A 1133663-nucleotide genomic window follows, 5' to 3' on the forward strand; every position below is an offset into this window, starting at 1 on the left:
CCGGGGGGTGCCCAGCCGGGGGGTGCCCAGCCGGGGGGTGCACAGCCCGGGGCTCTGCCCGGGGCCGGCGGGGGGTGCTCGGTGCCGCGGCCGTGCCATCCTTTCCCCCCCCTCTCCCGGTGCATCCCGGCGCGGGGCGCGCAGGCAGGGCGTGCTCAGGGCGCCCCGCACCGTCCGCACCGCGCAGCGGGGCCCCGCGGGGAGCGCCAGGAGCGCGGGGGCGCTCAGCCCCGCTCCGCACCGCCCCGCACCGCCCCGCGCACCCCGGCTCCGAGCGGAGCGCCGCCCTGCGCGCCCGGCGGCGGCGGCGGCGGAGCGGCGGGGACCCGGGAGGCGGCGGCGGCGGCGGAGAAGGAGGAGGAGGAGGAGGAGGAGGCGGAGGAAGGCGCGCAGCAGCGAGCCACGCAGCTTTGACGTCGCCGGGCTGCGGCTCCCCGGCTCCGGCTGCCGGCACGTAGAGCACAACGTGACGGCCCCCGGCCGCCCTCCGCTCACACGCAGCGCTCCCGCACCCGCACCGCACCCGCACCGCACCCCGCCATGGGCCCGGCCGCCGCTCCGCGGGCGCGCTGAGGGCTGCTGCGGGCGGGGAGAGGAGGAGAGCGGAGAGGAGCGGAGGAGAGGAGCGGAGAGGAGCGGAGCGGAGCGGAGCGGAGCAGGGCAGGAGCGCGGGGCGCAGCGCCCACCCCGCGCCCCATGCGGGCCCCGCGGCGCTGCGATGGCATCTGATGGCCGCGGGGCGCAGGCGGCTGCGGCGGCCCCGGGAGGCGCTCGGCGGCCCCGGGAGGCGGCGGCGGCCCCGGGAGGCGCCCTGAGGGGGCTGCCGCTCTGAGGGGGGGGCTCGCCCCGCGCCCCCCGCTGCGCAGGAGGAGGAGGAGGAGGAGGAGGAGGCGAGGCGGAGGAGGAGGAGAGGAGGAGGAGGAGGAGAGGAGGAGGAGGAGGAGGAGGACCGGAGCGGTGCCCGCCGCCTGCCCCCGCCGCCCTGCCTGCGCGGGCGTGCGCGGCTCGGCCGCAGCGGAGCGCGGGGCTCCGGCGGGCGCTGCTCGGCGCTGCCCCCCCCCCCCCCCGCCCGGCGCCCCCCCCCCCCCCGGCGGGCTGGCTATGTGGATGCTCACGTGAAGATGGATGTGGCCATCGGGCTGCTGGGGCTGCTGACGGTTCTGCTGGAGGGCAGCTCCGGGCAGGGGGTGTACGGTGAGTGCGGGGCCGCGCCGTGACCTTGTCGCCGCGATCGTCGCCGAGATGGCGGGGGGGGGGGGGGGGGGAGCGGTCGGAGGGGTCTATGGGGGCGGGGGGGGGGGGTCCCCAGCGGCCGCGGGGGCGGCGGGGCCCCGCTGAGCGCCGCGGGAGGCGGCGGAGGCAGCGCCGTTGCCATGAGACGGCGGCACCGTGCGGCGAGAGCCGGGCCGGGGGCGCGGGGGTTTGGGGGGGGGGGGGGTCCGGGGGGGCGCCGCACTTGTTGGCGGCCAGGGCCAGGGGGCGAGCCGCAAACTTGCCGGTGCTCCGCCGGGTTGGGGGGGGGGGCGCCCCCCCCACCCCGCACCTTCCCGTTTTCCCCCCGGGCGGTGACTTGCAGATGGGGGGGGGGGGGGCTGCGCCGAGCCGGCCCGGGGCGCCCCCTGCCCCGCTTCCAGCGCCGGCCCGGGGGGGGGCGCAGCCGGGCTGGGAGGCTGCGGGGGTCTTGTGTGTATGTATGTATGTGTGTGTGTGTGTGTGTGTGTGTGCGTGCCCCCCCCCCGACCCGCCGGGCTGGCCCCGTTTGGAGAAGCAGCGGGGATGGGGGCAGCGGGGGGAGCCGCTCGGTGCTCGGCCCCCCCCAGCCCCAGCCCCAGCCCCAGCCCAGCCCCAGCCCAGCCCCGGGTTATGTAAGCGGCGGTGCGGGGCCGCGGGAGGCTCGGCGGTGCGGGGAGCCCACGGCTGCGGCTCTGAACGCACCGCGCGACGCCCGCACCCCCTGCCCGTGCGCCCCTCGCCGCGCCCAAACCCCTGCTGCCCACCCGGGTCGAGCCGTACTTTCTGCCCGCCCCCCTCCGCTTTATTTATTTATTTATTTATTTATTATTTATTTATTTATTTATTTATTTATTTTCCAAATTTCGGTGGGACTGAGGATGCCCGAGGGGCTGTATCACCGAGGGGCAGCTCGCGGCGCCGGGGCTCGCCGCCTCCCCCGGCACCCAGGCACAGGTTGTCGGAGGCGCTGGAACAGCGACTGCTGCCGCAGATAGCGGAGGGCTTGTTCGGGCAGCGCTGCTCCGGGGGGGGGGGGGGGGGGGGGCTGCAGGAAAGGGGGCTCCTGCCCTAGGCTGGACGCCGGCCCCGAAGCCCAGCGGGGCCGTAGCGAGACTTTTCTTCGGCGTTGGTGCGTTTCCATCCCGCACGCCGCGGCACCTTGCTTCGGTTGGGGACGGTGGCAGAAGGGCTGGTGGGAGGGCGGGGGGCAGCGCTGCGGGGTCGGGCGTTTGCGGCTGCACCGCGTTTGAAGCTGCTTCGCATGAGTTTGTGTTCCCTCCGTGATCCCCACCAGGGCCGCTGTGATAAGGGGTGGTTGGAAGGTGGTGCCCCGAGGTGCGATAGCAAAAGCGAGCCCTGGCTTGGGAAAGGGAACGTGCTTAGTCCTCGTTGCTTTGGCAAAACAGGCTGGTGCTACCCGAGCAAGTGTCGCGTCCCTTATTGAAGACCCCAAGCCCTGAGGCTGTGTCTCAGCCGTGGGAGGAGCGGTGCCAGCTTTGGGCCCGGCTGGGATGCGCTGCCCACGCTCTGCCCGGCTGCTCCGGGGCTCCGCGAGCTGGGGCTGCCACTGTGGGAGGCGGGGAGCAGCCCTGGCACCGCTGTGTGCGCGTCCGCCCAGAGCAGCAGCCCTCGAGAGCTGGCTGGGGCCTTTCTGTATTGAAACGCAAACCCAAGGCACGCGTTTCTATCCCTAGCTCGTACAGAAATGGAATTAGCATCCCCCGATGTCCAGCTATACGTCTCCCCGTAAACTTTCCTCTGTTGCTTCTGAGTAGTAAAGCTGTGATTGAAATTTGGCTGCTTTTACCGAGGAACCTGAGGGAGAATTTGACACACTGAAACCGGGAGCAGTGTCCCAGGGCTGCAGAGCAGGTCAGCGATGGAGCCAGGGCAGGCACAGCTCAGGCCCCGTCCCCTGCTCCTGCTTCTTCAGGGGCTGGCGGGGAGCAGAGCTGCTGAAATCCCCGGCGAGGCTTACAGCTCCTCAGCTCTGCTTCGCCCGGCTTGTTTTCTTGGCAAAATAAGCTTTAGAAAAGCCCAAGCGCTGTATGCACTTTTCCTCCCGTTTAAATTATGCATGACTTGCATGGTTAATAAAGCAGAAAACATAAGTGTTCAGAACATGATGGTTATCCTTTCACCAAACTTCAAGTTACAAGAGAATAAATGCCTAAATGAGAAGGCCGACGTGGGCACAGAGTGTTTTTAAGCAGATAAGTGGCATCTCATCAAAGGTGTGGGAGTGCTGTGAGACTGGAGAGCAGATTTCCCCGGTGCCGAGCTGCCCTGGCTGGGAGCTCACCAGGTGCTGGGTTCAGATGCCGGCACGCGGTGTCCCCGGGGTCCCCGAGAGCTGCCACTGCCCCGGGGGGGTCCTGGGGAGCAGGATAGATCCTGCCAGCACTGCCGGAGTGATGGATTGGCACGGGGCCCTGCAGGGAGTGATTGCTTCCCGCATCACAGCCGGCACCTTCCGACTCCGGGATGCTGCTCCCAAAGGCACGGGTCACCACAGTAATGGGAGAGCCGCCGCCGGGTGGCCCCCCCGAGCAGCCCCGTCTGCCGCACAGCTTCCCCTGCGCCCCCACCCCTTGCAGAGCTTTTTGTCATTTTTCCATGACTTTGCCTGCCTTCCTCCCCCGAGCAGGAAATGATGAGGGCAGGTTCTGTAAAACCCGGGCGTGTCGAAGTGTGGGCAGTGTCCGTCCGTCCGTGCACCCCTCGCTGTGCTCTGTCACAGCTCCTGGACTGGACAGGGCAGAACACCCCACCTGCAGGTGAGGATAGCATTAGGGCAGCTGTAAATGCCTCCTGGAGGCAAAAGATCCCAAATGCAATGAGCATCCACGGTGCTCGGATGTGCCAGGAGCTCCCCGGGGCTCTGCCCCACATCGGGGTGTGGGGCACGGTGCTGGAAGGGGCCGTGGCTAGGGGAACGACCTGGCTTCTCCCTGCGAAGTAACGTGGAAGCATAGGTATTTATTACGTTAAATGTCAGGCAGGCTGTCCTGCTTCCTCGTGCCAATCTGGAGCTGTGATCCAGCGGCGTTGATTTTCAGGGCATTTGTGTTTTTTTTATAAGGAAGCAGGTTTGGGAACAGGGAAGCCGAAACCCGGAGCCGCGCCTTCCCTGCCCACCGGCAGCTTGCTGCGGGTCTGAAGGGCTCCGCGGGTGCGTGGGGAGGGCGCACAGGGTCACACGGGGCCAGGGAAAGGTCTCCCGGCCCCTCCGGCTGCTGCTTCGTGATGAGGATGATTATTTGGTGGTGCGCTCGGCTCCCCGGGGGATTAGTGGCTGCTGGCTGCGGGGCGGGCACTGCCTGCACCGCTGCCGACCTCGCCTTTCCCTAACCCTCCCTGCTCCAACAAGTGGATTGGAAGGGTGAAAGAAGGGAGGGAGGGAGGGAAAAAAAAAAAAAAGAAAAAAAAAAAGGAAAAAGCAGTTAGAGCAGGAGCATTTTCCCCGCTAGAAAGGACGGTTGGCCGGTCCTGCCGGCGAGGGCAGCGGCTGGGTCAGCAGCCCCAGATGTCACCAGCGGCGTGGGGACAGAGGGCATTTCCGCGGCGCTGCCCGGCTCGGCCGGCCGTGAATGGGGTCGTTGTGTGGGCCGCCCGAAGCCCGCACAATCCTGGACATTGTGCGAGGGAAGCGCGGCAGCCCCGGGAACAGGGGAGGAATTATGCGGTGCCGCAGGGGCCGGCGTTTCTGAGCAGCTGGGCGCTCCTGGCTGCCGGCTCCGGGAGGTTTTGCGGGAGCCAAGCGAGCGGTGAGAGCGTTAACTCTTCCCTGAGCCCTGGGGAGGCATCTCCTCCTCCCTCGCGCGCTGCAGATGTTTATGCTGGGATTTTGGGGCCGAGATGGGCTGGGAAGAACGGCGGAGCCAAGGCAAACCTCGGAGCTGGGGAGGCGTGGAAGTGGCTGTGCTCCCCTTGCCGGCGGCCGAGCGGTCGGGACTGAAGCTGTGCCCGCACGTTGTGGCCGTGCCGCAGGTAAGGGGCCGGGCAGCATCCCGCAGTGCACGCCTGGGACTCTGGGGCTCTGCTTTTGCCCTGGGATGCAACAAATTGGGGTCTAGGGGTGCGAATGGATAGAAGAGTAAAAATGGTCCATAGTAAATGCATGCATTTAGATCGGCAATGGAGATTGAACCACACTGGGCCTGACTCCAGGTGTGTCCGGGTCTCCAGTGGAGAAATTTCCATCAGGTTTAGTGTGTCCCAGGACGTGTGACAGCCCTGAGTGTCCCCCCAGGCACACAGCGAGTTGTCTCTGTGCTGTGCTGGATGGCATCGCTGCCTCTCGCCCTCCCGGGAGCAGCTGATGCTCTTGGCATATTTGGTCAGAACCTTTACCTTTGAGTCCATGTGAGGGAGATTTGGAAGAAAGCTGGTGGCAAGGAAACAGTCTTTAAGCAAATAAAACAAACATTCTCCTGGCCCAGAAGAGCAAAATCCAGTTTAATTAGAAGCAGTAAGATGAAGTACTGGGGAGGAATGAAGCAGACGAATGATTAAAGCTCAGGTCAGTGCCGTTCAGCCTCCTCAACATTTTCTGGGTCCTCCTTTGGATGAGGGACGACCCGCTCTCTCCGCATGCATTGCGGTGCCAGCCTCTATAGGCACACATATGTACGTGCACCCTGCCTAAATACAGCAGCAAGCGGAGGGCGGTCACCCTGCTGCTCCCAGCCAGGGCTTTTCGGGAGGGAGGACGTCCTTGGGAGACAGGCAGCAGACTGGCGGCCAAGCTGGGAGCTGCCTCCTCCCGTCAGTGCTTCTCGCATCCCTGAAAGGCCGAAGGAGCACGTGGCTGCCTCGAACTTCGCCGTCCCGCATCGCTCTTGGCAGCATTCGGCTGGATGTTGGCACCCGTTTGCCCCCGTTGCTCCTTGCCAGCATCACTGGGTACTGGGAAGGTTTGTGGTGTGGAGAGCAGCGCCTGTGAGGAGGGACTGGAGCTGCTCCGGGCATTGAGACCGACTGAGGCAGTTAAAAAAGGAGATAAAGGAGATAAATGCACGGTGTAATTAGCTCAGGAAGGACGAGGCAGGCGTGGTGAAGCAGCTCCAAGCAGCCACCTAAGGTGCTGGAGGAGCCAGCTGCAATCATCTGAAGTTAGCAAAGCCCACAGTGGAAATAAAGCTTAGGGTTTTTAACAGCTGGGGCAATTAGCTGCTGGAGCAGCTCACCGAGAGATGTGCTGGGCTCCGTGGTGTCGAACGTCCTTAATGTACAGTCAGATGTTTCTTCTTAAACTGGTGAGCTTAATATAGGTGGGAATTGCTAAGGGGAATGTCTGGCTGGTGGATGTGTGGGAGGTCAACGCCGGTGAGAGCCGCTGCCTTTCCTGGCCCCGGGCTCCAGGAACCAGTTAATCTATTTTTAATATATCAAAGCAATGATCAGAGTAATATATGTTACTTAGCAAATGGCCTGGACTTTAATTATGTTATTAAGACGTTACATGATTAAAACACCGAGTACCCTTCAGAGAGCAGTGCATGAAACATGCTGGTGGGTAGCTCAGTGTGGGAAGGGGAGGGATGGGATCGGGGACGGGAGGGCCCCCTCCGCTCGCGCCTGTGCTGGTGACCCCTGCAGCACCGCTCTGCTCTCCCTGCGCTCTCTGCCTCTGTTTGGGGTGCTCGCCCCGATCCAGCCATGGCAGGCACTGTCCTGGAGGCTGCAGGCAGGTTTCTGCAGGCAGCCCCCGCGTGCTGGCGTGCCCCCGTGCTGCTGGCACCGCACCGCACATTGGGATTTCGTCTTCGGGTGTTTTTGTCCCTGGGGCCGGTGCCTGTTTGCATGGCTGTGGGACATTTGTCATGGTTTCAGCTTCTTTATCGCAAAACGGCTCTGGCGTGGCTGTTTGCAGGCTGTGTAGCAAGTGTGGGAGCCCAGAGCGGCCGTACCGTGGCTATCGGCGTGTGCTTGCAGAAAGCTTGGTGTCACCCAGGTGGGACACGCTGGGGATGGCACCATCTCCATTTCAGCGTGAGCCGTTCCAAAGTGGCGAGGTAAAAGCTGCCTGTCCTTGATGCATCAGCCCGGGAGCCTTCAGCCCTCGGGAGGCAGCCAGGAAGGCTTTGCCATCACCTTGAACGCGAAGCTGCTGAGACTTTTATTGCTGGCATCGCTCCGCTGACTGGTTCTGGCTTGTGGGCTACAAGGGGTAGGGGTCAGAGGGGGAGGGAGGTGAAAGCCCTGCACTGAGCCGACCAAGGAGCACCCATCCGGCCGTTCCAGCGGGGGTGCTGTGATGCTTAATTCAGGTCTGGGCACGGGCAGGAGCCGTGTCTGCTCCTCCTGCACTGGGCAAGGTGCTGCTCTGCAGCACTGCTCCCGACGGCGTCCTTGCGTCCACACAGCGGTGCTTGCTGTTAATTCCTGGGTTAATGTCCCACTTCCCTGTCTCATTTCTCAAAGCGGAGTTAAACCTTTTTGGTGCAATTCTTGTTTTACAAGTATTTGAGCCTGGGGAAGTTCAGTGTTGAACTTGAAAGTATTTCCCTACTAGCGAGATGACACGACATAAGACGTTACTGGAGCTGTGATGCTTTGAAGTCCTTCGCAAGCAGTCTGGGAGGAGGGTTTTAGAAAAGTTGTTGATTTTAGGTATCTCCGTGCAATTTCTTGAGAAGTTTCTTTACTGCCTCCATGTCGCGATGGTCAGTGCCTCCGCAGGAGTTAGGCAGCTTTGTTCCACCAGGGCTGCAGAAGACCCTGACCCTGCTGGGATGGGGACCTGGATGTCCACGTGGGGTGACTCCTTCCCTGGTCCACCCCTGCTTTCCTCAAATCTTTTTAGGTCTGGTGGGAGCCTGACAGGCTCCCAGGTCCCTCCTGCCACCGTCCCACCTTTTTAAGCCGCCGTGATTGCATCTCCGTGGACTTGTGCTCCGGTTTTCTCCCGTGCCCAGAGTTGTCCTTTCCTGCTACACCCGCGATGATCTGCAGAGCTACCTTGACACAGTAGTACAATAACCTACTTCTGGGGAATAAAAATTCAGCTCAAGTGCTCCTTCTGCAGCGGCGTGTGGTCACCCTTCGTTCCCGGGATTGAGATTATGTGTTGGCTCAGCACAACTGCGAGGATGTGGCAGCTGAAGTCGTTCTTCCCAATTGCTTGATCATTTACACACTGCTTCGCTCCAGCTCCAGCTCTTTGAACGCCGACCCGAGCATTTCACTAGCGTTGTACGCGGGTCGGTCAGAAAAGCACGTGCGGGGGTCGTGTGTTTCAGGTGGAAGCGTGCCATCGGAGCAGCATTTGGGGGCTCAGGAGGTCTGCTCCAACCCGTCCCCAAATCCCACCATTGGATCAGGCTGCTCAGGGCCCTGCCTGCTCCCGTTTTGAACATCTCTGCAGAGGCCCGTCCGCACCGCTCTGGGGCCTCGTCCCGCTGTTTGAGCAAGCCCCTTGTGAAACTGCTGTGCCCTGTACCCGGTAAGAAGCTCCCGTCCCGCAGCGTGGGCCTGTTGGTGTGGCCATTTTGCTGCGCAGCGCCGTGAAGGGGCCGGCTCGGCCTTCTCCGGGGCCATCCACGTGGCGTGTGGTGACAGCGAGTGGTGTCTGCGCCTTCCCTCCTGCAGGCTGGGTGTCCCGAGTCTTGCTGTCCGGGCTCCTGCTGCTGCAGCCCAGGACGTGGCAGGTTTTGTCACCACCGGGCCTTTTCTGTAGTGGTGCTTTCTCAGCCTGTCCTGTCCCGGGGGGTTCCTCTCTCCGAGCTGCATGGCTTTGCATTTGTCTGTGCTGAAATTCAGGAGGTTTTTCTCAGCCCGTTTCTCCAGCCTGTGGGGCTCCTGCTGCTTTTTATTTTTATTTATTTATTTATTCTTTTCCCCATCCCTTCCCTGCATGCCCGGGCCACGTCTCTGTGTTGTCCCCTCATTCAGGGTGCCACCGTGCTCTGAACACCTGCCCTAGGAAGAGGTGACCCTCTGAGCACGAAGGGACAGAGCCCACGGGGCTGTGGCTCCTGCCCCATCCCTGGAAGCACAGCCTATTTTGTTCTCCCAGCTCCCCAAGCTGGGAAAGGTGGAGGAAGGATGCCCGCTGCTCATGAACCCCATGAGGACAGCACATCTCAGAGCAGCTCGGGGGGCTCCTGGGGCCAGCAGCTGAGGAGCACAAGGGTGTTTCGATGGCAGGTTTTTCCCCTGAATGCCTGGCTCCGTAGTGCACCGCTGTCAAGCTGAAGATCCTTGTGAACGCACCCGCAGCACGATGGATGCTCTGACCGAATGTGCTTGGTGGGCGTGAAGCAACGGAGAGAAGTGGGGCACTTTGCGTGCTGTGACTGGACCAAGTCAGCCGTTTGGAAAGGTGAGCCGGTCTGGTGGACTGGTTAAATGAATGTCATTGAGATAATGTCTGCAGCAACAATGCACACACTTTGTCCAGCCCATCCAGCCTTAACGGCCAGTTATCTTGTAAACGCAACCCCTTTAGGAAGAGGGTTTGCAGTCGACAGTGGTATTTAATAAAAAAAGTGGCTAAGTACCTGAGAAAACCGAAGGATTTACCTAAGAGTCATTTATTTCCTGGAGGGAAGGCTGAAGGAACTGGATGCTGCCTCCAGCTGCCCACCTGATTAGGGGCTGGTTTTCTGGAGGCGGAGGCACTCGGCTCTTCGGGGTGTTGGATTGGTTTTTTCTTTTTCCTTTTATTTTTAATTATGTTGATGGGATGCAAAGCACTAGGGCGGCATTGCTCTGCAAGGCTCAGTAGCTGTTCTGCCACAAGTTTTACCCCAGCGTTCAGCCTCCTCAGGCGATGCAGCAAGGTTCCCCTTCCTTGCAAACCTGCTGCACTTCCTCCAGCACAGACACGAGATGCAGACGGGGGGAAACACCACGATTTGTGCAGCTGGCACCACGCAGGCACTCAGCTGCCACTTACAGCTCGGTATTTCAGCGTTCCCCCCCCCAAATCCCTGCCACTGGTGCTGGGGAGAACTTTGTGCATCAGCCACCTCCCTCAGCCTCCCCCCAGGTTTCGCAAAGCCTCGCTGTGAGCTGCCCAGGCACAAAGCTGCCAATGCAAAGCGGGTCGTGGGCCTGTTTCCAAGGGGCAGGTCTGCAGCCCCCCAGCTGTAATTAATTGTGGTCATTACTTAAAGCCAGGCTGCTTGTTGCTTTCTCTTCCTGTGGGGCTGAGAGCAGGCTTGGAGCGAGCCGGCAAAGCTTGGGTTCCGCGGTTGCTCTCCTCTTCCAAATGTGAGTTTTTTCTATTTTTTCCTCTTCTTTCGTTAAAGTGACTACTTTCCTGTAGGGGAAGGAAAAGGCGCCGGGGGGCAGCTGGTGCGTTCCCAGCTGTGCTGTACGGGTGGGTAGAGACGTGGCTGGGAGGTGGCTTCTTTGTAGTGTGGCTTGGCCCTTCTGTGGGCCCTGGAGCAAAGCTCCTGGAGCTGCTTTGTGGGTCGGTGAAGGTGCCCTGGTCCCACCACTGGGCCTGTGCCTCCAGGTCTGATCTGCCCTGTGCTTCTGGGGGTTATCGTGTGTGGTGTTTGACTGAGCCCTGGCAAGGAGGAGGTGAAAATGATGCTTTAAGGAGAGGTGGCTCCCTGGGATGCTCCTGGTCTCACCTCGCTGAGCTTAGACCCAGAGCAAGGAGAAGTGTGCGTCTTCTGTAACTTCTGAGGGCTGCTGGAGCTACCCCAGGTGGTCTGTGTGTTTCCACAAAGTGGAAATGTGCCGGAGCTTGTTTTGACTTGTGGCTTTTTTTTACCTGCACGAATGTTTTCATATCAAGCAGAAAGGAGTCCTGAAATAGGCATCTCACACCGAAAAACTTGAACTGTTTCGCTTAGAAAATGTCAAAACATTTAAATGTTTTCCAATTATTCAAAAATGCTGTCAGGAATTTGTGGGATGTGTCAGGCTTTGGAATTTACATTTTTTGGTGAGGAAAAAGGTTTGTGTGGGGGATGGAGGAAGGAGCGTCCTACCTGAGCTTGCGTAGTGGTGAGCCACGGCTGGTGTGCTGTGTCCCATGTCTTAGGGCAATGGCAAACAAGCTGATCTCCAACCATATGCAAAAAAAACCTGTTTTTTAAAGTAATTTCTCTTTTCTGAATGTCTGTACATGTACTGTTGTACTGACACATGAAGTGACCTATTTTAGATGAGTAATTCTCTTTTAACTACCAGGCTGCTCTTGCAGGTAGAGGTCAGATCTAATTCATGGCACCAGCTAAGTTTTGTGTAGCCCACAGGGTCCTGCTGTATTGCAACACCAATTAATTGATTATCGGTTAATCCACGGTACGTGGCTGTGAATGGTAGTGGGGACGGTGGGTGAGCAAATGCTTTCAGTGACCCTTGGTGTTCAGGAGCTGGGCTGCCTGTGTCAGCAGAAAATGGGGCTGAAATGATCAGCGTGTACAAGTGATCGCTTCCCGTGTTCGTGGGGCATAACTTCACTCGTGTTGGCGTTGCTGCCTTCTCTGTGACCATTCTGTGATTGTTCACTGGTGCCTGCCCCAGCCAGGTGTGTCCATGCAGGATCTGCTTCGTCACCTGTGGTCAGCTGGGCCAGAGCTGTTCACCTGGGAGCTGTGAGTGCTCGTCTTCCTCTGGTGGGCAGAAGCTCTCACATTCCTAATTAGCTTAATGCATGTGTTTTGCCTTATAGGAATGCTTAACTTTACCTCAGGCACCTGAACAAAGAAAGACTTCACTGTGGAGGCTAAATATACTCATAAAGGGAATGCTTTGTTGCCCACAGCTACTCCGTGCTCAAATAAGGAGAGTCCTCAAACTGCAGGGGCTTTTAAAATGTAAAACCAATACCCTGCAACTAAACTCTTACTAATGGGCTCTCCTCCCACCCAGCACTTGCGGGAGCCCCATGAGAGCCTTCTCCCTGGTGTAAAACAAGTCGGAAAGGAGGGAGTGGGTTGTCTGGGTATCCGTGCTGCAGGGGCTGTGGCGTGTTGTGGAAGGGGTGCACAAGCTGAGATCAAGTGTTAGAAATGAATGTGTTCAACTAAGGAAGACCTGTAAACCCATTTCTGCCTTGCTTATCAGGCAAGGTCTGGACTCCTTCACCCCCTGGGTGTTTCTGGATGCCTGTTGCAGCTGATGTTCTGGGCGTGTTGGTGCCTGTGCTCTGCCTGAGCTGCTCAGGTCGTGGTGGGTACGGGCAGGGAAGCCAGAGCTGGGCGCTCTGCTGGTGCATGTGGATGGTGTTGTCTCCCTGGTGCTGTATAAGGTGGCTGGTGGACCCACAAATGGAGCAGATGGGGATGCTGTGATCTCTCACTCGGTGTGAAGCGTGGCTGCACTGGTGTGGAGAGCAATTGCAGTTCTGGTGCAGGGAGCAGTGCTTGGATGGGCAGTTCTTGGGGGTGGTAAGTGCTGGGCCTGGGGCTGCACCTCAGCCCTTGTACTAGGCTGTATCCCCCCTGCCCCTGCTGTTAGAAGCACCCGGCAGCCTTGCTGTGCATCCCCCTGATGTCTCGGTGCGGTCACCTTTGGTCGATGTGCACCAAACCAGGAGGTGCTGTCCCTGGTCTGTGTAACTGCGTGGCTGCGGTGGGCTTGGAGCAGTGCTGACCTCCCCTTGGTGGTCTCCTCCTGCCTGGTATGGGGTGGCTGTGCAGGCAGGTGGGAGGATGTGGTGATGGGGGCAGCTGGAGATGAATCTGGGGGTCAATCGCACTCCACTGTTGAGTTCCACAGCTGTAGCTAATACAGGAATAAATTAAATCCTAACAGTCAGGATTGGTGTTAAACCTGCTCCACAAACTGGCTATGCTGTGAAATATGGCCAGGCAGGGCCTTGTCTGGCACTGCCCCTATTTAAAGCCTAGCTTGTTCTTAGGGCCTTGTGTTTAAAAGGGGTTAAAAGTATCTTTAACTACTCCAGCCCCAGGAAGGGGGACAACTTAAGAGGCTGGACCAGACGATCTCCAGAGACCCCTTCCAGCCTTATCTGTTCTGTGGCTCTTCATCAGCACTGATCCCAATGGGAGCTGCAGTGCCTGCAAGGACATCCCGGCTTTCCTGCTGCAGGAACCTGGATGTTTCTTCTTTTTCTGTTTCCTTCATGTTTTTCTTCTGAAGTTGGCAAGTCCGGGTAATGTCCCTGTTCCAAGTGGAAGGCCAAGCAAAGCTAATGGAAGCGCATGTGTTGGCATGTTCCCTAATGCAGCATAGGATAAGAACTGAAAAAAACTGGCTTTATTTCTTACCCTATCAAAACACTATGGTCAAAAGTGCCTTGGGAAACTAACTTTAGCCACATGCTGTTATGTACTCCTTGAGCAAGAACTGGGAAGCTGAAGCCTCCTTGTGAGTGTGCTTGTAGCTGCCACTGTCCCAGGGCAGCAGTGCTGAGCTGGTGCAGGGACACCTCTGCTGGGTGGGGAGGATAAGGCTTGGTGAGATGGCTTGTGTTGGTGTCAGCCAACCAGGTAGGGAAAAACTCATTTAAAAGCAGTAAATCTACTGGTGTGAAGTGCTCTGCTCCCACCAGGGCTCCATAAGCTGGCATTCTGATGTAAAATCATGCATTCCTAGAATTGTCCGTTTCAGAAGAGTTCTTTTCATGCTTTTTTCTTAATGTGAGATCCCTGGGAGCGTAGCTGAGTGCTGGTGTGCTGTCCCTAGGCTGGGCAACGTGGCTCTGACATAGGTGTCCGTGTCGGTACTTGGATGTGCTCGCAGCACAGATCCTGCAGGGTTTGGTGCACAGGGGTGAGGCTGAGAGCCAGCTCGTGGCGTGGGGCTCTTCTTGCACACTTCCCGTCAAGTCTAAGGGGGGCCAAGGGCTGCACATTAAGGAATCCTGGTGTGGGCAGAACCTTCCAGGAGTTTTGCTTGTGTGCTTGGTTTCTTAGCCAAAATGGCCTCTCATACACCTGTGATCACTCACCAGTTGTTTTGCTTCTGTAGGAGCACACAGTCACTCCTTTCTTCTGGAGCTGTGGGGGCTGCTCCCAGGTGAGCCCCTGTGTGGTGTAATGCTGCTCTTGGGTCCCTGCCTTCCAGGCATGTCTCGGGTGTTGGATGTTCCTTGCCCACGTTCTCTGGCTACGTATGCGATGCCATGGAAATCAGGAGTGTGTAAGAATGTGTGCCTGGGTCAGTCATACTACAGGTACATGGTTTGGCTGGTGGAGCAAGTGAAGTGTGACAGATAACGTGGGTGATCTTGTGGGGTTTTTAGAGAAGTGACTTAAGCTCTTGCAGCCGTGGCTCCCTGATTTTTGGTAAACACAAGATGTTGATTAGAAAAGCTGTTGTGCTTATTTTGTGCACACAGAGGCTTACTCTGGCCAGTTCTTATGTCCCTCACTGATTTCAAGGAGGTGGCTGTGTTGTGGAGGGAAGCATGCAGTGCCTGCCAGCTGTGGTCCCGCTGTGTAACGTGCTGGTGTTCAGCTCCTGGGGTTCATGCTGAGCCCAGGCAGAGCTTGGTGCTGCTGTGAGGACTGCAGACTAGAGGCCCCCACGTTACTTCAGCAAGACCTTACTCTTCTCTCTGCCTCCTGTCTTGGACGTATCTCAAACTCCATCCTTGAGCTACCTGGTGGCCCTTTCTGTGTGCTCAGCACCAGAGGCTTAACCTGTGCTGCCCGAGGAGTTTGCTCGTGGTGTACCACCAGCACAGCATGCAGCTGAGATGCTGGTGTGCTAGAGAAGTTTTGAGTTTTAACTAGCTTGAAATCGCTGAAGGAAGAACAAAATCATATGCGGGATTAAGATTGCTTTGGCACTGATTTTTCTCAATTAAAATTTCAAGTTTACAGCTGCTCACTTATGGCAGGAAATGCATTTTACCACTTAAGAGTGTGGTTGTCATTAACTTCCTAATCGCAAGACTGTTATTACTCATTAAAATGTTAATAAAATCTACCTAAAGTGCTGGGGCTTAAAGCAAAACTCTTGAGAGCTGTGCAAACCTGGTGCTTTAATGGGATGGACTCGTACTTGTGCCTGTACCTTAGGGCAGTGCTGTGGATGTGCCTGCAGAGGTGTCAGACCTTGGGTGGCCCTGGGCAGGGGAAGCACCCTGTCCTGGAGAACTTGGCTGCCTGCAAGGAAGCCTGCTTACCTATCTAAAAGCCGCTTGGAGTGTGATGCACAGGTCAGTGTAGGGTGGGAAGACCTTGAGAGAGATGGAAGTGGAGAGATGTGCAAGTAACAGGCTTTGGCAGGGGCAGAGAAACAGAGCTGTGCGTCTTTGAGGCAAACTTACTTGGCCTGTAGAGCCTTTAGGGTGGTGCTGTGCTGTTTGTGCATCGCCTGTCACAGTGGGATCACAGCTCCTGGCAGGATTTCCGGGTCTTTAGTGCAATGTAAATAATTAGCATGTCCTTATGAAACAGCCATGGTAGTATTTAGTGTGTGTGGGACAAAAAGCAGAAGTATTAATTAGTGTAAGAAGCACTAAATGATCACCTTACTCTCTCAAAGCTGTGGCCATTGCAGGAGATCTGACACCAGCAGCTCATTTTAGGGCGAATACCATCAGCTCGGCTGCCCTGGCCCCATTCCTGTGGCTGGTGTAAGGAAAGAGGGGCAGGGACAGTGCAGCCCCCTGCAGGGTGAGCCCTGGCTGTGGGTAACCCCTCAGCACCTCCAGGGTAGCTTTGAGAAGGTCCTAGGGAACACTTTCCACTGGCTGTATATTTAAAAAGATCAAAAAATTGGAAGGTTGGAAGTTATGGCAGGCTCTCGAGGCTTATCAGCCTGTCCTTTTTAAACAGGAAGGTGAAAATGAGGTTTGCAGAGGAAAGAAGTGGGAATCAAAGGAAGGATGGTGATGGCTTTCAGAATTGTCTTGGAGTATCTCCTAGATGCATCAAAGAAATGCAGAGCAAGTCCTCAAAAACTCTCAATGGAGTGAGAAGTGGGAAATGAGGGAGCAGTCTGGGCATCTGATTCAGGTGCTGGGGGGTTAGTGCTAAGCACATGCTCTAATTAGCTTATTGAAAAAGACTTTCTCATGCTCTTCCAGGGAAAAACGTGCTATGGACATGTGCTGACAGTGGAAAGGGCTCTGCTGAATTATTCTTTGCATTGGAAAAGCCCCTCTTTCAACTTATCTTCTGAGCACCTCTGAAAATGTTCTCTGTTGTGATTAGGGCAGTCTTGTGCCTTAGTGGTACGGTAATGTAATAATAAATCAGCATGGGCTGGGTAGAATATGGGGGATAAGGAAAGCAGTCCAGAAATGGCAATACTAAGCTTTAAGTTATTGAAAGAGTTATGAAATGATGAAACCCAAATAAACCTAAATGTGAAGCTGTCATGTTGCACACCTCCAGGTATTGTGTTCCTCAGGGGATGAGCACATCTCTTATCCCTGCAATAGGGGGAGTTAACGTGGGTCAGGGGCGTCGATTCAGAGAAGTCATCTTCTTGGTTTGCTTGTATGTTTTCATTTTAAGATGAATCCTCAGGTTCATCTCTTCGTTAGTCTGAGGCTGTTTTCTGTGAGTATCAGCTCTTCTGCAAGCATTTCAGGGCTATTTCGTTGCATTGACTCATTTTGCTCTCTAGCCTGGCACAGGCTTACACTCCTATGCCATGCCAAGCTGAAATACCCCCTTGACATCTCACCCTGCAGGAATTGCAGTGGTTTTTGGAAGAACCTGGTTCAGCCCTCTGACTTAAGAGAAAATTTCATTTTTCTTCCTGGTGCAGAGTTGCCAATGAAAGCTTTCAGGACAGAAATATGTCCTAACCTGGCAGGTAGTAGCAAATGTAGAGGCCTCCAGAGCATCATGATCTTCCTGGGAGTGTGCAAGGAGGCACAAACCAATGCAGTGCTTAGGTTTGGATGGAAAGCAGCACTTTGGGTTTTAGCACAGTTGTGGCTAGGTGATTTATTAGCTCAATGTCCTAGGAAAATGAGGCTTACTCAGCCATGCTGTCTGTTCCTCACCGCTGGCTCAGAGCTGGGAAGCTCTGACTCAGCTGGTGGTTGCCTCTAAGCACACAAACCTCAAAATGCCCAGTGCCCTCCTGCCCTGGGAACTCCTTCCTGCACAAGTACATGTGCACCTGGCTGCCTTGGATCTTAATGACAGTGACAGGTTGTAATAAAAAAGGCACTTGAATCTGTACTTCATCCAGAGACTGTGGTTCATGGGAGCTGTGGGAGAAGCCCACTGCACGCTTGAATTGGCCGTGCTATTACAGTAGTTCTGGCTAGACCTGGTTTCACTAAAAGCTGTATTCCTTCTGCTGGAACTGAGTATGCTTTAAGTTGTCATCCCCACCTGCATGAGGGGATGGTCAGTGGTCTCATGTATTTTTTAGAAGCTACATGACTGAGTAAGAGTTATCACATTATGTGTAAGAGCTCTTAAAATGCCAGAATGACTTGACTAAAAAGAAAGTATAGGTGCTCCATTAAGAAATGTTGCCGTGGTTTGGTATTGTTGGTGAGGGTCTTGATGGAGGCAGAGGCACAGCAGGAGTTTCTCATGGCTCAGCCATGTTTTCTGCCCTGTCCAGCATGCTGAAATACCTTGTTTGTCTTTAACCCAGATGTCTTCAGAGACCTTTCCAATGGTTCCTCACAAACAGCTGTTCTGGCTGAACTGAGGAGACCCGAATTACAGGGCAGGAGCGAAGATGCAGGTGGAAGCATCCCCACATGGGTCCCCTACCTTGCCCCCTGCAAAATGTGTTGCTACACCCTGTTACCTCTCCCTTACCGTCAGAAATAGTCACGTGCAGTGCTTGGCCTTCTGTTGGTGCTCTGAGCTGGCTGTGGGTGGCAGCTCGGGTGCTGAGGGCTGCAGGGAGCACACCTGGGCACTTGCTCAGCACCATGGGCAGGATTTGTTCCCTGTGCCACCGCGGGGCTGTTCCAGATACAGGCCTGGGCAGGATGTGGCACAGAGCAATAAAGCAGCACCAGCAGTGAGGGGAGCCGGAGCTGTTATTTTTGCCTCAGGCGCGTTGGTGGTTACTGCTGGTGAAGGGGGAGAAAGTGGTGTGTGGCCTAGTTGAAAAGTGTGGCTCAGCACCCTTCTGGAAACAAATAAGGGGGTTAACTTCCTGTGGAAAACACTTCTGGGTTTGCAGATATAAAGTAGCGAGAGCTCTGTCTCTGAGGTTTATTGTTAATTAGGGCTGTTGCAATGAGAGCCTCAGGCTGTGGAGGAAGCCAGGCCAGGGATTTACCTCATGTACACAGGGCGTTTGGGTGGGGTGCGGGTGCTCGGTGTCTGCTCAGCCCAGAGCCAGTCCCATGGGGCAGGCAGAGCAGGCCTCTGGGAGCAGCACTGGGCCCGAGGGGCAGCACTTCAGGCTGCCTTTCCATGGCTCCCCATGCCACGTTCTCTGTTCATCTTGCTTATTTGGGTCACCCAGAAATTCACCTTGACCGAGCCAGCAGAGGTCTGTGCTGTGTTACTTGTGCCAGGCCTCACCTCGCGATTAACCCTGGCGTTTCTGTGAGGCAGCCACCCTACTGGGCTACCACATGAACCCCTCAATACCCAGCAATACTGAAACTTGTAGAGCCGGTACAGGCATGAAAATGCCAGTCCCTGCACTACTACAGGGCTGGTACCGGACCATGTTCTTCCAGTGCTGGCCTAATGGCTGTGGGAGCTGGGGCTGTCCCCTGGGAGAGCAAAGGCAGCTGGCTCCCACCTCCTGTCTTCCCTGCAAGGGTCTGAAAGCCGCTGCTTGCTTCACCCAGCCATTGCAAGACACATCTTGGGAGCCTCTACTCTGTTTGCACCACGTTTGGGGGTTAAGCTTAATCTAATAACAGCCCTGTCCTAAGTTATTAATACAAAAAATGTCCTTGAGACAAGTAATGCTGTGAAAGGTTTAAAAAAAGTGTATTTTGATGGTCTATGACAAATGTGACTCAATCCATGGTGGAACTGAGGGATTAAAGCAAGGACCACGTGGTGCCTGTAATGAACAGTAACATTTATTTGGCTTTAGACTTCCCTGAACCCAAGTGGCACCCGTGGCACTACTCATGTGCACACCTTCTGTACTGCGCAGGCCACAAGGGATTAATTACTGGAGCAGGCACGAAGGCATCTTTGCAGGTCCTTTTCCTGCTCTCCCCTGCTTGGCCCTGTGCATGTGGAAAAGGAAGAAAAGCTTGCTGTGGAGCTGATGTGTGGATCTCCTCAGGCTGACCCCAAGGATCAGAGCCCTGCACTGGGGAGGCGGTGGATGCGGTACCTGCAGGGGTGCTGTGAAGCCATATTAAGTACACTGGGGCTGCCAGTGCCGAGTGAGCTCTCTCCCTGCCTGGCATCTCTGGCTACTCATCTGAGTCTGAGAGCCTGAATGAGCTTGGAATGGGTGCTGGGTCCGGCACAGAGCCCTGCTGCTGCACACCTTCACTTGCACTAGCAACAGTCCGTCTTCAGAGTCAGGGGAGCGCCTGCTCCCATTTGTCATGCATTTTTTTTGCAAGTGTATCCCAGTAGGCACAACTGATTGCTGCATTATAAATGTCTTGGCAAGCAATGCCGTAGTCCCTTTCTGTTGTGTAGCACAAGTCCTTGAAGACCTGGAGCAGGGAGAGCTGCACAATGTGCTGCCGCATGGGGCCCTTTTGTATGTAGATCCTCTTATTTGCTAATGGGATTTAGATTTAGACTTCCATCTAGCAAACCTGAACACTTGCCCTAAGGTAAAGCAGCCTTTTATACCTTGCAAAAGCAGTACATTAAATGAAGTGGCAAGCAGGTGGAGCCTTTACATACTGTGTTGTCTGTAGTGTCAATGCAGAGTACTGTAAAAATGGCATGTAGCCCTGCAGCAGGGACCGGCTTCTCCTTGAAAGGCTTCACTTAATCCGGTGACACTGGAAAACATGTTCACTTGCAGCCTTCAAACTCGGCCTTAGTCTGTTCCTGCTCCTTGCTTCAAGGACTGAGGTGGGAGAGAAGCTACTTAGCTACTGAAGAGGAGCAGCATTCCCAGGAAGGTACTGACTGCTTGTACTGCTTGCTCAGCCTTGTGTCTAGGAGACTTGCTCCTTCCCAAAATGCTGCCTGGTGAGCAGGCAGTGCCCCAAGTCCCTTGTACCTGCTCTCAGCCCAGTAAGATGAGCAGGGATCAGGTCCTGGCGGGGCTTGCTGAGCTGTCCCAGCATGTACCTGCCCCTGAGGAGCACTGTGAGGCTGCTGCTGTCTCTTGCTGCTGTTTTCCAGTGGCAAGTGGGCAGTGGGCTTTTCCTTGGGCTTTGCTAACTGAGGGTGGGATATGTATGGAGCAAGGCTCCTCCCTGTTCTTTCTCCATCTTATTGCACCAAATGTGTATCTACTTGCCTGAATTCCCTGGCAACAGTGGGCTGGGAAATCCTCACAGGTCCTCCATTTTCCCCAAGTTCTCAAACAATATTAAACCTAGAACCAAAAAAAAAAAAGGCAGCTTCTGGTGCCTGTAAGGCAAAGGGCAGTGTTATGTTGTCAGGGGTCCTCTGAACCTGTGTCCTTGTGAGCATTGCATGGGCAGGCAGCAGTGGTGGTGAGCTGGAAGTCACAACATGACAGAGGAGTAAGGAGAGCTGAGGAGTAAGGCTAAATGTGTACATGGTGTGTGCAGTGTGTGGAGAGTAACTGAGGCATTAGGTGTGTAGAACTGCATTGTTTGTGATGTAACTGGTGGTCGCACATGTAAAAGTTGGGTATGTATAGGATTGTGATGCTGAATGTTGGTTTGGAGGAGGTGCACCAGGATGTGGGGCTGTGCCCCCACTTAGTGCTGGAGGACACATGTCCCCCTGCAGCAAGAGGTGGGGGGCAGCACCCCAGGGACAGCACAGCTCGGCCTGCTGGCTGCAAAGGGCACCCCAGACATGCTTAGAGCATCCCCTGGGCTGGGGAGGCTGTGCAGTGATGTGCTGGCTGCATCTCTGGTATGGGTACAGTACGGAGGGAGGGGTGCTAACGTGCAAGGGCTCCTCACAAATGCGGTGGGGCTCCTTGCATCCTTATGAACTACATAGGGGTGTTGCCATAATGCCCTGAGCTGGACAGCTTAGGAGGAGGTTTTTCATGTGGGATCAAGCTCTGTATAAAGCTTAAAATGGGGAAAGGAGGCTGGAAACCTTTGGCTTGTTTCTGGTTTTCTGGGTTTTCACATTGGGAGTAGAATGGTTCGGTGTGGAGGGACCTTCAGGGATGTAGTGCAGTGGCCTGACCTCTTCAGGGCTAACCAAAAGTTAAAGGATGTTCTTGGGGGTGCTGTTCCCTTGTGCTCTGTCACTGGTTACCAGGGAGAGGAGACTTTTCCACCTTTTCCCTATCAGAAGAGACCTTTCTGATGAGCCTTTCAGAAGGAAAGGAGGGAGGATGGATTTTTCCCTTCTGAAAGACTTTTCAGGAATCCAGTGTTGTGTAAGGCTCTGTGCGATGTCTCATCTACTTCTCTGGGGCCTGGGGAGTCACAGGAGCCCTGCAGCTCTGCTCTTCATGTGTCAGGTGAGAGCTGTGAGAATCTTGTTAGGGTGCTTCATTAATTGCTTCCTCACTGACTTGTGGCATGGCAGAAGCTAGCCCTACACAGGCGCATTATTTTTCCCCTGTATTCCTGGCAGTGGCAGCTAGGTTTTGTGGAGCTGTGACATGCTCCTTTATCACAGGGAAATAACTTTCATTTTGTGTGAATTGAATAAAAATGTGCGGGATGACATCATGCTGCTTAAGCAAATGGTAACGGGGAAAGTTGCACGAGTTCAGTGTGCTGGCTTTTTATAGCGCATGAATGAAATTGCTCACCAGAGCAGCTGCGAGTTGAAGACTGTTAACCATACATATTTCAGGTAGATCAGTTCTGAAAAGTCCTTTTTAAAGTCTCCAGGGAGAGAGCAAGAAAAAAGTCAAACCGAAGATTATTTTAAGGCACATTGTTTCTCGGTGAGGAGTGCAGGGCTCTGAAGCTCGGGAGACTGAACATTAAAATTACCCTCTTGTTACATAAGAGCTAAATAAAGAATACAATCAAGACTTTATAGGAAAATAGTTCAGATCATCAGGCGGCGTGTGAGTTACTTTGAGTTCTCACAGATCCTTGCCCGCCTCAACACAGCCTGGTTATTCTGGGTGCCTGTTCAGACCCCCTGCTCCCAGCGGGGCACCCGTCACCCTGTTGGAAAGCCACCTCTTCGTCTTGCCAGGGGCCCTCAGGAGCTTCTGCGGCTGCCAGCTTGTCTTTGGGGCTGTGGGTTTCCTTCAGCAGGGCTCCAGTGCCCTGGGCACTGCCTGTGTTGGTGGTGCTGCTTTGGGCACAGCCGAGAGCCCCCCTGGGAGGGCTGCAGGTGGGGTTGTGGGCTCCTGTGGGTCTGCACCCCCAGCCCTACAGGGTCACCCACGGGTCCCAGCCCTTGGACCAGGGTCTGTGGTGGGGCCCGGATGCCTTCACCCAGAGGGGATGTCTGAGTTTGATACCTGGAGGTCAGGGCAGGGTGGGAGGCGTGCTGAACAGCTAGTGTGGCTGCTTTTCTGGCACCTCTCCTGGTGCTGTGTGGAGGTGCTGAGGCTGAAGGGCTTCAGACTGCTTTCTGTGATTGTTGCTCACGTATAACGATGGGATGTTGTGCCTGCGTGAGGGATCCCTTCCGTGCTATCGTGCAGCAGGTGGAGCAGAAGTTGTGACTTACCCCTGAACCAGGGCATGAACCAAGAATGGCCTGCCTTGGTCAGACCCGTGTCCTGTGTCATCCCTTCACGGGAGCTCTTGGCAGGTGGGAGAGGACAAGCTCTGTTCTGGAAGCAGCACCTTCCCTGGGGGCTGCATACACATCCGTGCATTCAGGAGGCTGAAGTGAGCCTCTCCTCCTGCATGTCTTTGCAGCGCTTTTGAAGCGCTTTCTATTTCTGGCCTCCAAAATACTCTGAGAGCAGGCTGTACGACTTCATTGCGCGGCGTGAAGTAGCAGGCACACAATTTTGTTGCTGCCTCATAATTCTTGTGTTATGGAAAACAGCGCAAGCTCGCTCTGCCAAGTTCTCATGATATTAATGATTTTAAAAGACTCTGCTGCATCAGGTGAAGCTGAACGGAGGAACAACTTCTGGTGCTGCTGCTGGCACTCTGCTTTGCAGTGTGCGTGTAGCAGACCCGGTGCTGGTTCTTCCAGCAGGTGACAGAAGTGCTTGTGCAGCATACCGGGTGGTTTGCGGTCCTCTGTGTTTGAATGGGACTGTGTTCTTCAGCAAACCTGTGTTCTGGCAGGAAAATATGCATGGAGACCCATTGGGAGCAACTTGTGAAGTCCTCTGATATCATTTCCAGTGCAACGTGAAGGCCTTAAAACGCGTGGTTGTTTGAGGAATTTCCCTGCGGTCAGAGTTGGAAAACCTGATAGGCAAGGTGTGCTCTTACTACAGTTTTGTAGTTTTTGGCATATTTCTGTTCTGGTTTTAAATGATCTACAAGGTTCTTTTGCTTTTTTAATCAGTTCTGTTAGTTTTCCTCAAATGAAGAGACGGAGTGAGACTCCAAACTGCTCTCAGGCTTGGTGTCTGTGTGCATGTCCCACCTCTGAACCCAAGTTCTGCAGTTGCTGATATTCTTTGCAAAGTGCTTTGAAGCCCAGGCAGGAAAAAAAGAGTAGCTATAGCTGCTGCTAACTTCTAGGAATTTGCTGAAGGGCTAGCAGTATTTTTCTCTTCTACTCAAGACCCTGTCAGCTCCATTTGAAAGGCTCGGGATGGTGGCGCAGATAGCATCGGGGCTTTCAGTTGCTTTTAAAGGAAATTTATGGTTCTCCTGATAGCACGGAAGAGCTTGACAATGTGACTCTCACGGGTTTGAAAAGCAATAACTTAAAATTTACTTCTAAGAGCTCTTGATGCATTGGCCCTTCCTGTGGGTTGAATACTGTCCGGGAAGCGTGGTATATCACATGCCCCCAGACCTGTCAGCTGGGACTTGATGGAGGTGGTGAGAGCTTGAGGTCAATGGAAATGACTGGGGGAAAAACTGGAAATAAGAGTTAAGGAGTAAGATCCCGAGAAGACTGCAGAAGCAGGCACAGCACAGACCCTGCTCGGGCAGAGAGGGGTTGCTTGGCTCCTCCTTGGAGGTAAATGGATTTCAGGAAGGGCGGCGTGTGGGGAACCATGGGGAAGCAGCAGTGAGGTCAGGCTGGAGAGCTGATAAACTTGCTGAGTGAAATATTGGTCTCCAACACGGGTGGGGTATAAAAAGCCTGATGTTAGTGAATGAACAGAAAGTGCAAAAACAGCTCAAGTTTGACCCTTAATCCCTGGAAGCACCAGCACTATCTGGGATCTGAAAGATGGCAAAGGGCCTGCAAAGTACTCCAGGTGGGATGTGGTTGTCAGTAAGTGACTTGAGCTCTGAGGAGTGTCCACGACACTTACTGTGAGGCACAACATGCCAGCAGAAACCTGCTCTCCGGGGCCTCGCTGTGCAATGAGGATGCTCATTGGGAACCCACTGTTAAGCCACTTGTCTCTTGAAACAAGGGGAGAGGGAGAGGAGATCCCTTCTCTGCCCCTGCCAGGAGGAGAGGGACATCTTGGTCTCACTGCACCTCCGTGTACCAGGCTGGCTCCTGCTCCCAAGCCCTTCCCAACGTGTGGTTTGCTGTCCTTAGGCACTTACCCAACACTGATGTGTCCTGCAGGGGTCAAACCTGTGGTGCAGTCATGCAAGTCCCCTGAGGAGAGGACGGAGTGCTGCTGTCAGCCCAGAGCAGCCTTCTGGCTCTTGAGTCAGGGTTTTTAGCTGCTGTGAAGGAAAAAAAGGCCGAGCCTACCAGTTTCTGCTTCGTGTGTTTGCTCTGTAAGACTCCTCTCCACACTGGGATGCGTTGTGGGTCTGTGCATTGGCAGTGGGCAAAGGTGCTGAATATTTTCCAGGAATCGTGGTATATCACATGCTCCACATGGTCAGTGTGGCTTCTAGAGAGGTTTGAGGTGTAGCAGGGCAGGAAAGGAGCACAGTGGGATGCAGGTGGGGAGACAAAGCTCAGCCCAAAGGAGAATGGGTTGCACAAGTGCATTACCCCAGCTCAGGTTCTTGGGTCCTTCACAACAGCATTTGGGCCCCACAGCTGCTCTTGGTTTCCAGGCTCCATCACCAGCTGAGCTAGGTGTGCCCAGGAGTGCTGCTGGCATGGAGCAGCGTGGGTGACAACCCCCCTGTGCAGGTGAGGACCAAGGAATGTCCCCTGGTGATGCAGTGAATTGCCCAGCTGGTCCCTGCAGAGCTGTGCCAAAGCTTTGCCCACAAAGATGCTGTGTCTGGGCTCGCTGTGCTCTCTGACCTGCTGAGCAGGAAAATGCAGCTTTGGGGTGTGATTTTGGTGTGGAAGCAATTATGCAATAAGTATTGAGACTGCTCTGGCAGCATTGCGTGGTTCCTCTAGCTCTAGTGCTGAAGAGAACTAATCAGAAAAGTAATTGTGACATTAAACGACCGGTGACGGAACTTATGTTTTCCCACCCACAAGCTTCTGTGGCTTTCCAAAGCCGCACTTCTCCTGAATATCTCAATGTGGGAGCTCTGATGCCATTTTTCAGTGTGTTATCTTCACTTTTTGAATCATTTCTAACTTTCAGGAGGGTACTGGCTTGTCTCCTGGCATATGGAATAAGTGGAGACATTTTGATAATCATGGGGGGCGGGGGGGATTATTTTCTTGAAATAGAAGTGTTGACATCTGCTTCAGAAAATAACAAATGTTCAACCAAAAACTCATTAAACACCCCTTGAGTGCAATGGCAAAACCATAATTGCACATCTCGCTTGACATCCTGAGCCTGCATGCAAGGATCACTAATTATTCCGTGGTTTTCCTTTTAGACGGGTGCCGCAGTAATGAATGGTTATCAAAAGGCTCCCATTGTTTTGTTTGAGGGGTTGATCCCAACAACCTTGCATTGCTGCTATGTGAAATGCTGCTGCTGTATTTGTGGAGATGCTGGTGGCTGCTTCAGCCCTGAAACAGGATGGTCGTGGGGCTGGTGTGAGTGCCCTAAAGGTATCAGCTGGGACTGGGGCACAAGCAGCTGCACCAATGCTTACAGCTATGGCAGTGTTCTCATTTATTTATATAAAATATGTAGCTTACCTACTAAAATACATAGCTGATATACCTAAAAGCATTAAAGCAAAAGGGTGAGAGGAAAACTCAGAAAACTTTGCCTTCATTTGGAGCTGGGCATCAGAACAGAGTTCAGCTCTCATTTTTTTCCCCATGAATAATTTATTCACACGAAAATTGCTCTTGGATATAGCTGCAGCTGAGAAATGGGAAAAGAATTTGGAATAGTACAAGAGTTCCCTCTTATTAAAAATGTTCTTTTTTTGCTGCAACTTTTATTTGGATTTTTCATATTTAATGGGGATTAAAGCAGAGCACAACAACATGAATATTTTGGGTCTGAGTAAATGGATCTGAAATTGTAGTGGTGGTGTTTCAACAACACCGAAGATCCAGCGGTGGTGATGACAAATACTGTTTCAGCTCAGCCCAGATCATTTTTTCCCAAGTTTGGCAAGTGAACCAAAAAGTCAATATTTGCCCAGCTCTAGAACTGGGTCAAAAAGATTAAATGATTTCTCTGACGTGCAGTTGGTGGCAGTGCTAGGAGCTGAACATGCACTGAGCACACCCAGCTCCTCCTGCGTAGCTAAACATTTATTTATGTCTTGGTCCCTTGGATTGAAAGCTGAAAGTGGATGAGTTTTTTATGGCTGTATTAAATAATGCATTGACCACGTGTGTGTATACTCAGATCCTGGGTTTGTGTGAGGCTGTGGGTCAGAACAGGCACCTCCATCCCAGGGGTATTGGTGCCCAGCACCTGTGATGGGAAATGTGCTGGTGCATCCCCCCTGCTTATCTCTTACCTCATCTGCTCATTTCCATGGCTGTAATGCTTCTAGCTAAGCGCAGGGCTGTCTGTATGAATAACTTAGGGACTCTGCATCTTAATATTGCCCGATCCAAGTATGAGCTGTGGCAGCCTGGAAATGGGCGACCTTGTATTTGGCTTGGTGGGGGAAAACAGCACCGAGCTGTCGGGCCATTGAACAGACTTGTCTGCCTTGGTGGTCTGCACAGGGGCTTCGTACGGGGCAGGGGGTGGCAGTTAAAATTAGGATCTTTAGGGACCGAACAGGGTAAGGCTGTGTCCATGTATCAGCGCTGCCCTAGCTGCTGGTTTGCTCAAAACCTGCACTATTCCTCTCGGATAACCCCATTTTGTCTTGCATCTAGGCAGGCTCTGCTAGGATGACATCTTCCCTATCTGGGACTTGTAAACAGGCTGTCTCTTAGGAAAAGATATTTTTGAGTGGTATTTTATGGGTTTAATTTGCACCGAGTGGCTTATGATAGCAGCAAAACCAAAACCCTCTCCCTCAGCTTGCAGAATAATGTAGATACGTGGATGTCAGCTTGGTCTGGTGCTTTCCCATCGTTTCTCAGCGGCAGACAGGACGTGGCCCAGCACTGCCTGCCCCCTGCATGTCACAACTGGGCCTGGGCGCTCTTGAAGGAGCCTTCACTTAGCACAGGTGTTGGCTGAAATGCTGCAAGTAATGTTGAATTACGTACACATAAGCCATAAGGTGGGTCTGGTAAAAGCCCTATTGCTTAATGTGCCTTTATGTCTAAGCTGAGAGAAGTGCAGGTGTTTGTTTTCATCGTGGGTGCTGCTGGGCTGGCGGTTTGGTGGTGAGGGCCGGACGGTGTGCACTGGAAGCAGCTGTACTGAGGGCTTCAGAAGGGGGAAACCCAATTCCCTTCTCTGCGTGTGAGTGTTTGGCCCTTCTCTGTGCAGTCTGAAGACTTCCGTGCCTGGAAGAAATAAAGCAAACAATTGTTCTCCTTCAGAGCTGGTGGCTTGGTTACGATAGAGGTGAAGAGTAGAGTCTGCCTGCTCCCTGAGCCACTGCTGCAACCTCCTGAGGCTACGCCTTCGCTTCTGGCTCTGTTGGGCTGTCTCATGCAATACCTCGGGCTGGACCTTCTGCAGGTGGTTCAGAGCCCTGCTAAGAAGCTCTTAGGTTCCTGGAGCTGCTCCTGCATCTCCTGTTGGCTTGGCAGAGCCCAGTGACAGGCACATGTGTTTGGTATTCAGTGTTCGATTAGCAGTTGAAGTCCTTGGTTTTAAAGATGCTGGGATTTTTCAGACTATTTTATTTTTGGCTGTGATAACAGTTGCTAAATATTATTGCTTTGACTTGTACTTCTGTGAGACATCAGTTCTCAGTATACATGGCAAACCACATACACAGTAAAAAATTTTTGGCACTTTCAGAGACCCCAGACCTTATATTTGGGCTAACAGCAGCCTGTCCACAAACATGCTTAGACTGCAAGCGAGGCGAGTAGCGCTGGTTTGAGTGAATGCTCCTGTGCCCCCGCAGGTTATCTGTGCACATCCGCGGCCACTCCCTGTAATCTCATCTAATCTCTGCACATACAGAGTGGCATAAATTGAAATGATTGCCCAGCCTGTGACAAAGTCGGGATTTCCTCTAGAAATGAAAAATTAATTTCCATGGATTTTATGGTCTGCCATTAAAACTGGCTCCAGCCTGTCGCGTGGGTGCCAGAAAGGCATCTTAAAGCTCTGAAATCAGCTTTCCAGAAACTCCTGCTCCGATGTAGGCTTTTGATATTAAATGCGGCCAGAGGTGGCCTCACTGCACAGCGTGTCCCAGCCCATAGTCCAGAAGGGTGATGCTGATGGTCCCCTAAGAAAGTGGGAGTCATCTCCTGCCAAGGCAGGGTTTGGGTTCTTTTCTGCTGTCTGTGCCCTTAGCGCTGTGGCCTTTTGGGCCCTGGGCAGGGCCCGGGCTCCCCCCAGCATCTTCCCGGGGTGGGGGAGCTGGAAATGGCTCTCCCAAGAGCTGCAAAGCTTCCTCCTGAAAGCCACGAAGTCTGCCCAAAAGGAGCACAGAAACCAATGTGCAGGCCTTGTAAAATTAGAATCAATCTGCACTGGTGGGCTGATAATGGATTTTATATTTCGAAATGCAGGAGTAACATCTCTTGCCCATCCATCCATGTGAATACACTGAGCATGGCAAACCTGTTTGCTGGCCCAGCAGTTGCTTATAGCTGGGATAACGACAGGAGGTTCAGAATTATCTTGGCTGTTTGTTGCCACCTCTGCTTCCTCTGAGCCCTGGTGCGGGTTGGTGGCCACTGTTTGGGTGTGCTGGGGTGAGGGGGGGGAGCTTGATCTCATTTGGAAGCCTGGATGGCATATTGGAAATAAGTGGGGAGGGGGCATGAGTAATTCCTGGACTTGTAATAGCCAGAAGCAGTCAGCATGAGGCATAAACCCTGTTCCCAGAGGGTTAGTGGTAGGATGAGGGCTTTGGCTTGTTGCTGTGTGCTGTGCAGTGGAGCCCTGTGTGCTGGGTGGCTTCTGGTGTGGTCTCACCTCTGGGGCTAATGGGGAGCCCAGGCAGCCACGCAGCTGAACTGTGTTCAGCTGCGTTGCACTGAAAAACCCAGAAACCAAAAGCAAAGCCCAAGCTGTAACTCAGACAGAAGTGGGAGGTTGACATCTTCCTGAGGCTGACTCAAAATTGCAAGTTTTTTTACATAACTCCAGACAACAACAAGCAAAAAGAAAAAAAACCAGCCTGCAAGTGCAGTCTTTCCATCTTTCCCTTAATGCACACTAATTTTTCTCTAAGTGTGGCCTTTCCCCAGAGCTTATGTTGGTTGCTCCTTACATCTGGGATAAGGACAGCTTTAAAAGATGATGCTATGCAACCAGGCTGGGCTGGAAGGGGGAGCTGGGGGATGCCGTGGTGTTGGGGAATGCTGCCACGTGGCTGTGTTGGTGCACCAGGAGCACTGACAGGGCCTGGGGAGCTGCAGGAGCCAGGCAGTGTGTGGGAGCATGTCCACGCGGTATGCAGCTCTGGCTACCAGGGGTCTGAAGGCTGGGGGTTGCTCATCTCTACTGCATTCAGCAGTAAGGTGCAGGAAGCTGAAAAATCCAGGTTATTAGATACAAGTTATTAGATCCATCTATATGAAGATGGGGGAGGTTTTTCTATTCCTGTCATTCTTGGAAACGGCAGACAATTTTTGTTCAAATTTCCAGGAAGTGAAATGAAATTGGGTCTGGGAGAGACTGAATAAAAATGACTTGTGTGGATGCGTGTCATCAAAATTGTGTATATTTGCAAGTTTTAATTGTATAAAAATAAACACCAACCTGTTCATTATAAGCTACGTTTGGCATGTATCTACACATCCATGCCTTATACAGCCATTAGGGAGTAGCCAGCCAGTGAAATGGTGAGAAAATGGAGGTGCAAGCACATGCCTCGTACGTACCTATAGATGCAACTTACATCATTTATTCGCACATTTGCATACACTTAAAAAAATATACTATCAAGGCCTCAGGAAGCTCTATGAGTCTCCGTAACACTTATCTCTCGTCTATTTTAAATACAGATTTGCATAGCTGAGTGCTGTGATTTAAATTGCAAATGGCAGATGCAGGAACAAAACCTGAGCTCTAAGAGCGTGCGAGGTGCATTTCAGCAGCATCAGCTTTGTGTTCTTGCCCTGTTGTGCTGAGCTCCAGCTGCCTGCACCTCCTCTGCCTGCATCCCTTGCTGGCCTTCTGCAGGTTGCCCTTCGCACAACAACTTTCCAGCCCTGTGCTCATCTCCACTGCTCCTGCACTGGGAATATGTGGAACAGCAAAGGTTACCCTCTGAAGTTTGTCTCCCAAAATTTATGGAGTAGTGAAGCTGAATTAGACATGAGCCATAAAACTCTGGCATGGGATGGATGGATCAGCTCCAGTGTAAACTAAGGCTGGCTTAGTCAAACCGGCCATCTGCCTGCGCTGAATTCACCCGCTGGTGCTGCATGCTGCTGCTGCGCAGGGGCTGAGCTCTGCCTGGCTCAGATGGCTGCGAGGAGGATGTCTTCCTCCAAGCAGTCTTCTCCGTGGCTTTAACTTTTTCCATGGTGACCAAATTTTGTTCTCTAACTTGTTCTGGTGTCAGTGGGCTGGCCACAGCCTGCCCCCAAAGCTTAGCCTGCTAGGGCAATGGGTACCGGCTCCCCTTTCACATGGGGTTGGGTGGCTGCGGGGACGTGCTCGAAGCTCTGGAGCCAGCTCAGTGGGGATGTGCTGCTGGGGAGGGCTGGCTGGCTTCCTCGGGTGCGCTGAGCTCCGTGGTGCCTGTGGGTGGCTGCCTGTTTCTCATCTGCGGTGCTGAGCTGCCTCCTGCGCTGCTGGCAGAGGCACAGAACCCAGCCATGGCTTTGGTCCTCCCCGAGCATGTGTTCGCAGCTCTGGTGGCTGGTGCCATCCTCCAGCCGTGGCAGTGCTGCAGCCCTCAGTGCAGGTGGCAGTGGTTTAATGGTGGAGGGGGAGAGGATCCTTCTTGTTCGGGTGGTTTAAAGCTGCCTTGGCTCCTCCGTGCAGTGTGAGCGGGTGCCTGGGGATGTGCAGGAGGAGAAAGCTTCACAATGGGGGCATTTCTGTGTTTCTCTGTAGGAAGAGCACTGGAGAAACTTGGTCCTCACTGACCTGTGTCACTGCAGCAGGGCTGCTCTGGTTGTGCACCCCCTTCCCACTCTGGGCTGCGGGCTGCAGATGTTGGGCACTCGTTTGCATTACAATGCCTGGTGGAGAAAGGGCTGGAGAAAATAATCCTCTAACCTTGAGCATGGGGGGCAACTCTAACGCTTTATTGGGTCACAAACCGATTCTAGTCTTATGGTTGCTTTCCCAGGTGAGATTTGCTCTGCTGGCACTTGAGCCTTGCGTTGCCCTCGGGGGGGGGGGGGGGGGGGGGGGGGGTGTCCTGGAGCTGGTGTTGGAGCCCATGAGTGGGGGAGCTGCTGGCTGCAGCCTCCCCCCCCCGGGGGCGTCAGTGGAGCTGGTGGTGACGGGGCATGACGGGGCCTTGCTCAGAGCTGGGGTGTGTGGCTGGGTGCAGGGGTACAGCACCTGAACACCCCAGGACCTCCTGTCCAAAATCCCTCAAAGAGGGTGAGGGTGCAATGCAAGGCAGAATGACATTTGATTTGGGGAGATCATTTTAGTACTTCTTTGATGAAAAGCAGTGTACTGATGGCAATCTGAACCTGTTCCCTCTGTACAATAGCACCCAAATCCAATAGCTGCTCTCTTCAGGCTTTTCAACACCATGCTGACAACTGCAGATATGGGACACAGATGCCTTTGCTCATCTGCAAATGCAAAATTTCAGCTGGAAGCATCTCTGGCATCCCTTGGTTGGCAGTGCCAAGCAGCACCAGAAGTTGGTGTTGGTGCAGGAGCAGACCTTGAGCAGAGGGTCCCAAGGACTCGCTCTTCCTGTTCAGAGCCCATATATTCAGGTTATTAACTATTCCATGCCTTTGCCATTCTTCTCAGCTTATGCTATGTAATTATTTTTGCTATAAAAATGTTTTGTTGTAGCGTTTGCAAACCTTCGGTCGCATCTCCTAATAACCCAAGCTTAAAGCTTTGCGCTTCACTCTGGTTTGAAGTGATAATAACATGTTTCTTCCCAAATGCGCTTTGTGTAACAAAGTTAGCAAAGTAGATATTTTACATTTGAAAGTATTTTCTTCTGGAGGCGAAGGGGAAAAAAATTAGACTGCATCTTTGTCCTTGACTTGTCCTCAAGTGTTACTGAAATATGTTGTCAGTTCCACTGCGTGAGGATTGTTTTCAGGGAAATAAATGTTTCAGTGGTGGCATTATGTTCCCATTCGATACACCTCTCAGTCTGTAAGCTGCTGAAGGAAGAAACGGGGACGCTTCTATCTCATTTACAAAGCACAAAGCTGTTTCTAATGTGATGGGCTGTTACAGGGCTGGGGATGGGATGGCTTTGTTCGGATCAGGTACTGAAGCCTCGATGTGCTCGGCTGCCTGGCTGCGGTGTCGGCAGAAGCGAAAGCAAGGCGGGTGGTGTGCTGGGGGCTTGCACCAGCCCCATGTGGGCACCTCAGAGGTGGGAGATGCAGGCCCTGAGGGCTTCTCTTGCCTTCTGCCTCTGTTAACCTGCAACTTCACTGACGCTGTTTGCTGACAAATATACGTACGCTTGGCTTTTTTCAAGATCAGCACTCTAAGATGTTGTTGTCACCCAGCTCAGCACCGCCTGTGTGCTCGGTTCAGACCCGCTGGCACTGCTGATGCAGGCAGGTTTTCGCTGTGCCTCCACTGGCGGCGGCCTTGGCTGCCTGAGGAGCCCCTGGTGGAGCTGTGCTACCTCGGGGTGGCTGCAGAGCTTCGCAGGAAGGGCCCAGAGCTCTGCTGCAGGCCAGGTGAGGTCTGCTGGGACTACAGGCGAGAGAAAGCACTTGATTTTGATTAGGCTGAATGTTAGCTATGTGTTAAAGCCTGTTTATAACAAACACGAAGGTCCTCAATGCAGTGAACTTCCATGAGACTAGTGCCCATCCAGAGCTTACTGCAGGCAGTGGAAGATTTCTGTGGGGTTAAGTATTTGAGGTTAATCTGCCCCCATCTAATTTTTTATCTCCACCTGAGCCTGCCAGCTGGGACTCCCTGGCACAGGTAACCTCTGTCCTGGCCAGCTGAGAATGAGATGTCCACCCAACATCTTCAGCTGGTCAGGTTGCCTTCCCTGCCTGGTCAGTGAAGGGATGCCTCCGAAGGCCTCCTCTAAAGGAATTTCCCACTGGAGACCTTCTTCAGCAGCACTTCTCCCTTTTTAAATTACCCAGATGAGGAACATCTTCATGAGCTACCAAAAATCGAAGTGCAAGTGAAATGCAGGCTATGTATTATCCCCTTTGCTGTGGCCTGAAAAATCAGTTTGCTGCCCTAACTTGTGGGACCAGATGGCAGTTTAGAAATACAGTAGGGCCGCTTCTGGTAATTTGGCCAAATTTCAGTTTGGATCATTATATTCTGCTTACCTAAAATCTTCCTTTTGCTTTGTTTAACTTCAGCTGGCAGCCAAACCGCTCATCCTTGGCGGATGAGAAGGATGCCTCTGTCTGAGGGAGCAATACTGAAGTTTTAATCGCTTAATGTTCCGTTGAGCAAAGTCAGTAGAAGATTAATGAATGCTTGAGGTACAAACTGGGATTTGCTGCTCTTCAACAAAAGGACAAAACAGATGCCAGTGGGTTAATGCAATGAGCGTGTGCTCTCTGTTTGTGGGCCTGTTTCTTTAGAAATTCCTGCCCTTTGTTAAAGCAGCGGTATGATAAAACACAGCTTGATTTACTTTAACAGCAAATTAGTTAATGACCCAGGTTTTATTTTGGTTTGGATTTTAATTTGACAGAGTGCTAATCAATCATAATTCACAAGGGCATACATGTAGCAGGCTTTTTTCAAAGTCCACAAATCCCCTGGTCCTGACCTGCGTGAACAAATCCTGCCGGGCCTGTTGATGAAGTCAGCTTTGGCCCAGAGTGGGTACACAGTGTGCCATAAAACTGTTTGCTGTTATTGCTAAATGTAATAAATTTCATGAATCCAGAGAGTATATTTTAATTACCTCTGCGGTATCCCTTTTAGCTCGCGTCCATCTGATTGCATCCAGGTAGCAAATGCAGTTGTACCTCCTGGCGGCTGACAGGGGACAAAGTGCTTGGAAATGCAGTTCTCATCAGCCAGTGCTACCTGAGCTTGTTCATGGGACAGGAGTTAGCTTGTAATGCACAAGGATGCCCTTCTTCCTCCTACGTGTGAGGGTGGGGGATAGGGGAGGAGCGGTTACTGTAGATAAAGAGCAAAACAGACTGTCCCAAACCGTGCTGCTCAGGGGCAGCCCTTGTCCCCAGAGCTCCTGAGCAGCTGCAGCTATCGATGGGCTCTGCCCTCAGGATGCTGCCTGAGCTTGGGTTTGCTCATTTCACTGAGGCATGGGGTGGCAGGAGGGGAAGGAGAGACGGATTTGGGGCAGTTCCAGCCACAAACGGGCTCAGTGTGACTTCTGTTCTCGTGGGAGGCATTATCCACTTGTCTGCTGAGCTGTACCTGCGGGAGGTGACTTGTGTCTGTTGTGCATCATAAACATACCCGTGAAGAGCAGATGTTTTGCCCCTCAAATAACTCGTGCAGCTCGGATCAAAGGTGTTTTGTGAATACCCTTCAGGGAGGGCAGATGCAGCCCACTGCCACCCTGCGTGCCCTAAGCACCGCTGTGTGCATGCTTGGGCTGGCGCTGCATTCTGCAGGGATGGCAGCTGGGGCCCTTGGAGCTGCGCGGAGAGCTGTCCTGATGCTGCTCTGGCTGCTACAAATACCTGGGGAGCAGGGGGCGGCTGGAGGGGCTGTGGTCGCAGTGAGCAGGGCGACCAGCAGCGGTGTTGCTCCAGGAGCTGGCTGGCTATGCCTCCGCGGCTCCCACCCTCGAGCGGAGCCAGGATCGTGCCCCAGAGCTTGTACCCTGCGTGTCCTCCCCTGCTCCCCACGGCAACTGCTCCTCCACGGCACGATGGGGTGCTTTTGGGCTATTTTCACTTCTTTAAAATAACTTCTTAGCTCAGAGCAGAGGTGTGGATTTTTAATGATTTAGTGCCCTGTAATGGGTGTCCCTTAAGGAGGCTTTCTGCAGGTAATTTCTCATACAGTTAATGGCTTTGCAAATAAGTCAGCCTGGGTTTGGGCTTGCCCTGAATTTGGGCCTTGGACAGGGTGCTGGAGATGGCAGAAGTGAGGAGCAATGGCAGTGCAGCATGGAGGTCACCTCTTTTGTTCGTGAGGTTATTTATGAAAAAATGAGCTTATTTAGTTTTCAGGGGAGCTTGGTGTTTGAGGTGAGCCGGGCTGGTGGTGCTGCTGTTGGAGACCAGTCCCTGTGGCTGGGGGTGCTGAGACTCAGGTCTCTGATGTCTGAAATGCCATCTTATGCTGGAAAAGGTGAAGTATTTCAGGAATGGCACCCAGCCAGCACAGACAAATATAGCATCATGGTACTGTGGCACTGTTCGTCTGCATATGCCAAAATATTTTACGGAAGAAAATCAGTCACTTCCCCTCTTTGCAGAGGAGAAAATCGAGGTGGCAGTGTGTGTCCTGGGCTAGCGGCAGGTCAGAGCCGAGGCTGGGGCTGAGGCTGCTTTGCTCCCAGACAGGGTCATCTCTGAGGAACATCAAAACGTGTTGGACCTCAGCCTGGCATAGGCATTTTACCTGAATTAGGAGCTACAGCTTGTTGAGAATCTGATTTATTTTTCCCTTTTTTGATTTTCTTCTGCAAATCATTTTTTTGCCACTTTGGGAGGATTTTTAGCCTAGCTGGGGGGGCAGATGGAGTCAACTTACTGCTTCCCTGCAGAAGAAATACACCAAGCTTTGCTTGTACCTGGGAGAACTTTAATGACTTAATCATGAGATGAGCTTATGCCCATTAAACACATGTTTGAGGGCAAAGGATGGTTGTGTACTAGTTCTGTTTCTGTTTTAAATGAAAGCTATATAAAGGATGTTTTGTGGAATAATAAGGTTGCTAGAAGAATTGTCAAGGAAAAACGCATTTTCAATGTTTGAGTAAAATTTTAACGAATTTTAATTTAATGAATTAAATGAAATTTAATTTTTTGCTGGCAGTTTCAAATCCATTGCATGCCGAAACTGTGACAGAACCTCCTCAGGTGAGGAGTCCTTTGAGCAGGTCTCAGATTTAAACACATCAGTTTCCTTTCTTGCATTCCCCCCAAAGCATGACCAGTGCTAAATAATTTCTTCATTTTTCAGCCTCATAACTCCCTAGACAAGCTTGAGAAATGGGCCCACAGGAACCGAATGAGGCTCACCAAGTCCAAGCGCAAGGTGCTGCACCTGGGTTGGGGCCATCCCAGACGTGAGGACAGGCTGGGGAAAGAACTTCTTGGGAGCAGCAGCGTGGTGTCCCTGCCTCTGTGACATCCTTGCAGGGGGTTAGAGCTGGGGGATCTTTAAGGTCCTTTCCAACCCGAGCCATTCTGTGAACTCAGTTTGATTGTTGTGTTAATTTGGTGATTTGATCATTTAGAACTATTTAAATGTGTTGGTTTTTGTCTTGCTTATAACCACAATTGGATCATTGTTTTGTTGCATTAGCTTGGAATTGTGCTTGCTTGCTGTATATGTGCTTGTTCATCATTTCTTAAACTATTAAAAGGAAACAAACAGGCTATTCTGTCAAATTGCAGTGTGGGTTACAACCTCCAGGGCACAGGCAACTTCGGCCAAGGAACCAGTAAGACGTTCAGCTGTTTCCCAAATAATGCCCGTGGGGCTGTCTGTATGACTTTTCTGCTGACCTCAGCCTCACTTCTGTGACCAAGCAGACCGGACAGGAACCAGCTCTGAGCCAGGAGCAGGGTGGTGGGGGTGAGTGTGGGTGCTGGCTGAAGAGGAGCCACCTGCGTCTGTGGGACTCCCAGTTAGTGCCTAGCAAACGGTGGCCTGGGAGATGTGCCTGATGTGCTGTGTGAAAGCTCATGAGAAATCCTCTTGTATAGCTTCTATATAAAGCATTGAGCACCTGGGAAGATTACAGATGCTACTGGTTGTCCAGTTCTTGAGCACCGAGTCACATCTACTCTGAAGCAGTGGCTCAGCTGAACTTCACCATAAAACCTTCCAATGGCAGGGCAGCAGGCTTGGGTTTTCTCCACAGACTTTTGGTCACATCGGATAGCTGAGAGCAGATGCAGAGTATGGGAGGGTGGTCTGCTGTCCATAAAATGGAATGGGTCAGCATCCCTTTAGTTGGCAGTGTCTGTAGCACCTGGACAGCATCCTCTGCAGCTGGCCATAGGCATAATGCACAGAGCATCTGCTAGAAGCACAGGATTTTCTCCTGACTTGATCCAAACTGTAATGTTGACAAATTAAGACTTACCCTTTTATGCAGAAGCCATGCATAACAATGAATGTTTTGAGTTGTAAATGAATATATACATTATCTGGAGAGCTGGTGGTGTGCTAGGTGCAGGAAGGTACTTGAATGATTTTATGGTTGTCATTCTTTGTAATTTTCTACTTGGTTATTAACGTGAGTGAAGCACATTTGTTCTGCTTGCTGATCTTTTTATTACGTCTCCACAAACGTACGCTACAAAATTAGCAGGGAGTCCAGCGCAGTTATTTTTGGTTTCTTTCTGACACAATTGGTCAAGGAAAACGAATAGCATTTCCCAATAAACTCTTGACGAAAGCAGAGGGCAACTCCTGCAGAAACCTGAACACTCATATTCCAGCAGTTCCTGGGAGCTGAGAATATTTCAGAATTACCAACTGGGGTACTTAAGTACTTAATTCCCATTAAACACATCAAATCAGTAGGTGTTACACCCCTTTACTTTAAAACTTAAACAACGTGGGTATGTTGTTTAAGCTGCAGCTAACACAACATACAAGCACGTTGCTAATAGGATTTGGAAAAGCAGATACCCAAACTGCTGATGGAGACTGGGCATGGTTTTTTAATTGTGTGCACTCAGAACATCCCCTTAGAGCAGCTGTTTTGTGGAAAAAAATATATAGAAAAGGGATTTAATTGCAGTGATAATGTCTCGTTTGCGGAGGTGATGGAATAAATGGCATAGACTGCCCATAACTGCAGTTCTCCCCTGAGCTTCTCCATTACATCTCCTTTGCTACCTAGGGATGCTTTTTCTGTTTCTCTTGTGCTTTGGGATTATATATAGGACTAAAAAAGCACAAGATGAATGTCTGCATCTTTACCTTCAACGATTTCACCCATCATCCTCTGAGGGATGTGTTTCTGTGTTGTAATTTCCTTATGCATCTGCCAGGTGGTTTTTTACTTGACTTCTCTTGATTTTAATGACTGTTTGACTCCCACATCCCAGTCAGATTCTGTTATCTGTAAAATGCAGCTGCAGGCATGCTTTCAGCAGGCATGCTTTTTATATATAGTTATTTTTTATATATATACACAGGCACATATATAGACACTCTTTTAATATGTGCTCTTAAGTCCTGTTCCAAATGAATTGCAATTGAGCTTTGATGTTTTCTCAGTCTGACAAGGAGTCAGCAGACATGCAATAAGAAAATATTTGTTGATGTTTGAAGATTATCCGCTGATATCTGAGCTGTGCTGATAGGTTGTGAGCACCCTGGTGGTGAATGTGCTCTGTTCCAGGTTTGTGTGTTGATGTCATCCACCATAAGGGAAAACTGGGATCCTTTTTCTGACAAAAGTGGGAATGAAGATATACTGCTAGACTGGCAGAAGTCAATAAAGGAACTCTATAGAGTGATTTATTTCAGCTGGGAAACTGGAATGGCAAGAGGTTGAAACATTGAGACTTCTCTCATGGAGTATAAATCAATCATTCCCTGTGGATGTGGACACCAGCAAGGAGAGTCCCCTGGGCTCACCTGTACTGCTCTGTGGGTGTTGTCGTGTCCCTGCAGTGGGTATGTCACGGAACAGACACCCACAGTCCACCTTCTGTGTGTTGTGTACGTGCCAGTCATTGATTATTAGTATTATATAAATTTCTAAGTTCTTAGATTTGAACTGGTAACCTCCAGGTGTAGAAGTCCAGCATGCTGTAACAAAACGCAGGAGTCAAAATGCATAACGATAGTGGTAAAGATAGCGGTAAAGCCTGTGGTTTTGAGCAGTTCCTGGAAAAGTACGTGGGCAGTCTGACTTCCTTCAGCCCCTGGCGTACTGAAGAGGTGCTGGGGAGAGCATGAGGCCCTCATGATCATGCATCAGGTGAGGGTGCTAGCGGCCTTGTGTGGCCCAGTCAGAGCTGTAGGTGCAGTTCGGGTGGCCCTGATGGCCTTCAGGATGGCTGGGAAGTGAAAAGGAGTGCGTTTGTCTAACGTTTCCTCCAGGAGCTATGCCTATAGGAGTCTGTCTCCTCACCATACAAGTGCGCCACCACCCAGGGGCTGTAACCATAAGCTGTCACTGACGCTGTTCTGGAGATGCAGTGCTGTGAAATGAATAATCAGCTTTTGCTGAAGTCCCTGGGAAGAAAGAAGGGGGGAGCAAGGTGTCCTGTGCTCAAGGCACAACAGGGAGAAGCACAAGACAAACCTCGGAGGCTCCTGGCTCTTCTGTGGCAAAACGCAGAGGTTTGGGTAAAAGCCCAGAGCTAGGGAGAGAAGAAAACAACATCCTATAACCTCAAATTTTGTTTACTGTTTAAGACTCAAAGTTGAGCTTGGAGTTTTGGTGTGATTCAACTTTTTCATGATTGGCATGTTTGATTTAGATGCAGCAATACAACATCTCCACCCCATCGGCCACAGAGCGTAAGTAATAATGCACAGACGAGTGACCTCCTGCTGTCCTGATCTCGCAGCGGGTGGCTCCTGGGTGCCTGGAGGGGGACACAGGGCAGGTGGCAGCTGTCACCCCTCGGTCTGTGGTGTCACCCCTTCCCATGGGCATCCTCGGAGTGCTGCCAGCAGCTGCCTGGTGCTGGGCTGCTGGAAGGAGAGGGGCTTGGGGCACAACGGGGAAATGCACCCATGTGGCTCCTCTCAGGGCTGGTCTCTTCACTAAATGCCGTCTGCTTCACATAGGCTGCGACTCACTTGTGCCTGATTATGTTCCCGAGTTACCCTTGAAATAGCTCTGCTTTAGTCATCCGAAATGTGAGTTACTGTTAGCGTTTTCTTCGGCGCTGCAGTAAAAGTGATTGCTCTTTCAAGCCTTGACTTAATCTGCATGCGTTCAGCTTGGGGTGGGAATCAGCGTGTCTAAGAAGCGTGATGAAAGTTATCTCAATTCCTGATTTCTTTGACCAGCTCGAAGTTGGCAGACTCCTGGTTCAGTTCCCCAGTCTTGGGGGCCTCACGTACCACGGACAGCCATCAATAATTTCAGCATCACGCTGCCATTTCCTGAGGGAGGCACTAGGCCGTAGGGCTGAACTAGTGTCCTCGGCTGAAATTCGCAGGCCTCTGTGTAGATGGAGAGAAGTTTGTTACATCCACAGAACAGTGAGTCCTCGTAAGTCACTTATTGTTGGCTCCTGAAAGGGTAGAGGCCACTGCGATAAGTAAAACTGTTGGTTTGATTGATATTTCTAGGTCCTTTTGTGTCACTGTTAGACTGTACATGGCCGTGTGTCCCATGCTGTGGTGGCTGGACTGGGCCTGTCGTGCGGCAGCAGTGGAGAGGACAGTGGTGGTTTTCAGGTGAGGGCAGCGGATGTCTTCTGCTGTGTCTGACCTCAGATGTCTGTCACGCAGGTGCATGGCCTTTCACACGTGTCCTCCATCATGGCATAAGCTTTAGTTAGGAAGATATTTTGGGGTATTCTATGATAAGATGGGATTTGTTCATTTTATGAAATCAGATAAGTCAGGCTCCAGTACAGTGTTTATCCTGTATAATTTTAAGCATGCTAGGAGGGTGATGTAGGGTATTTTGATTTTTGTTTTGAATTATTTCAAAACTCATTCTGAACTCTTTACCTGATTTTAAAAAGGAAGCACGTTTTTAATGGATTATTCCTAATAGAAACATTTTGACTTTGCTACTCAGAAATGAGGTTTTATTTCCTAACCCGTCTCTGTTTAGTATCTAGAAACGAAGAAAACCCCACATTTGCAAGTAAAGCCTCTGTCTGATCCATTTTTTTCCCCTCTGGAAATTCTGCAGCTTCTCCCCTTTGCTCTGGCAGAGTTTGCTCAGCTGACAAGCATGAAGCCCATGTCCTGGCTCATGATCCCTCCTCCAGCGTTGCTTCGTGCTCCTGCTTGCGTTGTGCTGTGCAGACAGCGTTGCTGTTATTTTAGGGAGAATGCACTTCACTTTGGGCCTTTGTAAGTGCAAGAAATCAGAGTGGGTCGGGGATATACTGCCTCTTGGTATGAGAACATGACACCTTCCCCACCCCCTCCCCACACTGAGTCCTGTTTTGGTGGCAGAGCGGTGACAACAGCAATTGGGGTCAGGGCTGTCATGCTGGCAGAAGTGCTCTGAATGCTGGAGAGAAGAGTGCTTTCCATGCCCTGCTCTCCCTCTCAGCTTTTCTGAGGGCTGCCAAAGAAAAATCTGCTTTCCGTGCTTTTTTCTCATGAGAGGAGCAAAGTCTGATGAAGATATAAGGCAAGAAAGAGGGTTGGGAGGAAGATCAGTCTCTAATTTGGTTGAACAGGGCTGCGTCATATATGTGATGTTAGAAAGGACTTTGGGAGTGGTGGTGAGCCTTCACAGAGCTGTGCCAGCATGTAGCATTATTGTTGCAAAAATGGGGAAATTGGAGGGTTTTGGGTGACCCTTGGGAAGAGGCCTCAGCTGGGGACACAGGGCTGCAGGTTCGGCTCACTTCTTGTTGGCCACATCCAAGGGCAAAGACAGCTCTGCAAACTGCAGCATTTTTGGTGACAGTTTTGGTATGAAAAGAGTAAAAATAGTGTGTGATGCTTGGGAGCAAATGATGAGAGAAACTGAAATCAACATCAGTGATGTTGTGGGGCTAGCTAAAGTAGGCAGAAGCAAAGAAATTCAGAGGTAGCTGCTGTCCTCTGCTCTGCCTTTGCCTCCACACACAGGAGATGCACTTGGATGCTGGATGTAGTATGATACTGAACAGAAGATTTAAGGGCAGAAGAGCATCCTTGAACCTGAGCTGCCTTGTTTTTGTCAGATGCAGTTAAATCCTTAACAAGAATTTAACAGGCTTTTGTATTTAATTTCCTTTTCTCACTGGGGGCAGGTATCAGTCTGTGTGACAGCAGCCCTTCTGCCGGAGCCCGGTTGGATGTGAAGCAGCTGCAAATCGCCCAAAATTGCAGATGTCAAAGGGATTTATTTTATACTGCTTTGTATATGTGGTGCAAACAAGTCAATATTAATAAAAAATGGCATTCCCTGATAGCTGAGAAACCTGCTGCTGTTGGGCACCCCACTTTGTTAGGCACTGTGAACAGTTGTACATGTGCTGATGCTCTAAAATGTTGTAGTGTCCCTCGTGTCTGGCTCCCAACAATCCTGTGTATCGGTAGCTTTGATTCGTCTTACTGGAGGGTAGGGAAGGGGGTTTCAAAACTCCTCCATCTAATGTAGTTCTGAGCAGCCATGGAGACCTGGCTTTGTAGTGGGATGCCTCCAGGAGAATCAAGCGCTTCCCAAAGATGAGATTTCTGCTCATGAAGCTACACAACAGAAATATGTTCTCTGGATGTTGGGTTCTTGTTCAGCCTGGCGCAGGCTCCTTACCTTTTTTATTCTCCAAACCCTGGCAGCGGAAGGGGTCTCCTGTGAAGGCAACCAGCCCGTACCTGCTGATGGTACCCATGCTGCCTCGTGTGGGCTGAACCCCTGTGGCTGGGCAGCGATCCAGGAAGGCTGCCTGTAATTTTGGGACGAATGCTCTGGGTGTGTTTGTGCCTCTGGGGACAAACTCAGGTAGGAGCAGCAAATGTGAAGCTTTAATTGGAGGTCATGAGGTTGCAACCTCTAAAGGCTGTGTCTAGCAGTGATGCTGTGAGTGCAGAGAGAAGCAACAAAGCCGGTGAAGGGACAGGAAAACAAGACATCGTGACTGAGGGAATTGGTTGTTTAGTATGGAGAAGCAGAGGCTGAGGGGGGAGAACTCTGCAGTCTTCAGGGCTGCAAAGAGCCTAATCAGGGAGGCTGGGCAAACTTCAAGTGTCTTTACATACTAGAGGCCCAGTAAAGCTTGGTTTGAGGATTCAGGTGATGCTGTTCACAAGACATTCCAGGATCTTACTGCACTTGCTGCCTTTTGCTGTTGAATGGAAATAATACCAGGAGCCCCCTGTTGCTGTTTTTCTCCTCTTGCAGCAGAATGTTTGCCTTTAGCAGCAGTTAAAGGGGGGCTTAACCCTGCCCCCCGACATACGCTGCTGTGCTCTGGACAGCACTGGCTGGTGTATCACATCCACTAGAACAAAAAGTGATTCCCAGCAATATGACCCCAGGAAGCCAAACCAATCATTTTAATAGAACTCTTCAAGACACAAGCAAACTCCTGCTTGCACCTTTCTGATATGAGTCGTGTACATCTAGTGATAGCTGAGCAATTTTTAAACATGAACTATTTCCTACAAGGAGCTTTCAACATGAAAAGTAAAACAAATTACTTAAGTTCAGGTTACTTTCAGTAAATAGTAAGACAAAGGTAACGTAGCAATTAAAAGCAAAATTTCTTGTTTCAAAGGGGAACGCATTCATTTTTCATGTCAAAATGAGCCTTTATTTTTAAAGAAACAAAGTCATCCCAGGAACAAAAGCAAAACATTCAGTCTGGGACTGTTGAACACTTAATTTTGTCTGAAACTATTTTTACCACAGTCTATTTTGCTGAGAAGAGCAGACCAGCTCGTTCCTGTGTCCCCAGTCCCTGCATGTGACAAACTGAAGCCAGCCCCAGCTATCCTGCTAGGTCTGTCGGTGGATGATGAAGCTTGCTACCAAAGGTCATCCCTTCTCTTGCTGCTCTAGGTCTTAATGCAGTTTTCTTCTTTGCCCTCAGACTATTCATGTTGTCCTTTTAATTTTCCTTCCTGTTCTTCATACACTTGAAGATCCCTCTTTTGCTCAGCTGGAAGAGGCCTTGCACTTCCCATTTACTTTGTTTGTGGTGCTTTTGCACCAGGGCTGGGGGATCCCACAGTGCCTTGTCTAAACCCAGGAGGCGCTTTTATGTCTCTGGGAGATAGGTGGTAATAGGGCGAGAATGTCTCAAAGCGGGACAGACCTCCTTGTGTTTTGTGGTAGCTTTTTGTCTTTGTGAACTCATTGTAGAGGCAGTTTTCTGGCCAGGTTGTGGCCAGTTTGAGACTGAGCCAAGAAGGGCATCCAAGAACAAGGCTTGCTCCAAAATACTTTGAGATGTAAAAATATCCACGTACTTCATCGCAGTGATTAGCAGCCTGGTCCTGTGCCACTCGGACACTGGGTCGGCTAGCGCTGAACGGAGTGCTTCAATGTGTTACTTAGAACAGACAGCATTGTCTCCATTACTTATTAAAAACAGCAGTTTTACTTGTAATTTCAAATTAAATTTTGGTTTGTTACATCAGACTTTTCATCATGCTAAATCACATTCTGGAAATTGTCTATTAGACTTCAAAGACATCTTTATTGGTTTACTCATAATCTTTTTTCTGGTGTGTGTGCAAAAAATGTTTCTTCAGTGTGGCCTGCCAGAAACTGCTGCTTCTTGTAGACATACAGAAGCATTTCTATGCATTGATTTGAATAAAAAAAACCCCTCTAACTTCCTTTAGGATATATGGAAACATAAGGTAGTCTGTTAATAATATTTTTTTATAAATAGAAAGCTAAGGAAAACTCTAGGTATAGAACTTAAAAATATACATATTCTTTGAGGTTAGAGCAAGCACTTTGAATTGGGAGCTTTCACCTTTGGTCCCTTCTGCTGTGGGTTTACAGTAAGGTCTGCGTGCTTGGGATAAAATCCTGCTACAGCATGCTCCAGGAAGGGAGCAGTGCTCGCCAGCTAGGGAGCAGAGCTGGGCAGTGAGCACAAGTCCATGAATACCTTGGAGCAGCACAAGGTATTTTTACAGGCTGTAAAAAGCAGGGGGGGGGGGGACAACAAAACAAAATAAGGATTTCTGAACAGTTGCAACATGCTTGTAATAAAGCATATCTTCTACAAGAATTATCTAGGCTTTCAGTGTAAGTAAGCTGTTAAAAAGAAAAAAAGAAAAGACTTGCAAATAGGCTAATGTGACTCAAATGTGTTGTGTGTGATAGTCTGACAGTGCCAGCAGCCACCGGGTCGCTGTGGTGGAGCCAGGATGCAGCACCGAGCGTGAGGCGCCAGAGTGACAGGCGGTTCTTCCTTTATACCAAGTTAACAGTGTGCTTTGAATAAAATATTTCATAGAAATCTTGAACGATTCTGCAGGGAGGAGAATTTGACAGTTAATTTCCTTTTTTTCCTGAGACATTTAAGAGTGTGGTTTCTCTTTTTTTGTAAGCTTGTTTTGGGGGCCGCCTTTGCGTGTGCTGCTTCTGAAGCTTTTCCTCGTGATCACAAGTGCCAGGACTAGCTCTGTGCCGGCTGCTTGGAACTCGCTGTGTGTTCTTGGTGACTCCCACGTGGCTCTCGGGCTGCTGTCAGTAGCTGGGACCCAGCGTGGTGGGCTCCCGGGGGCCCTGTTCCAGCAGGGGGTTGTGAGCCCTGCGGCAGGGGCTCGCTGTGGTGTGCGTGTTACCTGGGGGCTGACCCCAGCAAACTCAGTGTGCAGCACTGTGAGACCCTTTATTAAGCACAAAACTGCAAACCTATTCACTTCAAATTGACAATTGTATTTATAGTACTAGATAACTAAAACCTGTGCACACAAATCAGACTATTTCACTCAGCAGTGGCATCACAGGGAGCTTGTATATCAAGTTTCATCTTCAGTATGATGCCAAAAAGCTTATTTTTCTGTGCTTGATTTTTTGATTAAAATGTTATTTCTTTGCACAAAGCCATCAACTTGCTAAGTTTTCTTAAAGTGATGACAAGTATGTAACACCAGTTGGTTGCTCCTTAGTCATGAGCCTTTTATAAGGCATTTGCCAACCCGGTGCGTAGTTCCACCTGAATCGATGCTTTGTAAACAAAATGAATTAGTTTTAAATAGTAATATTTGGCTAAGATATCTAAAATTGGGATGCTCTACTGGAGGAGGTCTCTGAAATAGCTTCCTGTATGTGTTTTATGATTGTTTTCAAGCCTGATACAAAATGTTGGGCTTCTCGAAAGGCCATCAGTTTTTGGGTATCTCAGCAGAAGTCAGTGGTAGAGCTTCACCAAGGAAGCAATGGGTCTCTTGTAACTTCTGGGTTGTGGGAGCCCCCAGCACCTGTGAGAAACTCTTGGTCCTAATTGAGGCTTCTTAGAAGCGGCCCCTGAGGCCTGAAGAACCCCCCCCATGCCTGGCATGGAGGGCAGGGAGCTGGCAGCTCCAGGAGCAGCAGGAGGTGACCCGGTAGGCCTCATGTCAGCAGCCCAGCACTGGGGAGAGGTGCTGTGCTCTCAGAGGTCTGTCTCCAGAGCCCAGAGCAGACATCTGCTGCTCCCCAGTGACTGCTGAGGGGTGCGGCCTCTGCTCCCTCTGCAATGGAGGCCTTCATGGCTGTGAGGAGAGCCCGACCCGGCCTTTGGGTAGGGAGCAAGTTGCCTGTGGAAACCCTTACGCCGTGAGGAGAATGCGGTCGTGAATGTCCAGGGAAGAGCTTGCTTACATGCTTTCCTACCTGCTGTTTCTTTCCAGAGCTACGGCCTGGCAGATGGAGCCTGTATTAAGCCCCTGCCTCTCTGCTGCCTGGCTCGGAGGCAGCAAGGCAGCTGGCCCGCTCTCCATGTGTCCCTCTGCCTTTTGGCCACCCCACACAAACACACACTTGAACCTGGAGACCCATTCTAACCAACAGAAGAGGCTACCTCAGGGCTAAGGAAGACTTCTGGGACAACCTGCTGCTGTGTAAAGAGAAAACATGACCCCCATGTCAGCTGGGAAACTGTCAGCTCTTTTGGCAGCGACCAGGTGATGGATGTGCACGGCTCGGGGCTGCTGTCGCTGCGATGGTCTCAAGGTCAGCAAGGCTGGGACAGGGGCACTGCAGTGGGAGGAGGGCCAGGGGACAAGGCACGAGGACCTGGAGTTCAAGGCTTTGATAGTTTTGCTGCTTTTTTCACCTTGTGGTTTGGGGAGCTGTAATGGGTCCCTGGAAGTCTGTTCCAGCTGTGCTTTTGGTCTTTTTTTTTGGACAAGGAAGAAAAATGTTAGTATTACAGCAACAAGCAAAAGCTAGGTATGAGCTTTGCAGGGTGGTGCTGGTGCCCCTGCAGTGTGCTGGTGGCTCGTCTTCCCTGGCAGCACATAGAAGAGCATTGGAGGCTGTTGGTCTGGCAGGCGAGAACAAAATAATAATCATGGAAAGCTCTGTTAACCTGAAAGTTTTTTGACTGACATCACATGGGGCGGACTGCAATCCCTTCTGATATGCTCTGTATCTTAAAACAAGCAGAAAACCTTTACTTTTCCAGGAGGGCTTGAGTCCTTGAGACAGTGTGAAACACTGCGAAACCACTCTGCTCCTGATCTGATGTGAGCAATGTTGGAGTTCTCAGCTTGGCTCTGCTTTCCTGCCTGCATGTCTTTTCCTTGTGAAATGCGGGCTTTAGAGGCAGTAGGTGCCTCTTCTTGCCAAATCTTGCAGAAAAATCTTGTGTATTGAAAACTTGGTGGCATAATTTTGGCTTATGGGGTAGACGAGTCTCTCTGATATAAGAAATGGTGATTTTTTTTCAGGGAAATACATTGTCTTCTGCACATATGTAGTTTTGGGGTGTAGAAAGGATTTGTGGTGATCTTCATTTAGTCCTAGCTGGAGTCACCCTGATGTTCCCAGGCAGTTGTCAGGGCTGGGAGCTCAGGGACCTCACGCATGCCTACCACACTGCTGAGATCAAAAACTAAAGAAGGAACAAGCAAGGTCTGGTCTGGTCTGGTCTGGCTGATGAAAATGAGCTGGGTTCCCCATCCTGTGTCATCTGCCACTGGCATGTACTTCAAAGGAGGAAAGCAGAGGTTCATGTGTCCTAGGGCTTTGCCTCCCCCCAGCTGCCAGGAGCCAATGTCTTGGTTAAACAATTGCAGATTCACAGTGATGGCTGCGGTACATTGGAGACAGGTATGCAAGGGGAATACTTTTGAAAGGTTTTCCAATATCCTCCTTCAACAATGATCAGCTTGATGTCATGGTGATGAGCAAGTGCCCAGAGTGTTGCAGAAAGTGCTTCTGTGCTTCCTTGCAAGAGAACCCTAGTAGTGTGCTGAATCACTGCATGAGAAGCAGCAGCTCTTCTCACCAGAAATAAGTGTAACGAGAAGTGTTACAGGATGAAAGAACCTTCCTCTGAGCAATAGGCAGAAGTCATGTGATTCAGTCAGATGTGAAAATGGCATTACCAAAGAAGGGGGGAAAATACACATCCTACCAAACCCACTGAAGATGTTAAGGGAACTGTATCCAAAATTTTGGGGGGAAAAAAGTTTATTTTTGCCTTTACCTGTTAAGTTTTTTTGAGTGCAGGAAGAGTTGTGTTGAGAGCTGCATGGTGGGTAGGCAAGGTGGTGAATTGCACCCCCTGCCTGTTTTAGGATGAGCAGTGGCCATGCGTTGCCCAGAAATGTGTGTGTGGGGGGGAAGCTGTCACCACTGACCTGCTGCAGTTTCAATGGGCTGGAGTAAATCCGGGTTCAGTCCCTGCATGAGTCCCCTGCTTATTGCTGAGGCACTGGCAGAGCACCTGTTGGATGGGAAGGGTGGTGGGGATGCCGCAGGGTGGGTGCGTGCTGTGGCACTTGCTGAAATTAGGGATGGACATCATGAGATGGGACCAGGGCTTGGGACCCAGCAGTGGGGAGTGCATGTGCTCACCATCTCCTTCATCTTTCTCCAGTTCTGAATAGGAAGTAGTGGCAATTGCCCCAAAATGTGGTAATTGTAGAAATGACTTTGAATTCCAGTAAGCAAGGCAGGGGGTGGTCCCATCTGCCCCCTAAAAATGCGTCACGTCACCGAGTGCTTGTGGTCCTGAGAAGGCAGCAGGACAACTTCAGCTGATCCCATGGCTCGAGCAGTTGGCTCTGGGGGAGCGCCTCTCAGGAAGCGATCGGGGTGGCCTGGAGCCACTTTAATTAGCTTCTCAGTGAAGAACTGAAGGTTTTATAACCTGTTTTTAAATCATCTAAAAAGACAGCAGGTAGTAAATTTTGCAGTCTCTTGCACGTTTCAGTGGAAATTAGGAAGCTCTCGAGTCCAACCACCAGAGACTCGCAGAAGGCCAGCGCTTCCCTTCCGCTGTGCATTTTGCTCTGCAGCTCAGAGGTTCCCAGAGGGATGGTGGGTGCCGCATGTGTCCCTCCGTGCCCTCCTCCCGCAGCATTTTGAGGGGCGGGTTGAGTAGCATTTACCAGGTTTTCCTGGGAAGGGGAAAAGCGCTGATGGAAGCCGGAGGAGAGGTGAGACACGGCGTCGGTTGGCTGAGGCAGCAGCAGTACATCCCGCAGGTTTTGGTGCTGGACGGGCACCAGGGATTGTCCTTTGTGTGCGTCCGCCTGACTCAGCAGAGATCTTCAAGGGCTGGTCTGTCCCACTGACTCGCACCAGCTACCCCTTGGCAGCAGGACCTGTGTGCACGTGTGTGCGCGCATGCCTGCAGGGCCTAGGATCATCTTAGAGAAGGCTTCTCTTAACATTGTTATGCCTCTTAAATAATGTTATCGCTCTGGAAATGGATTTAAGTCAAAGACTCACCCACCCCTCGGGGCTGCCTGCACCCGGAGGAGCACCCAGATCCCGACGGTGGCAGCACGGTGACTTGCCCCTCTGCTGGCAGCTGTTCTGGCAAAGGAATATTTTGTGATATTTCAATGCTTGTTCTTGTTGGCCCTCCTTGTGTGGTAGGCCGGACAGAGGATGGTGAATGAACCCTCAGGTTTAGCACCAGAGCAGTCCGTGGAAAGAACGAGCAGTACTGTTGTCCTGCCACAACATCCCCTCTGCTGCAGCAAGGCAATGAAAGCGCTACACCGGGAATATTTCTCATCTAGGAAGCTGATAACAGGAGTTTGTGGCACAGGATAAGCTGCAGGCATCTGCTCTGCATCTCTGAGCTGCGGAAGGCGTGAGGGTGCAGAGCAGCTCTGGAAATAGTGAGCAAGGGAATTGCTGGAGCGGGTATTTTTACACCTGACACCTCAGCCTAGGCGGCTAGGAAAAATATGTTTTGGGTTAAATTTGTCAAGCCTCAGCAAATAACTCATTTCTCTCAACTCTGGAACAGGGCAAGTGTTTGAGGTGAGATGATTCTCTGAGTGCCCTTTCAGGTGAAGCTTTTCAGTGCTGCCTGGCTGAAGATTGGCACCCCACCGCTTTCCTATTGAAATTCAATCGGGAGAACCATGGGATGCCGGCACTTCTGTTCCTACCAGTGTCACCGGGCTGCCTTGTTTGCTGCGGGTTTGTTGCGGGGCCTGTGGGCTTGTCTTTGAAGCTATGGCAGAAAACTGCTGCTAGGGCCGTGCCTCCTCTGAAAGTGGTTCGTGGACTTTGGGGGCACGCGGGAGCGTGCAGATGTGTGGGGCTGTTCCTGGCTGGGCTGCAGGAGCAGCAGGGCATGTCCTGGCTCCCTTGGGGCTCATCGGGGCTCTGCTGAGCAGAGAACCTGGCCGGAGCTGATCCGAGATCATGGCCAGCAGTGAGATCCGATGTTGTTTACTCTGGGAAGGTTGTAACTGAGTAAGAGCCAAGTACACTGCGTTGTCTGCACTTGCATGCCTTTGTTACTGCTCTCTACCGGTATTGGTTACCCAAAGCTCCGTGTCTGGTGTGTCTGAGCCTGCTCTCAAGTCCTGCAAGTCCAAGAGGGCACAGCACGGCTGCGTACAGCAGCCCCTTCCCTGGGGAGGCTGCTGGCGTGGCTTCCCTCTTCAGCTTGAGGGCACCTCTAAACCAAGGGGCGGCTGTCGCATTGAAGCTGAGGACATAGGGGTGGCTCCGCAGATCCCACGAGTGCTCTGCTTCAGAGGTGAGCGAGGGCTGTGCCACCAGGCTGCAGGGCTGGGGGCAGCAGCTGGGCTGGCCGTGCTCCCAGTACCAGGAGCGGGGTGCCCCCCAAGCTGGGGCAGCTTGCACTGGGGCCAGCTTTTGGGTAGAAATAGGTGCTGAGCTTCCTGGCTCTGACCCGTTCTCAGGACGACTTTAACAACTATTTTATAGTGCCATCACCGTTTGAATACTGAAACAGATAATTGCTTATCTGGATGTCGCAGATTTCTACTTCCATTAGCAGAAAGGAGCCTTTTATTAGCTCAACAATATAGGTTATTGCTCTTCTACCAGACAAACCGTACCGTGGTGAGTCTGTGTAGCAGTGCAGCCGTGTTCCTGGTGCCGATGGAGGTTACGTTTAACCCATGGACACCCATGGACATGGACATTTAACCCATGGACATCACGTAACGCCCAGACATGGGCTGCAATATGTTGCAATGACTTCCTCATGCCAGGGAGCCACAGCAGCTGCTGTGTGCCTCTGCCTGACGTCCTTGGGTTCAGCTCCCTGTATGTACACGCAGGTGTTCAGCAGCTTCTCCACAGTGCCCTGAGACCATGTGTGGGGGAAAAAAAGGGAAATGAGAGGAGTCTGAGGTGCAGAGGACCCTGTGCATCCCCAAGGGGCTGGCTTTTGACTGGTGTTCTCGTGGTCAGCTGGATTGTAAGAGAAAAGTAATTCCCCAGCTGATCCCAAGGGTGTAGATGAGGTGCAAGGCTGTAACTCATTCTGCAGCTTGCAACCACTTCTTCAGCAAGTTTCCTACCTGCATCTTCAGCTTCTCCAGGGTCACACTTGGAGCTGGCAGCCAGAAACTGGTGAACTCCTTGTCCATTGCATCAGGTGGCTGCTGGGGCACAGCTGTAGCAGACCAAAGGTGGGATGCTCCTGCTTGGGCCACTGCGGTCATCAGGTGAAATGCAAATCCATCACATGTAAGGTGGAACTTGAAGATCAAACATTTTTCCTCCCCCTGCATCCTGTAAAGGGGAATAATCATCTCAAATGTGTTCTTCCAGTAAATGTAGATTAGTTCATTATTTTTAGCCCCTTGAGACTTTTAAAGTTAATCTGTGGCTGACACAGTTTCTATTTTAACACAATTATTAAATGAAAGAAGCCGCTAGTTGTGAGTTAGAGCAGCTGTGTGCCAAGGTTAATAGTCAATAACAAACTTTAACCAAACAGCCAGTTGTGGCTATATCAAAACAAATATTAATTATGCATGGAGATACTGCCACTTGACCTTTGTGATCTGCTTCATGAAAATGTGATTGAGTACAGAAGCGTATGCACAATAATTTGCACCATGAAGCCTGGAACCTGCTATTTCTATCAAGAATTGTTCCTTTCCTGGAGCAATCTTCGATCCTTGAACTTGTCAGAGGGGTCCAGGATGGATTTGTAAAAACCAGTTCCCTTCGCAGCTGCAGTGCCTCAGCGATTTGAGCCACTATGCTTCTGTACAGGACAGCAACAAAGTTAGAGTGGTGTGTTTAAGGTATAGTTACACTGGGGTTGGAAAGATGCTATATGAGTAAACAAATGTGTTTTTGCATTCTTGCAACCTAGACCTTTTAAAGCATGTGTTTTTCATCACCATTTTGTTTTTTATCCTTGCCACAGCGGTCCCCAGGCTGGTGCTTTCAGAGTTACGCAGCCGCCAGCAGGGCAGCGCCTTTGGGGTGGATGTGGGGGCCCTGCTGCCAAGCGAGGCGACAGCGGGGCACAGCCCGAAACCCAGCGCCGGGCAGGAGGACAGGGGCTGAGATGCTGCTGGTGGCACAACCAGGACACGCCGGGAGCACCTTCCTGGTGCAGAGGGCTCCTGGGGAAGAAGAGTTTTAAATGCCAGCTGTAACTTTTTTGTTTCTTAATAAAATCACAGCTTGGGGACCATTGCACCAGGGCTGAATACGGAAGCACCAGCAGGCTCCAGGTGGACATCTGCTGTGGAGATGCAGTGGCCCTGCCAAATCACCTTCTGTTTTGCAGAAAGGCTGTGCTGCTTGTGTTGTGCCTGGTATGAAACCCACCAAACCTGTGTGCGTTGCTGTATAACTTCCTTAAAAACAATTAACGAGGTCCTGATCTCATGTAAATGATCTCAACTTACCAGAACTCCATGGATGAGCACCCAGAGGCCTCTTTAGCGTGATTTTGGTTGTGTGAGGCTTGGAGACTAAGGGCTTGAAACCTTTCTGGTATTGTGACTGCAGCGATTAACGTGTGTTCCTTTAAGAAGAGCTCTGAGCAGCTGAATTAGGGTGTTCTGGAGCAGTGCTGTGAAGGGCTGTGCTGAGCTGTGCAGGTGTTTGCTGTAGCACAGTGACCTGGTTCAGAGGCATCCTGCTGCAGGATGGCAATGCTGGGAAGGCTTCCTGTGCTGCATTAGTCCTTTTACCCCAGGGGGATTTGTTAGAAATACTCGCTGTGGGCTCGGCACTGAGTGCTGGTACCCCGGCTGGCGTGGGGAGCCTGTGTGTGCTGCTCCTTCCAGAGGTCGGGGGATGAAATCCGCTCTCCCTGCTGAAGGATGTGAGGCTGTGTTTTCAACTGATTTTAAGTATCATTTGGGATCGGTTTAATTTTGGCCTAAACTAACATGCCTCATCAGCATCAGAGCTGTAATAGTACTCATAAATCTTTTCCTGAAGAGGCCTCAAAGAGAAACTTATTCCTCTTGGCTCTGATTAAGGGCTTTCTGGCATGTGGGGACACAAATTGCTGTCAGGTGGCTGGGCTTGGGACTGGGGGTGGAGGGTGCTGGCCCATGGAGCTGCATCTCCATCAGTGGCATCCCCACCACTGCATCCTCACCGTGAGCACAGATGTTGCTGCAGCCACTTTGATTTAGAAATCCCTCAGTGGGGAATGAGGGGATGAGGTTTTCAACCCCTTAAAAGTTCCCATTTCTCTTAGCCCCGCAGATGTAGGGAACAGCTATAGTCATACTCAATGCTTTGTCCCTTGGCTGTGTATTTGTGTTCTCGTTCTTGTGTCAGCAAGCACTGAGCCAGCGCCCTGGGTGTCTCTGGGAACTGCTGCACCTTCCTGCACGTCGTGTGGAGCTGCGTGCACGCTCCTGACAGCTGAAACCACACCTGGAGAAACACGGGCCATGGGAACAGTTCCTGACAGACTCAGGCATCAGCTCATACCACAGTTGGCGCTTGGCTCCTTCTGCACCAGTGCCATCCCCCTGCTTCAGCTTTCATGTTCCCGCTTTGCTCCACGGCCCCACAACTCGCCTTGGTGAAGAGCGAGGTCTTCGGGCAGCTCCTTTCCTCAGGGTTGCCCTAAGCACGGCTGTGCTGTTCAGTACCTTGTTGTACAGCCTTAATGTAGTGGCAATTTAGGATTGCCAAACTGCTACCTTTGAAGGGCAGCGATGCGATTTACCCACTGAAGAGGAGCATGCTGCTGTTACCGAGCGGTGCTGAGGTCTTCACTTGGCCTGTTCCTGCTGCTGCCCTGCTTTGAGGCCTCACCGTGGTGCAACCTGCGCTTGGCTGCCTGCTTCCTAGGGCCTGGAGGGTTTTGCAGAGCACACCACCAAGGATTCACATTGCTGCATTTTTCCCTGGTTCTGCTCTGATTGCAAGGCTTATTTAAGCTTCTTGTGTATGTTATTTTGGGGTTCCAGTTCCCTCCTCCAAAGGAATTTGCAAGCCTGTTGCAGGTCTCTGTCTGCGTGGACCTGGCAGCAGGACTGTACTGATTTGTCTGGCCTGTTTGCTCTCTGCTTTGCCATTGGAGATGTGGCTGTTAATTAAAGATGCCCTCTGCCATCTGAGCAGATGTCTTGATCTCCTCCCCTGTGGTGGGGCTGAGCAGCAGCTCCCAGCACTGCCCAGGTCCTGATGTGGGGCAGGAGCGGGGCTGGCTGCGGCTGCTGCCTCCCTGCAGAATGAGAGGCTGGAAAACTCCCCTCACACCCCATGCTAATGAGCATAACGAGCATTCAGATGTCTATGAGTAATCCCAATCCCAGCTCTTGTTCTCTCTGGTGGAACGAACCCCAGCTTTCTTGTGCTGCTGCTGCTGGCCTGGAGCTGGGCCAGGGGCTGGGGGCTGCTCCCACCCCTGCATCCCATAATTGCTGCATTCACTGTGCCTGGCCTCATCCTGCTGGGGCTGCTCTGCGGCAGGGCAGGGCAGATCCTGCAATCGCACTTCTCTTGCTACTTCTCACCCTGCTGCTTGCAGCTCTTCCTCTTCGTTTTGTGTGTCCTGTTGAAGAGGAACACCCCAACTGGGTTTTTTCCTCCTTTCTGTCCTGCATGGAATGTTCTTCAACTTGGCTTTCTTAGCCATAAGCGGAATAAAACTGTTTTCTCCCTGCTTACCCCATCACTTAGAATAACAGCATCCTCCTTGTGCTGTGCTAGCTTTGATTACGTGTATGGCATCATGCTTGGGCCGGGCACGTGGCTTCTAATGGATATCTGTGAGACGTGTTTGTATGTGAGGAATAGCAAACTTGGCTCCTCATAAAGAAAAACAAAACAATTGCAATTTAAACTTGAGACAAAATCCAAAAAGAACAAGGGAGCTCACTCATGAGATAAAAAAAAAAATAAAATACTGGTACCCTAAATAATGATGCAGAAACCTCAAATACTGTGGATTGCAAAGCAAATTATTTTCTGCACAAAGAGCAATTCTTGTTCTCACTTCTCGCAATAAATCCCCGAAACATCAGTAAATCGATAGCATGGCGCTTGTATGAAGCAACAACGCTTTTTGTGAGATCAGCAATGGTGTGTTGGGGTGAGGGAGATGTAAAACAGGTCAGGAGCCACCGTGGCGTTAAACGTTCACAGGGGCATGTGGCTTTCAGTAGGTGGTGCCATGGATTCCTCTCCCCTGGAGCGAGGACGGAATGCTGAGAGGCTGGCCTGAAGCTGGTACTCCTTTTGATTAAAAAGCTTTGTTTCTGTGACAAAGAAACGTCTGACTACGTAGTGGAATTGTACCGCGCATCCATTTAAAGCAAGACCTGCTCGGGTTTCTCCAGCTGTGCCGCACAGAGGATGTGGTCTCGCTTGGTCTGCGGATCTCCCTGGAGGCCCAGCAGCACCGCTCCCTGGAGTTACGGGTATTTTAAAACGCAGGGAAGGGGAGCGCTGCTTGCTGCACGTGGGGGGCCGCTCGGATCCCCGGCTAATCGTGGCGGTTTTGGATCCAGCGGTTTCTGATGGGAGCCGCAGAAGGGGCTGGTTCTCCATCAGCTGTGGCATCCCTGTGGGAGGTGGAATCATTGGGAGAAATGCCCCAGCCAGCCTGTGCTGCTGCAGGAGCTGGGGCCGCGTGTTCGCTCGCCGCCTCTTCCATTTGTTTGCATCACGCAGCGCGATTTAAAGAGCGTGATCTTTCGTTTTGCGCACAGTCCCCGGTTGAAGACCTTTGGTTGCGCCTGGCATGAATACGTGCTGCACGAGGACAGTGCTGCTGGTGAGTACAAAGGAGAGGCAGTCTGAGTGCCGAAATTAACTCTGCTCAGCGAGATGGAGGGCAGGCAAGGGCAGAAAGGGCTGCTCGGATGGGGAGGCAGGGGGTTGAGAGAGGATGGGAAGAGGGAAGGGAAACCTCTCCTTGTCTGTGTGCTCTAAAGGGGATTTTGGAGTGTTCCGCAGCCTATCCTGCACCACTGTCCCTGTGTATGGGGACATCTCGCCTTCCCCAGGGGCTGCGGGCTGGTTTCTATGTCTGGGTCTGGCTTGGCTGTGCCATGGCCCCATTGCCTGACCCCGTTCTGCAGCACATGTGCTTGTCTGGCCCCAAAGGGCAATGGTTAAGCGAGGTCACAGCGAGCACTGAGGGCAGTGTGAATGTGGCTCAGCATCAGGGCTCGGTAACTTCTTGAAGCACAGGATCCTGATGGTGTGTCAGGGCACCGGCTTGTCCTGGGACTTCCCATCCCTTGATGGGACGGTCTGCTTGGCAGCTCGGCTCGCCAGCCAGGGTTTGCTCACAGCTGCAGGTGAAGTGATGAGGAATATCCGTAGCAAATCAATGAACCACGTAGGAGCTATTTATGTGCCACCAGGATCTCAGAGCTGCTCCCATTCACTCCATCCTTTGGTGGGTGAGCAATAGATCAATGGAACTAACCCTCATGGTTCCTACATAGGAAGATGTTTTTGACTAAAGGGGTATGTTTTTTTCCTGGTTAACTCACTACTCCTCGCTGTGTTCTAACTTCATTCCTGGGCACCCATCATTCCTCATTCTTGGGGTACATTGGTCTGATATGTCGGTGATGAGTGCAGAAACAACTGTTTAGGGGCAGGCAGCACCTGGGTAGAAGCTGTTGATAGGAGAAAAGCTGTGGTCTGGAGAAATGGGTTGAGGAGCTGTGCAGATGGGGTCAGAAGAGCCCGTGGAAGTGACATGTGGGTGAAGCTCTTGCTGACAGATGTGTCGGCAGAGGGCACTACTGAAAAAGAAACACGATTGTGAAAATCAGAGGGTGGACTTGTTTGCAACCAGATGGAAATTTCAATAAGCCGTGGCAGTCCATCCGTCTGGCAGTGTTCACTTCAGCAGGAGTTGGATCAGGTCACTGCTGGCCTCGCAGCTCTGCTAGAAGAAGCTGCACATCTCAAAGACGTACCAGAGCAGAGGTCTCGTTCCCTGGTGAGCTGCTGGCTTAGCATCCCCTGGGCTTCCACCTAGACATGGCAGCACGTTATAAAAGAATGCTGCTCTCCCTTAGAAACGTACCAAATTCTTGTGGTCTGCTCAGGTACATGAGGAATTCGAGGAGCTTGATCAAAGGTGACAGTTTTGTAGCTTCCTCTGAGGATGCTGAGACGAGACCTGTCAAACTAGAAGGTCACTGGCGGCACAGCTGATCACGCTCTGGCTCCTAAGAACTGGGTTATCCCAGAGGGCTGAAGTTGTCTTGGCACTCTGCTTGTTGGCATTATATCTTCAGATGCTCAAGGTGATAAACCAGAAAATAGGAAATCTTCAGTGGAAGATAAATGAGATTGCAATGAAATTTAAATGAAAACAATTTTGGCAAAAGATGTCTGCGAATCCCTCAATATAATATGCAGCTCTCAGACTTAGGAGTCAATTTATTCTGAAAATATGGGAGTATAAGAAGTACATCCAAGCTTTAAATAAATAAATAAAGGAAATAATAAAGCATCCAATATGTGCTAGGAGGAAAAAATGGAAAAAATTGAAGGAACATTTGTTAACAGCTTCATTGCAGGTAATGCTAGGTAAACAGATAACAGCTTTTAGAAAGCGATACTAAGATCTTAAAGGAATGAGCAATTTGCACTGCAGAGCAACAAATTTTAACGGGTCCAGGAAAACCCAGCAGCATAAGGACATAATATTGAACTCTACCCATGAGTCCTTTTTTCTATCCCTGAAACCACAGACGGTATCTAGATACAGACAAACAGATACGAAGCGCTCCTGTGCAGCCAACCCCTACTTCACCTCAGAACAGTTAACATTATCTGATATGTCTTGGCATCAAAGGAAAGAAGCAAGCAACCCATGGAGATGTAGATGGAGCTATAAGAAGCAGCAGCAGAAAAAAAAAAAAGGTACAGACAAATTATTTCCCTTTTTGCAGAGAATAATTGAGCCTGGCTCTGTAGGAGACAGAGGTTATATCTGTAAAAGATGATGAAAAGCCAGGGTTGATGCTAACACCGCTGTTTCATACTTAGTGACCTAATCCATGATTGCAGCTGATTCGGGTCTCTTGGGATCACACAAATTACAGAAGCAAACTAGGAAACATCTCCCTGACCTGTGGAAGGGACTGCTTTCTCCCCGATCTGTAAGTTCACTTGATAATAGTTCTGTTAGGAAAAGGTTTATAAATGTCAGAAGGAAAATGTGAGCTGCTTCTTTCTGACAAGCACAAAGACTTTTAAAGGGATTCAGAACCGGCAGGACATGGGGGATTAAAATTAAGTCTAAAGAGGAAATAGTTGGGATCTCAATACAGAGCTGTGTATCGGCCCCTTTGGGCCATACTTACGGCATCAGAAATGCAGATACTCAACTGTGGGGAAACCCCAGTTAGCATGGTGGGGAGTGGCACCTCTGTCCTATGGAGGCTGTGGGTGCTGCTCGGGTAAAGGGAAGGGGCCAGGTGCGGCCATATCTTATTTTTCCTTTATGTTGCTCATGTTAAAATAATTGTTCCTTCTCTTTAGCGGGACACGGATCTCCCTTGAGCGTTTGCCAGTAAGATTTCCACTATCTCCAATTAAGCGCGTGTCCAGGTGTGAAGGGGTAAAGCCTTGACAGTAATCTCAGGCTACAGGGAGCACGTAGTTTCACTATGCTGATAGAGACAACTCGGCGTGTAGTTGGATACTTGAGAACTTGGAAGGTGCATTATCAGTTGGTGCTTGATTTATTGATTGGCTACTCTGCACCTTGCTAATTGGAGACAACTGGCTTGTCAGCACTGCTAAACAAACATGGGGTCAAAGTCACTCGTCCTTCAAGGCAAAGATAAAGTTGCACTGTCAAGGGGTTTTGGTCCTTGACATTAAGGAAGTGAAGCTGGTAAAAGGCTTGCTCATAAATGATGGAAGAACCACTTTGCTAAGTGGGTAGCGATCAAAATGTACAGGGAGGGTTTTTTGAGAGATTGCTCAGGCTGTGCAGTCTCCTCCTTCCTTGGAGGTCTTCCAAAACTGCCCGGACACAGTCCTGGAAAACCTGCTCTGGGTGGCCCTGCTTGAGCAGGACTGGGCCAGGAGATGTCCAGAGGGTCCCTTCCAACCTCAACCGTTCTGTGCATTTGTCAGAAGTCACAAGATCCGTGTTTGCCTTATGACGGAGCATCTCAAGTTGTTGTACTGACAGTAGTAGCAGTGTTCCTTGTGGGAGGCTGGGAAACTTTCTAGCCAGTCTCTGCAAAGGATACTTTTTGATGGCTTTGTGGTGCTTATGGATCGTTATTAGCTCCCTTAAATCCTTTTTTTTTTTTGTCAGAGTAGCGGTATAACAATCAAAATGATTTTGGTCCACTCAAAGAAGTTGGCAAATGGGAATCTTAAAACTGGAGCTGTGAAAATTAGGTCAAAATATGCAGTTTCATGTCAAAATTCTGAAAGCAGAAAGACCGCTTTTCAGTCTTGAAGTAAATCAGGAATAATTTCACTTAAACTAGTGGGCTGACAGGTGCATAGAAATAATTCCACATAATATACACCAAAAATACGTGGTCTCCTGAGGCATTTTCTGAAGCATTTTCCCTTCAGCACCTTCCAGCTGCACATTGCTTTGGGTTCAATTTATTCAGTCTTAATGACTGACCTTCCCCACGCTGCTGATGGACTGTTTCCCTGCATCCCTCCAAGCTGAGCACTGCAGGCCTGTTTGTCACGACCAGAACTTCTCTGCTCTGCGCTGGTGGAGCCCCCGTTCTGCTAATGAATCTTGGTTGTGTGGATTCAACTTTGTTCCACGTAAAACATAATAAATTAATATTATGTGGATAAATGCCCAAGACTGTACTGACATAGCTACTTCTGGCTTAGGCACGTTACCAGACAACTGAGAAGTGCTGGTGGCAATAATTCTGTCTGGTCAGAGGATTGCTGGTCAGTCTGGGATCTATAATGAATTAGTTGTTGCGAGGGAGGTTTTTAGTAGCGTTCAGAATGAGCAATCTAAGTGCGCTTAATTTTTGATCTAGGTCAGGCCTGGTTTGCAGAAGCCGGACAGTTCTCCCTGGGGAGCTGTGGTGGAGGTGGAACCAGATGTGCAGTCACTTTGTTAAGGGCCTGAAAGTTTTGGGACTGGGAGGTCCTACGTCGCCTGTCTATAATCACGTCCTCAGGGCGTAACAGCATCCTGTTGGTCTTCTCTTTTCTCTTCTGTTTATCACGTACCTCCCTATTGCAGGATTAAGAGACTGAATTTCTTTTCTGACTCTTTGTTGTTCCTATTTGTTTGCTTGCTGTTACAGCCACCTACAAGACACCACTCGTTCCTGCCTCTCCTCCCCTTCCCTTCAGCATTATTCTGGTGAAACAGCAGGTTTATATCTTAATGGAAGCTAAAGAATAATTATAGTTATGTAGTCTTGCGATGCTATTAAGTCATATGACAAAGGCAAAGAAATTCATAACAAAAACGTCAAGGGAGAAAAATCTGTCAGCTGCGTTTCTTAAACTGCCTTATCTGGTGTCACACAGTTTCTTATTTATGTAAGACCAGAGCTGTGCCTGGCACTTCAAACATGAATGAAAAGACCCAGGTTATATTTAACATAAAACAGGGAGTGTGTGGATAGGCAGCAGTATGTACAGGGGAAAAACAGATGCCATTTTTCCTGAAGCAAAGGAAGGGGAACACACACACGCTTTTAGACTTTCTGGTGGATTTTGTTTTAAGACAGATCTGCAGGAGACCATTATTAAGGGCTTTGATTCTGTGCGTGTACCTTTAGACTAGGACTTGTATAGTGAGAGATGAGGAGTTCCTGAATTAGAGCCTGGGACCGTTAGGCACGGAAGGGTCCGTCTGATGTCTATAAATATATCAGTGTGTCAATACGGAGTGGGAAAAAGCGCAGTCTAGGTAAAAAGGCAGCATCGGCACATGCACAAATTGACCAGACCGGGTGTAGATAAATTTATGCTGGGACTTCCAGAGGTGCTGCCCAACCACCTCAGCCATGGGCTCTGGAAAAATACCCCAGTGGGTTTCAGGTGTCCCAGAAGCCTCAGGACTGTCCACGTGTCGTGTGGGACCTGCATGTGAAACCTCTGAAGGGTTTTGGTGTTGGACCAAGCAGTCGGTGTTGCTGCTGTATGCCGTAGGCTGATCCACCACCGCCGATCTGCTGTGAGGAGCAGTGACCCTGGCAAGATCTCGCCAACCCCATTTTAAATGTGAGCAACTGGTGCAAAGCTAATCCTAAGAGAGGAGAGGCTTGTAGCCTTCAGACTCCCATGCTGCCTTTTATTCCTTCCTTTTTGTCCTTTTGTTCCTTTTCCATTACTTCCATCTGCACGTTTTTGAAATAGGAGAAGAGACTCCATCCTTTTCTCTTGGTGTGGGGCACCCCCCTGTTCAGGATGGATTTAGTCCTTTGGAGCCTGGGCTCAGGCCCGTGCAGGAGCTCCCAAGGAGATGGGTTGCCTTTGGTCACGTCTCCTGATTTCAGGTTCCATCCCTTCCTCCTCAGGCGTGCTGCCAAGGAGAGATGGGGGCCTGGGGAAATAAGCCACTGATACGGTCATGTTCTGAGGTTTGTTTGAAGAGAAGTTCAAAACCCCTTCCTTTCTCAAAGAAATGCCCTAGACAACGTAACCTTCATTGAACTGGCATTGAATCCATCGAGGAAACATTAAAAACCAGGGTGAAAAAGCCGTTGATGTAGCTGATGAAGTTCCCTCAATACAGAGAGCCCTGAGGATCGATGCTGCGTTCGGATTGTGAGACTTGCCATTTTGTGCCATCTCTGAAATTCGCTGGCACCTCTTAACGGTGTCTGGTGGAAAAAAAAAAAATGCTGTTTCCATGAAGTGGTAGGCATTATGCTGTGGGCTTGCAAGCAGGTAGGACAAGTGACTGCCTGCTCGTACAGAGCAGAGGTGCAGTAAAAGCTTGTTCGTGTGTCCTTGGGAGCCAGTAGCTCCAAGAAAACCAGGCCTGTGTTGTTCATGTAACACTGTTTTCTGTTGTTTCACAAAATGGCTAGCTTCATTGTGAAACATCCTGTGGTACGTATGAGCAGGCTTGGGGGCAAGAGGAGGCAGAAATCATCTGTCAGAAACCACCAGGGATCCTGTGACAGAGCTCACATAATTTGGATCAAAGCTCGGGGACTGAGAGCAAGTAGCGGAGGTGTCTCGCCCCCCTCGGTCCTGCATCTGCAGCGTGGATCAGGCTGATGCCAGAGCCTGCGGCATCTTCTGATGCTTTTACTGATTTAATACTCTATCTTTCTAAAGTTAAAAAAAAAAAAATTCTCGTCTGCCCTTGTCTTTGAAATAACTTTTCTCCCCTCTTCATTAATCAGGAAAGCTGTTACAGCTCTTGACAGCACTCTGGAGCAAAACAAAAAGGCCTAATTCACTAATAGGACCTAATGCATAGTTAAATTCTGCAGTGAGTCAGTCTATTTATCAAGACAATTCAACTTGAAAATTAGTCATCTAGAAAGATTTTGTTGGCGTTATGGAGTGGGCATATCTGCCTGGAAAAGGGGCGTAAGTGCTGCGAGGGCTTTGAGAAGAACAGTAACCTGACACTTCTTGGTGGGATGGATTTATCTGAAAGTCAAGTCACTTTTCTGCTCAAACAGTTGAGGAGATCAAGGTGCGAAGTGTCCCCTGATATATATAAAGATAAATTTCTCTCTGGTCCATGGGAAGAGCAAGGCATTTGCAGTGCCCAGGCAGTTCCCAGTGCTGCTGAAGCTCTCCTTGCAGCGTCCCTTTGGTAGCCCAGATTCTGGAAGGCTTCTGTCATTGCTGGTTAAAAAAGCACAGAATGTGTATTTTAGGTAATGTTTTGTGACAACTTTTTGTGTCCAAGTCTAGAGTTGCTTTCTGTATTGTTTAAACCCTTAAATTAGGTGTGCACGAATGCTCTAGATCCATAAGAGGTACCTGCCTGCACTGATGCAGACAGCCCAGGCTTTGCGTGCAGGCGCCTAGAGCAGGGGATGCTCTGAGGGGAGGGCATTCCTCGTGCCCTTGCAAAAGGAACAAAACGCCCAAGAATGGAGAAATAGAAGCTCCGTCCTCCCCTGCTGGGAACCTCTGAGGAATGTCGTATTCCCCTGTGCCTCCAGAAAGTAGGGTTAAAAAATTTTGGTTAAAAAAAAAGGCTATTATTTTGTCTGCCCCACTGATGGACTCCATGCTAGCTGGAGACAGCTCAGCACGGAAGTTGATACTCATATTGGGTGTGGTGTAAAGGACCGTAATGAGGTTTGGGTGAGTGCCGTTGGCATCCACCTGAGGGGGCTTCAAGATACAAGGATGAGATGCATGATGCAGGCTTCACAGGGCTGATAGAAGTCTGGTGAATGGTTAATATGCTGTGGTACTGTTACGACTCAGATATGGGGGCTTTCAGGAAGGAATTATCTGAAGGTTGAAGTCGATTCTGGTATGCAGTGGCTACTTGTATGGCAGATGGGTACAAAAAAACCACACAGATGACCTTACAGCTCACCTTTATTCATGTGCATTTGAAAAAATGGTAGCTTGCGTTTAATGGGGATGCTGCCCAGGTGAACGAAATGGTGTTACATGGTGATCCAGCTGGGATCTCTGCACCCAGCTCCCCAGCTGGGCTAGGCCAGAGCGGTTCCTCTGAAACAGCACTGGACTGATGCAGAGTGTGTGCTGGAGAAGTCATCTCCAGACCAATTGCTCGACTGCTTTATAATGGCCCAGGTGGTTGAGTTTGCCTGATACATCCCATTACAACATCTGAGTTTTGATAGCATGTAACTGAGTGACATTTTCAACTCTTCAGGCTTCAATTTTCCCTTTAGAGAGTCCTCCAAGGACTCAAGTTTTCAGTAATATTTCAGCTAATATGTTTCGGTCATTTGACAAAATGAGAGCAAGGAAAATGATGTCATTTTGTTCATCTTAAAAGATATTCTTACAGCCATTTTCCTGAGACAGCTCTCGTACCTCCAGGCTTCAGAGCAGTGCCGTGGTACTTAATGGAGGCGCATGAGGAATATGCTTTTCTTGTAAAAGATGCTTGTATTTGACCAAGTTACAAGCATCTGAAAATCTCAGTGTGATCAGGGGAGACTTATGAGAGATTTTTCCAATTCAAATCTAGAGAGAACAAGTGTTGGAAGAGTCATGGTGAGCCCATTGAGGATGAAGGGTAGGGTGGTAGGACCTAAGAAGCCGGGAGGTGTTTGGAGGATGAGCCGATAAGGCACGGGCATTTGGAGCAAGGTTCCTGGCTATCTGTGAACCAGGTACTGCAAAAACATGACGTTCTTCTTGGATTTGGGCCCAAAGGAGATGCACATCGGCACAGATGGGATTTGTTCAGAAGCACTTGGTTGTCTAATCTTTATTGATTTTTGAAGGAAAATTAGTTACTTGGATACATCTAGGTAAGTGTCTGCGCCTTTATGTGCCTTTAAAATTTCAGCTTTAATCTATCGCAGTGAGATGTTCTTACAAATAATATCAGGGATATTATAAAAAACATATCAGGGATATGAATACCTCTGTTGTGGAAAACAGGAGTGTGGAGAGGAAATACCAGCTAGGGCACAGGTGCGTGAAGGCAACATGGAGAAATGGGTGAGAAGTTCTCATTCCCTGAATGAGTGCTTGTGGAAGAGCAGCACGTGGGCATGTAATGGGAGGTTACTGTGATAGTTGTCCACAGCAACCAGGAGAACCCAGCTCTTGCGTAATGCTCAGTTTGGAATAAGAACTCTTTTCTTCAAATGGATCCTGTTATTTTTGTTCACTTCTTTGGGGTGAATCTGAGAAAAGGATGGCCAAAGCCCAGGTATGAACTCCGTCTGAGTAAACGAGCCTTGGGATAGCATTCCAGCATTACAAAATAAACCACGTTACTGTTCAACAAGGCCCTGTCAAGCCCGGAGGAGGTAAACCCTGATGGATGGGGTCCTATGGGGCAGCTCCTTACGAAAGATGCCTGCTTGTGGTTGAGCTGGAGACATCCCTGAGCTGCTTGGGCCGTGCTGCCCCCCACTCAGATGATTTCTCCATCCAAATACTGTGCAACTGAATGCCAAAGGGCCAGGTTGAGGGGCGGACACAATGGGAACAGTAACGTGCCAGGTGCTTCTTGGAAGCTTCTGGGATTGCTGTAGCCCATGTGTTGGCTGCCTTCTCGCAGGCCTTGTTTTGTCAGCTCCAGCACTTCTTATTGTACGTTTCTGTTCTGGTTGTGTTCCTGATCGAGGATTAGGGCTGCTCTGTGCTAGATGCTGGATGAAGAGGTGATAATGGTCGGTGTCTTAGAGGCCCGATGAGCCATACGACCCAGAAGTAAAGCAATAGAGAGGCTGTGGGCTTTCTGCATGGGGTAACAGAAACCACGAGCCCAGTGCCCGCACTCCGCCTATCTCAGATTTGTTTAATTACACATTCCAGATACTTCTCTAACTTCTCTACTTTCCTTTTAATTATTGTTTCTACCAAGACTTCAAGTACCTGCACCTAAGAATAATTACATAGCAGCCCATTAGCTAATGCTCCCGCACTTTAAACACCATGAAAACTGCAATATAGCTGCTGCTTACCTGCAAGGCTGCTCGTTCTGTGATTTCTGTCTCTGGAAGACCATTACAAATCTGTTTGTTCCTCCTCTCCCCTTTCTCCTGTTGTTGTTGTGCTTTCTCGTTTTTCATCTGCATGGCTTTCTCTGTTGAAATGAAATCGTAATTGATGATCTGAGAAATGTTTTGGTAAAGTTAGGGCAGGATCAGGTGCGCTGCTGCCTTTGAGCATGGAGCAGACTCTGTGCTCCTGCACCTTGTTGCCTTGGGCTGAATGTTACCCATAGCAAATAATGAGAGAATAAATCTGGAAAGAAGACAATCTTCCCCTCCCCAAAAAGAAAACCCAACGTAATCAGTGTTTCTACTATTCCCTCCACTCCTGTTGAACGTGCATGCTTTTACCTTTATCTCTGCGCCTATGTGGCTTTATAGCAGTGCCCACCACTGAATTACCTGTGTACCTGGTTGAGCACTGTGTTTTTCTCTCCCAGAGCGTGAAATCTTTCAGCTTCCTTCCCTGCCCAGCCGTGATGCCTGCTTGCATTTACAGGGAAGCAGTTTGCATTTACATTACATTTACAGGGAAGCAGTTAAATGCAGGTGTGTAGATTCCAGACATGCTCAGCAGGGCGACCTACAATTTAATTTGTTTGAAGGAGGTATAAAACTTCTGGGATAAGCTTTGTTAATAGAAAGGTGCAATCATATCTTTAAAGGAAACACTTCTCCAAAAATCAATGTGATTGACCTCCTTTTCAGCTTTAATTAAGCCAAATCTTCCTTCGTGATAGCACACCAACCTGTTTCACTGCTTGCTGCAGACACAGGGGTTTAGCCAAAACCCTTCTATTGCAGCTGGAATATCTGGAAAAGGCTCTCATCCAGTGTTATCTAGAGCAGTATGAGTCAGGAAGGTGATTCCACTCCACAAGTTTTTACTTTTATTTTCTTTAAACAAATGCAGCTGCCTACAGGAGCAATATGTTGGCGGGCTTTGTAGCATTGGGATTTGGGCCAAAGCTGGAAAACCAGTCTGAGATATTTTTCCCTTGTAAAGCAATCAACTGAAGAGAACAAACTCTCCTTGAATAATTGCCATTGAGTGTGGAGTCATTATCGTAGGTGCACGTCCTGGAACGCCGCTTCTCCTAGTGCAGAGGCCGAGTGCGTACCTTCAGGCAATTCTGCAGGCAAACTGGCAATTTTTATTGACCGTGGGTTATGAATTCCTGAAAGATGCGTTTCCCAAGAGTCTTGGAGAGTACTGCTTAAAGAGAAGTTAGCGTGCATTTACTCCGAGGCTCGGTAAGGGTTATAGGGGGGCTGCCTGGTACCACGCTTTGCTCAGCAGTGAAGAGCTGTGTTGGGCTGAAGTCTTCTGCTCTGTGGGGAAGGGGAATTTCAGGCTGTAAAACACGGCAGTGATGCAAGTTTAAACAAATGCTTGAAATCTGTGTGCTTGTGCAGGAATGGGATGTACTCAGGCTAGCAGTAGCTAATTTGGTTAAGTCTCAGAGAAACGCATGCAATAGTTCTTCCAGTTTCTCTGTATTTTATTGCAAAATGCTTGTGGGCCATTTTGCTAGAAGTTAGTTTTCAATTTAAGGAAACTATATGTATTTACACTGTGTGTGTATATAACACCCGTTACAGTACAGACGCTGTTGTTACATCCTCCACTGCTGTTGTTAATGGAGGGGATGAGCGATCCTCACCGTGCTGCAGCTGGAGCCGTGCCACCCTGGGCACTGCACCCAGTGGCTTTGGGGAGACTTCTGACCTGTAGCCAGTGGGTTACTTGGTCCTCTGCCAGATGAACCCAAACCAGTTTGGTTTCTCTGAGCGCTCGTGCATCCGAGTAGCTGGTGAATGCCAGGCTGTTTTAGCAAGAGCTCAGGAATCTCTTCTCAAACTGCGCGCCGGAGGCTGCCTGTCACAAGGGTACAGTGTTAGCTAATGTGTGGGGAATGGGAGATGTGATGGTAGAAAACACTTGGGAATATCTTTCTGGTAGCGTTCTAGTCTATATTTCACAAGAAACTTGATCGTTTGCACTTAGCCCAGTAGGAGAGCTGCCATAATTAGCGGCATGCCTGTTTTTCATATTTATATTTATTTCAAACTACAAAAATGTGTTCTGGAAGAAAAAAGCAGAAGAATAGCTGGCATCCTGAAGGGAAAGAAATCAATGTGAACCAGCCACCGAAGTAGGTCAGGTGCAGACTCCTGGGTGATCCCAGGTGTGCGTGAAGCTGGGAGGACTGGGGAGAGCCCAGCAAGCTGCAGCCCTCGGCTCGGGTAAGCCCCCGGCAGTCTCCTCCACCCGTGCCCTGCCTTGTGAGCAAGCTTCCAGGGTTGTGACCGATATCCAGCAACAGGAGACTGGTGGAAGGACCTCAGCCCAGGGCTGTCAGGGTTTTCAGGGTGCCCCTTGGGGCCTCAGGGCAGCCTCGTTCCCAGCGATGGTGCTGAGATGTGACCTGTGAGTATGCGGCAGAGTTTGGGGGCGAGGGGAAGGCCGGGTGATGAACAAGCCCCTGCTAGGGAAGAAGAAATGGTGAATTCTTAAAGTAACGACAGGTGCTGTTTATTTAGGAGATGACAGGGTGGAAGTGCAGCTGAATGTGAATTCCTGCCTGAGACCTGAGGGATGGCCGAGGTCATGCAGCATGTGTCGGCAGCTGCGGGGCGGCTGTCTGCAGGCTCTGCTAGCCCCACAACAACGGGATCGCTGTCAGATGCTTGTGTGTCATTCGCTGCAGTGACACAGCTCTCAGGAAGAAGAGAAGTAATTAAAACGTGACCTAAACCACCCTCAGGCTGCGTTAGCAGAGGTGTTATATGCTGGGGGATCTAAAGAACAGCTGAGATGCGCTGGAAAACAGGCTCAGGGTGCTGCCAGCTCTGCCTCCGTTCTCCATGGCTTGCGTTCCTTGAAGCAGCAAGGTGGGCAGGGCACGGGGACCGTGGGGAGGGACTGGCACTGCAGGGGGTGTAGGAACGGGACCCATCCTTCTCAAGGTAACGCCTTCAGCAGTAACCCCAGGAGCTGGGTGACGTGGGGCGAGTCCCTCCTCACATCCGTCAGCGTTCGGCTGCAAGGCTGCACGTGGGGAAAAGCAAAATTGTGCCTTGATTTGTGTAGCAAAACTGTCTCCGCAATCACTTTTTTTTTCAATGAAAGTTTCTGTTCTGCAGCCCCAGTCGCAGCACAATTGCACAGATGCCCGCAAAATCTCTGAATGTGCTTTTTCCTCAGTAAAAATAGTGGTGCCCTTCCTTTGCTCCTCTCTCAATTAGATACTACTTCGGAGAAAACAACAGACCAGCGCAGCATAGCAGTAATGCTCAGTGTGAACCCCCCTCCGCAGCTTCCTTACAGGAACGAAAGGTATTTCTATATTAGAGACAGAAATCTCCGGCTTGCAGTGCTGTTCCTCCATAAAGCATGCTTTTGTCTTTTGAAAAATAGCTGCTCAGTGACACAGAGCTGAGGGGCTGCAACCCAGACCTGGCTGTTGTGACGCCTGGGAAGTTAAAGCTGCGGGAAGATTTGGCATTCAGGGCTGAGGGCTGTGGAGGATTGGAGGTGACACTGTCATTTACAGCCTTGTCCTCTGAAAAGTGAACAAAGCTATAGTCTTGCATGGCAAACATACCGGAGGGGGGTAATGAAACCATCTATTTGTTATTCAGAGCAGGGTCAGAGCTTTCTCTGCTTATTTAGGTCTCGTCTTGCTGGGGAGCAAGCTAATGCGTGCGCTAATGTAGAAATGTGCTGAAGCTCCGAACAGCATGAGAAAGGACGGGCTCAATGAAAAGCTTATCAGTTGTCATTAAAGTTTGCTAATGTGGGAAACGGCGTGCTTGCCGCACGTACCTCCCGTTATCCCACACCTGCGGGCAGTGTCCCCGAAGAGAGGTTGTGACGGATGGGGGCTGTGTGCTGGGACGCTGCGAGGCAGGGGGCTGGCTGCGAGCTGGCTGTGCCCCGCTGCGTCTCTGGTGGCCTTATTTCAGCCTTAAATCACAAACCTCCCAGCTGTGCTTTTCCCTGCAGTAATACTGGTTAGCCATAATTCTGCCTCTTGGGTAGCTGGGCGAAGTCCCAGGCCCTGTGGTTAACTGCCTATGAGTTTGGTTTTCCTTACTGATAGTATTCCTAACGGGGTCTTCTATCTTGTATCCCAGCCTGCATGCACCTCGCCCACTTGTACTGAGAATCTTTGAGGGGACCGCACGTGGTTTAGCCACAGGTAGGGCCGCCTGCGGTGAGACGGATCTGGTCTTGCGCTAAATCTGCTCTCCTGCTGGCGCTTGTCTGCTGACATCTGCCATTGCTAAATGCCAAAAGGGAGCTGAGCTTGTGGTGGGAGAAAAAGATGACTGGGAAGGCAAGGAGATGGGCTTTTTTTAAGCCTTTCTGTTCCTTGAGCTTGGCTGCTTCAGCTCAGCAAATTGCAAGGCGAGAGGAGATCCAGCGCTCGCAGCAGAAATGGCACTGAAGTGGTGGTGTAGACGTTTCAGCTGGAGGGCAACGCTTGCGTGAGAGCAAATCAATATAAAACAAAGCAGGAAGATGTTAGACTGCAATTAAGGAGGAGGCTTGTAATCAGGCTCTGGGGAAAAAAAAGGTGGTAGCATGGAGGTGAAAAACAGCTCTGGACTTGTATGATGTTTGTGTGCAGAAGGGGCTATGTATGGACACATCTGTAGCATTAACAGGTAGAGCCCAGGAGAGCGAGGTCCAAACAGCTTTTATTCCCATTGCCTTTGTATTTAGGTACTTGCACTGGAACTTGTCTTGTGCATCTTGTGTGCCCCAGTGTGGGTTTAGGCTTCTGCTCTTTCCAGCTCCAGCATTTCTGCTCAGAAGGCCCTAAACTGTGTCCTATATGAAGCTGCCAAGCCTGAGAGGCACTGCACATCAGCTCTCCCATTCCCCAGGAAGGGGATGCTGGGGTACTGCTGGTAGGTTTGAGTGTTCACAGTAATTCTGTCTCTCCTGTGTGCTCTTAGCTTGTGTTTCATTGGGAAACTTGTCTGGATTCCCATTGATCAGTGACTCCAGTTCTTTTACCCAAGTCTTCATCTGGAAAACTGTGAAGTTGCGCTGCTGTGAAATGAACCAAACACGACATTGAAAGAGGATGTGTATGGTATTTTTAATGAGAACTGCCTTATTCCTGAGAGGAAAGGGTTTACCTTACTAGAGGAAAACACAAAGTCAGACTGCGTTTCTAGAGCCTCCCATGCAAGTCAGGTCATGAAAACCTGACCTCTGAGAGGTACATCTGTACCTCCTGGTCACCCATTGCTAATACACAGCTCAGAGTCCATTATGTTCAAAATAGCATCTTCTGGCATTAGCTTTAATCTCTGCTGTAGGGTAGATTTACTTTTGTTTGTACTTTTAACACAGCCTTCTCTAGCCCTGCCTGCTCCTCTACTTGAATTAGCCCCTAAATTAGTCTCATTCTCCTTTCCCTGGGAGTAGGATATTAAAGTTAGGAGATGGGGCTGAAGAGGCTGAGAAAAAAATTGGGTATTTTGCCTCCTGTGTCATTAGCTGGCCTTAGCAACAGGCTTGTAATCACCTGTTTGTTTTTTTTCCTGCACCAGAAAGCAGCTGTAACCCTGCTGCTTTGTAGCCTGGCATCTGCTGATATCCATGAGGAAGCCCCTCCGATGAGGAGTGGTGCCGGTGCCTGCCCAGCGCGGAAACCTCGTGGGCACGCAGCAGGTCGGTGCGCTGGCAGGCACCTCGACTACAGCCCCCTAGCACCAGCTCAGGGTTCGATCAGCAAACCAGGAGGTATTGCAGATAGTTCTCCTAAAACCCCGATTGCTCCCTGCTGTGCTGTTCCTTTGCTTTCAGCAGTTTCCTGGCTGCTGCCTCTCTTCGGCAGCATCGTTCCAAGCACTCCTGGGGCCCCTGCTTTATTTGCAGTAGAGGTCGTTTTGGCTTAAGTCGCCTGGAGGTTTTGGGGGCATGCTAATAAAGCCTTGTGGGAGGTGGTCTCATTTTACTGCTTTGGTTATTGGTGCTCTGCTTAAAAGAATACCAACTCTCTGGTCTGCCAATGGAGATAAAATGAATTGAAAGGTCAACAGCAGCCTTGGTGTTCCCATTTCTGTCTGCAGAGATTTCTCTTGTAGAGAAAAGGCTGTGGTCTATTGTGTATTGCTTTGAGAAGTGCTGAGAGGGCTGTATTAGGAAGAGTGTAGAGAAAATGGTTTGACACGCATGCTCATGAGTTTGCTGGCATCTCGGATCTCAGAACAGGGAGGAACGAAGGCAGCTTCACATGCTGGGGCATGTCTTGGCTGTTCGTCAAAAAGATGGTGCAAAGATTTTGACCTTTTAGAAGTTTGTAAATGGCTTCTGTTATACGAATGATGAGCTGGAACTTAGAATTTGTTTCTTTGGAGAAGATGAAGGGTTATGGAGAGTGAACACGGGGTGGTAACTGTGGTTATGGTGAGTGCACGTGGGGTGGTAACTGTGGCAGCTATGAAGCGTCTGAAGCTAAGGACAAATCCCGAGTGCCCCCATATAGCTGACGGTATCCTGGCTGCACAGCATGATTCTGCCTTCCACGCAGATGGGGGAGATGCAAGCATTGCACTGTGCTCCTTGTTTCTTCCATAACAGGGGGCTGAAAATGAGGAAATGGGTTTTCCAAGAAGCCCAAACTGAAGTCGGTGGGAGCTGCGTGTGCTCTGCACCTTTCATCTGTCCGGTATGACTTCTCAGTCTGCCACTGTCTGGTCCTTCTGCAGGTTCAGATCCCTTGGCGGGGTTCGGGTTGGTTGTAAGATTGCAACGAAGTGCCTGGGCTGAGCACTGCAATGTCCCCTGGAGACTCTCAGGTACTCTTAAACCTGTAACTAGCAGCAGCTCCCAAAATGACTCGTGTTGGAGCAGATCCACCAGCACCCTGCTCTCCGTGGCTGGGAAGCACACCGGCCACCAGTCTTCCCTTCCAGAGTACCTGCCCTGTTTCCTCCCCCAAAGTCTGACCCCTTGGGGAGCACGGACCTGCAGCACTCAGAGCTGTACCTTCTGCATGTTGTGTGGGACATCGCTGCACAGCACAGACCCCAGCTGGAAATGGCTACTAACAGCAGAAAATCTCCCAGGGGGTTTAAACATGAAGGTGTGCAACAGCTGGAGCAGCCCCCGAGTGACGAGTTCTCACCTTCCACCCTGCCGTAGTCCTGCCCTCACACCAGGACAGTCTCGCTGCTGTCTACTTGCCCATTTCTATGGCCGAGTTGTTTCTGAAGACGCTGTAAAGAAGCAAATGACTACAAATTGTGCCCTTTGTGAGAGCAATGTAATTGCCTGGTTTGGGGCTACTTTGCTAGTCATCTGAGGGGCTGAGGGTGGGAAATACAGCAAAGTACAGACCAAATTTCTCAGCCACGTATGGGTGGCATTTCAACGTAAGTGTAAATTGAGTCTGAACTGAGCTGCATGAGGCAGGATGCATTTTCGTGACAGAAGTGGGCTAAGTGAATTTTAAGAATCAAAATGAGAGGAGAAAAACGTCTTGGGCATATGGTATTTGGATGATGGGCTAAAGCAAAAGGAAGGTTTCCAGGCAAACAGAGATGGTTATGTTGCTCTGTCACTGAGAACTTTCTGAGAAAGCCTTTCTACTCAGGAAAACATCAGTTGGGGAAGTTTTTGTGGTTTTCTCCAAGGCTTCACAGACCTCTTATTGAAACCGGGATTTGCTGAGCGATGTTCGTGTGTAGATCTAGAAGGCCAGTTGTGTTAGGTGAAGTGAATGCAGGTAGCTGAGCTAGTGTGCAAGAGCCACGAGCCTGTAGGTTGGGAGTGTGGATTCTGGGTGTGGGAAGAGCATTACTAACTGAAGAAACCTCGACCTGCTGTAGCTGGCGGCTTTGGAGCAGGGGCGCTGGGCCGGGTGGTCTGCCAGTCCATGACCCAGGGGGTCTATCCCCAGTTTGGTGAAAAGGGAAGGACAAGAGCCATGTGGTCTCCTTCATTTCCTTCTACCTTCTTGGCCTTCTTCCCTCCCAGTGCGTGTGCTGCCACCCAAGCTGGGCAGCGCTTTCATTATAAGCTGGAAGGTGTCCCACGGAGAGACGCTGTTGGAGTAACTGACACAAAGGAGATATCAGCATAAAGAAACAAAGCATATATCCCTGCCAAGTGGGTTGCCAAGGCTGCAGGAACACAAAAAACGGGTGGCTTTATCCAATTTTTTTAGTGACACAAAATAAATCAGAAGACAGAAATAAACAATTAAATGTGGATGAAAACATATACTGCGTGCCAGCGAGCAAAATGATATGTCAAGAAAAAATGTTGTGTGAATTCAAGCCCCTTGGAAAGTGTGAAACTGTTAGGTTTTGGGTAGCTGATCATTTGGTTTGCCTTATAGGATGGGAACAGAATGAGGAGCTAAGCTGCAGCTTTCACATTTTCCCCACGATTTACAATGATGAGTGCCAGGGTGACGGCGTGCAGGCAGGCACAGCTGGGCTGGCATCGAGGCTTTTCCCCCGAGCGCAGGACCAAAGCCTTCCTTCAGCTCAGGGCACAGCGGTGTTAAAACTCCTTGCTACAGCTCCTTGTGTCCGAGCACAGATTCAAAGCGTGCCCTGAAGTCCCACATATTTTATCATCTTCCTGCGGCCTTCAGTGAGCCTCCCAAGCAATCGCAGGTACAATGCCACGTGGCTTCAGGGTGGGCTGTAACCCGATTAAAGGCAGCGGGCAGTCTGTGCCAGATACAACACTCCTTTAAGATCTATGAGAAGCAAGCAGCAACGTTGTACTCAATTTTGCATTAGTTCAATCTCCTTCCATCGTTGTCTCCTCCCTGCTTTCCTCAGCAAAGCGCAGCCGAAGCACACCTCGGTTTTCAGGGAGCTCTGCCTCTGCTCGCTGCTGCTTGCTGGTTTGACTCGGGCTGCGAGCTCTAAATCCTCTGTTTTCCTGCTTGGCAGAACTGGCTGCTCTGAAGACATTTAAATTTGGAAGCAATGCTAACAGTTGGCCTCAGTGTACCCAGTGATTAAAAAAAAAAAAAAAGTAAAATAATTATCTGGTGTTGTGGAAGAAGTCAAGCCGTAAGGAGGATGGGGGAGCATAACACAAACATGTTAGCATTCATTGTACTGTCTTGTTTCATGTTCAGGTAGCTGTGTAAAGTACTCTTGTTCATACAGAAATGTATCAAAAAACAGGATCTCATGTAGCTTTTTGGGGGAAAAACATGAAATGTCTAAGCAGGAAGTTACTGCTGAAAAGTCGTGGTCTGTCTTCTGAGAGGTGACGCAGGCAGACTGCTACACTTTGAAAATGCGAAATGCTCCATTGGAAAATGCAGCCTTGGATAAATACGAGGACGGTCTGAGTGCCCCAACCCTACCTTGCAGCAGAGCGGAGCTGTCCTAGAGCACTTGCTGCGTATGCAGAGCCCTGGCATCTCCTGCAGGCTGGGCACTGCTCCTGGCAAGATTAGCTGGCAGATTAAGCTGCTTCCTGCCTTTTGGCATGGAAGCAGGAATACGCTGGGTACTTCACTCTCTCGAGATCAGAAGATTACCTTAATGCCGAATGCTGGAAGCAGGACAGATTGTTTTCTATCCAGCAAGTAGACTTGACCAAGGAACTGGTATTAAATCTAAACCCAGAGCCACACTGGCATTTTACCGTGAGCCTGCAGCTACGCATGTGTTTGTGCAAGCACGCGTGGATTTTGCATCAATATATATTGTATCACGATGCAATAACAAAGTGCACATGAATAAATGATTTATATTCCATATATATTCTTAATGCTGCATCATCTGATGCTTTCCCTTTATCTTTCCATTTCTTTTCTTTCAACCGCTGTTTTTCAAGACTTCTGTTTTTCTCAAGCTTTTTCTTGCTCCCTGGGATTTCTTTCTGTGAGCCCTGCAGAAGTGCAGATCTTTGCCCAAATTTTGCACAAAGCATTCTGAGGGCGTTACTGAGCATTTGAGGAGTCTCATCGGCGTCTAGGAGATGGCTCCTCTGGCTTGCCCTTGGAAATGCTCCAGGAGAAGGCAGGCTTGATGTGCAAAGGGCAGCGTCAGAAGGGTTTCCAGCGATGGTGGCAGGTCCCATGGCTCTGTGAGCTTTCTGCAGCTCAAAGCACGTGGACAGAGGAAGATTGAGATGCAGATCAGGAATAAACCATCCTGCGGCAGTTGTGGTTGGAGGTGGGAGAAGCAGGGGGGCAGTAAAACAGTGGCGGCCTCCAGCCTGAGGAAATGGCTCCTCACAGATTGTACCTGGGCACCGGCGGGGCAAGACTTTTATTGCTTTCAGGGCTTATTTGTTCATTTTGTTCATATATACATATATATATGTACGTATATATATAGGATCAGGATGGTTTGACTTATCAAAAGATAATCCTGTAGATCAGTGCTAAGGTAAACTTGTTCTCTGTGGCTGTAAATTTTGGGGGCTTTTTTTCAGAAATGCCAGTTCTCCATGTTAAAAAGAAAAAAAAAAACACACTCAAATCACAGGTCTTTATGAGCTTCTAGGACCAAATGACTTTTGACATCTCCAGGAGTGCTTGCTTGTTTGTCTCCTACGAAACTTGAGGGCTACCACCCCCCCATGTTACTTCTCAATGAGAAGTGGGGCCACTCTTCTTCCAGGGTGCTCTGCAGGAGCTTTCTCAGTACTGTGCAAAAACGAGTGCCAGTGCCAGCACCATGTCAAACTGTGCTCTGGCAGTGATATTTTTGTCATTTTATGTGCACTAAAATTAAGGGAATGTCCATAAATAAAGGGTTATGTAAGGTCTAATGACGTTATCTTTCTCATTTACCTTTGGCTTTATTCAGCATCTGTAGTGCTGCTGGGTTTTTATATGTCCGTGTGAATTTAAGTCAGGGCTGAACTTCATAAAATAAAATAATGGCCGAATGTTTAAAGGCACACGTGTGAAATGCACAATTACTTGTGGTTAGGGTGAAATAATTAATCTTTCCTGAAATGTGGGACAGCCTACGTGGTATGGTGACTTTCCAAACAGCTGTTCATTGAGTGTTCACTTTATTCTTGAATTATTTCTCTTCTCAGTTCCTTCCTATCAGTGTGCAACCTTGTATTTTTTTTTTCAGGAAAAAGCATTTTTTTTTTCAGAGTGCAGTACTGGCTGTCAAAGTAGGTCTGACTTGAGGGTACAAGGTCAGAACTGTCTAAAATCAGGCCCCAAAATGAGCCGCCCTAGTTCCCCGTCTAGAGATGGAGCTGTGGTGGAGCAGCAGCTGGTCCTGAGGTTCTTTAGAAGTGGCGGTGGAGCCTGGTCTGGAAAGGATGCAGGAAAAGTTATCGGAGACCCAGCTTGGCCAGAGCTGCCTCCTGAGGGCCCTGCAGCGTCCATCCTGCAGCTGCTGTACGTGCAGGTGGAAGAGCAGCGGCTGCAGGGCTGGTAAGGAGAGCAGGGCTGCAGAAGGATGACTTGTGGCATGGCGGTGTCCGTGCAACTCGGAGCACTTCTTCAGCGAGAACGTAGAAGGCTAACCGACAGCTGAGGACATTCATTGCACGCCTGTCACCGTGTCAGTCTGTGGAGGAGAGGTGACCCACAGCCTGCTGTTGTGAGGCTTTGGCACAAACTGGAGCCCTTCACGCCTCGCACAAACGCACCACGCTCCCCGTGGAGCTCGGGCCGTGCTGCCTGTGCCGTGGAGGTCTGATGTGACCGCAGATCATCTGGATGCCAGTTGTTCCCCGCGCGCCTTCCCCTTGGAGAGACTGGAGACAGCTTCAGCTGACGTTCTTGGTGGGACGGAGCAGCGTTAGGAGAGCAACGGAAATGGTATGGAAGTTGAAATACAAGCCCCCCAAAATTGGTTATATCAGAAGGATGGATCTCAAGAGCTGGTTATTTTATGAATAAGAGGACTAAGCTGAAACCGTAGCCCAGTCCTCTTACAAGGCTTATCCTGACGTGCAGAGCTGCTCGGCTTCTTGATAAAGCACTGAATTGTAATGGCATCTGTATCCTGTAACTTTAGTGTACGTTTGCAACTGCTTCAGTGAGCATCTTGGGGGAGGCAGTAAACACACATAATTCACCACCACTTATGCTTGGACAGGAGGTATTGAAAAGTCGGGCCCCGAATTGGTCTGTCAAGTGCTGCTGCCAGAGCAGCAGTCAGGCCCTGACGTGTCCCCAGCAGAGGCTGGGGGTTGTCTGCCTCTGAAGTCAAATATTTGTTTTTATTTTTACTCCAGAGCTAAGCCAGATGCAGAATTGATAACAAACCACTACTGCAGAGACCTGCTGGGGAAAAAAAATCCTCTAATCCTCTTTTTAAAGCTAAGAGAAAACTTTCCAGGGTATGTGCTCTACAAACAAATGGGATGGCACGAAATGGTGCAGGTGTTACGGTGTCGTTAAGTCTTCCCCACAAGCAAAGGGAGATCCTTGCTGAAGTACTACAAGAAGTCAATGCTTCGTTGTGTTTGAAGTTAGTGTTTTTACAGAGGCCTGTATTTTGGTTGTCTGAATCTGAAAGTGTGACCTGAACGGTGAAACCTCTCTGCTTTTTTCGTGGCCTCAGCTAGGCCTGTGCTGTCTGCCTGCTTAAACACCGCCTCGGAGGGGGAAAGGACCTCTTTTCATATGTGCTTCTCCTCACCCAAGGTATCTGAAGCGAAGTGAGCTCTGAGATGAGCGCCCCGCGGCCCCTCGGGGTGTCACGGAGCATTAGTCTTCCTGGACACCGTACCTGTGGAGCGGAGCTTAAAATAGGGCGAGGGCCGGGCTGCCTCCCGCCGCGTGGCGATGGGATGAGCGGGGAACGCAGCCCCTGGCTTCTCGTTGTGTTATTCACACAGGTCTGAGCAGCTCCGGCTCTGTTTGTCAGAATTTGAGAAGACAAAGACGCAAAGTCCAAGGGGAAGCTTTGGTGTTTTGGGAATTACACGGTGAAGGGGAATGAGGACATGGAAGGAGATTCAGGAACATTGGGGAGGCAGTACGAGAATAAAAAAGTCTGTGTGTGTCATTCAGGGTTAGGAGGAGCTGCAGGAACAAAGGGCAAATCGTCAGCAGATGTTCCTGGTTGATCTGGTAGCTTGGTTTTCTCTTATTTTTATAGTTGGACAATCTTTTGGGAGAGACTAGACATAGAATTGGTAAAAGCTGAAATTTGCCTTCCTGCTGTTTGCCCGAGCTCGTGGTCTTCTTGCACCCACCTGCCTGCACCCCGCTCTGTCTCCCAAAATACCTCCCTGCAGACACGATTATCTCAGCCAGGTGTAAGTAACAAAAATCCTTACCCGGAGGGTTTCTCCCGATTCCTGAAAACAAGGCTTAAGCCTGCTTTCTCCTTCAGAGCTGAAGATGGCTTGTCAGAGGTCCGAAATAAACTCTGAAATAAAAACCTCTGATGCTGGCCTTTACTTGGTTGATGGTCTTAAACCATTCTTACTACTGGGGTGCTACTATAGAAAATAAACACATTTAATTAGCTCAGAATTCAACGTATTTTTTTGTGTGCGTACTCTATCGTGCACATCTGGGATGGTCTGCACAGCTCCCTTGTGGTTTTGTAGGATGTAAGGAATAGAGATAGCCCAGGTTTGGCTGGAGAAGGTTACGAAATCCAGCACAACTGCTTGTTTTTCTCTTCCTGCACGGTCTGTGCCTCTCTGCTGTGCAGGAGTGCTAACCTCAGTGCTTTAGAAGCTGAAGACAAGCTGTGAAATAAACTATTTTTGCTCTCCATGCCAAGTCTCTAGGATCATCTAAAATAGGAGGCGGATAATTTTCTGCAATTATTAAGCTAATGAGAAAGAACATTAATAGTTGAAATCTCTAAATGCTTTGTTTACCCTTCAGTTTCTCATGAATGCTGATTAGAAAAGATGTTTTTGGGGGTGTTTGGGAGAAAATCACTTTCCAGTGCTGATAATTTAATCCAGAGATTAAATTTGACCCACTTCTCTGCAAGCCATTATTTCATCTCAGGTATTTATAATCTAAAGCCCTTCCTCTATTGTGCTGTGTTTCAAATCCTCGGTGGATTATGTGTAAATGTGACAGATGCATGGGGTGGAAAAGCTAAAAATGTATAATTTTTTTTAACCTGCTGGGGCGTTTTACCTTTCTCAAATTAAGAGATTAGATAAGGAGAGCAGGTTCTGCTACTGACACGCTCGACAGGTGAGTTTTTATTTATGGTAGTGCAGCTTCTTACGTGAGAGCCGGCACGTGCTGTGTGATGATGCTGGCAGGCCATGGGGCCAACGTTTGTTGAAGGTGCTCAGCACACCTTCAGCTGTTCCTAGCCATCGCGATGCTTTGGGGCACAGTGCACTGCTAGGTATGCGTCTTACAGGGTATGTACAGCCTAGAAAGGATATTTGTTATTATGGAAAATGCCTAGGAAATGGTTAATGGGTCGTAATGGAAGAGTAAAGGAATAGAGTCCGGCTTGGTTTTAGCTAGCAAGTACTTAGAAAACTTAGAAATAGTCGCAAGAAAATTGTAAGCGATATTTTCCTGGAATGTTACTTTTGCCCAAGTATCATGAGTTTTATAAAGAAAATAGCAAAAAAAAAAAAAAATAAAAATCATTTTTTAAAATTTTATTTCCTGTGACATTATGAGTTTTGGAAACCAAATATGCTATTTCAGGTAAATACTGTCGTTTTAAAAAGTGCTTACGGGCCACTGTTTAATGTCTAAGCCCTCAAGAAACTGCGTTAGCAGTAATATGCAACACTTCTAAGAACAATATAGTCAAGATATAATCCTATAAATGCCACTAAAAGCCTTTTTTTTGGGTAATATTCATTTTGTGTGAGACTAAAGAGTCATTTTACACCTCGAGTTTGACTTTGGGAGTATTAGAAAGATATATTTGATATTACAGCCATTTGAATAATGACAGGAAGGTGCACGCGTGTTTTTTTGTTCTATAGGATAACTTATTTCAATAAGATTTAAGCTATTTTTCGTTGTAAGAAGATGAACCACGTAAGAAAACAGCAGTCAGTGCCTGCTGTTCCTGGTGTCCATCCAGCTCATCCTCTCTGGAGAGATGAAGAGCAGTCCGTGCCTGCTGCTTTGCCCTGCTTGTCACTACGTCTGGCCCTGGCCCACAGCCCTCATTGCAAATAGCACGGTTTTGAAATGCTGTTTTCTGATGGTGCATAACCATTGCACGTGGTCTAACTTTTTGGCTGTGAATGAATCTATAAATACCCACACATTATTTATACATAAAATAGAGCACAGGCTTGTATCCGTGCACAAACGGAAAACATCTCTGGTTTTGAACCGCTGCTTACAGAACCGCCGCTTTCTCGGCTCTTCTGAATGGGCAGATAAGGTGTCGAAGAGTTTTTGAGTCTGAATGGGATCCCTGCGAGGTACAAGAAGCAGCACCTGCTGCTCTGAGCACTGGCAGAGCACACCTGAGCAGCTCCGAGTGGCCGCCTGCGTCCGACGGAGCCGTGGCTGGGTGGGTGCTGGCAGGGCACCGTGCGGTGAGGGGGGGCTGCCCGAGATCCCTCGCCGGGTCTTAGCTGGGCTGGGTTGTTTTATTTTATTTTTAAGCTTGTATCCTTCTTCTGCCTGTGTGTAATGTGCAATACGTTGCTGTATCCTTTGACGCGTGAGCTGTTTTGGTGCTACACGATCATACACATGTGCGGCCTTCATCTCAGAGCTCTCTTGTTTTGTGGGTTTGATTCAGTTAACTGTTTTCTGACAATTTAGGGGTTCATTTTTTCAGAGCTATGCTCTGGCTTCTCTGTAGATCTGTTTGAAGCTGTACAAGCACCCCTCATCCCAGCTTGCCCCCCATAGCTCGCTCCCCAGCAGAGGAGCAGCCCGGGAGCGCGCCTCCGAGCACAGCCAACGCCTCGCCGTGCGAGTAGGGCACGTGGTTGTAACCCAGAAAGTAATAAAGCAGGAGAAAGGTAGGTTTAGATGAATTTCCTAATGCTGTTTTTTTTTTTTTTCAAACCAAAAACGAGTTCTTGCTGCAGGGCTGTGTGTATGGAACAGGGCCGGGTAGAGGTGAACCTCTCTGTGCAGCGTGGTATTTGGCTTAGAGCAAAAGTATTTCTATAAATCCATTGTTTTGGAACAGCACGATTATTATCCTTTTCTGTAAATTGTACAAGTTTTCGGTTTGCTTTCATCCTACAGATATTTCTTACTAAACATTATGACTAACTTATTGATAAAATTCTGTGTTTCTTGGAAAATACTGATTTTTTTGAAGGTGAAATCAAAGTTTGAGCATGTAGCTGTAGCGTGGCATTCGCTCGGTGCAGATGCACAGGTTAGGGGCGTTATCCGTGGCATTTACCTGGCCACAGAGAAGCAGTCTTGTCACGCAAACCTAATTTCCTTCTTCCGCAGGGTTATGAATGTAACTAGCAAAGCTAAATTCACTGTGAGGCTGAACTCGGATTATTAGGAGTCGTTTGACCTAGAACTAAATATCACTCTAATTAAAAGTGATCCCTGCAGCCTACCAAAATGTGATGTACTGGGAGGCCGAAGGACTGGCAGTCAGCCTCTGTAGGTGCCCTCGTTGCTCTGCCCATGCTCAGTGGGTAAAACTACCCAAGGAAGCTGCAGCGCCAAAACCAGAGGGGGACGCAGACTAGAAACTTTCAGGGAAGCAAATCAAAGTTTTCAGATTCACTGGCCTGGAAAGGGATGTGCTGACTCGGCTTTGTTTTACGTAACTGTAGCGTGTCACAGGCCTGGCTTTGGAGTGTAATGAGGTTCTTTTTTAAGATTTCAAGAAAATTAAATGGGAAGCTGTATATTTCCCCTAATATTTCCATTTTCAGTTGTCTGTAATCTCTCCTCCTTTCAAATAACGCTGGTATCCATGTGTTGAAGTGCAGGCTAGCCTTCTGGCCTGAATACGGGGCTTCACAAACAGGCGTCCCCTTACCTTCAGACCTGGTGTTTCTTACAGCAGCGCATTGAAATGGCTTTCTGCATCCTTGTAGTAAAAGGCAAATATATTAGTAGAGGGGTCGCTAGTATTTGCTTAATGTATGGTGAACAGGGACTGCTCTGTGTGGGGGGATTTTCTTCAAACCCAGCAGAAGAGATGGAAGAAGCCACTGCTGAAGGTGTTCCTTCCTTGAGGCTCCCCCTTCCTTCGCTGGCTGTGGGGTTTGTGGATGTAACTGGGGCCAATACAATAATATTAATTATATATATTGATACATTAATATAATAGCAATATTAATTACTATCTGGTGGAAGGTGTCCCTGCCCGTGACCAGGGGTTGGAATTAGACGATCTTTAAGGTCTCTTCTAACCCAAACCATTCTATCGTTCTATCATTAATATATAATAATATACATAATTTTATATATCTTAATACTTTTATATAGTTTATATATATATATAAAATAAATCTAAAGTTCAGGTCATGTAACACTTTCTTGCAGGACACTGACAAAGCCAGAGCAGATCAGGAGGAAGGTGTGACCGCTTGCACCCACAGAGGTACTTACAGGCAGGGGTCCCCTCCAGGGGCTGTTTGAAAAATAAGCAGTTCTGGTACAAATGGAAGCGGTGAGCAGGGCTGGTTGGAGCTCTCCTGTGAAGCAAAATGACTCTAAAATTATTTGCTTTTAGTGGGGTCTTCAAGGCAGACCTCGGTGCTTTTAAAGGCTGTTGGGGAAAGGGTGGGGAATGCTTACAAAAACTGCCCTAAAGATTGGTCACCCACAGGTGTTGTGGGTGCACAGAGAAGTTGTTTGCATGTTGTGTCCTGCAGGAAGAGTTCCAGAGTCTGCTTAAACAAAACAAAGGAAAAAAAAATGTTCAGAGCCACAGCTTAATTTGGTCATGCTCCCATTGACTTCAAGCCCCAAATGCTTAATGCGCATGTATTTCCTCTAAATAAACTTATGTGGGAAAAGCAAAACCAAGCCACCTCTGATAAACCTGAGATATTTAAATACCTGGGCAGATACTGGGGGACCTCTTTAAAAATAAGCAAAACATTTCAGTCGTGTTTAATTTAAACATATTCAGCTTGAGAAATGTTCTTAGGGTAATCTGGTGCTCTGGAAGTTGCTCAGTTGTCAATAGCATTTTAAAATTACCTCTTGCTATTTGAAATAGGCCGAAATAGATAATCCCATTAGAAATGGTACCTTTTTGGTGTGAGTGCTATTTAAATGGGAGTAGTGCCCCCTTCTGAGGCTGGTGGCAGAGCAATATGGAAAATCCAGAAAGAAGGAATATGAGAATCCAGAAAAAAGGAGTATTTTCTTCTAAATTTGTGCTGGCAGTTGACCCTATCTGTCTGAACTGTAAATGGAGGTTGGATCCCAGCAGGATGGGAAGTCAGTAGTCAGGTTATGCCACGAGCAGAGCATTTCTGCACGTACCACTGGGCGGGAGCTGGGCCACTGCTGCCCTGTTTGCTAATGCTGTGCCTGGTCTCAGGCAGCAGTCTGATCTTCGGGAGGGTGCTACTGCAAATGTAATTTTTGTATCCATGGGAAATATCTATTGTTACCCTAACTCACCATCCAGATGCTACAACCACTCTAAATCCAGGTGTTTGTGATGAATTTCTCTGACGTGACTCCATAATGTGACCCCAGACCCTGGTGCAGGGGGGGCCACCAACACGGAGCCAGCTGCCCCTATAGACCCTGCCCTGATCAGAGTGTGGTGAGGTGTGGAGCGTGCTGAGCCCCTGCTGGGTGCTCTGAGATCTCTGTTCCAGAGACCTCATGGGCCACATCTTCCAGCTCCTAGAGACCGTCGGTGCTGACCCTCCCCAAGTTCAGGTGGCACATTTACCCCTAATAGCCCTCACTCGGACTTCTTTTCCATTAATTTGATGCTACGCGATAAGATGTGCATTAAGAAAACAATTCATCTAATACATCCCCCAAAAGCCCACAAGAAACAGTAATATATCAGTAAAATTTACTGAGGTAATAATTTGTGAAGCTCTTTATAGTCAATCTTGCATCTATTAATTATGTCAAGAATGTTGTCCCCTCATATAAACCCTTATAACTTAGTCCTGCAAGAAACGCTTACGGAATCTGCTTTGCAGCCACGGTGCGGAATGACGTTACTCACTGCCTCCCATCACAGGCATGAAGGCATTGTTTGACGTAAAGGTTGGTATATTTGCCAGCAATAGTATTTTTGCTTAAAAGCTCAGAAAAGTACAATTACTGGTGATTAAAAAGGCCTAATAGCTCTTCTACAGGAATATTTTATTGATTAAAATGGCTAAATATTGCAATTTTTATATTTAATCTAATGAAGCATTAGATTAAAATTGGACACTGTAACCCCAAATCTTAATGTCCCTCTGTATAAAAGAAAGATTCTGTTGAGTACCGGTGTAAGTGCAAGGCAGCTTCATGCCACTGAGAGCAGGCTGTAAGTCAGTGGAATTACTCCTGATTTATGCTGAGAGAACCTAGCTCAGTAATTCTTAACGATAAATTAATTGTATGCATTGTGCTTAAGCATACAAGCAAACATCTCTGTGATTAATTTGAATTTATGGTTCAGTAATACATTCAGAACATTATCATCTTTTCTCGTGATGGATCACCAGGATAAATTATCTCCTAGGTTTATATATGTGCATAGATATGTTTTGTTTGGATTGTGACAAGAAGCGGGATTAAACTCGGTTAAGTAATTGCACAGCAGGGTCCAGATTTGGAATGGGAGCGAAGTATCCCCTAGCATAAGTAAATAAGAGCCGTGCTACCCTTTGGAAATGGAAGTTTTATGTATGAGAGAGTAAAAAAAAAAAAAAAAATCAGGAATGACAGCTTATAAAAGTCAAAACAGTGTTTCTCTTCTATCCTGCCAAGTGAATGTAATCAGCCATCTTAGATGGTTTTTCCTTTTATTCCTTCTTTAAAGAGATGTAAATTTTTCTGTTGAATAAGAATTACCTTTGGAAGGGCGACAAAATACATTTCAACTTACCACGATGGATAATACGACCATTAGAGCAACAACAGAAAATCAGATTTAGGGTAACCTGCAGGCGAGCTGGGAGAGGCTCCAGGGGCGCGCGCCAAGCTGCCGCGGCCGGTGCCAGGGGGGAGGACGGGCCCTGCAGGAGGGCTCCGGCCCCTGGCGTGCCTTGGTGCGCGCGCCGGGGAGGGCTGCTCGGAGGGGTGGGCTCTGGTCAGTAACGTATAACCCGGGGAGGGTCAGGGGACGATAACGGTTATGCTGAGTTACCAAATCCAGTGTCATTGCAGGCAGCTTCTTCACAGAGCTGGCTTCGTCAACAGGCCGAGCTGCAGCCTGAAGGTTGTTGTTCTTCTGGCTCCGTTCCCGTTTCTGCCGTTGGGATGGGATTCCAGGACCTTCTGGGATGAGACCTCCCCATTTACTTCCTGAGCTAATTTCCAACTAATTTATTATAGTTTCTTGCCCGGCGGAGGGAATTCCTCTTGGTATTCACCTCCTGTACTTGTGGGCAATAACCCTATCCCTGCTCAGCTGTGGGTTGGGAAGCTCGACAAGTCGGAGCAGTCTTTAGCTTTAAGATAGGCTGTCCCTTCTCTTGAGCATCCAGCTCAATTATTGTATCATATTATGTGTATTTAGTACCTGTTTTATAGCTTTTATCTTGGTCATTCTGGCTTCTAACTGGTTATCCTGAAGGATAAGGGTAAGGTCAGGCACACGCTCTTGTTAACCTCTGGTAGAAACTGTGGGTTTTGTGCTTGTATTTTCTGCAAACAGTGGAAATTCCTAGCTGGGTCACTCAGAAATTTCACAGCAGTTGGATTATAATCCCTCTCTCCGTCAGTAGTCCATGACAGTTGGGTTAGCTTTGGGATTATTGAAACGAAACACCAAAGCGAACTGAGCCAAAGTGAAACATGTTTCAGAGAAGTTGCGGAAACTGGCAGGGAACAGTGCCACTGACCGGGGACAGTGGTCTGAATATCGTAAAGTAAATCCATCCCCCTTGGCAGTGGTGGGGAATCCAGTAACCATGTGGTGTTTCAAAGTATGTAGCACCTTGTGTGGTCGTTGTCAAACTAGATTGCCTCAAAGAAAATACGGAGATACATCAGCAGTTCTTCACAGTTTGATGGCATCTTTCCCACCCCGTGCCACTTTCTACATCATGTATATCAATATGAGGAATTAATGTTATTCAACTAAATTTTAATAACATGACCTTACTCTAATTCTGTTCTTTCATGAAAAGAAAGTTACTGGTTTTGCCAGGGGGAAAAAAAAAAAAAGCTTTAATATTACTAAGTCAATATTCTTATTTGCTTAAAGAGAAATTTCCTTGTTTTAGGTGAATATTCGATCTGTAGCTTTTGATTTCTTAACTTTTCTTAACTTTTTTTTTTTTAATAATCCCAACACTTACCTTTGTGGTGGGGGGAAGGTGTTCCTCTGACAGAGTAAATGTTGGTTGGCTTCCCTCAGAGCTGGCTTGAAGGAAGGATGGCACCTCACGGGTGAGCAAAGCATCATTTCTGCACGCAGGTCCCCACCAGTGAGTAACTGCAGGGGCAAGAGCAAGGGTGGTTGAAAGCTGTGCTGCCTCCATTTTCTCCTTGTGGTTGTCTTCTGACAAAACAAATTAAGAGGAAGAAAAAAAGCACCGTTAGATTTGTATTCGTCAGCCTCATTTCAGCTGTTACTGTCTAATAAATTCCAACTGAGCTCTCATTCACAGATGTCACATTCTGTCTCGATGGCAGGTGATCTGACTATGGAGCACGCTTTATTTGTGACAGCTTTAACAGAAAAGACTAAAGGCTCCATTCATTGTTCCTGCACTCTTTCGTACGAAGCTGATTGCTTTTCTTCATTGAATTACCCTGTGTCTCTGGGTGAAATTCACAGCAGACACGATACAAGCCCTGGTTTCTCTGGAGCTGTGCCTGGTGGCACCTCCCTGGCGCAGCCGGTACGAGCGTGGTTCGAGAAGTGCTCGGAGGGAAGGCAGCGATGTGTAGCGCCGAGCAGCAGCCTGCTCCGTGGTGCTGCAAGCAGTGGGGCTGCCGAAGCTGCTGGGAGCTCTGTGAGGTCCTGGTTTACCTCCCACCCTCCTAATGATCCCTGAGAGAGGGTTATCAGCGTGTTGTCTGAAAGCGTAAACAGCGCTGGGTGAATAACTCTTGCAGTTAACTTTGTAATAACCAGCTCATTCACAAGGCCTGGTCTAGAGCCTATTGAAGTTAATGAGAGCCGTTCTGCTTGCTCTTCTTTTTCTGATTGCTAATTGTGTGTAAACAGCTTTCGGTCATCACAAGTTTGTTTATTTGAAATTATTTGCAGATTAATTTTTGTAATTCATTTCTCCTTGAGCATGCAGGGCATTCAGCGTTTGAAGCAGATGATTTCAGTCATTCACATTTGCAGCTTGCACCCATGGTCTGCTCCTCTATCCTGCCTGAATTGAACTGTTGTGAATTTTCATTCACTTACTCAGAATTTTCTTTTCCTTCTGTTTGTGGCCAGGTTTATGGGATCTTTTGACCTGCTATGCTAAATCTGGTCAAAGCTCAGTCCTGCCCAGTGTGTCTCTTGTTTAAGCACCCACAGATGATCATCATCAACGAGCATGCAAAGCAAATGTAGGTTTCATATTCCTAAAAAACTGCAGCGTTACCAATGACTAACAGTTATCCTCTTTGCAGCATCAGGCAATGAGCATTGCTACATAGGGTGTGAGGTTCCCACTCCATGTAACGTGAGTGAAGAGCAGGCAATCTAGTTCAAGGCTTTTTAAAACTTTGTAAAGAATTTAAATATTTATCAATACGTATGTCTGCTTTATTTTAACATTATTCTGATATCAAACCGTGTTTTCTGGCTTCCCTTTCTCAAGTTCAAAGTGATGTGGAATAAACAAGTGACACTGGGGATTCTGTTTTGTGCTATTCTAGTAAATATTTTGTGGGCCACAGTCATTTGAAGACAGGCAAACACTCAAATATTGATGCCAGTGAAAGGAGGAAGGGAGGGCTGAGCTGCTGGGTGGAAGCCCCCGTAGCACAGAGCGGAGCTGGAGGGCAGTGCTGTTCTTGCCATGGGGTACGGGGCCCAGCTGCTTGGCCCTCGTGGTCCCACCAGGGCTTTGGAGGACCCCATGGAGCTGCACATGGAGGAGCCCCTTGCACAAGCGAGCTCTTCTGCTAAGGCACGTGCCTTGTGATTCTCAGCGGGGAGAGTGCTCTGGCTTGCAGAGCTGAGACGTGGGAAATTCTGCCACCGGCTTTGTAGCCAGAGCTGGTGGAGATCGTGGGTAACAGCCAGATGGAAGTTCTCTGGTGGACGCAGAAAGTTGTACTCCTGTAAATTTGCTTAACTCATCCTCAAAGGCAGTAATGGTCTAGCATTATGCAGCCCAAAGGGATTTCGTGCCATCTGGCTTCAGCTCATATCGAAGTATCTGGGCAGAAATCCTTCTAGACTGGGCTTGCCTATGCAAAGATGTACATCCTTATGCGTCATCTTATAAAATATGGATTTGGTGCTGGCGCCTGTACCATTCAGGTTTTTGAAGCTCTGTTTCTGAGGATAAGTTGAGTAGATTTCAGCAGTGACTTTGAGCATTTAGATGTCTGATGGGGAAGATGGGGTACAAACAGCTTCCAGGTACGCAGAATTGGTTCATAAACAGATCTGGTAGTATCAAGGTTGTCAGAAGAGAAACCCTGAACACACAAAGGTAAATATCGGCTATGCTGGCTGAAATACTGCTCAGAAGCACAATAGCATATTGCTGGATGGCTTCTGCAAGGTGAGGAGCGGAGGCATTGGAGAGCAGGGTCAGCCGGAGAGCAGGCTCCGTGTAGCGGCATTGCAGGACGAGGGATGGAAGGATGTGGGGCATCAGGGAAACGTTGTAAGAAAGAGAAAGGACTCAGGTAATCTGGTATTTTAACAGAAAGAATGAAATTCCTGCTGTCAATAAGTACAAACAGAAATACTGTATCTGAGCATCTCAAGGTTTTTCTGTATTAACACCTAATATTTATGACTCCGGTCCTGAAGGGATCTATGCTCGTGCCGTATGTCACGTGCTGTTAATTGGCCTCCCTGCACCAAGGGAACTGAAACGAAGAAAGGCAGGAGTGGGAGCAGATCACAGCATAAGGACAGGTTGGCACCACGTTCGCACGTTTGTGCAGCCCCGAGAACTGAGCTGTGCCATGGAAATCTGTCTTGCCTGGGTGGGAGTCAGGAGGCACTTTCCCAGCAGAGCAGGATGCAGCTCTGCAGTGCGTTGTAACGCTTGGAAAAATGAAAACCCACGGAGATGGGGATCTTCGCTTTGTGAAGCTTTGATCCTGTAGCCGCTAGAAAGATGGAAAGACCGAGTTCTCTCCCTGCTGAGCCTTCCCTGAGGTCCCCCACTGTCTGTCTGGGGGAAGGCACGTGGACAGGCAGAGGGCAGAGTGGTTTTGGGGAGAGCCTGTCCTGCTGCTGCTGGCACGCTCCTTGGGATGGGCCTTGCCTCTTCCTGCCCACGCTACCAGCAAGGCTGTCCTGCTGCGGGATGTCATTTCTGTACTGTGCTGGGGTAACGTCCCTGCCAGCCCGGGGTGCCCGAGGACTGGCGTTAACAGTTCGATGGAGGAGGATTGCTTTTCTGAGAGCCTTTTTGAATGGCATCTTTATTGCAAATGTCAGGCGGGTTTTCCTTCTGGGGAGAAACACGGGCAAACACATGTTGAGATCACATTTGTTCGTCATATTAAATTGTTCAGCGTTGCTGGGAAAATCAATACTGCCTTTTAATATAGAAAGCCCTGGACAAGTTGCCCCAGGTGAAAGTCCACGGAAAGGGTATTCCTTCGGAGAGGCGGCTGCCGGCAGGAACCAACGCAGGTTGTCTTCAGCTGGCGTGCAGAAGCTGCAGTTAAACAACCGGCGGCTTGATGGCTGAGTTTCCAGCTGCTCTGGCCAGTTTGGAGGCGTTGTGTCACCTCGGTTCTGCCTTTCAGCCTGCCTGGAACAGAACTGGGTCTGTTCACCACAGGCTTTGGGTGTTGTAGGTCCTGTGGGAGAGCGGAGCCTGCAGAGCCACCTCCATCAGCCCCTCGGTTCTGGGTGGTTTCATGGTCTGAGCTTCCCAGGCACTGCGAATCTGAGCTTGGGAATCTCTTATATAACACTGTTATGTGATGTAGGAAGCTTCTGCATCACAAATACATCTTCCAGAATCTGAGCTGCTTTTTAGAATCTGAGTTGCTGGTTTGCAGCAGATGTCAGTCTGGACAATTTTTTTTTTTAAATTTTTATTTTTAGTTTAAGAACAACTTCATTTAGTTTAGCTTAATTGATTCAGAGTTGAGTTCAGATGAACTACCGAAGTGTGGTTGTAGCCGCGTAGGTGCTTGGTACAGCTCAAAAGTCGATGCCTCTTCCCGTCCCTTCCTTACCTGATTAATGGTCTTGCTGGAATATGGAGCATTTTCCAAAGCCTTTATTTTCATTTTATAGAAGGTTCATAAAAGCTGTGAGCCAGAAGCTGTGGACTGGATGCAGTCACTTTTCCATCTTGCTTTGGACAGGTTTGAGATGCTTCTTCCCCCGCTCCCTTAAGCGACAGCACGCGAGCGGCTCCCAGCTGAGCACCGGTGGTGATGCGGGGCAGGAGCGCGCTGCGGCCTCTTCCTGCCGGGGCCAGCTGCCAGGGGGATGTCTCTGGGGGGACCCTGCAATGTGCTTTAGAAGAACAACCACCTCCTGCTCTAGTCAGGTCTCATCTGAATACCAGCAAAACCATTAGTTTGTGGCGTGGTCTGCAACCGCAGTCAGGCTGAGGACCCAAAGGGGGGCTTGCAGGTGGAGCAGGCCGAGTATCCTGTCGCCGTAAGCTGAGACCTCACTGAAATCCGATGGGAATGTACTCGTGGTGCAGGTGAACGGGGACTTTGTCCTGATGCTTGTACTGCACGTACAAGGCTGTATTTCCTGCCTGTTTATGCCAGTTTTACTTCATTGGTGTTTATTTCCATTGTAAATCATGAAAGAGCAAGTCCTCTATTACTCAGTAATTTAAAATAGAGTACGTAGTATTGTCTGACCCTTACAGTAATTCTAACCTATTGCTTCGTCCCTGCTCTGTGTGCAAATAAAATGGTAAGGAGACGTTTATTAAAAAAAAAAAAAAACCGAACAAAAAAACTTTGACTTAATTTTTTTGCTGTTAGTGTGGGCAGAAAATTCTGCTAAACAAAAATTTGCTAGAGCTGAATCTTTTCAGCTCGAGTTTCATTTAAATTAAACCAAAAAGGCTTTCCTTTTTTTTTTTCTTCTTCTTTTTTTCCTCTTTGTCAGCGAACTCTTTGATCTTCCCTACTTACATAAGCAACTTCCGAGCTGGGTTGGGGTGGGATCGGCGCGAAGGCTGCTCGTGCTCGCGTGCTGCCCTCGGCCCGGCCCTGTGGGTGCACCCGTAGGGACGTGCATGGCCCTCGGCCCGGGTGCTGTGAGCCCACCTGGGACAGCCCGCTCCCTCGGCCTCTCCTGCGAGCTCCTGGTCCCGGTCGGGGTTCAGCTCGTGGAGGACCAGCTGCCGAGTGTTTCAGCCTGGAGGTCTGCTTGTGCCGAGGTCTCCCAGAAGAACGGGGGCAAGGATCTCGTTTTGTTTCTCTGGGTTTGCGTGGGTCTTGAGTGGGGGCATCCAGTGCAAGGAGGAGTAGTTTCACCTTAGTATATGCACAGTGTGGGGGGATATACGTGTATTCAGTCTCCTAAGGTTTCCTCAATTTTATGAGGAACTCAAGTAGTCGCCGGTGGTGACGCATGAAGCAGTAGCAGTGAGGAGATGAAGGAGCAAGAATGGATTATATGGTTCTGTGGATCTCGTTTGGATGTGGTTTTCTTACTCTGTGGTTGGAGCACGTGTGTTCTGGAGGCATCCACAGGACCTGTGTCACGGCGGGGGTCTCCGGCCCTGCCTGGCCCTCTCTGTCCCCCTGAGCCGCGCTGTCTGAAGGGTGTCAGCCTCTCCCCGCTGCAGAAAGCGTGCCAGGAAAGTGATGGAGGCTGGCTGCCTTTGCCATGGGGTTTCTTTCTAGGCTTGGTACCAATGCAGCTAAACCTCATGTCATATTTAGGTTCTTAAGCTCTTGGCTCCCAGTGAGGAGTTGGGGTATGGAAATCCCTGGTTTCATTAAGCAGGGTTCCCCTGCTCCTTACCCAAGCCTTTCATCCTCGGACAGACCCTTGGCGTTGCTCCGAAGGGAAGCAAACCCCACAGCCCCCCTTATTTTTTGCCCCCTCTGCAGCTCCGTGCAAGGTGTGACCCGCCGGGACGTCCCCGTGTGCCGCCAGCTGGCGGCTCCCCCAGCGGGGCAGCAGCGCCCTTTGATGCATTATTTCATACCACGGTTTAACATCACTTGATCAAAGCCTTCGATGTTCCTCGAGCGACGTTTTAAACCTTGCTTTGCGTCTGCCTCTGTGTAGATTGGGTGCTCGCGTGTGTGCGGTGAGATGTGCAGCCCTTTGGATCTTGCTCTTAACATCAGACAGACGCTCAGGAAATCGGCTATAATTTAAGATATAAAGCTATGAAATGGTTTCATGACTTATGAGGACCTAGATAATGAGGAGGATATTAGGCTGCCATATTCGTTTTTTTAAGTTCGAAGAAGAATGTATGCGATCATTATTTTTTATTACAAACATTTTAAAGCATATGTGGATATTTTCATTACTGAGTGCTATCTTTAGCTCTTCCAATTAATTTCAGATTTCAGGAGTCCATATAATCTGACAGTTCGCTGTGCTGAGAAATGTATTAAGGACAGCTTATGATACACTAATTAGGAGTGCATTTAAAGAGCCAATAATCTAATAGTTTTGAAGAAATCTGCTTATACTTTTTTCCATTTTCATCTTGTATTTCTCAAGCATTTTGTTTTCTGAGATCACAGCCACAGTCTAAGGGCAAGATTGTCAGCTGCTGTAAATCAAAGCACTCCCAGCCAAGTTGCTTCGGTGCTGCTGAGTTCCTCCAGCTGAGGATGCCGTCCCCAAAGCAGGGCCCTCCAGAACTCATCTGCTGCAGCTTCACGCTTCTTCTGTGAAGTTTTTCCACCGCCTGTGCGTTGAAGTCGCTTCTGCAACCAGAATTTATTGCTTTGCCTGGGGAAATATGCAAAAAGAACTAGTAAACTCTTTTAACCAAGGCCTTGTTCACAAGAAAATACTTTGTGATAGATGTAAGGAGAGAGATGTGATGGAAACTACCATGCCTGTCACCAGAATCCGATTCCACTGGGAAGTTTCGCATGGAGATACCAATTGGTACGTGACTCTGGAAATGATTTTGTGGTGATAAGATCCACATTAATAGCGTAATATAAAAGGATGCCATCCGTATTTAGACAGCAAGAGAAGGGACTGGGCTGAAGATCTGGAAAAGCCTTCAGGTTTTCCCTGCGGTTGTTGTGGTACTGGTGTCCTCAGAGGGATTCGCTCCCTCGCTGTTAGCTCCAGGTCTCTGTCCACACAAAAACCCTGGCAAGGTGATGCTGCTTACCCGTAACTCATTTGCTGCAAATGTTTTAAGTTCTAGTTAAAAAGTAAGAAACGTTTTGATGGAATTCCTTAAGGGGGAAAAAAATCAGTAAGCTGACAAAGTGTAAGGGTAATCGCAGTGTTTTGGATTTCCAAACTTTTATTTTGATGAAGGAAGGAAAGTTTAGAAAGCTTTTTGTTTTTCTGACACTCATATTTATTTATTTATTTATTTATTTATTTTTCCTTCAGTGATGCTGAATGGTTTGCACTCAGGAGGAGGAACGAGGGGTCTGAAGTTGTGTATGACTGGGCTGAGTGACCAGAGGGGGAAATGCTGCGCTGCTGGGCTCCGCGGGCAGCCAGGCAGGACGAGAGGAGAGCACCCCTGCCTCCTGCGTCTGTCTGCTCTGCTCCCCGTTAGGCGCACAGCTCCTGGCTGTCACTTACTGACCTTTGTTCCTCACCAGCTCAAACATGAATCCTGTCCTCAGAAACCCCAAATCCTGTGTCTCAGTTTCTTATTTTTTTTTTTTTTGCTTTCCGCATCTAAACTTGTCATCAGAGCGACTGCAAAGATTTTAAAGCAGAACAAACACAACTGCGCAGTGACTGAACATATGCAGCAGATATTTTTTTTTTCCTCTTAAGAAACCCACACCCGGGAGGCATGGAGAAGTTACTCAGCTTCACCCTTTATAGGATCTGTCACTCTGCTTGGGCTGCATCTATCGGACATCTGGTGCTACAAGTAGACAACCTCATGAAAGAAATGGAAAATGTCCTTTTTCCATATGAGCTGAACCGAAGCTGGGGAGGGGACTGCTCGCAGGATTTGCAGACGCAGTCTGTAGTGAGGGCTGATGCTGGCTTCACTCTGTTCCTAAAGGACGGGGGCGTTGCTGCATGCTGCTCAGCAGAGCTCAGCTGTAAAAGGAGTTTTTAAACTTTTTGGTTTTGTTCTTTTAAGGTGCAGGAATGGGTAAAAGCATAAATTTCAAGCTTACTGCAGAGGAGGAGTTTGAGTTTATCGTGATGTTTTGGCACATAAGAGTTCAAGAGTAACTTTCTAGTAATTTCTATGAATTATTTCTGCAAATAGTCTAAACTGCTCTTGGGCCAAGACCTTTAGTGACAGTGAGTCTGAAAGAGACGAGCAGTCCGAGCTGTGCGATGGTGGCTGCATTACAGGTCATTACAGGCCGTAGACTTAAAGGTTTAAAAAATTGAGGGGTTTAAAATCGAGAGACAAAAGGTTTAAAAAATTGAGAAACGCTCAAAAAATTGGACGTTTAGGTATGTGACGTACAGGAAAGCCACGTACCCAATGTGGCAGAGGGTATTACTGACAATACAGAAGCTGCAAGGAATACCCTTGTCTTTCCCTTGTCTCCCTGCTTTTATTCCTATAGCCTGAGCCCCGATGCTGTAGTTTCACTGGGCTGAGCCTGTGGTGACTGAAGTAGAGCCGAGCTCTTCTGCCCGATAACGTTTTGCTGGCGTTCATCTGCACATGCCCACGCAGCAGAGTGGCTGGGGGCTCCTCCGAGCTGAGCGTTGGCCCCCTGCAAGTCGCTGCGAGATGGAGGCAGTGGATGCGGCGCTGCAGGAATGCGCTGCTGCTGCTACCGGGAGGGTTGTGTAACAGTCTGAGCAGCTCGGCACCGGTGATTAATTTTGGCTGGGAGAAATGAGATACGTTTCCCACTCTAAATGCTTTAACAGGCTTACGCAAATTTTGCATGAAAGGAGCGGTTCCATAATGAAACTTAATGGCTAATTGCACTCTGTTAATAAAATCGGAGATGTCATCAGCCACCGAAAAGGGACCGGTAAATCATATAAACAATAATACACAACCTAATGTTGCATGAGCACCAAGGTGGGAGTTTAATAATTTTCTTCGTTAATTTTTATTGATTTGTTGATCAATCATTGACTTTTATTGAAATAAATCAGAGAGGCTGACACCTAAGTGCTGACTTAACTCTGGGAACAAGCTGCACGTTCAGTGGCACGTTAGTAGTGAGCTATCAGTTGGGCTTCCCGAGGAAAGGAGACCTTCGGCGAGGTGATTTGTTTCTGCGGGTCTGTCTTTGAATTCGAGTCCCAGTTAGAATGTGAAGTCCTGGGCCAGTCTGAAGCACGTTTGATGGAGCAGCATCAGCCTCAGACACTGCTGAGCTGCTGCGTCTTGTGCAAGGGGTGGCTGGGCTGGGAGGAGTGCCCTGACCGGGCTTCTGCCGGGAAAGCAGCAGGCACCAAGGAACCACAAGGCCGAGGAAGCAGGGACTGATGGACAGAGATGTTGGGAATCCTGCAGTACCAGGAGAGCTTCAGTCAGAGCTTGGCCTTGGGGGACAAGCCGCTGCAAACCGGGCTGTTGTAAATATCTGCTCCTTAATTCCTTGTAGCTCCTCCACGCAGGCTCGTGGTGGGTCCAACAGTCCTGAGCCGCTGTCAGCTGAGACAGAAAGTGACAAGTGTCAAACAGCATCTGGGGAACTCGGCCCCTCTATTTCAAGCACTTCTCTGCATCTTGCCTTTGTGCCTGCGCAGCCAAAGGGAAGGAAGGAGAGCAGGTGCTCTCTTGCTGCCGCTTGCCTGGGCTGGTGGCACGCTTGGGCTGAAATTTGGAACCGCGCTGCTCTATGCTGCGAGGAGACAGGGTTTTCCCTGGGCTGCCTGGAAAGGCTCCCGAGCAGTCACAGCTTGGGGCTCCAGATTTTCTCCCTGGGAAGACGAGGCTCAGGGCTGGCAGGGCCCCAGTGCCGCTCGCCATGCAGGGACCCCAAGGGAGTGGGCGTGCTTAAGGGAAATCGCCTTGTCCACCCTGGAGGGATTGAAGCGGCTGTTACCGATGTGTTAAATGCTGCGTGGGGTTGGTACTGAATGGGTGACCTGTGGGAATTGGGTGAACGTGTTGGCCCCTGAAGTGGCTGGTGGTGGTGGGTCCTTGGCCCGAGGGAGCAGTGCCTGGCTGACTCGGTGTCCCCAGGCAGGTGCCAGCCCTCTGGAGAGCTGCCCTATGTTAAATGTGCTTTTCCCCCCTTCTGTGCTTGTCTTCCAAGGAAAACCCAATACCATCGCTGGAGTGCAGAAGGTGGGGGCTGTGTGAGCTCTCGGTGACAAAATTACACCAAGGGCCGGTACAAGGCGTGCATGGAAAGGCACGGCGACGTGCCCATCTGCGCTCCCTTCTCAGAGCTGTCACTAATTTTAAACACTCTTTGGAGCTTGTTCAGCAGATGAGAACTGCAGCACATGGCTCACCTGCTGGATTTCTCCTCTCCACAGGCACGTTGTTTTCTCCCACCTGCTCCCATTTTGTGTCCCCCAGAAGCATTTTAATCCTGCTCCTGCTGTCAGGTTTCCTTGCTTTGCCCAGGGGAAACTCTGTCCCCTCTCTCAGGGAAGCTGAAAGAGTTGGTTGGTCAGGAATGAGGCTGTGCTTTGTTCCCTCCAGGAAAAGTCTGTGCTGCTGCTTCTAGTCCCTTGAGCTCAGCCTGCTCCTGGGTAGGCAATCTGGCACCCAGCTCGTGCAGCTCCGCAGCGCGATGGGCATGGATCAGTTCAGAGCAAACAGAGCCTCACAACAAAGCACGCAGGTGCCCTATAGACCGAGGCAGGGGCTGCTAAGCTCTGCGTATGCAGATTTCCTGAAAATCATTATAGTTATAAAAATACATAGTTTTGCTTAGTATGTTATGCTAGTGAGAGAAACTCAACTTCCTTTATGCTTACCTTTAAGGGTGAAGGCTAAAACAACCCACTTAAACTCTATCAGTGGTACAGCTCGGGATGTGGAGGAGAGGCGCAGTCGTGGACGTGCTGCTTGGAATGGGCTTGGGGATTTACGGTACAGGCTCCTGCCTGAAGTGGGACCGTTGGCAATGCTAGTTGAGAGCAGCAACGGCATGGCCTGGCCAAGGCTTCAGCCCCTGAGGGGGGCATTTCCACAGCCTGTCCGACCCCTCTTCCCAGTTCCCACTCGCTTGCACATGCGAAACAAGCGTGCACAGAGCTCTGCTGTCTTTTTGCTGGCGTTGAAGTATTCCTTGAGCAAGTAGAGATGGGCGCTTTCTGCCCGATGAGAAGTTCTCAACCAGAAACATTTCCAGAAGTCCCACCAGCAGAAACTACCACTTGTGACGTCCCCTCCAGGCCATTTTGGGGAGCTGGTACCTTTGGTGGGGGGTTGCTGATGGTCAGGTAGCACCGCGAGCTCCTGGGCTTGCTGCGCTCGGGCACCGGGGAGCTCCTGGAGTACAGGAGGTGATAGAAAAATGAGTCACTTTCTGGGCTCTTACACCAGCTGTATTTTTTTTAAACTGCATTACTCTTTCCTTACTGAAGCTAAAAGGAATGACACAAGTTGCGATAGTGCCTAGAATATACAAAACCTGGCGTAATAGGTTTCTTGCTTTATATAATGGAACATATTCCCGTCATTCAGCTGTTACTCCTACACCCAGTGTTTCAAAACAAAGATGTGAAAACTAGGTGTGAGACATTGAAGTACAGGAAACACCTTTTTAATTCAAGAAGTCATATTTATCCTCCTGAAAGGAGATTTGTTTTCTTGGTAGTTGCTGCTCGCTGGGACAGATTTGTGCTATCTCACAAGAAATGCAAATTGTTGTTTAAAAGCTGTTTATTCTTGCTTAGCGCTATAGAGTGGCATTTTTTTGTTTGCATTCATGTTAAGGTTGTGCGTTTTCAAATTCCTCTTTCAACTGTCTTTCTTCAGTCAGCGAAGCCCTTCCTGAGGCCCGCGTTGCATTTAGGGAAACGTTCGTCCTGACGGCAGGGCTGAGCCAAGCCAGGACAGGCTCCCTTTGGGGAAACGTGATCCCTGCTCTTGGCAGTCGCGTGGGGTTGGTAGCACCCGCAGCACATCCCCCTGCTTTGGGGCATCCGCAGAAGTATTTTTATTCCTTTTGCCTAGGTTGACTGATCAAGCATCGTGCATGGCTTTTAGAGGAGCAAGGGACCATGTTTGTCAGGGAGTGTAGTGATAGGACATGGAGCAATGGTTTTGAATTAAAAGAGGTGAGATTTACATTAGATGTAAGGAGGAAATTCGTCCCTATGAGGGTGGTGAGGCCTAGGCTGCCCCGAGGAGCTGTGGGTGCCCCATCCCAAGGCAGGCTGTGATGCATTCTGCTGGGACAGACGGACTGATGCCTCCCTCAGCCAGTCCTCCCGGGCCGTCCCTTCCCCACAGCTGGTGGCTGAGGCACCCAGCAGCTCCCACACAATCCCCATCCCGTGTCTTTGAGGTTAAGCCGTGCTCCGTGCCATTGAAATCTTTCCGTCCTTCTCCCACCGCCCACCCGCAGGTGGAGGAGGCCAGCCGCAGTCCTGCCGGTGAGGTGCCCTGGCTGGCCGCGTGGTGGCTGGGCATCGCTCTGCCAAGTGCCGGTGCTGCCAAGCTGTTTGCTGGTGGCAAGCCAGGACGGGATGAGCTCCAGCCTTAGCTGGCTCCAGGGAACCTGGGGCTTGGAGCTCGTCCACCTGCGCTCTGAGGACCTGCTCCTGGAGGTACGTACAGGCCTGCGGAGGAGCCAGCAAGTTTTGGTCTGCCAAGTCTTAGCGTTAAGTCAAAGTACAGACCTGGGGAAAGGCGTTTTAATGTTCTTACTGGATGTGAGCCCCAGTCTTGTTCTGCTCGGTTGTGCTCCATTGGTTCATCAGCAAATGGCCTGTTACAGATGGTCTGCGCTACGGACCTTGACGCGGCTTTGAGCAGCACATTGTGTGTGTGTGGCACTGAGAGATTAATAGGTCCTCTGTGGCACCTCTGTGGCACCTCTGTGCCCCAGAGGGCACGGATCTTCCTTCCCTCACTGCTCTGGCTGCAGAGAAGGTGGGAGGTGGAGGCTGGCTAATTCTCTGCTGTACCAGCAGCAAATGGAGCTTGGGCTGATAACAGCAGGGTAGGAGAAGGAATGTGGACGAGGGGAAGAAGGTCCAGAGTTGACCTCCTTTGATCATTCTTGGTCCTTGGCAAGGTCTGGTGCCTGCCTGGAGCTCCAGCCTCTGCTCTTGATCCCCTCCTGTTTGTAAGTGCAGTAATTATCACAACCTCAGCTTAATGAAACTTCCAGTTTCCTAACTGGAGCGCAGCCTTTGCCATGGTAGTGACATGGTTTAGTGGAGGGCCTGTAAGTGTTAGGTCAGAGGTTGGACTCGGTGATCTTGAACGTCTCTTCCAACCTAAATGATGCTGTGATTCTGTGTTGTTTTGGGACCCGTGGTTATTTTCTGTAGCACTACACACGTGCAGTTTCTTTAGGGCTGACTCCATTTCTGTGGTGCTGTTTCTCTCAAACCGTCCTAACAGAGTTTTCTTGGTTAAACAGACATTTCTGAAAGATGCTTTGTCAAAGTATACAAATACGAGTAATCAGGATTCATCTTTAAGAGGTGATTTTTAATACATTTGATTTTCATGTGTATGTACCATTCACATTGGGTAAAGTCAACATATTGGCTGTTCTGAGCATGCAGTAATAAGTAAGACATGTTTACTGCTAGACGATAGTACTGTTGAAACAGGTCTGGCAATATCATCTGTTTTGTGATGCCAGGAACAACAAAGTGTTGCTTCAATTAAGCCCGTCACTTGCAGATCATTTCTCTTCTTATTTTGGAAGATTCGTTGAACCCACTGCTTGAAATCTGTAGGTTGCAAACTGCTCAAGAAGCAACTCAGGGAGGAGGATAGAGTGTGGGAAGGTTTCCCTCCACACTTGCCTTCACAGTTCCCCCAAATCAGTGCGGTCTTGGAGTGATGCCACTTTTGTGAGCAAGAATGGAATCCACCTGGCGCGTTGTGAGCTAACCGAGACGTGGTGGTGGTGTCCTCCTCTGAGCGTGCTGGAATAAGAGGCTGGGAAATAAGAGATGACAAATGCAAGGGGCCACTGCTTTAACGTAGAAAGAGTGGAATGTGACGGAGGAAAAGTGGCCGTTGTGCTGAGCTTTAGTTGCCAGTGTAAGGATGTCAAGCAGAAGTAAGAGTTAGAAGGCAGTGTGTCTCGATGACATTTTATTTGCAGCCAGAACCCAGTTTAAAAACAAAACAACCCAAAGAAACTCCTCAGAAATCCCATCTGGAAGCCCTGTACCATTCTTAATTCTGGCACTCAGGCAACTCAGTTTTAATTTCCAAGTTCAAGAGAGAGAGGCTGCTGCCACGAGTACGTCCCGTGTGCCGCCTGGCCGAAGCAGAGTTGCCGACGTCATCCTCAGACTTCTGGGAGAGGAGCCTCCAGCTAGGCGCCGTGGAGAAGAGCAGTCCGTCTGCTCGGATTGAATTAGCTGACCCCTTGAGGGGCGACAGAGGGAGCGAGAGTTCAGGCAGGAGATGAGTTCCTGCAAGAGCGTGGAGGAAATTATTCTTAATTCTTCGCCTGTGCAGAGACGCATGATTGCGACCCCGCGGTAACCGTCGCATAGGTGGCCCTGTGCTCCTGCGGCAACGACAGCGGTGATGGTGCTGCGGGGAGGCCTGCCTGGTGGCTCGGCTCGGCTAAAAGGAGGAACAGTTACTGCAGGAGATGTGTGCGCATCGGGAGAAATGTTTTCTTCTCTGATATTCCAGGACGATCTGCAAAAATCCTGAATAAACGTTTAAGGCCAAGTAAGCGCTGGGCAAGAATTAGCTGTTGGATGGGCAGAGCTAGTCTATTAGACTTTTTACGAATTATGCCCTTCTCTGAGTTTCGCAGAAAGCTTGCATTAAGAGATTTTTGCACAGAATGCTCCATATTTGTGCTCCTACAATTGACTGAAGGCTGAAGCAGCACCAGTGAGACTGGAACCCATCTGATTTGGGGGGCGGCACGGAGAGCCTCAGCGTTACCATTCGTCCCAAATTTAAGTGTCTCTGGCCACAGTTACTCGCTGGTGAACAGTTCCACTTCCATAAACAGATTTCGTTGAGACCTTGTTGGAAAACGACAGTGAAAGAATTCTACTCTGAGCAATATCAGAACTCAGGCTCTTTAATCAGCAGCTCTTAATTATTTACTTCAGTCCTAGCAATGAGAAGTTCTTCGTGATTTGTGGAACTTGCAGGATTACTTAAAATGTAATTAAAAATGATACATGTGAAAGAGGAAACCCATAATGCTTCTGTTAGAAAAGTCTATTTATCGTGAGTAATCTGCTTTACCCCCTCCAGGAAAATATTTATCCCAGTCCTACGGCAGGATCCATGCAGCCACATCCCTGCGTGTGTGCAGAACTTGCTGGAGATCTGGGTGTGCTCCAGAGCTGGGACGTTAAATGGTCACTATATACGTGTGGAGGATGCCCTGCAGAGCATCAGGGCCAGCGTTAGTCCCCCACTATGAGCTGCTGTTTTGTCAGCCCTGGCTGTGCCTAGGTGTAATTTGGTTATCCTGCCCATGGTTTTGCAGCGGTGCTTTGCATCATGAGCCTTTCCACGCAAAACCAATTAACAAGAAATTAACAGAGTGAAGTCCCCAGTGAATTTCATGCAGTTCTGCAGCATAATAAGGAGGAAATAATTTTTTATTTTTATTTTTAGAAAGAGAAGATTTAAAGTAACTGCAGATGTTCGCAACTCTCAAAATTGAGTTTTCCAATACTCATATCAGCTCTTAATTTTGCTAATTGCAAATAAAATGACTGGGAATCTCAGTGGTATTACCATGATGAATGTACTGCCCTGTGGCAATGGTTCTCATCAATGTAGAGTGTATTACTGCAGGTATCGTGGGACTTGATGTGTCCTTTTCCAGCTGGAGGTTAGGTGATATTCACTTGGCGGATAAGTTTATTATCAGACCAGCTTTTTTTATGTTTAGAAGTGTAGTACTCTTTGTGGGAAATGGGAAATGTTAGACACCTAGCTTTAATTACATAAATATTCAGGGTATCAGCTGCATTCTTCATTTTGGGTCCTAGCTGAGATGAAGGCCAGGTACCTAATGCAGGAGGCCTTCCGCTAGAGGCTGCCTGCGTTGGTGCTGCTCTGTGCGGGGCCTTGCTCCGGTAAGGGGCATTTGAAATTGGTTGTGATGTTCCTGGTCTGCTCCGCATTGTGCTTAAAATATCATTTCTTTAGTATTTTCTAATAGCTTTATGGCTGCGTGTCACCTGCAGTACCCTTAGTAGAAAAGCGATAGCAGGGAGAGGTCCGTAGTTTAAAAAGATGTGTCTATCAGTACGAAATACTTCCTGCCTACTCTCACTTTATGCACGTGGTAGCATTTATCATGTATGTCCTGTTGCTGAGCTGGCCCTGATCTGTCCTTGCCCATCAGGCTTGCAAGAGAAGGATGAAGCCCACTTTTTTTTTTTCTCCTGGATTGGACTGTTTTTGCCATGTTGCTTGATATTTGCCCATATCTCTGCGACTTAAACCACATTTCCAGAGTTCGGGAAGCCTTCTTGATTGATAGCACTACCATCAGAAGGCTCTGAGCTAATTAAATCACCCTGCCGCTTCCCAACACTACTGTCACAGACTGACCTAATTTTGACACTACAAAGCTTATCAGCAGAGTATCTATTGAGTTAGGGGAACCATAATGCTGTTTCTAGGAACAGATAGATTTTTTTCCCCTTACAACTCATTACAGTGCTGTTTATTGTTCCTCCTGGTGGGCAAGTATTAAAAACTTATGGTGTCTACCATATGGTCTCTGTCTGTTGGTATCTGTTTCTGGAACACTAGGTATGCTCTGGGTGGGGATAAGGCCATGGTAATTCTCCGGACATGAATACAGGCTAAGATCTCCGTCTCTTTTAAAGATTTCTTTCCTATGTAACATGATTTGGAATCATAACAATTTGTTGCATCCCACGAGCAAGCGTGCTCTGCTGTGCTGCTGGTGGCAGCGAGCTGCCTGAGGCCACCTGAAGCTGGCAGCGCCCTGCTTTGTGCTGGGGACGTGCAGGGACAAACTCCTGCAAGGGTTTTGTCCCTATTTCTTTGTTGCTCTTGGTCTGGTGTGTGCATGTCCAGCGTTGTAGATCCAGGATGAATCCAAACTTGCCAAAACATGGAGGTGGCTGGGAGCATGTGAAAAAGGAGGAGGAGAAAGGCTTCGCATTCTGCTTGTTGCTGAAAGACCAGGAAGGAAAGTGGGACAGGGAGCCCAGAGGGAAATGCATCATCAAGGGTGGGAAAGCAAATGATGTAAAGTGAACGAAGGCAAGCAGACCAAGAGCCCTCTGGATCAGTGTTCAGCCACCAACGGTGGGCTGCCAGTCACCCCCAGCTTCCAGCAAAGCAGCAATTTGGGGGCTCCCCGAGACAGTGCCGAAATGTCTCACGGATTCACCTCGCTGCGGAGGCCGGTCCCGTTTCCTGACGGTGAAGTCTGAGATTAAAACAATATTTTCCAATATGTGCCGCGATGACCATTTATTCATAAAATTCCAGCAGTTGAGCTTCTCCAGGAAATATATTGAAAATTTTGTGATTAAGGTCGGGAGAGGTGCTAGCACGTTGAACAAAAAGGCGGGTAGGGGCACTGCAGTCATCCGAGGTCTCCTGTTTGCACCACAGCTACACAAATGTGCTGCCAGGCACAAAGCAACTCCTTTCTGAGCATTTTGCTAGCTCTCACTTTTTATTTGCTTGGTTAGAAGAACTCTTTTCTACTTGCTCCAACGCTTATTCAGAAAATAAATTTTATACTGCATGTTTCAGGTGGAAGTTGGCTGAGCTAACATTTCTCACAGCACCGGCTTTGTCCTTTTTTTTTTAATTTTATTAAATGTATCTAGATACCTGAGTATGTATTCAACTTCGGGAGTTTCTAATTTTGTCTTCACAGAAATTTTATGACACTTTTGTTTTTTTTCTTCCTGGCTCTTTACTGTCTGGGGAACCTGTTGCAAGTTGAAACCAAATTGCTTGTGTGGGCGTGTAAGTGTGTGCGGGAGAGATGGAGAGGGGGAATAAATTGAAATCGCTGGAAAAGAGCAGCCAATAATGGGGACCTACCCAACATCAATATATAATGAGACATGGAGAAAGGTCAGATTGGCACCGTTTTTCATTTGGAAGAAGAACTCTCTCGGTGCCATACAACTTATTTGCAGCAAAAGCACGGGGGTGTTCTTGGTTTGGTCGTTCAGCTTCTCCTTCCCACCTCCTGCTCAGCTCTGCGTCGTGTGCACGTAGCGCCAGGACAGCCGCGTGATGGATTCTTCCGTGCAATATTTACTGTGTATAATCACAAGACAAATTCTTCTAAAATGCCACAAACAAAATAAATGCCAAGTATATATTACTTTAATGTCTCGTCTGGTATTAAATCCTTGGAGGCATATTTTAGAAGCAGCTGTAATGAATATTCCCGTGGCATAGAGGAAGGTGACATTTCATAACGACTCAGTGTGTTCTGAACCATAGGACATTAAAACTTAAAGAAGTAAGAATATTTTTGATTTTCCTTTATTCATTTGATCTCTTCTGAAAGAAAGGTATACTTTTGCCGTAGTCAGACCCAAGGGGATATTTTTTTTTTGGTCTATATTGCCTTCCCGGTGGGTATGGGTATCCTAATGGATATGGAGCAGTGGCACAGACATTAAAACAAAGGACGCTCCAAATGTAATTTGAAGTAATATGAATATAATATGAATTAAAATGTAATATTAATGTAATATGAATTTAAAAGGCAGCAGGATGTTGGCATAATGTTGCTGACTCTTCTAATTTTATCACAAGTCTCACGATCTGTGCTGAACCTTGTTTTACCTTTCTGCTCATGGCTCTGCTTTCACGTTTCAGTATTTTACGATTTTTGTTGTGGGAGATTGTAAAAGCCCCCGGTGTGGACCAGGGCCCTGTTGTGCCATGGCTGTGTGCGGCAGGATGAGGAGGATGTTCCACGTCCCAGGGCACGGGATGCAGCTGGTGCCGGCTCTGCAGTAGGCTCTGAAGCACAATCCCCCGTTACAATGGCTCGAGGCACGTGGAGTGGGAGCAGCTCTCCTGGCACAGGGAAGACTGCCAACCGCTGGGCATCAGTGCTGCTGCTCTATCTAGGAAAACAAATTTAGACTCAGCGAAGTATTTTAAGGTCAGAGAACGACACAGGGGACTGACTCCTGACCCAGGACACTTCTGTCATTGCAGAGGGAGGGTCTGACGTCTGGTGGGTGACCAGGAGCACGGGGAAGCTTTCTGTTCCCGTGCTGGGTGAGCTCTGAGCGGCCCCCCCAGGCTGGGTCTGTGCTGCTCTGGCAGCCTTCTGGAGCTGTCGCTGTGTGCCCTTGGACTTGGGGGCACACCCGTGGTGCGGGAAGCACCCGTTCATTGCCTGCAAAAACTCTTCTGCCTGTGCCTGTGCTCTGCAGAGATGACAGGTTTCAGAAATGCTGAAGAGGTTAGCCTAGGCCAGCCTTACCAAAAAACGATCTAACTATGGTAGACTGAGATGGACAGGAGCAACGCGAGGTAGCTGGGAGTATCAGGCTTAGTCATAGTGGCCTGAAATAATTTTCTTCCTGTTCTGGAGCTGCCCTGACGCTGTCCTGCTCAGGATCCTGTGCCCGAGTCTCATTTTCTTCAGCTTCTGGAGAGCGAGGGTCAGAGATCTGAGTTATCGGCCGTCTTGCATCAAACCTAGACGGGATTATGCCAACGGGGGCTTGGTGGGGTGCCAGAGCGATGCACCGCTGGGGTCCCGTGTGTGCCTGCCGCGGGTGTCAGGCGAGTGACTGCATGCCAAAGAGCCAGCAGGGCGGCGTGCTGGGCACCATGTGCAGCGCCGAGAGTGGCCCAGGGAGGCTGGAGCTGCGGTTCAGAGACCACGTGCGGAGTTTGCACCCACTGCCTGGTGGTGGGGGTGGCAAAGGGCACAGCGGAGGGGACATGTCTGTGGTCGGTCTGCTGAGGGGCTGGACGGGGCCAGGATCACGGGTGTAAAAGCACACGGTTGGTTTTCACGGCAGGAGCGTGCAGCTGGTGCGCGGGCACTGGGGAGAAGCCTTGCCACCGGTGGTTCGTGGCATCGTCGTTCTGAGTTGGTGCTTGCTCTGCTCTCTGGCTTTCTGTGGGTGGCTTCAGGGTTTGGTTAGGGCACCGGCATTTGTCCACCTTTACCAAGCAGGAGCAGCACACGGGCAAGGAGAGAGGGTGAAATGCTGGGCCTTCAAAACTTAGCAGAATCACAATTTCTCTCTTCTGCTGCTTAGCATTTGTTATTTCATTTGGCAGCAGGACAGTAACGGGATCTCGGCTTTCTTCTATTGATCCACACTCTGAAAAATATTAGAATTGGGAGTTTCATGTTTCAGAAATAAAGATAATCTTACAACCAGGAGACGTCCTTGGGAAAAATGCTAAAACAGAGCTGTAATTTGTACACGGAGTGTTAGGAACAGCATTGCTGTATTCATATGTGTACAACATGCAAACCAGCATACCTTGCTGTAGTTTGGTCTGTGTTTACAAGAAAATTAAAGTAAGGGGTCTGCAGGAACTTAAACTGCAAGCCCTGATCCCTCAGACAGCCACTGGATTTCAGGGTTGACTTAGAAAAGAAGCAGTACCAGCCCCACCGCTTCTCCTGCTTAACTTTAGTGGTTTAATTAAGGCATCTCATTTGCATAATGAGCGTGATAATACATTTAGAAAGATATATAATAAAAAGAACAATAACGGAGAGCTCTTTTGGAAATCGAAGCAAAAATAGCCCAACTGCAAATGAGCTCGTGAAGGCTTCGCCCAGGAGATCGCTGGCTGTTAATAAAACCCTGGCAACCTCCTCGGGCGCGGACGTGCGCTGGGGAGGCAGAGGCCTCTGCCGCGTGGTGGGGGTGCTGGGCTCCCACCCGCAGCTCCTGGCCAGGCCCCTGCTTCGTGGTCAGGGTGCTGGGCTCCGGCCAGGTCCCCGGGGGCCGGCGGTGCTCACCTGCTTTCTCTCTCTCTGGGTCTTGCAGCCCCCCCCACCGTGCGCATCGTGCACTCGGGCCTGGCGTGCAACATCGAGGAGGAGCGCTACTCGGAGCGGGTCTACACCATCCGCGAGGGCGAGACGCTGGAGCTGACCTGCCTGGTCACGGGCCATCCTCGGCCACAGGTGAGCCCCCGCCGCCGGTCCCTGCCTGTCCCGCAGCCTGCCCGGGCTGCCTCACCCGCTGCTCGGTGCTAGGCTGGAGCAGGGCTCGTCCGGGCTGTGGGTTGGGTGTTGGGGGGCTGCAGAAGAAGCATCAAGAGCTAAAAAGGTTACGGCCTTTTTTCTTTTAATTAATATCTGGGAACGTGTTAAACCCAGCAAACTGATGTTGTAACGCGGGGTCCCGGTGTGTGAGTGCTTGATATTTGTAGAGGTTGGTGGAAGGAAAGGAAATACAAACACGGGGGCAGGAACAACTGAGCATAGATGGTGTGCACCGGAGCGAAGGGCTGGAGCTGGGGGGAGCTCGCCGTGCACCTGCATCATGGCCATCGTCAGAACCGTGGCATTGTGGTCCTGCAGAAAATGGAGGTTAATCAGAAAGCAACTACCTTTTCCCAGGCCTCACTGTTTTATAGCATCAAATTCAAAGCTAGAGAGTCTGGTCAGCCTGTGGCACAGCTGCCTGGTGTCCCCCCATCACCGCCCCCCTCTTTGCCCTTGTGGGCACCTTGTGGGGTTATTTTATGTGAGGACCCTGTGCAAATGTAATGCTTAATTCACCCCTACTGTGCTTTTCTGTTTCCATCTTTTCCTTCAGTCTTTTCCGTGAACCAAGCCTACTCTCTGCTCCCTTTTCTGCTGTGCCTTCTCATTTTGCTCTGCTGCTGAGCGAGCCCTGTTCTGAGAGCTGAGGGTGCACTGGTATTAGCTGGGAGAACCAAGTTTCATGGTGCACATGTTTGTGTGAGATTTTGAACACTCGAATGCCTTGCAAGGGTTTTCCCTGTGCAGTGGCAAATTAAGCATCTCTGTTGCAACCCAAAGGACGGGGATATAGAGCCCCAGCAGCAGGGAAATGCCACTCGTCAGGGTGGGAGCTGGGGAAGGGGAATCCTCTGGAGACGAGTGGTGTTGCTCCAGGAAGGAGGGATGTGCTGATCCTCTGCCATGTGCTCCATAGCTGTTTCCATTTTAATGGGAAGATTTAAAAATAAAGGAGGTAAAAGTGCTTGCAGAAGTTGGGTGGGAGCACTTCCTTACAAAACAGAAGTTTTTTTACAGAACTTATTTCCAGCACCTCGCTCCCTTCACAACCCTTTGCCTTGAGGGGGTGGTCATGGTTAGGGAGCGAGGTGCTGCTCGGCGTGGGGAGGATGGGATCTGCCCAGGCTAAAGGACTGCTCCAGCCCCCTCTGAAACATTTGGCTTTCAGTGCCTTCGAGTTCTGTTGGATTCCTTCAGCCTGCCCAAACTTCTCTTATTCGGGCTTATTTAACTTCTTTTTTAGATGCGAAGCAGGTGCTTTTCCGTGGAGATAAATAGCACACTTATGTGCAGGCAGAAAAGACCAGAATAAAGGTAGATTGATATTTCAAGTGTGCTTCCTTGGAGAATGTTTCTTTCCCAGAGCATCTCTCCCCCGGCAAGGGGGAGCGCCTCGTGGAGCAGCAGACACCGAAGGCCCCTCTCCAGCCTGCAGGCCACAGGTGGCTTCAAAGCAAGCAGGGCCCTTATCTGTCAGTAAATGCTTTGGACCAGCCATGAAAGGTGCTGTCTTAAGCACTAACAAAGCTTATGATGCTGCTGCATCAAAAAAAAAAAATAAAAAAAATGCAAAAAGCTGTACACCCAAAGCTTCTTATCAAGAAAGCAACCACATGGCTGCTTTTTCATAAAATCTCTATTTTCTCATCTGGGATTCAGGATAGAAAATTGATTTCTCTTCATTTTACCTGTTTATGGATTTTCTTTGTCATCTGGCACCTCAGTCGGCTCTCTTGTGCTCCCTTTCGTGTTACAGCTCTCTAAGACTTGCAATATTTTTTTTCAGATTAATTGCCTGAGAGCAGGGGGATAGTTTTGGTAGTCTCAGATGGGTGATTCTGCAGCAAAATACAGGAGGCTTGCCAGGGCTGCGTCTGAACATTAGCCTTTTTATCACCTTCCTATTAAATTTCCATTCAATTTTAGTGCTCCAGAAAGTAACAACAACAACAAAAAAAGGCTGAGACACTATTGCTTCTTTGCATTGCTGTGTTTAAACTTTGGCACGCACCTTTATGGGTTCTGTAGCCCCTTGGATTCCCTTGGACTCGTTTCCCATAAAATCTGCCTGCTCTTAAACAAGCCCGTGATGAATCTCACCAATGTTTGTGTTGCTTTTGTCAATGGGGCTACTGGGGAAAAGCACCGATCAAGTTCAGGCAGGAGATGGGGATGGATGTAAAATCAGCACGCTGGAGCCCGCTGTTTCCAGCTGCCATAAAACTACTCTTACCTGTCAATAATTACTCCTGGGTATTTTAAATACAGCCAGTGTAAGGTGTTTTTTTTTTATATTGCTTGTTGGATACATCCTGCTTTATGGGCCTGGATCTTCAGGGGAGCTCTGCAGCGTCTCCTTTGTGACCGAGAGGCAGCGGCTGGCTGGGAGGGATGGTGCAGCATTTATTCTTTAGCAGTCCTCTTTTATTTGAGCAGAATCGGTCTGGGAAACTTGACAAGATATAGTTTGATTATAGTTTGTAGAAATTATTTTCAAAATGATAAGTTATATTTTTATTTCATCAGACCCTAGGAAGTGAGGTAATAAAGCAGGTAATAATGTGTCTATTTTAAGAATACTCTTCAACTTGAGTGTGTTTCTCAGACTTTTTCAATTATTATTGGCAAACACAGAAACTCATTTGTTTTAAATGCTGTTAGTAAGCAACTCTGTGCCAGGCATTTATAAAATCCCCCATCAGTTTTCATCTACTCCTGTCAGGCTGTTGCTGTGAACGAGTATTAAACCCTCATGTGAATAGTAAATAAGGATCAAAAAAGTTATAAAGGAGTCTGAAGCAATCCTCAGTGCAGCAGCAGGCTCCTTAGCCCAGCCTTGCCTCTTGGGCCCAGGGTGGGAGCACTGAGCTGCTCCACGCACCCTCGGGTGGGAGGATGCTTCTCTTCACTATCGGTGAAGGGGAGCAAAAGACAGATGCTTCTCAGGGAAAATCTGGGCTGAGAAGGGAAGTGTCCCGAAGTGCGATGCTCTCAGTTCCTTTCAGCTGGTTTCTACAAGCAGCAGATGCAGTGACGCTGCACAGGATGGCTGCTAGAGGAGACGTGGCAGCACAAACACAGCGAGTGGAGAAGCTGAGCTGGGTAACCTGGTGCTGGGAGGAAGACCAAAATTTACCAAAGGTGCTTGAAAGCTCAACCGTCTCGTGGATTTGGCTCCCCATTGCTGGGGGGCGTCTGCCCAGCAGTTGTGCCCGTGCCATCAGGGCTTGGTCTTGCACATGCTTGTGGGCCTGCGAGGCAAAAACCGTGTGGTATGGAGAAAAGAGGAGAGAAAGCTTGTGAAGGGGTAAGGGTGTTGAGGTGAGATGGTCGGTTCATGGAGGAAGCTTCTTGTCCATCCCTTGGCAGAGAAAGCCAGGCGCTGGTGGAAGGAGAAGACAGAGGAGGAAGCCGAGGGGAGGGGAGACACCCCCTGGGTCACCCTGAGGGGTTACTCCTGGTGGAGAGGTCTTGTCTGAGGTTCCTTCAGGACCGCCACTGCATATGTGCACCGTGTGCAGTACCACTGCTAATACTGCCTCAAAGGCGTTGTTTTAGCCAGATGATTTGGACTGATTAATTGCCATCAGCTGCTTTGCTCTTTTTCACCACCTGCCCGGGGCCCAGGAACATGCCCTGTGCTCAGTCTGTGCCCACCGCTGTCCGCTGCTGCTCTTCACACTTCAGTGGCAGCTGGACAGGGACCACGAGGACTTCTTGCCTGGGATAAAGGCTGCTGGGTGTTGTGCGGAGCAGAAGCACCACGTCAGTGTGACAGGGACTCCTGGAGCAGGACCAGCACATTTGCACCAGGCCAAGCAGCAACCCGGTGCACCTCAAGGTGCCTCCCGTGCGTGCCACCCGTTGTCCTGCCTGGTGTCTTCTGGTAGTGCTCAGGCCACTGCAGGCAGGGGCATTAAAGCTACGTGGAGGTTGCCAAGTCCCGTCCTTAAACCCACGTGCAGTCCCCACTGCATGGAGATGGGAGGTGAATTTTGGGCTCCAGTCTGAACAAGCGTTGTGCTGGCTCACGAGCGGAGTGCCTGCTCCCGCCTGCTCCCAGTTCTGCTCCGCGAGGTACAGAAGCCAAGCAGCAGTGCTCGGACAAACCCACCACACCGAACGTTAGGCTTGTATCCGTAACAAGATTCCTTTAGGGTCCTCAAAGTGAAACTCCGGAACTGTCTTCTGCAAACCTCCAGGTCTAGGGACAGCATTTAACACTGGGTGCAGCTAAAGCAGAAAGTTCTGGTCCTGTTCAAAGCTGAGTTTGGTAACAGAGCATCTCAGAAACTAGAGGTTTGGAGCTACAGTCAACTGCACCTGCAGTATTAGAGGGACTTTAAAATCATGCACTCTGCTTAACAAAGACTTTTTTTTTCTTGTTATTGGAACCAATTAGCATTATTCACCTTCTTTCCTGATCCTGAGCTCACAGTAGGTCTCCACAACTGCTGAGAGGCAGATTAAAAGCCAAGCGTCTAATGGTTAGAAGAGGAAAATATGTGAACTTTCCTGCTCTGGATCCCCTGAAGGTCTCAGCCAGATGGCAGGCAGGCAAGTGCCAGACCTGGCGATGGGCTGAAGATGCCAGCACTACTGGGTGGATCTTCTCAAGAAGCCGAGCCTGGGGGAGGTTCAGCAGGACCCAGCTGAGCCCTCTGCCTGGCTGTAGAGGACGTCAGGCCTTCTCGCCTGACATTTGTCTTCTCGTTGCCTTCCTCTTGGCCCGAAAGGAGCGTGGTGACTGTGTGGCTTAGAGAGGTGCCTGTGGGTGAGCTTCCGACCGCTGCTGTAAATTGCTGGGAGCAGAGGTGTCTGCAGAGGCTGTGTGCTCGGCCATCGCAAGCACTGGCCACCTTTCTCCTCAACCCTCACCATCCCGTGGACCGTCCCCAGGACTGCAGACCTTGCTGATGCTGGGGGACCGCTGTTACCAGCACAGTGCCCGTCTGGTTTTCCTTCCCACCGTGTTGCAGGTCCCCTTGGATACATAACGAGGGAAGACGAGTCTCTCAGAAGGCTGTAGATGTGGCTTTCATCTGTTTTGCAAGGTGGCCGCTGACCATCCAAGTCATCCAAGGGCTGGGAGGAGCAGCCCTATTTCTCTCCTTCGTGTTGGTGCTCCTGTGCGCTTTACGGGGGTGCATGGTTACTCCTTTTGTCTTTCCAGGCGTTGCTTTTACCTTTCCAACCAACCGATGTCCTTCTGTAGTGGGCTGACAGCTTGCGTGTGCCTCTGCCAGTGATGTGCCCCATGCCGGGGGGCAGTGCCGCTGCCCTGGGGGCTGTAACCCGCACGGTCGTGCCCGCTGCGCCTGCCCAGTGAGTGCACGGAACCCACACAGAGGTTTCTGAGGACCTTTTTGAAAGACCTTTTGAAAATACGCCTTCAGTTTACCCCGGTTTCCCACCTGCAGCATCCTCCATACAGGTAGTTACAGGCAGGTGGAGATTCGGAGACGCGCACAGTGCTGGAGGCGCTAGGGGAAGCAGTTCTGTAATTTGGTTACATTTCTTCAGGTCTCATCAATATCAATGAGCCCACTGGAGAGAATAATAGAGGGCTGCAGTCAGCACTGCAGAGGGAGGGAATTACAGACGCTTGTGCACGGTGGTTCCCCAAAACATCGCCCGGCTCCTGCTCACCCCGACAGCTCTGAGCACCCCAGCACTCAGTGCGTGCCCACCGGTTATCTGTGCCGTGACTGCGCAGCATTTGATACTGCTAGTCACAACCTGCAGCATTCTTATACACAGCGCTCATTACTTGATCTATTAAATGCACCATTAGTTGCCATAGAAACTAATTTTTCTTGATTAAGTTTTTAAAATGCCAGCAGCCACGCTCAGGTGAGGCTAATGGTGGGTGGGCAAATGCTATTTTGTCATCAGTTACTGTGTTCAGGATAGTACCCAGAGGTGGGTGGTTTCTTTATTATTATTATTATTATTTTGTAACAGAATCCTGCAGTTCCCTTCCTGTTTGGGACGCGGGGCACTGTGAGCGATACGGCTGCGTGTCGGTGGGCTTGCTGGGGCTGTTTGTGTGTGCTGCAAGGCGAGGAGCCGCAGCTGAACCCCCCAGCCCCGTCCTTTCAGATGCCAGCCTAGGAACCGAGCTCTGTGCAGTGCTCGCCTGTCAGCTCTGCAGAGGCACCTGAGGCTGTGCTAAGGTTGCTTACCCCTGTGATGCAAGTAGAATATTTGCTGCTTTATCCAGCTGATAGCTGACATTTTATTTACTCCAGTGGGGCTTTCCCACATGCGGAGGGATGTGGCGTAGGCTCACCCTGCCCAGCGCCCCGTGGTCGGTGCAGCCCGTGCTGGGAGGGCAGCGACTGTGCCTGTCCCAGGGCAAGGAGGGACACGGGGCCGGGGAGGAAGCAGCACCTCCTGAAGGAGCAGGGGCTGCCTGTTAGTGTTTTTTTTTGTTTGTTTTTTGTTACTTAGTGATTTTTTCTGCGTCTTTCTGATCCGTGTGCTGTCAAACCTCGGCTTACGTGACCCCGTCACGTTCTGAGATGCACAATGTGCTGTGTGGAGGGAAGGGTCCCCGTGTCTGTTCCCCAGCCTGGGCTGGGGTTTTGGGGGCGGCTGGAGGCAGCGGCTGCTCCTGGGGGGTGGGAGGCACCCCACAGGCTCCTGCCCTATGGGGTCACCCATGTCTGCACCTGGGTCTCAGCGCGAGGGGTGCCCTAGGTGAGGCTGTCTCACGGGCCACCAGCGCTCCTGGCCCTGCTCGCCCTCCCTCTGCCTGCATCCGGGGGTGTAGCTGTGCCGGGAGGGGAAGGGGAACCTTGGAAAGGGGCAGAAGCCGCGCAGGGCTTACTCAGTGAGCAGTTCAGTGTCGTGCCTTCCCTGCCACGCGTAGCGGCTGGGTGAGACAGGCGTGCACGCCCTGCTCCCGGGGAGCTGGGGCATTTTGGCTGTGCAAGGTGTATTCGTGAGCACCGAGGTTCCTTCTGCAGCACCCTGGCCTCCAGGAAGAGCAGTGGTGGCTGCCAGGGGCCGTTCTCAGATCACGTGCGGGGTGTGGGTCCCTCGGGGCGAAGCCACATCCGGACTGGCTGGCCGTGCAGGGCTGGCCTGTCTCGCACCCATGCTGTCACAGCCGTTTTCCACAGTGGGCGGGTGACGGGGTTTGTATTGCAGGTCTGTACTGCAGACGAAGTAATCGATTGATTTTAATTATCCAGCACTGTGGTACAGTGGGGTTTGATTGAGCAAGCCTGTTGCTGAAGGAAGCAATAGGCAAGACAGGAGAACTGTGATAGTTCAGGGCGGGGGATATATTTTTTTTTTCCTCTCAAGCAAGGGGTAGGAATAAGCCAAACTTTGTGTTTATTCCCCCCCTCCAAAGACCAAATATTTTCCTTGCAGGCTATAAGTCGTTCCTTGTATACGTTTGATTCCAAAAGCTGCTATGGCTGCAAAAAATAGCTTTTCAGTTGGCCCCAGCATCTGTGCAGAGGTTCACTGCACCCTTCACGCAGAGCAGCGCTGTCGGCATGCTGGGCGCTCAGTTAGCGACGCGCTCCGGTGCACGAGCACCTCTGTCCTGAGCAGCCCGGTGAAACGCCAAGGGGCTCCTGCTGGTTTGCCCTCCGATGTATTCCGGCTGTGGGGACGCTGTGATTTCTGTCCTAAATGTTTATTTCTCCTGTCAGAGCGGGGGAACGCTGTGGTGAGCACCGAGCGCGTGTGCAGTGCTCCACGGAGGTGTGGACTCAGGTGCGGCACTTCAGAAAGAAAACATCAAATTAACCGGTCGTAGCATCAACGGGAAAAACGGCATGGAAATTTTAATCACGTTTCTTTTAGTGCTGAAGAATGATAGAAATACATGCCCTTCACAGCTAAACGTGAGGTTTATTGAGTCAAACGTTTAGGAGGGGGTTTTCAGCATAAAATGCAGGCTAATTTAGTCGTGAGTCAGGCTGGGTTTTGTCAGGTGTTCACTGAACATTTGTAAAGTCTTTCCGTGAACTGAGGAGTGTTGCATGAAATCATCATCAATTTCCCTAATAAGAGTGCAATTATTGTAATAATGATATGCAGAAGGCAATGGGAAAGCAGCTGTTCAGGGTAAGGAACCCCCTCCCCACAAATCGCTTTCTTTGGCCACATCAGCAGTTAGTTAATAAGAATTCCTACCAATTAAAACAGAAAAAGTAGTATCCACTTTGCCTCAAAGGAGCCTTTCATGTTTCACTTCCAGCCGATCAAAGAGAACATCACATGTTTTCCTTTTTTTCGTTTATTTGTTTTCTGAAATGCTGCTCTTCACATTTTAATGGACGGAGAACCAGAAAACGTTAATTCTTTCTTTGCGCGCGCTAATAAGGTGAAGGTAGGATCCTGCTCTGAAACATTAGAGGAGGCTTCGCTCACCGCACTAAGTGATTGCTACGTCATGCATTTCAAATAATGGGGGTGTTCCCGTGAAGTGCCCCAGTTGCGTGCCTGCTGACGGAGCCGCCTGGCTGCTTGGCAGGCAAGAACTGTGCCTGGCGGAGCCGGGAGAAGGCGGCGGCAGCACCGCGCTCGCCGACCTCCCGTGGGCAGCGGGAGTTTCAAAAGTTGCCTCAGCCTGCTGCTAAACTTCCTTGTTGATATCTTTGTGTTGTCTCAGTGCTAAATCTTACAAAGCCTCAGCCGCGGGAGGAAAGTCTTTATTGACGGTGGCTGGAAAACCTTGAAGCGGGAGCAGGCAGAGGCGGTGAAGTGAAAGGAGGGAGGTTCAGAGGTGCTGAGACCCAGCTGTTTCTGCTGACTGGGGCATCAACGGGGAAGGGTTTGTCTTCCTAAAAAAACAAGCTGGGAGAGAAAACAAACCACTTTCTTCAAATTATGCTTTGGACCTGAAGCCCTTGCCTAGAGCAATCCCACACTAAAAACTCAGTGAAGTCGTTGATCCCTGCTGGTGCCTGTGGACAGGAGGGTCACACAGAAAAGGGTGGGTGGAGTTGCCCTTGTAATGTGGGAGCTGTGCAGCCTCTTCTCCACCACGCCAAGGGGTGCAGAAGCGTTTGGTGGTGACAAGAAAGGCACAGCACCCTCACTGCCCCTGTGCACCCGGGCTCTGAGCCCCTGGGCTCGATGCTGCGGCAGCGCCTGCAGGCGGCGCGTGGCCTTCCCTGCGGGGCTGCGCTGCGCGCGCTCGTCCTCATGAAGACAACAATTGTTCCCTCTCTGGGAGTCCAGAAGCCTTCCCAGCTTCGTGGCAGGCCGTCTTTCTGAGCAGGCTTTCAACTTTAAATGGAGCTGCTTTTTGTTTTGTCTCGAGCTGGCTTTCCCCTGGAATGGAGCCTCCCTTGCTGCGGGCCTTGGCACCGGGAGGACCACCTGCTTCCACACGCAATTCTGCCAAACCTCTGACACCGGCACTTTCTGCTGGTGGGTTGTTAAAGTGGTTATTCACTCGGGTCTTGGGGCTGGGTCTTTGTTTTGAGAAAAATGTGACTCTTCTTCTTTCCTGTGTCTACATAAATGTTTGCCAAATGTTTGGCTATTCTTTTTTTTTGTTCCCACGAATTCACATCCAGACCTGAGGGCTTATTGTTCATTATTTTTTCTGCTTGTTTCATCCTTTACTGTGGCTAGTAATTATTAAAATGTAATCCTTTCTTGAATGACATCAATTTGATGTGGTAAATCAGTCGTATGCTGCAAACAGCACGTAGCCCCACTGAATATTTTGTGAATATGCCACAGGAAGAAATGTGTTTTAAAGCCATTCAACCTATCGTCTCCATGAAGCTGGATTAAAAGACATGTGGTTTGCAAGCTGATGAAGAAATTAAGCTCCTTGGTGGGTTTATTCTGAACAATTTGACCATTCGTATCTTGCAGATTCTCCTGGTTCCAGGAGGCTGCTGTCTCTTGACTAGAAATATTTTTGCAGGTTTCTAAAAAGGGCCTGGAACTGGTAGAGGAAAGAGGTCACTTTAAATCAAGATAAATGCAGCATCAGGGCAAGTGAAGTATAAATTTCAGTCACTCTCTCTTAGATGAGAATATTGAGCTTACGGCTGCTAAAGCACCAGCAATCACTGAAATGAGACTATCAGAGAATCACGCAGAGTTGGAAATGATATCCAGGCTGGTGATTTTTACCGTACCAGCTTCAGACTGACCCTTGTGGAAGCTTAAAAGCTGCCAAAAATCCCCTACAGAAAGTTTCTGAAGAACACAGAGCACGAATCTCCCATCGTCAGAATGAGAAGAGCAAAATTTTCCAGCTTACTGAAATATGAATGTTTCTCCTCTAAACGGATCGCCTCTTTCTTCTCTCCTTTCCTTGGGTCTTTCCCCCAGCCTGCTCTGCAACCATTGGTTTCTGGCTGTCCACCCTCAGCTTTTGTTTTCCTTTTTCTAAATGGCTCTCAAACAAAGGTAGGAAGTTGGCTGAAAGGATGGACAAATCGCCTTGGGAAGCTGCAGAAGTAGCTATTTTTTCCATGGCTGTTGAGCATACTAGTTTCATTGTCAAAAATGAGGCAGGTGGTTTTGGAATAAGGTCTGTTTCTGTGAGGTCTTGCTCACTGAAAAGCGGAGAAAGAATCTGTTTGTTGAACAAAGAGAGAATTTAGTAACCCGGGGGATCTGGCAGAGCGTGCAGATCTGCTGTGGCTGAAGCAGCAGCACGTTCTGGTAGCCTGTCTGTGGAAAGATAACTCCTAAAGAAACACTTGAACGTGATTTTTCTGGAGCAGAGGGGGAAATCGTTCCTGTTCCTTTGGATATCGTACAAGATGTGTTCTGTATCTGGGAATAAAACCTGGGAGCGGCGAGCTCCTGGTCTTTTCTCCCATAGCAGCCAGAAGTGTTCGTGGTTGGAGAAGGTGTTAGTTTTGCTGCCCATCTGAGTTCTTTCCCAGTAATGAAATATGTTTGACCCAAGAGTGCAGACACGTCGTGGTGCCCCCGAGGAGGCGCGGTGTGACTCCACGCTCACACTGGTGCCTTCTCTGCTCGACTCCAGCGTTTGGCTCTAGAGGCGATGCCCTTCAGGGGGACACTGCTGGAAGACCAGCCTGTACTTCTGTGACTGGCAGTTTGTTCCCTGAACATCCAAAGCTTAATTCCTCCTCAGAGCCTTTTCCTTATGTCCCTCTAAACTGAGTGCCTGTGTCTGGGTGCTCTGCGCAGTGCCAGCGAGCTTACCGGGGGGAGAACCAGGCGCATTGTGCCGAAGGATGCTCTGTAATCGTGGCCTGCTCCTCAGAGGAGCTGAAGAGCTGTTGTAAAGCTTCGTGCCCCCTCCCCAGCCTTTGTAGTCAGCTTAGGCACATGCATTTTTTTTTTGGGGGGGGGGGGGGGGGGGGGGGGTGTTGTTGTTGTTTTTAAGAGACTGCTTTGTATCGTAATAAAGAAAAGAAATCTGAACCTGAAGAAGAGAAGCTGAACTTCAAATAAGCTTAACTGTTTAATCTGTGTGTAAATGTTTGCCTTTCCAGCCAAAAGCAATTACAAGAAGACTCAGCTGTCACTGTCCTAATTCATTTGGTATTCGCCAGGTACCAGGCCTCATACTGTACCGCAGGGTGCACAGCGTAAAAAAAGGTGGCAGCCACTGGGGGGGAACAAAACTAAAAATGTCATGGAGCTGTTAAGTGTGGCTACACTGATTAGGAAGCACCTTCCAGGTAATATTGCTAGACTTTGTATTAACCACCGTCAGAGCATTTCAGGTGCATGCGCAAGACTGTTCCTTGAAGCACCATGGAGCTCTTTGAACGGGAGGTGCCTGCAGCATTGATAACACCAAAATCTGGCACGATAGCAGGAAGGAGCTGCCATGGGGTATCTATCGTCAGGTGACATGCCGGCACCTTTCAAGTGCTAATTTAGATACAGAAAAGCTTAGACCAGAGATGCTGCACAAGACTGAACTTAATCACTTCAGGCAGGGCTGGGGTAGAAAAAGGAACTTCCACAATGGAGAGAATACGGAGATCGGGAAAAGGACGAAGGAATGGCACGTGAGGAAATGGGGGAGCGGAGGGGCAGGCGCTGAGCTCTGCTCTCTGGGGACAGCGACAGGACCCGAGGGAACGGCATGGGGCTGGGACAGGGGAGGGTCAGGCTGGGGGTTAGGGAAAGGCTCTGCACCCAGAGGTGGTCGGGCACTGGGCAGTGCTCTCAGACACGGGGTCTGATTTTTGGGTGGTGCTGTGTGGAGTTGGACTTGGCTGATCCCTGTGGGTCCCTTCTAATTTGGGATGTTCTGTGATTCTATAGTTGGTTGTCTTAGAGGTGGCTCAAAAGTACACAGCTTTAAAATTCCTTTCTAGGGTGCAAAAGCCATCCACCGAGACGAACAGGAACAACTTGTGTGCGTTTTGCTCTGTGCTGTCTCCGGTGCAGGCTGCTATTGTTCTGCGTAACAGCTTCATAATTAGGCACCAAAAAAAAGTGTTTCCCAGATTATTCTTGTTAGCATTTTTATTACAGAAGTTCTGCTACGCTGGGTGACTGCTCCTTCTTTCTGAGTGGGTTGACTCTTTCTACCTCTGCTTGGAAAGCAGAACCTTGGTGTAGTCTTGATAGGTCCTTGTAAATAATTACAGCAACATTACAGGCTGAATCCTCTTACTCTTGCAGATTTCAGGATCCAGGAGATAAAAATAACAAGTGAGTTTTTTTTTCCTCCCTGTATGTCTATCAATCAAAATGATAAAGATATTTATGACTTGCACGTTTTAATGGTGTAATTAGATATAATTACATGTTCAAATGATTACACATATGAACACTAATTACATAATTGAAGACAATTATGCTAACTAGGTAAATACATAATTAACTAAAAATCTCTTGTAAAATCAAGGAAATTTGTACACGATCCAAAGAAAGTAAAATCACAATAAAAAACAAATAATAACCCTTCCAGGCTGACAACCCTGAGAGCCAGCCAGCCGTACAGTCAGAGAAGGCTTTGCCATGTAACTTTGGGTGGATGGCAGCTTAGTTCGGCTGCCTCCTCTGTTTTGTTGTTTCCTCGTAAAAAGATGTTGAAAATTAAAGCAACCCAAAAAGCTGTGCTATAATTGCTGTGGTTCCCTTGGTCTCTGGCAATGATTTTCTGAGCCCTTAGGGTAGCTTTTGGTGATTCATTGGGGTGTGGACTTTTTGGGGAGGAAATGTTTTATATTCATAATTGTGGTGTCTTAATATAGAAGGAAGGGAAAGCTCAGAGCTAATTGAGCTCAAAGCTTCTATTTTAATGCCGCAGTGCAACTTTAATAGACCAAGAACCACGCGCTCATGGTGGCAGCAGAGCCCTACTGGGGCTGCCGGGTGGGCTCATTGCAGCATCCCCACCAGCCTCCAGGCACCAGCTTGCCCTGCGCGCCCTTTCCAGCTCCAAAAGTGCATTAGGGCTTGAACAATAAACATGCAGTGCGATGTCCAAAGCCTCATTAAACTCCTCAGTGCAGAAGAGCTTTTGGGGATGGATCATGTCTGTGTACTGGGGAATGCTGAACAAATGGCTGTAGCACTTCTTCCTTGTGCTATCAACTTTTTGAGTTTTAAATACTCACTGGTTTGGTGGTATCTTCCCTTTGGACATCTCTGCTCATTGTTGCTTGATATTGGGGTGTTATCCTTAGCTTTTGCTGAACAAATTTGCTCCCTTAACCTTGTCCTTTTATTCTTCGTTGCAAGCTGAACTAGGTTCTTTTTTCAATTAATGTCTGTTCGCAGTTCTGTTGGTATGTGGGAACTGTTCCCGGATCCCTTTCCTTGGCACTTGTGGGAGTCATTTAAAGGTATGCCAAGAAAACTCAACTAGACATGAATGATGCTATTTGTGATTACTGGATTTTTGATCCATTTTCTCCTTGTTGGGTTCTGATTAGAAAATAAGACAAAATCTCAAAGTCAGTAGGATTCAAACACATGCTCGACTTCATTTCCCTGAGCAAAGGTCTTGCAGAAGCCTTATCAACTCTTCCAGGTGCAGGACTGCAGAGACTCAGTCCTTTCCTAATGTTGTTTAACGAATGTTTTTGAGACTCTTTCACTGGCTGAAGGAGACTTTGCCACTTCCTCATCCTATGAGACAAACACAAGTTATGTACACAGAATAGACATGGAAACACAGGTATTTTTTTGTGTCTGTCACTGGGGCTTTCAAACCGAAACCCAGGAACTTCCACGCTGGCTGAGCTGTCCCTTGTCCTCTCCTTGTCCAGCACCTAGGGTCTACGGGCAGGATGTGTTCAGTCTTCCAGCCTCTGGCAGTCTGATGGTTTGGGATTTCCTGATCGAAAGGTTGCAAACGATGACTGTCTTAACTAGGCATGGATAGGTATAATTTCTGTGAGTGGATATCCTCTTTTCTTGAATCACTTTAGACCCCTGGCCTTTGTGCTGTCATGATGGTTAATAATTCGTGACTGCTACCCACGCACCAAAATGATAAGTTGGATGTGGAAAGAAAAATGTGTTCTTAAAAAAAAAAAATCCACTAAAAAAACCAAACTTGTTTGATAATTTCAGTCATTGCCTCCAATTTCTTATTTAATGAGAAATCATGGGCTTGATGCAGTATCTGTGGCTTGTGCTCAGCATCTGCTGATCTTTTCTCCTCTTAAACTCTGTTGATAGCATTTCATACTAAGCCGTCTGCTCCACTGAGCTGCCAGCTCTCTCTTTTCAAGATTTCTTCTATTTTCCCTTCTCTCCCTGCTACCCACCTTTCTCCCAATTCTCCCACCTTTCAAATAAAATAAAATGTCATTTCCTTTCTTTGTCATCACAGCTAAAACAAGTCAAATCTCAGGATCTCACACTCAGTCTTAGCTCGATGAGTTTTCCAGGTGTCATTCAGCATGCGTGAGCGTTGGTTCCTGTGAAAAGAAAATGCGTTACGGCTAATGTTACTGGATCCTAGAGATTGTGGCTTAATTCAAAAAGCTGTCTGGAAATGAGGTGGGTGTTCATGTTTAATCTCAGAAGGATGCAATGCAGGCAGTGCTGTAGGAAACGCTGGTAAGGTCCAATGTGGTTGTAAAATTAGGACCTGCTGGTCATCAGCGTTTGGTATTTAGGCGGGATTTTCCTCAGTCTCTGCATGCACCAGGGCTACGTGTCGGTGGTGTTTGAAATACAGCACGACTTCCCTGGATTACAATTTATGAAGTTTTTAAAATGGGAACTAGTTTAAGTAAACAGACTGATATTGCATCGCAGGAAATCAATAACCTTGGTGCTATTTGCAGAAGACAATGCAGTGGAAAAAGAGCCATTTAGGCCCGGTGGTTTATGATGTTCAGTTAAGTGGATTTAATTTGCTAAAGCAGAGGTGGGCCAAAACCGTGCCTGGGTTGGCGCAGTAGTGGCTGGGGGCACTCCTGTTCCTGCAGACCCGAGCTGGGCTGGCGGAGGGGTGGCAGCACCGTGCGTGCTCCCGCAGGAGGGGAATTGAGCACCCAGGACGCCGTGTGCTGAAACCCCGGGAGGCGCAGGCATGCTCTGGCTACAAGGCTGGCCGGCCGCTTCGCACACAGCAGGAAACGAGTGTGTTTTTCTGTCCTGTTGGCTCAGTCGTGCTGGAAGTATGTCGGTCTGTCTCGTGGCATTCTCCATCTGCACAGAAATAGCGTTCGATTGCAATTCTATTTTCGCCACGCGTGCAGCCGTGCTGGCGTCAGTAGCTGCTGCTTTTGTTTTCTTATTTGCATATATATTAATTTGTGACACTTGTCAGTCAGTTTCAAGGCTGCACGTCTGCCCAAAAATATCTCCCCTGATCATTGGCGCAGGCAGTAGTCAAGATTTGTATTACTGAAAGACGAGAAGAGAAACATTTCCTTCTGCCTTTATCGGTTTACTTGTAAGTCTGACAGCATCTGGGCTGCGCGCTGTAAAGCTGGCTCTCCTGGCTACCTGGGTTTCTCCCTGGGGTCTTGCAGGGAAGTAAAATGGACAGAGGTTAAGAGAAGAAGTGTAATAGTAATACCTGAAAGGATGGTTAAAAAAAGGGGGGGGGGGAAAGCATCAATTTAAAAATGCCTGGATTTCCAGATGCCTTTGTCACTTTGAAATGCAATTCTGTTATGAAGACTGACTTTAAAGTAGAAAACCCCTGTTTCATAGACAGTTTTCCCTTTCTCTGTTTAGACCCCAGTCTCCTGAGTTAATGACAAACATGTTTTTATGCCTTTTTGCTCTCGAGGGGGACGAGCAGTTCTGGGAACAGAGGGACTGGTGGCTTTTGGCTTCCCAGCACTTCCTCTGTCCCTAGACCTCCGTCCTCCACTAACAACCCCCACATCCCGTCCCCCTCTGGGCACCGGGAGCTGTGGGACATGTCACTTTGGGGCTGGCCTTGTGCCCATGCTCACTTGGGTGAAGCCCCTCACTGGGCTCCGAAAGGTCCTGCTGGGGAGACTAGCAGCCACCTAGCACTTAAGACTCTTTGCTTAAAAAGCTGGGCTAGAAGAAATTATTTAGGGTAAGGTTATAGGTTCCCATGTCTGTAGATGCTGTGAGGACGGTGCACTGGTCCCAGTTGTGGCAGCTGAGCAGAAGTGCTGGGTGATGGAGGTCCAGCAGCAGGTGAAGTGGCTGGCGTGGGGCTACAGAGCTGGTTCCTGCCGGAGAACGGAGTTCACATCCCTGTGCTGAGACCCCAGCACTCCTGGAAGGGTCCTTGGGCACTGCTGACTTTGAGCGAAATGTCTTGGATAGAACATGCCTTGCATAAACACCTTAGGTTGGATGTGGGGGGATCTGTCTGATGCCATTACTGTCGGCTTGACTTTGCCTCTAATGGTGAAAACGGATCTGGTGTCAAAGTTCAGTCCCTCACGTATGTTCTCAAGATGTTGATTGCTTTTCCCTGACTTTTCACTTGATATTTAAAATGTCTGAGCTGATGTGGCACGCACTCTGGAGCACATTTCTGTGACTTTAATGAGTACCGTGGCTTTCTCTGTACCCTTGCCTGTTCTTCAACACCTTCCTGGCGGTCTGACCCTCAGAGTGGGGCCCTCGCCTTAGGCTGTATTCTGAGGGCAGTGGTACCAGTTCCAGGTCGAGATAACGTAAACTCCTCATCCATCTGATTATTTCCTGCTTCGTAGCACCAGGTATCTCTCAGCTTTGCCGTCCAGCAGTTGGGAGCAGTGGTGGAGCTGGCACGGGGCAGGTGGCTGGGGGAGATCCCTGCTCCCTGCCCTCACGGACCCGGCTCCTTTCTCTGCAGCTCATCCAGGGACTGACCTCCAGACCGCCCGCCCTCTGCCCACAGCCTGCTTTGGTAGCTCCCGTGAGTTCGCTTACACCAGACTTTGGTTCTGAAAACCAAGTTTTGTTTCAAAACAAAGTCTGGGCCTAATTGAAAGTTGCCAAGTGTCTTGTGTTTATTTGCCTTCGAACCTTTGGGGAAGCACAGTGAATGAATTTCCGTGCATTGTAAGTTATGAGGCTGTATTTATGGCTCTGGGTATTTAACATAGTATACCAGCGTTGGAAGGCCAGCATAAAAATTAATAACTGAGAATTCAAATGGGGCCGTCTGCCTCGTTCTGCCCTTAGATTATGTTCTTTATTATGAAGGTGAAGTTATATTTCATTTTGAAGCAAGTTAATGCTGCTGAATAAAAATCTTGAGAGAATAATAAAAAACATATCATTCACACATCTTTGGATCTTTTCATGAAACCCATTGAATAATTCATTTGATGGACAGTGAATAATTTCTCATCAGGAAGGCCTAACCGTGCAAGGCCCTTGTATGTCCTGCCACTGTTGACAATTTTAAGACGGTACCGACCTCAGTGGAAACAAGGCTCTGTGAAATTGATTGCACTCAGCCCTTCTCGGTTAATGCTAAAGGTGCTCCGTTGCCATGCAGGTTGGAAAAAGCTCCCTCTTTCAGTGAGATATTTATAGTAAAATGTACATTGATTATTCGGTATGAAAGTGCAAATTTTTTGAAGCAGTGAAAGCTCTTAAAATCATAAGGAAAAACATTATAGTCAAAGTAGGATAAATGGCTGCAATTAATCATTTACCAGGTTACTCAAAGATGTTCTGAGAAAGTATATCTAGATGTCTCCCCAGACACTACCTTTTCACAAAGAAACCCAGACTGCTATAGGATCTTGCTTATCTAAAAATCTTGCTTTAGATAGCTCAAGCAGCATCTTATAGCTATCTATAGCACGTTGCTTTTACCAAGTAGTTGCAATATTCTTTTGTTCAGGATCCGCTCAATAATTTCCTATTAAATAGTTCACTTAAACTTTCTTCATTTATGTACAGTCAATCTTTAGGCTTTCAGCCTTTGAATGTAAGCCTTTGAATGTAAGCAATCCTTCCTCTACACATTAAAAGTCAGCATTCCTACTCTCGGTGTTGGGGCATGTTAGCTATGCTATACCTGGGTTTGGGTGTGACAACTTTGACACAAGCCTTTTCACAACAATGAAGTCAGCTTTGCTGCCTTGCAACTTGTAGCATTGGAACAACTGTGTCAAAAATGTCTTTTCTTTGAAAAATGTGATTTCTTTCGGCCTCTCTTTCCTTACCTTACTCCTCTGTGCAGGTCTGGAGTCCCCTGTCTGGGCTGCAGCACATCACTGCTGCCCTGTGGCCCGCCTGAGATGGGCCCTGCTCCTCAGTTCATGGGCGCTGAGCTGTGGTGCGGGAAGGCTCCGTAAATGCCTTTGCAGCATTTATGGTAGCATTTCTGCTTTCACCTCTGAGGGGAAAGGTGCAGCAAGTGTAACAGTGGGATCTTCTGTGCCAGAGCTTGGCTTTGCTGCCAGCTTTGGGCTTTATTGGGCGGCTATTCCTTCACATCTGGGAGCTTCCTATTAGTGCTAATAGCAATTAGAAATTAATTCAGACTGCTCAAGAGGTGTGTTATCCCATCGCTACACATATGATTTTTCTGTCCTCAGACTTAGCGGCAGCATTCCAGCCTGCCGTTTTCTGCAGCGGCTGTTTGAGGCCTGTTGGCACCCTGTCCCACCACAGGCCGGTGGCTCGGCCTGCGGGGCCGGGAGGCGGTGGTGGTGTTAAACCATTGCTGGGGACGTTTCTCTGTGCGATGAGCTGAGTTTCTGTGCTGTTGGGGGAGCTGCATTTTGTTCCGTGTACCTGTGAGATGAATCGTTTCTGTACAGGAGGTCAGTTCATACAAAACTCCCAAGTTACACCGATGGCCTTGGGAAGCTCCTGGGTAAGTTGGTTTCAGGTATAATATAGGAAATATCTGTCTTGCAGAAATGCAGGAAGTTCAGAGGTGAAGGGATAGTTAGCCTACATATAGTTTTTCTCACATTATCAGATTTCAAGGTGTCTTCAGTTGTTCTCCACTCCTTGAGCGTTGCAGGTTAGCATTTTAACGTCAGAAGCAGTCCTCAGTGCAGCCTCTAGTCACAGCATTGCCATGACTGCCATGGTTTGGGCTAAAGTAACCTATGGAAAACGTATGGAAATTCTTCTTGTAGGACCTCGTTGCTTATAATGTCATGGGTTTGGCACTTATGTTCTCTGTAATTAATAACCTCAATTTTTCCTGTGTTAGAAAATACTAGGAACTTACTTTTCCTCGTGTTATAGCAATTGAGCTGGAAAATAATTTCTTCTGTGATCTCAGGCACTGAATCAGAACTGATCACGTGCTGCATGTTAACAGTTGTTGTGATAGATGTTTTAGATGAGAAAAAAAATCATGCTGCTTAATGTTAACCCAGTGAAGCGTTAGCGTGTGTATAAATATGAGCACCCAGGTTCTCCCCTGGAAGTCGCTGGTCACGTACCTGTTTCCTGTGGGCAGTGCTCAGCTTTTTCTCTGGTGTTGCCATGAACTTTGAGCAGTCCTGGTGCTTGATTTCCCCAGGTGTCTACATCTCAGCTTCTGCAGATTTGAAGACATACATTTGGAAATCAAAGAATCTTCAGCCCTGTGTTTGGTTCCTCACTGTTTTCTGGCCCTGCCCAAGGCAGGGAGTTGTCGTTTCTGACAGGAAGGATGCGTGCTTGGGATCGGCTGTGGTGCCACTCGTAATATGCCGTGTAAGAAGTTTTGGACAATCAGCACCGCTTTTACCTGAAGTCCTTTTCATGTCTGCTATTTCAGATATTGCCATATGAAACAAATAGGCAGAGAAGTTTTCATAGCACTGTAGCATACTGCTAGCCCATAGCGATGTCTATTCCAGTAAAGTGGGATGGTTTGTACCCTCTGTCTCACTGGGCACGCTGCATCATGCTGCCCCTGTTTTACTATGAATCAAAACTCAACACCCCCCACCCATGTTATTTATCCGTATGTGTCGCTAATCCCGTAATTTAGGCATGCAGACGTGGTGAGGATGAGCTGGTGAATGCCTGGAAGATTTGCTGGAGTAAAAGTGGAGTCCTGCTGAGTAGTGGTGGGTTAGATCAGTGCTGTGTCTCCTGCCTTGTGGGCCTGCTGCAGGGACAGCCGTGGTTTGCTTTAGGTGACCAGGGGCAGGACATCAGGGAGACCTGGGAGGTACAGATGTGGTCTGACTATCCCCAGAGTCATAAATTGTCCTTGCAGAAGTGTTTCCCCGGACACAAATGGGACAGCACCCATCCAAACCAGGTGCTGTTGGAGCAGCCTGGTGATTGATGGCCGTCATGCCAAGGACTTTGAGCAGTTCTGCGCAGAAACCGTGGAGCTGAACAAGTCAGAAGTAATCAAGCCTTTTGATGCCGAGCAAATTGCTCCTCCACTCTACACTGGCATAAACGTATAAATGCATAAACTAGACTCGCCTGCACGCAACCACCAGTAATCAGTACAGCCAGCTATTTAAGGCACAGGGCAGAGGGGAGGAAAAAAACCCTAAACTTTAAACGCTTCAAAAAAACTATTTCTCATGATTATCAAGAATCCGACTCTCAGGAGTTAGAAGAAATATGTTGGAAAGCAAAGACCCTCCAGTTCTGCATCTTGTTTCTCACCGATAACAGCTTTCTAGCCCTGTCCAAGGTAATCCAACTCTCAGGAGTCAGACTTGATGATCCTTGTGGGTCCTTTCCATATTGGGGTAATCTGTGAGTCTAAATCACTCTCGGCTGTAAAACCTTTGCCATGTAAGTGTGGTACAAACCTCATCCCTGCTGCTCCCACGGTGGTGGCTGACATCTGCCTTGCAGTCATTTGGCTCTGCAACAGAAAGGAGGAGCTTGGTAGAAAAAAAGGGCAGTTTTGGGTTAAAGCATGTTCCATGTGCAGGGGGCTCATATCTCCACTGTGTAGATGGAAGAAGGTCAGGGAGTTTCATACACTGAAATCTGCTTCAGACAGTTTCTTTTAATTAAAGGGGCAGAAGTCACTTTCTCCTTCCCAGCCTAAAAAGGGCCGTCACATAATGTCCTCTCTTTATTGTGAAGGTGTGTGCTTCTTGCTTACAGTAGCTGCTGCCCCAACCATTGCTTTCCTGAGAACAAAATTAATCTGGTGAAAAAAAAGGCTGAAGGGATATTTTTTGCTCCTCTGGGGTTATTTTTAAGATGACTTTTTCCAAAGGCTCAGATATCTTTGGGCATGAAGAAATGCTGCACACATCCCAGTGAAGTTGTGCAAGGAGCTCTCTTACAGCTGTTGGCATACAAAGGAGGACTTTAATCTCAGACAGGGATTTGGGGATTTTAGCAGTGATCAGGAGATTCTCCTCATCCTTGTTTTCTCAGCAATGTCAGAGGGCAGTGACTGCAATCAACGGCAGTGCGGTGCAGTACGAGCCCCCAGCCCTGGCACTAGGTATATTTTAAGGCATGCATTTACTCACCCTTTCTGTGTTAGACATCAAGGTTGCAGTATACGAAAAAGACTGTTAAGACTTTATTTTCCATCAGCTGTTTCCAAGGAAGAATGAAAAGATGCCTTGCTAAATCTATTGAAAATATTGAATGGTGACTTAAAAAGCAACCTCTAGTACTGCCAAAGCATCTCTGATTAAAACAGTGCTACCTTTGGGGCAAAGCGGTGTTTGAGCAGGTGCCTGCTGTGTATCGTGGCCTGGAAATCTCTCTTCTTTTAGGGTTACTTGTTGGAATATATATGTATGTGTGTATATATATATATACACATATATACATATGTATTTATATAAAGGATGATTCCCTTGCACTTGGTTCTGCAGCAGCACTGGCTGCTCCTCCCTTCACTCCCTGTGTCTAGCTGATGAAGGCAGTCACTCAGTATGTTCCAATCCAAACCCTAAAAAGACAGATATTTTTTTAGGAAATTGATGCTTGGTTGCCTTGATTGTATTGCTGATTTTCTTTCTCTTTCTTTCTTTCCTTTTTTTAACCAAGAAAAATATCTTGTTTCAGAGTAAATAACTTTATAAATATTTTATTGTTTATTAATTAATATTTGCTAATTTAATGTATATATACAATAATACATATAAATGCTCTCTTGACAAAGACCATATTTAAAACGTGTTTCATTTTTTTAACGTCAAATGTGTTTTTCTTATCTGCTGCTTTCTTTTGGGGCAGGAGTAGTTGGTGGAAGCTGAGAAAAGTCAGGCACAATATTATTGAAGTATTTCAAATATGTATTTTTAGTCGAAAAATGTAAAGTCTGTGATTCCTACTCAAGTTGCAGGAAGGCTCAGTGAGAACATGGAAGCTGTACGGTGAAATATGGCTGAGTGTCCCAGGGCATCTGCTTAAGCCAGTAAAATACTGTCGAAGCTAGTGATGGTTCAGAGAACTTATGGGCATGTACAAATCAGACAAGTACATAGGTCATGGCATGACTAGACGGGTCATAACTTTGTCATTTTTTAAAGACTGAATAATTTTTAAATGAATTGCTCATAAATAGTCTTTGACTTACGCCTGTTTTACAAGAAAAGAGAAAAGGAAGGAGGGATTTGCTAACTAAAGACCAGGATCGTATGGCAGAGTAATGACAGCGGAGGGGTGGGATTTCCAAATCTGCAATAGCACCAGCGAGAGTAACAGCGAGTGTCTGGGAAACTGCCTCCTCGGAAGCAAGTGAGTATCTGTGTGATGGATTATCGTGTATTAGTCATATTAGTTATTTGCGTATGCCATGGAGTGGTAGATGCAACTTTTCAATTAAAAGTTTGCATTATGAGTAGAAATGGCTTTGACTTCTTGGTGAAACAGCGTTTATTGCCCTCCCGCATTATTCACACTGTGAGTAGACACACAGAGCACGCAGGGTTACTTCTGCACTGGAAACCAGGGGGTTCTGAGCAGAAGAGTAGGGTATGATTGTCAAACACTGATAAAATGCATCTGGATGAGCAATTGTTTTGTGCCAACCTGTGTGAAAATATTGCACTATCTGAACTATGTAGACATTCACTTAATCTGCTGCCTTTGAAAATACATTTTTTAATTTTATTATTTATTTTAAGATAATACAGAGGCTTTCTCAATCCTCTGCCATAAAGAAGCACGGATGCTTGTTTGGGATTTGAGGCCAATACCTGCCATAGGGTGTCCTATGAGCCCAGGGTCCCCCTTTGCCACCTCTCCCCGTGCTGAAAACAGGGGAATGGCAGTGCTGTGGCAGCAGTCGCCGTGAAGGTCATAGTGGTAAGCAGTGCTGAGGGCCTGGACAGCAGGTGCTTCGTCTCTAAGGATGGATTAGATAGATGGTCTCACTCTCCTAAATTCACTAGAGGCCAGCCCAAAGCCTGCAGTGGAACCTGCAGTGGGTGAAACCACCGTGGACCTCTCCGTAAAAAGGTCTCGAGGCTCAGCCATCTGGCATTCCTGTGCTCGGCTGTTTGATTAATGCATTAGCATAGTGTCTGAGAGTCGTCTTCGGAGTTCATTCAATAAGTTACAATGCGGTATTGATCAGCGTGTTTTCATGTGTATGTTGAGTTAAAGCTAAGGTAAATAATGAAGTGAGTGAAATCAGACCAGTGACATTTCTGGGGAATATCTTTTAAGAGGAAATCGAGTCAACTATTCTTTTCATTCTTCAGGCATCTCTACATACACTCCAGAATGATTTACTTATTTATAATTACTCTTCCTGCCACTGAAACATACGTGTATTTGTATTTTTCAAGCTGAAAAGCCTACCTCTGTTTACAGCCAAACATGTTCCTGTTAAAATGCTTTCTAAAAAGGAGAAGATAACTACATCAATGCTAAAACTTTGGGGAGTGGAAGGCTTTTGTATTTATAAAAAAGATGAAAGTGATAGTACCTGAATAAATGCTTCTCTATATATTTAATAAATTACATAATTTTATTAGTTACATAGATGCTGATAATACAAAGCCTTATTTAGATTATATGGTCTATGACAGGACAAGCTGTATTCCACTTCTTGAAACGTTTTGTGTGACGGGAATGGGAGGAAGAGAGAAGTCTTGCCATTACTTTTTTTCCAGCTAAGAGTCAAACGGAGGTGTTTTTATAATTCTGATTACATATAGGGAAATAGAGCATGCAAGAGATTCAGTGAGCATCTTAAATACTGTTTTATGATACTCAAGCATTTGAAAATATATGATGAAATTGTGTTCTGCAGCTCATGAAAACTGTTTGTTCCAAAATTATTCTGCAGCACATTTATATGGATTATTTAAAAAGCCCAAGAGCCAAGAGTTTATAATAGAAGTACAGACAGATTGGGACTGGTAAATATAGCAGTGCTAATAGCGTCTCTCTTGCATGCAGGCTGAGTGTTGTAATGTGGAGTTGAGCATATTTGCTTTATCCCAGAGCAGCAAAACCATGTGAGAGTTATACAGGTCACCTGGCAAGAGGGCAAAGCCACTCAGGCTTATGAATTTAACAAGTCAGAAAGACGAAAACATTTCGGAATTATTATTTTTTAATTTCAGCCTCTGAAGCCCACACCTGCCTTCACTTCAAGGGGAGAAGAATTTACATAGGCTACGGCTGGTCATGATTTTTTTTTCATTTTGATGCCTTTTGTAGAAGACTTCTGTCCAGGAGAAGTTTCCGATGAGAGGAAGGCTGACCTCTTCCTCTTCAAGCTCCTGTGCAGGTTATGGGGTCCTGACCCCAGTCCTGGGCCAGCACTGGCTACGATGCAACTTTAATGCCTGTACACCCTGAGGGAATGCCCTCCCTCCAGCCAAGGCAACCCTGGCCAGTGTCCGCCAAGGTGGACCAGACACCCTGGGGCCACCTTGGTATCCACCATGGGCCACCCAACTTCGTGCACACTCAGGAGGGCTGGAGGCACAGCGTGTCCAGCGTGGGTGCTTTGGAGGCTGCAACGCCTTGTACAAACTGGGCCAGTGTCAGCTCCAGGTGGCTTGGTAGGCAGCCTGCCTAGCAGATCCCATCAGAGCAGCATGTAAATGTTTCTTGTATGATCATCTGATCATCTCTGGACAATCTTTGGGGACCACAGCTTGGGAACTAATAGCCAAATATTTATACTGTCTTGTGTCATTCTCATTTTTATGAATGATTGTAGAAGATTTGGCCTTCATCCTGGAACAGAATTAGCGGATGGGGGTGAGAAGAGACAGCTCTGAGAAACTTCAGATGAGACATTAATTCATATTTATGCAAATATCCCATTTGTGGCCTCTATACGCAGGAAAAAAACTACTGCTTAAAGCATAGGTTCTGGTTTGGAATCGAATATTGTTTGTCCTGGCCACCAAATCAGTGTGACCGGACAGAGCAGGAGGTACCTGGGGACTCTTTATAGATCTGGTGCACTGCACACGATAGCTTACTGCACCGAGTGCTACAGGCAGGGGCTCAGCGCATCCAGCCTGGGTGTTGGCACTGTCCGTATCCACCTAGCTGTCACCTCCCATCAGGTCTGTAAGCCTAACAAATGTAGCTGAAGGTGAGAATCATTTGACAAAATGTGGGTACCACAGCAGTGCACAACCTAAATAAAGAGGGGTCTTTCAAATGAAGCCTTAAATTTGTTTCTGTGTATAAATGATCTGCCAGTGCTGATGGTTCCACATACTAATGTGGTTTGTCTGTAAGTTTATTTGCCATCTTCCTCTAATACAAATTATTTTTTTCTACTTCAATTCCTTTTTCCTATGACTCTTGACCCAGGCTTTTCTTCTATTCTAATTCCTTTGAAAAGACTCCCTTCCGCAGCAGCAGGGTGGTGGCGGTCTGAGCCTCAGCGGGAGGTGGAGGAGGAGGAATTCACTTTATTCCAGGGAGTTTCACCTGGGGCCTGTTTTTTGGTTAACATGACAAGTCACTGGTGTCTAATTTTTGCAGAGGGTTTGCATTCCCACTGGACGTAAAATGCAAAAGCCTTTCAGTCACTGCTGGTCAGCCCACATCACTGCTGGAAGCGGGGGGTTTAGCAGATTGGGTGGTGACAGTGGATATTATATTAGGCCCATTGCCTGGAGATTTCTTTACAGCCAAGTGTGTCCCTTGCAACCTTCTGGAATAGTTGAATTTTGCTTGTTCACTCAGTGGGGCTGTGCAGCATTTACCGAGTCAGTACCAGAGGGTCTTTGTGTTTCGCTGCGGGACCTGAGCCTCTTGTGCACGGCTGTGTTCGGAAGGCAGTTGTGGTTGTAGTGGGCTGGCGTGGGCACTTTGATGGCTCTGACATTGAAAAGCTCTCTTTAAAAAGTCTTCGCATTTCAAAAAAGTAATTGTCAAAGAATTTGTAATTGCTGTAAAAGGCATTTAAGAAAACGTGAAGAAATAGGTGTTCATCATTTGTGGTTTCAAGCGACTGCTTCAGATTGGATTTTATGGTTGCCAAGATAACCCATCAGCTGTTTCGAAGGTGTTTTCCAGTGTGCCCTCATCTTTCATGAATATGATTTCAGAAAAAACTATTTGTGTTCAGTGCAAGAGTACAGCAGGCTTTTTTGGTGAGCTTTCTTTGTTAACGGGGAATTTTTCTGCAGCCGTTCCAGCTGTGTCACTGAGGGCGGCTTGAGTTGTTCTCCCCATCTCTGCTGGTGGCATTTGCTTTGTGTGGTGTTTCCATCAAAAGTAATCAACTATTTCTAAGACAGGGTGATAAAGACAAGATTACAGTCTCAGGGCTCTTGGATGAAGTGTTTGATTGTAAGTGTGAGCTGTTCAGTTTTCCAGAGAGGTTCCCCAGGACCTCCAATGTAAAGCACTGGCTGCTGTGCGCACGGTTCCCAGGTCAGCGATGAGATCTAGACTCTGCTCTTTTTTTCAAATTGCAGACTTCAAGTAACAATCTTTTTTGGTGCTTGCTCAGATCAGGTGGACCAAAACAGCAGGAAGTGCCTCTGACAGATTTCAAGACTCGAGTGTCTTCAATGAAACCCTGAGGATAGCCAACATCCAGCGACACCAAGGAGGCCGCTACTACTGCAAGGCCGAGAACGGCTTGGGCTCGCCGGCCATAAAGTCCATACGGGTGGACGTGTACTGTAAGTAAACCGCTTGGGACCTTCTCACCATGCTCTTTTAGAAAGAAGTGACTAGTTTTTCTGAAGTCTGGTCTAGAAACCAGAGCACTTCAGGGCAGATTCTGCAGCTTTTATGGTCAGAAGTCTTGTGGCTGCTCCCACTGAAGTCAGGTGGGGCTGCTCTTGTACAGACATATCTTAAACAAACAAACAAATAAATCACAATAGTATGGTAAGAAAGAGGAAGCTGAGGTCCAACTCAGTCTGCCTCTATATCAGAGGAAGATTTGTCAGCAGCATGCATGGGGTGAAGATCTAGCACATAGCACAGCCCTTAATCTCGTGTATGTTGGCTGACCTTGCTGTCAAAACTAGTAAGAGAGCAAATACAGATGCTTTTTTGTTGCTTTGCTTTAATTGGTCACTAGGGCTGATAGAAAAATAGGAAACAAATGAAAACTTCATACTGCAATGAATGTATCCCATGTGCTTGAACAAAAGAAAATAAAAATGAAAAAAATGCCCATCTGACCTGCACAAACTCCAGGGTCAGATGAGGCACAGTTCCAGTTCATAGTCAGACAGCTTTTCACTATAGGTTTAATGGTAAACTTCACATTTAACTGTAATTATGTGATTGGATTCAGCTGTGTGAAAATGAAAAGATCTGAAAGCCCTCATGCAGCTGTGGTTTTGTGCACACTTCAAGTTAAGAGTCTAGTTAAAAGTCTGTTTGAAATACTTCAAGGTGGAAAATCTTTGCAATATGCGTTTGGAGACTCTCACATAAAGAAATGTTCACATGCACATACGTAGTTAAACTGAGTCCTTCAAAAAGAAGCTTGTTTTGTGACTAGATAAGCATTGGGCTTTTGTTTTCCCCAATATACCCTCTCTCTGTCGGATGAACTTCAAGATGTTTGCTACTTCAGAGACCCAACTGGTGGTGATTTCTGTGGTTCAGTTATGGGATGGTGGAGAAGGGCAGTTGCCTCTTGGGGGATTTTCTTGCCTTGCAGAAATTTTCATGAGGCTCCCTTAGCCTCAGGATTTGCTTACCAAGCTGTAACTCATACTAGTGCCAAATTTCTACATCTTTTATAAACAATAACCAAATGAGTAATTGCTCATTAGGTTGCTGAAGTCCAATAAATACGCAGACAGACCTTGTTGACTGCATTCAAGCACACCAGGCAGAGCAGGTACAGCACTCGGCACTGGTAACAGGGCTGGCCTGAGGCTTGCAGTGTGGATGAGGAGGTGTTCAGGGCTCGGCGGGGTGCTTCGTGGTCCCACTGCTCTGGCTGACCCCGTCTTCAGGCTGCCTGGTGAGCCGCCACCTCCTCCAGGCACGCACAGCTGCTAAAAGTGTTCCGTAGGTTGGCTCCATGTAGCTGTTTGATTAAAGTCCTTAAGAACAAAAAAATTAAGTCTCTTCTGGATGGCGTTTAAGTACCTCTTTCTTGCCCCAGTGCCCATGGGTGAGATTGTCCTTCATCCTTAATTTTAGGTGTGGCTGTGAACTGGTGGTGGCAAGAAGCATGGTCTCGAGGCTGGGGTGCTGTGTGATCTGAACAGGAAGGGTTTAGAAAGGTTGTTTGGAAATTCTGGTTTTTCTCAGCTTAGATTGAGACTTCCTTCTGGTAGACATCTTTTTCCTCCCATCGTGTTTTGTTTAGCTATTAATCTGTGTTCTTGGATTTGCTGTCTGGGATTTATTATGTTTTTGTTGTTTTGTTTTGTTTTGAACATCATATGCTGCTTCTTAATGCACCTCAAATACAGATGTATTTCTGGAACATGACAGACTTCAGGTTCCAGCTGTGATTAAATCCTAGGTGATTTCCCATCATATGCAGGCTGATATTTCACCGGGTATTGTCATCTGTTAATGGTCAGATATTTGTAGGCAGGCATCGCTGGTGCAGTAAGCTCAAGGTACCGGTGTAGATTGGATCTAGCTGTGAAGAAGATAGGAGAGAAAACCCTGTACACCACAGAAGTCAGGCAAGTTAAAGCTCATAAGAAATCAAAGTATTGGAAAGTGCAGTGCTCCTGCTGAAATTTCCAAATAGCTTAAAATAATCATGTTTTATCAGTGGATATTTTGTTTTGATTTTCTGTTCATTTAAATACCTGCAGGAGGGAACCAAGAGGCCGGAGCCCTGGCACAGGCTGCCCAGAGGGGCTGGGGGCTCCTCGGGGACAGCTCCAGCAGCCGCCTGGCCGTGGGGCTGGGCACCCTGCTCGGGGGCCCTGCTGGGGCTGGGGGGGCACAGGGCACCCAGAGGTGCTCCAGCCCCAGCCGTGCGGTGATTGTGCAATGCTTTATAGACCGTACGTTGTGTCAGGGGCTCTCAGCAGGACTGTTGGGTATGGGTGTGTTTTCTTGAATAATTGCCCGTTTTGCTTAGAGACCCTCCAAATGAACCAGAAAGGTCCAGAGTAGTCAGCCATTGTTTTGTATCAACAGATCTTTTATTTTGTTGTTAATGAATTTTTAGCAGGATTATGTAGAGAGAGGCAATTTTCCTTGTGGATTTAGGTAACTTTCAAAAATAGACCTTGAAACAAGACTATACTCACTTTTTGAACACAAAACTTTATCAATGGAGCAAGAAAAAATGCTTTTAATTTTGCGATAAAATCACAAAATCTCTTTAAGTAAACAAAATTTTTATTTCTGAAAAATCTATGGATGAAAAGTCGCCACAAAGAGAGAAAACCATATTATAGTTGTATTCCACATTAGTTTTGGATCCAAGAACACTTTTGAAGAGCTAATTTAAGTCTTCAGCCTCTAATTTAGGATTTGAAAAGGCGCTATATTTGTATAGCTTGGAAATGAATTGTTGAAAAAAAAATCCACAAAAAAGTCTTTGCCTCCTCATTCATCTCCATTACTGGTACGCTGGCTGGGTGGGAAATTTTAATATCCACACTGGGTTGGAAAATATCACTCTCCAGTAATTTCCTGGGTTTCATTTTCCCGTTAGCTCTGGCATTCAGCAGCACTGGTAACCCCGCTTGCTGCTGCTGCAGTAACTCATGGTACGGATAGAAATGGTGGCAGAGCCTGGCCTTGGTCAGTGTGAGGGGAGAGGGGAAGGTTACTTTATTTTTATGGACTTCTTGCAGTCTTGAAAATACTTTCAGGTTTGTTTTCACAGGAAGGCTCCATCAGAGGTCTGCCAGATGCTTTGCACAGATCTGCAAGTGTCGGGTGGCTTATCCGTTAAAGAAGTCTCAAAATATCGTTATCAATCACCAATGATTTCAGACTCCAACCAAACCTTCTGACCATTTGGTTTGTTGTATGGCTCCTCGGGCACTGGGGCCGCATTCCCAGTGTGCAGGGAGGTGCTGGCTGCAGAGCGGCCCCAGAAACCTGCCTGCAGTGGGGCACCAGCAGCTGGTGCTTGGACTCTTCCGTGTGTTTTGGGTCTTACCCGTGACGTGCCTGGGAAATAAGGGCATAATAATGCCCATAATTCTGATTTACCGTTTTATAAAAACTATCCAGCTATTACTCTGAATTATATATGCTGCTTGAGGGCATTTCTTTTATTGCTGTTAGGCATTAAAAAACAAGAAACAACCCCCCCCGACATTTGATAAGTACATTCATGGGTAAGGATCAGAAGTAAGGAGTTAAACTAAACACATGCAATTGTTCTGAAAAATAGCTGGGGGTAGAATTCCTCTGCTGGACTGAAGGGAGAACATCTGCTTGGTGAAGAATGAGTAGTTCGCGTTGTTTACAGCCAAGCAGGCAACTGTGTGTCCCAGCGGGCTGGTTTTACTTGGTTCTCATCAGACATGCCTGCTAGATTGCTGTATCTCAGAGAGCTCAAGGAACGTCCTACAGAGGCACCATTCCCATCGTGGTGCATTCAGTCGTGACACTGCTTTTAGTGACGTGCCAAGGAAAGGGAGGAATTTTCTTGGCACTTCTGCAGGTGAAGGTGCTGGCACTGTGCCTACTTCATTTAAAGCTACCAAGAGTAACGCTAAACAAGGCTATGATCTCTTCTGTTCCTTTACCGTGCACAGATCTAAGTCAAACCTTCAAAAAATGGCAGTCCTGTTTGGTCTGCTGTCAAAATGTTTCAACGTTTAAAAGTGGAAGGAAGAAAAATGATGAATCCGAGTTGCCAAAGTTCTCATCTCATCTGCTGCTCTTGGAAACAGAGGAGCCCGTGCCTGTTCCTGGGCAGGCACAGAGCTTCCTTTGAACGCTTTCCAACTCCTCATCAACTTGGTTTTCTTTGCTAGTTTCTTCTAGAAAGATCTCCTTTCTGCTTTCTAGGCGGGGTGGGACTGGTAAATAAAAGAGTAACATTCACTTTCTTAGAAGACAACTTTCTATCCTTACCTTATCTGTCGAAGAAAAGAACATTTTGCTCTTCTGGCTTTGGCTGAAGATCCTCTTTTCTTGCTTCATGTTGAAAGCAAGGCACCTGCTCACCTCTGCAGTATATTCTCAGGAGGAAGGCGTCCATTCCTGCTTAGCCACCAGGAGAAGAAACTGCTGCAGACATCCAAGCTGTGTTCATCCTAGGCTTGAACTCTTTTTCTTCTTCTTTTTCTGGAAGTATCCCTTTAAAGTGTATCTTATCTTTCCTCTTTGAAGAAAAAGCTTTTGTACTTGACTCCTAGGAACATTTTTGCTTGAGTTTTGGAGGACACTTTCCCCTTTTATAAGGAAGGAAGCTTACTGTATAAATTAAGTCGTTTGATTTAAAGAAGCAGAGCTCTATCAGGGCTTTTATGCTTGTTCCTGAAGGACAATTTACCAGATTTTTAACAAAAAGGAAAAAAAAGTACTAATTGCTGCATTGAAAATGTATTTTTTTTAACCCTCTTACTTCACAGATCCTTGCTGGACACAAGGCCAGACTGCACAACCTGAGTAAAAGAAATTGAAAAGAATTTTAATTTATGTTGAAAGCTTTCTGAAATGAATTCGGAAGTCAGGATGAAGAATGTGTATCAAACAGATTCAGTGCACAGATATGGTGAGATTTTATTGTGCAGTATATGAGGGAGATACACTGGCAGTAAACATTGCTTGTTGAGGAAGATCTGCAATTCCAGGATCAAGAGGTTGATCTGGGGCTTTAGGAGGAACAACCCTTACTTTTGTTCACAGATCCACTTAAATCCACTGCAGCTCTGTTTCCAGGACCCATCCCTTTACACCGGCTGAGTTAGATACGTGTTGGTGTGCGTGTAAACTCTCACTGTGCTTAATACGTGGGGTGGTCGTAGGTATCTTGGGTCTCTGCTTACCATCTGAGAGGTTTCCCCCATTATTTCACCAGTTCAAATCTAACATTCCAGTTTTGTATGGTTTGCTCATGTGGCTTCTGCTTCTCTGACGGTTCTCAAGGTGTGTGGCCGCAGCAGTTGCTTGTGCTGTCCATCATCTCCATTGCCACAAGGAAGTTTTTATTGTAGACAAATTCAGTGTCTGCCCTAGGCTACCCATGAACATCACCAGACAGCCTCAAGACTTGTTAGCAAGGACCGGGGGTGCTCAGGATCATGTCCTAAGCTTGTGATGGCAGCGAGGATAAGATCAAAGCAAGATCAAGCCTTGGACCCAACTCCAGGCCCAGTCTTCATGCCCAGGATGCCTAGGGATCATCTCAATCTGAAGAGCACAGCTTTCAGAGGTGCATTTCCTTGCACCAGTGCTTGTCTGAGCCCAGAGGTTTTGTGTGACACAGCTCCTCCTGCGGCTGCAGCCGTCCCCCAGGGGTTTCTCTGCGGCCCCGCAGTCGGGGTGGCACCTCTGGGGCTGCAGGACTGAGACGTGCTCCGTGCTGACAGATTATTTCAGCAAACAGGGAGCATCACAGCTTCCCTGGCTTGGGACGACACAAAATGCTGCTGATAATGTGTGTCAAATGACACAAATATCAAACTGCTAATCTTCAGCATTGGAGTGCGTCTCCGAGTAGCGTGTGCCATCACAGCTCTGCGCCAGAAGTGTTATTCAGAGGGAGCGCGGGGCTGTAATTCAGAGCTCACGGCGCTGGCTTCCCTTCTCAGCCTGGAAGAAGGTATTTCAGGGAAACGCTGAGCTCTGTGCAGGGGGATGTAGTTGCATCGCTCTGTCTCTGTCATTAACGTTAATGGCAGTCATATTGCTCGGCCCCACACGCAGCAGTCCAGGTTCACCCCTAATTTCCTGCCCATGGCACAAATCTTGTTGTTAGCATGCAGAATCAAATTTTATGTCAATAATTATTTAATTCCTAACAATTTCTTTGCTGGGCCACTGCAGAAGTACTCTGCATCGTGCCCTAGCAGGTCACTACCAGAGCATTTGACGGAAAGCCTTAGCTTTGCTTTATTTCTTCCTTAATGGCATAGAGACACACACAGCTAGTATGATATGCTTGTTTATGTAGAGCAAAACAGTCCAATTTATTCTTGTAAGGTCGTCTGCAGTGCTGTAGGAGTCAGAGGGGTGGGTGTGATGAAGGTAACCGAGGTGAGGGAGGTTACGAGAAGCTAATGAAGACGCAGGGCTGGGAACGGGGAAGGGACTTAACCGAAACTGCCAGCTGCTCCTCACGCCGCCCCTTGTGCTCCGTCCTTCTAAGCCTTCCCTGTTCACCACGGTCCCAAGAAGCCAGAGAAACCGGATTTAAATTTGGTGAGATGAGGAGGAGGCGATGCTTTCTGCTGGAGTGCTATTTTTGTTCTGGATAAGATAATGATGTAGTCTTGTTGAATTACAAGGAGGCTGCCCTTCAATTCCCTCTTGCTACAGTGCTAGTATGTGGGCAAGTCCACCGGGCACCAGGAAGGAGAGAAAATGGGGAAACTTCTACAGAAAAATATCCAGAAGCAAGCTCTTTTACAGGAACTCTACTGAAGCAATTCCCGCATCAGTTCACAGGGGGGATTTGTAGCAAAACCCGTTGTATGCACACAGCGTCATTGGTGGTAAAAGCGAGTGTTGAAGATGGTGCTTTCTGGTGAGCCTTACAGTATGCCCTTATAATTGCCATGTTTGTCTTTTGGCATCCCATGTTTTCCAGTTTCTGTTGTATGAGTGTGCTAAAGAAATTGCTTTCACAAACCTGAGGCACTCCGCTTTCTCCATCCTAAATAACCCCCAGATTGTAAGTTATAGGCACTGGCAGCATCCCGTTCTCTAGATCTGCATGTTGTTGTTGCTGCTAGAATGCTTTTTAACGTGCAGAAATGTGCTTTTAGTGTGCAAAAAACTCACGTAGGGAGAAGAGATCATGCTTCCTGTAAAACAATAACACATGCATTCCTGTAAAGCAATAATACACACAGCTCTCCAAGACTTTGCAGAAAATCTGCAGTTGCCTCGGCTGTTTGGGGGGCTTTCAAACGCGGTCTCCTGCGCCTGCTCAGGGTTCCCTGTTGCTGGCACAAGCGGCTGGCGCGGCACACGGTGGGCTCTGCAGCGGGGACGCTGCCCGCCGGGGCTTGGCTGGCACCTTCAGCCCACGCATTTGTGGAGCATCTCGTCTGCACTTTCCTCTGCAGATGTTTATATCAGTCTCCTGGTCACAGCAATTAAGATAAAATTCGGGGAATGAAAATATAGTTTGGCTGCTTCATTAGTTTCTGCGCCGCCTCTCTGACTTGTGTTTGCCTTGTTCTGGCTGCAATGAATCGTGTTCTTATTGCAGTGACATTTTTAATTTCCATCTCTGGTATCTGGTGATATTCATTGATATGTCGTTTGATCTTCCTTTCTGTCCTTTCATTTATTAGAAGCCCAGTGACATGCTTAAATCCTCATACACATGGTTGGATGACAGATCAGAAATAATGAATGCAAATTTTTTTTTTAAAAAAAGGAGGAAAATTAATATAAGGCAATACCATCAGCATTGTCATATAAGGACAGCAAATATATTCATCTTTCATCACTTTTTTGTATGATACAATAAAAGAAGATACTTGGAAATGAGATATACAAATGGAAAGCATTTAAAAGCTTTCCGATATTGATAATTTTAATCTTTCAACATGATAGAAATATAAATGTCATCTGTGGGGCTTTGCTTATGCCCGGTCTGAGGTCAAATTTGCGTGCTGTGATGCTGGGGCCTCTGGGGGGGCGGTGGGAGAGGGGCAGTGGCACAGTACTGGGGGTCTGGGCTTTGTCTGGTGCTGGATCTGCACAAGCCTCCTGACAGCTGAGGTATGATGGTGGAGGTGTCTTCACCAGCCCCTGTTTACCTCCTACCTCGTAGGAAGCACGAAACAAAGACTTGGGTCCAATCCACATGCAACATGTGGATTTTGGAGCTGTGGACGTGTTTGGAAAGTGAGAGCAAGCTTCATTGTGAAGCAAGGCGAGGAGTGCTGCAGCCTGCTTCTGTCGAGCAGCTGCATCGCCACGCTTGCACGCACAGTGCTCTTTGTGGGAGCAGCAGAGACGCTGCAGAAAGGTGGGTGGTGGTGTGGACCCGTCGGTGCTAAGGCACGCCGGGTGCTGGCAGGGCAGTTGGGGCTGTGCTGCTGCAACTCACCCAAGGAGGTGTCATTGGGGCATCAGGCAGCAAGCGGCCAGCCCTTTGCTTGGTCTCTGGGGCATGGTCGCAGCGGGGTTTCTGCACGGTGAGCAGCTCGTGTGAGCCAGGAGCAACTGTGAAAGCCGTGGGCAGACGTACTGGTGCCCAGCCTCACTACCTGCTGGTTTCTGCTCCCAGTCTTTTTGGCTTGGCAGCACCATTTTGAAACGCTCCTGCTCTAACAGACAAAAGGGCGTTGTGCAAGGTGCTTGGGCTCACTGAACCTGCTGCGGCCATGGATGCTCACCAACACCACAGGTACCTGTGCGGGCTGGCCACCACGCAACTGACCCAGCCACAGCTGGCATGGGAGCACGAGGGAGTGGTGGAGGAGGAAATCACTGACACCCAGTGCTGCTGAAGGATTTTTTTAATATATGTATGTATATAAATTAAATCATCCCCTTGGTGCAGAGTCACTGCTGCAGTGCTAGGGGGTGGCTGAGGACTCAAACCCCTTTCTGAGGACTTGGGCGGTGGCTGCAGCAACAGAGCGGTGTCAGCAGTCTTTGAGCACAAACCCAGGAGCAGGCCAAAGCGCAGGAGCACGGAGAGATGTGTCAGCTTGCCAGGACTGGGGCTAACATCACGCAAGAGCTCAGCACCTCTCATTTTAACTGGTGAGTAGTTAATCCATTTGGTACAGTCGCATAAACTGCCGACAGGGAGCTGGTGAGCTGAGGAGTCTCGTGTCACTCGCTGCGTTATTTGTGTCCTTGTGCATGGGACTCGAGATGGTGCTCACCCATAACTGCCACCAGCCCGTGGATCTTCTCACCACTACCTCTCCCAGTGCTGCTGTCTGGTGGGCCATGCTGGATGTTGGCATCTCAGGGAAATCATGGCTTTCCCTAAAACAAATTTGAAATGGGGAAGGTTTCTTCTCGCTGTCGTTACTTTGGCCATTGCTTGTGCCTGCGTCTTCCATTCCCCTGGGAGAATCCGCCTGTCCCTCTCGATCTTGCTCATGAATCCTTGCTGGACGGTTGGATACAGAGGAGAGCTGCCTAATTATCGCCTGAGGAGGTACAAGATTGCAGCGGAGGATGCATCTGGGAGGCTGAAGGGCAGATGATGATATCTCACAAATAGATCAGAGGCTGCTTAGTGGTACTTGCCTGAAATTAGTTTCCTGCTATGTCTGTGCATGTTATCCATGAGGGTAGGGAAAAGCACCCAGGCAAGGGTGGGAGTGTTGCAGAATTTCAGTGAGAAATGAAAAAATCCATGATCTACCCTTTATTATCCAAAAAGCAGTTTGCCTGAGGCATACAAGCAGAAATGCCTTTTGTGAAGATTTGTCTTTTTTTTTTTTGTAATTTCAATGCACATGTAGACTTTAAGAAGTTTTCTGTAACTTTTTATCCTTTTTTCTTTCTTTTTTTTTTTTTTTCCCTGAAAAAGAACATGCCTGAAGATTGTACTTTTCTTTGCACAGGACCTGGTTCATTCTGCTTTCTATATAGCTGTCACCCATGCAGGTATAGAGGTTTCTGCTTCCCCTGGAAGGCAGTATGTTGTGTTCTCCAGTAATATGCTGTTGCTTGTTTCAATTGAGGTCTTGCTCCCTGGCATGGGAGAGCAGGCTGGGCTCCCTGCTGCGGGGTTCGGCTCTCGTGGAGTTGCTGTGAAACAAGATCTGGAATACATTTACATGGGAGCCAGGAGAGCTGACCCAAACCGGGCTGCCGCTGGGGTCTCCGAGGCCATCCCTGGTGGCGCTCATCGTGGCAGCTCAGACTGCTTGAGGTGCTACTGGTAGAAATCACGTTTGAACCTTTCATGCTCAGCCTAGCAGTGAAAGATGTTTTCCTGATGGATACAAGAGGTAAGAAGCTGACAGTAAGCGTCTTTAGGAAGGTTAAGCAAAGCACAGCGTGGTGTCCGTGGACGTTATTGACCGTAGCGGGCTACGGCAGCAGCAAGGAAAAGTAAGGAAGGACGTAGCTGTGTATTGTGGAACAAGTGAGGCAGCTGTGCCATAAAATATTAATGCAAATGTGGAGCACTTACAGTAATTTCAATACCTTTTTACACCCCCAGCAGTCACACTATTCAGACTGAATTAAATAGCTTTGCAGTGACTGTTAAATGTTATCAGCTCCTTACTAGCTTGTGTGCATTTTTATTTTCTGCTATGAAAATCTTTGTACAAGCAAAAGAAAAAAGAAAAAAGCAAGCCTGATGTTGTTCGTGCTGATGAAAGGTTGTATTTAATGCTTGTAAAATGCCAACAAAATACTTGCATGTTCAGAATTGAGCCAGAATGATAAAATGCTTTGCGTGCTTCATGCACTGCAAAATTCCTGATTCGTGGCACACTTCTGATCAAACCCTTTATGGTAATTTTTTTTTAAACTTACATAATTGTGCACATCTAATTTTTTCAGCTGTGTGGAAACCCCTGCTTTGCCCAGCCATGCAGTTTAACCTCTTGTTGCTTCTTTCATGCTTTGCCAGGCTCTGCACAATGGCCTGTTGCAACTTTCTGCTCATAACAAACACTTCTTCCTTTAAAACTTGGTGGGAAGTTGAAATACCAGGAAACAGCCCCAAGGCACAGCCCGAAAGCTGGCTGCTGCCCCAGGCACTGCGTCCCTTTGGGGTGTGTTTGAGCGGAGTCCCGAACAGAAAAGGAGGGAGATGTTTTGCCCCACGTGGTTCCGTTCTCCTTCTCTGAGTTTGTGCTCGTTTTTCTAAAAGCGTTTCGCTTCAGGGTGCTTGACAGAAAGTTGTTCCAAGTGTGCTAAGACCACGTTATTCAGAATGAGGGCAGCATTTAGATGGGTTTCTTTGTCCATTTCTGTAACGCAAATTGTCTACGTACCTTCTGTTTTCTGTTTGAAACATGCAATTGAAAATGCAGACCCCAACTGAGGTAGGTGGATATGGAGATTCCCCATCGGATGCTAATATGGGAGCTGCCTGGATGCTCCCGAGTGCAGGAACTTACTGTGAACACTTAATGCTGGCCTGGGGAGGTGGCACGGCAGGGTTGTTTGCGTGTGATTCTCACTGCCTTGTCCAGCCATTTCTGATCCCCTTGAGGCTGGAGGCCTGTGTCTGTGTGCTGCTCTGCAGGGCAGACAGAGCTGGTTAGTAGGGATGGAGGGAAAATGGTTATGGAGGGGAGGAGCCTCCCCAGAGTTTCTGAGATGGGAAAGCAGACGAGTACTATAGCCCAAGAACAAAGGTGGTGCAATCCCTGCAAGCCCCTGGGTCTGTGTGTGTGATTTTCTGGGCTTGTTACATTTCCAGGAGGGCGCTGTTTGCAGGAACGGATTGCTGGTCTCGTTTTCTAAGAGCTGGGGACTCGCGCTGAGGAACGGCAGCTGGCAGTCAGGAGCCCCAGTAATGTGGCAGTCAGCGTCTGCATCCCACTGTAATAACAGAAGATGGAGTTTTCTGGGTGCTGGCAATGTAGAGCAAGCAGGAGCAATGCTCACGTCTCCTGCACTTGGCTGCACCTGTGGGATGGAGCACCCGGTGAACGACACCTCTCCCGGCTCTGATGGGAAGAGAGTGGGATCGGTACGAGTTTATCTGCGCTCCAGTACATCTATTGCCAGCCATGCCCGGGGTGAGGCCTGCATTTCCCATCACCTGCTCGCTCAGGAAACACGAGCACCAGAGGAACACGAAACCGCGGCAGCTGCCGCGAGTGCCCTGGAGGCGCGCAGAGGAGCAGAGCGGTGGGATTTGGCTGACAAGCCAGACTCCAGGAAGGAAAGAAGAGAGAAGCAGCGGAGAGAAGCATTTCAGCAGGCTCTTGGAGTGCAGCCTCATTATTTCCTTTCATTGCCACAGCAAGCTGTTTCGGGTACTAATTGCAGCCCCATCAGCTGAGAAGACCACCGCGAGGCTTCGAGGTCCCGCTCCACCTGCTGTGCCTGGCAGCTCCGCTCACGGTCACCTTTTACAGGCCAGGGGCTGGGCTTCGTCACAGCCCAATTTCCCGCTTCTCTTGTTTAAAAATCATTTAAAATGCAGCTGCTATTTTAAGCCTTGGCAGCCTGCTGATGGCCTGATCTGAAATGATGTTGGTTTGCCTAATAGCTTGGGATTTTTATGCAGTAGGTGTTGGGACTGCAGTGTCCCTAATAGCATATTTTAGAGTTCTGATGGATTTTTAAATAGCTTTCCAGTGTTAAGGCAGGCTTTCCTGTAATCTGCATTTTCCAGTAAAATAGGAGCCTGGTTACCTACTGATCCGTAGTTTTCAGGATATCTATTCATGCCCCTTCTTTTCCACTCTTTTTCACTATTTTTTGCCTTCATTACTCCATCAAGCTCCATTTCAGCCTGGACTAACAGAGACCCCTGTCAAAGTAAGCTTTGTTTAGAAAAAAAAATCTTTACTTAACCCTCTCTTTGAAATAAGGGAGAGTAAGGCCAGAGAGCAGCTATGGGTAAGCAAATGTGCCAAGGTATTAAGTGCTTTGTGGCTTGCTCACAGGATTTGGGGGGATGCTTTTTTTCCCCAGATCATTTTCAGTTCAGGCACACAAGTGTCAAGTAGGTCACTGGGGTACAATGTATAGGAAATTCTATTGCATGCAGGTTTCCAGAAAAAAATCCATTGCTGTTCACATTTCCTTTCCTTTCGTATTCACATTGCCTGTGTTTACTGAAAATGGGAACATGTGCTTCTGTGATGCCCTAACGCTGAGATGGGAAGGGGCACCACCCAGAACCTCTAATGGGAAGTAAGAGCGTGTGTAGTGTCCACATTTAATGTGTTCTGTTTTATCTTGCTCCAGTGTGCCGGAGGCACTTCTCATATATTAAACTGACAGTGCTTAGGGAAAAACTGTAACTCTGCATAACCAAAATTTGAACAGCTGATCTCAAATGGCTTCTCACTGCCTCTTGTGGTGGCCTGGATACTGCTTCCCACCCCGGAGTGCTGTCTTTCAGTACATTTCCATGCTTTAAGGCCTTCTTTGACCATTTGTTTTTTGCAAATCCGTAGGTGCAATTATGGTTTGGTTTGTAAAACATAACAAAAGTCCTGTATTGCTTTTGTGCTGGTGGGGCTCTGGGAGGCCTGCGGGAGTCTCAGCTGCAGGGCAGCTGGGAAAGCTATCTGAAACCAGAGCCAGGGCAGCCTGGGATTACCCGGCAGGATTTTGACACAGTGACCCATGATGACAATTTTATTAGTTTAAAACGGGTATGACCCCTTACTTGTGCTCTGGAGAGAGGTCTCCAGCAAATGGGGGTAGAAGGAGCTGGTTCCTATGGCCCCCTTCCCCTCATGCTCAGCTTTGGCTCCGCTGCGCTCCCTCCTGGTGTGTTTGGCACTCACTGCCGGAGGTTGGTTGGTGAAATGGAGCAAGAGTGCCAGGCAGCTTTTCATGGTGGTGCCTCCCGGGTTCGTTATGCGTGGTCTCCAGTCCCTCTGGAGGCTGGCGTCCGTGCACGTCGAGGGGCACCAGGTGACACCAGACTGAGAAGGACCGCGGCTCTGGGAGGCAGCAGCTTGGCACTCGGAAATGGCCTGGACAGGTTTGAAGAGATCCAAAACACAGGCTGCAGTTGGGTAAGAAGACAGTAGGATCTCCACTCTTACCTTTCGCAGAGGAAAATAGGCGGCAGTGGACTGCAGCAGGAGGGTCTGCGAGTTGCAGCGACTCTGAACGCAGCGATATTGTGCTTGGCAGGAGGCCTGGGGACGTTGCTGGTGTGGGGGAAGCAGCCCCACGGTGCTGGTGTGGCCTGGCCTGGGGGCAGGCCCAGGGGAGTGGGGAAGGCCGGAGGAGTGGCTGGTGGGCCGGGAAGGTTTCTGGTGAAGGAGTGAAATAATTTGTGAGGATCGCTCTGGGTGAAGAAGAGAAGCACAAGGAGGGGTAGGCAGAGGGCGGTTAGTAGGAGCCTTTGGATGGGCAAAAAAGAAGGGGAATATTTTTTCCAAGAGATCCCCAGAAGATAAGACAGGCAGATTGGCTTAAGTTGCAGTGAGAGATCTGGGTTAGACAGCAAGAAAAGCTGTCTGATGGCAGAGATGGACAGACAGGGGACAGGCAGGGCCCCGGGCAGAGCGCAGGAGCAGGCAGCACGGGCAGTGCCCGGCCTCCTCCGGGCACCGGCGGGGGGGCCGGGGCGTGACGTGGTTTCCTCACAAGACCTTCAGTCCGAGGTGGCTTCTCTGCGAGTAGGAGAGCGCAGAAAGTCCATTGGAACACACATTAAGTAACTGAACTGGGAAAAAAATACATCCATCATATTGGTATTATGTTAAGTATTATTCTTTTTAAGAAGTGTATCTTAAAAGAGTTGCAGATAGACTGCTGGTGTTAGTCTTTTTTTTTTTTTTTTCAGTGAAACAGCTGCTTTTCAAAGCAGAAAAATTCGAATCAACTCAGAGGCCACTTTATTTTTGCATACATTTGTCAATACTGAGAGGAATTTGCGTGTGTCGTTTAAGCTTGGACTTGAATTCTTATGTAGTTACAGTGCTGATTGTGTTCATGCTGGATCTGGGAAACCTACTGAAATAAATTACCACAGAGTTGGGCCCACTGTGTTTATGGAACTGCACAGCCCAGCACCAGTGCAGTCTGCAAGGCTGAATGGCAGGGGCTGATTTTAAATTAAACTGATGAAGATGAAATGTGTTAAAATATCCCAACAGAGGGCTTATTTGCCAGCTGTTTGATTGTTTTCCTCTGGCATTATCTGTGAAGCAATTACACATGAATAAAAACTTCTTGAGATGCTTTCAAGGAAATATTGACCACTAACATTTTAATTAAGGCACATTGAAGCAGAAACATTTGAATCAACAATATGGACAATAGCAAACCAGGTTGGGTTTCAAAAAAGGAGGCTTGTTTACCACCCTCCTAATAACACATCCAGTCTGTACCCTTGACTGAAGTGTCACTGTAAGCTAGCTACATACATTCATTTTCCCCTCTTTGTCTTAAAAATAATAATAAAAATTGGAAGGAGAGACAATTTTGAAATAAGCTTAGCCAGTCATTTTCATCCATAAACAAAATGTGTCTGTGCATTGAACTGGTGCGTGGGCGCTCGTGGAGTGGCTTGGGATGGCTCTCAAGTGCGCCCACCTCCTCACTGGTCACAAGCTCAAGCTGGGGTCTCTGCCATCGCCTCGCTGTGCAGCATTTCTCTGGCACTGCTGCTGAAGGGAGGAGAGGTAAACTTGTTCTGCGTTCTGCTGGAGAGGGAAGGATGGACACAACAGGGGTCTTGGGTGCATGTCCGAGGTGCTACTTCAGGCAGGTCCGTGCCTTTACTTCGGTTTAGTCACAGCCCAGTAAACCTAAAGCAGTGGTCCTGGGTCTGGTGACTGTACTGAAGGGTTCAACAGGAAAATCTGCCCTTTCCTGTGCAAGAAGGAGGATGTTTTTAATGCTCAGGAGTCGTCCTGTGTCCACCTGTATTCCTCCTGAAAGCTGAATGCTGCTGCACACGGCAGGATCACGGGGCTTGGCCTGGGGAATTTCATTGCCACTACATCTTACACTGACGTAGTTTGCCCCTCAAAAAGAAATATATCATTTTCAGGAAGCCCTCAGGAAATTTTCTGCCCAAATGTTTTTTCTAAGGTATATGTGTGATGGTGGGGAAGATAAATAGCCCTCATGCCTTCAGTCTTCTGTCGAAGTGCCGCTGAGCCTTGTGCTGCCCGTGCCTCACCCGGTGCCTGACTGCCCGGCCTGGCCGGCCGCACTCCCCCGGGGCTGGGTGACCCCATTTTGGTGAGGTGCTGCCCTCCCCTCCTGCAGCACCTCCAGGTTTGACTCCACAAGCCAAGGAGGATGAAAGTGAAGCAAGTCTTGGATCAAGTACTTAGGCCTTCTGAATTAAATGGAGCAAGATGCTCTTCTAAGGTACGGTAGCATTTAGCTTCTCGGGTCACAGAAGAACTTTTGGAATTTACCCATGATAAACGTGGATATTTATAAAAGAAATCTTGAAGAGAATTTGGGACCCGCTGCTCACATGGGATGTTTCTCTTTCGTCAACAGGATCACGATGGTAAAGTTTTCTTGGGAGTGCTACAACCCCTGATCGTTTGTATGTGGTGGGCCCGGGTGCAAATGGCCTTGCCTGAGCCCCTGGTCCAAACTGCTCCTCTCAGCAGCAGTGGGAAGGATCGGGCTCTTCAAGAGTGCAAGGAATTCATCCTTCTGCAGACAGGGAGCACGGTTTGGTGGGTCACACTCACCTGCCTTTCCCTGCTGTTGCGGCCCCAGCCTGCGTTAACCTGCGTGCGGTGCCGGCGCGGCCTGGAAAAGCCTCAGTGCGACAGCCTGTTAGCGTAAATGGCAGCTCAGCGTGTCGTGGATGGCATTTCCCTGCTTTTTTAATAACTCTACAGTAACTCTTATACTTAACAATTAGACACCTGGGTCTAAGAAGAGGAGTAATTTATGGTGCTTATACTTTTATGGAGTATTTAGAAGCAAAACAGCTGTTTATAGGCAATCTGCACAACCGCTGCTACTTGGCATGGCTTGCACCCTCCAGTGGGTTCAGTGAAGCAAGCATCGCTTCAGCTTAACTCTGTGTTGGAGAGATGGCAGCGTGCAAATGCAGGATTTGTTGTGGGGAGCTTACGGGCATTAAGGAAAGAAGCAGTTTATTAACAGCACCTGGAGATCACCTTCCTGCTGGATAATTTATGCTGTAGCAGGAGCTCGGCTGGGTGGACAAGCCCCAAGGAGGCATGCTTTGCTGAAGGGTTCGTTTGCTAATTCTGGGAATTGGGGGTTAGCTTTTTAGTAAGCAGCTCTCCAGAATAGACGAGACTTAAACCAGAGCTGTAGAGTCTTACAGCGCTGGTCCCTTATTGAAATTTTTGCTGAAAATGGGCTTCTGGAGACATTGAGTAGAAGCGTGGAGTTAGCAGCACTGGCATGTAAACATCTCAAGGAAATCACTTCATAAAAGAGAGGTGGGGTATTTTTGTTCCTTTTTTGAAAGAAAGGACAGCTCTGGGCATGTGACAACGCTGCCCCTTTAAACACAGGAATTGCGAACTGCATCCTAAAGCTTCTTCAGTGGGTGCCATTTGAAATTCAGCCTACGTTTCCCCCCGTGCCTCTCCTTCAGTGTGTGCTGTTATCCACAGTATCTTCTTCCTTACTTGAGGAAATACTCCAGGGTGTCAATCATTTGGGAATAGCAAATGTTGAGCTTTAATAACCTACTTGAGGCTGTCCTCGGCGTGGAGATCAGCAAGGGGCTTGGAGTCCAATCAAAAGCATTCAACCACACCTGATTCTCATCTGCTTGTGATACGGGTGATTTGGTGATGACCTGATTTTTACAAGTATAGTCATTATTTTCTGGGCTAGACCGTCATTGAATTTAGCTTTTTAAATGAGCCATTATGCATTAGGTATGGGCAGCGTAGATAATAAAAAGCAGCTGAAAGTGATGATGTGTTTAGGGTTAATCAGTTAACTGGGATCTTCTGGAACCAAGCAGTGACCTTCCTTATTGCTTTTTTATGGGTTTTGTGGATAAGGAACACAGGCAAAATGCATAAGCCATCTTAAAATAACTTCTTTGGAAGACTGGTCTAGAATATTAAGGAGTACGGGTGTTTAACAGGAAACATTAGCTTTGTTTGCATGACCACTTGATCTCTTACTTTGGTTAAAAAAAAAAAAGGAACGCTGTTATCAACATTTCTAATTTTGTTAAATAACATATATGAAAAATACTAGCCACGTGCTTGGGCTATGGTTCTATTTATTTCCATAACTTAATTAAGGAGGAACTCAGCACAAGCTGTCACCTTGAGGAAAGTCAATGCTAGTCAAAAACACTTTTTTCATAGGGTTGCTTTTTTAATCCTTATAACTCAATGAAATCGGTATCTTGAAACTAAACTTTGGAATAATTCACCTGGCTGTGCATGTGAATTAACCCTTTATTAAAATGCATCCAGTGATACCTCTAAGTGCTGCTGCTTCAGCCTTTCCGCAAAGTGTTCTGTCGCCACCCTCACCTCCCACTCTTGAAGTCTCAGTGGCTATACTTGCTCATGCTACCACGCTCTCTCTCTGCTTAAATAGAAAAAGCTGAAGGAAACCTGAAATCCCATTGAAAATAATGCAACAGCTTCGTGAAGGTTCCGCTGCAGCCCATTGGTGTTTGCTGGACATTTTTAAGACTAATTACTATTCTCAAAGATTTTAAGCACATTTTTTGTTAGTTAATAGAGGAAAAATAAATCTAAAATACCTGATTAATTCTATGATTAGCTGATCTATTACTCAAAAGTATATCCAGGTCTGTATTTCTTTATTTTCAAGGATCTCTTGCAGATGGTCCCACAGAAAACTTCGGACATGGTACTGAGCAGCATGCATGTAGATGATCAGCTTTGGGCATGGGGCTCAGATAGGATGGTCACCAGGGATGCCTTCCAGCCTCAACTATTGTTTCTGACTTGACACAGAGTATATATTGCACTTTGTAATCTATTATAAACTAGATTGAGCTGTAGATTGAGAAAAATGTGAGCTATCTTTGGAGATTTAAAATGATACCACGTGAAGCAAAGATCTTGTTGCTGTTTTTATACTGGATCAACAGCTTTCCTGTGTCTTTCTCTTCACCGATTACTCTGATCTCTCCAATTTCCTTGAATGGGAGGAAAATGAAAGGGCTGAGATACAGGGCAGAGCAGAATAATGAAATCCAAACTCAGGTCACTTCTGTGAGGTACCCAAAAAATGTTATTCACAGCAGATCAAAGGGATTATAGATAGCCTCCTGTCTTACACGTCTTGCATGTAGTAACATCAGCGGATCACACCTTAAGCAGCTGATGGACCAGATCCCCTGATTTTTGCATGGCATCAGAGAGGATCAGTCCTGTGACCTGGAGGGCTGGTGGGAGCATGACGTGTGCTATTCAGAGAGACAGACCATCTCTCAGGTTCAGCCATGGAAATAAGAGGAATTGACATCGTGGCTTTCCATCTTCCCAGACATGTAATCACGCAGTACATCCATTGTCCGTGTAAGTGGAATGGGTGAAAGAAATAACTTTATAGTGCCTGCGTCCTTCCTGTCCCGAACAGGCAGACATTGGGCATGCTAATGAAAATTTTCATTAAGTTTGATTCAGGAGTAAGTGAATGGAACTTGCTAAGTTCTAACTGTAAACCTCTTCCATGTACTGTACTTGCCTGTCAGGCACCTTTGCAAGCCTCCACGTGAAGCGTTTGCTCCCTCCTGGCCTGCACCCTGCCTGGGGTTTATGTAAGCCTGGCCGAACTCACATGCAGAAAGCCCTAATAAAGATGCAATTGCTGTCTTCTTACCCAAAGGAGGCAGAGCAGAGCTGGAGCTGCTGCAGTTACTGTTGTTGTCACTGTACCCTTATCATCCGTGCTGGGGTGGTGGCACAGAGGAAGACAAATTAGGGCAGCACACCTTTTTCAAGGTAACCAGGCTGCTTCTGCTGATCTCACCATTTAAGGGAGCTCACGGCAAGTGGAAATTGTTGCCTTGTGTGCTCAGGTGCAGCAGTCAGATTCTGCTCACCTTGCTCATCGAAGTGACCCTCTGGTTGTGTTAATTTGCCTGTTTCTGGTTCTGTGGGGTCAGAGCTCCCGGCCTGGTGTTTCGGTTGTGTGTGTACAAACCGATACCAAACGGTGGTGGTAGAGATAACAGCTGTAAGGAGAGCATGAATACAGATCTTTTTTCTTCAGCTTCAGTGAAGTCATTTGTCAACCACAAGGTCATTCCCTTTGGTTTCAAAACTCTTGCAAGGAAAAACTCAATTTCATTTTCTGAATGATCTTTGGCTAATTAGTATTGACTGGATAGCTACATGTTAACAGACCAGCGTAGCTGGAGCTGCTAATGTCTGAGCTTGGACTTGTCCCTCTTTTTTTTTTTTTTCTTTTTCTTTTTTCCTCTCTCTTTGAGCTATAAACGCACTTTGAAAGGATTAACATTCTTGGGAAGCTGTTTAGTAAATACTGCAAGCTGTTACAAACTGAGAAAAAATGGTTAAATATCAAATTTACCATCCTATGACTAGTCAAGCAGTCAAACATCTCAGAATAAGGTTCCAGATAAGTACTGGTTGGAATATAAGTTTTTGCTTAGTTTAAATCTCCATCCTCTGGTCTAATTTGCTTTACATGTGCCCATTTCCATGGGACATTAGCTGTTCCATGGCAGTTTCATAGCAAGGAACCACCTATTCTTTTATTCTCCCTTTGAAATTCTAGAATAATCTGGAAAAAAAGCCACTGGGTTTGTAGAGAGCAGCTGAAGACCCCTAAAGTTAGTTTGTCTTTGGCCAATATTAGTTTGGTAGGGCATCCCTGAAAGTCCCTTCCAACAGCTCATAGTTAAGTGATGGCACTCGGATCGATTTAGGCTCCGGTGCTGCTGGGGGTTTGTGTTGCACCACGGTAACCTTCCCTCTCATTGCCCTGCTCTCCTGCAGCTTTGGATTTCTGTTCTGCGGCGTCCAGAAAAACGAACCCCTTGGTGCAAGGGAGGAACCCTTGATACTATTGTGCGTGTTTTTTCTTTTTCTTTGCAAATCATAACTAAAACACTGAACAGCACAACTATTATCTTGATTTTCAGCTTTTTTATTTTGTTTAAAAAGATCGATCCTGGCTTTATAGAAGAATTTCCTATTCATCAAGTGAGTCCTAGTCTGTTCTGTAAACTCTGCAACGTTTGCACTGAACCTCTTGCTGTCTGTTCAACTCCTGGCGAGTGACAGAACAGCTTGGACCCAAAGCCTTGTCTCCCTCCCCTTCTCCGTAGCGTTTTACAATGCTGCCACTGCCCAGGAATGGAGCACCAAAGTCACGATTTTCTTCATCAGCTTTAACAGCTGTGCAATAACTGCAAGGCTGCTGATGTGGCATAGCTTTGGGATATTTATGTACGTATTCCCTGGAAGAAATGAGATTCTCTTCGGGTCCATCCTGCACAAGTGCTGTGGCATTTCGGTGCTTCCCAGGACCGCGCTGAGGGATGTGACTGCCATGTGCAGTCTGCCTGCAGATCACCTGCACCAAATCAGCTGTCTGCAAGCCAGGGCTTGCTCTGCCACGCCTTCATTTGCAATCATTCCCTTACTAGAAGGCTCTGGTTTTAAGTGGCTGTGGATCTCGACTATAAATATGCTGCACTATTTGAATCTGCGGTTTGCTATCCTGAGCAGTGTGCTCGTTATCCAGAATTACAAACTGTTTCTTTTGTGTCTACTTGTTCCTTACAAAGTGAAGGATACAGGAAGGCATAAACCAAGAAGCAATAAGAACAAACATTCAAAATTATCAGATAATTCTATTAAAATTACAGCAATTTCAATAAAAGCAAGTGTAGCAGAAAGGAAATGCAAGGGGGGGAGCCTTTGGCTCCACAGAAGGTCTCTCAAACCCTCCTATTACCATTTGTCATTAGTCTGATTGCATCCCAGTGTGTTCCTGATACTTCTTTTTTTTTTTCTCTCCAGCAAATAACACATTTATCATGGGCTATTTACATGTTTGTAAGTGTAGGACTGCTGCCTGTTTACAGAAATTCAAACAAGCCTCACCAAACAAAATAGTGAGTGTGGTTCAATGGTAGGGCAGAAACTTGGTTTGTGGAAGCTCCCTGGGCAGCCAGCAGGAGCAGCTCAGAGTGCTAACCACTGATGCTTGCAAGTGATGTGGAAGACGTTGGTGCTGGTTTGTGCTGAGAACTTTGCGTGGCATTAGGGAAACCTCAGCAAGGATGGAAACGCGACCTCGAGGGACAGGCGCTGCACCAGCTGAAGGCCCCAGGAGCCCCAGGCACTCATCAGAGAGCAAAACCGACTGCAGGGCAGTAACGGTAATATTAATTCATTTGTTGATTTAAAAGCACGTGGTGTCATTAGGGCTCACTGGCTGCAAACCCATTTGTGCCACAGCATCTGCCAAACGCTGCCGCGTGAGCCCCTGCCACAGCTGCGGAGGCGCGGAGCGCTGCGGTCTGCTGGAGGTGGCCGTGCCAGGCACCTGCTCCTCGGAGCCCACGTCAGGGAGAAAGGGCCCTACCTCATCCATCCAGAGCATCCGTGTTAGTGAGACGGGGCTAGCTGGTGGCAGCTTAACCAAAATAAACTCTTCAGGATAAATGACTGGAGGCTGAAAATGCTCCAGCCACTGAGAGCTTTCTCATGATCCTGCCTGCACCTTGCCATTGCTTGCCCTCATCAGTTCATTGTAGGGCCCTTCTGAAATGTGGGATCGTTTGCAACAAGAGTCAGAGGCTGAGCGCTGTGGAGAGCTCCTGGCCTGGGCTGTCACCTGGTGCCAGCCTGCCTGGGACGAGGCTGGCTGACCAGAGCCGAGCTTTGGCCGGAGCTGAAGCCGATGTTGCATCGTGCTTTTGTCTGTGCTTCTGTTGAAGGTTTTGCTGGATTAGGGATGCTCTGAAAGGGGCAGTTTGTAAAAGATGCAGAAGTTGGATTATTTCTCAGTTAGGTTAACATGTGTACATGCACACGATCGTGCCGGTTATTGGTGAATGCTGCCGTGAGAATAATAAATTTTAGTTCTGTTACAGTACTGCCGCTATTCTGTTTGGGGATGTTTCAGCACAGAGCACCGACAGACGTAGTTTTAATTAAAAAGAGATAATTGATAGAAGAGGACAGATGGAAAACAAAGAATCACGGGAGCGGTGCTGGTCAGGTAGGAGCAGGAGTGGCCGCAGCACGCCCGCCTGCCTTGCTATTTCTGTGTGTGCCCAAAGACACGGACCTCTTGCAGTAAACACGCTATTATAGCTGACTAATATGTACTGACAACCTTGCTTGTGAAAATTAAGAAGTGGAGATTAAATAATCATGCATGCAGGAATGGAAATGCAAAATTTATATTAGGATCAGCCAAGGAAGATTTATATTTTCATGTTTAGCTCATTTCAATGATGTTTAATTAGCCCTGAATAGCTGCTGAGGAAGTACCTTGCGGAATTTGTTCAATATAATAATCCCGGCATCAGTATTTTTGAACCACGGAAAAAAAGCTTACAGTTAATTAGAGTATTAATTCTGTAGCATTACCTGGCTGCGTATGCAGATTTTGTTTTATTTTCATCCTTGAAAAAATCTAGCGAGAGTGCTGAAAGGTTATTTGAATGCCTTTTATGCTATTCCTTTTCTAAATTAAAACTGTCTCTAACACATGATAATAGCTGTAGTTAGATCAGTCTGAGATAAGTACATGTCAGATGAGGTTCAAGATAATTGATGCTGTAAATATCCCTCGAGTGGAAAGATAGACCACATTAATGGCTTGAACATTCAGTCTGTTTGCAGGAATCTGATTTGAGACTTAATAGAAATAGGCTGAGATTATACAAAGCGCTGAGTTTATGGCTTACGATGTCTTTCAAATTCACTATTGCTATCTGTAAGTATTCTCCCTCTGCCAACTGCATGCATCTGGAAACTTCCCTGATGTATGGTTTCTTTTGTAAGCTCCTCCTCTGGAGGGTGAGGTTTTGTTGCTGTTCTAAAAAACCATAATGTGGGTTGTTCTGTTATTACCAGAAATCTGCTCCTTTGTTTAATTTCTTTTACCTAAGGAGCAATAATGCGTGGAGGAAAGCTCGCCCTTGGAAGGCTGTCCTGGGGAGTCAGCACCTGCAAGGTGACCAGGAGAGCTGCAGGAGGCACCTGAGCAAGCTCCAGGTCCTCCACCTGCATAACCATGAATTATTTTGTATAAAAAGGGTAGCAAAACTAACGAATGAAAAAGCTTGGTTTCCTACAGATCCGCGTCCTTCCTCCCCACACCTCCATCTCCATTCCCTTTCTCTAGGAAACGCTGTTCCCCGTGGACTCCCCACGAGCTCCCTAATGATGGGCTGTGCAGAGGGCACCCATGGGTGCCTGGCTCCACGCCAGCTGGCCATGCCACGCTCACGGTGAGGTGTTTCTCTCAGCTACTCCGAGCCTTGCTCCACTGCCTGCCTCTCCCCATGTGCCTACCCCAATATTATGAAACATGCTGGAGGTTAATTATCTTTGGGATCTCAATCCCCACTCGAAATTTTGCTCAAAGAGGCTAAAAAGCTCAGAAGGTTTCAGGGAAAGGAGGTTTGGCAGATGGGCAGTCAAATGCAATTACCTCAGGAAGCAAATCTTAGCACCTCTTTGGGATTCAGCTGCATTTACATACGGTAATAACGTTTCGGTATTAATTTTTGCTGATGATGCAAAATTGATGGGCATCCTCAGTATGGAAAGAAGAAGACGTGGACTAGATGATCTCCTAAGGTCCCTCCCGAGGTGGATGGGATTTTTGCATGTACTCCTATAGCGGACAGGCTCTGGTGTTTCTTTCAAGTCATTGAAAAGGCTCCTCTTGTCTGGAGTCAGTTGTGGGCTCTAAACATTCTGGGCAGGTTCCTCTCCCTCTTCCTCTTTGCTGTAGGTTTGTTTGATTTGCCTCCAAGGATATTTTCCTGTGCCCTCCTTTCTTCATCATCCACTTCCCACTATTTATTTCCTCCAGTCCTGCTTTTCTTTTTTTTTTTTTTTATTTCTCTTCTCCTAAAATGCGTGTTTTGTGTTCTGTTCAAATAAAAATGGAAAAAAATGTAGGGTTGTCTTTAAGAATAGAGATTGCAAGGAAGTATGCAGAGCACTGCTGAGATTCCTAAACCGATGTTTTTTATGATAAAGAGTTTAAGGCTGGAAAATAAATGTGAACCTCAGAAGAGATTCCCACATATGCAGTGGGAACAAAATGACACTTCTGTTACATAGGTATGAACTGTCAGATATTTATAATTCTTTGGTTTAGCAAAATGGTTCTGTACCTGTTTCAGAACATATGAAATCCAGAGGAAGGCAGTAAAAGAGCAGTGGACTATTACCAGGAGCCCCCGCTTTCCAAGGGGCTGCTATTTGCACTCAGTGCTTCCAGGATGCAGTTTTTAACAGAGAGGTAAACTTTGTGAGTGGTCTCTGAAAGAGTTTTTCTAAAGCCGGCAGCTGGACATGGATGCAGTCTAGAACTAGACCCTCCTAGCCCAGTTGATATTTATTACTTAAACAAATTTTAGCTTCCTTTCTTCAAAATAATGAAGGCACAAGCATTAATTCATTTTGAGATTATGCAGCCAATAATTACTTAACATATTAAAAAGTCATATTTGTGACAATTACTCCTAGTAATGGGTCATGCATGTCAGGAGGCCTTTAGCTTGAGTGTCTGTTTCTCCTGGGCTGGTTGCTAAATTGCTTTTTCTTCCATAATCTTCTGTTTCTTTAAAGGTACAGAGAGAATTAAAAAGCAAGGTTTCCTCTTTTAAAAACCAAATGGTTATTGCAGTTTTCCATCTCGAGCAATTGTATGTATTGGATACGAATTTGTGCTCCTTGGAGCAAAGTGTCCAACTCATGTTTATATGTTGCTCCAACTATGTTTATAGTTGAATCTTTGTTCAAAAAAAGGAAGGTTAATCGCTGGGAAGCTAAAAATCCTGTAGCAGTCATACTTTAGGAGTTCTTACATAACTGATTTCCTGTTATCTACCTGTGCTTTCAATCCTTGTAGTGTAAGGGTGGCTTTAGCTGTTGTTTCTTACGTGCTTTGTGTGTGCATTTGGTTCATCAGCATCTTCCCCAGCCATGTCCTGCAGGATGGGGAACCGAATTGTGCCGACACGTGGGGATGGTCTAATGCAAGGGGAATGAAAGGATAGTGTAAATAACTCAATTTGTTGATTCAAACATGCTTGATTTAATAAAAATGTTAAGTAAATTTAAAAATTTACATTTTATAAGTAAAATGTTTGTAAGTTTTATACTTGTTTTTATAAGTACAAGGTCTTGATTCTTTTCCATACTGAATTTGGGTTTCCTTCTGTTTACAGCTCTTGCTGCTTGTTTTATATCTTACCAGTAGCCAAAAGAGCTCTTTTGTGCCTGCTGTTTTCCCACCAAGAGATGCTTACATCCTATAATAAAATTACCATTCAGTCTTCTTCCTGATAAATACATCTGTCTCTTTACATCTTTTACTGCAAGCCAAAGTAATGGGTACTTTCTCCAGTTCATAGGTACTTTTCTGCTGCTTTTCTCTTTGCCCTTTTATTTCTTAATGTTTCTTAGGATGGCTGACACCTGATTAGGATCCTGTTCTCAGGTCACCAATTCTCTATACAAAAGAAAATTGTATCCCTATATCTTCCTGCATGCAGTGAACCCAGCAGTCCCATCTATTTCAGGACTGTGCTGAGTGCGTACGTTTACTAGGTTTGATTCTTCTCACAGACCGTGCCAGGGTACAGTCTTGCAGTATTAGCCTTTATTATGGGTTCCTAGATGTATATTCTTCCATGTGAGCATCCCACTCTCATTATTTGCAAAAGCCACCAATCTTTATTTTGTGTAGGTCTGTGCATGTAGAAATTCAGTTTTGTAGCTGATGTTGCTTGTTTTCTGCTGCTTGTGCTAGAAATGCAAAACCCTCAGTGCCGATGTATCTACTGTCCAGGGACTCCAGTGGTAATTTTGTCTCATAAATGCTGTACATTGGCTCAGTTTGGGGTCCTTGGATAAACAAAACCGGTGCTGCATTCTTGCAGGGCTGTGCATGCCATCCTCCTAGGGTCATCTGCACATGCTGGCATGAACAGTTCATCCAGCGGGCGTAGTTTATGCAAGTTTCATTGAGATATATTTATAATTTCATCAGAAGAATAACGTGTTTTCTCTATAAGACTCCATTAGCTAGTGTTCATTATATTTTTCCTCTCGGGTCCTTCGTGGCTGGACTCCAACCCTCAGCAGAGCATGGCAAGCAGAAATGGTCTCAGGCTGTGCAGGGTGCTGCTGACTGCTAAGGTCATTCTGTGTCTTGTTGTGTTGGAGGATGTTAGCACCCTTCCAGTCTTCTAGCATGTGTCTGATCTTCTCAAAATGCTATTGGAAGTCGATGTAAGCTCATCGGGGGTCTGCCAAGGTCACACTCTGGGTCTTTTTGGAGCAAGCAAGGAGGCTTGGCTTTCTTAGAGACTCTGGCCTTGTAAATGATGCTCACTTCCACTGTCGTAACTCTGCTGCACACGTAGTACAGCAATGCAGATGCGTAAGAAATCTCTTTTAAGGGGCTGGGGAAGGAAAAAATATCTCATGCAGAGCTCCGGGTAACTGAGCTCCCCTGTTTCTGGCATCCCGCCAGCTTGTTTGGAGCTCTGCTACCTGCTAATGGATGGCACGCACGACAGTTCATTACTCTTGCCACAAGTACGCAGGAATATACCCATTTGGTGCATTTTATGCATTTCCTGAGTCAGGTGTAACTGCTTTATATCATACAGTACTACCTAACACCACAAGCCTGAATACTTATTGATAAGTACTGATATGTTAGGTCAAAGAGGCTAAAGTAAGGAAAATAGGGGGAAGAACTTCATATTTTTATATTTCAGAATAACTTACAAGTTAGGCAGGTGGAATATATGCATCACTGTTGCCTCCTGTATGGGTGTCTTGATGAAGCAGTTTCAATCAGTTTACCAGATGCGTGTTTTATTTATTATTATCTTGACTTCCAAATATCGCTTGCTTTGAAGACCTGAAGACAAAGGCAGCTAATTAACAAATGAAATCAGCAAGCTGTGTAGTCCCAGCAGCTGAAAAAAGATGGAATAGCAAATACAGGCTGTGATCCCGCTCCCATGGCTGTCCGTGTGAAACTCCCTGGAGCTCAGGTGAGGGCTGCAGGAGATGGTTGGTCTGCGTTTCCTGCCCACAGCCAGAACGATGCCTCCAGTGCTGTACAGTTCGGCATGCAATGGACATCAACAGCAGCTGCCACACTTCTGTGCACCTTCTACACCAAGGTCTCTGACAGTTGTGCTGCAATTCCTCGTGTGTTGAGATTAGGCCTATTCTGAACGTTTTATTCTGGTTTTTCGGTTTGGTTGAGAGCATAAGAATGTATGAAGGCAATTTTTCCAATACATCGTTGAGCATGCATTTGCCATCTGGGCTTCAGAAAGAGTTTGGTTCAATTCAAAGATTAAAGACTGAAAAATTGAACCTAATGGTGACATAAACCTCTGTGGAAAACATACTTCTGTAATTATTTTCATTTTGATTAATAGACTTTAACTGCATAACACCCATGACTTCAGTTTAATATGCAGAATTATTAGTCAGTTAACTCTTTATAAATTGATCAACCCCAAATGAAAACTTTAAGATTTTTTTTCCTTGTCAAGCACTTCAAAAATTCACCATGTTGAGCTTTCCAATGCTAGATCTTTCTCAGCTGCGTTAAGATCTCTGTCTCTGCCATGAACTCCTCTCTTTCCCAGGCAAATTGTGAGCAATATCTGAAGTCAATAGCTCCCCTACCTGACTGCAGAAGCCCTGATTGTTCAAATGCTTGTAGCGAAGAACAAACACCCACGGATACTTGCACATATGCACAGAGATTTAAACAATGTATTCTAGCCTCTATTTGGAAATTTAAATATCAATTAGTAACAATTCAGTTGGACATTGAAGCTGGAGTTCTGGAGAGCTCCGACAAGTGGGCATTAATGCCACCGGGATCAGGTGACTTTAAAACAGCCCAAAGGCTATGAATTTGGCAGTTACCTGCCTCCATTGTAATAACTCCACAGAATGCCTTGGCAGTATTATAAAAAGCGTATTTTGTATTATGTTTGCAGCTCTCACACTGTCTGAGCAAAATACAGTCTTATATAACAACCTCCTAAAACATTCGTCTAACCCTGCACAGCAACAGGGCAGGCAGTTGAACGATCAGTGAAATCTCACAACAATTGCAAGCATTATTTTGTCTCCTATTAGTGCTTCTTTTGCTGTGATGCAGCTGTCAAGATCTTTCCAGCACTGCTGATGGAAAAATCAGTCATGTTCTGCAGTGCAAATTCTGTATTAATTGACCATTATGAAATGCTTTGGCAGAGGGCTTGCTACATTTGCGTTTCCAACTTCAACTTCTTTCAGCTTTCTTTATACTCCTGTCAAAGTCCATCCCCTGCCGTACTACAGGGCCATGTGGAAAGAGGGTACCTGCTTTAGGGACCAGAGGGGGTTAGTTCACATCAGCATGCACCCATTGCAAGAGAGCAGACAGCATGAGGAAGCGATGGCATCTCATCTCTTGGTATCTCAGAGTGATTTAGGTTGGAAAGGACCTCCAGTCCAACCCCCTACTCAAACCGGGGCCAACTCCGGGGCCAGTCAAGCTTCAAATGCCTCCATGGACGGGTACCCACAGTGTCTCTGGAGCCATGTCCAAGCACTTGTCTGATTGCACAGGGAATTTGCCTTCCCAGAACGGTTGAGGTTGGATGGGACCTCCAGCATCATCTAGTCCAACCCCCCTGCTCAAGCAGGGTCACCTAGAGCATGTTACTCAGGATCACATCCAGGTGGGTTTTGAATATCTTCAAAGAAGGAGACTCCATAACCTCTCTGGGCAGCCTGCTTCAGTGCTCCGTCACCTGAACCATGAAGAACTTCTTCCTTCTTACAGCGATGAAACCTCCTGTGGTTCAATTTGTACCCGTTGTCCCTTGTGCTATCAGTGGCCACCACTGAGAAGAGTTTGACCCCGTCCTCTTAACATTGTCCCGTCAGGTAATTGTAGAGATTGATAAGATCCCCTCTCCATCTCCTCTTCTCTAGGTTAAACAGGCCCTGCTCACTTAGTCTTTCCTCACAGGACGCATGCTCTAATCCTATAATCGTCTTCATGGCTCTGTGCTGGACCCTCTTGAGAAGTTCTACGTCCCTCTTGTACCGGGGAGCCCACAACCTTCACTTACAACCAGGAAGAATTTCTCTTGGTGCAACTTACACCCGTTGGCTCATCATTTTTCTTTCTGCTCTGCACCTCTAAGAGGAATTTATCTGCTCTGGTCGTGTCGCAGCAGTCAGTCAAAGACAGACTTTAGATCACTTTTTCACCTTTCCTTTTCGAGCCTGGCCAAACGCAGATCCTCAGCCTCTGTTTGTATGTCACCTGCTTCAGCCCCCAGTTGTCTTGGCGGCCTCCTCTGCGCTCACTCTCGTATGTCCGTGTCTTCTTCTTTGTAAAGATAGTCAAATCGTGGACACATTGCTCAGGACATTGTCCCACAGGTGTGCATGGAGGGGCAGGATCACTTCCCTGGACATGCTGCTCTCTTGCTGTTGCAGCCTGGGAGGTGTCCGGCCTTCATGGGTGTAGAGACACCCACATCAGCTTTTCCAACAGGACCTCCCGGCCTCTTCTGCAGAGCTGTTTTCCGTCCAGTCAGCCTCATCCTGCCGCGTGTTGAGGTGTGGATTGCAGCCTTGCACTGTCAGGCTTCACAGCCACCTTGAAAACCCCATGTTTAGGCTTTAAGTGACTCAGTCTGTCTAGTCCCGAGTAACTTCATCAAAATGACACCGAGTCAAGACTTGAACCTCTGCATATTTCATCTAGGAGGATGCACCTTCATCCGAGGGGGAGAGATTCAAGGAGCTGTTCCACGGCTTAGGGCTGGAAGCCCTTTGCTAGCCACCATCCTTGTTTGGGGCATAAGGAGGTGCTTTAATAAGCAGACACTGCAAAGCATTCATGCGTGAAATGTTCTGTTGTTCATCAAAACGTAGGGAACAGGTGTTTGGGCCTAGGAATTGAAGCAAGCTAATTTCCTTCTTTGTATTTTCTATTGCATGAGTAGAAGATGGCGTTTCAGCAATCCCTTCCCTTTTTCTAATGCTACTGTGATTTAAAATAACCTTTAAAACAAAAATGAAATCTCATTAGAAAATGCCATCCTAATTTGGAACAACAGTTTCATAATTTGTTTCTGTGATGTTAACTAAAATGTTTTGTAGGGTAGAATGAACGTAACATTTACTTAAAATCCATACACCATTATAAGGTATTATTACTTGAATTATTCCAAATTTTGGAACATGTTTTGTTTCTAATTAATCAAGAGACTCTCAGGCTTTGTTCTTGTTATGCAAATCAAAATGTAAGCCTCTAAAGAATAATTTTAAGTGCAGACTGTTTTTCAATGTGGACATTTGAAACATGCTAATCTCTTCAAATTGTTAATGATGGGCTTCCTTTATTAATCTTTTTTTTTTGTCTACCAGACCTCTAATTTTTCAAAACTACCAAAAATCTGAATGTTAAAAGAGCTGCTGCACTGATGGCCTGTCTGGCACAATATCCTCTGGTGGTTACGGTTGCGTTCAGCTGGCACTTGGGGAAAGGACGTGGGAGCAAAATGCAGGTGATGCTTCCACCCCAACAACTGCCCTTGTTTTCAGCACCGTTGAAAAGGGACGGAGGGATGGGTGCCTCCAGTCATGGCAGCGTTCCCGTTGGCGCTGGTGGTTATAAGGGTTGAGCACCCTGGTTCTGCATTTTGCTGAATTGTAGCCTCAAGTAAACCTGGTGAATTATACTTGGATAGGCACTCACCTGTATTCACCCTTGCAGAAATAGGGTTGCATTTGTGGATGAGTAATTAGTTAAGAACTGCTTGAGGTGTTACTTAGCCTTTATTTTGAGGAAAAAGCGCTGCTGGGGAGGTTCTGCAGGTGTTCCAGTCGAGGCTGAGTTGCACGTGGAAACACGCCGTAGCTGTGTGCCTGCAGGTGGGCTTGGTCCTCCTCTGTGGGTAACGGCACCGGTGCTGTGCTGTAACTGCTGGCTTTGGGCAGCAACCTGTGTTGGCTGCCAGCTTGCTGGGCGGCGGAACTCCTCCCGAAAGCTCGGTGAGGATCTGCTGACCCTGTTGGTTGGGGCCAAGTGTTTTTAGCTGGTGATGACAGCCGTTGTTGTTGTTGCTTTTTTTTCTTCTTGGGTGTAATCATTCCTTCAAACAAAGCTCATCGTAAACAACAGTAAACCCCCGCAAACAGGAATTTACTTGTTCCTGGTGGAATAAAGCCCAAATTAATTCATTAAGTGTACTCACATTCCAAGGGCTATCTCTATTTCTTCCCTATTTAAGATGAATGAGTTCTGTTGTGGGGATCTAATTTTCTCTGTGATGAAGCAGTGGGAGTAATTATATGATATCTGTATTTTAATCAAGAGAAGTGTGTTCCAAATCCTAGGATGAATTTACCTGCCTGAAGTTAAATGCATGTAACTGAACGAAGGGAATGTGCGTTAAATTACTGTATTAAATTGCTGCTTTAAAGGAAAACAGATGCGTTCACATGATCGACATTCCAGTGGATCCTACCATTAGGATGCAAATGAGCCTGACTATTTATTATCAAAGCTTGATAAACTACTTTTTTTTCTAAGAGATGTTTAAATTAAAATCATACATAAAAAATCAGTAGTGGGGATGAAAACTAGGTGAAACCTAAATATTAATGGAAACATGTCAGAAATATGATTGATACTATCATAGTATCACGTGTATTGTAATAAGCCAGGGTGGTGAACAAAGATCCAGTTTTGCTAGGTGCCGTACGGATGAAAACAAACTCTAAAACTGGATTCTGCTCAGGAAGTTTTCAAACGTACATTTATGGGTTTTAGAGCTGCACTGCTTCTATTTTGCCATGACTTGTGTACAGGGCGGTACATGTGCTTCCCTGCTCACCGCTGGTGAATGGTAAGGATCGCGGTGTTGGTGGAGCCTGACTTTATCTCCGTTGTTTCTTCTGCCTTTCCAGATTTGGATGACCCGATAGTGACAGTCCACCAGAGCATCGGGGAAGCGAAGGAGCAGTTTTACTATGAGAGAACTGTGTTTCTCAGGTGCGTTGCCAACTCCAATCCGCCTGTTCGGTACAGCTGGAGACGCGGCCAGGAGGTACTGCTGCAAGGCTCTGATAAAGGAGTTGAGATCTACGAGCCCTTCTTTACACAGGTAGGAAATGAAGTTACAGTATTTATCCCTCCTTCAAGTGCTTGCACCAGGGACTTTGTAACTGGACGTAGAGCTTGTCTGTCTGCACATCTGCTGGGTTCGCGGGGTGCTTGGTGGGCATGCCCTCCAGAGAACCACAGCCTGGCACATCCACCCATGTAGTTTTTAAAGAGCTACTAATATAAAAGATGTCTTTTTATTTTTTGATAAAGAAATTTGGAAGTAGGAAGCTATGGGAAGATGCACAGTGAGTGCTGTCTGCAGGGGCCCCTTTGAAGTCATTTTGCTTGAGCCTGCAAGCCCAGTGCTCTGATTTGACTGCTATTTCCTAATCTTTTCCAATACAATGCAAAGTGATTCTGCACAGAAGTTACAGCCTAAAAAGCTTTTCATGAAGGCTAAACTCTAAGGCAACTCCCTGTTTTATTATTATTATTCCACCTTCCACATCTTTGAATATAAGGTTTTTGTTCCAGACTTACACACTTTAAAGATGATGTGGCAAAAATGGGAAGAAGTGCTTTTTATAAGTGTTCCTACTGTTACTCACAGCCACGAAAGCAGACTGCGCTATCAAAAGAGTCTGTCAGATTAGATCAGATTAATTTATTGTTAGCACACTTACACAGTCTCCGAATAAAAAGGTGACATATCCTATTGTCTATGGAGAAGTGTGTGTGATGGTACGAGAAAAAAAAAGAGAAAGAAGAAAAGAAAAAAAGAGAAGATGTTATTTTGGAAACTCTCAAGCAACAACAAGTAAAGACAAGTGAAAACTGCCTGGTAATTTGGTCTTCATAGCAGAAAGCAAGCTGCAAATTTCATAAATAATTTTCAGCTAATGATTTGAGAGCACCTTCAGTTTTTCTTATTATTGTGCTTGACAGCTTTATATTGCTACCATGGCTTGGTATTCTACTGAGAAATGTGTGCCTGGAACCTTGCAGAGATGAGAATTAGATTACATAGTCAAGTTATCGGTCTCCTAAAAGTGATGAAATTATTTTTAATTTAACGTGTATGGATTCAGTTTAGCAAATGTGTGGCTTGTTTCTTTGGATTCAAGTGTGTAAACGCAAGTATCTTTATGCTTTAATTAAAAAGCGAGGGACTCCCTTGAGGTGGTCCTTTTGGTCTTATAATATCTCAATATGGAAATGCTGATTAATACCTTTCCAATCATCTAACAAGAACATATCTAATAAAATGTGTCACAGGAAATTAGATTCAATATTAAAAAAAAAAAAAAAGATACCAAAAAAAGATACCTAGCTTACGGGGAGCGTTCTGCCTAGACTCTCTGTCTGGGCCCAATTAATCTGAATAAATCTGATTGTCATGTCGATAGTCCAAAGCTTATCCATAACCTTTTTATGTTTTTTGGAGGTCAGGTTGAATTAAGTATATCTTGTCTGTGTGCCTGCAAGGTCTGATATGTGTTTATAAGAGGAAAAGATGTAATTAAAGGTTTAAGAATCATAAATGTCTACTGCACGTCTCTGCAGAATTGGTTCTGCTTATGATATGGTAACAAATGGTAAGAGCTGGTGTGAAGAGGGATAGAGGGGATATATATTCAGAGCACCAAGAGGTGAATTTGAGGTGACATTTGTTTGTTGGTTGCTTTAAAGCTGGATTATCAATCTGAAAATCAAAAGAAATGTGAGGGAAAACAGTAGCACAAATAATTTTTCTAAGTTATTGTGCCCCAAAAGGCCAGTTTTTCTTTATGCTAGTTTCTTTGTTTTATCAAATCGCAGAAGTCACTTTAAAAACTGGGCAAATAAAAAAGAATTCTTGAACTTTAAGCACAGATTTTTTTTGATGAGTAAGGTAATGTCAGCTGCTTATTTTAGCTGCCATGAGGGGGTCGGGAAGGGGAAAGAACAAACGTGCAGTCTCATCTGTGGGAGTGTTTGAAATACTGAATTTTTCGAAACTGAAATCTTGATGCAGATTTTTTTCCTAAGAGTTTGCATCATCCTCATTGCACATTGTAATTGCACAGTCTGAGCACAAGATTAAATTTGCTGTATTTACAATAATTATGCAATTAGACATAATTAGACTAATTATTCAAACCAATGAAGAAAATAGATATATATTTTTACAAATCTCTGCAATCTGGGAACATGATCCAGAATGCCATTGTGAGTTCAGCTCACAAGTTCCACTTGGAGTCCGCAGCTAAAGACCAAATCAGTGGGATGTAGCTGCTCTGTGTTTGAGTCTAATCCAGAACTTAATGGCTTTGGTATCTGCGTTTCCACTAACCAGGATCAGGCCCTTCTCTAGTCCAGATGAATCTCTTTGTAAAGTAGGATCTTTTTCTTTAGGAACACCCATTCAAGGCTTCAGCCGTGCAAACACTGAATCAGCATGAGCTTGATTTTAATCACATCATTTCTGTGGGACTGATTGTACATACAAAGCACTTCAGTTCCAATGCTCCAAACATCTACTGAGCTTGATTTAATGAGTATCTCTTTTCTTTTCTTGCTAACTGTATCTTCTTCTCTTGTTTTTGTTCATTTGTTTTTGTTTTGTTTTGTTTTTGCTAGTGCTATGCGTGCATTTTCACAGACGACCACATATTTCCCTATATGCGCTCATGATGTTATTAAAAAAGGCAATATGTTTCCCAAGCCGTGATGAAATTAGGAGTGGTAGCAGCTTTATAATAACATAATAATGAACATTTTTCATAGTTTCCTCTTTTGATGCCTTATGAGCTGGCTCAGTGTTTGCCTCCCAGGGCTGGGGCTGTGCCGCAGCCTGTCCCAAGCACAATACCTTTTTAGCTTATCAGCATAAACACAGGTGAAGACTTGAAAGTGGGCAGCTGGAGGAGGAGGTTGAAAATGCAGGGAAGTTTGTTATTTTAGTGCTAGGATGAATAATATGCATGTATAGCTAAATGGAGACGTATCTGATGTTTCTGCAGCCCTCCACTGTCGCTCTGTCATGTGTGATGCCCCGCTGTGCTCTGCTGTACTCACCTGCTTTCTTCTTGCCTTTTGTGCTCCGTGGCATCCCTGTGTGCTCAGTCTAACAGGGGATGTTGTACCTAACAGTCCGTTCAGCTTTCTGTTACTGCTTTTGCTAACAATACTTCAAGATTTTGCATACGTATTTCAGCAACTTTTTCTCCCGAGTTCCCAGCTCTGCGGTGCCCATTTCACATAGAGCTGCTGTGGAAATCTCATGTTTGGACACTACAGTTTTCTCTTGATCACATCAGAAGGAACTCCTTCATTACACGTCCTATTCAGGTCCCTGCTCCATCATTTACACCCCTGGCTAAAAATAAAATCCATCAGGAGCTCATTTTCAAAGGAGAAGCAGCAGGATTTCTGTAGCTTATGATTCTTTTCATCAAGCAGATTGTACTTTACGACGTATTATCCAGAATAATGCTGTGACTTCAAAGACTGCCAAAACAATTTCCCCCCTTGCCACTCTCTTTTCTTCTGCCTTTAATATATAAGGTGGGCTATGGCTTTAGGCTATGCCAGCCACCATTCTTTCTGCTATTAAAAAAAAAAAAAAAAAAAAAGAAAAAGGAAAAAAGGTTTTCTGGACCATTTCAACATCTTCTTACTAATTGGCCACATCTGCACCTCCCGCCTCCTGGAAGTCATCCTGAGTGCACCCTGCAGCTCTCCTCGCTCCTCTGCTTCAGGCTCTTCCTAATGCTGTCTCTTGCTCCTGCAGGGGGAAACGAAGATCCTGAAGCTGAAGAACCTCCGACCTCAGGACTACGCGAATTACAGCTGCATCGCCTCGGTGAGGAATGTCTGCAGCATTCCCGACAAGATGGTGTCCTTCCGACTCTCTAACAAAACAGGTGAGCCTCCAGCAGTGACTGTCCCTGCTCATTTAATGTTCCTTTGGTGGTCTTTTGGGTTTCACGGCTTAGTTGTGTCACTTACAATATGTGTCTGTATAGTAGGAGCTACTGCGGTTGGAACTATTTAGGACCAAGCTGTAGAAGTCAATTATTTCAGTTGTTTTTCCTTTTCTCAGCAAAGTTAAGATTTGAAGAAAATTTCGTTTATTGGTATCAATATTTATCACTTTCTAGGTTTTATATCACGATTTATATTTTCCTCCAGTGTCAGGAGGTTTTGTTGGTGTGAATAGACTTGACTTCAGAGAAGGGATTGCAGCGAGGTAAAAGGAAAGGGCTTCTCAACCAAGGCTGGCACAGAGTAGAACATTCCTTTACAAGTCCTCCAAACACTCTCAAATGCTTCTCGCAACATTTTGCTGGAAGCTACTTATTTGTAATCAACAAAACATTTTAGGAAAATAAATCAACCTTTTGATATTCTTACATTGGTTTAAACCATTGTTTTGATATATTGATTGATCTGATATATTCTTACAGTGAATGAAACATTGACTTCTTACATTGATTTAAATAAAAACATTTTTTTCAGATTTAATTGCTTCAAATGAAAATATTCAAGCAGTCAAGTGTTGAACTGCTTTGCAGCAGGTTACCTGGGCATTTATCTGTCTCTGACCAAGGTGTCTGCGTGTTATGGCATTTCTTGTGCCTTTGCTCTTTTCTTTGGACTTGGTCCTGGCTGAGCAAATGTCCAGTTGTGCATCTTCCTCTCTTCAGTGGTTGTGTCATTGTTGTGGATCTGGAGAGTCTCGCGCCAGCTGGTGATCGCAGGAAGTGGAAGCACACTTTTGAATGCTGGTTTCTGGCAGGATGGAAATTATAGATTTTGAATCTCTTAAAGGTTTTGCATCCAGGATCAGCAGATGATGTGTGTCTGAAGTGCTTTATAGACTTGAAGCCAAAGAGCAAAGTCCTTGGCTTAGGGTTTTAAGTAATTAGAGATTTCAGAGAAGTGTTTTCTGGAGAACTGTTCTGCAGGAAAGGATGTAACATTTGAAGACTTCAAGTTAGATTATGCTGGGCTGTGCCTTAATAGTGTGTGCCTCAAGGCACTGAAAACAGGTAGCAAATGAACAAAACAGTTGAGGTATTAACATGCTGAGTGCATCTAAGATGAACTATGAATTTTATTTGCACTTGCACATTTCACGTTATTTCTGCTCTCATGGATTTATTCTAAGGAGTTGCCTTCAGCCTTTTCTGAATTTCTGATTTGACAGCAGGGACTCCAGAACTGTGTTATGTACCGTTCCTGTGCACAACCCACTGCAAAGCAAATTAACAGCCCAGCTTTAAAGCTGCCACTGGCAGTAAGGGAATTACAATCAGCTCCAATGGTACCTAGCAAAACGTATTGGAAGCACTCATTTTATTCTCCTACTAATTTTGCCAGGAAGAAAAAAAAAAAACAAAACATCAAAATGTGAGGTTTGGCTTTCTTTACTTGGACTGACTTCATACCAGGAGAGATATGAAATTTCATCTGCTGTGGAGTGGCATAGCTGATAGTTGAGAGCAACTTTCCTCTCCACACTAGTCATAACTTTTCCACTTTCTTGCATGAGAATGAAGGATGAGGGTTGTAACCTGCAGTCTGGTTGCTCAGCAGAAGTTGTAGGGCTCTTCTTTTTCCAGCTATAGAAGTTGTCTTGTCTAGTGCCTGCATATTGGCCATGACCATTATGTTCTCACAAGCAGGGCTCAGCCTCACTGAAGTATTTCCTTCACTCATTTGTAAGAGGGGATGATTTTATTGGTGGTGCCTGAGCAGTCTCTACCATGCTGGACCTCAGCTGCTACAGAAATTTGTTTACACTATGGTAATGGTGAAACTTGAAATAACATGGCCATTCCGAACTGAGTATAGGTGATCTTGATCTTATTTTGCCACAAAAATGAATTATTTCCACCTTGCAAATGTCATGCTTATTTTGGGAGAAAGTTTCTTCTCTGGGAGGTAGTAGCGGTACATTAACAGGAGGAGCTCTTCAGGAATAGTTGACAAGTAAATAAACCTGAAAATGCATATTCACACTTCTCGTGAAGAACCTCGTGGCAACTACCATCAAGAGCAAGATTAAATAGCTATAGTAATTACTGCAATAACTCATTAAAGATGATGACTGATATGTTGATGACTCTGGGACAGAACTTTCTCATTTGATATGACATCTGTTGTAGCTATTTGTTAGAACTTCACCTTGAGTAACTTCATAGAAGTTACGTAAATGATAAATGCAGAATAATCCAGCATAAATCCACCTTAATGAAAACCAGAACCCAAACCCGATACTCTGCTATAGAATAGTCCTAGCCTGTCCATCTGTTTTTAATTTAAGGCTGAAGGCACATTATGGAGATGTCTATATAATGGAAACAATAAGGACACAAACAGAAGCGTCTGTATGGTTTGCAAACATGCGTGATATTTCTGGTAATGGAGGTGACTCCAAGTGAGTTTAAGTTCAGCTACTAATTATGTGACGTCACAGTAAAATTGCTGGCAATTTCCTTGTTCGCATTTATCGGGTCTGTGAGCAGAGCTGGTGGGAGAGTTGTTGAACTTTAGTTGGCTGTTCTGTTTGAGAGAGGTGAGTAAGGAGGGTAGCTACGAATACAGCAGCTGTGGGTTTCCACCTTGTTTCGGCTGTGATTTGGCTCACTCGGTTCAGAATTCTGTTGCATGACGTGGAATTGCATTATTTGTCAAGCTCCCTTTGATTGACTGAGTTGAGGGTAAAGTTGGGAATGTCTTTCCTTGCCATGGATGCGTATTCCAGGTTGGGCTGCTCAGGGACATCGGCTGTCCCAGCAGGCAGATGGAGTTTGCGGGGGTCTGTGGACCATCTGCACAGAGCAGCTAACTCTTCGGGTGATGGACACGGTGGTGGGAGGCTGCGTGCTGCAGGGAGCACCTTGGCTCCCCACCGGCCCCGACTGATTGCCACGGCGTGCTTATGCGCGGCAGGATGTCGGCACGCTGCAAGGAGCGTTTGTCACATATGATGATTGTTGGCAGGCTGCGAGTGAGGAAGTGGCGCCCAACAGATGTGAAACAAAACCAACGTAGCAATTACTGTGTCCCGAGAAATTCTTAACGCTTTTACGGTATCCTGCTACTACCCTAAGTGCTGTTTGCTTCCAGGCCACTGAGGCTTTCACAGATGACAGTCAAGTCACCTGTTTAAACTTTTTGCTTGATAATCTTCCCGTAGTGTAAGAGAGTACGGTGTCAGAGATGCATGAACACATTTTGCCTGTTTCTTTCTCTGAAACGCTCGAGTGTCCCCACCCTCCCTTGCCAAGAACTGTAGGTGACATGGGGATGAATGTAGACATTCATTTCAAGGAAAGCATGCAAACCCGAGCGCTCTCCTGCTACTATTTATGCCACAGGCTCTTTCATACATCTATACTCCTGTTCACACACCAGAGTTAAGAGACTAATTTGAGGAACACCAGGCATGTCTTCGGGTGAGTAGTTGAGATTTCTGTTCAGTGCAGCCTGCTGGATTGTCCCTGTGACCTTTTTGTTTTCTGTGCTCACTCTGTCTTGCTGATTGTTTGATTGTGTGTCATGGCATCACCAGAATAACAATCAATTACTGCGATATAACCAACCCAAAGAAAACTTCCTGCCTGCCTCTTGAATAATTAGAGAAGTAATTAAGCTGATGCCGTCAGATGAACACGTATTCATCAGTATACTTTGGACATGCTGTAGGTTTAAAGTGTTACACATAGGAATAATTAGGTACACTCACACCCCCTTCATTCAACAGCAGTGTCTTAATTACATCGGTTCTGCATGAGGATGTGGAGCCTTAGACACATCATCGTGTGCCTGTAGATACTGCAGGAGTTCGAGTGCGTCGGCATCGTTTTTCAGACACGTGGATTTCTTTGTTCCAGTGCAGACTGGTTTAAAATACAAAAATAAAATGGATGTTGTAATGAGAGAAGCTGAGATCATCTCAGAAGCATGTGACTATGCATATGCTGAAGCCCAAGAAGACAATTAGCACTAATATTGTACAGCAGCATGCAGAGGCACTTGTTGGGCCCAGACCCACTTTGTATCTAAAGACAGCTATTACTCTGCAAGTGTATTATCTAAATAGATGAGAAATTTGAAGGGAAGCAGAAACACTCCGAAATGATTCACCTGCTGTCAGATTGCTGGTGAGTGGCAGGAGCACAAATAGAAGGCAAGATGTGAAGAAGAACAGCAAAGGGACTAATTTTGCAGCTCTCATTTGTTTTTAGTAGACTGAGTTCCTTTAAAATCAGCACATAGAAGTTAATTTGGGTAAGTTAATGCAAGAAGGAGTTCTTAAAAAAAATAGGAAGAAAAAGCAGAAAGGCAGCTGCTTTGCAACAAAATCAAGGGGTTATTCTGACAAGAAGGAGGAACCCTGACAACTTTCTCAGTGTATGTGCTTGAATTCAGGCTGTCGGAAGAGGAGCACCTGTGAGAGTGGGTGTCACACTGAGTCATGACCTCCACACTTTCACAGTTTCTACGTTTTCAGTTTTTGTTGCCTCACTATGTCCCCTGCGTACCCAGGAAGACAGTCTGGCTGATCGGATTCTGGCTCCTACACCACCCTTGGGGCTTTTCTTGAGGTTGCTGCTGTCCCATCTCTCCCCTGAAGCCTCAGAGGGTTCTTGCAAGGTGCTGAAGTGTCTCTTCCCCATTCAAGTTTTTGAGACATTCACGTGTCTCTTCCCCATTCAAGCTCTTAGAGCTTGTTTGTATTCCTGAAATCAGTGACATTTTCCCTCCAAATACTCCTCACAGTTTGGAACAGCAAGAATCATGAAAAACAGCTGGCAGCAAATGTTTGTGGGGTGGGGGAGCACAGTGCTGCAGGTCCATTCTTCTCATAGGAATGGCTCCCTGGGACCTTTCTTATCACCTGCTCCCACTTACAGGTGGTTTGGGATCACCCCCGTGATTCCTTTGTCTACCTTTTCTTTCTCTTGCCTCTTTTGGGTAAAACCTTTGACGTGATCTCCTATAGTATCCTTATAGCCAGGCTGGTGAGAGGTGGATGATTAGTGGAAAATCGGAGGAGTCTTTGCGTTTGAAGGGTGGTATGGTGTCCAGCTGGTGGTCATTTACTCAAGTCCTCCCTTAGGGATCAAAACCGGAAACAACGTTGTACAATATTGTTATTAGTGACCAAAACAATGGGACCAAGTGCACTTTGAACCAGTTGTTGGATGATGCCAAGTCTGGGAGGGCGTGGGGCTAGAGAACATCACATATGGAAGAGTCTGAGGGATCAGGGTTTGTTCGGCTTGGGGAAAATGCTTGAAATTTGACCGTATAGGGCCTGGATAGCCTGGTGTGATCAGCATTGCTTGAAGCAGGAGTCAGAGCAGAAATCCTTTGTGATGGAGATGATCTATGGTTCTGTGACTAAAATACGCACATCAAAAGGAAAAACAATGCTGTGGAAGCTGTAGTTTCAATTCAGCATTATCTCCTCTCCCCAGGACCTCCCTGTTTGTGCAAGAACCAATGAAAGCCCAAAGGAGCTGTCACCCTGCCTGAGCCTGAGCCCTGCATTGGTACGGAGGCACTTGGTTTGATGATGCTCAGCAGGAGCAAGCACAACGTCCCTTGGAAATGTAGGGATTATATTAGTCCAAGCATTAATTATGCTCTATATCAAGCATGAATTATTGACAGATGATATTAAAATCTCTCTCCAGCTTGTATGTGACTCACTATTTAATCTATAGAGTGGGGAAAGGTGACTTGAAATACAGCAAACTCTGAATCTCGCATCGTAATGCTTGCATGTAATAGTAATTATGAATGGATCCTTTTAAGAGTGTTCATTGTTTCAAAGTGTTGAAGCATGATGCTTACCCATAAAACCAAACATCTAGCTTGAAAGGTTTATTTCAAACATCATTAGGATATGTAAAGAGTAGAAATAAATAGGCAGCTTTCAATATGAAAATTCTGGGCTTCCTATAATGTTTCTTCTAATTTGATTGAGTAAAAGCAAATAAAACATTGATCTTGAGCTACAAAGCAATTTCAGGGCCATCGATTCATTTGAAAATGTGTATTAGTTTGAATTAGACAGTTAAGGCTGTGTAGTACAGGTATCAGTACAGTATCATTAATGTTTAATGTTGAGGTTGATTTCTGGCAGCTTCTAACATAGAAATAATCCAAAACAGTAACTTTTTACCAAAAAGATGGGTATTTCAATATGTGATTTTTCAGTTGCATGACGGAGTTCATTCACATAGCAGCAGAAGCTGGCACTCTGTCTGGGATTTGGTGGGAATCAAATTGAAAAAAGCTTAATTCACTTCTAATCCCTCCATTAAACAGTAGTCTGTCATGACAAATTTGCTTTGTTTCTCTTCATTCAGACAATACATCTTTAAGAGAATTATCTGACCTTAAAAAATATTTCTCTTAGCATCCCCTGGCGTTCTAAAGATTGCTATAGTGACACATGGTCCTGCACTACAAAGGCCTGAAATCCTCGGATAAGAAATACAGCCAGCTGCATGCTCAGAGCTGAATGCTAAAGGTAGATGGTATTAATGCTGTAGTAAGAAGGAATAATAGAAAATAAAGCTGGTAATGACCCTAAGAGGTCATCTATTCCTATTCTTGATGGCAGAATGCACTGGATCTAAACCCTGTCCTACCAGTGTCTGTTGGACCTGTGTTGAGGAGCTGCCAGCAGCAGAGGTTTGGCATTATTGGCAGGCAGTCTGGCCCTGTGCTTGCACGTCCCAGCTGCTGAAAGCGTTATCGGATGTCCAGCCCAAACCTGCCTTTCCGTAACTGCAGCCCATCACTCTGCTCCTGTCTGCTGTGGCATGGAGATTACCCTCTTCCTCCCCACAGCAATGTTTTGTGTACTGAAGGTGGTTATCTTGTCCTATCTCTTCTGTTGCGTAATGGACCGAGCTCCTTATTTTGTTCCCCATGAATAACATCCTCCGCGCCTCACACTGTTCCTGTTGATGTTCTCTGTCCACCTCCCTGGTGGAATTCAGTGCTTCAGGGCATGTAGGATGCTCTGCACCCAGCCTCATCAGCGTGGAGCTCGATGCAGGGCTCTTTTTGTACATCTCCCAGCAACGTTCCTCTTTATGCAGCTCCATACGATGGCTGCTGACTTTTGCTTATGGTGGATGGCAATCTGAACACAACACTGAGGGTCTTTTCTCTGCATCACCAGTTAGTCAATCACTCGTAATCCACTAATTGGATGATTGTTACTGTCGAAAGACAGGATTTGTCTCGCCTATCTAGCATGCTGAAAGCTTCAGTATCTGTACTGCGCTGGCTGTTCAAGGAGCACTATACTCAGTGGAGGGAAACATCTCCGAAGAGCAATTCGTCCCATCTATTTTTGGAGAGCAGGAACTGGGCTTTAGGGGTGCTTATATCTCATCAAGATCCGTGACCTCGCATTGCACGCCTGACATTCCAGTGGTTTAAATTAGCAGAGATTTAAACCTACATTGGTTAAATGTAGGCTTGCATCTAAATATAGTGATGAAGGGGACAGTTTCATGAGCGGGTTAAGCTGATTTAACACTACTCTGCTGCTAAAGGGAGGATCCTGCCTTCCCTTCATACCCTCTTGATAAAATGTCCACAGAATGAATAGTTCATACAGTGTGGGAGCTGTGAGCTATTGTAGTTGTCTCCAGAGCGTAACCACCGAGGAAGTGCTCTGAATAGCAAACGTATCCGCCTCCCTTCCTCCCTGTTGGAGCTATCAATGCCACATCTGTGCGTGAACGGCAGCACGAGCAAAGTGCGAGTCATCAAAGTGCTGCTGCTGCTCGATGAAAAGCAGCCAGGCAAATTGGGAAGAAAGAAGATGAGTCATCAAAGCTGCGTCCCCATTGGTTAAAAAACAGAAGATTTCAGAAAAAGTTGGGGGAGGAAAAAAAAAAAAAAAGCTATTTAGAATGGAGGGAGAGGAAAGGGTTACCTGCTCCCTCCCTGGGTCTGGCACTCCAGGCCAGCTTTTATTCACATATCTGCACCCAGGGGTGTTGTTATATCGGGTAAGGGCTGAGCCCAGCAGAAAATGGACCTCGCTAAATATAATCTGATTCTTTGCTTTATTTCTTTCCCGCAACTCTCCTTCCTGCTTCCCCTGCAACATCATAATTTTACATTCTTGTTAGTATGTCTGTAACTGCGTGTATAAAGTCAAAAAAAGTAATCTCTTCCCTTGAAAGTGCTAGAATTTTAAGGGGAATGATGAAATGAGAAAAATAGCAAGTAACAAAAAAATAAGATTGATCTGTATGCTGAAGAGGTGCCATATGTTTTATGTGTCTAAATGCAAAGTCGTTGAGAACTTGCAGGTTGTTAGAGTGTTTTGCTACTCTTGCGCATGCAGATTGCCTGCAGCAGCTGAATGAGAAACTGCTGAAGTCCACAGCTCTAAGACCAGTCGCTACTTGACACAACTTTATAAAACCACATTTTCACTGTGGGGATGACTGAGCACTCTCACAGCTTGCCCAGTGAGGTTGTGCAGTGTCCGTCCTTGCAGATCTTGAAAAGCTTGCTGGACACGGTCTTGGGCAACCTGCTCTGGGTGACCCTGCTGGAGCAGAGAGCTTGGACCAAGTGGCCTCCAGAGGCCCTTCCAACCTGTGATTCTGTGGTGAATTTCCATCCTACATCAGCAAGGAGCTCAGATTTACGTGTCTCTGCCTATTTTTCCCCCTTGACTTAGTTGAAGAACTCATTGCCAAGCCCAAGGTGAACCGACCCAAGAAGCCTTGATTCTTCCTAGCAGAGTGTGGAGCTAAGTTTGCACAGGCTGAAAGTGCAGCTGAACTGCTGGCACGTGTAAGTGGATGTTTGCTTGACAGTTTGGCCCACTGGAGTATCTTATTCTGGCTGGGTCAATACACGCTGGCACGTTCTGCCAGCAGGATTTCTCTCGTTTGGGAGACCAACAAGAGGAACTGTCAAACATAAGTCAGAAGATTATGGGTCTGTCGGTAAAAAGCAGGAAAGATAAAAGCAGAGAGGATGGGTGCATAAAAGCGGGTTTGGTTGTTTTTTTTTCTGAGAGGGTATTGATGAAAAGAAAGGACCTACAATATTGCAGCGTGCTGTGACAGTGTGGTCAATAAAAAGTGTATTTTTACCCAATAATTTAAAATCTTGACCTCAGCTGGGAATTAAATATATATATAGTTGAACTATACTGGGTAAGTAAATAAGAAATGATGCTCCTAGCACATTGGGGACCTCAGGTGTTCTCTCTTTTTGCTCTGACTTGCAAGGGACTGTTGGTAATGTGTATGTGTGTTATGAGCATATGCGTTGTATTCCTGCAGGAAATCAAGCCTGTAAATTAAACGGATGCACATGCACACATATATATGAGAAAGTGTAATTCAATTATGTTCTATTACTTTGGTTCTGCATATGGAATAATTCACAAAACTGGAGGAAATGATATCTTCTCATTTTTATTCATCATAGATGAGTGAGTTGTCAAGGACATAACTTTCTGCTCTACTTCGACATGGCTATTAAATTGTTAGTTTACTTTTGTATTTCCCAGTGATCCTCAGAGCCAACTGTGACACTTCCTCAGCTCTGTATACCCGCTCCAGATACATATATTTGCCTCATTGTAATTATAACACACCTTGGCATCAGATTTCTTCTGTGTGCTACATCAGCGTCAAATGTCTTTCTCCTCTCGGTGTAGACCTGTCTCAAATACCCAGCCCCGGCAGCAGTACAGACTTCTCTGCTTTCATGTTCAGTTAACATCAGTACTGGGTCAATAATTAGATGTTTCCAGTCTCTCTGCCAGTGATCCCATGGCGGCTCTCTTCAGTGTTGGAAACACTCTGCTGTAGAGCTAGGTTGTCATGTCAGAGGTGCTCGGTAGGCTGATGTTGTTAAGCACGTATATTAGGGTGCTAATGATAACTTAATGACTGCTAGCTTTGCGCTGGATCTGGCAAACTTTTGCTCAAGCCATTAATCAAAAGCAGTGCTTGCCGAGTGCTGTTTTATTACTCTGTGAGGATCGGTGTATGTCATGGACACCTCTTGTAGTTAGTCTCTGTCTGCATGTCAACAGTGCCCAACTTGTCTTGTGTGCACATGTTAATACTAACTAAAAACAAATTGATTCAGTTCTGATTTTAATTCTCCACGGGACTGGTCTAGCTGGGCCTCGGTTTCTGCCCCGCTGTACCTGCAGTAGCGCTCTGTGACGCCCTGCCGTGCGCTGTGGCGTTCACAGCCAGGCTCCGCGGTGCTGTGAAATACGCGGGGTGCAGAAGCAGTGCTTGCACGCGAAAGCCTCTGAACTGAAGTCCCTTTAAAAAGGCTGCAGCTGCAATATGAATGGGACCTGAGCGGCTTCCCTCGCCATGAGTAGTGCCTTGTTCTTCGCAGGGAAGGGCTCGCAGCGGCACTGCGGCTCCCTTTGTGCCCTGGCAAACCAACCATGACTTGGAAATGTGGGACTGGCGCTCGGAAACCCCTGCTTCTAAAGCACGGCAAAGACGCAGAGCTCTTTTGAAAACGGAGCCGTTCTCATTACGGTGTCCAAATAGGATGTTTGGAAAGCTTGTTCCATGCGCTCCCCCGTGGAAATATTTACCAAAGCTTGCTATTGTTGCATTACAAAGTTTATTATTCCTATCAGAGAGTTGAAAGAAGGTTTCCGCTGGGCAGGTTGCCTGGCCGAGCCTGCACTGGTGCCGGGATGAAGGCTCTGGCTGGGAGATGCTTTGCTTGCCACACCTGGCTGGCCCAGCGTTTGTCTCATGAGTGCGGATGGCTGGTGGTCCTCTAAGGGAGACCTAAGCCAGGGTGAAACCTTGGAAGTGGCTCTGGGCTGGTAACACACTCCACTTAGTAGGGACCGGTTTTTACGGGGACGTTTTTGCTGCATTAGAAATTCTGCACAAATTTGTGATTTCACACGTGAGCACCGTCGGTGTCTCCGCCGGTTTTGGTATTGGACAGTTGTGTTGGCCCCAATGCTGAACTTCCAAACCAGTGCTGGATATTGCTTAATTACACAAAACTGAGGACATCAGCCCTGATCTGTGTGTCAGCATATCTCCATGACCCAAACGTGGTTTTGTGGTATGAAGGGATGGAGCTCTGGGGCTAGGAAGAAGGAGAAGAAAAATTTCAGACAGTTTGGAAAGATGAGCAAGAATGAGGATTAAAGTAGTAAATAAATGGCATAATGCATGATTAACCAAATTCAGTCATACAGCAGTGGAAAATAATAAAATACATCCCTAAATTAAACCTTCTAATGGAGTTTTGAGGGATCTCATCAAGATTTAAGCAGAAAATGAGGAACTTATTCCTAAGGCAGGAGGCAGCTGCTTCGCAGAGGGAACTTGTGGCTGGTGTAGTCAGGCATCTTTCCTTTTGATTGCACATCTACCTGCTGGGTTCTGGGGGCTTTGAAGCACTTCGATCTGAAAGTGCCTTTCATGTAAGAAGAGCCCTGTGTAAATGTGGCAAGCAGCCAAGTAGCCTGCTTGGTGAAACTAACTTTTTGCAAAACTTGTATAATAAAATGAAGATTGGAGGCATAAATCGCTGGCTTACTGGCATGGCAATATGCTTCTCTTCAAATGATCCCAGCTGAGACCGTGTGGAAGCTTTTTAGTGAGGAGGTGAGGGTCTCCACCAGCCTCAATGCTTATCTCTTTGTGCCTATCTAAAACTGAACAGGCATGATGTCAGTACGGGCTCCAGCCTTGTGTCGGGAAAGCAGGGCGGTCTGTAGAAGTGGAAGGGAGCGTGGCTCACCCTCGTATTTCTGCTGCCACAGATGGTGTGGCTGCCGCTGGATGAAACCACTTGTGCGCTGGAGGCTGTAGCGAAACTCCCCAAAGCAGCACCGAGAGCAAACACAGCTCCGGCATCTTTCAGGCTTGTGCCAGGAGCACACAACTGCACATAGCGGCTTTTTCAATCGTGTCATTTTAATATGAGTCAGATCTCTTGGAGAAGTCTTTATCTCCTCTTCCTTCTGACTCAGTTGCATGATTTCCTGCTATCTAAACAAATATTGCAGTTTGGGTTTGGGCTGGGGCTGCACCGTGGCTCTCCTGGCTGGGTTCAGTCATGCGAGATGCTTTACAAGCGCATAGGGTGCATAACCACGTGCAGAGCCCATTAGGATCACATCTCATTCTGTCCCTAACGAGAGCCGCTGAGAGACATTTCAGAAGAGTGTATAAAAGCAGTGCAACAGACAGATATGTGATAGTCTGTCCTCCTGCTTGACCAAAAAAAAAAAAAAAAAAAGCCCCGAAGCGTGAGTTTTAATAGTCCTTCAACAATATTTTGGTATAATCATCAACTATTATAATTGCTCTGGATCATCTTGTCATCTTTATAAATGCCTGCTCTATTTTTTAATCACGTTGGACTGAAAATGTAGCATGGCAATGAATTAAACAGTTCTGTTTTGTGCTGTATGTGTGTTTAGCCCCCAGAATTTACCAATAAATGAGACAAAAAAAAACATTTTAGAGAGAGGGTTACACCAAAATTTCCGTCTCCTGAAGTGCACAAGGATCTGAGAGGGTTTGCAGAAGCCCGGGATTGTCTTTTGGCAGTACTTCTTTCTGTCATGAAACTAGAACAGGGAGAGATCCCACCGGGCAGCGAGCTCCATTTCCCCAGCCCAAACCCCTGAGCTGATCCTAAACCTTTGGTCTAACAGGTATTTGCTTGGGAAATCTGGGGGAGAGGGATGCGGTGGCAACCCTAAGCAGCCCAGTTCAGGGCTTACTGTCCCTCCTGTTACATGTTTGTTTTGTTTTTTCTGTGCCTTCACTGCTGTCAGTGCCCCAGCTCTGCATTGCCCCTCTGTGGGAAGGGGCAGCTGCTTGCGGCTGTGTCGCTGCAGCATCCTGTGGGAGCAGGTGGAGGCGTTCCTGTGGTCTGGGAGGGGGAAACATTTCTGGGTGGAGTAATGCAGCAGAGCTACCCAGCGAAGCAGACCTGCAGAATGCCTACATGCTGTTAATTAACCCAAGTTTATTAATACAGGTCATCCAGTGGGTGACTAAACCAGTGCTTTAGCCCTGTTCTTTTCCGCATCCACGTTTGGCACAAAAGCAGCTGCACGTTGACTCCCACCCCTGCCCGTCCCTGGCTGAAGGAGGAAAGGTCAGTGTTTGCTGCACCGAGAGCAGAAATGAGCTCTTGGAAATGGGAAGCGTTGGGCTGGCAGCAGCGCTCAGCACGGAGGGACACAGTCCAAGGGACCTCCAGGAGCCTTGCAGCCTCTCCATCCCCCAGCCGGAGTCTGGTAGCATGCGTGTGACATTCAGCCAGACCAAATTCTGTCACTGCTGCACCGCAAAGCTGAAAATAAGAGGTTCTGTGTTGTTGGTACGCTGCCATAAAGTGCTGATTGTCTGTAGGACTTCAAGCAAGGAAATATCAAAATAATAGATCATTGTTCCTGTGGTTTCATATTCTCTTTGCAATAGACATTTGACCCTTTATATGCTACAGTGAGTTTCATTTGCAGGAACCCTTAGTATCTCTTCTGAATTATTTAATATTCTTTGCTTTAAAGCAGGCTTTTCATGGTAGTCGTTGAACGTGTTGCTGGATTTTTGTTTGTGTTTTCCTGGTGGGGTAGGTTGTAGTTAAGTGAAATGTGTGGTGTAAGCAAGGAGAAATTGCTGTATGCAAACCATAATTTTCATGTACTTACTGTTTTGAGTGCTGTGATGAAAGGGATGTATCACAGCATTTTTATCAACATCAGCTGCTATCTTTGTCTCTCTACCTGAAGGATGGCAAAGGGCCCCCTTTCATCTGGAGGCTTATGAGGCTATTATGGTAAACAGCAGCACCAGGTTGGGTTGACATTGTTGGAGCTTTCATCTTTTGTTCGAAGTTTTGAAGCGTTATTTGTGGTTCTCTTGTTCCCCGTCTCAAGGCTGGATGTTCAGTGAGAGCAGAGAACAGCTTCTTGCCAGAGTTGTTAAAGAAAAGTCATTTACCAGGGTGGGGAGGGAAGGAGCAAGAGGGGCCAGCTGAGCTCTACCCAAGCCCCACGTTGGGTGACGACCCTGCAGGTCTGAGCTCGGCTCGAGCTGCACACCGGGTGCCTGGATCCCTGCCTCCGCCACTTTCTCCTGAACAAATACTGCTACAGCATGGCATAGGACGTGCCGCCCAGTCTCATATCTCTAATCCCCGAAGAGGAGTCCATCAGCTGGCGGATGCATCAGCCGATGGCAGAGATTGAGGTCGGGGGCTCACACTCGGACACCTACACAGTTAGTGGCCGGTGCTGCTTGTTTGCTGACCATGTTTTTAGCCAAGCACCCAGCCTTGTTGCCTTTATGTCGGTTACACGAGCCCAGTAATTGACACTGGAAAGTGGCCGTGGGATCTTGAGCCTGGAGGAGCTGGAGGAGGAGGCTTTGCCCGTGGACCTCTGTGCTCCTGCTCTCCTGAAGTGTTTCCCTGGCTGGGGCATGGCCCGTTCCCGCTCTGCTGGGGGCGGGTGTAAAAGAAAGAAGTGCTTCCCCTTCGTGTGCTGCCGCTTGTGAATGCAGAGAGCCAGCTCCTCCTGGGCGAGTGCCCAGTAAATAGAACTCTTATTTTGTAATCGACTTGTACTTGCCTTTAGTGATTATTATATGCTTTTAATATCAAAATAAGATTCACATATAAAGCAGAGCACACAGAAATATCTCTATAGTAACAGTGATAATGATATGTCATTTCCAGATGTAATATTTTTATTTTTTATTTTTATTGTCACCTTTTCTGGTTTTCTTTCCCTAGATTTTACGCGAAATTTCCATCCTTCACCTTTACGCACACGTTTGCCTAGCGCTGCTGTTTTTCTGTGCTAGCAATGTGGGTGTAGGCTTTGGCTCATCCTTTATGCAGCTTGGAGTATTCCTTCAAGCAAAGTCCTAATCCGGTAAGGGTGGATCCCTCCATAGAAATTGCAGCTCAGCATCTAAAATGGAGTGCCCTGCCATGTCGCTTCCTACTGAGCATTTCTGTTGCTCCCCGTATGTGGTGTGCAGGTATTTCACGGAAAAGAAGAGGCAAGGAGAGAGAATTAAATTTAATCACCAGCTCCTCCCTTCTGAGAGCAGCGGTGTCTTGCCATTAGCCCATGCTGTGGTGTAGTTCAGCTGGCGCGGTGGTGGTGCTGCCCAAAGGCCCTCGGCCCCCTGCCCACTGCGTGGCAATTAGCGGGGGCCTAATTAGCCTGCACCTCTCCCACCTGCCAGCGAGGGAGGGGATGGAGCCAGGGCTGTGCTGTCTGCTGGGGCTGGGGCTGCCGGGCGCACAGCCCAAGCAGGATAAAAGGGTTCGAGCTGTGTTCTCCTGCTTCCAAGCGTGCCGGGGGTGTCCCACGGGGTGACCCCTGCCTCGGCAGACGGGACTCAAACTCTACAAATTCCTCTCAGTTCGCAGCCAGGTCCCGGGGAGTTCATCGGGGAGGCGGGCGGATTAAGAGGGCTGGTTTTCAATAGAGAGGATCTGACTTGAAGAGAACAACGTGGTTTCTGTGCCAAAGAAGATTGTTACTAATGCTTTTCTTCCAGGGTTGAAAATCCAGCGTGCTGGCACCTGTCCCATACATTATACATTACTTCCCGAGCACGGCCGCGGGGCTGTCTGCACGTAAATCCTCGCCCGCTGTTTGACAGCGAGGGACAAGCAGGTGCCTGAGCAGGGTGCGGAGCAGGGGACGCGTGGAGCCAGGTGGAGCAGGAGGACGGGGAGCAGCCTTCTCGGAGGATGCGTGGTCCTCCTAGGAGCGCAGCAGCCGAAGCCTTTGCTGATCTTACTTGACTTGAGTGTGCTCGGCCGGACTGAGCAATGGCACAGGTATTGCCCCACTCCACCTTCCTTTTCCTCTTGTGTTTTGCAGCATCCCCTTCAATTAAGCTTCTTGTGGACGACCCGATAGTGGTGAACCCTGGGGAGGCGATCACCTTGGTCTGTGTGACAACAGGAGGGGAGCCATCCCCCAGCCTGACGTGGGTGAGGTCCGCCGGCGTCCTGCCCGAGAAGACGGTCCTCAACGGCGGCACGCTGACGATACCTGCCATCACATCGGAAGATGCTGGCACATACAGTTGTGTCGCCAATAACAATGTTGGAAACCCTGCAAAAAAGTCCACCAACATCATTGTAAGAGGTAAGCTGAGCTAGCAAACTAGCAGCCTTTACGTTGGGGGGATAAATTGAACCCTAATCTGACGGGATGGCTGCATTCACATAGTGGCATCATACATTTCCAGACGTATTTCTGGTCAGTTCTAGTAATGCATGAAGTGAATTGGTGCTGGCTTCAGGTAGCCACTGGCTCTTGTGCTGGGTTCCAGCCCCCTGCTTGGGGCTGTGCCTGGGGTGAAGTGGTGCCTCTTTGTACCATGCAGATGCAGCAGCTCTCACTCAAATCAGGGACAAATGCTTGCCAAAGGACACCGTGTCGTTGCCCGTGAGTGGGAAGGCTTGCCCTTCCTCTGCACACACACTTTTAGCAGAGCCCTGAGAGCAGGGGCTGTGGCAGAGCTTCCCTTTAATGGGTCCTGGAGACATCATTTCCTACCTCATCCTTTTCTTCCTTCTCGTCAGCTGAGCATGTTACTGAAATTAAGGCTGTTGTGCATGCTGTGAATCTGCTGCCATCAGACGACAGCTCCCTGGGTAGGAGCTTTAGATTAGTATCTATGCTTTAATTATGCTAAATAGCAGGCTAAATGTCTGTCTTAGATAAAAGTAAGAGAAGAGTGCTTTCAGAGCAATTACTGCCAGGTGGAAAGAAACTCTCCCCACTTGTTTACCGCTTTCTGGGTAACCCCAGGAACATGGCCAGTTGGTATGAAGGCGGAGTTCACTTGGCTGGTAGGCATCATCTGAGTGGATTAATCTACCTGAAGCAAACAGTTCATCTGAAACTAATTTTCTATAATCTAATCTATGAATGCTACTGAAACATAAACTCCCACGCTATAGGAACTTTAAATAATACCATGTGATTAATCATACTCAGGAGAAACTGCTGTATAAGGAGCCAGTGGTGTGAATGTTTTATGACAGCCATAACCCCTGTTCAGTTCTTACTGCCCAACGTATTATGCTCTTCAGCAGGACGGTGAATTAGAAGCTATTTCTGTTCTGGGGGTCAGGGAGAGAGCATCACATCAGTTTAGGTCTGCAGGAGTTTATCAGAAGTCCACAGATTTATTTGTAATATTGTATTTCCATTTAAATTTTTGACATTTGGCTTAGGGGTTTTGTTGTCAAGAGGCAAAAGCAGTGTTGTTTCAAGAACACAGCATCAACATTAATTTGCTGTGATTTACAACGGTGATGAGGTTGTGATGGGAAGATGTGAGTGAAACACACGCTCAGAATAAGCAAAGGGAGAGGAAAGGCTTTGTGTGAAAGAAAATCTGAGTATTTTAATTGACCCAGCAGACAGCACCAGAGAGCCCAGAGGAAAAGCCAAGTCCCTAGCTCCCTGCAGATACAAATTCCATGAGTCATAGCATAATAATGATATGCCCTCACATTTTTATTTATAGAAGCCCATGCCTATGAGATGCCTAGGAGCTGCAAGATGTTGAACAAAATATCATTAAAACATTTGAGGAAGATTCTTTTTTTTCTTCTCTTCTGTGTGGCTGTTAATTCTGAGAAGCAACCACCACAAGGAACATCACCCCATCAAATCAGTGAAGTGCAGCCCCCCGGTACATGGCTGCATGCTGTGATTTTTCCCCTTCACTATTATTTCTGTTAAAGGGAAAGAATTGTCTTTAAAAATCTTTTTACTCTGGCCTTATTTGAATTATTTTTACTAAAAGGGATGCGGAGTTTAGCAGTGAAATGTGAGAGAAATTTGCACCCAAGTTTGGATTTTACTTTGTGTATATGTTTCTTAGCATTTTGCCCGCAGCTCATTGCTTCTCTCTCTTTCATCTCTTTTTTTGTTGCTGTTTATCAGGATTTTCACACAGCAGCTGAGGAGAAAAGAGTATTTAGTTGAAATGGCAACTAAGCCTTGCAGGAGAAGCAGTTGGTAATTGGAGTTTGCAGCTTCTCTCAGGTTGGACTACCGATCCCAGGACTAGACAATAATCCCCTAATCTTACACAGATAGGAATGTAAAATTGTAAAAAGTGCCATCAGGGCTTGGATTAATTTGTTCCCCTTAAAACTTACTAAATTTCACCGTGCATTTATCCAAACATGCCTTTATTGTGTGTGCTTCATCCCATTGATGCTACCTTATCTTCCAGCAGCTCTTGATTTTTTTTAATTTTTTTTTTTTTCTGGGCATTTTCTTGTCTTTGTGGCTGACTGCCCAAATTCATAAATATCCATCACGCTTTCCTTTGAATCCATTATGAATGATGCCATATGACTATCATACATTTAATAAAAGAAATCTAAAATCAGAGAGAATCCTTCAGAAAGAAATAAACATAAATACATAAGTGTCCAGGGTGCGAATAACTGGCTCCTGTGACTGCCATGCACTGCTCCAGCAGCAGTGGGATAGCAGGTGCCACTAGTGGTATTGGTTTGCACCCTGTTAATATGCATAAGCATTTAATGTGTGATCTCTTTGGCTGTTACTCATTTTTCTCTTCTTCCAGTGAGCATTGGCATGGAAGATGTTCTGAAAGTAAAATAGACCAAAGCTGCCATTGCAGCAAGGAACCCATTTAGTCATAGACATCTTTGGATGTTGTTTTTTTCCTCTTTTTGCCTGTATATCTTACAAGGAACTGTAAGTCCTTCCAACAAAAACACGTTGCATGCTTGCTCATTGGTTCACGTGAACGCAGGTCCCTTGCAAAACACCAGGCATTGCACACATCTGCTGGGGAAGAGGCTCCCTCGTTCGCCACCTGCTCAGGCAGTCAAAGTACCACTTGCAGATGAAGTGAGGTACTTTATAGGTACCGCTTTCGTAAGCAAGTTGTGAGCCACAGTTGGCTTCCTTTGTCGCCATTCTGCTGAGCCATTGGGTCAGTGCCTTTCTCTTCCACCCATCAGATAATGTTAGCAAAAGTCTTGCTGAGATGAAGAGCAATGTGTGGAGTACCATCATGTCATTTCTTAAGAGGCATAGATTTAATGTAATGTCTTCCATTTCCTCTGTTTGCTTTGAGCGGGAGCTCACCAGAGGCAGATAAACGACGTGGTGCATGGGGCTTTTCCAGCTGGCACAGCTGCCTCTGCAATGAGGCCACGTGTTGTTTACCTGGTGAAGTCCCCATCTAGTGAGAAAGTCTGCAAAACACAGCCATTTTGAAGAATGCCATTATCAGTTTAACTCTACCCAAAGTTATTGCAGAATACTCCATTCCATCAAATACATTGTCATCTGTCAAGGTGTCCGGGTCAAAACAGAGAAGGAAGAAATACTACCTCATTTCAGCAGAGCTGGCTGCTCACCAATTCTAATTATGGAAGTTTCTCAGTATTTCCTTTAGATTAATGGGTTCTTTAGACGATTGCAAGTCTGCTAGCATTTGAGTGTTGGTGGGTATTCTCCTCAGTGGCATCTTCACTTCCTGCTCTCAGACTGATGAATAGAACAGCTTCCTTTACCATATTTCTAGACAAAACCATTACAAAGCAGAGGAAGCTCTAAGGGGATCTTGACTCCTCTCACTCAAGCGAGAAAAAGACTTTGCTTTTGGAGGTATTTCACTTCTTCAAAAATTTCTCTTAGGATCATAGAAATTCTATTCTATTCTTCACTGCATATTTGAAGAAGATATCACAAGGCATTAGAGTAGAGAAAAGGTAATATTGACCTCATAATCTTTAAGACAGTGCATAAAACCACGATTGTCACAATACCATTCAGTTTTTGGGTGACAACTGAAAATGTCAAAAGAGGCAGGAATCAAGATAATCATATGCCAACGGCTTTTGGAAAATCGTACAGCTTCAACATAACTTGAATCAGTACTCAAAATTACGAGAACATGGAAGAAAAAATATTCCAAAGGCACTGTGAAGGGGAAAATGAAAAAAAAATAAAATCTCTCTGTAAGTACCAGTATGGTACTGAAGAACTAAAGGTTTTTGCTAACAAAGGTTGTAAGGTGGCTCCTCCATCCAGGAAGAGAGCAAAAATGCTGGGTAGCATCTTTGAAGGACACCTATGCATCAAGTAGAAGCAGAGAGATGTCTTACAGGTCTTCAGATATGCAGCACTGATATTATTTGGAAGGGTGTCAATGTGCACAAGCTCAAATTTGTTGCCTCCTCAGCAAGTTCTTCCTTTCACAGATTCACAGATTTCTCTAGGTTGGAAGAGACCTCAAGATCATCGAGTCCAACCTCCGACCTAACACTAAGTACTCCACTAAACCATATCCCTAAGCTCTACATCTAAACGTCTTTTAAAGACCTCCAGGGATGGTGACTCCACCACCTCCCTGGGCAGCCCGTTCCAATGCTTAATAACCCTTTCGGTAAAGAAGTACTTCCTAACATCCAACCTAAAACTCCCCTGTCGCAACTTTAGCCCATTCCCCCTCGTCCTGTCACTAGGCACGTGGGAGAATAGACCAACCCCCACCTCTCTACAGCCTCCTTTAAGGTACCTGTAGAGAGCGATGAGGTCGCCCCTGAGCCTCCTCTTCTCCAGGCTGAACAAGCCCAGCTCCCTCAGCCGCTCCTCGTAAGACTTGTTCTCCAGACCCCTCACAAGCTTGGTCGCCCTTCTCTGGACTTGCTCGAGCACGTCCATGTCCTTCCTGTAGCGAGGGGCCCAAAACTGAACACAGTACTCGAGGTGCGGCCTCACCAGAGCCGAGTACAGGGGCACAATCACTTCCCTCGACCTGCTGGCCACACTGCTTCTTATACAGGCCAGGATGCCGTTGGCCTTCTTGGCCACCTGAGCACACTGCTGGCTCATATTCAGCCGACTATCCACCAATACTCCCAGGTCCTTCTCGGCCAGGCAGCTTTCCAGCCACTCATCTCCCAGCCTGTAGCGCTGCTTGGGGTTGTTGCAGCCCAGGTGCAGGACCCGGCACTTGGCCTTGTTGAACTTCATGCAGTTGACCTCAGCCCATCGCTCCAGCCTATCCAGATCCTCCTGCAGAGCCTTCCTGCCCTCGAGCAGATCGACACACGCACTTAGCTTGGTGTCGTCTGCAAACTTACTGAGGGTGCACTGGACGCCCTCATCCAGATCATCAATAAAGATATTAAAGAGGACCGGCCCCAGTACCGAGCCCTGGGGGACTCCACTAGTGACCGGCCTCCAACCAGATTTGACTCCATTCACCACAACTCTCTGGGCCCGGCCATCCAGCCAGTTTCTAACCCAGCGAAGCGTACGCCAGTCCAAGCCCCGAGCAGCCAGTTTCTCGAGGAGAATGTTGTGGGGAACGGTGTCAAAAGCCTTACTGAAGTCAAGGTAGACCACGTCCACAGCCTTTCCCTCATCCACCAAGCGCGTCACTTGGTCATAGAAGGAGATCAGGTTCGTCAAGCAGGACCTGCCTTTCATAAACCCATGCTGACTGGGCCTGATCGCCTGCTTGCCCTGCAAGTGCCGCGTGATGACCCTCAAGATAATCTGCTCCATGAGCTTCCCCGGCACTGAGGTCAAACTGACAGGCCTATAGTTCCCCGGGTCTGCCCTCCGGCCCTTCTTATAGATGGGCGTCACATTGGCTAGCCGCCAGTCAACCGGGACCTCCCCCGATAGCCAGGACTGCCGATAAATGATGGAAAGCGGCTCGGCCAGCTCCTCCGCCAGTTCTCTCAGTACCCTTGGGTGGATCCCATCCGGCCCCATCGACTTGCGCACATCCAAGCTCCGTAGCAGGTCGCCAACCATTTCCTCATGGATAGCGAACCTTCTTTACCTTCTTTAAAGAGACTCTTTACCTTCTTTAAAGAGACTCCTTTGTCTCTTCCACTGCAACTGCAACTTATTTTAATGCCAGTTGACTCTGACTCTGTGACTTTTCCTTTCTGTGAAGTGGAAACATAATGTCTAGAGTTAATTTTTCAAAGGGGTGGGATTCCCTGTCAGTTTAAATATAAAATAATAATTTTAAGTGACCTATGCTCTACATTAACAGAAAAGCTTTTGCTGAACAAAAAGCACTCTGGAGAAACACAATTTAAGGCTGAGATTGCTGGAAGTACCTATCTCATTATGTCTTGAAAAAAAAAAAAGATCCAGATTGTGAAATAAATGATATTTTCCTTGCTTTTCTATTAGATTTAGCAGAAAAATATGCACTGAAATCTGGTATTTCTGATGTCTATTCTTGTATTCCTGGTTTCTCTTCTGTTTGCCCACCACAGCTCTGTTTATCCCAGAGTTTTTTCTTTGGATTTTCCCTTCTTGGCTTAGAGCAATTGCGTGACATAAAGTCTAAAATGACGTCTGCGCGGTTATACATCAGCACCTTTGCTGTCACCCCTGGGAGATCCTCAGGTGCCGTTAATAACAGAAATGGGAGCAGGGCGCCCCACGGGCTGGTGCCCGGTGCCAGAACAGAGCTATTGCTCACAGGTTTTATGCAAAAGGTGGGATTTGGGTCTTAGCAGTGCATATAAACATATTAACGAGGGCATATTAAAGCATATTAACAGGGCGCTGTCCAAATGCCTCTTGAACACTGGCAGCCCTGGGGCACCAACCACCTCGCTAGGAAGCCTGTGCCAGTGTCTGACCATCACCACGGTAAAGAAATGTTTCCTTATGCCCAGTCTGAACCTCCCCTGGTGCAGCTCTGTGCCATTCCCTCACGTCCCTGACTGCTTCCCCTCCCCAGGGAGCTGCAGAGAGCAAGGAGGTGGCCCCTGGGCCTCCTCTTCTCCAGGCTGGACAACCCAGGTGTCCCCAGCCTCTGTCCCTCCGGGGAGTCGGCAGCACCTCCCGGGTTGGTATCACCGGCAGGCTTGTGAGGATGCGCTCCTCTCCTGCATCCAGATCGTGGATAACATCGTTAAACACAACTGGCCTAGAATTGGGCCCCAGGGGACACCGCTGGTGACCAACCCCCAGCCGGGTATCGCCCCATTTACTACAACAAAACACTGCCAGCCAATTCTGATTCTTCAACCAAGAGGTGTGCCCTGTGGCTGGGGTTGGAATCAGACAAGATTTTAGCCTAGAAAACCAGATCTCATGGCACATCCCGCGTGTTGCTACAGTCATAAGTTACTGGTGCACTATCCTAAAAGTTTACAGCTCTGAGAATGAATGTGTGAAAAAGTCAGGCTTCAGAGTTTAATAAGTCCATTTATTTTTATTATCTGCAATAGTACTCTCAGGCATATGTGCTCTCTCCCAGGCTGGGCCGTATTGTGGACGAGTTCATAAAACGGTTCCATATAAAAATGTAGATGGTTTATTGATTCTTCTGCCCTTTCATTAGGACTTCTTGGAGTTTTTGTGTGCAGAAATCTTATTTTTAAATAAGTTTGCTGCTCTGCCACATCCTGTGCTGCCTGTCAGGCACCACTTTTCTATGAAGGTACAAGAGTGATAGAAGTGACGTTGGTTTCATCTCTCTCCTTCTGGCCCTGGCAGTGGGGCTGCTCCAGGTGCCCGTGTTCTTTCTTCAGTAGAGAGCAAGGGAAAAGAGTTATCCTCACTGTCTCTTGGCTAGTAAATATGGACTGCTGATACACAGTAATTTCTTGTGCGTGGGTGTGGTGTTGTAGTTTAATATTGTATTAGACCTTGGCTGATTAATACATGATGAGGTCTGTGTAGTCTTAACAAAATCAGCATTTTGTTTTGACAGAAATAAGTGAGTTTTTCAAAATTTTGTCTCATCCTGAAGGAAAAGAGAGAAAAAAAAAAGGCACATTTTTTTTCTTCAATCTGACTTTTTGATGACCTTGAAATGCGTTTTAATGTACTTGCTTGTATCGCATCAGACAACTGTGAACGAGGCTGGTAGGTCTCTGACAAATAATTTTGGAAAGTTCTATAGGATCCTGATTCATTTTTTTGGGCATTGAACAGTGAAATAAAAGGGAAGCGTTGATGGGAAATGCATCCCGCCTTGGAACAAATCCAGGCTGTCATGAAGCCCTTCGGTAGAATAAAGCTCTCGGTGATGGGGACAAGGCAGTGCCGAAACCTTGGAACCTGGGCTTTGCTCTGGGTTTGCAGGAAAGGCAAGTACTGCGGGCTGGGTTTCATTTGCAGTGTGAGCAGAGAGAAGAGTGAAGATTTGCAATGGATTGCTTTTTGGCATCCAGGAAGGCTCAGCAAGGCTTTTTTTTTTATTATTATTTTTTATTTCATTTTTTGACAGCTTTGGCACAAGAACTAAACTTTATAAAGGCATTGGCCCTGGAAAACGCCCAGCTGTAATGTTCAGAGGATTTATAATTTGTTTGGCAAGTGCACAGCCCACTGGGGATTGTGTCAGCTTCTCTGAATTGTTTAATTTATATCCCAATTCTTCCCTGGCCTGCGATGAGACTTGCAAAGTTGCAGTTTGCCTGCGAGATGGGCGGTCTGCGGGACGGGATAGCCCTGAGCGCACAGGTCGGGCTGTGACGGCACGCGGCTGTGCCTTGGCAGGCTGTAACACCATGTCATAGGAATGCTCTTGGTTTGTTTCGCTTTCTTCTGCTTGGGGTTTCAAACCCTCCCGAATGCCAGCTGCCAGTTTGTCACCATGTTATCAATCGGCTCTGTAATGGTGTGACACCTCTGGGGCAGCTCCCAGGGGCCAGGAGTTTGTGCTGCCCCATCCTCGGAGACCTTCCAGCTCTGAGCTCATCCATCCATCTGAGCCGTGCTTCGAGCAGGAGGATGGACTAGAGACCTCCTGAGCTGCCTCCTCACCTGAATATCTCTGGGGACCTGTACAGCTTTGGTCTACACCTCCTCTTGCTTCAAAAAGGAAAAGCAGTAAAAGAAACAGAAGCTAGTAACTGGAACACAGGTAAAAAAAAGACATGGCATCTCCAAAATAATAAATCCTTTTCTTTTAAAAATTAAAAGCATTTATAAAAATAGAGACAAAACCTGAAATCTCTCCATTGTATTTGCATTTAAATTGGAAATGTGAATGCATCTGGTCTTGTAAGAGCCAAATAATTGCTTGATATTAAAAAGTTTGGAGATGCTCTAGTAGAAGACGCTTGACAACTTAATTGTTCTGATAGCTCCTGAAAGTTAAAGTTTTAAAAAAACTTAAAGCTAAAGCCATGTTGACAGAGGAAAAATAAGGTGTTGCTAAAATGCTGAGAATGTGTCTTTTTTTTTTTTTTTTTAAACAGAACTGTACTTCAGTCTTTCTTAGTATAGGAAGATAAATATAGGGAACATTCAGGCAGCATAATTTGGCCAAAATTATCTTGCAGAGTCTGAAATACCTTATTTAAGAAATTTGAATTTTGAGAAGAGAGGTCAGCATTGTTTCATTCCCCGTAAAAGCTCTTTTCTGTACTCACGCTATTTTTTAAAGTTCTCCTTATGGCCCAAACAAGGTGCCCCCTGCCTGCTTGCTCAGCAGGAATGGCTTCACCTGGGGAGAGTTCTCCTGTGTGAAAACATCAAACAGCACTCCTTGCAGCTAACGCAGGTGAGGCTAGCTCTCTGCAGAGCTTATGAGCGATTTTATTTGATGTTAGACTGATTTTTTTTTTATTTTTTAATTTTGAGTGAAATGTACAGGCCTTCTTTCAGAATCAGGAAGTTTCCATATCTTGCTGAGATATGGACCCAGCAGTTGTGGGGCTGTACGGATGAACCATGAAGGTAAGGGAGTTTTCCCTGCTAGAGGAAAACTCAACCACCAGTGTGATGCTGACCTTGGCAGACCCGACGGTCCCCCGCCAGCCAAGACTGAATATGAATAATGGAGTACAAAATAGATGCAATTGCTGTGGAGGGAAGCTGGCAAGACTTTGAGTATTTTATTTCTGAAAAAGCTGCAGGCTGGTGCTGTGCAGAAAATGCTGAAGGATCTGCCCCATCCCCCTTCCTTTCAGCCAGTTTGGAATCTCTTTAGGAGGCAACGGGTGGAGCCCATGGTTAGAGAGACAGTTGTCGATCTAAGAGTTTCTAGGTCCTGTGAACTGGCAGAAGACAAAGCCAGTGTTGGTAGATTTATACCATATATATATATATATATATATAATTTTTTCCTTTATCTTTTTTCCTGGGGCAAGCAGTTGTTTTTGTTAGCTTTGCTCTCAAGAATGACCAGGAGGAGTGACCTTTCTTTCTGCGAGTCACTGAAACGAGCACTGATTTGGTCCCTGTGGTGCAAGACCAGGCCATGTCTGCCATGAGTTATCTGAGACTCAGCTTAAAGACCCTGGGGAGAGGATGGCTCTTTGTGGGCGGCGGTGCAGGACGGTGTTCAAGATCTCCCAGAGACAAAAAGCTGGATGGAAAGAGGTGTCTGTTGCCGCACAATTATGCTTTATTTTTTTTAAAGGCAATGCTGGCATTGCGGTAGCTGAATGTCAGAATAGCACAAGAAATCAGAGGTGAAGAGTGGAAAGAGGAAACAGAAGGGCTTGTGGAAACCTGAGCATATCCGGAGGGAAAAGCTCAGCCACCAAAGGCTGCTGCTTGAGCAGCTCAATTTGCTGCCGGGGTGCTGTCTAATTAGAAGTGCTCAGCGCACAGTTACAGTGAGGAACTGCAGCTTTTCTCTTCCTCATCCATTATATTTAGTCGTCAGCAGATATACGAGCCTTTAACCATATATTTTAACCTTTCTTAATTGCATCTATTTTCTCCACTTGGCAGCGAGGTGGTTTGTAGAAACACAGCTGTGGCTGAGGATCCCATATCTTCTGAGATGGAGTTTGTTTCTTATGAGGTGGTGAGACTCCACTGCACAACTTCGTACAGCCTCAGACTGTTAAACGGTTCTGGCTTTTTCAGTGTCCTTTGCCCCTTTGTGGTGTAGAGGGGCACTGGAAGAGCCATGAATTGTTCATTACTGCCCCCGTTTCTGGTTTGTTAAATCTTAGGTTTGTTAGATTGTAGGTTGTGGACTCTCCCTGCCAGAATTTCAGAAACCACTTGGATGTGGTCCTGGGCAACCTGCTCTGGGTGTCCCTGCTAGAGCTGGAGGATTGGACCCAGAGGTCCCTTCTAACCTAAGCCATTCTGTGGTGTTTTCTTTGTCTGATGACCAAAGAATGGCTTTACCCAAGGTAACCCTCGTTTTTGGTTTTAAAATTGTGGCATTTTAACCATATTGTACAATTCTTCTTTATTCAACTCTGAGTTTGGACTTAAATGTTTCTCTGCTCTTATTATTCCCCCAAATCCATTAATCTTACTGTCCTCGCTTTTTGGAAAATTGACTTCTTAAAGCACCAGCTGGACACAGAGGTTTTGTCCAACAAGCTTGCAATTTCAATAACTGAAGCCTGCTAGTAAAGGTTTGTATTCCTTATTGTCCAAAAGTTGTATTCTACTCTAAACGCACAACCACCAACACATCATGAGGTCCATTTCATTAGACCAAATTTTCCTAGCCCTGACCTGACTACTTACTCAAGGCCTTCATTGAAGCGAGGCATGAAGCTCGTGTTTATGTTGGGTTTTAGCTTTGTTCGACGTGAGGCGAAGCTGAGACATTGCTTTGCATCAGGGGTAGGTGTGGCAGTGATGGTCACAGCAGAATGGCATAGGCTTAAAAATGATTCAGTTTGCAGATGTTGTCTCCTGTTTGTTACTGAAATTTTTCATATATGGTTACATGCTCATAACAGCGCTGAGTATGATGGATGGGGGTCATCCATCAGAAAGAAGTGGAAGTGATTTTGTGCAAGACACTTCAGAGTAGGCTCCTCTGTGCACAGAATCAGCGTGCAGACTGAGCTGATGTGGCAACCTAGATTAACTTTCATTATGGAGAGCTGATATCCGCAAAGCTGATTTCAAGGAGTGTGTTTTTGGTCTTGTAGTTTAGAATTAGGCTAGAAAACCGTAATTCTGAATGCTTTCCTTTTTATGCTTTGAAGCAGGACTTGAGTTTGCTTTCAAAAGTTTAGTTGTTTGGGGAAAAAATTTAAAAAATAGAAATAGTGTTTTCAGTGCTCCTTGTATGCACAATAATTTCAAAATGTATTTTAATGTGACAGAATGAAGTTTAACAGATTACAATGCGATATTCACCAGTGAGAAACAGCTTTTGGACAGTTGTTGAGCTGTCTCTACCCAGCTTAGCTGTTTGGTCATGCAGTTTAAGGCAATGTCCTGTAGAATACTAAAGACCATGAAACAATGCTGCCCGTGGCCAAAATGAACAGAAGGACTCTGTGCTTCTTTGGAGGTTATGGTAAGAACTTCCTTTTACTTTTATTGATTTGGTAGGGGTAGATGTGTTATTGAAGAAAGAAATGTCAGAGAAAAATTTCCATGAGTCTATTTCTTCTGTGGGAATGACTTTTCATTTAGTAGAGGTTCATTTATGTCGAGCTTTCCATTTAAAAAACAAACCAGAGAATGCAGACTGTGCTGCAGTTTCCAAGGCGTAGTCAGGGTCCAGATTCCTTTGTTTCATATATATTTTTTCATTTAATCATTCAGACACACAAATCTGAGACCCATCCCAGTGGTGTAGATGTAGATGTTGGATGATAGCTTTGACAAATATGTATCTAAGAAAGCAGCCAGAGGTATTAATATTTATTGTTCACTTGAGTTGCAAGGGAGCGTGCTAGGATGGCTCCTATCTCACAGGACACCAGTGGTCCAGACCCCCGGTCAGCTGCTAATTACGTGGTCTCCCAACTTAAGCACGGATCTTTTTCCACCTGACAGAGAAGATCAGCATATTAGTCCAAGTTCGTGATTGCTTTGGAATTGGTTATTTGTATTGTAATACAACAAAGCTCAGGTCACAGAAACATTGCATCAGAGTAATGTCGTAAGTTGAAATGTGCCATTTTCTCAGCTGTTTGGGGTCTGAAAGAGATTATTTCTGGGGAGGATAAATAATTCAGAATTACTGCAGGAAAACATCACTTCGTTTACTATTATACATTAGTGTCTGCCTTTAACCACAGTGAGTCAAATTACTTTTTTTTTCCTTATTTCTCAGCAGTAAGATACCTATTACTTTATAAAGATCATGTGTTAATGATGAGATCGACCAATCCAGATCCAGGTGCTTACACCATTTATATTAAACACGTTAATTCTGTACGTTGAACTGTTGTGTTTAACCAAGTACTGTCTCTGTTCATTGCCAGAATTACAAAGCCATTGCCTTAAAGTTAGACAAGTGCAGGTAACTGTGTCTGTCACTGCCACAGCTCCATTCAAAATCAAACTGAGTTGCTCCTTGAGGGGAAGGAAGTTGAGTTTCTGTTTTCCTCTACAGAATCTGGGAACCAGCAGAGACTGAATATGTGAGCACTAAAGTGCAATGAGAAAAGTTGGCTTCTCAAGATGCCTTGACAGATTAGGGAAAAGGTTTAGGTTTACGAATGCATTTCACAAGTCTTTTAGGGACTATCTAAAATCTTTGTCATAAGGTTGTGAATCTTTTGAATTGCAGTCATATGAAAGCAGGATTGCTTTTCCCATCTGTAAGGCTCCAAGGAGATGAGGGGCCCGGTGTGATTGAAGCAAGAGCTGGCGATAAGGCTTGGCTTTCTTTACCCGCTGTCTGCCTCATATCTTTCTTTCAAGGACCAATGAATCATCCCAGTAATCATCTTTTGGTACAAAGATCACAGCAGTAACTTGTAGAGTTACATCTCAGTCTTTTAAAGCAAACAGCCAGTGTCTGGATTAACAGACTGGAGTTTCTAGAGAATGAAGCTGGGTTTGCAGCTCGCTTTCCAAACAAGCTGTTCCCCTGGTGCTTTTTGTGTCTTCCTGTCCTTTGTGGGGAAGCAGAAGCCGAGGCAAAAGGCTTAGTCCAGCACACAGAGGAGCCATGGAAGTGACCATCATTCACAGTGGTGAGCTTTGGATCAGACCTTTGGCCTTTTTCTCACTGGCCTTAAAAATAAAGTGAAGAATTTTTCCAAGTAGCACAATCTATTTTTGCGCAAGTGAGAGGGAAACATCAAAGGGTCAGTAACATCTGAGCACAGGAGAGGATTGCTGTGTTGCCTGACCCAGGGGATGCAGCTGAAATGCAGAACCCCGAGCAGTTTCAGAGGATCTCAGCAGTGAGTTGGATCTGGAGGTGCAGATATTGGCATTTATTTGAAAAAATGCCAGCTCTGGGTGCTCAGAAACGAGTGGTGTACTGGGTACTGACTTCAGTAAACATCCAAATGTACTCGTGGTGCTTCAAGACCCAAGCAGGTCCTCACGTCTGCTTGACACGTTATCAGGAGACACTCCCATCTTGTTCACTGGGAAGAGTTTAAACCAAAAATTGCTTGCCAGCCTTAACGAAACGTGGAGGGGAACAACGAGAATTAGTCAAAGCCACTTCTGGTTGGTGCGCCGAGACTGAACCTCGTGTGGAACCCAACTGCTCAGTCAAGGTTAAAATCAGTGATTTGCACCGTTCTGCTGCTTAATATTGGTGCACGCAGGCTGCACACAGACACAAACAGCAGCAAACGCAAAGCTGAGCGTTCCCCAGTGCCCCGTGTCAGCCTAGGAGGCAGTCAGTGGCCAACAGCTCTTCTGTCAAAGCCTGCAAATAGTGCAGCAGCTGATGTATTCAGGTACGGTGTTTGATGCTGTGCACATATCATGAAATGTGCATTTGCAAGATAGGAACGTTTTGATGGATTAATGGAGCATCTTGGGTTGATCGGGGTGGGGGTGGGGATATGGCTTAACCTGATGAATGCAAATAGGCCTTAGTTGAGATACCGAAATGAATTTTATTGCTTTGAAATGTAATTAATGAGGGAGGGCAAAGACAGTGAAGAGTTTTGTGAAGAGTTTGAGGATAAAAATTGTTTCATCTTTGTTTATTTGATCACATCATAGTTCCTTGGGGCCTCTTTGGAGAAAGACTGGCACTTTCCTGGGCACGTTCTGAGCCTCAAAGTGGAGTTACAGACCTATTTGCACATTTGCTGATATTTTCTAGCCCTGTGTGTTGATTATGTTATGAAATCTCTGTCGGGATGCAGCTGTAGTTAGCATGCCTGCAGCATCACCTCCCACATTTTGCTGGTTAACCTTATCTCTCTTATTCATATATCTAACCCCGTATTTGTGACTGAAACCTTCCAGCAATGCTTCAAACGTAACTGAGAATGCAGTGAAAACCTGGAGTCCAAGTCCGTTGTATGTTTTAATGTAGTTGATGTTATAGAAGGAGATGCCTGCAAATTACAGTCCAAGAACCTACATAAGAGGAAAATCCAAACCTGTTCATTGACTACGAATGCAAACCCCTGTGGAGAATACAAACAGAAATGTGTTTTCTGTTACCTACTGGGCTTGTACCAGGCTCAGCTCAGGTGTTCCCAAGAGGTCAGTATATGATGCACAATATTTAATTGATGAGGTCTGAAGTCTTTTTGGCAACCACATTAAGCTGGTGCAGATCTAAGACTCCATAGCATCCATCTGGAAGAAGCAGCTTTGGATTCCCAGGACTGCTGAAGGTGCGGTGACTCTGGAGGGGTCTGCTCACCCTGTGGCCTTTTTCCAAGGGCAACCCTGTTTGCTCTGGGCCTGGGGCTGGCTAACGGGGCCCTTCACTGCTGCAGTAACTTTTCATTCAAAGACAGGGTCATCCTGGCCCCTTCTGTCTCTGCCATCCAAGAGTACTCTGAACTCTGACTTACACAGTCCTCTTCTCCATCCCAGTGTACCTGAAAGTGGTTGATCCATTCGGAAGGGTTTCGGACCCGGTGGGTCAGGAAGCTTCCAGTATGCGGAGTGATTTGGAGTTTCACCAGTCTGGAGTAGGACATCCAGGTTCAATTTCCCCTTCCTAAGAAGGAGCTGTAGCTCCAAAGATGCAGTAGCACCGTGGCTGCTACGGCTGTTTTCAGGGCCTGGGGGCGGGAGGTTTGGCATTACCAGGAGGCAGTAGCAGTGCTGCACCTCGTGGTGCTTCCATCGTTGAAAATGAACAGTGGAACAGGCCTGCTGGGAATCCCTTTGAGAAGCACTCATTTTCAGTTGTTTCTGGGCCAAATACTGAGCTACTTGGCACTACCATGTCTGGAGCTGTTCTGGCTGAAGTCCCGGGTGCCTGTGCAGGGTCAGAGGGCTGTGGGCCCATCGTGGCACCACGCTGCTTCTGCTCCCCGTGCCCTCCGGCCCTGTGCCTGCAGCTGCCAGGTGCTGCTGGGCACCTGCACCTGGCTTCCTGGTGACAGCTTCCAGATACGGATGGTGAATTTCACGTGCTTTGATGGCACATCCGAAATTCCAGCATACACGGGTTAATTGTGGAGATCACTACGTTTGTTCTGGTGAGAAGTGAAATTAGGGACTTGCGGATGCGGGTTGTTAAACGATGCTGCTTAACTCTGTAAAGACACTCCATTGTAAAGTCAGATTTCTGCTGTTTTTATTGGCATCAGAAGGAAATGCTGATCGCTGTGCAGGTTGTTGAGTCTTGGAGGATGCGGTTAGAAAAGCAGTGCTCTGACTTTCAGCTACAGGCGGTGTTACACAGTCAGATTGTTTGATGTGAGGAGCTCCTGGCTCTTCCTGATGAGCGTAGGGTGTATGTTGACGTGGCTTATGGGACTTTTTCCTCCAGTTCAGAATTTCTAGAAATTTCCTTAACTTTTTCCATGCAGTACACCGAGTCATGGCCCTCCTCTAAATTCCTTGTATTTAGATGTACAAAAAATATTCAGGTTAGGTATGTGCTCTGCAGCAGTCCTTTGGTGTTTAGAGTTTGCTGTAATGAAGGGTCAATGAGTGTTAATGTGACTTTTCTATTAGACCTTGCTGATCCTTTACAGGAAGGAGAAACTGCAGCGAGGAGTGCATGAGCACCCAAAGCAAACAAGAAAAATCAGAAATAAAAATAGTTTGTTGAAGTTATTAGCAAATATTTCTGGTTGAAATGTGCTGTTCATCATGCCTAATATGAGTTGTTGTTTTTTTTCCAGTCTGCAAATTATTTGCATAATATATTTGCTGGATTTTGTGGATGTAAGCATTCTTTGTTCTTCTGTTTTCAAACAAAGAAGTTCAGTTTGTCTTCCAAAGTTATTTACCGTGACAGTTTCCAACTGTCATACAGTGTGTAGTTCCTCCTCTTGAACCACAGTGTGTTAGTTCCCCGAGCCTGGGGAACGGGATGCAGCTTTTAAAAGTGAGCGAGAGATGCGGAGTAAAGGCTAGTGCATTTTCTTGCAAATTTATTTTTGATACAATCTGTGCAATTTTCAAACTTCACAAATTCTCAAAAGCACATCAGCCACTTGGGTTTTTGAATGCACGGTTGCATCTAAATAGCAGCAGTTAGGCAGACATGTTTCATGCCATACCTGATCATCACAGCCAGTGCAGAAGTCTCTTTGTTCTCTGATTGAGGGCTAGCTTCCTCAACAGAAGAAGTTCCTCACATCACGTGCAAGAGGGTGTCCACAGGTAGCCAGATGCTATGCTGGTTTTCCTGCATTGAACAAAACAAGCCAACCAAACAAAAAAGAAACCACAACTAATTAATTAACTTAATTCCTTTCAGAGCTGTGGAAGTGCTAATTCAGCAAGGCATTTGTAAGCTCCAAAGAGTTGTTCTGTTCAAGGAGCTACTGAGCTAACAAAATTGAGTCTGAATTAGCGTTTTCACCACTTGCAGAGATGGAAGGAGCCAACACACCAGACTTTCTTCGCATGCTTGGTGCCTTGTACATCTGTTTGCATTCGGTGCTGTTACGCTTCCTGCACGCAGCACGTGCAAACTGTGTATTACCCAAAGTATGGGATCCAGACATGGAAATTTTCAGCTTGTAGCCTTCACCATTTGTAACAACACCACACTTCATTGGCTGTAAATGCATGAATACAGGAGGGTGCTGCTAGTATGTCCTGATCTCAGTCAAACACTTCTCACCCGGGGCACTGTCCATGGGAGGGCAGAGAGAGCAGGAGAGGAAAACAGGGCAACCTGGAAAACTTTTTGATAGACCATGAAGTCAGCACAATGAGAAGAAATTCTGGATTTAGACATTGGTCTTCCAGTACTTGTGTTCCACCTCGATACTTGCTTGTAACATTTCCAACTGTTATTTTGCTTGTGGGGCTTTCTAGTTGGAGACAGCATATAAACATGTACATAACAACATATACATGCATACATACTGAAGCACACATATATAGGGGGATAGGGGTCTTGGGATTATATAAGTAGCATTTTGTATTCAGTGCATCAAAACATATGTGTATTTGAAGAACTTAATGGCTGACTCTGAGGCACTCCTCCAAAAATAACTATTGAACCAGCTCTGCTTTATAGCAAACAATTTGCTGGTGTAAACGGTGATAGTTCTTAATAGCTTTATAGTCATTAAAAGAGTGACAAGAAAAATAAATAAGTGAGTAGCAGTATTATTTTGCTCTTGTATAGTCGATGAGGGGAACGCTAGTGAAAGATGCTTGTCTTGCCAGGACCATGGCGGGGAATTGTGTTCCCCGGGGAGGCTGTGCCCTAGGTTGGCATGGGGTCCTCAGCGCTGAACCTGCCTGTGAGATGGCCTCAAGAACCGTGCCTGCCTTAGGGCTCCCATCTGAAACGCTGAGACTGCCTCATTTCTGCTTTATGTGGGTTAGAGAATTAATTACATTCGTATGGTTAGCTTGAATAATCATGGATGGAAATAGAGGTCCTTGTAAGTGGTGATGATGTTCTCTGAGTTGCACGTGCAGCCTTCAGCCTCGGGTTGCTGCGGCGAGTACGGGATGGGCGTTCCTGTTCTGGCGAGACGCAGCCTGAGAAGCACGCCCGCGGTACTCACCATGGGCTCTCCCCTGAAGTTACATCCCAGAAGAGCATCTTTCTGCCTTTTGCCATAGACTGCCAGCTAGGACCTGAAGATGGACGCTCAGCCCTGTCACCTTTTGGAGCCGGCAGCAGTTTCAGCACCTGAACCAGCTGGTGCGGGCAGCAGCCCTGTGCTGCGCTGGGGTACGGCAGCCTGCCCCCGGGCAGCCGCAGGAGCAGAAGGAGCCCTCCAGGCTGCCCCGGGGGATGGCACGGCTGTGAGCCAGGGCAGGCTGTAGCCTCGGGCATGTGCTTACCTCTTCCCGTTTAACCAGCTGGCACAAAGCTGTTTTACATGGTCATGTTTGTTTCCAGATAGATTGGAGATGCTGCTGCTGGTTGTATTAGCGATGCCAGATGGACATCTCTATTTTCTCTGCGCTCCCATACCATAGGGGTGAAGAAGGGCTTATAAAGACATCCAGAAACAAAGATTCATGAATTATTTCAAGTCCCATTTTTTTCATTTTGGAAATGACAAATATTTTAGCATTGTATGTTCTGTGATGATATTTGTTTAAGATCTCATCCTACAAAAAAATAACCATGTGCTGAATGCGTGCACGGGAGTCTTTAGTGACTTCCTAACCATCATCTGTAGGTATAAAGTGACTCATGAACGTATGTCTTGGCAAAGTCTGAAGGTGCAAAATTGGTGCTTTATTAGACTAAACTGCTGTGTTTTTTTTTTTTTTTTTTTTTTTTTTCATATTTCAGCCTTAAAAAAAGGACGTTTCTGGATCACCCCTGACCCATACCATAAAGACGACAATATCCAGATTGGGCGAGAGGTGAAAATCTCCTGCCAGGTGGAAGCCGTCCCTTCGGAAGAGCTGACGTTCAGCTGGTTCAAAAATGGACGTCCCTTGCGAAGCTCCGAACGGATGGTCATCACACAGACTGACCCCGACGTGTCGCCTGGCACCACAAACCTGGACATCATTGACTTGAAATTCACGGACTTTGGGACATACACGTGTGTGGCGTCTCTGAAAGGAGGCGGTATATCGGATATCAGCATTGATGTCAACATCTCCAGCAGTACAGGTAAGGAGGCGTTCTCTGATTTCGGTTTTAATTCTGTATAGCCAAGGGATGGCTTTGCTTGACCCATGGGAAAAAGAGGTGGATATGCAGAGCACTTCTTGTCGTGGGGATATTCAAGCAGGACCTAGGTCAGGGGCTGAGTTCTGTGATTAAAGGACAGAAACTGAGTAAGCGGCACGCGATGCTCTCTCCCAAGAGCACACTAAGGTCCAATTTACTCAGATATGCCTGCTCTTATTGTCAGAAAAATTATTGCTTCTAAAAAAGGACTTTGGCCTTTATTTTGGACTTTCAGGCATCCGGAGTCATGAAAAAATAGCTGGTAGGAAATTACAGGGAGAAGTAGGAGGGTGTTATGTTAACCGGGCTGAATCCATCCAGCTGCTCCCATCGAACAGCGAGTGCCAAGAACAGCGGAAGGAGCTCTCTTTTTTCTTAAAGATTACGCATTGCTTGGTGGTGAATCATGCTATTCCCAACAGGGAAAAAGTTTAAGATATCTATTATGCATATCTCCAGATCAGTGACTGAAACGTCTCTCTCTTGGATGAGCTAAAACCTTGGCTATTACCTTGACTGATAATAAATGTTTTGTTGTGGCTATCGAGTAGGAGTGTGTAACACAACACTAGTTGTCTGCTTTTCTTTATCACTTTGCTAATAGCTGGTTTGTAACCAATATATTTCTCAGACCCCCCACAGTTGAAATTAATTACTGAGGTAGTCCATGTTAAAATAATAAAATGAAAAACATTCTGAATGCTGGATTTTTTCCTGCCAAAAATTACTTGTAACCAAAAATAAGGGTTGCTGGTTGATTTCTACAGGGAAAAAACAACCGAGAAACTTCTGTTTTCAGAACACTATTTTATGTTAAAGCGCAGAGGCAGAGTGTTAGTATTACAGCTGCTATCCATCCTGTCTTTTATGTAAAGCATTGCTGTGCTTTTCTTCAGATTATGCATGTTATTCACTGGGGTAAGGCATGTGTTGTGTGCTGTTTAGAAGTGAGACAACAAAGAATGCATTGAAAAGCATTTTTATAGCATGGAAAGAAAATGTTTAATAGACATCTTCTGACCCCTTTTTACCAAACACATTCAAGTGTGTGCTTTCTACTTTCTCAGAGAGATTAATTGCACTCTATTTCATCAAACAATATATCCACGTTTCTATTTTCCAACTCTTACAGTATCAGTTATGCTTGACAAGTACATATCATGTCTAAACAATCTCTCACAACTGTCATGATAAATTACTGTTTAGATTTTAATACTTGAACCTGCCGCCCATCCTCAGTAAGATACTGGTGCTGGTAGGAGAAGTGGTTTGCTTGCTGGCGTTACATTTCAGTGAAGAGCTGGAACTGCAGTGTGCAGGGTTTCCTCAGGACCAACGAAGTTGCATAATTGCAAGCTGTCCTGTTTTGGTGCTGAGCAGAAAGCTTGGAAGACCTCGTTTACTCCATTTCTCCTCAGCTGACCTGTAGTTTACAAGTGTTTTGCATGCCCAGCTTTTTCAGTGGCATGTGATTGTGGTCCTTTGACGTGACAAATAACTGCGGTCCAAAACTATGCTATGGAGATTTAATTTAGCTCATACCCATCTCATGCTCAGTGATCACTTCTCCAAGTAAGCATAAAACTTGTGTGTATGTGCAAGCTGAGAGGTGCTCCTCCACATGGTGGCCTTGTGGTGGAGCAAGAGCTGCAGGGGTGTGTGGTCACAGGTCCTGCTCGAGCACCACGTTGCTTCTGACACGTGTCTGGGAGGTTTGCCTGCTGAAAGGTTTTCATTGAGAATATTACATACGATACGGAGCTGAGATAGCTTGACCTGTGATCGAGTTAGGGAACACGTAAGCAAAACGGACGTAGGTAGGTCCACGGGACTGGATAGGAGGTATCTAAGGGAGCTGAGCAGTGGCCCTTCAGGGCCACTTGATCATTTTGAAAGGTCATGGTGACTTAAAGACGTCCAACAGAGACTGGAAAAATGTACATTTTAGCCTGTCTTCACAAAGGCAAGATGGAGACCCAGGGAAGCACAGGGTGTCATCCCCACCTCAGTCCCTGGGAAGGTCAGGGAGCATGTCCTGAGACATGCAGAGAGTTGTGGTCATGGATGCAGAGTCCAATTTCGTGTGCATGTAAGTGAGCAAGCAGTCAGTGTTTACACAGCTCACACCTCTGCTGCGTTTCCCACCCTGAAACGTAATGCAAACATATTTAAACCTCGAGAGACAGGAGGAAAAAAAAAAAACAAACTCATTTAATTTAGTTTAGCTAGTCATTATTTTGTTATTTAATTGTTTATTTTGGATGTGGCTTATTTTTCAGACATCCTTGAATATTTTGCTTCTTTTTGCAAAAATTTATAAGTATAAATCAGAAGTATTTTTTCTTACTGCTCGACGACCCCTGAAATGTTCTTGCCAAGTTTGGTGGACTTTTAATTGACTTCCCAGCAGCTGTGCTGGAGCAGAGCAGGGAGTCGGGTGAGATCTGGGGAGGGCGATGCCCGTTGCAGCGCTCCAGGCTGGGGCTGCCTGGCGGAGGAGCAGCTCCGGGGGTCCCAGTAGGCAGTGGGGGGGATGTGAGCAGCACTGCTCCCTGCCAGCCATGGGGGCCAGTGGATACTGGGTCCAGTTTGGGGCCCCCAGTAACGGAAGGACTTCAGTAAACTGGAATGGGTCCAGCCGAGGCTGTGCAGATGGTCAGGGCTAGAGCCCTCAGCCTTTGGGGAACGACTGGGGGACCAGGACCTGCCCAACCTGGAGAAGAGCCAGCCCTGGGGTACCTGACGGCAGCCGTGCCCTGCTGGTAAGGCAGGTGTTGAGGGAACGGAGCTGGGCTCTTTGCAGCAGTGGGGTGGGAAGGTGGGAGACAGTGGGCAGGAGCTGGAATGGGAGGTTCAGAGTGGATCTAAGGAGAACCTTCTTCCCTTTGAGGACAGCGAAGCATGAGACAACAGAGAGGTTGTGGGATCTCCATCCTGGAAGGCTTTGGAGACCTGACAAAGCAAGACCTGACCTTGCACCTGGACATGCTTTTTGCTGGTTTGTGGACTAGACACCTCCTGAGCTTCCGTCCCACCTCAGTTATCCCATGAAAACTAGGGACAGAAACGCTAACCAGCAGGCTCACGGACAGGGGAACAGCCCGTCTCTTGGCTGGAAGGACCATTTCTTTCAGGCTTATTAATGCATATCTTGCTATCAGGTAAAGGACTGAGTAGCAAAGAGAGGATTGTTGTAGGGTAAGTGCCGAGTTTGCATGATGGATAGCGACTGCATGCAAAGTCTGCTGCCTGCTTGCTAGGGTGAAGTGGACAGCGATGTTTGTGCAGTCATGCATTTCCCATCTGGCAGAAAGTAACCGCCGTATTATCTGTACTTGCTGGGGAGTCTTTGGGGAAATTGATGGGATTATTGGAAACATCCATTAGATGACGGTACCTGTAAGCCCTTCAAAATTTCCGTAGGCAGTGATGAATTATGTCAGCTCTTACACTCTCTGTCCTGTAACACTCAAGAAAATCAGAAAAGGGGGGGAAAAACAGCATTTGGAATTCGCCTTGTTTAGCATCTTAAAAAATATTCTGCCTATCCGTGTGACTTCATTACCTGATTAAGTGGAAGCTGAAATAGTTTCAGTGTGCGTTTGAAGGTCATTGCTGATTCATCAGGAATCATTACTGCTGTGGTAATTATGAACATAAGGCCTAAGCACAAACACATTTTCCAAATGCCAGAACTTGCATGGACGTACTGAGTACTGTGCTGTGTGTCTGCTTTCTAGTCTCGCGAAGAACTGTCTCTCCCTGACATCCGCGAGTTCCTCCTGGAGCCACGAAGTCGGGCAGGGGAGGCTGCGTCACCTCCTGAGCAAGGAAGGAAGGAGGCAGCTGGGTCCCCTCTGCCTCCGGCAGGTTGGAAAGGGACATTTGGCTGTCCAAGGGAGCTGTCAGCCTCTTGGCGTGCTTGGTGTTACCCTTCTTTTAGCAGGAAGGTTTTCCCCTCTGATAGTTTGTACTTTCAGCAGGAAAGGCATATGAGTGCCTCGTATAAATGGACCTGAAGTAATCCCCTAGCAGTCTCCCGACTACATCGCTGTAAAGTAGGTCACTGAATAGTGGAAATGAAGACTCAAATGTTGTATCTTTCCCTGTAAAAGCCCTGTCATCCATAAAACCAGCCCAGGGCAAATGTTACTGAGAGAAAGAATGGCTCTTCCGTGTGTGCATGTCATGGGAATCTAAGGGCTGTTAATACAGCAACAAAAACAAAAATAAAACACATAAAACGGTCCCAAGGTAACCAAAAAAGAGAGGTGGGTCAGAAGAGCCTGTTAGTCGTTGTATGTGATCTTTTTCTCTGCCTTAAATATCATATTAAAAGAAAGAAAAATAAGGCTTTAGGTCACGTATGGTGTGCTGTGTTCAGTGTGGGCTCTTACTCTGTCTTCATCCCCCTAAATTCAGTATCAGTACAGTAGGAGATGTAACATCTGTCACTTCTGGCTTATTCTCTTCTCGTCATCCCCCTGGAGGCAGCACTGTGCAGTGAAGTGAGTTGTTCTTTCAGGGGGGTTATTTTACTTTATTCAAGGCTTCGCTGCTCAGCACTGCTGTTAGAAGGGCTGGATGGAGGAAATGGCTGATGCTTTTAGGCAGCAGGTAGCGGTGACCTTTCTCTTCCTAAGAGAATTCTTTCTGCTGTTTCAGTCCTACCCAGCGTGGGTACAATTAGATATTCGACGTGGTAAATCTGTCATCCCAATTCTTCGTCTCTGGGTGAATGTGAAGATGTGCAGAGTGCGTACCACCCCGGGTAGTCATGCCAAGAGACCGATTTTGTTTTGCATAAGTGCTTCCAGATAGGCAGAGTAATTCCTGGAGAACCGCTGTATATGAGGCCACGCATCTGCCCTGCAGCGCGGTGATTGGGGCTTCCCTGGTAAACTAATCGGCTGTTAAATAATGATTAATTAAGTGTCCAGGCTGATGCATTAGAACATGTGGCCTTAGTGAAGTGTGTGTCCTCTGGTCATCTTGCTCCTCCTCTGATGATACATAAAAGATCTTCAGTTCAGTGCTAAATGTTTATTAAAATCAAAGTGCAGCCTCTTTGCATAATGAAAAATGCTTTCTGTGAGATAATTAGTGGTCCAATTAAGATATTTGTAAACCTTAAGCACTGTCCAGAGTGATCGTTCACGGGCAGCCCTGAGATATTTCAGGGGTACTACCAGCAAATAGGCAGACCTGGCATTATTGCAGCAAATTGATTGGTTTTGTGGGCCATTATCTTCGGAGTTTATCTTTGAAGGGAGTAGGTGAACAGAAGGGACAGATAAACGCCGGATTCTGTTAAAAAGCTTTTCTTTCATTGTTCTATTTTAGTACTTAATGTGCAGAGATTTTTCTCTTTAATCTCATCCCTGGGAGCCGCAGTCCCTTCCCGTAGCGCAGCTTGCAGCACGGCCAGCCGAGCTCCTTGGCTGCGTGCTCCCGCGGGCTGCCTGCCGTGCTGCCGGCGTTTCCGAGCCTCGCGGTGCCAGCTCCCGGCTCCCCCGGGACACCCGATTTCTGTGGGATGTGCTCATCCACCGTGGACTCGCTCCAGCTTGGTTTCTGGAAGTAGGCATCCTCCTCGGCGGCCGCACATGGCAGAGTCTCCTCGCTCTCCTCCAGAGGTCAGCTCACCGCCTCGCCTTGCCTGTGGCTCACGGAGCTCCTCAGCACGACTCCCACGAGATCACTGAGAGCTAATTTTGGCTAATTTGCTGCTGGCTGGGTATGCTCTAGGCTTAAAGAGAGCCTCTTCAGAATCTGACTGCAGACTGAGGTGGTGCTTTTAAGGTGTTAGAGATGTGCTGAGCTGAGTATTGATTCTGGAATTATTTTACTGTCTAAATAGATCTTTTGTGCAAGTGCCACCATGAAATCCGTGGTGGCTGCTCATGTCTTCACTTGCAATTGGAATTGGCTTGTGCCCAAGAAAGTGTGGGCCGTGGTACTTTCTCTTCTCCCTTGCATGGGTACAGGACAGCACACAGGCAACCGAAACAATGAGAAGAGAAAGCAACTTTGAAATCAAGGCACGATTTCCTTGCAGTTTGCCTTCCACATGAGTAACTGGTAGGTCCTCTTCCACTTTGCTCACCGCTGGAGAGCCTCTCAGCACGTGCTTCCTTCTTTTAAAAGAAATATGTGTCAGGGGCAGGCTGAGCACTTTTATTCTCTGTCCACAGAGATGTCCTGAGAATCTGAATAGCTGTCACTTGCTGCTCTGCAAAGGCTAAATGATCCTGCTCAAATACAGCTTGTGTACAGCTTGGTGTCCTGTAGCAAAGCTCAGGCTGTCCTTCGTACCCGCCTGCAAAACCCCTCCATCACACAAGGAGTGTGAATCACGGGCAGGGACTGCAATGCATGTGTCTTGCAGAGGATGATTAATATTAGAGATTCAGACCTTCAAATTCATAAATATTAGAGAAGGAGGATATGCAAATAATTGCACCTTTATCTTCTAGCCAGTGTAGATTCTTCAATATTGGTTGTCCAGGCAGGTTTTAAATTACTTGAACAATGTGACTTCCAACACTTATTTTGAGAAATTATCTCCGAGTAATCCCCAGTATGGATTATTTCTTGATATGCAGCTCAAACCCTCCTTTGCTTTGCTTTATCCTGTAATTACTAGTTATTAGTCCATTTTAAGCAGCCCGATCACTCTAGCCCACAACTCCTACAAGCACAAGCAGCCACCACATCCCCGTCACTGCTTAGGCTGGCAGTCATCACTTCGGGGTTTCCCTTCTCCGTCCTGAGGCTCCCAAGGAAAGACAAAAATGAGGGTAACCCCTGCATCACCCGTGCCCGCTGTAACCCCAGTGAAGTGCTCAGTGACAGTCTGTCCTTCCCCAAGTCTGCCTTGGGTCATCTCTCCAAGGCCCTCCTGACCTTCTCACATTGTCTTCTGCACCTTCACATGGTTTCTTGTAAGCAAGTTCTGGCTTCTTCCTTCCCTTCTTTGTTGCTGCAGTCACAGGGCAGCTAATTAAGCTATCTGAAGGTTTAAAATAGGGGCAGTAACTGGGCTCATCAGGATGTCAGAGATCGAGATTAGACTACACCTAGATTTTATCTACCTGGAATACACAGTGAGTAAATATATTAAGTGTATACATTTTGGCTTTTTCTTTGAACAAGCTGCTTTGGTCCTGTCCCTGGGCTCCCATAGACGGTGACTGCTGGACCAAGGATCCGACAAAATTGCATTAGTACCACCACAGGTCAGACTGCAGGGTTTAGCCTGCTTTCCGATCCCTCGTTACAGGCAGCCAAATCTGCCTGGGGAGCAGTGAAAATTAAAAAAAAAAAAAAAAAAAAAAAAAAAAAAAAAAAAAACAGGACAAGAATACAGCGATACTTCTGCCATCTGACCTTTAGTGAGTCAGCGACTTTCGGAGGCAAAGGTTGTCTGAGACCATTTTATTTAAAGGCCAGGAGGGGACATAGATCAGCAGTAGCTCTGATGTGTGTGCCTCTGCCCCTTCCAAAGGATACCGGTACGTGTTTTAAACTCAGTGGTACTTCAGAGTAACCAGCCTTTTGTTTCTCAAGCGATAACCCTCTGCTTTAGGAAACGGGTTTAAGCGCTAAGAGCATTAACTTATTTAAGCCACTTGCTGCATGAATAAGGTGATGTTTGTTGTTTCAGATATCGGGTATAGCCAATTTATTATTCCGCGCAGGCAGGAACAGAATTGACCTTTATTTGCAGCAGGCTCTGGCTGGTGCTGCAGGAGACGTGCTGATGCCTCAGCCGAGGGCTGAGTCCCTGCCGGCCGCTGCTTGTGCCACAGCAGCACCTGCTGGGAGCGGGGTTTGCCACGGCCAGAGGCAGCCGGGCACCGCTGGCAGCCCCCAGCCCCTTGGTGGCACCTCTGCTGGCTCCTGCACCCTCGCTTGCACACCCATCTCCTGCGCTTTTTGGCACCCCTCGCTCCTGCAGCTCCTGGCACCTCCCCGCTCCTGGGCCGTGGGCAGGGAAGCAACACTGGACGTGATTATTTTCTCCTCTGGTCTCTACCTCTCACCATCTTTTTTATTTTTATTCCTTCCTTCTTTCTCTGTGGGCATTGCGTTGATGTGAGTTTCTTTTATGACTTTTTTTTATTTTTAGGCTTTATTGCTTGTGGGAAGCAGTCGTGCGTGGTCGGGCTGCCAGCGCCTGTCAGGCAGCAGGTGCTCAGCACGGCACCCCCCATTATTTTTTGACCCCGTAGATAATTTAAGCCAAAATTGACAGCGGAATAAAGACCTCAGACATAATTAAGTACCTGCAAGTTTGTGAAAATAAATAGGTGGGTATAAAAAGGGAAAGCCTACCAAACCCTGCGTGGAGGTTTGATGCCGCGCTTCCTCCTAATGAGGTGAGGCAGCAGGGGATCGGCAGGGGGGGCCTGGGGCCACAGCGGTGCCGTGCAGCAGGGGAGCACCCCCGTGGGAGCTCAGTGTCCTGGGCACTGCCAGGCAAGTGCCGTACGTGAAAGCTGCAGCCGGGCTTCTGATTTACGGCACTGCCCCTGCGATGATTTGTTTTAATAGGTGGCCTTGCTTCGCCTCTCTCCTTCTTTGCTTCCAGTAACAAGAATGTTAACAAATACAGTAAACCATAACAGTCTGTTGGCTGGCTTATAACATGACGGCTGCTGGTTGTGTTGCAAATGCCCCAGGAGGAGTCAGGTTATTCTGAGGTATCTTTCCGTGTTGGGTACTGATACAGCCTGCCTGCAAACCTCATGTTTGAGGTGGTAAAAAGGTACCACAGGTAAAAACCTGTGGTGTTTACCTTGGCAGCGTGCAGTTTTTGCAGTAGTCTTTTGCTCTTCAGAAAGGAAACTGCATTGGAGAGGGTGAATGACTTGCTCACTGTTGCACAGGATCTTTTTTGCATGCATCGTGTTCCCCCCGCCCCAAAGACCCATGGCCTGCCATTCGCTCTCCTCCCTCTCAGAAGCCAGAAGCTATGTGTGACCACGTGAAACCATTTCTTCCTGGTGTCTTCTTTACATGAGTCATAGTTTGAGCGTCCAAACTTCTGAATTTCACCCGCCTCTACTTGTCAGTCTGTGTCCTGCATTTGGCAGGGTTCTGCAGCCAGAGCTCAAGGCCGTTGCCTTTCTACACCCATGCAGTGCAGCTGCGAGGGAGGCAAGTCTTTAGGAGCCCCCAGTTGCACTGACACACCTCTGCCCTCCTTCCTCTCTAGGTCCACCTCATGGACACCCTAAACCTGGCTACTTTCCTGTCCCAGGTCACTGTGACAAGCTTAGTGAATGAGTTTTTTAAACCAGAACATTGTAGGTATTTGGGAAACAGCTCCTCAACCTATTTGTATCCCATTCCCGTTTCTGGGATTTGATCAGCTTCCACAGGTGAAGCTGGCTTTGCTGCCTCCTTTCTTTTTTATCTTCTGGTGTGCGTTGCCGTCAGAGGCAGTGTTCGCACAGGGGTGCTCGCTGTGCCAAGCCCTGCTCCTGGCCCGGCACCTGAGAAGAGAAGTTACAGCCCTTGCCCGGGTGTGCGATTTGAGGCTAAGACAGACTATGATTTTGTGTTGCAGACCCGTTTCTCTTGTGGCAGTCTGGAACTTGCTGCCAGCATAACGCATCAAGAAACGGGCCTAGAAGGGCCTGGAGGGGCAGGGAGCAAGAGGAGAGCCAAGGAGGGGGCCTGCAGCATCCATACAACTGGGATGAGCTTTGCTCAAAGATCCAATCCCCGGGAGCAAAGTAAACGTTTTAGGGGTGGCCCGGACAGGACAGTGGGTATTTGGGCAGAATTGAGAAGCCACAAGCCAGGCGAGCTGGGAAAAAAGTTCAGAAGGCGGCTCCTTGCGCCCTGCAGGGAGGCAGTACACAGTGTGCTTTCAGACCTCTTTAAACTGTACTTTCCTTCCCAGAACAGTGACTTTTTCCCAGAGGAGCCTGTGCATCAATTGCTTTAGAAAGTGGCCTTTCGGCATCTATTTGGTGTGCTCGCTTTCAGGAGGGAAGGCGGAGGCGCCCCCCCACAAGCACCCAGCCGATGCAGGCCCAGCACAAACACCGAGTACCTCAGCGCAGAAGAGTAGGATGTAGAAATAAAGGTGAGGGAAGGGCAGGCTGGTGGGGAAGCCCAGTCAGAACGGCTCGGAGAACCACAGCGCCTGTCTGAGAGCTGGCTGTGCTCATCGCGGGGTGAGCCCAAGCTGGCACAGCCAAGCAGCTCCAGCCCTTCTGCAGGGCCCGTGCCCAGGGGCCTTGCGCAGAAGCAGGTGGGAGCCCCACGGGTGTATATTCACGTCGCCACCTCGATGCCCGGTACCGTGCGTGCTGACAGCTCCCAGACTTCTGCCTCCCACTTAACCCTGAGGAGTGCCGTCCCCAGCGGGGCGCAGGCTGTGTCTGCACCACGTGGAGCCCAGCGAGGGAGCTGTATAGCTGGGCACATCGTGCTGTGCCTCCTCTTCTGGCAGCTGGCATGTGAGGGTCTGCAGGAAGGTCAAAGTTACTGCCACCAAGAATGATTCCAAAAGCTCCAGGACCCATTGTTTTTGTCCTGTCCCTCGCTGCCTTCATCATCCTCTTCCCTCTGTATTTTTTTCTGAGGCCTCTGCAAAGACTGCTTCCATGGCTTTGGACCTCCTTCGCTGGGGTTGGCCATCTTGTGTCCTGCAGCTCCTCCTCGCCAGCGGCATCTGCAAGGTGATCGCTCTCCAAGTGATCCGGGGCTCCTTGGGATCATAATAATCAAATAATGGATCTTGGGAATGTGGGAATGTTTTATTAAGCAGTTCTTTTATTCTTTCTTTTTTTTTTTTTAATAATATATATATATAAGATAATTTTTCCTTTACTCTCCTGTGGAAAACAGTTATTTCCACTAATGCATGTCCCATCAGATTCAGGTAGAGTTCTTAAAACCTTCAAAGCAGCTGAAAACAGCATTTTGAAGCCTACAAAAGTCTCTGATATAAACTCTGATTATTAGTGGCTTTGTCAGATGTGTTTCTCCAGCAGAGCTGTTTCTCGCTGGTACAAGTCTTTTATTTCTGTCTCTGGAGGCCTGAAAATCGCCGTTGGTTATTCTGCCTGCAGATGGGAGTCCTGGTGCAGGCTGCATTTTGTCAGCCCTGGCGTTCAGACAGGGTGCTCGAGGGCAGGACGGTGTGGGAGGCGATGCTCCCAGGAGGGGCTGGTTTTAAAACACATGGCTCTCCAAGTGACTCAGGACAGAAGACCTGTAAGAGTAGCCAGCTTTCAGAAGGCACAAAGGGAAATGGAGAGAAGGCAGTGTTCAAATCAGGCTTTTTCATATCTTCACCCCCCCATCCAAGCACCCACAGAGCCAAAGGCAGCGCGTGTGATCTGGAGGGCACGAACAGCTTCAGCACCGGCACTTTGATTTGCGTTGTGCTAAAAGAGAGGAGGAAATTGGATACAAAACCAATATAGGTATGATGAGATGGTAACGATAATTGAACATGGCAAAACTGTTCTCATCAGGCCTGTGGAGCTTGCAGCACTCTGTAATTATTAAATGCAATCACCTAAAACCCAGCGGCAGAGGAGCCGCCTCTGATGGGACCAACTGTGGGAACTCATTGGGATGCCCGGCGTGCAAACACTGGCGGCTTTGCAAGGGGTGACAAGCGATTTCTGTTCTGGTCGAGCTCCCTGCACTGCAGTGTCTCTCCTGTGGTGAGCAAGGCCTTCTCCTGGCTGCCAAGGGTTGGTCGTTCAAGGCCGGGAGTGGTAAATCAGTCGCTGGCAGCAATTAGGAAGCCTTGCTCTTGAGAGGCTGCCGAGGGTGGAAGGATGGATCCTTCGGCACGGCGGCGCCACGTGTTGTGCTCACAGAGTTACCTAACTCCTGTGGGATGCAGTTCTTCACATCTTCCTTCTGGGTTTGTTAAGGCAGATGTCTTAGGAAAAACACCGCTTTAACGAGCTTCCTGTGACAGAAACATGCCAACTGCCTTTTGCTTTCGGGCTGTGAATTCTGAGCTGGTTTCTGAATTGGCACAGCTCTTCCTCTGCCGTTACGAGCTGGGTAAAATCGGCAGCCAGGCTGTTAGAAAGAAGTGGTTTCAGTTGCAAATACCCATAAAAAGGAAAGCCGTAACTACTGGTGATAAAGGGCCGGTCTGCTGAGCACTGTTAGGGCATTTTGGCACGGGGGCACACACGTGGTGGTAAGTGAGTTTCAGAGCTGGGGCAGTTAAATCTTACTTTACTTCAGGCAGCTGAGCACCTTGCCTCGTAAATATAGTAGGATTATAGTGGCTCCTGATATGTGCAATCAATGTGCATTGCTCTATGTGTATAAATGATTTCTTGATGTATGATTACAACTGTGTAAGCGAGAAAGCCATCTGATGCTTCCATAATACTAATTGTCTGAACTGTCTCTTTTTCTCCTTTGAAGTCCCACCCAATTTGACTGTTCCTCAAGAAAAGTCCCCCCTGGTCACTCGGGAAGGGGACACGATCGAGCTGCAGTGCCAGGTGACGGGAAAGCCCAAGCCCATCATCCTGTGGTCCCGAGCCGACAAGGAGGTCGTGATGCCGGACGGGGCGATGCAGACGGAGAGCTACGATGGCATCCTGAGGATCGTGAACGTGTCCAGGGAGATGACGGGAACCTACAGGTGCCAGACCAGTCAGTACAACGGGTTTAATGTGAAACCCAGGGAAGCCTTGGTACAGCTCATCGTGCAGTGTGAGTAGACCCTTATTTTCTTTTCCTGTGGCTTTGCTGAGAAAAAGAAGTTGATTTATTTGTCCCCTAAGTAAACAGCAGCGAAAGTCTTATGGTTGTTACATTTTTGGTGCTGTGTTGTTTGGCTCTGCAGCTCCCTGAATTCATGGTTTTAATGTAAATACAGAAGTAAAAATGACATAGAAGTCCCATTTATACTAAAAAACCGTAGGGTCATGATTATTTCCCAATGCCTAGCGCTATATTTCTTGACACAGGAACGAGCACATGAGGTAGGAGGACATACTTCTAGAAATGTGGATCTGATACTGACCTCATTTGTTGGGAGTGTAAAACAAGGGGGAAAAAAGAGCAAGAGCTGTTCCGTCTTAGCTGATCTGCGTGCAGGTCTGCAGAGCTGCTTAAGACTCTAAATGTGAACTGTCAGCATCAGGAATGGGGGGGGGAAAACTTAAGAGGAAATCAATTAATTTGGAAATGCTCAGTGTTTATCATTGGAAAATGAAAAGCCTGAGTTGATATGGCTTATGGGGAACAATGAGCTGTTGTTTGTTGCCGTGTAAAAGATGTTTACTTGCATTTGTCTGTGGAATTTTCAGTAGTTATATACTTGTGCAGCCTGCACTTGTTCCAGTTTCAGATGCCCAAATGTTATGGCAGATTTGCTTTAACAGCGCTCTGTGCTCAGCACAACTGACCTCATTTGGGGCCTCCAGTGCTGAGGTACTGCAATATACGTAGTTATTGCTAATAATCAACTGATTTGTTTTTTTCAAGGTCTGTTGTATAACAAAATATTAATGCACTTGATTACGTGTTGTGGTATCTGCCGTGCTTTCATCGGAGCTGCTTACTGGTGCACGTTTAGCTTATCTTTTTGTCGGAGCACATCATCTCTTCTGTTTGTCTGTGCCGAGTCCGGCATGGCTGCAACATCCTGGTTCAGGCTGCTCGTGATGCTGGGTGCTGAAAGCTCCTTTGAGTAGTTTGGTTCATGTACCGATGCACATGTGGAGGGCATTCGTGTTAAAGTGAGGGCTCCGGGGGGAAAGCTCTGGAGGTAAATCTGCTCCAGCAGCTACAGACAGCAAAGCCACGAGCAGCGGCGGGGACAAGTCAGCTGCCCCATCCCCACTGCCTTCCTTTGCCACTCCTATGAGAGAACAGGGCTTTCTCCTCGCTGTCTTTAGGAGCATTATGAGTCAAGAGAAGCTCAGTAATTTTCAGCTTTGCTTTTTTTATTATTATTATTTTATCTGAAATCCTCAGAAGCTCAGTTCAATGGAGGATACTGAACAGAAGCATTCAGAAGCACTCTTGACATGGCTGTGTACAACAGCTGGGATGTGTCCCGTGGTTTGCCCTGGAAGGCTTTATTTCAAGTCTTTGAAAGTCACAGAAACTCTCCTGTTTATCCAGCAAGCTCTGCATCATTTATCCTGCTCCATTTCAAAGCTTTTAAGCAGATGCTATTATTTTCTTCAGCAACGAGGTAATCGTGCATTTCATGTTAGAGGAAGGGACGGCTGGGTCTGGGTCCTGGGGACTGTTTCCCAGGATGCAGACCTCCCACCACCTCCTCCTCTTCAGGCCCTGAGCCAGGCCTCGGTGGACCCACGGGACGACTGTTGCTGACTTCCAACAGCATCTGTCAGCTGGTGGATGCGGTGCTCGGGTTGCTGGTATTTTACTGCATTTTACTGGAGGAAGGAGCTCTGGCTTTATTTATTCTGAGCACTTGATTAGAAGCAACAGTTCCGGTATTCTGAAAGAAATGAGAGACAAATTGAAAATGGTTATAATAAATGGAAGCATAACAGGTATTTACATGAGAGTTTTCTTTAATCTGTCCTTGTTCAGATTCCTACATACTTTATTCAGATCCCAGTGAGTGACAATTTGGAGGCAAAAGGACAAAGCAGATGTTGTGCAATGCTTTGATTATATTTCTTGTGGGAGAAAAGTATGTGTTCACATTGACTTCAGCATCATTTCCATAACTAGCATAGTATTTATTCAATTGTCATAAAAATCACTTTATTTTCAGTAATTTTATAGTATTTTTATATGCTTCTATTAGTTAGAAACAGGGAAAGATATTTAATGAAACATTTCCCTTTATATTCAACTCATTGATTTCAATTTGTGTACGGTACGTGGGTGTGTGAGCAGATATGTCTGTGGACCTTTGTAGCTGCATACCGTCCCATCCTCTCTGGTGTAAGGAGAGTTTCTGCTGTGGGAGAAGGGTTTTCTTTCTAACCAGAGTGGCGTATCACTGTTCTGCTCCACAGGGCTAACCTCTCAGTAGAAATACTGCTCCCGGTCGGTTCAAACTTCAGAAAGATTGCTAAGGATAAATGCAAAGATAAAGATATTTTTAAATTTGACCCACTCTTAGTTCATCCTACCAATTTTAATAGGCAGAGTTTTGCTTTTTCTCTCTTCTCTCCTGTTTTGTTCCTCTCTCTTCCCCCGTTTCCCTTTAATACCATGCTGGGGCAACATGACGTTGGCATCCCAGACTGTGATTTTTCTATGAGAAATGGCTTTTTTCTCTGCCGTGTCATAGTTTGGCCTCAAGTCATAGTTAAAACATTTGATGTTTCCTGTTGGCCATCAAATTATAAAAATTCTAATAGGGAAAAGCACACAAGAAACAAACAAAAGAAAACAAGAGGTAATGGACAACGCAGCTCTCTTAGCCCCCGTCTGCTGGACAAGATGTGGTCGGTGTGCTGTGCAGTCCACTTCAAAATCTTTGTCACATCCTGAAGCGATTGTTCAACAGTAAAATACAGAAAAGGTGCTCAGTTTGAGGACTAATTGAGAAGGTTCACGAGAGGAATTTAATTGAAAATCATAGTGATCCGGTTGTTAGGCACCTGTGCCCCCTGCGTGGCTTTGGAGAGTGAAACACCCGCAGAAGGCAGCGGAGCCTGTCCTAAGGAAGGTATCTGGGATGTTTTTTCTTGTCCAAGTTCCCCGTCTGTAAAATAGAGTTAACATTTTCCTACCCTAGAGGTTGCAGAGTTGAGATTCTGAGGACGCAGTAGTAATGAAAGACATGCCGTCCCTGACTTGATCAATAACTCCTGGATCCTTCGGTTATTGCTGTTATTGTCCTGTACTGCTTTCTCTCAGGCATGTTGTCACTCTCCCCAGGCTGTGGGGTTTGCTGAATTTGATCTTCATTGTTTGTTAGATTTTGTGAGTCCTGCTAGCTTTTCCGTGAGAGATTCATTAGGAACATGGAATACGGCACCAGGATCAAGAAGAGCTAAGCCCAGAGGGGCGGGAGTGGATTTTTGTTGTCACTGCAATGTCCGCTGCCCACGAGGGAGTGGGAACAGCACAGCGGCGTTTGGTGCTGCAGGACGCTGCCTGCAGCAAAGTGCTCAGAGGTGGCCAAGGCTGCTCCAGACAGAGCTGTAGCTCCTGTTGAAGCTTGTGCCCGCTCTCAGGCGGCCCCACCAGGCGGGAGCCTTCCAGCCCTGAGCCCAGGAAGGTCTCTGGGAGGTGGCTTCCGTGCCCTGAGTGGGACGGGTGAGGGGATGCTCCAGGCACGTGCTCCTCGGTGTGGCTGCTCCCAGCTCAGTTTGAGAAGGGCACGAAGGAACGAGCAGAAAGCAGGAGTTAGGTGCAGCGCTGGGGCTCAGAGCCCCGCGCCTGCCTGCAGCACTGACCATTTCCTTGTGTGCAAATTTAGATAAAATAAATAAATAAATAAATGCCTGCTGTTGGCAGACAGGATGCAATCCAGTAATAATTTAAATGCACCGCTTTTACTGCTGGAAGAAAACACTTGGGAAATAAAAATGCCATCAGGTACAATATAATCAAATGTTTACATCGTGTACCTTATCAAGTGATGATAGCAGGAAGGACAGAATCATTTTTCACAGTGGACATTGCTGCTTCTTGGGCTCGCATTTTATATGCCGTGGTTTTACTTCGGTGCTACATAAAATATTGTTTATAATATAAACTGTTTTCCAAATGCATTGGTCTCCAAGTACTTGTAAAGCCTCTTAAAACATCAAATATATCTCCTGGTAACCTGGTTGGCAGAGCAGTCGACCACATTGTGATGCTCTGAATTTCCCTTTCAGTTTGGGTTCTGGTTTATGTATGTCATTCCTCCTCGGTAATAAATTCTGAGCAACTAATGAAATCACACTGAAGGGGAATGTCCTTCAGGGATTATATTTGAAATGGAACAGAGCTAATTAGCAAGAAATATGAGGCTGAATTATGATCTCAGGTGCATCATTCCAAATCTGGAGTGAATCAGTGGGGCATAAATTAGTTGTTCTGGTTTTACATCAGCAGGGACGGCTCAGAGTTGGGTCCTCTTTGTTTTGATTGTAGAAGTTATTTGCAGGTGAGGATTGGAAAAATTGTTTTTATGCTTTAGACAGGCAATTTTGCAGCTCAAAATTTGCAATCTCTGTGACTGTCTAAATATGTGCCTGATGAAATATGTATATGTAAATATATATTATATTAATAATGAAAAATATTTTTTATGGAAAACAAAAAAGAATTAAATGTTCTTCATCCCAAATAGAACTAGAAATAATGAGCTTAAAACTCACGGAGAGACGTGGAGATTTAGGAAGGGAACCATGAGAAGCTTTTTAAAAGACAGGGCAGCTGACGGTCACAGCCACCAGCCGGGAGACGTGCAGACGGGTCCATGGACGCCTTGCGGCCTTGGGAAGCCGGATAGGCAAAGCCCTGCAGGAGGCGGGGAAGGAAGGGGATGGGACTGGGGAAACGGCTCTGCTTTGGGGAAGTGCACGGCGAGCTTTAGCTCCGGGGAGCTGTGCCCCGTGTTACCAGGGCCACGGCAGCAGCTCACTACTTAGGAAGATTCTTGCATTCAAGTCCTTCATTCATATTGTTGGGCAGAGGTAAATGAGTTAAGGATGCTGTGTCACGAGTGAGAATCAGCACTGCAAGCCAAGCTTCCAGAGGGAAACCCTCTAGATTTTCAAATTGGCCTATAAAATTTTGAAAATGTATTAAAAAGGGGGTTGTCAAGGAAATTCTGTAGGTGAGAAGCGACTGAGTAGGGACAATGTCTTCATTTTTGAATAACCACCGACACCTGTGTTTAAGCATGTTGAAATGACAAAGGAAATCCACATCTTATGTTTTACATTCATATTATTTACATCACATTTATACTTTTTTTTTCCCTTAATTCGTGATTGTACATTTGAGTAGAAGAAGCTGATTAATATTCAGGGCAAGTTTATATAGTCCAATATATTCCTAGACTGTTTGGTTTGTTACTTTCTGAAGTACTTCCTTTGCAGGTCACTGGCTAGTAGCTATCTCCATAGGTCGGGTTTGATTCTGATGGGAGACAGGACAAGCTAAAGGAGGCTAGAATTGGACCTTGCTACTTACATCTTTCTGTGCCGTTTTTAATGTTTTGGTTTTCTGCGTGTGTGGTTTTGTGGTTTTTGGTGCATGTTGCCTGTCTGCGCCTAAAAATTATCTGTCCTGTCATGGTACACGTTTAACGTATCAGATACGGCTAACACTGTCCTTACCATTAACCAGCCGGTAAGTCGGTACATTTTCCAGGTCCTTGGTTCTTAGACTAGAACATTTCCAGAAAACTCTCTTATGGAAAACTCTTTTTATATAAAACAATTGTCAATAACTCTTCGAGAAAGTTCTCAGTGAAAGATGATAGAGAACAATTTCAGCATAACACATAAGCAATTACGGCTTTGCGTGTAATTTATCTGAATGTTGCAAGGCAGGAAAAGTATGTGGAAATAATGGATGGCTTGATCAGCAAAGTGAAATACTGGGAGCTTTTTGACATTTAGCAAGGCCAAAGGCAATGACCTGGAGTGGTAATGAATATGCAAACACTGGCAACATGGAAATTGTAAATGCAAATGAGATCACTTGAATTTTCCCTTGTTTAATATTAAAGCTCTATATAGAACCTCCTGAGATGTTCCTTCTTCTTCTTAGAAATTCCAAAGGACAGAGCAGCAGTGAGTACCCCAGAAGTTAGAGCATAAACATGGATGTTATTGGGAAAAAAAATGAATTACTCATAGATTCTTATGAACAATTGGTCATGTAGAAGATGGTCTTATACACAAAGAATTTCATAGCAGCATCTGAGAGACACAACAACAAAAAGTTGTGGTTTTTTCTTTGTTTTTAAGAAATGAGAATGAGAGGAGGAAGAGGGTTAGTTGTAAATATTGCATATCTAAATTTAACATACATAGAATCAGAAAGGGGTGTCTTTGAATGCCCTACATCTCATGGATATGGCATCAAGGATCTGAGTAGTCAGACGGATAGTCTTGGGAGGACTTTAATCCTTTTAATCCATCAGTGCACAGTAGTTCTTTCAGGTCTGTTCACGGAAACTTGCTCTCTCTTAACCATGGTAGGTTTTTGCTGACACTGGCATATCGGTACTCCCAGCTGTTTTAAGTTAACCCCAGGAGTGTAGGATGTCCCCCTGAAAGGCAGGAGAGGGAGGAACAGCATGAAGCAGAACAGCACCTGCGCTCCGTTAAGAGCCTTCAGCGTGCATAAGCGGTAGGCTGAAATGTGGTGGAGTCTGGGTGTGTTTAATGCTGATGGAAGAAGAAAGCTGTCCCCCCAGAGCACATGAGTGCTCTGCTCTTAAATGTCATCAAGCTGGGCAGGAACCATCCAGCAGGAATCATCCTTGGAAAGTCAGGGAACTCCTGTACGTGTCTTTGCCCTGTTGGACGCTGAGAGAGGCAGGCATCTTTCTGCGATGTTCCACCTTGCTTCTTCCCAACGTGGACTCTGGGGTTAGGACTGGTATTGGTTTCGTGATTCCTATGAGGACACACAAAACTGGAGCTTCCTTCCTAATCCTGCAGCAGCAAGGGCAGGGGGTGCTGCCTGACCAGGCAAGGTTGCCTTGCCTCGACAAGGCAAGCAGACGAGCAGCTGGTTCTGGTGGTGGTCCCCTCGCACAGACCCTGTTGCAGATAACAGGAGGGGGAAGCCGGCAGTGCCCACCTTCATTCCGATGTCAGCTTGCACAGCTGCCGGGCATGCAGCACCTCCCCGAAGAGATGATGGGCTTTCTGCTCCCTCCCCAAAATGTCTGTTTCTTAGGAGGGCTTTCTCGTGGGGTTTTGAGAGCAAGTGGGCACGGCTGCGTGGGGAGTGAACTGGGAGCTTTAGTGCCTGTGTGCGGTATTTGCAGGAGCAGTGAGGTTCTCTTCTGTCTTTGTATCGTGCATTGGGCCAGGTCCGATTCTGAAGGAGTTTTGTTGTGATATGAGGACAGAGAGAGCCCACCTCCACAATTAATAATGAATAGATAGGGAGGGCGGACATACACCGTGAGATACAATGAAAAAGAACTGAAGGAAATCTGTGAGTCTCTGTGCTAGGATTTGTGGTCTTCAGTGAAATAGTCACGTGCAGCAGGGGAGCAGCAGAAAAATGAATGCCACAGATAGAAAATGCCACAAATGTCAACAAACATCACGAAAGGACTATAGCACCCACAGGAGGAGAGAAGAAGGCAGGGAGGGCTCCCGAGCTCAGAGGGCAGTGCCAGGGCGCGCGTTGCCCTGCGCCCCCCAGCAGGGCCACGGCCTTCCCTGGGACCAGAGCGGGGACACACCTCCTGACACCAGGCACCACGTTTACAGGCAAATCTCCTTCTCACCCATTGTTTTCTAGGCCAAAAGTATTAATGGATTATACAATTGATTAAATGAATTCATAGAAGGAAAGCTACTAGGCACGCGCAACCCCAGCCTTGGGGCTGCCAGCCCGCAGGCGGCTGGAAGCAGGCTGTGCGTTGGGCACTGCTCTCTGCCCTTCTCCTGCTTTTCTCTTCTCTAAATGTTTGCCGCTGACCAGCAGCAAGTGGAGAAGAGTGCTCTAAGGGTTTTTTTTTTGCTTTGATCTAATCTTAGGTTTTATCCTGTCTTTAGCATCTTAAGCTATTTGCCTCCCTTGGTCCTCTTTACTGCTTTGTTAGTAATTTAGGATGCTCTCCAATAGTGCTCTTGTTCTGTTTGTGAAAAGCGTTACACAAAGTTCAAGCACAAATATGTGCTTTCGCCAAATAAAATCCATAACAAAATCAACAACCAAGCAACAGAGAGGTGAAGCAGCATAATTCGGTTGCCCAATCAGCTTTTTTTTTTTTTGCCTTTTTTTTTTCTGTTGGCTCTTTTTAACTGAAGAAGGTGCAAAGTAAATATACTCCTCTTTTTTTTTTTTTCAGTATAATTTAGGCGACTTATTCCCTTAATTAAATAAATCCACATTTTAATCAAAACTATGATTGCAAAGTGAAGTATTTAAAGTTTAGGGTTTTTGGATTGATATATGTACCTAACTAATTTTGACTATGAATGCTGGTGTGTTAAATCAAGTATTTGGTTACATGATCATTTCTTTTGCTTGGTAAATAACTTCTCTAGTCTAACGTTTGAGTGTTTCTGGCTTTAACACTCTCATGACGTAAAGTCGTCCAAGGCAATTTACGTACTTAAGGACTGGTCGTTCCTTTCTGTGCATTCTCTTACGGCAGATTTTTTGTTATTATTATTCAGACGTTTTGTCCACTGCTGTTAAGTTGAAGTTTTGCAAATCATTTTGCCTGTGGAGAAAAAAATGGTGTCAGCAGGCACATTCCTTTCACTCAGCAGCAGGAACGAAATTAGACCTCAATTGTGCTGGTACATAATCAGTTTTTTTCGTGATGGAGCTAGTCCAGAGGATGCTGGACTCGCTACAGCAGTCACCGAGATGCTGTGAAAGCCAACGGGATCTTGGTTGCTGTGGGGCAGTGCTGCTTTTTCAAAGAGCTTTCTTTGAGTCATTCCCATCAGGCTTTGGAAAAATCTGTGTTGACTGTTGTGTGTGAGATCTTCCTCTACTCTTCTCCTCCCGTCAAAAAATAAAAAATAATTAAAAAAAATGTTAGGAGTTAAATGACTGAGAACAGTAGGAGTTTTGCCAGCAGCATCAGTGAGTTAAAGGCTTCAAAGGAGAAGGGACATGTAGGTTGGACATCTGTGTCCGTGGCTTAGTAGGGTGTGGGTTTTACCCTCATGCTCCCTGCATGGCTCCCCAGCTCCACCACCTTCCTGGGGAGCCCCATTGTGCATGGTGTGCACCCATGGGTGCAGGGAGATGTAAATTGCACAAGCAGCAATGCACACACCTCTCTGACCTCAATTTCTTGCTGTGGGGACCACAGCCACCTGCGCTGGGCATCTGTGCAGCCTGCCGGCAGCATTAGTAAGCTGCACAAGTTGCTTTTTGGGGAAAGTTTGTGATTGAAAATTCCCAGTAAAGGTATTTCTCATGCTCTCTTTCTTATATTCAGAAGCTTTCCACATAATAAAAGAGAAATTTCACACCTTTCATTTATTATTGGGTCGGTAAATAAAAATTCTTTAGAGTAAACAAAGAGGAGGCATACCATACTTTTTTTTTTTTTAGAGCAACTGTTATTTCTGAGTAGTCCAGGACCTTGAGAAGATACTCAATTACTCAAACCATTCACAATTAATACATATTTGTCACTTTTCCAGGGTCCTTTGTAGCTATTTGCTCAGTCCATTCATACAGTTTCTTATCAAGAAGGCTGTTTTTAGCCTCCCCTGTTTTAATCAACTGTTTCCCTCAAGGTATAGCTGCTTATTCAGATTTATTTCATCACTCATATTTATTATTGGCACAATTTCTCCTTTTGCTGTGTTAGCAACCACTAATAGACTGCGTCTGTCCTCGTCCATCCTCCCCGACGGCAGTCCTCCCGTCCTGAAGCCTGGGCACAGCCGAGCCGCTCTCTGCCTGCCGCTGGGCGCAGCTTTGCTGTGCAGCCCTGGGCTTCCGTGGGAGGCAGGCACAGCAGTGCGGCACTGCTGATTCCCGTTCGGCTGGGGTCTGTTGCAAAGCCAAGGTGTTGTTTTGCAGACCTCCTTCCCACCCATCGCTTCTCCATGCTGGCTTTGTCACGCTCTTTTTCCTTGTCCAAGTACCCAGCCTGGACAGTGCCAGACACGACAGCTCCTGCAAGTGGTCTTCGCATCTGGTCACGAACCGTTGGTGAGGGCTCAGAGCTTGGCTGCCTGATGAGCTTTACAGCACCCTGTGCTCCTGTTTCCCCCCTGTACGGGGTCACGCTTCTCTGGCTCGTGTGGCAATGCCATGGCAAACAGCACCAGATGCCTAGCTCAGGCCAAGATGTAGGACATCAGCAATTTCTCCCCCACCACCTCTCTCTTACACTCTCAAAGAAGGAAATCAGCTTACTTTGACATGATTTTCTGCTGACAAATCCCTCGTGACAGTTACTCATCTCCGTGTTACCTTCCAGACACTCGCACATCAATGGATTGTTTGTTGCAGTGTTTGTGGGAACTGAAATGGAGCTGTCTGGGCCATAGCTTCCCAGCTCCTCCTCCCAGCCCCGTTTTCAAGGTAGGGGTTGGGTTTGTCATTGCATAGCTTTCTTGTACCTCCTGGTTCCCCCAGTTTTCTCTAGACGTTTCAGCGGTCCTTTCAGGCTCAAGCTTATTCAGGCCCTTCCAGTACGAATGTACATGTAGTCCTTACATTCTCCTGAACTCAGTTCCTCCTGCTGGGGTGACTTACTTCTGACATCTGAGGAGAGTCAGCTCTTTTATAAAATCCTGAAGCGCCAAGGCAATGAAGGAGTTTGATTCTTCTGTACCAAATGTTATTTGTATGACAGCTTGATTAGGTTGTAAACCTCAAACAAAATAGTTGATCTTTCTAATTCACTGCAAAGAAAATGTTGATGTTGCAGAGTACCACCAGGAAAATGAGAGTAACCACAGAACTGACTTCATGTGTGCTTTTGTGTATGTCCTGCGTGCAGCCCTAGGCTGGCTTTTCACTTTCCAGATAGAGGTTATAGCCTCGATCCACTCTGATGCTGTTTTTCCTTTCATAAAAGGTAGTTGACTGCGATGTCAAGGTCAACTCACCGGCAAGTTCTCTCTGTCCTATTCATTGCCTCAGCCTGATTTGAGGCTGTCGTAGCCTTTTGTCTTTAATCACGTAGAGACTAAAATTCATTCCAGTCTTTCATGGAACCTGAAAGGCCCCAGTTTTGTGACTTCTCAGTCACTGACTGTCAAACAGCCAAGACACCTGGACTTGACCTTTCAGTTCCTGGAGGTGCTGATCATGGAAATTCTCACCATCTCCCTCCTTGCTCCTACCCTTCCTGTTTTGTTAGGCAATTTATAGGGATAAATTGCCTGAGGGTGAAGTTCAGCTTGTGGATGAGACCAGTTAAATGTGCATTTTGTCATTTTAATCCTTAGTGTCTGACTGTATGGGCTGGAAATTCTCAAGAGATGTGTTGCGTTACAGCTTACAGCCCACACAACAGTTAGCCAACCAATTTCTTTTCCTAATTACTCGTGTAACAGACCTTTTCAAAGAAAACCACTCATTTTATTCACACAAATGCTCAAATGCTCTTTATTCAAATGATCTTGCTGCATTTTGAATACCAAAGCTCAACATGAAAGAGACCACGCTGGTGTGCGTTTTATTAATTGTATATTGTTTCAGCTTTGTTTGAAAAGCAAACTGTCTCCTGTTTGTATTGGATTGAAGGATAAAGAAGGCAACAGTACTTTATAATCTACTGAGACATCCCCAGAGGCCTCGTGTATTTTGGATGTATTTGATTCTAATATTGTCCCTGAATTTCTTTAGTGTATCCGTTGTTTAGTGCATCCACAATTATACTTGCATTTTTCTTTGGACCAGAAAATTTATATCAAAAAGAAGAAAGCAAAATAAATCCTGTCTTAAACAACAACAACAAAAACTTCATCTTATTAAATTTAATATCATCAACCTGGAATGAGTTTATTTTAAGCCATTTTCTGCTGTGCTGATGTGTACCTTTAAGACACAAAAACAGGTTTTAGACCTGTGACTAGCGGTGTTCCCCATGGGTCAGTGCTGGATCCAGTCTTGTTCAACATCTTCATCAATGACCTTGATGAGGGAATAGTGTCCACCCTCAGCAAGTACGCCGCTGACACAAAGCTGGGAGGAGCGGCTGACACGCCAGAAGGCTGTGCTGCCATTCAGCGAGACCTGGACAGGCTGGAGAGATGGGCAGGAAGAAACCAAATGAGGTTTAACAAGAGCAAGTGTAGGGTCCTGCACCTGGGAAGGAACAACCGCACGTATCAGTACAGGCTGGGGGGCAACCTGCTGGAAAGGAGCTCTGCGGAGAAGGACCTGGGGGTCCTGGTGGATGACAGGTTGACCATGAGCCACCAGTGGCCCTGGTGGCCAAGAAGGCCAATGGGATCCTGGCGTGCATTAAAAGGAGCGTGGCCAGCAGGTCAAGGGAGGTGATCCTCCCCCTCTACTCTGCCCTGGTCAGGCCTCACCTGGAGTACTGTGTCCAGTTCTGGGCTCCCCGGTACAAAAAAGACAGGGATCTTCTGGAAAGAGTCCAGTGGAGGGCCACAAAGATGATACGGGGCCTGGAGCATCTTCCCTATGAAGAAAGGCTGAGAGACCTGGGTCTGTTCAGCCTTGAGAAGAGAAGACTGAGAGGGGATCTTATCAATGTGTATAAATACCTGAGGTGTAGGAGACAGAGGGATTTGGCCAACCTCTTTTCAGTGGTTTTTGGGGACAGGACAAGGGGCAATGGCCAAAAAATGGAGCCCAGGAAGTTCTGCACCAACATGCAAAAGAACTTCTTCACGGTGAAGGTGACGGAGCACTGGGACAGGCTGCCCAGGGAGGTTGTGGAGTCTCCTTCTCTGGAGATATTCAAGGCCCGTATGGACACCTACCTGTGTAGATTTCTGACTTGGATATTAATTAAGCAAGGTGTGATCAAATCTGTGACTCTCTTCAAAATATTACTTGGTTTGGTAATTTCTGATGTCACAATTTTGGATCCATCCAAGCATCCGATTTGCTGTCATACTTGTATTTGACCAGATTGAATTTGTTGATCAAAAAAATGAAGTGTAGGATCAGGAGCAAAAGCAGTCTTATCTTTTCTTGGCTCTGCACGCTGTCACCAGGACATGTCAGTTATGAGATGAAAAGTTTTTAGAAAGGTTGTTGGCCCTCTCCTTTGAAGTGATTCTCTTGCGTGCAGCTAGCAGTTGCTAAACCTTATGGAGCTCTAAGCCTAAGATCCTTTCATTGCTAATATTCCTCTTTTCTCTTTGACACACTTGGTCTAACCCATGAGAGTTTGATCCTGGATCAAAGCATCGATGTGTTACAGTGTGTAGGCAGCACGTAGACATCCTGACAGTGAAAAAGCCAACTGGAATAGGAACATTCATGTTAAATGTTACAAATAAATAAATGAGAAACATCTTCCCTGGTTCTGCCATTCATGCCATGTCATACAGTTACACAGAACATATCCATACATATCCAGTCATATCTCACTAATCCTCTATTCAAGCTCCTTCACAGGAGCTCAGACAGCTTTGTTTCTGAAAATTGGTAATTAGCAGTTTATGTCTCCCGGATGCATTATTCAGAATGATTGCCATGACCCATCTCAAAACTTTGTGGCCCTTGGAATATTACTTAGTCTGGGACTGGTCCTTCAAAATGCCTGCTTGAAAAGAAATTTTGATAGTTGATTTTTTTTCCCCTTTTGTTAAAAGAGGGAATTAGCAGTTTATGGATACTCTAAGGGCCTTCTTGATTTTCTTTTCAAATCAAGAAGGGTTTCTCAAAAAAAAAAAAAAAGAAAAAAGAAATTATCCATGTCTGATATGTAATCAGTTCCTGTCAGACTAGAATTCAACAATGTATGCTTGCTGATTGCATCTAGCTAAAAAATGTCCCTCAAAGATCTCTGTATGCCAGTGCATGTATGTTCTCATAGCAAAAAATACCATCTTTTATCATGTGGCATACCCAAGGCCATATCTACGTGCACTTGCCCTGGGTGCTGTGCCATGCATTACAGTGCAGGATGAGTGCGTTTGGCACGCTGAGCTGGCATGCAGAGGCTGATGCTGTTGGCATTATAGGAGGTAGGAAAATGCCCAACTACCTGTCTCCATTTGCATTTTGAAGAAACGCTTTCTGTAATTTCCTTATGACTGATACATATGCAGTCTGATTTTGTCTTTCTTGTAAAAAAAAAAAAAGTGGAAAAAAAAAGTGGAAAAAAAGTATTTATATATATTATAGATCATAGAATCTATGATTCTTTATATATACAGTCTTCTGCATCTGGCTGCTGTATATCTGGATGCTATTGTTGTTCTTATTTTTCTCTCTCTATAAAACCTTTCTGTGTCTTGTAGGTAATTTTAACTAACTTATTGCTAGTGACAAAGAACCAAAAAGCTCAGGCATGCACATTACATTAAAATAATTGGACATACAGAATACAGAGACTTCATCTGTGTCCCCATTTGAAAACCAGTGCAGAAGCTACATTGGGCATCAGCGAATCCATACAGAAGAGAGGAGAAGAAAGTGCAAGAGAAGCAGAGTTCATTAGTGCTGCTGCTTATGCAGTGACTTGCTTTGTCAGGGGGTTATTTTTAGGCTGAAGTCAAATTCTCAAGGGGTGTGGAGCAGCTTAGGCTTTCCACTGTAATGCAGATGAGTTGAGTGTATGCTGCTGGTGGTGTACCTTTGTGTTTCCAAAACTATTTTTGTGTCCAAAAGTAAGTCAATACTTGGAAATGGTCTTCAGTATTGGGTAAAGCTGTCTCAGGAAGGAAAAATCAGATGAGTAAGGTCAGTAAGGATGTGAAAGCAGAAATTACCAGAATAGAATTAAGGAAGCCTCACTTTCGGAGTTGAATTTTGCTTGGATGGGGGTTTGGGGTGTCCAGAATTCTACAAGAACTGATTCATGAGGTCTCAGGTCCTGCAGCAAAGTTTTTTAACTTCTGACTGAGTCAGAAGCAGAAAATGGCAAAGGTAGTCACTATATTAAAGATAAAGTAAAATGAATATGATCCAAGCGAGAACAGGTTTGCACGCCTGACCTTGAGTTTATGCAAAACTTTCAAAGGAAAATCTAACTTAAGTGAGGAAGTTAAAGGAAAAGTAGGGTAAACTGCAACATTGGCTTGACGAATATTAGTGATGTAAGAAGTGATGGTAAAATAACTGAATTTTGAGGTAAGGGAGATGTGCAATATCTATTTGCATTAACTCTGCAAAACTGTTTTACATATTGGAAACTGTGATTTCAGTTATGTCTAACAAGTGACCAAAATGACTGGCTCAGAGAGAAACAGCAACAGATAGTGTTTGAAAGAGAAATATTACTCTGAAGGGGGGAGCTCCTCAAAAAGCAGCCCTGGGGACAATTACGTTTAACGTCTCAGTGATGGGGATGGCACAAAAGATGGGCATGTTTTGATGGATATTGCTGGTGCCGTGCAGTAAGGTCCACATGCCACAGGGCATTTCCAGGTACTCACTGAAGCTGTCCTGTGGTAGCCAGAAGCAATTTATCTGCACTGCGCTTGCACTTTGTCTGGGCTTTTATTTCTCATTCTCAAAAGTAAATTTGATCAAAGCCCAGCAGTAGACAAATGCCAAACTTGCATCATTCTCCTTTAACAGAAGTCTGCCTGCGAGGTATTGTTCATGAGGAGGAAAATAGAGTTACCATATAGAAAGGACCTTGGTGATTTCAGAAATGCAAGAAAGTTTTGTAGGTTAAAATGAAAGCTACTGTTCTTGGAGACCAAGACAGAGGTATTGCTTACATTGGTTGTTCGTTAGTGTTTGGAATGGATGTAGAGAAGGGTTTGACGGGCTGCAGTAGTTAATCCAGAGATCAACAAAGTCTTGCTGGCACGGCAACCTGATCCTAGGGTGTGCTGGCAGGTATATACCCAGTGGAAAGAGAAGCATCTCTGATCCTGTCTGTAAGACAGCGTCAAGACCTCATCTGTGTGTTTGAGTGTATGTTCGTGATGATTGGACTTGAAATGGAACATGTGCAAAGGAGGACTTGATGTTACAGGACAAGACTAAAATAATTTGTCAGGAAATACCAAGAGATGCAATTGCGCTGTGAATGTAGATAGCGGGGCTGACAGAAACGGAAAATAAGTGCTGAAAGCTATAAAATCCAATGTTGATGCAAGAAGATAGAGGTCTACCTATCGATCAAATGCATGAAGGTTTTTAATAATGACAGCAGTGAGATTTATCAGAGGGTTTGTGCCTAGCTGACTATGATAGCTGGGCAGTGGATTGGTCAAACAAGATACTATTGTGTTTGTGCATGCAGCACCTATTTGTGAAATTCTCACACGTGGTTACAGTCAGAAAGGACTACTGTTGGTGTGCATGAACACTGCAAGAAACCAGGGTTTCCTACAGAAGAGATCAGCAACACCAAAGACCTGGTTCCTTCTGCTTTGCTTCTGCAGTTGTGCAACACATCTGTGCATTGTAAAATGCATATAAAATCATAGAATCACAGGATCATAGAATATTGGAATTCCTGTATTGGAAGGGACCCACAAGGATCACCAAGTCCAACTCCTGGCTCCAAACAGGACCACCCAAAAATCAGACCCCATGTCTGAGAGCAGTGTCCAAACACTCCTTGACCTCCGGCAGGCTCGGCGCGGTGACCACGGCCCTGGGCAGCCTGTCCCAGTGCCCGACCACCTCTGGGTGCAGAACCTTTCCCTAACCCCCAGCCTGACCCTCCCCTGTCCCAGCCCCATGCCGTCCCCTCGGGTCCTGTCGCTGTCCCCAGAGAGCAGAGCTCAGCGCCTGCCCCTCCGCTCCCCTCGTGAGGGAGCTGCAGGCCGCCATGAGGCCTCCCCTCGGCCTGCTCTGCTCGGGGCTGAACAAACCAGGGGAACTCAGCCCCTCCTCACACGTCTTGTCCTCCAGACCCTTCACCATTTTGAGATGGGACTTGTGAGTTACAGACCATGGAAGCTAGTCTGTATCTGCGTAATGGACTGGTGGTTTGGCTAACCCATACGTAGTGGGAAAGAGAGACAACACCTATGGGGTAAAGTGGTAGAAAAAAGGAAGAAACCACAGGGCATTCAGGAAGGACACGCCACTACGTTTTTCATAGCAATGAGGTAGAATAAACCCAGCAATGCTACTAACTATGCAGAGCTCCAATATACAGCTAACACAAGCCCTGGCGGAGTTCAGAAAGGAAATGAAAACAGAGAATAACATATTTCTTCAATAACCTTGAGAATTCAATTTTGGAGATAAAACAGAGCTTGATAAAATTGGTTGAGAGGCTAGATGAACTAGAACAGTAGAAGAAACGGCTAGAAGAAAGAGAATATCGATATATAGATTTACTGAAAACAAAAAGGCAATTATGTGTAAAACATTGGGAAAAAAAAACCTTGGAAGAAATAACATAAAATTTTATGGAATCCTAGGGGAGGAAGAAAACAATTAAATGTTGGACTTTATTCCCTTCTGCATAAAATTGCTGGACACAGGAGACAAATCTGGCTGCCCAAAACACAGCCTCAGAAACAGAGGCTATATTCTTTATTTATGCATTTGTTTATTTATTTGTGTATGTATTTGTTTATTCAAAATTGAATCTGAATACAAATCCTGGTCCAAGTTTCACAAGCAGAGCCCATTTCATTCAATAGGCAGTGTCTTATTAGCAGTCTTCCCGATGGGGATTAAATTATTCACAGCAATCATCCCTAGGAAAATACAAATGAACTCTTAAAAATACGTTCTCGTGCTGTTATATTAGTGCAGATCTTCTCACAGTGGTTTCATTTCAGAGCTAGTGTCTGTTTTAATGCTGGCCATTAAAGTGCAGATCATTTGGCCTCAGCCTCGTTTAAGACGTGGGATATTGTGTGCTTAGTGCTTTTTAGGAGCTTTTGGGCTCATTGCTCATGTGGGGCTTGCTCAGGGGTTGCCAGCGGCTGGAGGGAGGGCTGAGCCCTTCTGCTACCTCCTGTGTTAGGTGCTGGGGTTTGGGGTGGTCATGCTCTGCTTTGGCAGCATCGCAGCTACCGTGTCATTTTTGGGGTCTGCAGGGAGGGAGTGAAACACTGTGGTGTGAGCTGCGGCTGTACTGGGAGGATGCTGGTGGAGAAAAGGGGGGTGACGCATGCAGCAAGCTATACTAATGCAGTATTTGGATTTGAATGGTGTTTTTTGTTGTTGTTTCTCCTTGGCATCTGTTTTTTACCTGTCTCTTCCCAGTCTATTGACCCTGAGAGCCAAAGGTGGGTGGAAGGAGGGATCTCCTTTTTCCTCATGTCCCAGGTGCTGTTTGCTGGCCAGGTTGCAGATGCTTAGAGGAGGGGAGACCTGAAGGAGGCAGTATCCAGCAAACACTCTGGCCTTAACTTTGTGCAAGGACATTTTTCATCATGGGGAACAACCAAATAAGCCAACCCAAAGAGCTTACTGTACCGTCACCAAAAATTAATCCAGTGGTAAATACCTCCCAGCATTTGCACATGCGCCGAAATGGGGTGAAAGGATACGGGAGCCATGGGGGAAGGAGGAATGGGTCTCCCTTGTCTCTCACAGGAGGGAAGGCAGAGCCGGTGTGAGACTGATTGCTTTTAACAATCCTACCTCCTTCAGGGAGCAGGCTAAGGCAAAGGATTTTTAAAAATAAATGTGCGGAATTGTTTGAAGCCCATTTTTCAATCCATCTTTGAATCAGAGATACAGTAGGCACCGGCATACATAAATTTTCGCCTACACCATTTATTCAGCTTGGTTTCTTTCGGATCTGATGCAGGACGGACCTGGTAGGCTCAGATTTGCATGTGAGGGGCTGGGGATGGTCATACTCAGCCCCCTGGGAGATCGGGGGCGGCTGGGTAGGGGCTGCAGGCACCAGCTGTGGCAGCAGTTTGCTGCACATGCTGTCGGGATCACCAGCTCTCCTCTCTCGGGGCTGCTACACCACGCTGCTGTCCCCAGTGAGCCTTGCTGCCTCCATCGGTGGGACTCTCTGTCAATGTTTCTTCATTTGAAATAGTTTATTCCCCTTTGAATCCCTGAGGTGAATAATGGAAAGGAGAACTTTGGGAGTTTTGTTGTATTGGTGCTTTCTCTGGTGTCTGTATGTTCCAAAATAAATACACAGGTCAACAGCAATGACCCGAATCCAGCAAATGGCTCTTTGTTGGGCAGACCTGCTAGATATACCACTCAGGACTGACTTATTTTCCTCTTGGTAGAAGTGATCCTTGATGGATACTGCAGGTTTTTAGGAATATCCAGTGTACGTATCCTGTCTGCATTTGCTTTGTTTTATTTTTAGGGAGCCTCACATTTCAGTAGAGGGGGCAGCAGATACATTTTCTGCAGCGCCCATTGTGTTTTCTTTCTCAATTGAATTATGGTATGTTCAAAATCACAAGCGGAGCTGTCATAGCCCCCAGCTCATTAGATGATCTAATATGATGTTTTCAGCGAGCTATCTTAACAAAGCAGACACTGTCTGTGGATTAAAGTGTCACAGAAGCTTTAGAAACTGATTTCTGTGCTGGATTTATTATTATTATTATTATTGTTTTGTGTTTTTGTTGTTACTGTTTTTCAATACTGTTCCAGGAAGACCCAGCCCAAGCCATGGACTAATGGTCAGACTAACATTTTTAAGTCTGTGTTTTACAGAGTTCAGAGAAAGGATTTGATCTCATGCTAAAGTCCTTGTTCCTAGGGCACATTTCCTGACGGCTGTTTATACAAGTTATACACTTGTATATATGAGTGTTTATACAAGCAGGAACAAGCAGAAGCTCCTAGGATAGGATCTCAGCCCGGCAGCTTGCAGAACCTTGGCTTTTCCACTCCTGGTGTGTGCTTCCAGGCAGTGCCTGAGCCAAAATGGTTGTTTTGATAAGATCCTTTCAAAACAAGAAGAGCTATTCAAACCCAAATGGCTGGAGGTGGAAACAAGTGACTGACATCTTCTAAACCAAATTTTCAGAAATAAATGCCTAGATTTTGCTCTGAATTAGCATATAAGTATTAAAATGTTCTTAAAGCTTTGGGGGTCAAACTTGTTGTTTATTTGTGTGTTTCCCTAGGGCGTTATAACCTTAAAACTGTTAAAAGGCAACCATTCTGCAGTGTTTTTCATTCTGATATAGAGCAAAAAACAGCCTCAAAACATGGCATTTTTTCCGGACAGGAGCTGTTGTCTGCTGGGCAGGCCCATTAATTCGGCGCTATCTGCGAGGTCCAGCAGCCTGCACGGCAGCCTCGCCGAAAGCTGCCTAAGTGGCGTCACAAAGTTTTCTTTGTCCTTAAGAAAACGCAATTACATTAAGAAATTGCTTTGAGGAGTTAAACAGCAGTGAAATCTCGAGGTGACGATTTCCCCCCTTTCCGTAAATGCCACCGTGGTAAGAATTAATTAGCGGGGACATTCCAGGAGTACGGAGATAACCGAACTGCTCCGTGCGAACCAAACCCAACCGTGCGGGGAGGAGCAGGGGCAGCACAGTGACAGGGTTCGCTCCGCCTTTGTGTCCCCATAGATGCCATGGGACTGAGGAGCTGCGGTTGGGAAACGGAGGGTCAGGAGAGCAGAAGAGGTGTAAGCTGGCTGTGGGTGGAGCAGGAGCTGCAGCCCTGGTCTGTCTTGGTGAGCTTGGGCATGGACTTTTGGTCTTGCCAACAAAGGCCGAGCAGTTATGGGCCTACATGAGAAAGTCTCTGGCTGTGAACTGAGGAGAAGCGAGGTGCAGGCAGGTAGAAAGGAAAGGAGGGGAAGGAGGGAAGGAAGGAAGGAAAAAGAAAGGAAGAAAGAGAAAGGAAGGAAGGAAGGAAGAAAGAAAGAAGCATACGGCTGAATTAAAAGTAAGAGACAGTTCCCAAGGAGGGAAACAAGCAGCACAGCTTCCATCGGGGGCATCTACAGCTTGTGTTTTCTTTATTAAAGTGGTGTGCTTATGGTAGGGTGTCAAGTCCGCCGTCGTGCCACATGCATCCTCCCGTGACTAACAAAGCCAAACTTGAAAGTCATTCTTTCTGTCAATGAGAACACTAGTAGAATCCTGATTTATTTATTTATTTTAATTAATAGGATATGAACTTAATATCTTCCTTTCTGCCCTGCTTCTTTGACACTGGCTAATGGATTCAGCACTCCTGGCTGGGCTTTGTCCCTCTTGAACCCTCACCATCAACTATTTTATGCAGTTATTGATTGCGGCCCGTCCTGGAGCAGTAATCTGGTTTACCACAGCAAATATCCATGTGTTAAAACAAATACATAAATTGGTATTTTTCATGGCATTTGCAAGAACTGAACAAGTTTAAAAGTTGGTTTAAAGGCAGTTCTTTCCTCCACGTTGCCCAAAGGGGAAGCATTTCTCATGCTACCTGCTCTCTGTGGAAGGGCCACGTCATGCACACTGAGCCATCCAGACCTGTTCTGCATCTTCCAGAGCAGGTGAAAAGAGTTGAGAGAAAGTGTTTAATTACAGAAGTAGTATGACTCCTGGTAGTCTGGTGCTCTATTCATACACAAAACATGAGTGGCTTTCCTAAAGGATGGAAAGAGGCAGACATTGGCAGTCAGATGTAAGATACAGTGTGTGATGGGGAGGACAGCATCCATTTACTTTCAAGCTGGGGAATGACTTCAGCCCATCTTGTCCCTGGTGCTCATTCTTTTTTTCAGCACATCAATATTCTGGGCTGTTAGTAAGCAACTGCCGAGGCGCTTTGGTATCCATCTGCCGGGTCTGTAGAGCAGCAGGGAAGGAAACCAGCACGTGAACTGATGGTTTTGCTGGACTGAGGACAGACCCTGCCGTGCAGAGGATAGGTTTTAGCACTGATGCATGAGACCACAATTAGAAACATCTGCTGGGCTGCTTTGGCCCTTGCTGCAGGAGGTGCCCTCGGTTTCTCCTGTCCAGAGCTCTCTGCCATGCCCCAGTACGCTGCCGTTCGAGCGGTCTCCACTGTTCACTGGGGGTTGCCCCGGTATATCCCATAAGACCCAACAGGTCCCTGCTGCACATGCTGCTCTTCTGCATTCTCTTTATTTTTCAGTCACTTGTCCAGTGCTGGAGCAATGTAGGCAGCAATTACCCAGGTAGCACTGAATGTAGGGTTTGGATGGGGGAGGCAGATGTTTCACTACATCGGGAAGAAAATTGTGAATGTTGATACTCCCTTGAGGCTGGAAGTAGAAATGAATCCTGAATTTCCAGTGAAGGCACCAAAGAGCTTTGCCTCGGAAATAAATAAAAAAAATAAAGAAATCTGAACTAAATCTGCATGCTTATGGGAGGAAGTGATTTTCCCTTTCATCCTATAAAACTACGTCTGATGCCTTCATCTGCAATGGCATTTCCTCTTGTGTCCAAGGATTTTCACCCATCACATACCTCCAGGAACAAGTGTGATCCACAAAGCAGATGGGATTTGGGGTACTTTTGAAGGAGTGAAAGAGGTTTGCTATGTCTTCTTCTGAAGCATTTCACTATATGAATATTTCCTGTACAACTGCTGCGACCCATGTAGGGTACGTTTTGGGGAGCCACCCTAAATATCAGTCCACAAGGTGAGTCTGTGGAGCAGGAACTAACCTATTGTTTAATGCAGAGTCAAGTGGCATGACGGGAAGAGGCTGAGACCATCAGCACATAGCGCGTGCTTTGATCAGCACAGCCCAAATGCTCTGCACATGGCAAGAGGTGAAGGGATCACCAAAGCACCCTGAACAAGGCAGGTCAAAATATATTTGAGTATTTGCTGAGGTTCCTGAGCCATTTACATGATAGATCCTTGTCTCTCTCCCTACTTGACATGATGATTTTGATCTGTCTTCCACAATACGTTGATGTGATAGAGTGTAGGTGAGCTCTAGGTGGTTGGTGTTTTCACCCATTTTGAATATCGCAGGTGTAAATTACTATTTCTAACTGTGAAAGTCACAAGCTGGAAAGTAGGGATGGGAGCTGTGCTCTTGCAAGTGAGAAACAGAGGGTGTTCAGGGTGCCCCTGGCCAATTCTCAAGGAATTTTGTTCCGCCAGCGTGTGGGAAAGTGATTCATTCGCCTTGTCCCTAAGATATGCTGCTGCAGTTAAATATCTTTCGGGCTCAGCAGTGCAATTCCCACAGTAGGATTGCAGAGATCAGATTTAAGCTTCTCTCCCATGAGCTATAGGCACCAAACACATTATTTCTCCACCTATTCCAATTTGTGTGCCACCATTTTAAGATTTACAAAACAGAGGGCAAACAATTCAAACAAAGTAAACGCACCCAAAGCTGGTCATTCTGCCTCAGCTGAGGGCACCTTGTCCTGCTCTTGTTGCTGAGGGCTTATTCTCCCCCTCTTGCTGTCTTCGTTGGCCATGAGGAATGGTCCAACGGAGAAATGGCTGCCTTGGCTCAGATTAGGCTTTCTTTATTAAACTCTGCTCTAATAAATTCCTTTTCTGAGCCCATCCTACAGGAGTATCTCTGAGCTGTTCTCTTCTGGCACTAATCTCTCACCAACTTATTTTCTTATACTTTCTTTTAAACTTTCCAAAAGTTGCCTTTGCAACCTGAAAGACAATTTGTCCTCTAGTTCAGAGCCTATTCCCTCTCATTTTCAGCGGCTGTAACCGTGTCCCAGGCTCAGACGGCTCCAGGGTTTGAATTCCTGACCTCGGAATTTAAAAGCATTGACCTTGGCTGCTTAAGGAGCAGGGCCAGTTTAGTCAGCTTCAGCACGGTTCAGTCTCTGTTTGTTATATGTCCCAGCCTCTAAAGGAGGTGAAAGCCAAACCTGGCCCAAAGGTACCAGCATAATGCGCCTTAATGCTGGGACATTCACCCGTGAAACCGCCCAAAGGCTCCCAAGGACAGAGCCGGCCTCGGCGCATAAATAAATACATTTGCTTTCTTATGGGTAATTCTTTGCTGTAGTTCAACGAAAGAAAACCCTATTTGATTATAAAGTGACCTTGTTCACAAGAGAAATAAAATGCTGAGGTGAAGAAACTGATACCTGTTTCCAGCCAAATAAAGGTTGCTGCAAACACTGAAACACTGTCTAGAGCAGCAGTAAAAAAAAAAAAAAAAGAGGGGGAGGGTTGTTTTAAGTCCATACACTTGTTTTATGTTCACATTTCTATATTTTCTGCTCTACCAGGAGCATCTATTTACCTCCCCTGTCCAGGTAAAAAATGCTTTTTATTGCCACCCATTGTGCAGAAACCTCCCCCAGGTGCTTATGGATGTACTCCGCTCCTCGCTTGGCGTGTCTGCTCTCTGCCTCCTCTCCTGGCGTGTCTTTTCAGATTTATCCCTGTTGCATTTTGTATTTGTGGAGTGCCAGCAAGGCAGCAGCACGGCTGGGGCGCTCCTGCCGCACGCTCCGGGGGTGAGGGGCGCCCTCGGCGGCTGTGCCTCGGCGCTGGGTGTGCGTGGTGCCATCGCCGTGGTTGTGGGACCTGGGCCTGCTGCTGGCTGGCTCTGATGGGATGCGCCTCCCGTGCCTCCAGCTGGAAAAATTGCAGAGATCTGTGTGAGCGGGCGGAGGAGCGAGGCACGGTGTTCAAAATGCACAGTTAAGTCTTTTAGTCAGGGCTCCCGTGCACTGCTGGCCTGGATGTCGCCGACTGATTGTGTCAATGCCGTATGTCAATAACTCAGCCCGATGGTAACGAGGAACAGGGGATCCATCGCTTCTTCTCTTTGCTAGGCATTTGGTTATATTTTGGTCTTCCTGTTAAAATCTGTGTTTTCTGCCTGCCTTGAATCTCCCATCTGCATATCTGGTCTGCTTGTTCCTGTTTCCCCTTCCATTCCCGTGCATTTGAGCTCCCCTGTAGGACGCAGCATTTTCACACTGTGGGCGTGCTTACAGTGTGTGACCCCATCACTTCTTTATCTTTGCTTTGAGAAGCTAAACAGAGCAAACTCTTTGACTTTCTCCTTGGTAAGCCGTTTTCTCTCTCCATCAGATTATTTTCTTGTCTCGTGCTCAGACTCTCCACTTTTTAACAGCCTTTTGAAGCACGTGGACAGTAGGAGCCATGCCGGCTGGTGTTGCTGGTGCTGCCGTCAGTGCTGCGCTCACCTCTTTTCTCCCACTGCCTCTTCCCCAGCTGCTCACTGCTGTGCTGGGAGCCCCTGAACTGCTTGCCCATGACGATTACTCCTTTCTCAATGTGACCTGCAGCTTTCAGAGGCACACGGAAACGTTCACTGGAGCAGCTCCAGTGTCAGACCAGTCACCACTGTTAGACCATGCCAGCCATGACTGCTTTGTTGTAATATTCACGTAATAATTGTGTGACGTGGCCTTTTTACCAAGGCAAGGCTCGTGACCTTCCTAGTCACAGATTAAACCACTCAGTACTAATATTCCTGGAAGTTAATTGTAATCAGCCCACGTACTGCATCCCCGGTGACATCCCTCCGCAGTCCAGGTGTGTCCGTCAGCCGTGTGGGGCAACACTGGGGCTTTGCAGTGGTGTGCAGTGTTAGGGTGTTTGTCCTGCAGGGATCTCTGCTTTCCGTTCAGGAGCTGGAAAAACTGCCCTGCCATGGGAGACTTGAGTAGCTCATCCTATTTAATTTAGTCAAGAAAATAAAATACGTGAATTAGTTGTATATGTAAACTTTTGAGTAGTCAGTTTCCGAAAGCAAGCAGAAGATCTCAAAATGAAATGTATTTTTTGAATCACTTGGGCAACTGAGATATGCTTATGGAGTCGGATTCATTGCCAGAAATCTCTATATTGAGCTGGGATGTCTTCTGAAAATGTCTGTATCTTCTGGCACAGCACCGGGCTGTGGATCTGACACAGAAACGCTGGAGTTAAATTCTGGAGCCTGTCAGAGGCACGGGGTCACGGCAGCTACCTCTGCTCGTCCCTTCTGTTGATAGACACCATGGACCTCAAACTGTATCCTGACAGTCTGTAGACTCAAGGGGTCCCAATATGTTTCACGCCTCTAAATATTTCACCCCCACAGGCAGCAGATGTGCTGATTTGTTAGCCACCGGAGTGACTCGGAAGCTGCCGGGGCCGTGCCTTGCGAGGAGGAACCCAGCGGGGCTCCCGCGGGGCGCCCGCGCAGCCAGCCGGGATTCAGCTCCACCACTGCGGTGCCACCTCTGCGCTAAGCCTCGCAAAGCAGTTAATATTCGCCCCGTTCTTGTGATTCTGGGTGTAGATGCCTCTGTATCATTCATTTCCTCTTTGTCAATATTAACTGATGTGTTAGTGATTAAGTTCAGCTAAGGCATTATTGCATCGTCATTAATCATGACTACATCTGTCATAGAAGTCATTAGAAAGAACCCGTCGCAGCTATTTTTATACCCCATTTAATTTTCATGCAGGGATCGCATTTTAATTCTTGCAATGTATCTTCACAATGATAAAAATTTGCATATCTTCATTCACTGAAGAGGATCTATTAGCGCAGGCACAAACAAAAACCCTGTTGCTACCACGGGGTTTCTGTAGGAACCGGATTCCAACGTCTACGTGTTTCTGCCTACACACATGTACTACATTAAAAGGAATCACTTCACAGGTAGAATTACTACCCTGGACAATTCTAATTTGTTGGAAATTAAACATAAGTGGTTGATTCTGGCTGCTACATGACATAAATTACTAGCAAATTGCTCTGTAAGATTTCATTATAAAGTACATGCTGTTGTGAATGATTTGCTGCTTTAGTCCCGAACTTTTATTTGTGTGCCAGTGCTTGAAGGACAATGGCAGAACTTAACTTTTGTTTAAAGCCACGAAAGTCTGGAATTGATGCTATTTACTTGTCTTACTTGACCTTTTAAATCTTCTTTTACTTTTATCCAAAAGCCAAGTGCAAGACACTTTTCAAAATGCACTTGTTGAAATGCATTAAGGCCTTGTATTAAAGCTGCACAGTATTTGTAGTAAACGCAAACCAAACTTGAATTAATGGAGCTTTTCCTCAGCTGGTGCAAAACGCTGAAGCGCTGCTGGCTTTTGCTGAGCAATAGCAGTGCTTAAATATAGCTCCTGTGAGAATAATAGTTCTGAAATGGGATGAGAGTTCCAAGGGGAAGAATTTATATTCATAAATTGTTAAGGCTAGAAAAAAACTTCATCGCTATCTTCATAAAAGTTCACTTGGCAAATCTTGTTTTAAATACCGTTCTGCTGTGCATGAAATAAGCCTGTGGCTAGCGAGTTGCACTGAAACTTGGAGGCTTTGCTCATCGCCCTAACATCACTGAGCCCCAGCCATTCTTCCAGTATCTGAGTGCAGGGTAACTCAGACACCTCTCACGGGCACCTTTATATTTTTGAGACTTATCCAAAGCGCAGGAGCCATTTTTCCTACTCCATGCCCTGCTCCTTTGCTGTCTCTTTCTTTGGCCCAGGGTGGTAAGGAGGAACTCAAGGGAGAAACAGAGCCACAATGGTCTGTCTGGTGAGATGACCGCAGAGAGAATGGTAACAAACCTGGCATCACTGCTCTGAGCTCTCGGAGGTATTTGGTCACAGAGGCAAAGCAGAAATAACCCGGTGCTACGCTGTCCCTTGGCTGTCCCTGGCATGGCAGCCTTGTGCTGGATTGGCCTCAAAGCCCGATGCTCTCGCTGTTACAGCAGCTTCCCAAGTTTTCTGTCCGCCGTGGATCCTGAGCTGCTGGTAGGAGCTGGAGCTGGAGCTGCTGCTCCTGGCCCTGAGCAACCCCCTGGACTTCAGGCCTTCAGTAGCGCAAGCAGCAAGGTCGGGGCGCATTCAACACGCTGCAGGCTGGAGAGACTGCGAAGCAAATCAATGCACCCGTTAGGTACGAGAGAAAGAGAACGAAGGGAGGCGCTGGGGCATGCAGGCCATGCTGTGCACCCCGCGGGTCCCTGCAGAGGGTCGGGGTGCCCTGCGCCCACCCGCGAGGCTGCGGCACTGCTGGAGGCGGGTGGGCAGGGGCTGCCTGCCGCGGGGAGGGGGTGCTGTGTGCCGTGAGGGGTGAGGTGCTTACAGAGACAGGGCAGCCTTAAAACCCAGTTGGTTGTACGAGAGGGCGTGCGTCAGGATGGCTGTCTAAGCCTTGCCATCCCAAGGCTTTTTGGAGAATTTGTTGGCATTTCTGGCTTTGCGCGACGAGCTTTATCTACCAAAGGCAATCTGTTCTGCTGGGAGAATGGCTTTCTGCTTTTAATTTACTTTTGCTTACATAATGAGGCTAATAAAGAAGCACTGTTTTCCGCATCCAAGAGGAGTTCATTTTGTGGTCCTCTGAGGGAAGCAGCAAGAACTCACTGCAGAAGCAGAAATTACCTTAGACGTGTCATTTGAAGCCAATGGTTTTGGTCGGGCTGTCTTTGGTAAGGAGTGCTGATCCCACTATGGGTGTTGCAACGAAGCACCTTCGTAATTTAGGTTCAGTACTAGGAAGAAGTGTTTCCAAAGGCTGTGGGTTCTGGTAGAAGCCTGGTTTTGTTGCAAGAACCGTAAGATCTTCTCCCATGAAAGACTTAGTCACCGGGAAATGACCTTTCTGCAGAAATGTGGTTTAAAGCAGGGTGCCTACCTGCTTATTATTTTGTCACCCGAGATTTCTGCTGAAGCATTTCTCCCCCCACCCCTTTCAGTAGTGCTTGTTTATAGTGCCTGGTTATTTGGGGGTTTTGAGAATGAACAGCTGAACAACACCTAGCAGGGCTGCTCTTCCCTTTCAGTCATTAATATATATGTCATGTACCATTGTCATCCTCCTTTATCTCAACCAGATTTACTCATTTTAATGCCACTTACCATGGCAGGCCTTTTCATGGCAAGGGAGCCGGGCTCCTCCAGCGCACGCTGCCCAGCACCACAGCCTCAGGCTGCTCTCGCTGCCTTCCCAGGCATTTTTTCCACTGATATGGGAAAAAGCAGGAAAAGTCTCCAGCTAGCATCAGGTGTGAAATTAAGTGCCTACAGTGAAAGTAGGAATATATCTTTTTTTGGAGCTCTGAGGAGAAAGTTGCTCGTAATGAATGGAATGACACACCTTACCGAGCCAGGGAAAAGGGAAAAAGGTGCAAGAAACAGAGAGAGACCATGGGACTGCTGCTGAAATGATAATAACAGTTCCTGTGTCTAATCAGGCCGTTATGTTGCCGTTTTCTTTAAAGTCACATTGAATCTCTAGTTTCTCTCCAACCGAGGAGCTTGCATTCACTGATTAAATATCCGAGAGGCTGTGAAGAGATCTGAACGGGGACACAACATCGTTTCAGCAGCAGGGAAGGGGATGGTTTTATCAACAACCCTTTGGGTAGTGTGGGTCTGGCGGAAGGCGATGTGACGAGACCACCCCGAAACGCCGCGGAGTTACGCCGTGGTAGGACCCTGTTAGGTGATGGTAGGACCCTTTTAGGTCTGGCTTCGAGCTCATCTCCACGCACATCAGCCCTTCGGTACCTGCGGGAAGTCTGCTCCGTGGAGAACAAGAGGCAGGTGGGGGAATCTTTCCCTCATGTCTGAACTTAAAATGAGTTTTCTGGGGTCTGACGGGTCTTCAGCGCATTTTTTTCACAAGCTGTGCCTCCACTTCTAAGCCACGTGTCCGAAGCTGGGGAGCAGCTCCAGGGGCACTCAGCTCCCGGTGCCTGCAGCCTGCCCAGCACCTCGGCCTCATGCAACGGTGCCATCCAGCTTTTGTTCTGCACCGCCGCGTTGTGGTGGGATTGCAGTGTCTTTTATGGGTCCATAAAACACTTGGAGACCAAGTGCATGGCTGGCAAAACTAAATACGGCACAGACCTGCCTGCAAAGCTGGCAGATTTTGTTTGTGTACAGTAACTTCTCGGCTTAAAATTGCTCCACAGCAAGCACAGAGCCATTCCCTTCCCATCTCTTGTCACAGGCCAGTTCTCTGCGAAAGGGCCACCAGTGCTGGCACCTGCTCTTCAGAGATGTCCTTGGTCCCGGGGAGGGGCAGGAGAAACTCTGGTGCCACGACTTGCCTGCACACAGCACCGAGGCAGGGACAAGCACACGTGGCTTAGGGAGATCTCCACTTGCGTTCTGAGTAGACTTGGCAAATGAAATAAAATGCCTTCAGTCAGTAACCTAACCGTACATGCATGCGGAGGAGGAAAGTGGTGGTGTTGCCAAAGAAATCACGGAGCCCACGCCTCTTAGGGCAGGTGCAGGACCCCTGTTAGATGCTTCCTGCTTGAAATCTTTAAAATGCGAAGGGTTGCTGTGGTATCATTCAAGATTTATTTTTTCAGACATTACCATTTTTACTTCCTAAAATATAATGAATAGCAGCACAGCCCATAAAAGATCATCAGCGGAGTAGGCTTTGTTGAAAGACTGTGGATTATACCAGCTTCTTGGCTTTTTACAGAAACTCATCGTTATTCAACAGTCCCATTCTTGCGAGAGCTAGTCAAATAAAGCAAATAATGATTTGCAGATATGTGGGCAGATTAATGTTACAGCTTAACTCCTAAGTTATTTCGTGTTTGTTTACTCATTTGAATATTTTTCACTTGCAAAAGTTCCACGTGTTCTATCACAAATATTGAATCTTGTAAAACTCAGCGCCGCTGCGTGATCCTTGCTGCTCGCTCTGAAAATGCATTGTCCTGTCAAGGAGCCAAACCAGGACAGAGGCATCAGCCAGGAAAATCCCAGCCACTGTCTGCAACCAACAGATGCGACTGGAACCACAAAATCAGATTTGTCTAATTCTTGGGAGTGATGAGGAGGCTTCCATGAATGTAAATCCTTCTGCAAACCACCCGCTAACGTGCACTGCTGCAGCCAGCGCAAAAAAAAAAAAAAAAGATAAAATAAAAATAAATAAATAAAAGGAAAGAAAGAAAAAATTTACAGCAAAATCTGCCTAACTCCAAGTCCACCTAATATGAAATTCAGCCCTTGTTAGACCTGAAATTTAGATTAGCTGGAAAGCTGCAAACTCCGTCTGAAGCTGAGCCTGGCCCACGCTGTCCCCTGCGTGGTGAGGTGTGAGAGCCGATCTGCTCCCGTAGGCGAGGCAAGGCGAGGTGCACAGCCCTGCGTGCCAGGAGAGGAAAGCAGCTTGTGTCGTCTCCTGGCTTCATGCAGCTGCCGTCTGCACCCAGGAGGTGAGCTCGCTTCTCCCCACGCTAAGTGGAGCTAGCCAAACTCATCCGCACGCGGGTTTCTGTACTGACGTTATTACCTGGCACGGCAAGACGTGGGTTTGGGGTGTCCCACCTCTGTCACAACCCAGTGGAAGACCTCAGCCCTGCTCTGGTTCTCCTCAGCTTCCCCACCATGCTCAGTTTTAGTATGGTAAAAGGTGTATGGAAAGCACCTGGAGTGGTGCCCGTGCTTTGTGCCTCCTGCCACCTCTCCAGCTCTTGCAGAACGCCAGCTCGAGGTGCGTTGTCTGATTTATACTGCTAGGTGGCCTGGAGCACACAAACTGCAAGTTTTTTGCTGTGAGCATCTGTTGTTAGACCTGCTCCACAAGAGCATTCAAGTATTCGATTTTTTTTTTCCAAAGAAAACCACTATTGGTTTTACTAAGATCAGCTGAAGACTAATTAAAAACTGATGAGCTTTGGTTGATCTTGGCTAAGTAGAAAATAACAGTTTGATGGAAAATAAATCCTTAGGGAAAGTCAGTTTTCCATTCAGATGTGTTGAAGAGAGTTTTTGTTGACCACTAGCAGTAGAAACTGCTATAGAACATTAATTTTACAACAAATATGGGAAAAAAAAAAGATAGGTGACGTGTGCAGCAGAGTGTTTCTCTGGAAGGAGCTAGATTCAGAAGTTTTCCCATTTTGATATGTTATTTCCAAGAAAGATGATTTTTCTACTTGAAATGTTTCACCCTTCTAATGAATTGCCATCGTTTTGTACTTAAATATTATTGTAGGAGTCTGGAGGGACTCACTGCGTCACCCTAAACTGCACCTTGGGGCCGAGCGTTGCCCTTCCCTGGCCTCCTTCGCAGCGAGGAAATACCAAATCGGCCTCCCTGCCTCCAGAACTGCTGGAAAGGCGTTTGCTCAAAGGCTTAACCTATTTGTCAATTAAAGCGTCCTCTGCAGAAGTTCAGCTGCATTAGGACAAAAAGCTATTAAAAAAAAAAAAAAAGCTAGGAAATGCAAGTAGATTTTTATTTGTCCGACCCTTTGTACAAGGGTAGGGCCGATAAATTTGGCAGTATGACCTAAAATAAATAGATCCAATTAACTTGGTGGCTGCAATGCAATCTTCAGCTTCCTCCTCCTGGCTCTCAGAGCGTGTGCGTGCTCAGGCGATGATGCACCTCCCGTTCTCCTGTTTCCAAAGCAATTACCACTTCTAAGCTGAATCTGGTAAGCACGGGGGATTGCCAGGCTCGGAGGAAAATATTTTTGCACTTGTTACTGCTGTCATACGTCATTTATGAGCATGTTAGCGGATAGTTGGGATCGCGGTTGTGGTGGTGCCACGACAGCCGTGTTACTCCGTGGAGCAGGTCCTGCCCTGCAGTGTGAACGTAACCGAGGCAGAGACACGGCGCTGGATGCGTTCGCCCGGGGAGATGGACCCGGCAGCACAGCGGGACTGCTGCCACGGTCAGCACGGGGCTTGGTGCACTCGCAGCCAAGTGGGTAGGATTTCAGTAGGATTCCAGTCATCCCCTTAGTTTTTTAACATATGTATTTATTTTTCAGAGTCTGAATGTTGATTTATTTATTTTAAAATACTCCTATTTTCAGTTATTAGTCAGATCTTCTTGTAGAGAAAATATTCCTCAAGTAGTTCTGCCACTGACAAAGATGTTTCCTTTTACTTTTCCTTTTTATTTTTAAATAAATAATTTTTTAATATATTTTTACTAGTCTCACAACAAGAAAGGGATCTCTGAAAACTGCTTCAAAAGGATTTCTGGCACAAAAGACAGAAATTAAGCAAGAATTCTCAGTCAGATCTTCAGCTGACCATCTTCTTCTACCATCAGTAGTTGCATCTCTGATACAGTGGGTAGTTTTTGTGTGGTTTTTTTGTTTGTTTGTTTGTTTTTCCAGGGGTTTGTTGGTGTAGGGAAGATGCTGCCTTTCCTAATAAGCTCTTACTATCAAAAATGTGATTCAGAAAGACACCTCATGGAATCACAGAATTGAATCATCGAATCATTATGGTTGGAAAAGCCCTCCAAGATCACCTGGTCCAACCACCCCCTACCGCCAATATCAGCCACTGAACCACGTCCCCAAGCACCACGTCCAACCTCTCCTTGAACACCCCCAGGGATGGTGACGCTACCACCTCCCTGGGCAACCCGTCCCAACGCCTGACTGCTCTTTCCGAGAAGAAACGGCTCCTTATTTCCAGCCTGAACCTCCCTCATTTACCACTGTTCCTCATGACTGCAGTGGTCCCAAGATAAAATACCTTGTCCCTCCGGTGCGTGGGAGTCTAATAAGCCCCTCTGGAAGCCTGGGCTGTGGCAGGTGCCGACGGCGAGCATGGTGTGTTGCAAGCTGGGTTTTGCTTCAAACAAAGCCTGGTCAGCAAGGGCCTGGCCAGGGTTTGGCCACTGCTTTGGGCCATGCTCCGTGCCAAAACGTGCCGGTTCCTGTGCCTGTGCTGGCTGCAATCCTGCGGTCTTTTCCCATACGCAAGCAGGAGCAGCCGGGATGCTCAGCAGCCACCTCCCAGCACCAGCACCACTCCCGCGGGAGCATGCTGAGGCTTGGTGTTCATCCCTTGGTCCAAACGGTTCAGGAAACTTCGGTGGTGTCACAGCTGGAAAGCAAATTTCCATGCAGATAGTGGTTTCCCTGGCATGCCACGGGTCATTGTCTGTGCCCAGGGCTGGTTTGGGAATGCACACCTTCAGGCTGGTTTTGCAATTCTGTTTTAATTCACATGTAGGAGTGCAAATGATTTTTTCCAAACATAACATTTTCATTTCGCTGAATTAAATCCATTACCTGAGGTTGTAATAGCCATCTCCCAGCTTCGGCTGGAAAATTGCTGTTGCCATTTTCACAGGGATCGCAACCATTACGTATGCACATGTCCTAAAGCTCTCTGGCCATCTGATCTTCTCGATGCCCTGGCCGTTAGGTTTCGCTCTGCCACCTCCACATTGAACTCAGGAGCTAAGTAAAACCACAGGTTAGACTATAGTGTATATTCCAGAAATATTATTTCTGGTCAAATTCATTGGAATTTTCTGTCTGGTTAATGGACAGACCCAGATCTGTCAGACGAGCATTGTGAGAAGTTTTCCATGGCATCAGATAAGTATATTCATGATTCTTTTTTGCCCAACCCTTCAACATTTTTAGGATCTCTCATCTCCACAAAATTGAGCCTACGCTTTATGTCTTCATTTATTTAATGCATTTGCTTTCTGCAGGTCTGTGCGGGAATAAATGGAATATTACGTCAAGTAATCTCAATTCTGCTACCAAGCCCCACACTGGTCTGCTTTAAGCTGTGCCACTATTTATTGTTCATAGGGATGATTGTTATTTTTTCAAATGGCTCGTATTTGATTTTTATCTATCCAGAAAAATACAGTGTTGGTTTAGCTTAAAAAAGTTACGTGCTGGGTTTGAGATGCTCCATTATTCAGCTACTTCTGGAAGTTGTTGGAGGCATTTTCATGGAGATCATGCCCTGCCTGTGTAAAGGGATAACAGCGGCTGTAAATCATTCAGGAGTTATAAAGGCTGAATAATTTACCTGTCTAGTCTTGCGTAGTGCTTCCACCGTTCTCATATCTGAGAGCACTTTTATATGCTGCCGAGAAAGGACTGACCGCTGCAGGTGGATAATTATCCTTCGTTCCTCCTACCCCAGATTGGCAGCACCACGAGAGGAGCAGGGCGCAGGACAGATGGGTGCGGGGTGCTCGGCATGGCACACGCCAGCAGGGTAGCGAACCTGGGTGTCAGAAGGGCTGAGGGCTGGCAGGACAGGCACCAAGTGCTCTGATTTAGGTAGTCCTTGATGGGCCAAAGGCAAAGGCAATGCTGCGGAGGCTCCCAACAGAGCCGACGGGCAGCTGGAGGAGCTGCTCCCTCCCCTGCTTCCCAGGAGAGGGGCTCGGGGCCTGGGGACTTGGTGGTTTCACCGGGGGGTTGGTGGTTTCACCGAGGGGTTGGTGGTTTCACCGAGGGGTTGGTGGTTTCACCGGGGGGTTGGTGGTTTCACCGGGGGGTTGGTGGTTTCACTGAGGCCTTGGTGGTTTCACCAAGCAGAGGCACAGCACAGCAGGGCAGGCAGGATGGGTGGTGCTGTGGCCGCCAGCTCCCAGCCACGCTGCGTGGCGTCTCCTTTGCCCCCGGGGAGATCGGTGGGCAGTGTTTTAGCAGAGCCGGGTCGAGAGCAGTTCGGTGGTCCCAGCTGAGCATTCATCCAAATCCCCCAAAAGCGAACACTGCCTGAGCGGGTTTGCTCTCCAGCCCTTGACATCAGACTGGCGGCTTCTCCACGGTAGTCAGGAAGCTGATTTGAATTTATTTCTTGGTGTTGTTTTGTTTCCTGCCCTGTTAAATAAAACCAAGCCGGGACCTGGAAAGCTTAAAGCGCCATTTCATTTTAGCTTTCAATTGCATATGAAAATAATCCCCGGAACAGCTAGAGGCGCCCAGAAAGAACAGCTGGAGGATGGAGAGACGTGGGAATAACGACTGCGGAGGGGTGGAAATTGTGCAAGGCTTTGCCAGCATCGTAATGAGCCCTGCAGTGCAGATGAATAGAGCGATCTTTCCCCAGCATGGCTCAGCATCCAGCGATCTGCTGGAGGCTGTGTTCCCACCACCGGCTCTAACAGCCGCTCGTAGGCGTATCGGCCCTGCCTGGGTCCGATCCTGCTCTGACTGCCTTCATGCCTTTAACTTCCAGTGCAAAGCATGGCAGCGAGCTGCCCGGATGGCTGCAGAGCTTTGCCTAGAGAAGTAGTTCCTGTTACTTGGCTAAACCTGCTGCACCAAAGGGGCTTCACCAGGCTTCACATATGCAACAAAACAGGACACCGGCTGAATTCCCAATGCTCTCGAGCCTTAGCACCAAGTCCGTGGAGCCTCTAGGAGCAGAGCTTCTCCGCGCAGCCTTGCCAGGGCAGTCTGCAGAGCTGTAAATCTACCACGAGCACACAGGCTTATTTTCTGCTTAGGTTCAGAACAAATGGTGCTGGAGAAGGGTAAAACCCATTAAAATATTTGACTAGGCATTATATATGATGTATTGACTCTGTTGGTCTATACAAGCACATTTCAGCTAGCAGACTTCCATGCATCTCATACTGATGTATTTACACATATTTATTAATGAATCAGTGTTTGGTATAAAAGCACACAAGCCCCATTGCAAACAGCATAATGTGTAACATCTACTGTGTAATCTATGGAATACTTGCTGCCATGCCCAGATAACAGAATGCTGCCTCTGTTGGAAGTTAAAGAAATACCACAGACTTTTCCTGAGAGTAATCTTTGGAGCCTGGGAATAATATATCAGAGGCACGGGCGTAGACACAAAATAAAATTTAAAAAATTGACTGCTTAGTCCAGCCTTCATTACTAGGTACGATACAAATCCTTGCAAGTAACTTTCCCTCACAGGCAAGCACGCCCTCAATAGCTTAAAAAAATAAAAGAAAAGGAAGGAAGAAAGGCTGGCTTTTTAAGCTGGAATGACTCTGACTTTGCACCGCACATCCCTCAGGCGATGAAGTAATTTACAATATGTTTCAATCAGATATTGGAAGCGGCACTTGCTTAAATCGTCGCGGCTCCGCTGGCATTGTAAGCGCGCGGTGGCTGCAGCCTGCTCCAGCCCTGCTCCCGGGCTGGGACGGGCTGGTCTGCAGGCGAGGAGGACATGAGCAGTGCACGCATTTATTTGAAAGCTGTTCATCTTAATCAAAACATGCCTGCTTTTTCGTTTCAGCAAAACGTTTACTTTTTACCCAGATCCAAATAAATGCTCACCAGCTGCTGGTCTGGTATATGAAACCCAGTTATCGTAAGAGAAGTGGTGTTGGAGCCTGGCGACTGCTGCTGCAGGAAATTGTGAGCCACGGAAAAAGCTCAGTCCCAGCAGAGTGTTTCTATGCAGAGGCTAAGAAAAGGCTGATAACTTGTCTTTGGGTGGATTTGTTTTGTCGCTGTGTAGTAAAAGACATGACGGGCATCACAGAGGCTTTTCCGGCCTCCCTGTCTGGGTTCGAGGGCTTCAGCAAGCAGTGTCTGTCTTGGGGACAGACCGCGCAGAGGTGCTCCCACATCGCTTCCCCGCGTCTGCCCCTGCCTCGTGTCCCTGCTCCCGTGGTCGCCCATCACCGCTGGCACCCTTCAGGGCTGGGTTCTCGCGCCCACAACACGAGGCCGGGTGAAGATTCCTTGCCCTGGGATAAGATGGTGCTACCTGAGCTGATTTCTCATTTTCTGGTCTTGTTCCCTCTGGTGCAAATCCTAGCCCAAGAGCATGTAAAGGTTGCTCCTTCTCTGTAGTGGACAGACACCATTGCTGGAATAGCATTCCTAGTGGGTGAGTTAAATAAAAAGTGGCCACCAAAGCGACAGAAACTGAAACAGAGGCATCAGGTTTTATTTATTCCTGTTCCTAGAGTTTGGAGAGAGAGACAAATTAATTTGCTTGCTTAGGCTAGAATACAAATTGGAGAAATGAAACTGGCAGGTGAAGTCTCTGCTCAAGGTCACGCCGTCTAAATAAATTCACTGAATTGCAGGTTTTCTCCTTAACACATCTTGCTGTACAGACCGTGCTATGATCCGCACCATGGAGAGCAGCTGTCCAGTCTGAAACAAACAAGCATCCGTGCTGCCATTTCTCTTGATAGCTGGGGAGACTTAATTTTCCGTTTTGTAATCCTTACGACATGAAAGTACTTGGGCTGAAAAATTCATTAAACTTTTATATAAAGCCTGTTTTAACTTCAGACTGTTTGCTTCCCAAAGATAATTGTTTAAGAGAATGAAGTGTACTCCCTTTGCGGATTTTCCATATATTTTTCAAAAACTAATACTGGAATTATGAAAGATAGGAATAAGTACAGCAAAGTAAATTAAATCAAATTGCCGAAGCCTTGGGGAAGAGCTAATGCAAATGAATTAAACACATACAAGTTCCAAACAGCTACGCAGTAAGTTTCCTTCTGAGTATCTTTATTCTCAGAAGAGATACCCAGGATGCTCCCACCTTCGCTAGCTGTGAAGTCACGATCTTGTAAAACCAAAAAAAAAACCAAAAAACATAAAAATAAACTGTTAGCACTGCCTACAATCATATATTGTAGTTTTTATCCTTCCTTTCCTTTTCCATTAAAGTTATTACCTGTAAAAGTGTAACTCTGAAATGAGCAACCAAAGTTAATTTTCTTTTTCTGTCACTGGGTGTCATCTGCTCATGAATAGATGGAGAGTCTGTAGTTTAAAGACTGTTTTGACCTTAAAGGCAGGGGAAAGTTTTATTTAAAAGCTTTTTATAAGGCTAAAGTATCTTATGAGTAAATAAAGCAGGGGAGAAAGAAAGAGAGGACTGAATACCAATATGACAGAAGTCATTAAAGCAGAGCTGCCGCGGAGAGGTGAACAGAATTATTGTTCCCTGAATAGGGTGCATCGAATGGAAATAGCAAAACAAATGAAAAGAGATGACATTATTATGAATTGTAGACAAGTTTTGAATGTTCAAACATGAAAGAGGTTCCAAAAGCAATAGGAGAAAATGATAGCAAAATCATTCATTAAAAGCTATTTAACAGACACACAACTTTCAGAAAGTTCCTGTCCCCGAACACCCTGGTGCTGGCTGTGCTCTGCCTCTTCCCCGGGATCAGCAGAGGATGCTGAGGCAGTCCTTGGATCAGAGAGTGCTTGACCACCCCTATGTTGTATTTATTTGTAGGATAATCTGCGTCTGGTTTGAAGGTGGTGAACATTTTACCGGCTTTTAAAAGAATATTATGTTGGCTCTGGGAGTAAAGGTAATAGGGCTGAAGAGATTTTGGGTATGGAAATCAGCATTATCACCACTGAAGCGGGAAGAAAACTTGGAGAGCCTAATTCTCTGGGAGGAGAAGGGACTGGACTGTAGTAAATATTGGGGAATTTGAGTAGTCATTTCTCTGGGATCTGTAAAATATCAAGACTCAGAAGATATTTGGAAAGAATAAGCAATAGTAAGGCAGGGTGGTTAGAGGGAAATCGAGGGAGAGTCCGTGAACGGCAGGTTCGGCTTGGTTAGCTGAATAGCTCTCCCTTGTAAGAAAGTTGAGATCTGGCACATCTTATTTCTGTAAAATAGCTCTTATCTTTAAGCCAACAATTCCCTGCAAAGCTACTGCCGTGGGAAACTATTAGCAAAGCTGGATAAGGTGGAGGAATTGTAAAGCGAGGGCAGATGAAGGCACTATTGGGTCGTGTTGAAATGGCAAATGTCAGGCTGGAGAGAGAGGCTAGTGGAATTTCTCACGGATCGATCTTCCTTTGTATTCTTTATTCTGTACCTGGGCACAAAGAACAGTCACGCGCTGATGAAATTTTCTGATGACACAAAATCGGATGGTATTACCAATGGAAAGAAGGCTTGCGGTACTGAAGATTTAGAATTTCTGGTCTGTTATTTGCTGTTATCTGTAGCTGTACTGCAGCCCACGTACCAGCTAAGGATCTGGCCTAAGAATTACCCACACCCACGTGATACCTGACATGCAGTTTACCGCGTGAGCTGACCACATAAAACCACAAGAAGGGTCAGGCTGGGATCGACGGGGTTTGGGATTGGCAGTTTCCATATCACTATCTTCTTCATCAGCCGGGTGTTAACGGAGTGTCAGTTGGGGTGGTTGTCCTCAGGGCTGTTTGTCTGCCACTTCGTCACCCCGTACCAAGCTCTGTGTCCTGTCTCTGATGCTGTTCACCCCTTGTGCCTCTCTGCTCACTTTGGTCCAGAACTGTGGAATTGCTCTCCCAGTCGTTCCACATACAGCTTAGATTATGTTACGAGATAAGTGGTAATTATTGTGGTGAGCTACAAATACGGTAGCTGGATGTCGTGAGCTCTGAGCAGTGCTGTCTCCAAAGCTTACTTGAATCTCAAGCATTCTGTGTTCATCGGGATGTCTCCTCTAAGCGAGAGGTGATGAGCAGCAGTGCACGTGCAAGCGCGGTTTCTAAATTACAGGAGCTGAGGGAATCTGTTTACAGCGTCCATTATGTAGGGAATTAAATATCGGGAGTCTGAAGGTTAGTGGTATCTCTGATGGAGATACCGATCAGTGAAGGACCTAAGGACAAGATGCTCTTGAAGCGATAACTGTAAGAGCTCTTTCTGAAGGGAGCGCCGCGTGAACTCTGTGCAGATCCTTCTCTTGCAGCGCTCATTGGGCATTTTACGTTTTCTGCCTGTGAGACACACCTTTTAACACGGATGCAAAGATCGCATGTATTTTGCTGGCACAGGAAGCTTTCAGGATTCCTTCTTTTTCATAGGCTAAAAAGTGGGCCATGTTTTTAAAGAGGCAAAATGTCATGTCGCTGCTTGCACCCACTTGCAGACGTGAGACGTGAGCGTGCTTCCCATGCACGTTGCCTGTTCGAATTAGCTGTGTGTGGTGGCTGTGGCTGGGATGGGGCTCACCTCTCCTTTGCTTACTTTTTTTTCTCTTTCTTTTCCCTTTAATTAAATTATCCTTGTCTCAACCCATGAGCCTTTTTCTTTCTCACCGTAGTTCTCCCCCCTCTCCCTTTGAGGAGGGTGGAGTGAGAGAAGTGCTTGTGCTGGAGGTCAGCTGCCCAGCAGGGTGAAACCTCCACACCGTGCCAGCATCGTCCTCTGCAGGTTGCCCTTCTTTTTTGCAATGATTAAGTTGTCAAAAGATAAATGAGATGGTGAAGTTAGGTTTTTGCATACACTGTATGGTATCTATATTTTATTTATTTTGTATTTTGCTAGAATCAAAAGTCTGTCAGAGTTTGTGACCACAAATCTGTATTATTTAAAATGCAGTTTAATTGAAGTCATGGGAAGATGGCCCGTTCTGTGCTTACTGGAACATCAAACCTACCACCTGAGTGGATAGCAGAGCTAACCATACGATTATATAGATCTGCTGAAGCCTGAAGGCAGCTGCTGGGGGAACCGTGCTGCTTCAGGGATCCCTCTGCTCTCACTGCAAAGTTGGATCCACCACTGAACACAGAATTGCTGCCCTGAACCCAATGCCAGGGCAGTTGTTGCCTTGTGCACTTTGCCTCCACTGAGTCAAGGTTTTTATTTCTTTTCCTCCCTCTTCCCCTGGCAGAAAGCCCCACGTCCCAGAGCTGGTGGTTCCCCTGTGAGGCTGAGCCTCGTGTGCACGCGCCTGGGACCTCCGAAGTGATGGCAGGGGTGAAGCAGCACAGTGTCTGCTGGACTGTTTGGGTTTCTCTTTAGGCACTCCGTAGAAAACATGAATAAGCAGAACACAGTGCCTTGGGTGCACACGTTGCTGTTACCTATTGCTATTAAGTTTTGCATTGTCATTTCTGGGTTCCCCTCTTGTGAATGCGGTGCTGCAGCCTTCCCACAGTTAACGCTGCTCCTCTCGCTAATACAAAGCTCCTGCCCTCCCCTCCTGTCTCCCGCAGACCCCCCCGCCGTGGAGCCGACCTTCCTGGAGATTCGGCAGGGCCAGGGCCGGAGCATCACCATGAGCTGCCGGGTGCTGAGGGCGTACCCGACGCGGGTGCTGACCTACGAGTGGCGGCTGGGCAGCAAGCTGCTGCGCACGGGCCAGTTCGACGTGCAGGACTCCACCGAGTACACCGTCAGCAGCCTCTCCCGCGACAGCTACGGCATCTACAACTGCAACATCATCAACGAGGCGGGTGCCGGCCGCTGCAGCTTCCTCGTCACAGGTAGGCTCGGCGGCATCGTGGTGCTGCAGTGCTGGCACGAGTGGAGGCCGTGGACTGAGTGCTCTGCGGCTTCGTGTGTTGTTGGGTGCTGCTGCTTCTGCTTCAACTCGTGCATTGCCTGAGATAAGTCTTTCAAAGCAGGTTCATAGCTGGAGGGCATCTGGTTTGGATTCCGGGGAGGTTGGTAACAAAATAGGAGATTTAGCTTATTTCGCTGGTTCAAGGATAACGTTTTTTACATGTGAAATGTAAATATCCTTCCTCCACGGGCATCTGTCAATATGCTTTTGAAATAGTCTTGAGAGAGTCATCAGGTAGCAAATTTCATCTGTTTGAAGTTTGCAATAAGGCATGAATTTCCCCTTCTCTGTTGGTACGCTCAGTGAGCAGGCAGACCCCAGTCCCGAGGAACTTCATGCAACCCAGGTACAGAAGGGTGTTGAAATGTGCTCCTTGCCTCAAAAAGCTAAAGCCCCGTGACCCTAATACACAAGATCACAGACTCGGGGCAGGTGTGCGGCCCCTGCCACGATCTACCCGTGCGCTGGATTTGGACATATTTTATGTCTTTTATCATCAATATCCCCTATTGGACCTGAAAGTTTAACTTGTTTTTTAGAAACACAGGTCTTAATTCTTCCTCTGTTGGATGTTAGTTTCCATGGCTTGAAGCCGCAGCTGCCTGGTCCTGCAAGCACCCCCTGCCTGCAGCAGGCACTGGGCCCAAGCTGAGGTCCTGCTGTAGCTGGAGCCACGTCAGCTCGAGGCTCCCCATCCCTCTAGGCTCGTTGACCAGACTTTGTTTAGCATCACGGGAGGGAGAAAAGCTCTTACATGAGGCATCTCCTCCCAAGGTCTGAGGTGGGACAGGAACCCCTTGTTCATTTCCAGGCACCTGCTCAGCGTGGGCACTTTCCAGAGGCCGGCATGGGCAGCCCCAGCCTCCCTAGGGTTGCAAGAGCAGTAGTCCCATTGCAGCGTAAAATCCCTCCCATCAGCTTCTTGGAAGGAATAGTAGGAAAAGAAGCCAACAAACAAGGACTTCAGAATATGTAAAAGAGAGCTATCCTAGAAGAAAAGATGGCCCATCTCAGTAAGGATTTTATTCTTCTTTACTGACCTGGCTCCAGCTACAACCAGACCTGAGCACAGCTCCCTGAGCCCTGCCATTGTTTAGGGTGATGGGTGTTATTACCAGTTTCACTGCTAAAAGGGCAGCAGAAAGGTCATGGATTTAAGTGATGTGCCACAGGGTTCTTCAGCTCCCTGCCCCTGAGGAGTCTCTCAAACACCTCTGAGGGACCCTGCTCTGCTCAAGCCCTGGATGTCAGGGGAGAACCACTATACACATCTGTCCTGGGAGCAAAGAAAACATTCTTGATTCAGCTCCCCAGCATTTTTCAGTTAAACTCGGTTTTATTGGGGAAAAAAAAAAATTGTCCTGATTTAACGTGAATGCTTTTTTTCTCTTTTGGATGTAGTCGGTTGGCATCTTATTTGCAGGGATTACACCAGGGCCAGCAGCGTGCGGCACAACTGTGGTGGGAACAGAGCAAGTACCCGGTGACTGATGGCTCTACTTCTTTCTAAATGTAATCAAGCCTTTGGCTAAATTATCATTCAGAGCCTGCTTGGAGGTATTTTCACAGCCACCGGCTTCTCCAACTCTTTGGAGTTTAATCCAGAAGGTGGCTCTGAAGGAAACCAGAGAAAAAATCTTTTTCCTCCAACGAGTGAATGCAGTTCAATTTGCTGTTCATCACTCTTTGGACCCGATACTGTAGAAACCTATTCTAAGGCAATTATTTTGCCAAGACTGGGGCAATTTGAGTGGCTTTCTGTGATTTATTACCATGCCAAAGCAAGGCACATAACTGAAAATTAGTACTAAAATGGCTTTATGATACACTCTGTCTCTCATCCCTCCTGTGCTTTGCTCATTTTTAGTCCATACCATTATGCGAATTTATGCTGCGTCGTTGCGTTAAAGATGCTGAAAGTAACCCTTTGGGTTATGACTTCCGTGCTTTCCTCAGTCCTTTAAGGTTAAATCCCACACGCTCATATTTAGTAAATATATTCTCTGACACACGGAGTTGAAACTGCTCCCAGGGAACGGCAGCAAATGTGTTCTGCTCCCAAGTCTTATCAGGATAGATGAAACTAAAGCACTGGGGAACGGAGAAAGTGTAGAAGAAAAATGACGAAATGGTAAAAAGGAGGTTTACATTCACCAGGAATGTGATTACAGGAAAAAAATAGGTCACTTCTTTGACACACACACAGAGAAAAAAGCCAAATAAATAACCCGTGGCAGGAATCTGGCAGCAGTGGCGCACTTTGGGTGTAACCATGGGAGTCGTCGTAGCCCATTTTCCGCTGTTTTTATTTCCAGGTTTTCGTGTAGTAGCAGAGTGCTGCAATGCTTACGTTGCAAGGGCTGCGGAGAGGCATTGGTATGCTAAGAGAAGGCTTTTCAGCACAGAACTGAAAGCGCCTGCATGAAAAGATTTATGCCGGCCCTAGAATTTGCAAAACCTGTTTTTATTGCACTTGGATTCGGAGCCAAATTTGAGAAGATGCAAGCTAAATAAATCACATGTGGAAAAGGGAGTTGATTTATACCGGATGGGCCAACCTGAGGCAGATTTAACCTGCTACTGTCTTAAAAATAAATGAGAACATACAAGCAAAATTGTGGGAAAGCAAGGATGAGTTCACCCTGCTCGCAGCTCCACAATCTATGTGTTCTGTTCAGTGGTCGATGGGGCACATAATGCCCAAAGAGCGACAGAAAGAACATTTCAGTCAGTGTGTGATTAAAACCCTGCCAAGACTGGAAGCAAATTGAAAAGAAAAAAACCCTCGGATGCAGAAAATGTCATGAATGGCGCTGACTATTCGTAGGGCTTCGTGCGTGTGGAGGAAGGACCCGGGAGCAGGAGGGTGCTGGTGACGGAGGCAGTGTCACCTGCTGGATGCCGCACGGTGGGCACAGGACTTCTGTCCCCTGGGGAAGAGGAGTGTGGGAAGAGGCACGTTTTGGGGTTTAAAGCTGTCTTCATCTGCCCCGTGCACTTCCCGCTGATGTAGTGATGGGCTCCACCGCTCGGGGGCAGCCCTGGAGCCTGCCTGGGCCAGATCCTGCCCCTGGGCACCCCGGGGACACTTGTGGACGGGAACTTGGGCCTCCTCGAGCCAGGGGGGGGCTGAAGTCTTTATTTTCCAGACTCCTAAGCTCTCAAACACGCAGTGGTGTTGCTGGCGGAAGAGCTGATTCTGCAGCAGGGGTCGTTTAGCAATACTCTGCGCACCCGGGGAGCTGTTTAGGATTAAGATTATCCGTAATTGAGGTTACCTGACGAGTGTCAGCATCGCACTTTATCTTCAGCGGCTGATAACTTTGGCAAGCTTTAACCACTTGCACTGAAATCTGTCACGCTGCTGCCTGCCTCGGGCTGCATTGTTTACAAAAATTGCTGTCCAAAGAGTTGCTTTGAAGTACGGGAAGCAACATTTTGTTTCATCCAGGTTAAATTCTTGCAGCTGTTTAACTGCAGCTCAGCGTGTTTGAAAGGGCCAGAAACACACCCTTGTACGATCCTTCGCTCAGGTTGCATTGTGAAATATGCCTGTAGGTCTGGACTGACAGTGCTATATACGATATCCGTGATGCTGTCTAAATTAGGATTTATAGTGCTGGGTAGCACTAAAGAAAGCTGCTAATGTCATTGCATTGACATTGTTACTTTTAGGAACTGATTTCTGACCCCACAGTAGAGCTCCATCAGACTCATTTTCAAAGACAGTTTTGGATGCTTGTTTTGTGTTGTTCTGTTTTGGTTGCCCTTTGTTTTCCCCATTAAATGTTGCATTAATTAATGAGCCAATATTTAATTATTTACTTATCCAGTCCTACTTCTCACTCTCAGTGCTTCTGGCCGACACTGATGTCGGGCCAGTCACGTAGGGTAGAACTGTCGGCTGCCAGCATGCCCACAGCTCTCCCTTCCTAGGGAGCATCCCTAGCGTGCTGACATTTCCTTGGAAACCACCATCAGGGGCTCACGGGCCAGAAGCTCTTGCCGTTGTGTTATTGAGGCATGCAGCTTTTACCCACAACAGGGTCCAGCGTGGTGCCTTTGCCGTTTTGCAACCCTTTGGGGCCGCCCCTGTGCTCGGGTCGCCGCCGGGAGCTTTGCTGGTGTGAGCAGTGGTGAACGCTGCCGGTGCTGAGCTAAAGCACGCCGCGAGCAAAGCTGGGGCCGGCACCCTGCCCATATCCCCCAGCAGGGACACTGCGAGCTGGGGGTGTCCGCTCACGGATCCCCCATCTCCTGCCTCCCTTTCCCCCAGGCCACAGGGAACCTGAACGTGAACGGGCACTGACCCATCCCGTCTGCATGCCTGCGGCATCCGTTCCGGTAGGAGCTGCGTGGTTCCCAGGAGCCCCGTAGGGACATCCTCACTGGATGTGTGTGAGAGTTGGGAAGTTTCTGCCCTTGTGAGAGCTGGGAAGTTTCTGCCCTTGTGTTTCCTCTTTGCCGTCGGCACCACACGCGGTGCCGCTGGTCTGTGCGGCATCGTGCCGAAGTGGTATCAGCACTGCCGTCAGCCTTTCCTGAAAGGCAGGATACGCGAGGACATCGTTCTAAATCAAATTGCAGGCACTTGGAATTGCAGGGTGTTGGGCTCTTCTCCGTGGCCCCATTAGCTGAATTAAACAGTGTTCTGCCGTGTAAAGTTTTATAGCTTCGCTAATCCTTTCTTGTTAAGGAAGGCCTTTGCTCTGAACTAAGGGACAGAAGTCTGTGTCGTTTGTAGCTTCCCATTTTATTTTTTTTTCTTAGAAATTCTTAGGGAATCATGAAGGAGCAAGGGATAGTTCCAGAGCTTATGTTTTAGGACACTGTCCTGTTTTACCTGCAGCACCAGCTCCTCACATGCCGTTTAAGGAGCAGTCCAGGGCACTCTATTACTCTAACCTAGGGACAAAACCAGGTCCCTGGCAGAAATACCTGCAAGTAAGCTTTTGACCCATTTGAGGTGTGTGCCATCTGTTTTATCCTAATTTCTGAATGAAAATATGGCCCAGAACTGAAGCAAACGCCCATGGCCTGAGTGCTTCTCCCTGCCAACGTCCTCCGTAAGTGCACGGGGACGCTGGCTGCGCGGCTGGCGCTGTGTGGTACATCAACGTCAGGTGCTGATGAATAATGAAAACCAGAAAAATATTTTTCCTTTTCTCTCTTCCCATTCTACCACTGCTAAGTGTTTCTATATGAGTAATACTAAAGGCCATTTGGGACAAAAATGTGTGCTCCCCATTGGTAGTGTCCCTTTAGTTTCAAAACTCAAGGCAGGATGATCGGTGACAGTCACAGGCATGTTACCCGTGCTCTTTGAGGAAGCTGGCATGGGAGAGGCAAGTGCTGGAAATACACTTGTTCTTTTCTTAGAATAACAAATATTCTCCTTGGTAGATACACTTCTGCTTCTCTTTTATACATCTCCCCCAGTGGGAATTAAGGAATTATATTTACTTTGTTCTTTTAAATATTTATCTTTTTTTTTTTTTCTTTAATATGTGACATTTTTCCTCCAAACCACTTAGTGTTTTTATTTTTGGCAGGGTAAAACCCCGGCTTGACTGAAGCCTAAAGAAAACTGATCCACTTCGGTGGATTCAGAATTTCTCATCTAGAGTCAGCACCAGGGGGCTTGGGGGTTTTCATTTTTAAATCCAAATCTCCCCTGTTTATGCCCTCTACATATCTGATACCGTGGTGTTTCCCCAATGTCTTCTTGTGCCTGTCCCCTGCGTCCCCGCTGCTCGAGCGAGTCCCCGCACGCACAGGTACGCGGGAGCCCTGCAGCAATGTGCTAGCGCCCGTTAGCAAGCTGCCATAAATTTTTAATCTCAAGATCTTCCCTTCAGTGTTGTCATTCCTCTTTGTTTATTTCAGCTTTTCTGTTTGTTTCCAAGTTTGGCTTCTGTCATTGTCTCACCCCGCTGAGCGGGGGCTCTCCTCGTGGCGGCAGCGCGGTGCTGGCAGAGCAGGTGCCCGCCGGCCGTCTGCCACGTTACCAGCGGGTTCAGTTCAGCCATTTCTCTCCCCTAGAGCATCTCTTCGGCCCTTTATAGCCTTCTCGTCCAGATTAAGCCAGGGACACAGAATGGGGAGGACAGGAGGGGGCTGCAGAAGCTCACCCTCATCCCCCGGCTCTCACCACTCGCCCACGCCGCTCCCCACTGCGGTCTCACCGCCTGGCCCAGCCTGGCTTCAGAGCACAAATAACAGTCATGAGGTCAAAATGTCCAGACAAATATACCAACAGCACACTCAGACATCTCTTAAAATATCCCACTGTCAGGTCCTTGGATGGTCCTGTCCTCCCTGTACTACACTGCAGTTCTGTGCTCCATCTGCTCCCTACCTCAAAATCCTCTGGTTTGTCGTCTTAGATGGCTAGTCACATTAATTATTTGGCTAATTCATTATAACTTTGTAGATATTAATTTAAATAAGACAATTTCATATCATTAAAGTCCAAACCGTCTTGGAGCTTGCACATGTTGCCTGGGGACTTTTCGGTAAATAAAGTGGTCCTTGGCCTCTCATCCCCTGGCACATTCACGTCTGATTTCGCGTGGCTTGGGAACATGCGGCACTAACCTACTTATTGCTTTTAGATACTTCATCTGCCTCGAGATTAGCCATGACATTTTCCTGAACCGTTGAGATACTTCTGGTAGTTTGGCCCTGGGTCGCTCAGCGGCGCGTTCCCGTCTGTCAGGAGGCACTCAGATACTTTGCTTTAATGGGCAATTTTCTGATGGTTATCCTTTTGAAATCTGCTGGAGTGCAAGGCTGAGGCTAAGGTCCGATTCCCTTTGCTCTTTATCATCTTCTCTTGGGTAGTGTTATTGAGAGCCTCGGATTGAATTTTCATCTCCTTACTGCTGATTTACAGCCTGAACAAAGATGCTATCACACTGATGTCTGTTTTTGAAAATTGCTTTTAAACCATGCAAAAGTAGAGAACAGTGCTTCCCCCCCTGCCTTTTTTTTTTTTTTTTCCTTTTTCTTTTCTTAATATTTCAGCATCAGCAAGACCAGCCGTCTTACTTTCCCGTTGTCTTCAGCAGGGTGCACAAGCGCTCGACAGCACCGGGAGGTGAAGCAGCTGCTGGTGCCCCAGCAGGGACTCCCTGGGGGACAGCCGTGTAGCACCGGTTGGAGTTTTGCTGTGCTCTGCACGGGGTGAGCACACTGCTGTAGCGACTGCATCGCTGCCCAAGCCTTGTGCCTGGAGGAGAATCCCACTGACATGATCGTTTTTGATTATCACCCTAGTTTGGGATGTATCTGTTCCCCGGAAAGTAAATGTCCTTTTAACAACACCGTAGTGACGGAGGGATGATTTCTTCTGTGGGCTTTGCAGAAGAGGAGAGCCCTGGGCATGGTCAAACCACGCCACTTCGGTGTGTGCCGACCTGGCAAGGTGGCAGCAGATCTCGGCTGTCTGCAGTGCAGCCGGGCTGGGTTACAGCAGCGGTGACAAAGGCTCAGCCTCTCCCTACATACTTAAACCAAGCATTTGTACCACTCTGTTCGGCTTGGTTATTACTTGAACTGGCCCAGTTCTTCCCTCTTGCCTTGCAGGGGCATTTGTGTCTTGGAGGAAAACTACGAGCCAATGCTGCTCTGCTTTTATGCATGATTGAGGAGGAAGCTTTACTGAAAACTCACCTGTATTTAGTGGTGCCACTTTCTCCAGAAAACCAAATTAAAAAATCAAACCTGATTTAGAAAATTTAAAAAAAAAAAAAAGACTAAAAAAAATCTGTGCTATTTTCCTGGGAAAATACTGTGTTAGCACAGCTAGAGAATTTCTGTCTGTTCTTTGAGGACTCCATGTAAATGAGCGTGTTGTCAAGAGCACGACTCATGGCTGATCTGCTAAAAAGGAATCAGTAATGTTGGGCAATCCCTAAATGCCGAATAAAGAGGAAGGATGTCAGGCAGAGCATGGCCCCTTCTCCTCGGCAGGGACCGAGGGCTTTGCCCAGGCTGCCCGGCGCCTGGCCGAGGGTCAGGCTGCACAGCCCTGCTGCTTGGGTCTAAAGGCTGTTGGTTATCCAGAAGGTGCTCTTTTCACAGGTGAAGCTACAGGAGCATTTTCACCATGAATATTTATTTCCCAGAGCCTGCACATCTTTCAGAAGGAAAAAAAAATCAGTTTTTACAGTCAAAAAGAGCTACCTTTGATATTTGCTGTCCTGAAAAACTTAAGATGCTAGTGAAAGAGAAACTTTTTTTTATTTTTTTAATATAATCCAACCAAGTCACTGTTTGGCACACAGCAGAAATGGCTTTTTAACAGAATTAAGAAGAAATGGGGGCCTTCAAAGATAAGTGAAGAGAGGTTAAACCCAGTAAAATGGAATATGTTTTCTGAAACATTATGTAGTTCAAAGAAAACCTAATCAAACTTCAAAACAGCTTCTTTAGCGCAGGAAAACATCAAGGCTTTTTTCCTCAACTGCAGAATTCGTGTCTGCACTAATCTAAATAATGTGTATGTGTCCAGCAATGAGGTCCCATTAAACCCTTCAACAAAGGGTATTTTTTCCCTCAATCAGTTTTGTGCCCCATGAGAACACACGAGTGGCAGGGCCCTCTGGACACAGGAATGCACTTGCTGGAGTGGCTGGGGTTGGTATTTGGAAATTCAGCATGAAATATGCTGAAGGACTGTGGACAAAACATAGCTAAATTAAATACAGAGCTCGATCCAGGGCAGTCACCAGGTTGGTGGCTTCCTTGTAGGAGGGACGTGGCCATGGGCCCCCCTGCTGCGGGAAGCAAACCAGCCGTATGAGGGGCACACTGATTGCACTGAAACACACGGGTACAGAGGAGAAAATTACATCGCCTTCAGCCTGCCTTCTCCCCAAAGCCAACATGGAATTAATTGGTACAGGATTCTTTCTTTTTTAAGAGCAAAAGCTGAGGAAAAATATTTTTGTTTGATTTCAGTCAAAATTTGCTTTCCGTTTTCCATTAAAATCATAATCAATATCATAATCAAACTTATAACAACATTATTCACTTAATCCTTACAATGAATTATGTGCATCTCTTTTCCTTATTGCATCTTTTATCCTGCTCTGACTCCACTGCTGGCTTCTGTGGGGTGGTATCGTGGGGGGCGGAGACAGGAGGCGCCCCGAGAGCCCTCCAGCCCCGCAGAAAGCCCCGGGCTCCGCCGTGCCCCGACTGTGCAGGGCACACTTTGTCCCAGCAGCAGGGCAGGGTGCCAGATCTCGCTCTCCCCGAAGCCCTGCACAACGCTGATGGCATTTGCTGCTTCCCCCAACGTGACAGTTTTCCTGTTTCCTTTCAGTTTGGATGTTGTGGTGCCAAAAAAGAAACAAAACTGTTTAAAATACCTAAGCTGAACTTTTTTTTTTTTTTTTTAAGTATCAGAAAAAAAGGGTGGTAAAGATACTGCACTTGTGCTGAAGATTTCCCCCCCAATGTAACAATATTGCCATATAAAACCATTCCAAGCCTCTGACAGATTATGATTAATCAATGTAGGAGATTATCTCCATAGAGCAGAACTTTTTTGGCACTAAGAAGGTATTGATAAAACATCTTCAAGCCTGAGTGTGTCCCAGTATAGACAAGCCGTAAGAGCACGCACCATTAATGAGGCTGTGTTCCGCCCAAGTAAGGGATTTTATGTCCCTTCTGAAACCTTCAGACGATTTTTTACAGTTAGAACTGGAGAATTACTTTAAAAGTTGCATTTATGTACGAATATGCAGCGGAGTTGGCTAAATGCATGGTACCGGTGTTCCAGACTGCCAAAGTGACTGGGGTCAGCAACTCAAGGACAAGTTACACGCTTGAAACAGGCAGGGCACAGCGTGACACCGAAACGTGGCAAGGGAGAGAGGTAATAGAAAAAAAAAAAGCGAGAGAGGGTTTAAGTTGGAGAGCCATGACCTAAAATCCTGTCTGAAGGCAGACTTCACCTCTGGATAATGCGCTTCGCTCTTCTTGAATAGAGCGCAGTCCTGAGCACTGCTGCAGCTCGGCTGTTTCAGAGGAGTAACAGACAGGTTAAATTAACTGAAATCCTCGGAGACTTTTCATCCACGCCGTATCGCTGGCTTCCTCATGGCAGCAGGATGCAGCATCACTCTAACAGTCACCTGTTTTATTAAATCAGGAGCTCTCATCTCGGGGAGATGCTCCTGCCCATCATCCGGAGCACAAAATCCGAGCATAAACCGCCTGGTTTTGGAGCCCTGTTCCTTGAGTGCAGGGCGTTCCTTCCCGAGGCCAGGCGTAGCCGATCGTTTGCTCACAGGCAAGGTCCAGGGCTTTAGCTGAAAAAAATCAGTACCTGAGGATCCGTGCTTCTGGGGGGCTGGCTGTTGGCCCTCTGGGCCTGGCGGGGGCACTTGGGCCTCGCTGTGCTGCAGGCGAGCCACGTGAACACGTGCCGAGGCCTCTTCATTGTTGATATAAAATAGTATAGACATCTAATGTCGTCTTGCAAATTCACCTCGGTTCCGTTTCGCCGTAAAACAAAAGTGAGAATAATTTTGTGTGGAAGGGCAATGCAAAACACAGTGAAAAAAATACTGGTATGGTTACACCTCTTTCTGCATTAATTACACGGTGTAGCATGTAATATTATAATTACATCCAGCCAGTTAAATTCTGGGTCTGTGCAAGTCCCACTGAATAGACTGAAAGTCTGTGGGGAGGCACTGTAACATCTTTCCTTTGCCACTTTTCCTTTTTGGGAGCCCCAGGTGCAGCAATGCCTTTGCATTTGGCTCATTCTCACTCAGGCTCATCTGGAATCACTTGCCTCTGTTTTAATCTCCAGGTCAACCCCTACTTGTAATTCGTTTTCTAGGTGACTGGTCCTACTATTTTCTAACAGTACAATGACATCCAGTTCTTGCCAAGACTTTCTTTACAGATCTTTGAAGATGATGCAGGTTTATAAATGGAGAAGATTTGTTGCAACTCCATATTTTGAAAACATGTTAGCAGCTCGTGGTCTCATTTCTGGAATCAGCTTTACTGATACCTGGTCTGAAAGTTGTGTTTCTTGAGTGGGCAGAACTTTATACAAGGTTGCTTTAACCTCATTGGGTTTGAAATCAATGATTTTGCATTTGCAAATGTTTTTTTTGTATTCTTGCTTTGTGAGCACACAGTTTCCTTTTGTGAGAGCTCCTGCACATACACAGAACTTATTTGGTGCTAATTGGCTACCAAGAAGGCTGTGCAATAATTCCAAACAATTTAACCAGTCCTGTTTCCTTCTGACTTCTGGGACCATATCGAAACCCAGAGTGGGACTGGAGTACCCAAGCTCCACTGCGTTGCATCGCACGCTCTGTGCTGCCAAGTCTTAGCCAGCAGTTCAGCCATGGTGTTAAAACTAATTCAATTAGGAGTGAAGGGGCATTAATGGAGTAATTACCGGGCTGCAATGCCCAAAGCAAGGGGAAGCCCTGTCTGCACACATGCCCTTGGGGAATCCAGAGGTGGCCGTATTTTTGTCCTTGGCCATGGCAAGCGCAGCTCTGCTGTCTCTGTTGCTCTGGGGTGCAGCAGCTTGCCAAGCAGCGAGTCTTACGCAGGGGCCACGCATGAGCCAGTGCAAAGGTGCCCAAACCACTGCCAGACAGGACTGTTTCTTCCAAATCCTCCTCTCTTAGAAGGAATTAGTGTCCAAAACAGTGTCTGGAGCTAACTTGATCCACCCACTTCCTCTCTGCTTTAAAAGCAGACGGGCTTTGTGGTGTCAGATAAATGCGCCGTGATAGTATCACTTGGGTGCTCTTACAGAGATAGCAGTGATAGCGAGCTGGAACAGAGGTATGTTTGTTAACTGATGCCAGATTACACATGCAAGCCATTACATTATTTGCATTTTCATGCTTTTTTTTTTTTTTTTGTGTGTCACTGTGTGCAGACGTGTTCATAACTGCTGTTCTACTGAGTTTTTTTCCTGCATGCAAATAGCTTATAATTTGCCAGGTCCGCTTACATCAAAGCTGCGGATGCCTGGATACAGCAGGGATGTGCAGGGCAGCAGCGACTGAGGGCAGAGGAACAAATTCAGCAGCGCTAGAAGCAGGCAGAGGCCGTCTCCATCTTGCAGACAAGTGCCTGAGCACAGCTGGGGAGCTGAGCACCCTCGGACCCATTTCTTCTGGGCTTTTGTACTGGTGGCTTTGTTACGATGGGCACAGGTGGGTGTGCTGCCTGCTGAGCTCCCTGTGTGCACCAGAGGTGTCACAGGTGCTCTGCGGGTTGTGTGGGTGCTTTGCAGTTCTTGGCATTGGAAATAAGCACAGATACATACCATGGGCAGGATCCTTCGAGCTTGGGCAGAAAAGCTCTCAGTTTTGGTGAGCAGACATGAGTTTGAGGTAGGGCCTGGATGGGCTGAGCTCCGTTAGCAGCCGTGAGCTGTTAGATTTCAGGATGGAGAGAGCTGCCTTTTGGTATGGCAGAGTGAGTGGGTTGACTTACCGTTAGAATTAATTTATTTCCTCGTGAAGACATCCATACAAACTACCTCTAAATCCTCACTGTCTGTAGCACTGCTTCTCTAAGGAAGATTTGATTACAAGCTGACTATAAGTTATTAGCTTTCCAGTAAGTCTAAATGAATGTTACAGGCTATAAACTGACTGTATAAGTTATAATCTCTCATGTAAAGCTTAATGATGGTTGCAGTAACATTTTTATCTTTCTCAAGGACAGGAGAAAATTTCTTACTGTGTCACTGATTGCAATAGCCTCCTATCCCAGTTCCACGTCTCAAGTCAAACTGGCGGTGTGGTATTTTATTTCTGTTCCCCACCCAGTCTGTGTTTTCCAGCGTAGTCTGTTTTCCAGCATAGGAACAGTCATGGATGGCTGGGAACTTCAGGAAACAGTAGAAGACCATATGCCACTTTATATTCTTGCCTGTGTGGTCTTAAAATTCCTTCTGAAGTATCAGTGCCATTTAAAAAATTATTTGTCATTCATCTGCTGGGCACAGCAGGTATTTGATTTTAATTAAAGACCTTGGAGACCGTGGAGAATGTAACAGTGCTACTGAGCCCAGAGTGGCTCCGAAAAATGTGCAACAGGAAAGACAATTTCCAGAGCACACGGAGGATCGGTGGTGTTTTGTTTCCTGCTGAACTCGCTCCTGCTGGTGGGGAATGCGAATGAACAGGAGCTTTGCCAGCCCCCCGGCAGCAGGTTGTGGCACTGCCCCAGAGCAACCCGCCCCGGGCAGGCTGAACAGCAGGCACGCAGGTAAGAAAGACAGTTCTCACTGTGCTCACAGGGGTTTTTGCCCATCTCCTGGTGCAAAGCCCATTAAAGGCAGTGGGTGCTGAGCCGGTGACTGCCTTCTTGACAATTAATTTCCCGACCCAGCTGAAGCAGGGTTGTGAAGTTTGGGATGTTTATTTCTCACAGGTCGGCAGTGTGGCAAGTGGTGCCAAACGTGACCTTTTGCCAAAGGTGGTGAGGCGCTGTTGCTGGGTCTCCAGCGTGCTTTTGCTGTCAGCTAGGAAGAGGCAAAAAATGACATTAATTAATTACAATCTGAGGCCAAAGTCTCACCTTTAAGGAGCGGAGGGAGGGGCCATTGAGGTTCTCACAGTGGTGCGGATTTATTTATTTTTGATCCAAGACTTCCCTAGGGGAAGAAGAAGAGAAAGAAGTGAGTCACCCAAGAAGGGCAAGGAGGGTGAATGCAGCAGGGGGTTGCCCCATGGGACAGACTTCTGCCGGCACGTGCTGCTTGGTTTTAGGTGTGCTTCTGGGAGCTGCAGCTTGAAAGCTGCATTAGCTAGGCTGCCCAAAGAAGCAGGAAAACAGTGCAAGTCATTTTGCCGGGCAGCACCACCACTGCACCGAGTGTTTAGTCCCATGGGAAGAGAGGGGAGGTGCGGGAGAGCATCGTCCCCATGCTCATAGTGTTGGGAGCAGCGGGCACGTGGTCTTCTGTTCCTGCAGGAAGGAATTCCCCACAGCAGCAGCCTCACCCGCCTGCGTAGTGGGGATTATTTATTGCTAATGCTCTTCATTGGCTTTAGAACCACTCCACACTTAGATGCTCTTCAGGCCTCGCCTTCCTGCCCTCTCTGCCCCATTCCTGTCAGACCAGCAGGTTTCTGTGTTAATTTTCTCATACAAGGACAAATCCCTACTTCAGAGGTCAGCTGGAGCTGCAGGTACAGGTGGTAGCACCGAGACTCCCAGGCTCTGTATTTGCCTCCAAACAATACCTGTCCCTGGACGTGGCTCTTTAGGATGGCTAAGGGAAGGCCACATCTGTGCTTTTTGCCATCAATCCACAAGTTTTGGCCGTGCGATATCTCAGAGATGTTGTGCAGATGAAACTCCTAATGTAGTAGTACAAATGGAAAGATCTGAGGCTTTACAGAAGGTCCCAACTGAGAAATATTGTCCCCAAGTAACTGACGTGAGGATGATGGTGGCTGCAAGCAGGGAAGAGGGCGTCTGTAGCTGCATCACTGGAGAAAGAAATCAGCCAAGCTTTTGGTTTTTAGCTTTAGGTTTTGGTTTTAGTTTTTAGTTTCATTAGGGAGAGACTGCCGTGGAAGAGAGGGATGTGAAGTGGTGTGACTTCTGGTGTGAAGCAGGTAGCGTATGAAATGCAGAATACAGAAGAAGACTGCAGAGGGAGCCTGTACATGGTGTGACAGAACAGAGGACCGCAGAAAGCCACAGCGGGGGCCGATCTGCAAAGCAGAATGGGCGCTCAGGAAGGGGGAAGTTGATTTTGTTAAAGCTGTCTTGAAATTTGAGGAGAAAAAGTGGAGGCAGCTGGTCACAGGCTGGTTTACATGTGACCTTGAATAGGAGGGGTTCCCACAGGGACTGAGGCGATTGGAGAATGTGTTTTCACTTCTAAGAGCAGTTTTGGGAAAAAAATAATGTATGTATATATTTATATATCATAAAGAGACACTTTTCCAAATGTTGAAAGCCATTCCTTTGTGCTGTGCATCCTGAGCTGCTTGTGACTCAGGCACCTGTCGGGTTGGGACGGATGGGGACGGGCAGGAGGGGCAGTGGCAGTGGGAAATCCGAAATGGGGCTGTGGGGAGCGGGAGGGATGAGCCTGTGGTGGGGCACAAAGCAGCTGCAGGGGCTGCTGAGGGCGAGCAGGTCAGGAAGGTGAAGACGTATATTCTCTTTCATGTATGCAAATAATGAACAAAGTATCTCTTCTTTCTTATTGAAAATCCTTCATAAAATATATATCCTGCAATAAAACAGCACAGTAATGGGCAGCATTTTTCATAAACTTTGTTTCTCGTAGTGTTTTACACAGTTAAATATATTGTTTTGTTTAGGATTTATACTCTTCATGCATTTTAAAGATAGAAAGGTCTGGAGCTGAATTTGCCAGATGGGGAAGCATTTGTAAATCTCTGATTTTATTTTATTTTTCCCTAAACATTTATAGCTGCTGTTATAAAGTGCAAGACACCCTGATCATCGCTTATATTGAACTCCTTGTCATGTTAAGTTAAAGAGCATATGTGCTACCAATATGGAACAGAGATGGCAAAGATGCTGCATTCACAAACCGTCTAACGCCAAGCAAATTAGCAGAAATAGATATGAAGATAGGGGGAACATAAACAGACAACGCAAGGAAATGATTCCTTCAGTGCTGTCTGCGTGTCTACTAAAGCTGTCACTGCTACTGGTGCTGTGCCTGCACAGTTACTACTGTTTGTTTCTGCCTGACAAGCCAGCATAAACACTAACCCGGCACTCTGAGACTCCATCTGGGGTATGTAGTCAGCTGCTATAATTAGGGAGAGAATGTCGTTGTTCATTTTATTGCCATTGCTTGAAATCAGTGGGTTGTGTTTGCATTCATTACAATTTAGATTTGCAATGCATGTTCTTGATTTCTTATTTTGCTTTGGAAGGCATGTATTGGCAAGTGAAATAAAATAATTCGTTTGGGAGCTTATTTCATTTTTCTAAGGGATAAATGACCGAGTGAGGTGAAAACAGCCAGGGAAAGGTCTCCTGTGACCTGTCAAGGAATTTCTCTAGAAGGTACCAGCTCAGGACCCATGTAAGTGAGTGCATCAGTTCCCTTCTTAGGACAGCACTTTGGCTTTTGCTAAGATCTCAGTGATGCAGAGGGATGTAGCATGACTTCAGCAGTAAGCAGCGACAAAGAAGAGGCTTTTCTGTTCTTGTTTGTTTTCTATGAATCAGTTCCCTATTGTCTTCCATACTATTTTTGGCCTTATGCTAGCAGAGAGGTAGATAATATTTGAGATGTACTGCCTGGAGGAATTGAAATGCTTTGTGCAACAAGCTGCACAAGAAATGCTGGTGACTGCAAAAGGGCTCTGAGTGAGAGGGGCTGTTCCTGGGGAAGAGCCGTGCATTTGTTTGCCACGCTGGGACTGCTGACAGATGATGCTTGTTCCTCTTCCTGATCCAGCCTCGGATTCATTATGAAATAAGTAATTACTGAAACTAAGCATGTAACTTGATGACTCATATCCATCAGAAGTTAATGATGTTTTAACACTGTCTGTTACAGTAACTTCTTTAATATTGATTAGCTGCTGTCACCGAATCCATACATTAAAAAACATGCATGTCTTCTGCTGGTTTGGTCAGCGTGTATGTGTGCAGCTATTGCACATGGGTTGAAAAACTGAAGATTGTCTAGAAATATGGCTAAATGCATCAGTGCAGCTATGTTCTAGTGGTCTGCAACCTCTTCTGAATTAATGAGCTCCTGGGGAAATCCTGCTGTAACCCACACTGGGCTGGCAAGTAGGAGGAGGGGCCGAGGTCCCCTGGTTTGTTCAGCCCTGAGCAGAGCAGGCCGAGGGGAGGCCTCATGGCGGCCTGCAGCTCCCTCACGAGGGGAGCGGAGGGGCAGGCGCTGAGCTCTGCTCTCTGGGGACAGCGACAGGACCCGAGGGGACGGCATGGGGCTGGGACAGGGGAGGGTCAGGCTGGGGGTTAGGGAAAGGTTCTGCACCCAGAGGTGGTCGGGCACTGGCACAGGCCTCCAGGGCACTGGTCACCGCGCCGAGCCTGACAGAGGTCAAGGAGTGTTTGGACACTGCTCTCAGACACATGGTCTGATTTTTGGATGGTGCTGTGTGGAGCCAGGAGTGGGACTTGGTGATCCTTGTGACCCTGCGGGTCCCCTCCAAGTCGGGATATTCCATGGTTCTGTGACTCCAAACATTTCTGTGAGTCAAGCAGCAGTGCTTAGGGCTCTAAGTGATGATGGTGCTGGAGCTGCTGAGGTGTTTTTGCAGATTGCTTTGTGCCCTGTTCTCCAGCTCCGTCTCAGGGACGCTGCTGTTTGTCGTGGTGAGGATCCATGCTACACTGCCCCCAGTACTGATGTGGCCTCAATAGAAGGTGGCTCAGATAACTGCTCAGTGCAGAGAGATACAGTCTGCAGGCAGCAAGTTTGTTTTCCCTATGAATATTCTTGTTTAAGTTTTCCCTAGATGGTTACCCATTATACGAAGAACACCTCAACTGAGTCAGTGCTCACAGTCAATGCATCTTAGAAGTGAGCGTATTCTTGTCCCACCCAGATGTTTAGGAACAACTGCTCAGAAAGGGCCTTGAGATGTGTTCCTTTGTGCAACACTAATTAATCACAGTCACATCCTCAGATCAATACTTTTTGAGACCTGTTATCACATCTACCTGAAGTCCTGTTTCAGACTTTCATACAATTTAATGCGTAGCAAGTTGTGGCCAAAGATATTATCCAGTGGCAGGGGACAGAGCAGGATACTGTCTTAGAAAGCCTGCCACCATCCATAGCTGCTGCCTGGAGGTGGCTCTGCAGGTAGGATATTCCCCTGGGTGCTATCTGCCTGCGATGAAGGAGAGATGCAATAACGCCCAGTAAAAAGCCATTTGGCCCCTTGAAAGTAGACACAAGAAGGAAAAACTGCTGTTCACCAGAAATAATCACAGCCCTCCACAGTGTTTCTGCACTTCGGAGGTTTCAGTAGGACTGGGATGCGCTCTTGAAATCCAGATGAAGGCGATGGTGAACAGGGTGCTGGGGCTTTTTTCTTCACCCTGTGCTAACAGGAAGGAGGTAGCTAAAATCCTGACCCACCCCGTGCCGAGGAGGGCAGTTTGCTGTAGCTGGTAACTGTCAGCTTCGTAGGCAGATGCATTCGGGTTGATGGAACAGCAGCAGTGAATGCAGCAGGATGTGTAATTGTGCTGGGTGGCCTCTGCCAGCGTGCTGGGGAGGAATTCACACTTCTTGTAGCCATGTAGCCTTCAAACACAAACAGTCGGTCTGTTTGTGCATCGTTGTCTCACGCAGGTGCCAGCCCAGATGAGCAAAACCACACTCGGCATTACTGCTCCTTCCCCTGCTCCAGCCCTCTGCCATACACAGCCACAACCTGCTGTATTGTGCACATGCAACACACTCAGAAGGTAAAAAAAATAAAAGTTTTGTTAGTGGTGGGAAGGAAAACAAATATAATACTCTGCATTAAACTGTGCCGTGCCTCCTCTGCCTGGCAGAGCCCCAAGCATCACAGTTACTCGCACTCCAGCAGTGCGAGCACAGAGGGAGGGATTAATTAAAGCTAGTACATGTTAATGGAGCTCTAAACCTGACTGCAGATTGCCTTAACAGACACAAAAAAGTGCAATGGCATAAACCTTCCTCCTTCGGGACCCCCAGGAACAGCGGGGCAGTGAGAGGCTGCCCTGCCCAGGGACGAGGCCCTCCTGGCTCTGCTGTGCAGAGCTCTCCTTAGGACCAAGGACACTTCTCACTGTTTTTCCCCAATATAACTCAATTGATGAAGATCTGGGGGTCCCTTCCTGGGCTGCAGGAGGCCAGTGTGCATCAAAATTGCATTCAGATGGTCAGTTTGTCACAGGTACGGCCAGTGAGCTGGAGCCTGGTGAGGTTTGGTCTCAGAGGCAGGCTGAGCCCTGCCTGCCTGTCCTGAGAAGTTGTAATAAATCCAGCTGCAAAGGCTGAAGGGAGCGAGGGGAGGGTGACTTCTGCTGCCTGTGCTTCAAAAGGGCAAATGATATGAGCCAGGCAAATGTTTCCTATACTCAGAACAAAACAAGGGCGGTTGCTTTTGGAAGTTCAGGCTGGTGTGACTGGAAGAAGAAGGGCAGATGGATTTGGAGCTGGCAGCTCCAAGGGATGCCCAGATGGGGTATGAGCAGCAGCAACCCCACACTCTGTGTGCTTGAGACATCTCTGCTGTCAGGACATACATGATAACCTCTGGCAAACACAACCAGGGCTTGGAGCTGGCTGCTGAGCTAATCCATAATGCAGGTGGTTTCCTCTAGGTGACCTGCTGTCTCCACACACCCAAGTCATGCTGAGCCAGGGGCTGTTGCTAGCTCTGTCACACCCTTCATCATCTCTTTATTTCTGTGGTGAGGGAGAATCTTTGCTGGACGACATCTGCTCTGGAAATGGAACAGTTGGATGGTGGTGGGTCTTGGTGACGTGAGCTCTTCCATGGCCAGGTACACTGCCTGCGTGCCTCGTAGCTCCTGCACCATCAAAGGCAACATCTGATTTCTGCACACGCTAAAACTCTGCCCAGCTTTCTTGTACTTCTGAAGTGTGCAAGTTAAGGACTTAATGTTGTGTTGTTAAATTTTCAGCATCTCCATTCACACCAGAAATCTCTTCTGTTAGGAGGGATTTAGAATAATGCAACTCTTCATGAGCCCTCATTATTTCTCAAAAGGTGACTATGTTGTTCAAGTGCCTGTATTGTGACAAGCGTCTAATTATGGATCCTTTTTGTAGACCCCCAGAGATGCCATTATGTCCACCTGCAGTAGAAGGGGGAAGATTATCATTTGCATTCAGCGTGAGGTTTTTTTCTATTATTTCCACTGCACATAAATAAGGAAAACAAATCTTACCAACCAGTGATCCTCTTTTCATTTATCTTACATTTCATTTTTGAAAGCAGCAGTTTAGCTTTGCTTCTTTTCCTTGGAGTATTGTTGCTTGCTACTTCAGCACTAACATATCTGCTCTAATCTGCTCTAATTGAATGTGCAGCCTCATTGGGCAATCTGGCTAAACTAGCTTGGCTAAAAGGGCCTTTCATCCTCTGGAAAGAAAGGCATGGCTGGAGAGGATAACACAGCCAAAGGTAAAAGATTACTCAGTAACCACAAGATATTGACAATCCTTTTCCTTTCTCTTTTCTCTTTTCTCAATACCTTTCTGATGATTGAAGTTTTGAGACATCTAGGGCAAACGCTTCCCATCCATCTCTAATAATACCTTGTGTATTTTGGCATACACTCCTGATACCCGAATTTAAGGAGCTGAGTAGTGAATGCATACACCTTTCCTAGGTCTACATGAGCAGGCAACTCACATCTCCTGAGGCCATCCTGTGTCTTTCATTGCATTTCATAATTACTTCCACTGGCAAAATCCCCACAGAAAAAGAACAGAGGTATGAGCTTTGGGATGTGGAAAGACCTCATTCTGCTTCTGGTTTTGTCTAATGCCAAGTCTCTTGTAGACCTTCATGGGAGGACACAATCTGCAAATGTTTCTGTTTTCCATGCTTCATCTCCTTTTTGCATTACTCAGGTGATAAAATGCCACATTTAACACAGCAGAACCTGGTTTGTGTTTGCCATGTCCTGTTCCCAACAGTAGTGCTCTCAAATCATAGAAAGTTCAAAGAAGGCAGAGCCATGCAGGACAAGGATGGACCTGTGCCATGAACGAGTCAGTTTTGACTTGGGGCTTTGATCCAGTTGTATCTGTCAGGACAAAAACTGGTGATTAATCAAGCTTCCTACAAGTCCAGCTGTTAAAACTTGTTTTGAGTCAATCCAAACTTTTTTTACTTTAAGAAACTGAAGCAACGTTGTGGTGGTGGTGTGATGAGCTATAAAGAGATAAATGAAAAATGACTTAAAAAGCTAATGAGTGTCTCTCTGGAATGTGTGTGCTCTTTCACTTCTGAAACACGTTGTTCCTTTAGGCCAAATCCACTGAGAGTTCTGGGGTATGCTGTAACTGTGAATTTTAAGGAACCATTGTCCCCTCAAAGGTTTTTGGGGCAGCTCTAATTGCCCCTAACCCTACCAAGTCTTCTGGGAGCCTCTGTGGACTCCACTGACTTGCCTGTGCAGCGGTGCCTGGTGGTACAGGCTCAAGGATGGTGCCTGCAGCTCCAGCTGTGGCTCTAGCAAATCCTGTGTCTCTAACAGTTCCCGTGTTACATCTGCCACCCTGGTTAGACATCTCAGGTACCCCTGTGCACCTCAGATGCCACTACATGCCTATGGTTGGGCAACCAGGTTGGGCACTCAGTGTCAGTTTTGCTGTTATACACAAATCACTCTTTATGGGACACCCTAGAGGCCACAAAGGTACTTTACCTGTGAAGGTGTCACTGGTATTCATGGGTTTAAAAGAAACTCACATTTAATGAATTCAAATAGTGTTTTGTCATATGTTTGGGGAATCGTGCTTAAGTTTTTCACCTTTATAAAGAAAGAAGGCTATAAGAGTATTCAGTGAAATGCTTGTGGAACCAAGGATGCACTGTGAGATGTCATTTTCCCCTTTGTATCTGTTGTGCAGATTGGTACGTTCTGCTAAATAACAAACATAATGCTGTAAGTCTGCACATCTGCACTGTTACAAAAGATGGCTTATGTACATTTTCACTTGGGAGGTGGGAGAGGAGAAGATGCGATGAAGGCAGCAGTCGCTGGAAATATCCATCTTGTATTTCCCAGCTCACGGAAGTCATTCTGTATTATTTGTGCCAGGTACAGCAGCTGTCACTGAGTCTTTCCCTGCTCAGTGCAGTGCAGCCTGTTTTGATATCTCTATTTTAATCAGCTGGGCCATGAAAAATTAGTGCAGAGACATGTTACATCGCTCCAGCTTGGCTTTGTTAGAAGATCAGTGATTTTTTTCCCCTTTCCTGCTCACACCTGGGCCAAGAATGCCATTGAGGAATCAGTCAATGATAAAGGCAAACCATTGCCATGAATCTTTTAAAAAAGAATAGAGGCTGATAATTCCAAAATATGTTTCTGGAAGAAGATGTTTAACAGAATGACTCAAAATGCAGGGAGATGAGGGCGGTTACAGGCCGGGTATCAACACTTGGCTCCAAAACTGCCTGTCTGATCATTTTGGTTTCTTTCTTTTCCCTTTTTTGTTGCTGTCTCCTGCAGGCAAAGCCTATGCCCCCGAGTTCTACTACGACACTTACAACCCCCTGTGGCAGAACAGACCCCGTGTTTACTCCTACAGCCTCCAGTGGACCCAGATGAACCCCGACGCTGTGGACCGCATCCTTGCCTATCGCCTAGGGATCAGGCAGGTGAGGAGAGAAATTGGTTCATGCGGGAAGTGCCTTTTGATGTGCTGACCTCTGTGAGGGCTGCCTGGCCTTATTTTACTTTATTCATTTTTGTTTATTTTATTTTACTTTACGTTATTTATTCATTTTCCTCCCTCTTTTCACGTTCTGTGAATCGGAGTTGTCTCTCCTCCTTCTGGAAGATCTGCTGCCGTCTTGCAGGAGTAGTCCTCTGCCGTGTGCAGATCCTGGAAACTAATTTGCGCGTTTCCAGTGTGAAACTCAGAGATTAAAAAGCAGTTCCTCAGGTTTGCAGAGGCTGCAGCTCAAGATACACTGGAAAGATTGCATAAAAGAAGCTTGCAATGAAATCAAACTTTTTTATCTTTATGTATCTATATATCTTATATTAGATCTTCCATGTAAATTAATACATACAGGAATAGCTGTAGCTTTGCTACCAAAACGTGTAGTGATCCTTGAGAACCGACATCTTCCTTGACCACATTAAAGCTGATCACAGATGGGTCTTTGTAGATTTGCTATGAACTTATCAGTGGGATTTGGCTCCCTTAAGGATGTGTGGGACCAACCTGCTTGCAGAGGAATTGATAGTCATCACCATTAATTCACCACTTCACAATTTTAAAAGAAAAATATCATCTCTTCTTTTAAAGTCATCACTACAAAGCTTGAGTTTTAATAGTCAATTAAATTGAAAGAACCAATTTGTGCATTGCTTAAACTCAATTACTAAATTGGAACACCTCTCCCTTACTCTGCTTCATGGGGCACCTAATGTTTGTTCACGCTTGCGCTTTCCTCCAGATAAGTCCATGCAAAATCTCACAAGTCTATGTTCTGAAAAGCAAAAAATGTTGGTGCCATACCATTTATCCGTGATCCTGTCTAGGGTCTGTCCATGCGAAACTCTGCAGATATGCCAGACGCTGATGTTGCCAGCTTGATTTTGGGCATTGCTAGGCTTTCTCAATGAAGATATGCATTGTTTGAAATGATGCTTCTTGCTATGGATGCCTCCCTGGCCACCAAGCTCACCTCTGCATCGCCTGTTACCCACTGGGCTGCCAGCCTTTGGCAGAGCGAGGTGAGCACAGAGAGGAAGCCGTGCCGAGCCGTGCCGTGCCGTGCCGTGCCGTGCCGTGCCATGTCACGCACGTCCCCAGCTCCCAGCCCGGGCCTGCTGCCATTAAATGAAGATGTTTCACTACATACCTGGGACAATCCGCCAGATATTGTTTGGGTCTTGTTTTGTACCCTCCTGTTGAGCTTGCCTTTCTTAAATAATACCTGAATTGATTGATTGAGAAAGTACACGTTTGGGTGTTCAATGCCTGAGATAATAGTCTGTGCGGGGAGAATAGAAAGCAGGGATTAAGACCAATTCTTGAAGATGTATACAGATATTGAAAATCTGAGTGCAGAACGTATTTTGTTATCCCACAGATCTCCTGCTGGGATGAGCTTAGCAAGCAGCAAACCAAATACCCAAGTTGAGCACATTGTTGATGCTGAGCGGATGGGGCTTTGCACGGTGCAGTGGTGGAGCTGGCTGGGACAGGTCCTGGAGCAGCTCTGACACCTGGCGGGTGCCGTCTCAGAGTCTGCTTCCGCCTGAATCTGACTCATTTGGAATGAAAATCAGTGACTTTTAATAAATATTTATGCAACTCTTTGCATCATTGGGTACAAATCAGTTTTGTTACTCCCGGTACCCAAGAGGAATTATTAAATTTAAAAAAGAATTTGCTGAAGGAAAAAAAATATATATATATAATGAAATTAGTGACATTAGGTTTTTTAGCTTCTTCTTCTTCTTTTTTTTTTTTTCCATTTCATTTTAACTTACTTTTAATTATCTATTTTTGGTGCTTAAAATTAGTAGTTACTTTAATTACCGCAACAATCCACTCTCAGGTTAATCAAAATATGTTCCTTTCCTCTGTCTGAAGCCACATTTAAAATTTGGGTAATTTAGAAACCAGCGAGCCATCCGGACACACGTCCATTACTGCAGTAATTCCTCCTAAAACACGGGTGATAATTAAAGTTGTTACCTCTTCTGACACCTGCCGCTACTTGTTACCAGCACATTGCCCTCTGAAACGTCTGCGTTTAGATAATTTATTTGAGTTAGCAGTGCATTTTTGACAGGGTTTTGCTATTCTTATTTGACTGCATTTCTAAATATTTTTATTTTCTAATGCATTGCAAACACTGCCGGTGGGCTACGTCAGGTTGGTGTGCTGGCGTCTGCTTGTGGTTAGCTGAATGGCATTGCCTTTATCTCATCAGTAAATTGTTTTTGTATTAAGAATGATAACATCTGAGTCCAAGCGCCTGTTTCTCTTTACCTGACTTGTGTATCGCTGCTTCACTGAAGAAAGGATCCAGGCAGTATTTGGGGAATACTTGTAGGATCTGTGGGATTTTCGAGGGACTGGGATGGATGAGGTACAGAGCTGTGCTGTCTCCTGGCCAGTGGAGCCAGATGTGCTTGAGGGCCCCAGGCCCTATGAAAGCACACAGACAGCAGCTTTTACACTCACTCAACAAGGAAACTCTATGGCCGTTTAGCTGGTGCCTCATTTTTTAGCAGTTACTACGGTTGAGGTAAGGAGGATCAGAACCGTGCGCGCCGGTCGGCGGCTGGATGCTGTGGCACCGCAGGTGGGGCAGATTCTGCAGCTCAGCGTCCTCAAAGCCAAGTAAAGCCCAGCACCGAGAGGCCGCTGTCCATGGGCTGTGTCAACTAGAAAAGCAGACAAGAGCCTGTGCTTTTTAAAAAGTACTGTTACAGAAAGAATTCCCCAAATGCAACAACAGAAGACAAAAGAAAGCAAAGTGCTCTAAAATAATTGCTGCTCCTCCTGGATCCTCCCAGGAGGGAGCATCCACCACACGCTGCCATGCCATCAGGACACACTCGACATAGAAACTGCCACTATCACTGTGTTTCGTGGGCAGTTTGTAGCTGTAAATAAACACATGGGAGGAGACCTATAAAATTCTCTTAATGGAAGACATACAGGTACCTTAGCTCTGCACAGCTTGCCTGTCTTCCCCGCCTTGCTGGACAGAGGCAAAGAGAACAAAATTATTTTCATCACATACCCTTCCCTGAGCTCAGCATGGCCCAGCTCCTTTGCTTCAGCTCTGTTCCCCCTGCTTTCTGCCCGTGTTGCACCTTTGGCACTGGAAGCTTCTCGCCAGTTTCTAGTTCCTGTTGCCAGCAAAATTTCTCAAAACTTTGCTCGTCTGAACTGGTCAAGGCAGAGACATCTCCACCTCTATAGTCCTGCTACATGCCAACCAGCAGAAATATCTTCCTGTTGTTATAATAAGCTACTAATTCCTAGCAGAACAATTTGTCTTTTTAATAAAGAAAGAACCTGGCTATGCCGTACTTCATTATCAGGCTTCTTTGCCCTTTAAAATTTTAATTATTAAGCACATCCTTTGCATTGTTTTCTGCAACTGTCTGGCAAGTGCAAAAATGGATCTAAAGCACTCAGCATTGTATAAAAACTCTAATTTTCATAAAATGAAATTTTAAAATGTTAATGTTACAGACTTTGAGCTTTTTCCAGGCTGGCAGTGAAGGAGAACACATTCCTGAGCCTAGAGGAGCACATCGTTCTAGTGCTTCAGAGCATCCCTAAAAATGTTCCCACTGGTGAAGGGGAAATTTGAACACAAATTTGAGCTGAAAAATAAGAGATGCATGGAGCAGCAAAGCAGGTCCCTTTGAAATGCTCATTTATGATTACCGCAGTCTTGTATGAGAGTAGGTTGGAAATTGGGGATAGAGAAGGGCACGGTCAAGAGAAGCAGGTAAGAGCCTATGGTCACTTGTTGTCAAAGAACGTGGGCAATACATCTTGTGCTTGAAAATACAGATCTCACAGCAGAGGAAGAGCAAGTGAACGGAATTCATCTCAGCAATCCAGACTTAGTCATGGGGGGGTTTGAAGGTGATGGAGAGATGGGAGGGATAATCAAAAATCTTGGAATTACCTTGTAACTAGAAAAAGTTGAAATTGAGAGTTTGGGAAAATGATCTCACTTTACTGCTTTGAAAAACCTCCAAAGAAATCAAACTTTGACTCCAGACTGCGCGCATGAAGTAGCTGCAGATTTCTCTCTGTTCCCAAGTCAAATTCACTCTGAGTGAATTACAATAAAAAGGGATGACGGCATAAACAAACCACCCACCTCACCTTCACTTGCATTTGAAGCAAGCAAGTCTGGGAAGACTACTTCTTGTCAAGAAGCCTCCAGAAGCACTTTTTTTTTTTTTTAACTGTTACCTGCTCTACAGCTTCTTCCACAGGACCACGTCCATGCAGCAGTCACACAGTCTGGTTACTTTGAAGACCCCTGAAGGTCCCATCTGTCTGGTGCAGTCACCAAAATAAGTAGTAGTATATTAAAAATACAGGGATTTGGGCATCTTTGCATTCTGTGAGTACAGTGGCCAGCCACACAGCTGAGTGTGTGCAGTGGCTTAGGGCTCTGAGCTCCCTTTCTTCTTAGCGGTGCTCAGTAACCCAGCACAGCACAGCCTGCTGCACCTGTGGGACCGCTTCTCTTCTGATGGGGCTTTCTTTAATTTTCTTAATATCCCTGGAATAGGGCTACAAGGCTCCACCTCATCTGAGTCACCAGAACAGTGTTACACATTTCCGTCCGAGCCTGCATCCTGTCACATACCTTGTCACTAGCGGTAAAATACAGGCACGTCTCAGGCACGAGAGGATAATTTAATGGTAGGAAAGCACGACACGGAAGAAACTTGTTCAGCATTTTCAACAGAGGTTAAAGAAACGCCAAGGGAAACCGCAGTGCGAGCGCTAGGAAAGTTCTTTGAGAAAAGTACAGAGCTTGGTTTAATGCCAAATCAGGGAAACTAAGAAAGTCAAAATTGGGCGAGGATAGGTGCCATCAGGGGAAGAGGCAATCACAAGGAAAAATAAGTGTCATTTTTCTGCCTGTACAGTGAAAATGGAAATAGATGAATGGAAATCATGTATTTACTAAAATAACATACTTAGAATGAAAGCCACTTATGAGAAATTTATGTATTTTCGCAAACTCAAGGCCCCCACCTGATGGGTAATCGTTTTGCAAACGTTCCTTCTATCAGGATCGTGGTGCTGTCATCACGAAATCAATCTATTGCAGAGGGAAAGATGTTTGCAAGCTTGGTATTTTCTTTTGTTATGCTACAGAAAATTTACAGTAGCAGTACATCAAAATGTATATAAAAATTTGATTCCGAGCCATTCAAAAATAAGTACTCACATCTGTAGTAATTAATTTTAGCAGGGGAAGTGGGAGAGTTGAAAAGGCTAATTCAAATGTATATGGGAATATTTCTAATGTTTTCATGAAACATTTTAAGCATTCTTCTGCAGAGGGAAATAGCTGTTCTGAGGATTTCTTCACAGCGTGCATTTCCTTCAGGAAGTCTAAACGAGGCTTTGCTGTTCTCCTCCTGTATCTGCACTTGTGAAATTAGAGACAGAGAATTTAGCAAAAAAAGTAGTGCAACATTCAGAAGCACGATTCTTATTGATTTTCTTGGGGTTGGTAAATTGAATTAGAGAAGCAATGGTTGTTTTACAATTTTCAGTTTGCAATGCTGACGCTTGTTATGCTTGTTCTTCACAAAACCGAGGGTTGTCTTTCAAAACAGCAAGCTGAGGGCTCTCCTTTGAGATTTGTACCAAATTCTTTTAATTGTCATTTAAAAAATATGGCTAATTTTCCCAATTTTCTGAAAGATAAGGCAAATGCTTATGCATATTTTTTTGGGGGGAAAAAAAAAAAAAAAGAAGTAATGTCTTATGAAGTCAGAGGTGGAAGTTAAACATATAAATACATCTTTTGCTGTCAGGTGCTGATGTTCTGACTCTGATCCCACGGTGTCCTAGCTGGCAAAGATGCTCCTGTCTTTATGCACACTCCCTGTCTTGGGTGTTGAGCTGTGGGTCCCCAGAGCTGCCGGTGCATTTGTGTTGGAGGTAGCTGGCTGTGTTTGCTAGCAGTGCAAACAGAAATCCCAGGCAGAATGTGGCCATTCTCATTACCACTAAATTTGCACCATAAAACAGAACTCCTTTTCCTCACAAAAAAACTTACAGCAAAATTTGATGTAGTCATTGGATCCACACGATTGCTGCCTGCTGGGACTGCCTTGGTTGGGTTTTTGTTATATAAGCAGACTGAAATAAACTCTTGCTATTTCATTACCAATTTTAATACCTAATTTGCATTAACTTTTTGGCCTGGGTTCCTAAAGAAACAAGACCCAGAAGACTGTCCTGCCTGTATCTGTCCATCTGTCCTACTGTCACTCTCAGAGGTTGCTGAACCCAGCTCTTCATTTGGGTCAACTGTGACGGGGAGTAGAGGTGCAGCAGAGAAGGGCCCCACCAGTGCTCTGACAGCATGTGGATGGGTTAAGGAGAAAGATGTCATTATGGGAAATCTGAAGGGCAAGATCACATTAATCAAAAAACAGAAAAAACTTGTTAACGGGGCACAGTGTATGAACTCTCTGACTTTGTAGCCAGGTCTGTGGAAGCCCCTGCTGAGCCACCTTATGTTTTTGGTGAATATCTCTAATCCCTCTCTTCAGGATGTCTCAGGCATGCCTATACTTCTCTCCCTGTATATTTATACATTGCAGGAGCCAGGGAGCTCCGTGGCCAAGTCTCCTTGACTTTTGCCAGCAACGTGCAAGCAGTAATTTCCTGAAGAACAAACCCTCCCTGGGCAGGAGGTGGTCACCACGCTCGTGTGCTCAAGGCAGTGACAGGAACGTAGCCTGAGGCTCTCACTGCACGTTTCGCTTCAGTGAAAAAGGGTAGAGACATGCTCGTACTCCGCACTGTGAGCTCTCACCCAGCATTGCCCGAGCCCATGGCGCTTTGGTCAGTGCATGGTTGTCACACTCGGTTCTCATTTACTCTGGCTCAGCAGGAAAATCTGCAGTATGAATTGATTACTGCTGACAAATGCAGTGCATCAGTCAAACTTCAGGAAAGATGCAGGAGAAAATGGATTGAATTGAAGAGCAATTTAGTGAGAGAATTACTCAAGCTAGAGGAATTTATTTCTGTAAACAAGTTACTTGCTTTTGACTACATTTAAACACTTGAGGTAGGGTAGAGGCTCCCTTTGCAGGTGTACCCACGTGTGCACAGACACACGGCTCTGGCTGTGAGGGGTGCAGTCAGCGCCGTGCGTGGCTGAGCAGCACGTTTCATCCTCAGCGTGCAGCCGAGGGGGTTTCTGCAAGTTGTTGAGTCAGGTGGGCACCCCTCCAGCACAAACTATACGTTACAGGATGTAATGCAAAAGCGTTTCAAAAAATACCTGTGACAACAGTGGTTCTGATAGGGTTGTTTTCATATGATGTCATAGAGTGGCTCATAAATATTAAAGGATTTGCAAAATAGAGCAATGAAACTTTGAAAACTGAAGATCTACACAAAAATTAAGTCATATGTCATCAGGCAAATGCATGACGAGTGAGAGTTGTGTCTGGCATGCAGTATCCTTTTCAACATAGTAAAAGATAGCATAAATAACTGCAGCTATAACTTAGTACATGAAAGGGCCTGTGAGTGTTACAGACACTTAATTCTGATGAAGGAAGCATTTTCTTTAGTGAAGATAGTTTCAGATGCCTAGGAAAGGTTTTAAACTAGAAGAAGGTAGATTTAGATTAGATATAAGGAAGAAGTTCTTCCCTCAGAGGGCGGTGAAGCCCTGACACAGGGGGCTGGAACCGGGCGGGTTTTAAGGTCCCTTGGGCACCAGCCCCAGCCGCAGCATCCACACACACAGGAGGCACTCGAAGACCTCCACTCCCAAGATCACCAAGTGCCCCCAAATTAAATAATGCCAGAACTGAGCTCTCAGACCAGCTGCAGAAGTGTTTCTCACTGAATGAGCTTCACCTTTTTCCTTGTGGTAGCCCCACGTGTGTCCTTACACCTTCTTGCTCCCCCACGTGCCAGGCCTGCCCTAAGGACACCCTCTGTGTTCTCCCCATGTCGGCAGGACACGGCCCCACAGCCCTTATTTCGTGGGCTGCAATGAACCCCTTGGCACCGCTTCTCTCTGAGTTTGGGAAACTGAAACATAGAGAATGGTCAGAAATACTCACTGCTGGTAGGGCTCGCCTTGGGAAAGGGGTTTTTACCTCTGCATATTTAAAGGCAGCATCTTGATTCACGCCTAGAGGTGCTTCACTGGAGTTGCATGGACAGCCTGAAATCTGGGTGTCCCATGTCACCGAGAGGGACACCGGGACCCTCACGCTGGGCTGTCCTGTGCAGTGTACCTGCAGACCCACCTGTGCCTTTGTGTGGTCCCCAGTGGATGGCTGAGGGATCCCAGCTGCCTGCCGGACACTGGGGCATTTGGGGCTGTCTCCCTGCCTCCCTGTCTCACACCAGAAATTCTGTCCTTGCAGAAACAGATGCATGCAATTTCAGAAGAAAAAATAAAAGGTTAAAACATAATTTTTACCAATAAAAATAGCAGTGCCATTAAGAAACCAAACTGTTTCCTAGTCCACAATGATGTATTGTTTCTGTTGGCACAACTGAGACCAGGAAGGATTTCTTTGTTTTTGTGAGGCCTGTGAAAATTTTATTTCCATTTGGAGAAAAGAGATGGTAAATGAGATTCATTCTTTTTTAAAGAACGTAGTTAGATTGGCAATTCCTTAAACAGACTTTGCTTGCTCCTAGATGAGGGACATTTAGCCAAATCACAATGTATTAGCTAGCATATGTACTAAGTAAGTGTTTTCCTCAAGTAATGTGCATTGCAGAAACTATATACTGCTGGGATGAGTGATCTGGCCCTAAAGACAACTGTTCCATCCATACTTTTGCTGTTAGAGAATTCTTTATTCTCTGAAACATACATATATTTAAATCGAATACAAACCATATTGCCATTCAATAAGCAAATCAGCACCCTACTGCAATGCGTCTGTGTTTTGGAGCTAATTTAAAACATCACAGTTACATTTTGAGAACTTCATTAAAAATCTAGTGGCTATTTCCTTTCCTCTCATGCAGCGATTGTCTTAAGTATTTAAGAAATGGTTTGTTGAAACGTTCTTATCTGACAGTTGAGCTGTTATTTTTTGGCAAAAAAAATCATTCTTACTTAAAAACTTAAGCAAAATCAGTATGTTCCCTTTCCTTGAAAATGCACATTGGCATCACGCGCTTGTCTTATTGCATTATTACTCCTTGATCTATTTATGCAGAGATTCATGTAGGTTGCTTAAAATGCAGTCTTGTTTTTCCAGTTCATTTACCGAGACAACCTAGCGTGTTCACTGTGCTCGCTAAAGAGTAAAGCTCCAGCATGCCATGCTTTAAAAGGGTTGGGTTTGTCATCCTGATTGCAGCCACATTCATTGACTTGTCACTATGTAATTATTTTGTATGGAAAAAAAAAATGTCATTCATAAATAGCTTTTAGAAATCACAGGAAAATGAATTAGCTCACTAGTGACAGGAATGTGCTGTGTGCCGTTCAAGATCCAAGCAGGGAAGGTTGTGGCACTGTGGTATGCTCAGCTAAGTCGTTATCACTGAAATACGAAATTTGTCCTTGGATACTTTCCCGATCACGGAAATGCAGTTGTTCTTATAAGCGTAAAGTGTTTAGCTTAAACTTAGGGTCTAAATCCTGATGCCACTTTGATAATTCTCTCTCTTGTTGCCCTGATAAAAGCAATGCTCTGGCTACGGCAGACAGACTGCTGTTTGACATGCAGAAGCACATCCCTGCTGTTGGCGGTAGCGCTGCTGGCAGCGCCCAGCTCGCCCCCGCTGCTGTGCCCTGCGCTCTGGTGGGTGAGAGCGGCAGCTCCTAGTGTGTGAACTTCTGGTTCGCTCTGTCACTGAGAGGGAACGGGAAACTTACCCTTAAAACCATCCTTAACGCGGTTTAATAATTAACCCGCCTTTTGTGAATGCCTAACAAAACGGGGATTAAAAATTGAAAACCTCTTTTGAGAGCTGCCTAGCAGTGGTGCAAGAGTAGGAAGGCCTGTGCCACTGGGGCGGGGAACAGGGCAGCTCTTGTTTAATCCCATAGACTCGTGTGAATTCATCTGGGACTTAGCCAGTTTTCAAGTCTTAAAATGGATTCTGCTGGTTTATATCACACTTTGGCCTTTCTCTAAGGAGGGAGAGAAAGGTATGTAGTTGAATGCAGTGTCACCACATTCAAGGTTGTGTCTGATCTGGGTCCACGCAGATGAGAAGTCCACACTGTGACCTTTTCCTAAGAGCAAGATAATGCGGGCTGCTTTCAGTCAACAGGTGCTTCAACACTTTCCGTTAAACTCTGAAATTGTGCCTTTACTTGAAGGACTTGCAGCGGCACACCCTTTAGAGGAGAGATGCAGTGGATTTACTGGCACCTCCGGAGGGTCCCTCACCCAGTGCGTGGGGGCAGCAGAGCCCCGTGACACTGCACTGCAAGAAGCGAGGACGAGCCTGAATTTGTTCTGCTGAGGCAGGAAGAAATTACTTAAACTCTGTGTCTGGCAAAGGCAGCAGGGCAGTTCTGCATTTTGCTGTAAACCCTTCTTTATTGCAGTGAGTGGACACTCGGCTCCGTCTCCCACGTCCCTGCGCACTGAGGAATTCTGTCCCCTTGGGGCACTGCAGACCAGGATCTGCTCTGCCAGCAGACAGAATCCACCCTCAGTGGTACAAGCCAAGCATGGTAACACCTAAAAGGGTTAGCGAGGGTGGGGATGAAGAACGTGCTTTAGGGAGATCAGTGCTGGACATTACAATCCTGGGTGCATTTTTGTCACTAAGATCCACCAGAAGAAAGGTTGTTCATTTGAAAATGTTTTTTATATTTGTCTTGTTAGCAGTGCTCATATTTTCATTCGAGCTCTGGGTAACTTTTTTACAAGAAGAGCTCCAAAACAATAAGGAAAACAATACCCCAGACAGGCAGTTGGTATTAATTTATCTGAATAGAACAGAATAGAATAGAATACAATGCAGTGCAGTGCAGTGCAGTAGTGTAGTTGGAAGGAACTTTCAAAGATCATCTAGTCCAACAGCCTGGCCACTTCAGGGCTGACCAGGAGAGAAAGCACATTAATGAGAACACTGACAGCCCTGGGGGATCAACCACCTCGCTAGGAAGCCTGTGCCAGTGTCTGACCACCCTCACAGTAAAGGAATGTTTCCTAATGCCCAGCCTGAGCTCCCCTGGCACAGCTCTGTGCCATTCCCACGTTCTACCATTGGTGCCCAGGGAGCAGACACTCCTATTTTCTCTGCACTTGCCTTCCTCAGGGAGTTGCAGAGAGCAACTAGGCCACCTCTGAGCCGCCTTCTTTTCAGACAGGGCAACCCGAGTGTCCCCAGCCTCTCCTCACAGGACATGCCTCCCAGCCCTTTTACCGGCTTTGATGCCTTAAGCACCAGTCAGAAAGCACCAGGTCTGCTGCACTGCGCAGGTGAGCTTTGGTGCTGCCTGTGAGCTGAACAGAACCACTGGACAGCAGGGAAGGAAAGGTGGCAGCGGGGGTGCTGTGGGAGCTGTGGGTGATCTGGGAGCAGCGATTGCTGGTCCTGAAGCATCAATGGAGAATGCAGCCAGCAGCAGGTGCAGCCTCCCATCCACAAGACCCCATTGGCACTGTGAGTAGGGTTAGCTGATGCATACACTTGATTATTAATGCGGACTTGCTTGTTTGGTTTAAGTCATGGAGTGAGGATGTATTCAGATTAAAGAATAGTAAAACTGAAATGTGTGACACTGGCAGAGTAGCTTTTTTGCTTCTGTGCACCTCAAAGACTATAAATCCTTCTGCATGTAGCAGGTATGGAAAAAGCAGTGTAGAGTATAAGGAGTTTCGATTGCTCAGAGTTGCACACACAGATTCATAAAGAATTGAAAATCACACAGCGTTATTTGTAACTATCCCTCTCAGCACTCCAGTCAGAGGATGGGGACAAACAACCTTCTGTGTCTTTCCTCGTGGTGACTGCATAGTGTTGGTCACCCTCCACTGGCTTCTGAAGGTGCTGAGGTCTGCCAAGACGTTGTCTGCACACACGGAACATTTTTCCATCTCATTAATAGCTCTCTGGAGAATATTCTGACATTAATGTCTTTAAGCTTTGGATTTGGCTTTGGAATTGGCGACTCAGATTCTTCCAAGTTTTTGTATTTCAAAGCATCCTTCACGTGTCCCCGGTCAGACTCTGGAGCTGGCCAACACTCCAGTAGCTGCTTCCATTAAACGTGCAGTCATGAAGTGCAGTTCAGTAACAGGGAGAGTCTGAAGGTCATGAAATAAATTAGCAAACACAGAGCACAGCATACGCTGTGTTAGGAGCACAGAAAAAATCAGGATTTTTTGCTAAAAGGCCACGAAGCCCTACATGTTGAATTTCCTTGATGTTCTCCTGTATGTTTTCAAAGTGCGTACCAAAATGGTCCCAAAGGCCACTCAGCTTCTACGCAACAGAGAGTAACATCTGCCTGGATCAAACCCACATTGTGCACAGTGAACTTTTGGACCTTAACTTAAAGCTCTCGCTTCACTCAGCAAATGTTCCGCTTTGCCTGGGTGTGCCTGGCTGTAAATATTTTTGTGCTTTTCTATCGCAGCTCCTAAGTGGGTGGCAGCGGTGGCCTTGGCTGCAGCTCCGAGCAGCTCTCTGCTGGCAGGGTGCAGCTGCTCTGAGCAGTTCTGGTGCCATCGAGGCATCGCGTGGAGGTGCTTCCTTTCCGTGACCGGCCTTTCACTGAAGACAGGTCCAGGTAGATTTTTATAAATGAGACCTGTTAGTGTAACCCGCGCTGCACAAATATTCAAGCAGCGATAAGCGAGTGCTTTCAAATCTCTGATATTTACTACCAGCAGGATGAAAGCAAGTGAAATAAGTGAGACTTTCCTGGAGAAGATGTGAAGTTCCCGTGGCTCCGATTTCCGTGCTTGGTGCACTGCTCCTCCGTGGGCGGTAGCCACGTCCCCTACACTGCTGCAGCCCAGGTGACCTAGAAAACCAACGACTCCACTTTAAAGAAGACGTAAAAAGTTAGCCTGTACCTATATGCCCGAGACTAACTTGTTCAAGCTTGTTATATGAAAAATTAAGCTTCCTCCTTTTCCTTTGTTTTCAGTCTGCGGAAGACTGCAGTCCCGGTCGGTTGCTAATGAGCAAGTCCCTTCAGACTGCCCCGAGCAGGTCACTTCTCTGCCTTGCACATCTCCTTTGGTCACGATTTGGCTTTATTGTATTTTTAGCTTCTATTTTCATTCAGCAGCATGCAGGTTCAGACATATTCAAATATGTATTATATGCTCTCAGAGGGGGTTTCTGATGAAAGCTGAACAGGCACTGGCTGCAAAATGGAGCGTAAAATTTTCTGTCCGTGCCATAGCCCAGTTCTTTTACCCATACATGCACTGGTATGGATCCGATTTGCCATAAAGGAGAAAGTGAATACAGGTAAGGTTTTATTGCCTTTCCGATCAAAGAAAGTTGCACCTAACAAATACAGTTTGTCCCTGCATGTAGGGTTATTAAAGGTAAAGAAACACTGAGAAAGACCTTCCAGCTCTGAATACCCTAAACTGCAGTTTAGTTAGCAAGGGGACCGAACTGGCCTAATTTAGATTTTAAAAGATGTTTTTATCATCAGTCATTTGTATCAAAAAAAAAAAATTAAAACAGAAGGCAGTGTAATTAGCAAGTTTTTAATAGGCATTTGTGCTGTGTTTTGATTTTACTCCGTCAAAAATGACCTCTCCTATTTCCTGGGTTATCCTGTCTTTAAAACTTCAGCTGTAATGCATAATTAAAGATAGCTTAATTGTTGGATCCTGTAGCTTCCAGACCTCTTGTACTATCTCTCCTTAAATTGTTCCCATTTGTTTCTCTTTCAAATACCAAGCCATAGTTTTGGATCATGGACAGCTGTTTCTGGCATCTGAACCACGCATCCATCAATTTTGTAGTCCGTGAAAAACACACTGCGTCTTTGGACTCCAAGTTCCTAATTAATAACAACTCAGGGACATTTAGTTCCTTAAAAAAAGAAAAGAGGTTTTTTGTTGGTTGGTTTGTTTGTTTTGATGATTTTCTGTGTACCAAATATAGCCAATTACACAAAGATGTAAACACAAAATAAATAAAATGAAGGGCAGGAGAAATACAGAATGGTAATTTAAGGTAAAATAAATAAAATGAATGGCAGGAGGCATACAGAATGGTAATTTTAGGTAAAGAAGGCCAATCACAAGCCCGGGTCATTACTGTTAGCTAGTGGGCTCAGCATGTCCCGGGCCCCAGCAGGCAAACCACACGGCGCTGGCCTCTTGGTCCCCCTTGCTGTGGCAGTGGCTGGTGTCCGTGTTTGCAGGGGAGCAGGGAGCTGGTACAGACTCAGCACAGAAACAGATGTGGGGTTTTGACAGTTCCAGTGATCACGTGAAAATATTAGAAAAGAAGAGAGATGTCATCAATAGCAATATTACATGATGCACAGTGGAAAATCAAGTGATGATAAGTGTGGCAGAGCATGCATTGCAGCTGGCCTTGTTATTTTTGCCTGAATTACAGGTATTTGTCACCGTGAGTCATTTCAGGGCCGTAACTACCCTTTGAAATGAAGCTGACACAGTTGCCACCTATCTGATAAGGTTTGTGTTGAAAATGAGATAGCTCTGATTACGTTGCTGGGCAAACGTGTTAAAGAAGAGTAACCACTGGATGTCTGCAGCAGATGAGGCAGACGCTGCGTGGAAGTGCTCCTCTACAGCGTGCAGATGGGTAGCAGTATTTGCCCGTCAACCAAGTATTTCCCGTTGCTCTTTTATATATGTGACTGCTAAAGAAAACTCCTTTTTTTATCAAGAAAAATCAATTGTCAACGTTATTATAAATTGTAAAGAAATGACTTTAAGGACTGCAAGAGCTTTTTTATCGGAGTATGCAGTAGATTAATACACATTGCATTCGGTTGTCGTTAATTAAAGAGATGCTTGTCTGACTTTTTGAGTCAATAAAGAAATTTACGGCTGAAATCAATAGGCCAAGTACAATGGACTACAGATGTGTTTATTTTTTATAAACATAACTGTGCATATAGGCAATCAATATTTAATCATCCCATAGGATTAATTTCTCAGGAAATCTATATGTTCAAGTCTTTTAGAGAATATACTGTTGGCTGGTTTCTCAATAGGAAACAAGGAATAAGTACCCTTTTATTGACAGCAGAGAGGAGAGGGTTTCAGCCTGTTGCAATAAAACGTTGCCACACTTTTACACCCTTTCTCTGATGTCAGGGAAATTCATTTTACTTTTCTGTTAGCTTTAGGAACAAAGATTTCTAAATATTCTAAGGTAACCAAGATAAATGAAGAGTCCCTGTGAAGCCTTCTGTGCTCTGGATGGACTGAATGTAGGTGTGCTCTGCTAAATTAATTACAGGTTAGACACATGAAAATGCTAATAAATGCTCTTGGAGCTAAAGTGTTTTTTCCTCAGTTCTTTTACAGGCATTTACAAACCATTGGAAAACTGTTCTTTCAGTGTGGTCAAAGCAAATTCCCAAATGCATATTACATCCTTATCTTTGTAAGGATATAATAATTTCTCTCCTTCAAAAATTCCTTTTCAGTGAACCCCGATTCTTCCTAAGTTTAGAGCTCCAGACACACAAATTGACATCCAGGAAGGAGTTCTACAGGGATGTTTAGTTCTGTTCTCTCTTTGAAGTGTGAATCTTCATTTTTTAATATAAAAAGGCACAGCCTGGACATTGGAGAGAGGCTGTACGCCCCACTCCAGTGTCTTTGCTCCATCAGTGGTGTTCGGTAGAGGGTTCCAATGAGGTGGGCGATGCCCAGGTGGCTCCTGCCCACTCGGGGGAGCTGCAGGAGATGCCCAGACCTCTGGAGGCAGAGAGGCATTGTTGCAGGAGCAGGGGCAGAGGGCCAAGTTGTTCTTGCTGCTGGATGGCCCAACGCTGAGCGAGCAGGAGCTTGGGTGCTGCTCCAGGGGTCTGGCTTTGCAGAACTGTCCCGGCTTCATGCAGGGAGCTTGACCTGCCACGGAGGGATCTGCATCCTGTATTTTAGAGGGTCTGGACTGTTTCATCATTGGTGCCTCCATATCATACAGAGCTTCAGAACTGTTGTGCCAGCCCAGGGCACCACTGCTGTGAATTGGGAGGAGGGCTCCCCTCGAGGACTGCAAGGTGGGTGACCAGCCTGGTGTCCGGGGCTGGCACTGGTGTCCCCGGCCCTGGGAGGGATGTCCCCGGGCAGCCCCTTCACCCTCAGCCCCCTGCTGTCCCTGTTCTGCTCAGGGTTGAGCTGAACATCACGGGAGCTGTGTGGGTACGGGTTTTCTTTATTCATTTCTTCAGCAGCTGAGCTGAAAAATCAGGCAAGGGGATGTTTTGTGTCAAACCTAGTGACAATTTTGAGATGTTTGTGGAGTTTTTTTTTTTATGGTTTCCATGGTAAAAACAAGAATTAGAACAGAGACAGTGCTGATTGCAAGGCGAAAAGATGTGTGTTGCTTCCTATGGAGAAATACCAATATCCAGTACGGCTTAGGATGCATGGTACTGAAATGAAAAATCAAACTGTTTTCCTTTCAGAATGAATAAAGTGATAGAGTTGCTTTATTTGCTTTTGTGGGTAGTTGTAGAAAAGGGTGATAATCCAAAGCAGCAACTGAATTTGATATAAATTAATGACTAGCTTTAGTAATAGGAAACTTTAAAAATGTATTATTAATTATTAAAAATATTTGCTGAAGTATGTGTTTCAGTATCCCCATATCCGAAGGCTACGTGTAATAGGGAATATTTTTTATGGTAGACCTCTGTAAGGAGTCAGGAATACCTCAAAGCAACAGCTAGCTGACTTCAAACAACTGCCAGAGAGTCGGTGGTAGCTCACCCAACCTGTGGCACAGCATTGTTAGCACAGCATTCACACGTAATTGGCAGCCAACCTGTTGGCATGAAGCATGAAGCACAAGACGCTGATGATGTCTGTTCCAAGAAATGATTTTTTTTTGTTCTGTTGTTTTTGGTGTTGTTGTTATTTGTTCTTTTATTTTTAGTGTTGAAAACTAGGTAATGTTCTGCAGAGTTTTATGTTCCTTTGATTCTTAATTTTTGTGAAGGGGACGGGTACAATCATGACATGATGTTTAGTGGTATGCAGCTCACAGCTGACATAGTGAATTTTTAAAAAAAGTCTTGCAGAGTTTAGAAAATTTAAATAATGTGTCTAAAAAATGTAGAAACATAAACCATTGCACATTTAAAATATAAAATCATTCTATCTGACTCACGAGGTAACTTAGTGAATTTACAGACGCTCACAAACAGCTGGGATGTGCTCCAGCCAAAGGCTTTCGTTTTTTCCACCTCGAGCACCAGCTTTTATCCGAGAGCACTTCCCAGTTCAACTGCACAAGACGTGGCGAGCATCCATCCATGCGGGGCAAGTAAGAAGGTTCATATGGGCAAATTCCCAATGCACTGCTTTAAAAACACTTTCTAAACCTTATCATAAGTATCCTTATTGTCTTCTCGGCAGCAGACCCCTCGCCCTGCTCTCAAGGACAGCAGTCTCCTCGAGACAAGGCTTATCGATTGCTGGGAGGCTCCCTGGCAGCCTGGGGAGCCGCGCGGTGCATCATGCATCGGTCCCACTGCGGGAAAGGTCCGGACGCCCTTCCCCTTCATTTCTGCAATGTTTCATACAGTCTGTGCTGCGAGCACGTGGCGCGGGTCACAACTCAGTGGCTGCTGTGCCTCGCGAGGCCGAGGGGCAGAGCGGCGTCCTGGCACCTTCACGCGCCTTTCCGTTCTCCGTACGTAAATTTGGCACCGCTCTCCTGGAGCACTCGGGTTTCGGTGGCTCCTGGAGGGTTTTTGTGGTCTGGGAAGGTGGGTGTGGGGGGTGTAAAACAAGGGCTGCTCATCGGCGGAGGGCAGCAGGAAGGTATCTGAGTGGCGTGAGCCTCCATGCCTGCCAGTGCTGGCTTTGTGGGCTGTGGGGTGTCAGAGTGACACACTGCGCAAAGCCCAGCTGGTACCCATGGCATGGCCTCATTCACAGGTAGCCAAGAAGAAACAAGGAAAAAAACCTGAATTTCTGTTAAACTGCGCGCACCATGGGGTTCATTTTTTGTCGGTCAGTCCTTATGTATGAAGGGCTATCAGAGATCCGGCATCTGACAGAACCTGTCAAATCTGAATGTTTCATGAGCTCCACTGGGATGATCTTATATAGATATAATATAAACGCACATATCTGCAATATCTTTATTATCTTTAATCCCTCCTTGTAGTGTAGTGGCCCTGGGAAACCACTGGCAGAGGAAGGCTCCACCGTTCCAGGCTATGTACAAAGTTGTGGTGGATGTTTTATCAATATCGTGCCTTACCAAGGGGGGTCTTTTAATGCTTTCAACAGGAAAGAGGCGATGCTAGCTGGGGAGACAGAGGGCTGGTGCTGCTTGGGCAGCTGGCAGCCCCCAGCTCCCCTGTCTCCCCCTGCCCCACGTGCTCATCCGAAAGCTTTCTGGTCTGGGTGCTGGGTGTCAGAGGCAGACTGCCGCCCTGTGCACGTGCAGAGTTTGTATTGAACAGATAAACTTTTCCTCACAGTAACTTGTTTTTACATTTTTAACCTCATCTGAGATTTTATTCCCTAGCATTTCTCGTATGCAAGGCTTAACCCCTGCGGGGCCAGCCATGAGGAGCCACCTGAGCCTGTAGCACGGCATACGGCATGTGCAAGAGCAGAAATAATGTCACAGATGTGCTCAGCATTGGTTTAACCCATCCCTGCGAAGGCTCAAATCGCAATAAGACGCACATTGACTTCAGTGGCACCAAAATGAGGACAAAGTTCCACATTCCCAACTTTCTCAAGGATTGCTCTTGCTTTTTGCTTCACGGTCTGGGTTTTATTTAATGGGCATATAATTGTACATGTGTGACATGGTATGATTATCCAAGAATTGACATCTCTTTCCCACTGCTATAAATTGAAAGCTTGAAGTCTCTTAATATTGCTGCAAATGTCATTTATTTGGATGAAATGTGGTAGATTTAGTACTAGATTTCAGTGATTTCAATGTGCATTTTTATTGCATCTGCAAATTAAAGTTTTGGGATAAAAATTTTTCTGTTTTTAATAAGCGTGAAGCTCTGCATTGATGAACATGGGATAACTAAGAATTTCCGGGCACTCACAGATACAGTGTGCTTAGTGAACTTCTCATTTTAGCCGAACTGCACTTGTACAGTTGTCTTGGGATGTGTGGTAAATATTTAATGATTTTTCCTTTGTTTCCTGGAGATAGTGTCTGTAATAAGCCTGAGTACCTGCAAGTAATATTGAAATGTCAAGTCACTCTGCTGCCCAAAATGTGCGTAATTTCTACTTGTCTATGAACCAGTCAACACAATTGCAGAGACAATGTGGCACTCGTCTTGTGATGCCTTCTTAATTAGGTATTTTTTTTCATTTATTGGTAAAGGCATATAAATAAAAGAAACTATAGATTTTGATGCTGAAAGCACTGCAGTCTATAAAGCACAGAAATCTGTGCTTTGGGTTTTTTTTTGTTTTCGTTTTTTGCTTGTTTGTTTGTTTAATAACACAGCCTCTTGTTTGCTCCTATTGTCTTTCATTGTTCTCTGAAATCCATCCATCTTTGAGACCACAAGGATTGCTGATAATTGTGCACTAGCCTATTTCTTTCTCACTCACCGAAAGTGGTAAGTGCTTGGAAATCAAACTGCATTTCAGTCCTCCGGCGTGCTTTCATTAGCTCCAAACTACGCCCCAAATGCCAGCCGTGGAGCCTCGCTGCCTGCAAGGGGAGGCAATGGGCGCCGGTGGAGCAGGGCCAGCAGCACATGGGCAGCTCTGGGCTCCGGGGCCCCCACCTCAGCCCGCTGTGTGCTGCCGCAGAAAGCACCTCTGGCACCGTGCTCAGCCAGTTTTATTTTAAAATCATGGAGGAAACGAGGCTGCCAGGCATGGGGAGCCAATTTACTGCTCAGGCTTGAAGGGACAGCAGGACTCGTGGGGAGCTAGTAAGGTCAGCCTCTGGAAGGTGATGAAATGAGCTGAAATGAACAGCTTTTAAAAATTTTTTTTTTTTTTTTTTAGTATTTTAATTTATTTATTTACAGGGGAAAAAAAAAGCTTATTAAACATTTTAGGAAGTGGGTTTGAAACTTAGGGGCAGATTTGCAAAATACTTTAGGCTCCAAAAGATGGAAGAATTCAGCGAGTGTTTGAAAAATGTCTCAGCATCTGCCTGACGGTGGGAGTGCTAATGCACCGCCACAAACTGGGCTCTCGGTCCTTTGCTGCAGTCTCTGAGAAATGTCGGAAATCCCTGGGAACTGAATTAACGCCGTGCTTCCCTGCTGAGTGCTGCACGGTGCCAGCAGGCGTCGCGCTGCCCGAGGCTGGCGTGGGACCTGCGTGGCAGGGGAGGAGCTGATGCTGTGACAGTGGGAACGGCAGCAGGTTGGCCTCACTGATGGTTTGGCGGTCTGTGGTCTCCTCTCTCTTACAGAAGTGCCTGGTAGCGGGTTATTTCCAGGTTAGGTCCAGGTTCTTGCCGTAACTAATCCCCTTTGGTTGTTTGAAGGTTTGAGAAAACACCCGGGGCAGCACAGGTCTGCGGCTGCTCCCCTGCTCTCCGACGGTGAAAACAGCATTTATCCCAACAGCTCTGACATTTCCATCCTTCTTTTGATTTTAGGCTGGACAACAGCGTTGGTGGGAGCAGGAAATTACAGTGAATGGAAACATTCAAAAGGGAGAATTAATTACCTACAACCTCACTGAGCTGATCAAGCCAGAGGCATATGAAGTCCGACTAACGCCCATCACCAGATTTGGGGAGGGGGACTCAACCATTCGGGTCATCAAGTATAGTGGTAAGAAGATCTTTGTGTAAGAGGAAATGTGTTGTGGTGCCCTCCGTGGTGCCTTTAGTCTGCTGCTACAGCTGCACTGCGTTGCATAGTGTGTATGAATTGCCAGTCCAGCGATGAATTGCCAAAATCATATCAGTTTCTATAATATAAAAGTAAAAATATAACAAATTAGTGTTATCTTCATGAAATTGGTCTTATTGAAGAGTTTATTCTTGCTCTGAACACTTGGTAGGGCAATGAGTTTTGAAAAAAAAAATCTACAAAACAAGTACTATTGTGAAGATGTCAAATTGGTGTTTTGATATTATCTAAATACTCTTTTTTTGTCAGAATCCGTATGTTTTGAGAAATGTCTATTTGAAAGTGAATGATTAAAAAGCAAAAAGACTATTCCTAGTCCAATGCAAGCAGAAAAGGGTGTCTCTATATTTTCCTCCAGAAGTTTTTCATGAGAAGGATTTATCCACTTCAACAGGAAAGATACAGTACTCCTTCCGTCCTTAGGAAATGGCCACAAGTCACTCCAGGGGAGGTTTAGGTTGGATATTAGGAAAAAAATCTTCACTGAAAGGGCTGTGAGGCATTGGAACAGGCTGCCCGGGGAAGTGGTTGAGTCACCATCCCTGGAGGTATTTAAAGAACATGTAGCTGTGGTGCTCAGGGATGCGGTGTGGTGGTACTCTCGGCAGTGTTAGGTTAACAGTTGGACTTGATTTTAACGGTGTTTTCTAACCTAAATGATTCTGCGATTCCATTCAGTCTCACGGCATTATGAGGAATTAATTCCTTGAGCTCTAAAAATAACTAAAAATACCTTTCGGAGAGCAATTATTTACGGAATAACTGAATTACTTTTTTGTTTCTCATTCGTAAAAATTACAATGGACGGACAAGACATACCTCAGAGAGACGGTAGTTCTGTTGAAGACATCATTGTGCAGTGATGCAAGTATCAAGGGAACAAATTACATTAAACAATCTCAAATACAAATTCTAAATAACACAGTTGCACATTTCACTTAATGGCAGATCTGCTAACAATGATGATTGATGATTCTTAAGTTTTAGCTGTTGTAGTGAAGTGTTTGCTAAGAATGTTTCCCAAAGCTCATCTCGGCAAATGCTCAATTAAAACAACTTGTTTACTAAATCTATCTGCTGCAACTCCTATTAGACCTTTGCTCATCATTTGGACTCGTTACTCAAGTAAATGTCCATGTTCCAACTTCAGTGGAGGGAAGCTGGTCTCCCTGGGGCTTCCTGCATACACGAGGGAAAGACCCAGGGTCTTCTGGATGGTGTTCAGGAGCAGAAGCGTCATGCAGACATTTGGGATTTCAGCAAGCCCAATCTCTGTGCTGGCTGTGATAGGTAGGCTTGCATCACTGCCCTCTCCTGTGCACCTTGAAATTTTTCCTGTGACTTAAATACTGATCAGTACCCCATCCATTGGACCAGCTCCTGCTAGGAATAAAAAATAATAATAATAATAATAATAACATTTAGCTCACTCAGTCACTTCTGCTCCTTTTTGGTGGCAGTTGTACACTGGTAAGTCTCAGGAGGCTGACTGAGGTCTTGGCCATATCTCACAACCACACTGAATTTGAGCTGTTAATGAAACATTATGTCGTTTGCATTTCTAGCCCCAGGCTGGCAGGAAGAACATTCCCGTGCAACATAAAAGGCATATTTTGTCTACCGTAGATTTTTTTCTGCTAGAATCTGCCATTAGCACAGATGTGAATAGCATCCCATCTCAAACATGCTGATGGGTGCCAAAGCAAAATCCAGCTGCCCAGAGACAGGAAGCCATCACGTTGTGCCCACTTCTGGAGCAGTGCTCAGTGCTATGGCTCTGGTGTCGACAAAGTCACAGTGTAAGAAATCATGCGCCAGATGCTAAGCGATAGGACAAACCTAAAGTGACTTACCTTTGAAGAGGGGTTCCAGAATCGACGAGGCTTTGTGTGCTTCAAATATGCATTTTATCTCAGCATTCGTCCAATGACTATAGTGTCAGCAAGCTATTGCCAAGCTAATTTTAAGGATGTTATAGTTCCAGCTATAAAGTAATGATATCGCATACATTATTATTGTGCAAATCCAATAGTTATAATCTGAAATGCTGGAATCTTAGAAAAGCAGTTAATGGGCTAGCAGCATGCACAGCAGCAGGCCAGCATTGATGTAAGAAATAATTATAAACATTACCCAGAAAATAAAAGACATCATGTGAATGTTCGTTAAAAGGAGAATATAATTTTTTACAGTTTCTCCCATTACCGTTTCTTTTTTTTTTTTTTTAAATTGAGACCTTAAGCAGGGAGAAAAACACTAGAATCTTCCTATCTTCATATTTTCAATGTAGTTTTAAGCTTGTGTGCGTGCAGTTTCGATCAATACTCCAGAAGCACACTGGACTTCAGCTATATCACCCCATGTTTCTCACCCCACTGCTTTAGGAATATTTTTTTTTTTGAACATGTAACAGTTTCTTATCTCACAGTATTACTGACTTGCTGCATTGGAGGCACCAGTGGATATCATCCCATCAGAGCAGGTAACCCAGGACCACATCCAATTCCGTCTTAAATATCTCCAAGGACAGACACTCCACAATATCTCTGGGCAACCTGTGCCAGTGTCTGACCACCTTTAGTGTATATAAGCTTTTTGCTTGTTTTTAAAATGTAGGCTTGTATTGTATTGCTGGTTAGGATCCCCATTGCAAACATGCTTCTCCTTAATTTTTTAAACTTTAAGTAAGCTAATAGGATTTCACCCCATTTTAAAGTAACGCAGCCAGTGTGAAAAGCTGATCAGACACATGATAATTAGAGTTGCTAAAAATGGTATCAGTGTCTTTTGCCTTTGCTGAATGCATTCCCTTTTACACTTGAGCCTCATTTTTTTTGCACGTACAGGATGGATAGGCCATGCACTGCCTAAGAGTTATTTTGACAGCTGAAGTTTGTGTTTTGCAGTATGACAATCATGGGTAGGTGCTGCCCAGAAATGATTTCTCAGGCTACTAGTCTTAAAATGTGTAAGAATCAACTTGAAATTTCTAGTGTCTTGGTTGTGTTTGCTGCCTTACCAGAGAGGAGTTTTCTCCAGATTTCATCCAGAGGATGATTCATCCTTAAGACATGCCCGTATCTCTCCAGTGACTTTAGAGACATTCTTAGATGAGGTGTCTAACTTTCAGATAGCTCAAGTTAAGTCACATTAGTCCTACCTGTGAAGTCGTTTTTACCTCCTGTGTAAGTCAGGCAGAGCACATCACATTTTAAATTGAAACCTGCAACTGGAGATTGACAAGGAAAATGCTAATACATAAAAATAAGAGCTTCCAGCGTGCTAGCCTGCTGGTAGCCATCTGAATGTCTGAAATAAGGAGACTATCAAAGTACTATGATAGTAGGAAAAATGTCAGTAATGAGCTCTTCGCAGTATACCTTGCCATCCCAAGCTAGAGCTGTAAATACAAGAGAAAAACTCCCTGGTGTCCAAACCCATTAATCAAAAACTTATACGTGGTGGAAGCGTTTCATAGGGAAGTTCCTTGCCTGCCATGAATTATTCTCTCCTCCACACACAGGAAGGACGGGAGAAAAGAACAATCATCACAGTTGGAGCGACATTGATAATTACAGCCAAACATCACTTGACAAATTCTTTAGTAGATGCATATGTTACTCTGCTAGTGAACACAGTCTGCCAAGTAAATACAAACAGGGCAGTTTAAGTAGCACTAATGAGTGTTTTGAAGGCTGTACAGAACAGATAAGTCTTGTAGTAACAGTTTAAATATAATCTCCATCACTTTACATAAATCTGTGTCAGCCTATTCGATACAAACAGGCAATAAAGTCCTCCAGCTACTCCGATCAAACCTCAGCACTCACTGTTTCAGATACGCACTTGTGGTTTAATATTTTTAAATTTAACCAGTAGTAAACAAGCACATTAATCTCATTTCTATGAAAAAAGCCAAAAATCCAGCATTGCTACTATTGGTATGTGGAATCAGCCCCTCATGACAGTGGCAGATAGATGGTGGTTGCCAATCGCTTTGTCTTCCAGCCTATTTTCATAGGTATTTAGAAACTTATTTTGTCATTATTGTCATTGCTATTTTAGTCATTATTGTTGTTGCTATTCTTATATTTCTGGAACCCGAGGGGAAAAAAAAAAAGACAACAAATATGACATAAACGGAAGGATTTATGAGTTCATACAGATACAAATATGGGGCTGTTTTATAGGTAGTATGTTAGGTTAGTTGCTGTAATGGGAGGAAGAAAGACTTGTCCACGTAGTGTCAATGTTTATAGCGAAGATTGTTTTCCACTATGCTGACCAAGTGCTTAGAGGTACGGACCCCGATCTTGATTAAAGCTTTTAGGTTCTGGTTGTAATTACCATAAGTAGACAGTGTCCAGTGGTAGCAAACAGCAGCTGAGCATCCAGCATGCTTCTACTGAACTCTAGCTTTATGCTTTTCATAGTATAGTTGGCAGCTGTTTTCTTTAAAGGAGGGGCATAATGTCTCAGTCTCTGAACAAATTATGTGAACAAGAGTCTGTGTTGGGAAGGATCTCTGGAAAACGTAACTGTCCGTATAAATGCAGTTACACCCAACGGAAGGGCAGGCGTTAAGGAGGAACCATTCCAGCCACATTTTTCTGTTATCACCTGCACATATACAAATCTCAGAAAAGTAAAATCATCCAACAAGCTGAAATTCCAGTGGGTTTTATTCCCTGAATGATGGGGAATAGTGAGGAAGACTAAGGGATAATCCGTCTTGGCTCTACCCAAGCTCAAATACTTTATGACACTTTGTTCTCCTCCTGAGGTTCTCCTCCAGCAAAACCTTCCCCCAGCGCAAGTGAGGACCAGCGGAGCAGGGCAGTGATAACCCTCTGAGGTGCAAAGACTTTCTAGACGATTCAGACTCAATCTTGGGAATTTACTCCATCAGTCATCCATTAATTTATGGCTAATTTAACCTGCTGTCTGTGTGTTGTGCACACGACAGCCTTACCTTGCAGCACAGAGACCTAGAGCCATTACACTTTGCCTTAGAGCAGCTGAGGGTATTACTGAGAGGAGTGGGCTTTCTGGTTTTTTGTTTTGTTTTGTTTTGTTTTCCAGTTTATGATGTTAGATAAGTAAGTTCAGCCTAACTGCTTTAATTTGTTTTTCTGCTTTTGTCAATCAGTTTGAACTGCAGCTAGCTTGGCAAGAAGCCCTTTTTGCTCTGCTGTGAACAATCGGAATAGCGTGACTCAAGGTTACACACTGATGATAGTTTCCATAAAAGCCCGTACGTTTAGTTACAAAGCAAGCATCAGTAAATGTAGTTTCCAGCAATTTCAGCTAATTCCAAGTTCAATCACTCAAGAAGCTCACAAAATGAATGTTTCTTGGAGAATGAAAGGTAATTTGTTCGTAAAAGCTGTGAGGTTATCTAATATAATGTAATGACTAAGTTTCTTAAGAAAATTGCACTGGGACAAATCACTGTTCATTTGTTTTAGTGAAGCAAGATAAGATGGCAGAGTTGCTAATTTAGAGCTGTTTTAAAAACTTCAGATTGAATCTAGAGCTAAGTAGAATCCATGGCTGGGGTCAGAAGCCAAGAGCTCATGACTCTAAACACGGCCTGGGAATGGCAGCAAGACATGGAGCAACCCTTACACGGAAATCTGGCATTACCAGATGTACACAGGATCTGGAGTTAAAAATGAATTTAAATTTTTCTATCAATAGCATACAATTCCACCTGTGGGCTTAGCATCCTGCTGTTTCTAACGTGCATGAGGGCTTGTAGGAGAAGGGCTCTGTTTCCTAAGTCACCCATCCTCAATTTTACCTTTCCGCAAAGAGGTAGGACAGAACTGGAGACTTTCCTTTTTCCTTCAGACCTGATTAGCATTGTACAGATTATTCTGGACCTAACCTTTGGTAGCCAATCCCATATTTAAAATATCTGTAGGCGCAGTTGAGGTTTGACTTTCATCTTGTTTCATCCTCTGGCTGTTAGGTGAACATGAATTTAGAGGGTTCTGTGATTTTGCTGAGCGTCTATCAAACAAGAGTGCAAGTTTTATCAGCTGTCCCAGAGATTCCCAGTAGTCCTGCCAGCTCACACAAGGCATTGCACAGACCCATAAAAGAACAGACAGAAACAATATTTTTCAGCAATATTATCTCAAGGCTTCTCTGCAATGTTGGATTTTTTTTTTTTAATGCCTCCTGAGGTGAGGGGTGGGCATGGAGTGTCCCTGCCAAGGGGCAGGGAAGGGTCAGAGGTGGGATGTAAGGTGAGGGGGGAGCTGCTCTGCTGCTTCTCCTTCCCCAAGAGCACCTCCCCAGGGAGCAGCGGGCGGTGGGCTGGGGTCCTCCAGCGCGCGCTGCCTGTGCTGGTGGCCCATGAGGACACCGAAGGACTTCGCGTTCCTTTGTCTCCTGAAATTTCTTTAAAATATATTCCCTGGTACAAAAGGTTTTATGAGGCAGAGGGCTTGCACGTCTCTCACTTGGTTGTGTCTCTTGGCCTAATGAGATCAAACATCTTCTCACAAAATTACTGTGCTTGTTTCCTGCTGTTTAAAAAGAAAATTCTCATTTCTGAGAAGAATGCAAGTCCTGTCCGGTTCTGAAGACATCTTAAACTGAGGAATAGTACTTTTATTTAATAGAAGACTAGGTCATTATGTTACGTATTCATGATCATTGATAAAATCAACTGTTGAGTTAGGCCTGATGCAGAACCTTTGCTTCTGCTGAATTCATCCTTTCTGTAGTTGCTGGGTTCCTATACAAAGGCATCACCCTGGAGTTTTGCTGCGCAGCTGTCCTCTTCCTTACAGTACCTGTGCTAACGATCTAGCTTAGGTGCTTAATTACAGCACCCCCAAGCTGCGGGTGCTAGTGATGGAGCACACACATCGTGGATGAGGGAGGCTTTTCTCACTGCAGCCACTGCCTTCAGCCTGTCACCGAGCTACAAAATGTGCTCAAAAAGGAAGGTATTGGTTTTGCTGGCTGTCTCAGCGTGGGACCCATAGTCCGGGGGAGGAGAATGATCTGTGGGAAATTTAGGATAATATGTGTGTTGATGAAATGCAATTTCCCCTTTGTACTAATTTTATTTTTTCTCTGTCTTCCAGCTCCAGTAAATCCACACCTAAGTAAGTATTTCTTTATCTTTTTTACATTTTTTTCCACATGAAGAACTGTCCTTGCACTTGTTGTCCCTTGCAGTTAAAACGTAAATGCCAATGACTGCACTTTGGATTGCGCCCCACGGATTGCATTGTCCGCTTTAGTTGTGCATGCAGGCTGAGCCGGTGGCTGACGGTGCCATTCCTCTCCTTCTGCCGAGGTGCTAAAGAATCAGTAGATGGAGGGAGGAAAAATTATAGCTCCAGATCATCTTTCTTTCACCCTACCCCAAACAGTCCATCTAAAGGAAAAAAATAATATTCAAAAAATAAACTCCATTTCTGGGGCACAGCAGCTCAGTGTGTATGGGTGAAGGTGCAGTTTGGTCATAGAAGCAGCTAAATGCCTGACTGTTGGAGTACTCAGTAGGATCTGTGTCTGATCCTCGCCGGGCGTGTTAAAATGTTAAAAGAAAAGTAAGTTTCTGAAATTTTCCGAATTCATTTATCCTTGCATGCGAACTGCATTTGCACTTGCTGAGGTATCTCAGCTTGAGCAGCGGGGCTGGACCCGACGACCTCCCGAAGTCCCTTGCAACCTTCCCTGCTCCGTCATTCTGAACGAGTTATTTTGATACTTCCAGATGTAGTCAGGAGCTCATCCACAGCTTTAAAACAAAAAGAGGACTGGTTTTTTCATGCAGTGCATCCATGAATCATGGACCTCATTTGCACAGAGAAACGTGGAGACCAAAGGTGTGACGAGGGTGTGAAAGTGCTGAGACAAATTCACAGGAGGCAGCTCCACAGGCGTGATTGCAAGTGCAGACTCTAACTACATCCTCGCTAATGTGCTGCTGCTTGGGAGCACAGGGATATTGCAGGGGAGGAGTGACTCTTGGTACAGCTGGATCCCACACATTTAATCCACAGGCACCAAATCCCTACCGATATCGCAGACAGGAGACTGGGCTGGAGCTGCATGTGTGAAACTAACTTATTCCTTACAGTCTCCCCATCTGTCCACTTCAAGATTTATTTCCGTGATATGCACGTAGCAAGTGCGTATTTTGGCTGTGGGAACATACTCCGCCATTATTCTTGCTTTTAATCACATATGCAAAAAATACTCTTGTAAAGGGAGTGGGCTAGCAGTTATTGCTGATATCGTGCAGCCACAGACAGGCAGGAAAGCAGCACTGGGCTGTGTGAGCATCCTCTCTGTCTCTCTCACACAGATAGCTAAGCCTTACTGTAAATTTTAAAATTATTTGCTGAAGATCTTGTGCGATGCATTAATAATTAATCAGGGCTCAATTCAAAGCTCACAGGAGCTGAAGGAACCAATCCCATTCTCTTAAATGAGCAGGAGATGAGGCCCGTGCTAATTAATATATTAAATATATACTCTATGATGTTAAGAAAGAAAAGCATTGCAGTCCCAAGTGCTTCACGCTATAATCTTCCATGATTTTAAGATCTGAAATTGTCTCATTTTCAAAATGTCTCTGTTGCACACTTAAAAGCCACAGCTCTAGTAGGCACATGGCACAGTGCAGGTGGCATCCAAAGTGCCCTTGAGATAGAAACTGAGTTAGCTCAGGGGAGGGAGACTTCTGACAACCTGCCCACCATTTCCTTTGTCTGCTTGTTGGGTCTGCCTCTCTATGCGCTGCTGGTAATGGAAAGTTTGCCCACCAGGAGCTATCGTTCACCCAGTGTGATTTCCTTCAGATGACCAAAGAGATGGAAAAATCCTGAAGGCTTGCTTTTTTTCCCCAAAGACTTCTTGAGTGAAATCCTTTGAAGGGGAAGAAATCTGCAAATGGGTTCAAACCAGTAAGCTGGAGAAGAGAGGTTCTGTCTCCAATTACAAATCCAATCTCATCTTTATCCATGCTTTTTACAATCTCATTTTATTTCACTGAAAATACAGAATGAATGAGGATTTATATATATATTATATAACATAAATCAGATTGTTTCTTTTCTAAACCTGTTGGGCTGAATTCTGATTCTATTTACACCACCATGAATGAAGAGTAAGTGCTGTATTCACCTGGGACAAGATATCTGTATTGGAAACTGAAGTCACACCTTGCTGCTTAAATTCTGGAATAATCACATTGCATAGGGCAGTCATTTTAATGAGATTTCTGCAATACAAAAGCGAGTAGCGTTGAATGACTTAAACATTGAGATGTAGCCTTAGAACTGCATTTTACTTTGTAAGGTATAATATAAAACATTTACCGTAAACTTTTAAGAATTTCATATGAACTAGTACAACTGGATGTTACACTTGAATACTGGAAGAGAATAGATGATAAAGAGTCATATTCAGCTTGAATTTTATGGAACACGAATTCCTGCCGCAATGAAGAGCCTTTCACCTGGAGAAGAGTTTCAGATTTTGCCCTAATTGGCAATAACATTATGAATAACCTGCGCTGGCATGTGCTTTGACAAAAATTCACCGCTGTTTTTAATGGTAATTGGTACTATCATTGGTGCTTTCAGCAACCCGCAGTGGTCTGAGCAGTGTCATGAGCTGGAGCACCCATGGGTCCCTGGGGAAGAGCCGGCTGTTCCTCTTGCTCTTGGTGTGCCTCTTTAGTGAACAGGTCAGGACCATCCAGGTCTATTTAAATGCCCCTATTTCTTGCATAGGGAAAGTACCGAGCTAATCCTGGGGAACTATTTCCCATTTTTATTCATCTCTTATTTTTTATGAAGTGTTCAGTGACAAGAATATTTAGCACTAACCTTTTCCAGTGTATTGCAAATGGCAGAGTCCCGTGGGAAACCAGGGTTTTCATAACAGATAAATGGCAAACTTTTACTTGCCTTCCTTCATCTGGCCTGATTTTTTTTAATTTATTTTTTATTTTTTTTCACTCAAAGAAAAGGCTTTTGTTCTGCTGATGTGGAATTTCTTAATGAAGCTCTGAGGGCATGGTGTGACATGGTAATGCAGCTTTTAAGGTACTGGAGGGGCAGTGGTAGAAACTGCTGAATGGCTGGAAATGCTTTGTCTTTATCCACTTTGCTGCAGGACTGCATATGGTAGTCAGTGTTTTTGTCCTTCAGTTACTTTTTTGCCCTTTAATTCTATCTCACTGTGCAGAAACAGCACCTTTCGTGCTGTAGGAAGGGTATACGTAAGTGGAGGTGGAAGCCCAGTGTACAGAAGATAGCGTAAACCCAGCCATTCAGAGCTTGCAGCATGTAAAAGGCGTTGTTGGAGATGAGAGGCACAGCTGGCATTTTGCTCGGAGTGCTCCGCTCGTGTCCTTGCGTCTTTCAAGAGCTTCATCAGGTTCTTTGCACTCTCTTCCTGGTCTTTGGGACAAAGACGGAGGTGTCGCTCTACATCCATTCAAATGCTTCCCTCTTCAAGGATTTGGGATGCAATTTGGATGCACAGGTGTTCATTGTGGCCTTACTCTGTGATATGCTCATCTCTCAGGAAGAACCTCTCTTTGTATTTCTTCCCTGCAATGCTTACGGTGGTGCTTCTGTGTTGAATGATTTCGCCTATTGCCACTTCTACATCATTCAAAATTCGGGATTCAGAAGGCACTTCTTCCAGGATCAAACCACGGGGCAAGGTCCTGAAATTAGCTCCTCATCATGTTGATGGTTCTCAGTCGCTTTTGCCAGTTAAGGAATTGTGCCTCAGGAAATTAATTCTCCTGGAGGATCTAATAAAGATGATGGATTTATTGAGAAATCAAGTCAATCTGCTTGAGGTGCTAATGGGCACGGAAAGTTTCTGTGGACTGCATTTCCGTGATAGCCTGTTTTTATGGAGCAGTGGTTATGCTGACTGCTGTGGAGTAGGAAGTTTGTGTTGCTGTGCATCAGCAGAGTCAGAATGAGGAAGACTTGGAAAGCTCTCCTAATGCACCTGGTGGTTTGGGTTGAATTTCCAAGCCTGCTTTTTCAGTCTGCAGTGTTGTATGATTTTAAACAAGCTTCAGAGCAGCATCCTTGCTTAGCAGTACATATCCAAGCTAAGCGCAGGTCCCTCTGTCTTTGCTGATTTGCAGTGAAGCTCCAGTGGCTTAAGTGGATTTATAGTTTACTGAAACCTCAAACCTGCAAACATTTATACACCTTCTCAATTTAACACAGATGAATAATCCCATGACGCCTGGTGTTAGAGTTCCTCATAACAATGAATATAAATTGCACCCCTATAAAGAAGGCTGTAGCTGACACAGTATGCAGACAGCTGCATTCTCCCTAGAGAAGAGAGATTTGCTTGTTTTCTCAGATAAATCAATTGCCTTTGCTGGAAGAGTAAACTCAGCAGGAACTGTTCATGTGCATAAAATTAAGCTTTTGCACATTTTTCTGCATGGGGCCTTATTCTGTTCGGAGATGAAAATTGAACCTTGAAGTTTTGATGTGTTTGGTTCCTAAATGTCTGATGATGGGACTTTCCCATCCCATCCTAACCTGGCAGGTAGGATCACTGGAATGGTGAGTCTTACAGACCTGTTTCACAACAGAGAGGGTCCCCGTAGTCCTGTCTGGGGTTCTTGGTGGGTTTTTGTTGATGTTGCTTTTTCTTTAGAAGCTTTTAGAACTTGTCCTCAAGACAACAGAGATCTTAGTGAACAGGCTAGGAGATGTCCTCAGGAGATGATACAGTCACCTGTCCTGCTTATATAGGTTCAGACAGACCTAACCCTTCCTCCCAGACATTTCTCTAATTGATAATTATAATTCAGTGCTGAGGACTTGATGCTCATTCTGAGCAATTCATTCACTTTGCTTTTTTTTAGAAAGATTTTCTAAAATCTTTCTACTCTAAATCACCTTTCCTCTCATTTTAGCCATTATTTGCTTTCCCATCCCTACCGAAAACAGAAAAATGTAAGAGAGGTCACTTGGAGGCCACGTTTTTCCTTTTGAAAGGTCGTCTCCCACTTTTCCTTAATGGCCCTAGCCAAAATAACCAACTTCTTACTTTTTTTCCCCATACTTCATATTTTATGGAAATGCTGTTTGTTCTTCCTAGCTTTTTAGAAATCCTAGCAGGGTAAGAAGAGACAATGTCTCTAAGAGCTATTACATACATCTGAATACGTGAGGAGAATCTAAACAATAAGACTTGAATATAATTTCAAGTAACACTAAGACAAATTGATGACTGATTCTTTATTTCTTATTGGGTTCACTTGAAAGAAAACACTCAACACTAGAGAATGATGTAAAAACAAATGTAGATCTATTTCTGGTACTGTTAATGAGCATCATCCTACAACATGTCCATTCTAATTGACAAGTGCTTTGACAAACACACCTTTAATAGTTTCCGTCACTAAATTTCTGCTCGTTTGCTGTGTTGGCAGGAGAGTTCCACTGTGGCTTTGAGGACGGTAACATTTGCCTTTTCACTCAAGACGATACAGACAACTTTGACTGGACAAAGCAAAGCACTGCCACCAGAGACACAAAATATACCCCCAACACTGGGCCAAATGCAGATCGGACTGGCTCCAAGGAAGGTAAGCTCCAGAGGTGCACCTGGTCCCAAAAGCTATGGCCGTTTTCCTAATCATACCAAGAATGCTCATATTTCAAGGACTTCTAAAAGAAACTGCCAGTGCTGAGGCATGTGACTGTTCCCTAAGCAGAATTCACTAACAATGCCATTAAGCATCTTGTATTGTTTCTATTGTGCCATTTTCAAAGCGACTGCTTTCATGTTACAGTCTGGTGGGGAAATATTCTAGCACATCTTGAAATTTTCTTCTGTTTTATGTCCTTTAAATTCTAACTTGGACTCTCACAATGAGATTTTTTGCTCCATTTTTACTTTGGGTGTTGCTAATCATGTAATTTTCAATCTGCTACCCCTGTTAACAGAAGTGTGCCATCTTGACTGTAGTATATATTTTCATTTCAAAAGTCGGACATACTGTGCTGAATTTATCAAGTACTGCAATAACTCATGCTATTTCATCGTATGGCCCCTGCCCCTCTATTACCAACGGGGAAAAATCATACTGCTTTGTATTTGCTTGGTTGGATTAAGTAAAAACTCTCTCTGTTGTTGGCACAGACCAGATCAGAATAAATTAATATTGCCTCCTTGTGAGCTTTTGAACTGGAATTGACATGGACACGTTCAAATGTTCATTGAAAGGTTTCCATCAAAATTTTTTTACCTTATTTTAAGTGTCCTCCTTTCTCACTGTTTATGGGAACAAACTGCAACCTTGGGACTGAAGTCTGAACCCCATCATAAAGATTTTTTTCTTTTCTTGTGCATATACAATCTTGTATCGATTTTAAGTTGTTTATGAGAACTGACCTGCTAGCCCTGATTTTACTCTTTGTAGAAAACAACTTTGAAGCAGCTGTGGAAAACACGAGGGCTTAATGCAGAACAAACATGGCCTGGAAACCATGGTGATGTCAGATGAATGTGAAAAATTAATCAAGATACCTGATAGTCCTGGTGTCTTCCTGCATGTGTATGTGTTAGATTTTTAAGACTGCAACTTAACAATTTTCATTTGGACTTCCCCCAGGTTTCTACATGTACATCGAAACATCGCGCCCCAGGCTGGAAGGAGAAAAGGCCAGACTTGTCAGTCCCGTTTTCAGTGTTGCTCCAAAGAATCCTTACGGAGCTACGAACACAGCCTACTGTTTTAGCTTCTACTACCACATGTATGGACAGCACATAGGTAGGAGAAAGCCAATGGCCTTGTCTTTTCACTTTGGGAGAAATAGCAGCAGCAAAGTCCAGCTGTGTTAAAGGAAAACACAGGAGGACTACCGAAACCAGCTGCAACCAAGGCTGGCAAGAGAGGCTCCTGATAGCATCCTTATGGCCACAAAATGTTTTCCCACTAATCAGCATGCTAGCAGGAGCCCCTCTTAGGTTGACAAGAGCACGCCATGTACGCGTGGGGTGTTGAGCAAGGGAAATTTAAAGTGTGAAAAAATGGAGGTGATTCTTGCAAATGCTTTGCCTGGTTTTGAGTGTTTTGCCTGGTTACAGTGTTTTGACCCACTCCTTGCTAGATTTGGGGTGAAGCAGTTAGCAGCAGCCCTTTTGTGTGGGCAGCTGTAGCAGCACAGCCTGTGCCATGCGACAGGACGTGGCTCCGTCAGGGAAGTCCTGAGCAATTCGCTCAAAAGCTGGGGGAGTCTATCTTTGCAATAGTTATCTTTAGGTCTATTTTTAGTCCTAGCTCTTTTAACACAGACATTTAATTACTTCACATAGTGTAAAAATAAAAGGTGTGGGAAAATATTAAACTATAAGCCAGAGCCAATTTTTCTAAATCCTCTAAATCCCTGTGGAGTTCTCGGTGCTTTACCAGTATGTTGAGAGGCTTTCCTGTGCCAATCTGACCTGACTTGATGTATTTTTATATATATTTTCAAGGGCAAGCACATCCTCATAGTGCATTCTGGTGGTCGCTTGGGGAAACCTTCGCCTGCCTGCAGGCAGGGTTCAGGTTATAAGTAGAGCAGACACATTCACATAGTTTTGTTGGGTGTCTCTGCACCGCTGAGCGCTTGCACACAGCCCCCGGTGTAAGTTCTTCTCACTCTGCATTGCAATAGGAACTTGCCTGTGTGTTTGAAGGAACTGATGGAGCCGTGTCATGCTAAGTGAAAAAAAATATATAAAATGATCTGCTTCTGGTACAGGACAGTGAAGAGCAAAATTATGAACATCAGGGGTCAAAGATTTTTTCTGGAATACTTCTAAGTTCAGAAAAAGTATAAGAAAAACAGTCACTGACGCTGACACCTGCCCTCAAACAGTGACCTCTGCTGCAATTTTGTTCTTTTTCCTTGGCTACCTTTTCTGTAAGTGTATGACCTTAGCTTTTTTGCTGAAATTGCCCTTTTCTGTGTAATTACTTGAATTGATATTTATAATGTCATCTGACGAAGGAGCTGACCTACAGGTGAAGATGGTGGCAATGATGATTAGTGATCAGTTACAAAGGACTTGTTCATGGAGATGTGGACACCTACTTGTCAAAAACCAGAATTGCTCAATATCACTTGTATTCTTTAACATTAAAAAATATAGACTATCATTTTAGCTAATGTTCAAAGTGATCTGTTTTGAAAAGCTTTGTACAAAACAAAGAAAAACAGTAAATTAATAGCATCAGCCACACGTTTAAATGCAGGCACATACAGGCTCACTAAATTCAACATTATAATTCCTCATAATGACCAAAAGTTATGAAGCACATGAAAATGCAAAATGCATCCAAGAAATAATTTATGAAATCAGCAAATATATATCATTCAATTCCCCAGATATGAACTCTATCACCTAAATTTTTATGAGGATAGTAAAAAACTGAAGAGAAAAGAAAAACCTCATGAGTGATGATATTCTTAGACATCAGTGATTTAAGCACATGGATATTTTAGGACTTGTCACATTGATGAGGTAACTGCTTGAATGAGTTTTTGAAGGTTTGTGGTCTTAGAAATTACTTTGGGTTAGGGAAAGGGTCATTATAGCACAATGATTTGCCCAGGCGAATCAAACTTAATCAGTGTTTCAGATGATGTATATTTGATAACCTTCATTTAGAAGATACATTTTCCATAGCAGCACATTGTTTAGTTTCTCTTTTAATATTTCTGCTGTTGAAAGTTTTGTAGCTAAAGGTTTCTTTTTATTCTGGTGAAAGTTTGGCCTGTGGTTGATTCTGATCATATTTTGAACAGCTACTTTAAAGCTGAAAATTCATTTAAATGGCTTACTCTTCTGAACTCACCTTCAGTCTTCTTGTGCTCACCTTCTGACTGTGGAAATAATCTCTGCCCACAAATCTTTTGTGACCCCAAATATTTTGAATATACTGTACAACTCCATGTATTTCTACTCTAAATTCTCTTACTATTCTTCTGCATCATGCTGTCAAAAGAGGATAAAATTTATTCCAAATGAACACGTCCAAAAGAACTTGACAAAGTTAGTGCTGCAATGAGGTCAAATAAATGAATAACCTCCAGCAGTTACTTCCAACTGACATTGCACTATGCGTCTGTTAAATATGTTTTCCATATCTGTGAGTCCAGATTAATTTCCAAATGTCCAGAGGACCTGGGGTCTTGGTGGGCACCAAGCTGACCATTCATAATATATATATACACATATATATATATAAATATTTACTAACATATATTTATATGTATATATGTTTACTATGAAAGTGGTCAAACCGGGCACAGATTGCCCAGCGAGGTTACTGATGATGATATCCAAAATTGGATTGGACACATTCCTGGGCATCTTGCTATAACTGATCAAGCAGGGGCTTGGAGGGGAGGGACGCTCTCCTAAGGCGCCTTCAACCTCAAAGTTCCTGTGATTCTATGTGAAAAATTTAATTGATAATGTTTTTTTCAGAGGAGTGCCATTTTATTAAGGATTAATCCCTCAAGGATCATTCTAAATGTGACTACTAAAGCAGACTGCCTTACCACGAACTGTTAGAAGCCTTGACCTTCGGTGCTGTTCTGGAGTTTCTAACCAACATACAGCAGGTTCTTCGCATCCCCATTTGGGAATGAGCCCTGCCAGAGGGGGCAGCTATGGGCTGCAATACGCACTGCCAGCTCATTCATTTCTTCACAAGAGCAGGATAGGAGCTGCCAACTGAGACCTCATATATGATCTCTGTGCTGAAGTGTCTCTCTTTTGAATAACCTTGAGCTGCTGATTCTTGACCTGACTTCACTCAAAATTGGAATGTCTTGCAGGGGAATTTGGCTTAAATAAATTCTAGCCTATTCCTCCCTTGTACCTATGGACCAGCTGTTCAGAGAAGATACGAGGCCATTAACCTTTGTTTTTTCATCCATAGTGCTGAAGCATTGTTCAACAGACTTTGGTGCTGCAAGTCAGCATTTCCACTGGGTTGCTTTATTATCCCTTGTTAACGATATCTGTAAGGTTTCAAAGCAGTACTAGGGTTATTATTCCCACGTCTCAGGGGTAAAGTGCTTTGTTTCCAAAGCAGTGTCTGTGCTCATCAAAATGTTTCTGCATTTCCAGAAGGGATTTGAAGGATCCCAAATAAAATGGAGAAGCAGCCTGGAATGACTCTCTGTTGCTGGTGCAGACTGATTTTGGAGATTTAGGGGAAAAGATGCTTCATCCTCTGTTCTTAAAGGAGTGACCCCAGTGCCATCAATTTGAGAATATGGCTGTTGTATGACATTGAAAAAGAACAGCCTACCAGTTTAGCCCGCTCAGCTTGTCTGCCTGCTGTTCAGGTCTTCGGTGTCTCTGGAGAAGAGGCTGAAAACTTCTGTAGCAATCAGGAGAGGTACTTGGGAGGCTTTGCAGGAGCAGAGCACAGATCTGAGATTAGCACTGATGCTATAGCACAGCTCTGACGAGATAAACAGGGACCTACATCCCATGCCATGGCGGTTAAATTCAGAACGATAAAGTGTTTCTTTACCTGAAATAGATGTCTCTTGCTCACAAGTCAGACTTTAATTCCTGACAGATCTCACACAGCTAGCTCTGAGGGTGCTGACTGCCAAGGAAAGTGCTTGTGCTTTCCTGCACATGCTTCAAAAGGAGCAGATAGATTACTTCAAGCATAAAAAATAATAGAAAATCCCAATACTTGATTTACAGAAGAAAAAAAAAGCCATTGTTGGGGAACAAGAAAATGAAGTCACTGTTCTTGCTGTGTCTCTATGTTGAGACAGAAAGAGGTTGTAGCTCCATTAGAGTTGTCACTATCTTTTTTAAGCAATCTGTATTTCTGATTTTTCCATCTATGCCCCAAAATGGAGCATTCCTAATTGACACTCCTAGAACAGTCATTTTTCTTACCATTAGAGAGCCATCACAAAATGAGAGGCGAAGCCAAACGCGCTGTCAGAGCCCCCTGGGAACGCCATCTGTACCGTACCGATGAGCGCTCAAACTGCCGCCGCTGTGCTGCGGCCGGTGATGTCTCCGGGGCACCCTGCCCTCCCTTGGCAGGGCACTGTCAGAAAATAAACTTCAGGCTTTGATTCACAGCTGCTATTCCTGCCTGCTGTGGCAGGCCCCTACTCACGAGTCCCTTCCTCACGCCTTTGTCTGGGATGGTTGTGTCACTGCAGGTGAACTCCTACTAGGCACACCTCCGTGTGAGCCACACAGCCAACCCATCCTCCTCCACAGCATCACTTTTGCAAAGGCATATAACTTCTCTGAAGCCTTACTGGCAGAACATGATGCATTTCAAGGCAGGGCATTTGGTGCAGGTGTCACTAGTTGAGCTTTCAGCTGCATTTTGGGCAGGTGCAGGCATTTATCTGCCCACGAGGGACAGGCATGTGCCTACGAGCTAACCCACATGCTGGGCAGTGGCTGAGCGAGGCTGGAGCAGGAATGGTTATTTCATGGTTTAAGTAAGACTGCTATCACCCTGCTATTAATTTCAAGAAATTATGTGCCACGGAGAGACTGAGTGTGCTGTGAACAATCTTAAATCTCTGTGAGCTCAGCAGTGATGGAATTACATGCTTTTCATGCCTAAATTACTTAGTTATTCCACACAGGCCTGCAGTATGCGCTGTATCAGCCTGCACAAATGGGTGAAATAATTACCAGCTATTCATCCCTTGTTTGATACTGGCATTGTTTTTTGTCTTTATGAAAAATAACTTTAAATATACTGCTATTTTGTAACTTCAGGTAATCTTGTCTAAGACTGCTTTTTCTCGTACCTTGGACCCAGCACAGTTGTTGAAGATACTTGGGGAGAAGCAAATGGGAAAGAAGGGAGAGCTGTGTTGGCTGAAAGGCTCAGACCTCACCCAAGAGCTGCTGTTTCAGAGGGGCTGAGGAGCTGCCTGCTGTAAGCAGCACAGCCCAGCCCTGCCACGTTATTGCTGGGTGGGCTGCAGGGCACCAGGAGAGGATTCTGAGCGTTTCCTTCCTGCAGACCCCGTCAGGTAGAGGTGTTTTTGATGTACCCAGTAGCGTGCGTACAGGCAGAGACAGACCATCCCTGTTCCAAGCCGTGTCTCCTTTGTGCTGCTTCTTCACCCTTCCCTGCACTTGAAAACCGAGTGCTGCAGGAGGGCGATGCGGTGCCGCCCGGCCGCTCTGGCCAGCACCACTTCCCCACCTCGCTCAAAAAAGATGTATGGCCTCAGTCTGGGCACCCTGGTGAAATAGCCGTGATGAGAATATTTGCTGCTCCATTACCCGTTTAGCCTTATGTTCTTCAAGGCACTGAGCTCTGCTATTGCTAGAAATAAGAACTTTTTATTAGCAAGAGCTGAGTCACTGTGCAGCTGCCTCAGATCTGAGAAGTCTCATTGCAAAAGTAATTTGTATCAGCTTCCCAGCTGCCAGTCCTAACACCCTAAAAAATGTGGTCCTGCGTGAACTTGGCTGAACATTCTTAAATGGAAGCAAACGTGGTGATTTACATCATACAGACACCGCTGCCCCACACACCTGCAAACAGAGTGGGGAGCAAGAGGGAACGAAATCTCCAAACCATGAGTGACTGAGCCCTGCTCGGTCACATCGGTGCTGGTGCACCAAGGCAGTCTGGTGTGTGTTCACGGTCCAAGGCCGAGAAGGGAGCCAGGGAGATGGGCACTGTGCAGGAAAGTGCTGAATGCAGGCAGCCTGCTCCCTGTTGCAGACAATGCCTGTGCTGGAGCCAGTAACTTAACGGTCAGCAGTGGGGAAAGACCAGGGCTATGGTTTGTGTTTTTTTTCCAAGGTGAGGGACAGTTTTCCTGAGGTTATTTGAACTCAGAGGATTGTCTTGGATTGTCTTGCCCTTCAAAAATGGCATAGTGTCCTTCATAATGGCAAAAAGGGCATAACATCTATTTCTGAGATAGATTTTCCAGGATCAATGGCACTCTATTATTTAAACCATGTACAAACAAGAAGTTGGGCAGTCTTTATAAGCAAGAACTTCTGTTTTCTTTTCCTATTTTTTTTTTTAATAAGGAAACTGCATTGCTTATTTATCTTTGGGTAAAGAGGCTATAAATGCACTAAAGCACAGAAAACTCCATTTTGCCCACTCACCCCGGGAAGCCCTGCGTCCTTCCCAAGCTGCTGGGAGCAAGAGGCACAGCTCTGCCTGCTAGGGGCCTCGGCTGGTTTCTGTGCCATCCTCTGCTGAGAGCTCACTTGATCAACGCACGGTTTTCCTGAGTTTAAAAGTTTTCAAATACGAGCCAAGACCCCTTCCACACCCACTGCCATCCACTGCAGAGGTCTGTCCCAGGCTGCATGCTGCGGAAGGGCAGAGCCCCCCAGCACCCCTCTTTCTCCAGCCCAGCGTCTTGCTCCACCGCAGCCTGGCCAGCTCGGGTTCCTGCCTAACCACTCAAGTTCTTGCCCTCTCTTCCAGGAAGCCTGAACGTTTACCTGCGGTTGAAAGGACAGACCACGATAGAGAACCCATTGTGGTCTTCAAGTGGAAATAAGGGCCAGCATTGGAACCAAGCCCGCGTTAACATAAACCCCCCGACTTCGTTTCAGGTAAGGGACTGGCCTGTGCGTTGCTTCGTGGTGCAAGACCTCACACCAAAACTGGAGTATTTGGTTTGCTGTGGAGGGGGACATCACGAATGGGGCAGGCGTACGGTGACCCTTGCCTTCTGAGACAGGATTTCACAGCATCATTTCAGGTCTGAAAGCTGCTTTATGGACAGATAATTGCCTTCCTTGCTGCAAATAGGTGAGCACCACAGAGCTTAATAATGCACACTTCAATGGCAGAGCAGCAGCTATTTCCTAGGAGAGGAAATGCCGTTCGGTTTTCAGACAATGCTGTTAGCTGATGATACATGTATATATATATTTATTTATTTTAGATTAGCAACCGGAATATGAAATTTCTTCCTGCGAAAAAAATATTTAGGGTCTGTGGTAATGTCTGTGTTAGAAGTCTCTTGGTATACTCGTGTTCTCCACGAAAAAAGGAATGCTCCAGGCCTCTGCTGAGAGGGGCCGAAGCAGCAGTGCTGCCTGTACAGGGCAGCGCTGTGGCAGAGCTGCTCGCTTCATTCACTGCACGTTATGACAGGTTTCAGACGTCTCTGTTTGGGTTTGACAGTGAGATGCTGACAGACTGTTACAGGCAGCTCTCATTCACGAGCTGTTTGTAACTGGCACAGACCCAGAAGCAGGCTGCCACCAGCAGGCCCGCCTGTGTTTGGGACGTGGGTTGTGCACCACGATGCCTGGCTGCCCAGGTGCTCTGTCCCCTCTCTGGAGCACCCAGGTCCCCCCAGGGAGATGGTGGCTTTGGGGAAAAGCAGACATTGCATGAGATTCAAAACTGCTATCTGAAACCTGTGGGTTGGGGTTCAGTGTAGGGGTAGCTGCTGCTCCTGACCCTTTGTTTTTATTTCCATGCGCGAGAGGCAATGAGAGAAATGATTTGGCACAGGTGATGACAGAAGAATTGCATGGGAGGAAATTAGAGGAAAATTATTGGAGAGGGATATGCAAAGTGTAGCGTGATGTGACGCTGGAGTTGAACAGTGATGGAATTGGGCAAGAAAAGCACAGAGGAGAGGATGAGTGCTGGAGAGCATGGCAGGGAGCTGCTCCGAGGGGGTAAAGGCAGGGCAAGTCCAAGCAGAATGAACAGTGAGGGAGAGAAAAATGATTTAGTATCTGAACATAATAACTGCAGTGGTGAGGGGAGAGAAGAGAGGGTCGGGGAAGCTGAAATGAAGTGTTTGCAGGTGTGTCCGCGGGAGATTCGTGAGACTTGAGAGGGGCTCTGGCAGCAGTAAGGGAAGGGTGGGGGTGTCAGCGCTGGGCAGAGGGATGCCAAGGGTTTGGCACCAGCAATGAGGAGTGGAGGAGGGCGATAGGGTGCCAGCTGGGGGGCAGCTCATCAGGCCGGAGAGGAGGCACAGTTTGGTGGAGGGGCGAGCTGAGGTCTCTGCCAGGCGCAGGGCAGCCTGAGGCCCGAGCCCGCCGCTGGCCCTGGGGATGCGAGCGTCAGCCCTCGCAGGGGCCCTGGCTTTCAGAGAAATAAAGTCACTGGGGTCGCTTCTGCTGCTAGCACACCTCCCCTCGTATTTCTTAAAGCCATGTTCACGGGTGCCACTACTGGTACAAAAAAAATGGCAGCTCCTCTTCTTGGCTGTTTTTCACCTTTCACATTGTTTTTAAAGGCTTTGGCATAAAATAGATGTAAAGCCATGAAGCTCTGCACAAATATAACAAATAAATGTCAGGGTGGTGGGAATCTTAAATTACTTTTTTAACTGCCCTTGCATCACACAAACTTTATTTTCTATTTAGGAGTCTAAATAGGAAAGAATATAAACCTCCCAGTTAAATTTAAGGAGAGTGTATTGAAGTGAATCTTTGCAGTAAAACAGTACACTGACACAGAAATTAAAACTTTTTATTGATTAATTTGTATGGGGAAGTGCTGCCCAGACTTGTTTATACCTCCCCAGTCCTCATGGCAGATAACAAAGCTTCTGTCGTGAAGGGCTGAGAGCATTACAGCGCTTTGAGTCAGGAGAAGCTCTGCATAAAAGCTATCTCAGTGCCAGCATCAGCTCAGGAGTTGGTGGAGGAGCCTCCGCCGCACTGCCCCCAAGTGCTGCTGCTTCAACAAGGCTCTGCAGGTGTGTGCAGGACTGAGCATCCCTTCTCGTCCCACCCTGGCCGCTCACATGAGGCCATTGGAAGGGGCCATCTCGCTAGCGATGGTGTGGTGGTGGTGATGATCGTGGTGGTCACCATTGCTGCCAAATTCCAACCTGGACCACTGAAATCTTCAGCCCCGTACAGGCAGTGAACTGGTGCCCAGAGGCAGCCTGTGGCTGTTGGGAGAAGTGACGTCTGAGATGTGAACCTAAAGCTACAGACTTGCCATCATGCTGTCTGGATGGGGACATTCATGGGGCTCATCTCCACTTCTCTTAGGAGATTTGCCAGGAAAGAAAAATCGATCTGAAATCATGTTGAAGAACAAGCTGAATCCCCCAAAGACTCTCGGGATAGTTCTGGGGGCACTGCAGGGATAATTTCCATTTCCCCAATAAGAGAGCAGAGCAGCCGTTGGTGTATTTGTAAGCCCCACTGTTCTTCTGCTAACTGCAGTATTTTTAACAACAGCTTTGTGAAGTCACAGACATGCAGATAATAGGTTTTGTGGGAGACTGATAGGAGATCCTGATCATCTGGCACCTCCTGCAAATAGCTGTGAACTGCGGGCTGGATGGTGCCTCATGCGCTGCCAATATTCATCTGCGGTGATTTGTTCAGAGCGTGTGGCCAAGCTGCCTAATAGCAAGCCATCTTTGAGGCCTATAAAACACACTGCCAACTGCAGATTTTAATTAAATGCTCACCGTTGTATTTGCATAGAATCGTTTTGTCTGGAAACAGTGTTTTTCATTGTCAGGAAAGATTCGACTTGAGACTCAGCTGCAGGTGATAAGCCTTCTGCCAAGGAGCAGGAGGGCAGGCTGTGCTTTGGGGGAGAGGAGGAGGCGCTCTCCTCTCGAGCTGAATACTCCCCCTTGTCAGAGGCAGAGTGGAAAAATTGTGAGATGGGTAATTACTTGAGACATTGTTTTCAGACATCAGGATAAATTATGGAAAAGCTCACTGTTTTCCCAATTACAGTTCCCTGTTGCACTAATATACACCTCGTTACAGTAATTAACCTACAGCATCGCACTTCAGTGAAACACTGATGGAGTCACCTGCTCCAAACGCACCGCTTTCACATTTATTTAGTGCTTTCCGTGCAGACCTTGCCGCCTGCCTTAGGACACCCCAGGCAGGCTGTAAATACACGCCTTCATCTCGGCAGCTCTCTGCTGCGGGGTCAGGCACCTGCCGGCTACCCAGGATGGGATGGGTCGTGGCCCAGGCTGAGGGACGTGCTGAAGGGCAGGGAGGAGAGCTGCCGGTGCCATGCGATGTCTCGTGGCATCAGGCTCCATCGCCTCGTGCTGCTGGGCGATGCTCCTGCAGCCGGGCTGGCTCCAGGCAGAGCGGAGCCCCTCTGTGATTTACAGGGGCATCTTCCTCCACCCCGAGAGTGTACTCATCATTTATAATGAAAGTTATTCATTTCAAACGAGCGGCTCTGCCTGAACTGTATTAATGAGCAAAGAAATGTCAGAAGCTGCCAGAAGAAGGGGCTTGGACCTGTGTCCTGCTGAAATCAACGGACGCAGAGAGAGCCCATCCGAGTGCCCCAGCCACCTCCCTAATGCAGTTAGTTCATTACCAAGTGTAATTTAAGCATTTTGCTCCAGATGGTATTAATATTTTTTGTCAAATTGGCTCTACCCCCAAGAGTTAATTTCTCCATTAGTGCCACAGCAAGCCCTTATAAAACTCATTGAATTTCATGCATATATTGTTGCAGATTAAAGTTTAAAAACTTTTCATCTGAGTTAACCAAACATATTTCAAAGGCCTGAGGGGGCGGGGGGAGGAAGGAAAGGAGAGAGAGTTGTGCAAATGGTGCTGCTTGGGAAATGCATTCCGCATGTAATTCCTTCATCTCTTTAGAATGGCTTTGAAGTTTGCTAGTGAATAAATTCCTTGCTTCACAGAATGGGTCCACTCCTCTGCAGAGCTAATTAAGCAGCAGCATGGCAGGACAGCATCACATCGTGTTTGGGAGAGGAAAGCAGACAACTTTGTTTCTTTAGTACGACAGCAATGTGCAACCAACCTTACAGCAAATATACTGCTCACCTTGCTACAAGGCGTGCGTGCCCGTACAGGCAGCATTTCCCTTCCCAGGTGTGCAGCTGGGGTTTCAGAGTAGGAATATTTGACAGAATATGACTCGTAGTCCCCTTAAAGCACAAGCATCCTTTTGGCAAAAGTCAAAGCCCCGAAGAGGAATGAAATCTCTACCCTGACCCTCCCTAAGACAAAATAATGTCCTACAAAAATGTAAATGCAAGACCATTCCTAGAAGGGATCAATGCTTCTGTGCACAAGTATGAGCCACTGAAAGGAGTAGGAGAGAGGTGGTGTGGCCACTAGCATCGGTTCCTGCCATGGCAGGAGATGTGGGAGGTTAAAATCCACCACAGCTGTCACAGGAGATCTCTGGGACCTTGGGGGTTACAAATCAAAGGCAGTCCCCCAACCCCTGAGGTAAATTGAATCCTTGTTAATGGATGAAGGAAGACCAGCCCGACTCCTGAGAGGTTTCTCACCAGTTTTTTGTGGGCCAGGAAGCATCTCCCAAGGGGAAGGGTGCAGGGGAGGCAGCTCCCGTCCTTATGCAGGCAGAGAAGTGCCACCACAGTGTAGGTGGAGGAGCCTGGTGTGGGAAATGGGGGGACTGGCTGGGCCGTTTTTGAGAAGCAGAGGCCTCATTTTACTGTGGAGCTCTCCTGGCCCCTTGGTGTGTTTTCGCACAGTTTGGAGTCAAGGGGACGCTCAGTTCTTTGACATGGAGCAGGCGCTGTTCTTCAAACTGTGCCTCTGCCGTTTGCTTCAAGTGGCAGGAGATTCTGAGGAAAGCACCCTGAATCTCTTTAAATCTTTGCATTTAATCCCCTTTTTTTCCTTGCTGGGATTTGCATCCACCAGCAGTGCTGAGGTGCTGAGTGCACATACGTGTCAAAGCCTACCCTTAGTGTTTCCCATTGTTGGTGGCCTGAGTTGTCTGTTGTCTGAGATGTCCTTGGTGCGTGAAGTGAGACCCTAATGAGAAGGAGAACCTCCAGAGCATCTCTTCCTCTCGTTTTGGCACAGAGACACCATGGAAGAAGACACCGAAGTATGTCGTGGTGGGAATTGTGAGCTCTGGTGTTTGCTCACTGTTAGAGGCTGGAGGCAGAAGGCAATTCAAGAGCAGGAGACTCCTGTTTTTTCTTGCAGTCTGCAAATGCCCTATCACAAAACTGAATTTAGAGAACTAAGCATTTTCCTTGAGCTAAGCTCACATCCTGTCTGTTCACCTCACAAGGATGTGTGAGCTCAGTGGTCATTTTCTGCCCCATACAAAGTGTTTGCGTTATTCCAAGCCCCTCGGTGCAGTTTAAAGCTGTGCAAAATGCAGCTATATGTTTTCTGCTTGTCGTGCTATCAGCTGTTTGTTCTTTATAATTTTTTGCAGCTCATATTTGAAGGGATCCGGGGCCCAGGCATTGAAGGTGACATTGCTATCGACGATGTATCAATTGTGGAAGGAGAGTGTATGAAGTCCGACCAGCCGGCCAACAGTAAGTGGCTCTTCTACACCCTGGGGAGAGCAAATTGCTTCTTGAGCTGCAAAATTGAGGTATCTTTAAAATGGATGTCCTGCAGGAGAGCAAAATACTGTTGGGTTAAGTTGGAGAGGCTTACATTGAAAAGTTTTCCCTTCCATCTGCACAGCAGAGGAAGGAGCCCCTGGTGCAGGAGGGCCCCAAGTGCCTGGAGCATTTGAGGTGGCATGGCCATCCAAGGGCTGCACTTCTGGCAGCTTTGGATGGTTCCAGATGGACAGACAGACAAAGCAATATTAGAAAAATGGTTAGGGGGTCAGAACAATGTGAAATTAATAAATGGAAGTATCATGATTGCCTGTGGACCTTCTTTCATCCCTCCACCCCCATGTCTGCATTATAACACAAACCTTTAATTCTACCTTTTTCCCCCTTTTTGTAGATTTACGATCAGGTGCTGTTGGGACATTAGCGCATATACGACTTATCGCAGTTATCATCCTCATGTCTGTCTTAAGTCATCAGAGGTGACCTTATCCTGGCAGAGGCTACAAAAGATTCACCAGGCACTGGCATGAAGAAAGAGTCTTTGTAAAATGGACATTTAAAAACAAACTACCAAAGATTCCTCCACTGACTGACTCAAAAGTTAAATAAATACATAATAAATAAAAAAAATTAAAAAGCACTGGGGACATAAAAGGCATCACGGGAGTGTAACTCACTATGAACCACGTGTGAGAACGAGATCTGGCCTAAGTAAGGAAGAGACCTTCAGGTGCTTTTGTGGTCAATAATGAATACAGCATCATCTGGTTGAACTCTCGGAAAAGAGCTATAGAAACCCTTGTCAAAGCACAAAGTCATGGCTGGTTTTGTTTCAAATGAATAGTTTGCTTGTTACCATGGAAACCTAATGGCCTGCCAAAAAAAAAAAAAAAGGAAAAAAATGGAGAGAGAGAGGAAATAATAAAAATAAAACACAGAGAGAGAAACACCTCACTGTAAACAGGGTATGTGAAGAGCTGGCATTCATTTTCCCTTCAAGAAGGTTTTTAGCATAGAGTTAAATAAATGTAGGCCCTTTTGCCTTTGGCTGTCACCTCCCCTAGAGAATAACCCTAAATCAGAGCTGTTTTAAGACATTTATGTTTCATTTCTCATGGCTATGCTTGATAACTGTATGCTGTCTCCTTTTGCATGCATTACTATCCAGGATGTGCGACCTGGGCTTACATATTACACAGGCTTATCGGAGCTTGCTTGCGGCCACTCGAACACCCCTCTCCCCTCCCCAACTAAGTCATCTGTTCTAATGAAGTGAAGAAACCAAACCACCGTCTTTTATAAATTGCCATGGAAACCAAGTGCCTTCAATGAAACAAGCCTGATTTAAAAATATATATATAATAATAATAATTTCAACACAGAAGCTTGCACTGCTAAAATGTGGTTTGTGCAAACTATTTTCTAAACAAACTACGGAGCCTGGGTGTGCAGACTGCAGGCGAGGAAACGAAGCCGCTCCTGGAGATGGATGGACCTAAGCTGCTGCGTAAGCCCTTTCGGATGAGATATTTGTTGTTTAACCTTCCAGACAGCCATGGCCTTTCAGCTTATTATCCATTAGAAAATAGCTTCCGTTGGTCCTGGAAATGGGAGCAGCACTTTTGATTTGTTTGGTTTGTTTCAGGTTATCAGGTGGGTCAACCAGAGGAAAAGGTGGTTAAGATGCACTTAGCGCCGGTGGTCAGAGGCAGAAGGGGTTTTCCTGCCCTGACCTCGGCAGGCAAGGCTGTACGGGCCCGGGGCGCGCGTGGGGACGGCGGCGCGGGGGGACACGAGGCCACGGCCACACTCCACGGCTGTGGGGGCACAGCCTGGTGCTGGCGACGCGCGGGTGGCGCGGGGCCTCTGCCCGCGCGGGCAGGGAGGGGGGTCCTGGTGTTGTGGCGAAGTCTAAAATCCACTCTTGTGACAAAAGGAAAGCTGTGCACGCGGTGTTGCAGCTGCCCGAACACGTACCGTTAGCCAGCCGGTTTTCCACTGCATTGTAAATTTCCCTGACAGTTGGTTATGACAATTTGAAGACCTTTTTCCTTAAATTATCTCAGCTTTTAACTTCATTTAAAAGAAAAAAAAAAAAAGACTTTTGTCTAAAGAAGAGTATTATTATTATAATTATTATAATTATTATTATTATTATTCTGTGTTCTCTCAACACCCTAGGATTAAAAAAAACTGATATGCAAGTAATTGGAGTACAAACATGAAAACAAACAAACGAGTATAATATTTGCAAATATGAGTATAAAAAGCACAACGAGATGCAGTAAAACGTTGACAAGGCTTGATTTTTTTTATTCTGTAGAGAAATGTTTGTGCAAATTCAGTAATTCAACTGAAGAGATAATTTTACAGCTATGTTCAATAAAGCCTCTTTCCAGGTAAGGTATGCCGCGTGGTACGTGTGTTTGTTGAGCTATGTGCATGTGCGCCCCGGACGGGTGCGACTGGGATGATGTGGTTTTTTCCTCTGACAAACTGGTGCTGTCTGAAGATGTAATGGTCCGTACTGGTGGTGCTCAGGGGAAGGAGCTTTCTGAGGACGCTGTCAGAGCTGGTTTGTAGGTGTTTTGTGGTGTCTAATACCTGTGCTGCAGTGAAACAGCTGCTCGGAGGACAGTGGGAGCTCGGAGCTTGGTTGGACTGTGGGGTTTGACGCTGCAGGTGTTTGTAAATAAAAGAAATTTCCCACTGGAAGCACTGGATTTTAACTGTGGACCAGAGAACTGGGTCAGGTATGGTGAGACCCTGATGCAGATTTTCTCTTAGGAGGTCAGTGTGCCTTGTAATTCAGGATTTGTGGACGTCAGACCTTCACGAGCATCCTCCTTGTGAAAGCCAAAGGACCGTGGTGTCATCCGAGAGACTCCTCTGTGGGCGTTTTTGGCGTGGCTGTCTCCGGAGGGGCCAGCTTTGCACACACGCTGCAAGACAGGCCGTGTCCGGAGCCCTGCCGGGAGGGAACGTCGCTTTTGCAGCACTTTCCCGTTACAGTTCCTGCTGCACCTCTGGCAGTCATCAGAGCTGGGCCCTGTGGCCCGTGGCCTGGCTCGAGCAGCAGCTGAGGAAGCTGTCTGTGGCAGGAGGTCACCACCACCGTGGGGCCAGGCCCCACCACGCCGGGCCTGGCCTGCGTCTCCTCACGCTCGCTGACGGCAAGGCTGCGGCTGGGTTCTGTGACACCCACTGCGCTGTCCTGATCGGGTGGAATGGGGAGCGTGGAAATAAAGAGTGGCCATCTGTCAGTCATTTTGAGGTAAAGCGTGAACCATTCTGTTCCCTTTAAAATGTTTTCCCTCAGATTTATCCCTCCCAAAAACCAGACTGAAAGTAAACTGAAATTTGGATGCCCGTTGTTCGGCGCAGGCCCGGAAAAGTGACTTTGAAGCTGCTGCTCCTGGCCAGGGACTCTGTGGGCAGGGAGGATTTGGGAACTGTGCTGCTATGCCTCGTTCTTAGGCAGCCTGGAGATGGCCACTAAATTGGAGATTGTGTGTTTTGTGGAGATCACAAGCTAAAACTGCAAACTGAAATCCCTGTTTCCTCCTCATGTTTTGATTTTTCTTTCCTTGGTGGAGGACAAGGATGAATATTTGATGGAAGTTTTCAGCTGACAGCCAAACACCAAAGCTGTCTTTCAGAGCAGGATAGGCTGTTTTTTCCAGAAAAAGGACAAGTCTTTGTGTGACAGGAAATTTATTTGCCCTGCCTATTTCAGTTCTGTTCTGCTCACTTGGGTGCAGAAGAAGGTGCTAAGAAAGGCAGGCTTTTCTCCTTCAGATGTTGGTTCAGTAGTAGTGCTATCTTCCTTTACATTCCTAACATAAGGTACTGAAAAGACAGGTTTTACCTTGGGCCACGAGCAAGAAGTACAGACTGAGACAGATATTTGCTATTCTGGATTTGTATGTTCCTGACATATTTTTTTAATGGTTCCTTTGTGTGAAAGTGGACTTACAGCAACTACAACACCTGGCTGCTGGGATCAGCTGCCAGGCTTTTTAGGGAAGCGGCTGTGGGAGTCAGCTGGGTGTTCCCAAGGCAGAGGTAGGTGGACCCCACAACGAACTTTCCAATGTATTTTATTCTTTCTCAGGGTGATCTGGGAGAACAAGGACATTACTGGAGTATTCCCCTTTTGTCACCTCCAGCGAAGGCATGCAAGTTCATTTTTTTCACAAAGCACGCAGTTTGAATGGGAAATCCCACACAGAGTTGCCAAGTGCTTTGATCTCACTGTGCTACTTCTCCAGCCAGCCCCAGCTAAGCTTGGATCCTGGATGGGACATGAGGGAGGATAAAAGAACAGAGACTACAAGGGGGAAAACACATCACAAAACATTTTACAAATGTACAATTAAGATTTGAAGGCAAGGAGCAGCTCCTGGAGAGCCCATCAACGTGGTGATAACTTATGCGTATAAAAATAAAAGCATTAACTACTGGATAGTACAGAGAACAGGTTCTTTACACTGAGCTCACATCATGTCAGCCAGTTTTTGGAAATGATTATCTAAGTGTATGCTACTGTCAGGCCCACATAAATCCTTGGAAATGTGAAATTCCTTCATGAAATCAGAGGCTTTGGAGGAGGAACTGCCAGCTCAGCCAAGGAGATGGGAGAGGCTACTGCCTGTTCCTAGGCAGAAATGTTGACCTCTGGGGATGCCAAAGCAGCTTCCTCCATGACACCAAACACTTGAATCTCTGCTGCATTCACCAATGTAAATATCATCATTTAGTCAGAGCAGCTCTTGGGGCAGTCAGAATCCCCAAACTTTAAAACAGAGCTGATCAGTTAAAACATCAGCTTTTTGTTCAATGTTGGTTTCTGTTTTACTGCCGTGTGAGGTCAGTGAAATCCCTTTGTAGTGAGCAGTTTAGTCAGAACAATTGGATTTATTTTTTTTTCCCACCCTTGGTGGAAGAGGCCACACTGGTTTAATTTCTGGAGGATTTACTCACTAGTATCATGCATCAAAGGATAATTGAAACACTCTTCCTCCCCCAAAAGAACTGCTATCCATCAGAAGAATGGATTTCTAGAGCAGTTCAATAACAAAAGTAGTCTCCTATCATACACACTATCTGCCTGTATATAAAGAGGTTGGATGCCAGCTGGATTATTTCTTGTATTTTCCTAGAAAATAATAAAAACCTACAAATATATATATATTTCAGATTTTTTTTTGGAACCTGCACCACAGGCGCATGCTCCATCATTTATGGCTGCACCACCACAACGCAAGTCAGTCCCAGCAGCACAGAAGGAATTAAACTCATGTTCTAGCCACTGGGTTTTCCTTCATGCCAAGCATATCGCTGCCGCACAGCTCGTGCAGTCCTGCAGTCGAGGGATATTTACTCTTCAGAAATGTTAGGTCATTTTTTCTAAACCCCGATCCCAGCATCTCCCTGTAGCTCCCACAGGAACGCACCCCAGCACACAGAGGCAAGGAAAGCACCCTGCAGGACACAGAGTGGGGAGCGACATGCGGGGCACGCTTTCTCATCAGTCTTAAAAACCACTGAAAAGGTGGAAGGGGAATGATGCATTTGAGTTTTGCCCTCTACATTACTCATAAGGTCATGGCAACTCCCCACTGTTGGGAGGTTTGTGATCCCCACTTCTTGCTGCCAACATAAACGTGTTCATGGCCACTTTGGTGCCATATGTTCTTGGGCCAGCAGCATTATGTTTGTGGTGTTAAGCTCCTCTCACTCTGTACTCCCGACCATCTTCAGGTCCCCTTTTCATTGTTTTTGGCCAAGCTAAAATATTTCTATCTCTGGTGTAGAAAATACATATAGTTTAAAAAATAAAAATAAAAAGAATAGGAGCTATCATTATCCCAAATACAGGACACTTGGGGTAATACATCCTGATGTGACTTACTAAAACATGACAGTTCACCATTGTATCTGTCAGATTAGTTAGCCTGTATTACGAGTTTTATATTATGGGAAGGATGTTGTATTTTTTTCCCCAGAACACAATGTCCACAGCCTGTGAAGCAGGCATACAATTGATGTGAGCGCGTCTGGACAGCGGGTCTTCCAGAGGTTTCAGTGATGACACTAAGATTTTGCTTTAATAAAATAACATCTTACCCACATTTCTCAGAGAAACAATCGTGATATAATGAGACTACTCGATTAAGGATAAACTGGTGGAGTCAGAGGCAGAAAGACACAATTTACTGGGGGGAGGGGACAAGGGAGATGATTTCCTTCTACTATCCAAAAATATCCAAGTCCAGCAGTGAGCTCCCAATCAAATGAATATTGTGCAACTCACTGAGAGCAGCCCTAGTACTTTAATTATAAAATCTGTGGGAAACCTGACAAGAAACTGAAAAGTAAATAAGAAAATGTTTGCATTTCCTCTATAGATGTTTCCGTGCATCGTGGTAGCCTCACCTAACACGGTCTCTTCCAGCTGGCTCTTTGTATGATGTGGTCAGGTTTCCTCCTGTTGCATATGGCCTTATCAGAGCCTACCAAGGACCTATGACAGGTGACTTGCAACCGATTTCCTTCCATTTCTATTCTCTGTATATTTTTTTCTATTGAGAAGGAGACTTGAATGTTGGCAGGTGCTTGGACAAATGAATATTTATGTAGCTTTGCTCACAGTTAAGGTCACAGCTGACAACTGGAGAAATGTCACCACTGATGCCTCAAGACCCAGGATCTTTGCATGCCCCGAGTCTTCACTTTCTTCAGGCTAGAGGTTTGCAGTCCTCAGCCCATAAGGACAAAACAGGAACACTGCAACAACCATGACTGTAAAACCTATTGAGTGGTTTTTGACGTCTATGACCACAAAAGAGATTGAAGTAACACGTTTCTGTGAGTAAGATTTAGCAGCCTCAGCACCTTCTCAGGAAAGACCAGATGCGCTTCTGCTTGCACACTACCAACTGAAAATGGGAAAAAAATCTCTGTGTTTGTGTAAATATTATATAAATAACTGTAATTGTATGTATTTAATGTATATATAATGATTATTACATTTTAACTATCTCAAGTATTGTATATAGCCAAACTTGGTCTCTTATTTTACTAGAACACCCACTGTAGATTTATTTTTTGTCATTGTTGTTAATGTATCTGGTTAAATTACAAATTGGTTTCACTTTTACCTCAAAGGGTATATGTTCTTTATGTATATTTTATAAAGAAAAAAAAAAAAATCACTCAGTATTTTTGGTTACCTCTTCAATTGCCAGCAGTATTTTCTGCCTTTCCCTTTTTGGCTGTGTGCTGCCTTTGCTCCTGCCCCCCAGATCCACTGCAGGGAAGGGTGGAGGGTAGCTGGGAGGGACTGGGGCTGGTGGGCAATGTTACTTGCTCGATGCATCCCTGCCTTCCTGAAATAGGTAAGAAAGGAGGACTGTCTCTCCTCAACCCACCCCTCCACCCCTTGCTTAGTATTGAAAGGTTTTGATTAGACCACAAAAAGACTACGCCATCCACTTCAGTTCTGAGGCCTTTCCTTTTGCTTGGTGCCAGCAGAGTCACAAGGTTTTGCCTGGTTGTACAGACAGCTGAGGGTTGAAGTCCATTTCTTTGACCTTCCATAACGCCCAAACACTATCCCTGGGAAGCCAAACAAGAGAAACACGCATGAAGAGGTGTGCAAATCTCATGCCAGACCAAGTTATTTTAGAGCTGAGCCACTGTAAGAGCACTCCTCCCAAAGCTGACCGTGTGCTACAGATGTGAGGGGTGCATGTGGATACCCAAAGACAGAAAGTGTAACCCTGCCTTTGTGTAATGGGGTGGCGTGGCACAGCATCCCCAGATCCAGCCTGGACCTGACAGTATGATGAGTCCAGATGCAACAAGGTCAGTGGCACCATGGTACGATGTGGAGGATGCCCATGTGGACGTGGGGCTGACGTCCATTCTCTGCCACAGGCACGACCTCAGTGTTTCTATTTCTTGTCCAGCTTTGCTACTGAGGCTGCAGGCTAGGGCTGGAAGCCATCAAAAGCTGTGAGCACGCAAAACACGATCAGGCACACTTTTAATCAAGGGGTTTCCAGAGAACTGTAAGGTGAAGAATTAGAAGTGTTATTTGTTCCTAAAATACGGCGACGTTAGCACAATTAAGAACACGAATGCTCCAGGTTTCACTGACTAGCTACTAAATATTTTTTAAAGGCCTAAGTAGACGATTAAATTTCTCTGTTGTTTGGTGTCCTGGTGCAAATCAAGGGCAAAATGCTGCTCTCTGATCTGACCGTGTTGTGTGTCCATGTCATGTTGCTGGAGAAATGAATGCACAAAGAGGAAATCACAAGTGGATGGGGAGCCCTCACTTGCGGTTCCTCCTGTGGCTATGTTGTGCTGGTCTATGTGGACATAAACTTTTTTACAACCTTTCAGAATTAAAAGTCTATTTTTATTGTAGGTGAAATGAGTAGGTAAAATTTCTGTACAATCTACAGAAATAAAAGCACATTTTGTTTCTCGTTACATTTTGAAAATGCTGATATTTCTTTGACCTTTTCAGGTGCCATGGTTGCCTCCATCAGTTCTTTGATTAGATTTGTGACTGTCAGCTTTTAAGCACGTGTTCAAATTAATTCAAAAGATAAAACTCAGAGTTTCCGGGCAAGTCTTGCTCTCCAGTGGCCTCCGCCTCAGAAGTGACAAACAGCAGCACACTGAAATTCACGGAATACAAAATGCTGGTCTCCTACTTTTCAGCTCAAAATTTGCACTATCCCATTGGACCTCACAGCCTGAAACCCTTTTACGTGCCCTCATTCTGTCCATAGGATATCCTGTATTCACCCCAGTGAATACAGAAGGCCAAAGCACAGAAGGCCAAAGCACTTGCTTCACGTGATTTCAGACACACTGACCTGCTTCTTCTTCCTCTCGCGGTAATTATGTTTTAGACAGAAGATCCATATGGGGCCAAGAGATGATGCAAAGGCACTTACTCTGTAGTTTAGACACAGCCAGTACTATATATATTACTATTAGAAGCGTTGTATACAGCTAAGTAAGGTGCCCACTGGCAAACACAGGTGCTCTGTGTCCTTGCCTGCAATTGCCACCCTGTCTCCATCCTGCCTACGGGACTGAGACTTGGACCTCACCGTCTGCATCCCCCTTGGTTCCATACATTTTTTGTGGAGGCTAAGACTCACGCAAACACCTATGCAGTAATACTTGATTTTGGCATTGTTTAGTACCAAAAACATCAGTAAATGTGTGGCACAGATTTTACCAAACTTTCAGTTTGTGGAACCTTTATATCTGTGGGACCTGGGCCTTTTCAGAGTAAAATTAGCAAGAACTGAGTGGCAAGCCTTGTCTGTAGGACAGACAGTGTCAGTCAATATTTACTCCTAACCAGCTGCTTATTCCTGTGGAGTTGCTGTATCTGGGCATGAGTGTTGCAGCACGCTGAGCTGCCAGGGCTGTCAGATCTTTGTCCCTGGGGAATATTTTTTATTCTTGTCAGAGGTTTTTTTTTAGTATGTTCTCTCTCTTTTTTTTTTTTTTTTTTTAATGAGAGGAGGACAGGTGATGTATTTGCAAGGATTAATCACAGTATCACAGTATCACAGATTTCTAGGTTGGAAGAGACCTCAAGATCATCGAGTCCAACCTCCGACCTAACACTAAGTACTCCACTAAACCATATCGCTAAGCTCTACATCTAAACGTCTTTTAAAGACCTCCAGGGATGGTGACTCCACCACCTCCATGGGCAGCCCGTTCCAATGCTTAATAACCCTTTCGGTAAAGAAGTACTTCCTAACATCCAACCTAAAACTCCCCTGTCGCAACTTTCGCCCATTCCCCCTCGTCCTGTCACCAGGCACGTGGGAGAATAGACCAACCCCCACCTCTCTACAGCCTCCTTTAAGGTAACTGTAGAGAGCGATGAGGTCGCCCCTGAGCCTCCTCTTCTCCAGGCTGAACAAGCCCAGCTCCCTCAGCCGCTCCTCGTAAGACTTGTGTAATGTACTAGTGTAGTGGATCTTGGCCTTTCACAATTCCCATTGTTTGCTCCAATCCCACCAGAACACAATGCTTCTTTCATAATCATTAAATATAGAGTGAAAAATAATGAGGGGAAAAAAAAAAAAAGCTACAAACATGATATTCTGATGAGGGACGTGAATCCCAATTTATTCTGGTTGCACCAACAGTGGCCTGATAACAGCAACAGGCTCAATCCTGCGATAGCTGAATTGAGGCAGGAGGTACATTAAGGAACAGCAACGACAAAGAGAAGAGAACTTATTTATTTATTTGTTTTACATTTTTTTTTTTTTCCAATCTCCTGGGATCACAGTGGTTACTGGGATCCAGTCCTTCCACTGGGGGGTTGAAGACTAGATTCCAAGGACAGGATCGGGCACAACCTAGTATTTATGCTGCTAACTTACCGCTAAGAAGGCACCCAAGTACTCTAGTGGCCAGATTGTCACCCCGAAGCTCCCTCCTGATGCCATGTCCCCTCCGGCAGACACGAGCTCAGGCACAGCTCCCTGCTGTGCCATCTTTGCCATCTGCACAGAGAGGGTAAAAGCGGCCATGGCAGGGCTCAGAGAGGTTTGGGGCAGGGAGAGGTGACCTCATGGCTCTTCAGCCTGCACTGGAGGCACTGAGAGAGAATGCGACTGCAAGTCTAGCGGGGCCTGGAAAAGCAGTGGGAATGAGTGCATTTTTCTCACAAGAGAAACAATCGCTTGGCCTTACAACAGCTTTTCTTTCCAAGTTTGTTTCTGTTTATAATCTGCAGAGATAAAAAGCCTTTCTGCAAGTAAAACCCACCCCACGTGGACGAAATGATTTTCAGAAGTCATGCTGAGTGTGGCAAGTCACTGGTCTCAGTGTGCAACGGGTTCGTGTGCTGGTACAACGTGGTCCTCCTGAGGCCCGGTCTGGCTGCCTCGTCCTGCATTTCCCAACTATTGCCTGGGAGATGCCCTGGTCAGGCACCTCCTGGTGTGAGATACCCTCCCCTTCCTGGCTTTTGATGAGCAAGGTAAACAGTAAGTACTGCAAATACAGCCCAGGGCTTGGACCTGAGCAGCCACACTTAGAAACATCTTCTGGAGCTCCCCTTGTGCTGATGAACTTCTGGTAACAGCCAGGCTCTGCCACCCAGTACCTCCTCCTTGATCCTCTGGTCGTTATGATCTTGGTCAACTTTCCTTTGACGCTATTCTGATTCCCTTGAAACATCAGCAATGCTCTCTCGTGCCTTTACCTCACGTCAGTAGCTTTCAAGAGACTCTTCCAAGGGGTTAATGTCCTGAGACTCACCTTTCCTTGCAGAAACTAGAAATATGGCAAACACAAACTCTGTTTTGTTTTAAAAGACAAAATGTTCAACACATATTAATAAATCGTTAATTGCTAATAGGTGGTAATTGCATCCTGTGTGAAGGCACTGAGAGATCCTGACTGAGGCTTAAATGGCCTCTAACCCTCTTCCTAATTGCCATTACGGGCCCAGCCACTCACTCAGCAAGGGGCTTCCCAGTGCAAGTCCCATCCCCTGCTGGGTCTGAACGCAGACGAATCCTAATACAGAGCTAATGCAAGGGAGATTGACCACTTGAAAGAAAAGAAAGTATTTGATTTGATTAAAAAAATAAATAAATAAATCAAGGGCTCTTTTTAATTAAAGAGATGTATTTAACAGGGTAACTGGCTGAAAGTGCAGCCTGACATTTTCTGTTCGATTCAGCATAGGGAACATCTGGGACATCTTCCCTGTGCGTGACGGGGAGCATGTGTCCCTGGGTGTGTGTACGATACTGAGCATAATGAGGCTGCCTGGTAGGACCGCTGGATGAGACCTCGATGTCATTACTGCTACCAGCAGCAGCATCACAACGATGATAGCAGTGCTCTATGGGACGTGGGGGCTGTCAGGAATGAGGCAGCTGCTGTCTGCACGAGGTTTGTCTCTGGATAACAAACACTTAATCATATTTCATAAAAGGGAGGAAAATAAGAAGGTGCTGTGATTATTACCTGTCGTTGAGTCCTAGTGGCTAGAGACAGCTGTTGAAGTGGGGACTGGCTCCGTGGGCGTGGGTGCAGCTTGGGCTGGCGGGTGGCTGCAGGGCTCCCAGCTGTCTGCATGCCTCAGGTGAAAGCTCGCACAGCAGGAACTGGCTGTGAAAGCACCATTTTCAGAAAAAAAAAAAAAAGAAAAAAAAAAGTGCTTTGGATGATGCTAGAGGACCACGAGTCCCCACACATGGTAACACTGGCAAGGTTTTGAGTATTAGTGCTAGTGAGGCTGTCCAGTGTTGAAGGACTCCGTGTGTGCCTGTGAGGGTTTCCACGCTGGAGCTTTACCCATGCAGTCGGCTTAACCCATACCGAACAAGTGCAGATGTGCCTGGTCTAGGGCACGTGGCTTCAGGGTCTATCAGAAAGGAGGCTCATTTTCCTGCCTAGGCTTGCAGGACAATAGGACAAGGAAGAAAAGTGGAGAACATGAAAAAATCTTTTATTAGCTTACAGTAACTCTTCCCTACTAAAATTAAAACTGATGCGAGTGATCAATCCTATTGTTTTTGTATTTTATTGGGAGCTTAAGCCGTTACCAGAGAACAAAGCTCCCATTGTCTGACCCAGAAAATAGGGTGCTGCCATAACCAAGCAGTGAGCATCAGGTGTGTGCTCCTAAAAAACAGCAGAAGTATTTTGCTACCTTATATACAATACCCAATCCTTCCTGACCTCCTCCAGGGTCAGCACTGCCTCTGGCAGTGGTGAAAATCAAATATTTCCCATGCTCTTTCCTGCATTTGTGCTATCAGCCAGTGAGAAAAACCTCATAACCTTTCCTGTTTTTTCTAGCAGGACTGCTGACTTTTATCATCACAAATTGGCGTTTAGTCTTTTTTTTTTTTTTTTTTAATGCTGATAGCAAAGAGGGAAAAAAAAAAAAGTGAATGTGTCCCTCAGTTGTTACATTTTTCTGAGTTACAAAAAGTGGATTAAATTTATTTTTAATGTAAGAAGATGAAAAATGCATGACAGGGGCTGGACAAGCATCCTTGCTTCCTTCAGAAAAGCTCCGTTTTCAGAAAACAAACCGGGGCTAAAGTTTGGCAGTCACTGGATGCAAAAGCCTCTGGTTACTGCACTTTTACACCAGTCCAGGAATACAGGTGTCGCTTTGACCATCGCTGTAGGGGTTTTTCAGGTGGGAGGGACCAAAGCAGCACCTTCCCTGCACTGCTGGGCCCATGGCTCTGGTGGGAACGATGGAGCTGCCTCCTGCTGACAGATACATGCCCCAGGGATGGAGCACTTGCAGATTTGAAATTGGACCAAAAACTGGCTCCGGGAAGACCTTCGTCTGAATAGGACCAATAACATCTGGCTATGTCAGTGGCAGAGCTGCTCGGGCTCTGTATGCTGTATTTGCTTGCTCTCATCTGAAGCAGCAGAGATTCCCCACAGCTGGAGGTAAGATGGACAGGGTGGCCGTGCTGCTCCTACTGGCCGTGACTGCTCTGTCTGGGTGACTTCTGACCAGTCCTCGTTCGCATTCACGGGCTGAGCTGAGACGTGTGCAGGTCATGCAGGAGTTTTTGACCAGGTGGAACTAACAGAGGTTGTTTTGTTCTTCCCTGCCTTCCTCCACAGGGCAGCCTGGCAGGGTCAGCTCTTCGACTCGCTGCCCCGGCATCCACGGCGTGTTGGTCTCCTGTGGCACAGAACAACTTATCCTCTTCTGGAGGATGAAAGATTTCCATTTATTTACTGTCATGAGAGTGGATGTAGGGGTTTAAGCTTAATGGTCTGTGACATTCAGGTTATGATCCGAGTGATCTAAGAATTTCATCTGCAGTTAAAGCATATGAATTTTTTCTTAGCGTAGACACTAGCTTCACAGCAGAGATATATTTTTCAAATGAGTAATCAGGCAGGATTTTACATTTGTTATGTGGTTAAAGGCAGAAACAGTGTCAGGGGACATATGGTCCTTTCCTGACAGTAACTCAGTCTTTCACAGACCTGTAAAATGAGGACCGACTTACGACTGCTCAGCGTTTCTAATGCCAGGATGCAAATCTCACAAATTCATCACCCTGCCCTGGGAATGGAGAGGTACACGGGACTGGTGTTTGTAGAACAGTCGGCAGAATTTGTCTTTGTAGATAACAATATTTAAGTCACCTTGTGCGGAGAAGTTGTGATTGCATTTCATCCATTTCCATGAGCTGCTGTCTGATCAGTGTGTCTTAGCACAGTGTGGTGAAGCTGAGCATGTTAACACCCTTCATATATGTGACAGTGGCACCTTTGATGGCACCCGCCCCATCACTGTGTTCCTCCTGCTTCCATGTTGCAGGGATATAAGGGCAGTGGGAAAGGCCTGGGAAGTCTGCAAGTGCGAGGTCTGGCTGAGCTGGGGCGCTGGGGCGAGAGCTGGATTTGATATCAGGACACAGCCCTGAAGTGATAGCCGACCTGATCCTCTTCAGATGAGCTGTGGTGTGCAGCCATAGTCCATGCCAGCAGGACTGTGACCCCTGTAGCACAACTGCAACCAATTCCTTCCAACAAATGCTTTTGTCTCATACTTCATCACTTCCCATCGCAATCTCTGCAGCGGAGAACCCAGATGAGGCCAAAGACATCCTCTCCCCTGATCTCATTTGGTCTGGTCGGTAAAAATCGCATGACGTGCCAGACCAAGAGGGTAAATCCAAAAGGCAGCCTGGCTGTGTCACCTCGTGCTGCAGCTGGAGCGGGGAGAGGGGCCTGCTCTGGCTCCTCTTGCGGCCGTGAGCGCAGCCAACGAGGCGCTGCGCGTCCTGCAGCGCAAAGGGGGAAAGACCAGGCACCTGGGAGCCCCGAGCCTCTGCCAGCACCCAGGGGCGTTCACACCGGGCAAGGGAATCACAGGGTTGGGCTCGTTTTGCAAACTTATTACACGATCCACAGACACGTTCCTTGGGACAATGATAATCTAGTCAGAGAAAGCTGAAGAAGCTGTAGCGCAGTACAAATTCCTTCCGTTTTATTAATTGAATCCAATTCTTCCTTTGCTGATATGCAGAAGACTGTATTTGCTAACTTTGCCATTCCTAATGAAAATCTTCTCACATCTGGGACATGTATTATATACCCAGCTAGACTATTAAATGCATTTCCTCTATTATATAGATTTCTTTTTATTTAAGATGAAAAATTAATTGAACAACGAATCTTCCTGCTTCTACAGTTGCTGTAAGTAGTGACATTTAATTTAATTTCTAAAAGTACATGTTCCATTTCACTTTTTAAATGGCATATTTATTTTTCTAATAAACTTTAATTTTAGTCCCCTAAGGAACATGATCACGTTGAGATCCAGACTAAATTCTGCATTTCCATTTAAATTGCAGACATTAGTCAGAATGTACTAGAATTATTGCTTCTTTTGCTTAACCTTAAAGGAGACAAGACTGTCATTTTCCTTTGCAGTTGATCTTCAGAGTTAGTGACTCTCACCACTAAAAAGTTGTGGTTTACTTCAGTTCCTGTTTTGTCCGATTCAGGTTGGAGTATCTTGCTATGGTTTTAACTTATGTTAAAAAGGTCATTACTATTCTATAGTCTCACTTATCATACCTGGGGCTCTCCTATTTCATCTTTATTTATTTATTTATTGAACAAACTATGTAAAACATCATTTTTAAAGACTTCACGAAAGGTGGCTTTGGTAAAATGAAATTATGCCACTGCTGAAATGCAAAGTGTCATGCAAGTATAAAAAGTGAGAAGGCCAAAGTCTCCAAGCTGGTGGATAATTTAGTGGCCATGAAATATTGAGGATTAAGTAAAGAATGTAGTTGCAACTGTCTGCCTGCTCCCCGCAAGACAGGTAGTTTATTCACCTCTAGCTGCTTGTAAGTGAAGCCAACATAGTTCTGAATGTCTGCATTATTAATGAGAGGAATTAAAATTATTTACAACTCTGTGTTTAAGAAACCATTCACCAGATAAAGCTGGGGTCTTTCCTATTGGCCTGTTTCTGAGCTCCATGAGTAGAAGCCATGGTAGGTCTACAACCAGGGGACAAGTATCTCAGCAGTAGGCCAGGTCTGTGCTGCTGCACCTTAAATTTTGGTTCATCTGGACTGGCTGTATTGAAGCAAGATGAAGGATTTCTGCCTGTACTTCTGACTGTATTCAGACTTCTAAATAACATCTTTGTTGATCAGACAGATGAGGCTCTTTATATACATATATAATAATTATATAGTAATAATAATAATAATAAAAAAACATATTATACATATCATAAAACATATTATAATTATATTCATAGTATACATCATAAATATATAACATTATAATATGATATAATATGATATTATAATATTATAATATTATATATTATATATATTACATATTATAAAATATATATGTTATATAACATAATATAATATAATATAATATAATATATATAATATATATAATATAATATAATATAATATAATATAATATAATATAATATAATATATACATAATATATACATAATATATACATAATATAATATAACATATAATAGAAATATATAATTTATAATTATATAATATAAATAATAATATAATATAAAATATATATAATACTATATATTATATAGTATTATATAATATTATAATATGATATATTATAATATGATATATTATATTATAATAATTATATATTATATAAATATTGTATATATAAAAATTACTTTTCCTGTATGACCTAGCTAAAAAGAAGCAAAAATATTGCCGAAGAGCAATATTTTCTTTCCAACAAATCATAAAGTGAAAGAGTCAGAAGATAAAATTGTGAATTTAACAGATAGCCAGCTAGTATCAGCTTCTAATGTTATTAAAAAGTCCTAACTTCAACAAAGCCCAATATACCCATTGCTCCTCAAATGAGAAGCTATATATTTATGAGTCAAAGCTAAAACTGATAATATATTTTATTGTTTAAATATAACTTTCTTTCCAAATAAGAACTGTGCACTTCTGCATGTTAGAAATCAGAGCCGTGTCTTTTCTTTTTCCATATCATGTTACAAACTGGTGGAGATAGAGAAATAAATGCATTGTGGGTAACACAGGTATGTACAGAGTAGGACAAATCAGTTAAAAAAAAATTCTTATTAAGGTAATATACAAAAATATACAAGAACAATAAAGAAAATATTCCAACAATCTAAAAATGTCTTGGTAAGATACAAGTTTAAAACCTAAACAACTCGTTTAACAGGGGAACCTTTTCAAAACCAATTGTATTAATTTTGAAACACGATTTTCACATTCAAAAAGCCATGAAAATCCTCCAGCTGAAAATAAGCATAAGAGAGCTTTCTAAAATATTATCAGCACCTGCAGAGTAACAATGAGAGCAATGGAAAATCAGAGAACTGAAATACAAACACTTGGCAATCAAGCAACAGGAACGGTAAAATGTCTGCTTCTCACAATGCCCATCATGCCTATGGGGCCGCAGGGGTTGGGGAGAGGATGGATGGATGGGTGAAAGTCTACCCCATGGTATCGAAACGGAAAGAGGGCAACTGAGAGCTTACTTGAAAAATAACTGGGAGTGACTATGTGAGTCTTTCTGCAGTAAGACTTTAGGGAACTGTATTTTGGATTTATTTATTTATTTATTTATTTATTTTAAATTGTGCTGTGTATATCTCCATCTGCAGCACAAACAAACTTGTCAGGGTAACTCACGATATTGAAAACATTTAAATGTGTCCCTTTTACCAGTCTGAATGACAGGGTCAGGGCTCCAAAAGTGCCCTAAGTCAGAAATTTTGCCCTGGCAAAATGCTGTAAGTGAATTAATTGTGCTACAGATGGTTTGGATTGTCCTTGGGGTGCAACAGCAAACGTTCATGGCAATCGCTTGTAAGTCCATGTGTGAGTGCTCAGTATGTACTGGTAACATTCGCTTTATTTACTAACAATTCGGTATAACAAGAGTGATACAGATGAATGCTACTTGGTAATTTAAGTAATCTTAAATTTCCTGGCTGATTTCTTAAGAATTCAGGGTATGATATTTTTTGTCCAAGGTGAAGTTAACCTAAAAAAAAATTTATCTTGAAATTAGTAATCTAGTACTCTCTGAATTCTGAAAGGCAATAACTTACATTTTATCTCCTTCTGACTATATTGTATTTATGGATCTAGTTAACTTGATTTAGCCTTTAAAATTTAACTAACACCTTGGCAAAGTTATAAAACTGATGCTCATTTGTGCTATTGAAATACCAAATGGGAATAGTCTGCCCAGCACCAAACACTTTAGTGTTTAAAATTTATTTAAAAATGAAGTAATCTGTATTTCTTTGAAAAGCCCAAGTGTACAATTCAGGCATAGATTACATTGAAAACAAGATCAGTTGGTGTGACCTTTTGACTGGAACAGGTGGAAAATGGTATCTCTCTCTTCATCTTCCTTCAAGCTGCTCTTCAAGTCCCATCCTTCCTTGTCGCCAAAGAGAAGTTGAACCCATGAACAAAAGAGGAATGAGCTGCAGGCAAAAATTAGGTTCTTTGTATGACTTACCACATTCATTGTTAATAAAAAGGGCCTATCTATGTATCTCTGTATAATATATGCACTTGCATATTCCAGCAGACATATAAATGTCATAGATTTTTCATTACATAGTTTTTACATTCTATTTTTCAATTTTTTCTTATATCATTGTCAGGTTTTTTTTTGTTTGTTTGTTTTTTGTCATTTTTTTCCTGCTTACGCATACAAAATCTAATGTAACTCACTCTGGATGCGGAATAGCATGTCAGGAAATTTTACTAGTATAGGTAAGCCGCATGCAGTGTAAATACGGGTTGAACTGTGATCAGACAGTTTGCTAAGAAGCTTTTTCTTGCTTTGAAAGGTCAGTGGACAATGTGACAACAGTGTGACACAAGCAAACACGATCAGCAATGCCATCCAACTTAACCAGGCTTCAAAAACTTTATTGCCTTGGATATGATCAGTCTGCTTTAACCTCTCCAGTGGTCAGCTCTTTCTTTGTTCTTTCCCTCTTGTCTCATCTCCCCATAGTGACTTTGTACTCATCTGCTGGTTTTATTTAAAGTCATTCATTTTCTGGTGCCAGACAATGAATTGATTAGATTTTTTTTTTTTCTTCTGCCCAGTATCCTTGTTGACCTATAAGGGCAAAATGTTTTACTCCTTCATCTTTTAAATTGTTTTTAGTGGTACAACTTTATTTTGTCTGTACACTTTTATTCCCATGAGACGAACAGACAACACCTCCTGGTGTGTGGTCATCAGCATTGGTGATGGTATGGTGATGACTTAGCTGTGAACCTGGTGACAAATAACTGCACCAAAGGACGTGAAATGACAAGTTGAGGCCACGGCTGGTGTGCTGGGGCAGGTCTGGGCTCCCCTGGACAAGAATGACAGGGAACTTGTGGAGCAAGTCAAGAAAAGGGCTGTGATGATGAAAAAGGGACAGGAGCATCTCTCCTATGAGAAGAGGCCGAGAGAGCTGGGATCAGCCTGGAGAAAAGAAGGCTCAGGAGGTTTTTGTCCCCTTATCCGTGTGCATAACTGCCGGAAGGGAGGGTGCAGAGATGGAGCCAGACAACAGGCACAGACTGAACACTTACAAATATTTCTGTTGTTGTTGTCGTTTTAACTGTGAGGACTTTTGAACACTGGCACGGGTTGCCCAGAGAGGTTGTGGCGTCTCCATCGGGCAGGGGTCTGGAAAACCTGCTCTGCACTGCACAAGGCGACCTGCAGAGGTGCCTTCCAGCCTCTGCCACTCTGTGATTCTGTGAAACAGTTTATGCCAGAAAAACTGATTGTCAGCCGTATATCTGGTACAGCCTAAACTATTTTCTCAACTGGAAATTGTTCTTGAAGCAATAGAATTTGCTGTTGTTATAGCTGATGTAAACTAAGGAAGCGATTAATTTCTTTTAAATTTAGCTAAAAAAAATCATTTGCTTACCTAGGCTTATCGTATCATTTGGGAGTGTGATCAGTGTTGCCAAAAAGAGCACTTAATTTCCTGGTTTGGACAGTTATGGCACCATGGGGTGAGCTGCCCAGAGGTGCCTGTCTTTCCTGATACCCCGAGAGAGCCTGGACAGAAGCACAGGGCTCTGAAGGCAGCCTGAGCATCAGCTGGACTGGCCCGAAGGGGACGTCCCTGCACCCCATGCTGTGCAGCAGCTCGGCAGGGGCTGCAGTCGGGAACGAGCCCTGGAGAAGCTGAACACTGCTAGACAAATCTCACACATTAGCTATTGCTCAATACATGCATTAATTAAAGCGCCTTAACTCCTGATTAATAACGATTTACTGGTGCAAGTAGGTAAATACTTTACGGAATCCTAATTGAGTTTGTAATAGCTGCCGTGAAGCATAAAATAGACCTGTGCTGGGTTCCCCATGTGAAAATGGGTCCGTGTGGATGCCAGTCTGTGCCGGCAAGCCACGTCCTCCGTTCGTGCTGTAACACCAAGGAGTTATTTGTCAGCACGTTTTGGGCTTCTGTGATTTATCAAGTTCACTGTCACTAACGTTGATGCGATACTCTGGTGTTTGGGATAATTTCTGTATTCATTATTGAAGCTCCTTATCCTCCTTTTTTCACTTTCTTTCATCATTTATTTAATGAATTGGAATATTTAGATCTTTTACTCTGCAGTTATGTCACTGTAAGCTGACATTGCTGCCGCTTTAGCAGAGCTGCTAACCGTTATTCACCAAAATAACTATGGAAAAAACAGACATCCTTCTCTTTAATCTCTGAAAAAAAACTTTGTTTCCAATCACACTGCTCTATGAACTGTTTTCCTGTTTTCCTGACTACTGTTTGGCATGGGTTGAATCAGAAAGCTGGACATATCATTTAAAAATAACTGCTCTAAACTGCTTTGTATTAAAGTCTTGTCTTCATGGGCAGTCTCCCTGGCAAGCTGGATTCATGCACTAGAGCATTTGCATGCTCTGGAATATTTGCTAGGAAGAGCTTTCTAGAAAATAGCAGCCCAGGTTCTGTCCTGACTGGTGAACTGCCTCTACCTTGTCAAATGATACACACATGCCTACTGGACCTGGATGTAGTCCCTATTTATAGCTGTTGGACATAGGTCAAAACCCACTAAATTTGCTCATTATTGTCTTTGTTTTCAAAGAGACTGCATGGCTGCATCTCTTGGGCTTGGAGGGTTTTTTTTGTGGAAGTGTGGCGATCTTCTGCGTGGCATGCAAAGAACCTACCAAGTGGTTACATCTACTCTGGAAGTCTTTCCCCCCCCCCCAACACACATTATTTTTGAAATACAGCACACTATTAGAGTGAAATATGTGAAATCAATGTTAAATTAATGAGAATTAAGTGAAATCCCCTAGTGATGTGCTTTGAGGTGGCTGTCTTCTTGAATATCCTTTCTTTGCTCAACACGGAGCTTTCCTATACTGAAATGACTGGCTCCCTGGTTTATTTGCCACTTCTCTGGGACAGTAAATTCTGTGTTCAGGCTGCCGGGATGATAGGTAGAACTTCATTTATGGAAAACCAATTCACTCTGTCCAAGAACTGGGATCACTAAGCTTTAAGGCCTAGTTTTATGCTGAAGCTTTAAGATGCTGCTGTATAAAAGCCTTCAGGCTTAGCTCTGCTCTACTATTACTGCCGTAATGCCACATCGGTGACTGAAACTGTATTTCCATGCCATTGCTTAGCAGTATCAGACCTACATCTCCTCTCCTGCTTTACGCTGCTCTGTTTTTCTTTTTAAAAGCCAACTGGAGAGCTCATATAGTAGTAGGCAGGTATGAATTGCTTCCCTTGTAATATATTTAATAATATGAAGCTAAGGAGCAGTGTTAAAAAGGAGTGTGTTTAAATGCCAGTAAAAAATAAAAATATTCTGAAGCCTGTGGAAATTAACTCACCCAGTTATTGAAGAAGATCATTTAAATACCAGCTGGTAGGTAGAGGCCATCTCATTATCAGTGGCAAAAGGCCACAGTCCTCAGTTGTATGATCATTTGGACTAAATTTATTGATATTGACTGATGTTTTTCACCACTGCGAAGACATGTCTAACCTGCCCAACTACCTGTATAAAGAGAATTCCTGAAACTGTAATATTTTACCCTTGAATATAACTCCATGTGTTGTTCACACTATACAGTATACAGTTGAGGTTCTGTGATTGCAACATGAACTACTGCCTTGCATCTAAAAATAATGATTTATTTTTGTACATATTGCACTCTAAAAATAATGCTTTATTTAAAGTTAATATGTCATTAATATCAATGTGCCTTTGAGGGATGTGGCATATATATATATATGACATAGATATGGCATCTATCTGTAGATGTATATATGCAAGGATACTGGGCAGATAACATATCAACAAGGATACTGGGCAGATAACATAAATCGCAGATCTGTGATCACCTCAAAAATTATAAGTTATAGAGAGCTTAAAATATAGTAGGTCAAGAATATATATACATTTCTCATCTCTCCTCTGTTTTTTGAAGACCTGAAATGAAAAGCAAGAAACAGTTTCTTGCTTGTAACTTTATGTTGTCCTCAAATCAAACACATTTTCATTTCTTTGTTGCCACTGCTGCTTTGGCCTTCCCAGTTGCCAATGACTTTCAGAGTTAAACTGAGGGTCAAGGTAACTACAGATGTTATGTGAGATGTGGAAGGAGTAGCACACAGATGATAAATCTCTCCTGTGGGTTTGTCACAGCTAGCCTAGAGGGAAGAGCACCCTCTCCTCTCCCACTGCCAATGTGCCTGTAGAGGAGACATTACAGGAGCACCTGGGGGATGTACCTTTGCTCTTACCCCAGAGAGAACGGACAAGGTCTTGGAAGAGCTGTTGGTTTGGCCAGTAACACTTTCATTACAGCCCAGACCACTACGCAGAAGCAATGGTGATGTTTTAACCTGCTTGAAGTGTTGTCTCTGCAGTCCTGCCCTCTTGGCACGCAGTGGAAAAACACCTGCTGTGTCCTGTGGGGACAGCACTGGGACATACACACCTTCAGAGGCAACAGCGCTGCTTTGACTGAAGAACACAGAAAATGATAAAAGGGGAAAATACAATTTTCCATCACCAAATAGATTTTGTGGAAAGAAAACCATTCTCTCAACTTCAGATCCCCAAACCTAAAAGTACAAGAACTGTTTTACAAGACCACAATAAAGATTTATAAGGCCTAACATCCTGTCCTCAGTGGTGTCAGTGGGAAATAACAAAGAAAGAAATGAAAACAAGGGTCACACGTACTCCTGTTGCCTTAGAGCAGTCCCTGGAGAGCTACCAATAAGAGACTTTGAGTCAGGTATCTCTTTGCACTACAGCTCTCAATAGTCTTCTTTCATACATTTATGCAATTGCTTTATGAGCCCATGTTAATAACAGCATCTACAGGAAAGGGATTTCACAGTTTACCTACACGGTGCATGAAGGAGAGCTCCTTCTGCTTGCGGGGGCTCTGTCTCCCATCTGCCGCCACTTTGCTGTTTTGTTGGAAGTGATGGGAACAATTATCCCCTGTGCACTGTCTTCAGGGCATTCCTGATTTCGTAGACATCTGCCATGTTCTTCCAGGATGAGTTTTGGTTATTTAATTATTCCTCATATGAAAGGCTGTTTATACCTTAAATCATCTTTGTTACTTTCTTTATGTGTTTTTCACTTCCCTTTCACCATGGAGGTCGATACCTTCCCCCTGCTCTTTCTACATGCCTCCACAGGAGTCTGGTGGCTTTACCTTGCTGGGCAGCTGAACTCCACCACATCCGCTCTCACTCCCCCTCCTTAGAAGAAGAGGAAACAGAAATGTTGTCCTGGAAGCAACAGAAAATTATTAATTAAAGGGCTCCAGATATTTATCTCATCTTCTGCTGCTTCTGAACAGTTTCAACACGAGAAACCGTTTCATGGAAGTGATGGAGCGTTTGTAGCGTGCCCCGAGTGTGCTGTCTGCAGTGACGCAGGTAAGGCCTGCAGCCTGCAGGTCCCTCTCAGGATGCTTTGTGTCACCAGACATGCCATGCTGCCTTTCATGCAATGCTCGCACCAAAGGATGTGCTAAGCATTATTTGGCAGTTGCCCTTCCTGCTACTGGCTTTGCTCTCCCACTTGGCCATGCCCAGAACAGCCTTTTACATGTTTTCCAGTTTACCAGGTGACAGATCTGGTGGTGCACTGAGAGGTCCACTAAAAGTAAAAAGGAACTGAGCTGGGACAGAAAAATCCCTCTCCCACCACTACCCTGCTCCTCTGGTGTTTGTGGCAGGGCAACATGTCAACCATGGCAGTCTGGGTCACACTCCCCAAATGGTAAAACACCATCTTTGATTTTTAGTTTTTAGATTTGAATTGATATTTATATGACATGTAATACATATATCCGTAATGAACCTGCAACATATCACAATGTAATATAATATAAAACAATACAATATCCGCTACTGTAAAGGCGTCCTTTTTCAAATGACTGTGGCATGCAGGAATAGGTTTTAGAGAGCACTTGGGCATCTCCTGCCCATTGATGTCAGTCTCAGTTTTGGGACCCTTAAGCCATATGCAAAGGCAGGTTGTGCCTTTGTAAGAGGATGCACAGGAAGGATCTGGGATGGTCAGGAAAGGATCTCTCTTCACTACCATTTACTGAGACTTGGGGAACCAACTGGATCAAGCCTGTGTGTCCAGCAAGGCCCAAATCCTCATAACACCCCTAAAAATGCAATGCTACATTTTATGTGGATGCTGGTAGATCTGCCTACACCTTTCCATGCCCATTTCCTCACAAATATGGCTGTGAGGAACTTAGATCTTGTTATAGTCACTTCTGATCAGAATAAAGAGGAAACACTGGAGAAGCCTATGTCCAACCTGCTGTCATGGGGCTCACTTGTACGCAAGGCCAGGGAGCTGAAGTGAAGGGAGGCTCTTCATGCCAACAGGGCAAAACGATGACTTGGTGCTGCTGCTGAGCCTGCCTCCGATTGATGAGGAGCTCCTCTGGGGCTTAGGGCAACCTGATCTAATGGAAGATGTCCCTGGCCGTGTCAGGGGGGTGGAACTGGATGTTCTTTAAGGTCACTGTAAACCCAACCTGCTCTGTGATTCAAAGACCAACATGTCTCCCCAGCAGGTTTTGAAGCCTTCGCACCGTGCATGCCGGCACACGGGTTTGCTCCCTTCTGGTCAGCACTGACTGGTCTATTTAGCAGAAACCACATGGCCTTGCAGCAGCTAGCACTTTATATAAATGTGTGCATCAATAAATAAACCACCTTCTCCAGGAAGTTGCTTTTAAAAGCTCAAGATTTATGTATCTGAGCAGGATGTTTGTTACAGAGAATGATTTTAATGTGTTTTGGTGGAGCAGAGAAGCAGAATGCAAAGAGAGGTCTTGCATCAAGGACACCCACAAAGCAGGATGCAAGCAGCATGCTAACATGACTGCATAGACCTGTGATTAATGGCATCAGTTAGCAGGTTGGGAGGGAGCAATAACATCTCTCTTGATTGTTTGGATATGTGAACAGGGAATGGAAGATGCAAATGAAACCTCGGGAGTGAGTTTAAAGAAACCCCTGGGTACAACCTACTGGAGGGGCTGCCCTCTACCAGGACTTGGTGGAAACATCTCCATGTTCCTGGGAAAGCCCAGCTTCATCTATACACAAGCACTGCTAGCATGCACCAGCCCTGTAATCCCGATGACCTTGGTCCTCTTGCTGATGACACCCACCAAGCAGGGAAGGTGCAAGACAGGAGCCATTAGGTGTGCAGGAATCTTCAGTTTTGTTTCCACTGGGCACTATCGATTTCAATCTTCTTTATACACCTGGCATGAGGCTTTCATAATCTTTTCAAAACTTTGTAGTGAAGGCTCTGCTCAGATTTTGTATCTTCTTTCTTGCAACTTGAAATCTTATTCTTCCCAACCATATTTAGTTTTTTTTTTTTTTCCCTTTGAATCTCTTCTGACAGTGAATTTCTTAGAAAAACTATGCACAATGCGGTAAAATACTTTCTTTTTAGGGCAAGCTATTTTTCAGGCTAGTTCAGTCTCTTCACATCTTTGTCAGGTACTCGCCGGAGCCACACTGAAAACTAAAGTGACTCTTTGCCTACTTTCCAAAACTGGTGGCCATTCGTATTTTGCATTTACAAGGAATGAGACAGCTCCATCACAGAATCTCAGTTATATTTAAATATTTGTATTTTCATTAATTCACTTGTCTCTGAGTTGTTTCCAAACAGAGCAGCAGTTCCCAAACAAAAAGATCCATAATTTATAGTGAAGTGTTAGAATGCAAGTAGTATCTTTTCCTTTCCTTTAAATTCATTCAACATGTCTATTTTATTTTGAATTGATTCATAAGAGTTCTTAGAAGACTTATATATAATTCATAAACAATTTCTATTTTTTATGTTCCTTAAGCTGGTTTGATTACTTCTTCCTTATCTTTGATTCTTTCCTCACTTTTTTTTTTTTTTTTTTCCTGGCAAATGTAATGCTAGTTGCCATGGTAACTTCTGCTTTCTACTTTTTTTTAGATATTTTTCCCTCCCCTTTCCCTGCCTTCCCAGAAGAAACTGCTGGTCCATTTGAAGACCTCTCCCCTGCTCACCTCCTCACCGGCTGCACCGTTGCACTGGCCGCAAGAGATTTCCACAGAGAAACTGCAAAGAAATTTCCCAGGCTCTCTGCTATCTTCGTAAGCCCCAGGGACACCCTCCAGCACACACAGGTACCACTGGCTCCTTGCAGCAGCTGCCTGCTGTGCACCTTGTGCTGCAGAGCCAGGAAGGAGAGAGGACAGATCCTGATGCTCCGTCTGCATCCTCATCTCCATGTCCATGTCCATGTCCATCTCCATGTCCATCTCTTTGCCCACTTCCATCTCTTTGCCCAGCTCTCAGGTTCACCCTCCCCATTGTCCAAAAGAAAAGAGAGAGGGAGAGAGAGGGAGAGGGAGAGAGAGGGAGAGAGAAAAAACAATAAATGAATAAATAACAAAAAAATACAGACCAACCAACGCCCCTAGCTGTATATATAACAGCTTTCCCATGGCCCACCATCCTAGTAGGCCCAAGCCTGCTCCCCTTGGAGACCTGAACCACTCGGGTGAGAGGGTGGGCAAGGACCCAAGTTTATAAACATGGGATTGAGAGGCCATCCTACATTTTTGAGCTGATTGAGGCAGTTCAGGGAACGCTACGAGCTAGCACTGCCCTCTGTATCCTATAGGGCACTTCCAGCTTTTATTGCTGGGAAGTCTGTGCTTTGTAGCCGGGTCTGTGCTGGGATCCCCATGGCCACGGGAGAGGTATGAGGTGAGGGATATCTCCAGGCGCCCCTTAGCTCTCAGCTCCCTGCATCGTTCTGCAGCCTGTCGCAGGGTGACGGGAGGGTTTGGCAAACCTCCCCGATGCCTTTCTGCTCGGGCTGTGGTGAATGCACACAGCACTGGCCACAGCTCACGGTCACATCAGAGAGACAAGCAGTAGGACGGAAGTGAACGTGCTGTTTATGTGCATGTTTTGCTGAAATACGCATTTAAACATAAATAAGTAACAACAGCAAAGTGAGTGGAAGGAGCACAGGCAGGTTTATCATTTCATATGATTTTATAAATAACTCTGCAATATTCCCACTCCACAGTGCTCCTCACACCAGCTTGGATTCACCACCGTCCGCTTTTTAATCCTCCTTTGGGAAGCAAGCTGTGGCAGGGACGTATGGCACATGGAGCAGCTCCCCAAGGCGAAGGCAGGACTGACCCCTCCTGGTGCAAAGGGGTGCAAGAAGGTTCCCCCATGGGACCCACTGGGAGGGCTGGAGGAGGAGAAGGTCCCGTTCAGGGTGACATTTGCAGGAACTTTGTCCACTTTACTGGCTCTGCTCATGCACTGGGAAAACTGGGCAGCCTGGGAGTCCCCAGGTCTGCCTGCCCATCACAGCTACAGTCTTTGGCTGTTTTTTTTTTTAGACCACCGTATACAAATGTCTGTGGGTACAGCCCAGCCTCACCTGCTATCCCTGTCTGTGCTCACCAGAAATAACTGCTTCCCTGCAGGGGAATTACTGCCACTGCCGGTCTACTGCAGGGAAAAAACTGCATGGCTCACATAGCTTGAACCAGATCAGAGTTGAAGTGGTTTATTGACTTATTAACAACACTTAATTAGCTGGTAATCAGTGAACTGCACATTCGAGATCAATATCAGTAATGCCACAGGTAAGCCACAGTGCAAGACACTCACAAAATAATGGTAAACACCTGCAAATTTCTCAACACGTCTATAATCCCAGTTATAATTACAAGTTGTAATTACACAGACACACACACGATGTGTGTACAAGCACCCTTGCCTGTGGCAGCTGATGGGAAAGCTGCTCTCTGTGACCTTGGAGAGGTCCTGGTGGCATCAGGGCTGCTTCTGCCCCCACCAAACCGGCTTTTGACTCTTTCCACTCCCGGGTCTCCTCCCACCGTTATAAATGTTCGTGCTTCTTTTCACGCTTCTCGGCTTCAGACGTCTTTTTGTGACCACTCACTCCCAGTTTAATCCAGGTGATGGTTCCTCCTTAAGACTAGCTTCGGACAAGCGCTCTCTGGTGTAGCATTTCTGTCCCCCCTCATGTGGCGTGCCACGTCCAGCCAGCGTCAATCCTGCTCTGCAAAGCACCTGTACCTGCAGGGAGAGCCGAGGGAGGAAAGGGGTGTCCTGGTGACTATTGCTGGTGACAATCACACTCGTTTCTCCTCGGCAAAGTGAGCACAGACACACTCATCAGCATCTCAGGCCTGTGAACTACAAGTCCCATATCGTTCGTGTGTCTCCATGGTGGCACGTTTCCATGAAGTCAGAGCAAGGTGAGTCCATTGGGAACTCCACCGATGCAGAGTTTGGTTTTCTTTTCAAGGTACTGGTTTCAGGTGAGGTGTACCTGGTGAATGAAATTCTGTGGAACAGGGGCAGGGTTACTTCTTCTCTATTTATTGCTGCTGAAAAATTGCAACTAGGCTTGAAACAGAAATTTTCTCTTTCAGTTAAAAACCAAACCAAACCATAACCCAAAGAAATAAAAACAGGAGAACCAAGAGCCAAATAAATGGTTCAAATATTGATGTGACCATAAAGTTTCCATGAGTCTTTGGTAGCAGCCATGGGGGAGAATGGCGAATGAAGTGCCTTTTTTCTCACATCAGAGAATCTCAGAACAGAATGCAACACCAAATAATCACACCCCACCTTTCTGTGTGTGTGAGGAATACCAAAATGTTTCAATCTGCATTACTAGCCCACAGACTTAGCATATAAAGCCATTCACTCTGAAACAGATAATCTGCAGTATGACCTTGCTATTTCCTGCTTTAAGAGAGCAGGCTGAGGGCCAAGTTTTTTTTTTGTGTGTATTGTCTGCTGTTCTTTAACATACATAAATAATACATGTTCAGAAGGAAAAGAAAAGCTATTAGCAAACACAAAGACAGCATGAAGGGCCAATGATAAGTGCATAATTTATTCCTCCTTTTTCCTTCCAAACCAAATAGAGATGGGGAAGAGAGGTTAATTTGCTCCAGTGTTTAGTTAATTACCTCAAGCATTCCACAACATGGAATTTACAAATATTTGTGCACTACTAACTTGCTATATCTAATTTATACACTGTTTAATATGTTACTGTTGTAGTGTCTCGTGACCCAGCTAAGCATCTGAGACAGGTCAAATGAGCAAGAATTCTGCTTTCTCACTTTGCTTCCTTATTTTTGGGGTTATTTCACTTGTTAAAGCAGCACCCTTTGCCACTAGTTCTGCAGTGAGAATATCTGCTTTATTGTAATTATTCCTATTACTCATAATAATAATATTAGTAGTAGCCCTTGCATGTCAGCAGCAGTGGAGGCTTTGTGGTGCCTCCAGCCCACGACAGCAGGAGGTCCCATCTGTCCCCGAGTGCCACCTGCTGCTGGCACCTCTGTCCCGAGGCAAAGCTTTGGCTGCTGCTCCCTCCTCTCCTCCGCTGCCATGTGTCCCCCTGCCCTCCGACAACACTTTGTGTGGCCGTACTGTGAACTCGATCACTAAAGAACTCTTCCTCACTAAACAGGGGTGTTTGCTTGCTTTTATCCAAGGTTTCTGTAAAATGCATGTAGCTGGCATACGGAACTTGTACAAGTACAATGCTACAGACCTGGAGACATATTTCTAGGTCTCCTGAAATGGGTTTCTGGGTGTGCATATTTCTGCTTTAAAAGGCACCAAATCTGAAATTGTGAGAAAGCACAGTTTATTTTGGAACAGACATCTGGTGGCTGTTGTGTGATTTTATTTTCTCCAATTTAATTAATGCACTTTAATCTGGCTTCCTAAACAAGTAGTCCAGCTCAGGCATCAGCCCCCAAACTCCCCCATGTCTTCTTAACTTATTGTCAAATTTTTGGCCAGCTTCAAACAAATGTGACAGTGGTGTACAGGTATCAGTTGTGTTTCTTCACTATTTGTGGAAACGTGTAGCCTGCTCACTCCTCACTACTACTAACTGAGCAAGGCTCGCTTTTTATTTCACCCACTATTAGGCATCAGAGAGTGCCCTTGAGACCTTACACATACATTGCATGAAGCACAGCTTCAGCAGCTTCAGTGTTCAAAGGAGTATTTTTTCTTGTGCTCTGTGTTACTGGTTTCAATCAGGTGATCCCCCTCCTTGCACATCAGCCAAGCAGGCAAGAGGTCTCTCTGCCCCAAAGGTAGAGCCTGCTGCTTTCCATCCAGCAGTTCTTGCTTTTCCATCCAGTTTTTCCATTTTCTTGGTTGATTGGGAGTCAAGCACGGTGTGGCGATGGTCCAGAGGTCCCTCTCTTGGCTCCTGCCCAGGCACCCGTGAGTGTGCATCACCTCTGAGCAGAGCAGAGTTGATGTGTCTGCAGTTTCTTTGTACTGAGATGCAGAAGAGGTAAGTTGCTTGTGGTTGACAGCAGTTATGGGAGTTTTAATTTGTATTCCAAGAGTGCAGAAAGAACCGGTATTTAGTGCTTTTCTGACAATGCCATCCACAATGCACTTACTCCTTCTTGCAGCAATTTCTTTTCTTCTACACTTCATTTTGTTTTGGAGGCTTGGGAAGAACTCTTTCTGCAGGAATAGAGGTGAAAATATTTCCCTACTAAAATGTTTCAGATTGACTGTTATTTCTCTTTCCTTCATTTAATTTCATTCCTTCAACCTCTTGTGCTTAAAAGTTAGCATTTATATGTGCCCACATAATTTAAAACCTTTCTTCCTCTTTCTAGATTCTGCCTGGGGACCAGCAGGTAGGTAGATTTGCCTCATTTCTTTCCCACTAATGCAAGACAAATGAATAGCTGCATATTAGAAATAACCCATATTGTACTCATCATAAAACATGCCAATCACAATGTGACAGAGAAGCCTAAGAAGCACTGGACTTCAGAGAAAGCTGGCATCAGCAAAATTATCCCACAACACCATGTACTTCAGCAGTATCTGCAATAACAAAAATTTCAGCAAAAGGCTCAGTTGCTGGATAAAGATGCTGCAGCAAAGCAAGATGTAATGGAGAATTGCAAAGGACAGGAAATGTATGATTAACTGATCTCAAAAAAACAGGAACTCACCTACTTTATGATCAAATAGCGCAGTACATTTCCATGGACTTGTGCAGCTCACTTTAAAGTCAATATTAGATGATTTTACAAGGGAAGGAGGGAAAGAAGTAATCCATCACATGAAGAAATATGAAACTGCTGAAAATAGTTCTAAGGAAGAATGTGGTTATGTTCGAGTTTACTGTGAATTCGTATCGAATTCATTCACAGTGGGCTTGTCAGGATAAACGTCCTGGGAGGAACAGGCTGGAGCCTCCTGCCCACACCTCAAAGTCCGCCTCTGAAAGCTGACCTGCTGCACTCTGCACCTAGCTGCGGGGCTGAAACAGAGAGCTCTGAAAACAGAGGAAGGGCTGATGGTTGAAATAACAGACGTGTGGCTGGATACAAATTAGAGCTCCTTAAGCTTTCCAGGGAGCCAGTAAACCATGTAGATTGTTAAAGCACCAAGTGTCCTGTGTTTGGGTTGTTTTATTGGTAAGGTGAGATTGTGCATATTTGTACAAAACACTACTTTCAAATGCTGTACTTACAACTCATTGCAGGACCCGAAGGGGAGAGCTGGTGTAAACCAGCCCAGTCTGAACTATTAATTAGGGCAAGTGACCAGGCAACAGCAACCTTCAGGGCAGCGAGAAGACGGAAGGATCCTGCCCCCCTCTTCTGGTGGTCGAGGGTCCTCACTGCAGTCATCGCCCAGGGCATTGACCAAGAGGGTGGGAAACAGTCTGGAGGCAGGGAGGTTTTTGTGCACATTTGTTTTTTGTCTGCAATAAGTAGGTGCTCAGGCAAAACAGTTTTCTTTGCGCACCTGTGGCTTTTTGCATGGTATTCCTCACCTCACCGCCAATACTTTGTAGGTGAAACACAAGGGTTAGTGTCTTAAACCCGTGTGTCGTTTTCAGAGATGCTGAGTTTCTGCTGCTTCCACAGAGCCTGGAGGGATGCTGTGGGTTTAACCCCTCTGCAAGGCACAGTAATTCCTCAGGTGCCCAACTTGCAATACCTTAGCTCTTCCTTCTAATATTGCAAGATAAACACAGGTCTAAACCTCACACAGGGTTGGCATCGCTTGTGCAGGTGCTTTGAGTCGTAGTTATCTGGCGAGAAGTAAGAGGAAGGAGTTCACGATGACCGCAGCACTCCATCACCAACGCTTCAGAAAGGAGTGGAAATGTGGCCTCTCCTAGATCTTCATGAAACCTTCCCAGCTGACAAGAAAAGAAAATTTAGTATTTTTAAAAGTAAGCTGAACAACTGCTATTTATATTTCAGTGTAAAACAGGACATTTCAAATGAAATGAAAAATTTACATAATTTTTGTTAAGTAATATAACGTAGATCATTCTCTGTCAAAAGTGTGTTACAAGAAATCTCTTGGCTGAAACTGTTACGGTAGCTCAAGATACATAGTCCATGCTGTAATTTCACTCAAAATATACAGTAATCTTACAACACAACAATTGTGTTATTTTCCTTAGAAGAAAATAACACTGACATTTTGCCACATGCCCTGGTGACATTCAGCATCTCATAGACTTGGGCTGAACAGAGAGTCTCACCAACCGTCTTGCATTGTTCAATTTTTATTATGCTCTTCAGCATTTTTGATTGGCATTAACAGCTTGACACTGTTAGGAGAGAAAGAGGAGCTTTTCATTGTCTGTAATTATGAGACAAGTAGATTTGATGCTGGATGAATCAATAATTCTATTTCAAGCAAATGCTCAAATTTGTAGTCTTTAATTCCAAGAAATATTACATGTATTCAGAGAAGGCATCATTAAATAAAAGTAGTCATAATTGCCTGCCTGTCTTAAAAAAAAAATAAAAATAAATAAAAAAGGTTGACCTTGCATATAAATTTTCCCTCAAGTAATCCATTAGTCTTTTTTATGTTAGTTAGCACAGTTGGTAGTAATGATTCAGAGAATAAATGAACTAATAGCTTTATGCATGATCTGGGGTGACTGACCTGAAATGGCTGGGAAGAGTTCATATAAAAACCGGTATGCTTCATTTGCTGTCAAATGCTGTTTCGACTTTTATGTGGCCTTTGTTGCTGGGCGTACAGATCCTCCAGTTCCTCGCTCAGGATGCCGAGGTGAGAAGAGACCTGTGCTGTTTGTTACCATGAGGGCACTGCATGCAAGCTGCTGATCGCATGAGGGCTGCGTTTCGTGGATGAGCTGTGAGTATCTGCCTCCTCTGCTTTATCCCCACCAACGCAGCATTCTGCATCGCTGGCACAGAGACTGCGGAAATGTTTTATTATTGCAAGATGTATTTCGCAAGGCAGATGTGGATTTAGGCACTGTATCAGATTCTGTCACTGCTTTATACTGCAGGAGGGACACTGAAGGTTGCACCCTGTGCCTGCACTCGTCAGCCAGGCAAGGTCCTTGCACGTGCCGGCTGCCTGCTCCCTGGCTGCCCGCATTACCCCTCCTGCCTTCTTGCTGCACAGCCTGTAGAAGTCTTTCCCAGGAGACCCACCTCTTTTGATTCTACTTTTAAAAACTGTTGATATCTTTCAAAATTATTTTCCTTCTTTTTTGATCAGCTCCAGTGCAGGGCTGTGTGTGCCCAGTCATATCTCTGTTTACTGGAGAGTACTCTTCTGCACAAATGCTCAAGCAGATATTGTGGAGACACGAGCCACAGCACAATCGCTGCATCCACATCCTTATCAGTCGACTCCTTCAAGGTCAAGATCTTGTCACAAGCTGAAAGAACTCATCAAAGCAACAGCTTTGAGGAGATAAAACTGCTGCAGGTGTCATCCAGTTCATCAATGCAGTCCTTCAGGTTGTCTGACAGAGTTCCCAGAGCAATTGTCACTGCTTTGTCCTTTCCCTCCTTATTCTTTGTAACCCTCTTCTCCAGTAGTGGAGGTTACAGACTCTTTTCCTGTAATCTTTACCAGATGCTCATCCCAAGGAGAGAGATGTGCTATAACGGAAAGTGTTTTGGTAGAAATGAGACCAAAACTTCTGAATCAACAAGATTCCCTTACATGCACTGAACTGTCCTTTAAAAATGTTCAGTTTGCCCTTTCCTTATCCTAGGGCTGATTTTTTGGCACTGTAGGCTCTCATGTCCCAGCCTTATCAGGACAGTGCTGGTAACAGCCCCCCAGGGAAGAGCACCAGCTCCGAGCTGGACAGCCCTGGCCTGCTGTAGTTTCACCATGGGACATTGCATTTTCTGCATCCACCATCGCTTCCATCAGCACTGAAGGGACAATGTCCAACACACAGCCGGGCATTCTCGTGTGCAGAGAGCCTGGCTGTGCCTGTAAGCGGAGTGGGCACCAGACAGTGGCCCCGCGTGGCACTGGGGCTAATTTGCCCTGGAGTGCCCAGGCCGAGGGACGTCGCTGCTTTCCAGCTGCAGCTGGCATCTCCGTGTGGCTGCACAAAGCAGTGGGTGGAAGAGGTGATAGTCCAGCTTTTCTCAGCACTGGGGTCATCACAGTAAGTCCTTTCAGTACTTAGAGGTGGCTTACAAAAAAGTTGGAGAGTGGCTTTTTACTTTGGCAGCTAGCGATAGGACAAGAGGGGATGGTTTTTAAATTGAAAGAGGTGAGATTTAGTTTAGATGTTTGGAGGAAATTCTTCCCTTAGAGGGCAGTGAGGCCCTGGCGCAGGCTGCCCCGAGGAGCTGTGGCTGCCCCATCCCTGGGGGTGCCCAAGGCCAGGCTGGATGGGGCTGGGGGCAGCCTGGGCTGGGGGCAGGGGCCCTGCCTGTGGCAGGGGCTGGCTATTTATTGTTGCTGACATGCCTAACAAATATACTCCCATAAACCCTTATTTAGCAATTGTTCTTAATTTGCATTCATAATCCCTGCATTTAAATGTTATGAAACCTTTCCAGTTGAGTATTCACATTTGCACATCAGATCTGAATTCTTCAGGGCTTTTTTCTTCTCTATTATTGGTTTTCATCCACCCTAATAAGTAAAAGTCCAGTTTAGGGCACAGGTATTTCTGTGCTTTTGGCAGGATCACCCAGCTGTGCTCCAGCCTCACATTTTAACTGAAAGACTTAGCTTTAGCCTTCAGCTGTAGCAGGGTCATGTTAATGGTATTTCATTCTTGGGGCTTGCCCCGTCCAACACTGTTTGGTAATGCAAGAAATAAAAGCTTCTTTTTAATCCTAAAGGAGATTTTAAAATGTGGAGCTAAAACGTGCCTCCAGACCCCACACGTTTCTAACAAAGGAATCAGACATCATCCATGCTGGCACCGCTGGGTCTGCTTGGAGCGTGGAGCTAGCTCTGGCCAGGGCATCTGCTGGCCAGGGCCCTTCATTTGCCTCCCTCAGCCCTGGCACAGCCCGAGCTTTGTGAAGGTTTACACACTTACCTCTGCTCCACCACCAACTCCAGGCCTTCTGAAATCACAGCAACTCCTCTGGAAGGAGATGTGCCCCATTAAATACAAAAATTGCTGAAGGAGGTTTTGAAACAAGGGTGATTGAATGATGATACTCACAGAAGCAGAGAGGCATACGGAGGAATGAAAGCAGATCATTTGCAGATTAGCAGTAAAACTTGTACACTTGAGGAATAGAGCAATACTCAGTCTGTCAGAGAGCTGAATTCTCTGCTAATTAAAAGTGTTAGACTTCAGCTGAATTCTCCCTATACCTCAAGCTCAAGGAGTCCTTATTGCAGCCTGTGCAGCATTCATGGCACTCCAGCGTGCCGAGATGGGGGTAGCTGGGGGACGGGCACTGCTGAGCTTCAGCTGCTCAGGTTTCCTTCCCAGACTGCCCTGGGTAGTGCCTTGATCCTTACTGCTTTTGAATTTAGGTGTGTTACAAAAATTAAAGAGCATGAAAAAAGCCTACACGTATGTAGTCAACCTCAAATTCATGATGCTGAGGAAAGGAGGAAAATGACTCTTTAAGTAAAAGAAAAATGAAGTATGACAGACCCAAATTCTTACAATAAGCAAGAACAAGCACAAGATGGTATTTGGGTATAGTATATATAAAAAATACATTTCTGGGTGAAATGAATAGAGAAGTTAATGGTTTGGTAAAAAAGAATTGTATTATCAAAACATTATCAGCAAATAAGTTACCTAATTGCCTTCTTAAATCACAGATGGAAGGGGTCTGTAATCTAAAAAATTTTAGATGAGTTTTTTCTTCCCCAAAATACAAGCCAATTAAATTATCTCAGAGATGATTAGATGTTGAGCGCGACATGTTCAACAGAGGAGTTCCAAGGAAAGATTCAAAGTGAAAGAGAAGGCAAGAGCAAGTCGAAAACACATTTGCAATGAGCCTGCAATGACCTTTAGGAAACGTACATAACTGACTCTTTTGTGGGTCAGTGGACTCAGGAAGCTCCCAGCTGACAGATCCCTGGGGACAGGACAGGATGCAGGGGTATGTCACCAGCTGTGTCTCTTCTCACAATCTTCCCTTGGCATTCACAGTGGGCCACAGTTGGCATCAGGACATTAGGCTTCATTCTGTCTTGCTGCTGATGTTCCTGTATTCCTCTAGAGTGCCTTCCTCTCCTGTCCATTATTCTGAGATACAGTTATATGTAAAAGGCTTTGAATTTGTCATGGCAGACTACAGAGCTTAGAAAATGAGTACAAGCAATTTAGAGCAATATTGCTAGGTTGGATATTGACAAAAGGCTAAAAATGATTAAGAAGCAGGGTGGATTACCTTCCCAATGGCAGAGATAATATCCTATCTCCGGCTATCTGGGAGATGCAGACACCAGAGAAGAGAACGGATTCCTGAGGCAATGGCCCGCAAAGGAAGATGTATCATGAGTACCAGGGAAAGTACAAAGTCCATTAGACCGTGCAAGGTCCCAGAGGAGCTGGTGTATGAAAGTTGGATGGATTTGCAATATTGACTTTCTTTCTCAACAAGAAAATGAATCGTTGAATATTATTATTGAAGAGGAAATGACACAGAATAGAAACTTGTAATAAATCACTATCTGATTGGATTTACTGAAGCCAAAAAATTAACCATAGGAAAAAAATTGCTCGGTGCCACAGCTTAGACAGTAGATTCTCAGATGCACAGATTTTTCTTCTTTCCTTTCAGTGAGATATGCTCAGTCATAACTCATTTCTAAGGTGTCCACATCTCCCATTCATAAATTCTTGTCAGGCTCTGATATTAACTGCTGTGCTGAAAACATCCGCCCTCTCCCCAGTCTCCAGCTAAAGAGAAAGTTAGTAAAGAGGAAATTTTAGTGTCAGTTGAAATAACTTTGACCCAGAAATTACAGCACAGAGTGAGCTGTGAGCTTCCACTTACCAAAAATCTAGTCAGGTAAGGATTTTAAAGGCATAAAACACCTTTACTAGTAGATATCTCCTTAGTACTCTTTGCACATTACAGTGAAGAGATGCATTCACTTCTTTGTCAGATGTGTCTTTTCTTAAGGCTCACAGTACTTGTCCCACTCTTGCAAATGTAATGCTCTTATTCCACACTTCTGTAACCCTGAACAGCAGTGAGAAATCGATAGATTTTCCTCCAAATAGATTAACTGCCGAGGGGAGGGCTTGCAACACATTATAAGTGCTCAGTGACCTAAACCAATAGATCTTCCCCCAGCTGTAGCAAGGTGCATTATCAGCTCCTGATGAAAGCACACCTCCTTGGCTGGGCAGGTAGCAGGGTGCCTGTGAGAGGGTGGCAGCACTGGCATGCACATATTGGTGGAGAAGCCAGCTGTGTGTCATACTGGGCAAAATTTATATGCAAAGACTGGGGCAAGGTGGTTAAAGGAATTTTTGATTCATCACCGACAGCTAAGACTTTGTTTTGTTTGTTTCCACAATGGAAAAATATTTAAGAATATTGAGAATATTGAGAATATTGAGAATATTGAGAATATTGAGAATATTGAGAAGAGAAGAGAAGAGAAGAGAAGAGAAGAGAAGAGAACAGAAGAGAAGAGAAGAGAAGAGAAGAGAAGAGAAGAGAAGAGAAGAGAAGAGAAGAGAAGAGAAGAGAAGAGAAGAGAAGAGAAGAGAAGAGAAGAGAAGAGAAGAGAAGAGAAGAGAAGAGGACTGTTTTTCCCCAAAGGCCACAATTGTTTTCAGGAAAGATAAAAGTGATAAAAGATGAGAGAGTCATGGGGCAGAGTTGCTGATGAAAAAACTCTAATACAGATCTCATTTCTCTCTGTGACACACTGCCTCCTCTATGAAATTATTTCTATATTTGCTCCCCATGTTTCCTGTTCGACCATTTAAAGATAAAGATTGCATTTTCCAGGTTTTATCATCATGGCTTTGCAGGTTTTTGTCTCCCACAAAGGATACATCTTCCCAGAGTTTAAGAGCTCTATATAATCTGTCAGGAGTATAATATAATGTGATTTCAACATGTCTACAGTTAACTTTATTAAGGCCAAGGATCTCCTTCCCCTTTTTAATAAGCTTTTTGGTCTCAGCCACGTGAACTTTCCTCTTGGGCAATTGTTTCCTCCTGGGAGATAGATGAGTAGGAAGGGTATATGTTACAACCAAAGAAGGCACTAAGGGAAGATTTCTATTTCATTCCTAAATCTCTCTCTCTCCACTTTTCATAGTGATCACTTGGTTTGATTGTAAGCAGTTCTAGTAAGTGCATTGTTGTCCCAGGTAGGATCAATAGAGATCCTGGAAATGTAGAAAATTTCTTAGTTATGCTGAACTTCAGCTGATAGTTCAACAGCCAAGAAAAAAATCTGAGATGATCACTGATTTATTTGGGACAGGGACAAGTGGGCTGGGAACTGAAGAGTTCTTGGAAGTAGCTAAATTTACACTTGAAGTCACCATGGTTAAGGTGGAGAGGAGACCTACAGTGTCCAGTCCTACACCACCTACACAGAAAACTGGGGGGATGTGAGGGAATATTGTGGAAGGGTGGACTGATGTGGAGGGGAAGCAACCAGAAGGGAAAAGAGAGGAGAAACATCACCATCTGTGACTGAGAGGAAAGAGAGTGTTATAGGTGGTGATGCAAGAGTACAAGCAGAGAAAGGTCACATCACTTTTTACCTTCATTTTCTGGCTGCACTGGGTAACCCATGAGAATGAAGCACCATCAACATGACACTGCTACAGCTGAACATTAAAGTGAAGACTTTCAGTTAAAACATGAAGCTGGAGCACAACTGGGTGATCCTGCCAAAACCACTGAAAACTCTGTGCCCTAAACTGGACTTATATTTATTAGGGTGGATGAAAACCAATAATAGAAAAGAAACAATATTTGAAGCATCCAGATCTGATGCACATATCTGAATACTAACAGCAGATTCCTTTCTCTAACCACTGTTTTCCAATACCTCAAGTTAGGTCTGAACCCTTAGATAATGTCTGATGATCTACTGCAGCAATGTCTTTTCTGACATTGCTTCTACTAACATTGTGTGAGGTTGTGTGATGAGCTGCAGCATTTTGTATCCTTGGTCCTCAGCGCCCAGGTAATCTCTCTGTCAAGGATCTCAATTATTTCACAAGCAAACACTCTTTTCTGCCAGTGTGTGCTTTTGTCCCCTGCCAGGCAGCCCGGCACAGCAGGTCTATGTGCTGGAGGAGACCACACAAAGAAATTCCCTTTCCATTGCAATATTATTCTCCTCTGATCTAGCAGATACTATTCTTAATGATTTATTAAGTGTGGACTCTAATAATTTTTGATCTGCCACTGTAGCTCTGCCAAGTTAATACTCAGGGCATTTTTTTATGAATTCAATCACTGGCTCCTTTTCTACCTGCAGATCTCTGGCTAGCAGAAGTCAGAGAGCTTGTTATAGATGCTCTGACGGACTTTCTGCAGTAGATATCTTTTGTTTGCATCGTGTCATGCATGAGCTTAAATCACGGTTGGTGTCAGTAGCTCAAGGCCACAGAGATTGCTAGTTTTACACATTTTAATGCTATTTTGCAGTAACTCTCTTCTAACCATGTAGTATCTGTACACAGAGCAGCACACACTGACTAGGAAATGTCATAATTCCCAGTTGGCAGTAAAACACTTTTTCACCTACAAAGGACGAGCACAGAAATTGCGGTCATGCTTTTTTCAAGCTGTGAAATCTTGACATATCCCATGTTTGCAGGCTTGCCACTTTGTACTGTATTCTGCTTTGCTCCATCTGACGTTCAGATCTCTTTCTCCCTTGCGTTTCTCAGCGTAGCACATGCAGTCCTGCAGGCAGCAAGCTGCCAGGACAAGCAGAACAGGGAGGATGGGGTGCTCTGGCACCAACCACACTCCTTGCCCAAAGCACATCCACAGCCTCCTGCCTCAGCACCATCCCTGGGCATCCTGAGGGTGCTCTTAACAGGAGGGTGGATAATAGCAGTGTGAGTGAAGATTTTAGAGGGTACTCAGCACACCATAAAATGTATTGCTCTCAAGGAGTGAATAATTGCACTTCTCCATGACCAGCATGCCTAATCACCGCCTGGAAGACTGGAATGTCACAGCCTAGCTCAATTGCAAATGCCGTTGGTTTACAAAACCAATGTATATTTTAAATACCCCAAAGGCAGCACCAGGCATGCTGCTGCAGCTCAGTGAATTAGCATTATTCATGTGTGCAGCACTCCTTACCTTGAGAATGTACTTATCCTTTGGTTTCATGGGGATATTTTTCTACTTTGTTTCTTTGTACAGCAGGTTCAGTCTCCAGCAGCATTCATGCTGAGCACTGACTCTCTCCTCCCTAACAATCATTTTGCTTTTCGGGAACGCACTGATCACTGTTAGCTTTGCTCTCCGCATGAACTCCAGCTGTTCTGCCCTGAAGGCAGCTTTAAACTGGGATACCTTTTCAAATCCATAGGACAGCGGCAGACTTCTGCAGCAGTGTCTGTTTTGGTAACCCCTCCGATCTCCCGCTATTGCAGTTTTCTTTGTTCCTTTCTCCATCACAGCACCAACAAATGGCTTGTTTATACCCATTTATTTTCATTCTCCTGATGTTTGTATAGTGATGTGTGTTCCTCCTCACCGCAGCTCCCAGTAAGGATTGCTGGTAAGGAATAAATTCATCTTTCCTCTCTGCTGCAAGCCGTGTCCTTGAGCTGAAGAAATAAAACCCGTGGTGAAGTGTTCTGCAGTGCGTGAACCCCTAGCAAAGGGGCAAATACAACCCTCGTGCTTTGTCATGGAGCAACGTGTCCCCCCAGCTGAAGCAGGTTTCAGGGAGGCAGGAGGTCTTTTTACAGCCCCCATGAGCGGTGCCTTCCTCTGCACAATGCCACGGTGGCTTCTCACGTTGCCATCTCGTCTGCGTGTCACTCCTGCTCGGATGTGAAGCTCAGCTAGTTGCTGTAGCTTTACGCACCTGATGGCATTTCTGCCCACCCAGCACATTCTCCTCACCATAAAGGCAAATGGGTTCCTCTGGGAGGAGTTAAATGAGTACTGGAGCAACCTGCCCCTGCAACTGGTCAGTGCTGCTTGAGGAAATAACATGGCCAAATGCTGGGGAAAACTGCTAATATTTAAACCTACTTGCATCAGAAATTCTCTGGTTAAGGATGAAACTGACATAAATTGGCCTAGTGGTTTCATAATAGCAAATTGTAACAATAAAAAAATCATTAAAATCTTATTGGATATGTCTAGGGCCACTGGTGGGCGATTGCTTGTCTTATTAACCACATTAATATCCTTTATGCAACAAATTTCAATTTCATCTATGGTAATTCGTGCACGGCATACAAAGAAGATGATTAAACACTAAAAACAAAGTGTGTTTTTTTCAGAAGCAGCTACTTCACTGCATTTCCCACTGTGACAGTGGTGGGACTGGTGCTGGACAAAAGGACAAGCCTCACGTGCAGCATCCTTTGGTCTCCCAACCTGCTGCTGGGGAGCATCACCCAGAGCAGCATGGCCTCAGAAAATGATAGCTTTGGTAGGAAAACTGTACTATTCTCAGGTCTCATCCAAAACACAGCCACAGTTTCTACTTCAAAATAGATCTTTTTAACTGTGATGTAATGCTGCGCTGGGGAGAGATTTCCTTGTAAAGGAAAGTCAGTGCAGAGAAAATATAAATATATTTCTAGCTGATTAATTTTTTTCAAAGTGCAGAGAATGGAATTTGAATACATTTAAATAACAGCCTATTAATTTATCCTTCTTTGACCTTCTTGTTCTATTATTTATCTAGTTTTAATGTTTCTTCCCTCTGTTTGCTGGCTAGTTTCAGAAGTCTACCTCATCTTGCACAGTGTATTCATCATTTTGGTTTGGGTCATTAATCCCTGCTTTTCCTTCAAAAGATAATACATGTTTAATGTCTGGGTAATGTAATAGGCAGTAAGACAGAAGTATGTGACACACTTCTGAAGGACGTTAGAATAATGCTCTTCCAAATTTATTTAGATATCTATATTTCATTTGCAAGATATTCAGTGGTCTTTCAATGATCTAATGGGTTTATATAGTCTACAATTATTTTGAGAATGGATATAAAACCACCTTCTTTAGGAAATAAGTCAATAGCTGGCAAAGAGGAATGAGAAAATGTATTTTTCTTATTATATTCCCTATTTATTTATCACAGGACTTCCCACACATTCGTCAGTACCACCATGCTCTAGCTCTTTTCCAAGCTGGGAGAACTGGGGTTCCCTCTGGGCAGCACTCACACCTTGCTGCACGCAGCAGGCATCCTGCAGGCTGCAGACAAATAAGATATGTGCCAGGAGCGTGGTGGGGACAGTCTGTCGCAGTGTGTATATAGATGCTGAATATACACATATACTGTATAACGTTACGGTGCATGAGCTCTGCTGTGAGCTTGGGTTTGAGTTCAGCAGCTCCGGTTCTCCCGGGAGGGATAGCGAAGACCTGCGTTAAACCAGACTGGGGAAAAAGATAACAATAGGAATGCTCTGCCCTCGGGCCGGTGGGTTGGAAGGGAGAAGCTGTGGTTCCTCCCGTTGTCCCCAGCAGATTGCCCATGCTCTGAGCCCCCCAGAACAATACCACCCATGAAAGGTTGACTGGGACATTCGCACAGATCAGCAGACATCTGCCCTTACCGCCCCCTCAGCCAGGTGCGGAGGGAGTGCCGTGACCATCAGGATTAGGGTTGTTCTGGGAAAAGGTGGGAGCACGGTTTGTTCCTTACAGTGCAGCTGCACCAGCTTGAAAAACACACCAGAAAATGAGAATTCACTGGGACAGAAACATCTCTGTCTGACCACTGGTTGGCTGACCCTTGGAAGAGGAGGGAAGGGTGCTTCCTTTTGGGTCAGAATCATCCATGAAAAAACTGCTTAAATTTCCCCAAAGAGACCAATTGCCTCAATAAATGATTCAGGCTATGTCTGGGGTTGATAGCTAATTATTATTAAACATTCATGTTATTTTGCATTTAAGCAGCTTTTAATTTATTTATTTATTTTTAAATTTAGGTCCAGAACTGGATATTGCAGAACAGCCCTGTGTTTCAGGAACATGATAGTGGTGAATCTGTGTCTTCTCTCACAGAGCAGCAGCTAGTTCTCATCTGCATTGCGAAAAGAGAGAGAAAAATACATATTTTTTTGTGAAATACATTATGTTTTCTATCTTTTATCTTGGTTGGAAGAAAGATGTTTTCCAGCACTGGTGATGTACCTTGCTCCCAGGTGCGGTGGTGGCAGGGGACAGCAATGTCCATGTTAAATGTACTGAGCTGAATGCCAAAGGGTAATTAGAAATATCATAAAAGTAATTTGGATGCTGAACTTGCTGGAAGTCCTGGGCATCTTAAAGAGCAAATATTATCATGATTATTTCTCCTAAGGAAAACAACCATGAAGGGACAACAGCTCATCGATGTGAGTTCTCCACAGCTCTCCACTTTAGAAAAAGCCTGTAGCTAAATCTTTAAATCTGCTGCAGTGTTGTAACATGGCCACTATCATCGTCACTGTCCAAACAGTTTATAGCTTAGGGAAAACAGAAAACCGCCACAGTAGTTCATTTGTGGGAAGATCTGAGAAACAGCACCATGGCTGTGCCTGCCTGCCTTGGAGAGCCTGCTCCTGCACCTCTGCCTGCGTTGTCCCTGTGTGCCGTACCAGGCAGCACGCTTCCTCTCACTCCAGACCTGGAAAATAAATGTCCAGAAGCTCTGTGCTTGAGTGCAGGACCAGCCCATCAGTGCTCTCTGGCTGTGTGTTACGGAGCGAGGTGAAGCCAGCAGCTCTGCACTTCTCCCAGCCCCTGCTGCAGAGCTCCCCTCCTTCCCTTCTGCCCCTTCCCACTGCCCACGTGCTGGCCTCCTCCTCATTAATGCGTCGGAAATCCTACAGATATGGGGCTGGAACACGTCTTGGGAGTTTACTTTTGCTCTTTGGCATCTTGGGGAAGGTTTGGGATAGTGGCTGATCGCGTGTGTATTGCAAACCTTGGTGCCTGAGCAGCCCGGGTGAGGAAGTGTTCTGCACCGCCGCACCAGGGGAGGAACAGTCGTCCTAATCCAGCCCCTCAGTGCTGAAACTGTACTCCTCTAATATCCACCTGCCTTTATGCTGATAAATAAGTGATGAATGCAGCTGGCCTGCACACTTTTTTATTATTAACAAAAAAAAAAAAAAAAGGAAATACTTTTTACCAAGTTTCTCCAGCATGTGTTGTATTTTCACTTGTATATAAAAACCCACAAAAACAACTGCAGGAATATTTGGCCTTACATAACGGAAATCAAAACAATTACCTGACTTGGTGACGTTTTTCAGAATTTACCTATTGAAGACAAACTGCTTCCATACTTTTCTTAACAAAACACTTCCTTGTTGAAATGGACATTTCTAAGAATAGCTTTGAGTGCGAAACAATCCATTTTTCCCTTTAAAATAATAGATTGAAATATATTCTACTAATAATTCACACTCTAATGATGTTATCCTAATAATATTCTATTAATTAGGATATTACTTACCTGACCTGATAAGTATTTTTCACTTCTCTGGGGAAAACAGAGCAGTGTTACTGCATTTATTTACAGAGACAAAATGACCCAGCAAATTAGTAATAATATGAGAAATATCATAGCTTATTTCTGGCCACTTTCCGAATTCTCACTTCCATACAATGTATAGTTTTTAATTATCTGCTTACCATAGGAGAGAGTTTGCAACCTTTTAATGATCAGAAAAAAAGCATTTTGCGTTCATTTTCACTAACTGAGAGCAGACTGCCAGGGTTGCATTTTGGGGTACCCTTGGTCCCTGCCAGCAGTGTGCAGATCTCACTACTTGCACATCTGAGCAACTGCAGGAGAATTAGAGGTGGTGATGGCCATTAATGTTTGGTTATGTGGCTTTGTATAGGTGCCATTTATAACTTCCATTTAGTCATCCCATTTTTAATCTGAAAGATATTTTAACTCAAAGATGTTCTATTAATAATGGCCCATGCTGAGCTGCTTGGTAGGAATGCTTTATTTAGATATATATATAGATAGATAGATAGATAGATAGATAGATACCTATATATATACATATCTCTATATATCACATTTGACTTTTCAGATAGGGCCAGCTTGAGCAAAAGATAAGAACAGGGCCTGATAGAAATCCGAGGGTGCAGGCAGTGCTGCTGACACATGACAGGACTGCCAGAATCCCACCTCAACAGCTCCTCACTCTTGGCAGCTTTTTACTCACAAGAGTAGTTTACACCAAAAGGACTACAGAAGTGAGTAGTGAGAACAAGGAGATTGCAATGCAGGTGGGAAGAGGAGCAGTGTTAAAATATAAGGCAGCAATGTCTAATATTTGCCAGCTGGTGGCAAAGGTGGCTGCCAGCCCCCAGGGGCGGCAGGCAGGGCCTGGGCAGCAGGAGCAGAGAAGGGCTCGGAGGAGGAGAGGGGGCTCAGGGGCATCCACGGGTACGGATACTTGATGGGGGGCAGTAAGGCGATGGAGCTGGGCTCTTTGCAGTGGTGCCCAATGACAGGACAGGAGGCAATGGGCACAAACTCAAATAAAAACAAAACAAACAACTACAAGAAAATTCACTTGAACATAATAAAAGACTTTTTTTTTTTTTTTTTTTAATTGTGAGGTTGCTTGAACTGTGGAGCAGAGGGCCTGTAGAGTCTCTGTCCTTGGAGATGGTCAAAACTGGGCTGGACGCAGTGCTGAACAACTTGCTCCAGCTTCCAGCTGGCCCTGCTCCTGGTGGGGGGCTGGATGAGGTGGTCTCCAGAGCTGCCTCCAGGCTCAACAATTTTGTCCTTCAGTGTGATTCTGTGAAATGTGTTTTTTGTTTGGTTGGTTGTTGTTGTTGTTTGCTTGTTTGTTCTATTTTGTTTTTCCAAAATGTTTAGTGGGTTTATCTGTCTAACTTTTAAATCTGATAGCCTGTTAGTTTCTGTAGCTCCATTTTGGTCCACAGGAAGCATATCCATGCAGATGAAAGAGAATGTGGCTCTTGCAGGATTTATTAATCTGTCCATTTTATATTAACTACCTAGGCAAAATGATAGGCATTTCTTATTTGAAACTTGTTATAGAGAAACATATGGTCTTGTACATGAAGTGAGAATAATTTCAAGTTTTGAAATTCTATCTACACACCGACATGAATACCCAATAGCAGCAAAAGAAATTTGAAGCAGTTTAGACTAAGCCTGGGTATAATAATCTGCAAATGAAATGCAAATTCCTCTCAGCAGGAGTGCAATATGCTGTTGTCTCAACAGGGGTACTATTTACTGTTGCTTTGGAAACATGAATAAGGGGAAGCATGGCCCATTGCTTAGATGGAGGGTAAAAAGCAGATCATACTGTTGTTCTTCCAAACCTGGCCTTCAGAAGTGGACTGTTTACCCTAACAGGATGCGAAGTGCAGTAACTAATAGCAATTACATTCATACAGAACCCTATGGAAGCTTCTGTCCACTCTTGCACCTTTTTAACTCAGGAAAGAGGAAGAGAGTTGTGATTCATGATACAAAGGTCTGTCCACTCCTGGGTCTTTGTACTGTGAATCACAACTGCCTTCCTCTTTCCTGAGTTAAAATAATTTTAGATATACCCTCAATATACAGCTGATGAGTGAGGCTTAAATACCCCTACGTTTATTAGAGCTGAACTCTTGACATATGTTTGACGTCTTCCTGTTGCTGCTGGATTGCCAGTAAGCAGCCTGATAGCTCTTTCATCGACAAACCTTCAGCCCTCCATGCTTTGGTACACTGTGCTCTGCCTAGAAACTTTTCATACTGCCTTCTTTGTGGGTTAATATATACAAATTTCCTGTATCAAGATCTACAACCTGCAACAACTACATAGTAAAAAATGTAACTAGAACTGCCATCTGCAGCTTATGGTCAATAAAAAAGAAATTCTTGTACTCCATTTAATTAATATTTGTATCAAGAGAATTGTTAAAGTCTAGGCAGCTGTTATTGTCCACACTCTCAATACTTTAAATGTTGATACCATTTGTCTCATATTCCAAAAATACTTCAGATACCAAAGTAATCATAAAGACTCTATTGCTGCTAATGTTCACTTTCATCGGTGCTCTACTTAATGTTTAAATGTGTGCTTTGTGTTACACGTGGTGGAAGGTGTTTCACCATTGATATCCATGACTCTGGGATTTCATGTGTTAATCGGAAGACATTTTTTATTTTTTTCAGCTATTTGGTAAGAAGAAGCACAGCATTTTCTCACTAAATGTTTTTGACTCAGAAGAGAGTACTGAGGCTATGCAGTGTTTGCAGGGATTTCCCCTTTATTCCAACACCTGAACAGTGCTAGGTTTTAGCTGAGTTGTCAGGTCAGAGGCAATGGTGGAGCGCAAATAGTCCTGTTTTCCTTAACATGCTTTAATAATGTGAAGAGAGACATTGACCTCCCTGGGCTGGCACAGTCACCTTTGGAAAGGGCTTTTCAGAAGTTATGATGGAAACTGAAAGGAATTGCCATTTATTACGGTGGCAAAGTCACAGATACAGAGAGTATGGATGGGACTGAGGTCTACTGCCTAGTGAAACAGAATACTTTGTGTTCAGTGTTCCAACATTTTCATAAATAATTGGTTCACACATTCAGAGCAATCAGGCTCATTTCTTAAATGGCATTAATTGTCATTTCTTAACTGATCGGGCAGTAAAGCCAAAAGAATAGTTAACAACAAAAGACTGTAGGGAAATATGCTGTTTTAAGTATGTGGAGGATCTCCTAAAGTTAATTTCAATTTAATTTATTTTCTTTAATGAATGTGACTGCCAGAATGGAAATAGAGTGCAGTTTTCACCATTTTCTTTCTGAACCTCATAGGTACTATAAAAAATGACATTTTTCATTATGCAATGTTTTGCAGAAGAGATTTTAAAATAAATAAGTGTGTTATGCTATCCAGTGTCATTAAATATCATAAATCATCAGGATTGCTGCTTGAGAACTCGAAGCAATAGGTAATATTCCATGAAGCTAATTTATAAAAGGCTATGAACTCTATTAGTCCCTTGTAAGTGACACCATTGACACAAAATATTTTGCATATAAGATAAACAAAAGAAAAATAGATGGTAAAGTGAGTTCAAAGACGTTTCAAAATGGCAAGGTTCACCATCGTGAGCCTGAATTTCATACTTCATAATTTATTTTCATTGATGCTAAATAGCAAATGATTGCATATCTAATGTCAATAATTATTATTGCAATTCTACAGATGCCTTCACCAAGACAACCAGCTCCTCACAGGAGAGAGCAGAGCTGTACCAGGTAACACAGCCTCTGCTCTGAAGAGCTCATAGTCCCCGTGCTCCTGCCAGCCACAGGGTGGGAGAGCAAACACTGCTGTTGTCATTGCAGGGTCGGGAAGTTCATCCAAGTCACAGAAAGGACATTTTAAATAGAATTAAAATTAATATGTTTCTAATATTCAGACTAATATCAAAACCCAGGACCATCATTTCACATTTGATTTCAGAAACCTCAGATGTATAGAAGTTTAAGTTAACTAATAAGAATTCCTCCAAGCCAGAGACAATGGAGAATGCTGCCTTTTTGGTCAGTTGTAGAATAAGGAAGAAAGGCAGCGCTCCTGGGATTGACTGTGAACCAGGAGGAGTTTATTGCCAGTCAGATACATCTCTTTATTAATGTGGTAAAATTACTGAGGTGAAAGCCTGTGGCTGGAGTGTGAAAGCCTAGTAATAATAACAGCACTTAGTGAGGGTCCTGCTTGCAGGGAATGCTTCTTCCTAATCAAGTGCTTTGCTATCTCTTCATATGAGAATTCAGATGTTGTTTTAACAAACAGCAGCCTATTCTTTATGAAAATCACTTCCACGACCTGGTAGCAGTGCCTCTCTTTAGGGAAGCTGGAAATATTTCAAAATAGAGCATCCAGTGCGTTTCTCACCACCAAAAACTCAAGGCTCCGTGCTTACTGCTCTGCATGTTCATGCTGTGCTATGATGTGACGGGTTCTCTGCATTCCTCAGTGCACAGTGGGATTCACACCTAAGGCAGGACAATGGGGAGTGTGACTGCAGCGCTGCAGGTGGGGGGACCCCAGCACAGGCTCTGCCTTCCCCAGCCAGCAGCAGCACTTCTGCTGGGAGCTGTGCTGACACAAGAAGTGTCCCAGTCCCCTGCAGCAGTGAAATGCATGGGGAATGCCAAAATGAAGGGGTAGTGACTGCATCCAGTTCAGTAAAAATGCCTAGGTGCATTTAACTGTCCAAGGACAGATAAAAAAACAAAACAAAAGAAACAAACAAACATATGGACCAAAATTTGCATGTGAGAAGGCAGATTATTTCTTGAAAAATAACAGTAAGGTGAACTATTCTGTCTGTCTTCCCTTTCTCAAGTGAAAGAAACTTGTGTGGGAGGCAGGAAAGTAAACTAATAATGGAAGGAGTCTCTTCGGAAAAGCTGTAAAGGAGTTTGTTCGTGTATTCATTTGCAAATCACAGACACCTCACCCCTCGGACACCTTTAAGAGGCAGCACTTTTCCCTCTTCCTTTCAGTATTTTTCCTACCTGTTTCCCTGTGTCTTTCCTCTTCCCTGGGCTTTCCTGGCAGTGCTGACTGGGAGCCAGGACTCAACCTGGACCCAGCGTCGCTGTGAGGAGGATGCGAACAAGGGGCTGCCCAGATGTACCCATGTGGTGGAGCAGGAAGGGAGCCAGCGTTCTGACAGATGTCTGTTCATGTCCGTTTGCCACCCCAAAAACACTCACCCACAAGTAGTGCGATGTTGTGCTTCCCCCTGGTATGACCCCTTTGTCACATCCATTGTCTGCTCTGTTAAGGCCAGACAACAGCAGTAGGCACAATCCCTGACAGCTCAGAATGAACTAAGAAACTCTCTCCTTTGGACCACCAAGTGTCATGAAAAAACAGGGAACTTTAGTTAATATTCTTAACACTGAGACTCTAAGCAATGCTAATTGTTCCTCTGCATAACCACTCCATTTATTTTTATATATATTTTTTTTACAATTCTGTCGTGCCTGATTCACACTCCCTTGCATTTATTAGGCAATAATTTCCAACTTGTCGTGCATTTCTTACCACATCCATCAGGGTAATCATGCAAACTGGTGGCTCTGTAGTTATAATCCTGCTCTCACTTTACAGCAATACTGTTACTGGAATGTATCTGTCTCCTTAATATCACCATTTCTATAAATATGGACAGCAATCTTCCCAAAAGCAGATAATCCCTTTCAATGTAATGATAAGGCAGATTTTTCCAACTGCTTTAATAAATTATCAAAGTGCAAGGATATGGTCATTGGAATATAAACCTCAATGGGACCTCAGGAGTTCATCTTTTCTATTTCCCTGCTCTGAGACAATTTCAAAAGCTTCTAAGCAATCCTCAGGATATTTTTGTCAAACATTAAAAAAAAATTATATCACGACTAACAATCATTTCACAGCCACGCATCAGAATGTCCCAGATTCTCCACTTCATCATCCACATGTTAAGGAAAACATTTAAGAGTAAATCCAGGACAGCCCTTTGCAAGATGCATTTCACATGCTCTAAAATAGAACAGTGATAACTAATCACTGGGTGTTCAGGCTGATGACCCGTCAGTATTCTGATGATTTGCATTCATCGTATTTCATTCATGGGAATATCAGGTGCAACTATGTAAAAAGGGCTGCTAGAGCAAAAATAGTGACTCCTTCCTCTCTCCAATTACTCTTCTGATAACAGAAAATTTGTTGGCTTGACAATATTGCCTTTGAGAAAATCACACTGGATGTTATATCATCTTACTCTTCCAACGCTTATAAATAGATTGCTAAACAATGTTTCAGTGTCCTTCTTTGCAGAGGTTATGCTGATAACTCTACAGTGCTGTCTCTCCTTATCTGTTGTCTTTTTAAGGACAGGTCCTGTATTTGTTCTTTTCTGTACTTTGAGGACCTTACCTGCCCTTTCTGAATTTTCCAGGGTAGTCACTAACAGTTTAGAAATTGGTATATTTGATTCTCTGAATACTAAGATGGTTTTCACCAGGTCTCAATGAGTCAAATGTATATAACTCAGATAAATATTGTTGCACCAATTCTGCGTTGTGTTGTTGATAGCTATATTAATATTAATTCTCAAGAACAACTTATTAGTATTCATATTTTTACATAAAGACTGAGAAAAAAAAAAAAAAGCTCTATAAGCATTCAAGACTTCTGCTTGTTTTTCCACCTTGCCCATGAAATAACAAAACTACATTTTTCTGTCATTATTTCTAGTGTCTTTCTGCCACTTTCTCCTATGTTCTTTCCAGCTGTAATTCTTTGTGTTCCTTATTTCTCCCATTTCTCTGCCTTTTTGTTTTCACTGTTGCTTTCTTCTTGTCCCAGGAATGTGAGGTGAATGACTGCTTGCACAGCTGCACACTTTCCAGACCTAGAGAGGCAGAGAGCTCAGACCTAGAAGTGTGTTCAGGAACCTGCTTGTCTCTTGGAGTGCAGAGGCTGTAGGTCCATGCCTCATTCATCCAGCATAGGCCTCCATCTCCACCTTCTCATGGAGGGTCTCACTAGGGCAGGATCAACCTTCGCATAGGAGTCAGCTCTTTTAGAACAGGGATTTGGGTGCAATAATTGTGGTTTTCCTGGGCACTGAAATCAAAGTCATTGCTGATACTGACTTTGCCTGGTCTATCAAAAATCTGTCATTTGACTGGCACAGTAAGAGGTGAAACTTTATTTCATTTTCTTCATCTCCTCAGAAAATTTTACTTTGTAAGATTGTGTATATCCTCTAAACAAAAAGGACTCTGTACATTGCTCTCAGCACCTTTCTTTACCCCTTCCTGTCTTTTCTTCCTCTATCAATTAATTAGAATATATAACTCCATTATACAATTCCAATAGTAAATATATCCTTAGGACACCACTGCTCCATTCCGCAAATTCATTAAATTTGGCCTCAGAACCCCATTTGGCTTCTTATAGCCTCATCCAGACTGAACTCTCGAGGCAGATGCTTTTCTACTAGAGTGAGTCTGGCTAACAGCACTGCTCAACATACATTTTTATCTGAATGTGAAAGGATTCTCCAGCCAAACATACTTTAAATTCATATGAAGGGCTCAGTTACCAAGGATCCATTACATAAGTTAACTGAAGAAATACTCTTCCCATGGCCAGATTTTAAAATTCAGGCCTCCTAAGACCTAAGCTTAGGAGAGAGTTGTCATGCTACTAATATATAATTTAACCAAGAATCTGACTATTCCTTAGTAGTCCCAGTAATATTAGCAGTGACATTTTTTGCATAAATCTTCCCTACATTTTAATGCTCAGGAGAAGGTAGAGGAGTTATTATGTATAATATACCTTGTTTTGTATGTTTTAACATTTAAAGGATGAATATGATTCATACCCCTGAGGCATTCATCTATTAAAATGCCAGTGTAATGGATCTGAAAACTTTGGCAGGGAAAAGAATAGGAATTTTTTTCTTTCTTTGAGTGAGCGAGATTGTCCTTTCCTGAATATGATGGATCATCCAGGAGAGAAAATGGGAATTGATACCTAAGATTTGGCTTTGTTATTGTTGAGTGAAATTTATCATGCTCTGCAGCAGGAGAAATTATTGTATTTTTTCTCACAGTGCATTAAATGCAGCTGGTAATTTAGGAAAGGAGATATGAATTCTTCTGGAACTTGTAGGTGACTGATGACTGTGGTTCCTTCCAAGCTGAAAGAAGACTTAAATGTTGACAGTTGCGAATCCATAGACCTTCTTATACAACAAAAATATACTACCATAAAGCTTAGACAGGTTTTCATATTGTTTACGTTTACATTTTGAAATTTTCTATATTACACGTTAATTTGTTGCCTCAGGTGTTGGTTTATCTGTGGAGCACAGTCCCTCTGCGGAGTACATGCTCCACCATGGAGCACCTCTCTTGCTCTGACCTTGCTGTCCTCTCCCTGCCAGTTTCTCCACTCCAGATAGCTCTTCTGACCCTTTCTTAAATATTTTTCAGAGGCACATATTGAAGAGGACTGGTCCTAAAATGGAGCCCTGGGGAACCCCACTAGTGAGAGGTCACCAGCCCGATGTAACCACATTTACAAGAACCCTCTGGGCCCAACCCATCAGCCAATTGTTCACCCATCTTATTATGCTTTTATCTAACTGTATTCTGGTCAGACAGTATCAAAAGCTTTACTGAATATTTGGTGCAGGAATAGAAACTTCCAGCCTGAAGTCCAAAATGGCCAAAGCTGACAATAAAGCTCCAAAGATTGATTAAAGTCTTACCATAGATCTTGGTCTAGAACTATCTTCAGGAAAAGATGAACAAAATAGTCTAATTTAAAAAAAAAAAAAAAAAAGAAAAAAGCTTAATTTGTCACATCTAACTTTTCAGTCTGACAGGTCAAGGTCCTCAAGCCTCAGACATATTTGGCCCAAGTTGAATCTGATACAATTATTCCTAAAATAGAGGGAGGTGGGATAATATTTTTCAATGGAAAAAAAAGGTAATTTAACAGCAAGTATTAACAAAGGAGATTGACAGTTGCTGAGAAGCAATGTGTGCATCATTTTAACTCTAACCATAGCATTAGCTCAGACAACAATCTGAATATTTCCCCCTTGGTTACACAACAAGGTGGCCAACAAAATTAAATTTCTTCAACAGGAAGCAAGGAAAACAAATGAAAAAAACTTCAATATAATGAGAACTGTGAGACCACAAATAAGAAGTAATTAAGTAATTGCTAAGAGATGTCATTCTATGCAAAGTGAATATTCCTATAACTAACAATTCACTCCTCATTTATCCTCAGTTCTGTACGTTTTATTCTAAAATGTTTGTAATTGTCTATTTTGCCCCATTGATGCACAGACTGTCAATAAAATAGCAGATATTCATTCAGAGCATGTATGGTGCTACTGCTTTCATGTTTCAAATATACTGTGTAATTGAAGGATTTGAGAAAATGTAATTTTAAAAAAGGACTATTTAAGAAGATATATGATTACTTAAAACTGAACTTTAATATATTGTTCTATTTTCTTTTTACCCCTAGGATAACTTCAGTCTTTGTACTGTACTGTAATTTGGCACTGGGGAATGGAATGAGTAAAGATATAAGTTATTTAGTCATTCAGAACTACTAAATGAAAAATAATCACTTCAGACAAGGAAGGGACATTATTAACTGCTAATAACATATGCTCTTGCAGATTATTATCATTCCAGCAACCTTTCCATTAATTCGTTTTGCTGACTATCTGGACAGAAAGTGAGTTCTGATTTTCTCCAAATTCATCAAAGTGCTCCTGGAGTAATCATTTCTCATTTACAGTTTGAGTGCTCCATTCAGCCAGCACATTTGTCATGACTGACACAAGGCTATGAAACCTTACAGCTCTCCATAAGGTATCTAAAAGCAAGGAGAACTACGCACCATGAGACACTCAAGGAGCTACAAGTCTATAAAAGTGCATTAACTCTTGCGCTGTCTTGTTGACAGAGACAATGTAGACCTCAACAGTTTTATTGCCTATGGGCTTGGGTGTTCACTGTGATACCTGGGGCATATGTGACAAAATGGACAACAGAGAGTTTGGATAATCAAAATGTCTCTTCCAAAGCTTGGAGCAATCTTTCGCATGATTAGCCCCGCTAATTTAACACAGGGAATATTTATGAAACTTAGGAAATGTTCAAGGACATATATGCACACAAAATAAAATCCCACAAATGCACTGAGAGTGATGCAGGGTAAACTGCCCTTATAGGACACTATGGGAACGAGACTAGGTAACTGATAAGGGAAGCCAAATCGAGCAAGTAAGCAGCAGTGCCCAGTGGGCAATGGCAGCATTTCTTAAAAATCAAATATGAGGCTTTTGCCAGAGGTAGTTCACATGGAAAATGCAGACATATCTTGCCAGTATCTCTACTGTTGTAGCTGGAATTAGAGTTTTATCTTTGGCAGCAAGACAGATTTAAGATAGTATCTGCTAGAATCAAACACCTCAGATGAAATGATTGTTAATTATTAATTATTAATTATTTTCCATTATTGTCCTAATACTTTAAAGAGAGAGGTAGAAGTGATCCAAAGGAAAATAGTGCACTCAGCATGGTTAACAATGCAGAAGTTGTTTTCTGAGACTAGCAAGGTAGGTCTGAAAATGAAGGATTTAAACATATTTAGAGAAAGCAATCTGGTTTCACAGGAGACATATTTGGTCACATTCTGTTTTCTTCTTCAGTGTGTGTTTGTGTGTGCTAATGAAAATATGAAGGCAGCAGCGCTGGGTTTTTCAGAGGAGAGCTTTCCCTGCTCTGGTGTCTGTATCATCAGCAACACAAGAATCATTTGTGGACATGCAACAGCCAATATGCCTCCTTTTCCTCACAAGAAGTGGACAATCACTAGTCCACACAGTGTGCCTTGCCCAAAGAAATAATAGTTTCTCTAGAATACCTTCTGAATTTCTTGTTCAGGGATCAAATATTCTTTTTATCTTGCAGTATCATGTGGCTAAAACAGAGTAACCCCACCTAGGGAAGAATGTGAGAAATGTATATTGACTATGTGTTCACACTAGAGACATTACTTCTGTATCAGTGTTAGTATTAAAAGAATATTCAATGCCCATGCAAACAAGAAGAGAGAAGATTTGGTGACTGAAATGGTCTGTTGTAGTTTGGAGATCTGAATATCTTCATTCATTTCTATCTTCAGATAAAGAAGAGAATGTCTGCTTTCCAGGAATGGGTAAAAGAACAACAAAACCTTACAATACTGAGAAATACTTGTAACAATCCTGTATTTAGACAACAATAATGGCCAAATATCAGACACAGGGTTTAGCCTGTTTCTTGTCTGTTCTGAAGAACTATGTTTTTCCCGAGCCACTTTTGCCAGACTAACTGTTTTCTGCAGATATCTGAAGGGTTTTGGATGACAATTATAGATTAGTAAAGAGGCAAGTTTCCTGCCTGGAAAGGGAAGCACTTTCCCTGGAAGTGCTCAAGGCCAGGCTGGATGGGGCTTTGGGCAACCTGGTCTGGTGGGAGATGTCCCTGCCCATGGTGGGGGTGGGGGGTGGGGGTGGAATTAGATGATCTTTAATGTCCCTTCCAGTCAAAACCGTTCTAAGATTCTATGAAAATAGCTATATGTGAATGTGCTTAGGAGAGCTGAAGAGGAGCTTTTAGTGATGCAATGCCACACAGATTGTCTTCAGGCAGTCCACATCTGCACAAAGACTCAGAGAGGGCATCCAGAGCTTTTTATCTTCTGTTTGACAAATCCATGGAGCAATACTCAATAAATAGATTAGTCAACTAAAGGTTAATACTTTCAAAGGCCTTATTGGAAGCGAACCATTGTGTGCTTGGGATATTCCAGCATTTTTCCTTGTCTACTTCTAATTCCCTAACGAAACTGCTGACATTAAAAGCTGTATTTTGGACAACTTTCAGGGGGACTCAGCAAAACTGTTTTAATGACTATCTCCTGCTTATGTATATACTGGAGACAGTAAATGTATCTGAGGCTGGAGACAAATGTATGAACATGGATCTTTGGGAATTGCACAGCACTTCACTAAAACGGGAATGAATGCTATTTTAATATATACATACATGTCTTATTTACCTTTTTAAGGTTTATTTCTAAATCAAAAGGAAGAGGATAAAATTACACAGTTAACTCAGTGAGAAGATGACTTCAGCAGAGATACTTAAAAGGGACACCAAGATCTCCAACCACAAGAAATGTGCTTTTTCCTTTATATACTTATGGGTTTTCTCACTCTTTTCTTAGGCTTCCTGAGGCTAGGCTTCTGTTTCAGTTCATTGTACTCTAAATTTGTAACCTTTCCTTATCACTCTTCCTTACTCATATTAGACAACAAATAAACAGCTGGCGTATAGAAAATAGATGGATAATTTTTACTGTTTCATGTTGCTGCCTAAAGGAACCCAAATTTCTCCATCCAGCACACCAATGACCAGAGTGCCTCATAAATATAAAGGACAAAGTAGAAATAAGAGGAAAAAATAAAAAGCACAGGGAAAAGGCAGAATACAGGTCCCTTCAGTGTCTTAACTACATGTCAGTAGATAGTATGAGAGAACAGGAGGATAGTGTTACGTACATCATTTTTTTGTGATCAAAAGAGCAAAAGTGACAAAGCTGTGAGCCACAGTTCACCTTGGCTCTGTGGCTGGTGATCTCAGAGCCACCATGGTAGCTCTGATCATGCACCAGCACATGGAGAAATGAAGTTGGTAATGAAGTTGGTCATGTTTCTATGGAGGTTGTTTGGCCTTCATCAAAATCACTGTGCAGTATCTCTTCGTCCTGCAGTGTGACCCCCTCAGAGACTCATTTCAGCTGCTTGATCAGCACCAAAACATCTGCTTCAGAAAGCAGCTCTCCCTTTAAGTGACAGAATTGTGGACGGATGGATATGTCTGCAAACATTTTTGGTGTTTGACCTAGGTCTTCATAGCGGTGAAATCTTTCTACTAGGTTATACTTGTTCTTCACATCACTCTATCTTTTCCTGGTAAAGCTAAAGAGCAGTAAGTTCTGCTTTAAAGAAATACACAACAGTATTAAAAACAAAACAAAACAAAATTACAGCAAAAACAACAACAACAAAACAAACAAACAAACAAAAACCATAAAGCCACTAAGGAGGTGGCAATAATGTAACATACCAAAGCACTACACAAAAATCATAAAAATAAGTCCTAGAAATGTTTGTGTCAATCAAATAGAAACAGCTTATGCATTTCCATGAAAATACCAGCATAATTCAGCCTGAAAAAAAATAAATTGTTGCGATATTCTTACTTTGTGTTTTAAATACTTTATGCAATCAGAAATCTTCTTGCTGATTGATTTAACTAACTGATTATACATAAAATATGCTTTAAAAATCCTTCTAATTCTACTTTTTCTTTAATTTGTGATTCAAAGAGAAATCCACATTTTATTCTGTTGCTTAAAGTGATAATTTAGTTATATCATTTTTTTAAAAAACAAAACAAAAAACATTTTTTTCTCTCTTTCTGATTGAAAAGTAAACATCACACATTCAAACTTTAGACTCTTTTTATACTATATGCCAAACATTTATTTACTAACAGTAGTAATATAATAATAAAAGCAGAATTTTTCTCTGTTATAAACTGTGTGTTAAAATTAAATGAAAATAAAAAATTCTGAACTGAAAAATGAAGATTGGCTAGAAGAATATGTTTGAATGTGGTATACATTTTCAATAACCACCCAAGCTGATTAGTAAATGTGACCATTCCCCTTAAAGTCATTCTTTACTGAGTCAGGCAGCTGCTTGGCAAATACACAGCTTGATTCAGGTTGGTCATATGCACATAATACCCCAAAGCCAGGGATGCAGTACCATCAGCTGAAAGACTACAGCAATTAATCTCCATGAATCCATCAGCCCTTCATAGTAGGGCCAAATAAGGGCACAAGATGAGGACCAAAGCCACAGAAATTGCAAGTTGTCTCTCCTCAATGCAAAGGAGTGAAAAAATAGCAATCATATGATGGGGCAAAATCAGAAGGTGTGAAGAGCACACTGAGATACTGAGATACTGTGGATGGAGAAACATCAAGGCCAAGAACAAACCATTCTATTGAGTATGTTAGTAGGTACATAACAGCAAACCGTTCCTGCGGCCATGTAATTGTGAAAACGTACATCTGATTATGCAAGGAAGATTGAGATCTGTAATGCTGTTTTCCTAGTTCAGCCTATTTAAAAATTCCTTTAAAATTATTGGAACATATCATGAAACAAGGCAATGAGAAAGACTTAGGAGATGGTAAGGAAGTAATTAAGAGACAGTGTGGAATTTCCAGATCTTGTCACATTGATACAATTTCTTTCTATAATATTTTAATGGGCTCTGTGGATGGATAAGAGGTATCAACGTCTTATATTTTGATTTAGCAAGGGTTTTGACCTTGACTTTAATGTTACTTTTTCAATCAAGGCAAGGGAAGATGTTACAGGGGATACTATTGTACAAGTGAAAAAATGCTGGCAAAATAGACATTGGTTATCAAAGGTTTACACATAAAATGCAAAAACTAATTTACACTGGGATTTTGTCTGGTGTCACAGAAGAAAAAGTAAATAACAGTACCACTTCAGTTTATCTATGGAATATCTTACTCTACTTTAACAACAGTTCTTGGATGTGTCCCATTTTAAGTTCCAGGAGGTTAGACCAGGTCTCCAACGTGATAGATTTTGTGCTGTTTAATGTATACTGAGATTTTTACAGCTATGACACCACTCTGATATAATGACTGCTCAATAGTGTCTCATTAGAGTCTTGTTAGATGTAGTTAAGAAAAACATAGATGACAAAAATACAACCAGTAGGAATTACATTAAAAAGTAATCTGATAGACTGTCTCCTGGGGAAAGTATGGTACCTTCTGCTCTGAAGAATAAATGCTTTAAAGTTCAAGTGGGCACACTTCACAAAGTAGCAATATGTCTTTTCTTTTTTTCTGTATTTCTGGATTATCATTCTAATAGGTGCAGGTAAAATTGTGTCTGGTGACTTCTTTCCTCATAATATGAAAAAAAGGCAAAAAAAACAAACAAACAAACAAACAAACAAACAAAAAACCACCACTGATTATTCTGGAATAGATACCTTTCCAGATTCTGCCTTTTCCTGCCTTTTTCCTAATTCTGCCTTTTCCAGATCCTGGTAATAAAATATGATAGAGGTGATAAATTCCAGCTTTCACCAAGAAGGAAATTAGCTGTAAATCTTGGCCAAAGGAGCAGGTTGGTTTTATTTCTGGAATCTAAATGTTTCTAGGCATTGTGTCTTCCATCAGGAAATGTTTTGTATCATCAACATCACCAGGAACAAAAGGAAACAACAGTGAATTGTGACTATAAACTCAGGCCAACACAAGTGACAGAAAATAAATAATACAATTTTATAACATTCAGTATCATTTCAGCAAATATTTGTCAGAAATATGTTTGAATAAAGTTGGAACTAACTAAAGTATAGCCAACTTTCAAGATTACGAAAATAAAACAAAACAAAACAAAACAAAACAAAACACGAGTTTCTTTTTAACCTGAATGATTATTTTCAAATTGCTGGTGTTTTTTTTAGGGCATTCATATGTCACAGTAAAATAAAAATACCAGAATACATTATTTTTTCTACCTGTGTGCCAAATGGTTACCTTTCCAATCATTATTAGATCCGGAGAGGAGAGGAGAGGAGAGGAGAGGAGAGGAGAGGAGAGGAGAGGAGAGGAGAGGAGAGGAGAGGAGAGGAGAGGAGAGGAGAGGAGAGGAGAGGAGAGGAGAGGAGAGGAGAGGAGAGGAGAGGAGAGGAGAGGAGAGGAGAGGAGAGGAGAGGAGAGGAGAGGAGAGGAGAGGAGAGGAGAGGAGAGGAGAAGAGGAGAAGGGAAAAGGGAAAAAGGAAAAAGGAAAAAGGAAAAAGGAAAAAGGATAGACCAATTATTTCAACTTACGTTTGTATAAAAATAAAAAAGTGCTCAATCCACATGTTTAGGAAAAGCATTATAGTAGTAAGTTTAAAATATTTATGGAATTGGTTTTTGAATAATTGAAAATCCTTGTAACCATTCTAGTAGCATTTAAAGTAAAATGTGAATTCAAATGAAAAAAAAAGGATCAAAAAGGTGATCACTTTCATGCTATATTATAAAAGGCAGCATTTCTATTCTCTTTGTTGCAGAAGCACTTGCAAATCACTGAGTATGAAACAGTTGCATGAGTCTTTATACAAGCATACACTGAAACATAATATGATACCATATGAAGTTAAAGGCTGATTATTAAAAACAGCACCAGTATTTATTCCCTCTTATCTTCAGCTGAAAGTTTTTTCTATTAGATAATACCATCTCTCATAAAAGCTAAAAAATTACACAATGACAGTTCTTTAAGGGCATCTGTATGTATGTTCACAAAAAAAGCTTTTAATGTGAAACTTGATAGACCATTTCAGGAGTTTAAAATCATTCTTTTTTCTTGTATCTAGGTAACAAGAGACTGTTTTTGTTTGTAACAGGATTTAGGAAATAATGAGTATTGTCATCAAATGGTCCTGTGCTCCAAAGTACTGTGTGAGGTGCTAGTGCTGTGTGTCATCTACAAGAAAAGCCATTAGTTTTAAGAACATGCAGATGTTTGCTTCTTTGGACAGTCATTGAAACAACTTTATTCGTTTCCTAGTAATGCCATATTTTTAAAAGTAATTGGTGATATCCTCAATTAAAACCAATAATAACTTTTTTTTTTTTTTTTCCAAAACCACCATTTTTGCAAATCAGTTTCAATTCTGGTTCTTTTTTGGTACATTTTTTGGTGGATGTATAAAAGTCTTGTAAGACATTCTGCAAAAGCTGTAGTAGCTCACTAGCTATCATCCACCTGAGTACAGGAAAAAATAGTGTGCCCAGCAATTCATGAATTTTTAGGATGGATAAACTGATGAGGCATTCAGATGAAATTTCCTTTTTCCAGGTGACATACACTAGACCCAAAAAAGCAGAGTATTTCACTGGCTTGACAAGAAAGGGGTCAAAATGAGCCAAAATATCTCAGAGTGATTTTAAAGAAGATGCAGTGGCAGAAGCCTTCTAGTAGGTGCTCACACACACTCCCACGTCAAAAGTTCACAGCCAATAACAGCCATAATGTGACAGTTTAACCCCATTCATGCTGTGATGGACTGCACTGGTACATGGCAGTGATGTATCTGCATGCGTCTCATCCTCCTCTTCCTGATTTGTTTCCTCCACTTTATATTGTAGAGGCCATGGGAAGAAGCTTCTGCCTGAACAAGTAAGAAATGCCAGAGCAAAATAAAATGAATTCCGTTGTGTGATACTTGCTGGAAGGAGTTAATGTAAAAAGCCAAGATCACCAAGCGAAGGCGGGGGAAGCCCTTTTCCTCAATCTGGACACAAGAAGAGATGGGTGGTCACTTGGGATGTCCCATAAGACCCTGATAGGAAGTCTGAAGCTCACTACTGAAGCTATCAGGGGATCAGATATCTTTCCAAATGGTGAGGCATGCTCATATATACCACTTAACATCTGCAAAAGTATAAAAATAATGGCAGAGGGACACCACTGCAGGGCTGTAGGCTTAGGCTCACAAACCTTCACAAGTCAGTGGGGACATCACAGGGCTTTTGCTATGCTGCATAAAGCATGACGTCCTCTGCTGCCAGACTTGCACAGCACATCTCAATACTTCAGTCACAGAAACCTGATGTCTTGGCTGATGTTAGCAAGATAAATATTGCAAGGGGGACCCCAGCTCAGAGTGGGATTTTGGTAGGGCAAGATTGAAGCAGTAAGAGATACTCCTCAGTAAGTCTGCTCTTAACGCACAGTCCTAGAAAGACCTTTATTTTCATGAAATTGCCTAATGGTTTCTTAAGCCCACATCAATTTTTAGCATTCTCAGTGTTCTGAGACAGTTGCATAAGAGCTATGCATTGTGTGAGGAAGTTCTGCTTTTCCTTTTTCCTGAACAGAGCATCTGCTGGTTTCACACTGCTACAGATTTTATGGCAAGATTAGTCGAAGCTGGTAGAAACAATGCATATGAAAGTGAAGTTCCGTAGCCTGTATTCCTGGTGCAGCATTGCCCTGGGAGCTGCTCTGCCACCGAGTGCATCCCTCCAGCCCAGCAGCCTGCCTGTGTCACCTTCGGATTCCCTCTGAATACAGATTTGCCCTTAACCTTTTGGCAGGAGCCATTGTAGCTAATGTTTCCCTGATTCACTTCCACCCCTCTGTGTGGCTCCCTAACAGGACAATATTTGCAGCATTTTGTGTCAGTGTTGGCTTTGTTCCTTGTCACCTCGGTGCACAGGGAAGTGACTGAACCCACGAGCCCCCCAGCCTCCCCGACAAGCCTCAGCACAATGAAAACAGTCACTTTAAACAAATCAAATCCAGCACCCTGCTGCCATCAGACAAGAGGACACCAGGTTCATCCATTCTCGTTGCTGTGTTCGTGACACACAGGTAGGACTCCTCTATTTTCTTTCAATCCCATAGAAATTGAATACAAAGCAAAACACAGGCTCTCCACTGTGCGTAGTATTCTGTTACAAATCAGATGGAGAAAAGTCTTCCCCTCCAGCTATGACAGCTGCAAGAATGTCTAGAATAGAGGGAGAAAGATTTTTAACACTTACTTCTCTTTTTTGCATCAGCTTGCCACAGTGCCTACCCATTCTGTGAGGGACGCAGGCCATGGCCTGGCTCTGCCCTGGGAACCAAGCCCAAGCCTGCCTGAAATGGCTGGAACCTTCTCACTGCTCGGCATGGAGTGCTCCTCCACCTTATATTAAACCTCTGTATTTAAAGGAAGAGAAATATTTGCAAGAGGAAAAATTAATGGCTTGATATGTACTGCATATGGCAAAGAAAAAAGTCCACAAAAAGAAGAGTGTGTGCACTAGTATGTGTATATGCTAGTGGTCAATGCAAATGATTCATTTACTGCAGATTAAAACAAAATCTTCAAACGGAAAGGTGGGCTATTGGTTGAAGTCACTTATTTCCTAATACCATTTTCAGTTTCATGATTTTGGAATTATCTAGTTGAGAATATTTGTTTGAAAAATAATTAATCTTCTGCAGTCACAATGAACATTAACAGGACTCAGGATCCCCATATCACATTGAGAGCTGCCCAAGCCTATAGCACTTTTCCTGCTGTTGCTAAAACTGAAAAAATACAGCTTAATTCCCTTTCTCTTTCTAGGAAACTGAGAAGGAGTCTGCAGTGTAGATGAGAGAAGAGAGGGCTCCTTCATAAAATAGGATTACAAGAACTAAGACTCAGAATTTCTGATCTATTTTCTATTATTCTATGTATGACTGAATGAATAAACTTTGCTTTGTAACTTAAAAGAATCCTTAGAAATTTCTTTTCAAACTTTGTAGTTCTTCAAATTTAGTTTTAAATGATTCCATTTTAACATAACCATGAAATTGAAGACTATCAAAATTCAAGTGGTTTTCCTTGGAATAGCCAGGAGCTCTCTTCTGCAATGTTGTTACAAAAAGCTATGAAAATTGTAAAAGAAAAATATATAAAGCCAAGGTTTCTGGATGTTAAGTTTTACAATATTTTCTCTAATAAAATATTGAAGGGAAAGGTCAAAGTTGTAGAAAAGAAAGTTCCTCACAGGTTTTAATGGAAATTGAAATGTGAATTTAGCATCATCATATAAGACCATGTGCTGTAAGAAACAGATAGGAAAACAAGCATAATTAACACTTCTACACTTCTGAACAGAAGCTAGAAACTGGCTCTTACTTTCACAAAGTTGACTCTGAAATCTCTCAGGAAATTGATTTATTTATTTCTCAGTTCAAGAATAGGGGGAAAAAATATTAATTTATTTTTTAACCACTTAGCCCAAATAATGGCTTACAGACAGACCCTTAGAATCCCTTCACACCTTGAGTTATGCTTAATTTGTGTTCCACACTTCTCTGCTTGCAATACATTTTCCAAGCCATGCAGCAGATAAGCATCACTATACTGGCCAGCAGTAGAATAAATGCTGCACCATATGGATACCTAAACATAATGCCTTGGTTGGATTTTTTCATTTTTCCAAGATAAGTGGAGTGGGATCAAAAGAAATAGAATAGCTATGCAAGTATTTGCAAAGAGTATTCCTACAGTATTCCTATGTATTCTGAATTGCGTAGGAGAAAGACCAGATGTCATATCAACAGCTGAGGAATAGCTGGAGAGGAGGAAAAGCTGATTTTTTTGGTGGTGAATGAGAGGCAGAAGGAGAATGACAGTGAGTTACAGAAAAACCTGGGGGACAGTAGCACATCTGGGAGAACTGCATGGTTACATTGTAAGATGTGAAGGTTTGAAGTCTTATCTCCATGACAAATACGTGATCAGAAGAATGATTTTCTCCTTTTCACCAAAATAATATAATTCCACACTGCTTTTCCTGTTTCATATATGTGTGTGGATCATTGTGATAACAGAAAGGCAAAGAAACCAGAGCAGCATATAAGGGCTTGCTCATCACTCATCAGGCACCAGCTGACCGTGCTGTGCATTGTCATACTTTCCTAGGCGAGGTTCTAATGCCCTTATGGGCACTGCATTTACTGCATCTCACCTTTGTTTGTCTATCCCTGTGTGTAATGGCAATATCGTGTGATCTGTTAACAAAAACGATAGAGAAATTTCCATAATTAATAAGTGTAAAGGAAGACAGGTCACAACAATTCAGGACAGCAGATAATGGACTCCATGCTATTGAGGAGACAGTGCCTTCCTCGTGCCTTCCTGAGTTATGTATACACTTTCAGGTCGTGTATTTATGTGGATATGTTCAGATGTGGAAGTCTGTACATAAATTCAGCCGCTACAGTCATCATCCCCACACTGGCGGTAATTATTCAAAAGGCACGTAGCTCTGGAGCACTCAGGTATGTTTTGTGGTGCATTTTCTTAGCACGTAAAAGACACTCCTGTTGCTCAGTCTCATGGCACCATATAAATCACCGACAGACTAGCGATACGTGCTGGAGAGGGGGGGCAATACATCATCAGAAGGTTTGATGTGTCTGTAGTCCAAGCAATCTATGGCAGATAACTTCTGAAACCACGGCCCCGCGGCTGGCAGTTGTGTCACCCTGTGCTGCCCCAGAAGCAGCGCCTTGGTGGTTCTCAGCTCTTCAGCATGAGAAAGGCTGGGTGGCTTTGGCCAGCTCATGGCCCGTGGCCTGTGCTCTGGGTTTGGGTGTGAAATGGGCAGAAGCAGCCCTGATCCGGAGCGTTCACCCCAACAGCTCCCTGTCTCCTTTGCCCGAGAGCTCGCTGCAGTGACTGCTGACGCAGCGCGCTGCCCACCGAGCCAGGCGGCATGGGCTGGCCCCACCAGGCTGACAGGGACCCCAGGGCTCTTCTGAAGTTAATCCCCTCCCAGCCGCTTGCTTGCTTCTGTCAGTGGCTGTTAATTAATCCCTGGGACAATATAACCAAGACACAGGTGAATTCTCCAGTCTGGAGCTCTGGTTTCCCACCCCTGTTTCACGCTACCTGTGCTCATTCAAGGGAGCACAGATTCAGACCAGCTGTAGCAGCCTGTGCCAGGTGGAAGGACAAGCCATCAGACGTGAGCAGCCACCTCTGCTTTAAAGTTTGCACATCTGAATGAGGCCCAAGTGTCTTTGAAACTCTTGCTTTTGCTCCTGAGTCTGCCAGAGCTTCTTTTCTGCTTACTCCTGCCAGTATCTTGCTCTCTAGTGTTTGTCAACAAGATCCTAATCTATAATTCAATTTAACCACTTTGATTTTCTCTCTCAATGGACGGGCTGGTAAGAGACTGTGATGTATCTGAGACTGGACTAAAATGTAAATTAGCTTAACTGAATCTTTCCTTTTAATTAGAATAATTATTTTTCTGCACTTCCTACATTCATGAAGATATTCAGCCTATGGGTGAGTAAATTAAATTTAAGGGTATGTAATTCACATTGTATTTTTGTTGGATTCTGAGTCATAACTTATTTTTAATCTTAATTAGAAGTGCAGATCCTCTAATCAAGCAAAATGTGGCATAACAATTTAACACTTTGTGGGGCTGGCTGATAAATCCGGTGCTCAGGAAGCAGTGCTGTGATTCAGTGCAGTACAGCCCGGGCGAGAAGTTATCGCCCTCATCATCAGCAATGAATTTGTGGATCTCAGTGTGCTGGGTCGCAGAAAGCTGCCATCCCTGGGTAGTGGCAGCAGCTCAGCCTCTGAGGGTTGAGTTTTCGCTGCGGTGAGGGGTCACTGACTGAAGTAGACACAGCAACTTGCTAAGCTGGCTTTTACCTGTGAACTCTGTGCTGTGCACCCTCAGCAGAACCGACAGCGCTCACCACGCATTGCCAGCTTGCCCCAGCTTCTGAAAACAGCCAGCACAACAGAAAGCAGCTTGGACAATAGAACAATGTTCCTGTGAATAATATAATATTATGCCACAGTGGTAAACGGTGTGATCTGCACCGGCAGAGCTGCTTCATCAGAACTGTCTCACTGGGAGGTTCGCACTTCTCCAGGGTATTCCAGCATTTGGACTGTCACCTCAAGCCAGTTAATAAACTCAAATAAAGTGAAATTAACTTCTTTCTCTGACAGTTTCTGGCAAATGGTGGAAGGGCCACTGTCCAGGCTGTTTTGTGTTCATTCAGTGCTCCCAACATTAAAGCAGAAGCTAAAGGCTGAGCTGGAACTTGGGTGCTCAGTCAGACATCATGGTTTGAAAATTCGTTTCATTTAGAAGGTGCTGGGTGTCAGTGCTTGGGTTTTGTTGGAGACATGACAGTCAGAACAGTGAAGGGGCAATGCCCTAAAGATAATGGTGACCATTTTGATTTCTGGGTAGATTTTCAGAAGATGGAAGGATACAGGACCAGAATATTAAGTAACTGGCTCTTCCTCAACACTCAGCAAAAGAAGACATTGGTCATGGGCAAACCAGCTCTTAGTACAATCAATAATACTCACGTTATCCTAGTGCTGGACTGTCCACTTTAGCATCGCTAAGGAGCTCATAAAGTTATGACTTTTACAGGTGACTGCGGAGCTAGAGCTTGTGCTGAAACACCAATGTTCTTTGGTCCTAATGACATACTTTAGTCCTAAGGCTATGTAGAAAGTATTTACCCTGCTGCTGATAAAGACAGTTTCATGTTTTATTTTGCTGTCTGGATGCCATTTGCATCTCTGCATGGTCTTGATGAAGGTTGTAGAGTTGGTGAAACAAAGCTTGACCAAATTCCTGCAACAGCAAGCTAGAGAAAGGAAGACACTGTGTAAGCAAAGGACCAGGCAGAGTGGACATGTTGAGATCCCTCTGAAAATGTGAGCCCTAAAGGTGGCAAAGAGCAAAAGGAAAAGGGTAGGAATAAGCACTGTTCCAGCAGATAGGGTTTTGAAATTTATTAAGTAGTCTAGAAAAAATAATGTTAAAAAAAGTTTGTTTTGCTTTTTTGTTGTTCTTATTTCCATTTCCCATTCCCTATTGTGTCAGTAGAATAAAGGGAAGCAAATGGGAGAAAAGAGGAAAAATGAATATAAAAGACAAAAGAAAAGGGGATAAAAATGCCAAATAATAATAAAAAATGTTAATAAAGTATTCATGAAATGTTTTACACTGCAATGGGGATAGAACTCTAATTTTCTTTTTTAACACAATAAAGAAAACTGATTTTGAAAATTTTAATTTTCTATGGTAACTCATTACAGGTGGTTTGTTTTTTCTCCAGCTCTTATCATACCCAAGAGAACATAATTCAGTTAGTAGAAAGAGTCAAGAATATTGAATCTCCCACCTGTTGAATAAAACGCAGATTTTGGACAATTACAACAGTAATCCATCTGTATCACTTACTGAACAATTGGGTCCTTTGGTAAAGAAGTATAATTTTCATGTAGTACAAATACAGTTCTTTCCCAAAACTACCTCAGAATGAGCATTTTGCAAGAGAACAGGTGGTTGCAGAAAACAAGGTTCAGTAAAGAATGACAGACATTACAGTGGATAAACTGAAGGGTAAAAAAAAAAATAAAAATTTGGTAATAAAATTTAAAAATTGAATACTACTGAGTTCTTTCTGCATTTATATAGCTTAAATTCAGAATATATGTATATACATTGACCACCCTCAACAAGGATCTTGTGAAATACAACAAAACAGAAATTAAAATAATAGAAACAGCACAGGTCAGGTATGGTAACATCTAGACGATGCACAGCAGTAAATGGAGCGTTGCCAGCTCCATTATTTGAGCAGTACTGCTCTGGGTACCCGTGGGGAAAATCTTTTGGCTAAGGTGAGAGATGAGGAAGCTGAATCCAGGTCATCAATAGCGCTCTGTGTGCAAGTGGGACTGCTAGATGGTGCCAACATGAAATCTCTTATTGCTTGTGACCTTTCTGTGATAGGAAGAAAAAAATGTTGTGATGTTTCAGGCTGAATGTAAAGCAAAACAGAGAAGTCTATTTTAAGATTAAAAAAAAAAAAAAAAAAAAGATAAAGAATTTAAGGTAGATGATCAAAAGAAGAAAATAGCTATAAAAATAACATGTGTTAAGTTTCTATATTACAGAAGTACAAAGGTTGAAGATCACAGTGAATATATCCACAAAGGGCTGTAGCTGAAATGTTGCTAAGCAGCATCACAGTCTGTATCCCTCAAGTGGCATTTGAAATCAGGATCATCTCTACAAACTGCAAGAGAGCTTTCCTCCCTTCCCACCTTGCCAGCTCATTTTCATTCAGGGTGGCAGAGGCTGCAAACTTTACAGCTTCCTTCTAAACTCAGCGTTTGAGCAAAGTGTTCCCCAGACTCCTGCCAATGTGCTCCGGCATCAGCAGAGGCGAGCTGCCGTGCTGGATGATGCCTGGTGACTGACTGATGACCTATTCACAGACAGAGCATCCTCCGGACGATTTATCCCAGCCGGTACTCGTTAATGAGAGAACTTGGGCAACAGCAAGAAGAAAAAAAAAAAAAAGGCATAGTTTCATTACAAGAATCTGCACAAGTTATTTTAATTTGGAACTGAATTTGCATGAGAAGGGTGTGAACACCTGAGAGGTTTTAGTATGCAGATGCTTATGGGAGTTTTGAAGAAGAGCTTTCAGGCAGAGCTGGAAATTAATGTTTTAATACACTTAGAAGCTAATGCACAAAATACACACTAGACACATCACAGTGGTAGCTCTCAAACATCTTCTCTCACAGTCCCAGTTCTGGTATAACTCTCCTCCCATTAGCATCTCCAGAGTCATAACACTGAACTGGAAACCCTTGAAATAATATCTTTTGGTTTTCTTTGACTCTTTCAGTTTTCCAGTTGTTCATGTTCCTTGTAAAACTTATGCTGGGAAGTGAGTGATCCTGCAAAGGCTATAACCTTCTGCCAGCAGCTTCAGCAGGGACCATGGGGCAAGCGCTCCCAGACAGCCCCTGCTATGGCAGCATGTACCTGCTTCCACTCGTCTTCTCCTTGGTGCACAGGTGCACCAGGGAGCATATGTGCACCCACCAAGGTGCATGTGTTCAGCTACTTTCATGTCATCCTTAAACCCTCTAGCACAGCAGCCTGTAGAGCATGCAGGCTTGACAAAGACACTGAGCACACTGGAGGCATGCTCTTGGTCTTACCACCCCCGTGCTGCACTGTTCCACGTGGCCTTGCGCTGTGTGTACGTCTGAGCTGTGCCGGCTGTACCCCCACTACGGGAGGGGACATATCGGAGCAAGGATCATTCTGTACACATCCTCATATTTGTTCTATGCTGGTTGCATAGGGGACAAAATACTGGGCTCGGTGATTATTTGATCTGGCTCACCATGGCAGGTCATATTTTAGTGAATGGGCAAAGTGGTCTCACAAATTCACAGCAAAGCATTAAGTACCCAAAATGCCTGGGGATGTCTGAAAGTATCCGAGAGGGACTGTGTGTAACCTAGTGAATACTTCCCAGTGATCCCAAGCCTGGGAAGACCTGCAACCAGTGTTCGAGCCACCATGGTAACTGGAGAGGATCCAACCCTGGCAGTGTGCAGCACTCTGCTGACATCTGGCAGGTCTCTGGTCCTGACAGGATGACACAGCTCCCCCAAAACACAGCATGAGCTGCTTCTGAGCTCCGTCTTTCCCCTCTGAGTTGCTTTGTATGCTGTCCTTCATCACATCTCGCCGTATAAAACATTAATCTATTGTGAGGAAAAAGAGATGCAGCCGCTCCAGTGGATGATTGCTTTGTTCAGGGCATGGATTTTACTGGGCTTCAGGTTCCTACAGGGAAAAGAAATGCCGTGTGAGGAGCATCTCATGAAAGACAGTGGAAAGCTGGCTGAAACGGCCAGCAACCTGAGGGATTTGTACAAGGACAACTGAGAGATGGTGCAGTATTTTTTCATCTGGCAACAAAATCCTTGAATGTTCCTCTTGAATATCACGCTGCAATGAAACAGGTGAAGAAGGAAGGGAATTACAGCGTTTCAAACTGTAAGGAAAGCAGACTAGAAGATTAACTAGGAGTCTGTAGTCAATCCCACTGGTAGAGCTTGCTTGCAGCTAATGCAGCTGTATTTACTTTATAGATCCAAAGCAGGGCGCTGGAAGCGCTATCTCGCAGCTCTGACCTCTGCCTCTGGCCCATGCAGAGCTGTCAACATCAGCTCGTACTGAAGTCATAATAACTGGGATTCCTCAGTCTTCACAGAATTGCACAGAAACAGCTTGTCAAAATTTAATTCATTGAATATCATGGCCTTACTATTGCAGTTTAACCCTCACCCCTGCAATAGCACATCACCAGGCTCTTCTAGAGAGAGCACACTATAAAAGAACAATATTTTATGTGCTTGTTTTATTTCTTTAAGCGTATACTATCCATATGCTGTAGATGCTGTGAGGATAACGCAGAGACAAGAAAATTCATGTTCAGACATAACCAATATGTGGCAGTGAAACTCAGAATAATCCACTACCAGCAAAGCAGAAAACTGAATAATTTAATTCCCTTTTCATTTCTAACAACTCTACCCTATATTTGTATATATGGGACCAGGAAGTACAGCGAAATCATCCAGATCCTAGATTTCAACCCCTTGCTCTTTCCAGAGAAGTGCACCCTGATGGATAGGAAGGGAAGAACAAAACAGATCAATATTCAGCAGGCTGAATGAATGCTGCCGAAACACATGGCACATCCCACGAGCTCGCAGACTCCCAAAGGGGTCGCAGCTCTCAGCAGGTGCCTGTGCCCCTGCTCACTGCCACCAGCAAGCCCACTGCAGCTCCAGCCACTGCTGGGTGCACGGGGACAAAGTAAATGAGGTCACTGCAGAAACAAGGTTGTTCCCTGATATTTTGTGACCTTGCGGAAAGTTAAACATCAGCTCTGCAGAGCATAGTTGAAGAGTCTCAGTGCAGACACAGCTTGAGCTTGAACTCACTTCCCCCTCAAATTGCCAAACCATGATGGGAATGCTCAGCATGCAGCTGCCCTGCCGTGCACCTCCCTGGCTGCGCTGGGCTAGCTGGGGACGGTGCCCTGAGCAGATGTGGTGGGGTGCAGCAGGAATGGGTACAACCTGCTCCCCTCCTGCACAGGGAAACAGGTGAGTGTGCATCAGTGCGTATCAACTGCTTTCTACATTAAAAATAAATGATAAAAATAAAAATAAATAAACAAACTAATAAATAAATGCAGCAAAGATCCTCCATCCTGTCGTCCTGGCTGCAGGTGAGAACTGCAGATGCTCAGGAAGAGTGTGTATGAGTGATTGCCCTGCCCCAAGACATTCTCCCCGCTGCCAGCAGTAAGCAGTTTAAGCTATTTCCAAATCAGCATTTTTAATATGCTCCAAAGAACCCACCCCCTGTGATTACGCCTAATCCTTTCTGAAAACATTTCTATTTCGGGCAACTTGCTTTGACAATAAGTCGTAATTTAATTATTTACTGCACATTTCCGTTTTCAGAAGTCTGCGTTTAGCTGAACTCAGCACAGTGGAGAAGCCAGGAGTCGCCAGAAGACTTCAGCTTGGGAGCACAACTGTTTTTCTTTGTGTTCGAGGCATTTCGCTCTGTTTGCCATTCATTGTGGCAGAGCTGCTGTGGCTTTTTGTGCTCACCTGTGAGTGTCTGGGCTTGGGAAAAATTTCCCTAGTAAAAGGTAAAAGTATTTTTGCTCCCAAGTGCGCTTTTCTCATTCTTGCTGTAAAATGTTGCTATAGAACAAAAAGGCTGATAAAGACACCATGGAATATTTGGTGTATACAATTTGTGCAGAGTGCAGATGTCTGTGGGGGGATGGGGAAGGACATCAAGCAGCCACTGCTATTTTGGCATGTCACCAGCCTGGACTCTCTCGGTCCCCTGAAATGAGGCAGCTACTGCTGATCCCTGGTCAGAAGGCCCTCCTGGGCAGTGAACTGGAACAAGGAGATTACCGTTCTCCACTGCTGAGGCTCTGGGGTCAGCTTTGGAGGGAGTGAGCCTGGGAAGGAGCATGGCCTCGGGCTCTGGGATCATGGCCAGGCCACCGAACGGCACCCCCACAGCACTGCAGCCTCCAGCGGGACCTTGACATCCCGCCCATGAGCAGCTTGGAGTGAACCCAGCCGAGGGAGAGCCGTCTCTTCCACCAGCAGAAACACGTTTCAGCTGAATGCTCGGCTTGAAATCCACACAAGCCTGAAATCTAAGTGCTTGTCCATCAGTCTTCTGCTGTGGATTAAATTTGTATCTTTTAAATGAGCTGTGTTTAAGGAATAGAGATGAAATGGCACTAACAGCACAACATTTTCTGGCACTGTCTGCTGCTTTTCATTATAAAAATCTAGGTCAAGATTATTTTAAAAGTAGCTTTCCAAGTGAGAAGTATCAGTCAGACATAGAACATTTGCCTGAAAATAGCTAATATAAAATAGGCACGAAACTGCCAGATAAGCACAGGGTGCAAAAACATTGTTCCTGCTCTTGGTAATGTCTCAGCAGCTTCCTAGCACATAAAAACTAGCTGTAATCACACATTTTGCTTTACTTCTCTCTATCACACTGATGGCCAATTTATCCACAGCAGCGTATTTACAGGCCTGTTTACCGAATTGAAATTCTTCTCTAGAGCGGATGCTACATTGCCTCAGAGCGCAATAGGATTTAATTGAAGCAGCATGAGAGAGCTGATGAATGGGATGCTTGCAATGAAGGGACCGGAACTGGGACAGAATTTCAATGGAGAAGTTAAAATTCCACGTTAGCTATTCTTAGCAGGTAGCAGAGATGACTCAAGATCGTCTTCCAAGCATGTAGAGATGAGGCTGTTTACTACAAACTATTGACAGAAACCCTATTTCCAGTCATGCAGCAAAATTATCACAGTTTAATTTGGTTTTGAATGCTATTATACATGTATACATGCGATGCTCGTGATGCATGTATGACATACATTCAAGAGACAGAGAATACCAAGACCTTGCGTAAATCATGGAAGATCGGCAACACAAGGATTTTTTTGGTATGGCTTTTTTTCTTCTGTACTCCAGACATACCAGCTTCTGCCCTGTGATTCTTTTCCTGAACTCTGAGGATATCCATGCCATAGCTTAACCTGGGTGGCAGACTTTCTACTCCACCTGCAATATGTGCCTTATATGCCCCAGTGCCTTATGGAGAAAGTGCCTTAATATGCTCCCCAAGTGCCTTACGGAAGAAGGGACACAACCAGAGACTTCACTGGTCTTGTGTTGTCTTCCCACACAACACAGAGATACAGAAAACCAGACACATTGATTTGAGGTCTTTACTCTTCAGCTTTATGGCAAAAATCTCTTTGGGCCATAAAAGAGCTATGCAGTATTTTCTGATAGCATCAGGAGTAAAGAGAAAAAACGTGCAGGGGTGAGCACGATGGAGCTGCAGCAAGGAGAGCAGGGTCAGGGTTAGGCACCCAGCTGCCCTGCCAGCTGCAGGTGCTGCCACAAGCACAGGAAGAGGTGCTCCTGGTGCACCTCAGCTGCCTCTTGCGTGGGGTCCTCCAGAGCTTCTTCAGCCACCGCTGGCCCAAGCTTTGTGTGATGCTTTGGATGCAATGCCCTGTAAATTCCATAAACCATCTGTGCTAATCTTTGGGACCAAATAACATGTAGCATGGGCATATGGTCCACTCAGATCCCACTTGGTGAGATGTTCAGTTAAAAAAATAAAAATAAAATAAAAAAAAAAAGGAGCGCTCTGATGCTGCCCATCCCTTGGCAGAGCTTTTCTGTAGGCCCTGCTGTTTCATCAGGTGCCTGCTTTCAGAGCATCCCAGGTGGGCCTGGAGACATCCCCTCGCAGCGTGGTTTCTGTGAGGGCTGTAGAACTGAGGCCACAGAGCTGCTCTGGTCTGAGACGAAATTATTTGCTAATCCTGTAGAAACACACGCATGCATACAGAGCATCAGCCATTCCTGCGAGCTTCATGATCACCATCCAGACCAGACTGGAAGGGGTTTGCTCTGTTAACTAAGGACCTGGATAGGACCACAGGAGCTTTCCTGAAGCCCTTCCTTCTCAGACACCTCCCACCCTGTGGCTGGATTGAACGTTCACTTGGGTAAGGTCTGCCCTGACAGAAGTGGAGACAGGTCTTGATGAGTCAAAGTTTTTGCTTCACTCTCAATGTTTAGGTAATTATGATCAATAGAAGACAATTTTCTTACTTATTCCTATTCTGGAAAATAGAAAAAAGAAAATGATTTAAAATAAGCATTAAAAACTAGTTGGGGTGTAGAGCCAAGAACAGTTAAAGACAGAAATGGATCGAAACATGGAAACTAATGGTTAAGAAATCTGAATTTCTCAGTTCTGCCTGCACTTCAATAACTTTTCTTGCAATTGATGCACCTCACTGTTTGTCTCTGAACACAGCTTTTCTGTTTGTTTGTTTCTTGGCTTTGTTTTGTTTTGTTTTTAAGGATCTATTTTAAAACATCTCTGTATTATTCTACCTATCTTACTAATGTGAAAAAAACTGCTCAGGGTGCACCTATTCTCATCAGATGAATAACAATCCTACATTATGTGACCAGTCTGACTTTCTGTATTTATTATTGCCCATTGTGTATTTTTCTATCTAAAACATTTAGTACAAGTACTTATTCTGGAGCATGTGGTAGAGAAAAAGCTGATCTGTTTCGCTAAATGTTATTATGTGCAGTAGAAAAAAATCATTTTCACAGCTGAAGCTTGGTTTCATAAAAGAAAATTGGTCATTTTATTTATTTAATTTTTCTTCTCAGCAGTTCCCAGAAATTTAAAATGACAAAATAATTTATAGTACAATAGACCCATTATTATGCTTCTGTAATAACTTGTGGCAGTGGGAAGTTTATGGAAATCTATGCTTTGAAGGTTTTTTTTTTTTTTTGTAATTGCAGAACATCAGAAATTATTTTGAATTTTGCCCACTGTGCTGTCTCAAAATATACTGGAAGTATCTGTGGATTGAATCAGAATGCTCAAAGACAAGCCAGAAAATGCTAATTAAAATTCAATAGTTTTTTCATTACCTTCACAAATGCAAATAATGTACTCTAAACACTTGCAAATAAGTGTTATTGATCCTTCTGAGTCAAAGCAGCTTCAGTGCTAATGGGACTCTTTGGTTGCCTTCCTACAGCTTAGAGACTACTTGTACTCGCTTATATCCAGCAGCACTTAGGTGCCCAAGAACGGTGACTGTCCGTGCCTCAGAAACCTTGCCAGTCTCAGGATGCGATTTTGCGCAAAACTAAGGCTCAAAATATTTCTTATGTTTTACTATTTTCATTGAGGAAGGGGTGTGCTCCCCTGTGCATCACTCCACTGTAACAGAGCTGCGCTGCCACCGATTTTCCTCAAGAAAATCTAGAATTTAAAAAGTGCCTGGTTTTGAACAGACCACAGACTAAGATATTGGGAAAAAAAGAAAAAAACCACCACCACCACCAAAACAAACAAACAAACAAACGAAACAAAAAACAGAAAACTATTGCAAGGTTGAAGAGACTGAAAATTATTTTTCAATACATGGAAAACAAAAATTTTTTCTCTTTCATATAAATATATATTGGGGAAATCAGTTAGAAACAGAAGATACAAAGTCAAGAACACTTCATTCTTGTGTTAGCTTGTTTGCCTCCCAATGGAAAAAAAAATAATAAGATAAAATAAAAGTCAACATACCTCCATGAATTACTTTAATTTCTATTAACCAATAGAAAGGAGGAAAACAGCCTACGGGAAACTGCTGATGTAAGCATACTTTCTCAGTTTTGCCCCGTCCATGGCTGAGGTTGGAAACCTTGTGTATTCACTCCTAAACCACCCAACCTGAGAAACTCTGGAGCAAACCCCACACTGGAGTGTGGCTGTGAACACGACACAACTGCATTTCCACTCATGCCCACGGAGTGCTTCCACTTAGCACCATATAATGCGTATACCTGGGAACAGGTAGGGCTGCAGCCAAGTGCAGACGCATAGATGGCAGTTGTGGAACTTGAAGGACCCTGGTATTTCAAAATTTTACTCTTAATTGGATTCTGACACCCTTCCCAGTAGAAAAACACTGGGTAGGTAAGCAGATTTGTCCTGGTCACTGCGTGCTTTCAGGCGTCGGCTCAGGCTGCAAGGACAGACGGACACGGCTGTGGGACATGTCCCTACAGCTGACCCACATCCACATGGTGCTGACCGCCTCGTCTGGGCGATGGCAAACAACGAGAAGTGCTGGGTGAGCAAGGGTAGGGCCAGGAAAGGCCTAAAAGGAGTTATATGTAGGGTGCTCGCTTAGAGGCTGTTTGTAGCCCATCACCACCTGGAAGAGGGGGCCACCGCCTGGGAAGGAGGGGCTGGGCTCATCACAGATGCACCCTCCCAGCCTTTCCCACAGGGCTAGCTTTGTTGCAGCAGAGAAATATACAGGCTGTCTGAGTTAGTTACAAGTTGGACAAGTCAGAAGTGTCTGCAGAGAACTGCTGCTCATTGGAGTGGAGTGCTAATGGGACCGGGAGCGATGCGTACACCTTGCTGCAGCTGCAGATGAACTGCTGCGTGTCAGCAAAGGCATTTATCCATCCCAGTGGTATTTTTTCAAACATGTAAAAGAAGCACGGAAACCTGGTAAGCTACAAAAGGCTGGGGGAAGACCAAAGCAAGTCCTTTCTAGTCACAGGAGAAGTCTCAGCGAGTTTGTGGGGGAAAAAAAAAAAATCACAAATGGAAAGAAAATAGAGCTTTGAAATATTTGACAACTCAGATACAGTATATAAAGAGGTCTAAACCATGAAAACATTTATAGAAAAGGCTTGTCTTATGCTGCTGCCTTGAATTAATTTGCTTTAATTGATTGGAGAATTTTAGATTCCTGGTAGACATATGAAGTATTTAACAGCACTGTGCTGTACAGGAGATGTCAGAAAGTCTAAAATATGATTCTCCTCTGGTTCACAGTTCAGCTGATGCTCTAGGCTTCCATAAAAAACAATTTATTTTTTTATTTTTTTGAATTAAAAAGTGTTCTGTCACTCTAAATTGCTTTCCTATGTGTTTTCATCCTGAAAAAAGCAGGTGGATACGAACAAGCCCAAACTTATTGTTATTTCATAGTAATTCCCACAAGTACGAGATTTGCAAGGTACCATTCAGAAAACATGCTGATGCTGGTGGGCAGGAGACCTGTGGGCAAAACTAGGCAGACTTTGAGAGAAGAAGCAGGGCTTTAATTTGAAACTAAAACATAGCTGGCACAAAGAAATCTCCATGCAACACCAGCTTAGTTTCCTATACAATTGATAATTCTCGTTTCAATGAACTAAACATCCTGGTTCAAAATTAGATCAATGAAATCTAAAAAGAAGTAACGGAATTTGAACAAAATGATTCTTTTAAAAATGTTTTCTGTCCTCCTAAAGCTATTTCCACATTGGATAATGTAGGATAGAAATCAAGCTAATTAAGGAAAAAAGTTGTTCATTAGGCTCTACTCTCCAAACTAAAGCAAGGTAGTGTAACGATGGCTTCCAAAACTGCTAGTTTTAAAGTTTGTTATAGGTGTTGGTGCGTTTTTGGCAGCAGCAGGTGGCTTTGTGGTTGTTTGGATTTGTTTTTATCTTTAAGTAGTTATTTTGACCACCTACATTTAAAATTGAAACACACACTCCCGACGGTCTGCCTACAGCACAAAGGGCTGACACGCACCCACTGCCAGCTCGAGCATCCTGACCTGTGCTGGAGGCTGAGCAGAGCCCTTGGGCCAGCCTCACCCCGCAGAGCAGCTGGGCAGGGGTGAGCAGCCGGGAGCTGAGGACGTGAAATAAACCCTTCTGAGCTGAGCAGCCAGGGCGAGCGGCAGCAGTGTCCCGGCTCCGGTGGAGATTTGACAACTCGTTCCACAAAAAGATGGACATTCAGCTGTTTTCATGGGCGTTTCGCTCCCTAACATAGGGGGCTGTATTGGCTGCTCCAGGCTCCGTGCAGAGGTGCCGAGGCACGTGGAATCGCCCGTGTACCGAGCGGTGCCTGCGCCCTGCACAAGGTGACGCTTACTCAGATGTGCAAGGATGGAGCCAAACCCCTTAGCTCTTTTCCCCAAGTCTTTGTTTGAACTTGAACCATAAAGACAGCTACTCCTGCTTTAAAAACAAAAAGTGGATTGATGGATTTTAGACACTTTCACAGCTCAGTAACAGCTGAAACATTTTCCGAATCACAGTTTTGGACAGGAAGGGCTAAATTTTCCCTGAAAGCTCCTCGCAAGCTGATGGTTGGTCTGCAGATAGCCCAGGGGAGATACGCCACTTGCAGAGAACGCAGGGATGAATGCAGAATGCTTTAGGCTCTTGGGCTAACATTATGGTTTGCTATGACAAGTGTTTTACTGGATGAATGTCTGCTCTAGCCATCCTCAAAGGGAAGGAATAAACATAGAGAAGTACAAAAAGAGCACTTAGGTAAGGTAAGAAGTTATAATTCTTGACTGACTATCTAAAAAGAAAAAAAAAAAAAAAGGCAGTTTTCTTCCAAAGATACTGCACTCGAAGAGTATGGGTGGAAAATGAGACTTTTGCAAAAACATAAAAGCAGGTTTGCAGCTCAGTGCTGAATGAGGGGTCAGAGCCCAAAGATCTCTGCCCTGCAGCACAGCCACGTGCTGAGGCACTCAGGGGTGCTCGGAGCCCAGCTGGAAAGCTGGGGCTAAAAGTGAAGTCAATAACAAAGGAGAAGCAATTCAAATGAGCAAAGCTTTGGGCTGTACGTGAGGGAAGCAGAACAAAGTGGCTCCAGGAATGATGGATTGCTCGGAAAAGCAACTTCAAGGCTCTATATGCCCTTGTAATAAACTAGCACAGCAAGAAACAATAAACACAATGAGCAGAATCAAACAGGACTGAAATTAAGACTGTTTCACCCCTCTGAACAGCCTGAGAAATGGCACCAGCCGGCAGCGAAGGGAGCGCTGGTCCTGCTGTGGGGCAGCTCAGCCCTCCCGGCGTGCCCCATCGCGGGCTGTATCGCAGGGGGCAGAGCTCTCATGGCGCTGCCCCACTCCTCAGCACCGGGCTGAAAAAGCACCACTTGTGGCTTTGCAGGCTTCTCTTTTGCTGCCCGTCGTCTTTGAGTGCTTTATTCTTAGACGAAAAGCTCGGTGGCTGAACTGCTTATTCTGCAATCAGAGCACGTGCAAAGCATATTCCTCTCCCTTACCTCCACAGATTTATAGGACTGCATTTCTTCTTTAATTGAAAGTTCATTTTTCAGGGCGGATGCAGCACATGCAAGCCGGCCCTGGCAGCTCACAACCGGGAAGGCTCAGAGGGGTGGCAGTGGGCTCCCGGCCAGCTCCACGGACACCGGGCCTGGGGCAGGGGCACGAGAGCAGTGCGAGCAGTGCGAGCAGTGTGGCCACCCTGGAGCCTGCAGCAGCCTGTGCAAGTCGCCAGCCAAGCTAGCCAAAGGGCCTTGGCAGGCCGGCCTCGGTCCTCCGGCCCTGGCTAGTGCCCACCTCCTCCACCAAGTCCCGGCGAGTGCCGTGCATGGAGTCACTTCGCTGGCACCAGAAGTGGCCAGAGCACGGGGACAAGGGATGGAATTGCTCTTTAAGGGCAGAGGCAGGTTAAAAACCAGCCCATCTGGTATGCAATTTAGAGAGAAGTGAGACTGGATTTGGTGCTTAGAGTAAGTACAAGGAGATGCCTGATCTTCCCTGTACTGGTCCAGGGAAGCAACCCAGAGCCTCCGTGCACATAAACCTGCATAGCTGAATCAGCTCCGGCTGTGTGGGACATGTTTATGCCCTGCTCCACAGGTTTATGCCCTGCTGTTGTCCAAGAGCAGAGCACAGGCAGCCTCAGCCAGGCCAGGGCCTGCCCTTGTTTGGCTCCTTGCCTCAGCTGCAGTGACCCCCAGGAGCTCTTTGGTGCAGCTGGCAAGGCTACAAACAGAGTTTTTTTCCACGGAAACCCTCCAGCCCTCCCTTGCAGACATACAAGCCTGTCCTTTGCTGGGAGATATGCTGCAGCATGGAGCTGGGTCTGCTGAGTTCCTGTGGCTTATTCTGCTCAGTGTGCTGCCAGTAAGGAATAAGTAGGTTTTATAGTTGGAAATATTATGGGAACGCACTGGAATTAGCAGGGATGTGTTTGTTTCTCTCCCTCCCCTTCCTACTCAAGTAACTGTGTTGCAATATAAATGCATCCCTGCGAAACACTGGAAGTGTAAGAGGTGATGTACTGGCTCAGAGCAGCGGTTCACATCGTGCACTCGCCCATTTCAGATGGATGTCAAAAGGGAAACCTGTGGAAAAGAAGAACTGCTCCACGTTCCCATCCCGCTTCTAACAGCTCTTTGAGAGGCAGAGACTTCCTTCCTTCCGTGCACTTGCCCATTTTCCCTTTCCAAACTGACAATGAATTTGAGGTCTGGTAAAGGAAGCATGAATAAGTACTTCAGGGTTTCTGCAGACCTGATGCACGGGTTCTTAATGAGCTCCCTGCTCATTGCACACTGCTGTGTGCTCATCTCTACTTGCACATCAACGCTGGGGAAGAGGAGGGGTGAGGGGAAAGATTGATGACCCTGGGGCTGTAGCCAAAGAGCATCCCACAGGGATGGACAGGGAGATGATAGTGAACGACTCCGGCTTCTTCCTAACTGCCATGCGAAAATCTCCTTGTCTGGACAGACAGTGCTGATGCCAGCCACGTTTGCAGGGCAGTAACCCTGACTTTAAAATTCATACAGAGTCTGCTTGTCCATTTGCAGGTGAAGATGGTGTTTGGGCACACACACGACAACCAGTGAAGCCATGGCTGTCCAGGGTGAAAGCTGCTGTAGGCCTGCGCTGATTTCCCCTTGTTGCATATGGTGGAGAGCCTCCTCTGCATATCTGAGATCACAGGGCTGTTCAACAAGCTTCTTGTTTTCTCCCAACATTTTATACTGTCAAGAATGAGACCACATGAAAACAGAAAACTGACATGTTAACCTGTAGCAGCTCACTTTTAGCTCGCGTGTCGTCAGAGCATACTCTACGTCACCAAAGTGATTCATGGATTCATATGATCCATTCTTACGTGGTGCTGTGTTTTCAGAGGGTGTTCCCAAAGACCAGGGATTCCTACCCTCTGGATTACACACACGCAAGCAGCAGCCTCGCGTGCAGGCATGGCAGCCTGATGAGTGCCGCAGAAACAGCAGCAAAGCCCTTTCAGTGCCATCCTGAGTAATGCAAAACTAGCTGGCGTATCGCTGGCTTTGGCATTTTCTAACTGCCGCAGCTATTTTAGCATTTACACAGCTAAAGAGCCACTTGAACCATCAAGCTTGCGATGAGAAGCTCTGGCCCTGTGTGCTGCACCAGCCTGGGACGCGACGCCGGCGGTCCAGCACGATGCGTGGCACAGCCTGGTGCAGAAATCCTCTGGCAGACAGCGAGGCGTGCTGGCCTGGCACACCCCAGGCAGCCTCAGGAGCGGGTTGGCGAGGGGCAGCGACAGCGTGTCCTGCGGGACCTCGGAGCTCAGCCCTGCACAGAAACCTGCTGGCAGGACTGCCCGGCAGCGCCGCTGCGCGCTGCTCACCCAAGTCAAGCTCTGCCGATGTGATCTCCTGAAGTCTGACTGCTGATTGCTAAAAAAAAAAAAAATAAAAAAAAAAGAAAGAATTATTACTTAAGAAAGAGAACAAAAAATGGTGGTTCATTTGTGGAACGTTGTTCTTATTTCTTTGAAGAGATGCTGGTTCTGGAAAGCAGAGGTAAAGCTGCAAACAGCAGATTGGTCAGAATTTGATTCATAACTGCTTATTAGGTTACTTTTAACCTTTATTCTTCAGCCATTTAATATTCTCTTCTCAAATGGACAACTCAGATTGAGTACTTATGTTAGTCATAATGTGCACTAACTTCAACGAGCAATTAAATTTGGACTTCTTTACCACATCTTTCCTTCCGTGTCACAGTGACTCATATTAAGACAGGAAACAGTGTAGGCAAGCTGACTTTTTTTTCCAACAGACATTTAATTTTCTACATTCCACATAGTGTAAAACAAAGCAAACTTACAAAAAGCTGGCATTTTTGTGCTGAATGTCCCAGTACTGTCTACCAAGCTATTCCAAATGCCTTAGGTTAGAGCAGACCTGCTCAGTTAATTGCAGCTGCAGCTCACTGGGTGAATTTATTGAGGTCCCCTGGGTGCAAGGCAGGCTGCTGGCTGTGGGTCTGCTGGGGCGGGCAGGCTTTGCATGCCCATCTGGGCAGAGAAGAAGGGGCTCTCCTGGAAAGAACGGGGGAAACTTCATCGCCTGCCAGGGGGTCTGGGGAGCACCAGGGGGCTTTGTGTGGGAGAGGTGGTGCAGAGACCACAGCGGGGCTGAAGAAAATACAAACGTCCTGTTTCAGTTCTCAATGACTTGAAAGTAAATATCTCAATAACAGCATCTTATTTCTTTGGCGGAGGGTAAAATTCCCACAGACAACTTTGGGGAAACACTTTTTCATTCTACTGAAATGAAACGCCTGAAAAAAGCATTCAGTCAAGGAAAATTACTCTTTGCAGGTGTCATGAGCGGAGCATACGGAGGGAGTTAATCTTGAGGGGTGTTGTTTTAGTAGAACAAGAAGCATTAAACATTCTTGTTGTTTTGGAGCTCCCTGTACATTTTTTCAAAGCATATTGATGCATTCAAAGGAAGAAGGATGCAGTGATGGAAATGGTACTGTGTGTGTTTGTACAACCAACATCACAAGCCTGGATTTTGCTCTTTTACTCCAACTTTGGATTGTGGTTCCTGGCAGCCTCCTGGGCTGTAGTGAGAGTGAGAACAGCACAAGCACTGTCCTCTTCCAAAGGGTAACAGGGCAAAATTTGTTTGGGCTAAGTTGGCATGGAAAAGTGTATTTTCCCCATTAGAAATCTGTTAAATAGAACAAAAATAGTCATTATAATGAGCTTTTCTTTAGACTGTATTCTGATTGTTTAAGATGTGAAGAATTTTCCCTTGCACGTTATTTGCTTTTACCCCCATGCAGCTAATACTGCACTTAACAAAGCTGATACATAAACTACTTTGAATGGCTTTTCAGCTCTTAACACTGAGAACAACTTAATTAGGCATGGTGAATTCAAACGACCTTGTGGATCTTGTAATGCCTTGTGTAAGGCTATTGCCATCCTGTAGCAGCCACGTGTTCCTCAGTGCTCCGCTTTCTTTCACCTTTAATAGCCATGAATATAATTTAATATAGAGTAGCTATGTAATAATCTAAGTGCAGGCTGTGACTTGTTCAGTACAGTGAGGTGATTATGCCTTGGACTGTAAGACTTTTTAATGTAAATATATGATTTAATTAAGAGATGTGGAAGGAGGAGAAAAAAAAAAAAACAACAGGAAAATGATACAACAACATCTGCACATCCACCCCTCCAAGCGAACATGATCTGTATGCATGTCCTGGCATGGGCAAGCCTTAGAAGTCTGTGGTCTGAGCAACCAAAAATATCACTGAAGTCCTGAAAAAACATGTTCTGGGAGGAGAACAAAGGAGGCTGAGGGGTCAGGGGTGTGTGGCCTCATGGCGAGCAAACTCGCAGCATGCCTGGGACACCCTCACTGCAGTGATGTGCCTTAGGACCAAGGTCTTCAATCTGGCTGATCTACTGCCAGTAGGAGGATGGAGATGGAAAGATATTGTAAGGTTACCGCAGAGATCCCAAACAGGTCTGTATTAGTTAGTTCGGATTTCATTAGATTCCTATACCGTGAGTCTTAGCTGGGGGGAGGAGGAATAAATTGTATAAATAGACTGTGGAAATCTGTATTAATGTGTGGTCTTAAGTCTCCAGATCAGTTATTCCCTATTGGGAAAGGGAGCACTCCTCCCGATCCCTTGGGATCCCTTCCCAAGTCCCTGTGTCCTACATATAGCTCTTCTTCCACCAGGAATCATGTTGATCTGTGTGTGTGTGTGCTGCAACATCTCTCTAGCAAACAGTGGGGTTCATTCTAACTCCACATCGCTCCTCTGCATCGGGAAATTCCACTTTTTTATGTGACCTTCCAACTTTTCTGTCCTAAAAGCACACCACTGCCTTTGTCCTGGCTGGATTGCCTCGCTGTGATTCTTGGGCCATTTCTCCTGTTCGCAGCTTTGATCCTAACTTCAGACTGGTTGTAGTCCTTCACAGCTGCCACCCACAAACTGTGTAGGTGAGTTCTTTATTCCATGACACAAGTTCTTAAGGAAGTATTAAACAGACCTGAACCCAGGACAAAATCCTAAGGGAATTCATTTGAAATGTCCCCTGAGTTTGACAGCAAAACATCGATAGATGCTCAGACTAGCTCTGTGCTTACAGTATAGTGTTTTCATATACCCACCCTCTTCCTCTTTTTTCATATACCCACCCTCTTCCCCCCCAAAAAAACTTTTTTAGTTTCTGAAAACACCCTGTGAGGCTGCATCAGATACATTAAAAACCACATCGCATTACCAGAGTAAAAATACAACATGTATGTTTTCACATATTCTGTCAGTTGAAAATGAGATTTAGGACAAATAGGAGTCTTGAAAGAATACACCTTTATCAACATTACCTCCTTTTCTCTACAATAATTACCTCTATTTCTGTTCTGTGTCCTTGGCCAGACAGTGACTTTTCTCCCTTGCTCCCCGTACAGGGAAGTCACCGAGCTGCATTTCGGCATCCATGGACAAGGCACTCGGGGGGTCTCACGCTGAGCCCCCAGCAGGGCCCACGCGATGCTGACTGTAGGTCACAGGCACCAAGGCAGAAGAGATGTTGGATAATGTCACTGGTGTTTTCTCAGTGACATCCATCTGGAAGAAAAATGAACGCGGTTGGGTGTGTGCCTTCCATAACTGCTTAGTAATGGTTTCCTCTCTATGTACCTAACGCACTAATTCCTGCTGTGGGCGCGGGTACAACTTGGTTGAATAAACCTATTTCTCCAACGTAATTCCTACCCATGTTATTATGAATACAGAAATGGAGGCTAAACAGGCTAAACTAAGGATTCGGGAGATGTCATTGAACTCAAAAAAAAAAATCAAGAAAAAAAGTCATTTGAAATCCCAGGCTGACGTGCATTTTGGCAAGACAAAATCTGAAGTGCTGGAATGTAATATATAAAATAACACTAGAATATAAATCATGACAAAGCAATTAGTCTTGTTTCTAGTATGAAATGCAGTTTGCAGCATATTAAAATTCTGACGAGCTCCATCTGCTTAAACTATGCTTACTTATAATTTAATTACACAAGGTATCCATGCCTGAGTCATTAACAGCATTATGAATAATGTGATTCATTAGCAGTGGCCTACATGTGCTGTTTGTTTCTTTTTGTCCCTGAGATATATATCAGTTACTTACAAAGATTTATATTTTGACAATCTCCATCTGGGCTATTCTAATACAATTTTCCAGGACATATTTGTTCTATTTCAGTGAGTAAGGCATGTTGCAATCTTTCTCTGAGGTATGGGAACAGCTTTATAAGTGCTTAGACAGATGTGTAGTTCCACAGTGTCGGTGGAGTTGCATTTTCTCCAAATAGAACTGCTTTTTTACAACCACAAGCAATATTCTGCTGTGTTTCTGTTGGTAGTGTTTCAGTCAATATTTTGACTTTTTTTTTTTTTTTTTTCTGAGCTGGGATGGTAACTTTGCAGGCAGGCAGCAAAATAAGTAAGTTGCATTTTTTTTGTGGACAGGTAGTATTGAAAACTAGAAAAAAAATCATATTTTTTTTAATGCAAAACATTTGGATAAAACAAGTAAAAAAGTCAATCTTTTCAATAAAATTTTACATAGTTCAAAGCCTTTCCTCTCCCACTGACATTCAGTTTGTATGGTTAGTATTTCTTTATAGAGTTATCTCTTCAAGTAATGTAAATGTAATCACATTAAGACCTCAAGGGTTTTTCATAGGAAAGCAGGGCAGCAGTTAACTGACTAATTAGAATAGTCGTCTGAGTGTGGTGACTGCTAACCAAAATGTAGTCATGGTGTTAGGGGCTGTTCTCATACATACGTAACATAAAACATCCAGCATTCTGTATATACCAAACCTTATCCAAGAAGGCAGATTTAGGCACCGGTAATAAGAAAACAGATGTTTTCCAGCAAGCATCACTGCATACTTACTCCATGTTACACTCTTACCCAGCCATTTATGTTGGCTCTGTTTGAGGGCAGGATGATGCACTCGGTGGAGTTCTGATCTGAACTGATTCAGCCAATAGAGTTTTACATACCTAACCTGATTCTCCTTTCCACTACTGATTAGAAACGAGATAACATGCAAAAAGTTCATTTTCCAATGTATGACTGAATCGTGCACAGAGTTGATTCCACACCAGGCAGAAATGACCGCTGGCATCCCTTCCGCTGCTTTTCACGATACCATGAATGTAGCTGCATATGCAGCATATGTCGCTCATCTCAAGGAAAACTTTTCAAGAGTGGTGATAAATAGCTGATCAGAAGAGATAAAATAGGCACAGTCAAGCCAGACTGATGCTCTCATAGTCTCTGCTACAGCTGAAAGCTACTTTCCGTGGGGACAGCAGAACTCATGGACCGATCCCATAATTTGTTCCGGAAGTTCCCTGTTTTGAGGAGAGATATTAGCAATATAAAAGCAGAATGGATCTCTCAGATCCTCATCAGTCTACAGTCTCAAGCAATTTCATGCCTATTAATCTTTAGATATACTTATTAACTTCCAGGGGAGGTCCCAGGCTGTCGCAGAGTCAGCCTGAGGATCACTGCAAGAGGTGATGTTGCTGCTAAACAGTTTCAGAATGAAAGCTTTCGCTTTCTGGAAAATCCTACGTATTAGAATTGGTGAGGAATTAAGGGGTGACAAATTAGGTCTGAATTGTTACAAATAATCTATTAAATATGAAACGCTACACTTCTTTCTTGCTAACATTTAGGCAGTTTTCTGATGATAGCTTGAAATAGTAGGGCCCTTTGGGGGAAAAAAAGCAAGTGAGCTTTCTGGGGGCTGTCACATGATGGACAGCGATGATTTGAACCCACAACCTCCCAGTTACTCTAAGGCAAGTGTGTTGGCCAGTCAGATGGTTTTGTTCGCCTGATGAACACAACATCCGCAAAGACATTCCTCCAAGAACAGTTCACGTGTACGTGCTTTGAGAAGCAATGGAGAGAATGCAATAAATATGGTAACTAGCAGGTGATGAGGAATCCGATGAAAATAAATTCAATACAGCTATGAAGACTAAATGAAAGTCTTAGTACGTATATAAATCTTCTGCTCTTTATTAAGTCCTGCAAAGATTTATTAAATTTTGTATGGCTTAAGAAATACAAAAGAACTGTAATAAAAAAGGAGAGGGGAGATTGCTTATAATTCACATTTTAATAATGGTCAAATGGGTTGATTATATCTTTTCAGATATGATGAATATTACAGAATATTATACAAACTAATATTTGTGGAAAATTTATGCAACTCATAGATGTTCAGGTTGTTCAACCTTAAACTATAAAAGTAAATCATTTTATAGCTTTAAATATCTTTGGCATCAAGGTTTCTACTTAAAAGCATATGATTTCAGCGTTATTTTTATCAGAATCTCTTGCTTTTTGTGTAACTTAAATTTAATTTATACAAACGAACTGTTATGGGCTGTATAAAGTTTTAATCTCTTCCCATACAGTGTAAGCATAACTCTGCTCTGTTTATTCCCAGAGTGTTAACCCAGGTCTGGAACCAGCTGTGAGCAATGGGCATCTGATAGCAGATAGGTGCAACGAGGGCTTCCACCTCAGCAAGAGAAGGTGATGTTGACTGAAGAGCCCCCTGAGAGAGGCCAAGGCAGTACACACACAGCAGCTCTTGCCATGAAGACCTCATCCAAAGAAGTCACATATGAGGAGACAGAAAAGGGCAATAACAACTTAAATAACCAGCCACAGTCACTTGAGGTGTAAGGTAAAGAGTGCACAAAAGGCACTGAAAACCCATGGGTGGATAATGGTTACATCTGGTAGGTGTTTTGCTGGAAAACAACACCTGGCATACTACAGTACAGCAAGAGGCAATCTAGTTTTAGAAGGCACCATTCAACACTATAATCAACTTTGTGCACTAGAGCCACAGAAAAATAAGCTGTAAGGAAAAATGACTGCCTGGCAATGTCTTATCAAATTGAAAGAGAGCATCTATCAGTCTGATTGTTGTGTGCTTTGTTTTACTAGGGGAAAAAAAAAAGAAAAAAGAAAAAAAGGAAGATTCTGCCTCAAGCATGAACTAAGTGGACACGTTACTTCAGCTGGTCCCTTCGAGTTGCTCATGTATGCAGTCTTAGCCAGGACTTTGGAGGGAACTCAGGTGAGCTTGCAGAGAGGGAGCTGGTCACCTTGCACGTCTTTCTTTGCTGGAGAGCAGGAACACACTTACCAACAACACGTCAGGCTGACTGGTCTATGGTAATTCTCGTATCACCAAAACATGCTGACAACTTCAAACCTTCATTTACATCACATATAGTTCTGAACAAGAATGAAGTTATTAAAAATTCCTATTAACAAGAAAGTTTACAGGAGGACCAAGGGACCTCTGTAAAAGCAAGGGAAAATCAATTGATTAACTGAAAAAAGGATGGTGAAGTAGCTGGAAAGTGAAATTATGGTGTTTGGAATATGCTTTCCATTGAAAATGCAATGCAAAATTTCTTTATCAAAGGGCACTCATCGTGGGAACTCAGACTGAGGACTCAACAGAGACTGAAGCCTCTCAGGAATCTATGAAAAGGAGTTAAATTCAAGAACAGTAAAGCCACAGGAGTAAGAGTTCTGAGGGTTCTGAAAAAAAAAAAAAAAGGTAAAATAAAAGGGATAATAGGAAATAAAGTCACATTTCTTTGCTCTGGTGAGATAAGATACACATGAGGACTATAATGCTAACTTCTTTACAGAAATGACATGTAAAATAAGCTATGGATATTAGCATATTACACTAATATCACTGAATGCATATTGCAGAATTATCTCTGTCCACCACAGACAACTCCACATATAGTTATTGTTTTTTTTTTTTTCCCTGTAAGATCCGAAGGTCATTCATATTTGTTTCCTTCTCAGAAAAATGTGAAAAATAAAATGCAAAAGTAGGTCATTACTTAACTGCAATATTGACAGATGGATTTTCCAAGTGTGATTTCTAAATCTGAGTATATTTGAATGTGTGAGTTTGGCTAAAATGCATGCAGTAATATCTGTGTTTAACTGTATGTCCTTGTAATGTATATCACATATGAAGAAAATGAAGAGTTGATTTGTAAATCATTGAAAAATTATGTCTTTTTTTTTCATACAAAGAGATTTTGAATATATGAGTGTCCAGAAAATAAGCCACAAAATAAATAAGTAGAATCACAGAATCACAGAATCACAGAATCATCTAGGTTGGAAGAGACCTCCAAGATCATCTAGTCCAACCTCTGCCCTAACACTTACAAGACCTCCACTAAACCATATCACTAAGGGCTACATCTAAACGTCTTTTAAAGACCTCCAGGGATGGCGACTCAACCACCTCCCTGGGCAGCCCATTCCAATGCCTAACAACCCTTTCAGTAAAGAAGTTCTTCCTAATATCCAACCTAAACCTCCCCTGGCGCAACTTTAGCCCATTCCCCCTTGTCCTGTCACCAGTAAATAAAGTAAAATAAAATAAAATAAAATAAAATAAAATAAAATAAAATAAAATAAAAACCTTCATAGTGAGGTTAATAGTTAATTTGATCAACTTGTGAAGCATTTGCAGAGTTGGACTGATTTTCCCTGAATTTACAATTTACCATGAAAGATACTTGTAAAAGATTGTGCTCTCACGAATGGAGACAGGGATAAAGCTCCACTGATCACTTGCCTGGGTGGAATAATTTGGGAAAGAAAATACAAAACTGGCCTGAACAGGGGCTAACCTACAAAAATATTTGTGATTCCGTGATTCTGTGAAAATCTTCTAGAGAGTTTATGGAGTAACGAGGATGACAGCAGCATCGGGGCTCAGTTTCCACCGGTACTTTCAAGAAGCCCAGAGCTGGTTGTGCTGCAGTCTCCTCAGCTCCCGGAGGGGAGGCACGAGCCCTGGGTCCCCCCTGGCTGCCCACACAGGACACGTCCTGGTGCTGTTCTGTAGTTGTTGCCCTGATGGTACAGACTGTGCTTACTCCTGTTCAGTAAGTTCATCACAACGCAAGAGTTCATGTGACACCTGTGCTCTTGTTATTAGTGCCAACTGTTAATGAAATACAGAGAAGACATACCTCCGTTTTGCTGTTGGTGCTTGTGATCCCATACGAGCCTCAGAAACCACTTTTGTTCCATTGGTCTTCCACGCTTAAGCATAATTAACTTTTACAGTTGTCAATATTAATGTTTTCTTGTCCTCTCTGGCCTTCGCCCTCCTCCACAGACATTATCTGGGGTTTGCCATGACAGCCAAATATATTAGTTACATGGTTTATTCTGCCTTCTTGATTAAAATCTGTTGATTGAAAATCTTTACCCTGATAGAGTCAGAAAATGTGGTTGTTCTCTCCCTCCCCTACGGGAGCAAGGAAATTTACTAAATGCACTGTCAGAAACAACAGCTTTCCATGGCTTGTGTGACAGCTGAAAGCCAGCCAGCTCCTGGGGCTTGGCCACGGCTGAGCTCTGCGTGGCTGCTCCTGCCAAAAACGCCTCCTGGAGGTCCCAGCATCACCCCCGTGCTGATGCCCACCCTCTGCCAGTAGCTGGCTGCCCAGCAGGGCCGGGACAGCTCTTTGTGGTGACTGTTTTAACCATTTGTTCAGAAATAAATAAATAAATCAAGCAGCATTTTCTGCTGGATGGATGGAGCACCAGCAATAACGCCACATTCACTGGAATTCCAGCTGGGCTTTGTAACACCCAGATGTGTGACAGATTGTCGGAGGAGACCAAACCCTTTGTTGCCTTGGTGGAGTGGACAAATGTGTCTGGAAATGTCCAAACCAAGCTTTGTTTCGGCACTTTGGGAAGTGCTCCCTGTCCTGGATGCTGAAAACAGAGGAATAACGTGTCTAAGAAAGAGGCCAGGCTCACTCCAGGAGCAACACTCCTCACAGCCTGTAGGTACGCAACAGCTTCGCGATGTGGTCAACCACTGATGGAGGTTCATTACATCCTGCGGGCAGGCAGAGGAGAAATCTGGTCATAATGAAGCTGTTTTACTAAGATGAGAAGCTATTTTAGCCTTAGGCTTCTACTTGGCTTCTTTTCAGTTCATACAAAAAAATAAATCCCATCGCTATTAAGTATTTAAAATCAAATGTGGAAAGGAAAACGTTTTTGCTCATTGTTATTTTCAGGTTTATCTTTTCCTCCACAAGAGTTTGGAAACTAATACTGTTTAAATGTTATTCTTGGAATGAAAATTCATCCTTTAAAATGAAGCCCCGGTCAGCATCTATTATTCTGCGAGTCAGACAGCAGCTTCGTGAAGATTCATCCTGGACTAGTGCATGGAAACAGTGCAAGACTGGTGTGGAGGTTTCCAACTGAAATGCTGAATTTTCTCATTTATTATCTGTCGTGGTGGTGTTTTTCTTTTTCTTTTTTCTTTTTTTTTTTTCTTTTTTTCTACTGTTATTACTACTGATTGCAAAGATTTTTAATGCCTTCTTTGCAATCAGCACTCTTTCCTCCTTATTTATTTATTAATGCCCCAACCCGTATTTGTGATCTCAAAATTGCTCCCATGGTGACAAATGGGCAATGTCACAAAGAAGCTGATTGTAACATCACTGCATGGACAGGGCAGGAACTCAGGCTGAGCTAAATGGAAGAGCTTCTGTTTACCCACAAATATCCTGATACACAGTAATGAAGGCAAAGGAAATGTAGGCAATTCAAGAGGTGTCTTGAATAATGAATTATTTTTAATCTTCCAAATGTGGCAATGATTTCTTTTCATGTGGAGGAAAAGGTGCTATGCAACGTGAGCTGTAATTCTGATGCAAAAATATTACTGAGAGGCAGAAAGATGCGAGGATTTCCATCTAGACTTGTATCCTGTGTCTTATTTGTGGGTACAAGACCCAAGGCCATTATCTTCTGGGCTGATGAAGCTTCAGGAGGATGGAGCTTCAGAGAACACACAGCGGGCATGTATGGGCAGATGCAACCTAAGGGCAAAGTTAGGGCAATCGGCCCCTCTGCCTTGTACTCAGAATTCCACAGCATCAAAATACAATTAAATTCTCTCTGCATTACCCCTCTGGAGCCCTCTAAACACAGAAGGAGTACAGCCCTCTCAAGCAGGGTGAGGCTCCCCAGTGGTGGACCTCCCTGCGTCGCAGTTACAGGTTCTTCTGCATCACAGAAATGGAAACTGCAAGGTGAGCTGGAGCTAATTAAAAGACATTGATTTGCTCTAAAAATCCTATGGATGAAAATTGTAAAATTGTAAATGAAAATTGATTTTTTTTTTATTTGTCACAGAATAAGCAGTAAAAGAAGAGGATTTTTAAATAGCTTTATGAGTGCGTAGGCTAAGGAACTGTTAAAAAAAAAAGAAACAAAGAAAGATCTTTCTGTTCAGGACTGCAGGAAAACACAAACTGTAGCACATGAACATTTTTTAGATCCAGCACTTCTTTGGCACTGTAGCTATCCTGATCCCCAGCTTTCAAAACCCACTTCTCGCAAATATGCACCATGTCAAAGCAGCCAGTAGGCACATCTTTGTATTTCTCTAAAATATCTGAAATCAGTATATTTCAATATATCAATGCCTGACTACTACAAGCTGCTTTTGCAATAACTTCTTTTCTCCTTTTCAATTTCCTAGGAGGATTTACTCTCAGCTGCAGGGTGCTGAACCTGAGCATTTCCTTCCCATTTAAAGATGAAGGATCAAATCCTTAGTTATCAAATCCTTAGTATGAATGTTCAGGCTTATTCAGGGATTCACTCCATTTCCGCCAAGCTACAAAAGGGCTGTTACCAACACACCTCCATGGCAAAGGGTGGTATTCTGCAGGGAGTTTGCACAAAGAAGTGTGACTCAGTGGACACAGAAAAATGAGCTTGCAAGGGCCAAGGCAAATCCTGCAGCTGGCACTTTTAAAATATGAACCAACAAAGGCAAGCCTCACGGGTTTGCCTGAAGAATTGAACGATGTTAGTTCATTGCTACTGAGGGAGGAAGGAAGATGAGTTACTCTTAGTAGAAAAAATAACTTAGAGCATTCTGCGTAGAGAAATCACTTGTAGATGTTTTTTTGTGTTGTTTTTAAGTGTCCTCTCATTTTGAGTCCCTCCTCCCCCATTAATGTCATATTCCATCAATTGAGTTTTGAGCTCTGTATCCCTGAGAAATCAGCAGCTATTGATCAGCAACATGATGACTGCCGGCACCCTACCTTGCAGTTTGCACCTTCTCCCAGCTGTGTTTAACCAGCTGATGTCCCGTGCTAGGCAGCATGCTTCTGACGCTGCTCCACGAAAGCTGGCAAAGAAAAGCTGGCATGCTGGGAGAGCCTGGGAGATGCTGGGAGAGCCTAGGAGATGCTGGGAGAGCCTGGGAGCTTTCAAGGTGGATGCAGTGCCAGAGCAACAGCAATGGAGGAGCACAGCACAGGGACACAGTTATATGCCCAGTCATCAGCATCAAAACCTTGTGATCTGTTAAGTGCCTAATCACCTTATGCAGCATTCCTGAATCACTGGTTATAATCAGACAGAAATTACTTTCAAAAATCTTATTTATTTCTATTCCTTCATTAATATTCAAGATTACCAGGCTCTTTTTCTGGAACTTCTCGTTGCATTGTGGAAATCCCAGCGTCCTCCTTGTGGGCCACAATTTCCCCTCAGCAGCAGCACTGATGCAAATCTTTATCAACACCCATGAAAGGAATGGCGCTTCTAAAATTTTATACTGGTACAATTTTCCTTAATATCTTCTTTTGTAGATGGTGCTTTGTGTTTATGAAGCATCGGATAAAGTGTATAAATACCAAATTCAACGAGTTCTGCATAGTGAAGTGCTGCAAACGGGAACGGAACACGATGCCTCAAATGTTCCTGTTATGCCTAAGCCTGAAGGAACCATCTGTGCAAGCATGTAGGAGCGTAATGCTATCCATTCACAGTTCACATATTGGTGGAGACAGTCAGGCTGCACTGAATTCCTCTGAAGGAATCTTGCACAGGAAATAATGGCCCAGCTTTGGAGAGCGGAGTTATCCTCATGAAAACCACACAAAATCTGCAAAATGATGGTTCTTCAGAAGCAGCCTTTCCACAAACCCCACTGTCCACAATGTGCACATCTACAACACCCCGAGGCAGCCTGTGACTCATGTTAGATGCCTTTACCCCTTCTGCCCTGCTGTCAGTCAGCTGGTGGGAAATTTAATAGTGGCCAATTCATTACCTTTAGGCACCGAATTTCCCTCTGAAGCTCTGTTCCCCTCGTGAGTCACACCTCTCAGACTGCTGGGACTGCCTCTGCTTCAGGCTCCTTCCCTCTCCCCAGGCCCTAGAGCAAATATTGATCTTTCCTATCCTATTAACCTAGGCTGCCGATATTATTATGCATGGTTTACATTACGTTTATGCTTTGGAACAGAAGAGGAAAAGCTCTTGCTAAGTTTTTACCCACTGCAGATGTCCCTAGCCCACCCAGCATGGGGCAGAGGGCTGGTTCTGTCTAAAATAGCAAAGGCGTATCTTAAGAATAAGACTCCTTATTCATCCAGGATATTGCCAGAGATCTTTTGTCTCTTGTAAAAGAACCCATCATACGTGATCTCCTCTTTAGTTCAATTTGTAGTTCAGCTTGACTTTTCCACTCTTACCGTGTGCCAGTTCCCAAGGACAAGTCATGCATTCGGTCTCAGTACCTCCCACGCTGAGGATCAGCCCTGCCCTCCCTCTGTGCTGCAGTAATTGCTGCCTCCCCAAAGTTTCTCCATCACATTAATTTCTCTCAGGAGAATGCCAGCATTTTTTTTTCAGCAATTTTATTTCCTCAGTAATTTTCAGTTCATCAGCCCACTGTTGTGCCTTGACCTAGCAGAAAGCCCTCATTAGTCTGTCTTGCTCCCCTTTTCTCCCTCGTCTTGGGACAAGATGGCTGGCGTTGTCTTTGTAAACAACAGGCTTGGAATGTTAATTTCCATAGAAGGAGACAGTTAAATATTCATTTTGCAATTACTGTAACTGTGTCTTTCTCTAAGATCAGCATGTTGAAATAAAATTTGTTTTGCCATGTGTAATTACTCGACACCTGAAGAGCAGCTGGTGAGGTACTGTCTTGCCAGCATCACTCTTCAGGTTTGGAAGGGAGCATCATGTTTAAATTCACGGTGAGGCACTTCTGTGCCTTTTAAATGGGTAGTTGTTACAATATTTCTGCCGCAAGGGTAGTCTCAGACACAGCTCAAGTGTCAATATGGTCTTTATGGTCTATCTTTTATAGTCTATCTCTGAATTATTCTTCCTTCATTGAAGATATCAGCATGCTTCAATCTATTGCCTTATAACTATGCTGCAACTTCTTTGTGGTGTAAGAAGTGTAGAAATAGCAACTTGTTTCATGGTAAAGTAGATAAATAAATAGATCTGAAATAAACATAGTTGCCGAACTCTGACATGGCTTTAGAAGAAACTTCTTCATCCCATTTGCCTGTTCTCTCAGTAAGGCATTAGACAACACCAATCAGAATTACATCACAAGGCACAGAGCTGGAGAGCAAACACGTGGGCTAAAGAGAACCTCATGAGCTAAAAATGTTTGTAAATTAGCACTGCCTTTCTGCAAAGGCTTAAAAATGAGAAAGTTCATCTTTAAGTGGCTTTCCGTTTTCTCTTGGCACATCCTTCATTCCTTTCTCGAGATTTCTTGCAATAATATCCTGAAATGAGGGTAGCCAATTTACATAAGTAAACCTATGGAAAGTTATCAAGATCTGTTTTTTATTTTCATTCATACACGATGTCCTCACAGACTCTTCAGCTGTTACCCAGTAGGAACATACCCATTCACACACCATTATGGGAACTGCATTACCACCAAAGCAAATCTGAAGCTTGCAGATGATGACAGGAGGCTGGCCCTGATTCCGTCACAGCCGACCTTGTTATTTCCTCACTTCACCATGTTCCAAACTGTTCTCCATGACATTTCTCGTCCATGTTTATTTGGGCTTTGGCAGGTAACAAACTGGAAGTCAAACAAAATCACAAAATCAGTAACAGCTGAAACCGTGACCAGGACTGTATGAATCCATCTGCTGGAAACTTTGAGGCCACCAAATACTGTGATTACTTGGAGGAGGCCTTCTTTCCACATCTATGCTGCACCTGGGTTCTTTTCTTCAAATTAGTTATTAAAATAATGCTTCAGAGGATTAACTGGCTTTTGTACCCATCCGTTTAAGGCAGCTGGTGCTGGTTCTTAGCATACAATATGCAACTGAGCCAAATCCTATATTGTCCAGGCTTTGTTTTCTGTGTGGTTTCTGAATCCCTTAACTTTGCCTCTGACTGTAGGAAATAATTGACCAGCTGTTCTTCCATCAAATGAAACAATATAGGTTACAGCAAAAACAACAAAACTATTTTGGGTATAAAAGATGGCAGTTAGCACAAAGAAATCATTAAACACTCACTTTCCATTATGGCATGCATCCCTGTGTTTGTACCAGATTATTCAGTGTTTATGGTAATAGTATTATTGGTTCTAGATGTTCTTTTACACTCACAGAGATTATAAACCAAAAACTGTTGGAGAAACAGGTTAGAAAAAGGAGAACAATAAATTCAGGATTCAGCCGCTATGTTGTAACCATCTGGGTTTTGTCTTCCACGTACACCTTGGGGATGAGTCTGGGACCTGAGTCAGCGAAAGAAGGCACCATCCGATGGCCAAGTCATGACCACTGACAGAGGGGTGTCTGTCATCCAATATGACTATCTTTTGTTCACCCTTTTAATTTTAATTTTTATTTTTTCTAAAATATTAGATTTTATAGAAATGGGCAAACCAAACCTTTGAATTGCTTATTAATACTTTTACATAAAACAGCTTTAAGACTCAGCACAGCTTTGGCTTGTGTTTGGGGGTTTTTGGAGAGTGCTGCTTGTCTGTAAAAAGCAAATTTGACACCCAGATTTCAGTGCTGGGCAGCAGAACAATGGCAGGAGGCTAGGAAAGGCCTCCTGGTCCCTACAATTTATTCTTAAAAAACAGGAGAGAATTAGAGATCAAAGGAAAGCAAACACAGCTCTGTCTAATCTTGATGCTTTTGTAAATTTTTCAGCTTCTGCCAAGCCCCCTTAGGACTCTCATTTGCTGTGGGAGTGAGAAACCTAAATAAATCTCTGAGCGTTTAATCTTCCTGTTCTATGGCAATGATTGTGTTCATCTCCACCACTTTCCCCCAAACTCTTTTGCTGCCTAAGCTGTAAAGGGTTCAGGGTGAGAATTCTTCTCACAGTGGGTAAGGTCTGCACTGATCATAAGTCTCTCTGAAACAACTGGAAGAGTGGACAGTGCTTTTGTGTGATTTACCTTGTCCTAAGGCGCATGCTTAAGATAGATGGAAAATGATTTTTTCTCTAGAAGTATCTTTCTTGTTCTGGTGAGTGTGGTTAGAAACTAGTTGTAAACTACATGCCTTAAATAAAGCCCAGTGGTATGAACCCACTATTTGCTTTCAAAAAAGTCAGCATACATGCATACCTAGAGCCTGGCCTTCCCAGAGCTGCGGAGGGATGCCGGCCTCACCTCCCTTTGAGGAAATAGGATGCAGGTGCAGAGGGCTTTAGTTAAAATCGGGACACAGTGTGCAGATGCACAGTGCCACCTGCACCACATGAAGCCTGTGTAGGTGAGCACAAACTCGTCAGAGCAACAAAAGGGAGGTGAACGTGTTGTCCTTTCTGATAGCCCGCATTTTGTCCAGGATCTGTCCCCACCAGCAACCTCCTCATGTACGTGGGGTTGGGAAAGTCAGAGAAACCCCTGCAAACTTAGAGGGTGAAATGATTTCATAACAGCAACTAGGGCTCTGTACGGGGTACCCAACGGGGCTGCTGCGCGGTGTTGAAAGGCACAATGGAGAGCATGTAGTGCAAAGCAGGGAAACAAATGTATGACAAGATCCTGTGGATTCGTTTGTTTTGCTCCAGGCAGCAATCTGAACCAGACCCTCCAGCATCCTAGGCATCTGGGCATCTCTCTGCCGGGCAGCCTCGGTGAGCTTGGCGTTTCCATACTGCACCTGACGGACAGCCCCGTGACCGTGCTGCGGGGAGCCGGCCGCAGCAGCCACGGCAGCACGAGTGGCTCTGCGGTCAGCCAGCCCATGTCCTGCTGCATGGCCACTGCTGGCTGGAAGGAATTCGCATCACGCTGAGCAATTAGCACTCTCACCAGCTGACAGGGCACAGCCCTGCCAGGGGCTCAGCACCAGCAAGGCGCCCGCCCCAGCCCCTGCTGCCCCTTCCCGTGCCAGCGTGCCCCGTGCAGTGCTGGCACAGAGACAGGACCACGTGTCACTCTGTACTGACTTCACATTAACGGTCTAGCCCAAAGACACACACCTATCAGTTATGTATTACATGAGACATATAGCACAGCATTCCTGCAGGGTCTCCACACACCACAGGCCCAGTACAGCTGTATTTATAGCAAAAAGGTTGTTCCTGCACCGAAGTGCTTTCAAGCTCAATAGTTATGACAGAAGCTGAGAGAAAAGAAGAATTATTACACCCATTTTCCCCTTTTAGAATTGACGTCTAAATAGACTAAATAATATGCCAGGCAGTCAGCAACAAAGCGCAAATCCTTCTGTCATTTACAGACCCGAAATGGGAGGTTGCCAGCATCCTCCTTTGAAACTAGTCCATTTGCAGAGTATGATTTGCTGTTTATTCCATGCACACTTTTTTGCCCAATATTTCTTTCTCTGCAACGTTGGAAAGCAGACCTCAGAAAGTGCCCCATCAGCACTTGGATAATGAAGGTCATGTCTTTTGCTGACTCCTGTTAGAAGGGTCCCTGGGTGCCATTTCAGTTACCGGCAGTTCAGTGAGCAGGCACGCTTTCCTTTTTCCCTTCTTATTTGGTTTCTCTTTTTTTTTTTTTTTCCTGTTTTGCAGTGTTTCATAGTCCAAAGCACCTGATTAATTCAGTACCCTCTGCATAGCTCTCAGGCAGCTGTATGATTAGCCTCCAAATGCATTTTAAGCCGATATGTGCTGAACTGCTGTGGTCTTCCATAAATCCGTTCATGACTGTGAGAAGCAAGCATCCACATAATAAGTACGGACTCCATTAATCCTATGATCTCACAATGCCCCAACAATTCTTTCAGGAAAAAAAAGGTCACACCTTTACACCTTGGAGTTTCAATAATCAAATTATTTCTGCCTTCTCCACCCTTACCTTTGTGCAGAGGCACGAGTTGGTTTATCCTCATGTCACAGCCCCACTCCTGTCATCATGTATCAGGCAAATAGATTTCAGGCAGTCAAGATACGCGGGTGTTTGATCTACTAAACATGGTAAAACACGAGTAGTGGCCCATCAGCAGATGTTTTATGAAAGGAGATGGTTCTTCGTGTCAGAGTGGCCACCTAAACCAGGCAGAAAAGGGAACCGAGGAAGAAGAGTGCAGCCATGCTGTTGTGCTCAGTAAAGACCCAAATTAATGAGAGGACACAAAGGAAGGCAGTTAATATAGGCAACCTGCTCCCCTATCACTTCCGAAACACTTCCGTGGGAGCACTGAAATCTGCCAGCTGGACCCCTCCGGATGGCTTTGGGCACCGTAGCGTAGCGCTCAGTTACAGCTCTCAGCCAGACCACCGGCCACACCTGCAGCTGAGTGCAGCACAGCGATGTGGAGCACTCGTGTTTATAGGACAAAAGAAAAGCACATGATAAAGAACATACTCTCAGAAGTCCTGAAAAGCAATGCACCTTATATCCCATAAAGGCTGCAAAAACCCTTCAGAGAGCTGATGACTTAGCTGAAACCTGGTTTTGGACTGCGGCATCTCCCACGAGAGAGGTGTTTGCTGAGAGACCATTAGGAAAGACAGGAGAAGAACACAGCTTACAACAAAGCTTTCAAATGAGGATGAATGTGTTTATCAGTGGTCAGTGATGAACCTTTGATGTGCCTTGGAGGAGCAGAGATCTCATGCATAAAACATAATCGCCGCGCCGGGCCCTGATCTAGATTCTTCATTAATATGATGCATTTTGCATTTGCATCAAGGCATGACAAACCTGCTACTGCTTATTCCAAAACAGAAAAATTATCTTGCATCTAGTTTCCACGACTACTTTGCTCACAGCCTCCCTCATACCAAAACCATTTGATTAGAGTAAATAAAGTGATTCAAGAGAGATATAAAGTATTCATAAAGTGCACATAGAGAAACGAGGAGTGAAGATATGACAGATTTCAAATCTGGGAGAGGTACAGTTTTAGATTTTAAAAAGGCTTATATATTATTTGCAACATGTTAGTACTGCTAGACCCAAGTCACATTTGCTTTGTGCTGGGTTCTGTACCTACACAAGTGAAGGCAGAGATGACCTGAGAAGCTTATATTATAAACAGGTTAAAAATGCAAATAAAAAACAAAACAAAATGAAAGTGAACCCTGGTAAGGCTCCAGAATTCAGCTGCAGACTGAAACTCTATCCTCCAGAAATAGAGTCTTTCCATGATCTGAGGGTTCCTTGGTTTTGAGCCTATCTGATTGTCTTTCTTGATCTTTTCTGGAGACCTGGATATTATGCTGGTTAAATATTAATCCAAAACAGCACTCTGCCAACTAGCCAGCACAGATTATGTCTAATCATCAGTCTTATATTTTGGTTTTCCTTCAGACATTTTAATGAAAACAGCTCTGAGTTCTGGAGTTGTATTTACAAGCTGGCCAGGCAGTGGCTCATGTTTGGGATGAGCTGTCGTTCAGTTTGGCTTTGCTGTCTTCCAGCTTTCACTCTCCTCTCACGGATAGTTTCTTGTCCCTAAAGAATGCTTTATCAGCCCTCCAGCTGGGACCTTGGGACAGAAAAAGAGATCAGCCCCTCTTCAGTGATTCCTCGTAGGACTTTCACTCGAACCTTCCATGGGAACCAATGCTCTCAAGTGTTTGATCCGAGAGCTGCCTCTGAAGAGCTCAAAGTGCACATCTGCAGATGCTGCAGGTTATCTTCAGTATCCTTGAAGGGCAAATAGTGTGCACACATCCCATGTCTGTAGTGGCTTTCCAGCTCCCTTCCAGAGGAAAGTTGAATTTGCCCTTTTGATCTTTCTCATGCAACTACATCTAACTTGGCCATGGTCTCATGCCATGTGTTTGAGTGTCCTGTGTTGATGCTCCTGCAATTTAGGAAAGCTGAGGCAATAGGCTGAATGAACAAAATTTGCCTACTGGAACTGCCAAGGGCATTCTTTGAATCTCATCTTGTTATCCATAATAATCTTCCCAGGGTTGATGGCATTTATGGAAATTGTGTTTTGGTTTTTGTTTTGTTTTAATTGGGAAGTGTATTTCACAACTATGGACAGTGGGACAGATTACTGGATTCCTGTAGATTTATAAGGGAAGGAGAGAGATGGAAACATGGTAGGTGGAATTATAACAGATGCAGGAAGAAGACTGAGGACATACATGTTACTCTGTTATTCATTTGCTTTTTATGAGTATTTTATCACTTCTTTCCATGCATAGTGAGTGAACAGGTGTTAGAAGTAGGAAAGCACGCTGAGATGCTGCAACGGATGAGGAAGAAGCAAGAAACAAGCACATCCATCAAGAAATTAAAACTGTTTACAATGGAAAAAGTAAAATCCTGTCATTGTCTTTGTCTTGTCTAAGTGGCAGGGCATTCCCCTCTTGTGGATATGTAGTTCTTTGTAGTCTAGCTCAGCAATCAGAATAAGAGAGATTTTTGGACATCTTCAGATGTTCTACAAGTAGGTTCCCTCCTGCTTTAATAAAAATAATCTATTTTGTCCTAGATAATGCTACTCTGATTTAAGTGGATGTCAAGCAAAAGAAGCTCTCCAAAAAAAATTACAGCAGAGATGTCTCTTTAATTTAAAATCTCTTATAAGGGAATTGAATCAAGTGAAAGAAAAAATGATCCTGAATTTCCCTGTTTCTTAGAGAAAGTTGTCAGTCTTACTAAGACATATCTTTTAGCTCTTCAGAAGAGGTCTGTGTCCTTTACAATAAAGTGGTATTTTTAAGTAGTCAACACTTCTGTTTACCTTGGGATATTCCCCTAAAACTACTGTTTTAGTAGTTTAAAATATACCACCAGAATCTAATATTTATCTAAACAATATTTACAACATAATGATTTCTTTGTGCTTGGGAGAATTACTCTTGATTTACTCTGATTGATTCTGATCCTGCTTTACATCTCATAACGTTAGAAATTGGTCTTTATTATTGGTAATTCTCCTGACAGTGTTGAGTTGATTCTTATTGCTGTTAACAGCCCAAAGTGTAACATGTTAATGGTCCATGGCTTTGCCTTAGGAAGGCCGACTAACGAACCGGTTGTTTATGGCTGGTAATGATTGATTTGTCAGTGATTATATTGCTTAATTCAACAGCAGCATGAATCAAAGATGACACTTCTTTCTTTTTAGGCTGTCACTTAGCCTTTAGTGCTCTTCACAGTAATGGCTGTTGAAGGGTGTTTATTGTGATGGCCTCTCTCCACGTTCCCTTCCTACAGCACTGCCATAAACTATTTTTTAGTGCATGTGGCTATGGAAATAAACAGCTGATGATTGAATTGCACAGAGAAGGAGAAGGCCCCAGATATTAACCTTGCCATGATAGCCAGCTTGTATGTGGTGTTACTCTTTCCTGGCGCTCAGCCACAGGGTCGGGTTCAACATGATGCCATATGTCAGCTGAGCCAGAAGAGCTGTCCACATGTGTGCATTTAGCCTGCAACAAACACACTAATTCAACCTCTATCGGGATGCAGTGAAGTAAGTTGAAACAAGCCAAATTACTCAATGGTGAAAGGCGCACCCATGAGCAGCTCCTGAGGCTCAGCTGATGTGCGCTGATACACTTAGCCTCAATAATTCAATCAGGCTTCCTAGAAGCCTGGATGTCAAAGCTGCTTTGCACAACTTAGTGAGTTCTATGAACTTTGGCAGCAACTTTGGGACTACAAAAGAGGTAAATTATGGGTTTATACTGTTTCAGTCTCTTTAAGAATCATTTAAGTGTTCATGAAGGTGTAAAGGGACCCCTGCGTACCATCAGGTCTCAAAGCCAAAATAAGTCCTACCATAGGGAAAGTCATTCCTCCAAAATGCCCCCTCCAAAACTGCATGTTTGCCACATGCAGAGCTGCTGCAGGAGGTAGCTTGGCAGCCCCAGCTGTTTGGGATGCTGGCACGCTCCTGCCCAGCTGCTCTGCAGACCGCAGCTCCTCCCTACCACTCCATCTGCAGGTTTGGGACTGGAGGGGCAGCTGCAGCCCGTGCAGCCTTGTGCACAAGTGGTGTAGCCAGCATTGATTCTGGCAGGCTGGGGTTTCTCTTCCCACGGCGCTCTCTGCTTGCCAGGCTGTAGACCAGTAGATCTCATTCCTGTAAGACATTGAGATTTGTAAGGGCACATTTCTGTTACTTCTTCATTTCCAAGTGTCTAAACTCATGGAAAAATAAGGATGTGTGAAGAGCAATAGCCCTCCAATCTTCTTGCCCTTCCAAATCCACTTAGAAACATCTCCCCATGCACATTGTTTCTCCTACAGCTCTTGGTGACTCGTGGAGACTGTGCTGCAGGACATCTTCTGCCACTTGCTCTGGAAAGTGGGACAGTCTGGAGCATTTTGGGCTGCTGGATATGTTCTTGTGAGCCACATGGACGTGATGCACAACTTCACTTTGCTGCTTTCAAAAGGTTCTGCCTTCTGGACAGCATTACCAAAGTCTCATGACCAAATGTCATCAATTTTTCTCCACATGACTGAAGGCAAAGTGAAACAGCTTATTCACCTCTTTCATGAAAAAAATCCCATTTCTTTCCGATGTAGGCATATAAAAGGTATTGCCACCTACATCTCATCAAAATTTGAATTTTGAAATTCCTTTGCTGAGATCTACAAAAAGATTTTTTCCAGTATTGTACAAGCCCAGATACATAGTTGGAAATTCTGTTCACCAAAATAGAGACCACAATATTACCATTTCAGTTAGACAGATTCAGCGATTCTTTTCTCTGCTGTCTCTAGACATATAATTGCAAAATGATTAATAGTACGGTAAAAAAGACACATTCTTCATTCCAAGGGTAGCATAACCACTAGTACTTCAAATGCACAAAACCGACAGGAAAAATGACAGAAAATAAAAATGCATCAGCTGTTATTACTTAACAGACCAATTTAACTGAAATGTTCATGAATTAGCCTGGATAGAATTGCTTTGGAGACAGTCTGTCTGTGAAATAAACCAATTTCTATTTTTTTTTTGCCAAAAATACTGTTGTGCCTGCTACACATACTTCCCCGTTTGATGCAACATAGAATATTTGCAAGAAAAAGTTAGTTTTGGAAACAATTTTTTAGCAATGATAACATGTTGACCAGAGCTCTTTGATAAGATGACATTACTAGTGAAATCACTACTTTCTGAATAAATGTATAGCTGGAAGTGAAACATTACATTTTCCCACCTTTACTTTGTTCTTGTTTCAGCAGCACATGCCTTAGAAAACAAAGATACACATTTACAAGCCTCAGAGGCATCTGATGAATTCACACTTCTCTCCAACCTGTTTCCCAAATAAATATAACTGTAGACAACCTGAAAGCTCGGCTTATTCTTACACTTGGAGATGTGTCAGTCAGCCTCCCGAATACACCCCTTTGCTTTAAGATGAAGGAGATAGCTTACCTTTCTGTGTATATATACTTATATACAAAATACACTGGTTTTAAAATGTGTAATTATAGTGGAAATGCTGGGGATGAATTGATATGAACCGATGAAATGCTGTGGTCAAGGCACAAATGAGGGATTTTTCTTTCCTGAATGCAATTAAGATTGTTTATAAATTCAGAGAACTTCTGTAAGAACACTACTTCAAGCTGCTTCACAAAACTTACTAGAATTATGGATGGAAACAAATACCTCACTTGCAGCTGTGCATTTTGGATATGAGGATTTGGACAGGGAGAGTGTTCAGGTGCTTCTTTAATGAGCTGTAAGCAAACACACACAACACCCAGGCTGAGTATGCCAAGAGAAAAAAATGATAGCAGACGTGTGCAGTGGCAAAGTCCTGTCTTGTTTTCTGCTCCACTTTCAGCTACATTTACTTCGCAGTGACATTGCCTGGAGCAACTTTTAAAATTTCGCCTCTCTTCTCATCGCCAGCCAAAGCCAAACTCTTGCAGAACTGCAGCTCAGCTCAGCTTGGCACTGAAGTGAATAATTCACCCTGCTATACACAGTGGTACCTAAAGAAAAAGTTTTTTTGAGTCCAGCTCTGAGCTGTGATTTATCAAAGTTAGCATCCTCTCCTGGATTACTCTGAATTACTTATGGGTGGATCTGTACCACCATCAATCTGAGGTCACAGGAAGACGCCGTGTCCCATTTCAGCCGTTCTAGCTTCAGAGAAGCCCACCCAACCTGCCCACAGCAAGTCCCACCTTTCTCTTTATGCTTCAAAGGCAGAGGGGGAAGGCAGGAATGAAAAGTGCTGAAAGTCAGTGGAATGAGGCTGCATAAAAGCAGAAGCAAAAGGAATGAGAAAACAAAATACAGTGTGCTGGAGATGTGCGAACCAGAGGGACCAGCAAAGAGAGAATGAAAGCTGGGGAGGCAGCGAGAGAGGAGAGAGGCAGAAAATCAGCAGAAAGGCAACCCAGGGAGAGCATAACCAGGATCTGAGCACATCCGTTCTGGCAGTGAGATCACACTGAGTTACCCAAGGTGTGAGAATAGTCCAGGCAAAAATATGTGGCAAAGACAAAGAACAGGAATGAGGAAAGCCCAAAGGATCTGCCCTGCTGCTATTTTAGGGAATAATAAGCCAAAAGGATGAAGTCCAAATCACATGGCCATGGTACATTGGGTCCATGATCCTTTTCTTTTTATTCAGGGCCATCTCCTTAATGGCCATAACCAGCCTTAAGAACCCATTTCAGCTCAGCCCAGGGCCATCGGCCCCTGCCTGAAATATGCTAGAGGGGTGCAGGTCTCCAGCGCAGCCAAAGCCAGTGTTGGTGCCCAAATCCATGCCCATGCCCAGTTGTGGACAATGCTGCTGCAGACCCTGGTCTGCAGACTGACTTCCCAGCTTGACCTTGCCTTTGTCCCACAAAGTCATCTGATGGGCTGAACTCTTGGTTAAACGCCACTTATTACCTTGTCTTTGCCTGACTGTCAGCAGGAGCTGTCGCTGTCACCATTCTGCCTGCCAGCCTCTGCAGTGGGACAAGCTCTGGCGGCTGAGGACATGCCCTGCTGCTTGCCCCATGCTCGGTTCACCACCTTTAGGGAGCAGCCAGCCCACGCTGCTCCCTGGCACTGATGAAGGAAACGTCTGGGAGCCGCTCACACAATCCCCTTTGGACTTGGGGTTTGAAACTGTGAGCAAATCCGTTTGCTGTGGTGGGTCTATCACTTCTCTCTGCCTTCCTCCCCAGCTAACATTAGCTATAAGCCTGGACTCAAGAAAAGAGTAGAAAACAGAACATAAAACCACCTCTCCTGTACCAAAGTACCAAAATCAGCCTTTAAAAATCCCAGCAGATGGCACACACTACTGTCACCAGGATCAGATGGACCTACCATTCATCTTGGATCTAAAGACTCTTGAGGGTTTTAAAGCTTTTGGCTACAAGTCTCTTCATCCTTCCCATTAAATCTCCTCTAATTTCCTGTTCAAGGATCTCTAAAAGGTTTCTTCCTGCTAAACCAGTTAACACGCACACATGGGCTGTGTTCAGAAGCATCCTTCCAAGCTGTGGCTCTGCCTCAGAGCAGCTCTGCAGAAGTGGTTTCTGTGCAGCTGAAGCAGCCTCTGCTCCCTGTGTGTGGAAGCTTGCCTGGATGGAAACTCTCCTCTGCATCTCAGAAAACAGCAACACAAAATGACGACACTAAAATAAGCTTTCATAGCTAATCATTTCACCTTCTCCTTCTCCAGCAGAACCTGAAAAAAAAAAAAAAAAAAAAAAACCACAAAAATTTCTGAAGTCCAAGGAAGGTGGGCAAGCTCCCTTCAAGCCCCTACGGAATCTGAATGAAGAAACATGAGAGCAGATCCAACCCCTAACCCATTTTGAGTCTGTGACATTCACAGCAATTTAGTGACCATCATTTATAGTTGAGCGTCTATAGAAATGTCTGAAAAATTTGTGGAATTTCTATCACCATCAAAGGAGGGAGGGATAAAATCTGAGGGTAGGCTTATAGAGCTGTAAAAAAGGATGGTATTTGGCTATTAAAATACAAATTACTGTTAAATCCCATGTAAAAAGGGATAAAGCCAGGAATGCTAGAACTAGATCTAATCGGCAATATCTAATTAAAACTTATATGTAATGCTTCAATGGGCATTAGCAAAGATTTGAATTCAGCCTGGCATTCACCAGCTTTCATCAATGTATCCTTCTGCATATGCAGAGATACACATATATAAAAATACTGAATGTGCTCCGTGCACTCAGTAAAGAGGAAGAAGGCAAGGACATTAAACAATTCTAATCCATTGCATTAGCTCAGGCAAACGAAGCTTTTGGTTTTGTATTTTTCTATGTAAATGAGACGGACGACAGATCAGATGCCTGGTTAAAGTGACCCTTGGGGAGGAATCGCTGCAGTGACAAGCTCGGGAATTGGGACACTGGAAGGACGGCTGCCCGGCTGGTAGAACAGCCTGGTGGTACAAGAACAGCCCTGGTGAAGGTGCCTGAACTTCTGCACGCTGGGAGCACCACAAGTGTTTCTGAATCTTGGCTTCCTGTCTTCCTGATATTAATTTTATATAGCTTCATCTTTTTGGAGCTACACGGTGTGTTCTTAACAAAGCTGCCATTGTGTTTTTTTTTTTCATTTAAATCTATTAACTCAGTCTCGAAGCTGTTATTTCACTGTCACTCCTGTGTCAGCACACGGTGGGACCGTGCCACCAGGCAGGGCAAGGGAGGAGGAGGGATGAGTGAGAGTCATGCTCGGAGCATGGGCACTAAACTACGAAACCAGGGCCATGGCTTCCCAAACACAGCACCCAAAATTAGGGGATGCTTCTTATTTGATCTCTTTGATCCTCTGTTTTTATGTCTGCAAAGCAGAGAGAAAATGTTTTCTTTCTTGCTTTGGCATTACTTCCAAAGCACGTCCACCAAGCTCTTTGATCCTGTAGCGAGAGATTGAACCCTGCCACCCCCAAGAAGCTTTGACTGATTGCAGCACCCCTAGGAGCCGTGACGCGTCAAGAGCTGGGCCTGAATTCTGCAGAGCAGCTGATTACTGAAGCCACGGGGTGTGTAAGGTGCAGAGTAAGCACTGCCACTTCCGTACCCTTCACAGGGTCTTTGGTGGGGGAAAGCAGTCCTTAAATGCTGTACCACAATGCATGGCCCGTGGGAAGAGCAAATGAAAACCCTTAATTCTGCCCCATGCTTCCTGGGGGACTGAATCTGTGAACTTCTCCCGTGGCTTTTAAAATAGCTTTTGGGTTGTAAACATGCACATACACAATCAAAGGCTCCTAGTAACCTAGCCTGCCCTCTCCAAAAATAACATTTCCTTTATTTTCCATTATTTACAAGGAGCTTGCACCAGCTATCCTGCTCAGTGACTGAGCCCTGGCTCCCGAGATAGCCACTGCTTTGTTTTTCTGAGGCACAAAACCCCTGGGCTGCGCCAGGGAGAGTTACAGCCATTAGCCTGCGTCTTTGCAGAAACCCGACACAGAAAGCATTGGAGTTCCAAGTCTTATTGATTTTACCAAGCGACTTGAAACAACAATTAACCTTTCTAACTATGCGTCTTTCTTTAAAATGCATCTCAGTTGCTTTTCAAAGTTTACTTTTAAAAATTAATGAATCGATGCAATTTTACAGCTATTGACCAATTTAAAATGTCAAGGTTGTAGCAGGAGGGAACACTAAAGAGATGCAAATCCTGTTATGCAAGCTCCTGGGCACTGTTTGGTTGGACGCTTTCAGGACTCAGCTCTCAGCTATGGTTCTTGTCTCTTTATGTTTTATCTCCTTTAATACTCTTTAGTGAACTTAGTAGATGTCATATGCATTTATAACACCTTGGAAAACAGCCTGGCCTTATTTAGAAATGTGTGTGCTTATGTACATTTCCAGTCACGGAGATGAAAACTGTGACACGCAGCATTTATTATTTAAGCAGGGGCTCAGCACTTAGCTTCCACCGAGGGATACAAGCACGGCTATTTGGGGCTGAACACTACAAGCCCCTCAGCAAACTTGGAGCCCTACCAGGATTCAGCCTATACCCAGATCTCCCTCTTGGACAAGCTTTCTATTCCCCAGCCACATGTTAACGGTGTACCAGAATTTTCCTCTTCTTTTCTTTTTCAGTTTCCAAAACACGATAGGTACTTTACAGAGAGAAAATTAAGCACTACTCACCCTAAAGATATCTGATCGTTAGAGGAAGGGAGGAGCCAGCTCAGTATATTCATGTCAGTGTTAATAGTTGCTTTGTTTTGTTTTGGTTTGTTGTTTTTTTTACTGTAGAGTTTGTAATTTCTGTCCACAGAATTCCTCTTTGCTGAGGCTGCCGAACAACTGGCACAATTATCTGCTGATTAACACGGGACATAGGACAACGAGTCAGCTTGGGTTTCTAACCACCTAGACAGAACCACAATGCCTAGATTACTGAAGGTTAGAAGCATCTATCCAGGTAGTTTTGATGCTAGCAAATAGCCTTATTTTAAGACTTAAAATTAGCTAAATTAGTTAAATTGCTGCTCAGTTCAGTGGTAGTTTGCTTAATTGAAAGCACAGAGAATGGACGGACATTCTCAGTGAAGTCTAGAGCTTCCAGCCTCAGGACAGCTCCCTGTGTTTGGGTTGGCTCCTGGGCAAGGCAGGGGTGGGGGGAAAAAAAAAGTAGAAGAAGAAAAAAAAAGCCCCCAAATTCCTCTCTCTATTGTAAGGAACGATACTCTCAAACAAGAAAATCAGGGATCTTACCTTCAGATATCTATGATTTTTTAACTGAATTAAAAACAAAACTAATACAGAAATAAACAGACCAAAAAACCAGCATCCAGTCCAACTACTTAGCTGTGAGGGAACTGAGCATCTTCAGTGAGCAAACACCTTTTAGAGACAGACCAAGCTCCCTATACAAGACGTGAAAAGCATTTTTTTTTTTTTAATTCCAAAGATGTGAGTCATGAGCCATGTGCGAGGGGCTTTGTCAGACCATGAACACAAATCTCTAACAGAGAACCAGCCAAACTTGAACTCCCATCTTGATCATTAGGCTATCTCAAATAAAATTTCCCCACAACATAAGCAAAACTACTATTTCAATAGAGACCAAGCAAAATATTTTCCCACAGGCTCATTCCCAAGCCCCAGGAACGAGAGGACCATCCCGCCTGAGGCATCAGCAGGCACTGGCCAGAGGCAGCGTGCTTCTGCCTGGTGGCTCCACAGCGCAAAGGGCACAGCTTCCACACGCTGCCCTGCGGCTCCTACAGAAACATCTGGCTGCCGTGTAAGATAAGCAAATGGAAAATTTCAGAATGGGAAAAAAAAAAAAAAAAGAAGTCAGCATGCATCTTAATAACAGGCTAAAGTGGCTTATAATTAGCTCATACTAAGCACTGATGAAGGAAAAATCTTAAAGAAAAAGGAAGACTGAATTTTAAATGAATTAAGGTGATAGTAATGATCTGCATTTACTTGTCCTATAGATTAGTTTGCTGACTACCTTTTTTTTTTTTTTTTCCTGGAGGGCCTTTTAATTATGCATAGAAATCTCATCAAATACAGATGAAGAAGGTCAGAACAATTAGTATAAAACAAACACTTCAGCATAATGCACCATAATGATTATTTTCGCAACAACCAGTTAGCAAGCTCCAAGAATGTTTGATGCATTTTAAACTAAGTCATTATCAGATATCCCAAAACTTATAATCATAACAGCACTTCAGCAGATCAGCCAGCCTGTGCGAGGCCGTACCCCTTTAGCCGGCTGTTCCTGGGACTCCAAATCTGGTTCACGCTCTGAGGGGCCTCACTGAAGTAGCTGCAACTTGACAAAAGCTGAATTCAGGAAGGAGATATATAGGGATAAAGCAGGTTGGTACTAATATATACATTTAGTTTACTGTTGCTGTTATTCTGAAAGCTTTAGGAGGCGTCTCAAGTCCAGAAACTTCAGATTTTTTTTTTTTTTTTTGAATTACAGCTGGTCACATAAAATTGTTAAGGAACAGCTATGGCTATTTTACTACTGCCTGCCACACTCTCCAGCACAGTTAATGCAACGGCAGCTCCCTTTGTGTTTCCATGGGCCCACCGTCCCTCTCTGTGCATGGTCCCTGAAGCTTTGTGTTTGATGCCATCTTACCCTACAGCAGCTTCCTGTCCATGGGGAGCGCTCAGCAGACCCGTGATGACCAAGGAAGAAGCATGCACAGAGACAGCATGCAATAAAGGCTCAGAGAGAGGGTTTTGGAGACACTAGGCAGAACTGGAAAATGGATTCAAAGCTCCTTAGCTCCAAGCAAGTTGTCATCTAACTTCGTGCCATGCTGAATTAAGGGCACGTAGACATGGGTACGGATATGAAAACTGCCTCATTCCTTTCTGTCCAAGCATGGTTTCACTAAGCCAAAAAAACACCGGCAGCTCAGAGACATTTCCCACTGGCACACAAACTCCTCCTGACCTGAGTGCCACAGCCCACGGTGCTGCGTGCTCGGGGCTCAGGCACGCTATAAATAATTGGCATTTCCCCGGAGGACCCAAGGTGTGTTAGTGCCTGGATGCTTGAAGCCCTGGAGGCTTGAAGCCCTCTGCGTGGCTGACACAAGCTGCACACCACCGGTGCTGTGAGGTCGGCGGGTGCAGGGGGAGCAGGAGCTGCTGACCATCAGAGGGTACAAGGACGCTGGTCGGGAGGAAAACACCCCCTCGTACGGTGGCTTCCACTCCCCTACCAGAAGCACAGGACATATTAGAGAGAGTTTAGGTATCTGAGAATAACAGTGGAAAATGTCACTGTGATTCGAAGTAAATGGGTGTTTGGCGATGCTAACACACTGTACATTATTAGTGCTACAGGAATGACCTTTTCTTACAGCTACGTTGAGAGCGAGATTGTGCCCCTAGGGTTTACTCTAAAGCATATTGGAGTTAATGGGAGTCTTTCTGTTAGCTGTAAGGGATTGTATTAGGTCTTCACAAACAGGACTGTGCATTGAAAAGGGAGGAGGACAGGAGAGGGAGGGGAGAAGAGGAGAGGAGTGAGGACTTTTGTGTGGAGGCTTGCTGGACACAGCAGCACACCTGCATGCACTGGGGTGTGCAGTCCCAGCCCAGCGGGCACCAGATGACCTGCCGCCTCTCCGGGCTGTTCGTGGAAACGGCCGAGGTAATGGCTGATGCTGTCCGTGCATCTCTGGGAAGCTGCAGTTACCTTTGGCCACGTGTTCGCATCAGTTGCCCAGCTATGTATTGCTACCTGTGACTTTTTTCAGTTCATACAGTTTTAGAAAAGCTGGGAATTAATTTCTTATTGATTTACGCTACATTAATAGCAAGTCGCCACAGGAAATGCAAATAATTTTTTCAAATGGATGCTGTAAATCTCCTTAAGTTCATTGTTTAATTTTGGGAATGAGCTTACACTCTTGTTTATTACTGGTTCATTAGCCTTTACCTACTTTTCATTAACTGCACGCAAACCAAGACACTGTGGTGACAGTTTCCTTAAATGAAAAGAACAAAGCAGCTTTCTATTCCTCTGCACAATACTCAAGAGGTGACCAGGCAAGAATCCCTCCCTGCTGCCTGTCCGCTCTCCTGGGGCTCTGGTTCCCAGTTACCTTCGCTGCTATCTCCCCTCTTCCTTGGGAGCTGGCTGCTTTCACCCCCTTTCTTCATCACCTTTTTCATCTCATGTCTTCTGCAGAGCTGCAAACGTGTCTCTGCTCATTTCTAGGTGGGCACTCTCTTTGTCTTGTCCTATTAGACACACACTTCACCTAGATCCTGTTGTCTGAATTCCCTCTTTGCTCAAATCCTGTATTGTCTCCTCTCTCTTGTCCTTCTGTACTCCTTCCATTCCCTCCTGAACTCCAGCTCGGTGTCAGGCTGCTGCTTCTCATCTCCACATCTCCTTGTGAGTGAGCAATAACGGGTAGCAATTCGCGTAGAACACCTGCCTGGTAGCCACTCCAAGGTAATGTACAGCCTTCAGCTTGGAAGTCCTTTTCACAACACACAGCACAAAGAGCACCTGGGGGACCTAAAGATGCCATTTCCACACCGAGCATAACGTCAGAGACAGGTAGGTCTGATGTCCCTGATGGATTTGCAGCTCAGTTAGACCCCAGGAAGAACATTAGTCCGTATCTCTCTTTTCACGAGTACAACATATTCCTACTGTCATAAATGCAGCGTAACTCTCGCGATTTCTGGTTTGTATTATTTGCAGTATGTATTCAACAGTACTGATTTAGGACCTCCTTTATAACTCTTTGCTGTCAAGGAGAAGACCCCTACGAAGCTCAGTGGCAACCAGCCTGGAGGGTGCCACTGTAGCTCACAAAGCAGACACCCTGTCTGGGGACGGAGCTGTTCCCTGTGTACGGGCGGGCTGCATATTTCACAAATGCTCTTTCCTCTTGCTCTGATATCTTTCTGACCCAGAACTGACCCCTAAACCTTAATTGGTGGAAAATCAGTCACCTACATTACCTGCCTGGATGACTTGACACGACCAGCCATGTAAAAAGCAGATTTTTATTAATACAAATAGTACTCAGAGCACAATCTGTCAGCTATGCAGATTGATAATGATTCTGACTTTGCAGAGAACTAATTATTTTTTCTCCTAAAACATTTACTGGCAGTAAATCTCACACAGCCAGCATCTGGCAGCTAGGAAAAATAACTTGTTTTTCAAGGGGTTTACTGGAGTTCCTCTGTCTTCATTACATCTATGTGAAGCGGTCATAGCCTACTGACTTTACATGTAAATATTCACAGAAATAGCATTAAATTCAAGATACTGCTGACACAAGTGAGAGACCAGAGAGCTATACTGGTGAGTTCCTCCCTGGCGAATACACTTCAGTATCAGATTTACATCTTCAGGATTGGAACTTCTGTCCCTTCCTCTTCCTCCTTCTGCCTTCTCCCCCAGCATTCCCTTTCCTGAGTAACTTCACGTGAATAAGCTGAAATGCAACCACTCAAGAGTAAAACAAAATAAACCAGCCCCCTGCCCCTGCCTGATTGTTTTTATGAAAACATATATGTAAAAGTCAGACTCATCTATTTGAGGACAAACTAGTGTGATATTCCTTTTCTTATTGATATAGAGACAGGTCAGCAAAAAATAAATACAAATGGATGGTGTGAGCTATACCAGCACAAGAGCATGGAGATCCCCAAGCCCCTCCAGTCATGCATTCACACCAGGTGCAGCTCACACCCATCTCTTCTTTGACAAAAATTCCTTTACATTTTCAGAATCCTCAATTCACTTTATCTTCACAGTCTTCTTCAGTGTTTGCTTTTAAGTGGCTTACTAAAGAGGTGTTAGATGTTCATACAGTATCTCACACAGCTGGAGTCTTTTCCAAAAGTCCAACTCCCAATAACCTAGTTATTATAAAAGCAATAATAAGGTTAAAAAATACAAAATAGTCTTCTGTATATTTCTGTAAATATGTTGTTTTATACAAATAACCCACTGTAATGGCTGTTATTTTCTCTACCAACAACTGTCATCCAACTTCTCCACTACCCTGCCCAGTCATTCACATGTTCATATGTTTTTTAAGAGTACATGCACCATTTACTTGGACCTAGCATGCTACCTCTTCTTTTTCCCCTGCTATCCTACCTTTTTTTTTTTTTTTTATCATATTGAGAACCTTAACAAGAGGCCTCAATGTACCTGGTATGTCAGATAAAGTATGAGCCTTGTTTCAACAAAAAAAGTATGGTTTGTTTTATATATTCTCATTAACTACAGACAAGTCTCCCCTGCCTCCAAATATGAATATTGGCAGAGCCCATCAAGTCTAGAGACTGAAGAATATGCCTGTTATATACTGAAGAATATGCCTCTGCAAACATAAAGATTATATGCATATATAAAACTAAACCAAGAAAGGAACTCAGTGGTAGTGTACCTGTTACATGGAGAGCCATCACCTAATAACTGCACTGTAAATGCAAACATTGTGCTAATTCAGAAGATGAGTTTTATAGACAAACTCAGTGGATTAACACTTTTATCATGTTCTTTTCTTTTATACTTGGCATGGCTTTTGTCTCCAAATTTCTTTTCAGCCATCTCATTGCTTTGCTAGTTATTTTTGAAATACATTAACAAGAATGCTGAAAGGAAAGGTGAGCAAAGGACACTGTCAGCTACCAAACTGTGCAATGAGGAGGTGATCAATACAGGTTTGGTCCACTTAATTTTCAGTCAACATAATGAGTACATTTGTTTTGCTGTTCTTTTAAGCTTTGTTGTCAAGGATACAACAATATCCCCTATGTCAGAAGATGAATCTACTATGAAGAACTGCTTTTCATTGGCATTTACTCAATCAAACTTGACATAAAGGCAGCATCTATCCAATAATTTTTTACTTAAAGTAAAGTCATTAGTTATAATATCCAGCTCAACAACAAAAAACATAAATCTTTCTGAAAGCCAGCTGGAGTGACATTGATTGCTACTTATTTTTTGCCTGAAAAGGACAGACTCTATAGTGGTCGTGCACTGACATATTCTCTTATGACTGAGGTGAAGGGTTCAAACTTGGTATACACAACAAGGGAGAGAATAAATGTGATAATCTATATGCATAGGGCCACCCTAAATGCAGCTATTGAAGCACACAGCGAAGAGGGGGGAAGGTTATACCCAGCCTGCACGCAGCACCTCCATCATGCAGGCTGCATATCCAAATCCAAACACTCCTGTTCCATTAGCTACGTCCTGTAATGAGGCACATTATACAGCGTATCTTCCCAAATTGATGCACGCTATTGCAAGCCGCTTCTGCTTAAAAAACCAAACAATCCGGTCTATGTGCTGTGCCCAGCACAATGCACTAACCACATATATCAGCTAAACACACGGCAGAGCTATAATCTTTCCGTCACTCACTGACCACTTGTTTGAAAATGAAAATACTACCTGCTCACTCCCTGCTCTCTTTTGGAGCTCAGATTGTGATCTAGGAAGATGTTCGCTGGCTAAGAGGCAGCTCGGGTAGCTTTTAACCCTCTTGCTCCAATAGATGATGGCACAGAGAGGCTGATACAGACTCACGATCTTTTTTCTCACCACAACATGGTTTTAGAGGCAGTCTCTCTCCACACCAGGAATGATTGAGATCTTTTCATTCTTAAGCATTACAGAAAAGCACTGACAGCAGAATGTATCAAAAATATATCTTGCTAGCCAACCCTGATTTTTTTTTTCAATAGACTTATCAAAGCAGATTCAAGAAATCTGTATTATATCTGGCGTGAAGTGGCAGATACTGTCTCAGAGAAATTCTACCTTGAAAACTAATTAAGTAGGCTTAGATAGAAGCACTTTCATGTGGGTTGGAAATTAATTGAAAGTCAGCATACAAAAGGTAATGATGAATATTAATATGCTGAATTGGTGGCAATATCAAATAGGGTGAGATTTTTATCTACCACTGTGGACCGGGAAATATTATAGAAAGATGTTAAAACCATGCGATTTCAATTAAGGAAAAAAAAAAAAAGGCAAACAGGCTAATACACACACGGCTCGGAAGGAAACACACTCAACAGAAGTGTGAACTTCTAAGTTGAGAAGAGATACAGACACCACGAGCAGCCACAACGCAGCAGCGGATGCTCAGTCAGCACTGCCTACCCATGGCTCCGGCCTCTCCTTCCTTCGTGGCTGTGTGCTACCCACACAGATGAAAACAGAGCTGCTGCGAAGGATGCTGGCCACATCCCGTGCAGCCCTTGGGCACTGCGTCCACACCACAGCCAGGAGGCATGCAGATGCCTGATGAAACTTCAGTCTGTGTTGTGTTGTGGATGGGATGCAGCACGCTGCAGGCGGCTGGAGCTATCACTCCTTCATCTCCTTTGCCTTTTTCTTCAGTGTGATGCACCCATTTTCCAATGGAAAAATGACTAATACACATATAAATACATGTTATTCATGATAAAAGCCATAGGCAATTAATTTCCTTTGTTGAGAAGCTGGTAAGGAAAAAGCATGAGATTGAAACTACTTATGTTTCACTCAGATTTTTTTTTTTTTGAGTTACTTGACTCCTTGTACTCCTACATGCACGTATGTAACTTTCCTTTGAATGGGGGCCAGGACATCTATAAATTATGGTATGAAAAGAAGTTTTACCATTTTCCATTAAAAATACACAGGTCAGTGCAGAAACCTTCCTCCCTCAGAGATAACTATGTAAAACACTTGAAATCATATCCTGGAAGACCTGGTAACACCGTGCAGGAGGGGCAGGTGATTTCTGACGGAGTTACCAGGTAATGGCAACACCAGGTATCAATTCATTTTGAGGAGTGTGGGCAATTTTCCCACCTATGGATCGATACATGGAGAACACACAGTGAGGCCTTGCCAGGACCACAGCTCTTGGCCAAGCCCTTCAGTGACACCTCACACATACAGATGTTCAATTTTCTATAAAGTGGATGGTGATGAACTCCCAAAGCTGTCACTGTAAATCTGTTACTTTTATGAGTAGATGCTGTGCAGTAGTCTCAGCTCTGCGTTCAGCAGCCCAACACCGCAGCAATTTTCACGGTATGGACCACAGCATGGTCTCTGGGAGGTGCTTGGACTGCCCACAGAAAGAAGGGCCAAAGGAGCACCACCTGCACAACCTTTCCCATCCAGAACCACTCTCAGGTGAGCTGAGCAGTGCTTGGACTTCTTTAATGAGCAATTTGGCCAAGCACTGCTCTTCAAGTACACGCTTACACGTCTGCTTGGGCAGAAGGACTGTTTTCTCACTCATTGAAAGCGCAGATGGAATAGCTAACCTGTTAGCAATCCTTTTCTGCTCTAAATCAAGCACGCACATTGAGGGAAGGTTCAAGAAACACTCTATGGCCAGTGACATACACAGCAAAGCCAGCCCAGAGACCCTTGCATCCATTTGGAAGTTGTTCCAGTAAATTGGGAAAGCAGTTTAGGGAATAATTAAGGATCAGACCAGTCTCCTTGGCAGAAGATGAGGGAATTAGACCAGGAATTAGACCAGACCCATAAGTTCTGTGAACTACTGAGACTTTTCTGTGTGCCAAGATTTGTAGAGGAAAAACATTCAGAGCTCAGAAACCTGCAACTGGGAAATAACATTTTTGCATCTTTAAGTTCGTGCTGGTACCATTACAGCTGAAAAGCAGCAGCTTATTCCAACAGCATGAATCACATCCAGCGGTCACTTATAATAAAAAGTGCTAGGCCTTAATCAAACAGACAAGGTCAGGGAGTTGGTAGAAGCTTAAAAATAATTATCTACGTCTGCTTGAAAACAGGAATGCTATTTCTCAGGGAAAATTAAAAAAAAAAAGAAAGAAACAAAGAAAAGAAAGAAATGACAATAATAACAATTAAAAAAAAAAACAAAACACAAAACAAAACTGCCATTTGTTTTTGTCTGGCCCCAAAGAGGACCTAGGTCTGCTGGAACTCCTCATCCAGCGTGGACAAGGCCCTCAGCTGCAAGGCAGAAACCTGGTGGCACGTTCCCTGAATCTGCTGCAAACCAGTACTGGAGGTGGTGAGGGAGGAGTGGGAGCCTGCAGCCCAGCTCTGTAACCCACAGCACACACAGGTTCACTGCTGAGTTCTTCTTGCTGAGAGCCTGGCATTTTGCATGCCTCCGTTTGCTGATTACCCACACGATGGTACTCCAGCTTGCTTTGGCACACCTCTGGCATTTAATGTCTTTAAATATTGACAGACGGATTGTTGTCTCCTGCTACTCAGTGAAAGCTGGGAGCATAATGGTAAGCTGATTAAAAGAAGGGGGATCACCAGTTAAATCCATTTCTTCCTGACTTCTAAATGTGGATGCACCTTTTCATTGCTTAAGGGATATATTTTTGTAAAAGATCTGGCTCCTGAACTAGCAGTACAACAAACACTCCCTGGATGCTCTTGCAAGAAGCAGACTTTCTTGTTATTCTGCTTAAAGAGTTTTTCACCCTACTTATCCTGCTGTGTAAAAGGAACGCCTTTTTTTTTTTTTTTTTGTCTCACCTTGCAAAAGAAAGAGCCAATTTTGTTCCTTCATTGAAAAAAAAAAAAAAAGAATAATAGACAAAGCCTGCTACTTAAAAGGAAAATTGTTTAGTGCCTCAGGGTCCAAACTTACAGCAAACCACGTTGTCCAAACCATTGCCTCTGCCCAGACTGGCTATTGATCTGAACAGACAAAAGGGAAGCGAGGGAACGGAGAAATAAAGAGGCTGTTTGAACCTCGCCCAGCAGGTAAGTGGCAGAGCTGGGAAGAGCAGCCAGCACTTCTGCCTCTGTAACGCTGTGCCTCGCTCACTAGGCGAGATCAAGAGCCAGGGAAGATATTTCATCTGGGTTTTTAGAAGCTTTTATTGTTATGCCTCGGAAAATGCTAAGCAGTGGTGGGGCTGTGAGCCCAGAAGTACCGCTGAAATGACATCACAGCCTCAGAAGGGGGGAGGCAAGGAGAAAATTTGGGAGCTACACTTTTCTTTTCCTTTCCTCGTCACATGTTGATGTTATACTTGCAGCTGATCATACGTTTCTGCTGTAAGCAAAAGCATTGTTGCCCTTCTGGCGCCTGCAGCTCCCTCACGAGGGGAGCGGAGGGGCAGGCGCTGAGCTCTGCTCTCTGGGGACAGCGACAGGACCCGAGGGGACGGCATGGGGCTGGGACAGGGGAGGGTCAGGCTGGGGGTTAGGGAAAGGTTCTGCACCCAGAGGTGGTCGGGCACTGGCACAGGCCTCCCAGGGCACTGGTCACCGCACCGAGCCTGACAAAATTCCAGGAGCATTTGGACACCGCCCTCAGACACGTGGCCTGATTTTTGGGCGGTGCTGTGTACAGCCAGGAGCTGGACTCCATGATCCTTGTGGGTCCCTTCCAGCTCAGGCTATTCTGTGACTCTGTGATTCTATCTTGAGTGTAAATACATCTCACACCAGTCCTTTACATCTGTTGATCTCCACGGTGGTTATTAGGCCGCAAGGGCTGAGCTTGCAAGCGTTTGTGCCCATTCTCACCTCCACCATGCGAGTCGCTGCAGCCAAGGGAATGCAGCCTTTGCATGGGCACAAGCACGAGCGTGTTCCTAACTGCTTGCTGGGTTGCTCAACTGCTAATTGACCCAATAAAAATGATCAAATAGAAATTTCCACTTTTTTAAAGACTGGAAGCTTACAGACTGCAGGTAAATGAAGATGGAAAACAAGTCAAGGGAAACCAAAATTAACATCAGTCTTCTAAGAAGATACCGGCATGAATATGTATGATACATTATAGATTTGACTGTTGAATGACCCGTAACTCATCAGAAGTAATGGCTTACACTGAGTAATGGAGGCTTCTCTTTCAAGATGAAGCATTAGTCACTTAAATGCCTTCCACATCATAATGCTAAAAAACCTTTTGGATATTTAACTTAAGTGCTGTTTTCTTTATGAGAATTTATAAAAAATCATTCCCAATTTAAATATGGCATAGCATTAGTCACAATAAATACTCCAAAACACATTTCCTTGCATTTTCTTTGGCTTTGCTGTCATTGCTTTGCAAGCATTTGGCTGTTACCTGTGCAAAGGGAAGGAAGAGTCTCATTCCCTCTTGTCTAGGAAAGAGACCAGGAATGAAGCAGGTTCCCCTGTGCAGGCAGAGCTTAGCCAAAGGAGCGAGAGCATTTTGAGGCCCGAGCCTCTGTGACACTGTTACAACCCAAATAATGCTCTGGGTGTTATTGCTTCGATGAGCCGGATGGTCTGGGCGCTTGTGGGCCTGCAGAGGGTGACTGAACAGCATCACGCTTTAAGAAGCAGCCACGTGCAGGTTTTGTCTTTCTGCTGTGCCTGAGCTAAAACCATGAAACCAGAACTTCACTGGTCATGCTGGGCAAGTCTTTGCAAAACAAAAGCCTGAATCAGGCAATCGCTAGAACAGATGACTCCTACGGATTCATTCGGCATTGGTAATTGGCCAAATCCAGAGCTGTATTTTCAGATCAAGAAGTATATAGGAATTTTGTCCATACAAGAACTTAATGAAATGTGCTGCATTTGTGTTTCTGGAAAGTTATGACCACCCTGTCCCACACAGTTTTCCTGAACAATTCAAGTTTTGTCCATTTAATTTAATGTTTGTCTTTCTCTTTGTCCCTTAACTTTAAACAAAGAAATCCATGTCACCGTGTCCATCTGCCACCCACCATTACCAGTGCCTCAAAGCAAACTCCATACTGCTCTTGGGCTGTCAGGGGAGGAAAACAGGCAGAGAGCTGGGGGGTCTCCTGCCTTCCCCGTGCTCCGTGCTTCTGATCTCTCAGCTGGAGAACCACGGATTTAACGATGATTTGATGAACGTGGCAGCTGGCGGAGCGGAGAGGTGGGATGGGGAGAAAGGCAGGCTTGGAGCACCACCTGAGCCTCCCTGGGCACGTGCCAGCAGCTCCAGAGTCTCCTCTGCCAGGAGGCTGCAGGCACAACGTGAAGAGGCAGAGCCATAAGGATTTTACACCCAGCCAGCTCAAATTCTGAATTCTTCCCTTCTGAACCATTAGGCTAAAACATATAAAAAGGCACTGTGTCACTGCTACAATTCACTAAGTAAAATTGATTTTGTAAAGGTAATTTTGCTAAGGAATTCACCAAAAATTGAAAAAAATGTCATTTGAGGTCAGCTTTTCTACTCAGGCTTGCAAAGCAGCACTGAAAAACCAAGCAGATAATGGTTTATGCTGCATTGTATTGCATTTGCTATTTGATGGTCTGGTAACATTTTAATAGTCTTGAATGAGCATTTAATTTAGATTTAATAGGGCAGCTTCTCTGTTGTAATTAAATATCAATTGATTGTTAAAAGAGCACTTGCTAGATTTAATATATAAGAGATAAACCTGGTTTGCTGTATAATTAACTCAGAACACAACAATAAAAGTGCAATTAAATTTCTAGAACAGAGAACTTGTAAAAAAGTTTATCAAGTTGGTGGACATGAGAGGAATTAAATAAAAATGGTGTTAAAAAATGTGTTTAATAAGGATACTAGGATCTATTAATTAGCTTGGTTAACTATTGATGATTTTGACCTTTGATGTAGAGATTCCTTTGAGATGGAAATCAAACAATGAAAGTGACTGTTCCCACTGGGCATGCATGGTACCACCAGCCTGTTTTCTTCAAACAGGTATAGAAAAAATGTCAGACACCTAATGTAATTTTAATGTGTTTTTTTTTTTCAGCATTAATAGTGAGTATTTATCTTATCTACACTTTAAAAATTGATCCTTTTAAATATTTAGCTTCACCATAATTTACAAATGGGTACTTAAATCCCATTCTGTTTTCCACATCTATGTTTTAGCCATTACTCCTGGAGATTTTTTAATAGGGTCAGTCTCTTAAAAATGGAGCAACCAAAAAGCCTGGCAGAGCAATGTTACTGACTATTAACCATGACGAGCCGTCCGTGTGCGGAGCATTAACCCTGCGTCAGAATCAGCCTCCATCCTACCAGCCACAGGAGAACAAAAACATAGAAGATGCAAGCATCACAGGAATCATCTCAAAGCATGCTTAACTGGCTGTCCATGTTCTGAGCTCCCATTACATATGCAAAGCTCCTTGCTACTAAATTATTTTCTCCTTACAAGACATTGACAAGATGCTCTTCACAACTCACACGCATCTTGCGGTGTGCCTGTACAGCAGTGACTGTGCCTGCAACGCACTTCCCTCTCCCAACATACGCTGCACACCAAAACTGAACAAAAACATGGCAGAATATCATAACTTCTATTTTGCAGAATATTCTAACCTCTATATAACTTCTGGGTCCCCCGGCAGAGGGAGCCCAACCCGTCACCTTCCATGTGTCCTCAGACATTTTGCTTCCGTTCAAATTCACGGAGACGAAGTTTTTTCAATAAAAGCCATTTCAAATCATGCAGTTGGCATCCCATTTTGGGATGCCTGCCACGAAGCCCTGTTGGTGTGCATCACAGGGCCTGAGCCCTCCCCATGACCGGACCCCATGGCTGCAGAGGAGCGGGGACAGGAGCTGGCTGTGTGTTTTGTAGGGATGTGGGGTGTCCGGAACCTCTGCCTGGCTCTCCATGGCCTTCAGGGATGGGACTTGCTGCCCCAGCTGAGCCACACTCAAAAGCTACCTTGTATCACGATGGCAAATCTCACAGATGCAGGTGTGGATGCACTGAAAACCACCATTCTTCTTTTTCTTCTTCTTCTTATTAGTAGTATTAATAATAACAATAATAATTTCATTTTCCTTGAAATTACCCATCAAAACCATTCTATGTATTTGACAAAAAAAGTAAAACCAAGATTGATTTTTAAGTCAGTCTTTCCTGAAAATGCCCAAGAGGGGTGTGCTTTATGCTGTTAAGACAGAATTGCTATTAAAATAAAACTGCTAATAGCAGGTAAGGCTTTAAGGGTGCTGGTGCGTTGTGTAAAGCAGGAAGAAAACCAAGATGGTGCTGAGGCCAGTGTGACGGGCAGAAGGACATTAATGATGGCTGTTGTCACAGCCCCCCAGGGGCTGGGATTTTGGGGAGCGGGTGGGACTTCTGATTAATTCACATTTTTTCCACTGAACATAAGAGAAGCGCAGGTTAAAATACAACTCCAATGCAAGGACCAGTGAGCCGCGCTAAGTGCAGCGAGAACAGCCTCTTCAATCACGCTGTTTGCTTTTGTCCAGATAGCGCTTCTAGATGAGTCCAGGTAGAAATGGAGTGGAACATGATAAGTTTTCTCACAGCAGCCATGCCCAGGTCACAGAGCTCTGCTCTTATTTATGCTGCGGCGGTGGAACAACCCGCATGTACAGCACGGGGGAGCCAGCCTGGAGGACACGGATGGAAGCAGGCTTACCTGCATGCTGGCTTTTATTAGAGCTTGAAAAGCCAGCAAGCAGGGAGCCAGGAAGCAAATATTACCACGTAAGAGACAATGGCACACTTCAGACCGTGGTGAAAATAGAGGATTGAAATCGTCACAGGTTGGGCTCTGCTGGCACTGGCAGCTTTTGCTCCTCCGTACCTCTACGCTCCCAGTAAAGCTGGCCCTTAGGAATATTTGCGTGGCTGCTAAAGCATCCCCGCACCTCAGCTCTCGGTAGCCTGGCACAGCTCCTGCCACAAGGAAGCTCTACATTGGATAAGGCTCCTGACTTCTACTTTAATATAAATATACAGAAAATCTTCATTAAAGGCAAAAATGTCCTACAGTATGTGCTCAAGACAGATGAAGAACTGAGAAATCTGTCTCAGTGGCTGGTGAGAAAAATCTGGCAACTAATTCCTGAAATTCACGGATAGCAGCCGCTAAATAATGGGGGGGGACGACACAACTGCTGCTGTAGGTGACTTGCTCTGCTCACATGGACAAGCTTTGAGTCCTAAATCACTTCCTAGTCTCAGACACACAATGCAAAACTGGAATGAAGCAAAGCACTCAACTGGAACCACTTTTAGCACAACAGCAAGAATATGCTTGGATGTTTTATATTTGATTTGAGGTCTAACTTGCATATCTTATTTCCCCCAAAAATGCTGGTGGAAAATTAGTACCAGCCTTCTGTAACTCACAGGCCAAGCAACACAATTTACCAATATGTAAATCTCACTTCCACATAGCTCAAAAATAGCAAAGCTTAAAGGCTTTGCGGCTGAGAACCAAACTGATCCAGCTCCCTGGAGAGTTAATGCAAAATCTCCCATTGACTTTTACAGGCATTAGAGCAGACCCTCAGCTGACTTTATAATCTACAAAGGGAAAATAATTGGGATTTCCAGAAAATTGGCTCAGCACAATTTTAACACTATAAATGTTTCTGCTTGGAAACAGTACAAATTGTATGTTTTTTTCCCAATCCAACGATAAAACAATTCCCATAATAAATACACTGTTAAAATGCTTTTTGGAGAAAGTCCCATCCTTGAAAGATGTTTTTGCTAGGGATATTTCTGAGGCGATGTTCTCATTTCAGAACACCTCATGTCTGCCCGAGCGCTAATTGCTCATATCATTACTTTCTAAGAGGCAGCATCTTTCTATCTCCTTCCTTGCCTCCTGCCAAAAATCTTCCCACACCTGTCTTTATAGCTAGTTTTTCTCACTCTGCCCCCCACTTTTATTATAGAAAGGAAGTAATTAAAAACAAAAATTTCCAGTATTAGCACAACAACAAGGATATAGATCAAGAATATAGCATCAAGAAATTCTAAGAATTAAGGTTGCTTTTGTAACGTATCCGGATCTCCTTCTTCACAGGAAGCAGCCACGGCTGAAGCCCAAGCTGTAGCCCCCTGCTCCCTCAGAGGGGGTCGAGGGGAGGGTGCAGGGTCATGGCCCTTGTCCCCTGACGGAAGGAGATGTACAGTCATCTGTTAAAGTGGAGTGACTAGATTGGCAATCCGAAATTTTAGTGAGAGAGGACTGGAAAAAGTCTCAGGTTTCAGAATACACGCTGGTATGGAAGTATGCTACCTTCACAGTGGATTTGTGCTAGTTTAGCAATTTTTCTGCATCAGCTTTTACTTACTGTCTTTATTTTTCAAGACAGAAGTATCATAATAGCCAGGATAACTTTTGTTGCTCATACTCTAGGAAAACCCTCTCTCTCACCACCCCCAAAAAATTAACTTCCTGTGAAAATGGGTTATTCGCTTATTTGAATATCTTCATTTTAATATGGCAGCACATCCTCACTGAAGTATTACCTCAAACTGGCATTTTCCCTTTCTGAGTGAAGTTTGAAAACACACACGTGCAGGAAATCAGAGCCACGTGAAGCAGGTGGCAGCAGGGCGCTCCTGCTGCAGTTTTCCTCCCTCACCTTCTCCGCTTACAGCCCTGGAAGATTCTTGCAGGTGGAGAGCCACGTGCGCTTGGCTGGAGCCTCTCCACTAACAAGCGCCTTCATTAGCATGCACACTTCATCAGCAGAAAGCAAGCTTCCTTTTTTTTTTTTTTTTTTTCCTTGAAGGAAGAACAAACAAAAGCTTTATTATTCTCTGCATTGTCTGCAGAAGTCAGACAACTCTTTGGCTTCAATGAAGATCAAATATTAATGCCATATTCCAAGCAGGATTTTTGAAGCTATCAGCAGCTCATGCTTGTTGAAAACAGTGGCTAGAGAAAACTCTTCACAGCAAAGTCCTTTAAAGTGTGTGATGCTAGCAGATGAAAAACAGTAGGTTGTTGAATGTAATTCTTGAAGAAATTGAGCGAAGCCATGGTAGAGCAGCCAGAATTGCATGCCCAATAACGAGTGTGGAAGGCAGTGGGAGCAGCAGTGGACGGCAGTGGGAGAAGCAATTCATTTTCAAATAGGGAACTTCAGAAACGAGCAGGGAGGAGAGGCTGCGGTTTGCCTGGCCCTTAGGGTGTGCTGGCCGCAGGGCCCAGCTCACTTTTAGATGTAATCCCATCAACCAGGCACCGGCTTGAGACAGGCAAGGTGTGAGAAACAGCGACAGCACTGTCACCTCCTCTAGAACAACCCCTATCGATCTGCGAGCTTTGGGTGGAAGTAGTCATTGCCAGGAAATAACAATTCTTTTTTCGTTTACATTTTCCCACTTCTTATTATTTGCAAGCGAAGGTGGGTTCTTAGTTTGCTTATATTCACAGTGAGCCCGTGTCCCGATCCACCAGGGATCACAGGGCAGGCAGAGGAAGGAGGGACGAAGAGCATGAGAGCAGGACGGCCCTCCTGCCCTGCAGAGGAGGCGGGCAGAGATTTCCTAGAGGACTGGGAGCACTGCCTTGCTTTCCTAAGGGTGTTTGTGTTGGCTCACCCCTCTAGCAGTAGGCCACTCCCAGGCCAGCTAAGCACTGCCTCTCCTTGCTGAGAGGGGCAGCGTCCCACAGGGGTGTCCCTGCCACGTCAGGGGAGCTCTGACTGCTCCTGTAACAACTACCCCGACTGGAAGAGTATCGCCTGTGTCGGAGGCCATAAGGAGATGGAGATTTCTGCCTGCTTTTTTAAAAGAATAAGAAATAAAAATTCCAGCTGGGCTTTTCTGCTCATGTAAAGATTTGGGAGCATCAGGAGCATCCTTGTGAATTTCCAGGGGCTTGTGAGCCTAAACGCCTTGTGGGCCTGAATGCTCAAAATCTTTTCCAAAGCTGCTAGAGGAGTCCTGGTCACCCAGGTGTTCACTGCTCCATCTCACCCCCAGCCTGCCCATGTCAGATGCTGAAAACGCTTAGGAGCTATCATCAAAGGTGGTTAAAGCACAAGAACGATCATCCTGGGTCCGACCCAAGGTCCATCTGGGACCATCTTCCATCTGGGTCCATCTTCCTGCCCCTGAGCGTGGCCATGCCTACCCCAGCTTCTAGCTTGGCGATCTGCTGAGCAGGAGGTGTGACCAAAGCCACTACCTGTTCAAAAGACGTGAGCTTCCCTGCAGAACTGCTGGGGATAATAAAGACTGTTCAAACTCTTCGGAGAATGGTGTTATAATTTACAACAAAAGTACCCTCAAATCTTTCAAGAAGGGATCATAAACACTATGTGCATTCCCACTCAAAGCCAGACTGCTAGATGTATTCTGTTTCCAAAGACCACCACTTTCATTAGGTTGGCTACTAATTAACGTTTTTTTTTTTAACTTTTTTTTTTTTTGATTTACAAACAGATTTCTTACTCCTACTCATTGTAGATCACAAAGAAAATGGAATGTGTTCTTCCTAAGTCCTTAACAATTCCTTTCAGCTCTGCAGCATCCGAGATCACAGAGAAATAAAGTAAGAACAAAGTTATAGCAGACGTAAATATTAGCGAGAGGCCGTACTTCATCTTGCTCATCTGTGGGGCTCCGGAGAGCAGAGCCATGGATATACTGCTCTCAGTCGTCAAAACCCTGCAACTGCACACACCTGCATATCAATTACCTGCGTGCTGCACTGCATCACTGACAAGCGTGCAGTGACAAGGGAGGCAGATTAGACCCGTTTTAATTTTTCTTGTATCGTCTCCAAAAAGTTGCCATAAAATGTGAAGAAATGTGTGTTGCTATGGAACAGCTTAGGGACATCTGATGGCATTAACTCTTTAACAACCACTCCTACACAAAACTCTGCTGTGCTTTTATGCACAGGCAATCTGCCTTTTGTACTCCACTGACTGCTATTTTGTTCCAAGGACATAGCTGGTGCAGCAGGAATTACAGCTTTGGCAGACCAAGAAGCAAATTAAATGTCCAGTTTCCACTTTAAAGCAATGCTGCTGTCTTTGGGATGACTCAATTGCTCTTCTTCACCATCCCCTCACTGTATTTGGGCTTATCCTTTTTCCACCCGCGTGGTATTACACGAGCCTTGAAAGTGCTCAGTGTGTTTCTACAGCGTGGGATCCCTCATTTTTCCATGGCTCTTGGTATGGGCACTGGAGCACCCAGTCGTCCCCGGGCTGACAAGGACGCTACGGGAATCGTGCTGAACGGCACAGGACAGGAGCTGTCCGCCTCCAAGCGCTGACAGTGCAGGCTGACCCTCAGTGAGAGAAACTGCCCCTGTTTCTTAGAGAAATAGTGAAATTAAGGGCCACTGTCAAAAAGAAATACGATTTGTGGAGAACAAAGGTATTTACATTTCACAAAGCGATTCCTAACACCCAGCGAGATGTCACTAACGTAACAGGGGGACCAAAGGTGTTCAGTTCCCTGTGCCTGATGTGCTGCCTCTGGCGTCCTCGTCTACGGCTGGCTTCCCAAGAAATGAAGGAGCCTGCCTTCCTCATGGACACGCACAGCCTGGGACCTCACCCCACCTCACAGGGCCAACCGGCTCAGCTCAGCACTGAGACATGGGGCGAAAGCCACAGCCCGGCCGGCAGCACTGCCAGGACTCCCCACTGCTAAGACATGCCCCGTGCTGGGAGCCCCTCCCCGGCGCCTTCCCCCACTTCTCTCCTCCCCATGTAAAGACCTCAGGTGACTTCTGCCCGTGAAGGCTGCTCCAGAGGACAGGCTTCCAGAAATGAGAAATGCACATGGGACTCTGGGTGCCAGGACGAGCTGTGACACTGGGACCTGCTGGGGGCTTTGGGGCCACCACCGCCGCAGGGCCCTGGCTGCACGGTGACCCTGTCATCTGCCACGGTCCCACCCGCAGAAGAGTCGGGTCTGCACGGCTGCGTTTCCAAATGTCCATTTGGAATCACAGAATCATAAAATATCCCAAGTTGGAAGGGACCCATAAGGATCATCAAGTCCAACTCCTGGAGGTAAGCCAAGGGGGTGACGATGACCCGACATCTCCTCCCGGGGTCCCTGCGCTTTTTAACATCAATGTTTTATCCTCTTGGATCACGCTGAATCCAGAGGTCCCTCAGCACTCCACAATCCTTCAAATAACCAGTAGTGGGGAATGATGAACTGAGCAGGAGCAAACAGAGAGACGCAAGGGGAACAGACGTCCTCCATGGCACCTTCCCTCTGTGAATTTCAGTGGATCTGCAGTCTCTAAAGTCTCTCTCCATCCCTGCATTAGCCTGGTAACTCATCCCCTCCCAGGAATGCAGGATCATATATACAGATATCAGAGAGGGAGAGAAGCAGAAGGAAGAGGAGAAAGACAGACTGTAGGTCTGCATCCAGCCCAACAGACATACTGAACACGTACCTGTGGTGCCAACTCCTCTGCCATCCTCGCACTAACATTAAGAAAGAAAAATCTGCCCCTTAGCAGCACGCATGAGCGCTTCAGTGACCTTACGATGACATTAATTTGTTGTGGCTTCTTAAAGAAGATTTCAATTATTGCAGATTTTTAATACCATTGGGGAAAACACAGAGGGCTGTCAGCATTGGCTGATCTGAAATGCGATGCAATTATCATCCAGCCTTAGTAAAGGATTTTAAATTAAAGACAACTTGGTCTGTAAATACTTTGTGTCTAGATTATTGTTCTCTTTTTCTAATGGCTTTTGGCATAGGCCTTGTCAGTGGTTTATTGTACAACCCTTTGGCTGTGACAGTGTCTTCTATGAATAAATCATACACTTCACTAAGCACCAGACGATGGCAAAATGCAACAGCAGATGAAATAAGCAATAAAGAACCATTACAGCTGCCTGTTCTCCTCTACAGGTTTACATCACCATCTGATTTAATTTCCTATTTGTAAAAGCACAGCTCACTGCAATGCCATTATGAAATAGAATCATAAATGTTCACGTGGGCACAAATGAAAAGTGAGGCACCTGCTCAGTTACGAGGTATTTACTCCCTCAGCAGTGTTGTTCAGCATCTATTTGTACGCTTGGGTCAGAAAGACACCGGAGGATTTACAGAGGATGAAATACCTTGGGCGTATTACTGCTACAACTGCAACGCGCCAGAGCCGTGTGTGTCCCGTGGCTGAGAGCGGCTTTCACCACCTGAGGGAAACGCAGTTAGCAGTGGGAGGGGATAGAAGAGGCAACACATCGATTTCTGTCCTGCAGGCAGTGGTGGCATTGAGTGTGCCTGGCTCTGGCGCTGGACATGCCAATGCTCTGCGATGCTCTGCTGCTACAGAGGAGCAGCTCTGCACGGAGCTCAGGGCCCCAGTGCGCCCTTAGAGCCCTGGGCAGCTGGGTCTCCTCTCCAGAGCATGCAGCAGTAAGGCTGCACCCCCTGCTCAGGGACGCGGGGGATGAGAAGAGCGATGTCAGGGCTATAATTCAGCCTTTTGTTCATCTACTGCCTCAACCATCCTTCTATCCTAACCCCTTCCTGAGACATCAGGCCATGCACAGCTCATCCAAATCACAGCGAAGGCAAAGCTCTGGGGGATGTCACTGTGCTGGAAACAAAACCATCCGTGCCAGTGGTCGCAGCCATTCGGCAGTCCTGTTGTGCAAATGTGGTGCTTAGCAGAACTGATTTGGGTCTCCAGCTCTTTCTCCTGTTTCTCTTCCTAACCATGCTTCATAAACGTGAGTGGCTATAACAGTGTGGGTGTTTTTGCTGACGGCATTTGTTTCAGAGTGGCTCTGAGCAGATGTACCGTTACGGTATGCCACAGCCTGACAGCACTGTAAGTGGATGAAGTTTTACCAAGGAGAGGTACAACTGAAAAAAAATCATCCATTTACTGAGCTAGAGCTCTGCATGCCTCTCCGGTGTGAAAATACCAACCATGACAGCCAGTTGTGTTCTCAAGGGAAAACGGTGGGGACAAATATGAGAAAATGGATCCCAGACCAAGCTGTGGGGAGGCAGACACTTGACTTTACTCCTGCCCGCAGAGCATCTGCCTGCCCATCAGGCAGTCAGCTCACACTGAAGCCAGAACAAACATCGGGATATGCACAGAAACCTGGACTTCTCTGGCCTTTGTCTGACACTGGAGAGAGACCTGGTGGGGAGAGGGACACAGAGGAAGGACAATGTCAGGGTAGGGATCTCTTCCCTGCCCCCAGGTAGCACCTGCTGAGCGGCTGCGACTTCCCCGAGCCAGCACTGCCTTGCCCGGGCTCCTCTTCCTCCCCACAACGAAGAAAAGTGTCCCAGAGGGAGCCTTGGACGACACACCTGGCTTTGTTAAAAAGACTGCAGTGCTGGTCAGGCCACTCAGTGAGAACAAGCATCTGCTGCCAGCCTCATGCAGCCCATTGCACACACACTCCCGGGTGACCGCACGCCCAGTATCTGCAGGGGAGGCTACCTGATTGCTGGAGACTGCTGCCAAGAAAGCGTTCCAGCAAAGCCCTGGAATAATATCTTTTCTCTACACACACAATATGGCAATGACACAGTCCGCAGCCATGCATTCCTGCTGCACTTTAATGCCTATCACTGCAGAGGCTGGTTTTTGACACCGCATCACTCCCTCTGCTTCACCAAAATCTTGGTTGTATGAGTATGTAAAATTACTAAAGAGCTCCATACATGATTTCCTTGTAAACTCTCTGGTATGGTAAACGACAGCTCCAGCACTCGTCCAGGCAGTATTTCAGGTTTACAGTTAAAACCCAAGCACTGACCTTTCAAAATATAATTTTTCTCTAGTAAAGCTGAGATAGAGAGAAGTAAATGGAAAGCTTGTAGCTACATACTGATTTATGTTTACCGCCAGCTTCTGTTAAACTACAGACATCCCAAGATCTTCAGCTGCTGTAAATGGGGACAGTTTCACCAACGTCCCCCTTCGGTGTCCAGCCCTGGCTGGGGTCAGCCCCCTGCTCCGTGGGAACAACACTGCACCTGCTATCACACCCACCTGGCTCAACAACACTTACCTTACACAAAAACACAATAAAAAGTCTTTTCCCTCTTTTAGTACTTACCTCTTCACTGTCTGGGTGAGCTGATGATGTTTCCAGCAAAGGCTGAAGGAGAGAAAAGCACGAGGCACTGCGGAGGCCGACCCCCTGCCAGTCCCCGCTGCGCCCACGCACTGCGAAGCAGAAGTGTCCTGGGCCCCCCGGCAGCTTTTTCTTCTATGCTTATAGTACTCTGCTGTGCCCGTTGTTTTTCAGAGATCTGATCTACTTTTTACTTTCTGTACAACTCCTTTTCGCTCAGAGTCAATAAAAGATCTCATGGTTTAGCCATTGCGGTCTCTTTCTGCCCTTCTTATTGCTCCTCCGCATTGGGATGGATTGTACGAGTGTCCTTAATAACAATTTCTAAAGAACTGCCAACTTGCTTGAACTCCTTTCTTCATTTGCTCTTGTTTCCCAGAGGATCTCACCAGCCAGTTCTGAGTTTATTGGACTTTGCTGTGTAGAAGGTCATTGCTTTTGTTGGTGGATTTTTGAAAAATTTGTGGGATTTTTTTTTTTTCAATTTTCTGCACTTTTTATCCTTCCACAGCCTTCCTAAGTATTGTGACTCTAAATTTCATGGCCATGCTCACAAGTTACTCTCCCCTGTCATGTTCTCTGTCAGTTTGTCTGCTGCTCTGTATCAGAATCAGAAGCTCTCATATTTTTATCCGTGTTGGGTATTTGAATATCAGTTCTAGCCCCTTTTCCTGGATGGCTTTCGGCCAGTCCCCCAGGACAAGGAACATAAGTATGAGTTCAGGTTTCATGTAAACCATGGGACCTCCTCAGGGATTCATCAAGCAGCTCTTCATTTGCAGTAAGTGAACTTGCTGCTAGGGAACTAGCAGACAGAGGTTCAGAAATATCCCCCACCCCTGGAAATAAATAAATAAATTAATAAAAATACTTCCAGGGTCTCTTGAACATGTCTGAATGCAAAGTGTTTTCTCCAAACCCTCGGAAGACACTCCCTTTCTGACAAGATGGGGCACAGAAAGAGGCCAGGGACAGCAGCAGCGAGCTGCAGGTATCCCCTGCCACCCTCCCCACAGCCTGCAGGGAAGCAGAAACACCCTGCAGTGCTCGCCCACATGCGGGTAATAGTGGTGCAGATCCGTGTGAGCCTGAGGACCCCTCCATTAAACATTGATTTGTCAATATGGTGCAGAACTGAGAAGGGATTTTTGTTGCTTTTGAGAGCAGGCTGCCTAGCACCCGCGGTGTGGTTGAGTACCAAGCCACCCTGAGGATCTTCACAGCAAGCCCTTCCTCGCTTGTCACCAATAGCCCAGGAAAAACTGATAGCACATAGCATCAGCCAACGGGACAGTCTGCTGAGTGCCTGGGGCCACAGCCCAGGCCAGGTGTCAGAACCGCTCAGCACCTTTTCAGGTATAGAAGTGGGAAACGAATTCCTCTTGAAGTCAGCTCCCTCTTTTTTTGCATCATTTCCATGTAGGGTTTTTAAAATAAACACTGGTTGTGTGGCAAAGGGACAAATGGAAAAAGAAATTCACTGCTTCTCCCCTCCCACCATGCATCTATAGCTTTATTCCTTTTTCCACTAGACTGAAAAAATGAAACATTCAGGGAGGAACAAAACAGAGATAGCAGCAGCAGATGAGGCACAGCCATGCTACTGACCTGATATATAGCCTTGGTTGAATCACTTTGTCTTTCTGAATGCTGCGTCCACCTGTGAAATGAAATGCCTGCTCTCTGCAGAGAGTCAGTGAGGCTGCATGAGTTATGGACGTGCAATGTGCAGTAAGCGCTATAAAGGTGCTCACCGACTCCCCAGGTGAATTATATTTAATTGGAGACATCAGGATGGGGCACCAAAATTTTGAAGAAAGGTTCCCACTAGAGAAATACTTCCAAATAGAAGTGATTACCCAGTGGTCTGGAGGGAGAGAAGAAGGATTCTTCCATGGCCGCATTTTAAAAATAGAGAAATGTTTTAAGGTTTATTTTATTGTTTCCAGAGCCACAGAAAAAACTCCATTCTCCAAAAAGCATTCCCCAACTTTTGAAGTGGCGCTCACGTTGCAGATAGGCAGCTGTAAATAGGCTAATTGCTTATCTCTGGGAGACAACCTTTAAAATGTTCCAAGCCTATGACAAAATGCAATGGCTCTGATCAGTTATAAAACAACCACAAATAAAAGAAAAAAAACTTAAACCTTGATGCATTTTCTGCTCTGGGTGCTAGAACACAAATGCACGTTAGGGGGTTTCTGCTCTTGGAAGATTGTGTCTTTTGTAATGTGCTTATAAATTTTTAAGATCATCTCATGTAGCTATGAAACACCAAACATGGGAAGTGCATTTGGCAGAAGCCTATGAATGTCAGCAAGATGTTAAGGATGATAAAATCAGTCACCTTTTTAGTGCCTGCTGTTAACTCCAAAAGCTTTATGTGCCGTAAGAGGTCAGGTATATTGGAAGAAATGTTTGGTTTCCATCTCAGTAGCAATTACAATGTTAAATCCCCTTTTAGATGTTGGAATCTGAGGACAGAAGGGAATTTATTTGATAGATGGCATCTCTTGCACAAAGTGGCATAAACCAGAAACCTGTATCTACTTTAAAGACACTGCATACAATTTACCGTCCTGTAATTATTGGTAAAGAAACACTTGTTTGGGAAGTCCTCAGAGCCACAGCTTTATAGCTTTACATTGGGTGAATACAGGGATCTCAGCCAGGACCTGAACTTTCTTTTTTCATTTTTATGTGTGATTTTAATTTGAAATTACAAATTAGATTAATTACTTGTATCAGAAGACCCTTATTTTGCTCTTGTTGCTTTCTAATCTCCCTTCCTCTTGTCTTCCTCTCTCTGGCTATCACCACTACCATTGCTGGCCCCTGCCCCCTCCAAGCATCCCCATCCCCAGTCCCAGGTTTGCCCCGTGCCACCCCACAGGGCATGCCCCACAGGGGGCATCTAGGACACCAGAGTCACAGTCCTGTTGAGCACCTGTTGCTGGGTCTAAGCACACACTTACACACTGGTCCCGCATTGGTAAATTTGAACCTTTGCCTCCTCACCTGCCTCCCATCCTCTCCTTAACCCTGCTAACTCAGAGCTCCTTATTCATATTCTGAACTTACTCTTATTTCTTCTCTGCTCTCCATTTTTATTTATTTATTTTTTTCCCCCAGAAAATTCAGTAGGCGCAGACTATCAGCATCTTTAGGCACCTGATGACCTTCACAAATCTGGCCCACAGTCACTTTATGCTTATATTTCCTGGAAAAAGCCCTTTCTATTGCATTTTTTCACCCTAGAGGTTTTTAACCAACTGAAGGACCTAAGACATCCAGCTTCCACAGGAGTCCAGGCCGGAATAATGTACACAGGCATCTGACATCCACCGTTACACCTCACACAGCTCCTGCTTCATATCGCCAAGCAGCCCAAGCCTACTCTTACCAAGGACAAATGTTTCCCAGGGAATTTAAGAAGCCAATTAGCTGGCTTTATCACCACCATTTAGCGGTTATGTGCTCTCTCTCTGGCCACGTTCCTTCCTATTAATAAGATGGAGGTGACCAGTTTTGAAGCGTACTCTGATTCATAAATCCTGCTCAGTAATGCCAAAGCTGCTGAATGCACAAAGTCTGATTTGGGAACTGCTTTTGTTATCGCAGGGAGAGAAGAGCCCCAGTTTAAGGTCAGCAAAATTTCTAAGGCTTCACCCATATTATCTTAGATGGACGAGGCATTACAGGGGCATTGCTTTCTGTCTTTATTACTGTCTGGCAACATCTGCAGCTGCAATTATCCCAGAGCTGCAGGAGGGGATGAACTCCATCCAGTGTCACCTACAATATCTGTCATCTTTTAGTCGTGCTGCCTGAATACACCTCTGTTGCAAGGAGCCTTCTCTGTAATACAGACTGATAGTGCAAAACCCCACCTTTTGATATGGGGTCTGTATTATTTGGTTATGCATTTTGCTCTGGATTTTTGCAAATTCCCATTAGCAAACACAAAAGACATTAAGTTTGCTTGACTAAATAAATGTTTGGCTCCGCAAAACCCACTGGTGCACATTACAAAGCTTTTTTTACCTTCCTATACACCCTGTCCATTAATACATTGAACCACAAGGATTCCAGGAAAGGGCTGGTATCTGGCAAGTTTCAGAAGGAACAGAGGCTGTAAAAGCTGTTCCCACTGCCCATTGTAGAACTAGTTGAGAAAAGATGAATGCATTAAAGATGGATGCATAAACCTTTATTTATTTATTTATAGTTTTTGTGTGTGTGTGCTGTTTTTGTTTTTATTTTTAAACCTGGTAAAGCTGCATGCAGCAGAGAAAACTACCATAGCTGAAAATTCTGGCTTAAGAGATGTTTTTCTAAATGCTAACTCAATAATCAGTTTGACCTCACCTCTGAATGCAGGAAGCAGTGAGGTCCTTGGGCAGCAGTCTGATTTTCTATTATTACTGAGAGGCTCTAGCTGTGATCAGGTACAGACTGTTGGAGTGCTGAGAGCACAACTGGTCAGGAGATGGCCTTGCTACAGGGATATCCCAGTCTCAGCGAAACAGAGAAGTGGTGAGAACAAGGCCACTAGCTGAGCATGGCGAGACTGGGCACACTGCTGAAGGTGCAGCCTGGTGCTGGGTCTTTTTGGCCACCAACTTGCCTGAGAGTTAGTCCCACGAATGGTCAGGTTGCACTGACTTCAGCTCTCACAGTCCTGCCAGCTGATGCTGACGTGGGTGATCACTTTGCTTGAGCTTCAGTGGGAGTCCCACGAACAGAGGACTTACAAAGTTGCGTTCCCAGGAATGTTTTTGTGATCCTAACGGGCTACTCACCCTATTGCCTATTCCCCCCAAGTACAGCGTACTCGGTATGTGCAAAATTAACAGAAATGTCACGCACTTCAATTAATTCAAACTTACATGAGCAATAAATACATCATTTGCATTATTACTAACATACAATTTAAGAGGCATGTTTGGATATGAATCTAACATGATAGCTTTAGTACGTTAATTAGATAATTGCTAAACATACTAATTGATTTTTAATTAGAGAGAGCGAAGCCTGCAGCAGAGCCAGGACTGGCAGACTTCTCTGTCATTAGAGAACAAAAGGAACTTCAGTAATGCTTCAGCATCCCCAGACTCAGACGTGTCCTGTTTTCTGTACCTTTTTCTCTAAGTCACTTCCAAACCCACCAAGGTTTCCCCATCTGCTGATTTTCTTACAGTTTTAAAGATTCTTGGTTAAAAGAGAAAAAGCTTTAAAAATAAAAAAAAATCCCAGGAGAAAGATGTTTAAACATGTTAGCTTGAATTCACTTTTCTGTCTATAAACAGTAAATTCGGGACCTAAGACAACCACCTCCACAGATTTGCCACCAGGAATAGGTTTCAGTTTCCTTTTTGACTTACGTTTTGCCACCTCCTCTGAGGCCATACTTACTCATCCCTTAGAAATCTTCTCCAGCTCCTGTGCACGAGCACAGCAGTCAGCCGCCAAGGAGCTGGAGGCCCAGCTCATCACACCAGCACCCACCAAATCCCCCCAGTTCAGGGCAGTGGCACTAAGGCACTGTCACTGCTACGGAGCCAAACATGGCTGGAGAGCTTTCCTCGTCATCTTTCAGAACAGTCTTCAGGACTGAAGACTTCATAGGATTCAAAGTGCACACCATCCTGTAAGCCGAAGAGGCAGAGAACCACGCTCGCTCCCTGGACTACAATCCCAGCCTCCAAGAAGCCCCCAGGGGGATGTTTCCGGGTTTGCATGCGATGTGGATCTCCACAGAAATCAATCAACTGCTGCCTGTTGGTAATAGTCTGCATTACTTACAAACCCCTTTTACTTGCCACCTTATACTGGAGGTCTGCCAGCACACCTCGGTGCCACCTTTGCCGTGGCTGTTGCCCCTGTGAGGTTTTTTCCAGGGACTGAGACCAAGGCCCTCAATCCACGCTCCTCGTGCATGAAATTTTCTCCTGGCCACACTGTTGCCTATGCAAGAAACACACCGATCTAAAACCAGCTTGGAGGCACTGCCTTTCGCATCGCTCTGTGTGCATTTTACCATGAGATGTCACATTATTTTCACCTGTACTTGTTCCACAGATCCCTGAAACGAGGCCATGAGGACAGCTTTAGAAATGAAGGCAGCTTCTGTTCTGCCAGTTTTTAGCAGGGATAGTATACAAGAGGGACCTGAAGCGGTACATCTGCTCCACCACTTTCCTCTGTAACCCCTGCCTGTCCAAAACTGCAAAGCACACCTGAGCTAGCCTACCCATACTGTACAAATGGACAATTTCTCCTGTTCCCTTCTTATGAACAGAAGAGCTAGGTCGGAGAGCCAGCCGCTGCCTGAAGGGAACATCTCCACCAAAGTCCCTGGGACTGGCGAGTGGGCAGGAGAGCTGCTGTCAGCCCGGAGGCACTGGCAGGATCACGGCTTTAAGGGCTTCTAAGCTCAACTCCATCCCTGGCGAGGTGAGTCTGGATCTGCTCCACCCACAAGGACTGTCACAGAAAGGAGCTGACAGCAGCCTCCTCTATGGCTAACAACAGTCACTTGCTGATAGTCCCCGTCTGCCCTGGAGGCCCCGGCGGCCCTGCTCTCCTGGGCGAGGATGATCTCTTGTGTGTTTGGGACACTGACAGGAGATGTGCACACAGGGAGGCTCAAAGTCCAGGTGGAGATCAGTAACGAGTGGTGTTCCTCAGGGGTCAGTACTGGGACCGGTGCCGTTTAACGTCTTTGTCAGTGACATGGGCAGTAGGGCAGTGACATGGGCAGTGCACCCTTGGCGTGTTTGTAGATGATGACAAGCCGTGTGGTGTGGCCGACACACGGCATGGACGGGATGGCATCCTGAGGGACCTGGACAGGCCCGGGAGGTGGGCCTGTGTGAACCTCGAGAGGTTCAACGAGTCCAAGTGCAAGGCCCTGCATCCGGGCTGGGGCAATCCCAAGCACAAACACAGGCTGGGTGGGGAATGGATTGAGAGCAGCTCTGAGGGGGAATGGCTTTAGACTAAAAAGGGGTAGGTTCAGATTAGATGTTAGGAGGGAGTTCTCTCCTCAGAGGGTGGTGAGGCCCTGGCGCAGGCTGCCCCCAGGAGCTGTGGCTGCCCCATCCCTGGCAGTGCCCAAGGCCAGGCTGGATGGGGCTGGGGGCAGGGGGCCCTGCCCATGGCAGGGGGCTGGAGCCGGGTGGGCTGTGAGGTCCCTTCCAACCCAAAACATCCTGTGGTTCTGTGATTCTAGGAGAAGGGGTAGAAAAAGAGAGAGCATGGGTGGAGAAAGGGGAAGAGAATTTGTTTGAACTTAAGGAGTTTCAGGGAAAAAATACATAAGGAATTTAATGCTATGTACTGAGACAGCTGCAAAGTTCTCTGACATGCCCCAAATCCACATAGAGGAACTACATCTCTACAGAAAAATGTTGGTCTCTTCAAGATAAAAAATACCCAGTAGGAGCATCTCTGGATTCACAGAGCGCTCTCCACAGAGCTCAGAAGCTGCCAGACCAGCACCCACCACCCCAAATGGAGCTTAATTCAGTTCCCTGAAAACGTACTTGGGGCACTCCAGGCTAAATCCTACCTTCACCCTCCTTAGCCTGTGAATGAGTTTCGAGATTGCAGGAGGGGGGTTTTTCCTTCCTCAGCTCCATGTGCTGAACTATTTCAGCCCTGAGACCACAGCGGGACCAAACCCTGCATTCCCATCTATTTACTGCTCATCACCTGGACACTCACCAACACCGGAGTAGCCACAGGTTTGTTTTTCACCTGTGCAGACAAATTGCTGCTTGGGACACCCACCACCAAGGCTGACCAGCAGTACACCCATCACCAGAGCCAAACCCTTTGTTACGAAGATGTGCCACCTATTTTGTGTCCCTGCTGAGTGGCATTCCTGTGCTGATGCTCACAGATACTGAGTGATGGCTGCAGAGCTCACCTCTCCATGGGCGGAAGATCACGTCTTTGCTCAACTCAGTCCTACTTCAGGGAACTTGACCCCAAGCTGAGTTTTTTTGTTGTTGTTTTTTTTTTCTTTTTTTCAGATTATGCAGCTCGCTGCAGATTTCTAAGTGGCAGTGACACTTCCCAGCCAGTAAAGAAATCAGCCAGCAGAAGTACAGCTGCTTGCTGTCACCGTGCCCAGTGCAGAGAACCGCATGCCTTGAGGTGTGTATCGCCCCAAGGCAAACACGGAGAGACGTAACGATTCTGCAGAAGGAGCCCTTCTTGCAGCTGCTGGAGTGGAGGAGAGCCCTGGTGTCTGAATTTCACCAGTGTGCTCAGGTCAGTTGTCTTACGGCACGGGAAGCCATCTGAGCACACACCTAATTTTCCTTTACAGATCTGACATGTCTGCACTCGTACGTGTTAGACCTAGAGGGATTATGACACTCTGCTACTGAAAAGCCACATGAAAGATTTTGGGAGGGTGGATTACTGTACACATTTGAGACTTTAAATGCATCTTAAAGTGTATTACTCCAATACTGCAGCCACATCTAAGAAGGCAAATTTCTGACAGCATATTAGCAGTCTATTTCTTTTATGTTCCTGCATAGTTCTAAAAACTGTTTCCAGATGAAGCTCTCACATGCAAGAATCCAATATTACATGTTCTAGGTATGTTTTTCTCATCCTTACATAAAATAACTTCTTTTCAGTAAAATTTCGCCCACATGCCCTGGAGGATTATCCAGTGGAAATGCCAGGGATCAGTTTTCAGATTATGCCTTGCCTTTTATTAGGCTGCCAAAGCCCTCCACACCCACCCAAATTCCCAGCCTGTACATGCTCCAGCTCCTGTTCAGATGCAAGGATGAGCTGGTGCACATGCTTGAGATCAGATCTTTCCAGTCAGCCACCAAAACTGGCCTCAGACAAAATGATTCACCCAATCCAGGCGCAGAAAGGAAGAGGAGATGAGTGTGACTTTGGCAGGGAATTTAAAAGCTTGGTTCTGCCCTCTCTTTGCCACAGGGGCTGCAGGATCCTCTTGGAAAGAGCTTTTGCTAGAGGTGTCGGGGCTAGGTCATGGCATAGCCTGGAGTAAGTAGTAGTACCCCAGACTTCAATGGCCAGGAACGTAACTGGGCAGGGATGCTCCTCTATAGCTAAAACAGTGCCTGAAAACCTAAAAGTGAGCGTTTTGGATGACCTCCCAGACCCTGCCAGGATTCCTGCATTATTCCTTGCTGCTTTCCAACATCCATCCACACCCGGTTTTTGTTCTCACCACTGATGCTCCATCATGCCACTGTCCAGACACTTGTCTCACCCTCCTTGGGCCACAACTGAACATCTGTATTTATGAAAATACAAAGCCCTTATGAAAACAAACCTGTACTTATGAACGCAGCGAACTAAATCTGCAGAGACTGAAATGCTGCATTTCATCTGAAGCTATGGGGTCGATCAACAGAATGCAGGATTGAAAATGATGCTCCAGACTGCTCCCTGGAGCAGTTTGAACCTTTGAGAATCATCGCACAGCTGTTCAGCAAAAAACCACCACATATTTTATCCTCCCCTCTCCACCTCCCTCATAAACACCATTTACTAAAAGCTCATATTTTGCTCCGTTCCCTCCAAGCCCGACATGCAGCATGTTTGATATTTGGATCTCTTTGGCCACCCATCGTTCCCAAGCCTCCCAACTCATCCTGCTACAGCTCGGCACCCTGAAGCCTGATCACATCTGCATTTCGCGTTGGCAGCTCCGTGCAAGTCACAGCTGCGACGTGCCACGAGGTGCTGTCCTGCGATGGTCCGTGACGTGCTGTCCTGCCGAGCCATCGCGCCAGGCCGCGTTGCGCGGGGTGAGCCGCTTCGCAAAGTCACAGGTAAAACTAGCAAGGCGGTTTGCAGCCAGGCACAGAGAAAGCAGTTTGCTGCGACTTGACGTGACAACAAATGACTTCTGCCATTTGCCAGCACTGCGTGCAAGCAGTGCCAGTGCTGGCAGCCCCCCTCCACGGAACTCGGCGGCTCTGGCACTGCAGAGAGCTCTGCGGCACAGGGCGGCTGCTTCTCACTCTGCGAGCAGGGCTGGGGGCAGCCAGATACCTTTCTTTATAGCAGCCGATGAACAAAAATAAACATTCATATCTCAGGAAGCCCAGAGGCAGCAGGGCAGCTGACTGGAGGAAGGATGAGCGAGGTACTGCAGCCGGGCTCTCCTGCAGCTCCGTTATGAAAAACAAGAGCAGCGTTCCCCGCCAGGGCAGCCAGGGGCTGGCAGACAAAGGGAATGTGAAGCATCTCACATCCCTATAAATGCACTTTTTGTTCTGAAAAATGATGAGTTGGAGCAGCAATCACACGGACAGCCTGTGCTTTACCTGCTGCACGGCAGGTAGAGATGCCACGGACGAGAGAGTGAGGCTGAGCTGAGCTGCAGCGATTGCCTCTCCCCAGCCTGAGCTCTGCCCAGGGGGGAGAGGGGAAATTAAAACGTGGGACGGGGCGAGGGGGTGCTGACAGGGTTCCACAGTGCAGCTGAAACCATGAGACCATCGGCACTTCATGACAAGGAAAATGAGCTGTTTCAGAAGGCTTCATGCAAAAATGTTGTTTTTTCCAACTCAGGGGAAATCCTTTTGCCTTCTTTTATGGAAGACACTTACCCAACACCTGGCTTTGTATGTAGGAATGGTGTCATAGCAGGGCTTCTTTCTTGTTTTAATTTGTTTTGTTTGTCTTCTTCCAGCTTTTTTTTTTTTTCTTTAAGAACATTGCACCGCTTTTGGGAGCTTTCACAGTGACTAGACCAGATAGAGAGAGACACATCACATACCATGGAGGGGAACAGTGCCCCAGGAAATCACTGGCAATTCAGAACAGCCGCCAAAAAAATGAGGAAAAAGCACTCACGAGTACTTTATGTGAAATTCTGTCCCAGTATAGGCAAGGGGAGCTTTGGGCATCAGCTTCAACAAGTATGGGATTCCGCCTTCAGACTTTAAAAGCCAGCATGTGGATTACTAAACCTCTTGTACCACACACAAGGTTCTGTAAATCGCAGGCAACACTGCCTTTGCTGATGAATGAACTGCAGAAGAATTTATTGCGACAAGGTCTGAAACTCTGCCTGCCTGGCTGAGCCACCAAGGTCGCACACAGCTGGAGCTCTGAAGTGCCATCAGCCCATCAAGTCGCTGCCAAATACCAAGAGGCAGGGGGAGAATTTGGCTATCTGGGGTGCACGGGCAGCGCTGTTTGAAAACAGGGAGATGATCCAGCACCTCGGGACATACCGAGGGGATCACGTGGAGAATTGCAAATGTATGGTTATGTGTTAACAGCAATCCAAAAGGAAACCAGCTATACCTATACAACAGCTTACTGCAACAGGAGAGGGACCCGAGATGCAGCATCTGCAGGCACGGAGTGGCAAGGGGAGAGGCTGCTCATCACAGACCTCTCTGCCTAAGGAGAGAAATGAGCTTAACCACCATCTGGTGGAGATATTTAAAATTGGGCTGCACGAGGGGCTTCCCTCCTGCAGCTGCTGGAACAGGGGCTACTGGCCGCAGAGCAGTTCATGCATCTGCCCCAGCCCTCTGCAGACAGACTGCCTGAAAATCCATAGGTGCATTTTAAAAACATGCAAGATGATATCAGACCATTGTTGACAGCTCAGGAGAACATATCTCAAAAAAAAAAAAAAAGACTACTGTAAGTCCAGCAAACTGCAATTTTGCAGTCCTTCTTGTGGCTTCTCCAACTGCTTTCGGCTTTCTTTCTTTCTCTCTTTTTTTTTCCCCAACAACCTTACACTTTTCGTGCCAAGTTAGAGTGGGTTTTCATTAGCAAGGAAAAGGTTGATGTCAAAGACAATCAAAAGATTTCAAAGGAGAGCTACCAGCTGCATGCTATCAGCACACATCACGATGTAACACCAGTGCTGTGCACCTCCTTGCTGCTCCATGAGGCACCTCACACTTCTCCACCTGTGCTTCTTGACTAATTGACTGCTTCACCAGTGCCAGTTCACTAACTCAGTGCTTCCAGCATCATCCAGAAACAAGTAATGTGGTAACAGAGCCAGGCTTTAGCTGGGCATGTGGTGCATCTGCATGCAGGGTGCTTTACCTTGAGGAAACCACATGCTCAGGGATCTCTGATGAGCAGCAGATACAAATGTTCCAAGAAGCACGTCCTCAGCAGATGTGACAGCATGTGCGAGGGTCAGATGTCACACCACGGCTGTCTTTGGGCTCTTAGCACAGGAAAAACGAAAGAAGCAGGTGATCTACAGCAGGAGCTGCACCTTTACAGCTACAGATCCAAGCAGTGCGTAAGAGCAGAGTGACGGTGTGTGGATGAAATGGCACGCTGCTGTGTAGCCTGGCTCTGACACAAATCTACAATGCCTGGGTAAAATATATGCAGGTTGTCTCAGACGATCTCCTGAGGGGGAGGGATTCCCATCTGTTTTTCAGAAAACTGAACCAGAAAAGACTTCGAAATTGTAATTTTGTTTCAGCAGCAGCACATGGATTTCATTATGCAGCTTCTAGAGAGATTACTGACATTTCTGAATAGGTGCTGGCAGACGGATGTGTTGTTTGTTCATTATTTTCCAGCAGTCAGCTCTCAACTACTAGTATTAAAACGTGTTAAACATCGTACAGGCAAAGGGAAATAGGAACAGGAAATAGGTAAAGAGTTTGTAATTACACGAGAGCGTGCAGATTGCTAACCCCAGTCAGACAAAAGGCCCACCTCGCCCAGCATTGCTTCTGGCAGTGGACAGCTGCGGACGGGCAGCAGAAGGGGGAGGCAAGCTGTGCTAGCCCTCGGCACGTCCTCGCTACCTCCGGCACTCCTCTCCGCCACCTTCCTTGGCCGGAGGCTGTACCTGCATCCTTACTCTTAATTAACGGCCACTAAAGCCTGTCCCACGGCATATGTCATTGCTATCACCGAATAGCAGTAGAAGACGGAGACACACGTACCTTCCTAGCTTAAAAAATAAGCCCTCCTGAGCTGGAGGGTTACAGCACATCAGTCAAACCCACCTGAAACGATTAAACCCTGACCAACTAGTGGGTCTCCAGAAGTGCTGGCAGCAGAGAGCTATCAAAGAGCTTTCTGGCAGCCTCCGCTAGACACCAGCATATGCTCTACGTTCATTAATGAACTGAAAATACACACAGAATAACAATCAATAAAATGAAACCACTTTTCCCTCTCCTTACACCTTGCCAGGAAGGCTGACAAAATGGCCGAGAGATTTCTTTCGGGCAGTACTGCTCACGTGGAGACCCGTGCAGACAGAGGCCGGCTGTCTGAACGCAGCTGAGGACACAGGGAGACGGGCAAAGAGGAGGACGCCGGCACCCCTGCGTGGCTGGAATCCATCCCCGACACACCTGGCTGAACTCGGTGTGCTCAGAGCGGCCAGGAAACACAACGCGGGTTCAGGTGGGAGGCCGGGGCCAGCGGGGAGGCCCGTGACAGTGGTGGGGGCCAAGAGCAGCACTCTGCAGCCCCTCCAGCACAGCTGGGGGGCACGGACACGCCGCGGATCTGGCTCACTGTCCTGCCGAGCCTCCAGCAGCTGCTCCGGGATGAGGGATGAAGCCTGAAGACACAGGGAGCAGCACCACCACAGCATTTACGGCCTCTCTCTCTGGGAACAGAGAAAGGCTGGCCAAGGGACTGAAAAATTAACTCTCACTCGTATTTCCTAACACATTAGGCTTGCAAAGGTTAGCGCCAGGAGCTGGTAAGACTTCACATTTACCTCTTTAATGCTTATTTCTCTCTTTTTTTTTTTTTTTTCCTGCAGCTATAACAAATGGCACCTGGGAGGAAAGAGGCCTGCTGGTCACTGCCTCCCATTTGTCACGGACACCCAGGAAGACGCAGAGTCAACGTGAGAGCTTGGTGCTGCGCAGAGCCACCAGACAGCTCACGCGATGGGCGACGGGTAAGTCTGTGATATGAGCACGGGGCAACAAAAGCCCATCAACGCATGGAACAGGAGAGACCAGAGAGATGCCTCAGGGGAGTCAGTTCTTTGGGCCAGTGATGTTCCTGGATAGGCTTAAATAGGTGAGGGGAAAAATTATTTTCTCTTGATAATCCTGACAGTGATGAAGCTGAGAATTCAATACTGACTACTGGTCTCGTGCTTTCATTTCTAAAAGGAGGTTGAAAAATTGGAGTGGAACAGAACTACAGAAATTACTCAAGGACTGGGAAAAATGCCATGTGCTGAGAGCTCGATGGAGAGAAAATGTGATTACACAGGATAAGCACCTCTACGGGGAGAAAAATGCCTGGTACGGCAGGACTCCCTGCCATCCTGAGGAAGGCAGAACAGACAAACTAAAATGGGAAAACAGCCTGAATGCTTTGGAAGAGGTGGGGGCTGAGCACAAGCTTTACCAGGACTGATGGGCTCCCCACCTCCTCCACCCAGGACACGGTGTCTTCTCGGTGCCGACCCTTAAAGCTGGGAGCCCCGAGGCCCCGGGGTGCAGCCCTGAGACCCAGCGTGCCTCCTTCCCGACACCTCCAGATCTGTGGAGGTCAGCACATGGGGGACATGACGATGCCCCAAAGCAGCTGTGAAATGAGGCAGGGCCGGCTGCTGGACAGAGCAGAGGCTCTGCAGACGGAGCTGAGCTTTGCCTGGGCTGATTTATCCCAGTGAGAAGAAAATGTGCTGCTGGGAGCCGAGCTCAGCTATCTCCACACGGAATTATATTCTGATCTTCATCTCCCATCCCACACACCCAGTGAATTCGGAGCTGCAAGAACCAGAGAGGAGGAGACTGACAGTTCCACCATGGAAGTTCTGTCATTTCTTAGACTCTTTGCAAAGAAACTTTCTCTGATTACAACACTGACCCACCAGATGGAAAGGAAAACCCATCAGTTATTCAGGTACCAGCCGCAGCAACAAGCTGGGAAACCAGCCCGGGGGTAGCATGGCTCCCTGCATTATGGAGGCACTCAGAGGCTGTAAAACACTCACCGATGATCAAATGTCATCAGTATTTTTCTTTCTGCAGCACTGACATTAATACTGATACCCTATTTAATACACTCAGACTCATTTCAGCCACAGCCCTGGTCTCAGACCGGCAGCGTGCCCACGGCTGCTGCGGGTGGGGAGCAGGGAAAGCCCACGAGGGGCAGCATCACCTCTGTGGGCGGCCTCCAATGGTTTCTGTCTCTTTCTCTACCTGGCTCTTTGCTGGGCTGGTGGGCTGCAGGAACAAACGTCTGTTACATATTGTGGACTCTCTGCAGAGCATCACTGCTATCCTGGTTAGTAGCCAAAAAAACAAAACAACAACAACAAAAAAACCTGTTGGGCTGTCGCAGGTTCATTTTATAGTTACACATTAATTTTACACAAACTTATAGTTGTGAATTCTTTTGTGTCAATTAATCAGTTGATTTAAGCTTTTTTTCAGTTTGTTTGTTTGTTTTTGTTTTTCTCACAAATATGCATTTCTGCTCCTACAAACCTTAAGGCAAGAACTCGGGAAACGTTTTACTGTCTGAAGCTCAGTGGCTCTCCCGTATCTCCAGCTCACAGAAGAAAACTGCTGTGCCCAAGGTGACTTCTGTGCTGAACTTTTGGTGACACCCAGCAGTTGTGGGTGGGCAAAGGCCTTGAACAAATGTGAGCTGACTGCAGATTCAGCACGCGTACCTACACGCCTTCACAGGCACAGTTTTCAGTGGGTGAATAGCCCTGATAGGCTTTTTTCCCCCTCTTGTTCTTCTCTTTTTCATTAGCATTTATTTGGCAGTACCCCCAAAACATAGTAAATTATTCATGCCTGAGAAAAAGACTAAGAAATAGCAAAATCCAGCTACCAGCGCACAACGTAGAAATGGAAGGCAAGGTTATTTATAGTGGCAATCCTGATTTTTTCCTTTTCTGCTTTCAGGAGCCAAAGCAACCCACAGCAGAGCTGCAATTGGCAGTACAGTGCAGCAGTGGGGGTTGGACATGCTCACAGTCCCGAGGAGGCTCTCCTCTTGTAGGGTTTTAAATGCACAAATTACATTTGTTAGGTGACAAAGCACGAGACACAAGAACTTCCAGTAAAATAACAACAACAGCATCACAGCGATGTAGAACGTGCGCTACCAAGTACAATCCCAGCCCGTGCTTGCTGTGTCATCGTGCTACTCGAAACAAGTCGGTGGCTGCAGGGATGAGACCTACAGGCAGGAGGGGTCCTGTGCGGCCGTGCCTGTCCCTGCTGCGTTCCCCCAGGGCCACCACCACGAGAAACGCCGCCCCTTTGGTGAGCGATCTGGTTCACACCGGGGAGCAGCAGCGCTAATGTAAATAATTCACCACAGAAGGATTTTATGAGAGCTATAAAACAAGCTCCATTGTAAATGTTACAAATCTGTGAAGCTTTGCAGGCTCATCTAGCAGCCATGGCGCTGGCAGTCGGCAGCCCTCTCTCTTCCCTCACGAGCGAGAAGAAAAGCCAGGAGCTTGCTCAGGAGCTTCAGCAGGGCTGTTGGTGTAGGGTGAGCTACACCAGTGGTGCTGGGAGACTCCCTCCATCCTGGGGCCACGGCCACTGACAGCCAGTAACATCAGAAAATTATCTCTGCAAACTGGTGTAAGAGCTCACGAAGAGTGGAGTGCCAAAACTCCTGATATTAAAGGAGTCGTCATTTTTTTTTTTCAATTATTTGATGAAAACGTGAGAAAAGAGGTAACTTCTTTCCCTTTTACTCCTGTTCTGACAGGTAAAAGTTTGGTTTCATTAACCTTGGAAGATGCTTACCCCATTATCTCTCCAGCCATCTCCCCCAACGCTCCTAATACCACATTATAAATCAGGTTTTCATCATTCTGCCTTATCTAAAACCAAACTGCTACTGTCTGGACTACCCTTCTGTGGGGATGACTCTCTTACTCTTCAGAAAATGGATTCATTGGAAATATTTTTCCGTTTTGACAATTGATTTCTTATGTTTCAGCCTTAGGGTTCATTTTTAATTGGTGCAATTTTTCCATTTGTCAGCAATACTTCTCTAAATGTTTGTAAAACCTATTAATCTGTCAAGGGAAAAATAATGCTGTAATTTGTCTTTCTCATGTAATTCCTGTCATGTGAGATGTGGTTCTCTGGAACGGACAAGACTTTTAACAGAGAAATTACCTATAATAACTTCCTGTATTTTATGCTTTAAAAAGAAAATAAAAATGTAAAGGAAGTAGTTGAATCCCCACAGTAGAGTTCTGCATAATCTTGTGGTTTTGGCAAGAGACCTTTGGGCAAAGCTTTCAGACAGAATCATACTGAAAATATGTCTATAAGCAACTTGACGAGGTAAAAATTGGGGCTTCTGAGAAAGAGATTCTTTAGTCAACCTCAGTAAAACAGCTTACCATTCAGGGACAGCTTCCTTCTGATCCTGATAGATAGCAATTAGCTTATTCAGTGGTACTTGGGGTTCATAAGCCTTCAGAAACTGGTTGAAATATCATCTTTTCTTTTAATCCTGCCAAGTTCTTAACCTCCCACAGCAGCTACTCAGATAATCCAAGCTGGTGCTCTGCAGCGCTGAACAAACACCTCCTCTTCATTTCTGAACCAGGTCTGAAACATTTAACAGCAAGTTCCTTGTGTTTGTTTTCTCCCTTCCCCACAAGGCTGAGGCTGTAGCTCCAAGATCATTATCACTGGATCCACGCACTACTACTTTATGCAGATACGGTTCTTTCAGACAGCACCTGCGATAGTGAAAACCAGCCCGCTTTCTGCTTTCCTGAAAGATTTATGAAGGCAGAAGGAAGCAGAGGGTACACGATGCAGACACAAAGTTAAATATGTTTTAAGAAACTCACATCATGAGAGCTAGTTTATGTAAGATCAGCACATTTGCCTCTCGGGGCCACGACATTTTTCATCTGGTACCAAGTGTCCTAGAGCCAGACAAGAGCATGGTTTCACTCCCATCTCCCTGTCCGTAAAATACCAAACTCTGGCGTAACGTTAACAGCCCCAGGCTCAAGAAGAAGCTCTCCATAAAGCCCACTGGCGCTTTGCTGGACTGGAGCCTGTGCCAGGCCAGATACCCCCACAAAGAGAAAGCTCCTCTGAAGGCACCTCCGTGTCAATAAGAGCTGGCTGGCCAGGGCTGCAGCACGGCTGGGAGCGTGGGGATGGCGCTGAGCTCCGCTGAACCAGGCTGGTGGCACCGGCACCGTTCTGGCAGGAGATTTTTATTTATCTGCAACACTTTGTCCCTCCACTGGGCACTGCTGTGCTTGACCTTCCCACACGTGGGAGCACTCGATGGCTTTAGTGAGGATCTCGTAACATTTATTTGCAATTCATTGCTAGCCATTGAAAAGATGAGGATCGATGGGCAGCGGGGAGGACAGAGGGCTGGAAAAGGCAGAAGAAGGAGAGAAAAGGAGGGTTAGAAAAACAACAGCAGGGCTCAGAAAAACTTGTGAGCACATCTCTGGACAGGAGGGATCTGTGTGAAAGACTGCTAGGGTCCAGGAGTCATGGGTGGACTCTGGGATGCTCATCAAGAGTTTAGGACTTTGTGCTAATTGACGCCATTTATTAACTTGTGGTGCTTGACATGCTGTAGTAAAGGCCAATGTGCCTATTCATCCAGACCATGAATATTTGATCTTTGTCCAGTATTAATCCGTTGGTTCAAGATAAAATGTGTAGACAGATGATAGACTATAAATTGTGAAACAGTTAAAAAACAAATAATTAAGAAGTTGTATTCTATATCTGAATGTAGTGATTTAAAGTGTCACCAACACTTTCTCTCCTAATGTCTCTAGACCAAAAATATTTGCAATACGGATGGAGGTTCAGCCTGCTGCTGGGGAATGCTGCCAAAAAGGCTGTTCAGCTTAATAGGAATATGGGGAATTTGGAAAAAAAAAATAACTTAAGAAGAAAGGGTGAAAGAAGTACCGGCTTTACATAACACTATGAGACAGGAAAGAAAATAACTATATATAATAGGGAAATTTGAGAAAATTTCTGATGTGCATATGATTTTCCTAATCCTACTCATTCAGGATTTTTTCACTTTCAAGAACCTGACTGCAGACCTGTGTTAAGAGAGTCAATAAACATTTTACTCTATATCTTTCTGGACTGAGAAGCGTTTGAGTTCATATTACTTTTTTTTTTTTTCTTCCTTTTCACATTTGGATACATAGCTTTAGCAGAAAGTGCCTCACGTCTCAGTTTTACCCCATCACGTCTGCTTTCCATATTAACCTTTTACAGAAGGCAGTGCTGCCACATGAGGAATCCTCTACCTCAGAGATGCCTTTGCAACATTACCTGATCCGAAGGCACAAAGAAAATGGGAACCTCTCTGTGGTCCCCTGGTGGATTTCAAAAAATTCACTGGGATATTGAGGAAATAAATCGTGTAGAGAAGAACACAGGCCTCTATGTTCCTAAAAGTTGACCAAACTGTTAGTTTTTATTTGCATGGCTTATGTTCAAGTTGCTACTTAATGGTACAGCTAGAAATGAGGAATAGCCTTTTCTATCAATTTATCAATGTAAGGAACAGGAAAAGAGCGTAGAGAATAATAATTAAAAAAAAAATGTTATTGTCTAAAGCCGAGAATTTCTGGTATTTTAAAATTTTTTTCTTGACCAAACTGAAATCTGCAGAATGGAGCAGGTAGCTGCATTCATGTAAGCTATTCCAATATTAGAAACAATCTGGGACTGATGCAACACTGAAGGCTGCCCTGATGTGACCAGCACACTGGATGGCTCAGGAAACTCTGTACCATTCTCTACAGCATTAATACTACTGCACAATAAAATCCTGTCATTGGAAAAGACATTTCAAAGAGCGTGAAAATCTTCCACCTAATAAGCAAGTTTATCTAAAAACAAAACAAAACAAAACACGTTTTTGGAGGTTTAGCAAGTTCTTAAATCCATTTCTATCTCAGGGATCCTCCAAGTAGTACACAAAAATTCATTGCCACTACTTAAAAAAAGTGTAATTCAAGAGTCATTCATTCAGGTCTATGCCACATTGGGTGCAAAGTCCAACTTCAGTTGCTGTCAAAGGATGTTTGTTTTCTTCAAAATTTCTAACTGTCATTATTGTTACTGATTTTTAACATCTAAAATGGCAATTAAAGACATGGAAATTTTTTCATAGGATGGAAAATTACATATTAATTGTAGAATAATAATGGTGTTTACTGCCTATGGCACATAACACTAGAATTTCAAAGCATTGTGTTTACCAGTGTCAGATCAGGAAATAAATATGATAGTGGGGGGTCTGTTGGGCTCTATTTAACTCCCCAGATGCCGTGAATGCATCTAAATACCCCTCTTGCCCCACAGCACCAGCTTTGTCCTGGCCTGGCCCAAGCCCCCCAGAGGCAGGGACAGCAGTTCGGTTTTGCGGCAGTCAGGGTTCACTGGGCCAGGAAGCTCAGCGAGTGCGGTGCCATTTCAGATGACAGCCCGATCTGGAAACGAAGAAAGATTAATTCATGCCAAAGGCAGAGTTGTGATACCTAAAATGGTCCTTTGAACAGGAATTATGGCACATTAACTCTCATTCTTAATTAACTACAGAATTCATACTGTCCGCTGTCATAAATGTAACTCGGCAGAGCCCCGGGAACTCCGGCTCACGACACGTGCTGGTTTTACAGCTTGATGGAGCTGCAGATGGCCTGCAGAAAAAAGTGACTTGGATTACTGAATGAAAGCAAGGTGCTGTCTCCACCCAGGGAGCAGGCGGGGAGAAGCACCCCACTGCTCCAACGCATTCTGGTCAATGCTGGTCAGCAGGGCTACAGCTGGGTCGGGTCCGACGCTGTGCAGATACCAGCAGGCTGGAGACCTGATTTGGGCAGTGCTTCCCCCTAGCAGTGAGCAGCCGTTCACATGAATGGACCCCGAAGTCCTCTTAAGCACGAACTGAGGAACCAAACCTCACCTTTTACACGCCCATGCCAGCACGAGGGGGAAACGCATTGATGCAATTGAGACAGGCAGAATATAAAGCTTCCCCCAAAACTGCTGCCTACTGAAGAGTTGTTCTGCTGTTACATCAACACCTTGCACGTAACCCATCTGAACAGAGCACCCCTCCTGAACACCAGTGCAGCCCTTGCTTCACGTGATACATAAAGCACAAATTGCAATGTGTCAGTATTTACGCCGCTCTGAAACGTCGGGTGAGGGTGTACCAGGACACTAAATGCAGCAGTGCACACCTTTCCCGGGCATGCCTCCTGGTGCGTGCAGTGTCTAAGGGTGGGAAAAGGGGCCGGATGTCCCGCTCGCTCCAGCAGCTGCCCCTGACCACTTCGCTGCCCACAGAGGCGGTGCAGCTGGTCTCCAGGGAGGTAACAGGAGAGGTTCTGAGATGTTTAGAAAGCCAAGGAGGAAGGTGTGTACTACAAATAGCAAGTCCTTCATCCTGGGCAAAGAGAAAGGAAGAAGTCAGCCTGGACTTACTCCTGCTTGGGCACAGCAGGAGAGGCAGAGGCTCCACACCGCCCCTGGTCCAGGCAGGGGTAATTGCACACGGCCGGTGCTTCATATTGCTTCTGAGGGAAAAAGGAGAGGCCGCTGCTGGTTTAATCCAAGCACGGAGGAGGAATATTCACGTTCACTTGCCAGAAGAGGCACCCTAACACTACTGATCCTTGCCACTGCAGGTCCTGTGAATGGGACTTGGTGGAGTCAGTCCTTCCAATGCAAGGGCCAAATCTGTTCGCTGAAGTAATGGTTTTGTTCCCGGCCTGTAGCTAGCTGTACAAGATCTCCTATGTCTCCTTTTCCCTGCAGGGTGATATTTAAAAATGGAAACCGAGCCCTAAGTGACACCATCTTTACTTCTTTACTCCTGGCTTCTCATCAGAATAGGACATTTCATTTGAAGAACTGAGAAATTATAAAATTGTATTACACAGTGCAGAAAACAAATAAGAAATCAAAATAATCAATCTACAAGGTCTACATATTTTAAGACATTTCCATGTTTTCCCTACTATTGCACTCTAAAGAACAGCAGAAGGAAAAGTCAAACCCAGCCATCACACAGAAGCCTCGTAACACACATTGCACTGCATCGAGATGTGAAGATCATTTAAATTGATTTTGATATGTAACCTTATCTGCAGACAGATTAGGTTTGATTTATTTTCCATAGCAGAATGGAAGTAAAGTTCTTGAACACAGAAATTTCAAAAACAAGCAAACAAACAATAAAAACAAACAGAAAACAAAACAAGTGTATCCAGCACAGCTCCACTGGTGCCTGCAAATGCAGCCCTTAGTGGAGCTGTGTGTAACATGAAGGAAAAAATTGCTACGATTTTCTTGATAGTTGGACGTCAACCTCTGTTAGTGAAGGCCAGCAGGTCAGAAGGTCACATCCAAAAAAAAAGGCTTTACATCTAGCAAATTGGCATTGGTGCTGCAGTGTAGCAAGACCCATCAGAAGGTGTCTGACTTTTTCAGAGCAAGGATCCAACCTCTGCAGTTTGTTGCTCGTGGTCATATTTCTGTGTTCTGCTGAACTTGTGGCAAAGTACAGGATTTCCAGTTAATGCATCTCACAGAATCACAGATTTGTAGGGGTTGGAAGGGAATCCACATTTCCCTTTATGGATCCCGATGCAAAGGGTGCCCACACCTTGTAATAAATGGTATCTCGCACAAAATGGTATGACGTTAGTTTACAAGCATTTAACAGTACCTTCAAACTTCCGTATAGTATTTTAGTATTACAAATTCACTAAACAATTTCTCATGCCGATGCGTTGCTTCTCTTAAAAAATAAAAGGGATACATATCAGTAAGAGTGACTTATCTCTACTCTTCCATGAAATTACTTTTGCACAATATAGCATTTCCAAAAATACACTTAAAAGCAGAGCATCGCGCGTGCAGGGACCACAGTTCAGTGGTTGCCCAGAGTGCAGCTTAAACGAGGAGCTGTGACTTTGCACCTCAGCTCCCAGCGCCTGGATCTGTACGTGGCACTGCCCTTGGTGCACTTCTGAAAATGACTGATTCCTGGGAAAATCTCTCTTCTTCCGCCGCCTAACCAGCAGAATGCTAAACTGCAGCAGCATATCATGGGGCAAGGGCCACAACACAGCTTGAACACTGATGTAAATCTGATTCCAGTTTCTAGTTACAAGCACATAACTATTCATGCGGGTACCCAGGGCCTGCCACGGCTCTGTCACACTGCAGGCAAGTTTAACGTGAACGAGCTGATCACTTTTTCAAGCGCAATTCACAGCAGGTGACGCAGGCTGTTGGGTAACTTTGCCACAGTGACTGGCTAAGGAATTACTGACGGGTTTTCAGCCTAGACAAGACAACTGGATCACTCAGGCTGATCTCTTCGACGGCACAACACACCAAAGTTTATCCTGCTGCTTCTGTGCAGAGCCCAGGTTTGTGTTTGACCAAAACATGTGTTCATGGGGTCTTCGGCAAGAACTCCATTCTTTTTCTACCACAACTTTTAATTATTTTTCCATGTGACTCATACCTGTTCCTTTTGATCAGTAGCACATTAGACCTTGATGACTCTCTTAAAATTTCTCCAGCACTGCAAACTTTAATTTATTTACTTGTTTTGTTAGTTTATAAACTGTTCATCCAAAATGTCCTCAATTGTTTTAGGTCTTTTGGGAGCAAACTATCAAGTCCTAGCTATACAAAACCATTTTTTTTTATTTGTAGGTATTGTGGAGCACTGAAAAGGACAATAACTTCTCATTAAATGAGTGCACCTGCTTCTCTCCAAGAAAAGCGCAGAAGCAGTTCACAAATATCAGCATTAGCAACCTTTCTGTCTCCATCTAGACAACACTGCTCTAAGGATTTCTTTTATCATGGTAAAGAGAAAGCAGAAGGCGGTTGGTCAAGGCCAGCAGAAGAGAGAGCATTAACCTGAGTGTGCACTGTAACAGGGAATACATGAGAAGGAACAGCTTCAAAGGCCTAAAAGCTGTGAAAACTCGCTCACTGTCCTGAAATACACAGATGTAAAAAGATGTGCTTTGAGGAGATGGGCAAGTTCACAAGGGCTCGCAGTCCGAGTACACAACGATAATAATGCATTGACAAGGCAACGCTCCAAAACGGTGTGCTGCCACCTGCATGGCCCGAGAGAGCACCACAGTCACCTCAAGGAACAGGGAATGCTTTTGCACCTCGTCCAGGAGCATGCGAGCCACGGACCTGTCCCCTCAGCACTGCAGGTGCTGCGTTCCCACTTCTTCTAGAAATAAGGTTGGTCCTGAGAGTGAACATCAAGCACAGGAGCTGACCTCTCTCTTTTGCTGTGCTTACTTTTTACCTTTTGGCTAGGCAGACATTATTGCAATAATAATAATAGCTACTTACAATTTTCTCCTAGCATCACCCCCAAAAAAAAAAAACTCAAAAACATTCCCAATAGACACTTCTCTTATAGGAACTTTATAAATATATATATATATATGGGGCTTATTTTGCTACTTTTTTTTTTCTTTAATAAACCTCAGTTTATCAAGATTCTACTTGCAGTGTTTCTTTTCCTACTCTCTTTCAGAAATACAAAGTTATAAGGCTTTAACATCAGAGGCTCTGGTGGTCAAAAGCCACCTACAACTACGTGCAAGACTCTAGATTACACTCAGCTATTTAACACTGGAATTATTAACACACACACACCTTTGTGCAGTATCCTCCTCAGTTCCTCTCCGCTCGGTGTACAGGCATTAAAAGCAGTAAGAAGGATTCTGGAAATCCTTCCAGCCCCACGGTGCTGCTTCCCATCTATTCCCATCCCTTTGTTCAAATGGCCTCAGGGCCACAAAATTCTCTCAGTAATTCAAGGAAGTAAATGTTGATTTATGGTGAAGTATCTCCTGTGGCTCACTACCCTATAGCAAAGGCACCATATTACTTATTCTGTTAAGCAAAACGAAGTTATTGCAAGGTAGCAGTGGAAAATTTACGTGGTTTTTTTTTTTCTTTTTTTTTTTCTTTTAAGCACTGTTTTGTCCCTTGGTGCTCAGCAGCTCCTGAACTTTTTTGCTGTTTAGTACCTAAGGGCAAATGCCTGTTTACTCACAGGCTCCACACTGGGTCTCTAAACCACGGCGAGATTACGCAGGTTGCAGTTCCCCCAAAGAGCTGCAATCTTTCGTAGGTGGAAACCACGACTTGGTTTGCATTTGTACGGCATTCAGCACAGTTGCTCCACTGGGCTCTGCTAATAGTGACTGCTGTCATTTGTGTCACAGCTTCCTGCAGCGATGAGGCACTGAACACACAGCCAGCAGAAGGGCGGCCAGCTGCGCTCGTGAGTGATACCAGAGCAGATGCACCCACTTCCACACGCGTCCATCACAAACCAGACTATCAGCAAAGCTACTGGCAGCCTCTGCATGCATCTCTGGTAACCTGATCAGCAACAGGTTGTTGTGGTTTAACCAGGACACAGGTTTAAAACAGAACAAAACAAAACAAAACTCTTGTGGAAATACTCAGCCGGTGACTTTCCCTGCCTGCAAGCACTCCATGGAGCGAGCTGTGCACCAAACTGACAAAGCGCACAACTTTTTAATTTTCATAAGGAGTAGTGAAAATGTAAGGTAGTTGAAAAGCATTAATTTTCTGAAGCTTCAGAAACAGTCAAGCACTATTTGTAAGATCAAAAGCGTGACAGTGAACGAAGTACAATGGAGCATCGTTGTAAGAAGCGTTCTCATTGTGTTATGTTATGTTCTGGATCTCTGACACTAAATTTGTCTCTTCTCCATTGAAAATCTGCAAAGTCGCCAAACCACTAACTTTGAGGAACCCCTGACTTGCAAGAAATGTTTGATCATTATCTCTGACCCTAAGGCACCCATCCCTCTGTTGGGCTTTGAACAGGAAACTCAGAGGGGCTAACCTTCTCCTTCCTATAGATAAATTGATCTCTTTCTCTTAATTGCCACTCCTTCTTGAACTTTGGCTGGCCGTGCTTACAAGGCTTAGAAGCAGAACTTGGCAAGTTATTTGAATTACAAGGGTTCTTCTAATGTTTTCTTTATGCCTTTTCCTATTAATCTTTGTAACCTCCACTCAAATATTGCAGCACTGCAGGTATTAGGCAGCTTGACCTTTACAACTTCCCATTATTGACCAAAATATAACATTAACACAAAACGCCATTCTTTCATAGAAGAGCTATTTGCCTGGTTAATTGTGAAGAAATTATTCTGTTAAAATAAATGGCTGCAGGTGCTTGTTAGAAGAAAACTATTAGAAAATCCTAATTCATTTTCAAAAGAGTTACAGAATTATAATTTATGAAGGCAGCATTCTTTTAACTAGTTATAATGATGGAGTATTGTGTTCAGAGCTCGAATGATAAGATGCCTGAAGGGGTTCTTCCAATTACAAACAGATTATACGTGCAGCGTTAGAGCAATGCCACTTTATCTGGAGTAAAGGAAGATCAAATAAAGGCTATGAATGCCTCACCAATACAAAACACTGAAGCATTCAGGCTGATGATTAATAAAAGGTCCAAGTCTGAATTTGTAATTATGAGTGTCTAGTAAAACAACAAGAAAATTGAATGAAAACAGGTGTTTTCTCAGTGTACTTACTTGTACAAGATCACAGTACTTTAGGGAAAGGACCGTATCTTTCCTAAGAGCCATCCTGTGTTTGCTACCACGGCACCAGATTCCAGAGAAAATCTACAGGTAACAGCCTGAATGTTACTGCTAGTGAATAATATTGTTACGGCAGGAATAAAGAGACAGCCCTCTTACCTGCCTCCTGGCATGCTTTTTCACAGCTTTTTCAAACTGCAGGCAGGCTTTCAGTTTTTGGAGAACTTCTGGTTTGTTTGCTTCCTTCTTGTGCTCCCTGGTGGGAGATGGGGCAGGACAACTGGTTCTCTCACCAAGGCTCTTGAACCACAGACAATCCTCCAAACCTGGCAGCCACCAGGGATGTGTTCAGGTAGAGATCTAGGAGAGGGGGCTGCCACAAGCTGGTTACAGCTACCTCTGTTGCAGCAGTGCTGTACACATATCAGTAAAACAGATGACTCCAGCAATTTCCTGACCTGATACATCCCCGGTGGCTTACCGAGAGCATCAGTTTGCAAAACCTAGATAGAAGCTGGGAAAAAGGCAAAAAACTTCAGACTTAAATCTTCATCTGTAATCATATGGTATCAGCTGGTCTGGTATGGCTAAGCCTCTAGAAGTGCATGAAATCTTGGTCAGCCAGCTACAGCAGGTGAGAATTACTTTTCTTTCCCATATGCGTGGGCTCCAAGAACAGAAGCAGACACCTGAGACCTCGCAATCCCCATAACATAGACAAGTACTTTCTGACCTTGAAACACTTTCAGTAAATCCACTGATATCCCTTATTCCCTGTATCCAGCATTGGCTAATAGAGTAGCAAATGTTAGACACTGAAAGGTATTGACCATCAAGGGAGACTCGGGGGTTTGTCTGACCCCATCCCAGGTTACACGTGGGAGAGTGCCGATAAGGACACGGCACAGGCATTGTTAACCCCTCACACAGCACTTGTCTCTCTGTAGGGATTGTTTTGGAACACCAAACATATTGAAGGGAATTTCTTTTAACGGGTACACTAAATACTCAGAAATGGCATAATAAACAAGTCTGGTTCACAGAATTAAGCTGCTATAGTTTACAAGGACTGTGCAGCAACTGCACGTACTGGTGATTCAGAAAGGCAGGTAAATAATTACTGGCAGTCATGGTCTGTAATTCCTGCATGCATACAGCTCACAAACCCTTCCCATCTAAATTTGTCCTTTTCTTGTGTGCTAATTTCTTACGAGATCTTGATATTTGAGCTTCATGAATATTAAAATCAGTTCTGCACTGAGCTGTAAGAGCTTTGTACAGCCTTTCGCTGCACTCTGCATGCCCTCAGTGAAAGGAGTTGCATTGCACTGCAGTTTATGATCTTGGCTGGGTGTGAGTCAATGAATGCACACTCAACTGTTCCCCTGTGCTTAATGAAGGTCGTAAAAGCCAGTGAGAGCTGTAATACATTCTTATTTGCATATCCAGGCTGAATAATCCTGTTCACTTGTGTGCCTTACTAGCCTATTGTACAGCTCATCAGGAGTACTAGAAGAGAGTTATTTTATTTGTCCAAAACTTGCACAATAAGAACAAAAATGATCCCTCAAGGCTTTTCCTTCCAATAATTAATCATTGTAAAAGACTGCATTGATAAATAAATAAATAGGTTTCACAGAGCTACTGTTCAAGGTCGTCTCCGCCAACTCATCCACTACCCAAGTCCTACTTCACCTTCTGAAGGTGAATGCTGAAGAATACACATTATGCACACGCTATCTTTGTTTATCAGTCTCAGCACTGCTCAGGACATTCCTTTCCTCCAATTTACAAGCTGCCATGTTTCAGAGTCAAGTCTCCAAGAGCAGACATGAAGAAAAGAGCTGGCATATCGGCATCATAAAAACATTAATGTTTTCTGTGGCCGGTCTGAACTGTATATATAGAATGCAACAGAAACAGAATAAGCAGAAAATAGCAGGAAATGGTATTAGTATTGGTTGCTTTCTTGTTTATTGTCTTTAAATACCTCCCAGCACAAGCTCAGGGTATAGCCTTGATTGTAATAGGCAATGCAGTAGCCACCTCCACTCAACAGAGAGAAAAATACAGAATGATCACTGCCCAGAGCAGCAAGGTCTAACACACAAAGTCTAGAAAGCACCCCCAAAGTATGCATTATCATCCCAAATAAATTAGGGCAATATCCTTTGTTAAAGGATTGTATGTTAGTAAAGCCCTAAATCTGTCTTCCAGAATTCCTTTCTCTAAATATTCTAAAATATTCTCTATTCTAAAATAGTCAGTGAAAACACGTAATTCCTCATTATTTCTACCAGGCCTTATCTTTGTGTTCATACCATTGTGGTGAGCGCAGTTCTTCACCGCTCGGCAACGTACAGCGCAGATCGCGTCAATGCAGAGCAAGTTCGAAAAGCTACTAAGGTCAGAGTCTTGCAGTCATTTGCACCGTAATTACAGAATTCATGAGCCACACAGCACAAACACCACAGCATGGTCTGCTTAGGACTTCTGGGTAGGAGCATGCTGATTATGTACTATTAATAAGAAAACGCACTGCGGACCTTTCACCGTAAGGAAGAGGCAGAGAAGAGCTGGGCACTGAAGACTAAGCAAAGACACTGACGATGGGCTCTTTGCCTTACCTGAACGCAACTTGGCAGCATGCATATCACTCAAAAGGGAATTCATTTTAAATTAGTCTGGACGGTACACAAACTCAGGGGGGACAGGATGAAGCCCAGGCTAAAAGCCTGTCTCTGCTACAGCTTCATCTCTCAGGTCAAATTCAAATGTGAACCAGCTTCCAGAGCCAGGAGGACCCTGAACAGGCAGAACTGAGATGATCCGTAGCTAAAGCCAGAAGCCTTCCCAGTAGGCTGGGAGCCAGGCATTAGAATTCCTCAGACAGATATCGTTGTCAGACCTCTCATGTAAGCCAGAAGAAAATACCAGAGAAGCCGCAGTCCAACCAGAAATGAGAATTTCATGCTTGTTGAACGTTTTGCAGATAACTTCCCACAGTAAAGTCGGTAAATCAGAGAGAGGCTGATGAAAGTCTTCCTATAATGCATCGAGATTTACTAATAGAAACCTGTAGCTCTATCCTTGTCCCATTTACGTTAACACACTTCCACTAGCGTTTGCACAAGGACATCGCTTGAGGCCAGCTGAAGATACAAACCACCATGCCCAGTGCAGGATCAGCATCAGCTCACACCGAGTGCCTGTCTCATCCCTCCCTCTCCGTTAACCACGTACAACAAATAAAACGAAGCTGATCTGGGGCCAGTGAGAGGACAGATGACTTGAGCTGAATTTGAACCAGGCCAAACGAGGCACCAGCTGCAGAGTGGAGCTGATGCACAGAGCAGCAATGCCAACACAGGCAGCTTTCCCACTCCTGCTATGACTGATGGCAAAGAGAATGACACTGGAGAGCAAACAGCAAATGTCCAGATGATTTAAGAGGGTCTGAACTACAGAACACTAAATAAATATATTCTTTACTGAATCCTTCTTGTTTTATGTAGCTGTGGTGCTACATCACCTCATCAGCTCCCAGAACAATAATATGTCTAAGAAACATGTGGTTGTATCAATAAGGAAGAGGAAGATAGAGGATGATTAAATGGAAATCTTTAAATTCTAAACACTGTAATTTATGTTGACATATGCGTAGTGGGATGTGGGCAGTATTTTTTTTAATGGGAGAAAAACTGGAGAAGACGCAGGAAAGCGCCACCAAAATAATTCAAAGGTTAAAGAAAATACTTCATATGAAGACATTTAAAGAATTCACTGTTTCTGTTCACCAAAAAAGGAAAAACAAGAGGGAACGGTGGGGATGTGGGGCAGGACACCTCTGGCCCGAGTCCCACGGGGCCCCACCTGCAGGCAGGGACTGTCAGCCCTGGGCTCGCTGCGGCACCGCTGCCTGCCGGCGGGCACGACCCCCACTCGCTGAATTAAAATTCTGTGCAGTCTCTCTGAAACTACAGAAATTTATCTCAGGCCTTTGTGCCAAGTTGAAAGAGTCAGGGGAAAAAAGGTTATGGGTTGGTCCGTGGCCGGGAGTATACATTTCCAAATCAGCCTGGTTTTAGTATTCCAGCCTCACCCCTGCTTTAGTGCAAAATGACCAGACCGAAACCACACGCCCAAAGGTTAAAGGCAGGCAGGTAATCCAGGAACTAAAAATAAAAAGATGTGAAAGCCCGTGCATAAGGGAGTATTAGCAGCTACCATAAATGATACAGATATACAAGCAGATGCAGATAAGGGACAAAAAGAAGAAATAACAAGTTTTGAAAGATAAATTGAGATTTATCCGAGTATTATTTCATATGGCTCTGTCTCCCTGATAAATCCACAGGGGGTGATGATTCATTTTCAAAGCCTTGCTTGAGGATTTAGCTATGTGATTCCCATTAACACCACAGCTAAATCCCTCCACACCATTTCTGAAGTCTAGCACCAGACGTAGGCACGGAGTGACAAAACAGTTGCAAGATACAATCAAGGGGCAGTGAGAGCCAGGAGTTACCAAACGCTATCTGTAAGGACTGAAAACATCTTTTTATATAAGTGAATTGCAAAAATATAAGCAGCAAACAAGAAAGGATTGTGGAAGATGGTTAATAGCTGACTGTGTGAGAACGGCACATTAAGGCGTGGGACAGGCCACCAGGAATGCTAGGGGAAGATAATTTTGCAAGACTTGTCTCTCCTAAAAGACACAATTAATTATTTATGTTGGATTTACATGCAGGCACTAATCAGAGTATGGAAATCAAGCACTAATAAAGAGATGGAGAACCGTCTTTGCACGTCAATGTGCTTCTGTGTCCATTGCCTGAGCCACCAGGACTGTGCTGCTCGTGTGCCCATCACACGTCGCCGTTAAAGTGAGTAAATATCGGTTAATGACACCAAAACTGTCACTCACGGCCTGCACGAAGCAGACAGCAGGCATGGAGGGTCAGAGGCATCTACCAGCAGATCTGCTGCTGATCCCAAATCACGTTCACGCTCCCTAAACTATGACCAGACTTGAAAGTAAAACTTGCCTTATATTTTCTTCTTTCTTTTTCAAATTACAGATTGAGTGAATGATGTTTCCTTGACATGTGCCTGTTTCATCAAAACTTTCTTTGAGATAGTCTCACCTCAAAAATTCAACAATGATGTCAGGTTTCTTTCAATTTCAAACATTTCAGAAATATTATTTCTAAGATATTAAAACTCAGAATTCATAGTAAAAAATTTTCAACTTTGTTTAAAATATTTCAATTTTCTGGTAATTACTAGAATTGCTAGTTACAATTTCTTATTATTTATTTTTTAATGAAACAGAAAAAAAGTATTCTTAAAAAAAAAACCACTTCTGCTTGAAGTCTTCGTTTCATAAAATGCATTCTTTGCTGAAACAAATGAGATTTTGTGATGTCATCTATACTGTAATGCCACAAGAAGAACTAGCGAAGAGCAAAACTGGAGAGGTGAATGCAAGAATGATGAGAGAAATTTAATTAGACGTGAAAATGTTAATGAGAAGTTGTGTATAATACATGAAAAAAGGATGCAGTCTTCCATAAGAGACATTTCATCAAAGATTTCGTTGCTGTCTAATTATAAAAGTAATTAAAATGGTGTTTGTATGAAGCCCCTATGTGGAGGAGAGAACAATAGGATACAGAGAAGGATAAATGGATAAGACTTTAAAGAAGAGGCATTAATCAGAAAGTGAGGGTAAGGGATCTCCCTTGTTATAATGAATTTTAGTGAATTGCTGCACCATTTCAAATCAGGCTTTTGCACTGGGAAGAAATGTTTAACTCCTTGCTTGCATTTTGGAGGTTAATCTATTATAATTTATTCTCTGAAATAGCTGCAGCTATAGAGGAAAAAAATAGATTGCATTAAACAGCTAAAGTCTATCCAGTCTCTGCCAGAAAAAAAGAAAATGAAGAAGAAAAAAAAGATAAATTTGGAAGAGTTGTAGATGACTAAGAAGATGTAGAGATACTCGGAGGTGGCCTGGAAAATTCAATTGCTATTCTCCCGAGGTCCACCAGCTGGTTTATCAGCCTGAGCGACGTCCTCACCGCTGCAAGGTGACCCCGCCGTGAGCTCCTCTGGGCTCTGCCAGCCCGCAGTTCCCTCTGCGCTGGGTGCTTCAGCCCCTTATCAGAGCAGTCTTCACTCCTAATCGCTCCTGGGTCACATCCTCGGCTGGAGAAACTCCAGGAGCACAAAAAACTTCCATTTTCACAAGCCGGGCAGCCACCCGTAGCTTGAATTTGGAGGTGACTGTCTGCTACCTGGCACGGGTGCAGCGAGGGCCCCTGGGTGACGCACAAGGGTGGTGGTGCTCCTTCGGACACTGCTGGTCATGGACAGCCACGGGCACTCCTGATCGTTCCCCATTGCATAGGGTCAAAATTCAGCTCATGGAACGTGGCTGCACTTCTGTTGTGGAATGGAGAGAAGCTGTGTGAAAGTGTAACTTTTTTCCCTCTCTAGATGGAAGACAAAAACACCTGTGCTGAAAATGCATTTATCACACCACTGCTGTGTGGCTCCCCAAACGGAGCGAGAGCATGGGGTTGGAGGTGAGCCAGCCCGAGCCCTGCTTCACACGGGTTTCCCCAGGAAGGGAGAGGGGAAACTCAACCAACCCTGGCATTTGCAGACAGAACGCATTTACTTCCCTCACTCTGATAAGCTCCTTAAAGGTTTTCCAAAGATAAAAACATATTTAAGTGAACATAATCATAACGCATGTCTAGCAAACAGTCCTACAGCAAATCAACATGTCAGATGAGGTGAAAACGCCCGTCCCTTAAAACCCCAAACTGTTAATCCGACCAAAGGTACTCAATTCACAGCCCTAAACCTGGAAAGAGAAAGGCAGTGAAAATCACTTTTGAAAAATCACAACAGGTAAGACCATTAGCAGAGAGGAGTCAGAAAGGTGCCTTTTGAAGAGGGGGAGCAGGGTCCTGGGTGGCCAACAAGCCTCCTGCAAGGCTCCAAGCTCCAGTGTCTGCCACAGGAGCGATACGGATGGACTGGGAACCACCAGCTTGTGGGTAGGACAGAGCACGCAGTGACGGCACAGGGAACCAAGCTGGGTGACAGGCTGCTTTTGGCACCTGAACAGACAGACCCACGTCATTCTGCATTTAACAACAACGTTTGGCTTTGCTTTAAGCGAAAAGGCAGTCAAAAATTTTATAAGAAGGGGAGAATTATAGAGATATTAGGAGAGATATATAATATCTCTCAAAGGGGAGAATTATCGCCAGACAGGAGTAGCAGAAGAAAGGAGCAGCAGGTGAAACACGTTTATGTTGAGGTGTGCTACAGAGAGCCATTTTCTGTAGCTGTGTTTTCATATTTCAAAAGTCCTAAAAATGAGCCTCGTGAAGCAAAAGAACATTGAGGGCACAAACACAGGGTTTGCCCAGGGGCTCTGTGGTGTTTAAGCGTGCCCCGCTGGAGAGGAGCCTCGGTGACTGCCCTGCACCACGGCAAGGTGCTTGTCCAGCCAAACCGACCGCCGGCACAAACCATCACACCTTCTGGTGCCGTGTTAACGCGGAGCAGCTAAAGGTCTGACCTCCGGGAGTCGCTGGGAAGGGTTTGCCCGCACCTCCAGCTGCCCAGCACTGCTAACGTGCTGCCGTGCCGTTCCTAGCAGAGCAGGGAAAAGGCAGAGTTCTCCCCAGCAAAAAATACATGGAAAAGAACCAAGCAAATGCTGCTTTCATTAAAATGCTCAAAAGCATAAAAATATTTTCCTCTGTCAAACCTGAAAACCTTCAGACGTTCAGATGAGAAATGCTGGTAAAACCATGTTATGTGCCCGCCAAGTTATTTAGGAAGGGTTAAATGACCTTCATCGACTGCTTTGTCATTGTGAACCTGAAATATGTATTACAGATCAAAGAAACCCTTCAGCCTAGCCCTGCCCACCCTATCTCCATCCCTGACCAGCCGAGTCCTCTGCAGCTACTCAGAAGTACGGCTTTTCCTGCAAGGTTGACAACTGCAGGTCAAGCAATAGATAAAGGTGGGAGTGAAAAATTCATTCCAGGTATGACTGGAGCAAACTGCACGTCAGAAAAACCTCTGGATTTAATTCCATCCAACAGCTCCTGGGATGCACGTGCTGCCTGATGCCCTGTTTTCTGCGTATGTTGCTCTCAGTATCCACTTTTTAACTTCCCTTTCAACACCTCCTTCCTACAGCACCTCGCACAAGGGGACCCAGACAGTCAAACCTAGAGGTAGTGCCGTGACGTCCTGATGAAGATACCATCAAAGACACAAGGATGGCACTTGCTTGACCTGTTCCTCGGCTCCCGAGCCACACTGCCAGGAGCACATCCATCCCCTCAGCCTCTTCAAAACCTCCTTGGTAGCTCTCCCCAGCAGGGATGCCACAGCTCGTGCTGGTGATGGGCATGCTGTCTGTGGTGTGGGATGTACAGGCTTTACTGACTGCCTTCTACACTGCAAAAAAAAAGTATTTTTGAATCTTAACTTTTTTTCCTTTCTTTCTCAAACCTCTCAATTCCTGTGTGAAAAAAAAAAAAAAAAAGGATCTGGCTTTTATTTCATAGCACTAGGGAATTTCATAATACACTGCAGTCATACATAAAGTCATGAAAAAGGAAACAGCTTCCCACTGCAACTAAAATGCCTCGATGCAGCACATATTCTAAACAGAGAAAACACTACCGGGCAGGACTTTTTATCTTCTAAATGTCCCTGCCATTTTAAAGGGATTTATTTATTAATGTCTATTATGAGCACAAAAATAATACACAAGCACAGCATTCGTCCATATTTTATAAAATAAGGAAAAAATAGTCACTGCAGAAGAAGCCACCATGAATTCAGCTTAAGCATGAAACCGAAATGTCTGAGAGCTTTGGTAGGTAAGAAAAAGACAATCAGGAAAATAGTAAAGGTACACAGCGCCTGCTGCTGAACTGTCATCCTCTTTTTCAGAGCAGGCATACTTTTTTTCTGAGTGCAAGGAAATAATATGAGATACTTAGCTCCAAATTTTGTTTTGACACTTTTCTGTTGGTTTCTAAAACTGGCCAGCTGCTGCTTTTCCTCACGTAAGCTGTCCCACGCTGGATATGGATTTACACTGGGAAATCCACAGGCCAGAGGTCACTTTTGCCCGGTGCTCTGCTGCATGAACAAAACATATCACCACCTGTCCTTTAACATTTTTGTTCTTTCCCCCAGTTTCATCCCAAGCCTGGGTATGAAATTTATGATGTTACATTGGATGATAACAGGAAATTTTAGAGCAGAGTCTTTTTCTCCTTTAACAGTACTTCTCTCTTTCTAGCTTTCCTCCTGGTCTTGTTTGTTCTCCCTGAGCCCATTTACTTTTTGTCCTTTGCAGAAGGCAGTCCCAAAACATGTCAAAGCATCATTGTGGCCAATGTTTTTGCTTCTGGCAGCTCTGAGCACCCGGAGGCTGTGCTCGGATGCAGAGCAGGAGCTCTGAGCTCCGGGAAAGAGGTGCTTACTCATTTCACCCACCTCCAGAAACTGCCATCTGCAAGCATAAGTATCCTGAGACTGGTGTCTAAAGCATAACAGCTTCACAGCTCCCTCAATTAAGTTTCTGGTGGAACACAGGTGATAAAATTTCACGTGGTGATGCTGAGGGAGATGATGGAAGAGGAAGCTGATAGATCTGGTGATCCCTGTCAGAGAGGAGAAACTCAAAAGATTTCCAAGGATAAAGGCAGTAGGTGGTGGTTGATGAGCGAAGGATGAAGAAAATGTCAAGGAAATGTCTATGCTATGAGTAGGAGAGCACAAGGACTGCCTGTAAGCAGAGGTCCAAGAGCTTTATTAAAACAGCAAGAAAAGCCAACGGGAAGGAGGGAGGAGGAGGGTGGGTGGCTGGAGCATGAAATGGGAAAGAAATTGCATAGGTGTTCAGAAGTAAAGGAGAAGGTGAAAAGTGGAGGAAAACAGTAGAAATAGGAGAGCAGCTCATCGCCCCTAACGCTATCATGTGTGCAAACATGTTCCATTTCCCTGGTTTTAGGAAGCACATGTGTCTGTGGATCGGGCAGCCGAGGTCCGGCTCTGTTGAGCCCAAGCTTGACCAGTTTATGAGACATGGCTCTGATGTGGCTGCCCACAGCAGCCAGGCTGAACTGTGTGACCCAGCAAGTCTTTTTCTGATCCTTTTCCTGGTCCTATTCCTCTGTTTCTTTTGAACGTTTCCCAGCTGTGTGGTTGACTGTCACACCTTCACCACTACCCTTTGAACTCTCCAGGACTTGGTTGCTCCTCTGCTTCTGGAGTTATTTTCTCATCCTTCAAAGTTATAAAAACTTTCAAACTAAATATGAAAAATTAAATGAGATGAGAAAATTATGCCAAACCTGACTTGAACAGACCTCTTTTTCCTAAGAAAACTAGAATTGAAGTTCTCTTACCATTTGTTTTTAACAGATAGGCATTGCATTCTCATGTACTGAGAATGCTAGAATTACTGAGATGCTTTGAAACACTAAAACCTTTTACAATTCATGTGAATCATATTTTTAACATAAATTTTGTCTTAGAAATCACTGGCAGACATTAAATCATTTTGGACACCGCAATTATAAACAGATTAATATTCACTCAAAATGAGTCTCCTATCAATAAGAAACAAACTAAGGTTGCATCATAAGGACCAGAATAAAAATGCAGTTGCAGATTGCACAGTGAAGTATTTAAATAAATCTTTCTAAGGCCTGGTATTTCTTTGTGCAGCCCTACAGCTCTTAGGAGAGATTGGGCTATTTAAATGAGCATACATTGAAGAGAGAGTGAAAGCCAAGCAACTGGGCTTTATTTTAAGAAATTAATTTTATTTTGTCTCTCATTCCCAGGATCAAAATCATGGAGTATAGAATTATCTTATATACTGGAGAAGGTTAGGAATGGCCTTTTTATTTTTTCTTCCAAGCCAGGAAACACAATGTTTTACCCAGGAAAGATTTATACCTAAGTAACGTAGGGAAAAAAAAAAAAAAAAAAACACTGGACGAAAAACCATTATGCAGGTTGCAGTGCAGGACATTGGGTGTTACTATGAACCTCAAGCTGAACATGAATCAGAAATGTCATTTTATTGCAGAAAAAAAACAAACAGGCCCTAAAATGTTTTATCTGCAGTAGACTGCAAATTCAGAGAAGTAATCTTCCGTGCCCTTCTGTATTGAAGTACTGCACACAGTTTACACCAGTGCCTTTACTGTGGATATGGATGGTTGGGGGTGAGGCCAAAAAATGGTGATGGACATAATCAGCAAATAATCACAAATCAGAAAAAAATAAAATAAAATAAAAAACACGTATGACCTACAAGGAATGACGGAACAAACTAGGATTTGTAAACCAAGACAGGAGAAGATAGATTTGTACAGACAGTAGTTTTCAAGGTCACAAAAAGGCTGTTGCGTGCTCTCTCACTATAGGGCAAGGAGTCATATGCCTAAATGCCAGGAAGGATGGCTTAAATTAATTCCCCCCAAAATTACATTCTAACACAAGGGCTACTGAAATCCAGGAAGTCATTACTTGGGAAGCTTCAGATTCACCATCCCTGGAGACTTTATGAAGAAATCCATGTTTCTGCCAGAAAACACCGACGTGCGGAACATCACTATCTAGTATAGCAGCCAGACTAGAGACTTCTCCAGGCCTCTTCCAGTCCCATACATGAGCATCAGGTTGTACATAAACAGAGAAAAGAAGCCTAAGAAGTGAGGTAGGCACAAGGAAATCCTCAGTGTACAATATATTCTGAACAAAATATTCCCTTTCTTATTTCTTTCCTTCCCTAATTCCATCCGTTCTTAGAGGTTTCCAGTAACATTACAGTGCTGGGTACCCCAAAGGCATACAGCCTAGCCTGCCCAGTCCATTTAAAAGCTCTATTCATACCCCTGTAAAGAAAGTTTCCTCAGTGCTAAATGGGAGAAATAGTCTGATACCCAGTAGATATCTCAACTGACACAGGCCAAAAGAGAGCTGTCCACATTGTTTTTCTAAAGTTAAAGCTAAAACGCAAAATTAAAGATTGTGATTACATGAGATGGGCAAAGATGTCTGATAGTAAGGGAGCATTTTACTTCAATAATAAACATTTATAGGCATCGGGCAGTGTTGGTTCAGCACCACTGTGGATATATAATTTTTATAATTTATAAACCATCAATAAACTTGCCAAAAACAACCAAGACACATTCCTTTACACAAAGTATACTTTTCATAAGTTAGTTCTAGGTGTTCCCGCATTTGTGTTTAAGGATCAGTAACATAAAATAGGGTTTTAGTCATTTGTGAAAATTTCACTGGGTTACTGCAGCATACTAATCATTTCTAACATTTCTATGAGAATAGCAACAGCAAGAGGAGCATAGAGGAAAGACTGGCTTATCAATCTAATAGCTCACGCCTGCTGTCAGTTTATCACTCTTTGAAATATTAGCAAACAATTCCAATTATCACCAAGAAAAGTATTTCTGCCTTTGTCCTGCTCCACCTGTAGGCTAAAACTAATTAATGCAACACAGCAAGAAAAATATATCACAATAAATGATCGGGCTTTCTCTGCACTAACTATACGTTCTCCTGGCTCAGCCAGGATTCAAAGACCGCTCACAAATGTCCACAGGCCAATCTGAGTTGGTAGAAAGGATGAAGCTGTCAGAGAGGTGAAAGATGAGTTGTGCTTAGTGCAAGAGAAATTAAAATGAGAAGAGCTGAGCAGTATGCAGGTGATGGATGTCAGCGGGGATATGGAAGGCTGTTCGCAGTCAAAGTGCAAAGAGGTAAAAAACCAATTAGCACATTAACTTCTTCCTGAACTGAACCCCACCTCTCGGAGGCTTTGCTCTCCTGCTCAGACCATTCTACCTAACTCCACACTGGATCAGCCCAGTGGGCTCCCCAGCCCCCCGAACCCTCAGTACTGTGTCATGTAAAGTGCCTGAAAACCCTTGTTGGCTTTGTGAAAGAAATACTGAATTTATTTAGACAACCTCTCTGTATTGTTCTCGTCTCTTGACTGAAAATGAGTGCAGATTCTAACCTGAGTATGGAAGGATGCTCACTGAGCACACCCAGACAGCGCCTACACAGGAACTGGAAAAGTCAAAGTGATTTACGTTTTAGCAGTCAAGGTGTCAAGGCCAGACTCTCCGGGAGATCAGTTCTCTGAAAAATTGAACGTGCTCCACAAAAGATGAATCACAGCATGCAAATACGTGGATCACATCCCATCCTATCCGCCAATGCTGGCTCTGCCTTTCCTAGCTTTGCTACAGATATTTCCATTTCACACAAAAGAAACAAAGAGCAAGCAAAGATTTTCCATGCCCAGGCTGAATTCTCTGCTCTTTACACGGTCAATGGATATAGGCACCCAGTAAGCAACTCTCTCCAAATTCCTCTCTGGAGAATTACAGGTGATCCTGACAGTTAACGCCAAAGGTAAGGGGTAGAGCTTTGGAAAGATGAATCTAGGTAAGTTTTATTTCCATATAAGATGCTACATACAAGTTCTGCTCAGATTTGCATTGGAAGAAATCCCACAAGCTCCAACAAGAAGATAATTTCTTCTCTATATTTTAAAAGAAGAAGTTACGAGGATTTAAATCATTTAACTTGACAACTTCCTTCAAAAACATCAGCCTATCACTGTACCATAGCTCTGCTACCACCACATCCCTAGCCAGCAGCTGCCAGTACCGGTTCTGTTTCCACCAGAAGAACGTGGACTTACCCAGACATATGCAGATGCAAACTTGTGAATTCATGTGAATCAACTGGCCTGTTTGAAACCCAGGGAGGAACACGGTGCACAGTCACTTAAAAATAGATGTGGGGATGGTTTTATTTGATCTGAGATCTAGCACAAGCCTCTCCTCTGATTAAGAATAAAGTTAAAATCAATCCCTTTCCTAGGCAATGAGAAAGTTTGACCCATTTATCCCTCATCTGAAAAAGGTAAAATCGCATCTGCAATAGTGAAACCAGAAAATTCCATTAGTCCATTTCCTAATTAGATTTGTAATCAGGTTATACTGTCTAAAAGAGGTTTATTTGGTCAAAAAGGAAGTCTGAACTTTCTGAACTCAAAGGAACTATGATTTCATTGTGGATAATTCCAGGAAAAAAAAAAAAAGAAAAAAAAAAGTTTTTAAAAAAAAGGTATTAAAAGGAATGAGACAGGGTAGTTCAGGGTAGTTGAGGTATTGGCACAGGAAACTGCTATCCTGACCAAATGTTTTCTTCCCTGTGCTTCTTTTTGAATACTTTTTGAATACTTTTGAATACTTCCCCACTACATTCTTTCACAGGGATCTGCAACCTGTAAGTCACCATCACGGTACTGTGGCTTCCAACAACCAACGTCCCCCCCAGCTCCTTTTTTTAAACAGACCTTGTAGCATTATCTGAAGGGATAGCATCTGGTAAATCCCAGAACATTATATTTGCCTTCTGTCATTCACTTCCAAACAAACTGCTTCAGGTATCACCCCTTCCAACCTTCCAGGTATTTCGTAGAGGAAAAGCCATGCCTTCCCTCTGGCAGATTCAATGCAAATAAGCTAGAAGAGCGCCTTCATTTTTATTTCTGTTCAAAACAAAGCAATCTCAGTCAAATCAATGTAGACCTCTTACTCTGATGAACAAAATATAATGCTTCATCTTTCATAAGATAGCTTATTACATAATTAATTTAATATTAATGAACTTTATTTCATGCAGAGTTTCACAGGGTTTTCTATTTAGTAACTGCATTAGGCTTATGGAACCTCCTAGAAAAATAAAACTTTGAAATTAACCAAAAGTATAATAGAATTTACAAGTGGAACTTAATTACGGCAAGCTATTTTTTTATGCTTTGCAAACCAAGTTAATACTTCAATGTCATATATGTTTTATAAAAATAAATCATAAACTCTATAGAAATCATTAAAATACATGCAATTACAATCCTCAAGACAGCACTAGAGGAAAATAGAGCACGAAACAGAACTGTAGTTATATTCTTTTCCGTCCCAAAGCTCCATATAGCATTTCTTCCACTTTATCTCCAATTTAATAGGCAATAGTTGCTTACCATATTGTAAACACATATTAGCCCTCATAACAATCGGAGGCCTAATCCAGTACATCTTTAAAAACCAGAACAATTTAACAACATCTAGAACAACTAGAACAACTTCAGCACAGTAAATTCTTTACCACTGAATTCAAACTTCTTTTGTAAAAGATGCACAAAGAACTGCTTCCACGAATCTGCTGGAATCACCTCCAGTACCTACTACACAAGGCCAAGGTACATCAGACGGCCTTGGACAATTCCTTTATCTTTCAAACCTAAGCACTGCTGGGCTGGCTGAGGGTGTCCCCTCTTCCTCACCCACACCTCCTCGAATTACTGTGCCACTATGCACGTGTGTAAATATCCTCATGTGTTTTAGCGTTCAGGAGATGCTCTAGATAACCGCATACCAGAAGAAGAAATGAAAGGAATTTTTCTGGGAATTATCTATCCCCAAAGGCCTTGCCTTTGTCCTCAGCCAGTTTCACTGTAAGAAGGCTCCATATTCAGCAAACTGATGTATATGTAAAGGTCTAGCTAAACAGTCTTAGGTAGAAAATCCAAGGACTGAGAAAATTAATTCCACTCAGGACACCAGGATGTGAAATGAAGTTTTGGATGAAATTGTTGGAGACCAGATCCATCCAACCACACAGCCTTATCTATCTTTGTACTTAGTTTTAAGTTCTAAGATATCCCCTGATAACTGTGAGATTGTATGTGGTTCAAAAAAGGTTCTTCACTTTCAAAAAGATTCCATAAATCATGACACCTGATAAATATTTAATTTTATTTTTTGTCTGGGATCTTGAGCCTGTTTCTTGTTTTCATATAGCTTACCACTAATCGTGGTGGGGGACAAATCTGCCTATGCACACACACGCACCACAGATGAACGGAGAAAGTTGTCTTATACTGTCCTGCTCTTCCCAGCATGGCATTCAGTGACAATTCCCAACATACCTGAGCCATTCTTACAAAAGTGTGATCTTACCTAAAGCACAGAAGTCGAACAGACAAAATTCTAGATATGTTATTAGCAGTCAAACAACAAACCAAATACCCTGTTGGTTGAGTAATGTATTTAGAAGTAGCATTTGAATCCACTGTATCCTCAAAGTCCCTGCTTAATTAGACGACTGACCGGATGCGATGGCTACGCTGCCTGCATAACCACCGGGTTTTCAGGGAGTTTGGTTTTGTTGTTTTCAAACAACGTTCAGCCAGGCTCTCAAAAACATAAGTGCATAAACAATCAGTTTTGTAATTAAATATCTACCCAGAAAGACTGCAGCAGAAGTGGAACGAGGTCCTCCGGCACACCCTGACAAAGACCATAGGAGAGTGGGGCTTCAGCAGGACAGAGGTGCTGGAGCCCAGGACTGAAATACCCCCTCCGCCAGTTGCCTTCCCAAGGAATTGCGAAGGCCCAGGGGTCCCTCCTCGTGTGAAAGGAGGGCATCTGCACTCAGGTCCTTGGTCACCTAAACCTCTGCTTTGGCAGTCCCCAAAGCACGGCTCTGCTTCCATCCCTAGGTGATCTAGGAACTGGGTCAGTCACCTGGCTCCCCAAAGCCTGCCCACACCTGCCACATCATGAAGGACCTGACCCCAGCAAAGACACTGATGGGTACAAGAGGGTCTGCCTGCTCACAACAAACCCAGGCTGTGTCACAGCATCTGTCACTCCAGCCCACGCTGGCTATGAAGATCATGGTCTGGAAGCTCTGTATGAGATGAGGGCAGCCCCAGGTTTAGCCACCAGGGTTATTGCCCCTTTTTTCCACCTTCTCATATTCTCTTTTAATCACTTTCAGCATCTCTGCCCCAACATGGAAAACTCCTTTCGGTGGGAGCAGCAGATGGCTGTGACATACCAAGCTACAACTCCTGCCAGCCCTGCTACATCTCCCTCCTCCACAGAGGTGAATTTTCCCAAAGCCAGACACCAATTTTGCTTTTGTGCTTACGTCAGACTGTAAAACAAAAAGTAATCCCACAAATAAAACCCTATAGCCACTGTGTGCAGCTGTGCTGCAGTGCTAGAAATGTAAGAGGTGCAAATCGAGGTCAATGCTGCATCAGGATAACCAAGGCTCCTTAGAGCCAACCTCCTTTACCCTTTTGCATCGCTGTGTTGGCTCGACACCACTTCAGGCTCCTGGAGCCCTTCACAGTTGCCAAGACAAAAGCCTCCAGCAACACACAACACACAACAAAAGCTTTCCCTTGGAAGTAAGCTAAGCAGAAAACTTCCTGGGTTCACTGCTTGGCACTCTTTGCACCATATGTCAGTGCTTTCACTTTCCTACATCGCTCATCACTACTTCAGGAAGGTGCTTTGCTGGGCAGCATCTTCCCTGCCCGGTCTTACTCTTCACGCGAACTTCACATGTTCATTTTGGTTTCCTTGCTGCTGCTCTGGTGACAGCAGAAAAGGTGCAGCAACCAGCCTCGTGGGCTGAGCTAGCAGGCAGCAGGCACAGAGCCTCTGTAGGTTCAATAGCAACCCATGGCTCTTCTGTAGAGAACAGGGGGAAGAGAGCTAAAATTCAAGTGTCATGAATCCCTGCAGATCATCACAAGCTTCTGCACCGTGTTAGCATTGAGAAACTAAGTGTAATAGTCAACAGATCTCGGAGCTGGAGAAATGTCTTGCTTAGAATAAGGATGCCAGCACCAGGGCAGGAGATGAGACACTAAAGCACATACATCTACATGATAGTTTCTGATATTTAGTAAAAATGCATATAACTGTAGGGAAATATTGAACCATATTACAGTGAAACTTAACTCACATGCACACTATAAGCCCTTTAGCATGGGAAGGTCTCTGCACAAGCCACAGAGTCACAAAATTCCGGCCAGAAAGGACTTTTAGAGATCTCTGGTTCAGCCCTCACTCAAATCAGGGCCAACTTTGAAGTTGGATCTAATCTGAAAATTAGGTCAGGTTGCTCAGGGCCTCGTTCAGCTGAGTTTTGATTTCTAAGACTGGAGATCAAACATCGTCTCTGTACCCCTGGGTGTCCACTGCCATAGTGGATTTTATTCTCCTAATATCTAATTAGCACTTCTCAAAACCTGTGTCCACTGCATCTCATCCCATCACTGTGTACCTCTGAGAATCAGTGCACCAAGACCCCCAGGTCCTTCTTTGCAGGTCTGCTTTCCAGCCGGCCAGCCCGTGCTGGTGCCCGGGGTTATCCCACCCAGGGACAGGGCTGCGCTTCCCTTGGTTGAGCCCCATCGGGCTCCTGGCATCTCATTTCTCCGGTGCGTCCACATCTCCTGAGAGTCAGCCCTACTCCTCCATTTGAGGGGGTCTTGACTTACAATACTTCCTACAATAATACTCACAGAATGTGCGTGTATCCTTTCTCTTCTCCTATCATTTTCTTCCTCCCGTTGTTGGTTCTTCCTACGTTTGGCAGAACAGCTCACAGCCAGTGCTGTTGGCGAACACTACTCAACTGTCCTTGCGTTGCAGAGACCTTCCCCCAAGATCCTTCCCTGCACCCCCACGCAGCAGGGCAGATGCACTTTCATCAAGCTTTTGGGATGCACCAGAACCGGCAGCCATGTGCTAGCTGTTGGAAGCGGATGGGAAAGAAGTCCCCGCAATCAGTGAACGCGAAGCAGCGGAGCACTTTCGTCCTCCCTCCCAGCTCTGTGAGCGGCTGTGCCACCGTGCTGGGCGCGTGCCCGGCCAGCAGCAGGCCACTCGCCTGGCAGCGGGCAGCTCCAGCAAGCAACGAGCACCAGGAGGGCTGTGGTGACACCCAGCAGGAGCGGCTGTCTGGCAACTACAGCTGATAATCACCAAACCTGCTGATGGAGAAAATGCTTTGTGATATCCCTAATGAGTCCAAAATTATCTGTTTGCCCAAGGTGTGAAAAAGCAGCAATAACGGCTGTGTTCATTAGCACGCTTTTACCGTGTCTGCAGTTATTTTCCTGGGAGGTGGGCAGTGAGCAGACAGCAAGGGCAAGCAGTGGGCAGGATGGGTGGGAGAAAGCCATGGAATTATTTATGTGGCAGTGGTCAGCTGCATGAAATTTGCATTGAACTAAGCAATTACAGGCAGATGATAATGCTGCAGAGAGCACAGCCTGGCAAAGAGCTTAGAGCTGAACAGAATTTTCAAAAGCAGAGGTTGCAGACAGTGGTACGCATCCTCCTGTAGACTGGGCTTCCTTGCAACAAGCACCTGTAGGGTCCAACTGTGTGGGACCTCAGTCTACCAAAACCAGGGGTGGTGCAGTAGACGTCACCTCAGTCTTTCAGTAGGAGAGCTGAAAAGGCATGAGGAACAGAGCAATGTGCTAAGGAGATTTCTTCTAGCCATTTTCTCCTATCCCCTCCTTGTTCTACCAGGAAAAGCCCACAAATTACAATCTGCTGCTAACTGGAAAGCTCCTCAGCCATCTTACATTGCTGTTCATAAAGAGAAATCCTGTTTCAACTTGATTCATCGTTCATCAGAAATGGAAAGGGTTACTTGGGACCAGTTTGACATACATGCCAGCTCTTGCCGTGTCACCTGAACACAACCCCCATTACACGGTGAAACAGCAGCCTCTTAGGCTGACCGCAGCATACAACAGATCACATAGGCACGTGTATGGCAAGTAGGGACAGCCCTTACAAACAGGAGTAAAATAAATGAATTTCTTTTTCCAGAAAGAGAGCAGTACAAATCCCTTCTTGCTCAGGAAAGTGACCTATGGGTGGTACCCCACTGCGTCAGACTGAGTAACTCAGAGCCAGCTACCAGTCTGCAACTCTGAAAAACATCCCTCGCTCCTTATCAACTTCTTACTTTAAATAGAATACAAAGTAAAATGGCTTCAGTTTAAATTTTTCCTTTGCTTCTCTAGCAGCATGCACTTTTCCTAAAGGCACATCATTAGATCAGACTACTTCAGCCAAAGGCATTATAGCCTTTGAACTAACTCTTCTCGGAGCAAGAATATTCATTACAGCTTTGCACAGTGCCTGTCCTCAGCATATCCTAGGCTTGCTTTGGAAACCTACAGACTACAGTAAAACAAACAGAAGAGACAGAAGAATGGCAAATAAGTTACAATAATGACTCTGCCTACAGTAAATAGCTTCCCAGAATTACTCTTGAGGCAAAATTCATTAAATTCGAACAAGCTCAGAACCTGAATCAGTTGCTCACATAAAGGTGTTTAGTGCTTTTTGAGGCACCCTAGTCTGCCAGAAACCTCTGTGGGATATGGTAGAGACATCTAGAGACATCTGCCCTGCAGCGCAGGCCGGGTACCCCAGGGCAGCTCAAAGCAGCTCGTGTTCAGACACTCATTGCTCTTCTGTCCCTGAAACGTATCCTTCTCCCCACTTCCTCTCTCTTCGTAGTGCAGTGCTCCTCCTTTAATGGTTGGACAAATGCTCAGCATGTATCCTGTTCTATTTCATCCACGTTTTTGTAGTCTCCTCTTTAGCTCTGTGCTGGTGTCGGTTTCCAAGGCAGAGGAGCAACCACCAGCCCTTCAGACCCTGTCCCTGCAAGGTCACTGCCAGCAGGGACGTGTCAACACAGTTCCCATGCTAAGCCCTATCCTTTTCCTCACTACCAAATTTTATTACTGCAACATTTTGATTCTACTGCACCGAGAACTAAATTTTAAAATGAAACCACAATTATTTATATCCTTGATGAGCCCATTTAAGGCCAGGTTAGATGAGGCCCTGGGTGATCTGATCTAGCGGGTGGCGTCCCTGCCTCAGGGGGTTGGAACGAGGTGGTCTCTAAGGTCCCTCCAACTCGAGCCATTCTATAAATTCTCTGATTCTATGCCTAGAAGTACTCGTTCTGTGCAAAAAGAAAATAAATAGTTTTTATACTATGATTCAAGTACGTGTTTCAGAGGTGCTCAAAGGATGTTTTAAAACATCTTGTGAATCAGGGAGACCCATGTTTGTCTGCTGATCTCCAAAACGTCGCTGCAGTATAGGGAAGAGTGGAGCAATACATCTATTACATGAATGTTTCTTGGAAAACACTAGAGCAAATCACCGAGGAGCCAACAGAAATGTCTAACAGTTTAAAAGAGCTGATAGGGCACAGGCAGCTCATATTTGCCAAAACCAGAGACAAGCTAACTGATCTGATTTCCTCTGCTACCATGGCAATGAGCCTTGTGGTCAGAGGAATAGAGAACATTTCATTATTTTAGAGAGACTTTTGACAATACCTCTCATGACAGCAACTACTTCCTCCTTCACCAAAGTAGTCTGGGAGAGGAGTCCTTGAGCACTGTTAAACTGGCAGAGGAAGGGAAGCAAAGAAATAATTTTCCCAATTTTTGTGATTCCATATACTGCTTTCCTAAATGAGCTAGATGAAAGAATAAAAAGGACATCTACAACATATGTGGAAGACAAGAAAGCTTTGTAGAACAGGAGCAAAATTTCAGTCACACTGGCAATTCAGAGAAAGCACACATACATTAAAAAAAAGAAAAAAGAAAAAAGAAAAGAATCTTGGGGTGAAATCCCACAAGAGAAAGTGCAAAAACTCTATGTGTAGGTAAAAAGCAAATACACAGAAGAAAGAGGCTTGAGAACATCTGGTTAGCTGGCCACAGTGCTAGAAATGATTGTGGGGAGAGAGATCAAATAAATCACAAAGGAAAAGGAAATATCATGGTGAGCGTTATTAATTGGACTGCTGGATAGCAAACACTGGAGGCAAGCCCCCGGTTCTGTGCAGACCTGGGGAGGCCTGGAGAACACACTCCTCTCATTAGCATTGCTCTTTAAAAATCCAAACTAATTGGAAAGTGTCAAGTAGTGGAAAGGCGACAGATTTATTGAATGCAAATCCTGAGGCAAGAGGGGAGAAGTAAGAGAACACTGAAAGGAAACAGAGCGCCAACATGTGAAACACCCCGGTTAGAAGAAGGGCCATCAGCTCCTCTCCGTACCCCCGAGCTTGTAGATAAAAAGTAATTGAAAAAAATTCATAGAAGATTTAAAGGCAATAATGGCAAGAAGTTTCTAACTAAAAGGTAGTAAAACACTGGAACAGCTGCCTTGGGACAATGTAATTCCCCTTCATTACAGGTTTTACTGTCTTTTAGCACGTCTCAGGAAGGTCTGAGTCACTCCGGCAGCTGCCTCTAAGGACCGTCAATGCCTGCGCGTCCACAGCCACGAAGTGCCACCGGCACAGCGCTGCCACGCGCCCGCCTCGGCTGCAGTCACGGAGGCAGAAACACAAAGTGCAGAGACGTTCCTTGTCCTTAACCGGCAGCTAGGCTGTCCCAGCCCCGTGCTTTAATTGCTATCCTGCCCTGGGTCTCCCCGATAATCCTAGCGCAGACCTTTCGGCCAACTCATTTCAACTCATTGCAACTCGTTTTAGTCATTTCAAGTGGTATACGTCATGAAGGGCAGCAGTAATAAACTGCTTCTCACTATGCACGTACATATTTGTAACCGTGTATGTGGGAGGTTACAGTATTTACATCGTTTAAATAAATAAATAAATAAAAACAAGTTAACAGAAGAGTGGGAAGAGGTATTTCTTCTGCTTTAAACTGTAAATAAAAATCTCAATGTACAAAATGTCAAGAATTTTTTAAAAAGTTTCTAAGGAAACTTTTGATGAATGAAGTCCTGAACAAAGCCTACAATGAGGGCATGGGTTTTATTTGTTTTTACCAGTTTGAACTGGGTGTGTATGAGAAATCTCTTTACTAAATTCAGGCATATGGAAAAGCGATACTACATCATAGTCTTTCCTGTATGCAGCTGTTATTTGCAAAACAACAGCGAAATACCAAGCATTTATGAGGTTGAGTTTTCTTCACTCTTCTGACCGCAATACATTAAAATTATATTTTGATTTTACTGTTGACTTCATTTTTACCTATACAGTAGATATAAAATGAATTATTTGTGCATTAATAAGCCAGCACAGGCTAATTGTTTGTATGGTTTGCGAAAAAGAATCTATGGTGTTTTTTTCCAATACAGTTTGAAATAAATAAATAAGGAAGAAAAGTGCAAGGCTCCTGTGACTTTGAAGTTTGTACCATTATTTAAAATACAAAAGCAATGAGATAACATATAGTAGGAATCCTGTTACCTGAACTATTGTTTTATTACAGCAGGGACAATGATTTTACTTCCGTATCTACAGTAACAGCATAGAATTGTCTTTATTGTAAGGCTTAATTCTGAGAGACTAATGGGTGCTGCTAAAGCTCCAACGTTAATTTGGTCAGGTCATTTGACTGCCAAAATGACTGCCTTTGCCAGGCACTGCGCTCCTGCCCAGACCTTGCATGCACAGCAAGTTTCACTGGTGTAAAGGAGATCATTTTTAATATTGATTTTTTTTTTCAAACCCATCTGACCTCTGTAATGGTTGAATCAATTCACAACTGGGTGGCTCATATCAATACAGCGGGCAAATTAAGGCAGCATCAATAAGCCAGCACTAAATCCCTTCACGAATGGGCACGTGAGTGCTGCAGCCGCGCAACTAAACCTGTTGGGCACCCTTCGAAGCAGTGCAATTTCTGACAGGGCAAGCCAGGAGCCGTTCTGCAACTGCTCCCTCCTCTTCCCCGCTAAACCCACGCCGGCACAGCTCAGACACTTTCCCTGGTCCCCCAAAATCACGCGGCATGACACCCAACTGCACGAGCTCCACAGAAACCAAAGCTGCTCTGTAATGCCAGGGGACCGGCTCCACGTTAACACTCGCTGGGCCCCGTGCCCCAGGACCAACACAATTTAAATCTAGCAAAAGGCTCCGTGTTCCCGGCCCAATGCTCTGAAATTGATACAGAGTACCATCGCTGGGAAAAGGGACGTGGTGACCTTTCAAAAACCAGGAAAAAAAAAATCTAATCTAAATAAGAAAGAAAGGTTGTACCTACAATCTTTTAAGTATGATAGAGACAAGCATATAAATCCAGCTGACCAGGGAGCGGCAATTAGAGTGATGGATTGCAGCCAATTCAATAGAGATGTGAAATACTGAGACAACTCTCAAATACAAATTATTACACAAAATTACCCTTAGCCCGCTCAAACTTTTCAGAAAATTAGTCGTTCACATCACCAGCGTATTTGGACCATATGCCGGCATGTTTTTTCCACCCTAGCACCAGCCAAGCACGGCGGGGTCGTTCCACAGCCTGGGGCTTCCCCACGCGGCCCGGCAGAGCTCCTCTCCCTGCCTCCCGCCGGCACCGCGGGTGGGAAGTAGCTACATGGGATTATTTTACTACTCCTAGGGACTCCACAAGATTTCCTAGGAGAGGAAAAGGGGAGAGAAAGAATACTTGTTTCTGTGGGCATTCTGGGCACTACGCACCATGGTAAACGACAAAGCCTGGGGAACGTGATCAGCCCTGGCACAGTCGTACAGCCTGGCCTTGGGAAGGTCTCTTCTGTATACCTAGCTTTTCCAGTGAGAGCATTGGATATGTCCTTAGCAATACGGCAATGTTTTATTTTTATCTAAAGTTTTTCCATCTGAATACCACAACAGCAAAGGAAACAACCACAGGTTAATCTTTGCAGGACACCCATGATGTTCCGCAGGGTACCCAAAAGCACAGAAAGCTCCTATTTGGAGCCAGTGGACCAAGTGCCTCCTTTCTCCCAGGAAATTCCACATGACCCTGTGCTAGGGAGTAGACACAGTATGGCTGATGCTTACAGAAATCATCAGCCCTGCTGTATATACACAGCAACCGTGGCTGCATGATGGGAGCATTGCTGTTTGCAACCTAGAATGAGGAATAGGCCAGCCTGGCCTGAAAGTCTGGGAGTGTCTGGTGTGTGCTGTAGCCCCCAAAATTCTTTGCCACATTCGCTTTCCATGCTTTATGAAGGAAAGAATATTTAGTAATTAAGAGAGGTGTTTATACGACAGCAGTAATGCAGATGGATGGTACCTGTGGTGGGAGACTCAAGATGCCACCTAAATTGCTTCCAGCTGCTATCTTTCAGGGGAGGATAAGACTATTTTTTTATTTTTTTTTTTAAATTAAGATGGTGAAGAACCAGAAGTACCAAGCTAAACAGGAGAAGTCACTGAGGGATGAGGTCCTCGTGCCCTCTCACCTCCTCCAGGCAGGTGCTCTTCCCTCTGTGCAGATCCAGCACAAGCACGAAGAGCAGCAGGAAGCTTTGACAGAGGACCCAGTGCAAGACCAACGTGCAAATGAATTCAAGTGTGTGCCTTCCACAGCACAGGGTCTGAGGAATGGTCCCTCCTCCTCCAACGGTGTGATCCACTCCTCCTAAAGCATGCAGTTACATTGCTTTGAGCTGCAGTAAGGTGGTTCGATTGTTAGGAAAAAGCCCCAGGAGGAGAGGCCAAGCTGCGCACGAGGTGCAGCCACGTCCTCTTCCCGTTACAGTAAGGTGCTCAATGCTGGGCTGTCAGCCCCATAGGACAGCGAGACGGGATGTCCTTCCTCAGCAGGGTGGAGGCAACAACCACAGTGGCAGAGCCGCTTCAATGTCCCTGTTCATAGCAGCGTCCTCCTCACCCTTTTCTTTTTCTTTCCTGTTTTTTGTTGTTTTGGTTTGGTTTTGCTACTGGAGCCGAGCACACATTTGCAAGCTGCAGTCCTGTGAATTCTACCCACGCGTCTCTGTTGGTTTAATTTCAGTTAAGCAGGACATTTTGCTAACACCATAATGAAAGGGATTTTAAAATAGATCCTGGTAATAACTCTAACATCAATTTTCTGACACCAGATCAGAAGGCTTTCAATTTAAAGCATTCCCACATGATATTTGTCAGGAAATCTGGAGTGTTATTTTCTCAATACCGGTAGATAGCAAGTTTTTCCTTTTTAATACAGTTCCACCTGGCATGCTGCAGCCACATAGTCATTACAAACCTGATCCAAAATGAAGTGAGGGAAACAGAAATTCTCAGAAATTTCAGCAGGCTGCGGGTAAAGCTTTACATCTCAATCAGATTCAGAGATCTGTTCAGATATCTTTCCCTTCCTAGCCCACTGCAGTCTCAGATATGGTCCTTGCTGTCTCACCATTCTGTAAACCAAGATCTCTCTTATATTGTCCTAAGCAGATTTTCTGTGTTTTTCCTGAACTTTCAGTGTTTTCAGCAGCAAATTTGCACGCTTTACTTCATACATTGCATAGCATTAAGCAAACATGACTACAAATTTGTTCATATTTTTCTCATTTTGAAATGTAAATAATTGTATATATAATTTAATTTAGCCAAATCTTAATTGCTCAACAGTGGTGACTGTATGTTGAAGTGCTTTGTCATTTCCCCAAATTCTTGCTCATTTGATTAATTTGGACTAAACAAAATGGTCCCATGGAACAGTTTCTTAGATCAACATAGTTCTAAGAGTCAGATTTATAATCCGAATGCTGAAATCTGAAAGTTCAAATTCCTAGGAAGTTTCTGGACACTTTCTTTTTTTTTCAGCTGACCCTGGGAAGCAAGCAGTCATTTCCTTGAGCTGGGTATCCTCAAGCAGGTGTACACATTTAAGCATAGAAAACGAATCCCTGAAAGGCTTCCAGGGCAAGGTTCCCGTGAAGGTCTCCAGGCCACCCCCGCTCAGACGAGGTTGCTTGGGATCTTACCCTGTCATTTTGAAAATTTTCAGGGATGGCGATTGCACAGCCTCCCTGGGCAACTCAAGGTGAGGAGGTTTTTCCTCACATCCAGCTGGAATTTCCCTTGCTACACCTTTTCTTTTTTACTGTTCACCTTGGAGAAGAGTCTGGCTCCACCTTCCGCACCATTCAGCTTTAAGCAGGGCAGTCAGATCTCTTCAAATTGTCGAGCTATGATAAAGGAATGTCGATGTCGTCCCCAGACTTGATGAGGGTGCTCCCCATTATATCCATGTCACTGATGAGGATGTACTGATGGGCCACTACGTTCCTACCAGTAGTTTACCTTTCAGAGATGCAGCTCATAACTGGTTTCTACTTAGACTTAAATCACTGGGCAGTAGCCTCTGAGTCCAACAACACCTGGAAAATTTAAGTCAATTTAGGTTAATTTGGGCACTACATGAGGGAGGTTCTCAGGGAGCCATAATCAGTCATGTGTTAAGCAATCTTTGCAACAGACTTCTGGATTGTTTTCTTGGACTTTGGTGCATAAATTCTGATAAAATAATATTTTAGTAAGCTAAGTAAGTTCTCTAGTCCTCACAGCTCAGGTCATAATTCCACTGACACTTCAATTTGTTGACCTCCACATAAATAACATCAATAAAGCAATGGGACTTTTACACCAAAAGAGCTCATAAGTGAGCACGAGTCAACGGACTTCCCGAGAACATTCTTGATAAGCTCAAGCAAACTGAGTAGCTATAAAGAGTGATTTCAGTAAGAAGTTTTGCAAGAAAATCTTAGAGGAACATATTTTTAAAATGATTTCCGTAGGTCCTGTAAATAGTCTATACAATACCACAATAGATACAATTCTCCTAAGTTTGTCAGATTTCGAATATTTATTTGTTGACAACTGCTGTATTGGATAATAAAACTTGATTATGCCCCTGCTATTGTCAACTACAGAGAGTAAATCAGGTGTTTATTCAAGACAATATCTCTGTTATGCTTGGTGTGCTATCATAGAAGGTATTTAGAAAGACCAGTATGTTTTGTTGAAAAAAGGAGGATGAACGCATTTGATTAAGTGGGAAAGTACTTTCAGAGGAAGAAGAAATATTAAGTTCAGAGGAAGAAGAAATATTAAGTTCCAAAGGGATCTACAATCCAGAACAGAAAGCTGAACAAAAGTGAGGTGGTTAGGAGCACGAAACCAATGAAATTCATTATATGAAAAGCATAGTTCATTTCTAAGAGTCTTATTGGAACCAGTACAGCCTTTGAGACAAAATAAAAGAATAAACCAAATTGTTGGAACAGGCTGCCAAGTGGTAGCATCTTCAGGACAAAGCAGTATTTCTTTCTGTTTACTCTGTCTTAGCCAAAAGCAAGTTACTGGTTCTGGTACAGAGCTTCATATGCAAAATGTCACAAGATGGCATTTTTCAGGAGTCATAGTAGGTGATCTAATTGGTCCTTCCAACTTCACACCTAATTTGTTCTACGTCCTGCCATGCACATAAGATGGTAGTTCCTTAGCAAAAATTCATGGAGCTCAGAACAGCAAATGAAAGATATCAAGAAAAACAAAACCTAAGCTAAACACAGAGGAAAAAAAAAACAACAAAAAAAGTATCCAAATAAACTCCACAGACTGTCAACAGATAAAGCCAGAATGTCTGAAGTCAAATTTTCATAGGAAAGGTTTTATAGTGAATAAAAAAAAAAATCACTAATTTTAACAGGCACCCACTGTTCAAAATACTGACAAAATACTGTTCAAAAAAGTACTTCAGGACTTTCTTAAACATAAATCAGATTAACTTTGGAAAAGAATGATTTCATTTTTGGTTAACACATCCAAGACACTGGTACAGAAAGGAAAACACCCTTCTGTTATACAGGTACTACACAAGCATGGAGAAAGCTTTTAGTACAGCCGTAGACCTGTCTGTATGTTGGGTTCTCCAGCTAAATATGTTTTTAAGACAAGGACCTACAATCTTGAATTCATGCCTGTTAAATAGAGGTATTGTGGAGTTTGCATTTTGTATCCTTACTCAAAATGGTCTTTACTATACATTCATCACAGGAAAACTCACTGGGAGTTTATTGGTGGGGTTAAGCTAAGTAAGGTCTTCAAAGCAACAAATACTAATAGTCCCTTGCAGCTCAGGAATGAAAAAAACACCATGTGAAGACGAGTCTACAGAAAAAAATTCATGCAGAAGTAACAATAAGCTAGCTGTAGCTCAGTAAGCAAGACCTAAGACTGAGATGCAGAGCTCTATACCGACCAATCAGCAAAATCACTAACATTTCCACTAAAATATTGTTTTGGTCTAATGAAGACAAAAATCAATAACAAAAGCAGTTAGAGTAGCAATAGTAGCGGTAGAGTAGTAGCAACATTACTAATAATTTTAGATGAAACCAAATAATTAATTTTATTTGTGCTTAAAGTATCTTCAAAAAAGTAAAATGAACTTTGCATTTTACATAATGCATTTTACATAATTCTAAAAATAATAGTTTTGTTTTGAAAGACTTGAAATTGAGTTTATGTCTTAAGGGAAAGTATTTTCTTTCCTTTTGGACTACATTAAACTTAGATTCAGGCTTAGATGTGATAGAATCTATCAAAAAAAAACACGTGCTAGACAGAAGAAAACAATTTGGAATGCATAACTTGAGCTGTCTCCAAATGTTAGAGATCATAAACTGTCTGGATTTCGTTCAAGAGATTATAACGAACTAGTAGTTAACCTGGGTATATTTAAAAATGAAACCTGAGGATTATGAGAGTTCAAATGGGCATGGTGGAAGCCATTTACACAACAGTTAATTACAGGGAGAATATTTGATAACGCACCTCCAGAATTTCCCTCTCTCTGAGGGAGAGTAATTTTCCAGTAATCTTTGCAGACACTGAGCAATAGGTAACCCAGGAAAACCAGCTGACATTTTAATCCTGTATTTGCTGCAAATGACATAATAACCTAAATAAAAGCTTCATCCACAAGGAGCAGTTTTGAAGGCTGCTATGACAGCACTAATATCAAGGAGAGCTGCAGTCTGCCAAGGATAGGAATCTAAATATTGTCGTAAAAGCCCGCAATAGACTGGGATGGAGCAGCAATAAAGCAGTATGCTGTCTTGTACTCCCAGATTAAAGAGTCACTACAACACAGGGTGCACCCTTTCTGTTCTTCTATTGCTTTCCATATCCTCTTTCAATGTCTGCTTTTAATCCCACAAAATAAATATTCCACTTTGGCAACAATTTGTTCTTCATGCTTCCAAAAGGAAGCAACAGATCCAGTTGTCTGAAAGGAGTGCTCTCCTTGCTAAGCAACCACTCCCCAGCAAGAATCAGGTCACTAATGTCACCACTCTGCAAAGCGTCCTTTCTTCACGGCTACTCTTATTTGATTTCACCATTAACTCCTAAAAATATGAATTGCTAATTTCTAACCAATTCAATTGCACTTTTTTTTTCTTCCGCCTTTTGTCACATCACTTCTCCTGCTCCTGCTCCCAGCAGTCTTGGGTGGTGTTTAGGATGGACCTGCAAATGGTCCAATTCCTACCCTTTCAGCCAGGATTTTCAGTGAGTTGCAGCATGCTTTAGGAGATGCAGGTCATCAACTTCAGCAATGGCTTTCCCAGTAAAGGCATGTTTCCCAACCTGCTATAAACCAATAAAACACTTCCTAAAAAATGGAAACCTAATTCAAGGATTAAGTATTTCTTTGGCTACCTCCATAACGCCACTTGAAATGGCTCATTACTGCAAGGGCCACGTTTGCCATTAACCTGGTGAGAAGAACCTGTCAAGGAAGTTAATTTTGAAGCAATGTGTAATGACCTTTGAAGCTACCTTTGAATCACTTAAAGAATAAGTGAGCAGGAAGAAATCAGTGATCTTCCAGCATGCTGACAGCCTGTTCACACTTAAGAAATACTCGGGATTACTTTCTGGCATGCCTAGAAAAATAAAGAAGGTTTCTGGCAGTTCTGTGCTCTTCACAGACACAATAAAGCACCATTAGAAGTGCTCAATATAACTTGAAAAGCTTTACATTCTCATCTGGATATAGTCTTCTGACAGTCAAGCACTAATCTCTTTTCAATACTTTGAAAAGGTTTCAGGGTATATTTGAGCTACAAACGATGCAGAACGCATCCTTAAGGGTGATAAAGTGCTTGTTGTGCATTACAGCTTAATAACAACAATACAATATTGGTGATTTATTTTGATCTGAGGACTAGTGGATGCACTCTTTTATCAAGTTCATTACTGTAATAGCTGCTTACCTTCCAACAGTACACTAAACAATGGGATTGATTATTTTCATATTCCGTCCCCAAAGATGCAAGTAGTAGCAGTATCATGCTTTATTTCAGAAGAATGTTTCAATGATCCAGGCCACTGGGCCCTTGCCGATGAGAAGTAAGTCTCTAAACCAGACTTCACATTCTGCAGAAAGTCAGAGGCAAAATCTCAAGGCAGGCTGTTAGGCACTGGCAGGAGCTGTGAGCTCTGCCAGTAGACAGGGCCAGACATCTCTTTTCCTATATTCACACAGACTGAAAGCTTTGCCTCTAGAACCATGAGAAACCAGTGAGGAATTCAGCAGGGAATTCAAAAGCACAAAACAACTGTTTAAGATTTTACTTATTTTGAGCATGAGATTTCAAAGAGGAAGTATGAAATACATTGAATGCTTCCTCTTGTAGGATGGATTTCTTTATCCATGAGCTCAAGCATCGCCTGTAGTACTGGGGTTTTGAATTTGTTAAAGGACAGGCAGGTCACACCAGCCCTATAGTACTGACTCTCAAGCCAGTCAGCTTAAAGGCTACCCTGATGGAGAATGACACCAGCCTGGGATAATTGTAGAAAACCAGAAGCAATCTGACCAAGTATCAATGCAACTTAATCAATGCCACTAAAAATGATTAGGTACCTCCTTCCAAGAGATACCCAGACATTTCTAGAATATTTTCCTTGACCATGGTACTTCAAACCAGGAGAGACATCCAGACTACATACTTTGGAGAACTAAGAATGAATTTCATCCCTCTTTCTGATGGTAATACAACATTTGTCAGCAATTTCCCTCTTCCAAAGTTATGCAGTTGTCCAGATAAAACTGCATCTTGATTGTCAAGCATTAGATGTAAGGTTGGATTGTGTACATGCAAAGATCTTCGGAGAGCTCCTCTTTGAAAGACTATGCAAACGGCGGCTGTCTCAAATCAAAACATCCAGCTGAAGCATCTTCTGTCAGTAAGACAGATGAATAATTGAAAGATAACTTTCAGAGAAGAATGCATGGATTTTGTTAAAAAGTATTGTCATAATTCTTGTTACCAGAAGTAGAAATAACATGCACTGGATTCACAGGCTTTGCCTCAACTCTCCAAGGTGTCCAGAATTTCTCAATGAACAAATGTACAAACTGTGGGGATACAGAACATAGCCACTCTCTGTAAGATTCAACCTATGCATTTTCCACTGCACTAAGACTTTTTGCTTTTTTCTTAGTACATGGGGTTTTTAATACTTTTAATCAGGTGTAGACTGCAAGATAGCTGTAGGAATATGGGAATGGAAGAGACCTCTAAATGAACGACTCCAGGCCTCATCCATTACTATACTATAAAATCAGCTTCACCAATTTACCACAATCCTTCTTAAACCTAGTCAGTTTTTGGTCCCGTAAACAATATCTGGAAACTGTTCTAGAATTTTACTGCTCAGAGACCAAGAAAAATTTGCTCAACCTTTCAGTCTAAATGCATTAAAAGTTGAGCTCTACCCTTCTGATCTTGAATGAGTAACTTCTGTTTTAAGTTATTCTTTCCCTTCCTTGTGTTTGGCTGACAAGGCAATACCATATTCCCCTGCAGCTCTTGTTCCATCTTGTAATAAAGCTCTATTAAAAAATAAGAGACAAAGACAATATTTGGACTGAAACATTCAATTCTGAGCTTGTGCATGCAGCTAAAAATGATGCACAAAGTGCTGGTGAAACTGTAGTGAAGGAATGCATGCAGGCAAGAAACCATGGGTACGCATGTTGCCTGGTTCTGCCTCAAAGTTAAACCTGGTCTTCTTCTATTCATGGTCTCAAACATCTGCAGCTTACCAGCATCACTCTGGTGTACTGAAAGCAGCAGTTCCCTCAGGTTCAAACCCACCCAGGGGCCATTTTCCCTGAGGCTGTGCTTGTGTGGAATTTCTCTCACTTGGCTGACCTTGCAGGTGACCAAGAATTGATTAAAATTGGTAGCAGACTTATCCAAAGACAGAAATGTTAGCACCTATGGGACTTTAGAGTTGTTCTGTAAGTCTTTCAATGGCTCCTAATCTTTGCTTAGCACAACTTTACATGGTGATAAGGATGTGAAGAGAAAGGTACATATTTAATAAACCAAGATATCATTTGATCATAAAATTGTCACTTAGAGAGAAGGGAGCTAGCAGAAGATGAAAACCCTTTCCCCATTCCTGCCACAAGTCCTCCATGGAGGCCACCGCTGAACAGGCAGAAAAATTTAACTTCTAATATCAATATGAAGGTCTTATTAAAAAGAAAAAACACACACTAAAAAAAAATAAAAATAATTCCAGCAATAATTGACAGTTTGCAATAAGAAAAATTCCAACAAAACCTTAGAGAAAATAATTCACTAAGAGAGCCATTAAACATTGGAACAGGGCCCCAAAAAAAAAAAAAGTTATCTTCATCCTTGCAGACTTTCAAAAACTGATGGGACAAGGTCCTCAGCAACCTGATCCTCTTTGAAGTTAGTCTGGCTTTGAACAAGACATTGTATTGAAGATCTCTAGATGTACCTTACAATGGTTCTGCAGAAAATGAAAAATATGTATGTATGGGTGCCATAAACCATATATGATTCCTCTTACTCTCCTCTGTAAATTTTCCTTGGCATCACTGTTTATTGACACGTTAAAAATGTGCACCTCCCACCACCCACGGTCTCTGCCCATACCTTTAGGATATTGATAGTACAGTAAACCACAGCTAGGAGGATGCTCAACAGCAGCATAATCGGTGATTTTACTATATCTAGATTTTGTGTTTGGAATACTAAAACCTCTGCAGGTACCGAATTACATAAAAGGCATGCATCGATGAGATTAGAGAAAAAGGGTGCAGAAATGCATGTGAAATTCACGGCTATACATGAAAGCAGAACTTAGTCTACGTGCGTACTATAACCTTCTGAAGGATTTTTCTTTTGACTTAATGTTTTGAACCATGAAGAAAATTTGCTACAGAAAAGTTCCTTGCCTGTAAAAGGTGAATTTTATATAACAAATGTTTGATTTTTTCAAATTATTCTATATATCACATGCTCCCAGCATTTAGTGAATTTTAGCCATTTTTTTCCATATGGCATTATGAATACATCTCTACAATGTAATTCCCACTGCAACCATGAAATCAGATTTAATGTGTTTTGACCAGCATTTCCCTGTTCTTAAATGTTACATCAAGACTCCCAGTTCTACACGCTTAAAACTAGGGGCACCAGGGTTGGCTGGCAGAAGCAGTGCATTGGCTCTATAACTATATAAAGGAAGGCAAAACAAATATTCAAGGTACCAAACAGGCTTTGATTACAGACATTTTCCTGGCCAGGTTGATGATACTTCAAGACTGATTTTACTGCATATGATGATCCTTTTTCCTTTACTTACTAACACTAGCTTTCATTACTTCTCGAGTTTGGAGCTAAGTGAGAAGAAAACTGCCACCGTCTCTTCTTGTAAAGAGCTATTGAATTCTCTTCCCTTTTCTCAAGTCTCTCCTCGCAAAATAATCGAGCAGGCAACATTTTGGTGGCCATTTCTTTTTCCTGGTGACCTGACAACTGTGACTCCTTCCTTTTATATTTTCAATCATATTTCAAACATATCAGGATATTCGATTTCCTTGATGCCCCCAAGGTTCAACCATATTTTTCAACACAGCATTTCCCCCACCTTGAAGTCCACAATATACCTCCCGCACTGAGTGATTCACACAAGAAAGCAACTGTGCTGAGCCACTGAAAAGAGATTTCTCAGCAGTTACATTATGCATTTTTTAAATCAATAATGCTGACCATATAAGTGGTTATGAATTGCAAGCAATCCTTCTTTATTTTATAATCATGCCTAGTATTCTACCTAGTAATACTAATACCTAGTATTCAGAGTACTTGCTAACCTCAGCAAATTACCTATTTATGCTTAGCTTTTAGCATTTTTTCTACCTCATTACCAGTATTAATTTCACCCCTTTTCTACACCATTATATTCTCATAAATTTCTGAGTTATTCTAAGTAATTACATTATGTATTTAGGCAGTCAGACTTTTTCAGTCTAAAACAGCCTTTTTTTTTCCTAATACAACCCATGTGCTTGAAATGTATTGATTGTTTTTCCTAGAACTCACGTATCTTCTGTGGTTTTGGGGGTTTCTCTTTTTTTTTTTTTTTTTTTGCTGAGGACTTTATTTTGTACGTTCCAAAGGGAGCATTTATAACTGTCTGCGTGTAAGACATGCAATTTGTACCATACACAGACAACAAAACAGCGCCCATACTTCCATTTGAATTTCCAGCAATGGAGCATGGCGTATTGGCATGTACCAACCCATTAAATGAGGTACTGCAAATGACATTAGATATCATTAGACAAGATCTGGAAGAGAGAGCAGACAGTGAGCTTACAAGGTTGCAGGGAATTTATTCAAGATAATGAAATTATTTTTGTTTGTGAAGATTTGAGGGGCAATAAAATGGTGGATGAAATTCAGAATCTGTCATTACAAAAATGCATACGAGGAATAAAAGCCTGTAACTTTCTTACACAACAATGGGTATTAAATTAGCCATTACTCCAGGAGAAAGACTGCGAGACTGCAGAGGCATTGTAGAAAGTTGTTCAAAAACATAGCTCAAAACCCAGAAGCAGTAAAAAAAACACAACTAGAATATCAAAAAAGGACCAAAGAATGGAAAGAAAAAAATAAAATGCAATGCCCACAACCTGAGCTCTTCCTTCAGTGGTGGCCAACCCTCTTCATTAAAACGTAATACACCTTAAATCAGGGGGAGTGAAGAAGACTGAAAGAGCTACAGGATGAGAGACTAAACAGATCCCTTAAGGGGGTGAAAGAGGACAATGTGGATGATGATATGGCGGAAACCATTACAATCTTAATAGATGTGCATAGATTGAATAAGGAACAATTATTCCTTGTTCTTCCAAACAGAGCAACTAAGCACATATATCGAAATTACCAGGTGGTTCTAAAATTGACATTAAAACCAACAGAAAACAGAATTTTCTTGTGACCACAGATGTATGAAGGTTATGGAATCATACATACTGGGAAGGTCAGAACTTGGAAAATGGAAAATAAATTATTGCACGACACATCAATTCAGGAATATACAGCAGGCTAAATACAAGGTTCTATTCTGAAGATCCCCAAACTCCTAATTATCAGTAGATTGGTTCTGATTCAGTACCATATACGTTAGTGCTCAGTGCCACTTGAGACAGCTTAGAGTAGAGCCCTGCCTGGCCTTCAGCTCTTGCTCTGTAAGGACAGAGGTAGTCTGTCACCCTTGGATCAGCTAATCCCAGGCAGGTGTCTTGGATATCCTTGCCTGCCATGCATGGGACAACAAATCCTACCTTACAAGGTAGGACCAGTGGAAAGATGGCTCCATTCTTACTTATTATTTACAGTTTTTCTTAGGCAATAGTGATTGTTTGCTCCTGAAAACAAGATGGTTCAATGACGGAGATTTTTGGAGCAGCATAACTTAAAATTTATTTTCTTTTGTAAAAAAAAAAACAAAAACAAAAAAAAAAAAACAAACTTTGAGAAGGAAATACAAGAATGTAAATGTAAATATAATTTATATCAGATTAAATGATTTTACGTTACTTCTATTGTGTATGAAATGAGAAATATGTAATGACCTCTCAGTCACTTCCATTACAATAACAAAAAAAGTAGTAACAGTTGGTAATGAGCATACTTTCCTACGTAATGCAGGACGCCTAAGTTCATCTCATACAGGAATTACATATAAGCAATGGACAGGTACCGTCAAAGTTGACGATCGCCAGACACCTAATTCCACCACGGCCTTTAGTTCACAGGAGACTACTCATTCTGCATTGTTCTCATTTCTTCCAGTTCTGCGATCTCATTTGTTCTGAATTTGTTGAGCCACAAGTTTCACAGCTACAGCAATAACTCAGATTAGCTCTATCTTACCTAACTACCACGATTGTAAAACCTGCTGTGCAAAACTGTCTCGAGCATCTTCAGACTATAAATATTATTCTTAACTGTCATATCCAGTGGCACATTAATTGATTTATATTTCAAAAGGATCAGTAAGCCATGGATTGGATACCCCCTAGTTTCTCTCCCTTCATTCCTGCTTTCCCTCTGCAACATTTTTTTTTCCATCCCTCCATTGTACCCTGCAGCAAAAGAAGCCTAAATTAGCTACACCACTGCCTGGTATCCAGACGCTAATTTTAAGTGCCATGGCAGAACACAGACATTAGCTAATTAGTATAGTTGATTTTAACCCACTGTAAATAACTCTAAAGTAAAATATTTAACTATGCCATAACAAAACGCTTTTGATCTTAATCACTCAGTGCCCATGCATGCTATGCAGCAGGATAGCCACACATCAAAGCAGCAATAACAATAATTTTATATTCATAACAATTTTTCCAGCAGTGTAATACTTAATAGAGATTTTTAATTTATTGTAAATAAATGGCGCATGAAATACTTTTTATGCCTGAAACACTAGATGTAAAATTGCATGGTTAAAAAATAATCTAATTTTACTTTTACAGATTCTAAATATTTTAAGTCCAATGTGCATCATTAAGCAATATCAATGATACCTCTCATTTTCCAGTTAATGGCTTTTAGAAGAGAACTTCTCCCATCCAGTGTTGTACAGTACCCCGTTATCTAATATACAAGCAGCCTGGTCTCACTGCTGTTTGTAGCTTTATGTAGAAACCCTGCATTTTAAAATAATCTGACACAGACTTCTACTCACAGCAGGTCCCCACTAACATTGCACTGCAAAATCTAGACCCATCTACTGTCCCTCCTCCTCCTTTGGGTCTTTCTTAAAAGAAGTGTGGCTTGGCTGCAGAATCTCCAAGGGCCATAGCAAGAAGCCAGAGCATCCCTCACGGTCCAGGATGTGGACTTCTGACTTTTTTTGTTGTTTAAACTTTAACACAGTTAACAAAAGGTAACGGGAACTACAGAGGGAAAATGGATTTTTAACAGTTTCCTTCCTACCTGCTAGCGAGCTCAGGACCACTAGCAGTCACTAGCGTGACTAAAATGAGTAATTCGCCTTGCCAGCAGACAGAATACAGACAAGGTGCTGGGCCCAGTACGGGGGCTTCTCCAGAAACAAACCCACAAGGTTCAGTCAGCAAGCAACCACACACAGCACCGCACCAGCACTTGGTCCAGCAGAGTTTATCCTCACTTCCTCCAGAGGAATACAAACACTCCACAAGGACGAAAACCAGAAAGAGTCAAAGCCAGAGTCCACCCAGCTCAGGCAAGTCTCCGATGTTGGCCATGGGAGATCCCCTCAGACACTGCTTGTTCTCAGATTCTTGTACGTGAATTCATATAATCCCTTTTAGGCTTCCGTCTGCGGGTTGTGCCATTCCCAAGCACCTCTTATACATTGTCTGTCCACACCAATTCCCTTCCCGACTTCCCCGTTTTACTAACAGCTTGAGCATCCCTTGAAGGGTGCTCTTCAAATGCTTTTTCTAGACATGTGAATTTCCTTTTACATTTGACCTGCTATGATTTGCGGGCTTTTCATACCTCAGCAATTCTGAAAGGAGACAACTCATAAACTTCCAAGATCAAAACTCATTTCCCCAGACTTTGCAATGGCATAACTCTGTCGGTAAAAGGGGAGTGGGATCAACAGAAGAATTGCCAGGATCTTTCTGTCTGAAGCCACCGTTAACACGTGCGTGATGTAGCAAGAGAGCGGAGACCACTTAAGATGTCACTTATCAGTGCTGCTTTTCTGCTTCCGTCAGCTTGGTGGTCCTGTGTATTTCCTTCCACATTAGCCCACACTGATGAGGTACGACAGTATCTTACCTTGGAAACATCACTGCTGCTTTGAGAAAGCTGCGCTCGCCATTTCCGACAGAAATCACCTAACACACACATAGGGTTCGTCTTCTCATTCTTACGGTTACAGAAAATGCTGCCCATCATTAAAATTTCAATACAGACGAGATACTTTTAGGCATTTGTAACTTGACTGAACCAGATGCACCCGGGTGTCCGTAAAAAATTTCTGGGCAGCGCCCATGCAAGAGAAGGAGCTTAGATAAGGAAGAATCGATGCCACTTTGAAAGTGTTAGAATGAAGTATTGATATTTTAAGTCTACATTAACACTAATGGCAAAACTATAAATCATGGACAGGCTTAATAAAAAGAATCCTGTCTCGTGACTGCTCAGAAGAGGTCTTGGATTGATTTTTGGCATCAATCAGGTAATTCTGAGATCAATAGGACACAAAATCCACCTATTTGCTTATTAGTAGCAGAACTAGATTTTGTCACACAAAGACTCACTGCTTATAAAGCCTGCTTCAAGTGTAAAGAACATGCATCTTCTAGCTATGAAATTGAATGTTAATTGTTTGATATAAAATTAAGATTAAATTACAGCCCTCTTAAACTTCTATACGCTCATACTTCAATGCAACCAAATGAATAATTAAATTGATAAAAATGTAAACTGAAAATTGCAAAGATTTTAAAAATTAATGCATAACCTTAACAGTTCATACTGCAACTCCCAAATACAACTGCAGACTGACATAAGAGAAACAGTTTCTGCCAGCTAAGACTGCTCTGATATTGGCTGCTGACAGTTGCAAAAAGGCTGTGCTTATTTGTAAACCAACTAAGTTATGGAGCAATTCCTCAAGAGATTTTTGAGTTGACCTGAAAAAGATGCGTGGCAATAAAAATGAAAAACAACGCAGAAGATTGCATTTTAGATGTCACCCAAACAAGGGTTAGATTGGACTAATGTGGTCCACGTATGTTCCAGCAAACACGTTCAGATGTACCGAATCCGGTCCTTTATCATTGTGTGTTTTGCCTTTTTTTTGTGTGCCAAAGCCTCTAGAGCGTGCATGTATACAACAAGAGACTGAGCAGCTGTGATGACTTCTGATTTCATTACATAAAACATGACTCTCACAAGGCTTTCAAATCAAGATGGCACAAGGCACCCCTTCAATGAGCACAGAACCCAGCAGATGTTACTTCTGATCAGCAGGGGTCTTCTCTATCTGTAGGAATTTGAGACTTTGGACAGGTTACTACTGCGGGCTTCAGTTGGGTAAAAAGTAGACATCACAGTTACTGTGAGCATGTCTGCTGAAGGAGCACAAGCTGGATGGCACACACCAATCGCACCAAACCTATTCTCACTTGTCTCTTTGACACAGAGCCTACAGAGATGAGATTTCTGCCCAACGCTTGCCATTCAAAATCCTGCACTTTCTCAGTGAACTTACAACATGCTTTTGCATACAAATTGATTAATAGCTCTTGTTCATATACAGAAATTAAACAAAAGTTAAAATAGAGAAACACACTAGGAAAGTGCTATGAAAGCACTTAGGTTACCAAAATTTCTATCACTGTCTGTATTACTACGACTGAGATATGGAAATTGTTCATAATGTTGCTGGGAGCAGAACATTTCTGAAAATGATGAGAGTTTTATGGTACTAAAGAACAACTATTTGGTCATTCTCAACTGATGGGAGCTTCATAGCTAACTCTACACATTGCCATACGCTGTTGAAGTGAGCTCTGTCTAACGACCCCAGTTGCTACTTTTACTCTGAAAGGGTAGGAAAATGGACAATTCCCAAACTATAATAAATTCTTACAAACCCTTTTCTTATCCTTTACTGAATGCCACACACACACACACAAATCCCTCATGCCCTCATTTTTGCCAGATTTATGCAACCCATCTGTTCTGCTAAACTGTTTCTAGCTTTTAAAGCCAAAGTAATTGCTTTTTTTTGCCTCCATGTACTTTATGCATATTTATGATAATTTTCCTTTTTCTAGCCAAATACTCTCTTTTCTACAGAACCAATCATTACTAATCAGAACGCCCAAATTGCACGAAGTAGCCAGACGACCTCCAATGGGCAGAACATCTCTCCTTTCAAGCAAGCTGCGACACAGAAGCCGAACGAAAGAATCAAAATCCTAGGCATCTGATGATTTGAGGTCCCTCATGGAGGAGGTATAGCTGTGCACGAGCACAGCGGGTGAAGAATTCATAGCAAGTGTTCAGCGCAGCCTAAATACTCTCATCCCCAGTGCAGGGGAAGAACTGGAGAAGCTGGAAGGAATGCAGCAGTAGGATGTGCTGTGAGTGTGACATGCTGGCAAGTCCAGGGTACGAATAGAAATGTGACACATCTACAGAAAGCTAAAGAGCCCCAGCAAAGCCTTGAGGAAGGAGAGAGACTTCCTTTGCCCTGGGAAATCTGACCTCCCCATTTTCTACATCCAGTGACGCTGCTTTGGATTGGGGTGGGTGCTGAATTCTGCCCCCCCCCAGCAGTGCCAAGGTGTAAGCTTTTAAAACACCTGTGAGGAGACGCTCTTTTTGTTTCCTCTCTTGGCAACATAAGCCAGTCTTTGGAAGGATTTGAATTTTATATTAGTGACCTTTCAGTTTATGGAAAGACAGATCAGATTATAGCACATAATTCAAACACATTGAGATAATTGTGACTGGTGAACTGAGAGCACACAGAAGGAATCCATAAATTACAATTCTGAGATAGTGATCAAGGAAGACAGGATGAGAGTACTTGCAGGAGACTCTGGCAACACTGCCACCTAATAATACAAGAGCTTAAGTTTTCTTTTAGAATAATTTTAGAAAACATCTATCTTTTCCTCAGTCTTCAAGATATTTCCATTCCACGTACAAAAAAAAAAGCTCTGTTAAACCTGTGAGAAAGCCAAGGAGAGCATTTTGGGAGAGTCAAGAAATCTATTAACAGTATCCAAAGTTTACTGACATTTCCAGCCGCACAAGTATTTCAGCAAATATCAAGGCACAACTTTGGGGATTCTGCTGCAGTACCCTGGCAATAAAGAGAGGCATTTTGTGTCAGATTCTCACCCCAAAGGAAGATGCTATTTAATGTGTTCAGACAAATTCCCAGAAGTTTCCCAGCATTTTGATGTTTCAATAATTGCCTCCCATTAGCACTATTCCTAAACTATCAGCATCTAGGCAAGGTACAGCCTGGAGACAGAGACCAGTCACAGAACAAGCAACCCAAACCCAGCTGGAGAACACACATCGTGAAACAGCAGCTGAAGCCTAGGCTTCTACAGAGACTCAGATTAACGCAGTAGGAAAGTATTTGTGCTGTTCTGACTGCTCTCAGTCACAGGAGAAGAATACAGCTGATTAAAGTAGCAACTACTGCAAATCACTCTCAAAATTATAAGTGCTTGGCCCTACTGCTTGTCAGCCTTCAGCTGTTCAGCCACGAGAAGGCCGACTACCCACTGGTGTCCTCTAGTCCTCGATGGATATCACGTCCCAGAGCAGCTGAATCCGTCTCTGTCACATGCGTTTGACAAAAGCTGGTGACTATGTATGACAATAACGGTGCCATAGCTAATCCAATAAAATGGATTTTTAAATGTTTTATAATCCATGCCTTAAAATGCACTGCCTGTGAATGTTTACATAGCAGTTGCTGAAAGTGTATTCTTACTTACTAGCATGTTGAGCATTTTAAAAAAAATCTTTGACTGCAGAAAAGCGATTAAAAAATGGTTCTTAAATGTTGGTTTCTGAATTGTTACAGGACATATTTCACAGCAAACAGGAGAAACAGGTGAAAACTATATGAAATGGAGCATTAAGGGAAACACACTCCTGGATTTTAAACATTACAGTGCAAATTGGAGAGACCTTTGGAAAGCATCATCTGGTGCATGAGTTACAGGAAAAGTGACTTAGAGCTGTCATTGCATTAAAAGACTGTCCTCCACGGTCACAATGATTTATGGGTGCACAACCCTGACACACATACTGGAAAAGAAAAATTACACAGGTTTTCCTGCTTGAGCTGCTAACTAGCACCAAGCTTCTGTTATGCATGAGGACATGCAGCGGCCGTCAAAACAGTAGGATGAGCTTCCAGCCTACGAAAATGGAAATCGATCAGATTAGGAACAAAGAACGCATATTTCTGACCTGTAAATGGTTCATCACTGAATGCAGAAACAGCCCTGCCACCAGCAGTTGGTGTGGGACCCCAGAACCCTGTGGGACAGAGCCCACCTGACAAGCTGCGGTTTTGCAGCTTTGTGAGGTACCGTGGGAGAAAACTGGAGTGATGTGTCCTTGTTTAAGCGATGAGATGTAAACAAAGAGAACTCCATTAATCTCAGAAAGAGAAGTCTGGCAGTGACGTTTTTTTGGTTCCTTTTTTTTTTTTTTCCTCCCTACTGCTCCTATCACCGTGTTGACTGAGTTGCACGTTTCCATCAGCTTGCCAACTGCTGCACTTCAAGTTCAGAGCTGGTCTAGCTGAAAACCTCTCAAAGCAGCAGCTATTCAAATACCTCGCTGTCCAGGTTGGTTCCTTACAAGGAACGTGTTCCCTCCTAAAATCTCCCTCCTGTGGTAAATCATTTCAGCTGTGTACTCTCTAAACATAAGGTGAGTGTTTCAATTCTTTCATTACAAATTTTCAATCATTTCTGCAGCCCTTTTATTAGTTTTCTTTTGGTTATTCTTAACCTGCATACTAGAGAAAGTGCATCTTCCTATCTTCATTTCCCTGCTACCTGCACTGCAATCAAAACGAATGAATTAAGAATTCCCAGAAAAACAAAAACTAAACTAAACCACCAAAAAAAAAAAAAAAGACAAGAGAAGAGAAGGACACAGGAAAGACATGGACTAGAATTTCAGAATCTTGAAATTAAATTAATGAAAGGAATTATTCAGACTATGACATTACGTGGAATTAATCACATGATTGCACTAAGGCTTAATTGAGCCATTAGGAAAATATGCTCATTGAAGAGAAAGAACTGGAGAGGATGGTAGAAGAAGTGTCATTTGTTAACAGCAGGAGGTACATCAACGTTAACATTCTGATACAGGTGGCTACCAGGACTAGAAGAACCAGATGTGACTGAGAACTTCCCAAACGCTGAATGAAGAGTTTCCCACCCCTAACTTTATGTTCTGGAGGTGGATCTTCACAAGCTAGAAGCGCACATCAGCAGGCTGTGTGCTTATTATCAATGCAGATGAAAGATATGTTCTCAGTGCCAAGCCTTCAGTGCCATCCCACAACAACTTAATTCCCCTGTATTTTGATATGCAATGCCATAACCCCTCTACTCCAGATGGAAGACTTCAAAGAGCCATTGAACACACAGGCCTACAGAACTAATGGAAAATATTCCCCCCAAAATCTCATGATAGGTTAATAACTTTCTTTTCTCCAACTGGGACCATCTCAACAAATTACTGATCCACAAAGCATGGATAATTATACTGATACCAATTAACAGCAGGTAACAAATCTCCAATGCAGTAAGTAAAAATAAATCTAGTCTGTATTAAGCTGATGAAAATGGAGTTTATAAATTTGTGTTAGAAAAGCAAAACTGTACAGCTCCTCCTGGAATGTCTCACTGGGGGGCAACAAGCCTTGGGTAACCAGAGGTTCCTGGTGACCACAAGAGTCATCAGAAGTCATTGGCAGGCACGTAACAGATCTCTGGCTGCTGTTTGTATGTGACAACCAAGAGCAAAGTCCTCGAGGAGTTCTCCGGCTATTAAAAAAAATAATAATTCTTTTGCCTTGACTTTTAATATGCCATGGCACATAGGACCATCACAGACCTCTGCTGTTTAAGCCATCCAGATGTGCAACTGCCATTAAACTTCAGCAAAAGGAGTGCGTGTCCAGCCCGCCTGAGGGGACCAGCAAATGCCCCAGGGAGGACAAGCAAGTGAGAATGAAAGAAAAGCACTGTGAAAAGATCTGCACACACTTCTCCAGGCTGGCCCACCTCTGTCCGTGTGACCTGAGCATGACTGGAAAACCACGCTGAGAAGGAAGTACATCGGTCGTGTCATCCAGCCTGAAGCACGCTGATAGGAACAGAACAGCAAAGAACAGACACAGCAGGGCTGTTGCTATCCGCAGCACTAAGCGCATTCAAGGAATTCTCACTTTCAAAGAAGTTTTTCACCAAAAGTCACAACTAGCTGCAAACTAACCGCAAAGAAGAGGTGCTCTCGGGGCACTGGGTGGGCTCTGCTCACTCCTGCATCCTGGTGGTAGCAGTGCCATTGAACCAGAAAATCCTGGAGCTCCAGGGCAGACCCAGCACACCTGGCACTCCTCTGGCCAGGTGGCAGCTGGGGCATCGCGCTGATTGTGCCAGAGATTGTTTGCAGATGTCTGGTAAATTAATCAATGCCTGGGCTTCTCCTGAGCTTCTACCCACTACAATAAATCTGGATATCAGGTTGACAGAGTCCAGCGATACTTGTGATGGCTTTAAATTAAGTACCTGGAACACCAACAGAATATGGATAAAGTAGCGAGCATTTTAGAAGTGAATGCACACTAATCTAAAATAAACTTTCAAAGCCTTGTTTGGGTGAAAAAATGTGGCTGTCTAGCACGGTGCAAAGTTTGGTTGGGTTCGTTCTTTTTGGCAAGCCCAGTGTAGTTGAGACCAGTCTGCTCCTGCTCACCTAAGCAGCTGGAAGCAGTCCAGGTGTCTCTAAATTAGGCTTCAGCCTAGAAAAGGGGCACTCTGCTGCACGCTATTCCAGGTGCTGAATTAAACTTTTCAGTTATCATAGCCCAAAGCATGATGATCCCCACAGGGTCCCAAGGATGCTTTGGGACAGCGTTGTTCTACACATTTGCAGAACATGAAGTCTTCTCTACACTCAAACAATGAAAATCAATACATTTGTAATTGCCACCTTATGTCTACCACACTACACTAAAAAAATCCTTTAATTAGTTTCTTCCAGGAATACATGGGTCATTTAGGTAATTAAATCCAATCTCTCTTGTAAAGGATACTATGCCATCAAATCCCATTTACAAGCTCATTGTGCTCCACCTTATGACCACCAGCATTCACCTTCTCACTGAAGGACTTTGCTGTCATGGTTGCTGAAAACCATTTGGTTATTCATGCTTGGATCTCAGTCAGAGAAGGGCCTACGAGCATCGAGACACATCACCTTCGTGCCTTCTGCTTCCAAGGCTGTTGGTATAAAAATTATTCTTATAGAACCTCAAATCAAAATGCATATAGGTGAACGGCACAGAGATAGCCCCTCATATAAATCTGAGGGACAAAACACACCTTGAATCTTCATGAAGTCCAGAAAAATCCCCTAAGTCATCAGCATGGACATTTTCCAGTTATAGCACTGGAAACATGTTACAAAGGTCACAAAAGATTTCCAAGTATCACCTAATGCAAAACTATCATTAGGATAGGAACAAGGTCTTCAGGTCACTCAAGGTAATAAAAAAGACCACCCCTTAGTCAGTAATTAATTCTTCCTCGCAAAAAGATCGTAATGTGAACACTGAAGTCAACATTTTCAGATAGGGATATCAAGCTTTTTCTGTAAAATAAGGCTTTTTCTCCCCAGAGTTTTCACCGTTCTGGAAGAACAAATCTTTTTGAAGACAGAAATGCAAATACTTCCAGATTACCACAATTAGAAATCCTAGTTTCCATCCAAAATAAACTTTAAATTAAATGGAGATATTACTGCAACAGAAGTTACACTGGTGAGACTCGCTCCTTCATAACCTTCACATATATGTTTGTTTCATGGTAAGTTTTTTACTGATTTGGTAAAAAAATAAAGTGCTGCAAGCTGTACAGCATGAGGAAAAAAAAAAGTCTCACAGAAAGGATGTTTGCTTTACAGGTGAGCACAACATCAGAATATCGAGTCAACGCACACCCCTACCACGGGGATCTCTCAGGGCCTTGCTGCTCCACTTGGGTGCCCTGGGGGCGCTCACAACCCGAGCCCTGCAGTGGGATGCGCATGTGCCTGCTATGGTTTGCGAACTGAGCCATGCTGGTGCTGCACCCGGCCTGAGGCCTGCCAAGGAGCCAAACAGACGATCCCAGTGCCGCCCTCACCCAGCTCGGCACTACGACTGATCTCGACCAGGTTGGGCCGGTCACTGCCTCGTTTTGCTCCCCGTTTGGGAAACAATCCTGGAAAAGTCCAGCGTGACACCTTCCCCTTCTGCAGGCACCTTGTCTCACGCACAGCCGCCGGCACACAGCAGCATCAGCCACAGCTCGGGGCAGGCGAGCTCAGCGCTGCCTCAGCACCAGCTGCTGCACGGGCTTAAAAAACCCCAAACCAAGCACATTTAGGAGACTCACAGCCCAGAAAGCAAGTAAAAACAGAACTCGAAGTTATTAACAACATTCTAAATTTCACAATTGAAGGTAATTTCATGGATTTTTGGACCTGACTCAGGGTTTTTTAAATGCCTGGAGCCAGCTATACCACAGCTGTGGAGGAATCAATATTAAAAAAGCCCAGGTCCTCCAAACTCAGAGCATCAATAGATACTTACTTTGCTCTGTAAATTACCCAAACTAACAGGCTGCTCTCTGGTAGTTACACATTTGCTCTTGTGTTAAGATCTGTGCAAAGTTAAGGCGGCTGCATGGCCGTAAGGCAACGCGGCCGTGTCCCCTGCACCCCGACGGACAGACCGTGCCGTGAAGGCGCCTGGGCAGCACGCAGAGCTTGCAGCCGTTGCTTGCATTCTGCCCTGCGAGCACCTTCACCATCACGTAAAACGCTCCTCGAAGTACAGCCAACAGGACAGTCAGTCATTTTGCTGTTATCTGCTATCCCAAGTAATTTGATGAGGTTTCGTCATCTAATTAATGCAGTTTATACCCCATTTGCTGCAAAACAGCTCAGCAAGTTAATATATATATATATAATTATCATTTAAAGTCATACAACCATATTCAGGACGAAATGAGAGTTTATCATTCCTCACGTCTCCCACGTAAGGGACTTGATTCTTTATGCTCTAGGAAACATTAATTAACATCTACGGGCTTTGCACCTGGGTAGTAAAGCCACGAGTCAGGATTTGGAGGATTTAGGAGAGAAGAGCTGGGCAGTGGCACCTTCCAGGCATGCAGATGTGAGCACTGGAAGCAGAACCAACAAACAGGAGACAGACATCCCACAGGCATTTTGCAGGGGGTGTTCCTCAAGACCAAGGCTTGTTTCCCCCTGCCCAAGCAATCCAGGTTTCCCCACCCCTACCTCACCCAGCTCGTAACCTCTGAGATCTGCCAGCACCACCAGCCACCACTGAAAGCAACTGCTCTGTCGCTGTGTTTTTGAGAAAAATCTGGGCTGTACCCAAGCCAGCAACACCCTTAGCACCACGGCAAAACGTCTTCACATCCACCCGCTTCCCTCTCCACCTCCTCTGCTCTTGCCGGAGATACAGCAGCCCCTGCAGCAGGCTGCCCGACAGCCCCCATCTGCGTGGAGCCAAAGTAGTTCAATCTTCCTTGTGCTCTGATGTTCAGGCCTCGCAGCAGCTTTTCAAAGAGCACTGCAAAAGCCTAAAAAAAGAGTAAGTGCTTGCAGAACATTGCTGGGAAATATTTTGGTATTTTCTACTCACTTTCACTTGCCGTAAGTTTTCCATTTTATTTATTTTGCACCACTATAGGAAAATCTGGGCACCAAGATATGCAACAGCCACACTTTTCCAGTTTTAACTGGGAGCAATTTCAGCTAACCCTTGATCCATTTAGATGTTGCTGTCCCAGTGATACTGTTCTTTCAAATGTGCAGCAAAGCATGGTAGCCTTCCCAGGTGTGCTAGCTTCCAAAGAAGGTATTTTATACATGTTAATTATGAGATTTTCACAAAAGATCTTTGTACCATAAATTAAGTGGAGCTGAATTTTAGCAGAGATCAAAAGTGTTGCTACTCTGATTTTTCCCCTCAAGCCAGTTTAAAATAAATAAGTGATCCCCCCTCCATAAGAAACATATAGCCGGGATCTTTAGTCGCCTGGTCTGATTTTAAAATATATGTATATATATATGTGCACGTGTGTGTGTATATATATATATGTATATAAAAATATAGACATTAAGCATGATTTTGTATTTCTATTTAGCCCTTTGATTTACCAGGAAAGCTGTTTTGTTATTCCCCCAGCACTAGGGGAAAGCCAGATTTTATAGAAATAGTTCTTGGCAGAACTTTTTGTGAATTTCTTCCAGTGAAAGATTGCCTCTGCTGTACAGGTGAGACTTCTCTGCCATCTCTTTCTTCTTTGGGTAAGCAAAGAGACAAGTAGACAGGATCCATCCAGCAGTACTTTTTGACCCCAGATTCCTCTGCATTTTTTTCTTAACGTTGTTTTTATGATATTTCAGTAGATGGCTTTTAGTCCCCCCACCCTCCTGTCTCCTCCTCTCTCCCGCTGCCACCTGACCCCTCGCAAACCCCCTCGCCCCCCGGCCGGTTCTTTTCACGATAAAGGCACATTAAACAGACCTGGCACTGAGCACGCTGCAGCTTATCATTGCTGCAACTGAAATGCCAGGAAGTTAAAAGCACAGGCAGCAGTCACACGTGCTTTCAGAGCTCAGCTGCTTGTAGGAATTCAGAGGGCTGTGGGCTTTTTTTTCCTCCCCCAACTACATTTTTAAAACAAATGAAAAAAACTCTCTACCCGGTCTCTGCTTCAATTCCCAGAGGAACACGCTGAGCAGAAATTAAGGTGCTGTGAGGGGTTTCTGGTCCAGGTGCTGCAGGAGGCTGTTTTCTGCCCTGCGTTAGGTATCGCTCCACCTGCAGGACCCCACCCTCAGGGGAAAGGGACTCCTCAGGCGTCAGAAGACCCCAAGCGCTTTTGACAAATGGGTATTATGCGTGTTCTCTCTCACACACCCGATTTTAGCGTTACAAAGCCACCAAGAGCATAACCCCCGTAGTTTACACCACCCACTACAGAGGGCTGGTGCAGCCTTTCTCCCCAGGGAGTGCTGGAGGAGCAAAGCCCCGCACTGGGACCAGACGCACTCACAGCCCACGGAGAGCTCTTTGCCCCCAGGGGGCTCAGAGGCCAGAGGCTGCAGCCTGCCCCCCCCCCCCTGCGGTGAGCACAGCTCGGCTGAGCAACGCGCTGGTGTTGGGGTGGCCGGTTTGGGCTTTCCTTCCCCAACAAAAGCAATTTATCAACAGTTTCCCCTGATTTCTGGCAGGCAAGTCCTGCAATCACACAATCACACCAGGTGAAAATTCTGCCTATCGTAATTCTTAAAACTGATTTTTTTTTTTTTATTGCCATAATTATCAAAATGCAATTTTAAGCCAAGAGCTTGGTAACGGTTAGGACCAGAAGGATGCAGCACCAGCATCCGGCCCAGGGAAAGCTGAAGACTCTTCAGCCCCCTGCCACCTTTAACAGAAGCTGAATTACACCTTGGGTTAGGGGTAAGGTGCCCGGCTAGGGCACAGCCCCCCGAGCCCCTCAGCCATGCTCGTGCCACACCAGGTTGGTGGCTGCGTGCCCCAGCGCAGCAGAGGGCGAGGTGACTGTGCCATCTAGCTGCAGCTGCTGCGAGGCTTCCGCGCACAGCGCGTCCACCGCTCTGCAGATAGACACCACAGCGCTTATTTCATCCGTGCCACGCTGGGCATTGACGCACGCAAAGGAGGTTAGTTTGGCCAAGAGGCACGTTGCTACTAAGAACCGATCAAGCATATAGGCGATAGGAATAGTTATTCTCCTTTTATCTACAGTTTTCTTCTACTACGAGCTTAGCTAGCATTAAGATTGTCACTTTACGTTTCTTGTTTCCACGCTGTTTTATGTCTGTTCATTTAAATCTCCCTCTCAACAACATATATTACGCCCCCCCATTTGTCTGATGGCTCCGCTCCTCCTGGTCCTGCATTGCCCTGCACTACTCCCAGGCAGCTGCAGCACCCTTCAGTGCACAGCAGTTGATTTTACAAGATGTGGGAAGGGCGACAGGGCATAGCTCATAACTTCAGCAGCAAACGCAGGCTTCGAAATGAAAATGTGAAGGCATGGGGTTTGATTCATCAGCAGCAAGGATTATTTTAATGATGCAGAAACAAACTAAATATATTTTTAATTTCATATTTTAATTTGTCAAGAGTATCTCAGCGGCTTTTAAATGAGATTTAAAGTGCATTTTATTCCGCCAGGAATAAATTCAGTGACTGGCTAAAATTAGATTAGTGGCTCCAGTGCCTAATTAGCAATCGGTTTGGAGGCTGCATTTCGGAACATTCTGGGCCATATCTCATTAACCCCTCTTTAAATAACCTTCTCTGTCGATATATGACTTTTGCAAAAGCGGGGCAGGATTTGGGAGCCAGGCACAAGTACAGGGGACATTGACTTGGTTTATAGCTGGAAACTGAGGCAGGCCATCCACTTTAGGGCTGGACCCACCAGGAGCTGGGCTGGGGGCAGGCAGCAGGGCACTGGGCTTTGCCCTGTGCTGGCAGGGAGCAGGAGCAACGTCCTTCAAAAGCCCGGGTGAGACAGCCCTATGCACATCAAATGGCACCGGCCCCAGGGGAACGAGGACTGAGTGAGCCTTCCTCCCATGTCCTCAGTTGTCCCTAACAGCTCGTTAGTGGTACGGCCAACACATCCTACCCCCAACGCGGTAGTTCAGCATCTACCGCACGTTCCTGATTAATGCTTGCCAAAGAACAAGTTCCTGCCTCTGGCAAGACGATTCTCAGGAATACCCAGGAATAGGAAAAATTGACAGCAGTTGCTGGATGCTTGATTGCTGTAATGGCACATCATCGGCTTTGAGAGACAGCTAGGCATTTGTTGCCATCATAACAAAGAGTCAGATATCATCCAACCTGTGAGCTCCCCTTCTCATTTTTCCTTATGTTCTATTCCTATGCAGCCATCCATTTCTCATTTACATTTTTTTAAACAGTACGATTTCCAAAATTAAATCAATTCAAACTTTTTACAGTCCTCTTTTCCACGTATCTTTTATTGTTTTTATTACCATGACTGGGCTGGCTTTGGCTTATTTTTCATCACGGAGCATTTTACAGCATCTCAGGAGCACTCTTGTTTTTCAATTTCCTCCTCATTAATAGATACATAATCACCACACCATAGTGTGCCAAGCTCCTTTTTGTTGTTGTTGCTCTTTTTGTTGTTGTTGTTCTTGATTTTTGTTTTGTTTTTAATAAGCCTATAATCAAAATATATAATTTTTTTTTGGCAAAAGATATCTAATCTGGTGTCTCCTGATGGCTGGGTGAACTTGGCAGGAGAAGCAAAAGACCATCTGGAGAGGGGAAGGAACCACAAGACAGTATAACAATGTTTGAGCTCATAATTTCACCCAGTTCTAAATACTTTTTCTTCATATGTCATTTTATGAAGATGAAGATGCTGATTCTACTACAGAAGTGCTTTAATGGTTAGGGGAGGTTAGAGAAGTGAAAAATGTGACAATTATTTCAAGCATTTTAGTACTACATGTTGTATTTCCACATCCTACCAAGGGCAGTAGTAAAACTGAGTTAACAAAGTTTTTGTTTTTGTGTAAAAACATGAAAGTAAACAACAACAGCAGGCTGAACGAAGTACCACCTCACAAAAATAACCTTTTCAGGTCAAATCAAATCCCATGAATGCAGAAGCATTTTGGATGTGATTCAAAGGAACAGACCAGCAAGCCCAAGGAGAGACATGCTGAAATTTTTAAGAACATCACAGTATCAAAAGAATTCAAAAATAACTGAAGCTTTTAAACGCACTTCAGCTACCCATAAGGAGTTCAAAATACACACAAAACTGACATCCTACCTCATCCAAGGAGAAGCTAGAACTAGATATTCATGAGCATCCAAGCTACTAACTTCTTTTGAAAGCCTGGATGTGTATTTCAGAAGTAGAAGCTGAATTCTCCTAAAAAAATTTGCTCCCCCCAAAAGCACAGCAACATTTTTTCCCCCCGATTTCTGCATTCTCAGTGGCTTAATTTACACAAGAATGTGAAAGCAATTCAAAAGGACCCGGACATCTCCCAAGCACCAACATGCATTTAAGGGACACCCCAAGGACAGGGTGTCCTTCCTCCCCGGTTTGCCCTGGCTCCAGGTTACTCCAAGGCAGTGCTGAGAGACCCAGTGCAGTTTGTCATCTCCCTCACTTCGCGGGCCTCGGATGTTATGATTTTCTTATGATTTTCCACAGACAGGTTGAGCTGAGCCTCCGCTCGCTGCCATCTCCCAGAAGGTCCAACATCCCTCTTTGCTGCCCGTCGTCACCTGCATGCCTGCACTGAACCACAAGACTTAGCTGAGCTGTAGCTCCCCACCAAGAACCTGCATTTATCCAACTCTAGTTCATGTATAACACACGCCACCAACTAGTGCAGCTGGGACTAATATAAAGCCCATTAACGTTGCTATTTCATCTCAGCTCAACCTTCTTCCACACTGCTCACGCCGTCCTCTGAAGGATGCACTGTCGCTTGCGAGGCCCAGCATAGTTAGCTGCTTTCTCCCCCCACTGAGAGCTGCAAAATCCGTGCTTGTTCTGCGTCTTCCCTTTTCCTCCTGCAGAGAGCCACCCGTGAGCTTCCTTCGCTCCTGTTCTCTGCAACAGCGCCTGGGGCAGTGTTTTCCAGCGCAGCTGCTCACCTCCCCACGAGCACAGCCTGCAGCACTCGTGGATTCCAGATTCGAGGAGGGCCTCAGAGCAAAGTTCTTCCTTGGAAATAAATCTGACTTCAAGCCCACACAACAGCAGTGTCTGCTCTCCGCCTGTTCAGAGGAGACGCGCAGTGCGACCAAGTCCTTGCCCTTGCACCAACGCAAACATTGCATTACAGCAAGGACAAACATGTTGGATTTTGTGTCTTGCTTTTGGGGGGTGGTGGTGGGGTATTTCTCCTTGAACAAGCCAGAACACATAGTGACTGTTGGGTTTTTCCTCCCCAGAACTCAGTACCGCTGATTAAAGAATTCTTACAAGTTCAAATTGCTGCCTTTTTTTTTTTTTAAGCAGACTGTTCTGTTTACTATCATCTCCTTCACTGCAGCAGCTACAGCACAAAAATTAACGTTAACTTGGATTACGCTAGCTGGCTTTCACCTTGTTGTACATAAGATAGCATGCCCAGTTGCCTAGAGCTTCTGCAGCACCTGGATGAAAGTGACACCAGAAATAAAAAGGACTCAGGTATTTCTTTAAAATAGGCATACATCATATGCCATCAGTTCAACCATGAAACATCTGTAAGAGCTTTGGCTTCCCCTGCTTTATTGCAACAGGACAGGAGCACAGCAGGAAACGTACGAAGTCGCTCCAGCCTCTGGCAGAAGCGTAGCAGCAAGGTGGGCGTCCATCCTGACCGGGGTAAGTGGAAAAAATAACGAGCACAGACCTCTCTACAATTATGGTGAAATGCATTTTTGTTGTAACCATGAAAACCCATAGAAAAAAAGTTTATAAATAAAAATTATATATATTTTTTTAGATCAATTGCAAAATATAAGCAAAATTTCAGGAACACCCTTCCTTTGTCAGGTCACTAATCTGCTTTCTAGCAAAGCAACAACTGATTTGTTTTGCTTGTGCCTAGAAGAGGCAGAAAGCTTAATTAGACCAACAAGCATAACTGGAAGAGGTAGACAAGCTTTCAGATACACAAATACTCGGCCACAAGTGCCACCCATGCTGCACAGATGGTGGGATCAATTCTTCCAGGCATAACTTGAAGTTCCTTGATCAGAATTTGAAGGAGATGGAGAACTATGGCTGAATAGAGGGAATATAGGGATATACTAACCCTTGTAGGATTATGAGTAGCTTGCAAAAGGTGGGATATGAGAAGAATGATAATGAAGTCCTCTTTTACTGTTTTCCTCCAATATCGTGTCCATATGTCAACAGAACTATCTTATACTCAAGTTGAGGCTACAGAATATACCAATGCTGGTAAACTTTTTCCTAGACCATCTATTGACACAAACACAACCCATCTCAGGTGTGAGCATATGGTCCCAATTCTGCAGAATTAGCCAGAGCACAAAAGTGGGGGGTTTTGCAAAGTCCATGCTGGTTGTAAACATGGCACCCTTAAAGGAAAGGCAACACCCGATCCTGCACAGGAGGCAGAAGGCAAAAGCTTTTAAAATTATTTAAAGTGGCTGTGAGTTTATATGGGGCTACTGCTTTCTTCCACACAGGAGGCCCTCTGCATCAGGCAGCACAAATCTGAAGCCTCGTTTATTGCACCATTGACCCATGGCCCCAGAACAAACTATGCCCAGCCCAAATGGACGGGTGTCGTTTTTAGGACAAGATGCCAAAAGTCTCCTCCATTCCTTCTTGTCTTGTCCCCAGAGGACGGTTTTCCTGCAGACCCTGGCTCTCTCGCCAGCGTGATCACCTGCAGGATGACACCTCTCACACTGGTATCCGACACTACCAGAAGTGCTGGATTACAAGCAGGATTGCTGCAGGCTCAGCCCAGATTCTAGCCTGTAAATTAATGACTGCAAAGCTCTCCCCTCAGAAAGCTTTTAAGCCATGCAGAACCCAGGCGCCTTTAAATATACCTGAAAATTCCCATAGAAAGCTATCATAAGAGCCATTTCCTAATGGTTTTCTATCATTACAGCAATTTTCTTCTACAGCATTTTCCATAAACCAACTGCAGCAGCACTGTATGCAATTAGTTGGAAGAACAACAAAACAAAAACCAAAACAACTCTGCAAAACACAGCTTCGCTCTTCCCCAGCATCACAGTGCAAAAAGGTTGACTGCCAGCTGGGGCGAAATCAGCGGGTGATGAACAACGCTGTGCTGTGCTGGAACAGGTGGTTTATGCCTCGGATCAATCTGCACGTCTAGCAGGGACACTGCACATGCTGGAGCTGCAGCAGCTATAACCTTAGTTCTCTCTAATGGTATAGTTAGTGTATATTAACACACTTCCCTAGCTCCCTTTGTTCAGCCCGCTCCCACACTCGTATCACACTGATGCAGGATGGATTGACGTAGAGAGAAGGCAACTGCATTGTTCCCAGTAATCCCATTGAAGGGGCTCAAGTTGCATCAGCTTGGCCCAAGAGACCTCGTTAGTTGCTATTCTGTAATCCCTCTCTTGGCAGTAATCAACTTTAGAATTAAAAAAAACACATATCATCAAGCCATTCATTATAAATCTTGATGCTATAAAACCCAGCCTGGGAAGGATCCTGCTCCAGTTCTGCTCCCTAGCTTTTCTGGCACACTTTTAGAGTACCTCCCAGGCTCTGCTGCTACTCGTACAGCCCATCTGAACACAGCAACGACTTATTCCACATGAAAGCAGAGGGTCCCTTCATCTCTGCTGCCCATTTAATGGTCTCCTCAGTAAGGAAGAGTACTTACCCAGTACCTTTGAGCACGACCTCCTCCACATGGGAGTTGTGCGCACTGCGCCACCGCAGGAATTTTTGGGAAGCGAGTGAATGAGACCTCTCACCTAGCCTGAGCTACAAAGCCTTTCACATCCTACTGGAGTTCCTTATTAGAGCTCCCTTTACAACCCGCAGGCTAAACCCTCCAAAGGCAGGTGCCCCCATCCCAAGGGCCCTCCATCAGCCACTCTAAAGGGTGACAGCCACAGAGGAGGCGTTTTGGAAAGCATTTAGGAAAGGCCCTAAGGATGTCCCTGTTACCTTGCATTAATGGGACCCCCCCCTCAGGCACAGAGGGAGGCTGAGGCCAGGCACTGGCCGAGCTTAAGCCCCGTATTAGCTGTTGGCAGCTTAATGCCAATAAGGCGAATTCCAGACAGATCAGGGAGGTGAGAGCACGCAACAGCCGCACCAAGGGCCCTGCCTGAAATCATCATCCTTCGCATGACAGACAGTGCTTACTGCAGAAAGGGTAAATACTCTGCTGACCTGCCCGGCCGGCAGCGATGGCAGAGCATTCAAAACCTCCGGGACACAGCCACCTCCTCAGCTGTTCCAGCTTTGGGACAAGGGAATCGACCCCTGTAAGCTTCCTGCCTACCCCCAGCGTGTAAGAGCTAAGCCTTCAGAGATATTAAGCTGTACTGCTAATGACAGCTTCGATACCACAGCACGTTTTAAATGGAAAAGCCTGGGATGAAAACATCCAAAAACCAGAGCTCCTTCACACCAGGGTACCAAGTATATTGTATATTTGAATACTGGTGTGCCGTTCATCTGTATCAGAAACCCATGTTAGCATTCGCAGTGTTTACATGAAGAAATTTGCAGTTTTTAACCAATAATACATACAAATCAATAGAATTCGGAGAATTTTTTTCTCCTCCTTGTTCCAAGGAAATAATGGTGGTACATTACAATAAAAGTAAAGCAATAACTTCTATCACTAGCACAAATCATGGCAGGTTCTCATAACAACTCTAGCAGTGTCATCTCTGACATTGTTTTTAGCAACAACAGCTATGTATTCATACACAGGAACACCTGTGCCTTTGCACATTACATCTGATCTGAGTCACATCGCCACGTGTAACCAAGCAGCCCCGTAACCCAGCATCGCCATAAGCTTAGTAACAGGTTTGTAAGGCCTCAGGGTGAGCCGTCAGGCTGCTCTGCCTAACCTTGCAGCTTGGTTTTCCTTAGAAAAACTGCTGTTATGGCCACACGAACCGAGCAGGTGTCTGCCCGCAGCTCATTTGTTTTGCTCTGTACAGTACAAGCATAGCTTCATACAAATAGCAGTAACAAGCAGTTTTTCTATGTACAATGAAGTATTTACAACTGCCACACAGCACAGAGAAATACAGACCTGGTACGACAGCAGCCAAGCAGTGAGAAGGGGGGACCTGGGATGTGGCATAGCGGGGTGCAGGTGGCAAGAGATGGGCAGAGGCTAGTAGGGAAGACCCCTGGCTACAAGCCACTCACCCACAGCCGGTTAAAGAAATGCAGACCTAGAGCTGCACAAAGCAGGTTTTCAGGGTAACGCACTTTTTCTTTATCTCTCATTTTCTTTAGAGCCACCATAAATTGGGATGTGATGTGGAGTAGAGGACCCATGAAGAAAGAGATACAAAAGCATGTTAGTAAACATGTGAAGATGATTCCAGGTGGGTCCTGGTGCAACCACCTGCATAGACATTGCATTCCTCTTGGCAAAGGATCCTCAGTGGGGAGGCTCACCAAGAGGTCCCACAGCCACCCCCTGCGTGAGACAGGGCAGCCAGGAGCAAAATGCACACACACAGTTTCTACCCTTTTGGGTGGCAAGTATTTTAAATGCACTATTCTGTAAATATTTCCTGGACAGATGTATATCTCTTTCCCGTAATAAATATATCTGATGCTATCAATCTGTTGATTCTTGAATTAGACTGTTAAGACTTCAACTATATGAACAACAAAATTTGGACTTTCCTCAAGATTGAGTTTAATAAGTGCACAAAGGCCATCAAGAAGGGCTTTAAAATATGCAGCATTGTGCCAGTAAATGGCCTAAAGCACATAAAAGCAAAGGTTTTCATGCAGTAATTGGTACGTCCCATTTAGCACACTTTAAGAAGCACAGTGAGGGACTGGATTATCACAGCCTCGGAGAGCTGATCCTCTAACGATCAGGCCAACCCAGGGCCATACATTGCTTTCTACTTCCTAATAAAGAGTTACAGAACTGAAGTGTTTCACAGCACTGCTGTACTTCGGCAGAAACTGAGGATTTGTGAGTTCAGGAATTAATTTCTGAAGGTCAGAAGTGGCCTAATTGATTTGCACGTTCTCAGTAAGAGGAAGAAAAACCTCACTGACAGCTTGTGGACCAGGCATGGCAGCTGCAAGTCACGTCCTTGTGTCTGTTTTCTGTTCTTTCCTTCCCCTTTTATCTTAGCACATATTGGATAGATTTGGTCTGATAGTTGAAAAGGACTTCTGATACACGCAATCAGGACAGCGTATGAGAAGACATAACACTGAAAGTCAAGTGCCAATATTGTTGTGAATTCCAGCAAAAACTCTAAAATTCTTTCATTCACTGACTACATCTAACGTGTCCATGAAAGCAGACCAAGAGTAACAAAAGTTCAGTTTCAAAAAAAAATAATCTAGGTGACTGACATGTCTAAAGGAATATATGCCAACATTGAAAAGTGTTTTTAAGTTCATCAAAAAGACAGAAAAATACTTCTCTACCAAAAAAAGCCTTTAAAGTCCACATATAAATTTAAAATAAATTAGAGTTTGCAAATATCATCAGAAGAGTGAGGCTGTAAAAGAAAGGAAGGGCTCGAGCACCAACAAATCTCTTCACCAACGCTAACTTCATGAACACTGAGAAAACTTCAGTGTGTACATATTGCTCCAAAGAGCATCAGTTCCCTCTCACATACAGATATGTAGTAAGAATAAATAAGAAAAGCATATACTAATCCATATCCACTTCTATTTGCACCAAAAATAGTCTCACAAAAAAAAAATCATAAAACTACAGAATACTGGAATCAAGCAACACAGCACTACAAGTCCTTGTTATTTAAAATAGGGTTAAAATAAAGATCTGAACTAGGAAGTGCTGTACAACTAGCTGTACCACCACGTTTAGTGGCCTGAGATCTTTCTATATTAAGAAATTTAAATCTATTATTTTATGTCAAATATCAAAGCTAAAATAATACGAAATGCTTTTAAAATGTTCGTTCTCCCTTAAGTTACATAATAACGTAGAAAGTGATAACAAAGGAGGTAAATAAAAGAATAGCCTTAAGAATTACATCTTAAATTCCAAGCAAAGAAAAACCATATTCATATATGAATTAATAAATAAATGTTTACTCTTTATACTGAATATTCAGGTTCATTAGCGATTGAGATTTAGGAAATTAAAAGAAGTATTTTTAAAACATACTGTAGTCTGATTTGTTACTTTTCTCTTACACTGTAAAGGAAATCATTGCCCAAAAAACCTTTCAAGACAGAAAAAAAATCTTCACAGAATATAATTCATAACAAAATTAAAGGGATTTGGAAACTCAGTTTGGTTTAGAGGGGGAAAAAGTTCATAAGTATTTTTGATGAGAGAAAGGAAGAATTACCCAGAAATAGAATGAGACCTCCAAGTTGTTTTCTTTCTTTATAGAACTTTTAATCTTATTTTGAATTTATACCGATAGATAGGAATCTGATTTAACATAATAGGCCAGGAAAAAAACTTGTAATAAAGAGTGTATCTCTTTTTATACACTTTTATGCTATCTTAATTTGCAGTCTTCCAGACAGATACTATTTGACAACCTGCTGGACTCTATCTGTATCTGTTCATAAATAACATCCCTTACTGATCTGTTTTATTCTTTAACTTGCTGTAAAGGTATAGGGAAAAAAAATATTTCGATATCTTCTTAAGGAGTATAATAGTCCTGCAACTCTTTCAATGCGGAAATGTTTCACTCTATCACTGCCAGCTAAGCTTTAATATTTAATTTTATTTTTTTTAATTTCAAACTTTAATTCCCTCCCAAGAAGTATTTACTTGCAGCACACCTGGTGCAAAACAACACTGCATCCCAACAGGTGTGAGAAACAGCAGCTGAGCTCAGTGAGACGTGCGTGACATCTTTGCTCCCAGCACAGTGCTTACCAGAATCTAACTAAGCTGGCAAACAAAAAAAAGGCCCCAAAACTACAGGAGCAGACAAGAGGACACAACTCAAGCAGGCTGACTCGTAATTAGATTTTTTGAATATTAGCAGGTTGTGAATACCCACGTCCCCGGACCCCACCACGAAGCACACTGATCTGGTTTCACGGCTCCTGCCTGGACCCCTCAGCCTTACAGCCGCAGCAGCACCCCCATGTCGGCTCGAGGGTTGTGCCCAGTGCCATTAACAACTCACTTCCCGAACCAAGCAAGGCTGACAATAGGGACTGCAGCTGACTATTCCCAACACACAGGAGGGGGAACAAAGCAGCTTTAAGGGACGCCAGCTGTGAGGGTTCCAGCTGCACCCCATGCGCCTGCTGGGCCTTCCTGGGAATGGTGCTGCTTGCTGCTACGCCGCTGGAGACCACGCCGGAGGTGACTTCTTTGTGGTGACCAGACCCTGGTACCTGCAAGGATTTGTTTTTAAATCACAGCCCACCATAAGCAGATCTCATCTTTTTTCCAAGGACAGGACATCAGCAGGACACTATCCTTTCTTCACTATCCTGAGAAGATCTTTTCTTGAACCATAATTAATCCCTCATGCAAACAAAAGTGAATAAGATTCCTGTAGTGGGCACGCAGTGGATAAAAAGACTTAAGATCTAAGCAAGCAAGTCTAGGAAGACTCAAGAGTAAATGTAAATTGATCCAAGAGACACTCTAAGACGTGCCCTTACACATTAATCATCCCCAGTCATCCCAGATCACCTGGAGCTCTGTGGGCCATTCCCAGATGTTTTACCGAGTTTCTGTCTGTCAAAGGCAGAATACAGAGAGGACATGCCATGATGTGGAAGTGAAAGGCAACACAGGAGATAGAAAGGCCTCCTAGCTTAGGTATCTTGTAAGGTTCCAGTGAATAATGGTGTAAGAAAACAGCTTGGAAGAAAAAAGGAATGCAGGAACCAAACACAGTAGAGTTGGAGATTGTACAGTCTGCACACGTGGTGGCCTTCAGGGGACACGAGAGGCTATCCATGCCAAGGTTCTTTTTCTATGAGGACACGATCTGAAACACCAACTGTGGGACGTTGTTTGGGAGCAGACCCATCTCTGGGAAGGGCCATTTAGAAGGAAGATGAGGGTGATGCACAATATCCCAGAGGGCACAACGCCAGTATCAGCAATCCCCTCTGTGGAGTTAACACTTCCCCCCTGGCATTGGGCTGAGGAGTCGAGCACCTCCCGCCCGGAGCCATTCTGGAACAGTTCTCCAAGTTTAAAGAAAGTTGGTAGATAACCACCCTATTTAGAGCCTTTACTTTGTTACACTACCAGTGACTGTCACGGTTCAGTGAAGCAGCTCTACCTACACTTAAGATCTTATTGACTGAAACATACACCTTATTTCCCTGAAGTGCTCTGCTGAGTCCATACACTGCCTGCTCGATAGTCATGTCTCTTTTTGGAAGAGTTACACATGCCAGATCAGCACACAATCTGCACATCACAAGCTTAATTAATTGAGTTAAACCAACACTGCTTTGAAAGGACACAGAAAAGAAAGGGGGGGGGAAAACACTGGGCCTCAGTTTCCTCCATGAGGTCTTGCAGTTGCTGATTAGCCAGTTCATGTTTGTAGATTAATGAACCTGAATTAATGAAATTAATATGAATTAATGAAAGGCCTGCTGATAAAAATAGGCACCACGATCTTGATTACCAGGATGAGTACCAGCAGTGGCTCCCTGCTCTGCAGTAGAGCAAGGTGCAGAGATGGGTGGTGTCCTCAGCACCACAGGCTCACGTCTGCCACGCCAGGGTGGAGCTGGAAAACGAAGAGCTGAAACCAAGTGACCTCCCGCACTACAACTCCGGGGTGCAGTTACGCTTCTGCACTTTGCTCTGCTTACCTCCGGACATAGGACTCCCTGCTGCTCCCGAGTGACTTTTACCCTCGAATTGTCACGGGCTGCAGAATTTGAGTATGGCACAAGGTCAAACAAGGCACTGCTGGGAAGCACTGCTATATGGTTATCGTAAGTCACACTTACAAAACCACTGATGTGAATTTAATCAGCATAGATGATGTTCTTATATCCTCCTGAGGATGTGCAGCATATAGATTCTGGAAAAGCAATAGCTACATTTTTCATTTCTGTTCATTTTAGCTAAAAAATATTCAAACTCTGTTGCAGCATAACTTTCAGAGCAAGCTTCAGTCACTTATGAAGACAGAGCACCCATTAGGCTTACTCAATAACTCTCCTGTTTTGCACTGGTAGTGATCTAACAACATTTATTTGATCAGATAATCTACCGAACGGATTTTTTTCTTTGTGGATCTGCTTTTCTTTTTAGAAATGCAGTTCTCGTGAGCACCATTGATTAGTAATTACCTATGCAACCTATAGAGATAAACCTGAGGAGAGGAAACTAAGCGATTAACTCCAAGTGCTCTTTTGCACATAAATGAATTTGAAGGCAAGTGAGAATAAAGCTAGGATTTTAAAAGGTCAAGCCTGGAGAGATTGTTGATTTTTGGACAGCCACCACAACCTTCTGCTCAGCCAGGCTACGGAAGAAGGCTACCTCGGCACTTTCTGAGGAAGTTGAATAAAGTTCACTACCTTTTCTAAAGAGCAAAAGGATGCAGGAGTTTGCTGAAGCTTGCTGCTCTTTATACTTTATTATTGACTTCCTGACATAAAATGGTAGGCTCTTAGCTAGTGTCAACGCTCATTCTTCTTGCATTCAAATATCCTCCGCCCTTTTTATTTTGTCAAATTATAGCTAACTTTTTCTTTCTCCCCCACCCAAAAACGTCTCCAACGGTGCCCTGCTATAGGGTTCCGTTACAAAATTCGGGTCCGTGCCCACTTGAGCAGGCAGTTTCACAAAGAGAAGACAGGGCTGTTTTGCATGCAGCCAAATCCCCAGGCTCCCTTCCCATGCCGCAGAGGAGGAATAGCGCACCAGCTCAGGACCACCCCAGCAGGCCTTATATTCTGCAGGTTTTAAGTTTCAGTGGGAGCCACAGAAAAAACGTTGTACAGTCCTCACCTTTTCAAGCTCTCTGAACGACCACGCTCCAGTGCTATTTGCCTTCTCCAGAGGCTACAAACAGGAAACAAGCTCCTCTTTCAAGATGTTTAAGCTTTAAGACATAGATTTCCAGAGAGTTTTATGGAGCATTAATCACATAACTTCCACTCTATTTAAGCAGAGTTAAAGAGCCAACCCTCCCCTGACTCTGGCCAAGCAGTCGAGGTGATTATTACACTCCATGAACTCTTCTCGGTTTGAAGAATCTCTCCTTTCTCAAGTGTATTTAATTATAACTCCTACTTTCCAAATGTTTGTATCTTGTGAGTTTTCTGCCTCACCACCCTGGAAGGTGCTCGTGGCTCCGGTGAGTAGGACCACCTCGCACAAGCTCACGCCAGCTTTGCCTGTTGATGGCCGGGTCCAGAACCGCCTCCCAGCAGTAACACCCAGGTCACAAGGAGCCACTACAGTTTTTCCTCACACCCACAGGCCCTGAACGGCTGAAGCTCAACCCCGGGACAGATCAGCGGGTTCTGGGAGCATTACTGCTGCTCGGGCACCCTCCCCGCCTACCCCAGCTAAACAGCCTACACTTCGGAGCATTGCTTTATCCCAGAGCGAGCCAAGCTGTTAGCTCTGCACAGATGGGTAACCACCTCTGAGAGGAGACCTACCCAAAGTCAAGGAGGATCTGGGTAGCAGAGTCAGAATCGGCACAGAGGCCCCTTCATATGCCTTTGAATTGCTTAGGTTAATCATTTTCCTTCATTCATGATGGACTTGCTTTCAAAATACCAGAGGCTTACAGGTACAAATGCCAGCAGAAGAGCCTACCCCTACACAGTAACAGCAATCCCAGGCAGTGGTTGCCCAGGGAAGGAGGATCATTTAAAGTTTTATACCCCCTCTGCAGCTTGCATGCCTTGTCATCTCTTACTTACCACTTACATCAGAGCCACTTAGGGCAGGAGCTGCCCTCCTCACAGCACGACAAAGCTCTAATTGGGATATTTTTTGATCATCTCCTCAAGGAAAGGAAGAAATGTTGGAAGCCTTCAGTCACACCCCTCAATCTGTGGCAGGAGCAACAGGAGCAAACTAAAGCTATGAAAATTAGTATTGAGCAAGTGTTTACGGGCATGATTTAGTCCCAAGTCCCTGCTGTATGCCAACATGACACTACAGGCCTGAGGTGGCAGTGCTACACCATAAAGAGTAAACGCAGGGAGAAGTTTTACATCTCTGGGACAGGAAGATTGAGCTCCAGCAAAAAGGAGACAACTCAGATCAAAAGATCAAATGCAGTCCTTTAAGTGATTTCCTGGTGGAGCACCTCGGTATTTTCCCCAGAGACGGTCATCCCTGGTCACCCTTCAGCACTCCTTGGTCATCCTTCATTTCCCCACGTACACCAACCAGAACACTGTAATCATTTCAGTGCAACTTCTACCAATATTTCTTTCTATTATTCAAAATTTTTAGGGACCACAAACAGTATTAGAAAGGCTGAAAAAATGATCTTTGTCAGAACCTATTGCAGTTTGCCCATCACAGTTCTGCAGCTGGTGGCACAGAGGAAGCAGCGGTCCATCATCAGGTAAAGAAGACCCAGGGCCCCCTACATCTTTCCAGCCTTCCTCTTGACACCTGGTATATCAACAGGTAGATTCAACTGCCCACCCTTAAATGCTGCAGAGTAATATAAAACAAAAATTTCTCCTGCACAAAAAAAAAAGAATGGTACAGCTGCTCCCTTCGTACCTCCTTCTGCTCCCACCTTCTTTGAAGCCTTCCCCACCTGAACTCACAGCCAGTTTTTAAAGTTATTTTCCTTCCTGAGCCTGCATTGTCTCTACCCAGAACCAAAGGCTTTTAGAGAGGCTGGACATCTTCCCACACATGGTCTGTTGTTATAGCACACGTAAATAGATTTTATGTAACCGAGACATTTGAATGAGTTGCTCCTCCTGGCAATTAAGGCATAATCCAGTAATGATCTTCCTAATATACTGCTGTTTCTAAATACTTATGAACAGCATATGGATTTATCAGTTAAGCACACAATAACACAGCTTTCAAGAAATGGGAAAGGAAAGAAATTCAAAGCCAGTGAAGCTGGTTCCAATGCTTGTTGAAACAAGGGAAGATAAATTTGAGTACCATGTAAAGTCCCACCAGAAATCAAGAGACAATTTGGAATTGTGTGGTTTTTTTATGCATATACATGCCAGCATGCCGGGGGCATCAGAGCTGAGTTCGAGAACAAACTATGAAATCCAGCAGGAATTATGGCTGTTTGAATAAAGTGCTTGATAGTGCGGTTTTCCTGTAAGATCAGTAAACAGCATTTGAGTGAAGGTATAAACAACATGTTGACTTTCCAGTGGGTGCATAAAAAAACACACAAAAACCTAAGGCAAGAGAGAAATGAGGAAAATACTGAAGAGTGCAGATGGGTAGAGCAGATGCAGTTGTTTTGGCACCGGACTCTGGCAGGCATGTTCCGCCCTGGAGGTAACGCTGTGGCAGCTGTAGGGAGATCAGGACTCACATCTGGCTGCTCAGACCCATTGCGTTCCTGCCCTGTGGCGGGTGCAGAAGATGCAGCAGCCACATGAAACATCTCCGCACTGCCCAGTCCCCTTGCTCTGCAGCCTCTTAGTACAAACACCTTGCTATGAAAGTGCAGGAAACGTGCCTACACGTGGGCAGATGAATTTCATAGTGTTATTCAGTCCAGATTTGAAGGATCGGGTAAAAAGGACAATCTCTGAGGTCACCGCTCAGAGATTTCAAGTTTTAATGGAAGCAGAAATCCCAGCAAGTTTTTGCTTTCAGTGGTTACAGCCACAACATCAGTGGTGCATGAAAATGGCAGAGAGATGCTCACAAAGTTCCCATCCCAAAGCTCCTGCTCATCCCTCCCTCAATCAGGCATCCCTCCCACGCACGGAGGTACAGTGGTGACAGCTACAGGTTACCCCCGGATGCTATGAAATGCTAGGAATGCTATTAAAGCATTACTTCTCCATCACACTGACCACTGCCCATTTAAAACCATACAAAAACTGTGCTCATCATTTCCTTGTAGAGCTTGAGCAGCTCTTCAGTGATTTGCAAAGCAGGAGGTTACAGCAGAGGACGTCATACCCAGGTTCAGGGTTTCAGTGATGGGCTGGTATTTTCTGTTCTTGAGAAGGCCGATGGCCCAACAGGGCGCCCCTCACCTCCACTCCTGTCCTGCCACTTGTTAGCGTGAACTGCATCAGCCACAGGCCCAGGACTCGTGTTACACGCAAGCATTTCAGTTTCTGGATGGAAAAAGTGTAGACTTACATTGGAGCTCTTCATTACAAAGTAATAAAAACTAGAATCTCCATGCAATTTTCCAATCCAGTAAGCATTATGGGATAACTTACCAACATCTCCTATTGATGCTTAGAAATTCCTGAGGTATCGCACTGAGAAAAAAGTGAATAAAACATCTGGGAAACCCAATCAGAACTGGAAAGGACAGTAAAATACTTAGTCCCAACTGACAGCATGAAGTCACACCAAGCATTGCACAAGCAACAGCCACCCAGCCAATGCAGCTATAGTGGGCTGGAGGCCTTCAGGTCTGAACAACTAATTACAGTGGAAAAACAGAAGTATTTTCAGTTCTCACAACGTAGATCGAGTTCAAGAAACTCATTCATTGATAATGTTTTCTCATCATGTTAATTAATATCTGATTGAATTCCCTAATATTACAGTATTGTTAACATATTAAAAAAGGTATAATTTTGTAGGCTCCTTCGCATCACGCAGGAATGTAATTATCCCTTATCTTTCAACACAGCCAAACCCAGTAAATACAATTACAAAAATTTATGTTCACTGGAGTGTAAAAAAAAATAAGTCATAAAATTAATATTGTATTTATCCTCTTCCTTTTAGTAGTTATTAAAATGCACCAGTGATTTCTCAACTATGCCTTTTTACGGCTATTTTTTGATTGACTTAATTTTTGCTTTGCTTTCCTTCTTGTTTACAAAGTTTTTCACATCCTCAGAATTACACATTATTCTGGACATAACAGCCTGCTTTCTGTTCTCCTTGATAACAAAAGAAGCTTGAATCAGCTGCTGAAAAATTGTTTGCTACTAAAGAAGGTGGGAAAAGCTCTAACTTCCTTTCAGTTAGTTTACATTATTCTCATCCCTCTCACTCCCAGCCCCCTAAAATCAGTCTTGTCTTAGATAGAAAACCAATGATTGCTTCCCAGTCCCTTGCCATAGATCTTCGCCCCATAGGTCTCTCATACTCTTCTGTTGTCTTTTAGCAGGCTGACATTTGTTGCCCAGCCTATTTTTGCACAGAGGCCTCCGCACCGCCTCAGCCAGCCCTGCCAACAGTCCACAGAGTGCCCCCTGCTCCGCTCCAGCACGCTAGGGAAGGGGCTCCTCGGCCACTCAAAGCTCCAAGGCTTATAGCTAGTGGAGAGCCCAAAGGAGAGGAAACAACTCTTGAATTCTCCCCTAAGGTGGCCTTGCTGTTGGAAACCATTGAAACCTCTCTATTCTGAGGTTTGATCGTTATCTTTCAACCAAGCCCAAAGTCTTGGAAAACAGCTCGAAATGCAAAAACAGAGGCAGAAGCACAAGCAGTTTGGAGAATATTGCATTGGAGGGGATTATTTGCTACACCAGGTCCTCTGTCACACAGCCACCCTCGGTCACGTCAGCACTACTAAGCACCCCAAACAAGCCATCCCTTCACCGAGATGCCTCCACATGGATCCCGTTTGTGTGCTTGGTTTGAGCATTTGGAAACTGCACAAGGGATGTTCTCAGAGGAACATTTTAAAGTTGATAATGCACCTTTATGAAGTTTTCAAGTGTTACCTAGTTAGTCAAGTATTAAATGAATGCCTCCATTTCATCCCTGTGTTTACAGAACATAAACCCCAGCAGAATGGCATTTTTCAGGCTGCCAGGTCTGACTCAGAGGGAGAGAAGTGTAACACCATGACAAAGCAGCAGTCTTCATTGCAATTCCCTTTCCTCCTCTGGTTTCCTGATGTTCTTTTTGCAAAAGAAAAAAAGATAGTTTATTACATGCAAACTAATAAAATTGCTGTTTCTGAGTTTTTCTTCATGATTCTGTTTGAACATCTTGCACTTAAAAACACTTCAGACTACAGAGGTGTGGTTAGAAGACAGCAAATGGTATAAGACCAGCAGCTGCACCTGAGCAGGGTACACAAACCTTCTTGCCGTCAACCTCTCTGAGCTTTAATACCTATGAACTAAAAAATATGAGTTCAATATCATATTTTTGTTATTTCACAGAAAAAGTGCAGCTGGAAGGAGCAGTACAACACCAAACAAAATGATCAGAAAGCTCTGTTTTTACTTCAGTTTTTCTGGAGAAGAAGTTTCTCTTATCTGCTCACCTCAAACAGCACCAGCCCAGCCCATCCAAAGCCCTGCTGGGAACCAGGCAGCACATCTTCCTCTGGGCTGAACGGATGCAAGATCAGTACAGAATTCTTCTCTCCGGACCTGCTTTAGTTGTTCCCAGGCTTTTCCAGACACACGGCATCTGCTACTGGGGGGCAGGAGAAGCAAGTGCCAGAGCCTCCAGGACAAGCACCAGCAATTGGATGTACCAGGATGGCATCATGGGACAACACGGCCTTATAAGATTAAATAACTAAGATTTAATATTACTCCTGAGCCCATAGTTCTATAGCAAGCACCAATGGGGGGGGGGGGCGGGATTTAAAACTTCTGGCATCAAAATAAACATTATGAGCTCAAGGAGCGCAGCACGAACCGAGTGCTGCAGCAGGAGCTGTCCCCGCCTGTGCCTAGTCCTTGACCTGTCAGAGCACGGGGATCGGTGTCAGCCTCAGCTAAATGCAGGCCCAGCAGATAAGAAATGACAAATGCAGATTGTTTTCTCCCTGACAGACTCATCAGTTCCCAGTGAGTTAGAGGCACAGGGAGGAACAGCCTTTTCTAGCTGAAGTGTGCTGTGAGTGATGGGGATGCCACGAGCAGGCTGATGGGTTTGCGTCTGAGGCTGTGCGCTAAAACCACAGAAAGCCTGCAAAAAGAGGAGTCTGGCAGATGCAGGGGTCTCCTCAAATGCCTTCCTCACAGGTCCCCAGAGGCAGCCCCATTCCCCTTCTCTCTCCTCCTGAGATCACCCCCCCCACCACCCTGACGTTTGACGTGCCCACCAACACGACACCCGTGGTGGCAGCTCCTCCCCGTCGCCACCCCTGCAGAGGGTCCCCCCCACTGTCACCACCAGCCTCAGCCATGCCAAAGGCTTGATTGCGCCCAGTAGTCTCATCTCCTCCCTAATAAGCTTTGCCAGGAAGCACACTGCATTTCTAGAGGGGAGTTGGTGGGCAAGGAGACAGATACCCTTCAGGCAGGGAAGTTTCCAGCTCCATCGAGGACTCCTGCTATCACGCAGTCAGGGTCTGAGGAAACACAGCCCAGAGATTTGACTTGGGCCATACAGTTATCACCCATTCCCAGCGCCATACCTGGGCAGCTCCCAAGGACGTTACTCACTTTTTTTTTTTACTTACTTTTCTGATTTACCAGCCACACCGACAATTTGTCAATTCTGCACTGCTGCGTCAAGCTCTTCCTGTCTAAAGGAAGGCTCGCTGCCACACTCTTATTTGTTCAGGAATTATTACAGACAAAACATCGAGACTGCCCAAAACAAAGTTCTGGTTTGAGCAGCTGAGGTGCCGCACACAAGTTGCTTCCATAATGATCACCGAACAATAACCTTTTAATTTATTAAGCCTACCTATTTTTCTCCTGCTCCCTGCAGTCCAGTAGTACGCTTTGTTCATAACCTGGCTTACGCTTCTACAACTGCTATGACAGCCAGGTGTCCCTTTTCTTTATTCTTGTTAAAGCTCACCCAGTTCCATTATCTTTTTATTTTTGGCGGGGGGGGGGGGGGGGGGGGGGGGGGTGGGTAAATTCATGAGCAAGATGTTTCTCACAAGGGAAGATGACATTAACAGCCCTTTGAGACAGACTTTAATTGTCAGCAAAGATGGAAAGAAATAGTTATACAAGAATGATTGATGTACTTCCTTAATTAAAATCAGCTGTAGTCAGAACACTGAAAAAGCGTGCCACTAGAAACCTGTACATTATGCAAAACCAGCATCCAGGTACACGCATGTTGCAAGCTCCTCAGGTCTCATTTTTTCCCTGCCTCCTGGAGAGAAACAGGCAAATAGCGAGAGTCGGTACTTTCACTGGGGTGGCAGCACGCCATCCCGATCTGTGCAAGCACAGAGCAACTCAGCGGGCAGCCACAGAACAGCTGGAGCACCTCTGGGTGCCCCTGTGCCCCCCCAGCCCCAGCAGGGCCCCCGAGCAGGGTGCCCAGCCCCACGGCCAGGCGGCTGCTGGAGATGTCCCCGAGGAGCCCCCAGCCCCTCTGGGCAGCCAGCATGAGATGGAAGTCTGACCAGGCCTGGTAAGCTCAGTCAAATTTGTGTCATTTTCCCTCTTTCTACCTGTAATTACACTTTCTTAAAAAGAAGTATGAAGCCTTGAGTCTTGGATAATAAAGTCATTTGGAAAGCCTGTAGCTATACTGATGCATTTTCTTGCCCCTCCTGAAATGGAGGTACCATATTAAGAGCCCTTCAAGATCACAGCTCCATTCCTGCACTATCGTCAAAACATCCAAAGAGTTTATAAAAACTTCTACTGAGCTTATTACTGATGTGCAAATTCCTTCAGAAATTTGGAGAGGAGATGACCAGACTGTCCAGGAACAGACACATTAAGGTCCTTGGTTGTTTTTTCTCTCATCCCATTATCCCTGAAAGACTGATTCTTCTCTCAGTTTATCACCAACTACTAAATCTGCCAAGGAATTTTATTTTATTAATCCCGTCTGATTTGCCATAAACATAGTGCACAGTGCCTAGATGGGTAGGCTACAAGTGATCTTAACCAATAAAGGTAAAAGCACTACTTACCCAAGGTACTTTAAAGAAGTCATTTACAAGCTAGACATAACCCAGCAATGCTCTAAATAAAACAAAGAGCCTCATTGCGTGAAATAGTCCTGAGGCTGGGGCAGAAATAAACAAACTAAGGCTCTGAAATATATGTATGAATGTAAAGCAAGTCTTTACATTCATCCGCATTAGCTTAGGCGCATCTTAATTCTAGCCAGCATTGACCTGCTTAGCAGCAAGTACTGGCTGGCACGGAGCTAGCGCCAGGCACCCAGCACCCGCCGTACAAATAGCATTTCTACGTCCTGTGTGAAGGATCCCCTGGCAGCACCGCTGCGGAGATCAGTGGTGCTGAGGTTAGGGAAGGCACCACGCCGCCCCACGCCCTGCACCTCTCTCCTCTGGCTGCACAAGATGAACAGGTATACATGCACCAGATACCAACGTGCCCGATGCGTTTATTGAAAATGCAGTGCCACACTGATGTTCCGCGAAGATACGTGTAGTTCTCTCGCATCATCTCCCTGAAGGTACCCAAACCCCTGCTTCTAAGAATCACTACGAGCACGATGGTGTCTGTTGTCCCCACTCACAGCCTCGGGAACACCATCAGCTTGCAAATATGCTGGTCGCACATCTGCAATGCGAACACAGGAGTTGCAAGCCCACAACTTTGCTGTCACTCTGCTTTTGTTCTGCGTTGCAAGATGTCCCTGAAGAATCTCCAGAATTTGGACTCACACAAACACTCTCCTTCATGTAGTTCATTCTTCTGAAGTCTTCCTTGAGTTTCATGAGGTTTAACAGAAGCTGAATTTGTTCAAACATTCCTAGTCACTGCATAAAAGACTTTTTGCTCCAAAATAGTTTTGTTTTTTCTTAAATAATTCTTAAACAGAGAGCCTTTGAATTTAAGCAGACCTCAAAGAGGAAGCTGTCTCTTTATTTTAGTAGTCCTTAGAGAATCTGTTTTCATCTTTGAGATTCACAAAACTTGTTTCAGCATTGCTAGATAAGCAGTTAATTCCCCAATTAATATAAATTTATATGCAACTGGGTTCTTATTTGGATAAGCAATTATACTGAAGTTCTTTGATTCCAAATTAGTACAAAAAATACCCTGGCATAGAGAAATTATTCCAGTGGTTTTTATTTAGGAAACTATCTGCATGTGCACAAGAATTCCGTAACATGAGCGCGAGTCTCAAGCGATTAGCATGTTTCAAGAATTCCCCATGCAGGTTTTCAATGGATGTTTCCCCTTTGTTTCCCTAAAGGCTTCAGAAAATACCCACCTTCATGAGATCGCCTGCTAGAGCGAGCAGATGAGCCCAGCACCTGGGGGAAACGGCCCTTGCCCTGGCAGGCACCACGCCTGCTCGGAGCCGAGGCGCCCAAACGGAGCCGGGGCTCTGCCTGCTCTCCCCCCAGTGCACGGCACGGCTCGGCCCAGCCCCAGAAGCGCCAGCACCCACCGTCGGCTCCGAGGGCCAGCGCTCCCCATTGGGTCACAGCACCGGAGCCCATCCCAAGACACCGTCAATTCAACAGTGTTGTAAAGAAGGCAAGGAGGGTTACCCCAGACGCTTAAGCTGCTGATGCCAAAATACTCCTGCAGCTGCCACAGGCAGGCCGCCTCAGAGAGGAGAGAAATACAACGCGCGTCTGGGCTTTTGGTCACTTTTATACACCACAGGGTCGGGCTTCCGTGTATACCTACTAGCCCAGCAGCACTGCCAGAAGAGAAGAGACAGAAGCGGAACAGCAGTTACTGCTGCTGTCGGCTCTCTTCCATTTGTTGCACAGGAAGCAAACGTGCCCCAAACGTGCTGGCTGAACTGCAGCCACCTTCACCAGCACCAGGCACTGGGGCGTACCCAGGCGCATTCGAGCACTGCTCAGTTTCAGCCTCAGCTCCCTAAGAGCAGTCACTTTCCTCACCCCTGAATCACCCGCCCAGATCCCTCAAAGCGACTCCTGTGGAGGAAGGGAAGAGCAGCTCTGCAGTTCCTCGGGGCTGGCTGTAAGGGAAGGAAGGCACCCCACCGCCCGCCCGGTTCTGGCCTTCCCGTGCCCAAAGGCGCACTGCCCGGAGCAGACCAGCCCTCCTTGGAGTTTTAAACTCCCCTTCTTTATTGGCTCGTTTTCATTTCATTCTGCCATACCTCACTTGTGAGACGAGGATACACCTGTAGCAAATTCACCTCAGTGGCAGCTAAGTAGTACGTCAAATTTCCACCAAATTAGCAGCTAACCAGCCAAAACTAGGCAGTGAGGACAGGCCACAGCAGTGAGAGGTGATGGCTTTATAACCTACATAACATCCCTTACTCTATGAGGTCATCTGCCCAACATTAGCTTCAGTGAGAACTGAAGTTTAGTCCCATCTAAGAAGCCAAAGCACAGCTCTCACGTTGCCTGGGTTTTATCAGAGCAGGGACAAGCTGCAGCACGAAGCAGAGACGCAAGCCTGGCTGCTGCAGCCCGCGAGCCATGCACCCAGCAGCACCCGACCCCTTACAGATTTCACTGGAAACACAGGGACCACTCTTCAGCCAAAGTCTCACAAATTCAGCCTGTTTCACCATTTTTGAAGTATTTGCTGCCAACACGACAGCTGCACTGACCAGACAGCAGAAGGCACCACCGTCCTCTTGCTCTGGGCACAGCTCACAAAAGCAGCGCTGCAACACGACCAGACCATCGCGTGCATCGGTGAGCAGCACCCCTTAACCATGCACAGCTCCCCAGCACCTCCTGCCGCAGACACGAGCCTGGGCTTCACCTCCTCAAAGCCTGAGCTGCTGCTTTCCTACTGGGGGGTTAAACTTGTGTTTTATACATGAATTGACTGCAGGGACTACGCTTTTCCTAAAAAGATGTGCGTACTGGTGCTAGGCAGTAAGTCGGCAGCTGCAGCGATTCTCTCTGAGGTCTGCCTGCCTATACCTCAGTGCCACCTCCAGCCACAGCATTACGTGGGTCTGCGATGCTGCCAAACCAGAGGTGCGTCTGCCTTGCTCGAGCCTTTATGCCATCCCCGACCCTTCAGGAGCTGCACTTCTGCACCACGTGCAGTCTGTGTGAGCGCTGGAAATAACACCTACTTTTGCCCCAAAACAGAAAGTGGAGAGAAATGCTATTTGAGCAGCTTCCTCCGCAGATCAGAGGATGCTTCTTCACTCGCTGCAAGCAGTTTTTTCATATATTATGGGTACTTTGGCACATTTAAGACCTGGATTGCAACTTGTATACCTAACTGTCCCAGCTGAAAGTTCCCCCTTTGAGGGAAGCTTTTTATTTTAGCCAAACAAACCCTGAAGAGAATAAATTTTTCCCAGTTTCAGTCCACGTCTGAAGTGTCCAGATATTTGTTATAACACACCCCATTTTATTCACATCAGGATTATACGTACCTCCTCTGCTGAGAGAGGTGTGTAACATGTCAATGAGCTCCTTTAGAGAGCCAGAAACAAGGTAAACTTCTTAGATGTTAGGTCAGGAAAATGGGAGAGAATAGTCTAAACAAGCATCACCGGCCTGTTGTAACTGCTCAGCAAATAAATCAGTTTGTTGTTTCTGCTTTCTGAATCAGAAAGCAAGATTACGAGCTATATAGAATGAAAAACTATTATTGTTTTCAATTGTTTTCAATCTTTAAAGCACAAAGGCCACAGAGATGTAATCGCAGCCAGAAAAGATCACAGTTCAAAAGGAAATATTTTTTACTGGAAATGATCAGGAAAAATGTTGGTCATGGTAGGAATTGAAGACAGTTAATTTTCACTCAAATTGACACAGTTTTGTTTACACACACACACACACAAATGCAAAGTCTGGTTATCAAAAAAGCACATTCCAACCTTTGGGGGTCTCATTCAATTGTGTACGAGCTGATGCTGGTTTGGGGGGAGCAGCCAGTTCTGCTGTGCTGTAGGAAGTACTCCTGCATCCTAGACACGTCGCCTTGCTAGAGCAAACAGGACTGAGCTCTGTCATGCATCTTCAGTACATTAGTGTACATGGTCCGGTGGCAATTGTGCACATAAGGTAAAGCCAGCGTACAGGAAAATAACAACCGCAACGCAAGGATTTTAAACTGAGATAGCTGGCATTCATCGGGGAAGGCTGATTGTTTAACAGCTTTTGACTAAGAGGAAAGCACTGAAGGAAACCTTGGCCGTATTGACAAGGCAAAGCCCATGGTTACACCAAATGAAACTTTTGAAAAAATGAATATTCAGGTTCTGGGTATTGACTAACCCAACGCATTGTTTTTAAAATGTCAACAGCTTTCATTTCCATGAGACATAATCAGGTTCTCATGAAATTAAACTTTTCCCTCAGTAAAGCGAAGAACAAAGGAAATTAATAGAGGCTGATATTGTTAATCAATAATCCTATCTTCTTACTAAAGTAGATTGCATTCATTTCTATAAAATAAAGGTTTTGGTTTTATTACTGGGCTCCATTTCCGAATAGCAGCAAGCTGAAGATACACCTTTCATTTTCAAACACACCGCGACTCTGGAGCCAAAGGAGGACTCATGCCGTAGATCAGGAACATGGGCCACTTTGCCCTTGCTCATTTTTCCAGCCAGAAGACAACCATCACTACTCAGGTGCCATTTAAATGCAACCAAGCAACTACAAAGGAAAACCAGGAGAGCACACTTGCTTTTGTCAGCAATAAGTTCTGCTTTTACTTTTTCAAAAAGTGAAAATTGTTCGAAGTGAAAATATTGTTCGAAAAGATAAGATGTTTACAGTTTATTTTGGTTTAAGGTGTTTTTGGTGCCGACGATACCCCGCACTGCTGGGGGCACCAGTGTGAGCACAGGCAGAGGAAAGCCTCACGCCCACTCCAGCCCGATGCAGCACGCAGCAGCCACGCGCCGCTTAGCACCCACGCGTGAGCCTCCTGCTTTTCAGGGACAGCCAAGCACCTGGAGCGTAGGGAGGACACGAGGACTGGGCACGGATGCATAAAACTTTATTTTGTCCTAGGAGAGCCAGGCTGCCAATGCATAGGTGGCCACCAAGGAGACAGCTTAGAGCTCTCCAGGTGGCTGCCACCTCCTTGCTCGCGAGCCTTGAGGGGACAGGAGCAGGTGAGAGCAACGCGCGCCCCCCAGATAAGCAGGGGCCACCTTCTGCAGAGCCAGCTCCAGCAGCACCCACACAGAGCAGCTGGAACAGCACCAGAGACCCACAGCTGTGCCAAACGCTGCTGCAGTGTTTGGGTGAGCAGCATTGTCTCTCCGTGCTCTTTGGGAGAGTACCATCCCACAGCGCTGGCGGTCACTCGGCTCACCGCCGCTACCTCGCAGTTAGATGTGCAGACCAACATCCTCCTCCCCAGCTGTCCTCCGCAGACGGCAGGCTGGGTGTATCGCCGCCTCATCCCTCCCTTTTGGGCACCGACACGGTACGGGGATGGGTCACCCAGGGGTGGGGGCTGTAGCACACCGACTGCAGAAGTGTCCAAACATAAGCTGCAGGTCCAGCAGTCGGCCAAGTCGGGTGGCTCAGAGCCCTGCTGCCACCACCACCATGAAAGGAGCCGGTGAGGAAGATGAGAGCAGGTGGGGCTGCCCTGCGTAACGGCCCCAAAATCCCCCCACCTGGCGGGGATGAGCAGTGCAGCACAGCTGTGGCCAAGCTGCTGGTGCTCAGGGCAAGGCACACACAGGGGGGACACGCTTACCACTGGGGAAGCCGCTGTCAGGGTTGGGATGGCTTTAGGCCACTGGCCATTAGCACACCATTTTCTGCAGCTTTAGGGAACTTCAGCTACTAGGATCCCAGAGCCTTTGTGGAGCCAGGCAGGTAACTGCTACACACTTCTAAACAACCACGCAAGCATCAATTTGCTTTACTTAAGCCAGAAGAGCTAACACTTCTGCTCTTATTGAGAAGTCCTTTTTAAAGGCCATGACTAGAAGAGCACTGTGGATACAGGGGCAGAAGGTTTAACAGGAGACAGGACGTACAACCCCCCCCCCCCCACACACACACAGAGTAGCTTTCATGCATCTAATTCATGCAAAGGATCTCTCCATCTACGCACACAAATATACACGCAGACAGTGCTAATTTGACACAAGGCAGCCTCCCCTTGCCAAGTGCACCTTGTTAGCACAGACATGTCCAGCCTACACAAGTTTTTAATCTGCCAAGCCAGTCCTAATTTCTGCACACATGCCAACAGCGCATTAAATGGCATAAGTAACATCTGTCAGGCGTGGCTCACTCTCTCATCCTTACCCTGAGTCAGGGTGGAAGAAAGCACAGGGAATTATTTTCTTTCTACCAATACAGAAACAGCACACGTACACCCTGCCGTGAGCTGGTGTCCGAGGCAAGGACAGGGACCTCTGCTCTGGGCCTCTCTGGCTGCTGGCTCAGGAAGATGCCTCCGTTCCCCTGGGACACCGGAGGCTCCATCTTCACAGTGGTAAATCCCCAGCGTAGAGTTACCAGCTATATAACATCTAACCCTCGGTCCTTTTTTACGCTTCAGCAGAAGGGAGCCCTGGAAATAAGGGCAGAAGCCCTGAATGTTGCTTAGTACCGTGCAGGTATCCCACAGCAAGGGTGAAAGCGGTGTGCTGGGCACACAAACATCTTCAGGCCATAGGGCCAGACCTCCTGGTTGGGGCCACGGTCCAGCAGCAACCAGAAGTGCATACACAGGGCAGAATAAGGAGCAATGCACAATAGTTCTCCCGACCAGTGTGCCGCCCTCCCCTTCTTTCCAGCTCAGCTGGTTTCCTGAAGGGATTTGTCCGGTTAGAAACAAGCTGGGGGCTTGTTCTGTCAGCACGCCCCACGCTACCTGCGAGAGCAGGGCATCTGAAAGCCTGCCTGCAAGGGCAGGGCGTCTCTTAAAAGTCCCCAGCTTTGGAAAAGTACAAAACTACGCAGTTTTGCTGCTGGCACCACAAAGGCTTCTTGTGGATCTTTTATGGCAAATTACTCCCTGAAGGAGAAGCAAACAACCACTGCCTCCATTTAAGTCAAGACCGCCCCTCACCTACTGCAACTTGATTTGCAATAAGAAAGTATTCTCTTAAATTATATTTATAAGTACCAAAATTACCATCTCATTCCAAGCTCAAGTGCACCAACAGTTGGCCAGCTCATTGCCTTCTCCACAGCCCCAGCGCTGAGCAAACCCCCAGCTGCAAGCTCCAGCCAATTACCCTCAGCAAGATGACAGTGCTGCTCCTCTGAAATGCTCAGTGCCATTCCTTCTAGGAGATGGGAAAGAAAAAAAAAAGCCTCTCTTCCCCCCATCTCAGCACCATACTTTCCTACTGAATTATTAAATTATAATACATTTTCACTCCGCTGAAGTTATTATTAGAAGGAGACTTATCTCACAAAGTGAGCAGTCAGTCCCAGGGCTGCTGTACGCTACAGGCTCATCTGATTAACATTTTGAGATCCTACATTAAAAAAAGAAAGCACGGAATATAATGTTTCTAGATGCCTCTCTTTAATTCCAGAGAAAGAGAGCTGTAATACCCAAACGGCATTTAATCTGGCACTAAAAACTTCAACACACAATACCCTCAACAGCAAGGAGCAAGTTCTCGGGGAGCTCAGCCTCCCCTCATTAAATCCAGCCGTTCCTTTTTCCCCCAACGCATAAACACATTGAGGAAAGCTGAAATGCCAGAGAAAAAGCAGTAAAAACCTAAACCAGAAATAAAAATATGAAATGCAAGCAGCACAGCACTTACCAGCTCCTACAGCCTCCAGCCACACACCCACCTCACGGCCCCACACCACGATTATAAGGATCCCCCGATGAGAACTGCCGACACCTGTTTTCATCGTGCCCTCACAGTGATTTCAAGCACAGCCCCACACAGCCACTGGGTGCTGCCCCCGGCATGGGGCTCCCCCGGGCACCAGCTGGGTGCTGCAGGCAGCTCAGCACCCTCCCGGCACGCAGGAGCCCAGCTGGGGCAGCCGGCACCAAGTATTTTAATGGCTGTGAACGCACCCACTACAGGTGGGTTTGTTCCATGTGTACTCTTGGCACTTCTGACTTTGTTTCCCTCCTTCGGATGGGAACACACGGCAGCAGAATCCCCAGCAAGAGGCAACTCCTGATTTACACTCAAATAGAAGACTGCTGGTAAAAACAGGTTACGGCAATTTGGCAGTTGGGAAAAATAAAGCTATGAGGAAGGTAACCCACACTCGCAGTGGATTATCGTAGAATAAAATGACAGTGCCCCAGCCCCTGAGAAGGCACTGAGCCCTTGAGGAAGGCTGAGAACCCAACTGGTATCACATTCACCCCCAACGCTGCATGTGGGCAGGGGGCTGCGCTCCCCCCACGCTGCGGGCAGCTTCCCAGCACTGCACCCGGGACACAGCTGTCTGTCCTCAGGAGTAAAAGGCCCACCGACACCAAAAAAGTTCAGGCTCCTTAGCCACCTCCCTAACCGCAGCTACAGCTCTGCTTCTGTTCCTTAAATGCCTCGATTTGCATAAAACTGTCTGCAAACAATTAAAGTTAATTAAGATAATTTATCACTTGAAAGTAAAGCATCTTATCAGCAGGTATCAGACTGTAAAGCAAACAAAAAATTCGCTGTAGGAAAACAGTCAGGTCCTTGTTACCATGTTAGATATCAAGTGACAAAAATAATTTCTTTATGATACTTTGTTTGGTCTGGGTGTTATGTTTTCAAAGTAATTAACTGCAATTAGCTAATTATCCTCTATAGTAACTTCATTTGTGACACTACACTGTAGTATTGACTCGCTCACACTTTGGCAGCCTTCCTGCATATAAATTGCGATTAAAAAAAACTTTTGGTAACAGCCCAAAGTGCCCTATGAGCAGAAACGGGATGTTAGAGAGAGCTCCTGAGAGACAGCTCCGACCGCACACGCGGCAGCGCTGGTTCCGCCCCCAAAAAGTGGAAAAGAAAAGCAAAATGTTTTAGTCCACGGCACAGCCGGGCTGCACTGCGTCCTGCCATCCCTGGGATGTGCCTCCTCCATGCTGCGGCCTGCAAGGTGTCAGCACCTCGCCTCTTCCCTTGGTCTGCTGCCTCTGGGGGGTTCCTGGCAGACCCTGGCACACGCGGTGCTGCCGAGAGCTCCCTGTGCACAACGCCTCCCTTTGGCTTTTTTTTTTTTTTTTTTTCCATCCAGGGCACTCGTATGTAAAAACGGCCTCATAATCAACCCCCGTGCCACTGCAGCAGTCCATGCCACGTGTGAGCGAGAAGGACGGTAATGGAGTCACCCACTTCTGCAAAGTGAACCCTGAGGACTTGTTTAATACGACAACAATCATCGAGTGACAGAAACCGCACTTAATTTTGCATTTCTGAGATTAGTTACATGTTAGCGTTCCCAAAGACATTAACCCATCAGGTAAACCAATGTAATGCTGCACAAAAACTGCTAAAAGGCAACCGGGAACGGTAATTTTAAGATTAATTTTAAACAAATCCCGGAAGTGCCATGGGAAAGGGGAAATCAGTAAGTGTTCACAGCATTCACAGCAGCTGCCACGCCATCACACGCTGCGTGCCTGCGTCCAAAACTGCTGCCCAGGGGACTCCCTCGGGGCCCAGAGGTCAGTGGCAGGAACAGGTCATCCCCCAAAAAGGGCCCTTCCCCCTGCCACAAGGGCCTTACAGACGGGCAGGGATGTCTCCAGGGAGGAGAGGCAGCGGGCCAAACACCCTACGGTGTGTGTGGTGCAGGGCAGAGCCCACCCCAAAACCCCACAGGCCTCACAGAGCCCCCGCAGCGTGCCCCTAAATCCCCATGTGGAGCCCTAACACGTTGCACACCACCAAACACATCCCCACGCCAAACGGGCTGTCATGGCCCAGCCAGTGCCGCCATCACCTGTGGTGTGTGAATTGCTGCATCAATCCTGGGTGAGGTTTTTGTTTTTTTTTTTTCTTTTCCAAGAAGACAAAAGAAGAGGAAATTTCAGGTTGCAGTGAGCTGCATATACAGGCCGTTTTCATTCAGCTGAACACAAATGAAATTTGTAAAAGGGTATTAAACTGAAGGTGATGACAAAGCTGGAAATGCCCCTTCATTAGGCCCAGTCACGGAAAGAAGAAACGTTTAATTAAACAGTGCCCCAGCGCAGGAGGGCGGCTGCACCCCCAGGGCAACCACCCGGGTGCTCCACCTGGGCCGGCCCCACGAGGCCACCAGTACCGCACCGAGGTGCGGATCCGTGCCAGGAGGGGATGGGGCCTTCCAGCGGGCAAACCAATTCCTGACAGCAGTGCACAGGCACGGCTAACGGGACAGTAACACATCACCTGCAGCTGCTCAGAGACTCCACGCGCAGCAGTACGGTGCTGAGACAGGCTTGGTTGCCACTCTGATCCTTTCTTGCAAGATTAGCTGGGGAAAACAGGCACGTTTCCTGACCCCAGCAATTAAGCATGACTCAGGGTCCACCCAGAGACAACCGGGCCCGTTTCTGGGAGGAACTTCCCAGCGGCTTCCTCCGGAGCTGCGGCTGCGTGGCCCCGGTACAGCTCAGGTGCTGGGCAGAGGCTCCGCGGGCCGACAGCAAATGGCTCTGCTGCTGCCGGAGGAGCGGGCGCCTGCTTGCATATGGGACTGGGCATTAAGCAAAGACAAAAATAATCTTTAAATGGCAAGAGGGTAAAAATATTTTTTTACTTCCCTTCAAAACAAACAAAAACCTCCTCACAGTTTATGTTTCCTGACTTACCTGCATTTCCCAGCTAACGGCAGTTTAATGGACGTGTTACTAACACAACCGAGCTCCAACTCCTTACTGTGGCTTACGGCTTCCCATTCAGCCGTTCTGAATTGTAATTGTGAAATGCACACACCACCCCCCTTTCCAATTTAATTTAAAAGCAGACAACATTAAAGTCACAGATCTTATTTTTAAAGACAGCTTGCAGTTCAATCTATTGAGAAACACCGTTGTTTTGTTTACTTTTTAACAGGGGTCGTCACCTTCTCTGCTGTTGTTTCAAGGTTGACAGTGATTTAAACTTGGTGTATTTTTACAACTCGCACCTAATCCAGGGTATAAATCATTCTGAAGGACATTTATTCCTGCCTGTCACTTCCCAGGAAGATGCTATTAAAGCTGAGCTCAGTACAATGTGCAATTCAAAAATTTGTTGCTGATGACTTCAACATGCATTACATTTTCATTAGCTACAGAGAGAGGCAGCGGCAGGGAGGAATGCCAGCCGATTCATCTGAGTAAATGATAATTGCTTTCCCCTCATTTAAGAGCATGTCACTGCTTTTTCTTCATTAATAAAAGGACATCTGCATTTTAACAGCACCCCGTGTTTTGACAGAGACCAAGCCGGTTGGGCTCACTGGATACACATGCAGAAGTGCAGAGATCCCGCTCCCCTCCCCAGATCACCTCCACCCTCTGCCCGTGATTTCAGCGGCCGCCTCAGACACGCGTGAGCTCAGGCTCTCAAAAGCAACGACTGGCGCAGGGTGCCTACGCCTGTGGGCACGCGTGGCACAGAGCGCTGCTGCCTGGCACCTGACTCAGGGTAAGCCAAAGGAACTTGACCACATCTCATCCCAAAACAGAACATCACAGGGAATGAACTCCTCTGTTTTAAACTGGTCCTCAAAGCCTGCGGAGAAACCGTATGTCCCCTGATCTCCAACAGGGCTTGGGATCCTACCCCTGAGACATGGAGGGGACTGATGCAGTGAGAATCGTCAGCTCCTTGAGACAACTTTGAAATGAGCAGTAAGGCCACAGCGGGCTCAGAAGAGCGTCACCGTGGGGGCATCACTGCCATACACCAATGAAGAGTTTAGCCTGGCTGCCAGTTCTGTTATCACCTTTTACATCTTTGTGAGCTTGGCAGTGGCGACGTTCTCCAGGGAATAATAATGATAATAGTAATAGAGTTAAAGAAAGCAAAAGGCAAACATTTCAGTTAATTAGCAGGCCGCTGTTCAATTTGCCAGATGCAGTGCAGCCCTCGCTCTGCAGACTCATCACGTGCAGGCCAAGCCTTAATGTGACACCCAACAGCTACTTCTTGACATGCCCGAATCCATGAAATGAAATGCCAGTGGAGGGATTTCTTACATTATTTTTAAGAGATCAAAGCAAGAATTCCTTCAACAAATCCCATTAATAACCACTTTGAAACTGTAGCCTGCAAAGCCCATTAAATCCAGAAAGATATATTTAAAGGAAAAACTAGAAGTATTTGAACTCTGCAGTGTCTGAGAGGCCACTTTAATTGAACAGCAAACAGAGCATTTCTAATCCAGCCCAGAATAGAAAAGAGAGCAGAAAGGACATGCACAAAGAGAAGGAAATAACTAGCAGGAGGGCAGGCGGTGCAAGGGCCCCGGAGCCCCGCAGAAGGACGGGTTCGCAGAGGTGCAGACCCCAGTGCAGCGGCACATCGCTGCCACTCAGGCATCTTTCATAGCTGCTGCAAGCTGGGGATTGGACCTCTGAAGGTCTCTGCGTGTCCCTGTGCTGTGGCCACCAGGCGGTGACCAGAAAGGGGACGTGGCCAGCCCGTGCTGTCCCCACCGAATGCTCAGACACTGACCTGGCCCTCGAGGAGCCCCGGCCAGACCCTGGCCTGTGGCAGCAGGAGGTGACCGGCACCACGTCCATCCCCACACTGTGGGGCTGCAGCAGAGCACTGCCTGCCGATCCAGAGCCTGCTGCAGGGCACCGAGGCGTGCCCGAGGCTCTGGGAGCCGGCAGGCCCCTCACATGTCTGGAGGCAGGACCTGGGCAGCTTGCCCTGCACGGGGCCCTGCCCCAGGGCAAAGCAGCTGCAGAGGTGCTGAAAAGCAGGCGCCTCCCAGCAACGCCTTCCATTTCCACAGATCTTCCCAACACACTGAAGCGCCTCGGCAGCCGGTGTTCGCTCCCTGCGCGGATCACAGCTCAGAGAGGACCTGAAGCTGCTCCTCCCGGGGCTGCGGGCTCGGGGCTGCCTGCGGGGCCGCAGGCCGGGCACCGCTGTGCGCCGGGCAGCTGTGACAGTGAATCCATGGCCGAACAAACACCCCAGTGGGCTGCGGGCTGGAGGAACTGCAAGGACCTGCTCCAGCCACAGCCCTGCTCAGTTCTCAGGCACTGCTCCCACCAACGGAGAGACTCTCAGCTTTCCTCTTTCACAGCACAATGCTTGGTTATTTCTACAGACTGTGATAGTTTTCATATTTTTAAAGAGATAACTAAAAATACAGGATCAACTATTGCCAAACCCAGTTATCCTTCCTATATTGTTTTTCTCCTGGCCATTCCAATCAATGTAATTTCTGTGAAAATAATGATTCATTTGCTTCTTGCAATTCTGCAAGTACGGAGCGGCGCCACTTAATACAATTACAATGGGTTAAAACCCGAATGAGAGGAGAAACAGAGCATGGTAACTGTCTCCTCTGAAAGGGAAAAGTGCATACATTTAGGGAGGGCTGCAGAACACAAATGAATAACAGTACTTTGATGTCTATCTGTTACACACTGGCTCAGAGTTGTAATGTTGTATAAGCAGAATGCATTAGCTCCTCAGCACTAATGCCGTAATGAACAGATCCATGCTGATAATGTACATATGAATCCAGAAGTTGCCTCTTCAGATAGGTAGTGTCATCAAAACAGCACTTCACAGAAAATTCCTAATATCCTCCTTGATTGTACCACGCTGCTGACTAAATGAGGTGAGACGAGGGCTGGTGCCACCGCTCCTGGCTGCGCCGCAGCCTCTGCCACCAGCACATGGGGACGGGAGATGCCCCGACAGGGCCTGAGGATGCCCTGGCTGCAGGCAGGGGAGTCTAAGATGGAGACGAAGATGGAGCCTACCTGGTTTCAGCTTCTTGCACTGGCATCCCAAAGCCTTTTATTCATGGAGGCATTCACCTCTGCTTGCAATGTGACCTCCTCCTTACCGGCACGAAGGCCGCACCACGCTGCGGAAAGTAAATCCCTTCCTCGTGCGGAGGGGATGCCAAACCCCCAGAGACCAAAGCACTGCTTTGGAGAGAGAATGTCCTTCAGAGAACCCCAGCGATGGTGCTGGCTCTCCCCATGGCTGCAGAGGGCAGCTGCCCAGCGCTGGTCCCTGCCCATGTGCGGTGACAGGGAGGGGACACTGCCTCCCCTGGGAGAGCGCTGCCGCCGTGGCAGGAACAGGCACAGCAAGGGGCTTGGCAAGAGCCTCAGGACTTGGCAGCAAGAAGCTATCTCCCCCCACATTCTTCACCACTCTTTAGGACAAGCTCCCAGGAAGAAAATAAGGACGTGTCCCTCAGGAGAAAAGCAGGCGGTAACGCTGGTGGTGCCCTGCTAGGTCCTGCTTGCCGGGCTCCTCCAGCGAGCAGAGTTGTGGGACTTCTCTACGTGCCGTACCGTGAGTAATGGCCTCTACTTCCAGGAAAGACTTTTCTGCTGGAGCAGCAAAATAAAACCAAACTAATAGACAAAGCAATGCTTAAACACTAATTAAGGAATAGTCACGTGCTATTGCCCCCGTGAGTCCCTGCTAAGATGGCTAATGCACTTCCACAGCTGTGCTGGGCCAGTTTAATACCTTCCTGCCATCCTGCTGCAATAGAGGACCTCTTGATCTCCCTTCATTCGGGTGATATTGCTGAATTTATTTATGCTATTTTTTTATATTTTCCAGGTGAGAGGTAAAAAGTGGGAGAGCTTTCTCAAATCCCCCCGCTGATGCTTGCAATGGCAGGATGTGAGGCACACGAGGTTTTGCAGTGCTCTGAGGCGTTTTGTGAAGCCTGTGGTTTGCTTTGCACACAGTGCAGTTGGTCAGCTAGCAGCCTCGAGAGCCTGCCTCCGCCACTCTTAGGAAATGGCCTTTGATAGGAAATTGCTGGGCTCAGTCAAAAGCCCCCTGCACTATGGATTTCCACTTTCATTGGAAAAGTATGGCTGTGAAATGCAGAACGAGAGGCCCAGCATGAGAGGATCACAGAAGCCCATCCCACGTCTAGCCCCGGCATTACCAGTTGCACTTCAGAGCATAAGCTGTGCCATTATCATTCAGACTAAAAAATAACTTTACCATTCAAGAAGCTCCACAGCGCGTGCTCTGCTTGGTGCATTACCATACCCCAGCATCGCTGATGAGTTCTTTATGCATTCCATTTACAAAATATAATTATTTCAAGAGCTGATAGTGAAGCTATCCATCAAACCATTAATGCTGCTCTGCTCCCTAATGAATCAATCCTTGAAATCCACATGCTTCTCTCCTTATGTAATTTTAAGTAAGGGCTATACTGAACTTTTGCATTATTAAATGTACTATGGAGACAGCTCTAGTAAATGATTCTCTGGATAGTCCTGGAAGTACTTGCTAGATATTCCCTACTGTAAACTTCCACTGAAACTCTAAAGACTTTGGGGAAAATCATTAAAAACCACATTTGATTCACAATTTCCAAAGTGGATGTCTTTCCAATTCCCCATATCAGAAAAAGCCTCTTGACTCTACTGAATAATGACAGATGACATGCTCTACCCAGTATTTATAATTAAGTGCAAATGTCAGTGCATGAGAGAAAATAAAAATGGACAAAGGAGATGAGAATGTCTTGGTCTGTGACTGCCACTGCATTTCTACACCCACCAGTGTGTTAAAGCTTTGAGGTTAGAGAAAGACACAGATCTTCTGCTAACATTCTGGAAAGTCATTTTAGGTGCAAAGTAGAAATAAAATAAGCTACAGAGCTTGAATTATTTATGAAAATAGTAAGTACAAGTCCTTGTACATATATGAAAGAGAAAGTAGGAATGCACGTATTATAATAATTTGCCTCCATAATACCAATTACATTGGTGCAATTAAATGTACACCCAAAATGCTACACAGCAACAGACGTGTCTAGGAGAGGTGCTAGCAAATGCTAACTTCAGTGGGGTTTTAACTTTAAGTGGTCAATATGGAATGCCATAGGAAGGCTTTGGAATCAAATATCATTAAAGCTTAAACAAAGACTTTAGAAGATGCACAAACAAGCAGACAAGCAGCTGTCCCGGAGGTGCTGCATTCGCGCTAATGAAGCCAGGAACGTGCAGAGCATCCCCAGTGAGAGCACTTGGGTGTGCAGCTGATGGGACGGGTGAGCACCCACTTTGCCTCTAACTGTTTTTACACATCACTCCTCATAGCCCATCCTACACAGGGGAGCACAGCACCTGAATGCTGAGGCACTGGGGAGAAGGAAAAGCCAGTCCCCCATGCAGACCCTGGGGATGGTGCTGCAGGGTGGGGTGCCAGCATCAGCCTCCAGCGGGGCGCACCACGAGGGCAAAAGCAGAAATAAAAATGCAAGGCCAGGATTAGCGCCGGGTGAGAGACTGCAACATCTGCGAGCCACAGGAATTCACTGATGGAGGAGTGAAGCAATTGCTGCTGGATTTGCAGTCCTGCAAATGAGTTGCAGTTTAGACCCACGGGATTTCTTCCAGCACAGGAGGCAATGCTGCCTCTCCCCTCCCGGGAGTTGCGGTCTCCTGGCAGAAGAAAGGAGGCAGCATGAAGACCCACACGCCAGGAGCGCGCCTGGCCCAACGCAGGTGTACATCACGCCGTGTCAGCCCTGGGACAATGTGTGCCAGCAGAGCTCAGGCGCTACAGGAGAAGGTTTCTGGAGAAAGCGTACACTAACAGGTCTCTTTGTCACAATCATAGTTCCTTTTCCTCTGTCTGTCACAATGAGATGAGCCACTAATGTTTGAAGGACGTTGAGATAACCAGCATAGTTCCCAATCCATCCGCAGCCAGAGCGGGTGTTCATCGCAACCCAGCACGCGTGACAGAGGACAGGCGCCTGCCAGCCAAACTGAAACGTGAGTTATGGAAACAAAACAGAAGCTGTATGGCATCCTCTCTTGATGCTTCTCACAGACAGCGAGCCAGGGCAGGCTGCTGAGACCAGATAACGTGGACGTGGTCAAACTTCCCAGTGTGGGAGATGAAGGTAAAGCAAAACCAGAACAGCTCCTGAAGTGCTTGAGTTGGGAATGGCAGACAGAAAACGTGGACTGTGATAAAGACAGGAAAATCTTTCAGACATCACCTCTGAAAACCAGAGATGCTTCGTGCTTCCCGTGAGTCCGCCAGAGCCCGCCCCTCTGCTGCTTGCCCTGCAGAGCGCCCTCGAACACGCTCAGTGCCAGTGCGTGGAGCCAGGCCCAGGATCTGCACACCAGGCAGGCACAGCGCTGGGAGGAAGGAGGTGAGCGAGAGGCTGATACCTCCCTGTTAGTGACAACTGCAGTACAGACACTCTGGAATAGAAATTAGAGGATTTGCATGCCAAATGTAGACAAGGTATAGAGGAAATCAAATAATTAGTGGTGGGAATCTAACAAAGTATGAGTATCAATTTTAGTCTACAGTCTCATCGCGCATTTATATAGCTAACAAATGCAATTGGGAAATGGCAGAAGACGCCGTGACTGAGGAGGTTTCAGCTGGTATTGCCTGCACCCTAGACCAGCTCCGTGCTGTGCTGCAGGTCAGCACGGCTGAACATTTACCAGCTAAAACCCTTACATTTAGCCAGGCTCAGACAACAAAAAGGATCCAAATGGCTGGGAGTGAGCAGGATCGCAAATGAAAACTCCAGCTGCAAAGAACGGGAGCTGGAGAGGGAGAGAGATGAAAGCTCCTATTCAGCCACATCCTCTCCACGAGGAACACGCTGCAATTTATCGAAGCAGCCATGGGTCATTTCAGTACCGCACATTTTAAACCAAACTACCTCAAATATTGCACGTGAACCTCTAGGTTCTGAATTCAATAAATAAATATGGGAAGTACAACAAAATAAACAAAAGTCTTCTTTGTGAGAGAAATCGGTGATACATTTTCAGGCATCACTGCCTATTTCTCACTATGCCAGAAAAGAAAAAAGGGTCACTTAGAGACTAGGCTGTAGTACAATTCAGAAGCAATGTGTTATTTGTTTTCCTTCTCATTCTTCTCTTTTACATCTCCTCTCCTGTGGCTGTAACAGATGCAGAGAGTTCATCTGACATAGCACCAGATGGCATTAATTTATTGCAAAACTGTTTTCTTTTCTAGAAAGACTTTGTTGATGTCCCTCACAACTTCAGTCAAGTTCACTTCATTAAATCAGCTCTGTGTATTAAAATCTGGTCTCCGGACATAATGGCCCACCACAAGGAGCTCTTAGATTCAGAGACTTTGTTTTAACAGCAAATGATTAAACACAGTCGTGGGGCTGGATCTGCAACGTGATCTTGAACGGCATTAGGCAGAACTCTGATTCCTGCCAATTTGTCTCAGGTTCTGCAAAAAACTTACTTTCCTTAATAGAGGGAGAAAATTAGAAGTTGGCCACCCTCCAGCTTTTCTACCACCTGCAGGGAAAAAAAGCATATTTCTCCACTGTCTTTTTCCGGGCAGCATCCTCTGACTTTTGCCTTTTGTTTTGCAGGTTCAGTGCTGAGCCAGGGAAAACCTCGCCCAGCTGAGCAGGGCTCGTCACACTACATGGGCGCTTGTGGAAGATCGGCATTGGCACATCTCCAAACCGCACAAACAGCAAACTTCAAGTGCCATTGCTTGGCACTCACATGGAAAAAGCAATGGCCTAAGAGTGTCAGAGGTGACCAGGTGAGCAAGCAGGTGAGGGCAGGAGCGTGAGCCGGTGCCAGCTGCACTGGTAACGCACGGATGCACAATTGCAGTTGATTTTTGCTACTGCAGTTTCAGCTTCAGAAGACATTTTTGGGCTGCAGATGTTACAGGATAACATGGTGAGGATACAAGCTACAAGAAAGGAAATGAATGGTCTTATTGAACCAAACTGCAAATATCAAGAGAGATTAGTGAAGAGATTTACAGTCATCTAGGTGAAAAATTGTGAGAAAAATGATCTCACGTTCTGGCTGGAAAAAAAAAAAAAGCAAAAAAAAAAGTTGATTAACTCTTTTTTCACCATATTTAATGTAAATACAGATTTTTATTTATTTATTTATTTATTTAACCAGGTGAGAGAAGGGTCCATTGAAATTCCTTGTCAGCAAACATCTCCCTCCAATACCTTTTTGGGACCCGAACAGCAGGTGGGGCAGGGCCTGGCTGGGGTTTCCTCACTCACTCCACCCCCTGGGTAAAACTCCCTCAGAAACCTTTGCTGGGGCTCCTTCCTCGAGGCAGCTCAGTGGGTGCAACACCGACGATCCACGCCGCGCAGAGCCAGTGCAGACTTTGATTCAGGTTCCCAAGAAGCTGGTGCCAGCCAGCAGCAGCCCAGGACGCACACTTTCAGCAAGGCCCACCTTCTCCTATCAGCCCTGAAAACACAGATGGCATCATCTATGCCAGGATGTGCCGGGCCCCAAACACCGCAGATGTTCGGCACAGCACATCCCGGTACCGAGCCCTGCCGACACCACAGGCAGACTCTGGCAGCGCTTGCAGGGCTGCTGCTGATGTTGCTGGTGGACTGGGTCCTGCTATTCTGCCATGGATGTGATGCCAAGGACGTCAAGGATGTGATGCCAATAAGCACACCGCCTAACACCAGTGTCGCCATCCTCTTACGGACGACACGCCTGTATGAGAGATGGTCTATCAAGGAAAAGTAAATACGAAAAAAGGCAGATAGGAGTTTTGGCTCAGGAAACTCCTCAATTGCAGATGTCTGGTAGCACGATTAGTGGAAATATCACCTGAATTTGTTCGTATTTCTTCTCCAGGTCACTGTGGGAGCGAGGACGCTGGGAGGGCTGGAAGTGGTCGCAAATACACAAATACAGGCGGTCTCAGGCTCTGGTGACAGCCGTGCACAACGTTGCAACAGGTATGCTATTGAATCACTGCCAAGTGACAGTTCTGTGTTTGTTCATTTCTAAATAGGCCTTGAAAATCCAGTGTAATTTGCTCTACAGCAATATCCAAACTGTACATTTGACTCCAGAAGAGAAGTCCCCTGTGACTCGAGAGCGCGGCACCGCAGCCAGCCCAAAGCAATTATCAGCTTCTCAAAATAGATGCCAGAAAGGACTGTGCCAGCTGAGTTAGCAGAAACTCTGAACTGAATCCTACCAGATCCAAATTACTCGTGTAGCATGTTGCAAACACTCTGAAGCCAAATGGCAGATTCCCTCTGGCTTACAAAAAATTCACTGAAATATACCCCTTGTTAATTTGTTGGCAAAATATTGCAAACTTGACAAATACCATGGGGCAGAAGTCAAACATTGCATATCATGTGATTTTTTTAAGGTATTAAATTTTCAAGAGAACAGCCTTTCTCATAACCATAGAGATTAAAAAGATGGTGAATATTTTGCTATAATTGGTCTTATTCCTATCTGTACTGCATTTATGAATAATATTAATTCACACACAATTTAAGCCATATGGTGGAAACAAAATTAAAAAGTTACAAAAAGAAAATTAGTTGTTGAGATGTTCTGCGTGTCTAGGAATTTTTCTTGTTAGGTTTCAAGTTATAAATCTTTCTACCTTTAAATGAATGCAAATACAGTGGTTGTTTTTTTGTTTGTTTGTTTGTTGTTTTTTTGTTTTTTTTTAAGGTGAACAACTAATTCTTTATTGTCCCAGCACAAGAACAGCCGCTAACATCACTACCAAACTCAGCTGGGGAGAGGGATTTGCTGGCCCGGGTGCACCAGTTCAGCCTTCACAGAACGGCCAAGGCTGGCAGAGAGCCCTGGAGATGACCCTGTCCACCAGCAGGGTCACCTAGAGCAGGTTGCTCATGGCAGCGTCTCGTCTGGCTTTGAAAAGATCCAAGAATGAAGACTGCAAAACCTCTGGGCACACCGCTCCAGTATCCATCCACCCTCACAGAAAGAAAGGATTTTCTTGTGTTCAGGTCGAATCTCATGGCTTTTAATTTGTGCCCTTGTCCCGTCAGTGGGCGCCACCGTGAAGAGCCTGGCTCCATGGTTTTCCTTCCATCCCATCAGGTGTTCATCTGCATGGTGAGATCCCTCTGAGCCTCCTCAAGGCTGAGCAGTCCTCGCTCCCTCGGCTTCTCCCCATCCTGAAGATGTCCCGGTCCCTCAGGGATACCTATGGCCCTTCCTACCAAGAAAGGAGCATCCTGCACCTCATGGCCCGACTCCTTCTTGAGTGCGTCCCTACCGATGGGCTGCCACAAGGGTTACATGTGGGTACAGATATAGCGCTGGTATCTCACTGGTGACTTTATCATCCTTTAGAACCACAGCAGCCCATCTGAAGAGGATGGGAAAACGGCAGCAGAGTTTCTCCTGCCCTTGAGTGTGCCGGCACACCTTGGTGAATGCCCGGGCAGCCTACAAATGGGGTTAAGCTGTACTCTGACTAACTCCTCAAGAGAGGACTTCTCCCCTTCAGTCTAGATGAACATCAACAGAAATCTCGTCTGGGTTTGCTTGCTTCCTACATCTACTTAAGGGAAATTTCCTCTTGCTGTTGTCATCTACTGTGTAACATTAATTGTACTCAAAAGGGCATTTTGGAAAATAGACCTAACCAAGTTTAGGGAACTCAATTCTCTTTGTGTTCCTTTAAGTTGAATTAAATGAGACTAGTGTGGTTTAAAAGTTCTTGAGCAATACAATTAAAGCCATTACCACTCAGTAGTTCTGCAATATTGACTTCACAACTGAAATACAATTGGTTTTCTTGGGACTAATGGAAATTCCTGCATTTCTAACGGGAGACATTTAGCAGAGACATATGCTTTTTAGATGTTCTCTCTCATTTGCAAATACTGTAAGGTACTTATTCCGCGAGGGTAATGCAGCTTGCACCATAGCACAGCTGGTTTTCCTGGTATTTGTCCAGCAATGCCTCTCATGGACCCATTTGTGACTTTGCCGAGCTTTCTCACTGCCTGCTGCTTAAAAGCTCCGGGAGGTTTAATAATAGATAACAACTCATGTAGCATTAGCATGATTAAACACTCAAGCAAAGATTACCCAACTTTAAATGACCAGATGTCTAAATTCAGAAGGGACGATTCTAATTTTTTAAGCTCATCAGACTGACTTCTCCAAGTATCCATTTTGTCTTGCTTTTCCACTAGGGCTTGCCTTCGTCTTGGCAGCTGTTCTGTTTTGCCTCTAGGTGCCCTGCCGTAAAACATAACGCACTCCTCGGCTCCAGCTTTACCCGTTAGCAAGTCTGGTTTGCAGAAATGCTCAGAAGTCCCAGGTGAGATCGAAGTACCTTGTCCTGGTGACTTCTCACGTGTTCCTGTACTCATGAATGTTCAGGTAAGCAGTGCTCATCTGATTTGTCCCTTTCTCACCCCAAAGAGTGGATGTGTTCCCAGGGCACGATGCCACAGGATGCGGGGATAACAATAATAAATAATAATAATACACCCCCTTGCTGGGGAGCCCTCCACTGCTGCAGGAACTCAGCATCTCCAGAACGTTAAATTGTCTGCTTTTATTCCCTACCTAGGCACAAACAGAGGATCTTTTGGTAAAATGAAATGTCAGTAAATTCAGGAAACGTAACAGGAAAAGTTACCTCACCCTACGTGAAATTGCTACCACACAGGTCATCCCAATGTAGCTCCTTTTTTTTTTTTTTTTTTTTTTAATGGGTAGGTAATTTCCAGCCCACTCCTATAATTTCCATTTTCCCAACCATCAGCCATCAGTCCCATTTCAGGGCAACGCTGCTCACCAGCTGCACAGAAGAGACTTTCCCCCTAACATGTAATTTTGGTCCTGGTGACCACAGGGGGGTCTCCGGCAGAACTCGCGGGCTTTTGATGAAGGAGGTATTGAACAAAACAATAGGAAGCCAAAATCACAATGCTAAATCACAGGAAATTATCATGGTTACAAAGTAAATGTCAGACAGTATTTGCTGGGAGCTTTGTTAATATAAATAAACCTTTCAAGGCAATATGGGCTAATCAGATACTACTCTTACCAGGTGACTGCAGAGCAACTCAATACGTGTGATCTAGAGTTTTACATAAAAGACACAAGAAAAGCCTGCTGTTTTACACGCTGTCACAACGAACAAAGGGAGTACTCAGAAGCCGAGTGGATTTTGCTTCGCATTTTTTGATTCATTAAAAAAACCAGCTGCAAATCTCTGCTGGAATGAATCAGCGCCGCTCACACGGCTCCAGGACCCGGACCCAAAGAGCCGTCGCCATCATGAGGCAGATCCAGCCCTGCTGTCCTTCCTGCCTGACTTCATAAACCAGAAAGCCTGAACAACGAATGCGCGTTCTTTTGGTTACCCTCATGATCTGCCAGGCTGCACTTAGCGTTTTTCATGTCCTTCTCCCCTTCCCAGAAGCACAGGGTTAATGCCTGCTCCAAAATGCACTTGAATGCCAAGCCTGAGACTTGCTTAACCCCATGGGGAGAAAGTTCTGCAGAAATACGGTGTGTCTCACTCCTGGGTTATGTCGTTTCAATCCAGAATCACCATGCTCTCCACTGAAAGAACTGTGGAAAAAAGGTCAGCAAAAGTAGCCCTTCTCCCTGGCAAATCAGGCTGGCAGCAGGAATACAGGAGCTAACTGCAGGGCACTTTTCTCATCAGTGGTGACACGGACCAGAAGAGAACCTCACACGCAATATGTGAAGCTTATTAAACACATAATCTCATTGCCCAGTTTTGGGGGGATGTTTTTAATGGCTCATACTGCACCTCGGCGAAAGAGATTTTCTCGCACCGAGCAGCTGGGCGCGTGCCCAAGTGGAAGCAGAGCGCTGCCTGCTGCTGTTTGGTTTGCAGCACAGCAAATACACGGTGTTTTAATGCATTTGCAGAACTAAGCATGATCCTAGTCCCTGTACCTCTGTCCACACCTGACAAGCTGAACACTGCCAAAACACAGGTGCGAGAACTGATCCATGTGCATCTCGGTGACCACCTGCGTTGTCTCAGGACAGCGAGCGGACAGCCTGAGGGGGACAGAGGCTGGCGCAGAGCCCAGCCCGGGACGGGGTGGCAGGCCAGCCTGGGAGCGCAGACACAGCGCTTCCCAACGAAGCAAGGAGGCAAACTTGAGAAGCTAAAGGTGGAAACCCCAACGCCCGAGGACTGCCAGGTCAGCGTAACTGCAATTCCTTAACCAGCACAACCAACCTCTTCGTGAACGGGCCAGGCAAGGCACATCCACCACAGCTTACCTGGAACCTCCCGGTCTCCTGCTGGGACCACATGGGCTGATTAATTTCAACCAAATTGAATCGAAGGGGAAATTGATGAATGTGCGGAGGTTCCCAATGCTTTTGCAGGTGCTTTTCATGGTGCAGGTGCGTTTTTGAAGGCAGCCTTTCCATGGCTTCCCATGGAACTGAGCTGCTGGTTCTATGATTCTATGATTCTTTTCAACCAAAAAATGAGAGTTAGACTTCAGAATAGAGCATGCTTATTTTGGAGTCTCTGTACCGTTACTACAGTGAGAGATTTTGTGTCTTTTTGCCACACCTCCAGCAAAGTATGGAGATTCAGCAAAGGTTTTTTTACCAGTTTCGATCAAAGCAGTACACCGAGATACCAGCAAAGCAATTTCCTGCATTTCTGCAGCATCACCAGGACTCCATGAAGACGTGGGTCTCTGTTCCAAGTATTCCTAATGAAATATGGAACCAAAAGGTAAATGTATGCTCCTCACGTGAGCCTGATGGTTCTCACGGAGAGGTGAAGATCCCCTCAAAGAGCACCTGCGGAGAGCACTGTGCTGTCAGCACAGGGTGACTGCATCTCACAGAGCACGGCTAGGATGGGAAGAGGAAAAAGGTGTCAAGTAAAGCCATGAACAGGGCAATTTATCTCTTCTCTATCTATCCCCCCCTCCCATGCTCCTCTTTAGGCTCACATTTCTTCACAAGCAATTAACTCCTGTGATATGTCATTTTAACAACTGCTCACACTTTTAAAGAACATTTTTCAGTGAAAAGAAGCCCATCAAAAAACTCTTTTTAAAAAATGGTTGCAGATGAAAATGGAAAATATTTTATTTTTTTCTCATGATCTTTTCACTGATTTTCAGTTCTTTATAAGGAAATGAATTGTGACCCCCATTTATTCAAGTCAGTGGGGTTTTCATACAGAATTTGACAGACATGACTGGGCTTTGAGTCTAACGGAGGAGAATTCTGTTGTTTAACATAAACTGTGCATTAAAGTTTAAGCAACTACACTTAGATTTCTATATTGTTGGAGAAATATGTACGTGCGTTTCAGACTTGGCATTCAAAGGGCACTCGTCCCATACTGCGCTCCAGGAAGCTGAAGAAATGTAAACGCAATTCTTGGAGATGGGAGCTTTTAGATATTGGAGTTTTCCATCAATTTAATATCTCAACAGGCTTTGTCAGGGATTCAGTTGAAAATCACATATTGGGAAGGAGGAAGATTACCATGCCAAACTTAAGTATGCAATACCACACTACCAGCTTGAAACATTACTGATTACTTAATTTTTTGCTCAGTAAAACTACATAAAGCAGCACAACAGTAGGTCAGATGATTCAAATTAGATGTTAAAAAATGCTGTTCTCTTAGGCAATTGAAGGCACTGGAGTGTAAAACAAGACGGTATTTGTTTGAACCGAGGAAGAGGGAATTCTGTGATTTTCCATTATGGTGCATCTCTGCAGACAGAGCGGCTGCCTGCCCCGGCCCGCGCACACACTTTGTCTTCCGAGCGCTCCGGCTCGTGACAACTCACAATAACTCTCCCAGATCAGTTTTTAAAATTTTCATGCATGAAGTAACACAGCTCGAAAGCATTTATTTCTCACCTGCCAGTTAGGCTACATTACATACAACCACAATTATAATTTGGAATTGAGATAGGTCCCCTTTACACACACATTAACATTTGTTCTTTTCCATTACGTGGGTAAGCACTTGGACTCTGCTACACCAAAATCCACGCTGTGACTTTGCTAATATGCTTTACTGCTCTGACAATTTAAATGACCTTGAAGTTTCCTTCTATTAACCATGAATGACATAAATCTTCTATTACACACTTAAAAATAAAAGACAAATACCATGATGCCTTGTTTCTTTCGTATTCCGTACATCACCTATGGCAAGGGGATTGAAAATTGACTAAAGGATCAGAGTTATTTGGAGTAAGCCCCTTTGAAGTTATTTTCTGAACACAGAGGAAGTTTTTGTGTGAACTTTTCCTAGCTCTTGCTCCTGGTCAAGTGCAGCAAGGTTTCCTACTACACTTCAGAATTTCCCATTTTCCTGTTGTGTGATCACTCGTTCAAAAAACAGTCTTACAAATCTTCAGGGGCCCAAGATCACTGAGTTCAATGCAAAGCAGAAAAGCCGAAAAGCTCAATTCCCTGGAAAATGCTGCACTCCGTGCTGCCAGGTGCTGAAGGCAGTGAAAGCACCAGCGGCCTCCTGCCGACACAGGGGCATGGGCTGGGATGCTCCCGCACCGTCCGGAGCCTAACGGAAAGCAGAGGTTTGGGGAGACGTGTGTATGACGTGAGGGATGGGACGGAAATCTAAGCAAAAGCTGCAGGGACTACAGGCAGGGTGACAGCGCCCTGGCACTCCTGGGGCAGGTGGAGGTGAGAGGACAACTCACGGGGAGAAATGATGCCAGAAGCTCCTCGTGGGTGCTGTGTCGCTCTCCTAACAAAGCTCAGATGTGCATTGCGCCTATAATAAATTTTCCATTTTTGTCCTTGCCCTGGAGAAGCAGGTCTGGAACCATCAGTGTTGTGGCTGTTCCTGTAGGTGCATCCCAACTGACTGACCCAAAGTGGCTCGTGATTTCTGGGGTTTAGTTACCTGGATGTCATGGTAGCTGACAATAAACTACTTTGAGAATGAAAGACGTGGAGATCAGCTCTAATTAAATGTAGCTAATGCCAACGTGCATCATCCCAAGAGCTGGATCAGGGCATTTTTCTGCTCTGGCCTGCCTAAAAAGCAAGCCTCGGACCCAGCAGGGATCACACCACACCTAAGAGATTTTCCACTGTGAGCTGCTGCAAGCCATCGCTGTCTTCGCATGAAGTCTGGACAGCATTTTTCAAACACAGGCTAAAGCCAATAATGAGTTCAGCATGTAATTATTTTTTTCAGTCAGTCTGTGGTTCATATTCTTTGAGGAATTTACTTAATGAAGAGCTTCTGAGGGGTTTTGTAGCTACAGAATGAACTTTGTTAATGGTCAATAACTACCAAAGGAGCCAATTAATTATGGGTTTAAAAAAACTCATCCGTGTTGACCGTATTCAGTGACATCTGCAAATTCAAAAGCTTTAATACTGAAATATTAAAATATTAAATATTAAAATACTGCTTCATATACCTTTTTCTTCAGGCCAAGACAGTCAATGGGGAGGAAAGTTGTTACCGCTGAGGACCAGAGATTTCACAGGACACCTGAACTCACAGCTCCTGTACGGACCCCAAGCTGCCGCCCAGCTCTGTGGTGGCAAACACCCTGCAAAGTGCCCCTCCTGTCCCAGCTGTGCACCACCCTCACCCAGCTGCAATATCCTCCTGTTTCTGAGGTCTCAGACCCTTCCTCCTGATCCCTTTTACACCCCAGCTGATGCCTCCCAGCCCTGTCCCACCTGCAGTTAGTTTTGGTTTGTGCTTTTTGGTTTTTTTCCCCTTTTCTAAGGGACGTATTTTGAGTATTGCATGAGGAATTGGTTTAGAGCTCAACCCTTCTCCTAATGCAAAGTGACAAGATTGACTGATACGTATAAACTCCCTGGTGAAAGATGACACTAGATGATGCCAGAAGCTAAGCTGTAATAAATGTGCAACTGTGCAAATCATACTAATTTTAGAGACCTCTGGATAAATGTGCAGGTCTCGTGGATGCTAGAAAGAAAGTCCTCACTGTGCTGGTTCTCGTCCTCTCTACAAACATCAATCCTCTCCTTTGTTCTCTGATGACCACCGCACCCTGCCTGTGTATAAATATTTCATCTTGAAAGTCATTTCCTTGTGCCCTGTATCACACGGTAAGGCAGCTGAACAACACACAGACCGAGAGAAGCAATTTAACAGGGGGTAGCATCTCTCGGTGGATTTGAAAAGAAGATCACAATCGCCTGGTGAAATAAGGAAAGCAAATTGACTGCAGGACTACAGGGGACTGCAGGGGAAATCTTGGAGCGTTGCAAGTCTAACGGGCTTATCCCCAAATGTAACTGGGGCGGTTTCAAGGGGCTGCCCCAGCAGTGCCTTCAGTGGCAGCGCTCACTAATCGCCGGCAGCGCCAGGTGCCCGCTGCCCAGCTCGGCCCCTCTGACCTCCCGGCACGCGCGACAAAGTCATAAAAGCTGAAACTCTCGGAAAGCTGCGGCCGTTCTCCAAACGTGTGAAGGGGAAGTACAAAGGAGAACACGAACCACAACCTATCACACAACACGTTTCAGATGAATCTCAACCCACCGTGGCCAACTGTAACCTCAGCGTGCAAAATCACCTCCCTTTAGTGCTGCTGGAAACGCACGCACACGTGCTGTGATAAAATAGGGGAGCTTTATCTCTAAATGCAGACAACAAAAAGCACTCTGATAAGAGCAAAGAATTTGTTTACTCCTAATGGATTTCTGCCACTGCAAAGAGAAATAAATGTCCTGTCTACTTAATATATATATATATACCTACATTATCTATTGTATTAATCTGAGGAAGAGAAAACTGCCCAATAAGAAGCTATAGCATTTATTTAAACTTCACAGTATATTCAAAGAGGTACCTGCATGTTCACAGACCATATAGCAAGTTTAAGGGGGTTTTAATCACTTTCAATCTTCTATGATTCTGAAATATTATTTGAGGACATTTGCTATCCATTTGGATAAAAACCAAACCAGAGCCTTACAATACTGTTACTTACTGTAAAGGCAGTAGCTGGGTCGAAACCAAAAGATTACAGACTTTAGGAAGCTTTAACCTTGGTAAATCAGATCCTGGGACTCCTTTCCAAGCAGTGCCCAGTTGGATGATCAATTCTTATATGAGAACTCAATGTGAAACGCATCCGAAGCAGTAGCAAGACACCTTTAAAGATACATCTTTGCCAATTATCTGAAAGGTGAGCTACCTGCAGAAAGACTTGACAGGTGCTAATCTGCTACACGAAGACCTGTAAGAATATTTAACATGGAAATCTATCGCCTACAAGATTTCTCAGGGAAATAGCTGCATTGGTACAGGGGACAGAACTGATTAAAAGCTGGGAAAGGACGCCTGGTAAAGGTTCACAGACGTGGGAGGAGAGAGGAATTGGCTGCTGGTGCCGGGATATCCACAGAGAGGACTGACATGTGCAGTCTGTGCAGCAAAATTAATGGTCTCTCCTACAGGTCAACGAGACCTGTAAGTCAGGGTAGGTAAGGGACCCAAACCCCTGCTTTCACTGAGACAAAATTCTGCAGAACTTCAGTGACTTTAATCATCAGCCACTGCTTACAGCCTAAATAAAGTTTATAGCTTCACGTTACTCTGACCCCAGCCTTAGGTACACGCTGTAGATTAACGGCACACATAATGCAGTTGTTGTGATGGCCGCTGAACACTCACAATGATTTCCGTGGGAATCAATAAAATAAAGCAGCCCTCAGTTGGAGTGAATGGGAACCTTAATCAGGGAGGAAAGCCTTCATAGCAAGCTACATGGAAAAATACATTTCAAAGGCCAAAGGATCAGTAAGGAGATGGGTACGGCAGTGGGGGAAGGATTGAGTGCTCAGCCAAGAATGACTGCAACATGATGGATTTAGCCGAAACACACCTGGATCTCAGAAATGAGTAGGGCTGAACGACTGGTTATAGAGATTGGCTAAAGTGCACCACTTTGGGCTTAGAAGGAGCAACTCATATGTCAGAGCTGGAGATAACGGAGATGAACTATTTATTAGGGCAGTGTGGGACAGATTGAAAATTGCCAACAGTCATGGTAACAACCTCCATCACAGAAGAGGATGACAGACCATCAGCGAGGCCAGGGAGAGGGAGGAGATAAACCAAATGAAAAAGGTGTCTGTGACAGAAGAATGCTACTGTTAACTGGGAGCCGTAGCTGCTCGGCTGTGAACTGCCACCTCTGGGTGCGCGGAGCGGCAAGGGCGCTCAGACGTGGCCATCCGCCCGTCTGTCACCCCCAGCTTTTGACTAGTTTGGAGAAATCACAAAGGGGCAATAGGAAAACCAAAGGTACACAGTCCAGGCACGTTCACTGGAAATCACTGGCTGAAGAAGACAGAGCTCACAGAGACCTTCCCTCCCCAAAGATGGAGGATGGAAAAACGCACTCATCACATTGGCAGCTGCCAGAAGGTCAATTAACACAACACGGGCCAGCTAATCAGCACCTGGGGCCCTGCGAGCAGCCTGGGACTCGTGCTCCCTCTTGCCCAGAGCCTGCCAAAGGACATGGATGAAGCTGGGGCCCCGCAGCAAGGGGACCTCGTGGAACAAGGAGCACAGGGCAGCCAGGCACCGTGGTCCGCAGGACTTGTTCCCATTCCTGAAACCCCTCCAGGGGCAGGGGACGTGCTACAGGAATCATTTGCTTTTACTTCTTTCGCTGACCAGCTCGGTGTTGGGAAGGATGCCCAACACCATCACACCTGGATCGTCCTCTTTCTTAAAGCACTGTGACTACAGCAATTTAACGTACTGAGCAATCACATCCCTTGGAATACGGAGTTAGTCAGAATTTGCCAAAAGAATAGTTGATGTGATCTTCAGGCAGTTCTCAAAGGAGAAAATCTGGGGAGCAGGAAGGGACAAACCAGCAGCGTGGACGTCGGCTTCTGCAGGCAGCTCCTGGCTGCGGCGGGCTCCCTGCGGGTGCCGGCTGGGGAGGCACGTGCGGTCCCACCCTGTCTGTCTTTCAGAGCCCTGCCTAGGGACGACTTGACATTTCGGAGCTCCCGCCCCTCCCCGTGACACTGCTCACTGGCAACTGTCACATAAAGGGATCCTGCTTAAGATTCAGGTTTAGTAATTGAGTCATGTTGAGAAAACCTCAGGGTGCCTGTAAGATTTAAATTCGGGAAAACCATCAATGTCAGCCCATCAAACTGTTTACAACAAAAACAGTCTACCTCAAATGGCAAATGAATTGTTTTATCTCCTTTGTCAGGGGCTTGCTGCATATAATTTAACACGACAAAGCACAGCGCTGGACTTGGAGAATAATAAAAACAGATGGAGCACTTTCTCATTTATGTGACCTTTTTGTTCCTTGACTTGAATCAGGCTGTAAATTAACTGCACTAAGTAACTTGTGCTCCCTATACACACCTGCTCACTCTCCTAAACACATGCAACCTTTCCTGCTAGGCTGTTTAGCTTAATGGTATCTCTCTGACATCAGACAGCTGTGACTTGGTGCTGACGGTGCTACGTAAACTGTGCTAATGGAACCTCGAGGCAACCTTGAGCAACAAACAGCAACCTTGAACATCAAGCAGACAAATAAAAACCAGGCTATGGCTGTTACGGTTGCAGAGGAAGCCTTGAAAATGTGAGCAGAGTGATCCTGGGTCTCTTGCTCTCTTTGTCTGAACTCCCCATTGACAGGAGAGCTGATGCGGGCAAAGGATGGATACGAGCAGAGCCGGTGGTGTGGACCTGAACGTGACGATCAGCACCACTGAGGATGAAAATTCTGCCGCTGGATGGAGATTTGCCACTTGTTACAACCTGCCAGAAACCTTTCCGATGTTTTCAGGACCAAAGGGATAAACACTTGTTGGGGATCAAGGAAAACATTTCATTCTGACAATCTCGAAACACTGATGTCTTTCTTATTGTGTCACTCAGGATGAAAAGTCGCTTTGAAGTCAAAACATTTTGACACTTCTGGAGCACACTGGGATGCTCTGTCAGTCTCAAATCTGTTTTCGTTTACAGGTAATGCATTTCCTGATACGATACTCTTCCAAAGTTTTTTCCAAAGAGCTGTAGCTTTTAGTGCTATCCTTTTACAAAGTCTCCACAAAGGCTCTACAACACTTTTACACTTCCATCCAACTGTGCAGCTCTCATTTGAAGTTTTTAAATGGATGCACTTAGGAAACTAAACTTTTTATATCTCCTTATTCATTAACAGCGGAAGACTGATCTTTTGTCTTGGCTCGGTTTGGTTCCTTTGTGTGTGATCTGCGTGAGCTGGAGTCTGGCTGGCCAGGGCACCAGTTACCTAATCCAATTAGTGCAATCCAATTACCACATTATGTTCCTCCTGTCCTTGCCATGGACCTCATGTCTACATACAACATGAAAGACACCCTTGAAAGCTTAGCACGAATTAGTTCGCATATTAATATAGCGCCTGGATCTGCCTAGATCCCTCCGCATGATTACTGCCTTTGTGCCTTTACAGCGAGGTTTCTGAGAAGGGCAAAAGCAAAGCACAATTACACCAAGTGTGTGGATGAAAACTGAGCTGTACTGCCTCACTTCACTTTCTGCACAGGACGCGCGCGGCCTGAGTGCCCTGAGTAACAAACGCACAGCGCTGGAAGAAAGGAAGCTTGGATTTGGACCGCAAGGAGCAGCAGCGAGGCCACCAGATCCCAGCAGCAAGAAGCCCAGGACAGATTACCAAACTCCACGCAGTGCACGCAGCCTGATTACCCGAGAGGGACCAACCCCTTATCACAAACCAACAATCAAACAGCAGGACCCCGTGCCAGCAAAGCATGACGGAAAACCACTTGTTAAAGGAATAACGCCAGGAGATGGGAGCCCTCCCCTCTGCTCCATGCCGAAAGCCATTCCGTGAGGGACCACCTGCAGGAGCACCCGCTGTCACAAATACCGTACAGAGAACCACACCATTCTCTAGAAAGGACAGGAGCCCTACACCCGGGGAATCCTTTATGCGGTCCCACTCTGCTCCAGCGCCCCCCTCGTGCCCAAGCACTGGTGCTGAAGTCGCAGCCCCCGGTTCTCCAGGCGCTGCAGGGAGTCAGGACCCGCCGGACGAGGGCAGGCAGCCCCGTGGGATAACCTGTTACGGCATCACGGACTGAGGAGAGGGGTGCAAGATCTGCTCTATCTGAACGTTTTGTGGATGGGTCGGCCGCTGGAGAGAAGCTTTAAATGCCACAGACCTTTGGGGTGCTGGTAAAGACTTAAAGGTTATCGCAACAATTTTTGTAGAGATGCTCCGAAACAGAATTCATTTTGGACCAGTAAACCAAGAATTGCCTGATTAACATTTGTTGATTACAATATAACATGATTACAGCTCCTATACAACACTGCAATATACTCCACGAAACAGCAGGAGACCGTAAATGAACACCTGGTAATCAGGAATGAGATTCCACAGCAATAAACGCCGTGCAGCCGGGTCCTGGTCCCGAGCTTACAGGAACCGGGGGAGAAGGGGCTTTTGCTTTCCGTGAGCTTGCGACCAGGTCTCCATTAGCTCATAACGGCGGCATTTAATCGCGCATTTCACACTGTTCTTTGTAACTGGTTTTGTTCATTTAGAGCTCTGATACTAACAGCATAAACAACATCCATTAATAAGAAAACAAATGAGTTGCCAGCACTGTAGGGATTTCAATGAATTTTAAATTTTCAAAACAATATCTCTCAGTCCATAAGAATTACAGTAGCAAATCAATTTGCCTTGACTCTGGGTATCCATTTATTTGGCTTCTTCTAATAAAATGAGCACCAAGTGTTTATTATTCTAACGGTTTATTTACACCCCTTCTCACAAAGTTATACGTGGGGGCTGAGAGGGAACACTGTTAGGAGCCCGGACAGGTATTTGGTGAGGCTGGAGCTGCCCGAGGAGGACAGAGGAATTAGCAGCAGCTTCCACACAGTGCCAGCAGCACTGGCCTTGCTCGTTTTTCGGCTCCTCTGAACCCCCACCTGCCCCGGCAGAGGGGATGCTGCTGGTACTCACTAGCAGCAGCGCATTAGCGCTTTCTGCCTGTACCCCGCCACCCCTGCCCCAAATATGCCGCACTGTGACCAGCCAGCCGTCAGTCAGGAGAAATGGGCGCCCTCCCGCTGCTCCTATTTGCATCCAAGCCGCGCGCCGCGGGGGCCGCGGGCAGCAGGAGCGCTCGGCTCGCACCGCTGCACAGCCCCGCTCCCAACAAGCGGTGCCTGCTACATCACGGGGCCACGTTCGTCCCCGATACCACTTTGCTCACTGCGGGAGGACCGCACCGAGACTGGTTTGGGCCCATTACCGCCCTTAACATTCCCCAGCCCCCTATTTCTTTTCACTGAGCGCTGCTCTAAGTGGGAGCACAAAACTGCAGCTGGGCTTTGTTCAAGACTTATGATGGCCATGACACAGACTTATCTGGGCTCTCCCGAAAGAGCAAAAATAAGAAAATAAGTAAAATCTGCGCTTTTCTAGATCCACCATCACCGTTTTTTGCACATCAGGCTTATTCCTAAAGATTTCATTTTATACACAGTGGTTTAATCTGGAGCTGAAACCTGTTCTGATAATAATAATAATAATAGTAATAATAATAATAATAATAATAATAATCTGAATGCATTAGAAATCAGTGCCCTGTTCTAGGTAGAAAGAGAGAGAGATGAAAAAGTGTTTTTTTGTTTACGTACAATGGTTGGAAGACATTACATTACATTAAGCATCTACTCTAAGTACTTCATTAGGTTGTTAAAAAAGGAAGAAGTTCCCAAACACTACCCAAACACTTCCAAGTCATAACTGATTACTGGAAAATATTTTTTGGAAAATTCACAACTATGCAGGTAACCTGCTGCTAGAAGGCGGCACACCGGGGACATCAAGTTGAGCCTTCTAAAGGTTGGCAATGAATTTGGGGATTTTTAAGTAAAGGCTATTTTTTCCTTCAACGCTAAGCCATAAAACATTTCTTGGCAATGGTTTGCGCAGTGCAGGATGTTGGAAAGGAAAAAGAAGAGAATTAAGATCAAGTCATCCTGTGAGCAAAGGAAATCCAAGGTAAGCTCTCAGCACACACTTTCTCATAAGACAACATTTGATCCTTCTCCCCCTCGTCAAGTTTGGCTGAAATATCCAGAAGATTTAACATCTGGAGACAAGCTACATTTCCACAGATGTCCTGTTTCCTTAGAGATTTGGGCTAAAATCAACAGAAAATGAAGCAACCATGGGCAGACAGTCTAGTGCTAGACTGGCAGTGACAGGTTGTTGGTGACACTTTGTACTTGTAATACAGTATTTAAATCAATTTTTAAAAAGCAATTTTTCCTTATTTAAGGCCAAATACATGCATGAAACTATTTGACTTTGATTTTTCTATAATTTAGCTATAATTTTTCTATAATTTTGCTAGAGTAGAAAAATGGAAAGAGAAAACAGCGTTTGAAGGTATTTAAAGCACAGCATGATAAGCAGCTAATCCGAACAGAAATGGCAGATGTTTTTCCTGTGTCCAACAAGCGTAATTGCCCAAAAATTAGGGAACAAACTCTGGGGTGCAGCTGCTGGGAGCGTGAGGAGGACGGGCAGACGGCACGGACACGGCACGGGCAGCCCCCCCAGCACCTCCGTCCGTGCCGCGAGCCCCCGGCCACGGGGGCCACCGCCAGCCAAGGGCCTCTTCCAGCCATTCCTCCAGAGCACAGGAGCAAACGTCCCAGTTTCCCTGGAGGTAGGGATGGGCAGTTAAAATCCTTTGGCTTCTACAGTTTAATTTTTCCACCTGATTAGCCAACAGGAGCAATCAGAGCTGTGCTTGTGCATTTTTTTCTTTGCAAGGATGCGCGGGTGAAACTCATGGGAACCGAGTCAGTCGTCTGCCCCAGCCTCACCCTTTAAGAGCCTCTTCCAATTTCTGCTTCATGCTCTGTTTTCTGCTCAGAGTGATGATGTGCAAGAAAATCCCTAAACGTCACCTGTGTTTTCTAAAATGTGGTCGTACAACACAGCTCTGCAGCAACAACAGCATGCAGCTTAGATCGTACTGCCAATATAAATCAACGGTGGTAGTCCCGGTTATCTGGAAATGAGATAAACAAGTGAATTTCAAGCACAGCACTTCTCCTCCAGAGGGCACATCGCCAAATGGACATTTGCCTTTCCCCAGAGCCCCCCTTCGGCTTTTGGGGTGCCTGCAGGACCACCGCCGAGCCCAAGCACCCCCCCAGCTCCAGCTCCTGCCTCCCGGTACAGCACACACCGTACACAAGGCCACTCTGCTTCCAAAATCTGAATTTCTGTCGCAGCGCTGAGGAGAAGGATGCCTGATTACACAAGGCAGGGGAGGGCTGAAATACAGCCGGACGGTGCCCATTTCACACCGCCCGCAGACTGCGCCGATATGTCAACGCCAGCAAATGTCGATATCCCTCGTAAAACGCTCCCTGGAGACAGAGTCAGGTTCAGCACTGTACCACAGAGCCGAGATGAAGACGCGGGAGTCCTGGGATTGATCGCTCAGAGGAAGCGCGAGGTGCCGGCAGCCTCCTGCCCGGAGGACACTTGGTTAGAGCGAGCCCTCCCCAGACCAGCCGCCAGCACTCAAACACCAGCCTCCACTCGGGGCCCAGCGCGAGAAGCTGGAGTCAAAGAACTGCAGGCAGAGGGACTGAACGGAAACCAGAATCCAAAGAACAAATGCCATTTTGCAGGCTCACCAGCTTTAAACCGCAAAAGGGTCGGTGCAGAGAGGTGCAAAACCTCCTTGGGAGCGGTGCAGTCAATGCCAAACCGTGGCCTAAGGCTTCCTGAGGAAGATTCACGGCCTTCAGTACCCGGTTCAGACAGGTCAGGCCAACTAGTGCACTTAGACCCCTCCAAACACTCGCAGAGGAGGCTGTCGGGTCCCAGAGGTGGAGCTGGCCCGTCCGGAGCACGGCACAACGGCTGGCGCAGCGCGAGCACGGGGGCTCGGCACGGGGGGCTCCCCTCCCACCCGCAGCAGGCTGCGGCCCGCCCTGCCCCTCCTCCCTCTGCCACTCGCTGAGCACTCCCAAAGGTGCCAGAAGTGTTACTTTGGGTTGGATTACCGCAATCCCAGCAAACTCCCTTTGGGCCCTCGCTTGCACATGGGTTGTGTCGGGGAAGGGAGCAGGAGCACGCCATCGGAATTGCTTGGCAAAGCTCCGAAGCCTTTGCACACCCAGCTGGAGTCAGAGGGCAGCTAGTGGCAAACACGAAGCGTTTCTGAGAAACAGACATGGGCTACGTTAAACTGAACGCTAACAAAATTCAGGCTTGAGTTTATTTCTAGAGTCTCCCTGAGCTGTTTTTATAACCTGGGTTTTTAAAGCTTTACGTATATTTATTGCATATGTCATAAAAACTCTTTCAAAAGAGAGATTCATTTCAAAATCACAATTTTGCTCCACATTTGCGCACATAAGCATTAAGTATTTTATCACTAAAATGAAAATTCAATGAAAACTTCATTCCCAAACGAGGAAGCATCTGCAAGCAAGAGTCTAGGTATTTCTCCAGAGCTCTTGACTTCTGAATCTAAGAACGACTCTAAATCAATTCAGAGTCCTAAAAGGACTTCATTTCATAACTTCTGTGCCTGTGTACCACAGCCCTGAGCTCTTCAGCCTCAGTCATGCCCATTAATCAAAGATATTTAGTTTATCTATAATCTCAGGTGGTCAAGACACTGCCGGCACTCTGGTGATTTGTGCACAGATCGCACATGCTCCTGCGACCCTTTGCGAGGCTTTACAATACTGTTTACTTAGGCTTCAGCAACTCACAACATGAATCATCATCTCCGTGTCTGAGCTGTTTGCCTGCATTTCCTCTGTCCATAATCAATGTCACTGACGGCACCAGGCCTCCAGCTGGTGTTCTCCGCATTGAACACCCGCCTGTTTAAGGATCCCATCATCTCCTTCTTTCGTGTCACGGGGTGGTCGGTGGCAGACAACATTTTATGCTCTGGCTGGGAGGACAACTGGGAAGACTCAAGACCTGAGAAGTGGCAAAGAAACCCAGCACTTCTGCAGTCGACCAAAGCACACAGTCTAGGGGTTTGGTTGGTGGGTTTTTTTTTTTTGTTGTTGTTTTGTTTTGTTTTTGTTTTCTTGTATTCTGTCCTGCAGAGACTTTATGATTACTATTTCAGGCAATACTGCCCTTAACCTATAACAAATACGATTCTAGCTGAACGCATGTTTGCTCTTTGTATAAAGAGAAGTCACGAAGAAACCTTACGCCATTTCTGAGATGATCCATTAACTGACTGCTAATCGAGGGCCTGAAAAAACGAAGAATGTGCTATAATGAATTCCAACAGCATTGCCAGGATTATTGGTTTCAAAGTTCTGTGAGGGAGGGGAAAGAGACAATAATCTATTTTTCTCTGCGGCAGCACTCCCAGGCAAAGCACCCTGGCTTTCACCTACTGCTCCTCTTCGTTCTGCCGTGCCTGCCGCCTCCGGCTGCTCAGCAGCTAATCCTGCACTGAATCCTCCTGCCCAGGCGGGGTTTGGCCGCTGCCGCCCCAGTTGCCCTGGAGGACAGCAGAAGGAGCGCAGAGGCCGGGCTGAGGCTCCTGCGGGGAGGACAGCAGAGGGCTGGGAGCTCCCGGCCCCAAGAGGCATGAGGGCATGCCAGGAGGGCAGCGGGCAGGGGGGGCTCTGCGGATCCTCCCTGCCAGCAGCGCAGCCTCTGCGGAGGAGCTGCAGCATGGAGCGGGGCTTGTTTTCCTTGCAGCCCCATGTGACTTAATCGCTTTCAAGTGTTTGCTGCAGCCACATTAAAGGCTCGAGCTCTTTTTCGAAATTGCTTATGTTCAAGAGGAAAATAGTACCAATCACCGCGGCACGGGAGTGCTCCTGTGATCACACGTGGATCTGGCTGCTTCACAGCCCTTCAGCTCACACCGATGCAAAAGGCACAGCAACTGGTGCCTATCACCCCTGAAAGCCTCCAGCCTGCTGTGTAATGGATCTGCACGAGAGCCTGCCTTCAGGTTCACCCCAGACTACTGAAAGGGGACCTCCGCTGAAGCAGTTACAGCAGGCAGAACAGCACGCATCACTGTTTTCAGAGGCGATTTCGTCCTGAAGTCAGGCAGGCTCCTCACAGCACACCAGGAGCCTGGGGGCAGCCAGTTCAGCCACACTGCTCGGTGCTCTGAGCTGGAGCACGACCAGGTCCCCCTCCTCCCCCAGCCACTAAGAGATCTGCAGGGTCAAAACAAAAGCTCGCCTGAGGCTCAGAGAGAAATTTGCTGAAGGCAGGTGGCTCCTTTGGGTTCTGAGCACAAACCCCTTCATTGAGTAACTACGATAACTACTTGCCTGTGAACAAATACAGCAGAGATAGCTACAATAACCTGTAACTAAAAAGCCATAATTTCCTTCTTATACTTAGATGTATTTGCTCTTCTCATCATCTCAGTCACTGCTTGAAACTCAGCAGGTTACAAAATCCAGTTCTGAGGCTCTGCTCAGCTGATAATGCCTGCTAACAAAGGGCTTTTTGATTTCACCTCTCTGCAGGCACGACCTGGTGCCAAGCCAGACCTTCTTGTACCACTGATTTCTTTTCAGCTCTTTGATTCTTGACTACCCGTCAGCAAGGAGGCACGAACAGTGTCTGCAGCCTTCTGCTGTTTTACAACAGAGAGCACCGAGCACCTTTGACAGTTCTGAATGGCATTAGCACCGTAACATTGCTGCGTGAAGCCTTGCTCCAGCAGCTCTGCTACAGGAGATGAGCACAGCATTGCCCCGCCACGCACCCGGGCACAAACCCAGGGTGCACACAGGCCTCCGGCAGGCACGGCGGCTCCAGGGGCTCCCAGAGCAGAGCACAGCTCAGCCCCTGCTAAGGCACCTCTCGTGCTCAGTGAGGTTGGCACAAGCTGATCCCAGCAGCTTGTTCCCCCAGCTCATACAAACGCACCTGCTTGGAAGAATCTGCTGCTCTTGATTTAGTAACACAGCATTTGGAGACTGTTTTGACATCTTCAGTGGTTTGCAGTAATTCTGGTCTTTTCAGTGAAGTACACCCCCTCTCCATCTCGTTCTGTGCTCGGATGATGCAGATGCCCATATTTCACTTCTTGAACTCTTCTAACAGTCACAAGGCACAGCATACCCGAGACACAGCTTCAGCGGCTTTCAGTTCTGTTCGTTTTATTACCTGCAGGAAATCTTAAAAGACATTTCTTCTCTTGACATATATCAATAAATTAGTTCTTTCTACAAGGACAAAAGCAAAATCCCTGTTTCCTCTGGGCCAGCCAAAGTTCTGACCTCCAACAGCTATTCAACAGGTAACCCTTATTCTTGGAGCTTTTTAAGGATCACCAAAATTGTCCTTACTTGTGCTGGAGATCGTTCTCACCGACACGGTTTGTCACAGCTTTGACACCTCTCTGGCCTTTCCCACCATCAGGAAGATCAAACAGAATTGTGTTTGTGGCCTTAGCACAGAGCAGCGACCAGCAGAATTGCCCGTCACGTGTCTGAAGCGCAGCACTGCAGACTTTAAGCACTCAGCTTTCTTCTGCCGCACACACGTAAAAGGACGTGCACTGAGTTTGCCAATAAACAGGCAGTTAGTTCCTCAGGGGCACTCACCACTAGTCACTATTCACCTCTCCCTCCCATGGGAGCACGCTGACCTGTTCCCCGGCAGCTGGACCATATGTGACTTCACTCTCGTCCCCAAACAAATTTCTGGCAGAACGAGAGAACCCCCAAGGCCTTCTGCACGCTGCAGGTTTTTGAGCTAGAGAGGCCATTTTGTGTTACTGTGGCTCTGGAGTTCATTACAGGTTACTTTGTCCCAGTGCCTTACACAATTTGCAAGCCACATTTTTAATTCAATACAAGCTTTTGGTCTTTTCTCTAAAATGGGACCTTTGTTAAACATCAGTGTGGGTGCCCATGGATTTTCACGTGCCTTGCAACAACCATTTCATGATAAACTGACTGGTGGATTCCCCAGCTGGTCCTCCCCAGACAGTGATGCCATTGCTGCTTTTCCTCCTTCGTGTTCCTCTTCTTCACACAGTCAGCACGGATTTGCAAAGGGGAAATCACACTTCAGTGGTGTGCTGCAGAGCCCCGTACTGCGGCGGTCCGAGGTAAAAATTAGAAGAGCTGTCAACGAACAGAGCTTCCAGCTAAGGAACAGCCCTTCCCTTCCACGACGAAAATCTCCACCGAGGTTTTCCGTGTCCAGTTTCCCAGTCCAAGCTTTGCCAAGCTCCGTACAGAGGAAAATCAGCCTCCCAGTCCTGCTGCAATTTCTGTGCCTTGTTACACACAGCAAAAAGTAATCCTAAGGCATTATGCTAATTGACTTGGAAATATTAAACTGTCCCCCGCTGTGCACACACATCTTTGTCTCGTCTCTGCTGAGCACGGGGAGCTTCCAGCCGGCCTGTTTCACATCTGGTGGCGGTGCAGAAAGGAGGCTGACATCTCCCGGTCCTCGAGCCAATGACACCCCTCACTGAGCAGGGCCAAGCGAGAAGGGGGTGATGCTTTTGTGCAGGGCGAAACCAAAGCACCAGCACCGCACGGAAAACCCACTGTGGAGGAGCACAGAGACGGGACGAGACTGCCGGGAGTGGGAGGAAGCAAAGAAACCCTGCTCACATCTGCGTGGTGCACCGGGGCAGCGTGGGTGCCCCTCCAGCCAAACCCCAGCCTTCGGGCAGCACAACCTCAAACTGCTGTGCAGCCGCTGGCCCCACGGCCTGTGCTCGGGGAGCTGCCGTGGAGCACATCTGCATTTCCCAAACACAGGCGACATCGTCTGCTTACATGCTTCATCGGGGGAAACGCTGTCCAGTTTGGTGCAACGGGGAAGAAAAGGCCCAAAGAGAGGAACAAGTCTGACCTAAAACGGAGCTGAGAGTTTGATTGAGTCTTCTGACAGGAACCATTAGGAGAGGAGCAGACTAAAGCAGTATGTGGAGGCTGCATCTTTCCATATGCCACAGGCCATAATTACTTCCCCAAAATACATGCTCAATGTATTTCTTGTTATCCAACAGCAAAGACCATAACAGCACATCACGGGGAGCATGGCTTTCCTGGGTGGACTGGGATCAAATGCCCTCCCCAGCTCCACGGGGGCTTTAGATTGGGCATTTTACATCTGCGTCGATTGTATCTTTATGTTCATTAACATAAACAAACCTCAGATTTTTAATGCACTTGATCTTTTGCTGAAGTCTAAAATGTGGTTCTGCGTGCATTTCAGGCACAGGACCTTGTCCAGCCAGCATAAAACTCCAAATTAAAAGATAGAGCAAGATTTGAGGAAAGAGACATAAAAACCTCACGAAATGGTCCTGTTAAAATATGCTGATCCTCTTCAGGCAGTGGCTGGTAGAAAGACAGGGTGTTTTTTATTTTAACATTAGACAAACAAATTCCTTTCCCTCTGCCCTTCAGGTCACAGATTCAATTTAGTATTCTTATCCTTCTGCATCCACAGGGGAGAATAATTGACTCACTGAGTGAGTGAATGGACTACATAAGCATATAATTTGTTAATTTTTAGCCCATTATCTACTAGTGATGATAAGAGCTAGCTGGAACTTGCAGTTGATATAGAATTCGGAAGGCAAACACTTTTTAAAATAGGCTGTTAAATGATTAACTTAAAACACACATTTAAGCCACTAATTACAATGATGCAAAACTTTTGACTATCATGCAGAACAGTTGTCAAGGAAAGCCTACTTCCATTTAACAGTGGAGACAGAAGAACCAACATCACTTAGTATTACCTTGTATAATAGCGATATTCAGGGGTGCTCACTTACGAGTCTTTTGGGGGAAAAAATGGGGCAGAAGAAAGCAGCAGGTAGCATTAGACTTCTTCTATGGCCATCACTTCCCTCTCTCTTTCCCTCCCTCTTTTCACTGACACAAAGGCTACCAGTGAGCAGATAACTGCCAGGCTTTCCCACGCCAGCCCTTCACAGCCCGGCGCTGCCGGCGGTGCTGGGGACCAGCCGGATGGTGCGGGGTGCTGTGCGGCCAGGAAGGGCGAGCACACGGTGTGTCGGCAGCAGGCAGGCAGCCAGCAGGACCGGGAAGGGGCTGCTCCGGTCGGAGACTGCACCCCTGCCCGATGCTCTGCTCCCCAGGGGCATTGCCCACGGAAAGCCGGAGCTGCTCCGCAGGGCGCTGCCGCCGCACCGCTGCCTTGCTGGACCCGACGCGTGCGGTGCAGGGGGTTTCAGCCAGGCTGCAAAATGCGAACCATATTATTTTTGGATCAGTAAAACAATTATTAACACTTGAAAACGAGCTGCAATCTATTCAGTTATAATTTCTAGTTTCACTGTCAATGAGCTAATTTAAATTTTAAAAAAGTTTGCAGCTCCCTAATTAAATTTGCTGAAAGCGTTTCTCTTATCAGAAACACAACAACTGGAGTAATTCAGCTTTGGCAGTTGCCCACATATAACAACCTCCCGTATGTTAAACCCAAGAGTTATGGCTCTATAACAGCAACACTCAATGCATCTCAGTGCTTAGCTTAAACCACGGCTGACCGAAACATGTTCCTCTGCACACTTCCTATTTACAGCAGTTTGCACATCATTTTCGCCGAAGTTTTATGATACCGCAGTAAAACTGACAAGCATTAAATGAAGTCTCTGTTTTTATGCAAGCTCACCAGGTCCTCCACCAAATGCTCGGTTTTAATTGTACTTTATTATGAGTAACGCTGTGAATAGATCCTCATCAAAAACTCGAGTGTGCAAAGGGTGGCACACTGACACAGAGGTGTCGAAGCCCTGACCTCAGAGGAAGGAGGAAGTGGTCAGCTGGCACCGGGTGCTACCAGGGCTCCGACCACGTCTAGCAGGGGCAGGCACAGGCCAAGCACAGCTCCCCCTGCCCCGGTTAATGCCGGGAGCAGAGATGTGGCTGCAGCTCCTGCACCAGGACCCGAGCTGGCTGCACCTTGCCAGGAAGCTGCATCCCAGCGCAGCCGGACATGGCTCAGTACCTCGGTGGCACCATGCTGATGCCCTCCCAGCCGCAGGGTGCAGAGCCCCAGCTGCCAGGATGCTCCTCGCTGTCTGCACAAACACTGCTGGATCTCAGACAGCCCAGGGTCCCCGTACCGAGCCACTGCCCAACACCCTGGTGAGGCCGAGCAGGAGCTACCACAGCTCCGGGGCTGACGCTGTGCCCGCGGGACACACGGTCACTCAACCCTTGTGGTTCGGCCTGGGGAGGAAAGGCCCCGTGCCGCCACGCACCCCTCCACGAGCCCCAAGGCTCCCCAGCACACCCGGCTTGGGACTGGCACTCGAGTCCTTCTCCAAAAGCGGGGCGTCAGGGGGGCTTGGAGTTCAGGCGGCTGCACTTAGGAGGCAAAAAGTGAAGACTGGCAAATTGCATGTTAGAAATTTGCTAGCAAGAGACGAATAAATTTTTTATGAACCCAGCCTTCATTAAGTCCAATGCGCGCATCGCAGATCAGTTTGCAAACAGCTCTCTCCATCTGATTGTGCCCCCCTTCGCTCAAGGAGGCCCGCCGTAACGCGCTGAATCCATATGCATGTGTCTTCACAAAGAGAAACATAATTTGCCTTTGCAGTTTGCTGGGCTCAGTGTTCCTACTTGCTGGTCCTCAGGAGCTAAATAAAATCTACAAGAAATCAGAGAAGGCAGCATCTAAGTTTATAGCCCCGGCGCTGTGGCAGGTTACTGCTCCGTTACACCAAGTGCCTGGAGGAAGCATTTGCACCCAGTTTAAGAACAACAAATAATAACACAAGCAATCAAGTTGACAGCGGAATTTTTATACAGAAATACAGTTGCTTAAGCACTTTAAATATAATGATAGCTTGGGTTAGCAGGTGCTCTTTAATACCGAACTTCACTCAGAAAGAGGCTATTAGCTTCCACTTTAATTTTTAGGTGGCAACTTGTGTTCCCTCAGCATTGTTCCCCGTCAGCACAGGAATTATGGCTGAAACACGCGGCCCCACCACGCGTCTCGGCTATGACAGACAGCCTGGCACTGTGGGCGGGTGTACGGCGCTCCCTCGGGGAGACACCAGCCACTGCCCAGCCCTCCCACACCAAACCTCAGCACTACACAGAGCTCAGGAATTACGGAGGGTTGTTTTGAGCAGCCCTACCATAACCCACTGCAGCGGCTCTGCACGGTCATCCCCAGCACGGGGAAAATTCCCCAGCAGCAGCAGCAGCAGCAGTCCAGCTGCTGACCCCCCTCTGCCCCGCGGCTGCAGGTCAGCCTGGCACAGCAGAAGCCGCTCTGAGGTCATTTCTGAGGATGTCTTGGGGAAAAGGACTAATGATGCAGAAGGACTTTACAACGCTCCTTGCACTCCACCAGGCCTCAGCTCTCCTGGCAGTACGTGAGAAACGCACGCAGCCATCCTTTGAACTTTGACGCCTTTGGCAGGTGCTGCAGAAAGCTTCCCCCAGGAGTCCACACACCAGGCAGCATCTCATCCTTGCTCACTTCTTTTTTTTTCTCGAGTGCTCTCTCCAAGTCACAGCTCTTCAGGTCCACCCACACAGCAGGACTACCAGCACGGTTCTCGTCTCGTTGCTGTGACATCCTGCTCGGGACCTTGACAGACGCAAACTCGGCCTACTAAAACTGCAGCAAGCCCCCTTCCCCACACTCTCCCGTCCCTCACCTCGCCCTCACGAGCAGCAGCGGAGCGGTGCTGAGCGCTGCTGACCTCACGACTCCTCCGTCTGCTCCCACCCCCAGCCAAGCCGTTCACGTTGGAAAGCCGCCTTCTGCCTACACAGATCCAAGGAGTCAAAATTTATACTAACAACAGTAAATACTCACAGGACTTGCAGAGCCAAAACCCAAAATGCGAAAGGAGTTGAAATAAGAGCCTGAGAAGACCCCAGGAGCCTGTTTTACGGTGCCACGAGGAAACGGATTTCCTTTCCCCAAGGGATTTGGCCTCACGGTGACGGCGCAGCCCCGCAGCTGAGGCAGCGGTGCCGGGCCCGTCCCTCCCCGTGCCACAGGACCACGCAGCACTGCCGTCAGGCTGGGGGAGGCCAGCCCCCGCTCACAGCTAATCACACCCGAACCAAGGCCAGGCTAAGCGTCTCCCACCCCGACCTTCCCCCAGGGGCAGCGCGGCGGCACGAGGGCAGGGACAAACACGGGCCTGGGTGCGCGCTGCGGCCTCGGGGACGGGCTCCTCGGAGCGAGCGGGGTTTAGCTTGGGTTTCTCTATGGTATTTCACAAAGAAATGCAGGAGACAGGAAGCGTGTGGTTTTTGTTCTCTTCCTAAAGCACCCTGGAGCATCGTATCTCAGCTCCTGATCAAAATCAAACGACAGCTTGGGCTCTTTTGCGAAACTTTTCTGTAGATCTCGATCCTTAGATGCTTAGCAGAGCACATCACAAATTATTAATAAGTGAATTACATTTCCCCATGCCCTTTTATTAGACTGCTCATCAGAGCCCAACCTTCAAAGCCCAGCAAAGTGCAATGCTTGAAAAGGGACGGGTTATTTATGTGGCTATATAAGTCTTGTCATCAATGACAGCTTAAAGGCAGCGAGCGTACCTACAGCTAATCTCACAGACAGAGCTTGAATTAGTCCAGATAGCAGCAATAACATCTCTAATTATGGAATGAGGTAAATAATTCATTGAACTTCTTTCAAACAGAAAGTGGAAACAAAACGCTCCCTTTCTGGGGAGCTCGCCGGCAGCACAGCAAGCACAGGAGACAGGCCTGGCAGGGGGCACCGCGCCGCCCGCACCCACCTGGGGCTCCAGGCCAGGCCAGGGACCGCAGGCAAAAGCTGCCGAGGCCGGCGGGTGTTCCCCTGCTCCCCAGGCGCCTCTTCCCCCTTCCACATGAGGCACAAAAGGTTGGACAGACTGAGATGTCGGGAAACCCATCCCGTGGAAGTTTTCTGCCGGGACTGTCTTACCCAGGCTGAACTCCGTGGGGAACACGATGTCCTGCCCTTTGCCCAGTGAGGCGCTGGATTAAAGAAATCTCGTTAGCGTCATTACATATTCAGCAGCCAAGCCGTTATAAAAGACCATAGTAATTAGTCCTGGTTTTCACCTCTCTGATTACAGGTCTCCTCGTAAAAGAGACAAAGAAGAGGCTCCCAAAACGCAATCGGAGCACGCGTGCAGCGTGCTGTACCTCCCCCAGCCAGGCCCATCGCTCCTTCTATCTCATTACTCCGAGTAGTAGATGCACATGTTAATAGCTTTGTGGAGCAATTTATGAAGAATAATAGACTGTTTAACTGCGGCAGAGCAATTGAAATGCAAGCTTTGAACCTCTGCAATGATTCTACTGTACGCAGAGTGAAAATTAAAGGTTCGTTGTTACAGAGGAAACGATGATAAGACAGACTGTTCACGTGGTTATTGACGGCCCCACCACTGACAAACAGGCTGTTAAAATGAACGTGGAGGGGTCTGCAGCGGGGTGAGGTGAGTTGCGGGTGACCCACTGGCAGAGGTCAGTGACACCCAGGACAGGCAGGCAGGCAGGCTGCAGTTCCTCACCATTCATCACCTCCCGTTGGAAAACGCCACGTTTATCCGTGTAAGTGCACTTTCAGTAATGCAGACATCAATTGCACACGCTTGTTTTTCCCTCAAACCTTACAGAAAAAAAACCAAGTGCACAAACAGCAGCATTTATAGATCTTTCTGAGTACGAAGTGTGTCTGTTGGGGTTTCCACGGCCACACACAATCAAAAACCAGGTTTGCAGGGCTTTTCCAGTCCACAGCAAACCACCCTGGAATATAAGGCGCTAGCTTCCACTGATGGCCGTCGGTTCCACTACGAGCTGGGCAGCTCTGTTTCATTTCCGCTTTCTTCTTTTCGATTTGCCTGCAGAATTTTTAGTTTCCCATCTAGTTAATACTTCAACATGTGAGATGCTTTAGTGGATGCGGTTTGACTTGAAACAATTACGGCTTCCCAGTTTAAGCGAAAATGCCTCTGCCCCGCTCCCCCCAGCCACCCACCGATGCATTTCCCAGGGGAACCCCGAGCTCCCTGCGGTGCCGGGGGCTGCCTCCCCGCGGGAGCACCCGTCGCAGCAGGGCTCCCGTCTCCCACCTGCTGACTGGAGTTTCCAAGCACACTTCACAGTCCGCAGTTTCTATTCCCTAACTTCAGGCATCTGCCCGGGTGTCCATTACTTCTAATTTCTGAAAATTCATTTCAGATATGAAACATTCGACTTACAAAATAACAAAATCAGTTCTCGATTATACATACATACTTTTAAAACCAGCATTTTCTGATGAAAAACATTCTACTGCATGTTGTCTGATCAACTCTACATGCTAATCCGTTTTCCTAGCACATCACATGTCCATCCAGCAACTCTTCACGTTGTTTTTTTCCACCCTCAGTTAAATGCAGTGAATGGAACATGAGGCCCCGTTTTAGATTTAACAGTGACATTTTACTGCCAGCTTTCTAGTAAATTCATCCTCATCTTTGACGTGCTCACCAACCTTTCCTTAAAAAATGCCTCTCTGCTTGCTTTCTGTTCCTCCCGTAACGTCACCTCTTTCAGTCTCCTGTTCACAGCACAAACCACTGCCAGGCACCGAGAGGGTGAGTCAGGATTTCTGTCTCTCATCTTCTGTGACCAAAACAATGACAAAATATTTTGCCTTTTCTCAGTATGATAAGTTTGTGCTTTTCCTACGCTCATGTTCATGAGCCAAAGGGACAATCTGGAGCTGCAGTTTTTTCCTGACATGCACACATATGTCTCGCTAGGCGTTTGATGCCCTAACCTTGCTCCCTGGTTTCGGGCGTCTGTGCTGGTTTTGCTCAGGGTGAAATCACGGTGCTCGGTGGGGGCAGAGAGACGGCTCCTCGGCGCATCCACGGCTGGGAGGCTCCCCTCCACCGCCCCCGGGCAGAACATGGTGACGGCCCCGTCACTCCAAACGTGGCGCTTCTGCTTTATTTTAGCATCACTGACATTTAAAATCCCTGTGCAGTCACGATGTAAATTCAAATTGGAGGTCATTCAGGGCTTACTCTGAATACTTGCGGTACTTCACATCTGTTATCTCTACAAATTCAATAAATGCAGTAAAATAAAGGAGGCACATTTATGAGAAATTCTGATGCAACTGATCAAATTAATATTTAACCCCATTGTACAAAAATTAGAGATATACATACAGATTGCAAGGTTAATTGCATTTCACAAGTAGGCCTCCTCTGCGAGCAGCGCAGTATGTACATTGCTAGAAATGTGCCTGACTGATTATCATCAAACCCAATATTTTTCTCGACTTCACCTTCTAACTACAGTTGGCTTATTAAATATTTTGTACATTCATTTATGCAGCAAGCACCTGGCATCCGCTTAGTGTAACACAAAGGCTGCATTTTCTAATAAGATTATAGATTGTGTTATGGTTCTAGAGCACTGTAAATCTGCGGGCAAAAAGAAGCGGCACACACTTAACGGCAGAAGTAGAAGCGGTCCATATATCACGGAAAAAAACTAGAGCAGGTTCCCCTCGCACATCCGCAGTGATGACTGCGGGTCTGGCCCAACGTCGCGGCTGAGAGCTGCCCCGCAGCCCGATGCTGCGGCTCACACGGCGCAGGGCTGACCCCGCGGTGGTGAGGACCGGGCTCACTGTGCCTTCGGGGCTCCTTGGCCACGTTTACCCCTCTGTCACTCTCCCTCCTCTCCCTCCTTTTCACTTTAGGCACTTTCCTCTTTCTTTTGTGTTCAGTTCGGTAGGAGGTCCGGATTTCTGCTCCTTTATTAGCCCTGGCACAATGCAAATGTTTTCCTTTCTGATGTGAGCCTTCTGCCCGCATCGCAGGGAAGGTGCTGATTAAATCGCCCCCCCCCCCCCCCAAAACCCTGTCGAAAGGAACGTCAACAAACAAACCCAGAGAGCGGCGGTGTGCAGGTGGATACCGAGTTACGGGGATTAACCGCAGAGGGAAATAAACTGGGATTCTCACTGAGGTCTGCAAGTCTACAGCAGGCAAACCACGTGGAAACACCAAGCGCCCCCTGTAAGGCCCAGTCTCCTCTCCCAGCCACACCAGGCATTTCCACACGGGATGGGAATTGGCCTTTTCGAGGCAGAGCTGACCTGGTGTAGCCTTCACCGAGCAGCGGGGCTCTTCCCAGCCCAGGGCACAAGGACATGGGGAAAGCTCGGGGCATGGTGGTGCCTCTGAGGCTTAGAAATCAAGAGACACCAGCCAGGCAAAGTAGATTACATCAGTTGTGCTGATCAGAGAAACTTATTCTTCCTAGCAGACTTATCTGTATCCGTTTTTTCTCTGAAACACTTGATCATAAGGACAACTAAGAAATGGAAATGGAAATTTTCGAGAAAAATTGTGGAAGCTGGTTGAAAACAAAAATCTAATTCATAATTCATTTGTGGAAGTCTCATCTGAACAAGTTTTCCAACACTATTCAAGCTGGTTGAATAATTCAAAGAAATACCAATTTATTCAATCAAAACGATGGCAAAATTTGGGAAATCTGATTTTCCTCCGCATCCCCAGGTTTGCATTAGCATGAGTGACAGCAGATTTGTGTCAGTGTCAAGGAAAATGAATCAAGGCAAATAGACACGGAAAACTAAACAGAGTCCAAACCAGCCCCATAAACTACACTGAAATACAAATATAGAAACGCCAAAATATGGAAAACAAAAGCACTGCACCATAAACCTTCAAAACAGCTGCGGGATCAAGCTGCTTTTTGCCTGAAGAGATGGAAATGGAACAACTCAGTTTCTGAAGCTCATGGTTCTTTACATTTTGCAGATTCAGCCTTCTGCCTGCTTTTTACCAGTATTTTGCTTATTATCATCATAATCTCAGAGAAGCTGTATTAGCAATTTACTGCTTCAAGTAAAAGAAGGAAAGTGTTTAATAAAGGAGGTCGCCAACACTTCTTAATGCGCTCAATAATCCTGCAAAGCAAATACAAAACATCACCATCCTGAACTGCGGCTGAAGGTCTGCAGGTGACAACAGAAACTGCAAGACCAAAACAAACTGAAATTCAGTTCCCTGAACTCCAGCTAGCAGACATATTCCTGGAAACAGCAGGGGTGAAAGCTTTGCACAGGAAGAGGATTTCAGAGGAGCCTGGTTAGATGAGAAAATATTTGATGCTGACAGGGCTGGCAGGGAAATCCAGAACTCCACTGTAGAAGGGGCTGCTTTCCGTGCTTTGGGAGAGATAGAAAAGCTGAAAAATATACGGGGTGGCTGTCTGAAAGAGGCAGGGATCTAGCAGTGCCAAATAACGTGCAATATTAAAGGTATCGTGACAAATAGACACTGAGAACTGCTAGAAAAGTCAGGCATGTCCAAACAACATGGAGCAGTGCCCTGGAACTCACTCTGGGAGCACAGGACTCGAGCTCCTCTAATCTGCCATTGTTTGTGAAAAAAAAAAGAAAAGAAAAAAAAAAAAAAGGAAAAAGAGGGAGGACAATCTTTTTTCTGACGTAAAATAAACAAACCATAACTTCATGTCAGATGATGTACTCTACCCGTCAGTCTAACAGGTAATGGAGCCGCAGCCCTGCCCGTTTATCACCCGCTCCCATCCATCCGCGTGGGAGCAGCCTCTGAGTCCGCCGTCCTCACACCTTGTCCTTAGGAGCCCGTGGCAGAGAGGTTTTTACAACATCTCACCTTGTAGGAGCACATACATCCACATCACAACCGCGTCCTTCAACCACCAACTCCCCGGAGGCAGGAGCGTCTGACTGCGTGCTGTGAATGTGCCGGGCACACTTGGGGCACTGTAATAACACCAACAAATTAATGCTTGCAAGGTGTGAAAGCTGTCACTGTGCAGGCACTGGAGAAGTCCAAAGGCACGCTATTACTGCGAGCATGGGTCTCAGCACACGGCCACACAGTGCAGCTATTTGGGCAGAAAAGGCAAAGAGAGAAAAAAATAATAATAAAATAAAATAAAATAAAATAATATAATATAATATAATATAAAATAAAATAAAATAAAATAAAATAAAATAAAATAAAATAAAATACTTTAAAATAGTTCATGTTGCCAGAGCTGCTCCCACAAAGCAATGCCACATGCTAGATCTGCAATGCCACACACTAAACCTACCAAGTGAGGTTTGCTGTTCTGCCAGTGCTGCAGCAGTCTGCATTTGTTGCCGCGTGTGGTTTGCGAGCTGGGGCTGACGAGGCTGAGCCAGACGGGAGCCGGGCTCACAAGGCTGCTCCTGCGCAACCCCAGCGTGTGCCATGAGTTACCACCACGAGCGCAGTGCAGCTAGCTCGGGCTGGAGATGTCAGCAGGCTGCAGCCGGTGGTTCCTGATAAGTACTCGAGTACCGCCAGGCAACAGAAGCTGCTTTTCAAGGTTACCCACCCTGTCAGGCCCCTTAAGTCAGGCACAGAAAAGCACGAAGCAAAAGAAAACCCGCGCAGAAGTCAGATTTCGGAGCATGCCCCAAGCGCTGGGCAGGACCGTGGGTTGTCAGTGGTCCCATGCATCTCCAGGGGAGCAGCTGAGCAGAGGCAGCACGCCCCTCCCGCAGTACTGGAAGCGGAATGCAGCCCTTCTCTCTGCTGGCTTGAAAAAAAGGCAAGAAGTTGGTTCCCGTTAGAAAACGCATACCGGAATTTTCCAATTCAGTGGAAAAGCAGAAAATCCAGGTCAGTTCAGACTTGATTTTGCTTGAAGGGTAAATTGGAAAACAATTCACCCCTCCATTTATGCTGTACAGGAGCTGGAGATGTTCGCCTGCCACTGGCAGCCCAGGAGCGGAGTTGCAGCGGGCAGGAGCGCTGCTGGCTGCCCCGTGCCCCGCGGGGCTGGGGCCTCCTGCGGCTCCCCCTGCTCCGCGTCCTGGGGCTGGGGCACAGCAAAGCCCCCGCCTGGCGTTGTGCCTTGTGATGCTCCGCCAGCACAACCAAAGGGAAAGCCGGCCGAGCAACGTTTCACGGAAATATCATTTCCAACATTAATGCCTCTTCAAACAAGTTTAAAAGTCCCCCAGAGGTGGGTTGGTTTTGTGTTTGTTTTTGTTCCGGTAGCTGAAAGCCAGTGACTGCACAAAGGGAAATGGCTCGTTCTGTTTCCCTCACCCACCAGTAGGGTACAGGCAAAGAAGCAGAGAAGAGACGTGCCATGCTTCATTGCTCCGAGTTCCTCGAGTGCTCGTGAGATACCTCTGTCTCAGAGAACACAAGCGCTTTTTACTCCCTTAATGTCACCCCACATTTGGCACCCAGTATTTGGGAACTGCAGTGTTTATTTGCCCTGCTTATGTTGCCCAGCAGAGCTGTGGCCAGCCCCCATACCCCAGGGGATGCCTGCTGAGCACACCCTGACCTGCGCGGGGGCTGCGGCACGGGCAGGGGACGAGGGCAGGCCTGGCGGCACGCCGAGTATCTGCCAGGGACCGAGAATGCTCCCACCTTGTCTGCTCCCGTCTCACAAATCCAGCACTAACAACGTTTTCGCCATGCTTTCCCATGCCTCCCCCTTTCTAAGGCTACCTGCTGTCCCCTCCCGTCCGCACCAGAGAGCAGACAAACTGCTGTGGGGAACGAGGACGGTGACGGCGTACCTAAAAGACAGGGGCAACTCCAGCAGGGCGAGGGTGGAGGAAACTCCTGCACACACCTGGCACCACGGCAGCGACGTGTCAGGTTTCCTGCATCGTCTGGCACCGAAGCTGCCGTTTCTGCCTCACACGCATCCTTTCAAGCTCACCGTACAGCCCCCGGTGATTTAGTATCAGCACTTACGCACTCAAGGGGGAGAAAGCAGCATATAATTAAAATCAAACTTTTATCAGTTGAAAATGACAACTAATCCTTTAGCTAGAATAATACTTGTAACATTTAATTGTCAAAAATATATATTTCCAACAACTTCTGTGCTCCAAATCAGCTTACTGTCCAAAGGGTACGTGATCCTGATGCACTATGAAAAGGCAGAATAAAGGGGTTGGTACTCAGAGCTGGTTGGAAGCTGCTACTAAATTACATGAGCTTTGTGATTGAGGAGCAGGTGCCTTTCTGTCACCATTTCAGAGCACAGTCAGTGTACTTAAAAGGAATCATTCAGGTGCCTTTCACAGTGCTGAACTTGCTTCAGTAGAGTGTGAATGATGAAGGCATGCTATAAATTAAAAACTACTTCCTCAAACTTCCCTGCTAGCTTTTTTTTTTTTTTTTAATTTAAAGGAAAACCATCAAAACAAACAAAACCAAACTACTTGAATTACTCAGGATTACGTGCCAATAGCTGCCAGAAAGCAAACGCTGCATGACCTGTAGCCTGGGGGAGGACGTAGCATTAGGACACTAATGGCTGCAAGATGCAAATTGCTGCCATGAAGTGAGTTGCTGTGACCGTTTTGACCCAAAGCTATTACAGGTTGTAAAAAGGTTGGTTTGTTTGTTTCCAAAGCCATCACTGAGCTTCCCTTCCCTTCCCTCCCCTTCCCTTCCCACCACACTCCCAGGAGACGGATGGTCCCTGGAAGGACTTAGAGAAGAGATGAAGCTGACAGCACAACGTGCCTTTAGCATATGCGGCTGCACCAGATCTCTTTCCTTGCAGTGGTGTCATGATATGTTGGCTGTGCTTACCAAGCCTTCATATATGTGCACGCATTGGTGCTAAAACCAAGCAAAAAGATAACCCAGAAATACCTGACTCCAGTAAAACCCAGCTTAGGCTGGTGCTGCGCTCAGAGACATCAGCCCCTAGTTTGGCACTGGCGGGCCCGCCTGCTCAAGCAAGTGCCAGTCTGGGGACTCTGGGAAATCCAAAACTCCAGACTGATAAAGAGAGAAGAAAAGCTTTACAGTTGTGCTAGCAGTGTCCTTCCCTCGATCCAAAGGGCTTTTGATTAGTTATTAGATTAATTTCCTCATTCCGCTCTAACTACAATGGATGGAGATTAATTTATTAAAGGTTTTGTATTAACCAAAGAGTCTTAAAAACTATTGATGAAAAAAGACTTTGAGGGCAATTCCTAATGAGAGCTTGTGCCATCTCTAAACTTCTATTGAACTTCCAGATTTCCTTTGAAGAAGCAAAGTGTTTTAAAAAGTTTCCTAAGGTGACATAAAACTTTCTATTTTATATATTTTACAATAAACCATATTTTTCTGCTGAACCCATGTAGAGATCTAAAACTATCAAGCAACAAGTCTGCCTATTAAAGCCCCTGCCTTTTGTTGGCTATTTCACTTGCATTAACTAGGAAATTGCCCAGCCCCATTGTCGGTAAGATAAATGTGTTCTCGCTGGAAAATGTTAGCGGATTTTAATAGCGGGTTCCACCTCATAATTTCTTGTTTCTTTCTAGATACATCGTAATGGTATCTGCTTTGAAGTTCTTATCTTGCTTTATCTTTTCTTCTTTAAGAAGCAATTTCTTGTTATTTCTTGTGCTGGAACTAGCCTTTATATAGAAGAAGTCTGAAAGCACAAAGAACAAAAGTGTCCAGCCTTGCAGAACTGTTAGCACGCGTCTAATAGAAACGTCTGCAGTTTTTCAGAACCAGTGGAAGCGTGTAACTGCCCTTCAGGTCTCCCCGGACTGCCGGTGCATCGTGCAGCCTACCCCTAGAATGACACCTCGGGTTGGTGCTCAGCCTCGCTGGGCCCAGCCCTGAGGAGGACGGGGAACTCTGGACGCGAAGCATCTGTAGCTGTACACACCGTCTGCATGGTGCTGAAGACACCGTCAAGCAGCTGTTGGAGAGGAAAAAGCCAGACCCAAATGTACCAAAGGGGAAATCTCAGGCGTCCTCATTTTTACAGCAGAAATACAAAATTTCACAAAGCCGTTGTGCCACCATTTTGCAGTGAGAAGCACCGCGGAGCCTGGTGCCCGTACAGCCTGCCAGCGCCCCGGCAGGAGACGGCTGCTGTCCCGCCTGGGTCCCCGGGGACCAGCCCAGGGGCACCACCAGCCCTCGCAGGGTGGCGGGGAAGAGAGCTCAGCAGCACGGAGCAAAGGGATCAGGCCCCTCAGATTCCCACGACCTCCTCCAGGCACACAAAGCAGAGAAGCCCTACTAAGAGCCCTACTAAGAGCCCTAAGAAGGAGGTGCATTAAGAAGGGCATCCCATGGCCTGGGCTGTTCCCAGGCACCTTAGGAAGGTAACCAAGGGAGGTAAGAAATGCAACAGCAAAGGCTGTTTTAACTCTTCCGGCAATGAAAAACACATTCGAAGAGGGAAATGACAGGTGGGTTACAGAACTGCCATGCCAGTATTAGCTGCTAATATAAGTATTAAGAAAACATGACTTCCATAAAATATTTAGGATAGAACATATAAATATTTATTAATTTTAATCAAAGAGAATGAGAAAGTTGTTCTGGCTTCAACTTTTGGGAACCAAAACAAGTTCGGCCTGACAACTGCTACTTGCTTGCTTTTCAGAAAGGAAATAAAAAGTCTGGGGAAGCAGAAACCTTCCACGGGACATAGCTGGGGAACCAGTACCAGATACAGGCTTGAGATGCCAACAGCAACTGAAGTCAGCTTATCCAGATTTGACTGGACACAGTCCTGGGCAGCTGTCCAGGGGACTGGATTAGGTCATATCAAGAAATTCCCTCCAACCTTCTGTGATAAAGGGATTAGAAAATAGCCATGCACTCTGCTAGCTAATAGAAGTGTGTACCTTTGTTGGTATACGTCACATATGTATATGTCTACCAGTATATATACTGAGTGGACTCTGACATACCTATACAGGATCATAAGAGGGAGTCAATCATCCTTATCCCTCTACTTATGTTACCTGGATGCCAAGTTCACACAAGATGTTTGGGCCTCTAATTCCTTTTGTACTCACTTCCCAAAATAAAACCTGCCTGTGAAACTTCAGTTTCCTGCTGGCACAAACCGTGGCAGGATGGGTAGCGCCTCCAGGAAAAAGCAAGATGAGAGCTGTGCCCTTGAGGGTGTCTCTGAAGCACAATCCCTCCAAAATAAAACCTATCTGATGCAGGTTATGCCCTCCTTGCTCAGGGCTGTGCTGCACGTCAAAGTCTCATTCGACACAACTGAGAAGGTCTCCCAGTCCTGACCTTACGGACAGCTCTGTATTTGTGCCTCGAGTCTTCAGTCAGCCACTGACACATGACCTCAGGTGCTCTGTGAAGAGAAGGTCGGGCACAGTGTATGATTATTAACTAGCTACGGCAAGGAAGACGCACGCATCAATAACTGGTGTATCACAGCTGCCACTGAGCATGGTCTGCTGGGAGGCTCCGGCACAGGGGAATTCCCCCCAGGGAGAATTCCCTATGCTCTGGCCACTGGGTAGGGCTTGTTTCTTTCATTCATCTTTTGTCTGTGTTTTCCACTTGGACCATGCTCTCCCCCACATTTTCCTTTTAAGCCATGCAACATATTTTATTTGGTACGTAGCATAAAAGAAGAGATAGCAATTGCTGCAATAGCTCGGCAGAGCGGAGCAGGGTTCACACATCCCACTTGCATTTCCAAGGGGCAAACAGAAATGTACCCACATGCGAATCAGATTGGGCAATTTCACTCCCTGCAAGTAAACAAAATTACTTATTCTTAAAAATCAAAAGGTAATCACTCTCTTTTCAAATTGTGTGAAAAGACGGAGACTGGATCTCCATTCCTGAGACACGAATCAAACCCAGACTAAATTTAATGATGTTAACAGTCATCTTCAGCTTTCATAATCATTCAAAGGGCTTCTGCTGAATTTATTTGATCTCAGGCTTTTTGCTCACATTTCAGCAGTATTTTAGAGAGCCTATAATGTCTGAGAAGCTTCATGTTCTGAAAAGGGAAGGAATCACAAGACTAATATTACTATTTATTACTTTTTTCAACTCAGTCAAACTTAAATTACATGCACAAAACTTCGGGATGATAGAAGGCACATAAACGCCCATATTTAGTATTTTGATTAGTCACAGAAGAAAGCAAATCATGAGCTTGTCTATAGAAGTTGCCAAGCTGCTGACAAAGTCCTTCAGAAATAATGCTGGACGATAATGAAGTCTAGTTTATGAATGAAGTTTGTGTCAAGGTAGGACAGCATCCCTTCAGCATTATAAACAGCGCTTTGATGAAAGTTTCATAAATTGTTTAATTTTTCTCTTTCATCTTCTCTCACCCTCCCCTCCCCAAACACTATCCTTCTTCAGAGCAGCCTCCGCAGAGGAACAGCTGGGTCGGGAGACGGGAGAAGCCTCCTGAAGATGACAGGCGGGGGGTTCTCACTGCTCTCTTGGAGGAAAGACACCTCAGTTACGGATATCAGATATAAGCAGAGGAGCAACCAGCCTAGACCCTGTCACACATACGCTCCTAGAGACAAAGGCAGCTGAAATACAATCAGTATTTTCGTTTGGACAGGAATGGATGACCAGAAACTATTGCCCTGTACAGGATGCCTCCAGGCTCTGGTGGAACAGGTCAGCTCCCTAAGCAGTACTGAGTATATTACATGGTAATTATGACCATGGACCGCAGAGAGAGGACACTGGGAACCTAGTTGTTCTCGGCTAATGCTTATTTTTAAATGGAGCTGTATTACCAGAAAAGATTAAAACCTTTCCTAGCTCCATAAATCCTCCAGCCCCGTGACTCAAGAAGCTGCCTGGGAAAGGGAAGTTCACAGTCATTCACTCCCATTGCCCAGTGGTGGTCTTCATCCCACGTACCCCTTTCCTCCAGGAACTCAACTTCAGGCCCATCCCTCTGCCCTGTGCCACAGGCCCACCTTCAGCACCTCCTTTTCTCTTCCCGTTTCCTGGAAATGTGCCCTTGCCTTCACTTTTAGGTCCGAGGCCCCACCAGGCTGAGCCTGGGGGCTGCTGGCTCCACGCGCACGGCGGGGCTGCGCTGCAGGGGCCTCTGGTCTCTCACGCTGATTCCTCTCCCAGCAAGCCAGTAGTTGTTGATGTCAGAATGACACGCAGATATCACCCACTTTTATTTAGAGAATTACTAAATTGCTGCAATCTCTAGGTTCTCCCTTATCACGTTGGTTCAGCTCGTGCCTGCTCCGCGCAGTTGCTGCCTTTGTATTGCCTTTGTTCAAATTTGCATTCAGACGACAAGCCAAGGAACGTGCACCTCGCCTCTGCATCGCCTGACATATTTCTCTGGAAGGCTGGCAGCTGCTCAAACAGCCCTTCTTGTAGGGAAGGGAAACCACCGAGAGGATCACTGCGTTCCTGGAGCAATGCTGGATTTTTGTCTTTGTTGTGTCTCGTACCGCGCTGGAACACTGCTGGGTGTTCAGCAAATAAATAAATCAACAGATCCGGACAGAGAAGCCAGATAAAGGCTGCAGAGAAAGGTCCCTGATTTGCACGTTGAGTCTGTTCATTGATCATCTGTGGTAAATCCTGGCTACAGACAGCAGAAAATACAGGGACTGCTTTCTTGGACATACCTCTTCGTTTCAATGTTTGCTTCAAAGCGTTCAGGCGCAGCCGGCCCGCGGGAGGGCAGGGCCGAGGCTGTCAGCACGGAGACTGAGGCTTGCAAAGAGCCACCGCAGCAAGCAGCAGAGAGCCCCGTCTGAACCATGAAAGGGGGAGGTGTGTAAGCCCTTCCCTTTCCCCATCACAGGCTCCCACTTCCTCTTCCCAGCTAAAGCTAAGAAGGAAAAAATGCACTTTAAGAGAATGGCTCCTTTGAAACGAGGCAGAACACGGTTACAGGGGGATGAAGACGAAGCCTTGTGATAAGGCCACGGGCAGCAAGAGCAGTGATGCTGGGAACAATGGAAATTTCACAGGTGTTAGAGCTGAACTGCAGTACAGGCAGCAGGGCGAAAAGGTGCCAGGGCTTTAGGGGGAATTTTTCTTCCCATTATTTTAGTGATACCAGGGAGAGGTGAGAGACACAGAAATAATCAAGAATACCCTGACTGAAAAGGGAAAACACAAACGTGCACAACAATTGCGTCGTCTCTGCTTCCCCACAATCAGGTGGCATCTTCTGCTGAGCTGCCTCTCCAGCAAGGCTCTCCCACCCCACTGGGTGCGCACAGGGGCAGTGGCAGGCTGCGGGCAGACACGTCACTGCCTTTAAGAGGGCGGCACCTGCAGGGACACATCACGTGCAGCCCTCCCGAGGCCTTCACAGTTGTTAAAGCTCAACACAAAGATTGACTTTTTTGTTCAGGGCATAAGTGTAGTGGGGAACGCGCCCACCAGCAGGCAGGAGAGGTGCCGCAGGGGGTGACGGCGAGCTGTGGCAGAGCAGTGACACGCGCGGCCCCGCCGCTGTCCCCACTGCCCCGCGCCCCGAGGGGCTGCCCGAGGGCAGGGGCTGCTGCGAGCCGAGGGAGAGCAGCTTGTCCCTCCGTGTCCTGCCCCAGCTGAGGAGCAGCACCGGCAACCTGCGAGAGCAGTTAATTGGGGTAATGCAATTAAATGATTAAACAAATTAAACAAGGCACAGCTTGCTCTACAGGCCAGCTCCAAGGTGCCAAGTTTCAATTCTAATCAACCGGGCGTTATTCTCTTTAAGTGATCCTTCGCATGACATCTCAACAGGCACTGCAGGAGTATCACATCTCACTCTTTTTTTTTCCCTAAATGTTCTCCAGATGCATTCTGGTCTTTTTTAAAAAACTATCACCAAGCAAAATGTGCTATCATCTATATAGAAAGCAGAAAGAATAAATGAAGTACTGAACGCCTTTACTGCCCTGAAAACATCTAGGTGTCTCTCCAGCACAGTGCTCCCTGCTGCAGGATCTCTGACACCTTTTTCCCAGGTGTAGTGTGAGAGTCACACAGCGGCTCACCACATTAAGCTCAGTGCCCACCATGGAAACATGTACAGCAAAATACTGGGGGGACTCAAAGAGGAACCAGAGCACAGCCCTGATTTGGGGGCACACGCAGAAACCGGCAGTGTCCTGCTGGTGTGCTCGGGATCTGGGCAGGGGCAGAGCCAGCTCTGGCTGGGGTGGGAGGGGAGAAGTGGGATCAGACTGGAGCTGCTGCTCTTCCCTTCCAGTGACAGATTACTCTCATTTGAAAGCTTATTAGAGCAAAACTCATTTGTACTGATGATCCTTTCCAGGAGCTACAGCAGTGTGCTAAGCAGTCCTTTAACTAGAGAAGGAGCTGTGTTGAAGATACTCTTTGGTTCACATTTGTCTCTTTTTCTAGTGGTTTAATGCTGCCAGCTTGGGCAGACAGAGTCGCCTCCTTCCCCTGAGTACTTAGGAAACATGCAACCAGTTACTGTACCTCAGCGACCAAAGTTGCCGCTGAAGAAGCCTGCTCGAAAGCGTTTCATTTCAGCCAGAAGCTCGGAGCGGGTGGAGGCGGCAGGCACTGGGCTCACTTCCCTGGCCGGCCCGGCGCTGTCATCGAGGCAAAACACCGGGGCACACGCTCCGGCAGGAATCGTGCATTTCACACCACATCCACCAGCTACTGTCCGTGGTATCTGTGATAATCCTGACGGCTTTGTCCCCCTCGCACAGAAGCAGGTTTAATCATAACAGCAGTGGTGCTAATAGCACTGCCATCGCTGCATGATTCCCTAACCACGTACCAAGCTCACTGTGCAGCAGTACCATCTTCATTCTGGATGCCATTTAGTTCCAAAGATGACAATTAAACATCTTTACGCAGAGTTATGCAAACGCCAAAGCAAACTCCTCCCCGTACACCGGGCCCATTACACTTTAGGTTCCTGTGCTGCAGCGCACAACAGCGACGTGTGCCCACCTCGTGTGACCCCAGCTGCAAACAGCTGCCACCGGCCGAGCCCAGGTTAGCCAAGACCTAACTTCTCTGTGCAATTTTTGGATGCCATCTGAATCAATCACAGGCGTTAGAACTTGGAAAGACTGAGAGATCACCCCGTGTGTACCTCCACCCCACCACAGGATCAACCCCATCAGTAGGTATGCCCACGGTGACACTCGTGTTTTACATTGTGTGCCAGCTGTCCGTACAGCACCGACTCGATCAGGGACAGGGCTTTTCACACGTACTGCATTGCTTCCCTGTCATTTACCGTATGCCCTGCTCAGCCAGGAGCTGGAAGAACGGCAGTAATAGAGCTGTTTGTTGCCTCAACTCTTCGTGTCACCAGTGTCTTGCTCGGGCGTGCAAATATTCAGTAACTAGAGCTGCATTATACCAAAAGCCAAGATGTCTCAAAGCAGCTGCTTTCACGTTCTCTTGCTCCTGCCCCCAACAGCCAGTGTTGTCCTCTTCTTCCCCCGGCCCTTCACTGCTGACCTCTGCAAGGACGAGACATTAAAGAAGCTCCCCCCAGAGCGGCCCTGAAGATTTTTGGGGTGGCCTATGTTTCTGAAACACAATCAGACAGTATACGTTGCTGATCAGTCATACATGGACTGATAGAACAAGGAAAAACCTCACCCGATCCCCGAAGAGAGGGCCGAGAGCCATCCCTGGAAACAAGGGGCACAGCCTTGGTGGGAACACACAAAACCTCCGGGGTCAGAGCTCAGCCTCTGCGGGAGGCCCGGACGTCAGCTTGATCTCCAGAACTCGTGCCCAGCCTTGGGTGGGAACGTGTGGCAGAAGGGCTGCTGCTCGTCACGGAGAGCCCAGGAGAAAATCCCCGCCTGGTTTTTGCCACGTCCCGATCCCGTGTGGGAGGCTGGGGAGACAGCACCCGGCAAACCGCAGCCTGGTGCCTGACGCTGGGAACGCGGCAAGGTGTCCTTGCTAACATCTGCCTGCTACCTGCTGCCGTGGCTGCAGGAGGCTGTGGTGGAAGTACTTCTTGGCTTACCTACGGCTGGTATAAAACCACTATTTTGCTATTCATTGAGAGTACAAATAAATGATGCACGGCTGTGCTTCTCTGTGGGTTTTTTTTTTGTTGTTGTTGTTTTTTTCTCTCTAATTTGGACTTGAAAAGTTGAAAAATTAAAAAGTTTTACACATAAATTTAACTGGATATTTAATCCTCTCTGCAAGCTTGTGTATAGGTTTCATAGCTTAAGGCTCTGGCACATAATTAACATGCCCTACTCCCATCACGGTTTTCTCTTAGAAAAGATTCTGGAAGTTATCAGAAAACACCTTCTCTAATTTTGGTATGCAAAATTCTAATTACAGTATGAATTTTTTATTTCTTAATTCTTTACCGTTTTTGTTCGCCCTCTGGGTACTGAAATATAATTAATTCTGCTTTACTTTTTCTAATAGATTTATGTGTATTATCATATATATTAAATTTTCAGTTCTGTAACTTTTTTCATTTTTATTGCTTCCCACACTGATGATGTTCACTTCATTAAAAACATGTAATCCCTGAGCTGCGATCAAGACATAATTGCTCATTTCTGTATTATAACAACACGCATGTTCTTCATATTTTATTAGTGAAACTCCCTGTTACGCTTGTGCGACTTGGAGTCACCTTCCCGACTGCACGTGGATCCCAAGCTAGGCCCTTACAGCACCGCTGAGACCCGTTCACATGCACTGAAGGCAGCCGGCGGCACGCTCGGAGGACACGATAAAATGCTGCTTTTTCCCCCCAGCCTCCTGCACGGTTCTGCACAGAGAGCCCCCAGCTGTGGCACAAGGCAGCTGCCCACCGGGAAGCAGGGGAGCCGCACGCAGCGGGACAGGTTGCGGCACCGAGCCAAGGCAGCGGCGGCTCCACGTGAGGCCCTGCGGCTCGTGGAGGGGAAAACTTAACGCTTCTGCACAGACAGTAGGCTGGGTCCTTCAGGCCCATAATTCTGCTTCTCGCATGTAGTCCGGCTCCTCAGAGGTAAAATTACTGCTCCTAGGCATGCTCAGCCACGCGTCACTTCCCAGACAAAGAATTGTTGAAAAAATACTAAAGTTTTGCTGAAATGTTTAGCAGAATACAGCAATTCCTTTCAATGGAAATGGAAGAAAATGGTAGGGTCCAAAATTTATTCCCCTCTTCCCCCCATTTTTTTTCCCCTTTTTGAGAAAATCCCCTAAAATGTTTCACATCATTTATTTTCAAACTGAAACATGCAGTTTCCCAGTTCAAAAGATTTTTTGTTCACATCTCAAGGTAATTAAAGCCACAAAATAGATTCAAAACAGGAAAAAAAAAAAAAAAAGAGCAAACAGATTAACTGATCTTCACCACTACTTATTATTATTATCATATTAATTTGCTGGTAGTAGAGATATTTAAGATATTGACCATTCAACTGGGAACAGTGAAGTATTTCAGGTTATTTAAGCATTTTCAACTGTTCAACTTTTTTTTTTTTCCTAGGGTGAAATCATTTTTCTGATCTCAGAAACTGCCTCCACTTCTGAACGGGCGCTCACTGCATGGAAAAGACGCTGACCTCCTCAATTCCACTAACTTTGCACTGTGCCTCATTTGCTGGTGACTTGTCTTGGAAATTGTATTATTCATATCACCGTTATTTTTATTTCAGCCTTTTCTAAGCACTTAAAAAATAGGAAAAAAAAATCCTGTACAGATAGAGAACAAAGCCAAAATTGTTTTAGCAGTTCACCTAAAGCCACACAGTGTGTTGTTACTAAGGGGGGACAAGGGACGCTGTAGATGATGCTTTTCTCTTAAGCACCAGTTATTTGGAATGCTAACAAACGTTACAAAGCGGATGGTAGCACCAGTAAGCACGTCTTATTGTCCCTGCTGCAAAGCCATCATCCCCACGCTAAACAATAAAATAAAATATTGCGTGCGGCCCTGGCTCAACTCAAATCGTTAAGGTATTTGCCTCACCTTGACACAAATGCTGTTCAGGCAGCCTCACAGCTTGCTATAACATGTCCACAATTCAGAAAATTAAAATGCTTCCTCATATGAAGCTAATCACCTGTATTAACATTACTCACAGTGAATTTTAGTGTTGTGTTAGAAATACCAGGATCCTGCCCAGCCTTTTAATATCCTGTTTCTTGGTCTGATGTACAACAGAAACTGTTGTTAGCAATTACCTCCTACTTGTAGCAAGCTGTCAGAAATAACAGGGAAAAGCTGGAATAGTCGTTTCGGCAAGATGTCAGCTCTCATTGAAAATCTCAGGTCAAATCGGAGATGCGTCTGCTGACAGAAACGACAAAGCACAGCGCCGGGGGCAGGAGGACAAACTCTGCCTTTGGGGAACGAGGGGGTGCGGCCAGGTGATGGTGGGCCTGCCAGCCCCCTGCTCCTGCCTCACCCCGGCCACCACCACCTCCGCCGCCCAGCACCCGCTGACCGACGCGCTTCTGTAGCTCCCTCGGCCTGCCCAGCAGCCTGGCAGAGACCCCGGAGAGGGAAATCCACCCTAACTGGTCCTTACTGGTTGCTGCTTCTTGACACGGCACGACAAAGGTATAACAGTGAAAAATTACTACGAACGCAGGATGCTGATACAAAAAATGAATGCTTGTCGCCTAGCAGCGTGGTGACAGGCACTGTTTTACGCTGTACTCAGACACAGGCCCGGCCACCTGGCGAGAGGCCTTCAACACGCCGCTCGGAGCGATGTCTGTCACCGGGCACAGCCAGCCCTTCGCTGGCTGGAACAGGCCGTGCCTCTGGGATGAGCAAGGGGTTGCCTCCTAATCAACATTTACAAATTTACACAGGTACACATCTATTTATGCAATACCTACACAGGATTTCCACTCCGTTGGAAGCAGTGCCAGCAGGTGGAACCAGCCTCTCCCCCCAGACGGGGAGCCAGACATCTCCCTCAGACAGAGGGGCTGCCCTCGGACGGAGACGCTCTATGAAACACGAAGAGTAATTATGAATCCAACTGCTAAAGCCAAGAAGAGTCTCACCTTATATCTCACTCCAAAACAAATACGTAGGAACTTAACTTCTTCTTCCTCCAGATAGGAACAAAGACTAGAAATTGAAAATCCGTCTGCCTTTCCAGTGGATGATTACAAACGGCTTCGGCTTTGCCTGCCATTTTGACCTTCACAGATATTAAGAAAACTGAACAAACACAACGGTGGCTCTACCCTTTTTATAGGATAACTACCTCTCCTACCACCCACCGTGTCACGTCAAAACATCTCACAAGATCCTACGCAATATGGAAATCAGCCATTATGCTGATTTTATAAACATCAGCAAAATAAATAGGCCCAGAAAACGAAAAATATTATTAACATGACCCTGCAGCTTTACAGAATTACACGTGATTTTGGAAAGGGCTGTGGACTGCTTAATCATGTGGCAAAAAAGCGCCATTCAAAATAATTTTTACTTTCTTTCAAAAAATAACAAAAAAGCATAGATTAAAAACAGCCCAAGCACATGAAATGTGCATACCATTAGGCCAAACTTTCATTTTAGCTGAAACTTTACTACTTTTGCTTTAGAGGGGAAAAAAAAAAAGTCTCTGACAGCCTCCTGGATGATATTAAAGATGGTCCTGCGGTCAGATATAGAAAATCTCACTGCAGGGGCTGATTGCCTCTAGGTCCCTCTCTCTGGCGCGGTGTCAAGACCTCTCTCCAAGTCCAAATGACAGACCCAACAGTGTCATGGCGCATTGCAGCCTCTTGGGAAATGACAGTGGAGGCAGCTGTCCTCCCGGGCCCAGTTTTAACTTGTCCTTCTTCCCAGCTCAACAAATAAAGATACCCCTTGAGCAGAAGAAATCAGGGAAAAGAGGGATTTCAGGATTTCTGTACTGAATAATTTCATCAACACGTTATTCCACCTGGCAGCTACTCTACGAGGGCACTGCTGCTTTCCAGGTGTACAAATCTCTAGTTTGTCAGTGAAGGTTGCAGTATGGCCCTTTATTTTTTAAATTGTTTCTCTTTCTCTCTCTCTCTCTGTCTCTCTCTCGTTGTCTCTCAGACTCGAATATGCTACACGATGTCCTGTATGTTCGTCTGCATAGGCAAGCCAACTCAGCACAACACTGTGTCAAAGACAAGTAGTGGCACTCAGCAAAAGGCATGCAGCAGCAGTGTGTCCTGAGCCAGCAATGACACCCATAACACGAACCACACATGCTGGGGGGGGGGGGGGGGGGGGTATTCTAGGAGATTACAGTATTTTATTTAAACTCAGTAATTCTAATCTGTGTTCCTACAAGACATAGATAAACGCTGATGTTCTGTTAAAACAATACTGATAGTTCAGTTGTTTGCTTAGAAAATCCCTGAAATCACAAAGTCGATTGTATAAATCCATACCCAGCAAACCAGACTACTGTGTAGTAAAGAGAAAAGAAAAAGGGTTTCAGAGACAAAACCAGGAGAGTTTTCTTGGTTCCCCTCCAGCTGCAAGAGCCCGTGTTTGGTGGCGGTGCTGCTGAGGGACCCAAAGAGGCAGCACAATGCTGTGCTTCACACCCAGGCACAACTTCGAACCCAGCAGGACACGTTATGTGATTCCTCGCCTCCGCTTTGCTCCTTTCCAGGAACGAGCTGTGCTGAGCACACGCTGCAAAGGGGCTGCCTCCCACCTCACAGCCTATTCTGAAGGAATTGACCTTCTAACGTAGCCAGCCTAATGGATCGGCCCAAACCCAAGATGAAATATGACAAATATCAGGCCCTTCTGTCCCCAGCTGAAAACATCAACAAACAAACAAACAAACAAACCTGTTAAGATAAAGAGAATGAAGCCAGACTGGAACAAGGCATTCGGGTTTCTGGGTAATCTGGTACTACCTGAGCCAAAGCGAAGGCGTTAAACAGGAGTCCCTTTGGGAATATATGACATTTCTGGCGAAAAACATACAAACAGAAATACGGTTTTCAACATAGTTTGAAAAGAAGTTCTGAAAACTTTTCTGTTGGCAAAAGAAGATGTGCCTACAGGTGCAGGGGGTGGCACCACTGCTAAACCCAGGCCAGAGAGCTCCCAGCTGGGGGATGGCTGGGCCCCAGCAGCAGCGCTGCAGGCAGCGACACGGGCGGAGATGGGCACGAGGCTGCGCTGCTCCCCTGCCATCCCCACGGAGCCCTCCTGCCCCCAGCTCCAGCAGGGAAGGCAGAGGTGGGGAACGTGGGCCCCGGGGGTAAGAAAGGAGAGCAGAGAGGGGAAGAGTGCTGCATGTCCTCGCGTGCTGAAACCCCGACACCTCATCACCTGGGGCTGCTTCCGCATCGAATTTGACTGTAGAGAAAATGAAGGTTACTTCTAAACTGCAGCAGGGGTACTGAGGTGCACTGTGCCAGGGCATTAGCACGTGACAGCCTGCCTTTAAAAAATCTCTATCTTGCTTACCCAAAAGCGACCGTTTTGCTTTACAGCTGCATCCTCGCGGCAGTGAGGAGCAGAGGTTTGAGGTGGAGCTGTCGGCCTCGGGGAGAAGAGAGGCACAAATAACCTCAGTCATTCAAGTCAGTGGCTGCAGCCGTCGTGGGGCTCCCGAGCTGCACGGAGCTCCAAAGCCACCATTTGTAAGCACCAGGAAGTGACAGGTTGGATCTGAACAGCCCAAACCTATGAACACCTCAGCAGAGGAGGAAATATTCCAGCGGGAGGAAGATGCAGGCAGAAAGGTTGTACAAGCGCAGCGAGAACAAAACCTCCCACTGCAGTGCAAAAGCAGGAGGAGCCGCAGAACAAGGCAGCACGTACACTAGGGCAAGGTGATGATCTGAGATTTATTCGAATATTAATTTCTCAGAAGACTTGTGAGCCTGTGGTTGTCGTGTTAACTCACTACTGTGTAGATACAAAGCAAAAAATACTGTTTGCAACTGAAAAGATGCCTCAGGCCCTTGCGTGACATTAACCCTGCAGATTTTGGTATGTGGCTTCCCGATAACACATGGTCCAGGAGTGAACAGAGCTGCAAAATCAAACTGCCTGGAGAGGGGAAGAGAGGGAAACCCCACTGGAGACCGGGCTCTGGAAACGCGGGAGGCATTGGGACATCACAGCAACACTCCCCTTGCTGCGTGCACGGGGTTTGCTTCTGGCACAGAAGCCCCGGGAACATCTGATATTTTTACGGCTTCTGGGCTCCAGCAGCCAGGGTGAGCAGCAGAGCTGCGCTACACAAGCTTCGGTGCCGCACTCTGTAGGAAGATGTTAGTTATAACATGTAAGGGTAACATCGGTAGGGAAAGGTGGAAGTTTTGGCAAGTTTATAAAATACCTTGGGCTGAGGAGTCAGCCTTACCACCTTCAGGCTGTAAGAGCCTTTGATCAGACACTAGGTAACGGCTCAAGCAAACTTGAAACAAGACACAGCATTAATCCCACAAACACTGGAAGATCGCAGGAAAAAGTCTATGATGATCCATAAGGAAAGGCAGGCAGTGCCTGAGCATGGGGCAAAGGAAAAAACATCTCAGAAGAGCACTCAGAGATCAAAAGGAAAGTCTCCAAGAGCATTTGAAGCATCGGTTGGCAGCTACTCAGAAGAGTAGCTGAAACATTTGTGATGAGAAAGCTTGCAGTGGGTTACACAGCCCGCTAAGAGCGTGTAAGCACCAGCAGCGCTTGCAATGTGGCAGAGCTGGACAGGGATGCAGAAATCAACACTGAGCCTGCTTCAGCTCTACTAACACTGAACGTCTCACCGCTGGGCAAGCAGGTAACCTTCATTCTTTGCATAGGCAACTACTTACTAGTGTAAAGATAAAGCTGGAAAAGATAAAGCTGTAACAGTCATCAAAACTACGTCACACGCTTGGTTTTACCAAGGAGGAGGATGCGTTACAAGCCTCCTAAAGCTCGCTTCCCTGGAAATCATACAGCAAGGTAATGCATTTACTGGTCCCTGAAGCACCCCCGTGTACCTTCTCCTATGCACATACACAAAATCGCCAGGTGCATTCTTTCGAGGCGTGTTTCCCACCATTGCAGAGGCAGGGCAACGGGCACGCAGTGATGCCATCCGCTGGCTGTGGCTCCCTGCACAGCCGGGCGGGCAGCGAGGCAAAGCAGACACGGTCTGTGCAAACTCAGCACCCCTCTGAAAGTCACTGCACCTCCAATGGAGCTTCGGGTTCGTGTCCCCTACCTAGGGTGTTTCACCAGAGGACACGGAGCAGCGACTGGATACTTGCTGTGCTGCCTCGAGGAAAAGCCAAGGCTGAGACGGGCCCAGCTGGAGGCTCCGACCTGCCCCGCTCAGAGGCAGAGCTGCCGGAGGAAAGCTGCCCAGGGCACGAGCTCCACGTACAACCTGCCTCGTCTCCACCCCTGTGCAGCAAACCACGCGCTGCTGGGACATCGCTCCTGCCAGGAGGAGCTGGGCCATACTGCCCTCCCTTCCCATCACAGCCAGAGAGACACGGAAATCATCAGGCCAGCCCCAAACCCCTAATTTGCAAACTACAGGACGCCCAGTGGGTCTTCGTGACTGCAAAACATGTTCTGACACTAAAAAAGTCTGCCGGTGCCCAGACATCGCGTGGGCTGGGGCTGGCAGAGCGGGCGCTGAGGGATGAAGTCCTGCAGATAGCAACTAGGGTGACGAGCACAAAGCGGTCACCGCCGTCTGCTCCAAGGCCCTGCTGCTGAACTCAGACTGAGCTCGGCTTGTCTAAAAGTGCCAGCACCGCGGTTCCTGGGGGTTACAGAATTACAACACAAACATCAAAAAAGGTTTAAAAGAAGTGAAGGTAAATTAAGGATTGACAAACGCAAAGCAAGGGATCTAAGCCATTTTATAGTGGCCCCAGCAGAAGTAGAAGCTGTCAAAGCTTGCTCTATGGGCCAGAAGCACTAGCCAAACACAGCAGAAAGGGCTGCGCTGGTGGCTTGGGAAGAAGGCAGCGCAGATTTGCTTGTGTTGGCTGGGAACATGGAAGCAATGGGACCTACCTTCAGCCCTGCACTGCCCGGGAGCACGAACAGCTCAGCGATTTCCAGATGAGGACGTCACTCAGTGTATTTTCCCCAGGAATCTATTCTAGCGTTGATTTGAAATCTGTGATATTACTATGCACTATTTTTTTTAAAGCTTTTTAATCCACTACCCTTAAATGTCCTCCTTGCAGCCCAGAGCTGAGCCCTGCTACGCCTGTCACTCACGGCAGGGGAAAGCAGTCGGTGTGGCAGATCTTCGAACACACTGATCAAATACTGAGCCTACATTTCCTTCCCGTTGAACCTGCAGTTATTGGGTACGCTGCAGTGAGCCAGGTGTAGCACGTTATTTTCCCTGCCGCCTTTTAGCCTAATCTCACGTTTTCAAAGTGCTGCCCTGGGATTTAGCCACACATTTGCACCTGGCCTTAATGAGGGTAGTGAAAGCGGTCAGGCTCCCAGCTAACCTGTCCCGCCGGAGGGTCCGTGTTCCCCCTGCTCTGCGGGACGCAGCCCGCACACCGCACCACGCAGGCGTCACCCACAGACGGGCCCACGTCTCGCCAGAGGCCAGCAGTCCGGGCAGGGTGGGTGGTTCGGGTGCTGTGCTGACAGGGCTGCTCCCTGCTGGGAGATGGAGAAGCAAACACAGAAAAAACAGACTTGGGTCTACGCCGGCCCCTTTGCTGGCAGCCTCTCCGGCTCAGCCTCACTGGCATCTGTCGTTCTTGCCGCAGAGCCCTCCCGGCAGCAGCTCTCGGTCAGGAGCAGCCCCACGCCTGCGCCTCCTGGTCCGCCGACTGCCTGGTTTGTGCCATCATGAAAGGGGATTCTGATAAGCCGCAGCACAGCGACTGCTCTGCTGACCCCAAACCCCTTCCAACCTTTTCTTTCTTCCCCCTTCCCACCGCTAGCCACCTCTAAGAGGGACCCCATATAAAAATGGCAAATAATTATCATTAATCGCCAACTGAATGAGAATCCATTACAGTCTGATACCTCAAAGCAAAGCCCTGCACAGCTGAAGAGAGGAGGTGGTGCGTAACTAAGGCTAACACCAGGAATCCCATTTTTCAACAGGGGAGTTTTGGGTACTTTTGTATTTAGCTCAGCGCTCTGCTGGTGGCCAGCCCGTGCGGCAGGCAGCTACGTGCCACTTCAGCCATAGCAAAGCACAACGTGGGGAGGTGGCACGCGCTGATGCTTCAGCTTGCACCAGCAAAGCACCGGGCAGCTTACCGGCCTGAGGCAGGAGGCAGGGTCTCTCGCTCCTTCTGCACCTCTCCTGGCATCCTGACAGGCTGGGGGGATCTTCTGGGGAGGCACTTTCTAAAAACACGCCACAATAGAAACGTAAATGCATCCAATAAGATAAACTGCCTGGGCAGCAAGAGCAGAGCACACAGACCCCTGCCAAGTCACACAGGCACGGAGAATGGGAGAACAGTTTGTCCAACTCCACATGGGAGTTAGACAATGACACTTCAAATGCTTCTTTTTCCTTTTTATGTTTATCCCTACGGTCATCTCCAGTGAAATGCTCAGAAATTCTCCATAGGCACTAATAACCATTACGCAAGGAGCTGAAGCTGCACGCTCCTCCAGATCTCCTTCTCCACACCTCCAGGGAACACGGGAACGTCCTCAGGTCACACCTTCTCACTGTAAGGGCCTCACAAACACAGAGCCGTGCTCTCCCACACAAGGAGAGATCGATTTGCAAGCGTGACTTCTCCTCGCATCTTGAACCCGGCTGTCCCAAAAGCAAGAGCCTCCGTATTCATTTCAGCCAGCCGGTGACTGCCAAAGCCCCGTGCCAAACCCCACGTTTCCGTGATGAAGAGGATGGCAGAGGGAAAACCAGTTTCTGTCTTCCCACCTCAGTGAGAGGCGGTGGGGCCTGCGGAGGCGGTGGGGTTGCACCAGCCTGACACCGCTTTAAAACACACTGAGCCTCCCCCTTCGCAGACTCAGCCGGTTGTTTTGTTTGTAGTTTTCAGAAAATGTGTGTTCGAAACATTTTGCCTGCAGTACTCTGCTGGCAGATTGACGGTTGTAGCTACGGCCAACACAGGCATGTGCTCTAAATAAGGCTCTCGAGGCGGGTAGCCCTCCGGCTGCGAGCAATGTCCCTGCTGATACACCGAGGACCAACGGAGGTATTTCACACACAAAGCGACGCTGGGATCAGGCATGGCACGGCAGAGGCTGGAGATATTTACTGGGTGAAAGACAACTCCACGGCGCCTGCCGAACTCTGAAGCAGCAAACTCTGAATTCTTGAACACCCAAACTGAAACGGCCACCTGCACTGCAGCACAGGTGCAAGCACCGCGCTGGCGGGGCGATGAGCGCCTCTCAGCACGTAGCACGTGAGGCTACTGCGTGAACCTGTGACCAAGGTTTTCTGGTAGATCATCCTTACCCAGAAAGGCTAATGAAAAGCTAAGGATAGTTCTGTAATTAAGTGCTTAATATTCCAAATATAATTTGGGGGTCAAATGCTCTTATGTTGTTAGATTAGCATATTATCAAATAGCTGCAAAAGTAGCGTGCAGGTTCACGTGTCCCTCAATCACACGGAGAATCAGAATAAAATTCTAACACAAATTTAACTTGTATGTATTCCCTCTGGGCCCGCTTTTAATCTCTTTTGCTAGATTTAGTGATTTAAGTCCGGCTTCACCATTTTAGAAAGCGTTATGGTGGTAGCAGCACCCTTGCCTGTCTTCACTCACGTGTGAACTTTGCCAAACAGTGTCTGGACCGGCTGAGCTTCTCCTCTCTGAGCTTTTATTTATTGATGACTTTTAACCATAACAGGCTTGCTATTAGCAGTTTCTGAGTTATTATATATGTTATTAAAGTGTTATTGCCCAACATAAGATGCTTTATGGCAGGACTTTTATAGCACCTAGCTATTTCCTCCTGGAAAACCTCAAATTTGCCAAATTGTAGGTCTCTGGGGACAAGAAAAAATGCTTGCCCTTCAGCTCAGCTGCGTGACATGCTGTCCCCAGGCTCCCCAGTCCTACAGCCACACACTGGTGTCCTCCCCACGCTTCCCTGGGCGCTCGCCCATCCCTATGGGTCTGTGGGACGAGCACGGGCACGGGCTCGCGGGTGGCTCTGTGGAGCAGCGCCGAGGGCAGGCGAAGCAAAGCAGCTCCGAGCCCCTTGCCTAGCGAGCGCTGGGCAGCCTGGGCACACGGCGAGGGGAAAAGCAGCCCCGTCTGCGGAACTGCTGCTTCTGTGTGCCAACAAGAGTCATACAACCTCACAGAAACACCTAGAGATTAAATCGGGGTTTTACACGATGTGATTTAATTCTGGCCATTTATTTCTGTTTATCCTTGCTAGCATTAATTTGATTTAATTCTTGCTCCTCTGAGCTTGAATTTGTCAGTGCCACTAATGCACCTGTAACGCGGTTCTGTGCAGGTCCCGGACGATGCCATAACCAAGTCCAACTGAAAACACTCACACGAGTATCCAAATTCTTCCGGACCCACTACAAACAGCCCAGAAATCTAATGAACTTGTGAAAAACACAGTATAGGTAATTGGTTAATTAAAACGTTGTGCATTTCACACTGCATGGCAGGATGTTGGCCACAGGAAACACGACGCTGAGCTCCAGAAATTAATGGAGTTAGGAGGGAGCGATCTATAACATCTGACTGACAGACCGAGGCACACCTTATTTATTAACAGGATCTATACTGAAACGGGGGCCGGCGTGCTGATGGAGAGCTTCATTAAAAAATAGTGTCAGTCTTACATTATCTAAATTACACTTGGATCCATACTTAATTGCATTGGATTAGCCCAAACAGGAGTCCCCTCTCAGGAAATAATGAGCTTCACACCTGACACTGAAAGAGATGGGGATGAATTCCAGAGTGCTTTGACTCTTAATCAGGCAATTATAATTTCTTCTTGCTCCAAAATTAATTGAAAAAAGAAAACAGCTACAACATTCAGACACTTTTACGATAAAAACAGATTCGTGGCCACTTGTAAAAGCCGAGTGATCCATACAAATAGAGGTTTCCTGAGCCTGGCAGAGACCGGTCCTGGCCAATTCCTCTTCCCAGAGTGATAAGAAGAGGGCGCCCCTCCAGCAGCGTGGGTCAGGTACGGATGCCTGAGACACATCAGACACATCCGAACTGTTTCTACAAGGCGAGCTGGAAAGCCTGGCAAAATTAGCTGTTTTTCCCTGTATTTCTTCCAAGAAAAAACAAAGTCTTTCAGCCGCCACTGAGTCACCTTGCCCACACAAAGCCACTGATGCCCCAGGCAGGCGCAGGACGAGGACACCTCTGGTATCGAGCTGCGGGGTCAGAGCCCATCACCCCCAGCACGTCCCGGAGCACGGAGAGGTTTGAGCAGGGCACTAACAGCCCCGTCCTCTCTGTACCGGCTCTCACCTTTCAGCAGAAGCACCAGCCAACAGAGAGGCAAGTACCGCCTGAATTCTAGCCTCCTTGCAGACTTTCTTGCAGGTTGCAGGGACACCTAGGAAAAAGCTCAGCTTCCTTGAAGGCACTGGCTTGGTGTCCGCTGAAGGAACCGCTTTGAAGAGCTGCAGCCGAGGGAGGCTTTGTACCTGACCTCACAAGTGCTGCCCCACACTTTCTGAGGTTGTTCTGCTGCTTACCCTAAACACAACCCTCTTTTGGCCAGCGCACCTACCCTCTGTGTACTCAGCGCTTCCACCAGATCACCACAACTGCATCCTGACAAAGCTTGCCCCATTCAGAAATTCATGAAACAAGTCCAAGATGGGAAGCGAAGCAAAGCAAAGCTCTTCTGCATCTCCTCACGGGTCAAATGTGTCAGTGCATCTGCCCCTCCGGCACGTCCGTGAATCCTTGACTGAGCCAGGGGATCACAGAAGCTTTATTTTTATTTTGTTAAGACCAAACAGGGTTTTTTTGCTCAATGAATGACAGGCAAACCCACTGAGAAGACGATATACGCCCTACATCTGCTGATTCATTCTGTATGTGCACTCATTAATGGCTTCTTAAATCTACAGAGACACAGCAAGGTGAATGTAGCACAGAAGTAATTTTTTCCCCCCTGATTAATGCCCTCATCTAGCATGACACCAGAGCCCCATTGATCTCTGCAATCACTGGGAGAAAGCTCAGCAAAGGATAACCCTCCTCTTTACTTAAATTACAATAATTGCTTTAATTAAGAAGCATTGGGAGAGCCTTACTGCCTGCTTGCTCCGCGCCGCACAGGAGGGGTGTGGGGGTAACGGGGCCTCTCCCGGCTCAGGGCTCCACAAAGCAGAGCCGGAACCAGGGCACGCTCCCCTCGGTGGGCTGGGCACCTTACCTGGGCTTACTCGTGGTACGAAAAATGGGTGAGAACGACAAAACTGTGAAATCCAAAGCAACGTCACCCCCTCTTCCCCCTCCTGCAGCTGGCAGCGCTGCCCCCGGCACGCCGCACAGACCCCGCTGCAGGAGGGAAGGACGGCGGGCAGCTCTGCTCCATGCCTGCCATGCTGTGGAAGCTGCCTTCACCTTGCTTAGTGGTTTCCCCAAAACAGCAATTAAGAGGAGATATTTGTAGCACCAGTAACGCATTATTACTCCAGGGCATGGGCAGAGTACGCTGCTTTCTGCTCCTCACCACAATGGCCAACCCTCCCAGAAGAGTGAGGCAGTCTGCCACGTACAGAGAACATCCGTAAGCCCTCATCCACCCCCCACAAAGTGACAGAAACGAGAAGAAAAGAGAAACGGGAGGCTCCGAGGCACGGAGCTCCCCGGAGCCGGCGGGAATGGCACGCAGTGAGCGGCCGCCTTTCGCACCGGGTGGCACTTCCCAAGTCCTGCCCTGAAATAGGCGCTCGCAGCGCCCAGCCTTGGCAGCCGCCAGACGTGCGGTAAGCGACAAAACGCGCCGGGAAGGCACTGAATCACACCGTCATCAAAAGAGGACACTAAATCTAGCCCGGTCTATGCCTGAGGTGCACTCCATGGTGCAGTAAACATGCCAGTGTCAGAGCGTGGTGCTTTAGGGTTTTGTTGTTGCTGTTGTTTTTAGGCAGGCTCGTGTGTAGTGGCGCTGTGTGAGAAGCGGTCGGGTTGCTGTTAGGCAGCTCACAGGATTTTAGTGACATTAAGGTGCTTTGAAGAATGATATACCCAGGAATAGCTGGTTAAAAGAGGAGAATGATTTACACACACACACACACACAAGTTATTGAAAGTTCTTTCCAGCTGTACTCTGAACAGGGGAAGCCACTTTTGGAAAACACCTGGAGCTGCCTCTTGAGCTCCTGGAGCACCCCACGGACATCGCTACCGCCCAGCCCCAGTGCAGCTCTGGAGCAGCTCCGAGGCCCGTGGCCACGCTCAGCGGGTGACAGTGACACCGAGCCGTGTCCAACCCCCCTGCCGCGACACTCCTCGTGGCCAGGGAAAGCTGCAGAGCAGAGCACGGGAAGACTGGGACGTCCCACGTACAGGAAAAGCTGCCACAGGCTTCCAGGGGCCCTCCGGTACTGAGCAGCCTCAAACTGCGGCTCTCGGAGGTTAACCACAGGCTGCCGTACGCTCCCTCTGAAAGGCAGCCTTTTAGCAGGAGTAGGTCGTGACCACACGATTAGCAGATTTTTGTTACAAGATGTTATTATTAAGGCCTATTAGCTAACACCAGCATTTCACCCCAACTTGCAGCGCTCACTCGTGCCCTCAGTACTCAGCATTTGTGCAGCCAGGCCGTTAGGCACTCACGCACCGTGGACGCAGAGCAGGCACGGCCAAAGCAGCACCCGAGCACGAGCCGGGCAGCCTAAAGCACAGCACGGGTGTCCACCACCGACAGCCCTGCCAAGGGAACGGGAGTGGCGGAGGAAGCGCTGCTACCAACAGCCCCCTTCTCATCAGGCACTGTGCTGCAACCCTCCTGAGCTCGTCACTGCTGAACCGCTGGTGTTTGTCGTTTGTTCTGTGCTTTGTTTAACAGCCATGTTGCTAATAACGCCCATGGCTGCGCTGCAGCGGGCAGGGAGCAGCCTGAGCCCCTCTTCCCAAGTCTCGGAGCAGAGCCGCCCCCACCGCCCCTCTCACGGGCACCGGCGTGCCTCGGTGTCCAAGTCCGATGGAAACTGCAGAGCTGACTCCCAGAAGGGAGGGCTAGGACAGCTGCAGTAGCCATGCCCTGAGCACTGTGACCACCCAAGGTCTTTCTCTGCAAGGTTTCAGCCACTGCAGCACCAGGGGAACACAGCACTACCCGAAACCCGACGTCCTGGTTGGGAGCAGAGGGCAGCAGGCCCGGCACGCAGCGCCAGGCACACAGGGGTGCTGCTCGCAGCACTGCCTGCCGGTCTGCAGGACCCGCCGAGCCACAGCACTCACCACTGTTCACCTTCCTCCTCACCGGGGCAGTACGGAGAAGGAGGACGTTACGTTTCCTTCAGGGGAAGAGAAGGATTGCAAAGGCCCCGCTGCCAAACACTGCCGCCGGGGCACGGGAAGGCCTCGGTGTCCCACCACAGCATGCAGCCACCGTGCTCAGGGCTGCAGGGAAGAATAAGCCCAGAGACCTGGGCTTTTTCTAACTCTGGACAGAAGAGTGGGTTTGTCCCTTCCTTCCTGGTGCACTTTGTGTGCGCTCGTGCTCTACAAAGCCCATACACGTGCACTACAACCTACCGGGTGTTTTATTTGCCATCTCAGACACCGCTGCGTGGCAGGGGCTGGCAACCACTTCCCTCTGCAAAATGCAGTCACTGGTGCAAAGCAGAAATATTCATAAGGACTTTTCTCTGAGTGACATGCAGAGCTTTATCTGAAAGATTTATGTGAATAATAGCAGTTTTGAGTTACATTAATTAAAGGAAATGAGATTGGTTCCCACTTTCAGGTGTGCTGAAATATATAGACAAAACATTCTGACAGCTCCTACTGAAGGAAAACCAGTAGCATGCAAAGGCATCTTACAGACACGGGCCATCATCGTGGTCCCTTATTAACTCATCTTCTAATACAGCCGCCCGAGACGGGTCTCGCAAGTGGAACAACCCCCCAACATCGCCGTGTTTCACTCTGGGGACAGTGCTGTCAGGGACTGGCAGAACAGCCCTGGGTGCTGCTCCCATAGCAGACGCGCAGAGAGCAGCAGCGCAGAGAGGCGAGGGGAGCGCGGCGAGGGGACGGGAGGAGCAGCCGCTGCGGCGCGAGGGAAGCGCCGTTTGCCGGGGTGCTCCGGAGTCAGGCACACGTCCTGAAAGGCTGCCGTAAACCATAAATCTGCAGATGTGCGATGGAAAAGATGACCTATTAGTAAACCTCTCAAATATAGATAGCCTCCCAGGAGACAGGGTTGTACATTATTCACAGAAATAACCCTGACAGCACAAAGATTTGTAGAGCATTTCAATTGCCCTGAGATAATTAAGAATTTGTTCAGTGAAGAAAACTAAAAACCTAAAAATCACAGCGGCTGAACAAATTATTCCAAAATCTGCCTCATTTATTTCATGGTGATGTAGATTTGCAGAAAATTAACATAAGATGCAACTTCAGTAGCTTATGTTAAGCTGAGAAATGCAATAAACCAGAGAACAACACCGTGCATCTCCTAGAGTATCTTTTCGTAGGAGACCACAGTACCTCACCTCTGCCGTAAGCCAGCCTTGAATGAACCTTTGCCTGATTTTTGGAACACCTCTTGAAAAACTACCTGTGTTCAGTTCACTGTAATTACAGCACAGCTTTGGTAGTAACTGTACTCGGTGTATATTCAGTCTGCAGTTTTCATTTCCAGTCTCTCCAACTGGGGATAGGATGGACCACATTTAATATCACCAAAACCCTCCTGGTTAAAACGTGGCTTTGGATAGCAAGCTCACCCCTTGTAAAGCAGACCTACAAACAGCAGAAGCACATAATGGTTTTCAACAAAATCCAACCCCCTTTTATTAGTACAACTAAAGTTTACTATTCCCAGACCAGAAAGGGAAACAGCCTGCCCAACACGTCTCTAAAGGCTGAGATGAATTTCAGTGCTGAGGCCCAGCACGTGGCTCCGTTACCTACAGGGGAATGGATACTGTGCAAAACAGAAGTGAACAGTAAAAGTGCCACTGCGGAGAGGAGGTGTGAGCTGAAAGCTAAACGTGGGAGGACAGAAAGCATAAGCAGTTTAGATTTATTTCTTTAATGCACACCACTGAGTTCTTTATCTGCTTCAGTCCTAAACCTCCAACGACTTACCTGACAGAGTATTACATACAGCCCTTACTTCTGGCGAAAGAAAAATAACTGCTCTGCAATAGGCAGTCATATAACCCGGAGTGGAAAGGAACAAAAGCACACAAGGAAGTTGTTTAAATCAGGTGGAATTAGTCCACTTGATCACATATCAAGTTGATTGATTATTGATTCCTCTTAGCTCCATGCCTGTACTAACGTATTCTTCATACTACAAAACTCCCCTCCAAATCAAACGATCCTTTGCCAGAGGATGTCCTACCCAGGGCTCAGTCATGTTCCTACTTAACTAACGTGCAGCTGCAGTCCTACTGCTGCATTCCTGAGAGCTAATGCTGCTGTTAGTGGTACATCCAACACCTCTCAGTTTCACAACACTCCTCCTTTTAGCCACAACAGGACTGACATCTGGCTCATACCTTCACGCAATTTGTATGGACTGCGTGACGATCCACAGATCTCTGCTTTATAAATATCTTCCAAGAAAGCAGAGCATGTACTATTTTTGCTGGAGGTGGTTGTTTTCTTTAACAAAAGAAGCCGATATTTCAGCTTTCTACAACAGCATAGCCTTACCTATCTGGCGTACATGCAGCAGATCGTCGAAGGCAATCTGATGGTGTTTCCAGCCACCTCCACCCTGCAGATGGGAAAGGAAGGGAATTAAATTCATATAGCAACTCAAAATAAAAACAAGCCAAATGTGGGGCATGCCCCTCAGGAACATGCCAGGGAAGAGCACTGTCATCTTCACACTTGATGCTTTTCTTTTTTTCTGTATGAAATTTCTTTTTTTTTTTTTTCAAAGTACCATTTTCAAATACCCTGTAAACGAAGACATCCTATTAAATTGTTGTGGCATTAAATCAGAAGTAGCATGGCTTCTTAGGCTAGGAGACCTAAAAAGGTATTTCTGACTTTAAGTGAACTCAGTTCATTTAAATGCAATACTGCTCATTCAGACATTGCCTTTGAATCACACAAAGCGCCCGTCACCTCCATGCTCTGCTGCTGTCCAGGGCAGGGCAACACAGGAGGACTCCCAGCGCTCCCAGAACAGGCTCACAGAACAGCTGAGGTGGGAAGGGACCTCTGAAATCACCCAGTCCAACCCCCCTGCCGAGCAGGATCGCCTAGAGCACCTTGCGCAGGATGGCATTCAGGCGGGGTTTGGATATCTCCAGAGAAGGAGACTGCACAGCCTCTCGGGGCAGCCTGTCCCAGTGCTCCGTCACCTCCCAGTACAGAAGTGCCCCCTCATACTGAGCAGGAACCTCCTGGGCTTCAGTTTGTGCCCGTTGCCTCTCGTCCTGTTGCTGGGCACAACTGAAAAGAGACCGGCTCCATCCTCTCCACACCCTCCCCTCAGACATTCACACACACTGATGGGGCCGACATTGACGCGGTCGACCTCCCAGGCTCTCCGACACCAGCTCTCTTTCTGGCGGTGTCACACGCGCCGCGGTGGCCGTGCAGACCTCGTGTCCGGGTGCTGGGGATCGATGATGACCGCCAGAGCGTGCAGCCGGAGGTTGTGCACCGTGCCCCACTGCAGGCCACGGCCTCGCTGCCCCGCACCTGCCGCCCTTCCCCGTCACCGTTAGCGCTGCCGCTGCGCCGACCTTTGTGTGACTGACATTTGGGGAATCGGCAGAGCCGCAAGCTCCAGTAAATCTTGTCAGAATTAATGCAAAAGTAGACGCACTCATTAACATCCCCCCCAAATAAGGGCTGGCTGGCCACGGTGTCGTTACAGAGACACCATTTATCGTCACTGGCTGGGATGCGAAGCTGGAAGGTGAGCGATGTGGCGGCACGGGGGGATCGATGCCGGCGCTGCCTGGGTGGAGGTGGCTGCCTCGTGCAGCCGTGCCCAGCCAGGCCGGGTGTCGGGCTGCCAGAAGAACTGCCTGAAATGAAAGATCCCCGGCACCTGAACCTCTGAAGTCTGATCCTCCGAGCCACTGGGACCTCTGCCCACATGTTGGTACACAAATCTGTTGTGTGTGTTAAAACACGGAACTCTCCAGAAGGGTTCAGCGAGGCACCGCAGTGTGCCACAGCCTCACCACCAATCCCTCCGCCAGCCCCAGGTGGTTTCAAGGCTCCGTTATTACGCTAACGATGCCTTCCCTTGTTGCGCTCTCAGGTGGAGGCACACAGAGAGTCTGTCAGAAGCAGCCGTAATTAGGGGTCCGCGGGGTGCTGCGGGGACACAGGCAGCCCGCTGAGCTCTCCCGAGGACGTCGCCCCACTGGGCCCATTTCGGACGCGGCCCCGCACAGGCCTGCGGCTCGGCCCGGCTGCTCCCGCTGCCCCGGGCCAAGGGGCTCAGCAAACTGAAACCGCACTGAGGCCCAGTGCCTCGGCTGCCTCGCTGGTGCCACCTAATCGTTCACACGCTGTAGGTGAACCAGCTAATTGCCTCGGCCCCGTTCCCACCTGTAAATGGGGCGATGCTTCTGCTCCTCAGCAGGACGCTGCAAACCCAAAGTCCCCGGCTTGGAGAAGCAGGCTGCGGGAGGAGAGCAACGCCGGCACCTAACCGACAGCCTACAGCTCTGGGGGGGAACAGACAAACACGAGGCAGTCTGTGCTGCTGTTTAAAGCTCCTGCAGCAAGGGTACCTTTGTCCTGCCCTCCTCCTAAGGGAGCAGATGGGTCTGGGTTAGGGTTACCGTATCGTTTCCTTCAAAGAGATAAACACGGCTTGGGGCTGCTCGCTCAAAAAGGTGCAAGGGCTCTCCTGCCCCCGGCGCAGTCCCCTCCTCAGAGATGTGATGAGGGTAGTTGGAGGCAAGCTAGGAGAAAGAAACCACTTTGGTGCTTACCAACGTGCCCCTGCAGCGCACATTACGTGCCCCGATTAAAGTACAAAATAACTTGGAGTTAACTGCCTTGCACAGTACCCAGTAAATGTGGGCAATGAGCCCCTGTGCTCGCTGGTCAAGGGCTTGGCACAAAACCGCCCCTCACACTGAAGCTTGTGTCGTAGGGCATGGATTGGCAGTTATCCCTGGTTATGCCCTGAATAAATTACTTTTGAATGCAGCTGCAACAGAAGCATTACTGTACCGCAGAGGATATAACGTAGCCCAACAGCACTCATTTTCTGCATGAGTTTTTACGTGGGCACTTCGGCACTGCTGAGACACCTCTAAGGCTACACCTGCTACAAAAACATAAACAGAGCTGTAAGGCTGAAGCAGTGATGTATGCACGATGTCACTGGTAAAACAACCGTTTGTGTTACGTCCAGGCCTTTCAGCTACTTGTCAGAGAGACCAGAGATCTTAACCTTTGATTCAAAGCACTCAGAATAAACCCAGAATGGACCAACAAACCCAAGCTTCACAAGCATTAAACTCGTGCATCAGTTTCAAACCCTACCAAGAACTCCCACGGGATTCCTCCATGCTGAAGCCGTCGCGTCGCCTCCTGAAGCTGCTGCCAGCACCGCCTGCAGCTACGGAACCACTCCCCTGGACCCACTCCAGAAAGCCCAGTCCCTTCTGCAGTACGTCTCAGACCGACGACTTCTGGCAGTTTTCTCACCCGAGAAGAACCCCGCTTTCCCAGTGACCAGCAGGCTGAGAGCCGAGGTTCATTCCGCCTCGCACTCACGGTGAGCTAAGTGGCAATAAGGCCTCCTCGTACAACACAGAGCAGACCAGCAGGACCGCATCTCTCAAGCCATGCTCTGACTCTCTCTCTCGAGGTATTTGCAGACCTACGACCTGGCACGTGTCCTGAGGTCCCCCACCGGCCGAAGGCTAGCTGAGTTAAGGAGCAGCTGCTCTGTGTGTACGCACAGCAGCTCAGTCAGGAGGAAGGGGAGAAAACAGCGGAGCAGGGGAGACTACTCGCAGGAGAGGAGCAATGAATGAGAGGTTTGCTTCCTGACGGCTGCAGCACAACAAGCCCAGGTGCTGCAGGAACACGAGCAGCACGCTAAGGCACGCGCAGAACCCAGACGGCTGCTGCAGGGCACACAAGGGTGCTGGGGTCCCTGCAAAGTAGGGAGGGTGGGGTAATGCTCCCTGCTAAACAACTCCTTCCAACACCTCTTCCTAAGTGTTTTCATAAACCCTTGGACAATGCAAACAAAGAGCAGAAGGAGATAACGCTCCTGCTGGCAAGTGAAATCCCTGCTGGAGAAAAATCGCAGAGCAAAATGGCTGTCAGGCAGACACTTGAGCTTCTTTATTTAATGTAAGTAAATAATTTAATGAATAAATCTAGTTTCACAAAGCAGAATTCCCCGGGGTTTTCAGGCATCAATTAAACACTACAAAGAATCAAAATGACCAATTGAATTCCTGAAGCAAGTAAATCCCTGGGAAATTCAACACCTCCTGAAAAAAGCCCTTAGCAACTAGCACTTGATACTGGAGAAACTGAAATTAGACATCAAAATTCACAGTAAGTGCCTAAATGAGGCTGAGGTCAGCTCCTTAACTAATTTACTCATTAACATTCATCTGTCAGGCCCAGTCTGGAGAGCTGAGGCTGCACTACAAGCCTCTCCCATTGCTTTTCCCATCCAATTCTGCTGAAGCTTTAGCTGGTTTCCACAGGTGTAGATAGCTATCAGGAAAGGTGACGTGCCTGGATATATCCATCCTCAATAAGTGCTCTGGGAGAGCCTTCAGGATATTTTACTAATTCATTAATGAAAAAAAAAAAAAAAGAAAAGATTTCATTGCAGCCCCTCTGAGGCCCTCTCGCATGAAGAGCAAGTCAGTGGTGGTGCGGAGCAGAGCTGCACGCCGATAACCAAAGGTGAAGTGCTGTCAGGTAGAAGACTTCATACGAAAAAGATGAAAATTAATTTCAGTCCTGTATTTTCGTGACAAAAATATAACCTCGGAGCAGTATTCAGAGGAGAAGATGCGTGATTCTGAGAGGAAGAACACGAGGCAGGCTGCTCGTGGCAGGGAGCAGCGGGTGCCAAAGCCTGAGATATGCCCCGCGGCGCTGGTCCCCCCGGCTCATCGGCATGCACGCACAGTGACCACACTGAAAAAGGAAGATATAGCCGATTTGTGCTAAAAGCGCGGAAGATTAGCACTATAAATAGTTCAGTATGGCTGGGGGATGCTTGTTGCCATACGTGCCGGGGCTGCAGATGAAGGTGACGGGGTTCGGGATGCCACCCGGGCAGTGACTGGCACAGTGCAGGGGGAAGCAAGGTTTTGCTGTCACTGGAATAAAGGAAACCGAGGGGGTTATCCTGATGTAACTCTGCAAGTCTTGTGGCGACAAAGGGCGCGGAGTAGCTGCCCCAAGCACCTCTGCTGTGAGGGCTGCTGGAGACAGCACTGCAGGGACATCTGCTCACCCGGGGCAAAAGCTAGAGCGCCTGGTCCCCTGTGGGTCCTGCATGAAGCACGCTGTCTAGGGCCAGCTCTTCCCACCTTAAACACCAAGCCTCAAAGGCAATCCAGAACCCCTCCGTCTTAGTGCAACGCGCAGCCTGCCAGCAGACAGAGCTGATTGTGCAAATTCCTCCCGTGTCACTGGGCTGCAGCGTGTTCATCAGCCCGCCGTGGGAACGTGCAACAGCACCTCGCACTCTGAGAGCGGGGCAGGAGCTGTAACTGTGCAACGGGATCATTCTCGCTGTCTGTATTTAGGAGGAATGCAGGCACATTCTCCTTGTCCCACGGCACAGAAGCGGATGGGGAAGATGCCCTGGCTAGAGGCAGCTGGCCAAGAGACCTGAGGGGGATCCACCAGGGATGGGACGGGGCCAGCACCGCGCTGCCGAGCCCAGGGACCAGCAGCCCGGGGCGTTTCCCTCCAGTAACGCTGAGCCCGGCGACGTTCTTCGTCCACGGCCTTGGGCAGCCACTTTGGCTGCTCACGCGATCACTTCTGTAAGCATCCGCTCCTGTAAGAGGTCATACCCTGCTTTTTCTTAAATTCATGGCCATTCCCAGAGAGCAGCCGGGCAGGAGGCAGAAAGCAGACGCGGAGCCGCAGCGCTCGCAGCGAGGGCCGAGCAGACCCCGTTGCTCTGTGCTGTTCTCCTCCAGCGGGGAGGGTTCGTTGCCAGCCATTTTCCAGGATTTAATCTCTTCTTGCTTCCCATGGTAGACTAGAAACCAAATAATGCTGAACAAAATGGTGAAAGCTATCCCGAGTTTCGCCTTGGTGCCAAAGAACTGAATACAAAGACTAAACCAAGGTGGCTCCCGCTCCCTCGCCTCGCCTCACCTCCAAAGGGCAGGATGGAAGGGAATTAATTATTAATTCCACCTCCTCCTGTTTCCAGCACTTCAGGAGGTTATTCCCAGCAAGGGAGCACTAGGTTTTAAATCTGCTTCCAAAAAATCTTCAGCTGTCAAATTCCTCAAAAAGACGTGTTAAGAGGGAAAACTTCCCAGGAAAGCAAGTGAAAGCTTTTTAGTGAAGAGACAGAATATATTTATTTTTCAATAATAAAGCCCTAAAACAGTGACAAAGCCACAAGGGTCAGAAGAAAGTTAGTGTTCCTCCATTAAAAAGAGCAACGCTTCTTTGAAGTCTCTGAAGAAGCAGCTAGGCAGGCGTGCCTCTTTCCAGGCAATTCTATGCAATGAATTTTTAAATCTGTCACTGAAATCGCAGACAGAAGCAACAACTAACCTTTTGGATGTACAATGATTTTAAAGCAAAATGCCAAATCCACATGTATTAATATTAACTCACATCACAGATCAAACAAGGCTGTACAAGAGTACTAACTGTACGGCTGTTTCTGTAGGTACTCAAAGGAAGAAAAGAAAAGAGAAGTACTCTCAGGGTAAGATAAGAGGACGCTGGTTTCCCCAGTATAAATTATTTCCCTTTATTTAAAGCGTTTCCTACCAGCAGCAGATTCGTGAATTAACCCCTTGGTGTACACCTGCCCTTCAGTTCATCAGCCAAAGGAACCTTGTGCCCAGACACCTCTGGAGCCTGAGCAGCTCAACGTTGTTATCCGTGGGCAGAGGGCGAGGGCGCCCGCACCACCGCCGCCTCCGCGGTGCTGTCGGTAGCACACTGCCTGCGGGCATCCCTGCCCCAGGGCACGCCCCAACACAGCCCCGCTGCTTCCCAAGGAGCCACCCTGCACAGCGCGGCGCCGGATTTCGAAAGCCGCATGCATCAGGACCGTCCCTCGGCAGCTGAGAAAGACCAGAAGAGAGAAGCGGTGTTCGTGGAGACCCTCCCGCCCCGTAACAGGGCACCTGCAGCGGGGTGAGGACGGAGGACCTGAGGTTGATGGGGCTGGTTCCATGGGGATGGGACACGGGACTGCAAGCCAGGCTGTGGAGAGATGTGCCAGCAGTCGAGCTGCAGATTAGCTCTCGTTTGTTGGAAAAACTGACCCTGGGCAACCCTCAGTACCCGAGAACTAAGTCCTGGCGCAGCGCAGAGCACCGCTCCTTCATCTCGTTCTTTTCCTCCTCCATCCTGTTTGCTGTTTTACACTGAGACTGAAGATCTTCCCCAAAACGGATTGCCATTTTCGTTATTTGTACAGAACTGGAGCAGCGGGGTCCTCATCCATCACTGAGGTTCCTGAGCGCTAAAGACTTAGAAGCAGGGAGCAGCAGCACCGCCACCATGCCGCCTTTTTAATGAGGAAGGAAAGAACATAACTCACAGCCAGCACTTCAGCCTTCACAGCACGAGGCAGGAAGAGGGGCACCCTCCCTCCCGTCCATCCCAGCCCCCTTCCATTTCCCCACTCCCCAAAATCAAAGCTGACTTTGGAGTCGCGAAGCTCTGAAGCCTCACCCCTGAAGGGCAAGGAAGCGAAGCCCAGGCTCGTGGAGGCAGCTCTGCCCGGAGACTTCCAGCTACATCGTCTGCCCCAGGGTCTGTGTTTTGGCCTCTCAATGAGCATTTGCAGATCATGACTCCTGGAAGTATTTCATGAGCATTTCCACAGCTATTAGAGATGTAAAATGGCCACTGTTGCGGCGCTAACCCAGCCCATGACAGCAGCATTTGCTGCCTGCACCAGGCAGGTACAGCTGAAAACAACAGCGAGAAACCAGCGCGGCTGAGCTGCTGCAGCAAGGAAGGATACAGCAGAAACAGGTTAAAAATGAGGTTCTGATGCGCCACTGAAAACCAAGTAATAAATTAAACTCCAAAACGAATTGGTTGTGAAGAGAGACATTTCACTGTGTCACCTAGGTTATGTAAATAAATCTGGCCGCGCTTGCCTTCAGAGTTGTGTGAACATCAGGACCCTTGCTGCGAGGAAGCTGTGACACCGAGATGCTCAGAGCACACACCGCTATTTGCTTTAATCCATCAGCACCGCCAGTGTGGGCTATCGAATCCTCCTGGGCGCTAGTCTGAATGGTCTGAGGTTGCCAGAGCACACTTACAGAACCTCTCACTAGCACAGAGGGCCAGAAGTGGTGGAGGACCCGGGAACATCCAGACACCAAGAACTGGATCATGTAAGGTCCTGAGCACAGTGCCCAGACTGCGGCGCCCCATGCAGCGAGTCGGGGGAAGAGGAGAGGCCACCAGATGAAGGGGGACTTTGTTGCATGGCACGTGGGGTGCTCCGCCGGGCTGGAGAGCCCTGGGGTCTGCTGCGTGGGTTCTGTGCATTGGGAAGCCACAAAATCGATGACTGCAGGGAGCACACAGGCATCCACATCCTCCCCGCTGTCCATCCAGGCTAATCACGCCCTGGGTCACAGGCGAAGGATGCTCACATGGGAGCAGTTCTACTCTTACAGCACTGCTACAACCCACTTGAGAGTTTTTCACCCCAAACAAAGCAGAGCAAGGGAGCTGCTGGGTGGCTTGGGGGCCTCTGCACTTTCAGGACTTCTGTATGAGGATTTTTGGTCACTTCTGTCTTTCAATTTTTGAATTCAAACAAATCTCTTCAGAGAACACGCGAGGGTACTGATTTTTCTTTTGGCTAGAGAGATGCACCACTCGCCTGTTGAGCCAAAAAATGGGGAAGCCGACTCCAGACAGGCCTGGTGCAAACTGACTTGAAGGGACCAACAGCGCGACTCCCCCGCTGGTGTGTGACTGCTGGAGCAGCTCCTGCCCAGACTTACCAGCTCCACCACGCAGTTCTTGCCGTTCGCTGGGTTCCACTGCAGTTCAGTACAACACCCGATTGGTTCTCAGGCTTCTCTCCTATTAAACTCAGGGGAAAAAAAATCCTATTGACGACCAAGTAGCCTCCAAATTACCTTGACTGGCTCCACAATAACCTTTGTCTGAACTGGTAACACAAAAACCTCACAGCTGCAGGCAACACAGGAACCTTGGCCTAACTCAGAGCCTGCAAACTTCCCATTTGCACCAGAGAAACCCCGATAACCCCGACAATTCCCAGACTTTTGCCATGAGATATGAGACTGGTTTTATAGTTAAACAAACCAGTAAAAAACACCAACCACAAAACCCACAAAGTGGTAAATGTTCCACAGCCTGCACGTTTTTACGTATTCACAAAATGCCTGATCTCAGAGCCGTCACCGCGCTCACTGGCATTCATAAAAAGTAAGGCAATATTATTCAGATGAGAATGAGAATAAAATAGCAACTGTGAACGTCTGCTAAGTTAGCTGAAATATTAATGCTGTCATTATGGCTGGGGTGGTAATATCAGGAGCACAGGCTGGACTACACACCCGTTGGTTACCTGTGCAGGAACCATCGTCCCGTGCACCATGGCACTCCAGACCTGGCAGGGCATTTACCCGACGCGTCCAGACCCCACAAAGAGCACTGCTTCCCACCTGCCAGCCGGGTGCGCGGCTGCCTGCAGGTGAGGCGAGAGCCCCTCCGAGCAACTTTCCTCCCCTGGGGGTCTGGACGAGGACGTTTTGCTCCCTCCTCCCAACTTCAGTTGAGCAGAGGCTGCCTTTGAGGAGCAGCCGGGCGCACGGCCACGCTGTGGCAACGTGCAACGTTGAACCCCGTGGGACGCCCTCCGAGCCGGCTGATCGTGGTCGGGTGGCAGGGGCCCGGAGAGGGAGCTCTGCAGACTCGGTCCCACAGAGCTCACCCCGCAGGCCTGCTCAGGCCCATTGCCTCGGGCAAACTGCAGGAGTACAGCTCTCCTGCAAGGTCCCGTGCTGCAGCGTTACGCGAGCAGCCAGCCCGGGTGTCAGCCCGCTCTGCAGAGCTGGGGAGCGCTCCTCCGCCAGCAAATCCCTCAGCACGTTGGCCATCCTAGGAGGAAAGCACCCAGTGACTGAGTGGATTTATCCGGAAAGTTTTGAATCGCATACGATTGAATTTACCTGTTCCTGAAATGGGAGCTCTTCCATCGTACTCCAATCATTACGGAGAGCTCAGAACTCCTCCTTGCTCCTGAGGACATCTATGGGCAGAGGCAGCACAAGAGCGACCTCTGTATCACACAGGGGTGAAATTAAAAAAATAATCTGCTCAATGTCAAGTCCCAGTGAGTTCAGTCGGCTTTGGACCTGAGACCTGGCACAAGACCTTGTGCCCCTTCGATCCTTTTAAATTAAGGGAGCACTGAGGACTACCGTGGGACACAGAAGGGTCCCCAGTGGGATGCCGAACACCTGAAAGAAGAGAAGGCAGCGTTTGTTTTGTCGTATGATTTTAAACAGCACGCATGCCAGATGCCAAGAGCACGGCGATTACCTGGATGAACTGATTGCTCTTCTCAACCCAACAAAACCGGGCAACCATCTCCCCACGGGGGGATCAGCCTTCAGGGATGGAGACATCAGGACCAGAGCAGAAGGCAGCACCGTGCCAGCAGGATGCTTGCAAGACCCAGCGCAGGAGACGGAGCAGTGGATGACAGCTGACCTGGCAGCACCTCCAGGAGCCCTCTGTCCACGTTCACACCGTGGGGCTGTGGCTTACAGCCTCCATCACACCGTGGTGTGACAGCCCTGGTGCCCGCAGCTGACGCTTCCAATATTTGCAAGTGAAAAGCTGGCATATGTACAAAAATCCAAGACCTAGCCTGCCTGTGTAAGTGATTTCAATAAGTAATGTACTGTAAGAGAGAAATCCAACAGACTGCGATGTTTAATTTATTAACCTTGTTTCCACTGGGAGTGGATATGAAACCAATCACTGCCTGATTCATTTTGTCTGGTTTTATCAGTCCACCAGCACGCGGTGCAGAATTCCAGGCAGTGTGAGGAGGTGCCACCAACTCCTTGGCGGCACGATCCCGCAGTCCGTCCTGCCGCACGGCCCCCCCTGCCCAGCCACAGCCGTGCCAGCAGTGTCCCAGAGAAACCATCCGCTGTCACACAGCCGTAACTCGGGGCCGCAGCTTCCCGGGGATGTGGTGGGGGTGCAGCGCAAGGGATCCCCGCCAGCCGTACTGGTGCAGGGCAGCGGGGAAGCCCGCCTTGGTGGTACTCCTGGAACAGAGCCCGCAGCTGGGGATAGGAGCGACTGAGTTGAACATTGCTGTAGATTGTTTTGTCAAAATGAAGAAGAAAATTTTATTACCTGTCAGTGGGATTTGCCCACACTCCTGCTTGCTTTCCCAGAAGGGAAGAAGGGAAAGATTCACAGCATTTAACTTCCAATGCAAGCTGCTGCTGTTTGGGTGAGGCTTTGGGCCCTCGGCTCACCGGGCGGCTACTGCAAAGAGCCGGGCACTGCAAGTACCAACAAAAATGTTCTACATCATCCCATCAAGATTCCTATTTCTACTTTACTGCGGGGAGGCTGGTCACCCGTACTTTTTCCCAAACTAGTTAATCCTTGCAGGCTTGTACCGGACAGTCTGCCCTGGGCATCACCCAAGAAGCAGTCCCGGGAAGGCAGTGAGATGAGACATTTCTCACCACGAGCACTAAAACACGATGGAAGGCAAACGGGGGGGAAGAGGACGGAGGTCCAAGTGAGGCCAACGATGTGGGGCAGCTGGGACGACGGATGGCTGCAGACGGGTCAGGCTGCAGGTGTTCTCTGCCGCCAGGCAGGGCATGTCCCCACCACAGTCATGGCCCCGGTCTCTCTCTGCAGCCTGAGCAGAGCTCACCAGCGACTGAACTAAAGCCCAGAGTAACACAAAGCACGGCTGGCCGGTCCTGGCGCCAATGAAGTCTACAGGAGCCTAGCACAGACTTTACCTTACACAGTCCTGATTTTTCCTGTGTTTTTTTCCAATTTACCGGGCACCACTGGCCCCGAGGAGCAGCTCTGAATAACAGCAATAGCTATTTCTACATTTCTTTCCACAGCAGATGCCTATTTATTAAGATAGAAGCTCTCAAATCATCTTCTGAAGGTTAAAACTCGCAAAACAACAATCGCTCGAAGTTGCTGGTGCCTTCTATAATCTTCTCTCTTCACTTCAAAAGAACCCTTTTCCCTTTATGACAATTAAGCTCCCAGTGTTTCCAGCTAGCACAAACCCTTTAACACAGACTCCTTTACAAGCAAGACTCACCAGTAAGCGAGCATTAATACGTCACCTTGTACACAGAGCAAAATCAATCTTTTTTAAAAAAAATTGGCAGACAAACCGGACCAAACGGCACAGAGCTAAGTGTCACACAAAAAGACAGGGCTCGCACCTGAACAGCCGGGAACTGAAGCTGTCTTTCAAACCCCAGCTTCAGCGCGGAGCTCCGCGAGTAACCAAGCACTTCGCGGCCCTCTCCTGCGGTACCCTCCTCTGCCACTCCGAAACACGAGCAGTGAACGAAAGATGCTGCGGACGAGGTCAAGCTCTAGGGCAATTTGGAAATCGAGCAAACCGTCACACCTCATTCTGCAGCACTTGACTACCTCCAAATCCCACTGTTGTACAACAAAATCATTCATTTAAGCTACGGGCTGAGCTTAGCAGAAAGGATGCTCTGTTTGCACTTCCCGACTCCTCCGGGAGCATGGGTTACCTTTAAAAATTCCCCTCGTTACCCGGGAAGGCTGGGTGGCTAATTGCCCCCACACCTCACGCTGCACGATACGGATGCAGTAAGCGTGCAAGAGAGTGTGCCAGGACCTGCTCACGGCTCTTTTGCAAACCCAACCCAACAGAAACTGAAAAATGCAGCACTCTGGAGAAAATTCTTTTTCCGAAATGAAGAAAACCACTCAAGGAAGAGGTGTCAGGGTTACCAGGCAGCACTGGCTGCATTAAGCAGGACTTGTAGCTTTCTGACAGACTCTGCATTTGTTAAAATCTTTTTGGTCAGTAAAAGATCTGTCATAATAACTTAAAAAAAAAAAAAAAACGCTCCTGAAATATGTGGTATAACTTTGTACGACAAACAATGAGCAATGTTTGCTTGGGACTTGATTCACAGCTCTGTTTTTCTTTCCATCTGAAAGCATTTGCCAGGTGGAAGAATACAAAACGAGGGAAGGCGAAAAGGTTTACCAAGCATGACTATTCCTGGTTTTGGATTGTATATTCAGAAGTAAAGCCATCTCAGACCACATCAGAAATCATCTGCTCCAGCAATGCACTTGGTTCTTTTAAGAACTTCCCAATACCCTAAAGAAACCTACAGCTTTACTCTGCTTTTCCCTAGGTCGGCTTTTTCCTATTGCCTCTCTTCCCTACCACTCGTGCCACCTGCCCTCCCCGCAGGTCGCCTGTCGGACGCCTCTGAACTGAGGCTAACAGCAGCCAGCAGGTATGACGGGCTGCAGAAGTCACACGGGGAGCCGGAAACATGTGCTTTGTGTTTATAAAACCATACGGAGCATTTCACAATTCATTGCTATTTAATATTGCTAATTCATGACTCATGCCATTACTTACTTTTATCGCCCCGTGTATTGTCGCAGCGACGGCAGGCACGGCGGACGGATGGATACCAGAGGACAATGAAGGATGGGGCTGTGAGACCTGGAGCACTCTGACAAGCACGCGAAGAAAGCAGATTAGCAGGAGTCAAGAAGCAGTGTCAGAGAAGCCAAACTTCAAGACAATCAAGATGAAACTAATGAGGGTCTCCCCACTGCCAAGAACAGCTCTAAAGGATAGGGCTGCGGACTCGAGCAGGGCGGCTGAGATCACCACGCTCCGCTCAGCAGCTGGCATCAACGAGCCGCAGCACTCAGGACCACAGTCGAGAGAGGCAGCCGGTGCGGGCTGCGTGTGCGGGACACAGTCGGCACAGCTCATGGCATCCTCGGGGAATGGGCTGGCAGGTTCAGAGCTCCAGCTCCAGCAGTGAAGGTCAGTGCTTGAAAGAGCACTACCTCCAAGCAACGACATCAAAAAGAGCAAAGAACAGCATGAGATCACTCTGCTGGCTTGCAACAGCTCTGCGGAAGGCACATGCATGGCAAGGGACTTGTCAAAGGGCCTTAAAGCGTAATCTCCCTGACCTGCAAATGGCATTGCGAAAGTCAGCCAAGGGACTCTGCAAGCGGCCCTGAGGGAGTTTAGCTGGAGAGTGTTGCAGGATAGAAAAGGAGGCAGGAACACGGTCAGACAAATGACTGATCCAAGACTGAACAGAGTTTACATAAAAAGAATTTAAGAAACATTTTCTACTTGACCGTTGAGAAATCCTCCCAGGCCCTCACCCACCACCACCATCTCCCTTGGAGCTGGGTCTACCCGAGCGTGGCGGCCCCGGCTCCGAGCCAGCAGGACGGGTGGCACTTGCCTTTAGACGCAGAGAGCCCAGGGTAACTCCCGGCAGGGATGACTTTAATAGACTTCTGGAGATCAGGACAAGCCTCTTCAGTCACAAGTATTTTCTCCCTCAGTAGTCCCCACGCCCAGTCCATGGGGCTGTCAGCAAGAGAAACCCCATGCTGCTTTCAGTGTTTGGCTTCTTCATACTGAGAGGACAAAATCTGGCATTGCCAGGAGCAACGTCGTCTACACGGTGCTGCTTCTGATGGCCCGGTAAAGTGTAGGGACTGCTGCTCCATCCTGTGCTGGGCTGCAGATGCCATTTATGCTCTGTGTTTAAACAGGAGCAGCCACCAATGTTGCCAAGGGTCAGAGGAGGTTCAAGAGGTTCACGAAAATGGACCATGTATCATGAGCTTGGTTAAAAATCTACTTTTTTATCCTGATCCATTACCTACCAGCAACTCATTCACTCTGTGCAGACTGGCTTACACCCAGGAGCACCCTCAAAATTCAAGTATCTACGCCAAAGCCACGTTACTTGCTCCCCCTCTTGACAACGTGGGACATCCCCAACATACAGATCAGGTGGGGAAGTTTCAAACTCCTGGTACTTTATTTCCTGAAGTTCAAGGAAAGATCTTTAGAGTTTTTTTTCTCATCCATCTGTAATCATAACTTGAATTTTAACTTATACAACTAAACAAAACTATTGAGGCATGCAAACAGGAATTATGAAATCTAGGTTCTCCTATTTCTCTTTCAAGCTCTCATTAATTTATGGATATTCAGAAGTTTCGGATATAACAGGAAGGCATTTGTCATGGGTTTCTTTTAACTGCAAGATCAAAACAAAACAAGAAATCTTTAGGTTACAAGAACACTGCACAAGATGGACAGAATATGTAGTAAGAAAGCCCATCATCACTTCCCGGCCTAAAATAAGAAGAAACAGCAAGTGATTGACAGCAAACTACAGTCAACAGAGAAAAAAAAATCTTCATACATTATGATTCATTTTTTCCTTTGTTGACTACAGTTTACTGTCAATCATATACAGCTTTTCTTTATTTGGGGTAGGGAAAAAGGTTGCTGTCTCCTTCTTCGCTAGCAAGCTGTCTGTTTTCTTGCGTGCACTTTCTACCCAAGGTATTTAAATGTTCTCATCTTGTACTTAACAGAAATATATAATAAACCTCCCAATTACCTTCTACCCTTTTAAATGTCAAACCAATCAAAAGGTTGAAAGGGGAAAATTAAAGCCTATTTTCAGAAGAGCACACTTACTAATGTATTACTGACCTTCAAGAGAAGAGTAAGATAATGCAGCCTCTGCTCAGTACGTATCCTGGCTCCAGCCCACAGGATGGATTCAGAAATGCGGGGTCCATTGCCAAAACTAATCTTAGAAAATGTAATCCGATTTACTCTAGGTATCCTCCTAAAAACGTGGTATCTGGTGGGTTCCGGTTTCAGTATTCTCTCTGTGACTTTGATTAGCTGCAAGGTAATTTTGGCTGTGAGAGGCAACGGCTGAACAGAAACCAGGTTCATGATCAGAAGAGCTGCTTGTGATGTTTATAAAGACAGCACCATTTGGAATTCGTCTGTCTCCTGATTTGTGATGGGGCCCAAACCCTGATGGCAGTGCTGGAGCAGCCCTGGGCAGCCCACCGTACCCCCGGCCCGCCAGCAGCAGCCCTGTGCTCAGAGGGCACCGCTGGGGCCTCCTGCGGGAGGCTGAGCCTCGCGCCATGCGGAGGCACCAGAGCGGCTGCCTGGTTAACGCAGAACCGATCGCCAGGGCACAAAAAGCTGGCCAAACTCCTAAATTTTGGCACTTCGATCTGCTGAGAACAGGACCCATAATAGATGAATATAGGAAGTTTGGTCATTTTGCCTCCAGGCTGGGGGAAACTTGAGGATTTACCTTTTTTCCAGCTGGATTTACCAGCTGAAAGCACGCGTGCTGGCTGCCTGCAGCACCGTGCACGACTCAGCAAGAGGCGAACCTGAACGGAACTGAAGCGCGCACAGCTGCCGGTGCAAAACTCTGCCGAGCAAGGCGTAATGATATCTTGCTCCCAGTCTGGTACGAGGGGGATCAGGACCTTCTACTAGTAAACTTTTTAAAGCCTATTTATGCACATTAGAACAAGAGAGCAAAAGTACCTGGGGGAAGGCAAACTTTTCAGTGGACACACCCCCAACAAAAGCCAAACCAAAGCCAGGGCCCGAGTGTTCAACGTGCAAATTACTAATCTGTCAACTCTTTGCAACGTGCCATCGCTCTGAATACGTGCATGTGCTTTGGCTGTAGGAATCGGTGGTGAATTTTCCCTACGTGGTGGCTCAGCAGCCTGCAGCCTCCCACGAAGCCCCAGCACACCCCCTGGTAGGAGCCGGGTGCCCGCACCATGCATGGCCTCCCCCTGTCTCCCAGGGACCTTCCCCATCGGCCCCCTCCTGGCTCAGGGAAGCGCTGAGCTGAGCTCCCCCGGGAGGCTGAGCTGTCACCGGGAGCGCTGCAGGATCTGCCATGTGGCTCCTCGGGCTCTGCAGTCAAAATCTGCACGTGTTCAGATCACGAAAAATACTTGTCTAGAGAGAAAAGCCATACAGAAAAACAGTGCGTTCTTAGAGCTTACATTTACCCATGTTTTACTCTGTGCATATGTGATTCTTTGTATGGCAAAACCTGTGTTTTCAAGCCCATCACAACTCGTAATGTCTTTGTGCAGTGATATTTCAATACGACAGAGCAGGATCCTGGTCCGGTGGGCCAGAGAGTGGTAGGTACGGCCTGAAATCTGGGGTTCCTGTAAGCTTCTGCCACATTATTTCCTTCCCCACATGGCACTGAATACTGTAGATGAACACACTCGTGAGACCCATGAAAGAACCCCATCGCCATCACGCAGAACATCTTACAAAAGCCAGCCTGATCGTGGTAGACCTCGCATCCATTCTCCACATTCAGGAGTGCCCTATTAACTCTTGTATTTGCCCTTTTTAACTCTTCAAGCCCAAATCATGTGTTTTCTTACTTGTCTTCCATTCAAGCCTGCTTTCCTCAGATATGAACGTGCATTAACCCTGCTAAGACTGAGGAAGACGCTAAATGTTATAATTGTTGCTAAGTACAACAGTATCACTGACGACACATTAATTCTGGCACCATAAAAATTGTGTTTACTTGGCTTTTATAGACACCCAGAACATAAATGTCACCACAGGGCACTGTGCACACGATCAGTGGGCTCGGACGGCTATAGGAGAGCACAGGCTGTTCCTCTGCGTGGATAATACCAGCTATAATGCTGCAGCCCTGAGAGATTTATGATGCTGTGGCAGCTCCCGGCTCCCTGCCTTGGAGGGCGTGCTGCTCTTTACAGTGTTTGCTGCTGCCTTTGGAATATATTCGTCCTTCTGGAGACCGGGGACAGACGTTTGGATTTACACATTCCCAGATGAATCTGAATTTGGAATTTGGATGCAAACTCTCAAACCTAACCTCGTGAGAAACCCTCTCTGCACAGGTCTGAACTTTGAATTCAAATCCTTTAAAACAACCGAAGTTCAAGCACGGAAGCAGAGCCTGTTCGCACCGAGATGGGTGCAGAAAGGTTAATTGCTGGGGAGAAAAACAAGCTGTCAGAGCCGATTTCAGGAGCCAACGTGGCAGGAAAAGAGTGGACAGCAAGAGAGCTCTGTTAAACCAGGCTTTGCTGCCACTTATGATTAGAAGTGTCAATATTAGTATTAGACAAAACCACCTCATTATCTGTGCTTTCAGTTACCTCCCACCTACCGCTGACAGGTGAGAACCCTCGTCACGGGATCACAGCCAGGCTGCTCAGAAATCTGCCACTTGGGCTGGGAGAGGGGCCAAAGCCCTCGGTCCTGTCTTTCTGGTCTCCCGGACAGGAGAACTGCTCTGCTGATGCTGCATGGTAGTGCACAGCCATGGCTGAAGCGAAGGTAAAAGCCGAGAAAGCTCCCTGTGCAGATGAACCTCCTGCAGACAACAAGGTGATGAACTCCCAGAACATGCTGAAACTGAAACTGAAGAGTAAACTATTTAAATGGCCCATTCCTCACAGCTATTCATCTCCCACGGGATTAAACTCAGGCAGTTGTTTCCTCAAAGTGGCAATTTTTGTTTTACAAAGAAAAGGCAGCCCCATCAACTCCTTGCCGGGGGTTTTGCGTGTGATTATGAGCATCTGAGGCAGGGACAGACATTATCCACCTGGAAGAAAAGCGCTGTGCTACCCCAGAAGGACTGCTGTGGTGCCCAGATCAGGGCGTGAGCTCCCTGCAGCCCGGTGAGCACATTTTCTCTACCTTCCTATGGCACTTACAAGAGCCAGCAGCCACAGAGACAATCATGCAGCCCAGTAAATTTACACAAACGTAAAGAGATTTTGTTTTTCTTGCTGCCCTGGCTCCTAGAATTTATTAATATGGCACTAGATGTCCCCAAGAATAGCGCCTGCCAAGTCTGTTCCTACTCTCTAAAACTGCACTATAAATCACATGCCAGGAGAACATCCTGAATGCTGATGACTGGAAGATATGGCAATGATGAGGGTTGCCAGGAAGAATAACTTATTTTTCTCCCTCAGTCCAGGCAGAAGTGTTCAAACACACCACAGCCACTGTCCTGCTCGACTGCTGCTCTGAACGAGCTGGAATACCTTTATAGGAGCAATCATCAGCTGAGCGCCAGTGTTGTTAGCACAATTAACGAAGGGATGGTTCATTGGCTTACAGCCCAAGGTCTAACGGTGTGGTAACAAGAAGGGCCTTAGTTAAGGCAGTTTCTTCCATTAGAGCACGATAAAACTATGATTAGTTCTATATTCAGATTAATAGAGGAAAATCATGTCCAGTTGCTATAAACCTTCACTGCCGTGTTACTCACTTGTTTGTTTGCTGCTACTGGAGCATTTCTTAAATGGGGCTGTTGCCTGCAATTTAGCCTCTCAGGCCACAACGCAGTTAATTAATCCTGTCCCTGGGAAGCATTTGGGCTGGGAGCAGACGGGTGATTCGGGCTGCCCACGAGGAGGCACCCACCAGCTCCACCAGCGCAGCCCGTGCCAGCCCAGCAGGTCCCAGCACCGCAGGCTCCTGCCCGGGGAGATGGGCACCGCCACTGGAAGCAGCCAGAGGCCAGGTCTGCGCTGAGCGATCACCTGGGTGCTGCCGGGAGCGCTCTGCCCACCGGCCGCTGGGCAGGAAACAGTGGAAAAGCTGCCTAAGGAAAGATTATCCCACTTTGACTTGTGTTGCCTGATGACATGGTTGGGAAAAATGTAACGCATTTCTGTGAATGAAGGCTGAGTGAGGGAGCATGTACTGGGAGGAGAAGTACAACACTGGGACTCATGTGGATATAAATTAGTCATGAGCTAATTTAGACTGTGAATGACAAGAAAGCCCCCAGGCCCTGCGGGAAGGGAGCTGGGAATCAAACAGCTGGGAGACACGTCGGCAGGCCCACGGTCACAGCTCCGCAACAGGGCAGCGGAAATGCCAGGGAGAGAAATGCAAGCTTGGGTCACAGGTCCTAAGGAGTCCAACGCACTCAGAAAGCAGGTAAAGGCTGTAAGGTGCCTTAACTGTGATGTCTGTGTTGGATGCGTTAATCTGATGCTTCAGGGCTTCTACATGCTGCTGGAACAGGCCTGGGACAACTTTTTCCTTTAATGAACAATTTCTTTGCTTCCTTTTCGTCTGAACCCAAAGCATTAGAAGCTGGACAGCACCTGAGACAGCACTCAGTATCAGGAAAGCTTCAGGAGCCTGCTGTCTCAAGAGCTCTTGCTTGGGTAAATCCTCCCCTAGAAACAGAAGCGCCCCATCTCCATGCATGACTTTCCTCATTGCACTGCACCACGGCAAGAGGTGGAACTCCTGCCTGGAGCTTTCAGCGCTCGTGTCCAACCCCAGGTGAGGACCGGCTGCCTTTCAGCCATTTCAGCAAGTCCTGTGGATATCATGGAGATGAGCTCACGAGAGGATCCTCACACTGCCCTTGGCTGAGTGGCCTTGCTCCACGCTGGAGCAGGCATTCCTTCTCTGGAAAGGTCCTCCCCGCCTCTGCAGCCTGCTCCAGAAAGCACAAGGGGACAGCCCAGCAGCAGCAAAAAGCAGCTCCCCATGCCCACGCTGAACCCGCGTGGGGAAGAAGGAGCCGCAGGCAGAGGCAAAGTGCTCGGCGACACCGGGACAGCAGCGCGCAGCTAAGGTGCAGTCGGGGACAGCAGGAGGGGAGGACAAGCCAGCAGCTTGCTCAGCGACAGCTGAGGCGATGTGCAAAACACAAATGCCACTGAGGAGTTAACGGGTGTGCAGGACGTCAGCACGGGGACGGGGAGCGCCCCAAGGCCCGGCCGCAGGGCAGAGGGGCTGGTGATGGGCACGCTGCAGCGGGACTGCAAGCATGGCACAGCCTCGCCAGGCCTCCACAGCTCCTATGGCAACCTCTCACCTCTCCAGGAAATTTCTCAGCACTCCAGCTAATTTCTCTGAGTAACAAGCGCGGCTCTCCCACACACCGTATTAAGGAGCACTGCACCCATTTTAAACGCTTACTTTTTTTTTTTTTTCCCAGTGATGCTGTTAGCGCTGGAGCATTTGCAGAGAACAAAACATGAAGAAAAGCCAAAAGCCTTCAAAGCAGAGGCTGTGCCCCTGTGCACTGGCCTGGGCCGCACGGTGCCGCAGCCCCGAGCAGGCCGCAGCAGGCCGCAGCAGGCCGTGCCACAGCAGGCCGAGCCCTGGCTATCAGAGGACCACGAGTGCCACCTGCAGCACAGCCCTCGGCCAGGCAGAAACGCCAGTAGGAGAGAGAAGGAAAATAAACCAGAAGTCCCAGCTCTTTTCTGGGGTCTGGTTTTCTCCGTGGCTGCTGGGAAGCCTCTCTGCAGCGACTGTGTCACCTGTGGAAATGAGAACCCGCAAGCGCATTTTCTCAGTCTGAGTGAACTGAACAGAAAAACCATCTCTCAAAATCACGCCAGCTAACCTGGTAAACCAGTTCCTTTCAGGATTCTGCCTTCAGAGCTTAATGTCTCAAAGTTTAACACCCCCCACCAGTGTTATAGCTCAGAGCCTCTCAGTGTCTGTTAGTGTACGAGAAGATCCTGGCACCAGTTCCAGTCCAGTAATCCCAGGGTGACAGCAGAGGAGCCTCAATACACAAATACACCGGCAGGGGAAGGGCTCCGGTGCTCACCTGGCCAAGCTGCAGCCCAGTACGCCCTGATGAAGTGGCACAAACTGCTGAGGTTCATCCAACACTGATCCCAAGAAACTCTGTGCACCGTAGCCCACCTGCGTGGGCACAGTGATGGGGACGGAGCGATGAGGTGGCTCCAGATGGGAAGGGGAAAAATCTATTTAGCAGCTCCCACTGAACAGAAGAAAGCATGAGCAGGCAGGACAGCAGGGGACAGCTGTGCACAGTGTGTGTGACACGCACACCCCTAACCTCTGAACCAGCCACGCTGCACTACAAGCAGCGGGTTGGAGAATACAGAAACTCCACTGCTCCTTGAAATACTAGAACTATCACTGTAAAACCATACGTAGCATTCCCTTCCACCTGCATTTCAAAGCCACAGGTGCTTACTTCAGCACGCAAATACACGAAGCTCTGCTACAAGGTGCAGATGGTTTCTGTGCTTGCAGAACAATGCTGTGCCATACAGCCATCTTCACAGCACAGGCTGTCCCAGGCGGCCCTAAACCTATGTATGTCCCCTGCCTTCTGTGAGAAGGGACGGGCCTGTGCCTTCTAGGGACATTTGGAAATGTCTTGGGATGAGACACAGAGGTCACACCTGCATACCCAAAGCAGTTTCTCTGCCAAGGTGCAGAAAAGATCTACAGAGGATAAAGATCTCTACCCCTTACCATTCTATAATGAGCCCAAGCCCCTGTGCCACGGCCAAGGGACACGCAGCAGGCTGTGGTGAAGGTCCTGCCGGCGTGCCACAGCCTCTCCTGCAGCCCTGCTCTGCGGGAACACACAAGAAATAATTTTGAGACAATAGACATTCTCCAAAGAGGACCGTCCTGATGAACCACCATCTGCCAGTGAGTAAAGCAGTTTTCTGAAACCATTTCCAACAGCTCAATTTAAACACACAATAACTGGGGACTCCCAGAGGGAAGGCTGCAAGGTACCTTGGGTAGGAGGCATTACTGCCACCGCGGAATGGAAATGTCAGGTAATTAAACCCTCTACTGCTTAACAAAGAGAAGTACGTGAAGAACCAGCTGCTTGAAGGTAAAGCCAGAAGTGTTCAAATCACAAAAGGCACATATTTTTAACAACCAGGATGATTAGAATAAACCATCAATGGAAAGGTGATTTCTCTGTTTCTTGACTTCCTCAAAGCACGTCTGGATGTCTTTCAGGAAAGGTGCTTTACCAACAAACAAATTATCGGGCTCCATGCAGGGAGCAAATTCAATTGTCTGTGATTGTGGGGAGATCACATTAAATAATCTAATTTTCCCCTGGCTACGGAGTATACCAGCCTGGAAAATGTATTAGCTGCAACACAATACGAAGGCAACTTTCAAGTACTTCTAGCTAATAGGAAAAAAGAAAAAAATCCCTGTCTGTACACTGCAGCTCACACCACCAGCACTTGCAGACACTGTTTGTGTTACACAGGTCTCTGCTAACCTCGCGGAGCCAGCTCGTGCATTCTCCTGAGGGACCAACGAGCTCCCAGGAAGCAGAAGGCTGGCACACCAAGAAGCCTCCTTGGCATCACGCATCCTCCCTCTGCCAAGCCCGAAGAGGGAGCACCCAGCCCAGCCTAGCGGGCACGGCTTCCGCAGACCAAGCACACCCCCGGCAGCCTCCGGCCCTGCAGCTCTGCCGGCACCCAGCTGCACAGAGCCCAGCCACTCCTCGCAGGGAGGCTGATTCCCAAGAAAGGATTGCAGCGTCGTTACTATTGCATTTTACTGCTTTTTAATGATCCATTAACCACAATAACAATGATACAGAAACATTTACTAAAGAGTTTGTGAACTATTTCATTATTTCCTGGGGCACGTAGCTCTTCATCTGTAGATTGTTTCTCTTTTAGGCTTTGTCTAGATCTGTGGCAACACTCCAACTGTTCCATGTCATCCCCCATAATCCTGAGATTTCCAGCACTTAAAATAAACTCTCCTGACCCAGCAGTTCTGCAACATCCAAACATCTTTTAAATGGTAGGTGGTTCTGGAGGCTGCTTTGCCTGAGTCTCACATTTGTCAGGCTGAAGCAGAACAGCAGTGAAATCCCCTTTCAAGTCTTGGTGGCAGTCAAGCCTGCCACCTGGGCGAGATACATGTCTTCTGACCTTTATTCAGGTAGCAGTATCCCCTTGGTATTTCAGGTTCACCACGGCACTGGGTGCTGCAGGCAGCCTGAAGAGCACCTTCTGCTGGTGGTCACGGAAGGCAGCGACTGGAGAAGGTCACAGGGCAGGGAGGAACCTGGCACGGAGATGCCGACGGTCGGGCAATGTCAGGGCAGGAAAGGCTCCTGCTCCTGGGACCGGACCGTGGGCACGAGGAGTCCTCGAACCGCCACCCATCGCCCTACCCTGTGCCCCCGCTCAGGCCGGGCCTGCGGCAGGAACACGGCATCTCCAGAGGGCTCTCCCTGGGCACTTCGCTGCCGGAGACCTCGGTAGCTGTGCGTGGGGAAGGCTCGCGCGCGGTCTGCCTGCCACGGCGAGGACAGGGTGCGTTCCTCGGAGCGTGACGCTCTGCTTGAGGGCCAAGCAAAGCTCAGTTAATGTGTTTGTCGCGCTCATCCTTCCTGTCCAAACTAAGCTGAAGTGACAGGGATTTTTTAATCCCTGTTGATTTGTTGGGAAACAGGGAGCTTCTGTGGAGAAGTGGATTATTTCCCCAAATCTCTCCTGCCCTTCAGTTAAATCTTTTCTTGGAGGAAAAAAAAAAAAAAAAAAGACAGTCATTCAGCCTTTTTCTTGAAAAAGGAAAGATTTAACCCTTACAGCTTTGAAAATTCCGAGCAGCGGAGGTGTCCCCGCATTGCACTGTCTGGTCAGTCTGTCCCAAAGTGCCAGCTCTTTCCTGATGACAACTGGGTTTCCCGAGCGCAGGTGCTGGGGAGAAGCTCCTGCCAAGGATCCCGGTTCTGCCGTGTGTGCCTTCCCTTCGGAACAAGGAGCCCTGGGGGGAAGGCGCTGCCCAACACCAGCCCACCTAGGTGAAAGGCAGAGGGGTCACCGCGCACGTGTCTCAGTTATAAACGCCTCAACGACCAGAAATATGCCGTAAAACACAAGAGAGGTTGGGTTTTTCTAAAGGACCATTCTTGGCTGTTTAAGCCAGTTTTATTTAAATTCATAAATTACCATTTTCCCAGAAAAAATTAATTTCAGAGAAAGCAAAGCTTATTTTAATGGCAAATCCTAAAATCTTTCCAAATCTCTAAAGCAATATTTATCTGGTTGGAATAATAAAATGATAATTACTTAACTTCTGCCATTCCTGGAATTAAAATTTTGTTACGTTTGTCTTCTGAATCACTTAATTGATCCTCATATGAATTAGAATTATACCCGCTCACAAAAGCCACAGACTAATTGAATAGTTAACCAAGTGTTCAACAAAACTTCACACCTTTATATTGTACCTGTTAAAACTACTTAATTAGATTTTGTTCTTTGCTTAAATAGCTGTAAGTGGAGACCGCTGGGTTTCACTTCTCATTTCACTTTATTCTCCAAACACATTAGCACAATTCCATTTATCAGATTTCTCTGCATGTTTTCCCGCAGAGGCTGCCTGCATCAGCTGGAAGGGGCCAGGAAGCACTTCTGGGGGCTTAGCGGCGAGCTCCGCTGCGGCCACACAGCCCGCACAGGCACGGGCCGCGCACACCCAGCTCAGCACAACGCTTCAGGGACTGCGCAGCCCCTGCTCAAGCTGCTGGTGTAAACGCAGAGTCCTGCTGAATCACAGCTCTGCACATCTGCACCCTCGAGAACCGCAGTGCTTTTATTTCCTTGGGCTCTTTCAAGACCTTGCCTCCTGTCCTTCACACCCGCAACTCGGACATCCTTGCTCTGTTTTATTCAGCTTTCAGCCCCTTATTGTACGATATTCCCCTCCCACCTTTCTCGTGTGTTTCCCCGGCAGGACAGCTGCGTGCTGCATCGGGCACCCTCGCTGCCCCACCGTGGCACGGGGACACGGACACAGCAGGTGCCTTCTGCACCCGCAGCTTGCAGGTCTCTGCAGACGCGGGCAGACGCGCTCCCATCCGACGCTCCCTGACAATAAAACTAAGAACTTGCCCCTAAAACCCACCCGTTTGAACCACAGCGCAGACCACGCGATCACTCGTCTTGAACACAAGCGTCCCTTGGTGCAGCGTGCGACAGGGAGAGGGCTCAGAGGTCTGCTCGGCTGGGTCAGGGCCCGCTCGGGAGCCTTGTCCCCCGGGAGAAGCAGAGGGCGAGGCGCAGAGCGGCCTGGCCAGGCAGGAGCAGCCCCTGGAGCAGGGACGGCCGGGGGCTGAGGCTCGCTCTCGGTGCCTCTGGTTATTGTTATTAGTTACCACCCCTCCTCTTTTGCTTTTGTCATTCAGCCACAGCGTAACCGGTGTGGCAGGCCCAGAGCGATCGTCTCTTTGGTGAGACGATTATAAATCCACTTCCCCCGCAGCGGCGTGCAGGCGCCGCTCGCGTTAGGTATAAAAATTTTACTCCGCGTACTAAAGTTGTTGCACACGGCAGCGATTTTTCAAACATAAACATCTCGGCCACTTTAAAGATATTTCTGTCCAAAGACCAAGCAGCATTTGGTCATGCTGCAAAGTGCATGCCAGGAAAATATACATTTTAATTAAGCTTTAAAAAATAGTCAAGTACGCTTTTAAAGCAGTTTTTGAAACTTGACACATATTGATGGCTTTAGCCTTTCCAAAAGCCCATTGTGCAAACAACGTGCGCGCAGTATAATTAATTTTGCATCTCCCGAGCCCAACGGGTACGGAAATGGCTGCTTCAGAGGGAAGGAGCTAGCACAGGAGCAGGGGCAGGCTTCACCCGTGCCCTGGACGCGGAGGCAGCCCCAGGCACGCTGGGCACTGCCGGCGTTCAGGGGGCAGGAGCAGCTCGCCTGCCGGCCACGGCCCGGGAGCAGCAGCAGCAGCACAGCCTGGGACGTGCCAAGTCGGCACGGGGCAGCTTGCTGCTGCCTCCCTCGTAGCAGAGGGCATGCAGGGCTGTGCTGCGGGAGGGCAGCGTGGGCCCCGCGCCCCGGCTGTTCGGCTGCACGGGAGTGTGCACAAAAGCCGAGCCCAGCGAAGACGTGAGTTTGGAGGGAATAAATTAAAGTGCTCTCGGTAGTTGTGTGGATCTGCTCACGGACGAGTATTTTAGTGCTCTAACTTCATGTTTAGCTTAATCCTCCAAATCCATATTTCAACCTTTTATCTTCTTATTTTCTCATGCCTCCTTTGCTGTTTATTCTTCCACGGATTTCGCAAAGGCGCTCAGCCGTGGTCATTACAAAACCTTGCGCTGAAGGCTCCTCAGAGCTTTGTAACAATGCGAGCAAAGCTGAAGACGACATTTAGGACAACCCGTTGCCCTGGATAAGGATGCTGTGAGGACACATCCTGTCCCCTCGCCAAGCACAACCCTTACTCCCCCTCTGGCACCAAGCAAAGCTTGTTCTTTTGGGTCAGTGAATTCACCAGTTGCGCAGACAAAGGCTAACACTAGCCACCATTTTAGTGATTTTGGAAATTGTTGGCCATATTTCAATAAACTTTTCCCTTTCTTTCAATGCAGGCGAGAAACAATGTTCTGTATTAACCATGCAAGTCATTTTGGGAAAAAATAATAACAATAATACAGTCTGCTCTGCCAGCTGAACAGCCCCCAAGCCCAATCTGATCCCGTCAGCTGGGGCTGCCTTGCTCTCTGCCCTGCTGCCAAGCTTGATCTTTAGTTTCTCATAGAAAAAGGAGTTTCTTGCTTACCAGTAAACTCATCCCGGCTGTAAACTGAGACAATTTTGAAGAACTCCAGCTGTTTGGAGCTGCTACCTGTAAATCCTGGATGCTGCTCCCCGGGAGTTCAAGAGCAAACCCTGCTGCTAAGCCCAGGTTCGGTGTGGGATATGCTAAGAGCCATGCCCAGGGATCACGTCCTGGTAGCCATGCGTGCTGTGCCAGCAGTGGGGACATGAGAACCCCATGCTCCTCCAGCCCCAGTTGGTCTTGAAATCCTAAATTATCCTCAGCCTCAACAGAGGGAATTGTCAGACCTGCCACAAATCAGCGCCGCAGAGCACCTCCTCCTGACACCTGAGCACGCAGGCAGTTTCCCAGCTGAAGGCAGAAAAACAATTAGCTCCAGAAGCTTTACCTTCCCAGGCAGAAGTATCCTTGGCTTCTTCCGCAGTGACACAGGTAAGGGGCTTTACACACAGCAGCATGTGTTGGTGACAGTACCAGTAACCGACACAATGTGGGAACACCTGGTCAGAGCCTGTGAGCGCCCAAGAGATGAACCGGGTCATGGGGACAGAGAATCAAAGCCAAGGAGTACATCAGTTTTCTGATTTTATAACCTCGCCTCAAGGCCCACTAAGTTGATGTCTTCTTCCACTGATTTGCAGTGCTTTTTATTTTTTTTTTTAAATCAATGCTGGAAACAACGTACTTTTGTGAGGTGTGATTGTACATCCCAGGTACCTAAACACAAGCCTCCATAGAATAGGTTTCCTCCTAATATGAGCAATAAAACAAGTTGTGTACAATAAAACAAGATCACTAGATGCTACCTGTCTTTGCTATTATCAAATGGATTTGCAAATAAAACACTGATATCAGCTCGGGAATCCATTATTTGGTAACATCCTAGCAGCTTCCCTGCACTTCAAAACCATCCCTTTGTGAAAGTCATGAAGAATTACATTATCCTATAAACCGCAGAAAATAACGTTGGCTATTCCCCCAAGAACGGGACGTTTCCTGTGCAGGAAGCAAGGTTGTCGGGGCCTAACCTGAAATCGAATTTCAGCCCGACTGAAACCACCGAGTCCGAACCCTTGCTTTAAAACCAGCGGCAGCCCCAGCAGGGCCCCGTGCCCGCAGGCTGGGTGCTGGGCAGGGTGCCTCCGGGGAGGAGGGCACCTGGGGAAAAGAGCAGTGGCAGGGTCTATAGGATACAGGGCGCCTTTTTGTTTCGGGTCAGAGCTTACAAGTGTCACGGCTTGCGGCACTGCTGCCCGATGGCTACCTGGGGGCACACAGGTGTCACCGGTGCAGCAAGGCCAGAGGCAGGAGCGCCCTGCCGTCCTGCGCTCCCTGCTGGGGAAGCCCTCTCTCCTGGCCAGGTGCTTTATATCTAAATCTAGGTGGCACAGCATGCTTTCTGCTGCTCTAAGCTAGCAAAGACAAATACGCTGAGTGTATAAAATGTTTGATATGGGATAACATGTAAAAAGGCTTTGCATCGGTATTGGAAGTATTTCTTTCCCTAAGTACTTTTATAGCAATTGCCTAATGTTTTTTGGCTGAATTCAAAAGAAGAAATAACGGCTGGGAAGAACTGGCACAGACAAACTTCTAGTTGGCTTCAAGTTGGAGTTGGCTTCGCCACCTCCATCTGCCAAAGCCGTCCCTCTCCCACATGCTCTCTTTCCCTGCTCTCCTACCAAAAAATTCTCCCGAAGAGGCCGCAGGAGCTGCTCGGCACGCCACAGAGCGCTGCAAGCCCCGTGGCTGTGAACCTGTCTCTCAACAGCAGCCGACGTTTTCTCTCCAAGGTGCCAAGTGGTTGTGCTCTTTTACAGCTGTCAGGCCTCGCGTACACAGACACCCGCACCTCCCACGTCCCAGACACTCTGCACCCTACCTTCGGGCTGCACCTTGGCAGCCAGCTGGGCGGACGAGCAGCAGGCTGGGGAAAGCGCGTCCCAGCGTCTGAATTTGCAGGCCAGTGCTGGGGAACTGCCCGTGCCTGCAGCTCCACGGCTGCAACAGAAAGTACCGCTGGGCATGGGGGCGAGAGGCCCCCTCGCCCGTTCCCCCGGCTGGGGCAGAAGCAGCCGGGTGCGAGCCGCTCCTCACACCCTCACGCACCTCCTGCTGCCCGCCCCAGGAGCGACGAGGACGGCAGCTGCCTGCAGGCACCCTGCTCCGGGCTCCTTCTCTGCCCCCGCAGCCCCAGCTCCAGCAGAACAGATCGGCCCTGACGTTGCACGTAGCATTTTAAAATACACGTTTCCAAAAAAGCCACACGAAAGGGGCAATAAATCACGCCACCGATTTGTTAGAAGTCTGATTTACGCTTCAGTGCATTCGGTGGATTATTTTTAGAGGAAGCTAACAGTCAAGACCTGCAACCACTTAAAACTTTTTATTGGCTAAACCAATGACCTGCCAACATTAAGCACAAGGTATTTAACAGCATTAACCACCCCATTATCCATTTCTTCACTTATCATGTTCTCTCGTATATAGAGTTTTATTGTGCTTTTGCCTCCAGCTCCATTAAGTGCTGGTGGAAGCAGTCTTTTAGAAGATGGAAAATACTGGGCTGCTAAGGGCAGAGGCAAAAGGAGCCCAGATTATATTTAACTCACTTCCAAATTTGTCATTTAAACAGCCAAGAACAATAATTTCGAGCCACGATACGCCCATCATTTTAATTTGGGGTTCATTTAAGCTACGTGCACATAAGATAATTCCCAGGCTTTCCTTCACATTATCACACAAATGCATTGCCGAGCCAGCGCTGAAGGGCTATTAGAGCAGGCGCCCTGAACTTTGCTGTAATTTACCGGAGCGATAATTAAACTCAATCTCACAGCATTAACTTGCTCTCCGTGATGCAAACTAAATTCTGAAAATAGAATTTCTCTTTAACAAAATAATTGTAAAAAGCTTGAAAAGGGCTTTACCAGTAAAGCTGGCATGCCTTTGCCCTCACCCCTCAGACAGCAGCGATGGTCTCACGCTCCTCAGCCCCAAACGGCAGGCTGGGGAGAGCCCCCGCACTTCTCCCGGATCTGCTCGGAGCAACGCAGGGCTTACCCCACAGGTACGCACAGCCCCCGTCTCCCTCCGGTACCCAGGGGAAGCTGCCCCTGAAAAGCAGAGCCGCGCTTTGACCCTCGGCGTCAGCAATCCCCCGGTCACTGCCTCGTAGGGAACTCTTAATAAAAGCACAGCTCCAATTCCGGAGAGATCCCACAAGTTTTTGGAAGAGCCGGGTGGATGTTGTCACACACTGAAGCATTTCTTGACGCCGCGTGCTGCCAGCAGCAGATGCACGCGCGGCTCCGATAGATGTCGGAGGCTACGGGCATCAATCACCGCTTCTACCAACGTGCCGGTAGCTTTTATTGAAATGAAGCCTTTGATCACATTAAAACTTTTCTCCTTATGTGGATCATTTTTTAATTAAATTTAAAATAAGGTAATTGCCCACTTCAGTTGTTAGGATTCTCTGGGGAACACTTACAATAATAACCATGATTATCTAACACGGGGATTGCCATATGCAGCGTTCCAGATTGATCCACAATAGGGAACATTAAAAAACCAAAATCCAAGGAGAGATTAGTACTCCTTTGCCAATTTAACATCTTAAAATGACTATTTAGAAACTTTTAAAGGGGTAATGAGACATGTGTATTATGGCTGGTGAAACAGAAACTAATGGAAATTGCTAGATGGGAGAAGGAGAAAGTAATCTGGCAGAGGCACGGGGACCAGACTCAGCCAGTAGGCAGGCCGGATACAACAGCACCGGTTTCTGGCTCTCGTCTCCTCCTAAAATCGTCCCACCAGATAGCAGCAGCTGGGTCTTTCTGAGGCCTCCTAGAAGTGAGTATTCCAGTGACAGCCGGAGGCGCAGGACTGACCTGCGGTCTGCAGTGCCCATGCAACCGGGCTGCTGCGTGCCCGGACCAGCCAAACCCCGCTTTATCAGGGTGGTGCAGAGGAGAGAGAACAACCGGCTCTGCCTCTGTTCCTCGCCCTAACCTGCTTTCCAGAAGATGCACACTATAAGCTGGCTCAGTTATTTATTTCCTTGCTATTGTCAGTGATGTTGCACATGCAATCAGTCCGTAGCGTCAGCACTGATGGCACGGAATATTCCAAAAAGCAGAATGAACAGTACCAAGCCTGAGAGCAACTAGTTAAAAATCAACAGTATATGTGGTCTCTTATTTCTTTGGTGAATATCCTAGTTTGTTGTTCACATTACCATGACACTAACAGAGAAACAGCGGGGCTAGAGAGCCCTAGCTCTGGACACGTGCGTTTTGGCAGCAAGAAGCACAAATACAATTGCTTTTCTCAGTTTCCTGACGTGTAACACTCGTGGAGACAGCGCCTCCAAGTTACAAGAAGTACACAGGCCTGCTTCACGTTACCACGTGCAGTGCCTGCTCTACACCGGCATCACCCCACGGAAGCTGGCAGCGAGTAACCGTGATCCTGCAGAGATCGCAGCGCGTAACGCCCGCCCTCGTACGTGCTGAGCAGCACGCCCCGTTCCGTTTGGTGTCCACGTGCCCACTCTGCAGTGTGAAACATCCTCCTCGCCAGCTCCACTACGGAGTGCCTCACGTGGAAGGGCTTCCCACCAGCGGGGTGAGGCACCCTCACCCTCACACCTGGCCCAACACAAACGGGCGCGTGCCCACTTTTCCTGGGCCCCGACAAGCGAGAAGGGAGCGCTCACACAGAAGGGCGTCTGAAGCACGGGGGCAGGTTCCTCGGAGGGAGCTCGTCTGGGCCCCGGACGTTTTCTCTGCTCATCTTGCTAACCCCGGAGGTTTCCATCCCTAATAGACGGGCTTATGCAGATAGCATCAAGCTGCAAGGAAAGAGCCTGTACGAGATTCAGAGAAGCAATTCTTCCTGCTCCTAATCCTGCCAGCCCCAACTGCAGATAAAAGCCGGCAGTTTCAATTGGAAGGGATTTAGTTATTACTCTAGCATGTAGGAAAAAAAAAAAGAAGAAAAAAACCAGCAGAGCACTGTCCTAGCAGGGGGATGCACACTTTGATTGTGACTCGCGGGGACTTCAGAGAGGTAAGGGAAGTTAATCCCATCCAGACTTCTCCAGAGCTGCGCTTTACATTACAGCATGGGGCTGCTAACCGTGCCCAGAGCAGAACAGAAGCGAGCTGTGCCCGTTCCAGGAACAACTAAACAGGCGAGTCCTCACCCTGGGCTAGAGCAAGGCAGCTAATAAATGCCCAAGGGCACCACCTCTGAGCCTCTCGCCATACAAAAGAGGTGTGAGGTAGGAGGATGGTATGCCCGAAACCGTTAAAACCCTGGAGGCCGGCAGAGAACCCAACGCCATCAGGCACCCAGCCCTGCTGCTGGATCAGAACAAAGCACAAACACTAGGACACAGTGCGAGGCATTAGAAAGCACTAGAAAGAAAGGATTTTTACAACTAATTAATGATGTTTATCTTGCAAACAGGAGCACCTTTGCCATGTATGCACAGAGTGCTTCGGCTGATGTGAGAGCGGGGTAGCAACACGCCGCACAACCAGAGACAGCAGCTCCTCTTGCTACCACTGCACCGGAGGGAATTGCTTAATGAAGAGGTCTCTCCTTCTCCAAACAGGCGGGTGTTGAACAACAGTCCCTCTGAAATCAGTGACACTTCCTGGGGATATTAAATGAAATGTTTGTGTTTGTGCCTTTGGAGCCCAAGCACACAAACGCTTTACGCCATCTAAGAGTTGTATTAATATGGAGATCATTGTGGAAAGCACTAGGGGACGTTGTGATTTTATTACATCTAACATATGGAAAACATTTTATTATAGGAGACACAACATAATCATTATAATTGAATACTATCAAATGAAAATTCCCATATGTGTCTGAAAACTGCACCACTGTAATTACAAAGAGAAACCAAGAGCACTAAAAACTAGGGGCTGGCAAAAATTGGTTTGCTCCATTTTGTTCACTTTGCAACTGGGGCAGTGTTGCCTCAGCAAGGTAAGGTCTTGCTGAAAAGGCAGTTCAATACTCGAGCAAGGGAACAGAAAGTGCTTTACATAAGGAGGAATTTTATTTTTTATACTCCAGGTATGCAAGATAACAAGTGGCCCATCAAAACCTTGCTCTTGGAATGAAACTTTACTCCGACAGAGGCCTTCGTTACTCTGCAATGACCTTACAGAGAGCTCTTCTATCTTTGCTCTACTCATTCGATCAAAACGATACAAAAAATGAGCCGTGGCAGGTTAGGATCAAAGGCCTGTTCTAGTATTAATTCTGTGAAGTGTGTGTATCCCGGGCTCCCAGCCCAGCAGAGCTGCACCCGCAGCGCACAGCACCGTGGAGCAGAGCTGCGCACTGGGCGCTGCGGCAGGAGGGTGCAGCAGAATCCCGCTGGCCGCCCGCCTGCAGCCCCGCACGGCCCCGCAGCAGTTCCTCTCCCTCCCGGGCATGCCAGCAGCAGGACTGGTACTGCAGCGAGCAAAAAAATAGGGGAATCAGGGGAAATGCAGCTGCATGAGCGCTCCCTGACAGAGCCGGCAGCCCAGCTCAAGCGAAGAGCGGGCGCGAAGCTAAGTGGCACCGAGGCAGGCAGCACGTGGCCGTGGCTGCACCCTGTGCGAAGACAGGGAAGAAGAAAGCTCCCGTGGAACAGAAATTGGCCGTCTAGGAGAAAGGAGGCAGCTGCCCAGACCACGAAGCAGCCGCTCGAAGCTGGCAGTTTCCTTCTCTCCAGATGGGTGGCACTCACGGCAGAACAGGACACGAGGTTCGCAGAAGCGGGCGATTCAGGAGCAATCCCCGAGCTGGGTCCCGGGAGCTGGCAGGCAGGAGAGCAGCGGCCGGCGATCCCCCGCGGCGTGGCTGTGCCCACGTCGGCATACGGGCTCGGTGGCCATCCCCCGGCATCTCCCACGCAGGTGGGTCCTGCCCGGCTGCTGGGGCCGGGGGAAGCATCGGGACCCCGCTGCCCACGGGGCGGCCGCTGCCTGCGGCACGGCTCCCACGAGGCGCCTGGCACCCGGCGGCAGTCAGCGGCACGCTACGCTCCTGAGCGTCAGTGGAGACACAAACTGCACTTCAGTTCTGCTGCTCCTCATCGCTGCTTGCAGAAAGCATAAATAATTAATTGCAGGAGAGGACTGTCATTCAGCCTGGCTTCTGCTCCACCTGAAGTAAAAAAAAATGACCACTTTGAAGACAAAACATCGGCAGGCACTTAATCTTTATTCTGCACTTCTGTCTCTTCACCTGCTTTAAAAGATCTGCTTCTTAATGGAACCATGTAATTATGTTTGAAGAGCATCAGGCATCCTAACGAAGGGCGATTTACCAGTGGTGAGAGGACGCTCCCCAGCGTGACCCTGGAAGAGGAAGGGGATGCCACCGAGTGGCTCAGGAAATGAACAGCAACAAGGGCAGATCCTAGAAGGTCTCAGAACACTGCCAAGACTGAGCCACTTCCCAAACAACTTCAAGATCATTTTTAAAGAACACAGAAATGCTTTTTTAAAACAAACAAACAAACTTACAGCAAAATCATCAAGACCTGGAGGGGCACAGGGAGTTTGATTAAAAATCTCATCATCTCCAACAGCTTTGTGAACTCGCACAGAGCAGCAGTGACAGGATCAAGCAGGGCTTCTTCCAACCCTTCTCGGCAGAAAAGGTCATTACCAAACCTTCCGGCCCTTTCTCAGCAGAAAGGTTCATCACCAAAGAAGAAAGTTCCCCGGCAGCTCATGAGCGTGCACACCCACACTCACTTCTGCTACGCGCAGTACTGCGGTGACGCTAACAGATCACAGCCGAGAACCTCGCTGGGCTGGCACTGCTCCGAAGGGCTTGCGGGCTCTGACACAGCAGCCAGAAACGCCCCCGCAGACCCCTAGCCGCGGCACTGTGCCACGGAGCCACGCAGCGCTGCCTGTGCCACGGGGGGTGACGGGGAACGGCAGGGCGACGTGCAGCACTGCGGCACCGCCGCTTCCTGTGCTGCTCTGCTGGGCACTTCGCTGCTCGGAGCAGAGCTGTGGGCTGGCACAAGAACTATTTCCAGGACTTGGGAGTTAATTTGCAGCTTCCTATTCACCGTATCTTCCTTGCGGCCGTCCGTCCAAGGAGGCACACTTCGCTTTGGTGTGTCACCCCAAGGAAGAACGCACCGGTGTGGTTTTGTGCTCGAGACAACATATAGAAATCTGACTTTTACGCACAGAGTTTGCAGGCTCAAATCTCAAAATTGACCACAGCTAAAATAAAAAGCTGGAGGCTCACACGTTGATTTCCACTGCTGCGACTAACGCTCAAATGCCCGCTTGTCTTGCTGGGACGTGCCCTGTGGGGTGTTTGTCCAAGGGAAGAACTTGGCAGGGGGCCGACTGCTTGCCTGGCCATCCTCTCACTGCGAGCACGTCTCCAAGGAGACAGGGCTGATGGTGGCCGGGGGGGCTGTTCAGGTCTGCGGGAACACACCGCGTGCGGGGAGCATGAGCGTGGCCGTCCTGGCAGCAAGGAGACACACCTGCAAGGGGTCAGCAGGTCCAAAGCCGAGGTGCAGTTCTTCAGAAAGCCTCCAAAGAACCCCAAGACAATAATGATCGACCAAAGTAAAGCCACAGCTCTGTTTTATTTTTGGGGTGGAGGGAGAATCTGCAAACTTAAAAGGAAAGAAAAAGATTCCGAATAACAACAGCAGAAGTGCTGATGATCTGCCACGACCTGTAAAACATGGGATGGTTGGAGTTAATTTATTCCTTCTTCTGCCTCTAACCTGCAGGGAAATTACAGCCTCAGACTATCTGAACTACCACAAATAAATTACACGTTTATTTTAATTCCTTTGAAGATTCCCTCTGACAAATTGTATAGGTATAAATAATCTCGGAAGTGTTTCAGGAAGATAAACAGTCATGTTTTAATAATCGTAATTCACAAACCAAACTTGACACTTGGGTTTAAATGGAAATGCAGCATCATTCTGCCCCAGGAGGGGAAGCTAGGACATGAGAGCATCGTGCTGATCCTCCCCCAAGCATGCTGGGTTCAGACAGGTGCCCGGTGTGCAGCACGTCCCCTGAGACGCCTGCACACAACTTACACGAGAAGTCCCCACACGAGGCTCTCCAGGCAGCGCTCCCTCGTGCCCATGCCTTTGCAGCTGAGCTCATGGGGAAGACCAGGACGGGGTGGCCTGCACAACCTCATGTCAGAGCCAGCTTGCCAGAAACGAACAACTCACCAACGCGACTGGAGCGGCTCAAGGCACCTCTTGGGAAATGCCACCCCGTCCCCAAACATGGCCCCTCTGCCGTTGCCTCACTGGTGATGCCAAAGCCTCTGAGAGTGAGACAGAAAAGCAGAGACGGCAACTCCCTCTGCGGCCTCCAGCCCTCCTTTGTGTGTGGAAGGGGAGATGCCAAGTAGCACAGCTACTGCAGCAGTGCCGTGGCATTGCCCCCCGGACCAGGAACAAGGCTCCCCAAACAAGACCACCCTGGCAAACAAGGGACTGAGTCCCTCAAAATCCAGTCCTGCAGCAAAGGTGGCTCTCCCGGATGGGTACGTGCCGTCTGTTACCCGGAGAGGGGGGGTGCTGCAAAGCAATCTACGCAGTCCTGCCGTCCTGCCTGCCTTCCCCCTCTCCCTCACAAAGCCCTCTCCTTGTTATATACTTGGAGGAAGACGGGAATAGACCCGACCACTGCAAACATGCACAACCCACGCACCAGAGGCAGTAGGAGCAGGGTGTGGGCAGAGGCACCTGCCCCCTGCTGTACCAAGGCACTGCTCCCAAACAGACCAGTACCTGCAGGAGCTGAAGGTGCTTGGTAATATGCGAGAGACGCAGCCTTACAAGGCCGGGGGGCTGACATCTGTTCCTGGCAGAAACCAGCAGTTTTTAGCATCAGTTCTCCTTTGCCTTTGTTTCATGGCACAGTCAAAATTTCTCCCTTCTGCCTCCGAACACCTTCTTAATGGTTCTGTGATTCTGAAGAGCTGAAATCAACCTTATGTTGAGCAAGGAATAATTACCCAGGGTGCTAACAATCAGGCCTCACCTTTACAAAAACAAAAAAAACCGTTCACCTTTCACTGGCAACGAAGTCAATTTACCAAAGGACTGATTTTTACCGGCAGTTACTAAATCTAAGACACGTGGTATTACATAACTCAGTTGCCTTTTATTTCTGCTTCCTAAGCCATCAAGTGACAGAAGGGGCAATGAAAACAGCAGAAAAGAAAAAGCTCCACCAAGGCCATAATGGTCCATTAGGCAAAATTTTAAACCAACTTGTCTTCGGCTCTCCATCGCTCAAATGCGATTCTACTCCTTCCCTTCAGGCTGCTATTAACACTTTTATAATAAGTAACTAAAATAAAACTCAAGTGAATAAACACGCTCGAGGCGTTTTGTTATTTCTGCAATTAGAGAAAAACTGCCACAGCGAAGCTAAAAGCATTTGGGAGACGATATTGAAGGCGACGCTCCCCGTAACTACAGCACTCCTCGCGCTGCTCTTGGCACTGCCGCGAGGGAGCTGGGCCTCGGCCGCGGGGAGCAGGGCCGGGACACGGCCGCGCCGTGCGGTTCGGGAGGGAGGAGGGCCTCCAGCCTGTCGCAGCTCGTGTTGGCAGGAATATTTAAAAACTGCCACGCAGTTTAAAAAGAAATCGGGACTCGTTTTTGACCCTCGGAAGACGGGTATTGCTCAGGCGGGGAGCGGTCCCGACGGGGCGGCAGCCCAGCAGTCCCGCTGCCCCGGGGCGCTGGACTCCTCTCCGTAAAATACCCCCCAGTAAACCCCATCTGTCGGGTCGGCTCGAGTCCTGCCTCCTCTTACTGCCGGCACGCCTTTGGTGAGCCGCACGAGGACAGCGCGGGAGCCGCTCTGACACGGTGCCCACCAGCCCACGTCCTTGTCACCCCTCGGCGGCAATGTCCTGCTGTCGGAGCTCAGAGCTCACCCTGGGGAATTTGCTTACGTGCCCACAGGGCATCGAGCTCAGCACTGCGGGTAACTCCTAGATTGACTCGGAAATTATTCGTTCCAGCAAAACGCTGAGGGAATTCCTTCTGGGAAGAAATGATGGCACAAAAGGGAAGTAACAGGCACCCAGGCTCTACAAAAAAAAACAAACTATTTTTCTCCTGTGACTGACTAACATGCTTTTGGATAACAAGAGGCAGCAAATGTCTTTTATTTTGAGTTCAGTAATGCTTATGGGGCTCTTTTACATGACATTTCAGAGCAAGCCAGGGAAACACGGCCGGGATAGAGCAGAGAAGAGGGAGGAAGCGAGTGCACTGCGAGTGCACGGCAGCATGTGTTAGCAGTTCCCAGTCACTGGGGGGAAGGCAAACACCGAACGGCGATGCTGGCGCAGGGTGTGCTCAGGGAGGGCTGTGGCAGCCTGTCCTCTTCAGCGTCGGTCCTCCCCCCGTGGCACACCCGTGCAGAAGGCTCTGCCCAGCCGGCCAGAACCCAGCCCGGGCCCCGCAGAGCAGGGCAGCGCCTCGGGGAAGCACTGCTGGAGCACGACGTCTCAGCCAGGTTCAGCTCGATGCCACTCCAGCTGCTTTGCACCCTGCCATTAGGGTGCAGACTGCAGGCTAACTGCCTCAGGGACTGGGGGCCACCCCGAGGAAGATCCCAAACACATCACTGCATCTGTAAAACATCCCCTGCCTTTGGCCGCCTACCTCTCCTTTGACAGCATTAAAACAGCGGGGTACTTCTCCGGCCTTTGGCACTGCCTTGTCACTTGTGCCTGGGAGCACTTGATTTTCCACCAGAAAGTTTGGCCACCTTGTCCGAAACTCTTCCAGAAGCAGACATGGCCCAGGTGTGGTCACTGATGTGCGCAGCGGGCTTTGTGCTCGTTTCTGTTTTCAGGAAGACAAGACACGCAGGAGCAGTTGAGTCTTCAAATTCCTAACATATGTTGATGATGGACTCTGATTGCCTCTGTGGTAATTTGGGTTGTTCTTACATTTTATGGGCTTTGCATAAATTTCCTTACAGCAAAATGCTGCCTGGGACATTAAAGGGCTGCTCCTTCTCTTTTTTTTTCAGATTCAGATCTTGAGTTCTTAGGTTTTGTCTTCTCCTTCCTTTGCCCTTAGCAAATCAGACGCATTTTCAATTTCGACAGTAATTTCTCTTCAGAGAAAAAAATAATTGATCAGGAAGCCATTTGCAAACGCATCTCAAAGAGAGTGTAATCTGAATGGGAATATCTAAGCGCATGGAAGCAGAATTGCAAAAATTTACTGATAATAACTTCGGTGTCCCCAGGGCAGCTAGGACGCGGTTGGGCACGAGCCGGTCCCCGTGCCGGGTGCCCCGCGGGCCGCAGGCAGACAGCCCCGGGTGGTGCAGACCCGGAACGGATTTGGCCATCGTGCCGCAGGAGCGGGGAAGTAAAAGTGGTGCTCTTGAGGCTCTCGGTAATTCCTTAGCAACCTCCCTCCCGCGGCGAATGCAATCCATGGCAGGATCCAGACAAGACCTGTTTATTCGCATGCCGAAATGTCACTGCGGCAGAGGGGTACGGTGAAAGCCTCCAGCAGTCCCTGTGACTGCGATGCTCCAGGCTGGGGGCACTGCAGAAATTAGTGGAATTAGCAGGCAGACCGTCAGGCGGGCTGGCTCGGGTGGCTCAGCGGGGAGAGCTGGCGGAGGAGCAGGGCACGGCTTTGTCCCCGCAGCAGAGGCTTGCTGCACAGCCAGGCCCGCTGTAAGCTGTCCCACACAGCAGCGAGGCTGCGAGCTGCCCCCAACACCCCAAGTCCCCCCAGGAGCCCAGCCTCAGGGCACTGCCCGCTGCTCATACTGCTCTGCCTCTCGCTAACCCCGCAGCTCCTGGAGCAGAGCGCAGGGCACGGCCCTCCTGCACCCGGGGTGCTCTCAGGGAGACGCTGCCTACCCCTGCTCCTCTTTACTTTCGCCCTGCCTTGCCAGCAGGATCCCTCCTGCCCAGCTCCCTGTCCCCAGGAGCTGCTGGGATGAGGGCAGGGTGTTGGCTTCCCCTGATGTCCATTCTCGTTGTCACCCACCGGGTGTCACCCACCAGGCCGGCAGCTGGCGGAGCTGTCCTGATGCAAGCAGCTCGGCCGCAGCGGCAGGAGCTCAGTCCCGGGAGCCTCGTGCTGCCGCACCCTCCTGAGCTGTCTCCTGACTGCAAGCCTCAAAAGAGAGGCTCAGGAATTTCAGTTGTGAAAAGCACTTTTTCAGGAGATGACTCGGTGGAGCTGAGCCTGCATCTGGGAGGTATCAGCGCGGCCGCAGCTCACCCACCGGCTGCCGACCCGTGCGCAGACAGGGGCTCCTCGCTCTCACTGGGAAAACGGGAGCAGGAGGAGAACCGAGCTGAATGCCAGGGACAAAGACACAGTCGGGAGTAAATGTGTCAGTGGCTGCAAAAAGCAAATTAGATTAATCCACAGGAGAAAAATCCCTTAAAGATTGTTAAGCACAAAGCTACCGTGGCTGATTCAGAAGGTCCCAAAGCCACAGCCGGCTGGAGGTGAAGAGAAGGCACGGCGAAATTATCATTGCAGACCCGCCCTGCTGCTGCACGCTTCCCCCAGCACCCCCCGACACAGCCACCGTGGGAGCTGGTACCCGGGGCTGTGCAGCCCTGGGCAGTGCTGGGCAGCGCGGCGCCGTGCTGCCTGCAGGCAATGGGGACGTGGAGCTGTCCTGCTGCCCGTCTGCTGGCCAGTACAAACAGAGAGAGCAGCACTTGGTGTGCTGGAAGATGAAGGACCACTTTAAACACCTTAACTGCACACATTGCATTTAATGCTGTGGGCTGAGGGACATAATCTGCCCATGATCCACACAAAAGCTGTTTTATAAATCAGTTTCCAGCGATGAAAGCCACGTACTGATAATAAATGCATTATTTTTTAGTATTAATGTACTACAGCACTTTAATCCAAAATACATATTTTTTGTCACGTAGAAATGAAATCGTTATCGCTCCTTGCAGTGGTAAAGCATCATTTTAGCACGATGCATGTGAAATGCTCTCTGCATTTTTCTCCTTACAGTGTTTTGCTGTCAGATAGGTTACTTACAACACGGTTCCTTCAGATATTGCTGAAAAGTACGCAGATAATATACGGATTCCTATTCAATCACTCAAAATATTCATTCAATACAAAAGGCTAGTCACACTCTAGGCTTTGAGCCTACGTATATATTATCAGACCATTTGCATGAATTGTGACTCGATCAGGCTGTAGATAATACGCACAGAGACCGTGTTTGCAGAATGCCAATAGCTAACTTAAATCTCCTGAACACCAAACTTTTCTTCTTTTCCAGCAGCAGCTCTGAGAATGATGCCAGTGCCTGTCACCTCTGGGTTTGAACTAAGTACGCTGAGGCAAAAACTGATGCAAAGAGGTTTAAAAACGTCACATGAGACCGTGAAGAAAAGAGACAGGATGAAGAACCGAGACTCCTCTTCCTACCCAACGCTATTCAATGCCCCTCATAACCAGACAGCGTGGTTCACCGTGCCCATGGCAGCACAGCGGCCAGGTTAAAGCGCGTGTCACGGGATTTCATGATTCCTCTAGACGACCAGGGGAGTGTACCTTGTCTCTACCCTCCGTTACAACCAGCTTTGCTTCGCCGCCTGTTTCAGACCGTCTCCCACGAACAGCGGTGCATGAGGCATGAAAAGTCCTCTCACTCAGCAACCGAAGGCGCTGCTCTGTTGGCTGTAAGGTGCTGGAGAGCAAAGGTCCAGCACGGGCACTCAGCGCCTGCTTCCTGCGGCAGGACGCCGCATGCTGAGCCCTAAGGGGCGGCTCAGGGGAAGAAGCAAGGTGTGCGGTTCCAGGCGCAGAAGGAGCGGCGCCGGGCTGTGCTGGCGGGGACTCCGGGCACTGCCTCACGGCCCCAGGTTTGCAGGCAAGTCACTAACAGGTGTTCCTGGCTGCAGCACAAGCACAGCGTTACGGTCTCACGGGATGTGACATATTAGCTGGCACATTTTACTTGGTGTGTCACACCCTCACTTCTGGGGGCTAACAAATGAAACCACAGCTGTCATCCACCCAAATTTAAAACAAGTCAGTCAGTGACCCTTGCACCCAAGCTGACGAGTCATTCCCCCACCTGAGGGCACTGTGTGAGCCCTCAGTTTCCGGCCCTCTGCTGTCATCCTTGCCTTCACTTATTTTTCGGTTCTGGCCTGGCAAAGCCCCCTCCACCCACCCCAGCCACCTGGGGGCTGCCCCCATGCGCTGTGAGGCCAGCGGTGCTCACAAGCCCAGTGACCAGGGAGCTGCTCACAAACCCAGTGACCACGGAGGTGCTCACAAACCCAGTGACCCAGGGAGCTGCTCACAAGCCCAGTGGGCTCCTGCTCGCTGTGGGGGTGCTGCACCGTGGCAGATGGATGAGGATGAACACGGGGGCTGTACAGACCCAGCCCAGGAGGCACTGTTGCTGGCTAGAAATGCCTGATAAGAAGACAAAGAGAAGATGCAGATAGGCTTTCCTTGGAGGCCATAGTGATGGGATGATAGAATCATCTAGGTTGGAAAAGACCTTCAGGATCAAGTCTAACCATCCACCTGACTACTGAGTCCTGCCACAAGACATGTCCCACATTGCCACATCCACACACCCCATATACCTCCAGGGGTGAGGACACCACCCCTTCCCTGAGCAGCCCATTCCAATGCTTGATGACCCTCCCTGCGAATAAATTGTTCCCGCTGTCCAATCTAAACCTCCCCTGGTGCACCCGGAGACCTATCACTTGTCACCTGAGAAAAGAGACTTACATCCTCCTCGCTGCAGCCTCCTTTCAGGTAGCTGCAGAGAGTAATGAGGTCTCTCCTCGGCCTCCATTTCTCCAGACAAAACAACCCCAATTCCCTCAACTGACCCTCGTGTGCCTTGTTTTCCAGTCCCTTTGCCAGTTTCCTTCCTCTTCTCTGCACACACTTCAGCAGCTCAATGTCCTTCTTGTAGTGAGGGGCCCCAAACTGAACACAACACGTGAGGTGTGGTCTCACCAGTCCTGCCTACGAGGGCACGGTGACCTTCCTGTCCTGCTGGCCACACCATTTCTGAGGCAGGATGGGACAAGAGACAATGGGCACAAGCTGGAATATGGGAAATTACAATTAGATGTTACGAACAACAACAACAAAATGCCATGAGAACGATTTAATACTGAACAGGTTGCCCAGAGAGCCTGTTGAATCTCTGTCCGTGTTCAAGACTCCCCGGGACCCAGCCCTGAGCAGTCTGTGGCAATCAGAAAGGTTCTGGGCAAGGGCTGGGCCAGGTGGCCTCCGGAGGTACCCCTGACCCTGCAGGAGGATGCTGTCCTTGAAAGGCTCTGCTTCTCCAAAGGACTGCAAGAATACGTGTTAATTTAGAAGGGTAAGGGGGGCTGCTAATTCTGTGGGGCTCTTATTAAGGGAATGTAATGCGCAGAGCACAGATTGCTGCCTGGAAACAGGCTCGCCACGCTTGTTGTTAGTTATCTGCTTCTCTGCTTGCGTTTCTGTCCTGTTGACTGATGCTCTGAACCCACCTGTGGAACAGTCAGATCTCTCTGTAAGTGAAGGCAACGGAGAAGTTCCAATGCTTTTAATAAATCCATTTCAAACTGTATCCACGGAATATGATATGCTTGCAGATGAAAACCCTGCACTGTGTTTTCCATTTCAAACACATGTTCTGAGTAAGAAAAGAAACTCCTGTATATTTTAATAGTGCAGCTCCTCAAGAACTCATGTTGCCAAGTAAATTGCTACTAGGTTGTTCAGCAGCATCAAAAAGACCTTCAGAGAGACTACTTAGCAAATAGCCTTGCCTATGAGAGCAGAAAGATTTGGCAATGTTTAATCTGTGTCCTGCTTTTTTAGGGGTGGGTAATAATAAATCAAATAAATCAAAGAAGGTATTTTACCTGGAAAGCAGGAGAAAGAAGGTGCTGCCTGCTCTGCACCTTCATTATTTGTCTTTCGCTTCAAAGCATACAGCCAGCTGAAAGCTCCGAAAGCGACGCCTAATGATGCCCCTTCATCAGCAGGGTAATCATGCTGTGGCTGTGTTACACCACTCTCTCCAGAATATTAATGGAGTGAGGACATTGCAGACTGATGCGCAACAAGGGTTTAAAATCCCCCCCCCAAAAGGTTTCGCAGTACATTTTGTCTTGTGCTGTGTCACTCTGCTATCAGGGCTGAGAACAGCAGAAGGCAGGCACTCGCGTGCTGTTCGCGGGCAGCTGAGAAGCAGCGCACGGGCAGTATCTCCTCCCTGCTGCGCCTCCTTTCTTCAAAGAGCCACATGTGAGGAATTAAAATACCGTGTTAAAAAGCAACATGTTTTTGACCTCCAGAACTGCCCTCAGACTCAGGCAGGCTTCAGGCTGCCCTGAGAGGTGCTCAGAAGCCAGAGGCATGAGCTTCAGCCACGCGGAGTCCCAACGCACACACCCCTCAGCCACTGCGAGCTGTGGCCAGCCCCGCACACAGCATCACACCCTCAGAGCAGCCAGCCCGGCACAGCCCCTGGCAAACCGCACGGATCCGGGGCAGGGCTGTCCTATGTCCCCCTGCACACAGGGACTTCTCCTCCAGGAGCCTCAGGTGCCTTGGGCTGTGTTCGGTGGGCCTGGGGGTACGCAGTATGGAGGAGGAGCAGCCCTGGATTTGCAGGTGGGCTCAGACCCCACGTGCGTGCAGCTGCAGCACAGGAGTCAGAGACTGTTTGCAATTCACCTACCTCAGCCCAGGGCTGCTGCTGCCACACTGGCTGCAACAAGGACGAGCCTTGGTGACACAAACACGGAAACTGAGACAAACTCCTGGCTGCTTTTTTCTAATGGAAGGCTGTATTCAAAAACAGCTTTCAGGAAAATGATTGTTTGAAGCTGAAACTGCTTATTCAAGAGCCTCGTCACTCCAGCTGAACACGTCATGCAAAATACTTGTGATCACAAACGTCACTCTTGTACCCCGGCCCAGGCAATAATGCCACCCCCCTCTATACACCGCTCCCCAAGGCAGTCTGCACGCACTGCGCTGTCCCCCACAGGCAGGGATGCCATGAAATCCCAAGCAGAGGGACGCACGAGGCATCACCAGAGATCAGCCCATCCCAAACCCTGCTCTTGTCAGTGCGACATGACACCCCTGACAGCATCTCTAGCCCAGTCCTTCATGGGACGAACACAGAGTGGTGTTTCTTCACCAGGTGGAAAAGGCCGAGAGGCCCATCCCTGCAGGGCAGTGCCATGGTACTCCCTGCCTGGGGAAAGCACTGGCACCAGCATCCGCAGGAGGAGCTGACACGTCTTATCCCTCCCTCTTAATGCAAGTGGAAGAAGCAACTGCTGTCAGTCCTCTCGGGGGCTGCTTTACCGCTGGTATTCGTGGCATTATCCTGGCCAGGTGGTGCTCGGCTCTGAGCAGGACATGACACAGACTGTTCTCGCCACCTGGTGCTGCTGATGGTAATTGCATGAGATCAGTTATGGGATCCCCTATTCTGCTTCCCCCGCCTTCTCAAGGAAGTGGCACGTGGAGCTGGACTACTTTAACTGCCATCAGCAGAATGAGATGGCAAAAGGTCCTGGAGTCCTGTTCAGTGCCGAACAGGAACAACGCCAATGGTAACACCGCAATACGCAGCCTTCAGAGAAGGCAGAAGATAGCTGCTGTTTCTTCCACAAGCACCTGCATGGCAAAGCAGGTGGGCTGGGATGTGGGGCTTGCCGCAGATGCATTCCCTAGGCTGGGTAACCTACTTGTTTATCCCGGCCAGCCTGCTCGTGTGCTGGGCGCTCTGTATCGGCAGGGCTGGCAGGCCTCCCCGGCACCAGTGCTGTTCCAGCATCCTGCAGGCTTTGTGGAAAGCTGTCCTCGCTTCAGGGAAAGGCAGCCTGCAGTTGGCCATGAAAAACCACAAAGTGCTTTCAGGGTACCTGGCTGTGGGGCCACGGGCAGGCGGGCCGAAAAGCAGTGCCGGGAGCAGCCCTGAGAGGGGCCTTTGTTCCCTGCTGTTAACGCTACTGCGGCTGACAGGAAAGAAACAGCAACCACGAGGGCAAAATCAGCTTCTGGAGCAATTCCATTTGAAATTAATTACATAAGTTATGTAATGAGAAAAGATTAGCTAAATCAGATTCCCGTGTGAACTCGGAACGCAGACAGCATGACCGCAGTCTGCGCCTTGACCACGCGCCCGCTCTGCATTAGCGCTCTCCATCACTGCACACAGGATCTCACGTGGTGTATTTGGTGACTGAAGTGCTTCAAGTTTTAAACAACGATAAACTGAGGGCTGCAGCACTAGCTCTTTCCCTCAAGTTAAGCTCCTGCCAGGGTACCCGGCAGCACCTCCTCAGCACCCCGACCACCCGCGCCAGCCCCAGCAGAGCCCTAGCGTAACACGGGGGCAGCGCCATCCCGAGCTGCCAGCCACATCCCGAGCTGACCTTAGGCTGCTTCTGAAGAAAATGAATTAGCTTGCAGAGGTAGTCAAGTGGAAAGCTGAAACTATCATTTTCCAAAGATATTCAAGGTAAAAAGCCTCAGGAACAATCTTTTGTCAGTTCCTGAGACTTGATTAACTGCCTTAATTCCACATGATTAATGGCTTTCAAATCCCAGAAGACCCAAGTCTCTGTACACGTCTTATTACTGGAGTGTCTTTAAAAGCCTTGCTCCAAGAATCCTACGAGCTGCTTGAGTGCTTGAGAGCCTCAGCCCCCGGTTCCCCAACAGGCCCTGCAACACGGTGCCCTCCTTGTGCTCACCTGGCATGCCTGGAGAAGGATCGGCGTCCTCCCGTCCCACCCACTTCACGCACGACGGGGATGCAGAGAGGTCACTCTTCACATCAGCTGGGACGAGCTGTCTCCCTACGAGGGCTGGACAGGGGCTGTTGCACCTGCTGAAGTCCCAAAGGGAAATATGTCCGCTGGAAGAATTTTAGGGACACCTCCTTCTCTTCTTTTCTCCAGTGGGAACAACTCTAGAGTGCATGAAAGGTGCTCAGAGTATGTCTGCAGCTCTGGGTCCCTCTGAGCGTTATCAGGTCCTTCAGTGGCCTTGGTCGGGGCACTGATGTGCTGGCACTCCAATCCTGCTGACGTTGCTCCTTAGAACCACAAACGATGCCTTGGGTCTCACCCTCGACACTTGTTCAAGAGACCTGTGACACAGAGCAGAGGGTGGAAAGAAACCTTAGGAAAATGATCAAAATCCTACTGAACAGTTAGCAAAACACCGCTGATTAAGGCTGCAGTTCATGTGTGCGATAATAAGGCCAGCCAAAACCAATTTCATTCTCTTCTGTGATCACTAGCAGATGATCCCACGGGGTCAGCAGTGATGGAGGCCCAGGGAAGATCTTTCAGTCTTGCAAATTAAAGTGGTGACCAAAATGCAAACAGAAAGAGAAGAACAAGAAAAGAAGGAAAGAAGCGTTGCCTCATCACCTCATATTACTTGCCACATCAGCATGTGTTCTCGCAGTGAACAACGCCTGTTTCTCAGCTCACGGTACGTATGGCGATGTTGAACATTGTGACTGATTATTCCAAACAAAGTCAAATTAATAGATTGAATGAGTATGAAGTGGGTAAGTACATACGAACCACACAAGCCTTATACAAGACATCAGGAAAACACTGGTAGCTGAATCATTAATTATATGTCAAAGGTTAAAGCAGTAGAGCCTCCAGCAAAAATGCACAGTATTTTATGCAGCACAAGGTCCGTAATGGATAAAAAATTCATCCCATTTCTGCCCTTGTTAATAGAATGCAAGAACTGTGCATCTACAGGATCTATAAATAAAGTACCAAGGCTGACTTGCTTCTACTGTACTTAATGGTAGGAAATTGCATAAAGGAGTTGCTCAGGCAGTCAGTGACCTTGAGAAGTTTATGTGAAGAGAATACATACGGGGTGATTGTGCTCTCCTGAGGTGGGCTTCTGAGCAAGGCTATGGCATCAAATATACAGCAGAGCTGCAATTTTCTGATTTGTATTATGGAAAGTCAGAATGTAGCTCACATGAACTGAACTGAATTATACATGGATTGGATTTTTATTTGTACTTATTTGTATTTATACAGAAAGCAAAAGTGCTGCTTGGATCAATAGAGTGAAACAAAACCTGGCTCTGTGGAAACAACTATTGACCTTTATTGGGCACCCACTCTTACATTTATTTATTTGTATCATTTCCCATTAAATGCCTCAGAGCTATTGCTATTAAATGAATCACTGCTGACTACGGCAAGGGGCAAATAGTTTTGTTTAACACACAAGCAGCAGCTCATCTCTACAGCGCTCACTGCTTTGGGCGCTCGCTAGGCCTTCCCCCTCAGCCCATGCACACGTGCGAATCGCCCTTCTGCTCCCTCAGCTCTGCCCGTGACAGAGATCTGTACGTGGATCTAAATGTCTCAGCTGTGTTGCATGACTTCAGTAAAGGCTGTACCACAACAGACGTTGCATTCCCTGGTTCGTTCAGAGAGCAGCATTTCGGTGACCACCACGTGCAGACAGCAGATCTAATTAAAGCTGTTTGAAGAAGTTGCAGAGATCTGTGCAGAGGCTGAAAAGGTCGCAAGGCTGTGCCTGTTGAGGGGACAACTGAATTTATTTTTCCCACAAACACAGCAACTGTTAAAGAAACTTCACTAAGGTCATAAATCAGGTGTTGAAATTTGAGAATACGTAATGGTCTGGTCTAACTCACCTGGCCCCCTGCTGCGTGTGTAATTGCTGATGGATTGGTACCACAGGATCGTGGAATAACTGCGGCTGAAAAGGACTCTGGTGCAACCTCCTGCTGAGAGCAGGATCAGCCGTGAGGCCGGACCAGGTTGGTCAGGGCGTTATTCAGCCAGCCCTTGAAAACCTTAAAGGATGGAGACAGCACAACATCCCTGGGCAATCTGTTCCTGTGCTGGACTGTCCTCACGGGAGGACAGCCTGTTAACCACCGGCACCCCTGGAGCTCAGGCATCTGACCAGGCTTTCACTCAACTGTTTGTCCACCCACTTAGACTGTAACTTCCCAACTTGGAAACGAGTACTGTGAAACAGAAGAAGGTTGTGTCAAAACCACTGCTGAAGCCAAGGTAAATACCAGCTGCAGCACTCCTCTCGTCTGCAAACCCAGTCACTTGATCACAGAAGGTAATCAGGTTGGTCAGGCAGAACGTCGCCTTCTTCATGCGCACAGAAGTGGGCTTCAGGATGATTTGCTCCGTGATTTTCCCAAGGATAGTTTCCTGGATTGTTCTTGTAGCCTTTTTGAAGCTGGTTATAACAACCATCTTCAGCTGCCAGGTGACTCCCCTGCTCACCGTGACGTTTCAAAGAGGATAAAGAACAGCCTTACAAGGATATCACCCAGTTCTCTCAGCACTTTCAGACGCATCCCATCTCATCCCATGGACTTGTGTGGATCAAGTTTTTATAGAAACAATCCCTGAATAGATCCTTAACCACTGCTGGTGTTTTTTCCCCTCCTTGAACACCTTCACTAGGCACAGAGACACAGGAGACCTTGCTGGTAAAGACAGAAGCAAAGAAGGCGCTGAGTACCTCAGCCTCATTGTCTGCTGTCACTGCATCACCCACCCTGCTCAGCAACTGGCTCACCCGTTCCTTAGCCTGCCTGTTACTGCTAATCTAGAGGTAGAAGCTCTACTTGTTGCTCTTGACATTCCTTGCAAGTCTCAACTCCAGCTGCCATTTGGTTTCCTGATACCATCCCTCCGTGCCCAGGCAAGATCTCCAAATTTCTCCTTCGTAGCCTGTCCCTGCTTCCACCTCCTGTGTACAACCTTTTGCACAGGAGCTCCATCCTGACTTCCCTGCTTAGCCAAGCTCGTCTTTTCTCCTGATGCCTCTGCTTCTCTTCTTGCTTATAGGGGTGGACAGGTCTTGTGCTTGAAGGGTGCTGTCCTGTAAGGCTGAGCACAGTGGGTCTGCATTCAACAGTGTCTTCAGTGTTCATAAAAAATTATCTTTAACAACATTATCACATCAGTTTTTGCACGGGGTTGAGACCCTGGAGTGGCAAAACACCTAGGAGTCTATGTTGTTACACTGTGCCCATCTCAAGTCCTAGGGATGCAGTTTTGCTAAAATGCAAACCAGAAAATCATAGGAACACAAACCAGAGTTGAAAGAGCGTGGACTCTAAAACACCATTGTCTCGGCAATTCCCAGACATAAAGCCACAAAGCCCTTGCTCTCTGCTGGCTATCCAAACTGCCTGGGGTTTGCAGGTCAAATTAGGTTTTTCTTTACTCACATATCTGCAGGAAATGATGACTGCAAGTCAAAATCTGCTCTGTTTCACAAGCAGATTCTTAGTAGCCTTTGGAGACCCCAGTGGAAGCTGACACAACACCTATTCTCCATTGCCTGCTCCAGAAACATTATTTCCATCTGCCTTCTGCCCAGCCATGTATTAGAAAACAGTAACCGCCAGCTCCTTCTGTTGTTCCTACAAGGGGAACGTTACTCATCAGTAGGGAAATGGCACTCTGTGGACATCCAGAAAAATAAAGCTGCTTTCCCCCTGAAGGCTGTTGCTGACTGCAGCAGTGCCTGCAGGCTCTCTGAATTAGTCACAGCAATAACTCTGGCTCCTGCAAGGAGATGCAGTAATCCCCCGCTGTTACGGAGCACTGTCTAATTTTGGAATGTCAGCTCCAATGCAACATCTATCTCTTAAAACTAGCAAGACAAATGCTAACCCTTGGGCTTGCTGAGACTCATTCCATTTCATCTGAAGTGAAACTGGAATGCCCAACATACTTTGCAATAGCCAGGAAAAGAAGCATTTCAATGTTTTCAAGTATAAACTGAAGTTTCCCGAACAAGTGGAAGACAAAGACGTGCCCAAATAATGAATGACAAGAGGAAGACAGCCGGTGTGACTCGGTGGAGACGGGTAGCAATATGTGCTGCCACTGGTTTAGCTGACTTTGGGATGGTCACCCTTGTACCCCTATCTGAGCCTCCACTTCGAAAAGACACAGAAAACAAGGATCAGTGGCACTGGACTCAGTTGCAGCGTGCTGTGCGAATTACTGATAGCAAGTACTGTACAGATTCTGGTATCTGTATTACCGGGCTCTTCCAACAACAAATCAGTTACTATGTCGTGTCATTGCCAAACTCATTCTTTTCCCAGGCAACGTATATCCTCCTGAGGCAGAAATGACTGTCTGTTCACAGCTCACAGTTATCACATGCTTTCTATGTTCATTTCGCTTCTTTCTGATCCTTGCACTACTACGAGTTTTATTGCCAGTTCAAATTAAATTACTTTTACAGTGTGTATTTATCTTTCTGCCTTTTAATATAACAATTTGGAAACCTACTGGATGGGTAAAACAATAATTCTGGTTTTTCTTTATGGCAACAGAACAAGTTCTTTGCCTTTCTTTTCTCAGGGAGAACAGTCAGCAAGGGCAGCACCCCAGCTTGCAGAAGAATGTATTTTTTTACATGCTGATTGCACAGAAAACTATTCAGCAGCTGAGCACTTCCAAGCTGTCATTTTGTCACACTTCTGTCTCTTAATTACATTTATAAGTCTTTGTACGTGGGGGAGCGGGATGGTAGAAATTGAGTATCAGGTGATATTTACCTTGTCTCCCCCATAGTTAGCAAAGGGGACATTGCTTATCTCATCGTAACTTCATGACCTACACCAGGGGTTGGTGAAACAATCCTCAGTAATGTTACTTATCACTAACACGGTGCGCTGGACTCTTCCTTTAATCTTTCCTATAACCCAAACCATAAAAAGGCTGCTGAATGCCCGTCCAGGAACTCAGTCTTTCTGTCCAGACAAGCACAAACTTTGCTGCCAACATGAAGAGTTTCTGCGTTGCTCTCTCTTTGCTCTTCCCTCTCCCCACTTTAAGTACAGCCAAGCCTCTTTATTTTCTACTGTTTGTAGAGCTGTTTCCCAGTCCTAAGGTATAAACATACTTCTGATATTCTGATTATTTCCTACAGATATCCCAAATGATCTGGGAAGAGAGTACACACTGAGATGAGAAGAACTTAGGGAGGAAACAACCTCCTTATCATGCCGCGTGTCACTAAGAATAAAGACCTTGGAAGAAAAGGCATCGTGTATGCAGCTTAGGCGACATTGCTTTCACTAGTGTGCCAGCATCAGGCGGAGGCATTGCGATGAAGATTGGTTCGCTTTGCTGAGGAAACAATAAGAAAAGTTGACAAGAGATCTTGGGGAAAATCCAGTCAGTCCCTTCACATGTTGTTTCAAACTGGCTCTGTGTCCTCAGGAGCGGTGCACAGGGCGGAATGGTTCAGGTGTGCAGTTCAAATGAGCCTTAACTCTGGCAGCCCAACAAAATAAATGAACAAAAAGGAATAACAAAATAAACAAAAAAGATAAACCAAAAGGAAGGAATTTGTCCCATCATCATTATTTCATCCCAAAGCATGTTCACTGTCATCCCTGCCCTGATTCAGCTCCGAGTTCTGTGGCACTGAAGGCTGTAGACACACCAAGAAAGACAGTCTCCATGAAAAAGAGTAAGGAAAGTGTTTTTGCCTTCTTTTCACAGAGAGAACTAATGCAGACAGTGAGGAATCATCCAAAGGACACTTGTTTTTATGCATTAGGTTCCTGCTTCTGCCTTAGAGGACTGCAGACATGCACAGAGCAAGCACCAAACTCCCTGTCCGCTCTCAGATGAAGTCCTGCCAGTACAGGGAACTGAGTCCAAAATTCAGACGTCCCCACACTGCACTCACTGCAGCCCCAACCTCCCCCCTCTTCCCATCTGCTATGCTCCTGAGGACACAGAACCACTTTAAAAAAAAAAAAAAAAAAGTAAATGGGCTGTTTTGACTTTCCTATCTAACAATCGCTCGCAAAGAACAAGTCAGAAAACATTCCCTCCAGGCCCAGGAATTCTGGTGGACAGAGAAATATTCCTCCAAAGGCCAGTCGGTCCTTGTGTGATGACACCTGGGACAGCAGAGCTGCTGCGGCCGCAGGAACTGGGATGTGCCCTGGCAGGTGCTGGAGAGCACCCCTCGCTGCGGCTCCCCGGCTGCATTCTCTGGCGGACGGGTGCCCGAGGGCGGTGAGGACATGGGTCGGGTCCCAAGCGGCCACCGAGCACTGGATCACAGCAGGGTCGGTCGCCTCACCTCCCAGCCACCGGATCTCATGAGTACATTGTTGTAAGAGAGCAGCCTCTGGCAGCTCCCTTTCCCTGATGGCTCTAAAATAGCAACAGCATTTAGCAAAGCAAACTTCAGCTTAGAGCGTCATTAATGTGAGGCTGCCATGAGGAGATTCTTAGGAGGATTGGTAACATTCACCGGTGTTAAATCCTGCTGGCAGAGCACTGTGAAATAGGATAAAAATAGACCAAATCTGGTGGCAGCCAGCATCGCCTGTGCAGAGCGTTTCTGCCTGCAGCCTGCGTGCTGGGGCTGGCAGCGGGACAGGGTGGCTTATTTCTGTCTCCCCAGCTCTGTTTCTACTGTTTTTTCTGTTTTAAGGGAAGGTTGCAAATGAAAGCTGAGTGAGGACATGGGAAAAGGAGGTGAAATGGAGATTTCAGGGTTTCTCAAAGCAATGATTTCAGAGAAAGCCATGTACTTGTGGAGTTGCAACGTTCTGAAGTCCCTCGCAGCTGCAAGGAAGGTTGCTGTTTGCCCAATTTAACTCGTAAACCCAGAGGAAAGAGATCTTGCGAGAGATGTTCTCCTCTCAGTAGGAAGACATACAGATTTTGATCTGTCAGCATCTGTATCAATCAAATGATAGTTCATGCCTTAATTTTGCCAGAAGAGATGACTCTGAGTAACTGAAAGGGCAGCAACAGGCAAGTTTTAACAAAGCAAATTCGAGACATTACCACTCATTGCTTCCTAAAATAGAAACCATCCATTCTACAGCATCTAAAAGACTAAAATTTCAGAAACACTTTTTATATCTTTTGCTAATTCTTAAAAAGAAACCAGAGAATAATTCAATACCTTTCTACAGTTAGTCTAATATTTGAATTTGCTCCTTGCCTTGTTTTGATTATCTACCTACAGACGGAGCTGGCTGTGTCTAAAAAGAGGGTGAGAACCAAGAACACTCGAAAAATAAACAAATAAAAGCACCAGGTGATGGGATGGACAGGTCTGGAAAGGCACTGCAGGCTGCTCTGCAAGGAACTTCTTTACTGAACGTCTTTACTGAAAGGGTTGTTAGGCATTGGAATGGGCTGCCCAGGGAAGTGGTTGAGTCACCATCCCTGGAGGTCTTTAAGAGACGTTTAGATGTAGAGCTCAGTGATATGGGTTAGTGGAGGACTTGGTTGGACTGGGTGATCTTGGAGGTCTCTTCCAACCTAGATGGTTCTGTGATTCTGTGATTCTGTGAACTTACCCGTGACCGAAAGTGTGTCCTTTGTACACTCCCCCACTCCTGTGCTGTAGAAGAGCACTGTGCTGTGGCCGCCCACATCTACATCACATTTTCCCTGCCTCAGAATGCTCAGCCTCAGACTAACACTTGGCTTAGACACGTGCTGCACAGAATAAACCCCAAATCAACCCAATAATGGTACTACGTTGTTCTGCTAAGTACGAGACAGCCTGACAATAGCCATCCGTAACGTACCTGGCTCTACAAGGTGTTCGTAATCAACCAGTTGCTCAGTATGTATCTTGTTCGCATTTGCAGAGAAAGTCACATGTTAAAAAAACTAATTCCTGCGGAGTATTTCCTTAGTAAATAATCATCATCATCATAAATGGATGCAGCAACAGAGGTCTTGTTTGGTATTAATGCTGCTCATGTGGAACTCAGACCAGGACACAAAGGTTTTCCTGTTCCAAACAGCTTTCAGCTGTGCCCAATTTGCCAACATCCTGCGCTTCATTTCACTAAGCAATAAATCCAGACCAAAGCATGCAGATACGTTGCCAAGTCACCATTTCTGTCATTATTAGGTAGAAAGTTAGCTTTACACCCTTAGCTAAACTGGACCACCAAAAACCATGACCAGTAAACTGAGTGCCATGAAAAATTCACGAGTCCTTTCCATCACCTCTGCCCTGAGTGCCTTCACAGGCAGTGACCGGAGAGAGGCACGGTCCCTTTTACGTGTCTTGGACTTGCAGAGACCTCCTCCTCCCACCCATGCCACGGGAAGGCACACGACATCTGCATCGCAACGAGGTGCTAGGCAGGAGCTCGCTGGGCAATCCAGCCCTGAACAGAGGCCTGACATAAGACATTCACTGCATGACACTGACCAAGAAACCTGTCTAAGCTGAGCTCTGGGAGTACAGTGCTATGTTAACATCTTCTTGACAGTGTGCACTTCTTGTTTACCCATTCCAGTTTTAAATAGCACTATACTACCAAATCCCTTCTTAGCTTTTGGGTGATGTGGAACTTGTATAGAGGGTATAAAAATAATACTAAGATACACAGAAAAACCCAGACTAGTTCTGAGCAAACTTCTCAACAGAGCAAATTAACCCCAAACGAGGGCTAACACCAGCTCTCCTCTGCTCCCTGACAAGCTAACGGTCCCCAGGGACAGCAGAGACAGCGGTGGGACCTCATCGCATCCCAGGGGCTCGGCAGCTCCTGAGGCTGTGGGACGGCCTCAGGCCTCGCGGTGTCAGGGCAGCCGGTTCTCCCCGAGCGCTCCCCGGCTCTCTCCTCCTCGCTCCCTTCTGCAGCATGCAAGACCTGTCGTGTAAAAGTCAGCCGCGATCCATGGTCCAACAGATTAATTTAGAGCAGAATGAGGGCAAGAAAAAACAGTAACTGAAAGTAAATTTCATCCCAAATGGACTGATGAACCTCACCTTCACAAATGAAGAGGCAGGCTGTTCCTGTCAGAACTGGCTGCCTCCTGCGGTATCTTAATGACTTATTTAATTGCCATTATCGTTACTATATGAGGAGAAGGGGGGCAGAGGGGAGAGCAAGAGGAATTCATTTGAAGTTTATAATAATGCCTACTCACTGTCATGCCGCATTAATGTTCTGCCAGGCAAGCAAAAAACCGTGATGTTGTACAATCAGAGTTAGTTAAATTCAAGGAAAGAAATGTGTCATTTTCTATCAGAAATGGGAAGATTTTTTACATTTGTACCTAAAAAGCAGGAATGCTTACCCTGACAAATGGTCTGCTAGCACCACACATATTTAACACGAGCAGAGTGCTGGTGTTGCACTCATAGCACCAGCTGGCATTCCTGAACCCCATCTCTCTGCACAGGAACCTACCTCACGTTGCCATTAGAAACATGAAAATAATCCGTCTTTTTCTACCCAGCAGTTTTTTACTGGAAATGAAACCTTCCTGCTTCAGAACAGATTGGGCTACTTAGGTCTTGGCAAAGAAAGTATCGTATCTCTGCTACAGGAGGGAAAATCCTGCTGGAAGGGAAAAGAAGAGTGATGCTAACTGGCTGAACGAACAGGACGTGCAAGCACGATGATCCTGCGAAACCTGTGAGAACACGAGTCAAACATCAGCATGCGTGGCCGTGGCTGGCACATGTCGAGGAGACAAGGGGTTGCGAGACCTGTGTCAAGCAACAGCTCAAAGCAAGACGTATGAGGACACCATTTGCTCACGCGCTGCCCAGAACGGCGCTGGGGAACACTTTCTAGAGGAGAAAGGCAGCTAATGGCATGTCCCCAAAGGGCTGAATTAGGTTTGAGAGCTTGTAAGTTCTTCTAACTCTTTACAGCTTTAGGGGAGTAGAAGCCTGAAACTTCTTTAAATTGTAACATGGGGTTACACGGGGAAAAGGTTAATACCCACCGCTACGGAATCATAACGGTGGCGGCACTGCAAGGATTCATCACTGCTGCTACAGAATTCTAATTCCCTCAGATACCCCATTACTGATCATTTCTCTGTGCCGTATCAGTGGCAAGCTATCTGTATAACTCTGGGACCAAACCAAATAATAATAATAATAATAATAAATATTTACATTTGCTCCACAGAGCTGCTTCATGCAAAGCAGCCTGCCAGGGAGCATATTAATGCATTCATTTTAAATAGGCTTGTTTGTACTGGTTCCTTGCAGGAATTTGTTCTTTCTTCCTTTCCTTTAAACGGCACATTGGAATTAGTATGCCATTGTGCAGATCAAGGCCATTTGCACAAATATAAAATATTCAATTAATAAGGCTGGAATATTTAATCATGATATTGAAATACTTAGGATTGCATTAACATTTATTATTCTTTAGGAAGGAAGGATTTCCAGCACTCTGCCTGCAACTGTTCTATAACTGCTCTTTGGAGCTTGATGTGGGTTTTTGGTCTCTTTCCTAAACCAATGTTAAAAGGCACTATTAATGCAGATTAAGCTAAATTTCAGAAGCACTAGAGTAATACTCCAAGAGAGAGTGTAATTACTAGCTCTTGATTTGAAAAACTGGGAGAAACATCTTTTTTCTGTTTCCAATTAGCAGAGCAAAGATGTCAGAGAGTTATGCAGGAGTCAGCCGAATCCATTCCTGGCTTAGGCCACGATGAAGAGAAGCCAAGCACTGCACATCTCAATCTGAGTGGGATTGTACCAGGCTGGTAACTCCCGAGGGAGACAGACATTTGGATAGCAGTAACTCCTTCTTCAGGGTTTCAGACACTTATGCCACTGTCAGCCACTTGTCATATCAGTTTGCTGCATTTCATCCCGTACTTCAGGGGACAAAGAGAAGTAGGGAAATACTCAGATTCTCCAGGCACACAACCACTTTATCGTCCCACATATCTGTTCCAAGTAGCTGAATAACTGGTCACTATCTAATCAGGCAAGGCAGCCAACAAAGACGGCCCTGCCCCACCGTCATGGTTTAGGTCACCAAACAGAAGGCGTCAGCAACACGAGTGGTTTCATTTGTGTGAGACAAGATTGGCCTGCCACAAGTCCAGTGATCAGCCCTGCCTAGTGCAGGTCATTTGCCAGCGTGGGTAATGCAGAGGGAGATTTATCTACCTCCTCCCCCGTCCCTGCCCCACTCCCCCTCGGCACGATCCTTTTCCCACAAAAGCCCAGGATTTTGCCTGGGAGGTCTCTTGGGGGCCAGCCAAGGACTCACTTTCAAAGAAGAGAATCGTGAGAGGGATTTGTGTTACCTGAGGTTACATGCAGTACTTAGGGTTATGTGTGGAAATGTAACATTATTCCTGAACCCATCCAAAGGTTGATTCTGAAGGTTCTGGAGAGTCCCAGCTGCTGCTGGGGCCACGTTCTGGTAGGGATGCTCACTGGCCCGGAGGAAGGTCCCAGCCCCTCCTAGGACTGGGCCCAATTGTTGTGCTATAGCCCACAGTTGCCGTCATTCACAGAGTATGGTCGAGCCACCTTGTCTGGGCTCAGCACTGACACCGTGTTTGGCACGTGCACAAAACCAGCAAAGAACAAAACCCACGTGAGAAGAACTCAGAGGTCGCTCTGACTGGAAGTGGCTTCAGAGCCCAACTCCCTCCTCCACTCGGGAGAGGAGATCCTCCTGCACAACGGGCCTGGAAGCTGGGTTTCCCTCTTGGCAGGCAAACACTGACGTATTATTATTTAGCTGCTCTCACATGGCTTTCCCAAAGAACTTCAACCCTGGGCTGCTCCTGTGCTGGACAGAGCAGTGAAGAAAAGGTTGGAAGACCTAAGAAGCAAAACCACATGCACGCACCTCATGCCTGTGGGACTTCTTAGACAAAGCTACGCTGAACCCCAACAGCACTTACCTGAAGAGGTGCACAGAGGCCTCCCCTTCCTAACTGCAGCGCTCCAAAAGTCCTTCAACAGGCTGATGGCTGATTCCCTCATCTAACTTTAGTAAGCGACTGAGTGGGATTTAAGAGTTCTCCTGCTGCCTGGTGGCAAAACTGACTCTAGACTCATACAACTGGACTGGGAGGAGTTTCTGCCAAGCTGCAAGGCAGTGAAATACAATCAGAAGTGAGAGATATTACAGATAGTGTAAAATACCTTTTTTAGAAAAAAAATTAAACAGATCTTGTTAGTACCAGTAAGGCTGAAAAAACACACTCAATGTGTATCTTCACCAGAGAGACAATTAAACAAGAACTGGCAATATTTCAGCCTTGGTATTGGAAAAAATAAGAGCATGTCAAAGGAAAGCTTGAGACAACAAAGAACCACTGGTTTCATCCTAATGAAAAGGTCCCTAAGTATGGCTCCTGATTTCCCAGGTTTTAGTCAAAGAAGCAAATTTGAGAAAACTGGACTGGGGAGTTCATAGCCATAGGCGAGATGAAAGTCTGCAGATGCTAGAACTCCTAATACAGCAAGCTGAAAACCAAGTAGGGCTATTTATAAGAATGAGCCTCTTCAAGAAAGTGTAGTGGGAATACAGCATCTATAATTACCACTTCGAAAACAGGTGGAAAAAATATAGACCACCTGATGTCTTAGAAGGCATACAGGGAAATACAAGGAAATGTCAGAATCGTCAAAAAACAAGTTGGTTTAGAGATTGCAAATGTCGGAAAAACAACAACAAACACATCAGAGACCTGGGACTGGCCTGAGATGGGGCAATTCTCACAGCCGGCCCAGCAGCAGGAAGGAATGGCCGACTGGTCTTGAAGCTCTCTGGCCACATCAACATACCAGTGCCAGGCCCAACCTTTTAAACCAAACACTTCAGCAGGATTCGTTGGTTTGGGGAGCAGTGACACTCTGCATCTGTCACCAGGCCAGCAAGGAGGAACCAACGCTACCCAGCCCTGCCTTGAGCAGGGCGGCTGGAGCAGGCGCTGCAGACATCCCCTCTGGCCTCAGCCACCCCAGGCACTTCACTGCTCGCTGAGACTGCACCAGACCGGGCTGCCCCAGGCAAGCTGTCACAGAAACATGCCGCATTTTCCTAGGAAAGCCGACCTTCCTGCATGGACAGGCTGCGCTTTTTTTTTTTTTTTTCAGGAAACTGAAAAAGTAAGAAATTTGGAAACCTTGAGTGTGGTTTGGACCTAAAACGGGTTGTATGTGCCCTCCAACCTGAAAAAATGTTCTTTCCCAAGCAAATTCAAGTGCAAGGCAATTCATTTGGCAAACATCCAAAGGACTTGTAAAATGATGTACAAAGGACTTGTAAAATGATGTACAAAAAAATGGTAACACCGATCTTAAATTGTTTTAAGTGCTCACCAATGAATAATGTGTAGGTAGACAACGTCTACTCTGCTAATGGCTTTGTAATTTGTGTTGTTAAGAGCAAGCATTAGTGTGTCCAAAGATTCCTGCATTATTGCTAGCTTAAAATGTCTCCTCTCTTAAGTGACAAAAATAGAAAGCAGCGCCGAAGGACTTATCCCTCGGACAGAACAGCCATTGCCTTCCCTTTTAACTCACCATGCGTACGTAGCTGAACATTTACAGTTAACGTCCGTAACTATCAAAGCCATTCCACTTTGCCATTATTTAAAAACAGATGCATATGCTTTGCAGACTTTAGGTCGCCGAAGCACTTTGCCTTTAATTAAAGTCACTCCCATTTAGTACATGCCTTTGGCAGGTGTCCCTAGAGGACAGCCTGGAACGGTACCAGAGGAAGGGGAACGTCCGCACCCACCCACCCAAGCCCCAGCCGCCCGCAGAGCACAGCACAAGAGGTGAATTTACCCACAGCACGCCACGCCGGGGTCCCCGATGCAAAGAGGGATCCAGTTGCTGTGTACACGGGAAGGGGACACACACTTCAACCTGTCCGGTGACGAGGTGAAGCCTACCTCATGACGTGCTGCAGTTCGGCAGGTCCGCTCTGCACCTGTTTTCCATGCCAATGAAAAAAGCTTTTCCCGTGCCCAGAGCTCCCGCGGCGCAGCCCATGCCCGCTGCCTGGCTCCCTGCCCCCCCAGCAGCAACACCAAGCCCGTTTCTTTGACCATCAGCTTTATGTGCGACATGCTGTTAGCTGCCTGGACCTCACAACTTTACCTGCAATCACACCAACACGCTTCTTGATTTCTCTCTCTCTCTTTTTTTTTTTTTCTTTCCCCAGCTGTATCTGTCAAGGCCACCTTGTCCCCTGGCTCCAAGGGGCTGTGCTGGCCCACACCTCCCAAACCACAAAACTTATTCTGCTGACACCTTCGTCTTGCCTGCTCCCTGCCACGTTCACCTTCAGCCCTTTTGCTAGCCCTTGCTGACTCCCCAGACACATCCCCACCACGTGTGCGTGCAGGTACAGAGAGAATGAGGTGCCTGGAGCCACGCTGCGGCAGCAGGGGCTGTGACGGCAAGGCCCCAGGGCTGTCGCAGTTCTAGGAAGAGTCGGATCAACGACTGAGAGTTCATCAAAGAGCCAGGGGAACCATGAAAGAATTTAGAAGTTTGCCTCAGAGTAAGAGATTTCAGGACTTGATCTTATCAAATAGGATTAAGGAGAAACCTGATCGCAGCCTATACGAATGTGCACATGAACAAAACTGCACAGCAAACTCTCCCACGTACCAGGGCTGGAAGGACCATCACCTGCACCGGACAGACAGCGCCACTGTGTGACGGGAACTGCCTCTTTCTGCCCTCACAGTCGACATAAAAATACAGACCGTTTTCCAAAGCCTGAAACAAGACCATTTCAGGACCTAATTAACAGGAAAATTCTCCTGTGGGGGCCAAGCAGCTGCTGGAGCAGCAGACCCACAGACGTGGTGGAGCCAAGAAGACGAGCACTGTCCCACAGGTCAGTTTGAAGTTGACTGGATGCATGTCGGAATAGATTCGTGCAGCTGCTCCTTCCCCCAAAGCACCTTCCACCGGCAACCTTTTTGGGTAGATACTTCTCAGGTGGAAAGTCCTGATTTTAAAGCACATAAAACCGTGCCATAACTGTAATTTCTTCTCAGATCTCTAGTCTAAGCAGCGCCCTGGCCTACGCAGCTAATGAGAAGAGAAGTGCACCTCAGGACTGGTTCTGGGCAGGCAGACCGGCCTGTGCCTGCAGAGCACACCGAGGCAGCAGCACCGCGCGCTTCCCTCGCCGTGCGTTCCCTACCTGAGCACTACGAGCTGCAGCCAGAGCGAGGGCACTGCCCTGCGCTGAGCTCTGCGCTGCCCACAGTCATTCCGTCCTGCCCCCCTTAACACAGCGCCCTACGACCCAGGGCTGTCACAGTCTCAGACCGGCCTCTCAAACTGACCTGCTGCTTCTCTTGTTTGACTCAAATAGGCTGGAAAACCTTTGGGGCAGGAATTCACCTGCTGACCTTTGCTGTTCAGCTCTGGGCTCAAATCAGGGCCGTGGCCTCACCTTTAGTTCAAGGAATACAAGAACCAAAGGTCTGTGTAGCTCAGCACCCCGGCTCTGATGCTGGCCTAGGCAGACATGCTGGGAAAAAAAAGAAGAAAGCAGGACAAACACTGAGGGGTCTGCCCACAACACCGTCCTAGTTTGCATCCTTTTGGGTCAGGGCATAAGTTTTGACATATTTGGTGCCTCTGGGGTGATTTCCACTAATGGAAATACTCCAATGCAAAAACCACATTGTTAGGAAATTAATAATAATGAAAAATTCAGTTCCTGTAAGAGAGCCCCACTTACAAGGCACAGGAGTTTTTAAACCCGTATGTTACTTTTGCGTAACTTTGTGTGAGATCCCGGGACGGGTTATGACGCTGTGAACCCATCTCACCGCTCAGGGAAATAACGTCGAACTCTATAACCACAGGACCACACTGGGGACCGGACCACAGGATGCCTCAAAGCCTGAGGCTGTCGGGGCCTGGCCTCGCTCTCCACCCCAGCCCCAGGCCCCGACCCCAGAAAGGCCCTCTCGCTGCCCGTGCAGCCCCGCTGTGCTTTGAACCCTTCTCTGCCTCGTGCCCAGCTGCAAGCAGCTTGCTGCTGACCGTGGTGCGGTCTTCCTGGAAACAAAGGCACACACAGGTGAAAAGGTGAAGCTGCTTACTGCCTCCACTGCTATTAGAAAAGCATATGCTACTGGGTTTATCCACGACCCCAGAAGCAGGTGTTTATCACCAGTCACTGGAAGACAACCAGCCTTCGGTACCACACGGTGCCCTGTCCCAGGAGGACAGCTGAGTGCCTGGCTCTAACCAGCGGCACGGCTGAGCCCAGGCACAGGCACACACAGCTGCTGCAAAGCAACCGCACCTCGGGGAACAGCACCAGAGACTTGGCTCACTCCTTAACCCATGTTTTTCGTAATCCCTTAAAAGCTAATGTTTAGTAAGGGACACCCTCACTTATTCTAATTAAGATGCTGCACCAATGCTCGGCTTTCGCCGTGGCTGAACAGCCAGCAGTCTGCTTTCCTGGGGTGTGGCAAGGCCGCGGGAGGACCAAGGATGTGTCGCTCCCAGCTACACAATGGCTGTTTTGGGATTTCAGCTTACCTAATCATGTCACTATTTACTGAGAGAAAGAAGGTTACTCCATTATTCCTGCTGCTGCTGTACACCGAATGGCACAGGTCCCCAGAAGCATATGCAAAGTCTCCCCAAACTCTGCCTCGGTTCAATACCCAAACCCGTGGGCATCGTTAGAGCACTGGTGGCTCAGGCTGTACCTGTGCTGCGGGCGGGGGAAGAGACTGCAACATGGGGAGCACTTACACTAACTCAGCAAGCACAGGTAACAACCACTAGGAAACTAACTCCGTCGCTCCTCCCCATTCTGGCTCACCAGCTTGTTTTGCTGTATGTGCATGCACCGAGTGACAGAGCTGAGCTCCACTGCACCGTGTTGTTTCGCTCTCACCCTCTGCATGCGCAGTGCTGTGCCTCACGGGGACCCAAAACCAAAGAGGCACACAAAGCAGAGCCTTAAACAAAATGAAACAATTGCAGAAAATTACCTCAGACATCTGGGAAACCACCCTGCAGTGCAGCACTAGCTGTGGTGAAGGACAGAGCGGTGAAGCGGTGGCTGCCCGCACAGCCACTACTGCTACTGGTGCGGAGGAAAAGCCTTGGAGCGTGGGGAGCCCACTGTGCTGGGAGCCATACAAAAGCAGAGACAGCTCCTTCCCACTGCAATTATTTTCAAATGATAATAAACTTGGCAATAAATGAGCATTTTAAATCATGAGGCTGAACTAGTGCCTCCTGCAGTGTTCCCAACGCCCCTCGGGGCACACAACATTGTCACCAGGACCCTCTCACAGTACTGCCATCAGCCACAGTCTGTGCCGAGGCAGAACCACATTTTGCCCTAAGTCAAAGACCAGGCTGTGAACGCGGATACCATGGCTAGTTTGTGTGCAGCGGCGCTCCTAACAGCGGCACAGCTTTATCCAGAGATGCACACGGTTCATTAACCTCATTAATTCAAGGGGTGTGACTGTAGTGATTTGTTTTGCCTTCCTCTGGAAGAGCCAGAGCAGCTGGACTGCACCTTGTCCTGTTTTCTTCTGTCACTTGTTCTTCGTTTTGGCCTAAGTGATAGGGCAGCACCCAAGTGTTTGGGAGGAATAAGCTACTGTCTGCAATAAGATCGGAGGGGCCTCGTGAACAGGGCAATGAGCGTACTCCCCCCAGGCAGACAGTCCCCTCAGGGCGCGGGTTATGGACTCACCAGGAAAAGCAGACCTGCCTGGCAGCTATCACTGAGGACGCAGTGGGGCTGTGACCACCTGAGCACTCCAGGGGGAATTCATTCCTGCAGTGAAGAGGGGAACGGAGCAGTGAGAAGGCTCATATAGAGCCAAGCTGCCATGGATCCTTGACACGGAGAGGAAAACTAAAGCCAGGGATGTTTGGAAGAAGTTTGCAGGCCAGAGAGATTTGTATCAGGGCAGTATGATTCACAGGAAAGCAAACACACAGGCCTAAAGCATTGGGGAAACTGCAACAAACAAGGGAAGCAAACTGAGAAGACCTCGTCCCTCTACATTCAAGGCAGAAGGGACTGCTGTCCAAGGAGCCAGGGACGTGAGAAGCACAGTGAGACAGTCCCAGTCATTGCCTCGCTGAGGGCTGCCAGGCCCCATGACAGCACACACGACAGACAAAAACCCTCTAAACTCGGGAGATCCCAAGGGCTGAAAATAACCAGAAGCTAGGAGAATACACTTGCTAGTTCTCTCTTCCCGCGTATCTGGCTGCTACTAGAGAAAAAAAAAAAAAAAAGTATGTGGCATCTGCCCAGGGGGGAGGGAGCTTTAGCACGTAATGCCAAGAGCAGGAGAGCAGATCCGCTGGGGACAGGGTGGTGACAAAGGCGAGGAAGGCTGCGAACCCCCAAAAGAGAGCAGTGAGTGGATGTTTACCCAGTGCAAAGACAAGATGTGCAGAGCACAGTTCTGTCAAGGGTATGAAAATAAGCCTCAGTGAAGCAGCATCAGGAGTTTGGGCAGGAATCACAGTATTCTACACGAGAGCAATTGAAAACAAAATAATGTCTGGGTTGTTTAAACATATTTTAGTACAGTCACAAACCTGCATGACTCCAGAGTCCTCTGAAAAGATAGTGCCATTAGATATAAGGGAAACTATCCAAATGCAAAAAGTCCTACAAAATAAAATAAAAATAAATGGAAAATAGGAAAATCAATGGGAATTACTCTAAGTGATCACTTATGAAATACACAAGAAAGATAAGGAAAATAGCAGACGGTGAAAATAAAGAAACCAATAAGGGAAAGGACAAGGATGTTTTAAAAGAACAATAATGGGGGAAATTATTGTAATAGCTTACAGCCATTACTGAGAATGGATTCTATAACTATGAGTGTTAGAGAAAGCGTTCAACAAATATTTATCTTCTGTGCTTGTAAGGACAGTGAATGGGGTATTCACTTTTTACAGTAATAATGAAAGACTTTCTACTCAACAATGACTGTTTAACTAAGCAGATTATTAAGCAACCACAAGCAAAGTTAATCACAGGCAATTTTCTAGAAACTTCAAAGCAATTTTTTGTGAGAGGTTTAAAAAGCGATTCTTTGACTAACTACTTCTGTGTTTAGCAAGCCTCAGCATCCTCAGGAAATCACAGAGGAGGGGAAGCCTGGAGAAGCAGAAGGCTGTATGGGTTGGAAGGGGCAAGCAGGACGGCCCGGGAAGCTCCAGAGCGGTGCATCTGGTAGCCCTGGCAGGCCAGGTGAGACAGGCTGAGGGTGATGGAGTTAGGGTTAATTAACAGAATGGTGTGAAGTTAACTGAATTCTATAAAAGTCGGACCTGAATGAGCTAAATGCCTTATAGAAGCATCTTGCGCCAGAACTGCGATTATTCACCAACCTGGAAGTTCTCAGATCAAGCACCTCAGGACACGCAGAGAAAGGCGCACCAGCAAGGACACGAGATTCCCACCACGTCTGTGCAAGCCAGGGGCTGACCTCGTTAGAGGAGAGCTGAGAACAGCTCTGATCATCTGCTCCAAAACAACAGACAGACCCGTCCAGAAGCAGAGGCAAAGTGACACGGCTCAGTGCTTCCAGCTGAGACAAACGCTGAGACAAACGGTGACTGCTCCCTAGAGACACACGAGCAAGAGAATAACAGTGAAAGAGAGAATTTGGTAAGCTGAAGGGCAGGGCCAGTGCACGAACCAAGAGTTATAAATTAGCTATGAATAAATTCACACTGGACACAAGAAGGCAGCACCTAATCACTACAGAGGGAGTGCTGAGGGCTACACTCCAGGAGCAACAGGAATAATGAGCAACTAGTTACCAAATGAGCCCAGCTTATGGAATCAATGGGACAGGGCTGAAAGCACCTCTCCAGCAGTCCCTTGCAGCCCACGTTCCTACAGAAAGGTCATGGCTCATCCCACGTGGGGATAACAACTCGTCAGCTGGAGTGTCTGAGGGGTGAACGCTGGGTCCACAGGCAGGAGAACCGGGGCTGGGGGGACTGCTACTGCCAGCACACAGCACTGGAGACCAAGGGTTCAACCTCTGTGTGGCGTCTGGAAAAGCCACAGGAAGATGTGACACCTGGAAGGCCTGCCTTGCGTGGGGAGATGAGAGCTTTTCTCGGTTCGTTTTACAGAGGGAAGGGATGTGAGCTATTCACCACCTGCACGGGGTAAAAGCTTCTGGTATCAGGCTGCTCTGCATTCCAGCGGAGAAATGCATGGCCTAATGCAGGGGCTGGGAACGAAAGGCAACCAATTTCAGACAAGAAGTAAAGCACAGTTCTAGCACCGAGGGTAGCGAGTATCAGAACAACGGACCAAGTGTGGTCGGTCTCTTAACCAGGCTACAGAAGATGCTGAGCTGTCCTGCAAGCCGATGGGCCTGACTGGAACTGACAGTAATACACAGAAATAGGAATTTCTTGGCCTGCAAACTTCAGACTCGGTGGCCATAACGCTTTTCTCTCGTCCTGGGATCTGTGAGAGTGGGTGTAGCCAGCAGCAGAGCAGTGCGGCGCGATGGCACAGCTTCCAGACCCCAAGGCAAGCTTAGCTGTCCTCCACACAACGCGTTTTCCCTTGCTCATGCCCGTGTCTCTAGAAGCACAGAGGAGGCACGGTTCGGTGCAGCAGGCTGCCAGCAGAGCACAGGGCTGCGTTCAGCAGAGCCGGGTGCAGCACCGAAGGCAGCTCCTGGCATCTGTGGGCATGGGGCCAGGAGCCCGCAGCCCCACACAGCCCCTCCCGGGCACCCTGCGGCAGCGCCCGGCCCCGCAGGCAGCGGGAGAAAGGCTCGGTGCACATGGGGATCCTGGGAGGCTTGGCGAGCCCGGGGAGGCCTGAAAGACATGCTGGGCACGTAGGGGCTGATCCCCACAGCTCAGCTGGTTCTGCCTCTTCACCACAGGACCATTTGCGACAAAATCCGGTTGCAAAAGGTTTTGTGAGGTAGATCATCTCTAAGCAACAAAATACTTCAAGGGCTTTTTTTTATACCTTACTTATGCAAAATGTAACATCGGCCAAAGAAACAGCTATTTTTTATGCATTATTCAAATGTATCTAGTCAAACAAGTTATGAAGTAACCCCTTTTGAGCTTAAAACAAATATTGTTAATTACAGCATTCATTTTATTCCTTTTATATGCTTAGTGAAATTAGCACATTAGGGGCTTAATACCGTAGCTGAAGACACTTAAATCATTTGTGGGGTTTCAATGCACCAAACAAAACTGGATCAGAGTCCATATTGGATTTATTTTTTTCATGGACCAAGACGGGACCAATGCTGCTGCCTCACTGCTTTCCTCAAACCCACCCCATCCACCCCGTCTCGCCTTCTGCAGGCTGCCATGCCTTTAAAGCACTCCCACAGGCCAGGAATGCCTGGCTTAACCAGTCCTGATCCAAGCTGTACTTACATGTGATGTACCAACAGAACTACAGAAATAAAACAAGTATGCTCTCGCATTCCTGAGGAAGCGTTCTCCCCTGACCCTGATTTGCTGAGCAGACACCTTGAAACAAGAGTATTTACGGGTTTTAGAGCTCTTTAGCTTATCTGTGTCGTGTAATCACAGCTATCCTTAGTACTCCTCTAGAGGTCACGTTTGTTCCTCCATCAGTATTCCTGTGATGTCACACCAGAGAGACCCAGGGAGGTGATATACACCCGCACGTAACACCAAGGAGTACAACCGCCTGGTAAAGGCAATTTCCAGGCTATGGCAGAAACATGTTTCTGATCTCAGCGTGACCCTGCTATGAAATCAGTCCACGCTATCGCTCGGCTCTGAGATTCGTGAAACGGATATTCCTCCTGGAGCAAGACAAGACCAGTACGGGGCTGTAAATGCCCCAGCAGGGCCAAGCTCCCTGCTGGGCACGTGCAGGGGGGAATTCACCTCATCTCACTTCAGCTGCCTGCAGCACGGACTTTTGCACCTGCACTGCTCACCTCTCCTCACCCAGTGGAAAGAAACAGGTATTCAGATACCTGCTTTCACATGGCTTCATGGATTACTTTGATTGCCTCTCCCACAGCTGCAAAGGAAACCTAGGGCAAGAAGCTCAGCGGGTGTCTCACTGACTTCTACCTGCAGGGGCAGTCACAGCCTGAGAAAGCTCATGCCCTCAGGAGACAAAAGATACAGGTGAACAAAAAGGGGGAAGGTTTGCACTTGCAGTGGAAAGGGAACGAGGTTTTGTAAAAGCAAGTGTTGGTGGGAAAAGGTGTGAAAGAATGAAACGGTGAAGCAATGCAAACAAATTGTCCTATCAATAGAGGAAGGAACGTGCTACGACCGTTGTGCCAACCACAGCAGTACAACCCTGATACTGAAGGGAAAACAGCTGGATTAGAAGTTAGACCCCACGGGTGGACAAAACGGGAAAATAAAGTCATCCCACGCACCACGGGTGCCCTGTGACTCCTAAAAAAATAAGTGTCAGGAAGGGAAAAAGGTAGAGGACATAAGTGAATGGTACTGAGAAGAGGGGCACGGCCTACATCATCTGAGAACAGCCAGACAGAGCTCTCTGACCTCTGCTGCGCTCCACAGAGCGACCTGCAAGGGACACGGAGCTCTTCTTCCACCTGCCCTTCTGCATTCCCCGCTCCCACGTACCTCCTCACCTTTTTCCTTCTCTTTCAGCTTTTCTCTTGATCCTGAGACCAGCTGCACTATGCAGCATTAACAGAACATGGCAAGAGGGCACCATCAGCTTTCGTCAGCCTGGGATTTCTTGCCTTCGAGAGGAAGCAAAGCACAGGAGCCAGGAGCGCCCCACATCAGGGAGGTAAGAATCTCAGTCCCCAGCTGTCACGGCTGAGCTGCAGGCTTAGAGCCTTCAGCTGTGACTGAGGAGTTGCCCTGCTTCCTCAGAGTATCACAGAGCTGTCATTCTCACATCTTTTTATCCCTCTGTACATAGTTGTTTTGTCAGTCCTGAAAGGTAATTATCACTGGAAACAGAATTAAACAGAACCAACTCCTTTCTTCCCTGCCAAGAATTACTTAATAGATGAAATGGTTTCTGCAAATAACCTTGCTCAGAGGAATGAGAATTTGGTATATTTGAAAGTTGACTGCATTTCTGTTCCAGTCCATTTCTGAGAAAGCTGTTCAGTCCTCTCTTTTCTGTATCTCAGTCAGTTGCATCCTAGCTCTTCTCCACTTTTTCAGGTCTTTCCTGTGATGACAAAGAAAACATCTCAAAATCCTGAGCCTGTCACTCAGATACACAGCCTGTGGATGTACGAGACAGTCAAAGTGCTCCGTGCGCCACTCGGCTCAGTGTGTCCCCAGTCTGTGGTTTGCCTCTTTCCTTTCTGCTCAGTGTTGTGTATTTTTGTTCCTGGCCAGCCCACTGACCCTGTAGCAGTCCTTCTGGCTCCTTGTCTTGATGCTTACCTTAAATGACAGGTTCTTCAGTCTTCTGACATTCAAGCCAGGGTCCTAATCACGCTGCCTTTGATGCACCATGCCTTTAGGTCCTCCAGCTTCGTCTTGCTCAGACCTCAGGTCTTAATTTTGCCCTTGGCTATCTTTGGCCTCTGTCTTCAAACCTCTTCCTGCTCGGTCCCTGATCTTTGATTCCCATCGCACACAGCTCAGCTGGGATTCCTTATCAGGCCTCCTATTTCCTCCAGAGATGCAGGATATCTCACTGGCTTTATGGAACCAGTAAGCCAATCCCAGCCTGTCCTCCATGACTAAAAGCAAGTCTTCCAGGAAAATGTGGTTCAGTTTCAAGTTTTCTTTCGAGTTTCCTGAAAGTGAAGCAAGCTATAACAAAAGAACAGGGGCTATTAAGAGAATCTCATTAAAAAACAGATTGTTCGGTGAAATAACAATGAAAAGTACGTGAATGGTTAGTTACTAAGAGAAACAGACCTGGCACAGCGATGGGTGATATGGATAAGCCAAGAATAAACAAGAATACAAATAAAAGCCCTAGAGAAAAGCATATGGCTCTGAGCACTATTGCTAAATCAGCTGAAGAAGAGTTCACAGAAATCCAATTAGCAAGGACAAAAGCAGGAATAGCCGGCCAGAATGCCAATCAATATATGAAACAGCCAGCATGAAGATGGAATGTATTAAACACGTCCAGCCACAAAGTGAAACACCAGCAAGCAAAAGAAAAGCATACACATGGTAAGGACACAAAGCGTTGGTTACAAGCACAGAGGGAAAAAAAAGCTCTGACATGCTTAAACAAGGAATCCAGTAGCAGGAGCACAGGGCAAAAGCCGTACAAGGCACACAGGACTTGCACACACGGCAGCACGAACTCTGGTTCTACGTGCAGTTGTAGTGGGTGAGACTGTGCGGTACTGCCTTACACGCCTTGGGCAGCTCCTTCACCCCATGCCCAGCCTGTGACAGGAAGAACTTTTTGGTCTGTTCTCCCAAGCAACAAGCGACAGGACCAGAGGAAATGGCCTCAAGTTGTACCGGGGAGGTTCAGGTTGGATAGTAGGAAAAATTTCTTGACTGAAAGGGCTGTGAGGCACTGGAACAGGCTGCCCAGGGAGGTGGCTGAGTCACCACCCCGGAGGTATTAACAAGACGTGTGGGTGCGGTACTTACCGACATGGTGTAGTGCTACACTTGGCAGTGTGAGCGGTTGCACTTGATGATCTTAGACATCTTTTCTAACCTAAGTGATTCTACGATTTTATGATCCTAGGGTGACTTTACCAGGCAACTCCCGTGCAGTCCCAGAGCACTCCTCTGAGCTCTTCACATCCCCGTGTCTGAGGGAGCTGGCCCCCAGGCCCTACAGCAGGCCAGGCCTCTCTTCAAGCTCCCCATGAAGATACCTGAGACAACCCTATGCCAGCCTCACTGTCCCAAGGGCTGCTCTGACATGCACCAGTAGACTGAGATTTTTCCAAGTGTTACTAATTCATTTTGTTGCTCCCACACAGCTTTCCTCCAGAAGCAAATCCTCGTCGCCACAGACACAGCGGCCGGGCTGCAACGTGACGCCTGCACCTCCCAGGCTGGGTACTCTTACAGCAGGGGCACAGCCTGAGCAGCCCGTCTCTTCGCAGGAGGGAGGCACAGACCTTTGCTCACAGCGCAGCGAGACAGACTCCCAGCGGCACGAATTAATATCACCTTCGCAGCTCTCGTTGACAATCTTCCCAGCAGCTCCAGAACCGGACCAGTAGCTTTAAACCTGATTCTCGATTTTGAAAAATGAGCAAAGTACCACTTCAGTCAGCGCTCCAACAGCTCCATCTGTCTTCCCTGAAGGGTTTGGAACAAAAGCAATTTTTCTGAAAATCTTACTTTTTAAAAAGGTAAACCCAAATGGTCTGGTGGTATGGCCAAATGATGACAAACGTTGCCAACACTCAGTCTAGAAAGCCCTCTGAGAATGCAATATAAAACCAGACCCAGTTCTTCTTTCTTTTTTTATGATTTTATCATGTGCATCTACTGAAGAATATTCTAAAGAACATGCTAGGACACTGGTTAGCTCTGGTTATATCATTCAAGTTTTCAGTCCATTATATGCCTGAATATCTCTTCAGTCATGAATGAAGCTGGAATAAAAAGTAAATCTTTCACAGCAAAAAAGTTTCACTAATATATTTGCATTCCAATCAGAATTACTAAATAATCATGAACATGATAAATGCAAATGAATTCACTGTTAATAAAAAAGAGCAAAACTCACGCACCAAATAATGAACTCCATACATCCACTGCTGAACAGTAGCCTGCAAAGTCCCCTTGCAGTGTCCGCCGAGAAATTTACCGCAGTCAGAACCTCACAGTAAGTTTCACTTACCGTAAGTTGACATACTGATCTGAAACGCCTGCAATTGCTTTATTAAACCGGTGTTCATACAGTAACCTCACTTGCTAGTGTATGTGAAACGGAGGAAAAGCTCACACAGACACAGGCCGACATGCTGCAGCAGGCCAAGATCTCGGTAACTACCAGCAGCAGGCTTCCTTGCAGCCTGGTCTCCGCTTGTCCAACGTTTCGCTTCAGACGGTCCCTGGCAGGTATTGCAGCCCCGGAGGACACGCCTGGAAGACCAATGCGAAAAACTTTGGCAGAGGGTGTTCAGAGCCTAACCCGAAACGTAGCGGGGTGCCAGATCTCACAGCGCTGCGGATTCCGACTCAGAGCCATTACCTCATGACAGGGGAGGTTCACACCGGGAGTTAGGAAACATTGCTTTACCGGGGGGTGGTCAGACACTGGCACAGGCTTCCCAGCGAGGTGGTTGGTGCCCCAGGGCTGTCAGTGCTCGAGAGGCATCTGACAGTGCCCTCATTAACATGCTTTATCTTCTGGTCAGCCCCGAAGAGGTCAGGCAGTGGCACTCGATGGTCTCTGAGGGTCCCTTCCAACTGCACTACACTAACCTCACCTTTCATGGCACATGTCTATCCCAGATCTGACTTCAGAGAACACTCAGATTTTACCTAAAGGTAGGCCTGTAAATTAGGATGACATTTCACCAAAGAAATAGAAGGTGCAAAGAAAGTTCCTTCAAAAGGTTTTCTTCACATCTTCTTCCCACTGCTTTTAATTTCAGAGTCAGACCCAATTCAACGTGACTATGCACACTACATTTAATTGAAATCTCAAGTAATTACACTTAGGAAGAATACTGATTAAGTGCCGTACAATTAGTATTCATCACGGAAGCTGTGATACTATGAATATGAGACCACATTTCCAGATTCTTTTTCTTAGAAACTGTTTTCAGGAGCCAGCACAGTGTGGAGTGGAACTGCTGAAGATGTAAATCTCACTTTCTATCGAAAAACACCATTAGAAGAAGGAACCATTGTGAAAACATAAGAAGAGAGAAACTGTAAGAATTATGGGGCTACTGGAAACTCTGAATTTTAACAACAGATTATTTTTTAAGAGTGGGAAAAACACTAGAAAAGCAGTGGAGCTGAAGGCCAGGACTGTAGAGGAAGATGCTGTGCAGACAAACCTGGCCATGGAGAGGTGCCCGGAGGTACGTTTTCTGAAAGGAAGGTGCTCAGATCATCACACTGGATTCTGGCCAACTGGAGCAGCTTTGACACATCAAGTTTTGTTTCAGAGAAAACCACAGGGAAAACTTGGAATCAAATACCAAAAAAACCCAAAATGGTATAGCCAAAGCTTGGTGGTGGGAAGGACACAGAGAGGCTTTGGAAAACTCTTCCAAATGAGAACAGGTCCTGCACCGAACATGAAGCCTACGCCAAGAACTCCTGCACGCACAGCCCTAGAGAGACTCACAAGACGGCACAGAGGAGCAGGCACAGATTGCTCCGGGGCAAGCACGACTGAGTTCACGTGCAGTGCCTGAACCACAGAACTGCCTGCACGTACCCTCACCCCACCCCTTTAACACAAGAGCAGCTACAATTGTTCCACAGGATACAAGCATGGTTTTAGGAAGCAAATTATTCACCGTGATTTGATGTGCCAGTTTTTAAGAACTGTTTGTGCCTGCTTATAAAGCCATTGCTTTTCCAAACAAACCATATCCAAGCATCTCAAACATCACAGGTATTATATCCCACCCCTATGGAAAATCTCAAAGGTACACTGGAAACCACAGACCAACAAACCTCAGTTACGCATAGACTATTTCTCCTTTGCGAGAATAACCCAGCTTATTTCAATAAAAAATGTGCATTACAGCCCCTGCGAACATTACCAACCTCAGCATGAATAAGAGATGAGAGAGCCAGAACTGGCTCAAATGTTTTAATGTAAATCCCTAAAGGCTTCTGAAAAACTCTTTACAAAAAGCAATGAAGGGGCCATAGTTATTAAACGCAGTAATCACTCTCTTGTACTAAAAAGTAGGTCCAGATTCAAAACACATTAGTTATTTTCCGCAAAGTCAGATGATTGAGGAGCGGACACGTGTACACACCATGACTTGTTGCAGCCTCCGACCTTCTAGTTGGTTCTGCACTTCACAACCAGCCATTGCCTTTTCATTTGCATTTTGCTGAGAATTACAATTCTTCCTAGTTTTTCTGTCATGCAATTATGTTGATATCCCCAAATCACAGCCTCCTTTTTCCACTCCCTCTCCCCTCCCTCTGAGCTGTTGGCTGAGAACATAAATAGTATCAAACCATTCTGAAGAGGAGAGGAAAAAGAAAAAAAAAATATGGTCTGCAGTCAGCCACCTACTGTTACCTAAAGAAGAGTGTGGTTGTGTTTTGTCAGCAACAACCGGTGCTGTCACTCAGAAGTGTTTGTACAGCAAATCAATATTTGCTTACTGCTCAAGCTGGCAGGCATACAGACTCGCAAAAGATGTTTCAGCTTTTTAGGTTCATAAGCCACGCGTTCCTGTGAAGAGCTATTCACTTACCAATTATTCCCACGCTCTTGTCCTGATGGAACATCAGAACTTTTCTGAAAAATCAACATATATATTGGAAAACTGGGCAATTCCACACCGTACTGGATTGAACTTTTGAAAAAAATGAAAAAGCAAATGTATCAGACATTTTGTAAGCAGCTGCACTTAAAAAAAAAAACAGATCAGATTGATCCGGTAACAAAGCTTGGAATGGCTTCTTAAATCTGGGTCACGCTTCCCAAAATGACAAGCAAGCCCTTGCAGAAGCCCATTTTAACCAGGCTAAATGTGATCCTGTCAAAAGTTACGCTGCTGGGAAGTGCAGCGTTCAGAGCCTTAGGAGCAAGCAGTCTGTTTATTTGGTGACAAGCCAGCTAGCGGAAACTGCTTTACTTTCTTGTTTTCCTGCAAAGAAACAGTAATGTTATGCACACCCAGACAAATATATTCACTGTGCTGGAAAGCATTCAGGAGATCACAAACTTGTATGACAGAGTCCTCGCAACAGCTTAAAACCTACTCACATGCACGTTCTTCAGAACTCATCTAAAGACATCCTCCGAGGCTGATAGGAACTCCGTCAGGCTGTCAGCAGTGGCACTGGTGGGGAAAAAATGGTAGAAGAAATGTTCCGTCAGCCAGCTATAACCTCACTGCTTCAAGACTGGTACATAGAGTAGGAGCACTGGGACAGCAAGCGACATTACTCGTGCACTGAAGGATGGGGGGAGAAGAAAACAAGGTATTGCCCTCATTTACCAAAAGGAGCCTCCTGGCCAACAGCACGAGGGCCACCAAATTTCTTGGGGTTTACACCGGTATATTGCAGTTAGAGCAAGGGCAAGTAAAGAAGCCCGCTGGTGCACTTCACTTAATCAATGCCAAATTTCATCTGAAACTTCAAATCTGATGTGATTTAGTCAATTTATAGCGAGGCCTTCATCTAGGAAGTCTGACCGATATTCAAATTAACTGACTGTTAGTACGAGACATAAAGAGGGTCCAGTTATCTTTAAGAGCTCAAGAACCAGAAATGTTCTTAAAATTATTTTTGAGAGCTTGAAATAAAAATAAATAAATAAATGATCAAAGAGCATCACCAGAGAGCCATCTCCAGTTGCAGACTTCCAACTGCATCCCACCCGAGACACTTAACACGTGCCCCGCTCCCAGCAGGAGAGGTCCACGTCCTCCTGAAAATTAAGGCCAGCAATGGCTCTCATGTTCTGATACCCAAGGACAGGAACAAGTGAAAATCACCTGGTGCTTTGGCAAATCTTGGTCCAGAACTACTTCGGCTGTGTAAAATATGCTGTGGACGCCCCATCTCCGGAGGGGTTCACGACCAGACTGGACGAGGCCCTGAGCAACCTGATCCAGAGGGTGCTGTCCCTGCCCGTGGCAGGGGCTTGGCAGCGGGCGGTCTGTGATCCCAGATACACAGATCTGCCTCCCAACCCCAGCCGCCCCGTGAGGCCCTGTTCTGTAGAGGAGCGTCACGCTGCTCTGGTTCGGTACCACAGCGGGCCGCAGCAAGGCCTCATCCTGCCGATCACAGTGTGTGCAATGTCGCACAGACGTTGCGGTCAGAGTACTCCGCGGCTTGTAGGGACTGTTTAGAGTACCAAAGCAGCATGGAAAAACAGCACCACGCCGCTACGAGAAACCAGATTTCGACGCTGGTGCCCTGCAGGTGCGGCAGGGAGGGATTCACCTCAGCCACCGCCACACGGAACCGGGTCGGGTGTGAGGGGCAGGCGGCCTGGTGCTCCTCGCTCTGCGTGCCTCTTCGGGATCCCAGCACTGCGAGGCCTGGGAGCAGAGCCCCGCTGTTGGCTGGGGCTGGGGAGAGGATTCGCTCCTTCAGCCCAGCGATACCAGAGGCTGGGCACGTGCCGAGCCGCCCTGCGTAGTCCCGCTGGCCTCTTACGGTTATGAAGCCAAACGGGCACATTTTTACTCGGGCTGGGTGTTCATTTGGGGTGGTGTCGGCAGGGCCGGCCTGTCGGTGAGCTCTGCGGGAAGGCCGGCCGGGAGGCAGGGCTCCGTGTGGGACAGGCTCCCTGCCTTCAGGCGGCGAAGCGCAAGGCGCCGCAGACCTCTCCTCACGCAGCGGGGCACGCGCAGGGGCTGTGGGCGAGCCTGAGCAGCACCAACGCCTCGAGGGGCTTCGCGGCGCCGTGTGGGCGTGAACAGGGGGCCCCGAGGGCCTGGGGCCGCCCCGAGTGCCTGGGGCCGCTGCGCTATCACCGGCTGTAACTCGGATCACCAAGCGCCGTTTCCCGTCAACCAAGCCCCCGCCTTCTGCCCCCTCCCTCTCACGGGAGCCCCGCCTGCGGCCACCGGAGCCCCGCGGGGTGCCGCCCCCCCGCGCCGGTCGGCCCGAACCACTGCCTCGCCTCAGGGGGGGGAGAGCCACAGCCCCCCCCCCCCCCCGCCCTCACTTCCCGCCGCCCGGTGACGCCACGCGCCCTGCCGCCAATCGGCGCGCGGCGCTCCCAGCTTAAACCTGCCGGGCGCGCGCGGGCGGCCTGAAGGCGGCGGGACGGGCGGGGCGGCACCGAGGGAGGGGGGGGGGACGCCGCCGGTCGTGAGGGGCCGTGAGGCGCTGAGGGGCCGCCGCCGCCGCCATGCTCGCTGCGGCCACCCCCGGGAGCCGCGTTGCGGAGCCGGCGCCGTTCCGCGGGGTGCCGCTGCGGGCCGTGCCGCTGAGCAGCCTCCCCGCGGGCACGCTGACGCCCCTGAAGGAGCTCCTGGCGCGGGGCCGCGCCGCCCCGCCGCCGCCCCGCTGCGAGCCCCCCCCGGCGGCGTGCCGAGAGCTGAAGCGGCGGGCGGGCGGGCCGCCGGGCCGCGAGTCCCCGGCCAAGGTGTTCCAGCGGATGAAGGCCGGGGCCCCGCGCCCCCAGCCCGGCCCCGCCGCCGACCCCATCCTCACCCCCGCGGCGCTGCACGGCGGGCGGCGGGGCCCGCACCGGCAGCTGGAGGGGGCAGCGGCCCCGCGGGCAGGTACCGGGACGGGACCGGGAGGGGGGCGGGGTGGAGCAGGCGGCTCCTGGCCGGGCCCCGCTCCGCCCGCGGGTGGCCCCGGCAGCGCCCCGAGGAGCGGGGGGCAGCGCGCCCTGAGGGGGAAGCCGCGGGGCGCTGAGCCGGGCACCGCTGCTGGGCCCCCGTCGGTGCCCCCGAGCTGCGTGCGGGGCAGGCACGGCCGGGCTGGTGCCCCGCGTCCCGCAGCTGCCCCTCCGGGAAGGCAACGGGTAGCTCCGTGACTCCAGTCTCTTAGAGCAGCGTGCCCTCGGTGGTGCCCGGGTGCTCTCGTGGTCCGCTCATCCCAAGCGGAAGACCAGCCGGAACGCTCTCCGGCCTGTCAGAAGGGCATCATGCCGTGCTTCATCAGCTGTCAGCATTCCCTTGCGCGTTGTTGTACCCACCCGCCTCCTGTACCACGCTCCTGCCCCGTTATTTAACCCGGGGGTGTTAAGACCCCCCTGCTTTGTCTCATTTAAGGCATGGCTGCAGGCAGCTGGGCTGAGCGCTCGCTCTGTCTTATCTAGCCAGCGGCATGGGCAGCTGCGAGCCAGCTGTCATTGGCGGGTTATCAACTCTGTTCCCAGAGAACCTGCTGTCACGGAGGTGAGAGTGCCCGAGTTTACGGTTAGACATTAAAAAGCCACAAAAAGGGTTGGGGCACATCCATGACATGTGTACGTTTCCCTGAGGGATTCTTTTCAGATGCAGCTGAGGCAATATCTAACCCCAAAATGGAAGGCTTGTGTTGCCCATCCAGCTTGGGGAACAGCAAATTGTTGTCTACTGGTGGCTGGTGTATTTTGCTTCACCTCCACGTGAAAATGCTTTTCTACCTCAAATTCAAAGATCTTTTCTGTATTACTTCTAGAATTGCCTTGCGCTTGGATTCCTCAGAACCAAACCGTGAAAACGCTGTCTGTAGACCCTCTTGTGTTAGAATCCCCTCATAAATTCTTCTTGCGAGTGAAGCAGAAATTGCAGCAGCAGCGGAAAGGTACTTGGTATTGCTCTTAGAACACTTCAAAAACTTCCTGGGCTTCAGGGTTTCTGGTTTTGCTTGTAATCCCTCTCATGCTTTGGCAGAGTTTTGTAAGGTATCACTCTCTGTAGTCTGTGCACAGAGGAAAGTGGCCCAAGAAACCTACAAATCGGTCTTCTCAGGGCTGGAGACGGCATTCCACTTGTAAACTGTGGGTTAGGGCACTGGCTTCTGATCTTGAAGCTCAGCATCATTACTCTTGTGTGTGTGTACTGTTTCATTTCGAGCTCCTGGTGTTGTGGTTAAGAGTCCATTACAGACTAGGTGTGCCACTTTGGCACTTGAGTTTAAATTCCCGTGTATTTTTTTCCCCTGTGTTGTTTCTTATTAGTGACCCTGAATATACTTCTGTCCTATAATTCTGTTCCTTAAAAACATGAAGAAAATAATGCATGGCAAAGACTTAATGTTGTTCAACTTCAAAACAGCACTCAATTTATCTGAAAGCTCAAAAACCAGTGCTGGTAGCTCTCAGTAAAACAGCAGCATGGCTAGAAATCAAGGTCTTGAAGTTTGGAAAGAAGGAAATATTTGAGGTTTTTGTGAATAACAGGGACTTTTGCTTTACAAGGGGGATTCATTGAAGTAAAGACAGGAAGAATGGTAAATATGTGCTGCTAATAGATATGTAGTATACACTGACTTGGTTTGGGGGGAAAGTGGGGTGGTTATAAGCTGATCTCGCGGTGAGGGAAAGCTAGTCCAAGTCAATTCAGAGCAAGGTTTGCTGTTCTGTTAGCAAGCACAATCCTAGTTTTGGAACTCTAGTGCAGATCGTTAGAACCTACTCACTAAAAATAGAACTAACTGTACCAAGTTTTATTAATTAATCCTCATATCACTGATTGCTTTTTTTTTAATGGGCAGATACAACATCTTCAAACCCGATCAAGCAAAACATTTCTCCTTCCACAACTGCAGAAAAGCCATTGGTCAAACCCGCTTTCGGTGAGCCAGTCACAAATGCTCCTACAGAGTGTGTGGTCCCTGATAAGGATGATCAGGACGACTTCCTCGTGGAATCACTGGATGCCGATGATGAAATGTCTCAAAATACAATGACCAGCTCTGTGAATGTCTATTCTGCCCCTTTTAAGCCTGGGGACCTGTTAGAAGACAGCTGTGGAGGCAGAGAAGCAAACTGTTATGAACTTCTTCAAGAAAAAGGGCAGCTGCAGCCAAGTGATCAGCAAGCTGCTCATAGAGTAAAGACACTGGAGACTAATTCTCAAAAGCCCTCACAGTGCTTATGCAGTATTATGCTCTCTACTCCCGAAGTCCACATACCAAGGAATCAGAATCAGAAAGACTCTAAGGGCCCTCTGGATAAACCTCATTCGGGTCAACTTGCTGCCAAGGCGAGCAACGAGGTGGGAGAACTTACTGCTTTAGAGCTCCCAACAGGCTAAAACCTCCCATGGGCTGCTTGTGGTTTGTCGCTGGGATTCTGTTTTTTCTTGTCAAAAGCAATGAGCACTCAGATTAAGCTATGATTTTATTAGATTCTGTGCTGGCTGTGGCTGGGATGGGGCTCGCCTTCCCCACAGCAGCCCCTGCTGTGCTGCGCTGTGCAGGCGGAGCTGGAACAGCACAAACGTGCCCCCGGTGTCCCGGCTCTGCGAGCCCCCAGGGCTGAGCTGGGCAGGGGACCCAAACAGCCCCAAGGGATGAAACGGACCCTACGGCGTGATGCTCTGCAGTGAGAGCCGGGCAAGGGGGGCTCTCGTGAGGACGTCTGTCCTCCCAAACAACCACTACGCTTATCCTGCTTCCCAGGATGTGGCTGAACATTGCTCATCGATGGGAAGTAGAGAATAATTGTTCTCACCTTTTGGTTCTGCATGGCCTTTGCCTGTTTTTTTCTTTTTCTTTAATTAAACCGCTCCTCTTTTCAATCTGTGAGCCTTCTTTCCCCATATTTTTTCCCCCTCCTCTTTTGAGGAGGGGGAGTGAGAGAGCGGCATGGTGGAGGTTAGCTGTCAGTGTGAAACCACCACAGATTGTGTTGGTAAACATTCTTCCCTCAAAAAGACTTTTTTTTCCCAGACTCCAAGGTGAAAATGTGTTGTTTTTTTTTTTGTATAAAAGGCAACCTTTTCTTTTAGTATTTGCAAGCTACTCTACTTAAAGACTTCTGTGTCATCACTTAAGTTTGTTCATTGCCATATGCTGGTATGATGGACATGAAACAAATCGCAGGCTGGTCCAGCTCCTGGCTGTCTAGGCAAAACCAAGGAGGAGGAGAGCTGTTTCCTCGCTGTAGGCGAGGGGAGGTCCTAAAGTTACCCGAAGCTCTCTAGGTGACTGGTGAAAATCTCTGCTTTCTTGCCAGAACATCCAAACTAACGTTACGTGAGGCAGGAACCTTTTCCTAGCAGACCAGCCTGCAGATACTGTTTTCACTTCAATAAGTGTTTGGTAGTACTTGCAGCTTTCTGATTATATCTCAAGTAAAGCAGCGTGCTGTGATGGGTGCCGCGTTCCTCAGGGACTGGCCTAGGAGGCCGGCGGAGGCACACCTCCCCAGTCAGCCTGCAGCTGCCCACTGCTTGGGCGTTGGATTCCAGCTTGATCATGCTGCTATGTTCATGTGTTTAATGACCGCTTTCATTTTTTTCTTGTCTGGAAGATGGTGCTGAAATAGATTCTCAAGATATACAGGAGTTAATTTCTGTTTTGCCAATGCCTTGGTAATGTTACACATCCTAGTCTAATTTAAAAATGATGACATCTATTTTTTTTGTGACAGAAAAAAATCTGCCTAACCAGTTGGAGCATTAGAGTGATCAATGGTAACACTGCAATATGCGTTGAAGGAAAACGGAAGTAAGAAAAGATTTTGTGACTTAAATGCAATGTAAAACATGGCGGTGGGCTTTCGGCACGTGAGCTGAAAAGGCTATAGCGTCCTTTGCCTAGCGGGGTAGCTGTAGCTTTGAGACTTGTGCTCTCAGAGTACCTTGGTACCTGTTGAATCGGTTCCGCACCGTTGTGTGGCTGTCTTCCCCCATCCCCGGGAGCATGGCAGCACGGCACTCAGCTCGTCCCCTAACCCGTGTAGTGACAGCTGGCACTCGCGCTTCCTGTCCTTTGTTACTAGCAACATGTTCAGGTTTTGTGTTGGTGTGGATCCAGTATATGTTGCTTGCCCACAGGGTACTTGATCTGCTCTACAGACCCTGTGAACGGACTCCTGTCTGTCCTATTTTGTGGCAAGTTATATAGCTAAACACTTGCGCTGTCGTCTTGGGTTTGTCCTTAATACTGTTTTATAGCTTAACCCGTTGCTTACTGCTACTACAGAAGTATGTTTTAAAAAATGTAGATTTTTTTTTGTGAATGCTTGTATCTGTTTTTTGTATCTGCACATATTGGGGTTCCTTCTTCAGTTGTTCTTGTTGTTAAATAGGGTTTATTTAGGGTCTTTAAATAGGTCAGAAATAAATACAATATTCCTGGAGAGAATATGCATTTGACCTGTACGATAGTACTTCGTGAACTTGCGTGACGGTATCGCTGCAGCAGTGAGCTTAATGGAGTCCTTTCGTCCGTTTTGTTTCTGCAATCTAATGTCAGACTCGTTCTGTGACTAACGTTTGCAGCAGTTGATGTGCTCCTTTTGTCTCCTGTCCAACTATTAAATTAGCCCAGAAAGCCTTCCAAGCTAAGGAAGACGCTGGTAGGATGTGCTAGGTTTCCTTTATCACTCATAAAGTGCGTACCACTGTTAGTCTGATATGGAATATCAGTATTCCTGCTTGAAATTCCTTTTTTGAAAACAATGTTTTATTTCTGTTCTTCATGTTATCTGTCTTTTCTTAGAGATATGAAAGACCTGTCTTGGCATAGTAATGCAATTACGGAACGTGTAGCAAACAACCAAGTTAAGACATCATCTGGCAATATCTACCTGCTCCAGGGGCACATAGATTCCGCTTTGATGAGAAAAGAAGGTAAGAAGATGATCCTTAACGTAACATTACAATCTGAGAAGGTCCTCTAGATTTACGACTGCTTCCTGAGAAGTTGCTGCTGCAGTGAATGTTTTGCATTATCCTGCGAGCTGGGCTCAGCTGCATTCAGTACGTACCGGAAGGTGACTCCAGCTTCAGATGTCCAAATATTATCGAATGATAATCGTAGCTGGCATTTTTAGGTTGCTGCAGGTGTGGAGAGGGCTTTTGGAGTATGAGATTGACTAATGGGTATGCTCTTTCAGAGAAACCATTTCTTGCCAAGATTGCCTTTTTGTAATTTTGGTCTACGTCTTTGCATTTAAATAACGCTAAGACATTGAAATAAGGATTTTTTTTATACGCTGTTGAAATGACTGTGGTGTTCACATCCTATTTGTGGCTTACTGGTCTGTGATGGAGCAGTAGCTCCACAAAGCTGCATGGAATTTCAGTTTGAAGACAGACTAATTATGGAGTCAGTGCTTTATAATCTAGAAAATTGAACCGTTTTTAGGGTCTAAGTGGTAGGTTATACCGAATCCAGCAGAACTTCTTGCTTCATAGTGCTTTGAAGCACATGGGATTTTAAAGGAAAATAAAGTTGCACACTAAGTTAGGTTAGGCTAGGCTTTGTTCTAGGCTTCACACACATCCTCTGTCATGGCGACTAGTACATGAAACGAGGAAATGAGCTGCTGTGTAAGCAGGCAGAAGCACCTCTAGGAAGATAAAACTCGTCTGTGGCATGGATGGAATGCATGCTTGCCTTAGCCCAGGTGTGCCCTGTGTGTATGACCGTGCCCTTTTTAATAGGGCAGATTGGCACACTTTGCTTTCTCAGGCCCAGCACAAGACATCCAAAGATATGTCTGTGGCTTTGTTTAATCTTTTTTCTTGTTTGCAGTACTGGAATGCATTTTGATAAATACCTGACTTGGCTGTTCTGACTTGGATTTGTGTCTAGTTACACTGCAAAATAAATACTTCTTTAAAAAAAAAAGTTCTGAGAAGTGACAGCAGGAGACCTCTCTTCTGAGCAGGGTGCCTCAAGTATTACAGAGGTTTCCTCATCCTAAGAGTTAGTGGAATGTGCTGGGTTAGTTCCTCTGATCCTATGGGCTTAGCACTAACGGCAGAGCATCCTTCTTTCTCGGCTTCCTCCTCCCCCCTCAACACACACATGGAGGGAAGAAAAGCTGTTGTAGGCTTGGTATGGATAATACCCTGGAAGTACCTTGAACAGATTCAGTGTTGACACACGAGTCAAAAGAGAGCTTAAAGACAAGCTCATGTAAGTAGCAAGAAGAAAGGCTGCATCTGAAGTCTGACCTGAGGATTTCCTTCAAGCTGGGAATGCTGGGGCTGCCAGCAGTGGCACCGGCAGTCTGGGGCAAAGCTGCACCAGTACGTAACTGCTTGCCCCGGGAGCCCAGCTGGCTGTGTGAACTGCAAGTTACTTTTGTTAACGTCAGTGCTCTGTCAGTAAGAGCACTGCCTAAGCACTCACCTATTTACTAAGTTAACTTACTAAGTTACTACCTATTTACTGCCTAAGCACCTACCTTAGTGCTCAGTAGCAGTTAACTTGAATGCTGGGAGTGAGCAGAACAACAAAAAAAAATGCTTCTGTCTGTAAAACCCATAGGTTTTGCCCATGAACATCTTGAATACTTAACCTAATTCCACCTCATTCCTTCTCTTCCACCACCCCAACCCCCTTGCCCCGCAAAATCCCAACAGTCTCCTTTCAAAAACAATACAGAATACAGCAGAACATGAGGAGAAAATGGGAATGTTATTAAGGAGCCTTCACAGGGCAAAGGACAAAATGAGCTAAGGGTTTTCAGCCTGCAAAACAGAAAGGTTTTGAAGAGGTGTGTAAGAGGTTAATGAAAGAACAAAGGGAGTGGAGATAGGAAATAAAGATCACTTGTGTGAAGTTTCCTACAGTAACAGAGTAAAGGAAATTAAAGAAACCTAGGAGAGGGGAAATTAAAATAAATAAATAAATCTCATACCATGTGCATCTCAGGTGGGAATCCCTGCACAGGGTCTTGTGGATGCTGAAGTTTTACATGAGTTCAGCTGGAGACTGAGCCATTTCCTGGAAGACAAATTCCCTAGGGGTTTTTCAGTACATAGATATCAGTGTTGATTTCTGAGCTGGAGGGTGGGAGACTGCACAGGGAAGTATTCCTGGGTAGTTCCCTGGCTCTTCTTTGGCCACTACTGTTGGGATCCTTTCCCCGATAGGGGCCAGATGGGCCTCTCGTTGGGCACTAAATAAACTCACAAAAGGGTGCCTTTATAGTTTCCCATCCTAAAGGAGCTCAATTATTGGAACTTTGTTGGCAAAAGCTGATTTTAACGGTCTTTCAGCTCCCAAGATCAGTAGCTAATGGTTGGGATACTTTATTTATTTATTTTTACCCCTGTGCTTTCTAGGAAAGATACTGCTCCCAACAATTTCACATAAATAGGCTACTGTTTAACCTTGTTTTTAATCACATGTTGCAGATCCTTCTTATGGCAGTCCATGGCTAGCGGTGTCACTGTGGGAGGATGAACGCTGCTCTGTTTTTAGAGAAGTACAAGCTCAGTGTTGTGCTCCTGCACAGGCTGCAGCCTTTCAGCGAGAAGGCTATGTGATAGTCGTAGAATCACAGAGTACCTGAGCTGGAAGGGGCCCACAAGGATCATCGAATCCAACTCCCGGGTCCCCCAGGGACCAACCAAAAAAAAAAATCAGACCATGTGTCTGAGAGCGGTGTCCAAACACTCCTTGACCTCCGTCAGGCTCGGCACGGTGACCACTGCCCTGGGCAGCCTGTGCCAGTGCCCGACCACCTCTGGGTGCAGAACCTTTCCCTAACCCCCAGCCTGACCCTCCCCTGTCTCAGCCCCATGCCGTTCCCTCGGGTCCTGTCGCTGTCCCCAGAGAGCAGAGCTCAGCGCCTGCCCCTCCGCTCCCCTCGTGAGGGAGCTGCAGGCCGCCATGAGGCCTCCCCTCGGCCTGCTCTGCTCGGGGCTGAACAATCCAGGGGACCTCAGCCGCTCCTCATATACCTCTTACTCTAGACCCTGTGTCATCTTTGTTGCCCTCCTTTGGACACACTCTAACAGCTTACTATCATACTGTGATGCCCCAAACTGCACACAGTGCTCAAGCTGAGGCCGCGGCAGAGCAGAGCAGGACAATCCCTTCCCCAGCCTGCTGGCAGTGCTGGGCCTGATGCACCCCAGGGTACGGTTGGCCCTCTTGGCCACCAGGACATACTGCTGGCTCGTGTTCAGCTTGCTGTTAATCGAAACCCCCAGATCCCTTTGTGCAGGGCAGGATCCAGCACTTGCTCATGGTGTTGGTGATTGCCCAGCCCTCTGATTTGTCAAGATCTCTCTGCGGGGCCTCTCTACTCCTGCATTCGAGTCATTTATGAAAACATTAAAGAGAACTGGCCTTAAAATGGAGCCCTGCGGAACCCCAGTTGCTGTTACTAACCTAAGATTTTACTGGGGCCCTAAAGCCTCGTGTTCTCTGGGGCACTCATAGCAGCCACAGGGAAGCCACGTGCCAGTCTGGCATAGCTGAGCTGGGGAAAGCTTACGTTCCTGGTTCCCAGGAAGCTAGAATGATGTCTCCAGGTACTGATATCTGTATTTAATGACCCCGTTGGCTCACTTTTCCATGAAGCGCGCAGTTCTCTTAAACCAGGGAAATCTGTCTCTAGTATTTAAAGCTGCAGTGAGCTTCTGAGGTGCTTACAAAACTGTGCTTGTACTGGATGTTATTTGTTCCTTTTCTGATTAAAAGCATTGCCTGGCTATTGTTAATGCTACTTTTCTTTCTAACAGGATTTCCTTATCGCTTCATCAAAAGATTTACATATGGGTTTTCCAACAAATGGAAGGAATACGTTGAGGAGTTACTTGAGGAAAGAAGGAGGTAACTACTTTGGAGATTCTGTATCACTGCAAAGCTCTTAAGCATTACTTGATTTTTAAGAACATTATACTAGCAGAGGATAAAAGATTGCAGATGCAGGTATGAAGACTATGATCCAGGCAAATTCTGGTCACCAGGTTGGAAGAATACCCTTTTACTAATCTTCATTGTACTGGTTTGGTTTTGTTCCACTCAGTTACGTAGTCTTAGGATCAACACAAGCGCAGGGCTTCACTGATTCAGTGGCTTGAATGGTGTCAGTATGGGTAGAGCTGCACTATGCCGTTGGGTTTTTGCTGGGGTGGGGAGAAGCTTCAAGTCTACGTAAGTTAATGCGTTGTTAAAGGTCAACTGCTTTGGGTGTTTATTTTATTTTTTTTTCTTAAACTCTAAATCATTAGGAAAGAACGCAAACAAAGTATTGGTGAGAGTGAAAGTGAAGAGAGTGACTCGGTGGTGGGTTTGGATGTGTTGAAAAACGCAAAAGACCCAGCAAGACATGTAAAGAAATCTGAAACGAGAAACGCTACTTATGAAGTATCACCAAAGAATGATGAAAACACTTGTGGGTATTTATAATGCTATTCTCTAGAAAAAAAAAAAAAAAAGAAAGCTGTTTCCCCAGCAAAAGATACCTGCTTGTTTTCCTCCTTGTTAATTTGTCTGTAGGTAAGAGGTAACTAATTGGGTGAAGGGTTTTTTTTGTTTACGTTCACTTGAACTTCAGTAATCAAGAGCACTGACTAACATGTTGTTTGGTTTGCTGAGGCACAAAAAGGAGGTGCTGTTCAGATGCTGTTCTGAGGAAGAACCCTGGGAAAAAGAGCGGGAGTCTACTTTGGTCTGTAGTAGCTGAAAGGAATGGCTCCAGAGCTGTTTATTCTGACAGCAAACTTGAGTTATTTTTTTCCAGCTGCTATATTGCATATCGTACTCTCTTTGGGATATAATCTCTCCATCGAAGAGATCCATCGAAGAGATCTCCATCTCCATCCTTGGGATTCCTCCCCTGCATTGCTGTCCCCCCTCTTTTTTGGCTGCCTTAGTTGTAACTCCTCCTTTGAATCTGTTCCTAGAGCAGGTTTACTTTATGGCATCTTTAATGTTTTTGCCTCAGTTGGACAGAATGGGTTGTAGAAAAATTCCTTACATTTTCTTTGTTTCCAAAGGAAATGGTTGTGGCGCCATAACCCAATGATCAACGTGTTTTGTCCTTGCCAACCTTGCTTTACCTTGCAAGCCTAGCTTCATTAGGGACACTAATAGCTTTGGGTTTTTTATTTTGCCTTCTTTTTAATATCTTGTCATAGGCTCCAGCAGGGCTTTGGCCAAATCTCATTGGACTATTTGTTAATACTGTAATCAGATTTTCTTGCTAATACTGTTAAACCTGTTTTTTTCTCTCATTACAGTCAGGATTTTTTCAGTGTGACACCTTTTCTTTATTGTTCTAATCCCCTGTATGACTTTTAGATTATTCATAGCCTTGTAAACAAAGTAAAACTAAAAAGTTCACAGCGGTGTAGACTATAAAGCATGAAAATTATTGCTTCAGTCTTGTTAAAGTATGCTTACTTGTAACCTGAACTCTTTAAAAGAACATCCTTACTTTGTGGTAAGTTTCCTGTTTTCCATGTATTTCATGCAAATGAACAGGTTTAACTAAATTATTGCTCCTGTGCCTGTGAAGTGTGCAATGGTGAGTTTTCAGTACAAAATATTTACGGAAATACTGAAATTTCTTGTTTTTCTTGTAGATGTAGTACCAAGACACAGTTCCATATTGAACGACACAAATGGAGTTTACACTCGTAGCGGCCGTCTTGTTAAACCACCGTTAAATTTCTGGTGTGGGCAACGTGAGTTTGTCGATCAGGAATTAAATGTTACTATAGAAAAAGGAGGAGTAGATTATTTGAGCATAGTAAGTGTCTTTTGCATATTGTTACACATTTCTTTGAATTGAATTATTATTGAATAACCTTGGATATGTATTTAACTGACAGAACCAGTCCAGCTCCAGTAAGTACCTGAAGAAGCAGGACATTTTGAAAACATTATAAAAATGTAAAAAAAAAAAAAAAAAAAAAAAAAAGTCTTAATCTTTGAATTATCAGATAGTTGTTGTCTGTGAAGTGGGGATAGTGGGGAATTACTTCTGAAAAACAAAGTGTCTCGAAAGATCAGGAAATAGGCACAGGTGGGTCACTGAGTTTCCTAAGCAAACGCTTCCCATAACGTCGTAACGCGCAGTGCCTCTGCCATGTTTAGTCACACAAGGGGTCTCAGTGCTGCAGGCAAGTTTTTGTGTTATCGCTGCTGTTGTCAGCTTTCCCATTTATGGGTTTCACATTCGTTAGGACTAGATATTTCCTCATTTCTTATATCGTGATCTGTCCAGATGACCCCTCTCTTGATTGGGGTGGGCTGTTTTTATTTATTGTGACGCTTCACCAACTCTGATAATATTTTGATAATGGGAGTGAAGTTTGTGTGAAGGAAGGCAGTGCTCTTTGCAGCAGCTGTCTTTTTCTTAAGACAAAGTGGCCATATGGAATGGGGAGTGTACTAAAACTTGTCATCAGCACCAGCAGTGCAGAGCTGTGTGTGATTTACCATAAACTCAAGCAGTTGTAGATCTTGAGATTTTAACCCAATTTTTGGAGTATTTAGAGGGAGTCTGGCTAAGTTGCTTTGGTCACATGCACTTGTGCTCATCAAACAGTACTTAATAGACAGAAGGGGCAGTGTAGGTGTCTTAAATCTACCCACCGTGTAAACATTTGGCTTTTTCAGAGCTGACATCAGTAGGCTTGATAAGTAAACTCTAGCAGAAGTTTAGATTAAATTGTTTTATTTTGAAGTTGTATAGTGCTGAAAAACCCAAAAGGACGAAGAAAAAGGATGCAACGAAGGCAGTGGAAGAAAAATCAAAAAGCAAAGATAAAGGTAAAAAAAAAAAAAAAAAAAGATGGGTTTTGGTTTTTTGTTTAAGTTACTGACTGGAATCGATGGATTATGTGTTGGGTGCTGGAGCAATGTGGTGATGTCAGGTTAATGCAATATATTTATTTAAATCTTCTAACGATCATTTGCTTCTTCTATGAAGAATTATCAGAGTAGCATTAATGCCTAGTTTTACAGCTCAAAATGTTTTAAAACTTTAACTACATGAAGGGAATGTGCAGATTTCTTTCCAGAAGTTGAAATGAAAGGATTATGATGATTGTTTTTTTTGAAGTTCCTGATCTCTCAACATGGCTATTACGTGCAACTTAAGGTAATCGACCAGTCCAGCTTTTGGTCTGGCTTTGCTTTTCAAGCTGGTTGAATTCGATGAAATGAAATGCCTACATAGGTACACACACAAAAAAGTACTGACGGTTTTAAAGCCTTTATTTTTAATAAAATTTGGGAAACGATAGCGCCCTGAAATCAATCTCAATATAAAGCAGAAGCTTCTTTTAAAAACAGCAGTAATGTTTTTTACAGAAACTATTAGTACTGCAGATAAAGCTTTTGGGATGTGAATGTTTGCTTGATCTCAGTCGTAGCATTTTAGTAATATTTTCTGTTTCCTATTTGATTCTCTATCTGCTCAATACTTTAACATTCTCTCTTGTAGCCTTGATAATCCTAATTCTTCTAGTAGTCTGGAGGCATTCTGTCATGGGAGCAAACTGGGCAGGAACTGGAGGTCTCCTTTGCATGCGGAATCCTACCTGCTGCTGGCTGTACTCCCTCTGAGCAGAGGAAGGGGCATTTGCTCAAGATGAATTCTCTGCTTAGAACTGGTTTCATGCCACGTGCTCTTTGTACAAGCTGTGTGTAAAGGTATTTTCACAGCTTCTTGACTGCAGTGCCCAGGAGCGGCCTGCCTGCTGGGAGGCAGCGTCCTGCCTTTTTATCACGTAGCCTCGTGTTCCTGCAGAATTTCATCGTGAATACGTAGGAATGTATGCATCAGGGCAGAAGGCCTTTACTTAATCTGTCTGAGAGATATTTACAGGAAAGGAGGTAGTGATCCCAGGAAGCTTTGCTAAGGTGCTGGTTTTACTCGGTCAGGTTTGGTAAAGTTCCCTGAAAAGCAGAAGTGATTTTGCAGTTACCATCGGGCAGGTCTTTGGAAGTGGGTTGCAGATTACCTGTGCTTACACGTCTCTTAAATGGTGGAGGGCCAGCACAGAGTGTGGGCTGATGTTTCTTAGCATCATTAATTTCTTGCTCCTTAAGAGCATGAAATTAATGAAAGAGCATCTGGAATGTTCCAGAGGGAAACTGTTTAAATTAGTTTTGTGTTCCAACATGACCATTTGACGGAGTATCCCCTTGTCCTGAAGGACTGCAGTGTTCTGGTAGCTGGGGGAAAAGCTTCTGCAGAACATGGGGAGCTCACGCTGGAGACGTGCTGCTTGTGCCCTCCTGCAGACTACACTCGGCATAACAGAAAGGAGTCTGCAGATCTTAATGAGTGCAGGAAGCGTTGCATCCTGCAGCAAGCTAGTCTTGCTCGTCTGAGAGTATGGTAATGATTTGCATTGCAATGGGTGATATACTGACATCATCTCTTTCAGGGAAAAACAGTCAAAAAGGAGTAAGTTCCAAAAAAGAAACAAAGTCCACTGGAAGCAAAGAAGCCAGGCGCTTTATTTCAGATGATGATGAAAGTGATCGTGCAACTGAGACTAATAAAATTAAAAGACAGGTTTCTGTTGAGGCGACTTGCTTAAATACTGAAGGTAGGAACAAGTACAACTGTAACAGCAGAACCATGAGAAAGGAAGAGACTACAAGTCGGCAGGCTTACACGTACTCTTTAAGGTCAGCCAGACGACTTTGTCAAGACAAGCCTTTAACAGTAGAATCCTCAAGCCAAGATGAGGAAGAATCCAGTGAAGATGTCCCATTGTTTATCAAAAGGAAAACTAGACCTTTAGTGCAAAAAGAGACTCAAAACTCCAAATCTTCCTCTCACTGTAAAAACGTACAGGACGGTGCAAATAAGGTGCCATGTGAACAAAGGGAAGTTAAACGCTCTACTGCTGCTGCCTCCCATGATGTGCAGCTGAGGCAAAGGGTGCCTGAGTACACTGACAATTCTTCTGATTTCCTTGAAGGAAAAACATCTAGTGAGTCCAGTACTTCAGTCCATCAGTCTGAGGCAATGAGGACAAGAAGCAGAACCAATGCTCCAAAGTATGTGTTTGAACTTGACACTAAGTTTGAAAACAAAGATAGGGAATTTCACATAAAAGAGAAGAAATCAAAAGCATCCAATAAGAAACCAAACTCTAATGCTTTTCCTACTGCCAAGTCTTCAGCAGCAAAATCGAGAGAACCCGAGAAGGAAAAGGTGCAGAAGTCTCACGGATTTTTTCCAAGGACAACTGATGTCTGGTCTGAAAAGGAATTACAAAAGCTGCACAGGCAAGTGGTTCCCTTGTCTTCACAGGGCAAAATTTCCTTCTGGCATCAGGAGGCATAACATACTGGAGTGGTTTGGATGGTCTATGAATTTGCATTTTTCAGATTTTTGGTTTTGAGAGTCAGTTTCTTTCAGCTTATTTTAAGGGTTTCCTATATGCTTTAATTTCCTTTTACGAAATACATTTTGTTAACAAATTGAAAAATAGTAAAATAAAGGAGACCCCGTAAGTTTTCTAGAATAACTGTAATGTGTGGGCCTAGAGCAGCCCCTACCACAGTATAAAGTGAGAGGAACACAGCAGCTAGAATTTTGTGATTCACTACTCCTCTACCTGCTTCCCAAATACACATACTTACTTTTTTTGTGTGATAGATATTTCTTTGAATAAAACTGAAAAAACGTGAGTTGGTAAATAATATTGTTAAAGTATTCACATTTATGATTTGTCCAGTAAAGAGATATATTCTCTTGCCCAATGGAATAAAATATTACAGACGTGCTTATGTATTTAAGTTTTGTGTAGGGGAGAATAATCACAAGAATGTTAAATTAACGCACAATCCAATGACTTAAACTGGCTACTAGGCAGCGTTTAATATCTAATTGGGTTATAAAATAACCGTGTTTCATTTTGCTTTTCTTAGATTAAAAGCCTGAAAAAAAAGGTATGAGTTAGTGTCTTGGGGCAGGGGGGAAAGCTGCTGGAAATAAGGATGAAATATATCTTGTAACTGATCCATTAGCATAAAGTATTCCAATAAAGTTGTGCGTGTTTCAAAGTGTCTGGATGACATCAGAGACAAGATTCTTTACATCCAGTGCGCAGTGCCACTCCTAGGAAGGGAAGGACAGTCTCAGGGCAGGTCACTGGGCAGTTTTGCGCAGACTGTTCGGCATGAAGAAGGTTGTGGTTTTGTTCCCTCGGCAGGGCGGTTGCTTCATTTCCAAAGCACAAGAACGGTTTCTGGGTGGAGGTAGCGATGGCGGTGGGGTCTCGTTCTGCTGAAGAATGCCATCAGAAATACACGGAGGAACAACAGGCAAAAGCTTCCAAAAGACACGCCACAAAGACCACCACTTCAGGAAAACCAGAACAGAAAGGTACTGACCTCTTGGCTCTGAGTATAATTTTGTTTTTACCTAATTTTAAGTTCAGTGTTCGTTTTGCAATAGGAGAGGCAGACACAAGCACACACATACCTAATACGTGAGCAGTAAGGAGATTCCATCTTTTAGCGTTTGGACCAGAGTCCTGTAGTGAAGGAGGTTAACTTCTACTGTACAAAGGTTTGTTGTAGAGCTAGAAGGATGTCGTAAATGACTGCGGCAGTGACAAGAAGAAAAAGGACAGTTTAGAGTTTTTGAGTTCCTGTTGTGGCAGGCAGGCTTAACCTTTGCCAGCTAAGAGAAAATATCTATTCACATCTTAACGGGCTGCTGGACGCCTGGTGGGTGGTAAACTGCTTGTACAGCTCTCTGCCCAAACAGGATAATGGGGTACTTGAATGCACCTGGGACAAAGCGCAGTAAGAACAACCAAAAACAACCAAATAGTCCTCTTGTGTTTGGCAGTTGCATGCCTGTTACTGTTTTCTGTCCACTTTGGAATCAGTAATTTGTGTTTAAGGATAGCAAGTGTGCCTGGGGTGAAAGGCACACGAAGCTCATAAAATCATAGAATATCCGAGTGGTGAAGGGCCCCACAAGGGTCATCGAGTCCAACTCCTGGGTCCCAAAGGACCAACAAAAAATAAAAGAAAATCAGACCACGTGTCTGAGGGCGGTGTCCAAACGCTTCTTGAACTCCGGCAGCTCGGTGCCTGTCCCAGTGCCCGACCACCTCTGGGTGCAGAACCTTTCCCCACCACCCAGCCTGACCCTCCCCTGAAGTGTATGAATATATCCAAGCATGTTTCCAAGCTCAGTCCAATCACCGACGAGAAGGTTATAATGACTTCAGTGCTTAGATGAGGAATGCTTGATAGTAGCTCCTGTAGCCGACAAAAACATCCATCGCTCAGCCGCTGGAGGCTGAAGCTTTAGGTCTTGCGCCGCAGTGGGTGAGATGGCTCCGGTGCTGCTTCTCGGTGCTTAAACTTGTGCAGCGCTCTCTGTTTAGTGAAAGCACTGACAGAGTTTTCCTCTGTTTGAATGAGGAGATTCACGTTACCCAGTCTCTGAAGTTCCCGCAGGAGTGCTTGAGGCCAGTTGTGCAGCCTCCGGTCTGGAGACCGGACCGGGTGGTCACGGCAGGTTTCCCTGCCCTTAAAGTCAGTGGATTGTGACTTTGTGAAGGCTTGAAAAAAGCAGGCTGAGTTCATTGCAGAACAATCCGCTTTCTTTTTACTCGACTGTTTCTTTGAAGCATTTGGGGCAGTTGCCGAATTCTTGTGAGAATCTACTGGACATCAGTTCAGTAGTAAATCATATTCAGCTTTGATAGTGATACTATTTTTCTCAAGCATTTTGGAGCATAGGTAGAAACCACCTCATGTTGGCTGACATTGGCTCTGTGCTGCGTAATACTTAGCAAAGGATTCTGCTTGGCAGCTAGGAGCTGTTCCTTGGCTTTCTCTCAGAAGGTGAGCATACCCTGTTACAGATGAATCTCAGCACAGATGATAACATATTATTTTGTTCTTCTGAAAATCTCAACTGTGGATTTATTTTTAATTTTTCTTTACTTGACCGTCTGCGTAAGCAGCCGTTTTAGCTTTGGAGTGTCTGAAGATTAGGAGATTGGGAAGGTGCTCTTCTAAACTTGCCCAGAGAGTAACCTGTGGTGGAAAGTAGGGGATTGGAATTACAAGCGCCAGTGGCAGTGACAAAACAGATGTATTGGAGAACACAGCAGGAGTTCTGAGTGGTTAATATTGGCAAAGGACAGCACCGTGTGCGCTGCGGTCTCAGATGAGCATTCCACAAAGCCTCTGTCGAGGACGCCAGCTGGTTTCCACCTGTCTGTGCAGCAGAGCCTTTGTGTTTGAGTACTTGATGCTTCTTGATGTGGTGTTAATTCGTAGTGTGTTTTGTCTTTGAAACGCAGGTGCATGGATAACTCTGTTAAATCATGATACACGACACTTGCGATGGCTGCGTAAGGCTCTAGAGTAAGTTTCTGATCCAGATGTAGCAGAGCAATTCTGTTTGAAAGTTGTACAGAAATCCAAAGGATCACAAAGAGGCTATAAGAAACTTCCTCAAAAGAGAGGGCTTTATCTCTAGCATTGATTACAGTTAGCTAATTTTAAAACCATGCTACATAACAAATGGCTTAGAAAAATTAATACTTTGATTCACGCAGATAAGAAAGAACCAGTTACGATAACTGCCAAAGTGGGAACCTTCAAAAGAAAACAGCAGATGAGAGATTTCCTGGACCATTTGCCAAAGGACAACCATGATGATGTTTTCACTGCAACACCCTTTCAAAACAGAAGAGTAAAGGTAAATCTGGGAGAACGCCACAAATACTGATGTTTTCTGGTTCTGTTTCAAGGCTGTGCTCCAAGTCTGCTGGCTCCGTGCCAGCAACAAACTCTTCCCTGTGTTTTTGGGAGAGGAGGTTTCTCTACTGGACTCCTTACTGGAGCCCTGTGCTTGCTGGCAGTGAGGATGCGTGGAGCAGGACTCGTGCAGCTGAGCGGTGCTGCTGAAGGCACGAGCACTGCCGGTCTGCAGCACGCGTGGCCTTGCCCTCTCGGTGCTGCAGAGCGATGCCGCCCTTCTGGGGGATGCTCCTTCAATCCTTACGCTGTGGAAACGGGCCCTTCCTGAAGTCAGATGGATACTTCACAGGAAGTTTTTGCTTTCCCTCCCCTCAGCACATCTCAAATTTAAAACCAGTTTCCTCTCGATGCTGTCTGTCTGTGGGAGTTCTGTCACCCTCTCGCCCTGCCCCTTGCTTTTTGTTGTTTTCTCTCTCCCTCCTGTTTGGGTGGAGGAGGTGCCAGGTTTCCTTGGTTAGGCTCATTTTCAGTAACCAAAGCACAACAGCGCATCCTGTATGTTAAGACTTTCCTCATTTCAGTCTTCTCGTTTTTAAAGAAAAACCACTCATTTATCAAGATAACTTCATTTATGTATTTATATACACCTGTAGAGAATTTTTAACGTATATTTCAGGATGTGTCTTCTTGCTGTCTGACCGGACTAGCTCCACCTATTAACACTGGGTCCTTGGCTCCTGCAGGGACTCCAAACAGCACCTGTATGTATTTTGATATATTTGTTCTTTTCTGGTGTGTTTTTTTGTAGCAACACTTTATTTCTTATTCTGGCACACATCCAAAAGTAGAGCAACACCCTGGCTCACGGAAAAGTCCTAGTTTAAGCACTGGTAACTTCATTGCTTTCCATAGAGTGCGGTGTGTCCTGGAGATGTCCCCATGACTAATACATACAATTTGGCTGCGGAATAATCAGTGCATCCATGTCCAAGCCATCCTCTTTTGCAAAGGGATTCCCCGGGAGACTGCCATTTGGTAGAATAAAATTTCAGCCGGTCATGAAAAGCATTCTCCATAATTTTTTCTTTTTCTGGATTCAAATAATTTTACTTAGCGTGCGCTGTGCAAAAGAAACTAGCCTCCTGTTGTGGCTTACGGTGAGAGGTACCCCTCCAGAGGGAAATCCTTGTTAGGAGTCACGAGGGGAACTCTCCTCCATGAACTAGTCAAGCCCCTCCCTGAAGCCAGCAGACTTCACACATCTCCAGTTTCATGCAGCAAGCTTGGGAGCTGAATTTGCTGTGTGAATAATCATCATTGTTTGTTCTCCATCTGCTGACTTTGTCCCCCTCTCCTCATGGGGAGGAGACGGCGCACAGCTGCCCTCATGCCCGTCACCTTTCCCCTAGGGCCCACTGCTGTTTCTTGTGTGGAAGTTAGTCTGTGCTTTTGAACGTTTGTGTTGCTCCTCTCTGAACCTTTCCATTGCTCCTCTCTCTCTTCAAAATGGAAGGACCACAAGTTCACCGAGTAATCCTGAAATCTTCCTCCTGAGTAGTAATGGTCAACTCTGAACTTGTAATAGTAATCAGATTTTTTTTTGATGTGTAGTAGCAGCCAAAAGAAGGCCAGCAAAATGTTGGGCATCCACAGGAGTATTAAAAGCAAGACCAAGCCATCACTTGGCTGCTATGTGGAGTCCTTGCATGCCTGCTTTCTGTATGCCGTGTGGAGGGACATGTGGATTCGGGAAAAGCAGCTGAAGTGAGCAAGGGGATGGAGTGCCTGCCTGTGGAGAGAATGAAAGTCTGGGACTCCTCACTGTGGGGAAGAGGGATACAGCCGAGGTTCGCGGCATCACGAACGGGCTGTTTGCGGTGGCCACTCAGAAAGAACCCCAAGACGCCTCTTAAGAGGACTGCAAAAAAGGGCAGGTCATTGATTGCTCTGTTGTGGCTTTGTAGTTGCCAATGTTCCTGGGAAGCCAAGAGGATGACGATGATGACTTTGCACTTACCGACAACCCAATCACACCTTCCTCGGCTCTCTTCCCTCTGGCGAAAACCCCTCAGTGTGAGCACATCAGCCCTGGCATGCTGGGACCTATCAACAGGTAGGAACTCTTACTGCTGTTCCTCTGCTAACGCTTCCCTTTCTCATCTTCCCAGGGATAGTTTTGTGTCTTCTGAGAAAGTTCACTTCCCCTCCAGACGTGTGGATTAAATGCTGCAGTCCTTTAGGTGTTTGTTTGGGGAAAGCTCTTGCATTTGACCCTGTGTGCAGTTTGAGCTACTCAGCTAAGTATGGACAACTAAAACGTTTCCCGCTGCCTGTTCTTTTACTCTTGGAGAAGGTGATGGTTTGGGGCTTCAGCCTCGGTAGAGGTCCCTCTGCTCATTCTGAGTCTTAAACCTGTTAACCCAACTGCTTCAGGCTTTACTAAAACAAATTTGAAATAGGTGGCATTTTTATCTAATGGAAGAGAAATGAACATCTGTGAAGATAACAAATTTTTTTGTCTGATATTTGCATTAAGACTTTATAGCATGTGCTCTAATTAAACACTTCTGCACTGAGTCATACTCCCAGAGCTCGTTATAATGAATTGACCAACAACTGTTTTTAACGACCGTGCTAATTTTCTGTCTCGATTAGAACTGTATGTATAACGGCTGTGGCTGTATCCCGCTGATACCCTGAGCAGAGCGCACCAGTGACACTAACTTGCTTGGTGGCCTTCACAGGAACGATTACGACAGGCACGTGTTCAGAATGCAGAACGCGCAGGGCAGGAGAGACACCTGGGACAAAGTGAAGAAGAAGCCGGTAACGCTGCTTCCTGCGCATCGCCCCGCTCCCCTGTAGCAGTGCCGAGTTCTGCTGAGCAGCAGGCAAAGGAATCCCTGGATCACAGAGGAGTCTGTGTACTGACAGAAAGCAGGAACCCTCCCCTGATTCATGCCCAAATTCTGGTTTGAATCTACATATATTTTGGAGAAAAGTTACTTTTATTATTATTTAAAATGTCTTTGTTCAGGACTTGTCACTGCTTTTGAATTCTGGACCTTTCAGATTCGTTAAGTTCCTGTTATTTTTTCCTGTAGAGCGGGAGCGGGAAACAAGGCTCCTTACCTTGCACCCTGAATTTATGTATTTATTCCTTTGGTATCCTTGGTTTGGTAATTCTCCTGGCTTTTCCGTGAACAACTGAGATCCCAGAAGCAGAAAAACATCACTAGTTCAGTGTAACGTTTTATGGTAGTTAAGTAGTTTAAATCTAGAGTGAAAATGTAGCACAGCAGTAGGGCAACTTTATTCTGATGGAATACTGAGTTTGCCTGTTCCTTTTTCCCCCCCCCACCCCCCCCCATGATGTTTCACATTCTCCTTGTGCTGATGCTGTAACTGCTGCTTGAGTGGAGACTTTTTCCTTTTTGCCAGGCTGGAGCCGCACTTGGTACACCAGCGTCAAGCAGAACCAAGTTTACTTTCGATAAAAGTAAGTAGTTTTGTTTCTCCTCCTTCGTGTCAGGCTCACTCACTTTCACGTTGCCACTGGCTCGTGGCTGTTAGCATCTTAGCTTTGGACCTTCTGGAACTGCTTTTTCAGCACAGGCACACACATTAATAATCTCCTCCCTGTTTTTCTTATTGCAGAAGTGGATCAGACCTCTGTTGTGGGGAAGCTCTTCATGCCCGAGGCAGCAGATTCATCAGATGAGGAGGAGGAAGATACTTATTTTTCTGTTTAATGCACTTTGGAGGTTTTATTAGTTCCACATTTGTAAACCTCTTGTACAGAAAGTCAAAACGAAGGGCTTTAGCCACCCCTCTGGCATGGTGTTCTTGTGGCCCTATGTTAGAGTCCGCCTTGGAAAACTCAGCCTGCAGCGTTTCTGCGGTTAAAATACGTTCTTGCTGCCAGGTCAGCAGTGAGGGTGGCAATTTTTCATGTGTACAAAGTGGAACTTTCTTGCCCAGGAACCTTCCTTCCTTTGTCCTGTTTTTCCTTGTGAAGGGGGAAGGGAGAAATGTAGTCTGATACCAATTATTTACAAATTTTGATGGGTTCATTTTAAGAAAAATACTCTTTTAGAAATATGACTGTAAAGTAACTTTAAAACAGCACTGTTTGTAACTAATCAGAAGTGCCTTTTACTTTGCTCTCCTGATAAATTGAATTTTTTACATTAATGTAATAAAGAAGATGCCAAGTGTCTGGCAGCAGTTTATGAATACGTAGCAAAGCACCTGCCTGAAATGTGTAGGCACGGTCATGTAAGCATTCTGCTTTTCTTTTAAAATGACGATTCCTGCCCCCTACAAGCAATTCTAAATATTTTTAGTGGTAGTACAGAAGAAAAAAGCTTTGAGCATATGTTTCCTCTGAACGGTAGGTAGGGGAAAAAAAATCATTTGTTGTCCTTCTGCACAGGAACTTCCCCTCCAGGCTGTCACCTGAGTGTTTCTGAACGCTGAAGCACAGGGGAAGTACAGGCTTCGTCCTCAGGCCCCATGCCTGGCTCGCTGATGCTGGGTGTTACTTTCCTCCTGCTTCTTATGGGGAAAACCCTGACAACACAGGCAGAGAAAAACCCTCAAATATTACGAAATAAGCTTGAAAGACTTCTGGTTGGCTTGAGCCACTCTGAAAGCTTATGCTGAGCTCTGTTAGGCTCTTTCCTTTTACCTTCAGTAGAGGATGAGAGCCTCGCCCAGGCACCTGGGGGCCTGGAGCCGGTGCACTCTGGGGGCTGAGCTGGGCACAGGCCCAGGGACGTGGCCAAGGGGGTTTGGCCTCCGCTGTGAGGCTGAACGGCGAGCACGGTAATTTCTGCAAAGGTAAATGCAGCTAAGAGAACTTTGCCTGAATTTCTACCATAATTTAGTCATACAGCCTTCATCTAAGCAGTGAACACCATTGACCTGTGGGCCTCGCCCTTACCCACTTCAGGCCTTTGCAGGCACGGGCCCGCATTACAGCAGGGAGTGGCACTGGGAAACTGCTCGGTGGGAGAAAAACAAAAAACAAAACAAAAAAAACAAACAAAAAAAGACAACCTGGAGAGGAAGGAAGCTCTGTAAAAGGAAGCAAGGCTAAGGGGCTGCAGCTTACCTTACCCCTTTTCAGCCTAGAGCAGTTGCAGGACCTTCTAGTACGTGTGGCCAGGTCCCCTGCGTCGCCTGGCTTCAAAGGCAAAGGAGGGTGATGCCAGCTCTGTGCTGAGGCGTTTAGCCTTGGCCCACCTCCTCTTTGGCCCTCCAAAGCAACACCACGCGTGCACGCTGCCTCACCTGTAAGCAGCCTTGCTTTGCCTAGCTGGGCCTCGAAGGGTGGGGGGGGGTTGGGTGTTTTTTTCCCAGCTAGGCACCGCTGGCTGCCAGCCGGCCCCTTTCTCTGCACAGACACTGCCCCGCTATTCCAGCCCCACACAGCCCAGAACGTATTAAGCAAGCGGACTTACTGCTATTAAAGAAGCCCCTTGATTCCCTGCAGGCTTCGTCGTGAATGCAAACGAGGATGGCTCCAGAAGGGAACGGGAAGGATTACAAAAAGGCTGTTTCCAAGCAGCCACGGCGTGGCAGCAGCAGGCTGCGTGTGCTGCACGGCCTGTGCAGGAGGCTGAACGCGGGAGCTCCGCAGGGTGAGCGGGCGGCTGCTTGTGCCCATCGGGCGGCTGCTTGTGCCCTTCCTGCTGCAGCCGCCCCGGGGGCAGGAGGCGAGGAGGCGGCAGCAGCTGCAAGGCAGGGCCAGGAGAGCTGAAAAGGCAGTGGTAGCTGCAAGGCCACCTGAAACCAGGTGCACGCGCTTACTGCCCTAGGCTTGTCTGGCTCAGTTTCAAACCCAGTAAGGTCCTCGGCGCTCTGGGCAAAGCAGAACCCAGCAGCAGACTGAGGCATGCCTTAAGTGCCAGTTTCCTTCTAGGCACCAGTCTTCCAGTGAATGGAAGGTAACCGCAGGTGGGCTCCTTCCCCTCTGACGCCTGCCTGCCTAAGCCGAAAAGCTGCAATTATTTTAAAAGGAGTTTTGTTACGATCATGAGCAGCAAACAAAAACCAGCCCTGCCCCAGAGCCACTGGCCTTGCTCTGCCCGCACCCTGTGCTGCCTCCTGGCACCGCTGCAGCCGTGGCCGCTGGGCAGGAGGCCCGGGGAGGGGCCCAGCAAGGACGGAGCCTTGCGTTAAGGCACACAGAAACAGAAGCGGGCCTCGTATGCCAAAAGCCCCGGCACGTCTGTGAGGATTTATTTACATATTTACAGTGACTCAAAAACTCAGTAAAGTGCAATTGAAATAAAACAGCCTGAGGCTCTCAGAAGCCCCGTTTCTCACTCCTCAGCTCCTGGCAGGCGCGTGGCTTTTCCCCCTGGCGCAGAGGTTCTCGGGCAGCATCTGCACGTCAAACCCGTGGTGCAGGTAGCGGAAGATCTCCTCTGCCTTCTGCCGGCTGACCTGGGCGCCAGCGGCGATGTCCAGCGGGGAGCTGTAAGACAGCACAGCGAGGGCACCTCACCGGCAGCTCTTCCCACGCCAGGTGGGGAAACTGCCAGTGGGTGAGGTGTGTCTGGCGTGAGCGCTGCAGCAGGAAAGCCAGGACCGCTGCTGGGGCCCTTCCTGGGTTTCTGAAGGATCCCAGGAGACCCCAGCAAGCCCCAGGACTGCTGCAGGGAAACCGGGAAAGGAAATGGGGGTAGGAGGGACAGAGGAAGCAGAGCCTGTGTCGTAGCCCCAGTGCGCTCAGCTTGGAGAGACAGAAGTGCAGCAAGAGCAGGGCAGGGCTGATGCGGAGACAGGACGGCTCCGGGGGAGCTCTGGGAGTGCGGTGCAGGGAGGCTCGCCCGGCCCAGCACGAGGGCTGGGACGAGGCACAGGACTGAAGGGAAAGGCAGGCCTCGAACTTGCCACGCATTTTTGCTGTTACCTGTTGATCATCTTCTTCACAGAGCCAAAGTGGTGGCACAGGTTGAGAGCAGCCAAATAGCTGATGTTGGGAATGCTCAAGTAGAAGTTGAGCAGTTCCTGTCTGCGACCCTCCACTTCCACTGGCACGCTGATAGCGGCATTTTTTCGTTGCTCCACCAGAGCCAGGTCTTTCAGCAGACTGGCAGTTTCCTCCTGGCAAGAGCTAAAAAGAATTCGGACCCCAGCCTGGACCAGGGCTGAGAGCACGCCATCATAGTACTGCGTCCTCTGGAAAAACCTCGATGTTTCTCCTGCAGTCACAAAAAAGATAAATCTCACTGAGTTGTCTGTAAGTCCTAAATCACTGTGCGAAAAAGCGACATGAACCATTTACAAAGGAAATCAGTTCAAAGAACCCCTGCTTTGAGAATTCACAAAAAAACAGGGTGATGGAAAACTTCTCAAGGAAAGGAGGTTGGAGGAGTTGTGGGAGCAGGGTTTACCTGGTTATCTGAGAGGCAGAGTTTAGGAACTAACAGTGAAAATGTAAGTTAGATACAGAGATCCTTGGGCCAGAGGACTGAGAGGAACACATACATGACGTGTGATGAGCAGGACAGGCCAAAAAAAGCAGAAGAGGTTTTGTAAAGCTACAAAAGAAAGAACTTGAACTCTGTCGGGTAAGAAATGAGCAGCATTCTAGAAACAGTGTAATGAGAAAAACTGGAGAAAAATGATGAAAATGAATGGCAGCAGTGGTGGAAAAAGGCAGCCCAGTCACAATCCACTTATCTACAGCCACCGCACACAAACACCCTCCCTGAGGACCAGCAATTTCAGTGTCCAATTCTATCATTGCTTTCATATCTGAACTATCAATAACTTAATTTCTGTCACAAAACCAAAGCTCCATCTGCAGCAGTTCCATTTCAGTCCTGACGTTTTACCTCCTGGCACACCTGTAATTTAATCGAAGCTGTGAGCAGTACTTTCATCATCTGTGCGGCAGGTGCAAGAACTCACAACTTTTATAAATGGCACCGGGAATAGACAGCGATAGTAAAATCCTTTGGCTGCCTAATTTGGATCTTACGTGTAGAACAAACTGCTCATCAAACTGTAGAGACTAATTAAAGAAGTAAGTCTTGAATTTTCCATGAGCGTTCGGTCAGGTCAGGAAGGATTAGAAAGGCGTCTTTGAGACTCGACACCGCGCTCTGTGACAGAGGGAACAGCTCTGAAGTAACTCTTTGTAGAAGTGCTCTCTTGTCTTTTTCTAGAAACCGATTCCGTTCAGCTGCTTATCTTCTGCTTAGTCCAGCAGCAGCTATTGCAGCTTTCAATCCTTACATTTCAAGGCAGATTTAACACTGAGCGTGGTGCGTTCAGGCCAGCCACTGCTCTCGCTGGTTCTACAATGGGAGAACTTCTCTACAACTTACAGACACCACTCACTAAGTTACTGCTACAAAAAGTATTTTTTCTTGATTCCTCCGTTATTTTATTGCCAAGCGTACATAAGATTATGCTGGTTCCTTTATTCTGCTCTTCTCACTTGCTTCATAGAAATCTGTCTTGAGGTTGTTGGTTTTTTTTGCACGTTATTAAGGTCAGTTATTAACGTTTGAGTTAATAAGCTTTTCCCTGTTTCAGTAATTAGTAAGTAATGTATCCCTATGGATTCAGTTCTGCATCTCTGCCTATATTAACTGCTCAAAAGCAAAACAAATTGTAACGTTCAGCTTGTGACCTCATTAATATAATACTCCTACAGAGGCTAAAAACAAGGTTTTCAATCTAATTTCGGTCCTGTGTTATACACAAAGCCAGAGTGGCCATGGACGCCTTGGACAGAGAGCAGCGTGCCCCCTGCCACGACCCTCCCTGGGAACACCTACCTGCTTTAACCCTGTCCTTCTCCACAATCACACAAATCCTCTCAAACATGTTCTGCAAGCGCTGGATCCGCTGGGCGACTTTATTCCTGTTGACAGAGTTCAGCAATTCTGACTGAAATTTCCTTTCCACTGCCATGCGGTTGCTCACGATGTAATCGCTGCTGCTCAGGGAGCAAACCTGCACCTTCACCCCGTGAACGGCCTTCAAGGAAGAAATGACATCTGCTCCAGAGGAGATCTCACGGCTGTCCACCAGAATGCACAGCGAAGCTTTTTTCTCCAGAGCGTCATGTGGAAACAGACCCGCGGCTGAGGAGGGTTTTGTGGAAGCAGAACAAGATGTAACTGAAGTGTTCTTGCAGGTATTCTTCAAGGAATTCTCCGCCTGTAAATGCTGAAAATCACACAGTATTTCTGAGATTGTGCAGAAGCGCAAGGCCAAAGAATGTCATGCCCCTAAAAGATACACTTCCCAACACTGATGCTTAACAGATACACTTTGTACCATGGATTTTTGAAAAATCCAATGAATAAAATCTTTAAAAAATGTATGTTTTGATGTTGCAAAACATAAATAATTTCAGACTTTAATCCTCCACAAAGAAAATCTCCCCAATTAGTTAAGCCTTGAAATATTTAGAAGTTTGTGTGACAAAAGCACGCGGCCTTCACTAGCACAAATTGAACAAAAGACAAATAACATAGATGACAGAAGTCAGGCAGGAAAGCACAAGAGGCTGGGAATCCAACCTCAGACTGTCTTAATTTAGGACAGAGAACAGTATTTTATAACTGCTATTTGAAATAGCTCCATGTTCCTTCATGATCATCAGACTCAGGACAGCATCTAATGCCCAATTTTTATTTATCGACTGCTAAGACCCCCTCCAAGTTACCTGTGGGTACAAAAGCTCTCAATACCAGAGGGAGATAATGTAAAGCAGGACGAGTGGAACAGAGCTACCCCTTCATCACCAGGAGCGCGCTCACTCTTGCTGTTCTGTTGCTGACAGCCCTCAAAATAACACTACAGCAGGACAGGTTCCCCCCACGTCAGACTCTTGAGCAAAAGGTGAGGTGAGAGGAAGGTCCTTGCTGTGAACCACCACCCACCTCAGCGGGAGCCTGGAGATCCTCCTTCCCTGAATCAGAACTGGCAGCAGCTGGTGAGGGGCGCCTGGTCCTGACTTCACGTCCTGGCTGAAAATCCAGCATTTCAGATACCGAAGCCTTCAAGCCTAGCAGTATCTCACTCTTTTTCTCCACAGGCTGATGAACACTATTTTCCCCGGTGACATTTTTATGCTGCACAGAAGAGACTGAAGGCAATGACTTGGGTAACTCAGCATTTTCCTGTTCTGTCCTGAAACAATCTGTTTTCACGGGCTTTTCACTACTGACACTTGTTTCTTCCCCGCTGGAATCACTGAGAACAATGATCCGGGATGGCTTCTTCTTTTGCCCTGGGACAGAGCAGTTCTGTTCCTTTTTGGCCAGGTTTAATTTTTTCCTACAGCGAGTGAGGTATTGTTGTCTTCCACTAGTAAAACTCTCATTGTTTAAGAGATCAAAATTAACGCACACTTCCTCCTCACTGGATTCACTTTTTCTGCAAGTTTCCTCTTCCTCCTCTCCAACACAGAAACTATCTTCTGCGTAAGTCTCATCTTGCTCAGGAATCTGTGGGGGGAAAAAAACCAAATCCAGTAAGTTCAGAAACAATGTAATGACTTTGCTCTTCCTCTCAGCAGATGATTCTTATTTATCCAGCCCATCCCATGCATAGGCACTGCAGGACCCCGAGCTTCTTACACCTCACCAACCCTGCCCAGCTGAAGACGCTCTGCAGTTCCTGAGCTACTTCCTTGGAGGGCCTGGCTCTGGGGCCCTCCATACTCACGTGTCTGGCAGTACACACACTGAGATTTCAATCAGGCCAATGGTTTATCACTCGAAAGCTTGTAAAAGGAATATTAATTGTAATATCACAATAGAAGCAAGACTTGCTAGCTGATAATCCTACCAAAGAGGTTTGTATTACAGACAGGAAGATCTTCGGGTGTCTCTCTGCACAGGGTTGAAAGACTCTGAAACGCCATGCCTGCACACTCAGGACATGTTGCAGTCATGAACGAAAAACAGGCAGATTCGGCAAACCAATTATAGTACCACCTAGATAACATGAACTCTGCAGCATACACACAAGACTTGCTGACAGAAGCCCTTTATGGTGGTGCCTTTATGACTTTTAAAATGAAATGTAAGTTCAAGCTTCTTGTTTTCAGCAACACCCTGTCTCAGAAGAAACAACAAAACTGACATAATAAGGCCACGCTGCTTGGAAATTGGATTGCATGTGTTCTTACCTGCTTGCAAATAATCAGTGTGCACAAGTTGAATTTGTGCATTAACAACAAAGTAATTTATCCTTTTCATCAAATAGAGACCTCTATTTTATTGAGCTGAAGGCACTATAAAAACAGGAATATAGGATACAGAAAGAAAACTCGAGACAGTGGGGTGATAATGATAAGGAACCATCCTGAGATTCTGTTTTTCCAGTTCATTGATTTATTTGGTCTCTATGAAGTAGAAGAAAAATTAAAGGCTAAATAATTAAAAAATACTGTACAAACTATTTGTGTTGTGCAATGCATGAAGAATGCAGAGTAAAACAGAACCAAAAAGACAGATCTTGTAGGAAATATCTTATCTGAGTGCTGTGCAGTGTTCACACGGAGGGTGAACACAGCCAACTGTGAAAGAAACTAAACTAAGCCGGGAGCAGCCAGAATGAGTTCACAGTTTGAAAGAAGTCGTTATGATAATCCAGCAACGTTTCACTGGCACTTCTATGAATACAGAGAATTGGTGCATAAATGGTAGTGTACGCCAGAGGGCAAGAGCTTAGGTAAAGACCTGCTCTGGAGTCATTCCTGCTCAGCAGTTACCCCATGGGGCAGCGGCACAACTTGGTGTCCGGGGACCACGTGAAGGCTCAGACTCCAGTAGCACCGAGGATGTCCGACAGCAAGAGGCACCCCAGCAGAGAGAGCTCAGTAGCAGCAAGAAGCACAGCTGAGAGAACAGAGCATGCTACTTGGCCTGGCTGAAATCTTAGTGCACGTGCATTGCCAGACACCTCGTACGCTCCCAAAATACAAGTTTGGAAACATCTATGAGAGAATAAAGTAGCGTGCTTTACTGTCATGCACAAACGGAATTTCACAAGGACAGCCATCATTTCGTTTCATACCTGTGAGAAGATCGCCGTGCTGTTGAAGTCACGATGAACCATTTTGAATCTATTCCCAAGAGCTGGACTATGCACAGATTTCAGGTAAACTCCTCTCATCTCAGAGTCTGAATTAAAAAAAGAAAATAGAATGAGAGAATACAGTATTATTAAGGATACATTTATCTTTCATTATTATTAAATCATGTTTTCCATGAGCAATTCCTTTACAGTCTTCCAAATTTGACATCTCTATACACCTCTGAATATCGCAAAGAAAAGGAGTAACTCTACCCAGCTTGCAATTAGGAAGAGCCGACACATAAAGGGTTTCTCAGCAGGCAGAGCTCTGGCTGCTCATAGCAGGGAGAATGGCTATGGTAGCCACAGCAAACTCAAATCAATTTGTTATCCACGTGGCAAGTCTTTCCCAAAACAGACATAACTGATTTCAGAATCTGTATGAGACAGGTGTGGGGATTTCAGACTTTCCACGGAGAAGGAAAATCCTCAGCAACACCTGGGAATCTCTTAAATGGTATTAAGATGATTCCACCATGCAAATATCCCAGGAAAATCAAGGCTTATAAGCACAGGAATAAGAAAATCTTGGCCAAAAAAGAGCTTTACCTTCTTAGCTCTGTCAGTGTCAGCACTGTAATTTATCTTTAAAATTCATATTGATATTTCACATCAAATTTTAGGTCTCTTTGTATGAAAAGACCTGAAAGCTTCAGAAATTTCTAAGTGAAATGGAAAATTCTGTTTCCCTTCAGTCATATTGGTGTATGAGGGGTTGGCTGATTTGTAGTCAGAGGAGAACGCTGGCCTCCATGGTCCTCAGAGAATTCATTCCAGCTTGTGCAAAGCTATTGCACTGCAGAGACTCCAGTGAAGATTTACTACATAAGAAAACCAGGGGAATACAAATAGAAGAGGTACAACAGATGGAAAGCACCTGATTTACTCGAGCTGAGGAGATTACTACTAATTGGCTGACACAGAGCAACTGACTGAATGGCTGTGCCTATCACACACCGCTTGCTATACAGCACCTTATCTTAAAATCAAAAAACCTTTCATCCCTCACCATTTAACACTTGCGTGACCTCTGCATCATCATTCAGGAACTGACGAAGTGACGAGTTCAGCTCGTTCTCTGTATCGTCACTCTCATCAGATGAAACACAATCTGCATCTTGCTGGGACAGCTCAGCTTCTTCATCTAAAAACTGTCTTGCTGCATTCTAAAAAAGGAAAAAAACATCCAAATGAATTTTAGCTAGACTCATTAATTAATGTCATAATTAACTAATGTTACGTATGAAAACTCTGATTAAATCAGTTCACGCATTCAGGACACCAGCTGCTCAGATCAACTCTGGGGCTCCCAGCACAAGAAGGACATGGACATGCTAGATCAAGTCCAGAGGAGGCCACGAGGATGCTCAGAGGGCTGGAGCCCCTCTGCTACAGGCTGAGGGAGCTGGGGGCGTTCGGCCTGGAGAGGGGAAGGCTCCGGGGAGACCTCACAGCGGCCTGCCAGTGCCTGAAGGGGCTGCAGGAAACCTGGAGAGGGACTCTGGGTCAGGGGCTGTGGTGACAGGGCAAGGGGGAATGGCTTTACACTAAAAAATGGTTGATTTAGATTAGATATTAGGAAGAAATTCTTCCCTCAGAGGGTGATGAGGCCCTGGCGCAGGCTGCCCAGGAGCTGTGGCTGCCCCATCCCTGGGGGTGCCCAAGGCCAGGCTGGATGGGGCTGGGGGCAGCCTGGGCTGGGGGCAGGGGGCCCTGCCCATGGCAGGGGCTGGGATTAGATGGGCTGTGAGGTCCCTGCCAACCCAAACTAGCCTGTGGTTCTGTGATCACTGATACTAAGCTGCTGTCTGAAGTAAGAATCCATCACGTGGGAAGGTGATGTACAGAGCACGATGTTTAGGGAACTACATGCCAGCACACAAAGATCTGTCCCACCACCACCGCTGGTGAAGCTGGACTCCATCCCCAAGTGGTGCCAGAGGTACTCACACTGTAACGCTGTTAGCACCGACCTAGTGGCACAGGCAGAACTAAGCTACCCAACACCATCAGGTGATTTGTAACTTATAAATCCTGTTTCACTCCTATCAGCTAGGAGTTCTTCACAAAAAGCTGTTTTGATTTAGAAGTGCCGGATTACTCTGAACTAAAGACTGTTGGAAACTTCAGATGCAGACTTCATGCTGCTTTGAACTTTTCTGATTTAAGATTAATAGTTTGGTAAATTTGTTAGACAGTGAAACTCATCCTTGAAAAAATGCTGTTTCATGGATGATGAGGCACTTCACTCTTGAACTTCAGTATAGGAGGCGTGCCATAAATGTAGATGCTGTGTTCCATAGTAACAGGCAACAAAACATTGAGAAGAATGTAGAGAACAAGGAAACTATCCAGAGCAATGTTTTGTCAGAGATGCTTTTTTTAAGCTCACTTTTTCTCTTAAAATTTCAGCTAAAACTGCTATCATAAAACCTGGAAAAAAATCAGTATGTATCTCATTTTCCCCAGAAGAATGATTGTTTGCCTTCAGAATATTTTGAATGAATACTGTACGTTTTGTTTTAGCACACAGATGTGCTACGATAAGAGATCTCTCGGATTTTTTTTTCAAGTCCTTGCTTTTAACTTACTTCTTTACAACAAGTAGTAAGCCTGACTGACAGGTATTATTAACAGTTCCTTTTCTAGAAGAGTTTTGATTATTATAAAATGCATTGGAGGTCACCCGCTTACAGGAAAGACCTCTCAGTGCTACTGCCAATTAGTCTTAATCCTTCTTACTGGTGGAAGACTATGCAGAAGACAAACCCTGCAGCACAAATAGCACTATGACACCAGAAACTAATAGCCAGGAGTCTTGTCACACTTAGGAAACGAATAGTTATCAGGTTTTTCGATTGCCTATTGACTCTTGTTCAGTGCCAGCTGGCTATTTGGGTCACCCTGGACTTCCCACAATCTCAGTTAATTGCAGATCACTGCTGCACTTACAGCTCCGTTATCTGCAGCTGCGACAGAACAGCTAACTGGGGGTGGACTGATCACAGTGACTGTGATGTCCTGGATCTTCTGTGAATCTGGAAATCTGACACGTTCATCACTATGAATGTTTATGTAAGATAATAGGTGAAGGCAGAGTAGAATTTCTTAAGTCTACAGGTAACATACTCTCTTTTCATGAACCTTTTGATCTCACGTCAAGAAAACATTTAAATAAAATAGAGAAACAGATTGTTAATCTCCCTAACTCTTTTTCATTCCAAAATATAAAGTACTGATACTACAGGAAAGACTCCATGCTGAGGGTTATCTTTAAAACAAAGCTGCAACAGGGGAATTTCAGACTAGATATTATGAAAAATTTCTTTACCATGAGAGTGGTCAAACCCTGGAATAGGCTTTCTGGAGAGGTGGCTGATACCCCAGGGCTGTCAGTGTTCAGAAGGCATCTGGACAATGCCCTCATTAACATGCTTTAACTTCGCGTCAGCCCTGAGGAGGTCAGGCAGGTGGACTTGATCTTTGTAGGTCCCTTCCAACTGAACTATTCTACTTTTAATTCTAATTCTAATATTAAAAATATGCAACATAATGTGCCCTGGAGTCCACATTACTGTAGTTGTGGAAACATATCTATGCATATTTAAGAGCTTTTCAACTTAATATGAATGTATGATAGTGGCCCGGCATCTTGTCCACAAGTTCCCAATGCAGCGACAGATTAAAGGGTAAAATACCAACTTAATACTTAAGCTTTGGGGTAGGGGGAGTATTGCTGTCTTAGGACGTTCAAAACTGAAACCATTAGAGCAGGTGATATATTCATATGATATAAAGCCCTAACAGCGTAAGTTCTGGAAAAGTGCCTGAGCTAGGATGCCTAATCTTTGAGTATCTCCTTACTTGTAACGTAAAATCTTATTTTGTTTCAGAACATTATTACACAGGGACCTGCAGACTACTCTGAAGGTCACGTAATGGATGTGAGAATTAAAATCATTAGCCAGTGTTTCAAGATTTCATCCCTTAAGTCTGCAACAAACCTGTATGAAATAGCTATGACCTAAACAATGACTTAAAAATAACTGCTCCACTGCATACCTACCACAAAATAGTTGTACCATGAGATCCTATGTAAGGCTGTAAAATATATAAACACACAAGCTCTAGAATGAATGTCTCCAACACAGTCTACTTTTGCCTTTTGGTTGTGAAACCATTGTTGTAATTTTCATATTTTTTTAATAATTTAAATGCAGACAAGTTAGGAAACATTTTGTTCATTCTTGCAGTTTGAACACAAAATAGACTCTCACTAATTCTCCCTCTGTCTCTTTTAGTTCAGTTTGGTGCTGCTCATGTCCAAACAAGCATTTTTGGAGGTGTTCAAGGCCAGGCTGGACGAGTCCCTGGGCAACCTGATCTAGTGGGTAGCACCCCTGCCCATAGCAGGGAGGTGGAACTACATGGTCTTTAAGGATCCTTCTAACCCAAACCACTCTATGATTCTATGCCTTTTCTGAACTAGATTTTGTTGTGTTGCAAACATGTACACTTATATATGTACATACATAATACATTACAACTTCAGTTCAAACTGCTGCACGTGTAAGCTTCAAAGTATTAAGAGAGATGTGAAATTCCATACCTTGCATGTAAAATCACTCTTGACCTTTTGACGTTTTGCACTTCTTTGCTGTTTCTTGTTATGTGCTGCTGAGCTGCTATTTGTGGTCCTACTTGAGTTCTTGTGAAAATCCAAGCTGTCATCACTGGACACATCTGACTAGAGGAACATTTCACAAACTCTTCAATAAATAAGGCTAAAGCAAGCAACATTATAATTACACAGTCATCCTTCAACATCTGTTTTTTTCTTAAGTAACACCCAATTTTTGTGATTGATTTGATATGGCAAAATGATGGAATACAGCTAAGCATTTTATCAAAGTCCAGAATTGCACCTCTTCAGAAAAGAACAGAAAAACACATTATTGGGAAGAAAAATCAGGCTAAATGTGGCGTGAACATTTTTTGATTCAAAGCTTTGAGGAAGAAAGGTTATTTTACTGCCTTTCACAAAGACAGTGGCTCTGCTCTCTTCCCTATAGCAATAATTCAGTCTCAAACAACACCTACAAACACATCTTAGGATATCTTGGGGATAAACTGAAGGAAGAAAAAAAATTACGTTCTAATACGTCTTTGGTCAGATGGCATAAAGTATTTTTAATACGAACACTTGCCTACCACCTGAAAAAAGAGTGAATGTTTAAAAATATCCTCCATAAACAAGTTCATGTTATTTTCCTTCTTCATTACCAAAGCTCTTACTAACCATGTTAAGCGGGTGTCGACGTTTTCTGATGGCATGAATCGGTGATTCAAAATCACTATCATTCGTAACCTATGTAAACAGAAATAAGAATACATACAAAGAGGATTTTTGGTTTGATGTTTGACTTTCTTGCTTTTTTGCTTCTCTTGTCTTTTATTTTCTCTATTAAGACTCACATCAGGAGACTTCAAAACATTTTTTTTTCTGTTTTTCCTCTGGAAAACAATCTCTTCTTCACTTTCACTGCTGGTTCCTACAGAAAAATAATAAGCAACATTCACAAGGATGTGTATTGTTCACAGTACAATATTGCTATAACTGAACAATCAAAACCTCTCTCTCTTATAAAAGTACCTACAAAGGAGATTACTTATTGATTTTTGTGGCAAATATTGCTCTCTTTAGCCTTGTTAATCAAAATAAATAATCTCCAGTTGAGATGTACAATAAATCCTACTTTCCTGGAGGTTCTCTGAGCGGAAATGATTACCCCAGGCAGTACAGATACAGAAAAAGAGAGGTGAAAAATGAAAAATGAAGAATGAAAAATGGAGAAGCCCTTAAAATTTGAGTAAGTGTTACACTTCTGGAAACATTTTGTAACACATACGCCTTTGGATGCCTGAAACAAAACCAGAACTCATCAAAAACTCCTCTTCTTAATTCAGTTTTTCAAACAACTGCAGCCTTTTCTGTTTTTCCAAAGGACTGCCTTTGCTGAAATATAACGTATGAATATATGACAACGGGAGCCAATGTGATCTATAAGTGACATATGAGTGGAGAATGACGTGGATTGACTGACAAGAAATTATGAAAAATACATTTTTTAATAATATACTGTTCCTAAAACAGAAAAGGACAGAAAGGGAGACGGAAGGGCGTAGTGCAGTGTTGGTGGTATCAGTGCGGTGCTGGTGGTACAGAGGTGAGCATAGCACCTTCCAGGCACTTGGCCCGCCTTCGCTCCTCGGCCAACAAATGCAGTTACAGTGTAGTGCTGGTGAACGGGGTGAGATCCAGCTGGTGACCGGTCACCAGTGGTGTTCCCCAGGGGTCGGTGTTGGGGCCCATCCTCTTTGATATCTTTATTGATGACTTGGACAAGGGGATTGGGTGCACCCTCAGTAAGTTTTCAGGTGACACCAAGCTGGGGGGAAGTGTTGATCTACCAGAGGGTAGGGAGGCCCTGCAGAGGGACCTGGACAGGACGGGTCGATGGGCAGAGGACAATGGGATGAGGTTCAACATGGCTCAGTGCTGGGTCCTGCACTTTGGCCACAACAACCCCATGCAGTGCTACAGGCTTGGGGCAGAGTGGCTGGAAAGCTGTGCAGGGGAAAAGGATCTGGGGGTGCTGGTTGATGCTCGCCTGAACACGGGCCGGCAGTGTGCCCAGGTGGCCAAGGAGGCCAACGGCATCCTGGTTGTGTCAGGAATAGTGCAGCCAGCAGGGCCAGGGAGGTGATCGTCCCCCTGTACTCTGCTCTGGTGAGGCCGCACCTTGAGTGCTGTGTTCAGCTTTGGGCCCCTCACTACAAGAAGGACATCAAGGCCCTGGAGCGTGTCCAGAGAAGGGCTACGAAGCTGGTGAAGGGCCTGGAGCACAAGTCCTGTGAGGAGCAGCTGAGGGACCTGGGGGTGTTTGGTCTGGAGAAGAGGAGGCTCAGGGCAGACCTTATCGCTCTCTGCAACTACCTGAAAGGAAGGTGTGGGGAGCTGGGGGTCGGCCTCTTCTCACAGGTAACTAGTGATAGGACTAGAGGGAATGGCCTCAAGCTGTGCCAGGGGAGGTTCAGGTGGGAAATGAGGAGACATTTCTTCTCAGAAAGAGCAGTCAGGCGTTGGGACGGGTTGCCCAGGGAGGTGGTGGCGTCACCATCCATGGGGGTGCTCAAGGAAAGGTTGGACGTGGTGCTTAGGGACATGGGTTAGTGGTGACATTGGTGGTAGGGTGATGGTTGGACCAGATGATCTTGGAGGTCTCTTCCAACCTTAATAATTCTATGATGCTGAAATTTCCAAATAAAAATAGAATAGATCCTACAAACAGCTGATGTTTTCAAGACAATCCAGGTCTGTGCAGAAGTTATAACCAGAAAATGTTAAGCACTAGTTAGTTGTCATGCAACTAAACTAAAAGAAATCCGTCTGTATAGATTCTATTCCTCCGGAACAATGATAGAAAAATATGAAGGCGTGGTGGGTGGACTCAGGGATTGAAGTGCAACGGATCTGGATGATTATGAATAAGCCATTGAGAGGATTAAGAAAGGGCTTTAAAGGCAGCTGTAGCTCACACAATTATGTCTCACATGGTTGCACTGTTAGCGCTTGTGGAGAGATATCAGGGGGTTAATTCAGATTGCTTTCTCCAATATGTATGCATGCGGTTCAGCCTCAGATGGCTAAGCTAGAATGCATGGTATATTGCAGGAAGCTGAGATTCTGGAAAGCCACCTCATTGAGCTACCTTCTAGTATTAAAACCACTATTCTCTTTTCCTCACATCATAGCCACCTAAGTCAAAATACCTAGCTGAAGATGCAAAAGATACTGAATTCAACATTATTGACTAAAACATGAAGGTATTAATTAACAGTACCGCTGCATTCCCTACCTTCAGCAGGACACACACGTGAAGTACGAATATTGGTATCTTCCAGGTGTGCAGATCTTCCTAAAGGGGAATCAAGTGCATCCAAGGCCGAACTCTCAAAGTTCTGTCCACGTGAGCTTGTACCTACTTTATCTGTAGGATGAACACCTGGAATGTTCTCCATGACACTAGAGAAAACATTCACAGGAATTCTTTTGATAGCTTCAATATTCCTAACCCTTCTATATGGGGTAGAAAGGGAAGAAGCCAAGGCTTCAGGTGATCCGCTTCCCATTCTGTTCCCTGACTTTGAGACAGGCCCTGCAGGGGTTGCATCCCCAGCCACTTCTGCATGACTCACGTTACTACGCTGGAATGGCAGTGGTGTGGAGATGTTTCTTCTCTCAAGGCTTTTGCAATCCCATTTTGGCAACGTTTGAAATCTGCAGCGATCATTTAGTATTTTTTCTTTATCTTCAGTGACATCTGTGTGACTCTGTGAGGCACCATTTAATTCTGGGGTATTGTTCGTATTCATTTCATCTTCCAAGATTTCATTCTCACATTCTTCAATGGAAAATCCCAGATCAAAGTTAACAGAAAACAGTTCTTCAGAAGAGTCATAAAGATCGTTATTACCCAGACTCTGCTCAGTCACACTAATATCAGCCACCATTTCCGTGGTTGTGATTTTACTGCTTACTTGCTGTTCCTTGCAGGTTTTGTCACCAGTCATACAGCACTCCCGCGAGGGAAGCCACTCAGAGCCTTGCACTGCAGCCGACGTGATAACATTCCCACCTGAACCTGACATGACAGAAGGCTCATTATTCACAGATGAAATTTCAGTATTTGTTTCATAAATGTGTTCATCTTCAAATAAATGTATACTCTCCTCTTCATCAATAGTCACACTTCTCTTGTTCATTTCAAGGCATTCTTTATCTTCTTGAACCAAAGATTTACTTGAAGAGTTATTTACCAGAGTGTAATTTATTGTTAGATTTTTCTTTTCAATTTCTGTCAATTCTTCATTGTCAAACATGCTATCAAAGCTGTCACTCCAGTGAAGCCCCTCGGCTTTGTCAGCAGCAGTCTGCAAAAGTGATACAGTTTTTGAAAAGCAGGTATTTACAGAAGCACACAAGTCATTGGTGGCTTTCAGTTCAGGATTTTCAGAGGGCAGGAGTGAATGATCACCTTCCGACGAAGCAGGAAAGTCTTTGTCCTGCAGTCTCTCTGAATAACTACTGGAAATAGCTTTTTGAAAAGGGCGTATTGTTTCTTCACTTCTCACCATTTTTTCAAAATCATAAAGTTTATTCAAAGGGGGAGGAGACTGTGATAAAAGCCTTTCCACACAGGAAAATACTCCTTCCAGCCAAGAAGACTCTTCAGATGACCTCACAGGCACAAACAAATCCAAGTATGATTCAGGAAGATAAAATAAGTCAGAGGACACAGGTGATTTCTCAGCCGTGAAGCTACTGCAGCCCAAATCCGCATGGTTCCTCCCCAGTGAACAACAGGCTTTACCTACAGTTTCGTATTCCTTTATTGCTGCACTTTCATGAATTGTGGTACTTTCACTGTTGTCACATAAGTCAATACATTCATTTAAGTCGAATGTCACCTTCTCTATTTCCTCATCCTTTTGATTGTCCTGGTCAGTGTATTCAACCAGAGTGAGCCTCCCTGCTGAGTAAGACTCAGAAGCATTTAAATCTGTAGACAACACAGGCACTTCCGAATTCAGCCCCGAAGTTTTTTTGGGAATCTTTGTGGTTATTTTAAATATGGAAAATAATTCACTCTCGTTATCCTTTACATCAGGTAGAAATGGTTTTACTTTTGATCTGTGCGCCGTGTCTTTTCTGGATGAATGTACTTTCTGATCAAATGTGGAGCTGGTCATGGAAAGAAGACTTTTATTCCTTTGAACATTAACATCTTCGATACGTAAGTGAGGCTGAAGCTCCAGCTCATAGCTGCAATCTCCCTGGTGAAAAACACAGTGTAATATTGATTATAAATACATAACATTTGCAAGGACTTGCCATGAGGATATTTAAAATAAGTGGCAAAGTTTTTTTCTAGTCCCCAGCACTATCAGAAAGAAAAAAAAAAAAAAAAAGGAAGTGCTTTGCATTTAAGGTCACAGCTTTCAAACGAAGTGTTTCCTGGCTGCTTAGCTGCAAATCCATGCTTGGGTAGTCACACCTCAATGTTTTAGAAAGACCAAAAAATACCATGCATAAATATCAATTGCATTTAACAGAGCTGCAATGCTCAGCACTCACCACTGTGCCTCCATGCCATTCTCAGAGCATTAACAATAAGCAACTCGTTGCTAACAAACTGGGCAAGGTGTTGTCTCCCCAGCCTAATACTAGTAGGCTCTAGTTCTGGGAGGACTAGGAAATTGAGAAAGGTGGTAGGAGCGGAAGAAAACCTTATTCAAGGAGCGTGTGAGCCTAGAGTTCTCTGTTCTCTTTGTACTACTGTTCATAATTCGTCTCTTGCCATTGATGCCATTGCACATTAAGAACTTCTCACTTACATACTCTGAACATTAATTTTTCCACGGATGCTTACTAATCTTCTGTTTGTAAATGCACTGACCTAGGCAACCAACTCTTTAAAAAACACGGCTGAAAAAAGAACAGTAGGCTTTGACATCACCCCCAGCTAAGGGAGCTAAGAGAGTCCTTCTCACTCTCTCCTTAAAATTAAGTTTGCAAAATTAAGCATGCAATCTCTAAAAGAAACAGTAAAGACCAAATGAAGCTCTGATAGCAATGGTTTGAAATGCTCTTTCAAAGTTCAAATCTGCTTCACAAATTAAAACAAAACAATTAAAAAAAAAAAACGAACAACTACAAATGGAGAAATAAGATCAAAACAGAAGGTACAACTATTTTCTGACAGTTCAGTCAGATGAATCTCCAGATGCCTTAATCCCTGCAATAAAACAAGGTACCTTTACACTGGATGACAAAACTGACCGTTACAATAAGAGGTAAGAAGTAACATTCTCCAAAGTCTTCCCAGATACAAGCTGCAAATGAACAAGGTCCTTGCAGTCATAAACTCCTGAACCCTCCTCATCGTCCCAAGAGAATATTATTAGAGAAGGTCTACTTCAGCTTGTGCAGGTCATGATGATGTTCACTATTCAAACTCCCACATCTCTATCTTCCAGCTGCAGGTATTAGCCATTTAAGCAATGCACAGGCTCTTCTCCCATGGACATAAACCCTGGTCTCCATTCGCAGAGAACGTGACTTTCTCTTTCTCCAACAACCGGGCTCTGCCCATTTGAGCAGTTAGGAAAGTTTCCAGAGCTGTTTAAGAGATGACTCTGACACACCAACTGCTTGCTAAAGCTGGGACCCCTGGGACCACTTCGGGAACTCTTCCAAAAGAGATTGTGAAGAAATTGGACTTGCTGATCTTGAAGGTCTTTTCCAACCCAAATGATTCGATGATTCTAAAAGTTACACCGTCAGAGCTGCCACAGGCGGCATACCTGGAGCTGCTGTTAAACTGACTTCTACTGCCTGGCTCCCCACAGGAGCCAGAGAAGTCAATTGTGGAAAACAAGGTTTGAAAAGTACTCTGTAGTCACTCTGCCTGTCCCACTGCACAAGGCAGAAAGATCAATAGCTACATTTACTGCTGGTTGGTTTATCCAGCAGTATTCCCAAAAATAGCCACTGCTGAGGTTCCAAGCTGCCTTCCATGCACTTGAAAACTGATCCCATCCTAACACAGCTTTGGATACTCTCTGGACCCAGTAGATAAGGCATACTATCCGGAAGTAAGAGTATTTTTTTCACTCTCAAACATTTAATAATAAAGCAGTATTTATTATTTTAGATTTTAACACTAACTTCACAAAGAGGCCACAGAAAGGATCATATGCAGAATAACAAAGGACGAATCAGCGTACAGCTGTTTTGGGGTCGGGGCACAGCTGGTTACAAGTCCTGTTTACAGCAATGACATCTGTGTCTCAGTGACATAGTGCACAATTTCTGTAAGGTCAGCACAGGAGAATGAGTAGAGCAGGGGGAAGAAGTTCAATTGCTGGAGATTCATTTGTAAAGAGCCACAGAACAGCCAGTCCATTTGTCACCACAAAAGATGTTACTCAGTTGCTGCACACCTCCTGCCTGTGCTTAGGCTATCTGTTCATAAACGAGGATATCCGAAGGAACTAGAAGTTAGGATTTCTCACAAAGAGCAGAAAAGGAGATCCCCAGACTACAGATGCTGACTTACAAGAAGTCTTAGTGTCAAAACAGTGAAGACACAATTAATATGAAAGTGTTTGAAGATGATTTTGATATTGTAGGTCCGAAATGATTATTTTCACTCAAGTTCAGCCAAAAAAAAAGAACCAAGATATGGAAGTCTCCAGATAAAATCAAAGAAGAGCAGTAACAAACAACAAGCAACGAGACCTGGTCAAATTAACTTTACATATGTTCTCTGAGGAGTTTACGTATTTGGTTGACAGGGTAACGGTGCTGATAATGATATGTTTTAGATTTATGTAAGTAATGACTGAATGCTACACAATATTTTGATTAAAGTATCCAAGCATTGTAAAACCACAACATATATTAATTGGATTAAAGATTGATAAGCTGCCAAACCACTAAACTATATTGAAACAGAAGTAGGTGATGTTCTTCTCTGCCCAATGCACTTCTAAGCGATGTAGCTCAGACCATTGTAGGCCCTACAATGTTCCATATTTTTTAAGTAACCCGAAGTAAAACAACCTAAACAGTAATTAAAGCTGCAGGAAAAGATGAGGGTTCTAAGTAGGCAAAATGGTAATTCAGATCACAACTGGACCTGAGGTAAACCAGTTAAGAGCAAATCATTTAAATGTTAACACGATGAAACAAAGAGTTACACGTTTAGGAGTAGTAACAAGTAAAAGGACAGTCTCACGTCATCCAAAGGACCTAAAGAAATTCATAAACAAAATTCCTGAATTGATAATGGTTGGTATGCAATCTCTTGCTTACATATGTGGGGATCTAGAAGGTGGCAAATGTGATGCCATTTTTTTAATGGTCAGGGATAGATTTGGGAAGCTATAGGTTGCTAACCGTATACTGAATAAATTAGTAGAAGCTCTAACAGTTAATATAGTTTCTGGATGACTCTTCTTCAGAGGAGTCAATATTACTTTTGAAAACAAAAACAAACAAGCAAACAAAACAACCAACCTTATAAACCCATATAGACCATTAGATTTCTTTGAAGTGACCAACAAGCAAAAAAGTTGGGATGCTCTCATGCACACAGTCTTCCTGTTTTCCAAAGGTTTCCAAAAAAAGTCCCTGCTGAAATCTTTAAAACCACCAGCAGAGACCAAAACAGGCAAATTTCTTGCATGGATAAGTAATTGTACAAGTACAAGACAGAAAGTTGGAGTGAAGAGCTGTTGCAGTGAAGAACTTTATTAGGCCACTGCTTATACCCATGCTTCCACTGTAACTTGAACACTACGCGTAGGTCTAGTCCCCCTTCTCAAAAATGGTTTTGTAGAACTGGCAAAGTTCGGAGAACAGAAGCAAGAATAAACAGTCATTTCCATATAAGCTACTAGAAAGGCCTCTGTCTTCAGGGCTCAGACCCCACCTCATCTATTCTTGATAGGCTTTAAAAATAGCCAAGATATAGAAAAAATCATTTTTGTACTTAAATTTGTATGTTACAAGAGTTCCATCCTTTACTAGAAGCCCAATGTATGTTCAGCACAACTATACCAACAAGAAAACAACCAGTCATATCTAAAAATCTTATCTAGCTGTATTTACATTTATGCAGATTTATTCTCTAAAATTTCCTGGCTAGCCAATGTATGTAAGCACAGCAATTAAAGGAAAAAACAAAGAGGGAGAAAAAAAGCCATCTAGCAGAACTGCTGTGTGTCAGGATGGCAGTCCGGAAGATGAATTTCGCATCTAGGACAAACGCTGGTAACCTAATTCCAGGCTTACACGGAGTTATATAACTGCTCTACTTCAACTTAGTTCAACTTCGTCGTTCAAAACACTTTCTCCCAGCAAGTCTAGTTAATACTGACGGAGTGAGAGGACAAAGCTGCAATTATCGCAACGCAGCTGGGATATGTACAACTTGTAGAATCTTAAATTTGCTGTTCAGCTCTTTCGTAGACCAGTGAGCTCCAGCGTGTAGCAGCTAGTCAGCAAATAGGTCATGCACAAGCAGAAACAGGCACCTCACTGATGTTGTTATACTAAACCAATAACCCTGCTTAGAGTACTGATTCAGTACAACAAGCAATAGGTTTCTTAATACAGAACATAAAAAGGAAAAAGGAAACTTAAGATATTAAAACCTTCATTATTATTATATATCTGTATGTTTTCCAGCACTTAAATTTAAATGTATTGCTAATGTCAAAGTTAAAATTAACTCATAAACTACTTCAGATGTGCATTTTCTAGTAAGACTGATGTCTGCCCAAACCATAGTGATATTTATTTTGATATTTTAAAATGAAAAGATAAGTCAATAAGCAGACATGATATAGATGTTAACAATTACAACTTCTCTAACTGAACCCTTTCTTACAACTGAAGCAAAAGCAGCATGAACAACCGGCATTGAAGTCTGCTCTGACACCAGACAGAAAAAACTATTTTCAGAACTGCTTTCAGTTAGATCTAGGGAAGAAAGGCTTTTGGATTTTTCACTTTCATACTGAGTGTTAAATCCTGACGAGTAAACTCTGCCAATGTAGTCACACGGGTGTCTTCTCTGGTTAGCTTATGGTTTAGGGTGAATACCAGTAATAATTACAACAACAAGGCTGGTGGTTTTCCCACTGCGTTTTTCACAAGCAGGTAGAGCAGATATCAAAGCAGCAGATTGCAATCTACTTGAATGACAAGAGGTTACACGTTTATCCTCACAGGTAATCATTTGATCCCTTAATACTCAAGGGAAAACCCCTTCCTCCTCATGTGGAAGACCCTTTCATGTATTCTGAGACACAAAACCATGCCTCGAATGCTCTCAGCCATGACCATTCTCCCCTCACTCCCCACACATCTCATGGTTTACAAACATTTCTTAGGATATAATTATTGCTTTGAATTTAATGGATATTTTAACACACTCACTGAGGAAGATAAAGCACACCTCAAAGAGATGCATTCATTTTTAATGGAAGACTTCTGGAGGACAGAGGAATCAGTCTGGAGTTCTCCTCCAAATCCTTTCACTCCTACCAAAAGAGCTTCTGCCTTTCGGGAATCCTGCACAGATGCTTGGCAAACTGAACTGTACATAATAAAATACTGTGTTCCTCTCCCTTTTTTAGGCCATTTACAGATAGGTTAAACAATTTTGATGCCTATGTGATTTCACTGATAACGTCTCTGCCATCTGAGTGCTGGGCATACCTTTTAGGAACTGGTTAATCAACAGAATTATCAATCCCTCCTATTCCATGAGTGAGCAGTCTCTGGAAGAGACTGCAGGAAGAAATGCTGTCAAAAACTATTTTTGGAAGTTCAGGTTTATTATATGTACCAAATGGTCCTTAAAAATATCCTTAGTTGATTCATCAGAGGAGCCCAATGGACATAGAAACCATGACTTCCCTCTACAAAAGCTGTGATATTTCTCCTCCTGACGATAACATTATTGATGTATCCAGCAGTGCTGGTGCTGTTCAGGTTTCAGACAGCTTCCCTGGAATCAGTCAGCCACAAACTCCCCCTCTTGCAGCCACGCAAACCCCTTCTGCAAACCCAAAGTCAGTCTGACCCCTCGCACTCCTGCAACACCCGTGCTGAGCTAAGGGCTGGGAACTCTTGATGGGACACCATCTGCTCCTGTTTGGTACCAACTGGCTACTATTCATTTATCTGCTTATACTTATTTTATTGGCATCCGAGAGAGCATGGATAGATCAGAGCTGACATTTACTAGTTGACTTCCTTATATCAACGTGCTGCCACCCCCACCCCCAAACCTCATCAAATAAAACAATGAAACAGAAGAGCAAAAATGAACAGTACCAAAACCTACAAATCAAGAGCTCTGGCACGTGCTCTGCTACTGTCCTGACAGCAGGGAGGGAGATCAGGAGTGCACTCGCAGTAATAAAAACTCACAAAAGGCAGGCAGAGAGCTGTACAACGGTGTTATGAACATCGTACCACAGAATGCCCCCAAAGCCGCTCCTGTCTGCAGATTTAAGCTGACAGCCATATATCTATCACATGCTTTGCATTTACTTGCTTTCCATAAGCTGCAGCGTTACGCCATGTTTTCCAGAAAACTGAGAGCATGTAAGTTAGGAGGAACGAGTATTTCTGGCTGGTATGCCTGGACCTGAGGAGACTTTCCGGCAGCAGCGAACAGTACCAGCGAGTCGCCCCTAAACACAGCAGGCACGTTACCTCAGATTAACCCAGCTAAGCCCTTCCAGGTGCCACACAACCCGCTCAGTCCCCTTGTCCCTTTCACACGGGTGACAGCCCAGCATCCTTTGCCTAATCGCTCTGCTGGGTTCTCACTGCGCACACAAAACCCTACAGGACCATTAAACACAAAGCACCTGCAATTAAAGGTTCGGACCCCCTAAACGAGGTCTTAATTATAGCTCAGGCTCAAACCACTTGGCAACAAGATCAGAGGAATCAATAGGGCACAAGGAAACTCTTTTAATTAGGGAGCGGAGATCTGCGGCCCTGCGGGCTCTCCCCGGCAGCCCTGCTGTCTGCGAGCAGAGCGAACACGCGCCCAGCCTCACCCCGGGGCGCGCGTTCCCCTCGGGTGTCTCTGCAGTGCACACACGCGGGGACCCCTCTGCAGAGCTTCTGCTTGGGAATGCCAGGGCAGGGTGCTTGCCTTACCCGTTCTCTGCGGTGTAAGACAGCTTTGGCGCCCCGACAGCGGAGAGTCACCCACAGCTCAAACCAAGAGTTCCGGAAACTTCTGAGGGTACGCCACGGACCCCGCAACCGAACGTCACGTGCGGTCTGTTTTTGTTGCTGGCTGGCAAGAAGTGCTGCACATCTCAGACCAGGTTCTTAACCAGAGACATAGGATTGCCAACAAGGCCTACAAAGCTACCCTTTTCACTGCCCTTATTTGAATGTTTTTAACTTTGATTCAGTATCTCCTGGTAAAAAGTCAGTAGGAATCACCGTACCCCCCCCCGACATGTTTGATTTAACCTCACAATCAGGAGAGTACCTTCAGGTTCTTTGGAAATTCAGGGTATTCCAGGGGAATCTTCCCCTTGGTCCGGCACTTCACCTCATGAATCTCCGGCTGGTTTGGGCTGGAAGGGACCTTACCCTAAAGACCCCTCTCAATCCCACTGTCCCCGCCACCGACAGCGCTGTTAATCAGCGTCACCAGGTGCCAAGCTGCTCTGACTGAGCTTCCGATTGCCAGGTTTGGAGCGGGAAATGGAGACTCACGGTAATAGTCCCACATGTGACAACTTTTAAAAGTCATTACCAATTGCCTACCTCCCAGAAAAAAATGCACTTCCGCTTCAGCATTTCCTGTTACAAACCCTCAGAATCTTGGTCAAATGCAATTTCAATAAAAACGATTACTTTGCCCTGACCTTGTTTCCAAAGAGTACGGTTTAATTTTCAAAAATGCTTAAAAGCTATTGAATTATTTTGCATAAGGACAACTTGATTTGTTACCACGTTACACAAAAATCCATGCTTGTAGTTAGTAGAAAATCCAACCCCATCTGCCCGGTCCTCGTTGCTGTAGCGATAAAGCCACGCAGGCATTAAGGGCTTTTCTGCGGAGGGTGTGCCTGTTGCAGGGCTCCTATCTGGGATTTCTTTTTTTATTTGCTTTCAAATATGCCAAATTTTTCTCTGAGTTATTAAAAGCACATAAATGCAATACAAATAGAATTATTCCAAACATTTTCACTTCTATTTAAAAATATCTGAGCCTTTCAATCAAATTTTTATTAATCAAATCAAATTGATCAAATCAAATTAATCAAATATTAATTTAATCAAATGTTATGCAAAACACAACTGCATAGGAGATTTCTTGGAAACATTAATGAATGAATAAAAGGAAAAGAAAACTACAGTGCTGAATTCCTGAGCAGTCTTCCACAACAGCAAATACCCATAAAGAACGCACACACACACCCTCAGCTGGCTGGTGTTATTACTAATCTCTGAATGAGATTCTTCCCAAGAAATAATTAGTGCATCAGAAATTTCCAGATCACTGGGTTATTCATATTAAAATAACAGTTTGGCTGGTTTTATACTTTATCCCTAAGTAAGAAAATAATCAATAAAACAGTGGTTTGAAGTTCAATATCCTGGCTATTTAAGGAAATAGCTTTGACTTGCATCTGCCTCTATCCCTCTGCTATTAAGGACTGTAAATGAACGTCAGACAGATTAGCAGTGATATATTTGGCTATAGAATATTTATAGTAGGAACTTGGATGCACATTACACACAGAGCCTGCAAAAACCTGTGAATCACTGATAAAACAGTATTGTTTCTATCCACTCATTTTCATACCAGACAAACACGTTAGGCAGATTTTTTACAAGCTTAACTTCTGTTACAGGTTGATTTCCCAGAGGCTGATGTAATACCCCCTTATCCTCTCCTCATGCTTATTAATAGCATCTGCGACAAATTCAAAACACACCCAAATACTAAAGTAAGGTGAAACTTAGGAAAATTTCTATTTGCTACAGCAAAAATCTTCACCAAGAATGCCTAGGTCAAAGTAGTGTAGAAAACAGCAAACTGGAATTAAGACTAGCCAGACTGGTGTGCTTATGCCGAGTACACGCAGCGTGTCTGCGGACACGTTAACCCAGGCACCGCACGAGCACGTTGTGCTGGTGCAGGAGGCACTGCTGCTGAGAGCAGCACGCTTGTCCCCGCACTGCCTGTGCCTTCAGCAAGCACGGTGCATCCCAGGGGTCTTACTGTGAAGAGGAACAGGGCACTAAAGAGGGCTGAAATCAAACCTGGCAGAAAAGCATTATTTTGAACCTCACAGTTTTCCCGACCTCATGCTTAACTGAAGTGCTCGTGGAAGTACAGTGGCAGAAAAGTGCATGGGGCTGGCATTTGACAGCCCTGCGCTTGCCAACACACGCAGCTCTTTTGGCAGGTGCAATGTTGCCCAGCACAGCCAGTCACACGTCGACAGGACCAGAATCAGGAACACAGCCAAGACACATAACCGCCTGTAAAAACATGCCTTAATAGCAATGCAGAAATTCAAAACATTGCCTACAAATCTGAATTTCGTTTATTGTGCTCTACTTAGGCATTTTTAATTAATATTTTCTTCTACAAAAAAAAATATTTTCTTCTACAAACAAAGATTCTACAGCAACAATAAAAACAGTGGAGCAGTTTCTACTTGCAAAGTAAATTAACCCTGCCTCCCTGCACGTCTGGCTATAGGCAACATGGCACAATCAGTTTTTGGCACAGCTTGCTTAATTTTTGAAAGATCCTGACATGTACAATTTTATATGCAATCATGTCAGGAATGATGCAAAATACCCTATCATAAGGAAAATCTAAATGTGTGAAGTTAAAATGCTACATTAATCTTATATTTATTCCAGTTTTAAATTTAGAGTACAAACTTCAAATCAAACTAGCAAATACAAGTTTTTAAAGGAATATCCCAACAAGCACACAAAACATATAGGGATGAAGAATTCAAGGCTGCCCTTTACGAAGATGTTACCTGGCTACATGGGCAGGAAAAGCGCAGCAGACGTTGTTTACCTTGACTTTAGTGAGGCTTTTGACACAATCTTACAGCTAACCGTGTGAGATACAGTTTGATCAAAGGATGAGGACTGGTATGAAGTCCAGCCAGTGGCTAGTTGCTAGGAGTCCTTCTCAGAGGTTTTTGCTATTTAACATTTCTATTACTGACCTTGACTGCAGGTGCCGAGTGCACCTTCGGTAGGTCTGCAGATGATGCCAGGAGAGGGGAAGCAGGTGACACGCTTTAGGACAGGGTCAACAGGATGACAGAAACCTCAAGACAGAAAAATGAGACAGCAGTGTGCCCTTGTGGCAACAAAGACGGACGCATCCAGGCTCCATTGGTAAGACTGCTGCCAGCAGGGCAAGGGAAGTGATTATTCTCCTCTGCTGAGCACCTGGGGCACCTGATAGGGAGCATTTGGTCCAGTTTTAGTCCCCCAGTACAAGAAATACCTCATCAGATTGGAGCAAGTCCAGCCACGCCACCAAGACTGTCAGAGGGCTGGACCACATTAGGTACAAGGCAACAAGTTCCTTGTGCCAAAGGAACTCAGCCTTGAGAAGAGAAGAATCATAACTCCGCCTTCAGTTATCTATTGAAAGAAGTATACAGAAAGGCTCTTTGGTCTGATTTGCTGTAGGGTTGTACCCTCTTTCCTCTGCATGCATTTTCTGAGGCACCAGAACTGAAGCTGTACGAAGACTGAACTAGGACAAGACTGGTACTAAGGAAAACAAAACAACCTCCTGCAAACTCACACATCCTCTCAGGCTAGCAGTATGGCAGATCGTTCTCTTTCAAATTGCAGGGCAGCAAGTTTGTTCTGGTGTAATCCTCCTGATGAGTAAGGACTGCCACAACTCAGTGACTGGTCCAAGGCGATTTCACTGTAAACAGAACATACAGCCTGCACGTCCCTTCTCTTTGGTGAAGGTCAGTGGGAACATAGCCTGTCTTGGGAAGACTGTTACTGCTTCTCAGAGAAGTCAAAGCTGACTTAAGAAAATTAAGAAAATATAATAAAACTTTAATGCAAGAAATCACTGTCAATAATGACAAAATAAATTAAAACATTGCATCTTTGTTTTTGTGAAAAAAAAATATGATGAAGCTTTGAAGTCCTTGAACCTTGACAATTTGGTGTAGATATAACAAACAGACCAAGAACCACTTATGTTTGAAAAACTGGGTGCCAGTGCTGATTACAGCTTCTGCCTTGTGAACCCTGCCAGATATAGTCAGAGTTACAGCAAGCGCTTTGTTTTTCTGTATAAGAATTCAACAGGGTGGAGCAATGTGTCATGTTGTAACCTCTCATATTCAGCGGAGTCACTGGAAGGTGTTTTCAGCATGCCAATGGCATCCAGTTATGCACTTCTCCTCTAACTGGTGAGAAAGTTCAGCACCTCCACCTATGACTAGTTAAGACAGATCAGAGAAAGCTGGCTGAAAATCAATCCAGAGCATGCCTGAAATGCTGAGCTAGGAAGAAGGTGAATGAGACAACAGGCAGTCCCACTCTTTCGGAAGCAAGAACATTATTTACAAGACATCATGATTAGGCTGACATTTAGCTGTTAAATTAGAAACAGTGGAAGCCAACTGTTTATCACTTGTTATCAATGAACAGCAATACCCCTTCCTTTCTGACACAGATCTTCCAGCATTTTCCAAGAATGTGAAAAGGCTCTATTCGCAGATTCTCTGCTGCACTGCCATGTCTTGTACACGGGACTGATCTGAAACACTTGGGAGAGAGAGCTTGTGTGCCACGATGGCACAGGGCAGCGTGATTTCTGAGCAAACACTGCACACAAGGCAGCACCATGCCCCGTGCCTATGCCTATGCTATGCCATCATCATGCTAAGCAACATCTAAGGTGATGGCCATAAAGCTATCGTGTTGGGCCCTGCTTGATGAGGGAACATCCTCTCTGTTCACTGTTGAGTAGACAGCAGAGGCGGTAGGGCTGGGCTGTCTGGTCCCAGTGAGGGACAAGAGGCAGACACATCTCTATTAAAAGTTTTCTAAAAGCAAGTGTTAGATACTGTGCTTTGCTTACAATTTTCTGCACCTATTTTGCGGGAATACTGACGACTCAGTTGGCAACTAACCAATTTGCTGTATAGATTATTTTATAGGTGCCAGGTGTTAGTTTAGCATCTACCACAACTCTGAAGACACTTGGGAACGCGAACAGCCTTCTGGTAGCAGTACACTTTCAGTAAGGGAACTTAAGTCACAAATGCTTCAAATGTCTGATTGGGTGGTGGGGAGTGAAGTCCTCCATCAGAAAAGAATTCTGAATTTTTTAACGGTTTCTTTGTCTCTTGAATTCCTTCAGCTCTGTACACCTGAACACCCCTGTGAAATCCTCTCTCTCTGGCAATATGTTATTGACCCAAGCCAGAGAACACAGACTCTCAAAGAAGTCAAGAACGCCATTGTCCTGTGATGGAGAAGCTTATCCTAGCTCTAAAAGTCTATTTACAACTTTCTATTAATACACCTTCCAACAAGGAGTACAACTACAATGTCTATTCTGTTCCTTGGTTAGTCTAGTTATTCAGGAAACTCTGGCAGCTTAGCAACAGATTCTGGTGACCTAGAAAACTTCAACACAAGAAAAAGCAGTATGTATAGAACTGGAGGGAAAACGGTAAGTGTTTTTAAACAACTTCCGTGGAGAAGATTAAGAATTATGTAACACCAGTGGGAGACATTTTTGAAACAAAATTAAATGCACATTATCCATTTCTTAATGAATAACATAGCCCCACACAAACATTTCCCCACTTTTTATTTCAATTAACCAGACAGAATTAGAGCACTCATTATTTTTTAAGTATTCTAACTGTGCATTAAATACATGGGCATGCTTACAGACAGACAAATGTAAATACCTCACCTGTTCATGTCTCATCTGTTCTATCATTTCCATAACACTAATAAAATGGTAACAACGAACTGAGTGGTCAACCATACTTGTAGGAAAAGGACGATTCTGCCAAATTCTCCACTCAGACATGGAAAGTTTATGAGTTCCCTCCTCTTCAGGCTTCTGCAGTTTAAAATTAAGATTAGCAAGGAGATTTTAGTTAAGAAATTGTTCAGCAAAACCAATTTCTACCTCTCTGTCAGGGACAGTAAACACCCTGAATGTAGGACTGTATCTGAACATTATCACAAATGTTTAAGTCCAGTCTAAAACAAACAATAAAAAATACAGGCTGTGTGTTGTCAGAGCTGTTCATGAAATCCAGGTTGCTTTAAGTAGTAAAATGGCATAAAAACTCCATTTTTTTTTCCCTCTGGATCAGAAAAGAGCTTGTAAAACTTGAATTTTCTATCAGTAACACTTTTATAGTTATATAAACAAGGTAATGAAAAGCTGTGATACAATACCATCATGAATACAGCATCCTGCCTGAAATTCTTAGAAGCAGGAGAAAAACTTATTGGATACTGGGAGATTTTTTCTTTCTATTTTTAATAGACAGACCTAACCTCAAAAACTCATTTCAAACATCTAATTCCTAAATTCTTAACTTCAAAAACTTGCATGTAATTCTCTAAATTGCATTTTTAAGATAGACATCCTTCAAATTCATAGTTAACTTTGTTACCCAGTGTTCCCATTAAACTACATGTCAAAGAAAACATTAAATTTAGGTTAAACTCACTGATGTTTCTTCCAGGTTTTCTAAGGTTTCAAAATGAATTTGAGGCAGTATCGGTTCCTTTGCTCCATCGCTTTCTTTAAGCCTGTAAAGTCTGTCCCATATTTCAAATTCCTCAGCTGACAAAGACCAATTCTCATGACAGTGCTTTGGGTCTGTTGGGGAGGAAAGAAGGGGAAAATATTATCTACTTCAAGGAAAAGGACATATAGAAGAAGAAGAAAAAAACCAACTTTGTGTAGTATCAGTCAGAAGAAACGTACTTTCTTTCTGCCACAACCAGAACCAGATATAGAGAATCTGCTGTCAGAAACAAAATACCAAAACAAAGTTGCACGTGCTATAATTTGGGCACATCTATTTATTAAGTGATTGCTTTGGGGAAGGCCTCATATAAAGAAGCATTGACAGATATGAATAGAGAGATTTCAATTCAACCTATCAGACACCAATAGGCCCTGAAGACAGTTTAGCAAACAGGGAAAGCATCGGGCTTGGATTTGTAAATGTAATCCTCAGGGGAGACCAGGGGGAATGAACTACAAATAAGTTGTGGGTTTTTTTGGTTGGTCGGTTGGTGGTTTTTTGTTTGTTTGCTTGTTTGTTTGTTTTCATTTTTGTTTTTAAGCTATTCTTTAAGTACTGGAAAGTAACATTATTTTGTTACGTCAAAAATATTTCTTAGTCATTTCTTGAATCAATCTCTTTTCCATTTTAAAATACTAAGGGCATGTAGATGAATAGGAGGACAGAAACAAAAGCATTATGAAAATTTTGAAGGAGCAGGGAAAATAAAAGGAGAGCTCATTGGTTCTATTGAGAATTATAATACCGAATGGTGAGTATGGGGAATCCGTGAGCATCAATGCTAGATAAAATCAAAATAAGTGCTCATATGGCAGTTCACTGAAGAAAAGGCCCTGGTGCTGCATGGGTCTGCGCGAGCAAGCTCCAGTGACACTGAGGAAATTGAGTAACTTTGTCCATCTGACAGCAAGCCCTGACACAACCGCCACACGCTTTGCCAGCTGTGTGCAACAAAAATGCCAGATCCCTCAAAACAGCCACCAGTGCAAATAGCAAAGGAACATCCAAAGCATCACTGTTAAGAGCAGCTAACATGTGATTGCCTTCAGCCTGGATGTACGAAGCTTGGAGAAAAATAATTAAGTTAATTTGACAATCGCTCTGAGACGGGATTTGGGATGAATATGCGGCCAACACCCTATTCTGACTTAATGACATGTAAGAGGAATCAGCCTGTATCTCTGAATCCTCTCACATTACAGTTTCCAAACACTGCATCTCCAGGGACGACGTGACAATGTTTGCGAGAGACTCAAACACAGATCCCTGAAAGTTCTGAGTACAAGGTTCAATTCCTGCTAACTCCTTCACAGCTGGAAAAATCTAACCAACAGTGAAGTTTTTTTAAGACTATGGTGAAAAAAAAAAAAAAGAAACGAACAAAAAGAAGATATTATTGCTACTGGAATATTTTTGACCCGAGTCTAGGAGTTGTTACACTTATTTATAGCTAACACACAGGTCAGGGACTCAGTAGAAGAGGAAGAGAGACCTGAAGAGAAAAGAAAATTTAAAACATCTGTAAGAAAAGTATATCTCGTGGCCTTTCTTGTTGTTTATAAGAAGAGTTTAGTGTTAAGTCGGCTCTAGCAGGAACTATCCAGCACCCATACACCAAGACAGTGTATTTCAGTCTTGAATTAGCGGGGAGCTCTCGAGATTGCTACCTGGACAATGCATAAAGGAAAGGCCAGGAAGGGTACTCAGTTGTAGTCAAAAACTAATGCCCTTGGCCAGTCCAAAGAGACTTCCACTGCCTCAGTTAAGACATATCTTCGTACCCAACAAGTAAGAAAGACGGTCTGCCAAGCGACCAAGATGGTATTTTCAAAGAGCAATTTGCTAGACAGGAAAAAGCAGACACCAGCAAAAAACTTCAGAGGCAAACAGATCCATTTTGGGATCTCTCTTGCTCTTGAAGATGGTTATCAAGGCAGCGTACCAGAACTTACCCTGACAGTCCAGGTGATGAACATGCCATCCAGACACGCCAAGGGAAACAGTGAGAACAACAGATGACTTCAGTTCTCCAAGCTACAGATCCAGAGGAAAACTTGCATTGGGTTTCCGTGGCAAGGTTTGGTAGCAGGGGCTGCAGGGGCTGTGAGCAGAGCCCAGCAGCTGCCCCACATCAGAGCAGGGCCAGCTCCAGCCCAAAGGGCCCCGCTGCTGGCCAGAGCCAAGCCATGGGTGAGGTTGCTTGGGCCTCTGGGAGAGCAGATTTAAGGAAGCGGGGAAAAAAAAACCTGCTGGGCAACAGGAGCTGGGAGAGTGAGGAGTGAGAAGCAGCCCGGCAGCCCCCAAGGAGGTTGGTAGTTCTCATTGCTCTACCTTGATATCAGTAGAATCACAGCCTCACAGGATGGCCGAGGTGGGGAGGGACCTCTGACGATCACCTAGTCCAACCCCTGCCCAGCAGGATCAGACAACAAATTACATTACTCTCCCTACTCTGAGTCCGTTTTGCCAGTGACAGTAACTGGTGAATGATCTCCCTGGCCTTATCTCTACCCTTGAGCCCTTCCCATCCTATTTTCTCCCCTTTTCCTTTGAGGAGGGAAGTGAGAGAGCGGCTGTGGTGGAGCTCAGCTGCCCAGCAGGGTAAAACCACCACACAGCTCCTCCTAACAAAGGCAAGAGGATCCCTCCAACACCATCAGGTGATTGTACTGTCCAACATTACACAGGCATGAAGGCATCCAACAGCTTGCAAAATTCAGTAACACATACTTCCCGAAGCTCTGGGCTCAATAACTGAGCTATTAGGTTTCTGTTCCTGAGCAGAACAAATATTGTGGGCTGTCAAGACAATGGCCTCTGTACTTGACCAAACACAACAGGTCTCCCCAGGAGAGGAGAGTGGAAGGGAGTCCCCTTGGCTTGTAAAGAAGAGCAATGTGGACCAGCAGGCGACAGGTTAATGCCTAACTTACCGGTTGCTCAACTTTTCCCTTCTCCAGAAACAACGATTCCATGCAATATGGGGAAAGGCCTGACCATCTGCCCCGAATACTCGGCTATGTCAGGATAAAGGAGGAAAGCAGGAGCTGAAGCCTACTTTCAAACTTTTCTCTTCTATAAAGCCTGGTTGCTGTTAAACAGAGGGAAAGTGAAGCAGGCTGAAGGCAATTGCCTTAAAGCAAACTATTGCACAAGTTATCACTTCTACTTTTTCTACTGCAACCCTCTCCATTCTTGTTCTACTCATCGTAGATGAGCACACATTTCTAAGCAGTGACAGACGGACATTTCACATGCAATGAAGTCTGACTAAAATGGAGAGAAACAGGGACGCAGACAAATAGGACTCTGTCAGCATGTATGTAAAATACAATTTCAGACTTAAGGGCTGGCAAAAAACAAAGGGACAAACCAGAACTTTGTTTTTAATGTTCACGGATTCTAAATTCATTCACCCATTCTTCACAAAAGGAAAAAGCTTGTCACCAAGAGTTCTGCAGAGCACTCTGGAATAAGAGCTTGCTACAGCCAAGGGCGAGCTGCCCCAGGAAACGGGCGTCTATTTGCACTAATGGGGAACCCTTACAGCTGAACAGAACAGCACCAACTCTGCAAATTACGAGGTGCTTCGTTTTTCACACAAAGCCGCAATTCAGAGATTACTAGAACTCTCTGTGTGGATGAAGAAGAATTCCCAAAACTAAAAGCGAATTTAATAATAGTGTTGCTGCTGTGGCCAGGTTATAACTGATATTCACGCTCCCACCAACACCACAAGCAGCTGTTTTGGGCATGCATTCAAGGAGCTGCGACCAGTATTTTGGAGAGGCCACGTCACTGGCTGAAAAAAATAATGCAACTTAGGTGTAACTGAAAGATGTTTAAACAAACAAACAACAACCAACTTACTAGGTTTAGGTAACCTTATTAGGCAAAGGTAAAACACTTTAAAAAATAGTATATACATAGAAGAAAGCAATTGAATTTTCAGAAGCAAAACACCAGATGTTGTCTGAATCAGACGAAGACAGCTCTCTACTGAGAAAAGCAGAGCAAGACAAGGCTCATGTAAGACACATGCCAAGTGTTACATTCTTGGTGCAGCACAAAAAATGGTGACTTTCTACTAAACCAGTACTGTCAGGGCAAGAAATCTGAACTTAGGGAACTAAAGCACCCATGCATAAACACCTCCTTGATTCACTGCTTTTTTCAAAGACAACAAACATTGAAAACAGCAATTTTTCTGCGGTATTTCTGCTGAAAGCAGCGTAAATGATTATGTACGTTTAATTCAAATAGGAGATGAACTGAAAAAATTTATCAGGCATCCAAAGGCCTTTCCACAACTGTATTGAAAAGCATGGGCAACTGGAATGGCATCAAAAAAACACAGAGGTCTAAAGACTAAAGAAGGCATATTTTAGGTATACTTTAGAAAGACAATAAAAGAACATTGCATGGTTATGATAAAAATGGCAATTAAGGAAATAATGTGAAATTCTAAAATCAAACAAAAAGCACAGCTAGATACAACTCAGAGACTGATACAATCCGGAAGCGGGGAGAGGCAGACTAGTTGAGAAGAATCAGGGGAAGAAGTCATCACAAAATGAGATTTTACCTGGACAAATACAACATAAAAAGAAGAGCAAAAGAAATTATTGATACCTTAAAATGACATTCAGCTACTAGGAAAAACAAGGTATGGAAAGAGCACATTTTAAGGCATGTTAGCTATTATGTGCCATGACTATTGTGGCTTTATATCTCTCACAGAACAGGGATATTGGCAGAGAACTTGGAAATATCATATTAAAGATGATTATCTGGATCTTTTAGCACTTTCATCTTTTCAATGATCATGTGGGATAAACAGTAATTTAAAAACAAAAGACAAGCGAAAAAAAAAAAAAAACCTTGAGCTATCTCCAAAGATACCTGTTCAGAAATGCTACCCTCAATGAGTCCAAGCCATTTGCTTTGGGTGTGAACTTATTCTTTCCTCTGTTTTTTTTTTGTTTTGCTTTGTTTTGTTTTAACTGCACTTACTCACACAGAATCATAGGCAGGGCTGGGGTTGGAAGGGACCTTTAGATCATCCAGTTCCAACCCCCTGCCATGGGCAGGGATGCCACCCACTAGATCAGGTTGCCCAGGGCCTCATCCAACCTGGCCTTGAACACCTCCAGGGATGGGGCATCCACAGCTTCTCTGGGCAACCTGTGCCAGTGCCTCACCGCCCTCAGAATGCTCCTCAGTTTTAGCAAATTCTTCAAAAAAGATAGAGAAAGAGAAAGGAATCTCAAAAATGAGACGAAACAATGTAAGCAGACTGCAGGCTAATGGGAGTTTTGTTGTTGCTGCACTCTGTGCAGAGGAAGTCATACAGCTGAAGCACATGCTTTGGTTAGGTGACAGGGTAAGACAAGAATAACGTGTCCTTCTGGTACTCACAGAGAGTAACTTTATGAGAGGTTTTACAATGGAAGGACAGTGTAAAATTACTAGAAGCTAAATCAAATTAAGAAAAGGAAATATTTAAATTTAGCTAGGAAAGGAGGAGAATGCTTGAAATTACTACGATACTTCTGCCTGTGATACTTCAGTTTCTGAGCGCACATTCTGCCACGGACAAATCTGAAGATCAACTGAACCTCAAGAACAAATGAAAAGCAAGAAAATATAAATAAGAACACATAAAGCTTATTCATTATGGCTACCTTCTTCAATTTTGTAACATGGAAGGGAGCACTGAAATTAGAACAAGAAAATGCAAAAATTAAAGAAATTTCTCTTCTTTTTGAGACTTATCTTGAATATCAGGCACTTGCTTCATACAGTAACGAACGGGACCTTAACACATAAGCCTGGTGCTCAATATGACAAAAGCGTCAGCAATTTGCACTGATGTAACACCGGTTTCCAAGACAGGCAGTCAATCACATTCAGCTTCAGCAACTGATAGATCACCACATACGCCATGTACTTCAATGTGGCAGCGGCTAACCTATTTCACACAAAAGGAACCTGGTAATCACAGCCTCTGAAGTGCTATTCCCTCAGCAGGAAACGCGTTCAAATGTATTACCTGCTTTGTGCACTTCAAGCCTCTCATTTCTGTTTTCTAGGACAGACTTACAAACATTCTAAAATGATTTTTTTAATTCTATGTTTTGCCCCACTTTTTTTTCTCGCAAGTTGTGTCTTTTTATACCACCCTTGCTTTTCCTTACTTGGCACCTCCTGGGTTGCGTGCAAAACCCAGATAAGCAAGCCTTAGAGAGGCGTACTGGAAAAACGTTACGATCGGGAGCACCATCACAGCCGTACCACGGTTACGTCTGCAGCACATGCCTACTTAGAAAGAAGTTAGGCTGAGGATGGCATGTACAGACTGATTGACTCATACTAATCCTTCTCCAGTACATTTCTACCCTGCAAAATGGGAAATAGCATGAACTGATTTGCAGCTTAACGGGAAAGGGATCTTTTCTGCATGATTTTGTGCTTTGCTTCCCCTCTTCTCTGTTCAGGCTTTAGTTTGCCCTGGATGGTGTTTAGAAAGAGATCAGAGGTAGATTGTGATAGTAAGAAGTTCTGTGTTCAGAAGAGTTTAAAAACACTAACCTTTAAGTCTAATTACTCAGACACTGGACTATGAAGCTTCTGAAATTTTTTTAGGAGCTTCTTCCTTCCAAGCAGTTGCTGTTGGTTTTTGAAGTACTGAAAGCACTTAACAAATGAGATTGTGATTGATTTCCAAGTATTTGTAAAATTTAGCCTTTTCTTCCTGTTTTATAAGCTCATTCCAGTGCTACCTAAGTGAACACGCTAAGGAGCCATTTCTCTTTTTTAAGATTTATTTTTCTCCAAAAGCGTGTGCAATAAATCAAGGAATCACAGAGTATTTGAGGCTGGAAGGGACCTCTGGAGGTCATCTGGTCCCAATATCCTACTCTTGCTTTCTCCTTTTTTCCCCTCAAAATCCTTCAGTTTTCAAGCATCTCTGTTTTATTTTAACTTCCAACAGTATGAAAGACACATTTCTTGTATTAATACAAGAACCATGCCTAGGTGTTTTAGCTAAAAAACAAATCTAGTATAGAATTAACACTAAAAATTTAGTGACAAGTATGCCAGCTGACAGGCATATCAGAAGTCTTCAGAAGGCATTAACATTGGCCTCTTCTGTTTGTTGCTGGAGTTTCTGACCCTCAGTCATTGTCTCTATGGGAAGCTCTATGGGGAACAATGAAACAAATGTCTGAAATGAAGTACAGATATTGAAGGACAGGACTGTGATTTCAGGATGTTAAAGGAAAAGAATGCAGAATCAAAGCAGCAGCCAGCTCGATATCACAGTTTAAAAATTAAAGCTGTCAGAAGGACACTTTTGCTAGAGACCCAAACTCATGTGAGAGCGAAGATTTGATATGCTGTAATATAACGACATGAGATAGCAGCTTACAGAGCGCTTACAGAAACACCATAATCCTCTTACCGGTGACACAGGAAAAGAGAGCAGATTTATTTTGGAGGGAAGTACATCTTCTCCCTCTGGAAGGCATTCCTGAATTGTTTGGTTCATATTCTTCAGCAGTAATAAACATTTTATGCAACTCTGGATTTATGCCTTCTGGAATCATACGTGGGCTATGCTGGTAAAAATGAAGCATTTTGTTTCCTGAAATAGCTTTCTGGATGCTCCTTTTGTTACACTGACTTTGATTGTAAGTCTGTAAAAGAAAGGAAAAGTCATATGTTGCTGAACTGCTTTTTCCACATGACTTGATGATAAGCAAAAGAACGCCTGACTGTCTGTGGGGTTTTTCATTATGTTTTGTTCTGTCATGCACTTTTTTTCTTCCCATACACAAATAAAACAAAATATGATGCAAGGGCCAGAGAACTCATCATATGCCCTATTCTGTGGACATGGTCAGTTAGATCAACAAAACGGCTTGTTCAAGTTCTTGAACTGCAAGTTTAAGACTTGCAGTATGCCTCCACATTATGGTAACCAATTACAGAGCAGAAAGGAGCAAAAGGATATAGAGGAAAACAATAAAGTAGTAAAGTTGCACTGAAAATCTGATCATGATTACATTAAGAATAGCTTCTAAGTTCTTTTTTTTTTCCCATTTTACAAAGCTTCCGAACTAACATCTCTAAGTCAATTGAAATTTGAATGATCATTTTGTGCCTATGTAAAACATTCAAAGCAAATGCAATAAAAAGCAAAGAGGTACTAAAGAACAGAGATTGTTCTTTATGTTGCAAACATGCCTTAAAAATCCCTAAAATAAATAACACAAAATAAAAACTTAATATCCAGATTTTTCTATTCCATAAGTAAATCAGAAGTAGGCATGACACTTGAGAGAAAAAGAAACATGGCCCTTGCCTGGAGGAACTTACAATCTGCAATAGATATAGGGATGATGTAAATTAGATTACATCAGGAAGAAAGGAGGTCAAACATATTAAGGTATAAGGTTATTTGTTAACATCATACATGCCTCAAGTCCTTTTAATTACACCTCATTTTTGTTGTGCAACAGAGAAACCAAGATGATAGAGAAACTACAGAAAGAAACTAGTCCCCGCTCTGCACATTTCTTGTCTTTATACATTTCCCTGGGTCTCTGCTGCAGGTCACTGATGGAGACAACACGCCAAGTTAAGCAGACTGAGTGCTCTGAGTATGCCAAGCATGGCAGCTAAATTCTTGTGACAGATGATCTTTGGGAAGCAGGACTTGAAGAGGTAGACACAAGAAGATGCTCTCTGAATAGAACTGGAAGAGGTTAAGGGAGAACTTTATTAAACTGCCTTACAGACATTCCAATAAAGACTTTTTTTTTTTTTTTTAATCCTAGCACAGGTAAAAAGTCTTTTTATAGAACAAATTTTCTATTAATAATTTAATTGCCTTACAGAATGGTTACTTTAGTGTTGCTAATCAGTATGGTTCCTTTTGCTGTGTTTCACAGGCAGTGTCAGCTTGGCCTGGCAGAAGTCTGAGAGGCCTTGAGCTCCTCAAGAACTCCTGAGCCCTCACCTTTGTATCGGTTTAAATCTGCAGCTAGAAGCTCCCTTCCAGGCTAATGCACGTTGAGCTGAGCTGTGACAAGACGTTGAAAAAAAAAACAAGCAAAACATGACATGCCTGGGAACACAAGGAAAAAGGCAAAACATTTGAGGGGAACCCAAGGGACTAACACAGCACAAGCAGTCAGGTGGCATGAGTCAGCCTGGTGGATGGCAGCGAGCTTCCACGGGGAACCCAACCTGGGGGGGAACGTGTGGGGAGATGGGGGCAGGAGCAAGTCACGACGGCTTCTGTAACAAAAATTCTTGTCAAACTCAACATTTCCAGACCTATGTTTTCCAATTTCTCCCAACAAATCTTGAACAGCTTTATAATTGACTTTGGCAGGATTCTTTTGACACGCATTTAGAATTAAATTCCTACTACTTACAAATTTAAACCACAGGCACCACATTGATGGGAATAAATCAAATAGTAAGACTCTGCAATCTTGGGTTTACAATTAGCTTACACAGATCTCAGACTCCACTGTTACAAAACCTGACCAAACTGAGAATCAATCTAGCCAGTAAACAAAACCAAAACCAACAAAGAACAAATCAATTTTCCACCAAAACAATGCAGCACACCCTAAAAATGCCTTGCATTCAAAATGGGGTTGCATGATGAAAATGTAAAGATGCAGTATCATATTATACTGCAAGCAATCTAACCAAAGAAGGATGTCAAAGGGATTGCCGTGCATCCTCCCACCTAACACTACCCTGTCATCTTCTTTGGATCTCATCCAGCAGTTGCGCAGCTGCAGGGTGAAGCTGGTCAGTGTGCTGGTACAGCTGAAGATCAGTTCCCCCATCTTGCGACTCACAGCTTAGCTTTCCCCTGCTACATTTGTTTCCCAAGGGGCAGCCTGCGCTCAGAGAAGATTAATTATACTCTGAGTTGAGTGCTGAGGTTCAGGAATTTAGCAAAAGTAGATTTCCACTTAAGCTGATCTCTTCAGACCTCACACGCAAGCCTGCTACCACTAAGTACTTGTCTGAAAGCACAGTGTCGTCAGCAGTTCAGAGAGAGACACTTACAGCCCTCCACGCAGAGCTTCATTCCTATCTCTTCCACAGATTGTTCCATAACCTTGGCAAAAAAATGCTTTTTTCTGCATCTCAGTTTATCATTAACAAAATAAGCACTATTAACAACAAAGCTTGAAGTTCTCAACATGGAAGAAATACACATTTTCTTTTGGACATAGTGGGCTACTATACTTTCCTGTGGACTGTTAAGATGTTGCTAAGAGCACTCATGATTGCCACAATTTCTAATGCACAGTATACAGTTTTCTGGAACACAGTAAACAAGTTTTGCTGTTTTCCCAGCAAGAAGAAAGCTTCACACTCACCCGCTCCTCCCGCCCTTCGGCGAGGATGACAACAATCCTGCCTTGCCGCCTGCGCCCCGTTCTGCCCATTCTCTGAACAAGGCGAATTGGGCTTTTCTGAGCATCAAAGCAGATGATGAGGTCAACTTCACCAATGTCTAAGCCTTCTTCTCCAACACACGTAGAGACGAGAGTGTTATACCCACCTTCACGAAAGCGTTTTACCACCTGATTAAGAATAGATTTAACGAGTTAGCTAGAAAGCCTCATATACACACTTTGCATTTTTTTCTAGGTGTATCTGGAAGTTGAAAAAGAAATAAACTTACATTTTAAACCTACAAAACACAGACAGTCTTTCTAAATTTGTCAACTACTTCATCATGATCAACTAGCATGCACTAATGTTATCAATATGACACTTCAATTCTAAAAGAAACTGGAAAAAGCATGTCTCATCTGACTCCAACCACGGCATACTTCTAAAACTGATCTTCCCAACTTTACAGTATTTTTTTTACATTGCTGAATCAAAATTCAAGGATGTATCTTATTTTTTCTATCTATAAGAAAAAAAATCCCCAAAGCAAGTAAGTATTTAAATATTTTCATAGATTTTCAAATATATACCAGTTAGCATGTCTTAATATAATATAAATGGATAAACTGTTTCTATTTATGCATCCTGTTTAGCGAGTGTAACTTTGGATACTCTGAAAGCAATTGAACTACATATTTATTAACTACACTTGAAATTTCAGTCACTGACATACTACCTATATTAATACCTATATAATGATTTATACTATTAATATTCCTTGTAGCTATTCTTAATACAAGATTTATCTTCTCTCTACCTCAAGCTGTTCCTTTTGTGTGAAGCCTTTTGTGCTCTTTCCCGTGGAGTGGCCAACAAACGTCATTACTCTAACCACTGGATTGAAGCGGGAAAGCATTTCTGCAATTTCTTGCACACTATCCCGAAATGATGAGAAGATCATCACTCTGGTATCCACAGTGTTCACAGCCGTACTTTCAGTTGGGGTTTGATCTGTTTAGGTTAAAAAGGTCAGAAAATACATGATTGTAAAACAATTGCCGAAAGAATGTGAGGACAGGTCATCCCACAAGTTACACATTCACAGCTCTCACCTGACTTAACAATTAGAAGATTTTATCCAAGTATATGGCATTTTGTTTTTTAAAAAATCTAAACATATATGTATATATATATATAAATAGTAGAGAAAAGTGGTAATTATGAGCCCCTCAGCTTATTCAGACAAACCTTTTCACTCCCAGAAAATGCTCCTAGATATACCCGCTCAAACAATTCCTCTCTGGAATCAAAGCAGCATTCAAATTTTGGAGAATTTACACCAGCTGTAGTGAGAATGTCTTATACCTGAGGTACTATTATTCATGTTACTTTGAAAAGCTCAGGTTTGATGGCAAGTGTCTTGAAATAATGTGTTAAGATGACTTCTTTCAAAGAGGATTTGAGGTGAATTTTGAATATTACTGAAGTGGCCAGAGTAAGACAGACAGTGATATGTAGCAATAAAAAGCGGTGCTAGCATTAGTATAACATAGAGCATGGTGGAGTAAAAGGGATATATAACAGCTTTTTGTGATTCACTACGGGAAGTCATGTCTAGTTCTACAGCTCAACATCCCCATGACAGCACAAATGTTCAGAATCTTCCCTTATTACCATAATCTGGTGCTTCTGAATGATCTGTTGCACAGATGTTTGTCTCTCTCATTTCAATGCAAAGATCATAGAATCATGGAGTGGTTTGGGTTGGAAGGGACCTTAGAGAGCCCCTAGTTCCAGCCCCCTGCCACAGGCCAGGCCCCCTGCCCCCAGCCCAGGCTGCCCCCAGCCCCATCCAGCCTGGCCTGGGGCTCTGCCAGGGATGGGGCAGCCACAGCTCCTCGGGGCAGCCTGCGTCAGGGCCTCACCGCCCGCAGAGGGAAGGATTTCTTCTTAATATCTAATCTAAATCTACCCTTTTTTATTGTAAAACCATTCCCCCTTGTCCTATCCCAACACTCCCTGTGAAAGAGTCCCTCCCCAGCTTTCCTGTAGGCCCCCCAGTGAGGTTAACTATTACTTCAAAGACAAGGCAAAAAGCACTGCATTGATAGCAAGGTGTCTTTGAACAACAGAATGTTTTTTATGTTACATTGTGACAGAATTTGTCTTCTGGATACTCATTTATACATATATATACATATATATATATATATAAATTACTGCGAGGTACGATGTAAAAGCCTAGTATCTTAAAAATGCAATCTCTAAAGGATATTGTGAATTACTGAAATCAGCGCGGCCTGCCTGTATTACCAAGACACAGTGCCCAGATGTGGTGGTAAGTGTGCATACACATCTTTCTGGCCAACTATCGGAAATCACAGTTCAGTTTTCAGTCGTGTGTATCCACATGCAGAAATGCTTTCAGCAGCTTAAATCAAAGTAATCTTAAGTATCTCAAGAGCAGAAACAAAACCAATCATTTCCAAATTTCATTTTAAAAAGAAATTCTCAGGTGGATTATGAAGATTGCTGCCTCTGGTCAAAACAAACTTCACTCCTGATGTGGACAACCAAGGAGGTTAGACAAGTTGATATCCAGTGGTCCCTTCCAGCCAGTCCAAATTATTCTGATTCCTCCTGTACCGTTTCAGTACACTGCAGGTGATATGGGGGCCATCTGTCAGGTACAGCAACCTGTCCCAGTGAAGGCCTAGAACTGAAATGGTGCATATGATGCAGTACTTTTAACTAGAAACCAGACTACTGCAACACTGATAGAATGTGTTCTGTATAGTTTGCCAGCCTGAGCAAATTGACAGGCTATGCATTCTAGAGTAAGTGCAGGTTGGATATGTCCTACTTACATGAGTTCGTATTTTTCTCCTCCACTAACTTAATTACCAGCAACGTTGTTCTGTATCTGTTTTTAGCATAATCCCATGACTTGAACACTGATAACATTCAATAGCATCCGTCCTTGTATTGCAACACAATTTATGTGCTGCCACTGCCTCCTTCACTTATCCAAAACCAGACAGAGAAAATTCAAGATACTAGCAGCCCATAATCAATCTAATAGGTAATCTAGGTACGGAAGATTAGCTGGGAGAAGCTCATTATGCTGAGCCAACGCTTCTTTAGAGCTGGCCAGAATGTCTTCTTGAACTTACCTGAACTGTGGTGTATGCATCTCACAAGGCAGGGGCAACAGCGACATGAATGAGAAGCTCAGACTAAGCCTGGTTGCTTCATTACTCAGAAACAAATCAGAGAGTTTGCACAGGCAATTTGGCACTACTCCTCTAAGTCCTCATAGGAGAGATTTCACTTCAAAGGGAGGAATAAGAGCTAGTGTTGTTCCTGACACGGCCAATGACATATTATTGATACAATCCTTTCCTTCTCAAATGCAGGACTTCTCAGTGAAAATGTATTGCTGAAGCAGTGACTGGTTTTAAAAATTAAACAGGCATGACCACAGCAATTTATGAAACTGAGTAGTTCAGTAATGCTTAATTGGAATGAAGCAGTTGGGTTCAGGAGTTTTGCTTGCTCCTATTGTTTCCCTAGAGATATTATGCACTTGAACAAGCTTCCTGAAACAAATGCTGAATATATCTTCTACTGCTCACATAATGATTTACGCTTATATTTCACAGCCTTCTGATGGAGCAAAGATACATGCAATTATGTTTGGAATCATGGTAAATACTCAAATTTATCTGTTTTATTGACAGACTCATGACAAATTCTTGTCTGGAGGAGGGAGAAATCAGGACACGGGTGTGTACCCTATTGAATTAGAGTCCAAAACCAGAATTTAGGGTGTAGCTACTTGTGTACATGTGGATTTAGAGTGTACTTCCAAGAAAAGTAAGGGTAGAAATACAGGTTTGGAGTATTGCTCAGAAGGTATCATCAAAGATGCTATGACACAGTGAACAACATGGCAAATAAATAAAATCACAATGTCAGCTGCCCAGTGGATTTGCGTTGGAGATGTATAAGCTTGTGATCAGACTGTGAATTGTAAAGGGCTTTCTGGCCTTGCATTAGAAACAAAGATTTCAGGATCGGTTGTTTGTACTTGCTTTAAATTTAACTACATGCACCCGGAGAACTGGTTCCAGGACACTGCTTTGTATTCCCCACGGCCTTGCTATGCCTGTTAGTGACCAGGATAAGGGCAGTTAGAGGAACCAGGAGCAAGGAATGACAGCAAGACAACCTAACGCACCTAGCTCAAGATAAAGACTACACGTTACCATAGCTCGCCCATTTTGCTGTATAATATCATGTATTTCTTCCTGCACAGTCACTGTAATTTTGTACTTACAATAGTAAAGATTTATGGTTGATGCCTACTAAATTCTGAGGTTCATGCACACACACACAAACCACAAAATCAAAGCAGCTGAACACTAATTACCTGTTAACAATATTAAGACATACATCTGACTAACATTGCAAGGAAAAATATATATGATGGGATTCATATGACAGTAAAATCCAAGCTAACAAAAGAAGATGGAAGAGTATTAAACACAAAACTTTGTGAAAGTAACTCCAGCGCAGAATATAGAACCTGAAAAGAAAAGGCAATAGCAAATAGCAAAAGATGTTACAGGAAACCATAGAGGCACTGAGGGAAGCAGGGAGAACAGATAGAAGTATGGAAAGGACAGCAAAAAAATCACAAAAAAAATAAAGCAATTTGATAAAATGAATTTGGAGCAATTTGATAAAATGAATTTGGACGTATTACGAACAAACAGAAAGAGAAATGAGGAAACTTAATGTTGCCTACTAGAAAAGTAAATGTAATTTCCAGTGTATTCTGAGAACCCAGTATCTAAGACAGAAAAAAAAAAAGAAAAAAAAAAGAACTTAAGAGCTGGTCAGAAATTATTGGGGCTTCACAGAGGAAAAAGACACAAACACACATGGAAAAAGTAAAGAAGCAGCAAAACAAATTATCGTTATTGATGTCATTATTCCCCAAACAACAATTGAATCAAGAAGCCGAAACTTCCTAAAACCAGAGAGGTTCAAATGATGCAGAGTATTTTGCTTCACGATCTCATGCTACAGCATGGTATGTTTTTGTTTCCCATTTCAGTCAAGACAAAAAAGAACGAGGAAGAGATCAATGTAGTAGAAGGTTTCCCATTTCAATTTGATGCCTCTGTGTTTGTCATTCTTAGCAACAGGCTGGATACTCGACTTGTCTACACAGTCTTCATGTATTTTAAAAGAGAGAAGGAAGTGAATTTAACAATAAAGCTGACTACCATACAGAAGAGATGGAACACAGGGAGGAGTGAAAACATATGTTTTGAACATCATTAAAAAAAATATTCCACATTTACGTGTGTCCTGGTTCCAGTTAGGACAGAGTTAAGTAGCTCATAGTAGCTGGTAGGGTGCTATGTTTTGGATTAGGATGAGAAGAGCGCTGATAACATGCTGATGTTTTAATTGTTGCAGAGCAGTGTTTACACCAGGCCAAGGACTTTTCGGCTTCTTGCTCTGTCCTGCCAGCGGGCAGGCTGGGGGTGCAGCAGGAGCTGGGAGGGGACAGACCCAGGACAGCTGACCCAAACTGGCCAAAGGGGTATTCCATACCATCTGACGTCATGCTAAACAATATATAGGGGTGGCTGGCCGGGGTGGGGGGCCGGCTGCTCGGGGATAGGCTGGGCATCGGTCAGCGGGTGGTGAGCAATTGCATTGTGCATCACTTGTTTTCTTACACATTATTATTGTTAATACTATTATCATTTTCACTATTATTATTATTATTGTTATTATTATTTTCCTGTCTTAATAAACTGTCTTTATCTCAACTCACAGGCTTCACTTTCCCGTTTCTCTCCCCCATCCCAGAGAGGGAGGGGGGAGGGTGAGCGAACGGCTGTGTGGTGTTTAGCTGCCAGCCGGGTTAAACCACAACAACGTGAAAAAAAAACCAAAACTTGTAGCTCATAGCAAATTGTAATATTTTTCCCCCCATGCCTATATGCATACACAAAAATGATCAAAAGTATGGAATAAAAATATCGGTAGTGGCAGCGAACTTACAAAGTTTCTCCATTCTCAAAACCTGATCGTAGAATTGATCCTACACTTCTTGCAGTTGATTTTCTATCCTGTTAGGCAAAATCCTAGATGAACTGCATTGTTTTTATATAAAGAGTAAAAGGAAAATTGATGCTTTGTTGACAGAAACTCTGGCATAAAGAGCTGCAAAGACCACCATGTATGAAATAGTAAAACAATATTAAGCTTCGGGCAAAAAAGAAACACTTAAGAGAAATTTCTTTTAAAGGTCTTTTTGCTCCCAAATAATTCATTCTGATTTCAGATAAGCATAAATATCCATGTATGAGTAGTAGTAATACATATTTTTTGTAGCAGTCAAAGTCTCAGTTTGGTGTTTCAAGAGAGAAACGACGAGACAGAAATGATGTCTTTGTGTGACACAGTCCAGTGTGACACATTTGAAGCTGCCTCCCATCAAGAGGCATTTCAACTCTCTGTTACACAGTTTTTCGAATTCTTTATGAACATCCATGAACTGAACACGTAATTCTGACTGAAACTCAGTCTAGTGTACTATAACATAGCCAATTAATTTACTTAGCACAATATTAATGTGTGCTCTATCTGCAACAACCATGCTCACATCCAAGTCAGTGGCATGCAATCAGGCGCACCATTCCCTGAGAAACTTAAAGATTATGAAAGTTTCCGTATTTCTGCCTTAAGTAAAAAATGCATCTTAAGCATAATTACTGAATTATTGGTAGTATCCTTGTACTTATATACAATGTACAATACATTCAGTTTGTAGAAGCAACACTTGTATGCAAAGTCCATATGACTACATGAATTAAACACTCTCACTGCAAATTATAGCTATAAACCAATCTGTATTAAATTTATTCCTTATAGAGGTCAATTTCAAGACTTCTCCAAAGACAAGTTGCAAGAGAGACAGAAATAATAAGAACTGAGGGTTTTTTGTTTGTTTGTTTGTTTGTTTTTTAAATATTCAATTTTTTTTTTTTTTATGTTACAGGACAAGACTGAAAGAGAAGAGGGACTGCTTTGCTATTATAATTTTTCAACACTGTACGAATAATTAGTGTCCAAAAGATATTTAAGAGGATATTTCAAATTAGGATAGAAAAGAGTAACTTTTTGTTCATCTACAATCGTTTTAGAACTTAATTTCACTAAATACAATTTTGTAATTTAAAATGATCAAAAAGCATATTTTCCTTTAACAAATACTTTATATTTGTTCCTTGATAAATGATACTTTAATGTTAGCTGACTTATGTCCTTTCACAAACTCTTAAGTGTTTTATCCTTAAGCTCCATAAATACTTGGCATCTAACTCTGCAAGAGAGAACAGTTCATGGTAGCCCTGCACTGAGAGCTGACTTCCAGAACAAATTCTGTGGCTATGAAAATCAGGGGACAGAGCACCAGCAGAAGCACCGTCGTTACTGTGCAGGTGCTGGAGCCCTGGCACAGGTTGCCCTGAGAGGGAAGTCTCCTCCTTGGGGGTCTCCAGCAGCCGCCTGAACGTTGGGTTGGGGTTGGGCCAGAGGCACCCAGAGGGGCCTCCAGCCTCAGCCATTCTTTGATTCTGTGAAAATAGTTTACTATCGTGGCTGGACTAAGCAGTTAGAACAGTTTATATCAAATTAATAATAGCAACTTACAAACTGTTTTTCTTAAAGAAATTGTTATTGTATAGTTTTTCTAAAGAGGACTTTTGCACACAGAAGTTATACAAACATGCAAGACAGTAAAGAAGCACTTGAACAAATTAGAACATAAATCAGTAGGCTCTTTTACTCATTTTCATTAACAGTTCCAACTGGTCACTACTTTTTCTTTGAATTGTTGATACTTACCAGAACATTTCATCTTCCAGGATTTGAAGTGTTCTATTACTATTTCCTCCAATTTCCTTAATTTTGGATGACTGTAAATAAATTCCTTTTTATTTTCAAACACTGAAAAAGACATAAAGTGATTAAAGATACAAGTCATGTTGCAACAAGTATAAAGATTCACTGATTTTTTTTTCTCCCATCATAATTCTCTAAGTTAGGCATAAAAATTCCTGACAGTAGTTCTAATTACATTCACCTAAGCAAAAACCTCAGTGAAATACTTACAGAAGCATATCTGTTAAAGCCAGTTTATGAAAACATGCTGTTACTTTTGTTAGTCACATTGTTGAAAGTATGCAGAGTCAAATAATACTATTTTAACCTTCCATTTTAAATCATATTAAAAACTTCAAAGATACAAAACTCATTTGAAGGTAGCTAAAACCACTGAAAGATGATAAATACAAAAAATAAAGAGTCTGAGGAAAACAGTCTTGAATAAAGAATATTAGCCAGGTGTATCAAAATGCATGGCTTCTCCATCTACAAGCTATGCAGAAGTATTTGCTGTTTCATTTAAACAGAAAGTGAATATTCTGTCCCTAAAGGGGAAATACTGACCTGTTCTACTCTTGCAAAGATTTCCATTTGCTGAAGTCTGATGTGTGTCTGAAAACATGTCTCTGAGCTGCTGGTACAGCTTCATGAAGTCCTCATTACGACCAAGTTCATTCTTCGTACGAGTAAACCCTTTGTAAAAAGTTTAAATACCTTAGCATTCAATCTCCATAGTGAATCTAATTTTTGCTATCCAAAAGATCAGCTTCTCAAAACTCGTAAGCTCTTTTAAAGAGCTACAAGGTACATGGTAGCTTTAGAAAATGTACCAAACATTGTTTAGATCAATATTTTCTCAAGGAAGATTCCTTTACAGATTTTAAAGATGAAAACTATTTGTATAAACCTAAGCCTGGGTCCCATAGGTAAACCGAAAGGTTCTACATCAACCATTTAAGCAATAGAAAGCCATCCAATGCAGGAATTCTGCCAAGTACTCAAAGAAAAGGGAACCTAATCAAAAAGCTAAAATTAACAAGGTTCTTGAATGATTTTTTGACAATACAGAAAATAATTTCGTTCTACTCAAGCCAGAGACCAAACGTACCAGAACCAGTACAGAAAATCTATTTATTCATCTGTCAGCTTTCAATAGCAGACGTGAATTTAAAGAATCTGAGAAACTAAGGAATACATGAAGGTGCTCAGGTCTAATGAGAGCTCTATACCCTCAGAAATGTAAAAATCTGTGCAAGCAGAAGTAGTAAACTGTAGAAATGCCAGATGCATAAAATTCACAAGAAATTATTAGGACAGGCAAACTATAAATATATATTCTATAGATATTCTATAATATGCAGCATGTACTGTACACTTTTGGTTCTGACACTGGACAAAACAGTGACATTTTAATTAAGCAGAGCTTTTAGGCAAAGTTGTTTTTTAAGCTACCCTCAGTCACACCACAGCCAAGTGACATACATGCAAACCAAAATGAAGCAAGAAACCTCAGAGCCACACCACAGTGTATTCTGAACAGCTGAAACATTCCCCTCCCACATCCAGTGTTCAAAAGAAACCTGCAGTTCGACTGACATTGCCAAGTGGAAATTTCTCCCCTCAAAAAGCTGTCAGTACCAAACCAGCTCTACAAGACAGCAATGACAACCCAACAGGTCTAAAAATGACTGGAGAATTACAAAAGCCTCACGATATTCAGTGGCAGAATTAAGAAAAATAAAGTGAGGCCAGAAAAGAAAATATTACTGCATCATTGTATGAGGTCATTACATACCCACATCTGGAACAGTGCACAAAGTTCCCATCATCTCATTCAAGAAAATGAAAAAAGTACAGAAAAAGACAATAACAGTTACAGCTTCCTTAGTGAGAAGAAGTCGCATAGCTGGGATAGAAATTCTAGTGTGATGTATCTAAATTTGTAATAATCTGGCAAAGATGCTTAAATCTCATGCATACATTTACACTATTTTTGCTATAGGGGGGAGCTAAATAATGGAGGAATTGCTTTGCAAGACCAAACAATTGCTTCAGAAGACCAAACAATTTCTTCGATTAACTGCTTAATTGTTTTTCCCTGTCTCTTCTAAGATATTACTGCCACTTACTCTGTGTTCTGTTTGTTCCTTATTTTGTCAAAACTGCTGCCATACAGACACATTTGCTTTCCCAAATACACTCTGTCTGTAACACTGAGTTAACATTATTTCCAATAGGAATGAAGGGAAACCAAGTACCAATTATGTTTGCAATCCACTCATTATATTAACTCTTTTGTGCAAAACTAGCCAGACAGATGAAGAAAATTAAATGAGGAGGAGTGGGGACAAAAGAAGGATGTTTCTGAAGACATTTCACCTTTTGTTCCATCCATAATTCCACGAAGGTAGATAAATAATGACCGCAATCCCATTTGCAGCAGCAGCTCATAACCGTGATATAAACTGATACAGAGTGCAAAATCTCCTTCAATTATGCCTTGTTGTATCCCCTGTGAAAACAAAACAGATCATCACTAAGTTAGGGAGATGATAAGCAGCAGGAACCGTGCTGCAACTCTCATGACTAAATCAAGCTTAATGTCTGAGAAACAGAGCCGAAGAAGGAACTGATGCACATCACGTAGTCTGTCTATCAAAATCTTCAGGAAACTGGTTACAGAATTCTTAACCATCAGTGAAGGGAATCTTTTTCCACCTTGCAAGCTACCTCAAAAATACTTATCTTCTAAGATTAGCTCATTACTTTCCATTATAGCAGCATTCAAAGTTTGTCAGCTGACCCATCCCTCAGGATTTGGCAAAGAGAGAGATTTCTGCCCCGTCTACACAGGTGACAGAATTTAAGTCAGTAAAATTGTCTTGCCTGCTGTGAAGTGCATTTTCCAGTGTCTTCTTTAAGGTACACTGACTTTTTTAAGGCAATATTTAAGTTTAACAAATTTGAACACTCCATGACAAAAAAAACTCCAAGACCCTCTAAGAGAAATAGGTACGCTAATGTAGTTTTGAGGGGAAAGTGTAATTCTGGCCATCGTTAAGTACACTGAAAATTCTCAAAACAATTTCAGTTTGGAAAAGAAGTTTTTCACTTTTTCATTAAGTCTCCTTAATCAGCATCAAGAAATGTAGAACAAGTAGGCATATTTTATTCCAAGGCTTAAACAGAATGATACAATGAAAACCTAACTTAACATATATCAAAAAAGTTTGTAAATTATGAATTATCACTATTTATTCACTACTTTAATAACATGAAATACGACATTTACCATGTTTTGTGAGGAAGGGTTTTTTCTATACTGATCTCTTGATAGAATTATCTGGTACTTTGTGAGGCTGGGAATATCCCGCCTTGCCAAAACTCCCATCTTAATCAGGCGGCCAGCAAATGTTTCTAGCACCTGTGAACAGAACACAGAATATGTAAGAGATGTCAAGGTCAGAACATTTAGCCCCTTAAAATAACTTTGTTTTTACATATCTTGCACAATGGAACACAAGTTGCTCATTTATTTTACTTGAAATGTAGATTTTTTCAAAACGGGCAGTACTGATTTCTGAATAATTCGTTACTGTACCAGACGATGAGCTGGTGCTCTGCCTCACCATCAGGTTCTCTGCTACCAGCACGGAGCACCAGCTGATTTACAGATTTTTTTTCTCAGAGCAGAGCTATTACAACTTGGTTCCCTATAGATTTGTGCCCCCCATGTTATATACAGACAAACACCGTCCTGCCACCAAGGTAACCCTACATCCATCAAATAACTGAGAAGTGGAAACACACACGGTGCTTTTGTAATGGCCCACATACTGATGTGGTCGAAGGGAAACCGAACAGGACAGGTAATGAGCTCTCGAGTTCATGCTGCAGCTCCCTCGCGTACTGGTAACTGACTTCCATGCCTTCTCAACCTCCAGTACACTTGTAGGCACACGTGCATCTCCGTGATGTCCAAATCAGTGCAGCGAATGACCAGCCAGAGGTTTGAGTCATGCGAGTGGAAGGGGTGGCAGTGGGAGAAGTGAGCAGCGAGCGATGAGCACCACGCGGCCGGGCCCCATCTCCCTCAGCCAGAAGACAATTTGTTTTTGTACATCACATGTACCTGCTTTCCACAGCGGTGAAACAAGGGAACTGACCTGCACTAATTCATCTTAATCCTGTTTTTCCTCTTTGTTTCTCAGCCTCAGGTGGTCGGGATTTTTTTTTTCACAGACTTAGTTTTGCTTGAGCGCTAACTCTGTAGTAATTGGAGTAATCAGATTTGTTCTACAAAAACGCCTTACAATCCGTTGGCCCACTTGGCGAGCAGTACCAAACCCACCACTACAGCACAATAACAAGCTTCTCCAAAGGCAGCCCTGACTTAGTTTGACAGCAGATAGCTCCCGATAGCTGCTCACATGCATACGGTGCTTCCTGAAGCCTCCAGGCGTTTCGTCCCCAGCCCCGCTGAGCTGCGGCGTAACAAGCCCCTTACCCCGCACCGCTGTTCTTTCAGCCTACTGAAAATCAAGCGCAAGTGAGCCAATAAAAACAGGTCTAAGTTTCAGGCTTCACACAATATGATACATCTTCAGCTTCTGAAGACAAAATGCCCTAGCACGAAAAGAAAAGCAATTTTAAAAATGCAATGCATGTTAAAACACTAAGTAACAACACTGTTTGTGAGAACCTCCTCGTGCAGTCAGTGTGCATGCACTCGTGCTGGGTTTTTAGAGCCTGCTTAGATGCACAAATATTATTAAAGACCACAGTCTGTTCATACCCCATACCCCAGCGGCAGCTTAGTTTAACTCCTTCTCTCTGCTTGCTTTGATTGTTTGTATAGTTTTGTACCGCTTTAGCTTCTTACTCTGTGTACGGTGCCTACATGGCACGAAGCAGTAAATCCAGAGAAAATGGGGTGGGAACGACTGCCACCATCAGCTACGGTTGTCCTAATCCCCAAGAGAGTCAAAAAAAAACGCACAGAGAACTTTGAAAGGGTGAAGGAAAAACCATGAAAGCAACAGCTAAATTGAGAAGCCAATGCACCGGGGAATTTCCACGCTGCGGGCTCCATGCCTGCAGACCTTTCAAAAACAACTCGCTGGAGTCGGCCTGCTAAGCAGATTATAACAGATAAAGGCTGCTGAGAAATAATAGAAATGAAGCCTAAATTCTGCACACTCTGGTGCACCCCCGGTCGCTCTGGGCCTTCGGACAGGGTACCAAGCCTCACGCCGTGTGCCACGTGCAGCCGAGGAGAACGCGGCCCAGGCGGGAGGGAGCAGGCGACGTCGCGAGCGCACAGTGGCAAATATTTGCCATAGTGGCAAAAATATTTGCCACAGTAGCAAAAAGAAAATAGTACAGGGAAAAGAGACATCTTCCTGCTTATTTTTCCCCAGGGTTTCTTGATTTTCATAAGACACCCAGATGAGAGATTCTGCTCATCCTTTCTGAGCTGGTTCATGGGTTACACTCACCATATCCATCTCTAAAGGACTTTTGTACTGAATTGACAAGCTAAGACCAACTGTAAAACTACAGTGTTGTCGAGAATTTCGGAAGGGAAGGGAAGGGAAGGGAAGGGAAGGGAAGGGAAGGGAAGGGAAGGGAAGGGAAGGGAAGGGAAGGGAAGGGAAGGGAAGGGAAGGGAAGGGAAGGGAAGGGAAGGGAAGGGAAGGGAAGGGAAGGGAAGGGAAGGGAAGGGAAGGGAAGGGAAGGGAAGGGAAGGGAAGGGAAGGGAAGGGAAGGGAAGGGAAGGGAAGGGAAGGGAAGGGAAGGGAAGGGAAGGGAAGGGAAGGGAAGGGAAGGGAAGGGAAGGGAAGGGAAGGGAAGGGAAGGGAAGGGAAGGGAAGGGAAGGGAAGGGAAGGGAAGGGAAGGGAAGGGAAGGGAAGGGAAGGGAAGGGAAGGGAAGGGAAGGGAAGGGAAGGGAAGGGAAGGGAAGGGAAGGGAAGGGAAGGGAAGGGAAGGGAAGGGAAGGGAAGGGAAAAAAAAATGTTTTTTTCTAAGTATGGTCAAAAGCATACATCAAGCCAAGTCTAAACACACAAGAAACCATCTTCTCTGACTTGATTTAGTCTTAAGAGTTTAAAATTCAAAACATTGTCTTTTACCAGATTGTTGTTACTGTTTTTAAATCTGGCCTGTATTTGATGAGCCACTTTACAAGGAGAAAGGCAGAAATGTCCGTGCCAGCTCATAAGAAAACACACTTAAAACAAAAAATGTTTACCCAGCAAGGGATAACTGTGTTTTCGGTTTTAATGGGATACCACTGAAACAGCACTTTTCCCTCCCATCAAATCCTACACAGTGCAGTGATGAGGACACTTGAGGAGCTTAAGATCAAGCTTAAACTATGTCTCGAATAGTGGAAATGGGGTCGGTCTCTGAACTAAAAAATGTTTCTCTATAAAACAAAATTAATGCTTTCATTAAAAAGTAAAGCCCACATAAGTATAAGATCTCAGCACTAGTTCATTATTTCCTACTTTTGTTGCATAACTTTTTTTAATTTCCATTACTTGTATTTTTATGTTTCATCTCTTGACCTAGTTTATAACATGTAAGAAAATTATATTGTCACTGTTTGCTCAGCGTACACCCCTGTCTGATTTAATCACCTTCTGCAAAACAAACCAAGGAAGACTATTATGAAAGACAGCAGGATCCAGTCACCTGGAGCTTGAAAACTAATAGGGAACAGTAAACATAACCTACTTAGAAGGGATACAGAAACAAGCACTACTCAGAGTGATTACATTTATCTTGTCTCCATACCTTTATTTTAATTAAAAAGAAAATACTTTTAATTAAAAAGAAAATACTCCTGGAAAGTCTCCTCAACCTTTCCAAAACATTCACATGTTACATTACCTGTTTAAAAACAGAACTGTAGAACTCATTTAAATGATTTTTTACTAGGACTGATGACTTCTTCTAGCTTGCTAAATGCAGTTTAAAGAGCTGGCAGATTTACTACCAATCTATTAAGGACAGCTGGTAAAGCTGTCCCACTAAACTTGCCAAGAACATAAAGGTTTTTGCTGAACAGGATACCTTCCCCAGCAAATCACATTGCTTTCCGAATCTTATACCTGAAGTTGGCATAAGGCCTCCAGTTTGGGGCTACAGCATGCACTGGGGACCACCACGTGCACTGTAAGTTGAACTGAGAAGGCAAAGAGCTGTTCACTGTTTCAGCTACATCTTGCTAAAAACTGCTATTAATTTGTTTTCTCCTTGCACAGTAAAAAACAAAGACTCTTAGCAAACAATCTTGCCTCATTATTTCACTGCAGATTTGCAAACATTCTTTGCCACATGGGAAAAAATGAATTTCCTGTGCATAAATAACATTTGCATTGCATTTCTTACAAAGAAGCGAACGGGTGATTTGAGAGAAACCAGACTAAGCAATCTGCATCTTCTCAAAACAAGGACAGAAAAGGTCTACTTGTATTTATTCCCTCACATCTACAGGCATCTCCAAGTGCCAGGAAGTTCTCCACAGCTCTCCAGACTTCGACAGACAGACCTCACGAGTTTTATACAGTCGCGTTGTACCTGAGCAGAGATGCCATTTTGCTTCCTCTCCTTCCCCTGCTTTCCCACCTCGCCCAGCTCCAGCACGTTCCATACACAATATGCCACACACCGCTCCCAAACATGCTGTGGTAAACGCAGAATTGATGTGCGAGGCCATGAGACTGCATTGTGTGACGGAGAGTTAACATCACGCCTACGGCTGTGCGGGGACGTTAGCATGGCCCACACCAACACACTGCTTTCATTTAACACACAACCACTGAAACCAGAAGCAGCTCCAGAACACAAATCCAGGCTTTTGTTGTTGCTGTGCACCACACGGACGTCATATTGTTCCCACTCTCTGCTCCAGATTAACCATTTTTCAACACGGAGAGTGACGAAAGGAAGAAGGAAAAGACGAGACTTGTCGCAGGCTCAGACCCTACAGTCCGTAGCTGGAAACCAACTTCAACAAGTGTATTTATCCTAAGTCTTCAGGAAAGTGTTGTGATTGCACTGTCTTGGAGGAGAACAAAATGACTTTGCAGGAAGGCATGAAGGCAAAAAGGGCCTTCTGCAACTTTAGGAAAGAGCAGCCCCAGTGAACGTTAGCTGAAGATCTCAAACAGTCATTGCTTCATTTTAGGAATGAAACTAAAAAGGGCTGTGGTTTAACAACGTGCGTTACCTCAAGAAGTGTAAGCATGGTACCCTAACATTCCCCCAAAATAACTTCCAGGAGGAAGGCCCAGGAACGAACTGTGTTCAGTCTCTGCCTGCCATACCTCACGTTTGAGTGAAAGAGTCCTGAGACTCCCCCAGAGCAGAAAGGCCTCGGAGCCCCGCAGAGGCCAGGGAGCCAGTCAGTCCCGCAGCTGCAGCAGCATCTCCCGAAGCACCAGAGCAGCTCACATGCACCCTTTTTGCTGACTGTAAAGAAACTTTAGGTACACAGAGTACATAAACTCTATGTACAGAGTGAGAACAGGTCATTGTAACATCCGATGAAACCTCTCAAAACAGTACAGAGCATGGAAGGAAAGAAGATAGAGGACAATTACTAGCACATGCACCAAAAAACAAGTGGATTTACGACAGAGAACATGGGTGAGAAAGGCATCAGGAGCCACTACTAGTGCTCAATTTGGGTTATTCTCTCTGTACAGCTTCAGAGTTACAATTACAGACAAATGAGCTCTAAATGCAAGGGAGAAAAGTGCTATTTTGTGTAAGCTTTGCACTGACATATTCTTATCTTCCCAAAAATGAAAATACAACAATGATGACACAGAGGGGTACAGTGTTTCTAAGAGAATCATTTAAGTCTCTGAAAATAATACTGATCAACACAGTAATCGTCTTGGCTCCTCTGGGAATTTCCTTGTCAATTTAATATTGATTCATTCAAACACTTTGTGGTCTTGCCGTTCTCCAGGAATGTGTTACATATTTAACACATACTATTTTTCCTTGGAAGCTGGTATTATTCACAAAAAAGATACACTATTTTGTTGTCTTTTAATGCCTTGTTATTCTATGACAGCATTTCTCACTTCTTAAAAGTTACAAAAAAAGCCTACAGACTTTACTTGTCAATTAATTTCACTGAGAACATTTTTCCTCTGTTACTTGAGAATTTATAAAAAGAAATGGCATTTCTATATAAATCTGCAGTTCAACAAGAGTCAATGTCGTCACTTTGCCACATGACAGAACGAAGCATCTGACTGCAGATGCTTTGTATCCTCAATTTGCAAGGCTGAATATTTGTTTCTTTTTTCTATTCAGAGATATAACCTGCCAGGAAAGCACCAAGAACACAGCACTAACAAAATCATATTCTGCCAAGAGTGACTGCTTATTAGCCAGCAGTTATACACAAACTTAACAAGCTGAGGGAAAAAAACAAATACAAAAAAATCAGCCTTGTTCAACTCCAGGACTAGTCAAGTACTCTAGCAGTGTCTAGACACAGAGCATGATACATTTTCAGTGCTCTATCAAAGGCAGCACTTTTTACATAATTACTGAGCATATCACAAAACAAAAACCACAAGCAGTTATCTGTGATGGTTGATCTTTAAAACAGGATCTTAAACTCCTACCAGCCTCTTTCCTACAGCAGCTATTTATTCTCTAAATAATACTTGACCAAAAGAGTTGGAATTGTTAAATCGTTGCAATTGTTAATTCTGTTAAAAAGTGTCAGAATCGTTTCTGCAGGATAGGCAGTGGAGGCCTCTATGCATTGACTCCAAAAGTCAGTTCTTAAGAATAACGTTCCCCAGAAGAAATCACCAAGAGCCAGGATGCCCTCACTTAGCAGTAGTAATCCAACTTCCCAAATTATGTGGAAAGTTCTTTACCCAAACAACTGCAGTCAGTGTTTGCACTGTACTTAAGTCTCATCTGAGACATTACCTGTGATGTGATCAATTCATACCGTGACTTTTTTCACGATACCTACCCACAGCCATGTAGCTGCCCCACGAAGGAAGTTCAGTAGCATCTTTGTGAGGGAATTCTGATAATGGCCATAAAATGCAGTCCACTTCAGCAGGTTCTCAACGAGGCTTGCACTTCTGCATACTAGGTAGTTGACCATGAAATCAAATCATCAAGCACACAATCAAAATACTTAAGCAAGCATCATCTCCAAGCATTTGTCAAGGATGTAGGTGAATTTCAGACCAGCAAGGAGTCTGTGATGCCAATATGCTGCCTACGAATAAGAGGCCAAACAACCTCACAGGGGAACCATCTGCCTCATTTACTTACTCACTTTACTTAACCTAAGGCAATTAATAGTTTGTTGGCACACCAAGACGAGCCCCTGGGATTAGAAAAGTGAGCCTGGGAGACACTTACTGGTCAGACACGGCGGTGTGTGTGTGAGGAATCAGGTGCCACATCACAGTCAGCACTTACATCCCTAATCCTTGTTTTCCTCCTCTTGCAGGCATCTCAGCAGTGTATAGGTGCAATCTATTTTCCTACTGAAAATTCTGAATCCTGGAGGCTTTCCTCTGCTGCCTGAGAAAAATGGACCACCACGCTTATTTCTCTTAAAGACAACTAGAAACAGAGCCGCATGCTCCGGGGGGACCCCAGATTCAGTCAGATCCTGCCCCACGACAGCCTTCCACAAACAGGGCTGCTCACACCCCCCTTCTCCCAAAGGCTTTCCTCAGCAATGCCAAAATTACACAGCTGCCAACTTCCAAAGCTGGGCCTTCGAGAACAAAATGACCCACAGGGTTTGCACGCCCGGCTGGAGTCTGTTCCGAGAGACCTTGCAGCCGGTCCTGAGCGAAGTGAAAGATCTGCCTTTCGGGCATGGCTTACGAGATAAAGTCACAACAAGGAAGGACCGACAGGAGATGAAGAGCAGCGGGGAGGAAAAAAAAAAAAAAGAAAAAAGAAAAAAAGCCCCCGCTCAGAGCCCAAGCGGGTCCCCACACACACCTGGAGCCCGCCCCCGCCCCGCCCCGCCCCGCCCAGCCCTCATAAAGCGCCGCGCCGGCGGCAGCGCCCGCAGCCCGGCTCGGCTCGGCTCGGCCCGGTTCTGCACGGCTCGGCCGGGCCCAGCACAGCCCGGTTCTGCTCGGCTCGGCACGATGGAGACGGGCGGGTGCCGGATGAGCGGCGCGGAGCCGGGCGGCCCGGCCGTGATCACGCTGGAGGAGCTGGACGGCATGGCGGAGGAGAGCCCCGACTCGGCGTACCACAGCAACGGCAGCAGCCTGGAGGAGGAGGCGGCCGAGCGGATGGAGGACGAGGAGCAGGAGCGGCTGCTCAGCTACTGGCAGAGCGTGGGCAGGGGGCACCAGGTGGACGTGCCCCGCGGTAAGAGCCGGCCGGGGGAGGGGGGGGGTAAAGGGGTGGCTCTGCACCCCCCCCTGCGGCCATCCCACAGATAGGGGCGGTTTGGGGCTTTATGCTGGAAGTGGAAGGCTGCAGGGAGTAAACAAATATCGGGATTGACCCTGCCTTTTGACAGTAAGCCTCCCCGGCTTATCTTATTAAGAAGTGGCTTATTTTCAATTTGGAGAAGGACGGGAGAATCCAAAAGGCTGTAGCAGGTCCTGTTGCTCACAGCAAGCAGCGGAGGGTAAGGGCAGGCTCACCGCAGTCAGGACCGCGACGCCTCAGTGCTGCCCGTGTTCTGAGCGGCACAGATGCTGAGGAGCTCTGCCTCTCCTAAATCCTCCGCACGGAGGATGAAAAGTACAAAAGCCCTGCACAGACTGCCTCAGGCACTGTCTAAATGAATTCCCTGATCCTTAAACTCCTCCTAGATTCCAACACAGCAGAAAGGGAACAGCCTCACTTTCTGCCTCCTTTACAAGCCACATCTGGAAGTCCCACTTTATCTTTCTAATGCCTTCACAAGGAAGACCAATGACCCTTTGGGTACTAAGAGGAGGCCCAGCAAGCTCAGTCTGAACAGCGTTCACTGACTTGCCTCCATGGGGGTGTCTGAATGTGCAGCACCAGACACAGTCCTGCCGCTCCAACACTTGCTCCTGGTCACAGCATCAAGTCCGGCAGCCTCCTGCCCTGCAGGGGCACAAAGAAAGGGAGTGGGTGACAAGAGAGGGTCCCTGTCTAAGGCATTAAAATCAAGGCCTGAACACACAGATGTGAAATGCTCCCTTATGAGGAGCTCCGTATAGAAGGAACAAGATTCCTTCCTACAAAATGATGTAGAAGTGTCAATGCCTTCTTTCACTAAGATCTATTATGCAGGAGATCAGGTTTGGCAAATCTGTCAAAAGTAGTGTTTTACCACATTGTGGTTGCAATATAATAAAAGGCTTCCTTTGTAGTGTTAGGGTAGGTGTTACAAAAATCAAAATGCAAGACTTCCCTCAGTGAAGTCAAGATATGTCAAGAGAGGATTGCACCTCAACTAGAAGTAAGAGCTCATCAGCTCTGGATCTATTTACGATCTATTTACAGTGTAGGTTAACCTAATATCCATGTGTTAGTAATCAGTCAGCCTCGGACATCCACAGAGGAAATGCAGATGACATCCTGGGAGGAGAATTCCTTCGTTTCACCAGGGAGCACGCAGGATCTCATGACCAGTGTGCCCCATCCAAGCAGCTGCTGGCACTGGAGTCCTGCTGCAGGAAAGCACAAGAGCTTTACTTGGCTGTTTGCTGCCACAGTGCTAGCTGTGCACACAGAGCGTTTGAGATCCCAACAACAGCTTGCGTATTTCCTATAGTCTAGTGGAAAAGTCTGTGAAGTCAGGGCAATGCCCCGCTATGACAATAGTTCTGGGCTGCCACAAGCTTTGACACCTGTCTTGCTCTATGGGGACAATATGCCTCTCAAAAATGATACCTTGCTACTAGGTTTTGTTAGTACCTTTCAAGAGTAACAGGAGCACTACGAGTCTTCTAAAAACAACAGATTTAGTGAGATTCGAACACTTCTATGACTGGCATAGCGATTTATCACAATTAACAAGACTGTAATCCTGTAAGCTGACTGTCTGGCCAGCAGCAAACCTTGCAACCAAAAGGTAAACAAAAACTGAAAGTATAGGATGGTGTAATCTAACCTTCTTGGCTTGAGAACTCCATGTTACCTACCTACGCTCAGCAGAAGCAGAAGTCATACTTCAGTAGTTACTTTAAATTTCTCATTAATAATTTCAATACAAGATTAACAAGCAAGCTTGGGAAGGTTGCTACTCATCAAAACCATCCACTTGCTAAAGCATAGTTTCCAAAAGGTGCCCAGTGTACAAAGCAGCACGCTCTGAGGTCAAGTACCTTGGACCCACACCAAAATCTAGGTCTTGAATTGCACATGACTTTGCCATTGGTTCAAATATGCTTCCCTTGCTGAGGTTACAGCACGTAAGGGGTAGCATGGCTCTGTTGGTACAGAGGCTGCAGGATGGTTAGAGCCAGGACAGGACTGTGCTGTGGCTGGGCTGTCCCGGCCACGCAGCCTCCCCCACCTCGTGCATAGCCTCACAAACCTGCTTGTGAGCAGCTCCAAGGTGCGTGGCACGGGTCTCGTGCTTCTTTTCAGCATGAAGACTGGTTCCTTGCGGCACAAAGGCTGCCTCCTAAACTCAGAAGCCTGGTGTGCATGCACACTGTTTGAGGGCACAGCTGACGAGTTCATCCCACTTCAGTGACACAGCAGGTCTGATCAGACACAAATTAAGTTGTGCAACACTTCAAATACTGTTCAATCTTGCTGCTATGTACAAGTCTTGTCAAGCGTGCATTATCTATGTAGATTTATTTGTAAAGATTTGCCTCTTTCATAATACCTACTCATAGGCAGGTATACAAATATTTCAAAACTGAAATTTACAATTAGTAGTTTTTAAAATTTAATTAAAGTAAGCCTTTACCTAGATATACTGCTACAACTCATTATCATCTTGCCTCATTTTTTCACACCAGTATTTAAGTTTGCGAGTTTGGACTGACAGAGGGTATGTACATCAAGCAACTCACTTGCTTTGAGCTGTATAATCTAAATATTGTGCAGGCTAAAACATTTATTATCCATGGTATACTGCCATGCCTGACAGGCAGAGATTCATGCACTGAAGAATAAAATTCCAGAACTCTCCTTTGCATTAACATGGGGAAAAAAATATCTGACCACATTTATCAGCAAAGGGATCAAAATAGAGCTAACATTTCTAGAGCCTTAAAATGTTTCCAAATTCCTCGGTACTCTGGAAGTTCAGTGCTGGAAATCTCATCTACTGTTTTTCTCCTAGCATCCGAAGAGATCAATTGTAAATGTCATTACTTATATTTTAAATTTATTTCCCAGTGACATTTAAAAAAAAAGCTTAAAATTAACTGAAGTGTATCTTTCTACCCTTTATTAAAAGGATCTTTACTATTCCAAATAGTCTTAAAGCTAAACCCCCTGCACTGGATGCCAGGAGATGTAGGTTTGATTCCCAGCTCAGCTACAGATTTACGAGTGACCTAGGCTAAGTTAATTCTCCTGCATCTTAATTCTCTCCTCTCAAAGATGAATAATACTGTTCCCTCCCTCCCCCCATCATCCTGTCTTTTCTGCTTAAGACTTTGAGGCGCTTGAAACACAGAAGAGAAGGGATCTTATTTCAGCTGAAATATACAGTCCTTTGGAACATGTCTGATACACAGCATGAAGTGGCATGGCAGAAATTCACAAACATTTTCAAACACTGTACAGAAAAATCAAGTTTCTAAACCTCCATCACAGTGCACAAATGCTTGCATTACTTCAAGTTTGACATGCAAGGGACCAGCTATTTTGGAAGAGAGGTTCTCTATTGCTAGGACTAGCCTTATAACCAGAGTTTCTAAGCCTTTCTGCTAGAAGCCAACTTCTAGGCGGGCTTTTTGTATGAACTACGGTTAGAGCAGTTGTTGAGGCAACCGTAGTTGCATCTACACCTAATCCAACTGTATTTAAACTAGAAAAGCATGGGAGAACAGGAGTACAAGAATATGCTAGTACTGAATAGGCAAGTATAATACACTTCCTCCTTCTATCCCCTTGAGCTTGGCTGGGAAGCGTGATGATTGCTGCAGACTGGGCCGTTACTTATGTCTGCATCTGGAAATCAGGAATAGGTTCACTATAGGATCTCTTACAAAACGTGAGAATCATTCAAAGAGCTGCGGCACGTTTCAGTTACATCTCTGTACTGAGCATGCTTAGAGCTCTTCAACACTATCTTGTATTAACGCTCCCTTCACATCATCTGCTGCCAGAACGCCAGAGCTCAGATCAGAAGCGATGGCATTAGACCGTACTTTGGGTCCTTCTTGGTGAAAAGGGCGAACATGAAGAGCATGCAAAACACAGTGTCCCTGTTAGTCAAATATACTTGGTATGTTCTGTTTAACCTTTACTAGTGCTTTATGGTAAGGACTCATTTGAGAACATTAAACCCTGGTGTTTCTTTCAGTCAGGTGTAATGTCATCTGATATAAAGAACACAAACTATGAAGCTAGCTTTGCTCTGCTCCCACCTTGTGAAGTTGTTTCATTTTTGCAAGATTGTTCGGTCAACAGTCTTCTGCCCCTTCCAAACTTAAACAGAAACTTTCATCTAATGTGCCTGGCATCTAATCAGAGACAGCCCATACGGATAAAAATTCTGCACCAGAAAGAAATAGTGTCAAGATAACACACAAAAAAGATCTTTTCTATTTGCTTTGTTAAAATCACATCCCCTCAAGATACATTTTTTCACTGAAGTACGCATTGAGGAATTGTTTACTCACCTTATACTTCTTTAACTTAATAGGACACTCTTCTTCCCCCTCATTTATAGTTTCAGCATTTTTAATGGAAGTATAAACATCTACTTACACTAATACACAACTACATGATAATTTAGGGTGTAAGGAGCCTCTGGAGCTCTGCAGTCTAACTCCTTGTTAAAAGCAGAGCTAGTTTCCAAGTTAGGCTTCTACCTGTCAGCTTTGAAGTCGCTCGGGGCCTCATCAAGCTGACACTTTCCCAAGGACAGAGGCCCCTCAACATCTTGGGCCCCTGTCCTGGTGTTTGATCACTGGCACTTGAAATACCTCATCAGAATTTTCCACGGCAATTCAGGTCGCAACTCGGTCCATTTCACATGGCAACTTGGTCTCTCTCTCTCTCTCTCTCCATATGTATATATATATACACACACACGCTTCTGTGAGGTGGTGGAGAGCACACCTCCGCCTCCCCCTCTCCATCCGGAGCCCATCGGGTTCCCTCAGCACCCTTCCCTGCCGCGTTCTCCCCTCATCATCTCGGAGGCCCTCTGCTGAATTACCTCAAGTTCCTCACTGTCATTCCTGTACCACGAAGCCCCAGACCAGGTCCTGCGGGTGAAAGGCAGCCCCAGGAGCCACCTCCCTCACCCTGCTGCCCGCTCCTTGGCCAGCACCCCCGGGGCCTTTGCTGAGAAGTCTCCTTCAGACACTACAAACGGGAGGTCACGGTCTCTTCTTAATGAAATCAGTTGTTTGCCTTCTATTTTTAAAGTTGTTCTGCCCTGTGAAGTCTTACTAGAAGGGCTCGCATTTAAAAAGAAAAGGCATCGCTGGGTAAATGTAAAGACGCAGAGCTTCAGTGTGCACACAGAGGCCGGAGCATCCACGAGCAGCACTGCAACGTGCGTAGCACCAAAGGCTGGGGCTAACTATCAGACGAAATGTCTTTTGGAAGTGACAGCTTCCACAGCAGTACTTCCTTGAACCTGTGAGCAAGAGCAGCCGACGCAATTTACTTCTTCATGTGGATACACATGAATCCGGCGTTGGAAGGGATGCCAGAACTGGCAGTACTCCTGCACAGAGCCGCACAAGTGGGCATCGACAAAAGCCCTTTCAAGAGACGCACGTATAATTGGAATATAGAGGGGGTGGGAGAGCAAGACCTGTTCTGAACAGTACAGAGACCAAAGCCAGTCAGCCATGCCTGCTAATATTGAAAAGCAAACTAAACTTGTTAAAAGCACACAGTCCACAGAAGTTTAACTAAGAGAAAGCAGAATGAAACATTTCATTCCTGTTTCTACAGCTTCACAGCTAACTTGGAAATGCGTTATTTTATTGTAGACATGGCAGAGCCAATTCAGCAGCTGACTAGAAATAACAGTCCCCAGGAGAGACAGACCATCCCGTTTACTCTGATCCAGCGCAAAGAAAAGGTACCGATGTCCTTCCTGTTTCAGCTTCTAACCGTGTTTTCAGTATTCATACCTAGATTTCAAAGCTGTGTTCCTTTATAAAAGTAATTCATCCACCTATAGTACTAAAAATCCTAAGTGGATATACCCCTTATAGCTGGATAACTGCATTTCTTTTTTAACATCTCACTGTTTTTTTCATGTATCTGAAGTTTTCTATTTTTGTAAGCTAGAAACTAGCAGGAATGTCAGAAGACAGTCAAGAATGGCAGTCCTGGTGACATTTTTGAATTAATTTAACAAAACCCCCTCATATTTTGACACTTGAAATAAAACCCCATTTTCTTCATCTAAACCAATGCACTTTTTTTTTTTTTTTTACAATCATGTTCATTCAACCTTAGGAAAGAGTACTTGGAGGAGATTATTATCTGAATTTAAAACCAAAGTTGTAGCTTTGTATCATGGGTCATTACAAAGAGAACATCAATTTGCAAATCCATCTCATAGAAACCATCTTATCCTCTAATAAAACCTTCAATGTCCAGCAAATTTTTTTACAGTTCAGGAAGTTTGTACACAGGTATCTAACCTTACATAAATGACAAAGAAATCTTTACTAACCATGTAGGAAGATTTCCATCCCATTTGTTTTAAACAGATCCATATAATTCAGGTTTATAAATATCACTATTTGATTGAGTGTATTTCATCTGAACAGTTTGGGACTCCTAACTATTGTTGTAATTAAATGCTCAAAAGCAGTTTCTCAGTAGTGTTGTAGTAACTAAATATTTAATATTGCAAGGTCAAAAGTTATCAGTTCCTTATTTTGAAGGAGAACTACCTGTAGGTCTGCTGAAATAGATTTTGGTCCAAGATCATTAGTATATTCCCCCTGGATTTATATGAGAAAGGACTGACATTTACGTGTTCCTTTCAGAATAACTTCACTGACAGTTGAAAAAAGATGCAGTTTTTATTTTATTCATGTAAGATGCATTCATTGCATTGGTTTTGTTTATCTACTTCTTATATGCCAACTTGGACCTTGAAACAAACTGCACGTGAACTAAGTAGCAAAGCAAACACTTAAGGTATAGCTGACGCTGAGAGTTAAAATAACTTCTCGTGCTTGCTATTCTCCTGTTCATAAAGAAATCAACTTCTGTAGGTGCATGTTCTAATCAAAGTACTGAATATTGTATGACTTTTGTTTGCTTGTGGTATTTGTTTTTTTTTTTCTTTTTTTTTTAATTTAACTTAAAACACAAAATTATTATCTGATTGTGTTTGCAGCTTGGAGACCTGCTTTATGAAAAACGTCAGTATGGAAAAGCCAAGTGGGCTTGTATAAAAATGAAAGAAAAACAGTATGAACAGAGCATTTGTCTTGGATTCATGAAGCTTATGAGGTACATTTGTGAGCAGAATTCCTCAGGTAATTAGTACCACAATTCTTCATTACAGTGAAAACATTACATTTATGCACTAGCCCCTCCTAATTAGGAGGATACTTTTATTAGCTGTTTCTGTCTGTATCACCATCTTCCTGTAATATGGCCTTTCCAGTATAATCTAAACTAAATGCTGTTCCCTCTACATACATGCTAGAAGGGAACGTCTGAAGGTACATGATCACTGAACTGACTTCCAGGGGCATCCTGACCACTGCAACTGCTTGGAAACTGGCTCTGGCTATTTTTGTAGACTGTCGGCTATGAATAAGGCTTTTGCTACAGCATTCAGTGGTGTAGTTGTCACAGAAGTGCCTCAGTCAGCTATTCACAGTTTAACGCCGAGAGCCCGTAGTATTACACTTGCCTCATGTTAGCTCATGGTACTCAACTTGTGCGTGTCTGAATGGACACCAAAAATTGGTGTGGTTGAAGAGTATTTTCCACAAACATAATCCCATTTTAACTCAAGAACACTAAAAGGATAGCAAATCCACCATGTCCTTGATAGCTTTTCATTTTTACCATTCTCCAGATGATTAAGAAGTACTTATAATAGCCAATGTTTTGTTCTGTAATACCACATGCTGTAATCAAGCCAAGACTTAATTTCCTTTCCAAGAAACTAAAAACATTCTCTTAAAAGTTTTCCCTTAATCAGGTGTTCCCCCCCACCCCCAAATTCTGTTAACATTTTAAATATTGTTTAAAAGTTATTTTGGCTGCAGAACAGCAGTTTTGTTTTCAAACCATATACAGAAGCAGATTTCTCACTCCTAATAATCACTGCGATCTGCACAGTCAAAACCACAAGCTTTATTTACTGCACAAATAAAGCAACACGTTTGTTAACAGTAAATCCTAAATGAATTCACAATGCAGCCCCCTTGTCCTGCCTACATTCTTTGCTCCCAAATATTTAAAACGTGAGACAAGGGCAGTTCACAAAAACACAACCCTCTTAAGGTGGAGGTAAGAAGTTACGTCAAACCATTCGCCATACGTAGAGACAGGAGAGCTTGACAACTACCACATTTTAGACACACATGCAAACATATTTGCACACAGAGGTTTTATATATGTATGTATACACGTACATGCAGACAGATACATACAAATTACAAGGCACAATAAAATGTTGCTTCCTACTTGGAATACAGAAATCCATTTTCTGAAGTATGCTGAATTCCTTCTAATAATGACAAATCTTTCTTCTCAGTGGTACTCACTTTATATAATTCAGTATGAGTTCAGAAATCAAGTACGGTATGAAGACCTCCTTTTGCACTTTCTAAAAGTCACATTTGTCTCCTCAGGGCTGTACCTGGGGATAACAATACCCATTGTGACCATAGTACACACGAATGAATCTCAGTCGGAGATGACGCAGTCGGTGACGGTAGCGTACTACCTGCCTGAAGTGCTGCAGGACCAGCCACCTCATCCCTTTGACTCTGACATAATCATTGAAGAATGGCCGTCTACTATTGTTTATAGTAGGTAAGAAACATTTTCATTTTTTTCTAGTAAAAACGTAAAAAGAAGCAGTTTTCAGCGTAGGCATGATGCATATATTAAACCAACCTCTAAAACCTAACAAACTCAAAACCTGATTTTCAGTACCTGTTGAAAGCTGCCTGCTTTATGAAACTAGGGTATTCAGAAAATAATGCACATGTAAATATAAGATACAACAGCATCTCAAAACACACTATATTCTGTATCGCTGGCAACAAACTATCTAACACGTCACTGAAAATGCTGACTTCAGAACAAACTGTTACCTGTTTGAGACCAACCACAGTCAGGTAGTGCCATTTGTGAATCATGACTGAGCTTAGAACAGAAGGCACACCTAGGCTCGGGAAAAACTGGATTTTAAAAAGAACTTGATATGAAGTTGATTGTTACAGGAGCTTCAGAGGAATCACCAATGAAGACTCTATCATGAGAGAAATAAACCTGTTGGCGGAAATTCTGGAGAGCCCAGAGTTATGTTTGCAGGATACGTTCATCATTGCAGGATATACAAACCCAGCTGCTGCTAATCGACACAATGAGATCTGGTTCCTCCAGAGACCGTAGCCGCCCGTTTCTGATGCTTGTCTGTTACAAGAATCAGCTCTGATTTACTGGCAGAATTTTACATGTGAATTGTGTGAGACTAGATGTCAAACTCCTGAGGAAATACAAAAACGTGGCTTTTAGCCAGCTTAGCGAGGCAATCACTCCAACTTAATAAGCAAACAGAGCTAACGTGAAACCAGTTCTAAATAATTCTTGCGGAGATTTTAGCACTATAAAAATGAGAAAGATTAGTTCACCTTATCTTCCCCCTTTCCCCCCAAGATAAGGGACGCAGAGCCCTTTCCCCTCACCCACTTATTAGCATCTCTGATCTGCTGGGGCTTGGGACTGTCCTAATGGATGTCCTGCAGCCCCTGTCCTGGCTTGCTCTGGGCACCTAGGGCTGCACCAGCTACAAAAAGGCACTGCTGGAGCTTTCGATGGGACACGCATTAAAACCAATTCACACGTGCAGACTATGCTTCAGAAAAAATAATGTTCAGGTCTTTATTTCTGAAGAGAATTACCAGATTTAGACCACTGGGATTAAACCAAGGATCAAGACGAGGCCAATACTGACCGGTTTTGTTCTTATCTCTGGTGGAGCAGAGATTCCCAATGCTTAATGCATTACCTCACCAAGCACTCAACCAAAGTACTTTAGACCTTGAGAAGAGACCAAGGCAGCAGGACAGTGCTTAGGCTCACTGACCTTTTGGTAGAAGAGTTACAGCTCACCTTAATCACCCACTCGCAGTAATCCCACGACTAAATGTGTCAGTCCCAAATAGAAAGCGGTTAATTTCAGCTCCAGCTTTCTGAACACTTATCTTAAATCTTTACTTCGACAGCAGTGTTTTTAACATTCAGCAATCTGTTCGCTACTTTTTACATTCTTACAGCAGTGCTACACTGCCGAAGTTAGAAATGCTACCAGTATTTCACGAAGCACAGAACCACACAAACTAAACATACAGCCCCTGACGCTCACCTGGCCCGGCCCTCTGCCGGAAGGGCCTCGTGCAGCCCGGCGTACAGCACCTCCTGGGACGAGGATCCCCCAGCCCCTCTGGGCCCTGTTCCAGTATTTGACCACCCTCACTGTGAGAATTTCTCTTCCTAATTCCTAACTTCCCGTGCTGCAGCTTGTTTCTTTGCCTCTACCCACGTGGTGATTCTCGGAGCAGCCTGCCCACGCAGCGTGCTGGGACTCGAAGCCCAGCCCGCGCAGCTCTGACGCCCCGGCTCTGAGCAGCACGCAGGCTTTGCTACGTACCACAGTTAGGGAGCACCCAACGCACTTTAGAGTCGAGTTAGCCAACAGGTTTGCCCCCAGAAATCCCTTCCATGTCTCCCCTTAGAGATACGATAGTAGAGTTTAATCTTAATCTCAGTAAATGACTTTTTGTATAAAATTTAATGGCGTATATCCCCAGAGTCATGTATCAACTACAATGTTCAGGCTTTAAGTTGAGCTTTTGTGTTCTCCAGTTGCAACACACAACAACCAGAGCCGCTGTCTGGGCGCTTACGGTAGCGTTAATTGGCAAACAGAGGGCATTTATGCAGTGCTGCTGAATAAACGTACAGGCCCCAAGACCTTTAAGCCTCCTGTTTCCGCAGGGCTCTGTGCACAGCACTGACTTTTCGTTAACCCAGGACCGTGCAGCAGGGTCCTGGGGGGCGGCTGGGAGCTGCTGATCGCCCTTCAGCGTGACCACGGTGCCCTCCGGTGGCTGCTGCCTGCAGAGACGGGGGAGATGCAAGTGGGGGAAATACAGAAAGAGAGAAAAGCCTTACTTTGAACCGACAGTGCTGGGGAACCTCACCCCCTTCTCAATCTCTGGTTTCCCCAGCTATTCGGACAGCCTGCCCCAGCACAGCCAGGTGTATTGCCACAAACAGACTGTGCTTAGAGGGAGTGGGAGGGCGGGGGCAGCTGGAGGGGCAAAACCTCAAAAAAGCCGTGGGTTTGGGGTCCTCCTCGTTCCAGCCAGAGAGCTACCGAGCCCGGAGTGTTCCCCAAGCTGCCAGGTGACAGTACTGCCAGGTGACAGTACGAGTGCTTGTGCCAGGGGCCGCCCCAGCTGGAGGCACTGTGTGCTGAGCCAGGTTAAATGCACATCCAAGCATCTCTTACCCAACAGGACGAGGTGGTGAAGATGCCTCTCGTATCTTTTACTGCTCTCAGCTTGTTCAAGGTACAGGATCACAACCAGGGGGTAAAAATCCGACTTGCTTTTCAATATGTGGAATTGTGTCCTGTTTCAGTACCCCTAACGTTAGGGACCAGCTAGAGTAGGCATTTTAGCTTTGCCTTTTATTGTTAACATCTTGCATTGTTGGAACTGCCAGCCAGTATTAAAGTGGAAGATAAAAAAATAATGGAAAATAAGAAAAACTTTTCTAAAGCCGACTTGCATTGAAGGTCCAGAGAAGCATTAATTGTCAGGTTTTGTTTTGCCCACTCCTCCCTTCCCCCCTCCCCCCCAATTTTTATATAGGGGCAAATAAAAACAGATTCTCAACTCTCACAAGATTTAATATCAAATGAAAGAGGCTTCTGCAATTTGATTGCTTTTGCTGGTTATAGAAATTATTTTAGTACAAATGTAAAACATCTACTGGAAGCAGTTCAATTCTCTCACCAGAAAGTATCAGTTTTTAAATGTAAAATTATGTACAAAGTCTATTGAAAAAGTGTTTGCTATATGGCATGTCTCTTTCCATAGAGAATCTTCACCTAAATACTTCTGCAGCTCAGTTACTTGTGGGTTTGTAATAGAAACACGCTTGTTACTAAAGCATAAACCCAAGGTATTTCTCGGAATGTGCTGATACCCTAACCACAGCAAGCGCTCAGTGTTGTTTTATGTGAAACTGTGAATTCCAGATAGTGCTTATTTTGGCTTACGTTAGGCTGCTTCTGCTGCTGAGAAAGAACCAATTAATCTGAAGTTTGAGGATACACTTTATGGCTGTGGAACACGACCAGCTTCTGCAAACAGCCCTCACCAAGTACTGCGTTTTGTCATTGACACAATAAAGTTTGCCTAATAGTTACGCCCATGAATGCCAAGGAAATGTTACAGTTACTAAAAGAGATCATTTTAGAAAGTTTGAAAACCTGATGTCAAACATAATTACCTAACTCCTGTTATTGGAATAGGTATTTTATTACCCACCTGTGGCTCTGCTTTGTAAGCCATTAATTAAAGGATTTCCATTTTTAATTTGAAGTATTTGATTTCTACTATTCAAAAGAGATAATAAAACAGAACTCAAACATACCTTGGAAGATTAAATGCTATAGCCTTAACAGATAAACATTGTCCTGCATACCGTGTATTTTTCAAACAAGCATTAGTGCCTAAAAAGTTTATTCCAGCTATTGTGATACTCAGGTCCTTGCTTATTGTATGTATGCAAATATAAGCATAAATATAATTTTTCTGGCATTGCTGAGTTGTGCAGCTTTACACTGCCCTTTATTTTCACTTAAATGTTGTCTTGTTTACTGTTGCTGTTTGTCAAAATTAAAGATAATGATTTTATTGTGCAAAGAGTATACTTGGGTTTCACTTTTTGTATCATATAAAAAATTATTTCTATTTGTTAACATTTACTTCAGAATTCTGTGTTTTGTGATCTCTTTATTTCTGTTTTTCCTCTGAATGGAAACAACATTAGTCCGAAGGTACTGTTCTGATCTCACAGAAGACATTTAAGCCCTGAATTTGCCTCGGTTGCTGTAAGACCCAAAAGACTTAAATAACCCTCACAAAACATACATCTTTGAAACAAACACACAAAAAGCCCATACACCTGGAGCTACGCATCTATATGCTGTAGCCAGCAGTCTGCTGGCGAGCTCATTCCCCATTGCGGAAGCCACCTGCAGCTGCCTTTTGTAAACACCCAGCGTCGCCTCCCGCCTCCCACGGCTCGGGGTAGGAGCGGTTTCAGGACCAGCTGCAGAGCAGCAGCACTAACGCAGCGTAACGTACCTATGTGGGGTCTCCTCCTAAATCCTGACGCCGTTCAGAACGGACTCCACAACCAACTCTTTTGGGGGGCTAAAAGGACCACACAACCGACACGTACTTGTCGCACCTCGGGGGCTGCCCTCACAGGATCTGATCTCGAGGTGCTGGGGAGCCAAAGCGCAGGGACCACCTCAGGGACGTGGCTGAGGCCCTCGGCCTCCCGCAGGTTACTGGGGCCGCCCGAGGCCCGGCCCTCCTGAGGCCTGGCAGCCGGCGCTGCTCTGGAAGGAGGCTGCAGGAGAGCCACCGCCGTCCTTCTGCCACCCCCGGCCTTCCGCTGCCTGGGCCAGCGCTGTGCGTGCCAGAGGTCCCTTCTCATCAGAGCACCAATACAAGGGCAAACAGCAGATCAAAGAGAGGAAATGGAAACCACCGAAGCCACGCTGACAGCCATCGATCGATTGAAGTCAGCGAAGGTCTGTCTGTACTCCTCAGTTACCCCAGATCAGCCAAACCCATGTTTATTGCAGCTTACATCTAAAGCCAAACACCTCAAACTACGCCACTGAGACCAACGCGAGCATCCATATTCATTCACAAATCTATCTTAAAGTTCCTTCTAGCCTGTCACTGGAACTTCTTCAGTTAAACACACTCCCATGCCATTTGTTTGAAAACAGCAGATCTAAAAAAGCCAACTTAATTTAGGAAATCAACGTGCAAATTTGCCTTTCATGGTCTTCACTACAGCAAAATCATTAAACTTTAACCAAAAACATACTCTAAGGCCAACAGTTGGATATCAACTAACTCCATTTATTTTTATGTCTCTTACTAAAAAGCAAACATACATTTTGAACTCATCAAAATGGTATCTTATATAATACTATTTGCCTACTGCTGCCCTGTATTTGGATATTACCTACTGGTTAAGAACAGACAAACAAGATGTTCTGTATTTCCCACCGCCAGCTGCTCTCCCCCCAAACTTCCCCACCAAAAAACAAAAACAAATAAGCCCACACAAGGGGAATGAAGCACACTTACAGATGGGTTGAAGCTCTAAAGACCATTGTTAATCAGATAAAATGTTTGAGTCGATATACAACTTTCATAAGGCTGGCAATAACCTAGCCAACACAAGCATGGCTCTTCTTACCCTCCCAATAAATACTAAATTCCAGCCAAAGTAAGAAGCCCTCAGTTCATGTCTCATGCCAATTTGCAAGGACCCCTGAAGGAGGATGAGAAAACTAATTCAGAGCTGCTTAGGCTGTTGCAAGCTAACAGGTGTCAGTGGTGCAAAGCGAAGCAGCAGCTATTGTAGTTGACATTACAGACAAAGTTAACTACATAGGAAGTTATTACTGTTATAAGTTACTGCTAGTCTAGGCAGCGATGTTCAAATCAGAAGGTGGGTGTGTATATATACGTATACACACACACATACACACACACATAAATGGACAGTGTCACTGAATGTATGTGTAACGATAAAGAAATGAAACAACTCACCTGGATGTAGGCATTCTGAACTTCTACCAGTTCTTCACCAAGTGGAACGACGATTTTTTCCACTTGTCGCTCATGAGAATAAGGTTGAATTTCCGGAGAATCTTCAGTACATAGCTCTATCTGAGCAATGAGCAAGTTGGAGATAACCTGCTGCACGGCCTGTTTGACAACCCACAAAAAAGGACCATATTGCTTGTTAACACGCCAATGATGAAATGAACGTCACAGAAAAGTAACTATTTTAACATATTTTATGTAACATATTTTAACAGCCCCTGAATATAATACGAAGGAAAACGTACTTAGTATCTACGAATGAAAAACTGAAGACTCTCCACTTAAAGATCTTAAGTAGCATACAAAGAACCAACGCAGTGAGCTCATGAATGCAAAACTGCACGAGGGCTGCAGCGACAGAACTCTCCCTTCAGGCCTGGGCACTGCCAGGAAGCCAACGCACTAATAATGCTGCAACAGCTGAGACCTCCAGCAGCTACGGGACACGGCAGGGTGGCCATGGCACCAAGTCGACACACCATGGGCACCGTGACAGAGCCACAGCCCCTGCCACACACCACCCCACAAGAGGAACACGCACTTTAGGTCATGCTGATCAGCACAAAGAGAGGCTTAGAATACTTGAGTTTAAAATGGGTTTCTCCATTTACCTTCTCTTTAACAATAAGCTTCACGAGCACTACACAACTCTCTTGACAAAAGTAAAGCCTAATATCTTGAAAAGCTCCATAAAATAATTAAACAACATCGCTTTTCCTTAAACTGAATTTGGACGTCCATCTGCCTTGGACTGAAAATCTCAGCTGTACTTCTATCTACCCAATAAACTACACTGAATAGAATACAAAAGCCATTTTGCATTAAGAGTGTGCTCTTTTTGGTTCAGGTAGGTCTGTATTCTCAAAAAAAAATTACTTCCTTTGAGAAAGGACAGGAAATAAATAGTATAGAGTCTATAGCAGCAAAAAGGCAAACACTGAGCAACTAACGGATTGTGAAGTGACTCAGTTTTTACCTGGAATTCTCCTAGACTTCAATATCCTGCACAGTATTCCAACTGTTATCAGTTCTACGGAAACTGTATTATTCAACCCATGAAAGTAATTTCACTTGCCTTCGTGTCACTGCCTGGTGTAGCACTGAGGGCCAAGATCCGAAACTGATTTGTGTATTTGCTTAGTTCCTTGACAACCTAGGAATTGGTATATTTCATGTTAGCATTCTTAAAGATTACTTGCTTATACAAAGTATGCTGACAAAAATACCTACTACATAGAAAAAGCTCAACAAAGCATCCTAAAAAGAATATTTCTAAACTCAAATGGAAGCCAGAAGGTGTTCAGTTTATAAAGATTTTATCCATGAACATGTAATCTTGATTAAGTGTATTACACTAATCCCACTCAGCGGAGCAACCTTGGTAAATTATTAAATGATTTTTCAGTTGATTTAACAAAACGATTAACAGTACAGTAACCCAAGTGAGCTCCCCCACGTTTTTCTGACACAGCACATCCCTCCACTTCAGATCTAGTCAAACTTGGCACAGAAGTGCCAGAGGAGAGCTGCGAACAGGAACACACCTGAAAAGCATGCTTTATGGCTTCAGTTGGGAAAATATTTGGAAACAAAAAAGTTACAGTTTTGTTCAGACACTAAGAATACTCCCATCTCACCTTGTCAAGTTTTAATGCAGGTTGAACTAAAAGCAATGTGCAGATGGCACAGAGCACTGCTTGATTTCTGCTCATCTTGCAGACCAAGAGAAGGAACTAAAGGAAAATCTCTGAGCAGCAACGGCCACACTTTGCGGAGAACGTAAGTGAATTTGGGGGGGTTTCTGCAGCCACAGATCAGGAGCGGGGCTCGGGCCTTCGGCGTTACCTGGCAGTAGGCGTGATTCCCCAGCGCTTTGTGGGCTTCGTCGATGACCAGACACTTGATGTCGCCAGAAGGGCAGCTCCCGCGGGAGAGGTCGTTCACCATTACCTGAGGCGTGAGGAAGAAGACCCTCCTGGTGGCCCACAGGTCCCGCCGGCTGAGGGCCTGGGTTCCCCCTGCAAGGGAAGGCGGTGGCGTTACCGAGCCCCGCCGGCCCCGAGCCGAGCCGCGGCAGCCCCCGCGCGGCGGCACCCACCCGTCATCTCGGCCATGTGCCGGGCCGGGATGCCCATCAGGCGGGCGCAGGCCTCCATCTGCTGGGCCACCAGCGGCTTGGTGGGGGCGAGGAAGAGCACCTTGCCCGAGGGGAACCAGCGGTAGAAGTTGTACATGACGACGGCGGCCACGAAGGTCTTGCCGAGCCCGGTGGGCAGGCAGAGCAGCGTGTTGGCCAGCAGGGCAGCGCGGGCCACGCGCAGCTGGTAGCCGCGCACCGGCACGTTCGTGGGGTAGATCCACAGCGCGCCCGCCGCCGCGCAGAACCCGGCGGCCGACGGGGCCGGGGCCGGGGCCGGGGCCGGGGCCGGGTCCGCCGCCGCCGCGGCCGCCGCCAGCAGCAGGTCGTCGGCCTCCTCCTCGGCCTCAGCCTCGGCCGCCGCCGCCACCCCGGGCTCCGGCTCGGCCGCCGCCGCCTTCGTGGCGGGCAGCCGCCAGGCCCGGGGCAGCAGCCCCTGCCGCCCGCCGCTCATCCCACCGCCGGCCGCCCGCCGCTCATCCCGCCGCCGGCCGCCCGCCGCCCATGGCCGCGCCGCCGCTCCGAGGGGCCCGCGGGAGGCGCGGGGCGGCCCCGGGGCGGTGCCGGGGCCGGGGCGGGGCGGGGCGGGCGCTGCGCGGGGCGGGCGCTGCGGGAAGATGGCGGCGGCGGCGGCGCCGGCGCAGCCCTGGAGCGCGGAGGAGCTGCGGAGCGAGGCGCTGCCCAAGAAGGACATCATCAAGTTCCTGCAGCAGCACGCGGCGCAGGCGGTACGGGCGGCGGCGGGCCCCGCTCCCCTTCCCCCCTTCTCCCGGCCCGGCCCGGCCCCGCCGCTCACGGCCGTGTCTTGCAGTTCCTGGCCGAGCACCGGCTGCTGGGGCAGGTGAAGAACGTGGCCAAGACGGCGAACAAGGAGCAGCTGATCGCGGCCTACACGCAGCTCTTCCACACGCAGGTGGGGCCGGGGGTGGCGGTGGGGCCGTGCCGGGCCGTGCCGGGCCGTGCCGGGCCGTACTGGGCCGTACCGGGCTGTACCGGGCCGTGCCGGGCCGTGCCGGGCCGTGCCGGGCCGTGCCGGGCCGTGCCGGGCCGTGCCGGGCCGTGCCGGGCCCTGACGCCGCCACCCCCCGCAGCGCTTTCGGGGCACGGACGGCGCGGAGCCGGCGGCGGAGCAGGCGAAGCCGGCCAAGGCGGAGGAGGCCAAGGAGAGAGCGGCGAAGCCCGAGGAGGCCCGGGAGGAGGTCGGTGCCGGGGGGTGGGCAGGGGCCGGCCCGGCTCGGCTCGGCTCGGCTCGGCTCAGCAGCCCCGCAGCGCTGCGGCACAGCCGGGCCGGGCCGGGCCGGGCTCCTGCAGCAGCCCTGACTGCGTGCCCGTGAACCCAGGGGCCGCCGAAGTACACCAAGTCCGTTCTGAAGAAGGGCGACAAAACCAACTTCCCGAAGAAGGGGGACACCGTGCACTGCTGGTACACGGGGAAGCTCCAGGACGGAACAGTCTTCGACACCAACGTTCAAACAGGTGAGGCCGTGTGTGTGCTGGGCGCTGGGCTTTCGCTCCAGGCATTCAGGGGAGAGCAGCTGGATTCATCCAGCAGTCGCGGTCGGCCTGGCCGGACTCCAGAAGCACGGCTTTTGCTGTCACCTCGCTGCCGGGCCGTCCCTGCACCCGCTGCGGTCAGATTTTCCATGAGGGAAGGCAGGGCGTTATTTTAGGGCTGGCGGCTGCAACATGACACTGCTGCGTCTTACCAGACCTCGAGTTTCGCATTCTCCAGGCCACGAATAATACGAAATGCGAGGACTCAATAAGCCCAGAAATTACTTCGGAGGAAGGACGGGTGCTGCTCAGGGAGATGCCCTTATCTACGGAACTCGGGCACCAGCAACGAGTTGGTTTCCCTAAATACACGCTAATTGGTGTATTTCTGTAATAAGCCCCCAAGTGTGGAGACACTGGAGCGACAGTGGTGTGAAGTAGTCTCTTCTGCAATATTTACTGCAGAGAAGTATGTTAGTAATTCTCTGACTTTTTGATCAGAGGATTCACGCACACGAAGTCTGAACTGCTAGAAACTGTCTTCCAGCAGCGGTGTTCAACACCGAGAGGAACAGCAGGGCTGTCATTCACATACTGTCTGTCATTCATCCTGCTTGTTTTAAAATCTTTCTACAGCATTGAAAGCAAAATTGGTTCCCTAATGACTTTCATTTGTTTGTTCAATTCAGTAATACATTTGTGACCTCTGAAATCTCGTCATTCTGAAATTACTATTACAGGTTCAGTGGATCCGTACCTGAAAGATGTTTGTCAGCTTTAGCTCCTGGTGCAATGTGATCATTTAATAATGCTTTTAGTGCACAGCGCTAAATTTTTCCCCTAAATACCTGTTAGTGTGCTAAAAGTAATATAATAAGAGTAGGTATCTATGTAAAGCGTGATCATAACAGTCAGTTTTAACAGAAGTGTTGTGTGTGTTGGAGTGATGTTAAAGCAAGTGAAAATGCTACTTTCTTTCAGGTTCAAAGAAGAAAAAAGCTGCCAAGCCTTTAAGTTTCAAAGTTGGCGTAGGAAAAGTTATCAGAGGCGTAAGTAAATCATTAATGACTCCCTCAGAATCCAAAAAGAGTTTTCAGTCTGCAGGGTTTATGACTGCGATGCAGGTTTCGAGCTGTTGTTTCTTGACGAGGTAAAAAGGCACGTTGGAAGCTTTTACGTCAGCAGGATGTAATATTTATTCGTTATGGATGCATCCATCCATCTGCAGTGTCACTGCTCTCGTTGGGTGGTGTGTAGTTTAACGACTGCATGTTCCCCAGGACACGTACAGCCTCTTGCTGTCTCTGTGTCGTGCTCTGCACAATAGGCGAGATTATCGGGTTCCCGGGGCTCTCTGCTGGATGCATTGTGTGCTTCAGTCAGTCAGAAGGTGGGGTTTTGTCAGCATCTCTTTTTATTTGCCTCAGTGCTCCCTCACCTATAGTTCGGTTCATCCATTAACTGAGCTGTATGCTGAAAACCCAAATTCTAGTTCCATCGTGTACCGAACTGAGCTGCAGTTCTGGTGCTGTAATTCCTCTGCTGTATCCAGCACTGGCTGTTAGGGTAACGGAGGCAGAATCTGCGTGAGGGGAATACCCAGGCAGACTGAAAGCACTGAGTAGAAGAGTTCAGTGTTCTGTGTATCCATCTGCTTGTGTAAATCTTAAAGTCACAGAAACTGGTGTAAACCTGGCGCGTCGGGGAGATACCAGCGTATGCACAAAGCACATGTGGGGCTCGACTCCTGCTGCTGCTGAGCTCGTGGTGATATTTATCGGTGGCTGCCTGCACAAGATAAGAATACAAGAAGGATCTTATGCCTACCTGACTTGTTTCTGTATAGTCATGCACATGCCCCTCCGTGCTGCTGCTACGTAGAAAGGCAGCCTCATGGGCACCACTGGGCGGGGGAGAATGGCCTTGGGCACGTGGCCAGTACTGCAGAAGTCAGTACTGCAGAAGTCGTTGCCTGGGTTCTTCTTTAGTATCGTGGCTTAACACTCCTGTGTTGTGTGTGGGTGCCAGATAGGCTCCTCAGGCAGTCACAAGGCGGCCGTAGCAGCTGTTGGTTGTGAAGTGTGATACGATGCTAAACTGATCAGCAGCTTGGGGCAGTGTGAGTGGGAGTCTTGAAGAGGGACAAGCACTGAAGTAAAATCAGGCGTTGGGTCAGCCTTAAATAAGCACTAATCCGCTTCGTAGTGAAATGTGCTCTGAAACTGGATGCTTACATTGAAACAAGCACGTTGATTTCATCCGTTCAGTAGGTTCTGTACAACGTAAAAGCGTGAACCTCAGCTGTGGTGTATGGTCCAGGCTGGTGCGAGAGCAGGGAACATCAGCTAAGGGTAAACGTTTCCTCACGTGGAAAGAGTGGGACTGCCCCAGTGTACACCTTGGGGTGGACGAACGTGCCCAAACGAATTATGTGTTATTGCACGGGTCTTCACAGGAACAAGGTGAAAAAAGCATCTAAAATGTTTGGGTTTTTTTTTTAGTGCTTGAAGACTTCGGTTTTGTGTTTGTCTTTGTTTTGTTTTTAGTGGGATGAAGCTCTCTTGACGATGAGTAAAGGAGAGAAGGCTCAACTGGAAATCGAACCTGAGTGGGCGTATGGCAAGAAAGGGCAGCCTGATGCAAAGTATCCTTTCACAATCGCCTACTGACTGCTGTCTTAAGTAACTTGGAAACCCTTGGCAGAACGATGCGCTTTGCAGACAGGGATAAAATGGGGAAGCATTCACTCGCTGCTTATAGCAGGCTTAGAGTAACATAGTAAGTGTAGTGAGGTGATGGAGCCAACTGCCCCTTTGGAAGAAAACCTCCTGTACAGACAACTGCATAGCAGGTGATAGAGAAGGTAACTGGCTATTGTTTTTTGCCTTGTTTTTATTGTAGCTGCTTCTGAATGCTTCCTCCTGCAGCACAAACGGAGATGCTAACGAGTGTAGTTGTGAGGTGACAGGCAAAGTTATCGGCTGCTACTGAATAAAAAGCAGTTGAAGCTTGTCTGGAAGCAGCAGTTCTGGGAAACAACTGAAGGAGTGGTCCTACAGAACACTTTTTTACCAACCCTTCCTGGTGTTTATTAGGAACAAGGAAAAGGATTATTCCCTCTTCCTCTAACCTTACGTCCTGGTAATTTAAAGTGTTGTCTAAATGTCTAAAGCAACCTTCCACCTCCCCCCCCCCCCCCCCCCAAAAAAAAAAAACTTTCTCCCCACTGTAGTACGCCTTCAGACAATCTGACCTCTCAGGGGAAGACGAGTGACTTTGTCCCAAAAACAGAGCCAGCACTCAGGCAGTTAAGGTAAAACTCAGCTGTTCGTCTTAAGAATTGGAATAATGAGCAGTGTGCTTTAATAAAGGTGTGTCTGCAGAGCTGGTTCTGAACGGTCTGTGAGCCTCCTGCCGAACACCGGCAGTGGCTACATGCTTAATCCACGACGTTAACATAGGTCAGGGAGACGCACGGAGCAGGTGGTAAATCGCTTAGCATGGCTTTATAAACATGGCTGGGCAGTGTTTCTCTTTTTTAAAGCTTCCTTAACTTGTGCCAACAGGATTCCACCAAATGCAAAACTTTTCTTTGAAGTGGAATTGGTGGATATTGAATGAAGCGGAGATTTGCTTTGCTGCTGGGAATCCATTTGAGCAAGAAAGCTTCTGACAGCTGCAGTTTTGCTCTCGTACCTTCAGGATATAACTACAACTGTGGCCTTGTATTGAAATCAAGTTTGTTCCCCCCCCAACTGCTGTACAGTAACATACCACTAAAGAAACCATTGTTTATACTTGCAACTGATTTTACTTTTGTGTACGCTTACCTTAAAACTATTTAGTATGGGGGGGACGGGGTGCATGAGTCTCAAGTAAAACTGCTGAAGGAGGAGACCCATCCTGAACTGCCATGACTGGTTTTATCGATCCTTCTAATACTCAGTGATATTTTACTGGAGTGTATTTACCTCGGTACCACGCTCAAGTCAAAGCAATGTGTTTCAGCTTTATCCTTTGTGCAGCTGTTAGGTTTTACAACAGCGCTCACCAACGGTATTAGTTCATCTAAAATAGTAGCAGGGAAGAGGAAGGTGACTCTTTAAGTGACGCTATACATAATTCTTAAATACACATGAGATTTCTCCTTTAAATACATTTTGAAGTGTCAGGCACGATACCAGCCCCTTCCTAAAAGAGAACTATGTCTGCCTCAAAGTTCCTGAGGTGTTTCTATACTAAAAGTACAGATTTTTTTTAAACAAGACAGCTGTAGAACCTGTAGAGTTTGGACGTCTTAATGTGACTAAAGAAACCCAAGAAAGCTCCAAGAATTACTGAATTCCTTGCTTTTATTACGAAAATGAGAATGATCACTTTGATCAAATGAAAAAAGTTTGCTCACATTGTGTACATGAAAAACTCTAGATACAAAAAAATCATCCCAAACACAGTTTGTGCTTCTTAAAAAAAGAATGCAACATCATTTTGCACTGCATTTTAATTTTTGACCCCCCACACAGAATAGAAAATACATATCACAGCTTTCAAAGGCTGCCATATTAAGCTGAAGAGTTTGTTATAACACTACAAACAAAGTAGTCTTAGATTTGCTCACTGGGGCATAGAAAAAGATCTCACGGTGGAAGCAGGTTATGAAGATTTGCTTGGGAAGGAGCAGAACAGGTCAAAGGACAGCCTTGCCCCTGAACTGGCAGCCAGCCGAGACCTGCTTGTTTCCTATAGCAGCCGCTGGGGCTAACAGAAATCAGAAATGCTTTTAGAAAAAAGGAAAGATCCAGATTTACTGATCGAATCTGTGCCATTGTATTGGGCTTAGGTGGCAAGATTTTGCTAGCGGGGGGCTGCAGGGGTTGCTCCAAGTCAGATAAAAGCCAGTGCCAGCTAAAGCACCAGCTGCGCTGCTGTGACAACGTATTTAAGGCTAAAACACACCGCACAGCAGCTGCGGGAGGAGCGAGAGAAAAATGTGTGAAACACCTCTGCGGGCCCCGTGGTTACTGAGGGAGAGGGCAGGAGGTGCTCCAGGTGCCACAGCAGCTCCCCTGCCGCCCAAGGGGGGCCCTGGCAAAGCAGACGCTGCTGCAGCCTGCGGAGGATCTCGTGCCACAGCAGGTGGATGGGACCCAGAGCCTGCAGCCCCTGGGGGACCCCTGCTGGAGCAGCCTGCTCCTGAAGGACTGCACCCACCCCGGGGTACAGGCGCGTGCTGGAGAAGGTCCGGGTGAACTGCAGCCCCCAGGGAGGGCTCGCGGGGCAGAACCTGGTGAAGGACCGCACCCCATGGGATCAGGGGAAGATCACAAGGAGGAAGCAGCAGCAGAGAAGCAGCATTGTGACTGCAAGCCCTATTTGCCAGCCCCCTCTGCCACGTGGCGTGGGAGAAGGTAGAATTGAGATCAAAGTTGAACCTGGGAAGAAGGGGAATCAGGACAGTGGTTTTAGTTTGATTTTAGTTCTCATTGCCCTGCTCTGAATTAATGAATTAATTTCCCCATGCTGAGTCTGCTTTGCCCATGGTGGTAATTGGCAAGCAAGTTCCCTGTCCTTACCTCAACCCGCAGCTTCTTATTAAATCATATCTGCTCCCCCTGGCCTGCTGAGGAAGGAGAATGAAAGCACAGCTGGGTGGGCACCTAGCAGTCAGCCAAGGTCAACCCACCCCAGGAATCAGAATGAGACAAAAAAAATCTTCAGATAGCTCCATAAGTTAGTGCAGGGAATTAAAAAAAAAATGCATTTATAGTAAACTAGAATTGTACAGAGATACCATTTATCAATTATCAGCACACAAATCTTGCTTCACACATACCCTGTGAACATCAGCTCATTTTACATGCAAAAGAAAAAAAAAGCAAGTATTACAACAGTTCTTTAACATCCCTAATTTAGAAAAATATATTTTACTCTTTCTTCGTCGAAACTGCACAGTGAACTTCATCCACTCTTCTGATCAAGTTGAAGGAGAATAATACTGTCCATAATTCCACGCGTTCTGGTAATTGTACTAGAAAAAGACAATGATAATGGAAGTCAGAACAGCCGTGTTCCTGGAAGGATATCTGGTTAAGCTATCTAGCATTCCTGAAAGGCACATCTGAGTTCACCCCTTTGTAATTTTAATAACAGACCAGCCACCGTGGTCATACAAGTGTCAACATGCTCCGTGTCACATCCACAACAATCGGGTCTCGATACCTTTTGTTTGAGGCTTTGCATGCATCCTGCATCTCAATCTGATGTAAAGCGTGGAACAACTCGGGGGGTTCCCCTTCAATATAAGGCCTGCAAGCTCTGAACCACCTTACAAAATCTACTGGAAATCAGTTTTGTTACTGAGGCAAAACTGAAATGTGGTTTAGATGCAAGTCAATGATCAGATTTTTAACAAAGGCCAGTGCAGGAGCAGATACTGTTGCCTGTAATGTTTTTAATTGCTTAAGCAGCATGCATTTAGAAAGTCTTCAAATACAGGACAGGTCAAAGTGAACATCTTGTGCCTCAAACCCCCCTCTTTGGTAACTGCCCCACAGCTCTTCCTCATCATTTCCATTTCAACAGAAGGGAAGGAGCAGAAGATAACGAAAGCATACAGCTGTCAGTGTCAACTCTTACAGCAAACCCCACAAGCAAGCAGAGCCAAGCGTCCTGACACTAATCCCTTTAAATCTATCAGTTTGTAGCTAGCAGAAACCATCACTGAGATAGTTCCCATGGTCTCACAGCAACCAGCTGCACCCCCATCTCAGCTGAGCTTAGGTATTTAGCAGCATAACCCCTACTGAGACATTACAGCAACCCCTGGCTGGAGAAAGTAACTGAGAACACAGTAAGTTGGTAACCCAAGGTGACGTTCCTGGGCAAAAGGCTGCAGCACAGAACACGCTATTGGCCCCTGCCTGCAATATCCTTCACCCACACCTCCCTTCACATAAAGAGCTCGCCACCAAGCTGCTAGCATTGCTCCACGCTAGACAGAAATCTTTTATGCTTCTATAATAGAAAGAAAAGCAAGCAACTAAAACGAGCTAAGGTTTTGTTCCAACTGTTCCCTGCCAAGTGACACGTGGACACAGATAAAGAACAGTGACTGGGAAAACAACAATTTGCATATATTCAGAACACGTGTTAAAAGAAGTAACCAAAGCATGTACCTACCTGATACCAGGCGTTATAGTTATACGCTGCCTGATTGACCTGCATGTCCCCATCCATCATCTGTGCCGATGCCATAGTCGGGTCGTCTGTGAGCATCTTTTTTTCATCTGGCTCTTCTGACCTGCAAAGTTATTAAACACTTGTAAATGGTATGCTGGATTAAAGTTTTAAAAATGCCTGCGTAAGAAATACTATAATGGATAAGGGTAAGGACTGTTTTCCAAGTTGGCATCCTGTCCAAACAGAGTAACGGAATACGATTCAGAAAAAGTTGGTGGTACGCGGTGCTCAGAACAACAGTCCGCTTTTGGAATTACACTGGTGCTCAAACTGAGACACCACCAGCATGTATCTCCTTAGAGATTTAGTTATTTTTAACGGTATTTAGTTTTTCCTGCGATACATAATTAAAAAGTTAACTTCCAATAAATGTTTCCAAATGTAAGCCAGTAGTATAGCCCTGGCATATACTTTTAAGTGATTAAAAAAAGTTATTTTGTTCTAACAGTAGGTTTTAAGCTAATATATATTTCACAGGCTAAACAAACAAAAAACACAGCCTCTGAGATTGTTCTCTGAAATATTTCTCAAGCATTTACATGCTGTCTGTCAGACATTTCAGTGGAGTACATGTTGCAGCTACCAGTATTGCATAACCTATCGAGTTGGTGTATAACCTCAGGTGAGCAGACTTCCTACCCGTTCTCCGCTCTTCTTTTTAAAGAATCCTGCTCCTTCAGAAGTGCTTGATGTTCATCGTAGGCATCCAAAAGCCTGAAGAAGACAAAGGAAAAAAAAAGCACTTTGCTCACCACTTCCATGTTAATGTTTTAAATATAAGCAACCATTTTAAGAGGTCTAGTTCAAAATGTAAAAATACTAAAACATTCTAAACCAAATTCAATAGTAATCTGTATTTTTTTCAGTGATTCACAATGGGGAGAGGAAAACAAAACATACAAAAGTAATTTGGAGGGGAGATTCCACAATGCACAGTAAAGATTTTCTTTTTAGAAGTGTTAGCTCAAAAATTCCCAACTTTTTGCTTAACTTTCAGCATGCTTCACACAGTTCTTTATAAATGAACTTTATAGAGAAGTTTTAGACAACTTGTTTGTGATACAGCTGCTCCTTGCAGTGATTAAATTACTTCACCTAAGCATTGATGCCATCCATAATAGGAGCACTGATATTTAGGAAGCTGCACTTCTTTAAATACTGGAAATGAGTATTACACAAAATTAAAACAATTCTGACGTTGTACCCACTGCCTTTTCCCAAACAGTGTGGAAAGAACAAGTATATCTAACACAGAACAAGAGTTACATTATTCACGTACTAAGTATAACCATATATTGCTGAGTGAAAGCGTAAGACTTACATTTCCTAATTGAAATTCAAACGAATAGCTAAATATAAAGTTCATTTGCTGCATAAAACAGTTCACAAGATATCAACTGAAAAATGCTTCTATCTATCAATATTGCTCTTAGTGAAAAGAGTTTCTTGTACATATTCTGCCCCTCTCATATTATTTGAAGCTTAAAACTTCATTTTGTTTGGACTGTTTAGGACTCCAAAGTTGCATTGCCCAGCTGTCACGCAAGTTTGAGCGTTCAGAGTCAACATTACGTTAGAACTATTTTTAAAAACATACAAAGCAGAAAAACTAACTCACGGTTAAACTTTCCAAGTTAATTAGCTGCAAAATGTAAATAAAAACAAAGACTTATTTCACATTAGAGAATATTAAGATGAAAAAAGGCTATTAGCAATAGAAGTGCAAACCTCACTTAAATATCTGATCCTCCCATGTAAGTGTACAGCATTGTTAACACTTCTAAACGTAGAGAAATACCAAAAAATGCAGTTTTGGAAAAAAGAAGCAGTGACTCACAGGGTACAGAAATATATATTACACCTGTGTCACAGTACACTTCACTTTCTCTTTAAGAGGCATCCCCCTTTAAAGTAAGAAGTTACAGGCAACAGGATTTGGCACTATAAGGCATTAGGTATTTCAGAAAAAAAGGGATAATTTTCTGAAAAGAGATTTCTACTTCAAGATAGTCAAGATAGGACTTTGGTTTAGAAAAACACCTCCACCTCAGAGAGCTGATGACAAAAAAACCACAACACTTTACGGATGCAGCTAATGCTACCTCTTCCCTACTACTTTTACAACCACTCTTTTGGTGACCTTAATTTGGCCACTGCACAGATTATATCTTACTTGTTTACATCAGAACCAAAGTCTTCAAGAAATTCCACTTTTCTCTGAGAAAACGTAATCCTCATTTTTATAGACAATTCACCATTAACAGCTTTATCAAAACAGCTCAAGATGTTTTCTTCGTTTTGCTTGAGATCACCGCTGTACTCCATTTCAAGTAAGTTGAGATACAGTTTTGTATTTTCCTGTGGAAAAAAAAAGTATTGGAAGCTGTAGATGCGTCATATTAGATATTTAACACTGAATGCATGTCTACTGGATGTGGTCTGGAACATAAGCATATGCTAAAACAGTTAATATAAACATCTTGTTCTTATATTGGTCATCTCTGACCTGGTTTATTTCACAAATAAAACAGAAGTCAGCTAACACTACAAAAACAGATGTGACGTTGAGTTAACAGATAGGACTGGAGCGTTATACAAAAATGCTTCAAGAACACTACCTACATGGTCAATTTTGTTTGCCTTGAGATACGAACACTGTCATAACTGTTTATGATTCTAAAGAGGAAAAATGAAGGTATGAAGCAAGTTATGCATCTGATTAAAGAGACAACTTGCAAATTTCCAGAGTTGAAAGCTGTAAATATGGCAACATCAGTTTAGAGGGACTGGTGTCTCCATGCAGTAATGAAACATTACATACAGCCAAAATACCTGTCATCATTGTTGCCGTATTTATTAAAGCGGTTCAGAAAGAAAAAAAAAAATACAAGTTTGCTGTATTAAAAACAAAAACAAGGAGGAAACACATACTTTGTCAATTTCTATGGCTTCTGACAGCACTTTTCTTGCCTTTGGAAGATTTTTCTGTACTTTGAAGAGGTGCCGAGCTAATTTGATGGAATAAAATGACGATTCACTAACTGACTTAGCGTTCCTAATGGCTTCTTCAAGCAGGTGTTCAGCTTCTTCCATGTTTCCATGTCTGCGTTCTAAGCTTACTCTTCGCAAGCGAACCATAGCTAGACCTAGAATACATTCTTCAAATGTTTTCAAGATTCTTCTTGCTTCATCGATGTTGCCTAAAACACCAGTGAAGATGCCTTAAAATATGACACATTCAACAGCTTCTTCAGAACAGAATCCCTCCCAGGAAAAACCTTGCTCTTACCCTGCTGTTCCTCAAAGGCAGCCCACAGCATGTGAACCATTGGTTTCTTGGGAAGATGTATTGTGCAAGCCCTGCTGTAGACATGCCTCACTCCTTCAATACTATGATTCTCCATGTATTTGGCATACTATAGTTGAAAACAGAGCAGAGATTGAATAATATTACAGCTTATATTTGTCTTTAAATACATGACAGAACGATAAAATTCTTTTGTTTAAACCCATTCAGCACCTTTATTGAACCACTAGACTAGTTTCTGTAAGGAAGGACGTAGAGAGGCAACGAAGTTGGCATATGCAGCAGTCAAATCTGGTTGCAAGCAGACCATCTCCTAATGCAACAGATATAGTTATATATGAACAACATTCAACAAGAGTACAAAAGGTTAGTCACTAGATCAATGTATGCAGTCGGTAAGAGATCAGTGGTAAACCACTTCCCTTACCTTAATCCAGAAGTCCTCATAGAGGGCACATGAAATAACACATCTTTCAAAGAGGACCACAACTCGCTCATGAGTTCCATTTTCTATCTCAAATTCTAAGTACTCTTTCCAGTTTTTCAGCTGAGCTTTCTCCAGAGGTTTTACATGAAAGTAAGGCCTCTTTATCTGCAAGAGTGACAGGTTGGCAACGTATGACTAATAAGCATGCAACCAAATGGGTTAAAAAATAACCCCACACCATTCAAGTAATGCCACTGAAATAAGCAGGACTTCGGAGTGTTACTTTATCACCTATTCAAGTCAGCCAAGTGGGATAATCCCACTTAACTGGGAAACGCTGCTGAGTTACATTACACCAATACTTTGTTTACCTATAAAGCTTTTTGAGTGCAAGTGTTCAAAGAATTTGAAGAAGAACAAGACAGATAATTACTCCCTTGCACACCTACCGTTATAACGTAACAATGACATTATAAACAACAAGTATTGTCCACATACAAATATACAACCAAAGTACTTACCATTGTACTAGTGCACATCCTACAAATTAAGTTCCAAATTTGGTTGAGAAACACGGCAAGGAAAGACAGAGCATCGGATTGAACTTCATATGAAATATTTACATCAGGCTGATTATTTAATAGCTAGCAAGATTGCATTTTTACTCCTGACAGGAGGAGTTCTGTTGGACAGAGTTCAGAAGGGCAAATTTAAACACTGCTTTGAACTCAACATAGCAAAACATCCTTCCAGAGATCTTTTGCTTTTCTTCTCTTCAGTTTTAATTTTACCTCATTATTTCTCTCCTGTACATTGCTACCCCAGAGATATCCATTCAAGTCTCTGGAGAAATTTGATAATTAAGCAGAAACATTCAATCCTTCACGACCACCCAAAACTTAGAGCCCGTCATCCCGTTCACGCTCCTTACTGAGCTCCGCTATGGAATCCAGTAAGGTCTTTGTCTTGATAAAGTCACAGATACATTGGCACCGCTAAAATAGTAGTAAAGAAGGTCTAAGTGGCCTCCATCACTGCTACCTGACTTCAACCATGTATCTACCTCATTTCTGTCCATTGTAAAGACCTGTATAACTTTGTTTTCCGCTCTTTATAGATCCAACATGTTGGTATCTATAAAGCAGATACACTTTTAGTAGAGCAGTTATAGATTCTGGCCAAGAGCAATACAGAAAACCTATCAGAAACAGGTTATTCTACGGCATGTCTGCAGTTGTAGCATTCTTCAAATCTTCAATAATCTGTAGCTTACTGTTCCCTGATCCTGCGAGTACAACAGCTATACTCACAACCGTTCTACACATCAGCATATTTGAGCCTCACCTCCTCTAGGGACATGTTTGGTATCCTTTGCTTCCTTCTAGGACAGGTACCTGGTACACAAGTGATCCTGCAACACGCAGAACTGGTAACAACAGCACTTCAGGCTGTTGTGTAACAAGAAAGGGGAGATCACTTGAGCCTGACTTTGTGCTAGGACTGGCTACGGTGCTGTATTTTGAGTTCCTTTGGCTTATAAGGTATCTTGCCTACTCTAACAAAGCACAATAGGCAACGTAAGAACAGGTCTGAGATCACGCAGACTATTAAAGAACCTCTGAGATCTGTCCCAACTGTTCAATACATCATACTCTTTGAAAAGATGATAAACTTAAGACAAGAACAAAATGTTACGCAATAACATGTTTGCCAGATTGAGAATTAAAAACTCAGGCTGCTTTTAAAAAGTAATTAAGCTTAATTCTACATAGAAAATATTTTGATAAACAAATGATTGGCTTAATTACTTCTAACATGTTATATATGGGAGCTGCAGGTTATGATGGCTACTTCTGGAAAACAAAGCTAACTGATTTCAGACTTGAAGGCAATCAAAAAATACATACGCAAACATAAACGTCATTCTCCTTTTAGGACATGCCTACCTTTTCAATTAAAGAAGGGAGGAAGGTAGCAACTCCAGTTATTTTGTAATACTCCAGATGCATACTGAGTGGCATAGCGTTTCATACATGTATATTTAAAGACTACTCAGTAAAACAACATTACACCATCTTGCCTCTCTCCAAATACTGTTTGCAGGCTGTTACATCCTCAGATGACAGAGTTGACCTGACAAGCTGCTTTTTGATAAGAAGAATGGCACAGAAGTAAAGCCAGACTTTTGTTCAAAGCCCCACAGTTTAAACTGTAAGGCCTAACTGTTAATCAAAATTCCTAATTCCCAGTCTTATGTTCAGAACTCTCACACACGCTGCCTCACATAGAAAAAAAAATGAACTTACCCCTTCCTCGAATGTCCACCTCTTACTGACTTCATGTTCATTGTGATTGAACATTTCTTGATGAATCTCAATGATTCTGTGCCTCATGTTTTCTATTTCAGTGATTAGCTAAAACACAATTGTTAAAAAAAAAATGTAACAGGTAGATACCACAGTGCACTTTAAGATAACAGTAATATAGGCAAAGTAGCACGGATGCACTAAATGCTATACGAAACAGCTTGGGAAGGGAGGGGGGTGTTGCCCCGATGATACCTTGGCTCTTAGCGCAACCCAATTGAATTTGTTTTCTGTGTGAAGTTTTGGTCTCATCTTAACGATGATGAACTCCATTTCTTTGACACCTATGAAAATGCTGGAAGCATATGCTCTACAGACAAAGAGCAGTGATATGCAAAAAACTATGTGAACATATCTGCTACAAACATACCAGATTGTCTGCAAATATATACTTCTCTTAGCCACAGATCAGGGCAAGGAAACCCAACGAACTCTCTCTGCACGTGTACCTTGGCAGGGTCAGTTATATCTTCAGTACCGGAGGGCAGATCATCTCCAGGTGACACATCCTCCCCACTGTGGCCATTCGCAGATGCTAGTTCTCTGCGCAGCTGAACAAACTGCTCAGAAGTTAGAAGTTCTCGTGGCAAATTGTTTTGTACATGGTCTTTAAACCTAAAAGAGTTAGAAACAAGTCAACACAAATTTGACGTTTTATGTTTTAATACTCTCCATAACCAGAACAAACAATAAACCCTGCTGGGATTCTGTATTACTTTATCAATCGAGCAGAAATGAGCATGCAACTTGTGACAACATGTGCACAAAACAAACCTCCCGCTATTTATCAGATATTCAGAAGCTTTACATCTGAAAGAGAAATTAAAGGACAATGAAATTCAGTGGTGAAAACAGACCACTTAGATCTGCAGAAATTATAAGGAAGACTGCTGTACAATTTAACTAGAGCTACCGGATTCCTTCCTCTTAACCTCTCCGTACGACTGTAGAATTCTACTGTATAACACTTAACCAAGTATTTCTATTTGGGTTTCAACAAAATTAATGTTTAACCACAAGTGAGCAGTGCATGAGGAAGTAAGTTTTAAAAATTGCTCTTCGGCTTTTTCAAAGACATCCCCACTTCTCACTGACGTTTCCAATGCCTTCCTTTATTCCGCAGCAGAATTCGTGATTTAATGTAAAGCCATATTCTGAAAAAGTGTATCAGTACTTAAAAGTTCGTCAAAGTGTATGAGTAAATAAATGAATATATAAAGCTAAGCAACTATTTTAAGCTGTTCTTAATAAATATTTTCACATTTACACAAATAGGTTGGCGTGTGCTTGAGAAATTCATGGCATTAGCTACCCTTTTGTTTTCTCTTTACCTTTGGAAGTGATGACTGTAGAGCTGTGTTGGAATTCCAAGGATGCGATCGTATATGGATGTAACTTCCCTCAGGTTTCCCTGCTCATTTTCCCAGTTTATATACATTTCCCATAGTCTGTCAGAACGGAAATCTGTCCCAGCAGCTAAGACTGCGTGTTCATAGGCTCTGAAAAGTAATTTACAGTTGACTCTGGATGCGGTGACAGAACAAGGAAGAAGAGTTCTGGCTTTTATTTATTTAGAGATTTTACTTAGAGATTCTAAGTGTCCTCATTTACTTGCAACCCAAAAATTCATTATTTAAATTCTTCAGTGTCTTCTAGATATCTATCACAAGATCTGTAGAGATTCAGAGAGTTCACACCTATCCTTTTTTCTCCAGTACTATTATAATAGAACAAAAAAAGATAACAGAAAAAAGCCAAAATACAAGACACTAAGAAAATACAGTCTTTAGCACTTAGATCCTGTAAAGAAGCTTCTAAAACTGTTTAACAGACGAAAGACACACATTGGTCATGCGACTGGCTGCCTCAGTTTAATTTCAGGTCAAACTGTAGTGCAACCGCTTACTCAACCAGGACCATTACCAGCAGATGAGGTGAGACATTCTAGAATCACCAAGAAATGAAATTTAAAAACTTCTATGGAGAACCTGTTCCAACACTGCATACCACCCTAGAGCCTCACAGAGCATTTCTAAGGTGTAGTCTGAAGTTCACAACTTGCACCACGTTGTATTGTCTACCACTACTTAATGGAATTTAGCTCCATAAACTCTTAAAACTCCTTAAAATAACTACAGGCTGTTATCAGGCAGCCCCTTAGCATAACTGGATTAAGGTGTTTAAGCTACGTAACTATATGTATGTGCTTCTTGTACCACTTGGGCTGCTTTCAACTTACCCTCGAATCGTATTGTTAGTTTCAGGATCATCGGGGTCCAAGGTGTCTTTTAGGAAGTTTATATAATGTATCCAAAGGTCGACACTAAGAGGAATTGCCTGAAGCCCTCTGCGATAAACCTATGAAGAGAACACGAACTGTACTTCAAATACTTACTGGTGTCCTAAGAGAGAGGCAACACTGTGTTATCCGGTGAACCTTAGAAATACTAATTACTGGAATTTTGTTTAAATAATCTACCATTACCATTCGGGTGGAGGTTGGATAGAACATGGCAATGTTCTGATCTCCACGTGCAGAGTCTTGATCTTCAAAGCGCAGCGGTCCCTGCATTCTGACCAGGTTGTGTGGGCAGGCTTTGGGGTACAGACCATAGGGCACAGACCCATTAGAGCATCATTGACAGCGTCTGACCAAAAATGCAATAAGATGTAGCAATTGTGACCAGCAAACCAACTATATTGCTTTGAAAATGAGTAATAAATGTAAGTGACAGAAAAGCCCTGCCCTACTTGTTAAGCTGCAGTGTAATACAGAGGCTTGCACTGCAAAGCTTGACAAACTGTAGAGGTTTAACGCACCTGCCAACAAAGAGAAAAAACATTAGCTACAAATGCCACAGAAGTGACAAGTGCAAACAAAATCCCTACAAACCTGACCACGCATGGCAGGTACTGGCAGCCAAATGACTTGCAGCGCGTTAGTCATTATTTGGCCAACAGGACCAATGGCAACAGCTTCGTCCAGCTACCTACGTACCTCATCGGACTGTTTAATGTTGTCGTGTCGCTTTTCGAGGTCCGCATACTTTTTCCAATATCCATAGCAGTATGGATAATGTGTGAAAAACTTGTCAAATGCTTTCCTGGCAGCCGGTAGGTGGTTCTGCAAGAAACACACAATAGAAGTGATAAGTTATCTCCAACATACAGCCTGAACAACAGAACAAGCATCTAGCTAGCATCTTGTCCAGCAACGACAGCTGCAGGCAGCCGTACAACGCAGTACGCCACCTCAGGGCCAGATCAAGAGAAGTGTAAGAACGGGACAAAAACAATGAAGCTTCCTCAGCAGCCTTTTCCTAGCCACAAAGTTCACAGCTTTGAGACTTCCTTAGACAGAATCATTTTCCTGTTACAGCCTTGCACAATTTTTGTTTTTCACAAATTTACGTGGGCTCAAAAAGCAACAAAATTTCTGTATTCACATATCCTGCAGCGAGAAGTCCCCCATGTTGTGTGAAAAGCTATTTGTTCTTTTCTGCACGTGGTTAAGAAGAATCAAATGAAAACAACAGATGGGAGGTCACATAGAGCTAATTCTAACTAAAAGCTGAGAAGGGTGATGCAAAACTCAAGTGTGATTAACATGTTTTTAGTAATAGTGAATGTACCCAAGTGCCTAGCTTTCAAAAAGCTAGCGAGAACTTTCTGTTTGCATTATAGCTGATTATTTACTACCAAAATCTAATTGCAAAGAGTTATCTCTAATAAAGAACAAGTTTTAGCACGCAGGTTCACCTTTAGAATCTAGAACAAAGTTCTTGTAAGTGTAAAAAAAACCCATATTATTAACATTTGCAAAACAATTATTGTTTTAACACTGCCTTAAGAATTGTTGCTCTTATTTTGTGATCTCTGCTGACAACACTGGTAACAGTGACTGTCTTAAAACTGTATGTATGAAAGCCTGACATACGGTTCTAGATTCCTTACTGGAATAACAGCTGTCTTAAAGCAGTACGTATCAAAGCCTGATTTACTGCTCTAGATTTGTTACTGGAATATCTGTTAGTTAATTTGGTTTTGTTTGGTTATTTCTGGAAGACTAAGGAAAAAGTGGACGCGTACTAACCTCTTGCTCTACGTACTGTAGTAGATATACCCATCCTGTGAAATCCTGGGGATTGTCCTCTACTACTTTCCAGAACTTATCAAAATCTGGAGGGAAGCCAGCCTCAATATCAGTTGTCTGTAAGCTTTCAATATTTGGAATTTCACCCTCTTCTTGTGTGTTCTCTTCATTCAAATCAGGGGAACTATCAGGTGATTGTTCCATCTCAGTTACACTCATAATTTCTGTACTGAAGTCCATATGCTGTTCTTCTGTTGCCGTTTCAGTGCCATTGCCTGTGCTGTCATTGCTTACAGTTGTCGTCTTCTCCTCCTCTGTACTAGCTGAGTTCTCCATGGCTGAGATTGAAGATGTCCTGTAGTACTACCCTACAGAAATAAAAATATTCAACATTCCAGCAGGGAAGATTCAAGTAGAAGTGAGATATCAGCCCATGCAGTCATTAATTCAGCTACACCACTAGCAAAAAAAGGCTTCGAGAGCTGTAGCTGTCCTAACTCATAGGGAGGGGATGGGGGAAGCATTTATTCCTAATAGACATTACTTAAATCAGAAAGCTGCCCACCCTCTCTAATGGCTGCAAAGAAAGGATCAGTCAAGCTACAAATAAAGTTCTCGGTGTATTAAGATGTATCCCATTCTGTTATTTTAAAAACACTGAATTCAGATTGATCTTTCTCTTGTTCTAATACCAGAGTGTGGAAGATTCAAAAAAAAAACCTAAAACAAAAATAGGGATTTTACCTGACCAGCCAGAAGCAAGTTTCTAGTTAAACTAGGAACATGAGCGTGAATGGATTATTCCTAGATTAGATTGCAGAAGGTAACACTTGAGCACAGTTTCCTGATTCTCAGCCATTCAAGAGTCTCCCACGTGCTTCACGCATTCCTGTGTTTCATCATATCTGCTTCACTCATGAGTCTCATTCACAGCTAAAACAAAAGTTTGTACCCATCGTATGTTTTAACACACACACACACACAAGTCTTTGTGGATTTTCCAAGTAACTATCACAAGTTACTATCAAGGTATAAAAGCAAGCCAATACAGTTTTCCTGGGCGAGCCTGTTCGTAGTTCTAAAACAGAGAAGGCTAACAGAACTGTCCTTACGCATACAAGAGTTTTAAGACCTAAGTTTATTCTGAGATGTGACAGATGTTCTCCACTTCTGGCTGATTGGGTTGATGCATTCCAGCTCAAAAAACAACTCCTCCAACTCCAGCTACGTCCAAGAATTAGAAGGAAAATGGGAAGAAGAAATAAAAAAAGAAGAGTGCGAAGCAGCACGGAGGTGCGCACACACACGCACGCACGGACACTACGTTCCAAGCACAACCTTCAGGTTTCTTTGGCAGTTTGCTTCCACCCGAGCGCCTTCTGGAACGGCCCGAGGGAAGGGCGGCAGCGCGGTTCTCACCCCCTAACGGCGGCTCTGCCCTCGAGAGCGGCCGGGAGACCGGGGCACGCAGCGCAGGGGCGGCCCCGTGCGAGAGGCACCGAACTGCTGCCGACTGCCGCGGCCAACAGCCGCGCCCGCCGGTACCCGCGGGCAGCCCCGCACGGCCCCGCTGCCCCCCCGCGCCTCCCGCAGGCTGGGCCGGGCCCCGCACGTGGCAGCGCCCCAGAGGGGACGTCCTCCCCCCCTCCGCCCCGCCCGGGGCCAGAGGCGGCGCCGCCGGGCGGCCCCCACAGCGCCCGCCGCCAGGCGCGGCCCCGCGCCCCGCCCCGCGCAGCCCTCACGGCGCCGGGCCGGGCCAGGCCAGGCCAAACCGGGGCGGGCCCCGCGCCTCGCTCGGTGTGGCCCCGGCCCAGCCCCACGGCGCAAGGCCCGCGCTGCCCATCCCGTCCCCGTCTCCAACCCTGTCCCCGGTCCCGGTCCCGGTCCCGGTCCCGCGCCCCCGTCCCGCACCTGCCGCGGTGCCGCCGTGCTGCGGCCTCCTCGCGCTCCGCCGGCCACTGGAAGAGCGCGCGGCACGCGCCTGCGCGTTAGGGCCCGCGCCTGCCGCTGCGCCGGCGCCTTGGGGCCCCGCGCCTGCGCACTGAGCCCCGCTCCCTTCGGCACCGCGCCTGCGCACTGGGCAAAGCCCCGCGCCGCCTCCCGCCCGCCCGCCAAATGGCGGCGCCCCCCTCACACGTCCCCATCCCGCCCCCCCTCCCTCCTTCCCCCGCGGGTGCCAGGCGCAGCGCTGAGGTCCGCCACGGGCCTTTATTGCCGCCCGCCCCGCGCTGCCCCGTGCTGAGGCAAAGCCGCCGGCCCCGCGCGGGCAGCCCGGGGCCGCTCCGCCCGTCCCCTGCCGTGGTCCGTCCCGTCCCGTCCCGTCCCGTCCCGTCCCGCGTCCCGGCGCCTCAGGCCGCCAGCTCCAGGCACTCCTCCAGGCTCCTCCTGACGTGCGGGGGCTGCGCGGCGGCGTGCGCCAGCAGGCTGGGCCCCATGTGTGCGAACAGGGCCCTGGACAGCTTGGCCGTGGCCGTCCGAATGCTGCCCCCGGCCCCCGGCGCGGAGCCGCCGCTGGTCGCCGCGCCCAGGAGGTGCCAGAGCACGGCCAAAACCTTCTGCTCCACGGCGTGGGGCTTCCGCGGGTACAGCTCCGCGACGAGATCTGCGCGACAGGAACAGCGCGTCAGCAGCTGCTGAAAGCTCTTCTAAAAACACAGTTCAGAAGCGACCCCCCTGCTCTGAGAGATGTTTAAAAGCACCGAGTGACAAACCGGCGTCTCCTCAGAGCGCCTGACACAGGAGTGCTGCACACAAAAACCTGTCCCTTTTCCAGCAGAACGAGTGGCCCTAACTGGGCCGGCTCTCCCTACAGGCACCTCTTCAGTCTTCTCTCAAAAATTTACACAACTGTTGATGATTTTAATTCTCTACTAGAAATAAACATGCTGTGCACTCGTACGGCATTTGGTATTTTATGGTTCTCCTCCATGTCAGAAATACCCAGTAGGTGTTTGAATTTAAGGAACAAAGTAACCTTACACTACAAATGTATGTGTATTCGATGAAGCATTTTCTCTCCTTGGACAATTACATCATGAATTCACTATTTAATTGGCACATACTTGCCTTTGTGCTAGGATGTGTGTGGACTCTTCTGACATACGTAATACAAGCTACTCAAAAAAATCCCAACAAGAGATAAACCGTTTAAAGGTTAGGTGATTAATAATTTCTGAAAGTATGCATTTAGGATCATTTCAATAATAGACCATCCACTGTAATGTTTAGTTCAATTTTATTACTATTACACAGCAAACTACTCTTAAAGTACACCTAGTTCAAGCTTACCTCCCATGAAGACATCTCTTGTTCACTTAAAACATCAAAGGAAAGTTCAACACTACTGCTAGTAATAATCCCCAATATTAAAGTATCTATGTACATTCTAAAAAACTTGTCTCTGAACTTCAGACACCTGCTTAGGAAGCAGACCATCACAAAGTCTGCCATCTCTGTGGTGCCTCTAGCTCAGCTTGCGCCTTGTCTCCTTTATGACTGAACACCAAGAAGTATTACCAAACCCCTGGGGCAATGAGAACAAAACCAACTATGAAAAGTAAAAAGGTACGGCAGTAAAATTGTGCAGCTGGTAGGAGACAGCCTTAGGGAACAGAAAAAAGCAGTCATTCTTCCTGACAGGAGTACAGGGGAGTGAGTGCTGAGAGAGGAAACAGGACTTGCAGCATGGACTTGGCTCTACGCAGACACAAATGGTCGCTCACAGGGCAGAGGGGGACCTGTGGGGACCCAAGTCACAACACAATACAATACAAAGCTGCTCAGCTTCCAACAGAATGAAACACCACAAAACAACCCTTTTTCTCTTTGGTTCCGTTCTGTATTAAAGTTATGATAAGCTTAAGCTGTTTACACCTCTTCTGGGGGAGTATCTGAATATAATCTTTTATTTTGTCAGTAATAGCTTCAATTTGCATTAGAAGGGGGTGAAATTTGAAAACTGGTGCATTGTTAACACTCACAATCTACTGTGGCAGATATACAGCCACCACCACCCTACAATGAATTTGCATAATTAGGATGGTACACAAACAAACAAACATGCAGAGCAAAACTTCACCTTACCAGCAAGCTTTTCTGTGATGTCTTGTTTTGCTTTTCCATGCAGAAACTGGGCTTTTGTGCAGAATGGTTGGAGAAGCAAGTAGTTGTCTAAATTCAAAGAACAAAACACATTAAGAATTGGAAACAGAAAATTGAACACACTGGAAATTAATACAATATTGAAAAATGTAAATAAGAACCTTACTTGTGATGTATTAACTACAAAAATCAAAACAATGTATTTTAGGGGATAAAAGCCTAAAAGATTCCCTTAACAAGCCCTAACTCCTCCTAGTCTGGTAAAATGTAGCATTTTCATTTACTGAAAATACTAACATCCTGCTCCAAAGCTAAAACAGATGAAGATGGAAAATAGCTGTGGCATACACAAATCGCTAAGAGTCTAGTTCTTTGATTCAGCAGTCGACACGCTTCTGGATGATGAGACATCTGCTATGCAAATACAACAAAACCACCTATACACTTGAGACAAGTCCAGCTAGCTGCATTTCTCTATTGAAATATGAAGATGACTTGTGTGCTTTAAAATGTGTGAGAATAAAACCAATGATGCATTACACAATGTAACGATTCAACGAAAATTATTGGAAAGAACAACTCTTTAAACTAAAAATGTAATTAATGCAATTAAAACTCTTTAAAATTAAGAGGGAGGAAATTACCTAAGTGTTGACATAGAGCCTGAATAACATTTGTGGCAGCTGCATAAATCCCTGGATTTTTGGAGTTTAGGTTGTTGTCTACCATTGCAGGAACTAACATGTTGATCACCGGAGATAAATTGTCTTTCAGCAATGGAATCATCTTGTACATTGTCTCCAAAGCAACCTGATTTACTTTACTGTTTGAGTCATGTAAGCGAGGCTTGAAAGCATCAAAGATCTGAAAAAGCATCCAAACAACATTCGTCTGAATTAATTAATACTTGAGGTGGACATTATGTTTCCTGCTTTTTTGTTACACTTCAATTGTCCATCTTAGCAAAAGATGGCTCTGATATGCAAATACTTGGGATTATTTTTTGAGCAAATAAACCAACACTCACTATTTTTATATTGTGTACGACTGAAGTGTATCCAATGTTATCTGTACTTCAGTCGTTTCTATACAATGTAAGAGGCATACTATCTGTAACTTTCAGTATGACTGAAACTTTGTGCAAGCATTTTTAACAAGACATAGTTTTATTTAGCAAAAAGAATGTCCAGTAGTATCTTTGAAATATGTTTAATTTCTGCCTTCTATAGCACATAGTGACAGTTATTATAATTATTATATAAACTCTATATTATAAACCCTAAGTGTTACTACAACATATGCAATAACATGCTAGTGTGGTTTTTTTTTTCCCTTTCAGAGGCATTAGGATTAGGTATCCTTCACATAGAGGATCTAGTCTGAACCTCCTAAAATTTGTTCATACTGTGTCTATCTCCTGTTAATTCCTAGATCAAGCTCAGTTTTAAACTTCACCTCTTTTCAAAAGGAATTTGATCTTCAAGATTTCAGTAACATCCACAGTTAAAATACTACAAAGTTTCACAGCAGTATTTCATAGATTCATAGAAAACTGCATTGTTAAGACACAGTCTTGGTTTCGCTTTCATTGTGTCTATCCTCAATTTACAACTGTTGGACCTCATCATAGTATTTTTCTCCTAAAGAACCTCTTTAAAGACAGGCTCTTTTTAAAGATACTTAGCTTAAACTGTTGTATCACAGTAAAGACCCTTCCCCACCTTCTCCTAGATACACAAAGCAGACAGAACTTGCAACTGTCTGTGAGACGGTTACAGTTTCTCAGATCTGGGGATCTTGCTCTCTTTATAACCTGTTCTAGTATTTTGATATTTTCTCCGCAGAGGCATGAAAGACTGTGCACAATATTCAGAAAATACCTCCATGTGCGCTATCTCTAAGTGAACCTCTTTCACCTTCTTCTTCCTTTTACTTCCTTTACTACCTTTGTGGCTTACATATCTCCTCTTTAAGCATGCCTGACCCTTTCCTCAAGGTTTTCCTGTTCATCAGACATTCTGATTGAAAGAGGAAACCATGAATTTTAGCAGAAAACTGTGACAGAACTTTAAAAACCTTTGAAATTAAAGGTTTTTGTACAGTTACCTTCACAATGTTTGCAACAACGAAGTCTTGATTGTTCTCTGTATCTGATAACAGCTGATTAATTCCATTTATTCGATCACGGAAGTCTTTTGCATTCAATAAACCTATAATGTCTTTAACATACTCTTCACTTTCTAGTGAATTACGAGGAGCTGCTTTTCTTGTAACTTCACGGGCTTCTGTAGTCTCTCTAAGGAAAAGGAACAGGTTGCTCAGTGAACACCAGTTGAAAGAGGAGTCTTTAATCTCAGACATTCTCTTTCCACATAAGTGCAAATATCAAAAGTAAACAAACAGAAAATCTTCTGATGAACAGGGTTTACTTTACACATAATTTGTTTTTTGTTGTTGTCGTTGTTTCAAAAAAACATCTGCTAGCAACTGTTGTTCCTGAAGTCTTAGTATACGTGCCACTCTAAATGCATGTAAGCGTATCACCCAGGAAATGCAGCAGCCCTGTGCTTCCTCATGGTTTTGTACAACAGCAGCAGGGTTTGACCTTCCCTTACACATCAACATGTCAAAAAAAAAAAAAAGTTAATATAGTTCGATTCTTCCTTCTCAAGTACTTCAAACACTGATCCCAGCCTGAGGGGCACCTAAGCAACGTGCTGTGCTGTGGTGGAAATTTAAGAACTCTTCACAGAGGATTCTGAGACAAACTTTCTGTAGCACCTGATCTTATTAGACAGTCATGAAAAGGATTTTGAAGTCTGTGGAATCGCTTTCCTGCCTACCTAAGTACCCATAAAGAAAGTATCTGCAGTAGAAGGCTGAAATTCAATGGAAGTGCAATGACGAGGTTTCAGATCTAAGCAGGAACAAATCACTTAACCAGTAACTGATGCTGGAGGAGTTTCATCACTGTTGGAAGTTCTTCAGAAAGACTGTAATGTGAAAGAGAAGTACTGTTGTGTGTCCCTGGTTAAATTAAGCAGGAGTTCAAATGTTTCAGAAGTTAAATGATGAAGAATCTAAAGTGTTGCAGCTTGACCAAACGGACAGAAAAACTCTCCCATTCTGTTAAATGAGCTTTTCTAACTAAGGAAAGTGTGATGAATCCAATCTATGTGAATTTCAGATAAGTAACCACAAGTATTCACAAGTGTCCATCCGTACTCACAGACCAGTCCGGGTGGATTCACTACCTCATTCTTAATTCACTAAGAGAAGTCTTTGATGGAAAAAGGAATAAGCATCCTTCTTGCATTTTCAAGTTCAAACCGATTAGCTCTGTGAGCAGGCCAGATGGCACCAGTTCTTGTCCTACCAGTGTATCACAGGCCCCTAACCGTACCCGAATTAAAAAGAGTCTTTGGCAGAATGCAGCAAGTAGTACATCTAAGAAAATGGACGTGCAGTTTTACATGCCAAAGCATAAATATGCTATCAAGCCTGGAACTGATTATTATTTTGAATAGTAGATGGTGTGTGAAAGAACTCTGTTTGTGACAGATACACCTTCTTAAACCTGGAGGCAGTTACAGACCCTACGAACTCTATATTCTCGAGTACAGACTTTCTGGCCTGGTTTCATTTTTTCTGTTTCTTTGTTCAGTTCAACAGAAAACCTATCAGAAGACAAAACAGAAAATAAAAGATGGAGAGAGTCTGCTGTAAAATCTTCATCATCCGCAGTTAGGATTTAACTAAATCCTTAGTTTCCAGGCAAGTGCACAAACAGACAATTTTTACTGCAGCTAGTACGAGGCATGTTGTTTGTATGGAGTTTGGACGGCAACATCCTGAGCTGATGGTGACACGGATCTACCATGAATTCCAAGTGTTTTCTGTATTGTGTGCATTTTCAGAGGCAGTCAATAAACAAATTAACTTCAAAATGCACAAAGCCATTTTAATATAAGCAATTATCCTATTTAAAAGAGTTTATTGTGACGTTTTTTTTTTCCATTTTCTTCAGGAATGTTTAACCCTGTTGTGAATGTTTGCATACTCTCTTCTTGTTGTGAGACTGTTCTCCTGGCGGCCAGCTACTAACAGGTTAAAACACTCAGGGAGATCATTACCTGTCAGTGATGCTGAGAGCATCTCTGGAAGTAGATGATGACCTTGAATGCCCAACAATACTAGTATGAGACCGTCTTCCTTTTGCTGAGGGTGTGTCTAATGGCATCTCCCCCAAACCCTGCACAAAGATGAAACCGTTCATTAATATGGCTGGTATATTCTGCAGCACTGGAGACTCTTTAGAGGCAAGTCTGAGGCATGCAAAGTATAGTAGCAAAGTACAGTTGATCCAGTGTATCTGTAAGGATTAATGATTCTATGATTCTGTGATTAAAGGCATGCACAGGTCAGGTAACAAGCACCACCTTGCTACGCTGTATTCACACGGTTACTTCTCTTCCTCTGAATACACTCCTCCCATTCTCTGTAGGTTCAATGTCCATACTTAACAATCACTAGTACAAGTTTACGTTTCTCACCTGTTAAACTAAGAGCTTTCCACATACCTTTTGACGTAGATTGCTAACAAATTCCTTAATGTAAGGCAAATCCTTGGCTGGCACATACTTTTCAAGTGTTTTATCAAAATCGGGATGATTCATCATACTGAAAAGCATCTTTCGACCATAATACCTGCAGGGCAACAGACCACGACGTATATATCTGTAAACACTGATTTGTTCTGTAAGTCTCTTGGACAATTAGACACATGCAATTTCAAAATACAGAAGCACAGGAAGATTGCTGTGTTTGTAACCAGACACCCCTTTCATCCTCCCACAAAGAAACTATGGTCAACAATCATTACTCGATCAACAACTGAGCAAATTAAAGAACGAGAACAGTCTCCTATTTCAGTGTTGAAGTATCGGCTGTCTTTAAGCCCTGCCAGTCAGACAGCATGGATCCTAGTGCTGGAATTCCCTACACGGCCTATGTAGTGCGTGGTGCCAGAACGAGTATGTCCTTTGATCCCTTCTTCCTACTGCCAAGACGGGCAGGGCTGCAGGAGGCTTTCGGGGAATTCCCATCACATGTTATCTTAACAGTCATTCTCTGCCGCTGCTGAATGACACCCACTGGGCTATGCAGAAGTTTCAGCCACCTCAAGCGTGCTTATCTTAATTATTAACTGTACTAACCTTGTTTGCTGTGAACTATCCAGTGCAAACCTGGCTATTGCAGGGAAAATCCTATCAGTGACAACTTTGGTTCCAGCCAGCATCCACTCCGGTCCCATACGTTCTACAATATCCGACATGTGCTGGGCTGTGCATCTCCTCACCGCCGCATGCAGATGGCTAAAGAGAACACAACTGCTTAGTAAAAACTCCTCACAGTAGTTCAGTAACAGTATTTATGTGCTCTACCAAATATGGTCTACAAGTATTCTTTATTATTCTTTATCACAATCTACGACTAGTGGAATACTGCAGAATACTGCAGCCTTTGAATTAATAAACTGGTAATTTTCTTCTTTTAGAATTTACTTTCTATTTTTTCTTAAAAATAATTGTGAAATACTCTAGAAAGCTCACCACAAGTTCTTTCCATCAACTTTACAAAAAACAAATCCCTGTGCTCAGAAACAAACCCCATATCTTTTATATCAATTTAAAATTAATTAAACCAGTATTCTATTGACTTCAAAAAATCTTGCAGAAGTCTGTTGAATGAAGTCATTAAATAACTATGTTGATGAAAATCAGAGAAGGCCTGGAATTAATTTTCAAACCCATTCAGCAAACTAATCGTGTATATAAATTCTGCAGTACCTGCTGATCCCACATGTTTTCAGAGCATGCAATTCTGGAGATCCAGAGTTTTCCAATTTTATTGTCATGTTTGGATTTTAGGGGCAGTTTTACTGCACGATAAATGAGGCATCTGCATGGCTCATCATTCAAAAGGAAAAATAAGCTTAAAGGAGGGAACTAAGGAAAAGAATTGATTTGGCAAGCCAAACTAGTGCCTCTCCAGCTTTTCAGATTAACATGAACACCCGGCATTCTTCCTGAATGGCTGTATTCTGTTTTAGCAGGATTTTATTTTTCTGTGGTTCCGTAGATTATCATGGCCTCATCAGACATAAAGATATCTCTAGATTAGGTTGCACAAAGTAGCTTCAATTTGCACAAAGACTAACTGGGTCTATTAAAACTGCAAAATGTGACAACTCAGAATACAGTTGAGGCTGCAAAAGCTACCCAGTTGCTTGGCAGCTGCCATGCTAAGCTCTGTGCTACGCCCTGAGCTGCTACTGAGCTACCTACTTTCAGACTAGCTTTGGCTAGAGTTCAGTACCTGCTGTTAGGTCTGTGTGGCAGCCACAGGTCTCATGAGCTTGGGAGAAGGGAAACAGTAACAGACTACCTCCTACTGTATGTACTGGCAGGAAAACAAGAACTATGAAGTTTAAAGACTTCACTGAACAAAACCATGTAAGTCCCCATTCCCCACAAATGCCTGCTGCTCATGCAAAATAGGAAATTTTGTTGTATGCATATCAGACCCTGAATTAAGCATAATTTATACACATAAGAAACACGATGTTAAAAATTCTTGTCCTGGAATCATGATCATGAGTCAAGAATCTATTCCTTGAGGTGAGTTTACAGCAGTCGTCCAGCATCTTTAGAACAGTATCTCATAAAAGCAAACAAAAATGTTTTTAATTATTCTTATTCTTGTTGGTAACAACAAAACAACTTTGTAGGTGAAGAAGACTCAGTATATAGATCTACTCAGGGTCGCAAGCATAATACTTATGATCACAGTAGGTTTGAAATGTATTTAGGAGAAAACATGTAAATTTTAAAAGGTCTTACGAATCATAAAAAGCAGGTAATGCATACCTGTTAACTTGAATACTGAAGTAATGAATACAAGAAAAGTGTAGGACAAATTTAGAACATGCATCTTTTCTGTAATTATGCAGTTGTATCAATCACAACCTGTCCATTCTGTCCTGAGGACACGTATCATTTTTCTCCCAAATTTCCACTTTGCAAGATAATTGTCATAATCATTGCTACAGTCTCTAGAGATGATAGCTCCATATATGACACGTGGGCTTTGTTGCTAATATGGCCAGAGTTTCCTGAAGCCAGTATTAGAGAATTTGTAACTCACAGTGCTATTTAGGCCATCCACTGATGTGTCATGCATTAAAGACATACTGTACTCCATGATTCAGTCACTGTTTTCACCAAAGGCTTCTTAGCTGTGAAGAAATTAATCCCTGCTTCAAATGCTATATTCAGACTCAGAGTTCAGATCATTCTGATGCCTTATGTATCTGAACATGTATCTGAGTACACAAAGTGGAGGGTTCAAATTTTTACAGGTCTCATAAGGATAGTCAGTGTGTTTGAATCTGCCACTGAAAATACGGAGATCAGATTTCACCAATTATGATCATGAGTATTGCTTAGCCCAGGATTTATGAAAAAGCGATGGGAGTACCTAAACAGGTAATGGCTGGACTATTTCATACGGCTTCTGAGATAAAGCAATGCACAATCACTGTCTGCTGCTCTTAAATTCCCAGAAATGACTACATGCAGGCACGTTTCTTAAATAATTTAAATCTCAAGGCTGATATTTGCCTTTCAGTTTAAAGTTCACATAATTGAAGTATGGTTTTCACTGGCTTTCAGGAGACAGAATCAATACATTCCAGAACAACCAGCTTCCCAGGAAACAAAACAGGAAACAAACTACGTTTGGAATAGCAGTTCTGAATTCAGACTCACTCTCAGGATTTCTAGCTACGCAGTAAATCTAAGGATTGATTTATAATGCAGAATCTAAAATATTTAATGGAAAGAATAGGTTACAAGAAATTCTTACCTACCTAAGTGATGACAGGTACAAGAGAGATTAAATACAAGTAGGTATACAGCTAGTATACTGAAATGCCTAATGGCTTGATTAAGTATTTCTATTACAAGCAATGAGGATATAAAAAGAACAAAGCAACATACTTAACAGGTAAAGTGAAAGACAAGAATTTAACTTCTAACATAGCATGAAGTAAGCTGGAGGTTAGGATCAAACCATGAAACCAGAAATGGAAGCTTGTCATGTTTGAAGCAGACAAGAAAAAAACGGTCACCGCCACTGCAAAGGAAACTGAGATGCAGACAAAAAAAGACTATTAACCAGCTAAGTCTAGAGAAGAACATGAAATCAGCCAAGATGGTTGCAGCTCGAGAATTTTAAGCCGTAGATCAGGTTTCTAAAGAAAAATTAGTGCTGAAGGACTGAAGAAGACAGGCATTTGATCGCAGAACAAAAGGCAAATGAGAATGCCAGGTGAGCTTTATTAGAGAAAGACAAATAGCAGTTTCTTAAGAATATTATCTTAACATTGAATAAAATTACTGAAGACTTGCAAAACCACTGGAAAACATACCAAGCTCCAAAACTGACAACCAACTTTTTAGTTAATGTAGAGAAACAAACATGGGGATTACATTTTACTTTTATGATAACAAACATTGCCGTGGGCAGAAGCTTTGCACAGCTGACTTACTATATTTTCTGTTATATTTGGATTTTTTAATGACTATAATTGATATATTTAATCTATTCACAAGTTATTTCTTTATAAAGTCTTTGTAATTATTACCTTTGCCCTCCATTTATAAGAGAACAAAGTGCACGTGCTGGAGTCACATTATTAACCATAGCCTTCAGTGCTTTGTCTACCTCTTCCCTTATAAATGTGTTGGATTCACCAGCTTTGTGCAAAAGGACTTTTACTGTATTATCTAGTTCTTGATCCATGCTCTTTTTCAGGTGGGTGAACAAATCCCCTAAACAGACCACAGCAGCTCGAGAAACACCTGAGCGTAAATTCTTGACCTGCACACAGGAAAAACCCAAACAAACAATGAATAATGTTTATAAAATATATTTAGAAATAAGTAAATCTTAATGTTTCCCTTTCTAAGTATTAAATAACTTTATAAGCAACTGAGAAATACATTTCTAATGTGATTTACAATGTGCAAGAATAAAAATACATACACACAAAAATATTTGAAAATTACGATGTAAATTTTTTCAGTCTCTTAGCAAATCAAATAAACTGTTGGAATCTGAAGTATGAGAGCTGCTTTGCTGAACTACAAAGTCATCCCTTTGAGACTGTCCAACAGAGGAAAACTAATCACAGGTTAACATACCATTTCACTTTAGTGTATCTCAGAGCTATAAAATACATATAAACACATATAGCCAGTGAAATGTTCTGCTAGTAAAATTTAACCTCTTGAGCCACAGCCAGACTTGTTTCATGTAGCTTTACAGTCAGAATAGCTGCATGGTAGGCAGACAAACATCTAACAAAGTTCAGACCTTCAATCTTCTTCTCCCTATGTAAAGAAAACATTTAAAATCAAAACACTTGCAAATTTCTCATTAAAACAAACAAACAAAAACAACAACAACAACAAACAGAATTCTAAGGAACCAAATAGCAAACAAATGAGATTGTAAAACAAAGCAGTAACATAACATGGGAAATTCTTTCAAAGTCAGTCTACCTTTTAATGTATTTGTAGGACTATTTTAAGATAATATTCTCTAAATTCTACCCTTTAATTCTGTCCACAGCTTGCAGTATGGCAGTTAAAGGATTACTTTCCTTCCCAAAGTAAAAAAAGAAATGGCATTGTTACCCCATTCTGTCTGTTAGAGAAGTAGTGAAGCCTTATATTGCACAAGAAATGACAAGAAGGTATTCTAAAGGTTTCTGAAAGCTTGGATATTAGGCCTCAATTTATAGCATTGACAGCTTAATTTAGATTTGGACTAAAAAAACACTTTTCTTTTCTTTTCTTTTCTTTTCTTTTCTTTTCTTTTCTTTTCTTTTCTTTTCTTTTCTTTTCTTTTCTTTTCTTTTCTTTTCTTTTCTTTTCTTTTCTTTTCTTTTCTTTTCTTTTCTTTTCTTTTCTTTTCTTTTCTTTTCTTTTCTTTTCTTTTCTCATATATCAATTGCAACCCTTCTTCATTTTTGATGTTATCTTCATTTTGCTATATTTTTAAAAGTAAGATATGAAAATAAATGCCTTACACATTACGTTCAGGTTGTAGATAGATGTTTGTACTTACCAGTCATCATCAGTTAAAAGTACCAGCGCTTCTGTCAGTGCCGTTTCTGGTTTTGAAAAGGGCTGCAGTTCTGATGGATCCATTATTTCTGGACTATGAGTGACTGATGGGGTCCGGTCTTTATAGCGTCCTCGTGGCCCAAGAGAAATTTCATCTGCAAAGTCACAAAACATATCAAATAATTAGTATAATCTCAAAAAGACAATTCATTCAAAGAAAGGAAATAAAAGAAAGTTTGAGGTATATTTAGATTGCTGCTACTAGTGACCAGGTTTTCAAAAAGACAGTTTTCCCAGTTAGATCCCCAATCATTCGGTACACATGAATACTTTTATTTTTTTTATACAACTATCACTTTACAAAGTCATAAACACAAATGTAGTAGTGAGTTTTTTAAACGTAAAAACAGATGTACAACTTGCTAAAGCACAGCGCAGTAAGACATAGTATAGTAAAACTTAAAGAGCCACTTGAGAAATTCTGAAGAATTTTCTGACCATCATCAGTATACATGTCTATTCTGAAAAGATTTCTACGGTGTTATTTTAAAGGCATCTGAGTGACAAAACATATCCAGAAATGTTTTTCTTGGAGAGAGAAGGAGTTGGAAGAGAAGCAATTTGTCATTAATACATTACATCATTTAAGTTTTTAAGCAAAGAAAAAACCCTCTCATGTTGCAAACACCTTCCTAACAGATTTTAGATGAAAAATGTTTCAAGAGGGCAGTGATGAAATCAAATCCTCTTCACACTTACCCCTAAAGTAGTAATTTTCCAGATCATCTCAGGAGAATCGATCGTACAAATAAGTCATATTAAACCTGATTATATTTTGGAACTCTCCTACTCCGCATATCCAAATATTTTAACAGTCTTTACATTTATTTTAATGTAACAGCTTACCAGAATCTAGCAAGGCTGAACATTTAGTTTTCTTCAAACTGGATGTTCTTTTAAATGAAGGATTCAAGGCAACATTTTCTAATGACAACGATACATTTCTTGATGATGCTAGTATATCCCCACAGAGATTTAACTCTAAAAAATAAAAGGAAATGTCCAAATCACAACAACAAATCAGAAAATAGGAAAATAACCCTAGTGCTTTCAATCCGAGTTTGTTTTTTGACATTTTTATTAATTACAGTGTTTCAAATGTTTCCTACAAGTACTTTACTCTCCACCATTTGTATTATAATGCAAATGACTAAAAATAAACTGCTGTGTAAAATTAATTCTAGCAATACCTTACGTCATAGTACACAGTCATAATTTTTAGTAATTATCATAGAATTTCAATTTCAACTTCAGCAGCATTTAATAGCATTTTATTTAAGACAAAAACTAATGCTCACTTTCTGTTGTCGTTTTCTCTGGTTCATTTAGTTTAAGTCTTTCCCAAGATTTTTCTTCCTTTTCTTCAAGGTCTTTGACTTCCTGATGTTCTTTGTGATTTTGTTCTTTTCCTTCTTTTTTCTTCTGCCGCATCTTATCCTGGACAGATTTTGACAAGGCCACTTTTATCTGCAGAAAATAATGCACCCATTACGATATGCAATATAATATAATGCATAAACTACCCAATAGCTTATTACCCAGTTCTTGGTATTGTCTAAGGTAAGCATGGACAACTTCTATTTTTGCCATCATTTTACAGAGTAAAAGAAAATTGTTCACATGAATATTAAATTCAATCCTGAAAAGAGCTGAATGCGCTTTCTGCATGATAAGTAGCTCTATGGGCAAAGTCAAGCAACATTCCGTGTTTAAAGTTTTAAGGGAAATAATCTTTTTTCTCTAAAATATCTGAATAGTTAGAGAACTAAGGTCTACAAGAAAAGGTCTTCCATTTCTCTGGCAGCCTTGTGTAGTTTTCTAAAAATTTAAGTAACAAATATACAGTCTGGGCTAACTCACATTTAAGCACACAGGCTTTTTAAAGCAATGGCCTTTAGCAGTGTTACCTGATCCTTTTCTCTTGTATGTTTAAGATGCCCACAGTTTCCCATTAAATCTTAATAACATTTAATACATTTGAATTCGATCTCTCCAAGTATTCCTATATTCAGTGGCAAATAGAAAATTTAAACATTTTGTCATTAACTTAAAACTTTAATCATGTTAAAATGTTATTTTATATGCTTTCAGATAGACTTGTGATTGTCATTTCATTTTTTTTTAATTTATGTCACTACTTCATTAGACAAATCTTGTTCCATGTTATAACAAATGAAACCGTACTATGGGACAGATATCCCAGACACTACGTTTTACAAGTCATATTAATGGAGCTAGACTAACACTACAAACGTTCATCCAGAAAACAAGACATGATCAAAGGCAGCCAGGTCCTCCTCCTACATTTCTATGTGCTTTGGGAGTGAGAGAAGAGGACATTTTCCATCTCCACTCCATCCTGCAGCCCTTCTCCCAGAGACTTCAAGTTAGGTGGGAAGCTTCCGACACAGCAATTTGCCACTATAAAATATCCAGGTTGAACCAGAAGAAAAAGCAGGGGGAAGCACATTGGTGGCTACAGCCTCATTTCATACATGCGGGGAGCCTTAGTGCCTAAGTGCACTAAAATAGGTTTAACTCAGACCATTAGCCTACAGAATTAGGCAGGAAGTGATTTTTTTTTTCAGTCATTGCATCCCCAGTGGATACAGAGGTACCTACACAAAGAAGAACAGCTTCCATAAGAGAGACAAAAGATTTTAAAGTCTAGTTGTTAATCACTCATCCAGAATATCAAAAACACAGTTAAATGCCCTGCTCCAATCCCTTGAAAGCGGGCCTTGAGCAATTACTGAGCTGCTAGAAAATATTGGTGGATCTGTACAGTGTTTAAAGAGATCCTCTTTTTTTTTTTTTTAATTCTAAAATATCACTGAATTACAGAAACACTTGATGCAGTTCACGTGACTTGGTATCAACAGTATTGGTAGTTGGTGTCATTTGTAATAGCCCGTTTGAGATGTGAACACAAGTTCCCTAGTGACTATGCCAGCCAAGAAGTTCAGATTTATTTCCTGTGGCGTTACCAATCAACAAATGACATCACACTGCTGTCTCATTTAAACTGCATGGACATGCTGCAAGAAGTCACATTACAATTTTTATTTAAAATTTGATAGAAAAATAACACTGAATGACAAGAAACGTTTTAGGTTTAATATAAAATTCCGCAAACATCAGAAAAGAGCAGATGTGCTTTCATTGCTGTTTGCAAAATGGTTAAATAAGCAGTCAGAGCAAAAATTTGCACACAATCAACCAGATGTTCACGAATGTGTTCTCATTGTTAATCCAGATTTAGTCTTCACCACATAATGGAACTCGATCAGTAACAGGATAAAAGGATTTAGGCTGGACCAGATGATCTTAGATGTCTTTTCCAACCCAATAGATTCTATGATTTGTATTCTGCTGCACGTCACCTGAGCTATGAATTGATGCATTTTAACTGAACTCATTTACCATACCATAGAGTCCAAAATTGTATTCACCTGTATTGATACGTATTAAAAGAGGAAGCGAGACAGTAAAATAGTCCTGAAATCTTACCTCTTTCTCATTTTCAGCGTGGAAATGAGAAGCACTGCTATGCTGGATGCTTCTCCTACAGATCCCTGAGGATGGCTCAGTCTCCTGTTTGACAGATTGGTCGTCTCCATTCTCTGCACATGTTATGGACTGGCTATGTGTTTGAGCAGAAGAAGGACTTCCAAAAACACCTGAAAAGCATACTGGGTTGTGCCCTTACCAAAGTAATTATTTTATTCATCCTAACTGAGCAAAAACTAAAGCAAAACAAAATTAATTCCATTAAATAAAAACATTGCTCTTGTCCTATTAGTGCCAATTTCCCCCCAGAGGTAATCTTACCTTATTCTCCCATGCAGGATGGATGCACGTACATGAGTGCACACTAGGCTAGATGCGAAAACTAACCTTCATAATCTGCTTCCATTCTTTCTTGTTGGAATGGAATTGCATAACCCAGTAAGTGCAAACCTTTCAAGCATAACTCTTTTACTTCCATTTAAACTGAAGAGAGTTAACAATCTAAAATGTTTTAGGGAATCTATTTCTCTTTTTCCCTCTTCAGAAAGTACATTTTCCCTCATTTTAAAAATATGAGATATGGGAGCTAAGTTTGTTTTTTTTATACCAACGATTTTACCAACCTTTACCAACGATTACGACTGCATCTTCAGACAAGACACTTGGCGAAATGAAATCTAGGTCGTTCATCTGTTGAAAACCAGATGTTGACCCTGCAAAAACTAAAAAAAGGAAAAAAAAATCACCCACTGTACATCAGGTAGTTTACCCTTTGGCACATGTTTCATTCTTCTAAAATGTCATCATTCACTGATATCTGAATTTATTATTTTTAAGAATCAGTTTATTTTCAAGTTACTGAAGTTAACAGGATTCACTGAACATCAGTCACCTCAAAATATTGAAAAGCATATAGTAAAAAGGATTTCTGCCAAAGGACAGTGAAGAAAACCAAAGTTTCTAAAAGGAGGTTAAATCCTTTAAATCAACTGGTTCCACTGGGGAAAACAAGAAAAAAAAAAGTTTGAACTCACTTATTGGAAGTATAGAACTGTTTCTTAATTAATTCAGCACAACTTAATCAAAACAGAATTTGCTAAAATATTTTTTCCAAGCAGCACTTAATGTTGTTTACCATATAACTATCAGCTCCTCAGATTCTTCACTGAAGTGGATGGGATATTACGTATACATATTTATTGGCTACACTAATTGCAAATAAAAAGTGATGATTTGTGACAAAGATCACCATTTGTTTTTGCTATTTAACCTGAATAATCTGAAATTTCTAAACAGAAAAGATGGTTTAGGAAAGCGTGACTGCATTCTAGAAAGTGCATAAATAAAATGACTGGGCCACTGAAAAATCTCAGTTGAGGAACGTTCGGTTAAAGTGACAGCCCTATGCTTACATCCACAGCTGCTGTTAAATCTCTAACCGTTGTAGGCACCAGGCACACAGAACCTGGAAGAGCCCTCTACCAGGCGAGTGTGCAGCTCAAGCATTTGGGGCTCTTGAAAGGTCTGTTATACTTTCTGCCCTCATCTCACTCTTTAATTTGCCAAAAATAATTTCAGGCAAGATTATGACAGGTGCCTCTTTACCTTACAAAGTATCTGATTCTGTGGTTTTGGTTTTGGAGCTCTCCTTTTTATGCTTTATGAGAAAAAACATCAAGTGAAAAGGTTTCTCTTGAATGTTTTATTTTGTCCTCACACAAAGACTATCATTGGCATCTGAATGTTCCAAGTTTTGAAAACTGTCAAAATTGGTGTTTTGGGGGTTTTCTTGAATACAATCTTGAGACTTCATAAGCTATTTTCTCTTAGACCATAACTGAAAGTGCATCAAATGCTGAATCCTCTTTGGAACCTACCCATATATCAGGACCTTCTGTTCTAAACTCAGGTTCCAGCCTGAAAAATTTATGAATTTTCATTTCACGGTTGTCATAGGTTAAGCAGGTAATGACAAGAAAAAATGAAGGGGGGTGGTTTAACAAATCTGATCATATACTCTACTTGGACTGCTCAGCTTTAAATGTTTCACACAAAGTAGCACTTCGCCATTTCTATAGAACCTTGAGAACAGACAATTCTATCTATTTAATGTTGATATGTGGAAAATTGGTAGTTAATTTTTTATTTGCCACAAAAACATAGTTACCTGATGTCTATTTTAGCCACTGGGAGATCTGAACAAGAGGGAGCAAAACAATGTGCTCCTAAAGCTTCCACATTTTAGTTTTGATGGTCAAAAAAAAAAAAAAAAGAACAAAACCTCTATTCTAACAAGCTTATATTTGCAAAATACATCTAGTAGCTCTAGTATGTTCTGACTATTGAAATGACACAGCTAAATGTGAAATATAAAGTATACTGACTTAAGTTCCTTAATTTTACCAGCAAACAACAGAGCAACTTAAAAACACAAACTTTTAGAGCTCTTTATGTAGTAAGATTGAAATAATATCTTGGCCCTTTTTTCATGGTTTGTACTATCTCTCAATTTTTAGTTTTAATTTAACTTGCACTCTGATTTTAATTAATGACCAAAAAAACCCTACCAAAATCATTAGAATAAGTATAAAAACTAGAGTATAGAAAAACACATTAAACACCTTGAAATGCATTTTCTATAAAAGCTTCTCTAAAGGTTTTTAAAAAAAGCTACACATGGCCTCATTTTTTTGGCCATAAACCAGAGCTCTGATGAACAGTAATATAGCAAACTCACAAACCTTTTGAATGCCTAAAATTTCTTTGTTGTTCCATATTTTGACTTTTAAAACCAGTTCGTGACACTTCTTTTTGCTTCTTGTCCTCATAATCTCCACATCCATTGCCACAGTTCAGACGCTGGCCGACTATGCTAACTTTAGAAGTCCCTTTATCATCAAATGCTAGCCATGGAAAAGGAAAAAAATCAAGGATTAAAAACAAACTTGAAGTATACTTCTGGTATACTACAGGATTCTCAGAAAGTTACATTTTCAGAGACTCTCAGACTTTTTTTATGCATACAGTATGAGCATTTTGACAAAGATGCTCAGGCTCTGTTCATCTTTTACATGCAAAGTTTTTCAACTGCAGATAAACCCAAGTTTCAAACCAAACTCAAAGCCTGAAAAATTGTTTTTCTTTTAAAGTCTTTAAAATATGAACAATGAATATTAATTCATTACTGAAAGCAAAACTAAGTCATAAGTGAACTGAGTGAAAATACTAAAATACTATCTAAAAACACAAGAAATCCTTCCATTTACATAAGCTAGAAGTCATGAAACACATTTTTATGTTACAATCATTATCGATCGAAACCGAGCATTCAGTGCATGACTGATGCAACTTGGTAATCCCAGCAAGTGGCGTGCTCCAGGCTTCTTCCTTAGCGAGGACAGCCAGTGTGCGCTTCTGCTCCCTGTGGCCAGACTCGCTGCGGCTGGCCTGGAGGCACCGATGTATTTTCCTGTTTATGCCCATCTGTCTTGAAGTCTTAACCTGGTGGCTGTCAGTGTCAACCTGACTGTGCCCACGTGGGATCAAGAGCCCTACTGAAATCCTTAAAAGGTCTCCTCTGTTCCCTTTTCAGCTAAGAACTTGGACTGGAACAGACTGCTACGTTCTCACAGGGGACGGAAACCAAAGGGAACGTTATGTTGTGGGATCCTTGGCAGTAAGGCTCTTCCAGCAAGGAGAACTACAGAATGTGCCCTAAGATCTGGGCTGCTGTGAGGTGCTCTGGAAAATGACGGCTAGGTCCCCGTAAGGTCCAAGAACTCAGTCCAGTGTAGGGCCACAAAGATGATGAAGTGACTGGAAGACCTCTCCTGTGAGGAACAACGGGGAGATGGGACTGTTTAGCCTAGACAAGAAAAGGCTCAAGGGGGATCCCAGCAATGTCCATGACCACCTGCAGGAGGGAGCCGAGAGGCCGGAGCCAGGCCCAGAGGCCGCGGGCCCAGCGCGGAGCCCCAGCGGCTCCCCCTGCCCCTCAGGCAGCACTGCTGGGCCGGGCGGGTGCCGGAGCCCTGGCACAGGCTGCCCAGAGGGGCCGGGGGCTCCTCGGGGACAGCTCCAGCAGCCGCCTGGCCGTGGGGCTGGGCACCCTGCTGGGGGGCCCTGCTGGGGCTGGGGGGGCACAGGGGCACCCAGAGGTGCTCCAGCCCCAGCCACGTGTGATGCTGTGATTCTGTGAACTCCTTCACCATGAATTTCTGCACTGCCCCCATGAAGTCTCATTGTCACAGCGTTTCATATATCAAAATTAAGACCTGGTATGTCAGGACTGCACCACTACTTGCTTTGAGTATTTGGTACAACAGCACCCTCTGGCCTCTGAAACTGTCAAGGGCCCGGGGAAAGATGTGGTGCAGGCCTGACAGCAGGCAGACAGGTTTTCAAGGTGTCAACTGCTGAAATGTGCGCAAGCTTAAATGTTACAGAAAAGATTTGGGAAGTAAGAAACATCTAAGAGATGTCACTCTTTCTACTATAACAAATCTAAGAGAAGGTGATAAAATTCATCACAGAGAAACACCTGAAGCAGTATGAGATCAACTGGAAAAAAAATTAAAGATATGTGAGGGTTGAAAAAGTTTCCAGAAGAACAGAGAAGAGTTAAGTAAGTTAAAAAAGTTAAAAAGAATTAAGAGTTAAGTAAGTGTTACACTCTTAAAAAATATATATTGAAGGAAGAGCCAGGAAACAACTGATGATATGCTGGGGCAATCATACGCTGGGGCTTCCAGGACGGTGCCAGGGCAAATAATGGATTTGGAAGTACCCATCAGAAAACACTGTGATCAGAGAAATCTGCTCTCCTTTTATGACACAGCAGCAGACCTCGTGGGCAGGAAAGAAGGTAGAGATGCCATATGTCATCCTAGACATATGTGTTCGGAGTAGTTACCGAGAGCTTCATTCTACAAATGGAGATACATATAAAGCAGGGTTCTGCTGCAGTCTGTTTTGAACCGTGTATTATCCAGTATTTTGCCCAAACAGGCTGTGTGTATGCCAAATTCAAACAAAGGACAGCAAGTGGGAAAAATTGACACATGCTTGAGGACAGGATCTGAATTCAAGAAGCTGATGATAAAGTAGAATAAGGATCCAAGAAGAACCAGTATGCAATTCAAAAGAAGTACAAGATTGTACAGGTAGGAAAGGACTAATTTTGCATGTTGTACAACAACATAACCATAACTATCTTGCCTAAGTTTTCTAGACTTCCTCTGCAATCAACAGAGAGATACGTCCGGGGACAGCTCTTCACACATTAAAGTAGATGTCTTACATGGGCCAGACACATCACTCTCTGTAGAAGCATCCCTCCCTCCCCTCTCATGAATATTTACGCTAGAAGGCAAAACAAATGTCTGCACTTCAGAGCACTTCCATTAGGCAAGATGAACCCCAGCTATAGGTACAAATAATCAGACATATAAAGACAGGGTGGGAATTAAGTGGAGAACAGATAAACATTATACAGTGATATACATGAAGGTACATGAAATAGTCTTTACACTCCTTTCAACAGTAAGTGCATAACAGGTATTGTACAGATATTGCATTTCAGGAAAGAGGTAGATCTGTTGAAAACAGCTTAGCTGATGGCAGTTAAAAAGTCCAGAAAGTTTGAACTAAGAAGGAAAGCTAGAAAAAAATGGGAGTTAATCAGAGGACAGAAGACAAAAGGGAGGAATAAAAAAGGAATAATCTTCTGATACATAAAAGGTAGTTGCTTGAATCAAGAAAATATTCCAATTCTTTGAATTAAAATCAAAAAGTAAAGAGATTAAATTACAGCAAGGTAGATCTAGGTTCAATATTATGAAAAAAACAAAAAAAAAACCCTTTCACCTGATGAGAACAGTTAAATGCCAACCTGATTTTTAGAAATTCTCCAAGTTCCTGTGTAAAAAATTGAGCTTTTTGAGATTTGACCTGTGAGATGGACCAAGCCCATCTATCTTCCAGTAGTGGAAGCAAAGGACTCTTCTTTACCAGTTAACTGTACGTGTATTATGATGTTGACCTTATCAGTAAAGCATGTTGTCAGCTCTTCACAGGAGGTCCATTCCAGCTGATTCCAGCTGTCTATTCCAGCTGATTAACTTGTTCAGTACGTAAAATAAATGTGTTGCTCATTATTTTACACCAAACTTCAATTTCTCACAGAAGCTCTTTCATATAATGAATATCATTAACCACAATACGTATTACTACGTACGTGCAGTATTTGCTTTCTGACTTAAGCTGTTACTTGACAAACCTACTTTCTAATTTATCCCAAGAAAAAATGAGTGGCTTTATTTAAAATGAGGAGCAATTACTTAAATTAATGAAAAAGGATCATCAATATCAGTCTTGACTATTATTCATTGATTATGATGGTTTTGTGAATTCAGGCCTTTAAGATGCCCTCCTATCTCAATCACACAAAGCTTTGTAAGCTTCCTGGAAAAAATCACGGCTGCTGAGGCTGAAGGAGGGTGCATCAGAGCAGTCACAGAATCACAGAATCGTAGGGGTTGGAAGGGACCTCAAGAGATCATCGGGTCCAACCCCCCTGCCAAAGCAGGTTCCCTAGAGCAGGTTGCCCAGGTAGTCACTGGGAAAAAAGGTCAGAAAAGAACTTTGTGGACATGGCTCCCACTGTTCCTTTTCTCTAAGGAAATATCTCCTTCTACTTGAACCAAAATTGATTAAACATACAAAATCATAAACAATTGATTTCTGCCCTTGACAGAAATCTGTAGTTACCTGTTGTTCACTATAAGCATAAAATTGAACAGCATCACTTAACTTCAATTTCCTACCAGGAAATTAACTGCTTGCAACCTTTTGACCCTTCCCACTCTTATCTGTTGGTGTCCAAGGAATTTTCGAGCAATACAGTTTTGAATTTTGAAGTGCAGGTACTCACATGCACTGTTTGCATTAACATATTTTATCTTGACGTAGTAAAGAAGAAACCTTAAGCTCCTCCTTTCCTTCTGTACCACAGTATAATCTCATCTTGACCAAATAGTGTCTAGCAATTACCTTTTCTTAACTGCTTAAGGGACACGAGCTCATTGAACAAATAAGAACACTCAAAGTCAAATCAACTGATTATTCTGTCACATCAGTGAAGCAGGATATATACATTCATAAGCACAGTGAAATACCTGTGCTTGAGTTATGTTCTGCCACATTTGCGTCTCTGTTTCTTGCTGAAGATACTCTTGCAGGCTGCGATTTACTGCCAAGCAGTGGAAAGGTGTCTGACCTGTTACAATACAAAACACATTTTGTAAATACAATTCTACACACTAGTCAGAGCCCAACTAAATAATACTTTCTAGCAAAGACATCAATAGATTTCAGTTTTTCCTCCCCAGTGTACCTCGTGGACAAATATTTCCAGAACACTTCTGCAAGTGCTCACACTGAGTAGAAAAAGAAAATGAATTCAGCAGAAATAATTTGATGAGCAGGTCCATTATAAAGAACAGCATAAAGACAACCTTAAAAGTAATCTTTACACTACGACTACAATGAGCATAAATTCAAAAAGCTAAGGAATCATCTGGCCTAGGGGACTGATAGTGCTGGTTCCAATCTGGCAAAGAACGGCAAACAACAGTGACCAAATCCACTAGCCTTTGGCTATCAGAAATGAGCTGTTTTCAGCTCAGTTTCTAGCAGACAGATATTCACCAGGAAAATGCTGTTACCTACAGCATTATCTTCACACATTTTTCTTAAAATGATGCATTTGAATATTAAAAATGATTCATCCAAGTACTCTGAACTGTTAAATACTGCGCTTACCTACATAATAATCACAGGGAAACAGCAGCTCTTCCACTTTCTGCTAGTACCGAAACGCACACAACCAGAAGACTGGCATACTTCCGAAATATCACTAATACAAGTATCATGCTCCCACTGCTCACAGTAGTTTACCAGTGGCTACACCGATACTCCTAAAAGCAAATACGTAGAAGAAGCCTACATTTTTGTTGCCCAACTACCCTGATTTTGGGGACAGACAATGCCAATTTCCAACGCTGGAAAACTAGCATCTGAAATACACTGTCTGAACATTTGCTGAACATTCCAAGGCTTCCAAAGTCTTCTGGGATATATTTTGTCACATCTACAAATTCGTTCTCCCTGCCAGACATCACCTTTGTTACTACTTCAGAATCCCCATTTCTGTGAATCCTGTAAAACATTAAGCTTATGAGTGACTGAAAAATGAGAACGGTATGTTGTACAGAACGTGTACTTAGAGGTGCTCTAGCTAAAATCTTGCCTGGAAGAACATCACATACAGAATTTTATAGTTTTGACTTTTTAGGTATTCTAGCATTACCATGTGCTATTTTAAAAACTGTGTTTTGGCAGTAATGCATATAGGGAAGTTAAGCATACATAGTTTAGTTCTGAGACTTCACAGCTGTAAAAACCCTCAGATTCTGAATCATTCCAGTCTGCCTCCATCTCAATAATATATACCCTCTTTTTTTCTTTTAATTTCTGTTTTATATATCCTCCTTTTCCTATCCTATTCACAAAAATAAAACGTATCTTAAGATCAGAGCTACAAGTAGCTTTATCATGGGATCCTAGAGCAGAAAGGGGGAATCTGTACTGCAGACTTTGAGAAGTTTCTCAGACTTTTTTATTTCATTGTAAAATAGTTTATAAAATGGAAACAGTTCATGATTTGCAATAACAAGAAAAACCTACACTGTTTTCCTCTTATTGAAAAACAAAAACAAAACAAAACAAAACAAAACAAAGCAACAACAATATTCCTGCTTCAACATCCAGGCTGCAACAAGCAAACTTTATCCGTCCTCTTAACTCATTCTCCTTCTTACCCGTTTGTTTAGGCTATGGTTCACATAACTTCTATGACAGGCTGAAGTCTTAATAAAATATTTACTACCACTGCCAGGACTTTACCAACTGCACTGTGTTACTATGACTGCACCATGCAACTCTTTAAAATTAAAAGCCAGTGCGAACCAGAATAATATAATTAAACAGTTATTGTATAAAGCAATGCGTTTTTAGGTAGAAAAGTAATTCACAGATAAAAATCAAGCTATTAAGCAAAGCAGTCTCATATAAAAAATGAATTACTGATTTCACCCCTGTTAATATTTAACTAACACCAGCAGAGACTGTGTGAGAATTTCAAAGCAGAGTTAACATACAAGTTCCACTCACATTATTCTCTTTCTCTGAGGAACCGTGGATATAGGAGACGTCAAAGACTCCTGGCTGTAAACTCCGCTTTCGCTACAGGAGCCCACACTTGGCGAGGAAGCATGGGAAGGGGAATCCCCAGACAGGTCAAGTTTAAGAGCAGAATCAGGACTTTCAAGATCTGAAATGTTGCTGCTTAGCTTTGCCCTCTTCTTAGCTGCGCTGTTTCGTAGAGATCTAAGTGAACTTTGCATCTAAATGGGATTAAAAAAAAAAAAAAGCTTTTAATCACTGCATAGGTAAAAAGCTTTTTGAAGCAAAAAAGAAGTGTGGTTCTGAATGTCAATTCAAGTCCATGGTAGTTCACTGCACGTGGCCCTAGCGGGCAATGTGACTGAACATTTAGGTACGTTATGCGGCATTGTAAAGATCCCTGTCATTGTTTTACTTCACAAGATTTAGTATTTTTCAAACATCAGACACCCGAGCAGCAGAGGGAGCTACAGGATGCCTGAGCAGTACCGGGCACAGCGGCAGGGCTCAGCACAGGCTCCCTGCCTACACGAGGGGATCACTGGGCAGCCCACGGGGCTGGGGAACAGCGGTGCGGGACACAGCTCTGCTCACTGCAGATTATTTAACGGACCAGTAAAGGGAAATGCGGGGGCGAGTCTCTTTGACAAGGCTCATGGGCCATGTAAGGAAAAGATTTTTGAAGGTATTAAATATCTCATGTATTTACTAAGTCACCACTTGACTGGCACACTCAGAACACTGCCACTGAATACACGTTGGGCACAAATTACTACTAGCGGATTTCCTCTTACAGGGGGACCTTTGGAGCCTAATGCCAAATGCGTCTGTGCTGTATAAAACAGGTGCAGGCGGCATCACATCCATCCTGCTTCGCATCAGTTTTTCTCATTTTACACCAGGAAAAAATAACTGAAATCTAAGAGAGCTGGGACATGCTGAGTATCAAAGACAGCGCACTTAACCAAGCCGGGAGGCTGAGGAAACTCCAAGCCCAAAGAACCCTCCAGCAATGAAGTTTTCAGTTCTAACAGATAAAAGGATTATTATTTAAAGCTGAGGTGAAATTTAAAATTAAGTCAAGATAATGAGAACAAAAGCTGGACAACGGCCTGCAGTTCTGTCTCAGTACTACACTAACTGAAAGCGTTACGATCTGGCTCTGAGGAAAAGAAGTGAAATTAAGATGCCTGGAACAAAGACAGGACTTGGGCTTCAGTGTTGGTACTTTAAAGCACCGGGGGCTTTAGCTAGTGGCCTTTAGGTGTTGGGCTTTAGTTAGTGTCTGTTGAACACTCAACGGTGTCTTACTGAAGACCTGCTGCACTGATCATAGCGTCAAAAAGTTTAATTCAGAAATGTTTATTATTTTCTGGCACTTGTTTTTTTTTTATTATTATTTTTAAAAGTTTATAATCTATCAGTTGGAAAAGTGTGTTAAAACACATTTAAACAAACCTCTTCTTGGTCCACTTCCTCGCCATCAAGAGTTAGCTCTGAAAGATCAGCTGCAAGCTTCCTGCCCCCTTCGTTCACCCACACGTCCTCACACTCTTCGTTCTTCCACTTTGTCACACTTAACTCAATCTTATCGGGCAGCGGGCTGGCGAGCCGCGGTATGGGGGGGACGGGTCTGGTCCCATTGAGGCCTCGGCGGGAAGCTGGATGTCTCACCAAGGTGGGCTTCAGCTGCAGAGGGGAGTGTTTCTCCTGCAAATTGTCCCCTGGATAAGACAGAACCAGGCGTCAGTCCTCTGGAGAGACGGCAGGAACACAGCACTGACCAGAATAAACTTCATGCCTCATTTCTTTGTGGTACAGGGAAACCCCTTTGAAAATGAGGTGAGCTACGTTAAAAAACATGCTAATGCACTTAATTGAATTTACTATTATAAATACATTTCAAGAACATTCAGTTTAGCTGAGTGTGTGCAAATTTTTACAACAAGAACACACAAACAGCCTTATGAGTCAGACAACAAGCTTGTCCCCTAACAAGGTGAGAAATGGACGCCTGGGAGTATTTGGACAGGATTTAGGGACATGCAGAGGCTGGACACTAGCTGACATGCTGTCCTGGTTCGTATGTCCACTTTCTTTACCAAGAAATTCTTAGTTTTGGCTTCTACAGCAGCCTGCAGTCATCAGTTCCACAATGAGCATTAAAAAAGTACTTTCTTTTATTTAAAACCTGATGTCACTGAACCCCCTTCACGTATGCATGTATACTTGTATTCACGTGTATGAATATGTACACACATACACACACGAAAATAAATTTCTCACACAAACTAAATACTGATTCCTTGTCCAACTTATTTTTATACCATTCAAATTTGAAAAACTGTCAACATTGCTCTAATCAGCTAAATTATTTAAGTACTTGTGACTAAATAAGCTTAAAACTATTTCAGGTTAACTGATGTGTACATGAGGTCTTCAAAGACGGAAGAAATCAGACCATAAACAGCATCCTCTGCCATCAACTGTCAGTGTAAACTGGGATGAAATCAGCATAGACTCCACTAGCTGGAGATGTAGCTGTTTGTAACCAGAATTTAAAGAGCTATTCTGAGTACCAGAAATTAGACACATCAGTTCCCAAATGCAAATAAAGAGGTAAAAAGGCAAAATGCAGTGAGCAATATTTTCTTGTACATGTGTTATTCTGAGCATTAAAAGTAGCAGGCCTTCCTGTATGGGTTTCCCTTAAAAGTGCTACATTTTGGGATCTGTTTTTCTTTTAGTTTGATGGTAAACTTTTCACTGATGATGTCAGTGAACAGGAATACTCCTGGTTTCCTAATAGGGAAAGCACAGCTGCTGCATGTTTTTTATCCCACATATTTAAAAGGCAAAAGGAATGAAACATTTCAGTACTTCAAACTACCAATATGCAAAGACGCTGCTTTTAAAAAGAAGCCTCCAGTGATATGACTAGACTAGAGCAGGTATAAAAGCCACACACTTCTAATTACAATCGGGGCGTTGCATGAGTCCCAATTTACCTGGCACTGCAGGCTTTCTGACTACTGCTTGAAGTCACTCAACATGCAAACCTGCAATCCATTCTCAGTATATTGACAACATTCCTACCTGTATTGTCTCCGGACTTTTGACTACGAAGGTGCTTCTGAGAACTAGGCTTCGGCAGTCCTTCAAAGCTTTTAAGAGGCCAGGAGTTTGAGAAGTTCATGGTATTATCTTGTGACTTTTTCGGAGAGTCAGCTGGCGGGGAGACGTGCTTGGGGCTGGTCCTGGGTGATGACAGAGGGTAGGACGGCAGAATGAAAGCCCCCTGGCTCGCATTAGGACCTTGGAAGGACAACGTATGTTCTGCTTGATTGCAAAAACTTCTCTGGGTCTTGCTGGAAAAATTTAGGCTGACACAGACTGAGCAAAGAAAAAGAGAATGGTATTTGAGGTAATTACCCTCTTTGACAGATGTTACAATAATAATTTATAATGAAATAATACACTCTCTGCACAATCAAAATTGAAAGTCAGCATTTTACCCAAGCAGTCATGTAAAAATCAGCTAACTTGATGCTGCAGATTGCATCCTCCATCAAAATATCAATTTCCTTTTTTGTGCATTTGATCAACCAAGTTTGAACCTAAGCTGTTTTGCAGACATGTTTTAAGAATTGTATTTTTAAAAAAGAATCATTCAAGTAGATAGAACACAGCTCTGCTGCTTGCTGCTCTGTATTCCACATCTGCATTGCATAACATTTACAAACACAACTTTCAAAATTCAGCGATACAAGAGCACAAATAAACACAAATGTTATAAATGTTACTTCCTTTAAAATAAAACCCCAAAATTACATTTCCTAGAAATCGGTAGATCAAAAATGGAAAGATGAAGATAGATTTAGAACTAGACTGTTCTAATTCTTTTCCATGAAATGCAAATACTGACCTCAAAAATATCCGGAAGAGAACTGTTCCCCACATACACTCATGCTTTTACCCATGGCAAGTGAGTAAGAGAACAAGTTTTAACAATGTTCCTGACAGCTTCTGGAAAGCTCACTTTAAGCTGGACGATTCCAGCAACCTCCCCAAGAGTACAGCCCCACAAACAACTCCATTGGCACAAGAATGGGGAAGCACAGCCCGAGAGTGAGAACAAGTGACGGTGAGGTTGGTTTGGGGAACCTATTAATGATCTGCACCACTCCAAAGAAGACCATTCAGTTACGCCTTTAGTTATTGCTACAGCACAAACATGTCATTTACAATCAGATAGCTCCAAGGTCTCTGTCTTCTGTGCCTGCTGCTTTCCCAGGCTGCAGCATCCCAGCACTCCCTGGCTGTCCCAGGGCAGTGACACCGAGAAAACCAAGTCCGGTGTGGGTGGTGCTGCTGGAGAAAGGCTCAGGTAACAAGAATTGCTGGCACAGAATCTGTTTGCAGAGAGTAAATCAGCAAGTATGGTCAAAGTACTTGACAGCCTTCTGAAGACCGAGGGGAAGAGAACAGAAGATCGGCCTTGTAGTTAGAGGCAAGCAGCGTACAGAAATTTTCTCCTGTCTTTCCATTAGCAGAACACAGTATGCAGAGCCCATAAGTGGTGAGAAGCACACTCAGCGAATGAAGTTCCTGTACATCTTGCAAGAAGGCTGTCAGCCTGTCACTCGTCCAACAGCCGGAGCCAGCTGGACCCCTCCGAGCAGCTTTGTCCACAATTTGGTACCTCTGCCATCCATTCCTCCGGACAGGGAGTTTATTCCTTCACTAAACACTCACCTGGTCATTTTACTGTTATTACAACTTAGGAACAGCCAATTTTCTGCATGCTGCAGGTCCTGACTTACCCCAGCCTACACCTGCAGGGTTAAGGCACACTTTTGAAACTAGCAGCAAAAATCGCCTGACGTGGCGGTGCCCTGGAAACCTGCCTAGTAAAAACTGTACAGAGACCGCCAGCCAGGTGTCAGCTACTTGTGGGCTTCAGGGGCAAGCAGAGCAATGACAATGAGAACCAAACGCTCTGCGTGTACCAACATGGTGTCCCTGCTGCACCCAGCGGAACTAAGCCGACTGTGCTCACTCCTACCAAGACACTTCCAGCCACCAACCTCTGCTGCCCTGCATGCCTTACGGAAGACCGAAAGAGGAACACTGACTCGTGTCAGAGGGGCCAGGCTCAGACCTGGCCTTTGTCGTTCAGCAGGCTGGACTGATCTGATCTATGCTATTAGCAGAACTTAAAAAAAAAAAAAAAAAAAAAAAAAACATAAATTTTCCGAAAAAGTTCAGTTTCTGTTACAGTACCACATTTTATATAGCACTGTGACACAGTCAGGTATCAAAGGGTTGCAAATAACCACAAATGAAAACCACTAAACAGGAGTAAGGCACAAATGTGTTTGCATAGGGACAGTACAACATTTTGATACCCGTTTTTATTTAAGGCAGCACAGAAGAGACATTTCCAAAGTGACATGCACTGACTTATGATACAGTTAAAATCCATATACCTTTGTCTTGCTGACAGTTATTTAATCCTAAAAACTGTAAATCAGAGTCCACACTACCACTCTTCCCATGTGTCTGTGTGCATCCAAGTGTTCCACATTTCCCTGAAATATGCGGCTGATGAGAGCCCATAGCACCTTTCAAAAGAAAAACACAAATAACTAGATAAATACTTTACATACAGTGTTTAACAAAACATATACGACAATATGTAACAGGGAAGGAAGACACTGTCTAACTTGCAGTGTAATACCTAACTAGTCACTAAGTTCTGAATTGAGAAGTTTCTAAGCTACCCCATAACACTGCTCGTAGGCACAAACGAGAAAAATGGCTGGCTGTTCTGCAGGGCACTCTTCCAACTCCGAGAGCTGGAGGGGCTCACAAACAAACAAAAAACACAGAACAATCACCTCTTTAAATATATGACAATAGAAGGAGGGCAACACCTTAAACCCCCAAAATACAGTGAATTTCTTTAGTGTGATATCACCCCTTGCATAACAAGTGAGTGAACTTTGCATTCCACACATGTCAGTGCTCCTCAAACAACGCTGGGCACATAACCTCCTGCCAAGGGAAGAGAATAGATCAGGTCTGGTCTTGCCCAGTCTCTTCATATGCCTTTCGGCTATCAAAATACAAATCACTGCTACGCATGAATTAAGTGTAGCACTACACCTACAGTCTTCTACAGAGCTGTCTTTCAATACCATGACATTTTACATCCTTTAAAACAATCTTCAAAGCTCACTCTTCAGACAGCTTTCTACTGTAGCTGTTTACACAATCGAAAAAACAAAACAACAAAAAAGTAAATCTATGTTAGATATGAATGGTTCAGGTCTTCTGAAGAGCCTACCACACGTAAGTATGACCTTCCGAACATGTTGTCTGGTTTAGGGTTTGGTGTTTAATAACCTGCAGTCACTGTCAACTGATTCTTGAGAAGTGCTATTCTAGCCAACAGTGTATTCTTGCTGAAAAGTCAGTAAAATTTCTCTCTTTGTGATTTCTTCTTTATCTGTGATTCAAATTGTATTTTACAGCGTGAAAAAAAAATGGCTGAATTACTTTGTTGCTGATCTACATGACACTTCTTTTTCCTAATTTTGCAAGAGCAGCGGGAAGCTCTGCATTTCAGGTATATCCCGAGCCCTCTTGTTCAGCTCGTCTGGTCACAAAACCACGCTATTGCTGTCTGATCTCACTGTGAAATAACACAGCGCTACCTGCAAAAGAGGCTGGCCCATAAACTCGACTGGAGCCATCTAATCCAGAGCAGATCTGTGTGCACAGCACGGCTGCTTGCAGGTGCAGCGCGCTTCAGGAGCACGAGTGGGACTTCTGCAGCGTGCTGCAGCTGGAGGCAGAGCCCTGCGCCTGTTACTCAAATCTTCAGAGTAAATGAAAATAAATAACAAACCCAATCATCAGCAGATGATTAACCATATCATGAAGCTATAAATTTATGCTCAGGTTCTTATAAATCCGTTTCATAAATGGCAGATCAAACATGCATCTCTGTCAATACTTACCAGCACAAACGGAAGAATGCTCAGAGTTAAAATCTATACTATTCTGAAACAAATTCCTCGGCGGCCTTTTTCTACTAAAAAATAACTCCTCACTGACTGGCATTCCTTGAGAGGGCCTTAACTTTGGAGAATGGAGAAAGTCATTGGATGGAGAGAACTGCGGGAGAAAGGAAAATAAAGAAACAAAGGTGCGTGTGAACAGGACGCTTGGCTCTTTGCTTTACGAACAGAACTGCTCCCACCACCCCTGGAGCAGAACCCCCCGCTCGCTCCTGCTGGGCTGGGGGCTGTGGCCCCAGAAGGGGCCGAAATGAGAGCCCCTGGGCAGAAGGGGCCAAAATGAGAGCCCCTGGGCAGAAGGCCCCTCGGGTGCCAGCGCGGCCCTGCCGCCCGGCCCTGCTGCCCGGCACGCGCTGCTGAGGGGCGCAGGCCGCGTGCCGAAGGCCGCCCCGATGCCCTGCGCCCACCTCGGGCGGCCCACGGCCCTGGTGCTCAGGCCGGGCACCCCAAGGCTAAACGCACGGCTTCAGAGCCTCAGCTGCTGGTTATGTGCGGCTTGAGGCCCCGTTTCCGAGGCAAAGCAGGTCAGTGAAAGACATAGCCCAGATGGCAAAAGACTGTCTGTGCTACATCCACATGTACTGCACTGCACCTGAATACTGCAAGCTGTGAACCTGGTGGAAGCGTCCATCCAGACCTGCTGGTTAGGATTTACAAAAATAAGTCTATACCAAAAATGTACGCTACGCACACAGAGACAATGACAGCAAAATAAAACGGAAAAAGAAGAGTGAGAAACAATCACCTAAATCCAAAACGTTACCTAAGTTTAAAAAAAAAAAAGTGTCCAATTCTGTCTTCACACATTAAACAGTCCCACCTAACCCTTTATTAAAAGATAAAAAAAAAATGAGATACAAAGCCTCTCACTGTCATGAAAGCAAACGCAAAGCTTTGCTGCAGCATGGCCAAGTCTACAGCTCAAAACTTCAGGTCACACGCGCACAAAGACTGGCAGAATTGTTTATAAAACTTAGAAGTCAGCCTTGACCCCATGGCTCAGCAACACAAACTACCAAGGGTTCCTCTGTCAACACAAGGTAGTTAAGTTTTAAATGCAAAACATTTGGATGAACATTTTATTTTCCCGGCTACCCAATACTTTAAGTGTTTGAAAGCCTTTAGTCAGTTTCCAGTTGTCACTCAAATACAGGTTGACACTTCACATTCAAGAAGAAAAAAGGTAAATAGAGAGTTAACAAAATAAATATTAACATTTTGATTTACATTAAGCTATGTAACTTTTTAAATAGGCAATGTCTGTCTGAGTTGTGAGGAAAGCATGCTTCAGGTTCAGTCTGAAGGCTGCATTTCATAATATCAGCACCTTGCAATCAGAACCAATTATAGTTAAAGGAAAACTCTGAATAATACACTTAGGAAAGAAAAGATCAAGCTTTGGAGGTTTCTTGTTCTCTGATTTAATTATTAAAATCGGTAATCAAAATCATTTCCAGGCTATATTAACTCCGTTCTCCCCTTTCGCAGCCAAGGCTCCACACAGAGGTCAGGCCAGAAATCTGAACCAAAATGGAAGTGTTTATTCAGGACCAGACAGAACAGCGTCACGGCAAGCCTAAAAGCCCCACTCAATATTCCCTCAGTATGAACAGAGATGTTACAGTCTAACGTACACGTAGTACATTCACTTAAAAAAAAAAAAAGAAGTGCTCTTTTTAGATTTTACTGAAGGTCTCAGTTCACCCTAAAGATGGTTTCTGAAACCGGGGACTCAACGCAAGCTCTCGCCCTATGAAACTGTGACTGCCGACGAGCCCCTAAGTCCTCGCTCCGCAGCCTGGCCCCGCCATGGGACCCCGCTGCAGTGTCCCATGAACCTGCCCTGTGGAAGGGCTCCTGACAGGGCACCCCAGCAGGGCCGCCAGCACCCCGCGGGGCCGCCCGCACCCCATGGGGCCACCCACACCCCACAGGGCCGCCAGCACCCCGCGGGGCCCTGTCAGGCCCATCGGAGGGCCCGTCAGCTGCGAGCGCTGCAGGCACGCTGGGGGACCCCGGGGAGCTGACCGGGTCACCGCGTCCCGAGAGCTAAATGGCTTAGTCAGCTCAACAGCAGCTAGGCGTTCGAATTTCATCTCTGATGGGGCTTAATCTGATAATGTGTTTAATATTTCCATGGGGTTTCACAAAAGCATGACAAAGTAAAACAGGGCCAGGTGTAACACTTGAAGAGACAGGGTGATGACATGAGTAGCATGGCTGTGAGCGTGCTCTGTTTTTACGTAATTACAGCACTTACTTTATCACACAATATCCTAAAAACAGAATTTTTACGGTGATGGAACGTGGACAAAAGTCTCTGAATTTCAACAAAATCACATAAAAGCCAGAAGAAATCAAATCTCCATCCCCTACCGATGAGACTCCTCTGGAAAACACAGCCTCCACAACTCCAACTTTTAGGTTACTTATTTCTAATTCTGCTCCCTCTCGTAGTGCCTCCTCCCTTAAAAACGGAAGAAATAACTCAGACGTGGTACCTGTTAGCAGTAAATAAATAAGCAAAGCAGCGATTTGGCTGTATTTCCAGTCTGCTCTTTAAAAACCCGACCGGCTCACAAAGGCCCAGCTGTTCATCTCCGCGCCGGCTGCCAAGGCGCACGGCCGCAGGGGCACCGCCCTCCAGCTCACACCGCATCGCTGTTCCTGGGGGATCTTTGTGGTTAGCAAACACGGCAAAAATCCGGTCTTGGTGACAAAATGGCATGCCCTGACCTACTGGTACGCGCTGCTCTGCGTGTGCTCCAGGGCCATCGGCACAGCGACTCGGGGTCTCTGGTCTGGCACGTGTTAGGCAACCCCACCAAAATGCTCAGAAGCTCAAAACTTTTTATACACCTTCCTCCCTCAAAGACAGTGCTTACGCAGGACCGCGCTTTTTGATTGGGTTTCTGAGATCAGACTCTGACGTGAAATGCTCAGTGAACTAAAAGCTCAGTTTAAATCTTGCAGTGAGGGAAGGCTTCAGCAGCCGAGACACAAAAACAGGTCGGTCTGGACCCCGCTTTCAGTGGGAGAGCGCAGCCAGAACGCAGCCGGTGGGACGTGCCTTAGTGAGACCAGAGCCCGAAACGTGAAGCTTCGGAGAGGATAAGAAAGAAGTTCTGACAGCTGGACATACGCTGAGGACAATCACAGCGAGAGGAACGGTAACACTCGACGCTGCGCTGTCCTTTTGTCAGCTGGGTCTGCTGAAGGGCACCAGTTTTACTTTGACAGCGAGACACAGCGGCCACGTGGGCTAAGTGATTTGCTTCAGGTTAGCGCAAGTCGGGACAAAAGAGGAGACGAACTCAGAATCACTTTGGTCGGGAAGGATTTAATTTCCACTCGGACCACCGCTGTCGGAAAATATTTGAACCCGCCCAGCAGAAGGCCCAGCACTGCCAAGCGGCCGGTCCCCCGGTCCCCTGCCTGTTGAGCAGCTGTACGGGGTGAGACGAAAGGCCCACCTGGTCGGATACCAGCAGCCACCAACAACACACACCCAGGCATGCGTTAACATTAGCACGAACATACAGCAGCGCTTCCCCAAAACACTCTCCCAGCCTCCAGAAAAATCACGTCTCATCTCCCAGAGACTGACACCTCAGACAAAATTCCACATGTACAGCCAAACTGTGAAGCTACACGCAAAGAGCTCACGGACGGTTTATACCAAGGCTTAAAACTTCAGCAAAATGTTCAAATGCTGTTGCTGCTCCACCCAAGGGCACTGCTGTCAGCTGCGGGTGCAGTGACCCACAGCAGATATTTTTTAGATATCTTAGATATTATTTAGATATATTATTTGGATAGCAGATAGTTTTTACAGGGAAAAACTGCAAGGCAGCTTTTATCCTGCAGTAATTCCGTATTACATGCAGCACACTCAGTCTGCAGGGCAAACGGGAACACGCACCTACCAGACACCGCTGAGGAACTCCCAGCGCAGCGTTAGCTTATCTGGGGCAACTAGTTTTAGTTCCTGCTGTCAGCAGGGCAGTAGCATTTAGTCTTTTAAATAGCACTTTCGTACCTAGAACTGTCAAGAGTGTTTCTGTTCTGATAATTTGCTTAAACTGGGATTATAAAAGATTAGAGTTTAAAAGGGAATAGAGGGATTGCCAACGCCATCCTGACCTCATGTGTGTGACCTCTCAGGAATGGCATGACAAGCTGGGAAACCATTTGCGAATGTAACATGTTTGGTTACAGCAGGTTAATTTCAATTTCTGAAAGCCAGCACCCAGAAGACCAGTAAGTAGATCATACTGAGTCCTACAGAAAACAACCTAAACATTTCCTTCAGAATGGGATCTGGTTTGCTTCGTACTGGAACTGTTTACATCTTCCGAAGACCAAGGAATTGGAGCAATCATAATACATCAGTGTCTCCAGAAAGAGAATATTCACTTTGACAGATCCAGAGAACTTTAACCACTGAATGTACAGATAACATTCCTCATCCCAAGCCTGGCTCTGCCTGCTCACAATTAGAAATGAGCAGGACCCTTCTGAAGTACACAGGAAATAATTCACGAGGCTAAGCTCTTTACTACCACCCTGTTTTGCCAACTACTTCCCATCTCTAGCAAGCAAAGGGCTCCAGTGGTGCTGTTACAGGGCTCCTGTAGGTATACGCTTCAGAATCTAAACTTAGAGGTGCTAAAAACAAAACCAAAACAGATACAACTTTACTGATTTAGCTAGGAACCAGAGAAGCTTCAGCCTGCTGCGTGAGCTGCGTGGTGCCAGCAATTACCTCTGCCCAACCTAAGGACTAGGAGGTCAGGGGCCTCCTAAAATTTGGGTTTAGAAGCGGGCAGAGTTGAAGGGCCCAGTCTGGCCCGCAGCTGCGACAGATGTGTGCAGCTGCCAAGAATGAGAAATAGAAACACAGGTAATTATGCTTCATTTGATGAACTTGGGTTTTGCTCTCAGAAAGAAAGGAAAACGAAAAGCTGAGGCTGTAGGAGCAGCTACTAGGCTGTAAGCCTTACGTTCCACCACATAGAGCGCCACGGCGTGAAGTCAGGCTGTGCAGCCACAGCACACCAGCTGTCCAGTAACAAGACTCACAGATAAAACAGGCTGGTATAAATGTTTTATTTAATGCCCTTTTTCACAGCGCTGTGGCGTGTCCCCCAGCAGTGCCACGTCCTGTAAGTGCACCCCACAGCCAGGCACTGCTGGGCGATGTTACCAGTGCGGCACAGCTCCTGGCACAGCTCTGTGCCTGCCGGAGTCGCAGCGAGGCGGCCGCACCACCCTGGGTGACCACCCAGCCTCTTCCCTCGGGCCTTTGGTGGCACTCCGTGCCAGCCGGAGGGGCTGCCTTCCCCAGGAAAGCCCTGCGGCATTCAGCTATCACATTTTGCTGTGCTGTTCCGTCACAGGCTGGGAGAAAGCTCACCCCCCGGCGCAGAACCAGGGCATTCCCTGAGGCTGAGGTGCCGGCAGCTGAAGCGTCTGCGGCTCCCGAGCTGCTCGCTAGCGGGCCTGTAAGGCTGCACACAACTGCAGTCTCGTGCAAATTCAGCAAACTGAGAGGAGCCCTGCTCTTGCACCTCTGGCACTGAACTAATCCCACTAGCTCGTGGTACCTGCGGCTGGCGATCCCGACAGGCGGCCGCGTGTTCCTGCGCTCACACCTCAGCTCAGCACGGTGCAGACACGTGCAGGAGAGCTGCAAGCCCTACGGGGTTGTGTGGGCAGCAGACCGCAGTCAGGTTGTCCGTGTGAATCCTGCTAGCATCGCTGACACCCCCAAGTTCGCAGTGGGTATGAAACAAACACACTTCCAGAGCACTTCCGAGGTTACAGGGAAGCGTTTCATCCACAAACCCATTTAACATTACCCACAGAAGCCGCATTCAGACACAGCCTCAGAGGCAACGTGCTTTATCTACCTTACAGTTTCAGTACACATTAACCTACACATTTAACTCCCTATCTTATCTGATCAGCAAAGTCTAGACGCGGCCTTGGACAATCGCTGCGTCACCTGACTTTAAAAATACAAGTAGAAAAACAGCTTTAAAGATTAAGCTAATTTCATGCATTCTTTCAGCCACAGAATGACTCTAAAAGTTAATTTTTAAACAAATTCATCTCAAAGGAATGTCTGAATTAATAATTAATTTTTTTTTTTACATTTACTTGAACAAGTCAAGTACGCACATTTTATGCATGACATACCCTACTAAAAGCAGGCAGTAATGAAGAGGCAAGGGGCTGCCTTTCTATCTCTTTGCTTGTTAAATGCCCTGGGGTAAAGAACTTTATTTATACAGCTTTTGCAATCTCTTTCAGTTAACAAGAAAAACCTTCAAGTACAGGAAACACTGTCCAAGTTCGCTAGTCCCAGTGTGTCTTAAGTGAAAACACAGCTCACCTATTTGTAACGGAGAGAGACATGCCATGGGATAAACGTCATTTTGTGGCACGGGCGTAAATAAACAAGCACCGTCAAGAAGCCAGCAAATACTGTAGGAAAATACCAGAAAGCCAGATCGGATGACAATCCCCTGCCCTGGAGAGTTTCACAATCTGTTCAGACAGATTAACAGCAGGGTAAGATTGGTAAATGATCGGGATGTGAAGACAGGGAAACAAAGCTGTCAGCTTGCAGCGATCAGAGAAGTATCGCAGTACTCAAACCACTGCGCTGCTTAAGCTTCCGTCGCAGTAAATGGAGATTTAGCCATTGGGACTCAATAAAGTTTTGAAAACAGTTCATGTCGTCTTAAGTTAAGTCCTTGGCCACAAAGACAGCCCTCCAGATTCTACTCATTGCACCTTCTCCATTGACAATGGGGCTGCTTAAGCAATTACTGTGTAGGTAACTACAATGGATCCCCACTCTGTTTTTCTCCCTTACGCAGGACGAAGACCAGCATGTGGTTAACCTTCGAACAAAAAGCCTCCCTCACAGAACTCGTCTGCAAACAAGGCCGTTCGCTGTCTCCGCGCAGAGGGCGAAGATGCGGCAGCTACATCAGATCACGCCTGTCCCTTTCACAGGCGCACCGTTACAGCCAGACCTTCTCTGCACAGGTGCCAGGGTACGAGGGAATCCTAGAACTTGACGATCTGCGCGCCACCAGTACTTCTGAGGGGCAGGCAGATGCCGCCAGCACCACTCAAACAACTGCTACTGGAGAGAGCTGCGTGACGGTTAAGGCAGCCTCCTCAGGCTGAGCTGGCACAGGACGGTACAGAGAAGCAAAGCTACTCCTTGAGCCACGTTCCGCTCACATTTGTCTTAGTGTGTCTTGGAAGAGCTTTGCAGGCGGGCAGCCGTTAATCCACTGCAAATTTTTTAACATCACAGCTCCCACAAGCCCGTTGAAGGGTAATTGTAAAACCAGAAGCCTGCCGGTTGTACACTCTTCTACCTGTCTGCTGGCAAAGAAGCAGTTTGCATTTTCACAGGGACTGAACTAAGTTTTTCAGTTTTTCCGCTGAATGCAGAACGTTAGCTGCGGCACTGCATTGATTTCCGGAACTCCAGGAACAACACCCTGATGTTTTTGACTCCAGGTGAACCGCTGCCTCGAAAGCAAGCTGGTAAGGCTGCGTTTCGGCAGCATGTTCCTTTACGTCCAAGTCAAAAGTGGCAACTTCCCAATGCTATCAAACACGACATCAACCATTATTCTTGTCAGTACTTACCTGCATGCAAGCACAAAGCTATGTGGAGAGGAGTTACACTTCAATGTAAAAGGAATTCAGGTTAACTGGAGGGTTCTGGTTATTCAGGCGTCTTTCAAGTAAGTGCCAAAGCAGCACTAACATGTTTCCTTTGGCAGAGGGCAACAGATGAAGTCTTCAAATTCTGACACCTCACAGTTATCGATCTGCTTTCTACCAACTTAAATATGTAAGAAAACAACATAAAATGGAAGTGAGAAGCAAACAGAGCAAGTCAGAAAGCAGAGGGAAGAGACAAGAACAAACAGCATCCGTAAGAGGCACAGGATGTCTTAGAAAAAGTCATTAGATGCAAAAACCCCACCTCGTTAAAAAGGAATAAATACGGTACAGGACAAACAACATTTCCTCCCTGCAGAAGTACTTGTGTTTCCTCCTACTACACGGCAGCAGCGAAAGCAAAGTGAGAGTGGTTAATCTCATGGCTTAAGACCCCGACACGCAGCAGAGGAACACAGGCTCAGGACAGTAACCTGCACTGACGTTCACGAGCAGTTCCTTGGTTAGAGTTTAAAAACCAAAGAAAGGCTGAAACCGATTCAGGTCTAATTCTGCAAAACGAGCTGGCACCACGTTAAGTTCTACATCTATTCGTAGGGATGGACAAGGTGAAATATTCGGCGTTGCACACAAGGATGTAAGAATAAAGATGACCCCAAAAGGAAGGTGTGAATTTTACGTTGAAGTATTTGCATGACGTTCCACAACCGAACAAACAGTTCTCCAAGGAGGAAAGAAAAGAAACTCTCGGCACAAAAAGATCTGCAGTCACGCAGACAAATCTGGGGGTGAAGAAGAGAGGAGCCCAGTGGCTGCCAAACTCGGGAAGCTGATCTGAAGACCTTTGTTTTTTTCCTGTCCGGCTGTGCACACCGGAGGTGACTCCTCTCACCCGAGAGCTTCCCGCCGTGCGGGTGACTTGCCCCTTGAAGCTACGCTATGAACAAAGCCAACCCCCCACGTGTGCCCTTCGCACTCCGGGTCCCTGGCAGCTGGACTGGTTTCCATCCCGGCAGTACGGGATGGGGTGTACATCCACGAAAACCCCACTACGGCTACAAAAATTCACTGGGTCTAAGAAGTTTTCTTGTAGCAGCGTCGAGGACGTTACCCCGCAAACAGACCACCTCACCGGCCCCGGCCTGAAGCCTCGAACACGTGGCTACTTCCCCGCTCAAACTCGAGCCCACACCATTCCTGACGTCCTTCACGCACGCAGCAAAACACAAAGCAAAAATTAATCGCTTTCCCTCCCTCCCTCCCTCTCTCCCTCCCTCCAGGGGTGGAAACTTTGGGCACTCCTCCCAGTTTACACGGATAAATACAACCGCACGTGCAAAAAGATTTAAAAAGGTCAGACCCGTTCCCCAGGAGCCAGCGTGGGCTCGAGAGCGCTGAGCTGGGCAGCGAGCCTCCCGCCCCTGCGAGCTGCTGCCGGGAGAGGTGCTGCCTGCACCGGCTTGCTTTTGGTACCGCTGCACCCAACGACACGCATACACTCCTTCCAGGTTTTTACGGTACAATGGTGTTAGCTCACATCCCTTCATCAAGGGACTTCATTAAAGCCCGCCCTTCACGCAGGAACAACGTTTATCACTGCTCATGATCTCATTCATGACAGGAACAAGTTACTAAGCAACTAAGAATTAAATTCTGAATACGTAAACATGGCAACGAGGACATCTACTCATGCCAACTTCCAATTTCCAAAAAGAGCCTCTTGTTCAGTGATAGAGTTCAAGTAATTCTAGAGTAACTCCTCTGCTGGAGGCCCAGTAATGCTGAATTAAACCTGTGCAGCTAAAGAAAACAGCACACGCCCCAGCTCTTACGCGTGGGGATACAGAAACCAGATGTCACAGAGCAGAACCGCTGCCCAAGTAAAAGGGACTTGAACGGTTTCTCAGAGGTTCCTTCCAGGTGCGGACACCAACAGGGTCAGTAAGCGTTAAAACCAAAACCTGGGTCAGTCAGAATTACTGTTTCGGTCTCACCTACGTTTTTCCTGGTCGATTCAGCCCGAGGAGCAGGAGCTGCAGGCACACGTGGCAGACCGCGAGCTGTATTACAGGCACGCTGCCAAACGGCACCAGCTTCGGTCGCAGTCCGGCTCTGCGTCCCGGAACGCCACCGGGCGCTCCCATGCACAAGTACGCAGAGCTCTGAAATGGTCTCCCCGGCCTTACTCCCTGTGGTTCTGCTGGCTTTCGTCAGAAACAGGTCATAAGAAGTGCCTTGCCAGAAGTGCCTTGCTGAGTCCGGTTAATTTCAAAAATTAAGAATTTCTGTAAGTGGCAAGCTATCTGGGTCCTCCTAGCGCTAAATCTGAGATACAAAGTTCTCAGAATCGATTTCCCCGATCAGCGTATTTAGCTCTAGAGATCCTTGAGCATAAATTAGCAGAATCAGGCCTAGCTCAGAAATACCTGCCATTTAGTAAACCTTTGAAAACTGTCAAATGCTCCCCTGGACACCCCTCAGAACGAAGATGCCCGGGGGCTGGCAGTACGTACCTGCTCCACGCCCTTCATGGAGGGCATCGTGCCTCCTGAGCCGCCCTCCTTGTCTGCAGTGGGCTCGCTTTCCCAAGGCAGTTTGTTTTTCCCTTTACCCGCGCTCAGGACTCTTCTCGGACTCACTCCCTGGTCAGCGGGTGAGCCGGAGGTTTGCGGGGCGTCCCTCGCGTGGTACCCGCAGTAACTGTGTGCGCTCTGCGTCCTGCCGCCCGCCAACAGCCAGTCCGTGTCCGCTCCCTGCGGCAAGCTGGAGGCCCTGCTGTGGCCGGCCGAAGGCAGGGGCACGGCGTACTCCACGAAGCCTTCCTCCGCCAGCCTCGGCAGGGCCTTTCTGGCCAGCCGCGCCTGCACGGCGTGCATCACCCCGTCCCCATCGGCCTCCAGTTCCACCGCGTCGACGGCCCGGAAGAGAAGGGCGGTGTTGCCGGGGCCCATGGCCGCCGCCAGCGCCGCGAAGGCTTCCAGGGCGGCGTGCCGGACCCTGCGCTTGCCGTCCACCAGCGCCGGAGCCAGGCCGAAGGCCAGCTCGGCCAAGTCCAGGTCCTCGCCGGGGTAGGTGAGCAGGGCCGCGATGCAGACGTTCACCACCTCCTCGCGCACCCTGGAGTTCCGGTGCCGCAGGTGCTCCCGCCGCAGCAGCAGCCCCAGCACGGGCCGGGGCCCGGCGGCCTCCATGAGGCGCAGGAGGAGGCGGCGGTGCTCCCGCCGGATCGGCAGCTTGGCGTCGCCCAGCACCTTGGCGGCCGCCGCGACGAGGGGCGCCAGGAAGGCGGGCAGGCGGGCGGCCAGGCGCAGGGCCAGCAGGCGGACGGCCTGCAGCGCCCCCAGCACCACCCTGAAGTTGGGGTCGTCCAGCAGCGCGCACAGCAGGCCCAGCAGCCCCAGCAGGCTGCCGGCGGGCGCCGAGGCCAGCGCCCCCTGCTCGGCGGCCCCCAGCAGCCGCTTCAGCTCCTCCACGGCCCGCGCGCGGCCGCGGTAGTCCCGCTGCTCCAGCAGCCGCCCGTGCAGCTCCGCCGGCAGCAGCCCGAAGCGCAGCGGGGCCGCCCCGGGGGGCGCCGCCTCCTCAGGGGGCCGCGGCTGCAGCGGCCGGGACGGGACGGGGCCGGGATCGGGGCCGGGATCGGGCTCGGGGCCGGGATCCGCCGCCGCGGGGCCGGGGCTGGGATCGGAGCCGGGCTCCGGGCCGGGCTCGGGGCCGGCTGCGGGCCGTGCGGTGCCGCGGCGCCTCCCCGGCGGGGCCTCCCCGCGCGCCCCCTCCCGCGGGCGCCGGGCGCCGTCCCCCGCCGGGCCGCGCGGCGGCTGCTGCATGGCGCGGGCGGGCGGCGGCGGCGGCGCCCATGGGCGGCCCGGCTCGGGGCGCGCACCCGGCAACGCCCCGCCCACACGCCGCCGTCGCCAGGGCCCCGCAGCAACGCGCGTGCGTGGAGCCGCCCACTGAGCCCCGGGGGGGGAGCAACACACACACACGCACACACGCACACACGCACGCACAGGGACCGCTTCTTCTCCCTCACGGCCGCAGAACCTCACCGCGAACGAACGGAGACGTCGCGGCGGGGAGGGCAGCGGGGAGCGGCGGGACCGGGATCGGGGCCCGTCTGTGCTCCCCCCCCCCCGCCGTGCCACAGGTGGTGCCGCCCGGCCGCGGGGGACTGTGGGAGCGCGGCGCCCCTCCGCCCCCCCCCCCCCCTCCCTCCGCCCGCGGCTGGCGGCGCGCGGAAGTGACGGAGCGGGGCCGAGGGCAGGCGCGACAGGGCGCGACAGGCCGCGGGCACCAGCAGCGCCCGCAGGTGACGGGGGGAGGGACGGGACGGGGCTGTCGCGATGTCGCTGTCGCGGTGCTGCCCCCGCGGCCCAGAGGCTGAGGCGGCGGGGCCGGGCCGGGCCGGGGCAGCCCCGCAGCAGCACCGGGGGGGGCCGGGGGCGGCCTCTGCCGGCGGGGGGCTGGGCCGGGAGCGGGGGGAGCGGCGCCGGGGGAGGCTCCGGCGGGAGGCGAGGGGCCGTGTCCGCGTGACGGGCGGCCGGGCGCTGGGACGGGTTGCCCGGGGCGGTGGGGGAGGCCCCGACCCCGTCCCCGGGGGTGCGCAAGGAGGGGGCCGGGCGCGGTGCCTGGGGACGGGGTCCGGTGGGGGACGGGGGGGGGGGTGGTTGGGGCCTGGAGGGCGCCTCCAAGCCCAGCGGTGCTGTGGTCCTGTGAGATGCGGGGCGTAGGCGAGCGGTGCCCTGCAGCAGGCACGTCAGCTGCGACGGCAGGCACCGCTACCGAGTCTGCACGGGCAGTTTTGTGCCCCTGAAACGATTTACGCGTTTATTTACACCAGTTCTTACAGGCTTTGCGGCTGATCTCCGAACATTCATTTTTTTTCCACGCGTTCTTACCTTGCCTTGTGGTATTTCTGCCTGCGTGTATAGGGAAGTTATGAACCGAGCGTGAGCACAAAAAATATCCTCCAGCCGCTGAACAGCTTTTAGCATAACTTGTGGTGCAGGAGTGCTGTTACATGGCAAACACTGGTATGGGCATCGCTGCCCTTCACAAATATTCCCCAAAGGCTCCCTCTTAGATGTAAGTTTATTTCCTCGAGTACAGGGCTGTAGTCGCAGAAGGATGAGCTCACTTTCCTCTTAATGGGGAAAGTTTTTCCATCTCTAGCTCCAAGTCTTCACTTCTTTGTCAGTGCTGTTATGTTCTGTATTTAAATGTTGGCAGCCAATTCTGTTCGTTCAGACGAAGCACTCTGTAAGTGGGCTCCTTGCAAATGAGGTGCCAGTTAAGGAGCTGTAAACATGATGAACTTCTTAATAATAAAATAAAAGAAGCGAGATTTTGACGTTTGTGCGGTCATTTAGCAATCAGGAATTAACCCAGCTGCTCAGCTCGGAAGCGGGGTGGTGGCAGGGCTCCCCGCAGAGCAGCAGCTCTGCCCCCCGAGGTCCCGGCACGCTCACGCCCTCCCAGCGCTGCGGCGGGGCGCTGAGTGGGGGGCGCTGAGTGGGGGGCGCAGCGCTTCTGCAGCTGGGGGAGGTGGCAGCACCGCTGGAGCTGTACCCGTGCTGGAATCGCAGCGGGTACCGCGGCGCTGGCAGGTGTCGGAGGCAAACTCAGACTTTGTGGGAGAAGTGCTGGGCTTCGTGGGGCTGAGGGTGGCAGTGCGTTTCCCTCTCCCTGCCCTTACCAACACTGCCTGGGTGGCTGCGATGCCACGCGGCCCGCAGGGGAGGTGGCGGTACCAGGGCACCCACCCTGCCCTCTGGGGGCACCGCTGCCGGCCCCTGGCTCAGCCCCTGGGCAGCTCTCGCCTCAGCAGAAGCCACCCACGGGAGGAGGCAAGGGTCCCCCTTCTCCAGAGCGCAGTAACCTCTCCCCCCCCTCCTGCAGCCCAGGCGCTCAGAGCAAGGCACCGCTGGGTGCTGGGCGGGAAGGGGCGGTGGGGAAGTGCTCAGAGGGAGGCAGGGCCTGGCTGCGCCACAGCAGCGCTGCGCGGGGCTCGAGGAGGAGCGGCAGCTGGGTTCAGAAGTTGGGAAACTTTGCCTCAGATAAGCCCGTTCTTTATTTGTCTCTGCTTTTCTTCCGGTCTCCGTACAGTTCCCTGGAATAGCCGATGTAGAACCCTCGCGTGCACCCTGTGCTCCAGGTAATACACGTTGTGTTCCGGATGGAGAAAGAAGCTTGTGTATTTTTCAGTAAGAGCTTAATATAGCATCCACTATGAATAAACCTGTGATTGTCTTGGATTTAATGCTTATGAAGAAGCGTAGAGCATAAGGACTCGAGAAGTAAATTGGAAAGCAATATACTAATTTAGATAAGGCATAAATGGAAAAATATTTCTTAAATGTTATGTGCAGCATGTCTAAGTAACGTGAGTAATGAAAGTGCTGAAAGCGAAACCCTGAGTAATGCTTTAAAAATCCTGTTTCTCACAGATGGACCAGTCGTCTCCAACCTACATGCTTGCCAACTTAACCCACTTGCATTCTGAGCAGCTTCTGCAAGGCTTGAACCTCCTTCGCCAGCATCACGAGCTGTGTGACATTATCCTTCGAGTTGGCGATGTCAAGATTCATGCCCACAAAGTGGTGCTCGCCAGCATCAGCCCCTATTTCAAGGCCATGTTCACGGGGAACCTTTCCGAGAAGGAGAATTCAGAGGTAGAGTTCCAGTGCATCGACGAGGCAGCCCTGCAGGCCATCGTGGAGTACGCCTACACGGGGACTGTGTTCATCTCGCAGGACACCGTGGAGTCGCTTCTTCCAGCCGCAAACCTTCTCCAGATCAAGCTGGTGGTGAAGGAGTGCTGCGCCTTTCTCGAGAGCCAGCTTGACCCCGGCAACTGCATCGGGATTTCCCGGTTTGCAGAGACCTATGGGTGCCACGACCTCTACCTGGCCGCTAACAAGTACATTTGTCAGAACTTCGAAGAAGTTTGTCAGACAGAAGAATTTTTTGAGCTTTCGCATTCTGAGTTGGACGAAATCGTTTCCAATGACTGCCTGAACGTGGTGACGGAAGAAACGGTTTTTTATGCGCTGGAGGCCTGGATCAAGTACGACGTGCAGGAGCGGCAGAAGTACCTGGCGCAGCTGCTGCACTGCGTCCGCCTGCCGCTGCTGAGCGTCAAGTTCCTCACGCGGCTGTACGAAGCGAACCATCTCATCCGCGATGACCACACCTGCAAGCACCTGCTGAACGAGGCCCTCAAGTATCACTTCATGCCTGAGCACAGGCTTTCCCACCAGACCATGCTGATGACGCGGCCCCGCTGTGCCCCTAAGGTTCTTTGTGCTGTGGGAGGAAAAGCCGGGCTGTTTGCCTGCCTGGAGAGGTAAGGAGTGGTAAAGCCGTTGCAGCGACTGAGTGTCGTGGTGCTCACGCACGTTTATCGTCTCTCTGGTCAGGATTAAGACGCGTTGGAGAGCTGTAGCTCGCAGGGCTGCGGTCACTGCTTTCCTTACAAGAACTCAAGTAGTTGTTTTTTGAACAAGGGCAAGCGATGAATTTAACACGCTTCTTGATTTTGTGAGTAGTCTGCAGAGGTACGGGTTCGGTTGGTGCCTAAAAAACAGACAGTTAGAAAATCTTCTCTCTTTCATTCTGGTGGTTGAGAATTTCATAATGGGTGTGGCTGTTTTCAGTTTGTACGCTACTTCTAACTCAGGAGCCCTTGGAATTAAAACAGACTTAATCAGAAAAAAGCTAAGAAGTAATTCTTAATGTTTCTGTTGGAGTGAATAAAGTCAGCCCTCTGCTATTCCTCAGCCGTTTCTTGCACAGGTTCTTAAACGACGGTGTCAGTATTACATGCTGATGTGGATTGGAATACTTTGTTGGGCTGGTTTTAGCAAAAGTGCTCCTCACGATTGTTAGCTGCGTGTTAATGCATACAAAAATTTGTCTTCCTTTATTTATGTGTTACTTGTATTAATCTCTCCAACTGATGCTTCAGTTCATACTTCCGTTGGCAGTTGTTCTAGAAGTACAAAAAAAAGGCCACAGATTGGCTAAAAATAGTTCCTAACAATTTAGGTCCCTGAGCTTCCCACAGCTAAAAGTGGGAGTGGGAAACTGTAATTCCGCTACTCTGATTTTGATTTTCATTTGTACTTGCAAGAAGGCTGGGTTTTTTTGCTCACGGTTGGCCACTGCTTCATGATAACAGTACTAAATATATTCTGAGTAATTCTGTTCTTTTTTAACGAGGCCGCTGCTTTCGAGAGCCAGCCTGGTTGCATTCGGTCCCTGCTGCTGGGTTCTTAGTCAGTGGCTTTCACCTCTCCAGCGGCTTCATTTCCCTGTATGTTGTTAGTGATTTCGGCAGATGGACTAGGTTCTGTCTGTGACAGATCCTATCTATCACTAGGTTCTGTCAGTGATAGCCCAGAGCCACCGTACTGTAAAACTGGGTATAATCATCAGAAAGTGGAAATAGACGGTATTTTGGAAACAAGTATTTCTGCACATGTAAGAAGCGTATTTACAAATCTGCAAACTTCCTAAACGGGTTTGTGATCAGACGTGGTTATCCCTCTCTTGTTCTCCTTTTCTGTCTCCCATCTCTGTGGCTGCTCGGAGCTGTTGGGTGTTTCTTGTTTCCAGTTTACCCCCTAGAACCCTTTGGTTTGTATGTTTAGCTTGCCCTCCCCACAGCCTGCCTCCAAAAGCTGCTGAGGCATCAGCACTCCGTTGTCTTCCCTCACGTTGTCCGTGATGCTGTCGTGCCTTCTCCTCGGTCCCCTTGTTCTGTACTTTCAAATTCACCTTTTCAGGTCTTGGACTCGGTGCCATGGCTACCCACCACGTTGCTGCGCAGCACTTCACTCAGTGAGGCCCTTGGTTTTTGCTCTCTAGACCAGTGAACAGCGTTCGATTCAGCTTACATTCAGGCTGATGGAAGAAACAGCAAACGTTGGATGAGAAATACGGAGCACACGCTTAGGACTACCTTCCTCGTTGCTTATTTACACGTAACGGAGCTTCAGCAAGTTGGGTTTGCTCATACAATCTTTCTTCTTTTCCATTTCAGTGTTGAAATGTATTTTCCCCAGAACGACTCCTGGATAGGCCTGGCACCTCTTAGCATTCCCCGCTACGAGTTTGGAATATGCGTCCTAGACCAGAAAATCTATGTGGTAGGAGGGATCGCAACCCACGTGTGTCAAGGCATCAGCTATCGGAAGCACGAGAACTCAGTGGAGTGCTGGGACCCCGACACGAACACTTGGACGTCTCTCGAAAGGATGTTTGAGAGCCGCAGCACTCTGGGGGTGGTGGTCCTGGCGGGAGAGCTCTATGCCCTCGGTGGCTACGACGGGCAGTCCTACCTGCGGACTGTAGAGAAATACATTCCCAAGGTGAAGGAGTGGCAGCTCGTGGCCCCCATGAACAAGACGCGGAGTTGTTTTGCTGCGGCCGTCCTGGACGGAATGATCTACGCCATTGGGGGCTATGGGCCTGCCCACATGAACAGGTACGTGCCTCTCACGTGCATAGCCTGATGCCGTAAGCTGTTGAGCAGCAGCACGCGCTCTTTAAGCGTGTGTTAAGTTAAAATCAAACAGCAGCCAGCTAAAACTGTTCTGAGAGAAATCAGCGTGAGCCCACGGTGGGCCTCAGTAAGCCACCGTCTGTAGCGCCAGCCCGGTAACTCGGCTGGGAGATCTCTGCTGAGGTGTATCCGTGTGTCCCCGCTCAGCGCCGTACTTACTCAGGAATCCCTAAGGAGGGCAAACGACGAGGCGGGAGGCGTGGGTGCGTGCTGCCGAGCAGGCAGTGCAAGCTCCTGACCCTGTCCACGCCCCAGCTGGTCACCGCAGCAGAGCCGGGGGTGTGCTGTGCTCAGGCCCCCGGGTGCTGTGCTTGTACCTGCGTCCCCTCAGGAGCACCTCTCGGGGCCTGCTGTGTGACAGCTCCGTGCTGGTGCTGCGCCCGCGCCTCCGCCCGCAGCGTAGCAGGACGCAGGTTGCCCGTCACATCGAAAGCGCTGTGTGGAAACGAATGGGGTTTTCTGCATGCTTGATGTCCCCTGTATTCGCAGGAACGTTTCCTGATACCGGCGTGTTCTTTACTCAGTCTGTTCCACGTTTCTTCGTACGGGTAGGCCGGGGCATTTAGTTATGTGAAGAAGTGACTTGTACTCCTCGTTACAAACGGGAACAGATCAGCCATGTGTTCCTTCGGGAAGCAAACAGACACGCTACAGGCTGAAAGAGCTGAAGAAAGTGAAAATGAAAATCTTGCTTATAAGGTTGGGTGCACCGATTATTCAACAGCGTGCTATAACAACGTTGCACTAATCATTAATTGTACTCATTCTTCATATTTTATACCCTTTACAAAACAGTTTGGGAATCAAAGAATTGCTTCCAAAACAGGAAAGTGTAACCAAGTAGTTTTCACTTGGAAAATGAAAAGTGTTCTAAATTACTGAAATGCACAATACCAACAGGTTAAATTGTTTGGTACAATTGTGGCAAGATCTGAAGAAGCTCAGCATGCCTTGGTTCTGGTTTCATGTATCACTGACTGGCTGGGGCTGGAGGCAGCTCCGGGTGCCTCTGGCCCAGCCCCAGCAGGGCCCTGAGCAGGGTGCCCAGCCCCACGGCCAGGCGGCTGCTGGAGATGTCCCCAAGGAGCCCCCAGCCCCTCTGGGCAGCCTGTGCCAGGGCTCCGGTGCCTGTATACAGCTCATATTTCAAATTATGGACTGTAGCAGCAGTTTAAATACTCAATAGACAAGGAAACTGGTGGTTTTACCCTGCTGGGCAGCTAAACTCCACCACAAGTGCTCTCTCAGTTCCCCCACACACACCCTTCTCAGAAGAGAGGGAGAAGAAAGTATGCTGGAAAGAAAAAGGCTCGTGGGTTGAGATGCGGACAAGTCAACTAAAGGGGAAAGAAGGAAGAGCAGGCGGGGGGAACAAGCAAAGGCTGTGCAGAAGCAAAGAAAGGAAAAAATGATTACTCTCTTCTTTCCATCGATGAGCGATGTTCAGCCGCATCCTGGGAAGCAGGATAAGCGCAGTGGTTGTTTGGGAGGACAGACGTCCTCACGAGAGCCCCCCTTGCCCAGCTCTCACTGCAGAGCATCACGCCGTAGGGTCCGTTTCATCCCTTGGGGCTGTTCGGGTCCCCTGCCCAGCTCAGCCCTGGGGGCTCGCAGAGCCGGGACACCGGGGGCACGTCCGTGCTGCTCCAGCTCCGCCTGCACAGCACAGCGGGGGCTGCTGCGGGGAGGGCGAGCCCCATCCCAGCCACAGCCAGCACAGAAACCGTCTCAAAAACGTTTTCTGTTGACTTGGGATTTCTTCACGTGGAAGTTGGCCTGGAACAAGCGGCACCCGTAGGTGCGTACCCTCCTGGTGCTGCACAGAGCTATCGACGTCGCTAGCAAGGTTAAACAAAGCAGAACCAGCAGCAGCGGAGAGCCCGTGTACCAGGAGCTCCCGCGGGACCTCTGGGGTGTGATGCTCGGGGGAAGGTAATTGAGCCCTTGCTCAGGACAGGGGTTCCCCAGGGATGAATGCTCTGTGCGTTCAGGCCTTTGAAGGGCAACCTCAGCGGCCTCCTTTCGGGAAACGCAGAGCTTAGCGGCGGGGTAACGGGAAATGTCTTGGTCGGGCTGGTGCCTTCAGAGGGGAAGGCTCCTCCCAGCATTAAGGTTCTGCAGTAGCCTTACTCTGTGCTGCATCTTCTCTCCCTCAGTCAAAAAGGAATTGCCAAGAGCTCCTGCAGAGTTACTAAATTAATGGATATTTCATTAATTGCCTTTTTAAATTTAATTTACTGTTTATTCAATAATTTTGTTTTTATTGACTATTCAGTGGTGCAAGTAATGTGGCGTGCTGCACAGTCACAAGGCTTACGCAAGCCCTAGCATTGAAAAAAAGGTGATTGCTGTGTAATTAAGCACCTTTTCTCCTTCTCTTTAGCGCTTCTGACTTTGTTCTCCTCTTTTCCACCCCCATTGTCCTACTGAAGCTGTGCCATGGACAGGGGACAGCTGTGCACAAGGAGCGGCTCAGTGACCGACCGTCTGTATAGCTGCAGTGATTATTAAAATTATGCTGATAGCTTCCATTTTATCCTGAAGGCCCCTTCTGTCCACAGTGTTTGATCAGCAGCCTCTTTACTGCTTTTGCTGAGGGATTTGCTCTCCACGTTTTTTTCCTCTGTTATTTTCCAGGCGTGCCTCAGGGAAGCGTTTGGTGTGTGGTGATAGCCGACCATACGCTTCAGACCTGCGTTCTGTTCGGTTTTCCATGAGTTTCTTTCTTATGCATAGCAGCAGTCCTCTTTTGGAAGAGCTTTCTGTTCCGAGCCCAGTGTTGAAAAATCTTTCTTTATTTCGATTCGTAACCTGAAGATGCCTGGTAGGGGCCTGAGAACGTGGGAGGGGTGGATGGATGATGTCAGGATGTTGAAGTGATTTTTGGCAACACCTTCTGGGGAGCCTCCAGCTGCACGAGCTCCGTGTTGTGAAGGGACTCTCGAGGTGTTGCTGCTGGGTTCAGTGTTTTATCTGCCAGCCTTGGGCAGTACAAAGCAACAGAGCTGCAGGTTTTTCCATCAGCTCAAGCACTTTTCCTGTGTGTTGCGTTGTTCCGGTCTGCCATCGCACTGGGTGAATCTGACAGATGTAGATTTCTCGTGCGGTAAAACTCTTGCGTCAGTGAAGTGCAAGCCTCACGGGTTGTTTTTGTATTTGCAGCATGGAGCGCTACGATCCAAGTAAAAACTCCTGGGAAACGGTAGCTTCGATGGCTGATAAGCGAATAAACTTTGGCGTTGGCGTCATGCTGGGCTTCATTTTCGTAGTGGGAGGGCACAACGGAGTGTCTCACCTCTCGAGCATTGAGAGATACGACCCGCACCAGAACCAGTGGACGGTGTGTCGGCCCATGAAGGAGCCCAGAACAGGTAGGGGCGCACAGCGCTCGGCACTTATCGCCGTGCCCGTGCGGGGTAAGCTGCTGCTTGGCCTGGTAGAAGCTGCAGCAAGTTAGGGTTGCAGGGACGTGTCTGCAGAGCGTTGTTCATCGTCAGGTTGGGCCAAAGGTCACGCCATCAGTTCTGTGAAAGAAGAAGTATTTAACAATGAAGCATAATGTGAGAATAAAGTCCAGTCTCCTTTTGTTAACGCTGAGCTGTACCAAAAACATCATGAAATGGTATTTCTGCTCTGTCCTCTTTTTCCATTAATTTTGACTGAATTTCAGCAGTCCTGTGGTTACTGTTTTATTGTGTCTGCTTCGATGTTGAGACTCAGTAGTGTATCTTCTCTGCTGCCTGCCCGAGAAGGGGTACTGCTTTGCCTTTAGGAAAGGGCGCAAGACGAGCGGGAAGGGAGGTTAACATCTGAGCACAGAGGGGCGCTTCGTCTGCACCCACTTTCTTTAGAGACTGCCCAAAGAAGGAGAGGCTGGGAGAACTTGGCCGTTGTGCCTTGAGAAGAGGTGGCGGGGGGGGGGGGAGGTTCAATTAGGAACAAAAATACCGTTCACTCGTGCACCTGATGGTCACCTTCCTCCTTTGTTTTCCATAGGAGTTGGCGCAGCTGTAATCGACAACTACCTTTATGTAGTGGGAGGCCATTCAGGGTCGTCCTACCTGAACACCGTGCAGAAGTACGATCCCATCTCGGACACCTGGCTGGACTCCGCGGGCATGATGTATTGTCGGTGCAATTTCGGTTTGACTGCACTTTGATGGGAAGCGGGGCTTCACACGGACCTGATGCAAAGGTGGAACTTGATCTGCTTGAAAATAAACCCTGCTGCTGGAGACCGTACGCTGCGTTTTCAGACGTTGGAAAATGGGAGGAATGTGGTGAAGTTGTGGTTGGAACGAGGAATGATTTGTTTTATTCCGGTTTTTGGCCTCTGTTACTTTAGTGGCACGGGCAGAAGGAACTGAAAGCTTATAGCCGGCTGGGTTTGGATAGCATCTTGTTGATGGCAGTGAATTTTAGAGAGTGTACTGTACACGCCTAGGATATGGTTAGAAAACTTACTGTATATCTAACCCTTTCACTTTCTAGAGCTTTTCTCTCTTCCTCCTGCCTACTAAGAAACATGAAGTTTACTGTGCTTGGCGTGAGAGATGTGTGAGTGTGGTGTGTGACTGGATGTTTGCTGATAGCTGTCTGGTTGTGTCTTCATATTAAGAAAATGCCAGTGCTTCATAATTTTTTTATGAACAGTAACTAAAGGGCTGCCTTGTTTCTGTATCTCAAGGTTTGTAAATAATAAATGCCATAGTATGTTGCCTGTACACTCTCCTTTGTTACCCGTTTACTGATAGGAGGGCTGGGATGATAAATTAGTAACTACTTAAATTTAGAAGGCAAATTTATATTGCCTTTTCCCAGAATTTTGGGATCTGATAAAGACATCTTACGTTTTCAAACTTTCCCTTTTTTTGTGGATAAACGAGTACTAGAGTCAGTAACTTAATCTTGCTGATCTGCTGTGTGTTTTCAGTTGTTATGCAAAGAAAAATTGCAGCAGAAATGCATCGGAAAATGTCACAGCAGCATTCATAGCATGATGTAAAATAACTGCTCGGAAACAAATCTGTCCCATCCTTCTCCAAAGTGCACCTGCACCCGTGTCCATGTTCCGTGTAACTTCCTTTTCTAACAGAATGTATGATTGCTTTCTCAGCGTGTTCAGATATAAAAATGGTGCTAAATGTAGGACTCAACGATAAGGCTGTTACTCACGTTAGTGCAGTATGCATAAAGCATGATTGTTTCGATTCTCCTCGCGTTTTTGTTTATTTGCTTGATGCATTTGTGCCTATGAAATCTGTCAAGAATAACACAATGTACTGAATGAGCTCTACATTTGTTATTTTTTTTCAGAAGATCTCTGTTTATTGTTCCTGTTCTGACAAATACGCAGCTCTGGAAGGAACAGTGAGATCCCCCCTCGGGTTCGTCAGCCTTGCCTTTACCACAAGTTGCAGCGAAGTGGCACAGGGCACGGTTACTTACCCTGAGCGTGTCCTGCGTGACGGGGCTTCGAAGGTTGGTTCCTGAGACTACCCAGAACCTCAGGAAGTAATAACTTTGTGCTAGCCCTAAACTTTGTGAAAATGTGGGCAGATAAATAGGAAGTGATGCTGTGGGTTATAACCATTATTTAAAGTAAAGGACTGAGTAAATATTAATTTTAGCTAATTCAGCATGTTTTAGTTTGTCTTCTGATTTTAACTAGGAATCATAATTACCTTGAGTTTTCGTTTTGATGTCTTTGTGTGTATTGCCAGACCTGGTACTTAAGAATTTTTTTTGCCTTGAGTAACTTTTTTGCTCTTGTTTTAACATGTTAAATTAATGTTTGTTTCCCCTTGTTTTCCAAGCCCATATAGTATTATTTTTGGAGGTGCAATAATATTTGAAATAGTTGCTTTAAAAGCCATTTCTTTATAAGTATGCTAAGTGGACGTTTTCTGAGTATACCTAATTTATTTTTAAGTTCCTGCAAAGCTAATTGTAGCCAGTCAAACAGCAGTGTTCTTTGTTCTTCCATAAGCTGACATGCAGACTTTAAGCAGCCAAGGAGACGAGGCTGTTTTCACCATAAGGCGTTACTCACGGATAACAGGTGTTTGCACAAATTAGAAAATCCTGCGCGTGTTCGTCAAGTTTGGTAGAGTTAAGCAGGACTTCAAAAGCAAATAAAATTGACAGCTTCAAAGTTTTCAGTGCAGTTTACCTGACCCACTAAGGATTCTAGCTGTATAGCAATAATAGCGTGATTTAGTTATTCCAGTGAATCTTGTCGTAGGACACAAGGAGCTACACTGTACGATGCGTGTCGGGGGGGTGAGGAGGGAGGGGAGCGGTTGGGGGTTGGTGGTTAATGGAGATGTTTCAGCCTGCAGAGATTGCCTCCTCGTTTCTGTTCAGGTAAATGCACAAGCTGAATGTTTACATGTGCGGTTTTACTCCCCGTTGACAGTGTCCCAGATGCCATTGCTTATCATATTTTCCAGTATACACCAAAAGATAAAGATAGATTAATGTTAAATGAGAATTTCCTTACTTAAAAGTCAAGCTTAAGCCTTGAAGTGGTAGGAGGCTTCCCGCGCAGCTCGGTACGTGCTGCGCCATCAGAGTCTGACCGCAGCACGATTCCGTGAACGACGATGTCCGTGCGTCTTCGGCAGTGTTGGTCAGTGAGGTTTCCAGTTAGCAGAAAGTGGTGCAAGGTGGAGAAATTGTTTTGACATCATCAGAACAAAACAAGCAGGGTGATGTTACGGGCTATTCACTGTTTGTGTGACCATCTTTCATTTCTGGAAGTCAGAACACTTCGTTACAAATGGTTTGTTACGTTTACCTGGGCAGTAGCAATATGAAGTTAGGTCATAGCGACTGATCCCGAGTTGTGCCGTGGGGTTTTGCTAAATTTTAACATGGCAGGCATAAACAATTTTTTCTCACGCAGACTTGGGATTAAGCATGGGGAGGATACCCGATGAAATAGACTGCTGTTATTAGACGAGCTGTTTAGCTAGAAATGGATCAAACAGTGTATGAAATTAGGGAGAGCATCAGTTCAAGCCATGGCATCTTCCTTTTCTGTTCTGGGTGCTTGTTGTCCTGTTCACTGAAGTGCTTGGTTATGGGAAGATCAGACCCAACAACTTGTTTAAATCTGCATTTACAGTACAGTACTCTTATTGCAATGTCTGTCTTGCAGTTTAAAAACTAAGGACCTTCAAATAAGATGTCATACAACTATAAATTATCATCCAGTTCTATTTCTTAATCACTCAAAATGATCTGTAAAGCACTTTAAAACAGGCATGAGTTTGTATGTGTACACATAGTTCCTGAATTTCTGCTTTTTTAATTCAGATAGCCATCCGTAAGCTTCTTGACTACTCGGCCCGGTAGTCTCCCCTCCTAGGGACGCTTTTCTTTCAGGAAGCCTACCTGGAATCTTTTGAAGGGGCAACTTTGTCCAAACACATTACAAACAGTTAACTTTTACTGGGAGATAGCATGTTCCTTTTGTGAAGTCGCCATCTGTAAGTCCCCATTCATTGTATGAAACAATGCAAAATGTCCAAGCTTGCCTTAAATTCTTGATATTTAACTGAAACGCAAAGAACTGGATGATAATTCCTATTTTTTTGCCTTATGCGCTGTGCTGTATTTTAAACCCAAGGATAACTATAATTTTTAGCAGGATTTAATAATTGTACAGAGAATACCAAATTGTACTCGGACTTACCAGAGTGCTTTGGTTGGGAGTACAAACTGATGTACGTAGTCTTGTGTACGTGGAGTGTTTTTATGTGCACACCTTTTTTAGCAGCGACGTTCTGGTTTTGTTACTGTTTACACAGGTGGTATTTGAGTTCAACGGGAAATACGTGTGACTTGCATCCTTCTTCTTTACCGGTGTTCGCAGTGTGTTCGCTACCGTGATAATGCTCTGTAACTGTTGTAACTACTTCATTGAATGTGAAACGATTTAGTAAATAAACCTGGAGAAAAGCTTGCTTTTACACTTTTGTTGGGGGGGAGGGGGTTACAAGATGCCTTGTAGCTTTTATCCTTTCTAATGTGGTGGGCTCCTTGAGCAGCGAGGACACCTGGGCGCAGAGGGGCAGCGGCGCCCGAGGGGCTGGCACCCTGCGGGCTGGGCTGGGCTGCTGGGGCCTGGCCCCTGGCTGTTAGACACTCTGGGAAGAGGATTTTAGGGTGTGCCTTGCTGTTCTCCATCTGTCCCTGTAGCCAGAGGCATGGTGCCCCTGCTGGATCAGTAAGCAGCAAAGGAGCCCACAAAGCTGCCTGTCCCTGCCTCCTTTGGCAGAAGGACATGCCCCAGAAAGCTCCTGCGCCAACCCCAGGACCCAGCATCAGAGGGACTGTGCAGGGGCGTCTGCGTGGGCTCAGAGGGGCTGCAGGTCAGTAACTTCAGCTTGCATCGGACAGCTCCTCGTGTGTGTTCTGGTGGCCACCTCACGTCAGGAGGTGGTTTACACGGAGTACCACCAAGCACCCCTCTCCGTTAGAAATGTAAGATTGGGTGACTGACATTGAATTACATCCTTGCTGGCTTTACCTCAATACAGCGGGGGTCTCGGGGCCAGCTTGCGGCGGGGCGAAGGTGCACGGCAGCTGGTGACCCAGCAGGGTCAATGAGGGAGGAAAAGGAGAACGGAAAGTCCGGCATTTCCAGAGCTTAGTTCCTCAGAAGAGGTGGAACAGGATTTAACCAGGGTGGGAACAGTGCCCGTTGGTTCTGCATGGGAAAGAAAAGATGTGGTTGGTTTTTTTTCCTCGCACAGGCACACAGCAGGCTGTGTTCTAAGGCTGTGCTCATAGAAATTCAAGTCCTGTGCATTCTGAAGTAGAAAAATGATATTGCTCTGCTGAAGGACGGTGATGCTACTTGAGAGTTGGAGTTAAGTGCATGCTTGAGTGCTCTATTTAATTGGAGATGAAATTCAAATACCAATAGCTTTGAGCTGCAAATTTCGATACATATTTTAGTCCTAAAACCTCCAGGCTCCAGAGCAGTTGTTGAGCCCATTATGAACGTCGGGATGCACCGGGTATTTAACTCTGATGTGGGCCTGGGTTTGCATTGTCGAGTTCCCCCACACTTGTTGAACAACAGAGTGAAGAGCCCCAGTTCTGCACCACTAACTGGTACGCTTTAAAGATCCTGGTATGTAAACTGAACCCAGCGGCCTGTGCCTATCGACTGCATTGCAGGAAGCAAGGGGACAAGGAGAGAAGGTCTGGAAGCCTTATTTAATTTCCCTCCCTGTCTCCGGAGGGCTGCACTGTGCCGGCCCTCAAGTCAGCGGGGCAGTGGCCGCCCGTGAGCGAGCGGCGCGGTGAGGCACCAGGCTGGGCTGCCTGCTGGCATCACCACGGGCAGAGCGGGGACATCCTGTGGCTGCGGCCAGCCTGGGGACGAGAGGGGCCGGGAGTCTGCTGGGACAGACAGATGTGGGGGTCACAGGGTGCTGGAAGCCCTGACCCAGCAGCTCCGCGTGCCCTCGGCTGGAGGCAGGCACAGGGCGGCCCCAAGCGCCTGACGGCCCTGCCCCAGGGGGGCTGTGGGGCAGCAGGAGGGTGTTCAGCTCCTCTGTCCCCAGCTCCGTCAGGGAAAGCAGAAAGTGAGAAGGAAATCGGACAGAGCTGGGAAATTGCCCCCCTGCCTTGGCAAGGGGCTTGTGCTGCTCAAGGGCCACGCTGGCTTCAGGGACAGGAGGGCTGCCTGGTCCCCACCGGGGGTGGGAGAACACAAAGCGCTGTGAACTTGCCTTGATTCACCTGCTGCTGGCAGCCGTGGCCGAAGCTGCTCCGGTGGTGCACGTCCCTGCACGTCTGGTTTAATTCATTGTGTTTGGAAAGACCAGAGAAAACAAGTGCGTTTCCCCCAAGGAATGGGCTTTTAAATGCTGCTTTCAGGAGAAGAAAAAAAAAAAAGGCATCTTCTTTATTTGTTTGTTTTCAATCACGAGCTGTTTGCTGCTGCTGCTGCCTGGCCACGGGGCAAGGCAGAGGTACAATTTCCATGGCTCCCACTTCTCTGTGCTTTCCAAACCCCCACCTGCTATTCATGACCCCTTTGACACAAGCGTTTTGAGAAACCCCAGACACAAGCGACCCGCAGGCAGAGTGCATGGGAAGACGTCTCTGCTGCAGGGCTGAAGGCGCCGTCCCCAGCCAAAGCTGCTTTTGGGAGTCCAGCCACGCTCCCAGGCCCATTGGCACCAGCGGTGCGCCCTTCAGCATCATTTCATCTCTGCTGGTCCAGGGCACAGAGGCTGCGAACAAGGATCTCCTAAATATGTCATCCCTGCTTTTAATTCATTCCCATGGGATGCTGTAAATCCAAGTTAATACCTGGAGATATGCAGGCGCATACACAATGTATGTGTCAAGCTCTCTCTGCTGTACTGTTTATTTTAAATCCTGAATTGTCCTAAATGAAAAAGCACTTTACTTACTCGTGCAGATTAATTTAGAGAGCTGGAGATGATAATATTTTATAAATTTAGCATGAATTTCCCAAAGGGTTTGCAGTTATTCAAATTAAACTAATTCCATTCAGGAATAGTACCCAACTAGGAAACTTTTTTTTTTTTTTTCCCTTCAAAGTGCCGGCCGAGCTCAGCAAGAAAGAGGTAACATGATGAAGGAAAGGAAATGGTGGTGAAATCCCAGCGGAGGGGAGGCTCCATACATCGATGGCACCCAGCTGGTGGGGAGAAACCTGGGTCCCGCTCCCCAGCCACGTGAGAAGGGGGCGAGGGGGCAGGATGCATCCATCTCTGGTTGTCAGACCCTGCCAGGTTTGCGCCGAAGGAAACCCCCTTATTTCAGCTCTTCCTGAAAGCCGAGCTGAGTGCACCCAGAAGCCAGGCCCCAGGTTTGCCATGAACTCCGCAGGTTCGGTTCGCTCACCCCAGCGGGCGGCGGGGAGGGCGAGGCAGGGCTGGCGCTGTGCTGCGGGGGCACGCTGCGCACGGACGTGGTTGGGATTTGCTGGATTTACATGGAGGTCACGCAGGCGCTGGAGCAAACACCGGCCTTGACGCCTCTCCAGGGGAGGCAGCAGCGGTGTCTGTGCCCGTTCTGCGCCTTTGGGGTGCGCTTTCTGCTCACGAGGCTCCACAGAGCACCTCTGGGCGAGTGCCGGGCTGCTGGCAGTGCTGCTCCCGTCAGCAGGAGCTGCGCACCTCCACGACAGCATGGGGAGGATGGAGAAAGAGGAGAAGAGAATGAGTATTTGCAAGAGGCCTTTAATTACCGTGCATCACTGCAGCATTTAAACCACTTGTCCTGCCTTTGATAAGACGAACAATGTGCCGCCGTCAGATATTAGCATTCGAGCCGGGTAGCGGGATGGCAGGGCTCCGGCAGCGGGAGCAAAGCAGCAGGCAGCGCGTCCGGGCAGCTCCAGAGCACAGCCCCGGCTGGTGGCAGGGAGAGGGGCGATTCCCAGGTGCCCGCACCGACTGCCCTGCGCTCCCAGCAAAGCTGCGCTGCCTCCGTCCTGTGCGTGGGGCGAGGACGAGGAGCCGGGCTGGGAGGGATCAGACCCTGCCCCACGCCTCTCGCCTGCCCCACACCTTCCTTCTGCCCCACATTGCTGCCCCGGCTGCCCCCCAGGCTCTGGCCGCTGCTGCCCTGTCCCCTCTGCTCCCAGCCCTGTCGGGGCGACATTGAGATCTCTCGGTTGGGCTGGATTTGTCTCCAACAAATTTGTCTCCAACATTTCCATTCCTCTGGATTCCTTCTCTTGGCCCAGCTGGGGAGCTAATTGCTGTAACGCGATGTGAGGCCCGAAGTCGGTGCCATCACTGCTGCCCATCTCTGCTCCTGGGTACGACAGGGTAGGATAGGGTACACAGGGACCTCCCCGCAGTGAGAGGAGGCCCATGGCGAAGTGGGAGAAAGAACAGAGCCAGCTGAAAATACATTTATCCCCGTGCCCTCCATCCCACGTCCCGCACAGGGCAGTGTGCGGGCACGGCTGGGCGCAGCGCATCCACCAGGAGCTCGGGGCCGGGCCCGCAGCTCCTGCAGGACTGAAGTGACTGAAAAGGGGGTCAGGGGGCCAAGACTCGTCTTATTTTTGGTGGGGGTAGGGGTGAGCTTGGAGAAAGCCGTGCCTGGGCCGCGCTGTGCCACCTGGAGCCGAGCGGCAAGGCGGCTCCTCGGCCCCGTGGGAGGTGGGACGTGGGGGCTGCGACAGGACCTGTGGCAGAGGCAGGAGAGCCCCAAAGGGGAGGAGACCGTAGAATCATGGAAGCATTCAGGTTGGAATTCATGGTTCAGTCCTCGCTGAACCATGCCCCTCAGTTGTACACCCGGGTTTCCTGAAGGCCTGCAGGGACGGGGGCTCCCCCGCTTCCCTGGGCGGGTTGCTGGCAGAGCACGGCACGTGGGAGGAAAGCCAGGCCCTGTGCCTGGAAATGCGAACACGCCCAGAGGTTTCAGACCCAGTTTTGCTGCTTGCTGCAGTCAGTTCAGCCCCGTGGGGCTTGCTCTGGATTGCTCGTGGCACTGCGTGCTCGCCAAGCTGGCGTCCCAGGTGACGGAGGGTGGATCACAGAGGACGGCTGGGGCAGCCAGAGGCAGCACTTCTGGAGGCAGAGACTGGGATTAACGGGAAGTAATTCCTGGGACGGGCTTAAATGGGCTGGTGACTTTTCATTCTTTTGAGTGTTTTGCTTTCTTAACAGTATTTTTGTAAGATTACATCTGCTTGCTGCTGTTTCCCCCACTGACAGATCCTCGGCCCCAGTAATGCGATTTCCACCGCAGGCAGGTGAAGGATCCCGAGGCCTGTGTGGCAGTCCCCAGCGGCCCGTTCCCGCAGACATACCTGCCCTCTCTGGTTGTGCTGGCCCAGGGTGGGGTTTCTCCAGGCGCCTCTGGATCCTCTGTAGTCGAGCACCGAGCTGCAGGGGTTAAACCAGTCAGCGGCAGGTTTCCCACCCAAACTGCGGCCGCTGATTTCATTGCTGGGATTTTTACTGCCCAAAAGCTGTTTTCCACGGCCACACAAGCACTCTGGATGTGCAGCTGAGCAGTGAGTGGGGACAGCTGCAGATGCTCCCTTCCTGTTCACACCATTTCCATGGGGCCTGGTGCCCCCAGCACCCCACGGAGCCACCCAGCCCCTGCCAGGGGCACGCTCACGGCTGGCACCGGGGCAGCACAAAGCTGGAGTCACCACGAATCTCTGAGGATGATGAAGTCTGGCTAGTGCTGTGCTAACGAAAAGCTGTCAGGACGCTATGGAGTCAAAAAGCCCACAGTTCCCCCGAGAGGTACCAGGGTATCTGGTTTTCTGTCTCTTTCTTCCTCCTGATGGCTTCTTTCTTCCTAGGGACATCCCCTGTTATCTGCATTCAGATTACTGCGGGATAAAAAAAGATCTCGTTGGCTTAATTGCAAGTGACAGACCTTATCACATGGTGTCATCCTGCATTTCCAAGAGGAAAAAGAGAAATAGAGTGAGAAAATGAAAAAAGAATTATATACATATTTCTGTGCTCCCCGGAGACGCTGGAGCTGGGACGTGGGGTGATGTGTGGGACGTGGGGTGATGTGTGAGACGTGCGGCAGGCACCGGGCTCAGCGCCTGCCTCCGGCCCCCTGCCGAATTCAGACCGGGAGAGCCCAGGAGGGGTCTGGTGGTGCTGGGGTGGGGGAAGAGCAAACCTCCTCTCCCCTGTGCTGGTCCCCAGGGATGCCGTGGGGGGACAAGGCCGGCGTCCCCCTGCTCTGGAGCCTGCTGCCCTCCTGGACCCAGCAGCAGAGCTCAGCATGGCGCTGCAGCAGCTTTGGGACCGGGTCACTGCCCCGGGGCGTGCATGCGGTATGGGATGCAGGGGAGAGGACTTTGGGGTTCTGCAGGATTTGTTGTGGGGAACGAGGGTAGGGAAAGGGGCGGTGAGGTGGGGAGGAGCAAGTGTGGGAGCGGGGCTGTGGGTGTGAGCAGCGATCCAGCCCGAGCGGCAGCGAGGAGGTGCAGAGATGGGGGTGTCCGTGCCTGTGCTTGCATCTACGTGCGCACGGATTTTGAAGGTGCTTCTGCAGAGGTAAGACAATTCAATGACTTTTCCAAAGTCACCTCAGTGAGCAAGTTTGGAATTTGAACACAACTTTCTGCTCAGAGGACAAAGGCAGCACATGGCGGTGTCCTCCGGCAGCCCCGCTGTCCCTCGGGTGCCAAGGGATATCGACTTTGAAGACGCGAGATGCCAGAAAATAGTTTTATTGATAATCCCAACTCCGTCAGCACAGTGGAACATTTCCCCCAGCAAATTGGTTCTGTGCTTACTTTTGATGTGAATCTGATGATAGAAAACATGTTATTCTGCAGAAAGAAAGGTAAAAAAATAATCTAACTTGGAGAATATTTTTTATTTGCTTAAAGAGATAGAGCCTCACTCAGCAGAGAACTGAACTAAGGGTGAAAACATTAGACAGAGAAGAAGGTCACACAGCAAACAGGAGCCTTCTCCCCCTCCTGCAAGAGTCCAAAAGCTCAGAAGAGAGCTGCCCATGCGGGGCGGCCCTGTGCTGCTGCCAGCCCCCTCGCCCCGCAGGCCGTGACGTTCGGGTCCTGCTGCCGTGGCAGTGGAAGCCCCAGCAGCAGCCCCCGGCTGCGTGAGGAGCACCCGAAGAGACCTGGGAGGCTTTGGGGTGCTTTCTGACACCCCCTGGGAGAACGCAGGGCATTACGCTAGAAAAGTGTGCTGTGCTGGAATCACGCTGGGGTTTTCCTTCTGGGTATGGAGGAGTCTGTACGTGGTGTTTCCATGTGGGAGAAAGCCCAGATTTCAGCCCTTCTGCCATTACTTCTCTGCTGTTTTCAAAGGGTGCATCAGTGCAGAAGTGGATGGGGTGGCGGTGGCACCGATGGCTCCCACAGGGAGCTGTCTGCACAGTGCCACGGGAGCGGACACCACGTCCCGCTGGTGGGCGGGCAGCGGGCGGCTTCCCCACAGCCCCGCAGGGCTGTTCGCTCACTGATGGGGTTGTCACGGCTTTAATGCAATTCGGACAAAAGGATTTTAAGCTCTGAAGGGATCTTACATGTATCCCTGTGACATTTGACATGCTAATCTTATGGAAATAGATTAATTACAAATGCTATTTCTGTAGGTTTAACTTGCTATCATAAGGTCATTGCTAAAGGATAAAAGCTGCTGAGATTGTGCTGAATAATAATGCAAGCCACAGGATTCCTCCGCGCGATCAAGCAGCGAATTACAGGTCGCGCCGGAGGGACAGGGCAGGCTTCAGGGGGGAGCTGCAGCTGTCCCAGGCCCCAGTGCGTCAAACAATTTCTAGCAGCTGGGAAGCAGCAGCCAGCCGGTGTGCGGGGCCCGTCCTGCCCACAACACAGCAGCACGGGCAGCAGCGGGCTCCCACGGGGTGCCGGCCTCGCGCCAGGTCAGATGCTGGCCCCAGGAGCCTGGTGCTGGGTCCGTGGGGGTGTCCCCAGGTGCCAGGGCAGGAGGTGGGCACGAGGACGGAGCAGGCTTCAACTGAAGTCAAGGGCGTGGGCGTCCGGTACCTGCAAGTTCCCTTTGCCGCTTCCTCCCTCCCTCTCTGATTGTGGGTTTAATCCTGGGGAGGAGACGCTGGCAGATGGGTACTAGCGCTGGCTCCTCAGCCCAGCAGGCGATGGATTTGCTTGTCGCCGCCCCCATCTCAGCAGCGTGTCGCCTTGGGAATCGCCACGTGCGGGAGGCTGTGGGGCATGTGAAGACGGGGTGGGTACGGCGGGGAGCAGGCGGCGCGATGTGGCGCTGCTGTGACGAGGCTGCTGCCGTCCTCCTGTGCCAGGGGACCCCCAGCAGCCCCCAGCCCCAGGCACTGGCGGGCGGCCTCGGCATCACCCCGGTGCCCGGTGTGCAGGGGCTGCCGGCTGCCCGGCCCCGCTGCCCGGCCCAGCGCCGTGCTGTGCGCTTGGGGCCCAGTTCAGCAGGGGACGGGGCACCCGTCACGGGGAGATGGAAGCAAAACGCCGTGCCCGAGAGCTGCCATGTCACCAGGCCTCCGTGGCTCGGTGCTGCTGCTATCCAGGCAGAGGAAGGCTGCTGCTCTGTCGGGAGATCCGGCTCTGAACCGCTCTCGGCCACCGACGCTGCGCCCCGCGCTCAGGGCGCGGAAGGGCCGTGAGGGAACGAGCTCCCGAACCCCCGTTCGGGCTGCGGCTGGCGGTGGTGCCAGAGCCCCCTGTGCTGCCGGCCGAACGAGCGGGGGGGGCTCCCCACGGCCACCCACCGCCCCGCCAGGCCCCCGAGGCGGGCTTTGTGCCGGGACGGGGCCCCGAGGCGGGCTTTGTGCCGGGACGGGGCCCCGAGGCGGGCTTTGTGGCCGGGCCGCCCCGGCCCGGAGCCCGCAGGCCGCTGGAGGCGGTCGGGGAGGCCGGCGGGTGGCAGCAGAGCTCCACAGCAGCGCCAGCGGCGCGGTTCAGCCGGGCGGGGGGCTCCCAGCGGCCGGGCAGGGACGGGCCGCCTCCGGCCGGCAGCGCCCCTTGGCCGGCGGAGCAGGGCCGAGGGGAGCCCCCGGGGGTCCCCGGGGCCGCCCCACAAACCCCGGCCCCTGCACCCAGCGGGCAGGCTGCCGGGCCGGCCCCGCGTCTGAGCACCGCAAGTACTAACACAGCAAGCAGGGTGTGAGATGAGGAGATTTTCTACGGCGTGTGGCTCCGTGTCTTCGTAAACAGCACTGGGAGGAAGGCTGCCTGCCATTTGGGGTGATGGCACTCGCAGGAAGCTACAGAGGCCCCTGGCTGCGGCCTGCCTGGGGCTTGCACCGGTGCCCACAGGCAGACAGAAATCCCCGGCTAACCGGGCGAGCTGCGATTCAGCTGGCGGCACCCCGGTGGCACACGGCTGCTGTGCCCGGCGCCCAGAAACCTGGAGAAAACCGGGAGCCCAGCGGGGCTTGGGCACGGGCCCTGCCCTTCCCTCGGCCCCCGCCCCGGTGCTCGGTGCTGCTGGCGCCAGGAGCGAGAGCACCGGTTTCGGTCTGAAAACCGACACCGTTACCAAGGCACGCTTGTTTGTGTAGCTAAAAAGCCAAAGTAATGGAGGAGGACCTCATTTGGCAGGAAGGATGCTATTAATTTCAAAGAAGGTTGTAACAAGAGTAGGAAAAATCACCATTTCCAGCAGTAATAATTACAGATGCTGGATTTTTCTCCATCTGAAGATTTTAATGACTTCTAAAACACAATTGATTTTTTTTTCCAGAAATCTGAAGCCTGGAAAGGTCTTTTTCCTCAGTCTTCTCTTTCCTTAGAAAAAACCTGTAGGACACAAAGTGAGATGTTTGTGGGGGACCCGCCACACCTGGGGACCCAGCTGCGTGCCCAGGATGGGTGGCTCTGGCTCGCACGTGCCTTTGTTTCAGGGACCAGCAGTACACGGATAACGTCACCTGTTTGGGCAGGGGACGTGCACGGAGCTGCCAGGGGACGTGCCCACCGCTGGGCAGAGCTGCGGCACGCAGTGCTGCTGGGTGCCGCGGTACAGCACCAAACGTCTTGCTGGGGAGGGCTTTGGCCAGGTTCCGCCTGAGTTAAACCTGCCCTTGCCCATCCGAGGCCGGCCGCGCTCTCCCACTGCCCTGCCGCCCCGGGCTGCGGTACAGCAATGGGCACTGGCGAGTTATGGTGCATTGGACCAAATTTTATGATGTTTGCAAGTCAAAAAAAACGAGGCCACGCATCCTCCCAGAAGCGCTGAAAGCATGACTCACGGTCCTCCGCAGCGCTCGGTCGTTAGCAATTTAAAAGCAGATGATTAATCAGGAATGTTTTCCATATCCATGCTCTCAGGAGCCGCCCCCCCCGGCGGGAAGGCTGTGCCCCGCTGGGCAGCCCAGGCGTGACGTGGGCAGGTGTGGGGACGTGCTGGGGTGTCCCTGGGGCTCCCCGCTCCCCCATCACTCCCCATCTGTGGGGCGCCCGGGGAGCTGGGGCTGGGGGCTGCGGTGGCTGCAGGGTGCGTGGGGAGGTGTGAGGGACAGGAGCTGGGACGTGAGCGCCGAGATGCCCGGAGATGCCCGGAGCCGGGAAGTGATGGGCCCTGGCCACCGGGAGCATCCTGTGCACAGGGAAATCTCATCGTTTATCCCTGGGAAGCTGAGGTTTTGTTCAAGGAAAAGCACGTAGCCCGTGATGAGCTCAGTATTTCCAGTTGCCCGCTAATGAAGGACTGACTGATAGCAGAAAACACCGAGGCAGAGGCATTGCTATCGGTGTGACATTTCAGCCCTATTAGCCAGATTAAAAACGAGACGCACGGTGCAGCCGAATGCATCTGTGCCAGAAGCTCGGGGCATAACCTCACCTGGGAGCGGGGGTAAGCAGCGGGCGGCGGGGAGGACGCGGGGAGGAGGGGGTCGGGCTGTCCCAGATGCCAATGTCTGCTGTGCTCGTGTCTTCAGGCGGCAAGATGTTTCCCACTTCACTTGTGCTCAGGATGGACTTCTTAAAAGCAGGGCTAATGACGATCAAGGAGGACAAGTGCTTCAAAAGCAGCTACTGCAGAGGGCTCGTGAGCTGTGCCAGCCCCTCCGACTGTCTGCCGCCCTCGCTGGGGAGGGTTCCTTCCTGCTTTTCCTCTCCAGGGGCGTCAGTCGCTGCAGGCACCATGCGTCAGGGCTGGGGCACCAGCCTTGCTGGAAGCCCCCGAGCCACGGGCTGGCAGGGCACAGGTAGCTCTGACTCCGTCTGGAATCAGGATTTGATCACAAACAAATCGGTTCCTTCATTGCTTTTCCACGGGAGCCAGGTTTACAAGATCATGTATATTAATAAACTCAGATCTCTCTAAAATGTAATTACAAAACCTCGCTTCTGATTCGTTTTGTGCAATGTAATTTGACATTCTCAGAGCAGAAGCATCGTTAAGAATAGCGCATTTCAGGAACAAGGTTTGGGTGAAAAACTTCCAGTGTCCTCTGACAGCTGACAGCTTCTCCACCAGGCCACACACCGGTGCTGCCCAAATTCAGAGTGGTGAGGGCAGCCTTCTGCCCCAGCGAGGTGCATGATCATATTTTGAGTCACGAAGCCAGCAAGGCCCAGCCAGCTCCAAGGCACATTTATTTCTGGGTGTCCAGACTTTCCTCCATCCCTCCAGCCTGTCGAAATGGCTCAGTAAAATGTCCCGAGGTTGTGCCAGAAAACTGGCACTTTCTCCCCGAAAGCTCCCACCCAGCCCCAGGCTTTGCCGTGCTTGTGCAAAGAGGAGCGTTGCTCACATGAAGATGCTCTTGTGACTTACCTAAATCATCAGAGATATTTGTTTCCTCAACTGAGAAACAAATAGCTCACAGGGGATCAAACTGAAGAGAGATTTTTTTTTTCTAATTTCCTGCATATTTCCTACAGAAAAGACAGAAACAGTGACACTGATTACTTGTTACATCATTAATATTTAACAGCTTGCCATAATAAAATATTTAAACTCAAATATATTGATTTTAGCACTTTAATACAGTTGCAGCACAAACAGGATTAGCAAGGTCTCATATGCAGCACTTTAATTAAATCCATAAAGCACACTTTTTTAATAAACTTGCACGCGAAGCTTAATTTCAAGCAAATGCCTGCAGGCAGGCAGGAGGGAGGCTGTGCAGGACCGCGGGTGCGGAGTGACCCCAGTGCGTCCCAGGTCTTGCTTTCCTGTTCGCACTCCTTTTCTCCCATCCATCTCCTGCTCTGCTCCTGTTTTTAAAATATTTAAGGAGCGCTTGTTTGCGATGTCAGTCCCTCTCTCGGGAGGCTCCTCAGGTAACCGGTTTGATTGGCACAGGATTTGAAGCCAGTTACAGGTTTTTGAGGGTTTCGTGGGAAATGCTTGGTTTCTGTGGGAAGGGAAGGTGAAAACAGCAGCTGCTGAGTCCCAGGGGCTTTGATGAGAAATGGGTGGTGGTGACACTTGTTGGGGAAACCAACCACAGAAAATAATTAGATAGTGTTTCTGGAGGAGAAGCCCTGTTGTGGTCTTCGACCGAAAGGCTCGATAGTGACCCTTCTGCTTCAAACTTGTTGAAAGAAGAATTAAATGTTGAAACCAAACCCCGGCAGCTCAGCCCTGGTGCGCTGTGCCCTGTCTGTGGGCGCCCTGCTGCGTGCCGGGGTGCCCAGGGGTGGTCACCGGGCGGTCAACCCGCAGTCTGGGCAACTCGTCTTTTTTTGTGAGCTATCGGTAAGAGAAGCCCAACATATTGTTTGTATTGCTGTGCTATCGTGTAAGCAACGCACACACACGTTCAGGTACACGTGTAGCTGCAGAGTCACGTCATGGCTTGGCAGAAGACGCAGCAGCCCCGCGCCCCAGCCGCTGCCAGGTCGTGCCGTGGCTGTGCCCACGCAGCACAGATTGGGGCAGCGCCGCTGGCACCTCGCCTCGGGAGCAGCTCGTGCACGCAGAGAGCTGGGGAACCTCACCCAGAGCTTTTCCAGGCTGACTAATGGGAAGAGCAGCCATGCGGCCCAACGTGGGCTGCGCACGGGGCAGGTGATGCTGGCAGCACGTAGCCCTGGCTCTGGGCCTGGAGGTGCTCCTGGGGAGGTATGGGAAGTTTGTCTGGCTGCAGGACCGGAGGAGTTTCCCTCCTTGAGCGTGACCTAAAAACCAGCTTGTGCCCTTGGCTGGAGCTCCCAGGATGCTGGGGTTTTACTTCAGCATTTTCTGTTCTAACCATGGGAGGACATCGCCAGCCAGCCCTTCTGAATGCCACTAATCTCTTCCCATATTGCATCTTCATATCATTAGAAAAATTACCTTCTGGCATAACTAAGTGGATTGGCCTCTACATGGAGGCCCCTGCCGAGTCCCTAGGCCATTTGAGATAAGTTAGCACATTTGATTTCTGCTTCATTTTGCAGTGCTTAGCTTTGTGCAACAGCCAGCTGGGAGAAAAATAATAAAGGGAAACAGAGAGAGGAAGCAAAACCTTATTGTCACTGTTCATTGAGTTGCTACGACTTATTTTTACTATCAGAATTATGTTTCTGTTGGTTTCCTTCCCTTCTGCCTCCAGCCAGCCGTGTGGGGGCCTGCTCGCACGGATTGCTCGTGGTATTTATCACGGTGAATCAGTGACCTGCCCAAACCCTGTCTTCCAAAGGGGCTCAGGTCACACGTGCCGGAGGGACCTGTCCCCGTGCATGCAGCTCTGCCCATCTTGCAGGCTCGGTGCTGGCAGAGCCATCCCACTTCCCCGTACCCACCGTGCAAATGAACCTAAAAGCCGAGCCCCTTGAAACAGTGAGTGTGCCCAGCGTGCACAGGCCTGGGCAGGCAGCCTGGGCGGGCAGGGGGTGGCACTGCCTGAAAAATGCAGATTGGAGCTGTTGGTCAGGAAGCTTACTGCAGAAATTGGACCTGCTCTGAACTAGCAATCTGTATTTAGCTGTATTTAGAGAAGTGTGCAAATGGCTTTATTTGGGAATATACAAAGATGTCTGTTTAAAAAAAAAAAAGAAAAAGAAAAGAATAGCAACTGTACAACTTCACATTTTTAGTCTTGCTCTTGCCAAGAGCGTCTTCTGGTTTAATGTGATCATTTATAATCTGAAGGCAGAAGTCTCATACAATTTGATTTACAAGAAACAAGTCAGAAATAAATTTTATGAAGCTGGAGAGCTGTGAAATGTCAAACGCAAATGAATTGACTGGAATGAAAGGTGGCCTGGGACTTGTGACCAGTACCTGTGTGTCCCTGGGGCTGGTCCCAAAGGCTGCTCAAGGCTAAATCAATTAGTGGTGCCGAGCCGTGCAGGTACCAGACAGTGCTACCGGCATGTAGTATCTCCTTTGTTATCATCTGCTGAATCAGGACAAGTGAAACGGAGATATATGAACCAGGAGGCACCTTCTCATCTGATATCTGTGGGATTAGTTTAAAGATAATTAAGCGTTTCACATGAAGTGCAGCTTTTGAGATTCACAAACCCTCTCCCTATGCAACTGAGGAAAGCAAACTGCAACCTATTTATCACAAGCCAGCTTTAAATTAAGTGCGGGGAAGAGCACAAGGAGGGTTCGATGAATGTTTCCCTTTCATATTCTAAGCTTTTATTTCTGCAGGTCCTTTCAGTATCAAGTTTTGATGAAGTACGGGGCCATCTTCTGCATGTGTCTTTAGGCAAGTCATGCTCACCATGGCCATGCTCCACGGAGGGTCTGAGGAAATATGCAAAATAAATGTTATGAAAGGAACATGATTAAATTTTCTGACAGTGGTTGCCATGATGTTCAGAAGTGCATGAAATGAATGAGAATTGTTCATTGTTTTGTTATCTATGCCAGGTTGCCAAGGAGGAAGGAAAAAAAAAAGATTTCCTGAAAATTAAAATAATTTTTCAATAGGTTAGATAAATATCAGTACTCTTGAAGAGGTGTTTGGGCAGGCAGGAGCAATATATCAATTATAACACCGGAAAGCTTACCGGCACGGGGCGCGGGGCCGGGCCGATCTCCGTCAGCCTTTGTGGCAGCTCCCTGCCCTTCGGCCACGGGTCCGCCCGGGCGCCTCGCCGCGGTTCTGGGGTGTTTCCTTCCCATGAAGAGCCGGCCAAACCCCAAGTGCGTTAAAACTGAAAGTGAGTTTTGAATGCGGCCCAATATTTTGCGTGCAATACTGGATCGTTTGCAGTTTGCCTGAAAGCAGAGCAGTAGCTCCTGACTGCACTGGAAGTAAGGAGACGGTAACGCCGGGATCCGTCCTTTATTCTGGGAGAAGGACGCTGAGCTAGCTGGGCTAGCTGCCCTCATGCGTCAAATGGGAGGCCCGAAACGTCCCGAGTGCCGCGCTGGGTGCGTGTGTGGGACCGGCACGAGGGGCACCGGCTGTGGGCACGGCCAGGAGGGGACCGGCCCCGTCTGTGGGGCGCTGCGGGAGGGCCGGGGCAGGCAGCGGCCAGCCAGGCCCCGGGCCCTGCGGGCTGCCGGCCCGGCCTGCAGGTATCTGGCGGCCTCCTCATTTCTCATCACTGAACGGAACCCGGCAGTGGGCAGCGCGTGCCTTTTCCACGTGCAGGTTTTAGTGGTCACCGAACGCTTGCTTGCTAGGACGTGGATAAACCTCACCCGGCCCCTCTCTGACTCCGTTAGGGTGACTCCCACAAGCCCAGCAAGAGAACCAAACCCCAGCAGGCCTGGCATGGAGCAAAGAGGGTTTATGCCGACCTGCTGCAGCTCATAGACTCTTCCCAAAACAGTTGTTGAAACTGAGACGCGTCTCCATTGTGTGTGCTCCCTGGGGCAGGCTGAGGAGAAGGCCCCGCTGCGGCTGGGAGCAGTTTGTTTTGCACGGGGCCCTGATGTGTCTGTACGACCTCCTGCTGTGCTGCAGGCTGTTGTTAATGGGCGTGTTTGTTCGTTGTGACTATGACAGTGCTCAACATTTTTTAACGACTCCTATAAAAGATTTAAGGGAAATGGAGAAAGGGAAAGTATATTGGACTCAGACGCAAATATCAAGCCTTGAAGATTTCCAATATTGTTTTCCCTTCTGAAGGGAAATTGTGGTGAAGCTTCCTCTCTTGTTCACTGTGGTTTGCAAGGAGTCTGGATCTGCTCCTTTCTCCTCTGTTTCTTGGTGCACAGATTCATCTCACAGCCACAATTCAAGGCCATTTACCTTTTCTTTGCCCTCTGCTTCACAGTGCGAGTGTCTCCAGCAGCCCCGGGCCAGGTGGGGCTCACTGCTAATAAATCTTTAATTCCCACTCCCCTGTGACCTAGGGATCTGCTTTCCTCTGCTTTCACTAGGATGCTACTCCATCTATGCAGATTTGCAGTGAGCTCTTGTTCTCATTTGTAGCTTGCCAATAGCAAGGGGATTTGTGTAAATAGGTCATATATCACAAATAGATCTGTGCTGGGAAGCAGAAGCTTTTAAGGTTATGGAAATTTTTGCTGATGCCTCTCCATGTAATTGTTTGCGGTGGTTTGCGCTGCAGCAGGAGAGGGAGGTGAGCAGGACGGCTGAGGTCCAGGGAAATCAGGCAGGTTGTCCACCAGAAGCTTTGTGTGTCTGGCTTTTGGGAGCTTTGCTGCTCTGGGGTTGTCACTGTGGGCATCCCCCCGTCTCAGGTGTCCCACATGCCGCATGGTCACACTGGTCCTGCCCCGAGCCTGCACATACCTTTTCTGTCTGCAGCTGTGGAGCATCCCCAGCCTCACTGCCCGTGCCTCTGGGGCAGAGCACCCAGCGCTGGGTGTGACGGATCCACAGCTGGGCTCCCACAGCACCGGCAAGCCAGGTACCCACCTCGTGTGAGCCTGCAGAAGAGGTGTCTGGGGACGCGCTGGGTGCTGTTGTCTCCGACACTGCACGTCTGCGGGCTCGGTTCACAGCTGGCACCTCTGTGGAGTGCACCGAGCAGCAGCGCCCGAGACCTCTCCAGGATTTCGCAAGCAGGGGCTCGCTGAGCACCACGGGATCCCCAGGAGCTGCAGACGGGTGCCCGCGTTGTAGCTGCAGGAAGGGAGAGGTCGTGTTCAGAAAATAGCCAGAACTTATTTCAGGCGGACACATCCCTCACCTTTCAGGAGATGAATGGTTTGTTTTCACTGGAGTGATGCTGTTTTTAAAGTGGAGTATCCAGGTAACAAGTTCTGAAAAGCTTGAGCTAGTTCCTGTCTTCCAGTGTGATACTTGAGCATTTGTGAAAAAAGCTTAACTTGCAAAGTTACACTGACATTGTAATGCTTGCATATCTAATAAACCATGGCTTCTTTAAGTGAAAAGTAGAGATTTTCATGGAATGCTACCCTTTTCATTACTGCATACATCTTAGATTTAATTTGGCATGGGACGCATCAACCTTGGCTTTTGGAGACAAGGTTAGAATCTGCAGAGCATGAAAATGAGTTCCTCTAAACACTTTTTTTTTTTTTGTCATTTGCTACTCTACTGGGTGCAGGCTTTGAAAGAACGCAAGAACAGGAGTTACATTTTACATAGTCTGGCATGAAATTATTACAGGAGCTGCATTTCCTTTTCTTCAGCGGAAACCCATCTTTTTTTTTTTTTTTTTTTTTTTTCCCCAAGAAGAAAGAGCAATTGGGGCCATAGAGGAAAGCTGCAGCTAGTGTGCATACATTTTACTGAACACATTTTGAAATATTCTCTTGTTCTGGAGAGCCTACAAAAGCCTTCTGCTCCTCTTTGGAAAATTTGATTTCCTTATTGTTGCCAGATTATTGTTAAAAGGAGACATTAAAAAAATGTCAAGGCTTTTGGGTTAAACTGCCTCTTTGGTCGAGTCTGTTTTGGGCATTTTGCTGCTCTCTGTCCTGTTGGGGCTGGGGGGAGCACAGGGTCCTCTGAAAGCCTCTGCGGCAGCACGGGCAGAGGGGAAGGCAGAGATGGCAAAAAAAAAGGAAAACAAATAAAGATGGATATGAAACAAAAGGCTTTGGTCTGTGGAAAGAAAATAAAGCATCAGTGCTGGCACGCTGCTCCCACCCCTCCATCTGGCGCCAGGAGCTGCTGAGCAGTGCCATGGGGTGGGAAGGCGCCGCGGCTGCCGCTGCTCCTGCGGAGGTGGCACCGGCTGGCCAGGGCCGGGCTTCTCCTTGCCATGGCCCTAAGCGAGCAGGAGAGAGCTGTGGGGCTGTCGGACCCCACACGGCCCCGTTCCTGCGTGCGGCACCGCGCCTCCGGCCTCCAGCTCCCGGAGCGCCCGGGCTGCCCTCGTGCGCAGCCGCAGCTGCTAACGGCGGGGGGGCAGGTGGGGAAACTTTTGGAAGTGGGGGGGTCAGACAGCTAGGGTAAATTGGTTGCTTTTTTACATGCCGATTTTACTCCATTAGCTTTTAATGAAGAGAGACTGCCTTGTGCCCATCTCATCATTAAATTCGACTTTGACTGAAATTGCCGGCATCCCCTTCTGGCAGAGAGGGACCACGCTGTGAGGCTCTGTTTTCAGACCTCAGAAGCTCGGGGCAGAGGAACTCACGCCCGATATGGAGCCGATTTCTTCTGAAGACCACCAGCTTTTGCGTGCCTTCTCCCTGAGTGTCTTGGGGTGGCTGAAGCTGCTCTGGTGCTGCTGGAGGCCTTTGTGTTGACTCCAGCGGCCCTTTGAATCAGACTGAAAGGATGGATTTTCCAAATGGCAAACCTCAGAACAGAGATAGATTTGCCCTACTCATGGAAAAAACAGGGAGCTGTGTTTTTCAAACCAAACCGGGGAATTTTCTCAATCCCAGAAAAGCGTTAAATGCTCTCTTGTGAAAGTAACAGTTCACGTATCGTGGTGCTCAAGCTGCCTGGGAAACCACATCTCCTTCCCCAGCGCTCTCCAAGGTACAGCCATGCGGAGCATGAAGCCACAACCCTCCTCACCCCTGTCCCCATCCCTGTCCCCCCGGGGCTGCAGGAGACAAGCAGCCGCTCCTGACGGATGGCTCCCATGCCACCCCAGCATGAGCACACAGCATCGTGAAATACAGCATCTCAGCTACATTTTTTCCTCCAAAAAGCCATTTTCTAGGGGCGTGTAGAGGCCATTGCATTTCTAGGGTGAGATCCCGAGCTGCTTCGTGGGTTTGGTGACAAAGTGTGTCACCAGGTTGGGCATGGCTCACCAGTGATTACAGACAGCGCACTCACACCGCGCTGCTTTACTAGGGCTAATGAACTAAAGTGTTTATTTCATGCTCCATTTCCACAACTAAATGGCTGTAATATATAATGTGATTATTCCAGCCTTTCTTCAGCTGCACTCTTATGGCCGTAAGAAACGTGAAAAGTATCATTATCGGGAGAAAAGTGTTGCTCGTGTATTTTTGTATGCAGATCATTACGTGTTAAATCAGAACATTTACATGCTGTGAAAACAAGTAAACTGAGCTAAAAAATATCTAAAATTACTAATACTTTATACTGACATTTTAGTAATTTGCAGCAATCTTTTGGGCCTATAATTAATGGATGTTTTGCCCGCTCTTGAAAGTCTTAATGCAATTTAGTCCTCATTTTGTCATGTCACACCTTTCAAAGGTTGATATTTTCCTGTATGATTTGTGGCCGTGTTGCAGACTCTAAATATTGCTGCTGTAGATGTGTACCTGCCAAATTGCTTGTGTTCACTGTAACAGATTTATTGCAAGACCACCCAGAAAACCAACAGGTTCTACATGAGTGATAGCTGCAGTTTTTCTGCATTATAACTCAAGTTTTGGGGCAAAATTTTGGGATTTCTGTTATTTTCATCCTAGTATCAAAATGCCAGATCTTTTCTCTCTGAATTTAATTTTTGTTTCAACATTTCTTGCACTTATATTTTAACAATCCTTTCCTGTCACAAAATGATTAGATTTTGCCTAAAAGGGGAATCAGATTACTCAGAAACAAAATTCAAGTTGTTTCACTTGCCCAACGCTGACAACTCCGTTTCCCCTCAAGCAGAGGCTGAGGCTTGTCCATCACCTGGGGGTGCTGCCTGGCGAGAGGGCTTACGCAGCCACCCCGTGCCTCATGTGAGCAAGATGAAAACTGACAGATGTAATTATGTCAGGCTAAAAAGCCCCCTACAAAGAAATCTTGCTTAGAGATTGCAAAGCCAGGCGTTGCATGCCAAAGCCCAGACAGGGCTTGAAGAGATGCAACGAAATGCACATTCATCTCCTAGACAATTATCATCATAATAATATTTTGATACAGTAATCAGGAAAATAATGCAAACTTCATTTTCTACAGAAATGGCTCAGGATGGGTAAAGCTTCCTAAATGCCAGAGCCAAGAGGCTGGTGGGGGGGGTACCGGGTGTCCACCCGTGGCTGTTTGCAAGAACAGGTTAGAAAATGTCTGGCAGGGGTGATCTTTCCTCAGTGCCATGGGTTGGATTAAATAATCTCTTGAAAATGTTTTAAAGATTTATATTTCTAGATTCTTAATTGCACAAAATGTCTGCAAGTGAACAAAATTTTGTAGAAAATGGTTTTCCACTTCCACCCATCAGTAATCATTACACTCAGAGGAACGTGTTGTCAAATGGCAGATGGCATATTATTCTAGAAATAATTGATCAACATATGCTTACTTTATACATAAAGACTACGTTTGAAATATTTAGGAATTATTTCATGTATGTATAAAGAAATACTATTTTCAAAAGACTCAGCTCCCAGAGGGCACAATTAGCAGATTCAGATATATAGGTGCAAATCAAAGTTTTGTGTCTCCACCTGATTTCCACTCCTTTGAGTAGTGACTGTGTTGTGAAAGAATTTCCGTTTGTACTGAGCAATTATTTTGGGTTAGAAAAAAATTCCTGATCCTTGTATGTTATTTGTATTCCATCTGCTCCTAAAATTCGGGTACTGTACTGCTGCGGGAGGACTTGAAGCCCAGACAGGGCGGATGGTCAGAAGGCGGTGGACCTAGGCTGTCTAAAACGACGTCGGTGTCCCTGGGGTGGACACACGAGGACGATGCAGGTCAGCACCGCGAGGAGAGGCATCAGCCGAGGGGCTGCATCTCCAAACTTCTGCCTACATTTGAATTGCAGCTGTGAATTGTTCCTGGCCCTTGTTTGTCAGCTTCTGAAATCGAGAGTACTGAATGTATTTTAAAGAAAATACATCAGGAACACAGAGATCTGAAGAACCTCCCCCAGGGGTATATTTAAGTCCCAGTTTAGGGCTAGGCACGGCTTCCCCCAGCACCGCCCCGCGTGGCCCACCGCAGCGACCCCCGGGGTGGGAGCGGGGCCGTGGCCCTGGGTGCGCTGTGCCTGCGGCCGTGCTGACCCCATGGGACCCTGGTGGCTCCGTGCTGAGGGCTGCTGGCTTCTGCTGGTTCGGTGGTAAACATCAGGAGGGTCACAGCCACGGTCAGACTCCTCGCTGTAGCAAGTTTCAGCTCCATGTCAGAGATGCACACCCAAAAGGTGACGTGTCCTTCTGCCCACCCTGCCTGCGAGTGCCGGAGCTGGCAGCCACGTGCTGCCTCTGCCTTCTTTACGTCTGAGTATCCGAGGATTTGGCTTCTGTCACTTGCAACATGCATCAGGCAAAAGCCGTTTGTCAGCGACAGGAATGCAAACCTTCATAAACAACCCAAACCTCCTGGTTTTGTGTGGTGCACTCGCAGGAGCACGCCCTGTGCTATGCAAACCCCAGGGGAGGCAGCGGAGCTGCGTACGTGCTCTCGGCTCAAGACATGGCTGGTTTGCAGTCACTCTGCCTTGCTGTTCTTCGTACAGGTTAAAATATGCCACTGCCTTGGAAGAGGTCTGTTGGCACGTGTCCTTCTAACACCTCTGCCAAGGAAAGTCTGGATAAATGCAGTCCCCCTTGGCCACCAGCTCTTCTGTTCTGGACAGCCCTCTCACATGGCTCCAACACACTTCTTCACTCGGTTTCTTTGTTTGGTGGGACCAAGCGTACATCCCCAGCATGACCACAGCAACGTCCTTTTTTCTGCTGTAGCCACCAGCTACAGGTTTGCAGCTGGAAGGAGCGAAGTGTCTGACTGCTGCTGTGTATCTCTAGCAACACATTGCAATTTTCCTTGGGCCCCACATAATCCCCTACGTGTATCGGCAATGTGAATATGCCTGGAGAAAGTGACTTTCTTTGCTCTAGGTTATATAGCCAAATGTTTCCTTCTAATTACAATACATCGTGGAATCTATAAACTACATGCTCTATATCAGGTATCATAAAAACCTCCGCGTTTTACAGTTTTCTCTCTGAAGTGCCTTTTCTACCAGGCATTTAAACGGGTACCTCCCCTGCACAGGAGCGATTGCCTTTGCACGAAGGAGACTCCCCCTGCGCAGCAACCTTTTGGGGAGCAGTGTGACTCCAGGCTCTGGTTACAAGCACGGTGGAGTTTTCTGCAGGTCCTGCAGGGAGCCTCGTCCTGCCGTAATGCTTTTGGTTATCTCCTGGTTCTCAGGTGGTTTAAATGTAGAGGAAGCTTCCCGTTGTGTCTGCCATGATATGGTCAGTTGTGGAAGCACCTGGTTTCTGGGAAGAAGGCTAGAAGTCCAAGCCCGGCTCAGGCAGAATCTATTTTTGCATACTGAAACAAATCATTGAATTTCATATTTTTTGCATGTGACATTTTTCACTCAAAAACCTGGCAATTGCTCATGTTGGAAAACTAGGATTCGCTATAGACTGGAAAGAAAAATTGTTCAATACACTAAGAATCATCGAAGTTCAGGAAAATATGTTATTTTCATTTTTAATGGGTAAGTGCAGTTGACACAGCCTGAATTTCAGAGAGAAGGATAACCATATCAACAGTAGCAATGGTTTCTGTAGGAAACATGTATGGGAACAACCGTACCGCAGATAATATCCTTTGTTGGATATTTTCTAGCAAAAAAATGTATAGGAAAAGACTACAACAGCAACAATGGAATTAAGAGATCTTTCCTCCAGCATTTCTTCACAGCTGCTTGGAGTTTAAGAGTGGTTATATCATGTTTAATATCTGTCGGTGGATCTATTCTTCATGGATTTGTCTAGGCCTTTTGAAATTACCTATAATTTGGTTTCTGCAGTGTTCTGTGGGGGCGTGGATTCCACAACTTAATTATGTACTATGTGATTAACTCCTCCTTACGCTTTATTTTAGGCTTAATGCCTAATAACTGCACAAGATAACCTACACCCTGTCTAACAAAGAACTGCTCCTACTCTGTGCCTCCCCAGGCCCGGAGCCGTCCCTCTGCTCTGCCATTCCCCATCCCCACAGCGTTTCTTTTCCAGGCTGCCAAGCGTGGCTCTGCGCAGAGCCTTGCAGGGGAGCGCTGCCCTGCTTCTGGCTGGCTCTGCCGCACTTTTCAGTACCCCTGCTCCCGCTGCCTCCCCCCGGGGTGGGAGCACCGGCCCCTGCCCGTGTTCTGGCTTCTTCTCCTCCAGAGCTGCCCTCCGAGGAGCACCCACTGCTCCTGGCCCGTGCCCGGGCACCAGCAGAGGGTTCAGGGGCTCCCGGGGCTCCCCAGCTCCTTCCCAGGCAGGATCGGCTGATGGGGGCTCAGCGTGTTTCTGCTGTTTTTCCCATGGGCACTACTTGGGTTTAGCAACACCGGTTTAGCAATGTCAAGCCATTCTGCACTCTGAAGCACGTTGATAATGAACTGCAGTTTTGACAGTGATAACCGAGTCGCTTTAGCAAATGCTGCACCTTTGCACTTCTCCTTTCCTGGAGCACCGCAGGCGGCAGTGAAGGGCTTGCCCCCCTGCAGGTGACCCCCGCAGGCTGTCCCCGTGTAACGCCCACCGCTCTGCCCCCCGCCTGCTTTCCCCTGGTAGGTGCCCTCCCACCACAGCCATTCCTTTTGCCCTACCATAAGCCCATTTCTTCAGAGCCCTCGGTGGAAAACATGTGCAGTGCCCCCGGCGCCATGCTGCACCACCCATCCTCGTGCACAGGGACATCGGCTTCTTGAAGGGACCCCAACAGACCCTTGAGGCATGACCCGGCTCTAGAAAAGCTGTGCCGGCTGCTTTACCATAGCAACACGAACCTACTCATTTTAGTCCTTTTTTTTTAACCATTTATTTCATTGTGTTTGTTCACTTTTCCTATCTTCCTTATTTGGCCGGCAGTTCATCCAGTGTCCCCGTATAATTTGTCCTACGTCACCTATTGCAGTAGTGAAATTTTGTAACTCAGTTGAATTCCCTTTTCTAATTATGAACGCCTTTTGAGCATTGGGCTGGTTCCTTTGCAACGTGAGATGTGCAATTGCTCTAACAGAGAACTCGCTCTTATTTAAAGCCCAGCTCAATACCTGTTGGGGATTTCTAATTGAAGAGCCTCAGGCCTTCACTGAGGTTAGAATTAGGTCAGAAGGTATTTTCTCAAACTGTTTCAAGGTAAAAGCAGTCAGCTTATTTCTGCCCACTTTTTTCATACGCAAGTGGTACAGCTTCACGAGTATAATGCGCAGCTCGAATGTGGCCTTCTACACTACAGTTGTAATTGGATTTGCAAATCCAATTACAGTGGTTTATGGGAAGCACAACTTGAGCACAGATTTCTCTTTTTCATCATTTTTCCACTTTTCATCCCCCACATCCCAGAGCCTGAGACGGCTGGATGATAGATACAAGCAGAAGGAGTGGGCGTATGGCAACGCGCTGCACCGGGATGTTAACTCGTGCAGGAGCAGGGTGGTTGCTGCACGTAGGCTTCATCAGGCAACCGAAACATTGAAAGCAAAGCAAACTGAAAGTGGGGTAGCAAAGCATTTATCAGACTTCTTCCCACGAGGGCAGGTGACGCTGTACAAGCACACACCTTTCTGCAGGCAGACACCCGAGGAGTCTGGCGTGCCTGCGGCACCCTGACCCAGGGACCGCTGCCATGAACACCACGTGAACACAACACAACAACTGCCTCTGTGCCCGTGAGCACATCCTGGAGCACAGAAACCTGTCTTCAGGGGTAACTTCCATCCTGGGCTGGCCACAGAAACAGGGGCTGCTGATTTTTCTCACTCTAAGGTGATGGCCCCACCAGCTCCACTGGAGATGACCTTGGTGGCCAAAGTCCAGAAACGTACATAAGTCAGAAACACGGCCCCGGGACGGCTGGGGGCACCCACCTGGGGGCACCCACCCTTGGGTATCTTCCAACCACACGAGCCCATTCCATTGCAGTAGGACTGAAATTCTTTAGTGTTTTTGTTACAGACAAAACTGCTGGAAACAGCATGCCCGTGAACGATGGAAACGTGAAACCTCCTGCTAAAATTCATTTTTTGCGTGCTCTGAGCAATGGATGGGTGGGAACAAACCTGGTGCCTAACCCCTATGGCACTCGCTGGCCTCAGGCAGTAAACAGCTGTTTGGCTATATTTTTGTTTCAGTACAAATATCAGTGTCTTCCTTTTCCTTCTGCAGAGTGTTACGGGGATGCCTGCTGTGGCCCTGGGCTGCACTGAGGTTTGTGCTGAGCCTGTGCCTGGGGCTCAGCAGCTCCTCGTGCAGAGTTAATACCGCGGCGTTACGCCAAGAACTAGGTTCCTATCATATTGAGGAATCTTTTTTGCTCATCAGGGTTGGTGCAGCTTATTGCAAAGATCTGAAGGCTTGATTTACAAGTTCTCTTGCAGGTTTTCATACTGTTTAATTGAAATTAAAATAATGATCAAAATCGTGGCATGATATGATATGATACGATACAATATGTGATATGATATGATATGATATGATGCAACATAGCATAAAGAAGATATTCCACATGCAAACCTAAAACTGTTTTCAGATGCTTTATAGTATGTGTTAGGTAAAAATCCCAAACCTAACCAAACCAAAACAGCCAAACAACCTCAAAAAGGCCCTGCCTTATCCTTGCAGGTGTGTGTTTCTCCTGTGCTTATTGGAGAGAGAACCCAAGTGGCTACTTCAAGCATTAAAATTTATTTTCTTGGCATAACTTGAAAGCAGGAAATTATTGTAATTTTGAGAGCTTTTACCTTGGAGTTATTCTGTAAGTAGGTCAGAAAACTTGATATTGTGGTTGGCCTACTTTTATAGAACAAAATCTCAAAGTGATTATTTATTTTTTTATGCATATGTATCCATATATATGTATATATATATATTTTTAGCTCTCATCTGAGAGAGCCGATAGTAGTAACTCAAACAGAAAGAAAGAAGAAGATGGACTAATTCCAGGTTTAATTCATTACCTATAGGAAGCAAACACAAGCCCAGGACTGCAGTCCCCAGCAAAAGCACTTCCCAGAACTCCATAGCCGAGGAGTAGAGATTTAGTGCTCTGCAAACACAAACTCATTCCCACAAAATGTCAAACAAGAAGATGATCTCTGTCCCCAAAGGACTGCTTCTGAAAGCTGAAACGAGAGACACAGGATAAATACATGAGAAGACAGTGCAAAAACACCGTTCAGCACGGCAAGCTGTGCCCTGAGCACACCCTGAGCTGCAGAGCTGGGCGCAGGAGGAGGGAAGGGCAGCCTTGCGTTGGCTCTAGCTTTGCCATCTGCATACGTATATGGTCTTTAGTTATGTTGTCATGCAATCTTTTTTTCTTACCCTGATTCTTTCATTGCATCACCTGGATAACAACTCAGCATTCCCGTTCTCCCAGGCTTTTCTGAAAGCAGTAAAAAAATGGCTATGACCAATCCTCCACAGCAGTTTGAGTCCCTCATGGAATACTAGAGTCTTGCAAAAGAAAGAGAAAACTGCACAATTTTCTCCAAAAGCGTTTTTGGAAGCATTTAATCTTCCATACGCTCCCATTCAAGCTGTAAACCCATGGTGTAGGTACTGATTTACCACAAGAGGCAAGATACCCCTGTGGTGTTTCTCAGATGACCCCTGCATGAACAAACATAACTAAATCTTGATTCTAGAAAATCAAGGAAATCTAGGAAAGAAAAATCATTTACTGCAAGAAAATTCAAAGTGCCAAAGAATTTTGTGAGATTAAGAAGAGAAATATTGACTACAACACTTTTCCTCTCCTAATGATAGGTTCTTCCTGACCTTCTTAGGTATAGGGCTGGTCCACAGCTTTGGTGGCTTACAGCAAACTGTCAGATGGGAAACTGCATGGTGCTTTGGGCTTTTTTTTTAATTTATTTTTATTTTTTTTTTCTGCGTGGTGCTTTGGGCTTTTTATAGATCCACAGGAAAGAGCAAGGACGCGGTGACACTTGCCTGGCACCAACGCGTGGCACTTGGCTCCTCTGGGAGCACCTCCGCCGGTGCGCTTTCCCCAGGCCGTGGGCAGAGCTGTGGGTTTTCCAGCTTCCTGCCGGGCACACACATCGCAGCAGCTACAGCCCAGAGTTTTTGCTTCTGCACCTTAGAACAAGTTTTCATTTTGCTTCCTTGGGCGTTTTTCTTTTCAGTGATTCAGTTTCGCTTTGTTTATTCACTAAAAAGTCTTTTTTTAACCAGTGACTGTTACACCTCTATGTGTACGTGCTGACTTGGAACCAATAAAAGCTTGGTTATGTGCTGCGGACCAGGAGTGTGGGTTTGTTTGTGCTGAGATTTGGGTGGAAATCTGTTTCTGTACTTCTTTTATCCACATTACTTTATTTCTTGTCTCGCTGCCATAAAAGATATTATATGCTGCATGAGCAGTAACGTTTAGCAGCTACGGAGCAAGTTAAGAGGGAATTTTGGCAACATGTGCAGCACAAATGAGGCACCCAGTTCACCTACGTCTCTGTGGGCAGCCACAGCGTTCTTTTTTTTTCTTATGCTGTGTGTGTAAGAGTGCTGGCTGTTAGGCAGCTGTACCGGCTTACAGGCTTAACCCTGACCCTAACCCTGGCCCCAGCCTGGTTTACAAGCTTACAGCTGCTAAGGAGCGGTGCTGGATTACAGCGCCCTGTCGTGCCGGGTGAGAAGCCATCCCTGCCCAAACACTGCGAGCGGACTTTTCTCCGGAACGAGACGAGCAACACAAACAAGCCAAGCGAGGAGCTGACGGGTTTTAAAACCTGAGTTAGTTTTGCAACTAAACGTAAACGAGAAACCTTTCTGCCCCCAGCCGCCCCCAGCGCTGACCCGGGGGTCTGTCCCTGCTGCGGCGGGGCCGCTTGGTGACCTCACAGCGGGTGCCCCCCGGAACCCTCCCGCCCCACACCACCACCGGCGGCCGCCCCGCGCCATGGGGCCGCCCCGCGCCCCCCACCTCGCCTGAGGGACCCCCGGCCCCAGGGGGACCCCAGGAGGGGCTGCCCCACGCCGTCACCCCAGGCCCCAGGCCTGGAGCGGGGGGACACCGGCGGCACTGGGGTAGATGCGGTGCGCAGCTGACCCCGACGGCCATCGTCACCGCCGAGCAAGGACACGCCAAGGCAGCGGGGCGAGAGGACAGCTGGGCTCAGTGGGCCTGCGCTGGGCTGGAAGGGGATGCTGGCCGCGGCGGCAGAGCAGGAGGTGCCAGGGGGCGAGGCGGGGAGCAGCCAGGACCCCCCGGCCCCACCGGCGGCAGCAGGGGACCCCCAGGAGGGCCTGGCCTGCGCCAGCCATGGGGCGGACGAGGAGGAGGCCCGCGAGAGCCCGCAGGCAAGGCTAGAGTCGAACACGAAGGCACCATCAGAAAGCCTGGAGTCCCTCCGTCAAAAATCTGACAGCGGCATCGATATTGGAAACAAACTGGTAAATGGGGCTGAAAAGGAAATTTCAGATAAACGTCCTGAAACGGCTGCAGCAGAGGGGCAGGCACCTCAGAGCGGCAGCGAGCAGGCGCAGGGGCAGGAGCACCAGCACACCCAGGGCCTAGCACCTGCGGGTGACAGCCCGGAGCCAGCGGCACGAGAAGCCCAGGGAAGGCGAGGTTCACAGGGCGGCCCGGATGACGGGGTTCAGCAGGCCGGCAGCAGCACCGGTGTTTCTAAGGAGAAGGAACTCCTGGGGGAGGCTGCCCGGCTGGAGGAGGGGGCTGAGGAGGCGTGTGGAGCCAGCCTGGAGGCCAGCAGCCTCCGAGGCCAGGAGTCCTGGCACAGCACCCAGAGGGTCTCCAGAGAGGCCAGCTGGCAGTCCCTGGGGGCAGCCTCCTGCCGCAGCGCCCAGGAGGGGCTGGGGGGGGACCAAGCTTCCTGGCAGCAGCGGTGCCCGTCGCCGCTCAGCGCTGACTCCAACGAGCGGCTGGAGCAAGTGCGAAACGCAACGTACCAGGCCGAGGAGGGAGCGACCTGGATAAGCAAACGAACGAGCAGACAAGTGACGAACAAGAGCCAGCAGACGAGCGCTGTGTGGAGCAGGAAGTCTCTGGCTGAGATCCTGAAGTCCCCCACCCAGAAATCCAAGAGCATCATCGATGCAGAGAAGCAGTCGTTAAAGCGGGCTGAAAAAGAAACTTGGGATAAATGTTCTGAAACGGCTGCAGCAGAGGGGCAGCCCACAAGGCAGGCATCGCAGCGCGGCAGGCAGCAGGAGGGGGCCCAGGGGTCACGGCAGCACAGCGAGCAGGAGGCACGGCGCGGCAGCCAGCAGGCACCGCAGCAGGCACCGCCTGGCTCCCAGCAGCCTGTACCAAAGGGATCACAGCAACCTGAGGAACACAGAGAGGGATCTGCACTGGTCTCTGAGAGCAGACTGATCCTGGAGCTTGAGCTGCAGGCTGGCAATCTGCAGGGAATAGAACTTGTGGTGGAGGAAAACGAACAGAGCCATGTGTTCTTTATAGGCTTGACTGAAACAGCTCAGCAGAAATACAATATTCTTTCACCGAGCGGAGAGAATTTGTTGTGCAGTATAGCAAGTAAAATAAGGAGTCATGGTGAGCAAACAAGTGACAATTGGATGAAAAAAAATCTGGAAACAGCAGAAAAAGTGCTGTTCCAGCGTTCCACTTCTGCTCTGGAGGATGCTCAGGTGACTTACAACCACATGTCAGTTGAAGGAGAGATGGGGACGAGCAAAATGGGGAAAATCCTGGTCATCTCTGATGAGCAAACAGGTGATACTGTAATTCAGGCAATTCATGAAACAACTCAGCCGCCTGGAAGTCAGCAGTCCCAGCACAGCCATGAGGCCGGCAGGGAAGTGCTGGCTGATGTCCCCGAGATGTGTGCTGGAGCAGGTGCAGAAGTGCTGCAGGTGATGACATACCAGTCCTGGGACAGTGGCCAGGAGAGCAGAAGTGCAGAGATGGCCTCGGGGCTCGTGCTCGCCTATGACATCCCCAACGACATGCAGAGCGTGGCCTTACCCAGAGAAACGGTCAGTGAGGCTCAGCAGACACACAGTGTTATTTCTCTAGACGAAGGTTCCTGGATCAAGAGGAGAACAGGCAAATTACTGAAGAACAAAAGCCAACAGACGAGTGTCGCTGCTCTTCAGGAAAGCAGTGCCACTGCACAGGAGTGAAGGGGACCAGGGTCCTCCTGCGGCGGGGTGGGAGCTGGACGCTGGTGGCAGTGGGGCAAGAGGGCGCTGACACCAGGCTGACCCGGCCGCCGGGACCCCAAGAACACCAAGGGCAACCTTCCCCTGGCAGGCAGTGATGGAGGAAATCCCTGAGTCGGCCACTCCTGCAGGGTGGCAGGGCCTGAAGAGCGGCACCTTCTGCACAGCGCTGCGGGGACTCAGCACCGGGGCACCCAGCACCAAAGACCTGACATCTACTTGGCCAGCGAAGAGCTGGGCAACAAAAATCTGTAGCCTGAAAAGAAAGGACAACATGAATAATTCCCTCCGGTATGCAGAAAGCCTTTTCTTTACCCACCCAGCCAGGAGGAGAGGAGTGCTTGTTGACATACAGGCAGCAGGCTGGGAGCAGGGGAAGGGAGGAGATGACAGCACTTCCCCCTCAGCCCCAGCTGCTCCCTCTCCCGTGGCCCTGCCGGGGCAGCCGACCCACATGTGTGCCTCTGGTTTTGTAGCAGTGCTGCCCGCAGAGCAACACAGCAGCTCAGCTTGGGCTACGGTGCTGGTACAAAGAGCATCAGTATGTCAGCGTGCTTATTCCTGGTTAACAGCTTTCTCTTGGTATGCTTTAGGAAGAGGAGACTTGTACCTTCTGGCTTTAAAGCACTCGTGAGAGGTTTCAAGCACTGCCTGTTGCTGTGCACATCTGTACACACCGAAACCGTCATCTGGGACATGAAAAGCAAGGGAAGAGAGGTGGAACCAGAAAATAACAGCAAAGGAAATCTTGAGCTGAAAGGTGTCAAAAGGAATACAAAACACATAAAAGAGAAAAGCAGTAAGAAAAAGAAAACCGGTCCTGTGTAGTCACTGAAGTTTTGCTCATTACCTCTGTCTGGGAGCCAAAGGCCTCAGGGCACGGCACACGTTTGCTCTGCGGCGGCAGCTGGGCTTGCACGCAGCAGCCCCGTGCCCGCGTGGTTTGTGCTGCAGAAAAGGCTCTGCCTATGTCCACTACCCGAGTTGCAGGCTCCTTGGCTCCTGAAATGGCCCCGCTTGGGAAAACTTGTCTTTCAACTGTACCTTTTTAATTTTTCCACCTATAAACGGGGACAACAGTGCTTTCCTTCATAGGTTTGTAGTGCAGGACCTAGAGGGAAGGGAAGGTCAGCACAGCCAGCAATTGGTAATGTGCCCCAAAGCAAAGACCTGCTGGCCACATTTCCTGCCAAAACCAGAGCAGAAGGGCAGTAGTGAGCTAGACTTGCACACGGGAGGGCCCAGGTGAAAGGTCCCTGTCTGCTGGTCACCCCCACACTGCCCGCCCCGCTCATGCTGGCTGGGAGACGCTGACGGGTTTCCTACTGCTTGCTCCGGTTTCCCCAGCACATCTTTATCTGCAGGCTTGCAGCATTAAGTATCTTTCCAAAGCACCAGCCCCCAACTTCTTATGATGATGTGAGCTTTTCACCTTGAAACACTCACTTTAAAAGGTTGTTCTAAATGTAGAGTAATCCCTTGGCTTGTAGCATCAAGCTTTAAAATACAAATCCTAAAGACTTGGATTCCAGGAAGAAAACAGAAAGTCCCAAGAGTTGCTATTGCTTTTTCAGACCCATGCCTTCAAGCCAATTTTGTGAGTATTGGCAGCCTTTTGACTTCATTCCACACATTTAGGTATGGCAGAACTACATCTGACTTTATTTCTAAAGGGCGACATAGTGCTTTTGGTCTCCTTCACTGAACTTGTATTTTTTATGTTTTATGGATTTTAAAGGAAATTTACAGCAGCACTGAGCTATTACTTTTTGAAGTGGGGGATTCAGGGAGAAGTGAGCATAAAAGTATAGTTTGTGTTGGAAATCTGAATCCTACTTTAAAATGCAACTCCACGTTGGGGCTGTTTAGCCTGGAGAAGAGAAGGCTCCGGGGTGACCTCACTGCGGCTTTTCAGTGCTTAAAGGGGGCCTATAAAAAAGATGGAGAGCAGCTTTTTGCTCAGTCAGATAACGACAGGACAAGGGGGCATGGTTTTGAATTAAAAGAGGGGAGAAGCACCGCAAGCAGCTGGTTGAAGGGGCAGGAGGTGCAGCTCCACCTGGAGCCGGACACATTTCTGCCAGCCTAGCCACAAAGATGCAAGGGGAGGAAGCCCCGGGGGCTGTGCTTCCTGCGGGCCAGGGGTGCTCCCTCCGGCTGCCTGTGCTGGCTGCCGGCCTGTGCCGATGGCCAAGTGTTCGGGGCAGAAGTCCGGGCTGTCCCATCACATCTGTTTTGCACTACTGAAGCTGATGTGACCGTAATGGCAGGGGAGGTGGGCTCGCGTTGAGCTCTTTGTCGGCTGGGGCTCTCCAAGTTCATCACTTCCAGAGTTAGGCTCTCCGGACAGCTCCCTGCAGACAGCTTTCTTCGGGAAGGAAACATCGTCTGCTAGTTTTCTCTGCAGTCACTGGAAAACATATTTTAATAGGACCACTTAGTTGTTATCAGCTTACTGCTCCGTGCTTTATCTCATACGCACAATGACTTTGATCAGTCTTTAGGAAGGCTTTTATCTAGGTAAGTCGCCAGAACTCTAGGTCAATCTCCCACACGGTTTCAGGTAGACTTAGGAAAATGCACGCTAACAGCAATTTCATATCAAAGCAGCTCGGGGATTTTGTCAATGAAGTGCTGCAAAGGTTGCTGTGGATCAATTTTCTTTGGACTTCTGTCATGTTTTGTGCTGTGAAAATGGGATTTGGGGGAACGGCTCGCTACTGGCAGGGGAGGCTGAAATGCCTGAGCCACGAGGAGCTCCCGCAGCAGCTGCAGGCGAGGGGCATGGAGAAAGAGGCTGGGGAGCCGGGGGCTCGCGCTGCTGGCTCTCGCTGCCGCGCTGGTGCTGGGGAGGCGGCGGTGCTGCGGGGGCACCGGGCTCTGCGGGGGCACCGGGCTCTGCTGCCCACCTTCCTCGTGCCCTCGGAGGAGCAGGCGTGTGGGGCTGGTGTCATTGCTTCCCGGGGGGATAGGGAGAGATTTGGCCGTCCTCTGGGAGGCACACAGCGTTCTGTGGGGGAGAAAACAGCTCTGCAGGCGCTTTCTAGACTCAGAATAAGAGGAAATAATCTGACCAGCCGTCGCCGAGAGCGATGAACATGCGGCGTTGCCTGCTGGAAAGGAGCTGGAGGCAGCGCAGCCTGCCCTCCTGGGCCTCCCCAGCGCCAGTTCACTCCTGGCCCTGCTAAACTCTGACCTCAAACCTGGGCTGAGTTGCAAAGTCTCTTGAAATGGGGAGCCAGGACGGATGAGAGGTTTGTTTGTTATTGTGTGAAGTCTACTCTTGCCTAGGAGACAAACAAAAGGTGGCTTAGCTTTATATTTTTGAGAACGTGAAGTGGTTTGTGTGGCTGTCATTACAACGCGCTTTGAAACGCTCACGTGGGGGGAGGCCGGGGAAGAGCTTCTGTTCCTCCTCAGCTGCTGAAGCAACGCGGTACAAATGCTGAGGTCTGTGTTCACCAGAATTCATACCTTTGTTATGGACGTCCAGTTTTATTTCTCTGTTGTGGCTCACAAAGCAGATTGAGGAAGGTTTCCAAAGGCACGGTGACGAGGCAGCCGCTGTTTCTGCTCCCCCAGCCCCTCCTGATGGCAGCGCTATCTCCGTGCTTCGGCACGCTCAGCCCCTTCGCCTCCTGCCCCTGCGTGAAGTTGCCTTCGGATGGGGACGTTCTGCTGTGTGCAAGCACATTTGTGCAGACGTGACTACCCCACAGCCTAGACAATGAGAGGAAACAGCCACGGGATATATCAGGAGGGCTGCAGCTTTAGGTAAGAGCAGCACCGACTGCCGTCTGTTTACTGACAGATCTCTCGTTTTATAAATAACTGAAGAATTTTAAACTAAACTTCTTTGAAAACATCATTTTTAACATCCCCATTTCATAGGTTTCAGCTCTCAAGTTGCTCTGAAACAAAGGCACCAGCTGCCCTCGGGTGGCACGGCAGGGTGACAGCCAGCGTGGCACAGCTCGCACGTGTCCCGTGCCCTCCTGCAGGCAGCCGTGTGAGCAGGGAGCTGCGAGTGCTCAGACTCCTGCTGGGTTGGCCACATACATGAAACATAAAAAATTGCTCCTAAGCAGCAAAGGGAGCCATGAGCTGGCTCTGGCTCTGAAAAATGTCCTACATTTGTCTGGGACGAGGAGGGGACGCAGCCTGTGCTGGGAGGGGACTGATCGGTGGCGGCTGAGCAGCCGCGTGCTGCAAAGAGCCCCTGCTCCCCGGCTGGGATGTCTCCTGCTGGCAGTCAGAGCAAGGAGCTCAGGCTGAACCAAGTAAGGAGCGATGGATTAAAGTATCCACGGAATTAGTGCTTTGCACCTGGCAGCTGAAATGTGTTATTTGGCAATGCGGCAGCCTTTGCTTGGAGGGCCCTCTTGCAGCTGAAATCTAGGCACACTCCAGCTTCTGTTGACATGGCAGTGGGAGTCACAGAGTTATTTACTGGGATTTTTACAAAAGTAAGAAGGCTGCATCGCGTCAGCTGGGTATCACAGGGACAAAACACACAGGATGGCAGACCCTGCTCCCCTCTCTGCCTACAAGCACCATTTGAAAACACCCTGCCTTTTTTGAGCATCCCTGCCGTTCCCTCTGCAGACCTGAGCCACGCGTCTAACACGGGTGGGGAGAGGTGGCTGCTGGAGCATGCTCCAAGTTCTCTGGCACCGGGCTGTTTCTCAGCTGCTCCTCCTGCTGAGAGTGAGAGCTGTGTGCTCGATGAGCCCCGAGCTGAGCCCTAACACTGGCATGGATGGAGTGCACGTGCACTCAGGCTTCAGAAGGGTGCACCTGGTAATTCTGCTGGTAAGCGCCCGGGTTAGTGTGAGGAGTGGTGTTTAAGTGGCTCGATATGGTTAGAATGGCATGATAGTACCCCTGCGGAATGGCTTTTTGAAAATTCCCTTTTAATTTTCTGAAATTGCAACGGTTAAATGTTTCTGGAGGGCTGCTCATTTTATTAAATACAGCTGCTGTAATAGCCAATGGTCTTGTACCAAACAACGTGAACAAAAAAAAGCAACCTACATGCTAGTGATTAGAGCAGAAATTCTGCGCTTGTTCTTCTCCTTACTCGTGCTCAGGAGAATGTTGCTTGACAAGAGGTAACAAGCTGTGTGTGAAAGCAGGCGTGACGGGCCCTTGGAAGCGCGTGCTGCAGGGAGGCGCCTCGGAGCCCTGTCCTGCGGAACGGGGAGCTCAGTGTGGCTTCTCGGTGGCCTGCAGGTAAATGAATGCAGAAACCACTCCTGCTGCAGGTGAAGGGGTTACCTGTGCAGGTGGGGGCAAAACGTGCAGCAAGGGGATGCAGCCTGGAAGAAGAGGGTGCGGGTAAGAAAGAGCAGGGGGGGGTAAAATCTCTCTCCCTTCAGGTCTCAAGCTGTAATTTCTATTTTGGAGAGGAATAGAGTAGGACTGGGGCACAGGGAAAGGTGGGAGTACCTGCACGTGGGCAGAGCGCTGTGGCTCATGGAAAACAGGTGCCCTTAGAGAGGAAAAGCCACAGGAGGGTGGTTTGAGTCTGTAGCTCTAGCATTTGTCTGTGTAAATCCATCTGGGGATCTAATTCACAGGATACCAAGAAGGTGAAATAGATATTTTACTGGTCTGCTACAGTTACTTAAATTAAAGAATAAGAATTTAGCACTGTTTTGGTGGGGCAACTGTTTTTTTGTTTTTTATTTTTCTCCATCATACGTTCACCGGATATTCAAAGGGATGGGAGCAATCTCTTCATGTTTCCTTGGACAACGGGGCTCATTTCACTGCTAGGCAAAGCTTCCCATGTTTGTAGGAAAATAACAAACAATTTGTTTCGCAGAGCAAGGTTTTATAGTTGTTTGTTGTAATTGGCACGTGAAGATGTGACAGAAAGGCATCCAACTTTTGCCAATTTGTCTGGCTCCGGCAGTTTCTCCTGCGAACTGATTGCTGGCAAAGTGCAGTGTTGCTTTCATTAGCTACCTCTGAACTTTTCTGGATGGAAGTGAGAAAGCAATCACTGTGTGTGCTGGGGGCAGGGCAAGGCAGGAGTTTTGTTTTCTTTTCATAATATTTCAGGTGATAGCCCAGACGTGAGGGTGGGAATTACTTTTTTCCCCTCCTATTTCTGAACACAGACTGAATGCAAGATCCCGGAGGCACAGCGGCCCCTAAGCCAGCACAGCCTCTTGCGCTGCAACGAGGTTGGGGAAAGGCCTCAGCTCCCGGGGATGCTGGGCAAGGCTCTGGCGCAGTGGGAAGAAGGACTGTGATGCTCCTAGGAGACAGCCCACGAGCTGTCCAACCGAGGGGTGGTGTCGCCGTGCCAAGGGCTGCGCGTTGGGCACAGGAGGTCCCACGGCATGAACCCCCTGAGGAGCGGCACGCGAAGCCCCGGGAGCTGCGTGTCCCCCGGCTGGAGCCCTCTGTCCCTGTCGTGTCCCCCGGCGACACGGTGATTTGCTGTTTGTAAGACCTGGCTTTGGGGCGTGCATGCGAAATGCTCAGCGGAGAGGCGAAAGGATGTCTGTCATGGGCAGGTTCGTGGAGCTGTGCCCGTGGCCAGGGGCTGGAGGTGCGGCTGGCCCCATCGCTCCGAGGATCTCCTGCAGGGGCAGCTCCTGCTGGGCTCTTCCCATCCCTGCTGTTGATCCTCCACCTCTAGAAGATGTCAGCCTGGATTAATAAAAAGCACAGCCTGAAACCGAGGTGGGAACCCTTTCTTTGGTTTACAGTAGCTCTTCCAGACTGTATTTTTCATACACTGATTTTGGTCCCCCATGAGCTGCAGATTTCTGCCTGCCGTCAGCCTGTGCTCGATGCCTGCCTGGCCCCTTCCTGCCCTCGCCCTCTTCCCCCTGCACCCTCCAGCACAGCCTCTGTTTTTGGGCCAGGTTGGACCTTCTGCACGGCAGGCTTTGAGGAAAGGGGACAGGAGAGGTCTGGAGCTCCGTGTTGATGGTTGCAGGCTGCCGGGAGCGCTCCCACTCCTTGTGCAGTAATTAGTTCAGCATTTCCTTATGCTCACAACTGCGAACCATATGCTCGGCACTGCTGTATAACGAGCAGCATTCCCAGCTCAGCAAACCGCTGCAGAGCTTCAGAAGGGTGGATGCAGTGCCCAACCCCAGCGCGCTGCTGCCTGCGTGGGCACTGCAGCGAGCGGTGCCCCTCAGTCCCTCTGTCCCAGCCCCTCCGGCCATCCCGGCGGGGCTCTGCCCCAGCTGCTGCTCCTCCTGCGCTCCCTGGGGCTCCCGGGGCGATGTACTGCCGCCGAGTGCCCGGGGCACAGCAGCTCAGGTGCTGAGTGAGGGGCAGAGCTCGAGGACTCGCGGCAGGGGCTGGGAAGAAAAGCTGCACCTGAATCCTGTGACCCGGAACCCAGAAGTCTGCTGCCGAGCTTCAACAACGTGATGCTTACAGCCTTCTTACTGATGTGCCAGCGAAAAACGTTTTGTCTACGACTCGCTGCTCTGCAGATCGTGCTGCCTTGCTCAGGACCCCCGCTCCCACGGGTGGCACTGCCGTGCGAGCGGTGCACAGCAAGTGGCTGGGCACGGGTGCCAGGGGCTTGTAGGCAAAGCGCTGCCCCTGGGCTGGGGCTCGTGCCAAAGGCACCCACCTCTTGCTGCCCGAATCATGTTGTCTGCAGCCGTCAGTGCCTCACCCTGTGCTGTGTGACAGCCACTGCGTGCTGCACGCACGCCCATCGCTTGTCTGGTGATTGCCATCACACTGTGCAGACCCAGGGGTGGTTCTGTGGGTCTGAGCGGCCACTGCTCTGTGCAGCCACATACTGTCCTGTGGCAGAAAGCTGGGCTGCCACTGAGAGGCTGGGGACAGCTCTCAAAGGGAAAAAACATCCTTTTGAAATCACATTTTGAATCCAGAAAGAGCTAGGGAACTGAAAGCACGTGGTGGAAGCTGCTTTGCCCTGGCTGCCATGTGGGTGCAGATAACCCAGCTGTGCCTGCCGCCAGCATCACGAAGGATGTCGTTGCGTGGGGACGAGGTGCTGCAGCGGCTTTGCTGGAGTATCAGGCACAAACACGCTCTCCGGCACACAGCATGAGTGCTTTTGAATATATTTTTGTCTTGAAAAGATGACTGGTTGTGGTCTCTGCTGTAAGAATCTCTGAGCTCTTTAAAAATAAAAAGCCATTACATAATGTTTTATTAAGAGCGCATCAAAGTGTTTGGCAAGTAATAAATTACATGTCACGGTGCTGCCATGATGCAGTCACTGAGATAAAGGTTCACAGATAGCTTCAGCTGCCTTCAAAGCTTTGTTTTCCATCGGCCCCTTGGAGCTGCAGGTCCCCTGGCTCTGCTGCACAACATTTTGCTAGCAGGAGAGGGTAAGCTAGTAAGAAGCAGGATGAAATTCACTGTTCTGAGTGCAGTCTGGGGGTCACTTCACTGAAGTTTTTTCAGAAAAGTGATGGTTTCAGGAAAGGTCTTGTTGCTTTTTAGAAGCTGGATAGGGTTGTGCTCGCTAGTTCATGCTGGTCATCCTCACCAGGGCTGTATTCTTCTGTAGTAAAATTTATTACTAACACAAACACCTGATGGCTGGGCTCTGCTCCACTGAGCAAGCGTGGGTGGTGGGAAAACAGCGGCTGCTCCCGCAGGGGGACTGGCAGACACATCTGTCACTCTTCCACTTGGGAGGTTCTTTGAGGAATACTTTGCTTATCTGGGTTATAACTGCCTGTAATTATGGGTGCGTACAAGTATTAGATAATAAATACCCATTAACCTCCTCCTTGGGAAGATACAAATGCAGCTGGCAGGCAGGGGCAGGCTGAAAGGCAGCGGTCTCCCTGAAGTCTCGTGGTGGGACCCAAACTGGTGGGATCGCTGCTTCAGTGCTGCTGTGATGAACTGTCCTTCCCCTGAGCTTTCTTTCCAGATAGCAAAGCTAACAAAAATCCCGAAAGCTTGCGAGGGACAGATATGTAAATATCTTTATCAGTTGCTTCTGACCCCATATTCCTAGGGGTGAGGACAAGCAGAGCTGTACCCGCTCCCTCCGTGCTGTGCCGTGGGTGCCGTTTGTTGTCATCGTGGCAAATTCAGCTGCAGTCTCATCTGCAATAACTGGCTGAATGCTGAAGGGAAAAGGAAGCTGAGTGTCTTTGGCACTTTAGAATAATGTGCCTTTTTTCATCTTGCCTAATTTAATGTGTGGTTCAGATGTTCCTGTCTGAGAGCTGTGATAGATCTTGCCTGTAGTGTGTAAGTGCTATACGGTCTGCGTTGCTCAGAGAGTAGCTTGTAGCTATTCATGCCTTGAAATAAAATATGAGGATGTTTAAATTCTCCCCTTTACATTTTGCACAGCAGTTATTAGTGAAACCAATGTATTTTTTGGCAGTCTTTGCTATTACTTTGTGACTATTTGTGTTTAACTAATAGCCTTTCTTTTCCCCCAAATTTCTCCTCGTATTCGGAGGCTTCAACAATACTCAAAACAGCAGTTTGCTGTAATGGCATGGCCTCATTAGGTTGATACATTTGAACATACATACTAATAAGGCTGTCATAAGGAGAAGGATACTTTATTTTGTTCTTCCCTGGGGTTGCCACTTGAAATAAGACCAATTGCCAATGGTGTGCGGTGCATTTCACCACAAGGAAGAAGGAGGCAAAGGCACCGAGGGCTTCATCGGGCTCCGGAGAAGCTGCATGCTTGCATGAGCAACGCTTCTCCCCCGTCTACCTATCTCACCATTTGCTCTGCATAGAAATGAATTTCACAGGTAGCACTTCTAAATTCATAATTAACTCCAAGTCCATAATTTCCAAGTGTGGGTAGATGAACTGCTGCTCAGCTCAGTGAGCACTAAAAATAGAGCTGCAGAGAAACCCCATGCCAGCTCACGAGCTTGGTTACATTAAATGTTTAATTAACAAAATTTTACTGCATTACTTATGGCTGTTTCTTCAATATATTGCTGTGTTTCATGAATGATACTGAGAAGTCTGCACTTGTTTTGTCATGTTTGTCATAAAGCTTAAATGAGTTTTTTTTTTTTTTTTGTAGAACAGACGACATTGAGGGTTTTCTTTCCCTTTTTTTAGTAATGGGCTCTGGAGAAGGTTTTTCTTTTGTTCTCATTATAATGGAGCCTTCTATTTCTTTTGAGGCATTGGCTGTATAAATCTAAAAGCTCTCATAATGCCTCATTTCAGCTTTAATAGTCATCCTGATTTTTTTGTTTGGAAAATACAAGCAACGTGGAATTGCAATTACAGTACAGACGCGTGAGCAGCGTACCAAGCCGCACGTCCCTCGGGAAGCTGCTGGGCTGCACGGCGCAGAGCCCGGCCGGGGGCTCCTGCCCGGGTCACAGCTCCTCACCCCCGCAGAGCCCCACGCGGCGCTGGCTCGGACATCAGCTGCAGCCCTTTTCCTTCCCAAGGCAGGCTTTGGGTTGCTCTTTTGGATATGTGCAGAGCCAAACGAGAGGAAAAAATGCAGTTTGGTTGTGTTTGGGTGAACTCTAGAACTCTATCTGTGTGAGCCTTCTGAAGTCTTGTCCTCTGATTTTTTTATTTTTTTATTTTTTTTTCCCCTGAAGCTGTAGAGGACTCCTGCTTATACCTGAAGGACAATTCTTCATTAACAGTAGATATGTCCTCAAGAAAGTCTGACCCTAACAAATAAGAAGCAGTCTGCAGCAGGTCTGTCAGTTTTGGCTTCTTCTCCATTTGTTTCCCAAGCTTTTCGGTGGCTGCCTGCTCCCTGCCGACAGCCCCAGCTACGAGGCTGGCAACCAAGCAGGGCGTTTTGTACAAAAAGAAGTTCTGCCACTGCTGTTGATCCTTCCTCTAATGGGTTTTCATTTGCAGGTAAGAGCTTGAAATTCCCTGCATGACAGGCTAAGAGCTGTGTTCATTGTTGAAGACGGAGATGCATTTCTGCCTTCTCTATGCATTCCCCACGTACGGGAATTTTTCTCCCTATGGCAACAATTTCAGCTCAACGCACCCGCTGGGTGGTTTGGGGGCACTCTGAAGCACCCATTCCATTACTCATTCTGCAGAATTCAATTCAAAGCATTTGTTTTAATTAGATCTTTTTTATTTAATTATATATTTTTTTAATTAGATCAATTGGCATAAGAAATGGAAGAAATAGGAACATTTTTGGCATCAGTGAAATAGATGACCTCCTTCTGCAGCCCGCCTCTCCTGTATGATAAAAATGATTATGTGCTCTGCTTTCCATGGGACTTTGACCTCAAACGCAGTGCAGCTTCAGTGGGGACTTACCTTGACGCACAACAATCAATGTACATATATTTTAGTTACTTAATTTCTGGCAGCATTATGTACTGTTACAAACCTGCTTTGGCCACGTTATTTTCCTTCTGATAGGCGTTGTGATATTGATCTTCACCCTGAGCCGAAGCCGCTCTTTGCTCAGCCACGAGGCTGGCTGCTCCTGTGATGGGGCAGGCCGGGCAGTGGTGCTCAGGGGGCAGCCCCGTGCTCCTGCCCCTGCCGTGCTGCAGGCCTGCTTGCCCCACACTGCTCGTGCAGTGCCTGGGGGATGTGGCCGGGACTGGGCTCATCCCGACCCACTCGTCCCTGCCGGTGCTCCCGGGGTGCCGACAAGCGGGACCCCTGTCCCCGAGCAGCTTGCGGGTGCTGCGCTTGCAGCCGGACCTGTCCCCAGTCTGTGCACAGCCATAAACTGCTCACAATAAGCCCACTAACACAGTTTTGCTATTTGTAAGCTGTGTTTCCAAAACCAGCCCCAACCCAGCCCTAAGGCATGGCATGCCACCTTGCCACGGCGCTCCCTCGTCGTGCGGGAGGGAGACGGGGCCCTGGGGGTGCACAGGAGTGCCCACCGTGACTCCCCTAGGGGCACTCAGATGCTTTGTAGGTGAAGTGCAGAGCCTGCTTTTCCGGCGAGCCTTCAAACAGCTGTTAGCTTTAACAGGGCTAAAACCTGCTGCTGTTTGGAGCCGTCTCTCCCAGCCGCAGAGGCAGCGAGGAGCGGGGAGCCGGGCTGCCGGCTCCTGCTGTGGCGGGCAGGTAAGCTCAGGGCCGGGAGAAAACACATCGAGCTCATTAATCACTGCTCTGAAAGGTGAACCTGGTTCTGGTGTGCTGTTCAGTCCTGCTGCTGTTTAGGAATACAAATCATGATGGTTAGCAGTTTCCATCTTCAAAACCCTTTATGGACATGAACAAATCCATCCTCACGGCACGGCCTGAGCAGTGCCCGGAGCACTCCCAGGTGCTGGCGAGGTGGTGGCAGCCGCGCTCCCCTTCCTGTCAGGAAACCAGCCCTGGTCTCTGAATTAACTGCAGGTGGCAGGAGTGTGACAAACTCGGTTTTAGGGTGAGTTTCTGATTGCTTTGTGTGGCCAAGGAGGTAAATATTGCTGAAGCAGTTGTGCACAGAAATGCCAGATGCAATGTTTCACCTCAAACCACGAGGACTACAGGGGCAGCAGTGCTTGGCCTCTAAAGATGTGCTGCTTTTCGCCACAATACTGCCAAATACGCGATGTGCTGTCTGTCCGTGCCAGGATGGTGTCTGACTGCCCAGCACACAGCGCGGGGCAGCTGCGGGGCACTGAGACCCCCGGTTCCCGTTGCCCCTTTGGCTGGGCACTGAGCAGGGCGCAGGGGGGAATCACCACCCGCAGCCCCCCGCGCCTGAAGGAGTCCTCCAGACACAGGGGCACAGCAGCTCTCGTGTGAGAGGCACTTGGGTGATGCGGGTGTTGATGAAAAACATTTTTAAAAAAATTATATTAAAAACTATTATCTCACGTTGCTCATTTTAAGGTAGATGTTGCCTTACACTAGCACGCCGCATTAAAATGTGCGGCAGGTATTGCAAGTTGTGTGACAGATGCATTTTGCAACAGGGTTGATTCCTACAAGCTCGCAAAACCATTAATCCGTCATCGCTACAAGGGAGCTGAGATATGCTCTCCTTTCTCTGTGCTCAGAGGATCAGAGGATGCTGATTTATTTATTTTTGGCTTTTTTCCAACTGCTTTAAATCCCTGTGGTATGAAGAGAAAATCTACTTCGTTCTCTTCCTACTTGTGCAGCATGTTCGGAAGGAAGTGGCGCGCAGGGGTCTTATTTCCCGGTGCTGAGACCATCACACACGAGTGCCCCTGTCCCGGTGGCTGTTCCGTGGCTCGGACAGCTTTCTGCCCTGAGGACCAGCAAAGCCCTTGGGCCAGGAACCCATGGAGATGGGTGAGTGCCCGATCACAGGCAGAAACACCTCGTCTAGAATGTCGGTCCTAGGCTGTATTTTTATCCACTTTATAGAAACTGCAAGTGGTTTTTTGAGCTATCTGACGATTAGAGGCTGATCTCAGCAGCTGGGCTCCTGCCTGGGCTCCTGGCCATCCCACCAGGTGCTGGGCGAGGTGCAGCCACACGCCTCTAGGTGCATGCGGCGAGCTGGTCCCTCTGCCTGACGGGGGTGGGCAGAGTAATTCACATCTCTAATCTCTTGTTAACCTCTTGAAAAATGAGTGATGAGGGAAAACTGAAAGATGGGGGAAGCAAGGAGAGTCAGCAGCCGATTCCATTTTATTTATTTATTTATTTATTTTCCTGGAGCATCCCTGAATGTTCTTGCCATAAAAGCAGCCCTGAGCAGTGATGCTGTGTACTTAGAGGAATCACCCTGTCTGCCCATGTCACCCCTTCCCAGCCCCGTTGTGCCGGCAGGACAGGGCATGGTGAGTCCTGCTCTCACCCCTGGGGACACGAGCCCCTCGGGCTGTGCGTGAGCGCTGGGTGCCACCCGTCACACCGCTCCCTGATAACGCGCTGCAAGGCAACAGGGGCGTGGGAGAGACAGACAGAAGGTTACAGAAGTCCAGGTAGGTGACATTCGTTGGTCTTTCCTTGTCAAGCGATGCAGTGACTCCATCACAGAAGGCCACCAGGTTGGTCAGGCACGACTTGCCCTTGGTGAAGCCGTGCTGGCTGTCTCGGACCCTGGCTTGTCCTGCACCTGCCTTGACATTTCTTCCAGGAGGATCTGTTCCATGATCTTCGCAGGCACAGAGGTGAGGCTCATTGGTCTGTAGCTCCTGGGTCCTCCTTTCCACCTCTTTTAAAGATGGGAGTGACGTTTCCCTTTTTCCAGCCACAGGTACCTCACCCGACTGCCAGGACTCTTCAAACAGGATGGAGAGAGGCTTGGCAACTCCGTCGGCTCCCTCAGGACCGTGGGATGCATGGCATCAGGCCCCATGGACTCGTACCTGTACGGTTTCATCGGGTGGTCTCGAACTTGCTCCTCGCTTACAGTGGGAAGGACTTTGCCCCCTCAGCCCCTGCCTGGAGGTTCTGGACTCAAGACACGTGGCAAGCCTGGCTGGCAGCGAACAACTTGTTGAGCACCTCAGCCCTCTCCGTGTCTGTTTTATTTACTGCCCTGTTCTGCGCTCTCTTGTTACAGCAGGCGCAAGGACCAACGCCTCCAGCCCCCGCTGCCTCCCTCCTGGGCCCCCAGGCACAGGGGCGGCCTTGGAGCTGGGTCCCTTTTCCCGGGGCTGGCAGTGGGGGCTTTCAGCCTGGGGCAGCTTCTTTTCTATGATAGTATTTTTTTTCTGTGATTTGGTGTGGGTTTTATTCAAGGCTTGCTTTGGTAATATGTTTACAGATTACTATTTTAAAGACTCTCAGCTTGGCTCCTTGTACTTATTTTGTTTTATACACACATGTATTCTGCAGATAACACAGAGGAATTCAGCTCGTTTCATTAAAAGTGAAGGGAAGGAGCCTCGGAGAGGCACAATCTGCACTCAGAAGTAATGAACTTGCTGCGAGCGAGGACAGCTTGTTCTCTCCCCAGTTATTTATTTACTTGCTTGTTTGCACGACGGCAGATGGATATCGGTGTGCGCTGGGCTTGCTTTGCAGTGGAGGTGCAGAAGCTAAACCGCAGCTAAACTATCTGAAAGCAGTTCAAATGAAGAACTTCTCCCCTGATAAGAGGCTAAAAGTATGGCTTAATTAGATGAGCAAAGTAGGAACTGGAGGAGGAGGATGTGGCTGCCTCAGAGAAATGCACTGAGGGCTAAACCCCAGGGAGAGAAAAGCAATATTTAACCTAAAGGACAGTGCTGGCACAGGGACAAATGGATTTAAAATTTCCATGAATAAGTTTAGGCTGGAAAGTAGAAGAAAGTTTCTGCCATTCAGAAGAATAAATTACAGAATAGCTCCCTATAGAAGAAGAGGAAAAAAAAAAAGTATTTTCTTTTAAGATAAATTTTATGTCTTTATGAAAATTAGCATGTGGTATGATCCCATGGAAATATTAAATGTTCTAGGTAAGTCTTTGCACAGGAGATTGACTAAGCAATTGCCATCAAGGATCGGGGGTCCTAAAGAAATACAATACATCACAATTACCCTATATACTCTAGGTTAACAACATTTTCCCAATATGTTATTTTAGCATGAAATTATTTTCAAAAGTATCTTGGAGTACAGCTAAAGTGTGTTCAGTACTCTTTCTTCTTCCTGTGCTTACTTTCACATACATGTACTTTATTCTTTGATTAATAAATTTACTTTGCTATCCGTACACAGTGAAAGTACCCTATTAAAAAAGACTGAATATTTAACTGAAGTTTAAACTTGTCATTCAATGATCTGATAAAAAATGTCATAAGTTATTCAAATTCCAAATTAAATCCCTGGGCAAACATTTCAAAAGAAGCTGCTGATTTGTCAATGTGTACCACTTCATTTGTTGGAAATTTTCAATAGCTAAATCATAGTGCTTCTGCAAAAAACACTAAATCGACAAGTTGATAAGGATGGTCTGATGTCCTGAATATTGAGTTATTTCCCAGTGTTCCATTTTTGTTGGTCTGAAATTGTCTCTACCTACCCTCTAAAAATCCATTTTTATTGTGATGGGATTTTATGTTCATATAATTTTGCAGGTTATTTACTGTGAATGAGAAAAGAATGAGTTTTAAAGAGATGTGATGGATAAATGATGCGTACCTCTCCAGCTTGCTATTTTTCTTTTAGTTATAAGTAATATATTCATTCCTTCTTATAAGGCAAAGAAAATTACACAGTAAGAGACAAACCCCAGGAGCACCTCTCTGGGAACCCCTCCGTGCAGCAGCAGCTACGGGCAGGAGGAACACCGGGGCTTCTGCAGTCATGCCTGGTCCACGCTCATGTCTCCCGCTTGCAATTTCACAGTGGTAAAATATTTGCTTTCCAGCTTAGAGGAAGGGAACGGAGATCCACTGCTGTTAACTGCAGAAGTTAAATAAGGATCTCCTTTTAAGTCAGAGCCAAGTTTTAAAATGCTGCAGAAGCCCAGTAAATGGTGGTGGATTGGCTTTTCTGACCCACCGCTCACCAGCTCCTTTTATCTGCTCAGGCTCACACGTCCTAGATCAAGGAGGCAATTTCCTTTACAACAGCCTGGGATGCACAAGCCTCAATACACCAGCAGTCATCTTAGTTTTCAGGATCAGTGGACTACAAAGAGAAAAGAAAGAGAACAATTTAATAACATTTCTTTTCCATAGGCAGCTAAGTCTGGGCACGCAGTCTCTCCCTCTGCTTTCTCTTCCTTAGCATGCACTGCTTATCCCACCAGATGCAGGAAAGCCCCTGAACTAAAACGTAAGTCCAAATAGGAAAGAAGCGAGAGGAAGTCTAAAAAGAGAAAAACCCTTTTCACCCCCTCTAAAATTCATACGAAATGTGTTCAAAGCAATCCACTGGCATCTAGGTTGCTGTATTGTTAGGAGGCTGCATACCACCCCGGAGTCCCTCTTATTTCTAGTCTGTATGTTACACAGCTAAAAAGGCTCTGCATGACAAAAAAGGAGTGTGAAAAAACTGCTTTCAGGCTTAAAAAAAAAAAACAACTCGTTTTCTGTTCAGCTTGCTATGGCACTGAACAGCTCCCCCCCCCCCCCCCCCCCCCCCCCCCCCTTTTTTTTTGCTGTGACAGCAAAACCCACCTTGTCGGTACTTTTTCTCTCTGGGAGTTAATATTCCAGTCCTGCAGCTCCCTGCAGCAGGCAAGCCTCACGCATTCCCCACGCCTCGTGGAAGGACCTATCCAGGCGGGGAAGGCACGCGCCGCCTGCCAGCCCTTCGCCCCAGCCCGTGCTGTTAGCTTTCCGCCCCACGTTCCCCTGCCGTGGCCCGGCGGCGGGCACATCTGCAGGGCACAGCTGGAGCGCTGCCCGTCCCCAGGGCTCGGAGCCGAGCCGCTCGTGCCGGCTCTCCTGAGCCTGCTGCCACTGCACGGCTGCGCCCTGGGTGCTGCAGCCGCAGCCGGGCCTCGGGGAGCACCCCCGCGTGTCGCTGCTCCCGGGCATGCAGGATGGCAAGTGCTGAGCAAAGCTCTGGTGGTGTCCCATGGGTGTTATTCTTACCGTGCTTGACGTTTATGCACTTTTCCTCTTTTGATGTTGCTCCTGTACAGGAGGTGCTGCTTTGGGCAGTATGAGAGCTTAAGGAAAGCCTCGTCCTCCTTCCACAGAAGTGGATTCAGAGCACCAGTTTGTGCCTCTTCTCAATACAGGAGATGTATTAACAGATATTTAATTTCCTCTCTTACCAGATAACCTGTGTTTTCCCAGTGTTTGCAGAGGGGTGGTTTAGAAGGGGGACATGGCAAGGACTGCAGCCGCCTGGCTGGCTGCAGGCACCAGCTGCGCTGTGGTGCTGGCGCTGCCGTGTGCCGCCGCTCCTGAGCTGCACCGGCACTCCCACCGGCCCTCCCCGACGTGCAGAAACCCACCGATTCTCAATTGCCTCAGCAAAGTACGAATCAAAGTAATCAAGACAGCAGTAAATAGAAAATTGATTTCAGATTTGCCTGCTTTGGGGCTGCCGCGTTTCACTTCCCACAAGTGCGAGCAGGAGCCCCTGAGGGCCGGATGCCACGGGACGCCGGGGGGAGGCAGGACCCCATCCGCCTCCCAGCCAGCTGCTGGGAGAGGGCAGCCACCCCCCGAAACAGCGATGTGAAGGGAAATGCGGTGACTTGGATGCTTCAAGTAGCAATACTTCTCACAGCAAATAGCGCCAAAGCAGCAGCTTTGCGCCTGCAGAGTGACGGGGTGACGCACAGGTCCCCTGATGCCCGTGGTCACAAAGCCTGCCCAGCACGGGGATGGTCGCAGGGCCGAGAGCCAAGCGTGAGCCCGTCCCTTGCAGGCTGCAACCCCCAGCGCCGTGCTGCGCGTTGTGTTGTGCACTGCTTTCCTAAGGACCTGCCGAACAAACTGAGCGCAATGAGAAACATTTTAAACAACTTACTGCACTTCTAATAGCACGTGGCATGAAAAACAGCCTGTTCCGTGAGTAGATACAGGCAGTTAAGGGAGAGACATATTTTCATTTTAATGTGCACTCTTCTCAAGGTGAGTTAATAGAGGCTTTTTATAATGACCTAAATAAAACCTCGATTTCTCATGCCTGTAAGCACTCTGTATTCTTTCTAATTCATTCAGGTTTGTACTGGGGAAATCAGCTGAACCACGAACCAAACACTTTGCAGTGCATTCTCCCGTAATTTCCCCACAAACAGGGAGATGTTTGTACAGTGTGAAATGAGGCAAACTGGAATAGCAGTAACGGCTTGATAAGAAGTTCCTAAGTATTCTCTGCCTTATCTCTGCTATTAGCTAATTTGAGACTGGGCGGTTGCCATGGCGATGTGGAAGCAGGCGGCGGGATCGATGCTGGCTGGGACACGGACGGGGAGAGGACAGAGCACGGGGGCACGGGGCTTTTCTGCCCGCTGCCAGCCCGCGGCCACACGCACGCGGTGGCTGGGCACGTGCCCCTCTAATCGAGGGCGGGTGCCTCCCGCGCAGGTGTGCCCTGCCCCTGGTCCGGCTGGGGCTGCGGGGACGGAGGCAGAGCATCCTCGGCGGAGGCCTCGTGCGCCGTGGCAGAAAGCCGATAGCCTGCAGCTGCACGTCTTTTAATTGCTCCTTGGGTAAACGCCCGGAGTCTGGGGGCTCGCTCCCAATAAGTCCAGATTTTCTCCATTTAGCGAATCTCATCCCAATGGTCTCTTCTAAAGCTCACGATTTCCACCCGTGGAGCCACAGGTAAGTGCATCTGCTGTCTTAATGAAAGTACAAACCACAGAAACAATCCCTTCTGGATGAAGAAGAGCCTCTGAGCAGCAGAGCATGCTCTGCTGGCGGAAATATCTAGAATATTGTTTGTAACAGGCAAAGAAATGGAAAAAAAAAGTGAGGAAGAGACAGCACAGCGAACAGTAAATCTGCAGCATGGAGGGCAGGCTGGCTGAGCCCTGGTAGAGCTTGAGGGCTTATCTCACCCAGGGATGCAGTCCGAAAGCTTCTCCGAGAGCTCACAGAAAGGAGATGGCTTTATTTTGTGTGTGAGGGAGGCTGCGGTCTGCAGGAGGTGCCGCTGGTGTTGGTCTGTCAGGGATTCAGTAACAAGCTATCTTCATCAAGCTGAAACCTCTGCAAGGTCACAGGAGGAGTTTTCATCCAGCGTAACAAAATAGACATTTTTCTAGGTACAGAAGTTGAGCTAAGCTTCTCACTTTGAGAACCAACAAGAAGCGTTGGCTTTGACCTGGGAAACATCCTATGAGTCTCCACTGACGCATTCCCAGTTCTAGTAGGCAGGAAAGCTGCATGCTGGAGAGGATGTCCAGTTCAACAGAGTTAAGAAATAACCTCATCCTTGTCCCAAGTACCTACATGAGTGTGGGAGTGCTAACAGCACAGAGTGTTTCCGCCTAGCAGACAAGTGCCTAATGAGATCTGGTGCCTGAAGCTGAAATGAGACAAACTGAGCTCAGAAACAAGAAATCACTGCAGGTCATGAAGTACTGGGACATCTTAACAAGAGCTGAAATGGATTGTCCATCACTGGAAATTAATAAAATCAAGATTGGATGCTTTCTCAAAAGCTACGTGAGAATTAATTGAAGGGAGTTGTATGGTTTGAGTTATCTGTGTTCCCCTGGGCACTGTAAGTCAGGCGTTTTTACCCCACTACAAAATAGCCTGCATGTGCCTCAGAGACCCATGGAGTGCCTCTGGTGCTGGGTCGGGGTGAGGGAGGGGGTGTAAACAGTGGGATAGGGACTGTGGGGCTGGACGTGGTCGTCTGGTTGCCTCAGTGCTCCTGCGTGAGCAAGATGTGGTGGGGGACAGGGGACGGCCAGGGCAGCGACGTGAGCAGGCGGAGGGGCAGCGGCGGTGCTGAGCAGCCCCAGGGGGGGTGCAGGTGGGCAGAGCCCCGGCAGCGAGGAGGGGCAGGCATCACCTCCACCTGCTCTGCTGTGTCCTGGATCAAGCAGAGCAGTTTCTTATGCACTGATATGGCTCAAAGAAAGACGCAGCAGAAAGGAAAGAACAGATGGAAACGGCAGTCTAGGAGGCGTGAAACCCCGTGGTGTCTGGGCATCTAGCTGGGGCCATGGCCTCCTCAGCATCTCCCCCATCACTTTGCTAGTGAAAACGTATGCTTTTTCTCATTATCAGTGCAGCATGAAATGATGAAATGAAGCAGGGCTGGACGTTCAGGTGGAAGGAGCACACCTCGCTCCTGTGCCCACTGCAGGCACAGTGGGAGAGGGGCAGGGCTCGGAGCTGGCATCTGAGCAGCACCCAGACGTCACCGCCGAGCCAGGCACTGCGCCTTCATTACCTGCAATTATCACAGCAGCTTTTCACAGAATCAAAGGCTTCTCCTGGTAAGTACATTGCTGTTGATTTGGTGTCATTAGGCTGTGTTTCAGATGAACTCATTTTAAAGCAGCCCAGGAAGGTTTTGATATTCATCCCGAGGAGGCACCGAGATAGTGAAGGCACTTGCTGACTCAGCTAATTTCTGCTCTCTGCTTTAATCCAGCGCACAGATAAATTATAGGAGGCCTTTGAAATATCTCTCATCCCTGCTAATTGATATGCCTCTCGGATGGCTCTGTGCTTGAGTTTCGCTAATAAGCCAGATATGACCAAGCTCCCTCGCACGAAGGCAGGTAACCTGCCCAGCAGATGCCGAGAGGAGCACGGCCGATGGGCACAGGGACGGGATCGCAGCCGAGGCTCTGCCGGGCTGGGGCTGCAGCGCCTCGGGGCAGCATCCACTCCAAAAACATCGGCTCAAAAGTATTTTTTTTCCCTCTAAAATATTTCTGCAGTTGTTTAAAAAGGGAGCTGGAAGACCGGGTGGAACATCATGGCTGAAATCCTTCCTCCAGCTTGCCCGTGGCCCCTGTGCAGGGGCTGCTGCGGGGGCGAGGGGTGGCTGCAGGAGCTGCTGCCCGGGGAGGGGGCACATGGCTGGGACAGGGATGGCTGCTGGAACTGTTATTCAGGCTTAATTTTATTTTTAAACTGTTCTCCTGGAAGTGGGAGTAAAAAACCTAGGTTGTCTTCATGGCAGGAATCATTCAGTGGAGTCAAGAGCGTCACTGAGCGTGGTGATGCCCAGTGTCCTCCCAGGCTGCAGGGTGGCTGTGGGGCAGCAGCGTTGGCCCGGGGGACAGCAGGGAGATGTGGGGTGAGGCTGAGCCGTGGCGGTGGCTGTCCTCCCCCAGAGCATCCCTGGGACGCGTGGGTCCTGCCCTCCCCTGGGGCTGGGGCTCAGAGCAAAGCCCGTCCCCACCACTCCTGCCCGACCGCTTCCAGTGAGACATTGCTTCTTCCAACTGGACATTTTTGCATCACTTGAGAGCACCAGGAGATTACAGAATGTCCTTTCCTCTTCAAGGTTTTTTAATTAACATTTCTATTATCGAGCTTAATTAGAACATCTCTGGCTTCCATCTGCTTTTCTCTGTTACAGCCTGCTGAAGACACTTTGGTATGACACGATGCATCATATCATGAGGAATAATAAATGAACATCGTTGTGCTCAGATTACACAGCGTGAGCTGAAAGATCAGGCCGTGAGGTCGAGAGGTGACTGCTCATTCTTTTAGCTCCTGGCTTATTTCTGGGTTAGAGTAAAGCTGTGATTGTTTCTGATACTGAAATTATGTGTGCTGTGAGTATTGAGCCAACCAAGCACTGTGAGGAGAGATGCGAGAGATGCTCAGTTGTCCTCTCACTGCTTGTCTGGTCGTCAAACGTGCACGAAGCTCATCAATTTGTGAATGTTTGCTAGCAACATCTGTGGGTTGTATTTACATTGGGAAATCTGGTGTTTTTCTCCGCAGCAGCATGGTTTAGGAGAGAGCAAGAGCATCCTTCTCTCCATTTCTGGCACCTCACGGGCACCTGCCAGCTCTGCTCTCCCCGCAGTGCCTCAGGTACCAGGCGCACGGCTGCTCTGGGTCTGTCTGCAGTCATCAGCTTTTCTGAAACCTCTGCTAAAAAGTTCTGGGGAACCTTAGCAAGGGGTGGTGGTGTCAAAAATCCAATACAGAGGCAGGCTGTGTGAGCACAAGCCCCTCAGCAGCGCTAGGGCTGCACGGCAGTGTCAGGGGGTGGGCAGGGACAGACTGGGGCTCCGGCGCCCTCCCGCCTGCAAAGTGCCTTGTCACCGACTGCATCACCTGCAGAGTCAGTTTTGTGGCAACATCAGCTGCTTCTAAGAGCTTTTCTGTTCCTGTTTCCTGCTTGTGTAACACTGGGGAAAGGTGGCACAGAGAGCTTCTCCCTCTCCTCCCCTGGGAACAGCCCTGCAGGAGCACTGCTGAGGTCAGGCGGGCCAGGTTAGGCTGGCTCAGGTGTCACCATCACCTTCTGGTGGGGGTTTTATCACGCCACAACCTGCTGAATCCCACACTTTTTCACCAGAAGTGCTCTGGGGGTGTTTGTTCTCTGCCCCCCTGGAGCAATGTATCACGAATGCTTCCAGCAGGCCGTAGTGGCAGGGCTGTGTTAATGCAAGCCCAAGACCCGCGAGCACACCCCTTTCCTCTTCATACTGCAAGCGCTTCTCTGTTTTTGCTGGTGTAGGAATTTATAGCTATGTTCTTGTAAAACATGATAGTTTGGAAATGTAGCCCTTCCTTTGCTGGAGGTGGATTTCTGTGTTTGTATACAGCACGTGAGTGTGCCCGTATGTAAGTACTGAATCTAATGGCCCCCAAGTAAGCATTTCCTAATTCCTTGCAGCTTGCTGTCAGGGCCCATTATTTGATACATTGGGTTTAATTGATGATCTCTCACACAAAGCGTTTTTTCTCCCTTGCAAACCATAAGTTGCATATCTCTGTTCACTTGCAGAATCTCTCAGCCAAGACAAATGACCCGAGGCGAGGAGGGCAGGCCGTGGTTTTACCGCCCGCCGCCTCCTGGTGTGGAGGGGGCTCGGGGGGAGCTGGGGCCTCACTGCTCCCCTTGGTGACGCCGGGGACATCCCCTTGGGACATCGAGCTGACCGTGGCTGATGCAGCGGCTACGCAAACCACCACTTCTCCTGCTCTGAATATTGCGCTGCCAAATGTCTACTTGTTGAGATTGTCTCCTGATAATTCCTTCTGTGTGTATCTTCAGCAGTTCTGTATCTTTTGCATAATTTGTTATAGCAGTAGCAATAATCTATACAGATAAGAGTTCTCTTATCATTAGGAATCATCCTTCAAGGCAAATGAAAAAACACCCCGTGGAGGTGAGCTGAAACCCAAGCTCCAGAGGAAGGACTTACTGTGGGCTGCCAAAACTTTACGGAATGAACCAAACCCACGCTTCCTGGGCACGAGGGAGAACTGGGGTTTGGGTCTGGGTTTCACACCTCCATCTAATAACTGATTTTTATCATGAGCTGTGAAATAGCCAGCTGGGGAGGTGGGCAGCATCTGCTTGGAGCTGCTGGTGGGACCTTTGGCCTGAAAGTGTCTCCTGAAGGTTATCCTGCTGGGTCTGCTGTGCCTGTAATTCACACCGTGCTTTCTAAGCAAAACACTGCGCTGCTCGCCCACTGGGTGCATACGTCCTCTCCCATGGTATTTGGAGCTGGGCAGGAGGAGAGGGGGATTTTGGTTGCGAGGTCTTTGCCTCTGCAAAACCACTTGTGTGACAGCGAGGCAAGGGCTGGGCTGGGCGGTCAAGTCGCCCAGTAGCTTGGGGGGAGAGTACGGGAGGCTGGTGCTCCACGCTGCACCGTGCTCCATGCGCGTCCTTCAGCCGTCTGTCTGCGCTCTGGCACCAGGAGAAACCAAGGGAGGTATTTCTTTTCTCTTTGGCAGAAATTAATACGCTTAGCAGCGATACCGAATATTCAGTACAGCAAGACAAGGGAAGCACCTTTACACAAGATAAAGCTGTAGCAATAGATGACAAAGATAAGTACAGCGCAGAAGATATTTCTTATTAAAGAGTTGGCCCTCATGATTTGTTTCCTGCATTAGTGATGACGCATGGCTCCTATTCACATTAATAGGCAACCATAAAGTATTTTTGTCAGCTGAGTTTTACCCGGAGTTAAATAAAATATTATAGTTTATGACAGATTTAACAACAGGCTTCAACTTTACAGCATCCTGTTGCTCTTCTATAGCAGACTGAACATATGCTTTTTTTTAAACGCCTCTAACATATTGCATAAGCAATCACATTGTTGTGATAGCGTGACTTTTTAGCTTGATTACACTACAAGATGAGCTTTTAAGCTTTTATGAGAATGCCATAAAAGTCAGCAGCGAGATGAAACGCCGAAACAGAAAGCGAATGCCGGTCCTTGCTGAACGTTACCGGAGACCAGCTGCGTGCTGCTAAGCTCACCACGGCCGTGTCGGACGCGGGGCACAGGGCCCGGTGTGGCGCATCGCCGCCGTGTGCGCGGGGGCTCGGCCAGGAGCTGCACGATGCTTGCACCACGGGGGTCATGCTGCTGGCAGGCCCGCTTTCGCTCGGCCTCTCGCAGGGCTTGGCAGGAAAGAAAAATTACAGCCCCTGAATGAGGCTGTCAGGGGAGCGGGGATAAATTAGCCAGCGTTCCCTTCTGGCTTTGAGTCTGTAAGGTAAACTAATATTCTTCAGTTCCGTGTTTTAAGTGCCTACAAAGGGCTCGATGTGTGATCTTCTAAGGAGCGAGCCCCGCGAAGGCCACAGGGGTGAGCCTGGGTGTGAGCAGGGGCACAGCTCTCCCCTGGGAGCTCCCAGGGGCAAGGCACCGTCCCCAGGTGGCATTGCAGTGACTGGATTTCCCTAACGGTGTCTGTAGCTGCACGAAGTACTTGGGACACAATTAAAGCACACATAAATAGCGTGCAGGAGAGAAACATTGCGATGTGCTGTTTGCTATGCTGTTGTTTTTCCAGATTTCAGAAACATGCCCTACAGACTGTTTTGATGGAAGCCCCGAACCGCTCTTTCCCTCTGTGCCAGGGCCAACATTGTTCTGCCTTTTCACTTCTCAGAAGCCTTCAGATATGTCAAAATCACATTGATGAATTGCTGCAAAATTTTGAAGCCCAGCATAATTTGCGGTTAACACACTTCCTATTAATGTTTCCTACCCTCGCATTTCAAGTGGAACATTAAAGTTTATGGAGTTCAGAAACAAACTGTTTAATTGCTGGACACAGGATATATTTTGATCTCTTTCAAGAAAAGAAAATGAGTGAAAGCTCTGCTTCATTTGCAATTGAAATTAATAAGATCAAAGCAAAAATTGGCATATTTAAGCAGCATTAATTCAAAGGAACATTGCTAACAGCTTCTGCTCCCTCCTTTTAGAATATTCCTTTCAAAATATTTAAGGAGCATTAGGCATTTTATTTTTTCACATTCCCTCTTCTGATATTATTTACTGGTATTGTATGACTCTGATTCCAGGATCCTGAGACATAGGAAATAAAGCAATAGTAACAAACAGCAATGGCTAAAGAAAAGAGGTTGATGGTTGGATGATAAGGTAAAAAAAAAAAATTAAAAAAAAATAGTTAAGTGTTGAAAAAACAGATGTTATAGAAAGGAAGGATCCTGATCCTTCCTAATGAGCTGGAATCACAACAGAAATGATCTAAAATGCACAAAAAAATATCAAACTAACCAAAGATATGACACTAAATATTACAGCAGCAATATAAATCAAGGGGAATAGAAATCCTCAGCAGCAGAGAGTTACTGGTGTAGGGACTTTTCAGAAAAGCTAAAATGAATCTTGCGTTGGAGGGAATGTGCATGCAGTAATGAAGGAAACATTTTAAGAAAACAAGAAGAGAGGAAAAGGAGAAAAAAAGACAAGAGCTCATTTATTGTTAAGAATTGTTTCAAATGAGAGTGGATAAAGGGATTCTGCGAAGTAACACAGCAACCTGCTCTGTGCCTCAGGGGTGGGTTCGGAGGTGGGTGAAAGAACCCACATTTATCACCCTCCGATGGCTAAGGGAGAATCAAATCAGTAGAAGAGACTTTATCTTCCCAGAGATAAATAAGACAAAAAAAGTTGCAGCAATAATGGCAAGTCAATAATACTTCAGAGCATAGTAGTCAAATGATTTATTTACCTTGCAGTAAGCTGATCAATAGGAGATAATGATATTTTGAGTGTTTGGGTAAGCAAGGAGAAGAGCATTATAAAAATTGGTGTCTTTGAAAAAAAACATGAACGGAACACTTGTAAGTCACTTCTCTTTAAATTACTGCATATTTGAAAGAATTAAAAGGTTGGCTGGAGCTATGCTGTCAATGGAGAGACTCAGCTTTGAATTTCAAAGGGACAAACTGAAGAATTCAGTGGGTTTGCTAGTAAAGTTAGGTGGCTTGAAGAACTCAGCTGAATGTGGATAAAAAAAAAGGTTTGAGTCCACAGTGCCAAAATTATGTGAAACTGGGTCCCAAGGTAACAAATGCAAATCTACCTAAGAAAGGGATTAGGGATAAGCAGCATCTTCAGTGAATGAAGGGAAAAGCCAATGATCAAAAGCAGCATTTCTGAGGTCAGGAAACTCAGAGAGAAATGACAGGTTCCTCAAGACAGGCTCAGCTGCATCTCACAAGGGATAGAAAACACTAAGTGTTGATATAAATAAAAAAGTCATTAACATAAAAAGGAATAAAAGAAGAAGTGGAGATTCTGTGTGTGGAGGGTGGACAGAATTTAAAGGTAATTTGCACATTGCCCCAAACAAAGTATATATATTACCTTCATTTTCAATAAGGATGATTTATGTTAAACATAGGGACTAAGGCAATAAAACAGTTGCTACTGTACCAGATGGGATATTATGACTTAAATTGGAGAAGATGGATAATAATGAAAAGCCATAATATGACCAAGGAGATGAATAATTGCCTAAAGGAGAGATGAAAAACACAGTGTTAGTGGGAGTTGTAGGCTGGAGGGAGTTGCCAGTGGATTTTCTGAAAGACAAGAGTAGGGACCAATTTTATTTAATATTTTCATTAGCAATGTCAGAACAAAACCCAGAAATATGCCAAGGGAATGTGTCTGTAATGCTGAACTGGGAAGCATCAATACAGCTCTTCTTAGAGAGGAAGAGATGGATGATCTTCAGCACTGGAATAGCAGAAATGGGACAAAATGTACTAGCATCTTAAGAAGTAATAAGAAACACAGACTTAAACTAGAAATCCATCAACCGGGGGGATAAAAAGGACATACTGGTAGACCACAAAATAGGCAGGGGTTGGGTCTGGGGAGGCATGTCAGCCCCGCGCCTGGGGGAGCCCCCCGAGCCCAACATCCCCCCGGGACGCCAGGGACGGGCCCTCCAGGCACAGAGCTCTGTCGGTGCCGGACAGCCCCCAGCCCAGGCACTTACCAGCTCCTCTGCCGGGAGCTTTTCCTCGTGCTTCGTGCTGGGAAACACCAGCTCGCCTAATGGCTTGATGTTTGTCTTACATAGAATATTGATCTTTATTCTCCGCGTTTCCTCAGGTGGGTGACTAGCAGCTTTCCAAACTGGGTAGCATTTATTCTCCTTATCTCCACAAGACTCCGTGTCTCTTATCCTCACTGCAAATTAGAGCTTTCTCTCCTACCCTCATGTGGTCATTTGTTATAGTGGCCAGTCCTCGTCCCTCATCTGTCCTGAGGATCTGGAGAGCATCAGGCACTGAACCTGGTGCTGGAGTTTCATGCTAGACACAGCTCCGAAACGGGGCAAATTCCTGCTCTTTGCAGAGGCTCTCAGAAGTGACTGATGTGGCTGCCAAATCTCCCTCAGCCTTACACATCTGAGTACAGCACAGCTGAAAGGTCTTATTCTGCACAGTCTAGTCTGGGCATTTCTTTTCCTTGTCCAACACAAAAATTCACCTCTGCACATATTTTTCATGTATTTAAGTATGGAAGCAGAATCTGGTGAACAGAAATCTGTTGATTTCTGGTGGCTTTATTGCAGCTGCAGGTACCCTCCTGCGAGCAGGCTCACAACACGTGCTTGGTGTTTGGTTAAGACGCATTTCTGCAGTTATTGTCTGCCTCTACTTGCGGGGTAATTACCAAGCACTGCACTCAGTCAGTGTCTCAGTTATCTTTCCACTCGTGTGAATTAGCAAGGAAATCTATGAACAGTAATTGCTGACTTCATCGCCTTCTATCCATGGGTTTCCAGCCCGGTCTGAGAGGTTATGCCAGTATTAGCACCCCTTTGGCTTCTTTTGTGGGTTGGGAAGAGGCAACATCTGTCACCACGGGTGGCACTGCCGGCCCTGGAAATAAAGATGCCCACGTCCCATACCCCCTGACACAGGCTGAGCTTGACTCGTCTGCGCTGGGGCAGCTGGTGCTGCCTGCTGAAGACGGCAGCGCGTCCCCTCCGGGTGCTGTTGCCGTGGGGCAGATCTCTGTGCACGGGGCCTGCCAAAAGGCACCCGGTGCCTCCCCCCCACCCTGGACAACCTCACTTTTGAGGTGCTGTGCCAGAAGCCACAAGCCTGGCGTACTCATGGTGCTGCTGGCTGCAGGCAGAGCCACCAGGGTGTCTGGGAGCTGGGGTGGATCCCACCACGGCACCCCCAGTATTTATATTTTTAGCGAAAATTGGGGTGCGCTCCGCTGCGGCACTGGGCCTGGCAGCAGCATGGCCGGAGCTGCTCTGTGCAGGCACAGCACCACCATCCTCACCACGGCAGTGGCAAAGCCGGCCGGAAAACTTCAAGTTTATTAACAACCACAGGTGAAAACTCTGATTAAAGAAATATGATCTCCAGCAAGGGCGGTGTGAGGAGCAGCCACAGGTTCTGGAACAATAACAAATGCAAAACAGGGTCCCCAAAGAAAATGCCTGAAACGATAATCCTGCCTGGTACACATTCTTTGTGGGGATTTGAAAGTAGGTCTGGGTTTTGTTGATATGACAATATCAATCAATCTAATTAGATCTTTTTGCATAATCACATAGCATTTGCATAAAAAATATAGCCAGCCCAGGAGACAGCTAAGAAAAACAAGGGCTGAGGGAAAAACAAAAACTTTTGAATTATAGCTATTTTTTAAAGACTGAGTCAGCTATGCTGGAAAAACTTTTACAAGTTGCAGAACCCGAGTGTCTGGAGTCTAGATCTGAAAGAATGAAGAACAGAAAGTGCCTTTTAAGAATTCAAATAGGAAGAGAAGTCCTGAAAACTTCAAAAGCTTCTCCGTGCTCCTGCGGAAGGACCTAGCTGAGCAATTTCTGGCAGCATGCTTGCATATTGAAAAATGAGAATTTAATTAGGATTTTTAGCCTGATCTTTCAAATTCTCTGAAGAAGTCAGAGAAAAACACTGTTGGATAGAAGCAGAGAGCCTGAGCTGGGCTTTGCTTCGCCTTTTGTGCTTCATGCACGTTGAGCTGTGCTGACACGCAGGACGGAGGGCGCTAGCAGCAGCCCACCTTGCCGCATCGCTTCCCCCGGTGCTCTCCAGCCTTGCAGATCTTGCTGCGTTATTGGGAAAACACCTGGGGGGTTCTCAGAAACCTCCTGAAGGCCTGCACGCTGCTGGAAGTCGCTCTGCAGGCACGCCGGGGCTCTGCACGGCCGCGGGGTGCAGCTCCACGTCCCGCTCCCCACGGGGCAGCCGGGCAAGCAGCCCTGTCCCACACTCAGCTTTCCCTGTCCCACACCCGTGTGTGGGGACGGCAGGAGGATTAACTCCTGGCAGCGAGCTGGGTGATGGTACTGAAACCTTTGCAGGCCGGTGTTCAAGTGTAAATATGTGCTTCTCAAACAGGGGCTTTTGTTAAGACAAAAATTTAATTCGTTTTCCTTAAGAGGGTGTGTATTTGGCAAGTGACCTAGATTTTGATTAATGAAGTGAATAGCATATTTTTCTTCTAGCTGGAAGCTAGGGTTATTTTTGTTTTTCTCTTTAATCCTGAAAATGGGTTAGCCTTTAGGTGGATATACAGACTCAAAAATACCAATCTGATTGTACAATGGGGTTACAGCTTAAGGAATTTAAGCATTTGTATGAATGTTTTTTGTTTTTTTTTTCTTTTTGCCTGCACAAGGCAGATAATTCGTGACAAAAGGACCAGAGACAGAGGCTAGCCTGCATACGCATCAACATCTGCTGGGGGCCTCCAGGTGTGACTTCTGTGCTGTGTCCCCGTGTGGGCAGGTGGCAGGCGGGCAGTATGGGGGTGTCTGAGCCAGCGGGCACCCGAGGGCCTCCCCGCGCACTGCCGGGCATGCAGCTTCGGCCTCCCCGCGGTTACAGCAGCGGGGCGGGGAGATGGGTGCTGGCAGGGACCACTTGGGCCTAGGGTCACTGCGTGTGCAGTTCCTAACTGAGCAAACAGCAGCGAGCAAACTGCCGGAGCCGCCAGGCCGCGGGGCCCGCAGGCTCGCCGTCCTCCAGGCAGCCACCCCCAGGCTGCCCCCGCACAGGGACAGGGTGCCGGGGCTGGGGACACGGCTGCCATTGAGTCACAGCCTTGAACCTCGCTTCTCACAGGGTTCCTCGTGCCTCATCCCACCATTTCTTCACCCATCCTCTCCGGCCCACCCCAACTGCGTGGAGCTTTGGGCTCAGCAGCTCAGCAGACGGGTCCCTGCCATGGGGGACACAATCCCCTGCTCGAGCACGTCCCCCGCGAGGGCCTGAAAAGGCTCTAAAAAGCAACAGGCCGAGGGTGGCTGATGTTTGGGTGCTGAGGCAGCAAGTCTGTGATACAGGCACCAAAAGGTTCCTTTAAGTACCACAGGGAAGTTCTTTACTCCTGACTTTTACTACAATGTGATTGAATCTCACACATTTACTGTTCACGGCTGGAAATAAAGGGTGCTGGGGGAGGCTGCAGTGCGAGCTCGGTACAAATCAAGGGAGATGTTTGCTTGGTAACCTAACTCAGGAGCATTAAACAGCTTCTGGTTTCTTTTTTCATTTTCATAAAAAAGCAAGGGAGGTGATGGCATGTTCTCATATTGGAGGGAATTGTAAAGGTCTCCAACAACAGCTGCACAGAAGCTGGGGATGCTGCGTGCAACAAACGTGGTGTCGCCTGAGAGCACGCTACGGGCAGCAGCGTCGTCCTTGGGGCTGAGAGCCCCTGGCAGGGGCATCTGACAGAATTGAGGGCTTGCTCCTAGGAAGACCCCCAAAAAGTGTGGAGGGAAAAAGCAGCACCTGCTCCCCAAGGCCCCACACTAGCTTTCTGCTTGCTTTGGTGCACAGTGTGTGGGGCTGGTGGCAATAACAGCAACCCTGAGCCCCCAGCATGGGGCAGCTCAGTGTGTGTGTGGTGCTCCTGGCTTCCAATTGCCCTGGGCTGCCCCACCTGGGCTCCACCACTGGCCCCAGCTGAGGTCCCACCCACCTTGCCCATGAGCTGAGCTCCATTTAAGCTGCAGCCTGGGCCCCTCACCTGTTTGGAGACCTGCTGTAGGTGTGCCTGCTCTCTGATGGAACCCAGACCTGCATGGCCCTGTCTTTTTGCCACCCTGGGCTCCAGACCTGGCTGGTCACCTTGCCTTGGCTGCTGATGCCCGAGGGCTGCCAGCCCTCATTGCAGTGCTTCTGGGTGTACAGGTTGGTGAGAGCCCTGCTGGTGCTGTGGTCACTATAAGCCCCTGGTTCCTGACCCTGTTCTGTCTGAGGTGTGTTTCACTGAGAAACTATTGTTAGTCCAACTGATAGCTTGAATACTCTTGTACATGCTACTAAAAGATGGTGGAGAAAAAAGCATTTGGTCTTTTTGGGAAATTTTGGTCAGCTCTCATGAAATCTTTGTTGCAAAAGCCTACTTGTAATTTGGCATCTTTTTGTGTAGTCCAATTAAACTTTTATGATAAAAGCCCTCTTTCTGTGGTGCCACAAATAACTTGATAGCAGCTGTGATCCCTTGGGCGATATAAGTCTCCTTCTGGTTCCTGTGTCCCCTTGGCTTCACTGCTGATGGGGAGAAAAACACTTTGGTGAGAGACAAGGCAAGGAGCCTGGGGTTGGGCTTTGGGGGTACAGTGCTGGTTTGCATATACACAACACCCAGGTGGCTTTCTGTGCTGGTACAATTCTTACTGCTCCAGTTCAATGGAGTTCTTGAAACCTGTCTTCTAGGTGTAAGAAACTGAGGTCTGCAGACCTCCAGGGCTTGACACAACCAAACACCTCTATTTGGAGGGGACACTGCTCCTTGCTGTGGTGCTCAGCCTGCTCCTGGTTGTGAGGGTTTTGCCTGGGGCTGCAAATAGCCCTGGCAGCTGCTTTTCTTGCAAGGATTTCATTAGGACCTGTTTTCCCAATAGCTTTAAAATAAAGGGGGATAAAATGCCTCTGCCCAGCACTCTGGGCTGTGCTGTGCTGGCACCTGTGCCCCCTAGGTGTTGCTGCAGAGCAGCCGCTGAGCTGCCCAGGCAATGCCATGCTGCTCGTGGCGTGCTTCCTGTGGCTGGGACAGGCACGCGTGGTTTTCTCGCTCTTGTTTTTCATCTGCTGCTTTTTAGGTCCAGAAGTAGGACAGAACACAGCTTTTCCTGACTCTGCCGGTGGGTGTTTCCAGCAGGCTGACAGCTAGGATAATTTTTCTATTACCTGTGTCTTGATGCAAATTGGAGCTGCAAGCCCAGAAGGGGCGAGGCTCCCTGGCGAGGGAGCAGCCTTTAAAGAAGACTTCTGATAGCAGGGCTGGGTTGGTGACTAGCTCATCCATGCTCTCACTCATCTCCGGGCCCTGGAGCAGGGAAGAAGACTGGAAAAACTGCGACATGAGCACTGAGAGCTGCGGGGGATCTTCTGAACTTCAAGACTCAGAAAATGCCTGGGAAAAAATATGCCTGTGTGCATGGAGGTGAAAATCTTTTCCCTCCTGAGCATCCAGCATCACTGGTGTTTTATTTGGCGCTTTCTTTATGTAATGCACTTGGCACAGTGCTCTCTTGCTTCCCCATGGAGCTGGTGCTCACACGAGGATGTGGCCAATGGTGTTCTGCTCCTGAAAAGTGTGAGTATGGAGCTGGGATAAATCTGTGCCCAGTGTTAGTGGTCCTGTGGGGTTGGGTGTCTCTGCACAGAAATGGAGAAAATGCCACAGAAATGGGCATTGTAAAGTGCTGCAAATCCCCAAATGTTAGGCTTTGGCAGTCCATCATCCAGTGTTCAGGGAAATGAGCTGACTTCTGGGACTATAGATAGAACTCTTACAGAACTGTTAATAATTAACTATGCTATATTATTTACAGCATTTTTTACTCGCCACACTTCAGAAATACTTGGCTGGAAGTAAAAGTACTCTTGGTGTGACTAAAGTTGTACTGGAGCTGGTGTGGGTGCACTTGCTGCAGCCCACCGAGTTTCCTGGTGGCACTTGACCTCTTTGAGCTGTGAAGTCATTTGGGAAAGTAGTTGTCAGGTTTCAGAGCTGTGCAGTGAACTCTGGCGCTTGGACTGCTCTTCAGAGGGCTGCTTCTGCTGACTCACATGTGATGAGGCCAATGCACTGGCTGGGCAATTGCACTGGAGCAAGAACTATTTTAAAACTGGGTGAACTTGGTGGTGTAGCTGGCCATCTCAGTGCTTTCTGACTGTTGCTTCTACTGCTGGCTCTTCCCAGGAGACCGAATACTTAAATGAGTATTTAATTATGGATGTTCCTACAAGGTCACGATGCAGAACTCCGCAGCCTCCAGGCGAAGGCAGGAGGCCCCAGCCTTTCAGCAACACCTCTGGGAGACGCGAGCAGCCAGCAGCTCGCAGCCAGCTCCCCAGGGCTGGTGGGAGGATGCTGCCACTGCTGTTTCCAAGGGCTCTGAATATACATCATGGAGCCCACCAGCCATGTTCAGGATTTATACGGGTTCAGCAGCTCTTTCCAGAGTTCAGGGAGCAGAAATGATGCGTTCAAAGCCTTTTAAAGTGGTTCTCAGGTGAGGATTATGGCTGCTTTTCTCTGCCCTGCCAAGGGAATGCTGGATGCGGCTGCTTGTCAGGATGCTGAGCTGTTTAAGGTAAAAGCCATTTCCAGCCCTGTGCTGTGACTGCGGAGGTAATTGTGGAGGAAGAGTTTGTCAGGCAGGAGAGGCTTTGGCTGCCTGAACTGGAGAGCTTGTCTAGCATCGGCTGCAGGAGTGTGGATCTGCCCCCTCCCCGGCACAGACCCTTCCTCTCCTTTGGAGGGGGGGACCAGCAGGCAGAAATCATGCAAAACCCCTCAGTGTGTGGGGAAGCGTGGTGTCCGCCTGCCTGGCGCGTGCTCACCACTGAGCTGCTGCAGGAAGCTTTTGTCATATAGACTGATGAAAGTAATTGCTGATATAGCTCATATAATGTCACCGCTCATCTTGTAGCTTGTAACTTACCTGGCTCCCCGTGCCTCCTGCCTGTGACGGTCCTCCTCCGCCTCGCTGCGAGCGCTGTGTCCTCTGCTCTGCGTGCTGTGGCTCAGCTCTGCCACGTCTCGTGCCAGGATTTTTCTTCTTACTGCTTTTAACCCAAATGAGGAGGGTTGAAAGGAAAAAGTGGGGCCTTGGCAATTTGACGGAGCTGCAGGTGGCTCCCCGGTGTGACGTTAGACACTTGTGTTTTCCCTGTGCCTGGCCAAAGCAAGGCAGGGGATGGGGGGGGACGTGAGCCAGACACCCAGTGGTCCCCCCTGCCAGGGGACATCCCTGTGGGGTTCTGGGTTTGGTTCTGGGTTTCCTTCTCCCAGCTCCTCCAGTTGGGTGCTGTCCTGATTGCTGGTGCAGTTTGGATAGAGATAACTGGTTTTAGGTTCCTTATCTCAGTGAGTAAAGAACAAGAACCTGTTAATGGAAAGGAGAGACACTTTTGTCATAACGGGCTGCTTCTGCACCTCTGGGTTGTACAAAAAGCCCCCCACGGAGGACCTGAAGGCCACTAGAGCACCTTTACTTTCCAGGTTGGGGGCCTGTATTTGGAAATACTTTCTTTGGCCGCATTTTTAGGCATACAAAACTCTTGTCCTTACAGCTTGCTACGTAATGTAATTCCAGCTGTCTTCAAAGAGATTTTAGCTGTAATGGAAATGAGGAAATAAATTGCCAATTTTATGCATTTTGTTTTTTATTACTGCCAAAGACTAGATGGAATAACTTGTATCATGACATTACCCATATGCTGTGTGGTCACTGCTGACCTCAAGTCTATATAGATAATAGGTGTTATAAAATTCCAAAAGTACTTTACAGCCTTAATATTATATTCCTCTAACAGGAATATTTCAAACTTCACAGTAATAAGTGTTTGGTTTTAAGTATTACTTTCTTTAATGGCAAATGTTTTTATAACTAAGGTCCGGGATAAAGCTACACTGTTGAGAAAGTGGTACATGAATTTCCACAGAAGACCTTTAGGGTATTCTTTCTCTTTTAAAAAAAAAGTCATTCCAGGGAGCTGAAATCTTATTTTAGACAGCAAGTAGAGGAGTGACCCTGCAGCAGATGGCATAAGAACACGCTGCCTGCTGCTGAAGATTTACAGCGCATCCAAAACCCAGCAACAGAAAATGTTTGTAGCTGTCTCTGATTTAAGCTTGATGTGTTGTCTCTGAACTTTTCTAGACTTCAACGCTTTGTTTCACAGCATTTGAAACAAATAGCTGTAATAATCTCTCATGAAGGAGACAGTAGAACCGCCACAAGGCATTTAGGTGGGCTGGAGAAATGGTCATTAACGCTAAAGGTCCTTGGTGTTAAGCGAGGCCTTCAATCTGTATTTCTTGAACCCAGGGAGTGACCTGACAGACCTATCATTGGGTTTCTGCTTTGTCGGGGCAGGAGGAAGGAGGCTGTGTCTTTCCTTGCCCCCTTTTTCCTCCCCCCAGCATGCTATCAAATGCAGTGCAAGGCAGAGGTGGTGGTCAGCATGCTGAATGAGGGGATTTAAGTAAGGTCGGTGGTCACTGGCCCTGGCCTGCGAGTGTCCAGCCCTGCTTGAGCTTGGTCGGTGCCAAATGCCACAAGCTGCCCTGGTGCTTCCCCCTTGGTGTCTGGAGTAAGGAGGGAATGGTTGAGGCGAAGAACAGACAGTCTGATGTGAGATGGTTTGATTGTGAGCTGGATGCAGACATAAGAGTGGTCTAGCAAAGTAGACCCACAACCGAGAAGATTGCTTTATTTTTAGATACTACAAAGTTTTGAAGGCAGCGAGGGGCCATGCACCCTGCCGGCAGTCCAGGAGCACATTCACCCTCCCTGAGCAATGATACCGCGTTTCCTCGTATTAGCTTACCTTTGATGTGTTCTTCGCTAAAATGCTCTTGGTTTTTTAGTGAGAAATAGGTTCAGACAGGCTGCAGTGCAGAGGTGCAGTGGCACCATGTGAGCAAGCTCCACCCCAGCCGAGGGAGCACTGTGGCTGGCGGCTGGGCACGTGCCCAGCTGCGCTGTGCAGCTGGCACCTGAGACCTTCCAGCTGCATCAATTTTTTCAGATATTCTGAAAGTTTTACCCAGAGTTCTTTTCCATTAATAAAAATGGAGGGGAATACGTGGCAGGAGGTTAAATGTTTCAAATCACGACCAAAGTGGTGTGAAAAATTCCCTGTGTTGCTCAAAGGTAACACCATTTCTGCAGAGAGTCACTGCAGCCACTAACCTATTTGAGCTCAGATATTTGCAATCATATTTTTTAATTAAAAAAACTAAGTTGAGAGGATTACATGACTTAGGGAAAAAAAAGCACTAGAGCTAGAGTATTAAGTCATTATTATTAAAAAAAAATGAAGTATCGGTTAGAACTGCGAAGTCTGGTGGGGAAGAAGAAAGGGTGATGGTGTATATAATGTATTTTTTGAAGGAAAAAAAAAAGCATCCTTGGTATCATCACTCCAGCCTAATCATTTTCAAGTGCATATATTTTTGATTTAGCTGTTTACATATCTTTTTTTTTTGGCGGATTTAGCCATGTGCCATGAAAACACACCGGGCACTGCCCTCCTGCTCCCAGCTGCACCACTCAAAGCAGCGGCCGGCTCCAGTGCTGGGGCCCGGGGCGGATCGCTCCCTCCTCTGCCTGCACCCATGGGGTGAGGTTCCTGCTGCCTTCGCTGTGCTGGTGGGAGGGGGGCTTTTAAAACAACCCCCCTAAGGACACGGCTGCGCTCCAAATGCAGAGCCTCTCTGGTCTCCCGGTGATGGTCTCTGCAGAGCCTGGCGGCCGCTCCTCTCCTGGTGAGCACCCACAGCCGGCCTCCTCCTGCAGACCTGCACCAGTGTCTCCTGCTCCTGCCCAGCTGCTTGCTGGTGCTCCTCGAGGAGTTGTGGGGGGGTTCCTGTTAAAACATGGTCAGGTTGAGTGACCCCAAAGCATGAGAAATGGAAGAAAAACCACCACCTGATCAGTGGTGCACCTGGAACCTTATAGCACTGAATTTTTGAGGAGTACGACAAGAATTTGACTAAGAGCACTCGACAAAGAGTCCGGTTTGAAGCCCTGCCGCAGCGCTTGTCTGCTCTGGAGAGTGGCACTGGGGGTCAGTGGTGCCGCAGGAGGGTTTTGTGCTCCTGTTAGCAGATCACAGGGACTTGGAAAAAGCTGCTGGGACTACACTAGGGACTGTTCTATAATTTGTCAGCCGGTGGCTGGTGGTGGCTAAAGCTGTCCTGCCCAAGCTCACCAGAGGCCCGGCTGGCCACGAAGATGCACTGAGAACCCGCCTGCTGCTGCTCCGGGAGAGTGTCCTGTGGTCAACGAATGTACAGCTGCAACTTGTCTTTTAAAATTTTTTCTTCCTGTTGCTCCCCGTTTTAAGGAGGAAGACTACATTTTCCATTTTGCAATGTAGATATTTTATTGACTCAAGAGCCAGTGCTGGGAATAGCCAACATCTGTGTGTGTCCATCATACACCTTGGTGTATTCCCACATGAGATTCCCACAGGAGAAATTTTGCAATGTGGAAAAATGGAGTATAAAATAGACTGGGAGCTCAGCAGAATTGAGCCTAAACAAGCTGCTCTACAGGTAGGTGGCTAAAACATTAAGTTCAGTCAAGCTTATCACGTTAGCCCTTACTGTTGTCTGGGTTAGTACACTGTTATGTCCCCATGTATGTGTTTCTTAAGATGTGTACATACGTATACTGTGAGTTAGTTTCAAGATAAATTAGCATAAACTGAAAAACTGCGGCTTCAGGCAAATAGAGAGCTAGGGAAATATTTAGAATAACTAAACAGTGCAAATAGCACAAATACGATGAGAATTAACAAACTTTCTGCATACCAAAGCAAACATCTTACTAATGAGGCATAAGCACCAAATCCAGTCTGCATGTACTTACGTGCATGTGTCCATGAAGGTTCACAGGGTGCTTATTAGGAGACATTTATTCTCAGAAAGAGCAGTCAGGTGTTGGGACGGGTTGCCCAGGGAGGTGGTGGGGTCACCGTCCCTGGGGGTGCTCAAGGAAAGGCTGGACGTGGTGTTTAGGGACGTGGTTTAGTGGGTGACATTGGTGGTAGGGGGATGGTTGGACCGGATGATCTTGGAGGGCTTTTCTAACCTGAATGATTCTATGTTCATACAGGTTCATGGGGCCATGACAGCCTTGGGTCAGAACCCCCTGCTGTTTCAACCACGCTTCCCTGGTGTAGCTCCGCGTGGGGCCTGGGCCCTGGGCTGGCGCGTACCCGGGGCAGGGGATGCCAGGGATGGGCACGGGGCAGCTCCACACGGGGGCCTGGGGTGAGGAACGTGCCCGCAGGGCTGGGCCGAGGCAGCAGGTACCAGCCTTGCAGTGCCCTGCCCGCTCAGCCAGGGGCAGCTCGCTGCAGGCCAGGCCGGCGCTGGGATCGGCGGCAGCGCCTTGCTGCAGTGCTTACGGTCCTCGCTGGTACGCACCGTACCTGGCTTCCCTCCTGAAGCTTCCCGTGCCCCTCTCCTGCCTCTCTCTGAGCACAGAACAGTTCGTCCCCAGGGCTGCCTCTTGCACTGCCTGCGTGCGTTTAGGGCACTTTCTCCAGCAAACTCTTCTCCAGCTGCTTCCTGCACCATCCGCGGGTTCTCCTCATCCGATTGAAATGAGGGCACTGAGGAGCTAAATGCTACTTGTCTCTACCCCCGTAGAGAGTAAAATTGCCTTTTTCATGTTTGCTGCTTCTCTCTTCTTGTTGTCTTTGAGAGCCCTTGTTAAGCCACGATGTCTTAATGTTGGGAAAGAAATTGGCCCAGGAAATGGAAGGTCTTCACAGCAGAGGCCAGGGCCCCCATGTGCAAGGACAGACAGGTACCTGTGGTTTCAGGCTTTGACAACAGAGCCTCAGGGTGATTAATTCTGTGGGGAATATTAACAAAGTCTTTTACAAAATATTTATAGAGAAGAACAGGGTTTTAAAATCATATTCTTTACAGATGGAAAAGGTTTCAGAGAAGAATACAGGGTGAAGAGTAATGGCTTTAAACTAAGACAGGAGATTTAAGGAATACATGTAAGGAAGAAATCCTTCCCTCTGCGGGCGGTGAGGCCCTGGCGCAGGCTGCCCCGAGGAGCTGTGGCTGCCCCATCCCTGGCAGTGCCCAAGGCCAGGCTGGATGGGGCTGGGGGCAGCCGGGGCTGGGGGCAGGGGGCCCTGCCCATGGCAGGGGGCTGGAGCCGGGTGGGCTGTGAGGTCCCTTCCAACCCAAACCATCCTGTGGTTCTCTGGTCTCAGGCTGTTGAAGAAGACAACCTAACTGAGATGGGCTGGCTGCCTGACCTTCGTGCTGGCGTTGAAGTCCACTCCTGTTTCCCCAAAGCTGAACACAGACTGCCATGGCAGAGATGACTGCTGGCAGTCAGAGGATGAATTGTTCCCTTGATTATCTGTATCTTTATTTTTCAAACAACAGTCAGTTATTTGGCCTCTTCCCAGAGCAGGACAATTGCAGTAACTAACCACATGGAGCACTCAGAATCAGAAGATATGTTCCAGGTTTGTGTGACAAACAGTGAGGCACTGTTATTTGTGTCACAGATTCAAGGCAACAAATTTGCATTTTCCTGTTCTTCGTAAATACAGTAGAAAAATAGGAAAAAAAAAATGGAGAGGGGAAAAGAAACCAAGCAGGGTGTGGAAGCAGACTGAGGCACACATCACCTGCAGCACTGCAGACAGTGATGCTGTGGGAAATGCCTCTCCTCCCCAGTTTGATGAAGACCCAACTAATGCCACATTAGGTTTTGAGGTTTCAGGCTCTAACAGGATATGCAACTGTGATGCTAAAACTAATCCTCTCCAGCTGTCCTTCTGCTGGTGTCACTACCTGCTAACAACCATGAGAGCTTGCACAGAGCAGGGCAGCTTAGTGCTTTTTTCCTCTACCAATTAAATTAACATCTTTGACATCTCAGCTTTTGGCAGTGGTTTTTGGTCTCATGATTTTTGTTTACTGCATGCCATTGCGATACAGCTCAGCCGCTGCTTTTGCGATCAAACTTTCAGCTCACTGTTAAATTTGACCTTTTTTGGAGTAGGCAGTGTCTGTGGGTGAGCTCCCAGCCTTGGCAGTGCAGGCTCTGGCAGCTCATCCCACTGGTGGCTCTGTGGGCAGGTGGGGGGCTCAGGCCCTGCATTTCTATGGGGCAGGAACTGTGAGACCAACTGGGGTTGCTTTGGGGGCTTTGGAAGCTCGGGGAGCTGCTGGGAGGGTCTGGGCTCCTTCCGAGAGCCTGCACAGTGGACAACCTGGCTTATCTTGGGCTGTCCCAAAGTCCTCCCTCAAAACCCATGTCTAGTCACAGCCCTGCTGTCTCAGTAATCCTTGGGGATGCTTCTTAATTTCTGTTTGATTTTGGTTTTAGGCTGGAGCCCTGCCACAGCTGCTGGAATTACATATTTGGAAAGTGCAGCAGAAAAATTGACTTTGAATGTTTGAGAGGGAAGCAGATGTATCTCCTTCATTAAGGAAAGAGATGATTCAAAGGTGGGTAATACATTTAAATAACAATTGAAAGGAAGCACTGCCAAAACAGCGGGAGACCTTTGGGTAAAATTATACGTGGAAAAATGTTTCCTGCCTGAAAGTGCAGATCTGCGTGAGTGGTCAGGGCTGGGTGCTGCAGGGAACCCAAGGGCACCAGACAGCTTAACCCCCAGAAATAACTTCTGCATATACATTTTTCAGTTCTATATTGTTCCATTGAAGTTAATGATAATCGAGAATTTCTTTTTTCTGCTTAATGTACATTGGCCTCTCCACTCATTAAACCCAAAATCACACCACATCATTTAAAATTGTATCCAGAAATGATTTCCTCTCTCTGCTAAAGCCTCTGCTGAATGTCCACTATGTAGATCTGAAATTCAATTACCTCTCCCTGGCAGCTGGGGAGATGAGGGCTGGAGAGAGAGGAAGCATTTTGTTCAAATTTATTGTGGAACTAAATCAATCTCCATATGAAAAGACTTATATCTTAGTTGATGTAGGCTGTTTTCAGCCCAGTATCAATAAATTGTAGGTCAATAAATGGAAAGCACCGAGCTGCTTTTTGGCCAAGCTCTGCCTTCTCTGAACCCCCTCCATTTCTGGTTTTCAGCACCATTGTTGCATAGGTTCAATTTTTTTTCTTGGCCTGAAATATCTCACCTACCAGTGCTGACCGAGCAGTTCCATTTCTGGTATCTGTGTTTGCTTTAAGGGATGGACTCGGGAATTTGAGGCTGTGCTTGTGGACGATGGAGTGAGCATGGGGAAGGTGAGAAGTGGCTGTGCGTGGTCGCTGCTGCTGGGGATGTGTGCGCTTCTCCCCGCACTGGCACTGAACTTCGAGCCCTTGCCATGGGGACCACCCCAGCCCAAGAATGAACAGTTTACCAGGCTTTCTGCCCCCAGCCACGGTGGTGGCAAGGCAGTGGAAGGCCTTTCTTGTGCCCCCAGCCCCAGGGGTACATGACCGAGGGGTTTGGGAGTGCCTCGGCCTGTGAGGGGCCTGCTCCTGCACTCCCCTACACGCACAGACGATCAAAGACACATTCAGGCAAGCAGTGCCATGCTGACATCTGTTTCTCTGTAATAATCCTGTGCTATGTAATAATAAACCCGCTGCACTCCAAATCCACCAGGAAGAAAGCCGCTTATTAATGCAGACAAGTGCACAGTCGTTGCCTTGTTCCTCTCTGCAGAACTTTAAGTGTTTTGAAGCCTGTCTCATCAGCTGTTGAGGAGCAGACAGATTTGCATCCCTCGGCTTTCTGGCAGCGAGGCAGGGCAGCTCCTCCGCTGAGCACAGCCCGCAGGAGAACCTAGTGGGGGATGTAAGGCTTTAACCTGGGCCAACCGCTCGGTTAGCTTGAACTAGTGGGATGCTTTAGTGTATCAATAGTGAGTTTTTGGAGTGCGTCTCCTACTTGGTATGTGTGAAATAATGCACACAAGTCTGCTCAACCTAGTGAATAATTTATCATGGGCAGTTCAAGTGTGGGGCCAGGGCCTCCCACTCCCTACGCCCCCGCACCGGGACATGGAACAGCTCAGATGGGGCTCTCCTTTAAGGCCTTTCAGGTATTTTTAAGGTGCTGGTTGTCACCAAAGGTGCCAGGGAATGGCTGGGCTCGGGGCCAGCTCCGGCTGCCTGCCCAGCATGGAGGTGTTGGTGCACGTGGGAGATGCTGAAGTTTAATGGCTCGGGTTGTTAAATGCTGCCCTGGGAAGGGGGAAGAGCGGCCATCCCAGAGTTCTCTGTATTTTTTTCTCCTTAAGGCTTCAGAAACACGTTTGCCTGTAAAACTGCTCTGAGTTATGAAATCTGAACTCTCTATCAGACCAGAAGTCTGGGGCTCCTTTAACAAAACAAACCCCAAAAACAAATGACAAAGCACCTGGAGAGGGTTTTGTTCTTTCTGAGGGTTTTGATCGGGAGTGCTGGAGCAGGGGCCCCTCATGCATGGCAGGACCCCGTGGAGCGAGCAGCGTGCTGAGTGCTTGTCACTGCTTCGCCGACCATGCGGTGGGAAGCTGCAGGAGAAAGGTGGGGGGGTGAGGTGGGGATGTGGTACTGGGGTCCTGCTGTGCCCACCTGGCTGGCAGGGGGTACCCATCCTGCTCCCACTCAAGGCAGATGCAGGGGGAGGCAGTGCTGGAGGCGGCTGACAGCTGGAGGATGCTGTAAGAGCTGTCCTGGGTGACAGCAGAGCCCTCTGGTAAGATAAAAACGCTGTGTGGCAGGAGCTGAGAGATCACAAGTGCAGCACAAATTCCACTTCTGCATGCAGGGCTTTCTTAAAATCGAGGCTTAAAGGCAGAAACACGGATCTGCAGTTCCCTTTGCAGGTCTCCCTGGGTTTATCCCATTTAACCTTAAATTAGACTGAAGAATTGTGCCTTCTGCCCTCCTGGGGCATCATCCAGGAGCAGTCCTGGGCTGCTGCTGGCAGGAGGCGGCTCCCTGCAGAGGGACCTGTCCCCAGCCTGGTGCTGGTGGTCCTGCGGCACTGCCTGCTCCATCTGAGTTTGCTTCAGGTGGGCACTGCCATGCTGGTACCTGAGCACCCAGACCTCTTCGCCCAGCTCGCCAAGGCATCCAAAAAGCACATTGTGGGTCGATTTCCAGGAATTAATGAACTTTTCCATGGTTTAACCAAATAGCTATGATGCATGTGCTAAAATCTGAGGTCCTTATTTTTGGTGTAAGTGGTAAGGAAAGGAAGCAATAGTGCTGGAAAATTACTTTTAGGGTATTGCTAAAATTTCCCCTTTTTATGAAAACCTGTGAATGTGTCAAAGGGCAAAGATGGAGCAACCCCAGTGTCTGCACTCAGTCAATGAAGAATGGAACAGTCTGGAAATTACTGTCTGCATTACATTTCAGACAATTGCTAAATAAATTAAAGAGTTTAGAGAATAATGTAAATTATGTGGGGGGAAATAAATATCCCTTGCATGCACACTAAGCCTGTGCTAGAAAGCTGTAGCAGCACTAAGTGGATTTGTAGTGACTTTCTTCTAATGAAGTGAATTAGAGAAAAGCTGTTGAAGTCATTGGTGTTACTTTGATAAATCTGGTGTCCCTGAGAGCTTCGGGCAGGGTGATATATTGCGTGTCTGTCAGACGGCTGGCCTGTCTCACCCCGAATCGCAGGCTGCTGAAGGTCCCGTTGGCCAAGGTTGGTGCTGGTGTGCTGGGAAGGTGCATCAAAGCTCCTCCAGAAAGTGAAGCGTTCCTGTTTAGAGGAAACCTTGGATTTTTGATGTAATCATTTTTAATGCATTTGTACATTAAAATGCATGCCCTATCCTCTGAGGCAGTTGTGCAGTCAGTGTCACCCGCTGCCCTCTGGCGTTCCTGTAAGTGCGGTAGGTGTGACTTTTCCTTTGCAACTCTCTTTTTCCAGAGAATACTCCTTCATCCTCAAGGATGGAAAAAAATGCTTAAAAATAGTGGCCAAAGAAATAGCTAAAGGAAGTGGTTTAAAGTAGCATTTTTGTTGTTATAGATGGGTCTGGAAAAAGCTCTTCAGCCAGATGCTAAATCTCCAATTTAACTTGATGGGGTGAGGCCGCACAGGACTGGATTCAGGCACTAGCTCTGATACGGGCCCTTGGGTTACCTCACTGGAGAGAGAATTTCTCAAGTCCCACGGATCATGCCAGTAAGCCTAATTTTCCCTTTCCTTTTCCTTTATTTTTTTCTCACATGGACTTGATATCCTTCATTTTTCTTAGCAAGTTGTAAATTATGGAGACTTCTGTCTCATTTTGGCCAGATGCATCTGGCCAGGGTAGAGAGCCCTTCATGGGGTGGCTCCCCTGTGGGCATCCCAAATAGCCATCTCTGCTGGGAGCATCTTTCACGTGTTCAGGAGGATACCAGTGGTCTGTTTGCTGTGGGAAATGCTTACTGAAATCTAACAGACCTTGCTAGCTGTACATGGTTTCAAACATTCTGTCCTGCTAATAACAAAATGCAGGCAAGTTAAAAATGTAAAAACGGCCTGCACATATGGCTGTGCTAGTACAAAAAGACAAGCAGCTTGTAACATATGACACGGATGCTGTTTTATTTTATTGTAGAGAAGTGAAACTTTTTCTAAATAGAAAGGGGGATGAATCATTCTTGTTGGATTCATCATAGTCATTTATGTTCCAAATACCTTCCCCACTGTGGCTGCCTCAGGTTACATCAGGAATGTAAAGGTTTTAAATGCCATTTTGTTGTCAGCTACTTGTTTTATTTTAAAAATAGCCCTAGATGTCCTTACTATTCTGTGTAGGTGAATGGAAAACTGCAAATTCTGTGGCTGATTATGCAGATTGCTGTGACCTGATGAAAGTTGATTGTCTCGCTGCAGCAGCAGTATGGAGCAGGAAGGTTTGGAGTATTGCAATGCACGAGGAAGGATCCTGGGTGCACGTTACTGAGCAAGCATGACAGGAGCAGGTCTGGCAGTTGAATCTCTGATTCGTTTCTCTTAAATCGGTGATTTTTTTTGACTAACCTTGGCGAATTTCCATTCCTTATTTTGCCTGTGCTGGTGATCATGCGCCTTGGGACCATGATTTCTGTGGGCTCTGTGCACAGTGCTGAGGGCTGCGGGTACCCACAAGGACTCTGCCCACTCCCTGTGGTGCTTCTCGAATGGCCGCTGCGTGACAGCATTTCCTTGCTGTTAGGTGTAGGACAATAGCAAACCTTTCAAACAGAGGCTGGTCACTATTCCAGCATGCCTGGAAGTGACGTGACATCTCTGTGGCCTGAGAGCTGAGTGACAAGGGCAGATCTGCGTGTGGGCTTGTGTCGCCGGCAGGGACTGACCTGGGCACGTTTGCAGATGGCAAAGCAAAGCCTACGTGGCCCACCTTGGCAGGGCTTGGGGAAGCTCTGAGGTGGGATAAAGGGTACCGAGGAGCAGCAGCAGCAGGTATAGGAAACACCACCTGGGGTTGCTGGGGAGGAAGGCACACCCCAGGCAGCTCAACATCGATGTCCCTGGTGGGCCGTGAAAGAAGGGAAGAGCAACTGACAAATTAAATGGGATGGAAAATCTGATTAACGCGTATCTTTTCATGAAATAACTTCTTCCTGGTTTCAGAAGCACAGCAGATTACAGACAGCTGTTGCAGTAAATTGTCTCAAATGACTAAATGCAGAACCACGGGGAGGGCTGGTGCAGGGCGTGCGGGGGCTGCGGGATGGGCTGGTGCGGCATGGGGGCATGGGGGTGCGTGGGGAGCTGTGGCACAAATGGGAAAGGCTGGAGAGGATCCGTGATGCTTTAAGCCAGTGTGACCTGGCCTCTAACGGCGTTTGTCCTGCAGTGGTGTGCTGGGCTCAGAGAGCAGCTGGCAGCCAGGCAGTGGGCACTGCTGCTCGGGCACGGAGCGCAGCGCGGGGCTGCGGGCTGACACCTTTCCCTCTTAGAGCCACGCACTCAGGTGGGCTCTCTCTGGACAGTCTTGCTCCACCAGGTATTCGCTGCCATTTATTACTGTCTTTTTGATATGTGTCCTGCAATTCAGATGTGTATATAATGGGGATGATATACAGTTGTACTTCAGACTGAATGCGAGCCATCTGTCAAAAACAAAAGCTAAATTCTGTGTAATAAAAGCCACAAAATGATTGATATTTCACATTAAAGGGAGAGCTGAAAAAAGCAATTTTGTTTATGGGCAAACCTGTGTCTGGCACATTTTTCATGTCATATAAAGATGGAAATCTCACCTTATGGCTATAGATTGCAGCTATATTTCAGTCTTTATAATTGTGGACAGATATGCATGTGCTTCCACATAAAGAGAGAGAATTCTCCTTGTATCATTGATAATGAGTCCATCTGAACACACCTTTTGCTGCTTCCCGAAGGTGCAGTATTTCCCATTTGCTGCCCTGAGAAGAATGTGCTTCTCCAGATAGACCAGTAATTTGATTGGTTTGTGGAACTTCTTGCTACTGTCAGCTTACTTCTAATCAGTTCTGGGTATCTACAGATCCAGGGGACGGAGGCGAAGAAGGGAGCAGCTGGGCTGGGGAAGGGACAGGGGCAGCAGGTCATACATCCCCACCTTATGTCAGAGCGTACATGTGAAGTACTAAAGAGACAGCTCTGAGTACCTCTGAGTTGTGCAAAAGCTTTAATTATTGACTAGAGTGTTTTGTAAACATTTTTTACGTGAAGCCACAAAGCCACCCTGGAACTGTCTGAGGGACATCATCTCTGGAAGATGTGCCCATGTGTCCAGGGAGCCTCGGGCTGACTTCTGCATTGAACGGACAGCAGTCCTGGCAGGTCCCTGCTGCTTGTCGCAGCACCCTCTGCATGTTTCTGCACCTCCTCATAAAGGGTGGCCGTGCTCTGACCCCACAGCTCCTCCTTGGGTGGCTCTGGCCTGGTGATAGGGCTGGAGTAAGGTTTCCTTACTTGCAGTGCAGGGCCAACGCATTCATCAGGCAGAAGGGGAGGTGGATGCACTTCTCCTGCCCCTGAGCAACCGGTGCAGCCCTGGTAGGTTTGGATAGCATGTCACTGCCTGGTTGCCACACGCAGCTGCTCCATGGGGCATCCCACAGCCAGCACATCTGCTCTCCTGGCAGCCTGGCTGGGGTCAGAGCATGCTGAAGTCAGCCACGCTTGCGGCAGGGTTGGCCTAGGTGGGGCCTCCAGAGCTCCCTTCCCACCTGCGCTACAATATACCTTCGGTTTAAGCATGTTGCTTTCTCCTCCCTATCACCATCAGATAAAAACTCTAATGGCCACCCTTGTAAAAGTCAGCCAGCAAATACTGTCATAGAAGGAGTCATGTAAAATAAAATATTAAATATTTTTTCCCAAAAAGAAGAAAAAAGGGAAATAATAAAGGCCAGAGATTGTAAGAATCGATACAAGTTTCAGAAAGCTATATTAGAAATATATTAGAGCTGTTTTGTATCCATGAGCAGCAAGGTGAAGATTTTAAGCATGAGGGTTCTTATAAATATGTTTAGCAGTTTGAAGGCTTTTTTTGATCTCTTTATAAGTGTAAACAGTGTGATTGGAAGTTCAGAAACCCAGTTTGTTCTGGAAAAGATGATTCAATCTTCAGCAGGGAACCAGCCAGGAGACTGATCAGGAATGTGATGGTATGTGAATCTGTACAGTGGTTGCATTGGCATCATGGTGCAAGTTAGATGTTGCTAGAATACTTCAAGTGTTTTCTAAAAATCTTCTGTGCAGACCAAGATGGGCAAAACGTTCCTTTTGATGGCCAGTCCCGCTGACTGTGCAGAAGAAAAATACTTTATTTTTTCCTCCTTGGTTTCAAGGGACATGCCTTCCATGTTCTGATATTAACCCATCCCCAAATCCTTTTATTTTCTTTGCCCAGTTGTTTCAAACTTACTTCTTGTTAATGCTTTCCAAGAAACTTAAGTCACCTCTCTCTTACAACAACATTATGAAACCAAACCACAACTGTCCTGCACAGCAGCAGTATGCAAGCAGCACTGCGCTTCAACAGTTGAACTCTGGATTTGTATGTGAGCAGCTTAGCAATGGGAATATATATCATAAGTAGGATTTTCATGTCTTCAGTGATATTAAACAAAAGACTGTTTCCAGGTGACCCTTACCTACTTCATAAGCAAGTCTCACTTTCTCTCACCTCTCTCCCTGTTCCCACAGAAGCGCTGTGTTAGCAAGGCACTGCGGCAGGAGGAGCGCTTTGTGATGAGGTGCAAGGTTTGATCTCTTCAGATTCACAAAGAGCTTGGTGAGAGAAAGTCCCTCTTCCCAGCACAAAATGCTAACCTTACAGGAGGAAACAAGCCCTGCTGTGCCGTGGGTGGTGTGTGGCATGCACGTGCTTGAGTTGGGCTCGCTGGTGGGACGCAGCTGGGGCCCCAGGTCCTGCTGTGCACGTGGGGTCATGGCCACTGGGGCTGGGGGCACAGAGCATGGGACGTGGAAATTCCCATGGACCCCTCTACTGGGTCCATTGGGTTTGGAATCCAGCCCCTCTATTTGTTTTCAAATGTAAGTTTTTTTTTTCCATGCTGACACCTCTCCTGGAACTCACCAAGCTGAAAATCCATTTTTATTTCTTTTGCTATTGAAGTTTAAAGAGGGAAATCCTGACCTTGTTCCAGCACATCCCGTTACCTAACTGTACATGCTTTGGCAGCCAGGGTGCTGCGCTTAGTGACCAGGCCAGCAGTAGGAAATATTCCACCTCTCTTCAGGATTACAGCCTCCCAGACCAGGAAGAAATGATACTTTAACTGGGTAAGAATGAGAGAAAAATGAGATGAACATGCCTGGAATTTATATTTAATTGAAATCCAACTGAAATTATTTCCCCATTTGTCTAGATGTGCTCTGGTCATTTTTTCAGCCATTGGGTGTTTTCTCAGTGGTGACTCTAACACAAAGCACGTTGAAGCTCAGCAGTGCTGCTCTGGCTGAATGGTTCTGCCACCAAAGAATGAAGATGTCTTTGGACTTTGTGACATTAAGCAAAAACAAAGGACATGTTTTGGGGTTTGAAGTTTTGATATGTGAAGTTTTTCACTCAAACCATATGCTTTGAGGTTTAGTTCTTTGGACATCTGTACAAAAAGCTGCATCATTTCTGGAACTCAGTTTTCAAAGTGGTTGCCTTAGTTTTGATGGAAAAAAAACAACCAAACAAAAATCCCCAAAGCTACAAGTTTTATTGTAAAGGACTCTGTGGCAGATCCTACTGGGACCAGCTGATGTCTGTGGGGTGCTACACAGGGCCACTTTAATATCAAGAAGCCAGTGAAAGCACCTGCACTCTTCTGAAATTTTATTTAATCTCGAGGATGTTTCACACCATGTCTGTGTGCTCTCCCCACGCGCTGTGATGCTCTGAGCGGCGGGGGCAGCCCAAGGCGATGCCACCAGCAGTGGGGCGAGAGGTGGCTGCTGGGGCACATCCTGCCGGGCACAGCCATGCTCACAGCCTCGTTCAGGCTGCCGGCCGCTTGTGTATGCAAGAGGCAATGTGACCTGCACAGTGCATGTCTCCCACCCAGGCTTCTGCTCCCGATGCGGTGCAGGGACTGATTTGACTAGCTTGATCACAGAGCGAGTTCCCAGGGGAGGATAAAACCTGTCAGAGCAGTCAGGAGACTGACTTACAAAGCAAACAATTGCAGTTTTAAATCTGAAGTCAAGAGATTGATCGACAAGGAGGACAGTTTCCAAATGCTGACCCTGTGAGCTCCCGGCGGGGTTGTGGGCTGCCCCAGGGCTGGGCACTTGGTGGCGATGGCAGCCAGTGACAGCCCTGCCTTATGCAGGATGTGCCACCGCTGTGCCCGGCCACCAGGCAGCCCCTGCGGCATCTGCTGTGCTTCTAGGAAATGATGGCTTTCAGGAAAATGGAGTTTTCTGCTCCCTGGAGGCATTAAGCATGCAAATACAAAGCTGCCTCTGGGGTCTTGTAGACTGTGTTTCTGCCTGCTGTTGTTTCCCCTGTTTCTTGCTCTCAGCAGGGGAAATATGTGCACTCAGGCAGAAGCAGGGCCCTGCAAAGTCACCATGCTCCTGTTTAAGCTTGTTACCCAGCCACACGTGGAAGCAGTTGCTGCTTGAAGCCTGGGGATGAATTTGTGCATGCAGCGGGGCCATGCTGAAACCTTTTGGGAGCACCATTGCCCACTGCTGCTGCTCTCCTCGTGCTGGGCTGGGGACATGAACCCCTGTCACTGCTGGTGCCACCGGTATCCCTGTGGCACTGGCGCTGGTGAGCTGCAGTGCCATGGGCAAGGTGGATGCTCCTGCAGACAAAACCACTTTCTGATCATTGCACACAAGTGTGCTAAGAAGAATGGGGAGCTGCTCGTGCTTCCCTGTTAAAGATATGGCCATGATTTGGGGTGGAAAAGAACACTGAACTTCCCTGTACCTTCAGGAAAGATGTGCCTCCTTCCCCTTCAAGTGATGTAATCACCAGCATATGGGTTTTATTAAAGTAATTCCAGTTTTGAGCTGAAGAACAGCAACTTGAATAGTTTTCACTCAACTAAGAATGGAAAACAGACACAATGGGGAGAGATACTGCCAGCAAAAGTGTTTAATGTTAATGCTTTATTTCAGTAATAACTTCTCATTGTTAGTGAAATAGTGTGAAATAAGTCAAGATGAGATGATATTTTTTGTAGCTTGAAAATGGATGACCACAGGCAATGGATTGCACGGAGCTGTGCAGTGCAGCACGATGCTAAACGCTGCCGTGCCAAAGTTGTGTGCAATTAAGTACTTATCAAACGCTACCACGGAAGAAAAATGAACTCTGTGTGCTGCTAATAACTGCTCGAGGGGAGTGAGAGAGCTCAGCTCTGGGAGCTGATGGGGCCAGAGGGGGCAATCTGGCTGTGCTGGCAGCAGGCAGTGCCCCCACATGCAGCCCCCTCCTTCTGTGCCGCACAGCCGCTAGCCCAAACGTGCACGGAGAGCCGAGGGCACCTGCTAAGCTGATTGCCAGCCTTCTGCATGTACCTTTATTCAGACAGAGCGAGGAGCAGTCTGAGAACAGGAGACGGATTTGCTCTCTGCACGTCCTCTCCATCCATAAGCTTTTGCTGCCCAGCCTCCCAGAAGAGTGAGTGCAGAGCCCTGGCTGCGAGGGCCTCGGGCTGTGGAGAGGAGGTGGGCACAGACATTTCGGCGAGGGAGAGGTGCCGTTCTGTCCGTGGGCTGCAGCGTGTTTTCCTGGCTCGTGCCAGACGCGGCTGAGGCGGGACCATATTGTCTGTCGCGCCTGTGGCAGCTTTCTGTCGCACGTGGGAAGCTCTGCCAACCACTTCTATTTTCGTTGCCCAGGCAAACCAGTCTCTGCATTCACAGGACAGTTTCCATGACAAAGGAGGCAGCTCTGTAGCACTGCAAATATTTGTTTTATGGCCATGTGCTCGCTGAGGGCCGTGGGCCTTCCCCTCTGATCAGCACCGGGTGCCAGCGGGGCGTGGGGCCGCCATGTCGGAGCCTCGGCCTAGTGGCGTGGCTGTCTGCTTCGTAACAGCCAGCGCCGCTTCTAATCAAAACAGAGTCTGGAGCGTAAATATTTTACTCACAGAAAATTGTCAGACCAGGCTTAGCAAATGCTGCTGGAAATCTATGAGCTTTAAATAACTTCCACATGTGAATACAGGCCCTATTTATTAGTAGAAAAAAGCGATTAATGCTTTTGGTCAACACATCTAATTCAGTCTTACGCATCCCATCTGTCACCAAGTCACTCTGAGATTGTTAAATGCGTGAGCAGTGGCATTTCATACATTTTAAATGCAGTCTGTGGGAAGTGTTTGCAAATTGGAGCTGTGGAGATAACAGGAGGAGGCGAGGCAGTGCCCCCGGCCCCGCTCACTTGTCTGGGCCGTACGCGGCTGGGACGCTGCCCCACCGGGTGCTCGGGCAGGGGCTGCGTGCTCCGCTAACAGCTCCCCGAGGAGATGTGTGGCAGCGAGGGATGGGAGAGATGCGAGTTACACGGGGTGCTGCAGGGCTGGGAGCGCAGGGGGCAACTGGGGGGTCCCCGCTGGGCCCTGGGGTGCCTGGGGGCATGGGGCAGCACCCTGGGGTGAGCTGGGAGCAAGCACCGGGGATGGCAGGAGTGAGTGAAAACGTTTGGAGGGAGGTCTAGAAATTGGCTAGCTAGGAGTGAGGTGGAATTGAAGGCAAATGCTCTTATTTATTCATTCATTCATTTAATTATTTTTATTCTTTGGTGGAATGCAGTTTGTTTAGGGATGTTTTCAAAGATTCATTTGATGCCCTCATTTTTTTTTTAATTTTTTATTTTCCTTATAGAAACAATCCAGAATACCTCAGATTTGGAAAGATACTCATTATCATAATGTCCTGCAGTGCTTTTCTAATTAGTAGTCAATGTTAGTTCAAGACCGTAACTATCCTGGCAGGACTAAATCACATTTTCACTATAGCTAAACATGTATTTAGCAAGTGAATTTTAAATCTTTATCTGCAGTGCCTTCTCTGTCATAATCTTTATACATCTAGTTTTGTAATAAATTAGAACTGGGATAGCTGTGGAGTGAAATCCAGCGGCAGCTGTATCTCAGTTCAGATTTGCATGCCCCTTGGGTGTTTTGCTTCACCAGGAGTTCTTTTTCAAAGCCTTTTCTGAATTGAAAATTAAAAAAAAAAAAAAAGGAGATGAGACAAGAGCACATCTCCTTTGTGCAGTGTGTGCTTTCATACCCTAATCGTTCCATAGATAAAACATTAGGCTGGCTCCCTGATGCCACAGCCTAAGATCAGTCCAAAATATTCAAAGATACCATATGTCTGAGACATGAATTGTTTCCTTTAACTTAAAATGCAGAAACTCTGGCAAAGTAAGAGCAGGTCAGGCAGCCACAACCTCATGGGATGGCGAGGGGCGTCTTGTGGCAGGAAGACAGCTCCAGGTAGAAGATGGGGCAGATTCCTGCTGCTTCCCTGCGGGTGGTGGGCTCCCGGGGCTGGTTTCCCACAGCTGAATCGCCGAGGTGGGATTTGGGTTTCCTCTCCGAGGAGCACCCAGCAGAGATGCCTCGGCTGTGGTTCCTCTGCCACTGGGGGAAGCAACGCCGGGCCCGGAGCTGCTGCAGGGAAGCGTGGGCTGAGCTGGGCACCGGGAGCAGTGCCCGGGTTCCCAGCACAGGCGGAGATCCTACAGCCTGGGTTTGCAGCTCTGTGCAACAGCAGCGTCTGTTTGGTGGTGTGGTACGGGGGGAGAGCGGCTGGCACAGCGCTTTGCTTTCCGCAGCTGGTAAGGACACGCTCTGCTAGGGCTGGTGCCTGGTGCTTATGGCTGTCACGGAGAATTTCACTGCGTGGTTGGTACAGCTGGTTGTCTGATCACTAGTCTAAAGAAACCCTGAGGTTTCTTTTTTCACTTTTTATAATTTGCTCCCTTTTTTTTTTTTTTCTGGGCCTAGATGTCATATAAATGGGATTAAAAAAAAAAAAAAGATGAAGTTACTAGCCTGAACAGTTGCGTGCTATTAGTATTCAGTATCTCTTCATGACACTTCAGTATAATAACTACTGCTGGGGATGTGACCAACATCAAAAAATTAGAATTTTGTTGCACACAGAAATATTCACAAGGCTGAGGTGCTTTTTTTAGTCTGAGAGGTTTCTTGCCTAGGCTTTGGGGCAGGAACTTGGAGAGGTTCATGTCTGCCCTCCCCCATGGACTGGGAGCTTGAAGGCTTTTGACACCGCAGAGGATTCCCTGGGCAGCAGCGTGCCGGTGGCTCCCGTCCCCCCGGCCAGGAGACGGCCCCTGCAGTAGGGCGGGTGGGCGCAGGTCTGGCCCGGGAAGGGGCCAGGAGAGCAGGGAGGAGCCCTAGCCTCGCTGTCCTGTAGCCTGTGTTAGCGCTACCGACCTCTCATTCTGTTCTGTGTATCAAACATTTGGACAGCATCACAGAGATTTTGTGAAGCTACTTGTGAAGTGGTCCCTGAGATGTATTCAAAAAACTTACCATTTTTTTGGGGGTGTGTAAATAGTTCAGTTTTAATCTGGAAATAGCAATAATTTGTAGCATTTTGTAGTTATTTGCCGTAAATATTTTCAGCATAAATTAGTTTAGAAACAGGATTATAGAACATGATCAAAATTAAATGCATGATTGCTACAAAAGCCTCCCTGCTAGATGTAATAATCCAGCTCTGGATTTGTGATGTGCATGTGCCCAGCAATAGAAAAGAAGGGACTTGTTCTTCCATGAGTGTTTTGGCTTTTCCTTATGGCTCCAGTGCAAATAAATTTGAACTGAACTGATCAGTGGGGAAAGGAAGGAGAACCCTAAAATGAAGTAGGAGGAAATAAACTGGTTCAGGTAATGTTAGGCAGAAACATCTCCTCTGAGTCTGAGTGGCTTTGAACCTTTAGAGGTTAGAAAAACATCCACGATGTATCCCATTATCTGCTTCTCTCGCTTTCCTTTCCAGCCCGTCTTTTAAAGAGTTTGCTGTGAAATGACAGCAGCAAGCACAAATGTCTGGTAACAAGGCCCATCATAAACATGAAGGCAAGAAAGTGTCTCCAAGAATAAGATTTCCAGATTCCTTGCATCTCTCTGAAGTCCGTGAAGGGATTTGATTCTGCCTTCTGGTCTCAGCCAGAAGCTGGTAGTTCCTTGGAAGATAAGCCTGCACTTTCATTTCTGTTCAGACGCGCTCGGCTCCGCGGCTGCCTGGAGCCCGGGCAGCCCCTGGGGGAGGCTCGGCGGCTGCGGGCAGCAGCTCAGGACCCCCTGCACGGCTCCCCGTGGCCTGGGCACAAGCTCGTTATGTGCAGACCTCGGTGTCGGGCAAGGAGGAGGCATACCTTCTGTGTGAGTAAAGCCAAGCGTGTAACACTGCTAAGGCTAATATCTGAGGTCTACTCGTTTTTAGTTTGTATCTAATTGCTACAGAGACAAAGAACGGTGCCGCAGTTAAACTGTTATGTTTTCCTCCTGCTGCTCTGGGTGCTGAGGTCCCACTGGTGTCACACAAGGGCCAGACCTTTGCTGGGAGGAACACAATGCGCTTTGCGTGGGTGCACGTCTGTCATCGCCATGTGGGGATGGCGGCTGTGCCTCTGGGTCTTGGCGTTTTGTTGGTCACAAAAGGAAGCAGCTACGTTTCTGTAAACAGGCCCTTGGCATGGTTGGCTGCGGGCTATTTCCTGGCGGTTGTCCTCACGGGGGACCCTCCTGGGAAGGGTGAAGAAGCCATGTCCCAGGGTCCGCAAAACCAGCCTCAGCCCTCAGAACATACAGCCCTTGCACATCATATCTGACAGTTTCCTGGTGGCTCTAAGGAAGCTGTGATGCAGTCATCAATGCACCTTGTAAAAACTGCCAGTACCTTCATGCATCTATGCACCCTTCTCTTTAAAGCAAAACCAAAAAAATCACCACAGCTTTCATAAGGTGACTGAAGAAGGGATTCAGCGAATTATGGGTTCTTCTCAAGCTGCTTTTTGACTACATTTCATAACTGTTTCTAATGTTAAATCATAGTTCTCCTAGCATAAAATATATTGTTATTTACAGGAGAAAAAAAGAAGTAACATAGACTTGTGGTCTTTTTGTTAATGAAATGAATGAATGAATGGCTTGTAGTCTCATGAAGCTATTACGAAAGGTAGCGGAAACAGTACTGTGAAAAGCACGTATGTATTACAGCCTGCTGCACACCCACAAGTATTTTATAATAATGTGAGGAGAAGAGGCTGGGGCAGGAACGAGCCAGCTGGGGACTTCTCTAGCTTTGTGAAGCTAAACTGACTAGAATGAGGCACCTTTCACGAGGATGGAGCATTTGTTTCTGTTAATTGGGTAGAGGCAGTATAAGGATGTGTTCATTGTTGGACTTGGACGTGTACAGCCTGAATGTTGCAGATTTTTTGCCATTAGTCAGGGGAATGACAGTTGTAATAACACCCATTGTTTTACTAAGATACTTGTAAAATCCCTGAGACACTGCTGATAATGACTTCTTCTTAATAAGGGAGAGATGAAAAGTGAATAAATAGAATTAAGTATCCTACATGGATATGTGACCACATATAGATTTAACTGAGTATAGAAGGGAAACAATTAGAGATATAAAGGAGCAACTCAGAACTTCCTCCAAAGAGACATTTGTACCAAGGGCTCATCCTGCTGCCTTGCAAGATCAAATGCTTATCCAAATGAGAGACAACAAACTGGTAGGAAGCAAAACTGAACCTGGCTTCATAGTTTTGGCCACATAACTTTGTGACTTCTTGAAATAGTTTTACATGATCAGGTAGCTGTAAACCTAAAAAAAACAGTAGGAAAACTGAGTCAGGATCAATTCTGCTTTGAAATCTTTGGAGCATTGTTTGATAAATATTTGTTGTGGGTTTTATAATATACACGTTTTATTGAAACAAAGATCTGATTTGTCTCTGTCTAGTCCCAAATTTACACTCTTTCAGAATATTACTCTTTGGGGAATTTGAATCTTTTCATGTTTCATTCTAATTAAAGATTAAAACAAACACCAAGATCTTCCAGAAAAACGTGCCTCGGCCCCATCTGTGAGATAACTGCTGTGAGCTCAGCGCACCACACAGAATGAGCCCTGGTCACCGGGACCCTTACACAGCATTTCGTCGTGGAATTGATGGACACTGGTAGAATGGTTGAAACATTTCAGCAACCAGGCTGGGAGGGTAATTCTCAATATGATCAGAAAAAAGTAAAGTAAAACAGTAGGCTGTGACTGAAACTCGTGCAGATGGAAAAAGCTTTACATTGGCTTCTGTGGTTTAGAAGAGACTCCACTTTAGTAAAAGAGTATATAGCCTCTGTAAAGCATGGGGGATCAGTTGTTCAGGCTGGAAGTTCTGCTGTTTGTACTTCATCAGATAAACCTTAAGAAAGGGCTAGCAGATGTTCTCAAGGGCTAGTAGATGTTCCCAGAACAGACTATCATTGATGCAACCACACCCTGCGGAGAGCAGCCACTGCTGGACAAAAACAAGTGCACCGAAGTCCCGGTTTAGGATGTCCAAACTACAGTGAGCCTTTTGCAAAGCTCATCTATAAGGATGAGCATCATCTGAGGTGGCTGAAGTGTGGTGTCCGCTGTGGGTGACTGTTCAGCACGATCGTGTGGGCTGCATGAGCCATGCACTAAACCCAGACATACTTAGCCCCAGCGATGCCTATCAGGGAGCACCCATCTCCCACCTTTCTAGGCAGAGTGCCCATGTTGGAGTGGGTGGAACAAATCTCCCTTTTTCAGTTCCTCTGCATCTGGCTGGACTGGCGCTTTCACCAGCAGCTTGAAGGGCTTGAATCCCTTCTCTCAAGCCTTAATTCTAGACCTGAGTTGCTCTAAAAACCTTTTTAGGTGTTTCAGCTCCTCTTTTTGTTTATATTTTTCCCCCATGTTCTTTTTCTCCTTTAATGACTTCCTCAAAGCAGATGGTCTTCAAACTCTCTCTCTTTCAAGAGATATATTCTGTCATCTAAAAGAGAATTTTTCTCATCTGAAGAGTGTTCAAGAAGACTTTATTGCTTTGGGGAGGAAAATATACCCAGAAAATGCACACTTTGCAGGAACTTTAATCCTCAGGCCTGCAGCAAGAAGAAGAGGCTGTGGTTGCTAATATTTATGAAGCTGTCCCATTTTTCTGCCTTAGATCTGAGAAATATTGAATTTTGGGGATCTATATCTGTGTTCAATCCAGACTCCTTCTGGATAGGAGTCTTTGGGTATGAGTCTTTTGGTCATGTCTGTGGTAACAAAAGGGGACTTTTCCTCTCTTGGGTGGCACAAGAAAGTAGCTTCTGCATCTCTGTTCCCTCCTTACTTCTGATCTTCCAGCCTGAAGTAGTTTGACGTGTCCTGAGAGGATCTGGGCATGAAAGCAAAATCCTTGTGTCAACTCCTCCACGCCTTGTAGACTGAAGGGAGTTGGGCTTCTTCATCAAAGTCTTCCTCATCTTGAGATCATTCTCACACCTCCAAGCCTGCCTGCCCCACCAGGTGGGACATGTGCTGGTACAAGTCTCAGTTTCTCTCCTCCAGTGCAATAGCAAGGCCAAAGGATGTCCTCTTTCCTTCCACCTCGACCTTGCCCTTTTCGCAATGGGATCAGTGCATCCTCTGACAGGAGCATGCCCCCCTTTCTCAGTGTCGTTGGCCGTTCCGGAGGCAGAGCTCCAAGCCCAACAGGTGTGCCTGAAACCTGAGTCAAGAGGCCTTTTGTTCACCATCCCATCTTCCTGCCTCAAGAAGCTGCCAGAGACTGTTTTCTTCTTGGTCTGAAGATGAAGACTGCAAAGTCTCGTTGTCAGAGGGTCTTAGGGTTTCTACCAGCCTCTGCAAGGAAGGTGAGCGCCCAGCCCCGCTGCAGTGTGCACCACGTCCTCCTCTCAGTGACAGTCGCTGCGCCTGCCTCTCCACCTTGCCTCTCTTCAAGCCCAGCCACCCATAGCCAGACGGGTTTCCCTGAGGCATCCCTGCCTTTTGTCGGGCTCCTGTTCAGCAAGTGGCTCTCTCTGCCAGATTCTGGTATCGGGCACAGTTTTTCTTCTTTCACACATGAATTAGTTAATACTTACACCATCTTCAGATGGTTTGTCTACTAATGAGATTAGCAAGGAATACACAAGGGAGGATGCTCAGAGAAAGAAACAGTTGCACACTTCCAGCATATATTTACGTCTTTTAGTTTGATGTGTGCATCTCTGATTTCACCAGGAAAATTGCAAAAGCACCCTTAGATAATTTGACATTAGGGAACCCTGATGACGTCGTTTTTCAATGCACGGTCTCCAGATGCATGTCTTGTTGACTGCAACGGTGTAGATTGCTTCTTATAATCCAGTCCATCATTTTGATGAGCTCCAAACAGCCCTGGGAGATGTCAGTCTGCTCTCCTGTGCTTTAATTCCTCTCTCAGCAGCCATTTCAACATATTTTTTAATTGTGCAGGCATGCCAAGATGCAATATGTGCTTTACAATCCTGTCTGCTGAGTACTGCAGCTGCCCCCAGCTTCTCTGCCTCTTGCCTTTCCAACCCTTTTCTAGGGCCAATCTCAGGATAATCTGCCAGAGCTCTTACTGCTGTACACTCAGGGAATTTGTCCTTCAGTAGTGGAAAATGCTCAAGAACTCGTGGGAAAACACATTGTGGACTGGTAAGGAAACGCTGCCTGTGAAGCCCCTGCTGTTTCCTGAGAAACACAGGCAACCTTATGCTGGTATTGGGGCCGACCCCAGCCTTGTTTTTCCCCAGTGGTGTTTCAGATCCAGCAAACAGCTGCAGCACAGTTCCCTTCCAAGCTATGCCTCTTATCAGGACAGCAGCAATAGCAGGTGCCGGCACAGCGAGATGGGCACAAGCTCAGATCCTCTTGTGCCTCGAGGCGGTTCGTCTGCTAAGAAGGCTTGTTAACATGCAGACGTCTTGGAAGCATGAGCTGGCTGGGAAGCACGCTTTGTGTCAGCAGCTTCGTGTTCAGGTGGAGGCTGACACTGCCAATATGGTGCTTTACACGTACACTGCGCAGCGAGCGGGGTAACCCGCAGCAGATCCATTTGCTGCCTGGTTCCATTTCAAAAGCTTTAAATGGCTTGGCAGACAAGTTGAACTGTGTTAGGTAGTTAAATTGCACGTGGGAGAACTGAGGTGATAATCTAAGGGTAATTCCTGCAATTTGGGTTTTAATTTAATGTTGATATCTGTACAGCCCAGCGGACCAAGAAGGTTTCATGCTGACATCAGGCTGACTTCAGGCTGGAGGATCTAGTAATCCTTTCAGAGGAGGTTGAGAAGATCCAGCAATCTTTTTGTCCTATCCCTTTCATTGCAAGTGTGTTGTAGAACGTAAGTCAGAGTTCATTCTATATCAAAGCTTTAGTTGTCTGCAAGGATCAAGAACAGGGTGGCTTCAGGACCAGAACCTTTTCTCAGATCTAGACACCAGGAAGAGGCTCTTCACCGAGAGGGTGGTCGCACACTGGAACAGGCTCCCCAGGGAAGCAGTCACTGCACCAAGCCTATCTGAATTTAAGAAGCGTTTGGACTGTGCACTTAGTCACATGGTCTAAACTTTTGGGTAGACCTGTGCGGTGCCAGGAGTTGGACTTGATGATCCTTATGGGTCCCTTCCAACTCGGGATATTCTATGATTCCATGATTCTGTGTCTTGGTTTTGGTACTCAGTTTCTGCTCAGCATTCATCACATCATGGTGCTTGTGTTGTTCTCAGGGTTAGAGTGGACTGCTCTTTACCACCAAGAGACACTCTTTTTCATTCATTAATCTTCTAGCCTTCTGCAACATCTTTCTGGGAATTGAGATGCTCCCGCATGAAATGTCCTGAGGATGTGTGTTTGGAAGGGGAATGCAATCTTAACTGCAGTGCACAAAATACAGAGGAAATGTTAATAGTTATATCGCCTGGAGCCTATTTGTATATTCACAGTGGACTGGGGATATTTTCTTGCAGCCTGGCGCTTCTCGGTGCACGTGTCTGAATTCCTGGTACGTGTCTTCTCTGTGCTCGCCCATTTGTCTCTCTGACATGACAGCTATGGAAGTTCCTGGATCCATGTATATTTTGGGTGAATCTCACTGCACGTGAAGTCATCTGTCATTTCACTTAATCAGTTTGATAAAGAAGCATTGTCCTTACTTGCATCCGGCAATGAGCAGAAGCTGTTACTAATCTCTATTAAGTGAACTGCTGGCTGTAACTGCATCAGAATATTTTAATCCATCTTCCTGGAAAATATAATCTGTGATCACTCTGGGTTTGCCAATTTTCGTGAATGCAGAAGTTTCTTATCTGCTCACTGTGGTATTTAAATTCAACCCAACCCTCCTCTGACTGCTTCAGCAATAGGTTTTGCATGCAACAATAAGCTTCACTCAGAAAACAAATGATACAACTATGAGAAAAAAATGTGAAAATAGGTTTCTAAATGCGTATGCACAACTACTTATGTCAAAAGAGTTTATCAGTTTGTCCAATCATTTCAGCAAGTACCACATAGCTTATCTTCAGCTAGATAGCAGAGCATATATTTCAAATACTCATCTAGAGCATAACAATTGGTAAGCTGTTGTTAAAAACACATTTTCCCATGATCATGGATATTCATTGAGCAGACAGACTAGCGTCACTGGGTTGCTTGGTATAAACTGGTTGCTCTAATAGGTATGATTATGTATGTATATATGCACAGTTTGATAATAGGACTGAAATGTTTGTGTCGTGATTGAACGACTTTTTTCCTGTTTAAATATTGCCAGATGGTTTCTTCTGGTCAGTGATAGCTGTAACTTCTGAAGGTTAAAGTGAAGTTATGTTTTTCTTGAGAAGGAAGAAATTTAACTTTCATTTGAAAAACTGTGTGGCTGTGGAAAGCCTACTCGGGATCTGGGAAGAGAAACTTAACTTGGAGGGGAGTTTTAGGGATATAAGGTACTGGAAATTAAAGAAGTCGGATTATCAGCTCTACTGCTGTTCGTATGAATATAAACCTGTATGTTTTCTGCACTTCCAAAAGCCCAAAGCTTTCTTTTGTACTTCATACAAAAGCAAAAGATAGTATAGAAGATTATAAAAACAGAGATCTTAATTACTTGAGAGTCCTGTCTGCTTACTGATGCATAAAAAGTTCTTATTGAGGATTTATATCTTAGTCATGCCAGTTTAGTTTTATTTTTATATCATGTTTTCCTACAATAATTGCATTCCAAGGAGTTTTCTGCATGGCATTCTGTCCCCTATTCTCAAATATCACTGCCTAAAAATCAGTAAATAATCTAAAAAAACAAGTCATCTGCTTGTAATTTAACCTGATATAATGGTGTAAGACTGCTGATCATATATCCATGGAAATCTTCTGTGGGTTAGACCAGTAGCACAGATTAGGAGTCATGGTGATCGCTGGATAACATCAATGTCCCTCTTGTAAATGTATCTCATATTTCCTGTTTCTTCTGACTCAGGTGTTAATCTCAAGATGGGGACTTGCAGTCCCATGTTTGTAATCCTTGTTTCCAACCATGTAACATCTACAAAAACAGCTTTGATGAAAGAGAGGCATCTGAGCCACTCTGGCGCGCTCCAAGCATGGGGCAGGACTGACAAGTCTCCCTGGGAAAGGAGCCGAGGCAGAGAGCACCTGCAGCATCTCCTGGGGAGGAGCCCTCCTGGGGCTGGGGGATGCTCTGCTCTTTGTAGTTACCCCTGCAAAGTGCTAAATGAATTGGGATGCTTGAACTGGGTTTTGGAGGGTCAGAAATTGGAGTTTTTTTTTGTTTTGTTTTGTTTTTTACAAAATCATTACCTACCCCTTGGATGGGGCATTGGCCTGTCACTGTGTTAGCAGCACTGACTAATCACAGTGTGGATGCCTTCCAATTATTAGATTCCTGAATCCCAAAAGTGCTTTCTGTGCCAGTTTTTAGGAGTGCATTTAAATGCATTTATTGCCATCGGTTCTGTTAAGTGCTCTGCTGGCTGCTTTTTGTGAAAGCAAGAACAGCACTGGTCATTTTGCTGTGTTTTGGTTGTGGTAAAGGCCCCTACGTTTAGCGAGTGAAGCTTTTCATTAGGCTGTTACGGGAATATTGTGAAAAAGATGTTATTTGCTAGCTGACCTGCCTCGCTGAGAGGAATAGGAGGTAAATGTGAAATGAAAGGAAACAAGCCGCAGCGTGAATCCTTATAGCTGTGCCTTCCGCACGCCAGCTGCTCATGACAGCCGTGGTCTGGGAAGGGGTTTCATTTCTTAGCACTTGTGTAGCTATTGCTCTACTGCAGATCTGTGGTTCCAACACCGGGGATTTTGTGGTAGGTCTCCATCGGCATCTCGGGAGTGCAGGCCGTACCAGACCTGGCCAGACACAGCTGGCTGAGCCCTGCTCTGGCAGCATCCCGCGGCAGATGCTGCTAAATCTGTAGCTCAGGGGCTTCTGGAGCATGGCAACATTTTTGTCTCTTAAAGTTTTTGGTAGGTTCCTCTTTAGTGAGTTTATATTACACTATACATATACATAGCTGTCATATATATATATATCATATATATATGTCATATGTCATATATGTCATATATGTCATATGCATAGCTGTCATATATTATCATATATACATAGCTGTCTTGGAACCTAATTGGCTTTCTGACCCAAAGTAAGTGCTTGTTGTCCAGCTCCTAGCAGCCTGCTCTACCACAGCCCTCCCTCGTGGATACAGACACAAACGGATACGAGCCCATTTCCCCAGTGGGACGTGTTTCTGGACATCCAAGGGATTCTCCAGCATCGAGGCAGATCAGGTCAGTTGGAATCGGCCCTGCCCCGCTATGTGCGATGTGTGCTTCTGACAAAGGGACCCTCCAGGTGGTGACCTTGTGTCGGGGCAAGGGGATGCGAACTCCTGGATGAGCAGAAGCGGCTTCCAAAGGACAGGATGAGCAAGCGTTGTGTTTGTCTGGGACGGGAAGGGATGGGGCAAGTGGTGACCTTCAGAAGGAGTGCGAGGGGCTTTCTGAAGGTGACAGATCACAAGCCCTCCACGTGGGGCACACAGGCTGCTGCCAGGCCTGTGTGGCTGCTGCCAGACTGCGGGTCCTCACCCAGGGCTGGGTGTGTGCGGGACACCAGCCTCCTGCCTGCCCCTGGGTGCACGTGTCAGCTCCTGGACAATGCTGTTAGCTCCTCTGTGAAGGCTTCTGAGTCCAACCTGCTCTTCCAAGGGGTGGAGGTGCTGGGTGGGAGAAACATCATTACTGCAGCTCTACTGCGCTGCTCGCCTGTGTCTGTAGGAAAGGGCCCCTCGTGTCCCCTCAGGTCATGACGTTCTGCTGCTCAAGCTGAAGAAGCAAGTTTCCTTGCCCCAGACCAGTGGGGCTTGAACGTATCAGTGGGTGGGAACCCCAGAAGGGGTTGTACCTGGGTGGCAGAGCTGGAGCCTCTGGTTGTGTCATGCGGGTCTGCGTCACTTGGTGTTTTCCTCCAAATTTCGTGATAAATTCCTGAATCACCCATTCCGAGAAGGCCACTGAGTTTAAATCCCTGGGAGTTCGATGCTGGAGTACTTTGAATACAGGCAGGTGAGAGGGCTCAGTAGGGCTGGTGATGCTCAGAGCCATGCTGAGACTCACATCTCTTCCGAGAAGTTTCAGTTGCTAATTGTTTGCTAAATATTCTAATTCATTTATAAATCACGTTGCCATGGTAACCATAATTTCTATGCATTACGAATATCAGACACCTCTCGAATCAATTTGTTTTCCCTTGTTGCCATAGCGACAGACATTTTGTCAGAATTATTTAGGTAGAGAGAAATTTGGAGACTTTTGCAGAGCCAGAGCTGCAGGAGGAGCCCTGCAGGGAGCCCAGCCTCGCCCCGGGCCGCTCCTCTCCTCCCGTTCCTTGCTGCCCTGCTGCTGCTGCGGGTGGTCCCCAGCACCAACCAAGTGTTCGCAGGCTTGCAGGCAAGCTGCCCCCTCAGCTACCACCCCATTTTCATCCTCCCCACTTCCACACTCAAGCATGTCGCCCATCCACCCCAACCGTTGCCTGTCGCCCAGCCTGGCTTGGGGCCTCGTCCCGCCTGGCAGCTTGCAGAGCCTTTCGTCTCTGCGGTCTCTGATGGTTCCTTCATGGAGATCTGCACCTCTGCTCCTGCCTCAGCCTTCCTGACCCCTGCTTTTTAGAGCAATGTCTAATAAATCAGGTTGAGATGTCTCCTACAAGTGTTTACCTGGTATAGCCACCAGTGGTGCAGACGAAGCGTGCTTTGAAAAGTCTCAGCATTTCACTTAATTGCCTAAGGGGCAGCGGAGGTCTTTGGAAGCTCTGGCTGGCTGTATCTTTCATATAATCTATTTTTTGTCCAGAGCTGGTGTTGCTTCACAGTGGCATTTCAATGAATATCTCCCCACTCAACCTTTCAAACCATTTTGGGGCACTCCGCCTTCTCTGCTCAGCTCAGCTGATCGGCTGTCAGGATCCACCTTTATGAGCGAGGCGGGCTCTTAAACATTGCTGCTGCAGCCGCTGTTACTCTTAGTTCTTAGGACTGTGTGAAATGCTTGGAGAGCAAGAAAAGTCACACACACACACACACACACAAATGTCTAAGCACTGATGGTTTAGATCACCCACATAGTCCAAATTCCTTGAATCTTTCATACGGAGAACAGTAATGTCATGCCATAGATGATGTGGACCTCATCCCGTAGAATCTATCCGCCTTTGGCAATCTAGGAAATAAAAAATATTTGAAGGGATCTGTTACTGAACATGTGAGTGCTCAAATTGTAGGTGAGCTTTGGAAAATATTAATCTTCTGAACAAGAGTTAGGGATTTCTGCTGCAGGCTCAGAGGCTCCAGCAGCAGCCCAGGGCCATGCTCCTGTGTGCTGTGTTTCTGCTGCCACTGGATATTTGTGCTCACTCCCCAGGCTGCAATCAGAGAACCTGTTATCTCCCTGCAAAATAATATGCAATGCTTCTTGTACTGGAAATGTCCAGGCAGAGGAACCAGAACACTGGAGCAGCAAGTTGACGTCTGGCACACTGACTGAGGAAATCACCTAGCAGCAGACAAATGTTCCTCTGCAGCAGCTGTTTCATAAATCCACCTATCCACTCTGTATGTACATGCCTGCACAGTGCCTGTGGGTGTAATCCTGGACTTCAGAGCAATGCTGCTGAATGTATGGGTATCAGCAAGTTAGGAGGGAACATCTCCTGAAGATAACATATTTTTCCATATAGAAGATATATAAGATAATCAGAAAATACAACGTTGTGCTCTTCCAGAATAAATCCCAGGGAGCAGTTAGATTTACAGGAACTGTTCAGGTTGCTCTCCGTTTCCCTGCTGCCATGGCTTCACCTGCTCGCTTCCCTCCACTTGGTGGTAGCATTTTCTCTGTCTTCCCTACTCTTTGCCAGTGTTTGGGTAGCAGTAGATGTGTGCAAGAAGACAGCTCCTTATTAAAGGTATGATTGAAGTTGCATGAGAATTTACTTTTCCTCTGTGGTGCAGTGAAGTTTAACAACAAGGTCCTTCCTGGTCTGAGTTTTCTGGGTTTTCTGGATTTTTATTTTCATTGAAAACCCTTTCTTCTGATGTGGAGAAATTCACAAGCTCTGCTTTGTCCTCTGGTGGACTTGATGCCCTGCATAGACCTGATGCTGAGGCAGGTGATGGTGGAGGACCAGCACTCTCTTTGTCTCAAATCCAATTAAAATTCAGTCTGAAATGCCATTTGAATTATTGTAGCATTTTGTAAGGGCGTGCTTGGTGGTGGGACTTGCTGTTTGTCCTCCCCAGGAAGGTGCAGCTTCATCAGGTGGAGGCGTCCCCATGTCCCCATGACCTATCTTAGCAAAGTCTTCTCAGTTCTCTTTTCTTCTGGCTAGGGGCACTGTGGTGAAGGACTTGTAGCTGTGAGTGATGGCACAGCATTTCTGAAGAGCCATTTCCTTCTGAGGTGCGAGGCACACGTCTCTGCTCTGCAGCGCGAGGCAGGAGGTGCAGGAGCACAGCACGGAGAGCCCCCTGCCTGGTGGGCTCTGTGCTGGGCACGGGGTGGGGGCCTCGTCCCTGCTGCTGGAGGGGAGCGGTGCTGGGGTCTTCCTTGCTACTGAGGAGACAGAGGCTGCTCTGAGGGGCTGATCGCCGCGTAGCCAAGCAGGACGGGCAGGGGATCGGTCCTGCAGACAGACGCCCAGGAGGTGCTGCAGGAGGAGCGCGAGGCAGCCCAGGCAGGGCCGTGCGGAGGCAAGGCTCAGCACCGAGCGTGCAGCTGCTTCAGATCAGGACGGCAAGAAGTGATGTCACTGCTGGCTTTATTTTTTGTTCTAGCTATTAAAAATCTACACAAACGCTCCACCTTGATAATGGGCTGAACTTATTTTGCTATTATTACTTTTGGCTGTCATTAACCTTTTGAGTTCTGAGCGAAACTGCAGTCGAACACAGTGAGGTCCGTTGTGCCAAAGCACTTGCTTCTGTTTCTGTGCTGCACAGGTACATCTCATTTTCTACAGAGAAAAATTGCAGCACCACCTGCTGTAAATGAAATTATTGTAACATTTATTTTTTTTATTTTTTATTTTAAATGGAAGTGTGCCATTTATAAATAGCTTATCTGAGCAGCATTTACCGCTGTTCTCTTTCCTAACAGCAGCAGGCTTCCAATCACTGGCAACTCATGGTTATTAAAACATAGTAAATTGGATTGCAAGGTAAAAACTCTCATTCTTTTCTAAGGGATTGATTGCCACAGGGGCTGCTTGAATTGTGAAGCTAAAAGGGAAGCAAACTTTTTCATCTCCCAGTTTCTCAAGGACACCGACAACCCGGATTCTGTTTGTCTTGTGTTGTGCCACGCTGTGAAAGCACCTCTGGGACCGTTACTTGTGTGTTTTGCCCAGAGATCGGGCGGGACAGGAGAAGAGCAGAGGACTCAGCACACACCAGCGATGTCTGCGGTGCCGTCCCACAGGCTGCGGACTTTTGCTGGCGGCGCTTTTGCTGAGCGGGGTGCGGGGAGGCTGCGGCTCTGCCCGCTGCGGTCCGTGCCACCGGGCTGCAGCAGGCTCTGCCACCTGAGAAGGGCTCTCGTGGGTGCGAAGGTCAGCCCTCTGCTTAGGGTTAGCCGCGAGGGAGAGGAGTGTCGTGATCATGGTAACTCTTTAATGCCTGTGAGAGCTCGGCAGAAATATTGGCTGGAAGGCTGCGGGGGACAGAGGTTTGTGGTGGTGCTGAAATTGTCCTCATCTCTCCCCCCAGGGCTTCTGGGGCTCCCTCCTGCCTGGAAAAGGCTGAACGCTGCCTGAGGCCATGGCGATGGGTGCATGCCCCTGCAGACGCTTCCTGCCACTCAGTCGTAGCAGACCTGATTTGCTTCTAAGTTTGTTTTTCCCTTCTGGGGGCTTGGAGCAGCCTCGGGGTGCAGCCTCCCAGCGGCTGGGGCAGCGGGAGGCAGAGGCCGTGCCTCCCTGTGCCACCCCGCGCTGGGGGACAGGGGACATCCGTGCGGGATGTCCTGCTGCCAGCACGGAGCTCAGCGGGGAGCTGCGGGGAAGCCAAAGCCCTGTGTTGGTGCACAGCGGCGTGTCGCCAGGGCGGGTTGGACACTGCAGGCTTTATGATGGCTTTATAATTACAAGGGCTACCCGTTCTGATGCCGTGCATTAGAAATCATTATCTAGGATGAGGAATAAACCTCTTAACAGATTACTGTTGCAAAATGTATGATACTTGGCTTTCTTGGAAGCAGCCAACTTCGGTCTCTGTCAAGAACAGTGTAATTACTGTAATGAGCTTTTGGCAGGTTTTTTTTGGAAGTGTGGTTCTTTTTATTCTTATTTTGGGAAAGCAAAACAAATAAGTGACTCTGGCAAAGGGGGGTCTGCTCCGAGCCCCTGGCCCCCACCTGTCCCAATGCCCACGTGCACAGAAAGGGGAGTGGGTTTTGTGAGCGCCTTGCTAACGACAGCTTTTCTTTCAAAGTGGCGTCTCAGACTGCAAGCAGCTGTTTTGGAGAACTCAGCCTTGACAATGCATCTGTTCTGACAGTGTTGGATGCAGCGAAGCCAGGGGGAGGGTGCTTTTCACATCAGTCGTCTCAAGTGCTGGAATTTCAAAGTGAAAATAAAGCGAGGGGCAGGAGGGATGGGGCTGCTGAGGCAGCAAAGCTGGGTTGGTGGGGCAGTTGGATAGAAGCATGCTGGGTCACAGGACAGCATGGGAGGAGGTAGAGCTGGGCGAGGGAAGGCCACATGTGCACCATGCCCCCCCGACAGGCTGCCGGTCCCCCCGGTGAGCGCGCTGTCCCCGCTGGTGCCACGTCCCGCGCTCTGTGCGCTCACCCTGCCCGCGCATCCTCCTGCCGGTAGCCGCGGTGGGACCAAAGCACCACAGGGCTCGGGGTCCTCATGGGCACTGTGGGGGCTTCACGGCCAGCTGGTGCTCTGGCCGTCATCAGCGGTGCTGTCCTTCGGGCCAGAAGTGCTCAAAGCCAGGGGTGCGCTCCTCCGGGAGCCCCACTTGGGAGCCCCAGCCTGCAGCAGCCAGCTCCCAGCCCGTGGTGAGGATGGCAGCGGCCGAACTGGGAATTAGGGGAGAAACAGGCAGAGGACGTTGGCCGTGACCACATAAACCTCAGCTGGCAAAAGTCAAAGTGCTCGTTTTGCTTTCGGCCTGTCAGCACAGAGCCCTATGGCACCCATGGGGAAGGGGCTGGGGTCTGGGGGCCGGGGGCAGGCACGGCTCCTCTGCCAGCCCCAGCCCCTTTGCCTGCGCAGGGCATCCCACCTCGCATCTCCAGCCAGCCTGAGGAACGGTCACAAGCAGATGGACTCTTTTCTTCTTCCCTGTCAGTTGATGAATTTATGATTTATGAATATATTCGTGTTATATGACTGGCTCTGCAGCCCTCCGAGGAATATTCATAATAAAAGAAGATTGACAGAAAATAAGGAAGGCAAAAGCCTTTCTAGCAGCTAATGTTATTTTGCTCACGCTGCCAGCTCGGTTTTCACAACAGCAAAAGTTTTGCTTCTGAAGTGCACAACGGGTGCTGACGGGAAGGCAGCTGAAGCCTCCCAGCTGGAGCAGAGCGTGTCCCCCGGTGTGGCACAGGGACGCCCCAGGGGCTCCCAGCCACAGGATCTGAGATCTGGGAGGATCCCCAGCGTGCAGTTGTTTCCCCGTCATCGCTGTTCATGCTGTGCCCTTGGGGTGCAGGTGGGGGCACGGCCCCGGGGGCCTTGGCTCTGCGTGGTCCTGAGCAAGGGCTCGGGGTCCCGCTGCAGGTCTGCGGGCTGGCGGCGGCGTGTCCTCCCCTTCAGGGCTTCTGTCACTTACCAGTAATGTCTCCAGATTACTGTTAAGGGGAGGCTGCAAATTCAGGTAGCTGGGTAACCCTGCAGCGCTGAGTATTGGGGCAGGAAGAAGTAGTGCCGAGACAATGATTTGTTCTTGGTTTGCATGTTTTTGAGACCTTGGGAGCTTGACTTTTTTACCTGCTAGCACATGCCAGTGCTTCTATTCACCTGATGAAGGGTAGCTCCAGCAATTACGCCCTAGGAACATTTCCCAAGTGAAAAAAACATTCTTTTGTTTGTGTAACAGACTTGAAAACAAAGCGATTGCAGGCAACTCCGAGTGTAAGAAAGGCCTGTTTTGCTCGCTACTGTCAGCTTTACTTAAATCTTCGAAGCAATTGTTTTGCATTTAAGTATATTCTAATAGCTGTCTGTATTGCTGCCTGTGAAAACCTAATTTCTGTGACAAATCATTTTCCTGTTCAGTGTGTTAGGTGAGAAGATTCCACCTTGCTCAAACTGAACTGCCTCTGCGTTAACAAAACTACTCACAGAGCTGCCGCAATTGCTACTGGCATTCGAGTCATGCGTACAGGCTGGTTTCCCTGGGCTGCCTCGAAATTACTTCCCTCTGCAGCCCGTGGCTCCTTCTGCAAACTCCGTGTGTTTTGCAGCTCCTTTTGGCAGTGCTTGCACCTGCTCTGAAGCACAGGCGGCATGGGAACAGGTCGGTGGTGCTGGTTTTCTGCAGGACCTGGCTTTGTTCTGCTGGGTCCAGACCTTTCGCGGATGTAGCACCTGAACTAGGCTCTCCATGATGCTGTGGGGGTCTATTTCCACCTCTGCTGCCCCCCCATCCTCCGGGCTGGGTCACATCGAGTTTCCGTGTCCCCCGTGCTTTCCGTACCCGGGTACGGTGCAGTGCGATGCTCTCCCTGGTGCCGGTGGGGGCCGGGTGTGCTGTCAGCAGCTGGGAGGACCCGCTCACGGGCTTTCCCTGATCCTGTTCGCTTCGGCTACTGCAGCTTTACAGAACAGATTGTGGTCCGGTGGGGGAAAAAACATACTTTTCAGAAAACCGAACCAGACTTTGTCTTCAAAATACAAATAAGAGGTGAACCCACTTGGAAAAACTCAAACTGTGCAAATTACGGGTGGTGGAGGGAGCAGGCGTGACTGCTGCTGGGCTCAGGCTGCTCGGTCCATTGCTTCGAGGCTGCCCAGGCTGCAGCAGGAGCCAGGAGTGGGGCTGCCCGTGGGGGTGGCTGGCAGGGGGGAGAACGGGAAAGGGACAAAGTGGGAAAAACAACCAAAAGGAGGGGAATGTAGGTTGGGGGGGTGGTGGCGGCGTTAGAAAAACGCATAGAATAAAGCAAGAACAAAGTTAGATCCCTCTTGGGAATGTGACTAATTTGGCTTTCCCCCATGGCAGGGTGGTTTGCAGCCAGCACTGGGCAGTGCAATGAGAGCAGGGGCTGCCAGGGAAGCTGGCGCATGCCAGGGCTCAGGGGTAGCTGCGGATCTCTCTGGCTTGCCTGGTCCCCAGGTGGCTCCTCGGAGCGAGGTGGGTGACGGGGAGGTTTCCTGGGGCTGCGGGGAGCTGGGTGCCATGGCTGGAGCACCCTCAAGCAGCACAGCCTGCTCTCTGTCTTCAGAAAATCTCATTTACCAGGGTGTGCACGAGGTGCAGGAGGGGAGGCCAGGCCCACAGGCTGTGGGTCCAGCCCCAGGGCCCCGGGCAGCGCTGCCCTGAGGGCTGGTGAGCAGTGCTGGAGGTGCTTTGAGTTGCATCGTACGCACTGTGCTGTCTTTTCTTCTTTGCCTGATGTGCTCTAGCCAGCACTAAGTGCCAGGTGCCTTCTGCTGCCCAGGCACCGGCAGGAGCAGGGTGCGGGGTGGGGGGGAGGTCGCGCTGCATGGTCCCGAGGGCAGGCTGTGACAGGGAGAGGTGACAGCAGATCATCTCGGGTTTGAATAACTTCAGGAGCTGTAATGCATATGGATGCTGCTTGTTTGAGGGATGGATATGGAAATTTAAGCCATGATCCAGGCCCTCAGTGACCTCTCCTCGTCTTCGTATTTTTGTGCCCTCAGGAGCCTGAGATGCATCTCCTCCCGCCCATGAATTGCACTTCTTGCTCTTCCCCATCCTCTCCTCTCCCAGCAGTGGTGTTGTGAAGATTTCTTCTTTGTGTCCCCTCCGACACAATGCCATTAAGCATCTTCGCAGCCATGCCCAGGAAAGCAGCACCGGGATTTCACGGCTCACAGGGGTGCAGCTGGTGGAGTTGGTGCCGCCAGGCTGGATGCCTGGTTTGGGATAGGGGCCTGAGCTCTAATGGTGTGGTACTAATGGACGGCTGGGGCAAGTTACCAAGGCTCACATTCCCCCAAACCCACTGTTTTTGTGTCTTGGTGCTTGGAGAAGCCCAGAAGAGCCCCCTGAGGCTGCACCTTCAGCGCTTGCCCTCAGTGCTTACAGCAGTCCTTGGGATTTGGGAGTGTGTGGGTGCAGCGGGGTCAGGCTCTGAGCACCTAGTTCCTGTGCTAGTGGATAGCTTTGAACCTTTCCACCTTTGTACGTGTCTGAAACCCTGTTTTCTGATGTCTGTAATGGAACAATAATGGTTTTCATTTCTTTACCTCTTCTAATACAAACTTCTGTCTGATTCTCCAAGCATCAGTAATATTGAAACAATTTTCCACAATACAGCTATCTTAATCATTGCGCTCAGATCATCTTCAGTAACCTACAGGAGGGAAACAGGCTCTCTAGCACATGGAAAGGTTAAGAAATAATGCTTGGTCACCTTTGCAAAGCAATTTGAGCTCTATATATGAAATTATAAGTACCATTTGAGAGCTATGCATTATTAGCCATCTCTTATCTCCAATTGACCTTTCCTGGTCAGTTTAACACCCAGTCAGAAGAAATCAGGACCTGCATTTTACACTAACTTGGCAGCGTGCCTGCAGCATCTATTAGTATGTCCCACAAGTGCCAATTACCTCATCATACACCATTAAGGTCAGCGTTGGAGAGCAGGAGTAAACCCAGGGTAAAGCGGTGCGGGACCGGCTTTGTCTGATCGATGGCGTCCGACTGCAGATACCAGGAGAGCGAAGGCCCAGCGCACGGCGATGCCCCTTGTCAAGGAGCTGCCCAGCTCCCAGAGAGGCGTTTTGCTTTCCTGGCTCTGGCTCAGTGACCGCTGTTGGCCGGTCCCCGCACGTCCCGGCACGGCACCGCTCTCCTCCCCTCTCACCCTTCCCTCCATGTGGTCGGAGTGGGTGTCGCTGGCTGGTGACTACACGCAAGTGCAGCAGTTCAGGTGCCATGGAACATCCTTCATAGCCCGATGTTTGGTGGCTCTTCTGTTATTAGAGACCCCTGATTGCCCCCAGCGCAGGCACAGCCTTGCAGCTCCCGCACACCGGCCTCATTCCAGACCCTCTGCAACTGCAGCCGCTCCCGCTGCGATCAGGACCCGCTGCTTCAGGGAAATCAGGAGGCGAATCCTGGAGATCTCACGGATGCTAACGTCCCCTGAGCCCAGCCCCTGGGGGCCGCCCAGATGAGGTTGCCCCCGCCTGGGCACAGAGATCTTGGAGGCTGCCTTTGAGCCCATGAAAAAAACTTATAAAAGGTGTTCACCCCAGAGGCTCTACCTAGCCCTGGGCTAAAGAAAAAGTCTTGTTCTTTGCTTTTCAGACGCAGATTTATTTCCCTGACCCACTCTGGCCTCTTGCCCTGGCAGTGCTGACCCCGGCAGTTCCCAGCTGGGGCTCCGGGGTGACGGCACGCGTAGGGCGGGCGTTCACGGGGTGCTGCTGGAGCAGTCTCACCCCGTGTGTTGTGCCTGTCCCTCCCCTGCTGCTCTGGGGTGGCTTGGGACTGAGCCTGCTGCGGGGAAAGTCCTTTATTTAGGTGGGGTTCTTTCCCACCGAGGCCAGTTCCCTGATGCGTGAGGCTGGGGGAAGCAAGGGGCCATAAATCACTCTGCCACGAGTCACAGCCTTCAAAAACCTCCTGCCTGCTTCAGCCGAGTGCCTTTGGTAGCTCCTGGGCCCACGCTGACCTTTCCCAAAATCCAGCTCACTCTGACCTTTCCAGAGGGAAACAAAAGTCACAAAAATTTCCTTTCTCTGTAGCCTCCTCATCACACTGAACTTTAAGGGAGTAATTGTTATTGAATAATGAGTAACTCAACTTCAAATCATTTTATTCTGTTTCGATGTTCATGTCAGTTCCTGTTTTGATAGCCATGCGATGGACAATTGAAACAAGGAACTTGCAAGAGATATTTTAATATTTTAATAATTCCATTAAAATATCTCTTATGAAAATTTTTCAAGCACACTGCTGCCTGAAGTAAAGATGAGGAGGAGATTGGAGGGGTGGGGGCGGCCGGTCGAGGCTCACTCCCCTCTGGAGTTACCTGTCACAAAAGCAATGTGTGGGGGCAGAGGGGAATCTACGTGCAACGAGGGGTTTGTGTGCACTGCACAGGGCTGTGCACAGCACATGGTGCTGTGTGGAGAAAGAGGAGCGATACCGGTATTTCCAGTATTGGGCTGGAAGAAGCTCAGCCAAAAATCATGGGCTAATCTTGCTTGTGCTTCCTCTTCCAAGGAGAGTTTCGCTTCTGCCCTGCCTGGTGGGCTGACCCTTCTGGTTCAGCTGGACTTCTGGTTGAGCAAGCAGAATTTGTAGCAAACAGCGTGAGAACAAGTCCTGGAAAAAAAAACAGCGTGCAGGACTGGGGCAGCCCCGGCCTGAAGTGACCCAGCTGACATGATTCCCAGGCCAAGGCTCTAGGGGCACATCCTGGCACCTCTGCACAGCTGTGCCTGGCAGGGTGCTCGGTGTACGTGGGCTTGCTTTTGGGCCAGTCTGAGTGACTGGCACCAGGAGACGTGGCCTTGGACACATGAGCATGTTGTTCCCCTCTCTTACGAGAGGTTTCAGAGAGTCACAGAAAGGCGGAGGATGGAAGGGACCTCAAAGACCACCCCGTTCCAACCCCCTGCCACGGGCAGGGATGCCACCCACTAGATCAGGTTGCCCAGGGCCTCATCCAACCTGGCCTTGAGCACCTCCAGGGATGGGGCATCCACAGCTTCTCTGGGCAACCTGTGCCGGTGCCTCACCACCCTCTGAGGGAAGAATTTCCTCCTAGCCTCTAATCTAAATCTCCCCTCTTTTAGTTTAAAACCATTCCCCCTTGTCCTGTCATTATTTGCCTGAGCAAAACGTTGCTCTCCATCTTTTTACAAGTCCCCTTTACGTACTGAAAAGCTGCAATGAGGTCACCCCAGGGCCTTCTCTTCTTCAGGCTGAACATCCCCAGCTCTTTCGGCCTTTCTTCATAGCAGAGGTGCTCCAACCCTCTATCTGTGGCCCTCCTCTGGACCCGCTCTAACAGCCCCACATCCTCCTTGTGCCCCAGACCTGGATGCGGGGCTCCAGGTGGGGCCTCAGGAGGGCAGAGCAGAGGGGCACAATCCCCTCCCTCCCCTGCTGCCCACCCCTCTTTGAATGCAGCCCGGGTTTAGGTGTTTCTTCTCTTGGTTTCCCTTGGTTTTGTGCCAGCTTTGAATAAGACTTGTTCTAATAAACTTTCAAGCTGCACGTGTTTTAGGGAAATTTCACCTGTGTGTCATTCTGGTGAAAAAATGCTGCAAAATGTCCATGTCCAGAGAGGAGAGAGAGGAATAAGCACTGGGCTGTGGTGGGAAAGCCTCTGGTAAGATGCCTGGAGAAGCAAAGGAAAAAAGCCAGGGGCCACAGGAGTCAGCTGGTTCTGATGTGTCATACCCATTGGTCCAAAAAGAGCCAAACTCCCCCCCCAAAAAGTGGAGATGCTTGTAGGAGAGACCCTCCTTCTGTGTCTGGCAGAGACATTCAGTCCTGAGAATCAGCCTCCCCACTTGTCTTCTGGGGGTATCCAGCCTAATTTAATCTTTCACCATGAAAATTGTATTTTGTCTGCAAGTAGGAGACATCTTGGCCACTTTCCACAATTGTATGTGGAGACATTTACTTCATTCTGGTGTGCAAGGAAACATTTAAAACATTGAGTTTTAACAAACAAAGCCATATTTTCCATCCATGAGATTTACAGCCATCTCTCCTCCCCTTGGTGGCCAGGAGATATTATCCAGCGAGGAATGCATCTTCCTTTGGACTTCTCATTCTTTGTCCTTCTGCCCGTAAGAAGCATCGTGCAAACCTCCCGTCAGTCCCACTATATACAGCTTATGAGAGCAAGGCCAGATGTGACAGGAGTCAACTGCTTTGGTTGCCCAAAGCAGCTCTTCCTCCTAGGCAAAGCATAGCAGCTGCATTTGCACATTTCTGCGGCAAAACGTCCAGCCGATGCATGTAACCTGCCAGGTTATTTTGGTATTTCTGGCATTTATAGACCGAGCTCTGCCTCGTGTGTGCTCTGAATGTTGTGTGAATGCTTGCAAGAAAGGAAAAGAGCTGTGGTGCTCTGAGACCAATAAACTGATTATCCAAATTAAGAAGAATGCAACTGGGATACATGCGGTTACAGAACGATGTCTCCAAGCGTCTGGAGAGTCAATAACAACATATCTCAGTGGCTTTGCCTGGGCCCTGCAAAAGGAGGTGGAGATTAACTTCAGTGCCTTGAAAGATGTGTCTCATCCCCTGCATCCTCAATGTGAGTGGGAGTAACACGAGCAAGGGAGTCCCCCCAGGAGCGATGTCCCTTTGTGCTCCCGCTCCAAGAGCAGGAGCGACGGACAAGGAGCGGTGGTGCTCTGCGGTCCGCGTGGCTGCTATCAGGAAATCCGCAGCGCGGATGACGTATGGACAGATCAAAAAGGGCTTCGATCTGCCACATCAGCTGCTTGACACATCGTAAGCCTCTTATCCTTTGGAAAGAGTGCAAAAGCCGTGCTTCTTGCCTATCTCTTCTGCCTTGCCTTCCTGCCAGTATCTTCTCATGACAGAAGCACTCCACAGCTCTGCCTGCACTCGCCCCAAATTCTGTAATTTCTTCTAATTGGTAATGTTTTGGGGTGATGTTAATAGCATGTATTGGAAAAAGGAATGGCTCGAAAGAGAACTGTTCTCCTGGTAGACACCCCACTCAGTACCCTATAAATAACGGGGAGGCAAAATCTCATCACAGCCTGGTTGTGCTGGGAACCGCCCTTCTGGCTACATTGTGCTATAAGAAGCTGGTAATTTACCATTACTACCCTAATGAAATATTTAACCAGATTTATCAATGTGACTTCATTAGTCAGTGCGCTCCTCAGCCTGGATCTGGCGCCATGGCTTCCTTGCCCTTTTGTAACGTGCTTTGGAAAACTTGATTTATTTATCTCCAGCATCTCCTCCGTTCTATCTGCGTTGCTACAGCTGGACTACAAAACCTGTCGCTCATTGATCAGCTTCAGGGGAAAGCATTTACAAGAGCTGGCTGGAGAGGAACCAGGGTGTGATTAGACTGTAATCAGGGGTGCTTCGTTTCTTCTTTAGCAAGCCCCAGACTGGCTGCTGTAAGGAGCCCTCGCTGTGCGAGCTGTCTGCCTCCCTTCTGCTTGGAGGCAGGCAGAGAGGCGAGGGCTGCGCAGCATCGGAGAGGGCTGGGGGCTGCGGGCAGCGGGAGTGCACCGTCACTTCAGGGGGGATGTTTGTCTATTTCCTGACCTTTCTTAGAGCAAAATGTGCTGTGAGAGCTGCTGGGCAGCCTGCCTCAGCCTCCTGGGCTGGGGGCTTGGTGTCGGGTTTGGTCGGGTCACACCCCGGCACGCTGCGATAGCTGTCCTTTTGTAGGAGGTGTAGGTATGAACAAAATGGACAGAATGGGGGGCCTGTGGCAGAGAGAGGGTTTTTGCTGATTCCCTATGAAAGTCAAAACTCAAACCCAAAGAAAAATCACAGAATTCCGCGATTCTGTGAAAAGTATTTATTTATTTATTTATTTGACCCCCATCCCCCAATCCTTGAAGCAACGTTGGTGCCTGCCTGGCACAGTCGGTGTGTAAGGTGTAAGGCTTCTTTTCATGGTGAAGGTAAATAATTGATTAACCACATGAAGTGGAAGGATGATTGCAGGGCTGCTGCTTTCAGCACTGCCATACACACTGTGTTGTTCTCTCTGGTTTCCCTCTACATGTCAGCAGCGTTTCCCCTCTGCAGGCCCTTGGGCTCCGGTGTCCCGCAGATCCTGTCCCGCCAGGACTGCACCCTGCGGCAGCAGCAGCATGCAGCACACCCACCTTTTCTTGTTGCCAAAATGTTGCTTTGCAAGGCCCCCCCAGGGGTGGAGGCCCCTCACCAGCCCCATCCTGGTGCGCAGGGCTGGAGGGGCCGGGCTCTGCGGGCTGCACCGCGGTGTCTTCTACGCGCAGAATCGATTTCCTTGGTTCATTTTACTGCTGCGTGTCAGGGATAAGCATACGCAATATACGACTCCAGCTACCGCTTTCTTGGCAACTAGTAATTTGAAGTTTTACTATACGTTATATTACACACTACAAAGTCATTGACTTCCTCTGGCTGATCTCAAATGCACTTAAATCATGGATGAATGAACATATTTTTCAAAGATAAGCCCAGAGCAAATGAATTGGATTTATTTTTAATGCTGACTTGTTTCTAATGCCCAGTGACACATGAACAAACGATTGCCATCAGTTGTCCTCTTTCTCTGTAGGATATTGCTTTCGGCAGGATAATATCAGTGCATTTAGTGCTATAAATCATGCCTCTGGCTTGATATTTCTTCCTTAAGGAAAGGGCTGAGATTCATCCTCCAGAAGATAGATCAAACTTTCCTTCTTGTCATGGTACCATTGAAGTCAACAGCAAAACTCATGTGATTTGTCTGATTCAAGGACATCGCTGCCCTGACGTATCTCCATTGACTGATCTCACCAGCCACTGGGTGAAGACAGGGAGAGGATGAGGACAGGTTGGCGGGGTCCCTGAGCCCCCCTGGGTCTGGGCACCAAGCACCCAGTGTGTCTGTGACTGGAGCACAGGGTGTAGGCTACCTGCTTACTGCTGTCTGTGAAAGGTGTCCTGTACTTCTGGTCATCCCCTGGGGCTCTTCAGATCTGCTGCACCCTTCTGCAGCTGAGGGACAGTGACAAGCAGCTAATGCCGTATTCAATGGTCAGGGCACCGCTGCTTTGCTCAGTGGCTTAATAATGTTTTCTGGCTTTCTTTCCTATTCCCTTCCTACATTTTTAGAATACTTCTGTGGCTTTATTTGATTTCTGCTAAGCATGGAGTTAATTTTTTTCACAGGCCTTTCTTATAACACCTAATATCTTCCAGGGAAGATTGTTATATCTTTGCAGAGGAAAGTTGAGCATCTTATTAGATCCTCATGTGAAAGCTAAGAAAAGAACATTTCCCTGTGCTATTTAGAGTGGTGAGCAAACTATGTTAAAATACAGTGAAAAGATTCCCAAGAGCCACCCCAAGTACAACTTAAAATTAGCGTGCTTAAGGACTCTGATGCATCCCTCAGCTGTCCGTGCTTTCCAAGGAAAATAAGAAATTCTCCCTGCAGGTAGTGGGGGACAGGTTTCCTACGATGTGCCATCAGCAACTCCACTGCGTGTTCATTGCATTTTGGGTAACACCTCTGGAAAGAGGTAAAAAGGCCCCAGCATGATACCAGAGTGTGGGTGCTGTGGGATACAGAAGCATCAAGGTGCGCTCTCAGTCCTGAGGCTCTGGCACGTGAAAGAGGAGGCAGACACCAGAAAGTTGCCCCAGTCACAGCTCTGGAAGCTTGGTCGGGCCCCAACCTCTGGCAGCTGACGAAGGCAGATGCGCTTCATTTGTCATGCTGGAAGGAGAGGTGTTGGGTGCCCGGGGGCAGCCAGGTTCTGTGTGTGCACGATGCCCAGCAGCGGGGCCGGTGTGTGAGCCCGCGGAGCGTGGCAGAACGTGGCGGGGACAGATCTCAGCATGGGCAGCAGCTTGTGGAGACTTTTGCAGCTGCAGCCAAGGTATTGTACACATCATTTAGAGGCATCTCTCTCTCTTTCTCTCCTTTTCTTTTTTTTTTTTCTTTAGTAGAGAGCCTGTTTTTTGACATTTAGGCACATTGTGCCATATGTTGTTTTTCACGGTGTAATGATGTGAGGCACCTTAATGATGAAATACTGGCATCCTTCCCAAGAGGTGAAGCAAAAGAAGCCTGCTCTTGCTCATGAGAGTCTTTGCAAACCCTGTGGACGGGCTGCCACGGGGATCTGGGTGCTAACAGGCACCTTTGGCACCCGAGGGCTGGGGCCATGCACGTTTCCCTCCTGGCAATGAGGGGGAGCTGAGCTCCACACCCCGTGCCAGCACTGGGGCAGGTCTGACCCCCCATGCCCACCCCAATGGTGCCAGGGGCCCTTCGTTTTTCTATATATCATGACAACATTATTATAATGGCTTTTTAAATACCCTTCAGAATATATGCTAGAGATCCAAGGAGCTATTAATAGAAAGCATTTTAAATCTCTCTAGTATTGTTTATGGCAGCCTCTTGTGAATTTGCAATGAAACGATAACTCTGCTGGGGAAATCAATTATGCCAAGCAGTTTGTTACATCATTTTTCAGTGTATTAATTTTAATTTCAACAGAGAAAAAGCCACAGCGAATCCATCCATCATGTTTGAATGAGATGGTGTACGCTGGCCTCTCGGGGCTCCTCCAGCTCTGTAGTCGCTGTTATCAATAAAGGGGAAGGAGAAATGTTGGGTAATTTCCAAATATGAGAAACTGTTACAAATAGGAGTGAACCAATTATTATAGCTCAGGTTTAGTCTCCACACTGGGGATACAGCATGCGTTTGGCTTTAACTGAACAAAATAAAACAGATAACCATTTCAGTAGACTTGCACATACAAGTGTTTTAACATCAGGGCAAGAGGTCTTCTGGTTTGATGCTTTTTCATTTGCTGCAACCAGATTTAGAAACTCCTGCCTTTGTTGAGCTACAGTATATCATTCCGGGGTTTAAATTCATAGGATTATAAACTTTTTCTAAAGAAAAGTCACTTAAAATGTACAGTTGACTTCATAACTATTTTTCTTTCACCTTGCACAGGATAGCTGTTATGCTTGTCTCTGACACTGGATTTGGTACATTTAAAAAAATAAAACACTAAAATGAAAGAAGCACTCTTATTTTGAAACCTTGTATATCCCAGCTTCCAGCTTGAATGTCCTGGACAAGTAGGATAAAGGCAATTCTTTGGGCTAGTGCAAATATTATGACTAGTTTAGTCCTTAAACTAATCCCACGACTCTCCTGTGTTCTTCCTGACCTGGAGAAAAATCTTACTGGAACTTTTAATACTGAAACAAGGATTCTATTGTTCTCTATTTTTTGTCACTGTGGTCATCACTTTCCTGTCTTTTGTTCCCCTTCTTTATGTTATGTCTTTATGTCCCCCCACAACTCTGTCAGTACTAATATGAAAGAAGGGGTGACAATAGAAGTTGGAAAAAAACTTGGAAAATCGAAGTTATTTTTTTTATTAAGGTCTATGATTTTATAGTGTGAAAAAAGGAAGAACAAACTGTAACATTAATCTGATATCAGGAACACACACACACAAAAAAAAACTAATTTGAAATGTATTTCTTAGCCCATTCTATCTATTTCTAGCTCTGCTTCTGTGTTGTTTGTTTGTTTTGTTTTGTTTTGTTTTGTTTTATTTTGGTGAATTTCTCCCATCCTCATCTGCACGGGTGCATAAAATCACAGTGGCCAAGAGCAGCCACGGGCCGAGAGTCAGTCTGGCCTCAATGAAAAGCCCTTCGTCACCAGCTGATGGTGGCCAATTTTACCTTTCACGTTACTCGCTGAGCTTATTGCTGGAGTCTCTGGAGCATCTGAAGTGATCCCCTGGGCCCGCTGCATTCAGTAATGCTGGGATATGTCTGCAGTCTCCCTTTATTCAATTCCCTGGTAAAAGTAAAAGGTATCACAGTCAAAATTCAGTTTAATTCTAATAGGAAGAAAACCCCTCGAGTGACGGGTGCGCTTGCAGCACGTGGTGCTGAGCCCTGCACAGCTGCAGGAGGGACGGGCACGAGGGCAGGGGGACGCTGGTGCCCCGCAGGGCTGCCCGGACGGCTGCTCCCCGCTGCCCTGGCTCAGCACCAGCTCGTTTCCCTGCATCGCCCGGGGGTCTGACACTGGGAGCTGTACCTGAGCTCACACACCAGATCAGTTTTATGGCTTTATGCAGCTGCTGTGCGAGGCAGTGCCCTACCACCTTAGAAAGTTTCCTGGAGAAACGATGCCCCGGGAAGGCAGTGTTTGGGACACGCTCCCAGGGAACCGCACGGGTGTTGCTGCGGGCAACTGGGCCCACAGGATGCCCTTGGGCATGCCAGGAAAGGCGTCTGTTCGTGTACGTGATGGGGCCAGATACTGCCACTGTGGGGTGCAGCGCTGGCCCTGGGAGGCTGTTTGGTGGCCACCAAGTCTCACCCTTCTCTTCCTGCCCCCTGGCCAGGGCTGACTGGAAGTGCTGTGCCCTTCTGAACCTCCCCTCCTGTGGTTCCTCCCTGCACCTTTCTCTCTGGCCTCCCCCTGCCTATGACATACCTGTTTTATCAGATTGCTCGGTGACTTTTCTTACCTCTCCCTCTTCCCCTACCTCGTGGCCCAGCCCAGCGGGTGTGCTGGCCACAGCGCCCAGCAGCACCGAGATGTCGGCTCATGGTGTGGGGCCAGGCCCTGCCTGGGGCCCAGCCACGGTGCCGTCCTGCAGGCCGTGCCCAGCCCGGAGGAGGTCCCGCCGGGCTGAGGTAGGTTGTCTCTGTGACTAATTATGCATAATTATTGAGGAGTGGGGGCATTAATCATGCTTTGTGCTGCCTCCTTTATTCCTCTGTACAGCATTATCTGCAGGAAACCAGAGCGTCGCTGGGGGAGCGGGCACTGCTGTGGCACGTGGGAGCAGCGTGAGACGGCGCGTGCCCCCTTCTGCCTGCGCTCCCTGCCTGCAGCACCTCCTGGCCTGCCCCAGGAGGGGAAGGAAGGGGAAGGAGAGTCTGGCCCAGCAGGAGACAACAGCATCACGGCGAGGTGACGCGGGAAGCCAGCACATCGGGCACACTCATCCAACTTGCAGCCCATTAAACGTGCAAACACAAATGACCGCATCCTTTCAAGAATCTTACGTGTCTCTGTATATGGGTTTGTGGAATACACGAATAAACCATGCATTTTTAGCTAATGTTACATATGTGTGTGTATACATACATACACAAGTCATATATATTTATAAAATCTTCAGCCCAATGCTCAATAATCAAGTGGTTTTTTTTTCTATGTAGTGAAAACATAACTACTTTTTGTGACGCTTGCACAGATCAAATGCAAAGTTATTCAGGTTAATCAAAATTACAGCTGAATGTTAAGTGTTGCAGAAGGCTCTTATGGCACTGAATATATGTGAAATAAAATGGCTGATGAAATTTCATTTAACAATGAACAGTGGTGCCCATGAGAGAAAAATAACCTTCATTGTACATCTGCAAGGATGGGTTCTGGCTAATATTATGCAGTAAGGCAATCATTCCTGCATAGAAAAATACACCCTTTCCTTGCAAGCTGCTGATGCCAGCACATCTGTAACAACTCCCCAAATCCCTGCAGATCCCTGTCTACTGGGAGTCCGATGCCATCCCATTTCCCGGGACCTCCCAAACATGCATTCTCATCCTCACGCATAAATCATCTGCTGCTGGTCTCTGCCTTGATGCTATGTTAAAGGTTTGAGGCTGTGCGGTATTTTTGCAGAAGTTTGTTTGTGATTTGTTTTGTTCAGACGTGTGGAAGCCTCTCAGCCCGAATTCAAGTTGGTTATTGCTCCTCTCCATAGGGATCTGCAGTGGGACGTGGTCAGTGGGATGGAGCAGGATCCTGGCAACCCTCGGTGCTGCCCAGTGCTGCTGGGGCTGGGGGCCGCGGGCACGGTTGGGGGTGCCCTGGGAGCCCCCAGCACTGGCAGGGATGGACAAAGGCACGGCCACCAGCGGCTTGCAGGTCTAGGTAGTGCACGGCTTGTGCTGGCGTGAGCTTAATGGGAGGACAAAGGAAGTCATTAGCTACCGCGTGCAGCAGAAGCCTGATAAAATCGTGGCCACGTGCCGTGGTGTGTGGCACTCGGAGATGTGCCTGCGTACCTCGGCTGGTTTATGGAGAGCTGGCGCTTGGCAGCTCCTCTGTCATTGCTCCTGCACCCTGTTGCGAAGGAAAGCGGCGGCTTTCTGCAGGTGCTCGTGAGTAGTTTGTTATCCGGGTGACATTTAATGCTTTGTACCTTTTACAGCAGAGGTCTGTTTAGCAAACAGATACATAAAGAATGAGTGTTGGGAAAATTCATGGGCACAAAGTACAATTGCAAACAGGCTTTATCACAGGGATGTCCACAGCACATTGTTTTCTTGCTTATTAACTACTCCTGTTGCTTGCAAATACGTGGTGCAATAAAGCTGAGAGTTACTGGCTTGTTGTAAACACCAATCTCTTAAGAAGCCTCCAGCGTGCGCAGTCACTGAGGTATTTAGCTCCACTTGAGCCATGGTTTGCACGTGGCCACGCGCAGCACAGCAGCAGGCCTGGCGAGGCGGCACAAGGCACACGTAGCCTGCCTGGCGGGTGGCTCTGCTCCTCCACACAGCTTCTCTTCTTGCCACAGAGAAGTGTTTCACCTAGCCATTTATTCAAGCATAATGCGCTTTTATGGACTTTTATTTCTTAACTGTTGTAAACTTGCAGCAGATTTTATGGTCTTGAATTTATACTGCTCCAGTTGGATAGCTTAATCCCAGGGGGAAACACTTCACTTGGAAATTCAGGCTTTTTATGTCATCGCAAAACCTGTGGTGGCACGTGTAAGTGGTGAGGGTGGGTACAGATTAGGGACGCTCTGGTCTTCGTGCTGGTTGTGCTTGTGCTCTGCACACGGGTTAATGACAGGATGGCTTGCCCTCGGGTGCCACAAGACCTGGACGTGTTAGCAGCTTGTGCTCCACTCGGCCGGCACAGCGCCAGGCACGGCCACGTGCCTCCGAGGCTCGGGGGACCCCGGGGTCCCTGCCAAAGCGATGCCACACAGCAAGGCAGAGCGTGGGCAGGTAGTTCTGGCCCTGCTTTTCCTCCGTGGGACTGGGGGCCTGGGGGCTGCGGTGTCCCTGAGCTGGCTCAGCTCGGCAGCCGTGTCTGACAGCACCTCCCTGTGGGAGCAGCATGCTGACAGAAGGGTCTCCTTGCAGAGACACTAGCTTCAAATAAAAAAAGAGGTGGGAGCAGAGCGCAGTCAAGCACCACAAAACCTGAGCGAAGGTCTCCAGTGCTGGGCACTTGCAGGCCGGGCGCCATGGAGGCACCGAACCTCCCCTGGCTGCTGCCCGGCCTGTGCTCCACGCTGGGCCCCGAGCAGGGCGCAGGCAGCTGCAGGGACGGGGCAGGGCACACAGCTTGAATGCCAACTGAAGTCACAGCAGTTTTTTTTTTTCCAAACAGGCATTTTTAGATGCCAGAAATGTGGCATTTTTCTGTCTGTGCCCAGTGAAGTGTATGGGAACACTCACAAGTTGCGCTGTCCTTCGGCATCAGGGCCTGGTCCCTTGGGAACTCTTTCAGCGCATCGCTTGACCTCTTAGTGGAAAAAGATTATCAGCAATAGACTGGGGCCTTGATTTCTCTGCAGTCATTTAAGGTCAATTTGATGCATGTAAGGACCCTGGTGGCTTGAGGAGTAAATCCACTCTCTTGTTTGCTCTTCCTTTAAAGTATTTAAACATCCCAAGGAAACCAAGCGAGCAGGGTTTCTTACGGGGTTTTCAGACCGCTGCAGGCTGTGGGTTGCTGCCTGAACCCTGGGCGCACGACCTTGCCTCTGCTCCACCTGGACCCAGGGCCACAGGCAGAGCAGGGGCAGATTTTTCTCCACATCCGCCGTGTGTCTTTAGCCTGCCATCACTTTGGCTTTCCCATAACACCAATGATGGCAAAACTGAGCAGCCAGAGACATAGTGGGATATCCATAAAACCTGCGTGAGTGCTTTATGAGCTCTGCCATTCAATGGATGGAAACCGCTGAAAAATTTATTCAATGGTACGTACGTGAGAGCTTTTTCTGCATGAAGTTGTGAGCTGCGGGGACCTTGGGGAACACAGCACTTCCCATGAAGCTGCTGCAGTGCTTGCAAGAGCCCCTGAGGCTGCGAGGAGCCGTGGCGCTGGGATGGGTCACGCAGGTGCTCGGCCGGGGCCTCTGCTCTCCCTCCTGCTGCTGCAGGAAGCCTCAGCATTTACAACTCGCTTTACCTACTAGGAACTGCAGAGCTGGGAGCTAATTACAAGTGTGCTTTTATAAGACAGCCACAGCCTGCAGCTAGGGCTCAGTTTATATTGTCATCCTTGCCGAAAACACCGTCCTTGTACTCCCCCTCCAAATTATTTTCATACTGATGAATGTGCTATCTAGTTTCTGATCATTTCAGGGAATGTGTTGCTAAAATAGCAGTGATTATGCTGGAGAACCTGCTTGATAACGGAGGGCCGCTACACTGATAGTTTTGAGCTTCAGCCCTGGGAATAACCTGGCGACGGTTGGAAGAGGAGCGGAGCTTCTCTCCTTGCCACGTTCGGAATTAAACCCGCCGTGAGAGCTGCCTAAGTATGTTGCAGCAGGGCTGGGGCTGGAAGGGCAGCCCCCCGTTTATCACAACTCAGGGTAACAGCACAGTGGCTGTGGCAGGGCTGTGCCAGCCGCTGCCCCGCGCTCCCTGAGCACAGTTCAGGGGTGAGATGGCTGTGATTCGGCTGCTCGATATGCCTGAAAACCCAGCCACGGTCTGACCTGACAGAACCGGCCACAGGCACACAACGAGCTGTCTCAGGATGCTAACAATAATAATCTTAATTTAAAAAAGAAGAGGCAAAGGTATGGGTGACACAATAGTGCCCTTGAACTGGTTCTGTTCAGGCTGCTGCTGGCTGGCTGCTGGCTGCTGGCTGCTGGCTGGTTCTGTTCAGGTTTGTTGCTAAATTGTTATTAAGTTGAGCTCTTTTTGGTACTTTGTTTTATTAGCATTTGTTAAAAAAAAATCCATTATGCAAGGTTCTTTCAACATACGTATTATTTCATCCAGGTGTCTGGAACAACAACTCATTCAAATACATATTTAGACAGCCTTTTGAATGGTATTATTTGTCTGAAAATAATATACAACGTTGGATAAATAATGTGTGCTTATTTCAAAGCATATATTGTTATTTCCACCAACAGACAGCTGCTTTTACCAATTAAATAAATAAATAGTTTTGACAGCTCCCGAGGAGGATGCCAGCCTATTTCTGTACTTTTTCTTCAGAAGATTTTGAGCTGCCACAGCAAGGGCAGCGAAGGAAATCCCTGTAATTGCCCGACCAGCACAGGAGGCCAAGGGCCTGGGGACTGCAGCCATGTGCAGGCACAGAGGGCAAGCCCACATCTCCTGATAGGGGAGGAGGTGGCAGTGAGGTGACAGCCAGCACACTTCAGTCATTTTCACAAATGCACCTATTGTCTGGCTGCATGGAGAAACAAGGTCCCTGCTGAAGATTTCTTCCTGATCAGTATTGTTTAATTGCACGTTGGTCAAGACTTTGGGTTTTTACCTGTCAATCTCTCGTCCTTTTAGGGCCAGTTGCTACCCTGGCTGTTGCTGGGATGATGCTTGGGAGCTTATATATCATAAATACAGAAAGAAAAAAAAAAGAGAGGAAAGAAAAGACAATGGCTTGGAGCAACGCTTGCCAGCCCACAGAAGACAGCCCTGGCTGACTTCGTCAGGCGAGGCTTCGTGTGGGTTTTTCCCTCTGCAAAAGGGTGGGGAGAACAAGCAAAGCACACCGCTGCTTATCGAGCGATGGGGCAGCACTGGGGAGCGGGGCTGGGCACGGTGCTGTGCGCGGGGTCCCTGCTGGGGGCAGGAGGCAGGGGCACCCCGCACTGGTGGCACCGCGCACAGCCTCCCTGAGGGAGGGAGGCCAGGGGAGGAACAGTTGTGCAAGGAAGCGTGTGAAAGAGGTGACAAAAAGCGTGAGCTGTACGGCGCACCGTTACCCATCTTTGCATCGATGGGGCTTGATACAACGACAAGTTGGTGAAGCTGAGCGTTCATTAGGATTTAAGGTGGCTTAAGGTCTCTGTGGGTAGAGTCCAACCCCAGGAATACTAAGCGGAATAAAAATGGTGCAGGCCCTTTTGCTTCAAAGTATTAGCTGTACACAAATATATGGTCAGCTAGGAGGAAAATACAATAGACAATTACTTTAATAGCTACTCTACCTTTTCTTTCTTTTTTTTTTTCCTTCTTTTTTTTTTTTTTCCTGGATTATAAATCACTTTGGAGACATGGTATTACCTGCTGGATTTATATCCAGCTGAACTAGTATTGTGGATAATTCATTGTTTTATTTTGTTTAATTTAATTTAATTTAATTTATTTTATATTATTTTATTTTATTTTATTTTATTTTATTTTATTTTATTTTATTTTATTTTATTTTATTTTAATTTTTATTTTATTTATTCTTTTTCTGAGAATTTTAGTTTTTAACTCCATCTGTCTCTACCTGTACGTTTCTCGCTTCTACCCATCACCACAGCAGTTGAGTACCTTTCAAATAAAAATGATACTTATAGCAGGCTTTTTAGCAGAGTTCAGGTTTGTCGCTGATTTTTCATCTTAACTGGACTCCAGCGGCCTTGGAGCAGAGCGGATTCTTGTTTGCTTTGCTTTGCGAGTGAGGGGTGAGCACAGGGGGATGCGGGTGCCGGCTCCCTGACCCGGCACCTTCGGGCTCCACGCGCTCTCCTCCCTGAGCCAGGGCTGCTGGCAAGCACCTGCAGTCCAGGGGACCAGAACCTGGGCTGCTCCCTAGACCAGGCCTCGGATGCTCCACGTGAGGTTTCGGTTCGTTCTCGGGTGGCTCTGGGTGGAGGTGATTCCCACCCTGCCGCGGGGAGCAGCGCCCTGTCCCAGCACCGAGGTGTGCTCCTCCCACAGCAGTGCCTGCAGGCTTGGCACGTCGCCTCCTGGAAACCGGGGAGCAAGTGTGCTAATTCAGGGCAAAAATGAGTGTTCAGGAGACCAGCTCCTGTTTGGATTACGGAGGAGTTTCAAAGAGGGACAACGTGCAAACACTCATCTGAGTACAAATTCTCCCTTTTACACTGAGCTAAAAGAGGGGCAGTGTCTTTGGCCAAAACCCAGGGGTTGTGCAATGAAAACATCTTCAGCTTTATAATAAAGTTATGGCAATCAAGGTACATATTCTAATCTCCTTTTCATTGTTTGCTCAAATATTAAGCAAAAGCAAGCAAGGTGAAAGAACAGCAGTGCCAACGCTTGTGTATTTTGCTTAGTTACATGCTGCTTTGCCGATTTTTTGAAATTTGATTTTATTGATTGTTTCCCAGCTGGTGTTTTATCAATGCCCGGACCAACGGGACCGACCTCTCCGCCTGTAAAGCCCAGGTGTGTGCGCAGGGAAGCCCTCCGTGGGCACAGCCCCAGGCTCCGCTCCCCCCTGCCAGCCCCCCCGGGCAGCCCGGAGCCTTGCTTGTCCCAGCCTCGCCTCGGCCGGCAGACGGAGCTACGCGAAGTTTTGTGATTCAGTTTCATGCCTGAGTTCTAGTCGCTGAACTCATGATTCCAACTAAATTTCCTTAGTTTGCCGATTTGCTTCTTGAAATCGCAGCTTTTCCGTAATAATGTGATTCTTTGAGGTATTTATTGCTGTAACGGCATGACAGAGATTCCTCCAAGTGCCCAGCCCTGGCTGAGCGCTGGGAGCTCTCCCCAGCAGCAAAAGGCTCCTCATTAAAGTGCTCTTGTAATTCTTTCCCGATGAGACTCGTACCCGGGCCGATTCCACTTGATGCAGGCTGCTCTTTATAATTTCCCCACAGACAACGGCTTTGTTAGCTCTGTTCTGCCCCAGCAGCTCTCCTCCTGCCTGGCGGTGCAGAGCACACCGCAGCCCTTGGCCTCGCCTGTTCCCGCTCGTGCCGTGCTGGAGCGTTCTGCCGGCGACGGGCGAATCGGGGTAACGCCGATGGGACGTGCGCGGTGGGGCACGGCTCCCACGGCTCAGGAATGCTCCGTCCTAATTACGGGCCTGCAGCGCTGCTCGAGCGGGATCAGTATCTCCTTTTCCCTTCTCAGTTTGGGATCCGCAGACACAAGCCTGGCAGCAGCGCCCTGCCCTGTCTGCCTGCGGGTTGCTCTGTCCGCAGTCACAGCCGGGACCCGGCGTCCCCACCAGGAGCCCTGCACCGTGCTCGTGCTTGTGCCTCAGGCCCCACGGAACAGGAAGGATGCTCCGAGTACTTCCACCCTGTCGTGTTATTCATCACCCGTAGTCCTTCACTGCGACCGCACTCCTGCACTCCTGAATTATTTATTCATACAAATATTTATATATATTTATATATTTAATAATTTTTATATATATAATTATATATAATGTAACATAGCATAATATATTGGAGCATATATATTATGTAATCTATATGAAACGTATAATATATATATTATATGATATAAAACCCTAGCTGGTGTGAGTTTTGACTCAGCTTGGAAGTGTTTCTTCACAGCGCCGCTGCGATGATAACATGTCCAATTGTCTCTCCGCTTCTTCCTAGAGAAATCCCCGCAGCACCAACAGCGCAGGGCTGGCTCCTCTGCGAGCACCAGCACAGCCTGTGCGGAACGCAGCCACCAGCGCAAAATCTGCGAATTTGGGGCAAGGCAAATTGAGATGAATCGGCTTGCGCTGTGGTGGTGGTCGCTGGTGTTAACTGGGGACGAGGCGGCTCAAGCAGAGAGAAGCCAGGCTCAGGCGGTCCCCAGGGCTCTGTGCTCGGCTGCCCCCCAGCCCCGCAGAGGCGTGCAGGCACGGGGCAGCACAGTGCCTGGGGAGGCACAGCTCACTGACAGCCCTCACCGACGCCCAACCCAAACGTGAGGTTTGTCTTGTGTATATAGGATATATCACAGAATCGCAGTAGTGATTATATAGTGATATATAGTACGTGTGTTGGACATATTATAAAATAAATCATATGTACTATATAAATCATATATATATTTTTTTTCCTATTGAACTGATGTAAAATTGAAATTTCTCAAATTCCCATAGAGTATAAACATTGTAAAAAGAAGAACATCGGCAATATCAAAGTGTTTTCCTTTGATCACAATAAAATGTTTGTATTTTTTAAAAGCAGTCTTCAAAGTGTTTCAAGCTATCAAATAAATCCAATAAAATGTCTGCTGAATGCTCATGATTGTTCCAGCAATGGTATCCTGAATCACCACATTGACAGTGAAATGTTGTTTAATGTTTCGAAGGAATGTATTTTACGTATGTGAATTTTTTAAAAAGGGAGTTTTCTGATTGAATGGAATGGATAGAAGTCAATTTTTTCAGCAGAAAACAAGGTACTTACACCCATATAAATATATGCATTTACATAGCTAACCAAAAACTGAGGCTGCAATTTTTTTATATATATAACATCTAATATGTGTATCTAATGTATCTAAAATATGTATCAGTTTTATATATTGTATATAACATATTCAACACATATATAAATATATAAAATGTATAAGTACTGATTTTGCATTATTATGCATATTTGCTTTATATATATGTGTTTCTAGGTAAGAAGAAACATATATATAAGGAAAAAGATATTAGAATACGTTTTCAAGAAAATTATTTAGTTGTCTATGTGTTAAAAATATACATAATAAAGTGCATATAACAAAATAACATTCATATACATAAAGATAGTAAGATAAATAATATACATGTGCATTATTTATTTATTTACAGATTTTTATTCCTAGTTTAAGTTTAACAATCACATCACTGATGTGTGTTGGTTTTTCCAGGTGGTGCTCTGGCCCCCAGGCCAGTTGTGACCCCGATTTGCGGATGAGCCAAGTGAGAGTGCAGCGGGCAGAGAGGGAAGCGCTGGATGTGACCTGCAGCAGCCATCGCGGGAGACAGATAATGCGATTCTCCTCAGCCTCAGACCTGCAGACAGCCACTCGGTTAAGCCTTTAAAATCCCTCACAAGTTCTGAAATAAGTTTCTGAAGTTCATCTTTCCTATGCAGCTTCTATAACGTGAAAAGATTTGGGAGCTTTAATGGTGAATAAGAGTTAATATGTTACAGTAAGTCTAACTGGCATTTTGTGATGGAGTGCCAGTCTCCAACAGAAAAACCTAGAAATGAAGCAAAGCAAACCCAGGGCTTGGCTTCCTGCCTTTCCCTTTCTGTCATTTCCCCAGAAGCTGGTGGCTGTTTCTCCTGGATGGAGTTAAATGCATAAGTAAAATTAACTAAGCATTGAAAAAAAAAAAAAAAGTGGTAACAGCAGAGACTAGAAGGAGACAAAGAAAAGGCTTTCAGATCCTCTGAAAATAAACACAACAGATATCAAGACTGTAACGAGCAGCATATCAAACCGTTATCTTTTTTAGTGTAAAAGCTGCCTAATGTTGGAAAACCATGGAAACGACAATCGAGGAGACAACCACGTCCTCAGATTTGCAGCAGAGAAAAGGGGGAGCAGCGATACGCGGCTGGTGCTGTTCAGTAAGGGGAGGCATTTTGTTCAACACTGCCTGACATCTGGGCACCACGCTGAGGGGCACTGGCCGACGGCAAGGGGCAGCAGGAGCAGGGGCCAGACCAGGCTGGGGGCTCCCGGCAGGCACTGCAGGCCGGCCCCGGGGCACACGTGTGGGGAGCTGGCCCCTGGTGCCAACAGCCCCTGCTGGGGATCCACCACGGAGGAAGCGGCCGCGAGCTCCCTTTGAGACAACAGCTCTTGCTCTTGCTGAATGGCATCGAAATACCAAGCCCCAAAGCTTCAAAATATTGATGGCGTTATTAAAACGGGACCTTTAATTTTGCATTAAGATCATTTTTAGCGTTGGAATTCTGGAATTTAATTATGTATGAGCCCCAGCCGCAGTGCTTCTCTGAAATTAGTTAGCATTTATACTTCTACACTTAACGTGTAATTTAGCCTCTTGCATAAAAGGGCTAAATGGTGCTAACATTGTGGGTAGCTGCAGCCATCCCTTTAAAACAAACATGCAGACATTGTGCTCCCAAGAAATTGTGGAGAGCTACAAAGACAACTAGTGAGCGAGTTTGGGAAGCTGATCCTAAGGAAAGCTGCAGTGAACAGCCGACTTATACTGATATAAACCCTAAATGATTGTTCTGTGTTGGGTGGGCAGGCACCGACTTCTTGTATGGCCAACACGGGGCATTGTACACCAGAAACGTGCTGCTGGAGCTCTCCCAGGTGCTCCGCAGCCTTTTGCCCACGTGTGACCGGAGTCATCAATAAACCAACAGTCCTCTGGCCATGGAGGATTAAAGTTCTCAGAGAGATAACTCACAATTTTAACGAACTTTTCTGTATTTCACAATGCGTTAACATTACAATGGGAAAAGCAGTAAGGTCAGTGTCACAAGAGGAGCTGGGAGAAGCTCTTCCCTGCCTCTTGGTGAGGTTCTTCTGGGGGGTCTGCGGAGAGATGATCTCCCCGACCTCCGGCACCAAGCACGGCCAGGCTGGAAGCTGTCCTGCAGCACGAGGCCACGCACGCTGCCTGCCTGCCCGCCCCCAGACGGGGCTCTCCTGCCCGTTCCCACAGCCACTGCCTGCCAGCACTGCCATTCCTGTGGCCGTCCCTGTCCCCATCCCCGTCCCTGTCCCTGTCCAGCCCCACCACACCCACGCATCCCCACGGGAGCTCAGCAAAGGCAGAGCCCTGCTGCGCATCCCTCGCTCGGCTGCTGGCTCCCTAAATGCAGGTGACAGCGCACAGGGACCGCCGCTGCGTGCTTGTGGCTGTGGTGGAAACTCCTTGGCTGAGCCGCATCCCCAAGTGGGCTCTGCACATCTCAGCCACCCCCTGCCTCCTTGCTGCAGTCCCGAACCTCTGAGTCCCTCGGTGCCACCACCATCTGCCAGACCTTCGCTTAACCTTGCCAGTCCTCTTCTCCCTGCCTTTTTTTTTTTTTTTTTTTGTCAGGTTAACAAGATAAACTTTGATTTTAAACTATTCAAACATTGCCTTGATTGATTTTTATGTTTTTATGCTAAGTATCTCTTACACCTGTGGCATTTTTGGAATAATTACATTTCTGGTATTTTAACAAATAGTTGCAAATTAAAGGAGAGCATGCTGAAGTCAGAACAGATGGGCTGAATAAATTTATTGATTTGGGAAGAATACCAAAAGAAATAACCTCTTTTTTTTAGGGCAAGGAGGAAGAGACAAGACAAGTAAAATTAATAGAACAGTTCAGTTATCTTCCAAAAAAATGCCATGAACTCAGTAGTGGCTGATGGGCTGCAGCTGTGAGAAGAGAGAGGCAAGAGAAAGCCAGATGGGGATAATATATACCACAAAGGCAGTGTAAGCATACACAGCGTGGACATACGTGGTACACACACACATAAATGAAAGCCCAATGGATAAATGGGTGTGCACGTTACAAAGCAAACTGACCTGGGCTGCAAATTCTAGTGAAGCCATGAAGCCCAGAGGCTGGGGTGAAACGAGCTCGCGTTGCACTTTCCACAGCTGTGTGCAATTGCGGGGGCTATTTACCTCCCTCTGGGGGCAGGAGCAGCCCCCTAGAGCTGAGCAGTCAGTGATTTCGGAGGAGGCAGCAGCTTGGTGTGCAGCCGTCTGGGTGCAGCAGAGCCTCTCCTGCAGCTCCGTTTGTCAACGCAGGCGTGGCTGGAGCTCTGCTGCTGTGTCCCATGTGGTGGGGCGGCCCCCAGAGACCCCCTGTGATGGGGGTGGCCCCCCAGGACCCTTGGCTGGTACAGGTGAGCTCAGCTCCTGTGCTGGAGTGCTGACTTTGTGCTCCTCCAAGCGCTGCTGCTTTTTGTTTTGCAGTGTCACACCTTTGTATCTTTTCCTTGGCAGCTGCTACATGATCTGTGGCTTTTAGACTAAGGCCGAGGGAAATTTCCTTTTCAGTTTTATGTGTCAGTTCCTGCGCTGCTCTTGTTCTTCAGCTCATGCACCACTTCACTGCCTCAATATCTTTCTGTTCCTGTACTTCCAGGCAGCAACAGCGTCCCAAGTACCATGCACAAGATTGGCAAAACAATTAGTGTGTATTAGGGAAAATTGTCTCTGTTCAGCCTTTCCAACACACTGGGGAACGAGGACTTTTGGAAGTTTGTGAGTTCATCACCTGTGGCAAACTGCTGTTTTCCTTCTGTGTGTAGGCTGGGGTACCAACTGCTGCTGGATGTTTTTTTCACAGTTAGCAAAGTTCTAAAGCATCCTTTGCATGCAGCTGTTTCTATGGGAGTCAAACCTCTCAGCTGCACGCTGCTGTCCTATCTGTAATGGTCAGGAGACCTGTCAGGGTGGTGCTGAGGTCTCAGTGCGCAGTGTGGGAACGTCTCCCCATAGTTCATTTCAAATTTAAGGCTCTATGGGGCTATTTCCTGATCTCAAAAATCAAGACTTGGTGCATTTCTGTAGGACAGACGTTCAGAGAGGAAATCAATGTTTTCAGCTCCTCTTTCTTTCCTTGTTCACTTTGGTCATTTGTTGTCGATTTGAAATGCTTTGCTTGGACTGACAGAGCGAAGCACTCCTTCAACTTAGTTGAGATTGGGGAAGCTGTCTGAAAATAGTTTCCCTTGCAGGTCTCTCTGGCATTTATTACATAGAATTGCAGACATTAAATCAACAGAACTACTGCAATGCTCCAGCCAAACTGGTAGCTGGATCTATGCATTAATTTTCAAGTTCATTAGAGAGCTGTTTAAATCTGGAACAGATGAGGTTAGAAAAGGAATGGAAAAATGCATTATGGGTATCATGAAAAATATCTCTTAAATGCTGTTATTTAAGCATTTTTTGCTAGAGTTTAGTAGCAGATTGCCAATGGGCATAGATGGATTAAAAAAAAAAGCTACAAAACAGGTTACGAATTTGAAAAGAGCACACTTTCTTTCCATTATACTCTCAGAAAGAAAATGGAATGGCTTTTTTTCTAGCTAAAAATGATAAGGTGTGCAGATTGTTCACGGTTTTGTCTAATATGTTCAATTAGAATATAATTAACTATTTTCTGTAGTCTGGTTTTAGAAACGTGCAAGTACATACTGTGGTGGGTGGCTGTGTATGTAGTTGCATTAAAAGAAGGATGTGCATATGGAGAAGGTGCTAGAGAAATTATTTGAAGGTCAAGGTTGCTTTTTGCATAGTGGAAGCTGAAGCACCGTGGTCACTTAACACTGACGAAGATTAAATGATTTCTGCATAGAATATTTTCAGAGAATAAGCCAGTTCAGATGTGAGCGCAAGTTTCAAGGATGGGTTACCTGTCCTGCCAAGTAGAGAGATTCAGGAACTGTTTGTTTTTAAATATAATATTCACCTTTTTTACAAGCTGACATTCTGCGGATTCAGATTCCTGTATTAACAGATTAGCAATACAGAAAGGGCTACTGTGACCAGGGGGCTTGGTCTTCTGCATAGCCTGCAACGCTTGCTGCTCTTTTGGCAGAAGTCATTTTGGGAGGACTGCTGCAGGTGGGTCAGGCAGACCTGGCATGGGCTCAGTTATTCAGGTGTTAGAGCCTGACGTGGGCAGGATGCACGCAGCCACACAATGCTGTCACCACCCTCGTGCAGCCTGGTGAACATTGCTGTGTTGTGATGGAGCAGAGTGCTGGCACCTGCTCCCGGGGCATTCCTCACACCCACTCTGGCAGCTTTAAGCGCTGCTTTACCACCTAATCCTGCCTGCTGCTTCCCAAATTGGTGGATGTGTGCTATGCTGAGCCCAACAAGGCAATGCTGGGTGCAGTCATGGTGGTCGGTCTCCCTGCCCCCTTCCTGCCCTCCCAGCTGGGCCGGGGCCTGCGCAGGGCCTAGGCCTGTGTGCGCTCCACTCACAGCGCTGGGCTGCTCTGGCCTCTGTTGGGCAAACACTCCTCAAGTTTATGTAAATCTGTATTATATATTCAGTATGAATTAGTGATGTACTGATGTAGCTGTGACTGACGTATTACAGTTGGAAAACTATTTTGTTTGTGGTGATCACTTCAGTATTGCAGAAAAGGCAACATCAGTGATAAGACTCTGGCTACACAAATGTAAGGGAACCCTTAATCTTCTGAGCTGCCCTAATATATTTTTATATGTTTAAACAATTTTTGTCTAGCTTGCTAGTTCCAGAAGATAAATTTTATGACTATGCTACTATATGACCTTTTTTTGAGTTTCATATTCTGAAAACTTTTGGGAGGGGGGGGGGAGTGAAAACAGAAATCATGGAAAAAAATGAAGAAAAAGAGCCCTTAGTGAGGTAACTAGTGACTGGGTTGCAGTGAAGTGCCTTGGGAATGAGCACTGGTGCTTATACCCGGGTCGCTGCAGTTATGACGTGCAAGATTGGCTTTGTTCATCCCAAATGTCAGGAGCACCGAGTGCTGTCCTATGACTTCACAGCTCACCTATTTCCATCGTTTTGGAACAGCAAAGTAAATCAAATTTGAGCTGAGAGGAATAATAGCTCCACGGGCCAAGCAGGGAGATCTCACTGTACACTTGCCCGAGGAGACTACGCCAGGTGGGAAATCTCTAAAATTGAGTTAAAGCCTTCAGGCCCCTCCCAGGGGTTTCTGAGGCTTCAGTGTCTCTGACCACCCTTATGGGAAACGCAGCAGGTGCTGGCTTGCAGGCACAGCCCGTGTCCAGCTGACAATAAAGCACAGCACAAGGCCTGTCTGTCTGTCCTGTCCTGTGAAATAAGTGGGCCTGGGCTGTGTAGTCTCACCTGCACAGTTACAAAACGCTGCCCTGTCAGAAAATTTGACAGAGCAATTGGATAAAATAAGGAAAAAAAGGCAAGGAAAAAACTCAATGCATCCACTGACAAGAAGACTCATTCTGAGAATTTGCCCACAGATCCCACTCCCTTCACAGAGCCCTGGCCTGCCCTGGCCCCCTGCCGTGGGCTCCTGGACCTGTGTGTGGGATTGGCCGCCTGAGACTGCGGGGCTGAACGTGAAAACCCTGAGCCACTGATTGTTTACAGGGACGTTCACTGAGGCACTGTGATAAATTGTTAGTGGAGCATTTAATGGTCCCTAGGAGGGAAAGCTTCAGCGCTACTGGGTCACTTTTGCTTAAGCTATGGCAGTCTTTCACTTGCAGATATTTTTTTGGGGGAAAAAAAAGTTCATTTCTAAAGGCATTTTTTCATCATCTTTTGCTCATTAAGTTGTTCAGGAAAAATTAACTAATGAGATTATTTGCCAGAAAAATTGTCCAGCTGGTGCTCTTGAACGCTAGTCTGTGCTTCTGGCTGATACCATATTGTTAACGGCTCAGAGATGGCATTAAACACCACCTCTTTCCCAGCAGTGTGCAGGGCTCCTGCTGAGCTTCTCCTCCTGAGATCTTTCCTTATTTTTTATTTTATTTTTTTTTAAATCTAAGCATGGGGCTTGTGCCTCCCTTCCCAATAATGGCCACGCGGATGTCTCTGTGCATCTGAGAGGAACATATGGTTCGGCATTCTGGGCACAACCGTGGAGCCCTCCTGGAGGGAAAGCAACATCTGCCAGCTCCTGTAGCCTGTACGCAAACCTACGGAGGCAGAGCTGTCAATGTCACGTCAAAGTGGCAAATTTACGTCCTGGGGCAAGAGACTTCCCTCGTGGCAGGCTGTTCACTTGATTCAAGTCTAAATTATTGTGCTCGCACCCAGCAGTGCTCTGCAGTCCATAGTCTTAATGCTGATATTTAGAAGGAAATTGGAGCCCATCAATGGGAAACTGGCTGGTCTGGAGTCCCACCAGGCTTGCCTTAACCTGGGAAGACCTAAAGTCTCCCCCTGTGTCTGTTGAGATCTCATGGCAGCTACAGATATCCAGACAAACAAAACAAGCCAAAAAAAGGCTTCCAATTCTTACAGGAAGGATCATGCATTTGTATTAAATGGCTTAAGAGGACACTTTGCATTGAAGTTCCTGCCTGATGCGAGGGCAGAAGTTGCATATCCTGCTGTAGGTGATCAAGTGTGGCTGTAACTCCACTCAGCAGTGTGACACAATCTGGAGAATTATTTATCCCAGCAAATATGAGCCAAAAAAAAAAAAATCATTTAGGGAGGTATTAGTAGAAGACTTCTATGAGGATTTGAATATCATTAGGTGGCTCTGATGTACCTTAATCTTAGCATGCTGCAAATAATTTTGGGAACTAGACTTTTTTTAAAAAAAAAAAAAGCAAATGGGAGAATTATAGAACAGTAGTGATAATAGGAGGCTTAGAAAGTATTATGGATGAGGAAAGGTCAGAATAATTTTTCCTATCAAATTTCTGGACTGGTGCCATATGACGTGCACCCGAAGAACCCTGTGGACTTTCCTTCCTTGGAGGGTTTTGGAGAAAAAGACTGTGTCTGCAGAAGGTGGCGGTGGGTAACGCAATGTCCTGAGCTGTGGCAGGGGTTTGGCCGGGGAGGGGGGGTCAAATGCCTCTGAATTATGGGAATAGGGAGGTTTGTGTCCCCCTGCCCCCCACTGAACAAACCCAGAATTTTGTTTACAAAGGTTGAAGGTAACATGGTGTTCAATAGTCAGAATGAAAAGGAAGAGTGAAATCTTAAATTTGTTTTAACCTAAACTCCATTTTAAACCTAAGAATCTTGGAAGATTTATTAGCTTAAATTATTATGCCTCTGATAAAAGGAAATGCTCCAATTTATCAAATGAGGAAACATACAACAGAAGTGGAATAGATAAATACATTTTACTAGCATAGATTTTTATGGAATTTACTTTAAACAATTAAAAGTTTTTATTTTAGTAGTTACACGTACACTGATTTACATTTTAGACAGCATGAATTTTAATGATCTCCTTTGAATTTCATTTAATGCCTTTGAGATTGACAATAAGATATCAACCCATATTTCCTCGTTTATCATTTTCAAATAGTTTTTCCCACTGCTTGTAGTTTGCTTCAGAAAGCTGATTCCACAGCCCGATTCTGAAGTTCATTAACACTATCGAGGATTTGTGTGGGGATGGCAGAGATAATCTAAAGCCCATGCAGAAAAATCTGCCTTTCAAACAATAATTAACTTCGTCTCTTGTTCAGTTCAGAGTTTATCAGCAAGGTTAGGATGAACTGTTTTAAAATGTATTTTTGAAAGACTTGCGGCATCATTATCAAACCCTTGATGACATCTAACGAATTACATGTTGCTCTGCCTCTCCCTGGGACTGCAGGAGGTTTGCTGGAGGTGGAAGGGAAGGAGCAGGCCATAATTCTTTTCAAAATTTGGGATTTATGAGAGGCTTTTGATGTCAGGTTCCTGCTCTGCCCTGCATGTCTCCTGGCACAGGGTGCTTCCTGGGCACATGCCTCTGCACCGGTGCTTTTCTTGTCCTCTGGGGCCAGACTGCTCCTGCCTGGTTATTGCCCAGGGCAAGGGGAGCATGAAATGTCATGGGTAGGCAGAATTAATACCGACATTTAAAATTTTCATGGAAGTTTGTATCAGAAATAAGTCAGGATTAGCTAACGAGCCCATACAAGTCAGGACACATCATGAACTGGGGGGGCTGTCTTTGCATACCTTGATATTTCTGACTGAAGTAATAAAACTGCTGTGAAGGCTGGAGGGTTTGTGGAAACCCCAGTTGCTTCTGCTGGGGCTTGCCTTGTCTTCAGTGGGGCCAGTGAGGGGAACACCACAACTGTCCTCTGCCCATGGGGATCTGCATGGGCTGAAGTGAGCCCCCCAGCTGGCTGGGCACCTCAGCTGTGCTATCGACAAGGAGGGGGCTGGAAGCAGCACGGCGTCTTCAGCAGCTGCCAGCAGGAGCTGGGTGATGTGCTGCTTGTGCCACGGGGGCTGCTTGCATCACAGGAGGAGGTGGGTAGAGAGAGTCCCGGGGAGGAGGAGAGGCTGCCGAGTTGGGAAGGGTGATTTGGGGCCCAGGAGTAGGTGCTCCGTGAAGCTCACGGGTGGCACTGGAGGGCAAGGGCCAGATGAGGCTGTGTGGAGGGGCTGCTCACTCTGCAGCTTGGCCAGCCCAGCATCTGATGGGCTTGGACATCCCCAGGGAGGTGGGCTCTCACCCGGGGTGGCTGGGGCAGCCGGCATCACAGCGGCTCACCAGCTGGCTCTGGCAACGGTGGCTGTAGCATGGGGATCCCCAGCGGTAACTCTTCCATGGAAATATCAATAATACACTAGAAAACACTGCTGAATATTCTGCTATACATACATATTTTGCTAAGACTGAATCTGTGCATTTAGTTTTTGTTTCGCAGCTGCTGGGTATGTGACAGAAGAATGATTGTTAAATTGAGAATTTCATTGTTTCAATGAAAATGCGCGTAGCGTGGAGTTAAGTACTTCCCTGGAAAGCAATATTTCTGTATTTTCTAGGACCCCATGGAGATCTTAATGATACATTAAGCACTTTAAGTGGAAGCCATAACAAGTTACCAGAGTAGGTGTTTAGGTAGTGGGACAGAGTTTAGGAAACTTAAAAATCACTTGCCAGTTCTGCTGCAAACTTCTGTAAGAACACATAACTATTTATTTCGTAGCTTGCTCTTTTCAGAAAAGCAATGACAGTTTTCTTTCTCTCACTTTGATTATCATTCCTTCGCAGATTTTAACTAGTGACATCACTGATGGATGGTTTTCTCTGCAGATGATGTAGATGATTGTAGATAGAGCAACCTATATGGCTTTTACTATATTTTCCAAATATTTTTTCTTTAGAAGAGAGGATAGATTAACTACAAGTCTCGTTGAACCATCAGGATTTTTACACCGAATCACGGGCATGTGCTTTAGAAGGTATGTACAATCAAAAAGCTAACTTCTTAGATTTCTTTCAAAGGGTTTTCATAATAACTTATATTTAAGCATTTAACAAGAAGGAAATTGCAGTTGAGGTCGGCAGGGGCTTCTGCAGAGGCTCAGGCCCTGCCTGGTACGGCCCAGGGGCTGGTGGCTGCCTTTGCTCCCAGGGCACGCTGCTGGTAATGGTTAAACCTGGTGCCACCAGGATGCTCTGCCTCCTCTGCAGAGCTGCTTTCCAGATGCCAGAGATTTTTTCTGCCCAAGGACAGTCCTTTGAACTCCACCAGGTTCCTGTCGGCCCACTTTTCCAGATGTCCGAGGTGCTGCCTGGGGCAGCGTGGTGCCCTGCCCTGGGGTGTACGTGGGCGATGTGGGGCAGGGGTCCCCGTGGGGCAGAAGAGCCCATGCAGCCTCTGCGGGTGGCAGGGTTTGGCACAGCAGCACAACTCCTTGGTGGAAAACTATCCCAATATCTCATGTACTAGTAACTGTTCTGTTTTTTGTGGTGCCCATTACTGAAATCAGCAGCACATCTTACTCGGTTATGGCTTTTTCCTTTTACCACTTTCTTATTGGTAAGAAAGCTAAGAGCAGAGCCCAGGCTTTGTGAGTCAATGAGTGATGCACAGAGGAGCAGTAACTGAACATGTTCAGGTGTGATGTGAAGGCCGGTCGGAGCCAGGCTATCGAACTGCATGCCCAGCAGAAAGGGGGAGAGGGAAGAGAGCGTGCGTTGCTGGTTTGCCACACTCCTGAGAGCTGGAATGTGTGTTGAATCAAAATGCTGTTGTGAAGGGAAAGGCACAATTTTGTCCGTGGTATATGAGCCAGAAGGGACTGCTTCCATCACGTCCTCACTGTGGGTTATACATGAGCAGAAGGCAAAAAAACTTTAAAGGCATTAAGAGCATTAGCTTGAGCAGATGTAGGGAGACATCTCCCTACTCCTCCTCCCCGTAGTGATCTACGAAATCAGTCCCCTGGGTGTGTTGTAACCAGATGTGGAAACACTTCCTTTTGAATTTATTTCAGCTATATTAGCAAGGAAGCTTTAATCTGGCCTTGCTTATCCTTTGCTTCTCGTTCTGGTGGAGCCGTTGTAGATGTCACACAGCCACCCTTACCGCCTCCTGGGTTAAATGCAGAGAAGACTGAAGCTGCGTCAGGTACTCCTCTGCACTGCCCTAGTGGCTGCTGACTTGGGCAACGCACAGGTCTAGGAGATGGCCCAGGGCGTGATCCTGCCGTGCCCCTACAGCCCACAGCTCTGATATTGAGTGGAGCATCATGAGGAAGGCTCAGAGGCGAGGGAGGCCGTTCTGTGTTCACAGAGGAGGAACTCAGCATTCTTCCTGCCTGTCACCTCCTGGCAGCTCGTAGGCAAAGGCTACCTCTGTCAAAAGAGCACAGGAGAGGCTGTAGGTGTGGTTTCAAAGCTACAGACATCTTGGATGCAAGTGTGCGCGGAGCCAGGAGACCCCTGATGGTGTCTGCCTCTGGCTGCGGTCCCCAGAGCCTCGGCTGGAGCCACAGCGCCAGGCTTGGAGGGGTCACAGGAGGGGGGTCCCCGGGGAGGACGCCCCCACCTCGGAGCCTCCATTCAGTCGGAGCAGGCAGTAATGGTGTTGGGATCGCTCGTGGGTTCTGGCACCCTGCTTTCAAGGCAGTGGAGCTGCAGGGGATTTGGTGAGAGCCAGGCTTTGCTTTTACCTTTACTTCCACACCTGCAGGGCTCCCAGCAAGCCAGTGAAAACAGTGTCAGCTCCCTGCAGCTATGCAGGAGACGGGGACTCTGCAGGGATGTGAGGTCTCTGAGGAACGTGGCTCCTAGTGACAGGGATGCTTGAAGTGCCTGTGGGAGTTACGGCACCGGTTTCCATGCAGACTTTCAAGACCACTTAGGTGCTTTTTAAAATTTGCTGCTAAAGGGTTAAATTGCTTAAAATTTCAAGGGACTTCAGTGAAAACCTACATATATGGGGGAAGGTTAAATTTTTCTTCTATAACTCATCCATGGTAATTAAGCATAGAAAATTTCAAGCCTAGATGAGATTTTATGTACCAAATATAGCAAAGTAGACTATTTTTATTTTAAAAGGAAAGATAACTTCCAAGAACTTCACCTTTAAATCACTCATCCACAGTATTGCTCAAACATCTGCCTGCCTTATGAACAGTCAAAATCTGTACAAAGGTGTCGATTATACCTGGATTTACCATCAAGTGGGAACAACTTTTTTTTCCTCCAAAGATTTTGATGTTGCGATGTGTCTAAATACTGTCTTAGATAGAATCCTTCAGTTGGAAGGGACCTCCAGAGATTGAGTCCCATTGCCTGACCTCTTCAGGGCTAACCAAAAGTTAAAGTGTGTTATTGAGGGCATTATCAAAAGGAAAGCATGGCTTCAGCTCACTGGTGGGAAAAGCAAAAGCATGGCTTAAAAGACTTAAACCTGGTTTCTGTCCAAAAGGTTTTAAGTAGCAGTGAGACAATTGTACCTCTGACTAAATAGTGTTGATGGTAATTATCTTGGTAATTGCGGCAGAAATGTACAAAATGGGAAGGGAAAAAAAAAAAATCACAAACTGAGATGATTTCTGCACTAAAGGTTCCCTACTGGAAAATTGTGAGTGGGAATGGATGCTTCACTTGTGCTTTTTTACCTTCTTCCAGTGAAGCACGTAGCCTTGTGTCACTTGGACATTACTGACCACGTCTTCTACTTGCCTCCTGGGCACAGCTTGAATGAAAATGTTGGGTCTTCAGGTGCTGTTTCTCAAGGCCTGGCTACTCTGTGACCACAGGTGGGGAAGTGTTGCAGGTTTTCTCCTTTATTTACTTTTGCAGTTGGCTGGCCTAGAAGGCCACGGGCTGTAGGCATCACCCATCCAACAGAAGTGCAACCGCCAAGGCTGACGCAGGGCTTGGGCACAGCCTTGTTTTGCAGTGAGTTGAGTAACAATCCCCATGTCTCTCGCCAGGCTGTGGATGTCTGCCTTCTCCCAGGAGGCACAGAAATGTAAGCGTCTTCTGAAGCTTAACAGATCTGCATGTGGGAGCTGCTACAGTGCGGTGTCTCAGCCATATCATTAAATGCTGGTATCTTTTACTCAAGTGCACAGTTCCCTCTTTTCCTGCATTGCTTAAATGCAGTTATCAGGGATAAATGATAATAAAATAGCTTCCCCAAACTAACCATATGTCAGTTCTGAGACAGGAAAATAACTAATTAGAGCCCAAGCATTGCTGCTTAATGCTAACATACCAAATATGAATTTTAAACTCTCAAATAGTGATTTCTGTAATGTCATCAAGCGCAAAATAATTACATGTGGGGGTGCAGATTCAGTTATGCCTTGCTGTATCAGGAGGACGCTTCTGCAGGGCAGTTTGCTGGGAAAAGAGTGGGAAATATCCCCAGCGCGTGTCCCTCTGGCTCCTGCACACCCGGGCAGCCCCGCTGGCAGTCCCCAGCATCCCCTGGCTGCGGGCTGGGGGCTGACTTCTGCTCCCTGACCCCTGCAGCAAGGCGCAGGCGCCACTGAAGGGATGCCCAGCAGGGTCTTGGTGTCCTGGGGACCCATTCCTGCCTGGACTCTGTGGGATGGCAGTGCTGGGGCTGGGGCAGCCCAGGTGTTATTACCTAAAGAGCTTTTCTAGTGCGCTGCTTTGCTGCAGCTGGAGGGTTTCTCCTTGCCACAGGCTGCTTCTTGAAGTGCATCCTTGAAAAGGTGAAGATCTGCAGGGCCATTAGCTGAAAAGAAGTGTTGGTAAAATATAGAGTTTTCAGCATGTTTTATACACGTTCAAGGGGAGAATGGACAAGTTGTCACAAGAGCTTCGCTGAGAGGCTGCTGAAAAGATGAGACTTTGTGCTTAAAACTGCAGGGCTAGGAGAAATATCAAACGGGCATCCACGTTCTTGTGATGCTCAGAAGAAACCCATATAATCATACAATTAGCAACTGCAAATTTCTTCATGTGAGAAGGGGGATAAAGATTAAAGGGATTTGGTTACTCTTATTCTTTTTTCATTTTTGGGGGGGGGGGGGGGGGGTTGATGGTTCAGGGCCATATCCTGGTCTAGTTATTGTTAGCTACCATACCAGCAATTAAATGAAGGAAAGTGATTTCGCATGTCAAGAGGCGCTTGCTATCTTGATGTAGTCTTTGGTCTTAATGTGACGGCTGCCCTTGTCAAAAGTCAATGCAAACACAGTTCTGAGTAGATGAGGAAGTAATTGATGTATTGGTAATGAATTAAATTAATTTTCACAAAATGAGCTGATGGCAGGATTTCCATAAATTATTGTGGCTTTGCGGTGGACCTGCTGCTATGGCACAGATGAACTGTTTCCTTGCTGCTGAGCTGAAAATGAGTGTTGGCAGACAAAAAGAACCAGCTTTATTTCAAGAATAATACTAAATACTAATATATTAAAAGGGTTCTGAAAATATTTTAAGAAAATGCTTTACGAAACGGCTTAGGAAAGGTGCTGATAGGTGACTCCTAAAAAAAAAAAACCAAACAAAAAAAAAAAAAACAAACTCATGGTTTAATTAATATATATTGAGATCCAGTTACCTGGTTCTGCTAAGTAGCTCTGCTGCAGTCAATAAGATTATTTGCATGACTAAGGACAGCAGAAGTATTTTCTCTATTTGAACAACAAATGTAATGCTAGGCAAATATTTAGCTTATGATCATAGTCCACATATTAAATTTACCATATAAATATTTGATTTTTTGTTCTTTAGTCAGTTCTAAAAAGTATATGTAGTAGTACGATGGTTTTGGAAGGGGAGAAGTAATTGTGGGTCAGACAAAGAACTTAGTTTTGTTTCTAGCTTCGTATCTTTTATTTGTGAGATTTTTTTATTTTTGTAAATAAAGGGTTTTCTGGAATTTTATGCATCCTCTAAAAACAACTTTTGTTTCTTGATAAAATGTTTGAACGCAATGCGTAGGATACTTCCAGGCGGTTACTGGAAGTCAGGCAAAACTCTACAGAGGAGCTCCCGAAGCCGCCCTGTGCCCATGCGCGGGGCTCGGAGGCAGGCGGTGAGAGCAGCGAGGTGCCGGGCCCGCGGGGCTGCCGCGTTCCTCACTGCTGCTCGTCCCGGGGGCAGGAGGAGGCCGCGTGGGCCTCTTCCTCTGAGAGCTGGGCCAGCGGGAGCCTTTTCCTCTGGCTCTTCCCTTGCCGGAGAAATGCGTTGGAGATGCACTGAGGCTCTATTCGCTTTGAAGGAGCGCTCCCAGCCCTGCTCCGGGAGGACGGGGCCGGGCAGCGTGTGGTGGCGTGGGGCTGCGGCTGCGGGGCCAAGCAGATGGGGCTGAGGTGCGCGTGGGGTGGCAGCAGAAATGGCCCACCAGAGCTCCGGAAGTATTTTCAAATGTGTTGGCTAGTGGAGCAGGAGCCATTCACTTTTTACAGTCCTAGAATATAATTGACTTTATTTGTGCGCCAGTTTTGTTACTGTTCCTGAACCACCAGCAAGAGCTTTCCTCCCGTTACTGCACGGGTAAGTGAGACCAAAATCTCTGCTCTCTCCTGTCTCTCAGGAGAAGAGCAAAAGCAGTCAGTAAATCCAGGAAACTCAGCTTTATTTAGGTCACTGACTGTTGGAGAAGGTTTTAAAATTAATATTACAAGCCTGAACTTTATTCTTTTCCCTCCCTAAAGCGGAAGACCCTGAATAGATGCATGGCTGCTCCACCCGAATGCAGATGGGCACAGAAAAGACCCTCAGGAATGCCTCTCCAGGGAGAGGTGTGGGCACGCTGCCTTATCTCAGGCACTGTTGGGGTCCTTGCTAATGCACCCCCTGGTCTCACTGTGGTGGAGATACCCATGTGAGCTGGGGGGTCTGGTGCAGGCACCACCACCGCTGCTCTCCCGCCTCCCCAGTGTCCAGGGGGGTGGGATTCGGGGATGAACTCATCTTGCTGCTCCTCCCCTGCTCTGCTGATGCTTTGCATTTGGCAGCACAGAGCTGGGATGTATGAACATTGGAAGTCTGTGGGCAATTCAACCGGTCAGAAGATTCTAGAGAGGGGAAAAAAAAAAAAGAAACTGAAAAACTTTTGCTTTGCTTTTGTTTCATGCGCATCGTGAGCTTGCTGATATCACTGTTGTGCAGCCTGGGGAAGTGAAAGCAGCAGCCAGCTGGGGACTGCTGGCTGAGTTAACCTACTGAGGTTATCCATGAAAAACATGACAAACTTTTGGGGAGGTGCAAGAGGAATTTTTAACATTATCTTTTGAAAATTTTTCAATAGCATATCTTCACTCAGACCATTTACGCTATGCCAAATCTGCTTAATGTCATTGTTATAACATTTAAATATACAGTGGTCATGTTAGCTGGAAATAACATTGAAACTGAAACAATTTCCAATGTTTTGATATCCTCTAATACCACCCCCCAACCATTTGTCTTGTAGGAGACTTCTGAAATGAACCTTTCCTTTCTCATTTAAATTCCTTTTTTTTATTCCTTGCTGGTCTTTTCAGGATTTCCCTTGGAACTGAAATTTCAAACCACAGCTGGCTCTGCTAAAAATACACTTGTTAATATATTTAAATGAAATCTGAATTTTTTATATTCTCAGTTGTCTCTGGGAGCAGGGATTTTCCATAAAACATCAAATATTGGGAGAAATGGAGACTGTAGGGGCTGCTCCAGCACTTCCACCGCTCGTGTTGGGTTGGGAGCGGGGGCTGCTGCGTGAGCCCGTGCGGGGAGCTCCAGCCAGCCGGTGGGTGCTGAGCCACGTTCACGAAGAGGCTGAGCACAGCACGGTCCTGGGGTCAGGGTGGTCAGGGTAGAAGGGGGAGGTGGGAAGCCATATGGGTTTTGCCATGGAGCCCGTCCAGGTGCTGTGGGATTGCTGAGCCCCGGAGGGCCAGGGCAGGGCTCCTCCAGCCCGCTGGGAGCTGCGCCTGCGGCCGTGGGGCCTCCCCCAGCACGGCCCGCCTGCTGTCCTGAGGCGGTGAGGGCAGCCCCGTGCATTCGTGTGCACTCACACCGACGGGTCTGTGCTCGAGCAGCTCAGTGTTCAATGCGTTGGCTCTCGTGCAGTTCTGGGTCTGTCAGAAAAGGCCAAGGCCTGTGCCCTGAGGCAGCCAGCCCCAGATTTTGGGGGTGAGATCGAGCCGGGGGGCAGCTCCTCTGTATCTCCCCCTGGAGCTGGCACAGTGGTTAAGGGACTGAGCAGAGAGGGAAACAAAACCCCCCCAAATGTGCATTGAGCGCTCTGGCCGGGCACAGATAGATGTGCGATGTTAGCAGCAGCACCCCAGGAAATTACTGCGGGGTTTTAATGTAGATGCATCTCTTGATCCTAAAAGCCGGCAGAATTCTATGCGACTGTCACTTGACACAGGATATCTTACCATTCAGATTTTCATGAATAAAGAGCAGCTGAGGCCAGCACAAGTAGAAGACTTCTTCAGTAAGAGATGATACCGAGTGCGCTTTTTTATGTATTCTGCAGCCGAACCTTGCTGTCGTACCCCGGACCTTCTCAGGTCACACTCAGTGACACCTGCGCCTGCCTGGTGCCTGCCTGCAGTGGAGGTGCCACGTTGCACGGTCCTGCCCTGCCGCATCAGCTCAGAAGCCGTGTCCCTGGCTGTCATCAGGCACGGCCAGCGCCAGGAGCAGTCGCAGCGGTGTCCCCACACAGAGCGGCTCCCTCCCCCAGCGGTGAGGAGCTCTTTGATGGCTTTCCCCTTTGCCTGCTGCCAGCTAATAAAGTGCTTGATGTCACTGCTGTCCGTGCAGCACAAGCATCTCCCTTTATCTATGGCAGAGTTTGTTCTTTAAAATGACTTCAGTGTGGCAGTGTTTTGCAGCGGGGCCTGTTGGACGGGACACGGAGCAGACTGTGAGATTAGCTTGTTTGAACAATACACAGCCAAAAGGAGAGGCGCCTCTGAGCAGCCAGAACGGCTCATGTATGTGTGAGGGAAGGCGGTGCTTGGAAGGCTGTGGGGTCGCAGCAGCGGCCTGAAGGTGAGCTCCCAGTATTGAAAGGGCAAAGGGTGGCCGCGGCTGCCGGAGCTGCAAGCGAGGAATGCGGGGCAGGAAGAGGGCCTGAGACAAAACACCGCAGCCTCAAAGAACTGATCCCCAGTGTGGGCAGCCACACAAAGGTTTGCTTGTTGACCACACCAAGCATCTTTTTTCTGCTTGGAGCTCCAGACAATGGCCTTTTACCAAAGGTGCTCACAACTGATGTGAATGCTGAGGCCTGTGATCGCAGCGGGGCACAAGCCTGTAGGTGCTGCCTTTGCTGTGTTTCATGACAGTAGAGCAGGAATAAAGCTTTTGTTTTAAATAGGGAATGGCAAGATTATAAATGCTTCAGTTTAATGTGCTAGCATGACATGAACGTCAAATGCACTTAATATTTAGGCAAGTTAAGAAAATGCTATTAAACTTTTTCAAGTATGATGTCAATAAACTGGTATGAATACGTCAATGTTTACACACACAGCTCTATTAAATGATTATTATTGTGAGCACACTTTCTACCAGTCAGATGAAGGAATATATGCCATTAAAAAGTTAACTCTAATTTCCAATGTAAGATTGTCATTAAATTACTGTAAATTAAAATGGAACTCCCTCAGGATTTTAAAGAGATTGTATATCAGAGGGAAGACACTGCAGCAAATAAAACCTGCATCTGTTTAGCCAATATCATCAGGCTCTTAAAATTGAAATACACTGACATAATTCTTCATAGTTTCTCTTTCTGTGAAATATTTTACACTTTGTGTGTGTAGTAAGAAATCATCAGGCAACAGAAATCATTAGACAACAGAGTCTAGAAAGGACAGCAGTTATTTCTGGACGTGTTTGAGTACTCCCAGAGCTGTCCTGAGCAAGCACATGTGGGGACGAGTCCTGCAGGGCTGGGCTGTGGGATGAGGAGACCCAGAGATGAGATGGCTGGGGGGACACAGGGCTGCCTGTGGTGGGGCTGATCTGGTGTTTTTCAAGGCCTCCGCATATTTTAGATACAGCGGGGTGAGACAGAACTCAGCTAAAAGCTTTTCCTGTGCTGTAACTTGCTGGGAGTGCGTTGGCCTGGTGCTGCAAACTCCTCCCAGAAGTTTTCTGTTCCCTGGGTTCTGGGGACGGTTGTACCGCGGCTGTGAACATCACAGATAGCATAGCAGGGAGAATGAATGTATTTTTATCTTGGCTGAGCACACTTTCTGTACTGATTGGGAATGTATTGCCTGACTTCAGCTGGAAATGGCAAATACATCAGAAGTGAAAGGCAAATTCATCTGTGTATAACTTATGTCAGAGCTGCCATTGATGTGACAAACCCAAGTTATGCCAGACAAGCACAGTTGGACTGGAGTAAAATCTTCCGCTTTATGATGCTCCAGAAATTTGGCAAGGAATTAAGTAAGCACTGTCTTTCCAGCAAAGGTCTAAATATTTCAGTGGGTTGCGGTTCCCAAGACCGGGATCGTGATTAGGCATGTGGCTGGCCAGGACTTGCGTTGGGCTGATGGAAATTCTGTCAAGCTGTGAGAAGGCAGTGCCATTAGGCAGAGGCTGGAGATGAAATGTTTTAATTAGCAAACTCCATCTCCTGCCGTTCTGCCCTCAAATTCTTATCAACGTGAGCAGCTGGGATGCGGTGCTAAACCTGAGGACTGACCTTACATGCAGAAACACTTGTCATGTAGCTCCACAACACCTGGGGCTTGGGAGCAATGTTTGTGTGCAATTTTTCCGTGTGTTTCAGTGCCCCCCAAGGGAAATGGTCCTTCTTTCCCCTTTGCTTCATCCTCTGTTCTTGGTGGGACCCAGAGGACCACGGAGACAGTGGGGTCAGGCTGTTGTGCCCTGTCTTATAGCATGGGAGTACTCCCAAATGGGGCATGGCTCCTGAAGGTCACCTAAGGACCAGCCTGCGGGGGCTGTTGCCAGCAGGGTTTTGGGAGGCTGAGCTAGACTGCCTCAGTCAGCGTGGGCCTCAGCGAGCCGAGGAGGAGAACAGGACCGTGGTGTGAGCTGGGGAGGACGCAGGGCACTCAGAGGTGTGCTCAGAGCCTTCCCCATTCAACACTGGAACTTGCCACCTCTGGCAGTGTCGGTTGCTGGGTCACTCCAAAAGGCCACAAACACCCAGCCATGCCTTGCCTGTCCCCAGGAGGAAGTGGCATCTCCAGATCACAGATGGCATCCTAGAAAAGCCTTCAAATTCAGAAGTGCTGAGGGGACAGGACCAGGAGGATACAGCATGTATATGTATGGGGGTCCTGGGGAACGCAGCAGTTCCTCCAGGAGCAGGAGGACCTGCGGAAGTTCATCTTTCCCACCCCTCCATCCGATGGGCAGCAGTCTGGCTGTGCTGGTCCAGGCTCTGACCCCGTTAGCGGAGACGCCTTCCTTGGCCTGGGGGTGGTCCCGCTGTGCTGGAGCGGGGCTGGATTTGTAGTGCAGCTCTCAACTGGAGGCAGTAAAAATGAATAATGAATCAGCTTCTTGGAAGACTGCATGTGGAGTCAGAGACTTCTGAGATCACAGCAGAAATCTGTAAAGTAAGTCTCATTTTCCTGCAGTGTCTGGACCTAATTGGAGAGGGGGGTCAGGTACAACTGAGTTAGGAGGGTAAATTTTGAATATACAACTCTGTAATTGCTGTACTCCCATCGCCTGAGACATTATCAGAACTCAGCGGTGGAATTACATCCTTATTAATTTACACAGCTGTGTGTGGGAGGAGATGGGACGATCGCCTTTCTTTGGGGCGATCGGAGGAGTCCTGACCAGGTGTGCTATGGTCATCCTGCAGCAGCGGAGCGTGCATATCAGGAACACGCACAGTCTCCTGTCCAGCTTCAGAGGTGTTTCTATTTCTGGCTGCGGTCTCGGTCTTGAATGTAGAAGATAACAGTGGAACTCATTAAAATTAGAGTGGGTTTCAAGGGCCTTTAATGATATCTTTGTAACACACTGTAAACAGAGTTTCTGTAGGATTTTTGAAACGTTGCATCAGAGTTGGTGGAAATGCATCATTCCTTCACTCTTCCAGTCAGCAAACAACTAGAAGGAGGTGGGGGAGAAGGGACCTGTGGTCACATCCATGGAGGTCCCCACAGTGCCTCCAGTAAGAAAGCATTTGTAGGGCCACTGAAGCTGTGAGGCATCTCTGTGACAGCAGGGCAGGGTGCTGCGTGTCACCAAGGTGTGCACCGGGCCGGTGCAGCTCAGCTCAGCCATGGCCCTGCCGGGAGCAGCCGGGGCCGCAGGGCTTCGCTCCCGGCCAGCGAAGGAGCTGCGCGGGCAGCCCGCAGCACCGGGACGCAAAGCCTGCAGGGGGGAGGCCTGCCCGGTGTTGGGACTGCTCATACTGGAAAAAGAGCCTTTTCTACTTGAAACGCAAACCTAGCTGCTGCGTTTGGAAAGCAGATGCAAGGAAGCAAGGCAGTAACATACCTTATTAGCCACCTGTATTTGGGCCGACCCCCCAGGCTTGCTAGATCTAGGATCCGAGGCTGTGGGCAGGCTGTGCCCGGTGCTGGAGCTGGGAGCACTGGTGTGCCTGAACCTGCCTCCTGGCGAGGGCTCCACACGGCAAACACCTCCTGCGGGACTTCTGCAACCTGTCGCTCTGATAACTGAATTGATTAAGATGTCGATTGATTAGCTGCCTGCTAATGAAGTGTTGGCTGATGCCACAGCAACTTCTGATACTCTGAGCTTTTCTCAAGCACTGGTGTCCCAGGCAGCTCTGTCAGACAGCTCATACCTGCCACCCAAATGCACCTTTGCTGGGAGAAGCGATGTCAAACTTCCTTAAAGACTACACAGTACCTGCCACCTGGGTGGAAAAAAGTAAAATATGACTGCAGAGCATCATAAATGGGCATCTCCAAGTGCAGGGTTTCACAGCTGCAGCCTCCACCCCCCGTAAGACAGCTCAGGGCTAACCCGGACAGTTGCTTTGTCACAGCTTGTGATTTGCGTAGCGTTTGCATTTGTTGGTTGGAAGAAATGTGCAGGTTGCTTGTCTCTGGTGTGCAAGGAGCTCAGACGTACCAAAAATGCCTGACTGGCATGTGGTCAGCTGTGCTTGCATCAGCCTTGTCTGGTGGAGCTTGTGGCATCCCTGCTGTGATCCCTGTGCTCCAGGGGCGCTGGCACCTCCAGCGACAGGCAGGTAATGCAGTGTTCTTCCCAGTGGGACAGGAGGCTCCAGATACAGCCTTTTTTGCTTTTGTTTATTTTTTTTTAATGTTTTAGAGATGAGTGGGTTGATCTACCCATTAAATATCCTCACATACACATTGTGTATGAGAAATGAATTCTCCCTGCATAGTTAATGGTGGAATTAGAAACCAGCTTCTTGAAGGCACGAATGAGGAATGGCCTAATTTTTTTCCCCCTTGCAGAAGTTAAAAATGGAAATAGAAGCTATTGTACATTTTTTCCCAATTATGAATGTTCAAGCTGTTTACAAAGCAAGATGACAACAAACTTACTTTCCATTTAATGAGCTAAAGATAACTGTAATCGGTATGAGTCAGCATGTAGAGCCACTAAAACAAGAGTATTGCACCTGCGTTTTTAACGGTCTACAATATGGTGGCCTTAAGGCTGTCTTTCCTTGCCTTTTTACAGGTTCCTGGGCATCAGCTTGATAATGCAGTATCTCTGTCCAACAGAACTTGCAATTGCTGATATAAGTCCCACAGAATCACTGGATGTGATGCGGTGCTCAAAGCGTACGGTTTTGCTGCAAAAGGATGGATATGAGTCTGCATCTAGAGAATGGGCGCGAGACCAAATTCCACTCGCTGCATAACAAGTGGGATTACTGAACTATTTCTACTGTTAATGTTTCTATGTTATATGAAGTGTTGAAAGCCTGCATGATTCAAACTTTGACATCTTTAGAAGACATGTTAGTGACAAAATGAAAAGGTCTTTAAGTTTGTTTTTGTTTTTCTTCAGAGATTAATTTACTTTAAAGCATGCTTGCATGAGGACCACCACAACCGTGATAGTCGAAAGGACTACTTGCATTCACTCTGTGTTTGCCAGCTTTGGTCTGGGCCATGGAGCAGTGAAGGGCTCAGCGGGGGGCTCGCCCTGCTGGTGCAGCGGGGGGGGAGCTGCCCTGCAGCACGGCGGTGCCGGTGGATCTGCTGCGGCACCCGGCTGAGCTGGGATGAGGGATGAGCTCGCAATGAGCACCGCAAAGGGACTAATTAAGGTGAGCAATTTTCCTTTGTTTCCATTCTTCACAGCAGCATAATTGGAAGGCAGAGGCACTTTTGCTTGGAGAAGGATTAATTTTAACTGATAAATGCCCTGGTTGCAAATAATTTTCTGTAGACTACTGCAGTGACATTATTCAGTGAGAAGACTGCTCAGACTGCAGCCCAGCAGAACACTTACAAGTGAATTTGAGTTTCAACTTCTGAGTAGTTCCAATTAACAAGAAGCACTTAAGGTTAGCGGATCTGAAGAAGCTTCTCGGATCAGTCTCTCTGTTAACTTCCCTGGGCCCGTCCACAAAAGCCCCGTCCTGCTGCAGGGAACGCGAGGAGTACTGATAGCGGTGTGAAGGCCCTGGCTGCTGCAGAAGAGGCATCGAAGCCCCAGGCACGGCGCTCCTCAGTGTCCCTGCAGCGTGCTCCTCTCGATACGTAACGAAACCCCCAGGGCCTGGCTGTCTGGACCCGCTTGTGAACAGAGCGGCAGCAGCCCGTTGTGCGGAGGGAAGCTGTCCTCCCCGCCGCCCCTCGGCAGCGTGCCGGTGGGCCCACGGCCCTGGGGAGGCCTGGCGCGGCCAGCAGGCCTGGCACGCTCGTGAAGTGGCACAGAAAGGTTGGGGTGACGGCGAGCCCTCCTCGGCACTGTGCCATGGAGGCGAGGCAGCGGGGTGAGCCCTGGCACAGCGGGGCCGCGGCCCTGGGCATGCACTGCTCCGGCCCCACGTCTGGAACAAGGGGTGGGAATAGACACGGTGCTGGGACTGCTCCTCGTCGCCTGCGAGGTGGAGTCTTCAGGTATATTACCGGGGTCTGCAGGAAACATTTATTTGATTTTTTTTTTTTAATGCACAAAAGGAAAAAACATTTTGCTATTTTACTACTTGAAAGATTAGGACTAGTCCTTAAGAAGTCAGCGGTTGCTTTATGATCTGGTTCTGATTTATCCAACTTGTTTTCCAAGAGCAGGGTTCATGTGGATAACTAGTAGCCTTGGGGTTTGTAGCCTTCCTTCCCCCTAAACAGAAGTCACATAGACTTTCCTTCCCAACAAAGTTGGTTGGTGATGCACAAAGTGTTTGAAAAAAAATCTTAATACCCTGCGATGCATTCACAGGGTGGAGCTGCCTTCACATGGGGTGGTGTGTCCCTAAGCTTGTCTGAAGCAACAACACGGTCAAAAATTAACATGCTGAAACTTCCAGTATTGGAGCAACAAAGGAAGCAGATTTGTGTAAAAGGAGAAATGAGCTAATTCTGTGCCGCAAGGACTGGAAATGCTGCATGTTTCTTGTAAGAACAAATACTGAAAATGCTTAACATTACCAGGCTTCCACGTATTATACAATTTCTCAGTAATAGCAGAGAATTTTGAGTAACAATACACAGTGACCAATCACGCAGAGAACTGTGGCTGATGCTTAAAAAAAAATTAAAGAAAGAAAAAAGAATTTGTAGAGAAAGGGGCAGTAGGGGACAGAAGTCCTTCTCTCACTTAAAACAATTTTTCTGGAATCACTGAAAGTGACTTAAACTACAGGTTTCTGCAGCTCAGAAAAAGGTGCACAGAAACGTCATTGCTTGCCATGCAGATAGAAAAAATAAAATAAAATGAAAAAACCAACCAGCCAACCAATGCCCAAGATACGGATTTCTAGTCAGACATAGCTATCCAACACAAACTTCCAAGAAAAAAAAGGTTTTCTTCTTTCTGGCTTTAGCTATATATTTTTTTCTCTCTCAACATGCGAAGTTCAAGGAAAAAGCTGTCTCCTACAGTTGTCCCTATAAGCATTGTGCACAATTTGAGACTGACTTGGCTGAAGGTGTGTGTTTGACAGAAAGGCACAGTTGTAATTTTTCAGGCCTAGCTAGGGATGCCAAATAAATCTATATCTTCTTGACAATTACATCTTTACAACAGCTTTGGAAAGAACAGCTAAAAAGTGAACTTATTGACAAGCTTTCTTATTAGAGGAAGGTCCTTTGGCAAGCCCTACGAAGGCAGCATTTCATGATGGATATCTCAGAAGCAGCAGGTGTGGGAGGCCAGTTAGAAATAGATTTTTACTGACAAAATTTTATTTTAGAGGAAATTTTTCTAACAAAGCCTTAGCTTGAGTCATTTTACAGTGGATCTGTAAAAACACATATATGAAGTAAAAGTAATTTTTGCTTGAGTCAAACCACAAAGTAAACTGGTTTCAATGCTTGTGCTGATGGCATCTGTTAACAAAGGGGCCTATTTGCAGGAGCTGGCTGATGTGAACACATACTGTGCATTTTTTCATTTCTGAGAGCAGCAAGGAATGGCAGGATATGGAAAACCGATAGCAGCAAATTGTAATGTCAGTGCTTTTGCCAGAATGCTGCCCCTTTCCCTGGGTGTGAATGAGGGTCTGCGTGGGGCTTGTCTGAAACTGCAACGGCTCCTTGGAAATGAATGACTGCTGCAAGGGAAGGATGGCTGGGAGAGAGAACAGCACTTACTAATAACTCCTAGGAGTAACACTACAAGCCAAACGGGAAGCATTTCTAAAGTCAAATATGAGATTAATTAACGTTATGTGTGATCTGGTTACACAGGAGAGCTAAAGCCTCTGATTGTACTGCTTGTTCCACACTCATAACTCCCCCACAGCTGAGCTGTCAGAGAGGACGAGTGTAGCTTAATTTGGTTTGCTATTTAGGACGTCTATATATAAACTTAAAACAGGAATATAGGATGTGACCCTGGGGGGAACCCTTATCCACTCCTCCTCTATTTGGCCTACTTCTGGTAATTATTTTTTTCAAGTAGGTGCTTATTCATGAAGCTCAGCGCTCATCTTATAATGAGTGTCTGTAAATTCTGCCAAAATGCATTTTCTGGTGTTTTGTTACAGGGATCTTTAAAGCTGAGCAGACAGCTCTTACCTGCCAGCAGTGTAAAAAAGCGGTTCCTGTATCAAGTGCTTTCCAACTTGCTGCAGTGTGGTCAGGACCCTGCTAGGGATGGAGCCCTCTTGCTGTCCTTCTGGGCGACGTCCTGCACGCCCGCACGGTGGCTGTGGTTGCCGTCAGCCCCAGTGGTGTTCCTTCACAGCCTTAGCAACTTAGCAGGACTGAGCTGGCCAAACAAGGAGGGAGTTCACCTGCCCAGAGGAGCTTGCAGAAATCACAGTCTCTGAGTTCTGCGGAAAACAAAACAAAAAAGAGTGAGATCAATTCAGTGCTGGGAGAGAAGAAGCTGGCAGGACTCAATAGTGAACACCACCCAGTAGCTGGCCTGCTGGGTGCAATAATATTGAAGCAGAAATCAAAGTAACTCTTGCAGAAGCTGTGAGCAATAGATGAGCTGTCTAAATAGTGCAGCACTGGGAGGACAAAGAGTGCTCAGAATGAGAGGCAGGGGAAAATACAGGGAGGGAGGCCTGTTCTTTTGAGCAGGGGGCAATTAAATCTCCTGGTGGAACGTGAACATCCAGCTTGGGATGCAAATGCAACCAAACACGCAGTGGGGTTGATCAGAGATTAAAAGAAAGCATGAGAATTCAGCCTTGCAAACGTTGCGCTGGCCCCGCTAGCTGCCAGGGTGCGGACCCCTCGTCTCTGCTGCCAGCCAGACAGGGGTGCCCGCCGGAGGGGGCCCCTCCAAACCAGCCTACGGCCGGGCAAAGCAGGTCGTGCTGCTGGGCGGGGATGCCACATTTTGGAAAAAAGAGCAAAAGATGGAGCTGATTATATCCATTTGCCTCACAGCATTTCTGTGTATTGAAATCCCATACCTAAACAGGAAAATCACAGTCTAGTTCTGATCTTTTGACCAGAATGGTATCTGGATTGCAAAATGCTAAAGAGGATTAGAGAGCTTGCACGGATCTGAAAGAGGTAATAAAAGATTTCACTTATTCATCAGTGTCACGCAGAGGCTACGTTTTCAGATATAATGAAAAAATGCTATTTGTTGGAGTAGACAAAACAGAAAAGCAACTGCAATTTAGTCATGAGCAGCATGAAGATGGGGTTATAGGCAAAGCTATCAAAGATCCATATTGTAATGGAGATCATAGCCAACCTAAAACATTCTTGTAAAAGGCAGCAAGCCAAAAATATATATGATAGTAATACTTAACTTGAGAAGGAGAGCTGCATATAATGGAATATGGTAACTGAAGAATCAGATAATGCAGCAAAACCACTTGCAGAAAAGAGCTCACTTGGGATGCAGTGGGTGAGAGGCTCCGAGTGCCTCGTGCCCATCGTGAGCACCCCGAGGACATCCCCTCTCACATCTCTCCCTCCAGCTCTACCCCCATGACAGCCCCTGTATTTCAAGAGGAAACCGAAGGTGAAAAGGCAATCTCCAAAAAGTTCTCGTCCTTCATAAAGGAGAAAATACAAAAGAGAACGTGCACAAGCAAATTAGATTTGCCTCTATCAGGGCTCAAAAACTTTCTGAGGAGAAAAAAGCCTGGTACCTCATAGTAAATCTCTTTATGGGTGATCAGAATTGAGGCGTGTTGGAAACTTGTTGAGGCCAATAGTAAGTTAAAGCACAGGAGGGAAACAAGGCCACTGCAGGAAAGCTTGATGAACTCTTTGTGACAGGTGCTCTCCGAGAGGCGAGCGCTCAGCCCTGGAGCTGCTCTTTGCAGACAGTGAGTCTGAGGCCGCCGTGCCCAGAGGTCCTCTGAAAGACCTTTGAGAGGACGCTGATAAGTGCAGCCAGTAAGGAGGGCTGGATGGCGTTCCCCCAGGAGCTGAAGGAACCAAGGTGCAGCATGTTCTAACACTAGGAACTGGTCTGTAATCTATTGCTTATGTCAGTCTTGATGCAGAGAACAGAAAAGATCTGATGGAAGATTTTTAAAGAAGGATGGCAAAGATGATCCTGGAAGTCAAAGACCAGTGAGTCTGATTTCTGCATCAGCAATTCAACAGCAATGGTGATGAAGAACAGAAGACCAGACTTCCCCAAAAATACGAAATTCTCCTGACTACTGGAGAGAGAAATAAAACGCATCCCTTGCCCATATGTTAATAACTTGTTTGCAGCACTCAGAATGCTGAGGGATGCCTTTCCTTTACAGAAAGAGTTTCCTTCCACCACATCAATTCTTTTTGTGTATCTTCAGATCCAGATCTTTCTGATTTCTCCATCTTCCCTGCTGTGGAAATATAGATAGCTGTCTTGTTTTAATGCATTACACACAGGAGCCTACAAAACAGGGAGGTAAATGTCCTTTCAAATATCACTTTCAATCTTGGATTAGATAAACCTAAGTGTTTACATTCTTGTGTATTGATTTTCAACAGGCTTCTTGTGAGTCTCATCTGAGGTCATTTGGGCCACGTCCCAGCTCTTGCCCACTTCATGCCCTTGGATTACTGATAAACCACTTTCCTGACATTTTTGGTAGGTTTTAGTGCTGATCTGATCCAGTTTAGCAAGAATGCAGGTGTTGTGCCTTTCGTGCCCAGTACTTGCTCACTGGGACACTCTGGTCCCTGTCACTAGATGGGTCCATAGGCTTCAGTTAAACGTCACATGGAGAAAGCTGCTGCTTTACTGAATGCTTGTTTGGAGGTCAGGTGAGTTGGTGTGGTGTTCATCATTTGGTTTCCTATTGTTGCCTTCTCAAAGATAATGAAGTGTTGTTGCAGTTCCGAATATGCCTGCATTAATTTCTGCCTGGTCAAAGATTGCTTTTCTTTGGGGGGGGGGGGGGGGCAGTCCAGTTTAACTAAGGCAGATTTTAGTTTTGTGCTTGTCGTCAGTCTCTTTCAAACATGGCTTTTCTTCAGCCCCATGCTAACAACACGAGACCTGTTTTATCCTAACTTCCATTTGTCTGTTACCCTTCACGGGAGTTGGTAGCTGCAGAGCAGGTTCTACTGTTTCCTTGTGGTTCTTTTTCTCTTTTTTTTTTTTTTTTTTAAACCCCCTTCTGTTTAGCCTCTGATTTTGCTGTTTTTGTTTCTTTCCCCCCTGGAAAAATGTGTCAACCCTGTTCCCAGCGTGCCTGTGGTGATGAAGATCAGAGTGCAGGTGGGGCTGGGTACCACGACTCAGCACGGTCTGCTCGTTCTCCAGCTGGATTCTCTTCTGCACAGGACACCTGGAAGTGACAGTCCCCCATTTCTCTGCAGCACCCAATTTACCTAGAGAACAATTACATACTTTTCTTGTGCAAAGTCTTAGGTCTCATTTTAAAATATATATATTTTTTTCCTCCTCTTGTGGTGTTATTCCTCAGTGATTTATTTATCTTCCATGTCCTGCTTTCTCTATTGCTCATCTTCTGCATTTCCCCATCCATTTGGAGGGGTGTACCCCATGCCTGCAGTACCAATAACTCCTCGCAGGTTACAAGTTAGGAAGCTTCCTCTGCTTTGTGTGGGAGTATTTCCCGTTTCCTTTTGTTCTGCTTACTCACGGCATTTCCCCTGCGTTTTGCTCAGTCATATGTGCCTCCTTCCTTGTGTCTTGCCGCACTGATTTTTTTTCTTTGTCTTTCCTTCTCTCAGCAGCTTTTGGTGTGGCAGCAAAACCAGTAATATGTGATTGTGGCACCCATGGCTCCCATTTTCCTGGCTGATCTCCAACCAGTTTGCCTCGTTCCTAACCATGAGCAGGCATTGCAGTAAGGTATCAAAGCACTGACAGGGCATCGGGCCGGGGTGGCTCAACCTCTGAGCAGGGCGGGCTGCTCCACAGGGTCTTAACATCTCCTTGATGTGCGTGGGGGTGCTCAGAGTTATCCAGTGCTGCCCCACTGTTGGAGATGGGAACTGGAGCATAACCAGCTCACAAGGTGGAGCATCTGCTGGCTCAAGATCTTTTCAGGATCTATTTTGCCTTTTCTCCAGTATAGGATGCGGTGTGGTCTGAGAAAGTCCCTGCTGCAAAAGCTGCCAGCCTGTATGATTTTTCAGGTGCATCTCTGAAATATTGCTGCTCTTGGGAGCTTTCGCTGCTTCATGTTTGCAGCTCCCTGTCTGTGCTATTTTGAGAAGTTCAGATGACCGCTGCTGGTACTAGACATCTGTATACTTGGCAGTATTTAGATCCGTTTTCATCTGTGCCTGGCAAAGAGTGCTGCAGCTATCCCTGTGCCGAAGGCAGAGGCTGCCTGTGGAGTCGGGCCCCCCCTGCCCCAGCTGTCCCAGGCAGGGGGTGGCAGGGCAGAGTCTGGCCCTCGGTAGGAGGGGTGGCGAGAGCTTCACCACAGGCTACAGCACCTCAGGCCCAAAGGGTTTTTAAAGTCACCTAGGTGTTGTTTCCTTCAGAAATGCCAGCTAAAATGGTTTGCAAGGCTAATATCCACTTTTAAAAGTCACTTTGGCACCAAGGCTTTTTTTTTAACCTCTCCTATGGAGGCAGGCTGAGGGAGCTGGGAGGTGTTCGGCCTGGAGAAGGGAAGGCGTCGGGGAGACCTCACAGCGGCCTGCCAGGGGCTGGGGAGGGACTCTGTGTCAGAGGGTACAGTGACAGGACAAGGACACTAAAAAGGGTACGTTCAGATTAGACGTTAGGAAGAAGTTCTTCCCTCAGAGGGTGGCAAGGCCCTGGCGCAGGCTGCCCCGAGGAGCTGTGGGTGCCCCATCCCTGGGGGTGCCCAAGGCCAGGCTGGATGGGGCTGGGGGCAGGGGGCTGGGGGCAGGGGGCCCTGCCCATGGCAGGGGGCTGGAGCCGGGTGGGCTGTGAGGTCCCTTCCAACCTGAGCCATTCTGTGATTCTATGAAATTGGCTTGTAAACACCTGTAAATCCTTAGCCTGCGTTTCCCCTTGTTGGGAAGCTGTTCGCAGAGAGGAGCGCTGAGCAGATTCCCCAGCCCCGCGTAAGGCGAGCATCTGGGCAGGGACGTCCTGTGCACAGCTCCCACCTGGAGCCCCCCGAGAAACCCTGCCTCCCAGCCAGGACAGTGCTTGAAGGATAATCAGCTAATTAGGACTTCAAATGATGGGCAATCTGCTCCATATTAGGTGAGCTGCTTTACTGCTTAATTAACTTTATTCCTACTCTGGCTTTGTTCAGTTTCACCTTCCAGCCTTTGGCTCTCATTATGACTTTTTTTTGCTAAGTTAAAGAGCTGTCTGGTCTCAGAATCACCTCCCCATGATGATACTAAAGACTGCAATGAAGCCGGCTGTTACTCTTCCTTTGGATAAATTATGGAGGTCAAGTGCCTGTAGCCTCTCGCTCTGCACAAAACTGGCAGCGCAGGCTTTGAATCACTCTGGGGAGTCTCTGAGCTTTGTCCGATCGCTGTCTGGTGGCCGGAGATGGGTGTGCGGTGTTGGTGCAGCCCCCCCAACCCTGATCACATCCCTCCACTGCCTTGCAGCCCCATGTCCCGCCTGGCGGGCGCCGGTGGTTGGCACTCGCCGTAGTGCTTCGCTTCTTCTGAGGATCGCAGCTCCCTGGAAAAGCAGTGTCATGAATAAACATCATGAATAATTTTCCGAGAAAAGCATAACTTTATCACTGACTGTAAGGAGAGGGGCAGGATGAGCACACTGATTAGAATATTTATGCAAACCAGTCTTGATGAGATCCATCTTGACAAAATAGTCACAGGTCGATCCATTTTAATTTCGTGTAGATGCCATGTTTTGCAGAGCAGCTCAGTGCAGTTAATTGCAGGCACTGACCCGCGTCCTTTGGCTGTGCAAAGCCCCTCCCCGACTGGAGGGTGCAAGGGTCCCTTCCCTTCGCAGGAGCAGCCCGGTGACAGTGCCAGCCCTCAGACTCGGTGGCATCGGGTGTGACAGTTGTCCTCATCAGGCTTCAGAAAGCTTTTCTGACAACAGTGCTCGGGCTTGTGCCTCTGGTGGGCATGGGGACATGGTGGAAGATTGGTTCATTCTGTCCTCTGACGGGCTGCCATCACTTCGGGTTACTTCTAGCCTTTGGCTCACCCAAGCCTTTGAGGTCGGCAGGCACATTTGGGTTGTGCTAGTCAGGGATGGCCCTCAACGAAGGCCTGAGAAGCTCTGGGCAGATGCGGTGTCCGCGGGACGGAGCAGTGCGGTGGCAGAGCTGCGGTGCCGGGCTGCCTCGGTGGCCGTTTCCCTCCTTGTGCCATGGTGCCAGTGGCCAGCACCGGGCTGGCGTCGGCTCTGGAAAAGCAGTTCAGTGCATCCTCCTGCAGGCAGAGCCCCTGCTTTGGTTCTCCAAGCATAAATGCAGGTTACTTACACGAGTGCATTTTAATAAAATTAATCATGAACACATGAGTAGGTGTTTGCTGGGTGAGGAACAGACGTAACTGGCAGGGACTGGGCAGGCTGAGCGCTTCGGCGTCTGTCTGCGCCAGCCGTGTCTGTCATCGTCCGCTGTCCTGAGAGGAGCAGACATGGTTGCTGTTCCTGCCACGCGTGTGGTGAGGGGGATTCCTTTCTGCAAGGAAAGGCCCTGCAGTAGCAAAAAGGGGCAGCCCTGAATGGTGCCTGCTTTTCAACTGCTCTTCTGTGGTTTTGGATATTTTTTTCCTAAAACCAACAAACAAAGCCAAAACAACAATATAAAAACTACTGTAAATTTTTAGACCTGTTTTGTCCTTGGTTTCAAGAAAATCTTGTATTTAGGATTAGAGCTAATTATATGTTTTAGGGAGAATAATCATTTTATTGCCTTGACTTTGTCACCTTTTTGATTAAATTATACTTATTTTTTTGCTCTCCTTGATTTATTTTCTTTCTATTCTTTGGACCTATTCTTAGGTTGTTGTTGTTCTGAGTAATACATAGGGCACTTCATATTCTGGTAGTGCCAGGGGTCCCAATCAAGGTCAAGGTCTGACAATGAGAGAAAATCCATGGTTTGAGCAATCTGCAGATAAAGATATGAAGAAAAGCAATTTTAATTTGGAAGTACACAAGAACAGTGAGCATGAAAGGTGATTGCCTCTGCATTTCGGGTACTCAGTCACTGGAGCTAAGCACACAGAAACAAATACGGACAGGTGACTACTTGTGAGGGGGGCAGCAGGATGGAGGTGATGAACTGCCCGTGTCACCGCTGGCCGCTGCAGTGCTCCTCGCGCTCGCTGCCGTCGGTTCCGTGCCTTGGCAGGACAGCGGTGCAGGCCGTCACCAAACACAGGCAGCTCCCATCTGCTGGCAGAAGCCCACCTCTGCACCAGCCCAACCTTGCCTTTGGTTCAGGAATTCCCTGCCCTGCGGACCACAGGAGGTGCAGGAGGGGCGGTTTCTCCGAAGGCTTCCCCTTCAGCCCTGAAGCCCGTGGAGCCGTCCGCTTCTCATCTCCAGGGCCGCTCCTCTGGCCCTGCCAGCAGGAGAGAGCGGCTCGCGAGCCCAGTCTGCTGGTGGTGCCTCTGCAATTTCTGCCATGTATGAATGTTTATGAAAGCAGCGTATTCCTGGTCCTTGTAATGTATGCTTTAAATGGGCACAGTAATAGAGAAATGGCCAACAAGCGAGACACAATATAAATAGCTGAGCAGATCTGCAAGGAAAAAAAAAAAGATATATATACCTTGTTTTCTCTCCAAAATAAATCAGCTGAGAAAATGCTGAGTCAAAGACCACTTTTAGCAAGCATCCTTATTTCTGTTCAAGAGATATATTGCTTGTATGTTAATTGGGCCTCTAATTGTTCTCTCTGTGCTGCTGTGTCTGCCTTTCGAATTCTGCTGGTTGCGCTGCCTGCCAGTGCTTTGCCTTTTTAAGCCTTTCTTTTAATAGCAGATAAAAAAGGCTTAAAGCGTTCAATGTGTCCAGAAGAGCTATGCTGTGCACCAGCAGCTGACCACTCCGTCACAGGCAGGGTTTCCAGCCCGTTTTGGGACATTCTTCTGTCAGGTGTTTGGAATTATCATTCTGTGTTACCTTCCATCACGGTTTTACAGAGATAGAAAAGATCATTAATTTCAGTGTGGCACTAGGATTCCCCGTACATCTTTAGCTATATACTGAAGCAGAATAGAGCTTGGCAGGAATTTAGTTCCATGCTAATTAAGATTAAAAGTGGAAGTGGTCCATTACAGGGAAAGCAACCCTTAATGAAAATCTAGGAGGAGTTGTGAATGCAGGCAAAAGATCATTTTCCTTCAGGAACCAGAAGAAATGCAGTGCATGCCTAACAGCACGTCACTTTTTCTGTGTGATATCTATGACTAATCTTGGAAATGAGACCTACGTGCACAGGACTTGCCGGTCAGTCCACTGTGTGCAGCCTGGGTTGACAATTTTGTGTGTTCTTTGGCTTCTCAGATCCTCTAGAGATTTTCACAGCAAACTCAAGGTGTTGGTTTTGGGGTGGTGGGAAGTGTAGCAGCAGACCTAGCAAAAGGTTGCACGATTCATCTCCCAGAAAAAAAATACGGAGTTTAAGCTCAAAGAAGGTAAATAGGGGTTTACCTTGGTTGGAAGTGTTGGTTTAGGTCTCCACGGGTAGCTGACCAGCTGAAGTTTGCTCCAGCTCTCCACTGAATGTTGGCTGTGGCTGGATATGGTTTGTGCTAAATGGAGAGGATTTCTGCTGTGCTGTCTTTGATATTAAGCGCAGTATGGATCTCTCTGTTGGGCCTAATTTTGCCTGTCATACACACCTTCATGTGGCTAGAGAGAGGGAAGCAGTGGAGGTAACTCCTGGATGGCGCTGCCTGGCAGGTCTTGCCTCCAGAAGCAGGATTTTCAGTGGCACGGCCTTGGGAGCTCAAAGTATGTGACAACCATGCTAAAACCAGGGGAACTGTGTGTGAGGGTCTCTGCAGAAGTTGTTCATAGGATGTTTGGGATTATCTCAAAGACGAAAGGAAATCTGTTTGCATTGTGATTCAGAGAGATGAGGAGGAAAGAGATCGGTGCGTTTAGACAAGGCACTTGGACTTCTCAGAGGAATGGAGAAGGCTGATGGGTTGTGGTTGGTTGCTGCGGTGTGTGCTATACCATCAGCTGTGTCCGTCTTTCTGTGAGTATCCAAATTGCAATAAGAAAAGGCTATGCACCAGTCCTATGGTCTCTGAAGTTAGACACGGTTTCTTCATTGTGTACTGTGCTCTATTTGAGCTCAAAGTGAATTTGCAAAGATCTAGTTAAGCAAGGTAGGTTTCCATAAAAACAAATCTGTGCTTTCAAGTGAAGTCACATTCTGGAGAGCAGGATCTATTTTTCTGCCTCCGTAAATTTCTGGATTCATTTACCCCTTGCAAACGAAGCCCTTTGTGTCTCCCAGCAGGCACCGGAGGCATGGCCGGGTTGCTCCAGAAGAGCTCACCCAGCTCCTGAGAGCTGCAGCGCAGGCGGGCCCCACGCCGCTGCCCCAGCCTAGGAGTCTTTCCCCGGTCCTGTTGTTACTGGTTCCCAGTTAACCACGGCATCAAGCACTGCCTTTGCAGCTGTCTGAGGGCTGGATTTCGGTGTGTGCCCTCCTCACCGGGGCAGCCGGGTATTTCCTTCTTCACTCTGGAAGGGCGCTTGGCAGGAAGCCCGCGGCCCCAGGTGCTGCGGGGAGGCAGGGACCGGCAGCTGCTGTCATTGCCAGCCTTGCTGAGACCATTCCCTGGTGTCGTGGTCCCGGGGTGCTTTTGTTCCCCTTGGCCTTCAGCTGCCTCGGTCTGAGGGTTTTGCAACAGCAGGCGGTGCTCCAGGAGGGCAGGACCCCAAAACCAACACCTCAAAGTCACGCTTCTGTTATCGTACCTGTCTGCAGCTTCTGCAAGGAGTTACGCCAGATTTCCTCAGTGATGGGTCACCTACCTGCGGATTCAGGCTTCTCCGGTGTTCAAGAAAACTCATCAACAAAAATAGAAAACGCAGCTTTCACCTTCCCACAGACCTGGTGCAGCAAAGAAACTGTTCTCACAGGCGCTTTAGGATATTTTCTGCTGGGAATATTTTGTTCCAAGCTGCACAAGAGTGCTCCACTGAAGAACAAATCATGTTATTAGACTTGCACTTTAATCTTCCCTTTGGGAACACAGAGCTTCCTAATGTAATCTTGATGGTACCGAAAAGCATTATTATAATTTTAATGCACATAACAAATTACCATTGTCCCCTATTTGCAAAGGTGAAGGAAGATATCTTTCATGCACACGCTAGAATGAACGTAGGAAATTCTGTTCTTGTTTATCCTTGCTCAGATATAGCCTCGCTGCAGTGAAACCTGTTTTTTAAAGTAGATGTTCTCTGGATGATCACCCCAAAGCATCAACTTAAAATATGTCCCTACAGGTTAATTGGGGTGCATCATCCTGGACTGCAGCACACAGGCAGCTCACGCGGTGTTCCCCGGCGGTGCTGAGCAGCCCCACCTGCACCGAACCGAGCCCACCTGGGTGCTGCTGCTCTGATCCTGCCCTGCCCGCCGAGCACCCGCCTGCCTCCGCTTCCCCTCCCTGCTGGCAGGAAGCTGTGGGACTGGGAGATCCAAAGCCTCTGCTGCCCTCTTGGCCCCACAGAGCCCGGCCCCAAGCTGCTGGGTGCCGGCCGCACCGCGGTGCGGGGCTGTTTGTGGCCATGGCGCTGCGTGGGAAGGGCGCTGGAGCAGGACGGGGGCAGCAGGGATTCTGCTTCTCCCTTGGGATGACTGCAAATGGTCACGGTGTGGCAAAACCTCCAGGAGGAGGTTGTTCATGGGCAGATGATGGTAACCCACACCACCCACACCCCAAGGCGTAAGTTATTTTCATATTGTAGGTCCATGAGGAACAAATGAGAGGAAAGGATGCGCAGGAACTCCTTCTATCAGTACAGAAATACCTCACCGAGAGAGGAAAATGTCTGTACTTTACGTGATATTATTCCGTGCAGTTACCATAAACATCACGTAATCTCTGGTGGGTACGTAAAGAAGTACCTTGTAAAAGGTCTGGCTTTGAAAATGTGCTGACGTACAGCTCCTGCGCGGCTGAGGCAGCAGTCCAGCTGGGGACCGGCGTGGAGCTTTGCTTCTCGTTCCACCTTTTTTAGGCTATGTTTATGGTGAATCTAAGCTGCAGGACAGTTACATGGAAAGCTCTGTGCACTATTTCTATTTTTAAAGGCTCATATAACTGCACTAAACATGCTGGATTTTAGCTTCTGTTGCTTTGCTGTCCTTAGACATTCTCTGTGAAAACTGGCATGCGTAAGGGAAGGAGTGGAAAGAGAGAGGGCCCAGGTGGGATCGTGCTGCCATCAGATCTATGCAACCTCTTTCAGTTAACATGACAAAATTGTGCCGTGTTCTACCAGGAGCCAAAGGAAAGGGAAGGACAAAAATGCCTAAATTATTGAACTACAAAAGGATGGGTAAGTGCATGCTGAGGCTTACTCGTGCTCACTCCTCTTTCTTCAATAATGTCTATGCAGAAGGAGGGGAGAAGAAAGCAATGGTCAAACTATGTTGTGCAAATAATTCACACTCCTATCAAGAAATGGATGGGAATTTTATAAAGATCCAGCTATGAAATATGACCTTATTTAGTCTTGATTTTGGCAGTATCTGCCACCTTCAAGTGGGAAATCTACATATTCAGCTACGACTTCGGTATTCAGATTTGTTCAAGCTTTTTTAATGAGCAAAGTCCCCAAAACCAAATGTCCTGTCAAAGAGATGCTTTTTGTAGAAAATTACAGGTGGCCTTTTTTTTTTTTTTTTTTTTTTTTAAGAAAATATGTATCACAAAGCTCCCCCCCACACACCTCAGTGCCCTACATACGAGATAAGCTTTGGGATGGGAATTTGAAATGTGGAGTAGCTCCAACCTGAAGTGAGGGATGTTCACAGAGAGCGTAACAGGTAGTTTCTCAGCTGAAGACATTTTAAAGCAAATATAAATGTTCTGTAAGTTATGCACTATTTCAAGCAGCCTGTGATTTTAAAAGCTTATATGGTCCAGAAAATTGTCTATTTGTGGTCCTGTGATTTATTAACCTACAGTTACAGCAGACTGAGGATATTAGTGGGTCAGTTCTGGATATCTCTTGGTATCCTGGAGAGCATCTCCCTCCTTGTCTGTCATTGCTGGGAGGAAGAGGAACGTGCTCCCCATGCACGATGGGAGGAAAGGGGCCCGCAGAGACATGCTCTCTGGAGTGTCCCGTAGGTTGTGAAATACGTCCTGTAGGTTGTGAAATCCCTTGTTCTGCATTGCTGTAGTTGCTGCTGCCTGGACAGACAAAGCCTGGTTAGAAACGTCGTGGAGCAGATGGGGAGCACAGTGCCCCTCAGGTGAGGATGCTCAGACCTGGTGCTGTGCAGGAGCCACGGTTAAAGCTAGCACGTGGCCACCAGCAGAGGTGCCTACCGGCTCCCTTGCATGCAGGCAGGGACAGGACCTTGCCACTGCTCCTCATCCTCGGGGCGTTGTCTGTCTTCCTGGGTGACAGCCACAGAAAGAGTGTGCAGAGGGTCGATGGAGAGAGGCGAGCTCGTCCGTGAAACGATGCAGCAGACAGCCTGGCTGCGGGTGCTCTGGACCCCCTGGAAGCAGGCTGCTGGTTTTACACCCGTGGAGGAAGACAGGGCTTGCCAGGAGGCAGCTTCAGGCACCCACAGGGATCTGGTGCTGAGCGCGACACACGGGCCGTGGCACGGCGATGCTGGGAAGGTTGTCTCGTGCACTCATCTGTGAGAAGCCAACCCAGCACTTCAGAGCCCTGGTTGGAATGAAGCAACATTTACGTGAAAGAAAGTTCTGCAAAATAACACTCGTTCAGAAAATTGCTAATGCAGGACAAAGTGGGCCAGTGACTGCCACCTTCAGTGAGCTGTCACAGCGATACCTCCAGGTCAGGCGATGTTCAGGTGACACACAAGCACGAGCATCCAGCATCACTTGCTGCTGGGAAATGGCAGAGGAGCCGTATGCAGCTTATCTGCCCCGTGCAGGTACGTAAGCACAGCGCGCTGTACGACTGAGCTGAGCAGGGATCGCAATGCCGAAATGCACCGACTCGACCCGGTCTTGCATGGTGCGGTACTACAAAGGTACTCCTGTAATGTATCAGTGAAGTACCCTAGCATGGATTAAAAGTTGCCATAAGGCAGAGCTCAGAAACAAAAGTTTTCAAGGGGGAAACATGTCAGTGAGAGATAATTCTCGGATCATTACCCATTTTAGGGTTGTTCTGCATTTCGTTTGCCCACCTGGAAGCACACAAACGACATCAGGCAATGAAGGGGAAGTGAGCAAGCTTGCGTGCAGGTATCATGCTGCAGCGAGCTTCAGGAGATCAGCCGGTCCTCTGCCACCTGCGGCAGGGTTAGGTATAATTAAGCCGCGTTTGTCAGATACCAAAACGTGTCAAGTCTGTCTCAAAATTCACAAACGAGAGGTATTCCGCCCCCTCCCTAATTAAGTTCTTCCAGCGTGCAGCTTCCAGGTAATTAAAGCTTTTCCCTAGCAGCCAGCCCGGGCCCCTTCGCGCTGCCCCCGCCGCTCGCCACCTCGCCTCGCGCTGCCCCCCGTGCTCTGTGCGGCCCCGGCGGGCTCCAGCACCCCGGTGTGACCGCAGTCCCCATCCCGTGTGGCTCGGGGCCGTCCCCACATACGTGTGAGGTGCAGGGCCCGCTCCCAAGTGCAGCGGGCGTGCCAGCAGCCCTGGGGAGAGCCGCAGCACTTCTTGGCACATCTGATGCACCGTGCCGGCTTCTGCAGGTCCCAGTATATTACTTCGGTGACAGGATGACATTATTAACTCATGTTCGGTTTGTTTTCAGCTGTCATTGTTGCTTCTTTTTTCAATTCTGCTGCCTAGCAGGCGATCCCTATTCTGGTATCTGAATATTTGTTTTTCTCTCATTTGTATGTGCACTTGTCTCTATTGAATTTTGTCTCTTTGATTTCAGACCATTTTCCAATTTATCAAGATCACTTTGAATTCTAATCCTACCCACCAAAGCACTTGTAATCATTCCTATACTGATGTCACTCACAGGTTCCTCACTTGTGTTGCTTAAGTCATTAATATTTAATAGAAGCACAGCCAGTAGGGCCCCTGCTCAATGGTATTCAGTGTGTCTTTCACCAGGAGACTGTTTGTAGCAGATCTTTGGGTGTTTTTGGGTTTCTAATCTGTTCTCACAACCAATTGTTAATGATATAGAAAATGCTTTGATTAACTCAGTATTTCGTGATGAGTTTACATCACTGACAGTAATCTCAAGCTGTTTTCTCTGACGTCTTTCTCCTACTTGATCCTGGGCTGCCATCCGCCTGAAACAAATGCTGTAGTCTTGGTCCCAGACATAGAACACATCCAGCCTTTTCTGTGGCAGTCGATGTGCTGCTGCTGTTAATGAATGACTTTATACTTTCCCCCCATGCTATTTGTAATTCCGGCACCTCAGCCTTTGCATTTTGGGTTCCTCCTTGTCATCCTCAGCTGGCACCCCTGCGTTCGCAGCCCACGTGCCCCCGAGGTGACTGCACGACGGTATAGAGGTGAAGGACGGCAGCGAGGCGAGAGGCACTGCGGTGCGTCCCAGCACAATGCAGACTTTGCCTGGCACAGCTGGGGCAGTGGGGCAGCGGTGGCAGCGCACACAGGTGTGTCCCACAGCAGGACACTGGCACCAGGCCACGGCGGTGCCACCATCGGGCGGCTGGTGACAGCCGCATGGTGCCACGTGCCGAGACGCGGCGTCGGGCAGGGGGGTTCCCCGCGTGGGCACCCTCGCTCCACACCGATGGGAAGGGTTTGTTTCTTTTTTCCCTTTGCACATAATCCACCAACATTTCTGACTGTTGCAGGGCTTCCTTTCACAGCTGGTCGTGAAATTGTAAGATAAGCCTTTAAAAAGCAATGTTTAACCCACATTCAGCGTCAATAGTTGAAATTGGGTTATTTTCATAGAAACCACCTCGTGCTTCCCCCGAGGCTTTCCAGCCCCTAAGTTAGAGACGTGCACGTGCAGCAGCACGAGCCGCAGCCCCTGCTCTGTCGGATGATGCTCATTGCACCTGGCAGAGTGTGCAGTTCCTCTCTCAGACACGAGTCCAACTCTCCAGTATTTCTTTTTATGCTGGACTGAAAAGGAAACTCCTGCTTCCCAAGCGTGTGGGGAATTTTTTCAAGATCTTTGCATCAGAAGCAGCGCACTGTTCAGTGATGGATGAAGTTTAAATGTTAAAGCATGAATTAAAACGTGACCACCCTAAAAGTTGAATCTAATTAAAATTTAAGCAGTTGAAATTAAGCTCTTTACTGATGCAACAAGAAGCTAGTGTTACTCTTCTTAGCATTCCCATCTAAATGTGCCAGTTACTCCCACATTATCCACCCCGACACCCTCCCTTATGCTGTGGGGCTAGCTGTGTGTTCGGTGTCTTTCTCCCAGCCAGGTCTTTTCCGTCGTCTCGGCAAGTCGTGCGGCTGGCAGCCGCCTCTCCTGCTGCTGCGGTGGCAGCCTGGTCTTTATTCATCTCCCTGCCTCCTGCGAGCCGTGCAGCAGAGACCAGAAGAGCGTGCCTCGCCGCCGCCTCCTGAAGCCGCAGGCACGGGCAGGGCTCAGCCCCGCTGCGGCGCTCCCTGGCCGAGGGTTAGCGCGGCATTGCCCTATGCACAAAACCCTGAGAGAGACGTGGGAGAAGGTTTTGCACGAAACGCACAGTGTGTTTTAATTATCTGTCGGTGCTGGGCTGTTGGTTCCACACGCTGTGTGCTGACATCAGTGCAGCAAATCCCCACAGCCGGCACCCGAGTTTATTGAGGAGTGCGGTAGTTGGCTCTGATAGCAAAGGTGAATCTGCAGAGAGGTGAAAACTAATCAGTTTTATAACGTTCACCTGGGAACGTTAACTAATTTTAGGATGGGTATTTTGCAGAATAAAATGAATAGCTAATGACTTTGCTATTTTAATTACTTTAGGAAAGGTTGCCCGGTAGGTTATCTAACGGAGTTTGCCTGGTTAGGTGAACGTTGCAGCTGAGCTGGGAGAAGTGTTATTATTGCCATCTATCACAAAGTGCACGTGGGGTGACAGGGCAGTCCGTACCCCAGCTTTCATTAACTGCATTTCAGCACAGCTGAGCCAGCCCCAGCATTATGAGTAACGCCTTCATCTTCAGTGGGGCTGCGAGATCCTCTCCGTGATGCAAAGTACGGACGAGAGAGGCTGGGCTTTGTCGGCAGTACCCTCAGGTTGTGGACTGCGGCTGTGCAGGGTACGTGCTGTTCTGCTTAGTTCCGATGGCTTTGGGTGCTGCTTGTCCTGCAGGGCAGGAAACTGAAACGTGTGCGTAGTGCCCAGGAAGGAGGCCTTTAAAATCCCTGGAGGTCTTTAAGAGACGTTTAGATGTAGAGCTCCGTGATATGGGTTAGTGGAGGACTTGGTTGGACTGGGTGATCTTGGAGGTCTCTTCCAACCTAGATGATTCTGTGATTCTGTGAGAGGGCCTTGGCGTGGCTGGAAACTGAAGTTTAAATTCACTCTTCGTTTCTTCCTTTTTTTCCTTTCTTTCTTCTCGTGATGGCACCAAGGCTGTGCTTAGCTCCACAAGACAACAGCGAAGGTGGCGGTGCTGGTGCTGGAGGCTGGGAGGCACCTCAGACATGCTTTTGTACAGCAAAGCTGCTTGTATGTTAGCAATTCACACCCAGTCAGGGGGGTTCCCTGCCAGTGCAATGGTATTCATTTCTAAAATTACTTATGGGACTATTGGAAGCGCAACTTTCACAGCTAGCTTCTAGCTTTTTCCCAGGCTCAGTTACTTTTTAAGTAACAACATCAGTTTGTTTCAGTATGCTTCTGGTCAGCATTCATCTAAGATGACAGCAAAAGGTGATTTTTTTTGTAGTCTATTTCAATTTTTCTCAAGAATTTCAGACAAGTTAAGAACTTCAAGGGAACACTTTATTATGAGAAGCTGGAAGTTAACTCTACAGAAATAAAGTTTAATGGGCTTAAGGCCAGTCTTTTGACATTTTCTGCCTAACTCATAGCTCTGTGCCATGGCCTTTACTCAACTCCCTTGACAAAAGCATTCTAAATAACTCTGGTATGGATTTGCTGCCAATAGCTATTATTTTATCAATTTGGGGGTGTTATTTAACACAGAAAGGGAAATGAAAAATAGGCTTCGTTTTTATCTTTTGGGGAAGGAGGTCATGTTTTGAAAAAGTTTAAATTGTGCCTGCCACGAGGTATTTTTACTTCAAAGTCAATAATGCTGGGATGCTTCTGCAGTCTGGAGAGCCATCCTCCTTGCTTTTTCTCCAAAGCATTTAAAATGTGATAGTCTGGATTTGTGTAATTATGCTGCAGCACTGTTAGACTGTACTTTTTACACTTAATCTTATAATCTTATGTTGGACACGAGTGAAATTCGGAGTAGATGCAAGCACCTGTTGTCACTGCCGTATTTATAGGCATGTATATACACAGGCGGGCTGGGGAGCCATCGCCTCCCTGAGAGCTGCAGCCCCTGGGGCCGCGGTGTCCCTAGTGGGGCTGGGGCGGTGGGGGGAAGAAAGGGAGGTGTAGCTGGGGGTGCTCAGAGGAAAGAGGCAGGCAGAGGGGGAGAGGCTCAGCATCCTTCCAAAAGGCCCACCAATATGGCATGCGGCCAGTCCTGGGTTTGTCCAGGAGCAAACAGAAATGCGAGCACCTAGAGGCTTCCACGCAAGCCGCAACAAAGGCCGATACGCTCTGGGGCAGCAGGTTTCATGAGGATGAGCCCTTTTCCGAAACCAGCCCTTGGAAGCGCGTGCAGACCTCTGTGATCTGAGGTCCCCGGTCCCGTCACGAGCCCCTGGCTGCCATCACAGCTGCGGGTGCTGGCTGCCCAAGCACACGCGCACAGCCCTGTCCCCACAGGCAGGAGATGCTCGCGGTCTCCTTTACACAACGTCTGCCTGACGAAGCCAGTGGAAATCAGCGCAGTGAAGCGCCAGAGGGGAGCACGTGTGGTATGCCTTGTGCATCCCCAAAAGCTGCCAGCCTAAGCCACTGACCTACTTGGGCAGATTTTTGGAGTTTCATACCTTGAAATATTTATGATTAAATACTTGCTCTGCATCCCTTCCTCCTCTCCCTGCTGCCTGTGCCGTGCTTGTCTGCGTGCTTCACCGTGCTGACGGCTCTCCCGCATCGCAAATCCCCTTGTCTGTTTGATCTGATGTGCTACAGCTGCTCTGCCTGGCGTCGAGCTGTGAGGTGATAAACATCCCTATAAGCTTCCATTAAACTCACCCGCTCCATGAAACCCGCTATCTAAATAGGGCTCCGTATCCACCTGAGCTGTGCAAAGCTCCGAGAGCCCCTTCAGCGGGTAAGAAATCCGTAGTGAGCGCTTTCCCACTCGGGTCAGGTCGGCACCAGGCGGGCGCGGGGCTGGAGGCGACACAGCCCTGCGGCAGGGCTCTGCTGCCCGCAGCTCCGCGGGGCCGTGTGTGTGTGCTCTGACCCGGGCTGCGCTCCCAAGGAGCTCCCCGTGCCCACTGGCACCCGGCCCGCAGCCCCCTGGCATCCCTCCTGCGGCAAGGGGAGGGGAAGGGAGGTTTCCCACCCCGAGGGAAGGGCCTGGGCTCCTGGCGGTCTGCGTGCCCACAGAGGCGAGATTAAACGGCGCTGCGATGGCAGAAGACCCCAGGGCCAGCAGTCCTCGCGGTGTGGAGCCCTGGCACGCACCGAGCTTGGCGCTCACGGCACCTGCCTGCGGCTGCCCAGCCAGGGGAAGGAATATTTATGTGATTCATGTGAACCAGGCATGGAAACGGCAAAAAAGGGACCTTCACGGGACCCAGCCGCCAAGCGCGCCTGTTGGCCACACACAGCGCGGTGTGCGGCAGTGCTGCCTGCCCCAACGGCCCGGCACAGCCCTGATTGTGTGACTGCGTGTGTGTGTGTGACTGCGTGTGATTGTGTGACTGCGTGTGTGTGTGTGCACATGCGTGCGCCCCGGCCCCAGGCACCCGGGGGGTCTCTCGCGCCCACCAGGGGAGGGGGGCAGTGCTGGCGCGGTGGCTGGGCTTTCTGAAGTGACTGGAATCTCTTTGGACAGGAAAATTCACAGTTTAGATTTACTAATAGCTAATATTTAACATTTTTGGGGGAAAAAATAAGCTTTTCCCACTCTTTAATGTATTAGATCAAAGCTTGCTCATTTTAACTACTCCCTTGATCTTGCATTTTGTCCTTTCGGCTTCAGAGGCAGATTACACAGGCACAGTTCCTGCTCTGGCTTTGAACTCCACCCCGACGCCTCTTGACCGGGATGACAGCACTTGTACAGAGGTGCCCTTGGAGCAGCCCCCCCTTTCCTCAGGGCGATACCCAGCAGAGACCTGCTGTGGCTGGGAGCCTGCAGCTCCGTGCACCACGTCAGGACGTGGGGATGTAAAAACAAAAGGCGGGGGCTAGCACCTGCCGCATGTCCTCTCCGCAGCTGCGGCAGGCTGTGCTTTCTGTCCTGCTCTGTGCTGCTCCAACCGACAGCGCCCGCAGCTGCACGGCGGTGCTGAGCGTGCCGGCACAGCACCACTGCTCAGCATGCGCTCGGGTGCTGGAAAGGGACCCTGCCAGGGTGGGGTGGGCTCAGGGTGCCAGTGCTCGGAGCACCTGGTGGGCAGCACCGCTCCGTCCAGCCTCCATGGCTTTCTCTTGATCCCTTTTGCTTCCCTTTTTTTTGTTTGCTTCATGTAAGCTGAAGGTGCAGGAGCACGTAGGCAATGGGTCGGCACTGCTGAGAGCTCGCCAGGGCTGTGCTCAGGGGTCTCGCTGCAGCACCAGCAGCAGCAGCTCCACGGTCGGGAGCTTGTGTGGGAGGCACCGCAGCCAGCTGCAGAGCCACCGGCTGGCTGGACACTGCAAAGTGCGTCACGGAGACTAACAACGAAGTATTATTGTCCTCATCTTCCAAAGGATGCCCTTGTCAGTGTGGGCACCTTGGATGGTAGGAAGGCAAAAATTCATGAGGAGAATGATCAAAGAGCCGTAAGGGCTGATGGGCTTGGCGCTGTGATGAGATCAAATGTTACAGATCAAGGCACCCGTCAGAGAGCCGTGTTCGGGGGAAGCAGCTGTCATCACATCGCTCGTCTGCTCCCTGTGCAGATGCTAAATCCAAGAGACAGCACCAGTATCCGCATCCCTCATCAGGCACTGCCGGGGCTGTGCCAGGCTGCATCCCTCCGACCAGCCCAAGCACCGAGCCCCTGCGCCTGCCCTGGGCACGTGGCAGGGCATCACCTCCTCCCCTGTCACTGCATTCCCAGAGCCGCAGTGCTGATGCCACGGGGAAGACTCTGAACAGAGGATGTGCTAAGTCTGCCCCTGCAGCCGCACTAACGCCTGGTTATCTCCCTAAAGCCACTGCCCCCCACCCCAGCTGTGGCTGGGTTCACCAACTTTTTTCTTCTCTGCTGCCTAGTAAGGTGGAGGAATGCAGGGCAGGCAAGACCCTGGGATGTCTGCATAGGTCCTAGAAGCTGCTTCCTTGCCCAGCACCCATCATTGCTCTGAGAGCAGCCTGCCCCTCCAGCCACCGAAATAAGGCTCTGCTCCTTCCAGCCCTGTGCTCGGGAAGGAGCAGGCAGCAGTTTGCACTGGCAGGCTTAGAGTTGTTAGGTGAACGCTTGCACAGAAGAGGTCTATTATTCCTTGAAAGTATCCAAATCTGCTCCATGGACTATCTGTCCCTGTCCTGCTGCTGGAGCCAGCCTCCCTCTGCCCGGGCTCAGCCCTGCGCAGCTGGGCAGCCGCAGGGGTGGTTTGTGCTCATGTGGGAGCAGCGTGCACCGACTGCTCCAGCCCGTTAGCACAGGACTTTGCACAGCTTGATTAGCTCTAATGAATCAGAGCAGGGCCTGGGTGCATCCCCTGCTAGTGGCTGCACAGGTGTAGGGCGTCATGGCCTTGCATGCACATGGGATGCTGCTGTGCGCTGAGGTTGCTTCCCAGGGACAATGATGCTTCCCCTCTGCCAGCACCCTGGGCACTGGCATTTTACTGACACATTTACTGCAAGGGCAAAATCTGCCTCATCTGCACACTACATCTTTTTTCTTTTTCTCCAGGTTTCTGAGGCAGGCTTGACTCAGCACATTTGTCAATGTCCTGTGACTCCGAATCCATCTTTTTTTTCCCAAAGAGAAGCTGGAGAGGCCAGCCCTCCACCCGCAGTCTGTGCGTGCCCCCAGAAGGGCGCGAGGCCGCTGCTGTCCTCCTGCCCCACACGTCCCCAGAGCCGAGGCACTGCCACCGCGTGGCTCCGTGCCGCTCGCCTGGCACTGCAGCCACGCCACATGAGGATGGGCATCCTCCTCTGCCAGCACCTCTCCCACTGCTGGAGTCGGCACAGATTTCTTTCCTGACACCAGATCTCTTATTTAATCATGCAATATATTTGCCAGTGTACCATTAAGCGTAGATTTGTATATCCTTAAATTAAATTTAGCTACTAGGGCTGAGTTATTTCCTTCCTGATTACCCAGTTGTATGAAACAATAGCCATTAATCTCTCTCCCTTTTGCTGGTGTGCTACTTTTAGAATTTACCGTGCTGAGGGCTTGGAAGAACAGAGCAAACACTTTCATTCTCCTGTAAAAGGATTTCAACATGCCCTTCTCCTGCTTTGTACTCAACCTCTGCAGACTAAAAAGCCCCTTTTCTACAGTTAATTTCTCCTTCACTCTTATCTGCCACTCTGACTTTCATGTGCGTTGATTGAAAATATGGTGCTAAATGCAGCTCTTTCATTTGAACTAATGCAAATTATGCCAAGTCCCAGTGTGTGAATATAAACTTGTTACCATCGTGAAGGAGGGGGCATGATCGTGGCGGGGTGATACTGCTGCAGAGGGGAGAGAAAATAGGAAGGGCTGTTATCCAGTGGAGGTTGTTGGAAGCGGATTTTCTTTTCCCAGGTCTGCGCACTGCTAGTGGGGAAAAATAACTGTGTAAATTAAGAAAACAGAGACTAGTTTGAGTGGCGAAGCTGTCTTTTCTGCAGTCTGCAGATGGGAAAGCAGCACGGTGCTGGTGCATGGCTGGGTCTGGGATGCATGTGCCAGAGGTGGGTCCCGGCACGCTCGGCACCGCGTCCCCGTGGGTACCCGGCGAGCTCAGGGGCAGCCCTGGGCACCTGGCCAGGAGCGTGTGGCTGCTTCACGGGCAGCGAGGACGTCTCGGGGAGGGCTAGGGTCTGATGCAGTCTGTCTGCTTCAGCCTAGTCTGTGTAGGACATCCGTGGCCTCCCCCTGCACTGTTAATTACAGTGTTCCCACCAGCAGGTCTGGCAGCACCGGTAAAAGCCCTGGGGTGTGGGAACAGCCCTCAGACCAGGCGCTGCCTTGACCCAAGTGCCTGTTCTGGTGGCAGTCACGGTTTCTCTGCGGCGCTTCCTGTGCTCTACCCCTGGGAAAGGGCTGGTGGGTTAAAGGCGTGCGAGTCACGAAGGGCCCTCCCGGCAGAGCTGACACCCCTGTGTCAGGTGTGTTGGCACTTCTTGTGGTACAGGAGGTGCCCACCTGCCCCCGTGTCACCGTCAGATCCCTCAGAGACCTGCAGCTTCCCAGCCCCAACAGCAGAAAGTCTCAAAAAAAGGCAGAAACAGCCGATGTGAAATAGGACTCAAATAGCTGGATGCTTGGGCTGTGTACGTTGTAATCGAACAGGCTGGGTTGTACTGGTAGTTAATCCAAGGAACGCCACTGACATTTCTGCTTTCATCAAGATGCGCTTTATTGCAAACCTTTATTTACTGCCTCCCCCGGGGCACTCGGCAGCCTTGTGCCCCCACCTGCAGGCACCCTCGGCCCCCAGCACTACCCGTGCAGGCTGGACGGGGGGCTCCTAGCAAAACTCCAGGCTTCTCGCCAGCTCTGCCTTTCCCGAGCCCGTTGCCATGGCTGCGGCGCGGAGCCCGAGCTCTGCGGCTGGCGGCGACCTGCGCTGGTCGCTGGTGCCGGGCCCGGCCCGGAGCTTTCCCCCGGCCCCCTCCCGGCATGGCTCCCCCGGGCCGGGGCACACCGTGCCCTGCGCCCCGCCGGCCTGCGGGAGGCCGTGGTGGTCCCTGCAGGCCCCGGGGGGCCGTGGTGGTCCCTGCAGGCCCGGGGGGGCCGTGGTGGTCCCTGCAGGCCCGGGGGGGGGGTGGCCCCTGCAGGCCCGGGGAGGGCTGTGGTGGTCCCTGCAGGCCCGGGGGGGCCGTGGTGGTCCCTGTAGGGCCCGGGGGGGAGGGCCGTGGTGGTCCCTGCAGGCCCCGAGGGGCGCGGGGTTGGGCCCTGCTGGGCAGGATGGGGCCTGTGGGGCTGGCGAACAAACGCCCGGAGCTGTGGGGAGATGCGGGGGGCAGAGCCAGTGCCTTTCAGCACATTCACGCAAATGGCAGTCTGTACAAAATATTCCCTCTTCGGTGCAGGGAAGCAGCTTTTTCTGTTGGTTTTTCTTCTCTCCCCCTTTGCCCACCTTGTCCCCAGTGCTAAAGCGATGCCGTCGCCACAGGACTTCTGCTGCTTGAAGCCGCTCTAAAGCACAGGAGCAGAGCCGTGGGTTTCCTTCATCGCCTGCCAGGAACCACCGCTATCTTCTGAGGCGATTTTGGAAGAGGGGGAGCTGGGGAGGAGAGCAATTAAGTTCCAAAAAATCTGAAGCATGATTTCTTTTTCAGTTTCTCTTTAAATGAAAGGGTTTTACATGTAAAACGAATTCAAATGGCGTTGTTTGCCTGCTGTTTTGTTTGTCTGTTATGAGAAGAAAAGCTCACCAAGTTGGGCAGAAAGCGGTTTGGAAATGCAGCCCTACTTTTTTCCTACAAAAGGAAACAAGCACACAAAAGGCAAAATGAGCCCAGCAGAAACCACGACCTGCTGCTCCCCAGTCCCCCCCACCTGCCCCCGCCTGCCACCACAGACTTGTGCTATTCACCCTCTGCCAGCTCCGGGGCTTGGCAGAGGCGGCCGTGGGCAGGTTTAAGTCACAAACCAGCGCAAGAAGAGGCAGCAGAAACCCTCCCAGTGAAAGAAGCAATACTTTTCATTAAACCCACACAGGAGTGCCCAACAGGAGCAGAGCCAGTGTGAGGGAGCGCCTCAAGATACCCGTGAATCTCACCCTGCCTGCGCTCTCTCAGTTGGCACAGGCTCCCCAAATATTTTGACATTTCCGCATAACAATTCCTTGAACATTTGGCATTGTAGAAAGTCTGCTTTCTTATGCCTTACTCTCTTGGGCTTGCATGAAAGTGGATGCAAAGTATGAACATTTTTTGCTGACAGAGCCCCCATTTTCCAATGGCTCTGTGGGGTGCATCACAGCATTATGGACAAAAAATTGCTATCATAGAAAATTCTACATCTGGATAGGGCACAGATCTGAAAGACTTGCCGTGGAGAGTTTGCAGTGTGAATATCAGCTCTCACACTGGCATCAGAAGCAGGTCACTGTGACTGTGCCCTTATGTTTGCTTTCCAAACATAATAAAAATGAAAATTCTGGTTTTATAGGGGCAAAATGGTAATTTCAAACTTTAGAGCTTCTTTTTCCATTAAAAAAATCTTTACTGAAATGGATTTATATTCTCTAATACTTTTGGGTTCAATGAATTTTCAGTTTCAAATGGAAAAAAAAAATGTTTATCTGAGTCTCCTGACCTTCCTAGTGGTTCCAGACCATTATTAGTGGTGAGCCTGGCAATCAGCTTCCCTTTGGGTGTGAAACTCCTCAGAAGTTATCAGATGAAAGAATTAGAAATTATTTTCCAAGATTCGTGACAGGGTTGTGACAGGAATCTTTGAATTCTGCCATGCAAGTTCTTTGTATATTATTATGACATACTGACATAGAGTGAGGTGGAGATTTATGCTTTTTAAACGATATTCACATGCGTCTCAGATCAGCAGTTCCACAATAGCTCTATAATGTCATGCAGAATAAGGGAAGCTACAAGAAAGGAAACAAATGGAAAAATAAATAGGAATAAGATACAGTCAGATAAAATATGGAGGGCCCAGAAAATAAGAATAATAATAATAAGAGGTTGAAAAAGCTTATGTTGCAAAATGGAATTGTAGCAGGGAAGTTGCATGGAAATATTGAAGTCAGTCAGCCTGAAGGTCCTGAAGAAGGGCAGTGCCGGGTGGCTGTTAGGTGTCCTACTGCCGGTGACTGCAGGAGAGGTGGACAAGGCCACCATGCACAATAGGGTGGGGAGTGGGGACAGAAGACATGTAACAGAAAAGCCAAGGGAATCAACGCACGAGCGCTTTGCTCCAGCTGTGATCGAGCAGACTGAAGTGTGACCCGGAGCTCTATCAATGAGCATCCCAGAGGACTGCACCCAGCAATGCCTCCTGCTCCACGAGGCTATGCGTCAGAAAGGTGTGCCCTCTTCATTTGGTAGTATCATTTAAGTGCCATGAAACCACTAAGCAGGTATCCACGTGTTCTAAAGCAGACAACAATAATGGAATATATTGTGGGAAGGGCCATCATTCTTCCAATTTATTCTGTTACAATAGTCTTCAGACTGAATCATGGTTGTGAAACTACTCCCTGCCCATATATTATCTTATAGTTAATGTATAGGGTGCATCTGTTTGGGTTAGGATGACGGACTAGGGACAGTTCATTTCTGCAGCCCTTGCTCCTGTAACCAAGTCACCCTTTTATCACTTGTGCAGAAGCCAGCAGGCAGACACTGTGGAACGAGCACAGCAGCTTCAATCGCTGCTCTCTGCAGTCACGGCTCCCCTTAAAATGACAAAATGGTGCTCAGGAAAGGTGGCGAGATCGGATCCTGAGCAAGATCCCCTGCAAGGAGCTGTCAGAGAAACTCAGGCTTGACCTGACCCTCACCTTGCTCCCTTTGCTGGCGTCTCCCTGGTGTGATGCGTTGCTGCTGGGCTGCTGTATTACGGCCACCGCAAAGCTGCTGCATCAACACCATGCGTATCCTGGGCACGAGGACGGGCACTGTGGAAGGGGCGCGAGCCAAGCAGCAGCTTCCTGCAGTCCTCTGCCTCCCGCCAGCCCAAGCCGCACTGCGGGCTCGGCACCTCCGTGCTCTCGGTAGGCAGTGCCAGGCTGGTGAGCGATAGTGCTGCCGAAACCGAGCGCGGAGGCAGCGGTTTGCCTGGTGCACGCTCCTGGACTGGGACTGCGGGATAAATGCACAGAATGCAATGTCTTCTGACAGGCAGGGGCAGGTGAGAGGGATTGAATGGTCTTGTCTAGGTTCAAACTCTATAAATCTAAGAAATGGTAGAGAACAGCTGCCCTGGATAGGAGCCGGTAATTTAAAGCTCAGTTATGTATTGTCAGCTGTAATTCCCAGCGGAGATGTCTGAACCTTGCTGTTTGCCCTTGCTGCACGTGAGAAGATCGCCAGGCGTGCAGCGTGAGCTGGCTCCTGCAGCCAGGTCCAAGCCGAGGAGATGAAGGCTGAGGGGAAGTCCTGGCTCAGGTCAGGCGCAAAACGTTAAAACCCATAAAATGTTTCTCAGGTTGGAAAGTTCTGCCAGAGCAACCAAATATCTGCAAGCCTGGGGTTAGTCCTGGGATGCGGCCAGCGGTGGCACGTCCTGCAGCCCCAGCAGGGTGGGCAGAGCCCCGGTACCCTCCTGCCTGGTCCCGTGCTTGAGCAGCAACCAAGGTGGGCCCACGGGGCTGGGTAGGGAAGGGACACCTGAAGTGCCCAGCACACACACCCCTAGGCAGAAGTAGCCCAAAACAAAACCTTCCTGCCGAGCCTGGCAATATAGAGAGCTTTGTCCTAGGGAGCAAGTAAGACCGTTGCCAAATCTATCAACCTAGAAAAAAATCCTGAATTTGGGGAAACTTTTTTTTTTTTTTTTGGTTAGATAAGCATTTAGCAGGCACTTTTCAACTAGGTCTACCTTTAATCTTGTAGGATGTCAACAGTGCTGTTCTTGGTCAGGTAATTCCTTGCCATTACAAAAAAATTCAAAATATTTTGCAGACATCTTATTCTCAGTCTTTCTCTCACATAGATAGGTAAACACGTTTTTACAAATAATGGTATGGATTCTTCTTATTCCAAGAGAAAAAAAAAAAAAGGAAAACAGAATTTAGGTTGGATTTAATTGTTTTTAAGGTCTGATTTCTTGGAAGCATTTCCATTGCAACATGCAGTGGGTTGTTCCAAATTCCTGGTATCGTATTGATGGCTGCAGGTTGGTTGGGATTTTGTATGTCAGACAAATGAAGCTGAATTCATAGTCTGAAAACAGTTACCAATACAGTAACAGAACTGACAGTGAAATCTGCCTTCCTTATCTAGCATGCAGTAATAGGGTTTACCACCTGGCATTGATTTAATTTCAGAGGTGTTAATTGTTTGGGGGGAGGAATGGGGGGAAGCTGAGTGCCACCCACACGTGGATCTGCAGCACCCACTGCAGCTAAGAGCTGAGTACAAACCTGTGAGCGACGAGGAAACGTACAGCACTGCACCTGTACCTCGGCAAGAAATCTCAGCCGGAGTGTTTTAATGAAACAGGTACTCCTTCCAGTAAAGACTTGCTGTGTTTTTCCATTGAGCTAATTGCTGTTAATGCAAAGTACATGACATTGCCAAACCAGAGTTATTTGGAAAATTTTCTTTAGAGGAGTGTTTTTTCACACGTGCTGTTTCATTGCTAACGGATTTTGGAGAGCTCAGTAGATAGTTAGGGAACATATGTGCCTTCTATTTCCTCTTCCTTGCCATGAATTTCATTTTCAGGCTGTAAATGCATTTTTCTTCTTTTGTTACTATGTTGCAGAACATCTCTTTCCTAGAGAGAATTAGCGAGGAGTGTGGCATTAAATGGCAGGAAATTTCAGATTGGTTATTTGATCATTTACTTTCTGTGCCTGTCCTCCCTGCTTGTTTTTCACCCTTTGCTTATTTGAGTTGTATTATTAACTCTTGCATGCAAGGAGCTCTAAAATCTAATCCAAGGAAAGGCTGAATTCTTGGAGATCACCTGGTCCAGCTACCCTGCAAACGGTCTCATAAACTGCACCTCAGGCTTCTGTTCTGATCGGTGCTTTTCTTCCTTTTATTCATTTTATTTTATTTTTTCTCCATAAATCTTCCAAGAAATCTATTTCAGTGCTTCAGTCTTCTGCTTCGTAAGCTATTTTTCCTAATATTTGACCTAAACTTATCCTGCTACAGCGCTGTCTGTTAGTTCTTGTTCTGTCTCTAACTGAACCCAGAGAACAGCACCCAGTGAGGCTGGCGGCAGCTCTGAGCTCACCTGGCCCAACCCTTGCTCCAGCAGGGCCACCTCGAGCAGACCAGGACCGTGTCCAGTGGGGTTTGGACATCTCCAGTGATGGAGACTCCAAACTCTCTCTGAGCAACCCGTGTTTTGGTCTTCATTCTACAGATCATTATCTATTTAGTGACTATCACCGTGTTTATTTTTGTTCTCTCTCCCTTAAAAAAAACACCATTTTCTTATGAAGCATGGTGCCAAAAAACAAGAAAAAAAAGCATGTATATTACAGGCCTCATTGCTGGTTGTGCATCCCATTGACGTTTGCCTCCCTTGTACTGGGATGACACGGGTGACTCGGGTCGTAATTGCAGGCAACCCCCAGACCTTTCTCCATACATCTATATGGAGCTACTTCTACTTTTTCTGGGCAGGATTAATGCCTGTTGGATTTCATCCTGATTGCCATTTAATTTCTCTAACATGGTAGAATCACCTTGAAGTCTAATCATGTTTTCCAACACGTCTACATCCCTTTCCAGTTAGGAATCACCTGGAGGAGGGGTGGGAATACTCTGCAGCAGGCAGCCCTTTGCTGGTAATGTTGATTAGCACCAGGCTGAGGGGGCTCACGCAGGATCCCACCAGATACACCTTTCCATTTCTGATGCTGAGCTACCAGATCTGCTGGTATGATGGCAACGTAGCCAGCTCTTATGCAGTTTATCAGAAGTATGTAAGTATGTTACTCATCTCCTTGGTATCTTCTGGGGACTTGCCAACATGTGGTCTGATTACTTGTTTTTGGGAGCTGAAACTACCCAAGGAGCACCGCATAGGATGTGGAAGATGAGTAGTGGTTTGCCCTTCTGAAGTTTTTCAGTCCAGTTCTTACTCCGGAATTTCTCGGAGGTAGCAGGAGAGCGTCCTGAAATTAGTTAGCCAGTTCCGTAAGAACTTGAGGAAAACTTTGTCACTCCAGCTCATCTGAAAACATTTAACTTCTGTACCCTGCGCTTTTCTGTTGTAACTGAGTTATTACTGTTGTGTCAACGGTGCTAATCACGTTACATGCCTGATTACAATTGTCCTTTTGCTGAAGAGCGAAGCCAAACAATAGCAAAGAAGGATTAAACAGTTTGGCCTTTCAGTACTACCTGCCGGGAGCTTTTCTGCCTCCTTTCCCCATCTCCTTCCCAGTTGTTCTCTTGCTGCCAGAGCCATTCCCAGTGTCTCCTTGCTTCTGCACACCCCTTGCTGCATTTGCCCCTAGGGGCCTTGTTCTCCCGATTTTGTGCCTAAGCGCTCGTGCCGTTTTGTCAGTGCTTGTCCTTGGTGCCAGCAGAACTAGTTTCTGCCTTCTCTGCCCTTCCACGTTGTGCCCGTGGATCTGTCCTGCTTTATGCAAGCGCCCCTCTGTCTGTCTTTTGCATTGGAGTGGTTTGCGTTTATGCCATCAACATTACCTCTCTAAGAAACGGCCATCTCTTATCTGCGTTTCCCTCCGGTTCTCCAAACTGGTTTGCGTGAGTCCTGAGATTGCTGTCACCACCGTTTTTAGGCAGGCTCTCTTTCCATCTCCATCTTCGTGCCGTCTGCCCCTGTGGACAGCGTGCTCTCTAGCTTTGGGACCCTGCCTGGCAGCTCCACTGAAAAATGCAGCAATAGCACCAGAAGTAATTATTTGGAAGTAATTTAACTTACAGATAATGCCAGGCCACAAATTTAGCTTGAAGCAACTCTAATGGACAAATGTCACACAGCTTAGCATAACCTGACGGTAGGTAGGATAAGGGCACACATACCCCACGCTAGCTGGGTGCTGCTGCCCTGAAAATACCGTAAATGCCTCTCTGTTTAGGGACCTGGCACCCTGAGCTCAGAGCCTCCTCTTCCCATTCCAGGCCTGCGTGCTTTAATTAGCACTCTGCATTAATGATCCAGGCTTCTGAATCCAAAGGGTTACAAGGTTTGCTTTAATTATTCCTGCTTGCAGTCTTATCTGTATTAAAGAGGAGAGGAAAAAAAAAAAAAGTAATTACTTCACTAATAAGTTAGCCTTTTTCACAGGGCCCTTTGCTTCCACTACCGGTGTCTGCCTCTGCAGAGGCTGCCTGCTGGCCTGGGGTGACCTCAGAGATGGCGTTAAGGAAGCACCCCAAAACCAGCGTGGGTTTATTTGGGACAGATGCTGGGGGGGCATCTTGTGCAGAGTGAGCTAAAAACCTGCCTCTTTGGTCAACTAGTAGCTAAACCACCAGATTGCCCGTGAGGTTCCTTTCTTCTAACTTGTGTGAACAGCGAGCCTCCTCGTACGGGGTGTCGATGCAGGGGCGGGGGGGGGGGTGCTTGGGGGTGTTAAAGGCAACCAAGCCGGCTATCAGAAAAGCATTACACTGATTCCCGTGCCAGGCTTTAGAAAACAGTCATTAGAAAAATATATTTGCATCTCTCGGTAAAGTAACTGCAAGTGTCACTGTTTAAAATAGCGCAGGTGGGAGCTGGCTTGGTGTAGAGCACTTCCCCTGGCTGGAAAACAAGCGGGCACCTCTCCAGTCGCCGGCACTATCCAGGGAGAGAAGTATTACAATTTATTATCAGAGAGTAAACATCGTTAGCATGACCTTTAGAGACATTTTAAAGGAAAAATATATATGGTGTAGAATTTGGAGGTCCTCTCTCAGAAATACCCAGCTTGCAGCTCTCTTCTCAGGATGTCGTGGGGAAGCCAAATAATTCCTTCAGATGACGAAGGCAGAATAAAGAGCACCTTGCCCTGACCACTCTCCATCTCTAGGTACCTTTATCAGCACCACAGAGGATGCAGCAGTTCAGTCGGATGGACCTGGAAAACGGGCACAGAGGCTTAGAAGTTTTTGTGAAGTTTTTTCGTTATCTCCTGTGAACGTCACATGTGAGCCAAGAGCACGGGAGGGGGACAGAAGCCCTTTGGGATGTCAGTAAATGCCCCGAAGAAGTGGTTGTGTAGCTTCTGTTTTAGCATCGCGTGCGGTCTGCAGACGTGGAAGGGGGAAGCTGGGTGAAGCGGACGCCCGGTGATCTGGGGGCACGAAGCCGTGTGCCCAGCTCGGCAGTGCTGATGGGCGCTCGCAGCAGCCTCCCCACGGGGCCGCGCACCTTTTGGGAGAACCCCACAGCTCCCCAAAGCAGCGGCCCCCGGCTGGCGCCACCCTAAGGAGCAGTGTCACCCTAAGGAGCAGTGCCGCAGCTCGGCGCCACCTCTGTTCTCGCGGTGCAGCCGTGGTGGCTCACAGGGATGGTGCTGAGAACAAGCAGGGGCAGGGAAAGGAGGCGGAGGCAAAGCGGTGATCCACTGAGGTCTGCTCGCTACAAATGAGCCCAGCTTGTCCGCTTGCTACCAGCGGTTCTTTGCTGGAAATTAAGCATTTTTAACAATGCCAAGGTAAAATCATGACTGCCCGCAGATACCTGCAGATTCCAACTTGCCATGAGACCAATTAGCACAGGGACTTGAAAGGGCTTTGTTACCGAGCTGAGAGCTTCTGCTGTGCCAGATAGCGTTTGCTGGAGAAATTACTTACAATATGTGTGTATGTGTAATATGCTGGCCTGTAAGGCACGTGTGCGTGTGTGAAGCTCACTCCCAAGCGAGGAGGCAGCAGCACAGCCCCGGGCCACCCCCCCAGAGGACACCAGTGCGAGTGGTCATTAGACCCGTGAGACGCCAGGCTCTCCTCGGCACCTCTGAGGACGGCTTTGTGTCAGATCATTTAGTGTTTCCCAAGTGATGTATGTCAGTGTAACGAATCAGGTTTTGGTGTAATTGCAGCGTTTGTTGTGTGCCAGATGCTCCACAGGAAGGGCTGGCATTGCCCAAGGATTTCATTGAGTCGTAACCTGTAATTTGCAGAGAGGTTGATGGTCCCTTGACCAAAAGCGTCTGACGAACTCCAGTGCCACGTGCACGGCATTTCAGTGTGGGAGGAATCCCACACGGGAAGGCCAGCACCAGCCGCAGGGGCGGCGTCCCAGCCCGGTGCTGTGCCTCGCGGAGCAGGGGGCTGCCAGCGGTGCTGCTGCTCTGGGCCGGTGAGGGGTGGTGGGGATGGGGCCTGGGGGCCGACGCAGGACGTCCCAGCACCTTTTCCCCTGCTTGCCTGCAGCAGGGTGGTCACGGGTCGGACAAGCTCCCTCCCGCGTGGCTCCCTGATGTCCCGTGCGTGCTGTGCTTTGATGCAAAAGCTCCTCTTTTGGGCCTGAAAGATGATGTTTTGGTTTGCCTTCATTTTGGAGGTTTGTGTTCTTTAACCACGCAGGTGTCAGAGGTCACAGGTGTGCAGAGAACACGTCCCTGGGGAGAGAGGTCTCACACACAGCTCTTGCAGGGACCTCCTGGTAGCAGCCCTGCAGGGGCAGACCGTGTCTCGTGTTGCTGTCAATCTCCCGCTGGTTTTCTTGTGCTTTTTTTTCCCCGTGTTCATTAAGAGATTCTTGTAAAGGGAGGACAGGAAAGTCAGCATGCAGAGAAGTTTTACTGTGTTTTAACGCCATGCAGACGGGTGAAGGTGGGGGGAAGGACCAGCACCGCTCCCAGCCCTGGCAGGACACACAGCACCGCAGCCCCGGGGCGGGCAGCGGGGGCTCCAGGAGACCCCCAGGTACACGGCTGGTGCTGTACCTCGTGCACGGGTTGGGTGCACTCGCTTGTCTGCAAGTGTATGCGCTCGGCTTCCCACTGGGCTTCCCAGGCGTGTTTTGGTGTGATAAGGAGTATGCCTAAGAGATTTATTTTCTTCAGTGAAAGCGAAATTGGAGATCTGAGGGATGAAAAGTGGGTGGCACCCACCGCAGAGGTAAAAGTAAAGAGCAGGAAGGACACAGGGAGCAAGAGAAATAAGCTTTAGACATCCCCTCTTGATGGGACCTCTCAATTCTGAGTTTCTCCCTGGAGCCTGTGAGCCAGCTGAGGGGACCTGTTCTCCCTGAAGTGTCTGTATGAGGCTTCCCGACGTGTTCTTATATGTTCAGACCTTTGACTTCCCCGTGTCATTTTATCTCCCGGAGGTGAAACTCGTGACCCGAAGCTGTTAAATGGGAGCAGCCCGGACCAAGCCGCTGCAGGTGTGGCATCCTTGCCTGGCTGAGGAGGGCACCGTGCCCGCGGTGCCGGGCGCAGGGTGGCCAAGGAGGGAGCTGGGGGCTGCACGGGGCGGGCGCCTGCCCCTCACTTGCTGCTCATCGCTTGTCTTCAAAGGGAACCTGCCTGCAAGTCGAGCCACAAAAAGGCATTTATGTTACTGCTGTAGTACTTCTTTCCACACATTAAAAGCCATCAAAAGAGCAACCGGTTGCATCCTAACGGAGGAGCTGATATGCGGTTGCTTCAGTCCCTCCAGCTTTCTGTTCGTGGGCAGCGCTCACAAAAAGCCTCTTGCTTGCCTGATGGGTCTCGGTAGGGTTGTTAATCACTGTCAACAGCTCTGATCGTGCAAAGCCACCGCGCTCTTGGATGCACCGTGTAATTCTGGACCACATATATATCCCCCCTGCTGCTTGTGCCTATATTTAAAACAACTCTAACTTTTGTCAGCTGCAGAGCTTTTTGATCTTATTTTTGCTTTAGCTGTGTGACACAGTGAAATCATAACAGAAAAAATTTGTTGTTGTGTTCAGTGATTGTCTCCCATGAAACAGCCCAGTTATCTCACAGTGGCACATTTTAACATACATGAAATCGGGCATTTTTCAGAGCCCTGCAAAGACTTGTTTTTGGCAGACAAGCTCTGTCAAAAGACTTCACTGAAGCAAGAAAGTCTTGTAAAGAGGAGTTCCTTTAAACTGGTTTCTTGATAGCTAATCGATTGTTAATGTTGTATCCTGCATGACAGTGAGGAAAAATAATACATGTGATGTCTTGTGAGTTTTCTTTATAAGAAGGTAAATAGCAAAATGAGATCACGATACTCTATTTTTAAGAAGAAATAAAGAAGAGGAAGGGCAGTAGTTTACTAGATAAAAGCTGAGGCATCTGGGCCCGCATTAGGGTAATTTTGTCCAAATTCCTCAGATGCAGAAAAACTTGATTAAGCTGGTATGTGTTTCAAGTGCAGCACTGGATCTGTGGCTCCGGTTTGGTAGGTGCGAAGCCTATGGATAAATAAGTATGGGTCTATTAATAGTGCACTGTAAAAGAGAGCAATATTTAAGTGGAGAAGGGGATGGAGGGAGGTGACTTTGGTGGAAGGGTGGGTGGAAAAGTGCCTGGGCAGCCATAGCTGAAGGTTTTACTGGGGCGTGGGGGTTTACTAGCAATGAAACGCAAGCACTCAGGTACAGAAACGGAGCAGACGTGTGAAGGACGCAGCTGAGGACTCTGCTTGGCTGTCACCTCGGCAGTGCGCGGACACCTCCCTCACGTGCGGTACATGGGATGCTCCTTGGCGTGCGTGACCTTCCCTTCCCCGTCCCGCGACGGCTTGCCCTGGCCGTGGCCTCCCCCGCGTGTGGCCGGGGCCGCCCCGCTGCGCTGTGGGTGCACGCTGGCCGCGGGGCAGTGAGGATGGGCAGGAGGCTGGATGCCCCCGCCATCCCCACGCAGAGGCAGGGCTGAGGCTTGCCGGAGGTCCCCGGCCTCCTGTGGCGGCACCCCGCACCCCGTGGCACCTTCCTGTGCCCTGCTTTGAGCAGCTCCCCATCGCCCTCGGCTGTGGCACCGCTCAGCCTCCAGCCTCTGACCTTCTGCGACTTTGCAGGGCAGCAGCTGGACCTGCCCTCCCCACGGAAAAGCTTCTTTCCAAGTTTCGTGTAAGCTTCCATCTTTTTCTTAAGGCCCAAACCGAGCATTACAAAATTACTTTTTTATAGCACGGCAAAACCAGACCAGGGAGTGTGGGAATGCGCAGGCTCACACCAGCGTCTTTCAGGCCTTGCAGCAAAGGCTTATGAGAAGCTAATCCCAGCCTGCCTTCACTGCATCGGGAGCTGAACTCCTTGCTCCCAGCGGATCTCGGAGTACTCTGACAAAATTAAACAGATGATGCTTGATGTTGCAAATGCCTTATTGAAGGCAGTTCCTTAGCAAAAGCAAGGCAGGGATAGCACAAAGCCTTCCATCCATCAGGGACCTTCTGTGGAGAAATGACTGGCATGTTGTACATCTCATCTTATTTTTCATTTAAGATCTTACTTTATGGTCAGAGTGAACGATTACGTGTGCTGTTTTGTTAACTAGAATGATCACCCTGCGACTTCAGGGTTACACTAACTGCGTCGGCTCAGCACTCGGTACTGCTCTCCATTTCACCACGGCATGCACAACAAGTCATTGTGACAGGAAATGTGGAGTTACAGAGAAAAAGTGAAATTGGGAATGCATTTTGGTAGCCATGCTTTAAGGAGCCTTGGCTACCCACTAAGATATGGAGGTGAGACTGATAGAAATGTGCAGAAATTAATAGGTAGATTAAAATATCTTCCATGGCAGCCAGATGAACCTGGAGAAAGGGCGATGAAAATGCTGGCAGGCCACCACCATGCTTTTGGGATTCATTCTGATGATATTATGAAGCTCGGGGTGCCCAGTGCACCCACAGCTCATGGCTCTTGTGCCTTGCCCTTGGGAACCAGGCAGCCTGCTGCAGGGATGGGGCACGAAGGCATGAGGTGCTTTATCGGGTACAGCCCTACACCACAGCGGTTTCCTCGTTTCTTTGAAGTATTTTGAATTTTGCAGCTCAGCCACGTCTGCATGATAAAATGTAGGGTCTGGCTCTGAGCAGCAGTGAAGATAAGGGCAAATACCCACATTTCGTTCTTTCATCTTTATCTCCCCTACAAAAGTTACGTGCATCTAACGGTGATGTTAAAATTCATAATTCTCTGCTTTCGTCTGGAAAGATGTTTCACTAAGTATAAGCCCTTGGCAAAATATCATTGCAATAAGTAAAAAAGAAAAAATACACACACAAAAACACCCTTACTCTTAAATCTTCTTCCGCGTTCCTCATTCAGGTTTTGTAACTAGACACTGAGACGTGTTATATGTGAGATTTCATAGTCTGCGTTGTTCTCCTGAAGTTTCCTCCCCACGCAGCCCTCCCCGTGTATCCCCAAAGGCAGTTGCCGTTCTTTGGGTTGGAAACTGCCGGGGCCCACGGCCAGCCTGCCGCAGAGCCCCCCGCAGCGCAGGGCTGCCCTGCGGCCCCCTCGCAAGGGCTGAGGACGGAGCTGCCCCTTGGGAGCCAGGGGAAGCACGGCGGGGACGCCGGGCTGCGTGAGGGGCAGGGCCGGAGCTGGACCCCTCGTGAAGGGCTTGGAGAAAGTGTCGGCTGTCCCCAGGAGGAGCTGAGCCTGAGACGAGTGTGCCCTGGTGGCTCTGCGGGGACAGGGGCCCTGCCCCGCGCTGCTGCTGCAGCCCCTCGCGGTGCTTTCCTTGCAGACCTCCCTGCGGTGCGTTTTGTGTGCTTGTTCTCACAGGAGCAAACCTTTATGAAAGTGCCGTTTCTCTCCCAAAACATGAACCTGAAGGGCGCCCTTATCTCCATCAGCCTGCCCGCTTTTCTCCTCTCCCTGATCCCACCAGGAGTCTTTCTCCGTAGCTCTTCTGTTCGGGTTTCCCTCTCAAGTGTTGATGAGAGCAGCGGTACGCCAAATCCTGGACGAAGCTGTAGTCACGTCTTGTGAAATGGCACGCGTACGCTGCACTGTTACTGGTTACCGCTCGAGCTTTGCTGCTAGAAGAAAATCTTGCCCATCCTGCCCAACGCCCGGCTTTTTGATCTTTGAGGATGCCTCTCGCTGGTGGCTCGTCTGTGTCCTGCAGTTAATTAGTTTGCCTTTGTATCTGCATGTCAGACCAAAAAATTCCATGGTTTTGGAAGAAATTCTTGTTATATGGTCCAGCACTTTTGACTGTAGGCTTTCAACTAGAATATCATCTCACCCCACATTTTATTCAAGTAGTTCATGTCTGCCATGCTGGAGCAAACTTTTACTCTTCTAAAAATCAAACTAATGGTTCCACATATGTTTTTTGTTAACAATTTCTTTTTTCCTCTTGAACACTTCCATATATGTATTGACATACCGAAGCTAGACACACGTATAAGTAATGGTATAAGAGTCAGCAATGCTCTCAATTTTTATTTATTTTTTAACTTCCTTTTTAAAAAAAATCAAGTAGAAACCATATACTTTATTACAGTATTTTCCTCTGATTAGTTCCTACAAATGGTGCTGTCAGGAGCAGTCAGCTAACAGGAGCATGAATCTTCTCAGCCATCAAAACAAACAGCAGTTGTTATGAGCCCAGGACAATTTAAATATAATTTAATAATGGCACCTAAATCCATACGTGTCAGGTGGCCTGACATCAGGATCCCACGAAATAACGAGCTTGCGGAGGCAGCCGGTGCAGCAGAGTGCCGCTTCGTTCTCCCTGCTAATTGCATCCAGCGCTGCCAGCTCGGTAGCTTGAAACGCGCTGACCTTTCTGAAAGGCTTCGGAGCTGCCCCGCGCTGAGTGACTGAGTCTTTTGTTTTCCTTGCTCACTTCACTCCCTCTGCTTCGTTAGGCAGGCACTGGAGAGACAGGTTAATAAAAGGCAAGATTTAGATCAGTCGCTATGTAACAGTGCAGAAAACCAAAAATCAATCAGCTGGCCATTCAGGTAATTCCCAACCACAAATTTCATACTCTGCGGGGCTGGGGAAGTGTGTGCGCTCTCCTGCTAATTGCACGTAGGTCAGGTGCATGTTCAGTGCTGCAAACAAAACTCCATGCCTAGCATCTTGTTGCTTTTTTCTGCTCCTGCCTCACCTTCTGATGCGGACGATCAGGTTGAGGGAATGGTTAAGTATGGCGAGAAACCATGAAATTATGGCAGGCTCGCTCCCACCTTGGAAGCCCCATTAGAACCATTGTACAATTTATATTGGTTGTGCCAGTGTAATATTTAGAAATAACTTCCTTCAGTGCTCTCATTATCTAGGCTACAATTGCAACCACCTAAAGCCTTGGGTTGCTCTTGTCCAGGTGCATGTGGTATTTGTCTGCTAGAAGATCAGTCGCGGAGCCTGCCCTGCCTGTCTGACGTTGTCACCAGCAGCCGGAGCGGCCCTTGCCTGGCGGTGAGCAAGAGGAAGGGGGCTCAGCCTGCTCTCCAGGGGCACCCTGCTCTCCGGGTGGCTCCGTGCAGTTCCGGAGCCCTGTGGTCCCAGCCTTGCAGCCACCGGTTTGCAGCAGGGACCCACTGGGAGTTTCTCTCTGGGGAGAGGAGTTGGTGAGCTGGAGGCGGCAGGCAGGGAGGGCACTGTCCTTGGGAGGTATTCCTGCGGTGCTGCTCCCCAGTCTCTGGGTGAGCAGGTGGTGGGCCAGGCACTACTCACTGCTGGAGTCCCTGCCCGGCTGCCACGAATACAAGCCCTTCTCGGAGCAGAAAGTCGCAGAGGGCTTCCGTGCTGCACACAGTCCTAAGCTGAACCCCCACCGGTGTCACAGTCTGGCAGGTACTGTCCTTGAGTGTGCTGGAAATGAATTCTTGGAGGTGCAAGGTTTTATTCTCACTGTGGATCTATCAACTAATGAGCTATGTGCAGTCAAACCAAAACCCAAACTGTTGTTTTAACGTAAAGCAGCATGCCCAGCTTAGCCCCCATGGGAATACAAACAGCGCTGGGCGGATGTGTGCACGTATTCCTGTGCCTTGTTATGTCCAGGAAATGCTGAGGTGAGCTTTCCACCATCTGGTGTAATTCTTGTAATTTGCTCCATACCCTCCATGTCTTTCACTGACATCAGTGTTCACGCCACTGATGCTCATGCAGTGCTTTGCGAGTACGTGGCAGAGGCCAGGGAGATTTTCACCGCTTCTGATGTGCGCCATGTGGGAGACACCCTTTCACTGGGTAAAGCAAAAATAAAGGTCATGGAAAGACTGCGGCATATATGTGAATGCAATTTATGGATCTCCCTGTTTCTGAGGTGCATGTTCAGATCTATCTGAACATAATATGGTGATTTGTGTTTAGAATAATCTACTGTTCCTCTCACGGGCTCCCTTAAGCACAACTATTTATAGGAAATGAAAAGAAAATGTTGTATCTGCTACACTTCTATCAGTGAGGAATTAATTAAATGGCAAGGTGCACCTCCAGGAGAATTATGTTTTATTATTTCTCAGGATTCCGTTATTAAAAATAAGAAGCAAAAGCTATTAGTATTAGATTTATTTTGTATTAAATTTGCTGTTCAAAAAACTGTTCAGAAAGCCCATAAAGACTAATAGGCAATTTTAAGGCAACTTGATAACTGAAGTGTGAAAGGCTGAAATGCCCAAAAGGTCAGATGCCTTCGAGATTTGATTTTCTATCCAGTAAAAGCCTTAATGAATACTTTAATTATATGACATATTATAACGCATTGGCTCAATGAATCCAAGGAATTTAGCAACTGCTGTTTTCCTGGATAATTCATTTGAAAATAAGTTGAATTGTTAAAATAATCATTGACTACTTCAAAAGGTTTCCGCTGGCACTCTCATGGTCCATAGAACTAAATTATAAACCCAAACTTCAGCCGGCTACAAGTACTTAATTGGATTATATTTTTGTAAGTTTGCTCTTTCCTCTTTGATAACGAGACCATGATGGACACAAATAAGCTCTGGAGCTGAAGTTGGCCAACTGGTCAATTACAAACGGTTCACGCAGCACGCTGCAGGCTTTGCTCCTGGCTGTGGGGCAGTGTCACTGTTGTGTCCTCGCCGCCCCCCGGTCACATCCCGCCCCTCGGCCTGTGGGTCCCCGCGCAGGGTCTGCACGTGCTCCCATCCCCGCGTGCCTCGGTACCGTGCCGCTGGTGCATGCCTGCTCCTGCTGCGTGTAAGTGCTGCAGGGCAGGGAGGGCTTGTGCTAGTCCCTGTGCTCCCCCAGGAGAAAGCAGGGATAGCTGCAGGGTGCTGCACCGCTCTTGGAAAGCCACTGCAAACTCCTGGCTAGTTGAACCAGCCCTTGCCGAAGACACCGTGCCCAGTGGGACTGCTCCTCCATAATGCAGGAGCTCTTCTAAATATTACTATGCATGTTAAATTAATTTTAAATATTAATTAGAATTATTGTATTTTAAAAATTAAAGTTACCGTACTGGTTTCTGCTACTCCAGCATCCGAGCATGTCGCAGTGCTTTTTGGATTTTCTCAGCCTTCCTATGAGGAAACAGTTTTTACTGTGGGGGTGGAAAACGTCACTGTGATGAGGCTAAGATCCTTGAAGGCATTAAGGCCGCTGATTTTAAGGTGATTTCAGCAAGCATTAGGCACCAAAGACCTTCTGAGGAACTTGACTGAGTGACGGCACCAAGCCTGGCATGACGCCTGTGCAGGGCCCCTGCCATGCCTCTTCCATTTTGTGATTTTTACGCACCTGAGGCGTGGCCCGAGAGTCAGTAACACCTAGGGAGATGTTCAGTGCCTCCATCGCCTGGGTGAACGTGTGTAGTTGTAGCTGGAAAAGGATTTCCCAGAACACTCTCTGTAGGCATATAAACAGCACTCAGATGAGTGTTTTCCTCTTTGTTAATAACACAGCTTTATTTGTAACTCCTTTTCCCAGTCATTGGCGCACAGAACAAGAAGTGATAGGAGGAGTGAGGAATATGTCCAAAAAGCTCTTGAAATCTGGGGGATGAATGCAGTGTAGCCATCAGTACCAGGGATTTTCACAGCCTCCCCCTGAGAGCTGCAGTGGTGTAACTTCTGCTGCATAGTGTCATTGTTCTGCATGGAAATATCAGTCTATTTTTCACTTGAACAAGCAGGCACAAAGGAGCGCCATCTGACATAATTTATTTGGGCTTTCAAAATGTCTTCAGCCAAGTCCCAGAACACAGAGTAGGAATAAATGGCCATTTGACTATAGCAAAAGGTTAACAGTAGGGTGTCCAGAGATTTCCACCTGGGGACTCTTGCTGCCTGGCATACTAATTAACGATGTGTGGAAGGGAACGATTACTGACGTGCTACATTTGCAGATGATAGAATTATTTAGATCAGCCAATGCTCTGGTCTGAAGGGACACTAATGAAGCAAGGTGATCAACAAGATGATAGCAAATAAAAGCCAACACTGTGAGATACAACTTATGTAGGACAGAATAATTTGGAAAACTCATATGTCTGGAACTAACAGCAGACACATGACTCGTTAAAAACATTGCTTGGAAGGCGCCATTGGAGGTCACCCCGTGCAGGCCTCCTCTTACAGCACCACAGCAGGTGAGCCATGGCTCCGTCTCGGTGAGCTTGGCAGTGCCAAGGATGGCAGCTCTGGGTGCCTCGTCGGTGCCCACCGTGACCGGGTGCAACGCTTCCCTAGAGCCTTCCAGGCTGCAGCATTTAGCTGCCGTTCCTTGTTTAACCACTGGCCTTACCAAAGGGGCTCCATCACCTTTGCAGGCACCCTCAGTGGCGGCGGGCTGCTGGTGGATGCACAGGGCACTGCTGGAGGGGACGGGTGCCCGCTGGAGGTGCTGGGCGCCTGCTGGAGGCGATGGGCGCTCTGCCCCTGGCCGCGCGTGCAGCCATCGGCTGCAGTCTGGCATCTCTCAGCAGCTGCCTTCTCGTTGACTGAAGAACGTCTTGTCAGACCCAGGTCAAATTTCATTAAAAAATTTGACAAGATCAAGCTTTCTTTTACTAGATCTCATAGGCGCTGTTCACTGGAAATGCTTTGACACAAACAGCCTTTTCTGTTCGCGTTTCTAACGGCTGCCCCGAGTTACCCTGGCCGTGCGCTGCCCGCCTGTGCGCGCAGTCACGAAAGCACGAGGGGTGCCCCAACTCCTGAACAACTTATGCATGTTGGCACAAGTCACTTTCTCGTTTTATCCTCAGGAATGAACACCGGCCTGCTGCAAGCGGCATGCTCAGCAGCCCCTGCCCTGGGGACCAGCTCCAAGCAGGCACATCTGGCCGGGAGCTGAGCTCATCCCGGGCTCACCCGGCCGCTCGGTGCTGGGCAGTGGAGCTGCCGTCCCCACTGTCCCCGTTGTCCACGTTGTCCACGTTGTCCCTGCTGTCCCCGTCCCAGCCAGCTGCCCCGCCAGCCCCAGCCCCGCGCAGCGGGGACGCGGCGCCTGCCCAGCTCCTTCCCTGCCCCTTCAGGGGCTGAGTCCTGTGCCGTGGGAGTAACGGTAAGCGACATAGTTGGAATCCAGAAATTAATGTGGCTGGTGTTAAATCATGTGGGAGTTCTGCAGCGGGTTTAAAGGTGATCAGACAGCAGGCGTGGTGCGCTGAATATTGATTTTTCTGTATGACAAGAACTATTTTTGTATACTCGGCTGTCAAATAAACAACCTACAATACAAATTAAGGGGGCATGTCCAATAAATCCCATGTTTATAAAATAGCTGGATTCTACAGGGCAGATTAATTATGGATGGCAATTAATTTGAGCTGCAAACAGCTAAAATCATGAATATTTTAGTGGAAGTCCACCTACAGCACCAGCCCTGGAAATTACATCTTACGTTCCAGTGCTTGCTTTTATTCTGAAAACATTGCTTCCATTTGCGATTGGAAGCAACAACTTATAAACACTGCAATAATCATACAGCACCACACGCTTTCTGCTTTTCTGTATGCCAGATGAGTCATCCCGGTTATTTTGTATTACTGTGTTATCAGAATGGATCTCATGATATGATTATAATGCATGTAAAGCTTAGCAAGGAAATACTATATAAATTTTTAATATAATTTTCTATTCAATGCTCATGTTTTGTAGTGCACAGAGGCAAATTATTTTAACTAGTTTGTGCCAGAGTGCATAGTTGCTGTTTGAATTGCTTTATTTCCATCATCCAAAACTCGGTGTGATGAGACAACACTTAATACATAATTTTATGAATACTTTGCCACGTACATAACATGTGAAAATTGTCTATAGTATATAATTGTTTATTTTTCTATTTGATTTTTTTATTTCATCCTGCTGATTGCCAAATGATACACGATTTTCATAGAAATTCAGCATTTTCCATTGCATCTTTCGTCAAACACAGAAGCGAAATACCAGCCCTCTATCTCTTCATGTGCTCTGTGTGTCTGAAGGTCAAAGGTGCTTCAGAGAGGTGACTTTTTTTTTCCAAAACACAGCAGCACAATGGTCAGGATTTACTGAAATCATACTACTTTTTCATATTTTCCTATTTTTGAATTAACTTGCAAATTGGAGAATTTGAATGCCTGGGGAAGGAAGGGTTTGCTAGCAGTATCCAGAATTCATTTTATGGGAACAGCTCCCCCTCCCCAGCCCATCCGTGCCATTTCTGCGGGCTGCAGCGGGCGGACATTCCCACCCCCAGGGAGCTCGGGCAGCCTGCGGGGAGGGTCAAGCAGCGACCCGCTGAGCACGGTGTCATAAAGAGCAAATTCATAATGGGAGAAAACACCGAGAACGTTCTAGAATGACGCCCGATCCCGGGGCAGTCCATGTCACCGAGCTGCAAGGCAATTAGGAGCACTGCGCCGAGGTAAGTTGGCTCTGCGGGAACCTGCAGCAGTAGGTACTGTTAGAGAGAACAGTAAATGTGACGTTTTTGTTCTGTTTCCTGAGAATTTGTGGCTTTCCGCTGACTTGTCATCTGTAAGAAAAAAGCACAAAAAGAAATTGCCAAGGTACGGAGTGGTCTAGCCTGACTCCGGTGTTAATTAAGAGGAGGCTTCTCTCAACAAGGGAAGCCGCTGGTATTGGAGTAACAAATTCAGTGAACCTTGAGGGAAAGCACAGCAAAGCTCTCAGCTGGGAAATAACCCCCGTCTGTTCCCAAATTCTCTGGCAATGCTTATTTATCCCAGTTTGAGCCAAAGTGTCAGCACTGGGAGTGGAGGGGATGCGGGGAAGCGAGGGCCCAGGGCAGCCGACAGGGAGGGGGGATTTCCCCCAGGGCAGCAGGGCTCCCCAGGGCTGCCTTAGGGCAAATGCAACAGAAAAGCCTGCAAGAGCTGGCTGAGCTTCACATACAGCCGACTGAGGGCTGGGATGGGTTTTAAAAGCAGGACACGGGTGAAGGGAGGTTTGTCATGCCTCGGGCACCACAGAGAGGGCAACGCAGATCAGAAAACAGCTGCAGTGGTAAAGCCCTCAGGGTTACTTTTACAGTAAGCTGGCTAAATCAGAGGGATCCGTAGGTATCCTGCCCCGGGAAGGACCGAGGAGAACACACAGCTGCAGCCATGCGGCTCTGCCTTTTGGAGGCTGTAGTTGTGTGTCCTACATGATCAAGCAGGCTGGCATAATTAACTTGGTGTTAATCACACCCCTTTTCCATGCTCACAGCGTAACTTGGGAAGGGAAAAAGTACAACTTGTGAATATTTATGATCGTTATTTACAATGACAGCACCTGTTATGAAAACACAACAGCATAAACGAGTTTCAGAGGCTGCTTTATTCTTGTACCAGACGCTGTGACTTGGCAAGTCTTCCGCACAAACAGAGGCACGAGAGGTGATATAAATAGTAGGAGCAAAGGTCAGACTGACTGCTCCCATATACATCAAACAATTACCATTTTAGAGAAGACATCTGAAGTCTCCTGTGCTTAGTTTTCAGCCCTGTCTGTAAGTGAACAAAGGAGGATAGGGAGAGCTGTGTTTCTTTCCTGGGGTATGCAAACAAGTGCCCAGGAACCTGGCCGCAGCCATGCTGCCCTCATATTCTGATTATTTTTCATGGAGGGCTTTCTCTCTCAAGTGAGAAATTAGTGGTTTGGTATCACAAGGGGCAAGTAAAGGACATCTAAGGCAGTGTAGATCATAATCTGGATTTAAAAAAGGAAGCTGGCTTTGTTAACAGTAATTTAAATCAGATTCTGAACACTTACACGAGAAGAAAAGCTTTCCGTGTGAAAGATTCACATGCCCATCTCTTTCAGCTGTAGAGTAAGAAAGCCTTTTCAGATTTTCTGCTTGAAGCAGATTAGATGAGATTTAATATTCTTGATTTATTTGTTTACGTATTTATTTGCTTTTTAAACCTAAGGGTAAAAAACATGAGCGGATTTTAAGTTCTTTCATCTCCAGGAACAGTAATTTCATTTCAAACCTTGCTTATATAACACAAAGCAGCAAGATTGTGATTCCCTTTTCCATTTAAATAGCCTTCAATATTTATTGCATCAAGTTCAAAAACTCGATCCTGCAGCTTGACACACAGCAAATCAGTCAGCTACAAAGCCAGAAGGAACTTCTGCTTGATACCAGCCACAAAGCTCCCTGAATTAATTTCTATTTCAACTAGCAAACGTCTCAGAAGAAAAAAAAAAAAAAAGTCAGTTTTTGATTTTTTTGGATTACCACTGGCATTGAGTCTACCTGACACTCGTAGGTTTTATTGAGGTGACAAATGTATTTGAAGAGAAAACAAAGGAGTCCTCCTCCCTTGCTTTCGCAGCCAGGTGTCTGCGGGCTGCCAGCACCCCGATGAGCTGCCCCTTGCGTGCGCAGCTCCCTGCCCTGGGACCCGCTCCTGTCTGCCGACCTCCTTCCCGACCTACAGCCACAGGACCTGACACCCTGCACCGGGGATAAGTGCAGAAGCTTGCCCCCTGGGTCTCGGTTCCTCTCTGTCTATACTCACAACATTTGCTTCAGCTTTTGTGGCCAAGGTGCTGGCTGGAAGCTGGTGCCGATGGTCACCTGCTGGGGGCCTGAAGTCACGCTCGGAGCCACGATGTGCACAATGAAACCTCCCACCTCCAGGAGCGGCCTTTGTTCCTGCACCTGTAGTTTTAAAATCAGTTTTTTTTGTTGTTGTCTTTACACTTAAATTCATCATTTTCATCTGCCAAGCTGATCAACAAGCCAGAGAGCTCTGTTGTCCTGTCTTCCTCATCTGCATCCCCCTAGTCTTTGTGCCATCTGCAGGCTTTATACGGTGTGGTTTTATGTTACTTCCCAGGCCATTGATCGAAATGCTTTACAACCTGGCCTGAAGACCAGATCCTTTGGTACCCCATTAGCGCTGCAACAGCGCACAGACCCCAAAGTCGCAGTGCCGCTCTGAGATCCACCAGCCGGTTTTAAGCCCACGTAAACCGTGCCGTGTCGCAGTGTTGTTCTGCTGTCTTACTTGCACACGCTGCCGAAATCAGGAAAGCAACGTTTTGCTTCCTACAGTAAAATCCAGCGGACCGGGTTAATCTTTCCTGCAGGAAATGTCTGCAGCTGAGGTAAGGAAGCCTCAAGTTTCAAATGTGCCCCTTTGTATTGAAGATAAAGAGAGGTGGGGAGGGACCTGAAGGAATTAGGACTGGAGTCTGCAAGGAAGACAGAACTGCTGTGCGTTTTTGCTGATATTTCAGGAAAACAAGTTGCTTTTGCTGTGTTGAGGACTTTTGCATTTGTATGCAGAAGAAAAAGACCCAGTTAATGCCTAAATCACTATACTAAGTCATTCACATAATAATATATTTATGCACTATCTATATTATGTATTTCTGACATATTTAGCATAAACGTGTTTTAGGAATTTGCTAAAAGATGAAAATGTGTTGAAGTAAATATTTTTTCAGTAATTTTCACATATAGAATAGAAACCTCAGGCATCTCAGTAACCTTAAGACAATTCCTTTTCCAAGTCAGAAACCCCGAATATTGAGATTAACATTCAGGTGGCCACACAGGCACCAGAGATTTAACACTCCAATTAATATAAACCAGAGACTGACATTTGAAATAGGTTTTTCTTAACACTGCCAAAATATAAATCTCTGCTTAAGTGCTAATAGTTTGTGATTTATTATTTAGTGTTATTGATGTCTGTTTCTTATACTGCCCAATAGAAAAACAATATTTCCTGCTGAAATCTGGACTGAGAATCTTGCTAAGAAGAATCTGAAGTAAATTTGTGCAAATAATGTAGGGTTTTGTTCAGTGCCTGGAAGAATTGTTTCAGGTGAAAAATTGTGCAGGTTCCCTCCATCCCTCTTTATCTGTCTCCTTTCTTTCTCTCTCACAAAGGTCTCTTTAAAAAATCTGTTTTTGGCTCAAAAACCCCTTCAATTTTCCATACATTTTAATGGTTTTAAAATTAAATATTCTAAACCAAATATATGTATATATATATTTCCTGTATTAAATATCAGAGGATAAAGTGTTTTTTTTTTTTCCCACCTCTTTGACCTTGGTCATCCTCTGAATTTTCCCTGTCTCCTGAATGAGAGATTGCAGCCTCCCCTGTGGTCTGCCCAGCGCACGTTCCCGAGATGCTGGTGCTGGTGGTGCTGCTGGTGCTGCTGGTGCTGCTGGTGCTGCTGGTGCTGGTGGTGCTGGTGGTGCTGGTGCTGCTGGTGCTGCTGGTGCTGCTGGTGCTGCTGGTGCTGCTGGTGGTGGTGCTGGTGGTGCTGCTGGTGCTGCTGGTGCTGGTGGTGCTGGTGGTGCTGGTGCTGGTGGTGCTGCTGGTGCTGGTGGTGCTGGTGGTGCTGGTGGTGCTGGTGCTGCTGGTGCTGCTGGTGGTGGTGCTGGTGGTGCTGCTGGTGCTGCTGGTGCTGGTGGTGCTGGTGGTGCTGGTGGTGCTGGTGCTGGTGGTGCTGGTGGTGCTGGTGGTGCTGGTGGTGCTGGTGCTGGTGGTGCTGGTGGTGCTGGTGGTGCTGGTGGTGGCGGGGCTGTGGCAGCGTGCCGTGGTGGGAGCGCACGGGGCCCTCACGTGTGCGGTGCCACCAGCCCACCCGTCGCGCGGTGAGCGGGGGGATGCTGGGCCCGGCTGTGCCGTGTGGCAGCGGCACCACCACATCGCTCACGGCACACCGGGACACGCTCGGGGGTTTCACCCCACCACGAGCGCTCTGCGGACGAGCAGATCCGTAGTGCAGAGCGAGGGGCGGGAAAGGCGCTGTCCTGGGGAACAGGAGGCCCCGTGGCAGCTTGCAAGCAAACCGCGAGCATCATCCGCTGATGCCCAGTGGCCTCCCTCGTCTGAGGAAAGGACGTTTCTTCGGAAGCAGCCGTGCTTTGCGTGGCAGCACCTTCTGCCATTTTTTCATACAGAAATACCAATCTTTGACGTTTTTTCAAACTCCTCCATCTCATCCTGAGGCTCCATGTCTGCCTCCCCCCGCGGCATGCAGGCCTGCTTCACCGCAGCGGGGCGGCCGCAGCGCCCTGGGCCTCGTGGCCTGCTCCGGCGGCGTCACCCCCCTCAGCCCCGCCGCCAGCGCTGCCTCCGTGCCCGTAGCTCGCTGCCGCGGATGGGCCCCGGCTGAACGCCCACCGGCAACCAGGCCCCGTGTGTCGTCCCCCCTGCCCTGCTCGTGGCCCGGTGGGAGGGCTTCTGTTCGCTTCATTTCCGCAGCATGGGGCTGTCCTAGCCCGGGGGGCTACCCCGGACACGTGCCCATAGCGGCCGAAGGAGGCGAGGGGAAGAGACGTGTCCTGGCCGACGGTCTGTGGGGGAAGCATGGCAGACTTAGCTTAGGAGCAGGAGGAGAAATGGTTTGAGAGGCCGGGCGCAGGCATGGCTTTCTGCTCCCGAGCAGGAGCTGAAGGCTGCAAAGCCTCCATTATCTCTTAGGGCTGCGGTTAATGCAGCATTTATATTTACTTCCCCAATGTCAGAAGCATGACCAAACCCTTGAAAAGTGCCAGCCAGACAATTGTCTGGGGTACGATTATAAAAAATAATTAAATAGGACCTATTCCTTTTTAATTAGATTGCATCAGAGCTTCTTTTGCTTCAGAAAAGATGATTCGGTTCAGTTAGCTTTATTCTCAGATGTGAAGCATTCTAACATACTATTTTTTTTTCCTTTGCTAAATTAATTTAATTAAAAACACTATTTTTTGTGAAACAGGGTACTGTAGCTTCAAGAAATGAATATTCATATGCAGAGTACTTGGGAAAAAAAGCAATGAAAATAATTTTGATAAGTAAACCTCAAACTGAATATGTCTATTGTTGCTCTTGCCCTGAGGTTATATTTTTAATTGCATGTAATAAATATAACTTTATTAATTAGAAATTATCTGGAAAGGAAAGAGTCTCTTTTTTTCTTCATTCTTTTTGGTATGCAGAGGCTTATAATAAAATTACTGTTCCTAGCAGTAGGTACATCTAATCTACCTTTCCTTTTGTGCTCTTAGGCTGGCAACAAAGTCAAGAATATATATATTTTTTCTTGCTTGTAGGTGTTTTTTTTGGTTTGTTTGTTTTTGTTTTTTTTTTTTCCTGAGATTTGGAGAAGCAGGTTTTTAGCCCTTAACTGAAAGGAATTGGGGAAGTTTCTTGTGTGACTATTTCTTAGGGAGATTTTTTTCCCCCAGGCCTGTGATGGGAATTCACTTGCTAAGGAAACCAATGTGTCCATAATTTATATTCTTTTCTTCTTTGCATCAGATGTTTGTCTTATTTCTTGCAATGCCATGATATTACTTTTCTATTCTGCAAAATGTCTTTCATAGGCTAAATACTAACTTGGGGGTATTGATAGGATTTAAGATTGAGGATGTAGGCATAAGACATAAGAAGAAGGGAAATATTAAGGCAAGGCATCTTTTTGTCCTTTCCTGACACTCTTTAATTTAAATGAGAAAAGGAAAATCTGTTGATTTCAGATATCTTCACTGAAGCACTTTTTTTTTTTTTCTTTACATGACAGGTTGAATTGTCCCACAGGTAATAAGACTGAGATGTTTCAATTATTTTTGTCTAGATTTCACAGTAAGAGTAAGAAAACCTTCCCATAGTTTGTGCTGTGTCCCCTTAGGAGCTTCTGAGCAGCAGCTCCCCTGCGCCGCGGCACGGCCCCCCCTGCCCTTCTGGGGGGCTTCTGGTGGGACCCGCTGGGTGCCCGTGGTGCTGGCAGCAGGGGAAGACCGGAGCCGGGAGGGCTCAGTCCGCGCGGGATGGACAGGGCTTTCACAGCTGGAGGTCCGGTGGCTCCCTGTCCTTCTCTGAGGCTCAGCCAAGCATTAATGGGGGGTGAATAAGTTGGTTTGATTTCTGCCCGTCTCCAGCTGCTTCATCTTTCCATTTGCCAGCATGAAAGAGGTGCTTCCAAGGCAGAATAATTTGTAGAGGTTTCTTTCATCCTAACAATGCCAACAAATTCATTTCCCATCATATCGTGTACACTTTAATTTTCATATACACGTTTCTTGACCAAGAATCTAGGCGTTTTCTTTCATGCTCATTTGTAAAGAAAAACAACTTACTCAGTGTTATCAAAACTGATGGTGCTGGTAAACAGCAAATGATTTTGTGGAAAGTGAAGAAAAGCAAACAAATATAATAAAGTATAACATTTTTTCCCCTTTCCTTCTGGTCTGGTTCCTTGACCCAGTTCATGCTCTGGCCACACAGGCAGCCAAGCCAAGGACAGGGAGAGGGGCATGGAAACAGGAGCAGGTGTGGCTGCAGAAGGGGGCTTCGAGCTGAAAGCACAGCGGCCCTGCAGGGGCTGGAGGAGCGGGGTGAGCTGGTCCCGGGGGATCTTTCCACAAATGGCCTGGTTACTCCCAGCAGATCTCATCACTGCTGTTAATCTAAAGCTGTGTTTCTATCTAAGCCCCGAGACATGAGTATGCATCTTTCTCTCCTACTTGTTAAACCTGTGTTACAAATACTGACAGAGGAAGAAAGTGTCTTTGATTTGCAAGCAAAGCAAAAATCTCCACCTGGGTTTAAGAGGGATGAAAAAAAAATAGAAAAAGGCAAAAGTAGAATATAGGGAAAAGTTCAAATCTGTAGCTGGGAAATCAAAACAGGGAAGCTCTCTGTGTCATGAGGAATGGATGGGCAGTGGGGTTAAGCAGGATGAGGAGGGATTCTCTCTGAATAAATAAACTTCCAGCAACGTGATTGGACTGCTCTTAGGCAAAGACCCAATACACTGGGATTCAGGGAGGCTGGAAGTCCTAAATGTGTACTCATGCTCTGTGTGTGGAAAGAAACAGGATGATTTATTCATATCTTACTGTGATAATGAAATACTTTCTATTCCTTTTGTAATTGGGGGGGATGTTAAAGAGCAACTGCTAACCATTTCTGAATCAGCAGGACAACTCACTTTGCATCTAAGATCATTAAAAAAATGGCCAGGAGTCCCCAGGAGCCGTTAACCTCTTGGGTTTGTCTGCCTGCTATTTTTAACAAATTATGAAGCATTAGGAAAAGTCTGTGGGAACAGAGAGCTAACATTGTGCTAGTATTTCAAAAAGGCTTTGGGATGTCCTGAAGTGCCCGTGAGTCTGATGTGATCCCTGGTAATGGATTATGGCAAGTCTGACATATGACTATCTAATGCATGCTCAGGTGATATCTTATCTTTGATTATTTAGTAAAATATGTTATGATGTAATCAATGCCAAATCACAAGATTACAGCATAATTATTGCCAATCAACTTCGCAGAAAGAGTTTTCCTAGTTTGCTTCTGTTTTGGATGCTATCTCACATTCACTTGCTAAAGGCAGCTGAAGAATCTAAAAGTGCCCGAGAGGTTTGTGCTGGTCCTACTGCAGTGTGCAGGGCCACCTTAATGCAGTCTGAGTGGACAAAAATAGCAAGTAAGCAACAAATACATTTAAGCAGTTGCCTATTTTGCAGAAAGTTTCTCCTGTGTTCTTCCAGGGACCTGTCCTTTGCCCAGGACTAATCAGCACCTTTACCAAGAACATAAACCTGATGCAAAAAGTTCTATTTTGCTAAGAGTTTAAGAGAATGCAGCATTAGGCAGTATCTTTCACCTATGACTTGTATTCCACGTGGAGGCAATAGGAGGGAAATTACAGCTAGACGAGTGTGACCTGCTGTGGTCCACAGCAGAGCTGGAAGGAGAATTTAGGTTTCCTGCTCTGGAGGCTGGAGTTGGCCCTAAACCATGGGCACTTCCAGGACAGCCAGGGGATGCTGGTTTAGCTGTTGGTTGAACCGCAAAGATTACCTGAGAGAGAAATTTTGCTTCCACAGCTATAACAGGTCCACCGTGACTCCTGAGAAGCTATGAAGGGACAGAGAACTGAGCGATACGTTTGCTCATGTGGTTACTGGATTTGCTGTCAGACCTGTCACGCTGGGGGCCCCACATGCGGATTGTCTCCGTGCTCCGTGTCAGCTGTGCGGGCACCTATTTCTTTACCAGATTCTTACTCAGATTTGCAGGACGGGGTCTCAATGACTTGTTAGGGAAGCAGTTGGGGACTGACAGACAGCGTGGGTAGAAGGATGTGCTGCATGACCCTGGATGGCAGGAGGTAACACAGCCACGCACCCCCCCATGGGGCACGCAAAGGCTGAGCCACTCATGGCACCCACAGATGGAGAGTTAGGGATAACTTTGGCCAGCAGCGTGGGGCTGCTAGCTGTGCCCGTGTGGCTGGGGCTGCAGTGGGGCTGCAGGTCCGATGCCCTTCAGCACAGGGATGCCTGGGGGCCTGTGTGCCACTGGGGAGGTGATGCTGCAGGCGGCCGGGCATTGCCTGGGATGTCCTGGGAAATAACAATGCCCTGGCCCAGGGGGCCTTTTAATGGATTTTACCTTTGTAGGAAATTGCTAAAAGCACTGCAAAAATGCATGATGAAGATAACAGTGCAGCAAGAGAATTGCAGTGAAGCCAGATCTCAATCCAGCATGAAAGAGGTTGTGTTCTCTAAGGCTGTGTAGGGACTTGCATTTCTCATCATGCTTAACCTCTTGAAAATGTTGGCTGAGCTGAACTTAGTGCTGACCCGAGATACCCAGGTGCTTTAAGGTGTTACCACTGCTTCCTTGTAGAGCGTCATGGAATCTTTCATGTTTCCTGCCATAGCCATCTAAAACGAAGAGGATTTTGGGAGCGTTTTCTGAGTCAAAGATATGATCTCTCAAGATCTTAGCAAAGAAGTGAGAAACTTTTAGGCTAGATAAAAGACCTAGTTAAAAATAAGAACAGTAAAAAAAATATTAAACAATGCTTAAATGAAAATAAAGGGCCCTTTAAAAAGCTCCCAAGGTCTGGCAGCACCATTGCAGATACCAGTCGCTCCTGAGCAGACAACAGTCATTGAGATCCTGGCATGGGTGATACGTCAATATTTACTAAGGGAATGTTCCCTCGGGAGTACCAAAACCTTTTTAAAAGGCACATTTTTTACTGGAGCTTTTAAAATATCGCTGATGAAAAACTAATGGAAGTGTGAATGTCAGCCTTTCGCAGCCGAAGGGCACAGTCCCCCGTGCACATTAGCGTTCCCTCAGATGCGTGGCGCATGGAGCAGCGGCACAGCTTTCCGATGCAGGAGCTCACCGAGACCCTGGCAGTGAAGCTGTTGGGTGCCTGTGTTAGATTTGCCTCCATTATCGTGCGATAAAATGGGACCTGGAGGCAGAAATGGGTTTGCAGCTGTGCACCGCAGCGGTGAAGCCTGACGAGGGGCGGCAGCAGCAGCAGCGCCGTGGTGCCGGGACCTCAGCCCCTCCTTTGCAGCCAGGGCTGACCAGGGCTGCCTCTTGGTGTCTGCCAGCCACCGGGTGATGGGGAGCGTTACTTACTCAGCCCATTAAGGCAGGGATATCTTAAGAATAAGATACTAAGTATGTAAGTAGTCATTATTCTCTCTCTATATTTTTTTTCATATGAATCATCATTAGACCAAAGCAGCAGGAACGAAGCTCCTTAAGGGACCCCTTTGCCCCACAGCTCACCTGCCTGCTGCAGGAAGGCGCTCCAGGGAAGCTCAGTGCCTTTTGGTGGCAAAACCACAAACTGAAATGAAGGTGAAGGAAACCTGCTCTGAGGCCTCCTGTGAGACACAGCCAGGACACAGCCGTGCTGCACAGCACAGGTCGGGGATTTCGGCTATGGCCGGTGCATTAAAGCACCATTCAGCAACCGTTTCAATGGCTATTCCTTTCAGCCCTTTCACTTTCAGGCGACTGATGGCAGTTGTTTGTCCAGCTGCTCTCGGGGATCATCAGGGTAACACAACACCTCACCAGCGTGCCTGTGGACATCACTCCATGGGTTTTGGAAACAGGAACTGAAACACTCTGCCACAACTGTCACACCTTTCCCTCGCCTGCTGCAGGTGCTCGTGGAGAGGCAATGTGGTTAGAAATGAAGTCGCTGCCTTCAGGCAGTGCACCCACCACCGATAAGCAGTATGCAGCCAGGGCTGGCGTGTCCGCCTCCTTCTGGTCACCCAGCAGTGAGGGAGGGACGGGGAGGTCTCTGGAGCAGCTGGGGAGCGTGGTCAGGGAGGTCTGCTTGCTGGGACCCAGTGCCCTGAGACAGCACTGGTGAGCTGAAGGGCCGCTTTCTTTAGTGAGCGTTCACTGATGTCAACCAAAAGTTAGATGTTGCTTTTCCATTGCTTCAGGTTTTTGCAAGCTGCACAGCAACCATGATGGGTAAAAGCAATCCCCATGAAATGCAACGATATATCTAAGCCTAGATTTAAAAGATGTGTAAATAGCTTGGCAAAACCATAATTTTCCTGAGCAAGCACTTATGCAAAAATGACAGATGGCCCCGGTGGCTCCATGCACATACAGGTGCAGGCGGTCAGCTAACTCTTTTTCACATCTTTTGTTAGAGCTGTTCAGTAGCTCACTGAATTTTTCAGCCGAGTTTTTCCTATCTTGGATGTTCAGGTCCTAAAGCATCGCGTCATGAAGGTGCATCGAACACCTGAAGTAGGCTGGCAAAAAAAAAAAAAAAAAAAAAAAAAGAGCCAGGCATGCTTGCTGGCAGCAGGGTGCGGAGTCCCTGCCTGCAGCGCCGGCGTGGCGGAAGGGCTGGCCGTGCTCCAAAGGCTGGCTGAAGGCTGGCCAAAGGCTGGCCATGCTCCGAAGGCTGGCTGCGCTCCCGAAGGCTGCCCGTGCCGGCTGGCTGCATGGAATGCGCTTCCCCGCGGCTCTGGGAGCAGTGGGACGCGCAGCACCTGGGGAGGCTGTTTAATAAGCTCTGCCTGCTGCCGCCTGCCCACCGTTGTTCCTGATTAAGTCTTCAAGTGTAAAGTAATGTGAGGTGAGGGAGCGCAGTCCCATGAAATTACCTTTCCATTAAATTCCTTGTCATAAATGAAAGGGAAGGTGTTTAATTCAAAGCAAAGGTGAATGAGATAAATTTACTATAAATCCCTTCTGAGCTGCCCCTTTGCTGAAGTTTTGTGCTTGCAGCAGCACGTTATGTGCCCTGTAGCACCGAAGGCTTTTGATCTGGCAGGTCAATACTTCTTTCCCTTTGAGCCGATGCTACAATGAATTGCTTCATCTTCCTCGGTGGGAATGCACATATCCCATTGAACTGGCCTCCCACAAAAACTCCCACTATTGATCTAATTTATGAATGAGGTCCTTGATTAAATTACCATTGATGGATACTGCATGTCGAGCAGAGGCAAATGCCAGGAGGATTATTAGAGGGGGGGGTTCTGAATTACTGAACGACTTTTATTGTGTTTGAAGCCAGCTCCGCACTCATTAACTGGGAGCAGGGACTGGGGCTGGTGACACCGGGGAGCTGGGAGGTCCCTGTGGCACCCGCCACAAGCTGGAGGCTTGTCTGGGTGCTTCTACCTCTAGCGCTCTGCGGACATCTCTTTCTGGTGGCTCTTTGCTGGGAGAAGTGACGCCTCCCTGCTCTCTGCCCGGGGAATGGCTTTTCCCTGTCCCCAGCAGCAGCCTCAGCTGTGGAGTTTCCCTGGTTCATCGGGGGTGCTCTGCAAAATCCCTCCTTGCTGGGGCTGCAGCACACCAGGAAGATGCGGGGCAGCTCAGGAGACGTTACTGATCCAGAGATACGGCTGAAATGTTTGTGCCCCAGATACCACTGAGCTGCTTCACGACGCTCTGCCTTGCCCCATCCTACAGGTCGTCATGGCCCCAGTTCACACAATGCTTTTGTAAAACAGAAGGGTGCCAGAGACCCCCAGCAGTGTCTCAGTGGCTCTTGATGTGCACTTCTCCCCCCTTCTTGCTGTTCTGTAAGAGGGAAATCAGGGGGCTGTGCGCGCAGTGTGGGGAAGCCCCCGCATGGGTCGGGTGCCGGGGGACACAGACGGTGCTGCCATGGGCTCTGCCACCAGCAGAGCTGCCGTGGGATGCGCACAGCTTTGCAGGCAGATGTTGCTCACCAGCCTCGGCTCTCACCTGCCGCTCCCAGCACCCGCCTTTGCCCCGTGTATTCGGCACATTCGGTACGGATCGCTGCCAGGGCAGCATTTGCCTGGTCATTCTCCTTACAGGCTCTGCTGTTGCACCAAAGCCACCGGGCGTTGTTCTGCCTGTGGCAGAAAGCATGTTGCTAAGTTAGTTCTTTTACACCAGAATATTAAATACCATCAGAATATTAAATACTGCATTTAAAGATAATGTTCTGCCATTTAGAATGAAGAATGCAGTATGTGTACGTGCGTTCATACTGCCAGATGAACAGCTGGAAAAGGGCATACAAATATGATTGTATCTGTGAAGTCACGGATGTGTGGGAGATCTCTATGTTTTATTCTATTCCTGTACTGCAGGTGTTGGTTAGATGATCCTTTACAGTGATTTGAAAAGGCAGGTGGGCAGTTTGGGTTGAGATTCAGCGATTTTTTTTGCAAATTCTTACTTGCTGTGTGACTCTAGGCAAATAACCTAATTTTTTTGTGAATCTATTTTACACCTATAAAGAGGGGATAATATCTTTAAATGGTGATGGTAACTTTCTGCAAGCAAGTGTGACTGTTATGAGGCTGAATAGTGATAAAACACCCCAACACTACAGTATCTGAGAGACGTGTGGTATTGAAATCCTATAAATATTTAAATGAAGCATATATTGGCACAGGCGTAAACAGATAAAAGTTCGTACTGTGCACACAAAGCATAATCCTGTGGGATTCATTTTAGTAGGTTTCATCAGACCGAAGACAAGTTAATAGCTTTATAGCAGATTTCATGAAAAGGTAAGTCAAGGGTACACGTACGTCCAAGTGACTGGAGCATCCCTGTTTTCCTGGATGACACAGGGCTGCTTCCAGCACGTGGAAAGAATTGGAAGAAATCCCTGCTTCGAGGGAAAGCTGCAGGATCTTAGCACTGAGCCTGGTGTTTGGGGAGGGGTCTGAATCCTCTGCTCATCTCCTCTCTCCACATCCCCCCAGGCTGGGCTCCTGCTGCAAAGTGCCTCTAAGTCACATGCGGGGTTTCTGCCACTCCTAGCGGTTTTGAACTGCACAGATGGAACATCTGCGTCCCTACAGTTACACATACACGCCTGTGCACACACAGGCACGCACACACTTGCCCCTTTTATCCCGAGCTCTTCCAGCCTCTTGGACATGACCCTTTCTTCCACTCCTGCTCCATGTGTACCAAATTTTGATGCTGCTGATTTGCTTTTTTCTGTGACTACAGTGGTAAATGTAGTGACGATGAGAAGAAATATCTCACGTGTAACATGAACTGCAAGCAGATTCATCACCACCCTAACAACAAGAAACCTAACCGAAGCAGGGCATCAAAAATGACATTTCTTCTCCAAAAGCTGTTCACTGCATGTGGAAAATAAAAACCCTCCTGGTGTTATGCAGAAAAGGGGAAAATGAATACGTTAGAGCAAAAGACAGAAAAGGTGGGGGAACAAAGGTCAGCCAACTGCCGAAAAGCAGAAGGTCGGGTAGTGTGCCAGAAGTCAGAGGGTTTCACAGCAGAAACTCGCGGCTGGCGTAGCCAGGAGGAACGAGGCACCGCCTGGGTAATGAGGTGCACGTCTCTTTTCCTTTCTCTGGCAGCAAAGTAAGATGCTTTTTGTCTTGGCTTGTTACAGGAAAAGATTAAATACACTGGTAATCACAGAATACAGTGGAAGCAATTGTAAGCTGAAGAATATGAGGGAAAAGTAAATGAGAAAAGAGAAAAAGATACGATGTGAATAATAAATGAAACGAATACAAATAGCTAAGTAGGCAGCAAATTAGGATATAATTATATCATTTTAAATAAAGATAGTAAGAAAAGTTCAAGCAATTGGCATAAAAGTTCATGTTTGATTGCGATGCTCTTTTCTGCCCCTAAAAGACGTAAAACTTTGCACTAAGGGAAACTCTGGAATAATTTTTATAGCTCTCACAAAGTCATGAGTAGGACTGTGGCTTATTACAGCTCAGTGTAGTTACTGAAACTATCTCCCCCAATTCTTAATTCATGATCAGGGTTATTACTTGTATTTGTAAACCTTTACCAGGTCTATAACAGATTTTGAAGAGAAGTGTTATCCCACACGAATTTGATATGTTATACATATATGGAAAAAAATATGAAGAAAGGTAGTGGCTGAGAGACCAAATAGACAGACAGCATTTATCATTATTATTGATGCCTTAGAATTAGTATAGTTCAGTTGGAAGGGACCTACAAAGATCATTGAGTGCCTGACCACTTCAGGGCTAACCAAAAGTAAGCATATTATAAAAAGCATTATCCAAATGCCTCTTGAATACTGTTAGACGAGAACCATCAATGGTCAATAATGATTTAACACATTTAGCATCACATAGTACAGGTTTCTGTCCAGGCAAGTTTCAGATCTTAAAGCTGTTAGCTGTAAATTAAGTTATCATATGGAGAAAGCACGCAGCAAAAATATATATGGGGAACAATATACCAGCTAACTTGTTAGCAAGTTGTGTTCTCCTTTACCAATAAGTAGCTGTCAGCAGCCTGACAAAAATGCTCTGAAAATAAGAAATTTACAGCAGGAATAAATGGAAATGAAAATACCTCAGGGCACTAAGAAATTCAAACTGTGAAAAAGAAATGTGTAAAGTTTAACCACCACTGTGGGGCACTTACACTGTGACAGCCTCTGCTTATTTGCCTGCGCAATGTGGAAGTGAAGCAGAAAATTCAGGGGTGGGCGTGGAGGATCAGAGGGGACACAGCAGAGCCTGGGGACAGCACCACAGAGCTGTGTGGGCGAAGGGGACGCTGCTGATAGGGAAGTTCAGTTTCGGGCATGCAATGGGCAGGCAGATGAGCAAGAGCTGCTCCACATGGCAACAGCCGGCCCTTGGGAAGGGCTTCCATACAGAGCACAAAAATCCTTTTTAAGCCCCTGCTCTACATCTTCTGTGCCCTTGTTATTGTGGGGTGACCATATCAAGCACTCGCCTGACGGGCTGGAACCTGCAGCCCAGCACAACACCGATGAACCCTAATTACACTTTGCAGTAAAGGAGATTGGTAGGTTTTGTATTTAATCATTGTATACCGTCTGGCAAAATCTGATAAAGTGCTTCAGAAGAGCTGACAGCAAACAACTTTTTAGTGTGAGCTGAATGAGAGCGAACAAGAAGTTCATTTTTCCAGAAGGTGGGGGTACCCTGCAGCGCCGTGGGGTCGGGGGGGAGCACTGGGTCATTGCGCCAAGGGGCCAAGGAGGTTCCAGCGACGGGGCAGCCATGGCCTTGTCCTCGTGTCCAGGAGCACAGGCTGGGGCTCTGGTGTGGGTGCACATTCATCACCTCCAGAATTACAGCCTTGCAGTGTCACAAAGCAAACAGATGCCAGGGAGTGGCTTCACAGCCTGGACACATCTCAGTCTTTCGTATGTATCTCATTAGTTTTGAACAGGGGCTCACAAAAATCTAACACCTATCACTAAAGCTACAGACAGGATCCAGGCATGAACATTCAGGTGAAATGCTGGGTCTTGTGCATTACAAGGAGGCAATTTTACGTGACTGGACTTTGCTTTCATTGCAATTTAATGTTCTCAAACACTTTGAAAAGTGCCTGGCATATAAATTACTTTCACCTCACAGACAAGTTTTCTAAGAAAATGAAATACATGTGTCTGGCTCTCTGTGCACGTGTGTTGTCAAGTCTACTGAGCAGCAGTAGACAGATTTTCCAAAGAGAAGAAGGAAGAAAATTATTTGGGAAAATTTCCCAGTGTGAGCCCAGCAGAAAGCTGCTCTGTTAGCCCAGCCAGCTGGCTAGCGCGCATTACTCTGGACTAGTCACCAAATATACACAAATTGGAAAGAAATAGGCTCCATTAAAACCTCTCCTCACAAAGGGGAAGTGCTTGTTTTTTGCCTGACACTTTGGAGTAAGAAACTAAATGCAACTTGAAAAGAGTTGTCTGAGGCCAGCAGTGGCAGAGTGAGAGGGCTGGGGCTCCCAGCACACATGGGGCTGGTGAGCAGAGGGCACCTGCTGGCCCCGTAGCAGGCACCTCACCTGCTTTGACACCAGTTTTTCCTAAAGCAACCCCTCTAAAGGTGATAACATTGATATCACTGTTACCGTGTATTTGACTTTGCTTGCTTTACTGCTGCAGATTTATGCAGAAACTTTGGCAAGAGAAACAATGGCTCTGTTCACTGTTCCTCTGAGACCTGGGGACATGCTCAGGCTCTGTTTCGGGTATGAAAGCCACCACTTGGTCCAAGGGAACCGCATGAACTCTTAGGGGAGGTGATGAGCTGCCGTTCGGTGGAGCAGTGAGCTCACCCACATACACCGAGGAGGCCCAGGGAAATGATGGGAGGAGGCCTAGCGCCACGAGGAGCCTGCACGGCTGCTCCCAGGCCCGTCGGAGGAGAGCAGCAGCCCACCCACGGCCCATCTCCCAGTCCCAGAGGTCACAGAGGAACGGTAGTGGGTAGGGGAGCCCACAGAATGAAGTGCTGAGGGACCAGCACCCTCCCTGCACCCCGGGAGGCCCCAGCAGAGCCATCAGCCCTGTTGTACTGATGGAGGCCCATCAAGGTGAGCAGCAGTATGCTCCAGTGCCTGCCAGGAGTGGATGAGCCGATCCTGTGCTGAAGAAAGGTTTAATTTGGCCAGATCGTGAGTAAGGTAAGTGCTGGTTTGTTTGCTAGCCCTTTTCTGTGGCAATCTCCAGGTCACTCTGCCTCGCCCATGCCCGCTTTGTGCTTGCAGTGCGGGTGCTCTGTGGTGCAGGAGGTCCATGTGCTCAGGATGCTTTGAGGGAGCAGCGGGTGGGCAAAGCAGAGAAGTAAATGTTGTTCTGCACATAGTGGGGAAACCCCGATGTCCCAAGAATGTTTCCTAGGCATGCTTAGGCTGTAAAAGTACCAACTGTTTGGCTTCATGTACGTGGCAGTACTGAGGGTTATTTGTGTGTGGCACCTTCAGAAGTCTGGTTGCCAGTGCTCTCACTAAGTCCATATTATGTGGTTATGCCCACCCCACAACTCACCAGAAACAGAATCACAGAATCATCTAGGTTGGAAGAGACCTCCAAGATCACCCAGTCCAACCAAACTATGTCCTTGGTGGCAACACAGTGAAATATGTACCCTGCTGAAGAATACAGCAGCACTCAGAATGGTCAGACTGTGTGCTAATACCTACAAAATCTCAAAGGAAAGCTGGCAGTTTGTGTCTATTAGTGGTTTAAATAGGCTCAGATTTGCTAATACAAATGAAAATGACAATAGCTAGCAATACTGTGGCAGTAAAATTTGCAGATTTTTAATTTCATTGTAGATTAAAGTGAACTGGGACTCAATCTGTGTGTTTGAAAAATGACATACTTCATAAATATTTAGTGTGTCAGACTGGCTAGTGCAGATGTGTCATAATAAAATTTGAACAAAATTGGTCTTCCTCCAGCCATTAATAACTTCCAAGCAAGTCACAGTATCACAGTAATGAAAATTGATCAGTGCCAAATGACTAAACTGTAAATGGCAGCCAGCAACTTGATCCTGTTTGTCCAAGCCTGGATGAGGCACTGGTTGAAGCCAAAGCTGGATCCCTGGAAAAGCCTCTGCAGGAGTCGGAGTGCTGCTGGGCGTCTGGTGCCAGTGCACAGGGGCTGCTGGGTGCCATTGGGTGCGTGGGTGCAGTTGGTGCATGGGAGCTGCTGGGTTCAAGGTGCGGTTGGGTGCACAGCAGAGGCCAGACTGAAGGGCAGGCGGGCGTTGCGTTGCCTTTGCCGCTGGGGAGCAGGAGGCTCCCGCACGGGCGGCAGCCAGGGTCTGTGCGGCAGCGCGGCTTTGAACATCCAGCTGGTGGGTGGCGATGGTTTTCTCTCCCATATTCGGAATCAATTCTGAGTACTGCATTCCATGGGAGAAATAGGCAAGCAAACAGAAGTATTTTCAGTTCTCCCAAGTTGATTATAGGACAGTTTTGCATAGAAAGAAATGGCACTTTATTCTCATGTCTAGATTTAATAGACATGGACCAGTAACCATGTTAAAGGGGATGTGCTTATACTGCATAATCATTTTCAGACATACAGTTTTTAAAATTTTAGATAAATTACTATTTTTCTAATGCACATCCCTCTAATATTTTTCTGCCTCTTTCTGAAATGTTTGTTAACATATGAGAAACTTCAGACATATGCTTTATTTTTCTTACATCTTTTTCTCTTTTTGAAATCTACCATCTTGTCTTGTGCAAAACTTATGTTATCAGGTATATGATGTGTCTTCGGTATGCAGTATGGGTTTGCTTCAAAACTCTCTGAAGTTAATGGGAGAATTTCCACTGACAGCAGTACATCTGAAATGAAGACAGAGCTATGTCTGGAGACATGGAAGTGCTCTAAAGTCTAATTTCAAAGTCTAATACCACATAGGAAGTCTTCAGGAACTCAGATTTCATCTGGCAGATGTGTGACCTATACAGAACGCTTGCAGCCATCATGCTCTATGGTCTCCCAAATGTCCTCTGATCTGCCTCATATTTCAGTTGATGCTTCCTCCCAGAAGTCTTAGGCAAGAAGATGTCTTAACACAGTAACAAAAATTTGAGTCTACTTTGCATTATATCATAGAAGTATCCTATAGGGCTAAGACACAGTGCACAACGTCCTGGACACCTGCTTTTTGTCCTGTTACAGACAGTTGGGCTGTTGGATCTGTGGTTTGACCCGGTATAGCCTTTCTTGCAGTAATAAATACAGTTTTTCTTCACATGGCAAAAATGTCATGGATATTTTTCTAAGGAAAAATATTACAAAGAGTATATGGGAGCAACAGGTTTGTGTGTCCATACCAGCAGGGACACATGGAGCATTAACTGAGGGAAAATCTTGCCAGGTTCTCTGCAGTAGCCCTCAGTTCTCAGTAGCTATATAATTATTAAAAAATTAAAATACATCTGTGAAAGCGCAGCCACATTTTAACTCAATAGGTGGGACAATCCAGGCACATCCAACAAACTTTTCTCATCCCTCCGCACCCTGACCTTCTCCTAGACCATCTCTCTGTCACTCCCTGTGCTGAGAGCAGCTCTGAAGGCTTTTCTTGATGTCTCAAGCAGAGGAGCAACCTGCTGAGAGTCCTTTGGCCATCTTTGTCCTAGGATAGGTAGGTTTCAGTACCTAGCAGGTTTTTCAGAACAGCCAGACTGGATCAGCTGGTTTTGCAGTTATTCCAAAGGCAGAGAAACACTTCAGGTTCAGTACAGTCCCAAAAGGAGATTATTTCTGCTGAGAATGACCGAATAATGGGAGAATAATCAAAGCTAATAGCTGTTTGGTTGCTGAAGTGTACTTCGGTGGTAGGAGTCTGTGATCCATGTGATTGCTGGGGAGTGTAGCTCCACAGCACAGCCAGACGGCGCTGGCACACGTCTTCGCGCCGAGCCAGCCTGGGCCCTCTCGGCTGCATCTCCTGCTTGAGCTCTGAAACCTGTTGCTCGAATCCAACCTGAGTGTTGGGTCCCTGCACTGCCAAGTTTCCAACCACAGTTCTAAGTCCAGCCCAGTGCTCTGCCGTGCGCTTCAGGGCTTCATTCTGAGGAGATGCTAAGGACACTAAAAGTCAGTAGCAGAAAAGAGGAGAAAATGGATGAAATTATGCATTAGTAAACAGATTATATGGCTATGCTGTCCTTGAATTTTAAACAGAGACGTATAATTCAGTCAGGTTCAAAACAGAGTAAACTCTGACCCTGTTCCTTGGTAGGAAGCCACCAAGAGCAGCGGCCCAGTTACTTGTCTGTCCCGTGAAAGGGAAGGGAGTCCTCCGTGTCAGGCCCAGGGGGTAGGGGCTGCCACTGCTAGTGCTTGGCCGGAAAGCACTGAGCTCTATAATCATAGAATCATAGAAAGAATCAGAATCACAGAATGGTTTAGGCCACCCATGCCCAGCCCCCTGCCCCCAGCCCCATCCAGCCTGGCCTTGGGCACCCCCAGGGATGGGGCAGCCACAGCCCCTCGGGGCAGCCTGTGCCAGGGCCTCACCGCCCGCAGACGGAAGGATTTCTTCTTTACATCTAATCTAAACCTACCCTCTTTCAGTGTAAAGCCATTACTCCTTGTCCTATCACTACACCCCCTGACAGAGACCCTCCCCAGATATTCTGTAGGCCCCCTTTAGGTCTGGAAGGCCACTGTAAGGTCTCGGAGGAGACTTTCCAATCAAAATTGGAAGATGAGTTTTAGAAAGATGTGCTTTTGGAAAGAAATTTTCTGGATGCTTGCTTGAAATCATCTCTGCATATCTGTTTCATCAAATTTAGGGACAGAGGAATGTAATTTCGTATTTCTGTAGGCCTTTTTTATATATCTTTAAAAATATGGAGATGAAAAAATACCATAATGTTTCCAATTGACTAAAGACCATGCATGAACAGTTTTTGTCTGTATGGGGGCAAGAACACTCAGGATGACTGAGAGGCTTGTCAGAAGACAAGACACTGGCAGGATGACATCTGTGGTCAGTGCCCAAACCTTCTCCCTGCTGTAATAAATGCAATCAGTTGGTGAGGGTCAGAGTAAAGGACACCTGATTAAAATTCTCACAACATCTGTAAGGATTCGTCTGCAGGGATTCCTCACATATTTCATGACCCTTCCACTTCAAGGATAGTTTTCTTCTGAGAAGGCAGTTAGAAATCTGCAACCTACAACTTGAAATGAAGATTAACTGGAGTGTGTTTTGAACGGCAGCCTCCCACAGACCATTTATTGTTGATTATGATGCTTCCAAATGGCGACGGGCTTGAATTTAGAGAAACAAGATGGCACTGACAGATGCAAACCGTTGCTTTTGGCAGCTGGAAGCTGAGCAGATGAGAGGAATGGCATTTTGCTGCGGAGCTGGAAAACTTGGCAGCAGCTCAGGCTTTAAAAGCCACCACTGTCTCTGGGTGGATGGTTTATAGTCTTCACAGATCGTCAGGCTTCCTAATGGGAAGAGGCTTGAAATTTGGAAAGAAGTGGCAAAACAGTGGTGATGTTCCCTTGCTGATCTCCTTGTAGAAGGAGGTGGCAAAGCCAGGGCTCTCCCAGTGAAAGCACCGCCGGGGACCCCAGGCCCTGCCGCAGAGGTGAGAGCAGGGCCGGAGGAGGCACGGCTGGCAGCGCGGTGGGAGGTGAGACCTCGGTGCCACGGCCGCATCGGGCAGCGGCGGAGGGGGAGCAGATGTCCACGTCTCTTCCTTCTTCTGGGGACATAACCACAACTCGGTTACAGCAGCGCTGTGGAAAAGAATGATTTTAAGCAAACATGAATGTAAAAAACATTACTTTGTGTGCTTGAGATATATTTGGGGCAATATTTCAAACAACAGCATTTTTTTATTAGCATTTAGAGGCTCATCAAATTTGTGGGCTGCCCCAGGCCAGGCAGTGACTGGTGCTGTGCTGGGCAGCCAGTGAGTGGTGTGGGAGCTTTTGCCAAGCTCTTGCTCCGTCGGTGAGGACCAGGCAGAGACCCTGAGGGTCAGCCACCTCCCTGCGCCCCACAGTGCCCCAGACCACAGGGCCTTTTTTTTTTTATTGCTAGTGTTATTTAGACTTCAAAGGAAGTAAAAAGCTGCACTTGTACCTACACTTGGGAAAAAAGAAGGATACACTTTTTGAGGCCTGAACTGTGTAAGCCATTTGTAACTAGATTATGTGGTTCGCTGTTAATTTTCATTAACAGTCTGTAAGCTCATTTTCTTTTTGGAGAAATCTTGCGAGACTGGCAGTCAAACACCAAAGGCACCAAACAGTATAGCTACAAGTATTGTCTGGCTTATTGTATCAAACCTATTTCTTGGTAGTGTTGTCCAAGCATTATATTTGTTTTTTGTGGAAATGCTAAATAAATAGGTTAGCTAAAAAAACCACCACCAACAGCAAAATAAAACATTTCTTTTTGAAATGTTTTGTTTTATAAAATGTGATTTTTTAAACAGTTTTATTTACTGTGTGTTCATGTGCATCTGTGCTTGGTTTTCACTTACTGCAAATCTCATAAATTAATGAATATGCAGCTTTCTGCCTCATTTAGAAGTAACAAGGGCTTTCTATTGAATATGTAAACTGAATCTTTATCATTTAAAATAAATAGGTTCCAATGGTTCTGGTTTCCCTGTCCACTATCCTGCTAAGAAACAGCCTTGCACCTCAGCTCTTCTTTCCTCAAATAGTCTTTTGAAGAAATAAGAAGCGATACCTAATGGGGAGTTTGCTGTACTGTTACAGAACGTGATAGCACCAAAAAGGTGTGAAATCCAAGATCATTTTCTGGTTGTTATGTATTAAATTAGAGTAAAGCTTCCCAAGGTGAAAAGAACCTCTCTCCATTACCAGACTCTTGGCTGTAAAACGTGTAGGTTACATCTCATTATCACTTAAGAATTAGAACCTCAAGGTCATGAATAACAAAATATCTGCCACGACCCTCCACGGAATTGGCTTATTAAGTTAGCTGAGGATATGTGTAATTTTCTATCATTTTTGTGACCTTCACAGATTAAGGTCAGCACAATACATATCAACAGAGCACATACGTTCAGGGCCCTGAGCAAGGGAAGAGACTAGGGGCGTTTCACTTGGCTGCTGACTTTTGCAGGCTGTGGACACTTCTGGTGCTTCCTCGACTGTGCCTTGGGGGTGCTCCGTGTGCTGTGGCCGTGTGGGAGGCAGCCGGACAGGCACGGGGGTGCCTCCTCGCTGGGCGCAGCGTGGGCTGCTGTGGGACAGCCCAACCACAGCCGTAAGTGCCTGCCGCAAAACCAATGGCCCCCAGACTGCAGGGGCTTCTGCAATGCAAGAGGCAACGGTGCAGGAAAGGAAGCCTCAATTTCCCCCTTAGATTTAAATAATATTTCTTTGCATAAGATTTGTTTTCAAGTTTTCTGTGTGTGTGTGTTTGTTTTTATCCCAATAACATATGGTACAGTGGATGTTGCCTAACTGCTGTGAGTAATTTAGCAGCGAGTAGGTGATATTATAAAATACGTACCTTGGCAAATGTGCAAGTCCTTTTAGCAAAATTGATAAGGGAGCAATACCAAAGAGCAGAATGGAGAAGACACTGAAATATGAAAATCCTTTTCTACACCACAATTGTAATTCACTTGTATGCTGTGCAATAACAGGCTTAGTGACCGGTGCTTGCGATATAAAGGTTTAATAAATTATCCAACTGCTTGCTGTAGCCTCTTCTCCAGGCTGCCATCCAGTGAGTTGCAATCGTGCCAAATTGTACATCGGTGCCAGAGTCAGGATTGTGAATATTCCAGTGATTTAGAGGTTTAAGCAACTTAGAAGCTTAACAGACATGGACAGTTAAGGCAATTTCATGGGGAGGTAGCTTTTCAAGTTTTTATCCTGCACTTCCTGCTCTAACTAAAAATGTGCCTGATTTCCTTCGTGATCCCTGAATGAAAGAAGAAAATTCAAAGGCCTTAGCTTTCAGGCAAAAGCTCAGAGGCTCAGTTGTATTATAATTAGATTTATATCCTATTGACCATTTTGTTTTCCCAGGAGGTTTGTTTGTGAGAAAAAGTGTGAGAGATGTGGGCTGTGCCTGGCATCTCCCGCTCGCCCACAGCTCTGTGCACGAGCTGTTGAGAAGCTCAAGATCCCAAGCAAATTCAGTGCCTAATTTGTCATTTCCAGCCTGAGTGCCTAAGTTTCAGCTGCGTCTGCGGAGAGAGTCAGAGATGGAAATCCCCGTTGGTCTGCCCCGAGCCCTGCCTCGAGCCCAGCTCCCTGGCCTGGCTGGAAATGTGGGGTGCTGGAGCTGGCAGGGCCCGGGCAGGCTTCATGGGGGGACGTGGGACACCCCGTCACTGAGGTCCCACCACTGCAGAGGGGAGGGATGTGCTGATTGCCCCACAGAAACCCCCAGGTACAGCCCTGTGCCATGAGAAGCTGGAGTGGGAAGGAGAAGTGAAGAGCGAGGGTGCCCTGATTTCCTGGTTGGCACCGAACACCTCGCTAGGCTTTTGTTTTTAAAAATGCCAGGTTTTCTTTGGAAATCCAGCACGAACAAACATTCTTACTGAGCAAGAAAATTAAAACATAGCTTTTCCAACATATTTGTACCTTGTGCGCGATTGGTTATTACCACATAGATCTCCTGTATTTGCTGATTTCCATGTTTGTCTCTCCCAGTACCAACAGCGATTTTAGCCTGCCTGCTCTCTCTGTCCATTTACAACATGAACAGCTCCAGTGAGCCACCTCCTGCCCACTGAGCTGAGCGTGGCCAGGCCTGGTGTTTCCAAACAAACTCTCTCTCTTCAGTGCAGGATAGTGCTCAGACTTGGAAACTGCCCCAGCTCCTGGCAAGGGCAAGCTGCAAAACCCCTTTTAAGGGGTTTTAACCCCTTTTAAGATGTTCAAGGGAAATTGACACTCTTAAGCTTAACATGTATTCTTTTGATCACCAACATCATTTTTAAAGTAGGAAAACTTGTGGAGATGTGCCTGGAAATCAATTTTTCTGTTTTGCTGACCTTTGTCCCCTACTTCAGCTACAGAAGCAAATTAAATGTGTGCCTGGGGTGCTGCTGCCCGAGGGGTGAACCGAAGGCTGCGAGATGTGGCTGGGCGCTGAGGTCTCCTCTGCCCCTTCCCCTCTGCTCTCCACTGGTCTCCCCCTGCTTGCTGCGTGCTGCCAGGTCTCAGGCACGGCACAGCAGCCTTCCCAGAAAGAGAAAACACTGAGCAGTAAAACCACACTCTGGGCAGCATCTATTTGCGTTGCTGGCCCATCCCCGCTGCCAAAGCTACTCGGGAAATGGAGCTGCTGCGGGATCGTTTGTTGGCGTAAGCAGCACTCTTGATGAGGTTTTGATAGCTGTGGTCCAGGCTCTGTAACCAACATATAATTTATACCAAAAAGGGGCTTTGCAGATGGTGTTGCAGTATAAACAGACAATAATTTGCAACTGCAGTCATATCGGCTTGGAGGAGAACCGAAGGGGCTTTTCCCACTCCTGTTGCAATGAGTCGCAAAACTGATGGGTCAGTTTGGGGTGCAGAGAATGGGGGCAGGGGAACGGAGAGCATGCTGTGCAGCTGGTCTGCCGGCGAGCCTTCCTCGGGCGAGTGTCGTGGTTTGGCTGCGTGTTTTGTTTGTGCTGCTGTATGGCTGCAGCGTGGACCGAACAGTGTGGCTTTTCTTTCAACAAGAATTTGTAACACGATGTCAGAATGAAAGGAGTGAAAACAGAGAAAGATCTGAAAAGTGAGAAAATCTATGTTAAAGAAGAATATTTCCTTTTTTTGTCCTTAGTGCACGGCATTACCCAAACTGAATCCGGAAGCAATGCAGAGCTGTGCCCCGGGCAGGCTCTCTCTGGCTCGCACGGCGCTTCCAGGCTGCACAAGCTCGGTGTCCTGCCCTGGCAGTGTGGTGTTTGCACAGGCCCATCCTCCCCACCTTGTTTTAGGTGGTTTTTCTGCTGCAGGTAATGCCCATTCCACAAATGATTTTGTCACATGAAGTGTTTTTTCCTCCCGGATGTTAGTGAAGGTATTGCAGCAGTGCTTCTGATACTGGACACTGCAGGGCCCTGAGAGGAGCGCAGGTGCTGGTGAGGTCCAACTGATGTTTGCTTCTTCATATGTTGGCTACTTGGCTACCTGCATATTAATCCAGTGTGGTTTTGTGTTTTTGTTGTTGTTATTTTGTTGTTATATTGTTGTTTGGTTGTTTTTTTCTTTCCCTGAGAATGCCTGTATTTTTAATGTGAATAATAAATATTTTTAAGTCAAATACCTTGAAAATTTGATTCATGATACCTCTATTCTATTATTTTATATTAACTAGACTTGAGCAGTTTTTTTTTTTCTCGGTCTGCAATGAGAGAGGAAAGGTGGGCGCTCCTCTGGAGGAGCCAGCAGCTCTCCTGACACCGAGCGGCCGGGTAGCGCCCGTGGTTGTGGGTAAAGGGAGCGGCCTGCCGAGTGCCATGGCAAAATACAGGACTTCTCTGAGAAAATGTTTGACTTTGCGTGAGTGGTGGCATGACCTAGGACCAGGCTGAAAGACGCTGGCCGTGCTGGAACAGCGCTCTGCTGGGCATCCTGCCCCATCCAGCAGCGTGCTGCCGCCCGTCCTGCCTGGCCCGCGGGGAGGGCACAAACGGCCCGCGGCTCCCTCTGCTGCTATGCAGATCAGCATTCACCAGTACCTACCATGTCTACATTCTTCACGAAATAAAATTGCTCCCTGGCCAGCCTTTATTACGAGCAAGCCTTGACTCTTGAGTTCTCATTCTACGGACTTCAATGAATCTCATTTTGGTGAAGTAAATTCTGCAAAACATATGATTTTCCTTGTCAAACCAAAGTGTGCAAATGTGAGATTTTGATGTTAGAGTTTTAGACCAAAACACATTTTGATTGGGTAAATTTTAAAATACTGTCATTTATCAAACGTTTTTTCTCAGTTTCGAAGGAGGTGAAAAACAGTGATTGATACATGGTTGGAAGCTGTTCCTTCAATCTTCACTGGCCTGTCATTAAAAAAAATTGCAGCTCAGTCCATGGCCTATGCATTTTTCTTCTGTGAAATTTTGCAAGGTCAAAGGATTGTCAACGTAACATCAATATCAGCAATCTATTATACTGCATCTTGTGAACAAGTTCAGAAATAACAAGTTTGCTGCTAGCATGGTAATACCAGCTTTCATCTGTCATTTATCAGGAGCAGGAATTGATAAAAAAGAAAGTATATTGCGAGTGCTGCTACTGTGTTGTTTTCTTGTTTGGTTTTGTTTTGTTTTGTTGTTTTAAAGCTGTCACTTATGTCTTCTTCAGCAATACAGCTGCTGCCAGTAGGAGGCTTGGAAATGTTAATTTTTAATTTATAAATATTCTCAGTTTAGCTTCAGGGTACACCAGGGAGTATTTTATGGGGTCATTAATTCTTGTCTTGAATGTGATGTGTTGGTTTCTTCATTCCCTTGGGGCACTTTATTAATAGTCCCATGAAACATGCCTTGAAGTATCTAACAGCAATTAGAACATGTCCCTTTGTTCCTAAATTAATCTTTCTAATTCTCTTTTAAAAACAATTTGCTGAAGAACCCTACATTTAGAAGAGGGTTTGTGCACAAGCTGCAAATGCTTCCTGAAGATGCCCTCAGGACTGAGGGTCTGTGGGTTAGGGATGATTTCCCCTACAGTCGGCCACTTTAATCACCAAAACTGACCAGCAAAATAATCTTTTGATTCCCTTCCACCAGCCTTCCCATCCCCGCAATCAGCTCCTCTGGGTGGTATCAAATTTGTTGAAATATTTTCCTTTTGTAGCTATACAAGGTAGAAAACTTTAGGCTTAAGGAGTTTGTTTGAGATAAATAAATCATGCTGTAGGGGTGCAACAAAATGCCCATGCAGGGAACGTATCACGTGGATAAGGGAGAGCATTAGGTCTCTGCACACACAGAATAGAAAGTGCAACTTCTTTGCTAAACACTGTGTTTTGGCTACTAATGAAGTGCAAGTTTAGACAGTAGTAGTAACATAATCATGGTAGTATATTAGTAAGTGTGATGTACTTTTAACAGAAGTCATTTGTGTGATTCTTAGGAGACAGATGACATGGTAGGCAATGGGACAGACATGCTGTGCAATAAAACTGCAAATGAAGCAAATGGAGTATGGATGGTATGTCTAAATCGGTGGGTTTGGGAGGAGTTCCCTAAGTGATTGAAATGCTAATTCCACCTCTTAATTTCAGTTTAAAGTAATCTGCAGCTCTGATAGTTTTAGTGTGATTGATCCAAATCAGTCTAGCAGAGTTAGCAGGTCGTAATTAGGCTCCATCTAATCTTAACGCAATCTGATGATCATCACCTGCAGGAGGGCTGATGGCCCTTCAAAGGAGGCAGCCCAGGAGGCTCCTGCTCCTTCCTAGCAGGGTGCTGGTGGCTCCTGAGAGCTCCTAGCCGTGTGGTGAGTAAGAAAGTTAATGCATAACGCGGGTAGGTGTTTCAAGGGGATGGATTTATGTTCAGGTTCTGATTTCCATTCATTCTCTCTTTTAGATACTTAAGAGGATGGCAATGGAGTTGCCATAGTAGAAGCGTGACTACTTTATTTGCTTTAATGTGTTTTTGAGAGCTAGACTGGAGAAGGAAGCATAAAGGGAAGCGTAAGCACAGGTGAGAATAAGAAGCTGATAGGAATAAAGGCTGTATGCTCTCCTCTTGTAACAGAGCTTGAACACGTGCACAAGTCACCTCCTGATTTCAGGCTGTGATGTGAGACTTACAGAAGAGCAGGCAGCTTGCAGCAGCAGCTCTCTGTAAGAGAGTGGAGGTGGAGATGTGGCTCTGTGCTGTGCGGGCTTAAACCTGCACCTGTAGGCTCACAGCTCCCCAGCTAGCTCAATGTACTAGTGTTTTGCAGGTAGCTTCCAACCCAAGCTTTCCTTGATCTGAAGGTGAGCTGCCTTGTGGGCACGGTGTTTAGTGCTGCAGCCTCTGCTCCGTTTCCAGCAGCCCGGTCTCTGTGCCAGGCAGTGGGCAGGTAGCTGATGGGCATGGGGCAGAATGCCCATGTGGCTCCTGATGTGACACTTAAGATCACAGGTTATGGTGTGCCCTGCATACAGCAAATACACTTCATGATAGTTAATCCTCTTACGGTGACAGCAGAGATAATATATATATGTGTATATATATATTTAACTTCTGCAGAAGTCACTTAGTTGCGTGAAGGTAGGAATGTTACTGGTGCTCTCCTCAGGGCTCTGCAGACTCAGCCTATTACTCTTCAAGCTCTTTGAGTCTGTCTTTGGTTCATGTCTATTGTCACTTAAACTAGCTGAAAACATGTGAACTGAGCAGTATTTCCTCTTCTGGTTTAAGTAATCATATCTGCCGTATGAAAACCTATGTGATCAACTGAACTCCTGTGGAATTGCTGGTGTATGTTGATCTGTATATGAGTGTTATAATTACAGACTAAATATTTTCACAGTTTAAGTACCAATATCCTGGATTTAAACTTGCACTCTGAAGATATTTTTTGTTGTTGCTCTTTTTGTTTTACTCTTTTCTTAATCTGATGCCTCTGGTTCATGTTATCGTTCTTGCTATTGACTTGTTTGCCTCTTTCCGAAGGCAATCAATTGTAAGTGGAAAGACAGTGAATGTTTGTGCTCCCTCCAGAGAGAGGTTTTCAGTCCATGTGGGGAGTTTTTTATTTGCAGGGTGCTTTTTCTCTTTAAAACAGCGTAATCTTCATCGTGCTGATATTGATGTGCTTCTTAATAAGGTTAAAAGTGATACAGAGCAAAGCAGTAAGTGCATTGACTCAGCATAGCTACCTGCCTGAGTTGCTTATATGTTTAAGCTGCTGTTGTTGATGTGGTCTTAAAAAAAAAAAAAAAAAAAAACCTTGAAGTTAATATTAGGACTTACTAAGGCTTAAATACCGTGTAAGAAGGTGTTTTTAAAAAACTACACAGCCTATATGAAGCTATTTTGTAACTCAGCAAGCTAGTAATATTTTTCATATGTTTGAGGGACAAAGTTACTACTCTATGCAGCCTTTAGGGATGTGGATGTGTTGCCAGGCTGTCAGTGTAAAAGGAATGAGTAGGCATGAGTATTGCATGTGATGACACTACAATAATCTTGGAAAAGACAAGTACTATGGAGTCCCTGTAGGTGACATCTTGGACTGACAAAATAAATAGTGCTGCAGCCGTACTCCCAGACCTTCTGTGAGACGGGTGCCATCCAGATCTGTCGCGTGAGGCTGGGAAGATGCAGAAATGTGGGAGGGGGCTTTCCTGGGAGGGCTCAGGTCTCTCCTACAGGCTCAGTGAATGTCTCAGCGGGATGAGGTGTAAAGATAAAAACTACAAAAGCACTAAATTGTGTTTTCTGAGGGTTAATTTTAAAACAAGACAAGTTGGTACCTGGGACCTGGACAAGGGAAGGGGAGAGAGAGTCTGGTTGAAGAAGCATTTGGCATACAAGATAGTGGTAGTCATGATATAGGGAGGTGTGGCAGGCAGGAGGAGGCTGTAAGGCCAATATATCCAGACAGAGGTCAAAAAAAATAGGATATCAGAAGAAAATTGTGGTAACTGTCTCTTTTATTGTCTATTTTCTTCAAGAGCAACCAAAAAGCAAGGAGCCTGTGAGCAGCCTGCTGCTGCTTTGCAAATTCCCATTAGGAGCTTAGATAAGCTATGTGCCAAAACTCAGTACGAAAAAGCAAGGGAATCTTCCAGGGCTCAGGGGAGAAGGCAAGGAAGTGATTGCAAGCAAAAGTTTATTTATATATATTTAAATGAAGCTTTCTCAAAAACGAGGCCAGGCAAACACGGCAGGTTAGATGTGAATAGGTGACTTAGAGGCCTAGGAAAGTTTTCTTACGGGTGGAGGTACCAAGGCACTGGTGAAACTGCTCTGGGGCATCCCATACCCACTGAGCAGCAAGGCTGTGACAGTGTCCCTGTGTGGTCAGCTGGGGCCAGCTGCCTCGGTGAGTGTGGTGGACGCAGAGAAGGCCTTCGGCAGAGCCTGCGCTGCGGGCCCTGGGGCGCTCCTCAAACCCGGGCTCGTGGGAGGCAGAGGGGAAGGCTGCTCCCCCCGGGGGCATGGAGCCAGGGGATGAAGGCAGGCGGTGTTAGCGGCAGGGCTGGCCTGGCAAGGTCGGCCTTCCGAGAGGCCTGCCTGGAGGAGCACACGGTGCCTTCGTGCCACGTGGAGCTCTAAGGCTCACTAAAATAGTATTTTCAGCGTTGTGTTGGGGTGGTTGAGGGGCTGCTTGCTGGGTTTTGTGAAGGAACCTCTCCAGATCTGCAGTTACAGTCTGTGGTATCCTCTGGGAAGGATGCATTGGCACGAATGAGGCAAATCCAGTTTTCTTTGTTTTGGCTTCTCTAAGACTTCCTTTCACCAAGAGGGAAGGCATTGGCATGCGTGTGTCTCTATGCCTTGCAACTTGCCTTGAGGCAAAGGGGCTGACAGATCGTTAGCTGAAGTGGCTATTTCCCTTGTTACAATTCCTCTATCAGCTTTGTAGTGACTGGTCCTCTTGCTATTACAGTGAGAACAAAACATGCCTGCGTCTTCACCCTTCTTCAACAGAAGCTAAAAAGGGTCAAGCCAGCATGGACAAGTATTCTTGTGATATGTGCTGTCTGGGAAGAAATGGTCCTAGGAAACTTGCCTTAAGGTGCTTTTCTTTTCCTGAAATTTACTGTGCCTTTTCCAGAAGGAGGATGGAGCTAGCTGTTTAAATGCCCCCGGTCAGCACTCTGACGTTACAGGGTTTTCTTTTGCACAGCTCTAAAAAAGAAAAATCCAGCCTGTGCAGCTGTGCTGGCCCACGTCCCTGCTGTTAGCAGGGCGTGCTGCTCTCCTGGTTAGGGAACAGCAAGGAGCTGCATCCCATGTTTGCCAGTCATTGATGGAGGATATTTTTCTAAGCTGGAAGGAAAAGGCTATGTGCAGCACTGCTGGTGAACAAAGATACTGTCCCAAGGACGCTGTATAAATGAGATGATTTGTCCTTAACTTGATTCTGTGCTGCTCTGCTGTGAGGTGGAGACCCATTCCTTGGCTTAGTTTTTAATGTTTTTAGTTTCAAAACAGCTCTTTAATCCGCTTTTCTCTGTAAAGTGCCGAAAAGGAAAGGACAGGAGGCACAGCTAGGTTGAGTTACAGCAATGACAATGTTACAGCCACTTCGCTTGAACCCTGCCACGGCTCCTGGTGAGCTCTGGGGAAAGGCACCAGGTCACCTGCCCATTGGTTAAATGTAGTTCAGAGCATTGTTTGGTGACTTGTTAGCATTGTATCTTTGACACAGCAGCCTAAGAAAGACATATGTAAAAGAAGGAGCAAAGCTGGCACAATGTCTGGATTCTGTCCTTCCAAATCCTGCGAGCTCCCTTTCTCTCCTCCCTTTCCCAGAACACCTGCTGTGAGGATGGAAGAAGCAATTAACTTATTTCCATTTCCATTGCTAATCTTCATGCTTTGCCAGAGTTGTACATCCTTGTCTGAGTGGTCTGACACTTTTACAGCCTATTTTCTTCCTGTCTGCTCTGATTTCTGATTATTTGACCATAACAAGGAGAGACTGCTCCTCCTGTGTATAGCTCTGGGCCCATGGTGCTCTGGCCATGAATGAATTTCCCTGTTCCTGCCAGGGACTCTTTGCTGCTCTTATCTAAAACTGTCTTTGTCAGTATGTTCCCACAAGTACCATAACAGAAGGAGCCTTGAGATCCATGATCTGGTATCTCTGGCCAGTCACCAAGAGATATGTTGATGCTGGAAAATCCTGTAGGGAAGGGAATGTGGTTGCCTTCATTTGGAAGCTTGTTAAATATGTATATAGGCCCTGAAAAATGGGGTAATTTCAACAGAAATGTCTATCTGAATTTCCCCTTGGGGCTTGCAGGCCATAATGAGTGAGGAGTGTTGGGCTCTGCATGGGCTGTGCACTACACCTGGCTGTGAAAGTGGCCTCTTGAAACATCAGCAAGTTTCTAGAGTACAGCATGGTCAGGGATGAGACCAGAGAGCTTTCTCTGTGTACTAATACCACACATCAATCCAAGTTCCACAAGAGGATCTGGTAGCAGGATGCCCTGACCTGCTCCTGAGACACCGCTGGGTGCTGCTCTCATCTGAAACCTAATCAGTCATGCAAGTGGGGAAACCACCACCGAGTGCCCTAGTGAGTTCACACAAACAGAAATGGTCTAACCTCCCTAGCAGAGTAATAGCTGTGATACTAAGGAGATGTGACTCAGCAGGGGGCTAGTGATTAAGAACAAATTAATAGGTGGTATGAATAAAACAAGCTGTAAGAGCCTGTTTTCTTTAGCAATTAAGATATACTGGGTGAAAAGTACAACTGAAAATTGCTACTTTTGGCAACTGCCTGACTTCATTGAAAAAATAGATGTTTACATGCCCTGTAAGGAGGAAGCAGAAAGTGAACAGGTAAAAGCAGAGTGTTTGAGTCCTGTGTTATGCTGGGTAAGACATCAAAAGCATAAGAAGTGGAGAACAGATCTTGTATCAGATGTCTGATCATCATAAGGCTTGCTTTTAGGATTATTTTTGTAGTCCTCTGGAAATGGTGCTGAACCTTCGCAGGCAATGGGCACCTGATGCTGTGCCGGCTCCTCCCCCAGGGACTGAATCCCATCCCTTCCCGAAGTCCTGGCTCCCATCGCTGCTCCGGAGGAGGCAGCCCTGTGCTCTGTGCTGCCTGCACCAGGGGCTGATGCCATTGGCAGCACCAGGTGGTACCTGCGTTACCCCGCAGCTCCAGGCTAGTGTCTGTCCCTGGGGTTTTGGCAACTCGGAGCAGCCCAAAGGCCATCTGAGCAGCCTTAGTCAGCAGAAAGGCAGCTCCAGACCAGGCTGGATGTCTGCTGCCCTGACACCAGCTGCTTTCTGCAAAGAGCCCCGCGAGCCCAGCACGGGCCTTCCCTGCTCTGCTGCTGCCTGCCCTGCTAAGGCAGCCTGGGAGCAAAGGCTCTCGTGCTCCTTAATGGGCTCTGCAAATCAGCAGGGCATGGGTTATAAATTTCCTGTAGCCAAAATGTATCTGAGGGACTGAGAGTAGTGTCTGCAACTGGACAGTGCTTCTAAATCTGCCCCCGGCCTCTGCCTGCTGCGCAGGAGGAGCAGCACAAACACCGCTCACTGACATCTTGGGGTGAGGCTTTGGCTGCCCCATGCACGGACCTGATGGGGATGTGGGGGTGCTCAGCCAGGGGCTGGCCCCAGGCTCCCCGTGGCAGGGCTTCTTACCTCGCACTGTGACATTGTGCTTTCAGGCATTACAGCTGGACCCCTTTCACTCCTGCCCCAGGCAATATTCCCCTCTTTAGAGGTGTTTTGGGGATTTTCTGCTTTCTGTTCTGTTTTTTTTCCTTCTCTCCAGGCTGTTCTGTAAATAAACCTGTTTCAAGATCATATGGAGTGTCTGTAATAGTCAGGTGATCTTAATCTTCTATAGCTGGCCTTAACTATCACTCACTGCATGCCTCCAAAGAGTACAGGTCTTTGCACTATTTTGCTCTTAGCTTGCTCCAAACTTCAAACAGGAAAATTTGTAACAATTTTATGGCGTCATGTTAATCACTTCTGTCTTCTCGCTGGCTTTTGTAAAGCTGTAGTCACTGCACATGATTCAAAAGATGTTAGTTTTATTACTAAACTTATATGGAAATAGATGTGAAAAATTGCATGTGCTGTTCATGCTGATTTAAGGGCTCCTAAGTGGTGAGATTCTGTTTTGCCATTGCATGAGATGCAGCTATGTTAGAGCTATAATAATAGAATGAGTTATCAAGGAGTGCTTTTCCCTTTATAGGTTACCTAGCTGATAAAGCTGTATAAATCTTCTGACTGAAAGACTTGGGCACATCTCATCCTTCATGGGATGTGATCTCCAGTATCCTGCCTTGTGCCAATTCCTCTTTTCTGCCACCAGTGCAAATCTGAATCAGTGCCACTTG

General features: G+C 46.6%; 8 protein-coding genes, 9 long non-coding RNA genes and 1 other non-coding gene across 36 annotated transcripts; 10 read left to right on the forward strand and 8 right to left on the reverse strand.

Annotated features, from left to right (window-relative positions):
- Positions 1-1044: 1044 nt before the first annotated feature.
- On the forward strand, positions 1045-337426 carry MDGA2 (MAM domain containing glycosylphosphatidylinositol anchor 2). 5 transcript variants are annotated; one of them, XM_066998721.1, is made up of 17 exons: positions 1045-1194; positions 109477-109616; positions 136915-137089; positions 170318-170514; positions 174229-174361; positions 190372-190641; positions 210098-210427; positions 222908-223201; positions 264817-265086; positions 287409-287557; positions 308401-308578; positions 315763-315783; positions 321120-321275; positions 322305-322463; positions 329157-329287; positions 334881-334986; positions 335414-337426. In XM_066998721.1, the coding sequence occupies exons 1-17, from the start codon at positions 1122-1124 to the stop codon at positions 335500-335502; spliced, it is 2871 nt and encodes a 956-aa protein (XP_066854822.1). In that variant the 5' UTR covers positions 1045-1121; the 3' UTR covers positions 335503-337426. The 5 variants fall into 5 exon arrangements, with proteins under 5 accessions (XP_066854822.1, XP_047921955.2, XP_047921956.2 ...); XM_048065998.2 differs by lacking the exon at positions 1045-1194 and adding an exon at positions 4670-5223; XM_048065999.2 differs by lacking the exon at positions 1045-1194 and adding an exon at positions 47401-47722.
- LOC106046975 (uncharacterized) lies at positions 19049-20798 on the reverse strand. The gene is made up of 4 exons (XR_001213544.3): positions 20664-20798; positions 20506-20583; positions 19938-20038; positions 19049-19297 (listed from the first exon to the last, which is right to left on the reverse strand). It is a non-coding gene; the product is annotated as an uncharacterized lncRNA (long non-coding RNA).
- LOC136791014 (uncharacterized) lies at positions 55680-63595 on the forward strand. Of its 3 annotated transcripts, XR_010832092.1 has the most exons (4): positions 55680-56853; positions 57145-57209; positions 59453-59565; positions 61444-63595. It is a non-coding gene; the product is annotated as an uncharacterized lncRNA (long non-coding RNA). The 3 variants fall into 3 exon arrangements; XR_010832091.1 differs by having other exon boundaries at positions 59453-63595; XR_010832093.1 differs by having other exon boundaries at positions 59474-63595.
- LOC106046976 (uncharacterized) lies at positions 83871-88610 on the reverse strand. The gene is made up of 4 exons (XR_001213545.3): positions 87262-88610; positions 84723-84814; positions 84534-84619; positions 83871-84009 (listed from the first exon to the last, which is right to left on the reverse strand). It is a non-coding gene; the product is annotated as an uncharacterized lncRNA (long non-coding RNA).
- An 88799-nt stretch (positions 337427-426225) lies between the features above and the next one.
- LOC106047764 (uncharacterized) lies at positions 426226-726904 on the reverse strand. Of its 2 annotated transcripts, none has more exons than XR_010832097.1 (5): positions 725766-726901; positions 725030-725105; positions 696048-696445; positions 649198-649261; positions 426226-433625 (listed from the first exon to the last, which is right to left on the reverse strand). It is a non-coding gene; the product is annotated as an uncharacterized lncRNA (long non-coding RNA). The 2 variants fall into 2 exon arrangements; XR_010832098.1 differs by lacking the exon at positions 426226-433625 and adding an exon at positions 612945-613244 and having other exon boundaries at positions 725766-726904.
- Positions 587236-591707, forward strand: LOC125183027 (uncharacterized). The gene is made up of 4 exons (XR_010832094.1): positions 587236-587287; positions 588376-588479; positions 590721-590910; positions 591587-591707. It is a non-coding gene; the product is annotated as an uncharacterized lncRNA (long non-coding RNA).
- Positions 726905-727073: 169 nt separating the features above from the next.
- On the forward strand, positions 727074-749564 carry MIS18BP1 (MIS18 binding protein 1). Of its 3 annotated transcripts, XM_048066028.2 has the most exons (16): positions 727076-727511; positions 728401-728526; positions 729439-729941; positions 731321-731397; positions 732394-732524; positions 736380-736470; positions 736872-737035; positions 738228-738394; positions 739335-739419; positions 741045-741897; positions 742827-742999; positions 745203-745345; positions 747312-747460; positions 748092-748173; positions 748789-748846; positions 749005-749564. In XM_048066028.2, the coding sequence occupies exons 1-16, from the start codon at positions 727136-727138 to the stop codon at positions 749097-749099; spliced, it is 3273 nt and encodes a 1090-aa protein (XP_047921985.2). In that variant the 5' UTR covers positions 727076-727135; the 3' UTR covers positions 749100-749564. The 3 variants fall into 3 exon arrangements, 2 of the variants coding, with proteins under 2 accessions (XP_047921986.2, XP_047921985.2); XR_007164085.2 differs by lacking the exon at positions 749005-749564 and having other exon boundaries at positions 748092-748319; positions 748789-748845; XM_048066029.2 differs by lacking the exons at positions 747312-747460; positions 748092-748173; positions 748789-748846; positions 749005-749564 and adding an exon at positions 744945-745008 and having other exon boundaries at positions 727074-727511; positions 745203-745339.
- A 2007-nt stretch (positions 749565-751571) lies between these two features.
- On the reverse strand, positions 751572-809439 carry FANCM (FA complementation group M). Its single transcript, XM_066998784.1, has 20 exons — positions 809364-809439; positions 802640-802771; positions 801727-801859; positions 799912-800040; positions 799309-799410; positions 792194-792387; positions 791358-791564; positions 788408-788642; positions 780859-781010; positions 780084-780236; positions 765384-767361; positions 762940-763016; positions 762764-762832; positions 762074-762211; positions 758474-758630; positions 757405-757511; positions 755262-755828; positions 754149-754542; positions 752270-752561; positions 751572-751831 (listed from the first exon to the last, which is right to left on the reverse strand). Exons 1-20 carry the CDS (start codon positions 809403-809405, stop codon positions 751684-751686), a joined length of 5406 nt encoding a protein of 1801 aa, XP_066854885.1. The 5' UTR covers positions 809406-809439; the 3' UTR covers positions 751572-751683.
- A 1000-nt stretch (positions 809440-810439) lies between these two features.
- LOC106047770 (heme-binding protein 2-like) lies at positions 810440-823658 on the forward strand. The gene is made up of 5 exons (XM_048066030.2): positions 810440-810742; positions 816496-816587; positions 817866-818007; positions 819340-819523; positions 819937-823658. The coding sequence occupies exons 1-5, from the start codon at positions 810514-810516 to the stop codon at positions 820106-820108; spliced, it is 819 nt and encodes a 272-aa protein (XP_047921987.1). The 5' UTR covers positions 810440-810513; the 3' UTR covers positions 820109-823658.
- A 4695-nt stretch (positions 823659-828353) lies between these two features.
- Positions 828354-833083, forward strand: FKBP3 (FKBP prolyl isomerase 3). Its single transcript, XM_066998788.1, has 7 exons — positions 828354-828513; positions 828597-828698; positions 828877-828984; positions 829126-829261; positions 830261-830328; positions 831826-831923; positions 832846-833083. Exons 1-7 carry the CDS (start codon positions 828403-828405, stop codon positions 832898-832900), a joined length of 678 nt encoding a protein of 225 aa, XP_066854889.1. The 5' UTR covers positions 828354-828402; the 3' UTR covers positions 832901-833083.
- On the reverse strand, positions 833026-848765 carry PRPF39 (pre-mRNA processing factor 39). Of its 6 annotated transcripts, none has more exons than XM_048066021.2 (14): positions 848623-848765; positions 846712-847079; positions 845617-845742; positions 844858-844976; positions 843950-844117; positions 843068-843233; positions 842559-842666; positions 840253-840417; positions 839808-839934; positions 839450-839718; positions 838692-838876; positions 837158-837232; positions 836459-836579; positions 833026-835307 (listed from the first exon to the last, which is right to left on the reverse strand). In XM_048066021.2, the coding sequence occupies exons 2-14, from the start codon at positions 847045-847047 to the stop codon at positions 835254-835256; spliced, it is 2019 nt and encodes a 672-aa protein (XP_047921978.2). In that variant the 5' UTR covers positions 847048-847079; positions 848623-848765; the 3' UTR covers positions 833026-835253. The 6 variants fall into 6 exon arrangements, with proteins under 6 accessions (XP_047921978.2, XP_013054862.1, XP_013054863.1 ...); XM_013199408.3 differs by lacking the exon at positions 848623-848765 and adding an exon at positions 845104-845266 and having other exon boundaries at positions 845370-845742; positions 846712-846735; XM_013199409.3 differs by lacking the exons at positions 846712-847079; positions 848623-848765 and adding exons at positions 845104-845266; positions 845370-845438.
- On the reverse strand, positions 839283-839368 carry LOC125183065 (small nucleolar RNA SNORD127). The gene has a single exon (XR_007164150.1). It is a non-coding gene; the product is annotated as a small nucleolar RNA SNORD127 (small nucleolar RNA).
- A 120-nt stretch (positions 848766-848885) lies between the features above and the next one.
- On the reverse strand, positions 848886-892495 carry TOGARAM1 (TOG array regulator of axonemal microtubules 1). Of its 2 annotated transcripts, none has more exons than XM_013199405.3 (22): positions 891133-892495; positions 880844-881000; positions 879308-879442; positions 876915-877211; positions 875277-875542; positions 873807-874039; positions 871751-871851; positions 867317-867478; positions 865199-865297; positions 864576-864745; positions 862364-862532; positions 861912-862046; positions 861007-861160; positions 860162-860267; positions 859520-859755; positions 856029-856187; positions 855393-855519; positions 854946-855064; positions 852919-853108; positions 851457-851676; positions 850795-850881; positions 848886-849313 (listed from the first exon to the last, which is right to left on the reverse strand). In XM_013199405.3, the coding sequence occupies exons 1-22, from the start codon at positions 892441-892443 to the stop codon at positions 849060-849062; spliced, it is 4887 nt and encodes a 1628-aa protein (XP_013054859.3). In that variant the 5' UTR covers positions 892444-892495; the 3' UTR covers positions 848886-849059. The 2 variants fall into 2 exon arrangements, with proteins under 2 accessions (XP_013054859.3, XP_066854886.1); XM_066998785.1 differs by lacking the exon at positions 848886-849313 and adding an exon at positions 849930-850448.
- A 320-nt stretch (positions 892496-892815) lies between these two features.
- Positions 892816-906147, forward strand: KLHL28 (kelch like family member 28). The gene is made up of 6 exons (XM_066998787.1): positions 892816-892925; positions 894722-894770; positions 895063-895961; positions 897660-898103; positions 901344-901552; positions 902178-906147. The coding sequence occupies exons 3-6, from the start codon at positions 895063-895065 to the stop codon at positions 902339-902341; spliced, it is 1716 nt and encodes a 571-aa protein (XP_066854888.1). The 5' UTR covers positions 892816-892925; positions 894722-894770; the 3' UTR covers positions 902342-906147.
- A 48049-nt stretch (positions 906148-954196) lies between these two features.
- Positions 954197-959620, forward strand: LOC106047775 (uncharacterized). The gene is made up of 4 exons (XR_001213923.3): positions 954197-955143; positions 956563-956774; positions 957872-957988; positions 959261-959620. It is a non-coding gene; the product is annotated as an uncharacterized lncRNA (long non-coding RNA).
- An 8231-nt stretch (positions 959621-967851) lies between these two features.
- Positions 967852-987494, forward strand: LOC106047777 (uncharacterized). 4 transcript variants are annotated; one of them, XR_010832099.1, is made up of 6 exons: positions 971100-974348; positions 975505-976294; positions 977164-977285; positions 984959-985046; positions 985392-985558; positions 985645-987494. It is a non-coding gene; the product is annotated as an uncharacterized lncRNA (long non-coding RNA). The 4 variants fall into 4 exon arrangements; XR_010832100.1 differs by having other exon boundaries at positions 976212-976294; XR_001213935.3 differs by lacking the exons at positions 971100-974348; positions 975505-976294 and adding an exon at positions 967852-967960.
- Positions 987495-995986: 8492 nt separating this feature from the next.
- On the forward strand, positions 995987-997598 carry LOC136791016 (uncharacterized). The gene is made up of 2 exons (XR_010832101.1): positions 995987-996672; positions 997298-997598. It is a non-coding gene; the product is annotated as an uncharacterized lncRNA (long non-coding RNA).
- Positions 997599-1016189: 18591 nt separating this feature from the next.
- LOC106047778 (uncharacterized) lies at positions 1016190-1019161 on the reverse strand. The gene is made up of 3 exons (XR_007164005.2): positions 1018857-1019161; positions 1018493-1018610; positions 1016190-1017363 (listed from the first exon to the last, which is right to left on the reverse strand). It is a non-coding gene; the product is annotated as an uncharacterized lncRNA (long non-coding RNA).
- Positions 1019162-1133663: the final 114502 nt, after the last annotated feature.

This window comes from Anser cygnoides, chromosome 5 (genome assembly GCF_040182565.1).
Source record: "Anser cygnoides isolate HZ-2024a breed goose chromosome 5, Taihu_goose_T2T_genome, whole genome shotgun sequence".
Taxonomy (NCBI): Eukaryota; Metazoa; Chordata; class Aves; order Anseriformes; family Anatidae; genus Anser; species Anser cygnoides.

What these genes read in the sequence shown, in the direction of transcription:
- FANCM (XM_066998784.1), bottom strand. Translation starts at nt 809,405, where the DNA reads ATGCTACTGAACTTCCTTCGTGGGGCAGCTACATGGCTGTGG. An exon ending in ACCCTTCCTCACAAAACATG is followed by an intron (nt 801,860 to 802,639) that starts GTAAATGTCGTA and finishes TTGTTTTCACAG; the next exon opens with GGGATACAACAAGGCATAAT. An exon ending in CCGAAGGGCGGGAGGAGCGG is followed by an intron (nt 788,643 to 791,357) that starts GTGAGTGTGAAG and finishes TTTCTTTTACAG; the next exon opens with ACTTACAATCAAAGTCAGTG.
- KLHL28 (XM_066998787.1), top strand. Translation starts at nt 895,063, where the DNA reads ATGGACCAGTCGTCTCCAACCTACATGCTTGCCAACTTAACCCACTTG. An exon ending in GGGCCTGCCCACATGAACAG is followed by an intron (nt 898,104 to 901,343) that starts GTACGTGCCTCT and finishes TTGTATTTGCAG; the next exon opens with CATGGAGCGCTACGATCCAA. An exon ending in CATGAAGGAGCCCAGAACAG is followed by an intron (nt 901,553 to 902,177) that starts GTAGGGGCGCAC and finishes TGTTTTCCATAG; the next exon opens with GAGTTGGCGCAGCTGTAATC.
- PRPF39 (XM_048066021.2), bottom strand. Translation starts at nt 847,047, where the DNA reads ATGGAGAACTCAGCTAGTACAGAGGAGGAGAAGACGACAACTGTAAGC. An exon ending in TTTGGTTCTGATGTAAACAA is followed by an intron (nt 837,233 to 838,691) that starts GTAAGATATAAT and finishes TGTCTTCTTCAG; the next exon opens with GCTTTTGGATGCCTACGATG. An exon ending in ACTATAACGCCTGGTATCAG is followed by an intron (nt 835,308 to 836,458) that starts GTAGGTACATGC and finishes GTCTTTTTCTAG; the next exon opens with TACAATTACCAGAACGCGTG.
- MIS18BP1 (XM_048066028.2), top strand. Translation starts at nt 727,136, where the DNA reads ATGCTCGCTGCGGCCACCCCCGGGAGCCGCGTTGCGGAGCCGGCGCCG. An exon ending in GGCAGCGGCCCCGCGGGCAG is followed by an intron (nt 727,512 to 728,400) that starts GTACCGGGACGG and finishes TATTACTTCTAG; the next exon opens with AATTGCCTTGCGCTTGGATT. An exon ending in ATTGCAGCAGCAGCGGAAAG is followed by an intron (nt 728,527 to 729,438) that starts GTACTTGGTATT and finishes TTTAATGGGCAG; the next exon opens with ATACAACATCTTCAAACCCG.
- LOC106047770 (XM_048066030.2), top strand. Translation starts at nt 810,514, where the DNA reads ATGGAGACGGGCGGGTGCCGGATGAGCGGCGCGGAGCCGGGCGGCCCG. An exon ending in CCAGGTGGACGTGCCCCGCG is followed by an intron (nt 810,743 to 816,495) that starts GTAAGAGCCGGC and finishes ATTTTATTGTAG; the next exon opens with ACATGGCAGAGCCAATTCAG. An exon ending in TGATCCAGCGCAAAGAAAAG is followed by an intron (nt 816,588 to 817,865) that starts GTACCGATGTCC and finishes TTGTGTTTGCAG; the next exon opens with CTTGGAGACCTGCTTTATGA.
- TOGARAM1 (XM_013199405.3), bottom strand. Translation starts at nt 892,443, where the DNA reads ATGCAGCAGCCGCCGCGCGGCCCGGCGGGGGACGGCGCCCGGCGCCCG. An exon ending in GTCTGGCTGTGGCTCAAGAG is followed by an intron (nt 859,756 to 860,161) that starts GTTAAATTTTAC and finishes TCCTGTGTGCAG; the next exon opens with GTCAAGAATTTACGCTCAGG. An exon ending in GGCTCTATGTCAACACTTAG is followed by an intron (nt 850,882 to 851,456) that starts GTAATTTCCTCC and finishes CTTTGAATTTAG; the next exon opens with ACAACTACTTGCTTCTCCAA.
- MDGA2 (XM_048065998.2), top strand. Translation starts at nt 5,064, where the DNA reads ATGTTTATGCTGGGATTTTGGGGCCGAGATGGGCTGGGAAGAACGGCG. An exon ending in ACGTTGTGGCCGTGCCGCAG is followed by an intron (nt 5,224 to 109,476) that starts GTAAGGGGCCGG and finishes TGGGTCTTGCAG; the next exon opens with CCCCCCCCACCGTGCGCATC. An exon ending in CCGACTCTCTAACAAAACAG is followed by an intron (nt 174,362 to 190,371) that starts GTGAGCCTCCAG and finishes TGTGTTTTGCAG; the next exon opens with CATCCCCTTCAATTAAGCTT.
- FKBP3 (XM_066998788.1), top strand. Translation starts at nt 828,403, where the DNA reads ATGGCGGCGGCGGCGGCGCCGGCGCAGCCCTGGAGCGCGGAGGAGCTG. An exon ending in CGCAGCTCTTCCACACGCAG is followed by an intron (nt 828,699 to 828,876) that starts GTGGGGCCGGGG and finishes CACCCCCCGCAG; the next exon opens with CGCTTTCGGGGCACGGACGG. An exon ending in CGACACCAACGTTCAAACAG is followed by an intron (nt 829,262 to 830,260) that starts GTGAGGCCGTGT and finishes ACTTTCTTTCAG; the next exon opens with GTTCAAAGAAGAAAAAAGCT.